This window comes from Suncus etruscus, chromosome X, assembly GCF_024139225.1.
Source record: "Suncus etruscus isolate mSunEtr1 chromosome X, mSunEtr1.pri.cur, whole genome shotgun sequence".
Taxonomy (NCBI): Eukaryota; Metazoa; Chordata; class Mammalia; order Eulipotyphla; family Soricidae; genus Suncus; species Suncus etruscus.
The window spans coordinates 88,399,217-89,552,649 of record NC_064868.1 but is presented as its reverse complement, the minus strand read 5'-3'; the positions used below and the strand labels follow the sequence as shown (position 1 = coordinate 89,552,649).

At 38.7% G+C, this 1,153,433-nt stretch overlaps 2 protein-coding genes, 4 non-coding genes and 1 pseudogene across 6 annotated transcripts; 2 read left to right on the top strand and 5 right to left on the bottom strand.

Annotated features, from left to right (window-relative positions):
- Positions 1-181,460: 181,460 nt before the first annotated feature.
- LOC125999473 (methylmalonyl-CoA epimerase, mitochondrial-like) lies at positions 181,461-182,522 on the bottom strand. Its single transcript, XM_049767537.1, has one exon. It carries the CDS (start codon positions 182,500-182,502, stop codon positions 181,975-181,977), a length of 528 nt encoding a protein of 175 aa, XP_049623494.1. The 5' UTR covers positions 182,503-182,522; the 3' UTR covers positions 181,461-181,974.
- Positions 182,523-256,884: 74,362 nt separating this feature from the next.
- On the top strand, positions 256,885-257,048 carry LOC125999776 (U1 spliceosomal RNA). Its single transcript, XR_007492246.1, has one exon. It is a non-coding gene; the product is annotated as a U1 spliceosomal RNA (small nuclear RNA).
- Positions 257,049-289,628: 32,580 nt separating this feature from the next.
- Positions 289,629-883,595, bottom strand: AFF2 (ALF transcription elongation factor 2). Its single transcript, XM_049767468.1, has 21 exons — positions 883,429-883,595; positions 702,739-702,859; positions 691,948-692,814; positions 517,662-517,706; positions 479,223-479,309; positions 472,021-472,057; positions 471,704-471,737; positions 421,951-422,047; positions 394,871-394,908; positions 328,524-328,683; positions 325,190-326,227; positions 323,061-323,179; positions 318,717-318,939; positions 313,001-313,296; positions 312,415-312,478; positions 307,846-307,982; positions 303,938-304,009; positions 303,499-303,592; positions 301,058-301,110; positions 294,051-294,241; positions 289,629-290,575 (listed from the first exon to the last, which is right to left on the bottom strand). Exons 1-21 carry the CDS (start codon positions 883,473-883,475, stop codon positions 290,454-290,456), a joined length of 3,942 nt encoding a protein of 1,313 aa, XP_049623425.1. The 5' UTR covers positions 883,476-883,595; the 3' UTR covers positions 289,629-290,453.
- Positions 358,748-358,901, bottom strand: LOC125999995 (uncharacterized; annotated as a pseudogene).
- LOC126000364 (U6 spliceosomal RNA) lies at positions 404,401-404,506 on the bottom strand. Its single transcript, XR_007492707.1, has one exon. It is a non-coding gene; the product is annotated as a U6 spliceosomal RNA (small nuclear RNA).
- LOC126000241 (U6 spliceosomal RNA) lies at positions 493,690-493,796 on the top strand. The gene has a single exon (XR_007492597.1). It is a non-coding gene; the product is annotated as a U6 spliceosomal RNA (small nuclear RNA).
- A 130,125-nt stretch (positions 883,596-1,013,720) lies between the features above and the next one.
- On the bottom strand, positions 1,013,721-1,013,824 carry LOC126000249 (U6 spliceosomal RNA). Its single transcript, XR_007492604.1, has one exon. It is a non-coding gene; the product is annotated as a U6 spliceosomal RNA (small nuclear RNA).
- Positions 1,013,825-1,153,433: the final 139,609 nt, after the last annotated feature.

The following is a 1,153,433-nucleotide window of genomic DNA, read 5'->3' as shown; positions in this document are numbered from 1 at the left end:
TCTAAACACCCCCATCACTACTGTGGAAATTGAAACTGTAATCAAACATCTGCCCAAAAAGAAAAGCCCAGGCCCAGATGGATTTACTAATGAATTTTTTCCAATCTTTCAAGAGGAGCTACTACCAATCCTAGCTAGGCTCGATCATGAAATTGAAAAAACGGGAACACTCCCAAACAGCGTTTATGAAGCCAACATCACCTTGATACCAAAACCAGACAGAGATGCTACCAAAAAGGAAAATTACAGACCAATATCCCTGATGAATGCTGATGCAAAGATCTTCAACAAAATCCTGGCAAATAGGATCCAATGCATCATCAAGAAGATCATACACGAGTGAGTGAGTGAGAAATGGCTGCAGGTGGGGGTTTCCAGGCAGAGTGCTGACTGCTCTACCTGCAGAATCTCCACCGGGCTGTGCTTCTTCTGAGGAACTGAGCACCGGAAGGGAGCCCTGTCCTACCCTTCTCTGTCTTTCCTGAACTCTGGAAGCTCTCCTCAGAGCCCTGGGAAGCGAACCCCAAAGAAACTACATTCGGGAGCTACCCAGCGAGCCAGTGAGTGAGTGAGAAATGGCTGCAGGTGGGGGTTTCCAGGCAGAGTGCTGACTGCTCTACCTGTAGAATCTCCACCGGGCTGTGCTTCTTCTGAGGAACTGAGCACCGGAAGGGAGCCCTGTCCTACTCTTCTCTGTCTTTCCTGAACTCTGGAAGCTCTCCTCAGAGCCCTGGGAAGCTAACTCCAAAGAAACTACATTCGGGAGCTACCCAGCGAGCCAGTGAGTGAGTGAGAAATGGCTGCAGGTGGGGGTTTCCAGGCAGAGTGCTGATTGCTCTACCTGCAGAGTCTCCACCGGGCTGTGCTTCTTCTGAGGAACTGAGCACCAGAAGGGAGCCCTGTCCTACCCTTCTCTGTCTTTCCTGAACTCTGGAAGCTCTCCTCAGAGCCCTGGGAAGCGAACCCCAAAGAAACTACATTCGGAAGCTACCCAGCGAACCAGAAACTGAGCACCTGAAGGGAGCCCTGTCCTACTCTTCTCTGTCTTTCCTGAACTCTGGAAGCTCTCCTCAGAGCCCTGGGAAGCGAACCCCAAAGAAACTACATTCGGGAGCTACCCAGCGAGCCAGTGAGTGAGTAAGAAATGGCTGGATGTGGGGGTCTCCAGGCAGAGTGCTGATTGCTCTACCTGCAGAGTCTCCACCCGGCTGTGCTTCTTCTGAGAAAACTGAGCACCGGAAGGGAGCCCTGTCCTACCCTTCTCTGTCTTTCCTGAACTCTGGAAGCTCTCCTCAGAGCCCTGGGAAGCGAACCCCAAAGAAACTACATTCGGAAGCTACCCAGCGAGCCAGTGACTCTCCTCAGAGTCCTGGGAAGTGAACCCCAAAAATACAGCATTCTGAAGATGCCCAGCGAGCGAGTGAAAACTACGCCTGACCAGTGGGGCCCGACTGAGAAACCTGTGAGTGCAGCCTGTGTGTGTCTCTCTGCTATCCTGTTGGCGTGCTGAACCTCCTGAGAGTGGGCTGAAAAGAGCTTCCAGAAGGCACTTAGCTCCACTTCGCTACGCAGCCCTGTGCGCTCTTTCTAAAAAAGAACACCCTCACAGAAAGAAAAAAACCACACTAAGATTGTACTGGATCACAGAAGCAAGAATTTCTCTCCAAGGACTGTCTTCTCTGCTGCGTGCTTGGGCCTAAGATTTGATCCTGTGTGAGGCTTCATCCACGGAGGACTCCCCTACCTTGGAGGCAAGTCGGTCCATCCAGAAAGGGCGGAGCCAGAGAAGTGTGTTGCATGCATCATATAACCAATGAATACCACCACAACACGTAGAAAAACCCCACAATACAAGTGTGACAAATGGGGAAACAACGCAGGCCAGCATCAGACATAGAGGAATGAAGATGACAATTCTGATGACAAGTTAACGACCAACCAACTAATCAATCTCTCAGATAAGGACTTTAGAGTAGCATATATGGAATATACTCAAAGAACTCAAAGAAACCATGATAGAATAGAACATAACACTAATAAAAATCAGAAAATATGAAGACAGAAATCACAAAACTCCAAACTGAAACATCATGTCAAATAACAGGCCTGAAAAATCAGTAAACGAAGTGAATGACAAAATGGATAAGCTCTGGGGACAGGGTATCAGAAGCTGAGAATAGACTTGGTGCTGTGGAAGATGAGATACATAACAATTACGTACAACAGGAGAGATTGGAAAAAACTTAAACAAATGAACAGACAATGGAAAAATTAGTCAAAGAATGGGAACAGATGAAAATAGAAGTCTATGATAAGATCAACAGAAACAACTTAAGAATCATTGGAGTCCCAGAGACCCAGGAAGAAAATTTCCAGGAAGAATCAATGGTCAAGAACATCATTAAAGAGAAACTCCCAGAGCTAACGAATATATGTGATCAAATCCTGCATGCTCGAAGAGTACCAACCAAAAGAGACCCAAGAAAAACCACCCCAAGACACATCCTAGTCACAATGACAAATCCCACAGATAGAGGACAGAATTCTGAAAAACAGCAAGATCAAAAGGGGAAATTACATTCAAGCAAGCATCCTGAGATTTACAGCAGACCTGTCACCAGAAACACTAAATGCCAGAAAGCAGTGGTGGGATATTGTGACAAGACTGAATGAAATGAATGCTTCACCTAGAATACTGTACCCAGCAAAACTCACTTTCCGGTTTGACGGAAGAATACATGGTTTTCACAGACAAAAAACAGCTCAGAAACTTTCAGTCCTCAAAACCAGTCTTAAGAGAAAAACTGAAAGACCTAATCTAAGACAAGACTGACCAAAAGACACACCAAATTTCGATATAAAGATGGCATTAAATCCAGGACAATTCTTTCTCTCACGTCAATGGACTAAATGCACCAGTTAAGAGACACAGAGTGGGCTAAATGGATCAAAAACCTCAATCCAACCTTCTGCTTGCCCTACAAGAAACGCACCTGAATAGTCAGAACAAACATAGGACTCAAAAATAAAAGGCTGGAGAAAAGTTATCCAAGCAAACAACACCCATAAGAAAGCTGGAGTGGCCATACTAATATCAGATAATGCATAACTTTATACTCAGGAAGGTTGTAAGGGACAAAGATGGAAATTTTATATTAATCAAGGGGTATGTAGAGCAGGAAGAAATAACTCTCCTAAACAATATATGCACCAAATGAGGGGCCAGCGAAATATTTAAAACAACTGTTGACCAATCTGAAAAACAATATCAATAACAACACAATAATTGTGGGGGACCTCAACACTGCTTTGTCAACACTGGATAGGGTCAACCAGACTGAAACCCAACAAGAATATACTAGACCTGAGGAGAGAAATGGAAGAAAGAGGCCTAGTGGATATATATAAGACACATCCATCCCCAGAAACCTGGATACACATTCTGCTCCAATGTACATGGGACATTCTCCAGGATAGACTACATGCTGGCACATAAAACATACCTCATAATATCAAGATGATAGAAATTTTGCAGACTACCTTCGCTGACCACAAGGCTCTGAAATTATTTGTGAATTCAAAGGGACTCAGAAGAAAAACTTTAACACCTGGAATTTAAACAGCCTCATACTCAATAACCAGTGGTCCGAGATGAAATCAAGAAGGAATCAAAAGGTTCCTGGAAACAAATGACAATAAAGACACAAACTATCAGAACTTATGGGACACAGCAAAAGCAGTACTGAGAGGAAAATTTATAGCTTTGCAAGCACAATCATCAGGAAGGGAAGAAGGAGCTTAACTGAGTAGCTTAATGACACAGCTAATAGAACTAGAAAAGTACTCAACAAAAGGACCCAAAAATAGGAAGACAGAAGGAAATAACAAAGCTGAGAGCAGAAATCAACGAAGTGGAAACCCCAAAAAACAATCCGAAAGATCAACGAAAGCAGAAGTTGGTTCTTCGAAAAAATAAACAAGATTGATAGCACCACTGGCAATCCTAACAAAGGAAAGAGAGAGAGAGAAACTTGATAACTCGTATTAGGGAATGAAAAAGGAGAGATCACTACTGATATGACAGAGATTCAAAGGGTAATCAGAAACTACTTTGAAAAACTCTATGCCACTAAAAATGAGAACCTGGAAGAAATGGATAAATTCCTTGGACTCTTATAATCTTCCACGGTTGAAAGAAGAGGATGTAGCATATCTAAACACCCCCCATCACCATTGATGAAATAAAAATGGTAATCAAAAGTCTGCCCAAAAAACAAAAGCGCAAGCCCAGGTGGATTCACTAATGAATTCTATCAAACTTTCCAAGAGGAACTACTACCAATCCTGGCAAGACTCTTTCATGAAATTGAACAAGTGGAAACACTCCCAAATAGCTTTTATGAAGCCAACATCACCTTGATACCTAAGCCAGACAGAGATGCTACGAAAAAAGAAAATTACAGACCAATATCGCTGATGAATGCAGATGCAAAGATCCTCAAACAAAAATCCTGGCAAATAGGATTCAATACCTAATTAAGAAGATCATCCACTTACGATCAAAGTAGGTTTCATCCCAGGAATGCAAGGCTGGTTTAACATCCGTAAATCTATCAACATAATACACAACATCAACAACAAGAAAAATAAAACCACATGATTATATCAATAGATGCAGAGAAAGCATTTGATAAGGTCCAACACCCATTCTTGATCAAAACTCTCAGCAAGATGGGAATGGAAGGAACCTTTCTCAATATACTTAAGGCCATCTACCACAAGCCAGTGGCAAATATTATCCTCAATGGAGAAAAACTAAAAGCCTTCCCTCTAAATTCTGGCACAAGACAAGGCTGTCCTCTCTCACCACTCCTATTCAACATAGCACTGGAAGTACTTGCTATAGCGATTAGGCAAGAAAAAGATATCAAGGGAATCCAGATAGGAAAGGAAGAAGTCAAGCTCTCACTGTTTGCAGATGACATGATGCTCTACTTGAAAACCCTAAAGACTCTACCAAAAAGCTTCTAGAAACAATAGACTCATATAGCAAGGTAGGAGGCTACAAAATTAACACACAAAAATCAATGGCCTTTCTATACACCAATAGTAATAAGGAAGAAATAGAAATTTAGAAAACAACCCCATTCACAATAGTGCCACACAAACTCAAATATCTTGGAATAAACTTGACTAAAAATGTGAAAGACCTATACAAAGAAAACTATAAAACTCTTCTCCAAGAAATAAGGGAGGACACGCGGAAATGGAAACACATACCCTACTCATGGATTGGCAGGATTAACATCATCAAAATGGCAATACTCCCCAAGGCGTTATACAGATTCAACGCTATCCCTCTAAAGATACCTATGACATTCTTCAAAGAGGTAGATCAGGCACTTTTGAATTTTGTTTGGAACAATAAACACCCTAGAATAGCTAAAGCAATCATTGGGAAAAAGAATATGGGAGGAATTACTTTCCCCAACTTTAAACTTTACTACAAAGCAATAGTTATCAAAACAGCATGGTATTGGAATGAGGACAGACCCTCAGATCAGTGGAATAGGCTTGAATACTCAGAAAATGTACCCCAGACATACAATCACCTAATTTTTGATAAAGGAGCAGGAAATCCTAAATGGAGCAAGGAAAGCCTCTTCAACAAGTGGTGTTGGCACAACTGGCTAGCCACTTGCAAAAAAATTGAACTTAGACCCCCAGCTAACATCATGTACGAAGGTAAAATCCAAATGGATTAAAGACCTCGATATCCGACCCCAAACCATAAGATATATAGAACAACACATAGGCAAAACTCTCCAGGACATTGAGACTTCAGGCATCTTCAATTAGGAAACTGCACTCTCCAAGCAAGTGAAAACAGAGATTAACAGATGGGAATATATTAAGTTGAGAAGCCTCTGCACCTCAAAGGAAATAGTGCCCAGGATTCAAGAGCCACCCACTGAGTGGGAGAATCTATTCACCCAATACCCATCAGACAAAGGGCTAATCTCCAAAATATACAAGGCACTGACAGAAATTTACAAGAAAAAAACATCTAATCCCATCAAAAAATAGGGAGAAGAAATGAACAGACACTTTGACAAAGAAGAAATACAAATGGCCAAAAGACACATGAAGAAATGCTCCACATCACTAATCATCAGAGAGATGCAAATCAAAACAACAATGAGATACCACCTCACACCACAGAGAATGGCACACATCACAAAGAATGAGAACAAACAGTGCTGGCGGGGATGTGGAGAGAAAGGAACCCTTATCCACTGCTGGTGGGAATGCCATCTAGTTCAACCTTTATGGAAAGCAATATGGAGATTCCTCCAAAAACTGGAAATCGAGCTCCCATACGATCCAGCTATACCACTCCTAGGAATATACCCTAAGAACACAAAATACAATACAAAAATCCCTTCCTTACACCTATATTCATTGCAGCACAATTTACCATAGCAAGACTCTGGAAACAACCAAGATGCCCTTCAACAGACGAATGGCTAAAGAAACTGTGGTACATATACACAATGGAATATTATGCAGCTGTCAGGAGGGATGAAGTCATGAAATTTTCCTATACATGGATGTACACAGAATCTATTATGCTGAGTGAAATAAGTCAGAGAGAGAGAGAAAAACGCAGAATGGTCTCACTCATCTATGGGTTTTAAGAAAAATGAAAGACATTCTTGCAATAATAATTTTCAGACACAAAAGAGAAAAGAGCTGGAAGTTCCAGCTCACCTCAGGAAGCTCACCAGAAAGAGTGATGAGTTTAGTTAGAGAAATAACTACATTTTGAACTGTCCTAATATTGAGAATGTATGAGGGAAATGTAGAGCCTGTTTAGGGTACAGGCGGGGGTTGGGTGGGGAGGAGGGAGATTTGGGACTTGGGTGATGGGAATGTTGCACTGGTGATGGGTGGTGTTCCTTTTATGACTGAAACCCAAACACAATCATGTATGTAATCAAGGTGTTTAAATAAAAAAAAAAAGAAAATAAAACCTTCATATTTTCACACACACACAAAAAAAAGAAGATCATACACTATGACCAAGTAGGTTTCATCCCAGGAATGCAAGGATGGTTTAACATCTGTAAATCTATCAACATCATACACAACATCAACAAGAAGAAAAATAAAAATCACATGATCATGTCAATAGATGCAGAGAAAGAATTTGATAAGGTCCAACACCCATTCTTAATCAAAACTCTCAGCAAGATGGGAATGGAAGGAACCTTTCTCAATTTAGTTGATGACATCTACCACAAGCCAGTGGCAAATATTATTCTCAACGGAGAATAACTAAAAGCCTTTCCTCTAAATTCTGGTACAAGACAAGGCTGTCTGCTCCCACCACTCCTCTTAAACATAGTACTGGAAATTCTTGCTATAGCGATCAGGTAAGAAAAAGATATCAAGGGAATTTAGATAGGAAAGGAAGGAGTCAAGCTCTCATTGTTTGCAGATGACATGATACTCTACTTAGAAAACCTTAAAGACTCTACCAAAAATCTTTTAGATACAATAGACTCGTATAGAAAGGTGGCAGGCTACAAAATTAACACACAGAAATCAATGACTTTTTATACAACCACATAATGATAGGGAAGAGAAGGAAGTCAAGAAGGCAATCCTATTCAGCAATATTGCCACACACAAACTCATATATCTTGGAGTCAACTTTGACCAACAGATATGAAGAACCTGTACAAAGAAATACTATAAAGCCCTGCTCCAAGTAATAAGAGAGGACACACGGAAATGGAAACACATAACCTGCTCAATGGATTGGCAGGATTAACATCATTAAAAATGTTAATACTCCTACCTAAAGCATTTATACATAATTTAATGCGATCCCCTTAACAATACCCATGAAATTCTTCAAAGAAGTGGGTCAAACACTGATGAAGTTCATCTAGAACAATAAACACCCTCGAATAGCTAAAGCACTCCTAGGGAAAAGGAAAATGGGAGGCATTACTTTCCCCACTTTAAACTATACTACAAAGCAATAGTTATCAAAACAGCATGGTATTGGAATAAAGACAGACCCTCAGATCAGTGGAATAGTCTTGAGTTCTCAGACATTGTCCCCCAGACACACAATTACCTAATTTTTGACAAAGGAGCAAGAAATCCTAAGTGGAGCCGTGAAAACCTCTTCAACAAGTGGTGCTGGCAGAACTGGTTAGCCACTTGCAAAAAAGCAAACATAGACCCCCAGTTAACATCATGTACGAAGGTAAAATCCAAATGGATTAAAGACCTTGACAACAGACCTGATACCATAAGGTATATAGAACAACACTTCGGTAAAACACTCCATGACATTGAGACTAAAGGCATCTTCAAGGAGGAAACTGCACTTTCCAAACAAGTGGAAGCAGCGATCAACATATGGGAATACATTAAACTGAGAAACTTCTGCACCTCAAAAGAAATAGTGCCCAGGATACAACAGTCAATCACCGAGTGGGAGAAACTATTCACCCAACACCCATCAGATAAGGGGCTAATATCCAAAATATACAGGGCACTGACAGAACTTTAAAAGAAAAAAATTCAATCCCATCAAAAAATGGGGAAAAGAAATGAACAGATGCTTTGATAAAAAAGAAATACAAATGGCTAAAAGGCACATGAAAAAATGCTACTCTTCATTAATCATCAGGGAGATGCAAATCAAAACAATGATGATATACCACCTCACACCACAGAGATTGGCGCACATCACAAAGAATAAGAACAATCAGTGCTGGCAGTGATGTGAAGAGAAAGGAACTCTTATCCACTGCTGGTGGGAATAGCGTCTAGTCCACCCTCTATGGAAAGCAATATGTAGATTCCTCCAAAATCTGGATATTGAGCTCCCATTCGACCCAGCTATTCCACTCCTAGGGATATACCCTAAGAACTCAAGAATACGGTACATAAACCCCTTCCTCACACGTATATTTATTGCAGCACTATTCACAATAGCCAGGCTCTGGAAACAACCAGGATGCCCTTCAACAGACGAATGGCTAAAGAAACTGTGGTACATATACACAATGGAATATTATGCAGCAGTAATGAGAGATGAAGTAATGAAATTTTCCTATACATGGATGTACATGGAATCTATTATGCTGAGTGAAATAAGTCAGAGGGAGAAACACACACACACAGAATAGTCTCACTCATATATGGGTTTTAAGAAAAATAAAAGTTATTTTTGTAACAATCCTCAGAAACAATGAGAGGAGGGTTGGAACTTCCAACTCACTATATGAAGCTCACCACAAAGAGTGGTGATTCAGTTATAGAAATAAATACACTGAGAAATACCATAATCTTGTCAATGAATGAGGGAACTGGAAAGCCTGTCTAGAGTACAGTGGGGGTGGGGTGGTATGGGATGGAGGGAGATTTGGGACATTGTTGGTGGAAATGTCACTGGTGAAGGGGGTGTTCTTTACATGACTGAAACCTAATCACAATCATATATGTTATAAAGATGCTTAAATAAAGAAAAATAGCCCACTTTGTTGCTCGCTTCAGCAGTACATATACTAAAAATGGAAAAAAAAAGAAGTGAGATCTGTGTGATGAGAAGAGCCTAAGAGATTTTTGGCAGCAGCAGCGGTGGCCCGGCACTGGACATGGTGATGGAAATCAAGGCTTAGGTATATACAGAAGCTCACAGGAGGATGTTGTAGGAAGCAACTATCTTTAGTGTCGGTCAAACTTGGAGTCTACATTCAACTGTGGTTTGCAAGGGGAGCCAATAGGCACCTTTGGAAGCTTTCCATCTTCCTCACCCCCCAGAAACTCTATCTTCTAAGTGTTTTGTATAGGCACATGCCCTATGGTTTAGTCAAAGCCAGGGTCATCTCTAGAGATAAATGACTACAGGAAATTGGGTAAGAGTTTGGGTGAGGGGGCATGGCATCTGGTGGTGATTGTCAAGGTGGTGGTTGCCAATGGGGAAGGAGGGCTAAATAGGAGGAACCTGACAACTGTAGACTGCCTGGGCTTGGTGATCCATGGGTCAGGTGAGATAGGCAGAGGACAGACCAAGGCTGAAGGGTGAAGCTACCAGCCTGCCTCAGTGGAAGAAAGGGGCACTGTACAGGTTGGCAAGGACCCAGTCAGGCAGACAGCAGGAGCTTGGTCAGCTTTGTTGGCTGAATGTACAGTGTGGCATGGGCTAATCTAGCAAATACTAAGCAAGCTACTTGGTCACATTTGCATTCCAGAGAAACAATGACTGCAACTTAACAGAGTGAGTGGATGTATCTTGCTGTAGCTCTATGGGACATACTTAAGCTAAAAATTTCTTTTTTGCTCCTCAGAAATGCAAACTAAGCAGGCATCCTGCATTACACCCCCAGAAACACTTATCCTGTGCTGCATAACTGTTGTTTTGGGTCTTAGGTTTGCTACACACACACACACACACACACACACACACACACACTCTGAAGTAGACACCACTCAGAGAGGAGGTAGTAGAATAGCAGCAGTTGGTTTTGGAGCAGCTGAGCTCCAAGGCAGTTTCTACTGCTTATTTGATATATGACTGGGAAAGTGACTCAACCTCCCTGAAAAGTCATCTAGAAAATGGAGAGAATCCTGTCTTGCCCTCCTACAAAAATGATTGGCGGTGTGAGTAGATGAGCACAGCATGAGGTAGCGCTTTGAAAACCATGGGGCATGGCGCGGAGCAGTAATGATCCCTGTGCGGGTTGGCTAGGAGAGGAGAAGTAGGCTGAGCATGATGAATACTTTGGCCTCATTAAGGAACCTGCTGGCTGGGATGGGATTTGGGGCTCTAATTAATTCTAAATATCAAACAGTAAGCTGCATCTTTTTCTTTTTTCTTTCTGGAAGCTGGGGGAGGAGAGGGGTGAACAGCAGGCCCCAGTCACACAGCTCCTCCTCAGAGACTTCATCATGTCCTCCAGACCAAGAGCCCTCAAACAGTTTGCACTTAATTTTCCCACAGCCACCTCAGAGACCAGACCAGAGCTCCAGGTTCTCCAAGAGCCCCATGTCATTGTCACATTGGCATTCCCTAAACCTCTTTCTGCTTGGCAGCTGCTGAATGGTGCCAGGGGAGATGCAGTACCAAGCACCGAGCACTGAGCACTACTTTCTGAAGGGTGGCTCCTCTTATGCAGCAGAGCTGTCATGGAACACGAGAGGGAACAAGAGAGGCACTGAAATCCATCACAGGCTGGCATTTGAGTAGAATTCCAGGGAGAAGGTTGTACTTACCTGGAAACACATAGGACAGAGGTGTGATGGGCCTGTGCAGAGAATGCAAATACAAAGATGATTGTCCTCCAGGGTCCAACCACCAAGTCAGGGTCATGTGAAAGAAAGAGGGAGAGAAGGCAAATGAGTGTGACTCAAATCTCATTAATTCTTGTGATATGCAGAAACCATGGCCAAGCCAGTTAGAATCCAAGCCACAAAAGGCAGATGTCCCTTCTGCCCCAATGACCATCCCAAACCCCTTAGGCATGACATCCCCCAAATGAAAGTGCTCTGAATCTAAACCAACCAAAAGGTGGCTACACAGATGTGTTGATGCCAGATGGGAAGGGCCTTTTCTTTTCTTTTTTTCCTTTTTTTTTTGGTTTTTGGGCCACACCGGCCAGTGCTCAGGGGTTACTCCTGGCTGTCTGCTCAGAAATAGCTCCTGGCAGGCACGGGGGACCATATGGGACACCGGGATTCGAACCAACCACCTTTGGTCCTGGATTGGCTGCTTGCAAGGCAAACGCCACTGTGCTATATCTCCGGGCCCGGGCCTTTTCTTTTCTATAAATTCAGTGGATCATGTTTTTAGGGGGAGAAGTTTGCTGCTATGTCTACTCTTCAGATTATTACCTTTGAGTCTTGCTGCAAGCTGAATAGCTATCTTTCTGAAATTTGTAGCGTACCTTGAGATGAGACTTCCAATTTTGTGACTATATATGAAATTTGTAGAGGTAATTAACATAAAGGAAGAGCAACATGAAGGAACTGGGAGATGTGGCATGAAATGAAATAAGGCCGAAGAGGGATAAACTCAGGATGAGATCCCTGTATGTACTGTTAAAAAGAACTGCATGAGAAAATGCAGTGGTTTAATGGGGGAATAACTAGATCACGTTTTCCCCAAAGTAGAGGGAGGTGACGGAAAAAAAAATCAAGTGTTGGTGTGGGGTGGGGGAGAAAAGATATATGAGAAGCAACAGGGAGCAGGGTCAAGAGGGTTCAGGTACATTGGTGTTAAGAAATGATAGGGTTAAATATAAAAATCACAGTCTACAACAATGAAATCAAGGGACCAAAATTTAATGAAGAAAGAGAAAAATGGTCCTGTCAAGATGCCAGTCTGGGTGTGGAAGTGTAAGAGATGGAACCTGAAAACACTGGTGCAGGGAGGTTGAGACTGTTGACAATTCTAGAACATTGTGTTTCTAAAACCCAACTCTGAATAACTTGGTAAACTAATGTGCTTCAATAGAATATATTTTTAATAAATTTTTATTTAAACATCACGATAACATGCATGATTGTATTTGGGTTTCAGTCATAAACAGGACACCCCCTTCACCAGTGCAACATTCCCACCACCAATGCCCTCCTCCCTCTTTCCCAACCCCTGCCCATATTCGAGACCAGCATTCTACTTCTCTCACTCATTAACATTGTCATGATAGTTGTTAGTGTAGTTATTTCCCTAACTGCACTCACCACTCTTTGTAGTGAACTTCATATCGTGAGACTTCCTTCCAGCCCTTATGTCTATAGTCTCTGGGTATTATTACAATAACGTCATTAATTTTTCTTAAAACTCATAGATGAGTGAACTATTCTGTGTCTATCTCCATCTGACTTATTTCACTCAGCATAATAGATTCCATGTACATCCACGTATAGGAAAATTTCATGACTTCATCTCTCCTGATGGCTGCATAATATTCCATTGTGTATATGTACCACAGTTTCTTTAGCCATTCATCTGTTGAAGGGCATCTTGGTTGTTTCCAGAGTCTGGCTATTATAAATAGAGCTGCAGTAAATACAGGTGTAAGGAAGAAATTGTTTGAATTGTATTTTTGTGTTCGTAGGGTATATGCCTAGGAGTAGTATAGCTGGATCATATGAGAGCTCAATTTCCAGTTTTTTGAGGAATCTCCATAATTTTTTCAATAAAGGCTGGACTAGATGGCATTTCCATTGGCAGTGAATGAGGGTTTCTTTCTATCCGCATCCCCTCCAGCACTGATTGTTCTTGTTCTTTATGATGTGTGCCAATCTCTTTGGCATGAGATGGTACCTCATCATTGTTTTGATTGGCACATCCCTAATGATTAGTGATGTGGAGCATTTTTCATGTGTCTTTTGGCCATTTGTATTTCTTATTTGAGGAAGTGTCTGTTCAATACTTTTCCCCATTTTTAATGGGGTTAGGTTTTTTTTTCTTCTTGAATTCTGTCAGTACCTTGTATATTTTGGATATTAGCCCCTTATCTGATGGGTGTCTTTTGTATTCTGGGCACTACTTCCTTTGAGGTGCAGAAGTTTCTCAGCTAAATATAATCCCATCTGTTTATCTCTTGTTTGGAGAGTGCTGCTTCCTCCTTGAAGGTGCCTTTAGTTTCAATGTCATGGAGTGTTTTACCTACATGTTGTTCTATATACCTTATGTTTTCAGACCTGATATCAAGGTCTTTAATTCATTTGGATTTGTGGATGGTGTTATATGGAGGTCTGAGTTTCTTTTTTTGCAAATAGTGAACCAGTTATGCCAACACCAATTGTTGAAGAGGCTTTTCTTGCTCCACTTTGGATTTCTTGCCCCTTTATCAAAGATTAGTTAATTGTATGTCTGGGGAGCACTCTCTGAATACTCAAGTCTATTCCAATGATCTGAGGATATGTCTTTATTCCAATACCATGCTGTTTTAATAACTATTGCTTTACAGTGCAATTTAAATTTGGGGAAAGTAATGTCTCCCATATTATTTTTCTTAAGGATTGCTTTAGCTATTTGTGGGTATTTATTGTTCCAAATGAATTTCAGGAGTATTTGATCCACTTCTTTGAAGAATGTCATGGGCATTTTTGGAGGGATTGCATTAAATCTGTACACTGCTTGGGGAGTATTGCCAATAAAAACATTAAGATGATCTCAGTGGTCTTCAAGCTTTTTAAACAGGGGTCAGTTCACTGTCCTTCAGACTATTGGAGGGTCACACTATAGTAAAAAGGAAAAACTATAAACTAATTCCTATGCACACTGCATATATCTTATTTTGAACTGAAGAAGCAAAACAGGAATAAATACAATATTTGGCCTGCGGGCCGCAGTTTGAGGACGACTTATTGATGAAACATAATTCAGTTTGAATTTTAAGTGTCCTTTTAAATGGCCTTTTATGAACAGGAGATAAGGATACAGACATCTGTACATGGTGTGGCCACATGAAGGCACAGGGACAACATGGCCATATGGAAGTGAAGAAAGATGCCTTAAAAGGTCATAAACATAGAACTCTGCTGGATCTCAGATGCCAGCACCCCTATCTGCCTCTCTTCTATGCTGTGCTGCATTTTCGGCCTGATTTCATCCTGTGTGTGGCTCATCTGCAGATGGCCCACCTTTCCAGGAGCCTTCCATGGAGGTGAGTCGACATGCCCAGAAAGGGAGGAGCGCTGAACTCTGCTGGATCTCAGATGCCAGAACCCCTATCTGACTCTGTTCTGTGCTGTGCTGCATTTTTGGCCTGATTTCATCCTGTGTGTGGCTTATCTGCGGGTGGCCTGCCTTCCCGTGAGCCTTCTGTGGAGGTGACATGACTATGCCAGAAAGGGAGGAGCCAGAGGAGCACAGCCGCTACACTTCCCTTCACGACCGTGCACATCATTTAGCCAACGAATACAACCACAACAAGTAGAAAAACCCACAATACAAGTGTGACAATGGGAAAACAACGCAGGCCAGCACCACACATAGAGAATGAAGATGGCAACTCTGATGACTTGAACATGACCAACCAACTAGTCAGTCTCTCAGATAAGGAGTTTAGAGTCGCAATATTGAAGATGCTCAAAGAACTCAAACAAAGTATAGAAGAGAACAATAATAAGAATCAAGAGAATATGAAGATAGAAATCAGAAAACTCCAAACTGAAATTTCAGGTCAAATAACAGGTCTGAAAAATTCAGTAGATGAATTGAAGAAAAACATGGTTGAGCTTTCCCATGGGTTAACAGAAGCTGAGGATAGAATTAGTACACTGGAAGATGAGATGAATAACAATTCCATACAGCAGAAGAAATAGAAAAACACCTCAAAGCAAATGATCAAACGATGGAAAAATTACTCAAAGAATGGGAACAGATGAAGATAGAAGTCTATGATAAGCTCAACAAAAACAACTTAAGAATCATTGGAGTCCCAGAGACCCAGGAAGAAAATCTCCAGGAAGAATCAACAGTCAAGAACATCATTAAAGAGAAACTACCAGAGCTAATGAATACATGCAATCAAATCCTGCATGCCCGAAGAGTACCAACTAAAAGAGACCCCAGAGAAAACACCACAAGACACATCCTAGTCACAATGACGAATCCCACAGAGACAGAATTCTGAAAACAGCAAGATCAAAAAGAGAAATTACATTCAAGGGAACATCCTTGAGATTTACTGCAGACCTGTCACCGGAAACACTCAAGGCCAGAAGGCAGTGGTGGGACATAGTGGAAAAACTCAATGAAATAAATACTTCACCTAGAATAATGCACCCAGGAAAACTCACTTTAAGGTTTGAAGGAACAATACATGGTTTCACAGACAAACAACAGCTCAGAAACTTTACAGACTCAAAACCATTCTTAAAAGAAAAACTGAATGGCATACTTTAAGACAAAACTGACCAACAGACACACCAAACTTCGATAAAAAGATGGCACTAACTCCCAGGACAATTCTTTCTCTCAATGTCAATGGACTAAATGTACCAGTTAAGAGACACAGTGTGGCTAAATGGATCAAAAAACTCAATCCAACCTTTTGCTGCTTACAAGAAACGCACCTTAATAGTCAGAACAAACATAGACTCAAAATAAAAGGCTGGAGGAAAATCATCCAAGCAAACAACACCCATAAAAAAGCTGGAGTGGCCATACTAATATCAGATGATACAAACTTTATACTTAGGAAAGTGTAAGGGACAAAGATGGACATTTTGTATTAATCAAGAGATACGTACAGCAGGAAGAAATCACTCTCCTAACATATATGCACCGAATGAGGGGCCAGCAAAAATATTTAATACAACTGTTGACAAATCTGAAAAATAATATCAATAACAACACAATAATTGTGGGAGACCTCAACATGGCATTGTCAACACTTGACAGCTCAACCAGACTGAAACCCAAAAAGAATATACTAGACCTGAAAAGAGAAATGGAAGAAAGAGGCCTAGTAGACATATACAGGACATTCCACCCCCAGAAGCCTGGATACACGTTTTTCTCTAATGTACATGGGACATTCTACAGGATAGACTACATGCTAGCACATAAAACATACCTCCATAATATCAAGAGGATAGAAATTATGCAGGCTACCTTTGCTGACCACAAAGCCCTGAAATTATATGTGAACTACAAAGGGACACAGAAGAAAAACTTTAATACCTGGAAGTTAAACAGCCTCATACTGAAAAATCAGTGGGTCCGAGATGAAGTCAAAGAGAAAAACAAAACCTTCCTGAAACAAATGACAACGAAGACACAAACTATCAGAACCTATGGGACGCAGCAAAAGCAGTACTGAGAGGAATATTTATAGCTTTGCAAGCACACATCAGGAAAGAAGAAGTGGCATACCTGAATAGCTTAATAACGCAGCTCATAGAATTAGAAAGTGCTCAACAAAGGACCCAAAATAGGGAGGCAGAAGGAAATAACAAAGCTGAGAGCAGAAATCAATGAAGTGGAAAGCCAAAAAACAATCCAAAAGATCAATGAAAGCAGAAGTTGGTTCTTTGAAAAAAAAAAAAAAAACAAGCTTGATAGACCAGTGGCAAAACTAACAAAGAAAGAAAGAGAGAGAAACTTGATTACTCGTAATAGGAATGAAAAAGGTAAGATCGCTACTGATATGGTAGAGATTCATAGGATAATCAGAAACTACTTTGAGAAACTCTATGCAACTAAAAATGAAAACCTGAAAGAAATGGATAAATTCTTGTACTCTTATAATCTTCACCATTGAATGAAGAGGATATAGCATAACTAAACACACCCATCACTATTAAGGAAATTAAGACACTAATCAAATGTCTGCCCAAACACAAAAGCCCAGGCCCAGATGGATTTACTAATGAATTCTTTCAAACCTTTCAAGAGGAACTAGTACCAATCCTGGCAAGACTTTTCCATGAAATCGAAAAAACAGGAACACTTCCAAATAGCTTTTATGAAGCCAACATCACCTTGATATCTAAACCAGACAAAGATGCTACCAAAAAAGAAAATTATAGACCAATATCTCTGATGAATACAGATGCAAAGATCCTCAACGAAATCTGGCAAATAGGATTCAATGCCTCATTAAGAAGATCATCCACTACAATCAAGTAGGTTTCATTTCAGAAATGCAAGGCTGGTTTAACATCCATAAATCTATCAACATAATACACAACATCATCAACAAGAAAAAAATGAAATGATCATATCAATAGACGCAGAGAAAGCATTTGATAAGGTTCAACACCCATTCTTGATCAAAACTCTCAGCAAGATGGGAATGGAAGGAACATTTCTCAATATAGTTAAGGCCATCTACCACAAGCCAAAGGCAAATATTGTCCTCAATGGAGAAAAACTGAAAGCCTTTCCTCTAAATTCTGGCACAAGACAAGGCTGACCCCTCTCACCACTCCTATTCGACGTAGCACTGAAAGTGCTTGCTATAGTGATTAGGCAAGAAAAAGATATCAAGGGAATCCAGATAGGAAAGGAAGAAGTCAAGCTCTCGTTGTTTGCAGATGACATGATACTCTACTTAGAATACCCTATAGTCTGAAAGGAAAAGCTTCTAGAAACAATAGACTCATATAGCAAGGTGGCAGGCTACAAAATTAACACACAAAAATCAATGGTCTTTCTATACACCAATAGTAATAAGGAAGAAATGGACATTAAGCAAACAACCCCATTCACAATAGTGCCACACAAACTCATATATCTTGGAATCAACCTAACTAAAAATGTGAGGGACCTATACAAAGAAAATTATAAAACTCTGCTCCAAGAAATAAGAGAGGACACGCGGAAATGGAATCACATACCCTGCCATGGATTGGCAGGATTAACATCATTAAAATGACAATACTCCCCAAAGCATTGTACAGATTTAATGTGATCCCTCTAAAGATACCCATGACATTCTTCAAAGAAGTGGATCAGGCACTTTTGAAATTCATTTTGAACAATAAAGCAATCATTGGGAAAAGGAATATGGGAGGCACTACTTTCCCCAACTTTAAACTGTACTACAAAGCAATAGTTATCAAAACAGCATGGTATTGAAATAAAGATAGGCCCTCAGATCAGTGGAATAGGCTTGAATACTTAGAGAATGTTCCCCAGACATACAATCACCTAATTTTTGATAAAGGAGCAAGAAATCCTAAATGGAGCAAAGAAAGTCTCTTCAACAAGTGGTGTTGGCACAACTGGCTAGCCAATTGCAAAAAATTGAACTTAGACCCCCAGCTAACATCATGTACGAAGGTTAAATCCAAATGGATGAAAGACCTCGATATCAGACCTGAAACCATAAGATATATAGAACAACACGTAGGTAAAACACTCCAGGACATTGAGACTAAAGGCATCTTCAAGGAGGAAACTGCACTCTCCGAGCAAGCGAAAGCAGAAATTAACAGATCGTAATATATTAAACTGAGAAGCTTCTGCACCTCAAAAGAAATAGTGCCCAGGATACAGGAGCCCCCCACTGAGTGGGAGAAAATATTCACCCAATACCCATCAAATAAGGGGCTAATCTCCAAAATATAAAAGGCACTGACAGAACTTTACAAGAAAAAGACATCTAATCCCATCAAAAATGGGGAGAAGAAATGGACAGACACTTTCACAAAGAAGAAATACATATGGCCAAAAGACACATGAAAAAATGCTCCACATCACTAATCATCAGGGAGATAAAAATCAAAACAACTATGATGTACCACCTCAAACCCCAGAGATTGGCACACATCACAAAGAATGAGAACAAGCAGTGCTGGCAGGGATGTGGAGAGAAAGGAACTCTTATCCACTGCTGGTGGGAATGCTGTCTAGTTCAACCTTTATGGAAAGCAATATGGAGATTCCTCCAAAAACTGGAAATCAAGCTCCCATATGACCCAGCTATACCACTCCTAGGAATATACCCTAGGAACACAAACATACAATAAAAAATTCTTTCCTTACACCTATATTCATTGCAGCACTATTTACCATATCAAGACTCTGGAGACAGCCAAGATACCCTTCAACAAATGAATGGCTAAAGAAACTGTGGTACACATACACAATGGAATATTATGCAGCTGTCAGGAGAGATGAAGTCATGAAATTTTTCTATACATGGATGTATGACCGATACAAAACAAATTTCCCTTCTTTAAGCTTCCCAGACTGTGGAGCTGGGTTGTGACAGTCCTCGCTAACTGTGAGTCTCAGAAAGGAAGTGCATCTGTATTCGATGATTTCTAGCAGTTGGTCTAACATACTTTCAGGGTTGATGGGGCTGGGCTGTTGACACTTAGGCATTCATGCCAAATGGCATTGAAACCCCTTGGTATAGGCAGGCCACTTTCCAAGTACAGTCACTGGATTTAGAACTGTGAAGAGAAACAGTTCATAGTCAGATACTAATAGGTCTATTTTGGAGCAGAATGCCAAAGTTTCACATGACTGTTTAAGATAAAATGAGTTGCCTTAAACAAAGTTGGTGCTGACTTCTGGAAAGGTATTAGGGAGAATATCAAGGAAAAGCTTTCAAATCAGTCAAAAGGAATGGGAAGCTCCTGAAGGGTATTGGTCCTGTAATCTGACCTGGGTTGGTTATGTGCCTCTATTCTTAGATAAGTTTCTTAGTGATCTTAAATTCCAATTTCTATTTGAAATCAGGAAGCACTGAGGTATGCGACAAATAGTGTGAGTCAAGAGTTCAAAATTATTTCAGGATTATTTGGTGGAACTTTTTTGTTTGTATCTGATGACTAATTTTGTTTGACAGGGTGAAGGTTCCCTCAGATAGATATCTTGTGAAATATTTCTGAAAGTTCTTTGGATGGTGTCTCCCAAATACATTAACATTTAAATCAGTAGACTGAGAAATATGCACCCTATGCAGATACAGAACATCTAATCTCTTGAGGACTACTATAGCACAGAAAGTTTAAGCAGCATTGAATACCTTCTCTGCTCTAGGTAAGACACACCACTCTTACCTTTGATATCAGCACTATTATTCCTAGACTTTTCAATTAAGACTGGAAGTTATTCAATCACCCTTCCCCACCAATTCACTAGCCTTTGGAATCTGGACAGAATTAGACTAAATCAGGCTGAATTAGACACCAGCTTTCCTCATTCTCCATTACTGATGGCAGACCATGGCTGTGGCCTCCAGGACTCTGTGACTCAGCTCCTAAAATAATTCTATACACTGTTACCTTATACAATGGTGAGGTCCCAATTTTGCTTGACCTGTCACAGTGTCTTCAAGCTGTCAAGGCCTTCACACATGTCAACTAACAGAAATAATCAGTGTACTACAAACACAGTAGAAAGCCCCACATCCCAGTTCTCATCCCCATTGCCCTCCTGGATGGTTGTGCAGTAACATGGAGAAATACTACTGGGAAGGAACATTTGAAGATTTTCTTACTGAACATAGTGCTATGGAAATTCTCTTTACCAATTCTCCTAACTCAGTATCAAAGTGGTTCTCAGCCCTTCACCACCAGCTCTTGGATTCAGCCAACCCACCAAGGAGCTTTAAGAGCTGATAAGGCTGACCATTAAAGGGGACCTTTGCCAGGTCTGTGGAAACAGGAAGATTCTGGGAAGATACAGATGAACAACTGAAATAATGGCAACATCTGTGGCCATACTAAGAACCTGGCTGAGAACTGAGGTGACATTGGCACGGAGGGTATGGGACCCACATTTGGAAGGCACCCAAGAGATTCGTCCCAGCTCCAAAGGATTCCCTAAAGTGTAAGATAGTACAGGACTCAGTAGGCTCCAGTTAAGAGGGCATCCATTGGACTGGGAGCAAAGGAGAAGAGTGATAATTGGGAGTCCCTCAAAGTGGCTCCCAGAGACTAATGGAGGTGTGGGAATTGGAGCAGGAGAGCTCAGCTGCAGAAGAAGCGAGAGGAAATTGCAGGGGAATAAACGCAGGTCAAGAGAATTCACAGTAGGACGAGCTGGGAAATATCAAGCTCATGAAGACCTGGAGCATATGGACAATAAGTTTTTGAGAGAGGGAGAGAGAGAGAGAGAGAGAGAGAGAGAGAGAGAGAGAGAGAGAGAGAGAGAGAGAGAGAGAGAGAGAGAGAGAGAGAGAGAGAGAGAAGACAGTTGCCTTCATGAGGCTACTTTAGCTCAGTCCCCCAGTGTGACCAAGAGTGATCCCTGAGTAAAGTCAAGAGTAATCTTTAAACTGCACTGGGTGTAGCTCTTACCACAAATATTTAAACACAGCAATAACTTAGCATGAAGGAAAGGTTAGGAAGTCATTTCCTTTTGCAGAAAATTCAAAATGTGAACCGTAAAAACATTGATCCAATAGAAGTGCCCCAGTATACAAAGGTTCGTTTGGTGCTGAGGCAGTTTAGCTATACTCTGGAAAGGTGGGGCTTCCCAGTGGGCAGCACTCACAGCCAGCAGCAGAGCACATAGCCTGGGCATCCCTCACAGTCACCCCTACCCTGCATGCTCTTTTGTAGCTGGTGCCCTAGATGCTGAGCCTCTTTTTATTTTGATAGACTCTATGTTCACTGTACCTTCTTCATGTCTACACGTATAGACATAGACTCTTCCCCCTTGTGTTCCCAGAATCGAGATCAGTCTGTGTAACTATGATTTTAGCTAGAGCATTGCAAAATGACACACTTACATTATGGCACATTTCTCAACAAATTGCCTTATTTTGAAGTGTCACATGATTCTGTCTCTATTTCTCTCTCCCTCCCTCCTTCCCTCTCCCCCTCTCTCTTTCAGATTGCTCTATTTCCCTCTCTCCCTCTCTTTTCTACTGGTTTCATTTCTATGAAAATCTGACTAATGCAGTACCCATGGTTGTAGAAAATGCTAAATTGTAGCAAAGCCTGGCTAAAGTTGATATATGTAGACCCATTTTTTTTGCTCCTGGGCACACAAAGAGACTAGGTTTCTCAGCTATCCTTGTGGTCATGTTGGGGTTTTTGACTTGGTTCTGGTCAATAGAATAGGGGCAAAACTGGAAAGTTAACCACAAAATTTCCTGTTCTGCTCTTTTTTTCTCTCTTCCACTTCTTGAGAGACCTTGGAAGGTGTATACTGGTATTCAATACTACAGATTCCTGGGTAGAAAAAATGGATTACTGAATTCATGAGGTTGGGGCGAGAGCCATCAATTCACATTATATTTTGTTGTGTGTGTGTATATATATATATATATATATATTGCTGAGAATAGACCCAGGGCCTCTTTTAGGCAAGGCATGTGCTTTCCTGCACTCTGAACTCTGAGAAATAAACATAGTATTAAGCCACTGAAATGTGTAGCTGTATGTCACAGCAGCTTGTGCTAAGATCTGAGCAATATGCGAACAGAACAGGTATAGGGAGATTGATAATTTCTCAAGCAAGTCTTGCATGGCCTCTGTATTCTAAGGAGTATGGTAGGTGCTAGAGATCTAGCGACAAGCTAGCCAGGCATGAGTGCAACTCTTAGAACTTCCAGTTCAATGCAGGAGAGAGACATTAAACACATGACTGCACAAATATCAATAAAATAAACGTGGCAAGTGCTAAAACAAAAAGGTATATGTGGTGAGCAAGTAGAATGCAGGGGGTGGTGGTTGACTTATTCTGGACAGAATTAAGCCTGGTAATGACAGCTAAAGTGAGTCCTGAGAGATGTGTAGGTGTTTGCTAGGCAAGGAGCTAAGGTTTGGAATAACTTTATAGGCAGGAACAAACAGCAGATGGCCCAAGCTGAAAAGATGCCATAAGGTTGATTGGTAATTTTTAACTATTATAATACTTATATACTGGAGCATAAGCTGAGTTTTTTGGCACAAAATTTGTGCCATAAAAACCTGAACTCAGCTTATACTCGGGTCATACAGGTTATTTGATTCAGTGCACGTGCACCAAATCAAATGCAGGTAGTCTCCTGCTGTCTGCTGGAGGGGATGGTGCTTCAGCTCAAAGTTGCAGCTGAGCTGAAGAAATACGCTGCTGAACTGACCTGTATGCCACTAAACTATTTAACTCACAATATTCTGCACTTTGTATGAGAACGACAATAGTGATGATGTTATCTGCAAACTCAGTGATGATAACAATGTCTATACTGATACCCTCACATCAGATATAGCTGAAGCTCTGATTCAGTTTTGAAGGATTTTAACCTTTGTGATTTAGCTTGATTACCTGTTAAGCTACGATTTTCTGCACTTTATTTAAAGTTTTAAAGTTATTGTTGCTAGTTTACAGTTTTCATTAGCAATAAATATTGAAAATCATTTAACTTCTGATTCCTCAATTAATGTAATTGTTTTGGGTATATATTTTTTTCTTTTTGAAATTTACCAGTGGCTGTTGCATTTTCCACGTTGGCATATACTCTAGTCACTAAGTTTTCACAGCTTTTAGGGTAAAATTAGGCGGGTTGACTTATACTCGAGTATATGTGGTAACCTGCTCATTACTAAAATTTATTTATTTGCTTCTTTCTTAAAATAACATCCTTCCTCATCATTAGGGCCAAATTGCAGGAGTGACTACTCCACATTTCTTAGTTGCTGGAGATTCTAAGACTGAAGGAAACACAAATGTTGGAAAAGGGATCTTTAGGAAGGTTACCCTTGGCATAATCAGGATTTTGTCCTAATGAGAAACAGAAACTTCCCACTTGGAGCAATTGTAGTTCATCAACATCAGAGTCCATTAAGGATTATTGACACAGCAGCCCCAATAATGTGTCATAATCTGCTAGGGGACCCGTCAATGCATGGTTTATTGACATAACAACCTCTTTGGGTGGAAAATAAAATACTATCACTTTATTGTTGTGGCAATTATCTTTGAAAAAATTATCTTTGAAAAAAGTCAAAGTTCTCAACTTGACTATGAATTAATTGGTTTTCTTTTTTATATAACAGATGTTGTTTGACCTAGAAGAAGAAATAATATTATAGAAATTGTGATCAGTCTGAAGGGGAAAAGTTGCCTAAAAATAAAGTATAAATAGCAGCTGCTTGAATTGTTCTCCTAATATATCACATTGACAGATTTTACTTTTTCAATGAAGCGGGGATTCATGAGGAGGCAGTTGGATGGGAAGATTATTCTAGGAGGACACCTGCCATGTGTGGCACATGACTTTTAGTGGCACAGAGAGGCCACAGAGTTTCAAGGTATTGCTATAGACCTGGCAATAAGCCCTGAAAATGAAGGCAATCTCAGGAACCCACATCTTTTACCATGATGTGCCCTGACTTTCTTTTGCCTCATTTATCTTCTGATTATTGATGTTTGGAGCATGCAGACATGCAGATTTTCATATTTGCACACAGTTCCTGTTCTCCACGAAAAAGTTCTAATTTCTTCTTCAGTATAAGGTTCAGGAAAATCTGGAAAGAGGCAGACATCATTCTAAACCAGCTCAAATGATTGAAGGAACAACAATGACCAAGTAGAGAGACACTAGCATTGTCCAACCATGGAGAAACTTTCCAATTCAGTTTGTCTTTATTAGATCTTGCCATTTGCTACCAAAAAAGAGCAGCTTTTTTCATTGCCTTTCTTTGTCCCCCTCCAACAAGAAATGTGTGATACACCACAAATTTGGGCACCAGTTAGCTCCTGTCACTTGAACTCATCTTGATTAAAATGACCATTATGGAAACAGCACAGTGTGATTTGGGGTGCATGTAAGGCCAGCTCCTCTGATGGACATAGTCCTAGGCTAGACCCAGAACTACAGTGGTTACCTAAACAACACCTTCTTGCATCCAGGGGTGTCCATTCTTCATAGTCCTACTGATAGCCGTGCCTCTTGTTTCTCTGGTTCCATGCAGGACCTTACTTATCCTGCAGGACACTGCCTCTAGTCTGACACTTGAGCCCTAGAGAATGGGAACGTCTTATGAGCTCCTAAAGACCCCTCAGATCTGTCTACTTTTCATCCCTCTGTCTTCTAAGTTCAACCCACTATCCTCTCTTACTTGAAAATTTATTTATTTTTATTAAGGGAGCCAGAGCAATAGTATAGCAGAAGGTAGGGCATTTGTCTTGCAGATGGCTGATCCAATTTACATCACAGGCCTCCCAGATCATCCCCCAAATACTACCAGAAGTAATTCCTGAATGCAAAGCTAGGAGTAATCCCTGAGCATTGCAGGGTGCGGCCCAGCCCCCAATATTTTTTTTTATTAAGACACACTGTAATTTACAAAGTTGCTTATAACTTAGTTGTTTCAGGCATGCAATGTTCTAATACCAATCCTATCCCCAATATCCCCTTCACTGCACCAATGTCCCCATGTTTCCTCCCACCTTTCAGCCTGCCCCTTTGGCAGGTATATAATCAGTTTAGTTCATATGACTTGCCCTTAAAGAAATTACAAATACCGTATTTTCCGGAGTATAAGACGACTTTTTTTTTGGTGGACAGATTTTTTTTATTTAAACAACTTTATTACATACATGATTGTGTTTTGGTTTCAGTCATGTAAAGAACACCACCCGTCACCAGTGCAACATTCCCATCACCAATGTCCCAAATCTCCCTCCTCCCCACCCAACCCCCGCCTGTACTCTAGACAGGCTTTCTATTTCCCTCATACATTCTCATTATTAGGATAGTTCAAAACATAGTTATTTCTCTAACTAAACTCATCACTCTTTGTGGTGAGCTTCATGAGGTGAGCTGTAACTTCCAGCTCTTTTCTCTTTTGTGTCTGAACGATATTATTGCAAGAATGTCTTTCATTTTTCTTAAAACCCATAGATGAATGAGACCATTCTGCGTCTTTCTCTCCCTCTCTGACTTATTTCATTCAGCATGATAGATTCCATGTACATCCATGTATAGGAAAATTTCATGACTTCATCTCTCCTGATAGCTGCATAATATTCCATTGTGTATATGTACCACAGTTGCTTTAGCCATTCATCTGTTGAAGGGTATCTTGGCTGTTTCCAGAGTCTTGCTATGGTAAATAGTGCTGCAATGAATATAGGTGTAAGGAAAGGATTTTTGTATTGTATTTTTGTGTTCCTAGGGTATATTCTTAGGAGTGGTATAGCTGGATCGTATGGGAGCTTGATTTCCAGTTTTTGGAGGAATCTCCATATTGCTTTCCATAAAGGTTGAACTAGACGGCATTCCCACCAGCAGTGGATAAGAGTTCCTTTCTCTCCACATCCCCATAAGACGACTTTTGAAGCAAAAAAAGTCAACCCGAAAATCAGGGGTCATCTTATATGCCGAGTATATCCCGAAAAATGTTTCAATATGCAGCTAAATGAAAATTGTCTGAATATTGCCACAAAAGTATTTTCCAACTCGATCGTGCACCAATCACTGCAAAGCTGCTAGGACCGCCTCTCTAACTCAGCCAATCTAAGCAGGCTTTTTATACATGCAAATTAGACAATGTTCTGGACCCAAATCTACACTGTAAAAAGCCTGCTCAGATTGGCCAGAGTCAGAGAGGAAGTCTAGTACAGTATAACTTTTGAACTTTTGCTTGTTGTGATTGGCTCACTGTGGTACATACAGTTGCAGCACAGGAACGTTCTGTCTGATATAGCGAATATAGGCCTAAACCTATGTTTTAACTGCAAAGTTAGGGAGTCATTTTATATGCTGGAAAATACAGTAGAATTATCAGAAAATAAACCAATAAAAGTCAATTTGTGAGAATTGATTGCTATATATGTTTTTAAACTTTCTTATATTGATAGACAACAATCCCAAGCACCACCTGTGAGTGCCATTGTACCACCACATGTTGGGAAGTGTATCCTGTCCTCTTAATGAGTTCTTTTCTTCCTGGTTTCAAGGCTAGGAGTGCCCTAAGATGTTTCCTGCCATTAACACTTTATATAGTTTACTTGGGCTGTTTTAACCAAGCCCTTTGTGGGTAATTCTGTCCTTGTTAAATCCATGTTCCACTCTGTAGATCTTTTTCTTTCTTTCTTTCTTTCTTTCTTTCTTTCTTTCTTTCTTTCTTTCTTTCTTTCTTTCTTTCTTTCTTTCTTTCTTTCTTTCTTTCTTTCTTTCTTTCTTTCTTTCTTTCTTTCTTTCTTTCTTTCTTTCTTTCTTTCTTTCTTTCTTTCTTTCTTTCTTTCTTTCTTTCTTTCTTCTTTCTTTCTTCTTTCTTTCTTTCTTTCTCTCTCTCTTTCTTTCTTTCTCTCTCTTTCTTTCTCTCTCTCTTTCTTTCTTTCTTTCTTTCTTTCTTTCTTTCTTTCTTTCTTTCTTTCTTTCTTTCTTTCTTTCTTTCTTTCTTTCTTTCTTTCTTTCTTTCTTTCTTTCTTTCTTTCTTTCTTTCTTTCTCTCTCTCTCTTTCTCTCTCTTTCTTTCTTTCTCTCTCTTTCTTTCTTTCTCTCTCTCTCTCTCTTTCTTTCTTTCTTTCTTTCTTTCTTTCTTTCTTTCTTTCTTTCTTTCTTTCTTTCTTTCTTTCTTTCTTTCTTTCTTCTTTCTTTCTTTCTTTCTTTCTTTCTTTCTTTCTTTCTTTCTTTCTTTCTTTCTTCTTCTTTCTTTCTTTCTCTCTCTCTCTCTCTCTCTTTCTTTCTTTCTTTCTTTCTTTCTTTCTTTCTTTCTTTCTTTCTTTCTTTCTTTCTTTCTTTCTTTCTTTCTTTCTTTCTTTCTTTCTTTCTTTCTTTCTTTCTTTCTTTCTTTCTTTCTTTCTTTCTTCTTTCATTATTTTTTGCCACAGCTGGCAGCGCTCAGGAGTTACTCCTGGCTCAGGAGGCCAAGTGGAATGCCAGGATCAAACCTGTATCCATCTTGGGTCAGCTGTGTGCAAGGCAAACACTCTACCACTGTGCTACCACTCTGGCCCAATTGCCACAATTTCTTGAGACTAGGTCTTTCTCTTTTAAAAGAAGTTGATTGGAGACCCTGTGATTTCCAATGTTGTTAATGGTAGGGCTTCATACAGAAAGCATTCCAGCACCTCAGCCTACAACAAAATGCCTGTTGCTCACCACCACTGTGCCACTCCCCCTGCATTGTTTCCTCTCATCCTCCTGCCATCAGAAGCTTCCTCTGGAGACCACTTCTCTGTTTCTTTGTTTTTAGGCATTTATTATATTCTTATGATGTTTCCTTATATCCCACATAGGACAGAGATCTGTGGTTCTCTTCCTTCTGAATAACTTTACTCAGCATGATACTCTCCAGATCCATAGCTTAGCAGCAAATTGTCTGATTTTTGTCATTTCTTGTGCCATTCCACTGCTTTTGTGTACCACAGTTTCTTTATCTAGACATCTGTCTTTAGACTTGGGTTTTTTTTTTTCCAGATTTTGACTATTGTGAATTGTGCAGATGTTTTTCCTCTTGGTATTAAAAAAGAACCTGTATCAACTTCTTTAATCAAACACCTATCATGGTAATTTTTTAAAGTACAAATTAATGGTTTAATCCAACCCAACTTGATATATTTGCAATCCCTCCTCCTCTTTATATCTGCTTTCAGCTTTCATGGTGAACTCTAACTGGGTTATACATGTCTCTGCTACCTTACAATCTTCCGAGGTCCAAGGCTATATACTCTTCTATGTACTTACTATTCATGTCCACAAGGTCACAAAATCTCTTGCCATATGGGTACAGCAAATGTTGGTTTCACACGTGGAGAAATTAAAGATGTGGACAAGTTCAAGGTGTCATAAATATTTTCTACTGCTTTCTCTATCAAGGTCCTCGTGTTCTTTTTTCTTTTGTTTGTTTTGTTTGAGGACACCATACTGCTGTTCTCAGGATTTATTCCTGGCTTTGTGCACAGGGATCACTCTTGGTGGGGCTCAAGGGACTATATGTGGTGCTGAAAATCAAACCTGGGTTGACTGCATGCAAGACCAATTCCCTACCTTTTGTATTATCTCCTTATTTCTTTTCTTTCCATTTCTGTAATTCTAACACTAGGCTACCGGCAAGTCCCATACTGGAAATATTTGTTGTCTTGCTGTTAGACTAAGATCTAGGGGTCCTTTTGGAAGTTTATCATTGTAAGATTATTTTTCCAATATAAAGTCTTGATAAACAGCTGGTACTCTGAGGTTAGTGTCCATGAAAGAAGTTTAGCTGGGCCTTTTATGTGACAGCATCTAAAATTCAGATCGCTGATAAATAGATACCACTCATTTTTAACCTTTATTCAAATCTCATGGGGGGGGATTCATGATGTTCACTGGCTAAATGGCCTTACTGTTTGCGAAGGGAGCGAGATCCTTTGGATTAATGACACAATTGCTCTGAAGGGTACAATTTTCGAGGAATGGAGGCCAGTGTGGCTTGGTTAAACCTTAAACTGAGAAGATGCTGCTTTGGTATGAGAGAGAAGGACGCTTTGGGAACTTGAGAGCAGGCGTGGCCTCTTGCTAAGAAGGAGAGTTGGGCATGGTCAGAGCCAGAGGGTAGCCCCCGCCCTTTGGCAGGCCCTGACCCCCTTGATGCCACCTATTTCTGTACAAGGTAGTCTTGGGAGCATTACCTGTTGTCAAGGAGCGGCCTGCTCTTTCCAAGAGAGTGCTTCATGTCTCTCTTTTTCTCTCTACAAGAGGAGGCCCATTTCCTCTTTTCCATGCCACTAAGGATTAGGAAGCTGAAGACTCTTCTGCACACTCTCCAATTCAGGCCAATCACAGGCAGACACGTAGGGTTCCTGGTGCTACAGAGGTTGATGGGCAGGCCTGATGCTTCTGCAGGGCCTTGATAGAAGCTTCCAATTGCTTTTGTGCAGACTTGCCTTGGACCCATGTAGATGGGATAACATTCTGACAGTTCTATGTTGGGGCAGAATTTCTTTTTATTTTTTGTTTCTGTTTTTATTTTTGAGTAACATTTCCAGTTCTCAGGGCTTATTCCTCACTCTGTGCACAGGGATCACTCCTGGTGGTCCTCTGGGAGTGTATGGTGCCAGGGATCTAACCTAGCTTGATTGCATGCGATGTAGAAAACTTATCCCTGTGCTATTTCCTTGACCTAAATTCATTTTCTTAAAGAAATTCCCTCAAATTCTGTAACAGTTTGATTTTGGGGTCACAGGAATTACTCCTGGCATGCACTGCATCTCTATGGGGTTTCAGGGATTGAAACCAGGTCAGCCACATATAAGGCAAATGTCCCACTTGCTGTATTATGACCCTGCCTCAGATTGTGTAAGGCTTAGCCAAAATATAACTGGAATCCAATGCTGGAAGAATGATTTTATTGTTCTTTTTTAAATGCCTCATTTTACTATATTGTATCTGGTTTACTCTTACCAATGCTTTAAATTTATAATCTTTTGGCCTCTTGAACAGAGGATAATTTCATGACCAGCTTATATCAAATGCAAATACAGATACCATAAATTCATTCTTATATTTATTCATTCCCAAATATTTGTATGTCAGACACTGGTACAAAGGTGAAGATTCAGTTTCTCACTACGAGGAGCTTGCATTCTTGTGGGGGAAAACTGACACTTAGAAATCACACTAATAGGGGCTAGAGCTATAGTGCAGTAGTAGAGCATATGCCTTGCACATGGCTAACCCAGGACTGACATCGGTTCCATCCCTGCACACCCATATGGTCTGCCAAGCAAGGAGCGATTTCTAAGTGTATAGCTAGGAGTAACTCCTGGTGTCACCAGGTGTGCCCAAAAACAAAAGAATAAAAAAGAGAGAAAGAAAGAGAGAGAAAGAAAGAAAGAAAGAAAGAAAGAAAGAAAGAAAGGAAGGAAGGAAGGAAGGAAGGAAGGAAGGAAGGAAGGAAGGAAGGAAGGAAGGAAGGAAGGAAGGAAGGAAGGAAGGAAAGAAGGAAGGAAGAAAGGAAGAAAGGAAGAAAGAAGGAAGAAAGGAATAAAGAAAGAAAAAGAGAGAAGAAAGAAAGAAAGAAGGAAGGAAGAAAAGAAAGAAGAAAGGAAAGAAAAAGAAACAACGCTAATAAAGGTAAAACATATCATTAATAAAACCTCAAATGAAATTGTTTTAGGTCCTCAGCAACCTATATGTCATGGACTTACCTTACTTGAGAGTCAGAGTGGGCTTCTATAAAGTACTCTTGCTTTTTGGTTAAGATTTTGTGCTGCCCTTGGCAATGTTCAGAGCATATGCCTGGCTCTGTGCTTAATGTTCACTCCTGGTGGGCTCTGGGGACTATAGCGGGTCTGGGGGATCAAGAGTGTAAGGCAATTGTCCACTGTATATTCTCGCTCATTCTCAAGCCTAGGAAATACACTTCTGGAAATCAAACTTATTTGACCTGCTGCCCTCTTTTCGGAAAAAATAAAGTCCCCAGTGCCTGGGGAAATCTGCATTGTTTCGGCAAACAAAAAGTGTGGCCTTTTTCCCCAACATCAAAATCTATTACTACTCCGTGGGTCATTTTAGTGTTCCATTGCACAGTTGGCACCAGTTTTGAAACTGTATTCTAGAGTCTAAGAAACCAGGGATACCTGATCAATTGATACAAAACACAAGCACTGTCAAAAGTGATCTCTAAGCTCCAGAGCCAGAGGTCATGTCTTCCTTTCTGCACACTCCATCTGATGACACCTGAACCCTAACATGAGGAATGTCTGTCTCCTTTGAAACGATGTGCCCATCTGTGCTCTTACTGCCAGCTTTCCCTCCCTAAGGCCGACTTAAATCTCTTAGATGTTGATATATCAGCTTTCCAGGTGATGTCGTGAGAGCAGCCACAGATGTAGGGAAACCAAAATGTTCTTTGGAAACATGCAAGTCTGGATTCAGGTGTGGTTGTGCAACTTCCAAGTGTGGTTGGGATCAAAGCCTCAGTTTCTTCTAACCCTATTAAGGTGCACATTTCATGATCTTTAGTAGGTGATGCAACAACTGTTCTGATTCATTTCAGAACATTTGCATCAGATTTTCTCAAATTCAAGGAGAACAATAGCTATGTGAAAGGCATTTTGCAAAGATGCAACATGCTTGTAACAAAAACTGTGCTCTAAAGCAGCATGAATGGCGACTTCAGCAAAATGCCAAAATAAGGAGTTCTCAAATCCTCTTTCCAGAAAGGCAATGAAAAATGAGAAAAGCTGTCAGAATCAATTTGGAAGAAAGTCTTGGATTTAAAGGTTTGTGACAACCCATGGGGGCACTTATTTAAAAAGCTACACAACAAAACCTAAGAATGAGTAGCAAGCTTTATGGTATTTATATTTACTTTAGTCCCATTTTCAAATGCCCAACTCAGAGGTAGCCTTAAAATAGTAAACTGTCTTCCTGCTTCTGAAGTGAGCAGAGAAAATTTCATTCACAAATAATTGTCATTATTTCATCTGTCTGGTGAAAGGAGGACCTACACAAAAGGCTTATCTTTATTTTAGCTGATTCTGAAATTACCCAGTGCTCTAGTTGCTACCATGGAGCATGTTTCAAAAATCTTTACAGATCATCTTTTATTCTCTGCTGATTGAGACAATAGATAAAAATTGTGACAAACAATAGACTAACAAAAGTGTTTCAGGGAAACAACTGGGGATGGAGATATCTACTAGAGTTGTATAAAAACCCCCATTTTATTATCCAGTTTTAGAAGAAAGTAAACTAAATGAAAAAATAAACAGGCCTTAGAGTATTTTTTTTGGAAATGTCGTCAAGTCATACCAACACATGTACACTGGGAATGTCAGAAGGAGGAGAGACAAAGGAGTAAAAACAGCATTGGAAGATATAATGGCTGGAAAATCACTATTTAAGAAAAATATGAATCCTCAGGGCCAATTTCAAATGAGCTTGAATAAGGAGAAACCTCAAGTGCTGCTCCTCATATGAATAATTCATAATACAACTCTTGAAAGACAAAGATAAAATTCTGAAAGAAATCAAAGGGAAGTAACGTGTCACATACAAGTGAACAATTGACTTCTCAACTGAAACCACAGATAGCAGAAAATAGCAAAGGACATCATAGTCAAGGTATAAAATGGACAAACCCTTCAACCAAATATTCTATGTCTGGAGGAACTTTTCTTTTTTCACAAATGAAGCCTTAAAACATTTCAAGATAAACAAATAGAAGAGTTCATTTCTGGAAGAAAATAACCTACAAGCCATTCCTAAGACCTTTGGATTTAAATGGAATGACTTATATGGTAGCAACACAAGTCTACATTGGGCAATAGGGTCAAAAGTATTAAAATTATGTAGGCAAATATGAGTAAAAATATTTTATTCTTAACCCCCTCCTTCAGATCAATTTAAAAAGAAAATTGCACAAAGGAAAATGGTAGCTTGTATTTAGTTTGTTACACATTTACATAATTTTGTTAATGTTTGCCACTTTACTGTATACTGCTTCCTCACCTCGCCATGACCAAAGTACTCAAGACACTCCACCAAGTACTTCTAGTTCACCTCATCACAAAGTAACCCTCTTTAGAATTTTTGACCATTTCTTTTATATTTGAGTGTTTTTAAAATTGAGTTAAAAAGTCTTCAAGTGATTTAAAATTGATTTACAAAGTCATTCATAATAGAGTGTTTCAGGCATACAATGTTCCACCACCAATCCCCCCCACCAGTGCCAACTTTTCTTCCCCTAGACCCCCAGAATCCTGCTTACTCACAGCCTGCTACTTTGACAGGCACATTTTAAAGCTCAGTTACTGTAGTTTGAGTCCCCTGCTTCCAGTGTTATTGGCTCTATGGTTTAGACATAGCCAAATATGTTCCCTCTACACCACCCATACGCTTGCACTCCCTGCCCTGTTGTCTCCTGGCTACCTTTTCTTATCCCCCATTTGATTTATTTCCTTCCATGTTCTTTTCATTTCTATAATCTAGGAGACTGGATAACCCAGGTATTCTCTCCATTAATATATTGCATTTTTGGGACCAGAGTGGTGGCACAGCAGTAGGGCTTTTGACTTGTACGTGGCTGACCCAGGACAGCTGACCCAGCATCAGATCCCTGGCAACCCGTATGGTCCCCCAAGCCAGGAGCAATTTCTGAGCACATAGCCAGGAGTAACCCCTGAGAGTCACTGGGTATGGCCACAAACCAATATATATATATATATATATATATATATATATATATATAATGTATTATATATAACAAGCATATATATATATTCCTGTTAATCTCTATTTCACAGATAAGTGAGATTATCCCTACTTGCCCTTTTTCTGGCTTACATCACACACAATGATATCATCTAGTTCCATCTACCACATGGTTTGGGGACTGAACTCAGAGGTAGTCGGTACTACTTACAGGTCTATTTAGGGGGTGCTCTCAGAGATACTTTAGGGACTGACCCTATGTGTTGCCAGAAAGATTGAAGTGGAGTTGAAAACATGTAATGCAAGCTCCTTATCTCTGTGTTTTCTCCCCAGTGTAATAATGGCATCTATGTTGATGTGCATACAATGTGTAAATGAATAAAAAATTTTATACTTTTTCTGTATTATTTGGGGTCACACCTAGTGGTGCTCATGGCTTACTCCTAGTTTTGTGTTCAGGGTTTACTCCTGGTGGTACATGGGGGCTCAGAGATCAAATCTGGGTCAGTCAATGCAAGGCACGTGCCTTATTCATTATAGTATCCTAGCCTTGAATAATTTTTGACAGTAACATTAAGTCAAGTTTGGAGTTCTAGGTACTAAGTTTTGTATCCTATTGAAACTCTCTTCTCAAAGGAGTGCCAAGGCACTTGGCGCACAAAACAAGTCTAAAATAGGGTAACAGGCTAACTTTTAGGGCTGAAGGGCAAGCTGAACTCAAATCTCAAAGGCAAACAGGGTTTAAACCTTGGAGAGGAGGAGAAATATGTGTGTTGGGGGTGTGTGGAGGAGTGGGGGCCAAGTTACCAAGGATGCATTATCTGCTAGATATACATTGTTTTGTTTTGCAATTTGTGTTTTGTTTTGCAATTTGATGTCTGTTTTTACAAATTTTGTTCTGCACTTGCTGGCATATGACCTTTGGCAGCTTACTTAACTCCTCTGTGCCTCAGATTCCACATCAGTGAAATGGAGCTTACAATAGTCCCTCCTGAACAGAACATGGTAAAGATGAACAAAATCAATATTTAATCAAGGTACTGGAAATATACATTAGCTATTATAATCACAATTCTTTTGCATACTTCTCAGGGATGTTGAAGTTACAAAGCTGAGGTCATTTGAAGCCACTAAGACAAAGTACCAGCTTGCATTTCATTCTGGAGGGCTACTAGCCTTCTTCGGTGAGACCCCCCAAACACGATTTTGAGTGTGGTTTTGAGCTTGAAGAACCCATACAGCCCTTTGTCATTTGTCAACAAGCATAATGAACCTGTGTCATTATTGAATTTTTCAAATGCTTGATGACAAAATGCTCTGCCTCAGGAGACCCTGGGAAAAAACTTTGCACCACAAATATTTTTCCTCCTCTCCCACCACTTCTACCATAGAATATTCTTTGGAGGGTCATGCTCTTTCCATAATGTAAATTCATGATTTTTGTTTATTTATTTGGCAATGCTCAAGGCTTACTCCTGGCTCTTCACTCAGGGATCACTCCTAGTAGTGCTGGATGCTGGATATAGAACCTGTGTCAATGCATGTAGAGAAGCACTTTACCCATTGTCTTATATTTCCAGCCCCAATGTAAATTCATGTATATCTATTTCTCTTCAAATCCTAAAACTACCAAAATTAGCATTGCAGCAATTGCCACAATGACTGAGTGTGAGGTTCTGAAATTGTGGTTTGTTGCAAGGGAACATTTCCTTCCATCCTTCCTTCCTTCCTTCCTTCCTTCCTTCCTTCCTTCCTTCCTTCCTTCCTTCCTTCCTTCCTTCCTTCCTTCCTTCCTTCCTTCCTTCCTTCCTTCCTTCCTTCCTTCCTTCCTTCCTTCCTTCCTTCCTTCCTTCCTTCCTTCCTTCCGTTCTGAATCACACCTAATAGTTCACAGGGGCTATTCCTAGCTGTTTGCCCAGGAGTGACCCTTGGCAGTGGTCAAGGAACCATAAACAGTGGGGGTGGAACCAGGATTCACTACATTGGAAGCAAGCCCATATTCCTGATTTCTTTCAGTTACCCACTCACCATGTGACATGCCTGAAACTATCTCAAAGTGACAGCCTAGGTAGTTTGAATGTACGACTCCACCAAATTTCACATGTTCATGAACCTCTGACTATAGAATAAGGGTGGAAAGATGAATTTGCCGTGGGCAGAACTTAAAGCAGAAAGCTGAAGGCATGATAGGTAGATACTTCCACTGAGACTGGTTTGCAGGATGAGCTATTTGACTGAGTGAATAATGAATTTCTAATGTTATTTTGATAAGGCATTTTTTTGCTGAATTTATTTGTTTTGTGTGATTTGTCTTAGGAGTATTTGAATATCTTTATTACAGACAAAGACTAGGACCAGAATATATTTAAATTTATTAGGCATATAATTGGTTTGAATGGTCAAACAAAATTTGCCTGTTGAATATGGCATTATATGACTCCAGTATGATTGCTGCCATATCAACAAATGCTATGTGATTCATATATGCATACAATCATCAGCTACCAATCTTTCAAACAAGAGCAAATGAATAACTATTCATTTTTGGCCTATGATAGACAAAAGCTTAAAGTATAGCAACTTCTAAGCCAAGACAAAAAAAATAACACATAAATTGCCAGGTTTCAAGGAACCAGCTCTCTGTGACTTCTATAAAATGATGAGGATTTGGCCTGAAATGGTCAAAATTCGAGATTGTAGAAAGCCTATCTGAAATCTGCCATCTCTTTTGGGCATCTCTTTCAAAAATGTTTGCCATATGGTGTGGTGGCCTTGCCAATTTCCCCAAATTTCCCTGTCAAGGAGGCAGATGAACAAATGAAAGTCCCATTCACTATCTCTGTAAGGGTTCAGCTTATAAAAATTCAAAATTGCTTGGAGCAAGGCCACTTCTGTGATGTCATTTTCTTTTAAATTGTGCAACACAATTATAACATGGGGAGCTGAGCATGGTCAATGCAGAGAAGTGATACTGGAATAGATACTACAATGGTTATTGATATCTGGTGTGTGTTATGTGTGTGGTTATTGATATCTGGTGTGTGTGTGTGTGTGTGTGTGTGTGTGTGTGTGAAGGGCCAGGCACTGGGTTGTTTCTGAATCTGACAACCTGTGTCTCTATGTGTGGATTTGGAAGTCAACCTTCTATCCAGAAACTTATAAGGACTGCTTAGGAAGTCCAAGATGTCCAAAAGTGTGAGTGCGATATGGCTACTGTCCTTGTCTCACAGCATGAACAGCCACATTGAACAATATCACAGAATTAAGTTTATTTATTTATTTTTATTTTTATTTTTTTGGTTTTTGGGTCACACCCGGCACCACTCAGGGGTTACTCCTGGCTCTCTATGCTCAAAAATCACCTCTGGCAGGCACGGGGGACCATATGCTTTGCCGAGATTTGAACCATCGTCGTTCTGCATGAAAGGCAAATGCCTTACCGCTATGCTATCTCTCTGGCCCCAGAATTAAGTTTAGAACTTGACACACTCATGCATTTTTTCTGTCTAATGCTTTGGTGTTTTAAAAATAGATAACTATTCCTTTAATATATATTTTTATGTCTTTGAGACTTCTACAAGTTGGTACTAGCATCAGCAATTTACTCCTTTTCATTGCCGAGTGATATTCCGTAATATGACATGAATGTACCAAAATTAGTTGGTCTAGTGAAGCATGTTGGATAGTTTCCCATTTGTTTTCCAGCTTTATAAATAAAACAGCTTTTAACTTAGCTGTATATGTTTTCTGTGGACATAGTTTTAATTGGGAGGGGGAAATAAATCCCTGTGAGACTTATTGAAAGATTATATGCTTAGTATGTATTTACAGTCACAAAAGGTGGACAAACTCTTTTCCAGAATTGCTGTAGAAATTTTGAATTCATACCCATAATGCATTAAGAGTTCTAGTCACCCAATACACTCACCAATGATTCATTTTTCAATGTTATGAAATTTTAGACATTTTTCATCTGTGTACTGTGAAAGCTTATTGTGGTTTTAATATTTTTGATAGTGAGTGATGATTCATAGCATCTCCCCATGCCCGTGTACTTACCTGTCATAGACATGTTATATGCTAAAATGACTATTCAATTCTATTATTCATTTTCTAATTGCAGTGATTGTTTAATTATTGTTGAGTATTGGATTTCTTCCGATAGCCTTTTATCAGTTAAAATATTTGAACACTATTTCTCCCAGTCTTTAGGTTGTCTTTTCATTTGTATAAGTTACCTTTGTATATCATTACATTTCTTTAATTAAATTCATGCAAAATACTGAAAAAATGGTTTTATTAGTAAACCGTTTTTTAGTCCATGAATATGGTTTGTGTCACCATTTATTTAGGTCCTCTTTTTTTGCATTTTGCCACTTTTGCAAGTATTTCATTAAAATATTATATATGTTATGCTTTAACATTTTTGTTTACTGTTATTATATGGGTATGTTCTCTTCTATACATTTTATGAACTTTATCAGTTTTAGATTTTTTTGTAGATTTTTTTGAGATTTTTATATGTAAGAAAATATGTCATCCCCAACCAGAAAAACTTTTCTTTCTTTCAAATCGTATACGTGTATGCTTTTTAGTTTTATATCCTTTTGTTGCACTAAGGATTTCAGTATGATCTTGAATAATGGTGGTGAAAGGGGTATTCATACTTCATTCCCAATCTTAAGGGCAAGCCGTAGATCTTCCAGCATTTTGATGTTAACTATAAAATTTTTTGTAGATGGCCTTTATCAGTTGAGGAAACTTTTATTATAAATGTATACTGAAGTTTTTTTAAATGGTTCTTTTTATCTACTATCATGACCATAATTTTTCTTTAGACTATCACAGTAATCAGTGTGATGGTCATGTAAAATATAAGATGTTTATGAGACATCCCAGAGAAGAGTTAAAGAGAACAGTTGGCAATGTAAGTCTGAAGCTCAGGAATGGTCTAGACTAGGGATATTATTTTGGAAACTCTACATAAAGTTGGTATTTAAGGCTTTCATAAAGGATACGATCATGGCCTACTGGGTCTGCGGCATGCACAAATGTGTTATAGCTAAAGGCTGACTCGGGAAATAGAATTTATCCCAAATGCATGAAGGAGGCTGCCCCATGAGGCCTGCAAAGGCCAAGTCGGAAGTTGATACTCGAGTTACCTCTGCGTTGAGTTAGCCATGAATCTTCTTCCTGTCAACATTGTATAGCACCCCCTCTTCTTTGCAGCCATCTCTCAGGACCTCTAGTTTGAATTATCTATTTTACAGTTCCTGTCAAATACCCAGAGGAAGCTGTTGATATTCAAAGTGCCTAGTTTAGGGAATTCCTCCAAAGTTTTAAAGTTTGATTCCTCTATCATACCAGAACACCAGGAAGCTGCAAACCTGGTCTCTATCACTCTATTTTCCAATGGAATTGCCGTCACAGAACTATTGCTAAATATTATACTTTTGGATTTTCCTGACGGTCTATATAATAGACACCATATGTGAACTATCAGTAGATTTCTTCGGTAAAACTCCTGTTAAGTGTAACATCCATTATAGTGTGCAAGTTCCATTAAGCAAAGAACGAAGCACCCAATTTTTCTTCAAGTTCTGAAATGAGAAACAGGTTATTTTTTTTTGAAAGACTAGTCAACTTGTTTTTGTGAGCTGCTGACGATCCTCTAGGCTACCATCTCTCCATCTTTGTTTTACCTTCTAGTAAATCAGAACCTCAGAGACAAATTATTGCTCATTTTTTCAGAATTTCTCTTCATCTGGGTCAGGTTTCTCACACCGGGTCCAAATATTACCTTTAGATGAATTATATTCAAGTATCATTGTGCTACAAAATAAGAAAAATAATCATCTTTAATTTCTCTTCTGCTTGGCTAAAATTCAGTTTGATCATCAGATATACACGACCTGCCTGTCCCATCAGCATCTGAATTTGCCAGTTCTAACCCAGATTTTCAGTCTTTTTTCCCCAAATTTCTTAATTTTTCCTAAGCTCTTCTATTTTTTACTCCTCTTTAAACAATTTTCATAAAACTGGATGCTAGTTAAAATATTGTATTTAGGCTACATAAAATCCTTCTGGAGATGTAGGTCAGACATCAAGAAATCAAAATGTTACTTAGACTTTTACATGCATGTATATACCCAAGTCTAATTGTTTAAGAGCATCTGCATTGAGTACATTACTGAATGAAATTGTTTGGTGTATTGTGGTTCAGGCAGTGAGGATATTCAGAGCTCACCAACTTAAGGTTGAGATGAGAATGAAAAGCATGTTCTTTGGGTGGAAAACAGGAAGGTGAGGTGGATTTTTAAAGGGATTTCTTAAGAAACATAATAGGAATTTTCCAGGCTAAGATCAAGATTTGATACAGTAAGATCTGTGCTTTCTGGAAAATGGTCCATTTGTAAAAATAGCAATAGGTCTTATATCAAGATAAACCATTTCACTTTTCCTCCCCTGGACTTTCTGCAACAGTGTTAGTTTGCATATACAAGTTGGACCATTTGTCCCCCCCCCCTTTTTGGTCCACACCTTGTGGGGCTCAGGGGTTACTCCTGGCTCTGTGCTCAAAAATCGCTCCTGGCAGGCTCTGAGGACCATATGGGATGCCAGGAATCGAACCCGGATCTATCCTGGGTCAGCCACATGCAAGGCAAATGCCCCACTACTCTGCCATCTCTCCAACTCCCTTCTGTCCCTTTTGTCCTTTCTTCTCATGTTTCTACTTTGCCTTAAACGGTGCAAAAAACCAAGAGGTTGCTGTCAAATTAATGAACTTTATAAAGTGGGTGGTAAAAAGCCTTTGGATTAGGGAGGCTAAAAGAAGGATTTAGAATGATTTGTGAAGCATTGATCGTTCCTCTTTCCAGTCACTGTGGATCAATCAGGTATTTATTTATAACATGTGCCCCACCTTCTTTACATGTGCTTTTGAGATGGCCAGGTTCAAACAGTTTTACATTTGGAAGGGATATAGAAGGATAGCCTATACCTAAAGTTCACATCATTGGAAGTTTACATCCAGCACCTATTTAAAGATCTCCAATAATGAAAAGCTACTATCTTATGGAGTGTGGATTCCATTGTCGCATATAGCTAAAAGTGGGAGATTTGATACTGTTGTTGCTAAAATACAACAACAATAAAAACAACTCCTGCTGCTACTACTACTACTACTAACAACAACAACAACAACAAGAACAACATATCTTATATCATGGGAAGATCATTTGTTATGGAACAGGACAGAACTAGATTCAAGATTCAGTCTCCCTTTCCCTAGACATTTAGCCTGCCACTTTTTCTCTTTGAACCTCAGTTATGCCAATTGTAATAGAAGACTTCATTTTTCAAGTCTGATCCTACTTCCAAGGATGGCCTTGAGAATGAAACACAACTGTATATGGAAAGTGCAGTCTGTGAAGAAACTCAATAATACTTCGTTTAAAATGTTTTAAATGTAGTTTTACTTCTTCCTTGCAAAGTTTGGAGATTATATATACATATATATGTATATATATATCCCTCTTGTGATATCCCCACTGAAATCATGTAAAATACTTGAACCATCTAAACTATTGTCTCATCAACTGAAATCCTGGCTGTTCTGAAACGATTTCCCATGCTGTGAGTTCAAACCCTTCATTTTTCTCATTGATTTTTCCTCTTTAGTTGCTAGACTTTGTCAGAACCACCTTAAAAGCATGGGGCCCATCTAGGGTCTCCATGCATCATGCAGAAAAGTGAGCTTGTGTCCCTCATTCCCAGCCCTAGCTCAGGAAACAACCCCTCTATAGAGGCCCCCATTGCCTTGTTGAAAAGCTCTTCAGTTATATTATGGCCTGATAGCAAAAAAGTTGGCTGAGATTCTCCAGGGATAGGCCACTTGGCAGTATGTCTTTAATTTTAATACTTCAATTATCCTCTAGTGCCTCTTTATGTTAGCCATCAGTTTCTGCTAATTTCTTGATTATTCTGCCCAGGCAGTAGCAGAAGCCAATCTTCTACCCATTCTCCAATTTTCATATTCTTAACTGTAATTAGCCTATATCAGACTCCAGATACTTCTCATCAGAAACCAGTCTTTAAATTAGAGACCTATTGGAAAATGAGGGGTCAGACTTCCAAGTAGCCCAGGATCTGGAGGCCCAGGGGAAATCAACTATTCATCAGTGGAAACCTGGCTGCTTAGTGCTATTTAGTCCACAGAAGGGGAAAGATGTTGAAGAAAAAGCCTGTGATGAAGGCTAGACCAAGAGATAGACTCTCCTCTTGTCCTTGCCTGATTGGGTCACCTTAGGCAACAACCTTCCTTTCCTATGAAAATGCAAATGACACATGTGTTGCCTGTCTAAAATTTATTTTAGAAAACAAATATGAATTAATTGACAAAGGAATGCTTTGAGAAGGGCACATTCTGTATTTATTTCAGTCTTGTCTCCCTATTAATAATAACTTTTCTAACATCTGGTAAGCTCATTGTTAATGTGACTAGAATCTGGGTATAAACAAGCTGTAGCCATGAAATTGGGTCTTCAGGGACTCAGCTTGCCTGAATCTTCCCATTTCCAATATATCTAGAAACTCTTTGGCAAAGGCTTGCCCATTTCTTTACATGGTCTATTGCAGCAGTATATTTAAGGTAAGAACCCAAGGTCTAATATTTCACAGACAGTGACCCCACCAAGGGAAAAAAAACAAATCCTGTTTCATTAGTAGTCAAAAGCTTTCTATGATTCCCATGTCCTTGCCTATCCTGCATATAACATACCTCTTCAGCTTCCTGTTACACACACACTTTCTATTCCATGGCCCAAGCAAGTGCAAGCATAACATTAGCCAGCACTAGTCCACTCACTCTCAGTGTGATACCCAGATACGTCTGTGTATATTCTCAAATACAGATGCTAACAAGATCATAATACACAACTATTCAGCAAGCGAGCCAAAAACAATAAAAAGCAGTCTGAGACTTGAGCAGAAGAGCTCAAGTCCTTCAGTGAGATTGACCCTTTTACATATCCTGGAATTTAAATATTGTACTGAATGCAACTCTAATCATCTGTGAAATGGCACAGCTGCCATGTGATGTCTGTAGAATGGGTAGGACTTTGTGCTCTACAGAGAGTTTTCACTAATATTTTGACTATGAAGCAACATCCAGTACTCTTCAGAATTCATCCGAGTGCCTCTTCTAGAGAAGGCTTTTGGTACTGCAAATGTCAGACTCAACATTCCTTTTTGAAAGATTAGAAATGTCAATCAAACTCGTAGATGCTTTACTGCAGATTTGGCAAAGCAAGTACATATAGACCTGAAGAGTTAGGATATAGTCACCAGAAATGAGACCAATAACAGGTGGTCGAATTTTAATGATAAATTCAGGATTTATAGATTTCATGGTATTTGTCTAGTTAGTCACAGATGTGGGAATTTTCTAAAAAAAAAAGTGCTTTAAACTGCTATCTGTGATGCATTATTTCTTCCTAACACTTTGCTTCAATATCATCCACAGCTGAGTTTGCTGTCGTTAAGTTCTATTTGGTTTGTCACAGACCTGGCTATTGTATAATTCCCTGAGGTCCAAAAAAGTACAAGCTAATAAAACCTTAGGAAAAAAATTGACCCTTGGCTCAAAGAATAGGTGTACAAAGGGTATTTCATCATCGCCCACATAGAGTCCCACTGGGAATGCGGTTTGCTTCCTAATTTAGAGACTGGTTGGGGCAGTTTATGTACCTGGGATGTTCATGGCTCAGTTGAAAAGATTGAAGTTTATGTCACATTCCCCTGGAAGTGCTCTGAGCTTGCAAAGCTTGTAAACCAAGAAGGCGATGGTGATGCCTTGGTCTCAACCCAGAGATTTGTAAGGCCCAAAGGAGTTTTCAAACCTGCAGGTGATTTCGAATATTCTTGGATCCTGAAAAGTAATGCAAGCTACAGAGTCTTCCCCAGAACCCATTATTTATGCAAAGCAAAATTCTTGGTCCAGCTGAGAGAACATTATCATACAATGAGATTTTTCCTATGGCCCTTTCATGGCTAGTAAGATATACAATTTCTCCTTTAGTCCAGCTTCAAACTCTAACTTAATTTACACATTATTGAAAACATTATGAAGCATAAATCAGTTCCATTTTTCAAGTTCCTGCACGATATTTTGAGAGGAGCCGAATTCTCCTGCTCATCTGAACCCTTTCCTGCTGCCTGCCACAGCTCCTGGCAGGCTAAATAACTGTGGAGAAAAAGCAGGTTTTCAGCTGCAGCTCAGATTACTCTGTCACCTTTCCTGCATGGCAGACAGATCCCTGCTGACACAGAGAATGAAGAAAAGAAAATTACTTCATTAGAGTGTGTCCTGATCAATTACAAACATCTAGGATGTGGGTCTGTCCATCTGCTGTTTCGCTCTGGCCCCGGACAGAACTCTGGGTTATAAAAACAAGGATTATATTGCTTTAGACCCCAGGAATTAGCAAGTGAGATGTTTCCAAATCCCTAGTCAGGGTTGTTCTTCTACAGTGTGTTCTGAACTGGACAAGCTTTAGGAACCATTTCATCCTCTTCATCACGTTCCAAACCATCTCAAGAGTCTAAGTTGTTTGCTTCAGGTCACAGTGAAAGATGATAGAGTCAACTCCAGATTCCAAAGAACATGCTAGGCCTCAAATATTGTACCCCCATGTGATGGTAGTGATAGTTCATTTTCCCAGGAAATGCTTTGCTTCTCTTTAATCATCCAGAGCGACTATACCTAGTGCACTTCACTCTTTGCTAATAGCTGATAAGACTTAGGGTACAAAGGCTGGCTTCCTGGACAAGGGAGTTTATAGCACTTGTTCCTAAATTATTAGTCATAACATTTAGTACCTTCTAAACATTTAGTGTTTACTCACTTAATTTTTGACAACAGCCTAATTACATAGCTGATAGGTAGGAGAAATGGGCCTAGAATCAGGCACTTTGACTTCAAAGCTCACCTTTATAACACTTCCTTCATCTGTATGCCTAATCTTACCTAAAATCTTTGGAGCCAAGTGGGGTTTTTTGTTTAAAACATTTCAAATTTTAGATATACTAAATGTATATCTAAATGTATTTAGATACATTGCTTATGTCATACATTACATCAGGCTAAGAAAGCAACCCATAGTAAAACAAAGAATGCTTTTGCAGTGAAAGTTTGAATATTCATGTTACACATAGAATAAAGACCATTAATGACCCCCCACTTAGAGTTAGGTTTAGCCACACAGTGAGTTCATGATTAAATAGATTTGAATTTTGACTACGCAGAAGGTAGCTAAGGACACACTTTGCTGTTCTCCACAAAGCAAAGCTATCCCACCATTTCTCACCTAGTTCAATTATGTATTGCTGAATTCCTGGTTCAGGGCCCACCCCATCACAACTCACTCAGCTATTATAATGCCCTTTCCTGAGAAAACAAAATAAAAAATTTAGGTGTCTTTAAAAATTATGTAACTGGGACAATGGGTGTTATTGAATGTAAACAAAAAATAAAATTTTATTGACACTTTTAAACATCTAGACTTATGTCCTAGAAAGAAAATGATCTCATTATAACAATCACTATCTAACGCGAAAATTTCAAGTGTTAATCATTTTTATTAGACCCTAGGTCCTTCAAGTTGTGAGAACTCTTAAAAAGAAACTAAGTTTTAAATACAACCATTTAATCAACACGAGTTGTCTCTTGCCCTCCCACATGACCCTTCTCAGATGACCTTAGTTCTCTTATCAATGTCCACTGATTTTTCTTTTGTTTTGTCCATTTATAGTCTTTGATAACCTTATCCTATATATGAGTGATAATACATTGCATGAATCTTTTTCCTTCTGACTTCTGTCATTTCACATATTCCCTTACCCTTCTTCCATTTTGTTGCCAATGACAAATTTCATCTTTTGAAGTTAAAATAGCTGAAAAGGAACAATTTTGTGACCATTCCTATGGCAGCAATACAAAGACGACATAAAAACTGAACTCAGCACAGCATCCTACAAGGGCCCTTGCTGAGAAAATTCACTGGAGAACAGTCTTCATCTCAGGGAAGCTTGATTATGCAGACAAGTTCAGAGCTAAGGAATGCTTCCCTTGGGCTGCTGAAGGGGAGAAGCAGAGGCTGAAAGAGAAAAAGGACCAGAAATTTCATCAGTACTGGAAATAAAATACCAACAGAAAGCAGGGAGGTGAGGGATATAGACGATTTAGAGAATTTCAGCTTTAAACCAGCATAGCATTTGCTGATCTCAAACATGTCTGGGATGTGTGTTCTCTCAGCCTGAGTCCAGATTAGTAATTCACATGCTGAGCCCACCCAGCAGGGTTGTATTTGGGATCCAGTCCAGTCTATTCACTGGCTGATTGATGTGTTCCTGCCCCATTGGAAAGGCTTGTGCTGGGGTGCTCAACACAATGTATATTTCTTAAAGACATAATTCTAAGCTTTGTATGTGAACTTGATGGGTCTGTCTTAAAACGGTGAAACACAACAAAGGGGCAACCAGCCTGGCAGATTGGCTCAGACTAGCAGTAGCCATTCCTGAGGGGTCTCAGTTCCAACTCACCTACAGAGTCTCTCGGCTTCAACCCTACCTACAGGGTCTCAATTCCAACCCCACCTACAGGGTCTCAGCTCCATCCCTACCCAACATGGTCAGAACTTCTATTCCATTCCATTAGATGCATAACCTTGACTCCACCATGCAAGTTCACAATTGTGGTATAATCCGATCTGATTGTCTTGTCTTCAGCCACATCAGAACTAAAGCAATGTTCCCTAGTGTGGCTGCACCAGAATTCATCAACCAACTAAAGAGCAAAAATTTCACTGAGGCTCAGTTTCAAGATACAACCAGATTAAGAAAGAAACTAGAAGGAGGCAATGCCTAGATCAGAAAAGGTGTTTTCCCACATATATTCCCAGAGTCAGCACCACACAGTAGACACTTCAGAGATGAGCCCTACTCATTACTTCATGGTTTGGAGCAGTCATCCTCAAACTGCAAAAACAAATGCAAAAACCCTCCCATGCCTTTGAAGATCAACTTCCTGGACAGCTGCTAGATTCACTTAACCACCATTTCCAGTCACTTTGGAAGTCAGGCATATTGTGATGTTATATCAGCTGTAATACACCAGTAACTCTGGACCCCAAAACAAAGTCCAGTCCATCTAGACCTTGGTGCTAAGGCACATTATGAACATAGATCTCTTCTTGTCATCCAGGTACACATATCTTAGAGCAAAGAAACCAGTTCAATCTTGAAAGCATTAAATAAATCCTCACAAAGTTTCTGTGGCTGCTAGAAACTAGTAGAAGCACAGGCAACTAGCCTGATATTGTGAACTGGAGAATCAAACTGTGACTCATATCAACTGGAAATAGGAGCTCATCCTTAACTCTATAAATCACTAAAGATAATTAAAAATGAAAGAAGTCAGCAACATCCGCAGAGGAGGACAAAAGCCCAGGAAAGTCCTCAGCTACATTATAAATTTCTGACAACCTAAGGATAATTTTTAAGCCATGATATTCTTCATGTTTCCTGAACCAAGGAAAGCATAGAAATAGAAAATCAATAAGCACAACAATTAATAAAAACACATAATGCATTCAAATATAAAGCAGGTAAAGAGTACAATTAGGATTTAGCAGCAGAATGGAAGAAGTTCAAAATTGAATCAATGACTTAAAAGCCCTTATATTAGTGAGTGACTAAAATACCCCACACTAGTCATTAAACAGATCAACCAAATAGCAGATAAGTAAGAAACAAGAATACAAAATGAGGAATTAAAAGATATGGGATTAATTTTAATTTATACAACTCATTATTCTACTTCCATCAAAGATTAAATGCACATTCTTCTCCAGTGCAAATGGAATATTCTTCAAGATTGACCATGTGCTGGGGGCACAGTTTTAGTGTTCATAAAGTTTCAAAAATAAAAAAATCATATCAAAGCCCTGATTGGAGAATTTAAATGTTAGAGAATTTTGGAAAAAGCTCTAGTATTTGAAAACTTAACAATACACTGTTTGATTATTGTATCGATAAAGGAATCAAATAAGAAAAATAAATTCCTCAAAAAGAATGAGAATGAAAACAAAATGATCAGAACCTATAGGACATAGTAGAAAATTACAGGCTTGGGGCCGGAGATATAGCATGGAGGTAAGTCATTTGTTTTGCATGCAAAGGATGGTGGTTTTAATCCTGGCATCCCATATGGTCTCCAGAGCCTGCCAGGAGTGACCCCTGAGTGCTGTCAGGTGTGACCCAAAAACCAAAAGAAAAGAAAATTTTACAGTCTTAGTTTAAGAAACTTGATCAAATAAATTAACTTCACAGTTGGAGAAACTGAAAACAATAACAACAAAAAATGAAGTCTCAAATAAGTAGATCATAAATAATGAAATTGAAGTAAAATTAATGATATAAAATTAAGAAAGCAGGGGCTGGAGCGGTGGCGCAGAGCGGTAAGGCATCTATCTAGCCTAGGACGGACCGGACTACAGTTCTATCCCCCAGCATCCCATAGGGTGTCCCAAGCCAGGAGCGATTTCTGAGCTTGTAGCCAGGAGTAACCCCTGAGCGTCACTGGGTGTGGCCCCCCAAAAAAACAAACCAAAAAAATTAATAAAGCAATGAAAAGTATAATGACAAAGGAACTATCTTTTTTTTTAAAAAAAAAATAAGATTGACAAACAGCTAGATTCCTAAGGAAAAAAAGTGAAACAAGTAGACTCATCATGCTTGTAATCATGGTGCTTACATAAAAATATTATTTAAAAAAAAAGTAGACTAGTCTTTCATGGAAGACAAGTTTTTGTTATTACAGGATTCTAAGAAAAAATCTGTTACTTAGGTTTTTGCTTTAAGGAGCTTACACAACTTAATGGATGGTACACTTAACAGTTTTACAGAAGTGTACAGATAATTCACTTAAGTTGTCTATTACATATTTCAAACAAATGAAAACAAAAAATACATATATATAATAAAATTCTACTCAGCTCTCAGATTTCATAGCTGCAGTTTGGGTGAAACTTGATGGCATTGTGTTAAGTGAACTCAGTCAGAGGGAGAAACACAAATGTCTGATCTCATTCAACTATGTTATATAGTGAAACAGCAAGAGAGTAGACAATATAGAATGAGTAATAAGCCCTTGATTTAGGACTAAACTGAGACCGCCAAGCTTTGGTGCAGACAGAGAAGGAGCATGTGGGCAAGGACTAACTTGGGCACTTCAGTGGTGATAAAGATGCAATAGTAATGGTAAAGATTCATAATGTTAACACTATTTTAGCCATATTTAGAAATTTTTAAAAATGAAAAATAAAAAGTTAACATCAATAAAACTTCATCTTTTAATAGTTGAAACATATTACATTAGTAAATATACCACATTTCCTTTCTCCAGTTCTCAATTGACAGGTGATTTTATTGCCTCTATATATTATTCATCTTAAAATAACACCACAATAGAGGTATATAACATTTTCTGTTTATGTTTTCATATTCGTAGGACAAAAGTGGACTAATTTGTTGATCACAAATTAGTTCCTTTTTAGCTTCTGAAGGAAGCTGCATAGCATGTTAAGATATGGTTGCCCCAATTTGATTCCCACCAACAGTCCAGCCTAAGTCCTTTGTGCATACATTCTCTACAAATCATTGCAGTTGTCTCACTGAGTACAGTGGCACAACGTTGTTGTCTTAGTTTCAATTTCCTCATGATCAGTGAATACCCTTCCTTCCTTCCTTCCTTCCTTCCTTCCTTCCTCCCTCCCTCCCTCCTCCCTTCCCTACTCACTTCCGTCCTTCCTTCCTTCCTTCCTTCCTTCCTTCCTTCCTTCCTCCCTCCCTCCCTGCCTCCCTTCCTCCCTCCCTTCCTTCCACCATCCCTTCATTCCTTCCTTCCTTCCTTCATTCCTTCCTTCCTTCCTCCATCCATTCCTTCCTTCCTTCCTTCCTTCCTTCCTCCCTCCCTCCTCATCCTCCCTCCCTCCCTCCCTCCCTCCCTTCCTTCCTCCCTTCCTTCCTTCCTTCCTTCCTTCCTTCCTTCCTTCCTTCCTTCCTTCCTTCCTTCCTTCCTTCCTTCCTTCCTTCCTTCCCCCTACTCTTTCCTTTCTTCCTTCCCTCTTTCCTTCTACTCTTTCTTTTTCTTTCTTTCTTTCTTTCTTTCTTTCTTTCTTTCTTTCTTTCTTTCTTTCTTTCTTTCTTTCTTTCTTTCTTTCTTTCTTTCTTTCTTTCTTTCTTTCTTTCTTTCTTTCTTTCTTTCTTTCTTTCTTTCTTTCTTTCTTTCTTTCTTTCTTTCTTTCTTTCTTTCTTTCCTTCTTTCGTTCCTTCTTTCCTTCCTTCCTTCCTTCCTCCCTTCCTCCCTTCCTTCCTTCCTTCCTTCCTTCCTTTCTTCCTTCCCTCTTTCCTTCTACTCTTTCTTTCTTTTTCTTTCTTTCTTTCTTTCTTTCTTTCTTTCTTTCTTCTTTCTTTCTTTCTTTCTTTCTTTCTTTCTTCTTTCTTTCTTCCTTTCTTCTTCCTTCCTTCCTCCTTCCACCCTTCCTCCCTTCCTTCCTTCCTTCCTTCCTTCTTTCTTTCTTTCTTTCTTTCTTTCTTTCTTTCTTTCTTTCTTTCTTTCTTTCTTTCTTTCTTTCTTTCTTTCTTTCTTTCTTTCTTTCTTTCTTTCTTTCTTTCTTTCTTTCTTTCTTTCCTTCTTTCTTTCCTTCTTTCCCTTCCTTCCTTCCTTCCTTCCTTCCTTCCTTCCTTCCTTCCTTCCTTCCTTCCTTCCTTCCTTCCTTCCTTCCTTCCTTCCTTCCTTCCTTCCTTCCTTCCTTCCTTCTTTCTTTCTTTCTTTCTTTCTTTCTTTCTTTCTTTCTTTCTTTCTTTCTTTCTTTCTTTCTTTCTTTCTTTCTTTCTTTCTTTCTTTCTTTCTTTCTTTCTTTCTTTCTTTCTTTCTTTCTTTCTTTCTTTCTCTTTTCTTTTTTTCTTCTCCCCTAACCTCCTTCCTCTCATCCTTCTCTTATTTCTTTTCTTTCGATTCATACCAGACTTGCTCATGGTTTACCCCTGGCTCAGTGCTCAGGGATCACTCTATAGTGTTGCATCATCATATGCAGTGTTGGAGATTAAATTGCAGTCAGTTGTAGACAAGTGTCTTGTCCCAAATTTTTATTTATAAATGATTTCTATGTACTTTTGGGATTATATTTATTAAAATCTAAGCATTTTATTAATTTGGCAGGGGTGGGTGGGACACACCTGGCTTACTCCTGGCTCTGCAATCAGAAATCTATCCTGGCAGGCTCCGGGGACTATATGGGATGCAGAGGATGAATCTGTATATGTGCTGCTGAAGTGAGCACTCAGGATAAATCTGGTCTGCCCATGCAAGGCAAACACTTCCCAGTTGTGCTATTCCTCTGGCCCCTCCTACACATCGTAAAAGTTGGCTTGTCCCTAATCCATAAACAATTCATCTATACAATGTAGATAACCCCTCTGATATATTTCCCCTCCTCCACACCAGAGCCCCTTCTACTCCCTATCTCCCAATCCGGATTCGTTATCTTCCCCTTAATTAACACTCTTTAACCTCAGTTCTTTAATTTGTTAGGCACCAAGACCGACCTCCTGCCCCAACAGATTCTGCCCTTTCGCACACCACTACAAAGCTCATAATTACTCCTTAACTCTCTCACCCCCAACCATCAGTACCTCACATTTACCCTTTTTAACTTCAGTACTACACAGTTCTAATCACAGACCAAAGTCGCGCATTGGATTTAACAACTCCCAACTATTTCAAAAGACATAAAATGGACACATATGTGTTTTGAATATTTTATGTGTATTTTCTTTAACAGCTATAACTCTAAATATTCTTTTACCATGATGATTCTACCCACTTTTTGTCTTGTCTTCTATTTGTGAGCTGCTCAATAAGGAATTTTGGTGGAAGAGTCCCTCAGTTTAATGCTTATGATTGAACAATGTCATGGGGTTTGTTGGACTTGTTCTTATGGCCCCCATATGCGCCAATAACGCCACGTGGCATATGCGCCGATAACGCCACGTGGCATTGTTCCTTTTTGCATAGGCACATTAAATGGGAAAATACTATACATACAAATAAATTCTTATCTAATAGAAATTGGAACACACAAATCTCATAGTGCAATGGGACCTTACACCCTGAACATTGATATAATGACCAGGCACAGGCCTCAGAAGAATGGACATCTTCCATTCACCCCTGAACCAGGGAAGCTATTTACGAAACATCCAAGTTTTTTTTTATAACAACACCTGGAAGCAATCCTCTACCAGGGAAGACCCTATCACGGCTCTGACATCGACCTGTCGATGTCTGACATCGAGACTTCCCTTAACACTAAGAAGACTTGACAACAACAACGACCTGCTTACAGGACAGGGTTCTCTGCATTGCCCTTTAATTGTGAGGTGAAACAGGAGGACGCTCTGCACCATCCTGACTGCAATGTAGAATATATAGATTCCGGGATCTTTAATACAGAAACATGATACCAACAACAGAAACTGTGTGAAAAATAAAAGTGTATTGGCACTACAGACAATGACCTGGATTGGACAAACTAGTTTGCCTGGAGCCTAGAGTTGGTCTTATGCCAGGAAACTTCAGGGATAGGGTCTCCTTGTATTTAGGCCAAGGCTTTTCTTTTCCATGTCCCTCATATTTTGGTGGGCCTATGCAAACAATAATTGCCACTCTAACACCGTTTTACTGTGCTCCTTTGACTCTAATCCTTAAGAAAAACAACCCACTTAAACATTTGTGGTTAACTTAAACTAATATGCATGTGCATGGAAATGTAAAAAAGTATTTTGCCTTCAATGTTTAAGGAGTTACATAAGTTTTATGGCTTTAGATTGCTTTGTGTGCTGCTAAGAAATATTATGTACTACAATATTATGTACTACAATCTGGGTCTTGAGGGACAAAGTAATTGTACATGGGTTTTGTTTTATTTTACTTAATGTTCTTTAGCTGAAAGTTCAAAGTTAAGATATCAACAATGGTGCTACTGAGAATTCTGTTTATGTCCTCTTTCTTTGCTTCTTTGTTCTCATAATTAAAAATAAAAAATTAATAAAAATAATAAAAAGTTGGTTTGTCAAAGACAATAGAAACAAGGACCAATAAGACTGCTCCATGGTAGAAAGGTTGTCACAGAGAGCAAGGAGTGCAATTAGGGCAGAGAAAGGAGAGTTATGGCAATGATAGTTGAAAGCAATCACTCTGGACAAGCACTGATAAAGGGATGCGTTTTGGACATTGTATGAAACTCATTCATGTTTGAAATTCACTGATGAACAACTTTGTAACTATATCTCGTGGTGTTTCAAATAAAATTTATTAAAATATAAATAACAGGTGATTTGTTTGCTTTTCATTATGGTAGATTAGTTCTTTACACACCTTTCCATTTAATACCTTATCATACTTATGACGCGTAGATATCTTCCATTTGGGAGCATGTCTTTTTGTTTTTTTATAATTTATTTTGCTTTTCAATTTTTTAATTTAATTATCTTAATTGGTTATCTTTACTTTCATTATTCTTTTGGGGCTTGACTCTTATAACATCTTTAAAGCTAATTCATTTAAAGTTTTACCTGTGTCATCATCTATGATCTATATAATTATAAGTCTTCTATCAGTATTTGATCTATTTTGAATATATATTTTGTATGTAGAGCTAGACTGTAGTGTAGCTTCATTATTTTGCATGTGGTTGTCCAGTTTTCTCAGATGGAGACTCTCCTTTTTCCCATGCCTTATTTTAATGCTTTCTCATCAATAATTATTGTTAATGTGGGAATACTTCTGGGATTTAAATGCTATTACATTGATATGTGTGTCTATTTTCATTCCAAATACCACATAGTTTTAATTATTGTTACTTTGTAGTATCATATGAGGTTAGATAATACAATGAATCCATTTTCCTTTATTTACTCAAAATTGTTTTATCATTAAGGTCATTTATAATTCAATATAAATGTTAGTATTTTTTACCATGGTCCTAAAGTATCTTTGAAATTTTTATTGAAATTTCATGAAAATTGCTTTTAGTATATTTTCTGAGTATATTGTTTGTCCTCATCTATGTACATGTATATCTTTCTATTTTTTCATGTCTTGTTCTATGTCTTTTAATATCTAGTGTCTATGTTTACTATCTTGTTTCTTTTGTTGTTATTCAGGCACTTAAATGCTTTGTAAAATTTATTTTTGAGTATTTAGTTTTTTAGACATAACTGTAATTGGAATTGATTTCTTAACTTCTTCTCATTCATTATTTGAATCTAAAGATATAAAAACTGTATATTAATTTTGCAACAAGCATTTTACTGTATTTATTGTTACTAGTAGGTTATTTATTGACTTTAGGGCTTTAAAACATATAATCATATCATCTTCAAATAATGACAATATCACTTATTCTTTTTCAATCTGGAATACTTTTATCCTGTTATTGCTTCATTGTCTAATTTCTAATTGCTCTAACGAAGACCACTAATACTAAACTAAATAGAAGTGGTGATAGTCAGTAGACTTGCTAGTGATTTTTTAAACCATTTTTAAATCATGGGAGCCAGAGAGATTGCACAGAAGTAGGGCGTTTTGCCTTGCATGCAGAAGTATGGTGGTTCAAATCCCGGCATCCCATATGGTCCCCTGAACCTGCCAGGAGTGATTTCTGAGCATAGAGCCAGGAGTAACCCCTGAGCATTGCCGGTGTGACTCAAAAACCAAAAAAAAAAGACAGACAAAGAAAGAAAGAAAGAAAGAAAGAAAGAAAGAAAGAAAGAAAGAAAGAAAGAAAGAAAGAAAGAAAGAAAGAAAGAAAGAAAGAAAGAAAGAAAGAAAGGAAAGAAAGAAAGAAAGAAGGAAGGAAGGAAGGAAGGAAGGAAGGAAGGAAGGAAGAAAGAAAGAAAGAAAGAAAGAAAGAAAAAGAAGAAAGAAAGGAAAGAAAGAAAGAAAGAAGAAAGAAAGAAAGAGAAAGAAATAAAGAAAGAGAAAGAAAGAAAGAAAGAAAGAAAGAAAAAGAAAGAAAGAAAGAAAAGAAAGAAAGAAAGAAAGAAAGAAAGAAAGAAAGAAAGAAAGAAAGAAAGAAAGAAAGAAAGAAAGAAAGAAAGAAAGAAAGAAAGAAAGAAAGAAAGAAAGAAAGAAAGAAAGAAAGAAAGAAAGAGAAAAAGAAACAACCACCATTTTTAAATCAGGTTTTTACCACTGATGATATTAGCTTTATGTTGTGCTGTAGGGCCTTACTATGCTCAAATATGCTCCTTTTAGTCTAATTTTATTGAGAGGTCTTTATCATAAATACATTTTGAATGTTATCAAATATTTTTTCATATTTACTGGTATATTATTATATTATTCTTATATTTCCTCTGACTTATATAATGTATTACATGAACTGATTTGTATATTTTCAAACATACCTTAATTCCTGAATTTAATCCCTAAATGCCCTCCAATTTGTCATGATGTATGATTCTACATTGTTCAGTTTGATTTAAAAACTTTGGGGAGTTTTGTGTCTGTTCTCATCAGAGTATATGTATAGCTCTGTTGTTTTATTTAAGTGCCATATTTTTGTATAGTTTTCCTATTAGGATAATACTAGCCATAGAAAATGTACTCGGAGATCTGGGACATTGGTGGTGGGAATGTTGCACCAGTGAAGGGGGGTGTTCTTTATATGACTGAAACCCAACTGCAATCATATTTGTAATCAAGGTGTTTAAATATATTAATTAAAAAAAGAAAATGTAGTTGGAAGTATCTTTTTTTGGGGGGGGGTTGGGTCACACCTGGCAATGCTCAGGGGTTATTCCTGGCTCTACGCTCAGAAATTGCTCCCGGCAGGCTCGGGGGACCATATGGGATGCCGAGATTTGAACCAGCGACCTTCCGCATGCAAGGCAAATGCCTTACCGCTGTGCTATCTCTCCGGCCCCGGAAGTATCTTTTTTAACTTTTGCGGAACAATCTGAGACAATAATTTGACTTCGTTCTTTAGAGGCTTGATAAAATTTATTGGCGAAGCCATCTGGCCCAGGACTTTTGTTCATTTGTTTGTTTTTGCTGGTGTTTCAGTTTTCTATTTGAGACAGTTGTTTGCTTTGTTTTGTTTTTGTTTAGTTGTTGTTTGCTTTTTGCTTTCTGTTTGGTTTTGGGGCCATGCCCTGTGGTGCTCAAGAACCACTTGTTGCTTGGAGGCCTGTCTCAAACCCAGGTCTGCCACATGCAAGGCAAGCATCTTACCTACTGTATAATTGCTTCAATTTCATTTTTACATATCTTTTCGGAGGGCAGCTCTTAGTTTCAGTGCTCTTTTCTGTTGCTTTTGGTTTCTACTTCATTTGTTTCTGATTTGATGTTTTTTGTTTCATTCCTTGTTCTAATGTATGGTTTTATTTATTATTCTTTCCCATGTGGTTTTAGCTCTAAAGTTAAATTGTTTATTTATGATTTTCTTCTTTCCTTATGAAGTTCTGTATCACTGTTAGCTTCTATCTTAATACTGCCTTTGCTTCATTCCATGCAGTCCAATAACTTGTCCTTTCATTTTCTTTAATTGCAAGGTATTTTTGAAATTTTAGCTTTAATTTATAGACTCAATAATTGCAACCAAGCATATTGTTTATTCTCCACACACTTCAGATTTTTCTGATTGATTTTAATTTGTAGAATTGTTATCAGAAAAAATACATTACATGATTTTAATTTTCATAAGTTTATTCACACCTTTGTGTTTCAGCATATGGTATAGCTTTGAAAATATTCTGTGTGCACTTGAAATCATGTATATTCTGCTATTTTGTGATGAAATGTCTCTTAACTATCTAGAAGGCTTATTTTTTCTGGTTCTTTTTTTTGGGGGGGTTCTGGGTCACACCCTTCAGCGCTCAGGGTTTACTCCTGGCTATCTGCTCAGAAATCGCTCCTGATAGGCCCTGGGGACCATATGGGATACCGGGATTCGAACCACCTTCGATCCTGGATCGGCTGCTTGCAAGGCAAATGCCCAACTGCTGTGCTATCTCTCTGGCCCCATCTGGTTCATTATTTTAAGGGAATTGTTTATTTATTCTCTGTTTTGATAAATTTCCCACAGTTGTAAGTACTGTTAATGACCTATTGTCATTGTATCATAATTGACATTGATATTTTCAGTAACAATCATTTATCATATTTAATACCACCTTATATGGTAGATATAGTAATAAGTGTAAACATTTTAAAATATATGACACAATGAAGAAACTTTGGGAGGTGGTAAAGTATTTAGCATAGGGAGTTTTCTGGCCAGCATAATGGGTTACAACTTAGATCCTGGACTTCATAGGACCTAATTATTTCTGCTTGGTGGCCAAGCTGTTGTTTCATCAGTGAACTAAAATCCTTAGCCACTGACTGCTTCTGTTTTCTTCAATCAATGAATAATCATTCATTTGAGAGGATTCTTTAAGTGAGATGACTGTCACTACAGGAAAAAAAGTCAGATTTTTCTCAGTTTGTGAGGCATTAAATGCATCAAACTTAGGCTAGAGGGACTGGAGAGATATTCTTTCAGCCAAGGTGTTTGTCTTGCACACAGCCCACCCAGCATCCAATATAGACCACTCAGTATCGACATGACTAATTTCTGTGTGTGGAGCCACGAGTTATCCCTGAGCATGGCTGGGTGTGTCCCACAAACAAACAAAACCAAAAAGGAACAAAACTTGGTCTCTAGGTAGCAAAAACCTTGCAGAACTCAGCCCCTATAATCTGAGGGCAACAGAAACCACTTTGTGTTTAACAGCACCCTGGTGTCTTTTTTGACCTTCTGAAATTGAGATTGATTTTGTCAATTCTGTACATAGCATGGGTGGAAATTATTGTCTACATGTCGGCAGCATTGTGAAGAGCACAAGCTTCTTTGGAGGCTCCCTGGATATGAATACAGGTTCTAGCACCATCTCTGTACCCTGGTTGGGTAGCTCTGAGCTACTCAGAACTATCTTATTTCTAGAATATAAACTTCAACTTGAATAACAAGATGCTTATGTTCTTTGTTATATGCTCTAATATCATATGCATGTAATATTGGATTATTTCTCAATGAAGGTTTAATGAATTCAGGAACTTCCATGTATAGTTGAACCACAGTCACATTTTTATGGCAGACAAAAATGTAAATAGTAAAATATTGAAAATAGAGAAAATATAATTGAGAGAGCACAACTCACATGCCTTTATAAATGTTGAAAAAAACAATGTGAGCAAGACATGCTTTTATTTTGCTGGAGGTGACCCCTCAAAAACAGTAATAAACCCCAAGTAGAGTTCAGTGTGGCCACCTCCAAACCAAAATAGAACAAAAAATCTTCAATTTATCCTACACTGAAGTTCTGTGTAAAGAAAAACTCAACTATACATACAAAAATTAGAAACCTGTGATTATGGAAGCATGCAGTTTAGAGGGGAAATTGACATGACATAAAATATTTCCTCTAAAGCAGCTTATATATGCAAAAGTGAGTATAATTTTAAAATGTATTTTATTGCACATTAATTTCACTCCAACTGTAACATGTCAAAACAGTTCTGGTTTGGGGCCAGAGAAATAGCACAGTGGTAAGGCATTTGCCTTATATGTGGCCTACCTGGGTCAGATACGGTTCGATTCCTGGCATCCCATATGTCCCTCGAGCTTGTCAGGAGCAATTTATGAGCACCGAGCCAGGAGTAACCATGAGTATTGCTGGGTATGGCCCAAAATCCAATCAATCAATCAATCAATCAATAAATTGTTTAAAAAACAGGCGGGGTGGGGAGGAGGGATATTTGTGACATTGGTGGTGGGAATGTTGCACTAGTAATGGGGGGTGTCCTCTTATATGACTGAAACCCAACCATAATCATGTTTGTAACCAAGGTGTTTAAAAATATATATTTAAAAAATAGTTCTGGAGATGGTCATTCAAAGAGGCTTTCTCATTGGGCACTTTAATGAGAGTAAGGGCAATTAACAGTTAGCACTATTCTCCAATGCAAAACACAAATGATCTTCACACAATAAATTTTCTTAAAACATAACAGTTTTCTTGAAATCCCAATTTTCACAAGAGACATAATCCCTGGTCTTGTACATGTTTTCAGCTGACCAGTTGCCCACTGGGTCCTTCTCACTAGCTCCCCCTAGGAAATCCTAGAGAAGGTGAAGTGACTCTTTCAAGGTTATGAGGTCCACCATGGGGAACAAAGCTACATACCTTCCTCTGTCAGTGCTCAGCTCCCTGCTCATTTCGTTTCATTCTACATTTATCAAAGAAATGGCTGTGATATATACAACAAGTATTATTTGCGCAGTATATATTGAGGTCTGGAGGAATTAAGGCATTTAATCCTCCTTCTCCTCCTCCTCCTCCTCCTCCTCCTCCTTCTCTTCCTCCTCCTCCTCAAGGCACTTAATAATCCTCCTATTCCTCCCTCATCCTCCACTTCTTCCTCCTCCTTCTTTCCTTCTTTTTTCTTCTTCCTTCCTTCTTCTTCTTCTTTTCTTTTTTTCTTTTTTTTTTTGGTTTTTGGGCCACACCCGGTAACGCTCAGGGGTTACTCCTGGCTATGTGCTCAGAAGTTGCTCCTGGCTTGGGGGACCATATGGGACACCGGGGGATCGAACCGCGGTCCGTCCAAGGCTAGCGCAGGCAAGGCAGGCACCTTACCTTTAAGCGCCACCGCCCAGCCCCAAATGATTAATTATTGCTGCAATTTTTTTTTTGGATCACACCCGGCAGTGCTCCAGTTTACTCCTGGCTCTACGCTCAGAAATCGCCCCTGGCAGGCAGAGGGGACCATATGGGATGCCAGGATTCTAACCACTGTCCTTCTGCATGAAAGGCAAATGCCTTACCTCCATGCTATCTCTCTGGCCCCTTCTTTTCTTTTTTGTGTCACACTTCGCAGCGCTCTACGCTCAGAAATCGTTCCTGGCAGGCTCGGGGGACCATACGGGATGTCAGGATTTGGACCACCATCCTTCAGCATGCAAGGCAAACACCCTACTTCCATGCTATCTCTTCTGCCCCCTTTTTTCTTCTTTATTTGTGGGCCATAACCGGCAATGCTCAGGACTTATTTATGGTTCTGCACCCAGGGATCACTACTGGCAGTCTCAGAGAACTTTTGTGGTACCAGAGATTGAACCTGGGTTGACCAGATGCAAGGCAAATTCCCTACATTCAGTATTAATGTACTGAATCTCAACATTTATTTATGATTTAAAAGAAAATCCCTTTAGAGTTGGAGCGATAGCACAGTGGTAAGGCTTTTGCCTTGCATGCAACCAAAAAAGAATGAACAGAGGTTCAAATCCTGGCATCCCATATGGTCCCCCAAGTCTGCAAGGGGTGATTTCTGAGAACAGAGCCAGGAGTAACACCGGAGCACCGCCAGGTGTGACCCCAAAAACCAAAAACAAAGAAACAAAAAAAAACCCTTTTAACTGGAAAAGAACTTTCTAAATAAGATAAAGTTTAAAAGAAAATCACAAATCTAATGAGTCTTGAAATACTCCAACATGTTACTTTGTGAGAAAAATAGTAATGCTTCAGCTCACAGGTGACTTCTTTTTGTCTTTAGAGTAACCTAAAGCCCTCATGTAACCTGAGCCCTTTTCGAAAACATTTTCTCCTGATCTTCCACAGTAGTGTCAGTCCTTCAGTAAGTCTTCATTGTCTCCCCAAGCTGGCTAGTCCCAACTTACCATTTAGACCACCCAGCTGTCGTTGGCTTTTGTTTTGTTTTGTTTTTGTTTTTTTGGGCCACACCCATTTGATGCTCAGGGGTTACTCCTGGCTAAGCGCTCAGAAATTGCCCCTGGCTTGGGGGGACCATATGGGATGCCGAATCAAACCGCGGTCCTTCCTTGGCTAGCGCTTGCAAGGCAGACACCTTACCTCTAGCGCCACCTCACCAGCCCCTGTCGTTGGCTTTTGATGACTATAAACATTGAAAAGAAAATGAAAGAGATTGTTACACACTTGTATTGTACCCAAAGAAATTGATTCTTTTTTTTGTGAGTAGAAACCTCCTTTTTCTAATATGTTCAGTCATTGGTTGTCTTTACTCCAGAAATTTCACAAGAGACCCTGGATTCTATTCAGACTTCCTTTCTTGCTAATCACTAGTTCCAGAAATTAGAGCAGCTGAGCACAGACAGAAAATATCCTAACCAGCTAGGATGAGGAATATTTCCTATTTTCCTGTGGGGATGTATACTTGAGACTCCTTTCTCTCTACCTCTGTCTCTATCTCTGTTATCTCCCAGCCACCTTGCTCACACACCCTTTTTCTGAACTTTAGTTTGAAGAAGCGTCAAAAGCACAAACATTATAAAACAGGCTTAGTTTCAAATCTCTGATCCTCCACGGACTAATTTTACCATTTGAAATGAGCCATTCAGTCAATTCTAGCCACAGTTTCCTTGTACGCAGAGTGGACTGAATATCACATTGGATTTAGGAGAATAAATGAGTTACTCTGAGCCAAGAACTTGACTCAGGGCCTGGTATTGATGTTGGGCTCTCTTCCTGCTATGATATACCTGAATCTGTCCAGTTATTACCTGGGACCAGTGGACAGAGCAGGCCTTGTCAACATCTGTTTGGATTCTCAAATAGTTAAGTCAGTTAAAAAAAGAAATTGCTAGGCCAAAAGACATGTGCATTTTTTTTTTTTGGTTTTTGGGCCACACCCGGCGTTGCTCAGGAGTTACTCCTGGCTGTCTGCTCAGAAATAGCTCCTGGCAGGCATGGGGGACCATATGGGACACCAGGATTCGAACCAACCACCTTTGGTCCTGGATCGGCTGCTTGCAAGGTAAACGCTGCTGTGCTATCTCTCCTGGCCCAGGACATGTGCATTTTTTTAATGATCAGAGATAGTGCCACAGCAGCATCTAGAAACATGGAATTTATTTACACATTCCTGGCACTATGTGAGACGCCTGTTTTCCCTTACCTTTATCAGGACCAGCTTGAATATAGCTTTGTGTTTTGCCAATGTGTTAAGCAGAAAATGGTAGTGGATTGCTTTGATGTGTGTTTCTGTATTTATGAGGGAGGAAAGTGTGCTCCGTTGGCCTCACTATAAGAGAAGATTTCCGTGAGCTACTGAAAGGATTTACCTGCAGAAGAAAGTGGAGGGGAACTTTAAGTCTGTGCCTTCCCCACAGATAGGGTCATCAAAGTCCCCAGATCACTATTCCCAACCTCATTTGGGCTGAGCATGTTTTGATAATACAAAAGCTATTTTCTATGCTCTCAGGTGGGGGCAGCAAGGAAGAGTTTAAAACCACATAATGAAGTCACGGAAATGAAAAATGTCCCCCACTCTGCTCTTTACCTGCCATGGGACTTGGAAAAAATCACCCACATATTAGTTTTGTTTAGTCTTTGGGTAACATCTGATGATGTTCAGAAGTTATTCCTTGACTGAGTTATTCCAGGCGATGGCTCAGGGGACTCTATGGGATCCTAGGGATCGAACCCAGGTTAGCTGCGTGCATCACCCTCTGCCCTATCTATCTCTTGGACCCCATACTCACACTTTCTTCACCAAGCAATATATTTTTGGAGGGGGTTGAGGAGGATTTAGAAAGGGACTAAAGAACAGATGCTCACTAGTATTTGAATTGACAGATAAAATAGAGCTACATTTGAATTTTAACAACGTGGTGCATTTATTTTTAGTTTAAGAATATTCCACTCAAAAATAAGTTTTATGGTATTTTTGGAAAACCAGAAAACTAAACAAAAGCACTATCCATAAAAATATTTCATATTTAGCATTACATCAACACCGGCATTGGAATATAACATTTGTATATTCAATATATGTACGTGTATATACAGTGAATGCACTGCTGCTTCTTTCTGAGCCTAAGTTTCCTTCTCTTGAAAATGGGCCTAGTATCCTCGGCCTCCAATTGGATCTTTACAAGGTGATTTTGAAGATCCAATCAGGTAGTAACATGCAGGGCACTGTTAGGAAGATTTTCAATGCTCTTCCAAAATGGAGCAGAAGAATCGAATCTTTCCAGAAATACAGACATCTAGAAGGACCCCTACAGTGACAACATCTCCCCCTCCTTTTGCATGTATTAAAAATATGTCAAAAGGTAGATAGGAAAGAGTAGATGGTGTCTTAGGGACCACAGTAACCTAGAATGAGTCACCATTCTCCTCTCCAAAGCAAATATAACCATGTTTCATATTTTACACTAAATAAGCACTTGGGCTTAAATATAACTCTTTCTGTTAAATCGATATTTTTTTAAAAAATGTCTGTATGGGGTAATTATTTTCCCTTAAGAGCACCAGGAATACATTGTAGCCTCCTTTCTGCTTACCCGTGTGCAGTAATAAAAGGTCTGTCACCCTCAGAATGCTTATTATGGTGACAAATCACGGGGAGAAGGAGAAATGATTTAGTACCTGCCCAGTGCTGTTTATTCAGATCTTGCACATTCTGAATCTGAGACATGCAAGCCAGCTTGGAAGGCAAGTGGCATGCAATGATTTGGGGCAATGGGAGTGGGTCAGTTTTCCACCTGGATATGGTTTTCAAATTGTAGCTGAGCAATTAAATTTTTTATTACTGAAGTTCAATGGCCTCCCTCCTGCCGCCACCTCTCCCCAAATAGCAATTCTCTTGTCTTCTCAGCGGAGTGAGCCCACTATAACTTTAAGAGCATGAAAGCAAACGTGGGGAGGAGGTCAGTCTGCGGGGCACCCAGCAGGTTTGATGTGTCAGTGGATAAATGATGGGATCACATCTGGAACAGTTTGGTGAATAAATAAAATGTGAAACCTCATATATCACTGCCCACCTTCCAATCTGTAAGGGAAAGAGCAAATAAATTCTCTAATGACCTTGTAAAGCACATAAAAGATATTGAATAAACTCTTGAAATTGTGTGGCCGGAAGTGTCCTTATTAAATAACACACTGAAGGGCCGGGAAAATGTTTGAAATAGAGCATGAGTCCTCCTCATAAAAAACAGTTTTATTTGATGTGTTATTTATTCATCCACATTTAGGTATAGCTTCAAATAATGCAATTTGGATTTTTTTTAACCTGGTATTACAGCAGCACTCTTTCTTCAGATAGAGTCCCAGAGGTGCTTTATATTTATGCCGATAGATCGTTGTTCTATATTTTTATGGTTTGTCTGCCATGACATTCTGCCTTCCCCATCATCATTAATTTATTCTTATTTCCCGTGCTATTAACTTGAGGAAATCTTTGAACAACATGGGTGCAGAAAAATCCCATCTGCCCAGTATTAATCAGAACAGTGGTACAGCTCAGTTTTCCCCAAACATGCTTTAAAAGAGAAGGAAGCTTGGAGTGACATGACAGAGCTCTGTCAAGAATTCATCACATATACCCTTTACTAAAGGGGTCCTCTCTGTGCAATTCATGGTCATAACCTGGGCAGACTTAGATTTTAAGTCTCAATTCTCACTTGAAATTTCTGGGTTACTCAGACATGCCCTTGGTAACTTCCTAGGCCTCCTCATTTTCATGGCAAATGAGAGCATATACAAGAGTCCTCCCTGCCCTGGCATATCTTGATGCTGTGATTTTTGGGGTCAGATTTAGCAAGCAGAAGTAGTCTGAGCAGTTGATAAGTTTTATCTGGATACTGAGACTCATGGACAAATGAAGCCCTTTGCCAATTCCTTCAGAGACCATAGAAGGGAAGAGGAGATTATTTGAATCATAGTTGAACCTTGGCATCATTTGTATGTATCATGTCTCCCAGCAAGCTCTGTGGGGAGATTCAGCTCTGTGGGAGCTGCAGGTCTCTGGGGGAGGAATGGCTATATTTCCATCCAAGTATGATGCACTAGTAACCAAGGAAGAATTACTCCAGAGGATCTGTCATACCTTAGAAATGTTGAACCAGAACTATTTTATGGCAGGCTTGGGAATATGGCGAGTCAGCTACCTTCCCCTTTCCCTCTCTCCTTCACACCTGGGTGTCTTGGGGGCCACTTTTCTTGGCTTATGTGACTTTGGTTGAGGCTGTTCTCATTGCAATCCTGACTCAGACCCTTGGAAAAGAATTAGGCTTGTTCTCTCTCTCTCTTTCTCTCTTTCTGTCTCTCTCTTCCTTCTTACTCTATTGAGAGGAAAGCTGATTTCAAAACGCTGACTCCTCTTGGTTGTTGTAGGAGGATTTGATAACGTGGTAATAGGGCCCTTGGTCATGGCTCTGAGTGGCCTTTTCTTGTGCTTGTATTGAACACATCTGTAAATACTCAGTTGAGGATACAATTAGGCAGTTGTTTCCCATATATTACAGATGGCCGACTAACTCTCATAATTGCACCAGCAGTTGAATATTTACAGGTGCATACTAGACATCTCTAGCATCAGATTGTCATGGGAGTCCCAGTTACATGCTGAAAGAAAGTTTGGCAGGAATCATTACAAGGTATGTCCTTTAATTACTCTGTAACTCATTTTTGGCCCTTCCAAGTGCGAAATTAGAACTCCATCCAGTCAACATTACCCCTCTGAAAGCCAAGAAATTGTATGTTCTGGAAATCTCAGTATAGGAACATGGACATTATTGCTGAAAGGTAGAATTGTGTTTAAGGAGGAAGAATACTTTCTCTACAGTCCAAAAGAATTTCTAGCTGGTGCAAGATCTCTCCTTATCCCTAAGTCTTTATTGGTTCATTAGACTCTTCCATTTTGATTCAGCTCAGAGAGCAAAAGGAGGTAGAGAATTGAAGTCCAATCACAAGATGAACTCATTTCCAGAATTCTATTACCTCATGTAGCTGGCATGCACTGTGGACTTGAAAGAATATGTCATCCATTGGTGAGAGAAAACTGTTGCTACAGATCTCTCACCTGGTGCTAACCTAAATGTAAATAAACTGATCTGTTGGACTAGGTATGGTGTGAAAATCAGTAGTTGAGAGAAGACCCAAGTTCAAGAATTAACACCTCTTCTGGCAGCCTTTAAAATATTTCTATTTAATTTGTTTAAACTTTATTTTTTGAAAGAAGAACTCCTGACCATGCTCAGGGTTGCCTCCTGACTTTATGTTCAGGGATTCCCTCCTGACTGTGCTCTGGGAGCCATATGTGGTGCTAAGAATCAATCCCAGGTCAGTTGCGTTCAAGGCAGCACCCTACCCTCTGACTTATTGCTCTAGCCTGGGTAGCCTTTGTAATCTTGTGCTAGTAACATGGCTCTTTCCTTAAATAAAGTGGAGATGATTCTATCTCCTAGACAGAATCCTGGAGATTGATATAATGTTTGTGAAACACTGTGTCAACTGTGCAGTACTAATTCAGTGCTTCATGAGAAAACCCTCTTTGCAGAAACTGTTGCTACATTCTTACCCTATAGGAAATTTCTTTATATAAAATTATGCAAAAGTACTGTGTATAAACGCAGGCATGGTACAATTGCATACACAACAATCTATGTGTTCCATTAGTCCATGCGAAAAGTCTTGTTTCTTAGATTAAAAATAAGAAGCACAGGTGGAAGAATGCTGACATTCCGGTGGTGCATGTGGTTTGGGAACATTGTATGCCTGGAACTTAATTATTAACATTATTGTAAATCACGGCGCCTACAGAAAACTGGAGAAAAAAATAAGTAGCCAAAGATGAGTGAAAAGCAGCTAGAGCGCACAGTTGAGTTTAACTTCCTCCCAGGGCAATTGGAGATTGAAATTTTTCACCCAGTGTGACTAATTGCAACACACACAAGTTCAGAAAAAGGAAGGGAGTGGGAAGAGGAAATATTTTATTGAGGCATGGATAGAGGTATATTTGAAAAATTATGTTGATATCATGCTTTCTGAGCAAACCAGGGGTCAATGATTTCTTGCTTGAAGGAGCCATGAATTGATTTGTCCTCTTAGTCCTAGTCCACTGAGAGGTCACAACCAGTCTTCACAATCTAGATAATTCTTCTAGTGAACAACCTGTATATTCTCTTGAAGGTTCTGAGTTTCTGAAAGTTGCAGTGAACCAATGTTGTGTTACGGTTCCTTCAAGATAGCTGCTCTCCTTTCTTGAGCCAAGCCTCCCAAGTAGACTTTGGTTTCAGAATACCTATGAATTGTATTGATAAAGTGTTGTGTTTGTATTGAAATTGAAGAATGTTATTCTGCCTAAAGTCAAAAGAGCTATTTATGGGGGACAGAAGAGAGAGATCTTTTTTGTTCCCTACAATGCACCAATGAATGTTAATTAATTGCTTTTAATTTTCATTATAATTTAAGTAATAGGATTACAATAATGTTCAAGTGTCTTATATCAATGTACAAAGTTACTGCTCACCCCCACCACTGAATTTCCCAAGACCCTCACCCACCCCTATGTCACTGCTGATCAAACCTTTCTTCTCATATCCCCATTATTGAAACAGTTATGGTATTAGTGCATACATAGTGTGGTTTTTCTTAGCACCACCCATGTGCTCAAAATCCTCTGCTCCTGTTCCCATAATTTCTGATAACTAATTTGCTCTCCTGCTCCCCCTTCTACCCCTCCCCCAATCACAGCAATCAAGATATACACTCTAGTATCTGAGGTTTCTTATTGGTTGATATTGCTTAAACCCTTGAATTTTTCATATAATATATGTGAATAAGCTCATACCATATTTGTCCTTCTGCCTTGCTTATTTTTGCTTAGTATTATAATCTCCAATTCCATATAAATTGCTGTTGTGGGCTACAAGAGTTTATTTTCTAGTATTCCATGATGACCCTGAAGAATTTCTGTTATGCTATTTTTTGGAAAAAAGTATAGAATTTTTAGGATTATAGTAAATAATATAAAATCTGCTGTTCATTATAGTGTTAAAAGCACAGTTTCTAGTTTTAGTATGATAGTGGACTAATTACTTGACCTATACCATTTTCCATAGCAGGAAAACAGTCATAATGCCTGCTTCATTGAATTAAGGTGAAGCATTTGGAAATATTTTTGTTTATCTTTGATAAGGTCTTGACTGAGCTGATAATGTACACCCCGTATGACATGTGATGTGAATTAGATCCCATGAAGTGGCTAACAGTGATGTCCCATTTTTTCCCTCCATTGTGTCTTTCAAAACATATTATGGGCCATGTTACCTCTGGGTAAAGGCATCATACTTTGAATATTGACAATAATCTTCATTACCCAATACATCAAGCATAGATTTGGGGGTTCACTATTACCCTCCTTGCCATATCAGACCTCATTTTACAATGGCAGTAACTCAGATTGAGTCTAAATTATTCCCTCTTCTCTCATATTTCTTCTCTTTGTTTCTAGGTAAAATGATGTTTTCCTTAAATTCTTCACCTCATGATAAAATGCTAAAAAGAGTTTGATTCCCATCACTTATGTGCAGAACATCACAAAGAAAGCCTTGAAAAACCATGTGACATAGTGAGTGCTCTCATTGTTTAATTGATTGGAACATTGGAATCAAACAGTCAAATTTCTTGACTAAAAATGTGAAGGAACTATACAAAGAAAATTATAAAACTCTGCTCCAAGAAATAAGAGAGGACACACAGAAATGGAAGCACATACCCTGCTCATGGATTGGCAGGATTAACATCATTAAAATGGCAATACTTCCAAAGCATTGTACATATTTAATGCGATCCCTCTAAAGATACCCATGACATTCTTCAAAGAAGTGGATCAGGCACTTTTGAAATTCATTTGGAACAATAAACCCTAGAATAGCTAAAGCAATCATTGGGAAAAAGAATATGAGAGGAATTACTTTCCCCAACTTTAAACTGTACTACAAAGCAATAGTTATCAAATCAGCATGGCATTGGAATAAAGACAGGCCCTCATATCAGTGGAATAGGATTGAATACTCAGAGAATGTTCCCCAGACATAAAATTACCTAATTTTTGATAAAGGAGCAAGAAATCCTAAATGGAGCAAAGAAAGCCTCTTCAACAGGTGGTGTTGGCACAACTGACTAGCCACTTGTAAAAAATTGAACTTAGACCTCCAGCTAACATCATGTACAAAGGTTAAATCCAAATGGATGAATGACCTCGATATCAGACCTGAAACCATAAGATATATAGAACAACACGTAGGTAAAACACTCCAGGACATTGAGACTACAGGAATCTTCAAGGAGGAAACTGCACTCTCCAAGCAAGTGAAAGCAGAGATTAACAGATGGGAATATGTTAAACTGAGAAGCTTCTGCACCTCAAAGGAAATAGTGCCCAGGATACAAGAGCCCCCCACTGAGTGGGAGAAACTATTTACCCAATACCCATTAGACAAGGGGCTAATCTCCAAAATATACAAGGCACTACACAGAAATTTACAAGAAAAAACATCTAATCCCATCAAAAATGGGGAGAAGAAATGGACAGATACTTTGACAAAGAAGAAATACAAATGGCCAAAAGGCACATGAAAAAAATGCTCCACATCACTAATCATCAGGCAGATGCAAATCAAAACAACTATGAGGTACCACCTCACAGCCCAGAGATTGGCACACATCACAAAGAATGAGAACAAGCAGTGTTGGCAGGGATGTGGCAAGAAAGGAACTCTTATCCACTGCTGGTGGGAATGCTGTCTAGTTCAACCTTTATGGAAAGCAATATGGAGATTCCTCCAAAAACTGGAAATCGAGCTCCCATACGACCCAGCTATACCACTCCTAGGAATATACCCTAGGAACACAAAAATACAATACACAAATCCCTTCCTTACACCTATATTCATTGCAGCACTATTTACCATAGCAAGACTCTGGAAACAGCCAAGATACCCTTCAACAGATGAATGGCTAAAGAAACTGTGGTACATATACACAATTGGAATATTATGCAGCTGTCAGGAGAGATGAAGTCATGAAATTTTCCTATACATGGATGTACATGGAATCTATTATGCTGAGTGAAATAAGTCACAGAAAGAGAGAGAGAGAGAGAGAGAGAGAGAGAGAAAGATGCAGAATGGTCTCACTTATCTATGGGTTTTAAGAAAAATGAAAGACATTCTTGCAATAATAACTTTCAGACACAAAAGAGAAAAGAGCTGGAAGTTACAGCTCACCTCATGAAGCTCACCACAAACAGGGATGAGTTTAGTTAGAGAAATAACTACGTTTTGAACTATCCTAATAATGAGAATGTACGAGGAAAATAGAAAGCCTGTCTAGAGTACAGTCGGGGGTTGGGTGGGGAGGATGGAGATTTGGGACATTGGTGATGGGAGTCTTGCACTTGTGATGGGTGGTGTTCTTTACATGACTGAAACCCAAACACAATCATGTATGTAATAAAGTTGTTTAAATAAAAAAAAGAAAAAATATTTCAAAATTTTCATGACTTTCTTTCTTGGTAGAACAAAAACAGCTATCACTGAGATAATTGGTGATTTCCTTGAGAAACTTATAAGCATCACAAAATATTTAGTGACTCAGTTTTTTGAATTAACAAGAATGCCTTCCAAGATCATGATGGTTATTAAGAAGCCCAATTTACTGGGCTACTACAGGGGTACTCATCTTTTAAAAGCATATAAATAGAAGAAAATACAAATACTTCTGAAAGAAATTCCAATTCTGCTAATGTGAAGCCTACCTAAGAAGAAGAACCAAGGACGTTTTGGCTTTTTTGGGGGGCGGGGTTTGGGTCACACCCGGCAGTGCTCATGGGTTCCTCCTGGCTCTATGCTCAGAAATCACTCCTGACAGGCTCTGGGGATCATATGGGATGCTGGGATTTGAACCACCGTCCTTCTACATGCAAGGCAAATGCCTTACCTCCATGCTATCTCTCCGGTCCCAGGACCTTTTGGCTTTTATATCTTTTTACATCCTATTAGCTTTTAAGAAGTCTCAAGAGGTACTCTTGATTTCTAACACTTCCTTGCTTTGCAAAGCAAATGATAGAGTTACCAGAGATCTGTTGCTCTTCTTCAGTGCCTGGTTTGGATATACCTGGACTAGGTTACACACTACGTAGATTTCCATATAAGTCACTGAGGCCCACAGTCCACCCCAAATAAAGTCCTTCTGACTTTAGCCAATCACCAGCATCCCTGGATTATCACTAGATTGTGAACAAAGATTCCTGACATCTTCAGGACCAGCTTAGTCCTTCTTTCTCCCAGAAACTTGTGAATTTACGATTTGGCAGGAAGATGACATCTTGTGGAGCTCCTAAATTGTCCATAGAAGGGTACAGTGTTTCACGCTCATTCACATTTCTCAGGGCAACAGGGGGATGAACAGAAATATGCACAATCAAATCAAGTCTCTTTTGTGCTCCAGAAATGTTTGACTGGGGAAGAAGGATTATGCTCACGAGAATTACCCATGTTATGTTATATTACAGTAGAAACATTGTCTTTGTCAGGGGTCTCTTTCTGAAATATTCCAAAGACTTTCAATTTTGAAACCAAAAAAAGCAAAAAAGAAATTTCCTGTTATGATCTGCCAAGGCAAACACATGGTCAATCCCCGAGAAACAAGAAATCACCGTATCCTGCAGACAGTCCCAAGGGGGTCATCACAGACTTGAAATGGAAAAGGGTTGTTCAAGCAGAATGTGCAAATATGGAAAGCAAATGTGGTACCTTCACCCAACATCTCCTGATCTCCTTGATTGGGATGATTTATTAAAACATTGAGTGGGGAAAGACAAAATTGCCTGGAGGGAGAAGTTAATTTCATGTTAGACTGAAAAAAAAGGAGCCAGTCCCTGATAAATGTAACCATCGTATGCTATGAAGGCTTCATTTGTGGAGGAACAAACATTTGTTCTTTAAAATACTCAGGCCACATTTTTACTGTGTCCCAATATTTCCTGCTGTGTCAGGACATTTGAGGTTATGTGACATCATCTCCACTGTACAGGACCACTTAGAAACAACTGAGAATGTCATAGCTGAGAGCAAACATTCAAGGGCTTTCTCATCACAAACAAAGAGCCATTACGGAAAGACATCTCTTTTCTTCACCTTTAGCCATTGGCCTATTTATATTCATATCCATATTGCCCCCATATCCAATCTAATATCCAGGTCTTGCAGAGCATTATTTGACCCACATGCAAGAACCACTATGTGCAAAAACCATGCATGTTCTAGAGAAACTTCACGATCACTATGTGAACAAGACTAAGTGTGGCTCTTAATTAATGACACGCTTCGCTAATGGGCTTCTTTAAAAGATTATGCTCTTCCCTGGCCTACTAAGAGAAACCTCACTGGCCAGACTGATGGCCTTCTCAGTCTCTGATTTTGGACATAAGGACTGTTTGGGTCACTGGACAATTTCATTGGTTGTATATAACACATCTCTAGGAGATGGTCTTTCTATGTACACAATGTCAATTTATTTGTTTGGTAAAGCTGTTCTCCAACTTAAGTCGAAAAGTTAGCCCTTGTTTTAATTTCTCCAAAGACCATGGGGAAAGAACCTATGCTACTCCAAGATGCACAACTGTACAACAGAAAATAAGGGCATAGTTAAGTCAATAGAGGCCTAGAGGGGATAAGAGACTTGCCCCAAATTTTACCACAAAGTTTGGATAATCTCCAAAATATACAAGGCACTGACAGAAATTTACAAGAAAAAACATCTAATCCCATCAAAAATGGGGAGAAGAAATGGACAGACACTTTGACAAAGAAGAAATACAAATGGCCAAAAGGCACATGAAAAAATGCTCCACATCACTAATCATCAGGGAGATGCAAATCAAAACAACTATGAGGTACCACCTCACAGCCCAGAGATTGGCACACATCACAAAGAATGAGAACAAGCAGTGTTGGCAGGGATGTGGAGAGAAAGGAATTCTTATCCACTGCTGGTGGTAATGCTGTCTAGTTCAACCTTTATGGAAAGCAATATGGAGATTCCTCCAAAAACTGGAAATCGAGCTCCCATACGATCCAGCTATACCACTCCTATGAATATATCCTAGGAACACAAAAATACAATACACAAATCCCTTCCTTACACCTATATTCATTGCAGCACTATTTACCATAGCAAGACTCTGGAAACAGCCAAGATACCCTTCAACAGATGAATGGCTAAAGAAACTGTGGTACATATACACAATTGGAATATTATGCAGCTGTCAGGAGAGATGAAGTCATGAAATTTTCCTATACATGGATGTACATGGAATCTATTATGCTGAGTGAAATAAGTCACAGAGAGAGAGAGAGAAAGATGCAGAATGGTCTCACTTATCTATGGGTTTTAAGAAAAATGAAAGACATTCTTGCAATAATAATTTTCAGACACAAAAGAGAAAAGAGCTGGAAGTTACAGCTCACCTCATGAAGCTCACCACAAACAGGGATGAGTTTAGTTAGAGAAATAACTACGTTTTGAACTATCCTAATAAAGAGAATGTACGAGGGAAATAGAAAGCCTGTCTAGAGTACAGGCGGGGGTTGGGTGGGGAGGATGGAGATTTGGGACATTGGTGATGGGAATGTTGCAGTGGTGATGGGTGGTGTTCTTTACATGACTGAAACCCATACACAATCATGTATGTAATAAAGTTGTTTTAAAAAAGTTTGGATTGGAACTCAACTTGTTTCTCTTTATTTTATTTTATTTTACTTTACTTTATTGAAACCATTGTTATTTTCAGAGGCTGGAGGGATAGCACATTTGCCTTGCAAGCAAGCCTATACAGGTTGATCCCCGGCATACCATAGGTTCCCCAGAGCTTGCCAGAAGTAACTTCTGAGCGTAGAGCCAGGAGTAATCTCTGAGTACTCCTGGGTGTGGCCTCAAAACAAAACAAAGTATTGTTGGATTTCAAACATACAGTGAATCAGGGCCAATCCCACCATCAATGTAGATCTCCCTCCAGCAATGTTCCCTGAGGGCATCCCATGACACAACCCCTGCCCCCTAGCCTGCCAGTATAACAGGCCCATTTTAAATTTAGATTGTTTCAATTTGGGTCTCTTGATACCACTCTTGTTGCCTTTGGCTTGGATATTTAGTCCTGTTCTTTTTTAATACCACCCATGTACCTGAGACCACTTGGCCTCTAGCCCCCATCCTTTCACATATGTGCTTCTCCTCCTCCACTCAATTTCTTTCCTTTTCCTTTCTGTACTCTGGGGCCAAGGGTGTTCAAGACTACTCTCATTTAAACCACTGTATTTCTTCATGCAATTATTCTAAATACCACATAAAAGTGATAACATTCTGTATTTATCTTTCTTCTGGCTTACTTCATTTAACATATTATCTTCCAGTTCCATTAATGTTGCAGCAAATTGCATGATGTTATCATCTTTACAGTTATGTAGTATTCCATCAAGTCTGTATCTTTTTTTTCTTCTTTTTTTAAAAAAAATTTTATTGTGGCCAAAGTGAATTACAAATATTTCACAGTAATATTTAAGGTACATAAGTGACAATAAATCAAGGGCATTCCCACCACCAGTGATGTCCTCCCTCCACCCATGTTCCCAATATGCATCCCATATCTCCCTCCTTTACCCCCCAGAATACAAGTGTAACTTGTCCCCACTTGTAGAGCTTACTGTGGATTAGGTATAGATTCTGTTGTCATTGACTTTGGGTTTGATGTTCAGTTCTGATAGTTTTTTATTTCCACTAAATGTTCATGCGAGTGTCTAGACCTGGTAACATTCATTTTCCCCCTTAATTTATGAGGCTGAACATGATGATTCAATCAATGTGGCTTTGTTGGAGATAAGGAAAAAGGAAATGGAAAAGAAGAAAGAAAAATACTAAGGTGTCCTTCTAGGTGTTATAGGTATCAGTTTAGTAGAGGGAAGGGAAAAAAGAAGAAAAAGGCAACAAGATAAAAAATAACAAACAAAAAACGACAAAGAAATAATAAGAAAAATACAAACAAACCAAACAAACAAAAAACAAAAGCCAGCAACTACGAAAAAGACCAAAAAAATCCAACCAACCAGCAACTACATAAAATGGTTTGTGCTGATTCTTCTTCTTCTTCTCCTCCTCCTCCTTCTTCTTCTTCTTTCTTCTTCTTCTTCTTCTTCTTCTTCTTCTTCTTCTTCTTCTTCTTCTTCTTCTTCTTCTTCTTCTTCTTCTTCTTCTTCTTCTTCTTCTTCTTCTTCTTCTTCTTCTTCTTCTTCTTCTTCTTCTTCTTCTTCTCCTCCTCCTCCTCCTCCTCCTCCTCCTCCTCCTTCTCTTTCTCCTTCTCCTCCTCCTTCTCCTTCTCCTCCTTTCTCCTTCTCCTTCTCCTCCTCCTTCTTCTCCTTCTCTTTTTTTTGCAAAGGCATATTAAGTATTGGGCAAGTTAGAAAGGGAATTCACTTGGCCTAAGAGAGTTCGTGTTTCTCTGCCCTTGAAACATACAGTCATGAGATCCTTTACAGGCTCTGTACATGCTCTTTTTCTCTCTCCAGGGTCTTTTTATGGTGCCAGACATCTTTCCACTCAGTTGTGGATGATATAAACAGGCCTCTCTCTAACTCGATATCTTGTATTTACACAGGTCATAGGACGAAGCCTAGGAATAGTCTTTCTTTATAGTTCTAGAAGTTCTATTCCATCATTGTTGTTGTATTCAGACTTTTATAATTGGTGTTTTCTGTTTTTGCACAGGTCCTAGGGCAAAGCCTAGAATAGAGTTTTAAAATTATGATTCCAGAAATTCTATTCCACTGCAATTGTCACAGTCAGACTTCTGAGATTGGAGATCTTGGTTTTTGTACTAATCTCAGGCCGATACCTAGGCTAGGTTCTTTTTTTATTGGTCCCAGGGTAAGTACTGCCCAATCTTGGCTGTCAATATCAGTCATTAGTAGTTGGTAATCTTGGTCTTTGCATAGGTCAAAGGGCAATGTGTCTTCTAATTTTATTTTACCATTAGGACGTTCTGCTTTTGGATCAAGTTATTGCTGTTTCCTCTTTGTCAGGATGTCATATCAAAACTGGCGTAAATTGGTGCTAGAGAGGTATTAGGAATTTCCCAGGGGAAGTTTAGTTCCTGGTGCTGTTGTGGGGAATGGTGTTGGTTCTATGTCTGAGGTCTAGGTTTCAGAATTGGACAGTCTCTGCCAGGTCACATGGAGTCTAAGTTGGGTCCACATGACACATGTTCAAGGTGGGAGGCACCCTTGTATTATAAAATGTATGGGTTTGTATATCTAGTAGATAAGAGCTTGTTTCTATACATAAAATTCCCCCCTTTTTTAGTATGCCTTTGCAAAAAGGAATGGTGCCGCATTATATTGCTGGTGCATTTGGGGTAAGAATGTCAGAGCCTGTTTCTTTTTTTGGGCCACACCCGATGATGCTCAAAGGGTACTCCTGGCCATGTGCTCAGAAATCGCTCCTGGCTTTGGGGACCATATGGGATGCCAGGGGATCGAACCACTGTCCATCCTAGGTTAGCTCCTGCAAGGCAAATACCCTACTGCTTTCGCCACCACTCCAGCCCCTCCATCAAATCTGTTTCTAATGCTACTATTTTTATTGCTTACATTTGGGATGCCTCAGTTGTGCCTATACTATAATGTTCTGTCTGTTTGGTCTATAAAGTAAAGGCCTGTGGTTGATTTGCCCCAAATCAGCCCTGCTCATAAGACTATTTCCCTCAACATATCCCAAAACCTTTTAATGCCTTCTAAAATTCTCTAGTTATACATTTTAGACTAAAGAGTCTGAGGTTTTCTTTCAAACCTTTTCACCCATACTTTGTGCCTATGGTCTAAGATTCTCAATAATGCAGACTAATAATGACAGTCTGTTCATATAGCTCATTCCAAAGATAAGAATCTTTCACCACTGATTATGGAATCATGCCCATTTTTTCCAGCTTGGCAGATTATGCCCTTCTGTGGCCTGGCTGATGTCTGTAGCCCATATTCACCTCATAGTAAAATTGAATATTGCTGTCTCATAGCAGTCACTCAAATAGCCTGCCTGCTGTCCACTGAACAGCTTCCATTATTCTCAGTTCCATGAACTCTCTCTAGCTACAGGATCTGTTAGAAATATACTGCCCCCACTTCTTTGTCAACTAGAGGATTAAAGGCCACCCGGATGCAAATTCGAATCCTTTCCACTCCTTGTAGTCTTTCTTTTCAGCCTTCACCTTCACATGCACATCCAAGCTCACTCTATATCTTGTCTTGGGGCAAGAATTAAAGCTGAATTCTTTATGTACCTGTCTGTGTCACAGCTAGACTAGAAAATGTGCTCTGAGGGAAACAGGGCCCCTTCCTATCTTTTTCGCTACTTTTAGAACAAAGCTTGCCACAGACTATGCACTACTAGACTAAAATGAACTGAATTTTTTGTGTTTCTTTTCTTCAGAACAGTAAGTACTATTGTGCCAGGCACTTGGGAATCTTCTGTGAACAAAAGAATAAGACAGTTGAGGGGCTTTTCCTATTTGAATTCCCAGACTAAGGGGGAGATAGAAAAGGTCTAGTAACCAAAGAGGTTAGCAAGTGTCACTACAGAGTATGTACAAGTACAAGATCCCAGGAGTGTATGACCTACACTTCTAGAGAAGATAACACTTAGTTTGAGATTAAAATGATGAGTGGGAAGCAGCTAGATGATAAGGAGGAAAAAGTGTTGAAATCAGAATAAAGTCATCAAAGAAGGCTTGAAAGGGTGAAAGAAAGTCAATGGCTTCTTCAAATTCCTGCATGGAAGAGCCCTCAGGTGGTGCCTGGTAGGAAAACATGGAACTTGAAAGAGGAGCAGAGTTATAAGGCCCAAGTCCTGCTGTGGAAGGAAGAGGAAGATTTCAAAGAGGAAGAGGGAGATTTCAAAGGCTTTTTTTTGCAGGGAATAGACTTTGTCTAACTGGCCTGTGACGGCTTCAGCCTCCATCAGCTTGTATGTTGAACAAAGCAGCGGGCAGGTCCCATTTGGATGCTCCCTAGTTTCAACGGCCCCCATTTCAACCCTGTTCTTATTTTCTTTCCATTTTCAAGAGCCGCCCTTAACCTCCCTTCACCTGGCACATCCATATGTGCAGTTTAACAAGGTCACACACTTTGCAGTTAAGCAAAATTCTCTGGTCTTATGGTTATGTTGATTCCTCTTGTTGAGCCTCCTGGCCTCATATTATCCTAACCCTTTCCTTCCCCTGAGTTGTCTTGGTTCTTCTTCCCATTCTTTTTCTCTCCTCTACCTCCTTGCAAAATCTCCAGGGTGCCAATTCAGTCCTCAAACTCATAATTTTCTACCTGGACCACATTGCTCTTTGTTCCCACAACCACTTAGCGGGTTTTGAATTGTAACCACTTTGGGCAATGACTTTGGTTTTTTAACACTTGCAAGTTATGTTTACCTATAACACACTATTTTTGTAAGTACTCACAGAAATTTGCATAGCAATTCCCATCATTTCTGGGTCCATTCTTTGTTTCCTATCTTTGCACACACAAGCACAGTTTCTAGACCCTGAGGTTTTGTCTTTCTGCTGGGACAACTCTGAATCACAGTAGAATAAATGGTTCCATATACTTAGGCAGGTCTATTTAAGAGGACCTACAACCTTTAAAAATGATGATAATGATAATCTAGAAACCAAGCAGCAATTCCACGATAAGAGCAAGGGCAAGCAATGAACTTCTGCATGTACAATTATCACAGCTGGGAAAGGTTATAGGCATGTGGACAAGAGCTGGGAGAGAATAAAAAATCAAATATAATTATAACCGGGCCCGGAGAGATAGCACAGCAGCGATTGCCTTGCAAACAGCCGATCCAGGACCTAAGGTGGTTGGTTCGAATCCCGGTGTCCCATATGGTTTCCCGTGCCTGCCAGGAGCTATTTCTGAGCAGACAGCCAGGAGGAACCCCTGAGCACCGCCAGGTGTGGCCCCCAAACCAAAAAAAAATTATAACCAAAGTACCCAGTAAGTTTTTTATGAGGAACTTTTATGCACATTATTTTATTTAAGGCTCACAAAAACTCTGGAAGTCCAGCACAATTATATTGCTCATTTTGCAGATGAGCAGAAATGAAACTTACTGAAGCTGAACAGCTGCACTTCACATTTCTAGGAAATGGCAGATTCAAGACTAAAAAAACTGATTATATTGATAATGATTATATATTTTATCTTGATTTCTTTAATGAATAGGCTCATGGGTGAATTATTTTACTTTATTTTCTACTATGTTGTTGGTATACTGTTACTAAATCATCATCATCAACATCATCATAGATAGATTGAAGCAAATAACTGGGAAAATGGTATCAAGGACATCCATTATAAGGAAATGTATGATTTGTGTATCAATGTGTTGGGACCTGGATTCTGAGCATGTAGGGATGCCTTTTTGTTTTGTTTTGTTTTGTTTTGGGCCACACCCGTTTGATGCTCAGGGGTTACTCCTGGCTGAACGCTCAGAAATTGCCCCTTGCTTGGGGGGATCATATGGAACTCCAGGGGATCGAACCGCTGTCTTTCCTTGGCTAGCGCTTGCAAGGCAGACACCTTACCTCTAGCGCCACCTCTCCAGCCTAAGGGATGCCTTTTTTGTAAAGGCCACATGGGCAGGCTTCTTTTTAAGTTCTGAGCAGGGAGAGACCCCCATTTTGTAAAAAACACATGGTGTATGTCTTCACAAGCCTATTTCCATAGACACCTCCCCAAGCTCCCTGGCAATACCAGGTAGCCTATCAGAGAAGGACAAGGGAGCAGTAGGAAAATACCCCTAGACACTAGCCAGTCATTTTAAAGATCATCAGAAAGCTGGAACCTCCCTATATCCTTTCTCTATATAATCTTCCTCATGACCTTGGATGAGGCTCATCTCCTTCTGGAGATGGCCCTGTCTGGCCAGTGTGTGGGTCTTTTTGGCATGCAGATTAAAATATTAAACTTTATTCCAGTTATGTGGTCTTGTCCTTCAACTTCAGACCCGAGCAAATGTAACCCAGAAAACTTGACTATGACAACTTTCTATGAACATTAATTTCTGCCTGTTGGATATTTCTTATACATTATTATATATTTACCTGTAGTTATTAGAAGGAAACCTATTTACTAAAGGGAGAGAAAGGGAAGAAGGAAGGAAGAAAGAGAAAGAAAGAAAGAAGAAAGAAAGAAAGAAAGAAAGAAAGAAAGAAAGAAAGAAAGAAAGAAAGAAAGAAAGAAAGAAAGAAAGAAAGAAAGAAAGAAAGAAAGAAAGAAAGAAAGAAAGAAAGAAAGAAAGAAAGAAAGAAAGAAAGAAAGAAAAGAAAGAAAGAAGGAAGGAAGGAAGGAAAGAAAAGAAAGAAAGAAAGAAAGAAAGAAAGAAAGAAAGAAGGAAGGAAGGAAAGAAGGAAAAGGAAAAAACAAACAAATAGAAAAGGATTAAATGTCACGACTCCCATACTTTCCCATATGCAACCTTCAGACTCATCAGTTAAATTGCTTCTTGGCATGAACTATCTCACCAGACCTACGGTCCTCTTTATCAGATAATCTGATTCTTATACCAATGCTTTTCAACCTTTTTGTGCAAAGGCACACTTTTTTCAAGAAAAAAAATTACAAGGCACACCACCAATAGAAAATGTTAAAAAATTTAACTCTGTGCCTATATTGACTATATATAAAGTACTTCTCTTGAATAGGAATCGAATAAACACAAATAAATTAATTTATAATTACTTTATTATGAAATAATCTAATGATTGGTCTATTTGTGAGCTAAAGCCGCATGTTACAGATGAATTTGGAATTTTCCCCCCACAGTACACCAGACAATATCTCAGGCATGCTGAGGCACATTGCCTTATACCATGGAAATAGATACATTATTAGAGTCCTAGGGGAGACTCTTTCCAACTTTAAAATAATAACATTGTATCTAACCAGGATTTATTAAGATCAGTCCCCTGTGCTGTAAGAGTTAAAAACTCAATACTGTATAGCTTTTGACTAATAAAAAGGTACTAGGGATAAGAAACCATAGGTTCAAATGCAGGCTCACTATTTCTTAGCCATATAATTTACTCAAGGTTATATGGTAAGGTACTGCTGGGAATAGGCTAGGTAGTATCTCTCAAATTAAATGATTTTTAAAACATTAAATATAACTCTTTTGGAACTTTAAAATGAACATATATATAAGTGATTTTTATATATCTCATTAAAATGAGTTATTTGCTCATTTTAACATGGAAACATAGTTCCCTTTTCCTATTGTATTATATTACAGCTCTTTGATTCCTGACCTGAATGGCCTCAGATCATATAGTTCATCTCTTTGGTTGTCAGTTTCAGTATAGAGAACAGATGCTAAGCACTTGAGCCAAGACTTAGATTATTCTTCATTCAGATTTCACTCTGAAATTATTTCACTATGTGCTTTTGTAAAATGTTTAAGTTTCTAATTATTTATTACGTAAAGTACAGAGATCAAATATGGGACAATAGGTAGCTTCAAATCCCTTTTCCCTACAGAAATACCAACTAAACAACATGTTATCTGAAAGTCTTTATGACAATTCCAGAATCAACTTAGGAAATTGTAGCACAGGCAAGTGCAAAGCCAAGAATAAACAAATCCAAGGCCTGGAAACTAGAACAGTAGTTAATGTGCATGTCTGGTATGTTCCCAATCCAAGTTTAATTCCCAGACCTTATGGTCCCCTGCATATCACCAGGTGTGGCTCTGGAAGCACCTTCAAGTGTGGCGTTGGAGAGCTCTATTATCTCCTGGGGGTCTGAATGTCCTGAGAACTGCATTACCCAAACAATATTGCATTGCATCAAGAGAACCTTAAGTACTTACTCCAGAGAAACACCAGAGGCAGCAAGAAGAGCAAGAAGATATGATCTCTGCCCAAAGAGACTGGAAATCTAATTGGGAAATCACATACACAAATTGAGATAAGATGTACCAGCAGAAAATATTTGAAAATTTATTGAACCTGTAGCACTCTGATTTGTGTATGTTTTCTCCTGTATTAAGCTAGTCCACAGATGGATAAATGGGCTATTTTGTCAAATCCACAAATATTAAGCAAAAATGACAAACATTTGAGGAAAAAAGGGCAACATTGTCTACTCAATAGAATAAATTAATTTTCAGAAATTGACCCTGTCTAAAGGGTGGTATATAAATTGTGTACAAAGAGGGGAAAAATAATCATCTGATAAAGAAACTCAAGGAGCTACAATAGAAAACAAATAGGCAAACCAAATAAGGAATACACCACTTGGAGAGCATTAGAATTTTAACAAAGGGATAGAAACTATTAAAAAAGATAAATAAGGGCCTGGAGAGATAGCACAACGGCGTTTGCCTTGCAAGCAGCCGATCCAGGACCAAGGGTGGTTGGTTCGAATCCCGGTGTCCCATATGTTCCCCCGTGCCTGCCAGGAGCTATTTCTGAGTAGACAACCAGGAGTCACTCCTAAGCACCGCCGGGTGTGGCCCGAAAACCAAAAAAAAAAAAAAGAAAAAGATAAATAAAAAATTCTGGTGCTAAATATTATAATAAATGAATGGAGAATTCACTAGAGGAATCTAACAACAGACTTGGGCAATCAAAAGAAAGAACCAGTAAACTCAGAAACAAGACATTAAAATAATTGAGTCATGGGAACAAAAGAAAAGTAAAGAAAAATGAAAAGCCTGTAAGAATGTGGCATATTGTTAAATGAACTGATATATATATATATGACAAGAATTAAAAGGAAAGAATAAGTGAGAAGCTGTGAATTGATTATAAATAATAGTTGAAAACTTTCCAAATCTGAAGAAGTATATTCACATCTAAATTCACTAAATGTAGTATATGTTTACAAAAGGTCCACATCAAGATATACGAGAATAAAACTGTCAAAGTGAAAGAAAGAATAATGAAAGTCATGAGAGAACATCATAGCCTAGATAACTCCATTGATATTTGGAGTAAATTTATCAATAGAAATCTTAGGCCAGAAGGGAATAGGTCTAAAGATCCAAAGTGCTGAAGGAAAACTAATGGCAGGCAAGATTATAAGCAGCAAAATAGTTCTTCAAAATGGAAGGAGAAATTATGAAGTTCAGCAGTGTTTTAGGATATAAAATCAACATGAAAATCACGTGTGATTCTATATACTGACAATGAGCAAGCTGAAAGGAAAATTTAGAAAAACAATTTCACTTACAATAGCATAAAAATGAATGATATTCTTGGGAAATTTCATTCTTAAGCCAAAAAGGAGAGAAAGAGCTTTACATTGGAAACCATAAAATATTGACACAAAAAACTTCTTACAGAATGACATTTTGTAGTCATGGTTCAAAAGATCTAATATTGTTCATTTTTTTTCAAGCAATTCAAGGTGATTTGAAACCACAAAGCAATTCCTATCAAAATCATATGACATTCTTTAGAGAAGTACAAACAAGATCCTAAAATTTATCTGTGATTTCAAAGTATTCCAAATAACAAAAACAATTTTAAGAGTGAAAACAAAGGCCAAAATTTAGTACAGAGTTAAAGGCACTTTCCTTGCAGATGACTCATCTGTGTTCAACACCCAGCACCAAATATGGCTCCTTTGATCTCTTCCAGGAATGATCCCTGAGCACAGAGGAAAGAGTAAGCTCTGAGGACAGCCAATTTTAGTCCCAAAACAAACAAAAAATAAACCAGGGGCCAAGGTGATAGCACAGCAGTAGGGCATTTGCTTTGCTTCCGATCTGGGACCTACCTGAGTTCGATCTACAGCATCCCATATGGTCCCCCGAGCCTGCCAGGAGCGATTTTTGAGAGCAGAGCTAGGAGTAACCTCTGAGTACTGACAGGTGTGCCTCCCAAAAAAATAAAAAATAAGCCATACTAAACCCTTTCTAATTTCACTTCATATTACAAAGTCAAAGTAATTAGCAATGAAAAAAGGTAAAATATTTGTAAACTGCAAATATTTGATAAGAGATTAATATCCAGAATGTATATTAATAATTCCTAAAGTTTAACAAGAATAATGGTCACAGGACTTAGATTTTTTGGGGGGTCACACCTGGCAGTGCTCGGGGGTTACTCCTGACTCTTAGCTCAGAAATCGCTCCTGGCAGGCCTGGGGGGACCATATGGGATGCCAGGATTCGAACCATGTCCTTCTGCATGCAAGACAAACACCCTACCTCCATGCTATCTCTCCGGCCCCAGGACTTAGATATTTTTAAGGAAAATATATATGGCAACTAGTTACAAGAAAAGATGCTCAAAATTACTAATTATTAGGAAAACACAAATCATTCCATAATGAAATATCTTGTAGTCATAAAGTCTGATTTTTATTTAAGGATGTGGAGAAATTGGAGCACTTTCATACTGTTGAGAATGTACAGTGTTATAGGTACTATATAAAACAATATGGTATGCCTCAGTGCTAGCAAGCAGATATTTATCTGAAATATTTGAAATCAGGATCATGAAGCAATATTTTCATACCCGTATTTATTGCCACATTATTCACAGTAGCCCAGAAGTGAAAGTAAGTGATGATGAATTGATTGATAAAGTACCATATATACATGTGGGATATTAGTACATGTGGTAGTCTTAAAAGAATCAGCATATGCCACAAAATGGATTAGTCGTAATGACATTATGTCATGTTTACAAACCAGTCACAGAGGAAGAGGGCTACATCATTCCACTTATCTGAAATACCTAAGGGTAGTTAAAAATCTTAAAAACAGAAAGTACATCAATAATTGCTTGGGGATAGTAAAGTAAAAGAGTTGTGAAATGGTTATAAAGTTCCAATTTTGAAAGATGAGAAAGTTCTATATTTTTTCTACACAAGAATATAGACTTAGTTGACACTGTTCCATGTTTAAAATGTGTATGCTGTTATATTTTATAATATCACATATATTTTACCAGGATAATTTTAAAATGTTTGGAGATGGTAGTATTTGACACATGCTTACTTGCGTGGAAATTTATCAGATCATATAAAGCACTTATCATGATATCTAGACTTTATAAATGATAGACATTCTTCTTTTATATTTCTTATTCAGTGCATTTGTTTACCTTCAACTAACTCAGATCTATAAAGCCAGTGTTAAATGAGGAAAGCAGTCTTTGTCATACAAGAGCCGAGTTAGCACTCATGACCACTCCTTGGTATTCATTCCAGTAGATGTAAACAATTTCACAGAGATTTATCAGCAGGCACGGACATTTTGAACCCTGATTCGTTCACGACAAGATGAGAATATCGTATAATCAACTCTAAACACAACAGAACATTACCCAAGCTACAAATTGACCTCAGGAGTGCAGGACAATGCAGGACAAATTCAAACTGTCTCACGAATTCTCAGGAGTAACCACTACTTTTTAAAAAACTGATCATAGCCCTAGACTCTGATTTTTTCCCAACTAAAGTAAAAGACAAACACAGTCATAAAATCACCTAATATTTCCGAGAGAAATCAATCCATAGTATGGCCCATTTTAAAAAATACAAAATCTCCTTTAACTCACCACCATGGAAGGTAAAACCAATTGAGTGCTATCTATGACCTGTGAAATGGTGGGATTTATGTTCCACAATACCCAGAGAGGGAGAGGGAATCCCATGCCCCAAGTCCAGGTAGGACAAGAGACTCAGATCTAGCAGCAATTCTGACGCAAGAAATAATCCACACACAATTGGGAAGGAATAGCAGGCCAGAAACTCATACCACAAGTTATTCACCGACAAGCCAAGTTGCTCCAAACCGTGGAACCACAAGCCACAATGGCAGCTCCTCCTTCAGGCCGCCAAAGCAGCTGTTATTGGGAAAAACAAAGCCCACAACCAAGGGAAGGGGAGAAAGTCAGATGAGGAGGCAATGGGGAAACATCTTTTTTACATGTAAATCAAAGAAGCCAATTGAGAGACTTCTAATTAGAAGGCAATATGAGGACCAATCCATAGGCCTCTACCAACAATGACCCTCTTGTAAATTCCTTTATGGACAAAGATGATGATGATCACCTCATTGCAACAAGTTAATCATCCTGATTTCTTTGATCCATGGTTGTGTTCCTAATAGTACCTAACTGGAAAAAAAAATTGGTATCTACTGAGGAACTTGCAGTAGTGTGGAACGCAGATCCTTTTTTTTTTTTTTTTTTTTTTTTTTTTTTTTTTTGAGATCTAACCCCACTGCAGAAGGATTTTTTTTGAGATCCAACTCCTCTGCAGGCTTTCTAGATTTGCTCAATTGGAAAGAGACTTTCCATTCCCTCCTATAGCTCTTATAGTGTATCACATTATTATTTTGTTTTATTCTTTTTCAAGTACATCTTACGAAATACAATATCATCATGGGTAGGGAGCTTAGTGTCAGAAAGAGCCCTGGTTTGAATCCCAGAAGTTCCCTCTATGAGCTGTGTAACTGTTGGCAAAATGATATACTTTTAAATTTTCAATTGTTTCTATTATTTTTCCCTTTATTTAAACAACATGGTTTACAAAGTTGTTCATAATACAAATTTGTTTTGGGCTTCCAATATTTCATCACCAGTCCCACCACCAGTGTGACTTTCCCTCCACACTGTCCCATTACCCACCCACCCCCACATTGTTACATATAACAATGTAAGATGTAGGCCCGGAGAGATAGCACAGCGGAGTTTGCCTTGCAAGCAGCCGATCCAGGACCAAAGGTGGTTGGTTCGAATCCCCGTGTCCCATATGGTCCCCCGTGCCTGCCAGGAGCTATTTCTGAGCAGTCAGGAATAACCCCTGAGCACTGCCGGGTGTGGCTCAAAAACCAAACAAAAAAAACAAACAAAAAAAAAACAAACAATGTAAGATGTTACATTGCTAACTACAATGAAATAACTATTATAATTATTGAAAAATAATTCTGTAAACATATTTCTGTAAAATTTGTGACAATTTGTTATATCCTACAATAGAGTCATGAAGTCATTGTCTGAGGATGTACTAAGATGTTTGTTTCTAGTTGAACCTTCTGTATTATTGTTGTTTGTTGAGCTTAGTTGACTTCTATGCTATATTCCCTTATAATTTGGTGTGTTCCTATAAGACTGTCAGTATTATGGTATTTGTAATGGCCCATGCAGTTATATACATGGTCGTGTGCTGCAAGAGCTCCAGGATTTGTAGAACTGGGCATGGGTCTGTCTGTGCCCACTCTGAGAAAACACCATAAAATTCAACCTGAAAAATGGCATACCTGGAATTCTCACTGATTTAGTGTCTCGGCAAAGATTAGTCTTGAAGCAGTAAACTTGGGCTATAGAAATGGTTGTGGGGTGTGAGTGCAGCTTGCTAGGGCTTCAGCAGGGTGGATATTTAGCCTGCCCCCACGTCCTGGGGGTGTCCCAGAGTTTTCAGCTGGACAACTGGTGTACTTGTGAATTCTAGTGGCTTGGCATGCGTCTCTTCCAGATTAATCATGAATCCATGGATTTGGGTCCGTGAGTTTACATAGTGATGGCTGTGGGTCTAGCTATCAGGGCTTCTGGCTGTATATGAGGTTAAGGAAAGTTGTTTAGCTTCCACTCTGAGAAGACACTAGAATTCTCAGTTCAGAAATGGAGTTTTTCACAATTTGGCCTCTCTGCAAAGATTAGTCTCATGAAGCAGAAGTTGGGCCATTGTCAATTGCTTCTATTATTGCATGAACTTGTTTATGTTGTGAGGATTAAGAACACAATAGGCATGTCACATATTCAATCTTGTGCCTGCCACACAGTAAATATTAAATTCAAGGAAGGTGTTATTGCTATGTTGACTCACACAAAATTCTTCATCCTTGATGGATTTTAGATCTCATGGGAGAAAAGAGATTAAGGGGAATGAAGTCCTACTCAGATGCTCTTCAGATTGATCTGAGGCTAGACTCCTACCTCTGCATCACTCCTTTGAAGGCTATTTATTTGCCAAAACTCCACAGTGCTAGATGTATTGCCAAGACCCTCTCTCTAGTTGAGACTCTTGACTGACCTTGAGTTTGTAGGGGGTTATTGCAGTGGTTCTCAAATAGTGGGGCGCGCCCCCCAAGGGAGGCTGGAGGCTCCATAAAGGGGGGGCGCGTTTGACCTCGGCAAACACTGTCATAACAAGCTAAGCCCCGTGTTTATGTCTCTGTATGTCTCTGGAGTTGAGAGTTGCTGTGTCCTGCTTCAAACCCCGCTTCGAAAAACTGCATTGCAAAATGTGCTTATTGTAGCCATTAATCCAAACAACACCTCTGATTAAAAAATCACCTCAAAAAATGTTTTTGGTTTTTTGGCCACACCCATTTGATGCTCAGGGGTTACTCCTGGCTAAACTCTCAGAAATTGCCCCTGGCTTGGGGGAACCCTATGGGATGCCGGGGGATCGAACCGCGTCCTTTCTTGGCTAGTGCTTGCAATGCAGACACCTTACCTCTAGCGCCACCTCGCCGGCCCCAGATCAAATTATTTTATATATTTTTGTTTTGCAAGTTAAAGTTTTTTGTTGTTGTTATTTTGTTTTTTGGGTCACACCTGGCAACATTCAGAGGTTACTCCAGGCTCTCTGCACTCAGAAGTCGCTCCTGGCAGGCTCAGGGGACCATATGGGATGCCGGGATTCGAACCACTGTCCTTCTGAATGCAAAGCAAATGCCTTACCTCCATGCTATCTCTCCGGTCCCTAATGTTTTTTTTTAAATAAAGATACTATTTACAGTCGTGCAGGGGGTGTGAAAAATGTTTTCTTCTTCCTAGGGGGGCATGTCAGAAAATAATTGAGAAGCACTGGGTTATTGCAAAGCCAATTTAACTGATTGTGACTTATTTTACCTTTAGCTTCCTTCACCTTGCTACAACCTGCCACCCTCACCCCAAGTCTCATTGTGAGACTCTCAAGTCTTATTATCTTACTTTTCTCTTTACTTAAGTCTTCTTTTTTCTTTCTCTGTTTATCTCTATATTTCCAAGTTATTGCCAGTAGGAATGATACCTGATTCCAGTCTACTGGAATGCAAACGATGGCAGATTCTAGAAAGGTCCAAAGTTATTTTTCTTTACATGAAGTATAATTAGTGGAGCTACTGGCTATGTGATACACAGTGTCAGATTAATTAAGTTCTCAGAAGTGTTTGTGATCAAGTGCCATGCAAGCTCAATTGGGGGAAATAGGGTTTGAGGTTAAAGTGGTGGTAGGTCCTGAAAGCAGACATTAACATCTGGCAGCTATGTTCTCTGCAGAAATACCTCCTCAAGCAAAGTTGGAGATAACAAATTTCTATGCAATCAATGGTTACATATATTTAAATTCTTACCAAGAAAAGATAACAATTTTTGTTCCTCTGCATCCTTTGTGACATTTATTCTTATTATCACACTTTCTAATATATTCCATGTATTGTAGATAAAATGTTATATTGTAACTTCAAGTTGCCTTTCCCTGATTACTGATAAGAATGAGAATCTCTGCAAGTTTATGGGCCACTTTTGTTCCATCATTGGAAAATGCCCATTTAGTTATTTTACTCATTAATTATTTTTAATGAATTGGGCATATGCATTTTTCTTCGATTGATTTCTAATAGTCTTTAGTATATTTTATATACTAATTACTTGTAAATAATGGATGCAACAAATATCTCTACCTGGCCTGTGAATTGTTTCATGTCTTCTTTAATGTGCCTTTTGATAAGCCATTGACCTTAATTTTTATGTATTTGTCATTTCTTTTCAAATTTATTCCTTCTTTAATTTGCTTTAAAATTCCTTACTTCTAGGTATAGATATATTACCAATTTTCTTTTCTAGTATTTTGACTTGTTTAACTGAGTTTACATCAAGTCCTTATTCTAATTGGAATTCATGTTCAGTATGCTAAGATAGGAATTTTGGAATTTGTAGGGGCACACTTGTCTGAACTAAGAGCTAACTCCTGGCTCTACTCAATGATCATTCACTGCAGTGCTTCTTCCATATTTCTATTCTAAACTCCTTATCTGAGGGGTTTATCAGATGGTTGGAATTTTTTAGGTCATCTGAGCTATCGTCTTCATTCTCTGTGCATGGTTTTTGCCTGCGAGGTTTCCCCATTGTCACGTTTTTATTGTGATTTTTTCTGCGTGTTGTGGTGGGGTTCATTGGTTAGAAAGAGTGTGCAGGCACAAAGCGAAGCAGAGCTGCCACAATCTTCTGCGGCCTCTAGGTGACAGTTTTTTGGGCCTCTGAGGAGAGCTTCAAATATTCAGGAAAGAAATACAGGCACAGCAATGATTTCCCTTGAAGTCCTCAGAGTCATCAAAGGCACAGCAGGGCAGAGCCTCCGCAGGCCAGAGGGTTCAGCTCTGCCTGGCGACCCCCACAGCCAGACTTTACTCACTCGCTCCCTGGGCAGCTTCAGGGTGCAGTTTTTTTGGGTGAGCTCCCTAGGCCTCTGAGGAGAGTTTCAAGTATTCAGGAAAGACAGACAGGCACAGAAAAGATTTCCCTTGAAGTCTTCAGAGTCATCAAAGGCACAGCAGGGTGGAGCCTCCGCAAGCCAGAGGGCTCAGCTCTGACTGGCGACCCCCACAGCCAGATTTTACTCACTCACTCGCTGGGCAGCTTCAGGGTGCAGTTTTTGGGGGTGCGCTCCCTAGGCCTCTGAGGAGAGCTTCAAGTATTCAGAAAGACAGACAGGCACAGCCAAGGTCTATGTTCTATCCTTCACTGTATAATGAATCACTTAACTTTATGTACCACCTCATCTCCCGTTCTCTTCTAATAACTACCATTTTGATCTAAGTGTGAATTTAACTTATTTATTATACATCTTAATTTTCTACATATTAAATCATATAATATTTTATTTTATCTTCTGAGCTTTTTTTGGTTTCTCAGGCCACACCCATTTGATGCTCAGGGGTTACTCCTGACTAAGCGTTCAGAAATCGCCCCTGACTTGGGGGACCATATGGGATGCCAGAGGATCAAACTGCAGTCCTTCATTGGCTAGCGCTTGCAAGGGAGATAGACACCTTACCTCTAGCGCCACATCACTGGCCCCCTATCTTCTGACCTTTTACCTAACATAATCCCTTCAAACTCCATTAAATTAAAATCTTATCAATGATAATACTGTTATTTGAATCAAAACAGAGACACAGATCAATAAAACTTAATTTAAAGCTTAGACATAAACACATATAAATGGATAACTAAATTTTGGCAAAGAAAACAAAAGCATATAGTGGGGAAAATGTCTTTTCAGGGGATATGGAGATAGCTCAGGGAACTGTAGCATATGTTTTGAATATGCCATGTTTGATTTCTGGCACCATATCCACCCCCAGCACCATTAGGTGTAACTCTGGTGGTCCCCAAACACCACCAGTATAACCTTGTTGGCTTAGTGCATGGGTGATATGAGTAGCACTGCAATACCAGGTTCTTGCATTGAACTGTCCAGGTTACTTAGTTGAGAATTCTCCATGACATTAGTGGCATCTTGGGAATTCAATATCTTTGGTCATTCAAGAAGAAGCAAATATTAAGTTAATAAGCTTTTTTACCTCAAAGATCACAATGCACAGAAGAAAGACACTCCACAGACAAGGAAAAATCTTTGACCATAATTCATCTGAAAAAGGATTACTATCCAAGTTATATAAAGCATAGTAGAACTTTAAAAAATTATCCAAAAACATCAAAAATGGGAGGAAAGAGGTGAACAAAATCTTCCTCAAAAAAAAGGCATACAATGTCCAAAAGGCATATAAGAAAATGCCCTTCATCAGTAAACATCAGGAACAAACAAATTAAAATAATAGATATAAACGGGGAACAGGCAGGGATATGATTCTAAGCTAGAGAATGACCAGTATGAAAAGCCATAAGAGTGGACCATGAGATCCTTGATAACATGGATGACCTAAGCTCTGTAGGATCTGGAGCCCAGAAGATAATTATCTCCCAGGTTCTCAAGGTTTACATTTTTGGAAACACAATAAAGACATGCTCACTCACCCATCTTTGTTAAAAGAGTATTTATAAAAGGGGAAAGTCTACAGTCTTTCTCTGGAATCCTGCTTTAGGAGATCCCTCCAGTAATTTGGGGTCTTCACTAAATGCCTTCCTCCCTTTCTCTCTTTTCCCTAAATAATTTTTTCCTAACAGTCTTTTACTGAATTTGCCATTTACACTTAGGTCCCTTGCTTTCAATTTTAGTAGCTTGAGCATAAGAACTTACAACAAAAACAGCAACAGGCTTGCAGCAGAGAAAGGGGCATGCATAAAAAAAGAACAAAAGCAACCAATGTTGTTATGAATGTGAGGAGAAAGGGATCCTCATTCACTTTTGGTGAAAGTGTTGATGGTTTCAGTCTTTGAAAAACACTTTGAAAATACATTCTTCAAAAAAAAATAAGTAATTGAGCTCTCATATGCTCTAGCGAATAATTTCACTCCTTGGAATATACCCCAAGGGCCTAAAAACACAATTCAACAAAGACATCTGTACTTCTGTGTTCATTGCAGCACTATTCACAGCAGGCAAAAATCTGGAAACAACCAAAGTATCTGAGAACAGATGACTAGATAAAGAAAGTATGGAACATATACATAATGGAATAAAAATCCTACTCAGCCCCAAGAAAAGGTGAGTCGTTCAGTTTGCCACTTTGTACATAGATTTCGAGCATAGCATGCTGAGTGAATTCAAAGGAGATGAATAGGGCAGAGCGATAACACAGAGGTAGGGTGTTTGCCTTGCATGTGGCTGACCCAGGATGGATCTGGGTTCAATCCCCAGTGTGCCATATGGTCCCCTGAGCCAGGAGCGATTTCTGAGCACATAGTCAGGAGCAATCCCCGAGTGTCACCAGGTGTGACTCAAAAAACAAAAACCAAAAGAAAAAGGGGAACGATATTAAAAAAAACCTAGCAGGGGAATAACAAATGAGCAAAGGCAATGGAGACAAAGAGCATGAGAACTAATCTTCAGTAGGAAGCTTGTCAGTGGTAGGGGTGGGAGAAGATAGGACAAGGAAGGGAACACTAGAACAATGGTGGAAGGAAAGGCTCACTCTGGAGGAGGAGGGACTGATGAAACCTAGTAAAGTGATAATCATGTACCTTATCAGTCACAGTACCATAAATCACAGTTCCTAAAGGAAAAGAAAGCTCCTGCCCCAGAGGCAGGAAGTAGGTTGGAGAGAATTCACAAAAACATTGGTGAAGGGAATAGGACACTGGTGAAGGGATTGGTGTGAAAACATTATATGCCTGAAACACTATCATGAGTACAGGCGGGGGTGGGCAGGGAGTAATTGGTGATGGGAATGTTGCACTGGTGAAGGGGGTGTTTGTTTTTATGACTGAAACCCAACTACAATCATGTTTTTAATCACGGTGTTTAAATAAAGATATTATTTAAAAATCAAATAAGTTGATTCACTAATAATTACATTAATGAAAGCAGTGATCAAAATAGTATTTTTCCAAAATAAAGTACATTTAGTTAGAAATGCATTGTTTGCTGCAAATCTCCTTAATATCTGAGTTTACAAACAATAATTGATTTGCTATAACTTTTTTTGTATTCAATATATCACAGTGTTTTGTATTACTGTAAGAAATCCAGTTTCACAGAGATACATATTTGGGAAAGTGAGGTATATTCTAATACCTTTTAAAAAAGATAATTGTGTGTATTCTTTGATCTTATTCCACTTCAACTGGTAGTTTCCTAAAATTTAAAATATAGATTTCAAATCATATCAACAACTCTCTCCCACTTGATTCCATTAAAATTTGCTAATCTTCCATAAAATTTGAATTAATATTACCCCAATGCACAAATTTATAATTCTACATTGGGGCCTTTTGACGAAACACTGGTTCACTGAATTATGCATATCTCTGAAATGTTGATGCACTTCATTATGTAGCATCAGAAATTCACATTTATTAATATCATTAACCAAACTCATTAAAAAATCCTCCAGTAATTTCACATTCACTAAATATTTATTATGTACCTGATACTACTTTAAATACTTTACAAATATTAAATCATGTAATCTGCACAATGTAGGGTAATATCTATACCATCCTACTATTTTACAGATGGGGAATCTAAGGCATAATTACTAAAAAATAGCTTACCTAATTTACATAGCTAATTAGTACCAGAATTAACAACCAAAGTCAAGCAATGTTCATGCTTTAACCATACTGCATCAGAGCTAGGTGCTTCACAAATTCCTCAGACTAAATAAAATTTCATAGTGGCTGTTATTATTTTTAGCTTAAAATCTACTTATTCATGACAAAATAAACATGGACAAAGACATACATCTGAAGGGAGGAAAATATTTGCACTCAATCAGATGAAATTTTAATATCAAAGATATATGAAAAACTCACAAAGATGGACAAAACATCCTATAAATGGGTCCAAGTAATGAGCAGAACTTCCTTTAAAGAAAACAGTTGGGTGGCCAATATACATACACATAAAAGTTCTCACCATCACTTATTGTCAGGAAAATGAAAATCATGATAATGAAATATGTCATACCAATGAGAATGACTCATACAAAAAATAAATAAACAAGCACACAAAACCCCAAACTGGGAGATATCTGTGTTGGAGAGAATTTGGAGGAAAAAATGAGCTCTTATTCACTGCTTGTGAGAATGTTGTCTGGCTCAACTCCTGCGCAAAACTGTGTAGATGTGTCAGAAAAGTAAGAATAGTATTACCTTATGCCTCAGGAATTTTACTTCCTGGTGTCTACCCCAGGACATAGAAACATCAATTCAAAAGGACACGTGTACACCATTACTTATGGCAGCACTGAGGACTAAAACTAAGGTTTGGAATTAATCCAGGTAGCTAGCAACATATGAGTGAATAATGAAAATGTGGTATATATGCCCAAGAGAATACTACATAGCTAAAAGAATGGATGAAATTATGCAATTCACTACAACTTGGATGGAACTGAAGGATAAATGGAGTGAAGTAAGTCAGGAGAAGAAAGACAAATACTGGATGAACTAACTTATATGTGTTTTATGGAGTAACAGGACAAGAGAGACCAAGACAACAGAGGGGGGAAACCTAGATTATCCTGAACCTGGGCTAGAACTGTAGTGAGGGAAGAAAAGAAACTGAAGGGAGAAAGCAGGAAGAGGTGGACAGAAGGTTCAGGGACAATGAGATGGTCTGGGATACACTGATGGTGAAGAGGTGTTGTTTAGCTGTTTACCTGAACTATAGAACCAACAAAACTGAAAACATGAGCTCCAAACTATAATAAACTACTTAAAATGTTCCAGTCCAGGAGGCAGGCAGAGAGATGGAAGGGAAACTGAGGACATTGGTAGAACTCTTTTGACATTGGTGACAGGAATGTAACATTGTATACTGGACAACAAATTATACATATCTTTGAAAATCATAATAAATATGTAAAAGTATAAATTATGAATGAAAAAAGTCATTCATGCTCTGTAAAAAGCCTCATTCTGTGTGAAATTGCCAAGTTAAGTCGATTGCCAAATTCACACTGAAGTGATTGACCTTGTTGGCCTATTGAGTGGTTTGATTTATAGTTACTTATATTTTGATTACTGTTAGCAAAGCTCAGAAAGCCATTTTGTGTTATGATCAAAGGTGCTTAGAACTGAAGGCCAATTAAATTAGGCAGAGAAGCTAAGATTCAGTCCCGTATTGAATTCCTGGAAGTGATATTCTCTTAAGTCAGGGAGTTATTTTATATCTACCCTTAATCTTTCTTTTCTTTTCTTATTTCCTTTTCATTTTTTCTTTTCTTTGTTGAGCTATACCCAGAGCTTACTCCAGAATCGGTTCAGGGATCTTTTGTGACAGTGCTCCTGGGGACATATGCAGTGCTAGGGTAGAAATCTAGTGACTCTGTGCAAGCCACCACTCTGTATTCTTTCTCTGACCCTACTCTGGTTGCTTTAGTGACATAGAAATATAGCAAACACATTTTGCAGAAGTATACACACACACACACACACACACACACACACACACACACACACACACACATATATATATATATATATATATATATATATATATATATATAGTGAGGAATCTATGTTTATTTCCCATGGTTTATTTACTCTATTAATAGTTTTAGTCTATGGTCTTCAGGGCCATGCCTGGTAAATCGGGCCCTTGGGGGGTGGGGTAAAGAAATTCCTCCCCTATGCATACATAGACTACAAAGGTAGGGGCTGTATCCAGAAGACTCCACATGCCAGTTCTTCTGTTTCTCTTCAGCTGGTATGTTGGGGGCTCTGGGCAGGACAGCTATCCACAGGCCCCCTGGGCTGACCACTTAGTCCAGGGAACTGAGATCCCCCCACGCCAGACTGGTCTTCAGGGCCACGCCTGGTAAGTTGGGCCCTGGGGGGAGGGTTGGGGAAGAAATTCCTCCCCTATGCATACTGGACCCGATTCAGGAGTTCTTTTCTTATTAGTATTCATTTTCAAAAGCACTGGCATGTGCCGGCATGACATATGTACTTTTTAACAACACCCAAAAATATTCTTAATTCTTGACTGTTTCTAGGAAAAAAATAGTTCCCTAGATTTGGAGGATAATATTCAAATAGGTCTCTAAAATCAGTGTATACGTAGACGTGACTTCCTATACAGTGGTCCTCTCTGACTGCCAAGCCTAGTCCATAAACAATTCATCTATACAATGTATATAGCCCCTCTGATATATTTCAACTCCCCCACAACAGAGCCCCTTCTACTCCCTCATCTCCCAATCTGGATTCGTTATCTTACCCTCAATTTACCCTCTTTACCCTCAGTTCTTTAATTTGTTAGGCACCAAGACCGACCTCCTGCCCCCAACAGATTCTGCCCTTTCACATACCTCTACAAAGCTCATTATTACTCCTTAACTCTCTCACCTCCAACCATCAGTACCCCACAATTACCCTTTTTAACTTCAGAACTACACAGTCCTAATCACACACTAAAGTCGTGCATTGGATTTAACAACACCCAACTATTTCTTTCTTTTATTGTGGTTTTTGGGTCACACCCAGCAGTGCTCAGGGGTTACTACTCCTGGCTCCATGCTCAGAAATTGCTCCTGGCAGTCACGGGGGCCATATGGGACGCTTGGATTCAAACCAATGACCTTCTGCATGAAAGGCAAACGCCTTACCTCCATGCTGTCTCTCCAGCCCCTTTTTAAACTTTTTTTGTGGTTTTTGGAACACCCAACTATTTCAAAAGACAGAAAATGGACACATATGTCTTTTGAATATTTTATGTATATTTTCTTTAACAGCTATAACTCTTTCTAAATATTCTTTTACCGTGAAGATTGTACCCACTTTTTGTCTTGTCTTCTATTTGTGAGCTGTTCAATAAGGAATTTTGGTGGAAGAGTCCCTCAATTTAATGCTTATGATTGAACAATGTCATGGGGATTGTTGGACTTGTTCTTATGACCCCCATATGAGCCGATAACGCCATGTGGCATTGTTCCTTGTTTGCATAGGCACATTAAATGGGAAAATACTATACATACAAGTAAGTTCTTATCTAATCGAGATGGGAACACACAAATCTTGTAGTGCAATGGGATCTTACACCCTGAACATTGATATAATGATCTGGCACAGGCCTCAGATGAATGGGCATCCTCCCTTCACCCCTGAACCAGGGAAGCTATCTACGAAACATCCAAAGTTTTTTATAACAATGCCTGGAAGCAATCCTCTACCAGGGAAGACCCTAGCACTGCTCTGACATCGACCTGCTCAAAAGAAACTTACCTTAACACTAAGAAGACTTGACAACAACAACAACGACCTGCTTACAGGACAGGGTTCTCTGCATTGCCCTTTAATTGTGAGGTGAAACGAGAGGACGCTCTGCACCATCCTAACTGTAATGTAGGATATGCAGATTCCAGTATCTTTAATACAGAAACATGATACCAACAACAGAGACTTGTGAAAAATAAAAGTGTATTGGCAGGACAGACAATGACGTGGATTGGAAAAATTAGTTTGCCTGGAGCCTAGAGTTGGTCTTATGCCAGAAAACTTCAGGGATATGGTCTCCTTGTATTTAGGCCAAGGCTTTTCCTTTCCATGTCCCTCATATTTTGGTGGGCCTGTGCAAACAATAATTGCCACTCTAACACCGTTTTACTGTGCTCCCTTGACTCTAATCCTTAAGAAAAACAACCCACTTAAACTTTTGAGGTTAACTAAAACTAATATGCATGTGCATGGAAATGTAAAAAAGTACTTTGCCTTCAATGTTTAAGGAGTTACATAAGTTTTATGGCTTTAGATTGCTTTTTGTGCTGCTAAGAAATATTATATACTACAATCTGGGGACTTGAGGGACAAAGTAATTGTACATGGGTTTTGTTTTATTTTTCTTAGTGTTCTTTGGCTGAAAGTTCAAAGTTAAGATATCAGCAATGGGAAAACTGAGAATTCTGTATGGGTGATTGTCCTTCCACTGTAATTACCTTGTCCTCTTTCTTTGCATCTTTGTTCTCATAATTAAAAATAAAAAATTAATTAAACAAAGAAAATATATTTTCAGATGGAAAAATATCATATATTTTAGTGAAAATACATGAGAACTTTTTTTTTTTTTTTTTGGTTTTTGGGCCACACCCAGTAACGCTCAGGGGTTACTCCTGGCTATGTGCTCAGAAGTTGCTCCTGGCTTGGGGGACCATTTGAGTGGCTTGTACATGCCTCATTTGATTTAGCAGTAACGTACATATTTACCAAACAATGAAACAACGGTATTTCTAAAAGGATTATAAAATCAACAGTAATGGTCTGTCCTAGGGTAGAAGCTTAGTCATTTTCATTTTTGGAAATTGATGGCTTCCAAAATGTTGTAAATTACTATTCTTATGTGAATAAAGCAATGATCTGGTCAAACAGACAAAAATAGTTTTAGTCTATATAATTGAAGATAAGTATTAATTTTAGTTGTGTCAAATTTAGCTAGATCTCATCCCCTCCCAGTTTTTCAAATTCCTTATGGCATTGACTCATCGTTCTATGTTTTTCTACTTCTACTGTATCGATTTATCACGTTCAAACATGCTGAAATCCATTGTCTCTTTAAAATTTTATCTATTCTCTCATCCTCTTATTCCTCTCCTGACTGGTTGGTTATAAAGTTCTCTCATCCAGAAAAATTAATTCTTAGGTTCTGAGTGCAGAACTGAGACATCTAGGGAGGTGGGGTGCAGGAGAGGGACAGGAAACAGAGAGGTTCCAGTAGACAGTGATGGAGGGATCTGGGAACTTTGGTCTGACCATTTACTTTTTTCAGAAGTGCAAGAAAACACTGCAGAAACACATAGAATGATTACTGCTATCAAAATGTTACTTCAATCAAAAAAGAAAAAATTGCATGAGAAAAGTTGATATTTTTCTAGACTGTCATCCAGGGCATTTCTGTTGAACAATAATAGTTTTTTCTTTGGAGATTTTCCAGGTTTTTTTTCTTTGAATTAATTATTTTCATGGCAGTTCTTTTGGAGAGATAGCAAAGGACAAGGAATGTACCAATTTCACCCCTGCAGCCTCTTAACATCTCATCCCAATTAAAGCACTAAATTCAAGAATTTTGTCAATAGATGTTAATTACATAAAACAGGAAATTTATTGAGATTGGGGGGCACCTTTGATATAGGACTGTCTCCTATTCTAGGCATATATGTTCAGGAAGAAGACAGAGTTTCCCTAAAGTTATGATATCCTTCCTAACTAGTGAGTGAAACCCAAGGAAAAGCAAAAATAATTATCTGCAAAGCAGTGGCCTTCTTAGTCACAATTCCATAAATTACCAGTTCTCATAAAGAATGATAATACTGCAAACTACAACATGTAACCATCGGCATAATAGCCCTCAGTTCAAATTCTTCAGAGGTCACACCTGACTCTGGGACCAAGAATAAAGACCTAAATCTAAGCGTGGATATTATTTTGGTAGATTCCAGCCTTGAGTCTATTCTGTTTAGCCTATTGGTTCTGTTTTATGTACAATACTACAGTAGGAAAGACAGAGCTGACAAGGGCAAGTGTTCAAATGTGTCTGTGTCAAAATACTATGCCTACCAGCCAAGAAAAATTCTTACTCCTTGTCACTCTGAAAGTGTGCATGTGATTTATTGTTGACAATACTACAAATGGAGTCTGTCTTTTTTTATTTTGACCAACACATTTGAAAGCTGTGTTGAGTCATGGCCCTGGATCTGGTTGCCTCCAAATTCTCCCTGGGATAAATTAAACATTGATGGATCCTAAGTCATGGATATTTGCTCCACAGTGCCAGTGTGATACTTCACAGATTGTGGGGTCAAACCCATTTATCAGCTGATGTCTAATGAATTTGGCAGACACTTCCACTAAGCACGGGAAAATATGTCTAATCATACAGACAGGGGAGAAAATTGTGTTAAAAGAGATTTTCCTTCTTTTTCAGATGAAGATTTGTGCAACAGATTCTACACATTTTGTATTTTCTCTTAAAGATGTAGTGATGCCAATAGTTTGGGCATAAAGTACAAACACTATGCCATTAAATGTACTCTTTAGGGGCTGGAGCAGTGGCACAAGTGATAGGGCATCTGCCTTGCATGTGCTAACCTACGATGAACCACGGTTTGATCCCCCAGCGTCCCACATGGTCCCCCAAACCAGAAGCAATTTCTGAGTTCATAGCCAGGAGTAACCCCTGAGCATCACCGGTTGTGCCCTTCTCCCCCCAAAACCAAAAAGAATATTTTCTTTAATGAATTTAAAAAATCAGTAGTCTATGAAGCTCACCACAAAAAGTGGTGAGTGCAGTTACAGAAATAACTACACTGACAACTATCATGACAATGTCAATGAGTGAGAGAAGTAGAATGCCTGCCTCAAATACAGGCAGTTGGGGGAGGAGGTAGATGGGGGTCACTGATGATGGAAATGTTGCACTGGTGAAAGAGGTGTTCTTTTTATGACTGAACTCCAACTACAATCATGTTTGTAATCATGGTATTTAAATAAAGATATTTTTTTAAAAAAGAAGGAAAAACCACACAAAAACATAAAGAAGAAATACAAATGGCCAACAGGCACATGAAAAATGCTCTGCATCACTAATTATCAGGGAGATGCAAATCAAAACAATAATGAGGTACCATTATTGTTGCAAAAGACTGGCACACATCACAAAGAACAAGAACAACCAGTGCTAACATGGATGTGGGGAGAAAGGAACTCTCATTCACTGTTAGTAGAAATGCCATTTAGTCCAGCTTTTCTGGAAAACAATATGGATAATCCTTAAAAAAAACTGGACATTGAGTTCTCATATGATCCAGCTATACCACTTCTAGTGATATAATCTAGGAACACAAAAGCACAATACATTAATGCCCTATGCACTCCTATGTTCATAGTAGAGCTATTTACAATAGCCAGAATCTGGAAACATTTCAGATGCCCAACAACAGATGAGTGGCTAAAGAAACTGTGATACATCTACACAATGCAATACTATGCAGCTGTTGGAAAAAATGAAGTTACTAAATTTGCTTATACATGGATGGATATGGAGACTATTATATTGAGTGAAATAAGTCAGAGGGAAAGAGATAAACACAGATAGTCTCACTCATATGTGGGATTTTTAAAAAAATAAAGGATAGTATAATAATAATGCCCAGAGATAATAGAGATGAGGGCTGGAAGAACCAGCCTATGATAAGAAGCTTATCACAAAGTAAGTACAGTCAGAGAAATAACTACTCTAACAACTACCATGACAATGAATAAAGAGAGAAATACAATGCCTGTCTTGAAAACAGGCGGGGGATGGGGAGGAGGGAAATGGAAGACACTGGTGGCTGGAAAGTTGCACTGGTAAAGGGGGTGTGCATTTTATGGCTGAAACCCAATTACAAACGTGTTTGTAACCATGGTGCTTAAATAACGAAATTATATATTTTAAAACTAAAATAAACAGTATCTAAATTCTCCAAAAAATAACATAATAAAACAGATGTGTGTTTCAGCATACAAAAAAAATCAGTAGTGTGGGAAATTAGATCAGCACACCAAATCATGTGTATTTTCTAAAGTTGATTTTTTCTGAGAACAAACTCTATAAGCTAAATATATAGGAGACAGTCATATGATCACTGAAGATGTCACTTTGAGAAATTTCTGTTAAATTTGATTTTTGAAATCTCCTCAGTGAATTCAAGACATATTGAAGACTACCAAAATTTCAATTATATTATCTTTTTTGTGATAGAACAAAAAATGTATAAGCAGCTGAGAATAAACACTATAACTGGTATTAGAGCAAGAAAGGGCCTTATAATTACATTCATCTAAAAATCCAAAAAGGAATAGTGATTCGAAAGAGAATCTGGGTTTAGTCAGTCAGCAAGTTAATTATGACTCAGTGAGTCCAAAATTAAGCAATGTATTTTTGCCTCCCACGCTAATATTCTTTGCGTATTGGAGAGCCTCTCTGACTGTTTGATTCATTACATCTAAATGCTTCCTGGACATCTCTAGTTGGATATGAACTTAAGCATTTTTAACTTAAGCAGTTCAAACAACTAACCTGAAACCAAGCTCATTATTTCTCCTCTGTTTCTCTCAAAACACTCGAAAGTACTGCCTATTTTACACCTCCTTTTTTTCATAACCATTCAGGCTATTACCCTATTTCTCTGCTATCCTCTGCTCCGGCTATCAAATGCTGCTTAACAAATATTTCAGAATTAGCTGACACAACATGTATTTCCTCATGAATATGAAATTTTAATATGGCCTTGATAACTGTCTTAGTCAATTGCACCAAAAGATCCAGATGAGTCATCTGAAGGCTTAATCACATGTCTAGTAGTTTTTCTTAAGTAATCTTTGCACATGGCCACATGGTTTTCTCACATCATAGTGGCTGGATTTTCAATGAGAGCATTGGGAGAGAGGAATAGAATGTGTAGTAGATGTCACATTGTCTTTTATGGCAGAACCTCATTAGGTAACTTCTGCTACATTGTCAAGGTAATATTCTGCAGGAACTTTAACTCATATTATAGGTATGTCTGGGGGTTACTTCTTATTTTGTTACATGGAAGCTACCTGTCTACTTTTCCAACACTATAAATAAATATATGATGTTAGTATTATAGAATGAGAGACAGGGTTAATTTGATTTCCACACTTTACTCTATAAGAACCAAAAAAATGCTCATGAATAGGTCAAAGAGATGAACCTTGACTATTATTTCCACACAGGAAGTATTGTATTCAGGAAGGATCTACCATTGATCTTCGAGTATTCATAACTTTTATCCTATTTTATTGCATATTCTACAGACTCATAAGTTGTGTCAATTAGTGTTCATGAGTCTTTTGAGATACTTTATGATCTCTCACTTTAAAATAATCATTATTAATTTAAGGTAAATTTTCTCTCTTTCTCCCTCTATCTCTCTCATTGATTTGCTAAAAAATTATTCTACTTTAACAAATCTTATATAATATTTAATCAGATGTGTTTTTCCAGTGGAGCAGTATGAAAATGTAAATGAATTGGTTTTATCATTGAAATGGTTAATTAAAGAGTAATTTGTCTCATAACTTGTCAACGAAGTCTTTACACCAAGAAGTTAATGGAATTATATGCAACATAAAGTAGAATTTTTAGAAATAAAGAGATTATGAGGCTGTTCTACTGTGTGTTCAGGTGTTATATGAAGCAAAGGATGATGGATAATCACATCAAACTTAAAGAGATAATCCATGATAAGTATCTTATAACTGCCAATTAGGCTTTAAATATTATATATCAATGGAACCATTGGATCATTAGAGAAATTAGAAGAAACATTTAAACGTTCAGGATTGAAAAGGGTCTCAGAACTGTGTATGTGAGCAATAAAGAATGTAGGAATTATGTGACTGACTTAATCATTGCTCCTAATTCTTCACTCCTCTATGATATTTCAATATAGTCACATTCTTGCTATAATCTTGGGGTACACATGTATATGTTTCTGTCCCTTTATTTTGGCTTTATATCATATTATGTTCATAGAATTATATAAATCTTGTATGTATAAATGTATAAATATGTATAAATCTTGACCTGAGTTTGATCATGAAAATATAAACAGATAGTTGCTTGCTGACAAAGAATGAGAGACCTGTGGAGCAGACCTGTTGCTCTGGAGCTGACTGGAAATTTGTAGCCAAGTTTAAACTAGATCAGTTCAACTCATTTTATATATACAAGTACAAATGTGTATCTGCAAACCAAATGACAATTAGTGTGTTGTGATGAGTTCAGGGAGGAGGATTTGTTATGCAGCATTATTGTGTTAATAGATGACTAATACAGATAATTATCTCTTAGCTGTTATTTCATGTTAGTACCACATAGAGTAGAAGGAATGTCTAACCATACATTATAGCCCCAATAGGCTCCAATTTCAAAAAAATATGTGAAGAGTTTTCCAATATGAACAGTTTTGTTCTATCTATTTTTATATAGAATCTTTATTTAAGCACCATGATTACAGGCATAATTGTAGTTGGGTTTCAGTCATAAATAGAACACCTCCTTTCATCAGTCAACATTCCCAATTTTTCATCCAATTTCAGCCAGAAAAAATATTCTATTGAATTCTGAGAGTTAAAATAGATTATATGAATAGTGCCCATGTTCCTTAATATACGTATTTCAAAAATTTTACTGGTGTGAAAAGGACTATTCTGATGTTGCTTTTCTAAATCAATCTCATCACCTCCAAAAGTTTGGTGAAGGTACCAATGATGTCATATAGCACTAGGCAATCAGTGAAGAGAATGTCAAAAGAATCATATTAAGCAACAATGCCCTGGCCATACATTCTGGTCTGGGAATGAATTCATCCATCAGCCATAAGCTTCTGAACTTAAGACATGTCAGGGGGATGTTCTTTTAAGAGATTGTTTTCTGGCGTTATCCTAGGTGCCAAGACGAAGACCACCAACCACAGAAGATGGATTAAAATGAAACTGAGGGAATGAAACTTCTAGAACCACAAAGACTGACTTCATCATAAGTCCCATCCCTGGAACTATGCAGATACTGAGATCGATAGATACAGAGGTCTGAATGTATCACCTAGGATGGAACAGAAGTCTTCCAAACAACACAAAAACACCACCGGGAGAGTAAAGGATCCTGAACAGAGGCTATAGTTGATCCCGTGACAATATAATACAAGGGCGGAGAAACCCCATATCTCTTAGGCCAAGTGAATTCCTTTTGGAATGACCCCAATACTTACTGTGCCAAGGCAGGAGGGAAAGAAACAAAACACAAAATATTATTTATCTCTTTATATATATTATTTTTTATCTTCATTTATTATCATTATTATTATATTTACCTACCTATTTTTGGTTGACTTATTTCCTCCGGTGTGGTTATTGAAACTGTTGCCCCCATTTACACTTTTTTCTTTTCTTTTCTTTTCTTTTCTTTTCTTTTCTTTTCTTTTCTTTTCTTTTCTTTTCTTTCATTATATGCTCTGCCATGTTTCTTATCTCAAGACCTTGGCGTTTTGTTTGTTTGTTTTTTTGTGGTGTTTAGCGTTATTGTTGGAGTCCTCACTGGATATTTGACACTTCTTTTTGTACTGGTGGATTGTTTCACCTTTTTCTCCTTCGTCTCTCTGAGGAGGAGACCCTCTAGAAGAATTCCGCTTATTTTCTGCATATTAGACCTTTACCCCAGTTTACTACTATTCCCTTCTTCAAACAAAACCACGTAAATTGAACTAGCTACTCCTGCCCCCCCCCCAGTTAGAGGGGGAAATAAGGGAGGCACCAGGACCAAACAGGTGCAAGACTACTAAATATTAGGCTAGATACAGAGGGAACACCATATTCTGGTAGCCCTAAGGGTGAGGGAAGAGCATATGGGAGACAGGACAAAAACGGAGGTGTAGGGAGGACAAATTGGTGATGGAAATCCCCCCTGATTTTATGTAAATATGTACCTAAAATATTATTGTCAACAATATGTAAACCACTATGATCAAAATAAAAAAAGAGAGATTGTTTTCTATCAACTAAATTTTCAGGTCTCCAAAATTCATATGGAAGGAATGGTTGATTGATAACTTTATTTATCTCCACTTATTATAAGGCCTTTAGTCTTAGAATGTCAGTATATTTAATAGTGCTATTTAGAGATGTTTGAACTTCAATGTTCACTAGAATGTAGGAGAAAAGCAAGAACTAGATATCAAATTTGACTTTTTACTTTAGATTGCTAACTTTCAGATGCCTAAAATGTAGGAATAAATGAGTATTATTCACTCTCTGTCCTCCTTTGGTACAACATATCATTACACTCTCACCCATTCAAAATAAAAATACAGCTTCCTGCCTTAGGCCTTTGTAATAGACTGTGACATCGGCCTAAAACAGACTAGGAAAACACTGAAATGGATGTCAAAAGCTACAGTAAGCTCACTTAAGCAAGGAAAGAGTGTTTTTCAATATGGAGGTCACTGCCCACTAATGGGTCTCTGAAGGTCTTCAAGCAATTCTGAAAGAGTTTCATTCATTTTAGTGGAAAAGACAATGAAATGAACTCATTGCAATATGCTACTAAAATTTGAAATGCAAGACTGATGAGGATTGTCAAGAAAATATCTTAATGTAGCTAATAATCATTATAACATTAAAGGATGAAATTCATTATCATACATAACAATTCCATCCTAATGTGTCTCTTCATGTTCACTTTTCCATGTCAGTCATAGGCTATATTTTGTTATTTTTGTTATTCTGATAGTTAATTGTGCTTGAGTATATCTTTTGTGTTTGAGTATATCTTCATTTTAAAACAATAGATCAGTGACTTGAAATGGATTACAGAAGTCTGAAACAATTCAATAAAATGCCAATAATATAATTCAAAATAGTGCTGCACAGTTAATAGTAGGATTAAAGTATGACCATAGGTGATGTATTTGTGTGCTCAATGGAAAGTAAATGTGTGATTGTGAGGATTTCACATAAGCAACAAAAAGAGAAGGAAAGAAAGGTGTTGGCTAGGAACTATATTGACTAGTAGTAATTACAAATTGAACCTTAGTAAAAGATTGCATGAAGGTATTATGGCTGCCATGCCTTTCCCTAACAAGGCACACAACACTGGTTATTGCCAATCGCAAATGTACAATGATGCTTAAAGGCAACAAATTATTTTGTTTTCACTATAAGCAAGAACAAAGTGAAGATTCCTTATTCAAGGATTTGAAAATTGGAACAAAATCTGGATCTGCCAGAGGATGTCAGAGGTCACTCAGATCCATGCTTGCCTCTTTCAACAGAATGAGAAACTGATGCTTTCCTTAGGCACATGGGCATCCAGAATAAATTAATAAATTAATAATTAATAATTAAGCTTCTCTCCAGCTCTGTGTGGTCATGTGATTTGTATGGGATGTCTGCAATTCTCAGTGTCTATAAATGTGAGGGGTAGATGCTTTCCTCACCTCACCCCTCTTCAATTGCTGCTTGGGATACAGATGTGGTGGGTAACACATGTGAGAGTATATTACTTGAAACAGTGTCTGGCAATGAACTAGAAGGAAATGAGATATCTGTGTGACACCCTGAAACAGAGGCTGCCAATCCTGATCCTTCTGGTTCCAGACTGTCACACGAGGTAGAAAAGGTCAACTTCTAGGCTGTAGAATCTTCAGTTCATCTTGCTCTCTGTTTGCTGCAGTCAAACCCATACTCAGACTTCATACGCAGGTAGAAGCTACTAGATTGCTCTGAAGGTTGTTCAAGCAGCTGCAATTTTAATGACAACTTCTCTGCTCTGCGTGAATAATAAAAAGGTGTTAGTAACACTGTTGGATGTTATAAGACATCAATGAAAAAGAAAAAAAGAGCAATTACTGTCACGTGTGCAAGAAGAAGGTAGATATTTCACACTATCGTTACACAAAACCACCGATGTATAGAGTACAAATCTGCTCTTCGCATATGTGTGGGGCACATATGATTGTTGTATTCAATTACTTTTATTATTGTTCTGTTTATCACTGACAACCCAGAATACAGAAGGAGAGTGGGTTTTTTTAATCACTTAGTTAATGATTATTTTGTGAATAATGATTTGAACTGGGGCAAGCATGGCATCTGGATGAGCACTGATAGAGTATCTGTAGTAAGTGTGGCAGGAAACAATAAAAAAATCAGAGGCTGGGTTCGAATGCTTAAGTAGATATTTTTCATAAAAAACAACAGGTAGTTGACAATTTGTCTCCTCATCATGTCTGAGTTTTGAAAAGAATGGTTAGAATAATAAATAAGATTAAAAAGCACACTATGCCCTGCAATTTCTTTTTCTTGGGGGGGGAAGTAAGTGTAATATATTTCACTAATTTTGAAAATATTTACTGTGCACAAATATAAACTGATCCCTTTAAAATACAATTAAGAAAAATGCATGTTGAAATATGAAATAACCAAAATTCAGGGAAAAAACACCAATTCAAAACTGTTATCCAGACAGATATCCAAGACATCTATTCAGCTGTTCCAGAGTCAGCCCCCAAAGTACGAAATTTCAACACTAAAAAAGGATGAGATCTCTAGATAGAAACTCTTCTAGTAGAAACTCTACTTTTCTAATAGATTTTCCCCAATAGGGCATGTCAGTGATTATTTCTTTATGTACATGAGCATAAATTGGCCCCTTCAGTACTCAACTGGTATCACATTTTGTTGTTGTTTTGTTGATTTTGGGCCACACTTTGCATCTCTCAGGGGTTACTCCTGGCTCTGCATTCCGGAATCACTTCTGCCTAACATGTGGAACCATAAGGGATGTCGGGAATGAAACTAGGATTGGCAGCATGCAAGGTAAATGCCCTTCTGCTGTGTTATCAATCAGGCCCCAACTGGCATCACATTAACGGGAAGATTAAGGATGCAGGAATCTTCTACCCTCCTTTTCTTCTCTTTGTTGTTGTTGCAGTGACTGAGGATTGGACACGTGCTAGGTTGTGGTGCTCTCTTAGGGTTTTACTTCTTATTTATTTACTTATTTGGGGGCCACAGCTAGTAATGGTCAAGGGTTACTCCTGATTCTGTGACCAGGAATAATTTCTTGTCGTACTTAGGGGACCATATGAGATGATGGTGATCAAACCTATCTTGGTTATATGTAAGGCAAATACCCTACTAACTGAAATATTGCTCTAGCCCCAGTTATTCTCTTTTGATGGGTTGTAGTGCTTGTTGAGTAGGTACTATACCTCTCACACTCATGATCACTAGGGCTTTCATTCTTGGCTATTGTACTCATACACGTTTTAGTTGTGGCATTTTAGTTTGCAAAAGTAAAATATTTTGGTCATAGTGCTCAAATACACTTACAAGCAGTACATTAGAGGTAACACTCTTTATTGTGGAAATGGGGGGGGGGTTCCTAACAGCAGATCGGCAATATAAGACTCAAGGCATGTAGGGAGCACTAGGAATAAAATGTGCACCCTTTCTCTTGTAAGGCGGGCATTGTGTGATTCCATCATCCTCAGGTCACAACTTTAGGGATTTCATACAAAGTGGCTTAAGTGAATTGATCACTGGAGCTAGACTTCCCCACAGCTTGCTTATTCTCTTTCCTTGTGTCAGATGTCAAGTTCTCATATTTTCTGGTCTTTCTATCTCCTTTGGTCTCTCAATCTTATATCCTCATGTTCCTATCAAGCTTTTGTCTAATTTCTCCTTTTCATTTATGGAAAAGCTCCTTTAAAGAAATGTTTACTTCCCCCATCTCCATAATTTTTCTCCTATTCTTTATTAAGCCCATTTCAGACAGACTTTAAGCCTATACCACTAAGATAGCTATTTTCTGGTTTCACACAACCTCCATGTCCAATTTACATATTTTATGGAAAAATATTTTATTCATATTGTTATGCCTTTTGATATCAATATTTATGAGTTTGTGCTTTTTAATTACTTTATTCCTTTCGTTTATGTTCCTAGAACACTTTGTAAGCAATTTAGGATTTTGCCTTTAACAATCCTGATATCTTTATTATTTGTGACTGTATTATTTGTGACTTAAATGTATATTTAAGTTTAAGAAGCTACCTATAGGGCCCAGAGAGATAGCACAGCGGCATTTGCCTTGCAAGCAGCTGATCCAGCACCAAAGGTGGTTGGTTTGAATCCCAGTGTCCCATATGGTCCCCCGTGCCTACCAGGAGCTATTTCTGAGCAGACAGCCAGGAGTAACCCCTGAGCATCGCCAGGTGTGGCCCAAAAACCAAAAAAAGAAAAGAAAAAAGAAAAAAGAAGCTACCTATAATCAATAACTTATATTGATCTAAAAAACTATATCAAGTCTTATTTTGGACCTACTGAGCTTATCATATTATTTTCTTTAATGTGATATATAAATATAGTAAATTGCATTAATACATTATTTAACGTGAAAGTGGTTTTTTTTTTTTTTTTGGATAAATGTAATATGTCAATTTTTTGCCTGCCAGGAATGATTTCTGAATGTAAAGCCTGAAGTAAGCCCACTGGGCATGACCCAAAAACAAACAAACAAACAAACAAACAAAAATCAATGGGTGTGACCCAAAAACAAATAAAAACATTTAAAAGAAAGATATCTTGAAAATATACAAATTGAGGGCAGAAGTCATATATATGTCAATTTTTAACTACTTTGGACTGTTAATAGTGAATGTAAGAGTGGCTTGAACATATTGGGAGTTAATTCTCTCACATCAAGGTAGTTCAGAGTTTAGTCTGTAGATTTTATGAAGTGATCAAAGACCCTGAGCCCGCCATACTATACTCCAGTTACCTCATTATTGAAGATACTTGCAGATACTGCACTATTATATCTATGATCCAGATAGGAGACAGGATGGATATATTGAGAAGTTGATGTCCTGAGACCAAAAACACAAAACAAAACAAAACAAAACAGATGAAGTAACTGGATGAATTTCATGGTTGACACCCCCACAAAGGTTTGGTAGGGTTAAAGGAAATGAAAGAGAGATGAGGAAACCAGTGGTTAGCAACAGAGGGATCTATTAACATTCTTCAATTTGAACGAATAAAGAGAGGTCATAACTATGAGGATCCAGAGCAACAAAGAGTTGAAACTATAATTGTTGGTGAGCTGTGGCTTTCATTGGTCTTTTTTTCTTGCATCCTATCTTATCTTTGCTTTTTGCATCTATATGATTTATTGTTCTGAACTGCACCAGCAAGAGTTTTGCATGTGGGACAAAGGATATAGCTGAAAGGGTTGGGTGCATTCTCAGCATCCATGGGGACCCCGAGTTGTTTTCTATCTTCTAGAATTTCTTGCCATTTCTGATTGACCCCATTGGAAATTTTTTTTGTTTATCAATACTGCTTTACATGGATTGCTTACTCTTCTACAGAACAGAATTTTTTTTTGGTTTTTAGGGCCACACCCGTTTGATGCTCAGGGGTTACTCCTGGCTAAGTGCTCAGAAATTGCCCCTGGCTTGGGGGACCATATGGGACACCGGAAGATTGAACCGCGGTCCTTCCTTGGCTAGGGCTTGCAAGGCAGACACCTTCCCTCTAGCGCCACCTCACCGGCCCCCAGAACAGAATTTTAAATCTATTTTTTTCTAATGATGTTGGGTAGGGGATTGAAGATGTTTGATCTTAATCTATTATCCTGAGCCAAGGCACCACACTAATTGTCTTATTGTATAATATTTGATTCATGTTGGCACACAACCTTTGGGAAACTAAGATGAAATGTACAAGCACCAAGAAACAACCCAGAATTTATCAGATTATTACTCTTTTATTTCCACGTGATTATCAGAAAGTCTGAAAGTGAGCAGTCATGAGTTAATTTGTATACATTTTGGGGACTTGTATCCAAAATTATAGGTGATCTAGAGATAAAAAATATGAAGGATGGGACCTGCGTGGTGGCGCTAGAGGTAAGGTGTCTGCCTGCCAGCGCTAGCCTAGAACGGACTGTGGTTCGATCCCCCGGTGTCCCATATGGTCCCCCAAGCCAGGAGCGACTTCTGAGCGCATAGCCAGGAGTAACCCTTGAGCGTCACCGGGTGTGGCCCAAAAACCAAAAAAAATATGAAGGTGACTGCACAGTAGAATATAATTTCTCATCCTTCATTCCCATAAGTGGGAGGAAGGGGTAGCCTCAAGTGTTTCCTCTTAAGGAACTCTATTTCTTTATTTCATTTTTGTGTGTCTAAACTTCATCTATTGCTCAACAAATGAATTTAAAAACTGGGTATCCAGTGATAAGGTATCAGTTTTGCCCTCATTTTTCCTTTTTCTGCTCTGATATTGATGCTAGAGTGAGATTTCTACCAATAGCATCCTGTAAATATAACATCAATGGAAGCTGTGTGAATTTTTTTTCAGCAGTGGTACAAAATATTGCCTCCATCCAGCAAGGAACAGTAGGAGCTAACACTCACTTAATGAACTGAGTCATTCTTTTAAGTGTGATCTATGTGTAACCTCACTTCCTCTTTTCAATAACTCGAATATAAGCCTATGATGGGCAGCAGAGTACACACAAAAGAACCCTAAAGTTCAGAAGCATTAATTTGTTCTTATTCATGTAGTCAATTTGGATTCCTAGGAAGATATTCTGAATCACTATGACCCATTTCCTTTATGTCAAGTATTCTTAGGTGATCTTCCTCCACTTTATTTAGAAATGTCTTAACTTTAAAGTATTCACCTAGGTTCCAGACTCTCTTGAAACATAGTGCACAGTACTCACTTTGATTCTGGGAAGTAAAGACATTAAGTCAGATCTGAATCAATGCACCATGAACCATTGTAATGGTTACTTCCGTGAGATGCCTTGCAAGAAGGACTGCATAGAAATATTACAACCATGGCTGTAAAATCTCCTCATAAAGTTCTGGAATGGATGGATGCAATTTCTGAAATTATTACTAGTAAGGAATCATTTAATCAATGTTCAATTTTCCATTAGAAATTATATGGCACTTCAATGTCTTGATTTTTGGACCACATACTTGTGCATAAACTATTTTTTTTGCCTCTGTTCCACAGTTCATCAGATGAATAGGGTCAATTCAGAGATGATCTAAGAGTACCCATCCTCTTGGAGAGGGCTTCTTCTGGCCTCTGTGTCTCTGTGTCCACTTAGCAGTCAATCTCAAGCATTTTTATGGACTATGGCCATTGTTTCAGGGTTGTACTCATCGCTTTCAGTCAAATTTATAATGAGTTAGACATTACATTAAACTGATGAACTGATGCAATATTTAGATGAAAAGCATTCTGTTTCTGTTTCTATTTTGCCATTTCTCAGCAGAGCATACATGTGTCTAGGGAATGCAATTTAGATTTTTCTCAGGGTTTGCTAATTTTTTTGCTACTTTATTTCTTCCTTTGGCTCTTCTAGGATTCCCTACTGTCTTGGAAATTTCTACCTCAAATACTTAAAATAAGTATTCTCTTAGTAGCAGTGAATAACCACATAGACAAGTTGAGGGAGTGTTTGAGGACAACAATTATTAGGAGTTGGTATCTTGGGTACTAGTGCTGAGGGTTGACTGAACACTAGAAATAACGAGAGCATCTTGGTCTATATTTGATAGAATAATAGCAAAATTCAGGCTCTGATGTTCTGGAAAGTGTTGTTTCTAGATGGGAAACAGGTAGAGTTTCTAGGTCTTCCAGAGAAAAGGTTAAAATATAATTGTAACCAATAAGATGTGTCTACAGGAGCTTTTTACTGTTTTCAGACTTAAATAAACTTTTAAATCTGCCTTTCACTTAGATGGATTGAGTCCAGGTTTTTCCTTAAAAAAAGAATTGAAATTGGAGACCCCCACGTCAAATAGCAAAGGTCTCATATTGAACCCCAGTGTATGTGGGATCAGGTTTCTCCTCCTGCAAACAGGATTGAATTGGAAACCAGCCCAAACTGATCTCCCCTTCCCACCCCCTGCCACCCCCAACCTGGAACTGAACCCAAGGAATTATTTCAAAGTCTCCAGTGTAACTAAAGTACATCTCCCCTCCCCTCAACCAAAAAAAAAAAGAAATGTAGGGATTTCTAATACTCTTGAAAACAGAGCAAGCTCAAAGCGACTTTGTTGGGCCTACATTTGTCAGACCCAAATATATGGAGAATAACATCAGTTACAATTCTAAGGAAATTTTCAGATGTGCTTTCCTTGGGAGTGCTATTGAGCTGACTAAAAACAACAATTCATGTTGTAAAATAAGTAGGAACCTTAATCCACACATTCGGTGTGTATATAGCACTCATGCATGTGTGTGTCTATGTATGCTGGTGGGCGGTGTGTGTAGGAGGAAGATAGTGTGCTTTGTGTTCAATCTCTTGCAGTCTTGTTCAAATTGACAATAAGATAACATGTCACTTAAAAGTCTTTCATTTTAGCTAAAGCTAAAGTAACAGTGGGCTGCCTGGGACCACTCTGTTTTATCCTCAATTCTCTGAAAAGTTTGCAGTTTTCTTTTTTTTTTTAATTTTCCTTTTTTAAATAAAAGTCTTTCACAGTTATATTTAAGGTACATAGTGACAGTGAATTAGGGAAATTCCCCCCACCAGTGTTGACCTCCCTCGCCACTGTTCCCAGCATGCATCCTTAGCCCCCTGGACTGCTAGTCTAACAGGTCCCTTTTGTGTATAGCTTGTTGTAACCCTTTGAAGCACTCCCAAGACTGCACTACATAGAATTCACTTACACACTATTCTGATGAGGAATTTTTGTGTGTAGTGGAGGGGTACCACACACACACATGCTTTCTGCCTCATGTAGTCAGTCAGCATCTGGAAGGCACATGGACATTTTCCAATATGAAACCAGCTTTGGGGTTTTTGTGTGATAAGTGAATTGCCAAGTGAGTTTGCCTGTTCAATCCAAGTGACTAAGATGTCGACACAAGAAATACATCTGTCTGTCAAGTGAGACACTGCTCTGTATTAGTCACTATGCAGACTCTTCAGGGTGGCTATGTGTATTCACAAGCACAGAATTCTGTTCTTGCTGCTGATTTTTATTAATCTGTCTTCAGAAGCTTGCATTTCTTATTCAGGGCTAGAAGTCTTAACAAGAGAAGGACAAAAGGCAGATGAAATCGAAATGTATGCTTCTGCTATACTGAACAAAAGGATTCAGGTTGAAATGAGCAAAAATTGGATCCCATTTGAAAGTAGAAAGTGCAGGACTAGGTAACAGCTGCCTGAGAATGTCTGTGGGGAATTTTTTTTTTCAAGTTACAAATTAAAAGGGCTTCTTTGGATAAAGAAAGATATGAAGGAAAACAAACTCAAAGTGCCATAAATTTGAGACAAAAATAATCTGAGTGGTAATGAGAGACATTTGAAAGTAATAGCTTTGTATGCCTCCCAAGTGATTGCCTGATTTTAAGGAAGCAATCTTTTTCTTTTTCTTTCCCCCTCAAAGAAAACCTTTTGAACTTTAAAACTCCATTCGTTTGTGTTGATCCAATTTTTCAAAGTGCCAAAGGCTGTCTGGTGAACCCAACACTCACGTGTGGGCATCTGTTACATGGCATCACAGGGCTACAGCCGCCCTGATGCGGTCCACGATTTCTTCCTCACGGATGGGTCATCACATTGTGGGTTGCCACCTCAGGTCACCCGAGAAGGTCTCCATATATCATCACGGCTGGAATCTGTCACTTTTGACTGGTCCTTGTTTTGAAGCTTGTGATCTGGTGCTGGAGAACTCAGCACCGATTGACCTTTCTGGTGTAACTCTGGGCCGAGACTGCTTGTTTAGCTTTTAGAGCTTTGGGGTTGATTAGACAGAGTGATTAAATCCTCCGGACATGTTCACTTACATTTAATGTTCTTGGACATTAATTTTAATGCTCTCTAAATGACTTGGTTTGATAAGGTGTTAAGTGACCTAAATGGCCAGAAAACAGCTCAGGGACCTCCAACAGACATTTTCCCCACCTAGGATTGGGGGAATTTATGAACGAGAGAGACCTTGTAGGGAAAGTCTTTTGAATGTTTTCAGTTCCGTGCAGTCAGGAGGAACCTGGCATTTGGTTTATGCGATGGTTTTGAGTAGTGGCAGAATTATTTGAAGGGCAAATGGACAACCAACTATGGAAACTTCATTCACTAAATATCCCCTTAGAAATGGTCCAGAGAAAAAATTTTATTTCTGCATATACAGCTGATTTCAATATCAAAAAAACCAAAAGCAATCTCCTCAAAGCAAACCAATCCTATACATGGCTCTTTCTTTTCCTGACTAACTCCCTCAAAAACAACAGGGAATTTTTAATCTCCCCCAATGGCCTGCTTTCTGCTGAGTTGACTTTCAGAATCAAGTATTTCATATTCAGCTTACATCTCTGGGCCAGTTTACTTGAAACTCAAAACTCAGGATAAAATGTCAATTGACCTTTAATAACTGGCATTAGGGACCAAAAATGATCTATAATTTGTGGAAATTCTATCACCTTTCCTTCTAATTAGAATGCCATCAATACACATGAAAATGTATGTTGAAATAAAGATCATCAGAAAAATATTTTAATTTTTATTTAATGACAGTTGAATCATTGTCACATATGATAAAGTAATGAGGGTTGTGTTATCTGGCTAATGACATCTTTAGTAATTTGAAATTTTTTACAAAAGAATTCCCAGCTAATTATGCTGGCCCAGCTTCCTCTTGATAGTAAAACTGTTCTTCAAAAATGTCAATGGAGAAATTCTGTTTCAAAATTCCAATCTGTTTGATTTTTTCTGGAAGTGTATTATAAAGTTTCCAAAAATCTATGTTAGGGGCCGGAGAGATAGCACAGTGGTAGGGCATTTGCCTTGCATGAGGCCGACCCAGAATGAACCCGGCTTGATTCCTGGCATCCCATATGGTCCCCTGAACTTGCCAGGAGTGATTTCTGAGCGCAGAGCCAGGAGTAACTCCTGAGTATCGCTGAGTGTGGCCCCAAAACCAGTCAATTAATAAATAAATAAACTGATTTAAAATTCTATGTTAAAGAAAATGACAATTGGGACAAATTTGGGGCCTTTATAACTTAACAAGATTTCTTCAGGTACTCTTTCAAGATAAGTACTAGAGGTACCAACCTGAAGAAGAGAATTTTGGAAACTCATAGATAGCTGGCAGCGGCATGAACAATAACAGTGTCCCAATGCTAGGACATTTATAATCAGGGGAGAGTGCACATTGTATAAGAAGGTAGAGGAAGAAGCAGCTCACTCAGTGAAGATGAGAATGCTGAAGAAATCAGAATGAAGGAATCCAGAGAAGGGGAAAGTTGGAATATCTGAAGGCAAGAGAGCTCATAATACACATAGCATAAATGGTAATAGTCTAGTCCAGTGTAACTGGATGGGTCAGAAATAAATATGAGTAAATTTCTGTCAGTGCTCTGTATATTTTGGAGATTAGCCCCTCATCTGATAGGTATTGGGTGAATAGCTTCTCCTACTCAGTGGGGGGCTCTTGTATCCTGGGCACTATTTCTTTTGAGGTGCAGAAGCTTCTCAGTTTAATATATTCCCAACTGTTAATCTCTGCTTTCACTTGCTTGGAGAGTGCAGTTTCCTCTTTGAAGATGCCTTTAGTCTCAATGTCCTGAAGAGTTTTACCTACGTGTTGTTCTATGTATCTTATGGTTTCGGTTCTGATATCGAGGTCTTTCACCCATTTGGATTTAACCTTCGTACAAGATGTTAGCTGGGGTCTAAGTTCAATTTTTTTAAAGTGACTAGCCAGTTGTGCCAACACCACTTGTTAAAGAGCCTTTCTTTGCTCCATTTAGGATTTCTTGCTCCTTTATCAAAAATTAGGTGATTGTATGTCTGGGGAACATTTTTTGAGTATTCAAGCCTATTCCACTGATCTGAGGGCCTGTCTTTATTCCAATACCATGCTGTTTTGATAACTATTGCTTTGTAGTACAGTTTATAGTTGGGGAAAGTAATACATCCCATTTTCCTTTCCCCTAGTAGTGCTTTAGCTATTTGAGGGTGTTTATTGTTCCAGATGAACTTCATAAGTGTTTGATCCACTTCTTTGAAGAATGTCATGTATATCTTTAGAAGGATCGCATTAAATCTGTACAATGCTTTGAGGAGTATTGCGATTTTAATGATGTTAATCCTGCCAATCCATAAGCAGGGTATGTGTTTCAATTTCCACGTGTCCTCTCTTATTTCTTGGAGCAGAGTTTTATAGTTTTCTTTGTATAGGTCCTTCACGTCTTTGGTCAAGTTGACTCCAAGATATTTGAGTTTGTGTGGCACTATTGTAATGGGGTTGTTTTCTTTTTTCTTTTTATTCTTCATTTGAACATCTTGATTACATAAACGATTGTGATTAGGTTTCAGTCATATAAAGAACACTTCCTTCACCAGTGCAACATTCCCACCACCAATGTCCCAAAATCTCCTTCCATCCCACCCCACCTCCACCTGTACTCCAGACAGGCTTTCCAGTTCCCTCATTCATTCACTTGATTATGGTAGTTCTCTGTGTAGATATTTCTATAGCTGTACTCACCACTCTTTGTGGTGAGCTTTATGGAGTGAGCTGGTGTTCCAATCCTCCTCTCATTGTCTCTGAGGATTGTTACAAAAATGACTTTTATTTTTCTTAAAACACATAGATGAGTGAGAATATTCTGTGTCTCTCTCCCTCTGACTTATTTCACACAGCATGATAGATTCCATGTACATCCATGTATAGGAAAATTTCATGACTTCATCTCTCCTGACAGCTGCATAATATTCCATTGTCTATATGTACCACAGTTTCTTTAGGCATTCGTCTGTTGAAGGGCATCTTGGTTGTTTCCAGAGTCTGGTTATTGTGAATAGTGCTGCAATAAATATAGGTGTGAGGAAGGGGTTTTTGTATTGTATTCTTGTGTTCTTAGGGTATATCCCTAAGAGTGGAATAGCTGGGTCGAATGGGAGCTCAATTTCCAGATTTTGAAGGAATCTCCATATAGCTTTCCATAGAGGTTGGACTGGAAGGCATTCCCACCAGCAGTGGATAAGAGTTCCTTTCTCTCCACATCCCCGCCAGCACTGATTGTTCTCATTCTTTGTGATGTGCGCCAATCTATGTGGTGTGAGGTGGTATATCATCATTGTTTTGATTTGCATCTCCCTGATGATTAGGGATGAGGAGCATTTTTTCATGTGCCTTTTGGCCATTTGTATTTCTTTTTTAACAAAGTGTCTGTTCATTTCTTCTCCTCATTTTTTAATGGGATTAGATGTTTTTTTCTTGTAAAGTTCAGTCAGTACCCTGTATATTTTGGATATTAGCCCCTTATCTGAAGGGTGTTTGGTGAATAGTTTCTATCACTCGGTGGGTGATATCCTGGGCACTATTTCTTTTGAGGTGCAGAAGCTTCTCAGATTAATGTATTCCCATCTGTTGATCTCTGCTTCCACTTGTGTGGAAAGTGCAGTTTCCTCATTGAAGATGCCTTTAGTCTCAATGTCATGGAGTGTTTTACCGACGTGTTGTTCTATATACCTTATGGTATCCAGTCTGATATCAAGGTCTTTAATTCATTTGGATTTTACCTTCATACATGATGTTAACTGGGGGTCTATATTCGCTTTTTTGCAAGTGGCTAACCAGTTCTGCCAGCACCACTTGTTGAAGAGGTTTTGTCTGGTCCACTTAGGATTTCTTGCTCCTTTGTCAAAAATTAGGTAATTGTATGTCTGGGGAATGTTCTCTGAGAACTCAAGTATATTCCACAGATCTGAAGGTCTGTCTTTATTCCAATACCATGCTGTTTTGATAACTATTGATTTGTAGTAAAGTTTAAAGTTGGGGAAAGTAATGCCTCTCTCATTTTCCCTAAGAGTGCTTTAGCTATTCGAGGGTATTTATTGTTCCAGATGAACTTCATAAGTGTTTGATCAACTTCTTTGAAGAATGTCATGGGTATTTTTAAGGGGATCGCATTAAATCTGTATAATGCTTTGGGGAGTATTGCCATTTTAATTATGTTAATCCTGCCAATCCATGACAGGGTATGTGTTCCCATTTCCGTGTGTCCTCTCTTATTTCTTGGAGAAGGGCTTTATACTTTTCTTTGTATAGGTTCTTCATGTCTTTGGTCAAGATGACTCCAAGATATTTGAGTTTGTGTGTCACTATTGTGAATGGGATTGCCTTCCTGACTTCCATCTCTTCCCTATCATTATTGGTGTATAAAAAGGCCATTGATTTCTGTAGGCTGATTTTTAGCCTTCCACATTGCTATATGAATCTATTGTTTCTAGAAGCTTTTTGGTAGAGTCTTTAGGGTTTTCTAAGTAGAGTATCATGTCGTCTGCAAACAATGAGAGCTTGACTTCTTTCTTTACTATTTGAATTCCCTTGATATCTTTTTCTTGCCTAATTGTTATAGCAATTATTTCCAGTGCTATGTTGAAGAGGAGTGGTGAGAGAGGACAGCCTTATCTTGTGCCAGAATTTAGAGGAAAGGCTTTTAGTTTTCTCCATTGAGGATATTTGCCATTGGCTTGTGGTAGATGGCTTCAACTAGATTGAGAAAAGTTTCTTGTGACATGTCTGCTGTAAGTCTTAGGGATGCTCCTTTGAATATAATTTCCCTTTTTGATCTTCCTGCTTTCAGTATTCTCTTTCTATCTGTGGGATTTGTCATTGTAACGAGGATGTGACTTGGTGTGTTTTTCTTTGGGTCTCTTTTAGCTGGTACTCTTCAGGCTTGCAGGATTTGATTGCATGTAGTCTTTAACTCTGGGAGTATCCCTTTGATGATGTCTTTGACAGTTGATTCTTCCTGGAGATCTCCTTCTTGGGTTTCTTGGACTCCAATGATTCTTATGTTGTTTCTGTTGAGTTTATCAAAGACTACTATTTTCATCTGTTCGCATGCCTTGAGTACTTTTTCCATTGCCTGTTCGTTTGTCTTAAGGTTCTTTTCCAATTTTTCTGTTCTGTTGAGTTTTTCTGCATCATATCTTCCAGTACCCTGTTTGTGAGGCTATCCATTGAGCTTTTCAGTTGAGTAGCCGTGTTTTTCGGATCTGTTATTTCAGTTTGGAGTTTTCTGATTTCTGTCTTTGTGTTCTCTTCAGATTGATCTATGTTTTTTTTGAGTTCTATGAACATATTCCATATTTCTATTCTAAACTCCTTATCTGAAAGGTTAATCTGGTGGTTGGAATTCACTAGGTCATCCGAGATTTCGTCTTCATTCTCTGTGGATGGTGTTTGCCTGCGAGGTTTCCCCATTGTCACGCTTGTAGTGTGGTTTTTCCTGCATGTTGTGGTTGGTTCTTTGGTTAGAAAGAGTGTGCGGCTGCGAAGTGAAGCGCTCTTCTGCTGCCTCTAGTTGACAGTCCTCAGAGTGAATAAAGGCACAGCAGGGCGGAGCATCCACAGGCCGGATACCTCAGCTTATTGGACAGAGACCCCCGCAGCCAGAATGTACTTACTCAGCAGCTTCAAAATGCAGTTTTTTTGGGGGTGTGCTCCCTAGGCCTCTGAGGGAACCTTCGGGGATTCAGAAGCACAGGCACAGGCAGACATACATAAAAGAAGTTTCCCCTGAAGTCCTCAGAGTAAACAAAGGCACAGCAGGGCAGGCCCTCCACAGGCCAGAGACTCAGCTTATTGGACAGCGACCCCCACAGCCAGAATATACTCACTCAGCAGCTTCCAAATGCAGTTTTTTGAGGGTCCATTACCTAGACCTCTGAGGAAACTTTTGGGGATTCAGAAGCACAGGCACAGGCCGGGGTTGCTTTCTTTTCTTTCTTTTTTAAATTATCTTTATTTAAACACCGTGATTACAAATATAATTGTAGTTGTATGATTACAGTCATGTAAAGAACAGCCCCCTTCACCAGTGCAGAATTCCAACCACCAATTTCCAAGATCTACCTACTCCCCACCCCACCCACACCTGTACTCGAGAAGGCTTTCTTTTTCCCTCATTCATTCACATTGTTATGATAGTTTTTAGTGTAGTTATTTCTCTAACTGCACTTATCACTCCATGTGGCAAGCTTCATGTCATTAGATGCATGTACATGGGAGGATGGGGGGAAGTAAGGGTTGGGACTGAGGCAGTAAAATATTAGAAATGAGTTTTGTAGGGCAGTATCAAGGTCCCAATACAAGATGGATATTATGGATATATGCACACAATACTATCAAAATGAAAACAAAGAGAAAAAATTTCCACTGACTGTCCCAACATAAACCAGTGCTAGAACAGCCTGCCCTCCTCCCAGAGCGCATTCCCATTAGTGTAGGGAGAGATAGGGGGAAAGCCTGTTGACCCCTATAGAATCCACCTAGACTGGTGCCCAAGGAAAGACTGAAGTGCAGGGGAGAAAAACCATATACCTGGCAAGAGCTGGTCTCCAGAATCAAAGAGGAAACCAGAAGCCAGATGTCTGCCCGCCCTCCTCCCCAAGCACCTCCCCTCCTGGAGTACGGAGGGGGGGAACCTGAGGACCACTAAGTGTCCAACTGAACCCACTTCTGGCCATCTGAGCTGACACCCAGGGAAGACCTCCATACTCCAGGGAGGGAGGTGCATGGGAAGGAGAGCTGGCAGACATCTGGCTTCCAGTTTCCTCCTTGATTCTGGAGACCAGCTCTTGCCAGGTATGGGGTTTGGGGAGGCCCCATACCAGAGCCTTTCTCCCTAGCCTGAGGAGTGCTGGGAGGCTTGGCAGGCCCCTAGCCGTCCTAGTCTTTTTCCCCTGACACCAGGCCTTCCCTGGGTGTCAGCTCAGATGGCCAGAAGTGGGTTTAGGTGGACTGTTAGTGGCCTCAGGTTCCCCCCTCCCTCCATACTCCAGGGGGGAGGTGCATGGGGAGGAGGGTGGGCAGACATCTGGCTTCCGGTTTCCTCTTTGATTCTGGAGACCAGCTCTTGCCAAGTATGGGGTCTGGGGAGGCCCCATACCAGAGCCTTTCTCCCTAGCCTGGGGAGTGCCGGAAGGCTTGGCCGACCCCAGCAGTCCTTGTATTTTTCCCCTGACTCCAGGCCTTCCCTGGGTGCCAGCTCAAATGGCCATAAGTGGGTTCAGGTAGACTCTTAGAGGTCCTCAGATTTCCCCCTCTCTCCAGGGTTGTTTTCTTAATGTCCATTTTTTCCTTATTATTATTGGTGTATAGAAAGGCCATTGATATTTGATTGTTAATTTTGTAGCCTGCCACCTTGCTATATGAGTCTATTGTTTCTAGAAGCTTTTTCGTAGAGACTTTAGGGTTTTCTAGGTAGAGTATCATGTCATCTGCAAACAGCGAGAGCTTGACTTCTTCCTTTCCTATGTGTATTCACTTTATACATTTTTCTTGCCTAATCGCTATAGCAAGTACTTCCAGTGCTATGTTGAATAGGAGTAGTGAGAGAGGACAGCCTAGTCTTGTGCCAGAATTTAGAGGAATGGCTTTCAGTTTTTCTCCATTGAGGAAAATATTTGCCTCTGGCTTGTGGTAGATGGCCTTAAATATATTGAGAACGGTTCCTTCCATTCCCATCTTGCTGAGAGTTTTGATCAACAATGGGTGTTGGACCTTATCAAATGCTTTCTCTGAATCTATTGATATGATCATGTGATTTCTATTTTTCTTGTTGTTGATGCTGTGAATTATATTCATAAATTTACGGATGTTAATCCAGCCTTGCATTCCTGGGATGAAATCTACATGATGGTAGTGGATGATTTTCTTAATGAGGCATTGAATCCTATTTGCCAGGATTTGTTGAGGATCTTTGCATCTGTATTCATCAGTGACATTGGTCTGTAATTTTCTTTTTTGGTAGCATCTCTGTCTGGTTTAGGTATCAAGATGATGTTGGCTTCATAAAAGATATTTGGAAGCGTTCCTGTTTTTTCGATTTCATGAAAGTCTTGCCAGGATTGGTAGAAGTTCCTCTTGAAAGGTTTGAAAGAATTCATTAGTAAATCCATCTGGGCCTGGACTTTTGTTTTGGGGCAGACATTTGATTACTGTCTTAATTTCCTCAATAGTGATGGGTGTGTTTAGATATGCTACATCCTCTTCATTCAACCGTGGAAGATTATAAGAGTCCAAAAATTTATCCATTTCCTCCAGGTTTTCATTTTTAGTGGCATAGAGTTTCTCAAAGTAGTTTCTGATTACCCTTTGGATCTCTACCATATCAGTAGTAATCTCTCCTTTTTCATTCCTAATACGAGTTATCAAGTTTCTCTCTCTCTTTCTTTATTACTTTTGCCAGTGGTCTATCAATCTTGTTTATTTTTTTCAAAGAACAAACTTCGGCTTTCATTGATCTTTTGGATTGCTTTTCAGGTTTCCACTTCATTGATTTTTGCTCTCAGCTTTGTTATTTTTTTCTGTCTCCCTATTTCTGGGTCCTTTTGTTGAGTACTTTCTAATTCTATGAGCTGTGTCATTAAGCTATTCAGGTAGACCCCTTCTTCTTTCCTGATGTGTGCTTACAAAGCTATAAAATTTCCTCTCAGTACCGCTTTTGCTGTGTCACATAGGTTCAGATATTTTGTGTCTCCACTGTCATTTGTTTCTAGGAAGGTTTTAATTTCCTCTTTGATTTCATCTCGAACCCACTGGTTATTCAGTATTAGGCTGTTTAAATTTCAGATATTAAAGTTTTTCTTTTGTGTCCCTTTGTAGTTCACATATAATTTCAGGGCCTTGTGGTCAGCGATGCTAGCCTGCAAAATTTCTATCCTCTTGATATTATGGAGGTATGTTTTATGTGCTAGCATGTAGTCTATCCTGGAGAATGTCCCATGTCCATTAGAGAAGAATGTGTATCCAGGCTTCTGGGGGTGAAGTGTCCTATATATATATCTACTAGGCCTCTTTCTTCCATTTCTCTTTTCAGTCTAGTATATTCTTGTTGGGTTTCAGTCTGGTTGACCTGTCTAGTGTTGACAATGCCGTGTTGAGGTCTCCCACAATTATTGTGTTGTTATTGATATTATTTTTCAGATTTGTTACAATTTTATTAAATATTTTGTTGGCCCTTCATTCGGTGAATATATAGCTAGGAGAGTGATTTCTTCCTGCTGTATGTATCCCTTGATTAACACAAAGTGTCCATCTTTGTCCCTTACAACTTTCCTAAGTATAAAGTTTGCATCATCTGATATTAGTATGGCCACTTCAGCTTTTTTATGGGTGTTGTTTGCTTGGATGATTTTCCTCCATCCTTTTATTTTGAGTCTATGTTTGTTCTGACTATTCAGGTGCAATTCTTGTAGGCAGCAGAAGGTTGGGTTGATTTTTTTGATTCATTTAGCCACTCTGTCTCTTAACTGGTGCATTTAGTCCATTGACATTGAGAGAAAGAATTGTCCTGGGAGTTGGTGCCATCTTCATATCAGAGTTTGGTGTGTCTGTTGGTCAGTTTTGTCTTAAAGTAGGCCGTTCAGTTTCCTTTTAAGAATGGTTTTGAGTTGGTAAAGTTTCTTAGCTGTTGTTTGTCTGTGAAACCATGTAGTGTTCCTTCAAACCTGAAAGTGAGTTTTGGTGGGTGCAGTATTCTAGGCGAAGCATTTATTTCATTGAGTCCCACTATGTCCCACCACTGCCTTCTGGCCTTGAGTGTTTCTGGTGACAGGTCTGCAGTAAATCTCAAGGATGTTCCCTTGAATGTTATTTCTCTTTTCAATCTTGCTGCTTTCAGAATTCTGTCTCTATCTGTGGGATACCTCACTGTGACTAGAATGTGTTTTTGGGTGTTTTTTCTGGGATCTCTTTTAGTTGGTACTCTTCGGGCATGCAGGATTTGATTGCATGCATTCTTTAGCTCTGTTAGTTTCTCTTTAATGAATTTCTTGACCACTGATTCTTCCTGGAGATTTTCTTCCTGGGTCTCTGGGAATTCAATGATTTGATTCTTAAGTTGTTTCTGTTGAGCTTATCATAGACCTCTATTTTCATCTGTTCCCATTCTTTGAGTAATTTTTCCATTGTTTGATCATTTGCTTTAAGGCTTTTTTTCAATTTCTTCTGCTGCATGGAATTGTTATTCATCTCATCTTCCAATGTACTAATTCTATCCTCAGCTGCTGTTAACCCATGGGAAAGCTCAAACATGTTTTCCTTCAATTCATCTACTGAATTTTTCAGACCTGTTATTTGACCTGAAATTTCAGTTTGGAGTTTTCTGATTTCTATCTTCATATTCTCTTGATTCTTATTAGTGTTCTCTTCTATACTTTCTTTGAGTTCTTTGAACATCTTCCATATTGTGACTCTAAACTCCTTATCTGAGAGACTGACTATTTGGTTGGTCATGTTCAAGTCATCAGAGTTGCTATTGTCATTCTCTATGTCTGGCGCTGGCCTGCGTAGTTTCCCCATTGTCACACTCATATTGTGGGTTTTTCTATGTGTTTTTGTTGTATTCATTGGATAAATGATGTGCACAGCCGGGAAGTGAAGAGGAGCGGCCATGCTCCTCTGGCTCCACCCTTTCTGGGCTTGTAAATTCACCTCCAGGAAAGGCTCCAGGGGAAGGCGAGCCGTCCTCAGATGAGCCACACACAGGATGAAATCAGGCCGAAAATGGAGCACAGCACAGAAGACAGGCAGATAGGGGTGCTGGCATCTGAGTTCCAGCAGTGTTCAGCGGCTTCCCCTTTCTGGTCTTGTAAACTCACCTCCAGGGAAGGCTCCAGGGAAGGCAAGGCATCCGCAGATGAGCCACACACAGGATAAAATCAGGCCAAAAATTGAGCGCAGCACAGAAGACAGGCAGATAGGGGTGCTGGCATTTGAGTTCCAGTAGAGTTCAGCCTCCAGCACAGTTCTTAGTGTGATTTTTTCTTCTTGTTTCAATTACGTTCTTTCCTTAGAAAGAGCACACTGCCGCGTAGCTAAGTGGAGCGGCCATGCTCTGCTGGAGCCTCTTTTTGGTCCACTCCCGAGAAGTTCAAGTGACAGGACAGGAGACAGACACACAGGCAGCACTCACAATTTCTCCCAAGGAATGCATTTTCAAGCTTTGTGTCTACATTTGAATTTTTGTTGCTTGTTAATTTTGCTTGCTTTTGACCCACCTAGTGATGCTCAGTGCTCACTCTTGGCTTACTCCTGACTCAACAATCACTCCTGTCAGACTCACTGAACTACTGGGGTGCCAGGAATCAAACCCCTGTGGCCACATGCAAAGCAAGCTCCCTATTAACTGCATTATTGCTCTGGCCACCATACATTCAATTTTTTTGTCATTTAGTTTTTTTATTCTAGGTACTGTTTCTTATTAGGTACATGGGTTACAAATATTTCCTCCCACTTTTGTGGATTGCCTTTCTGCTCTGTGAGTTGTGTTTTGGTACACATTTTTGACAAATATTTCCATGATGTCCAGTTTGACAATTTTCTTTTTATTACATGTGCATTTTAAATAACATTCAAATTACCATATCTAGTGTCACAAAATTTTTGCTCAATGATTTCTTCTAAGAATTGTTTTGTTTTAGTTATTTCATTTAGTTTCTTGACCTACTTTGAATAAGGTTTTCTGTATGGTGATAAACAAGATCAAAATATACTCTTTTGCACATGGATATATAGAGTTTATCTAAAATCATTTGTTGAAAAGGGAACAGATTTTTATATCAAATTTTAAAATGAATTTAAACCAATCATCACTTTTAACTGCTCATAAATGGTCTCTAGACAGAAAAGGTAATATTTCTCAACCCATCATAAGATAAACATGTAAGTGTGACTATAAAGAGATATCCATAATAAATCAAAATGACTCACAAAAGTGGCTGAATGTTTTCTGAAGAGAATATCCTACATTTGTTCAAGCTCCCTATCCCATTATCCAGCCCTTGGATCTCTTTTTGTTGTCCTATATCCCCCACCTTGTTCCCATGTTCTTCCCCATGGGAACTGTCAGTGGTCTCTGCTCAATGTTTGCCAGCATTCTGAACTAATTGAAAGTGGCATAATTGAGATTGGGCCATGATTGCCAGAAACAGGTTGGTTATTTGATGAAGCAGAGAGAATTAACTCTTGGGCTCGGTAGTTTGGTCCTTAGAGGAAGTGTGTAGGAATTGGCTTTGTATCTGTTGATGAGAAGGGCCATGCACCATCCCTTCTGGTAGCTGCTGCTATTAACATAGATTAAAGCCGGGTAGCAATTAAAATTGCTTATACCTCTAGTGAAAAGGACTCAGATTTTGGTGCAGAGGCCTGTTGATAAAAACGGAGGTAATCACCAAGATGTGAAACAAACCCTGTTATGCACAAAGGGTCGTGGTGTTGTTTGTGCAGATGCCACCTTGAAGGCACAATCCTCAAATAGACATGTTTGCCAAACAGAACTACAAGTTTTGTTGCAAATTAATTAGAATAATTGCTTGTGGAGTAAAATACAAGAACAAGTTGTTAGTCTGCATCAACTTCTGAGTTGAACTAGGCATGCTCTGGCAACCACATTACTTGATATGAAATTTTAGAAAGTGCAAATAAATCAGGTGCTCAAGGAACAGGTTCTTTGTAGTTTATTTAGGTAGCTACACCCTTTTTCTTGAGTTTGGGTTATACCACTTCATCCATATTCACCACTAATAATAATGGTTAAGTAGCAGCTCCGTATTATTTCACTTATCACAGCAGCCTTTCAAGGGAGACATTATATTTTTCCATTTTTACAATAAGGAAAAATGAACCAAGTAACTTTATCCACAATCACACTGCCAGTATCTTTCTCATTCTCCAATCCAAGTCTGTCACTTTATTTGGGCTAGTATCACATGACTAGTAAGAAATCAGTCTAGAGTTAGAGAAAAATATGTTCACTGTTCACTACTTTGTGTCTTTTTTCCCATACTAATATCCATCTAAAACTTTCATTCTCTGTTGATCTGAATTCTCTGCAATATTAATCTTCTGTGGAGGATAAAGTAAATGGGTAGAATAGGGCAAGAGAAAGACTTGAGATATAGGTAATATTTTTTCTTGATCTAGATAGAACTATGTGAGTATATTTACTTTGGAAAATCTTTTTTAACAGATCTGAATACTGTACTGTTTTGCTTGCTCCTGATCTCTTTCTCATAGTTATTTCTGCATTGGATCTATCATTCAGTCTTCTGAAAACATGTTAGGAGATGACCAAATAGGGTGAAGAGGAATGTCATGGCACTTGACAACATTTATCATGTGGGAGAATCTGGAACCCTTCACCTATTGAACACTGTGCTCTCTAGGCCATTGAAAAAGGCAGCCCAGTTAACACAAAGTCTACCATAAATGGTTTCCTTTGCATCAAAAGAAACATTTGCTTAACATCACTGTGATTACCCTGGTCATACTTATGAACAAAACATTCCATTTGCATAAAGTTGGTACTGAAAAAGAAAATTGGCTTTTCAGGATACATTTGAGGTCTAATTTAGAAAGTGAGGCAAACAGTCTGCTCCATTAGATTATCTTAGGGGAGAAGTCAGGAAAAATAGGTGGTGGCAAAGTAAGGGTATTTACTGAGCCTGTTTCCCAAAATATCTGAGAACCACAGTGAATTCAATTCTCCTGTTCTAAATAATCTTCAGGGGGTACATAAACAAGATGGCTGAGCCTGTAATGATTGTAAAGTACCTCATATGAATTTAACAAACATATTCTCCTCTTAATCCTGGCTAAGAACAACTATGCCCATTTCACAGACCAAGAATATGAAGACAACAGTGAAAAATCACTTTGCTTGCAAAAATTTAAGATCACAGAACACAGATAAAATCGTCTTTTTCATTGTTCTATGATTTTCTTTCTTTTTTGAAATTGTTATTTTACAGTTGCAGAATATGCTGACTATTCTTTGCTGTTTCTCTCTCCCAAATTTCTTAAATTTCTTTCAGATGGCTGAATTAATTGAATCATGAAGCTAATTGTAATTCAAGTGAAAATATTATTTCCCTGTCAAAAAGAAACTTCATTCAATTATTTTTTTATGTTGCCAAGCAATATTTCGAAACATTTGGAATTAACAGAGCAAACCTGGGTTTGACTCCTGGTGACTGGAAACTGAGATGTTAGATAAATAATTTCATTGCTCTCAGCCTACATATCTTCATCTGTAAAAAAATCGTGAACCTTAATTATGTCACAGAATTAAGAATCTCAGATGAAGGAGAATCTATGATACTTTGGGGTTATTTAAAGTGATATTACATGTATAAGCAGGAATATTTGAATAGAAGCAAAATACCAATAAAGTACAACAGAAGCAAAGAGTGAGCATTCTGGGGGTGTGCTGGAGTCAGAAGAAAGAGCTATCATCTCTGGTTGTGGGAAGCAAAAGAACATTAGCCTTTGAACTGAGTCTGAAAAGATAAGTAGTTCTTAGACATTATTCATATGAAGTCATAAGTGAGGATGGTATGTGAACGAGAGGAGTAGCAAGCCACTAGGTTAATTTTGCAAGTGAATTAGAATCTATCAAAGTTTGTGTGTATGTGTTGCTGATATTGTTTGTTTTATTTAAAAATTATGGGCCACACTCATTAGTGCTCAGAGCTTAGTTCTGGCTCTGCGCTCATGGGTCAGTCCTCATGGACTCATGGTGCAGGGGATCCAACCCAGGTCAGTCATGTACAAGGCAAGTGCCCTTAAGCACTATCACTCATGGTTTTGCCATGAAGGTTATGAGTAAGGATAAGTAGCTAGTTAAAGCTGCATTTTAGGATATGATATCGCTGGTATGTGGTTGGACAGAAGAGGAGAGAGAAATTCATGGACTGGGATGACAGGGTGATGGTGAGACCATCATGGGATTCCCAACAGGATGTATAGGAAGCTGAAGAAGACTCAGCTATCATGAGAGAACAGAGAAGATGGAAGATTCTCTAACATAGAAAAACGTATGATATCAAGATTAAGAAGCAGAAAAAAAGGACAGGAAGAAGCCACATCTTATCTTAAGCCAGTCCAAGAACAGGGAAGGTAGTGAGACTTGAGACTCACTCGTTCTGCAGCATTGCATAGCCCATGATCTGGGAAGCTAGTAAATCAGCGTTTCCAATTGCATAAGGTCAAATAGGCCAAAAGTCAACTGCACTTGGGTTGAGCAAAACCTCTGCTAAGGATAACTTTGCCATTTTATTGTGGCTAACGATCTGGTCTTGACTAGAGAATTCCAATAATATATTTACTACACTGCTATTCTCCAGCACCAATAAAATTGGAACGTTCACACAGCCCATTGCTCTCTAGGGTTTAATATGCTGTGAGCACATTTCTGCATCTGTAAATGAACATATTGCTTTTAAGCAGACCCCTGGCCTTGACTTGCTTCCATTGTTAATATGATATGCCCAGGCAAATACTATCAGAGAAGTATGATTTATACATGAAAGATGTTGTCAGAAATGGAGAGAATGCATGAAAGAAAGGGGCATTTCATTTGTCTTCATGTAACTCTTTAAAACCAGTGAGAGCAGCAAGATGACTGTATTCTTCAATAAACCTTTGATAAGGCATTAGGAGGCTGACATGGTATCTCTTGATGGGCCATGACTACCTGCTTTGGATGCCAAGTACTTTCATCTACTCCAGAGGGATATTAATGAGGCAGGAAAGGCATTATCTGAGAAATAAAACTATCATAGAAGTAGGGCTTTGCTTCTTTGTTAATCAGCCCCCCTTTTCTCCTTTCTATTTTAAAAGTTTTCTCCTTTCCATTTTGAAAGTTCTTTTGAGTGAAGCCTGTTTGAATCTTAAGAATAAGAGACCCAGGTTACAAGCTCCCCTGTGGGCTTCCCAGAGTTTGGCCAGCCTCTGCAGAGTACCAGTGTTTTGGTGTTATTCTTGGGCAGCTATTACCTGGTACTTTTGTGGCTTCCTCCATTTTGCTGGGCTTCAAAGGGAGAAGTGAGGAATCAGTGGCCACATTTTGCAGTCGGAGTAGAAACAATGGGTTTTCAAAGGTGTGGCCACAGAAGCTGAGGTTTGGAAGCTAACCCAAGTGGCATTTCTTGGAGTAGGGAGCAGATTGTTGGTCAGCAGTGCAGTGGGGCAAGTGGCTTCATTTAACAGAGCTTTGGTGACATTTAAACTCCAAGCATCTGCCTTTATTTAATTTTTAAGGAGACAAGAAAAGAAATCGGGAGCATTCTTCTGATGCCACTCACTAGGATCCCTGTCTGTCTTCTGTGCAGAAGCCTGTGTTAATCCGTACGAATTGATTTACTTCACTGCCAGTTATGGGCTCATGTAGGGACAAGAGCAGACCCCATGGAGATGAAGGGGTTGCTTCACAGGCCACAGTCCTCTGAAGAACCTAGCAACAGTGTTGCCTTGCTCTCTGCCTGCTGCTCCCCTCTTCTGGGAAAGACAGATTTCGGGTGTGTTAAAGAATAGTATTTGCTTAATGATGCACTTAATGAAAGTCCTTGATCAATGATAATTTGTTAGCTTGTAGCAGGGGAAGCTTGAAAAGCACAATCATTTAGCTAGTCGCTATTTTCTTGGGCAAATAGGGGCAAATCGATGCTTTGGGTCTAGCAATCTGCCAGATTATGACAGAAAAATATGGGTGGATAAATGCTAGACAGATGAAAGCTGGGGATGAGGTTGGGAGAGGGAGTGTCAACCTAAGTGATAATTGGTGAGTTGGAGATGAAAAACTGGTACAAGTGAGTGACAGAGGGGTGTCAACAGATGGTTCAATGAAATGAGTGAGGAAATAAAAAGAGGACCAGGAAGGAGGGGCAGGCTGATGGAAACCAACAAGTTGGGAGACTGAGCAAAAAAAAAAGCACAATATGGAGATCAAAACCCAAATTAAAGTCTACAAAGGAAGACAGAAAAACAAGGTAAATGGTTGTTAAGGGATAGGGCAGTTGGCATGGAATAGGCAATGGTCCAACTGCCAGTCAAAATCTCTCCTCTCCCATGAGAAGGGACCAAGATGAAGAAGCAGGACAATGACAGCAACACACAGTTACAAGGACTCCCTGGAGTGGGAGGGAAAGCAAAGGTTCTTTGGGGCATGGCCCAGACTTGTCAGTCAGGAAAAGCATCTTCTCCTGAGAACCCAGGAACACTCTTTAGTCAATAGCAACTTCTACCACCCTACGTGGCACCAAATTTTAATTTTAAGAACTTCTACATGTTCTCTGTTCTCATCAGTCTAGGAGACTAGTCTTTTGCACTCTACAGTTTGCAGACAAAGGTAGAAGTTCTTCCCCTTTACTACCTTTTTAACAAAGTAAGGATGGGATGGGTGAGTTTATTAATTGAGATTAAAGTATATGGACCAGTAGATGCTGCACATTCTGAGAAAAGGGGAACTGGAGAGATAGTACAGCAGGTAAGCTGACCCAGGATTAATCTCCAGTACTACAAATGGTCCTTTCCAGGAACAACCCCTGAACACCAAACTAGGAAAGTAGGACACTATCTGTGACATCTAAAACAACAGCCAATATTTCCCAAGTGGAATGACAATTTTTAAAGTCACATTTCATATCTATACCTCACAGTTTGATTATATAATATTTGGTAATATTGAAAAACAATGCTTTTGTAATTTAAAAGCAAAAGCAAAAATTGTGTGTTGGGTGGGTGGTAGAATCAGGAGTCTGAGAGGAATTAGGCAAAATAAGAAGGACATGTGAGATTGCCTCTAAATGAAGTTAAATAAGCTGGGTAACTTATTTCTCTTGCATGAATTCAGAAATATTTATCTAATTACACAGATACCTATATTAACACAATAGTATGTGGCATTGTCTAGTGAAGCTACAGTAAATATGATTTGCTTCTCTACAAAATAGGTGGTGTATTTGTCCACATAAAAAAGAACATGGCTTTGTTGCAGGTAGGAAGATTGGGGGGTATTCTAAAATTCTAGAACTTTGAAACAGAGAGAGAGAAAGTAAGAGAAAGGGAGGGAGGGATGAAGAGTGGGAGAGAGAGATAGAAAGAGAGAAAGAGAGAGAGAGAAGAGAGAGAGTTGCCTGCCAGATTGCAGTTTTTATTGAGTACAGAGACCAGCCCTGGGCAGGTGAATAAGGACTGAAGGCCTATCCTGAGCCAGTCCCACCTAGATTTGCTTGCTACATGCTAAGTAGGAAAATCTCTGTTTGGGATAAAACCAAATTTTAAACAAACAGATACAAGTAAACTAGGGATGATCTTTGTTTTGAGTGGAACTACATTGTAAGTTTAAACCAATGGCGGGGTGCTTGGTATTGTGTGTTGGGAAAACAATGTTTGAAAATTGAACCAGCCTGAAGAAGACATGGAGGACTTTGACATAAAGGACCTATCTCAGAAGTATAGAAAGCCATTGACATGCCAAATACTAGGCCTTAGCTTTGATGGATCCCAGAGAGGAGAGATATACACCAGAAATACACAGACAAGGACTGCAATAGTAACTCAATAATAAACCACCGTAAGTTCAATGTGTTTTCCTAGGAAGGCCTCCTTAACTCCTATTTGTGTAAATATTTTGGGACAAAGGCGGTTATGAAAAATATCCATATTTAACCTTTCCCACAGTGCTATTCTGGCCTCTGTGCTCTGATAAACCTGTGGTCTCCATGAGCATGTAGCTAACTCTAGGTGTCTCCTCTCTCTTTATTTCTTCCAGTAAACTGGATGACTTTAATATTCGTCTCCTGAAATTCTTTTCTGTAAGATTCCAAAAGACTAGGTAAGATTTAGGACTGACTTTCCTTTCTTTCCTTATTTTAAAATGGTTTTCAACAATTGTTTTTAGCTCACAATTACTATTAGTGGTGTTTTTTCAAGGACCTAATTTCAACACCTCATCTATCATCAGTGTGCCAGTCTCCCACTTCCAAGGATCCCAAACCCCTCCCACTTATCTGATCCTATCACAGTTGTGAAATAACCAGTGTTGATGGGGTGTGGTAAGAAAGGAACTCTCATCCCACTCTTGGTAGGAGTGCTACCTAGTTCAAACTCTATAGAAAGCATTATAAAGATTTCTCAAAAAAAATATAAATAGAACTCCCACATGATCCAGCAGTACTACTTCATGGCATCTAACTCAAAAACACAAGAACATTAATTTGAAAGTGAAAGGTCCGGAAGTCCTAATTTTAGCTGCCCGGCGCAAAGAAATGAAGAGGCTTATGAGTTCCAGCAGATGCTTTAAAAAGTGCTTTTAATACTGACCATTATGAATGGTCAGGGTCTATGAATTCCCACCAGAATCAAAGACCTCGTGGGTCCCTCGTTACCCCCTTATATAGGATGGGAAGTGGGAGGGGAAGAAGAGTCCTTGAGGGCTGGACTTCCGCTACGATAACACCAATGATTCGTGAGGTAGGGGTAGAGGTGGGGCCGAGGCAGTGACGACTTCCTTAAGGGGCAGGGCACCCACCAAGGTTGGTGGGGGGGGGGGCTGATTTCCCTTTTCAATCCCCACTTCTTGTACTGGAGGCTTCTAATCCTAGAAGCCAATGTGATTTTGGGGCCTTTACTTTCTGATATTACTGGTCATAATTATTTGCATGAGCTAACCCTGCATGGGCCAATGGCTACCAGAAGTAAAAAGGCTTAGGAGGGGCCCCAGTAGGAGTATTAGATAGGGGAGAATTCCATGCCATAAAGACCATAAGGGACCATTTAATAGCTTTGTATCTTGGCCAGCTACTCTTGATGGTGCTTGATTTTGTTTTACACATTTGAAATTAACTTTTGTGAGAGTTTGTTATTTCTGTTTAGCCCTGCTAGTTTTGCTTTTCCAGTTACCAATTTTCCTGCAACTTCTGAGCCCTACCAGTAGAGTGCTCAGACCTAGGAGTGCCTAAGAAATGTATGCTAGGCAGAGGGATGGGCTCTGTTCCTGGGATGATGTTAATGTTGGGGAGCACTAATGCTGGGATGCATAAGCCAAATTTTTACCACATATTTATATCCGTTTCGGAGGTAAATACCCTGGGCTAGAGGGATCAGGCAGGACTTTTGAGCACTGAGTACCTTCTACCTGACCCAGGTTTACAGATTTGGTGCTGTTATGAATAGCAAACAGAAGATTTAAAGCTAAACGGGATTACCTTTTGACATAAGTACAGGTAGAAGAAGCAAAGGTTAGATTACCTAGTGAGACAGGGACAGCCAGAGGCCAATTTCCCCCACCCCCAAGAGGGAGGCAAAGGCTGAGGTTTTGCTTTACACACCCATTCTGGCCCCCCAAACACACACATGGGAAGTAGAGGACCGGAGGTAAGCAGTTCGAGCCCTTCCTTAGCAAGTGCCAGGGAGAGCATTTTCAGAGTTAGTGAGTGCATTAGGGCTGAAGTGTGCCCGCCAGACCCGTATCTTGAGAGGATCCTCAGTGTGCTTCACTTTTCAGGTTTTGGATGGAAGGCGTGAACCCAGGAAGCATGCAGTTCACCTTGACAGCAGTTCTTTTCACATAGGCTGTGAATTCCACAACGAAAATAAGGAGGTTTCTGCTTTTTTTTCTTCATTTTTGCAACTTAAACAGCTGTTGGGGTAGAGAGCCCTAAACTCCAGTTGCCTTTCCTGCACTGGGTTAGACAGAGATGAAGAAATTTTATTTTTATTAATGACTGTTTTACTTTTTAACATTACCAAGAGAAGCATAATTTTTGCTACCTGCTTTAACCTCTGGGATAGATAGGCATAATGTTATTCTTAGTAGTTAACTTGGCTTATTAATTTCTGCGGCCTTTATTTTCCCCTTATAGTTTTTTTTTTTTTTTTGATGACCATTTTGCTTTAGAGATTTCATTACCCTAGAAGTTATTAGAGGGAACGTGGTCGAAGATCAATCTTCTGTAGCTACTTCAGGCTGACAGGGGACTGCAGTTTCAATCTCTAGATAGGGTGAAATCTCATATTTCCCTAAAGGAGCAGTTAACTGGTTTACTTTTACAGTTTTAACACCTGAAAAGGATTAGATTAATTATACAGGGGAATATTACTTAACCCACTCAGGCCTTGGAGCAGTAAATAGCACAACTTGAATGGCATAGCTGTTCTTATTGTCTGTAATGATAGCACAAATTAATTAACAGAAAACAAAGCATAATAGCATTATGAATAAACAGTTTTGAGTTACTTCAGTTAGACTAACATTTGCATTTGCAATTTATGATTTGGTTTAATACAACTAGTAAGAGCATTTTTACATGAGTTACTTTAAAGAAGTGGGTTTTAAGTTAGGCCCACTAGAATTTTAATTAGCTACCAAAAATGGTTTTTCTCTCCACCTTTACCTTGTACCTTACCCGGTATTTGAATAACTTGGCTTTTTTCTTTGCACATATACAGCACTGTTGGAGAAATCTCCATCTGGGGCACCCCCATTACTTACAGAGCTTTTTTGAGGATAGGTTGTGGACACTGCAGGTTTTTCACAGTCACTCAGGTTTGGCTGATGAGTTGGTCGGTTCAGCATGAGGTTCTTCTGGCTGGGCATCTCACCCTCTGCAGGAATTTTTAGAGGTGACTTGTCTGTTCCACTCCTCTCCAGGTTTGGAAGAGACTGACCTCGAATTCTCTTCTGAGCTTGAGGGAGAGAGCAGGGCCCACAGGCTGTGATAATCTTCTACGAAAATCTTCAATTTCCTTACTCAGGCCATTTATTTCAGTTTCTCGCCGGTGCCTGCTTGTTACACCGCCTCAACTCCAATTATTCCTCTGAAAGAGGGCTTTGGGGTTCCCTTACTAATTTTTTTTGATTTTCTGTTTGCATGAGGACTACTCCCCATGCAGAGAGAAAAGCCATTTGCTTGTATTCTGTGCAAAGCAACATGATGCCATGACATAAATGGTACTAAAAGGTTCTGGGAGAAGAGAAAAAGCAAATATTACTTAAATTACTTAGATAATTTTAGAATTTTTTTTTTTTTTGCAACGAAACATTTTATACATTTTTAAATAAAACCATGACCAATTTTATAAAACCTCCTGTGATACAAATATTAATGTTCTTGGTAACATATAATGAAAAATTGCAAAATAATATTTTAATTATGCTTAATTCTAAATATAGAAATTCACTTAGTTTTTTAAACAGAAAACACCAGGAATTTACGTTACACAAATTAATGTTGAAAACCAGAAAGAATGAATACTTACTACTTTTGGTAGAACATGCTTAAAAACATTTACATTTTTTTTTTTAACCTAGAGACATATTAATAATTATTTAGATTGATTATACACATTTTTATTACACATTTTTAATTTTTTTTTACACCACTTTTTTTTCTGCATGCAAGGCAAACGCCCTACCATTCGGCTCCTTTCTTTTTTCTCCCCCTTTTTTTTTTTTTTTTTAAGCTTCGCCACTCATTTTTTTGCAGTGGTTTCGCTGCTAAAAATTTTCATGTGCACCGAAAAACAAACAAAAATAACAACAGTAATTTGCAACATTTTCTTATTAATTTTTTTAAGAAACCTTTAAGTTAGAAATTTAAATGCTTAAAAAAAATTTTTTTTTTTGACTTCCAAACCATTTGCTAGATTTTTCTTTGATATGTAAATGACCTACATTCCTCAGCCAGGTGGAGCTGGGAGGACAATAGTTTGCCCTGGGGCGTGGTGAATTTCTTCACCACGTGGTGAGTTAAAAAGCATTTTTTTTTTCTTTTTCGGCTAGAAAAAAAACGGCCAGTTGCTCTTTTTGGCCTGAACGCATGGCAGGATAGTTGGGGAATTGCAAAGTTCAGAAATTCTCCAGGAAAATTTATTCCCGATGGCCATTTGAGAAATCTGGGATTTGCAATTTCCAACACCCCCCGCCAAGTCCCTAGTGTGGACCTTGCATGCGCCAGCTTCCTGGTTGGGTGGGGAGCGGGTTAGGCGGGTTTCGGGCGCCCTCTCGCCGCGCCGCGGGCGGCGGGGGGTTGCGCGTTTCGCTGCTGGGACGACTGACGGGCGAGGGAGACGCGGGCTCACCGGCGGTCGGCCCCTTTCCCCAGGGGTCGGCCCTTGAGAGGGGGTCGGGCTTGCGTCCCGTGGTCAGACCAAAAAAAAAAAAACATAGAACACACAGACAAGAAACAGACAGACAAACAGACAGCGTGGCGCCACAAATAACCAAGCAAAATGCGTTCAAGTAATCTCTGCATTCCACAATAAATCCTAGACAGACAACTATGCCAATGACCAAGTTCTTGAGCTCCAAAAATCACAGACAGACAACCTCTTCTGCAGCTCGGAACGTCTTCCAGCTGCTCTTACTAAACCCCTGGGGTACCACCAGGGTCGTGACCTAAGCAGCCAAAGTTCGTCAACCTCTTGCCCATCTGGTATACGCATCAGACGGGGAACCACACACACCTGGAAACGCATCAGGTGGAAGATTCCTTAGTCACCCGGGGGGACTTTAACCCCCCTATGAAACAAAGTCTGCTTCTACTCGGTTTCCACATCGAGCAAAGAGCTCATAACATTTGCCAAACCACCACAAAGCTAGCTTCCCACTGGACACAGAATACAACATAATCTCAGACTAAGACAGACACGAAGCAAAGCGTGCTCACACACACACATACACACATCAGAACTCACCAGACACCTTTTCATAGCTTTGTGCCGGGCAGAATGAGTGAGGACTCCTGGTGGCTCGCCAAAATGAAAGGTCCGGAAGTCCTAATTTTAGCTGCCCGGCGCAAAGAAATGAAGAGGCTTATGAGTTCCAGCAGATGCTTTAAAAAGTGCTTTTAATACTGACCATTATGAATGGTCAGGGTCTATGAATTCCCACCAGAATCAAAGACCTCGTGGGTCCCTCGTTACCCCCTTATATAGGATGGGAAGTGGGAGGGGAAGAAGAGTCCTTGAGGGCTGGACTTCCGCTACGATAACACCAATGATTCGTGAGGTAGGGGTAGAGGTGGGGCCGAGGCAGTGACGACTTCCTTAAGGGGCAGGGCACCCACCAAGGTTGGTGGGGGGGGGGGCTGATTTCCCTTTTCAAAAGCATGAATGCACACCTATGTTTGTTGCTGCATTGAGCACAACAGCCAAGATATGGAAACAACCCAAAGATCAAACTACAGCTGTAGCATGTATACACACATATATACATATATATGGACTACTGCTGTGAGCCAATTCTGTCGCAAGACGCCAGCGCCTGTAAACAGATCCTTCGTGGAGTTCGGGAAAAAATTCCACGGGGAGAGAGTGGGCACACGGAATGGCGAATGACAGAACAATATTGTAGAAATGAATGAAACCACACAGATTGTATGGGGACTCGCGTTTTAGACGGAGACCAATTTATTTTTTGAGCTGGCTGACTTTTAAAGGTTAGAGGCTTGGAAAGCAGGTGCAAATTCTTGACATCAAAAAAACTGGGGAAAGAATGGAGGACTCTGGCTTAAATTAGCATATTAAAGAGCCGATACTGAAGGTGAAAAGGCAGTTTGTTTTGGGTTCGCTTTGTTTTGGGTAAAACAGAAGGGAAACAGGTAATTTTCAGGGAAGTGGGAAGAGAGAGGAATGTTTTAGAGTTTTAGGGAGAAAACTGAAAATTGTTTTACTATGAGCTAAGTTTTGGGAAAAACCTGATCTTGGCGCCAAAGTAGGAAAAATTACAGGGAGCTGTTAAGTGGGAGACTTTTGGCGGGCATTTGTCTTGCACTCGGCTAATCTAAGACGAACAGCGGTTTGCTTCTGCTGTGTTCCATATGGTCCCCCAAGCCAGGAGTGGTTGGTTTCTGAGTGCATAGAAAGAATAACCTCTGAGCATCACTGGGTGTGGCCCCAAAACAAAACAAAAAATCAACATTAGAGAAGAAGACAAAAATTAAAGTAGTACCAAATTGGTGGAGAGGGTTCCCACATTTTTGTGGTATATCCAATATTTGACCAAAAGTAACTTGGGACCCAGAATAGACTCCAAGAGAAAACTCCTATTTCTGTCTCATGATGCAAGAAAGTGGTAATATTCAGAGTAGTACAGCTCCTCCATTTTACTTTACTTCTTCCACTTTCTTTTTTCTTCTCTGTCAATCCCATGGTGGTAGTGGAGTTGTTACTAACAGCAGGGTAAAATGTGAAGAAATGATGATGAATAAAACATTTCCAAATTTTGCAAAAGACATAAGGTCTGTGGAGCTTAGTGAAGTTTAAACAGATGCATACATACAATCAAAAAATCCATACAGATTCATGCCCAGACACATCAACAGAAAACTGCTAAAACTGAAAAGAAAGCAAAGCCATCTAGAATGCATTTTCTTTTGTGCTAAATAGGTAATATATTTCTGATAAACAATGACAAGATGTTTCCCAGTGTTGTGTCATAGCCTCACTTTGCACTCTGGCCACTTTGCTTGTGTCCACTTCTATTGCAGAGCTGATGTTATCCACAACTTCACCTATGCCTTGGGAACCTGCTATGTTCCTCCTGAAACATGGCAGTGAGGTAGGCAGCTTTGAGAGGGACATTTTGGCAGAGGCTGCTCTGCTATTTCATTAAATGTCCACATTTCCTTTTTTTATGTGTGAAATTTTTTTTCTTTATTTAAACATCTTGATTACAAATATGATTGTGATTAGGTTTTAGTCATGTAAAGAACATCCCCCTTCACCAATGCAACATTCCCACCACCAATGTCCCAAATCTCCCTCCATCCCACCCCACCCCTACCTGTACTCTAGAAAGGCTTTCCAGTTCCCTTATTCATTCACATGATTATGGTAGTTCTCAGTGTAGTTATTTCTATAACTGCACTCACCAACCACTCTTTGTGGTGGGCTTCATGAAGTGAGCTGGAAGTTCCAGCCCTCCTCTCATTGTCTCTGAGGATTGTTGCCAAAATGACTTTTATTTTTCTTAAAACCCATAGATGAGTGAAACTATTCTGCATCTCTCTCTCCCTCTGACTTATTTCACTCAGCATGATAGATTCCATGTACATCCATGTATAGGAAAATTTCATGACTTCATTTCTCCTGACAGCTGCATAATATTCCATTGTGTATATGTACCACAGTTTCTTTAGCCATTCGTCTATTGAAGGGCATCTTGGTTGTTTCCAGAGTCTGGTTATTGTGAATAGTGCTGCAATAAGTATAGGTGTGAGGAAGGGGTTTTGTATTGTATTCTTGTGTTCCTAGGGTATATCCCTAGGAGTGGAATAGCTGGGTCGAATGGGAGCTCAATTTCCAGTTTTTGGTGGAATCTCCATATAGCTTTCCATAGAGGTTGGACTGGAAGGCATTCCCACCAGCAGTGGATAAGAGTTCCTTTCTCTCCACATCCCCGCCAGCACTGATTGTTCTCATTCTTTGTGATGTATGCCAATCTCTGTGGTGTGACTCGCAGGGGTCCTCAAACTTTTTAAACAGGGGGCCAGTTCACTGTCCCTCAGACCAATGGAGGGTCTGACTATAGTAAAAACAAAACTTATGAACGAATTCTTATGCACACTGCATATATCTTATTTTGCAATGAAGAAACAAAACAGATACAAATACAATATGTGGCCCCTCGGGCCATAGTTTACCACTGTGTAAGATGGTATCTCATTGTTGTTTTGATTTGCATCTCCCTGATGATCAGTGATGAGGAGCATTTTTTCATGTGCCTTTTGGCCATTTCTATTTCTTTTTTTACCAAAGTGTCTGTTCATTTCTTCTCCCCATTTTTTGATGGGATTAGATGTTTTTTTTTCTTGTAAAGTTATGTCAGAGCCCTGTATATTTTGAAGATTAGTCCCTTATCTGATGAGTTTCAAATGTATGGAATGCAACTACTTAGCTACAGTGTAGAATATTTTTTTCATAAGTCACCTTCTACTTATGCCATTAGTCATTTGCTCCATCATGTAAAACCAGGAATACAGAGAGCTGATGCTGTGCTGATGTCGATTATGTGACCTCAGTAATCAACTGAATTACTCCAGTTGGACTTTCTATATCAATTATGTGGGTGTATGATTATGCCAATATAGCAAAGCAACCGTAGTCTGCTGAGGGAATGCTTAATACTTGTCAGAAATAGTTGCGTTCAAATGACAAATAAATCCACATTTTTAAGTGATGTAAGAAAATAACTATGAACCAAGAATTCTGAGTGTAGGGAAGGAGTTATAGTACAGTGAGTAGGACTCTTGCCTTGCATGCAGCTGACCCAGTTATGATCCCCTACCATCCTATATGATCCCCAAGAAACCAAGTCTAATTCCTGAGTACAGAGCCAGGTATAACCAATGGATATTACTGTTGCCCAGAAAAAAAAAAAACAAAAAGAATTCTGGGTATAAGTCTCCTTTGGCTGAATGAAAAAAGATCTTATCAGATAAATAATATTAAAAGAGTTCACTGTTAATATAATGTTCTAAAGATTTACTCAGGAAATTCTTTACTCAGTGAGAATATTTGGCACATTATGTGGAAAGGAAGAACAACATGAATTGCAATGTTCTCATGTTGGATTCTTAAAATGTATTAGAGAGTTGAAAACAAAAGTTATTGCATTGTTATTTCTTAATTTACTTTACTGCAGTTCTTTTTTGTTTCATCTGACTGTGTTCAGAGACCATTCCTGCAATGACTGGAAAACTATATGTAGTACCGGGGATTGAATCCAAGTTGGTTCTATGCATGGCAAGTGTTTTACCACTGTATTATCTCTTTATCTTCTAAATTTACTTTTACTGTAGCTTAACATGGTTTCCATAGTTTTAACTGCCCAGAAACAAAACAAAAAGAATTCTGGCTATAAGTCTCCTTTAGCTGAATGAAAAAGACTTTATCAGATAAATAATATTTATGGATTTTCTGTTTAAAGTCATTGCACCTCCACTGCCACCCAATATGTCTCAGATCCTCCAGCATAGTCCTTATGTCACTTATGGTCTTTCTCTTCTCACTCTTCACACATCCGCCCACTTTATAGTCAAAACTGAGTACTATCATCATCCAAAACTATTCTCTTTATTAATATTCTTCTGGATACTATAGAGTAAAAATTATCTGGTATCTAATCTCCCATGTTCTTATTTCACTTAACATAATTTCTTCAAGTTTCTCTCAAATTTCAGCAAACAGCAATATTCCATCTTTTTATAACTAGCAGAGTATACTATTGCCTATATACACCACAACTTCTTTACCCATTCATATATTGTTGGGCTTTTGAATTGTTTTCATTTCCTGGCCATTGAATATAGTGCTGCAATGACAATAGGTAGGTACAGATTTTTTATTTAATATGTTCATTTTCTTGGAATAGTTACTAATAAATAGACTCTCTGGGCCATATGTAAGTGCTATTCTTAGTTTTATCAGGCATTTCCATACAGTTCTTCTAGAGGTTAAGCTAGATGACATTCTCACCAATAGTTAAATAAAAGTCCCTTTTCACAATATCCTGTCAATTATAGTTATTTCCAGTGTTTCTGATATGCTCAAATTGTCTTTCTTAGTGGTGTGAAGTGATGTCTCATTTTTGATTTGCTTTTATTTTTCTTCATATTAATTTATGATGAACAACATTTTTAGATAACATTTTAAAATATTGGGAACAAGATATACAATTATGTCCATAACAGTTTCAGGCATATAATGTTCTACTATCAACCCCATTACCGTTTTCAACATCTTCTTACTAATGACTCAAGTCTCCCTCAAATCTGCTTTCATAGGCACACTGTACCATCCACATTAGATTGATATTTTATGTGTGATGATTTTTTTTGGTTTCTTTTTGCTTTCAGTCTCTGATTTTCCCTGTCTCCTACTCAGGGGAAGTACTTTGGGGAATGGTGCAGAGTGTTCGGTTACTGCTGGATTTGTGATCAGGAGAGATTATTGGCAATGCTCTGATGACCATATGTAGTGCTGGGGATTCAAACTGGGATTGATTGCATGTGAGACTGTATTTTCCTGTAAAGTTTCTCAGTGAGATTCCTCACAGAATTCTGTGTTCAGTTTAGTTTTTTGTGTTCCATGTGTTGGTAGCAAAGGGTTGCTCTCAGAATTGTTCCTCTTTGTCTTTTTTGACCTCATCTCTATAATTGAGTTTTAATGTAAAAGATGTAATATTTTGTATAATATAGCTAAAAAATTGCTATGTGCAAAAAGACCAAGATGTTGGTAATACTTCTCTATTCAGTTTAAGTGCTAATATATTGATTCTAAGACTCCAAAATCTAAATATGTATATTGTAATCACTAGAGCATAAAATTTTTAAAAAAATCTCAAGGATAGATAATGAAAAGCAAAACAGATATGTCAACATACATTACTAGTATTAAAACAACTCCCACAAAAGAAAGAAAGTGGAAATACAGTTAAAAATTAGAGTCAACACATAATAAATGCTAAGTACAAATTGAAATCTATTAGCAGTTGCATCAAATAAAAGTGATTTGAGGATGGAGATAACCCAAAGGGCTGAAGGTCATGCCTTTCATGTATACGACCCTAAGTTTTATCTCTGATACTGCATTTTGCTGCTGTCAAATAAGCCAATATTCATTCATTTTTTTATTTTGCTTCTGCAGTCAACAGTGTTGCTGACTGTTGTGTCCCCCAAGCCTTCCAGCACCACGAGACCAGAGCAGTTCTACACTGTCCAGTTTAACAGTAAACAATCTAGTCTTTTATTGTCAAAGCCCATTATCTTCAGGACTAACTTTCAGCATTGCAGAAAAGCACAACATCTGATTAAAGAAATGGTATAAAATTTACCAAGGAAAAGACATATTGTCACAGTAAAGGTAAAAAAGCACTGGAGACAACAAATGTTATATCCAAGCAACATCAAATGTAACAGTATTCTATATGCTAAATGAAAGGGAAAAGGATAATAAAAGATGGAGCAGATAACTATTACACAAATTAGATCTCATAACAGTGTGAGTTTTGCTAGACTTAATGTCATAAAGTGCTTGAGTGCATGATTTGCATATGGGAGTTCTGGATTCACTTCTCAAGAATTATGTAATCCTCTGAGGACCACTAGTAGTCCTTGAGAATTACCAGATATGGTGAAAAAAATCATTTTAGAATTCAAATCAAGGAAGATTATCAAGGATAATGAGAGCCCTTGGATAATGGTAAAAAGGGTCAATTCACCAAGATAAAATAATCCAAAACTGTTTATAAGCCAGTAACATATGTTTATAATATATATCATATAGCTTGACAGAACTTAAAAGTAGACATACACATGAGAATATTAGAGTGCTCAATAGCAACTAATATAAATAGTAGAAGAGAAAAACATATCATATATAGAACATGTATGTATATATATATATATATGAACATCACCATCAACAAATAGAGACTGTTTGATACTTATGGAATATTACAGTCACCAACACAGACTAAACTCTTTTGAGGGCCATACCTGATGCCAATATGATCGGAGCTTACTCTGTTCTTAGGGATTACCCTGAAAGTGCTATGTCAGATATTGAACCCAGGATGTCCACATGCAAGGCAAGTGTGCTTGTACTATCTTTCTGGCCAACCAGGATAAACATTCTACAAGTACACACGGGGCACTTATTAAGATAGAATAAATCTTAGTTTATTAGGCTGGAGTTTAGAAAGCAAAAAAAGAAGATAAAGTTGATGGGAAAGACAAGTTCAGAAAACCATGGGTCTGATTAAGCTATGTTCTAAGGCTTGGCTATCCTTTAAGATTAATGATAAAAGCCTTTGAAATGTTCTTTTTTTCAGTTGAGTGGTAAAGAAAATGTGGATGGCACTATAGGTTTGTTTAGGAAGATCTATTCCAGTTCCAGTTTGAGGAATGAGCTAGAAGAATCAATGTGGATACAAGAAAATCAGTTAGAAGGCTACTCTGTAGTTGCCCTTTTAGGGTTCTATTTTAGGGCTCTATTGGTAGGTAAGATGGGTCTAGTCAGAGATTTAAGCTTCTATTTACCAAGCTTTGGAGTGACTATCACAAAGCAAAAAGACATATATCATGGGTTAAGAAAAGATGTTTGTTGAGGGAAATTAAAATTTACATGGTCCAGATACTCAGAAGAAAAAGGACACATGTCATCTGTTCTTTTGTCACCCAGTGAAGCAGCAGACAAAGGGTCTGAATAGTTTTCAGTAAAGACACTATATGTGCTATATATACTATATGCCCTTCTTTCTCCCATTTTTAAAAAATAGGGCAAAATTGTAGAAGAAATTTTGTTAGAGGGATAGTAGCTGAGCAATAGGCTCAGCAATAGATTCTGGGCAAGGTGGTTTACAGAAAGTAAATGGGAGTTCTACTTGCATAAGAAATATTACCATCACCACTGCTGGCATGATGAAATAAAACAATATAATAGTAACCTGAGCTTGGGTGTATCTTCTTCAGGAGAAGCAACTCAAAATGATCTGCCATAGGCATAGTCTGACAGTCCCACTCAGTGCTCCACAGGATCTAATGCAATAGATGAGATCAGAGCTTGGCCGATTTCCTGAAGCAGGCTAGAGAGGAGTTTGGATTTGTTAGCCATATGGTATCTCTCATAACTCCCTAATTCTGCTTCTACAGCATGAAAGCAGCCATATTTAGTAGGTAATCAGTATGTAAATGAATGGGTATAATTCCATTTTAATAAAAACCCATATACAAAACTATGTGATAGGATGGATTTGACCTTTGGACCATAGTTTACTGGCCACTGATCTTTTATTGACCAAAGAACAAAAGCAACCCAATGAAGGAAGAATAGCCTTTCCAACAAATGGTGCTGAATTATCATCAGCTAGCCAGACAAAATAACAAACTTTGAACAAACTTTAGACTTTATGCAAAAGTTAACTTTAGATTTATCATATGCCTAAATGTAAAACTGAAAATAGCAAAGCTTGTAGAAAAGAGAAAACAAGTATGATACGAATTTAAGCTTTAGGCAAAGGAAGTTGAGAAAGGAACAAAAAACATGATCTATAAAAGAAGAAATAAATCAAGCTTCATTAAAATTAAACATTTCTGCTCTGCCAAAGACACTGACAAGATAATAAAAAGCAATTGCAGAGTGGGAGAAAATATTTGTATTTCTATTTCTAGAGGATTTTTATTCAGAATACACATTGAATTCTGAAAACTCAACATTAAGGAAACAAAAAACCCAATATAAAAATAACACGGGCAAAACAATTCAGCAGATACATCAGTGAAGTTATATAGATAGAAAATAAGTATGTTGAAAGATGTGCAACATCATTAGACAAAGATAAAAGAAAAATAAAGAAATGCCATAACCAGTCTATTAAGTGGCTGAAAGAGAAATATTGACAATATAATCTGGTGACAATTACGCAGCACAACTCAAACTTTTATACACTGGGGAGAGATGTAAAATAATAGGGTCATTTTGAAAAACAGGCAGTTGTGTAAAAATGATCACAATGTTACATATACATTCTTACTATATGATTCAGCAATTACCTTTGCAGTTAGAGAAATAACTACACTAACAACTACCATGGCAATGTTAATGAGTGAGAGAAGTAGAATGGCTGTCTGGAATACAGGCAGGAGAAGGGGGAGGAGGGAAATGGGGGCATTAGTGATGGGAATGTTGCACTAGCGAAGGGACTGTTCTGTTTATGACTGAAACCCAACTACAATCATGTTTGTAATCATGGTGCTTAAATAGATATTATTAAAAAAAAATGGGGCCAGAGAGGTGGCGCTAGCCCAGGACGGCCAGCAGTTCGATCCCCCCGTGTCCCACATGGTCCCCCCAAGCCAGGAGCGATTTCTGAGTGCATATCCAGGAGTGACCCCTGAGCATCAAACGGGTATGGCCCCAAAAAACCCTCCCCCCATAATAAAAAATAAATAAAAAATTAAGTTTAGGGCCAAAGAGTTAGTACAGCAATAGATGTTTTTCATGCATGCAGCTGACCCCAGTTTAATCCCTGACGTGCCATAAACTTTCCCTGAGTACTGCTGAGTGATTCCTGAGTGCAGAATGAAGAGTAACTTCTGAGCACCTTCAGGTAAAGCCCCAAAGAAAAACAAAACAAAAAAATTAACTTCACCCTAAAACGTGAATAAGAATGAGTATGGATCTACTCATATTTGGCCAATTAATCAGCTGGAAGTAATATCATACTTGCTCTAAGTTGTCCTAGAACTAAGTTTAGAGCCAATTAATATCATCAATAATACTTACCAAGATGTGTTTCGATTCTTTAAGTCAAATACCGTATTTTCCAGCGTATAAGACAAATGGGCATATAAGACGACCCCCTAATTTTGCAGTTAAAACATAGGTTTAGGCCTATATTCGCTGTATCAGACAGAACGTTCCTGTGCTGCAACTGTATTTACCACAGTGAGCCAATCACAACAAGCAAAGGTTCAAAGGTTATACTGTAATAGACTTCCTCTCTGACTCTGGCCAATCTGAGCAGGATTTTTACAGTGTAGATTCGGGTCCAAAATATTGTCTAATTTGCATGCATAAAAAGCCTGCTTGAGTTGGCTGAGTTAGAGAGGTGGTCCGAGCAGCCTTGCAGTGATTGGTCCCTTATCATAGGCACCTTTTCTGGCAATTCCCTGGTGGTGTCAGTTAATCTCCCCCACTACATGAACCAAACAACACCCCATCCTCGGACCCTAGCACTGTACCACCAACACGGTTAGCTGGGTTTTGCCAGAAATGGCCCCCAGATCTCCTGAGTACTGTTTGGGAGCCCCCAAGAAAGAGATTTGGAAACTCTGCACCCTGATTTTTTTTTGTTATTTCGTTTAGCGGCATATTGAAACATTTTTTGGGATATACTCGGCGTATAAGACGACCCCCGATTTTCGCTTGTCTCAAAAGTCGTCTTATATGCCAGAAAATATGGTAGATGTTTGACTTAAAACACTATGAAAAGATTCTGTAAGACACCTAAAATATAAGACTTTTGCTACTAGTGAAAGCCTCCATTAACACAATGATTTTAATATGCTCCCCTTTTTAATAAACAACACAATTACAAAGTTGTTCATGAACAACATGAACACCTTGAGTTTCATGTGAAAAGGGAAGTCAACCTTGGCGGATGTCCCGTCCCTAAGGAAGTCGTCACTACATCGGCCCCACCAATACCTCGTATTACCTTGGCAGATGTCCCGCCTCTAAGGAAGTCGTCACTACCCCTTCCCCCCTATAGTATATAAGGAGGGATGTAGAAAGCCAAGAGGTCTTTGCCTCTGTCCTATTCTGGGCACGCATTGACCCTGACTGGTCAGAATTAATAAAGGACTTACTGGAGCATTTGCTGGGGCCTCAGCCTCTTCATTTCTCTGCGTCGGGCAGCTAGATTAGGACGTCTGGACCTTTCACATGAAACTTGAATTTCAGCCTTACAATGTACACTCCCTTCATCCATGAACATTTTCCACCACCAGTGTCCCCAGGTTCCCTCCCTTGCCCCTGCCTCTCTGATGCAGGCATTTGCCTCTCTCTCTCTATCTATCTCTCTCTGTCTCTCTCTCTGTCTCTCTCTCTGTCTCTCTCTCTGTCTCTCTCTGTCTCTCTCTCTCCCTCTCTCTCTCCCCCTCTCTCTTTTTCTCTCTTTTTCTTCCTTTGTTCCCCATTTAGACACTGTGGTTTGCACTATTGTTAATGAAGAGATACCCTGCATATTATTTTATCTCTGTCCAACACTCAGTTCTTGTCTCAGTTCCTCCATTTTTGTCTTCCTTCTTTAATAATCTTTGCTGGGCCATGTCAGGAGGAAGACAATTAGTGATTAATAAAGGTGTGAACAGTGAACACATTGTTTCTCAGAGATCAGTTGTGTAATCATTTCTTCATTATTATTATACTTGGTAAGGGGTTTTAAATACAGATGATATATTTCCTTCCACTTCCTGCACCCTATAGCTGCTGGTGTTCCATTTCCTTTGCAATAATAATGAGTGAGAAATAAGGTATCTTTATCCCTTTCAGCTGTCTTGCTTTGGTCTCATAAGTAACCATTCTGTCACAGTTTCTGTGCAAATACTGTGGCCCTGTGTGTCATTTCAGCAATACATAAGGGAGACTGCCTCTCAGAATGCCTTGAAGTACTATAAGGAGAATTAACATTTACTCCTGAAAGCAGAATTTTCCATAAGCTTCTCAAAGAAGCAAAGGAAAGGTGCAAAACTGCTGTTTGCATCAAGGTGAGGGAAGCACATTGACAGAATCTGACAGTAGACAGACGTGGTCTGAGCTTGTCTTTCTTCTCTCAGATCTATTTTCTCTAACAACGGAGCTAACTGGACCATAAGATACACCGTACCTGCCTGCCCTCTCCTTAATCACCACCCACCTTGTTAGCTAAGTGTCCGGCCTGTCCAGATGCCGCTTGTGCTGTATTCAGGGAAATAAGTCAGTGGAAATGATGGCAATGTAGCCAATCAAAGGCGGAGTCAGTCTGTTTTTTTATGCATCAGTCAATCTCCTCTGTTTGCTTATTAAGGTCTCTTTGCAAAACCCCGTGGTGGCTTCCCTTTGGTACGCTAAGAAGTCTGAATCCTTGGAGTGAAATCACAGGTCTTTGAATGACTCTAGGAGTCTTTCTCTCTCTCTCTCTCTCTCTCTCTCTCTCTCTCTCTCTCTCTCTCTCTCTCTCTCTCTCTCTCTCTCTCTCTCTCTCTCTCTCTCTCTCTCTCTCTTTCTCTCTATCTCTCTCTCTCTCTCTCTCTCTCTCTCTCTCTCTCTCTCTCTCTCTCTCCCCTCCCTCCCTCCCACCCCTCTATCTCAGAAGTCTGAATTCTTGGCGTGAAGTCACAGGTCTTTGAATAACTCTAGGAGTCTTTCCTCTCTAAGTCTCTCTCCTCTCTCTGTCTCTCTGTCTTGTCTGTCTCTCTGTCTCTCTTCGTCTCTGTCTCTCTCTGTCTCTCTCTCTCTATCTTCCCTACCCCTCTCCCTGCCTCCATGGAGTGAAGTCACAGATCTTTGAATGACTTTGGCAGTCTGTCTGTCTGTCTCTCCATCCATGCCTTCTTCAACTTGCCAATGCAGTTTTGTTTTAAAACTTTGTAAGTCAGTTGTTTGGAATTTGAGAAGCCCTTTTTCCATGAAAACAATGTGATCAATGGTGAGAAGTTCCCCAGGCCAGTCCACAATAGCCTATTTAACCCAGAACATGGCTGGACTCTGGGGCCCACAGCTCGAGGCAGCCAGTAACCATTAAGATCATTGTTTCTCTGGGAAAATGTGCTCTGGGCTAATTGTGGATGCCAGAAGCAATTCTCGGGGCCTTTCTAGCCTCTGGCAGCTGGAGATCAGGCTCCCCAGTCCCTGTTTCCTTCAGGCTGTGCAATGGAAAGGTGGAAAGTCCTGGGGGGAATCAAAGGCAGAGGAGAGGGGGTGTGCACAGTCTGTTGACTTTTGCAAAAGATTTCTGCCAGGGATTTTTTGCTAGCAGAGCAAATAAAAACAACAGGGGCCCAAGTTCCAATTGACTTTTGAATAAACAATGACTACTTTCTAATATATGTCCTTGGCAGAACTGGGGACAGTTTTCCAGTTTCAAAAGTATTAGTTGCTTATTTGAAATTCCAATTTAACCTGAGCCCTGTAGTTTATCTCTCACAAACATGGTGACAGCTTATAGGCTTGATAAATTGCCTCTGCTGCAAGTTTTCTGTGGCAGAAAAACGGGATTTTAAAGCAGGAAAGCAAACTTTGTAGATCAGGGAAGGCCTCTTCAGAAAAGCAAAAGAATTCTGCTCTGTAGAACTCAAGGGTGTAGCCTTCAGCCTTACAAGGCCTTTGAGCTAAGCTCTTTCCCTTGGAAATCTCTTGAAGATATTCTTAGTCTTCTTGAAAGAGTGAGTATTGATTCATTTTCATGTTTTCTGAGTGGGCTGATGACCTGGAAAAGTTGTTTTGACCTTCTGTGCCTCAATTTCCTCATCTGTCCATGGGCATAATAATATTACATCCTCCTGGTTTTCAGCATGTGAGTTAAATCTGTTCATATGTATAGAGTTTAGAATGGTGTTGCGATCTTAAAGTTGTTTTATGTGTTTTTTTTTTGTTTTGTTTTTAGTTTTTGGGCCACACCCGAGGCGCTCAGGGGTTACTCCTGGCTATCTGCTCAGAAATAGCTCCTGGCAGACACGGGGGACCATATGGTACGCTGGGATTTGAACCAACCACCTTAGGTCCTGGGTTGGCTGCTTGCAAGGCAAACACCACTGTGCTATCTCTCCGGCCCCGCGATCTTAGAGTTTTAAAGCATATTCTTTATCTTTGTTATTTGATTTTACTTGTACTCTCAGGAGTAATGTGTTCTGTGTAAGTTGTTGTTTTAATATTATATGGTCCCAGAGAACTTTGTCCTTTCCTCTCCTCAAAATTTCAAGCTCTGAAGTCCCCTCCTTCTCTCTTTCTTTCGTGTGTCCATGTACATTCATGTATTTATCTTAGTATTTTATGGTTGCCTTTTTCTTGTATAGATCAGTGCTGTATTTACTATAATCAAACACATTAAAGTCTGAAGTTTGCTCTTGCTTCCCATGTACTACAGAAAACATTTTGTTTTTGTCTTTAAAATAAAGAAATTTAATGAAATAACTATGAATGATAAAATTATTAATAATTGGCTTTTAAATATGCAATATTTTGACACCAGTCTCACTACCAGTATCAACTCCCCTCCACCCCCGCCATCTTGACAGTCACATTTCAAAGTTCAGTGGTTGTAGTTTAGATCTTACATTTTCCATGTAGTCAAGTCTGTGCTTTGGATCTATAGTTATGCCACTCTCTCACATCTCTGGCATCGCCAAGGTACCTACCCTCCATTACTGTTCCTCCATTACCTCCCTTCTTTTCGTATTTCCCTCTGATTTCTCTCCTTCTCTGTCCTCCTCCCTAGGTTCTGTGTTCAAGGCTGATCTAAGCATTCATTCCTGAGTGCTGCTGGGTGTGACCCAAAAACCAAAAAAAAAAAAAAGGAAAAAAATGAAAAGTTAACTGAGTGATAATTTATTTACAATGTTGAGAACGAAAGTTGTAGAATAATGTAGGTACATTGGTATTAATAATTTAGGCACATTGTGTACCATAAATAATTTAGGTACATTAAAGAAAGACAGGGGTAAATACCCAAACAATGGAGCAAACAACACTGAAATCAAAAGACCCAAACTTTAACAAACCAACTAAAAAAAGTACTTGACAAAATGGCAGTCTTAGAGGGGAAAGTATGGGAAGGAACCTGGGCATATTGGTGTCAGGAAATTGACATTGGTGGTGGTATTACTAATAAAACATTGTACGTCTCAAACTCAACTATAAATTATGATGCTTTAATTAAAATTAAAACAATTAAAAATAAAATGTAATGTAATTAAAATTAAAACAAACAAAAAAGTAGTTCACAATACAGATCATGTTGAGCTCTTTATCTGGTATAAGAAAACCACAGCTGAAATTTCTCTAAATCCTCCTCTAAATCATACTTTATAGGTGCTTAAGTGTATATATATATATATATATATATATATATATATATATATATATACATAGTACCTCACTCTGCCTTTCAGATTTCTCTTTTTGGCCATAAATCTGCTTATTCAATGGCTTGACCCACATCCATTTATTCAAATAGCCCTTTGAAAAATAAATGTTGAATTAATAATTGAATAAATTAGCAGATAAAATACATGGCAGATCCTTTATGCACTTGAAAAATTGGTGAAAGAAAATTATTGACTTTTATAAATGGAGTTCATTCAGCAGACATGAAGAGAAAACTATGGGTGAAGATGACTATATTTTTATTTTAGTCTTCCATCCATTGATTCAAAGAAAGCATCTCTATATATGAAAGATTGATTTCAAAAAGTGATTTATAAACCCTGATAGTCAAATAGCATTATTCAGATAAACCAACTCATGGAATTAAGCTAAATACCCACTGACAGGCCTGGATATAGGAACTCTGGCATTTCTATTCAATGGACTACAACTCTGTCATTTAAAAAGGCAAAGCTGTGACCTTGGGGACAAACTGGGTAGCCTAGTGATGATTGGTTCAGTGAAATAAATCAGGAAGTAAAAGAAAATTACCAGGTGGTTTCATTCATATGTAGAATATTAATCACTAAAGCAAAACAAACTGACAGACTCTAACAAAAATAATTCCTAGGCCAGGTGAAAACTATGGTGGAGGGTAGGAGGAATGAGAAGGGGCATCTTTTGGTTGATGATTGGTACTGGGACTTTGGTGGTGGATGGGTAGTTATGAGAATCTTATATTCATAGGGAAGTGCTAAGCTATACATCTGAAATTTTATAATGTTGTAAACTAATGAAAAATTAGTAAAAGGGAGGAGCAGAAAGCTTTTCTAAAGAGGAAATATTTGAGACCTGACCTAAGTATTGAAAGAAAAGAATCAAGAGTGAAAGATAGAAAAAATAGTGGTATAGAGTCCCACAGTGGAAAGTATTTTAGAATACATTTTATTTATAGTGGAAAAAGAAGAATACCAGGTAACAAGTGTGAAAAAATGTTTTTGGAAAGCACCCAGAAGTGTTCAGGGCTCTATGCTTAGAGATCACTCGTGGCAGTGCCTGAGAGTTTATATGCCCTTCCAGGGTTCAGACTTGGGTTGTCTGCATGCAAGGCAAGCATATTATCAACTGTATCTCAGATCCCATGAAACTTTCACTAGAATAATATATTTTTGACCACACCCATTTGATGCTCAGGGATTACTCCTGGCTAAGTGCTCAGAAATTGCCTTTGGCTTGGGGGGACCATATGGGACACCGGGGGATCGAACCGCGGTTCTGATCCTTGGCTAGCACTTGCAAGGCAGACACCTTACCTCTAGTGCCACCTCGCCAGCCCCGAGAATAATATATTTTGATTTCTATATGCAATATTCAAAATAATGTATAAGGGGCAAAGTCAAAGCGTTGCTTGTCTTTCACTCTTTTTATGATAACTTTGGATAAATTAATTTATATTTATGTACTTTCATATATGAAGATTTTGTTTAAAATGCAGTGCATTTGTAGTCCAGTTAAGATTATTTTAGTCATCCGGCTATAAAGATCTAGCTTTCATTAATTACTAACATGCTAAGTGTTTTGTTACTCAAATTTATCTCTTTAACACAATTAATTTTTGAACAAATATAGGTCCAGTATAATTTTTCCAAGCATGTATCAATTTATTCCAATGCTATTTATTGGAAAACCTATATTTCATATAGTACTTTATAGTTTAACTGTTTACATAAAGCAAATGTCTATATGTATGGGAGGAATTTGTTTATTTTATCATTATCACTTTGTATTTCTCTAAGTTTTTCTGCTACACTGTCTAAATTATTGTAACTATATATGAAGTCTTGATATACAATATATCAAATCTTCCTATTTTTTTCTTTTAAATGAATAATAATGGCCCTATAAATTCCATATAAATTTAGAATCAGCTTGTTAGGTTTTACACACACTTATACACAGATATAAGCATTAAATAAAATTGATGATTAATGTATATATGATTGGAGAGAAATCATGTCATTCATCCATTAAATAAACCTGGCTTGTCTCTCTATATATTGCCATACACTTTAATTTCTTTTAGTATTATTATAGTATTATTTTCACAGATTTATCACAATTTTTTTTATTTTTCCTAAGTTTTGTATAAGGCTCCTGGTGTTATAAGTGCTTTTAAAACTGTAGGTAGAAATGCAATTAATTTGTGAGTATTGATATTGAGCTACTGACTCTGCTAACTAAGTCAAATTACTTATCTGTGATTTACCTTTGTTTCTTCCTTTAAAATATACACTTTTCTTTTTCTCTGGAACTCTAATACAAAATTGAATATAAGTGGTCATAGTTGACAAATTTGCATTTTTATAACAAAATAAAATAGTTGAACATTTTGCCATTTATTGGGTTTGTGATTGTCTTTTAAATACTTTATTATCAGATATATAAAGTTCTTTTCTGTTTAGAAGGGTTTTTGTTTGATCACAAATATATTTGAGGGGGCCCGGAGAGATAGCACAGAGGTGTTTGCCTTGCAAGCAGCCGATCCAGGACCGAAGGTGGTTGGTTCGAATCCCGGTGTCCCATATGGTCCCCCGTGCCTGCCAGGAGCTATTTCTGAGCAGACAGCCAGGAGTAACCCCTGAGCGCAGCCGGGTGTGACCCAAAAACCAAAAAAAAAAAAAAAAAATATATTTGAGGGCTGGAACAATAGTACAAAAGGTAGAATGCTTGCCTTGAATGTGACTGACCCAGGTTCAATCCCTGGCACCACATTTGGTCCCTGAGCTAGTTAGGAGTGATCCCTGAGCACAGATAGGAGTAGTTCCTGAGCACTACCAGGTGTGGCCCAAAAACACATATAAAACTAAATATATGTTGAATTTTCTGCTTTAAATTAATTAATGAATATATTCATTTATAATAATTTTCTATACTAACAATGAATTGCATAAATTAATTTTCTAATGTTGAACTATTGTTGAGCCTTTCATATAGACCCAACTAGATTATGATGTATATATATTCCATACAATCATAGGGTTATGCCTGATATGATGGCATTTAGTAAAATTTGTATACTTATAACTATAAGTAACATTTATCTGTTTGGTTTGGTTTTTTGCCACATCCAGTGATACTCAGGGGTTACTCCTGGTTCTATGTTCAGGAAGTATTACTGGCAGTGCTTGGGGGATCATATGGCATACCAAGGACTGAACTCAGGCTGGCCAACTTCAATGCAAAGAACTCTGTATTATCTCTCCAGCATCTCTAGGTTTAATTTTTCTCTAGTAAAGTTCTTTTGATCTGGGGTGTCACGTATAGGAATATTTATGACTATTACTTTTCTTTTATTAATTTATAAAACTGCTCTAGCTTTTAATTTCTTCTTGTATAAGTTGGGTAACTTTGATTTTTCCCACTTGATCTAAATTTTAAAATTAATTGAAACATTAGCATTTTTCATTGATTTTTACTATTCTTATATGCTCCCTCTCTTTTTTGGTTTTATTTTGCTAATTATTCCTAACATTGTAACAGAAACATTTTCATAAGGTCCACGTCTTATAACTTTACCTCATTTATTTAAGGTGTTCTCATATGAGAAATTTCTAATTACCATCATTATTTCTTATTTGACCCATAGGTGTTTGAGAAGCCTTTTGCGATTTTTCAATGCTTATTTTGTTGGTCTTTACATGATTTTCAAATGACAAAATAAAACAAACTGAGCCCAAAGAGTTAGTATAGCAAATACCATATATGATCCCCTGGTTCCCCTAGGAATGAAGAATGAACCCTGAGCACAGAGCCAGAAGTAAACCCTGAACACAGCTGGATGTGCCCTAAAACAATACAAAATATAAAGAAGTTTACAAAAAGTCACAAAAATTACACAAGAAATGCCCACATGGACTTCCCTTGGTTTTACTGTTAATAATTTGCCATTTGTGCATGTTTGTTCCTATGCTTGAACTCTCTTCTTTCTCTGGCTCTCTATTTGTTTCCACATCTTGTTTTTTTTCATGAACCATTGATAGTAAGTTCTTACATCATGCTTCTTTTAGACTGAATAAGACTGGTGCTTAAAAAACAGATCAAGAAAAGAATAAATTTCATTTCACAGACACAAAGATAGGATAAGAACATGAGCTGATTGAGAGCATGCCCTCCCTGGAATGATTTGCTAACAAGCTCTAAAAAAATCAGAGTGATGTTAGATAAATCATAAGCATAGGAAAGCTGTGAAAGAATTTTGCTGGAATTATAGCTATTCTGCTCTACTGAGTGTATTGCCAGAGAATTGAATACCAAGGAAGAGATGGGGAGGGGGTTTTCTACTTTGATAAATACTATGTAGATAACATGGGCCCAGAAACAAATGTGCCTCATTCCTGAGCTCAACCCAAGTTGTACACTTACAGTAAAACCCAAACAGATCCATAATTTTGAATTAGAACATTTCCAGAATTTAATTCATGGTGGTAGATACTGAAAAAATATGGAAAAAAAATCCAGATCAACCCTTCATTTTGGTTTATCACAGTGTCATTGCAACAGCCTATCAGAAAGTTGCTGAATGCCAGTTTATTTGTTTGTTTGTTTTTTGGTCTTACCCATCAGAGTTCAAAGGTTACTCCTGGTTTTGTGCTCATGATGAAAATTGGTGGTCTTGGGGAATCATATGGGGTGCAGGTGATCCAAACTGGGTTGACATGCAAGACAATTGCCTTATCTGCTGTACTTCCACTCTTAAAGGCCAGTTCAAATTACAGTAAAAAAATGATCTCAGGGCCTAGAGCGACTATACAGAAGGTAGGACACTTGCTTTGCATATGGCTCACCTGGGCTCAATCCTCAACACCCCATAGGACCCCCAAGTCTGCCAGAAGCATTCCTTGAGTGCAGACCTGAGCACTGCCTAGGACAGTCAAAACCACAATCAAGTAAACAAAAAAATCTCAGATACAACATCATTTGATGATATATCTGATTCTTTTGTGTCTTATAGAGGAAATGATTTTAACCTTTAAACAAAGACAAAATAATGATAGCTGCTACAAACACTCAAACATTAATATAAATGAGGATATTACAATGTAAATAAGTATTTATAAATATGTGGGTTTTTCTATTTATTTGTTGTTTTTTTATTTGTTTAATTACACTGTCATAGGATATTTTAGTTTATTTTTGTTTGTTTCTTTGGTTGGTTGATTTCTGTGCTACACCCGGCTGTTCTCATGGTTTCTCCTATCTCTGCGCTTAGAAATTTCTCATGGCAGTCTCGGGGGACCATATGAGATGCTGGGAATCAAACCCAGGTTCATCCCACGTGCAAAGAAAACATCCTTTCACTGTGCTATCTCTCCAGCTCAAGATATTTTAGTTTAGATGCTCCTAGTCTTCTGAAATACTGACAGATTGGCTGCACTCGATCCATGTCCACCATTCCCATTAGCATTAGAGAGTGAAGTCCTGGTAGCTGCATTTGCAGAACATATACACACAGTGAAATATGCAGGAATTATGGTCCAGCAAAAACTTAGTTCAAATCCCACTTCCACTCAATACTATCTATGTACTCTTGGGCAAATTATATCAATAATGCCTTATATTTCTAACATGGGTATTATAACTTATCACATAAAGTACTTACATGAAGCAAATAAAATGGTGTATTTCATTATGCCTAGTATAATAATTCCTACATGGTGCTTCATTCATTTTATCCATAATTACCATCCCTGAATGAAAGTATGTATGTGTTTGCACACACAAAACGAACCTCCACATAATGTATATCTGAGATCGCCTTGTCTCTTCCATAATATATGTTCACATTTTAAGGACTTCAGATTTGCTTAGATAGGAATAGGTTGACATCCATGACAGGTTTAGAACATATAGTTAAACTCCCATCAAAGTTAAAGTGAAATCAAAGTTCTCATAAAGAGGAACATGACCAAGAACCAAGCTATTTGCTCCAAAATATACATTAAAACTACAGAAACTAAGGGGGTCAGAAGATGGGTCTTTGACCCTATCAGTGAGGCTGTGAATTGTCCTTTGTTCTGGCCCACTTATGCCAGAACATATGTTCTCCTGCCTGTGGCTCTGTCAATGCAAGTGTGATTTCTGACCATATCAGAGCCATATGTGTGCAAGCATCACCTAACAGTGAACACTATGGCTAGGAGTGTGAGCTCTGGGTGAGCACATGTGTCATTCAAACTGAAGGGCATCATCCTGAGTACTACAACCAAAATGTGTATAAGGACATACTATAAAATGTGTGCAAGTACTGCAAATTAAAGAAACAGAAAACGTCATGGTTGAGTGCGTGTGTGTGAACACTACAATTATATATAAACTCAGGTGAGCACTACAGCCAAATATGTGAGCCTCATACCATACTGTGTGTAATACATGGTCTTTGTTATAAAAGCAACAGAGGGAGGGGAGAAAAACGTGTTGGAAATCTGTTCTAAATGACTTAATCTTTTCTTGATGGGTGTTTGCAAAACTTATTATGCTATAGTGATTAGCTCATAACATGAGCTCAATAAATTAAATATTTATTGACTATTTCAAAGATCAACTCACTACTCAGTAGATACTAGCTGATATGCTATAAGGAGTCTGATATTTCTATGAACTCTCTAAAAAGGTTGACTTCACCCTACTTAGCATACATATCTGTTAGCCTATGATAACTCTATGAGAATACTTATGGCCCAAACAATGGTCTTCTGTGTCAGAAATGTCTTGTTTTGGGGCCCAGAGAGATAGCACAGTGGCATTTGCCTTGCAAGCAGCCGATCCAGGACCAAAGGTGGTTGGTTCGAATCCCGGTGTCCTATATGGTCCCCCGTGCCTGCCAGGAGCTATTTCTGAGCAGACAGCCAGGAATAACCCCTGAGTACCGCTGGGTGTGGCCCAAAAACAAACAAACAAAAAGAAATGTCTTGTTTTAAGGTTTTAACTGCAATAGCATAGTTTCATCTTGGGAATCACTATCAGTTTATGGGGAAGTGGACCTCAGGAGAGAGCATTGTTTCTTTTCTACTACAAAGCACTGAAATTTGTACCCAGTCAGCTTTCATGATGGATAAGGAACTTGAGATTTAATTTTAGAAATAATGATTTGTCCTCTCAAAAAGTGATGGTATCAGTAAAATAATTTGAATTTATTTTAAGTATATGATGAATCCAATAGCAAACTAGGATGAGGACATGAAAAAAGGTGGAGGGTAGAATGAAAAGATGTGATTGTATTCTCTCTAACAGGCTTGGTGAGCCTGGCTCTACTATTGCTGGCAGAGGGTGGGGCTCATCAGTCTAAAGCACTAAGACCATCCAACCATGATTCTCAGTATAGTTTAAGATTATACAAAGAGTTCGTGACTTTTCTTTTGAAGTTTAGCAGAAAAACTCTAATGGATTTTTTTCTAGATAGCAAATGCTCTTCAACTTTGCTTTCCACCTCCATTCGTTCCATAAAACTGCATATAAAATTTCTTATCCCAGAGTCTTTCCTGTTCATGTATATTTGCCAGGATTCAGAGCAAAGAAAGGGCATTTTCAAAAAATTTTAACTGCATAGCACAATTTCCTCTTGGGCATCACGAACAGTTATTCAACCAATTACAGTCTCACTCTTCTCTGTCTTTGGTTCAGCATATTCAAGAACTCAAAATGACCACCAATCAATCTCAATTTTAAGTAGTAAGGAGTCTGGATTCTAGTTAAAGGCCTATGTGCAGCATTTAAGAGTTCAAACATAGGTATTCTAAAATCTTTTCACAATGGGTCTCATGAAGGAAAATTTCTCCCCACACCAGACTTTTTAAAGTACAAGTCTCTGTTTTTTATGTTTCTGCTGTCTGATTGGTTATGCACCCATAAGGTTTTGAATGTTCTTATCTGATTGGTTACTCTGTATGCAAATTAGGTATTGTAGAACTGAGCAATTGGATTGCATATTTAAGTGAGCAATTGTGAGACAACCAATTAGATCATGTATCTATATGCAGGCAGGGGTTTTTAGAACTGAGCAACCAAATCATGTATATAAATAAGGAACTAATCAGAGGTCTTGATTACCTGATACTTCCTTCCTCAATTCCTCCATGTTTGTCTGTGTACAAAAGAAGCCAACCAGGAGACAGTCAATGGTGAACAAATCATATGTGGCCCTTGCTCTTTAGTGGAAAGGGTAGAAAATACACAACTAAATGTGTGGATGATCATTTAGTTTACTTATTAAGTTTAATCTGATTTAGTAATTTTTAATCTAGTGAATAACTTAAAGCAGTGTACTGCAGACATAACTGATAAAGGTGTACATGTGTGCATGTTTTAAAGGCTAGCTTTTCTATGAGACAGATTAGCATAAAACAAATTATTAGGAAGATACTTCAAGTTCAACAGCCATTGAAGAGATGATGAGAAAACGGTCAGAAGAGTGATTGGGTTGTATTAGTCACTCAATAAAGGCATGATCTGAACCCCAGAAAATGCTCAGCTGAGACAGTCCTTCAGAATTCTCCTATTTTGAGATATCTAACCTATTTATATTTAAAAATTTTTCTTTTTGGATTTTGGTTCACACCTGGTGGTGCTCAGGGGTTACTCCTTGCTCAATACTCAGAAATCATTCTTGGCTGGCTCGTGGGATCATATGGGATGCCGGAACTCAAACCACTGTCTGTCTTGGGTTGGCTGTGTGCAAAGTAAACGCCCTCCTGCTGGGCTATCTCTCCAGCCCCTATATTCAAATTCATGCAGCAAATCCCCTGGGGTAGAGTAACCTTCATAAATAATCCTGTGCCTGAAAAACAGGTTTTTTTTTCCAGGTCAGGCAGAGAACCTATAGCAAAAATCTTTTTTTTTTTTTTTTGTACAAAAATCTTTTAAGTCCAATAGCAGGGAGCAAGTATCACCCATAGGTAGTCTCATGAGGAAAACAGGCCTGGCTGAAGACAGGCCTGGCTGTTCCACCTGAAAAACCACTCAGAACCCTTAGTTGTGAGCATTGATATTGTCAACAGTCAAAAAGCCTTGCTCATTTATCCTGAATTTATTATTGTTGTTGTTATTATTATTATCATTATTATTATTCTCCAATGTTTCCTCATTTGAAGCTTTATTTAAACAAGGTAATTTGCAGAGCTGTTTCCAGTACAGTAATTTAAAGTATTCCATATTCTGACAACAATTCCACCACCAGTGTGACCTCTCTACCAATGTCCCAAGTGACCCACACATCCTTAGCAGGCACAAAATAATTGGCTTTATATTGCATGTTACAATGTGTATCTTATCCTAGTGCTGCTGAAGTGATTGAAGATTTGCCAAGCTGTTAGGTGCTAGTTGAGTTTTCTGTGCTATTGTTTTACCCACCTATATTAGTGGGCTTCAATGTGAATTTCCCACTAATTTCTTTGGATTCTTCCTAGACTGCCAGTACTATGAACGTTGGCGCGGTTGCTCAGCCACATACACAGCAGTTCACTCCTTCTGTGGAAAGACCAAGCACCATGCTCAGGGGCCTAACAAGTTTGCCTAGGAGGCCATTTTTTTCTAATGTGACCATGGGGCTAGTCTTTGAAATTCAAGAGGATGTGGATGTGGGTATGTGAAATGTTGGGCCTCCCATCAGGGCAGAAACTGGACATGTCCCACACTGAGGCAGGTCCAATTACCTTGATTCCTGATGGTTTAAGTTGAATGCTAATTACACTAACTACACCTCTGTTGTTTGTTTTCACAGATATTGAATTTTGTTAGATATCTCCATAATATTTTGTGTCAGCATCTTTCATTCTATTGCTCACTCCAGTCATTGCATATGTATGGTTTCTGATAGTTCAATGTCACTCTCTAGACTTTACTGAGATCTCCATTTATTTATGATCACCTATCCAACTATCTGCCCATCCTACAAGAGAGGTCCACCACTCATCTTCTTTATGATGCTGGTGCTTTCATAATTGTCTTTCTGGAGCCTACAACTTTAAGGCTATCCTATAGAGCAAGAGACCTGGTGAGCTTCCAGATTTTCACTGAATTACTCTAGCATGGTACAGCGACCAGGCATCCTAGAGAGTTGCAATGTCTTGTCAATAGCTTCACTAATACTGAAAAACCTACTTTGAGGACTCAGTGAGCTTGACCTGAGATTTAATCTAATATATCCAGTGGCAATCACCCCAAACTTGCAATCCAACACCCTGAAGGCTGTGATGGTACATGTAAAAGAAGAAAAGAACAGTAGCAGTGACACAATAAGCCTGTGAGCAAATTAGTGGAGACATGTCCATGGAAGTCCTATAACACCCACCAGTCCAACATGACCTTGAGAAGAAAGAAAATATACTATGCTGCTCCCACCCTCACACATCAAGTTCTTTGAGCTTTAATCCTGCTTTTTTTCTAGCCTGTCTGAAGGTCTATCATTTCTCTTTTTGTTTGTGGTAGTTTTTTTTTGGCTACACCCAGCAATGCTCAGGGGTTTCTCCTAGATCTGCACTCAGGGATTACTCCAGGTCATGCTCAGGATGCTGAGGATCTAACCTGGGTCAGCCGCATGAAAGGCAAATGCCCTACCCACTGTGCTATCACTCTGTCCCCAGGTGCAACATTTTTATCTTGTATGGTAGTGTCTTGATTTTTGTTCTAAATTTCTAAGATTCATTCTAAAGAGTATTTGTTGATGGTGTCCTAGTTCTCAATATGGTATAAAATTTCGTATCTCTGGTAAATTCTGCCATATTCACACCAATCTGAAATGTGTTCTTTCTGGGCCTGCTGGAGAGTGCTGAATAGGACCAGCTTCTCATTGGGGATCAAGTTCTTCTCTAAGTCAACCCATAATATCCCCCACTAGAGAATGGTGTGGTGTAATACTAGTTATTGTGCTATAGACCAGGAGATGAGGTTAATGAAGATACCGAGAGAACATGCCACTTGAAGGGCAGAAATTTCTGCCTCACTCTTAAAAATAGGGAGAACATATGTAAAAGACTGTACTATTTCTGAAAATTCACAAGTTTTAAGAATCTCAGAAGCTTTCTGCTACTCAGCTGTAGCAATCCAGAAAGTGCATCATGAAATTTGAGTTTCTACTTTTGCTTAAGCAATAGACTTGTCTTCAGTCCTGTTATGTTGATAATCACTTTCTAGGTCTATACTTCAACTTTTACTGATATTTGGGTGCAAGACAACCTTATACCTCTGATCTTTCTGTGTAGCTTCTACCAATTAATCACTAATAGTACTTGATTTTCATGTTCCAAATCATCAAACCTACTTCATAGATCCCACCCAATTTATCTGCATATGGATTTCATTTTCTAAGCAGGACAATACAGTTCTCAGAGGTACAAATAGCACCAATTGAGTTATTCCCTTTTGATGAGGTTATTCCTGTGCATTTTTAATTCAGGTGGCTTCATCACTTGCTGTCTGGTGCATGGCTCAACTCTAGGATGCTTCAGGCTTTCATTCTCAGGTTACTATAGTCAACTTTTGTAGTATGACTCACCTCAGATGTCAGATGGAATTTAAAGTTATAGTATTATATTAGCCAGAACACCACCAGAAAGTGCTCTAGGAATCATGTGCCTTTTGTGAAATGACAGGAAGTAAGATTGGGCAGAGAGAAGCTGGGCTGTAACATGAGCTATGCCAAGGTTTCATTCATGCCCTTGGTGATTGCTGAGGGTATATAGACTATTATACCCTATTGCCATGGGGTGGCAGGTCCTTAAGTTTCACTACTGACAAGCCATTGGATCCAAACTAAACCCTAGAGGCTGCATTCTTTCATGCCAAAGCCAAGTGTTGGCAGCATTCCCAACAGTTCGAGGAACTAAGTTCTTTAGTCTCTACTGGAGAATCTGCTGATGCCTCAAAGATCCATATGCTTATGGATGTTAATATAAAATTAGCCAGAATGCACATTAAAATGGGAAAATACTATACATACAAATAAGATCCTATCTAATAGAGATTGGAACACACAAATCTTGTAGTGCAAAGGGACCTTACACCCTGAACATTGACATAACGACCTGGCACAGACCTCAGAAAAAAAGGGCATTTTCCATTCACCCCTGAACCAGGGAAGCCATCCACGAAACATCCAGGCTGGTCTATAACATCACCTGGAAGCAATCCTCTACCACGGAAGATCCTACACTGCTCAGATATCGACCTGCTCAAAAGAGACTTCCCTTAACACTGAGAAGACTTAACAACAACGACCTGCTTACAGGACAGGGCTCCCTGCATTGCCCTTTGATTGTGAGGTGAAAGGAGAGGACGCTCCACATCCTGACTTCAATGTAGAATATGCAGATTCCAGGATCTTTAATACAGAAACATGATACCAACAACAGAGACTGTGTGAAAAATAAAAGTGTGTTGGCACTACAGACAATGTCTTGGATTGGACGATCTAGCTTGCCTGGAGCCTAGAGTTGGTCTTGTGCCAGGAAACTTCAGGGCTCGGGTCTCTTTGTATTTAGGCCAACGTTACTTCTTTCCATGTCCCTCATATTTTGGTGGGCTATGAAAAAAACAATTGCCACTCTAACACCATTTTTACTTTGACTCTTTTGACTCTAATCCTTTGACTCTAATCCTTAAAAAGAACCCACTTAAAATTTGAGGTTAGGGCCCGGAGAGATAGCACAGCGGCGTTTGCCTTGCAAGCAGCCGAACCAGAACCAAAGGTGGTTGGTTCGAATCCCGGTGTCCCATATGGTCCCCCGTGCCTGCCAGGAGCTATTTCTGAGCAGACAGCAAGGACTAACCCCTGAGCAATGCCGGGTGTGGCCCAAAAAACCAAAAAACAAAAATTTGAGGTTAACTTAAGCTAATATGCCTGTATATGGAAATGTAAAAAAAAAATACTATGCCTGTAATGTTTAAGAAGTTATGTAAGTTTTATGGCTTTAGATTGCCTTGTGTGCTGTTAAGAAATATTATAATGTGTTACAATCTGGGGACTTGAGGGACAAAGTAATTGTACATGGATTCTGTCTTATTTATCTTAATGTTCTTTGGCTGAAATTTCAAAGTTAAGATATCAGCAAGGGGACTTCTGAGAATTATGTTATGGGTGATTGTCCTTCCACTGTAACTTTACCTTGTCCTTTTTCTTTGCATCTTTGTTCTCATAATTAAAAATTAAAAAATTAAAAAAAATTAGCCAGAATGATCAGGAAACACAATATTAGGTATGAGAGCTGATTAGCCAGGAGGAGTCCATTCTGGGCATGTCCCAACAAAGAGAGTGAGGTGGGCAGAGCTCTGCATGTTTATTTTTTATTAATATCTTTATTTAAACACCTTGACTACAATATGATTGTACTTGGGTTTCAGTCATGTAAAGAACACCCCCCTTCACCAGTTCAACATTCCCATCACCAATGTCCCAAATCTCTCTCTTCCCCACCCCACCCCACCCCACCCCACCCCCGTCTGTACTCTAGAAAGGCTTTCTACTTCCCTCATTCATTCACTTTGTTATGATAGTTCTCAATGTAGTTATTTCTCTAACTTCACTCATCACTCTGTGGTGAGCATCTGTCATGAGCTGGACCTTCCAGTTCTCCTCTCTTTGTCTCTGAGAATTATTGCAAAATGTCTTTTATTTTTCTTAAAACCCATAGATGAGTGAAACTATTCTGCATCTATCTCTCTCCCTCTGACTTATCTCACTCAGCATAATAGATTCCATTCACCCATATATAGGAAAATTCCCTGACTTCATCTCTCCTGAAGGCTGCATAATATTCTACTGTATATATGTACCACAGGTACATAGATATTCATCTGTTGAAGGGTGTCATGGTTGTTTTCAGAGACTGGCTATTGTAAATAGTGCTGCAATGAATATTGGTGTGAGGAAGGGATTTTTGTATTGTATTTTTGTGTTCCTAGGGCAGTGGTCAGCAAGCCACGGCTCGTGAGCCACATGCGGCTCTTTACACTTTAATGTGGCTCTTCTGTGTCGGCCACTCCAGGAGTCAGAACTCTGCTCCTAGCCTCTGCCCTGTGTGCAGCTCTGGCGGTGGGCTCCAATAGTGCAAGATGATACCCAGTATCAACCCTAAACAAAGGTGTTCCCTCAACGTCATCCTTTCTTAAACCTCTTCCTTTGATATGTAAAAGCCCACTGAATATGTACTTTTGTCTCTCTCACTTGACCTGAAGCCTCCTGGTATTGGGAATTGGTTTTAATAAAGAAAGAAGCTTTTTGGGCTTGAGGCAGAGAGTAAAAAGTAAAAGACCATGGATTCCATGATCATCCTTTCCTGGCTAGCTTGGTTTATTATTTCTTTCCTGCTACCCTACTTCTTCAGACCAGGTTTGGTGGGTTTAGAAATACAGTGCCTGGAGTGATCTTAAAACAGATATTTTATTTTGTACAAGAGTGGGCATCTTCCATGAAGGTATTCTTAACCCAGAGTTTTCTTTTCCATGGATTTTCATGTTCAGAGTACTCATGATTAAAGTTGTGAGCTAATGCCCTTAAATGCTGTTTTTCATATTGATTATGACTTTCTGCATAATATAAGTGCTAATCCGAAATTTTTTGCAAAAGTGGAAACATTTCAATATCACCTCAGACACAGCTATTCCAGAATCAGATTCTTTTTTGAACACATCCATCTCATGTCTCACTGTAAAAACTACTTGTGAAATTCCCCTGCAGAGACAGATTAAGTTCATAGAGAAAATGAACAATGTCTGCCAAATAAACAAGCTTAGCTACCTATTCCTTGTCCAACTGGGACTGTACAAAGTCAGAGTTCTGCTCTCACAGGAACTGCACTACTTCCCTTTTGCCAACAAGAGAGAGCACCCTTCCCCTGAACAGCCACTTCACATCTTTATGGAGAAGATGCTAGTAGTGGGCATCCATACTTTCACCCAGGGTGGTGAATAGCTTGGATTTGATCACAATTGTGAATTTCACAAATTATCTTTACTGTGTCATCTGTCACAGAGTTTAGTTCAGCAGGGAGTTTTTTTACTCCAGTCTACCAAACAATGAGTGGATACAATGTACGGGTGTGCAACTTCTGTTTCTGTGACTACACAAAAATACTGAGCCATGCATAAATGCATCATCTGTATATACATCAACACATCAGATTATTATTCTGAGTGAAATGAGTCAGAAGAGGAGATGTAGACACAGAATAATCATTTGTGGCATATAAGAATAATAAATGGCAATATGGTAATAATATCTAGAGAAAATAGGGATGATGGACAGGAGGACTAGCCCATGATAGGAAGCTTGCCATAAAAAGTGGTGAGTTCAGTTAGAATAGAATAAGGTACTATTGTGTATGTAAACATTTCAATAGGATTGTTATGTTACTGACCCTACCCTGATCAGTGATTGTGCCCTACCCTAGGGTGTGACCTGGCATTCTGCTCCCACCCTAGGGTGGTACCTGATTCTGGGGGATAAAAGCAAGGGTCTGTGGAAGGCGAGGAGCTTTTTGGCTGGAACTATGCTGAGGCTTTTGGCTTCAGTCTTGTCCTCCGAATAAAGCTGAATTTTCACAAGCCTGACTGTCTGCTAGCCTTTTACCCACGTGTCACCTCAGAACTGCCGGCTCAACAGGGTGACAGACGTGTGCTCCGAGCTGGAGGGAAAAGACCTCATCCTCCATCCCTCCATCAGTCAACCCCATCAAGGGCTGACTTGCAACAGGTACCTTATGAAATTGATAGTTGGGACTTATCACTCTGGACAAGAACTGGATGCTGAAAATGGATGTGACAAGCATGGTACCCTTTAATTAACAATATTGCAAACCACGGTGTCATAAAGGAAAAGAGAGATAGAGAGAAAAAAGCAAAATGCCTGCCCCTGACATAGGCAGAGTAGGGTGACGGGGAAGGAAACAAGGGACATTGGTGGTAAGGAAAGTGCACTGGTGAAGGGTGGTGGACATTCTATGATTGAAATGCAAGTATGAATAATTTTGTAACAAATATGCTTAAATAAAATTATTTCTAAAATGTTTCAGGCACTCTATCATAATTCTTTTATGATATGATATCATCTGCCTTTAACAAAGTGCTGTTTTTGTTTTTGTGTGTATTTTATGTTTCTTGCAGCACACACTAAAGTGTCAATAGATTTCTTTCAGTGAAATCACTACTTTTCTCTGGAACACTGTTTTTGCTTTTAAAGATTGTTAAAAGGTTTTTCTCTTTTACCTGTTTCATCTCCATATTTTAGGGTTTCAAATTTTCAGCACATTTTGATTATCAAGAGGAAACGTTTTGAAAGGTTTTGATTCCTTATTATCAGAAATCAAAGCATTTTCCTCGAGAAGGGTTTTCACTATCCAGAATCAACAATTAACCAACGATTAGTAGATTCAAAAACTGTATTTCAAAAAAAAACTGTATTTTATGGTTGATGTTACTTCACATCTAAATCAGCTTAATCATAAACTACAGGGGAAAGTAAACACAATTTTTTCGATGTTAGAAGCTATTTCGTTTGAAAACAAAGTATCTGTTTTTTGCTCAAGATTTTGACAGAGAAACTTTGATTCACTTTCAAAGCCTGTTGAAACATCGCCAAGAAAATAATTCTGATATTGACATTACCTATTTTAAAACAGCACTTTTCAATATGAGGGAAGCTTTTCTCAAGAGGTTTCAGGATTTCAGAATCAGCAAAGTGACGTTGGTGTTTGTTAAAAAAAACCTCTGGATGCCACTGTAACGGAATTAAATCTTTCTCCCTTTAAAATCAACACTGGCAACTTTGAAATGCAATTGCTGGGTTAAAAAAAAAAAAACAAAGAACCGTGGCGCTAGAAATTTGAATGCCTTTGTGCTAATTTAGAAAGATTGGAGAAACACAATGTGAACTTAGTTCACAGCACAAGTGGTCTGCTTTGAAAGACCTGGAGAAGGAAGATATGTTGATTTTTAACACCTGGAATAGTATTCCTGACTCATATAATCAACTAAAAAATCTAGTGTTTGCTGTTCTTTCCTTGTTCAGGTGTACATATTTATGCGAACATTCATTTTCAAGCATGAATCTTATCAAGAGTAAATTGAGAAATTGTCTCATCAATGAGAACCTGGAATCGTGCCAAAAATTAAAAACAACATATAAACCTGACTTACTCAAACTATCCAAGAAAATGCAAGGCCAATATTCACATTAGTGTTTGTGACTTTGTCAGTCATTTTCAGATTGTAATTTTCTCTACGTTGTAAGGCAAATTTTATGGAATTTAACGTTATTGATAAATAATATTGTCCTAAAGTTTTTGTTTTATTAGTTGTGTTATTTGTATCCTCCCAACCTATGCAGATACTTGCATGCAGAATATTCTCAATAAAAACTTATTAAAACTAAAAACAGTGTACCATCTTATGTATTTTCGGTTTTAAAAATGTGGCTCTCGGGGCCAGAGAGATAGCATGGAGGTGGGGCGTTTCCCTTTCATGCAGAAGGATGGTGGTTCAAATCCCGGCATCCCAATATGGTTCCCTGTGCCTGCCAGGGGCGTTTTCTGAACATAGAGCCAGGAGTAATCCCTGAGCGCTGCTGGGTGCGACCCAAAAACAAAAACAAAAAAATGTGACTCTCAAAATAAATTTTAATCGTGGTTTTGGCGAGATTTGGCTCAGTTGAAAAAAAAAGGTTGCCCACCATTGTCCTAGGGTATATTTCTAGGAGTGGTATAGCTCGATCGTATGGGAGCTCAATTCAGCAGGTTTGTTAACAGTGTTGGAGCAAAGAAAAGGAGAGAAGGCATAGCCCCTGATGATGATGGGGAGGTGACAAGGAGTCAGTAAACTCAGGAAGGGACTTGTAAAGGTAGGAAAACGATTTTAACCTATTTCATTTCATTTCTGGGGTCTCACCAAACTCATGTATTCTTCAAATTTCTCTGCACTTGCTTTGTCCTTTACTCAGAACTAACTCTCTCCCTGTATCTGCATAGGATTCTCTCCATGACCACTTTCATGCCGGTGTTCCAAAGCCACCTCTTCAGCTATACTCCCTTTGACAGCTCCTTAAAACTGATCCCTCTCCTCCAGTCTCATTTGCGATGTCAATCTTGGGCCCCTTACCATAAATAAATTTTCTTTGTAGTTCTTATTGCACTTGATATTATATAGATTTCTTAGATTTCTTATATGCCTCTTCTATTTGCCGACAAATTCCATGAGACCAGAATATTTGACTTCTTTACATCTCCATCCTTGGTGGCAGATCAAGAAATGTATAACCAGCTTCTAGAACTCTTCAAGCAGATGTCAGCCCGGTGCCTGATGCGGTGGGGATTTATCATCATTAGCATAGAATTCCTTATGCATAGACTTGAGTGTACTGGAAAATATGGGGATAGTATAGCAAATGACTGGTCTCTTTCTGGGGTTAAGTGATGTTCCTAGTTGGCCTCCATCCATCCTCCCATCCCTCATCCCACCACACAGAGTCCTGAACTTCTTTCCTTTGGCCTTGGAGATGCACATGTTTATCTACAGGATACTGATAAAGATTAAATCTTCTTTAGAAGTCCTATCCATAACTAAATGTTGACACCCAGCCTGATTGAATTCTGAGTCATGGCCATTTTTAGCTCAGGTCTTACCTAATATCACTGAAGTACTGTTTTTTTTTTCTCTCACAAACCATGTCAATAGCCCTCGCTACAATCTGCTTTATGGGATTTAATTTTCATACCATCCCAGCCACTGCTTAAAGCTATAGGATACATTTCACCTCCTGCAATCACTCTGGAACCATTTGTGACTTGTCAAATTTAGATGATAAAGATTAAGCACATTATACAACCAGATTCAGTGGTCATTTCATGAGTTATAAAGTGGATTGTTTATTGAGCTGCTTTTCTGTGCCAGGCTCTATATTAAATGTAGTCCATGCTACTCCTCTAATTTGCCAAATAAACTGGGTGGTGGATGTCAATTTCACAGGTAAGGAAAATTATATTTAGGCTTGTGGAGTAAGCGATTACAAGTTGCATACCTAAAAGGGAGTTTTCATCTTGAGCCTACTGTAAGTAATTGTTCTCTTAATAACTTTTCTTTGTGTGTGTGTGAAGTAAAGTAAGTATATTGGGGAAATAAATGAAGGGAAGGAGAGTGGTAGATTTAGATGCATGCTCCAGAGGGAAAACAAGCTTATTTTTTTCTGTAATGAAAATGCCCAAAGTAACTTTTGGGGAAGGTTAAGTATGGATATTTTTCATAACTGCCTTTGCCTCCAAATTCTTTACATAAGTAGAAGTTAATAGGGCTTTTTATGAAGAAAACCATTGAATTTCTGGTGCTTAATTCTTGAGAGTTATTTTCTTAGCCTTTGTCCTCCATTTCTGGAGCCACTTTATTCTTTCAGGGACTCAAAAGGTTGGTTCTAGAATTCTGCATTTCGCTGGTGTTCTGGGTTCCTGAGATGGGTCATTTATACCAAAGGCCTCTATGCTTACAAGTGTATTTAGAGTTCAGACATTGTTTTCCCCAACCTATTTTACCAGATATGGCCTCCATATCTTCCTGCCAGCCACTTTCTTGCTAGAGATTTTCATTGCCTTAAATTTTGATGGGGTATGTGATCTTTTGTAACTTCTTCATGCAAATAAATGGGCATAATCCCTGACTATGTAAAAACATGAAGTTCAGGCTACCTTGAATATTAATGGATCCAGAGAATAATCTCATCGTGGGTTTCAGAATGGTCCATCTGAAAGTCTGAATAGAGAACTTCCTTACAACTGGAGAACTAATAAGGCCTTGTTGCTGTCTTTAGGCAGACAGAGATTTTCAGCAAGACACAGATACTGGAAGAGTTCTGATTGCCTTCTTTTTCTGTTTTTTGTTTGCTTGTTTGTTTTGGGGTCACACCCAGTGGCACTTCGAAGTTACTCCTGGTTCTGTGATCAGAAATTGCTCCTGGCAGGTCAGGGGACCATATGGGGTGCCAGGATCTAACCCAGGCATGTCCTGCGTCCACTGCGTGCAAGGCAAATGCCCTACTATTGTGCTATTGCTTCAGCCCTATCTGATATCTTTTTTAGAATACTGACAAAGCAATCATTAGATTCAATTTCTCTCAGAGTCTTGTCACTGGTCATTGGGGATGGAGCTGGGTTTTGTATATTTGACAGAGAAATAAGGTTGGACTGAGGCTAATCCTCACCAGTCCTTGAATTCAAGTTATGATCTCACAGAGAAATGATGGAAAAGCTTCAGTATTATGAGGACTTATTAAGAAGACTCACCATCCTTTAGTCTGTAGAATGAAATAAATGTTACTTTCACCTGATAAAGATGGTGCTTTCTGGCATCAGTTGTTAGAGAAAATGTTAAATGACAAAAAGCTAAACTATACTCAGTTACATTTCAAAAAACTTTGCATTTCACTGATGTGAAAAATGTATATAGACATGTGGAAAATTGTAGCATGCATATTGTAGTGATAAAATATTTGTTTCTGATATACTATTCTTGGATAAATATTATTGCTTATGCCTATTAAGTAGATTGAGAGGCAGGCCTAGCAAAGTAAAGAAGCCTCCCAAGTGATATAAATGATATTTAAACCCATGAAGTCTTACTCCAAGGCTTTTGATCAATGTTTTATAGAGTGTCTAAGAAGTTCTTATATTATTGACTCAGTCCAGGTTTGATACTTTCCATGCTGAAATCTCTACATGAACACCAAATCTCTCAAAGATAATGGTTTTTCAGGTTGGAAAATATGGGCTTAGGGCCAGAGCCAATAGATTGTCTTCTTTTATGCTTCTTTTCTCTTCAATTTCTCTGAGACCAGTACAGGATCAAGCACCCAAATGTTATGTAAATGTGTGTGTAGTATTCAGCAAGTATATGAATGACAGTTGAATGAGATAAGTCAAGTACATGTTCTGGCTATGAAATGCTGAAATGTCCACCTATTCTTAGCAAGTATTAGCAATTCCAGATAGCTTTTCCCTGGGAATTCTTGGTAGTTTCTTGGCAGTACTGACAGCCTTTAAGACCCACTATTGAAGGTCAAGTTCCCTGTCCTTCATTTTTGTCCCCATCTTCTCTCTTGTTAATACGTATCTTCAGAGCATCTTGGGGTCATGTTGGACTTGAAGTGCCTTTGGAAGTCTAGGGTGATTCAAATGACCTTTCTGAATAATTCTAAGTGGATTTAAGGGAGGAGCTATATAACAGAAGAAGTGCTGAAAATGGTGAAAGGTGACAGGGTAGTAGAATTTGCTCTTAGAGTGACTTCTAGTGTCCAGAACACCCAACTATTTGAGGTTGAGAATCCTTTAGGGCCATTCACTAGTCCTCTAAAGGAATTTGGAGCTTCTGTTGATGCCTCTAAAACCTCAGGGCATTTTAAAAATATATAGAAATTGTATATATTTGTATATGATATATATAAATTGTATAAATTATGTATATATATAAATTGTGGTAAAACTTGTGGTTAAAAATCTAACCAAATTATCACTTAAAATATGCCCTTTTAGCAGAAAAATTGACAGTGTTTTAGTATTGTTCATGTTAATAGCAATGCTGTACAGCATATCTCTGAAATCTTTTCATTCCATGTGATCTAAGTCCTCTTCCAGGTAACATTATATTGTCCCATTCATCAATCCCTGGAGCTCAGCACTCAACTCTTAGCTTCTATAAGTTTGACTGTTGTGGTTTGTGTAGTTTGTGTCCTGTGATTGACTTTTTCATTTAGTGTAATATTCTCGAGATTGACACATGTGTTTATATATTACAGTTTTTTCTTCTTTATAAAGACTGAATAGTCCAGTGTGTTTATATAACATTTTAATGTTTTTTTAAATTTATTTAAACACCTTAATTACATACATGATTGTGTTTGGGTTTCAGTCATGTAAAGAACACCACCCATCACCAGTGCAACATTCCCATCACCAATGTCCCAAGTCTTCCTCCTCCCCACACGACCCCCGCCTGTACTCTAGACAGGCTCTCCATTTTCCTCATACATTCTCGTTATTAGGACAGTTCAAAATGTAGTTATTTCCCTAACTAAACTCATCACTATTTGTGGTGAGGTTCCTGAGGTGAGCTGGAACTTCCAGCTCTTTTCTCTTTTGTGTCTGAAAATTATTATTACAAGGGTGTCTTTCATTTTTCTTAAAACCCATAGATGAGTGAGACCATTCTGCGTTTTTCTCTCTCTCTCTGGCTTATTTCACTCAGCATAATAGATTCCGTGTACATCCATGTATAGGAAAATTTCATGACTTCATCTCTCCTGACAGCTGCATAATATTCCATTGTGTATATGTACCACAGTTTCTTTAGCCATTCGTCTGTTGAAGGGCATCTTGGTTGTTTCCAGAGTCTTGCTATGGTAAATAGTGCTGCAATGAATATAGGTGTAAGGAAGGGATTTTTGTATTGTATTTTTGTGTTCCTAGGGTATATTCCTAGGAGTGGTATAGCTGGATCGTATGGGAGCTCGATTTCCAGTTTTTGGAGGAATCTCCATATCGCTTTCCATAAAGGTTGAACTAGACGGCATTCCCACCAGCAGTGGATAAGAGTTCATTTCTCTCCACATCCCCGCCAACACTGTTTATTCTCATTCTTTGTGATGTGTGCCATTCTCTGGGGTGTGAGGTGGTATCTCATCGTTGTTTTGATTTGCATCTCCCTGATGATTAGTGATGTGGAACATTTTTACATGTGTCTTTTGGCCATGTGGATTTCTTCTTTGTCAAAGTGTCTGTTCATTTCTTCTCCCCATTTTTTGATGGGGTTAGATGTTTTTTTCTTGTAAAGTTCTGTCAGTGCCTTGTATATTTTGGAGATTAGCCCCTTATCTGATGGGTATTGGGTGAATAGTTTCTCCCACTCAGTGGGTGGCTCTTGTATCCTGGGCACTATTTCCTTTGAGGTGCAGAAGCTTCTCAGCTTAATATATTCCCATCTGTTAATCTCTGCTTTCACTTGCTTGGAGAGTGCAGTTTCCTCCTTGAAGATGCCTGTAATGTCCTGGAGTGTTTTGCCTATGTGCTGTTCTATATATCTTATGGTTTTGGGGCTGATATCGAGGTCTTTAATCCATTTGGATTTTACCTTCGTACATGATGTTAGCTGGGGGTCTAAGTTCAATTTTTTGCAAGTGGCTATCCAATTGTGCCAACACCACTTGTTGAAGAGGCTTTCCCTGCTCCATTTAGGATTTTCTGCTCCTTTATCAAAAATTAGGTGACTGTATGTCTGGGGAACATTTTCTGAGTATTCAAGCCTATTCCACTGATCTAAGGACCTGTCCTTATGCCAATACCATGCTGTTTTGATCACTGTTGCTTTGTAGTACAGTTTAAAGTTGGGGAAAGTAATTCCTCCCATATTCTTTTTTCCCAATGATTGATCTAGCTATTCTAGGGTGTTTATTGTTCCAAGTGAATTTCAAAAGTGCCTGATCCACTTCTTTGAAGAATGTCATGGGTATCTTTAGAGGGATGGCATTAAATCTGTATAATGCCTTGGGGAGTATTGCCATTTTGATGATGTTAATCCTGCCAATCCATGGCAGGGTATGTGATTCCATTTCGCGTGTCCTCTCTTATTTCTTGGAGCAGAGTTTTATAGTTTTCCTTGTATAGGTCCTTCACATATTTAGTCAAGTTGATTCCAACATATTTGAGTTTGTGTGGCACTATTGTGAATGGGGTTGTTTTCTTAATGTCCATTTCATCCTTATTACTATTGGTGTATAGAAAGGCCATTGATTTTTGTGTGTTAATTTTGTAGCCTGCCACCTTGCTCTATGAGTCTATTGTTTATAGAAGCTTTCTGATAGAGTCTTTAGGGTTTTCTAAGTAGAGTATCATGTCATCTGCATACAGTGAGAGCTTGACTTCTTCCTTTCCTATCTGGATTCCCTTGATATCCTTTTCTTGCCTAATCGCTATAGCAAGTACTTCCAGTGCTATGTTGAATAGGAGTGGTGAGAGAGGACAACCTTGTCTTGTGCCAGAATTTAGAGGGAAGGCTTTTATTTTTTCTCCATTGAGGATAATATTTGCCACTGGCTTGTGGTAGATGGCCTTCACTATATTGAGAAAGGTTCCCTCCATTCCCATCTTGCTGAGAGTTTTGATCAAGAATGGGTGTTGGACTTTATCAAATGCTTTCTCTGCATCTATTGATATGATCATGTGGTTTTTATTTTTCTTGTTATTGATGTTGTGTATTATGTTGATATATTTACGGATGTTAATCCAGCCTTGCATTCCTGGGATGAAACCTACTTGATCGTAGTGGATGATCTTCTTAACGAGGCATTGAATCCTATTTGCCAGGATTTTGTTGAGGATCTTTGCATCTGCATTCATCAGCGATATTGGTCTGTAATTTTCTTTTTTTGTAGCGTCTCTGTCTGGTTTAGGTATCAGGGTGATGTTGGCTTCATAAAAGCTATTTGGAAGTGTTTCTTTTTGTTCAATTTCATGAAAGAGTCTTGCCAAGATTGGCAGTAGTTCCTCTTGGAAAGTTTGATAGAATTCATTAGTGAATCCATCTGGACCTGGGCTTTTGTTTTTTGGCAGACTTTTGATTACTGTTTTAATTTCGTCAATGGTGATGGGGGTGTTTAGATATGCTACATCCTCTTCCTTCAACCTTGGAAGATTATAAGAGTCCAAGAATTTATCCATTTCTTCCAGGTTCTCATTTTTAGTGGCGTAGAGTTTTTCAAATTAGTTTCTGATTACCCTTTGAATCTCTGTCATATCAGTAGTGATCTCTCCTTTTTCATTCCTGATACGAGTTATCAAGTTTCTCTCTCACTCTTTCTTTGTTAGGTTTGCCAGTGGTCTATCAATCTTGTTTATTTTTTCAAAGAACCAACTTCTGCTTTCGTTGATCTTTCGGATTGTTTTTTGGGTTTCCACTTCGTTGATTTCTGCTGTCAGCTTTGTTATTCCCTTCTGTCTTCCTATTCTTGGGTCATTTTGTTGAGCATTTTCTAGTTCTATTAGCTGTGTCATTAAGCTACTCAGGTAAGCTCCTTCTTCCTTCCTGATGTGTGCTTGCAAAGCTATAAATATTCCTCTCAGTACTGCTTTTGCTGTGTCCCATAAGTTCTGATAGTTTGTGTCTTTATTGTCATTTGTTTCCATGAACCTTTTGATTTTCTCCTTGATTTCATCTCGGACCCACTGGTTATTGAGCATGAGGCTGTTTAACTTCCAGGTGTTAAAGTGTTTCTTCTTAGTTCCTTTGGAGTTCACAAATAATTTCAGAGCCTTGTGGTCAGCGAAGTTAGTCTGCAAAATTTCTATCCTCTTGACCTTATGGAGGTATGTTTTATGTGCCAGCATGTAGTCTATCCTGGAGAATGTCCCATGTACATTGGAGAAGAATGTGTATCCATGTTTCTGGGGATGGAGTGTCCTATATATATCTACTAGGCCTCTTTCTTCCATTTCTCTCCTCAGGTCTAGTATATTCTTGTTGGGTTTCAGTCTGGTTGACCTATCCAGTGTTGACAAAGCTGTGTTAAGGTCCCCCACAATTATTGTGTTGTTGTTGATATTATTTTTCAGATTTGTCAACAGTTGTATTAAATATTTTGCTGGCCCCTCATTCGGTGCATATATGTTTAGGAGAGTTATTTCTTCCTGCTCTACGTACCCCTTGATTAATATAAAATGTCCATCTTTGTCCCTTACAACCTTCCTGAGTATAAAGTTTGCATTATCTGATATTAGTATGGCCACTCCAGCTTTTTTATGGGTGTTGTTTGCTTGGATAATTTTTCTCCAGCCTTTTATTTTGAGTCTATGTTTGTTCTGACTATTCAGGTGCGTTTCTTGTAGGCAGCAGAAGGTTGGATTGAGTTTTTTTTTTTTTAAGTGAGAAACTGTATTTTCGAGTGATTTGAATAAAGCTCCCAGTGCTGTCATTTCGCCGCTTTCCCCGAATCAGGAAAAGAGACGATGGATCTTTCCATTGATCACAATGCTGCGTGAATCTAGGGGTACAGCTTCGTGCCTCTGCATGGGTGGGAGACAGGTGCACACATCCTGGACTAGAGCCATCACCGGGGTCCCTGATCCACTCTCCCCCTCCCAATCACTCACTCTGCAGTGGGTGGAACTCCCAGAGTTCCTGTCCTTATTCTTCGGTCTGTTTTCTCAGACTCCACGGAGAACGAGAGAACCAGTGTCTTCCACTCCTTCACAGTCACCCAAAGTCTTCGCCCTAGTCACCCACCTTCTTCAGACTGTTCTTGATCTGACACTGACATCAAACAACTAAACACCACCACCCCAAACTCGTTTCTCGGGCTTGAGAGATACTCCAAGAGCTGGGAGCACCTGAGATGCATCTAGGAGACCTTGGGTTCAATGCCTGTACCCCCCAGCTCCCAAGCACCGAGGCACGACCCAAAAACCATAAAGAAACTAGTGTCTACATAGTTGGAGGAAAATGAGGCATGGTTCGGGGTCACACAGAGCACCTGCTTCTGTTTGTAGGGGACCCCTCAAGTAACATCAGGCTGGCGGGATGAGCCTCTGGCCAGTCTCACTGGCCCCAAATTTGTGATCCTGATCTTGTCAGTGATGGAAACACGACGACTTGAGGCCTCCAAGGCCTGAGGACAATCTGGGCGGGGATCACGCCTGCTCCAGCTCCACCAGGACCCCGCCACAGTCTTTGGGGTGCAGGAAGATCACAGGTTTCCCATGGGCCCCGATTTTGGCCTCTTTACTCAGAATCCGGATCTTCTTCTCTTTCAGGTCCCGCAGGGCAGCACCGATGTCATCCACCTCGATGCAGACATGGTGGATTCCCCCGAGCTGGTTTTTCTTTAGAAACCCTTCGATGGGGCTGTTTTTCCCCAAAGGGTGCAGCAGCTCCACCTTTGTGTTGTTCAGCGTGACGAAGACCACGGACACACCATGTTCAGGGAGGGGGACGGCCTCGCTGACCTCTGCGCCCAGAACCTTCTGGTAGAATGCCTTGGCCTTGTCCAGGTCGGGCACTGCGACGGCAACGTGATTAAGGCGGCCGAGTTTCCACACAGACGGAGCTACTTGGTGGGAGAACTGAGGTGAGGACCAGGTTCTCCCAGGGGGCATCGGGGTCAGCAGCCTGGAAAAGAGGCCTGCCGCGCCCGCCACGGCCTTCAGCGCACGCGCCATCTTGCAGCGGCTGCACCGACACGCTGCCGCACCTTCCCTTCCCTTCCCTTCCCGCCCTGGATTGAGTTTTTTGATCCATTTAGCCACTCTGTGTCTCTTAACTGGTGCATTTAGTCCATTGACGTTGAGAGAAAGAATTGTCCTGGGATTTAACGCCATCTTTATTTCAAAATTTGGTGTGTCTTTTGGGTAGTCTTGTCTTAGATTAGGTCTTTCAGTTTTTCTCTTAAGACTGGTTTTGTGTCTGTGAAGTTTCTGAGCTGTTTTTTGTCTGTGAAACCATGTATTCTTCCGTCAAACCGGAAAGTGAGTTTTGCTGGGTATAGTATTCTGGGTGAAGCATTCATTTCATTCAGTCTTGTCACAATATCCCACCACTGCTTTCTGGCATTGAGTGTTTCTGGTGACAGGTCTGCTGTAAATTTCAAGGATGCTTGCTTGAATGTAATTTCCCCTTTTGATCTTGCTTTTTTCAGAATTCTGTCTCTATCTGTGGGATTTGTCATTGTGACTAGGATGTGTCTTGGGGTGGTTTTTCTTGGGTCTCTTTTGGTTGGTACTCTTCGAGCATGCAGGATTTGATCACATATATTCTTTAGCTCTGGAAGTTTCTCTTTAATGATGTTCTTGACCATTGATTCTTCCTGGAAATTTTCTTCCTGGGTCTCTGGGACTCCAATGATTCTTAAGTTGTTTCTGTTGATCTTATCATAGACTTCTATTTTCATCTGTTCCCATTCTTTGACTAATTTTTCCATTGTCTGCTCATTTGCTTTAAGTTTTTTGTCCAATCTCCCCTGCTGTATGGAATTGTTATGTATCTCATCTTCCACAGCACCAAGTCTATTCTCAGCTTCTGATACCCTGTCCCAGAGCTTATCCATTTTGTCATTCACTTCGTTTACTGACTTTTTCAGTCCTGTTAGTTGACATGTTATTTCAGTTTGGAGTTTTGTGATTTCTGTCTTCATATTTTCTTAGTTCTTATTAGTGTTCTGTTCAACTCGATCCATGGTTTCTTGGAGGTCTTTGAGCATCTTCCATATTGCTAGTCTAAAGTCCTTATCTGAGAGGTTGATTAGTTGGTTGGTCATTATCTGGTCCTCAGAATTGTCATCTTCATTCTCTATGTCTGATGCTGGCCTGCGTTGTTTCCCCATTGTCACACTTGTATTGTGGGTTTTTCTACGTGTTGTGGTGGTATTCATTGTCTATATGATGCAGGCAGCACACTCCTCTGGCTCCTCCCTTTCTAGATGGGCTGACTTGCCTCTAAGGGAGGGGAGTCCTCCGTGGATGAAGCCTCACACTGGGTCAAAACTTAGGCCCCAGCATGCAACAGAGAAGACAGTCCGGAGAGAAATGTTTGCTTCTGTGATATAGCACCGTTCTTAGTGTAATTTTTCCTTCTTGTTGCAATGGTGTTCTTTCCTTAGAAAGAGTGCACGGCCGCGTAGCGAAGTGGAGCGGCAGTGCTCCGCTGGAGCCTCTTTTTGCCCCACTCGCAAGAGTTTCACGCAAGAGGACAGTAGACAGACATAGACAGGTCACATTCACAGTTTTTCACAGTTGGGCCCCACTGGGCCGGTGTACTTTCGTGGATTTTCCCCGCCTGGTGTCACAAACAGGGAGCTGGCTTTTGCAAAGTCTTGCCGGTTTTCATGCTCTGTAGTCCCTCCCTGAAAATAACATTTTAATGTTATATGTTTATCTGGTGATTGGCATTTTCTTCCCCCTCCAATTATTTTGAATTCTGCTACAGTTAAAATATATATTTACTGTGCTATTTGGGGAGGGGGTTGAGCAACTCTCAGCAGCTCTCAGGGCTTGCTCTTGGCTCTGTGCTCAGAAGTTACTCCTGGCAGGCTCAGGAGAGCATATGGCATGCTGGGGATCAAACCCAGGTTGGCCGTGTGCAAGACAAACTCCCTTCCCACTGTGTGTTATCATTTCAGCCCCCAAAAGTGCTATTTTTAAATGCCTGGGGTATGTTTAGATCATTTGGCCATAGGAGGACTCACCATGCTGTCTCCCATGAAGGCTGTCAGTTTGCATTATCACAGACATTGAACAAGACTTCCTCATTAGCCACATCTTATAACATTTGCTATTTTCTGAGTTTGTGTGTGTGTTTAACCATGAATAACCATAACCTGGGCTTTTTTCAGAGACAAAAATACCTTCCTTGTAAGCTTAAGTTTATTGGACCACTGGTTGAATTCCTACTGCTACCCATATGCCTGAAATCAAACCAGAGGATTTTCTGTTGGGGATTCCTGGTGTCACAACAAAGTGCAATCACTCGCACACCACAAATAAGTGTGTGTGTGAGAGATCTTTAACTCCAGTCCATAAGTGTTGTGTTCCCATTATGTGTGACCCCTGGCAAGCAGTGCAATCAAAATCCATCTTAGACTCCAGAAGATTATACACCGACCGTCCAGACTTGAATCCTGAACCCCAGACATAGAACCGACTCAGTTCTTCACAACAGCTACAGGAACCAAATCCCATCTGTGACATCCTGAATACTACTCGATATCCAACATGTACCAGTTCTAATATGATATCCTTACAATGAGGAAATTGGGAACAAATGGACATAAGAACAGGTTATCCTACCTTACCAACTAATGATAAAAAAAAATCAGAAGATTTACCACACTATGGGCTGTGCAAAAGCCAAGAACGTGATCTACAGATGACCGGCTGATATGACCGGGCAGTATGTATTCTGGGACCAACAAGAAAGCCCTAGTCTGGGGTATGGTCTCTGTCCTGCATAACAATCATGACCTCCAATTCCAGAGTCCTGACTGAGGCAATTGCAACTGTACGGGTCTTCTGGAAACATAACAAAAGACGATATCCCAGACTCCATCTGAGTTTCAGCGCAAGGGCCAAGACTACTAACCACAGAAGTCAGATTAAAATGACATCGAGGAAACAGAACTTCTAAAATCACAAAGAAAGTCTTCATTATAAGTTCCACTCCTTGACCTGTGCACAGACGGAGACCTCTAGATTTAGAGGTTTGTTTTTATCATCCAGATCAGAGCAGAAGTCTTCCAAACAGCACAAAAACACCAAGGGGAGAGTAAATGAACGTGAAACGAGTCTATAGATAATCCCATGATAATATATGCCAAGGGTAGAGAAACCCTCTCTCTCTTAGGCCAAGGGGATTCCCATTTCAGATGACCCCAATATTTATTGTGCCTACGCAGGGGGAGAGGGGAAACAAAAAACACTAAATAATCCTTTTTTTCAATTTTTTTAATTTTTTTATTATTTTTATCTAGTTTTTGTCAATTTTTTTGTTTTGGGGTAGGTATTGAAGTAACTGTCCATTTTTTAATTATATATTTACTTTTTCTTCTTTTCTCTTCTTCCTCTTTGCGCCTTGTCATATTTCCTATCTCAAGACCATGGCAACTATGTGGTGCATATTTTTATTGCTGCAATGCTCACTGGATATCTTATTTGATTCCTCTTTTTGAACTGTTGTGGTGTTTCACCTTCTTCTTTTCCCCTTCGTCCCTCAAATCAAGGATGAGAGTCTCTAGAATGACTCTGCTCATAGTCGGCGTAGTCGATTTTTACCCCATTATATTACCTTTCTCTTCCTCAAACAAAACCACATAACTTGAACTTTCTAGTCCCGCCTCCCAATTAGAGGGGGCAGTAATGGAGGCACCAAGACCAAACAGTTATAAGACCACTAAGTAATAAACTAGACACAGAAGGGACCATGCATTCTAGCAGCCCCTGGGGGGGAGAGTGGAGGATATGGGAGGCAGGATGGGACCGGTTGTGGGAGAACAATTTCTGTGGTGGGAATTCCCCTGATTCAATGTAAATATATACCTGGAATATTACTGTGAATGATATGTAAGCCACTATAATTAAAAATTATATTAAAAACTACTCAAGAGTGCTCCAACTAAATAGAGGGCTGACTGATAAACATGGTAAGTACTAGTTACCAAGTGGCTAAAACCTCTGATCTCTACATCAACAGCAAAAGGAAACAGAAAGGAAATACAAACAGTAAGAAAAATGGCCATCCTAGTATATATGTCACTAGATTATCATTTTTATTTTATGCTTTGTTTTTACTTGTTCCAGAAGTTGAGCAAGATTCTTAGAAGCAACAGAAACAAAGCAACACTGTGGACTCCACATAATTTTGAAGCTGTGTTTGTCTTTGGAAGGGCTTAACATTTGCATTTCTGACTTCTCAGGGGGAAACTTATTTATTTGCAAGAGAAAATCTATTTACTTATTCTTGCTTACTGTCAGCTGCACTCTGGAGTGTCATGTACTGTGGGAGCTGTTTACCCCAATGAGAAAGCTGGGATGGATTTTAGGATCACTTACTCACCCATTCTGTCTCTGAAATATTTGTCTGATAACTGGCATTTGTCAATCTTTTCATTCAATGAACCTACTTCTGTTAGAGAACTAATGATAACATGACTGTTTTACAAATTAGATGTCTGACAAGCATGACCACAGAGACATTGAAGGTTTAAAAACACCTGGACTGTGGGCTCTTCCATCTCTCTCAAGGGTAAGTCAGCCAAGACTCCCTTAGTAAAGCATGCTTAGATCTTTGTCCCTGTAAGTAAGGATAATATATGTCTTTAGATAGACAACTAAGAAGGTTATTTTACCTGATCATCCCAGGAGGACTGTCACAGGTGAAATTGGAATTGCCTGCTATAGTACCTATGCCTCCTTTACTGAGTCTAATGTCACAATAATTCAGCACTAAACACTCAAAAGGAACAACAATACATCAACCCATCTTTAACATCAAATGCCAGAAGTTTCCATTGGGCCCATTAAAAACATTGCCCACATGTATTCAGCCCTGGATATTCTGCTCCAGTTTGGAGCTGCTGTGCCAGAAACCTGTTGGGAAGTGGCACCTTTATGCTCAACCTTATTTATATGTGAGATGTCAGAAAGGAGACCCAGAGGATGGTTCAAAGGACTGGAGCACAGGCTTTGAATGTAAGAGCTTGGGCTTTCATTCTCAACAAATACATGGTTCCCCTAAGCACCACCAGGAGAAATCTCTGAGTTCTGATTTTGGAGCAGTCCCATAAGTATAGCTAGGTGCCACCTAAAAATGAAGAGAAAGGGTCATGAAACCGTGGACTCCTCCAAGGTAAATTTCCAGCAGAGATAAAATGTCCATCACACTTGAAGTATAAGTGACTATAGAAGAGTTAGATGACATAATTTATGTTCTATGTGGCAAGACCAGAGCTCCATTTGTAGCAAGCAAGTTGGAAATGCAAGGATTGAAAGGAGCAGTGTCTGTGTCATTCTTCAGAACAGGTATCTACAGCATTGAAAATCTGCTTCCAAACCCTTCACAGGCACTGGCAAAGATGTGAGAATTTGGGTCCTCTGAAAGGACAAAGCACTTTCATTTGGCTTGAACCATACATACACAGGCAATCCAAGTGAGGGTTCACCCAGATCTCCCACATCCTCTGCTGCATTTGGAATCTGACCAGGAAATTTTGCTCATCACCTTTTCCTCATGTTAGAAATGGTGCATGCTCGAGGAAAAATATCCTCCAGATGTTGCTGAACCCTTTACAATTACGAAAATGTTGTAAAGGTCTTTTGATGTTCTGACACCATTCAAAGCCTTTACCAGCTCCTTTCTTCTGTCTCAGAAGCAGAGAACACCACAAGACCCCAGAGGTCATGGCCTCATTTCAAAACCCAGGGTCCAGAGTATTTCAGAATTTCTATGTCTGCAGGCAGCCATATTGCCTACTTGCAGGGAGGTCCCTGGATTTCAGGGTAGAGATTCAATTGACAAGTGAAGGAATGAGTTTCATATGGGTATTCTAGATGTGAACTGGAGCCCCAGCAGCTGGATTTGCATACAGACCAGATTAGGAAGTGACAGTAGCTAACATGAGCACCTGCTGGTGCAACTGTCCTGAGAAACATACTTGTTTGCTGTCTAGGTTAAGTTAGTCCATCTTTGGGAACAGGATGAGAGAGTCTGAGAACTATTTGCTGCTGGGAAGCAGGGACAACAACAGAACTCATGCCCTCTTACTTAGAGGTCTTTCCCTTGCCACAGGAATTCTGGTCACAAAGACTGAAGTGTGGAGACCAAACTGACTGGAGAATTTGCAAGGCAGAGGGTCAGAGGAAAAAGATAGATCTCCAGCTAAAAAAATGTTGTTTGTTTCTTTGTTTTTTTTTTTTGTTTTGTTTTTGTTTTTGTTTTTGTTTTTTTAGTTTTTGGATCACCCCCGGCAGTGCTCAGGGGTTACTCCTGGCTGTCTGCTCAGAAATAGCTCCTGGCAGGCACGGGGGACCATATGGGACACCGGGATTCGAACCAACCACCTTTGGTCCTGGATCGGCTGCTTGCAAGGCAAACGCCGTTGTGCTATCTCTCCGGGCCCTGTTTCTTTGTTTTTGAGCTACACCAGGTGACACTCAGGGGTTATTCCTGGCTATGTGCTCAGAAATTGCTCCTGGCTTGAGGGACCATATGGGACTCCAGGGGATCAAACCATGGTCCGCCCTAGGCTAGCGCTGGCAAGGCAGACACCTTATTGCTTCTGCCACCATTCCGGCCCCTCCAGATAAAAAAAAATTCTGACACATTTTAAGGACCTTCATAGAGCTTTAAAGCAAACAAACACTTTGAAGCTTTTATTTATTTTGGGCCTTGTGGGAATGCAGTGGGCACTTTTAGGACTTTGGCTTTGACTACAGAAGTGTAATCAAAGTCTTTCTCTATAGTTCCTGATGTAGAAAGTCTCTCATTGGGTTCTGGGAAAAAAAGTCATGAAAAGTCAATATAACTCATTGTTTCTTCTCTTACAGATAGCCTGAGGTGCTCACCAGAGCACAAGACCTTTTGGCTTGCAGGACTTCTGGAATTTCCTCCACTTCCTCTTGTCCACTTTTTGCATGCTTTACCCTGCTTAAGATCATAAAAGGCCAAGCAAAACACATATAAAATGAACCCATTAGTCCATTGAAAAAACATATTTGTAGGAATTGAAGATTTAGTACAAGAATTAAGCCACTTGCTTTGCATGTGGCTGACCTAAGTTCTATCCCTTGCACCACATATAATTATCTGGGTACCACCAGAAGTGATTCCTTAGTACAGAGCAAGAAATAAGTCCTGGATGCCACCACGTGTTGTCTAATCCCTCAAACAAAATAAAAAAGAAAACCATAATTTATATCTCTGGTAGATGGCTAAGAATGATTGAAAGGATTTTTATCAACTTTTGGATACGAAATTTGATCAGGAAAATTATGAACAATGAATAATTTACAAAATGTATAAAAAGTATACTTTAATAAAGTTAAAGCTGTTTAACTTTACTGAGGTAAGAAACATGCAAATAAAATCTATTCTGGGAACAGAAAGAGAGAATATAGTGGGTAGGGGGCTTGCCTTGTTTGCATAGAGCTGACCCAATTTTGTTCCCCAACAGTGCATATAGGCCTCCAAGCATGTTCAGGAGCAACATCTGCATGGTGTCATGAGTAAGCCCTGATTAGAACCTGTGCCCTCTTCTTAGAAATTGAAACTATCTTATCCTGAGAGATGGGACTTGCCCCAAATGAGTACAGATTACAGAATAAGTGAAAAAATTGAAATGGTTTTGTTAATGTGTTCTGTTGGCTTAGTATTAGCTTACATTCAGTTGGCTTAGTACAGTCGCAGAAGACATGAAAACACAAGATGTTTGTGATGCAAAATAACTTTATGGGATTTATGAGCAATTAAACCAACCAGAACAAAAGACGTATATATCTGAAGACATAATAGTAGAAGTCATCTAGAATGAAACACAAAGTCTATCAATATACAAAGATGATATAATATCATGGTTGACTGGAATCTGTTCTGGAAATGGAGGCTGATTAAACCATCAATCAATATAATTCATACCATTATCAAAGAAAATTAGATGCGTGATCATCTCAGTAGATTTAGGAAGAACATTCAACAAAATTCAAATGTATTCTGTATCAAAACTTTTAGCAAATTAGAAATAGATTGGTATGTTCTTCAACCAAAACAAGATCCTGAATACTGATGTTCTAAAAAAATTGAAATAATATATAATTTTCATTTAAAGTTATAGAATGTGGCCTAAGAGAAAGAAGAAGCAGAACAAATTTAAATTAAAGGAATGGATAAATATTAGTTACAATTATAATAGACTAATAATCACACTAGATATAAATTGTTTAACTATATCAACCAAAGACAAAGGTTGTCAGAAGGATTTTTTAAAGAAAGACTAATGTAAATTTTGTTGGTTAAAAATGACTTTACAGGCTCATGTCAGAAAAAATATGGAGAAAATTATATCATGTCAACATGAATTAAAATTTGAAATTGTTATATTAATTTTGAACAAAACAGAATTCAGAATAAAATTAATAAAGATGAGAAAAAATACACAATGACAAATTATTTTTACAAATGTACATAACAATTTTTAACATTTATGCACCCAACAACAGAGCATCAAAATACATGAGGCAACATTTTGTAAAAGAGAAAAGAGAAATAGTTCACCATTACAGTTGGAGACTTCAACAACCCTGTGTCATTGATTGATAGATCCAGCACGAAGAAAAATCAATAAAGATATAGATGGTCTCTACAGTACTATCAATCAACTTGATGTAAATGACATTTATAGCATAATCCATCCAACAAGAGCAGAATACATGTTTTTCTGTGGTTCACATGAAACATTCACCAAGACAGATCATATTATAGGTCACAAAACACACCTTAACAAATCTAAGAGGATAGAAATCACATAAATAATGTTCTCCAACCAAAAATCAATTATGGTAGAAATCAATAACAAAAAGACAACTAGAAAAGTCCATGCTTGTAAATTTAAGCACTTCTAAATAAACCATGGGTCAAAGAACAAGTCTCAAGAGAAAGTTAAACAATAATAAACTAATTACAATAAAAATACAATTCATCAACTCATGAGCTACTTCAAATAATGTTTTGAGGGATTTTCTTTTATAATTCCATGAAAATTAAAAAAGAATAAAAGTAATAGTCTAAATGTCTACTTTGGAATATAAAAAGTGCAAAACCAACTAAATTGAAGAAAGGAAATAAAAAGCATTAAGTCAAAAATCTATTCAATTGAAAACAAAAATAAGGAAAATAAAGAGAATGAAAATGTGCTTTTAAAAATCAATGAAATTGATGTCTCTATCCAGGCTAATGAAGATGAGAGAGGAAGAGAGAGAGAGTCAGAAAGAGAGGTGACCAATAACATGGCTATAAATATATAATACAGTAATGCTGTGAAGAGCTCTATCTACACATAATAATTTAGATGAAATGAGCTATTTTCTTGGAAGACCGACTCACAAAAATAGATAATCTGAAAGTGCTATTTTTATTTTAAATTGAACTAGTAATTAAAATATTCCAAAAACGAAAAATACCTGATTCAAATGGTTTTCCTTATGAATACTATGAAAAATTAAGACCTACAAGATCTACTTGACTCAGTTACTTCCAGAAAACATAAGAGGGAGCAATTCCTAATTCATATGTGGGGTCAATTTTTCCTCAATACCAACATTAGAAGAAGTTAGCTAAGGAAAACTATATACCACTATTTCTCATAAACACAGATCAAAATTTCTCAAAAAATACTAATAAATGAAACCAGAAATTTATAAAATAATACATTTTAAATGAGTGGAGTTTTTCCTGGAATGTCAGGATATTATAATAAATTACACATGTAATTCATATTAATCTATCAAACAGGAAAACTAATGTGACTATATTTACACATGTAGACAGTATATATGAAAATGTCTGATGCTCTCATAATAAAAATTCTCTAGAAGAGGCCGGAGAGGTGGCGATAGAGGTAAGGCATCTTCCTTTCAAGCGCTAGCCTAGGATGGATCACAGTTCGATCCCCGGCGTCCCATATGGTCCCCCAAGCCAGGAAAGATTTCTGAGGGCATAGCCAGGAGTAACCCCTGAGTGTCAAATGGGTTTGCTTCCCCCCCCCCCCAAGTTCTCTAGAAGGCAGGAATATAAGGGGCCTTCTTTGTTGTAATCAAAGGTGTATCTACCACCAAGAATAAAATCTAACACCAAAAATATAACAAGCCTGTAGCTAACATCAGACTTTAAGGCAGAGACTAAATGCTTTTCCCTTATGAGCAAATGGAATATCCCCACTTACTACTCTGATACATCACTGGACTAGAAAGTCTCACTAATGAAATACAATTAAAGTAATTTTAAAGACACTCATCACCTAAGTAGAAAAGCACAAATAATTTTTGAAATATTTCTGTAACTAATCAGTGAGTATACCAAGGTTTCAGAAAATAAGTCAATACACGAAATTAAATGCAATTATATGCTAGCAAAGAACAATGATAAATTGAATGTTAAAAATCCACCATAACAGTACCCAAAAGTAAAATACTAAAGGTATTTATTAATTTTAAAAAAATATATAGATTCTGTGTGCAGAAACTATAAACCATGGATAAAAAGAGAAACAAAGCAAGGCTAAAGAAATTAGAGACTGTCGATGGTAATGGATTAGAAAACTCAGTATTTTTAAGGAATCAGTACTTTTCAAGTTGATCTATAGATTCAATACAATCCTAATTAAATTCCAAGAAAGATGGTTTTATAGGTATTGGAGAGTTGATTCTAGGGGTCAAAGCAATAGTAGAGTATGTAGGGTGTTTACCTTACATTTGGCAGACATGGGTTCAATCCACATCACCTTTATATTTGCCAGACCTGGCATCAATGGGTGGCTGCCTCTCCCCCCCCCAAAAAAAAGAAAGAAAAAAAGAAAATTGATTCCAAAACATATAAAATAAAGGACCTGTGCTACCAATACAATTCTGAAAAAGCAACAAATTTGGAGGACTGATTCCATCAGTAACTGAACCTTTTATAAACTAGCTGTAATCAAGGCAGTGTGGTACTGGTGAATGATAGATTAAAATGGTAAATAAAATAGATACATATAACGGGATATTTAAAATATGCATTTACAAAACAGATAGGAACTGCAAATAGGATCACATGCATGGTTTTGACACTGACTTTTGTCAAAGGCCTCGAGTCAATTTAATGAAGAAAAGTTGTCAATAAAAATGGAACTAGAACAGAACGATTTATTTTATTTGCTTTGGGTGGGGCACACCTCTCTGTACTCAGGACTTATTCCTGGCACTGTGCTCAGGAATCATGCCTGATGGGGTCCAGAAAGTCTATGTGGTGTAAAGATTGAACCCAGTTTTGCCATGCACAAGGCAAGTGTCTTACCCATACAGTATGTTGAGGAAAACATTGGCAGAAAACTGAGATTTGGACCTGAAAAGAGTTTTGTCATTGGACACAATATCATTGGTAAAGGAAACAAAACCAAATATAAACAACGGGACTATATCAAATTAAGGAGTTTGTACATGGAAAGAGAAAACAATCCCTAAAAAGAAATTAAAGAGAAAAACAAGGACTAAAATAAAAACTAAGAGGAAATATTCTCAGATATATAAAGTTATATAAGGGTCTACCAGGGGTCCTCAAACTTTTTAAACAGGGGGCCAGTTCACTGTCCCTCAGACCATTGGAGGGTTGACTATAGTAAAAACAAAACTTATGAACGAATTCTTATGCACACTGCATTTATCTTATTTTGCAATGAAGAAACAAAACAGATACAAATACAATATGTGGCCTGCAGGCCATAGTTTGAGGACCACTGGTAGACTCTAGAAAGATATGTATAGAACTCACAAAGATGAACAAAAATAAAAAATCTCATAGTGCCTAAATAAATATTAATTAAAATTATATTTCACAATCCTTGGGGCCAGAGAGATAGTATAGTGCTTATGGCATTTTCCTTGCACGTGGTCAACCAGGGCATCCATATGTTCCTCTGAGCTCATCAGGAATAATCCCTGAACACCACTGGGTGTGACCCAAAGATAAATTTTAATATATACTATATAAATATATCTAATTTTGAAGACATGTACAGAACCCATACCCAAAATTAAAATCTCAAAATAGAACAAAGTCCTAAATGTGAAATACAAGTACTTTTTAATAAAGTAAAAAAAAACATATGTAAATGTTCTGAACTTCTAGAAGTCAGAAGAGAAATTTCACATGATCTTGGATTTGGTACAGAATTTTGCATGTAAAATGAGAAACATGATTTATGAAAATTAGCATAGATTTAAGATATTTTTCTAGAATGATATTATTAGGAAATCAAAATACAATATATGAGAGTGGTTTGCACAAGGTAAGTGGTAGTGTTCTTGCACTGGGGGTCCTTCTGGAGCTGAATCCAGTATCAAGCAACAGTCCACATAAGGAGAGGAGTGAGAAGGAGGGCCACAGAGAGACACTTGCCTTGTGCAAACATATGAGAGATATATATACAAAGAAATTTTAAACTCAACTTTAAGATAATGATTCAATATAAATATTCAAAACATAGGATTAGGTACCTCACCAAAGGGAGATAGGAAGATAAAAATAACTATACTAGGGTCAGCCCTCTAACAACTTAAGAATAAATCACTAACGTATGTCTTTATGTGGGCATGAGTACATAGACAGAGAACTCTTCTCTGAGTGCCAAACCTAAATTGTAAATAATCTATGCATATAGTGTATATAGCCTCTCCTATATACTATCCCTCTTCCCCACCCCTCAGAAATCCTACTATCTCTTTACCCCCCAATCCCAATCCGATATTTCTCCTTATTAACACTCTTTACCCTCGGTTCTTAACTCATTAGGTATCAAGGCCAACTACATGCCCAAATAGTTCATCACCCAACCCCCCAAGCAAAAGAACATCTTCTCAGCCCCATATCTTGTCCCCTGGAAAGAAACTACAACCAACGCTCCTGCTGACTCATGCTCTGTGGCCCTCCTCACCTGCAAATCATTTCTCAAACTCAACTAGTCCAGGGTGTGTGATGAAAATGTGCCCTGAATTCCACCCCCCCAAAGAATATCTCAAAAGACAATAGGGAAGCCTATATTTCCTTTGTATGTTTAATACCTGGATAATACTACCTCTTAGTAATATCTCAACACAGTTCTCTGCAACAGCTCCAGGAACCAAATTTCTCTGGGACATTCTTAATACAGCATTGACACCAACATGACATCCTGAAAATGAGGAAATGGCAACAAATTAATAGCAGGTTGTCTTATCTCATCACCTAACAATAAGATGGAATCAGAAGATATGGCATCCTTTGATCTGTGCAAAAACCAGTATCGCTGACTACAGAAGACTTACTGTGCCAATGATGACTGAGCAGAATTTATCCTGGGACCAATAAGAAAGACCCTAGCCTAGGCTTTGGCCTACAATCTGTACAACAACCAAGAACTCTAATTCCAGAGATCTGAAAGAGACAACTGCAACTGAGCAGAACTTCTGAAAACATAATGAAAGACTCTGTCCTAGGCTTCGTCCTAAGATTGGTGCAAACACCAAGACCACTATTTACAGAAGACTGATTAAAACAACAGTGTTGAAACAGAACTTCTAAACCAGCAAAGAAAGACTCTATTCTAGGCTCCATCTTATGACCTGTGAAAATACCAAGATCTCCAGTTACAGAGGTCTGATTTTATCATCCACGACTGAGCAGAAAGTTTCCAGACATCACAAAAACACCTAGGGGAGAGTAAAAGAGCATGTACCGAGCCTATAGTTTTTCTCATGACAGTATGCTTCAAGAGTGGAGAAACCCTGTATCTGTTAGGCCAAGGAAATTCCCTTTTAAATCTCCCCAATATTTACTGTGCCTTTGCAAAAGGGGGGAAAGAAGCACAATTTTTTTCTTTTTTCATTTCGTTTTATTTCAGGCTCATGATTATTTCTTGGTTGTTGCTGTATTGTGGTGGTGTTTTTTAGATTTTTTTGTCATCATAGATTTTGTTTTGTTTTGTTTGTTTTCTTGTTTGTCTGTTCTTTTTATATTCTTAATTTTTATTTTTAAATATTTTTTATATTTTTTGTCTTTTTGTGATGTTTCTCTTCTCTTACATTGATATGCATGACCCTCTAGATCAGTGGTTCTCAAATAGTGGGGTATGCCCCCACTGGGGGCAAATAGTGGGGTGTGCCCCCACTGGCGGCACGAGGCTTCGTAAAGGGGGGGGGAGTTTGACCTCGGCAAACTCTGTCATAACAAGCTAAGCCCTGTGTTTACATCTTTGTATGTCTCTGGAGCTGAGAGTTGCTGTGTCCTGCTGCAAACCTCACTTCGAAAGCTATGCATTGCAAAATGTGCTCATTGTAGTCATTAATCAAACATCACCTCTGATTAAAAATAAGCTCAAATTATTTTATATATTTATGTTTTTCAAATTAAATTTTTTTTAATTTTTTTATCTTTATTTAAACACCGTGATTACAAACATGATTATAGTTGTATGATTACAGTCATGTAAAGAGCACCCCCCTTCACCGGTGCAACATTCCCACCACCAATTTCCCAGGTCTCCCTCCTCCCCACCCCCCTACACCTGTACTCGAGACAGGCTTTCTACTTCCCTCATTCATTCACATTTTATGATAGTTTTCAGTGTAGTCATCTCTGCAACTGCACTCATCACTCTATGTGATGAGCTGCATGTCCTGAGCTGCACCTACCAGCCCTCATCTCTCTTGTCTCTGAGATACTGTTAAAAATGTCCTTCATTTTTCTTGAAGCCCATAGATGAGTGAAACCATTCTGCGTCTTTCTCTCTCCCTCTGACTTACTTCACTCAGCATAATAGATTCCATGTACATCCATGTATTGGAAAATTTCATGACTTCATCTCTCCTGATGGCTGCATAGTATTCCATTGTGTATATGTACCACAGTTTCTTCAGCTACTCATCTGTTGAAGGGCATCTTGGTTGTTTCCAGAGTCTGGCTATTGTAAATAGCGCTGCAATGAATATAGGAGTAAGGAAGGGATTTTTGTGTTGTATTTTTGTGTTTCTTGGGTATATTCCTAGGAGTGGTATAGCTGGATCGTATGGAAGCTCAATTTCCAGTTTGTGAAGGAATCTCCATATCGCTTTCCATAAAGGTTGTACTAGACGGCATTCCCACCAGCAGTGAAAAAGAGTTCCTTTCTCTCCACATCCCCGCCAGCACTGCTTGTTTTCCTTTTTTGTGATGTGTGCCAATCTCAGTGGCGTGAGGTGGTACCTCATAGTAGTTTTGATTTGCATCTCCCTGACGATTAGTGATGTTGAACATCTTTTCATGTGCCTTTTGGCCATTTGCCTTTCTTCTTTTTCAAAGTGTCTGTTCATTTCTTCTCCCCATTTTTTGATGGGGTTAGTTGTTTTCTTCTTGTATAGTTCTGTCAGTACCTTGTAAATTTTGGATATTAGCCCTTTATCTGATGTGTATTGGGTGAATAATTTCTCCCACTCAGTGGGTGGCCTTTGTATTCTGGGCACTATTTCCTTTGAGATGCAGAAGCTTTTCAGCTTAATATAGTCCCATCTGTTTATCTCTGCTTCCACTTGCTTGGAAAGTGCTGTCTCCTCCTTAAAGATGCCTTTAGTCTCAATGTCTTGGAGTGTTTCACCTACATGTTGTTCTATATACCTTATAGTTTCAGTTCTGATATCAAGGTCTTTAATCCATTTGGATTTTACCTTTGTACATGGTGTTAGCTGTGGGTCTGAGTTCGCTTTTTTGCAAGTGGCTAACCAGTTGTGCCAACACCACTTGTTGAATAGGCTTTCCCTGCTCCATTTAGGATTTCTTGCTCCTTTATCAAAAACAAGGTGGTTATATGTCTGAGGAACCTTCTCTGAGTACTCAAGCCTATTCCACTGATCTGAGGGTCTGTTTTTATTCCAATACCATGCTGTTTTTATAACTGTTGCTTTGTAATACAACTTAAAATTGGGGAAAGTAATGCCTCCCATATTCCTTTTCCCAAGGAGTGCTTTAGCTATTTGAGGTTGTTTGTTGTTCCAGATGAATTTCAGAAGTATTTGATCCACTTCTTTGAAAAATGTCATGGGTATCTTTAGAGGAATCGCGTTAAATCTGTACAATGCTTTTGGAAGTATTGCCATTTTAATGATGTTGATCCTGCCAATCCATGAGCATGGTATGTGTTTCCATTTCCGCGTGTCCTCTCTTATTTTTTGGAGCAGTGTTTTGTAGTTTTCTTTGTATAGATCCTTCACATCTTTAGTCAGGTTGACTCCAAGATATTTGAGTTTGTGTGGAACTAATGTGAATGGGATTGTTCTCTTAATGTCCATTTCTTCTCTATCATTATTAGTGTAAAAAAGGCCATTGATTTTTGTGTGTTAATTTTGTATCCTGCCACTTTGCTATACAAATCTATTATTCCTAGAAGCTTTTTGGTAGAGTCTTTAGGGTTTTCTAAGTAGAGTATCATGTCATCTGCAAACAGTGAGAGCTTGACTTCTTCCTTTCCTATCTGGATTCCCTTGATATCTTTTTCTTGCCTAATCGCTATAGCAAGTACTTCCAGTGCTATGTTGAATAGGAGTGGTGAGAGAGGACAGCCTTGTCTTGTACCAGAATTTAGAGGAAAGGATTTTAGTTTTTCTCCATTGAGGATAATATTTGCCACTGGCTTCTGGTAGATGGCTTTGACTATATTGAGAAAGGTTCCTTTTATTCCTATCTTGCTGAGAGTTTTCATCAAGAATGGGTGTTGAACCTTATCAAATGCTTTTTCTGCATCTATTGATTTTTATTTTTGTTGTTGTTTATGTTGTGTATTATGTTGATAGATTTACGGATGTTAAACCATCCTTGCATTCCTGGGATGAAACCTACTTGATCAAAGTGAATGATCTTCTTGATGAGGCACTGGATCCTGTTCGCCAGGATTTTGTTGAGGATCTTTGCATCTGTGTTCATCAGGGATATTGGTCTGTAATTTTCTTTTTTGGCAGCATCTCTATCAGGTTTTGGTATTAAGGTGATGTTGGCTTCATAAAAGCTATTTGGAAGTATTCCTGTTTTTTCGATTTCATAAAAGAGCCTGGCCAGAATTGGTAGTAGTTCCTCTTGAAAGGTTTGAAAGAATTCATTCGTGAATCCATCAGGGCCTGGGCTTTTGTTTTTGGGTAAATTTTTGATTACAGTTTTAATTTCCTCAATAGTGATGGGGGTGTTAAATTAAATTTTTTTAATGAAAATACTATTTACAGTCATGTGGGGGGGGTGAAAAATGTTTTCTTCTTCCTACGGGGCATGACAGAAAATAATTGAGAAGCAATGCTCTAGATGGACCTCTCTTGGATTTTTTTGTTTGTTTGTTTTTTGCTTCCTTGGGGGGGTTGTTTGTTTTGTTTGTTTATTTGTTTTATTTTCTTTTTCTTTCCCTTCAAACACAACCACATAACTTGAATCATCTTGTTCTGTCTCATAAATTGAGGGGAAACATGGATGGTACCAAGACCAAACAGTTGTATGAACATTGAGTAGAAATAAAAAAATGATCAGACTTAAACACCAAATCCAAAGCCAACGACAACAAAATTGATATCCAATCTACAACAAGCTAGACACAGAGGGGACCACTTATGCTAGCAGCCCAGGGGTCAAAGGAGAGGGATATGGGATGCTAGCTGGGAACAGGGGTAAAGGGAGGACAACACTGGTGGTGGGAATGCCCTGGGTTCAATGCCACTATGTACCTAAAATATTATTGTGAAAGATTCGTAATCCACTTTGGTAACAATAAAATTATTTAAAAAAAAGAAAAGTATATGGAAAGTGACCCAATTCATTTGTCACTTAAGAAATTTAATTTTGTTTTGTTTTGGGGACACACCCTGCACTGTTCAGGGGTTATTTCTGGCTCTGCTCTCAGGAATAGCACCTGGCAGGCCTGGGGAACAATATGGGATACTGGGGATTGAACCAGGACTGTCCTGGGTCAGCAGCATGTGAGGCAAACACTACCTACCACTGTGCTTTCACTCTTGCCCCCACGAAATGTAATTTTTAATAGGCATAATAATTTATTATCTGTCCTTATCCATATAACTTGTTTCACTTACCCCAAAGATCAAACCATATTATTATAAATGTTGATACTTAGTGTTTTTAATAGATTAATAGTATTCCATTGTGTATATGCATGTATAAATATACATTGCATTCTATTTATACACATATCCATCAATGGGCATTTTGATATCTTCCATGTCATGGTTATTATAAATATTCTTGCAAAGGATGATAACTATATATGTACAGAGATGCAAATTAGTATTTTATTATTGTTTAGAAATACCCAGAAGTAAAATTTTCTGGTCAAATGATATTTTTATTCTTATTTTAAAGAATAATAAATTTTTTTTTTGGTTTTTGGGTCACACCCGGCAGCTTTTGGAGATTACTTCTGGCTTTACACTCAGAAATCACTCCTGGCAGGCTCAGGGGAACATATGGGATGCTGGAACTCAGACCACCATCCTTCTGCATGCATCCTACCTCCATGCTATCTCTCCAGCCCCCAATAAAAATATTTTCCATAATGGCTATAGCATGAAAAAAAATCTCACCAGGAGTGAGGGTCCCTTTATCTGTGCCTTTAACACTATTTGTTGTTTCTCACCTTTTTGATGTTGGTTTGATTTAAATTTTCCTTCTAATCTTGATTTATATTTCCTATAATAAGTGAAGATGATCATATTTCCATGTGCCTCTTAGTTATGTATTTGAATATCAGTCTTGGAGAAATATCTATTTAAGCTCTGTCCATTATTTTTGTTTTTGTTCGGGCCACACCTGTTTGATGCTCAGGGGTTACTCCTGGCTAAGCACTCAGAAATTGCCCCTGGCTTGGGGGGGACCAGATGGGACGCCGGGGAATCGAACTGCAGTCCTTCCTTGGCTAGCGCTTGCAAGGCAGATACCTTACCTCTAGCACCACCTCACCAGCCCCAATTTTTTACTCATTTTTGTTGTTGTTTTGTTAAGTTGTATGGGTCTTTGTATCATTTGGATTTTGATCACTCTCAATTGTATGATTTGTAGTTATCTTCTTCATTCTGTAGGCTGCTTTTCATTTGCTATTTTTGTTGGTTTTTTTTTTTTTGCTTTTGTGTTTGATTTTAGGTCCCACTTGGCGGTGCTCAGGGGTTACTCCTAGCTTTGTGCTCAGAAATTGCTCCTGGCAGGCTCAGGGGATCATGTGGAATGCTGTGAATTGAACTGGGGTCTGTCCAAGGTTGGATGCATGCAAGGCAGATGCCCTACCACTGTGCTATTGCTCTGGCTCCCTGCTTTTCATTTGGATGATGGTTTCTTTTATTGGACAGAAATGTTGCAATAGGCCCCCATGGAGTTAAAAATCTCCAAACATACACCAAAGGTCTATGTCAAGGTACTGCATGATTTCATTCATATACAAACAACAGAGAAACAACATAAGCAAATAAACAAAATGTAAGGAAAATCTTATTAATTTTTTTGTTGGGTTGAAGCAATAAATAGCACAGCAGTAAGGACATTTGCCTTGCATGCGGCCAACATAGGACGGACCCTGGCTAGATTCCCAGCATCCCATATGGTCCTCCAAGCTGACTAGGGGCGATTTCTGAGCACAGAGCGAGGAGAAACCCCTGAACACCGCAGGGTGTGATCCCCACAAAATAAAACAAAAAATATTTGTGTTACCAGAGGGGAAGTGGGTTGGTCTTGGTAAAACAGATATAGGGGGTCTTTTGTAGTAATTAGTGGTAATTGTATTTGTGGTAGTGATAATGATAACCTATACATAGATTTTTGGTTAAACATTGCATAACTGAAATTTACAAAATATTTTGAAACAATGTTACTACATTTTAATTTTTATTTATTAATAAAATTCATTTAGTTTTTGGTTTTGGGGTCACACATAGCAATGCTTATGCATTACTCTTAATTCTGTGCTCAAGGATCACTTCTGGAAGAGTTTGGTAACAACAGAGTGTGCTGGGGATCCAACCTGGGTTGGCTCCATGCTGGGAAAATGCCCTTCCCCCTGAACTATTACTTGTCTACTATAATAAATTTTTATAGGGGCTGGAGCAGTGGCACAGAGTGGTAAGGCATTTGCCTTGCCAGTACTAGCCTAGGATGGACCGAGGCTCGATCCTCCAGCTTCCCATATGGTCCCCCAAGCCAGGAGCAATTTCTGAGCACATAGCCAGGAGTAACCCCTGGCCGTCACCAGGTGTGGTTGAAAAACCAAACCAAAAAAAAAGAGGTTAAGATGCAAACTATTACTCAGTAATACCAATTGTTGATGTGTTGGTGTAGATCAAAATTTTATTCTCTTATGAAGGAATTGAAAAATGGTATGGCCATTTTGGGCAGCTTTTTAACAAATTGAACAACTTAGCCTTACTTCCCACTTAACTGTTCACCTAGGAATTTATACAACTGATTTGAAAATTTATTTTATACAAAAAACTTATAGGTGAATACTTCTTACAGCTCTAGTTATAATCACCAAAACTGGGAGCACCTAAGATCTCTTTAGCAGGCAAATGATACAAGACAAAATTGGACTTTCAGTGGTAAACCTAATGCATTATATACACATGTTGATTCTTAATGATACACACCTGAAAAGTTATTGTATTATAATTATTATAATGCCATTCTATTTAAATGTCAAAAATAAAAAAGTAAATTGATCAACAATTGTGATGTATCCACATGAAAATGCTAATCAGTGATAAGATATAATGAGAGAGAGAAGAAAATGAGGGAAATGCCTGTTAAAGTCAAGTTTGGGGCAGGGCTGAAAGGAAACAGAACATTGGTAATGAAAAATGTGCATTGGTGAAAGGATGGATGTTAAAAAATTATATGATTGAAACTCAATCATGTAACTGTCTATATCATGATGATTCAATTAATTTTTAATAAAATGTAATAATTTATGAATGAATTAAGTCTGAAAGTGTACACACCTTATAATACCATTCTATGACATTCTGGGGAAAAACACATAAGTTGAGGCGGCAGCAGGAGCACAGTGGAGAAGCCATTTACATTGCACATAGCTGAGCAGGATTTGATCTTCTGCATTCATATGGTCCCCAGAACCCGCCAGGAGTGATTACCGAGCACAACAGAGCCAGCAGTAACAACTGAGCACCACTAGGTGTGGCCCCCAAACAGAAAACAGGTCAGTAGTTACTTACACAAAGTATGGGGAAGAGGTGTCATTAAATATGCAAAACACCAGAGATTTTCTATAATGATGGATACACAACAATATGCATTCAAAAGCAATAGACATTATTTGAATGCATAAGTTGTGAATCTATTGTTTGCACAATAAACAATCATTTAAGAAGTCATAAACCTCAACTGACAGACTAACAAAACCAGAAATGTGTGTTCTTCTCTGAAAGGGGGAAAGAAGAGAGGTTGATTAAAGTAACTTCAATAATAAGTAGAAATGTTAAGTCTTAAGAAAAAAGGAACTGTACAAAAGCTCTCTCCTATAGATGGTGAAGTGGCTTCCCATTTATAGGTTAACAATTCTTAAGTCACTGCACTTTTATAATGGAATTGAAAATAATCTATAAAAGAATGAACAGTAAGATCTTACACGTCTCACTGTTGGCATGGCGGGATATAAGCAAGAAAGGATGGAAGCATAAATGAAACCAGTGAGTCTGGAGGAGAGTCAGAGAGAACAACATAAATTCATTCTTAGCTTGATATGGTAGGGCAGATAGAAGTTCAGTCACAGAGAGCTCTAAGGGTTGGCTCATATTATTGTATGATGTTGCCTACCTCTTTTCATTTAAACAGATCTCAACAGGGTGAGAAAATGTCTAGAACTTGGTTTTAGATTCCATTATCCAAGGGAAGAAAATTGGGTTCCTTAGAGTTGTAGAAGATTACAGGACTAGGGAGGGAAAATTCCATGAGAAGCCTGTAGAACCTTCATAGTAATAAAAAAAGAGGGACATGATCAAAAATACATAAAGATGGAGGAATGGGAATTAGTGTGACAAAGGTGCCAGCCTGAAAAGGCCATCAATGGCCAAAGCTAAAACAAATTGAACAACATCGTAAATAAGTTAATTTTAGATTATAAGTAAAAACATAAAATAAATATTCAAGAGTTTATACTGACATAAGTAAATGAGTGAATCAATAATTAAACAGAGAAAAACAAGCAAGGCTTCTGTATGAAAGAAATTCAAATAAATAATGTAGAATCTACTCCCATTAGGATTGGTAAAACTAACTCCCTACTCCTTAAGAATGGGCAAAGTATGCTGGGTTCCTTGTTAGTAGAACATAAGGAAAAAGATACATGAACTTAATGAACTCTACCTTGGCCAGGTGATACAGAGTAGTATAACATGTGAAATGTCAGAATCTCATGAGACAAAGTAGTTTTATATGATAAAATAAAAATGGAACCTTTTCTCTATGAAAAAATCCCCCCTAATGCACACCTCCAGTCTAATCATGAAGAAAAAAATTGAGGATCATCTGACACTATCATGACCAGTTCTCCAGAAAACTCTCAATATCACCAAAAAGAATGAAAATGTGAGTAACCATCACAGTTAAGAGAAACCTAAGGAAATATGACAACTAAACATGATTCTGTCTGGGATCCTGGATCAGAAACCAGACATTAAGCTAAACACAAAGAAATCTGAGTACAGTACAGAATATCCTCCAACTACTAACATTAACATCAGTTCATTAATTTTGATGTATGTTTCTTACTCATGTATGGTGTCAACAACAGAATATTAGGAAGGGATGAGTGAAGATTCTTTGTACTGGATATACTGCATTTCTATATAATACCTAAAATTATTCTGAAATGGAAATTTTATTAAAATAAAAATGTACTCAATAACTCTTACAAGTGTTTAGAAATTGTTACAAGTATTATACTACTTAGCAATATTATTTAAAAAGATTTTGTTAAGGGCATCCAGATAGGAAAGGAAAAAGTCAAGCTTTCACTATTTGCAGATGACATAATACTATAGTTAGAAAACCCTAAAGATTCTAGCAAAAAGCTCCTAGAAACAATAAATTCATATAGCAAAGTGGCAGGCTACAAAATTAACATGAAAAAAATCAATAGCCTTCCTATAAACCAATAATTATAGAGAAGAAATCCACATAAAAAACACAATCCCATTCACATTAGTGGCCCACAAACTCAAATATCTTGGCGTCAACTTAACTAAAGATGTGAAGGAGTATACAAGGAAAACTACAAAACCCTGCTTCAAGAAATAAAAGTAGACACATGGAAATGGAGACATGCACCCTGCTCATGAATTGACAGGATTAACGTCATTAAAATGGCAATACTCCCCAGGCATTGTACAGATTTAATGCAATTCCTCAAAGGATACCCATGACATTCTTCAAAGAAGAACACTCCTGAAATTTATCTGAAACAATAAATGCCCACAAATACCTAGAGTAACCATGAAAAAAGAAATATGGGAGGCATCACATTCTACAACTTTAAACTGTATTACATAGCTATAGTTATTAAAACAGCATGGTGTTGGAATAAAGACAGACCTTTAGATCAGTGGATTAGAATAGAGTTTGCAGAGAATGCTCCTCAGATATACAATCAACTAATCTTTGATAAAGGGGCAAGAAATGCAAGGTGGAGCAATGAAGGCCTCTTCAACAAGTGGTATTGGCACAACTGGTCATCCACTTACAAAAAAGAACTTAGATTTCTACCTAACATCCTGCACAAAGGTCAAATGCAAAAGAATTAAAGATTTTTATATCAGACCTGAAATCATAAGGTATATAAAACAACACATAGGTAAAACACTCCATGACATTGAAACGAAAGGCATCTTCAAGAAAGAAACAGCACTCTCCAAATAAGTCAAAGCAAATAGTCAAATGGGACTATTTTAAACTGAAAAGCTTCTGTACCTCAAAGGAAATAATGCTGAGGATACAAAAGCCACCCACAGAATGGGAGAAGATATTCACCCAACACTCATCAGATAAGAGGCTAATATCAAAGATATACAAGTTCTTGACAGAACGCAACAAGAAAAAAAGTCTAACCTCATCAAAAATGGGAAGAAAAGATGAACAATTTCTCAAAGAAGAAATACAAATGGCCAAAAGGCACATAAAAAATGCCCCACATCACTAATTATCAGGGAGATGCAAATCAAAACAACAATGAGGTTCCATTTCACATCACAGAGACTGGCACACGTCACAAAGAACAAGAGCAATCAGTGCTGGCAGGGATGTGGGGAGAAAGGAACTCTCTTTCGCTGCTGGTGGGAATGCCATCTAGTCCAGCCCCTATGGAAAAACAATATGGAGATTCCTCAAGAAAAAACTGGAAATTGAGATCCCATTATACCACTCCTAGGAATATACTCTAGGAATTTAAAAATGCAATACAAAAATTCCTTCCTCAAACTTATATTCATTGCAGTGCTATTTACAATAGCCACACTCTGGAAATAATCAAGATGCCTTTCAACAGATGAATGGCTAAAGAAACCATGGTACATATACACAATGGAATATTATGCAGCCATCAGGAGAGATGAAGTTATGAAATTTTCCTATACATGGATGTACATGGAATCTATTATGCTGAGTGAAATATGTCAGAGGGAGTGAGAGACACAGAATAGTCTCGGTCATTTATGCATTTTAAGAAAAATAAAAGACACAATCACCTAGTTTTTGATAAAGGAGCAAGAAATCCTAAATGGAACAAGGAAAGCCTCTTCAACAAGTGTTGGCACAACTGGTTAGGCACTAGCAAAAAAGCAAACATAGACCCCCAGCTAAACACCATGTACGAAGGTAAAATCCAAATGAATTAAAGACCTTAATATCAGACCTGATACCATGAGGTATATAGAACAACACGTGGGTAAAATACTCCATGATATTGAGACTAAAGTCATCTTTAAGGAGGAAACAGCACTCTCCAAACAATTGAAAGCAGAAATAAACAGATGAGAATATTTTAAGTTGAGACACTTCTGCACCTCAAAGGAAATAGTGCAAGGACACAAGAGCCACCCACTGAGTGGCAGAAACTATTCACCCAATACCCATCAGATAAGGGGCTAATATCCAAAATATACAAGGCACTGACATAACTGTACAAGAAAGTAACATCTAATCCCTTCAAAAAATTGGGAGAAAAAAATAGACAGACAATTTGACAAAAAAATACAAATGGCCTATAACACATGAAAAAATGCTCCACATCACTAATCATCAGGGAGATGCAAATCAAAACAACTATGAAGTATCATCTCATGCCACTGAGATTGGAACACATCACAAAGAATGAGAACAATCAGTGCTGGTGGGGATGTGGAGAGAAAGGAAATCTTATTCACTGCTCTTGGAAATGCTGTCTAGTCCAACCTTTATGTAAAGCGATATGGAGATTTCTCCAAAAACTGGAAATTGAGCTCCCGTACGATCCAGCTATACCACTCCTAGGGATATACCCTAGGAACACAAAAATACAATACAAAAATTCCTTCCTCATACCTATATTCATTGCAGCACTATTTACAATAGCCAGACTCTGGAAACAACCAAGTTACCCTTCAACAGATGACTGGCTAAAGAAGCTGTGGTACATATACACAATGGAATATTATGCAGCCATCAGGAGAGATGAAGTAATGAAATTTTCCTATACATGGGTGGACATGGAATCTCAGCATGGAATCATGCTGAGTGAAATTTGTCAGAGGGAGAGTGATAGACGCAGAATAATCTCACTCATCTATGAGTTTTAAGAAAAATAAAAGACATTTTTACAATAATTCCCAGAGACAAAAGAGAGGAGTGCTGGAAGGTCCAGCTCACAATATGAAGCTCACCACAAAAAGTGATGAGTGCAGTTAGAGAAATAACTACATTGAGAACTATCATAACAATGTGAATGAATGAGGGAAATAGAAAGCCTGTCTTAGAGTACAGGTGGAGGTGGGGTGGGGAGGAGTGAGATTTGGGACATCGGCAATGGGAATGTTTCACTGGTGAAGCGGAGTGTTCTTTACATGACTAAAACCCAACTACAATCATATTTGTAATCAAGGTGTTTAAATAAAGATATTAATTAAAAAAGAAAGAAAAATAAAAGACATTGAAAAAATTCCCAGAGATGAGGACCAGAAGGACTGGCTCAATTTATGAAGCTCACCACAAAGAGGTCTGAGTGCAGTTAGAGAAATAACTATGCTGAGAACTATCATAACAACGTCAGTAAGGTATATAGAAAGACTGTCTTGAATACAGGCGGTGGGGGGAAGAGACGGGGGCATTGGTGATGGGAAGGTTGCATTGGTGAAGGGCGGGGCTGTTTTTTTATGACTGAAACCCAACTACAATCATGTTTGTAATCATGATTTTTTTCTAGAATCAAGAATGTTCTATCATATTGAAAATACAAAAGAATTTAATATCACAAGCTTTAATTTGATTCTTACTATAAACTTGCCAATTTAGCTTCTAGCTTAAAAACCTGCACTAGAAAACAATGTCCTTGTCTGTTTCTTGCCTCCTCTAGACATCTTTTCAACTCACTGGGAAGGGTTTGAGACTCTGGGTCAGGGATGTAGCTCAGTAGAAAAGGACATTTGTCTTGCATGAAGCCATTTTTGAATTCCCAATGTTAATATTAGATCCATAGCAAGTTCTGAAACTAGAAATCCTAGAACAGAGAGCCCACATGGCTGAATTGAAGGTCCTCTTTCAAGGCCCTGTTTTCAGCTGATCTGTAATCATGATTTTTAAATAAATATATTATTAAAAATAAATAAAAATAAAATGTGTTGTTAAATCACTGGGAGATTCAGAGTTAAGAAGTTGTTAATAGTTGAGCTTTGGTCATAAAATGTTTCAACACCCATTGCTTCACCATGTTCATTTCCCGCTACCAATTTTCCCAGTTATCTGTGGCCCTCCCCCTTTCCCCAGCCTGCCTCTATGGCAGACACATTTCTCTCTCTCTTTTAATTTAATTTTTTCCTTTTAGATGCTGTGGTTCTCAACATCATTTTAGAGATGAGATAATCAAAGCTTCAAGGGCTAAGTCCAGTAGCCCAGTGTTGTAAAGATTTGAACAGGAACAATTAGTACATTATTTTCTTTCTTTGTATTTATTTTTGTTGCCCATGACAAATTCTCCAATTTGGTGATTTAAACCCACAGAAATTTGTTCTCAGTCCTAGAGGTCAAATACCAAAGTCAAGAAAAATGGAGTCATACTCTAGAATCTAGGAAAGAATTCTTCCTTTTTATTTTTTTATTTTTTTGGTTTTTAGGCCATACCTGTTAACGCTCAAGGTTTACTCCTGGCTATGCGCTCAGAAGTCGCTCCTGGCTTGGGGGACCATATGGGACGCAGGGATATTGGACTGGGGTCCGTCCTAGGCTAGCGCTGGCAAGGCAGACACCTTACCTCTAGCACCACCACGCCAGCCCCATAGATCATAATTTTTTTCCATATGGTCCCCTGTGCCTTCCAAGGGTGATTTCTTTTTTTTTCGTTTTTTCTTTATTTAAACATCTTGATTACATAAATGATTGTGATTAGGTTTCAGTCATGTAAAGACACCCCCTTCGCCAATGCAACATTCCCACCACCAATGTCCCAAATCTCCTTCCATCCCACCCTTCCTTCTTAGAGCTTCTCTAGGAAAGAATTCTTCCTTCTTAGAGCTTCTGGAGTGTTCCTTGCATTTATTAGCTTGTAACTAACTTTCCAGTCTTTGCCTCCATATTCATAAAGCTGTTTTTCATTCCACCCACCCTAGTCTCCTTGATTTTTTGTTGTTTTGATTTTGTTTGGGGGACACCCAGTGCTACTCAATGGTTACTCCTGGCAGTGTTTACAGGTATGACTCCCTACAGTGCTAGGAATGGGCTGTGTGAGATGCTGGGGACCCAAACTGTGTTGACCATATGAAAGGAAAGTGACCTACCTGCTGCAAAATCTCTTCAGCCCTTCTATGGTCTATTTGAAGAAAACTTATTATAAGATATCATAAGATGATCTCATCTGGAAAGCATCAACTAATACAGCAAGAATATGGCAGGGAATTGGTGTAACGGTTGGGAGTAACTAAATGGAAAGGCCACCTAGGGGACATTCAGAAAGATGCTAGCACCTTTTAAAGCTCACATGTGTATGCAAATAAATGGGATAGCAGCAGACAGACCCATTAATCTTTACACTTGAAAAGAGAAGAGGAGAGGCTGGAGAGATAGCACAGTGGTAGGGCGATTCCTTGCACACGGCTGATCCAGGATAGACTTCGGTTCAATCCCCTATGTCCCATATGGTCCTCATAGCCAGGAGCGAATTCTGAGCGCAAATCCAGGAGTAACCCCTGACTGTCACCGGAAGTGGCTCAAAAACCAAAAACCACACACACACAAAAAAAAAAACCCAAAAAAACAACAACAACAACAACAAAAAAAAAAAACAAGAAAAAAGAGATGAAGAAGGAAATTATTTCAAACAGTTGTTTGGCAAAACCAGCAGTTGATAGATATTTTTTACTTTCTAGTAAATTTTACTTGCATTTTTTTCTTTTGGGGGTTTGTTTATTTGGGGGTGCACCTGGAAGTGCTCAGGGATTACTCCTGGAGGTGCTCCAGGGGACTATATGTGGTCCTGGAGAACAAACCTGGGTCAACTTTGTGCAAGGGAAGTTATTGTATAGCTCATCTGGCCCATCTCCTAATTTTCCTTTTAATAATTTTATTGTGACCAACGTGAATTACAAGTCTTTCACAGTAATATTTAAGGTATATAGTGTCATTGAATCAGGTATTCCCACCACCAGTGTTGTCCTTCCTCCAACCTTGTTCCCAGTTCCCCCAGACTGCTAGTATAACCTCTGTGTATAGCTTGTCAAAGATTGGGTACCAATTCTGTTATTGTTGACTTTGGGTTTGTTGTTTAAGTCTGATCAGTTTTTATTTCTACTCAATATTCATATGACTGATTCTGGTACCATTCATTTTTCCCCTCAATTTATGAGGCAGAACAAGATGATTCAAATTATGTGATTTTACTGGCATTTTTGAAGTTAGTGTGAGGCCAGGTCTCTAAGCCTATAATTAAACAGAAAATTAAATCCCTGTTTTCATTAATTAAATAAAAATAATTAGGAGAAGGGGATTATTTCTTTTTTAGGCTGACTTGCAGAGTACACACTGACCAAATTTATAAGACAATGCCATACTCTGGACCTGGAATCCTGGATTTGTGTGTTTATTACCTGTAGCAACTCCCACACTGAGCTGAACTGTGAAATATGCCCCCCTTCCTCACCCTACTAATCTTATTGGGAAATAGTTTATTAAATAACTTTTGGGGTAGGGGATGTATTACTTCCCTATGTTGAAAAATGAAACTGACCTGCTCTACAAGTCAAGTACATTTTTTACTTGCCATGAAATCATGATTCAAGGAAAGCTGAATTATTTGATTTAAACCCTGTTATTATGTCAGATCAGTTTTGCATCCCGTTCTACTGTCTCAGCACCTTACTATTTAGTAGATATTAATATGTAAAGCACTTTTTATCAGGTGAGGACCAAAGCATATTATGTGCTAATTCAACAAGAAAAAATATACGCTTATGTTAAATCTACACTTCCTTGGCATATCCCTACACAACAGGGAACTTTAAAATACAGTTTTGTGGAAGTGGAGATATCTATTTCTGCAGAAATTAGTCTCCTAATTCTTCTAGGATTACCACCTTTAAAAAATAAAATTGCAACAAGCAAAATGGAATGCTTTGTAAGGCATTATTATGGCCCCAAATATAGCTTTGCCCCAAATTCAGGACCCGGGAATGGAGTAATTATTTTGGATCATCCGATTGGACCTACTCTACTCACAGGGTTTGTTAAAGCAGAAACACTGTCCTGATATTAGTTGACATTAATCAGAAAGATGTCACCATGAAAGAAGGGTTGGAAAGATTTTGGTGCTGACTTTGATGATAAATAAGTTGTCCATGAGCTAAGGAGGACAATCTCTAGACTAAAGTCTTGACCTTAGCTCTGTGAGGCCCTTGTCTGACTTCTGACCTTCAGAACTGTAAGGTAAGTATTCTGCAGTGCCTTAAGCCACTAAGCCTATGGGGAATTTGTTTACAGAAACACTACGAAACCAATACCACATATTGATCAATTAGCATGTGGTCAGGAAGGTAATGTTCTGTATAAGAGGACAAGAATGGTACATAGTATAAGCCTTTCTCACAAATAAATTCTAGACTGAGGGAAAATGGAGTGAAATCTAGCAGCCAAGAATTTGTGTTTCAAATAATACAAAAAAAGGCTCTGAACAAGCAGGCCCACATCTCATTGTCTATCTCAGCACAAGACCATCAGAACCATCACAACTCCTGAAATTTACCTGTCTGTCTCTTATTCATGTGGAATATGATGGTCTGGAAAAGACCATCATAAGAAGCAGAACAGACAGTAAAGAGAGTAGGAGGAAGAAGTATATGTAAAAAATACATTGTCATATTCATGTATAAAATCAGGGTATTTGAGCTTGAAGCCCTCTAAACATAATTGTTAAGTATTAATGACTTAAAATTACAGCACAGTCTCATAGCATACATACTTTTTTCTTCTATAGAACATCTCTGCCACTTTTTGGCCTTTCAGCTAAGATCAGATTTGCAGTGTCTCCTAATGACTTAGGTTCAAGTTTCTGTCAAAATGACTATTTATATACATGGACACAAAAACATATATTACAAGCCAAATTGGGAGAAAATGTGATGTTTGGCTTCATTATAAAAAGAAAAGAATAAAGGAAGTTACCTAGAGTTTTGCTTTAGTGACTTCTGTAATCGTTTCCAATCTTGCTCAAATGAGGTTTCCCTTTAAAGAAAAAACAGTTAAGCTCTTTTCTAAGCTGTTTGTGTTTGTGGTTGGCCTATTCATTTTCTATTCACAGAGGCCCCCCTAATCTCCCATGTAACAAGAGTCTGAAAGTTAATCAATAATGGAACATAGATCTGCCTATGGGAGTACCATGCCTCCTTTGAGAGGAAGCTGCGCAAGAAAACCCGCCTCCAAGGGCAGTTCCAACTTGATATTTATTTTATGATGATTCAACTCTGTGTGTAATTCTTTGTATTGTCACTTCCAATTATTTTGGGAACAGAAGCACTGGGGAAATGAGTTACTCTTTCAAAAAGCACATTCATATTTGATAAATAGCTTACAGATTAGAGAGAAGATGTTTGCTGAAACCAGGATTCAAAGCTCTTTTCTGGGGATTATGCTAAAGTGCTAGAGGAAGGGTGACAAATCTGCATTGGCCAGATCATCTGAAGTTAATAGTGCAGGACTTGGCCCAATTGTCCAGAAAGACACTTTCCTGGGAAATAGTAATAAGCAAAGGCTTTCAATAGGGTTCTGGCCAGATGCAGACTGCTGGAAATCCTCCTGACTTCACGTTATAAAAAAACGCAGAGGTCAAATAGGTAGGAAGGTGCTTTTTCCTGCTGCAGAGACAAAAACCAAATCCCACTTCTACTGTACTGTGTATATAATGACTGGCCTCTCTAAATGTCATGTCCTCTGTTCCCGAGTGCTCTGTTCCAATTTCCATTTCCATTTCAGGGCACCACCACAGTTTTGGAAGAACAGAATTACTCTTCTTGGTAATATGCTCTGGGTCCTGCAAAAGAGATGTCAAAAGTCTCTTTCTATCTATGTGATTTTCTCTGTTTGGTTTAGTTATTGGATTGTTTTAGTCTATTTGGGAAGTATAAGTAGTTTCATAGACCATGTGACTTAGAAATCACAGAAAATGATTCCTCACAGTAATGATGTCTAGCTGTTCAATATCAGGGTGTCAACATGATGGGGTTCTGATGACAGCTTTCTGAGTTGAAGACAGCCATATTCCCCTGGAATCCTAACATGGCAGGTGGAAAGAGGGATTTCTGCAAGAACACTAATTCTAGAGTTCAACCCTTTAACCTAAGTTTCTCCCAAAATCAAGTAATCACACAAAATGGGGGTTAAGATTTCAAACTATGCATTTGCAAGGACAAAAACAGATAATAACAAAGATTATTTAACATAAAACTTTGCTGTTAAATGATTATTTTGGTAATCATATATTTAATTTATTGATATATTTCTTCAGCTAGCTGTGATAGATAAATATCATAATTACACTATATATCAAAAGTATATAATAACTTTGGGTTCTTTGAATTAAGTTAATAATAAAGTTTTATAACTGAATTAGAGTAAGTCCCCTGATTCTTTGTTCCACCTTAAACTTGGCTGCCTCTAGTTCATGTAATTCAGTTTGTTTAGACAGATAATGTGACTTCATACTAATTTCTATAACTAGATCATTAGTATGCTTGGGTGAATGAGCAACTCCAGGAGGCTCATTCCAGCTAAGAATTAAGGAAAGTGATTCTTCGAACAGCAAACTTATACAGTTGTTAGTAAATAAATGAATACAAATGAACTTCATACAACTTTGATTACTGTTCTTAAGAAAGGAATGGGAGAGGGAATACAGCATGTTGGGTGTTTGTTTTGCTACCCCAATCCCCCAGGTTTGATTCCCAGCACTGCATATGGTATTCTGAGCCTGCCAAGAGTGGTCATTGAGTCCAGATCCAGGAGTAAATCTTGAGTATTGTCAGTTGTGGTCTCCAAACCAAATATCTATCAATTAATCAATCAATCTATCTATTTATCTACTATCTATCTATCATCTATCTACCTATCTATCCAATATTTAACATTTTAGATTAGTAGAAATAATTAAAACCTGGTTTATTAGAATGTAGCCTGAAGCCTATGTTGACCATTGGGTGCATTAGTGTCTTCCCTTTGTGGGATCTGAAACAACTGTTTAAGCTCTCAGATGGTGTTACACACTAGCTGAGAATAGGAATTGAAGTCCACACTTCTGTGAGTATGTGGTGAGTGAGAGACTGGAATGGTCCAGTGGAAAAGTTGGGTGAAGCCTGCCTTTGATTACTATTCCAGAAATTTCTTGGCCACATTTTACCCAAAGGCACTCCTTGCTGTTATGCTGCTTCAGGGGGGAAGTCTGGGTTTATTCCTGGCTCTGAACTCAGGGCCCACTTCTTGCTCCAGAAGGCCCTGCCCCCTTCTGGTATTTAATCCAAAGATCTCTTAATTAAGCTCCAGTAAGCAAGGTCTATTGGAAACAGGCTAAAGGGGGTGCCAGAATTTATGGTGTCATTCTTTGCTCTGAAAGAGTTTTGATTGTTTAACATGCAGCACAGATTACAGAGTCTTCTTTTCTATTTCAATGGAAAGACAATAACTTCCATGTTTGAGATTGTGACAAGAGTCTGATGATCCTTATCTCTTACGGAATAAATACTGCTATGGTTATTGAACACATCAATCATTACACAGCATATCTGTCTTTTCAAGTAAGTGCTAAGCATGTTATATAGCTAAAAATGTGCTAATATGGAGAAAAGGCATTTAGAAACAGAAGAAGGGGCATAGCAGGATTCATTCATGATATTCCAGTTGCTTCTGGCCACCATTGCAAATTCTACTTAGAGATCAAGGTAGCCTCATCTGAACAAATATGCATTAGAAGCTAGCAATTCTATGGACATGACTTAAAATTTATGTATATACTTCTCTCTGTGTCTCTCTGTGTCTCTGTCTCTCTGCCTCTCTGTCTCTCTCTCTCTATATATATATATATAAGTTTTGGGGATATACTGGACTGTGCTTAGTGTTTCCTCTAGAATCTGTGGTTAGGAGTTACCCCTGACAGTCAGGGGTATATATATGTTGCAAAGGGTCAAACCCTGGTCAGCCATATGCAAAGAAAGTCCCTTATCTATTGTACTTTCTTTGTGTCCCATGTCTTTATATTTTTATTGAGATTATAACACAACTGTTATTATTTATATGTATGCTTTCTTTAAGGTGTAGTAGAAATTATACCATAAATGTATTATCTTAACCATTTTATGTTAATTATTTAATTAACTTTTGGTCACTTTGAGGGTTTTACCTGACTGTCCTCAGGGATTACTTTTGGCTCAGAACTCAGGAATCACTCCTGGCAGGCTTAAGGGACAATATGGGGTACCAGAGATTGAACCCAGATTGTCTTGTCAGCTTTTGTTGCAATAATAAAAATAATCATAAATTGGGTATGCTTATACATCTAGTTCATTATGCATAATTTTGTAAGTTGAAAGATACAAGAATAATGGATGGATTCTGGTGATAACCTGCTTCTTGGTTTGTATATGGCTGTCCTCTTTATTCTCATGACAGAGTGGGAGTGAGAGGAGAGATAGAGAGCATACTATGGTTTATCTTATAAGAGACTTATAGTATAGGACACATCCTCATGAACTAATTTTGGGGGGAACACAGACACTGTGATTGGGTCATATACCTAGCTCTATACTTGGATCATTTCTGGCAGTGCTTGGAGTACCATACATGGTGCACACATGCAAGACAAATACCTTAATATCTCTGGTCCCCTTGAACTAATTTTTTCAAAGTCCCCACCCTCAAATTAGAGCTTCAACATATGAATTTAGAGAGTTACAAACATTCAGTTCATAGTAAGGATTACCAACCTTAAAAGATACATGTTTTAATGTATTTAAAAAAAGAAGTAAGTTTCCATTTAAAACTATTGAATCCATTGATAATGGTGTTAAAACCATCTGTTGTGAGTGATTATATGTGGGACTTAAAGATAAACAGCAAGTTGCAGCAAAGGTCCAACAGACTTCTGATGGGAGAACTCTTGGGGGTGATTTGGAAGGAAAGGTTATGGAGTTCGAGGAGAGTAAGGGGCTATGTTAGTGATGGCTGTGGTGCTGGAATTGTGTAAATGAGAAGCCATTGTTAATAGAATTGCCCCCATGCCTGCCAGGAGCTATTTCTGAGCAGACAGCCAGGAGTAACCCCTGAGCACCGCTGGGTGTGACCCAAAAACCAAAAAAAAAAAAAAAAAGAAATTCAATTTCCACTTAAAAAATAATAAAAAGATCATCTTTCTGCTCTGCCCTACATTTTTAAGTCAGAGAAAGTGTGTTCAGGAAGAAAGGCCTGTTCTCAGGCCCAAAGGCGGAGAGTCATCGAGCTGGAATTGAACCCTGGTCCCTTGGATACTCTACTCAATCCCAGCCCAGATCCTTTAAATTGTCTGGAAAGAGGAGGTCTTCCACTGGTAACTTCTAGGTCAACAGTTACCAATGGAGCTTAGTGATTGGGTCTGGCAAATTTTTAGGAGTACATTAGCATTTCACACGTACACTTTAGAGCAAATTAAACAATACACACACACACACACACACACACAAGCTTTTAATTAAAAAAAAAACTCCGGTTTTTCACCAGTAAAGTATTCCCTGTTTTCACTGATTGATTGTTGTTAAAATTCTCTTACCCCTCAGGCAGCCTCTATTGCCATCTGCAAATTAACTCATTGAGCAGTAATTTGGGCATCAATAGTGTAAATTAGCATCAAATGCATAAAATATTGCCCAAACACCTTAACAATCACAACAAACATTTCCTGAGGCTTTGCTATGTGCAAATATTTAGGATCATTTTCATTGGAATATATAGGATTTTACTGAAGAAGTTCCTTCACTTCTCCTGATAAAGTTATGTAGGAGGTGAGTCCTATCATTCTCCCTTTTGGCAAAGGAGAAACATCAAGCCTAGAGAGCTTGACTAATTTGTCCCAAATATATACAACACCTAAGTTGAATTACATATGATACATTCTTATTAACATGTAGTGTGTTTATGTAAGTGTTATAAGATTATTTCCATAAAACACTTTCTTGTGTGTTTTGAGTGACATCCAGTTGTGTTCAGGGGTCTGGCTCAGTGCTTAAAGATCACCCTTGATAGGGCACAGAAACCATATGGAGTCTTGGGGACTATGTGTGGGTCAGTTGTATTCAAGGTAGCACCCTGTCTGCTGTACTATCAATGCAGCTCTTCATGAGACATTTTCAAGTCTGTTAAAATGGAAGAAACCTTAAAAACAGGTGTCACAATCCCTCACTTTCTTGATGGAAAAACTGAGACCCAGAAAGGGGACTCAGAACTGACTGATCATGAGGGCTAGAATCAGATCTCCTGCCTCTCAGAAGGCAAGTGAACTTGTGGATCTCCGAGTACCTCCTGTGAAATGACAGAATTTCACTTCCACAGAGCACATCCAAGTCACTCTCACAAACATCCCCTCTCACTTGTGGACAGTGTTGTCAGCAGACGAAGCAACCTCAGCAAACACCAAATTCCTCAGCACTATGGAAGGGCATGGTCAGGAAATTCTCAGAGATGTATGTAGAAAAGACTCATTCTTCTGAAAGCCAGAAATGAGCAGAGACCTTTACTCACACTTTACCAGGAAGATTGAGTAGTACATTTATTTTTTAAAAAAGCCTTTCACATTTTTATTATTTTATTATTTTTATTTTTATTAATTTATTTTTAAATTCCCCCTAATTTTACTGCTTCTCCCCCAGAGCCTATGACTCTATTCTTTTTTATTTTTGGCTTTTGGGTCACACCCAGCAGCGCTCAGGGGTTACTCCTGGCTCTGTGCTCAGAAGTCACTCCTGGCAGGCTCGGGGATCATATGGGATGCGGAATTCGAAGCGGGGTCTGTCCTGTGTTGGCTGTGTACAAGGCACTGCCATGCTATCACTCCCGCCCATGACTCTATTTTGGGAGGAGGAATGTATGCACTGATAGGCAGAGCATCTTTAGGGAACATTTGTTTCTGTGTCTGTTGATGCCAACAGTGTGTGGGCTAAAGGAGAGAGAGGACAGGCCTGTCCCTGAAGGTGCCTGTGTTTTGGGGACAAGCAGGATACCAGCAGTGACAAAGTTAAAGAAGCCAAGAACAGTTTACCCTTCACAAATGTGGAAAGTTGCCCAGAATGCCAAGCTGGCAAGAGATTAAGAAAGTTCAGTGACAGTCTTGGGAGCTTTTGAACTTTTAGGGATTAATCCAAAATGAATGTTTCCCCCTCCCCTTTTCAGTTCATTGTTGTCTAATAACAAGAAATCAATGGCAGATATGATATCATCCTGCTGTTTCCTCCAAGAAGAAACTGAGCAGGGAAGAGAGATTGTGAGACACATGTGTCCTTGGGAAGGTACGTCTGCATATGGGAAAAACCCATTCTCTGATTACAATGGCATCCTGCCCCCTAGCAGCCCAATGTCGATGAGATACAAAGGCCTCACAGGCCCACGGTTTTCTTTGAACAGGTGAGGAAGCCAGGCGATGTAGCTTTCAAAGCCAAAGTTGACTTCCTAGACTATGTGCATCTCATTCTGGTTGTGTCACTTCACTTTTTGAAAGTTGCTGGGGGGGTTGTTTGTTTTTTGGGCCACACCCAGCGCGCTCAGGAGTTACTCCTGACTCTGTACTCAGACATTGCTCCTGGCAAGCTCGGGGATCATATGGGATGCTGGGATTCAAACCACTGACCTTCTGCATGCAAGGCAAAAGTCCTATCACTGTGCTAGTTGCCTCTTTGTTTAAAAACAAGATTTGTTGTTGGCAAATGATGAGGTGGAAAGGAAGTCATGAAAGGATATAGTAGGTAGAGGGTCTTGGGCACTTTGGTGACAGTGGCTGCAAAATCTGTGCCCTTCAATACCATATGTATACACCATTGTAAACCTGTTACTAAATATATCATTAGATGAGTTACAAAGAAATAGAAAAAGAACAGAAACAAAATTCATAAACTACTCATAGGATTCTCATTAGTAGTGAAAACTGAGGACCATTCATATTGGTTGGCTGCTTCTTCTAAACTGAGCCCTTTTCTTAATCCCTGTTCTCTGTAGCATCATTGACTTTTCATGCAATCCTAAAAGAAAAGAAATATGAGGTGGCATCAAAGATAAATCACCATGATTAGACCATGCCCAGCCTACAAACTGATGAATATATAAAGTTGATCTTAATTTTACAGATGCAAAGGTAGAGGCATGGGCAATTTCAATAACTTGGTCAGAGAACTGGCATGTGATCAAGGTTGGAGAAAGTAGTATCTGACCCCTCAGGCTGTCAGGAGGTTCCAGATGATCCATCACACCAATGTGTGCAGTGCTTGGCTATATTGATCACTCACTACATCAGAATGACTGACAGGAGTGAATCCTCACTGAGTGTAGAGCTGACTGTGACATGTCATAGCAAGTACCTAATTCAAATCAAGACCCTGTGTTCTAAAGCCAGGAATAAAGTGCTGTTAAATTAACCACATCATGCAACTGGTTAGTTTCTCTTTCCATGGTCTCTTTCTAGACCTGTCCTGATGACTTTATTTGCTGTTAAATGACACACTCACTTGGGCACAGATAATTGCAAGTCAAGTAGATACTCTAAAAGGTGCCCAGGCCCAGCCTCTGGCAAGCCTCTCCTTCTGCCAACTGCCAAGTGGTCACACAATTCCTCAGCCAAGAAATGGGGTGCAGGAATGTCAAACCATGCATTCTCTTTCCCAGCAGACCAGCATAGCAGTCTACAGCACTGGATACTTGATCGGGAGATCTGAGGCTCCACTCTGCCTAGTGGTTTGATAGGTGGTGATCTGGAGTAAAGACATCACTGTCACACTCGTGCAGCAGAGGCTAACAGTAGTCTTTAGGTGGTAGGTAGGGTGGAGGGAGGGCCAGGTAGAACCAGCAGTACCAGACTCAGGGAAGGAGGCAGGGACCGAGGGTCTTCAGCCAGATTTGGCCAAAGACTTCACTTAGAAATCAGAAAGTCAAAGAAACATTTCAGAACAATTGCAAGACAGTCATGTCACAGCTCAAGCACAGAACTTGGAGTCATCCTGACTAAGGTCACCTGCCCTGATAGAGCACCTTCTGGGATCCAGCTTGGGTTGTCAAAGAGAAGAGGTAGAACCGACCTCTGCCCAGAGAATGTAGCACAGCCTGAAAAAAATATATGTGGGTTCAGGGACTCAGGGACCCAGGGACAAGGGTATGCGGGCACAGTACACATGCCAGGCAGGCTCAGAGGCAGGCTTATCAGCAGGCGGAGCTGGGTATTCAAGCCTCTCCCTGGTCTGAGCCAGTGCAGTCATCCAGCTATTTTGGATCAAAGCCCATTCCCCAGCATCCTGTCTCAGAAAGCTTCCACTTCAAAATTCATCTTTGTCCTCAAACTGGGCTCCTTCTGTGCAAACTAAAAACGACAGCTGTGGAGTGTAGAGATAGTGCAGTGGTAGGGCGCCCAACCGAGGTTCAATTCCCAGCATTACTGGTTGGAGCTCTGGAGGCCCCTACTGTACTGCTAGGTATTCACTGAGGAGGAGAGTGTGACTCCCAGCACGTGTGTGTGTGTGTGTGTATCTATTCCTGGCCAATATGTTCCACATCCATGGACTAATGCATTGAACCTACCGCCTAGCTGGCTGAGTGTCACTGGTACGAGTGATGCACCAAATCTCCAGAGCATTACTTGGGAGCACCCCCTTCAATAAATAACACTCAAAGCGGCCAAAAAGGTGGCGCTAGAGGTAAGGCGTCTGCCTTGCAAGCACTAGCCTAGGACGGACCTCAGTTCGATCCCCCAGCATCCCATATGGTCCCCCCAAACCAGGGGCGATTTCTGAGCGCATAGCCAGGAGTAACCCCTGAGAGTCAAACTGGTGTGGCCCCCTCAAAAAAAACCCAAAAATAAAAGAAATAACATTCAAAGGCAACTTTGGTAGAACCCAACATTTTTGATGTAAAATATTTGAGCTATTATTACATCTATGCAAATCACACAATTCTGCAGCTTGAATTTCAAAAGCATGGATGTGAATCTCATTCCCCCTCTCTCGGGAAATGACTTGCTGGTGCCTCAGCGGGCCTCCATCTTGGTACTCTATTAGAAAGATAGGCAAGGCAGATGCACAAAAGGGGCTGTAGTTTAGCTACCTAATAGAGTGAAAGCACTTTGGAGAGAAAATGTGCTGCATTAATTCTACATGCCATTATTATTAATAAATGCCAGAGCTCTGTGCATCAGAATATTCAGAAAGGGACATTTGATTCATAATAAGTCAAGAGTGATTTAAAATGTTGACCTGAGCTCTGAACAGAGCCAGGGTTTTATGTGCATCATATAATGCAATAATTGCTATGGTAACTGCTCATTTATATTAATTAGTGGAGTAAATAGAGTTCCATAATATGTATTTCAGACTAATATTGAGAGCATAAGTAAGATCTCCCCATTGAAAGGTTTAATTGATGCTCTTGCCTGGTAGGAAAATTTGCTTTTTTTCTCTTCATAGGTATATTTAACCCATTTAAGACAATTTTCTTTTATTCTCCCTCTCCCTTTTTCCTTTCATTGCCTCTGGGATTTCAAGGCAATTAGCCATTTGTGTGGAGGAAAAGGAAGCCTTAATGCTTAGCAATGCTGAAATTGTTTTTCTTTGTGAGTGCTGAGGGCCTTTCATGAGAAAATATTAAGAAGAGTTCTTTCCGAAGCTTTGGCCATGGGAGCAGATCTGCTAAGCATCAAGTGTTAGAAGTTTGAGATAAGTAATTAGGTATTTTCGGCCTATCATTGCAATGTGTAAGAGGGAGTTTCTTCTTTGCTCCAGGTCATTTGGGTCCTCAAGTTTGTCAGGAGAAAAATAAGAAGCCTTCACAACAATAGAATTTCATCTGGAAAGTTCTTCCTAGGGATTCTCCTAATGACTGGAAGGTATATGAGCATGTTGGGGGGGGGAACGGTCCAAGGCAGACTATTAACCCAAAGTTGATAAGTATAAACTCATGGACAAGCAAATCACTCAACTAGACCTTAATTACAAAGACTGGACAGTGCACTCCAATCAGAAGCACGGAAAGGTAGAGTCCAAAGTACCAAGGAACAGCACTGAGTTTCCACAGGAAGACCTCTGCATCTTAAGCTGATGTCAGGGAACTTTTTTATACTTTTTTCATACTTTTTTGGGGGGGGTCACACCTGCAAGTGCTCAGGAATCACTCCTGGCTCTATTATGCTGAGAAATTGCCTTTGGCAGGCTAGGGGGACCATATGGGATGCCGGGATTCAAACCATCATCCTTCTGCATGCAAGGCCAATGCCCTACCGCTATGCTATCTCTCCAGCCCCTAGAGCTGTCCTTTTTTAACATCATCAATGCACCTGAGACCACGCACCTTTCATATTTGTGTTTCTCCTCTTCCACTCAATTTCTTTCCTTTCACTATACTCTGGGGCAAGGGTTTTCAAGACAACTTCCACTTAGACTATAACATTTCTTCATGCAGTTATTCTAAATACCACATATAAGTGATATCATTTTGTATTTAAACATAATTTTTCTTCAATGATAATTTGCCTATTCCTACTTTTTGATTACCATTTTTATTTGCATCTTTTCATCTTTTTCTCCACTGGCCTTTGCGCATTGTTCCCCTCAAGAGACTATTGATTCCTTCCTATTTGATTCTCGAAGTGATTGGAAGTTTAAAGTGATAAGAGAACAGATTTTACTCCCTTCGGTATTTCTCTCAACTCTTATAAAATTATTCCAGTGAGAGTGGTCAACTCTTCCATTTGATTTTCCATGTTGTCTGGGAAGACAATATGAAGTAAAATGCATAGCAGTGTATGTACACGTCATGTGATTCTCTAATCCTATTTATTACTTCTCCCTCTGGTAAATTTGTGAGGAAAATGATTGTGTGAAAAAGTTAGGGATGTGGCTCGAGGAGTAGAGCACGGGTTTTACATATGTGAATCTCTAGGCTGGATCCCTGATACCACATGGAACCCTGAGCACCACTGAGTATAACCTTCGCAACAATAAAAAACTCAAAAAGAGTGAATAAAATCATAATGTCCCAGGGCCACAATAGACTCTCTTTGTGACATAGTTTTAGCTTTCATTCACTCTTATATAAGAGATCTTACTTGTTCATCTCATTTCTGTTGTACTCTGAGAACCATTCACCACTATATTGATTCACTTCTTCAGGTTAGTAATTGGAGTTAGTACACTTAGCTTTTCTATTAAAAAGTCTTTCTTTCAGTCAAGACTAAAATCTTTACTTTAGGCTTGAATTTTATATTAGATTACTTTGATAGAAAATATTGCATATAATTCAGTTAGTTTGCTAACTCCTGATCCATGACCTTTGATGTGTCTTTTATTATTAATTTGTTTATTATAGTCTATAAATTTTAGACTGGTATCTATTTACTATCATCTTTTAAAGGTATATTTCTATTGTTGTTTAGCATCCATTTTGCTGTTGCAAAATATACCAGAACTAGAACTAGGATACAAATTTTATTTTCAATATGATTTCTGACAACAATCTAAATTTTTTTCTGTTTATTTTATTCTGTTCTGAGGGTTTTGGTTTAGTCTGGTTATTTTGCTTAGTTGTTTGGTTAACACTATTTTTTGCCCTAGGAGATATGCAAACAGTCAAAATGAATGCTATTTGGAATAATTGTTCCTGTGTAGTTTTGCCACTCTTTGAATGAATAGTTCATTTTATGTTTAATTTCTTTTTTAGTCTGTAAAAACTGATTTTGTTTTCATTTTCATTAAAATTGTACTATAATTGTACAAAATATTTATCTCCTTCCAAAGTCTAATATACCATCTGAATTTACTTAAAAAAGGTATATGGCTTTAATCCCTTTATCTCCACCCTTTCTTGTTCAGAAGCAGCCATTTATTTTTATTTATTTATATTTATTTTATTTTTATTTGTAACCTCACCCAGGTGTGCTCAGGGCTCACTCCTGGCTGGGTGCTTAAAATCACTCCTAGTGGTACTCACGTCATATATGGGATTCTGCAGATTGAACTCAAGTCAGCCATATGCAAGACAAGCACCTTAACTTCCTGTACAATTGCTCTACTCCATTAGTGAACATTTATACAAATATTATCACTATACTTTTCATTATGTTTTCGAAGTAGGACAATACAACACAGACAACACAAATACAGAGATGTGTGTGTTTCTCTATATGTTTGTGTGTTTTTGTGTGTGCATGTTTCATAGCCTTCCCATATTAAAGGGAGGCTGAGAATGGAAGAGAATCTGGGGGCATTGGTGGAGGAAAGTTGATACTAATAGTGTTACTGGTTTTGTAAATCACGGTACCTCAATACAAAATTTTTAAATGAGAACATACACAATGTTTATCCTAATTTAATGTTTTCATTAACAGCATATCCTAGAAACTTTACATTTTGGTTTTTGGGTCACACTAACAGCGCTCTGGGGTTACTCCTGGCTCTAAACTCAGAAAATGCTCCTGACAGGCTCGTGGGACCATATGGCATGCCAGGATTCGAACCACCATCATTCTGCATGCAAGGCAAAAACCTTACCTCCATGCTATCTCCGGCTCCAATATCTGAGAAACTTCAGATGTCTTTTGTCTACTACACATTTTTACTGCATTATAAGGATATAGTAAGTAGAAGAAATCTAAGGGTATGATATGAAAATGTTTTATTTGCTTATTCTCTCTCTTCTAGATTTACATTGTCCTCAAGAGTAACCACATAAATTTCATATCTTTATTTTCCTAACAGCTGCATAGTATTCCATTTTGTAAATGTACCAGTTTCTTTATCCACTCATCTATTCTAAGCATTTGGGATGTTTCTAGATACTGGCTATTGTGAACAGTGCTGCAATGAACATTGGAATGTAGATATCTTTTCTGTACTATGTTTTTGGACTCCTAGGTTATATTCCCAGAATTGCTGAGTCATGTGGGAACGTGATTCCTTTTGTTTTTTTTTTTTTTTAGGACTACTCATCTTGTTTTGAACATGTAATTGTTTGTCATGATTATTCAATATAGAAGAAGTTTTTATAAAATTTTTATGCAGCCATGTTTCTGGGGCCTGAGAAATAGTAGAAAGGGTAAGGTACTTGTTTTGTATGCCACATGGTTTTGGTTGCCACATGGTCCCCTTAACACTGCCAGGAGTGAATACCAAGTTCAGAGCTAAGAGTAAACCATAAACATTTCCAGTGTTTCCCATAATACAAAATAAGAAGTAGCCATACTTCTAATTCTTCTCTTCTAGATTAATTGACCTGTTTATTAAGTTTTATTTCCATGAAATCTTACATTATTACAAATTCATTTCGGAATGTTGTTTGTGAGATTCATCTACCTTGTTGCTTTATTCACCCTTACTGCCAGTTAGTGTTCTATTATATAAACAGCACATAATTTTTTTTAGATTTTTATTGTGGTAAAAGTGAATTACAAATCTTTCACAGTAATATTTAAGGCATAGTGACAATGAATGAGGGCATTCCCACCACCAATGTTGTCCTCCCTCCACCGCTGTTCCCAGCATGCATTCCACACCTCCTTCCTTTACCCCCCAGCACATAATTTTTCTATTTACTGGCAATGCTCCTAGTTTTTCCTTCTGAGTATTTAGAAATAGTGCAGCTATGAACATTCCAGCACATGTCTCAGATTCTTGTCTGTTGGTTTTTACAAATTTTTTTCTTTATACTAATAATTTGAGCTATGTCATTTTCATTCTTCTCAAACTAGTTCTGATTATTTCCCATCATTCACCAACATGTTATAATATTGTTTGTCTTCTTTGGTACCACTTAGGCAGGTATGTCATAATAGCGTATGGTGATTTTCATTTAAAATGTCTTTATGATTAATAAGCACTCTTTGTATGTTTGTTGAATATTTGAATAATGCTGATATTTGAATAGTGTTTTCTGGATATTTAGTTAGTGTTTGCTCAAGTCTCTTCCATTTTCCTAATTATTCAGCTTACAAAATTTCAATAATTATTTAAATATCCTGAATACCAGCTACTTAACACATATTTATTATAAATATAGTTTTCATTTTGTTTCTTGTTTACTCAGTTTTTAAAATTGTACCTTGGGATGAACAGAGATACTCAATTGTACTGTTGTCTAAAGGGCAATCTTTGCTTTATGGTTAGCAGATATTTTTCTCTTTTTTAGGATGTTTTTGTCTATCCAAGATTATGAAGATAATCTCTTATGACTTTCATTTTTTGTTTTCAGTCAACATTAATGGTTTTATTTGACATTTAGTAAGTAATTCATGTGAAGCTGACTTGATGTATTTTTATATTTTTTCTTAATAACATAAAATTCTCACCATTAATTCTTAAAATATTTCTTTTCTTGGACTGTAGTTCAATGCCAAGTAAATATTTTGCAAGAATAAAGTATTGAGTTTGACCTCTAACATCATACTAAAATAAATTGTATAGTATTTTATCACACAGTATATATTAAATAAATGATAAATATTTGTGATACGGGTATATTTTTGCTACACCTTATAATAAACAGGAGTTACTCCTGAACCTGTGCTCAGGGATCACTCTTGATGGGTTTGGACCATTTATGATACTAAGTACCAAACCTTGGTCATTCACGTGCAAGGCAGATGCCCTATACTCTGCATTATTGCCCTGGCCCTGATATGTTTCTTAAGAAATAAAAATGTGGATTCAGACATGTGGTTCAAGACACACACATCATATGCACACATCATATGCATGAAACTCTGGGTTCAATCCTAGCCCTGAAAAATAAAAATTACAATTTAAAAACTTATATAATCCAGCAATCATATACCTAGATTTGTATCTAGACTGTGAAACCACTAATTTGAAAAGATATTTGCTTCTGTATGTTTTTACCACATTGTTAAGAATTACCAAAAGCTGGATTTAATCTAAATGTCCCATGACAGATGAGTGGATAAAAAAATCTGTGTGGGGGGCATAGCAATAACACAACCAGTAGGGCATTTGCCTTGCATACAGTCAAACTATGTTCCATCCCAGGCATCCCATTTGGTGCCTGGAGCCTGTGAAGAGTGATCTCTGAGCACAGAGTCAGAAGTAACCCCTGTGCACCTCTGGCTGTGTTCAATGATGCTTAAATGACTCAATCATGTCTTTGTGATAGAATGGGTGGAACTTGAAGTGATTATGATCAATAAAATAAATTAGTAAGTGAAAGACAATTACCAATGATTTCATGCATATGTAGAATATAAATAACTAAAACAAACAAACAAAATTAACCAAAACTAATGCTTAGATATGGTAAAAAAATTTTATGGTGGTTAGCAGAGAGAATGGAGGGAGGAAAAATGGGTAGAGGGATCTTTTTTTTCTTTCCCCTTTGCTTTTGATCATCCAAGGGCCCTGGAGAAGTTGCCTACAGCACCAAACTGCGAAGTATCAACTTGGTCTTTAGATCCAGAGACCTTAGATGCACTACATTTGTCAGAGCATTTAAAAATGGCAATTGGGCAATATTTTCACAAATGTGCTTGCTACTGTCTGTATGTTTACTCTTTTCTTTCTTCTCTTCCATTTTAATTTTTTCTACTTTTCAGTCACTTTTCTTTCACTTATCTCTCTGGAAATAAATATAATAAATAAATATAATCAGCAATGTCAACTACGTGGTGATGGGGGCCAGAGCGATAGCACAGCAGTAAGGAGGGCATGCCAGCCTTGCACGCAGCTGACCTGGAACAGATCTGGGTTTGATTCCCAGCATCCCATATAGTCCCACAGCCTGCCAGGAGCAAATTCTATTTTTCTTAGGAGATATTTCTGAGCACAGAGCCAGGAGCAACCCCTAGAAGCCGCAGGGTGTGGCCCAAGACCCCATCCCCCCAAAAAAAGAAACCTATAATCATTTTCTTTATTTTTGCTTTTCTTTTTTTGCTTTTTTTTCGGGCCACACCCATTTTACGCTCAGGGGTTACTCCTGGCTAAGCGCTCTGAAATTGCCCCTGGCGTGGGGGGACCATATGGGACACCGGGGGATCGAACCGCAGTCGCGATCTTTCCTTGGCTAGCACTTGCAAGGCAGACACCTTACCTCTAGCGCCACCTCCCTGGCCCCTATTTTTTTTTATTTTTGGTTTTTGGGGCACACCGGTGTCGCTCAGGGTAACCCCTGGTTCTGTGCTTAGAAATCGCTCCTGGTGGCTTGGGGAACCATATGGGATGCCAGAATTTGAACCACTGTCCTTCCTAGGTTGGCTGCATGCAAGGCAAACACCCTACTGCTGCATTATCTCTCCGGCCCAATGTTTTCTCTATTTTTTATTCTTTTTTAATTTTTAATTATGAGAACAAAGATGCAAAGAAAGAGGACAAGGTAAAGTTACAGTGCAAGGACAATCACCCATAAACAGAATTCTCAGAAGAAGTCCCCTTGCTGATATCTTAACTTTGAACTTTCAGCCAAAGAACATTAAGATAAATAAAACAGAACCCATGTACATTTATTTTGTCCCTTAAGTCCCCAGATTGTAATACATCATAATATTTCTTAGCAGCACACAAAGCAATCTAAAGCCATAAAACTTATGTAACTCCTTAAACATTAAAGGCATAGTATTTTTTTACATTTCTATGCACATGCATATTAGTTTAAGTTAATCTCAAAAGTTTAAGTGGGTTTTTTTTAAGGATTAGAGTCAAAGGAGCACAGTAAAAATGGTGTTAGAGTTGTTTGCATAGGCCCACCAAAATGTGAGGGACATGGAAAGGAAAAACCTTGGCCTAAATACAAGGAGACCTTACCCCTTAAGTTTCCTGGCATAAGACCAACTCTAGGCTGCAGGCAAGCTAGTTTGTCCAATCCAAGTCATTGTCTGTAGTGCCAACACACTTTTATTTTTCACACAGACTCTATTGTTCGTATCATGTTTCCGTATTAAAGATCCTGGAATCTGCATATCCTACATTGAAGTCAGGATGTTTCACCTCACAATTAAAGGGCAATGCAGAGAGCCCTGTCCTGTAAGCAGGTCGTTGTTGTTAAGTCTTCTCAGTGTTAAGGGAAGTCTCTTTTGAGCAGGTCGATGTCAGAGCAGCAATAGGGTCTTCCCTGGTAGAGGATTGCTTCTAGGTGATGTTATAGACAAACTTGGATATTTCGTGGATGGCTTCCCTGGTTGAGGGGTGAATGGAGAATGCTCACTCTTCTGAGGCCTGTGCCAGGTCATTATGTCAATGTTCAGGATGTAAGGTCCCGTTGCACTACAAGATTTGTGTGTTCCCATCTCTATTAGATAAGAACTAATTTGTATGTATAGTATTTTCCCATTTTAATGTGCCTATGCAAACAAGGAGCAATGCCACTTGGCGTTATTGGCGCATAGGGGGGCCATAAGAACAAGTCCAATAATCCCCATGACATGGTTCAATCATAAGCATTAAACTGGGGAACTCACCAAAATTCCTTATTGAACAGCTCACAAAGAGAAGAAAAGATAAAAATTGGTTAGAATCGTCACTGTGTAAGAGAATATTTAGTAAGACTTATAGCTGTGAGAGAAAAAAACACATAAAATATTCAAAAGACATACGTGTCCATTTTATGTCTTTTGAAATAGTTTGGAGTTATTACTTCCAATGCACGGCTTTGGTCTGTGATTAGGAATGTGCAGTATCAAACTTAAAAAAGGTAATGTTGGTTACTGATGTTTGGGGGAGTGAGAGAGTTAAGGAGTAAAAATGAGCTTTGTAGGGTGTGCGAAAGGGCAGAACACAAAATGGACATTCTGCATACGCAAAACTTAACAAGAATAGGGAATACTTTTAATATATACTGTGAACGTGGGGGCGCTAGCCCCCGCGCAGTTTTGAACATGCAGACTGGTAAGAAATTGCCAGAGACAACCTTAGTGCAACCGAACAAATCTGACCACACCTCAAGTTAGGACCCACCGTGTCTGGCCGCCTGGGCTGGCACCCAGGGAAAACCTGGAGGCCAGGGGCAGAAGAGGGAACGGCTGGGGGCCTATCAAGGCTCCCAGCATACCCAAGTTAGAGAGAAGGCCTTCGACATGGGGTCTCCCCAAATCCCATGCCGGCTAGAGCTAGCCTCCAGATTAAGAAAAGCCTTTTCTTTATTTTTAGTTTAATTTGATTTAATTTGATTTGGTTTTGGGTCTTTTTTGAGGGATCTTTTTTGAACCCTGAAATTTCATAGTGGTAGTTGTAAGGTTTATATATATTACAAAGGAGTAATGGTAAAAACTTGAAATTTTGTTTAAGCAAAATGTATTTCTTATAAATTGTAATAAATGAATTATAATTCATTCACATATATAATTATAATAAAATTTTGTTATAAATTATTTATTATAAATTAATGATAAAAAGGCTAGAGAGATAGTACTGGAAATAAAGCATTTATCTTGCTTGCCATAGACCCTGACTCAAATTCCTGGTACCATATATGGTCCCCCCAAATCATCAAGGGTCACTCTTAAGCACAGAGCCAAAAGCATCCCCTGAGCAGCATTGCTTCTTATTTGCATAGGCACATTAAAATGGGAAAATAGTATAAATACAAATAAAATCCTATCTAATAGAGATTGGAACACACAAACCTTGTAGTGCAAAGGGACCTTACACCCTGAACATTGACATAACGACCTGGCACAGACCTCAGAAGAAAGGGCATATTCCATTCTCCCCTGAACCAGGAAAGCCATCCACGAAACATCCAGGCTGGTCTATAACATCACCTGGAAGCAATCCTCTACCACGGAAGACCTACACTGCTCAGACTTCGACCTGCTCAAAAGAGACTTCCCTTAACACTGAGAAGACTTAACAACAACAACGACCTGCTTACAGGACAGGGCTCCCTGCATTGCCCTTTGATTGTGAGGTGAAAGGAGAGGATGCTCCACGTCCTGACTTCAATGTAAGATATGCAGATTCCAGGATCTTTAATACAGAAACATGATACCAACAACAGAGACTGTGTGAAAAATAAAAGTGTGTTGGCACTACAGACAATGTATTGGATTGGACGATCTAGCTTGCTTGGAGCCTAGACTTGGTCTTGAGACTTGGTCTTGTGCCAGGAAACTTCAGGGGTCTGGTCTCTTTGTACTTAGGCCAAGGTTATTTCTTTCCATGTCCCTCATATTTTGGTGGGCCTATGCAAACAACAATTGCCACTCTAACACCATTCTTACTGTGCTCCTTTGACTCTAATCCTTAAAAAGAACTCACTTAAAATTTGAGGTTAACTTAAGCTAATATGCATGTATATGGAAATGTAAGAAAATACTATGCCTGTAATGTTTAAGGAGTTACATAAGTTTTATGGCTTTAGATTGCCTTGTGTACTGTTAAGAAATATTATAATGTGTTACAATCTGGGGACTTGAGGGACAAAGTAATTGTACATGGATTCTGTCTTATTTATCTTAATGTTCTTTGGCTGAAATTTCAAAGTTAATATATCAGCAAGGGGAAAAAAAAAGAAAGGAGCAATATAATTTTTAACAATGTTTTTACTTCTGATATTTTTTGGCATCTTTAAATGCATCCTTTATGTCTCACAATCTTTCCCTTATAAACTTTCGTGGACTTTTGAATTTCTCTCTCTCTCTCTCTCTCTCTCTCTCTCTCTCTCTCTCTCTCTCTCTCTCTCTCGTGGCATTTAGATGAATCCTTTGGTGTTATCCAACTTAATCATTTTATCTGCTGCTTGAATCTTAGCCACTGGACTTTATTTCAATCTAAGACTGTCCATTTCTGTTTCTCTGTCTTTCTATATTTTTCTCTTTAGCAATACATACACACAAAGATGTATGAGTGTACTTTCTAATAGTTCTCATTTTTATAGTTTTTCCTTCAAAATTTTGGTTTCATACAGCATTTTATCACATAATCATTGCAGGTTTAATGCCACCTTTTTTGGTATCACAGTGTGAAGCATAGAGATTGTGTAAAACTTTTTACAGAATTGTGCTGGTAATACTTAAAAATAATTTATAACTAAGCTATTTGTGATTATGCCAATTTTTGTACTGGGAAAACAGTCTGCAATGAAATATCGTAATTTTCAGTCTGTGGAAAAATACCATATTTCAGTCTGTGGTGAAATATGGCAATTTATTGCTCATTGTTTCTCTTTTTTCTCTTTGAGGATATAAGTACAATTATTTGGCACTTCCTGTTGAATGATTTGGCACTGACTTCCACTCAGCCTCCCAAGTACCCAGTTCTTTTTTTTTTCCACAACTTTTTTTATTTAAACACCTTGATTACATACATGATTGTGTTTGGGTTTCAGTCATGTAAAGAACACCACCCATCACCAGTACAACATTCCCATCACCAATGTCCCAAGTCTCCCTCCTCCCCACCCGACCCCCGCCTGTACTCTAAACAGGCTCTCCATTTCCCTCATACATTCTCATTATTAGGACAGTTCAAAATGTAGTTATTTCTCTAACTAAACTCATCACTCTTTGTGGTGAGCTTCCTGAGGTGAGCTGGAACTTCCAGCTCTTTTCTCTTTTGTGCCTGAAAATTATTATTGCAAGAATGACTTTCATTTATCTTAAAACCCATAGATGAGTGAGACCATTCTGCGTTTTTCTCTCTCTCTCTCTCTGACTTATTTCACTCAGCATAATAGATTCCGTGTACATCCATGTATAGGAAAATTTCATGACTTCATCTCTCCTGACAGCTGCATAATATTCCATTGTGTATATGTACCACAGTTTCTTTAGCCATTTGTCTGTTGAAGGGCATCTTGGTTGTTTCCAGAGTCTTGCTATGGTAAATAGTGCTGCAATGAATATAGGTGTAAGGAAGGGGTTTTTGTATTGTATTTTTGTGTTCCTAGGGTATATTCCTAGGAGTGGTATAGCTGGATCATATGGGAGCTTGATTTCCAGTTTTTGGAGGAATCTCCATATCGCTTTCCACAAGTACCCAGTTCTATGATATGGAGAATAGCACAGATTTAGCCACAGACCCTCAGACACACGGTGAGCTAAATGAGCAGCTTGGTCTGTTTCATTCCATATACCTAGATATTCAGTGCAATTTTATATAGGTGGTAGCTCTATAAAATTAGCTGTGAGCATAAACTGGTTTCAGCCTCCTTTCTCTGTGGGAGAGCCCTACTCCAGCCCTTCAATGTGTGCAGCAACCTTCATTTCCTCCTTTCCTGGTTTGGATATTGTCCTTATACTGCATTACTGACTTGAAATTAAACTCCTAGACAACCAGAAGGTTGTTTTCAACACTAATGCCCTGCATATCTTCCTGGATACTTCACCCCCTCCCTTGTTTTTTTGTTTATTTGTTTGTTTTTCAAGCATATTAATACCAATGCTATTTTGTTTGGGAGAATGGTTCCATTTTTTCTTCATTGTCTTTGGAACTTCCACTTTACCTTGCTTGCCATGTGTTTGGGGAAGCAGATGATAAAAAAGGGTGAGATGGCAGAACAGTCTCAAGATATGAACCTATAACATCTTCTTGATTAGAAACTTCTACTTTTTTCTTGGCAAAAAACTAAGCTTGCATTGTTATTTTTTATGTCACATCAGAACCATATTACCTATCGTTTTATTATCTTCTCTTTCTTGAACTTTTCTCACATATCATGAAATACATTATTTTCTAATAACACACTCCTATTCATACTGATTAAATTAGATTCTGGTTATCTACATGCCTGTGAAATTGGAGCCTTGGGGTCAGACCTTGTCCATTTCTTTCTCTAGACCTACAGTCCAGCTAAAAGCAGTCCTCGGGGGAAAATGTGTTTAATGAAATGAATGAGTCAGTGAATACCTGACCTTTGATCCCTACTATGTGTAAATAATTGAGTTAGACTTACTGTGTGATTGCTTGGAGAGATGTACAAAGACATACAGCTGTCAATATTTCAGCCCCAAGGGAAGAGTAATATATTTGGAAGCTGACAATCTAGTTGATAAAGATGTTGCTTTTCAAGCCATCTCTATCTCTTGGCCTTGCTCCTATAACTCTATTAGCACTATGTGCTTGCTTCTTTGCCTCTAAGTCACGGAACCAAAAAAAAAAAGTGTTCATGCTTGCATGAAATGCTCTGGGTTAGAGAAAAGCCAAAATAGTTCCTATTGGGATGAGCTCCTGTCTTCAAACAGCTAAAAATGAATTGCCCTTCCTATTATTTTTTAAGACATGATGGCTGCGACTGATAATCCCTGAGTTGATACCTAGGACCCCTTGATAGCTACTTCCTGATTATAGTTTTACAGTTCTTAAGGATTCCCAATTTCGTTTAGGATTCTTAATGATCTTTATTGTCTATTTTCCTATCACGGGCCTGCATCATGTAAATCTAGGAGCTTCTCAATATGTATTCTGTCAAGCATGAAAAATGTCGATATATTTCAAATAAGTGCTGTTGCAACTCAGAAGATCTGTTCTTCCTGAAATACCCCATTAAATCAATATCTCCATTATTTCGTGGAAAAATTGAGATTATGAAGGGCTAGGGTAGTCAATCAAAGCTTTAGCTAATAAAATCAGGGAACACAAATCAACCCAATTACCTGTCTCTATTTTCTTGGTCCAAGGTTAGCCTTTCTAGATCTCCTATATCTAAAGTTTAGGGGTTATTTTTAAGTTTTGGTCATATTTCATAGTGATCTTAAGGAGATATGTGTTCTTGTTAGATTCCCTTATTTGGGAGCTCACATGTTAGAATTTCAGGGCATAACTAGGGATGGAAAAGATGGAGAAGTATACTGATAAATTTGTTAATCCATCTCCCTTGAACTAATCACATAATTCCACCTATATTTTAGAAAAACTTATAAATACTACTATCTTCAGGAGGCAGAATGAGTTTATACTTTGTCTCAATATCTGTCAGCAATTACTTTGGAATAATTTCAAAAATTCTCTAACAGATGAGTGTGGTATATCTACTCAATGGAATATTATGCAATTGTTAGGAAAATGAAGTCATAAAATTTGATTATACATAGATAGACATGGAGAGTATCATGCTGAGTGAAATGGGAGAGAAACAGAAATAGAATGATTATGCTCATCTGTGGGATATAAAAGTCAGCTATCATGCTTAGCCAAAGTGTAAATTATATATGATATATATTATATATTATATGCTTAAGTATATATTGAGTTTTTCATTCCCTCATAATTTAGGCAAAATTTTTATTCTGTTCTCCTAGAATAACTAAGACTTTATCCTAATCAATGTTATTTACAACTTGTAAAATGTGCATCTTATTAGTATGAATGCTTTTATTGACAATTAAGGTGATATTGTGAAATGTAGTTTAATTGCTATTTGTGTGATTTAGTTATATGAAGCTATTCCCTCCCCAAAATATACATACTATGAAAATAATACTTAAAGACAATAGAAATGATGGGTGGAAAGTGCAGTTGATAGATAAGAGACCAGTGTAAAATAATAGTTGGAAATGATCACTCTGTACAAGAACTGGAAATTGAAAGGAAGTAAAGTGATAACAAATATCATTTGTTATCTTTAGTAACAAATGGTATTACAAACCATGGTGCCTAAAAAGAAATAAAAGAGAGAGAGAAATTAAATGTCAACCATACGGGGCCAAAGAGATATCACAGTGGCTTTTGCCTTGCAAGCAGCCGATCCAGAACCTAAGGTGGTTGGTTCGAATCCTGGCATCCCATATGGTCCCCTGTGCCTGTCAGGAGCTATTTCTGAGCAGATAGCCAGGATACCACTGGTGGGTGTGGCCCAAAAACCAAACAAAATGTCAGCAATACAGGCAGGCTGAGAGGGGTGATGGCAGAGTAACTGGACAAATTGGTAGTAGGAATTAAACACTGAAGAAGGAATGAGGTTGGAACATTATATAACAGAAAGCCAACTATCAACATTATTATAACCCTGTATTTCAGGTAGATTTATTCAAGTTTGATCTTATTTACTACTTTATTTAAGCACATGATTACAAGCATGATTGTATTTGGGTTCCAGTCATAAACAGAACACCCCTTCACCAGTGCAACATTCCCACTTCTGATGCCCACAACCTCCCTCCTCCCCCACCCCTGCATGTATTTGAGACAGGATTTCTACTCCTCTCATTCATGAACTCATTCATTAACTAGTTCTTAGTAAAGTTATTTCCCTAAAATCATTCACCACTCTGTGCTGAGCCTCATATTGTGGGTCGGTCCTTCAGGCCCTTCCTTTTATTGACTCTGGAATTATTACAATAATGACTTTACCTTTTTATTTAAAACCCATAGATAAGTGAGACTATTCTGTGTCTATCTCTCTCCCTTTGACCTATTTCATTCAGAATAATAAATTCCATGCCCATCCATGTGTAGGAAAATTTCATGACTTCATCTCTCCTGACGGCTGCATAATATTCTATTGTGTATATGTACCACAGTTTCTTTAGCCGTTCATTTGTTGAAGGGCATCTTGGTTGTTTACAGAGTCTGACTATTGTATATAGTACTGCAATGAATATAGGTGTGAGGAAGGAATTTTTGAATTGTATTTTTGTATTCCCAGGGTATATCCCTAGGAGTGGTATAGCTGAATCAGATGGGGGCTAAATTTCCAGTTTTTTGAGGAATCTTCATATTGTTTTTCCATAAAGGCTGGATTAGACAGCATTCCTACCATCAGTGAATAAGAGATCCTCTCTCCACCTCCCTGCCAGCACTGCTTGTTCTCATTCTTTGTGATGTGTGTCAATCTCTGTGGTGTGAGGTGATACCTCATAGTTGTTTTGATTTGCAACTCCCTGATGAGAGTGATGTGGAGCATTTTGTCATGTGTCTTTTGGGCATTTGCATTTCTTCTTTGACAAAGTGTCTGTTCATTTCTTCTCCACATTTTTAATGGGACTAGATGTTTTTATCTTGTAAAGTTCTGTCACTGCCTTGCATATTTTAGATATTAGCCCCTTATTTGATGTGTATTGGGTGAAAAATTTCTCCCATTCAGTGGGTAGCTCTTGTGTCCTGGGCATTATTTAACAGAAGCTTCTCAAATTAATTTATTCCCATCTGTTTTTCTCTGCTTCCATTTGTTGCAAATGGAGTGCTGTTTCCTCCTCAAAGATGCCTTTAGTCTCACAGTCATGGAGTGTTTTGCTTACGTGTTGTTCTATAAATCTTACAGTTTCAGGTCTGATAACAAGGTCTTTAATACATTTCGATTTTACCTTCATACATGTTGTTAGCTGGGGGTCTGAGTTAGCTTTTTTGCAAGTGACTAACCAGTTGTGCCAACACAAACTGTTAAAGAGGCTTTCCTTGTTCCATTTAGGATTTCTTGTCCCTTTATCAAAAATTAGGTGACTGTATGTCTGGAGAACATTTGCTGAGTACTCAAACCTATCCCACTGATCTAAGGGTCTCTCTTTTTTCCAATACCATGCTGGTTTGATCATTACTGTTTTGTAATACAGTTTAAAGTTGGGGAACGTAATGGCTTCCATATTCCTTTTCCCAAGTATTGATTTAGCTATTCGAGGGTGTTTATTGTTCCAAATGAATTTCAGACGTGTTTGATCCACTTCTTTGAAGAATGTCATGGGTGTCCTTAGAGGAATCACATTAAATCTGTACAATGCTTTGGGAAGTATTGCCATTTTAAAGATGTTAATCCTGCCAATCTATAGCAGGGTATGTGCTTTCATTTCCTACTGTCCTCTTTTATTTCTTGAAGCAGTGTTTTATAGTTTTTTGTATAGGTGCTTCACTTCTTTAGTCTAGTTGACTCCCAAATATTTGTGTTTGTGTGGCACTAATGTGAATGATATTGCCTTCTTGACCTCCATCTCTTCCCTATCATTATTGGTGTATAAAAAGGCCATTAATTTCTTGCTATATGAGTCTATTATTTCTAGAAGCTTTTTGGTAGAGTCTTTAGGGTTTTCTAAGTATAGTATCATGTCATCTGCAAACAGTGAGAGCTTGACTTCTTCCTTTCCTATTGGGATTCCCTTAATATCTTTTTCTTGCCTAATTGCTATAGCAAATACTTCCAGTACTATGTTGAATAGGAGCGGCGAGAGAGGACAGCCTTGTTTATTTATCTTTTTATTTTCTTTTTTATTTTTATCACAACATTGTTATTCACAAAGTTATTTATATTTGAGTTTTAAATATACAATATTACAGCAACAATCCCATCCCCACCAGTGTCAACATCCTTCCACCAATGTTTTCAGGTTCCTTCCCATACCTTCCCTTTGTAGTCTACCATCTTGACAGGCACCTTTTGAAGTTTTATTATTAAAGTTTGGGTTTCATGAATTCTTTTTTTTAAACTTAAATTAATTTTATTAAATTAAGCACATTAAATTAAGCATAAAAAGAGATGGAGGATTCCACCTATTTTGGTTAAATTAGAAACAATTTCTGAATCTTATTAGATATTCCCTCCCGTCTTCTGGATTTGTTGTCCTGAGTTCTGGAAGGGGTGTCCAGACAGCTGGGAAAATCTGAGTCAGGAGGACGTCATTAGAAGGATGGAGTTGTACAATGTTCTTGCAATGCAGCTGGCCCCAATATGTCACACCTGGCTCCACACTATTTCCTCACCCCAGATAGATGTTGGGAAGACTTGGTCCTGGTGAAAATTTTCCTGGGGGAAATTTTTTCTTTTTTATAATATCTTTATTTAAACACCTTGATTACAACATGACTGTGATTATGTTTCAGTCATGTAAAGAACACCCCCTTCACCAGTGCAACATTCCCACCACCAATGTCCCAAATCTCCCTCTACCCCACCCCACCCCCACCTGTACTCTAGACAGGCTTTTCAGTTCCCTCATTCATTCACATGGTTATGATAGTTCTTAGTGTAGTTATTTTTCTAACTGCACTCACTTCATGAAGTGAGCTGGACGGTCCAGCTCTCCTCTCTTTGCCTCTGAGGATTTTTTGCAAAAATGTCTTTCATTTTTCTTAAAACCCATAGATGAGTGAGAATTTTCTGTGTCTATCTCTCTCCCTCTGACTTATTTCATTCAGCATGATAAATTCCATGTATAGGAAAATTTAATCTTCACACCTATATTTATTGCAGCACTATTCACAATAGCCAGACTCTGGAAAAAACAGAGATGCCCTTCAACAGATAAATGGCTTAAGAAACTGTGGTACATATACACAATGGAATATTATGCAGCAGACAGCCTTGTTTTATATCAGATTTTAGAGGAAAGGCTTATAGTTTTTCTCCACTGAGGATAATATTTTCTTCTATTAGTTTGTGATAGATGGCCTTAACTATATTGAGAAAAGTTCCTTTCATCTTCATCTTGTTGAGAGTTTTTCTCAAGAATGGGTGTTGGACCTTATCAAATACTTTTTCTACATTTATTGATATGATCATATTGTTTTTATTTTTCTTGTTGTTGATATTGTGTATTATATTGATTGATTTATGGATGTTAAACCATCCTTGAATTCTTGGGAAGAAACCTATTTGTGCTGAATGACTTTTTTGGTGAGGCATTGGATCCTATTTGCCAGGATTTTGTTGAGAATCTTTGCATTTGGGTTCATCATGGATATTGATCTGTAACTTTCTTTTTTGGCAGCATCTCTGTCTGGTTTTGGAATCAAGGTGATATTGGCTTCATAAAAACTATTTGGAAGTGTTCCCATTTTTTCAATTTCATGAAAGATCCTGGCAAGGATTGGTAGTAGTTCCTCTTGAAAAGTTTGAAAAAGTTCATTAGTGAATACATCTGGGCCTGCGCTTTTATTTTTCCGCAGATATTGTTACTATTTTAAGTTCCTCAATAGTGATGGGGGTGTTCAGATATGCTGCATCCTCCTTGTTTAACTGTGGAAGGTTATATGGGTCCAAAAATTTATCCATTTCTTTCAGGTCCTCATATTTGGTGGCATAGTTTCTAAAAGTAGTCTCTGATTACCTGTTGAATCTCTGTAGTGATCTCCTCTTTTCATTTCTTTTTTGTCTGTTTGTTTTGGGGTGTTGGGCCACACCCATTGATGCTCAGGGGTTAATCCTGCATATGCACTCAGAAATAGTTCCTGGCTGGGTGACCGTATGGTATCCTAGGGGATGGAAACGTGGTCCGTCCTAGGCTAGCACTTGAATAGCAGACACCATAACTCTAGCACCACCGAGCTGGCCCCTCCCATTTTCATTTCTAATCCATTTTATCAAGCTTCTCACTCCCTTTGTGAGTTTTACCAGTGGTCTCTCAATCTTGTTTATTTTTTCAAAGAAACAACTTCTGCTTCCGTTGATCTTTCAGATTTTTCTGGGTTTGTATTTTATTGATTTCTTTTTTTAATATATTTTTTATTTAAACACCTTGAATGCATACATGAGTGTGTTGTTTGGGTTTCAGTCATGTAAAGAACACCACCCATCACCAGTGCAACATTCCCATCACCAATGTCGCAAGTCTCCCTGATCCCCACCCAACCCACACATGTACTATAGACAGGCTTTCTATTTCTTTCATACATTCTCATTATTAGGATAGTTTGAAATGTAGTGATTGCTCTAATAAAACTCAACCCTGTTTGTGGTGAGCTTCATGAGGTGAGCTGTAACTTCCAGCCCTTCTCTCTTTTGTCTTTGAAAATTATTATTGCAAGAATGTCTTTCATTTTTCTTAAACTCCATAAATGAGTGAGATCATTCTGCATTTTTACTCCCTCTCTCTGACTTATTTCATTAAGCATAATAGATTCCATGTACATCCATGTATAGGAAAATTTCATGACTTCATCTCTCCTGACAGCTGCATAATATTCCATTGTGTATATGTACCACAGTTTCTTTAGCCATTTGTCTGTTGAAGGATATCTTGGTTGTTTCCAGAGTCTTGCTATGGTAAATAGTGCTGCAATGAATATAGGTGTAAGAAAGGGATTTTTGTATTGTATTTTTGTGTCCTAGGGTATATTCCTATGAGTGGTACAGCTGGATCGTATAGGAACTCAATTACCAGTTTTTGGAGGAATCTCCATATCGCTTTCCATAAAGGTTGAACTAGACAGCATTTCCACCAGCAGTGGATGAGTTCCTTTCTCTCCACATCCCCGCCAACACTGCTTGTTCTCATTCTTTGTGATGTGTGCCAATCTCTGGGGTGTGAGGTGGTACCTCATAGTTGTTTTGATCTGCATCACCCTGATGATTAGTGATGTGGAGAATTTTTTCATGTGTCTTTTGGCCATTAGTATTTCTTCTTTGTCAAAGTGTCTGTCCATTTCTTCTCCCCATTTTTGATGGGATTAGATTTTTTTCTTGTAAATTTCTGTCAGTGCCTTGTATATTTTGGAGATTAGCCCCTTGTCTGATGGGTATTGGGTGAATAGTTTCTCCCACTCAGTGGGTGGCTCTTGTATCCTGGGCGCTATTTCCTTTGAGGAGCAGAAGCTTCTTAGCTTAATACATGCCCATCTGTTGATCTATGCTTTCACTTGCTTGGAGAGTGCAGTTTCCTCCTTGAAGATGCCTGTAGTCTCAATGTCCTGGAGTGTTTTGCCTACATGTTGTTCTATATATCTTATGGTTTCAGGTCTGATATCAAGGTCTTTAATCCATTTGGATTTTACCTTCGTATATGAGGTTAACTGAGGGGCTAAGTTCAATTTTTTGCGTGGCTAGCCAGTTATGCCAACACCACTTGTTGAAGAGCCTTTCTTTGCTCCATTTAGGATTTCTTGCTCCTTTATCAAAAATTAGGTGATTGTATGTCTGGGGAACATTGTCTGAGTATTCAAGCCTATTCCACTGATCTGAGGGCCTGTCTTTATTCCAATAACATGCTGTTTTGATAACTATTGTTTTGTAGAAAAGTTTAAAGTTGTGGAAAGTAATTCCTCCCAAATTCTTTTTCCCAATGATTGCTTTAGCTATTCTAGGGTGTTTATTGTTCCAAATGAATTTCAAAGGTGCGTGATCCACTTCTTTAAAGAATGTCATGGGTATCTTTAGAGGAATCGCATTAAATCTGTACAATCCTTTGGTGAGTATTGCCATTTTAATGATGTTAATCCTGCCAATCCATGAGCAGGGTATGTGCTTCCATTTCTGCATGTCCTCTCTTATTTCTTGGAGCAGAGTTTTATAGTTTTCTTTGTATAGGTCCTTCACATATTTAGTCAAGTTAATTCCAAGATATTTGAGTTTGTGTGGCACTATTGTGAATGGGTTTTTTTCTTAATGTCTATTTATTCCTTATTACTATTGGTGTATAGGAAGACCATTAATTTTTGTGTGTTAATTTTATAGCCTGCGACCTTGCTATATGAGTCTATTGTTTCTAGAAGCTTTTTGGTAGAGTTTTTAGGGTTTTCTAAGTAGAGTATCATGTCATCTGTAAACAGCGAGAGCTTAAATTCTTCCTTCCCTATCTGGATTCCCTTGATATCTTTTTCTTGTCTAATTGCTATAGCAAGTACTTCCAGTGCTATGTTGAATAGTAGTGGTGAGAGAGGACAGCCTTATCTTGTGCCAGAATTTGGAGGGAAAGCTTTTAGTTTTTCTCATTTGAGGATAATATTTGCCACTGGCTTATGGTATATAGCCTTAACTATATTCAGAAAGGTTCCTTTCATTCCCACCTTGCTGAGAGTTTTGATCAAGAATGGGTATTGGACCTTATCAAATGCTTTCTCTGCATCTATTGATATGATAATGTGATTTTTTTATTTTTTTGTTGATGTTGTGTATTATGTTGATAGATTTACGGATGTTAAACTATCCTTGCATTCCTGGGATGAAACCTACTTGATCGTAGTGGATGATCTTCTTAATGAGGTATTGAATCCTATTTGCCAGGATTTTATTGAGGATCTTTGCATCTGTGTTCATCAGCGATATTGTTCTGTAATTTTCTTTTTTGGTAGCATCTCTGTCTGGTTTAGTTGACAAGGTGATTTTGGCTTCATAAAAGCTATTTGGAAGTGTTTCCGTTTCTTCAATTTCATGAAAGAGTCTTGCCAGGATTGGTTGTAGTTCCTCTTGAAAGGTTTGAAAGAATTCAATAGTGAATCCATCTGGGCCTGGGCTTTTGTTTTTAGGCAGACATTTGATTACTGTCTTAATTTCTTGAGTAGTGATGTGGTAGTTTAAATATGCTACATCCTCTTCATTCAACTGTGAAATATTATAAGAGTCCAAGAATTTATCCATTTCTTCCAGGTTCTCATTTTTAGTGGCATAGAGTTTCTCAAAGTAGTTTCTGATTACCCTTTGAATCTCTGCATATCAGTAGTGATCTCTCCTTTTTCATTCTTATACGAGTTATCAAGTTTCTCTCTCTCTTTCTTTGTTAGTTTTGCCAGTGGTCTATCAATCTTGTTTATTTTATCAAAGAACCAACTTCTGCTTTTCTTGATCTTTCGGATTGTTTTTTGTGTTTCCACTTCATTGATTTCTGCTCTCAGCTTTGTTATTTCCTTCTGTCTCCCTATTTTGGGGTCCTTTTGTTGAGCACTTTCTAATTCTATGAGTTGCATCATTAAGCTATTCAGGTATGCCCCTTCTTTTTTCTTGATGTGTGCTTGCAAAGCTGTAAATTTTCCTCTCAGTACCGCTTTTGCTGTGTCCCATAAGTTCTGATACTTTGTGTCTCTATTGTCATTTGTTTCCGGGAACGTTTTGATTTCCTCATTGATTTCATCTCGGACCCACTGGTTATTTAGTATTAGGCTGTTTAACTTCCAAGTATTAAAGTTTTTCTTCTCTGTCCCTTTGTAGTTCACATATAATTTCAGGGCCTTGTGGTCAGCAATGTAGCCTGCAAAATTTCTATCCTCTTGATATTATGGAGATATGTTTTATGTGTAGCATGTATTCTATCGTGGAGAAAGTCACACGTACATTAGAGAAGTATGTGTATCCAGGTTTCTGGGAGTAGAGTGTCCTATATATATCTACTAGGCCTCTTTCTTCCATTTCTCTTTTCAGGTCTAGTACATTCTTGTTGGGTTTCGGTCTGGTTGACCTATCAACTGTTGACAATGCCGTGTTGAGGTATCCCACAATTTTTGTGTTTTTATTGATACTATTTTTTAAATTTGTCAACAATTGTATTAAATATTTTGCTGGCCCCTCATTCGGCACATATATGTTTAGGAGAGTGATTAATACAAAATGTCCATCTTTGTCCATTATAACTTCCCTGAGTATAAAGTTTGCATCATCTGATATTAGTATGGCCACTCCAGCTTTTTATGGGTGTTGTTTGCTTGGATGATTTTCCTCCAGCCTTTTATTTTGAGTTGATATTTGTTCTGACTATTCAGGTGCGTTTTTTGTGGGCAGCAGAATATTGGGTTGAGTTTTTTGATCCATTTAGCCACTCTCTGTCTCTTTACTTTGCATTTAGTAGATCGACATTGAGAGAAAGAATTGTTCTGGGATTTAGTGCCATTTTTCTATCGAAGTTTGGTGTCTCTGTTGGTCAGTCTTGTCTTAAAATAGATCTTTCAGTTTTTCTTTTAAGACTGGTTTTGAGTCTGTAAAGTTTCTGAGCTGTTGTTTGTCTGTGAAACCATGTATTCTTCCTTCAAACCTGAAAATGTGTTTTGCTGGGTGCAGTATTCTAGGCAAAGCATTTATTTCATTGAGTTTTTTCACTATGTCCCACCACTGTCTTCTGTCCTTGAGTGTTTCTGATGACAGGTCTGCGGTAAATCGCAAGGATGTTCCCTTGAATGTAATTTCTTTTTTTGATCTTGCTACATTCAGAATTATGTCTTTATCTATGGGGTTTGTCATTGTGACTAAGATGTGTCTTGGGGTGTTTTTTCTGGGGTCTCTTTTAGTTGGTACTCTTCAGGCATGCAGGATTTGATCGCATGTATTCATTAGCTCTGGTAGTTTCTCTTTAATGATGTTCTTGACCATTGATTCTTCCTGGAGATTCTCTTCCTGGGTCTCTGGGACTCCAATGATTCTTAAGTTGTTTCTGTTGAGCTTATCATAGACTTCTATTTTCATCTGTTCCCATTCTTTGAGTAATTTTTCCATTGTTTGATCATTTGCTTTAAGGCTTTTTTTAGTCTCTTCTGCTGTATGGAGTTGTTATTCATCTCATCTTCCAGTGTACTAATTTTATCCTCAGCTGCTGTTAACCCGTGGGAAAACTCTCCATGTTTTTCTTCAATTCATCTACTGAGTTTTTCAGACCTGTTATTTGACCTGAAATTTTAGTTTGTAATTTTCTCATTTCTATATTCATATTCTCTTGGTTCTTATTAGTGTTCTCTTCTATACTTTCTTTGAGTTCTTTGAACATCTTCCATATTTTGTTTCTAAACTCCTTATCTGAGAGACTGACTAGTTGGTTGGCTATGTTCTGATCCTCTGAGTTGCCGTTTTCATCTCTATGTCTAGCGCTGCCCTGCATTGTTTCCCCATTGTCACACTTGTATTGTTGGTTTTTCTACATGTTGTGGTTGTATTCATTGGCTAAATGATGTGCGCAGCCGCGTAGTAAAGCGAAGCAGCTCCACTCCTCTGGCTCCTCCCTTTCTGGGCTTGTAAACTCACCTCCAGGGAAGGTTAGCCTTCCGCAGATAAGCCACACACAGGGTGAAGTCATGCCGAAAATGCAGCACAGCACAGAATACAAGCAGATAGTGGTGCTGGCATTTCAGTTCCAGCAGAGTTCAGTGGCTTCCCCTTTCTGGGCATGTAAATTCACCTCCAGGGAAGGCTAGCCATCCGCAGATGAGCCACACACAGGATGAAATCAGTCCAAATATGCAGCACAGCACAGAGGACAGGCAGATGGGGTGCTGGCATCTGAGTTACAGCAGAGTTCCTACTTCATTGATTTCTGATCTAAGCTTTGTTATTTCCTTCTGTCTACCTATTTTTGGTTTCTTTGGTTGATCATTTTCTAGTTTAATAGCTGTGTCATTAAGCTATTCATGTAGGCCTCTTCTTCCTTATGTGTGTTTGCAAAGCTATAAAATTTCCTCTCAGTACCGCTTTTGCTGTGTCACATAGATTCCGATAGTTTTTATCTTCATTGTCCTTTGTTTCCAGGAAAGTTTTGATTTCCTCTTTCATTTCATCCAGACCCACTTGTTCAGTGTTAGGCTGTTTAATTTCTAGGTGTTAAAGTTTTTCTTCTGTGTCCATTTGTAGTCCACATCTAATTTCAGATTCTTTTGGTCAGTGAAAGTAGCCTGAAAATTTTCTATCCTCTTAATTTTATGGAGGTATATTTCATGTGTCTGCATGTGGTCTTTCCTGGAGAATGACCCATGTACATTGGAGAAGAATGTGTACCCAGGTTTCTGGATATGGAGTATTCTATCATTAGGATAGGCCTCTTTCTTCCATTTATATTTTCAGGGCTAGTATATTTTTGTTGGGTTTCAACCTGGTTGATCTATAAAGTGGTGACAAGGCAGTGTTGAGTTCTCCCATAATCACTATTATTATTACTATATCAATTACTATTGATATCTTCTTTCAAATTTGTCAATAATTGTATTAGATATATTGCTGGTCTCTTATGGGTGCATATATGTTTAGAAGTGTGACTTCTTCCTGTTGCACATATCCCTTGATTAGTACAAAATGTCCATCTTTGTCCCTTACAATTTCTCTGAGTCTAAAGTTTGTGTGTTTGTGTCAGCTGAAATTAATATGGCCACTCCAACCTTTTTTATTTTGTTTTTGTTTTTTTGGGTCACACCCAGGATAGCTCAAGTGTTACTCCTGGCTCTACACTCAGAAATCACTCCTCCCATGCTTGCGGGACCATATGGGATGATGGGATTTGAACTACCATCATTCTGCATGCAAGGAAAATGCCCTACCTTCACACTATCTCTTCATCCCCTCACTCCAGCTTTTTAAGGGTGTTGTTTGCTTGAATGATTTTCCCCTAGCCTTTAATTTTGAGTCCATATTTGTTCTGACTATTCAGGTGTGTATCTTGTAGGCAGCAGAAGGTTGGATTCCTCTTTTTGATCCATTTTGCCACTCTGTTTTTTTTAACTGGTACATTTAGTCCATTGACATTTAAGGAGATGATTGTCATGGGATTTAATGTCATCTTTGTTTATAAGTTTGATGTGTCTGTTGGTCTGTCTTGTTTTAAAGTAGACCTTTCAGCTTTTCTTTTAAGGCTGGTTTTGCATCTGTAAAGTTTCTGAGCTGTTGCTTATCTGTGAAGCTATGTATCCAACCTTCAAAGGTAAATTTGAGTTGAGCTGGGTGCAGTATTCTAGGTGAAGCATCTATTTCATTCAGTCTTGACACAATGTCCCACCATTAGCTTCTGGCCTTGAGGGTTGCTTGTGACATGTCTGCTATATATTTAAGGATGCTCCTTTGAATGTAATTTCCCTTTTTCATCTTGCTGCTTTCAGTATTCTATCCCTATCTGCGGAATTCGTCATTGTGACTACGATGTGTCTTGGGGTGCTTTTCTTCAGGTCTCTTAGTTGGTACCCTTTACTCTTGCAGAATTTGGTTTATGAACTAAAGTTCTGGGAGTGTCTCTGTAATGATGTCTTTGCTGATTCTTTTTGTGGATCTTCTTTTTGGGCCTCTGTAACTCTATTAATTCTTATCTTGTTTTTGTTGAGTTTTATCAAAGACTTCTATTTTCATCAGCTCACATTCTTTGAGTACTTTTTCCAATGTCTGACCATTTGCTTTATGGTTCTTTTTCAATCTCTTCTGCTGTATGGAGTTGTTCTGCATGTCATCTTGCAGTTCACTGATTCTATCCTCTGCTGCTGTTAGTCTGTTGGAGAGGCTTTCCATTGAGGTTTTCAATTCATCTACCAAGCTTTTCACACCTGTTATTTCAGTTTGGAGTTTTCTGATTTCTATCTTCGTGTTCTGTTCAGCTTGATCTATCCTTTTTTTATTTCTATGAGGATCTTCCATATTTTTATTCTAAACTCCTTATCTGAGAGATTAGTCAGGTGGTTGATATTTTTGGGGTTAACAGAGCTATCATCTTCATTCTCTATACATGTTGTTTGCCTAAGTGAATTCCCCATTGTCATGCTTGTAGTGTGATTTTTTTCTATGTTTTGTGGTGGGGTTCATTATTTAGAAAAAGCTCATTGCTAAGAAGTTAAGTGGAGTAGCCATGCTCCTCTGGAGCCACTGTGACCTGTGGAGACTCTAGGAGACAATTTTCACTGAGTATTTCTTGGCCTCTAAGGAGAATTTCAGAAGATAGATGAGCAAGTGGATGGATACAGCAAGAGATTTTTCCAGGCTTTCTCCTGTGTCTCAGCACAGAGCAGGTGTCAGAAACTCCCCACTCAGAAAAAGAGAGAGACAGAGACAGAGACTTAGAGAGAGAGAAGGGAGAGAGAGAGTACCTGTCTGCTGTGGAGCCTCTAGGAGACAGTTATCTCTGGTTATTTCCTAGCCTCCAATGAGAATTTTAGGAGACAGAATAGAAAATTGCGACCCCTGTTGATCTAAGTTTTGATAATTTCATTTGACTTTGTGTTGCAACAGGAAACTGGGACACTGTTAAAACTAATGTCACACTTTTTTCCAAGGTAGTTAGTGGCGCTGGGGTAAGGAGACTATAAGAAGTAGCAGAGAAATCTCAACAACTGTGGGCACAGACCTGTGGGTAGTTTTCGGGGACCTGTCAGCTATATGACAGTGCTAAGTCTCCCAGAATTTCAGGGTTGGGTGAAAGGTGAAAGGTGATGCTCAGGACATGAGTTAGAGTCACTTTTGACAGTGATGCTCAAAGGGACTGGATATGTTTCTAGCTGTCCAGAATCAGTAGCTGCAGCAAGTTCTGAGATTGGCTCAGAAGTTCTTCCCACCTTCTAACTTGAGGTTAGTCTTTACTACCTCAGTCCTTCTGAGTGTGCTTCATCATCCTGCAGACTCCTGCACAGATCCCAACTAGCCTCTGATCCTTTCCTTGCAATAGTGTCAGTGGTGAGCGATTTGATCATTTATAAACATTCTTCAAGATTGGGATCAGAGCATTGGTGCAAGCCATAGGGCATCTGCCTTGTGTGTGCTAGCCTAGGACAGACCACAGTTCAATCCCCTGGCATCCCATTTGGTCCTCCAAGCCAGGAGTGATTTCTGAGCGCATAGCCAGGAGGAATCCCTGAGCTTCACCCGTTTTGGCCTAAAAAAGCAAAAAAAAAAAACCTTCAAGATCATTTCTGGTGCCTGAGAGAAGCCAGGATAGCAATGTTAGTCAGACCTAGACTAGGTCTTATGTGAATTCCGATAACTGTAAAGCTCTTTATTAAAAGTTCTGAGCTATATATCAGTGGCATACACCCAGTACCTGGACAGATCTTGCAGAGGCCCAGTTCTCTGTCCTTTCTGCATACACTGTTCGTGTGTATTTACAATACGAATTGAATAAATGGCTTGATGCCCCAAGAAGTACTTTATCTCTGATTTGGGGGCATTCAGGAAATAGTGTGAAATTTCCTTATGATATTATATAAATCTGGGGTGGACAGTTGGCAATTATCAGACAGTGCTTAGGAAATATTTTTAGAATTATGCTCAGATGTCATTCCTAGCAATACTCAAGAGATCATATGGAAAGCCAGGGATCAAGACAGTCTTGGTTGCATGCAATGCAAGCAAGTGCCTTAGACCCTGTACTATTTCTTAACCTTCCAAAATTAGGTTTTAGAATATTGCTGACATACTCACTTGGTGTGATTCTTATTCACACCTGACACAGGTTGAGAGCAGAGCACTGGTCTCCTGTCAGCTCATACTAAATCTTGAGCTTAAGTCAAATTTAGAGACTCATGCCTAACTGTATTATGACTATATCCAATATCCTATGTAAAGCACGTGAGTGTGGAGGGCAATGGAAAGATTAGTGTGTCCTCCTGTTTTTGGCACCTGCTGTGGGACAATATCCTGCTATGGATCTTCTATTTGCCAAATAGTCAAGTTGGCTCTTTCCTCATATCTGCAATGGGCTCCTTGATGAATGCCATTTTTTGCTTTGATCATGTTTATTTGGTCATGTTTATTTCTTACATGGATATTGCTACTTTTCATTTCCCGACCTCGGAAGTATGTCCCAGGTCTACCTTTTATTCTGGTGTTTTCATGTAAAATTCAGGTGTGTAGTCAACATGGAAAGAGGAATTTAGTGATTATAGGAATTAGTTATCTAGGAATTTGGTCATTATATCCTTAGAAGCTCAAGGACATAGTTGAAGATTGTCTATTTACTTTCACACCCTTTACTATGACCAGAAAATGACTTCTCATCCACATTTCCATGCCTACTCTGGAGAAGCATTGCCATGAGGTCCTCTTCCATAAAGGACAGTGTCAATGTCTTCTCCAAAAAGTAGGTGTCCTAGGGTGACCCAGGGGCAGCACCTATAGTCCTAGTGTTGGTAGCTCTGTAGGACGAGCTTTAGAGCCAAGAAGCTCCAGTTATCCTAATAAATCAGGTTCTAAAGAGCCATAACATTGCATCATACTACTAATACTTGCTTTTCCTCTCCAAGGCAGATATGAAATGATCAATGCATGATGCCTGGGACAATGAAGAACAGGAAGAGATGGTCCCTGTACCTGAACAGGAAGATGGGTCCTCCTGTCTGAGTCCCCTTGAGTTCCCCAATGGACGTTCACATTTATTGTTGAGACACCAAGTGACAGGGCAGCCTCTTGTCCCTCCTTACTATGCTGAATTTTCAGTGAAAAATCATTGTGCCTTGAGTAATGGTTGAAGGGACTAAAAATTTTATCAATTTTTTATTTATTGTTTGCAGAGTTAGGGGTTCAGTAATGATTAGGTATGGTACAAGGCCACAATATAAAGCCTGCCACCTCAACTTTTGTGAGCTGCATCTTTCCCAAAAGCCTAGTAGCTGCATATCTGTATATCTAGACCAGGAAGAGACTGCCTGTGTTTTGCATTCCTCCTGATCATGTTTCCTACTTTTGGGATTTCTGTGAACTTCCTTTTAGATGGGAGTTATTTGCAAAGTCGGCTCTCAATATGAACTTCCTCTGGGGAGTGGATCTCAAGAGCTGTTACTATGAGTCTTTGTGATTCATTCCAACTTGCCTTTTGGGTACAGCCTTTTCCCCCAAATCGTTTCCTAGTGTCTTCTACTCTTTTACTCAGACCTCATTAGGCCTCCTGTCTCTTAAAGTAGCATAAAATGAAAAAGCTTTTTCTAGAAAAGTGGGAAATATTTTATTTTTCCTGCCAACTTCTCCTTTAGTGAGCAGTTTTAGAACTTATGCAAACACTCTCCACAGAAGGTTCTCTGGAGATATTTTTTTTGCTCATCCCATGTGGGAAGAACTACTTTTACTTGAGAGTTATAGTCTATCCACTTGTATATAGGCAGGAAACAAAAGGAGAGAAATGAGCAAGATACCAGAGTAGTCAGATCTTGTTTTTTGTTATTGTTGCTGCTGTTAAGGTTTTTTTTTTGGGGGGGGTGCACACCAGAGGTGCTCATGAGTTACTCCTGGCTCTATGCTCTGGAATCACACCTGATGGTATTTAATATGGAATACTTAATCTGGAATGCCAGGTGTTGAATCTAGGTTGACTGCATGCAATGCCAGTGCCCTACCCACTTTATTATCTCTTAATCTCATCTTAATGAACTTTGCACAGTGATCTATACTTAACTTCACTTGTAAACAAGTCACTCATTCATTCATTCTACCATTCATCTAGCCAATATTAAATCAGGGTCCTCTTTGTACCAGTCTTCTAGGTAAAATAGATACAATAATGAACAGTTTAAAGACATTATGACCAAGATCCCAGTGTATTGTGGGACCATCACTCCTTTTAATTTCCAAAGAAGTGGCATGAAAAGAAATAACATGATGATTTTTGAACAATAGTTCATGGATCCATAGGCATCCCTAGGCCCTTTATGTGAGTTCAAACTTGTATATAATATTTTATTATTATAACTTGTGTTTTGTTTTGTTGTTTGAAGCAGTGGTGCTGATAGCACTGTAGGAGGAGCTCACAGAGCCAAGAAGCTCCAGTTGTGCCAGTATAGCAGGACCTAAAGAGCCATAATGCTGAGTCACAATACTAATACTGGCATATAATTCTAATGTTGGCATTTGGGCATAAAGCAGACTCTTGGCATCAAGAATCTGTAGGAATCTTTATCTAGTAGCTTTCTTATTTTATACTGTCACACACAGCAAAGTGTTAGTTTTACTTAAGCATATCTTTGATAAAGTAAGAAAAATAATTACTGATTTTCTAAAGCTCACATTTTGAGTAACACATCTTTCTAGTGCTCTGTGTGACAAAAAAGTTGAGAATCATGCAGAGAGTACTGAAGTAGATTGTGTTTGACTTCCCTTGAGGATAGGAACCAGTTTAATTATTTTTTATTCCTTTGTACCCAACATGGTGCTTGGCACATTTGATGTCTTCTGGTGATGGTTGAGCTCATGAAGATGTAATTTAATAAGATATTGAATAGCTTCAGAGAAAACATAGCTAGAATATTATGAGAGGCAGCTCTACTTGATATCAAACCAGATGGGTGGAAATCAACAATGAGATTATTACCTAAAGATCCAGTACAGTGCCTTAAATAATGCTTTGTCTGTTGAAGGACAAGCTCTAAAGATTTCTACCAGTCTTCTCTGGGATATTAGCTTGCTGTTTTTTTGATATGTTAAACAGTAGGAAAAGAACTTCCAAAATTTTTTATTAATAATATAATTTTTATTTTGATCATAGTGGCTTACATATTGTTGACAATAATATTTTAGGTAATGTTAACTTTATATCAGGGTCATTTCCATTACCGAATTGTTCTCCCTACACCTCCGTTCCCATCCTACCTCCCATATCTTCCTCCCTCACCTCTGGGGCTGCGAGAATACGTGGTATCCTCTGTGCCTAACTTGCTACTTAGTGGTCTTACACCTGTTTGGTCTTGGTAGCTCCCTTATTTCCTCCTGTAACTGGGAGGTGGGACTAGATAGATAAAGTTACATAGTTTTGTTTGAAGAAGAGAAAAGTAATAAACTTGGGTAAAAATCAAATACGCCAAAAATGGGCGAAGTCCTTCTAGAGGCTCTCATCACGGGTTTGAGAGACGAAAAGAAAAAAGGTGAATCACTCTAACAGTACAAAAAGAAGTGTCAAATAAAATATCCAGTGAGCATTCCAACAATAAAGGTAAGCACCACATAAAAGCCATGATCTTGAAATAAACACATGGCAGAGCACATTAAGAAAGAAAAAAAGGAAGAAAATAAAAATATAAATATAAATGAAGACAACAACTTCAATCTTCATCTAGCCACATCAAAACAATAAAATCGATTAAAAATTGATAGATAAATAAAAAAGGAGAAAAATTGTTTTGTGCTTTTTTTTCCCTCCTGCACAGGCACAGTAAATATTGGGGTCATTTGAAAAGGAATTCTGTTGTGTATGTAAATATTTTAGGGGATTACTATGTTACTCACCCTAAACTGATTGGTGATTGTGCCCTACCCTAGGGTGTGACCTGGCATTCTGCCCCCACCCTAGGGTAGTACCTGATTCTGCTTCCACCATTGGTTGGTATCTGATCCCACCATTGGGTGGTACCTGATTCTGATGGATAAAAACAAGAGTCTGTGGAAGGCCAGGGCTTTTTGGCTGGAACTGAAGCTGAGTCTTTGGACTTCAGTCTTGTCCACGGAATAAAGCGAATATTTCCACGAGCCTGACTGTCTGCGAGTTGTTTACCCACCGTTTCACCTCAGAACCGTCAGCTAGACAGGGTGGCAGACGCGTGCTCCGAGCTGGAAGAGAAAGGCATCATCCTCCATCCCACCATCAGTCAACCTCTTCAGGGGCTGACTTGCTACAGAATTCCCTTGGCCTAAGAGCTACAGGGTTTCTCCACCCTTGGAGTATATTGTCATGGGATTAACTATAGACTCCGTACAGGTTCATTTACTCTCCACTTGATGCTTTCATGCTGTTTGGAAGACTTCTGCTTTATCCTGGGTGATAAAGTCAGACCTATGTATCTAAAGATCTTGGTATCTACACAAGTCGAGGGGTGGAACTTATGATGAAGTCTTTTTTTGTGGTTCTAGAAGTTCTGATCCCTCAGTGTCATTTTAATCTGTCTTCTATAGTTGGTGGTCTTGGTCTTTGCGTTGATCCTAGGATGTTTCCAGAAGACTCATTCTGTTGCAATTGTCTCAGACAGACCTTTAGAACTGGAGATCATGGTTGTTGTGCAGGCCGTAGCTCAAACTCTAGACCAGGGATTTTTTATTGGTCCCAGGATACAGACAGTCCGGTCACGGTTCTATCAGCCAGTCATCTGTAGATCGCAATGTTGGCTTTTGGACAGATCAAAGGGTGACAAGTCTTCTGATTTTGTCTTATTGTTAGCTGGTGGGGTAGGATAAACTGCTCTTAGGTCAAGTTGTTCCCATTTTCCTCGTTGTCAGGATATCATTTTAGAGCTGGCACTTGATGGTGTCCCAACAGTATTAAGGATGTCCCAGACGGGATTTTTTTCCTGTAGCTGTTGTAAAGAACTGTGTCATTTCTATATCTGGGATCCAGGGTTCAAGGCTGGACAAATAATGTCTAATTACCTGGGGTCTTAGTTGGGTCCACATGACATATTTTCAGGGTGGGAGATGTCCCTGTATTATAAACAAGTATCAGTTCTTATCACTAGTAGATAAGAGCTCATTTTTATACCTAAGATTTCCCCTTTCTTTAGTGTGTCTTTGCAGGGGGAAATGGTGCTGCATTATATTGCTGGTGCACTTGGGGGTGGAAAGAGAAGAAAGCAGAACAGGCCACACTCTCAAAAAATATAAAAAATAGAAATAAAACTATATGTGCTCACATAAATATATAAAAAATGAAATAACAAGGTAATTAGGAGAACAAAATGATGCAATAGACTATCTTACATTTTGGGGAAAAGCAGGTAAAGAGGTACTGTGTACAGTACTTATGATGGAAGTATAGGTTTCCCCATTGTCTTTTGGGATTTTCTTGTGGTGTGTGGTTTCCCGAGCGCCTTTTCATCATGATCCTGACCTTCTTCAGATTGGTAAGAGAATCACGTCAGGAAGGTCTTGGGAAAAGTTTTTGCTTTGGGGGTACTTTTAGAGCTAAGTCCGTTTTCAAGTAACAGTCCATATTAGGAAGAGTTGGTAAGGAGGGACGCGCAGCATGAGTCAGCAGGGGAGTTGGTTGGCTCTTCATGCCGAGGATGAGGTGTGGGTTTGACTGGGTGTCCCTTCACTTGGGTGCTGGGTACTGGTTCTTTGGGGTAGAAGGTTAGTCTTGATGCCTAATGGATTAAGAACTGAGGGTGATACTTACCTGGCAGGGGTGATTCCATGATCAGGAAGGTGGTTTCCCCAGGGCGAGGACCACCCATTGTACTCCGGGTGTGCTGACCCCTGCGATTTCCCCAAACGTGGGAAACTCGACTGCATAATTTATGATAGTGGAGGGCTGTGTGCGCACTCTCCCCTAACAAGAGAGGAAAAAAAGAACTGAGGATGAAGAGTTTTAATAAGGTGGGGAATCTGGATGGGGTTGGGGTGTGCAGGGATAGTCGGATATCCAAAGGGGGGGAAGGGGAAAGTATATAGAAGGGACAGGAAAGAAGAAAATAAAAAAATACATTAAAAAGAAAAGAAGAGAGAAGAGAGGAGAGAAGAGCAAGGGAATTCTAGTTTGCTTGAATGTGTTAGATGAGTAGGGCCTGTAGTATGTCTGTAGGTTACTGTTGCTGCTTTGGTGGTCTGGCTCGACACGTGCTTCAAGTCCTAAAAGAAGGTATAACCTAGAGATAAAGTGTATGTTAAAGAGTTTTTTCAGGACATTCTCGTAGTGCCAGCCAGGTATGGTATCTCCTGTGACTGAGCCCAGAGATATCATCTTAGTCTGTCCATCCTTTTTATCCAAGAATGCCTGTGGACAGAAAAGCTGAGAGGTTATTTTAAATATAGTAAGATTAAGGCTTTAAGACATATTGTTATGAGACGTTTCCGTTGGAGTCAGTGATTTCCCATGGTATTCATTACCTGTATTTCTGTATAAGATCCCTAAGGGGGTATTATGGGCCTTTGTGGTAGAAGGCTGATTACATACCTGTTCTCTCTATGCTGCTGTTTCTGCTGTTGTTGGTTTCTTTGTGTTACAATGTTTACTCAAGGGTTTGTGTTGTTCTTCTTTCATATGTTTTGGGCACTACTTTCTGGTATTTGTTGACTGTTACAGTGTTTGGAGTTTCTGCCCTGTTAAACCCTGTTATTTGATTGTTGAGTATTAGTTGTATATAAGGTGTATGTTCTAGGTGCTTCAGAATAGTGCTATTATTCTGTATTTATCTTTCGTCTTCTGACTTACTTCGTTTAACATAATACATTCTAGATCCATCCACGTTGCTGCAAAGTCTGTGATTGTATCATTTCTGACTGCCATGTAGAATTCCATTGTGTATAGATACCACATCTTAATGATCCATTCATCTGTTGTTGGACATCGAGGTTGGTTCCAAGACTTGGCTATCATACTGACTGCTGCTATAAATAGTGGGGTGACACATATTTTGGGATGAATGTCCTTCCGACTTGGGAGTAGATACTTAGGAGAGCAATTGCTGGGTCAAATGGCAGCTCAATTCTGAGTTCCTTGAGCACTCTCCAGACTGTTCTCCATAGGTGTTGGACTAGGGGGGATTCCCACCAGCAATGGATGAGAATGTCTTTCATACCACATCCCTGCCCACAGAGACTGTTCCCATTATTTTTGATGTGAAGCATTCTCGCTGGTGTGAGGTGGTACCAAATTGTTGTTTTGATTTGGATTTCTCTGATAAGTGAAGGTGAGCATGTTCTCATGTGTTTGTTGACCATCTTTCGTCTTCCCATTTTGTTATGACTTTATTTGGTTTTCTGGGGCTCAGCTTTCTGAGTGCTTTTTATATTCTGGGTATCAGCCCTTTATCTGATATGTTGAGTGAAAAGATTTTTTCCAGTCAGTTAACTGTCTTCTTGTATTCCCATTTGTTAATGTTTGATGCTAAAGTTCTTGCCATTGGTGCTCCATCCTCGAAGACCTTTTTGATATATAAGTCTTTGAGTGTTCTGCCTATTTTATTCTCAATAAACTTTATAGATTCGGGTCTGATTTCAAGGTCTTTGATCCATTTTTAGTTGACATGGGTAGATATGGGTCAATTTTCAGTTTCTTACATGTAGTTTTCCAGTTGTACCAGCACCATTTGTTGAAGAGACTTTCTTTGTTCCATTTCAAGTCCTTGGCTCTTTTGTCAAATATTAGTTGACTGTATATCTGGGGGTTTATGTCTGAAAATTCTGTTCTAACCCACTGGTCTGAGGTTCTGTTTCTGTACCAGTACCATGATGTTTTAATCACTGTGGCTTTATAATATAGTTTCAAGTTAGGTAAAGAGATGCCACCCAGCTTCTTGTTTTTAAATATGTGGTTGGCTATCCTGGGTCTTTTGTGGTTCCAGATGAATTTTATAATTGATTGTTCTAATTCTTTAAAGAATGATGTCTGAATTTGGATTGGTATTGCATTAAATCTATATAGTAGTTTGGGTAGGATAGTCATTTTGACTATGTTGATTCTACCTACCCATGAGCTTGGGATATTCTTCCATTTACTTAGATCCTCTTCAATTTCTTTCTGAAGTGTTTTGAAGTTTCCCTGATATGGGTCCTTCACTTCCCTTGTAAGATTTATTCCTAGGTACTTTATATTTTTGATACTATTTTAAATGGAGTTGTATTTTTGATCTCTCTCTCCTCAACTTCGTTATTTGTATAGAGAAACGCTACTGTCTTTTGTGTATTGACTTTGTAGCCAGCCACTTTGCTGTATTGGTTAATTGTTTCTAGGAGTTTAACTGTGGACTCTTTAGGGTTTTCGATATATATCATCATATTGTCTGCAAAAAGAGATAGTTTGAGTTTCTCTTTCCCAATCTGGATTCCTTTGATTCCCGTCTCTTGTCAGATTGCTATTGCTAGGACTTCTAATATTATGTTGAATAAGAGTGGAGAGAGTGGGCAGCCGTGCCTAGTTCCTGACTTTAGTGGAAATGCTTCTAGTTTTTTGCCATTAAGGATATTGTTGGCTGTGGGATTTTCATAGATAGCTGTAACTATCTTGAGGAAGGTTCCCTCTAATCCTATTTTGCTGAGTGTTTTCAACATGAAAGGGTGTTGGATTTTGTCAAACGCCTTCTCTGCATCGACTGATATGATCATGTGGTTTTTGTCTTTCTTGTTGTTGATGTTATGTATAATGTTGATTGATTTCTGTATGTTGAACCAACCTTGCATTCCTGTAATGAAGCCCACTTGGTCATGATGTATGATCTTTTTGATAAAGTGCTGGACTCGCTTTGCTAAAATTTTGTTGAGAATCTTTGTATCTATGTTCATTAGTGAGATTGGTTTGTAGTTTTCTTTCTTGGTGGTGTCCTTGCCATCTTTGGGAATGAGTGTGATATTAGCCTCATAAAAGGAGTTGGGAAGGATTCCTCTTTCTTCGATGGTTTGGAGAGCCTGTGGAAAAGTGGTAGTAAGTCTTCTCGGAATGTTTGATAGAATCCATCTGGACCTGGACTTTTGTTCTTAGGGAGTTTCTTGATTACATCTTCAATTTCCTCTGAAGTGATTGGTCTGTTTAGGCTTTCAAGGTCTTCCTTATCCAGTCTCGGAAGATGGTATTTTTCCAGGAATCTGTCGATTTCTACTGAGTTCTCTAGCCTGAGTATAGTTGTTCATAATATGATCTCATCATATGTTATATTTCTTGGGGTTCTATTGTAATCTCTCCCCTTTCATTTGTGATCCTACTGATTTGGGTGTTTTGCCTCTTTTTTTGGTGAGTTTTCCCAGTGGTTTGTCTATCTTTATTTTATTTTTTCAAAAAAATCAACTCCTGGTCTCATTGATTTTTGTATTGTTTTCTTAGTTTCTATGTTGTTTATTTCTGCTCTGGTTTTTATTATTTCTTGCCTTCTGGCAGTGGTTGAATTTCTTTGCTGTTTTTGTTGTTCCAATTCATTGAGGTGATCCTTTAAACTGTTGGTTTTGTCATTTTTCTGTTTCTTGACATAGGCCTGTATTGCTATGAGTTTCCCCTAATTACTGCTTTTGCTGTGTCCCACAGATTTTGACAGTTTGTCTTTTTATTATCATTTTTTTCAAGGAATCTTTTTATTTCTTCCTTGATTTGCTCTTTAATCCAGCTGTTGTTGAGCACAGCATGTTGTTTAATCTCCAGTTATTAGTTTTTCTCCATTGCTTCTTCTTGTAGTCAATTTTGACCTCTGTTGCTTAGTGATCTGATAGGGTACTTCTAATGATCCTTACATTTGTGATCTTATATAGGTTAGATTTGTATCCTAGAAACATGGTCTATTCTGGAGAAGGTTTCATGTGGGATTGAGAAGAATGTGTATCCAACTTTCTGGGGATGGAGGGTCCTATATAAGTCTATTATCCATAGATCTTCTAATTTTTTATTTAGGGCTCTTATTTTTCTGCTATTTTTCTGTTCTGAGTGTCCCACTTCCCATGTGGGTGCCCTAGACCCGCACCACTGACACCCTGAGCACCTCACCCCAGGGACCCCAGGCACGAGCAGAGTGCGAACCGGGTGAGTGTCCCACTTCCCACGTGGGCACCTAGACCCACGTCTGCCGCCACCTTGAGCACCCTGCCCCAGGGACCCCAGGCCCAAGCACAGAGCGGACAGGGTGAGTGTTCCACTTCTCACGTGGGCGCCCTAGACATGTGCCTGCTGCCACCCCGAGCGCCCCACCCCAGGGACCCAGGCCTGAGTGGAGAGTGGACCAGGTGAGTGCCCCACTCCCCACGTGAGCGTCTGAGACCCGCATCCCTTTGCCACCCTGCGTGTCCCTCTCCAGAGTCCCCCAAGCCCAAGTGGAGTGTAGAGGGGTGAGGAGAACCCTGCACCTGACTCACTCTGCGCTGCAGGGACAAGCTAGGACCATTAGACTGGGTGAGATTGGGCCTGCCACCTGGACCTTTGGGTGACCTAGAGAAGCCTATCCCCCTGAGCCCAGGAGTGGACCTGGGATTCCCCAAGGGCTGAGGGCAGCGGCGGGGTGGGTTTGCCTGAGGGAATTTCTTCAGCTGAGTCCCGGAGGGGGTGGAACTCCATTGACTTCCAGATGGGGAGGGAGGACAGAGGGCTAGGCCCTCAACCATTGTGGCCAGGAGCGGAACTGCACTGGCTGGCAAGAATAGGGAGAGGGAATAGACCAGACCCACTGAAGAAGTGGCAGAGGTGATTCCTAGGTAGGGGAGGAGGGGCAAAGGAGCTAGACCCAACAGCACCTTCCACCATTGTGGCCAGGAGTGGAACTGCACTAGCTGGCAACAAATGGGAAAAGCAATAGATCAAGCCACATAGAGAGCACAGGAGGAGCAGAACCTCAGCAAACTCACCCAACAGACCCCTCTAGAATCATGCTCAGGGAGGGGACCCATCCCCAAGCCACAGGGTGTCAAAGCAGGCTGAATTCAGAAGGCACTGCACTACAAGCTACACCAATAAATGCAAAGAAATATGGGTAAATCAAGGAGAACCCTAACATCTGGAGACACGGAGACAAACCCTAGCAAGTTTCCAGTCCACCAAAACGCAAAGATTCATTGGAAGAAGACCTAAGAGCAGCCATGAGAAAGGAAATTCAAGAATTGATAAAATAAATGAAGCAAACGCTAGCCACCGAATACAAGTAATGCATGAATGAACAAATCAGCCAAATTAAAAAAGAACTGTAAAAGAATATGAGAGATTCCATACAAAGGGAAATAAAGGAGTTAAAGACACTGTAACAAGCCAAATGAGCATGATCACACAGATGGAGAAGCATATTGAAGAACTCGAAAGAAAACTGCAAACAAAAAACGACCAAGAAACCAGCAAGGAAATAAAAGGCAAAGCACTAGAAGGAAAAGTCCAGTTTCTAATAAACAAGGACAAAAGAAATAACCTAAGAATCATAGGTATACCAGAAGGGGAGGAAATAGGAAAAGGAGAAGAACAAGTAGTCAGAGATATAATAACATAAAACTTTCCCACCCTCTGAAAAGAAAATTCAGTGCAAATCCAGGAAGTGAAGCAAGTCCATGACAGAATAGACCCTAACAAAATAAACCCTAATAAACCAACACCAAGACATATAGTAATCCAAATGGCAAAAAAACAAAGAGATAGATGATCTCCTTAAAGCAATAAGGGAGAAAAAACCTCAAATACAAAGGAAGGGACATAAGAATCAAACCAGATCTCCCAATTTGAAATAATTCAAACAAGAAGACAGTGGAATGACATAGTTAAATGCCTAAATGAAAGAAATTTCTAACCTATAGAAATAGCCAGCAAAACTCTCATTCATATGGGAGGGCAGACTAAAATCATTCTCAAATGAAAATGATCTTGCATTATTTGTGCAAACAAAACCGATCCTAAACGACCTACTCAGAAATGAATTACACAATTCAAACCCCCGATTGTAACAACAACCACCCTACACAACACAACTGCACAACAGTCCTCTCTGTAAATAATCTCCCTAAATGTTAATGGGCTAAACTCTCCCATTAAGAAACACATAGTCGAGAACTGGATTAGGAAACATAAACTGGACTTCTGCTGCCTGCAAGAAACACACCTACAACTAAAGGACAAACACGGCTTAGAATAAAAGAATGAAAATTAATTATTCAGGCTAATAGAAAACAAAAAAGAGCAGGGACAGCCATTCATATATCAGATCAAATTCCATTCAACCTCAGTAAAGTGATCAGGGAAAAAAGGGACATTACATACTGATCAGGGGAACACTAGACCAAGAAATATTAACCCTAGTTAATATTTATGCACCTAATGTAGAGCCAGCAAAATATGTGAGACAACTGCTCGCAAGCCTGGAGAAACACATGAAGGGAAAGGTGATAATTGTAGGAGATTTCAATACTCCACTATCACCAATGGATAGGACTTCCAAATTTTATGGAACTCCATTGCCATTACTTACTTGGAAAGGATCTATCTTTCTAAGTAAAATATATTTTACACTTAAAAAGTAGTTCACTGGACTACTAATCCATGGCTATTTCATTGTCTCTCTACTGCTGCCATACCACCTCTCAGTCTTATGGAGAGGAGGGCAAACCAGCAATATTTCTGTGGACACAGCATGTGAGTGGAACATATTCAATAATGAAAGTGACTAGACACTATGCCTTTGTGGTCTATTTGACTCTGTCTAGCCTGAATTCATACCATATATGTGCATTCCTTCTGGAAGTATTGTCATGTTTCTTGGAGCATAGGACAATATTCCATTTCAAGATGTGTGTCTTGCCTCCCTTTGGGCTTCGTGGGTGACATGTCACATTTGTTCCTAGCATTACTCCTCCCATTCCTCCTCTATTTTTATTTACTTATTTAATAGTAATTAATAAAAAATACTAGTTTAGATAACTTGACTGCAATAGTGATAAGATTTATGGCATTAGATACTTATGGCAAAGATACTATATCTCCTACCACCAAAGTGCCCAAGACTCTTCACTACAGTCTATTTTTTTCTCTCTCCACTGCTTGGGAATCTGAGTTTGAATCCAAGCAAGGGTTTGTCTTTGTAAAGTGATAACTGTTCCATTTCTACAACTTTCTATCACAGATAAATGATATCATCCAGTATTTCTCTTTCTCCTCTGGCTCATTCACTTAATATGCCAGCCTCAGTTTCCATTCGTATTGTCTTGAACTGCAAAATTGTTTCTTTGAGCCACATAGTATTTTATTGTGTATATATACCACAACGTTTATACCCCTTTATCCATTGTTCAGCAATTAGTTTTTTCTCAACCTGGCTATTGTATTTTGAACTGCAATGAACATAGAAATATAAGTACATTATCAAATTTATTTTCTTATGTCCTTGGGGATAGTTGAAAAATGGAAGCTCTAAACTTAGTATTTTTTAAGAAGTCAGGATACTATTTCCATTGATGATCTTCCCACCAGTAGTAAATAAGGGCTCATTTTTCACCACTCCCCCACTTACATGGGCCAATTCTTCTCATATCACTGATCTGAGATGCTATTTTGTTATTATTTTGATTGGTATTTTCTTAAAAACAAGTAGTGGTGCAACATATTCTCTTTGCCTACTGCTGATCCAGAAATCTTTAGACTCCCCTGTATTTTTAAATTTGATTCTCTGTCCAGTCATAATCTTGCTTGACTTTCTTTTTTCCCTTTACTTGAACACCTTAATTACATATATGATTGTGATTAGGTTTCAGTCATGTAAAGAACACCCCCTTCACCAGTGCAACATACCCATCACCAATGTCCCAAATCTCCCTCCATCCCACATCACACCCAACTGATATCCAGACAAACTTTCCAGTTCCCTCATTCATTCACATGATTATGATAGTTCTCTTTGTAGTTATTTCTATAACTGCATTCACCACTCTTTGTGGTGAGCTTCATGAAGTGAGCTGGAAGTTCCAGCCCTCCTCTCATTGTCTATAAGGATTGTTGCAAAAATGACTTTTATTTTTCTTAAAACCCATAGATGAGTGAGACTATTATGCATCTCTCTCCCTCAGCATGATTGATTCCATGTACATCCATGTATAGAAACATTTTATTACTACATCTCTCCTGATGGCTGCATAATATTCCATTGTGTATATGTACCACAGTTTCTTTAGCCATCCATCTGTTGAAAGGCATCTTGGTTGTTTCCAAAGCCTGGATATTGTGAATAGTGCTGCAATAAATATAGGTGTTAGGAAGGGGTTTCTGTATTGTATTCTTGTGTTCTTAGAGTATAACCCTAGGACTGGAATACCTGGGTCAAATGGGAGCTCAATTTCCAGATTTTGGAGGAATCTCCATATAGCTTTCTATAGAGGTTGGACTAGATGGCATTCCCACCAGCAGTGGATAAGAGTTCCTTTCTCTCCAAATCTGCACCAGCACTGATTGTTCTCATTCTTTGTGATGTGTGCCAATCTCTGTGGTGTGAGACGGTATCTCATCATTGTCTTGATTTGCATCTCCCTGATGATTAGTGACGAGGAGCATTTTTTCATGTGCCTTTTGGCCATTTGTATTTTTTTATCAAAGCATCTGTTCATTTCCTCTCCCTATTTTTTAATGGGATTAGATGTTTTTTCTTGTAAAGTTCTGTCAGTGCCCTGTATATTTTGGATATTAGCCCCTTATCTGATGGGTAATGGGTGAATAGTTTCTCCCACTCGGTGGGTGGCTCTTGTATCCTGGGCCCTATTTCTTTTGAGGTGCAGAAGCTTCTCAGCTTAATGTATTCCCATCTGTTGATCTCTGCTTCCACTTGTTTGGAAAATGCAGTTTTCGCCTTGAAGGTGCCTTTAGTCTCAATGTCATGGAGTGTTTTATCTACATGTTCTAGGCAACTTATGGTTTCAGATCTGATATAAAGGTCTTTAATACATTTGGATTTTACCTTCGTACATAATGTTAACTGGGGGTCTATGTTTGCTTTTTTGCAAGTGGCTAACCAGTGACTAACCAGCACTACTTGTTGAAGAGGTTTTCCCTGCTCCACTTAGGATTTCTTGCTCCTTTGTCAAAAATTAGGTAATTGTGTATCTGGGGAACATTGTCTGAGAATTCAAGCCTATTCCACTGATCTGAGGGTCTGTCTTTATTTCAATACCATGCTGTTTTGATAACTATTGCTTTCTAGTACAGTTTAAAGTTGGGGAAAGTAATGCCTCCCATTTTCCTTTTACATAGGAGTGCTTTAGCTATTCGAGGGTGTTTATTGTTCCAGATGAACTTCATAAGTGTTTGATCCACTTCTTTGAAGAATGTCATGGGTATTTTTAAGGGGACCGCACTAAATCTGTATAATGCTTTGGAGAGTATTACCATTTTAATGATGTTAATCCTGCCCATCCATGAGCAGGGTATGTGTTTTCATTTCCATGTGCCCTCTCTTATTTCTTGGAGCAGGGCTTTATAATTTTCCTTATATAGGTCTTTCACGTCTTTTGTCAAGTTGACTCCAAGATATTTTATTTTGTGTGGCACTGCTGTGAATGGGATTGCCTCCTTTACTTCCTTCTCTTCCCTATTGTTATTGGTGTATAAAAAGGCCATTGATTTCTGTGTGTTAATTTTGTAGCCTGCCACCTTGCTATATGAGTCTATTGTTTCTAGAAACTATTTGGTATAGTCTTTAGGGTTTTCTAAGTAGAGTACCATGTCAAATGCAAACAATGAGAGCTTGACTTCTTCCTTTTGTATATGCATTCCCTTGATATATTTTTCTTGCCTGATCACTATAGCAAGAACTTCCAGTACTATGTTGAAGAGGAGTGGTGGAAGCGGACAGCCTTGTCTTGTACCAGAATATAGAGGAAAGGCTTTTAGTTTTTCTCCATTGAGGATAATATTTGCCACTGGCTTGTGGTAGATGACTTCAATTAGATTGAGAAAGGTTCTTTCCATTCCCATCTTGCTGAGAGTTTTGATCAAGAATGGGTGTTGGACGTTATCAAATGCTTTCCTGCGTCTATTGATATGATCATGTGATTTTTATTTTTTTTTTGTTGATGTTCTGTATGATGTTGATAGATTTATGGATGTTAAACTATCCTCGCATTCCTGGGATGAAACCTACTTGGTCTAGTGTATGATCTTCTTGATGATGCATTGGATTCTATTTGCCAGGATTTTGTTGAAGATCTTTGCATCAGCATTCATCAGGGATATTGGTCTGTAATTTTCTTTTGTGGCAGCATCTCTGTCTGGTTTTGGTATCAAGGTGATGTAGGCTTCATAAAAGCTGTTTGGGAGTGTTCCTGTTTTTTCAATTTCATGGAAGAACCTGGCTAGGATTGGTAGTAGCTCCTCTTGAAAGATTTGAAAAAATTATTAGGAAATCCATCTCGGCCTGGGCTTTCCATTTTGGGCAGATGTTTGATTAGAGTTTCAATTTCCTCAGTAGTGATGGAGGTGTTTAGATATTCTATATCCTCCTTACTTAAATGTGGAAGGTTATAAGTGTCCAATAATTTTTCCATTTCTTCAAGGTTTTCATGTTTAGTAGCATAAAGTTTCTCAAAGTAGTCTCTGATTACCCCTTGGATCTCTGCAATATCTGTTGTGATCTCCCACTTTTCATTTCTAATACGGGTTATCAGATTTCTCTCTTTCTTTGTGAGTTTTGCCAATGGTCTATCAATCTTGTTTATTTTTTTCAAAGAAGCAACTTCTGATTTCATTGATCTTTCGGATTGTTTTTTGTGTTTTCACTTCATTGAGTTCTGCTTTCAGCTTTGTTATTTCCTTCTGTCTCCCAATTTTTGATTCCTTTTGTTGGTCATTTTCTAATTTTTTGAGCTGCATCATTAAGTTATTCAGGTATGCCCCTTCTTCCTTCCTGATGTGTGCTTGTAGAGCTATAAATTTTTCTCTCTGTACCGCTTTTGCTGTGTTTCATAGATTCTGGAATTTTTTGTCTTCATTATCATTTGTTTCTAGGAAAGTTTTGATTTCCTTTTTGTTTTCATCTCGGGCCCAATGGTTGTTCAGTAGCAAGGTGTTTAAATTCCAAATGTTAAAGTTTTTCTTTTGTGTGCCTTTATAATTCACATCTAATTTCAGAGTCTTGTGGTCAGCAAAGGTAGCCTGCAAGATTTCTATCCTCTTTATTTTATGGAGGTATGCTTTATGTGTCAGCATGTAGTCTATCCTGGAGAATGACCCATGTACATTGGAGAAGAATGTGTATCCAGGTTTTTTGGGGTGGAGTATCCTATATATATCTACTAGTCCTCTTTCTTCCATTACTCTTTTCAGGGCTAGTATGTTTTTGTTGGGTTTCAGTCTGGTTGACCTATGACGTGTTGATAGGGCTGTGTTGAGGTCTCCCACAATTATTGTGCTATTATTGATTTCTTCTTTCAGATTTGTCAGTAAATGTATTAAATAATTTGCTCGTCTCTCATTGGGTGCATATATATTTAATAGTCTGATTTATTCCTGTTGCACATATCCCTTGATTAGTACATAGTGTCCATCTTTGTCCCTTACATTTTTTCTGAGTATAAAGTTGGTGTCATCATATTAATATGTCCACACCAGCTTTTTTGAGGGTGTTGTTTGCTCTGATGATTTTCCTCCAGCCTTTAATTTTGATTCTATATTTGTTCTGACTATTCAGATGTGTTTCTTTTAGGCAGCAGGTTGGATTCATCTTTTTGACCCACTTTGCCACTCTGTGTCTTTTAATTGGTGAATTTAGTCCATTGACATTGAGGGAGATGATTGTCATAGGATTTAATGTTATCTTTGTAGATAAGTTTGCTGTGTCTTTTGGTCTCTCTTGTCTTAGAGTAATCTGTCAGTTTTTTCTTTAAGGCTGGTTTTTCTTCTGTGAAGTTTATGAGCTGTTGTTTATCCATGAAGCTATCTATTCTTCCTTCAAACCTGAACGTGAGTTGGGCTGGGTGCAGTATTCTCGGTGAGGCGTTCATTTCATTTAGTCTTGTCACAATATCCCGCCACTGTTATCTGGCCTTGAGAGTTTCTTGTGACATGTCTGCGGTAAGTCTTAGGGATGCTCCTTTGAATGTAATTTCCCTTTTTTGATGTTGCTGCTTTCAGTATCCTATCTCTATCTGTGGGATTTGTCATTGTAACGAGGATGTGTCTTGAGATGTTTTTCTTTGGGTCTCTTTTAGCTGGTACTCTTCGGGCATGCAGGATTTGATTGCATGTAGTCTTTAACTCTGGGAGTATCTGTTTGATGATGTCTTTGACAGTTAATTCTTCCTGGATATCTCCTACCTGGGTTTCTGGGACTCCAATGATTCTTTTGTTGTTTCTGTTGAGTTTATCAAAGACTTCTATTTTCATCTGTTCACATTCCTTGAGTACATTTTCCGTTGCCTGTTCGTTTGTCTTAAGTTTTTTTTCCAATTTCTTCTGTTTTTGTTGAGTTTTTCTGCATCACATCTTCCAGTACTCCGATTTTTTCCTCAGCTGCTGTTACCCTGCTGGTGAGGCCATCCATTGAGTTGAGCTACCATGTTTTTCAGTTTGGAGTTTTCTGATTTCTGTCTTTGTGTTTTGTTCAGATTGATCTATGCTTTCCTTGAGTTCTACAGACATCTTCCATATTGCTATTTTAAGTTCCTTATCGAGAGGTTAATCAGGTGGTTGGAATTTATTAGGTCGTTCGAGCTTTCATCTTCATCCTCTGTGCATTGTGTTTGCCTACAAGTTTTCCCCATTGTCACACTTGTAGTGTGGTTTTTCTTGCGTGTTGTGGTGAGGTTCATTGGTTAGAAAGAGTGCATGGCTGTGAAGCGGAGTGGCCACGCTCTTCTGCAGTCTCTAGATGACAGTTTTTTTTGGGGGTGCGCTTTCTAGGCCTCTGAGTAGAGCTTCAAGTATTCAGGGAAGACAGACAAGCAAAGCAAAGAGTTCCCTTTAAGTCCTCAGGGTCATCTAAGGCAAAGCAGGAGGGTGGAGCCAGCCAAGAACTGTCTGTTGTAGGCAGGATTGCCTGCAGGAACACTGATGAAATTCAGTCTCAGGTGGCTGGAAGCACTATGGCCCAAGATGGCTTCTGCACCCTTCTGACACCCATCAGAAACCAGGAGAAATCAGTGTGTGTACGTCCACACCCACCTCTGAAGCAGGCAGGATCACCGGCAGGAACGCTGATAAAATCCAGTCTCAGTCAGCTGAAAACAGCATGACCCAAAATGGCTTCTGCACCTTTCTGACTCCTGGCAGAAACCAGCAGGATTCAGTGTGTGTACATCCCGGCCCATCTCTGAAGCAGGCAGGATCGCCAGCAGGAATGCAGATGAAATCCATTCTCAGGCAGCTCTGAAGGAGGCAGGATCACTGGTAGGAATGCTGATGAAATCCAGTCTCCGGAAGCTGAAAATCGCATGGCCCAAGATGGCATCCTTGCTTGAATTTCTATCTTGAAGCACTTACTCTATTTTTTAATAGATATAGATAGTTATTTCTCCATGGAATCCGTTATATCTAGATCTAAGAGTTTCTACAGCACATTGCCTGTCTTCTTTGTTGAAACATAATCTTCATAAAAGCAGTGATTTCATATTTTTGCTTTCAGTGATGAATTCCCAACGCCAGGACAACTTATAGCACAAAGGAATCTACAAATGAAAGTTGAATGATGTCCATAGTTGTTCACCAAAACTATTATCTAACATACTTGTGAAACCTATGATTAAACAGCTAAAATGATTTTCCAGATATTTTTGTTTAAATTTAATTTTTAGTTCTTAATTATTCGGATTTAGGGACTACACCTGGCTATACTGAAAGCTTACACACTAGGCTCTGTGCTCGAAGGATCTCCCCTGACGGAGAAAATGCCCCCTGCTTTCTCTTTAGTCAAAGTCTCATTTCCCCCCTTTTTATAGTTCCGCAATTTGCAGCCTGGGACTGCAAATTTCTCCCCTGAGAGAGACGATGGAGGCTGGCAGCATGACCAGCGTGAATCTGCGCCTTGGGAGAGTCTGGCTTCTGCATCAGAAGCTCGAATTGTGCAGGGCCAGAGAGTCTTGCTAGACAATTCTCAGTGTTGTGGGGTGAGGTTGTGTACATGTTAATGTGTCCTGGAATAACAGACTGTCAGGGTTGGGGAACAGTGGGGGGCATGTATTCCAACTCCCTTGATCTGAAAGTAGAAAGTGAGATGCCAAGAAGATAGATGTTTTTCTCAGGATGCCCACATGGACCAGGAGAGTCTTGCCTTTAAACTCATCTCTGTTCTGCCTGGACCTCAGTTTCTCCACCTAAGAGCCTGGTGCTGATTCTCATGCAGGCTTTTTGGGCAAGCCCACAGCTCCACCCTTCTCACATCTCGGATTGTCACCTTCTTTTTGGATAAGGAGGAGGGTTATAGTGGGACCACTGGGGACAAGTGCCTGCATGTTTCCTCTTCTACCAGGAAATAAAGCATTGAGGAAACCAGTCAGGTCGAGCTGCTGGAATTCAATAAGGTGAAATAAAAATTCCTACCTGCACCAAAGTTTACACCTGAACAAAAAAAAAAAAATCAAAATGTATCCAAAGAGCAAGCCTGCTGGGCTGCAAGTTTAATAAGCTATTAGATGGCACCACCAGAAACCTGCACTCACAGCAAAAACACTGTCAAATAAATCAGGAGAGATTAAAAAAAGATTCCACATTGTTAAAAGTTTACGCTATTTCTGACTTCCTGAAATGTTACCATTAACCTGGGAGTTAATCAGAGTTTTTCATGTACCCGTTGTTCTGAGCCATAATGAGCACTTTAACAGGGTAAATAAAAAGATCTAAAGAAGCAATAAAGGGGAATGTCACAAGTGGCAATCATCCACCTTGTGAGGCTCACGCAGTACAAAGTGTCACACAGCTGGAAACAAATGATTCCTCCCAACACTGTAAATAACCGCCAAGCCCACTCCTAATTAAAGTGAAGGCCCACTTCCTCCTGGGCATTGAATATATGAACCAATTAAGGAAATATCATTGCTCTTCTGAAAGGGCTATGGTCTCTGGTCCTCTCTCTTTCTCGTTCTCTCACATCACACATACACACACACACACACATACACACATGTGCACGCGTGCTCATGTACTCACTCTTACTTTCTCTAAAGAATTCTCTCCAAATGAGCTGGCCCCTATGCTCTTGTTCTATAATAATGAGATATCCCCACTTTAAGCAAATTTTGCACCTGTAACCTGCAGAAATATAGCCGTAGCATTTGAAAAATTACCTCCATGCTGCACAGTGCCACGAAAATTTATCTTTGAGATGATTTTATTGCATGGTTACCCTAGGCAATTAAATCAATAAATCTTAACTGTCAGGAAGGTTGGCCCTGTGCCAGAAATAAATGAAATGCGCAAAATCAGTAAATAAAAGGTTCCTGACAACTCATTCCAGAAATTATTTAGCAGTTGCGGTGGTGGAGATGTGGAATGGGGTGGGGGGCTGTGTTTTACTCCCCCAGTCCTTATTGACATCTTTACTGAGCCACGGTTAGGCTAACAAATACAATGTTCTATGACAAAGAAGTCAGCGGTGGCCTGGAAAGCCAGAAGAACATTAAGCTCCTTGATCCAAAGTAGTGGCTTGCACTAGTTTGGGCTGGGGACAAGTCTAGGGAGCAGCTCATTGGTCCCCTGTTTGGGTAGCCCTGTCCTGCCTTTCCCCTGCTTACTTAATTCTCATCCCCTTCTCTCTTGCCCTGCTGGTGGCCCATTTATTTTGGATCCGGCTTGCATTATCCACCTATTCCCTGTCTCCAGTCTACTCTGAAGAGTTTGCTTGCTCTCTGCCATGGGTTCTCTGGTGGCAGAAATAGTCCCAGTTACCAAGGTGAATGTGGGGGAGGGAGCAGGGTAGGAACTCTTAGTAAGAATGAATTCATTGAGATTTCCTGGTCTGTCTTTACCTGGTCTCCACATGGTTAGTCATATTTCTTCTTTCCACTTACAGACGAGGATGTCATAACTCAGCCCCATAAGTTATCATGTTTGTCAAGGGAATTTGAGTTGACCAATCAAACCAGGTCTGCTGATTTCATGGCATCTATACACCACTTGGCCTACTTTGGTGAAAATCCTTTGGATCTAGAGAATCCTGAGTGCTGATCCAATGACTGAAGATTGCTATTCTTGCTCAGGGTCCAAGATCTGTTCTCCCGGCATTCTCCTTTCCATGGAAGGGGCTAATTGATCATTCCCTAATATCTGGTAGCACAGAAACATTGTCACATGGACTGTTTTCGGGTAATTTGACAGTCTCAGCAGGGGTTGTGACCAGTTGTACAGGGCCTTTTTACCTGTGAGTTTTTTCACCTGGAGCCTTTCCCCTGCTGGGGTATGAACTGCTTTTTCATGCCTGCTGGGTTGACTCAGACCTCAGCTCATAGAGACTGCCTCAGTGCAGTCATCTGCACTGCTTTGCCACCTCATAATGGGTTTCTAGAGCAGTAGACAAATAATTTTCTTAGTACTCTCCTTTGTTTCAATTTCACATTTCTCTCTTTGTCTCCATGAAGACAAGGGATGATCTGGTTTAATTTCCCCATGGCATCTCCATTCACAGATTGTGGTCAGGATGACAACTTAGTACAGAAATGGATGAGGACAAGAGTATTTATGAGCTGGAGCTGCTGTAGCACATATGAGGGGCTTGTGCAATAGGGATGTGCAGTTAACCCAGCCCTGAAGAAGAGAATTTGGGGGTCAATTGGGGCAGGTGTTGACTCATTTGGAGACATCGAGGGAAGTGAAGGGCCTATTTCAGACCATATGCTTGGCTTGCATATGACCTCCTTAAGTTCATCCAATCTTCTCCCTGTATATGACTCTGTCAACATATTTCCAGTTTTTGTAAGCATGGCTGCCATATTCTATGAAGGCCCAGACTTATCACCCCATTTAGATTTGATTCCTGTCTAAATCCTATTGCCGCATAAGGCCACCCTCTGAGCTAGTGGGGATTAGGAATCTGACATATAAATCTGTGGGATGGATACAGTGAGAAGACACAATTTAACGTGCAATTAGAAGTTATAGGGACAGACATTCCTTAGATGCCTCAATGTCAAATACTTGTAGCAGTTATTCAGATGAGAATCCAAGAGAATACTGGTCCCATCTCCAGCCTTTCCCTGCATTCTGAACAACATGGCTCTCCTCCAACGGCTACAGAGTGGGGGGGGGGGAACAAGCTAACAGCTTGGGTTTGAGTGTCTCTGAATCAAGATATACTTTCCTTTCTCTTACTCTCCACCCAATCCTCTCATGCCACAGAGTCATTGCACAGTCACATGGGCCCCGGCTGACTTGGGCCTTTGGGGATGCTCTGGAGTTAGATGAACTCAGAAGATTAGGATTGGGGTGGATTTCCAAAGGAGGTCAAGACTTAGCCTTCCCTGTGAGAGCTATAGTAAGGCTATGGTCCAGTAGCCTAACTGGAACAAAGAAACAGCTGACAAGGATCAACACAGCTCAAGGGGAGAAAAGTGGAAATGGGCAGACACTTTAGAGGGAGTCTGAGAAGAATCTGGCTTTGTCTTAGAGGGAGTCAACTGTTCTTGGGATAAAGGCTCAGGTCTTCCTGTGAACCAGAAACCAGGAAGGTAAATTACCCCTCCCAGGTGCTCGCAAATCCTGTGGGTTGGCTACATATGTTGACAAAGGAAAGTATCATTGTGCTACACCCTGGTCTTCAGGGATGAGGGGAGATGTTCGGTGCCAGTTCCACGTCATTCTGCAGTCCTTTTCACACGGAGGAGGCCCCCAGAGGAAATTTGCTTCCTGCTCTCCAATTCCTGCTTTCCTCTTTGAGCTGCAGCTCCTGCAAATCCCTTCTTATAATTCTAACAGGCAAGTTCCTAGGACAGATAATTTCCCATCGGCACATCATGAACACCAAGGTGGTTATTTTCAAATTAATAGTTTGAAACAAAATATGAGCATTGTTATTGAACGAGGTAGGGCCTAAGAGATGGTAAAAGCACTGCATTGAATAACGAAGTGCAAACTTTACGGTGACAGACCCAAGCTGTCAAAATCATAATAATAATAATTTGCATTTCGATACTACCTTTCATCTGACTAGTGAGATGAACACAATTAATTCTTTAAGGTAATATGCTTTCTGTGGCACAGAAGTAAAGATCACTGGAATCGTTTTCTGCTTGGAGAAATAAAGGCTGGGGGAATACAGCTCAGCTGGTGGTAGGGTTACAGCTCAGGAAGCACTAAGCCTGCTGTTCCCAAAAACATGGAGTGTGGGAAGCATTAAAGTAGAGCAGTGGTCGGCAACCTTTTTGTCAACTGAGCCAAATCTCGCCAAAATCACGATTAAAATTTATTTTGAGAGCCACATTTTTAAAACCAAAAATACATAGTATGGTACAACTGTTTTTAGTTTTAATAAGTTTTTATTGAGAATATTCTGCATGCAAGTATCCACACAGAAATCCGCAGCTTGCCGACCACTGAACTAGAGGGACTCCTGGTGCCCCAGAAGCAGTTTTAAGCACAATTCTAAAATGGTCCCAAGCTTTATGCCTCCAGTCCTTTGGGACAGTCCAGTAAGGGTAAAATGAAGCTGGGAGGAAATGAATGACACTATACAGTTAGGCTACATTCTGTGAAGGTGACAGGAGTCTGCAGAAATGTTTAAGGCCTCCAATCAGTTTTGATTTGAGTTCATAAAAATAGAGATGATCCCAAATAGGTTTAGAGTATACAAAATAGATAAACTCACAAAAATGTACTGTTAATAAATTTTACTTTGCTTGTAAAACAAATATTTTGCAGGTCCTATGTTGCAAGTCAGCCCCTGAAGAGGTTGACTGATGGAGGGATGGAGGATGAGGCCTTTCTCCTCCAGCTCGGACCACGTGTCTGTTACCTTGTTCAGTCGGCGGTTCTGAGGTGAATGCAGCAGGAAGAAAGACAACAGGCAGTCAGGCTTCCAAAGGAAACAGCTCTTTATTCAGTGAAGAGGCCGAAGCCAAAAGGCCTAAGAATAGGTCCAGGACAAAAAGCCTCTCACCTTCCACAGACCCTTGTTTTTATGCCCCAAAATCAGGTACACCCAATGGTGGGAGCAGAATCAGGTACCACCGTAGGGTGGAAGCAGAATGCCAGGTCACACCCTAGGGTAGGGCACAATCACCGATCAGGGTAAAGTCAGTAACATAATAATCCCATTAAAATGTTTACATACACAAAGTCCTACATCCAGCTTTATACCCCCACATGTGAAAGTGATCCATTTTAAGAAGCTAGTATCTAGAGGACAGACTCAGAGTAATCTGTGTTTTAAACTAGCAAAAGGTGACTTCTGCAAACACAGTGAGGGATCTTGGAAGAGGACTCTGGTCGGCAGATAAAATCTCAATCCAGGCCAATACCATTTGTGAAACCTTGATCTGGAGACTCAACTAAGTCATACCTAACCTTCTGACTCCAAAAACCATGAGACGCTAATATACACATTATTGAAAGTCATGAATCTTGTGGCAGTTTGCTACATAATAAGAGAAAATGAATATGCAGTGCTACCTATACCTTAGAGATTTGTGACTCATGCTCTGCCTTAGTTAAGACTGTGGATCTCACTAGAAAGTCTGGGGCTAAGTCAGGTGGAGGAGAAACACCAATGATATCTCAGGAGACTTTTTTATTGTCTCCATATGTGCTCCGAAGGGTGCTTCTTGCTTATAGAGCCCTAGTTTGTTTTCTTCAAAGACTTGGTGAGACTTAGGGAAGCTGACTGAGGAACTCCCCATTCTTTCAATGATGATACTCACGTCAGATCTCTGGACACATGCATGGAGAAGCCCATGGTTGTATTCCTGGTGATGAAGTACCGTATTTTCTGGCGTATAAGACGACCCCCTAATTTTGCAGTTAAAACATTGGTTTAGGCCTATATTCGCTGTATCAGACAGAACGTTCCTGTGCTGCAACTGTATGTACCACAGTGAGCCAATCACAACAAGCAAAGGTTCAAAGGTTATACTGTACTAGACTTCCTCTCTGACTCTAGCCAATCTGAGCAGGCTTTTTACAGTGTAGATTCGGGTCCAGAACATTGTCTAATTTGCATGCATAAAAAGCCTGCTTGGATTGGCTGAGTTAGAGAGGCGGTCCGAGCAGCCTTGCAGTGATTGGTGCAGGATCGAGTTGGAAAATTCGTTTTGTGGCAATATTCAGACAATTTTCATTGACCGGCATATTGAAACATTTTTCAGGATATACTGGCATATAAGACGACCCCCGATTTTCGGTTGACTTTTTTTTTTGTTTCAAAAGTTGTCTTATACTCCGGAAAATACGGTAGTATGCAGGCTCTTGTACAAAAGCCTCCATATTTCTCCAGTGTTTACCTAGTGAAAACCAACAATTTATCCAAAATCCCTAGGACCTGTCTTTCTGCTCTTTTTCCAAGCTGATCTGTGTTCTCTCATCACTACCACCAACCCCAGTGATTTGTCATCATCAAGGATTTATAGTGTTCTGCTCCACATGTCTTTGTGAATTTGCACTTAAGCTGGCCTCTTTCTGGAGTGTCCTTCCTCAGTTAAAAATATGAGTGACTGAAAGTGATTCCCTCTTCCATGAAGCCTTCTGTGTTCCAAGGTCCAGCCATCTGCTTCATCCTCTTGGCTCAGAACATGTGCCTCAATTAGGAGTAAACTAACTGACTTTGCTCTTTTAGTTCTTTGTCTAATGCCATGCCAGACATCTTCTAGATATGTATGAACAAATAGTATATTAAATTATGGTGACATTGGAAGTGGGCCTTAGAGATATGATTTTATGGTGGGAGTAAAGGGTAAAGTGGGGTTTTCGAGCAGAAGGAACATATGGGGAAAGTCTTGGGTACATCAGAGGAGAGTACTAGAGGAACTTTGATAAGGCAAATTGTCTGTTGAAGGGTAAGGGCAATGTAAAGGCCCTGGATGGGGTGGAAGGAGATATTGTTGGGAGAAGATGCTGAATCCAAGTTGTGAGTTTATCTCATTGTATGGTAAGGACTATAAGCCTATTGAAAATAGGAGAGTGGCAGGGCCTGCCCTGTTCTTGGGCACAATAAGTCTCAGTAAGTCTGGTTCAGTTGAGAGACCCTTTCTGAGGCTGAAATTTTGCTAAGCCTTGGAATAAGGGAAAAATATCCTCCTGGATCATGAGCTGAAAAGTTTTGAAAGCTAAAAGTTAACATTCCTATTAAGATCACATCATATCAAGGAGTATAATATGAATATATCAAGATTTTTAAGGGAAAACAAGGACTTAGAAGAGTCTTCTTTCAGATTTTGGGGGAAGATGGGCAGGAAAAGAGGGTATATATTTTTCCCTAAAAGGTGTTTCCTCAACATACTTAAAATTTCTACACAATCTGTCACCAATGGAAATAATCATCAAAACATAATTAATAATATACCTTTCAAGAGAAAATTATGTTCCTTATGAGTTAAGACTTGCTGGAGTCTTAACAAATAGGTTAGTTAAAGGCAAGCAGACACCTAGGTTTGTATTTCAATGCTACACAGTTGATGTAGACACTCCCTGGTGACTGTTTCTGGATGTCACTCGGAAGCAAAATGGGGAGACTGGGGGTTAGAGAACTCTGAAGAACAACAAGGCCTGGCCACAACCTCAGCTAGTGTCTCTGAGCAGGAAGGGGCGCATCTCTTCTCTTTGTCACTTTTAAACAGAATAAGATCTCTCTCCCCAAGACTTTCTGAATTATTGAAACCTTTGCCTTCATAGAAAGAGTCGTTGCTGGCTGGCCTGATATCTTTTCTTTAAAGTCCCCAGAAATACAAACAAAAACTTCCCCTGAGACCCCAGAACCCTTAAAAATGAAATGATGCTATCACACTCATAACATTATGAGCAATTGTAATAATCAGCCCTGGAGAGTGGTTAAAATGAAGGATTTTTGTGCCACTCCTAACTTTAGCACTTTAGCAAATGGTTGAATCTCCCAGTGTTACCCTTACTATCTTCATGTTAGGAACACAATCCTACTTATCTGGTAGGATAGTTAAGATAAGTACATCAAGAGATGTGTCCGAAGTCCCTGGTACACAGCAGGTGCTACATAAGCTGCACAGTTAGCACCATTGCAGCACTTGAGTTGGAATTCTGTGACTTCCCTGCCAGCACATCTACACATATGCAGAAAATGTTTTTACCTGGGAAAGATATTTCATGGTATCTTGATTCTTTTTTTATTTAAAGATGCTACTTAATCCATGGGGATATGGGATGAGGGAGATGGTGTTTTCCATGGAGGGGAATATTGCACTGGTGTAAGGGGGTGTTCTTTTTGTGACTGAAACCCAACTACAGTCATGTTTTTAATCATGGTGTTTAAATAAAGATACTATTTAAAAATAAATAAATTTAAAATACTTAAACCACATACAACTCAGGCATCTTTTTTCCTTTTTTTTTTTAATTTTTATTTGGTTCTACTTTGAGGCAACTTCAATTTACATCACCAAATGTTTTTGAGGAGTGCTTTTCCCCTCTCATCAAAGTAGGTTGTCATGTCAACCTACCAATTGTTGAAATCCCCCATGTTCCTCCCTATTTCTTCTCCCCTGACAAGCTCACCTCTGTGTTCAGAGTCCAGAGGACTGAGTTTGTCTTGTCCCTCCCTTTAATTCTTTATATACCATCAATGAGTGAGATCATCTAGTATGTGTCTTGCTTTGTCTGAATTAATTCACTTCACATACTCCTGTTCAGTTCTATTCATGCTGCTGTAAAAAGGCAGATTTCATCGTTTTATAGTTAAATAGTATTCCATGATATGTATATTAGATATACAATTTATTTACTCATTGGTTATTGGGCATTTGTATTTTTCCAGACTCTGGCTCTCTATTGAGATCTATTCAGTAAATAGAGGCCTTCATATGTCTTTTCCAATAAGTGTTCAGGCTGGTCCAATTAACGTCACCATCAACAGTGTATGGTGGTTCTGTTTTCTCATAGTACTTCCCTCTGTGAGATAAACAATTCTGGTCTTTGTGATATAAACAAACTCACAGGTAACTAAAAATGATCTCATTGCTTTTTGATTTACGTTTATCTGACAATAAGTAATAGCATTTTTCCTATATGTCATCTAGTCCTTGAAAGAAAGAAAAAGTTGATTATTCAAGAGCAAATTTATTCTACTTTTCTCAGATCAAATATTTCTTCCTTGTCTTTTAAGAACTCTGTATTTACTTCTAGAGATATTATAGGCTTCAAATTTGGACAGCATTTTGAATTTGTAGTTATTGTATTGACCGCACTTAGCTTACATAAGTGGTCACAATTGGACAATGATTATACTGCTTCAAAATATCTGGTCAAGCCAAATATGATTGATTTGATTCCAGTAAACTAAGTCAATCATTAATGTTCTGCTCATCTACAAGTGTTTACTGCTGTAGTGTCTTAACTCTACAACTTATCTTTTCACCTGTCCAGACAATATATCACATAGAAATTAATTTTCTAGATACCTCTTTCAATGTCTGAAATGCTTTATAACATTGTGAGGGAACTCATTTGAAAATAGATGATGTGCTCTTCCATGTTGGTTTAAAGGATATACTTACGATAACATGACCTTTTTCTGGTAACTTTAAATCACTTTTGTGACCTAAAATTATTACTGAGGCTGTTCTCCCAGGTACATGAAGATATTATTCATAATGCTCTGGAGCAAGTGGCCACATTGACTATACTTCAAAGTCAATTTTAGGCTAGTCTCAGAATTTTCTCTGATTTATTTTTTCCAGAATTTTGCAGTTGGAAATTTGTACTTTGAAAATATTTTTGTACAAGGAATTCAGATAACAAAACTTTTGACAATTTTCTCCTAAATGGTGTTTGGCCGATGGTATAAAGTTCTCACGTAAAGTGAATTGACTTGGTGTAATTTTATTTTCTTTATGGGGCCTCAGTTTTCAAGCTTGTAAGTGGGGGAATTGACCATGTATCATAATGTGAATTGAGAGGTCATAAGATACTTATGGCTGGAAAGTCTGTAAGCAGAAGAATCTACATGTCTAAATTGAGCTTTTCATAAAAATTTTATTTTGCATTTTTAAATAATTCAATGCATTGGCAGTATAGTGAATGCCACTCTGAGAGAAACCAATGCACTAGCTCAGCCAATATCGTTTTTACAAAGACATAATGTCAGCAAACAACAAAACAACATTCAAATGTTTGTACACAGAGTGACTGTACTCAGAACAAAGCACCAACTAAAAGCTCATGTGCCACACATTGCAAAGGCAAAGAAACACAAGCAGGACAGTTCTGTACACAGAAAGAACATGAAACCAGTTGTTATAAACCAGATACCATTTCATTCATTGCTTGATGTTTGAACAGATACCTTAGTCTACACAGAACCTCTCAAGGGATGTGACTAGCGTACTTATTAAGAACAGTTGGTGAATCTGTAATGAATATTGGGAATTTGTGCCAAGGATAAATGGGCTCAAAAAAGATGAATTGTATTTTCTGATAAAACAAAGGGGGCACTTTATGAATTATCTTCACATTTCCATGGCCACCTGGGATGCCACCAGTATGGAAGAGTGTTACAGTGAGGCAGGGCCTTAGGAACTTTTCTTCTGAAGAACCAGGCAAGGCTATTGCTGATCATCTCTGGACCCAGAGAGAACCCAGGTCAGAACAGTGGCTCCAGGACTTGAACTAGAGCGTAGGGCATGCTCACCTCCACCTGGAGGACTCAGCTCTCTCTCTTCACACCTTATAGCTGAGGTGACCTCTATATTCCCTCCCGTGGATGTAACCTGTAGTTCACCTGGAAAGCTAGTTTGGGTTTGAGTAGGGTCCCTTCCCTCTCAATAGCTGGTGTAATCTATGAAGTTCAGTGTTTAGTTTATGAGAAAAGCTTCCAAGAAGAAAGAAGTTTTCATTCGAAAGCACTGCCTTTGAATAGCTTCCGGGAATTGGGAAAGAATGATTTTCAAGAATAGAAATCTAACAAGCTCATGAAGGACAGTAAGCCAGACATGTTGCACAATGCACATATGCACACACACACTACACACAGCTAGACACATAGTAACAGAATGTTCGACTTATGCAATTTTGACTTGCCACAATAGTTTTATATGGTGTTTGTGAACATACACATACACACAAAGTATATGATGACAATCAAATTCCCACTTGTTTCCTGGTGACTTCATATCTATTTTTCATAACATGAAATAGTTTCTTTTTAAACTACACACGAATAATTTTTCTTTTACTTAAGAGAGTGTTGCATCTTCATGTCCATGTTAGTGTTTTTTTTTTTTAATTTACAGGCTATGTGGGTGCTAAGAACTATTTCATATAAGCACACCTGGCAGAAAAGTGCCCTTCAGATACAAAGAAAACACACACTGTAGGCCAGGCAGAAGACATCTTTGGAAACCCTCAGGAGTGTCTTTTCAAGTCTCGGGAAAGTAACTTATTGGGAAATGGGTGGAGTCCTTTGCTAACCTGCATCAGATCTCAGTGAATGTCATGACTCTTCACTGCAGTGCTTCCTCTGTTGTTAGTTTGCAGCAGTGTGGGCCATGGAAAGGCCCAATGAACATGCCTTCCCTTTGGAAAGCCCATCAATTTAGATTAAGATGCCAATATCTGGACTGTAGAATGGTCCAATGTAGATATATCAGACCCCAGATTTCAATGTTTTAATGAAAGAAAGGAAAAGAGAGACAGACTCTGAAGATAAATACATATTGTAACCAACCCAAATATTTCTTTAGTCAAAAACCCCTTTATGAAAAAAAGGTGACAAGACAAAAATATTGATCTAAAGTCTAAACTGGAGTTCTTGGAAACTAATCCCTTGAGCAGAAATATGTACTTCCTATTTCTAATGGTAGCAGCAGAAACAAGGTATTTGCCACAGGCAGGCCACTAACCTGGATTCACTCAAAAATATTGATTAAAACCTGTCTCAACAGCTTGCAATGACTCAACTTGGTCCAAAATCATGTTGCAAGTCAAACACTGCTCCACAATGCTCTACTACTAATAAGTAAAAACAACAGACTGATTGTTATACTGGCATGTAATAATGCAGTTAGTCTAATTGTATGGCATTATACTACAACATGCCTTTTCAAGCAACATATTTTCAATCAGGACACATATATTTTGATTAACCTGTTATGTCTGAAAAGCAGAGACACGTACAATTAAGATGTGCATACTGAATTTAAATATTCATTCATTTAGAAAGAGCAAAAACATGGAGAGGAGAGAGAGAGAAAAGCAACAACAGAAAAGCCAGCCTCCTACCTAATTGTGATTCAACTAAGGGCAAGAATTCCAGTCATCTTCTCAGCTCAAGACGCACTCCATGTGTGCTGTCTCTAGTGATGAATTTATCCAAAGATTATACTACATTCAACAATCTTTTGACAGAAATAGTAATACAAACAGCAATTTGTAGAATGCAATAAATATGGGGGGTTTCATCAGACATTTCACTTTCTCAAATATCCAGAGAGTAGAATCATCCAGAAAGAAAACCATTAGATAGATTGTCAGGAGACAGAATCAATCTCATTTGTGGGTGAGTATGATGGATTAGAGAGGAGAGTTCTGAAACACGCTTTGTGGTGGTTACTGCAGCTCCCATTTCCACTTCTCCATCTCCTCACAGATGTTTGAGGAGATGCAGAGGAAGGGAGCGAGCATTATAGCCACTCAACCAGACCTGGGATGTTACCAGTCTGCAGTCAGGATAAATGCTGCAGAAATGCCATGTGGGGAGAGAAGACCCCCCAAATCCTCTGTTTCTGCTGTAGAAAGAACTGTGAAGGGGAGAGGGAGAGAAGAAAGAGAGGAAGAGAGAGAGGAAAAGAGAGTTGCAGGCCAGAAAAAAGTATAAGGCATGGGTATTCTTTAAGGCCAACATTTTGACTGTGAATACAGGCCAGACAAAGCAAGAAAACCTTTAGTGAAAAATATTCTTTGAAAATAAGTTCTTCAAATTTTCTTAATACAAACCTTTTATTAACTGCTGAAGGTGCAGAGGACCAGGAAAACAGGCCCATTGATAATTTCTATTCTATTCTCAGGATGATTTATGATGAGGAGGTCTAATAAAGAGATATGTGGAGTGTGTGTGTGTGTGTGTGTGTGTGTGTGTGTGTGTGTGTTTTGAAAACCTCAGTTTTAGAAAACTACACTGAACATTGTGCCTTTTTGTTAGTGATCTGCAGTTTTCTTTTTGTGGGGTAGAAAAGGAAATCCCTTTCATTTAGATGATCATTGTTAAATATTAAGTATGAGATGTATTTAGGAGACTTTATGTTTGAATTAAGAACTCGGGTAATCATAGATACTTTCAACTAAAAAGAAACATGCTAATGAGTAACTTCCAGTCCTATTAAATAAAAAGTGAAAACCTCTGAATATCAGCGAGGACATGAGAGGCTGCTAGACTTTCCAGAAAACAACAAAAAGTATTTTCATGTCTACTGTCCTTTTGAGGGGCTGTAATGTCTCCTAACTCTAAAAAGACAGTTATTAGGAGCAATAGTGAGTCATTTTCCTCTTCTATTTACAAGCAGAATTACTATTTGTCATTGAAAATAATCACCATAATCATAAAGCCACCTAGCTAGGTTTCAAACCAATCATGATGAATTACTAAGCACCTTTTGTTACTTCCATTTTATGAAGACATGGAGATTACTAAGTCCAGCTCCACCAATCCATCTGTTCTTGTGAATCAAGCGGGCTTTATTTTTTCTGTTTTCCCCACCTTAAATCCTATACCTCCAGGGACTTGTCAGAAACTACCCGTGCATATTGGTGAGGAAAAGGTTTCAAGAAGATGTCATAGTCTGCTACTGGAGTGTGTGTCTTCGATTGTACACGCGTGTGACCCTGCACAAGCATATCTGGGTGACCCACAACTCTATTTGGTTGGCTGCATTCTGTAGCACACAGAATCTGATTTGCCCAGTGCCCCAACTTTCTTTGCCTCTCTTCCCAGTGGCCTCATAGTCAGTAGCTTTTGATTAGCCAGGATGGCTGTATATATACTAAAGAAAGTGGAAAATCAAGTGCTTTCTAGATTCAGAGGCACGGAGGCTCTTAATCTGGGCAACGCAGTGCTAGCTCCTTTTCCTGGAGCTCCATTTCCTTTACCACTGATTTTTCCAGGCACTGAGTAACCACAGCAGGGATGCACATCTGGGCTGGATTGTCATTCCTCTGGGCTCTATTCTGACAGATGCTTCTATCTGGTGACTACAAAGGACACAGGACAAACCTCAAGTGGTCAAGTACTTGACTTATTTCAAGCGCCAAAGAGTGCAGTTGCATTTTCTGCTACAGATATTGCATAACAACTGAGTCATTCAGTAGGGTCACACTTCCCTGGCTAAAAGTCTCCACTGGGGAATTCTTCACATGCCTTCCCCGAGCTGGTCTGCAGGTAGTCAGGCAAGGGGTGGGGGTTTGGGTTTGCCTTGGCAACCTTTTGCGAAGGCCTTAGTAGCAGACTTCCCTTGATTCCCCATTCCCACCTCAAAGATGGTACACATCAAAGAGCCAACACAATTAAGTTCACTGGCAAAAGAGTTTGAAATTTTGAATAATTTTTATTAAACACCATTAGTCTACACTGCACAGTTAATGAAACAGCAAAGCTCCAATCTCTTAGAAGAACGATGATTGATCATGGATTGGAAAAGCAGTTCAGCGTCCACTAACCCAATGTAAGCCTTATGAAAAATTCATTAACATCTCATGACAGAAGCAGAAAGGGTCAAGAACTGCGGCCTGGCCTGGAAGGGCTCTTCCCTCCCCTCCACCCCCCACCCGCCCCTCCCCGCCACCCTTCCCACAATGCAATTTTCTTGTAGTCTATGGATTACAGAGGAAAACGTGATGTTCCTGGTAGAGAGGGCTTCTAGCTTTGTGAGGAGAAAGGAAAGAAATCATATGTTTTCTTTCCCCCCAAAATATCCGATGTTACAACCAATGTCCAAAGACCAGCCTATCCAATGTGCCTCCTGCCAGGGTAAATGCTGATTATCAATACACAGATGCCATATCAGGAGTTGGAGTTTGCTCACACCAAAGATAAAATGAATCAGTTTAATAATGAGAATAAGGCTGTGCAAGTGAAGATGAGAAACAACAACAATAACAATAACAACAACAACAACAACAACGGTAACGAGGAGGACAAAGAATTTAGTCTACCAGTTGTGGTGACAACTGGCTCAATAGTTGAACCCCACAGAATTGAATTGGGGGGCACGATATAGACCCATCCACTAGATTCTGTGTAGCTGGACTCTTGCCACACACGTTCTCAATGGGAAGAGTGGTGCTTCTCTAAGCAAGCAGTTCACTACCTTACTGAGTAGATCTACCCAGTGATACAGTTTGGTTCTCCCACCTGCCAACTCTTGCAGGTGAATTTTGATCATGTCTGTTGATAAGAAATGAGGGCCTCACCCTCACAGCTAAATCAATCCTGCCTTCACAAATGCTTTTCAACTTCACACTGCAACTCCATTCTCTGGGATGCAAATTTGAATAAAACCAAACAAGAATTAGATAGCTTTGGGAACGATATGAGTATCTTTCTAATGCAGACTGAACCCCATGCATTTAGATATGCAATATCCAAATGAAAATAAAATCATTTGGAAACCGGGCAAAACACATTTTAGCCAATGGCTGCTAATTTGGTATCTCAGTGATTGACTGCAGCTCTGAATCTTGTTTTTAATGTCATCATATGGAAAAATAAAGGCATCCCAACCTCAAGTCTTTTGAAAGTTAGCAGCAGCTAGTCTACTTTTCCAATTATGTCATCCAAATATAAAACTACTAGTATTTTTCCCAATGAGATTATTAAGTAATAAACAGTCTACAGGCTGGCTAACAACATGCTTACGGCTAAAGTCTACCCAAGGACCACACTAGTATACTCTTTTTAAATTAACCCTACCTATCAAACTCAGACGTAATATGACAAAACCACTAAAAATCCAAAGTTAATTAAAAATACAAAGCCAAGCCCACATCATAACACAAACTTGTCAAACTCTCTGGGGTTGGAGCTTGGGTGACAAATGAAGGCATAGTGGTGGCCCTACCTGGCTCATGTTGCAGGGCTGAGATCCTTCTGTGTACTTGTTCAAGTAAAGTTTGCCAATCTTATGTCCATTCTCTACCTCCATGTGCTATTTGAGAAGTGTCTCACCAAGCCTCCTCCAGATAGGATCTCTTACTTAGATCCCTCCCCCCAAACCAGTACACTGAAGATTCACTGGACAAAATATCTCCATCCCTCAAATAGCTGCACACCTACGACACATATCACCATTTACAGCATGACAAAGAGAAGGCCTAGTATCCAGCAACCAATCATAAACACGAAACCAAAAGATGGCTCATTGCCAGGGAGAGGAAGGCCATTCATCCTCCAGCTTTACTTGATTTCTAAGCTCTTTTCAAATGGATCTACAAACAAATCAGGTGGCGATCCTGAGCTTAACTGTCCAAATTATGATCATCATGTTGCTGATTTTATACACTTCATGCTCAGCCACCAAAGGCGACATCAGGCAGCAGGACTGTTTGTCTGCTGGTCCTCTGCAATGTGTAGATACATGACTCAGTGAAACTAGAGCTACAAGTCATTCACTTAGGAGGCAATATGCTTTCTTTGTGTGTGTGTGTGTGTGTGTGTGTGTGTGTGTGTGTGTGTGTGTGTGTGTCTGGGAATCTGCCCCCAGCATTCAAATGTCTAGTTTCCGGAGGTTAGATTTCAAGAAGAATCTACTCCTAAATTCACGATAATTTAGGATTCTGATCTAAGTTGAACTTATAAGTCAAGCCAGTGTGTTTTATTATAAAGTGAATAGTCAAGCATGTTGCCTGGTAAGCCATGGCCAAAAAACAGAGAACTTGAGGCCTTCAAAGCCTTTAGCTTCATTATTATGCGACACTCAGTTGGGGTGTTTGTTTGGAGTCATTCCTATGATCCTTTGCCTCACTTGATAGGCTCAGAAAAGATTCTTGAAGTCTCATTGGTCTCTGTTGTGTGTGTGCATGTGTGTTGTTGCTGAGACTGTGAACAGAAAGTTCTGCCACTCTAGAAGCCTCAAAAATGCTAGATTCAGCTGCCCAAATGCTCCTAGCGGCCATCTTCAGAACATGGCCATGGTCTGCAGTGTAATGTCCACAAACTTATTAGACAACAAAGGACCTTCAACTTAAAGATGACCAGAGTAGACCTCAAGTCTGGCTCTTTGGCAACTGGAGATATATCTAACTTTGACAATGTGAGTTTAGTATGATTTCTTGCTGTCCTATCACAGATTCAAAGAAATTGCTAAAAAATCAGACAAATTTGCATCTTTCATGTGCATGTGTCTATTGTTCATCTTGTCATAATTCAGTAAACAGAATTCAATAACTCAGTAGATTCAAAGCTATATAGAATTATAGACTGGCAGGTAAGTACAAGGAACTAATGTATGGGTAGTGTTAACTCCATGTGGGGAACCTTCTGGTCAGCTGTAACACCAAAGATTCTATTTACATAGCAATGTTTAGGAGAACATGAATGTCAAAGATCATAAGGGGCGGTGATCATTGCAACTGATGTGAAAATGTTTCTAAATTAAGTAAACTGTTCCCAATCTTCGGGCCAGGGTCCCTTCAAAGCACCCTAGAGTAAAGCATTACCCCAAGACCCAAGACTCAGGGGAAGGTTCTTTTGTCTGTCTGTTTGTTTTTGTTGCTGTTGTTGCAAGACTAGCTACACTTAGAGAGTTTTGATTTGTCTTTGGAATTTTTATGGAGATGATTTATGTTACTGGAGATGTGAATAAAATCAGTGATTCTATTTGTCAAAAGCTAATGATCCAAAATATACAAAAGAAAAGAGGATCAAAAAGAAAAGAAACCCCATAAAAAAGAATCTGTGAATAATAATTAAAGTAAATCCAGATTTTAAAGCCACTAGGAAGCTGTACATTATTATTTCTAGGTAGTAATAATTTGACTTTTGCTTCAAAGATTTTAATAAACTATGATTTAAAAAATCCCGACATTTATGTTCCCACCTACAAACTACAAAATGTGACAGAGGTGTAAAAGCCTTCGACATTATCTAGACCTCTTCCTTGTCTCATTTCTAAAGTTAGACTGTAACATTTTGATCACCAGGCAATGCACTCAATAAACTGACCCTCAAAAGATATCTTTGTACAAAGATAATCCCAAGTGAGGATTTATGCTTCAAATAATAATTTTTAAATATACTAAGGCAGCAGCTGATGCCTGAAAGCTGTCAAAATAAATATTCCCACTTCTCATCATTAAAAAAGTTGTTGCTTGGATTTTCAGGCCACATCTAGTTGTACTCAGGGATCACTCCTGGTTTGGATCAGGGGACCATATGGGATGCTGGGTTTGAACCTGGGTTGGTTGCATGCAACACAAGTACCCTACCCTCTGTACTATCTCTCAGACCCCATTACAATTTTTAAATAGAGAATCAAAAAAGTAATGTTAACCAAACCAAACCAAAAAAACCCCTCTGGTTGTGTGCCATAGTCTCATTCGAAGAGTGGCCTAGATAAGCTCATTTATTTCTCTAATACTCTTCATTTTATGTTTAACCACTGGGTTTTAACAATGAAAATTCTCACCTGAGACTGAGTTTGTGGGAACAACGAAATTTTAAGAATGGATTCTGAAATATGCTTTTTTTCTGGACATAAGATTAAGGTTTGGGGCATGGTTAGTGCCGAAATTTGGAATCTTGCAGGTCCTCTAATTTTAAGACCATACATACACATGTATGTAAATGTGTATATAATGTCATTGTTCAGGAACCTGTTATCATCACAAGTACTTTCCATTCTTTGTTTTGGGTAGTGTGGACTTCAAGCAACACTGGAGGGAATGAATGTATCATTTTATCAGCACAAAAGAATGGTAGGATTTGACTAATGCTGCATAGAAAATACTAAAAAAATGACGGTCATGAAACATACATTGCTCTCAAGTTGTAGTGTCCACTTCCATTGACATCTGCTACCTCTGTTGTTCACAGATCTCAAAAGTGTATTGAAATAAACAGACTCAGAGAGAACATTTCAAAATGAGTAAAATTCCACCAGTGACCATTGGTGATCTGGTAGAGGTAGAGTAATGAGTGGTGATACCAGAAATGGGATGCACCCACTACAACAAGTGGGCATCAATGCGTAGCCAACACAGTCCCTGGCGAACGTAACGGACAAGATTGGTCATGCTGCTGTGCTGCGTCAGAGGCCCCATGAGCGTGTCCAGATCTCCAAAGAATTCTGAAAATCAAAAGAATACCAAGGTCAGGCCTTTGAACATTATGCAACTGTGCAGTCAATTGTGAAGGAGTCAATTGTGCTCAACATGAGCACATATATGTGGTACCACACTTCTTCACTCATCTTTCATTTAAACATGATCAGTGGAGTATTTACCAGAGAAGCAAAACTTTATATATAAGGCAGTGTTATTTGTATCAAAAGTTCTAAACTCTGCAGCACAAGCAATAGTTGTCAGTTATTTGATTCAGATAATTCCATTTATATCTATTACGTAATTAGTACACATTTTCAAATCACTAGATTTTCTCAGAGAGCAAATTTGAAAGCAAATTTACAATCCTATAGCATTTGTAAAATAGAACATATTGTAACATGTGTATCTAGACATTTGTCAATGTAGTTATGAGTATTTATATAATCACATGTAATTATGTATTAAATATACACATATAATACATATGTAAATGTTGATTTATTGAAACATATTTTCATATTATATACTGATTTAAAAATATGTATGTCTATTTGGAAATGGATCATTACATATAAAATGACCTGGAGTTATGGTCGCTTCAATATTCAACTGCTTGGCATTCTACATTATTGAACTGACACAGTCCTTTTTCTTTTTTCCAAAGAAACTAAGTTTACCAATCTTTCCAGATATAGTCTATTCAGTGAACATGGGCTGTAATTGTGGCCTTCAACAAAGTTCTACCTGGGTGGCAGCTATAATTTTTAGTCTTATTACAAATTCCTTTAAGGGGAAGGAAACTGACTTGCAATCATCAGTCACACAAGGCCCCAATGGACATAAGTGGTAAGAATGTCCAGATGATTTGGGGAAGGGACAGTACAGAGGCCACACTATTAAGTTGTGTGTCTTTGAGATCGGGTAAGGAGATGGAGAGATTATGGGGAAAACTGTGTGATACCTAGAAGTTTTATGGAACGGCGCCTTTTTTATAGTTAAACCAATTTGTTTGCCCCTTCATTGTACTAGGAGAACTCTTCTTGCTTAAAGAGGAAATTGCATCATCCATAAGGAATATATTTTCTGTGTTGCTTGGAGGCATGAAATCCAGGTGGGGGGCATTCCAAAGTATCTCAAAATGCTGGGGATGCTCTCCTGACTTTGTAGAAAGCAATTTCTATGCACAGGTTGCATATGCTTGATTGCTCAGCAGATGGAATTTCACAAAAAATGTATTTATGCTCCATGTTATGTAAAACATATGGATGCCTTCTTTAGGTATGAACTTCATTTGATGATGTGATACCTTTCAGCCTGTATCATATAATAAAAGTAATTTCTGCTGATAAAAGAGTGACTTATTTGGGGGCAGCTAAAATGGTATCTTATGTAACACACTTGTGAAGGAAATATTCAAGGATTTAGTAGCTGTTGGATGCATATGAGCCAAGACACCCTCTGGTCAAATCTAAGCCCCAGACTTAATCCAGTGACCCATTTTGTCACCAGAATCTTCTGCCATAAGCCTTGTGCAGCTTCATGGATAGACAGGTATGCACTTGGCAGTGGTTCAGACCTTCAACCAGAAAAGCTAACTCCAACCATATTCTCAACTGCAAAATGGTTCAAGTATATGGTAGTCTTCAAACTTTGTGCTAAAAAGGGTAATTAATTCCTCTTCCACATGTACATATAAAGTAGGGATATGGGCACAAATTTTCAACTCTAAGAATTTCAGAGATGACAAGTGTGTGAACCCAATATTGCAAACAAAGAAGAATCCAAAGGAGGTCCTTTCTGCACGAGACTGGAAGATCCTCAGACATCATTAACAAAGATACATTTTCTTTCTGCTGGAAGATTAATATGACCTTTTCAATTCATTATCAGGCAGGCAAGCTCTGTGATGTACTATAGTAATGACAAGGTTCAGCACTGTCATAATCAAATAGAGCAAAGGTACTGCAGTGTTCCTGGAAAGTTCTGTAGAATAAATGACTTTAACATATTTTTTTAAAAAATGGGTACAATTATTAAAGAAGTCCAGAAATATCCATCTGCTCTACTGTTAGCAAGACAGACAAGGGAAGCCAGGCCAGGGGAGCTGTAGAATGTTGCTACTTCCACTGAGTTTAGAATCCAATTATGCCAATTGGCTTTGAAGTTTCAGAAGACAAGTCAAGTACACAAGTTAAGAGCAGCCCATCACTGAAGTAACTGTGGGAAGGAACTATGGTTACTGTTGTCTCTAAATGTCTGTCTTGAATACAGGCAAGGGGTTGGGGAGGAGGGAGATGGAGGGCATTGGTGATGGGAATGTTGCACAGGTGAAGGGGGTGTTCTTTTTTAATAACTAAAACACAGCTACAAACATGCTTATAATCATGGTGCTTATATAAAGATATGTATATTAAAACTAGATAAATAAATAATGTGTTTAGATGAATAAATAGTCCAATCAATCATTCAGACTTTGGAATCGACAGTTCTAGACTCAATTCCTGATTCGACCATTTAGAGGCCATGGTTTTCCTTTTACTTTTTTAAAAACTATTATTAACATGCTTCTGTAACTGATAAATCAGGGAGGTTATAATTTTAAGTGATTGGCTGTCAAAATATGCCCCCTGAACTGAGCTTCACATGGCAGGTATGTGAGGATGGAGGTGAGGGCCTGGAGACAATAGAAAAGGGAAGGGAAATGGACACTGGTAAAGAGTGTCATACTGGAATTTTTTTATGCATGAAACCCCAGAATTACAGTTTTGTACTGATGCATTGAATAAAACTTTATTATGATTATGTTTTTTAATTTAATAACCATGAGCTGCATACTTACAAAGTTGTAGATGATTGAGTGTCAGTCATACAAATCCAGCACCAGTGCACATTTACCACAACCATTTTCCCTCTTGCCATACCCCATCCACATCTCATGAGCTCACTGGAAGTAAGGATTGTAATGATGGTAGAAAACCTTACCTCCGATGGGGGAGGAGGAGATGGGGGGATCAATGGTGGGAATGTTGCATTGGTGAAGGGTTAGGGTTCTGTTTATGACTGAAATTCAACTACAGTCATGCTGTAATTATGGTGCTTAAATAAAGATTTTATAATAAAAAAAAACCTTGCCTCAACCTCAGCTTTACACAGAACAAATTCGAGTTGACCACAGTCTAACACAATCTTATTAATTGGCTAGTCACTCTTTTTCCCCTTTCCCATGATTTCACTGTGTAGATCTTTAGCATTGAGTGAAAATCTGAAACAATTATTTGTCAACATTGTTTAAGCTTTAAAGGAAAACAATATGTCAGGTCTCATAGACTCTCTCAGCAAAATCAGTCAGTGAATCAGCCCTGAGTTAACTCCTACTTTCCTCTTCTAAGCCCTGAAACTGAGACAGAAGTATAAAGCTACTGCAGAAAATGCAAATTTTTCAAAGGCTAGTTCACTCTACCATGGCCTATGATAATGGGGTGGGACAGATGAACTTACCTTTGTTCTCTCTTGTCAGTTTGTCTGCCATGTCCCAGTGCTCATAGCCCCGGAGCACATTGCTTGTGATGTTGACATGACTGGCAGCCATGTGGTGAATGCGTTGAGGAATGGTGATGGGGCCATTGTTACAATTGCCCATGGCGTTGATTGGAGAGACGTTGTTGAGAGACACTGGTGATGGAGTGTTTCTGATGAATTGGAAGAAAGAGACTTGTTAGGCACTTTGGAAAGAGTGTGGGCAGGGTTTGGAGCCTCGCTCTCCACTCAGGAAGAGAGGAGGTTATTGTTTGCCTTAGGAAGTTTGAATATGGTGAACATCCTGTATGTCCAAGTAGAGAGGAGCTTTTGCCTATATTCCCTCAATTCTTCTCAGAGGATATTCCACAGCTTTTAGCCACACAGTAACTCTCCTGGGAGGCTCTGGTGTTATGACAGCTTATTTCCCTCTCTCTGCTTCTTCTAGCCAGACTACATGGGTTGCTGGTGGGGCTGTAAAATCACCCCAACTCTTCTTCCAATCCTGAACAAAATAAATGCTAAAGTTTCACTGCCTTTAACACCTATCAATAACTCACTATGCTTTGTTACTTTGGTGCAATGTTGTGTAAATAAATCTCTATGGAATTACTAAATCTCTCTGGAATTAGTCCTACCCACATTACTCTGAATATATGTATAACATGTGTTATGATGCTTCTCCTACCTGCTTCCAGAATAGCAACTGGCAGTTCGCAAAGACTTGATGTGCAATATTGCTCTATTAGCAAAACATTTTATGGAAACCATAGTGACAGTTTGCTCCAACTAGTCACAACAATAAGCCAAAAACAGTACTTAAAAGCACTCTCCCACCCCACCCAAAGTAGTTTTAGGAAAGTTGGCAAAAGGAAGGAGTCTGCCTTTTTGTTTCAGTGTGTAGTGGTGTTTTTTTTGGAGGGGCCATACACAGTAGTTCAGGGATTACTCCTGGCTCTGCACTCAGAAATTGTTCCTGGTAGGCTCAGGGGACTATATGAGATGCTGGCAATTGAACCTGGGTCAGCTGTTGGCAAGGTAAACACCCTAACTTCTGTGCTATCACTCCAGCACTGTGTCTTTTGTTTGGGGGGGGTCACATCTGGCTATATTCAGGGCTTCCTCCTGGCTCTACTCTCAGGGACCACTTCTAATGAGCCTCAGTTGCCAGGAATTGAACCTAGGTCAGCAGCATGCAAGGCAAGCACCCTCTGTGCTATCCTACCACTCTAACCTGAGAGTCTGGATTCTTTGGGACATACTACAAAAATGGCTATTCATTGCTGGCCCTTCCATTGTTTATTGGTTTATAAGATGAGGCCTTGAGTGCCTGCATTGGATTAGTGTCAATGATGGAGACAACTTCTGATTTACTCCTTTCATGATGGAGATAAGAAAACATTTCTGGCTGCCCAAACCATGTAATACCTGGGTTAGATTGTCATGCTGCCGACTTGCCAGAGGACAGTTGCCAAAGCATGGAGAACTTTCGGTGCACTGAAAGAAGGTGTCTGCATACCACCTCCCTAGCTTCCTTACTCTCCTAAAATGACTGTCCAAAATGTGCCACTGATTATGACTAACCATTTGATGAGGCAATACAAAAATGGTTTTTGAACCAGTTCAAAACTGGTTTTGAACTCTAAGGCCACAGGTTAGAAGGATCTCCTCCAAAAAGCCCCACGATCATCACCAAGGAATTTTTCTCCTCCTTCCTTTCTGTTTTAGCAGTTCCTCTGTTCAGAAAAATCTTGGTTTCCAAGGTGATTGTGTTCTTCAGAGTGAGCACCTGCTCACAGAATGGCCTGTGCACCCCATCAAGAAGTATACACATGGGTATAGTGATTTGGTTCATGGGGGGTTGGGGTAAATAAAATCACAAAATGCTCTAGTGAATCTGACTCAATATAGCGCCAAGACTAACAGAGACTCACCCACAAACACCCACCAGCATGCCTAGTAGCCCTAGTAGCTCAGCACCATTTCTTTGGCTTAGGCCGACTGGTCTGTTCTGGGGTGAGGCACATGATGTGGCTCACAATGGCTCTGAACCTCATGAGTCATAGAAGATATGATTGTTTTCCAGCATTTTCTGGCTTGTTTCTGTGTGTGGAGGGTGAAGGCACACCTGGCAGTGCTCAGGGCTTACTCATGGCTCTCTCTGCTTAGAGGTTACTCCTTGCAGTGCTTGGGAGAACCTCTGCTGCACTGGGAAATAGAATCGGGCTGGTTGTGTGCAAGGCAAGAACAGTACCCTCTGTGCTCTCTCTCCTGCCTGCCCTTTGGGTTCTTGTTCTTGATCGTTTCATAACTCTTTAAACTTGCCATGATAGACAGATGAAATCTAAAGGCAGAATGGGCCAGGAAATGGACTGAGGCCCTCATTAGTAGACCAAACAAGCAGAGGATACTATACTGGCTTTCTTGGTGGAGGCAGCTTGCAAATGCTGCTTTAGACATTTTCCCCAGCAGGGGCCCCCAGTTCTTGACAGTCAATAGAAGGCAAGGTAAGGACATTTTGTAGACTCAAGGGGTTATTGCAGAGCCATCCAGGGCCAATGGAAATCTGGGGGTTTGGGAGTAAAGAAGGAACCTTAGGTGACATGAATTCTCATTTGAAATCCCAATGTGCTGCTCATCACCTACTTCCCTTTTTGAGCCTTTGCTTGACTGGTGGGAAGGGTTGGCCCAAAGGGTTTTCAACCATGTTCTGAAATCATAACGAGTAACGAAGCACTTCAAAGTAAGTGTGTACTACACACATACTGAAAAAGCTTATTGTGAGTGTCGGGGAAAACATTGGATCACACCAAAATATTCTCAGGGTTTACTCCTGGCTCTGTGCTCAGGAATCACCCTTGTGTGGGAATCAGGGTGGTGTTGGGATTGGACCTAAGTTTGCCTTATGTACATAAGTGCCTTAACAGCTGTTCTCTACTGGCCCCATTAAAAAAGCTTTTATGTCCTTAGAAAGAAGCACTGTTCAAGGTATCTTTGCATCCCACTTGCTGTTTCCATCATTCTAGCTGGATGTTACCAAAGTTATTTGTCCATTTCAGAAAAGAAAGATCACTGGAAATGGACTTTCACTAGGGGAGCAGACAGAAAGTGTTCCCAGGGGCTCGAGCAAAGCACAGCTGGTAGGGCATTTGTCTTGCATGCAGCAAACCTGGGTTCTATCATCGGCAGCCCATATGGTCCTCAGAGCACCACCAGGAATGCACTTTTGAGCTCAGAGGCAGGAGTAACACCTGAGCACTGCTGGATATGCACCCCCCAAACAAAACAAAAAAGAAAGTGTTCCTAGTAGTCCCCGAGAGTACCCCTTTGAGGAACATTGGAAATAGTTCACTGGCAGAAGTGAGGAGGCAAAGTCTTCTATTTTCATCACAAGTGCACACAGGGCTCTCTACTGAGCAGTTCTGACAACACCTCCATGTGTTGAGCTCATGGCACAGTGCATAGTGCCAATGCCGTGAACAAATGAATAGTGACTTAGGGGAGTGGTACTAACCTCAGGGTGCCTGCAGCCCCAGCGTGCCTCACCCCCTGCTTGAGGGCTTCCTCCTGTTCTTTCCCTAGGGGCCGAGTTTCAGCTTTTCATCTCTTGTCCTGCCCTTTGCACAGTTGTGATACATGTATAGGAGCAAAAACCAACCAGCATATGACTATACCCATTTCTACTACTACCCTTGCTTACCTCGCAGTCTCACACACTCACTGCTGCTCTTCAAATCCACGAGGGATGCCCCCCCCCCCGCCATTTTGAGCTATCTGCGGTTCTGTGTAGTATGCTTTCCATGGCCATCTGCACGGCCTACTCTACTGTCACCCTTCTATAATGTTCTTATTCAAAGTCTTGCCACTCTGCTGGAGATATAGTGCTTAAATGCTTAAAGCTACTGGCCCTACATGTGGCTGGCCCTGACTGGGGGTGACCCAGAATTGCCCACTTCATAAACGAAAGCTTCTTCCATGGATCCCAGCCCCAAACTCAACAGTTCTCTCGGCATTGTTTGGATTTGTTCTGGCTTCTTTCATTATCTCCACGCAGTATAAACATTACACTTGTCATTGTATTTTTAATTCTATCTATATAGATTTTGGGGTAGAACTTCCATAGGTAGAATTCACGGCTTATTCCTGGCTTTGCACTCAGTGATTCTCCTGGCAAAATTCTGGGTTTTGTAAGTGATGATGGAGATTAAATCTTGCTCAGCCATGCATAGGGCAAGAGCCCTACCTGCTCTAGTATAAATTAGGTTACCCCTCTGTCGAAGTTTTGTAGAAATTTGTTTTCTGGGGCCAGAGCGGTGGCACAAGCAGTAAGGAGTCTCTGCCTTGCCCGCACTAGCCTAGAATGGACCGCGGTTTGATCCCTGACGTCCCAAGCTAGGAGCAATTTCTGAGCACATAGCCAGGAATAACCTCTGAGAGTCATTCAGTAAGGCCCAAAACAAAAGAAAGAAAGAAAGAAAGAAAGAAAGAAAGAAAGAAAGAAAGAGAGAGAGAGAGAAAGAAAGAGAGAAAGAAAGAAAGAAAGAAAGAAAGAAAGAAAGAAAGAAAGAAAGAAAGAAAGAGAGAGAAAGAAAGAAAGAGAGAGAGAAAGAAAGAGAGAAAGAAAGAAAGAAAGAAAGAAAGAGAGAGAGAGAAAGAAAGAAAGAAAGAAAGAGAGAAAGAAAGAAAGAAAGAAAGAGAGAAAGAGAGAAAGAAAGAAAGAAAGAAAGAAGAAAGAAAAAGAAGAAAGAAAGAAAGAAAGAAAGAAAGAAAGAAAGAAAGAAAGAAAGTAAGAAAGAAAGAAAGAAAGAAAGAAAGAAAGAAAGAAAGAAAGAAAGAAAGAAAGAAAGAAAGAAAGAAAGAAAGAAGATCTAAGGACTGCCAACTTGAACTTTTTGTCCTCCAGCCACTCAAACAGCAAAGGTCCAGGAGCATTTGCTGAATGAATGGGAGGCAACCCCTTTGGTACTGTTTCATTCAGAACCTCAACGGCCTTCCCAAGGGACTGTACTTTATTTCAGCTCAAAGTTGTTGAACAAAATCATCTCCTGGGGCCTTTAATGTGCCTCCATCAGCTTCAGATGTATTCACCCCTCAACCTTCTTTTTCTGTTACGATAAAGAATACAAAGCTTCCCAGTGACCCCCTTATTGCCTGTTAACCTATCTGTGCCCTTGTTATATTCTGTCCACAGAGAAAACCCTTTCCTCTCAACCTTTGGTAGTTATTTTTCATTGGCTAATCCTCCAGAGAGAAGCATCCTTTGGGTTTTTGTTAGTATAAGGGCAAGATGTATTTAAGTAATTCTTTAGGCCACACCTGGTGGCACTCAGGGATCACTCCTGGCTCTGTTCTCAGAAATTGCTGCTGCCAGTCTCAGGGGGACCATATGGGATGCTGGGGACAAAACCCAGATTGGCCTCATGCAAAGCTAATTTGCTCCCTGCTGTGCTATTGCTCTGGCCACTATTTAAACAATCTTACAGGTACTTCCTTTCAATATAGTCTTTAAGTTGATATACAGATTTTAATGTACCTGTTTCTTGCTTTGAATGTTTTTGTTTTCAGACCACACCCACTAGTGCTCAGGCCTAACTCCTGCCTTTGTGCTCAGGCATCACTCTTGGTGGGACTGGGAAACCATATGGGGTGCCGAGTATTAAACCCTTGGCTTTGTACAAGTGCTTTATTCCCTGTACACTCTGGCCCTCAGTTTGAATGTTTTTAGGATCTCAAAGTTCATCACACCACTCATTTTAGCATGTGATTTGTAAAAATTTATGAAATACCAAAAGAGACTATTTTACACTTGAAGAAAGCATTTAGATGGGAATCAAAAGAAATATGAACTAAGGAAAATTAGACAGTGCAGCTCTCTGTGAAAATGTCTGTTTGTAGCCCTCTGTTTTGTTTGCCACTATTATTTGTGGGAAGTGGCCTTGGTACCCTAAGGGAGAAATTAGAAGCAAGGGAGGAAGTAATGGTCAAATCACTAAGTACAGATCTACAGCTAATTTATCACAGGGTACAAATAGGATTCAAGATCACAGAGTGAGGAGAGCTGGAGAGATATTATTGTGGGTTAAGGAGCTTGCCTTGCTCACATCCAATTAGGGTTTGATCCCCTACATCTTCATATAATCTCCCAAGCCAGCCAGAAGTGATCCCTGAGCACAGAACCTGAAGTAACCCTAGAGCAAGTAACCCTACCGATTATAGCCCTAAAACAGAACAAAACAAAACAAAACTAAAAACCCGGTTCTAGTGTGAAAAGACCCTTTTCAGGTGGGCCTCGAAAGCCATAAGTTCCACCCCACACACTTTGGAGAAGTGAAAACCAACCCAGAGAAAGGAAGGGGTGCATTAGGCTTGCATTGAGAACTCAGGACCAGACCAGCAGGCTTTGGGACTCTGTGTGCTGGAGACTTGAGCTGATTTAGGCACAGACAGCGGGGACTATGCTATGAAGAAAGGGTTCATGATCTGAGCTAGAGAGTGGGTGCTTTTACTTCGCAGGTCAGGGTATTTGAGTGTTCATCTCAAAATCATCACAGGGGCTCGGCTAATTGGCTGACTAAGTGTCTTCATATTTTCAGCTCTCTTCTGGCTTTGGTTTTATTAAATAGCACTTTCAATATAGAAATTAATATTTCATTGATCTTTCATTACTGAGTGAATCATGGTGAAATTGCTGCAGTGGAGTTGACTTTACCCTGCCGTCCAGAAATGGCATGGTAGTTGCATCTCATTAAGGGCCATCTTGATGGACATCATTTGGTTTAAAGAGCAAATAGTGAATGAAACGCCCAATCACATCCTGCGACACATTTTCTGTTTTGCCACTAGCTGAGACTCAAAGAGAATTTTGGGTATACAACTTCCACTAGCATCCAGAGCTGCCCTTTGCTCTTAAGCACAATATAGGGTTATCATTATTTTCTGTATTAGGTCATTCATTTGCATGAAAAAAGCCCCTTTCATAATATACTTACTTTCCATTGCCCACCCAGGGAGATGGTATCTGAGCGACTTTTGAAGCATTTTGCTAGAAGAGAGAAAGAGAGAGAGGGAAATAAGGACATCTATTTTGTGTTTTATTAATTCCAAAACAGATGGAAGTGTGATTTTGAGTACATTAATATTGATTGCGGCATTTCGGGAGGCCTCCTGTTTTGTGAGCTGAGCTGGGAATGCATGCGCACGTCAGCACACCACGAGGCGCACTCGATGAAAATAGCTGGGTAGGATAATTAGTGGGCTCCAATCAGGACCATGAAAGTCACTTGATGAAAGATCGTATATACTAAAAGGCCCAGTGAAATCAGACTCGGTTCTCCAAGAAGTGGCTTAATTATGCTCATCTGAAATTTATTCTGCAAAACAAGCTCTTCAGAGTACAAGCAAGCTTTTTCACCCTTTGCTCCAGTTGCAAACTTTTTCCCTGGGTGTCAGGCTAGGGAGTTGAGGGTGGTGGTGGTCATTGCTGATGTTTCAGGAAGGTGTCAAGACCCACCCATGTTTATTGTCACTTGAGTCACCTGGATTTGCTGTCTTCACATGCAAATCCACCTGGCTGCCAGTTTTCAAGTTTTAGCAGTTTAAGGAGTGCAGGGCTAGGACATTAAAAGCACTCCGTCCTTCTGGGTTGCTTGTAAGAAGAAAGAGAACTCAAGAATGTCAGTGGTTAGACAGTGTGGTGGTGCTTAAGGAAACCTGGCATTCAGCATTGCCACATGGGGTCAGCGATCCAGCCATGACACACTTTCTACATTGGACAAAGATGGGAGCAATCAGGGTCAGGTTGCTGGAGCATTGAGTCAACTTAGATCTGTCTTTATGGAGTCAGGACCTCAGTATTCTTTCTCCTTGGCTTCTCTGGTTTTGGCCTGTCTCCTTTCAATGGGCTTTCAGGCAGACCATTGCAATTTAAGAGTCCAAGGAAGAGGCCACATTCTCTAAAAGCTCAGAGACCTATAGCTAAGGTGTCTTTTGCAGACTGCAGTTCTGACTTAAGTTTCCAGAAAGCTCAGCCCTCTTCTGAGCAGTGAGCCCTTTGTCAGCTATTCGGTATCTGTCAATGGCAGGTTCAAGAAGAGACTCAAATGTGGTCACAAGAGTATAGCCACAGGGTCTGGAACCTGTCTAGAGCAAGGTCTAGAACCTATTTAGAGGCTCACACTTAGTATCTACTGGACCACACTTAGATTTTGAATTTCACAAGCAATTTAGACACCAAGTCCAGCCCAAGAATTCCCTCTGTGAGATTATCAGATAACATGACTATGACAGTCATGATCTCTGAGTCCATTCACTCACACAGGCACATGGGTTCCAACAAGGCAGCAAATCTCAGGCTGTTTCCCAACCAGCAGTGTCCTTAGACTGCTCTATGTTCTCTCACCAACTGGCCTGAGACATCTGATGTCAGGTCCTGACCAGACTCATTTTTAACCACAGCTTTGGGGTAACTGAACCAAGTAGACAAATGTACTCAGCAGTGTGTGAGTTCATTAATTAATTCACTGAAATAACCAATTGCCCTCTGAAACTCTGCCCTACAGAAGGAACACTGAAGAGAGGCAGAAACAATAGAAACCCCACCAGATCCCTTTGTACCCACTCTTCCCCAAGCACTTGGTCTAGCAGTAGGGTATTGTTTGCATTTGGGGGAGGTTGGGCCAAATCCGGTAGTGTTCAGGGGTTACTCCTGAGTCTTCACTTAAATTATTTCTGGTAGGCTTGAGGAACCCATATGGGATTGTGGGGATCAAACTTGGGCTGGCCATGTGTAAGGCAAGTGCCAACCTGCTGTGCTATTGCCACTGCCTTGTGCTTACATTTTTAATATGGGCTCATGCCCAAATATTGGCACTATGTCTTGTGCTTAAAGTATTTTTGCTTTTCTTACTAATGGAAAGTACCAGCTTCATAGATTATTTGTTACTTTTGGTGATCAAGGCAATGAGTTGCATTAAAATTGCACACTTCAAGACTACTTAGAATCCAAGGAGGAGTGGGCCTCCAATACTGGAGTTCATTGTGACTACAGCAACTCTGATCACTGCTGAGAAATTCCTTGGGTCATCTCTCTCTTTTCCCCATGGGACTGGTTATATTGGCAATCTGAGCACTCTCCTCAGGATGTAGTTAAAGGCTATCATCTCTCTCACTGCAAGTGAGAAGCTGCAAGGGTCATTTCAAGAGTCCATAATTGAACCAGGGTATCACTCAACTCACCATTCTTTCCCTGGAGGCCAATCAAAGCTACACTCTTAGGAAACCCCATGAAAGAGGTAGGAAGCCCTTCACTGGCCTGGGATGAGCAAAACTAGTTAACTAACCCTTTGGCAACTACTACCTAGATATTTAAAAACAGGTCTGCAATTTTTCATTACTTACCTGGGGTTCATAAAACATACTTGAAGAGGATTACCTTAAAATATTCCATCAGTGATCTGGAATACTTCATAGCATGGTCCTTCTTCAGTTTAAACATTCGCAAGTAGAGAAGTGACAAGCATCGGTAGCTGAGGTGATGAGGAAAGGATTATAAGTTAATGACAATGGTGAGGGAAACCTTTAAGCTGTGAGAGGAAGTGCTGATTCATATACTGCAGTTAGCCAATGATTACTGAGCGCCATAAAATATGTAAGAGAAGGGTAAGCATTAAAAACTCATCTTGATAAGGGTCTCAATTAGAAGAAGAAATGTTTAGTCAGCAAAGGAAGAAGTACATTAACTGTCCTTTAACAATCTAATGGAATGCAAGAGTAATGGTCTGGGGTAAGCACCAAGAGTTGATCTGCAGTTCTCATTCTCAAATCCTTCTTTAACCTTTAAGTTGGCTCCTCCAGTCTTCCGCAAGACTTACCACAAGACTGCCAGCTTTTTGTCTCCATCCGAAGCCAAGGGACTCGCGAAGTTCTTCAGCCTCATTGCATACCTTTGAAGAGAAAGAACCACATCAAGTGGAATCCTTATTACCACTGAGAAATTCCCACAGCTATTGGTATTCTCTCCATTGGAAGGCTACTCTCACATTTGCTCTGGACAGGACTACTGACTAGGGCACAAAAACACAAGTTAGCTCCAGAAAAATCAGCTCCTGAGCCCAACTGGTAGGATAGTGTTAGGGAATTATTATTGGTTTGGTATTTGTCTCAAAGTTGGAAAAACAAAATATCTTAGGATCTCTCTAGCTAAACAACATTATTGGTTTTCCCTGAGAGGTCGAAACAGGTGTCAGTCTCAGTTGTGTTTATGACACACATGGTAGATCATTTATAGGAGTGTCTGATGACTCTGGGAAGACCTCAGTGACAGCCAAAATGGCCCTTTCTAATGGCTTAGTTCTGCAACATATTCCTAGAGAAAGTGACTATTTTGTTTTCTTTCTTTGTCTAGCAAGCTGGTTGATTTCAGAGTGTCTGAAGGTCTAAGCACCCTTCATTTATGGTGCTTGTCTATTTTGTCTTGCCATTCTCTTTCACTGTTACTGTTCCACACTGGGGTGATGAAAGGCTGAGTAGTCCCCAATTTTTTTCCTTCTAGCTGAGCATTTTTGGCATTTAGACTCTTGAAAATCAATTCATTGCATAAAATCATTGTCTGAGCATTAATGCAATTTCACAGGTATTTGTGGTGGAATAAGTAACTAAGTTCAGTGTTGCAGAAGGAAGTGGCCGTGTGCATGCGAGCTGGACTCGTTTTCATTTCTGAGCAGGAGATGAAGCGCGTGCAGGGACTCTGTAATTGCACCACAGACTCATTTTCAGCAGTCTCCCCAGAACATCATAGCCCCTGGGCTTGCCTCCCCCCACTCCCAGGACTCTGCACCATTTCAGCATATTCTATCCACTCTGCTGTCCTGGCTCTTATTCCATTTGTGTTGAGTGAACATTTTCCAGAAAAGTGGCCTATGCACTTGATTTGAGTCCCTCCTGTTGTTCCCATATTAAGCAAAAGGGTTTTTATTATGTAATAAATCTAACTGTCTTTGACAGCTGAATCTCGGGAATGTCAAGTCATTTTGATGCCCCACTTGTTTTCACAAATACATTTCGATTGCAAATTCCCAAGGCTCAGAGCAACTATAATTATTGGAATGAAGAAAATGGGGCTCAGTCTCTCTGTGTAGCCAGCACACTGTCAGGGTGAGCGTAATAAAACTCTATTCAACAGAATATTACAGTACAAAAAATTTGGTTCATATTCCAGTCACCCTTAAATTACATCCGTTTTCAGATTGACATGGTGGTGGACGTTTGATTGCTAAAGTGGACCTACTTACTTTAGCTCCTTTTATTTATCACAGAAATTTTTCTCTCTCAAAATAACGCACTGTGCAGAAAAATGCAAAATCAGTGTATAAAATGTATAAATGAAGAGAGAATGGGAAGAAGGCAACAGGGACAGAGAGAAAAGACACTAAAGTGTGTATGTGAAATTGAAGGGTGAAAACAGGTGAAATACTAATCAAGGCCACTATTGTCCCTGTGGCAATGTTCTGGTAGCGATTCATGCTAGAGTTATGAAAGATGTCAACTTCAGTGGGGGAAGGGAGTTAAGAATGCACAAGAAATTTCTGCATCTCACAATTATACATGTTCTCATAATAAAGTTTCAAAATATTGACTTTGAAGGTAATATCTAAATATTTTCAGCTAAAATACCCACCATGTTCCATTGAGATATTCCTATGGGGAGTAAGCAATGTCTAATGTCAGGAGGAAAATTGTGGCTAGAAAAGATTGTTGCATATCAAATAAGGAGTTTCTTAATGGGAATATGGCATTACTCAACTGATATTGCATTTATGCTAAATTTGATGGAGATTTTGTTGTTGCTTCTGGTTTTTAAGTCCATACCCAGAAGTGCTCAGAACTTGCTTCTGGCTTCTGGCCCCGGATATTTGATTTGGCGTTTTTAAGAGAACGGCATTTGCCTTAGTAAATTGGCAAGCAAAAAATAGTGAAACACCTCATGACTCACATATCTCTCCCAACCACAGAGTCCTTTTCTTGCTATTTTGGTCCATATAAAGAAATATCCTCTCCATGGTCACAAACATGGTGTGTCTACTTAGGACAATGTGTAGAAGTGAGATTTCTTCAGTTTGCTTTCACTTTCCCATTATATTATAAACATTGTTATGCAGCTATAAAAAGTCTCCATCACTGTTGTACTTCAATGGCTGAAAGTCATGTGCTGAGTATACTAAGATACAACTAATGAATATTCTAATATTATTTGGTTTAGTTTTTAATCCTGTTCTTTAATGGATAGCAAATAGAACAGCATACATATAATTTGTTCTACTGTATTTTGGGGATCAAGTCCCACAAGAAATTTTCAGGAAGTCTGGAGGGGTGCTCCTGGTGAGATTTGCCAACTCTTACAGATGGTTTAATGCTCAGAACCAGCAATGCTGGATATCACGAGGGGGCACAATCAATGCTCAAGGGAAGAATGCAGTAGTAGGGATTGAACTCAGGGCCTCCAGCATGCAAGGTTTTGTTTCAATCAGAAGTTAAATTCCTGGATCAAAAGGAAGAAAGAATGAACTGTCCCTTTGAGCACTTCCATTCTCAGCAAATGATAGACCTAACTCACCATTAGTTTTTTTTTTTCTGTGAGCTCTATATGTATGAACATGTTTTTGTGTTCTCATTAATTTAAAGTGGCTTGTTTCCATTTACATTTGGGGGAGATAGGAGGCTATGGGGTTCAGATCTCACTAATTTTGTAATGTTTCCCATCAATGGTCAACTCTTATACATTTCCCAGAAAATCTCAAAGAGAAATCGATTTCCTGCATGTGTGCTAGTGTTGTCTAATTCTGAGGGGTGTCCTCAGATGTGGAGCAGTTCATGCAGATGGAGGCAAAACAGTAACATCCAGACTTGCCATTATTGATTAAGTGAGCCAGAGGTGACGGGAAAATAAGGGCCTATAAAGTGAAGAACTTCTCACTCCATCAAAAGCAATTATTTTGTTCGTACTGAGAATAATGGTGCTTATTCACTATTCATCAGTGGATTAAATTATTGGACAAATATCTGCAGGTTACTGGAAAACATGGAAAGGAATATTATTTCTTCTACTTCCCCTTCTTCCTGGATATTTTTTTGATTACCCACACATCCTACTCAACACCAAGATCAACGGGGCAGAAAATTTCATTTAAAATGCAAATGAAAGCAATAATCTGTGCAGTGAATATCGCCTCTCCTCTTCCCCCCTCTCATCTCCGCCCGCCCAGGCTACCACCTTGTCAGTTTCCCTTCAATTCCAGATGCCTGGACCACCTCCTGCGCATGTGCAGCCTTTAACAGAGATTGTGCTGGAACAGCGCCTCCTCCCTTTTTAATAACCAAGGCAGAACTTCTTTGAAAACAGGATTTCTATCTGAAATCCCAGAAGCACCAACTCGCCTTGAATTCTAAAACAGTCCTTTCCAAAGACAAGTGTGGATGCCAAATGGTGAAGAGACTTTCCGTCCCACCCACGACATTTTCTGCTTCATTTTAGGAATACTGCAAATGAGGACACACTAGAACCTCCCATGAAGGGGTTCCTTTCTAAAAAGTCGTGGCTGTCAAGGCTCAGATTTTCCATGACATTAATAAAATGGCCACAAGTGATCATGATGACTTAGAAACAGGAGATGCCTTGTACAAATCAGGGCCATGCGGCAGTGCGAGTTTTGAGCAAATCGAGCAGCTTCAAACTATGCCTTGAAATAAGCTTAGGAAGACGGCCGCACTGAAGGTTATTAACCTGAGCAGCTCCACAGTCTCGGAGTACATGGTATAAGGAGACTTGGCTTCCAGTGGGTCACGCTCCATCGCATTGCCACACTCGGTGAACGACAGGGCTGCATCCGCATAATTCACAGCTTTACCAAATTTCTCGAACTGAAACAGAAAGATGACTCATCAAAAGGGGCATCCTTCTTCCCCCCAGGAAAAAAGTGTATCCCTCCCTGGGAACAGTTTGCAATGCCTGGAGATATTTTTGGTTATTACTACACGGGACAGGGTGGGTAGAAGCCAGAGATACTGTGCAACATCTTGACAGTGAAGTGCCCACAGCAAAGAAGAACTGTTTCAAGAGGTCAATAAGGCTATGCTTGAGAACACTCATGCCAAGAGTGGCACGGAGGATTGCACTGTGTGAATTAGTATTGACAATTATGTAACTGATAGAAGGTTCTAGTAGCATAGTACTGAAGCTGATTGAGAAAAGAAAACTGCACTAAGTCATTAGATATAGAGACATTGACATGTACTTGAATCACTTGACCTTTTGCTGGACTAGAATCCACTGGAATCTATCATTTTCCATTCAATAGACTTACTAGAACTGTCTTGGTAGTGTCCTATAATGAAAGGCCAAACCTTAAGGGCAAGTTATACATAGAATCTTTGCCTAGTGATCTTTTCTTTCTCTTTTTTTTTCATTTCTATTGGGGGTAGGCAACGCCCAGCAGTACTCAGAAATTATTCCTGGCTCTGTGCTCAGGAATCAGCCTTGACAGTGCTCAAAGGGCCATACTGGATTCCAGGGATTAAACCAGATCAGCAAGATAATTGACCTAACCACTGTAATGCCTGGCCATTAGCTCAGCACTATTGATGAGTTGATGAATCCCACTTCCAAAAAAAGGAATGAGTGGATGTTATTGTCATGAAAAATGTGAAGCCTTAGTCTGACTCTTGATAATAATGGCCTCACATTTATTGTAAATGACGGTCTGAAATAGTGTGTCAAAAAGCCAAAAATATTGCCATACTAAATATTTTAGTTTAGTAAAATTTTATTGGAAAGGTTTTAGCCTTGGTAATGGTCCCGATTAAACTGACTTATACATACTGATTTCCTTTTTTATGTGTAATGAATATTATATATGACACTTTTACAGTAAGTATTTTATAACAGTATTTAACATTTTCTACGTTGCATAGCTGGGCGTAAGAATTTCACTAATTGGGGGTTTTATGTAAAAGAATGAATATAACACAGATTGAGCTATTTTAATGATCTTGTATATCCTTTATCAAAATATTTTCTGTGCAACTGTGAAGATTTCAATTCTCCAAATGGCAGAGTTGTGGTCCCTGAGAAAGGATTAAGTACAACTATAAAATGATGAGTTACAGGTTCTCAAGAATTCCTTGTTGTAAATGATTCTACAATAAATGTTCATCAGGTTTTATGTACTGCAGGAATTCTGTACTTTTCTCTCTGTAAGTTGTTGTGGGAAAAATATTGCTTTCAACTAGGTTCAAAGTGATTTTATGAAAATCCTAAGAGTGTGTCTGCAAACCATCACCTTCTCATCTGGGATAATTTCCTAAGGTCATCTGGCTTTAACTAATTCTCTCACTTGATATTCATCATTGCTTTCATACATTTGACTTGACGTTTTATTTGAGGAGATCCATAGATGGAAGAATCTCCTATCACAAATCTTTTTTGTTTCCAAAAGGAGAAACTGATACATAAAAATAAATGATGTGATCAGTGTCAAGGAAGGCCAGATCAGAGTTTTTTCTGGCTTTTGATTTCCCCATCAATAAAACTACAAGACAGGCTTTCGATTCAGGTTTACAAAGTTATCCTTTAAATTGATGTTTCAAAGGGCTTAAAAAGTCAGGGCCCGGTGATAGTACAGTGGATAGGGCATGTGCCTTGCAGGCAGCTGATCTGGGTTCAATCCCCAGCACCACATATAGTCCCTGGAGTCAGTCAAGAATAATTACTGAGTGCAGAGCCAGGAGTAACACCCGAGCATCTCTCGTTGTGGCCCTAAAACAAATAAAAAAACCACTACTCTTTGAAAAAGATTTTTTGATTTTTTTCACATATTGCCAAAGGAATTTTAATACCAAAGATAATTAGTTTTGTAATATAGCTCTTTGGAGGGCAACATATCATGGCACTATTTAAAAATTTCCCCCTATCTCCAATAGCCAAATGTTGCCAGGATAGGGAAATATTCTTCCTAATTAAAAGTAAATTCTTTGTTTTATTTGTGTGTGTGTGTCGTGGGATGGTCACTTTGAGCAATAATCAAGGGAAATTCGAGGTTCTGTGTTCAGAATAACTCTTGTTTGTTCTTGGGAGACCAGTTTCTTCCTTCCTGTACTATATCTCTGGCCTTAAAAATGCCTTCTTTGGGAGATAGGAATGATAACATATCAATAGGGCATTTGCCTTGCATGCTGACCCAGGGCAGAACAAGGTTCAATCCCAGGTATCCCATATAGTTCCCCAAGCCTGCCAGGAGCCAGGTGTAACCTCTAAGTGCTGCTGGCTCTGGCCCAAAAACTAAAAACAAAAACAAAAAAAACCCAAAAGAGCCTATGTTGAATGTTTGGCACTGAAAATGATTTGGGAGGACACAAATACAGTTTCAGAAGGTAGAAATTCATGTTGAGTCTTAATTCTGTGAATGAGTGTACATTCATGTGTACATTCTATTATACCAACAGCTTCTCATATCTATCCCAGTCTCCATAAGTGCACATACTGGTGTGTTAAGGAAACATTTATGTCTCTCTTTGACCTAGTTTGGCAGAGGCAAAGCTCCAGAGTCCTTCTGCTTTGTTGAGGATTTGAGGATGTTTATAGAAAACCTATGGTCTTTGAGCCAGTATTACTGCCACTCAAAGCCTTGCAACTCTTCAGCCACCAACAGAATGTCACTGGCAGTTTTCCCAGCATCTCTGTTGTTGATGGAATCCAGACTGTCTGGTCAATTTTTTGTCTGCAGGAACAGGGTTCAATTGGTTTTCTAAGGACCATTCACACCACAGAAAGGTTAGCTGCAGATTATAACCAAGCAATTTTAACCACGGTAGGAAAATGACAGAGAACAAGTAGGCAGTGGCTAGCAGGTCAAGGACAGTTGACAGCTCCCATTCCCAATTTTTTTTTGTGGTTTTTTGGTCACACTCAGCAGTGTTCAGAGGTTACTCCTGGCTCCATGCTCAGAAATTGCTCCTGGCAGGCACAGGAGACCATATGGGACGCCAGGATTCGAACCGATGACCTTCTGCATGAAAAGCAAACGCTTTACCTCCATTATATCTCCCCGGTCCCCCATTCCCAATTCTTAATGCAGAGGTTCCATGATATTCCGGCACAGCTCTTTAGGCATCAAACATCATGGGACAGCTAAGTCTTGGCTGGGCACAATGTGGTAGTGAGTATGCTACTTTTCAATGGGGCTGAATTAATACCTCTTTGTGTTTGGAAGTTTTGAATTTGTGAAGAACTGAAAGCTGGGACCATGTTGTTGTAGCTGGGAGTCATTGGGAGAGTTCATGCCTGCGACTTATCTCAGAAACTCGAATCCCAGAGAGCTGAACAATAGCTTGAGTATAAGAGTTAATTTAAAGCCTCCAAAGTAACTGTAGCATCTGACTGAGACCCCTATTAGGAAGATAAATCTTGGTGTCCAAAACCCTTGGAGGTAGAGAGACCCAGTCCTCTGAGAATTCCAGACAACAGAACTTTCTTTCTCTGCAGGCTCACTGTGAAACACATAATGAGCTGAAACAAGTCTTTGAGGTTTTTTTTTCTGGAAACCAGAGTTTCCCAAAGCCATTTTTATGGTGAAATGTGATTTCTTGTCATTGAAATAACATTTTCACAATAGTGTTTATGTTCCTGCTGTGGTGTCCAACATTACTCCCTTCTACAACAACAAGAGTCCTTTAGATTGTCCACTGTGCCCCGGGCCTCACTTCTAAGTCTGTGGCATACTCTCCTCCCACTTTCTCCCTCCCTTTCACTCTCCTACTTGATAACTTCAGTTATAGATTCAAAAAGTTCAAAAGGTTTTGTCATTAGATGCAGTCCACGTTTTTAGTAGCACATCTGATTGAATTTATATCTCTTTTCTCTTCTGATTGATTTTGCTCAACATGGCACTCTCTAGCTCCACCCTAGTTGTAACCTCCCTTCCCTGAAATAAGGAAATATTTTATATTTTCTTCTACTACATAGTATTCTAGTTTTTTAATCACTTTAAATGGTTCTCATAACCATCTCTTTGGTTTTCTGGACTCAGTGGAAATTTATATTTTTGGGGGGTAGTTTCGAAAGTCACTTGAATTTAATTTGAACAAGAATTATCATCTTTTTGAATCTAGAGCAAGGAAATAGATTAATAAAATAAATGCAAAATCAAAAATTTTGGTGCTAAGTGTAAAAAAATGAATCAATGCCAATCTTTTTGTCAGAGTAGCAGAGACTCTGGTCCTTCTGAAAGTGCTATCTTGGTTTATCTCTAAAGCATAGTATCTGAATGAAAGAAAGCAAAGAAGGAGCTTTACCTACCAGTGCATCTGCTTTGTGTTTCAGCTTTTTAGCTTCTTGCATGTAAAAATCAGCATTATGAACCCTAAACCAAGAAAAAAAGTTCTTTTAAAAACCAATTCTTCTCCTTTTCATTAAAAGATGATTGAGCAAAATATTTGGTTATAACTACATTTCAATACAATGCCTTAAAAAGGTAGATAAAATCTTCCACTCATAACATAATGATCAACACAGAGAAAATCCTATAAATGAAATCCCATATGCATAATTGTCCATTAAGATATGAACCACATCAGTCCCATCCATGACAGTTATCCTTGTAGATCAAATAAGAGTAAACTATTGGGTACCCAATTCCATGGGAGGGCTTAATTAAAAAAGGAGAACCAAGCAAGCCAGAATTAAATGCATGCACTTGGAAACAGTAATCGAAATTGTGATTCAAAAGAGTTAGAGGTTTCTTCTTGGGATTTGGGGTGCTTCGGATTAATGACAGACTTGGAAGGTTATAGGAGCAACTGCTGAGATGGAGTTTTCGTATGTCAGAAAAGCCCCACTGCACACCACCCATTCACCACCCTATGATAATCTGAGGTCAACATACGAGTCATCAAAAGTGAGCTTGGGTCGTCGAACATTTGTGGTGCTGCTTGACAACAGGGGTAAGGCTGCCCAGGTCGCCATTTCCAGGTGGCTGCTGTCCATGAGGCCTGGGGTGATGGTGGAGGTTATGGTGGAAATGGTAGTGGTAGTAGTTGTCGTAGTGGCTGTCGCAGTAGTGGTGGCAGTGGCTGTGACAGGGGCTGAGATGAGGGCAGTAGAATTGATTATGGCAGCGGTAATAGCAGGGTTGCTGACAGCAACGCTGGTCGAAGTTGTCTTTCTGGTAGTGTCTCCATCCTGAGACAAAGGAGAGTGCAATTGCTTAGGTCCAAATAACTATATTAACAACTATCATGACAATGCTAATGAGTGAGAGAAGTAGAAGTAGAATGCTTATCTCTAATACAGAAAGCAGGGGGTGGGGGAGGAAGGTGATGGGGGGCATTGGTAGTATATATATTGCACTGTTGAAGGGAGGTGTTCTTTTTATGATTGAAACCCAACTACAAACATGTTTGTAATAATAGTGCTTATTTGAAGCAAATACTAGTTACTGCATTCCACACATACTGTAGAATATTCTAATTTTTTGTTTGGTTTTTGGGGGCCACACCTGGTGATGATCAGGGATTACTCCTGGCTATACACTCAGAAATCACTCCTGGCTTGGGGGACCATATGGGATGCTGGGGGATCTAACTGCTCTCAGTCCTAGGCTAGCATACACAAGTAAGACACCTTATCTCTTTGCACCACTGCTCCAGCCCCAATATTCAGTTCTTTTGAGGCCAAAATGTGTGGTATGATCACTAAATTCTTCAAGGAAAATCTTTATTTAAAGTTTAATTTTAATTGATATTTTGTGATATTCTCTACTATTAATAATGGTTTCTTGTGCATATTCTTATCACCTAGTTTTATAACTTTAGAGGATGGCAAGAATACTAGGAAATAAAACTAAAGAAAATAACACACAGCTTGAGGATAAAGAGGTGACAGGTCTGTTATAAAAATTCAATTAATCCTTTGTAAAACTGAAACTCAATCATTAAGAAATTTGTTTAATGTTGATTAAATGAAAGAAAAAATAACATAGGTCATATGACCATATAAAAAAGAATTCTATGAATCATCAATTTTATGTCTATGGTGACACTAAACAGAAGGTATTTCAGGAAGAATAATTAGCTCCATAATCTGCAAATACATACATGGAATCCGGTAGGGACATGAGGAAAGTGAAGAGGAAAGGGAAAAGGAGAGAAGAATAAAGAGCAGAGAGGAGAGAAGAGAGGGGGAGGGGGAAAAGAAACAGTGAAAGAAAGTAAGAAGAAAAAGAAGGCGAAGAAAATCTAGATAAAAAAGACAAAGAAGATGAAGATGTTGAAGAGGAAGAAGGATGAGGATAAAGAGGAAGAGTATGACAAAGAGAAGGAGAAGGGAGGGAGAGAAAGAGGAAGAAGAAAAGAGATGAAGTGGAAGTGAGAGGGAGGGAGGAAAGGAGAAAAAGATGAGAGAGGTAGATGAGGAAAAGGGGGAGAGAGTAATAGAGAATGAGATGGGAAAAGAAAACAAGGGAAGAGAAAGAAATTGATTGTACTGGGATGTCTATGTTTTGTGTACTGGGATGTCTATGTTTTGTGGTAAAGAAGGATGAACTTTGCCTAAAGTTAGTAAAATCAAGTCAGGCCAAAGTACCAGATCCAGTACAGTAAAGTATCAGCTCACTTAGCATTGTACTGGATTCCTCAGTACCTTGAGACCAAGGCCTTAGCCTAGGATGAGAAGCTGCTTCCTTGAAGCTAAGCAAATACCACCTGCATGCCTCCTTTCCATATCCAGGAATGGGGCAAATTCAGACCAACTCAGTCCGCAATCAAGTGGCTCAAACTTCTGGGTGCTCTAAACTGTGGCTGTTCCTCAGGGAAAGATGAAGAAAGCTAAGTGTATGCATGTAACATTTATCATTTTGCGACAGCATGTGTCTCCAGACCAGGGTGTGTCCTCACTCCAGCCTGCACAGCCCACCTGACTGTCTCTGTCACATGGTCACCCTTCCAACTAACGAGTTGGATTTCCCCCCATGGTTGGTAATCTCTCAGGCTTGTTCTTCAGATTTCTTCTGTTTGAACTTCACAATTTACAAAACCTGCATTTGCACAAATTGACACTGCAGATAACTCGCCATTAAAAACTCCAGACCGGAAGGAATCACTCTGGATTATGCCATTAAGATGGTGCATGAGTATCTCAAATTTGTCTGAGACAACAGAAAAGCAGAAGAGTTTCTTATTGGCAGGGAGAGTCTTTAGTACCTGTCAGTCAACTCTGAATCCTCCATGTCAGTACTGTATCACAATCATTCTTGGGCCTTGTCACCAGGACCCCTGGCACCAGGATGCCTCCCATCTTGCTCTCCCTTTGAGCTTCTCTGTTTTCATCAGGCTTTTTCATTGAACTTTTGTAAATTATTTCCCTCAGTGACAATGATCCTACAATCCATTCTGAAAACCACTGCTCTAATTCATCTCCAATTTCTTCACCCCATTACCCTTATCCAATTAATTAGAGTCCCGTTTGCTGTATCTCCCCATCATCTCTCAAATCTGTCCCTCCCTTCTCTGAAGCTTTAACATACAGACCCTTATGGCCTTCGAGCAACCTCCTTGATATTCTCCTCACTTTCAAGCTAGCTTTCCTAACCCACCTCAATCTGCTGCCAGGCAGCCTAAACTCCCTAAACAAAGCTCCAAGCAATGCATCCGCTAATGTGCACAGTACTGAGGTTCTTTGCTGTAATGTTAGACATTCCCTTATTTGACTTCTGCATTCCACTTGATCTCCTGTTCTTCCCTTCCACACTTGAATGTGTGTTCACTTCCCTGCTTAGGTCTGTCTGGGATCTCAGGGCTGAAAAATATTCTCTTCATTACTTAATGTTTTTTATTTCACTTTGGAACATATTTTTTACTTTTTAATATTTTAGGTGAAAATCCATTTTACATTAAACTTACCTTAATCATTTTCAACTGTTCAGACCAATAGTTTTACATATACTCTATTTATTGTTACTCAACCAATAACAAACCTTTCATCTTGTAGAACTACAACTGTTCCCATTAAGTATTAACCTTCTGAAACACACTTTCATTTTCTGTCTTTTGTGATTCTACATGGAATTACATAATATTTGTCATCCTGCAGCTGACTTACTTTATTTAATATAGGATGGTCTTTAGGTTCACAGTGTTATAGAAATATATCAGAAATGCTCCCCTTTTCAAGGCCAAATAATAATCCACTGTGTGGTTGGACTGTTTTTTTTTATCTACTTGCCTTTATTTTTAAACTCTACCATCTATTCAGTGCCAGCTCAATAAATGTCTTCTCCTACAGGAAAATTGCCTTATGTATATAATCAGAAATGCTTTTTCCTCCATCTTCTTTGTAGAGATCTCAAGGTTCTGTCTCAATTTCTTCTATGACACTAATCACTGATAGTAAATTCTAGTACTTAAAACACATGTCACCTTGATCTTCCTAGGTTGAGAGTTTTTCAGCCATAAAGTCATCTCTGTTTTATAACATCACTACCTGTCTCCTTTACCTCTATCAATCCAGTGACTCAGTGTTTGCCAAACATAGGCACGTCTGGATTATTTAAAAGGGACACTTTAAGAGAAAAGTCAAAGTCAACACTTTTTTCCCATAAAGGTATCATTTTTACTTTATCCTAAACCTTCTTATCAAATACTTCTTATTACCAAAAACCCATTGTGATTAATGTACTAATAAGTTTCATATCTAAAACTTTTTATGGTGGATATAAAGAAAACTGTTAAAAGTTCCTCATGGATTTTAATAATCTAGAACACATAAAATGAGTCTTCTGAAACTCTTAACCAAGTTTCATGTTAGAATTACTAAAAACAGATGACCTAGGCCAAAGATGAGTCAACTCAGGACACCCCCAATTATCTCTACCACTGAGATATATGACAAGTGATCTGATATAATATGTCAAGTTGACACAAAAAGTGGAAACTTATCCTGGCACATTTGACTGGAAAAGGCTACATTTAGCCGCCCCTTCCACCACCATCATCATCATATAAGTAATATAGAATGTCCATTGTTTACACTCAACCACTCTTGGATTCAGTAAATATAACTTCAAGCACTGATGAAACTGAGAAGTCATTGAGATCAAAATAGTGAACATGCATTTGGAGTTGGAAAAGCTTGATAAATCATCTACACAAACCCATCCATTTTATGAAAGTGAATGTCTCACGATTTGCCTAAAGCCACAGGCAAAATCACTGCTGTATCAGCATCATATAGCAAGTCTCTTGATTTCTAGGGCAAAGTAAAAATACACTACAATTTTTCCTAGTTTCTAACCATCAATAAAAAGAAAGAATAGTTGAGGAAGCAGCTAAGGCACAGTGTTTGCAATTTTATCATGGAGGCTGCCATGGTTTCCATGAGAAGGATGATCCAATTTCAAAGTACAATGTCAATACATTTCTTGAGACTTTTCCTGTAGATTTAATTTTAGCTCTTGTAGAAATAACAGCAGATTCTTGTAATAATTATCATTGCCATAATAACCCATATTAACTACCTAATTATTTGTGTTAATATACTCTGCATTCTGCAAAAAGAGTTGCCTAGATATGGTGTATGCCACCCACAAGTTTCCAATAGGAGAGGGAATCAGTTGGAAGCCATTCTCCTAATTACACTTGGTTTGAAAAATAGGCTTGATAATATAATTACTGTTCAGAATAGATGGTTAGAAATGAAACTATTTCTAACATAAAGATAAAATCTTTCAGAAATTATAATGGTATATATGGGTGTAGGATCATTTTTGTTTACACAACATTCACATGGAAAATAACTATAACAAAAAATTGCTTAAAAGTAGTGATTAAATTAAATTTAACTAGAAATGCATGTCATTGCAAACATCTGAGATAATTAAGTATAATTAACTGGGTCCATAAAGCTCAGGTCTCTTAGCTTTTCCTGGAGTGTTATATGTCACCTGACATATGACAATTCATTGCTTTTCTCTGTTTCTTTTATTTTATATTCCAACTAAAGAAAGCAAAGTACATATGAATGAATAAATCTTCACACATTTACATTTATAGAGAAAAGTTGATACTTTTGTTACAAATATTCCTTGGTGACTCTACTGCTTATGGTTTCCAAAGTTCTTGTACCTCTACCTGAGAAAAATAAAAAACAGTTGTATAGATATAAAACTGGTATAAATTCTCAATTATCTATGCTAATCAACCAGTTTTGCATAAAATTCAGACTTGATAATCCTTCAGATGATGAAGGGTAATTCCCCTCCACTTGGTCTTTCATTCTCTAAATGACTACTATTGACCATGTGCCTGGTGGTATGCTTAGTACTAGGAATATCCACCTCGCACCTATAAGTTACAAAGGAATTGGACCAGAGACGATTCATGGTCCTGAATGGTTGCATAATCATTGATTAAGAGAAGTCAACTGGAATGAAAAATTAGTCCAGATTTCAAATAATCCAAATTTGAAACACAGATAGTTGAGGACATATATTTTTACCCTGTCTCTTCCTTCTGCCTGCCACTTGGTCATCTGGTCAACTACAGTTAGAGAAGTTGGGTTAATGTCTCTTTACTTAACAATGACCATAGTTCTTCAAAGATGCTTACATTTATGGGTATCCCTTTGAAAGTTGAGCAGAATTTGCCTTCATTCCTCTTAGGTTTGGTAGAGGTGATCTGTCCAATCATAGGAATGCTTTTGTCTTGACTGAAGGGGCCACTACTGCCACTGACATTCCTGCGGCGTGGCGGATCGTCTGGCAGAGGGGAAAGTGGAGGAGGAAACAGCTTTTCTTCTTTTCTTCTATTTGCTCTCCTGGATGAATTGTTTCTGCGTAAACAAAAATCATAGGCCACCATGAAGTTTTGTCATTCTTTATTCTAATCTATTCCATGATATTGGTACTTCAACTAAAGTTTATTTTAGTTGATGGTTCTTTATAATGACAGAGTGTGTGTCTGCATATATGTTGATATAAATCATATAGACAAAGATATTTATAGAATTACACCTTTCTATATAAATAGAGGTATAGATATGAGTACAAATATATGTGTGCAGGTATAAGCATGCCTTTAAGGCAAAAATCCATGATAAGTAGCATGAATAAATACTAATGGAATGTGATATAGTGAGTGTGAAATTCACAACCTTTCAAGATTCCTGCTAATTAGATTTTTATGGAAAATCCAATGCAGAAATTAAGCCCATCATTTTAGGATGGTTTCTACATACTTTGCCCTAAGATATAACCACACAACTTCATAATAAATGGAACAATAAACAGTTAGTAGAAGAATAGCTCCTTAAGAAATACTATATGTCTATATGTTACTTAAAAATTACCATAATTAATACTTTGTTATCAGTTGTGTGATGGTAATGTTCTACCCCAATGATAAGGCATAATGAGCCCCTGACCTTATATTAAAATACTAAAGTACTCTACTTTACAAATCTCCATTTGAAAAAGATTCTTTTTTGATAGTGGCATAAGACATCCGCAGTCCTAAAAGTACTTCTGTGCTTTCAAACTGATTTATCTGCCTGTTAAATGGTTGCCATCAAATAAAATGAGACTTCAAATGAAACAGAACAACTAAGACCTTATGCTAGCTATTTAACATGGTAATTGGGTCATGGATTTTCATTTTAGATACTGTCTTTGACTAATCAATGAAGATTACTTGAATTTTAATCTTTTCTTAGACAACTAATATTGTACTTGCAGCCATTTACTTTTCATGATTATTGACTACAATTTTCAAAAGCAAATTAAGTCAACTAAAATGTATGCTTTCCTCTTGGTTGATTTTAGTCACTATTCAGTAATATAGATTTACAGTCCCTCAAACCAACAAATCAAAGATGAACAAGCATTCCAGTGGTTTGATTTCCTTAAATAGCAGACACCGTATAGTTGTCTCATTTCACTTCTGCTCTTTCTCACAAACTTGCCAACTATAATATTTGTCACTGCTTTCATCTTTTATCTCAGAAATGAGATATCCTATCAATTTTTGTTTTGCAGCAAAACTAAAAAGCTATGTTAACCATTTTTTCAATTACCTTAATTGATTGGAATTAATTTTTAAGTATTTGTGATGGATTTTTGAAATTGCTTTGACATGTAGAAACATTTTAAGCCAGTTATAACACCAGATTAAAATGATGCTGAATATATTGATTGATATTTATGCCCATGAAGGAGCTGCACAAACAGTATCCTGTGCCAAGTATAATCATGACAGAGATATCAGGCCTTTGTAATTTGTAAAGTGACTTGTTAAGCATTGTTTGGAGCCTTTAGGAGGTGAATGATTCATTAGCTAGGCAAATACCTCTACTACTTGAGTTGCCAGAGAAGGTAGTAGGGCTATAAGGGGAAGGGTACTTCCCAGAAGCATCCGATTTCCCACTGACTACTAAAGTTATGTAAGCTTTTCTTTCTCATTTGCCATGGGATCAATGGAAGCTGATGCCTTCTTTGCACCTAACATTTTTCGTATGCTGTATAGAATTATGAAACTCTGGCACCTTTAAAGTCTTTGGACGAAAAATACCTAGGGGATATTATCTACCTGTTACTCTTTTACACATGGTTTCCTATTATGAGAATTAATTTTGCAACTCTGGGAACCTCTTGCATTAGGCCAGAAGAGAGCAGATGAGGAATGTGCATTATATCTTAGACTCAGTGCCTCATAGGTATGACAGAGGAGTCTAGCTATCAAAAAATTGGCTTAGAGGGGCAGTCAATAAGGCACAGAGAAAGCTTGAGAAAGGGTTTCTCAGATGAAGACCCCAAAATTGAATTTGTTTGGTGAGCACAATGCTATGAGCACAGATTCCAATCTTAAAATATTTAGTTAATATTTATTTAGTTAATGCACAAGTCCCTCCCATGATCCTGGCAAAAGAAGATCAAAACTTAGGGAGCTTAGCAATTGGAGAATGCTCTTGTGGCAATACTTGTCTGACTGTCACATTTCAGCCTGTCACAGAAGGCCTGCGAACTGATGGCCTACAGCTACCACAGTAAGGCTATGTTATCTTGGGACAAAAACATGGTTCTTGAAACTCCTCCACCATGGGCTGAAGGAGGTAAGTCAGCTCCATCACAAGAGTTTCTAGTTCTCAGAGCTGATATGTGGGTGAAGGCTACAGAGGACAGCTTTAACAGGGAACCATCGATGTACTTCCCAAAGAGCTACAGGTCCTTAGGGAAGGGGCAGCCCTTCCAGGGTCAAATATCCTGAATATGTCAAACAGATCTTGTGTGAAGTGGTCTTTGCCCACTTCTAATCTGAAAACAACAATTTAAACAAATGAAAGCTTATTACCGACAGACATCTTATCTGTGGCAGATTGATGCCGTATCACTGATGTTCAACAGTAATCTGTGAAATCAATTGTTAGCAGCCGTTAGCCAGATTGCCTCTCTGCTCTGGGCTGCTAATAGGCTCCAAAACTGGTCTTTGATGGAAGTAATCTCTAACGTTGAATGAATTTATGGCAATAATTATCCAGACGGAATGGTTCCAGTAGCTGACATGATTGTTAGTTAAGTGATATTTATAAGATGGAAAAAATTCAGTCACAGTGCTTGGTAGGAACACAGGGCCCGGCTTCTCCAGGGGAGGCTGTGCTGCTTGAGTAAGATGGACACAAAGATGCTGCTTGCATTCCTTTGGCACTTTCAGAAAAGAGAGTGAAAAGACAAGGGATGGCTGTGATTGAAATTAATGTGTGTATCCATGGCCAGGTTTCTCAGACACTGAACAGTTTCAGGGACAGAGGGCAAGATGGCATGGCTTTATCTTGCTGGCCTCCCCAAGACTTCTAGAGTTTGGGACATAGTAGTGGCCCTCTAACTCCTTATTACAGTCCTGTGATGACACCAAAGAAGCAGCAGCAGCAGCAACAAGTCATCCTGACAGGCCAAGAAGCTACTATTGCAGGGAAATTGTTCAATCATCATCAAAACTGAAAGATATGAGGCTGGAGTAAAGTGGGCAGGGCATTTACCTTACATTCAGCAGACCCAGGTTTGATCCCTTTTCCAGCACCCCCAGATGGTCAGGGTAATGTTTTTTTTTAATATTCTTAAAATGTCAGGAGTGATCCTTGAGAGCAAAGCCAGGAGTAAGAGCTGAGCACTGCTACCTATGTGTCCCGAACCAAAAACCAAAATTCAAACCAAAACAAAAGTGGAAGTTACTCAGACATAGGAGATCTTGATAAAGTGATAGGTCTCTCTTGACATTGCTCCTTCAAAGTGTTGAAAACTTCCCTTTACCTTCACATGGGGCGAAAAGTCTAATTTTGCTGATTCAATCACTAAGTTGAGTTGAAGTAAAAAAATGTTGCTACAAATATCACAAAACCATCCCAAATCTGTCAAACATAACTATTTATTTCACTCTTGTTAGACTAGTGTTGGCCAGGTGTAACTACGAGGACTGGAAGGAATGACTTCCGACTTCGATCCAATGCTACCCTGGAACAGGATTCCAAGCCAAAGACTCAAGTGGAATTTTCATTTCTCTTTGTTTTGGGGCCACTCCTTGTGCTGTCTGGGAGATCACATATTGCTGGGTATGAGGACCTGGAACTGCTGCATACATAGCACATGATTCAGTCTGTTCATCTATTTTCTACCCCCTAGTTTATAAAAAATAACAATTCACAAGGGTTTTGCCTTCATGTGACCAATCTAGGATTAATCCAGGCATCCCCAACGGGCCCCCATATACCACCAGGATTAATTCCTAAGTGCAGACTACCTTCTGAGCACCACTGTGTGTGATCCAAAAAGCTAACAAATATAATTCAGTTGCCCACAGAAAATCTACCTTCTCTGAAAAAGCAAACAGAAAGAACTCCTTAGTTTTACTCAATGCTATTACCCCTGGGAAGAATTATCATGGAATGGCTGGGAGCTGACTCACTCTTTAGTGTTAGGAGGCTTGTGGGGTGGAGCTGGCGAGATGCAAGGAGGGAGCAGGCAGATAGTGTTCTCTTCCACACGCTGCTTCTTCTCAGGGATCTTCTCGGCAACTTCTGTTGGCTTTAATAGGAAAATGATCCAAGTTTAAAAGATAGGACACATGTAGTCATTTAAAAAAATGAACATGGGCAAACAATTTGCTTCTATTTTTAATTCTAAATTCAGTGTGTGTGTGTGTGTGTGTGTGTGTGTGCATGCGCGCACGTGTGTGCGTGCGTGTGTAGGTTAAATTTGTACTTGGGTCAACAGAAAATAAATCAGTCTTATTTAGCCTTATTCTACCACAGAAATTGGAATTTGACAGAGATAAGCTGTGATCTAAACCTCTGATAACATAGGGTGGTACAGGAATCTTGGACCAAAATTAAAAAAAAACTATAACTTCAGACACTTCCCCTTATCAAGAAGGTCTGTAATAAAAAAATATTTTAGGGGCCAGAGAGATAGCATGGAGGTAAGGTGTTTGCCTTTCATGTAGAAGGACATCGATTCAAATCCCAGCATCCCATATGGTCCCCATGCTTGCCAGGAGCGATTTCTGAGCATGGAGCCAGGAGTAACTCTTGAGCACTGCCGAGTGTGACCCAAAAACCAAAATAAAATAAAATAAATATTTTAGAAAGCAACACTGCAACTGTAACATGACATAAATTCAGTCCAAGCAGCACAATATGGGTAACATCAACAGACCACTAATACCAACAACATGCCAAGAAATGAACCATGTACAAGGCATGCCTTTGAACCTTGGCATGAGTTGGTTCTGAAGGAATCCTTTTACCCATACTTGAAAAAGTAGAGAATACCACCTTCACCTGGGTCTCTAGTTTTAGATCATTATCATTGGAGAAGCTCATGCATAGTTCAGGGATAATACCTCCAAGTTTTCAATCTGTAAATTTGGATCAAATAGATCTCCAACTAGGATGATTTAAAGATTTAAACCATCCTAATCATATCTCACTCAGCAGAATTGTCTGCTTAGGATAAGGAAGGTGGCTGACAATGAGAATTTGTAGCTATTTCTGGATAAAAGAACAGATGTAATGGGGAAAAGTTTGGTCACCTCCTCTGTATCCACAATGGCAGCCAGTAAAAATATTACCCAGAGTTCTCCATGAGGTTACTCTAAGAAACAGATTTAGGTGATATAGCAGGAAAAGTCTGATAAGTACTCATCTCCCTATATGTATTTGACAGAAAAATGTCACTTTAACTTTTCATGCTGATTATAACTTGCACTCATTTCTCACAGAGATTTCCATGATTCAACGCAACCATATGTGGGTCCAAGATGACAGGCAGAATGAATGCCCAGTAGGAACCAGGAAATCAAAAGCAGAAATAGCTTTTAAATGATCTGATATGGTGTGAAGAAATGCACAAGGCCCAGATCATGTGATTTGGCTTAAGGAAAACTTGGGTGCTCAGGACTGACTTATGACTCTATGAAAGCAGGAAGTATGTAAGAAGTCAAAGCCAGGCTGCTTAGTTGGAGTTCTTTCTTACTTCTTTCCCATGCACCATAACCCTTTATCTGCTATCTCTGACATTCTTATATGAGCTTCCATATATTAATTATTCCAATCACTTGCTCTCTGGGAATGTTAAATATAGCTTTTCCATGTAAATCAGCATTGCCTTCACCAAAGATTCCAGTTGGCTACCTTTAATCACCTTAAAAGCAAATTGGAGGGGGAGAAAGACAGACATGAAGTAATGGGGAGCAGGGACCCAGGCGATGCAGGTGATTGGTAGTGATAAGGAAGGAAAGGACTAAATATCCAAGCCATGAAGTCAATGGCACTGAAGTCATGAGACCCAAACTTTAATGACCAAACTTTAAAAGGTGCCAATTCTGATGTCAATCCTGTGTCTGGGATAGGTATGGGATGGTCTCTGGGCACCTTGGGGGAGAGAAGTTGACACAGGTAGTGGGATTGGTGCTGGCAATTGTATGTCTAAATCACACTGTTTTAAATTACAAAATGTAAAAAATTAGTCTCAAGACCAAAGTGAGCCAACAGGAAATGCTGGTGATCTGCCGAGAGGCTACAGGGAAGGGCTTACCTTGTGCTTGCGTTTGCCCTTGGTGGCAGGTCTTTCAGCAGCAGTAGCAGTGGCACTGGTGGCAGAGGCAGCTGCAGATGGACGCCTGGGTTTTGAGGCAGTTTCCTTGTGGTCTGGCTTGGCTGCAGCTGCTTGGGCTGAGTTGGAGCCAGGAACTCGAGAAAGCAAGCCGAGGTCAATCTTTACCCAGAGATTTTTTGGATGTTCGGGCTCTTGCAGAGGAGATAACAGCTCGGTTTGTGCAAGAGGGCTCGGTGAAAAAATTGGCTCCTCATGATTGATGGGTATGTTGCTGCTGCTGCTGCTGCTGCTGTGATTGAGTAAGGTGCCCAGGGACAGGTTGGTCTCCTTGGATTTGGCAGGATGAGCCCCAGGGACAACACAAGGAGGCAGGACTTTGACCTGCAGGTTCTCTTCCTGATCAGTGTTCGAATCTGATGTCGACGAATCCGTTTCAATGAATTCACGGGACTTTGGCACAATCTTGCTAGGCCCCCTGTATTTCTTTTTCTCAGCAGCCACGGTGATGTTGGGCCTGGGTTCTTTCCTTGGCACAGGCTTGTGGACAGTGGTTTTGTTGCGGCCTCTAGGGGGCTCAGGAAGCTCCAGGGCTAGGCTTTCTTTCTCTTTGGGAGTGCTGCTGGGAATATTTGGTTTGGGCCAGGTCATCTCCTCAAGGCTGGTATTCTTCTCATTCTTTTTGGGCTGTTTTTTCCCAGTTGTCCTTTGGGAAACTGTGTCCAGTGAGACAGACAACTTGTGCTTCACAGCCTTTGTTTCTGGAGCCTTCTGGGTGGGCCGTGGGCGAGCTTTCTCCCTGATAAGTCCCATAAGAGGCCGTTCTTTGGGTTCAGGCAGGGCCTGGCTGGGGGTTGTCTTCATTTTGATGGGAACTTCCATTGGCTGGATGGTTGGTGGAGCTATAGAAATCGTTTCCATGGGTGTTTCATTTTGACCACAAATAAAGGACTTATTCTGAGATGTCACCTTGTTAAGCCACTTATCCAACTGCCACTTGTTTGTTGAGGGTGGATCAGGCTGTTGATTTGAGAAACAACAGCAAGAACAAATTTTAGAATTGTGCATTTACAACTAGGACTACACTTGACTCTTCAGTGACTGTTCACACACACAGACATAGCGTTTATGTTCATCCAATTATCCAGTGAACCATATTCTCTAGAACTGCCCTTGAATGTAACATGGGGATGTAGGTAGAGGGTCATGAGTATATGGTTGCCAAGGGAAGTACAATTAAGCACTAAAACCATAAATATAAATCAATAATGGGGCAGGTGAGAGGGAAGAATCAATGGACTAGAAATGACAGTGATATAGAAACAGGGGGTCTCATGATGGTGGACAATAATGGTGCATCAATATCAGAAACTTGAACACTGTTGTACATCTATTACTCCACTATAATAAAAAGGGAGGTATCAAAAATTTAAAAAATGGGGGATAAATTGCCTCTTTAATTTTCACCTTTCTTGTGAAAATCTTCTCTGATATGACTAGGAATGAATTATTCACAGATAACTTATCCAAAGTCTGGGGGGGTGCGAAAAGTGAACCTTGTCCCCAAAATGCTTTGGTAGGATTCATTACTCAATTGCTCACCAGAAGGCAGAGGTAATGAATGATCTCTGGTCCTGAAAGAAAGAATGGAAGCGTGCCTCAAATGTAATTCAAAAGGAAAGGCTTTCTATCTGCCAAAGTGCTGATGCTTCCCATATGATGCTGTAATTCACTTCAAGAACAGGCCTTTTATATTTTAGTTGAAGGATGAAAAGATTTGACTTCCCCCCAAACCACTGCACTTTCCTGGGTGCCCAGGTAATAACCAATTTGTGGGAACACGCATGCAGACATTAGTGTCTATTGTGAAGCCATGGAAATGATGTGCACTATTCAGGTGCTGGATTCCCAATGCTGAATTCTGCCTGTTGAACTTAAAGAGCTCTGCTATTTATTAGAAGTTCTCTTCTCTCAAAAACCATTAGCCGAGGCTTATGGTACTGGTCAATAGTGGGTGACAGAATTAAAGCCCCATAAATCGCTGCAGTTCCAAACGGCACGGGGCAATGGTAAGTAAGAGTTGAGAAAATCTCATCTGCAATCACTGTTGACAGACTGATTTCAGGGTTAAAGGCATGGCTCTGAAAGTCCTTGCTTAATCCTCAGAATTCTAGACTCTTACTTGTAAAATGGGGATGAGAGTACTAAGTAATGGACCATTATAAGGATGAAATAAGAAAATGCAAGTCAATTGCTTCTCCCAGGCTCCAGAGTAGTAGTAGTAGTAGTAGTAGTAGTAGTAGTAGTAGTAGTAGTAGTAGTAGTAGTAGTAGTAGTAGTAGTAGTAATTAGTGATATTAATAAAACCTGGAGCCAGAGTGATAGCTCAGTTTTAGGGTGTTTGCCTTGTATGCGACAGACCCAGGATGGACGCAGGTTTGATTACCAGCATCCTATATGGTTCCCTGAGCCTGCCAGGAGCGATTTCCGAGTACAGAGCCTACAGTAACTACTGAGCTCTGCCAGATGTGGCCCAACTCCCCCAAATACTAATGACATAATAATAAATTGGTAGTAGTAACTTTACTATATCTCCAGTTATTCTTCTCTTAATAATTGGAAACAAATACGAAAAGAGCCATCCAGGAGTATATTGTCAGAGCTGCAGCACAAAGAGAACCGAGCAGTTATCTCAGAGGGATGAGAGAAGAAAGGCATGTACTTTTACTTTAATATCATCATTTGAGTATTTTGTGTGTTTGTCTCAGTGATTGCACCACCTTTATCCAATACATTTGAGAAATGCAATGTGGAATCCAAGACATGATATGTTGACCAGTAGCACTACATCATTTTAATGTTAAGAAGGGAGGGTCAGGTCCCTAGGGAACATCACTAGTTTCACTGGGATGAATGAGACATGTGACATTGCTGGGCCCACTTATTACCATTAAAGTTTCCTAGAGGAGGAAGCTGACAGCTCAGAGTAGCTAGGGGAGTCACACGTCAATAAATGTTCATCTCTTTGGGAAATAGTCCACCAAAGTTGCAGAGGAAATAAATTCAATCAAATAGTGGAAACTGTATTTTTTTTTGATTTGGAGGATACACTGGATGGTGCTCAGGGCTTAATTACTCTGATATGGCTCTGAGCTCAGGGACCATATGTGTGCTGGTCAACACATCCAAAGCACACACCAACCCCCCTATATGCTCTCTGTGGCCTGGAACATTTTGTTGACTTTGCTCAGCATTTGCTATGCTGTGCGTTTTGGGAATGGGGGAGTTGACTTGATGCAACTCCCACTTCACCCACCTCTGGAGTGGTCACACGAGGAGCCTCATTGGTCTCGCTGTCCGTGGTGCTGCTTTCAGTGTCAGAGTCCGACTCTGAACTGCTCTCCGAGTCACTGGAACTGCCTGCTCCCCCAGAACCTTGCATTGCAGGTGGAGATGAAGGTGAGGTCAATAGTGTGCTGAAATAGAAGAATTGTTCTGGTTATCACCAGCTTGGAGCAGCTTGGAAGAGACCCTAGCACTTGAGAAACCAGAAAAGGGGGAGTCTTCCAGCTAGCTCCATAGCTTGAAGACTTGATGAGGGGGCAGAAACACCATTGGTCATAGGCTTGATGAGAAGCAACAGTGCATCCTAGTTCCTTGGACTCCACATGACCCTCTTCACACCTTGGTACACCTGCTGCATGCCAAACTGTAATAAGCTTCATGCCTTGCAAGATACAGAGACAGAGGAACAGCTTTGGACTCCAATGACCCTCTCTGTCATTTCCACTTCTCATGACTTTTCATTCTACTGTCCATGTGCTCAGTTCCTACTTGTAAATACACACATCATCTTTGCACCAAGAACATGGGAACTGAACTCTACTTTTAATGGGACTGCAACTCAACTGGGGCACATGGGAAGAACTAAGACCCAATGCATAGCTCCAGCTCCTCAAAGGGCAGGGGTTTTATAACATTCATCTAAGGGACCTGGTCATTTAAGTGCTGGGGTCACCATTGTGGACTGCAAGAAAATAACATAAAAGGCTGCCCTGGTTGGATTTCCCCACTAGAATTTTTGTAGTTTCCTTATTTACCTTCCAGGAGGGGAGATCATAAAGGACCAGCCATCTCTAAGGATGAATTTTAAATTTGTTAAAGCTGACCAAGCAAAGCCTTTGGAAATAGACACAATTTGCTCCCCTGCTTTTATTGGCAATCAATGTGCTTCCTTACTGATCGTTTGCTCTCTGTGCCCCATAACAAATCAACTGCAGCTGCCTCCTGGCCCTCTAGGGTATGGCATTGTCTTTATGCCCTTTCACTCATGTCGCTTTGGACTGAACTTGGCTCTGACTGCCAAAATTTGGACTAAACATTCAGGGGAGGAGATCTCATAAGCCCAAACCCATACTTGAAGTTAACTTCACTCATGGTACAGGCTGTTCTGGGCTCACAGTCCCATGATCTCAGTATTTGGTACTCTTATCTCCATGCCTAGCTGCCATTCCAAGGTCCCTGGTTCTCACTTCCTGTATCCTGGCCTTCTTCTCTCCTACTTTGTTAGAAAAACCCAGTCCCTGAGTTGGAGACCAGCTGGCCCTGTGCCCCACATTTAAACTGGAGAAAGAGGAAGCCTCAGTACTCTTGTGTCCATGATCCTGGAATCATTGACCATTACTCTGTGGATGCTCCTAGTCCACTTATTTCACAGAGTATCTTCTCAACAGTTACAACCCTTCTGGCTGAGCAGGAGCTAGACTGAGCTACTGCCTAGGAAGCCTGAGGACCTTTTTTCAAGGCAGCACGGGCTCATCAGTCAGTAGCTGCTGCAGACAGTCTTTTCATTGCACATGCCTTAGGTCCCTGCAGGGCACCCCTTTAATTTCTTGCAGAAGTATTTTCTTTTAAATGGCAAAAGTTGATTTTCAAATGTTGCTGCTAAATAAATTTTATCTGTAAGCACATTTCCCTGCCAAATACACCAAGCGATTAGGGAAAGTAGAAGAAACCGGGTACTATATCTTCAGAAAAAAATGTGTGTGTGTGCTTCTGTGCCTACATTTGTCTGTGTTTCTGTGCAATGGTTGGAGCTAGTAGCTACAAGTCATTGCTGTAGTTTCCATAAATTCCTTTGTAGCTCTTCCTTTTAAAGTCAGTAATAACTTTATATTTAAGCAAAGTACTGTCCAATGAATCAATTGTTTATGTCTTTGGTTACTAAATAAAGACAGGGGAACCTATTTCAATATCACTAATCCAGAGACTAGACTAACTTGGTTTTGATTCCCTCACCACTTCCCCAAGTGAAGATTCAAAGACAGCACAGAACATTTGCAATACTGAAACTCTAAACTGGTAAATGGAGAGACTAGATCTAATTTGGACCCACATTTCTGGTTTTGAGGTGAAATGCCTGTTTCCTTCTTTTCTTTCCTCTCTCTGATTTAAATTCGAACTTTTCATTTGACACCAATCATCCTAACATTGCTAAACATAAACACAGGCTAGAACTACTTTAGGATATTTCTGCCTACTGTTCCTTTTTTTTCTTCATTTTTGAACAATTTCTATTAGAAACCAACAATCCTAAAGACTAGTTCCTCAAGACCAAATGCACCAGAGTGATAAACATAAAGCACAGTAGTTGCATCTGCCTAATCAACTTATGTCTTAGTTGATTCAAAATAAAAGCTTGATAAACTTGGAGGAATCTTGGTTTTGGTGCAGATAGGAAGATGGGAGTGATGGTAAGACTTGGGAAATCAGCTTCTGAAACCTAAACATTCCTGAAGGCATTGGTGGCCTTTGACACTAAAGACCCACCCTAGGAACCAGGAAAGTCAGTGAGAGGCAGAATTCCACAGCTAAGCTCTTATGGGTTCCTGAGAAGAGAAGCAGGAGCCAGCAGTGCAGGGGACAAAGATCGTGACAGAACTCAAAAATGAACCAAATATGTTCAATGTGTTTTCCAAGGAAAGCCTCATGAACTCCTAATTATATAAGGAATTTGGGATGAAGATGGCTCTGGAAAATATCCACACTGAATTTTCCCCCTAAAGTTACTCCTTAAATCTACTTTATTTCCCCAATTAACTTGTTTGACTTCAGGACGGGACAGATAGCACAGTAGTAGGGCATTTGCCTTGCATGCAGCCGACCTGGGATGTTTGATTCCTGGCATCCCATATAGTACCCCAAGGCTGCCAGGAGTGATTTCTGGGTGCAGAGCCAGGAGTAATCCCTGAGCACTGCCAGGTGTGGTCCCAAAACAAAACAAAATAGAATTTGTTTGACTTCACTCTTCATCTCCTAAAATTCTTTGTGTGTGTGTGTGTGTGTGTGTGTGTGTGTGTGTGTGTGTGTGTGTGTGTGTGTGAGGAAACAGTCTACAGACCTGAAAAGCCTGGGTCAGATTTAAGACTGACTTTCCTTTCCTGCAAGAGGAATTTTGGGGTCAGCCTGAGTCCACAGCTCCTGAGAAATTGGGTATTGGTGAATCCCGCTCTTCTGCTGATAGAGGTCAAACCTACCACCAGCAAGACTTTTCCATATTCCTTATCCAAGGCCTTTGAAGTGAAAATAAATTTTAGCATTCAATATTTTTTTCACTGAAAAAGTATTATGCTGAATATAACCTCTATATCAGGCCTCAGCAGGATCTGTGGAAATATCCTTTAATAAGGCAATATTCATGGTAACAACTATAAATAAGGGTTTAAAAATATTTAAAATAATTGTTAGGTTGGCATTATCATCAAATAAGCTTTCCTTAAATAACAAAAAGCAAAGGTTCTCAGATTTTTTCATTTTTAAATTGCGAATAAGGCCTTATCAGTGTGGACAGAAAGGCAAGAAAGAGGAACTATAACTCTGTAAATAAATACTGATACATGTATACATAGATCCAAAATAGACTATCTCAAATAGAAAAATAATCCTGAGACAGACAGAATTGAATGCTGAAATTGTTTTCCCTATGGCTTCTTATGGCCAAATCTATATTTAACTCATAGATAAATGTTATTGTCTTCCCCAGGTAAGTTGTCTTCTCTGGAAGTATCTTCTGGTCAGTCAACATTGATAATAACCACTTAGAGAAAAGAGTACAGAAGAGGTACATTTTCTGTCCAGAGCTATTTGGGAAAAAGAGGGAAGGTAAATCTGGGCTGTGAGGTAGTACCATGGTAAAGTGCTTTCCTTAAACACAGTTCCTGACTCCATGCCAGGTTTTGATTCTGGGTACCACATAATGGCCCACCACGCACCATGTGGAGTGACTCCTGAGTGCAGAAGCAGGAGAAAGCTCTGAGTACCTCTGAGTGTGGTCTTCCAAATAACAAAAACCACAAAAAAGGGGATAATGTAAATTCAAAGAGCACATCAGGAGATCTTAAACTGAAACAAAAGGAACCCATGTGTCTTCCAGAAGGAGAATTTCTTTCTCTAAGTGCTTGCATAGTTGGAAATCTGGAAAGCCAACATTGGTGGGAGGGAAGAACAGTTGTTTCTAGAATTGAACCTACATGTGCTGCCTGGCACCTTGTCATGCTCCTGATAAACCATCCAGTTGCTGGTAAGATATGGCTTCCAGCTCTTTAACATTCTTGTCATTTGATTTCTAAGAAATGCAAAGAACCCATTTTTTAATTTAAAAGAGCCTACTCAAAATCTCATCTTTAACTTCACTACATTCTCAGTAACACAAAGATTCTGCTTTCTCACGACCCATCCCACAAAGTGAGCCATAGTTAACCTAGTACTATGCTAAGTTTCTCCCCACACGGGGAGTTCTTTCTCCTTTCTCCTCTATTTTCCAATAAGCTTTCCTATCTTCTAACTCAGAATCTGAGCATTGTTGTCACTTAATATCTTCACTTTGGAAAATATTGAGGAACTTGCAAATCCTGGACAAACCAGAGACCCACCCTCACCACTCATGCAATATTAGTTTCACAAGCAGGTTAAATCTCATCATCAGAATGAGGAGTCCTGAGACATGTTCTTGACTAGAAACTGCTATAGAACTTTTTTTAAATTAATGTATCTATACAATTTAAAGCTGTAGAACTTTCAAGTTGACAATTCATAGTGTCTCGGAGTTCAAATCCTTGAGCTGTTCAGCTAGTTAAATTCTCTGCTTCTGCTACAGTTATTTTCATAGGTCATTAATTTATTTTCCAACTGTATACATTTCTGCCTAAGTGATGAAGGATTAATGTGCAATTTCCACTTTCTTCACTTGCCAAACTATATTAGAATTATTTCCCACACACCATTACTCTCATACTTTAATAAACTGCTTTGAAAAGAATGCTAGTGGTTAAAATAAAGATAATGTGTGATGCCAAAAACAATTAATATGTAATGTATTAAACCATCTACTCTGTCAGTAAATATTTAAAGGATACCCTGTGATATCACCCTGAATGTAATATAATTACTTGATGAATATATGCTTATGACAACTGCCCTGTAACCCTGCCCCCAAGTTCCTATTTCCCTAACCTCTTCTTTTGAGATGTTAATCTCACCTGGATGATCAGACCCACACACACCTGGGGTGGAGCTGTTTTAATTAAAGAATAAAAGGTACTGGCTTTGGGGGAGGGAAAGGAGAGAGAGACACAGCAAGGCAGGCAAACAGAGGTCCTGTGAGATAGACATGGATTAAGCAGACATGGTGTAGAGACTCATGGTGGAAAAAAGCCATGATGGAATACAGCAAGCTGACTCTGATGAAATTTTAACTGACTGCTTATGAATTATTTCTCTTCTGTTATCCTGCATCTTCAGACTTGCTTAGCCAAAGGGGCTAGAGGTGCTGTGCCGTTCTGGTCTCAACCAACACATGGACTTTATATTTTATGTTTTAAACCAACATTGCCCCACCTTTCTAAAGATTACATTCTGCTTTCATTTTACATTCATTAATTTAAGCTGTCCATACTGAGGGGAGCAAAACCTCATTTTTTAGGTTTTTTAGGTTTATTTTTGTTTTCTGGGTCACTCCCAGCAGCACTCAGGGGTACTCCTGGCAGGCTCAGGGGACCATATGGGATGCCGGGATTCAAACCACCAACCTTCTGCATGCAAGGCAAATGCCTTACCTCCATGTTATCTCTCCAGCCCCAAAACCTCATTTTTTAATCCCAACTCTACTCAATTGGTTTTGCATGAAGATGATCAAAGAGGAGATCAGTAGGTGAGAAGTCTGGGGAGCCTTCAAGTAGACTTTCCCAGAGATGGTTGGAGAACCCTTGGGAGTGCTAGGGAAGATGTGGATTTTCTATGGTAATATAAGTATTTTCATCTCTAGATACAAGTTTCTATTTATAGTGACTGTCACACCACAGTGAAGGGACTTCACAGTGATGCCACAGAATGAAGAATCAAGCCAATGAAGAAAGTCCGTCCACTTTGGAAAAACTTGAGAGCTGGGACATTAGTTTTGAAAAACGTGACGATCTAGACTGCAGAAGAGGTGGTAGTCATAATAGTCTTTAGAGTAAAAAATAGGACCAATGAGCTTAAGATCTTTATGGAAAGATGATATCACACAATAAAAAAGATATCAAAATTTGCAACTGTCTACAGGAAAATTAGCACTTTTTGGTGACCAGATAACCAACAGTAAAAAAAAAGAGATGGGGATCTTTATTGTGAGTCTGAGACAGAGTTACATGATCTTGCAGTTGCCTTTCAGTTCAGGTATTAATCCTTGGAACACTTAAGTATGTAGGGATTTTTAAGTAAAACTCATTATGGACTTTAGAAAAAAAATGCACGAAGAAACATTTGCACAGTCCAACCTGCTTTGTAAGGCAGGGCAGAGAAGGCCTTTTTCTAGCAAGACTTTATCAATTTTCTAGGAACCTTGAATTTCTGTGGAACCATTTTATAAATCAGACTTTTCACTAATTCAGATTAACAGCCTCTAGAAACCAAAAACATCTGCATCGGTGCTGTCTGACTTTACTTCTAATTTCTCTGTAAATTTCTTTCTCAGGGGATAAATAGGGATGATGAATTGGCCCATTTTGTTCAATCAAGCTGTGTGAGCATCAAAAAGGAAGGGTTCTAGAATGCATAATGGCTTGGTGGGGGGAAAGTTAGAGAGGCAGGATTACCCCAGTACGTCCACAAGATACTGAATCTCATCAAAGCCCAGAAATTTCCCAGGACAACAGCATGAGCTGTTGGGTAGGAGAAAACTGTAGTAAACCATTTACTTCACTGACACTTGGAAGATTTTGATCAACATGATTCTTAGAGAATTTTATAGAGATTAAATATCTCTCCAGGAGCTAATATGAAATGCTTCCCTATTTTATTGAATTAAATATTTAAGGGGTGGTAGAGGAGCAAATGAGTCAACATTTATAGTTCTTATCTCTCTTCCTCATTTTCCTCTCTGACCTCTGGGTACAAAAGGGGTGGTCCTTTGGCTTTCATCCATTAGGACAGGCTCTGTAATTCTAAACCTCTCCCACTCTAAGGATGTGGGGAAACCCATTTCTGTTTGGGTCAGTAGTTTTTTTTATTAATTTTTTTTAATTTTATGTATTTATTTATTTTTGTTTTGGGGTCACAGCCAGCAACGCTCAGGGTTTATTCCTGGCTCTATGCTCTGAAATCTCTCCTGGCATGCTCGGGGGACCATAAGGGATGCCGGGATCCAAACCACCATCCTTCTGCATGCAAGGCAAACATCCTACCTCCATGCTATCTCTCCGGCCCCAGGGGTCAGCACTTTTGAAATATTTCCCCATCCACCCCAGAAAAAAATCACCCCATTCTTCCAAGATACTGTATATGTAGAAACATACAACACGAAACAATCTTGCTGCATTGGCAACAACGTATAGTGTGAAAAGTGGGGAAAAGTATTGTCACCAAGTTTGGCCGTATTCTTGAGATAGGCCCTTAGCAGTTTGAAATTAAACCATGTCATATCCCAATTTTATTTTAAGCAAGTCCATGGCATCCTTTGAGCTTTGTGGATGAATATAGTAAATCATTTTCCAGTTTTAATCTGGGTTACATATTGGCATACCTCTCCTTGGCTTCCAGAAGATAATCTAAATGGAGAAGCTGGATATTTTCACTTTGATCCATCGGTTTGAAAGGAAGAAGCTCAAATTTATTTTCAAAGATTAAAAAGGGATCATACCTATACATTTATTTTGTCTTTTAGGGGTCAGGGTGGTTGCCATACATGCCTTGTTAAAAGCCATGACTGAAGGAGATCTATGCCTAGATTTCCAGAGATGTCCAGGTTCTAGCTGCTGGAATCTCAAAATATGCTATCTCATATAACAACATATGCTTTAAATTAATCACAAGAAAAAGTTGCTTATAAAAATGACGGGAGAGAGACAAGTTGCATAAGCGAGAACACAGGTTTCTCCAGAATGAAAAGAGTCTGTGTGATGATAGACCATAAAGGCTGTGGTTTCTATCTGTGAAAGGGAGTTAATCTGTCACATAGGTTTGGCAGAGGCATTAGAAAGGTAAATCAGGGGCCGGAGAGATAGCATGGAGTTAAAGCATTTGCCTTGCATGTATGTATGCATGTAGAAGGTCAGGGGTTCAAATCCCGGCATCCCATATGGTCCCCTGAGCCTGCCAGGAGCGATTTCTGAGTGTAGAGCCAGGAGTAACCCCTGAGCGCTGCCGGGTGTGACCCAAAAACAAAACAAAAACAAAAACAAAAAAGAAAGGTAAATCAATTAACTCATGCTAATTAATGCTTTTCAAACCTTCATGTGATGTGGTTCTCCTAGATATCTCACTAGTATGTAGGCTCTAATGAGATCAACCTGGTTGGAGACCTTAGTTCTGCATCACCTATGCTTCTCCATGATGCAGATACTCCTAGTTGGTGTAGCAACTTGCAAGTTGCAATCCTGAAGCCTTCATGGGGCTATACAGACACAAGGTACTGGTAGGCCAAATGACAATGAAGGTTATTTTTTCCAGACCAAATCACCATGAATTTAAAGCCTGCAAATTATTCATGATTGACTTTAGGACATAACGTATCCTAAAACCAATCCTTTCACTAGTGATCACTTCCATCCACTAATGACCCAATGTTTCTCATGTCCCCCATCTGCCTCTATGGCAGACACTTCATACTTATTTTTAGCTTTTTTCTCCTCCTGTGTAGTGACCATTTTCCTCCACCAATGCCATACCGTGCCCTTTCCTGGACTATGTCCCTTCACCCAATTACCAAGCTCCCTGCTGTAAACCAGTTCCCTTGCCCACTGTTTCTTATTGCTTTGGGGCATGTTATTCCCCTACAATGTCTGTTCCTCTCCTTTGGACCAAACTTACTCAGCATGATACTGTCCAGCTTGATGGTGAGTGGGTTGTATTAATATAAAACATCAAGTCCTATTGTCGGGATAAAGACTTTCTTGGCACAGCGCCTTTACCCCTTCTGCCAGCGGGTCTGAAGGCGCAGGATAATGGTGTAGAAATAATCACAAACAGTCAGAGTTTCATTGAAGTCAGCTTGGTTTATGCTATGGCCCTATCCACCATATGCAGACTTTGCTCCATGTCTGCCTAACTCATCTCTTTCTCTCAGGAGCTCTCTCTCTTTTTCTCTTTCTCTTCTCTCTCTCCCTCTCTGTCTCTCTGTCTCTCTCTCTGTCTCTCTCTCTCTCCCTCCCTCTCTCCCTCTCTCTCTTCCTGCTGATCTCCATGCTTCCCTGCTTCTTTTTTTCCTTTCCCCTCCCCAGCCAGCATCTTAAATTCTTTATTCAAAACCACAGACCCCCTCCCAGGTGTGGGTGGGTCTGATCATCAGGTGATATATTAACATAGGGCATTTGGGGAGGGTAGCCTCGCAGAGAGTGATTATAGATTTATTTGTTTATTAGTAAATTGGAAACTGAAGTCTAGAATTTTGAGGTCAAATGCAATGTTCTTTTTTTCCAAACTTGCTGTGTCTTCCTTTAGCAATAAAAATAAGTTGACTGCATTATGAATTTTGCATTATTTGACATGCCACCCCCATGTTGCTTTCTCCTGTGTTCAGGGATCACTCCTGATGGACTTGGGAAGGACCACGGGGGTTGGCAGAGATTAAATCCAGATCTGCTACATGCTAAGCAAACATGCTACCTGCTATACTATCTCTCCAGCCTCATCTCACAAATTTTCAACCTAACTGGTTATGTGGTATCTTTCTTTAGGCAATTGGTCCTGAAAGATTTTTCTCAGATATCCCTCTGATTAGCACAGACTTTCACTTGCAACTTCCTTGAGGATTCCTGTCTAAACTAGGAGCTGACCAAATGCACATTTTCTCTCTAATTATATCCTGGGGATTGCTGCTAGCAGCAAAGGTTGGGGCTTACCATCTTAGTTGTAGTCAGGGTGATATTGCACTGTAGCCCCAGCATTCACACACTTCATTATTTTTCTTTTTCCTTTCTCATATATACCCATTGGTGCTTAAAGCTTTCTTCTGGTTCTAGACTGAGGAATCAGTCCTGAAGTTTTTCGGTGGACTAAATGGGATGATAGGGATTGAACCCTCGTGGTTGCGTATAAAGCAAGAACCCTACTATCATTAAGGCTACACAAACTTCATTCTCAAAGCAGTAAAAGTATTGGCTACCACATAATATGGACTATATGCCATGAACCAGGCTCAGCACTTTCCAGGCATCTTTTGTTTTAATCACAGAAGACACTCTCAACAGTTCCATTTTAGGATGGAAAATAAAGAAATTGTATAATAAGGAAGTATCAAGTTGAAATCTCTTCTAATGATTACCCAGGGTTGGGAGTGGGGAACTTCAAATGTGGCCTCTAAGAAATGAAAACAAGGCATTTGGATTTGGCTTGACATCGGAAGAAGATGCCCAGCACTGAGAAAAAACCCACCACCCTGCAAGCTGCTCATGGATGACTAATAACCCATAGGCCTCATCGTATTGCAGTTTGCATTTGGATGCATGCACAGAAATTTTTTAATATTTCTGAAAAACAAAGTCACACTGACTTTTCTGCTATCAGTTCACTGTTCAAAGCAGCAAAAGTGGTGAAAAGCATCATACACAGCTTGGTAGTTCTCTACATTTGGCCTTGATAATTCATTGTTATAAAACATGGAATCAAGGTCTGGGAAATCAGAGTCTATGAATTCTGATCCCCACCAATGGAGAGACTAAAGATTTGACAGAATGAGAAAAGTGGAGAGGACCTGAAGCCAGGAATCTGGACCAAGGATAAAACCCTCCACTAAAGAATGGAACTTGACACAAATCCTAGGTAGCTACTCCACTATATAATTTGACTTGGTCACTGATACCAAAAAGTAGCTATTTTTTCCTTATAAAAGGACAGAGTGGACTGGACATACATTCAGAGTAGCCCTGAACACTCTGCCTCTCTTCCTTGCTGGGTTGTCTTCTCTCTCATCACCCTCAGACCTGCCTGTGGATGGAGGGAGAGGGTATCGTTCTCCCAATCTCTCCCTAGACTACATTTCTTCTTTGATGTCTCTCAGTGCCAATCTTCTTATTGCTATTGACTGTTCCCTTTCATGTTTGCTTTGCTACCTGATATATCATAGGCATTTGATTTACAGGATGAACTTCCCAAAGACAGATGCTTCATCAACTCTATAGACACACTCTATAAAATGTTTGGTGCACTTAAGATTCCCAGAAGGAAGGCCAAAACAAGGCCTTCCATATAGATTTATAAAAATTTATCTTTCTTGTCAATTTATCATTTGATCTTTTGCCATGTCAATTGTTTACTGCCTAGGCCCCTGTGACTCCAAGAAGGTACAACTACTGGATCAATGTGTCCACAAATTTTTTAAAAATACTCTGGCAGCCTGGTTATCCTAAAGTTGTTCTTTTTATTTTTATTGTAATTTTATTGAAATTATGACAATTTACAAAGTCCTTCATAATTGGCTTTCAGGCATACAATGTATTGGGGTCAATCCTACTACCAGTGCCCATCTCCCTCCATCAATGTTCCTCAAGTGCATACCATACCACTCCCTGGCCCCCAGCCTGCCAGCATAACAGGCCCATTTTAAGTTTTGATTGTTAAAGTTTGGGACTCTTGATTCCATTGTTGTTGCCTTTGGTATTTAGTTTTGTTCTTTTTTAACACTACCAATGTGGGCCAAATAGATAGCATGGAGGTAGTTCATTTGTCTTGCATGCAAAAGGACAGTGGTTCAAATCCTGGCATCCCATATGGTCCCCCGAGCCTGCCAGGAGCGATTTCTGAGCCTAGAGCCAGGAGTAACCCCTGAACGCTGCCAGGTGTAACCCAAAAACCAATAAACAAAAAATAACTCTACCAATACACCTAAAACCACTTGGCCCCTGACCCCTGGCTTTTCGTATTTGTGTTTCTCCTCTTCCACTCAGTTTCTTTCCTTCTTCTCACTATATTATGGGGCCAAGGGTGTTCGAAAAATCTCCCACTTAGATAATTGCATTTCTTTATGCAGTTATTCTAAATACCACATAAGTAGTATCATTCAGTATTTATCCTTCTTCTGGATGACTTCATTTAACATAATATCTTCCAGTTACATCCATGTTATAGCAAATTGCATGATTGAATCATTCCTGAAATCTATGTAGTAGTCCATTGTATATATGTACCACATATTTATGATCCAATCATCTGTTGTTGTACATCTAGGTTGATTCCAAATCTTGGCTATTTTACTGAATACTGCAATGACTAGTAGTGTGCAGACCACTTGATAATTATCCTGCATTCATTCTCACTTGCCTGCAGAAAAAACCCTGCAGGAGTCCATCTTTCCTTTTTACTGTCTTTCCTTTCTTCTTCTTTTTGGTCCACACTCATCATTTCTCAGGGCTTACTCTTGGCAGGCTTGGACCAAGGTTGGCCTTGAGCAAGGCAAAAATCTCTACATAGTGTACTCTTACTCTGGTTCAACATATTTTTTAAAATAAAATTAATATAATAGCTTCCTTACTGAATAGATCTTTGTAATAATGTATGAAATATTTTATAAGCATGAACATTCAGTTGCCTAAATTTACAAAATGCGACATGTATGCACAATGGAATACTAGTCTGCTATAAAAAAGATGAAGTCCTGTTTTTTGCTATCGTATGGGTGGAACTGGAGGAGGGTCATGATAGGAAAAATGAATCAGAAGAAGAAAGACAAACATTGGATAATGCCACTCATAAATGGTATAGAAAGAAGCCAAGCAAGTGGATAGTCTAAACATACCCGAGGCTTTCTGGCCACAAAACTGAGCAAAGGTCACAGAGTGTAATTCAAGTCCTCTGAACTCTAGTAGAGAGATGTTGTCACCTTGGTGGTGGGTATGATGTGGTAATACTATATGCCCCATTGCATGCTTACAAACCATTGTCATCTCAATAAAAATAAGTTTAGGCATGGCTGGAGGGTTGGTATAGCTGGTAGAAATGTTTGGCATTCAGCTGACACAGATTTGCTCTCCAGAACCCCCTATAGTTTCCTGAGCCTGAAAAGATCCCTGAGTGCAGAGCCAGGAATAAGCCCTGAACACAGCTCGGTGAGATCCGAAAACCAAAATTAACCAGACAAAAAGTTTAACTGAAACTTGCAAAATTGCAATGTTTACCTCTAACCTGAGGAAGAGGCACTAGCCCGAAGCAGCAGAAGCTGTCCAGGTAGCTCCTAGGTGGAATCAGGCCACAAGTTCCTAATCTGAAAATGGAATGTTTTTTCACCTCCACCAGAAAACTACTTTTGCTGTTTCTTTTGTTTCTTGGGGGGGGGGGAGTATGGTGGGTTGGAGGCCATAACTTCAAGTTCTCAAGGCCTCTTTCAAGTCTGTACTCAGGGGCTGCTCCTAGACATTTTTGTTAGTGCAACAAATCAATATTTGGTGGTTCTACGTCTTTACCATTATAAAAATCTATGGCCCAGTGATTAGAATTTGTGACTTTCTGGTCTTTCTAAAACTGCTTTATATATTGTCACCAACAGGCCATGTGTGCAGAGCAAATGGTCTTTCCTTATTCTCCTAGATCTTCCTTCTTGATCTAACTAAACAGTTTAACTGCTTTTTAGTGTCTTTCAGTGGCCATATCAAAATATTTCTTGGTGTCAGAATTCACAACAACTCCATACATATACATACAGATGTACATATCAACAGACAGATCAGATCTTTAGTGAAATGCATCACTACCCTTCTTAGCTTAGTACCAGTTGTTTTTTGTTTGGTTTTTGTTTGGGGGGCCACACCTTACCTTACCTTACTATTTGTTCTAGATGGAGCACCAATTTCCCCCTTTTTTCTGCTTACCAAGAGATTTAATTTAAAAAATCCACATTTTTATAATACTGTGATTTACCAAGTTGTTCAAAATATGGTTGTTTCAGATATTAAATGCTCAAATACCACCAGTATGGCCTTCCCTGTACCAGTGTCCCCAGTATCCCACCCATCTAGTCTATACCCTTCAGACATAAATACATTTAATTCATATTGTTTGTTGCAACATAAAGGAAAATGGAACTAACAAAACTGAAATCAATAAGGATCAACTTTTAAGAATGTTTCTATCTCTCAAAGGTGTTACTAAAGTCAGTGTCTAAGGATTTGCTGTGCAGTGATTGGTGCTAGTTGTTGAGCCTTCTGTGTGGCTGTTTAGGTTCACTGAGCTTGGTTGTTTTCTATGAAACTTTCCAGTCAGATTTACTGCCGACACTACTATGAAATATTGGGGCGTCATGCAATTGATTGAAGCTGCGGTGTAGTCCAGGATTTGGAACAAAATTTAGATCAAATTTGAAAAAACAGATCTGGAACTGGTGGCTTAGCAGTTTGATATGGTTAAATTGTGGAAGGGTATCGGGTGTAGAATGGGGTTGCTCTGCCTTCATACAGAAAGAGGAATATGCCTGCCCCTATTCTGATAAGGCTCCAGTTTTCAGACCAAACCAGATGACCTGGGAAGAGGTTGTGACCATCATTTTCTTTTGGGCCTTATTCTAGGAACTGGGTCATTTTTCTGCAAGGATTTGGCAGGAATGGGCAAGGAATGTTGTGTTTTCTTGTAGGGGTGAAGTGCATGTATTACATGTATGTTGGGAGGATATAGTCTGATCCCACTCTGAGAATACTCCAGAGTTTTCAGCCTGTAGTCTGGTCTCTCTTGAGAAGATTTAATCAGGGGCCGAGAAGGTGGCGCTAGAGATAAGGTGTCTGCCTTGTAAGCTCTACCAAGGAATGGACCGCGGTTCGATCCCCCGGCGTCCCATATGGTCCCCCCAAGCCAGGGGCGATTTCTGAGCACATAGCCAGGAGTAACCCCTGAGCGTCAAATGGGTGTGGCCCCAAAAAAAAACAAAAAAAAAAAGAGAAGATTTAATCACTCATTATTTTAGTTCAATCTTGGTGTTAGGCTGTTTCTTTTGGAGGGTGTCAAATTTGGCTGCATGTTATTGTGCTCTTAGGCAGAAAGAGGAATTCACTCACACCCATTCTGAGAAAGCCCCTAGATTTTCAACCCAATTAGACTACCTACGAAGAGTCAGGATCCATCATTTTCTTTTCTGAAATCTTAATTTTTAAGCTCAAATTTAAATATTATGAGGTCTTCTCCAGTGACTTTAATGCTTAGATACTGTCCTGATTTGATTTATTTTCACTAACTGCATCACAGCTTACCACCTAATTATTCCCGAATTATTCTACTGTGCTAACCTTTTTGCCTGCACAATTAAATCATGCATTCATCAATGGCAGGGGCCAGAGTGTACAGTCATTTTGTATATCCTAGGGTGACTAGCATGATAAGTTGTATAATTTTCCTGGTATGAAAAAATACTCCCGAGAGTCTTTAAATTAATAGAAAATCAGTCCAAACAAAGTCACCCGATATAGGATAACATCCATGCATAATAGAAGTAAAAACTTAGCCTAAGCAACACTTGGATATCCTGCTAAATACAATTCTACAACGAATTATGCACTCTTATGATGGCATTAGTACCCTTAAACTGGTTGTACGAATGCTGGTCTATCACAATATCTTACTCTTCAATTGAAGTTACACTGCAAAAGCAACTTGCTTGGTGGACATTTTTAATATAATTGTTTGCTAGAGCAAGAGCCATCAATTAGTCACAGACTGTGAATACATGCATGAGCATAATAAATCGTATTACAAATGAGAAATATGCACACACAGATCCTCACTTTTTTAATTATAATGCTAATTTGGGCATCATTGCTTCTGCACTATGACCTCCCTGGGTACCCAGGATCAAGAAAATCTCCAGCACCCAACTTTCAAACATAGGAAATGACCCTAGGGACCCAAAATGCTTTGTTTGCTGCATTTGTCAACTAGTGAAGTTGATGTCTATGCAACAGTTCCGTTCCTTCAATTCCACCAACTTGTTCATCTTGATATTTTATTTCAAATGTCTCTATAATAATATTCTATGCATATGAAATTATCAGATATTAATTGGTTTGAGCACTGAAACACCATCTTAAGGGTACAGAAAGTGTTAGATTAACAGATTATAAGAAATAAACCTTGTTTTAAAATAACAAAACTGGTCAAATCTGATAATCAGGAATCCAAAAGTTCAAGTCAGCACCCACAAATCTTTGAGAACAAAATTGATCTCTTCTGGCAGACAGGTATACTAGTCCAGGCAAATTGTCAAGCTTATAAAAAATCTTCAAGCCCCATCTATGAGGAACTTAAATCAATGCTCCATGGAATGGCCATACAAATAAAGCAATCACTGAAAGAAAAATTTAACCAACTCAAAGTTGAACTGTTCCAAGTTATCAAAGATTATATACAAATGGAACTGAAGAAGTTAACTATACAATAGAAATCCATAAGAACAGAATTTAACCCATGGATGTTTTTATTATTGATGAAGACAAAATACTAGCCATTGCAATAATCAAATGACAAAAGGATAGTAATGGAATGGAAGACAATGTAAGATCAGTGATAGATGATGGCAAGATAAATCATCTTCAAATCCAGGGAAGAAAAAGAAGGGAAGAAAAGCTGGTGAAATAAATAGTAACTGAAAACTCTCATGTCTGGAGAGGCATTTGTACAGATTCAAGAGGCTAAGTGCATACAAAATATAAAAAATAAACTCATATCCAGGACACATAGTAGTAATAAAAATGGCAAAACCAAAACATAAAAACAGACTACTTAAAGCAGCAAGAGAAAAGAGAACCCTCAAATATAAGAGAAAAAACATTAGAATTGAAACAGACTTTCATATGATACCTTACAGGCAGTTCAAAGTAAAATAACATATTAAAAATACCAAAATGAAAAAAAATTAGTGATATGCATGATACTCCCTCATTGACAATAGTACAAACCACAATGTTAGAAAGGAAAGAGAGAGAAAGTGAGAGAGAGAATCAGAATGCCTGTTTGAGAGATAGGCAGGGGATGGGGTGAAAGGGATGCAGGGGACATTGGTGGCAGGCAGGTTGCATTGGTAAAGGGGCGGTGTACATTCTATGACTGAACCCCAATTATGAACATTTCTATAACAATGGTGCTTAAATAAAGAGATTATTAGTTGAAAATGACAATGCATGCAAGCCAAGCATTCATTGCTGCATTTAACACAATAGGTTGCTAAAAACAGATAAATGGATTATGAATATTTGGTATAAAAACAGAATGGAATACTATGCAACTCCAAGGGTAAATGATATTGTGCAATTTGTTGCAACCTGGTTGGAACTGGAAGATATCATGTTGACAGAAGAAGGCCAGAAGAAGAAAGACAAACACAGGATGAGCTCATTTATCTGTAATATATAAAATAATTAGCCAATGAAATGTCATGTAGTAAAGAGTGGTCGTTAGATAACACTGAGCCCAGAGCTTGGGGAGGATATGGACAGAGAAGGATAGAAACTAAGGTGGAGGAAAGAAGATGAGAAAGGGAAGTAATGAGGAAATTTGGGTCAGGCTTTCAGTTATACTGGTGATGTATGAGAGTAGTATAGCTGCATATATAAAACATAGGGTCAATAATACTGAAAACAAGATCTAAGGTGCAGCACTGGATTTTGTAATGTGCATGTCAAGATAGCAGGGGTGGGGGTAAGGAGTATGGGAGCCCTGGTCGAAAAAGTTGACACTGGTGGTGGGATTGATGTTGAAATAGTATAAGCCTAAAACTCAACTATCAGTAACTTTGGAAATTATGGTTATTTAATTAAAAATTACTTTAAAATGATAATTCTATTATTTCGATTCATGTGAAACACAGACAACACTTGCAATATTATTTTGATGCATTAAACAGCCCAGTCTACATTATGCCTGGCATTAATTCACTTTATAGTTGATAATATTTCTTGTAGCGTAATTAATTTCTTCAAGGAAAGAAAAACATTTGATCAATTTGGGATTAAATATGAGGTTGAAGGACTTTCACAAAACTAAGTTGCCTAGCCCACATGCACTAATTATGACACATTCACGTTAAGAGCAAGAAGGTGTTCCTTTCAAATGATATATGGGTCTAAAATACTCCCCAACATTTACTATAAATCACAAAAGCCATAATAAACAGGCAAGGAAAAAAGATGGTTTCTACAAGAACTCATTCCCACTATTTGCCTAAGATCATCAATGTCATATTTAAAACCGACATCTTAAATCTTCTGCACAGAAGATCTCTAAGTCAAAAAGTCCTGCTATTTTAAACAGAATTTTCTATGCCTCTTATTTTGAATGACAGCAAAGGAAATACTGGATCTTTAATCCAGTAATGCTATCAGTCTGAAAATCTGGCCTGCCAGTTAACACTCTTTTCTCTCTTCAATGTTCATTAAATGAGGTCAAGTCCAAAGAGAAAAGGGATGGAAACCACAATTTCTCGGACTTGGAGAAAGTGTATGATCCTCAGGCCCATTCATTTCTGATGTGAAGAGAAAAAGTTTCATCATGGCCACCAGCAACAACATAGTGTAACAAGCAGCTTTATTTCTTCATGTGAAATAGAGGGCTTACATCTGAATCTAGATTTACACAATAGGAATGGCAATTCTGTATGTCAAATAAACGAAGAACTAAGTAAAAGCTGATCTAGAAAGGCATGATAATAAACTCAGTCTCTTCTTCAAGAGCCAACAGGTTACATGGTGATGACCAACAGGCCAGTTGTCATACAGTCTAGGTGTTTGGTTTTGTATTTCATTGAAATTTGTCATGCAAAGAATGTTGGGAAATTCTGAAAATCCAAAGAAAATAGAATTTAGGGGGCAAAAGAGTGGTTTAAGGAGCATTTAAAAATAACTATAAGGTTGCCATCAGAAAACACAAGAGTCTGTATGTTCTGTGAATAGTGTCAATAGAAAATCAAAATACAAAATACCATTATTAAATCCACACTACCATGAGTCTTAGGGATAAGCGTGAAGACAAGAAAAGTGCGAAGATACACTCAGCTTTTCTGTGCATGCATGTCTAATGTCCAAAATATTAAAAATATGCTCACTTGAAAACCACATAAGACATGCATGTTTTCAGTTAGATGTGACTATGTAACCTGATACTAATAGTTTCTCAAATTTCAATGCACTTTCTAAGAAACTAGTCTATGCAAGCTTCATAGGCAACACTCTAGGTACCGTATATTTTTCTACCATTTGGAAACTTGGGCAAAGTTTCAAAAGGGATAGCTTCCAGAAAAATGTTATATTCTAAAATGTTTCCTTGACTATAATTATAATCCCATATGAATTTTACACAACTATGCCCAAATTCCAGATAGCTGAATAAGGGAGACTATGCATGTGTATATTCCTATGTCAACAAATGATTGTGGATGCTTATAAATTTATGGCTAAAAAACCAAATGACTAACACAAAGAGAAGAAAAATAATTTTAGCATCAATTAAGATGGCTGAATAAGAAGGAAATAATATTTGAAGAATCAGCATATTTATAATGAGGTACATAATATTATTTTAATATAATTTTATTATTACCTGGCTAAGGCTAGAAATGTTAGCTTCTGTCATGTATGTTTGGCATTCATCATTTAATAAAGTCAAAGTTTACATTAACCCCCTATTTGGGTTCTAACCATGTATTAATACCACACATAAATATATCTTCACATGTGTCAGAATGAACCGCAACTCAAATTCTCATCATATATGCAAAGACAAGTTGCGCAAATAAGGATAGAGAAAGACAAAAATAGGAACAAATTAAAATTATGTGATTGTTTTTAAGATGTTGAACCTGATTTATTAAAGTGCCAGGGGAAATGATAACTCTTCAAGTAAGCCATGAAAATCATGAAAAATTATAAGTTCCCAGTATGTGGGAAAAACATAGGTGTTTGACAACAATGAATGGTCAGAGGAAATGTACATGTGCATAATGGAGTATATAATATAGCATGCGTACACACCATATCATGTATATACTATAATACTATTTCAACATTAGATAAAAAAGTTTCACTTTTAACAAGAGGGTTGAACTTTGAGAAAATGCAGATGAAATAAGACAGACATAAAGAACAATATTATATGTATCTCTTAGATGTAGATTTTCAGAAAAGGTCCAATTCACAGAATCATAGCAGGATGGTAAATACTAAGAGACTGGCAAGTTCAAGATATAGGAGGTGAAAGGAGATGGTCAAAGGGTATGAACTTTCAGTTAGAAGATGATCCAGTTCTAGATATCTAATATGTAACATGATTGTATATGGTTAATAATAATATATCATATACTTGAAAATTTCTAAGAAAATAGCCACAACTGCTTTCATCACAAAAGAAGGAAAATTGTATGAAGTATGAGAGATCTGTGATAATTAATTTGGTCAGGGCAATAATTTCACATTTTTATTTATCTCAAAATAAAACATTAAATACCTTAAATATATATAATTTTTGTCAAACACACTTCAATAAAGCTGGAAGAAACTGATAGGCATAACAATTGTCTTATCTTCTAGTAATATAGAATAAGCTTGTGCATATATAGCATAAATTATCATCTTTGACATGTTTAGTAATAAATTATTTTATCAAAGAATAAAAAAACAGATCTAGGTGACACTGTCCAGTCTACCACTGGCCCACTCTAGAGAGTGGTGCTCTAGAGAGCACCAATACTGGGCAAATGTAGGGTCTTTTTTATTGGCTACTGCATTTACTTTGATCACTTAGATGTTCAAGCTGTTCAAAAATTATTCCTTGAAGAAATCCAGGTTGGTAAAGAGTTACTAGCCTAGAACAAGGTGAATATGAGATGGGTGTAGAGTAGACCATATGACAAATGACATTGCTGTGTATGGGCAGCCCCAGCAGTTACTCCAAGTGTTACAGCAAACTCTTCCACCACCAGTGCTCCAGATGCTTCTGACTAAGCTTCCAAAAATGGCAGTGCTCAGAGAATGGCTGAAGATGACGTAGAATGAGAAGCAAATGTCAGCTTAATAATAATTTTAATTAAAATATTTAAGAAATTAACTCAGAAGATGAACAACTCTGGGGAGTAATGGCATATATGTTTGTTGTGGACTGTCATACATGGAAATCTACCTGTTAATTGTTAATTTGTATAGATTCATTTTTCTGTTTTATCTTTTCCAATAAAAAGTATATTTTGTAGAGAGCTTTTTGTTTTATAAATACACTCAGTTCCTGAAACAAAAAGAAAATAACAAAACATAAAATTTACTTTCTCTGTTTTCCTTCTTCCTCCTATTTCCTCTATCTTGCTTGGACATCTTGGTTATAAAAGTCACATTTAATGTCTGCATTTAGTTAGCTTCATAGACTCACTCTATTCTTGAAAGATATGTAAACCAAGCCATGAAAAATCATGTGTACACTGGTGTGCAGCTAAAAATAGCAATTTCAGTAGAAGATGGTGGGCCAGGTCTCCATCCTGCCAAAGCCACACCAGCTGCACCTTCCACCCACAATTGTCACTTCTCTAATGACCAGATTCACCACTAAACCACAGATTTCTGCAGAGATGCCAAACCTAAGAAAACTCCAGGCATGCTGGTATTTTTGGTGACATCACCAGGCCATTTTTGGACTGAGTGCAGGAAAGATCCCCCATCATCTCTCACTTCTGGAAGGCCTGGCAACTGAAACCATGCCCCACAAAAGCTACAATATTAGTCATAGAGTTAAGACTTTCTGGAACATTCAACAACTTCACATTTTTTTCAGTACTGTCATCCCAGTAGGATCACACTAATTTAAATGCCAACATGGATTCAAAGCCACCTAATGTTCTGAAACAAAACAAAGAATTAAAATCAACTAGCAACAAATTGCTGAGAAAATGTTCTGTCAAAAACTTAATGACCTTATTGCGAGGCACATAAATTTTCAGAAAGTTTTTTATTGCTGAACATTTTTAAACATAATTTTATTACCACTTCCCTGTATACATACTATTTCAGGCCTGCCAGAGGGGTAAACTTGGGAGTGAGTGTGAATATGGGGACAAATGGAATAAATTTTACATTGGTGGTGGGGCTGGTTTTAGAACAAATCTATTATGAGCAACTTTATAATACATGGTCTTTAAATAAATTAAAAATAAATAAATAAGTCACATTCAACAGAATCCTGTACACATTTGATGGTTTTTTATTTCTAAATTTTATTATAAGGTAACTTGTGAAAGTTCATTTTAGAGATATTTCTGGTATGTATTTGTTTTGAATCATTTAAATCATTATAATTGGAAAATTCTTTCTAAATCTCCTCAAAATAGTCTGACTATCCTGTTATAACAGGATAATGCTTTGAAAAATTATAAGTAAAATACTTGAAAAATTTGTATTCATCTTCCAAATACTTTTTAGTTAACTCCTTTCTAGAATGAACAGAAAAATAACCCAATCTTCTATAATTTGCATGTTATTAACATTGCCATAGAAGGCTAAGTAAGGGCATGACATCAACTGAAACATAAAGAGATTTTAATCAATGCCTCCTTTACTGTTCTTTCTTTAAAGACTGCATCTTTGGGAGCCCATTCTATGCTATTTGTGTTTCCAAATTGTACAGGGGTCTGTAAGAGGAGTTGAAGGGAACTTTTGCTCTATGAGATTTTACTTTCCTTTAATATGTTGTTTTATACACTGTGCTTTATTCATTTATTGGTCTGATGGTTTTTATGCGTTGTGATTCAACATAGGTTCTTTTCTAGTATCATGTTTTATATAGATATGGAGAATGTAATATGAGTCTGCTACAATTATGGTTATGTGCCACGCAAGACATTACTGTAAATATGAGAGTCTGAAAAGCTGCTTAGCAAAATGATCTTAATATACCAGGCAGTGTGAAAATGGAAGAGGAATCTATAATGACAACGAAGATTAGCCATTTGCTCTCTAACCTTATTTACAGAAGCAATCAGAGGTATTCAGGTCGAGTTAATGACCCTGTCTCCAATTAATTCAATTGTCTACAAACAACACTGTTGCAGTGGCTGTCTCAAAGTCAGCCACACAGTCGCAGAGGGAATACATAAGACTCCATTAAAAGTGACAATAATAATGCATTTATTACAGAAACACCATTGTATTATAAATAAATTCCTCATGTTAAATTATGCTCCACGCTTTAACAGAAATTCAATTACTGAAATAATAAAAAGATGGTGTATTTGCCAAGTGCTTGGACTATAATTTGGCTCCTTAGTTACCAGAGGTTGGCTGTTTCGCAATTTCTCCTTCATAGACTATTTCTTTTGAATAAATGCCAGACTTTTTCATACAAATTTTATGAACAAGTTGCAAAATGAAATTTTGAGCTTTTGAATCCAATTATGAAAGACATAACTAAATCTATTATTGAAAAAAATTCTAGGAAGCCCTTTCTGCCGTTGTTCAGAACTGTCTGGTAATTGAGGTAAGCACAGGTGCTGCTCATTATGGACCATTGTGCACCATCTGAATTCTGGGAACTGTGGAATTCAGATGGTTTCAACTCTGTTTGTGTGAATAACAAACAGGCCTGATTCTGCGCTTGTTTGTACAAGCTTGTACACAGCTCATTTGGGACTTCGAAGACACCTGCTTACCCTTTTGAAGCCAAAACAGTATCATTTATGTTCTGGCTATCCTTTCGATGACAATTTTGCAAGAGCAACAGATTTTGTGCTCCCCATTCAATCCCATCATCTCCCCCACCAAGTTGTAACTCCAATACCCCCTTGCATTCTGTGAGAGAAAAAAATAAATCAGTTGTGTCAAGGTTACGGCAATTATTCAATGACAGGGCTCAGAAGTCTAAGACACAGGTTGGAAGAACTGAAGAAGCCTTTTCCAGGTTTTGGACAAACCAACTGTCTAAGGAGGACTGATGAGATGGAAGCAGGCTTGAATTGCATTTTGGCCTGGGCAATTCCCATTCGCCCCTTGTTTTCCCTTTTTCCCTTTTTTTTTCATTTCTGAGGCTCACCCAGAAGTTCTCAGGGCTTACTCCTTGCTCTGCATTCAGGGATCATTCCTGGGGCTCCCAGGTTCCAGGGATTGAATCTCAGTCGGGGACTTGCAAGGCAAGCGCTCACTCCACTATACTATCTCTCCAGCTTCTTCCTTGTTTTACTCCCCTTCTCCCCTTTTTTGTCTTTCTCAAGTCTAGCCCCATTGTCCTGCCCCCCAGCTTTTTTAGGCAAGACATATAACATTACAAACATATAACATACACATGACAGGCATATAACATTAAAGGTATACAACAAGCTGATTTGATGTAAAAATTATGTGTAAAATGTGTAAAAATTATGAAACTACCACATTAATAAGGTTAGTTAATCAGGGTAACCTGGTAAGAAGATTACCTAACAATATCTACCACATCGAATCATTTCAATTTGTTTGTCTGTCTGTCTGTTTGTCTGTCTAGAACATAAAGGATCTACTCCCAATCTCCGTGTCTTCAGATAGGTCACCTGAAAGCTGAACACTTTATAACAAGAGCCTTATTTCCTTTTGTTAGAATGGGGCTGTAGTGATAGCACAGTGAGTAGTGTGCTTGCCTTGCACGTGGTTGACCTGGGTTCAGTCCCTGGCATCTCATATGGTCCTCCAATCCTGCCATAAGTGATTTCTGAGCACAGAGCCAGGAGTAACTCTGAGCACCATACCTGGGTGTGCCCCCCCAAAAAAAAACCCCCAAAAATTAAAACAAAAAAGGAAAATCCATTCTTTGTGGTGAGCTCCTATCCTCCTCCATAGTGTTACAGGTCTGGCTGGCAGCCATAAGCATTGCCAGCTGTACCAGAACGCTGGAGCGTGCACTTTTGCCCGGAGATTGAGAAAGATCATATAAATCTTCTTGGCCTGCAGTAACATCTCAGTGCTGTGACTAAGTTTAATTATTCAATGACTTGAATTTTCTTTTGCTTTACCGGTCTTACATGTTGTCCAGATACTACCTAGAAATTGTAAGGAAGCAGTAGTTCTGCTGCAGAGCAGAAAAAAATACTATTGACTCCAAAATTCAACTCAATCCTGGGTCCCTCCAACTGCAGCCCACCCTTTAATGACCAGGCATCCAGTAAAGCTGAATTGTGAAATCCTGAGTTTGTGGATACTTAGGGTGCAGACTTTATTTCCTGTGAGTGCAGAGAAATATTGAAGAGATGGAGAACGAGAAAGAAAAGGCAAGGAATTATGGCCACAAGGTTGTGGGTTTGAAAGGAGACATCACAATTCAGTCACAGTATTTATAGAATATGGAATATATTTCTTTCCACCTAGCAAACATATGTCAAGCTCCTAAAGATGTGTAATGGTGAGGTAGAGCAATCAGTCTACATCCATGGGGAAATGCATGCTGAAATATTCTCAGTGTATTCTTCACTTGACACAGTTGCACTTCTATTTACCTTGTCCACCACGCTGTTATTGTCATGGAAATGCTTAATAAAACCAATAGAAGTAGTGATCAGCCCAAAGTAAGTTATGTATTCCAGGTGTTAACTATGACTAATAGGATTTGACAGTACTCCACAGAAGGACAACTGTGCAATCTTACCTTTTCCCTTATTATCACAGAAAAGTGCAAGGTAAAGCTCTGCTGGAATATAAATAATTTGGAAACCCTCGTAGACAATATTCTACAGTGTGACTCATTTGCACTTAAAAAAAAGCTGCCCTACAGACCTTATGTACTTTTAAGATTTGTCTGAAAGATACATGAAGACTTCCCGCCAAAAAATGTACATATTTAATGGAATTAGATCTCAAGGCAAGAAAATGTCAAAAGAAAAAGCAAAATATTCAAGCAAGTGTGAGGTGCTCCTTTTCACAGATTTCCTGCTTTGATAAATATCTTCTGGGATGTCATTTACTAGAAATTCATGATTTTACAAAATGAAAAAAAGGAGTATCAAATATACTCTCCCTATTGCAGAAGTAAGTTGCTTTTTTCACATTGCTCTCTGAAATCTGCTTTTGTCAGCCAGATGCCTTAATATTTGCCTTTATATCTGCTTTTTTATCATTCTTACTGAAAACACGGCAATTATTATGAAATACTCAAATTACAGGCAAGTGTCTGATTATATGCAGGGACAGAGCAGGTTTTTGCACCTATTCAGAGTCCTTCTCTCATTTTCCGTGTATAGGAGTGAGCAATTTCACCTAAAACCTAAGATCAAAGAACTAGTGGGGTGGTCTTTGGAGAGAGCGGCAGGAAAAGCCAATATGGTCTTAAATTGTGCATAAGAGCAGAGAGCAACAGAATTATTCCTGAAAATAAAGTTTGAACTAGAAGATAATGGAAAGAAATGTGCAATTTGGGCTTGAAATTGTATTAAAAACACAGATTTCCAATCTATATAGATTTAAGTGAGAAAATGTAAACTCTCTGTTAACCCCTGTTAAAATCCAGAGCTCCTAAGTTTCATAAAAATCCCATTTCAAAATGCATTTGATTCCTCTCTCCAATGAGTTTTTCTGCCTGCTCAGAAAACAAATAATAAAAAATTGAGTTGTATCAACTTTTTAATATATGCCATGGCTCCTCTGAGACTATACAGCTGACTAATGATTAGAATAAAACAGTCCCACGTTGAGTGGTCTTTCTGTGTGTTTTTCTGAAACACACGGAAAAGATTTGTTTAATGTCACCCACTCATTCATCCACATATGTATTTTCAAATAGTCGATTGGAGAATAATCACCCAAATCATTAAAAAATTGATTGAGATCTTGTGGTTTACAATAAATACTATTAATAATGGCTTTGCATGTACATACTTTTAACACTGCACCAATGTTTTCAACTTCCTTTCCCAAGGACCCCAATCTCCTACCCCAAAACTACCTTCACCAACACAATTGTGTAGATCATTTGTGTTATCTTTGGATCTTTGTTGCTACCTTGCTGTGTATCTTTATGTCCTTCCCCCACATGGGAAAGATTGTTCATTATCTGTCCCTTTCCTTTTAACTAACCTTGTTCAGCATAAAAACCCAGTAGTTCCATCAATGTTGATGCAAATTACATGCTTTTGCTCTTTACTAGAGCTGCATAGTATTCCATCTTATATATACCTCTTGACTCATTCATCTGTTCTTGGACATTTTAAAATATCTCAACTATTGTACTAAGTGTGGCAATGAACATATATCCTTTTGAATTATATTTAATAATTATGTTTCAGGGTATAGGCATGCTGATAATTTTTTTTGCTGCTGACGGTAGTGGTAGCAATGGAAGCATAATAGCTGCTCCTTACTAGGCTCATAAAGTGTGCCTGACCCTATGACAACTACTTTTTATAAGCACATACAGTTTGTACTTTCACTTTACAAGTCAGAAAACTAAATATTGAAGTAACTTAGGCGATTTTCTTAAAGATTTGAATGAGGCCCTTTTAATTTAGAAGACTGTATTCATGTATAATATGCTGTATACAAGTTATGTTGTATTAATTCTGGCATATAAATGAGATATCCATCACTATTACTTTTGTTTCTAGTTTTGTTTTTGTTTGCAGGCCAAACCTGGTGGTGCTCAGAGCTTACTCCTACCTCTATAGGCATAGATCACTTTTGGCAATGCTCAGGAGACCATATATAGTTCAGTGGTTCCAATCCAGGTTTGATGCATGTAAGCCATGTGCCCTACACTCTGTACTATCTCTCTTGCTCCACATTTCTGATTTTGTGAAAGACCAAAACATCCTAATAATTTGATAACAATGGATCATAATCATATAATGGAGTCATATATCTGCAGAAGGTCTTGTGAATTTATAAATCACCACTTTAAACTGCCAGAAGACCTGAGGCCAGTAAGTATTTTGAGCGACTCAGAAAAGCTTCTCACCCTCACTTGATAAAGACTCGTGGACAATTTGCTTTCATGGTAGACAGAGGATGATAAGTATTGAAAACCCATTGAGAAAAGATACTTTATTTAAAACCAACCAGCTATTTATAATTTTGTTAGCTTTGGGGCCACATCTGGAGATGCTAAGGGCTTACTCCTGTTCAATGCTCAGTATTTACTCCTGGGAGTACTCAGGGGACCATGGGAAGCCGGGGATCAAACGAGAGTTGTCCATGTACAAAGCAAGTGCCCTATTTACTGTATTATTGCTTCAGCCCAAAACAACCAGCTACTTTATTCTCCAAACTTACCGGTATTAGTGATCAATACAAACAAGATACTTGACTAACTCAATGGTCTAAAGATATAACAGTGAAAACCACAATATGTGTGCTTGTGTCTTTGCAAAAAGCAGAGGGTATCAGTCCAAAAATTAGGGTCATAGGTCACAGGTTTTATGTTATTTTTAAGTGATTTCGATGTACATCAAAATTTTAGAGCTTCTAGCTTGAGATAATTGTTTTATTTATTTTAGACAGTTTTCCTTCAATACTGGTATCAGATAATGAGCAACTGACATTCTACTGATGCATTAAGTGGAAGATATAAATTAAATGGTGGAATGGAGAGTTGGATTAGGGATGGCAGAGGGGCAGTTATTGTCTTGGAAACTTTGGTGTAGCAAAGTGCAGTAAGTCTTCATCAGAAAACCATTCAAGTTAATACTCTTGTGGCCATTTACATAAATTATGAGGAAAACAAATATTTCTATAGGTCTATGGTATCATGACTTTTTAATTACATGAATTATGTAGTCAAAAACAATTATTCAGCTAAAATTCTTGGAATCATTCTTGATTTGTAAATGTCTTTAATCTCCCTAATTAATCAACCTATCAAAAAAAATTTCTCTCCGTTTCCTTGAAAACAAATCTGTAAACTATCCAGCCATTACCACCTCACCACCACAGCTCTTTTCCACACCACTGCCAAACTCACCGGATTATTACAACAATTTCCGTGTCTATCCCTACTCTTCACAGTCATTTCTCACTAGTCCTAAGCTGATTTTATTGTAATGTTAGCTAGAGTACATAGCTCTTCTGTGCAAAATATTGGAAATACTGTTCCAAATACTCACAACACACTTAGCTTCAGAGACATGTTTCCAATCACCTTCCTGTTCTTGGACAATGGTTACCAGTGAGCCTCTGACTTCCTCTGAAAACATTCTCACTCTCCTAGAGTCACTTCCATATGCATGATCTTATTTAATGTTTCTAAGCCAAGCTCCTGCCCCAGGCATGCATGTGCTATTTCTCTTCCTAAAATTAAATTCTCCCCAGATCTCTACAAGGTTCACTCCGTCATTTCTTTAAGGTCTCTGATCAGATGCCAGCTCTCAGTTACCCTTCCCTGTCTATATTAAATTGCACCCAACCCCTCTCTAGCATTCTCCTCAATTTATATTTCTCCATATTACCACCTCCCTGGATATTTTATAATTATGCATTTATTTTATTTATTATCTGCCTCAGTCTAACAAAATATGAAGTCCACTAGAGAAAAGCTTTCTTTTTTGCCTTTTTTTTGGTTTCTGGGCCACACCCAGTGGCACTCAGAAGTTACTTTCGGCTCTGCACTCAGAAATCACTCCTGGCAGCTTCGAAGGAACATATGAGATGCTGGGGATTGAGCCCAGGTCTGTCCCAGGTCGTCTGCATGTAAGGCAAATGGCCTATTGCTGTCCTATCACTCTGGCCCTGAGAGAGAATAGTTTTCTTTGGAATGTTTTGCTCCCTGCTATTCTTTTAGGTCATACCTAGAGTAGTTTCTAGAATCTAATAGGTGTTTTTAAAGTGCTTGATGCATAAATAAATGTGAATAAATGTAAAAGTGTGCATTTTGTACATCAGAAAAATTTCATAAATTCAATGCATATTAAAGACAACCATTAATAACATGCTGTAGAAATGAATTTGTCTATTTGCTGAGGAGCTACTTTGTGCCAGGAGCTTAGTAGCATCATGCATTGCCTGTCTATGTTTTAGTAAATGATGGGCCACATACAGTGGCAATGCCATAGGCTATATTCTATATATCCTAGGTATATAACCATCATTTACTTTTTAATTATGATTATTTTTTCAGGGAAGAGCATGAATGCAGTCTCCCAGTACTACAAATTATGCAGTTGAGTTTCCCCACATTTGAGGAAATCGCAAGGGTCAGCACATCTGGGGTAAGCCTCACTCTGGGAAAATCATCTTCATGATCATGGTATCCTCTACCATGTAAGTAAAACAACCTTATTTTTTGGCTTTTGGGTCATATTCTGCAGTGCTCAGGGGTTCCTCCTGGCTCTACACTCAGAAATCATCCCTGGCAGGCTCAGGGGACCATATTGGATGTCAGAATTCAAACCACCATCCTTCTGCATGCAAGGCAAATGCCCTACCACCACACTATCTCTCCGGTCCCTAAAACAATAATTTCTTAACTAGGATCCATACATAATCCTTTTATTTCAAGTGCTATTCCAAGAATGGAGAATAATACAGGTGAAAAATCAAATGAATGGGAATCATAGCAAGACACCAGGCATCAACCCTTAGGATGAGGAAGACACAGGAAGAAAGCAAGATTGAACAGAAATCTTGGTTAGAAAATGTTGAGAATCATTGTTCTATACCTCTTATTTGAGAATATTACACCCCATGATGTGCCCACAATGACAAAAATACCTAATGATATTTTCCAGAATGTGATTCCTATTAAGTGATTCATGACCACAATTGGCATAAGTTATCTCAATACTCACAGTAGTTCTATAAAAGGGATAGGAACTTTTCCAGAACCTAGTGTAAGGATATAAGTTTGATGTTGGATATAGGCAGAAAAAAAACTCCTTAAAGTATTATTGAACCCAAGTTCCTAGGCAAATACACAGCTAATAATTAGAAGAGCTCAATGCAAATCTAGTTGTGCCTGACTCCTGACCTTTATGCAGCAGAGAAAAGAAAAACAAAGACAGTGTCAGATGTCCAGATGCAGCTCATTACTTCCATGTTCTATGAAGAGGAGTGGCCATGGAGCAGGCCAACCATGCATTGTGAATCCTTTAGAAACCCAGAGTAGGCCTCCCTTATTTATGGTCTGGATAATTCTTAGGAGATTATGGTGAGAACCATCCATTACATAAAATTCATTTCCAGAAACAAACCTGAAAGTTATCACATTTTGTTAGGTTACACTTTATTTTACCTAAAACAAAGATCTTCCCTGGTTCCTTTGTATGTTTGTTTACAACTTGGATTTACCCCAAAACAGAGACTGTCTTACTTAGAAACCTGGGAAGGACTTGCTCAGGATAGCATGAGCTATCTGTTCTTACTACCGCTCCCAGGGGGTGATCTTTGTACTCAATAAAAATGGCAGTTCTGTCAGGCAGGTTGATCTCCATATGAGGTAGAAGACTACCAGACTATATTTGTTTTATCCTCAGCCTGATTTAGATTATTTCATGCATGACCCTGATTAAGACTCATTCACATGGAGTTGGACATACTGTGCTTGAGGTGATTTTACAACATTCCACACAGAACTTAGACGAGAGGAACTTGGAGAATACTTCATTTCTCTCTCTCTCTCTCTCTCTCTCTCTCTCTCTCTCTCTCTCTCTCTCTCTCTCTCTCTAGAAAGCAAGACAGCAACCACAACAAAAACAAACATAATGGGTCCAGAGAAGAAAGGTATCTGCCGAGTTGGGGAAGCTTTGGTGAGTGAGTGCCTATTTTTTGACTCCTCCTGGGTCTACTACATAGAAAGCAAGTGGCAGTTGACACTGACCTACATCATGTTTCCTGGGATCAGCGTAGCAACACCGAATCCAAAAAAGAGAGTGATAAAGGGCCATATTTCATGTAAAAAGCAAATGACTTCCAGAAATATTTGGGCTGAAGGAAGACTAGATTGTAACTGCCATTCTTCCTCTGGAATGGATTCTTTCCATAATGGGGTTCTGAGCTAACCCCCCAATGCTTAGCCAATCAAGATTCTCCTTCCTCAAGCACATTTAGAGAATTCATACTCCACAAACCAAGTGTTACCCAATACGTGGAAAACATATATTTAAGATTTCATCTTATTAACAATCAATAAGGAAAACAAGATAGCTTATTTTGGTCTTTTGGAGTCACATTAGTACATTTATTTTAGCAACACCAGTCATTATACATGATGAAAAGGATTCAGGAACATGCAAATGAGAAGATGCTAGCCTGTTGTGATTTGTATTTATATAATGACTAAGGTGACCAATTAATTGAGTACTATTTATAACTGTACCACTCTGATAAATGGGTTATAATAGCTATTATAACCTTCAAATGTTTTTTTTTTCATTTTACACCATGAGCAAAAATATTATTCAAAATATCAACACATGGCAATAACTCAGTGTTAAGAATGCGAACAGGTTTTGCATGCAAATTTTTAACCCTCAATCTTAGCATAACCATTTGTGAAATGTATTCAGAGTCTGATGACATGAATGGAACCCATTACTCAGAGGCATTTGCAGCCTGAAAAAAAAAACATCACCCCTTCCAAGGCTTCCTATCTGAAGTCACTTAGCAGCTGCTGCTTAAATAAGGCTTTCTTAGTGGACTTGGGACCAAGGGCACTGTGTTATTTAAACTTTATCAGCTGCATGTAAGTGATTATAGAGATAATAGACATTTCACCATGCCTGAGAGTCAGAGGCCTCAGAGTCCCTGCTTTATTTGTGATATATGTATGAGGTTAGGGACCAAAGCAATTGAAATCCAAAGGTTACAATGTCAATAAGGAATGAGCTTGGAGAATACAGCATTGGGAGACTTTTTGGGTGAGTTTCCAAACTAGCTAAGTAAGTTCTAGACAAGACACTGCTAGTGGCCTTGGTTATTACTGGCAAGTCTGTTCCCAGAACAGGAAAGAAATGGTTGAGGCCATAGTGGGAACACAGTGTGCTCCTATATATCCCAGAGCTATTTCATTCCAGATGGAAGTAGTCAGTGTCTTGACTAATTACAACCATCCATCAGCAACTCCACTTTTGCTTTTGTTGCTCATTTAGTGAAAGTTCTAATGTGGTTCAAGATCATCTTGGAGACCAGAGAGATAGTATAGCAGGTAAGGCATTTGCTTTGCATATAGCCAACACAGGTTAAATCCCCGACATCCCATATTGATCCCCTGAGTACTACCAGAAGTGGTTCCTGAGCACAGATCCAGGAGTAACCCCTGAGCAATACCTGGTGTGGCCTCCAAACAAAACCAATAAACAATAAAAATCTTCTTGAATATCTATGGGAAGACATGCATGGCCTGATGTTGCATCTTAGTTTATGTAAGGTTAGAGAATCTCATCTTTGTTCCTTCTCACTTTTTATACATCATTTGATCAAAGTAATTTTTCCCTATTCTTTGAAGTAACCATGTGAGAAAGCCACTGCAAAGATCAATCATCCTCATCAAGCAATTGATGCTACAGAAAATAATGAGATACAGAATTTGTACATAGAAACATCAGGATGGCCAGAAGAGTGTAATACATGACTTGCATGTCCTATTTCTGTTTGAGCCCATGATGTACATGATGTACTGGCCACCCTGGAACCAGGTGTGCTGATTTTATGTTTTGAAGTGCTGCAGAAAGTGTGTATACAACTATTTCCATGAACTTGGGATGATTCATTTTGTAGGGTTGTTAAGAAGCTGTCTGTGTGCCCCAGGAATGAGCTTTCAGAACTCCTCTGGACTTTTGAGGAATCTGTTATTTTCATCTTGAGTTTGGAGGTAAAGGAAGAGGAGCACTACCCACTACTGGGCTCCAGGTTCTGATCTGGCCTCCTGCTATGAGAAGAAGTCTAGTAGGTCATCTTCAGAGAGTTTTCAGGCATGGAATTTGGGATTGAATGGGGATTCTGCAATAACAGTGCACAGACTTTTCTCTGTGCACCGAAAGGCTACTTTATATTTGAGATGGTCTGTGAAATCTGTGTATGATAAAAGTACTTAGTGAAACATAAGTAGTGGAAAAGGAAAAACACACAACTAGGTCACTTGCCTTGCCTACACTCCAACCTAGAGAAGTCAGGTTTTATAATGACATCAAAAGAGGCAGCATTACTTTTCATTTGTTTGAAGAAATCACATTGAGTAAAACAGAAATGGAATTTCATTTCATGCATCTTCATTAATGGAGTGCTTTTCTTTAAAGAGAAATGTTAACTGAAGGGAAATCAGATACTACTTTTATTGCTTCAATAGAAATAAAGACCTGGGTAGATTGGCTGTGCATTAGCTTGTAATCAACAGTGAATCATAAAGATTCGTGCTAGAAAGACTTGCAATTGGAATCTAATTAGTTTCCGTACTGTTTGGAGAGATTAATTTAGAGCAAGTGCAACAAATGCAGCATGGTACACAAGCAGGAGATGTCAGCTCTTGTCTCTAGTCATGGAAAACTTGAAATTAGATCTCAATTTTGGAATATGATGATTTATTCAAATAGAAATGAGTGGATGGTGTGTAAAAAAGTACCACCAAATGACTTGACAAATGGAGAAAGTTCTGGTTATCCTGGCAAGATCCCAGGTCAGGAAACAATGGAACTCTAGACCAAATTTCCAAGTAATTGACCTTTCTAGGCTTCAGTTTCTTCAACTATATATATTTCAACATTATATATTTCTATGTTTTTCTATAAAAAGTTACCAAACTGATGATAGATGATGCATGCATGATGGGTTTTTAGCACAGACCCAGTATAGATGACAATTTTTCTGTGACTGCTTTCAGAAGGGGAGTACAGGAATAAAATGGGACCGGAGTGGTGGCACAACTGTAAGGCATTTGCCTTGCACGTGTCTGACCTAAAATGGTCATGGTTCCATCTCCCGGCGTCCCATATGGTCCCCCAAACCAGGAACAATTTCTGAGCGCATAGCCAGGAGTAACCCAAGTGTCACTGGGTGTGGCCCAAAATTTAAAAAAAAAGGTGTACAGAATCCAGAAAAGTGGACAAGTCATATGAGAGTCACATGCTAGCTTCTGCTACACAATATTGGACTCGGTCTCTGAATGAGTCCCTCAAAGCAGGCCCACTGTTTCATGTACTCTATTTCCCCATTATTCACTCAACATTTGCCAAAATCTTTTTGAAAGATGTACATGAAAGCTCTTGGGATGACTCCCAAATCTGTCACTGACAAGTGACCGTGAATAGCACCTTCTCATTCTGTGGCTAAATGAACCTAAGAAGCACTAATTGCTTTGAAGTAAATACTTTATAGGCTTCAAATAATTGGCGTTTGTTTGGCTGTGATGATTATAGTTATCACACTCTCTCAACGTAATGTAAGTTGGCAGAAGTTTCTACCTTTTGCAAGTTTTAAATCCCAATAGAATTGACAGAAAAAGCTATAACCACAAATTGGTTTGCAATTTTCCTCTTTCTTCCCGGCAAGTCCTGTATGGTTATATTATGAACCTTACTTCACACAAACGGCTTGTGACTTTTATGGCCCTTTTGTGATCTAAATGGCTATCTCATAAGATATTCCATTGTAGCTTCTTTTTCAATTGCTTTTACTGTGAAATGCCCTTGTGGAGTGTTCTGTAGACCATTTTGCACTCTTATGGTATTGATTTTCTAAACCTGATGATAGGTTTATATTTAAAATACAGAATTGTATATGAACAAACTAGAACTTAGCAAAAAAAGAGCTCAAGTTTTCATTGATGAGATGTTGGGTCCCATTTGTATGTTCTAAAATAAAGGGGACTCCTAATCACCTCTGAATTCATCTTATCAATTCAGCACATGGAAAGACCACCTGAAAAATGACAATTTTGTTTAATTAAAATTTTTTCCCCAGTACTTGTCTGTTGCAAGGAAGTATAACTTAACAGCAAATACATTAAAAAGCATTCAAAGCCATTAACTAGATATGAATCCAGATAATACTTTGTCATAAACATTTTACATGACCTTTCACAAAAGACGGTAACCTCTGGTTTAAACTGCAAATGCCAGGTATCTCTTTGCCTTAAGTTTTTTCAAGTGCTCAAAATAACAACCAAAATATAAGAGCTTATTTCAAGGAGGCTTAATGTAAGACTGAGAAAAGTCAAGAAGAGAGAGGAGAGTTAAAAGAGACAGAAACAGGTAAGAAAAAATAATAAAAGAAGAAGGCTAAGAAAGTAGAACTAAGAGAAGTAATGATGGCAACAGCACTAATAACTTAAATACATTGGGTTTGGCTTCAGTAAAGTTTTTACCAAATCATATTTCTTTCTTTGAACCATGTCTTAGCCATTACTCCCTCTCTCTAAGGAATACTCAAGCCCTATCCTTACATGTTATTAATAATTTGATGTTATTGATATGTTTATTATGTTATCAATGTCTATATTCAAGGTCCCAAGCTTTCTTCTTCAAGGAGCTCTTTGTTCTCTGGATAAATGGAAAAGTATAAGTTTAAGTAAACCATAAACATTCATCTTTACTCAAAATAACAGTGAAAGGTAAACCAATGATTACATTTTATATATATATATATATATATATATATATATATATAAAGAGAGAACCGTAAATACAATCTCTAGAGAAAATGAAGCTGCAGGACTAATGAAACTTAAATTGTTTGTGAAGAGAGCTATGAGGAAGATACCACTGAAATGCTGTGGAGCTTTAAATTGGAGCAACCAGGAAGAATTCATAAGCTGCTCTTCCTCAGTGACATAGGAATGTTTGCCTTGTATGACTGAAACTCAATCATGAACATTTTTGCAATTGTGAAATAAAAAACAACTGTATTATAAACAACCTTGTAACCATGGTGTTTAAAGAAAGCATTTAATAAAAAATTACTTTAAGATGTCACCATTGCATATCCATCAATAATAAGCTTTCATCTGAGCAACAAGAATCAATGACTATGAACTGAAGCTATAGCTAAGATTAAGTTATTTGGCACAAGGCAAGGAGATTGCAGTTTGGTAATGCTTTGATGTGAGCATTGCTGCAAACCCCAGCAGGACCTATGCTCCCGTATCCCCTCCATGATTACAAGCTAGACCCTGCTCCCATTTGGAGCGGATCCCATCTCAGTGCTGCAATGAATCTGATTTCCCTGCAGATCCTCAACAAAACTGAGTCAAATGAACTTGAATGACTTTCCAGTCTGTTTTGCATAGAAAAGGGGATGAGACCAGAAGGGGTTTCCTTCCTGAATAATCCCATAATAGAGAGCACAAGTATCCAGGCCAATGGCCACTCACCCTGTTCATCTCTGCATCGAGTAAATAGACTTGTTAGGTCTGAATGTATAGGACTGCTTTTAGCAAAGGACAGTTATCTTCATTTTGACAATTTTGACACCAACACATACATTGCTCTTTTCTTTATGAAACAGCAAGCTCAGAACTGAGATGGAAATTTCAGTACAGCCTTGATTCTTCCCTATCCTTGGACATGCTCTTGACATATGTACAATAAGTGGGTAGCTGTAGATGGACCCAGGGCAAGAACAATACAACCCCAAATCGACTTGTATCTTGCTTTTGAGGCAATTTCTCTAAGAACTTGCTTCCAGCTGATCTTGCAGATGTTTATCCAACACTTGCCATATGTCAGGGAGTTTTAGGCTTATCAGAGGAGGCATTATTCCTACCCCCCCCCCAAAAAAAAGGAATGGAAGGTTAAGGAATGTTAAGGACATTAAGTCTAAGTTTACCATAAAAATCAGAATTCAAATCCAGGACTTATGATACCAGGCTCTTGCCACTGAAACCAACTGGCAGCATTTCAAAAATGGAGATAGACATTACACCAATCACACTACAGATAGTCACTATTGCATGTGCTGTATACATATCAATTAAATTCACTTGCATTACAGTTACAAATTATTCTAATTTGACAGATAGAGAAAAAAGAGGTGAAGAAACTTGGGCCAAAATGATGCAGCAAGGAAGGGAAGAATTGGGGTCTAAATGCACATACTAGAGTTTACACTTTTCAATTACTCTAGGTAGTGCCCCTTGTAATGAGAATCAATCTAAATTAAGGCCAATGCTAGCAGCCAGCATTTTTCCTTGGAGATACTGTCTCTTGTGCCACTGTGGAAATTCTGCCATAAGGGTTAAGGCTATCTCTACTGCTTCTTCCATTCATTCACTAGCATATTAAATGCCTACCATGTGCTTGGCACTGACTTTATATTCCAACTGGTTAAATGGTTCTCATTCTTTTCTCAATTCTTAATTATTTTTCTAATGATAGACACAACAGTTTGTATTCACCATGGAAACTTTAAAATTGGGGATAAATAATTGGGAAAATAATTATATCTCCTTCAATGTATTCATATAGGTTGCTCACTGATGAAAAGCTACAGCTTAGCCAAAAGGGTTCTTAAATTAAATAGGATTAGAGGTGCTCAAAGCCTTAGAGTTCAGAATACAGGAGTGAATGGCAGCAAATAGACAGCTACTCTTAGACAAAATTTACTAAAAGTAGTTTGTTAAAAATAATCCAATCAAATATCCCATGAATCTATTGTTGCTCTGTCTGTGGAAGAGGCACATTTGAATATGTATGTATATATGTCTTTTATATGTAATTTCTTTTTTTGGGGGGGCCACACCCAGCAGTGTTCAGGGGTTACTCCTGGTTATCTGCTCAGAAATAGATCCTGGCAGGCACTGGGGGACCAGATGGGACTCCAGGATTTGAACCAACCACCTTAGGTCCTGGATCAGCTGTTTGCAAGGCAAACGCCTCTGTGCTATCTCTCTGGCCCAGTATGTAATTTCTTATTTAATAGATCTGGCTGGATTAGTTGCTTATATTCAGCCTATGAAGAATTTACTGGTCAAAATAATTTTCTGGTAAAGTCTAAGGCAGAGGAAGCAAGCAGATATTACAACTAAACAAGAATCACCCATATGACCTTAAAGTTGTTGAAGCTAGAAAGATTTGTGTATGCTGATTTGATTTTCATGTTAAAAAAAATCTAAGTTTTTTACACCAGGTCGAAATCTTTTTGTAAGTGGAAGCAGCTGTGCATCTGAACTCTTCTGCCCATTCCAACATAAGTGCTAATGTCCCTGTGAGCTGAAGTTGGTATCCTCATCTTGGCATATCCAACAGTGTTTGGCAAAGTAGTCTCAACACATTTACGGTGATGTGCAACAAATACTCTGGAATGCTTCCCTGCAAGAGGAACTAGTTGTATAAGTTACCTCCATTTGGGGGGGTCACATCCGGCGGTGCTCAGAGGTTACTCTGGCTCTGTGCTCAGAAATCGCTCCTGGCAGGCTTGGAGGACCATATGGGATGCTGGGATTCAAACCTCAGTCCAGTCAGCCACTTGTCATCTCTCTGACCCCTAAGTTATCTTCATTTTGACAATCTTTTAAAATTTAAGATTGTCCATTTCTATGGAAGGCATGAGACAGATAGATAGGAAACATGAAGCTAAGAGATTTGTTTCTAATGACACAATGTTGATGTTTACTCAAAGAACACACATGCACTGGCATAGTGACTTTTAAAAATAAGCATCACTGTTACTGTTCTCTTTTTATCATTTGTTGATAGATTTAATCACTATTTTGGTAATAAATTATGTTCCTGAAATAAATCAAAATTCTTACAGTAAAGAGGTTATAGTTTGAATTCCCATAGCTGCCTACCTGAATGGCTTTAAGGCTAATTAAGATGATTTTTATAGAAAAGTCTAAAATCTGGGGTCTGGAGAGATAATGCAGTGGGATAAGGTGCTTGCCCTGCAAGCAGTCAACCATAATTTGATCTCAGTAGTTCATATGGTCTCACAAGTCCCACCATGAGTGAACCCTGAGTGGCACTGACTGTGGCTCCAAAAGCAAGCCAAGAAAATCTCTCAAACCCCCCCCCCCAATTCTAAACTCTGTGGTCATTTCAAATGTTAAAAGCTGCTGTCATAAATATAATCACTGCCCTTACACTTCATCTGTTGGCAACTTCTAAAATCTAACTGGATATCCAATTTTATATCTTTTGCTCTGTTCAACAAAGATAAACAGTTCCAGAGAATCATCCATACCCCATAACTTCTATTTCCATTATCAATACAAGCAAGCAGATGTCCTTCTTCTAAGGTCTAGTTATCCACAAAACATGTGCAGTGGTCTAAGGTTTGGGTTGAATTTAGAAAGTGATTTTGGATCCTGGAAGATAATATTTGATATATTCGAGATTCCCTGGCAAAAAATCAAATCTTTTTTTTTTTGCAAAGATAATACATATCTTACCAAACAATGATGTGTCATCTTACTAGTTAATTTATTTTTTGATTCTCTAAGCTGAATCTGTGGGATCCTGTTTAACTATGTTAATACTGTGATTTTTAACACATGCCTATATTTTATCGATCACATGCTTTTTTCACTTGCCAGTAAATTCAATGTGGCTTTCTGTATTTCACTTTATACATTTCAGCAAATGGTAGTTGAGTATAATAGTCACATTTTTAGACCTCACATCATCCAGCTGACCTTTGATGCAATTTTTAGGAATGGCTTCATTAGGGAAGCCACCTTTGAACAAGGGTTTTTATCATTTAAAGACAGAGCCTCTCGTGCCCAGTATAGGAGGTTCAAAGCAAACCATTTCAATCTCTATATCTCCAAAGTCTGATAAAAGGGCATTCTGTGACTATATCCAGCTATAATTTAGTCTATTAGGTACAAGGCCATGGCAGTAGAACTTTGATTTTGCAGCATAAACTCCTGTGGCTGTTGTCATACAAACGGTTATTTGTTTGATCATCTGAGGAATGTAAATGTATTTTATAAGGAGTACCTGAGTGACAATGAACACAGTGAGGGCCAAAGGACATTAATACACTGAGTGCCAGCCAATTGCTCGCTCTTGCTTCCAAATCTGTCAGTGAAATCTGGCAGCGTCATGTGCTTCCCATAATAAACTTGTTCCTCTGCCTGTGGCGGTTGGATCCCTACAAGCCAATGAGCTGTTTTGAGTTTGAAGCAAGAGAATATACCTTGGCAAAGAGGAAGTACTGCAATGAATAATGAATGTCCTCTCTCCTTTGCCGGTGGGGAGGCAGAGGGATGAGAGGGGCTCTTCATAGATGACTAGCTCTGAGAGGCAGGCAGAAGTCTGGAGAAAAGGGAGAGTAAGGGGGAAATGATTTCAAATTTTGATAGTTGCTTTGCTGGGATGATTTTAATAATGGGGAAACAAGTGGGGAATATGTGAATTCCTGTTAGTAAATAGCAATTTGGTATCTAACTCCCCTTAGCAAAGTTATTCCAATATCTAATGAGACAAAGGCAGGGAAAGAAGATTCTTGGAAATGAGTTACTTTCCAATTTTTCTTTCTGTTCTAGATGATGGAATAGAGCAAGGTGCAAAAGAAAAAAGATTCAATGGGTTCCCCAAAACTAAAACAGAGTGGAACTATATAGCGACCAAATGGTTTGGCATTGGAAAGATTCTTCAGCCACAAATTAGCACCTCTTAAGCGCTCTGTGCTTTTGAGCCATTGATTTTTGATAAATCTTGATTGGCAAATGTGAGAACAGATGTAGGTGTGCCAGATGGCTTTCCCAGACTTACTCAGGTCTAAGTGACAGACTATGGGCCAACTAAAGCTGAGAAAATTAAAGAAATCATTTATTCTCTTTCTCCTGACTCTTAAACTGGATCTCTTTCCGCTTACTACTTCATTTGCCATATGCAATGGCATCCATTTGGAATAGAATCACTTATTCAACTTCTAGTCCAAGAGAAATATACAGAGGGAAGGAAAACAAAATAGTTTCAAAATTAAAATATGCTGAAAACAGGGGAAATATCAATTATCAGTTTTCCAAGATTTTATGAGAAAATGCTTGAATCCTTTGAGCCAACAGTGTTTACAGTTGCAGCAATGAAAATTCTAATTTTGTGCTCTAATGAACACAAAACGATCCATACTCAACCTTGGCAAAACTTATAATGACTGTGTAATTGAAGTGGCTTTGTCATATTAAAACATTTTGTAAAATTAGAGAAAACTGCCAAGAAATAAGAACATGGAATGGAGAAACTTGGATAAGTGATACAGCAGCCACATCATCTTCTTTTGCCAGTAGAATGAACAATTTATAGAATTAAAGAACAACATTCATATGTACCTTCAGGTTAGCAATTCACGAGGTGGGAGACCCTTTGAAGAAAGCTCCCATAATAGTCATTTCATCCTAAGAATTAAACACATCAAGCTAAATTTTACTTTTATTTCACCCTTTTACAATATACTTGATGCCTGTAAATTATGCTTCACTATTAAACAGTACTGCTTAAGTTTTACAGTACTGTTAACCAATAGTACATTAATGAGATTTGATTTAAGATAAGTAGATAATGTCTATTATTCATTGGAATGTAGAAATGAGGAGATATTTTCTCTTTCTGTCATTTCCTAGTTAGAGTCAGACAGTGGTTCTCATCCACAATAGAGGCTGTGATAAATCATAGTTGTCAGAAATATTTGAAAAAAATTGAAAACTTAGGGATTCCAGAATAGGGAAACAGTTTTGGAGAGAACTTTGATTCTGCTCTACTTCAGACTGCTGGATAAATTTGAAATGTGATGTCCAATTTCACCTTCTTGGGAATATTCAACTCAGAATGTAAAAATTCTACTTCTATATTAAGCTAGAATTTTCATCTTCGTGTTACATATTCAAAGTTCAAATACCTACGTAAGTGTTTCATCACCAAAAGGCAGTATGCATATAAGTCAAATAGATTTAAAGTAATATTTGGGGTCCAGAATAGCTAAAATTATCTTTATAAAGAACAAAATTCACAGAATCACAAATTTCAAGATCTACTATGAAGCTGCAGAAACTCAGGCAAAGCTGTATGAGAATGAAGACAGACAACTTGATCAAAGAATCAGAAATAAACTCTTGCATTGAAGATGAACAGATTTTGACAAAGCTTTCAATGTAATTCAGTGGGGGGAAGAATGATAATTTCAAACAAGTTGCAGAGACAATTGGATTTCTGCATACAATGACATTGATTCACTTATTATTATGAAATTTTTAATTAAATGGCAATGATATAGCACCACAAAAGATGGCTTATATGAAAAAGATCAGACATGACAACTACTGGGAATACTATAAAGAAAAGGAACATGCACAATGTTGTTGACAATATAAATGGATACAGCCTTTATATAAAATTAATGGCTAATTTGTCAGACTGAAAATATAAGTATCAGTAACCTAGCCATAGCCCTCCTAGGTATTAATGCAAATAATGCAAAAATGTTAAAGTGAGTGTATTGGGTCGGAGAGATAGTACAGCAGGTAAGGCATTTAGTTCACTTGCAAATGATAGACCTGGGTTTGATCTTGGTACCACCTGGGGTTCCTGAATTCTTCCAGATATGATCTCTGAGGACATAGACAGAAAGAAACCCTGAGCTCAGCAGAGTATAGATTCAAATAACTGCACTATATACAATAGTCTAGTAATGACTTTTGTCAATAATACAAATGGAACTTGAGATAATAATACTAAGAAATTTGAGTCAGAAAATTAAAAAGTGATGGAGTAGCTTTTTTCAGATGTGGACTACAAATAACCAAAACAAATGAGCTAATCATCACAAAGACAACTTTTAGATTTTGTGAAAAATATAAACATTATGAGTGTGGAGGGAGAAAGTTTAGTGAGAATCATAAAAACTTTTATTTCTTAAAATAAGCTCAATGTCTATCACATCAGTGTCTATCACATCACATCATTTACACAAATCAACTCAAATAAATCTGAGATCTAAATATAAGAACTAAAACTGAAAGCTCCCAGAAATCACAGGCATAAATATTTATGACCCTACGCTATACCAAAAATTTTGAGCCAGCAGTCTGCAGACTTGGACTCTGAAGAATAAAATGATTGAAGCCCACTGAGTTGAACAATGAGGTCAGATATGATACCCAAATCACAAACAACAGAATAAAGAATAGATAAGCTGGATTTTTAAAATCAAAATTAAAAGAACAATTGTCCTTCAAAAGATGTCATTCAAAAAGTTAAATGACCAAAACTAGGATAAAGGGCATATATTTAATAAGGGACTTAGGGCTATAATACATAAAGAATTGTTATAATTCAATAAAAAGACAAAGGATCTGAATAGGCACTTTTCCCAAAGCAGATACAAAACTGGTTTATTAGCAGATGACTAGTTGCTCAACGTCATTAGTCATTAAGTAAATGTAAATCGATACCAAAGTCAGATACCACATAATGCCATTTTAATTACAATAATAAATTTATTGATAATAATTAGTATTAGTATTGCCAAGAAATTGGAAGCTTCAGACACTACTGATGAAAGTGCAAATGAAGCAATTCCTATAGAAAATAGTCCAAAAGGTCCCGAAATGGGTAAAAATAAAGCTTTACATACTCAGAAAATCCCATCCCTAGGTATATTTCTAAAACAAGTGAAATATATAGATAAGATGTGAAAAAATGTATAGATAAAATGCTCAGGGGCCAGAAAAACACAACCAGTACAGCATTTGCTTTGCATAAGGCTGAACCAGGTTCAATCCATGGCACCTCATAGGGTCCCATGAGAAATGGAAGGAGCGACCCCTGTGTGCAAAACCAGGAATAAGCTCTGAGCACTTTTGGGTATGGTAATACAAAAATAAAGAAGAAAGGATCAAAATTTATTTTAGATGAAAACTTATTTGACCACTCACCACCAAAATCAGATACACATATACATATGTTTGTTTACCTTCTGTAGAATACCTATTAACACTCCTCAAAATTTTTACCCAGGACTAATCTTGGCACACCTGTGTTGTCCCAGATGGCCCTGTCTCTGATCTGCAATCTCTGGAGCCTTGGCAGGATGGGGGCATGTTGAGTCTGTACCCCACCCAAAGGCCTAGTGCCCCCCACACATACACCAAACATCCTCCTACAAATAAACAGCCCAGTTTTACAGTTCCATGGCTAATCTCAAAGAGACACCAAGCTGCTGAGTCATCCTAACTTCAAAGCTCCTGGAATTGCATGGTCACACAAGTGGTCAAGCAATACCCCCTAACTTCACAGTATTGACAGCACAGTAGGAGTATAGCATATTAAATGGAGTTTTGTAGAAACATATTAAGTTCAAAGAGTGAAAACAATAGCACAGAAGCTCAACTAGCACAAATCAGGTCAGTAAATCTTCAATGAATTTAGTGACACTATTTTGAGATATCTGTTGTAACAAGCAATAGACAGTAAAAGATCTTGTGCCTGTTAAGGGAGCAAGCTTTGGAGGTTGGTGGGAAACTGGGGACATTGGTGTGAGAAAGATGTACTGGTGGTGAGATTGATGTTAGAACAATGAATACCTAAAACAACCGCATTATGAAGAACTTTGTAAATCATGGTGTTTAATATAATTTTTTTAATCATTGTCCATAGAACACACTTTGGGAATGGTTAATAAACCTAGCCAAATATTTCCCAGGATGGGTGACACTTCACACCAAGGGGGTGCTGGAATGATTCCTAGGCTGATTGATACTTTCCACCTTAGGGGCAAAACATTATGTTTGTTCACTTTAAAAAATTACATAGACATCCATATATTTTTCCAACCACCACTGCCAGGAGTAATTCTTGAGTGCAGACCTGGAGAAAACCCTGAGCACCGCCACATGTATCCTTCCCCCCAAAAATTATATATTCAGGGGGAAATGAGTGTTTTCTCCTGAAAATTGTGTGTTAGGCCAAAGAAGTGTGGGAACCTTTGCTTTATTTTTTTTTTTTTTTTGGCTTTTGATTTTTTGGGTCACACCCTGCAGCGCTCAGGGATTACTCAAGACTCTATGCTCAGAAATTGCTCCTAGTAGGCTCTGGGAACCATATGGAATGCCGAGATTCGAACCACAGACCTTCTGAATGCAAGGCAAACACCTTACCTCTATTCTATCTCTCCAGCCCCATCTCTGCTCTATTCTACAAATTTCCTGAAGTTTTTACTATCTGTATTACTATTCTTTCAAGAATTTTATGGTAAAAAAGAATGTGTATATGTAACACTTAAGTTTCTCGAAAAAATTTTTTTCAATATCTTGGTCCAATAGAAAAAATGATTGTAGTAGTAAAGTTTTAAAGTCAGTGTATCTAAATTTATGTAATCCATGTCTGAAAAGTTGAAGGTAAAATCTATCTACAAAATATTTTCTATACTCTCTTCCCCCTTCTGCATATCTATATCTATGTCTCTGTATATCTACATTGTCTATATCTATATCATCTATACACACTTTATTCATTTATTCATCTGCAAAAAAACAAAGGTTGAGGGGCTAGATAGATAGTAAGGCATTTGCTTTGCGTGCTGAAGAACAGTAGTAGTTCGAATCCTGGCATCCCATATGGTCCCCTGAGCCTGCCAGGAGCGACTTCTGAGCACAGAGCCAGGAGTAACCCCTGAGTGCTGCCAGGTGGGACCCCCCCAAAAAAAAAAACAAAAAAAAGAGAAAGAAACAAAGGTTGTTTCTATTTCTTGGCAATTGAAAATAATGCTGAAGTGAATATCTGGATGCAATTGTTTCTTTAAATAATGATTTGAATTTATTTCAAATATAAAACTAGATATAGTATAATATATTTCTACTTTTAATTTTTCTTTGTGGTTTTTGAATCACATCCGGCAGTGCTCAGGGGTTATTCCTGGCTCCATGCTCAGAAATTGCTCCTGGCAGGCTTGAGGGACCATATGGGACACCGGGATTTGAACGGATGACCTTCTGCATGAAAGGCAAACGCCTTACTTCGATGCTATCTCTCTGGCCACTCTACTTTTAATTTTTGAGGCTCCCAAAACAAATTGTTTTTGGACCTCCATACTGCTTCCTATAGTGACTATGTCAATTTACTTTTCTAACAACAGTAAGCACTTTAAATTTTTGAGCTCCCAAAATTCTGGTGCAAATATCATCATGAAAATTAATCACCATAATTGTATACAATCTTTCTGACGAACTGAAGAAAGAGTAAATAGTGCAGGTATTATTTCTTGTTCAGAGTATTCACACTAGTCTTTCCTTGAAAATAACACTCTTCATATAGTATTTCCACTAACTGAATTGTTTAGGTGAACTAGAGTAATTTTTTCCTGAGGTCTATCAAATAGAAAAAGCAGCAATATAAGTTTTCCAAACAGTATTTTATTATTCATTTGTGTTCTTATTTTGTTAAGGGGAATTTAAGGAATAGTTACAATTTTTGTAGCAATCAAAATCATTTCAAGCATCCTGTTTCAGAAGGCTTCCCAATATGCTTTCACTTGAAAGACTGATCCAATTCAACATAAGATTTATTATTATGAAGAAACTGTTTCATGTGATGACACTCATTATTAAAATTGAAATGAAGTGAGAGGAAGCTCTCACCAATGTGGATGAGCTCCTGCTTCCTTTGAATGACACAAAGAACTCAATATAGCTAATCATCTCTGTTATGCCCACTGGGAACTGAGACTCAGTGATATTGTACAAGGTTGCTTCTTGATTGCTGGAAACCCAAGTATTAAGCTGTATAGATGCTACTTACATCAGTAGTTTAAAAGGTTTGTGTGACTGTTGGATTCTGGAACTTGTTTTACTTCCCTTTGCTCAGTTCAAGCAAATAATAGTAATCATCTGGGCACAGAATTCATAAAGGAAAGTAACCAACCAGCCAGCACAGCCTGATATTTTAGCTTTTACTGTTAATATCTGAATTATGACAAGCCCATAAGCAGGCATTCCCTACATCATCTCTGATCAAGTTATCTTGTATTCTGATGAGTGGTACAAACAGAGGTTTTTAACAAGAACACAGTGGGTAGGTCTCTCTCCTTTCAATTGTAGATTTTTCCAAAGAAGCTTGAGGGCCAGATTCAGTACACAATACAATGAGCCTCCCTCTGCTGTTTATCTTCTTGTTTATGAAACTATTCTTTCTGCATTTCCCCAATACTGCCATATCTCTCTAAACCAATCAGTTTTGGAGTATCTTTCCTGTAGTCTCTGATGGCAATATTTCTCCAAGGGTACAAGGTGTGGGGCTCTCTGACTATTTCCTCTTTACCTTTTCCCTCTCAAAGACGCAGTGTTTTCTGTTTGTGATATTCTTAGTTTCCACTTGGTGAAGTGTAGAACTGGGTCACATTTCTGAATTTAGGTCTCCTGGTTAGTTGGTATATACTGTGCTGTCAAGATAACTCTGGATTCTTTTTATAAATAAGAAAGCCAACACACAGGAAATGACAGATGGATGTGCCAGAGATAAAAAGATAGTGTAAATTTCACTATTTTGTATCATCATCCCCTCTTCTCTTATTCTAGTCTACAGAATGCTGTCCTGTTGTCTATCAACCATCTTTCATGCTCCAGTCCATTATGCAAAAGAGCTTTATAAGCATCTGAACTTAAAAAAAACTAACAATTCTTGCCATGGCCAATACAATATTTAATATACATTCAAGAGCTACAATTTGATTACTGACCTTTTAGTCAGTGAGTCTCCCAAACAATTCAAATTCAACTTACCTAATATGTTGAATTATTCTACACTGCCTAAAGGATTGCTAATGTGTGCTGCCTGAATGAACAGAAAAATTGGGAACTAGAATAGGGCCAAACTGAAGAACATGGCACTGGCAGTAGAAATCAGTGTGCCCTACACAAAGTTTCCTCTGGAGTAAGTTCCTCATCCAGAGGTGATTTTTCCAAAAAAAAAATCAGCCTCAATTATTGCAAACATAAGAGCAATCCCCAAGGAGATCAAGCTTTTCAATTCTAGGAAATGCTGTAGGAGGCAAAATTAACCTTGTACCAGTGTTATTGCCTGCAACCTGGTCTTGTTTTAAAGTATCATTCATACACTATAAAATAAAGTGAGAAGATTTATGTAAATCCTATCACAGAGATATTACTAAAGGATTTAATTACTTACACATGAATGCAAATATCATGAAATGAAGGAGTGCTTGTTCCATCTTATCAATCTGTAGTCAGTGCCTGCTGGCTAGATGTATCTGTGGCTCTGTGTGTCAGGTACTACTCAAGGAAACTTGTCCAGAGACGTCCACTTGGGAGTCAGCCAACTTATGGGATTTTGGGCTCAGGTAGAAAGCTATGAAGGCTTTCTCATGTTGAGACAATAAAATACAATTGAAAAGGAGAGAGAGATCATGTGCTTTCTAGAGTACTTAGTTCTGACAAAGACCATAGGAGTTCAGATTTTGTCACAGACTGATAGGTGTCCCAGTCTAATCATTTCTCAGTATGAAGATTAATTTTCAAAATTATGAAATATGTAGGCATATGATATTAGCTGTTAACTTTATGACCTTCATATTTTCTTGCCCTAAGTGATAGAGGCCTTTTTCATCCTTGACAACAAATGTTACTGTTCCTGTGTACATTCCTTAAAAAATAAGAAGTGAATAGATGAACTGATCAAGATACCACAGTATAAATACACAATGGAATACTGTGCCGCTCTAAAAATTAATAAAATCATGCAATCTGCAACATGGATGGAACCAGAAAATATTAGGCAGAGGGAGATTCATCAGAAAGAAAGGTGTAAACAGTGAATGATCCCTTGCATGTAGGGCTTAAAGATACATAGAAAAATAGTCAAAAAAGGGCTAAAAGCAACAATATGGAAGAATAGATCCACATAATGGAGTTGGTGGGGACATTATCGAAAGTGAGGGGCTTTAGAGCTTTTGTGAAAGGAGGTTATATACAAATGATAAGTGAGATGTTATATTCATGATAAACCATTATCAACAGCATGTAAATCAAAGATACACAAACAATAACATTTTTTAAAAAAACAGAAGTAGGTTCATGACTAGATAGATCAATTAAGCAAAATATCAATCAGGAAACGTTGACATTCAAGAAAGTAAAAGGAGAGATGGTGTCTGACAGATTACCCTCATAAACAGAGATATTTACTGACTAAAAGTTAAGTATACATTCTGTTCCAATGCAGATGGGGCAGTTTACAAGATAGAAAATGTAAGGGGATAGAAAAAAGTTGTCTATAAAATCAAGAAGATAAAAATAATGTCAACTCTCTTCTATACCATGATTCTTCCAAAGTGGAAATTAACCATAAAGAACTGGAAAAAACCCACAAATACTTGGAACCTAAAGAAGTTACTACACAACAACTACTTTGTCAAAGGTTAAATCAAAGAAATCAGAAGATTCCTGGAAACACATGAGAGTGAAGACACAAATTATCATAATTTAACGAACACAAAAGTTGTTTTAAGAGGCAAATTCATAGCATTGCAAACATTCATCAGGAAATAAGAAATATCCTAATAAATAACCTACTTTGATTTAAAACCTTATGTTAGTAGAAAAAGTTCAACAAAAGAAAACCCAAAGTAAGTAAGATGGAAATAAGAAAACTCAGAGTGGAAGTCAATGAAATGGAAAGAAAAAAAAATGCTCAGTACCATATGTGGCTCTGGACATTGAACCTGCTGGGTTGCCTAAATGTAAGGCAATTGCCTTAACTTCTTTACTATCTCTCCTGACCCAACTGAACTTTTAGGGTTCCTATAACTTTTCAAAAAGAGGAAACACAGCATCTGAACAGACAAATTATCTAACCTAGAATATGAAGCAGCAATCAGTCTGTCCACAAACAAAAGTCTGGCCCCAGATGGTTTAGTGAGCTCTTTAATATCTTCAGAGATATTCTATTTTTTATCCTTCTCCAGTTCTGTCAGGAATCCTCTCCAAGGGTTTTTTCCCAAGAAAAATTCTGATATGAAAAACGTCAGAGACATTGCTAAAGAGAAATTTATAGACCAGTACTCCTGATGAATATAGAGCCACATCAAAACATTAGCAAACTACACCTTAAACTATACATTAAAAGAGTCACACCGTGATTACATAGGATTCAAGAATGCTTAAATAAATACAAGAAAACAGAGGGATGTGTCATATTAAGATCAGGAATATAATACACATATATTTATATTGATAAGGTTAATAGATGCAGAGGAAAAATTGTCGAGATCCAACATCTTCCAGAAAACCACAGCTTATATTCTTCTTCTTTTTTTATTTTTATTTTGATCATAGTGGCTTACATATCTTTCACATTAGTATTTTAGGTACATATTAACATTGAATCAGGGGAATACCCACCACCAAATTTGTCCTCCCCTCTTCCCCATTCCCTTTCTGCAACCCATATACCCCATCATCAGCCCCCAGGCTGCTAGAGTAGGTGGTCCCCTCTTTGTCTAGCTTACTATCAGTGATCATACATCTATTTGGTCCTGGTGCCCTCCCTTGTTTCTTCCTCTACTTGAGAGGCTAAGCTAGATAAATCGAGTTATGTGGTTTTGTTTGAGGGAAAGAAAAGCAATAGAATGGGGTAATGAATAAGAAAAAAATTTAAAAAATTAAAATATGAGGAAAATGGGTGGAGTCCTTCTAGTAGCTATCAACCTCAGTTTGAGAGAGGACATGAAAAAGGTAATTAAAATACCATAACAATGCAAAAATAAATGTCAAATTAAATACCAGTGAGCCCTAGAGCAATAAAGAGAAGCACTACACAATTATTATTCTTCTTTTAAAAACTTTGTTTATTTATATATCTTTATTTAATTTTAAGCACCATGATTACAAGCATGTTTGTAGTTGGGCCTCAGTCACAAACAGAATAATCTCTTTCAGCAGTGCAACATTCCCACCACCAATGCCCGCACCCCTGCCTATATTCCTGGAAGGCATATTACCTCTCTCATTCTTTAACATTGTCATACTGGTTGTTAGTGTAGTTATCTACCTAACAGCATTCAGCACTTTTTGTGATGAGCTTCAAATTGTGAGCCAATCCTTCTGGCCCTTCCAGCCCTTAACTCTATTGTCTCTGGGCCTTATTACAATAATGTCTTTAATTTTTCTTAAAACCCATAGATGAGTGAGACTATTCTGTGTCTGTCTCTCCTTCTGACTAATTTCACTAGCAAAATAGATTCCATGTACATCCATGTTTAGGAACATTTTATGACTTCATCTTTCCTGTCGGCTGCATAATATTCCATTGTGTATATGTACCACAGTTTCTTTAGCCATTCAGTTGTTGAAGGTCATCTTGGTTGTTTCCAGAGACTGAATATTGTAAACAGTGCTGCAATGAATATAGATGTGAGAAAGAGATTTTTGTATTGTATTTTTGTGTTCCTAGGGTATATCCCTAGGAGTAGAATAGCTGAATCTTATGAGAGTTCATTTTCCAGTTTTTTGAGGAATCTCCATATTGTTTTCCATAAAGGCTGGACTAGAAGGCATTTCTACTAGCAGTGAATAAGAGTTCCTTTCTCTCCAAATACCCACCAGCACTGATTGTTCTTGTTCTTTGTGATGTGTGCCAGTCTCTGTGGTGTGAGATGGTACCTCATTGTAGTTTTTATTTGCATCTCCCTGATGATTAGTGATGTGTAGCATTTTTTCATGTGTCTTTTGCCATTTGTATTTCTTCTTTGAGGAAATGTCTGTTCATTTCTTTTTCCCATTTTTGATGGGGTTATATGTTTTATTCTTATTAAGTTCTCTCAGCACCTTGTATATTTTTGATATTAGCCCCCTGTCTATGGGTACTGGGTGAATGGTTTCTCCCATTCTGTGGGTGGCTTTTGTATCTTAGGCACTATTTCCTTTGAGGTGCAGAAGCCTCTCAATTTAATATAGTCTAATATAGTTTAATAAAGTTGGCCCCAAGATATTTGAGTTTGTGGGGCACTAATATGAAAGGGATTGTTTTTTAATGTCCATTATTTTTTATCATTATTAGTGTATAAAGACCATCGATTGACTTTTGTCAATCAATTTTTGTAGCCTCTCACTTTGCTATATGAATCTATTGTTTATCTATCTGTTTATTTCTGCTTTGACTTGTTTGGAGAGTGCGGTTTCCTCCTTGAAGTTGCCTTTAGTCTCAATGTCATATAGTGTTTCACCTATATGTTATTCTATATACCTTATGGTTTCAGGCCTGATATCAAGATCTTTAATCCATTTGAATTTGATCTTTGTGCATGGTATTAGATGGGGGTCTGTGTTCGCTCTTTTGAAGTGATTAGCCTGCTGTGCCAACACCACTGGTTGAAGAGGCTTTTCTTCCTCCATTTTGGATTTCTTGCCTTTTTATCAAAGATTAGTTGCTTGTATGTCTGGGGAACATTCTCTGAATACTCAAGTCTATTCCACTGATCTGAGGATATGTCTTTATTCCAATACCATGCTGTTTTGATAACTATTGCTTTGTAGTACAGCTTAAAATTGGGGAAAAAATGTTGCCTCCCATATTCTTTTTCCCAAGTATTGCTTTAGCTATTCATTGTTGTTTATTGTTCCAAATGAATTTCAGGATTGTTTGATCTGCTTCTTTGAAAAATGTCATGGGTATCTTTAGAGGGACTGCATTAAATCTGTATAAAGCTTTGGGGAGTACTGCCATTTTAGTTATATTAATCCTGCCAATCCATGAGCAGAGTATGTGTCTCCAGTTCCTTGTGTCCTCTCTTATTTCTTGAAGCAGGGTTTTGTAGTTTTCTTTGTATAGGTCCTTCACCTTTTTAGTTAAGTTGGTCCCAAGATATTTGAGTTTGTGGGACACTAATGTGAATGGGATTGTTTTTTTAAATGCCCCTTTCTTCTCTATCATTATTAGTGTATAAGAAGACCATTGACTTTTGCATGTTAATTTTGTAGTGTCTCACTTTGCTATATGAATCTATTGTTTCAAGAAGCTTTGAAACTTTTCAAGAGGAAATTCTACCAATCCTTTTAAGGCTCTTTTTTTTAAATTGAAGAAACAGGAACACTTCCCAATAGTTTCTATGAAGCTAACATCACTGTGATACCAAAACCAGACAAAGATGCTGCCAAAAAAGAAAATTACAGACCAATATCCCTGATGAACACAGATGCAAAGGTCTTCAACAAAATTCTGGCAAATAGAATTCAATGCATCATCAAGAAGGTCATCCACCATGACCAAGTAGGTTTCATCCCAGGAATGTAAGGATAGATTAACATCCATAAATCAATCAACGTAATATACCATATCAACAAAAAGAAAAACAAAATTCATATGATCAGATCAATAGATGCAGAGAAAGCATTTTATAAGGTCCAACACCCATTCTTGATAAAATCCCTCAGCAAGATGGGAATGAAAGGAACTTTTCTCAGTCTAGTCAAGGCCATCCACCACAAGCCAATGGCAAATATTATTATTAATGGAGATAAACAAAAAGTCTTTCCCCTAAAATCTGGTACAAGTCAAGGCTGCCCTCTCTCACCACTTCTATTTAACATAGTCCTGGAATACTTGCCATAGCAATTTGGCAAGAAAAAGATATGAAGGGCATCCAGATTGGTAAGGAAGAATTCAAGCTCTCACTGTTTGCAGATGATGTGATACTATATTTAGAAAACTCTAAAGACTCAGCTTACATTATTATTAATGCTAAAATAACCCTGAAATTCTTTCCTCTAAGATCAAGCATAAAATAAGGATGATCATGGGGCCAGAGTGGTGGTGCAAGGGGTAAGGCATTTACCTTGCCCACAATAGCCTAGGACATATAGCAGTTCGATTCCCTGGAGTCTCATATGGTCCCCCAAGCCAGGAGCAATTTCGGAGTGTATAGTCAGGATTAACCCCTGAGCATCACCAGGTGTGGCCCAAAAACCAAAAGAAAGAAAGAAAGAAAGAAAGAAAGAAAGAAAGAAAGAAAGAAAGAAAGAAAGAAAGAAAGAAAGAAAGAAAGAAAGAAAGAAAGAAAGAAAGAAAGAAAGAAAGAAAGAAAGAAAGAAAGAAAGAAAGAAAGAAAGAAAGAAAGAAAGAAAGAAAGAAAGAAAGAAAGAAAGAAAGAAAGATCACTTTCACCACTATTATACAATATATTATTTGAAATCCACTTAGTACATACAATTAGGCAAGAAAAATTATTAATTGATCTAGGCTGGATAACAATTCAAATGTTCATGATTTTTAATGAGATGATTTTATGTAATATCCTAAAACTTAAAGAATGCTAATGAAAAATTCTTAGAATTTAGAAATTAGAAATTGTTGTTGTGGTGCTTAGCATTATTGTTGGAGTCCTCACTGGATATTTGACACTTCTTTTTGTACTGGTGGAGTGTTTCACCTTTTTCTCCTTCGTCTCTCAAACTGAGGATGAGAGCCTCTAGAAGAATTCCACTTATTTTCTGCATATTAGACTTTTACCCCAGTTTACTACTTTTCTCTTCTTCAAACAAAACCACGTAACTTGAACTAGTTAGTCCTGCCCCTCCCCCAGTTAGAGGGGGAAATAAGGGAGGCACCAGGACCAAACAGGTGCAAGACTACTAAGTAGTAGGCTAGATACAGAGGGGGACAACATATTCTGGCAGCCCTAGGGGTGAGGGAAGAGCATATGGGAGGTAGGACAAAAACGGAGGTGTAGGGAGGACAAATTGGTGATGGAAATCCCCCCTGATTTTATGTAAATATGTACCTAAAATATTATTGTCAACAATATGTAAGCCACTATGATCAAAATAAAAATTAAATTAAAAAATAATAATATACATATAAGGTGTTCAGACTACAAAAAGAATTCATTCATATATGCATTCTATATGCAAACTGCAAAAATTAGAAATAGAGAAATTTATCATTTAGTTGTGAATCAAGTACCCAAGAAGTAAAATAATAAAGGTAAAAAATAGGGGCCAGGGAGACAGTACTGTGGGTAAGGTGCTTGCTCAATATATTGCCAATCCTGCTTCAATCCCTGGCATTACCTATGGTCCCCTGAGCACTATCAGGAATGACCCCTGAGCACAGAGCAAGAAGTAATTTCTGAGCATTGCTGGATATATACATCTCCCCATTTATAAAAAGTAAAATTTATCAGCAAAGAAAACTACAAATAACTATTAAAATATACAAAAGATTCAAGCAAATGCTAACATACTCCTTGTTCATGGATTATCAGGATTAACTTTGTTAAAATGACTGCTACCCATGCACAAATTCAATTCAGTTTCCACAAATATTTCCATGATGTTTTTTTGTTGTTTTTTTTTAATTTTTATTTTGATCATAGTGGTTTACATAGTGTTGACAATAATATTTTAGGTACATATTTACATAAAATCAGGGGGGATTCCCATCACCAAATTGTCCTCCCTACACCTCCGTTTCTGTCCTACCTCCCATTTCCTCTTCCCTCACCCCAGGTCGGCTAGAATATGTGGTCCCCTCTGTATCTAACCCACAACTTAGTAGTCGTGCACCTGTTTGGTCTTGATGCCTCCCTTAGTTCCCCCTCTAACTGGAGGCAGGACTAGCTAGTTCAAGTTGCGTGGTTTTGTTTGAAAAAGAGAAAAGTAATAAACTGGGGTAAGGGTCTAATACCCCGAAACTGGGTGGAATCCTTCTAGAGGCTCTCATCATCGATTTGAGAGATGGAGAAAAAGAAGGTGAAACACTCCACCAGTACCAAAAGAAGTGTCAAATATCCAGTGAGGGCTTGAGCTATATCGATAAGCACCACAAAAAAAAACAGGCAAACAAACAAACAACAAAAAGCAAAACAAACAAAAACAAACAAACAAAAAAAACACGCCATGGTCTTGAAATGAGAAACATGGCATAGCACATAACGAAAGGAAAGAAAGGATGTTTTTTAAGGGCATGGATCAAATACTATTAAAATTTATTTGGAGTAGTAAATAAATTCTGAATAGCCAAAGAAATACTTGAAGAGGTAAAAAGGCAACATTTTTCTTTCCCTAACTTTAAATTATACTGTAGATCTGTAATCAAGGTGGTGATGTATTGAGATAAAAATTCTCAGACAAATGAAATATAATTTTTCAAAGCTCAGAGACAGACTTACAGAGACAGCTAATCTTGCAACAACAAAAGGTCTAAGTGGAAGAATAGAAGAAAGCAACACCTTTTTAGCAAATAGGACTGTGAAAAGCAGTTAGCCACATGCAAAACCAATCTTGATTCCTATCTCCCACCATACACAAATGTTAATTCAAAATGAATGACTTCAATTAGACTAAAATATAATAAATAAAATACACCATGGAAAACACATATAGAACTCTATACAATATTGATTTCAGAGGCCTCATCAAATACTAGATGCCATTAAAAAAGCAAAAATAAACCATTGGGATTAAGAAAATTTTGCATGGTAAGAAAAAGACAACTAGAATAAATACGACACCCTGCCAAGTGCCGAGCTGCTGCCAAAAACCAGCCAGTGTTCTTTCTAGCCCTCCCCTTGATGAAGAAATTAGCTGTTTCCTCTTAATTTTCCTCTCTGAATTATTCCAGAAGTTGAGCAGCTCTTCATAGGTGGATGGTGTTCTGATTTCTTACATTATCCTCCTCTTATATTCCACTGTACTTATCTTTTTTTAATCTTGATAACGAAGATTTTCTATCTATTGAGTGCTCTCTCCCTCCCTCTCTCCCTCCCCCCCCTCACTCTCTCTCTCCCTCTCCCTCTTTCCTTCTTCGCCATCTATTTTCCTTCTAGTCACATCAGTTAATGTCAGTCAATAGTTTTTGGCTTTTGCCATACAGAGAGAACCAGCAAGTGAAAAAACACTCTTCTCATTCTATTATCCTTGACTTCTTATGTAAAATTACATAATCCACCCAATAATTATTTTTTGTGTAATGGTGTGAAATTGGCATTATATTTTATTCCTACTGACTAATAAATGTTATATATGTACAACATATATAAACAAGGATGGGCGAATCATTATATATTTTATTCTGATGTACAGAGACACACATAATGATTCTCCCATTTTCCACCAATTAAAATATTTCATTTATTAGGTCTCAATCTCCAGATGGACAATAAGAAAGAGATTTGAGAACTTCTGGCTGCCTCTGCCTGCTCATCACTAACAAATATCCTATCTAGAATTTAAACTATTCTAAAGCATAAGACATTTTATGTGGATACAGATGTGCCCCTTTTCTTTTTAATGTTGTTTCTCTATTTTAGGTTTTTATTTATTTATTTATTATTTTTTAATGTTGTTTTTCTGAACAATTGTTGTTGGTTTGGGCAACAGCATTTTTTAAAGCAGATCCTATTTGATTTCTATTTTAGCTCCTAGCCAAAGTGAGTCATTTCTATAGTTCTCCATCCCCCACTAACTAAAAGTCAACTAAATATCTCTGACCCCAGTCTCCTGACTTTGAATAGGCTCTGTGGTAGATAGAGAACCGATTTATGGTTCGTAGTCTTTGTGCGGTTACCATGGGAGCATGCATTATTTGCCTAGAAATAAAAACAGCCCTACTGTGCTTAAATTTGAGGCTGATAAAAAAAATCTTCTCAGAATGATTTTTGTGTGTCTGCAGAATGAATTCAGAAAATTAGCGAAAATAATAGTTGTTATATGTCCGTTCTAAATGGAAGCTGAAAGTGTAGCCCAGGTGTCTGGGGGATGGGAAAGAAACCCTGTGAAAGTCAATCTTGGAAGAATGTTAAAAAAATAAAATTGTCAAGGGTCTAGAAAGGCCCAAGGGAACAGCTGGATGCTCCCAGGAACCTCACATGAGCTGAGATTTACATAAAAGTCTGCAGAGAAGGATTAGCAGACACAATCAGGAAGGATTTGATCCGTCTATTTCTCTGAAAATAGTTTATCAAGGGGGGGTCTCCTAATCCCTCCCTCATGCTAACCTTTAACTTTGTAGAAGAACAGAATCATTTTTGACATTTTCTTAATTGTGTCTCTGTGGCTTGGTGCTTTCTTTTCCCTGTCAGCAGCGGGGCTGCAGTCTTGGTAGGGTGATGCTATCCGGAAATCTGACACACACACACACACACACACACACACACACACACACACACACACACACACACACACACACACACACACACACACACACGCGGCTGGTTTCTTTCTGTTCCTGCAATTCACACACTTTCTTTCCCCTACAACTGTGAAAAACACTCCCTCTCCTTAGCTGCCCTGAAGTACTAGACAGCGCTCCCCGCACGACATCTCCGGTCTTCGAGTGCCCTTTGCGAGTGTTTTTCGACTCTGTCTTAAGTGGCTTCACCTCTCTATGCAGGGTGGATTCCTGCTGAGCTCCGAGAGACACCTCCCAGCTTTGCCTCCCTCCTCCCTTGCTCAGCTCATGCTTCAGGACAGAGCCTGAAGGTTTGTCTGTTCTAATAGAAGGTGAGGACTTCCTGGAAAGAGAGCTCATCTACTTCATCACCCTAACAAAGGAACCAGGGAAGAAGGGGTGCATTTTTTTTTTGCTTTTATAAATATGTACCAACCTAACCTGATAAAATGTTCAATTCTCTGACTCTGAGTTTTCCATAGTTTTCTGAAAATTCCCATGTCAATCATGTAGCAAAAATGAAGGGAACTTAATGGGAATGAATTGAACAGGGATTTGCATTCTTGTCTAAATAGAATATAGGATAAACCCAGAAGGGTAGGTTAGAACAGAACGATTTTTTGTTTGTTTTTAGGCCACACTCGTGGTGCTCATATAGCACTTTTGGAAAGGTGAGTGATGGTAATGAGATAACCCAATATGCTCAAAGTCCGGAAGATCTTCTTTCTCACAAATACAAAGTGAGCATAATTGAAGTAGGCATATTGGTTAGAGGGTCTGCAAAGTCAGGGATTCAGTTTTTCCACATTTGAGGCTCTAGTCTTAAGAAAGAATAAAATATTATACTTGTTCCATAAAATTAGATGTAGGATTTTAATAACTAATAGAGAAAATGCATATGCTCTGAAAGGAAACAAATGTCTTTAGAGGTGACAACTTCTAGGCAATAGATATTAACAGGAGAGAATTTCTGGATTCTAGTGCTCAGAGCAGTTTGCACATGGTGTCTGCTGATTACCAAGGAAAGGTACAGAAATGAATGAAATCTATGCAAATTTCAAAAATTGTGAGGACTATTTCTGGAACCTTCTGTATCCAATTCTAGCTACTGGAAAACATAAAAGCACTTTTTATTGTATATGGCTGTGTTGAGAAATTTTATTGCTATCTTTCCTCTCACTGTACTTCCACTGGCCGGAGCAGGAAAGAGATAGACTAGGTTTGTGCTGGTGTGAAGAAAGCAAAGTGCCTAAGTGTATTTGGAGGGATCTGGGTCTTGGTGTCACTTGCCCTCACTGAGACAGATCATAATTCACAAACACAATTCATAGTGAATCACTGTAACAGAAGCACTGCCAAAATCTGATCAGATTAGACTTGGTGAATTTCTCTTCTTTCCACTTGTTGATAATTTCTATTCTTTGGTTTTGGTACCTCTCCCAGGACAGCTCAGGGCTTACTGAGTTCTGAGTTCAGGGATCACTCCTGGCTGGGCACAAGGGGGACCTTATGATCAAAGACAGGCTGGTCACGTGGAAGGCAAGTTGTTAACCTCTGTGCTATTTCTCTGGCTTCCCATGGTTGACTTCCTAAAGGAATCTGCTTAGTAGTAGGCCCCAAGCTCATCAGGAGTAATTACCGAATAAAGAATCAGCAGTAGCCACTGCTTGGTGTGGCCCTCAAACAAAACAAATCAAAATAAAAAACCCCAAAGTGTAGGCTCTTATTTTTAAGAGCCTAGAAATAATCTATGGAGCATGTAAGGAGGATAGAAAGAATCTAGCTAAAGTATAGAGCAAGCAAGGGATCTGTCCAGAGTTTTACAAATTATTGTCAGATTTGGGATGAGATTGGATCTCTGAACTGTTCAATATTTAAGAGATTAGTTAATTCATGGACAGTAACAAATTTAAAAGCTCCAGTGTTATTTGGCTCTTCCAAGTTCATCTTATTTCTGTTGAGAGGCCTTGCATGCCTTCAGCTCCCATTTCTTCTGAGTTTCAGTTTCTGACCTTTATGACCTTGTACTGCAGGGCATCTCAGCCAGGCATCAGAACTTTTAGTCCTCAGGGCTGGTGAGGTGGTGCTAGAGGTAAGGTGTGCCTTGCAAACACTAGCCAAGGAAGGATCGCAGTTCGATCCCCCTGCGTCACATATGGTTCCCCCAAGCCAGGGGCGATTTCTGAGCGCTTAGCCAGGAGTAACCCCTGAGCATCAAACGGGTATGGTCCAAAACAAAAAACAAACAAAAAAGTCCTTAAAGTTTTGTGCATATGTCTCTTCCCCTCCCTCTCCAAGTGTAGCCACTAGAATCTTCCCTCACATTTTATCTGCCTCCACCACTGTTGAAAAACACAGATCTTCATCTTGTATTAACTCATTTAAATTTGGATTTTATCTGTCCTCCTGGACTCTAAACTCCTTCTGGGTAAGACCTGTGTCAGATTTATTTATTTATTTTTTTGGTTTTGGGGTCACACCTGGCAGTGCTCAGGGGTTACTTCTGGCTTTACGTTCAGAAATCACTCTGGCAGGCTTGGGGGACCATATGGGATGCTTGGATTCAAATCACTGTCCTTCTGCAAGCAAGGCAAATGCCCTACCTCCATGTTATCTCTCCAGCCCCCAGATTTACTTTTAATTCCCTCAGCATCTATCACAGTTCCCAGAAAACTGTAGCTCTTCAATACATATTCATTGAATGAATAAATGAATAATACCCAAAGATCATGGTCAAAAACATCTTTGTGGCTATTTGTCAGGTTTAATCACAAAAGCCCCATATCTAGATGATGTATTGGCTTCTATAATAGAGTGATAATTTCCTAAAGACAGTGAATTCTAGTCTTTATTTGTGAAAGGCAACAACCAATGTTGTTTAAGAGCAAAAATCAAGCAGGAATTTTATGCCTGGTAATTGCTTGCTGTCTCTCTGTCTGTCTCTCCATACTCCCCCAACCCACCCCTTGTTGGGACCAGATGTCAACCTCAGTTATATTCAGTTCAATTTACTAGTGCATGGCTTTTTGCCAAAAGCAATTCACATTTGCACATCACATATGTCTTAATAACAGAAATATGTGTGTGCCTTATAAATGTATGTGATATATTGCATATGTTAGAACAAATCTGGACATCTCAGGCCTTATCACTAGGAAAACTTGGAGATCATTTCAGCAAACCTACCATACCAGGGGAAGTCTCTGTGACACATGGCAATGCTGCGGTATGAACATACTAATCAAGCTTTGATACCAGCAGGATTCCAACAGACTGAGAAATATGCTAGCGTCTTGTGTCCTGATCACTGATTTTAAAAATATTCTATTGGATTCTTAGCCTCAGAGGTAATATTTTATGTTTTGAGGTACAGTCATTAGTGTGTATCCAGGTAGGTTATATGCTTCCATTCACAAGGCATATATTTAATGTCTCCTTTATATGGAGTGTAATTAATGTGTATCACAGTCTTCCTATGGTGATGAAAGAAGTTTATAACCATAAAGGTCTTCAAAATAAATTGAACAAGTGGTTGAGAAATAGGGAGGGGGAGTTAAGCTTTCTAGAGGAAAATACACAAACTAAATGGAGACTACACATTACTTACCAGCACTCACACTGAAAGCTCGCTTAGCCTTATAGCTCTTGGGAAGCAGCCACATTGCAAAAATGCTATGGCTTTTGGCTGCATGTCCAAGCAACTTAGGGACTAGCACTACTCTAGATGGGTGGTTACAAATTTCTTTAGCCTCTGTCAATGACCTCACATCTAGACCAATTTTCAGATAGTGAACGAGGGTTCTCTTCTTGCCTTGAGTATGCATTTGAGTAGGAGTTCAGCCTCAGAAAGTCCTGCATATATTACAAGGTCTCAGGAAATTTCTACTCAATGTTGTAAAGGTCAAAGAAAGAGAAGGTTGATGGTGTAACCTTCACAGTCATGGATAAACTTAATTCTATGTGTTTTTTTTTACCTAACAAGAGAACATATAGGTCAGTAAACTTTTTAAAGTAAGGGGCTAAGAGGGACCCCAAATTGTACTTCGAAAAGACATCTACTAGGCACTGCAGTAGTATTCACAATTTCAAACTCTGGAAAGAATCCAAGTGCCCAAGAATAAATGACTGGTTAAAGAAACTGGGTTATACACATTATGATATACTACTCAACTGGAAGAAAGGATTAAATCATGCAGCTTTCTGGTGTATGTCTGGAACTGGAAAGTACCATGCTTTATAAAGTCAGTCAGAAGGAGAGGGACAGACACAGAATGATATCTTATCTATGGGACAGAAAGAAACATAGTAAATGGTCAAAGCCAACAGAATCTGAAAGTGGTCTATAGAACTGAGTTTACCTCAGTGGGGAGATAGGTGAGGGTCAAGGTGAGTGGATATACTGTGACAATGATGGAGAGAAAGAAGCACTTTAGTGGTGGGTGTGGTGCTGGAACATTGAATGCATAAACTACCATTAACAGTATTGTAAATAACAGTGCCTAAATAAATATTATTTTTAAAAGGAAATCAAGGTGAAGATAGTAAATATTTATGATTTGGAGTTATGTACCATCCCTGTCCTAACTATTCAATTCAAACATTATAGCAGAACATCAGCCATGGCCAATATAAAAATAAAGGAGTAGAGCTGTGTGCCAATAAAACTTTATGTATAGACACTAAAATGTAAATGTCATATAGATTTCATCAAAATATTCTCTTGTATTTCCCCTCCATATGAATATTTCTGCATCAAATCTTAAATTTAACGAATCCTTCTTTCCAATCTGTGTTAATACATTTGCTGTAAATGTTTCCAGATCTTTACTTTTCTAGCAAAATTCAACACACTTTCCGTTGTATACTCAATTGAAGAGTGAAATGAAAATTCTTGCACATACAAAATAAAGGAGTAAGTAACTGGTCAGAGCAAACATAGAATGAACTAAACAGTATAGAAACATTTGAAAGGAGTCAAAAACAACAAGATTAAATGGCCCAGTAGTGGCTGCACTTATTACTAATATATGTAATATATGGAAGAATAAATCTAATATATGTAATAAGTCTAATATATGTAAGAATAAAATCTTCCAGATTTTATCACTAATCCTTTGACTCTAGTTCTCCCATTCCTTTTTACCAATATTCTTTAAAGTGCTGAGCATGAGTGTGTCTGCATTGTGAATGAACAAGAGCTCATACAATTATTATTATCTGTTGGTGGATACTCATGAGGTACAGAGAAAACCGTTCAATCCTACTTTTATTATGTGCTGCCTTGTGCATGCGCAGGTGGAATTTTGGACTAACTTCCTATAGGGAGGGTTCAAACTAGGAAATGACTATCCCATTGTGGGTAGAGTTTTACATTCCTCCAGTCCTGGTCTCACGCCTTTGACCCGGGGCACACAACTGCAGATGGGTAGACTGGGGAAGGAGTACACTTGGACTGTGGGAAACACAATCACTAATGGCTCACCCAGGGACTGGAGTCATGGCCTTGGCCTCATTAGCACCATCTTCTAATCCAGTGAACTCACCTGCCACAGGCATGAGTAGAGAAAGCCTTGCAGGCATCCAGTCAGAACAGAAATCTGACTACAGATAATATTTCAGTCCAACCAAACAACCAGATAACAACCATGCTCAGTTCCTAAAAATACCCCCAGAGGACAACTATAGCACTATTCAGCTCTGGACAAGAGAGGCTCTTCCAGAGGCTACAGAAGCCTGATAAGAAATAGGCTGTGGCCTAAGAAAAATCAGTTAATAAAGCATACCAAACTTTTTGGGAAGATGGATTCAAGCTCAGATTTCACATTGTGTTAAATCTCAACCTAGTGACTGAAAAAAGTTAATTACTTTACAAAACACAAGCAGCTTTCTGTCTCATCATTGGCATTCTCTCAGCCATTCTCCCCAAAATTCTGAAAAATCAACGCCTTTTCCATTTCTGCAGCAGGTGGAAATCAGCCATCAATGGCCACATCGCTTCTAGAAATGCCATTTTACCAGACTCACAATAACCCAACAAGCAGAGCAAGTTTTTGGAAAGTTCTATGACTGGAAGCACCAGAATGCACCATAGCTAGCATTGCAATCCACTGTCATCAACTAGAATGATAAGACAGGCATCATTATTTATTTGAAAGTCCTGTCTGCCGAAGATGTTCTCCATTGAAAAGAGTGCTTTGTGGCTTGTTTATAACTTCAGAGTGGGCCATAAAATCCCTTGGCAATAGCTCTCCATTAGCTCGAAAAACCGTTAGTAAAATACATTTTTATGAGCTTTTCATTAACAAAGCAGTGAGGTCTTACTGCCAAGGTGCCAAATCTCCCCACGTGGCTAAAAATCACTTGGCACATTTTCTGCCCTTTTCATCTCTGTCATAGGTCCAAAGTTCTCAATTAAAAGTGTAATCTTTGTAGCATTTGCAGAAACCAAGGCTTGAAGAATTCTATATTAAATATGCAGTTTCAATTGAATATTACAGTATTGGGCAGCTCTTTCGTGGAGAACGTGCATTCATTTCTGTAAACTGAGCACACCTTATGGCAATTCCAAATTGGGCCACAGGAAAAACTAAAGGCCTCAATCTTTATTGGGGCCTTTTTGATACTGTTGGGGACTTGCTTTGCTTGAAGTTTTTTTTTTTTTTTTTTTTGTGGTTTTTGGGTCACACCCGGCAGTGCTCAGAGGTTTTTCCTGGCTCCGTGCTCAGAAATTGCTCCTGGCATGCACGGGGGACCATATGGGACGCCGGGATTCGAACCGATGACCTTCTGCATGAAAGGTAAATGCCTTACCTCCATGCTATCTCTCCGGCCCCTTTGCTTGAAGTTTTTAATGGTTACAAACAGAGATTCATTTAAGATCTAAGGCAGGGGTCTCAAACTCAATTTACCTGGGGGCTGCAGGAGGCAAAGTAGGGGTGATCCTTGAGTACAAAGTCAGTAGTAAGCCTTGAACATTGGGGGGTATGACCCAAACAACTAAAACAAAACAAAACAAAAAAGATTCCTCTAGGGCAGGGCCACAAAATGTTGTACAGAGGGCCGTTTGCGGCCCGCGGGCAGCGAGTTTGAGACCCCTGATCTAAGTTAACTTGTGTGACTTTATCTTTTCCCCATATATGCAATAAGTCCATTCAAATTTCCATCATCAACTAATAAAGCTAATGACTTACTTCACAGCATTATTCTTAGGTTTGGCCTTTTCAACAGCCTGTAAAACAGAAAAAGAAAAATGCAGTTAGACACCATTAGCAAGGCATTATCTTGGCAACTAGATACAGAAAGGTTAGGGACCTAACCAAAGCTGGTGACAAGGGACAAGCAGCCTTGGAACACAAAAAGCAATTTTTATTTTCCAGAGAAAGGAATTACATATCTAAGTGCAGTGCTCAGACATGGAAAACCTGGTCAGGGCTGCCTAGATAGTTCGTCACCAATCCTGGCTCCTAGTTCACAAGAGAATCTTCTTCTTCCCTCCTGACAGTCTCCTCTCTTTCATGGGGCTGGCCTGAGAAAGTGGGGCTGGAGATGTGAACACAGGGCTCAAAGGTCTACCATGGATTTCCATACAACATTCTTGGGAACTGTCTATCCCCATTGTTACTGCTCCTGGCCACACCTGCAGAGTGACAGATAAAGCCAGAGTCCATTTCCCAAAACATTTTCTTAGCACACACCACAGAAGGGCAAAGGACAGCTAAATGCTCAGATCCATTTCCTCCCATAGTACCTTTGTGAAAACACATGCCAACCCACTGAAATGAGGACATCTCTGAGCCTCTTGGCCTGTGTCGCCTTAGACATGGAGCCTGGTTCCAGTTTATTGCTGAACCCATTGATCTGCGTACAGTCCATTTATCATTCATGAAAAGAGCTAGTGATCTTCACAGTATATTAGAACAACTCAGATCATCTGTCAACAGCCCTCTTATTTCTGTTTCCCTCTCCACAGGGATTGCATCTCCTTCGATTCTTCTAGAATTAAAATGTTGCTAAGCAACACAGCTGGGGGCGCTGATGGCAGAGCAGCTACCGTCTATCAAACTGGTTAAGCACCTGGAGGGTTGTAGTGAGGATTTTTTTTTCATACTTCTGTAGCATAATTATGTAATCAGAACCAAATCCCTACTTCCCTAGACTTTTCATGGCATAGAAAGAAATCACATGGAATAGATAGAAACCGGGTCCGCCAGACACATTTAAAGTATTTCTAGTTCTTGATATCTGTGAATGACAGAGATGGGTGAGAGGGGACAGATGAAGAGAAGGTTGATGGGGATCAGAGTCAAATGTCACTACCTGTAAGCGAGATTATTTATAATCTAACAATGGACTATACATCATACGAGACCAGTGCATAATGATCCACAGGCTTCTATGTATAAGAATTCAGTGCTTTACACAGAACTGTCAAACATACATGAAACATTTCCAAGTTTAGAGGTAAATCTAGAAAATCCAACTCCATTTTCCTTATTAAGGTTCATGTTTGGTTGTTAGAGAAATGCCTATTAATATTTGGGCACTTTCCTTGGCTCGCTAGACAAAATCCATTTTCTCACCATCTGTCAGAAGTTGAATTCTGGCAAGTTGTAGAAGGCAGGAATGATAGAGGAAAAGGTAACAAGTAAAAGCATAGAACTAGGACTACCTGTGTTTGGGATGTATTTGGGACATAGTGTTTGCCCCTGGGTGATTCATATAAAAGATGCCAGGTGAGAAGTTGACTCTGATCTCCACCATAGGGTTCTATCTGCACACACTTATACACACATCAATGCCTTTTCTACCCTCATTTCTCCTTTCCATAGCCCTGGATGCTTTGCCAAAGAAGATGATACTGGGGCCTGGAGGGATAGTACAAGTGGGTATGTACTTGGCTTGCCTGGTTAACCTGGAGTCACTCTATGGCTCCTCATATGGTTCCTTGAGCACCGTCAGGAATGGTCCAAGAACAGAGAGCCACAGATAAGTCCAAGTGTTGTCAGAGGTGGCCCCCAAACAAACAGGAAACTAAACTAAAACTAACTAAACACAGAAGACTATGGTAGTGGGCTAAAAACATGGCATGATGGAAGTCACACTTTCCTCAATCCCTGTAAATCTAGTAAATCTGTTTTAGATGACTTAGGTTATCACAAAGCAGTGAGCAATGGTGTTCAAGTGCTTTCCTTTGAGGGCAGACTAGATTTCTGGATATGAGCAGGTGATGGGGAGATGTTGGGGAGGGGAGAAATCAAAGTGACATCACTTTACTAAATTTTGATTCAGTGACATGTCCTTTGAAGATGTCCTCTTTCCTCTGTGCTTTGTGACTGTCAATTAGACCAAGTAATTTTCCTTTGATCAGGAAGAAATAATCATGTTTGAGGCCAGCTTCTTTGAAACATATGTCTTTCTAAACAGTTATTATAGGAAAAGGATTTCATTCCAATTATTCTTCTTCTGGGTTGCTTAACTATTGATTGAAAAGGTCTATGTGTAAAGATTCTCTTTATTTTATCAGAAACTTAACTAAAGATGATTCCAGAGTCCCATTACATATCATCTTTATTCTCCAACTAAAGGATCACAATGATTCATTGCCAGATATGACACACAGTTCGCAATTTGTGTTCTTCACTTCTTCTGCAATTTGACTCATTTTAGACATACTAAGTGAACTTATTAAATTAAAAGACTTTGAAGAAAGGTTGAGTAAGTTATTTATATAAAATGTATGTACTTATAATTTATTAGAATTCAGCTAGAATGTGTACCGGGATAAAAGCTTTCTTTTGAAATTATAGAAAATACAAGGACAATTGCAACTTCTAGATATATTCAGCAGAATTGGATACAGCCACCTTGCAAAATGAGGTGAAACAACAGACTGCAATTCACCAAACATTAAGAGGGTTATATATTTGCATTACAGCTAATTTTGAGTTTTAAAAACATATATTAAAGTAATTTAAACTGATTGGAAAATAGAGACTAGGTAGTTAACAGTTGTTTTGCTTTAATTTGTGAAATATATCGCTTTAAAAAAGACTTAAATCCTTCTTTTTGTGCCATTTTTCCCAAACATGTTATCTATTTTGCCACCGAGAAAACTCTAGAGAAAAAAAAAAGATGATTGAAGAGATAAAAGTGCCAAAGAATCTACTCTAATATTGGTCCATAGAAAGCAATGAGCTACAAGTCGAAAGAATGAAATAAAAAATGTTGAGTTCTGGAGAATGGAGTGATAGCACAGTGGGAAGGGCATTTGAATTGCATGCAGCTGACCCCGGTTTGATCATGGCATCTCATATGGTCCCCGGAGCCTGCCAGGAGTGATTTCTGAGCACAGAGCCAGGACTAACCCCTGAGCACCACTGGCTGTGGCTCATAAACCAAAAAAAAAAAATTCATGAGTCTAGTCCCTGCTTTATCACCATATATTAGCAAGGGGTCTAATAGTTCTGAATCTCAGTTAATTTACCCTTATGACAAAGCCAATTTACTCATCTCTAGTGCAGAGGGAAAAATGAATTAGATAAAATAAAAATAAACATTTGAGAGTATAAGATCAGTTTAATGGTTTTCCAGAAGGGAGGGGAAGTCGTTAAGTTAGGTAAAAGGGGTCACTTGTTTGGGAACAGAGATTATTTGACTAGTGTTTCTACATGAAATAAACATGTAGTGTCCTAACAGTATACATATAAGACATAATAATGCTATGATGCATATGTTACAATCAAAATGATTAAGCGTGGCCAGGAGTAACTAAAGTCCATAATAGTGTTCTAGAATCATAGCATGCAAATGCAGATAATCTTTTCCTGTTTGTTTCTGTTTATTCCAGAAATCACCCCTCTCTTGGTGAAGCCTCCATTAGCAGTACCTCCCCCTACACTGAACTGCATTCGGAAAACAGTTAACTTTTGGAACAATATTTAAAGCTGATTTTGAGAAGCCCAAGTTGAAGATGTGACCTCAACAATTCTCTGTGGGTACACATCCTCTAAGACGAGTCATCTTGAGAAATTATATGCCCAGGGTGAAGGTACTTCCCTCAGTTCAAGGAATGCTTATGAGTTCATTCTTCTCTCAGCACTAGCATTGTAAAAATCCTGGTACCCTGCTAAGCAATATATTTATATCTTCAGGAGGGCTAATATGACTAAGACACCCTCACAGTTGCTCATTCATTACATCTATATTCCCAGAAATAAAGACTGCATCTTCGTGTTATCTAGAGGAGTGTTTCTCAAACTTTTTCTGATCATGACACACTTCCAACCTAGTTTCCTTCCTGTGGCATTCCTGTCCTACAAACCAGTCCCTTAATTCATGCTGCAAGCCCCCCTTTACACAATTTTCACTTGTGATCTCCATGTGCACAATTTTCACCTGTAGCCTTTCTGGAATATCTTGAGAGTCCACAGAGTGCAACATGGAATTAGGATTAGTAAATGCAGATCTAGGGGGCCAAAGAGGTAATACAGAGGTTAAAGTCTTCCCTTGCACATGGTAGACCCTAGCTGGTGTATAGATAACTTATAATCACCTGAACAAAACCAGGGATTGCTCCAGATCACAGAGTGAGTCAGGAATATTCCCTGAATACAGTAAGATATGGTCAAACAAATAAGAAACTTTATCACTTCCCAATAAAGAAAAGGAAATGTTGGCCTAGAGAATTCTTTTGCTGCACTAAACTCTAGTGACTTCTGCATCTACTGAATTTCATGAACCCTAAAATCTAGAGCTCAAATTAAAAATAAGAATAAAGACATGGAGTGGGGGCCGGAGAGTTAGCATGGAGGTAGCATGTTTGCCTTGCATGCAGAAGAACTGTGGTTCGAATCCCGGCATCCCATATGGTCCCCCAAGTCTGCCAGGGGCGATTTTTGAGTGTAGAGCCAGGAGTAATCCCTGAGTGCTTCCAGATGTAACCCAAAAACCGAAAATAAAATAAAGAAATGAAAAGGAGGAAATATGTATTTATTAAGAATCACCTTCTAAAAAAGAATCACTTTCTGGGGAAAAGAATATATTTTTTATGAACCACCTTCTGTGATATTATTTTTTGCTTGTTTTTGGACCATACTCCCTGCTCAGGGATTACTTCTGGCTCTACACTCAGGCATAGTGCAGAAGACTATTTGGGTACAGGGAATCAAACCTAGGATAGTTGCTTGCAAGGCAAGTGCCCTATCTGCTATTCTATTAATTCAGCCCTTCTATAGAATACTAAATTCTCAATTTCTTTAGGGGAAAATGGTGCTTAAGAGACTCAATAATCATATATACTTTGACAAAATCTCTTAAAAATAGGGAAAGTTATTCTGTTCAACAGAGATATATGGTTTGTATATATGAATAGTTTATAAAATACATGAGAATTTTTCTTATGTTATTTTGTTTATTTTTCTTTGAAAAACAGTTATTTCCAGTACTGTTAATGATATAGATTCATGCATACTTCATTCTACCTTCATACCCCTTCTCACTGTTTACTGTTCCCCATTCCTGTATTAGCATCTCTTCTTATCCACTCCCCTCTCCCTTGCCCTTCATAAACTCAGTTCTCAGGTTCTACTGTATTGACCATTTATTGTTTCTATGCTATTTTTCCTTATATCACACATGAGAGAGGTAATTAAGAAGTATGTCCTTAATTATACACACTTAAGACATTTGCACCCTCCAACCTAAAATTTATAAAAAGAAAACCTCAATATCATATCTTTCTGGTTTTCTGAAACAGTCAAAGTAGGCATTCTGGTAGCCAAGAGATATTGTAGAAGAGAGGGTATGCAAGTCCTGGTTTCCCCTTAATCAGTAATCATGCTGTCAGCTAAGCATTAAATAGGATTCTATTTATTAGCATTGCTCAACATAGATTTTACATATCTTTCTTATATGTTGTTTCCTGAAATCCACTTTGTTAGGAGTTGAGCTTATAAATTACTTTTTGTTAAAAAATGAGGTCATTGCATGAGATAATGTGATGGTTTAAAGGGAGATACATGGATCACTTTTGGCTCCAGAGTATCAGGAGGAAAAGGAAGAAAATAGAGCAGAGGGGAGAAAGACAAATAAGAAATTATGGGTGGGCATCAAGAGGATTGAGGAATATTGGTGTTGTTCAGGAAGAACAGAGCAAAACATCCAAACTACAGGGTCAATAACACTGAAATCATGAGACAAGAACTTCAACAACCAAACTTTAAAAAGTCCTGTCAGGTTGAAAGAAGGAGGCCTGGGAAGAAACCGAGGAATTTTGGTGGAAGTTAAGTTGCCACTGGTGGTGGGTTTGGTGCTGGACAATTGTGTGTCTAAAACTTAATTATGAATAACTCTGTAAATCATAGTGCTTTCCCATTTGTGGTATATAATATCCCAAGACTAGAGATGAGGACCAGGAGGACTGGTCTGTGTCAGAAAACTTGCCACTAGCGTGGGGGAGTCTAGTTAGTACAAGGAGGAGACTCTTATAATAATAATAGTTGGAAATGATCACTGTGGACAAGAACTGGGTGCTGATATGAGGTAAAGTGATATGCATGATTCCCCCTCAGTAACCATATTAAAATCATTGTACAAAAGGAAAGAGTGAGTGTGAGAGAGATAAAGAGAAAATAAAAATGTCTGCTACAGATGCTGGCAGTAGGGATGTTGGGGGTAAGGGTAGGAGGGAAACTGGGGATATTGGTAGCAGGAAATGTGCACTGTTGAAAGGATGGGTTGTTGAACATTGTATGACTGAAACTCAATCACAAAAATATTTTTAACTGTATCTCATGAGGATTCAAAATAAATTTTAAAAAGATCTTGTAAATATATATGCATTCAGTGATATCACCAAAAATACAGTGCTTTCATTTAAAAAGTAATTGTTTTCTGTTAATTTCAAATAATTGAATATAGAAACAAGAGGGAAGAATGGTCAGTTGCATTGGATTTGTGTGACTCATTTACATCTTTATTTTATTTAACTTTTAAATTTTATATGGTTTTTCTGTACAGTCATACCATAACCTTCTGCCATTGTACTGGTAAACAACATTGATTGCCCAAGTTCAGAAGAGAAGTTCCTCTGTTAACAAATGAACCCATCATTAGGACATTCAGATGGTCTAAAATCAATACCTGCAGAGTTGGTTAAATCAATTACAGACACATATACTGAGAGCACTTTTTCAAATAAAAATGAATTTCTTAATTACAGCATTTAAATAGATTTGCTGGAATGAAGACTTCAGCAAGAGGCTTATATTATATCCTATAAAGGCTTGGGTTTCAGCTGGAAGAATGCACGCACAACTAGGATTTCAGATTAAGAGGAGAAAATGTCACTCAGCATTTTCCAGCACCTGGACTCCTACCTGAATTTCTGATTTTAAACCTAGGGACTGTAATCTTTAGGAAAACACCATCCTCAAAAAATTTAAGTCTCTGAATGAATGTGACAAAGAAACCTGGAAAGATTTTGTTTTGAACCTTTAACCCCTAGGAAGAAAAATCATATTTTTTACAATTACATTATTGGAGTTCTTCCAATTTTCTTTAATGTACTATTTTCTAGTAAAACATTAAGTAGCCCTGTGCTTGATACATTAGGGACAGGAATACAATTTGGACAGGAAGCAATTGGTAGAACTTCTTCGAGGAAGAGAGAACTGTGTATGTTTTCATTAGAGGGAACAGTTAAAATCTCTTAATAAACAACTAGGAAACAGGGGGTAATCATGGAGTCTGAGAGCATAAAATATTTCTTTTATTAAACCTTTCTAGAGGGCCCTAAGCTTGGAATGAAGTAACAAAAGAGACCATGGGAGGAAAAATTGAGCCCCAGGAAGATTTGCATTTGCATTTATCATGCGAGAGTATCTTGGGTTCTTATTTCCACTCCAAACAGGAGAGCAGGGCAACATTGGCACGGCAAATATTTGGCAGGTCATGCCAGCTTCACTCTTCACACAGCTACACCAAGCTTGATCCCTATTCCCTCTTAATAAGAGGATAAGTATTACCTCTTCACTGGTCTACTGATTACCTCCTTCTGATCTATTTGATTTTCTGCTTTGGTCAGGCAAATCTATTGGCCAGAATTCCCGCATAGTTTTCTATTTTTCACTGAGTTACCACTACCCTGGCATTCAAGACCCTGACAAGATAATCTTCTAGTAACCAACATATCTTGTCCCTGCATGTGATGCCACTAACATGGTAGTCCATGTGCGTTTTTTACATTTTTCAAGTGTTCAAGGTTTTGATTTTCAGCTTCAGTACTTGATTGAAAAAAGGCCTCAAATTAGACATTGTGGGAACCTTCCAAAGGGTCACTCCCATCTTCTGAGAGGGAACCATGGGAATTGTCCTGGGTATAGTTGCTTCTGACTATGTCTTCTTCACTTCCTTGACTCTTCTCAGACAACATAGACACATGCCCATTGAGGTATTTCTGTGCAGGTCTGGGGTCTTTCTGAGACAAGAGAGCCACAGTGTGTATCTGTTAGGACCCACAGTTCAGAGTGGTTGAATTTCCAGAAGGAACAAGGAACCAGGCCTGAAACTCTGCAATTGTCCCTGGAAAAGTGTATAATTTCTCTGAGGGGCCATACAGCCAGAGTCAAGTCAAAGATGCCCCTCTTATGAAAGGGACGAACCTAAGGCTGACTCAAAAATGATATAATAAAAGCCTTCCTTAAACTGGCAATTTTGCTGGACAGTAAGAAATGTAGAAGATCCAATTAACAACTGGAAATTCCCTTTATAATAAAGTTTGGCAGTGAGGCAGCTTAATAAAAAATGAACTCATACATAAGGGTTTCCTTCATACATAAGGGTCAGAGGTTGCTAATCATTTTTCAAATAAAGTAAATATGGAGACACTAGACAGAACATCTCGATATTTGCTTGAGCTACTTATTAGCTACATTAGAAGCACCAATATAAGTGGCACCTGGTCACTCTGTTCTCCTGGGGTTTATGAATTTGTAAATTCAATTATTTTCATCTCACCAACTCGTGCGATCTTCATACTGGTGTTGAAAGGACACCATTCACAATGGGATATGCATTTCGTAGAGAAAGACAACCAATACCTTAAGGCTCAAGGCTCTCTTCCTATCATGTACAGCCATAAAAACGGAAAGAACGATGTTGGTTATACATATAGCAGATATTCAATAGTGTAATCATTCCAAAATAACCTGGATATATACACTTATTAAAGCTTTGACTTTAATATATAGTGTTGTTACTTTTTGTTTCTTAAAAGCACGTTCTGCTCTGGCTGAGGAAGCTACATTCTCTTTATCCATATGCCAAATACCAACAGACTTGTCTATGTCTCATTGTCTTCACTAGCAAAATTAGGGAGGTTGAATAAAGTCACTCTAGAGTAAATTTAAGGTTTGGTGTTTTGTATTTAAAGGTAGATAATTGGATACATATATAGTATATATGTATATATAAAACAATCTATGCCAATTAGAGCTTACCTTTATTAGCAAAACCAAGATATATTAGTTAATTTATTTATGTTTATAATTCCAAAGACTCTTATGTGAACTATGGTTATGTGATACCTTTAATTTTTAAAGGTCTACTGCTTTTATCTTCCTACATATCTATCTATAACAGTATATCTATATCTATCTATGGCAATATAAGACTAGCATAGATTTCATTTTTCATTGATGTACACAGACCATGATACCTGTTGCTTAACTAATAGTATCTAGTAGCTTTGCATGTCATCCTTGCACAGGCCCATGCTAATCTTTTCTGTATCGTTCCAATTTTAGGATATGTGCTGCCGAAGGGAGCACAGTATCTAGTAGCTTTGCAAGTAGGTGGTAAATATTGGGGGCAGGACTATGGCTGACAGTAATGCATTCCTAAACTGAAGTCCTAGTAAAAGCCAGCATAAAAACTTCAAAATTTGGAGCCGGAGAGATAGCATAGAGGTAAAGCGTTTGCCTTGCATGCAGAAGGTCGGTGGTTTGAATCCTGGCATCCCATATGGTCCCCCGAGCCTGCCAGGAGTGATTTCTGAGCATAGAGCCAGGAGTAACCCCTGAGTGCTGCCGGGTATGACCCAAAAACCAAAAAAAAATCAAAATTTTACATTTAATTTTGAATAAAATGTTTCCATTACACAGCATTTATTGGATATGTTCCTATTGTTCCTATACTAGAATATAGGATTAAATTCAACACTGAACCTGCAATAAGCTTAGATACAGAGTGGGATATTAGCTGGGCTTTATGAACTAAATGACTAAAAACAAAAGTTTTATTAACAGAACTTTCAGGATCTACCTAAGGACTTCATACACAAATGGCAGTGAAGTGTTCAATAAACCAAAAAATATGCTTGGACATAATGCCTAACATGGATAGGGGTAAAAGTTGAGAGAGGGTCAATTCTAACTATCTGGCCACTTCCTTCACCCAGAGGCAATAAGGTCATATTCTTCTTCTACCATTTGAATCCAATTGACTCAGTGGCTACCAGCTTTCTAGCAGTGATTGTCATAACAGTGGTTACAATTTCACAAAAGCTAGACACGTGCTGTGTATTCTTTGTGTATTAAAGTTTGTATTGCCCCTCCCTACTGAGAGCAATCTATTCAGAAATATGACAGCATACCCATTGTTGTTTCCATCAGAATCTTGGTGAAAGCACTACGCTCTCACCATTCAGATTTCAAATTGTGAGAAATGTGTCACTCCACATCAAATAACCACTGTCTTGGCAAATGAACACTCAAAAATGTGTCTAGATTAAGTTGTAGAAAACATGAGTCAGTATTTAATAGTAGGCAATGTGATCACAACATATACAAAGATTCTGCTTTTCTGCATCTCCATGTACTGAAAGTGTTTTTTATTGAGATTACAAGAAAAAAAGCAATCTATGGAGATTACAAGTCAAAATATTTGGCACTAAACATAGAAGACCTAATTACAATGAAAAATTCAGCATGCAGGTTTCTAAACAGTCACAGACTTGCCTCAAGCATATTAAAAAATCACATCATAGCAGCCCTAAGCAGTTTCTGATTAATCCAGTCTCTATGCTAATACAGCCAAATGGGAAACACAGTCCTGGGACTATGAAGGCCACTGTTATTCTATTAACCTTATATGTTATCCTATTTACTTTCCTGTCTTTAATGAATAAATTAAACTGTCCTCTCCTTCTCTAATTGCTGTATCATTATAATATGACATCGTCCTGATTTTACTCACCTACCATGGATGGTCTGAACAGCCCAAACACTAGCATTTTGAGGAAGGTTTCAATAAAAGGCAATGACAGATACACTGTTAACATTACAAGACTAACAAAGTTATATTGCGCCTGGTTTCATCCCAATCCATCTGCTGTTTCTAGAGCTCTGACAGGCTGACCTCTCTTGCTGTGTGTACCATACTGATGTCATTATTGAGGAGGCCTTCCCCAGTCTTACTGTTGATAACAAACTAAATGGAAATGTAACTTGGGGAGGTAACAAGTGTTTCACCATGATGAGGGAAAATTGTGGCTTCAAAACAGGAATAATTAGAGCAGGGAAGAGTGCTCCCACAACCAATGTGTTCACCACAGCATAGTAATATCAAAAGAGTCAGCTAAAAAAAGGGGGGAGATAGCACAGTGGTAGGGCATTTTTGCCTTGCAAGAGCTGACCCAAGACCCAGTGGTGGTTCGAATCCTGGCATCCCATATGGTCCCTGGTGCCTGTCAGGAGTAATTTCTGAGCAGAGAGCCAGGAGTAACCCCTGAGCGCTGCCAGATGTGGCCCAAAAACCAAACCAAACCAAAACAAAACAAAAAGAGTAAGCTCACATCAGAGCCATGTAGTGAGTCTTTTCTTCATTAGTGAACAACCCTTAAATTAAATGTGGGGCTTAACTGAACTTAGCCACTAGGCTTTGAAAATTCTCGATATGTCTACAGGTATAGGGAGTCTTCAAAATGGCCAGAATGTTCCTCAAATCGTCTACCATTAACTCATTTGCAATGAACTATCTAGCACAAGCTGCACAGTAAGGTGGCTTAAACAGAACCATAATAAAACCAATAACAACCAACCGCACACACACAAAAAAACTTGAGAAAACAAGTTTGGATCAAATGTAAAACAATAATCAATAAATAGTGTTAAAAGGAAGTTTGCTCCTTGAGGGAGATAAGTACACTGGTGATGGCTGTGATGTTAAAATTATTGCCAGCAACCCTATCTGCCTGTCTTCTGTACTGTGCTGCATTTTCGGCCTGATTTCATCCTGTGTGTGGCTCATCTGCAGACAGCTAGCCTTCCCTGGAGGTGAATTTACATGCCCAGAAAGGGGAAGCCGCTGAACACTGCTGGAACTCAGATGCCAGCACCCCTATCTGCCTGTCCTCTGTGCTGTGCTGCATTTTCGGCCTGATTTCATCCTGTGTGTGGCTCATCTGAAGACCGCTAGCCTTCAATGGAGGTGAGTTTACATGCCCAGAAAGGGGAAGCTGTTGAACTCTGCTGGAACTCAGTTGCCAGCACCCATGTCTGTCTTCTGTGCTGAGCTGCATTTTCGGTCTGATTTCATCCTGTGTGTGGCTCATCTGCAGACAGCTAGCCTTCCCTGGAGGTGAGTTTACACGCCCGGAAAGGGAGGAGCCAGAGGAGCAGGGCTGCTCCGCTTCGCTAGGAGGCCACACACATCATTTAGGCAATGAATAAAATCACAACACGTAGAAAAACCAACAATACAAGTGTGAAAATGGGGAAACAATGCAGGCCAGCGCCAGACATAGAGAATGAAGATGGCAACTCAGATGACCAGAACATGGCCAACCGACTAGTCAGTCTCTCAGATAAGGAGTTTAGAGTCAAAATATGGAAGATGTTCAAAGAACTCAAAAAAGGTATAGAAGAGAACACCAATAAGAACCAAGAGAATATGAAGATAAAAGTGAGAAAACTCCAAACTGAAATTTCAGGTCAAAAAAACAGGTCTGAAAAACTCAGTAGATGAATTGAAGAAAAACATGGATGAGCCTTCCCACGGGTTAACAGCAGCTGAGGTTAGAATTAGTACACTAGAAGATGAGATGAATAACAACTCCATACAGCAGAAGAGACTGGAAAAAAAGCCTTAAAGCAAATGATCAAACAATGGAAAAATTACTCAAAGAATGGGAACAGATGAAAATAGAAGTCTATGATAAGCTCAACAAAAACAACTTAAGAATCATTGAAGTCCCAGAGACCCAGGAAGAAAATCTTCAGGAAGAATCAACGGTCATGAACATCATTAAAGAGAAACTACCAGAGCTTAAGAATAGGTGTGATCAAATCCTGCATGCCTGAAGAGTACCAACTAAAAGAGACCCCAGAAAAAAACACTCCAAGACACATCCTAGTCACAATGATGAACCCCGTAGATAGAGACAGAATTCTGAACGCAGCAAGATCAAAAAAAGAAATTACATTCAAGGGAACATCCTTAAGATTTACCGCAGACCTGTCACAAGAAACACTCAAGGGGGCCGGGAAGGTGGAGCTAGAGGTAAGGTGTCTACCTTGCAAGCGCTAGCATAGGACCGCGGTTCAATCCCCCGGCATCCCATATGGTCCCCTGTGCCTCCCAGGAGTGATTTCTGAGCGCATAGCCTGGAGTAACCTCTGAGCGTCACTGGGTGTGGCCCGAAAATCAAAAAAAAAAAAAAAGGAAAGAAAAAAAAGAAACAGTCAAGGCCAGAAGGCAGTGGTAGGACATAGTGACAAAACTCAATAAAATAAAAGCTTCACCTAGAATACTGCACCGAGCAAAACTCACTTTCAGGTTTGAAGGAAGAATACATGGTTTCACAGAATAACAACAGCTCAGAAGCTTTACAGACACAAAACCAGTCTTAAAAGAAAAACTGAAAGACCTGCTTTAAGACAAGACTGACCAACAGAGACACCAAACTTCGATAGAAAAATGGCACTAAATCCCAGGACAATTCTTTTTCTCAATGTCAATGGACTAAATGCACCAGTAAAGAGACACAGAGTGGCTAAATGGATCAAAAAACTCAACCCAACCTTCTGTTGCCTACAAGAAACACACCTGAATAGTCAGAACAAGCATAGACTCAAAATAAAAGGCTGGGGGAAAATCATCCAAGGAAACAACACCCATAAAAAAGCTGGAGTGGCCATACTAATATCAGATGATGCAAACTTTATACTCAGGAAAGTTATAAGGGACAAAGATGGACATTTTGTATTGATGAAAGGATTTGTACAGCAGGAAGAAATCACTCTCCTAAACATATATGCAACGAATGATGGGCCAGCAAATATTTAATACAATTGTTGACAAATTTGAAAAATAGTATCAATAGCAACACAATAATTGTGGGAGACCTCAACACGGCATTGTCAACACTTGATAGGTCAACCAGACTGAAACCCAAAAAGAATGTACTAGTCCTGAAAAGAGAAATGGAAGAAAGAGGCCTAGTAGATATATATAGGACACTCCACTCCCAGAAACATAGATACACATTCTTCTCTAATGTATATGGGACATTCTCCAGGATAGACTACATGCTAGCACATAAAACATACCTCCATAATATCAAGAGGATAGAAATTTTGCAGGCTACCTTCACTGACCACAAGGCCCTGAAATTATATGTGAACTACAAAGGCACACAGAAGAAAAAAAATTAATACCTGGAAGTTAAACAGCCTAATACTGAATAACCAGTGGGTCTTGATGAAATCAAAGAGGAAATCAAAACCGTCCTGGAAACAAATGACAATAGAGACACAAACTATCAGAACTTATGGGACACAGCAAAAGCGGTACTGAGAGGAAAATTTATAGCTTTGCAAGCACACATCAGGAAAGAAGAAGGGGCATACCTGAATAGCTTAATGACGCAGCTCATAGAATTAGAAAGTACTCAATAAAAGGACTCAAAAATAGGGAGACAGAAGGAAATAACAAAGCTGAGAGCAGAAATCAATGAAGTGGAAACCAAAAAAACAATCCGAAAGATCAACAAAAGCAGAAGTTGGTTCTTTGACAAAATAAACAAGATTGATAGACCACTGGCAAAACTAACAAAGAAAGAGAGAGAGAAACTTGATAACTCGTATTAGGAATGAAAAAGGAGAGAACACTACTGATATGGCCAAGATAAAAGGGTAATCAGAAACTACTTTGAGAAGCTCTATGCCACTAAAAATGAGAACATGGAAGAAATGGATAAATTCTTGGACTCTTATAATCTTCCACGGTTGAACGAATAGGATGTAGCATATCTAAACTACACCATCACTACTGAAGAAATTAAGACAGTAATCAAATATCTGCCCAAAAACAAAAGCCCAGGCCCAGGTGGATTCACTAATGAATTCTTTCAAACCTTTCAAGAGGAACTACTACCAATCCTGGCAAGACTCTTTCATAAAACTGAAAAAACAGGAACACTTGCAAAATAGCTTTTATGAAGGAACATCACCTTGATACCTAAACCAGACAGAGATGCTACCAAAAAAGAAAATTACAGACCAACATCGCTGATTAACACAGATGCAAAGATCCTCAATAAAATCCTGGCAAATAGGATTCAATACCTCATTAAGAAGATCATCCACTATGACCAAGTAGGTTTCATCCCAAGAATGCAAGGATGGTTTAACATCCGTAAATCTATCAACATAATACACAACATCAATAACAGGAAAAATAATAATCACATGATCATATCAATAGATGCAGAGAAACCATTTGATAAGGTCCAACACCCATTCTTGATCAAAACTCTCAGCAAGATGGGAATGGAAGGAACCTTTCTGAATATAATTAAGACCATCTACGACAACCCTTTGGCAAATATCATTCTCAATGGAAAAAAACTAACAGCTTTCCCTCTAATTTCTGGAATAAGACAAGGCTGTCCTCTCTCACCACTCTTATTCAACACAACACTAGAAGTACTTGGTATAGCGATTAGGCAAGAAAAAGATATCAAGGCAGTCCAAAAAGGAAAGGAAGAAGTGAAACTCTCGCTGTTCGCAGATGACATGATACTCTACGTAGAAAACCCTAAATCTCTATGAAAAAGGTTCTAGAAACAATAGACACATATAGCAAGGTTGCAGGCTACAAAATTAGCACACAAAAGTCAATGGCCTTTCTATACACCAATAGTAATAAGGAAGAAATGGACATTAAGAAAACAACCCCATTTACAATAGTGCCACACAAACTCAAATATCTTGGAATCAACTTGACTAAAAATGTGAAGGAACTATACAAAGAAAACTATAAAACTCTGCTGTAAGAAATAAGAGAGGACATGCAGAATTGGAAGCACATACCCTGCTCATGGATTGGCAGGATTAACATCATTAAAATGGCAATAGCATTGTACAGACTTAATGCGATCCCTCTAAAGATACCCGTGACATTCTTCAAAGAAGTGGATCAGGCACTTTTGAAATTCATTTGGAACAATAAATACACTAGAATAGCTAAAGCAATCATTGGGAAAAAGTATATGGGAGGAATTACTTCCCCAACTTTAAACTGTACTACAAAGCAATAGTTATCTAAACAGCATGGTACTGGAATAAAGAGAGGACCTCAGATCAGTGGAATAGGCTTGAATACTCTGAGAATGTTCCACAAACATACAATCACATAATTTTTGATAAAGGAGTAAGCAATCCTAAATGGAGCAAAGAAAGACTCTTCAGCATGTGGTGTTGGCATAACTAGCTAGCCACTTGCAAAAAGTTGAACTTAGACCCCCAACTAACATCATGTATGAAGGTAAAATCCAAGTGGATGAAAGACCTCTATATCAGACCTGAAACCGTAAGATATATAGAACAACACTTAGGCTAAACACTCCAGGACATTGAGTCTACAGGCATCTTCAAGGAGGAAACAGCACTCTCCAAGCAAGTGAAAGCAGAGATTAACAAATGGGAATATATTAAGCTGAGAATCTTCTGCTCCTCAAAGGAAATAGCACCCAGGATACAAGAGCCGCCCACTGAGTGGGAGAAAGTATTCACCCAATACCCATCAGATAAGGGGCTAATCTCCAAAATATACAAGGCACTGACAGAAATTTACAAGAAGAAAACATCTAATCCCATCAAAAAATGGGGAGAAGAAATGGACAGACACTTTGACAAAGAAGAAATACAAATGGCCAAAAGACACATGAAAAAATGGTCCACATCACTAATCATCAGGGAGATGCAAATCAAAACAACTATTAGGTACCACCTCAAAACCCAGAGATTGGCACACATCACAAAGAATGAGAACAAGCAATGTTGGCGGGGATGTGGAGAGAAAGGAATTCTTATCCACTGCTGGTGGGAATGCTGTCTAGTTCAACCTTTATGGAAAGCGATATGGAGATTCCTCCAAAAACTGGAAATCGAGCTCCCATATGATCCAGGTATACCCCTAATCGGAATATACCCTAGGAATACAAAAATACAATACAAAAATCCCTTCCTTACACCTATATTCTTTGCAGCACTATTTACCATAGCAAGACTGTGGAAACAACCAAGACACCCTTCAACAGACGAATGGGTAATGAAACTGGTATGTATACAGAATGGAATATTATGCAGCCGTCAGGAGAGATTAAGTTATGAAATTTTCCTATACATGGATGTACATGGAATCTATTATGCTGAGTGAAATAAGTCATAGAGAGAGAAAGAAGCAGAATGGTCTCACTCATCTATGGGTTTTAAGAAAAATGAAAGACATTCTTGCAATAATAATTTTCAGACACAAAAGAGAGAAGGGCTGGAAGTTACAGCTCACATCATGAAGCTCACCACAAACAGGGACGAGTTTTGTTAGAGAAATAACTACATTTTGAACTGTCCTAATAATGAGAATGTATGAAGGAAATAGAAAGCCTGTCTAGAGTATAGGTGGGGGTTGTGTGGGGAGCAGGGAGAATTGGGACATTGGTGATGGGAATGTTGCACTGGTGATGGGTAGTGTTCTTTACATGACTGAAACCCAAACAACACACTCATGTATGTAATAAAGGTGTTTAAATAAAAAATATATTAAAAATTAAACAAAAAATTATATGCACAAACAACTATTATTAGTATATTGTGAACTACAGAATATCATTAAATATAAATAAAACAATGCAAATTAAAGAACTTGGGGAAGGAGCAATAGGATAGTGAGGAGGGCATTTGCCTTGCAACAGCCAAGCCAGGTTCAATCTCTCACAGCCCATATGGTTCCCAGAGTCCACCAAGAATAATTCCTGAGCAGAGAGCCAGGAGTAACCTATAAGCACTGCTGGGTATGGCTCCAAAACAAAAAAATGAAGAAAATTATTTTCTAGCCATATCACTTTGTTTTCTTATATTTATTTAACTCTAGATTATAGAAATGAGAACAGAAGAGGAAAGATGCAAATGAGATCATAAGAGGTGGGAGGGCAGGGGTAGAGGTAACAGCTATATGGTAGAGGCCTTGGGCACATGTGTGATATAGAGGCGAGAAATATGGATATATACAAATCAAAGAGCCAGCAATGTTATAAGCATGAGATCAAACTACCATAATCAAAAGGAGAAATGTGCCTGTCAAAGAGGGGACCTGGGGACACTGGTGGAGGGAAGTTGATATTGGTGGAGAAATTGGTGCTGGCACATTGTGTGTTTGCAACTCAACTAAGAATAACTCTGTAAATCACAGTGCTCCATAAAATATGTTAAAAGTGTAAATTGTTTCGTGGTGGTAGTAGTGGGTAATTAACGACTACCAACATTGTATAGTTAGGAAGTAGATGTGGGGGCTAAAAGACACTATTTTTACAAGCTTGTTATATAGCTCTATCAATAGCACCTAGGGAAGATGAAAAGGAAAGTTGCCCATATTCTAACAGGCTTTGAACTAGATACCCATTTCTATAAATGCCAGGGAAACCCTTGGGCAGAAAGAGAAAGAGGTTGGGTTAAATAAAATTGGTACCTCAGAGCTATTTACAGTAATGTATTATTAGAGCATACCTTTGTGCACAAAGCAATTTTGAATTGTTTGGTTCTGTTTTTAAAGCACAAAGTCATCATTCTGAGCTTCAAGCGCAGTTCTTTAGTTATGCCTGGTCACAAATTGAAGAATTCCAGACAAAATAACCATTTTCCAAACTTTTAACTGAACTAAAATGTCAACCAAATTTTCCATCTAATTCAACTAGAGGGAATTGAGGTTAAAATGCCTTAAAGGCAATTTGTAACAAAACTCTTTGTTTTATGACCCTTATTATTCTAAACATTACAAATTCTTTTTTATTCAAATATTATGTTTATTAGAATTTTTAAAATAATTGCTGTGCCATTTTATTTTATTTTTTTTATAATTTTTATTGTGACTGAAGTTCATTACACAAACTTATTTACGGTACATAGTGACAATGAATGAAGGGCATTACCACCACCAATGTTGTCCTCCCTCCACTCCTGTTCCAAGCATAAAATTACAAATTCTAATGCCAATTTAGATGACAAGGACATGAAATCTAACCTAAGCATTATAGACCATTCAACCATAGTACAGGAGGCATGCTTAGGGCTATGTAAATAGTCCATCACATTTCTGCTTAATGAAACATTACCCAATGTTTACTTGGTGTTCTAAACATGTTCTGAAGAAAATCCCAAGTTTGGTCATTACAATCTAGAAGCTTTCTTTAGAATTTTTTACTCTTATTTTTTAAGACTTTTTTTTTAACTGAATCACGATGATGCCCATTAAAAATGAGTGAATAAAGAAACTCTGGTACATCTACATAATGGAATACTCTGTAGCTGTTAGGAAAATGAAGCCATGCACTCTCCTCATAAATGGATGGGTATGGAGAGTATTATGCTGAGTGGAATGAGTCAGATGGAGAGAGATAGATGAAGAATGATTGCACTCATTTGTAGTATATAAAAACAGATAGCGTGAGAATAGTACAAAACAATAGAGATGAGGTCAAGGAGGACTGGTCCATGGTAGAAAATTTGCCACAAGGAGCAGTGGAGTGCAATTAGGGCAAAAAAGAGACCATTATGATAATAACAGCTAGAAATGATCAGAACAGCATTGGAAGAGGTCAAATTGTAATAGCTTAAAACCTTGCAACAAGCAATTTTAATAATTTTTTTCAATAAAACATTTTGGTTAAGAGAAGTCTTATGACTGATTAGGATGCTGATATTGAAAGACAAGCACCAGGTCTATATCTTCCTATCTTTTTATTGAACTGCAAGTGGAGCATAAATTATTAGTTCTCAGTTAGAAATGAGAATAGATTCCAGGTTCATCCCTGCATTTTCAGGGGTTCTTTGAAACCCAAGAAACTTAAGAAGACAAGTTTAATCCAAAGGAAATCTAATGAATTAGTGGCATGAGAAAGGGCATGTGGGGAACTTCACAGTTATGTATGCACCCCCATATCAGCCTTTCTCATTAATCCTGCTATTTTCTAGCTAATTGCCTATGGATTCATCTCTGGATCACTGTCTACTCTGGAAAATGGGTTAGTAAATGACAGTTCAGTAAATATTTTATGGGGAAGGCCAGGGCTGGTTTTATACTGTGATGCCAAAGGCTGTACTCAAGAAGTGGAAACCCAGTTTGCAGGTTAATGGACTTCATACAAAATTCACACCACAACCACATTACAGCAATTCAACTTTTAAAAAGAGAATATTGGCAACATGTGTGTTTATGCCGGCACTAAGTACAAAACAGTTCATTTAATTCAAAACTGGTCTGAAATACTGAAATAGTCGAATGCCAATACCAAATGATTATTTGTATCCAGGAGGAACTCTTTTTTTCCAGGAGGAACTCTTAAGAAAAAAAAGTTGTGTATGACTCAGAGTAGACTACTTAATCTTTCTCTAAGGCACAGCGAAAGCTCAGAAAAAGAAAGTAGAAACTGCAATGAAATGAAATGACAACTCTGCATTAATGTGGTCTTGGAAAGGACTATTTTTTGGGAGTTGCATCATTGTCCTGGAAAATTTTGTCTAGAGTCATTGAAACCTAACCCTTTTTCCTCAGGATGTCTGGCTTAAACATTGTTAGAATTCAGAGGAGAAGACAACATCTCTTGTATGCAGCGGATGACTTAGTGAGCTGACGTGATAGTAGAGCAGTTAGAACATACAATTAATTCATCACACGCTAAAATGAAGGGGAACATCAGTTTTCTGGCAGCTACAAAACCGAGTGTTTGCAGCTCATGTTTGGAAAGGCTGGAAAATGGAAGGGTATCATGCTGAGTGAAGTGAGTCACAAAGAGGGTAAACACCCAATGATCTCTCACATAGGTTGAGTATAAAGTAACACAGAAAGGAAGAAGATAACGTTAACATGTCCCAATATCCTGCTTCTAGAACCTAGTTTGATAATTGTGAGGTTCTGGAGACAATGCTAGTGGGTTGCTGAAAACCTAGAGGCAGTGGTAAAGGGAGGCTGAGACTTTGCTGGTGGATGTTCTGTTGCAGCTTTGAACTACTGAAACATTTTGGCAAATAAAAAACAACACCAAACTAACCACCCCCTCAGAACACAAAAACAGAAATTACAAAGGAAACTCTGTGTGTGTGTGTGTGTGTGTGTGTGTGTGTGTGTGTGATTTTGGAGCTAGACCTGGTGATCTCAGGGCTTGGATATTTGTTCAGGGATGTTGCAAATCAGCCCCTGATGAGGTTGACTGATGGAGGGATGGAGGATGAGGCCTTTCTCCTCCAGCTCGGACAACGTGTCTGTTACCCTGTTCAGCCGGCATTTCTGAGGTGAATGCGGCGGGAAGAAAGCCAACATGCAGTCAGGCTTCCGAAGAAAAACAGCTCGTTATTCTGTGAAAAGGCCGAAGCCAAAAGGCCTAAGAATAGGCCCCAGGAAAAAAGCCCCTCACCTTCCACAGACCCCAGAATCAGGTACCACCCAATGGTGAGAGCAGAATCAGGTACCACCCTAGGGTGAGAGCAGAATGTCAGGTCACACCCTACGGTAGGGCACAATCACCGATCAGGGTAGGGTCAGTAACATAATAATCCCATAAAATGTTTACATACACAACACAGGGATAACCACTTGAATGGCTTTGGGAACCCAATGGGGTGTTGGGTTGGCCATGTGCAAGGCAAATGTACTCTGGTGTACTCTGGTTCCAGCCCCAAAAGGTAGACTTTCTAAAATTCCTTTTTTTATGTTTGGACCACACTTGACGATGCTCAGGGGTTACTCCTGCTTCTGCGATCAAAAATCACTCCTGGCAGGCTCAGGGGACCATATGGGATGCCAGGGATTGAACCCAGGTCTGTCCTGAGTTGGCCACGTGCAAGGCAAATAACCTACTGCTGTGCTATTGCTCTAGCCCCCTAAAATTATATTCTTTATTAAATACTAAAGAGGCGTCAGAGAATAGTGGATAAAGACACTTGGATGCACCCAACCTGGGTTCATCCCCAATAACACATTTGAGTCCTGTGAGAGGTTTTCCCCAAGCACAATGCCAAGAGTAAGTCCAGGTGTGAATTTCCTATACAACACAATAATGACATACACTAAATAACTGAAAACTGATAAAAGGGGCATAGGGAAGGATAATCACCAATTTCAGTAGTGTTTATGTTCCCAATATAGTTTCCCTTCCATTCTCTGATCCTCACAATACACCTATCAGACAAGACTAGTTAATTCTGGTTTATTGGTTACAGACTGAGATCAAGAGGCATTCAGAGATATGCTTAACATCATCAAGGTATTATGTGATAGAACTATGGTTGCAGCCCAGGCTTTTCTGTTCTAAACACCAAGTTCTAATGACCACACTTGCAATTCCTCACCGCCAGCCACACACATTATACTTCCTATTAAATTAGTCACACTGGATATTTCCTAAGTCATTTATCAATAGGCCTTTTTAGCCCCCTATTTCTCAAAAGACAACGGAATTATATATATATGAATATGAAGCATGTGAGAGTCTTAGCAGTAGCAGTAATAGTAATGGTGGCAAGCGCAATTATATACAGTGCTGAGAATTAAGCTTATGCAAACTAGAATCTTTAAGAATATGACTTGCTTTCCAGTTACCTAATAATTAAATCATCATGAAGACCCAATGAATTAGATGCTATTATTACCTCTTATTTTATAGACACCTGGGTTTAAATCCAAAGCCACCAAATACCAAGTAGATACAGAGCCAGGATTCACACCCATATATGTTCAACTACAAACTATGTTCCTGTTTATTCTCCTACACGGTGCCAGTACCGTCACCTCACCTTAGTGAACAATGGGGACAAACCTGCTCCTCAAACTGCTTCAACTGAGGAAGCAAAATATAATGGGCAATTTAGAGAAAAAAATAAAATTAAAAAAGTTAATATTGGGGGGCACATCTGATAATTTTCAGGGGTTACTACTGATTCTAGATTTCAAAATTACTCCTCCTCGGTGGTCAGATGGGATGCCAAGTATTGGCTGCATGTGTGGTAAATGCCCTACCTGCTATACTACTATACTGATATATATTATCACTTAGATCCAAAATATGCATACTTTTCAGAAATAATTTCAGGATATAATTCTATCACTTTATGATTGAAATCATTGTGCCTATTATTGACTTGAATGAAGTACTGATAATGTTCTGTTCAACTGTTTTAATTCTACTCTCCCTTACAGGCCATTTTAGATCTTTAATTTCTCTACTTCCATTCCACTCTCATGCTCTATTTTTCCATTTGCAAGACTAGTACTTAGCATTTGAAAACACATTTTGGATTGCTCTGTTGCTTCTGCTGTGTACAGGACCTGTCAGTCTGCTCAGCATGGTTAATGTCACCGTGGAGGATGTCAGTGCTAGGGCAGGAAAGGGGAGGTTGTTATAATCACAAGAGTTGGGACTGAAATGTCAAATTACAAATAGACGTCTCTTGATCCTGTACTATTTTTTATGCAAGCATTAGAAATGTCTTTTCTGGGAATACTCTAGTTCCCAGACTATAAATTAAAGACTTGGGAGCTTTGGAGAAAAGAGGGAGTTGTATGCACTAAACCTGAACACAGGGAGTGAGTGTAAGGGCAATGGGTATGATTGAGATGATCCAAAGATGTTCAAGATAACTAAAGCATCTGATATTGTTCCATGTTTCTTTGAATGAAGCCACGGATTTCTGAAACGTTTCTAAGTAAAATGTTGGCTCAGACCAATTTGTGTGATCTGGTTACTCATGAACATAATTGAATGCAGTCATGTATTTATATGATCTAACCATTCATCCTGCAAAATAGCATGACTCCACAATTTTATTTCTCAGAAGGTTCAAATCTACTATGGAAGTTTCCAGTGAGGTTAAAATAAGACAGAAAATCCCACTTAAGGGTCCAAGCAAATGTGACTCCATAAAGAGACAATTTCTTCTCAGTATTTCTCTTGAAGCTATTGGAAGTCCTATGATCCTTCTAACAGAACATGACAATATCTCTAAGTGCTGGTAGGTTATCTTAGATGTATAGAAACTTGTTGTGGTGGATACTTAAGGAATTTAACACAGATGTGAGCTTGACTCAACAATTGCTACCTATGTCTAGATAGCAAAACAAAAAAGCTTCAATAAAGCTCCAATAAAAAACATGGAAAACTGGTGTTCCACCAAAATGTAGACACAAATTTATAGCAGCACTGTTGGCAATAACCAGAAGGCAGAAAAAATACCGAGAAGTACTTTTGAATTTGCACATGGTAGAAAGTGTAATCATAGAAGAGATATGATTCAGATAGACATAAGACAGAATAAACATACAAAGAGACCAATTTTCACTGATATGAAATAGGCACATATAAAAAGAAAGTAAATTTGTGGTTGTCAGGAATCGAGACAAGTGGAAATGGGGGAATAACTGCATAATATATGAGGTTTCTTTTGGGTATAATATAAATGTTCATGAATTTATAACTATACTAAATATCAATTACAATGGTTGATTTTATTAATTTGATACATTTTGATCAGTTTTTTACCATATTAAAGATAGTAATGTGATTTTAACTTATGTATCATGGGTAAATAGTATTATCCCTCATAAATTTCAAATTCTCTGAACATTTGCTCTTAGTTTTTAGCCTTCCAGTTCAGAACTAGTCCTCAAACTCTATAAGATGGGTTCCTGGCAAATGTTGGTGCCCTTACTTGCTTCTTGGGAAGATGAATTATCATTTGGCCTTACCTTAGGTCTTTCTGGCCAACCTCCCCTTCAAATGTTAAGCTTGGTTGAAGGGATGTTAGGTCAGAGGCAGCATATCATGGCCAGCTGCCAGCTTAGTAACCAGGTATGACTGCAGGAGTTCAGCAGTGACAGAAGTAATCAAATGCATGCTAAGAATTCAAATGAGCAGGCTAACAGCCCTGAGGCCTCTTCTTCAGGTAAATATCAAAAAATAACCATGGAGAAGATCAAAGGCAGATTGCATTATGTAATTACAAAGAGAGAATGTCAATAAGCCAAACCTACTTTTGCTTATTGTTGGTTACAGCTTTAAAGATTCTCATTAAGTGTAATGTTGCATCTGTCAAAGTCAATGATCAAGGATTTGATTTTTACTTTATTTACCAATGCAGTGTTCTTGCTATTGACATTTTAAATACAGAAAGCAAGGCTGGTAGACACTGGCATTTGAGAAAATACTGTACATTTGTGATAAAGTCCAAGACTGGGGGAGGTGAGGAATTGTTTGCCTTAAATATACTGCCAATGCCTGGGAAATGACTGTGTTTGTAAAGGGTAAGGGTATTAAAGTGCCAAGATGGGATTTTTACATATTCTTTAAATACAGGTGGCACAACACAAAGAAAATAAAGGAAAATTTTTATCACATAAATTTGAAGTTATATTCAATTCTTCACTTTGCCAAATGGTGGGAGTTATAGCATGACAAAAATAATTCTTATATGGAAAGAGATAAGGGAACCTTAACAGATTTTTCTAAACTTCCTTGTGTGAGGTAGTCATACATACTTGGACAATAAGGAACCTAGTATTTGTGAACTATCCTGAAATGCCTATGCATGAGCATTCCTTAAGGAATTTATTTTCAGTTTGATAACCTCACTGTAAAAATGTGGAAAGATATTAGCTTATTCCTTTAGGGGGCATACTTGAAAATTTTCAGGGCTTACTCATAGCTCCATGCTCAGTAGTTACACTTGTCAAAACTCCAGGAACCCTAAGGGTTGCTAGGGGTATATCCTGGTACAACATGGAAGGCAATTGCCTTACTCTCGATGCCAGATCCTGAGCAGTTGACTTTTATTTAAGATACTTCTTGACCGGCCGGGCGGTGGCGCTGGAGGTAAGGTGCCTGCCTTGCCTGCGCTAGCCTAGGATGGACCGCGGTTCGATCCCCCGGCGTCCCATATGGTCCCCCAAGAAGCCAGGAGCAACTTCTGAGCGCATAGCCAGGAGTAACCCCTGAGCGTCACAGGGTGTGGCCCAAAAACCAAAAAAAAAAAAAAAAGATACTTCTTGAGTTCTTTATTTGATGTCAGATGCAGATCCAAAAGGACCCTGCATAAATGCAGTTTAAAAACTTTTCACTCACAGAGAGGATATATGAGGACTATGGACAGTACACATTGTACTGTCCTACTCATGACTCATAGCAATACTTGGCCTCTTCAAGTTAAGAATACAAGTATAAATGCTGAAAACTTCCTAATTCAGTGCAGAGGATGACCAATAGAGCATAGACTGGAAGAATGAGTAGCAGTTACTTATTACAAAACACTATTGGCCTGAAGATTCACATAGGAAGCCAGAATCTCAGCTGTGTTCTAAAGTGAGGCACCAGGGCAAGGTGAGTGGAGCAGTCAAATGTGTACCCTAATGAACTTCTGGTAGGGGGGCGGAGGTTTCTCAATCTCACCCTAACTTCACTCAAGGGGATTTATTGTCACATAAAATGATATTTAAGTCCAAGAGAAGGAGACTATTAGTTTGCGTTTATGGGAGAAGTAGAAAACACAACATTTCCACACCGTACCTTCAATAAAAGTAGAAGTGAATTTGACCTGTCTTACAACGCTATGCTTTCTCTTTGCTTTCTCTCTTGGAACAAGCCAGAGAAGCTCACAGAGGATAAAATCATTCCTACTTCTTTTTCTCAGTCCTCCCCTGAGGCCCACGCCCATTGCAAAGCTGCTCCTACCTGATAGAGCTCGGTGGCTGTACACTGAGTTGTCAACGTCTTCACTGGCTCAAGGTCATCTTCATCGCTGCTTAGTTTCAGGTCATCCTCAAGCATCCTACCAAAAAAATCAGAGGGGTATTCATTCGAGTTCGAAAGCATCTTTTTCTAAATCATTCTTAGATATATCTTGCCACAAGGATGAAATATTGGAGCTTCAACCTGACAGCTGCAATTCTGTCAAAGGTGCAGAGGGAACCGAGATTCTTTCAGCTAATTAGATATTTGAGCTCTTATATTTATGTCATGCTCGGCGCACATCTTCCCTCTCTCTCTTCACCTAAATCAAGGGGAAAAAAGGACTATTTCAGCCTCTCCAGAGAGGACGGGAGTCTATATATTTTTACTACTGAAAGTGTAATAAACGCACTGATCAATCACTGTGGGGGAGGAACGTCGCACTGAATCTCGACAGCAAAATGATCAAGCCTCCAGTTGTACAGGCCGTTGTCCAAGCCTGCTTTACTGGTTGGATGACAGAGGCAAAAGGCCCATGAACTTCTACTGCCTTGCAGTGCCCTCTGCACTGTGGCAACACGAAATAGCTGGGCAAGAAATGGGTGGTCATTAACCTCAGGATATATGACCAAACCCTTTCTGTAAAATTTGATCCGAGAAATGGAAGCCCCCAATGTGGATCAGAAATCATTCTCTCCTCGGGTTAAGGTACCTAAAAAATAGGAGCGGTTAGAGTTTGGGTGATGAACTAGCATTTTCAAAATTATTTATCAAGCTCACAACAAATTTTGCATCTACAGGGATGGTAATTCCAGCACCGACTGCTCTATCCTCAAGTCTGAGCCACAGCAGGAAAACTGACTTATTATATTCAAATGCCAGTTTCACAGCCTTCAAAGAACAATTGGTGTTAATACTTTTAGTTATTAAATAAGACTTGAGATCTCCTCTGCAGGCATTGAGTGGGGGCAATCACAGCCTCTCTGGCATGCTTTGCTCTTTCAGTGAGAACAAATATCATAAAAAAAAATACCTCACAAGTAAGAGCCCCTATTTCAGAAAGAATGTTTTCCCCTCTTTCCTACTTCCAGCTTTGATTAATTCACAGCCCTGCTCTCTCTGTAAGCTGCTCAGCTCCCATGCGGGGAGGGGTTTCCTTTTATTTTTTTTTCCACATTTTTAACATTTCCTCCCAGAAATGATACATTTCAGAGACAAAGAATGGTTCAGAGACGTCGATGACTTACTTCATTCAACGTCACAGAGCTAGATAGAACTAACATCAGCCTCAGAGCTCCTCATTCTTTCCTATATATATATATATATATATCTAGAAAAGCAAAGGAAGCTACTATCTAGATCCATGGGAATACAATCATTTCTTCACATTTGGAAGGAGAATTGGATCAGAGGAGACAGACTTTACATTTCCAAAGCAAGTGTAGCTTTCAGAGCACTTCTCTGTCAGTCACACAAGGTCAGGCTAGGGTTGCTGAGGACTGAAAACAAGCAACTGGTATAAAATATGGCAAAAGGTAGAATTGGTTTCAGATAAGCTAAATTTTCAGGATTTATGACTTTTCTTTGAAAGCTAAAAATATTGTGAAGATCTTACCAAGGAAACCAGTGTATCTTGATCTTTCTTTGGCAATGGTGGTTTATTAATTGGAACAAATAATTGTTTGTAAAACATGGTGATCAGTGAAGCCCATATTACCAGATCAAAAATTCTTTATCACACAATTTGGTAAATTAAAACTATATGATGTTCATATATGTTACAGGGCATAAATGGTTAAAAAACTATCTCTTGTAAAAATATTTCCTTTTTTTCTGTATGTGGATCCAGAAAAGGGTTCATGACTTTCAGCAACTCTCTTTCAAGTAGAACTAACACATTGATAGTCAAAGCAGAGACCACCAATTCAGAAATTATTTTAATCTTTCCTAATTTCATCTCCATATAATTTTAACATCGAAATGAAAGGTGCTCCAAAGTACATTTCTAAACACAGGCAGCCAATCTACACAGCAGTTGACATTAAACATCTCTAGGCATCCAGTTTCATATGGATTTCATTGTTCTTGAAGGACATTTGATATATATATATATAGATTCATATCCCAGTAAACATAAAGCAAGGACATATTTTTGCAGGTAGAAACTGCCATTAGTTATCTCTGAAGTTCTTAGGGATATTATTCCCTTCTGTAACTTCCCTGACCTATTAAGCTTTATTATTAAATATACATGCATTTGTTTGCATTTTGTCCATAGTTAATTCTGAACATTACACTAGGGAAAGAGAAGGATTATGAGAGACTTTTGAACTTAATTATTATAGCAGCTCCATTCATACCCATTGCAGAGAAGGCAGCCTCGCTAGCCAAATGATAATCTCTTTTGATATGGCTATAATTAAAGACACTCCTCACACACTAGATACTTCAAATTATGAAGACAGTCAGGGTAATATAAATGCGATCTTGTACTTATAATATTAGAACACAGATTTTTTCCCACTTACAACTTGATAAAAATAAAATGATGTAAGTAAACCTCCCGAGTGACTTCAGATGTTTGCTCAGGATCTAATGGTTTCAGTGTTTCTTTCCTTTCTTTTTTTTCTATCATTCTTTATTTCTTTCTTTTCTCTCTTTTTTCTCTCTCTCTCTTTCTTTCTTTCTTTCTTTCTTTCTTTTTCTTTCTTTCTCTTTCTTTCTCCTTCCTTCTTTTCTCTTTCTCCTCCTTCCTTCCTTCCTTCCTTCCTTCCTTCCTTCCTTTCTTTCTTTCTTTCTTTCTTTCTTTCTTTCTTTCTTTCTTTCTTTCTTTCTTTCTTTCTTTCTTTCTTTCTTTCTTTCTTTCTTTCTTTCTTTCTTTCTTTCTTTCTTTCTTTCTCCTTCCTTCTTTTCTCTTTCTCCTTCCTTCCTTCCTTCCTTCCTTCCTTCCTTCCTTCCTTCCTTCCTTCCTTCCTTCCTTCCTTCCTTCCTTCCTTCCTTCCTCCCTCCCTCCCTCCCTCCCTCCCTCCCTCCCTCCCTCCCTCCCTCCCTCCTTCCTTCCTTCCTTCCTTCCTTTTTCTTCTTTTTGGGCCACACCTGACTGTGCTCAGAACTTACTCTTGGCTTTATGCTCAGGGATCACTACTGGTAGAACTTCGGGGCAATATGAGGGTGTCAGGAATCTAATTTGTCTCAATAGAGTACAAGGCAAGCATCTTACCCACTGTACTAATGCTCTGGCCCACAAATGTTTCCGTTTTTACTGTGACTTATAACTTCTATAGTATTAGGAAGTAGAATATCCCATAAAATTGTGTCAACAAAACCAATTCCAACCCTGAAGATAGGATACAATAAAAGTTCAAATAATGTACTTTGGGGTGGGTGAGTAAAATAATAAACAAAAGGAAAATGTGGCGGCATTAGAGAAGTTACTCTCACCACTTACTTAACTCTGAGGGCCTAAAACAAAACATGTAGGCCTGAGAGATACCTGATAGTGTTAAATCTATAAAATCAGCAGAAATCTGGGATGCAGGTAGCTCTAGATATACCATTTGAGTGGTTCCTGTAAAGAGAAAGGCTTGTCTCTATGCAGGTTATCTGGTTGGTTGTTTTACATAACCAATCAGATTAATGAATTTTCAAATACTTGTTAACATTAGGTATAACCAATCAAAGTAAAGGTTGGCAGGTATAGAAGCACAGATCTTGAGTTGCTATTAAGAGAATAATGGAAGAAAGAAGCTGCTTTTGGAAGAGAGCTGCAGGAAGAAGCAAAGATAGGTGACCTGTTAGGGATAAGCTGTCTAAAGCTACCTGAGTAATTGTTGCTAAAAGAGAGTTGAGAAAGCTAGAAAGCTAGCCGTTGGGATGCTAAAAAGAGGTTGTAAGGACCTCTTGAAAACTGTAAATAACAGAGCTATTGTAACAATAGCGACTTTCAGTAGTTGGGTGGTTGGTATACTGTTTTTACTTTGCTGGCCTCAAGAAATAAGCCCAAAGCTAAGCATTTCAGCCCTTTGTGCTGTAATAGTACGATGGCTATAAGCCACTTTAAAGAGAAAAATAGTCTGAAACAGTATTACAGAAGGTTTTATGTAAGTGAAGCTTTTAGTTGAGGCATCATGAATTTAAGTATAAGGACTGGAGAATAGACACACCTGAGTTCTAATACAAGATTATGATTTGCTATCTTTGACCCTAGTTAACAAAACTCAGAATCTCAACTTGGTCACATTAAAATGAGCAGGAACAATACCCACCCTACCTACTTTGAAGAATATGTGGAATGATTAGAGAAAAGATTATACAAGTTGTCATAAATAAATGAAAAAGCTTTCATTTTCATTGTAATTATTATTGTCACTTAGTGCTATAGATATTGTGACAGTTAAAAAATAAAAATCCCAGTTCCAGAGAGATAGCACAGTGGTAGCGCATTTGCCTTGCATGCGGCTGACTCCAGACAGAGGGTTTTTTGATTCTTGGCATCCCATGTGGACCCAAACCTGCCAGGAGCAATTTCTTTCTTTCTTTTTATTTTTTTTGGCTTTTCGGCCACACCCGTTTGATGCTCAGAGGTTACTTCTGGCTAAGCGCTCAGAAATTGCCCCTGGCTTGGGGGGACCATATGGGACACCGGGGGATCGAACCGTGGTCTTTCCTTGGCTAGTGCTTGCAAGGCAGACACCTTACCTCTAGTGCCACCTCGCTGGCCCCAGGAACAATTTCTGAGTGCAGAGCAAGGAGCAATCCCTGAGCAATACCAGGTGTGACCCCAAAAATAAATAAATAAATAAATAAATAAATAAATAAATAAATAAATAAATAAATCCCTACGGGCTGGAGGAATAATATAGCAGGCAGGGCATTTGCACACAAGCAGCCTGCGATCAATTTTCAAAACCCTATATGGTTTCTCAAACCCACCAGGAGTAAACCCTGAATATATTCATAGTTTTCTGTGTGCAGACTAAGCCCTGAGCACTACCAGATGTGGCTCCAAAAACAACAAAAACTAAAGAAAACTAAATAGAAATCTCGATATACCATCCAAAACTCAACTATTAACAACATTGTAATGCAAAATGTCTTACTAAAACATTTGGGGTTTTTTGTATGTTTGTTTATTTTTGGCTACACCCTTCGGCTCTCAGGGGTTACTCCTGACTCTGTGCTAAGAAATCACTCCTGGTAGGCTTGGGGGACCATATGGGATGCTGGGATAGAATCTGGGTTTGCCACATGCAAGGCAAATGCCCTGCTCACTGTGCTATCATTCAGCCCCCTAAAATGTTTTTATTTTGTTTTAATAATAAAGTGGAAAGATGGCCTGTTCCTGATATGTGAGGACCTCCATTGAGATCCAGAGAAGTGGGTCAATGAAAGCCTCCACTTGAAGTATTTTTCACCTTAAACATCTTGTCTTTTCATCTTTATCTCTAGCTGCTTACCGTACTTCAAACTTTGTATATAAGATTGGTCAGAAGGTTTTTTTTTATTGGTTCAGAACCCTTTAATTGAAATAATCTTCAGAAATTGAACCAGTTCTCAGGGTCTCCAAAATGCCTTTGGTGAGTTATAAAACACTGGTTTTCTAAGCAGTCTATCAGGTATACAATATATAACAAGCAGAATTCAATATTACAATCATCTAATGGAGATAAATCAATGCAGATGACTCATAAATAAACCATAGATATCAAAGTAGGAAAGTATCAAAGTAGAAAAGGTCTCTAAAGTAGGAAAGGTCTCTTATTTTAGTTCTCCATGGTGACATGGCATCCAGTGGTGGACACATCTATAACATTCCCATTATATGGCCAAAACCTCTGGTAGCAGGTTATGACACTCTTAGCTTTCAGTCACTTAAGTGGCTAAGAAACTTCTGCTAATTAGAATTGTCATATGCTTTCTCATAGTTTCCTCCTAGTATCCCTGAGCTTTCTTCTTTATAGTCTATGCCTAAAAGGCACTTCCTCTTCATAAATCAGGATCAGGAATGAAACATGACTGTTTAGAATTATTCCAGGACTTATCTATTTTCCTATGTCATTTTACGTGGCTTATCATTCTGAATCATTTGTCAGTCACAAGACGACAATGAAGAGATATGACTTGGATACAGTCAGTGCTGTTACGTCGGAGAAAGATACTGTTTCATTACGTTTTATGTTTTAAAAAATTAGCTATCACTTTCATCTAATAAAAGTCCAGAGCTGATAGCTATCAGAGCAAGTTATTCATGCCTTTCAATGAGTAACCTAGCTGGTAGAGGCTGAACACCTCAGAGAATTTGAGATGTGTTTGTGTCTGAAGTCTTAATCCTTCTCAACCATCAGCACCTTACTCTGGGTCTTCTTCTATAATAATAATAATTTTTATCATACTTACTCCATAAAGGGCAGTTCCTCTTTATAAATTAGGTCAGGCAGAAATGAAACATGACTTTGTTAGTCATGGATTTCTCCAGGAATTATATATTTTCCTACTTAATCTAATGCAGTCTCTAATCCTGCATCATTTGTTGGTCATTAAGACTGACAATGAAGGGTAGGTGGTGAAATTTTTTCAAAGCATCCATTCAATTGCCCAGAATAAAAGGTAATTAGGACTTCTTTCTCCATAGAGCTTCAGTTAATTTTCCTCAAGGTTTCAACTTAAAACTCTGACCATTCCAGTGGGAATTCTGAAACATTCCAAACTGAGGGCTGTGAAAGTCAAAAATAGTTTAAGACCTAAACTACATTCTAAAGGGATAAATGCCACAAGATCTGCCCAAACAAATCTCTGACCTTATGCCATCTATGAGGAGTAGTCTGGACTTAAACTAGACTATTTTCTAGAAAGGTTGGACTAGACAGCATTCCAACCAGCAGTGAATGAAAGTTCCTTTCTCCCCGCATCCATGGACCTCTGCATTCCTATGTTTATTGCAGCACTATTTACAATAGCCATAATCTGGAAACAAACCAGATGCCCTATAACAGATGAGTAGCTAAAGAAACTGTGGTACATCTACACAATGAAATACTACGTAGCTGTTAGAAAACAATGAAGTCATGAAATTTGCCTATACATGTATGGACATGAAGACTTTTATGTTGAGTGAAGTAAGTCAGAGAGAGAGAGAGAGAGAGAGAGAGAGAGAGAGAGAGAAACACAGAATAGTCTCACTCATCTGTGAAATTTAAGAAAAATAAAAGACAGTATAGTTACAATACCCAGAGACAATAGAGATGTGGGCCTAAAGGACCAGCCCATGATATAAGGCCAGGGGCCCTTGTAATAGGCAGAAAACTTAGCTAGAGACAGGCCCTTGTGACAAGCACAGAACATTGCTAAAAGCAGGCCTTTGCAACAAGCGGAGAGCTTTGCTAAAAGCAAGGAGCCCTGAGAAATAAATGTAACCATTTAAGGCTTGTACAGAGACAAAGAAGGCATAGAATTTTAGCCCTGGGAAACTGAATCTATCTGAAGTTCCCATTATCTGTACACTCCGACCTGCCCGAGATGGGTTCCGTTATCAGTACATTCCGGCCCGATGGAGGTGGGTCCCATTATCTGTACATTCTGACCCACTCTCCGATGGGTCCTGTTATCTAGGTATTCCGGCCTGTTCAATGTATCTATTCCCTATCGACATGTGTACGTGCAGAATTGTGCCCGCAAAAAGTACATAGGCCGGGCCTTGTGTTTCAATAAATGAATTTGGATTTGGATCTGAAATCCTTTTCCCACTCCTGTCTGTCTCCATGTTTGTTATTGTGTCTGTGTGTATGTGCCAGCTCCCTCCGAGAAAGAATAACCCACATCTTGACTAGTGTCCCCCACAGGCAGGGGCACCCACACTAGGCAGGGGATACCAGTCAATATGAAGCTTACCACAAAAAGTGGTAAGTAAGTGCAGTTTACACTAATATTAGTTTACACTAATAACTACCAGGACAATGATAGAGAGAGAAATACAATGCCTGTCTCAAAGACAGACAGGGGATTGTGGGGAGGGAAATGGTAGACATGGGTGGCAGGAAAGTTGCACTGTGAAGGGGAGTGTATATTCTATGACTAAAACCCAACTACAAATAGGTTTGTAACCATGGTGCTTAAATAAATTATTAAAAAATAAACTAGGCTGTGAATATAGTCTAAGACAACATTGGTGGTGGGAACGCCCCTGATTCAATATCACTATGTACCTAAAATACCACTGTGAAAGATTTGTAATCTAGTTTGATTAAAATAAAAATATATACATATTAAAATGGCAAAAAAAGTGTCTTCGAAAGCTAATGAGCTAGTACAGCAAGTAAGGCACATGCCTTGCTCAGAGCTGATTGTAGTTCAATCCTTAGCACCCTATATTATCCCCAAGGCACTACCAGAAGTAATTCCTGACCAGAGTCAGAAACCCAGAAACCTGGGTACCACAAGTGTGTGTTTCCCCTGCCAAATTATGCTGATTTCCAAACTATTTTCTCTGTGGTTAAATAACTTGATCGGTCTGATTAAACTATATCTGCTAAAATTTCAAAAAAAAATCTAATGTCATTAAATTATTTGCAGAATATAGGGATCATGTGATTGTTCTGATTTCTTAGTATGTGAAATGGGTGCTTTTTTTAGTTTCCTTTAGTACCATATGGGGTACAAAAAGTTTTGCCTTAAGTACAAACCAGCCCTCACCCTGTAACACTCTAGTCTGTGAGTTAATAATGGTTTTATATTTATAAATCACTGAGCCCAAAATCAAAACAGTGATGATGTTTTATGACCCATAATAGTTATATGAAAGTTAACCTTCAGTATATACATGAATAAAATTAGAACATAGTCATGACCACTTATCGATGCTTATGTACAAGAAAGGCTTAGCAGTTGGAGCAGAGAACATATTGGCCCACAAATTCCCAAACACTTAGGTTCTGGAACTTTGCATTAAAATGTTTTTCTTGTCCTTTGCTTTAAGCCAATGCTTTACAAATTATTTTAAATTGCAGAATCCCCTCCCCCCCGCCAAAACACAATCTTATGAGTAACTTCAAATAAAAAATTTAAAGATTTGAAGCAATGATGCTCTGTTCATAGTCAGAAGAGCCTCAGAGATTATGAGAACAAACTATAAAAAGAGCCAGTCAAGATGCAGTCTTGGAGTTAACAGTGGCTTCACAGATATTGCATAGGACTTAGAGAACCTGAGTTGAACTTGTATAATGTGTTTAAATATGTTTACTTCTCTGTGCAATGATGGTAAAATAAGTTCACTCTCTCTGAGAATTAGGACATGCCAAATAGTCTGTTGGGCTAAGGCCATGAGTATGTCAAAGAATAAACAAAAGAGTAAATATTCTTATACATATGTATATATAGAGAGACTCATACCTATTATACATGAGCTGAAGCTACTAATGTGATCCTTGATGTATCTGACTAGTGACTTATATCAAACTTCTACCTCTTCAGCCACCAATGATCACAGCAGTGATCATACAGAATCAGCCCAATACCAATTTGTTTGTTTCACAGTCATTTTCTAGTTTAATTTTCATTTATTGGCATATTTCTCTGAGTTAAATAATTTTCCCTGAAGTAGAAAATCAAGTTATCATGCAAAGACAAAGTGCCTAACAGAATTCAGGAATGTTGTATACATAAAAAACATCTATAATTTTTCAGGGATGTGTGTATAAGTCTGAGAGTGGATTTCCCTAGAAATAATCCCACCTAGTAGACCAGCTCAAACCTAAAAGCAAATGCCGAGACAATTATAAAGAATAAAAGGTAGGGGACGGAGAGATAGCATGAAGGTAAGGCGTTTGCCTTGCATGCTGAAGGATGGTGGTTCGAATCTCGGCATCCCATAAGTTCCCCTGAGCCTGCCAGGATTGATTTCTGAGCACAGAGCCAGGAGCAACCCCTGAGCACTGCCAAGTGTGACCCCCCCAAAAAAGAATAAAAGGTAATATTTTGTATTAAAGTAAATTCTGACAATGTATTTTGAAAGTTTACATTGGCTCCTCTGTAGAATTATATAAATCATCTTGAATGAATAGGGAAAGCCATCCAGCTGCTGGAATAGGGAACTATTCATGACTATTCATTAGATCTCATCTTGTGGGTGATATAATACTCAATATTTAAGAGCACAATGTTTGAAATTGGGTTAAGAATATCCTGACTCCAGCACTAAAAATCACTAAGTGTGGAGTTGGACAAGTAATCTAATATATCATATCTTTAGTTTCTTAATCTGTTAGTCAAAACTAGTAGCAATGCTTATTTCAGAGATTGGCTAAATAAAATTTTATAAGTAGAGGTTGTTAAGTCATCAACAACTGCAACTATCATTATTATTTACCATGAACTTTACTTGACCCAGGGAAAGTAACATTGAGTAAGAAATACTCACCCTTTCCAGTAAGCTTGCACTTTAAAAGAACAAAGGATTCATAAACAAAAAATAACAACCAAGTGTTCTAAGTTCTTTGTTAAAGGTAGTTTTGGTTGTTTTTTGGATATATAGTTATTCCACACTTCTACCTCACCAATGTACCTGAAGCCCCTCACTCCTGCTCCCCTTACTTCCCTTCTGCCTTTCTTATTTTGCTCTTCAACTTCAGAAACTCAAGTTTAAATTACTTTGTAAATCACAGTTCCTTAATAAAATAAAGTTAGAGCTACATGAATAGAGACTACATAAAGAATGGTTTAAGTCAAGCCAGGCAGTCAGGGGAAGGCGATAAAGAAGCAAGGACATAGAAGTATGATAGGAAGGAAGAAAGGAAGGAAGGAAGGAAGGAAGGAAGGAAGGAAGGAAGGAAGGAAGGAAGGAAGGAAGGAAGGAAGGAAGGAAGGAGAGGAGGGAAGGAGGGAAGAATGGAAAGAGGGAGGAGAGAAGAATGGAAGAAGAGAGGGAGGGAAGAAGGAAGGGAGGGAGGGAGGGGAGAGAAGGAGGGAGAGAGTGAAGGAGAGGGAGGATGGAGGGAGGGAGGTGGAGAGAAAGAAGAAGGGAGGGAGAGGGAGAAAAAGAAGGAAGGAGGGGAAAGAAAAGGAGGAAATAGGGAGGGAAGAAAGGAAGGAAGAAGAGAAGGAAGGAGGGATGGACCAACTAGGATAAGGAAAATAGAAAGAAAACCCCCAAAACTTTTGGTTCTGGGAAGAATAGGTCACATGATCTGGCTTCAGAGGTTGGAGTGAGACTTGACCAAACTTCATTTTTTTCTAAAAGATGGTGGGAGGGTGATCAATCATAGTTGTTTTACTTCTTGATTTAAGTACTTACATACTTTAGTAAGAGGCAATTGACATAAACTGAGTGGAGGCATAGCAAACAAACTTGTTATACCATCACTAGAGTAGCACAAGGAACAGAGAGTGGTGGCTTGGGACAAGGCATGGGCAATCAAATTGGGGAATGAACCACATTTTAGAGACATTTCAGAGCAGTCAAAACTACTAAAATGGGACAGTCATGATCTGGCATCCTTCTTAGTTACCATCACAGAAGACATATCAGAAATTATGCTCATCTCCAAAGCTTGCACCCACTTCCTTAAGCGAACTTCTCTTATCTACTGCACACTCTCTTTCTTTGAGGTGTTGGTGCCTGCACTCTGACCCTTGCTACCAGAGAGCAGTGTCCTCACCACTTAGTACGGTATCACCTGTCCTCGTGAATGAAGACAGGCAAACCTTGTGTCATAAAGCCATCCAGCCCTCAGCCTCTTGGAATAAACCAGGTGATTAGAGCAAGAAACCTAGTAGTTACTTTCAAAGTACCTCCCCATTTCAGAGGGGCACTTCATCTCTTTTCTCTCCACATCAACTTTTAATTGTTACAGGATTAAGATTTAATCTCCATCAAAGAAAAATTCTTCAAAGCCATGTAATGTGGTTACATGCACTACATCACTAGTGATTGTCATTGTGTCTTAAATTAGACTCAATGGGCACCAGGACCCATTCCTGTGAGATCTGAGACATTCACTGAAACACAATCAATCAGCTTGGATGGTTGAAAATAGTTCCTCAGTTTCATTTCTAGACAATTGTGTTTGAGAAGACCTTGCCACACACATCAACAAAGCACATAGGATTTCCCTTATTATGACGCAGACATAATTCATATTTTATTTTACCCTGCTTAACTAAAATAGTTAAACCTAACCTCTTATGCTCAAGTAAAATTTAGCAATAATGTTTTTCAGATAGGTATGTAGATCTTAACAAAATGAGTATCTACTACCACAAATATACTTATTTGTTAACAGAAAAAAAATAGAAAACTGTAGAATTCATACACAGTGCTTCAACCCTAGGAAGTGGGAAAGACTTTCTTGGGCATCTAAGGCACCCAGGCACCTGGCAAGTATTCCATTAGTTGAGTGTTGGTATCAAGCACTCCGTGTGTTCACACACATATACAAGAATGGCAAGACCCAAACCTAAATCATTCAATTAGTGAAGATACAAAAAATCAACTTTTAAGTTCAGACAGATTAATACTTACTTAAGAGAACGAAGGCTTTCTGGAGATACCATACCTGCCGAATTTTTGCCCCAAATACCGAAAAAACAACCCGGAGAGACTGCAGAACAAGGTGGAGAGACACTCTGTTCTTAATGAGTCTACTATAGAATTTGACTAACATGTTTTAGGGGGTGGAGCTTGAGTAGGCAGCAGTTGGTACGAAACATTCTGTACCTCCTCTGACCCTGAAAATTAACGGGAAATTTGCTCACAGAACCTTTCTAGCGGAGACAGAAACAAATGAAGATAGTCTTGAAGTACACTTCAGTATCTTCTTGTTCTTTCCATATGTGGGAGGATAATTTGATGTTCTGCCAAGTCTCAATCAGGATGACTTTGTTACATGGGGGATGGTCACTGTGTCAAGGCAAGGGTGTTTCCCTATACAGACAGTTCTCAAAAAGAGGCATATGGCAACTTCTGGACTCACAATGTATTCCAAAGTGGTTACCCAGTAAAATGATGGTATACAGGGGAATCATATGTGACTGAGGGTTACCTAGTGGTACAGGAGTGTCACAGGAAAGAAAAAGTTGGAAGGAGACTATAGTCAGGAAAGAATCGCAAAATACTGATCTATGAAACCACATATCCCAACAAGTAGTTAAGTGTTTCTTGTACGATGTGCTTTTCAGATTCCTGTGTCATGCAGACCATATTCATTTACTGATGTGTTTCATGTCATAAAAGCAAACACATTCAAGTTCATAACAAAAGACTAAAAGTATCATTTTCATACATAGAATAATAATAGTTAGTAGACTTTTTGCTGTAACAGGAGTGATGAATGTTTGCTTAGCTAAGCTTCCCTGAGCTTGAATCTGAGGGGCCACATCTAAAAAAACCATCCAAAATAGGGACCCTGGAAATCAGTAGCATTGTTCTTTGTGACTTCTGAGCACAGTTAAGGGCTGGCTGAGTAAAGAGTCAGTCTGCTCTGTAGTTATATAGATACAGACTCAAAATCTCGACTGGTGGTGACATCTTGGATCATATCTCTTTTATTAATTTCATACAAAATACTTTATTTAAAGACCATGTATCAATCATATAGTTAACATAGTTCATCAAAGCATGTTTGCATCAAGATTAGTGGAAGAAAATTATATGGGAAAAATAAAAGGAAAGGAAAGAACACAGCGACAGAAAATGTGTTAAAATTATTGTATTTTGCAATGAGGTTATTGCCAGAAGGTCTAATGAGTTTTTGTTCCTCTTTGATCATTCAGTTATTTCTTTTGTTTCTGAATATTAATTAGGTGACTTCAGGAACATATTGGTGCTTAAATGTTTAAATTGGCGTGTTCCTACAGGGATAACAGTATTAAACATTAGTGATGTGGCTACAGGTAATCCAGGCTTTTGTGCAATATGTTTTTGGCTACCAGGTCTTCCAGAGAAGGTGGGGTGGGGTGAGGGGACCAGCAGGTTCTTGAATCAAATTTTTTGAACTCCCAAGTTTCTCTAAAAGAGGGATTATACTAGCAGCACTACTTTAAACAAATGCTATAATTACTAAGTAAGATAATCTACTCATGTCCCTAAAAAGATAGAAATAACCTAATCTTTATCCTCTGTTGAAATTAGTGCCTCAATATTGTTCACCTTGGGTTATCATGAACACATCAGATACCATTTAATTTGGATTCAGGGAAAACTAGAGAAATGTGTTCTCATATTAAAATGCAAGTTGAAGGGAAAAACTCTCCCTTGGCTAGAAATAGCTTTTTCATGCCAGAAATGAAGTAAAACAAATGTCAGAGTGCAGAGTCTGTATTGATATTATTATATCTACTTTTTTCCAACCAGAAAAATTGAATCAGCATCTGAGATTTCATAAAATGCAACCAAACTATATCTTAAAAATATTAATCTATTAGTTTCCAAGAGTACATATTTAATATTGATAAATCTTTCTAATACATCACATCATTGATAAGTAAGTTGGTAAATTTCATATGATCATTTCAATAGATTCTAAAAATAGATGTGATAACATTTTCAACCTACTTCTGATTCAGATCCTTGAAAACCTAAGTGAAAAAGGACCCACCTTTTTCTGGGTAAGAAAATGAAATAGGAACCTACTATTACTCTAAAGGAATGTTTTAGAAGAAAGGTTAGGTCAATTTTTACACATATGTTTAAAGTCAAAAAATAAAGCAGATATAACTGACTATGTTTCTAATGTTTCTAAAAATCTGCAATACTTTTGATTCATAGAGTAGACAGAAGGAATATAAACAGACTAATATCTAATGGCACCATTTGTTATCATAATTACTCCAATTTATTTATGTTTGAAAAAATTAACATTTTGTGGTTTACAATACTATTAATAATGATAACTCATGCATATACTTCCAATACCACATGCATCATCAGTGCACCCTCTTCCATCTCCCCAGGACACCGTGGTCCCTCCCTCTCATGCCCTCCTGAAACTTAATGTGAGAATCAGCTCTCCCATTACATTGGCTTTGGAACTTTGTTGCTGTCTTGCTGTATATCTTTAAATTCCACATATTTGGTTTTGTGCCATACCCACCAGTGCTCAGGGGTTACTCCTGGATCTGTGCTCAGAAATAGCTTTTGGCAGTCTCAGGGGACCATATGGGATGCCAAGGTTGAACTGGGGTCATTCTTGGGTAGGACATGTGCAAATTTTCCTTGCCCTACCATTGTGCTATCACTCCAGCCCTGCTATCCCTTTTTCTGACTGATTTCATTCTAGATCCAACCATGTTGCTGCAAATAGCATTATTTTGCCCTTTCTTAGAGCTGCATTAATTACTCCAATTTAAACAGTTTTGAGTCATCATGTATGGCTTTCACAAGGAATTCTTTCTATGTAGGTAAAAGTGAATTAGGAAGTGAAAAATAAAAACCTCAAATTCTAATTTTATGTTTCAGAAGATACTAAACCTTTAACATACATTTTATTGGCATTCACATATTTTTGATAGATTTACAAATGTGTGTGATGACATGATTGATAATTTGGCTTTATTTTCTGAGAAAATGAGACTTGTTTGTAAAGGGGCTCCAGTGTCTGTGCATATATTTTCCCTAAGTAACAGTCTGAGGCATGCATTTCCCCTAAGAATTCAACATTTATGTTGATGCACTTGGCTGCCAAGACAATCCTGAACTGGCTCTAATACAGAGGAATTTTCTGAGCATTTTGAGCAATGCAACTGAAATAACAGTTCCTTCTGTGCATGTTAAATGAGATGCATGTTATATTTAGCTTTTGGAGCAAAATTGTTTACACTATAAATTATAGCACATGGCACAATCATATTGATATGGAAAGCCAGTTACACTGAGACAATTTGGCCATCTCTCTCCAAACTTTCATGTAGTTCAAATGTTTTGTGGCTCACTAACATACCATGAATGTTTCTTAACACTTCCACCCCACTGAATGCTGGTCATCATCTTAGTAATGCCATTGACACCAAAGAAGACTTGAATTTTTAAGACAGAAGCATTCTCAAAACAGAGAAGGGTCGACTGTTGGTGTATGAGTACATAGACATCTAGGTTTTTTCATACTACCACTCATTAATGGATTAAAGGGTATTGACTAATTCTGAAGCACAGAAATAACACAGTGGGTGAATGACTTCAATTAATCTGACTTTAGAAACTGAAGGAAATATAAAATAAGCAAAGAACAGGTATTTGGATGGACCAGACACCTAGTCCAGGGCTCTTGCATTTGAAAATTATGCACACCTAGGCAGACTTATTTGTTAACCTCTCTTGGTTTCCAATTTTTGTATCTAGAAAGTGACAGCTGATACTTACTCTTCATGTTTTGGTAAAGAGTTCAATTATCAAGGCTACTAGCACAATGTTACTACTTTCGTTAATTCTGATATTAAGACAAATTTGAGCCCAGTTCTTATAGCAACACATTTAGAAATAGCTTTATGAAAATTTTCTCAGAGGGAGGCCAGGGAGAGAGCTAAAAGGGCAGCAGTTCATGATTTGAGCTTGAGGTCAAATTCCAGCATAGAATGGTCCTTGTGACACCATTGGATTTATTCCTGATGACTTTTCAAGTACTACTAGATCCGAGGATCAAGTACAACTGGATCAAACATCAAGTCATCAGGTCAGTAATCTCTAGGAATAACTTTGGAAACTTGAGTACTGTGGGGAAGTGTCTATTTTCAATAAATAAATATATAAACTACTATTGAAGAAATCACCAATTTTCTGATTAAAAAATCAGCTGAAGTAACAACCAAGAACATTCAGACAAGGTTTTACATATAGTAGGTAAATAGTTAAAAGAAGTGAAATATCTGTTTTTTCATGATTTGTATTCAGGTTAAAATGTTATCAACTCTAAATATTTGCTCCAGCCCTAAGCCATTTCTATGCCATTAATTCATAGAATCACATTCATGATCAATGGCTAAGGAGCCAATAGATAAAGAAACAAAGAGAGCTATAAATGTAGTTGTATTGAGAGCAGAAAATCCCAATACTGGCCAGTAGTTACAATGATAAAATCTATTCAGAGAAAAAAATATATATAATCATCCCAAATAAAATTGCTCCAGTAATTGTAGAAATAACAGGTTCATCAAATCAAAGTACTTTGAACAGCTCATGTCATGACTGTCAGATGTGTAATTAAGACTTGATAACTCACACCTTTGCCTCTGTCTCACAATGAGTCTGAGTTAGTCAATGTTAAGTAATAATAGCTAAGCCTTATTTAGATAAGCTTAATGTGTGCCAGGATCCACTTCACCAGTGTGCTAATAGGGCACCTCGGAGACTCCAAGAATGTTGGGAAGTTGTTCCTGTAGTTTTTTCTATTTTTAGGCAAAGAGAGTCAGCTTAGAAAAGTGATACGGCCTACAGAATTAAAGAAAATATTTGCAGATCATAGTTCCAGTAAAATCAAGTATCCTGAACATGCGTATATGACTTCTATGTATAAATTCACCCATGAATCGATGAGCAACTCTATCAACAGGAAATGACCCTGCATAGATTTTTCTCCAAAGAAGATATACAAAAAAAACCCCAAAATATTCTGACAAATATTGCCCAATATCACCCATCAGGAATGGAAGCAACTCAATATCTATAAAAGGATAAAGAGGATATGATCCATTCAGACACTGGAATATTACGCAACCATAAAAATGGTACATGCTGCAACCTGGAATCACCTTGAAAACATTATGTTTAGTGAGAGAAGTAAGTCTGCCTCAAAGGGCCACTTATTGCAAACCTCCACTGAGAGAAATTATCTAAAATAGGCCAATCTATAGAGACTGGAATTAGATTGCTAATTGCCAGGGAGGGATGAAATAGAATAGATAAAAGTACGAATTACAGGTTTCTTTTGGACGATGAACAATGATGAACATATTCAGGAATTAGGTAATAATGAGAGTATGTGGCTCGGGAAGCAGCACATGCCACTGAACTAAATGCTGTTGTATCTAGACCTATTAATAAAACTGGTGTTTAAAACTAATAAGACTGCTCAAGTGGGAGAGGGATAAGAGTGACTACCTGCCACCAGCTTGACATCAAAGCTTAGTTTTCTAACTTATCTGTTTACTGTCCTCCAAGTGTTTGGGAGTGTCTCAGATACATTTACACAGATATATCTGAAGAAAAAGAGCAGTCTGTACCCACAAAATTCCATTCTCCTTCCACGTTTATATACTAAAATTACAATTGAGGCAGCCAGCAGTGGCTTTGCCAAGGAAAAGGGGCTTTGTTTTTTTTTCTTGGAGAGACAAAGTACTCTATTCAAGAGACAGCTATCTGGATGTGTCGGTACAAGGCCCACTACCTTTCCACTCAGAGTGCTCAATTCCACCCTGATTCAGAATCTTAAAATGTAAGCCCAGTAGCAAAGGTGTCCACACAGAAGATCCATCTCTAGAGTTGAAATCACTTGCCTCAGCCCCAATCAAAGCTATAGGCAGGAACAGGTAGTCAAATATGACTGGCACATAGGACACTGGATGTCATACTGTACAAAAGAGCATTCTATTTACAGGGCATAAGAGAAGCTGGTGAGAACTCAAATGTACTCAGTTGAAGATTTTATACAGGAAAGCATAGAGTACTGAGAACCTAATACTCCTTCATTTTTTTTTCTTTTCTTTTCTTTTTTTTATTTAAACACCTTGATTACATACATGATTGTGTTTGGGTTTCAGTCATGTAAAGAACACCAACCATCACCAGTGCAACATTCCCATCACCAATGTCCCAAGTCTCCCTCCTCCCCACCCGACCCCCGCCTGTACTCTAAATAGGCTCTCCATTTCCCTCATATATTCTCATTATTAGGACAGTTCAAAATGTAGTTATTTCTCTAACTAAACTCATCACTCTTTGTGGTGAGCTTCCTGAGGTGAGCTGGAACTTCCAGCTCTTTTCTCTTTTGTGTCTGAAAATTATTATTGCCAGAATGTCTTTCATTTTTCTAAAAACCCAGAGATGAGTGAGACCATTCTGCGTTTCTCTCTCTCTCTCTCTCTGACTTATTTCACTCAGCATAATAGATTCCGTGTACATCCATGTATAGGAAAACTGCTGGGGAGCAGGGCAACTTCTCTTCAGAATCCATCTCTGGCCTGGTATTCCAGCACCAAATGAATTTTCCAACACCTCACATGTAGGATGAGGGAGCCAGGATCCTTTCAGGGCCCAGAGTTGGAGTGCAGCTCCTAAGTCATGCAAATGGAAGTTCACAAATCCAATCTGCACTGGGATTACTTTGAGGAGATGATTTTCCTGGAATATTCTTCCAGTTTTCTGTCATCTTTCCTGGTCTTAAACAGGACACACTTTCCTTTCCAGTCACTGGGAGCTACACCTATCACATCCCCACCACAGATCTGACTATTAAGGGGAGGTTACCTGACTTTGGGCCTGCCCAGTCCATGGGAGGAGGGAGGGGGACTAGGTGCAGGCAAGTGCAGCCTTGGGCTGCTCTTGAGTTTGGGGACCAGGAAGTAGTAGGTATTTCCCCCTCTCCTTCTTGCCATGGTTAATTTTAATCGCCCACCTATCCCATCAAATTAGCTCATCACTGGTCACTGCTAGAGGAGCTTGCTTCTGACAGAGATAGCTGCTATTTCTAATAGGAGCCTTTGCTTCAGCCCATAACTGGCCTCAGAATGACAGCTTCACAATAGCCACCTTTCCTCAAAAGAAAACTATGATTTAGTGGAGAGAGAATATAGGCCAACAGTCTGATCTCTCTCTCTCTCTCTCTCAATCTCCTGTGAGTTCCCCTGATATCAAGTCCACCACAAAGCCAAAAATGAACCACCATAGAAAAAAAGAAAGAAACATGCAGATCTGGCTAGAGATTGATTAAGGCATGTTTGTGATTCAGCTACATATGGAAACTGGGAAATGGGAAGGAACTACTTCCTACCAACAGTTTGTCTCCACAGGAAAGGGGCAACGTGTTTGATTGATTCATTGCTTTCTCAATTGCTCTAGAAGTATTTGGGGAGGCTCTTTGGAATTGTGAATGGCCCTGAAAATGATTATAGGTAAAGTCACCTGACTTATCTAAGACTGTAGCTAAAAGGAGCATCCAAGATAGCTTCCTGGGGACAGGTGATGTGAGACTCCCAAAATTCTACTGCCAGGATAAACCCTAATCCAATACAGATCAAATATTCTTCTCAAAAGGCCGGCCTTTGGACACATAGGCAGGAACAGATGGAATGTCATGTGAGAAACTGAACAAGGATAGTAACTGGGATCAAACTTCCATCACAGCTAAAAACAGTGACCCTGTCCATATCTTGAGCCCCAGTTTCCAACATCATGTTCTGGAGAGACTACCTATGATTTCTTTTGTTCTGTAGCTTCAATGATTTTTATAGCAAGCTACAAATTGTATATGTAGCCAACTCACTTCCAATGACTCCTACTGTGGATTGTGGGGGTACTCCTATGCTCTGTAAACAGAACACCTTTCTGTCCAGTGTGACATCCAATATTCTATGTTATCAATTTCAAAGTGCCAGTCATATTTCAATATCTGTTCTTGTCTATGACGATTCCCAATTTTCGTGACCATTTCCCATTGTACTCCTAAATAGTTATCTACCTACCTCAACATCCAATGACTGGAATTCAGAAACATCTAGGGATATGGCAGAAACAGGTTTGCTAAGACAAACTCAAAGCAAAGGTAATAGGTGAGGAAAATTCCAAAGATGAATTTTGAAAAGTAGAAAAGAGCTGCAACGCAAGCAATCAGATAAAATGGCACCTCAAAGCTAAAGGTCAACCAAACTCTACAATGCTCTGCACCCTATTTAAGAGATTCTTAGGTTGATGAGAGACTACAATTGCTTTTTCTTTGTTAACCCACAGTGTTTCTATTACGCCCAACTCTAAATCTCCTGATTTTTGCTTCCATTTATTTATAACAATGCAACTTGAGAGTAGATATATGCACTGTATATTTTAACAAAAGTAGTACTACATTAATATTTGCATCCCCAAAGACTTACAAATGTCATTCATTTGGTGCATTCTGAAGATCTACCAACTAGAGGTAAGTAGCATGAAGTATCAAATACCAGAGAGTGTAACATAAATGAAAGTCTAGAATGCAAAAGAACTACCTGGAGCTCTACATCTTAATTCTTCAGCCTATAATACAGAGTTCCAATTTTGATGGCCAGAAAATTGTTCATGTCCAAGGAAGCCAAAATTGAACTAACCATCTCCAGCTTGCCCTGTTTCCTGGTTTCAGTTCAGTAAGCACATATTCATATACCCTGTACTCCATTCATTCATTCACTCATTCATTCATTGATTTTATAAAATTTTTTTCGAGTGAAGTTTTTACTATGGTAAAATACACATAAATTTTACTATTTCAAATGTATAGGTCAGTGTTACAATACTGGACAACCACCACCATCATCTCCTTCCAGAACATTTCCAGCAATACCCCAAAAAAACCATATCCTTTAGTTTTACCTATTCCCCACACTGTTTCCATCCTGCCTAGCCCTAGGTAACACTGATCCATTTTGTGTCCTCTATTTTCCAATAACCTTTTCTACCTTCTAACACTGAGTCTGAGCATGCTCATTACTCAATATTTTCATTCTTTCTTAACAAAAAAACTGACGAACTTGGGAACTGTAGACCAACAAAGAGACTCGCCCTCACCACTCCTGCATCAATTTGTGGTTCAAGCACTGAGCCACACCCTGAGACATGGGCCTTTGGGGACTTTCATTGACATATAAATGTTAGTACAATTAGACAACCCTAGATGTAGAACTCAACATACAGGTAGGCCAGATGATCCAATGCATTGAGACTAATTTGTTCTATATAGACACTCAATGAAGTGTCACCTAGAAACATCCAGTTTGTGTAGACAAAAACTTGATCAGGTTAACTAAAGAGAAGTAGGTATGGATATGCAGGAGGTTCATTCCTTCGCTGAGCTAAATTCCTGTTTCTATAGTATATGAACAAATAAACCCTATGCTCCCATCCTTGCTTTCTTGTACTTGGCATAGACATGCACACATCACAGCCAGTAATTACTATTCAGCCCATCACATACAAGTGTACTATGCTTGTTCAAGAATGGACCTCACTTTGCTTGCTACAATGAGCTGGTCAGGAAGCCCAGTAGGTTCTATGTGCCTTTCATAGGGTGAGGGTTTCCCACATCCCTTTTCATCACAGACTGCAGTGTTCACCAGGGAATGGATCTTGGTAAAAAGGCCCATCTTGGTGGGGACAGGAAGGTCTACCTGACATCAGGATAAGGAGCAGATGGACTGTCTGTGGAGTGACAAAGATAGAGGCCAAGCTCCAATTTAGATTGCCATCTTACTTGTTTTCCTTCTCTAGAAAATCCTGCTCTCTTCTCTTTTTTAAATATTTTGCCACTATTAAAGAAAGTCACCCAGAAATGCCAACATAGGTACCATTTCAAAGAATTTTGACATCCAACTGTCTCAACAACACATATGATTCCTCCCATCCATAGATCTTCACAGGAAGAATTTAGGTCTACTTTGTTCAGAAGATCAAATTCCTTGGTCTTCCTGGGCAAAAGCAAGAGCTTAATATAGATTTCTGATCCTCTCAACACCCTCAGAAATAAATGCACACTATCATGCAACAGCCTAAAACAATCTATCTTGTCACTAAAATGGCACCAATGCATTCTTTGAGCTTTTATTAGCACTACCTGGAATTTAATGCAAGAGAAACCTCCATGTGCATAATCCCCAAGTTTGCCATTACAAAGAACTTGAGCTCTCTGATGAACTGTTAGGGCAGTACTTCCCATTTTACAAATGGAACAACTCAGGAAAAATTCAGTGTTGTTTTGTGCCATACAAATATATACGACATGCTCACTATGGGAATCAACCAGAATAACCCATCCTCTATGATGCCAATATCTCAAATGTGCCGAAATTGCTTTCCTCATCTATAACACAACCTTTCCTTCTTTTTCTTTCTCTGACCTAAAACAGGAACAAATAAACTAGGCCCTCTTCCCCCCAAAAACATGTCACACTACTGTATTGATTGTTTCCTACTAATTACAGTTTATTTAATTAAAGGTAAAAGCCAATGTATATCCAAGGCAAAGAAACTCACTAAATTGACAGCTGCAAAACATGAAGCCACTCTTTGTTTGGAGGCACAAATAACCCTTGAAGGTAAGAACGTGAGTTTACCTACATTGGCCTCCCCTTGTCCTGGAATGAACAGCTCTGGAGTAGGAGGGGGCAAAGGGGTGCCATCTAAATAACCTTGTTAATCCTTGCTGCCAAAGAGGGTGCTAATTAGTGCCAATTAAGAGCCTCCTTTTTTGTGTGCTGTGTGTTTTTTTCTGTCTGTGGAACATCTGTCCATAGGCATTGAACACAAACTCTCACAAACTCTCATTTCACCAAGGCCAAAAATATTTGATGGTAATTCTCTTCAGTTTTGATTTTCAACTCTGAAGAAGTTTTGAATACAGCATTTCTTAGACAGGATAGCTGCTACTATATTTCTGTGCACTCTCCTCATCTTTAACTTATTTTCACAGAGATATGTCTTTGTGGGGTCCCAGGCATGGTGATTGAGATGTGGCAAAGACAAAATCAGAAAAGTGTTCCCTCCTTTCTGTCCACCCTATGTTCTGCCCTCTGTGCCATTTGTTTTAATTGAAGGTATTGTTACCTAGATAAATGGTCTCTGTTTGGCCTCTTTTTTGGGAAGTCCTGGTGGGGCAAAGGCCAGTGGAAAAGAGTATATTTTGAATTGAACCTATTCTGGGGCTTCAGTGTATCCATCAAAGCATCTGCATCATTAGCGTTTGGAGATGCAAATGAAGCTATTCCCAGTGCTTCTTTCTCCCTGTATAAAGTGCTCTTTCAATCAGTGTTGGGACAGGCTAAGAGCCTTGAAACTGAAAGCTTGTTTTATTCTGCATGGCCACAAGAGGACTTTCATTCATTCCAGGGGAGCTTTCTAATGGCATATGATCATGGACAGCACCTAGGCAATTTCTTCCTGGTGCAAAGCATGTGCTGCCTTTTTTAATCCACCAGAGACTAGGAAAGCTGTTCATTTATGGGGCAGATTCCTTTCATTTGGGTGTTTTTCTGGATTCCATTATGAAGTCTTTGTCCCTTTATTTCAAAGTAAGCAAGCATATACATTGATCTTTTGAAGACTATAAAATTTTACTATAAATATATTATTCCAATATCTTTTTTCTTCAGTGCTTTAATAATGTTATTTCACATTATTCAATTTGTGACCTGCCTAGTGCAGTGAAATGTCATGAACTTTCTCTGAGTGAGTTAGAGTTTCACAAGAAGCAGACAAATAAATTTATTAAAAACAAGATGGAGTTCTGGCTCCTAACACAGTATAAATTGCTCAATTTTAAATGTCTAAACTGGGCACAGTTAAAATACAAGGGCACGTTTCATTAGCATTTATGCATTTTTTCAGGCGACTTTTCCCAATGTTTCACTCATCATCAGATGAAAGAGAGCTTGTCAGAAAAAATTACAGTTAATGATAGTTAATGGTGGCTAAATTCAATGGACTTGTTTCTATTTGGTTTTACTCTTGCTGGAAATAATGAAAGTATTACATGAACAACCCTTATGATACTTAAGAAAATTGTGTCCAGTTTCAATGGTAGGTAACATAAAGCTTTATCTGATTTATAAAACAATCTATGTAAATCTACTTTTATTCTTTATTTGATTCTAGCCATTAAATTGAGTTAGCAGGTGATGCTAAGAGATGCCTCAGAGCAGCCATTTAATATGCTATGCAAAATTAATCTGCATAAATCTATATCTGTTCCTGGGATACAAGAATTGATTTTTGTAAAAAAAATCCTTCTTGATGTTGTGTTTGTAGAGGGGGGTGGGTAAATCATTGGGCTTTGCCTCCAAAAGTAATGCCTCCCCACAGGAGGTAATAAGCAAGCTTCATATTAACAACACCATCAACAAGAGTCCTACTTCTCAACTGTGGAATCAGAAATTATAAAAGCAGAGTGGATTTTTGTATATGTGACTGATATAATGTCATTGAGTTTCATCCCAGCCCATTATAGTCAGATTGGACATCCTTTTGAATATCTTCATCAGTTCCCTAGTTGAAGTAAATCCCTTATGGGCTTTCAAAGGAGGTCAACTGATGGAAGACACTCAGTGCTCTGTTGACATTACAGAGCCTTCTTGATCACCAACTAAATGAGGTCCTGTTCAGAGTACACGGCATCTTCACAAAAGACACAGTGCAACCACAGGAGAATGAAGTGAGCACTTCATCCTTTGTTATTTACTTCTCTCTGATGCTTATAAATCACAATGAGAAAAAGCAAACTAAGAATCATCTACCCCAGGCCAGTTTCTCTAGGTTTGTTCAGCTGGTAAATTTTTTGGGGGGGCAACACCCGTTTGATGCTCAGGGAGTACTCCTGGCTAATCACTCAGAAATTGCCTCTGGCTTGGGGGGACCATATGGGACGCCAGGGGATTGAACCACGGTCCTTGGCTAGCGCTCGCAAGGCAGACACCTTACCTCTAGAGCCACCTTGCCGGCCCCTAGGCTGGTAAATCTTATGGCAAAGAAAAAGGTCTTGAGTCTTTGAAGAACAAAATTTCTACTTCACTGTGCAAGTAAAATATAAATTCTGATTCTGGCTTGCATTGTCTTGTGTATAACCCACATCTTCCTCTATCCCCAACCCAGACATTTTCTTTGCCCTGAGCAGAAAAGAAAGAAAGGCTCAGCTCATTGTGCAGTGCATTTATATGAGTTGTACAAATTAAGCTGGCCAACTATAACTTCAGTGGCTACTTTCTCAAAGACATTTACTGATATGCCTTTAAAAGTCCTTGAGTAAAAGGAACGCGCAACCATTTGGTTGATGTTTCAACTTGAGGTGATAAAAATGTATTTAATATTAACCAACCCACCATATTGTAAAAAAGACATTGACATAAACAATGCATAGTTTGTCAACTGTATCCTACTACCAGTCTTTTGGCATTTTAGGCTTTCACTTTTGTTATTTTTGTGTAACAATCTTCTAGAAATAGATTACTTAATTTAACTCTTCAATGTTTACTGAGAACAATGGTATTTACAAAAATGTGTCTTGAATACACATACATAAATCATAAAGTGATCATGATGAATGAAAAAAATATTTGGATAAAATAGTTACTATGCAAAATGCATTCTAATATTCATGTGGTACCAGTATGATAAAGTAGTTATTATATTTCAAATTGTAATAGCTGAAAAATTTTACATAGAGTAATATATACTTGGCGAAGAAAGAAAAAGTCAACTAATCAGAACTCTTCTCTCTACCCATTAATATTTTGTTTGCTTTCATATATAGTCAATTATATATCTTCTATCAAGTTATGGATAATGTGAACAAGAGAAGACATAATGAAATTATTATTAATTTCTTGTATGTCAAATTTATTGCTACTGTAAAATATGTTCATACCAAAGATTAAGTCTATAAGGTATTTAGAATTAATAATTACATGAGATATTTAAATATAGAAACATCTTTTTTCAGTGATATCAGAAAGCTAGAAATTTCAGTTTATATCAATTTATCTACATAGTGTATGTTCCTCATAATAAGAGATCTATTTTCAAGAAAGAATTTATGTAGAAGTGCAAAGAACTTGGCTTTGTTTAAAATCTGATTTGGCTGTTTAAGAGGGACCAAATCAGTTCTGTGCCTGTGGTGCTAAGAAGCACACAAAAAAATAAGAGGAATTCTTTGCTTTCATTCTGGATAATATGCATGTAACCTCCCTTCCAAATAAAAACATAAATGCATATATGTGTATAATGTGTGTATGTTTATTCTTGTGTGTTTTTTTGGTTTAATGCTATGCAAGTTTGTATGCCAAAAACACATTCTACAAAAGGCCTGTGTTAGGAAGTGGGGGTTGGTTGGGTATAGCCCAGTTCTGACAACTGAGAAAAGAAGTTAGAAGTTGACAATCCTCTAAAATGACACTGAGGGAACGGAACTTCTAGAACCACAAAGACCCACCCCTGGAAATGTGCAGACACTGAGATCGCTAGATACAGAGGTCTGATTGTATCACCTAGGATGGAGCAGAAGTCTTCCAAACAAAATAAAAGTACCACCGGAGAATAAATGATCCTGAACAGAGTCTATAGTTGATCCCATGACAATATACTCCAAGGGAGGAGAAACCCCATATCTCTTAGGCCAAGTGAATTCCTTTTCGAATGACCCCAATATTTACTGTGCCAGGGCAGGAGGGAAAAAAAGCAAAAAGCACAAAACATTGTTTATTTTTATATATTATTTTTTATCTTCATTTATTATTATTATTATTTTTTTTTATTTACCTATCTATTTTTGGTCAATTTCTTTGTTTTGGTGTGGTTATTGAAACTGTTGCCCTCATTTATACTTATTTTTTTCTCTCTTCTTTTCTTTTCTTCCTTTATGTGCTCTGCCATGTTTCTTATCTCAAGACCGTGGCGGGATTTTTTGTTGTTGTTGTGTTTTTTTTTTGTGGTGCTTATTATTATTGTTGAAGTCCTCACTGGATATTTGACACTTCTTTTTGTACTGGTGGAGTGTTTCACCTTCTTTTTCTCCTTCATCTCTCAAACCGATGATGAGAGCCTCTAGAAGAATTCCGTTTATTTTCGGCATATTAGACTTTTACCCCAGTTTATTACTTTTCTCTTCTTCAAACAAAACCACATAACTTGAACTAGCTAGTCCTGCCCCCCAGTTAGAGGGGGAAATAAGGGAGGCACCAGGACCAAACAGGTGCAAGACTACTAAGTAGTAGGCTAGGTACAGAGGGGACCACATATTCTGGCAGCCCGGGGGGTGAGGGAAGAGCATATGGGAGGTAGGACAAAAACGAAGGTGTAGGGAGGACAAACTGGTGATGGGAATCCCCCCTGATTTTATGTAAATATGTACCTAAAATATTATTGTCAGCAATTATGAAGCCACTATGATCAAAATAAAAATTATATTAAAAAAAACATAAAAAAGAAGTTGACAATCCTCATGCTTAGGTTTGAAATTTGACTTCATCATCACAGTTGCAATAATCCCAGCATACATAATGTTCTCAAAATTCAGTGGTATAATGATCACTCTCAAAAACCTCTAATTCAGAACATTTTTAAGTGGATGTAGTCTTATTTATTAAGATTTGATTCTATGGTCTTGCTATTAGCATCCTATCATTGAAAACTTGGTTGAGGTGTAGTTTTTGAGTAATCTGCCTCTGTTTTCCTCAGTGAATTTATGGAGTCAGGTCTAATCTCAAAGGTATTTTATCCACTTTAAATGACTTTTGTGTAAGATGTGAGACATGAATTAATCTTTAATTTCTTACAGTGGTTCTCCAATTATCCAACACCATTTGTTGAAAAGACTGTATTTCAATTTCAATTTCAAATTCTGGCCTCCTTTGTCAAAGATTAACTGACCATATACCTGGGAGTTTGTCATTGGATATTCTATTCTGACCAATTGTTCTAAAAGTCTGTATTTGTCCCAATACCATGCTGGTTTAGTCATTTTGGCTTTGTAGCAGAGCTTCAAGTTAGGTAATAATCAAATTAAAAGTTTCTGTGTGCCAAAAGAAAATGGGGCTAAAATTATAAAACAGCTAACTTAGTGGGAGAAAATATTTGCACTCAACACATCAGCTAATGTTTGATAGCTAGGATATACAAAGTACTGACTAAAGTTAAATCCACAAAATTTTAAAATCCCATCAAAAGAAACACTTCTGGAGACCAAAAGATTAAGTAAAATAAAACAGAAGAAGAAGAATAAATACAGAATGATACCACTTACATGTGGTATTTAGAATTACTCCATGAAGAAATGCAATGATTTAGATGGGATTGCCTCAAACACACTTGGTACCAGATTATAGCAAGAAAAAATATTGAGTCAAGGAGGAGACACACAAATATGAAAGGAGGGACAGGGGCAAATCAATCTCAGGTCCTTTGGTGGTGCTCAAAAAGATCAGAAATAATTTTCAAAAAGAAAAAAGAAATAATATCCAAGCCAAAGTCGACAACAATGAAGAAAACCCAAAACTTTAACAATCATAAATTAAAATGGGTCTGTTATACAGGCAGACTGGGGGCAGGGTGGTGGTGGCATAGGATGTACTCTGGGAACATTGTGGGAGGGATGTGAACAGTGGTGGTGGGATTGGCCCTGAAACATATGTCTGAAACCCAACTATGAAAGACTATGTAAATCACAATGGCTTCTAAAAATTGAAAAATATATCCTTCACATCATTAGTCAAGTTGACTCCAAGATATGAGTTTGTGTGACATTAATGTGAATAAGGTTTTTCTTAGTGTCCGTTTCTTCTCTATCATTATTGGTGTATAAAAAGGCCATTGATTGCTGTGTGTTAATTTTCTAGCCTGCCACATTGCTATACGAGTCTATTGTTTCTAGAAACTTTTTGGTAGAGTTTTAGGGTTTTCTAAATATAGTATCATATCATCTGCAAAGAGTGAGAGCTTGACTTCATCCTTTCCTATCTGGATTCCCTTGATATCTTTTTCTTTCCTAATTACTATAGCAAGTTCTTCCAGTACTTTGTTAAATAGGAGTGGTGAGAGGTACCAGCTTGTCTTGTACCAGCATTTAGAGGAAAGAATTTTAGTTTTTCTCCATTGAGGATAATATTCACTTTTGGTTTATGGTAGATGGCTTTAACTATATTGAGGATGGTTCCTTTCATTCCCATCTTGCTGAGAGTTTTTTTTTAGAATGGGTGTTGGACATTATCAAATGCTTCCTATGCATCTATTGATAGGATCATGTGATTTTTATTTTTCTTGTTGTTTATATTGTGTATTATGTTGACAGATTTATGGTTGTTAAACCATCTTTACATTCCTGGGATGAAACATACTTGATCACAGTGAATGACCTTGATGAGGCACTGGATCCTATTTGCCAGGATTTTGTTGAGGATCTTTGCATCTGTGTTCACCAGGGATATTGGTCTGTAATTTTCTTTTTTGGAAGTATCTCTGTCTAACATCAAGGTGATGTTAGCTTCATAAAAGCTCGTTTTTTCAGTTTCATGAAAGAGCCTGGCCAGTATTGGTAGTAGTTTTTCTTGAAAGGTTTGAAAGAATTCATTAGTGAATCCATGTGGGCCTTGGCTTTTGTTTTTGGGTAGACATTTGATTATGGTTTTAATTTCCTCAATAGTGAAGGGAGTGTTTAGATATGCTACCTCCTACTTATTCAACTGTGGAAGATTATAAAATACAAAGAATTTATCCATTTCTTCCAGGTTCTCATGTTTAGTAGCATAGAGTTTCTCAAAGTAGTCTCTGATTATCCTTTGAAACTCTGCAATATCTATAGTGAGTTTTGTGAGTTTTGCCAGTGGTCTATCAATCTTGTTTATTTTTTCAAAGAACCAACTTCTGCTTTTATTGATCTTTCAGATTGATTTTTGGGTTTCTGCACCTCAAAGGAAATAGTGCCTAGAATCTAAGAGCCGCCCACTGAATGGGAGAAATTATGCACCCAATAACCATCAGATAATATCCAAATATACAAATATCCAAAATATACAAAGCACTGACAGAACTTTACAAGAAAAATTCTAACCCCATCAAAAAATAGAAAGAAGAAATGAACAGACATTTTGTCAAAGAAGAAATACAAATGGCCAACAGACACATAAAAATATGCTCCACATCACTAATTATCAGGAAAATGCAAATCAAAACAACAATAAGGTATCATCTCACACCACCAAGACTGGCACATATCACAAACAACAAGGTGATGGGGGGGGATGTGGAGAGAAAGGAACTATTATTCAATGATGGTGGGAATGCTGTCTTGTCTAGTCTATGGAAAACAATATGGAGATTCCTCGAAGAACTAGAAATTGAGCTCCCATATAATCCAGCTCTACTACTCCTAGGGATATAACCTAAGAACACAAAAATACAATTTAAAAATCCCTTTCTCACACTTATATTCATTGCAGCACTATTCACAATAGCCAGACTTTGGAAACAACCAAGATTCCCTTCAACAGATTAATGACTAAAGAAACTGTGGTATATACACACAATGGAATATTATGCAGCCATCAGGAGAGATGAAGTCATGAAATTTCCCTATACATGGATGCTCATGAAATCTAGAATGTTGAGTGAAATAAGTCAGAGGGAGAGAGATTGACACAGAATAATATCACTCATCTATGGGTTTTAAGAAAAATAAAAGACATTTTTGTAATAATTTTCAGAAATAATAGAGATGAGGACTGGAATATAGAAAGCTCACCACAAAGAGAGGTGAGTGAAGTTAGAAAAATATATGAATGAATGAGGGATGTAGAAAGCCTGTCTCAAATACAGGCGGGGCGGGGGTTTAGGAAGGTGGGAAATTTGGGGCATTGGTGATGGGAATGTTGCACTGGTGAAGGGGGGGGGTGTTCTTTATATGACTGAAACCCAACTACAATCATGTTTGTAATCAAATTGTATAAAGATATATAAAATATATATCTAATAAAATACTCTTTTGGGGGGCCACAACCGGTGAGATTCAGGGATTACTCCTGGCTATGTGCTCAGAAATAGCTCTTGGTTTGGGGAACCATACGGGACCCTGGGGGATCAAACCGCGGTTCATCCTAGGCTAATGCTTGTGCCATGCTCTGGACATAAAATGCTCTTAAGCACACCTAGCTCCTGGTTTTATAGAACATAGCAGTAAATCATCTTCCAAGAATGTGTCAATGAGAATGCAGCATTTCTTTCTCAATGCAGCTAGATTTTCCCCCTGACAGTGAGAGATGATGTGACAGTCCTAGTGAGATGCTCAGGAGAGTTGCAGGTAGTGCGAGTTGTGTGTCTGTGTGTGTGTTTTTTTTTGGGGGGGAGGGGCAGACAAAAGGCTCCACACAAAAGAAATCTCCTAGGTGAAAGTTGATGAGATTGCAGAACACCCTCTAGATTATCTATGTTATCAAGACAAAATAAAGGTTTCCAAGTAGAAATAATAATTTCATTAAGCTGCCTGAAAGGAACATTTGATTGAAAATGTACTTTGAGATCTAGTGGGACAAAAACAGGCAAGGTGGAGTGAAGGTGATGAGATAAAAAATAATGAGTGTTGCCACTTCAGGTCTAGATCAGAACTGAGGCTTCACATGCACCGAGGCAATGGAACAATGTAGTTTTTGAGATTCTGGGCAACCGAAGTGAATCCAGACACTAGGCTAGATATTCTGAAGGAAAGTCAATGAGCAAATAGGTTTGGGATATGCTTCACATTCTAAGCCTCTCCTAGAGAAACACAATGAACTTTAGATTATTACAAGCTCAAAAAAGTTTTTCCCATTAAAATACTTTTTTGAATATTTAATCTGGTTCCCAATTATATCCACTCCAAAAGGTCCTGTTACCCTCAAAACACTGGATATTCCATTTCAAGAAAGGAGCTGTTGGAATTTCAAGAAATCACAGAAAAATGTAATCTAAATCTGACATATCTAAAATAAAGTAACTGTTTCTTAGAGAGCCAATTAATTGACAGAAATTTGTCAAGTTATGTAACTGTCTACATGTATTCTTTTTGCATAGCATAAGTAAGATTAGAGTGCCTCCAGCTTCCCAATAAAAGTTGTTTGATAGTAAAATAGAGTTTAAAAAGGCACAAGAAAGACCTGCATTTCGATTAGAAGATGAGAGTCAATATACTAAAGTTATTGAAATAATTACACAGCTCCACATTGATAATTTTCCTGCCGCCAACCTGCTGGCTGGCACAATCGAACAGAGAAAAGGCTCTTTCCTTTTTAAAGTTGAGCAGCTCAATGGGTTCTTGGAATTAGCAGAGACAAATCCATTTGAAAACAAGCCTTAAATTAGTGTTCGCTAAAGAGATCTGGCATTAGCCCTGTGTATGCAGCTCAGAGAAACCTTTGGAAAACTGCTCCAGCTAAATTTTATATGGAAGTTCAAAATTATGTTCAATCCAATGATTGGGGTGAAGAAAACTTTATATGCTTGCATTTATCTGAAGATTGTTAGCGGGGAAATTCCCCAGGAAAAATGGGAAGAATGGAGCCCACATAACACCAGTCTCAGCATTGCTGCAAACATTCTAGCCTGATTTGTAGCAGCCCTCTCTCTAACAGACAAAAATCTTCTATGTAGGGGGTGTAAGCAGCTAAGGCATCAAGCTCCTTCATTTTAAACATGCTGGTGAAAGGTGGGAGGTGTGTGTTTTTTGTGTTTGAGATTTGCTGAAGGGCCTGGGCAGCCAGGTTTCAACCAATGGGGCATAGCTCTGTCCTGGCTCCCTCCACTGTGGCATTTTGCTATTCAAAATGCTGATTGCAGGTAACCTTTGCACACAGCCTGCCAGAGCTCTTTAGAAAATTCACATTGTTCAAGGCAGGATGCAGTGCCACGTGCCTCGGTGGATATTGCACTTGGGCTGTGGCTATTCTGCACACCTAAGATTACTTTCCATTCCCAATGTTACTACTGAAAACGGCTCCAATTTTGCGGCTAATTTATTGTTAAATTTTCAGCTCGGGGAAAGAAGGAACTGAAGGATTAGTTTCCCAAGAGAACAGGAACAAGCACACATTTGATTGACTACTTCCAAAACACAACATTTCACTAATTATGAAGGAGCATTGTAAAACTACCTCCAGAGGCAGTCTGTCTATGGTCTGCTCTACTTGTTTTAGCACAAGCTGCTGGGTTACAAATAATATTAATGATGAACCAACTCTAAAAACCATATAAACCAAAGACCCCAATTTTTTAATAAAGGGCATTTTTCTTTTTCTTTTTTTTTTTTTTGCACTAGACAAATCAGCATCACTTTGCACAATAGATGCGCGTAGAGAAAGTGCATGTAAATTGTTGTTTTGAAAATCAACCCATATTGTAAATACATGTGATGAGCTTACCATTTAGAGGAAACCTGCAGTGAATCATTTTCAAAGTGAAGGATTCCTTTTTAAGGTGAAAAATTACCTTTTATATGTTTGGAAATATATGCTAGAATTTTTGTGACAGGTTTGTTTCAAGTGGAAAAACATCTCTGTATGACTTTTCTTTTGCTCTTCCACATAAATCTATGTGTTATAATTATTCAACGATAACCATCACACAGGCAAATAACACTGTCATATAGTGGGCATTGTGGTTGTGCATTTTCTCCCATAGTTCATCATCAGATATTTATCAGAATTCATGTGCTTTGTTTTTCGCTTTCCTTCAGAAGAAAGGAGGAGCCACTGAAATGCTATTTCTGGCAAACAGTGCCTTAAAACTTTTCCATGCATGCTCTATTTACATTATTGCCAGGAAACCAAGAAAAAGAGTTTTAGAGCAGAGGTTCAAGCATGGGAAATGAGGGAATGGCATTCAAAGTAGAAATGGTTTGACAGGCTCGGAGATGCAAAATGAACCGCCTCATCACAACTCATCAAATTCTTCTTTTTTCAATACAGAATTCAAAGACAACAAACCTGTACTGAAACATGACTAGAAACACTGAATGACTTCAGCTTAGATCTCAAGTTTGTAGCAACACTGCTAGAGAGATGTATGCACAGAAATGCTTCCTATTATTTAGTAATTTTTAGAACCTGTTTTCTAGCAATGTTGAGGGGAAAGTGGTGGAGAAAAGTGGACACTGGTAGAGGGTTTGATACTGTAATGTTTTAGAAATGAAATCTACTCTTAAAGCTTCATGTCTACTATAAATTATTTTACTGTAAAAATTTCCTATGCAAACCACTGCCTTGCAGAGATCTGTATTTTGAGAGCTTTCTTAACCAGAATATAATTCATGTGGTCCAGAAAATGACCACTTTCCAGAGTAGTAGAATTTGTTCACTTGAACGAATATATTTAGTCTACCTATAGTTCCAGGCTCTTATAATAATAAAGGTGCCAGTGTCAAATTCTAAACTATCTGACAAATTGAAAATATTTCATTGCCCCCCTTTCTATTATATTTTATCATTAATTTATGGCACATTCTGAATCAAATTGCTAATGACACTTCTTTGCTCAGAATTTTAACCTTATAAAACTGCTTTAGACCTTTACTTAATAGACCACTTAACTAAATTTCGACATTGTATTTTTCCAGGCAATAAAAGAAAAGAAAAAGATTAGTCCGCCAGGCCTGAAAGAGATATTCAGAAAAATGCATACAAATATTTTTAAACAGCACATATCTACTTTATGGTAATACTCCCTTAACTCAGAGCTTAGGAGGAAGCGAAATGGGACCTTAGTGGATAATTTGTCATAGTGCACTCAATGATGTGTTTATTAAGACACCATTACAAGTGCATGCTTATATATTTTGATATATAGTATGTTCAACAATAGTGTGTTTTTTGACAGTCCACCCTTTTTTGTAAAAAAGGATCCTATTTAAATATTATGGTACCTTCCCTCCCAGCCTTTTTCTCAAGGGATTCATAGTCAAGCCCAGTGGTAATTAAAGGCACAGTCAGAGATGCCATTTTAGATCAGGAAGAAACAGTAGATAACAAGAACAATTGGCCAGGCAAGAGAATAGACTGTTTATGTTCCAGAATGGTAGGAGCTAGCTCGGAAATGAAACCCATAAGGTCTCCTCTTCACACAATTCTCCTTATGCTGGAGGAACATTGGGAATTCAGAAAAGCATCCTTTCTTCCCTGACTAGGAAATAGCTAATGTGCTTGTTAAACTATTTCCAGTGTTGTTTTTCATGTATTTATGTAAACCCAGAATCCACAGTTACTCCAGAAGTGATTTTATTAAAGATCAGGGCCATTTTGAAAATCAAGGGGAATGAGGATAGTCAGTGGTCAAGTTCTAGTCTTTAGTGATTCCCTTCCTTTGAGGATGTACTATTATTTTCTAAGACAGTCAGACTGAAATAGATTCCAGGGAACAACATATAAATAAGCAGGAAAGTCAAGGTTGAGGGGTCTCTTATTAGAGTAAGACATATAGGAACAGGACATTTACCCACTGCCAATGGCCATGAGAACCTAATCTCACTCCATTTATCACAATCTACCTTTGGAAAATGTGGGTAATGGTAGTGATGAAATCTCAACAGATTAATTTTATATAAACAAAGGAATATAAAACACTCAGCATAGTAACTGGTATTTAATATGTCCTTTTGTTTTTGAAACATAATTACAGAATTAAAAATATAGTCATGTCTGTGATCGGGTACACTGCTGAGCCCCAGCAGATAAAGAACGTGTCTAGTATCCAAAGGAGATTCCCTTAAGACATATGTGCCTTTTTTGGTAGTTGGGTAGCTGGGATTAACAGAGGAAATATACAAAGTATGGAAAACTCTAGAAATGAGCCTCAGATAAATCAGGCGACCAAAGATCTACCCACAGTACAAATGAGAGTGACTCAGAACATTCAGTAAAAAACGACAGAACTCATCATTAATTTGAACAGTTACTAATGTCTCTTGATGTTTTTGTATGCCCCAAGTATTGTCACAAATACTTTAATTATGTATCCCTATGATGTAAGTTCTATTATTCTCATATATTTTTGGTTTTGGGGCCACACGCAGCGGTGCTCAGGGGTTACTCCTGGCTGTCTGCTCAGAAATAGCTCCTGGCAGGCACGGGGGACCATATGGGACACCGGGATTCGAATCAACCACCTTAGGTCCTGGATCAGCTGCTTGCAAGGCAAACACCACTGTGCTCTCTCCGGGCCCCTATTCTCATATTTTCAGAGGCAAACACTGTCACAGATAAGTAAATTACCCAGGATAACATGACTAAAAGATGGAAGAGTTGGGATTTGAACCCAGGCAATCTAGCATCATAGCCTCTCCAATTCAGTCTCAACATTGCATTTCATTAACATGAGGAAATGACACAAACACATTTATAATTTTATGATTTTTTAAACATAGACTAAGAAATTTGGGGCCAGAGAGATGGCATGGAGGTAATGTATTTGCCTTGCATGCAGAAGGTCGATGGTTCAAATCTCGGCATCCCATATGGTCCCCTGAGACTGCCAGGAGTGATTTCTGAGTGGAGAGCCAAGAGAAGCCCCTGAGTGCTGCTGGATGTGACCCAAAAACCAAAAAAAAAAATTAAAGAATAAAGTGAATCAAAACGCTAATATTATATCAATAACTAATACACAGTAGATTCTTTTTATTGCCTGCATATATGCATTACAATTATCTGGTTATCTACTGTGTTTGATAAGGAACCATACACAAGATCATACTAATCCTTTCTGTAAAAATGTCAGACTCGTGAACCATTATGTTAGCAGGGCCAATTGTTCAGAATCTAGGGTTCTACAAGCCTCTGTAGAACAGAAGATAGCCACTATCTATGCATTAATATTTCCTGAGTATTATTTGAGTTTGCAAGAATCTTACTATTCATAGTTATCACTATCACAGTCTCCTTAGCCTAGAGACTGACCAAACTAGTGTCTAAGAATGAAGCTTCAAGTGCCAAAGCCAGGACACTGAGAGACGTGATGCAGAAAATAATCTACACACACTAAAAGGAGTGAAATGGGTTCAGGAATCCCAACATGCAAACTGTCCACTCCTAAGAAATAGGCAGCTCAGTGGGGAAATCTGAAAATGCAAGAGAACATTTTCCTAAGACCTGGTATATTTATTTGGAAGAATAAAAAACAGCCTGAGGTAGAGAACAAGTGGTCTATAGACCAATCCAAAGTACTACATTCAAAGATATTTTCAACCAGTGAATAATAGGGTGTATACATATTGGGGTGGTATCTAGTTAATCCAACACCACTGTAAGTAAATTCTCAAATTCACTAGCGAAGAGATAGATTTTTCTGGTTTTGAATCATCAGTATAGTTTCATGATCTTTAGGGCACTCAGTGAACTCAGTGACCATTTGCTCTGGGATCTGAACATTTCTATTCCCTTAATTGTGCAGAATCTTAGGCACATAATTTGTGTTTTCAAAGAGACTGCCATTTGTACTGTGGGGCTGGGATGGAGCACCAGAAGTTACTTCCCTGAGTGTCTTATGTCTTTCCTGTGTATTTCAGCTTCCTGATATACTGCATCACAGTCTTTTCTGAACAGTATACATCAAAATAAAGTTGAAGTCATTTCATGTATAAAACAGCTTTGGTTAAAACCAGAGTTGTTTTGGTGTTTAAAAACTACAAACATACAATTGTTTTGTATTTCCTCTCTCCCTCTAACCCAAAACAGAGTCTTTCTATGAGACAGAATAGCAGATTATTTTATTGAGACTATCACTGACAATTCTAGGCAACCTTTCTACATGGTCCTAATAACAATATATTTTTTTCAGTTCTTGGGGACTGAATTTAGGGCCTCACATGTACATGAGAGGTGTGGATACCAGCACAAAGCTACATGCTCTAGGAGTGCTCTTATCAATCTCTTTGTTAGGAAGGAATTTTCAAAGTATGATGACCGTATTTGTGACCTTTAATTTTAATTCAGTATCAAAAATCAAGGCTGGTCACCTGTTTTAAATCATCTATCTGAAAATAAGAGAGAATCTCACAAAGCATAAAGATAAAGAATAGGCCTAATCTTAAACAAACCCCATTCTCTAAATAGTAAGATCGTGTAGTACCTGTGATATTTTGGGAGCTTGGAGATAAGCCTTTGCAAACTGTGTGAGCTCAGGTACCTCACTTAAACCAGCTAAACAGAACTTTCCTTACTCATAATGATGGGAGATTACTAAAGTGAAGAACTTTTTTAAATTAAATATATTTAAACACCATGATTACAAATATGATTGTAGTTGTATGATAACATTCATGTAAAGAACACCCCCCCTTTACCAGTGCAAGACTCCCACCACCAATTTCCCAGATCTCCCTCCTCCCCACCCCACTCACACCTGTACTCAAGACAGGCTTTCTATTTCCCTCATTCATCCACATTATTATTATTATAGTTTTCAGTGTAGTTATTTCTCTAACTGCACTCATCACTCTGTGTGGTGAGCTTCATGTCATGAGCTGCACCTACATGGGAAGATGGGGGGAAATAAGGGTTAGGACAGAGGCAGTAAAAGATTAGAAATGAGCTTTGTAGGGCAATATCAAGGTCACAATACAAGATGGATATTATGCATATATAAACTATATGCATACAATACTATCAATAGGAGACCAAGGAGAAAAATTTCCAGTGACTGTCCCAACATAAACCAGTGCTAGAATGACCCGCCCTCCTCCCAAAGCGCATTCCCATTACTGTAGGGAGAGGTAGGGGGAAAGCCTGATGATCCCTATAGAGCCCACCTGGACCAGCGCCCAGGGAAGGCCTGGAGTCCAGGGGGAAAAGAGAAGGACGGATGAGGGCCTGCCAAGCATCCCAGCACTCCCCAGGCTAGGGAGAAGGCCTCCAGCATGGGGACTCCCCAAACCCCATACCTGGTAAGAGCTGGCCTCCAGATTCAAAGGGGAAACCGGAAGCCAGATATCTGCCTGCCCTCTTCCCCATGCACCCCACACTGGAGTACGGAGGGAGGGGGGTAGCCTGAGGACCCCTAAGAGTTCACCTCAACCCACTTCTGGCCATCTGAAATGGCACCCACGGAAGGCCTGGAGTTGGTAGATAAAGAGGGGGGTGGCTGGGGGCCTGCCAGGCCTCCCAGCACTCCCCAGGCTAGAGAGAAGGCCTCCGGCATGGGGCCTCCCGAAACCAAATACCTGGCAAGAGCTGGCCTCCAGAATAAAAGAGGAAATCGGAAGCCAGATGTCTGCCTGCCTTCCTCCCCATGCACCCCCCCCTGGAAAAAGGAATTGGGGGCAAGCCTGAGGACCCCTAAGAATCCGCATGGACCCACTTATGACCATCTGAGCCTGCACCAGGAAGGGTCTGGAGTCCAGGGAAGAAAGAGGGGAATGGCTGTGGGGCCTGCCAAGCCTCCCAGCACTCCACAGACTAGGGAGAAAGCCTTCGGTATGGGGTCTCCCAAAACCCCATGCCTGGCAAGAGTTGCATAAGCTCAGTTTTTCAGACCTCTTATTTCAGTGTGAAAATTTCTCATTTCAGTCGTCAAATCCTCTTGATGCTTAATTGTGCTTCAGTCAAGTCTATCAATGCTTTATTTGAGCTCCCTGAACATCTTCCATAATTTTACTCTAAACTTCTTGTTTGAGAGGATATCTAGCTGTTTCCTACTTTTTAGATCAGAGAAGCCATCTTGATTTCTTTAAACAAGGGGGTGTTCTGCAAAATTTCTCCATTGGTAAGGCTGTAGATTGCTTCTTACAATGTGGAGAAATGGAATTCAGGGGTTAAAAGATAAGCGCGGCCATGGAGCAGAGCGAAGAGGCCACACTTCTCAGGTGTGGGTCCTGGAGAGATTATGGTCCTTGGTGTCTCTAGGCTGGCTCAGCAGGAAAAAGGCAGAGAGCATGGCCGCTGTCATTTTAAGTCTCTGGGTGCCCAATCACACTGCAGGAATCGGCCCCACACTCCTTGCGTGGAGACATCTACCGGGTGTGGGTCCTGGAGGGATTATGGTCCTTGTGTCTCTAGGCTGGCTCAGTAGGAAAAAGGCAGAGAGCATGGCCACCATTCTTTTTAAGTCTCTGGGTGCCCAATCACACGACAGGAATCGGCCCCATATTCGTTGGGTGGGGACATCTTACTGGGTGTGGGTCCTGGAGGGATTATGGTCCTTGGTGTCTCTAGGCTGGCTCAGCAGGAAAGAGGCCAATGAAGAACTTTTTAGAAAGGCCATGCTTGACTGGCGTTAGGTATTAAATAGTATATCTGTTTTCTGTATAATGGAACAAACACTCAGATAAACACTAAATCTTGACCACGGTAAGGACCAGCTCTAGCTCACTAGAGCTCAGTTCTCAGGATGAAATCTCAGTTCTCAGGATGAAATGAAGACCAATATTGGTAGCAAAGGTAAATAGGAGGATACATATGGAAATGGAAAAATGTGACAGAAATAGACAGTAACAGTAGTAGAACTGTCTTTGTCTCTGAATTTAGTAACTGTTCAGTTCATACTTTATAGAGATATGATGAATACAGTATGAGAAAGACCAACGTAACCTTTGAAAATTATAGTATAAGAACCTGAAAGACATTTTAGCTGTTTGGTTAATGAACTCTGTGATCTGGAGCCACATACCTACACTGAATGGCGTTGTCTTCCAGGAAATTCATTTCTTTTCACAGAGTGTTGTAAGGGTGGAAGGTGATGTGACAAATTCACCAGAGAGTAGGCTAAGTGCAGAGTGCCCAGCAACAGTTGTGCACTCACTCCCAAAAAACAAAAACAAAAAAACAAAACAAAACAAAACAAAACAAAAAAACAGTTGTGCACTCACACCTGGAGATTGGGAGCCATCAGGTCTCCTCTCTCATTCCTTGAGAGGACAACTCTGGGAATGGTGCCAGGGAGGGCAGACATAGGAGCCATATCTAGAGTTGTTGTGAGGATGAAATAGAGAATACTTTTGAGATATTTGCTATAGTGTCTTGTATAGAGCAGGTGACTAGAGATGGTATCAATAATATCCAAGTTCACTGTTAATAAGTTCATTTCTCCCTTTCTTTTATTCTTCTATAATATGTGAAAATTACTTTAGAGAATTCTTGAATAAGCAGATATCCTACACAATTTTCTGATTTCCTACAAAATTCTAGATATTGGGAGCATTTGATGCTTTTTTTATTTTTCTTAAACCCTAGGAATATGCCATGTTATACCTACTACTCTCTTTTTTAAAGTGTGTCACTAATGTAGCAGTCCTGAAATCAAGAAGCAGTGTTGAAAGAATTGTAGGATGCTTCCTGTTTCCATTATTCCCTCTTTATTCTCTCATTCCTCTTTTAGGTACTTTATAAGTTTAGCAAGGATGAAGCACCAGTATGTTTTGGACTCAGCAAAGATGCAAAGATTCTATAGGGGAACAACAACAACAACAACTGAAGAGACCTTTTTTTCATTTGATTTCAGGAAGGCAAACATCAACTTCATCCCATGCTCTCTGTTTTAATATTTGGAAATGTCAGTCACAGAGCTTTCTTTTTGATTCTCATTATTTAAATGAAAGAAAAGTATTTGTTGGCATTTTCAGCTGATTTCGGAGCTGTAATTAAGTGTGGTCTTCTACCAACATTGAAAGGCACCAAGAGTGCAATGTCTTAGCATGCTGATCCTCACACCTGACTGCGGCCAAGGCATAAGCTGTCCATGCAATGCTTAATAGGACAGAAAAGCTTAGAAGTGTGATGGGTTGCCTTACTCCTCTGCTCCAGTTTTGGCTGTGGGAGTTGTTTGTTTCTTTTTAATTTTTAAGAATGATCCATGGGACTTGTCTACACTGTTGCTGTATTTTCCTCACCTGGGCTTGGAAGACTTGTCCATGTTGTGATGGATGAATCTGTCTTTGCAGCCATCTGGGGAGTGTGAGGACAAGGCAGCCGATTCTATTGAAAATACAGAATCCTGGCTTCCAGTCTCTCCCAGCCCCAATACTCTGTAGCTGGAGGATTTGGGCAAATACTTTCCCTCCCCTAAGCTTGGCTTCAGATTTCATTTTACTGGGCAATCTAACAGGAGTTCTGTGACAATCAGATGCCAATGTATTGTGTGAAAAGTGCTGTAAAATTACCAATCACTGTGCCCATGCAAAATAGCCTTGATTGTAATATTTTTCTGTCTAGTAACTGAACAAACTAATGTGCATTTGTCTGTGTGTGCAGCCCATTAAAGCAGACTCATTAGAGGGGAAAATATTACATGCATGTGCATGTGAGTGTGCACCTGTGTTAGTTAAAGTCCATGTTCTATTATACAACCACAGTTATTTTAATTTTGGTCCCGTATTAGTTTCAATGGCATTTATACAGGCACTATTTATTTTCTGCCTAGTCACTATTACTTCCCACTATCTAAAGGGAACTGACAGGACAAGTCCAATGTGCACTGAGACTAATCCTCTTTGGTCTAATAACTGAGCCAGATCCCACCCAACTTGAAGCCAAGGAGATAAATTTCTTAAGTGCCCATGGGTTGGTGTGAGTACAGTTTAGAGCCTGAGTTATGGGGTCATTTTATTCTGAATTAATGATTATTCTGAATTAGTGACTCTGATCAGTGACACATTCAACATCTTTTTGGCTTGTTTTCTGCCTATCTATATATAATGACGGTGGCTCTCCCTGACTTTCTGTAAAGAGAATGTAACTTGCACCTAGAAGATGGTCCAGATATGCATGATAGTTGAGACATTGGTATGTTGGTGCAAGTCTAAGCAATCAGGAACCTGTGAGCTTGTTGAGGGCAGGACAAGGAATATTTCACTGTGAGATACTAGAGTGACTCTAACAGTGAGCCTTACACACACACATAGACACACACACACACACAGAATGCACTTTGGTTGAACAAATGGCAGCTTGAAGGAATAAATACAAAAATGATGCAAGGGGCTGGAGCAATAGCAAAGAGGGGAGAGCATGTGCCCACTTGGGTATGATTCCAGCATCCCATATGCCCCCCAGCACAACCAGGAGTGATTTCTGAGCCCAGAGCCAGGAGTAATTCCTGAGTGCCACTGGGTGTTGACCAACCCCTCCAGAGTAATAATAACATAAAAAAGAGACATTTGATTTTGCCCTAAGACAAAGATAAAGCAACCATTTGTTTCTAATTCCAGAAGGGTCTCAAAATCTACCTTAAGCACAGGAGTCTTTGACACAAAAAGAGCAGTACCAAAAAACTAATTAAACCAATCCTGATCTTGCATAGATGTATGAGAGCTAAACATAAACTGCTATGATTATCTGCTTTTATAATGAAACTAGAAATCCACAGTTCCCAATGAAGGAGCCCCGGTGTTCAGTGTCAGCTCCAGAGCTTCAGTGTTTCTCAATGGGAACATTCCAAATGCCAATATTGCTTGTTGTCACATTAGCCAATATACAATCCTCAAAATAAAATCCTCTTGATGTCTGATTACTCTTCTTAAGGACCTCATGCTGATTCATTTCAAACCGTGAATTACCTTTAATTCACAGCTTGAACAGGCTGCCAAATTTTGTTTTCTCTTCTACCAGGTGGCTGTCCCTGATGCAGTGGAGAACTTCCAAAAATATATTAAGTCCTTAGGAAAAGTTGGCAAGCTTCGAGTTTCAGGGCATAAAGAGGTTCAAAGCAAAACTTGGCATACGTGTCAGTCTGAAAACCAGAATAGCTGTTGCTAGTAAAAGTCACTGAAATGACTAGTTTACCAGTTTATCAGGAAAGTTGACTTAAGCTTTTAGAAGCATCAATTTAATAAGACACATTTCTCCATTTCAAATGCCATATCATGTATTCTATTTACAAGTAAATCTGATTCAGAAAATAACAGTCATTTATTGCCTGACTTGTTATGCTGTCACTTTGCTCCCAAAGTTCTAAACAGCACACTAAATATCCACTTAAGAAAGAAATATACGAGATCAACAGAGATGTGGCTTATTGCCTGAGCTCATCAGGAATCAGTATTGGCAGGCTCAGGGGAACATATGGGGTGTCTTGAATGACATCCAGGTTGGTCATGTGAAAGGCAAGTACCCACTGCACTATTGCTCTGGAATCCAAAGAAATTTGTTCTTATGATGAACGTTTTAATATAAAAAATGATCAGAGTAAACATGCAAGTGAGAGATTGTGTGGAAAATAAAAACAAATCATATATCTAAGAAACGTATCATGCTTGTTGCTATGGGTCACAACACACTGGAAAAATTATGATACTTGTTTTAGCCTTTATGTTACTACAATCTTTATATCACATATAGAAAAGTTTAGAAGTAATGCTATTTTAGTTAATTAAAATAATTTTGACCTCCCTGTGCCTGCCAGGGGTGATATCTGAGCACAGAGCCAGGAATAACCCCTGAGCACTGCCAGGTGCGACCCTCCCCCCCAAAAAATAATTTTGATCTGATTATGAATAATCTAAATCAGAAAGCCATAACCCTTTTTTCAGTTGTTGGGCTACACCCAATAGTGCTCAGGACTTACACCGGCTCTGTGTTTAACAATAACTTTTGAAAGTGTTCAGGGCTTAAACCTCACTCTATTCTCCAGGATTATATGCAGTTCTGGGAAATGAACTTAGACTGACCACCTGCAAGGCAAGTGCCTTATCTATTGTACTATCTCTTTGACTTCAGATTCCAGATAGACACAACTATTTAAAGGTAATGCCAAGATACAGAAGGACAAATTAGAATCCTCAAACCCATCAAATCCAACAAGGAAAAATAGCCTGTTGGAAACAGAAAGGGCGTAGTTCTCTAGGTCCTGCATTCAAGCTTTTCTACCAAGGAGCAGTATAAAGTATTTGCCATGTCTGTACATTCATAGCCAAATGCCCAATCAATGCAAATATTTTTGGGCTTCGGGTAATAGTATAGTAGAGTAAATCTCAAAATGCTAAAATCAGTAGCAAAAAGGAACTAGATATTTGGCTCCACTTTCTTCTCAACAGTACCCATGAGAAAAACTGAGGACTGACTAAATGGAAACCCTTTAGTTCTTGGATACTGATTGAAAAAATGCTTTTGAGTCAGAAACTACATGTTTTTTATTTGTTCCTACTTAGAATGAGCCATAAAAAAATTTGACAAGGTGTAGAAATCAATTACATAGAAAAATTCAAGTCTCCTAAAAAAATCCAAATTCTTTGGGCCTGATCTCAATTTTCTCCCCCATGAGTCTTCCATGGTTTTGTTAAGAGACCAGAACGTTACACAATGGGTGGTATGCATATTCAATAAACAAACCTCATCCCTGAAATAAGCTTATCTTTTAAGAGAGAACAGTAATGATTTCACAGAACAAAGACACAGCTCTACACCCCTAGAACTGGACCATGCTTTACTTTATCTGCAGGAAGAGAGACCTTTTATTGAAGGAAAGTAGAAATTGCCCTGGATCTAGAAGACCCATGTGAAGCCTGTCCTGAAAAAATAATCAAATTCAGATGCCAAGGAAATATAAATTGTTCTTTTTTACTTCAAAATGTATTAAGCATAAAATTTTAGATTTATTCAAGAGAAACTATAATTGTTTACATTTGAATTCTGACACCTATATATTTTTCTGCCTGCAACTGCTTGTATCACATTTAGGCACATTAATCCACTTAAATTTCCTGTAAAGGGTTCTATTTTGATCTTTGAAATAAAAGGAAATGCTTTCCCATGATTCTAATCATATTCTAAATCATAGATCAGTTTTTCCTCCTCAATATCTTAACTACCATGGAGCAGAAACTCAAACCCAAGGCTTTACTATAGTTGGTTCAAAACACTTGCCTCACAGAGTCTGGATTGTCTGGGGAAAACATGATGTCACCTTGTCAATGAACACTTCATCAAGGTGTTGTGTGCTGATAACATATAAAGAACAAGAGTAGATCCAATTTTACAAAAGACCAGCCACTTTGCTGGGACAGGCTAAGGGAGAATAGAAGCAGAAAGAGTCTGATTGGTTCTCAGTGAGAGTTAGGCACACTTGGGCTTGTGTTCTTAGATCCAGTGCCCATGTGTGAACTCATTATGAACTGCTCAGATTCAAAGGGATTACCTGTATTTTATTAACATAGAAAGGAAGCCAAGATGAGGAAAACTGATTAAGTACCCCAGCAGTTAACAGGGCACTTTACAAGTACTTTACAAATTCCACAGAGCTCTCTACTTCAGAAACTTGCAGGATGCTTTCTGGCCTTTGGTACCTCTCCTGCACCAGGGCCCACTTTAAGGCTGCTTCTCACAAACTCCAGGGGCCCAGAACTTTGTACATGCTGGGAAATTCTGCTGGGTATTTGGAGGATGCCATGACTTATCGAAAAATCATAGAAAATGGCTTTAAAAAGGCACATTGTAGTAAAATATGGGGAAAGGAGAGTGATGGCTGATGATTTAGAAGCTAAAAATATTTTAATTCTGATCTGTGTTGTATTAAACCTATACTCTGAAATCAGAATGCTACAAAATTCTAAGGAATGATGCAATCATGAAATCTGCTGCGACATAGATGGAACTGAAAAGTAACATTTTAAATGAAGTAAGCCAGAAAAAGAAGAATACATACAGGATAATATCATTTAAATGTGGTATTTTGAGTAACTACATGAGGGAATGCAATTATTTTAATTGGGTTGTCTAGAACACACTTGGCTTCAGAGTCCCATGAGGAGAAAGAAAGAATAGAGTGGGGGATGAGAAAAACTAATATAAAATAATGGAAGACAGAGGTCAAGAGGACTCAGGTAGATAGGCAGTGTTTATTAAAGGACAGAACTAAATATCCAAACAATGGAGTCAACAACGCTAAAATTATGAGACCCAAACATTATTAACCAAACTTAGAAAATGTGACTGTTCTGATGGCAGGCTGGGTAGGATGGTATGGGATGGACTCTGGAAATATTGGTGGAGAGAGTTTGACATATGGTGGGATTGGTTCTGAAACACTGTATATCTAAAACTCAACTATGATTAACTTTGTAAATCACAATGCTTTAGAAAAAAATTAAAACGTAAACAGTCCATTCATAAAATGGACTTAGTGTCCTTTGTTTTTATTGATGTTTCCTTGCAAAACTTTAATTATATTGAATGCATTGTATAACCCTCTGTATGAAGTGCTGTTTCCTAAAAAGTCAATCTCTACTTATAAACTATAATTGGTGAGGTATTATTGGTAGTTATAAACTATTCAATATTATGATTCACGATATATAAAGACATCAGCATCTTTAACAGCATGAAGCTATACTTCTGTTTTAGGAGAAAAAATTTTACAACAGGAAAATATTTACAGATATTTTTATGTTTGGATAACTGTTATGAATTTTCTAACTGCACCAGAGTGAGTATCTATGTTTGTACCTGTTTCAATGTGAATAATAATTGTTCTTTAATAAAAGTAGAGCAAGGTAGGAGAAAGGTACTATCTAATGTTTGCTAAAATCACAAGGGGAAGAAATGAAATCAATTTATAATTTATATGAATATTGGAAAAGCTACAAAGTATAACATCAAAGATAATTTTAATTTCCCTGTTTTTTTTAAATGAGACTCTTGTGAGTTACAAGTCTTTTACAGTTGTATTTCAGGCATTTAGGGACAGTGAATTAGGGCCGTTCCCACCATCAATATTGACCTCTCTCTACCTGAGGCCCTGCATGCACCCCATACTTCCACCTCTAGCTTTCAGGACTACCAGTGTAACAACTCCATTTTGTGTCTATTTTGTTGTTTGGGTCTCTTGATTCTATTGTCATTTGACTTTGGGGTGGGTAATTAGATCTGACCACTTCTTTTTATTTCCCTGTTTTGATAAATTTGGTCCTAAACTCAGGGTGATGGTTTTATTTTTCCCATTCCCTAAAATGTTCTCCCTTCTTTAAAAAGAGAGTTATTGGCTGTTGAAACTGAACTTTAAATGAGAAGGCACAGATCACACGTGAGAATTAAAGAGGGACTGATTGTGCAGTTAAGAGTGGGGTGTGGGGGCTTTGCTGCTAAAGAGAATCAACAACATGGAAATGCCATCGACTTCCTAGGAGCTGTGTGCATTGGGGAGTCATTCCCAGTTGTTTTATGCAATTATTTGTGATTTTCCAAAAGTTGAGCAATTCATTTCAAGTGTGTCATTAGGCCACTTGAATGTCATAAATTATTTCATTTTGAAAATTTTCAAGTATATGCCTATTACACAGAAAAATTGACTTTCATTTTCCATTTTTAGGAATAGAAGAAGTTTTGAAAGAAATACTCCCATGATACACTCTTGGACAAACTGGTATTACAAAATCTACAATAGTTAATCTGAGAAAATTGGTTTCTCCATGCCTTTCTTTCAGTTATCATTAATAAAAAATGAAGACAGAGTGCTGAGTGAATTGCAAGACCCTGCTTCGTGAACTTCCACCCAGCTTTATGTAATATCTTATTCTCATCCTTTCCTGCCTGCCCTTGTTTGTCTTTAATATACTGCTACCAGGTGACCTGCAAATATCAAGGTCTCTTGTTGACTGACCAATACAAACTGCTCAACACTTCACATCTAATCCTGGCTGCTTAGTCATGTCATCTGTCCATCCCAAGAAGTGGTAGCTGAATATTATATATAATGATGTCCGTTAATGAAGTTACATAATGCTCAAACAGCTAGTGAAGAATCACAGTTTTTTTTCATTTTCCATTTGATGAATATTCAATTATTGACCCAAACTTTATGAGTCCAAGTTCATACTTTCAAAGGAGACAGAAAAAGAATAAAAAAATTTTTGAACCACACTTGGCTGTGCTCAGGGTTTACTCCTCAAAATGAGCTCAAGAATATCACTTCCTGGTGGACTTGGAGGACATATGGGGTACTGGGGATTGAGTTCAGGTTGGTAGTGTTCATGGTAGGTACCCTGTTCTTTGAAATATAGCTTTGGTCAAGAGAAAACAAGGTTTGTGTGTCATCAAGACATGATTTCCTTGCCAAATACTCTCTGAAGCAGCCTGTTTGTGAAACAGAAATACTCACAACTTGAGCAATACTAACTTTGTAGAAGCTCTGCTGGTTGGGTCACTCCACTCTGAAAACAGAAGATACACACAATTATTAACCATGTTTTGTACTGCCAAATGGACATTCTAATTTACTTGGTCTTCAGACATGCAGCAATTCTAGTTATATATTTTCACAGAATTCTGACATGAAGAACAGATAAAATAAAGGAACCAGTTGGGTATATCATGGTATAATATTATTGTTGATGTTGTTGCCGCTGTGGGTTTCAAGCTTTCATGATAGCAGGTAGGAAGTACCAAGATTAAATTTAGGACCAAGAAGACTTAAATAAAAAAATTATCACTTACTTTGTAAGGCAAATCCTGGGTTCAGATGTTGTGGTTCCTATAAGGATGAACAAATAAATTAGTCACATGAGACTAAGAGGAATGAAATATATATGTATATATGCATATATATTAATGCTAAAGATACGATATGACAAATATCTACAATTACAAACAACATCTTCATTAATTAAGCTTTTGTCTGTCAGTTTGTTGAAGGATTAAGGTTTGCTCACCAAACCTGCTGTAACTTGACAATAACAGCTATTTTATCACAATTTGAAGTCAGACAGACCTGAAAATGTGGACAACATGGGAACAGATGACTCATATGTGTGAAATTCAAGTATCTAATTTCTCACTTAGCTAGGAAATGATGGCTCTAAGGAAGTAAAAGGGGACTGTTTCAAACAAATGAGCATGGCTGGTGTTGGAAGTGTAGACAAGACAGTAATTAATAAATTTGCCCTGTCGTTCCTTTTCAGAGAAACAACTCCAATTTCCCACCTTAACTCTTACCCATGGGTCATCTACCTCTCTCATTTCCACACATTGTTCCTACAACTTTATTAAGAGGGATGAGGGAGATGGGGGATCACTGGTGGTGGGAAGGTTGCACTAGTGAAGAAAAGTGTAATTTTTATGACTGAAATCCAAAAACTTCTATAAAAAAATTGGTGAAGTCTGGGCCCGGAGAGATAGCACAGCGGTGTTTGCCTTGCAAGCAGTTGATCCAGGACCTAAGGTGGTTGGTTCAAATCCCGGTGTCCCATATGGTCCCCCATGCCTGCCAGGAGCTATTTCTGAGCAGACAGCCAGGAGTAACCTCAGAGAGTCACCGGGTGTAGCCCAAAACACCAAAAAAAATTGGTGAAGTTTAGGAAGTGATTTGAAGTTCATGGAGGATGTACATTAATGAAAACAATTGGCTGTTGATCTGAAAGTCACTGGATATTCAAATCATTCCCTGCTTAAAGAAATCAGGATTTGTACTCAACATGGTCTCTGAAAATAGGATAAAGTAGTGAAGCTCTTGACCAAACTTTCAGTCGGGAAAACTATGGCTATGTACAAACACACACAACACTGTGTGGCTGGGAGATGATCACCTGCAAAGCAAGCACTCTGGCACTGGAAGCAGCAAATGCAGGTGAACAGAATACACTGTATGAATTAGTAATGCAGTCAACCTTTAAAGCATAAGCTAGCTGCCCCAGAGAGTGGTTTACCTATATGGCAAGCAAGCAAGAAGGACAATAAGCATTAATATCAAGTGAACATTTTGATGCATATGACTTGATTCTGTTGCCCCAAAAGACTTTTTTCTGGCAAAAATCATCACTTTAGAATAGTGAAATAAACTCAACAGGAGATTTAAAAAAAAGGTTCGCTTCTGAAGATTTCTCACAAACCCCACCCCGTATGCTGTTCTATAATCTCACTGACTCTAAAACTTTTAATTGAGGTTGTGTTGGGTAAACATTAAGGTGTTCATTTTTTAATCCATAGCTGGATAGCCTATATAATGACCAAACTAGCCACAATTTAATTTCCATCCATATGCACAGTTATCTGTCCCTTTTCCTCAATTTACTGAGTTGTTACTTTTCCCTCTTGCTGTCTGGAGTCCACAATTTCTCTCTAGATTTATTAACTTTTCTGGGTTTTATTTTGTTTGTTGTTGCATTGTAATATTAGATAAGATTTGACTTACATAACAAATAAATCAATAGTAGTAAAATATTAATAAATAAACATGATAATAAATTAATGGCTGTATATACCAATTCTACCCCCCATTTAAATCCCACTTGCATCGTTTACAGTACAAAACTGAATGCTTTGGCCCAATTGACTCAACCTTTTTCTCGTTTCAATAATACATGTCAGTAAATGCTTAGATTGCTTCTAAATCTCGTTATTAAAAATAATGCTACAAAAAAAGTAAAAAGGGGGCCGGAAAGATAGCACAGTGGTGTTTGCCTTGCAAGCAGCCAATCCAGGACCTAAGGTGGTTGATTCAAATCCCGAAATTCTGTATGGTCCCCCATGCCTGCCAGGAGCTACTTCTGAGCAGATAGCCAGTAGTAACCTCAGAGAGCCGCCGTGTGTGGCCCAAAAACCAAAAAAATTATAATGCTACAATAAAGAAATATATATGAACATAAATAATTATTGGGGTCACACCTGGCTTTGCTTAGGACTTATTACTGGCACTGTGTTCAGGGGTTTATATGTAATGCTGGGAATTAAACAGGGTAGGCTGTGTGCAAGGCAACCACCTTATCCCCTCAGCTATTTGTCAGGCTACAACTTAAAAAAATGTGAAACAGGGCCAGAGAGATAGAAAGGAGGTAAGACGTTTGCCTTGCATGCAGAAGGACGATGGTGCAAATCCCGGCATCCCATATAGTCCCCCTGAGCGTAGAGCCAGGAGTAGTTTTGAGAGCTGCTGGGTGTGATCCAAAAACCAAAAAAAAAAAGGTGAATACATGAGGGAAATAGAAAGTAGGGTACAGGCAGGGTGGGGTGGGGAGGAGGGAGATTTGGGACATTCGTGATGGGAATGTTGCACTGGTGAAGGGGCGTGTTCTTTAAATGACTGAAACCCAACCACAATCATGCTTGTGATCAAGGTGTTTAAATAAAGATATTAATTAAAAAATTCCAACATTAATTAATAATATACTAAATATTTCACTAGAGGAATGGAGAAATAAAACAAGAGGTAATATGCTTGTCTTGTGTATAGTCAACCCTGGTTCAAATCCCTAGCACCACATATGTTCCTCTGAGCACCACCAGGAGTGGTCCCTGAGAGCAGATTCAGCCCTGAGCCTCTCTAGGTGTAAACCAGAAACTGAACCAAAACAAACAAAAAATAAATATTTGATTAGAATGTAGTCAGTTATACAGGTCAGGAAATACAGACTGGATGTTTACTGCCTATTCAATTAAATACTTTCAATTGCATAATAATGTTTTACAGGTGTATATATTATAGGAATTTAGGTATATGTTTCTGAAAATATGTTTTATCTTACCATACCATAGCATGTCCATTGCTAATGTATCAATAACACTCCAACAGAGTTTATTAAGCCTCCTCTAATCTTTGCTCTCCCCAAGCTCCTGCTCTAGTAACCTCAATTCTATAGTGAAAATCCAGGAATTACTTTTTGTTTTGTACTCTCTGTTCGTTTGCATTATTCCTATATTCTGCACATGAGTGAAGTCATCTTAGATTTAAATTTTCCTTTTGACTTCTTCTGCTAAGCTCCATTCCATAAAATTCTTTAATGTTACTGAAAATCACAAAATTGCATCTTTTTTTAGCTAAGCAGCATTCTACAATATATATGCATATATTTCACATCTTTCTAATTCAATAATCTGTTGACAAATCCTTGGCTATTTTCATTTCATGTATATTTTAAATCCCAATTGGATATGAGATATTGGATACTGCCATGAGCATGAGAACACAATTACTGTCACAAATGAATGTTTTTGTATTTGTTCAATAGATACTTAAGGCAGAATTGTTGTACAGTGTGATAGATCTCTTTTCAAAACTTTTTCAGAAACCACCATAACAGTTAAGACAAATACTTCATCAGTTTGTATTCTCAACACATGTTTACAAGACATCCCTTTCTGGTTTTCATCTTTGCTTTTTTTTTTTTAAAGAAAATATGGGTCAATTTTAGTGGTGTTAGGTGATATAAGACTGTATTTCCCAGATAATAAATGATGATGACTATGTTTTCTCCTGTTTTCTATCTCTATGCCTTTACTAACAAATACTTTTGAATATTCAAAGAATACCTAATACCTACTTTCAATTATTTAATAATGGAAGACTAACTAATGCTTCCAGACATATTTTATGAGGTAAATATTATGTGATACCAGAAGTAGGCAATATCACAAAGATAAAACTATGGGCCAAAACTATCTGATGAATACAGAAGGAAAATCCTAGTAAAGCAAATTCAACCATACAACACTCACACCTCAAAACTAAATACTATCTTATCCAGGATTTATTGCAAGGATGCTTTAATAGTGGGTATTCATGTAACATACTACAATAATTAAAGAAAAGATAATATATTATATGATCACATCAAAGATGAAAGAAAGCCTTTGACAAGATTCAAGATCCATTGCAATCATAGTTTTCAGTAAAGTGGGGGATATAAGGAACAGAACAACACAATCAAGGTCATATAAATAAACTCACATGTAACATCATACTCAATTTTGAAAAAGTGAAAGCTTTTCCTCTAAGGCCAGAAAGAAAACAAGGTGTCTACTATCAATATAGCATTGGAAATCTTAACCAGAGCAAATAAGCAAGAAAATAATATATACAGCAGTCAAACGGGAAAGCTCTTTGTAAATGACTTTATAATATTCGAATAAAACCTAAAGACTCCACTTTACGAAATGAAAAACAATATAAGTGCAATGATGTGTCAGGCCACAAAAACCAACATATAAAATCTGTTCCATTTCTATAGGCAAAGAGTGTACTGGAAGAGAGAGAATTCCAGCAAATCCTACTTAACAATGCACCAAGAAAAACAATTTGATATCTAGGAATACATATAACAAAGAAGACAAAGACTTAATTCAATAAAGACTATAGACTTAAGGTATTGTTGTTAAAGAAGTAACAAAGAAATAGCAAAATATCCTGTGCTTGTTGATTAGGAGAACTGAGATTGGTTCATCTTACTCAAATCAATATAGATTCAGTACAATACCTATCAAAATCCTAACGATATTCTTCCAGGCTATAGAGCAACAATACTTGGGATAATGTCATAAGCAATTAAAGTCAGTGAGGGCCAAAGCTCACTCAGTTCTGATCCCTTCCAAAAAGCAGGAGCAAACAAACATGGTTTAGAACAATGTCACGTTAAATTATAACCATGAACAATAATAATCTGAATGACTTTTTCCTTCTTGTAAATAAAGACCTAACTCCTGAAGTGGAAATTCAGGTGCTTTGAGGGGGATGGACTTTGCCAGGGCCTCATCTGTCTGCTCTCCTTCACACAGACTCCAATTCAACAACTTAGAACCACATAACTGTGGGGACCATATGAGTAAGAATCTTCTCTTGGGTTCTTCTCCATCTATCAAGTTATAATTATTCTCCAAATGCTGCCATCTCCACTAGCATTTTCTTCAAACTACCTAGAAGTGAGATGAGACTACTAATAACCTTAAACAAAAGTGTTTCCCCAACTTCCTATTTCCCTAAACTTCTTCCTTTGATATGTAAAAGTCCACTGGATAGTTACTTTTATATCTTCATCAACCTTCTCCCTCCTGGTATTTGGAATTGGTTTGAAAAAAGAAATCTGTTCTGGCTTTTGGGGGGCACCAAGGGAGTACATGCCAGAGAGGCCATGAAATGAAAAGCAGACTGACTCCCATGAATCTCTTTCCTGACTGCTTTGCATTATTTCTTCTCTGCTACCCTACTTCATCAGATCTGTCTGCCCAAGAGGTTCGAAACATAGTGCATGGGGCGGTCTCACAACTCATGGATTTTTATTTTACACCTAGCTAATGTGAAATAGTCTCCATTTTCCTCAATTCCCTAGTCTCTGAGACTATTACTCTTCAGGGAAATATCACCTATATTATTTATGTAAAGGGTGGTTCTTCTTCCTGAATGTTTAAGTCTATTGTATGCACCCAGTAAGTGATTTCTGAATAAATGAATGGATGAGAGGAGGGAGGCATGATTATTTAGCTGGATGGGAAGAAACAAAGAAAATACATTTAGTTTAGTTAATGTGCCATGCCTGCCTGGGCATTTTATTTTATTTTATTTTTGAACTGTAAATATAGGGTTTTATTTTATTTTATTTTATTTTGGTTTTTGGGTCACAACCGGCAGCACTCAGGGGTTACTCATGGCTCTATGCTCAGAAATCGCTCCTGGAAGGCTCAGGGGACCATATGGGATGCCGGAATTCGAACCACCGTCCTTCTGCATGCAAAACAAAAGCCTTACCTCCATACTATATCTCCGGCACCAGGATTTTATTTTTTAATAGTATCTTTATTTAAGCACCGTGATTACAAACATGATTGTAGTTGGGTTTCAGTCATAAAAAGAACACCCCCTTCACCAGTGCAACATTCCCATCACCAATGCCCTCAACTCCTTCTTCTCCCATCCCCAGCCTGTATTTGAGACAGGCTTTTTATTTCCCATTGGGCATTTTAAAAACAGCAGGAAAAAAATTTTTTGTTTTGTTTTTGGGTCACACCCAGTGAGTCTCAGGAGTTACTTATTCCTGGCTATGTGCTCAGAAATCACCCCTGGCTTGGGGGACCATATGTGTCACGGGGGATCGAACCAGTCCATCCTAGGTTAGCATATGCAGGACAAACACCCTACCACTTGTGCCACAGCTCCGGCCCCGAAAATTATTTTTAAAGTTAAATTATATTAATTAATCACCATACATTATAGTTTCAAATTTATTCGTGATTTAGTTTCAGACATACAGTATTTCAAGACCAATCCTTTCACCAGTGTCCACTTCCCTTCAGCACTGTTCCCAGTTTCCCTTCTGCCCGTCATGAAAAAAATTCTTCCTGAGAATAGGTTAGGAAGTGATTATGAAAATTTTACAAGAAAACTATAAAGATAAAAATCTGTTAAAATGATGTATTGGCATCATGTATCTTCATGTGAGCAGAGACAAGAAGGTGAAACACACAGTTGAAAATCCATGCATTTTAGAGAAGAGAGTATATATATTTTAAATTATGAACAATCTTCATTATTGTTACATCATCTATTTAGTGCCTGTGAATGGATGTGTTCACTCTGTTTTCTGATTCATCATCTCTGGGCAGAGAGCTAGCAATGCTCTACTAGTAAAATAGGCATACTAGTATCTGTCCAGGTAGTCTTTCAAAAACTTAAACAAAATGATTTTTCATTAACATCCTGAGGGACAAAAGAAAGTAGATTTAAAAATTAATTTATTTAAACATCATGGTTTACAAGGCTGTTGATAATATGGTTGTTTTACTTTTTCGTAGCTACAATATTGCTCAAATTTGAGTTTCAGTCATACAATGTCTAGATTTTATGGCACAAGAACAATGGGGTCATCTTCAGTTATAAAACTATGAGGGGAAACTTAACTAAGAAAATGGACCCAGAGGAAGGGATGAGTACTGACCTGTGCTGGCGTGCAAAATGGGTTCTGCTCAGAGTTTCCTGAAGCATGTATGGCCGTGAGTGGAGGAGGCCAGGAAGTGGTCATCTCCTGATGGGGAAAAAACAAATTAAATTTATTTTAGGAAACTTAGAAAATCAAATGCCTTCTGAGACTGAAAAATTCTTATTTTAAGAGAAGGTAAAATCATCGGTTCATTCCCATGCTCTCTACTAGAACTTGTAGTCTATGCTCAATACAAATGTCTCTCCATCACTCCTATCCCCCACACTGTAAATAGCATGGAGTTCACCACTTTTTGCTGCAGTGCAATGTGGCAATAGTCTGATCAGAACATTTTTTCTGGTTGTGAATTCAAAGTCGATCTACCAAGGGCTCTTCCCCAAAGTATCAGAATGTAGAGCTGCAAAGAATGAGGGAGATAATCTCCTCTTTCCACGTTGCAAGATATTAGCTGTGCCAAGACAGCAAATAATTGCCTGGTGATACCTTTCTTTCAGGCTGAGGCATTGGAATCTGTTTATTCATTTCTTAAATACCTTCAACATTCTAATATTTGATATCTGTGTTTGATTACCACATTAGGTACTCCAGAGATTGTGCCCTGGTTGCTTGGGAATCTTCTTACCCAAGGCTCCAGGAGTGAGCTGGCAGCCAAGACAGGATAGATCTTTTCATCACCTTGGTCCTGTTTTTTTCTGATGCCCATTTCTCTTGATGAAGTAGTTAGTGACAACCATTGACATGCGCTATGGATTTTTCCAGGCAAAGGTTAGTCAGCCAAGGAAAATTCTTTCTCATTCATCAAGATGATTACTCTCTAATCTACAGGATATGTCCCTCTGTTCTGCCCAGCCACACAAACACTGAATTCATGAGTTCATGTCCTCAAGAAGGAACAGTCACCCTCTCACTCTCTGTTAGCACAGGCACTTTTCTCAGTTATTTCAAACACTTGCTTTGAAAAGAAGGGCTGTTCAACTCTTGTTTAAATCTTAGGGCTTGTGGCCAACATTTTTTAGTCGAAGGGTAAGTCAAATTGAAATGCAAACTCAGCACTTCAACAATAACTAGATGACAAAGTGTCTGAAACAGGAGAATGTGAGCATATATGCATCCAGCAAAGTGTTTGGTGTTATCAATATTAAACATGAAAATCAATATACTGGCAGGAGGGAGGAAAGAAAGGAAGGAAGGAAGGAAGGAAGGAAGGAAGGAAGGAAGGAAGGAAGGAAGGAAGGAAGGAAGGAAGGAAGGAAGGAAGGAAGGAAGGAAGGAAGGAAGGAAGGAAGGAAGGAAGGAAGGAAGGAAGGAAGGAAGGAAGGAAGGAAAGAAAGAAAGAAAGAAAGAAAGAAAGAAAGAAAGAAAGAAAGAAAGAAAGAAAGAAAGAAAGAAAGAGAGAGAAAAGAAAGAGAAAGGAAGAAAGAAAGAAAAGAGAAAGGAAGAAAGAGATCTCAGTAGGGGTGAAGGGAACCAAAGTTTATAAAAGACCTGTTTAATGAGTCAGTTACATAATACTTTCCCCCAATCTTTATGGGGAACATAATTAGTCATTTCAAAGGTAATATTAATAAGAACTCTCAGGTAGCACTAAAACATGTTTTTCCTCCTTCTATAATTACCCAGTTCAAAAAGCCTTTGATGTGTGAAGTGCTGTAATGCAAGGAGATACTTCACAGATTCGTTCGCTGTGGCACCAATGCAGTGGAATTTGGATGATTCAGACAAAGTCTGACACAGATTGATTTTGGCTGAGCACTACTGAAAAGGAGGTGGTAAGTACATTTGAAATGTATACACGATTAGATGGGATGCTTAGCCTACTTAAGAAAGAAACTATTTCCAAGTGTTTCTGAGTTGTGCATTTATGCAGTTGGCATGGTTCAAGACCCTTATCAGCTTACATGCTTTGTACACATGCAACCAAACTGGCCCAATGTATCTTGAAGAGGCAACCAGTTTAAAGCCAAAGACCACCTTCCCACTATCTTTAAAGTACTAAATGATCTCTCCATAAAGACTAAATGTTTCCTTCCTTCCTTCCTTCCTTCCTTCCTTCCTTCCTTCCTTCCTTCCTTCCTTCCTTCCTTCCTTCCTTCCTTCCTTCCTTCCTTCCTTTCTTCTTTCTTTTTTTTTGGTTTTTGGGCCACACCCGTTTGACACTCAGGGGTTACTCCTGGCTATGCGCTCAGAAATCGCCCCTGGCTTGGGGGACCATCTGGGACTCCGGGGGATCGAACCGTGGTCCATCTTATGCTAGCGCTTGCAAGGCAGACACCTTACCTCTAGTGCCACCTTCCCGGCCCCAGATGTTTTCTTTAATTAAAGCTCTAAAAGTTGTTGCATCAGTTAAAAGAATATAGATGATAAAGGTGGATCTCTGAGTTGATGTGAAAGTGTTTCAGATACTTGAAAGAAGGAAATTGCTTGTGAACTGTCTATCTTCTCCCTGAGGTCTTCTTTATTCACTATGGAACTCCTTGGCAAGATGTGTCTATTTTGTATTACATTGCTGCACTCTGTCCTGTAGCATCAACCCCCACAAAATGGCATGTACTTTCACATTTTCAGTGATAACTGGCTGCTTGAAGACAGATGCTTTCATGACATAGCAAGCCAACCCTATGCTCTTGCTTAAGGGAATGAGGATCCGATCAGATGGAATACCATTTCTTAGAAGGATGTTTTCAACAAAGAGATTTGGTGCAAGCTCTTTCAGCTCTCAAATCAAGGAAGATAGGAGGAGTGTGACTAAAGAAGATGTGAGAAGTGTGAAGGGAAAGCCTAAGCAGGAATCCATATCCCCACCCCAGGCAGGCATGCTAATGGAGTTTTGCAGAACAGCCTCTGATTAGTTGAATGTGAAGGCTTGGCATTCATTTCTAACCTACTCTTGGCATTACTCCTCCTCTTGGAGGAATTGTCCACCGTGGTAATAAAGAAAGGAGCAAATACTTTTTGAATATTTGGTAAAGGCTGGGCATAGAAGCAATCGAACATTCTATGAAATTTCTGACAGATGTGTCTAGAATCAAATCCAAAAAAAAACTCCAAAACGTTCCACTGGCAATTACTTCCCAACACTATCATCCATCTATGGCTCCCAAGGAGGGTTCAAATTAGCAAATTGGAAGCTGAGTACCATAAGGGGAAGAGCAGAAGACAGTTGAAATTACAAACTCATGTAGCCATGCAGAGTTGACTGAATGGCCAAGTGGTTATTCCAACCGGCAAGGACGGTGTTCCAAACCTTGTATTATTCAACTCCGCACCTTCAGAAAGTGGCTAATATGGGATACTAATAAGTCCTTTCCTCCTCTCCTCTCTCATCCCCTTCTCTCCACCCTTCCTTTCCTTTCCTCTCCTCTCCTTACCTCTCATTTCTCTCCTCTCCTTCCCCCGTCCTTCTCCACTCTTCTTCCCCCCCTCCCCGTCTCTCCACTGTGCTCCTCTCCTTGCCTCCCTTCTTCTCTCCTTTTCATTATCCTCCTCTCTTCCTTTCTCTCTTCTCTCATTTCTTTTCTCCTTAACTCTCCTTTCCATTTTTCCTCCCCTCCCACTCCTCTTCTCTCCTCAGCTTTGTTCCCCTCATCTCCTCTCTTCCCCTATCTCTCTTCCTCTTTTTCTATTCTTTCTTTTTTTCTTTTTACCTTTCCTTTTCTTATGTAGGAAGTGGACTCCCAAACAGTGCTTGAAATGGAAAGTGAATGCATACACAGCGGCAAGCCAGCTCTACCGAAGGACACAGCATCACTCTTGTCTCTTCTCCAACATGAATTTAACCCTGAAAAGATTGAATCCATGTGTCCCATTTTCGGAATGAGGTCTGCTCATTAGACAGGCAAATCCTGCCTTGTTAGCTAAGGAGCCTTTTCTCCTCCCAAGCAAAAACACATGTGGGGGGCGGGAGTGCTCATAACTTGCCAAAAAAAAAACCCTCATTTGTCTGAACAAACAATTTAGAAGCTTTGCATTCAATGGCCCTGACAGTTCTTTGCAGAGCCAGAAGTGATGTGTGTATGTGTGTGTGCTTGCGTGTACTCACACATGTAGTGGAGTTATCCACTTGGATGCCAAGTGTACAGGAGTAAAGACCCCTTGGGGTCCCTGGCTTCTCAGGGACTCTCGTCTCAGAAAAGCTGCAACCAAATCATCCCTGAGCCTCAATCTGCTATCAATTGCTAAGTTGCCTGTAGGAAGCTCTGTTCCTCCCTGATAGGAGAGGAAAGCCAGGCACGGGTATTAGCACCATTATCTCCAGCTGCAGTAGGGCTAGAAAATCAGAAATGGACGGCAGGCACTGAAGCAGGCCAAGCGATGCGCCCCTCAGGGAACTGAGCAGTCAGCTGTGAGATGATGCACTTGCTGGCTGTATCTATACCAGCCACTGTTCCCAGTACTGCATACCAAAATTCAGCCTTCCTACCACTCAGCCCTTACAGAAAGGTGCCCCTGTATGCTCCTTCAGAGAAGACTACCTCAGGTGGGTCCTGAAAGTACCAGGGCTGGAGAAGGGAGCCTTTTGGCCAGTTTCAGTGATTCTAGCTTTACTATATAGGACATGCCCCCATCTGAGGAGGAATACTCTCTAGGAAGCACTCCTGGTCTGCCTTTCTCTGGGTTTCTGATGTTCATGAAGAATTTACTGTCAATTCAGGGTTTCAGGACCATTGTAAGCCCAGCCAGAACACAGTACAGAGCCCTGACAGAATTTGGGGAAATAAGAACCTTGCTGGTAGACTGGAAAATGGCCACTCTCAGTACATTCTGTTTTCATCAAGGTATTTACTGAAATTCACAAATAATAATTCTTATAGCTAAGGGTGGGAAAGTGTGAGGGATATTCACAAAGGTGGATTTTCAGCGGAGTTGAGTAAATTGATATCTGGAGCTGTGTCCTAAGGCTACATCGTGTCTATATCCTTCCTCGCTTTTAACAAAAATAATGTACTCATTTTGTCTGGATTTTTGATAGACAGAAATACTTTAAAAACAGTACCTCATTCCATAATAACGGTAGGAAAAGATAGAATGCATCCTTACAGAAATAGATAATACAGTGGGTAAGGTGTTTCCTTGCATGCAGCCAAATGTAATTCAATCACTTGCATCCCATGACCACCGCCATGAGTGGTTCCTGAGTGTAGAGCCGGGAGTAAACTCTGAGCAATGCTGTATGTGCCCCCCATATAAAAGAATGTCTGCTTATCAAAACTGCAGGTGACAGCAACCTTTTGGAAAGATCTTGCAACACTACCTGTAAGTCATGATGACTTTTAACAGGACTGAGTGAAGACTGCAATTATGTTACAGTATAAAATTGCAGAATGAAAAAGACAACATGACTTAACTGAAACCTATGTGTTAAAACTTCAATAAGTTCAGTAGACCCTGAAGTACATCTGAAGGCATTTGGGAGACAAAAATAACTAATGCCAACTCGGATGATAGGAAGTGAAGTATGATGCACAGAATGTGAAAGGCATTGTTTTATTGTATGATAATACATTGTATGGGGCACACATATCTGCAACAGAGTGCCTTATTGGAGGCCCCCTTTATAGCAGGGATGTTGTTATAGTAAAACCTCTCAAATGAGAAGGTTTCTGGAACCATCACAACTTGGGAAGCCTCCTTTCTCTCTCTCTCTCTCTCTCTCTCTCTCTCTCTCTCTCTCTCTCTCTCTATATATATATATATATATATATATATATATATATATATATATATATATATATATATATATATATATATATACATACATACATACATATGTATTCATTGTCAAAGAGAAAGTTTATAGAAAAGAAAGACTGAGGGAAGGTCTGAGAAGTGCATTTAAACACTGGAAGAGCTCCTGCATAAAAGAAATTTGTGACTTATGTTACAGACCAAGAAGACAGAACTAACCCTATGTGTAGAAGTGAAAAGAGGATCAATTTCAGCACCAGTTCCACTTGTGTCAGCTTTCTAACCATGGAAAGCAGTGAGTACCACATTTGTAAAGAAATTTCTAGAAAATCATGTGAAGAGGAGCAAATGTGTAACCTTAAATAATCATCTATATTGTTTATTGCTGAAAAATTATTATAAAATAAAAGATGCAAAACCTGAATACAGTATATGATTTTATTTTGTGTTACATGAAATATGTATTTGGCTGACCAATTTATTGAAAGAAAATTATCATAATTCTCCTGGAGCTTCTGTGGTGGGCTTGGGTGTGTGGTGGCCTTTAGGAGGGAGCTGCTACCTCACAATGAGAAAACAACTTAATCCAGCAGCTCATTTGCTTAGCACTTAGAAAATCCTATATCAGTGTAACCACAGACTTTTTTGGGTTTTATCACTAAACATCCCTGCCATGAGTCTGTAGTAGTCAAAACCGAGTCCATTCCTATGCTCATTGTAGCACTATTTATAATAATCAGAATGTGGAAACATCCCAAGTGCCTGAGAAAAGATGAGGAACTGTGGTACATCTACACAATGAAATACTATGCAGTTTTAAGGAAAAATAGTCATGAAATTTGCTTATACATGAATGGATGTGGAGAGGATTATGCTGAGTGAAATGAGTCAGAGGAGAAGGATAGATGTAGAATAATCCCATTCATTTGTGGGATATAAGAAAAATAAAAGGGGGAGTAAAGGGAAGAGCTGAAAACTTGCATTACTTCCTAAGATCTCTTACTGGAAAATACTTTGTGACACTCAGATCACTTCGTAAGATCTACATAATCTACCAGATCCTTTATCTCTTAATTCTGGCTATGTCATCTATACTACAAAGCAAAACTTTTTGGGGAATTAAAAAAATAAACTTGGAGGACTGTGACATTACCTTGTCTGGAGCCAGTAGTTGGTTCCTTGACTCATGTTTTTGGAAAGAACACCATGCTTTTAGGCCTAAAGTTTTTTCTTTCCATTTTCCTGTTTGATGTACCTATACAAATTACTACTATTCATTTAGTTTAGACTAAATAGTACCATGGGATTCCCTTTTCCCCACTGGGGACTATGGATTGTTCATCCCAACATTAAACAAGATAGTATGGTAATAATATCCAGAGACAAGAGAGATAAGGGCCAGGAGGACCTGTTCATAGTAGGGAGCTTGTCAAAGAGAGCAGCGAATGCAGTTAGACTAAAGAAAGGTCCAGTATGACAATGATAATTGGAACTGTTCACTCTGGCCAAGAACTGAGTGCTGAAAGAAGATATATGGTATGCATGTTACTCCTTCAATGCATTACTCCTTGTAATGCAAACCACAGTTTTCAAAAGGAAGTGAGAGAGTGCACATGAGAGAGAGTAGAGAGAGAAGGAGAGAAAGAGAGAGAGAAGTAAAACACTTTCTCCAGAAGCAGGTAGGGGAGTGATTGGGTAGGAGAGAAATTGAGGACATAGGAGGTAGGGGTGTATATTGTATATTCTAAGAATGAACTCAATCATGAATAATCTTGTTGCCACAATGCTTACTTCAATAAAGTAATCACACACACACACACACACACACACACACACACACACATATATATATATATATAATATTGGAGCCAGAGCTATCTAGCACAGCAGAAGGAGGGCATTTGCCTTATATACAGCCAACCTCAGTTGGATCCCTGACATTCCATATGGTCCCCCACCAAGCACCATCAGGAGTAACCTCTGAGCACTGCTCAGTTTGGATCCCAAAACAATAACGACGACAACAACAACAACAAAAGTTATATAACTCAAGACCATTCAGTTGACTGAATTTTCTTCTCCATAGAATGTTAAGACTTCTGAGACTACTTTTCTGATTTCTTTGCAAGTGGAGTGCGAAAGAAGTACACAACTAAATTTTACATGGAATAGAACTTCCCAGCAATAGGCTAACACAAAAATCAATCCACCTCCAAAAGACTAATTTTTTCAAAACTTTCTCATATTTTGTTATTATTTCACTGGCATACTATAAAACCCTACTGCTGTTTCCTCAAATAAATAATTTACAGTTTTATTCAAAACTTTTTAGTGCTGCCAGTTGTTTCAGGGAACCTGGAAATGTTCTCTATCAGCCCCAGGACTGCATAAGAAAAAAATTCCAGTTAACACTGGCTTCCTTCATCTCAGCAGCCTGCAAACTGGGAATCTCCTGAAAAGCCTAATTTGAACTTACAAAGGACAGAGCTCTGCAATCAACTCTGCAGCCTCAGCGTGTTCATTTAGTCTCTCAAACCGTCTATCAATGGCCAGGTATAGCTTATTTAATTTCACCCAGAACTATTTTTGGGGCAATATATAGCCTAGTCAGGCAAGATCTTTGATAGTTGTTATTTGACATTTAAACTCTGCAAAGAAGTATCCTCAAATGTCCCAATAGGGCATATAGACCACCAGAGTCACATAATGGACAGAATTCAACCAAACACATCATTTTCTCCACACATTTCCAAAAGCCGCAACCTCAGGCTACCTTCCATGTAACTAATGAAGTCTAACTCCCCAGCAGTTTGGAAGTTTCAATCCTTACCAAGACATTTGTCTCAATTAGTGAACCAATGAAAATAGAAAGCTGGTGGGCTCACTATGAAGTGTTGTTCAATTGAAATAGTCTTTCCTAAAGGCAAAATCAGCAAAAAGTTCTGGCTCTGGAAATGTAGAAACTGGCCACTTTGGTTAGCAAAGACTAGGAGCATAAAAACAACTGATGTAGGTTTTCTCAATGGCCTAATTATTCAAGCATCAGAGTAGTCTGTAGTTTCTTGATGGCAATTCTCACATTTTATACCTTTGAATTAGTTTTCTCATTTGTAAGTTAATTATTACATATTATTCTTTTCTAAAGTTATTTCTAATTATACTGTTGACTTTCTTGTTTTTCTCTTTCAAGTAAGTGTGCATCAACTATGTTCAAATCCATTATTAAAACAGTAGTTTGCCATAATGAAAAAACTCTATCCCAGGCTTAGTCCTAGGATCTGTGCAAAAACCAAGACCATCATTTATAAAAGACTGTTTACAACAACAGTGATGGAACAGAACTTCTAGAACTGTAAAGAAAGACTTTCCTAAGCTTCGCCCTATGACCTGTGTAAATACCAAGATCTCTAGTTAGAGGCCTGATTTTATCACCCAAATCTGAGTGGAAAGTTTCTTGGCAGCATAAAAAGACATTAGGGTCTCCTTGTATTTAGGCCAAGGCTTTTCCTTTTCATGTCCCTCATATTTTGGTGGGCTATGCAAACAATAATTGCCACTCTAACACCATTTTTACTGTGCTCCTTTGACTCTAATCCTTAAGAAAAACAACCCACTTAAACTTTAGAGGTTAACTTAAACTAATATGCATGTGCATGGAAATGTAAAAAAGTACTTTGCCTTCAATGTATAAGGAGTTACATAAGTTTTATGGCTTTAGATTGCTTTGTGTGCTGCTAAGAAATATTATGTATTACAATCTGGGGGCTTGAGGGACAATATAATTGTACATGGGTTCTGTTTTATTTTTCTTAATGTTCTGTGGCTGAAAGTTCAAAGTTAAGATATCAGCAATAGGACTACTGAGAATTCTGTTTATGGGTGATTGTCCTTCCACTGTAACTTTACTTTGTCCTCTTTCTTTGCATCTTTGTTCTCATAATTAAAAATAAAAAATTAAAAAGAAAGACCTTGGGGTGTGAAAAAGGAGTGTGTAGAGAGCTGGTAGTTGTTCCCATGACAGTATGCTTCAAGGGTGGAGAAACCCCATATCTCTTAGGCCAAGGGAATTCCCTTTCTAATTTCCCCAGTACTTACTGTACCTTTATGAAGAAGAGGAAGAAGAAGAAGAAGAAGAAGAAGAAGAAGAAGAAGAAGAAGAAGAAGAAGAAGAAGAAGAAGAAGAAGAAGGAAAAAGAAGAAAAAAGAAGAAAAAGAAGAAACACAAAATTACGTAGTTGCTGTTCTTTTTTTTACTTTTTGTTTTGTTTTGTGTTTGTTGCTTGTTTGTATTTATAGTTGCTGGTTTTTTTGTTTGTTTTTTGTTTTTGTTGATGTTGCTTGGTTGTTAGTTTTTTTTTTTTTGCCTTTTTTTTTGCTTTGTCTGGCTACATTTTTCTTCTTTTTTCTCTTTCTACTAAATTGAAATTTATAACACCTAGACGAACTCCTCCCAGTTTTTTCTTTTTTTTCTTTTTATCTCCAACAGAACCACATCACTTTTTTTTAATTTTAAATTTCTAAATTTGTTTTTGTTTTTGGGTCACACTCAAAAACAGCACTTGGGGTTACTTCTGGCTCTATGTTCAGAAATCGTTACTGGCAGGATTCTGCATGCAAGGAAAATGCCCTACCTCTATGCTATCTCTCTAGCCCTAGAACCACATAACTTGGATCATCTTATTCAGCTGCATAAATTGAGGGGGGGAATGTATGGTACCAGGACCAAATAGTCATATGAACATTTAGTGGAAATAAAAAATGATCAGACTTGAACACCAAACCAAAAGTCAATGACAACAGAATCGATACCCATCCTACAACAAGCTGTACAAATGAGGACCAATCACACTAAGATTCTGGGGGGTAAAGAGGGAGATATGGGATGCCAGGAGCAGGGATGGAGGGAGGACAACACTGGTGATGGGAATGCCCTTCATTCATTGTCACTATGTACCTTAAATATTACTTTGAAAGATTTGTAATTCACTTTAGCCTCAATAAAAATTAAAAACAAAACAAAAACAGTAGTTTATTTTATTTTTATCTTCTAGATAGGGACTCCTGCCTTTTGCATAAAACTTTGAGACATGAAATACTTTGTTTTACCTCCAATTTCTACATTTTCTATAAAATTGAGAAAAAGGACGGGGAACAGGGGCCAAGTGGTCCCAGGTGCATTGATGGAGATAAAAAAAAGGACAGAAGTTAGTACCAAGCCAAAATCAACGGCTTAAGAATCAAGAGACCCAAACTATAAAAAATCTATACTTAAAATGGGTCTGTTACACTGGCAGGCCAGGGAGCTAAGGGTGGAGGTACAGGATGCACGCTCAGAACTTTGATGGAGGAAGGTCAACACTGGTAGTAGGAATGGCTTTAATTCACTGTCACTGTATGCCTGAAGTCCAACTATGAAGGACTTGTAATTTACAATGGTTTCAATAAAAATTAAAATGAACAGTACTTTGAGAGAACTGTCCAGACATTATAATATTGCAAATACTTGGGGGGGGGGCATAACTAGTGATGCTCAGGATTTACTTCTGGCTCTGTACTCAGGAATTACTCCTGGCGAAACTTGGGAGACCATATGGAATGTAGGGGTTGAACCTCAGTTGGCTACATACAAGGCAAGAGCTTCTCATCCTGAACTATTACTCTGGTCCCACATTACAAACACTGTTTTATTTTAAATTTGGCTCGCACCTAGAGATTCTCGGGGGTTATTCCTTGTTCTGCACTCAGGATTTGTTCCTGGCAGGCAGAGGACCATATAAGATGCCAGGGATCAACCAATGTTGAATTCATACAAGGCAAATTCCCTCCCTGATATATTATTTTCCAGCCCCCTGATACTTTTTTACACAATTATTTAATTTTTATTATACATCGAAAAAACTTTTTAAAGCTATTTTAGAGGATGAATGGCCTGCTATGGATTCACAGCATAAAATATTTTTTATATTTTGCATTCAATTCTTTCCTTTAGTTTCTAGATGTGTTAAACTAATTTGATCAAACATACTTATTTCCATTGGTTTCTCTGCAACACCATGTTTAGTGGTCTATGGTTAATTACATTCATTCAAAAACACTTATAAGTGGCTACTCTCTGTGAGGAATTCAAAAGCCATGTGGCCAAACCAGGTCCAAGACAAGGTGCAGCTGTAATCTAAGTGGCTTGAGTATTCATAACTGGAAAGTGTAAGGAAATGGTAATTATTGGTTGTATTTTAAAAGCAAAAGTTGAAATAACCTGTCCGTTTTCTTTTAAGAGCACCATAGAATTTATTAGCACATAGCACATAGCACCAAAGGGGTTTGTTAATATCACATCAATAGAAAGATCCACACTGTAGGGTCAGCTACATTGCAGTCATTTTGAATGCCAGGTTATTCCCTACGTGAAAGGTCCTCAGAATGACCACTCTGGGCTAAGGGAGGTAGAAACAAGCACTTTGTGCAAGTCTAAGTGATACCTTTTTAAATAATCCCACAAGGCATTCATATTTCATCTCTAAGGACTCTGATAGCTTCTCAAATGTGATAGCTTTCTTGTAGTAATGCAGAGTTCATGACAACTGCTTTCATAAGGAACAAAGACTCAATTGCTGAGGATGAGAGAAGTAATCTTTGTTTTCATGGAAAGAAGCCTCCAGTGTACAACCTGGCCATAGCTTTGCTCTTTCATTATTTTTCAACTCAGTAAAAATATGGCACCAGACCGCTAATACATCTGAAACTCCAGCCAATATGATTTGCATGGAATTGTGTTCCCTCTCAAATGGCTATTTCAATTTTAGACTCACAGAATCACAAGCCAGCAAACCAGCAAACCCACAATGAGTGTGTTTGTTCCATTGACATAACATTGACAATTGATTGCAAAGTTCCATTGACATAAAATTGACAAATTATCGCAAAGTGTGTGTAGGTCTAACTACACAACATCAGGATCTCTCACAAGTGAAAAAATTATTCTCACAGAGGAGCCCACATTTCTGCAGTAACCTAAATTTAACAGTATCCAAACCATGACTAAAATCAAGTTGAAATGGATCCAGAGCATTCCAACACCCTAAGAGACTGGGCATTCCCAAATACCTGGAGTAGCACCCTTCTTATCCAGTTAATTTTTGTCTGAAATTGCTTTAAATAATAAAAAGTAAATAGTGTCTTTTGCATAGTCAGAGTAGCAAAGAGGTAGCACAATTCACAGCTGTATTTTGTTTTGTTTTGTTTTGTTTTGTTTTGGAGCCATGCCAGGAGATGCCCAGGGGTTACTCCTGGTTCTGTTCTTAGAAATTACTGCTGGCAGGCTCAGGGGATCATATGGGATGCCAGGAATTGAACCCAGGTCTGTCCTGGGTCGGCCGCATGCAAGGCAGAAACCCTACCGCTGTGCTATCTCTCTGACTCCATCACATCTGTATTTTTTCTAAATGGTCTAATTCTGGACAAAGAGAACATTCTAAATTCAACATCAACACTCTAGAGACCAGGCAGTGTGGTACCTTAAAATCTTGAACTACAGCCATGTTAGAAAGCTTAATCCCATTCTCTGATGAGGAAAACTATTCCCTCTTTTTCCTGGGTCACAACAGACACTTTTTAATCAGTGCAGGTGGAGTATCTTTGGAAATATTACTACATAGCTTATATATTTCAAGTATTTGTTACATCAAAAGACAAACTCATTCTTAAAGCATGTGTTTCACAACCCCGTGAGTGTGTTTTAAATAAAATGCTCACAGTCACTTTTGGAGTCTATTATTAGTTTCTTTTATTGGGAGATTCCTGTGGGCAGCTTTAGGCAACCACAAATCCCCATAAAGAATAGATGCCTTGCAACTTAGCTGCCCCCCTCCCTCGGAGCTGCCCTAATAACCCTGTGGGAATCCATTGCCTATGGATGTCTCTAAACTCTCTTTAAACCTATATCTATTTTCAGCCTATACCATCTCGGGGTAACCAGATCAATACCTTTATTATCTGCCATAAATCTCTTAAAGCACCAAAGAGAACATTTAAAGAGCATGAAGTCAACCCCACTGCTAGAAAGGTAGCCATGAGAGAATGTCCCACAGGGCCCAAGGTAAATAAATAGCACATGGAACAATGTTTTTCAGAGACTTGCCTTTCTCAGACCTGGATGTCAGGTTGTAAGATATAAGCAATTTGTCTATCTAGTCCAAAAGCCAGTTGTCAACCAGTGGTTTGATATAGGGCTCAAGTCATGGCTTTCTTCTCAGGACATAACATCTCTCCATTACTCCCCAGCTCCTGCTCATGGAGTCTTGCCTTTTACTTGTTTTGAAAAAGGGAAGAAATGTGCAAAATTGTTGTAAAAAATATGGTGCAGAGATTTGCAAGCTACCCACAGAGACTGTTATACAGCTGACAGAAATCAACGTGGCAGGGTCTCCGGCTTATTAAACAAATGTGACCATTTGAAAAGCTTCAAGGTACCATATGAACCATGGAGTGGTCACAAATGAAAAAGGAAAAAGCATGAGTTGTATGAAAGACATGAAAGGGGCTCACATGCTTCATAATTCAAAAACAGTCAGAGAGGCAGTTTCAACTCGGGCTCAGTTGGGTTGAGAATCTCTGAAAGCTTGAACCATGGACCTCATGGAGTCATTCTCTAAAAAAACATTCGAAGTTACTAAACAACCAGAATAAGAGTCACAAGATTGCAGTGCTTTCATATTATTTAAAAATAAAAAAGAAGAGTCACAATAAAGTCCAATAGTTCATGAATCAAGAATCCAGGCAAGTGCTCGCTTCAGCAGCACATATACTAAAATTGGAATGATACAGAGAAGATTAGCATGGCCCCTGCTCAAGGATGACACGCAAATTCGTGAAGCATTCCATTAAAAAAAAAGAAACCAGGCAAGTCATTTTTCTAGTTATCATTTCCAAGATCAATCCTGTGTCTGACAGAAGCAGCAACCACTAGCAAAAGCTCATTCAAGTAGTGCGTGGCATAGAAGGGCTTCTGTCCTAGACTTGGTTTTGCATTCTCAACCTTGGTCACCAACATTTTCCATAAGAATGGTCTCTTTAACAGGGAACATGCTAGAATACTGCTGGTCTCTGAATAATACAAGTTTGAACTGTGCCAGTCTAAATACGGATGTTGCGTGATTGAGTTTTGAGAGGTGGGTGCCTTGGACACTGAAGCCCTGGGTGAGAAACTCTGCATGGATATATGACTGGTGGATCAATAGAACTGCTTGTCTCAGGCCTCCTGAACATTTCTGTCAGTTTCACAAATCATAGTTTTGTGATTTGAAGAACTTCTTTACATTTGTTTTGAAGCTGCTGTCCTTACTCATGCTACATTCTCAGTCACTGTCATCTATGCATCAAATACACTGACTGCAAATTAAAGCCAGTAAGTTTGCCTCTAAGGAGAGACCTAGGTTATTAAAAAGCTTTGTCACGGGAATACAATCTGATGAATTGCTCTTTCTAGTACTTGGAACATGCTAAAGTTAATAAACCAGGTCTAGGGGCCCTATAATAGCATTACATCAAATTGTAGGTGAGCTATTTCACCAATGAAATAAAGAGAGATTTAATGTCTCTGGAGTTAAATTAAAAGCTGACATATAGGAGGTTGCAGATATTGTATAGTAGGCAGGACACTTTTTTGCATGTGGCTGACCTGCTTATGCTCTCCTTCATTCCATATGGTCTCCTGATCCTAGCCAGGAGTGATCCCTGAGCAGAGCCTGGACCAGACTGTGAGCACCACCAGATATGACCCAGAAACTGAAAAGAAAAAAATTACATACATATACCAGTTAATTCATAATAAAATTGTTAGCATCATAAAATGGAGAAATGGAAGTCTCTTCAATAAAGGCCGATGAGAAAATTAGGTAACAACATGCAAAATTATGAAATTAGAGCAGTGTCCAATATCAAAATAATCAAAAGTATGTTAAAGGTTAGATGGTAGAGCCAGTACCATAAATATATTGAATCAGACTTAGGCCAACAAGTCCATGACATCAGCTTCTACAAAATATTTGAGGATTCAAACACCAAAAGCAAGGAAAATAAAGGTAAAAGCAAACAATATGTATTATAAAACTAAAAATCTCTGCACAGTAAAAGAAACTATCAATAAAACAAACAAACAAAAATCCACCCAATTGAATGGGCGTAAATATTTGTATAATATATAATTGTTAGAGGGCTAATACCAACGATACATAATTGACATTGATACAACAAGAAAATAAATGACTCTATCAAAACCTTGAAGGAGTACAGTTAGCTTAATACATACTTTCCAAAGAAGATATGCATATGGCCAACAAGCATCTGAAAAAAATACTTATTACCACGTATTTAAAATGCAAATCAGGGGCTGGAGTGGTGTCATGGAGTGGTAAGGTGTCTGCCTTGCCTGCGCTAGCCTAGGACGAACCATGCTTTGATCCCCTGGCGTCCCATATGGTCCACAAAGCCAGGAGTGATTTCTGAGGACATAGCCAGGAGTAACCTCTGAGCTTCACCGGGTATGCTCCCCCCCAAAAAACAAAACAAAACAAAAAAACATCAATCTAAGCAACAGTGATGCACCACAGCACTACCAAATAGCCTATCTTCAAAGGTCACACCAACAGGTGAGGATGAGGGGAAAAGCAATCCCTACTCACTGCTACTAAGACTGTCAATTGATTCAGCATCTATGACAAATAATATAGGAATTTCTCAATAAATTAAAACCAGAGATACCCTATGATCTAACAATTTTACTCCTAGAGATTCATCACAAAACACAAAACACCAATTTGAAAATATATCTGCATACCTATATCCATTCCAGTGTTATTTACAAGAGTCAAGATCGGGAATCAAGTCAAGTAATCAAGTATAGATTAATGGATAAAGATACTGTGGCATGTATACATCACGAAATATTAGTCAGAAGAAAAAATACAATCTTGCATTTTACTATCACACATATGAAAATACAAGGAGTCATGTTAATTGAAATTTATCAGAAGGAGAGTGATAAATTCCATGTGATTTCATGCACATGTGAGCTATGACAAAGCAAAGTACAGGAATGGACAAATCCAAAGAAAACTTGTCAATTCAGACTAGAGGAACTAAATTATCAGAGAAGGAGGGGTGATGCATTGAAAGGAAGTGAAGCCAATGGATGATGGGATAGGGATACTGGTACTTTGATGGCAGATACAAAATCTTGACATAAGCTTTGAAGAGGTGTAAAATCATACCCCCATAACACAGGCTTGGAGGTCCAAACTAATGTTATATTAATTTAAAAAATGTCTCTGGAATTGTATAAGTATTGTTGGTGCTTTTTTTAATGAAATTTAATAAACTAAAGAGATAGAAAAGAGGTAGAGAGTGGGAAAGGAGAAGAGAAAACAGAGGGTAGAAATATAGGGAGTGATTGGATTTAAATCTTGAGTCCCAGACTTTGAGAACTGCACTTTATAGGAAAGGGCCCTTCTAGAGTCCCTCCCCCATACCTGGCTTCCTCAGACCCAGGGATGAATCCATTATGGCTCTTATGAATACAGGCCAAGGGAACTTGTCTTATATCTAGATTGAGTTGGCCCTCCCCAAGTCAGATGGAAATGACTGAAATGTCACTGCTTTCCATTCTTTGGGGGTGGGGTGGGCATTTTTCACTTTATCTCTTTCAGTGAATATCTACTCAGTGAACCTGTTTGGGGCCTTTCCTTATAAAGTCAGGTCACTGCGTTGCCTCAGGATAGAAATGATTTATTCCAAATATATTATTCAGATATGCTTGAAGCACAGCCATAGGTACATGGTCATAAAGGTGAAAGCAGATTTAGTTTTATTTAATAAGGCTCAGAATGATGACCTAGAGCTGGACAGAAGAGCTTACCGAGGGGCAGTTCTGTTCACTAGAACTTTCCGCAGCCATGGGATTATTGTATTTTGTACTGTCCAGTCATAGCCTCTGGCCACATGTCACTACTCCTAAGCATTTGAAATGGGCTGAATGGATTGAGGAACTGAGCTGTGATTAAAATGTAATTAATTTAAGCTTAAATCATCAGCCACGTGTGGCTGTGTTAGTCTATTGAAAAACAGTCAACACTTCAACTTCACAGATATAAAAACTGTGGGTTAAGCCACAGATTTTGGATTAACAGGTTACTGCTCTGGGATCTTTGCTTTAGAGCACAGATCTGAATCTTCTAAGCCTCATGTAGAGCCTTTAGACCAGACCATCCTTCACTTTTATACCTAAAGTCCTGAGAACATACAAGTGAGGCTGGGTTGTGGGTGACATGTTCAGTTGCAGGAAGGAGACTACCAAATGTTTAATTTGCCGATTCTCCGATCAACCCTGAGCCTGCAGTCAGGATGCTTTTGTCTGCTGTGTTTGATAACGTCTTCACTGTTTAGTCTGATTCAGCAATTTCTAATTAACAGGCTACCAGGAGAGAACTGAATGAGACTATTTGTGTTAGTGTTTACTCTGGGAAGGGAGTAGAACTTTGTGGTGACTGCTTTGTTTTTGCCTCAACCTTTATTGTGGGGCTGAGAGCATTTAACAGAAGCAATACACAAGTTTAATCACCCACAAAAAGGCTTGGAAAGCTCACTCGAGAGGCCAGAACACATCTAATGGAAGCTCCTTGCCTATGACCACAATGCTAATAAGCACAGTAAAGAGGACCAAAGAAAGCTCTTGAATATTATTCAAGAGATTCAAATCATCTCTATGCTGTCCAATTATCGTAGCATATGGGGCCCTGCTTTTGCCTTTATTCAATGCCTTGTTTAAAGTGATAATGCCAACATTATTGTTCTTTGAGGAGCAATATAAAAATAAGCTAGAGCAATGATATTAAATAATAATTGGAAATAAAAAACACACAAAAAGTGGTGCTAAATGTATTATTTGGAGAAGAAATGGAAATAATAAGAAATCATAATGTCTAATATTTGTAGAGCTACTCTACTCACTAACCACTATTATCTTGCTTATTAAATTATAATATCCTGATGGAAAATAGTCATTATTTTACCTTGGTTGGAAATAATACTATGAGATCATTTTCTCGACTATCCCACTACAAATTTGTCATTCAAAAATGCATTTCTTCTACTCTACTCATTTGTGTTTTTCATTTGGGTGGTAGGGCCCTTCTGCAATAAAACAAACAGCTATCTTGGACACAGATCTGCATCCAAGAAACTCACATTACATAATGAAAGGAATCCCCCCCAGCCCAATACACACAAGTGCCAAATGCCAAGCATATTGGAGCTTAGAGGAAGGAGATTTCATTGGGACAAGATTTGGGCTTCAGAGGAAATGTAATATTTGTGTTTGGGGTCTATGTGGTGGAGATATGAGCTTGAGCATGATCTGTAGAGGATTCCAGACCCAGAGAGGAGATAGCACAAAGGGGAAAGGGGCAAGATAGCCCATTTAAGGAAGGTAAACAGTCATTGTTGGGTGGTAAAAGGACACATAGTTGTTTTTCGTTTGGGGTTTTGTGGGGAAGGTGCATACCTTGAGGTGCTCATGGCTTACTTCTCACTCAGTGCTCATGCATCATTCCTGCTAGATAGAGATCAGTGGACACTATGTATCTCTCCTGTTCTTTAGAGCTAAGGTTGGCACAACTGATCACATAAAGGAACTGCCTAGACTGCCCAAATTAAAATTTTAGAGTTTAACTGTAGGTGCTGGGAAACATGGTTCCTTCACTTGAATATTTGACTGACAGAGACCTCACAACTCCCTATTGCCCAAAGATAGAGCATGAATTAGAAAACAGAAGACAGAAAAGATTTGTTTATTGAGTATGCTAAGCACTGTTTTTTCCACACATCATTCATTAATTCCTCCATCCTCCATTAAATCTCCAAATTGCTCAGTAATAATCCAGTTTTATAAATGAGATCCATAGTGGTTATGTAACCAAGAACATTGAGAAATTCCTCAACTATGCCCCCGAAGGTTACACCACAGAGGGTGAGCAATCATGTTTGAAGTCTTCTATACAAATGTAGTATTTGAACATCTCTCACATAGGATAAAGCCCGCAGGAAGTCCTAGATTCTGGGTTGGTTTTCTGCTGGTTAGCCCAGCTTTTCAGCAAATTTTCATTTTGAAATAGGCCATTTTTCTATTTTCTCTGTTCAGCAGCACATTTTGAATGTTTATTACATTTTAGAAATAGAGAAAATATGAGGGCCAGAGAGACAGTACAGCAGGCAAGGCACTCGCCTTGCATGTAACCAATGCAGGTTCAGTCCCTGGCACTCCATATAGTACCCTGAAAATTGTGAGGAGAGATTGCTGAAGACAGAGCTAAAAAAGTCCTGAGAACCATTGATGCGACAAAAAATGGGAAAAATACCCTCATCCATAATCCTATCACTATAACATAAGAAATTATTTTAGTGGCTTTTCTTTAATTGATATTTTTCTATAATTCTATGAAGTAAGAATGCTAGATTCTGGTTATTTATGTTAGTAAAGCAGACACCTCATGCACCAATCCCAAGGGATTGGGAGACACAGGCTTGGAAACAATACAACACAGGGAATAATCCACACATTATTAGGAAGATAAAACAGTGAATCAGGAACTTCCACCACAAGGTATCTGCCTGCCAGCAAAGGTACCAGCAGAAAACACAACTGTGGAAAAAGAAACAAAAAGCATTTTCTCCCTAAAATCTTGGATCTTTATTGGGAAGCAAAAGATCACGCCCCTACGGCGGAGAACAGGTATTGAAAATGACCAATACAAAAGGTGCTTCAATCCAAAGGTACTTCCAGTCCAATGAGTACAAGCACCAGCAAAGAATTATCATAAGTAGAATGAAAACCCATTTATTCCAACACCTTCATATGTTGTATTCATGATTTGAAATACCCAGTGAGGCAAACAAATCAATTTTTCCAAAACTAAACTGTTGATATTATGCAATACTAATTAATATTCAAGCAGAGTGTTGTAAATATGTACATGATGTAAAAATTTAGGTAGAACATAGAAGAATCTAGGTGAGCCAAATCATTTCTGTAAGAAAACAAATTTGCAGGGTATGCATTAAAGAGACACAATATGATGACCACAACCATATTCAAGGCTGAAACAGCAGAACAGACTGCAGAGTTCAGAGATACACCTGTATAAAGCCAGCCACCTACTATTTTACCAGAAAAGTTTAAGTCAATTCAACAGCAAAATATATTATTTCTTCTTTTTGGGGAGGATAGGGGGACACACTCAGCAGCACCCAGAAATCACTCCTAACAGTATCGGGGGACCATATGGGATGCCAGGGAATGAACCCAGTTGGCCCACATGCAAGACCACATGCTATTGCTCCAGCTTGAAAAATACATTCAGGGGCCGGAGAGATAGCATGGAGGTAAGGCGTTTGCCTCTCATGCAGGAGGTCATCGGTTCGAATCCCGGCGTCCCATATGGTCCTCCCGTGCCTGCCAGGAGCAATTTCTGAGCCTGGAGCCAGGAATAACCCCTGAGCACTGCCGGGTGTGACCCAAAAAAACCACAAAAAAAAAAGAAAAATACATTCAACCAAATATAGTACCAAATATAGTAAGTAAACTAAAAGCTGACCCTACACCTTACACTACATAACAAACTTAGCTAAAAATGATAGAGATGCTTATATATAAAATAAAGTTATAAAATATTAGAAAAATCATGGGAGGAAGCTTTTATGACTTGGGTTAAAAAGCAATTTTAATTAATATATTTATTTAAACACCATGATTACAAACATGTTTGTTGTTGGGTTTCAGTCATAAAAAAGAGAACACCCTCCTTCACCAGTACCACCTTCCTACCACAAACTTTTATTTTAACACTGTGGTTACAAGGTTGTTTGTAATACAGGTATTTTTTCCACAGATAAAGTTGTTCATGATTGAGTTATACTCATACAATGTACAATAACCTTCACCATACAGCAAATTTTATACTTAAAGATATTCTTATCTCACTTATTTTGGCTTTGAGGCCATATCCAGCAATGCTTGGGGTTTTTCCTGACTTAGCACTCAAGAGTCACTACTAGAGATGTTGTGGAGATTATATCAGATACTGAGGATCAAACATGAGCTAGCCATGTGAAAGGCAAATGCCCTATCTATTACACTATGGTTCTAATCTGCAAGTTCTAGACTTAACACCCAAATAAAAATACATAACAAAATAACAATTGGACTTCACTGAAAATATGGATTTTTTTCTTTCCTAAATTACTGTTATAGTTAAGGTAACAAGATACAGTAGTGCCAACTTAAATGCTCTTCATATATAGTAACTGCACCAAACTACTACCAAACTGCCCAATACCTTCCACCACTGTCCTTAGTAACTTGTAGCTTACCTCTTCATTTCCTCATAACCCTACATCATCTGGATCATCTCAGTTTTGTAAAGCAGGGTCAAATGTGTATTACAAAGAATTTTTGCTTTCAGAAGGACAGCCTCAAGACATAATTAAGAGAAAATATTTGCTAATCACACATCTACCCAAAGACATCTCAACAACAAATAGCAAACTAATTTCAAAATGGACAAAAAATTTGATAGACAATCAGAGAAGATACCAAAAATTAAAAGATTTGGTGTTGGGATGGTGCTCAGTGGCAGCATGCATGAGACCCTGGGTTTGATCCCTGGCAACACACACAAATCAAAATGAAAAGATTTTCAACATTATCAATTCTTTGAAAAATATAATTTAAACCTAAAACATTATACCACTGCTTACATAGTATAAAAGTTTAAATAAAGAATTGTAATGAGAACAAGGTCTGGCAAAGATGTTGAAAAGCTTTTTCATTGTTATTAGGTGAACGAATAAGCTTTGAAAATAATTCAACTCGCTTCAAAAAATGAATTAACACGGGGCTGGAGAGTTTACATAGAAATTAAGCCACTTGTCTTGACCATGGTCAATCCTCAGCATGACATAGAGCACAGAAATGGAAGTAGTAGCCCCTGAGCATCACTGGGTGTGGCTCCCAAACAAAAAGCTTTAAATAAAGCTAAACATATTCCTGACCCAGCAATTCCACTCTGATATATTAAAATATACAACCACACAACAATCTATACATGTATATTAATAATATAATTTCTCATAAACATTAGAATCTAGAAACAAGCCAAGTGTCCTGGAGTGGGTGAATGGATAATGATTATATCATTAGTTGCTACCCAGGAAGAGACAGGAATGAACTATTGACACAACCAACAACTGCAATGCATTTCAAATAAATATGCTGAGTGAAAGAATTTCTATGTAATGATGACCTGCTAATTATGTTGATATGACATTCAAAATTAACAAAACAATAGGGACAGAGAACAGATCGATGGATACCAGGAATGGAGGAAGGAGCTTGTTATTTGTGAGTCTGATTACAAAACAGTTAAATGAACATATTATTTGGAATTATTTTGACCTCTTTTAAAGGTGATAGCTATTGGAATTTTTGTCTATGTTAAAAACTCTTACAACTATAAACTTTAAAAAGTAAAACTGGGGGGTCGGAGAGATAGCATGGAGGTAGGGCATTTGCCTCACATGCAGAATAACAGTGGTTCAAATCCCGGCATCCCATATGGTCCCCTGAGCCTGCCAGGAACAATTTCTGAACATAGAGCCAGGAGTAACCCCTGAGAGCTACTGGGTGTAACTCCCCACCAAAAAAAGTAAAACTGGGGTGGGACCAGAGAGATGGCATGGAGGTAGGGTGGTTTGAATCCTGGTATCCCATATGGTCCCCCGAGCTTGCCAGGAGCAATTTCTGAGCATAGAGCCAAAAGTAACCCCTGAATGATGTCAGGTGTGACCCAAAACAGACAAACAAACAAACAAAAAGTAAAACTGGGGCCAGGTTGAGTATACAGCAAGAAAAAAGTTCTTGCCTTGCACACGGCTGACTCAGTTTCAATCCCGGGTAGCCCAGATGGTCCCCTGAGTAAATCCTGAGTGCAGAGACAGGAGTAAGCCTCGTGCACTGCTGGGTGAGACCCCAATGCCAAAAGGAGTATCTTACTGAATATAAGTTTTAAAGAAATATGCTTTTTATAAATCAATACTACATATAAAGTGTGGTTTGAGTAGGATTGAGCAGAAAGGACTCTTCCTTTGGTAGTTCTAGCTATCAGCTCTAGAGAACTGAGGTCAAAATCTCAGTCTAAATCTGTCTCACTACCTGTTTGCTTTTATTAATAGAATTTTATTGGAAAAGTCACTGCATTTTTCCTGTATTTATCATATAAATAATTTCCTGCTAAGATATCAAATTCAGTTATTCAGACAGAACCAATTGATGTAAAAGCCAAATAAACTCACAATGTAGTCCTTTCTAGGATGCTTGCTAATCCTTTTCTGGGTGCTTGCCTTCTATCAATATATTTGGAGGCAGTAATATATGCTCATGTTAAACATTATTGTCTACTTGAAACAATGGTGGTCTCAGGTCTATTACCATGTTATACTTCCATCATACTTAACTTCATCATATTGAATATGGTCTGTTTTTCTAGTTATTTGTTGTTGTTGTTGTTGTTTTTGGCTTTTGGGCCACACCTGGTGACGCTCAGGGGTTACTCCTGGCTGTAAGCTCAGAAATCACTCCTGGCTCAGGGGACCATATAGGATGCCAGGGGATTGAATTGTGTTCCATTCTAGGTCAGCTGTGTGCAAGGCAAACACCTTACTGCTGCACCACTTCTCCAGCTCCTGTTTATCTAGTTCTGGTATGGAGAGGGATTACATTGTTATGAGCAAACCTCCTTGCTTTTTGCTTTCCACTGACTTAGAGGCTGACCTGTGCAACAATGGCTTAAAACCTGCTCCTCTAACACCACTCTGAGTGGAAAAAAGAGGACTAGTGTATATATGTATATATGTATATATATGTGTATATATATATATATATATATTTATATGACACTCCATCCAAAAAACATGGATACACATTCTTCTCCAATGTACATGGGTCATTATCCAGGATAGACTACATTCTGACACATAAAACATACCTCCATAAAATCAAGAGGATAGAAATCTTGCAGGCTACCTTTGCTGACCACAAGGCTCTGAAATTAGATGTGAATTACAAAGCCACACAGAAGAAAAACTTTAACAATTGGAAATTAAACACCCTGCTACTGAACAACCAGTAGGTCCAAGATGAAATCAAAAAGGAAATCAAAATTTTCCTGGAAACAAATAATAATGAAGACACAAACTGCCAGAATCTATGGGACACAGCAAAAGCGATCCTGAGCGAAAAATTAATTGCTCTACAAGCACACATCATGAAGGAAGAAAGGGCATACCTGAATAACTTAATGACATAGCTCAAAAAATTAGAATATGACCAACAAAAGGAACCAAAAATAGGGAGACAGAAGAAAATAACAAAGCTGTAAGCAGAACTCAATGAAGTGGAAAACCAAAAAAAAAAAAATACGAATCATCAACGAAAGCAGAAGTTGGTTCTTTGAAAAAATAAACAAGATTGATAGACCATTGGCAAAATTCACAAAGAGAGAGAAATCTGATAACCCATATTAGAAATGAAAAGGGGGAGATCACAACAGATATTGCAGAGATCCAAAGGGTAATCAGAGACTACTTTGAGAAACTTTATGCTACTAAAAATGAGAACCTAGAAGAAATGGAAAAAATCTTGGACACTTATAACCTTCCACATTTAAGTAAGGAGGATGTAGCATATCTAAGCACCCCCATCACTACTGAGGAAATTGAAACTGTAATCAAACATCTGCCCAAAAATAAAAGCCCAGGCCCAGATGGATTTCCTAATTATTTTTTTCAAATCTTTCAAGAGGAGCTACTACCAATCCTACCCAGGGTCTTCCATGAAATTGAAAAAACAGGAACACTCCCAAACAGCTTTTATGACACCAACATCACCTTGACAACAAAACCACACAGAGATGCTGCCAAAAAAATTACAGACCAATATCCCTGAAGAATGGTGATGCAAAGATCTTCAACAAAATCCTGGCAAATAGGATCCAATGCATCATCAAGAAATCATACACTGGGCCGGGCGGTGGCACTGGAGGTAAGGTAAGCCTTACCTGCGCTAGCCTAGGAGACGGACCGCGGTTCGATCCCCCGGCGTCCCATATGGTCCCCCAAGCCAGGAGCGACTTCTGAGCGCATAGCCAGGAGTAACCCCTGAGCGTCACCGGGTGTGGCCCAAAAACCAAAAAAAAAAAAAAAAAAAAAAAAAAAAGAAATCATACACTATGACCAAGTAGGTTTCATCCCAGGAATGCAAGGATAGTTTAACATCCATAAATCTATCAATATAATACAAAACAACAACAGCAAGAAAAATAAAAATCACATGATCATGTCAATAGACGAAGAGAAAGCATTTGATAAGGTCCAACACCCATTCTTGATCCAAACTCTCAGCAAGATGGGAATGGAGGGAACTGGTTAGCCACTTGCAAAAAAGTGAACATAGACCCCCAGTTAACATCATGTATGAAGGTAAAATCCAAATGGATTAAAGACCTTGATATCAGACCTGATACATAAGGTATATAGAACAACACGTCGGTAAAACACTCCATGACTTTAAGACTAAAGGCATCTTCAAGGAGGAAACTGCACTTTCCAAACAAGTGGAAGCAGAGATCAACAGATGGGAATACATTAAGATGAGAGGCTTCTGCACCTCAAGTGAAATAGTGCCCAGGATACAAGTCACCCACCGAGTGGTAGAAACTATTCACCCAACACCCATCAGATAATGGGCTAATATCCAAAATATACAGGGCACTGACAGAACTTTACAAGAAAAAAACATCTAATCTCATCAAAAAATGGGGAGAAGAAATGAACAGACGCTTTGATAAAAAAGAAATACAAATGGCCAAAAGGCACATGAAAAAATGCTCCTCATCAATAATCATCAGGGAGATGCAAATCAAAACAATGATGAGATACCACCTCACACCACAGAGATTGGCACACTTCAAAAAGAATGAGAACAATTAGTGCTGGCGGGGATGTGGAGAGAAAGGAACTCTTATCCACTGCTGGTGGGAATGCCGTCTAATCCAACCTCTATGAAAAGCGATATGAAGATTCCTTCAAAATCTGGAAATTGAGCTCTCATTCAACCCAGCTATTCCACTCTTAGGGATATACAATAAGAACACAAGAACACAATACAAAAACCCCATTCCTCACACCTATATTTATTGCAGCAGTATTCACAATAGCCAGGCTCTAGAAACAATCGAGATGCCCTTCAACCGATGAATGGCTAAAGAAACTGTGGTACATATACGCAATGGAATATTATGCAGCCGTCAGGAGAAATGAAGTCATGAAATTTTCCTGTACATGGATGTACATGGAATCTATCATGCTGAGTGAAATAAATTAGAGGAAGAGAGAGAGAGAGACGCAGAATAGTCTCACTACTCATGTATGGGTTTTAAGAAAAATAAGTCATTTTTGCAACAATCCTCAGAGACAATGAGAGGAGGGCTGGAACTTCCAGCACATGTTATGAAACTCACCACAAAGAGTGGTGAGTGTAGTTATAGAAATAACTACACTGAGAACTACCATAATCATGTATGATTATGTATGAATCATGTATGAATGAGGGAACTAGAAAGCCTGTCTAGAGTACAGGTGGGGGTGCGTTGGGATGGAGGAAGATTTGGGACATTGGTGGTGGGAATGTTGCACTGATGAAGGGGGTGTTCTTTACATGACTGAAACCTAATACAATCATATATGTAATCAAGATATTTAAATAAAGAAAAAAGTTTCAAAAAAAATCTTGAGTTCTGACTGCAATGTATATGACATTACCTTCATATTCTTCCATGTTTCAGTGACAATGTTCTCATAAGACTCTAGTAATTTTTATTTCAAAAATTAATAAAAATTATAGTCATTTTTGTCTATTGTATTTTATAGTTGGTTGCTTTAATAGAAAGACTATATATGGGGCCGGAGAGATAGCATGGAGGTAAGGCATTTGCCTTTCATGCAGGAGGTCATCGGTTCGAATCCCGGCGCCCCATATGGTCCCCTGTGCCTGCCAGGAGCAATTTCTGAGCCTGGAGCCAGGAATAACCCCTGAGCACTGCCAGGTGTGACCCAAAAACCAAAAAAAAAAAAAAAAAAAAAAAAAAGAAAGACTATATATGTATATATATTTATATATTTCTATACTACATTTGAAGAATTGCTGTATCGTTTGTAATGGTGTCTTAGGTTAATTTATTTGGAATTGTCATAAAAATATATTTATATAAAGTCTACAGATAACTCTCATTTATACATTTTGAGGACCATCCCTAGCAATGTTATTGGCTTACTCCAGGCTCTGAGCTTATAAACTGCGCTATCTCTCTGATCCACGTTTTATATATTCTTACCCATTAAAATATTTCTTAATATTTTAATTGTTTAGTAACCTTCAGAAATATCCATAATAATATCACACGATTGCTTTGATTAAAAAAATCTAGACATTTTTTCCTTGACTATAACTAGAATAACTATAACTATAACTTCTAAAGTTTCATTGTCGAATAATACTAGCTTTGAGGTAAACAAATATATTTACCAAATTAAGGATATTTTGATGCTTTTTATTTTTATCATGAATCAGTATTGAGTTTTGGCAAATGCTTTTTGAACTTATGAATATGATTCTTACATATTTCTATTTATAAAGGGCATTGTTATTTTAACATTGTTTCTAATATTGACATGTAATTTTATATTCTTGTGATGAAATTCATTTCATCATGGTAGATAATCTTCAACATTCAAATTGTTAGTATTCACTGGAAACATGTATTAATGTTTATATGTGACACTACTCCACAATTTTATTTTTTTTAGTTTTGTAAAACTAAGACACCAATATTCTGTGTTAAATTGTCTTTTCTAAAACATACTTACCAATTTTTTCTTTTTGTTCTACATCTATAACTGTTGAGCTATGTTATTATTTAATGGTTTGCTAGTCTTTCCCCCAACAAAAGCCCTTCTGGGACTGACAATCCTATGAATAGGTCAGTCTCCATTTCATTATTAAGTATAAGTCTGTTTAGGTTTTCTCTCAATTCTGTTTCAGTGAGGTGAACTGTCCAATCTCATCTACCTGCTTACAGTTGTTTACATAGAGCTGAGAAACTTTCCATTCATAGCAGTTTTGATTTTCTCTGTGTTTAAGTAGTTGTTTCTCTGTATAATTCTTATTTTGTGCATTTGTGATTTTCCAGTGGTGACATAAGCTAATAAGTGATCTATTTATTATTTCTTTTCAGGGAAAAAAGCAGATCTTAACCATAGAATTCTAATGGCTTTAAGAATCACTAATTTGTGGCTCTTGATTTATCTGCCTTTAAATAGTATCCTTCGGATACTATCGCTACATTGATTCTTTTAATTAGTATGCAATATTTCTCCATTTTTAACAATTCAAGCCACTATTTAGGAATAGTTTTAATTTGTTCCCCAACAACATTTTTGCTACATGTTATTTTACTATTAATATTTTAGTGAAAGTGTTCTTCTTGGACCAGATACTGACAAGTCTATTTTATGGAAGTGAGGTGAGCTATTAAAACAGTGGGGAGTCATAAAAAGAATAACCCCCAACCCAACTTCAACCATGATTGTAATCATGGTCCTTAAATAAAAAATTATTAAAAAATACAAAAATAAAATAGGGGTGAGAACTTTTGCCTTGCACATGGGTGACACGAGTTCTATTTCTGGCACTTTATATGGTCCCCCAAACTCCAGCAGGAATGAGCCTTGAGCACAATGCCAGGGGTAAGGACTGAGTCCTGCCAGGCATAGCTTTAAAACAAACATAAAGATTCTAACAGAAATACAATTTTCTTTATACCCCTAATCCCAATTTGATATCCCGCCTTATTAACACTCTTTATCCTTAGTTCTTTTTTATTTTTTTTGTTTTTTTTTGGCCACACCCGTTTGATGCTCAGGGGTTACTCCTGGCTAATCGCTCAGAAATTGCCCCTGGCTTGGGGGGACCATATGGGATGCCGGGGGATCAAACTGCGGTACTTCCTTGACTAGCGCTTACAAGGCAGACACCTTACCTCTAGCGCCACCTCGCCGGCCCCTTATCCTCAGTTCCTAACCCATTAGGTATCAAGATCGACCTCCTGCCCCAATGAGCCATCACCCAGCTCCCAAGCAAAGAGACACACATTCAGCCCCACATCTCGTCCCCTGGCAAGAAACCACAGTCAACACTCCTGTTGACTCATGCTCTGTGGCCCTCTTTAAACACCCCCCAATACCAGATTGATACCAGATTCAGCTCCGGTAGGAACTACAGTGCTCTACCCAAGCCCTTTCAGCCTCAAATCATTTCTCAAACTCAACAAAACCAGGGTATGTGTGATGAAAATGTGCCCTGGATTCCACCCCCACAAGAATATCTCAAAAGACAATGGGGAAGCCTATATTTCCTTTATAAGTTAAAGACCTCTATAATACTACATCACAACCTGTTTATCCCCAAATGTAAGGTAGTCTCCTGCATCACTTTGTTTCCTTAATTACTTGTTTAAATTCATTTTTAGTTATTTTTCTTTTATATATGTGAGTGTATATATATGTATATACATATACATATATTGTCTTGTTTTTGTTTCCTTCTTTTCCTTAACTTCACGTGTTTTAGTTCTGCTTGGTACAAAAACCTACCAGAAAAAGTTTTACCTGGGATAAAATCTCAGGTTAAAACCAGGGCACAGAGAGGATGAAATCTGACACTCTCACCTCCATATGCACCAGCAATATAATATAGCACCATTTATTTTTTGCAAAGGCATACTAAAAAAGGGGAAATTTTAAATATAGAAACAAGCTCTTATCTACTAGGAAGAACTCATACATTTTACAATACAGGGGAACCTCCCAACTTGAACATATATCATGTGGTCCTAACTTAGACTCCATGTGATTAGACAGTGACTGTCCAACCTCGAACCCTAGATCTCAGACATAGATCTGACACAGTTCTCTGCAACAGCTCCAGGAACCAAACTCCCTCTGGGATATTCTTAATACTGCTTGGACACCAATATGCGCCAGTTTTGATATGACAAAATCCTTTTTGATGAGACAATTTTGATGTTGGGTAGCAAGACCAAACAGTTGTATGAACATTGAGTAGAAATAAAAAATGATCATACTCAAACAGCAAATCCAAAGCCAACAACAACAGAATTGAAATCCAATCTACAACAAGCTAGAGACAGAGGGGACCACTTATATTAGCAGCCTGGGGATCAATGAAGGGGAATATGGGGTGCATGTTGGAACAGTGGTGGAGGGAAGATAACACTGGTGGTGGAAATGCCCCTGCTTCAATGCCACTATGTACCTAAAGATTACTGTGAAAGATTTGTAATCCACTTAGGTCAAAATAAAAATTATTTAATTAAAGAAAAGAAATACATTACACCAAGGTGTGCAATTGACTGCCTTGGTCTTCTCCAATGTATTTATTATTGGTTCAGGGATGCCACATTTAGCTGTGTTCAGTATTTACTTTTGACTTTGCACTCAGGGATAACTTTTGCGGGTGTTTCAGGGGACAATATGGGATGGTGGATATCAAACCAGATCAGCCATGTGTAAGGCAAGTACCTTACTTGCTGGGTTTTCTCTCTTATCAACAGATATAAATTCAGCAGGATGCTCACAAAAATACTATCTTAACCTTTTCCTTGTTTCAACAAGGTGTTTGTTCAAATACTTCTTAGCTACTTTGTCATTTTGTATTTACTCCCACTTTTCCCTTTCTCTATATGTGTAAGCATGCCCCAGACTTGATCCAAGAAATCTACTACCATCACAAACTTTCACCATTTCCAGGAATCCAAATTATTTTTTTCTTTTCATGATATGTCACTTATAAAATCAGTGCTTCAATAGGAATACCCCAGATCCATGGTCAATGGATTCTTCCTTTGAGTCTTCCCTGTTTGACCTTCAAAGAAAAACACTTTCAATGTCAGCATGGGAATGTCTTCTAGAGTAAGATCAGTTGTGGAGTCTGCATTTCTTTTATTCATTCTCTATTACTTTTGGTGATTAAAAAACTGGGGCACATTTGACTTTATTCTATCATCTCAAAACTGGAATATGCAGATAAATTTGATTCTTTGAGGCTACTTTCTTGATGCATTTTTCTGAGATGCAAGGTTTTCCTTCACATGATAACAAATGTTAACCCTCTCATGCTATTACTACACCAGCCTCCACCCCCCAATCTATTGCCACTAATGCAGCTAGGAACAAAAACGAAGGTTCTCAAATGAAAGTTGGAAAGTACTATTATTTTTCATGTAGGCTAAGACTGCATTTTGGCAAAACAATGCTCTGTTTCATGACCCCTTCTCAATACACACAGAAAGCAGTTTCAAATTCTACATGTGGCATCTATTTTACTTGCTTTCACTCAATTCAATAGAAACTAAAAGATTCACTATATTCACAAAAAAGAAACAGGTTGACAGAAAACAGACTTACTTCCAAAGCACACTTAAGATATATAGGTATGCAGGTATTTATTTGACTATTTTAAGTGGCTACTCTTATTCCCTCACTGGATTGTTAAATATGGAGTTGCTAAGTTACTGGTCTTTGGCCTCATCTCTTCTTTGGCATGTTGAATTTGACAAGTTCCCATGATTCACTATGCCAGTCACCTCGTTACTCACGTTGTTCATTTTCCGCAATGACATCTGTAGAATCATTTAACATTCCCATCATACACTAGCTGTAAACCCCCAGGTTTCACTGGAAAATATTTAAGCTGCTTGACAGGCTGTAAGTGCATTTGGAAGCACACTGTATTGCTTACCTACATTGTCACATAATCGTGGCTATAATTAAATTGAGCATCTTTCTATGGAGTTGGTTTGTGTTTGAGAAAAGAAGAAACAATTATTGGGAGGCAAATAATGGGTAATATCTCTTATGGGCTAATTTGGTTCCACGAATAGCTCACCTCACATGTGCATGCAACATATTAAGTCCATTAGTGCTCTGAATTAGCTTCAGAAAAGGTAATACCCCACATAATTTTTCCAGTCAAGGGCATTCTCGCCTGCTGATAAATTAACATATTTCCCAATGTCATTAGGTAGAGTTAGTCATCAGCAAAGCAGAGGGTACAATCTTTAGTTCATTTATTTGTTTCTGTGAATGTTAACATTAATTATAGTCCAAATTATATTTTGTGGTTGTTGATTTTCTTGGGAGGAATCTACATTACTATGTTAAGAAAGTATTATTTTAGAAGCCCATAGATGAATTAAAATATCTTTGAAGCATTCTAAAAGGGTTAGTATTTACGAGCTTTCTATAGAAAATCTTTTTTTTAAACTTGATTTCAATTTGAACATTATTTATACATTAATTTGATAGGATATAAAATCAATTGCCTAATTATTGGTTAAATATGTCAAAGAAATTCTGCTGAAAAAAATTTTGCTTGATTATACTGCATAGTTATGATAATATAATCAAATTTCCTTTCAGTTATAATTACCTGACCAATTTCATTCCCTGATCCACACACACACTCTCTCACTCTCTCTCTCACTCTCACTCTCTCTCCAGATAGGTTTTTCGTTTTTGCTCCCTTTAAAAGTAAAAAATAGCAAATAGTGTACATGGTTATCCTGTAATTATCTGGCGAGGTTTTTTTTTTCAGTGCTAATGCTGTCAACCAAAACACAGCTCAAGTAAGTTGAGTGGCCCTAATTTTGAATGCTGCAAATACGGATCATGATGTATTTAAAAAGAAGTGCCCATGTCAGGGTTTACCAACTTGATACATAGGGCAGAGGATCTGTAAAATGACACAGTTTATCAAATCAATTTCCTGAAACTCCAGCTAGCCAATTCAGCATCCTTCATAAATAGTGAATTACCCTTACAGATGTTTGTCTATGAAATTATCAACAACTGAAGGTACTTGACAAGGAAACACAATCTGTTCAGCATCAAATCTCAGAAAAGTGCTATTTCTGCATGCTGGATCTAGAAAGAACTTAATTGATGGCTTGTTGGTATTTGTTTCAGTAAACTCGGGCTAGGAAGAAATAAATCATACCACTGCAGAAGGAATAATCATTGAACATCCATCCTTGGCTAGTAGCATTTAGTGCATGCTGCTCTCCTGGCTTAACTCTTCCAGAAATGATGACTCTAGGACCCATAAAACCCCGTGGAGCTCCGAAAAGAAGCACTGCTGCTGCCCATATTATTACATATGAACAGCTTAGGAATCCCTCATCTGATAGATGAATTGTAACTGCGAAACACCATCAGTGGGACCAGAGTTATTATTTTTCATCTCTGTTTGTACTTCAGGGTAGCTTGCTTCCAAAGAGAAAATGGCATGCTCACTGCTGATGGAAACAAGCACACAGACAGGCCTGTGCCATGCAGATTGCTGCCTTGAAGTTTATGATGTGTAGAATGTATAAGAAGCAGTAATATACTTGACATGTTGCAAAGACATGTGCATTTGTGCACCTGATATTGTGGAAGAAGAGAAATTTGGTGGCAATTTGTTGGGGGCTGGCAAAATCTGGTTTGCACAGCTCCTTAAAATTATTGGGGAATTATTAAAATTCTTCATGCAAATGAAGGAAGCAACAGACACTGAAATGAAGTGTCGGGGCCGGGCGGTGGCGCTGGAGGTAAGGTTCCTGCCTTACCTGCGCTAGCCTAGGAGACGGACCGCGGTTCGATCCCCCGGCGTCCCATATGGTCCCCCAAGCCAGGAGCGACTTCTGAGCGCATAGCCAGGAGTAACCCCTGAGCGTTACCGGGTGTGGCCCAAAAAACCAAAAAAAAAAAAAAATGAAGTGTCAATCGATTATCATATAATAATTATAATATAGAATTATATATTCTAGAATTAAAATAGATAGGATATTATATGGATTATTATAGAATTATAATATAATAGAATTAAGAATTATAAAGTAGATTGAAGCTGGTAAAATTGGGACAAAATTGGACAAGACAACAGGACTGAACAGCATGAAGTCTGGCAGAGAAGAGAAGAGAACAACTTAACCCTTTCCTGTTCTGTAAACTGTGACTCATAGCCAGAGTGTTGTGAAGATAACATGACAAAACCTGCTTGAGTACCATGCCTGGCCTAGAGTTAAATTACTACTATTATTTTTTATTATTAGCAATATTCAGTCATTGTTACCATTTTGTTATTCGAAATGAGCTTCAAAAAGTTTTCTGAAATGATAGGAGAAAAGAATTCATCCCCCTGGGCTTCTCTGAGTATGAGGACATCTGTTGCTCTTCAAGTGAATCAGTGTCTGGAGAGACACTGGAGAATTGTAAGTTTGTGGAGATTGTAGGTTTGCAGGGAGAAATCAAGGCCAGGTTCTTTTTCTATCTCTGGCCCACCCAGACTCATCCTTGACTGAGGCCACTTATAATCTCACTGAATCTCTGCTTCTGAAATCACAAGAAATTGACTACATGTTTTGTGTGATAAACATAGGAAAGTGATGGTTGAAAGCAACCACATGCTTTCAATGAGGCAATTAGGTGGTCCTCTGGTCCAGTTATCTTGCCCTAATGTCCTTGGACTTTTTGTAAAGAAAAGAGTCAGGAACAAAGTCACATTAGTTCTGATATATTGTGAGAGTCAGAAATTTCAGACAAGGTGGTTGATCTAAGTATTTTCTTGGGATCAGGAGTGTAAAGAAAGAGAAGGAGAAAGAAGAGGGGGTCTGAATGCTTTCCAAGTCCCCAAGAATTCAACTGGTTTGAATTAGAATGGTGCTTGGAGAAAGGAGATGAAAGATAATTATTAGGCAAAAATCTCCTCGTTGATGGAGATTAAAGGGCTGAGGGGAAAGACAATTGTACACTCTTGAGAAAAGGCATTCCCAGAGGGAGTTGGGGGATCAAGGGAAATAGAGTGGGGTTGCATGCAGTTGGGCAGTTGCATGCATTTTCCAGTGGGGCCATAGGTGTGTGAGGTGGTGGGGGAGCAAAGAGTTCCACATTACACACAGTCTGTGCTGTATGCAATTGTTCGCTACAGGTAGGTGGAGTGTAGGAGCAGTGAATAACTAACTTATGCCTTCCAGAGAGGACAACTGACACCCTACCTAGCTAGGAAGTTGGGGAATATTCCGGGCATTTGGGCAGAGCCATGCCCTTTCCTCTCCATGCACTACATCTTCTTCCCCAAAGCCTTCCTGTTGGGTGAGAGAAAGAAGCTGCACTTCCCTTTTAGACTCTGTTTAGTTTGAAAAGCAATTATGGGGTCACAGGGTGACAGAAAAAGAAAAGGTTATTTTACTATGGGGGGTAGGTGGCAGGTGGCGAGAAACGAGGCAAACAAGGCCCCTGCGACAACAAAGATATCTTGCAAACTGGCTATTTGTACCCGCAATGGAATTCAAGCCAATGCGCAAAGGGGCTTGAAAGTCAGGATATAAATGCCCTGAAGTTTACTTTTGTTCTAAGCCTGGGGACTAGAACCTGTTGTCCTTCAGCAAGACAAATCTCACTTATTGATGTTGTTATTAATGTTGCTGTGTTTGTAATTCTATACAATCTTCAGCCCTTCAACCCCCCAAAAAAGACATTTCCCTCGATTCTCCCTGAGCACAACAGAAGGACTTTTGTTACTTTCTCAAAGGCGATATCTTTCCTGAGCTGATTAAGGCCACCCGCTTCTTTGCTTTGCCTGTTGAAGTGACAGTGTGTTGTTTCTCTTAAGTGGCCGCTCACGCTGGCCAGAGTCGCTGCCCTCTGACAGGTGTTCACTGTACTGCTGCCCACCTCATCACCATGAGACCCAACTAGGTACCAGGGCCGCTCTGTAGCCACACTAAGAATTCTAATTGTGATCATTTTGGTAGCAATGCTCAAAAGTGTCTGGACATCTTTGGAGGTGTAAAGAAAAGCCCACAGACATCATTTGGGAAAACAAGAGCAGCTTAATGCTAAGCAAGAGGTTTCTTAAAGTAAGTTCCAGTGGTCTGGCTAGGATATAGCATCTTTCACCTGTTCCACTCAATGGCAAGAAGTAGGCAGTTGGATTCCCAAGTGTATCACATTTGTGGATTTAAAACAAGTGCCTGAACCCTCCTCCCTACCAACTGCAACCTCTGAATCCCACAGAACAGGGTTGCTGAGCTCCTCTCTGGAAAATGTCACCGGGCATCCCTAATTCACATGCTCCTGTCTGTGGTCAAAAGGGTCTGACTCTTCAATGAATCTTTCATGGATGTTCTTGGACTAAACCAGGTGCATGAATATCTATCTACCTCTGTAAAATCTGGTGCCTGGTAACCTGGAAGTAAACAGCTTACTGCTCTGCGTGGGGCTAGAGCGGCCTTTTCACAGAGTCGCCCACTAGCACTAGACTGCTGAGAAAGCACTGCATGGGGCAGCAGGGGTTCTGGGGAAGTTGGCGGGACTTGGTAAGTGGAGAGAAAAGGGGGGCCAACATTTTCACTGGCACACAGGTTGTTTACTTTCCCCAAAGGAAAATCTGCAAGGCTTTCTCCCAGCTCCAATGATTGTCGTGGCTCATACTAACAGGCATTAATTCAGATATTGTCTAACAGCAGAGGTGGAAGAAGGAGATCCTAGGTCCGAGTCACCAAAGGACCAAGCGTACAGTGGGTAATTGAATTCACTCCTGTGACACCGATTCTTCAGCAACACTCACGCATCACCCCACACCTTGGACATGTTTAAGCAACCCATCATTGGACACACATCACAGGGTTGATGCTCGGCTGCTGGGACACCGATCTCCACACATGGCTTTCCCATGTCAGTGGAGGAGCAATTACGAAGGGCATCCTGGAGGAGGAGCTGGGTTCTCAAGACTTCTTGCTGTTCCTATAAAACAATGGCACTGGGGACTACAAACTTGGAGATGACTGTTATATATACAGTCCATTACTGACCAAAATATTATGATGTGACAACCAGAGACAGGAGATACATTTATTTTTCTGGCTTGGCTTTTTTTCAGTTTGGTCAAATCACTTCTTTTGAGAGAGGTTGTGGACAATTATTGCAAGTTTGCGCTGTCATTGTGTCATTCTCAATCATGAATTCACACTCATTAAGAACATTTACTCTAACCTACTACCATTTTCCAGTCCCTTCTCTCCCCTCCCCGCCTATATTTTACCTTCTCTTTATAAGACATAATCTCCATAAGCAAGTGCCATTAATAAGGTCACAAAGGCTAGCAGTGATGCTGTTTTGAGCACCCGAACACAGAGAGAAAATGATTTTACATTAAAATGCTTGAAAAAAAGAGAAAGTTTTCTAAAGAGGATGGGGAGTCTCCCTCTGGGTTTCAGAAAGAAAGATGAGAAGAATATAAGAATGATACAGAAAGGAAGAAGAGATACATGAATACAAGTGTGTGTGTGTGTGTGTGTGTGTGTGTGTGAAACAACAGGTGAAAAATGAGATATACAAAGAAGAGTCTTGAAGCAGAAAGTGAGAATCCCCCTTAAAATAAAGACAGAAACACAGCAGCAACTTGAAAACAGCTTAAACAGATAGATTGCTTCATTATCGAAAGGCACAGAAATAATGGTTTCAACTCACCCGTAAGATTTCTTCCACACAGCTTGGATCACTGGGAAGGCTCACCTAAAACAAAATAAACACATACCAAAAAAATCAACAATCTGGCTATTCGGAAAGAAATCTCTTCCCCAACAATTTACTCTGCAGGAATAAAAATGGAAGGCAAATAAATCTAGCTAGCAAGGTGGGTTTTGCTCTTATTAAATAAAAAGCCGTAAGTACCTGCAAATGGCCAATTTTTGTTTTACTTTCAAGAAGCCGTAATACCACGGTGTAAGGTGCAGAGAGAGAGAGAGAGAGTGACTCATCTTGTCACTGATTTGCTGTGGGACCTTGAGTCATCATCCCCCACCACTCTGGACTTCTTTGCTCATCCATCCAGCGGGGGGCTCTATTGCTGGGTCCACAAAGCCTCTGTGGCATTCTCACGCCGATTATTACTCACAGTGATAGACTTGATGATATTTGTCCTGCATGCAACATGTTTCTGATTAAGTTCTGCTTTAAGTTCAGCAACTCTGGCTGGAACACTCTCACACTCACTGTCTGTGTCAATGACAGGCTTGCCTGGTCACTCTGAATCCCACAAATAGAGTTCATCCCCTGAGTCCTCTTTGCCAGGATGACAGTTTCCAAATCAAGCAGAATTCTAGCAATGAACGGGTATAGACTGAGGACTTAACTCTACATATCTGGCACATGACCCACTTCTCTGGGGGGGCTCTGTAATCAAAGAAAACAAGATTGGCATGCACCAAAGGGAGACATCAGCCAGCTACACTACATAGTGCTGTATGGCATAGAGTTTGGATATGGGACAGCTACCTAGACTATGACATCCCCTGTGCAGGTGGTGGATCTCACATCCCCCAAATACCCCTAAGCTCTGCCTGTCACACTTTTCTCCTCCTCAGAATTGTCATTTGATGATCATATGTGCCTCCAGTTCTGCCAAGGTGAGTGTCTGATCTCTCTGACTACCTGGGCAGAGGCTTTATGTTCCAGGTTACTTTAGTCAAAACCCACTGGGTACTCTAAGGAAGGGAATGGAAATAGCTACAGTTGAGGCAGTGAGGACCAAAACATGGCATTTCTTTTTTTCTCAATCTTCAAAAACAGATGCTGGCAACAGTAGCAAATCTTAAAGAAGCATTAAAGTCTCCTTTGTGCTTCCATTCATTCCAGTCAATATTTATTGAATACTTTCTTCAGGGAAATAGTCTATCTCTCAGATGTATCAAATCTCGAATCCAGGAGGCAGGCTGAGAAAGACCCCCCCACCAGTTTATTACTGGAGCTGAGGTCTTCATTCTCAGTTACCAAATATGGTTCCAGCTACTACCACTTTTTGTTTTGTTTTGTTTTGTTTTGGGGTCCCACCCAGCAGTGCTAAGGGGTTACTCCTGGCTCTACGCGCAGAAATCTCTTCTGGCAGGCTCAGGGGACCATATGGGATGCCAGGATTCGAACCACCGACCTTCTGCATGAAAGGCAAATGCCTTACCTCCATGCTATCTCTCTGGCCCCTACTACCACTTTTTACCTTGGTTTAATTACTAAGATTGTGAGACTGTTTATTTTTATTCACTTTTTTTGTTTGGTCTGGCCAATTAATTATCTAACCACCTATTATAGAGTAGATCTGAAAGGCTTTCATTGCAAGAAGAGAAATGTGTGACTCTATGTGCTGATCAAAGTTAACCAAAGTTACAGTGGTAACTATTTCACAAAGTACACACATTTAAAATTATTATGTTGTACTCCTAGTGTGAATATGTGATGTCTAAGTTATATAGAAATAATTAAAAAATTGTATACTACTGGTCCAATATTAATAATACTCTATTATTGACTAGAAAGAAGAGGCTGAACATGCTGACTGGGCACACGGTGCAAAGAACTTTACACAAAGCTTTTAGGGAACAGGAGGGAGAGTAGAACAGGAAAGTCACTTGCTTTGAATGTAGCCAATTCAGGTCTGATCCTCAGCATCACATATGGATCTCTGAGTACTGCTTGGAGTGTGATCCCTGAGTACAGAGCTAGTAATAAGCTCTGAGCACCGTTGACTGTTACCAACACTGATATATGTGTGTATTAAATAATAAATCATGGATGTTTTGACCTAGCACAACTTGGGGGGTGGGCTATATCCCGCAGTGTTCAGGGATTACTCCTGCACTCAGAAATTGCTCCTGGCAGGCTCAGGAGACCAGGTCGGTTCTGATTCAGCCATGTGCAAGGCAAAATGTCCTACCCTCTGTGTTATTGCTCTGACCCTCACAATTTTAAAATTTCTTTTATATATTTCAAAAGTTTGGTTTGCTCTTCTAGGCCACATCCAGAATAGCCTAGGGGCTACCTCTGCCTCAGTATTTAGGAGTTATGCTTAGGGGACTAAGTGGTGCTGGAGATTGAACCCACACTGCATGTATACAAATATTGCTCAAAGTAATTAAAATGACCAGTCATTGCTCAAAGTAATTAAGATGACCAGTCATTGCTCAAAGTAATTACGATGACCAGTCAGATTTTTACTAGACAGACATAGACTTAGAAGCAAAAGGCAACAAGTTTCTCCCTTACAGAGTTTGCAAACTTGATGAGTATGCTGATTATGAAGAATCAACTAGTCCATATATGGCTATAGGTATGGTATATGTGCAAAGGAGACCATGCTGAAACACTAGATAGTGCTATAGAATAAAATGTTCTGTGTTTCAGATAAGTGTGAGTAGTGCAATCTGTTCTCTTCCTGGGCATCCAGGATGCAAATCAGAGGCTCTGAAGTATCTATATAATCAACTTAATCCTGCATATTCACAAGTTCAGCTCTTGGGATTTTAATCTTTGAGGCTTTCCCCCTACTTAACAATTATTGCTATTCCATAGAATGAGAATATGTCGATCAAATATGGACAATGCTGGTTTAACGATTAGAGGATTTTAGAGGATTACAGACCCAATTGATTTCTCTTAACAGTAAAATAACTGCTAGCCAACCAACCAAACAACAACAACAACAACAACAACTCTCATTATATTGTTCAGTAATCCAGCAACTTGATCTCCTATGATAATTCTGGAACTTCTAACAAATACCTTCCCCAAACACAGAAGTCAACATAACTGTTGCAAAGACTTAAATATTCACTTTCTTTGTTGCACTGGATCACAGTGGACTGCCTGGAAAGGAAATGTGGAAAACACTAACACTCTCAAAACAAGATATGGATTGTCCTTTTCCCACATAATCACATACATATTAAAATTGAAAGATGAAAAAAATCAGTAATTATGCAGACTCAGCAATAGCACCCACCAATGAGTTTAAAATATGACAGAGCAGACCCTGCCACTTGGTAACAGGGTTTAGTGATGATGTCCCCTCCCCTGTAAGTCCCTGTTTCCTCAACTGTAAAATTTTACAAAAGGAAATGCAACAATGATGAGGATGATGTTACTTGTGCCTTTAAAATGCCAGGCTTTCTATGAGTTGCAAATGAAATAAATAATGTGAACTGGTCATGCAATCCACAAAGCCTCATACAATCATTTCAAGATATACCCCTTGACCTGGGCCCCTTACAGCTTTATTATTATGCCTAGTCTTCTCTTTTCAAGGGAAGATCTGATTCACTCTTTCCAACTGTAAATAACATCTCTTCACCTAGCATTATAGATGTCTCTTTTCTTAGGAGAGAATTGATGTCAAGACAGAGTTCTGGGCTCTGGGGACTTTGTAGCAAATCTAATAAAGTCTTATTGGGGTCAATAGCACTCAGGTTTGGGAAGACGTCCGCAAAGAAGTACAGCCAAATAAACATACACTCCACTCAAAGTGCAGTTTGCTTTTCCTCTTTTTTAAATCCTGGACTCTAGCATGCACATGGAATCCTCAGTCTCAAGAGCCATAACTAGCCTGTGCCAGCCAACAATATTATGGTGGAAGACAAGTGTTTTCACCCTTGTAAGGACTTCTTTTCATTACCAGTTTCTCCTACAAGCCTCAAACAGTGCCCGGCTTGGGGAGAGGCAGAGTTGGTGACACAAAGAATTATGAGACTTGGCCTCTTTCTCAGCGAATGAAATGTCTAGATGGGACAGGAAAATAAACAATTAGAGACCCACTGGGACATGCATTGGAAGGTAGTTCTGACAAGGGTAATAGGATCTTATTCATTCACCCTCCTGGCTGCCTATTCATCAGTCTGCCATTTGTTTCTTTCGACAACAAATCCTGATTGAGCTCACACTGTGCTCAGGATGGTGCCAACAGGGAGGATTTAAAGACAATGAAGACAACATCATTTCTGCCTTCAAGCCTCCATGCGAATTGGGAAGACAAACATTGACACAAGGAGAAACAGACAATTGCAAACAGGAGGTCAGAGTCAGGGCCAGGTCAGTACCTACCGGGTTTACAGACAGCAGCTCCCAGATGCCTGGTTCCCCAGTATAGTCTTCACTCCACAGGGGAGTGAGGGGCCAAGGATGTGACATTGCCCAGAAGAGATGAGGTGGGGCCTCTTGCGGCCACTTCAGTCTCAGACCCCTGTGGAAATGTGCCGGGGGTCACTGTGAACACTAGAAGGAAGCAGAGCTGGGACTCAGCCCCTGTCTGTCCAATAGCTCTCTCTCTCTCTGTTTCTCTCACTATCTCTGGCTCACTCTCTCCCACACCACAGGGCCCTCTGGCAGGAGTTCTGCTGGAGTCCCTGGGACAGGTGTGAAAGGAGACTGAGAAAGGAAAATTGTGGTCAGCCTGGGATTAGAACTGCTGAATTCGGAGCCACCTTCTCCTGCCTTTCAATCAATCCACTCTTGAGTATTCATCTAGTCCACAAAGCGCAAGTTAAGCCACTCACAGATGCTGCGTCCTCTCCATTCCCCCTCACCACCCCCTCCTCCTAGAGCAGAAAGCAAGCAGCAAGCTGCAGGCGCCCCAGGAGGCTGGGCTCACACTCTCTTCTGGCCCCCAGTGACTCTCATTTCCAGGCACCCATGTATATGGCCCTGCCAGGCCTAGGAGAGGCAGGCACACAGCAGGCAGGTGGGGAGTTGACTGAGCCCTCCTAAGTGCCTCTTCTCTCTGGCCGCACCATGCACACTGCCCCCCATCCCATGGAGCCACAGATCAGCTGCCTGGAGATAAATCCATATCTCATAAAGAATCAGGGTACCTTTAAATCATCAAATATTCAATTAACTGCAGCAACAATAAATGAATTGCATAGGATGCTTAATCATTTGGGAATTAATCAGTTTGGAGCCTACTTCTTGGCGATTAGGGTAAGATGAGATCTCAAAATTCCTCTGATTGTGTCATTGAGAGACATATGCAGCAGCCAGCACTAATAGAAAACACGGAGATTAATAGATAACATTGAAGGAATAATGATGATCACAGGACTGACCTGGTGAGCACAGTGCCTGCCTGTGACTGGTTTACTAAGGGACTGCAGGGAAGGGAGTTCACAGGGTGCCTCTGCAGCCACCTGTGGCTGGCCCCCTATCTGACCATTGAAGCCAACTATTCTAGGTACAAGACATTTCCCAAAGTCAAACTTGAGGTCTTCAGTAGAGAGCCAAAAGTTAGTATGGCAGATTTGCATATGCGTATCTTGCCTTGATATAGCTGACCTGGATTGGATCTCTGACACCCCATACAAACCCCCAAGGAGTGATCCCTGAGTGAAAAGCCAATAGTAGAGCCCTGAGCACCACCAGGCAGGAGTGTCTTTAAGGCAACAACACAAACCATCTTCAGTTTTACTTGCTCCTCCAATAGCAAATAGGACTGAATGACCCTGCCAAGATCTGCCACTGCCAACAAGGACTTTTCAGTCAACCCAATTTCTGCTTCCTCTACACATTAAAACATTTATGCCCCAAATCAGCTGATGGGCCACAGAGTTGCCTTGCTTCAGACATTACTAATGAAATGAAAAAAATCTACTAATGACATGCTACTAAGTATGTATTTTAGTCTTTTAAAAATGTTTCCCCAAGACATGTGTGTGGTTGGCCCATGCACATGGTGCCTGCATGCACTATTGCCTGTATCCCTCCTCCCTACCTGAGAGATCAGCTTTCATACTTTCATGCTGGATGTGTACTGGAGCTCTATTTCCATCTTTGGTGAAATCCCCACTGTCTTGAGCATGTTCCTCTTTCTTTCTCATGCTCTCTCTCACTCTCCCTCCCTTCCTCAGAATTCCTAACTTAAAAACCTGATTTTACTTCAAAAAGTTTACCCTCATGAGTCATTGCAGAAACAAGAGCATTAGTCTCTGATGTCCTTATTTGCATGGGTTTGTGGGACTCCCATTATCACCCCCACCCCATTTTTTCAATTTGGAAAACTACAAACCCAGAGCACATTAGAATCTTTCTGTCCCTAGCTTCCTACCTCACCTTAACCAGTCCCTGTTTTAGTTTGTATTCATGAGTTTATGGGTTAACAAGAACAGTTAATATTACATAAGCTGCGGACACAAGTCCTCAGGTAATATGACTTTAATCAAAACAAAAAAGATTTCGCAATTGTTAGACAGTACAGCCAAACAGGTCAGGTTCCCATTTCATTTTAATGTAGCAAAAGTCCTGGGTGTCCAAAGAGTTAGTGTTAACTTAAAATTGCTGTTTCTGCCCAATTTTAAGCGAGTTGCATGGTAAAAATATTCGATGTCAAACAAGCTAATAACATTCACCTTTCCCTCTAAAGAAAATAACACAAACAAACAAGGAGACTGTGAAATGAAAGGACTGTAGCCATCGTTGTCTTAAGTCAAATCTGGAAAATAACCCTTTGTCTAACCTTATATTGGGCTGAAACTACAAGGGGAGTGACGATAAGCAAATATTCGCTATTTGCGTAAATAAATGAGATTATTGACTATATTTCTGGGAGCACCAAGGGCATTGCACTAATAGCCTACACTGAATCTGGACTACCTTAAATTTCAAACTTTGCTGGATGACTTGGGCAAGTCACTGGAAGTTCTCTGAACCTAGAATATCCACTTGCATAATTGTTGGTGACTGGAATGAGTTGAAGCATACAAAACTGTCCTTCCCTTAATGCATACATCTTACCTCTCCATCATCAGTCTAATGCTGTGGCCACCAAGGATGCCATTTGGCCACCTTGTAAATTGACCATCATTTTGTGAATATCATTCAGGTAATAAGGCATCTTGGGGGCTGCTGCTCCATCTGGTGGTTTTCACAGAAGGCGACAAAGGGAGCTGGGCTTCAACTTGTGGGGTCTGTGTAAGACAGCCAAGAGAGAAGGGGCGTGGGCATGGGGGTTGGGGGGGCAGCAAGCACCATTAAAAATCTATCTGCGCTGATTGCATTAGATATAGGCAATAGTAGAATGCACATGCAGAAAGGCCCCTCATCAGCTGAGAGCACCTAATGGCAGATGGAATTTTGAGTGAAGTGTACTTAATTCACTGGGCTCTGAATAGCCATTAGCTCACTGTTCATTTATTTGCTTTAATAACTAGTTTCTATCAAAAAGGGAGCTATAATGAAGAGAGGGATTGCAGCCTGACAGCAAAATAAAGTGCACATCTAGAAATATCACTCTAAAAATGCTTCTCTGAAAACCTCCTTGAACTGCCTCTGCTTATGTGGTCCATGTTCCTTCAACAGTGCCCAGCCCCTGGCTTCAAGGACCAGGCAGGCAGGTCATTTGGGCATCCATGTTGGACTGTCTCTGCTTTGCTGCTTACCAGGATTCTTTGGACCTGATTCCTTGCTGCTACACTCACCAAGATTCTTTTTGCTTAAGATTAAAATTCCTTAATTCTGCTGCTTAGACTCTATCCTGTGTCCTTAGTCTTTGAAAACCTCTCAGATGAGGACAGAGTCAATTTTGGCACTTGCTGTCCTCACTGTTCTCAAGACCTGGCTGTTCTTGATGCCTTTCTTCACCTCACAGATCTTTCAGCCATGCGTTGGGCCCTTCCTATAAAAAAAAATCCTCAGCAACCATGTCAAGTCTTTGGGGCCCACTTATGCTCCCTAAGGTCTAGCACTGTAACCAAAACACATAAGTCTGAAGTCTTGATCTCACTAAATCGCTAATTCTGTGCCTTTCATAATGTTAATGGATCTTTGAGTGTGCAGGCTTATATCTTATCTGGTAAAAGAGGACACTGCAAAGATAAATATGTAAGTATTGAAGAAAAGTAAGGTCATTTATGAAATCAATCTCTGGCCACAGTTAACAAGGTGTAAATAATACACATAGGAAGAAAGAGGAAAGAAAGAAAGAAAGAAAGAAAGAAAGAAAGAAAGAAAGAAAGAAAGAAAGAAAGAAAGAAAGAAAGAAAGAAAGAAAGAAAGAAAGAAAGAAAGAAAGAAAAGAAAAAAAGAAAGAAAGAAAGAAAGAAAGAAAGAAAGAAAGAAAGAAAGAAAGAGAGAGAGAAAGAAAGAAAGAAAGAAAAGAAAGAAAGAAAGAAAGAAGAAAGAAAGAAAAGAGAAAAAAGAAAGAAAGAAAGAAAGAAAGAAAGAAAGAAGAAAGAAAGAAAGAAAAAGAAAGAAAGAAAGAAAGAAGAAAGAAAAGAAAGAAAGAAAGAAAGAAAAGAAAGAAAGAGAGAAAAGAGAGAGCGAGAGAGAGAAAGAGAGAAAGAAAGAAAGAAAGAAAGAAAGAAAGAAAGAAAGAAAGAAAGAAAGAGAGAAAGAGAGAGAGAAAGAGAGAAAGAGAGAAAGAAAGAAAGAAAGAAAGAAAGAAAGAAGAAAGAAAGAAAGAAAGAAAGAAAGAAAGAAAGAAAGAAAGAAAGAAAGAAAGAAAGAAAGAAAGAAAGAAAGAAAGAAAGAAAGAAAGAAAGAAAGAAAGAAAGAAAAAGAAAAAGAAAACCTGTACACAGGAAGTACATATAGAGAAGCAAGATCACTTTGCATTTTTTTCAATTAGGAGTAAATATTAAATTCCTTAAATTTTTCACAAGCTCTTGACCATTTCATGGTCATTAGCAAAGAACAATTACATAATCACAGCTTCAGGTAACTATGATCTTTGACTACTAAAGCAGTGAGAGAAAAACTCCAGACAGTCTCAAGGCATCCCTGTTTATTAAGCCCTACCAATGATTTGAAATAGCTGAGTTCCACCCTCTTCAGCTCTCCAACAGAATATATGTGACAGTCCCTGTGATTTGTCTTTCACATAGCAGCACAAAAACAATGGAGAACCCAAAGAAGATCAGCAATTTGTTTTGTCTGGGAAGAGAACTACAAAATAATATCTTAAATGGTATTGATATAATCTCCAAATAAAGAACAACTTATTCACAATACAAGAGAGTTAACAAACATATGCCATCATCAAACCAACTCATCCTTAACATTTTTTTTATATTTCTCATTTTAGCCTTCAGCAAAAACAGTTCAGTCTTGGTTGATTGCCATATGCAATTTCTGGTATCTTTTGGATGCTGTGCTGTTTAGCCACCTATTTTATACAAAATATAATATTTTATACAAAGTTTCAATACAATAGTTAACTACTAACATTCAAGTCTACCTCCTTTGCCTCTAGATTGATGATGTCAATGGTAGAACTGTCATGTACTTGGCTACTCTGCCTCAGCTGAGGCTTTGTAAATATATCTGAAATGCAAACTATTTTCATACCAAACAGCATGGACATAATTAAGAAAGTAATATGAACCACAAATGTTAGAGGCATCACCTATAGAAGAGAATTACACATGAGTCATTGTAAGAGGTAACTTAACCAGTAGCATTTAGAACCAAATGTGTTAGGTGTCTATATTTCATATAGCATAGAAGAGTATCTATCATAGGACATTAATTCCAAACCCAACTATGAATTTTATGAAGTGACTGGGGGGTAAGTTAAATCTCAGGTATATATGGCATCCCAGAAACCTAGAGCAGAAAGTAATGCAAGGAGGAAGGGGCCATAAAGTTAAATAGGGGTCCATAATTAGCCAATGTCTTTAGCAATATCTAGACATTGGTACATTGGTCAAAGCTATTCCAATGGCGTGAAAACCTGAACTTAGTATGCTGAAGAGAGAGTTGGAGAGATGGAAAGGAAGAGAATGAAGAAAGAAGTTCCTCATGTGAAAGGGAGAAAGTGGGAGAGAATGGGCCCCAATGATGTGGGAATCAAGGTCTTTTTCTTTGCTTTATTTTAATAGCAATGACATAAAAGCATATTTATACCCAAATGGCTAGAACTCTGTGGAGACAGGAAAAGTGTTGCAGAAGAGAAAGCAGATGATTGTAACAGCAAAGTCCTTGAAGAATAAAGTGTTTGAGGATACAATTGGAGATGGTGGCCTAAAATAGGGGCACAGACACTTATGGACACTTTGTTCATTGTAATAAGAAAAATAACAAAAGTTGAGGTACCTAAGCAATTGGACGGGATAAATTAATGGTGAGAAGAGAAAGTGGTACTTGTCATCTAGTTTTCTCTATAAAGTTTGTGGCGAGGTCATCATCAGGAAATGGCGAGTGATTACTGGAAATGTGGAGAAAATAGAACTATGAGAGAAGTCTTCGTGAACAAGGACAGCCACTTTTTAAGGATGTATTATAGAATTCTCACCATGTTTAAGTGAAATTTGGAAACAGCTATAGCATAAAATATGGGAAATGCTATATATATTCAAAGTCTGGGGATACGAAAAGAAGGAGATAAGGTGAAAGTAAGGTGTAGGACACATAGCTCTAGCCATTTTCAAAGAGATGACAACTGTACTACTCACTACTAGCTTCTTCCCACCCAACACTAGTCAATTAACTATAGGTCACCATTCCCCACTTGCTTTAAACTATTTGTCCTTACCCTGAACAGAATAAACAAAGCTCAGGAGTAGAAGTAATTGTTTCTCTGGGATTCCATAATGATGAGTCCATTAATATCACACAGAAGGCCAGATGATATTAAGCCCAGGGCCAAATAGGGCCCCAGAGCTTGATTATCTCCTCTCAGGAGCAACATGAATTCTGCTGCTGGATCTGTAGGGAAGCAGAGTGCTCCATTGACCATATCCTCTGGACAGAGCATTCATAGAGAACTCTAGAAGGAGGCTCAAGTGGTGTCGAGATGAACTTTTACATGGTTTGTTCTTATGCATTTAGGAAAAAGACATGTACACATTTTATGTCATTATCATTACCATAAAATATTTTAAAAATGTGGTCATTTTTCATACTATGACATGGCATGGCAAGTTCTCCAAAAATATTTGGGGCTCTAAAATTATGATTATATATTATATTTCACTAAGGTGAAAAGAGAATGAGTGAACTAAAAATATATTCAATTCAAGAACCACGAATTAGAAAATGATTGATAATTCAATTTGAGGCATCTAATATTTCAGCACCAATGCCACCACCATTGGAGAATGAGTGGATTTAGGTTTCTCTAGTCACTTCTGTGCACATTGCCAGAGGCAGAGTAAAGGGTCTGAAATTAAGTTCTCTAATCGCATTTAGAGAAGGACCTTCTCGGATATCTTTGACTCTAATTTTTTGAAAATCATTTAGAAAAGAAAGGTCTTGCCTTGTTATTCACAATCCCTTACCTGAAAGAAACAACTGCAGTTCTCTAAATTCGAAGGCAATGAGTTAAGTGTCTTTTTTAAAATGAATTCCAGATTTGCTCGATTTCTTTACAGCTAACTTTTCCTCAAAGCATTGTGAAGTAGAAAAAAAAGGATATACTGTACCCAGACCAGCCCTTCATAAAATGTGACAATAGAATACACTTGACTGAGAGCGGTTCCATTTTCAGTTGAACCCCTAATGAAGTTGGCGCCTTCTTGACTTTGGAAACCTTGCTGTTAGGATTGTCTTAATTTCCAGAAGATGACACAGCTCCTCCAGAAACACAGCTATAAATGCTCTTATTTGGCAGGGATAGTCCTAAAGAACAAGCGTGTGCAGGGGAGCTGAATCCTTGCCTGCTCCCCTATTATTTATAACTCTAATTAAAACACTTTTATCTATTAATGCCAAGTGACACTGCTAAATATATGCAGGGAAGTTCACATTTCCCCCCCTGTACTTCTGAAATCTCTTAGATCTGCACCCACTTACATGTGGTTTAACTGCTCTCTAAAATGAAATGATAGCCAAGAAATTCGATTTATAAATCTCATTAATTAATTCTACATATCCAGTGGTGTAGAGACCCAACTCAAATGAAAGATCTAATTAAAGAGAAGTAAAAAAATGTTCAGAAACAACACTGAGATGGAAACACTGAAGTAACTGTTTAGCCTCAAATTAATGAGGCGCTATGCTAAGCAAGCATGGCCATTAATCCCTAATGAGAATTTTAAACACATTAAAACTTCCTAATACAAAATGTTTGCCTTCCTTTTATCCAATAACAAATAAGCCAATAATTTTCTGGCTCTAAATGACACTATTAACTGTCATGGCATGTTTTATTTGACAAACCCTCCATTCAAATACTGTAAAACCAATTAATTTGCCTGCTGTGAAATGTATTTCTTGATAGCTTTTATGGGATTTTTTTTCTTCTCAAAGAAATGTAAATAGGAGGTCAATGTAGGTGCCAGATTTTGCTTAAAAATATGTCACAGTAGCTATAGGTTGTAGACTCTGTTTGCAATTCAAATGAATTGGAAAGACAAGCTTCATTTTCAGGTCACAATCTCAAATTGGTCTCCTGATAAGTAAACTGCATCCGGGTAATAGTTTGATTACCATGAAGATGGGCTCATATTCAAGGAGGGAGAGTTGGGGAAATTACCATTTTATCTGATTATAAATAATGCTTCACAACAATGACTCTTCTTCTTGCTTCGATGAACAGCCTCCAACCTAGTACTAGTACAAACAAGTTCCTACATCAATCCTGGACCCCAATAATGGGTCCAGAAAATTTCCCACGAGTCCAGGAAATCACTCTCTCAAATGAGTGCTTATTTCTGGTCCTTTTATTTATTTGGAAACATCACAATTTGTGATTGGGGGAAAAGGAAAAAATCAATCAAATATATATATAAATTTCCTGCTTCTTAAACTTACCCTGGGCCTTACATAGTTTCTCCATTGAACTTGAGAAGCGCTCTTAGGGCCACATATGCCCAGCATTTATGGGGGAGACTTGGAGACACTATAAAGGCATTTATTCAAAAAGTCACAGTAAATACAGACCCCTACCTCTGGTACAGAGAAGGACTCTGTGGCATTAAGATTCACCTGATTTCTGGAGCATCTTGAGCCCTCTGTGTTATTACTCTGGAGATCAATAAGGAGTAATGTGTGTTGGCCCATGGTCCATGGGTCATGGAGCCTATGGAATTAAGTCAATGAACAGATAGCATATGCTTGCCATGGGTGATCCTAGCTTGTTTCACATCCACGTTAAAACCTAGAATTGCTTTCTTTTCTTAGCTGTGAAAGATGTAGGATAAACAGACACCTGGCAGGTGTTTATAATTCCAGGTCTAATCACAGCATATTACTGATACAAAGAAAACTCAGTGAAATCACCACACTTACTCCTGACTGGAATCCAGTTACTAACAAACTTGGATTGTATTTGCTCATGTTAAAGACATAGTCCCACATGGAAAATCTATACTGCGTTCTTACTATGTACAGTAGCTGCACAAGACATGAATAACTCAGTAGGTGATAAAAAAAACAAGTGTCCATAAGAATATCAGCTTTATACTTACAAGATCTATGCATACAAGATCTACAGACCTAAAATGAATCATGCCAATGCATATTAGTGTGTGTTTTCAGAAGCCTGTATCAGACACAGAAAAAAAGATTGTTTTTGAGAAAGTATGGGAAGCAATTTGGGTGACCTAAGTTATCAGGTGACCAACTATGGGAACTTCTAGATATATAGTTATAGGGATAATGAAAATGGATTCTTTTGAATTAGAAACATCCTATAAATCCTGGGATGTGTTTTGAAATTAAAATGTATATGAATGGCTTTGAAAATAACAACAATAAGTTGCATAAAACTTCATAGATTCTGAGTAAAGAAGTAGAGAAGTGATACTTGGTTTTAACTTTTGGGGTGTGTGTAAAACTTGGTGTTGCTAAAGGTTACTCAGGAATTACTCTTGCCACACATTGAGAGTCAGATGGGATGCCAAGGATCCAAACTGGGTCGGCCTTATGCAAGGCAAGCCCATACATGCTGTAACATCTCTCCAACAACTCCTTGATTCTCTTGATTTTAATACTGAATATGAGAAGAAACAGAGATAGGTGCTTATTAGGACACTATATGATTTTTGGTAAATCACAGTTTACCCAAACCATGAAACAACCATATATAGGACATTATATGACTGGGTAAATTCCAGTTTATCCAACCATGAAATAAAGGGGTTGGCCTAAAATCTGGCCTCAAAAAATGACTTAGATCTATTAAAACAAGGTTATTAATCCACAAAGCTGGTCTCTAATTAATAGAAGTCTTGCGTCTCAAATTAGAAGCTGCAAATCTCATAGGTATGGAGCACGCATGATGAATAGTAGTGAAAATGTCAAGTCTTCCTAGCAAATATTTTCAGAATGGAAACAGGAAGACAACATTCTTTAAAACTACTGTAGAGGAATAATTCATATTTATCAGTTTAATTTTTAATATCAGACAGACCATGACAATTAGATGTCACTTTCTAAAATAAGGTGTTGGCTCCAAGGTCAAAATACCTGAATCATGTGAGAACTTCTTGTTGAGTTAGAAGCTATGGCTAAATGATAGTAAAAATATAATCTGTACTTGGCTAAGTCAATAAACTTGAAGCCGAAACATATAGGAATGACTATTTGAAAAAATATTTTGAAATATTCTATAACAGTGTCTACATTTTCCTTTTTGAATCAAGGTTTGGTAATGTACAGAGACCACCAGACATCAAGTGTGCATGTGACCTTTTCAATTGTCAGAGCAGACAGATTTTTATCTTATGCGAATCAACCCAAAGCCTCAAAGGTGCAATGCCAGAGCATGAATCCATTTCACTCGACAGTCATTGAATTATAATTCAAAGTTCAACTTACTTTTGTCTTTTCTACGCCAATACATTTGGCAGCCCAGGGCAGAAAGTTGAAATCTGGTTTCCAATGCAGTCCACTTCTAATGGTTTCTAAATATTGGCAGCAAGAATTCTTTCTTGTAAAAGAAATCAGCAGAAGCTAGCTTTCCCTCTTAGGAAGGTTTTCTTTTGTTTGTTTGTCTGATTGTTTAGGGCCACACTCAGAGGTTATTACTGGCTCTCAGAGATTACTCCTGATGGTGATCAAGGGATCATATGGGATGCCAAGGATTGAAGCTGGGTCCGCTGCATGTATGAAAAGCTCTCTACCCACTGTACTAATGCTCTGGACCACAAAGGCTTTCTTTACCTAAGGATGTTGACCTACTGTTGGACTTCATCAGAGGAAACAGTGATATTTTAGGAGATTGTGAAAGTCACTCCAATTACTTGACTTATTCTTCCACTTATTCTCGCTGATGCCATGAGCACACACACATACATAAAAAAGCAACAACAAAAAATTACCGCTGAAGACATATAGCTGAAATCTATAACATCTGCCAACTAAAAAGACATAAACTCACTAAATCACACTGTATAAGTTATTTCAAGATCTTCAGAATTTTTAGTTTACGATAAATAAGGAGTTTTAAATGGTAAAAATAATAGAACAACTTAAGTAATAAAAATTTAAAAATAATGTATGAACTTAAATGATGCAATTACTAATAGTATGGACTTAGAAATGTGCCCATAAGACTCTAGACTGATGGCTGAGAGCAGATAAAAATTTACTATGATCACACAAATATTAAAATGATCTTGACTCACATTTATGAATACCTATAAATAAATGCCATTACTTTCTAAGTATTTTGCTTTTATATTATAGTTCATGCATCTGACTTTATTTTGGGATCATCTTTCCAATTAATATTTTCAAGTATCACATATTTTCAAGTTATATCTTTAAGTGATCATTCAAACATGGTGAGTTCTCTTAAACTCCTAATGTGAAAATATTAAGTATTTGGACCAGAGATTTACAGAACTTAAAGTGCCTATCGTCCCCTAAACACTAGTATGGGTAACTACTACACACAGAAACAGAAATAGCCCCCTAGCATCACTGGATATAGCCCTCAAGACCCCACTTTTAAAAAGAAAACAAAACTACTTAATTCAAGCCTCTAAGAACAGCATGCATATTGCATACAAAAATAAAATACTATAAGTGCATTTATGAGGATAATATCATAAACATCTTTTGATGTTACTAAAAAAAAGCCAAATGCTTATACAAAGAATTTTCTGTAAGCAAAACATCCTTGATTCTTACAAAGTCCTTTCATATCCTTTTTTTCCCCCTGCCTCCCATCTCTTTCTGGCATTTGCTCTTAACAGCAACCCTATGAAATAGACAGAGAAGACAGGATGAGGTTCATTTCAAAAAATAAAAAACAAAAGCAGGGCTGGAGCGATAGCACAGCGGTAGAGCATTTGTATTGTGTGTAGCCATTCCAGGATGGACCTTGGTTCAATCCTTGGTGTCCCATATGGTCCCCCGAGCCAGGAGCGATTTCTGAGTGCATAGCTGGGAGTAACCCCTGAGCATCACAGGGTTGTGGCCCAAAAAGCAAAAAACAAACAAAAAAAAAAAACAAAAACAAATAAGGCATCAAAATATTCTGAGTTATCTGAGATTTTTATGGCTCCTTAATGGTCTTTGGGATTTCAGCCACTTAACCAAGTTCCTACCACTATTTCACATCAGTTTCTAAACATCTCGCGCTTTCATCCATACATAGTAATTCAAGTTCTGTTATAGGGAAAATTATTATATCACAAATTATAAAGTGCCTCTCAAGATAAATGCTCAACTTGAGTGAGGAAGAACATCCAGGAATAAAAATCATCTGTACAATAATGATTCTGATTTTGTGCCTGGAAGACCATCTAAGATTGACACTGTTATACCAGTTCTTCTAGTCAAACCTCCAAACTTGCTAAACATGGTGAAACTCAAGTTTAACTAGCCTCATAGTGCTTCTGTTTCATAATTCCTCCCTTAATTCTCTTGTCCACATTGCACCTAATTGAAATAAATTTTCGTAAGTTCATTAGTTATCCAAATATGCTCTAAATGTGTCCTCCTCTGAAATTCCAGTCACCATAGATTTTAAAAGTCATGAACTTGTGGTGAATTAAGTTAGATGTCGTTATGACTAGAGTGCAATGAAGGGCACGTGTTCACTATGTACAGTGTCCCCTTCCTCTCTCGTTGTTCTATTCAAGGAATATAAAAAGTGGTTCAGCAGTGTTAGAAGGGGCACATAGAACATCATTAGGAATTTAGTTACTTTGAGTAAGACAAACACTCTCATAAAGGTTTGATGCTGGTAGCTCAGACCACTATTCACAAATTGGTTAGAAGTGCGAGATGAAGCAGAATTAAGTAATGAATAAAAACACTCCCATTACAAATTTGTTGTTGTCACACGCAAAACTATTGCTATTGGCCCATTAGCAAGTCAATAATTTTTAGCAATGAATATGATCATTTCAAAGACTCTTTCGTAATAGAAAAACGTTCCCTGGCTCTGATACAACACAAAACTTTCCAACTTGTGACCCACCTTACAGATGAGGACAAATGAAGTAGAGTAGATGAGATAAGTTGCCTGATGTCACACAGACTAACATCTGGATCATCAGACTAAGAAGTCAAGCAGTGGAATGCCATCCACACTTATATAACTTCCATTACTTAGTGATTCCACTATACTCAATTCATTTTCACATAAGTATAAATACCAGAGGTCACACTGTTTCTTCTACCAGAAGACCTGATAAGACTGGTACACAGTCTCTCTCTATACTATGTTTGTTTACTTTTTTGTTCTGGGGTCACATCCAGTGGTGATAGAACTTAGGACTCCTGACTTCACACTCAGGTTTTGCACTCAGATTCTCCTGAATACCAGGATCAAACATGGTTTTTCTGCATCATGCAACCAAGTGTCTTGCCCAAAGCACTATTACTCTTGCCTCTTTCCCTCCCTCCCTCCCTCCTTCCCTCCCTCCCTCCCTCTCTCTCTCAGCTGATGAAAGAGGAGCTGTGCCTTGACTTTCCCCTAAGAGTGGTATAGATTAGGGAAATTGAAATACTGTGATGTAGTGTTTGTGATGGCTGTGACAAAAAGATGTTCAAGAAAGCAATACACAAGCAAAAAGAGAAGATGCATAACAGGAGACATTCTGTATCTAGCCCTTTCCTTCTTACTAACTTAAATCAGCATGATATACTCTACTTTCATCCATGTTGATACAAATCACATGATTATGATCTCTCTTCTATGTGGGACTTAAAGATACACAGCAAGGCAGCAACAAATGACCAAAGGCAACATAATGGGAAAATCATTGGGGTGCTCAATTGGGGGCTTTGGGAAAGAAGAGTTTGGGGTCTTTGAAAGAGGGAAGTGGGTACACTGGTGATGAATGTGATGTTAAATTATGTACATGGTAAATTATTCCTATAAGCTAGTATTGTAAACCAAAGAATCTTCCTCAATCAATAATGTTTTAAGGAAGAAAAATCTGGCACCTTTCAAAGTATTTCTACTCCAGTTACACCAGTACTCACACTCTCTCACCTTCCTTACCAAAGACTAGACCATTGAGAAGTCAAAATGGACCTTTGTCCTCAGCCTCTAGAGTTATACACTATAGCCTAGGGTCCCTTAGATATTTTGCTGAGCATCAAGGACAAGGTCATTGGTGTTTTGTGGTCATGGTTACTCCCTTGGACCAAGTCTAGCACCAAGTCTAAAAAACTGTCAGGTCACTATGTTAGCAAAGTGGAAGCATACTAAAAGACAAAGCTCAATTAATAAAAAGCGGTTTGGAAATTAAGATTTTAGCATGGAAAATATTAGTGTTTGGGGGACTGTAGTGATAGCACATCAGGTAGGGCATTTGCCTTGCACAGCCAACCTGGGTTCAATCGTTGGCATTCCATATGCCATCTGAGTACCACAAGGAGTGATTTCTTAGCACAGAACCTGGAGTTACTCCTGAGCACTGCCAGGTGTGACCAAAAAAAAAGTAAAAGTGTTTGTTTAATTTTGAAGTGGCATGTAGTTCCACTATAGTTAATTATCCACCATTAGGCCACTTTTCTGATTCCATTTATTCCAAAAATGAATCTTCCACAGCAAGTGGCATCTCTCAAAGTTCAAGCATTTTTTTCCTCTTTCATTCCTCTCTTGTTCTTTATTTACCAGTTTCAGTAGTATAACTCCTACACTGAACTTTTATTTTTTTTATTTTTTTTTTGTGGTTTTTGGGTCACACCCGGCAGTGCTCAGGGGCCACTCCTGGCTCCATGCTCAGAAATTGCTCCCGGCAGGCAGGGGGGACCATATGGGACGCCGGGATTCGAACCGATGACCTTCTGCATGAAAGGCAAACGCCTTACCTCCATGCTATCTCTCCGGCCCCTACACTGAACTTTTAAATAAAAGAATGTTTCATTAAAATCATTCATTTCAGTGGAGTTTTTTAATTAGGCATTGTGTTATATCCTAATCACTCAATTTAATAATAGCAACCCCCATCTAATCTGTAAGGTAAGTACTAAGGCACACTATAGTCAGACCAACCTAATATTGCCACTTTATGTAATTAAGTTAGCAACAAAAGCCTTTGAGTATAATCAAGTAAAGGTAAGATGCAAAAATAAAAATTATCTGCACCAAATATCTTTTGTTGTTATGGCTTTAGTGTAAAATGCTTTGTTAAATGGCCATTGTTCATGGAAATTCCTGCTGAGTACTTAAAGTGGTTCAGTGCTTATCTCTGTCCTTACTTAATGTCCATAACAACACCATGATGTAGAAATTATTATCCCAGGATGCGAGGCGGCGGTGGGTGGCAAAAAAAAAAGAAATTATTATCCCCATTTTATAAATGATGAAAGTAAGGTTCAGAGAAGTTCGATTATTTGTCCGAGATCATATATTTATTATGTAATCAAGTAAAATAGAAATAAATCCATATCTTTATGGGTTCAAAACTGTATTCTTTTTTTGTATGTTTTTTTATATATTTTTTATTTTGATCATAGTGGCTTACATATTGTTGACAATGATATTTTAGGTACATATTTACATAAAATCAGGGGGGATTCCCATCACCAAATTGTCCTCCCTACACCTCCCTTTTTGTCCTACCACCCATATCCTCTTCCCTCACCCCCAGGGTAGCTAGGATATGTGGTCTCCTCTGTATCTAGCCTACTGCATAGTAGTCTTGCGCCTGTTTGGTCCTGGTGTCTCCCTTGTTTCCCCCTCTAATTGGAGGGGCAGGACTAGCTAGTTCAAGTTACGTGGTTCAAAACTGTATTCTAACCATTATATAAATACTTTATATTATTAAAGGTAAGGTATGTAGTAGCTTTCATTAAAAATATGAGCTGTGTTTTACTATTTCATTTTCAAAATTCCTTTAGTGAAACAATGCAACAATGTGAACATGAACATGCAAGTTTCTCTTTAATGAGATAAAATTTCCATAGTTCTGCCTGAAACAAATTAGATAGATAGATAGATAGATAGATAGATAGGTAGATGATAGATAGATAGATAGATAGATAGACAGACAGACAAGACAGACAGACAGAGGCAGCAGAGATGAGTAGGATAAACAAAACAGCACTTATTTCTTTCAATTCACAACTGCTACCACCAGAAATCATTTTATATTACTGTATACAAAGTATGTTATGGAGCTCGGAGGAATATTTGAGAATATATCAAAGAGGAGCTGAGTAAAATGACCAGGAGAGAATTTGGTATCATTTATTCTTCATATGTAACATATTAAATCAAAACAAAAATTAGATATTGATCCTGTTGAATAAATAAATTTAATGCAGGAGTAAAGTGTATAATTGTATAAAGTGTGTAAGAAGATATAATTGACATAGTACAAATTTCTGTATTTACAACTTTGATGCTTCTTTGTAAATGTGAAATGCGATGTGAGTGTACATAGAAGAAATATATATTGTCTTACAGTTGATCATCTAATGGCAAAATGTGCCCTCTCTAGGAGAATTTAGAAACCTAATATTTTTTTTTTGTTTTTGGGCCACACCCGGCTTTGCACGGGGGACGATATGGGACACCGGGATTCGAACCTACCACCTTTGGTCCTAGATCGGCTGCTTGCAAGGCAAATGCCGCTGTAGTATCTCTTCGGGCCCAGAAACCTAATATTTTAAGAGTCTTATTTCTTGTATTTTCTCCAATGAGTTCACTACCTGTTAGTGGTAGGTATGTCCTATTTGGCTATAAGCACAGAGAACCTAATCTTTCCATTGTTATCACTCACAGCACTTTAAATGTGAACACATCATGAGGCCATTAATGTTTGAAATGTTCACTTGACCTTAGATCATTTCAGAGCTAACCTTTTGACAACCTGTTCTACCATTTGATCAACAAAACATATTAAGGGACTTGGGCATCCTTGTCTATTTTCAGAGTTTCATAAGAGATCATAAATATACTTTTTCATGGGCCTGCCTAATTCTATCAACAATGAAGAGGTAATAGGAGAAGAGTGGTCAATGGGAAAGACACCTGAAGGTAAGGTTAAAAGACCCTTTGTATTATCTCCATCTCTCTTAGATAATTCATCTATAAAAGGAAGACACTAGAAGGATAGGTATCCTAGATGATAAAATGCAAAACGAGATTGTAACTGGTAGTCAAACAAATTGATTAGACCAATAATCAGAAACACCAAGAGTTAAAAAAATACAAAATACAAAAGAGACAGTCATCATGTTTGAACCCAATCAACTCCAAAAACTCCCTCTGTTTTTTTTCTTTTTTTTTCTTAAATATATTTTTTATTTAAGTAACATGATCATATTTGGGTTACAGTCATAACCAGAACACCCCTCTTCACCAGTGTAACATTAACCCCTCCCCCGTTCCCATCCCCTGCCTGTATTCGAGACAGGCATTCTACTACAGTAATTTGTTTTTAAGTTCAGTAAGTTGTATTTTTTCCTTAAAGGATAAGAGTAAAAAATATAGTAAAGGTGTGATAGTGGCAATCGCCAATGTTTGCATAGGTCCTGTTTTTTAAAGAGATGTAAACCAAGCCAGGAGAAATTATGGGTACACTGGCTATACCACTAAAATCTAGCAATCTCAGGAGGAGGGGGCAGACCAAGTCCCTGCTCTGCCATGGCCATGCCTGCTGCACTAAACACCACAATCACTACTTCTCCTATGGCCCTGCCTCACCACTCCTCTATAGCTGCTGTAGTGACACCAATATGACCAAAACTTTAGGTATATAGGCATTTGTGCTGTTATCATGAGGACATTTTTGCAGTGAGTATGGGCACCCTCTCCCCACTTTCTACTTCTGGAAGATGTGGCAGCTGAAAACATTCCCCACAAAAGTCACAGTACCAGAAATACAGATACTCCTTGCTTAATGACCTATCTGTTTAGTGACTGCTCGCACTTACGACCATCTCTTCATCGTTATTTTATTTTAAATATCCTTTTTCCATCTTGTACTCTCTACAGTACAGTACTGTGGTTTTTGGTGCTTTTTGGATTTTGGTACCTACTTTACTAACTTTATGTTCTGTAATACATTGCAGTACTCTGTGTAAATTACACTACCTATGCAAATTAAAACAAGTGGAACTTTTCAGTTTGATCTTTCTTGTTATTTTACTGATTCATAATACTGTATTTTCAAGTACTATGCATATACTGTACTACTGTATACAGTACATGCAGTTCCTCACTTAACGACCAATTTGCTTAACGACCAAGTCTTTGAAATGGAACATGGTCGTTAAGCGAGGAGTATCTGTAATACTTGGAATTTCTGGACAGTTTGGCTGCATTTGTGGCCTTACAATAACCCCATTTTTGTTTAATACTGGCATCCCCACTAATGTTCAGAAACAAATAATGTACCAGAATGGTCAACTAGAAATAAGAGCTTACTAAACCTACAGACAATGACTTAATAACCTCATTGGGTACACAATTTTTACACAAAAACATACAAATGATGATTCTTTTAATTAGAGCATGCTATGCTATCTTTCAAATCACTCAATAAGAGCTGGACTATCTTCATTTTCTCAACACAATTTTTGAAAGTATTGAAATAGGTTATTTGAGATCATGAGACCACCTCAAACCAGTGAGAATGCTTTGTCAAAAAAGTCGAAGTGAGTGTTGGGGGAGGATGTGAGAAGAAAGGAATCCAGGACTGTGGCAGATATAAATTTCTAAAACTGCTTTGGGAAATTGTATATCACACCTTTTAAAAACAAAAGAGGACATTCCATATAATCTAGCCACTTCTTGGTGTCTAACCAAAGGACGAGTTTGAAAGGATATTTGTACTACTGTGTTTATAGCATTCAAAACTGCTCACACATAGAATCAACCTAAATGCACATCCTCAGATGAATGGGAGAGAAGCTGGTGTGTTTCCACTCACTGGTACACTACAAGGCCATTAAAAGAATGCAATTACACATTTTGCGAAAAATATAGATGGATCTCGAGGCAATTATGTGTTGTGAAATAAGTGAGGAATGGAAAAACAATTACTAGTTGGTCTTATTCATATGGGGGATATAAATGACTAAAGCAAACAAAATACAAAAAGCAAAAAATAATACTTATAAAACCTTCCAAAGTCAGTGAACATTAACATAGAAAAGAGCAGAGAGTGAAAGCAATGATGATAGGAGCTGTGGGGGCAGTGAGGTGGTTGAAACTTTAGTGGTAAAAGAGGTGGGTATTATGCACAAATAGAGATATAAAGCTAAACTCTGAAATAGTATGATACATTTGTGATCAGTAGTAATAATAAGAATATATCATTTGTCCCATCTGACACTATTAATGTGGGTAGTTAGGAGTCATTTTTTATCATGTTTCATTGATCTAATTGAACATCTTTGCCAAATCATCTGGGCTCAAGTCTCCTCACAATTAAATGAAGGCTTCTAATTTGACTTTTATTATATAGGAACCCATGTAATTGTGATTCTAAGGACTTGTGGAGTTTTGGGGAGAAGTAATCACATTTAGCAAAGTCCAGTATTGCTGTTATAACGTATAGAACATCGGTTCTGCTGAGTAACTGGTGCAAACCACTAGTAGAATGATAAATGAGGCCAAGGAAAAGTCAATCCTGCCATCCATCGTTTGCCTATGTCAACTTCCCATTCCTTTCCACAGGTCTATATAAGACTTACAGGATGACAGTCTTAATTGCTTAAGATAAGGCACAGACATATAGTTCATAAAACTGACAGAGTACACATTTAGAGAGGCAACATGTTCTTAAACTACATTTAAAGCAACTTGAAACCAAATAACCATCATTTCCAGAGACAACAGAAAATAATATTCTTCAGTGGTCCTGGTAAAAAAGCCACCATCACAGCCCCTAAATCCACAAAATTTTTAATGCTTTCCAAGAGTATAATTTCTCACTTTAGAACATATTCAAGCAGATGTCAATGACTTTGGAGACTATTGAAAATCCACTGTAAATTGTGTACATGGACCCCATCACCTGGTCACACATCCACATGCTGCACAAGCAAGGCTTGCAAGGAGGCTCATAAACAGTTTTAGTGCATTAAAAAACAATAAAACAGAGTTAACCCAACAGCTTTAAACCGGAAACGGATGCTAAACCAGCTTCTGAAAGGCCACCCAAGTGCTAGGTGAGCTGCTGACTCTCAGAGCCCCACCACTAGCCCTCAGCCTGCAGGAACTGGTGGGAGTTCCTGAGCTCAGTGCGGCAACTGACACAAAGAGGACCTCATTACCATGCGAAGCACAGAGCCTTCAGAGGCAATGAGAAACATGACTGCATGACAAACTGGGCCTAGGGAAATTTCAAAATATGACTGCCCAAGCATAGAGAAGAGGGTGGTGAAATGGGCACAGAGGAGTGGGGTGGTGGGGTGAGCCTGTGCCATGAACACAGCTTTAAAGCCCAGTGGATAAGGCAGTGAGCTCTCAGGCCTGCAAGCACAAGGTAGGGTTTATGTTAATCGGAACCCACACAAACCCAGTGTGCTGCCTGGCTCTCTGCAGAAGTGCTGAAAACTGGAAAGGAGTGTTCATGACCCATGTTCATTCAATTTGACATTTTGGACACACGGTTCTGCTTTCAAAATAGCTTGAAGCCCATGGCAATGTATGGAGGAGGATTCAAGGAAAGAAAAAAAATGACAACTGGTGGATAGTCTCTCCATTCCTCATAAAGATTGTTCTCAAATATCAGAAACAGCCAGAATGGCTGCCAAAAGAAATGATGCTGGGCTGAGTTGAGAGAGATACAACATTTTTGAACAACACACCTGATGATTTTTCAGACTCCACTCTGAAGTCTCACTCACATTTGAATCTAGAAGCTGAAAATCAACACAATACCCTGAACTAAAATATGAACAAGACTCTTTTATTCTTCTGCCAAATAAAGTTCTTTCTCTGTAAAGTGTCTGCTCCTTTAAAGTTCTGGAAAGACTAGATAACAGAAAGAGAGAGAAAGAGAGAGAGTTTGTGAATGCCTCTGCTCAGATCAATACAACTCACCAGCTCCAGAGTCTCTTTATTGATGACAATCTCTTTCATTGTAGTGATTAGGGATTCAACATCTTTTAATCACCTTCAACATGACAACTTCACGTAACTATATCTCTGTGATTTACAACAATTGACATGATGTTAGAAATTAATGATTATGAGGTTGGCTTTTAGGTGTTACTGATTTTTTGATCTATCTCAGCCAAATAGCAAGTAACACATGCTAATTCATTGTTGCCATGTGCAGACAAGCAGGAAAAAGAAATCTGACTTTGATTTTGACACACCTATGCTGATGAATTACTATAATGAAGAATAATATCAATATAAATTTTCAATTTCCCATAGTGTCAAAACAAGTGTTCCTGTCTAAAGACCAGAAACAGCAAGAAAATGAAACCTCTTTGGTGGTTAATCCAGTCTATGGAGACATTATCAGGGTTTTTCAAAAAAAAATATGGGCCCATCACATGATCCACATTTATACTTTCCAGTATCTAGACAAAGAGCACAAAACCTCATTCATAAAAGATATATAATGTGCATCAGTGTTCATTGCAGAGCCATTTACAATAGCTAATATCTGGAAAGAAGTCAAGAACCCAGTGACAGAAATGAGTGTATGGAGACGTGGGATACATATGCAGTGGAATATTGCTCAGCTGTGAGAGGGATAGATTGAAATTTTTACACCAAGCTCAGAAGAGGAGGCATTTGTGCTATGTGAATTAAGTCAGAATGAAAATGGTAGCTCTTCCCTGAATTTACTAAGAAGTGAGATATAAAAAAATCAAGGTACAAGAACAAATAAAAACAAAAGGAATCACATGAACTCAGATCACAGTGTGGTGTTTACTGGAGATGGGAAATGTGTCACTGAAGAGGAGAGCAAGTCCAGTGGAGGTATATTGGTACTTGGTGGTAGATATAGTAACATATTATATTGTTCCCTTGAGACAGATAACATCTTACAAACAACCATCACCTCAAGTTTTTATAGTGCCTATTTCGTTTTGTTTCTAACTACACGATGGTGTGTTCAATTTATGCACATTGTTATTGGGAGGGTTTTACTTATAAACTGGCTCACATTTATGAAATTTACTAGACATATTTAACTTTAGAGTGAAATTAAATGAAATTTGCCAGGGCCAAAGAGATAGCTTAGAGGTAGGGCATTTGCTTTGCAATGATGGTTCGAATCCTGGCATCACATATGGTCCCTGGAGCCTGCCAGGAGCGATTTCTGAGCAAGAGAGCCAGGAGTAACCCCTGAGTGCTGCCGGGTGTGAACTCACCCCCCCCCCCGGAAAAAAATTTGCCTATCCAGAAATTAAAACAACTCCATGTGGCAACTTGAACTGCTCAAAAATGAGTAGATACACACAACATAGTTACAATATTTATTACTAACAAGAAAGAGTTTGGAAAGTCTGCATAAATTTTATATGAATTCAAACTACTCTACACATTCATTTCCATCATACACAGAATGAGTACAAAATCATGAAACGCATTGCAATTATGACCAACTTAATAGAGACCACTAAAAACCTATTTCTGGCTTCCCCCAAGCAGTTTCTGCATTCCTCCCTGCTGTCTTTCATCCCATCTCAAATGTATCTACCAAGATGAAAATTCTGGTCCTTCCTATTAAATAGAGCCAGTGCCCTCTACAAAGTCTTCCTCCCAGTTGCTTCCATGTTCTATGACCAGTCCTGACCTCCCTGCTATCTTTTGCTCAATCTTAGATTTGTCTGCCAAGAGAGGGACTCTCTAGTCCCTCCTCTCAACCCTCCTCTTCCCAAACCACATGGACACAGAAGATATTTTGATTTATATTAGATATTTTCAGGCAGATTAAACTAGCACTTCTTTCTCTTAGAAAATATACAACTGAAAATCAGTTGAACAAAGCAATGGATTCGTTGGCAATATTTCTGTCATACTCAGATAACCTCTCATGTTTAGAAAAATATCTTCTAAGGTAGATATACCTCTAGCTATGTCTTATGTATCAACTCAATATCATTTTTTTTGGTTTTTGGGCCACACCCGGCGGTGCTCAGGGGTTACTCCTGGCTGTCTGCTCAGAAATAGCTCCTGGCAGGCATGGGTGACCATATGGGACACCGGAATTCAAACCAACCACCTTTGGTCCTGGATCGGCTGATTGCAAGGCAAACACCACTGTGCTATCTCTCCGGGCCCTCAATATCATTTTTAACAACCTGAAACTTCAGCATTCCAATCCACTAAATGCAAAGAACAATGGGAAAACTAAGGAAGACAACTGTAATTGGGGATATGGAGAGTAACCTAGCAAATTTCCAAGTCCACCAAAATGCCAGAGCCTTATAGATGAAAACTAAAATCAACATATAATGTTTTAGCAACAGTAATCAAGGAGTTGATAGCCTTTGAAATTAAGCAATCTATATATGAAACATTCAGACAAATCAAATAACTCTTTTAGAAGATGAGAGAATACATATAAATGGAACTGAAGAAACTAAATAACATGTTAGCAAGCTATAGTTACAAAATAACACCGATGAAAAACCACATAGATGAACTTGAAGACAGATTACCAGCTAGCACTGATAAAGAAGTCAAAAAAGAAAGGAGAGACAAAACAATGGAAGACAGGGCATAAGAAGTAGGCATAGTGGTAGGTGTTTTCCTAGCCGATCCAGGACAAAGGTTGGTTCGAATCCCGGCATTCCATATGGTTCCCTGAGTGCTGCCAGGTGTGACCCATAAACCAAACAAAAAACAAAAACAAAAAGCCCACGAAAGAGAATGTAAGGTACTTAATAAAAAGACAAGATAAATAATATCCTAATTATAGGAATACCAAAAAGGGAGAAAAAAGTGAAAGGGGAAGAACAAGTAGTGAGAGAGATAATAGCAGAGGACTTTCCCACTCTCTGGAAAAAGGCTGCTGCACAAATATAAAAGGTAAAATGGGTGACAAACAAAACAGATCTTAACAGAACAACACCAAGACATATAGTAATCCAAATAGCAAAACAACGAACAAACAGAAACAAAGAGACAAGTGGACATTTAAAGCAGTAAGGGAGAAAAAACTTAAGTATAAAGGAAAAAAACAAAAGAAACAAATCAGATCTCTTTCTGGTTTGAGTAACATGACACATTCAAACTACTGAATGAATGAAACTTTCAACCTAGAGTCTATAATCCATTTATATGAGAAAACATTCTCAGACAAAATGAAATTAAGGGGCCGGAGAGATAGCATGGAGGTAAGGCGTTTTCCTTGTATGCTAGAAGGACGGTGGTTCAAATCCTGGCATCCCATATGGTTCCCCATGCCTGCCAGAAGTGATTTCTCAGCAGAGCCAGGAGTAACCCCTGAGCACTGCTGGGTGTGACCCAAAAACCAAAACCAAAAACAAACAAAAAAAACTTAATATTCATACTAACTAAACTGACTTTTAATGAACTACCCAAAGATCAATTATATAAACCAAATACCTAAATGTAACAGCAACAATCCTAAACAATATAATGGAGCAAAAGCCCTGCTTTCTTTCAATAGTTTTCTTGATGTCAATGGACTAAACCCATCAAAAAGAACAGAGTAGAGGTAGGATCAGGAAACAAAACCCAGCGATCTACTACTTGTAGAAAAAAAACATAAAACTTCAGGATAGTCACAGATTCAGAGTAAAAGGAAATAATTATACAAACTATTGAAAACAAAAAAGGTTGGGGCATCCATACTTAAATCAGACTCAATTGCATTCAGCCTCAAGAGAGTACTCAGAGAGAAGATGGACATTATGTATTGATCAGGAGAACAACAGACCAAGGAGTCTTACATCTAATCAACATTTTTGCACCAAATGTAGAGTTTGCGAAGTATATAATGCTTTTGCTCACAAACTTAGAGAAACATATAGATGGAAACACAGGCACATATCTAATCGCCATTGTTGTGCATTGAACTGTTCCCTGACTTGTGATTCACAATTCCCAGTAGCTCTGAAAGTGACCTTATTTAGGGCTCTTTGGTCTCTGCAAATGCAATCAAGTTTAATGAGGTCAATTAGAGTAGGCTCTAATCCAGTATGACAGATACCCTTACAAACGAAAAATCTGGACACTTGTGTGCAGAGGGAAGAGTCTGAAGATGCAGAGGGAATATGACAGCAGCAAGCCAACCAGGGGAGTCACAAAACAGACTCTCCCTCATGGGTGCAGGAGTCAACATTGCTAACTAACACTTTGATCTTGGGAAGCGCATTTCAGTTGTTGGAAACCATTCTGTGATACTTTGGGTTGCTTTTTGGTGAGGGCGGGGGATACACCTGGCAACACTCAGTAGTTACTCCTGGGTCTACACTCAGCAATTACTTCTGGTAATGCTCGGGTGACCATATAGAATGCCAGGGAACAAACCTAGCTTAACCATGTGCAACATAAATGTACGCTCTGGCACAATGTGGTCCTTTGGGATGGCAGTTCTCTGAACAAATCCCATCACAAACAGGTATACCTGTACCACAAGGCAAACTAGAGAAAATGATAAAAGAGAGAGGTGAATAGTCCAGAATGGCAGACGGATAGGATGACTTGGGGTGCAGGGAGAAAGCAGTCACAAAGTGAGGTTAATTCCCATATTTATAGATTAAAATGATAATAGAAATAATAACAGCAGTAGCAGTAATAAGACAAATTACATCCATGCCTAATAAGTAATTAATATGCGTGAGATATTGTGCTAAATGCCCCACAAGGATTATCTCATTTAATCCTCACCATAATCCTGTGATGTGAGTTCTAGCATTTTTCTGGGCCACAGACTTATGTACCCAGTGAGTCCCTTCTGTCTCCACAGAGCAGTCATGCAAAGTGTATCTTTCCACAGGGCATGTCCACACCGCTGAGGCATGCAGGACAAACCCTTCCTCCAAGCCTCAAGCTCCTTGACAAAATTCTACTACATGGCTTACATGCTCATTCTTCTCCTGTCATCCATTTTCTTTTTTGGCTGTGGACTCACAAGCCAGTGTTAATTAAATTTTTTTCCAGCTGACCTGCCTTTCTCATAGAAGGGAGGGTATGTAAAGAGTCTCATAAAAGAGTCAGGTCCTTAAAGCAAGGCTTACAGAGCACAAAGTCATACTCATAAATAAATGTTGACTGTAGTAGGGTCCGAGGTTCATGTGGAAAATGTGGTCTGGGATTCACACAGTATCTGCACTGTAGGGTGGCATCTGTGAGTTACCCAAGTCTGTAAATGTCCTATGTGCTGACCCTAAATTTTTTTCACCTCACACCCCCCAAGCATACAAGCTTCATCCAGGTTATCAAATGCATACTTGGCTATGAAGACTCACTTTGAAATTTACCAACTGCATAATGATGAAACTACAGAGAATAATTATATGATCAGAAGCCAGTGGCAATGCTGGCTGGCCATAGCTTTTAAAAACAGGAAAACTGTCATCTCTGAGTCCTTTCTTGTGTGAGAAAAACTAGAGAGTATTTACATTTTGCATTCTTACCCGCCCCATTCAGTTGTAATAGACCTATTTCATTCAATCACAGCTCCTCTAGGACCTCAACACATAGATTTCCAACATGAAACCTGGTTGAATAAGTTCAAAACCTGAGACCCATGAGTGGGTTCAAGGGGCTCTGAAATCATATACACAGTTCTGTGTGTCAACAACTATGGGCATTCTCTGGCAAGAGCTTTTCTCATTTTGAGCGCTCTTTCATATTACCTGTACCTGCCATCAAGGGTTAAAAAAAACCTTCTGGTTTATGGGTACAGCTGAGCATATTGTCTGAAATTAGGTTAGTTTTGAAAAACAGAGATTGCATCTTGATTCTATGTTTCCCAGCACATGATGTGGTCAAGGCAACCGGATCACTAACAGGGTGAGTGTAAAATTGATCTGATTGGGTTTGTCCCAAAGAAGAGTCTGGCGACAGCCTTGAAACTTGCTCCACAATGAGGATGCAACCAGCTCGAAAGGATTACTGACAAGGCAAAATATGACTCTGGTAAGCAGTCCGTATTTTATTCCCCTCTCTATAAGTCATCAGGATATTTCAGAACATCCAGAAATCACCTCCATTTCTCCTCGTAAGTTGCATTCTACCCTGGAAATGGCCTAAGTATCCTGGCATGGATTCACAGAAATGAGGCTCTTAAAACCATATGGGTGACCGGGAAAGGAGATACTAACACCTCTGCCTCATAGCTAATTACCAGTTAGAGGATCCTTGGGGAACCTTTGGTCAGTGAAAAGATGTACAGCATCTGTGTGGGTGTCAGACCAGCATCTGAGGGATTCTGGGGGGCTGTGGGCACGCACAAAGATCTGCCTGAATGAGGGGGGGCCCTGGCCTCTCTGCTAGTGGGGAGGAGGGCCCAAGAGCAGCCAAAGCAAAACCAGCTGAATTCAGTCAAAGACTTGATTGTTCTCCAAATGTATATGCCGCTGCCCCGAGTGAAAGCCGCACCAGATGGACCCCCGCTACTGGCCTGTGGCTTTGTGTGTGTCACCCACTTATGTCTGTCTCTGAGAGGGAAGGCCTGTGTGGGGGAGACAAGGGGCTGTCAGGGAGCCGCCTATGCATGTGTAATTAGTCACGGTGCACCTGTACCTAACTGCATTAACAATTAACACAATTACACACACAATTGTGGAATTGCCCCCACTATTTGAATAATTAGTGAGCTAACAACATGATTTGCAGGTGCAATTGAGCAATTATGTACAGTTCCAAAGTGGAATATGCATATTTAGAGGCTGGGATGAGGCCCATTACTAAATCTTGTTCCAAATGGTCAAATTAATTTTATTATTAGAAAGAACAGTACTCAGCCTGAGTTAGCTAATCCTCAAGCGCAGTAGTGCTGGATCCTGGGCAGTGGTTCTTTCCTCGGTCCTCAGTGGACACAGATGCCTCAGCCAAAATGCTTCCTGTCTGCACACTGGGCCTTAACCTTCTGGAAAAGGGTTTGAACAACATGCTCAGGCCTCTCCTGTTAGATACTGTGTGGATTTGTTTGGCTCCTGGACTTGAGACATGCAGAGCCAGAGAGCGCTAGAAAATCTGAGCAGGGTAGCATGAAACAAACTCCATCACAGCTACCCACCTTTACAAAGGAAGGATGGTCCCGCAGGTGACCAGGTGGTCCCCACATCCAGGCAGCAGAAAGGAGGGCAAACCCAAGAGAGGGAGAACTGTGTGATGTTGGCAGTTAGCTGACACCCAACTCCTTAGTCCACTGGTGTCAGGGCAGTTTTTCCCACTCAACTCTCTTGCCATCTTCTGAGGCTAAGTGACTAGGTTTTGGCCACTGGAAAGGATATGGGCTAAAGGCTCAGGATTGATCATGTGAGACTCTCGAAAGGTGGAGTAACACTGGACTGGGCCATGGATAGACCAGGGCTGCTCTCGCCAGTGTCTCACAGCCACTTCACTCACTTGCAAAGGCAGCCAGGCACTGATGCTACTTTGACCACATGAATCCTTGCGGGAGATGTTCCTATGCCTATCTAGTCCATCTGCCCAGAGTTTAGCAGATCCACAGAGAGAAGGATGAGGAGTCCAGAGTGAAAGCACAGTGGGGAAGACATTTGCCTTGCATACAGCTGACTCAGATTCAAATCCCGGCAACCCATACAGTCCCCAGCACCTACTAGAGGTAATTTCATAGTGTGGAGCCAGGGGTAACCCCTGAGTACCATTGGGTGTGGCCCCAAAGGTAAACAGACTAACAAAACAGATTATTGTGTTTTAGAATTCTTGAGTGAGTGCTGGTCAAGTTAGGATGTCCTTTAGTCATTAAAGGGGGACTTGGGATGTTTATTCTATAAGTAACTGAAAGGTGTAAACTGAAGATATGAAAGTGGTCCAGAGTGTGTGCGGGGTGGGAGTGGGGTGGTGCTGGTGGTAGTGGAGACCACTCTCCACCACCCAGAGGTTTTGATGGTATTCTGTTTCATTTTTGTGTTTTCTGAATTGGTGTTCTTAGTTCACCAAGAGAAAATGCCTATTACTTCATTTATCAAGATTCTGGCCTGACTAAAAGTGTTGAGCCCTTTTCCTCTATTTTGGCTAATTTTTACAGACTTGGAAAAATGAGCAGAGATAAAAGTTAAGCCTTAAGTTCTTTCTAATAAGATTCTACCTCAATGCCATTTTTATACCATTCAGCTATATGAAAAATTACATAACTGTTGGAATAAATTTCTTGACCCATGTATAGCTACACTAAATGGTGCAATTTAATGCAATCTAACTAAATTAGCACCAATTAGACAGGCTAAATTAAAGGGCATGTCACTAATAAATTTTTTGCTAAACATATTCCTGATAATAAGCTCACTAAAATGTATAATAAAATAAAATATTCCTTTCAGCCTAGTCCAAATAATGTCTCAAAATCTTTAATGTAAAACATGGCAAATAAATCTTCTAGTTCCTTGTAGAAAAGTGGGTAAAATAAAATTTTACTCTATTTACTGTGGCACATTTCTTATTATATTTGTTATTGTAATTTAACAATAGTTCTCAAGAATTTTCCTTAGGTTCATTCAGTTTCCTAACTTTAGAAGGTTAAAGTACTGCTGAGTGGCCTCCATACTTAATCTAGAATAGAGATAAGGCAGAGATTAAGGTAGTATTAGAAAGAATATAGATTTTGCTATCAAGAGACCTAGATCTCAATGGACCATATTTTACTACTTACTAGTTCAATAACTTTAGTTATTAATAAAAATGGCTTCAAAGAGATATGTCCATAAAATAGAATATGTGGACATTAATTTTCTATGACAAATATATATTTAACTTGTGGATCTTGGATCAGAGAGAATGCTTAGCAGTTAGGACAATTGACTTGCATGTGGCTGACACAGGTTCAATCCCCAGCATCCCGTATGGTCCCCTGAGCTTTCCAAGAATTATTTCTGAACACAAAGCCAAGAGTAACCCCTAAGTGCTGCCAGTTGTGTCCAAAAAAAGTGATGGCTTTTGAGAGGAGTTTCTCTTGGATTATTTGAGTGGGCCTTAAACACTCTCTCAAGTACTCTTGTTAGAAATAAACAATTTGAGGACGATACAAGAGCAGAAAACATGCAAACATACAAAGGAAAGACTGGTGTGAAAGTGGATCAGTAACTACATGAGAACCAAAGTTAGAGACAAGAAAGATCGGGTATTATTGCACTAAAGCCTCCAAAGGAGTCTGTAGACACCTTCATTTTGAATTTCTGATTTCTAGAACTATTGATTAATACATTTCTATGTTTAGGTGTGTGTTTATTTGTGTTTTGTGGGGTTATGCCTGGCAGTGCTCAGGGCTTAGTCCTGGGAACAATATATGGTGCCAGCGATTGAGCCCAGATCAATCTCTTCTTGCATGCAAAAGCAAACACCCGATCTGTTGTATTATCACTTCATCACAAATTTCTGTTGTGTTTAATTATTCAATTTGTGGAAACATCACAACTCCCATAGGAAATTAGTACCACATTGGACCTCACTTCACAGAGCGGGGAAAATGCCGCTAACAATGTCCACCTCTGAGCCAGAGAGGTAGTACAGGTTGGGGGTAACATGTGAGCAACCCTGACTTGACCCCAGTACCATTTTTCCACCAGAGGGCACTCCTGTTCATAGACTCAGGAACAGCTCCTCAGTATCCTGGGTGTGGCATAATCAGTCTGCCAGTAAAATAATATCAATCTCACAGATTCAATGTTAAAATCTTACAAACAATTAATGATAACAAAATCTAGTGCTTACCACGTGCTATTGATGAAGACAAGTATGCTTTCATAGGGGTAATTATAATTTTAGCTTGTCAGTTTCAACAGTTCTGTGGAATCAAGTATTTTCAGGCAACAAACCAAGCATCTTTTATAGAACTTATGGTATAATTTGCAAGATCTGCTAACCAAAGAAATGTGTCACTAGAGGTCAGAGAGAGGCGCACAGAGACAGAGACAGAGAGAAAGTTCTCAATTGATTGAATGAGTGGTCTATATGCAGGAGTCCTGGCACTTCATGGTCTCTCTAAACCAGAAGTGGCCATGGCCAGGAGTGCAATACTGACTGTGCAATGTAAACAAACAAAAGAAAACAAAAAAGGAAAGAAAAAACAAGGAAATAAAGAAAGAAAAAATGTATAATTGTTTGAGGTATACTGGCTACCTAATCAGATTTTTACTCCCCCCCACACAAATATTTTCCTGATAGAAACCATATTGAAGTGAACAAAGAGAATGGTACTGCTCTAGAGAATCTTTCATTGGCATGGCATATTCAATCACGTGAATAGGCAATCAAGGTAAAGTCCTGTTATTTCTGGGCATAATCACATCAACTCCAGCAAGAGTTAAGTCATCTGGTCAGTAAAATTATTCCACAGGTTCCATCCAGATTAATAAAGTCCACAGTCTTTTGTCATTCCCATATTCCCCAAAAGTCTTTATATGCTAAAACAGATTCTGATTTTTTTTTTGCTATCTGACATAAGAACAAAGAAGAACATTAGGCATTGCTCTGTAGAGGGTAACCTACCTGACTAATGACAAACTATGCTCCCAAGGGTTTGAAGCTAAAAAAACTAAATTTCCTCCAGATTAAACCAGTGTTTCCATAGAGACAGGGAGACAAGGGAGGTGTTCTAGCAGAACAGAACAGGATGTTCTTAGTACTAGTTGACCTTCTTCCATTTTTTATTTTTAAGATGTGGCTGGGAGTTTTATAATGACAGCAACCAAATACACAGTACCCAGAGAGTGTGGGAAACACAGAAAGGCTAGTGAGGTGGGGAGCAATGTTGATTTGAAGTTAGTCCTCTTCTGAAGAGGAGAAAGGAAAAAAAGACATAAGATTATGGAAGCACATGAGGAAATAAATAATAGTGAGAAATAATTCATATAAATTATAGTGATAAATAATTTAACAAATTATTAATAAATAAATATATTTATTTAAATAAATGTATATAAATAAATTAAGTGAGGAAACAAATTATACCAATGTGGTATTCAGCACAAAACCAAGTGTAGTCTTTTGTTTACTTTCATGTCAGCCTGTGCTCACCCAAAGAGGACATGGCATCTATCTCGTGCTGAAAAGAGAATGATGATCACTAAAGGAAACACTACATGCCCATGGGTGGTTAAATGTGAAGCTCCTGGAATGTTTCTTCTTTTTTACTTCTAGGCAAGATTTCTCATTCTTTGAAATTACTTTAATTGTCTTAACTCATATTCGAATCATTTGAATTTTTAGATGTCTCTAATTTAGTTTTGGAGGAAAATCAGATAGAAGTCGAGAGTCATGAGTTGTGTGTGTGTGTGTAAGTGTGTGAAAACTTTATTATGAATAATCCTGTAACCAAAGTGTTTAAATTTTTTTAAAAAAACAGTAATAGTTCATGAATAAATATTTTAAAATCATTCCAGAAGATCAAACCATGTGCATCATAGAACATACTTTTCTTTATCCCTTACCCCAAAATACATTTAATTTTAAAAAGTAACTTCCAGTTAATTATCTAGAATCATACATATCTAAACTGCTTATTAGAATTATCCTTAGTAGTAAAGTCACATCAGGAATTAGAGGGGAAAGACAAATATTCTTTGCATTTTTTAATAGTTTTAAAAAGCTGCTGGAGCCGTCAGGAGAGATGATGCCATGAAATTTTCCTACACATGGATGTACATGAAATCTATTATGCTGAGTGAAATTATTCAGAGAGAGAGAAATACAGAATAGTCTCACACATCTATGGGTTTTAAGATAAATTAAAGACATTGAAATAATTCCCAGAGATGAGGGCCAGAAGGACTAGCTCAAGATATGAAGCTCACCACAAAGAGTGGTGAGTGCAGTTAGAGAAATAACTACACTGAAAACGATCATAACTATGTCAGTGAGTGAGGAATGTAGAAAGCCTGTCTCGAATACTGGTGGGGGATTTGGGGGAGAGGGAAGAGATGGGGGCATTGGTAATGGGAAAGTTGCACAGTGAAGGAGGGTGTTCTTGTTATGACTGAAACCAAACTACAATTATGCTTGTAATCATGGTATTTAAATAAATAAATTATTTAATTAAAAATAGTAACTGGCTTTTCTGTACATATTACATATAAAAAATTAAAATGGCAAAAAATAAAATAAAATTAAATTAAAAGCAGGTGGGAGCCAGGCCATCATTCTTTCACACCATTTCTGACCAGTTTGTACTGCTAGTTTTGCTTGCAGTAAGTCAAGTGGAGACCCACCTCTTCAAAGAAGGCACTTTCAATTGAAAGCTTCCTTCTCCATCGAAGGTCAGTCCTGTGACATGACACAAAACATGGTGGATTCACCCTTTACAAAATAAATCATTTCTAACTCTAATTTACCCAAGGGACTTTAGTTCCTTGCTCCTTTAGGGGAGGTGTCTTTTTTTCTTCTTTGTTTACTAGATATTTCTTTTTTTTTGTTTACTAGATATTTCAAATAATGAAGGAATTTGCAGAACCAGCATTACTTGATGGACTGTTTCCATCTAGCAGAAGAAAAAGTAGCTGTTGTCCAATTTTCCACAAATAATTTCTCCACATTAAGGGCTCCTGAAACAAAAGCTAATTTTGCTCAAGGATGAATGCTAGTTTTTTTTTTAAGCAGCATTAGTTCTCATCATTTGCATTTGTCATTCTGATTAATTTTCTCCCCAGTTTTGCAGAATTCTAGCATGAGTACCATATCCCACTCAGGAGAGTTCCCTCTTTGCACACATTTGTCTTATAGCACTGGCTCTCAATTTGGTCTTATAAGGCTGGTTAGTAAGAGTTGGAATAACCTTTATTGAAGAATTACATTCTCCTCATAGACTTGAAAGAGAAATCAAATATGATCGCTTTCACTTTCAAAGCAGTGAAAACAAATTATTAAAGATTCACTATTTTATTTAAACATATAATGAAAAGACATGCTATTCATATAAATGTTAGGAAATTCTTGGGCCAAAAGTAATATAGAACTCAGCTCCATAAAAATTACTAGAGGAAAAAAATATATGCTTCTGCGTTTGTTTGTTGGTTTTGGTTTTTGGGCCACACCTGGTGACACTTAGGGGTTACTTCTGGCTATGTGCTCAGAAATCACTCCTGGCTTGGGGGACCATATGGGATGCTGGGGATCGAACCCAGGTCCGTCCTGGATCAGCCACGTGCAAGGCAAACACCCTATCACTGCACTGTTGCTCAGGCCCTGTGTTTTTTAAACATACAATTGGTTGTTTTAACTAGTTGACAAAGGCACAGCCATTTGTGTTAATTAAGTGTGAGCTACAGGTGGTGCACATCAGCATAAATGTGTTCAAATGAGAATGCCATATACAGCCAATTGCTTTCTTGTTTGCTTTTTTAGTCACACCAACAGTGCTTGGGACTACTTAAAGGTTGGTGCTAGGGGGCCACTGTTGATGGTGCAAGTGGGACCTTGCAGTGCTGTGGATTGATTCAGGGCTTCCTGCACGCAAAGCAATAATTCAGCCTTCTGTACTGTCTCCTCCACTCCAAGAAACTGCTCTTTCATCAGTGGCTTACTGAGTAGACATTATTATGCTTTGTCTTTGTACCACATGTTAGTTTTGATTCCACAGTACTATATCTCTGGAACAAGTAAATCAATGAATAAATTTATCAGTCATAGTTATAAGATAATGTATCTCCTATTTCTTTATTGCTCTCGATTACTTGGCAGTTCTTAATAAAGATATCATTCTACTGTTTCTGTTAGAAGATAAAATGATTATAACCCAAAGAGACTTTTGAGATGATTTTAAATGGAATATTTTAAGTAAGCAAATGGTAAACCTGAAATTCACAAGGGACTCTTAAAAACATAAGCTTGTCTTTTCTAATAATCACAAGATATTTTATGCAGCTAATGTAAAAACTCATCAAAAGCATCATTTTGTCATTCTTTCCTCTTGGATACCAAATTTCAAACATCCACCCTGCTTTCAGATGCTGCTCTAATCCTTTCTTCGTGGTTACAAGCTGTGAGGCATAAAGGATGAGAAATCAAAGTTGTCAGCCATCTGAGGATTTTTAATGTATCAAACATTGCCTTCTAGATACATTTATATTGCATTTCAAAAACAAAACATGAGTGATTTCGCCTTAAAAAAAAGTCCGTCTGCTTCATTAACCTATAACGGTACCAAAGCAAGAGTCAATTACATTGCCACATCAGATGTGTGTTGAGATAATTACCCTGAAAAGAAGATGTAAGGACGCACATAAAGGCAGTGAAATGTGACCTATTAAATCAGGCTGTAACCTATTATGGGTCAAAAAACGCATTTGTAGGGCCAGCAGTCTCCTGCCTACACCAATCTTGCATGAATTCTGCAGGTGTCTTTTGCAAGTCAACTTTCGATCTGTCCTTTCATTTCAAAATGGGATCTTGTCTTCCTACCTTCTCTACTCTTGGCTACCCAGGATTTTGGTACACACTTCTCAGTATTAAAGATGTTCTTGAAATTGTGTACCTTGGAATATATTAGAGAAGCCTGGCCTAAAAAAAGGCCAAGATCATGGTGTAGTAAATAAACTGAGAGTCATTGGGGTTCACTTTTCTGTAAGTTCTTGTTAGTACTTAGTAATATGGCTTTCCATCTCTAAATGCAGCATCTTTTACAGTGAATGAGCCAATGAGTCAGCAATCTGACTGTGCAACACTTCTGTGAGTAGAGAAACCATATTCACGAGTGTCTTTACTTGGTGTCTTACCAGTCACAACACAGAGAGAGAGAGAGAGAGAGAGAGAGGGAGAGAGAGAGAGAGAGAGAGAGAGAGAGATAACACACACATAATGGTAGTGGAACTAAAAGGTGGCATCTTTTGTGGGCATTGAGTAGGTTGACTGGAAGCTCAATACCAGGCACTATAATAGTGAACTTAGGGGCATCCTCACAGTGATAGTTCTCAGTGGTTCATGGACTGCTTTGCAGTATCTCATTGTGCACAATTGACATTTGCATAGGTTTATCTGTTGATCCAAGTCTTCCATTTCTTCCACTCATAGGGCCTCCTGTCTTCAAAACCAGTTTTTCTTGGCCAACTCCACACTTAAAGTTCTGCTGATATTTTAAAACTCAAATTTAGTATTATTTATTTAGTTACGTATTTTATTTTGAGCTTCTTCCCCTTAACTTTGTTGTTGACATTGTTTTCACTCTGATCAGAAGTGAAACAGAAGTCTTGTACATATGGTGCTTACACATATTTAGTTGTGGTGCTTGCCAGGGGTCACACATCAGGTTGTGCGAGACACACAAACCTGGTTCTCACTGGTACTTGACTGCTTTGATTTTGGTGCCTGAATGATGCCCAGTAGAAATCACAGCCCAGTTATGCTTCAGTGATCCCAGAGGCTGCTCACTGCTCACATATTTTCTCACCAAACGTCATAGTTGCTGTCTGCACTGCTTCATGTACTGAGAGATACCTGGCTGCAGTGTGGCTGCAAATTGATGGCAGCACCAGGGATCTCAAACAACAGAACTTGCAGGATCATGCTCAGTACATGTAGGTGCCAGAGATTTGCTCTCATTTGCAGAACAGGTGTCTAAACCCTTATTCTATTCCGCAGGCCCCAGACCTATTATTATTCCCTGCCCAGAATCTGTATCTCTCAGTGCTCTGGCTTTAAAAGTGTTTCTGTGACTATCAAATTTTCAAAGTACATGAAGACAATTTCAGGAAATCATGACACAATTCTGTGCTCTCCTGTCTCTCCCACATTACACCCTGTTAATGTCCAGCATAAAACACCTAGAAGGTTACAGAAAATGGATGCTACATGGTATGAATGACGGATGTATCCCCAAGATACACATCCCAGGGGGTAGAAACCAGAGTTCGATGTATCTAATCTGCAAATTTGTGTGACTAGATCAGGGGAATTAAGAGTAAGGGATGCTCTAAGAACTGTAAAATGATAAGGGTGATGGGGCAAGAGAGACAGGTATGGCCCGTGGAAAGGACTTGGAATGAAGGAGAGCAAATTTCAATAATAAGGGCAGGATCCAGCTCATGTGTTCATTTACCAGAGGAAGTGGATGTAAGCAAGTGTTTCAAGCAGAAGGCAATATTTTGGTAGAGACATGTTTTGGTAGGAAGTGAGAACTCGTTCAAGAGCATTTATAGCTTTCCCGGGAACCTGGGTCTGAGCAAGGATTCAGATTCCCTTCTCCAATCTCATCACCTGGAAGCTGTGCGTTCTATATGCAAAGGGACACCTAGTTATTCTGCCCAAGCTCACAGAAATCTTAGAGAGAATGAGCAATACAATTGACTTCAATGATATGTGCAAATGTAAAATGCCATATAATTGTATGATATTGCTCATTAAAAAAGCATTAACTATCCTTTACCTACATTACCAGCCAAGTTGTGAAAATAAAGCTGTCTTAAGAATAACCAAGTGAGTCCATAAGGCTAATAATCACCCTCTATCAAGATGGCTATAATTTGTTTGTCAGCGCTTTTCAATTCTTAGCAAATTAGTTTGCTTGGCATGTGGTTGCAAGCATATTAGGAAATCACACACATTGGAAGCTTTTCTTTTAAGTCTGGGCTGTACATTGCTGGAGACCTTCAATAGGGATCTATGGGGAAAAAAACAGCCAAAAGGGATTTACAAGTAAGCTTGTAATTCCACACACGACATACATACATCTTTACATATATGCATACTTAGACAACAAATGAGTCTGTGTTCCTAAGTATTTCAGTTTACAATTTCATTGTTGGAGCTATTTTCTTGTTTGTATTTAAGGCCACATGTTTATAATAATGATAACGATGCTGGTCTTAATGTACTGCAACTTCACCAACACAAAAGTGTCCAGTATCGTTCTAATTTGCCTTTTTATTCCCTCCACTCCACCTCCTCCTGTTTGGCAATCTCAGTTTAGTAACCCAAGGCCAGAAGATTGTCATTTTTTGCTAGTGTTTATTTCCATGCTTTGTTTCTCTATACACCTAGATGAGTGAAGGCATCCAATATTTGTCCTTTTACCTCCAACTTATTTGGCTTAACATGATATATCCACCTCTGTCCAAGTTATAAAGAAGTTGTGTCTTCGTCTTTTCTTAGAGTAATCTATTGTGCCATGATTTCTTTACTCACTCAGCTGCCATTGAATACTTGGGTTTTTTTCATATCCTGGTAGTTGTACCAGGTACTGCCATGAACAAGGTTTATATTCACCTTTCAAATTAATGGTTTTGATTTGGGGAGGTAGAAGCAAACAAGTAAAATTGCGGGATCATACAGGAGCTCTATTCTTATTTTTCTGAGAAATCTCCATAGGGTTTTCTCTAGAAGCTGAACTAGACAAGTTTCCCTCTAACTGAATGACAGTTCTTTTTTCACCACATCACTGTTAACATCAGTTGATTCCAACCTTTGCAAAAAATGCTTTTAGAAACAATGAACCAACGCAGCAATGTAGCAGGCTCCAAAATCAATACACAAAAAATCTATTATATTTCTATGTCTCAGTGACAAACTAGAAGAGAAAGGAATAAAAAAGACATTTTGCTTTGTTCTTAACAGACGTCTTTCCAGTGATGCCATTCATTAGATCACAGCCACACGTCCTTCCATGATGGCACTTTCTCAAAGACTATCATTTTGTGTAATGTTAAATGCTAAGTTTTTACAACTATCTGATAATTGATGGTGATCATTTAACAGGCATCATCTGGCTATATTGAGTATCACGGTGAATAATGACTTTTTATTTTGGCATTGAAAATTCGCTTTTCTTTCCAATTGCCTTTGAGAAAACATATGTAATAAAGAAACCACTTTAGGCAACACATTATCAAAAACTGTACAGACAATACAATATTCATATGAGAAGTTATACTAAGATAGCATTTTGTATATCATACTATTATACCCTTAAAATAAGACAATAGTCCTTTTCTTGTTCACCATTAGACTACTCCAAACCAACAAACAAAATCACAATCCAAACAGAAATCTAGAGCTCATGAAGGTTAATACTGCCCACATTCCAGAAAGAATTCATACTTCAATCATACTTGTGGCATTTCTATACACTGGAAATTTGGAGACAGTTTGATAATGATCAAGATAAAATTAATGAAAGCATAAAACAGCATCACACTAAATGACACTTGGCAGAGCTGAATCCTCCTCACTTATCAAGACATAGGAGGGAAATTGACTATTTCTGTTACTTAGCCTCTGTCCCACTGTTAAGAAACAGAGATTGTAAGACACTTAGTAATACACTAAATCAAAAGCTGTATTTCCTAAAAAATAGGGCTTCTATAGTGCTGGATCCATTCATTTTCAGTAAGCTCTTGAGGCACATTATGTTTAAATAGAGAGAAATCTCTTTACACATAATCAGGAATTAAGGAGACAGGAAAAAACCCCACTGGTATATCTGGGTTCACTTTTGTTGTCAAGAACACAATGTTTTCAACAAATATGGAATTTGTTGTTTCACAATCCATAATAATAAAATCATAATATGGCAGAATGAAAAACAAAACATCCATTACCAATTTTTGGAAGACTTAATTAAATCATCTAAGCCTATTACTACTACTTCTGAAAAGACCCAGTTTCACCCTGGAAGAAAGAAATGGCAAAGGGAAAAATGAAAATAGGAAAAGAATAATAAAAGGATAGGTAAGAGATCCAAAAAGCAAAGAATGAAAATTGGTAAAGCACATATTACAGAGAAATGATGCTTGGGTCCTATTAAGACTGAAATTCTGGCCTCTGCTTCTCTCCACTGCCCTGATCGCTCTAGAAGAGTCACCCAGTCAGATGAATTCTAGTAAGGAAAAAGGGAACACACATTATAAAAAGATGTGTCAATGAGAAGCAAATTTCCTATTGAATGCAGTCATTTAGATAGGGCAGGTTAGAATTCCAAGATTAAGTAAAGGGATAGTATCAAGAGGTCTTTTGGCATCTACATTTCTAAAACTTTAGTCACACAGTATTTGGGCATGCCAAGTGAACAGATCATAGCTTCATAAGAAGTGTGTATTAAAGAGAAACACATGTGAAGAATTCTTGTAAAAGGAAGTGATGAAAGACTTTCAGAATAAAATTTCTTTCTTCAGGAAATAAAAAAGAAACAAAACAAACTGAGATTATTACAATACACAACTACCAAAAGAAATTAGCATAATTCATAACATTGTTCCTAATAAAGTTGTATTCCAGAGCTTCCATTCCTGTCTGATCTTAAATAAATAGGCAAATAAATTTGCATGTTCATAGTTCAATTATTTATACAACTTATTTTATGGCAAAACCCAGAATTCATCAAAACTGGCATCTTTTAATGCTAATTCTAATTAGAACAAGCATTGCATTTTTGTATGCTTTCCAATTATGCATGAGAAAAGTCAGCATAAGTGTCCTCTCTTATCATAATTATCTGTTTCTAATTTCAATTTTGGCTATGACTTTGCACTCAATGATGTAAAAGTAACTGTTCCTGTCAGATGAAGATTAATTTGATTTTAGCCCTCTTTGTTCTAATTATATATTCTATTTCTGCTCACTATGCAAGTTTCTTTCTAAGCCACATCTGTATTTTATCACAACAACAGGGGAATTTCTTTGGTATTTAAAAAACAACCATAAGATTCCTTTTTGGCACTGTTATGACAATTTTCATTAAGCCTCTCCCAAAGGATTAATACTTCAGCTGACTAATCTACAGATTAATGTAATTATTATTTGAATATTAAAGCATGAAATTTTCTAAAATGAAGCCACTAAAAGTTATTGCTCTAATTACTCCCTTTGCTCCCAGGAAAACCTTCTGGTTGTTAGTTTATTCCCTGGACACATTATTTTATTGGGTGACACCTTGTCTACTCTGCTTCCAATTGGCATCACTTAAAGGCTGTAGTAAAAATAAATATTAGCCACTTGGAAATCAAATATAGATGTAGATATAGATAAATATATACATATATATATGGAGGTCTTTCTGGACCATATACATATGTATATGGAGGTCCAGAAAGAGTCTCTAAGTAATAAGCCTCAATTTCTCTTTTTGTTTGTTTTGTTTGTTTGTTGTCTGGGGGCCATACCGGGTAATGCTCAGGGGTTACTTCTGGTTATATGCTCAGAGATCGCCCCTGGCTTGGGGGACCATATGGGACGCCAGGGGATAGAACCGCAGTCCATCCTAGGCTAGCACGCACAAGGCCTTATGCTCTGCGCCACTGCTCCTGTCCAAGTCACAATTTCTCTTTAAAACTTCCAACTTTCGTATTTCATATATGCAATCAGTGAAAAGATGCAGAAATAGCAGATGAACCATGGATTGAGTTTTCATTCTTTCAATGTAGAAGGTGTTGGGAATATGACATCATAAATTAAATACTAGTGTCAGAATCCAAAGCTAACAGCAATCTGAAGCTTAACATTCAACAAACATGCTCAACCCCTATCTCTGGGATTAAGATTTCTGTTTTTCAATTGCCTAAAAGAACACAGGAGGTAAAGTTTGCCACAGAATACAAATAAGGAAAAAAATTGTACCAAGAAGACCCAGCAATATCAATTATTATAAATGCTTTTCTCCAAAGACCCTGCTTTAAGTTTCTTAAAACTATCAAAATTTTATTTTTAAAATCACCACTTGAAGGTTTTTTTTGGAGGGGGTTGGTTTTTGGGTCACACCCAGCGGTGTTCAAGGGTTATACCTGGCTGTGAGCTCAGAAATGGCTTCTGGTAGGCACGGGGGTAACATACGGGATGCCTGGATTCAAACTATCATTGGTCTTGGGTTGGCTCTGGGGTCATATGTGGCAATACTGGAGGTTATGCTCAGTGCTCAGGGATGACTCTAGGACTCTGCCATGGAAAGCATGTGCTCAGGCAATTGGGGCCCTAAATTTAGAGTTTTGAGAAGGACCAAAACAACATTTTGTTTTGATTTTCCATGAGAGACACCTGATAACATTGTCATGCAATGACATATCACTCAAAAATTATGTAAAGAACAGAAATTAATTCAGCAAAACATGTCTGTAAGTGAGTTATCCAGAAAAGGGCTTCTCAGCTGGGACTTTGCAAATTAGGCTTGGTCTTTTATTTTCTATTTTATAAGCCCAATATCATTCTGTCACAAAATAGATGCGAGGTAGCTTGTAGAAGAAGACTTAAGATAATAATGTAAAAATGATAAGGAAAGAATAAGAATGGTAGGTTTAATTATCTCCACTATTCTACAGACTTGATTTTGGACTGATGGGTCAAGGAAGGAAGAACCTAGTTTCCTACCAGCCAGAGCAAAGTGGGGATCCTAAGAAATTCAGAGAGGGCATGAAATGAGAGCCAGTCAGCCAGCGGCTCCACACTCCTCTGAATGAAGACAGTGGAGGGATCTGTCTCTTCCAGACACTGAGTGACACAATGCATCATACCTAGGCAACACTTCTTATATCTGAAGTTACAGTGAGGTTTAGAATCAGCAGTGATGCCTACATGGGGCTCTCCAAGTCTCTAAACTAATCATCTCACTCACTTCCACTGTCATGTACTAATTCATTCAGTCACCATCAACTTCCAACTATAGACCACCGAGTTCTAGCAGCCAGCAGATATAATGTGGTGCACTACCAGGCAAGGTATGTGTTCTGGCCACATTCCACAAGGATACCAATAGTGCTTGCTGTATTCACTGCTGTATTCCCAGTGCCTAACACAATACATAGCAGAATGACAGGAATCACAGAAAACAGTGAAAAAGTTTTAACTTAAAGAATTAATGAAACAGAGAGAGTTGACCTAAAATAGGGTTTAGACTGAATGGGAAGTACAATTAGAATGGACTGAGAATATTCTCAATTGAACTCATGAAATTAAGTTTGGGATGGGATTCTGAGATGCATTTGACTGGTCTGTCATCCATGACATTCATTACTTAACTCATGTAAGTTTCTGTTCTGATATGCCCCTCTTCGATAAATACACGGAGAACTTAGTTGTATGCATTAAGACTGTCCCTCATATTGGGGAGAGTGGGGGTGGGAAATACGCACTAGTGAATTTTGTTGTGCATTGTATGGCTGTAACTCAATCACAAAAACTTTATCTGTGGGAAAAATACCTGTATTATGAACAACCTTCTAACCATGGTGTTGAAATAAAAAAAGATTGTTCAAACTGTTCTTTGTTAAAATGTCCACAAATAGAATTTCCAAATCCAAACATCCAAATCATAAACATTTTTTTCAATAATTAAATATTCCAAATAACTTAGAGGCTGTCACTACCACACTTCTGTCCAGTCAATGATGGAATTATTTTCTATCATCATCAAAACAAATCCAGGAAGTGCCAGGGAGATTTTATTTTTAAATACCTTCTTGTGTAACTATAAGGAAGTTGAAGTTGGAACACATTGGAAGAATGCGATTCAATGTCTGACCATACATAAGGCTGCATTGATGATAATGAAACATGGAAAGAGATCTATGAAGAAAATGTTTCCTTAGATCTTTAGGCAAATATATGGAATTATTCCTTCCTCTGAAGACATGGTAGTGAACGTCAGGTTCACAAAGGCACATTTTGGAATCCTGCATGTTTCAAATTTGCAGGTATATTTCATACTTTATTAAGAACTCTGCTGACTATCTTCTGTATTGACAAACTCACCAGCATTGCCGATACTCACACATCTTGACAATACTCTAAGAGTTGGAAGGCATGAAAGAGACATCTGGGTGTGTGTGTATATTGAATATTTCACTCTTTCTCATGGAAAACTCCTCCATTTCTTGGCAGTGATTCTTCTGTATCTTAGTAACACGACCAGTGACCCTCTCCAATGATTCAGTAACAAGTACCAGTATGAGTTCACAGTGGGCAAGACCATATTCAAAGCCTGCTTGCCCATGGATGTTGGGCAGTGGCTGCAGCCAAATTTCTTTTGCATCATTGAAAGCCTAAAGAAATATTCATGAAGACTAGCCTAGGCAAAGGAAGGAAAGTGATGTCTCAGGCATCCTCCTCACTCAAAGAATGTGCAAGATTCCGACTCCCCTGAACAGGGGTCCATGGGATACTTGACTTGGGCTTTTCAAGCAAAGGTGATTCAAACTCTAAGAGTCATGCCTTGTGCTGCTCTCGAGCACTCTTTATATTCAACACACTTGATTGTCATGGTTTGTAATGTAAGCTATTCGACCTGGCATATTAAACTGTTCCTATCACAGGAAAACTCCAAAGCACAATGAAACTAACCAACAAATATAACAAATGACTTCATTTGGTGGCTTTATTATTTTAAATTTTAAAATGATATTTATTGATGTAACTCAATCCCCCATTCTTCCTGTGTAACCTTACCTACAAGAAAGACCTGCCCATTTCTGGGTGGGGCTTTGGTAGATAACAAAATGGCTTGGCCTCAGGGGCAAAGGGAGAATTTGCATGGATGGAGGATGGAGAAGTAGCAGGAGGAGAGATGGCTGGAAGACAAGTTAGACTGCTGGGCTGAATAAGGATCCAGCATAAATGGTTATGGTAGGCCACATGTGTTAGCCATGGCCTGAATAAAGGTGATATTTCCTGAAGCCTGCTTATGAGTTTTCTACCCGCCACTATTCTGATACCTGCTGACCCCCGGCTACAGGGAGTTGGAACCACCATCCAAGCCCACCCAAAAGGGCTTAATGCAACAATTATTACTCCCCCTCCCCCAAAAGGTAAAATTGGCTGCAGGAAGGTAGAAATGTTAGAAAAATAAATGAACACTTTCAGGTGAATTTTCTACTCTTTCTGCTTTCTCTCCTAGCAGCTTGAAGCAAATGTGTTAAAATAAAAACCCTCTAAAAGAGAATGGTACTGAAAATAAAGACAGACCCTCAGATCAATGGAATAAACTTGATTATTCAGAAAATTATCCCCAGACATACAATCAGATAATCTTTGACAAAGAAGGAAGAAAGGCAAAATGGAGCAAGGAAAGCCTCTTCAACAAGAGGTGTTCGGACAACTGATCAGCCACATGCAAAAAAAAGTGAACACAGACCTCTATCTAACATGCAGGAAGGTCAAATCAAAATGGATTAAAGACTTTGATATCAGATCTGAAACAAAGAGTGATAACTTAAGTCAGAGAAATAACTACACTAACAACTATGATTACAGTGGTAAAGAGGGAAATAATATGCCTGTCTCAAAAACAGGCAGGGGATGAAAGAGGAAGGAAATGAGGGACATTGGTGGTGCGAAAGTTGTATTAGGGAAGAAAAGTGTATATTTTGGTTTTTAGTTTTATTTTTGTTTGGGGGTCACACCCAGTGACACTCAGGGGTTACTCTTGGCAGGCTCATAGGACCATATGAGATGCTGGGGATCGAACCTGCGTCCATTCCAGGTCAGCCATGTACAAGGCAAACACCCTACTGCTGAGCTATCACTCTGACCCCCCAAAGGGAGGTGTATATTTTATGGCTGAAACCCAATTATGAACAAGTTTGTATCCATGGTGCTTAAATAAGAAATTATTTTTTAAAAAGTCTATAAAAAATACTGGGAGCTTGGCAATTGGCAGCCAGCAGTAGCTTTGCAGGCTCGCTCAAAATGTGCTGAAGATGTGGATGACATTACAGGATTCACTTGAAGAGACAATGATTTCTCCTCCCCGGCTGAGTGTGGCTAGGGTGTGTCAGGCACAGTTGGAAAGTTCTCATAATCACAGTACGTCTGTGAAGTGAAGTGAATGAAACACAGGATCAATGTCCCTGAAGCTATTTGAATCTCTTTATGACAGATAGAGGGAGGATAAGAGGCCTTTCCATTAAAAAAAAAAAACCACTATCCCTCGGATAACATAATGATCCTTCCAGCCTCAAAATATGATGAAAAAATGTTTCCACCCGCTATTTTCCCTACTGGGATTTGGAATCAACACGGTAAGTGCACTGTGCATTCTGTGGTTACAATAATGTCAGTTGCGAATTGTGTTGGAAAATGTCACTTTCAAAACCACCCTGGCTCTCAGAATACATTCAACTCTCACTATCAGTCACTCAGTGCTTCATATACCACTAATAATTCTTAAACTCCTTTCATGGCAATTTTTGAGAAGAAAATACCTATATTCTTTCTGATTTGGGTTTAAATATAGTTTATTTATATAATTGGCTTGTTGTGTTTCTTTTGATAGTTCAAAAGAAATAAAGCATACCCCCAATTATGTAGATATGCCAATAATTAAATTAGCTAGTAAAACGTTTTTGTATGCCAAAGACGAATGGTTTAGCCCTATGTCAATATCCACAATGGTAATGTGAAGCAAATGAATATGTTTTTAACAGAAATATAGGAACAGTGCCTTGTATATATAATTCCTTCCTCACCCTTTTACTCCTTGCTCTCATTTCCATAACACTGAGCAAAAGTGAAGGCTCGCGGTCCTGGTTTTCTCCAACTGCCCAGTTTAGCATGGATGATGGGAAATATTACTCTTCCAATCTAGTACATAATTCCATTCCCTTGTAGCAGGGAAATAAAAATGGCCTGGATTGGGAAGAAGAAAGAGATAATAACATTGTTTTCTTTTCAAGAGACATCTTCCTTACTTGACCATCAATGGCAGTGATTGGCTGTCTATGTCTGAACATCTTCAAATGCATCCCCAGCAGCCAATAAAGAGGTAAGGGGAATTACTTGGTGTGAAACGGTTCAAATGATACATTTCCATCATCAAGATAGCAAAATGTTCAAAGTGATGAATGACTCTGAGAGGTGCGAAGGAAGAAAAAGGAATACTGGTACTTCTTAAGTCCATTAGGGGACAACTCTCAACAAGTTTTAATGGTCAGTCTTTTGCTTCCATGTATATTTTTCCCTTAGGGAAAAATCTAGCCCTGAATGAAATGATTCAAGTAAAATGCTGTTAATAGAAGTTCTCCTTACAATATTCAGTAATGGAAACAGTCCAACTTTACAACACAGAAGGGATGATTAAGTCAAATATGATAAAACATGTCCTATAAAGGACAACACTGCATATATTTTTAGATTTGCAGGCCATACAGACTCTTGTCACAATAACTCAACTAAATTGGGAGGAATAGGGTAGGGGGCACCCAGTAGTGTTCAGGGCTTACTCTGGACTCTGCACTCAGGATTATTCCTGGTGGGTTTAGGGGACCATATGGGTACCAGGGATCAAAGCCAGGCCAGCTGCATGCAAGGCAAACTGTACTGCTGCTTTGGCCTCTTAACACTACTCTTGGAACACTAAAGCAATCAAGGGCAATAAGTAAATTAATGGGTATGGTTATGTGCTGAAAAAACTTTACTGACAAAAGGAGGAGTCTCTAGCTTGTAAGTCCCATGTCAAATGAAATTGACATTTTACAGAACACTACCAGAATGCCATACTCTGAGGCAAGATTGTTCTAGAACAAAGCTTTCCAAAAAGAATCTAACAGAATGAAACTTAATTGGCTCTACTTTTAAAGGTCAAACTCATCTTATTATTTTTCTCCCTTAGAGGACAAGAATTCAGGTCCTTTTATCTTTATTTTGAACTCCACTCAGGTAATCGTATAATATGGTCACTCTGACATTTTTGAACTATCCTGACCCGGGTACAATGAGACACATTTTGCTTTTTTAAGTTAGCTACTTATCAAACATTCCTTCTCTTTATATAAGCTGTTTCATATAGTCTAGGTAATTCCAGAAACAACCCCCCAAAATACACAGGATGATACATGAACACTGAAGAATCATCCCATATCACTTAAATATAATAATCCAGAGTAGGAAAATATCTGAAAATATTTTCTTCATTGCCTAGGAAGGTTTCAATACTATTTGGACATAGTAAATTGATGTATTAATTAAATTAATGAGTCCTTGATGGTGGTGGATGATGGTGGATGGATGGTGAGGCTTTCTTGGCCAGGCCCTTTCAACCAGCAGGTCTGTAGGTATCAGGATGACAGCGAGGTAATGATCCACAGGCAGTCAGAAGAGTCAGGAGAGAAGAAGCTTTATTAATAAGGCCTTAGCCACCATGTGTGGCTTCTAAGCCAACCTTTTAAGCAGCCTCCTCCAGCTGCTCTGAATCTATCCTGTCTCTCCTCTCTCTATCCTGCTTCCTCCTACTGAGACTTTTCCTGCTGAGGGACCATATGGGATGCAGGGAATCAAACCTGGGTTGGCCACGTGCAAGGCAAACACTCTACCTGCTGTGCTATTGCTCCAGCCCCAGATTATTCTACTAATTGAACATTCTAAAAGAAATCAATAGGGCCCGGAGAGATAGCATAGCGGCGTTTGCCTTGCAAGCAGCCGATCCAGGACCAAAGGTAGTTGGTTCAAATCCCGGTGTCCCATATGGTCCCCCGTGCCTGCCAGGAGCTATTTCTGAGCAGACAGCCAGGAGTAACCCGAGCACCGCCGGGTGTGGCCCAAAAACCAAAAAAAAAAAAAAAAAAAAAAAAAAAAAAAAAAAAAAGAAATCAATAGCCAATATCAAGTAAACTGTGTTCACATTATCAAAGGAATAAAATTCATAATTTCTGTGCTTCCCCAGCAGAAAGAAAAGCATAATAAACTCTTTCCTATATAATACTCCCATGACAAGGTATACTGTACTGTGAGGAAAGAGGCATATGTGGTTAATTTGTTAACTTCTCTTACCTTCTGATAATCTTAGCTACTTCTGTTCTTTGGCCAAGAGAGCACTATTAAATGTTAGGACACATATACCATAGGATAGCTAACCTCGTATGCTAAGTACTTTAAATGTTCGTTTCATGTGATCCTTCTTGACCCTCAAAGGAAGTACTATGATTAACCCCATTTTCTAGATAATTAAAATGAGCCTCAGGGCAGTTAAGTCTTTTGCTCACATTAGTATAAGACCACTTCTGAATGGAAACACAGACTGCTGTGTTCTACAGCCTGAACTAAGCTAACCCTCTCTCCTAACACTGATGTTTACTGACAATGACCCTTTTTGCTGGTATTTAGTCCAAATTATAATTAGTAATCAAAAATTACTCAAAAATAATAAAAATTAATCATCAAACAAAATGATGCACCTTTTGAATTCAGTTGTGCAGATGGTATCACAGATTTTCTTTGAAGGAGCAAAGGACTCCATTTCAGGGAAGGTATTTGGGGTGGCAGCAAAATTAGGAAGCTATCTCATAAGAGGGCTTTACAGACAGAAGCAAAGATAAAAATGAACATGGAGGCCAGAGTGATAGCAAAGCGGTAGGTCATTTATGCCTTGCATGTGGTTGACCTGGACCAGACCCGGATTCCATCTCCTGCATACCATATGGTCTCCCGAGCCTGCCAAGAGGGATTTCCGAGTGCAGAGCTAGGAGTAACCCTTGAGCATCACTGACTGTGGAGCAAAATCCAAAACCAAAAAATAAAGAATATTAAAAGATAAGATACATCAGCATATACTAAAAGATGGATGGACTATACGCACATTGATAATATTAAAACAACAATTGCTTTAGATTATATCTCAGTAAGATGTAGCAAACTATGTGATAAGAATATGAAATATAATAATTATTACACCCAGGAATGTAAACATATGAACATATTTTTTCAGTGATGTTTTACCAATTTGGAGATATTTATTATTCTTTTGTTGTTAGAAAGTTTAATATACAACCCTCATCTATCAAATAATATTCTGCCAATTGTTGTTGTGATCTCTTTTCAGAATATATACACATGGACTAAGACCTCCCCTTTGTTCTGTCGTAAGTTTACCCATTGAGGCAAACATCAAACAATAAGCAACTTCAACTCACTGCAGAAACCATGGCACCCTAGTTTGATTGTGACCAGTGGAACTTGAACAGGAAATCCTCTTTTACTTTGTTGAGGAGCAAACATGACCTGATCCAGAAGAGCCTGGTCAGACCCAAGACCCAAGGCAGATTTGGAAAAAGGAAAACAGCTAAATTCAATCATAATGAAGCCCAGACAAGTACTGAACTGTTAATCACAGCAATTGAGAAAGAAGAGCAACAATAGCATTGGCATTGTGATTAAGGTAGTGCTCTCTCTCTATGTATATACCTATATATGTATAGAGAGGGGGAAGGGAGGAGGATTGATTCAGCATGGAAATTTCTGGTATGAGGACCTATGAAGCTTAGGCCAAGATCGAAAGCCATCTGGAAGTTTCAAATATTAACTATCCCATTAACTCCTAAACTTGTGATTTCAAAAACACAGTCACTCCTACAACCAACATGAGCAAGAAAAAATTCTAGAAGTGAGTGAACCCAATCAGCATATTCATGCTTTAAACCAATTGATCTGCAGCCCCTAAAGTTACTTCAGAAGAGATCTTTGTTATTTCATTGAAATTCTTTGTATACATCTTTGAACTGTCCTACCAGATAATGAGCTTTTGCAGTAAAGTGGATTAGTATTATCACTCTTGACTTTCTTAGCAGTATATTTTAATTGAACAATCTCTCAACAGGAATGAAAAGTGCCTCTGCTCACTAGAAGTTACCACTTTTCAGCACTTTACACATCTCTTTTCAACAATGGCTAATTGTTCTCCCAGATTATAATCAATACTTTCAGCCTGAATGGATTCTCTAAGAGGGTTCTCTCCTGCTGATATAGGAAAGAAAATGCAGGGAAAGGAGGCAAAGCAGGAAGGAGAGGTCAAAGGTGACTCATTCTGTAGGTTGGTAATAAGAATGTTCAGATGTTTGGATCCATAAAGGAAGCCCATAAAAAGTCCTTGGGTCCTTGGATCCTCTAGACCAAAAGGGTATACAAATCCTTCTCCTTATCATATCTCTTACAGTCATTTGGAATTTTGTAATTTCTAACCACTTCATACATACATACATTTGGCTTTTAGGAAATCAAATTTTTAAGAACAAAACTGAGAATAAGAAGAGTACCAAGATGATTCACTCCCAAACTCTTTCTTACGAAATTCCTTGTACGAATTCTGGAAGTTCCAGCACTGCAATGGCTATTGTAAGAGTGAATACATATATCATTGCAATTTTAAGGCAGAGAGTCTTATTCTGGGGGTCTTTGCTATTGAAAAATTTTTCTTTTTTTTGTTTTGTTTTTCGGCCACACCCAATGACACTCAGGAGTTACTCCTGGCTATGCACTCAGAAATGGCTCCTGGCTTGGATCTATAGGATGCCAGGGGATTGAACCATGACCTAGGCTAGTGCGCACAAGGCATCTGCCTTACCACTTGCGCCACCGCTCCAGCCCCTGAAAATTTTCTTGAGAGGGGAAAATATGGGACAGAGTGATCAGACAGAGTTTAAGGTGCTTATATATGGTTGTGGGTCCCAACCCATAATAAATTGATAAATAAAAAAGATGCCAGTTAATGTTTCTGGAGGGAGGGGCAACTCAATGGATACAAAAGACCAAACCAATTTCCCAAAGGTTCTTAGGGTTCTTAAAAGCAAAAAATATTTATTGGTACTCTATCTTGGATTAATGCTTATTGGAGGAACAAAATAAGCACTGTTAATAGCATGGCAGTTTTGCATATAATGTGTGGCATAATGAACCCTCCTGTATATATACATTGTGCATTTGTTTTTTAATTTAATTTTATTTTATTGAAACCATTTTGATTTGCAAGGGCCTGAGTAGTTGGGTTTCAGACATACAATGAAGCAGTGCCAATCCCACCACCAGTGATGACATCCCTCCACCAATGTTCCCAGAGTGTATATTAGTTCTTTTAAAGAAATAAAATCCTGAACATTATTTTAGTAACTTTGTAGAACTAGAGCTATGCTTTCTGCATTTCCAGTGTCTTGATCAGAGCCCTGGCTTATTACATAGTAGGCTATTACTGATAAACCCTACTATTGGATTGTTGCTTCCTGCACAAAACAAAATTTGCTTCAATAGAGGGAAGTTCTAGACATTTATATGATGTACATCTGAGCTAGACACAAGTAGAAATATGGGAAAGATCATGATTTTCCAGGAGTTGTAGCAATGTTGGAATGGCTTAGCACAGACCAGATAGTAGTGGTTTTCATGGAATTGGGACTTAAATAGAAAGAACCAGACTCCATCTGTTGTCTTTGGTCAGAGATATATGGAAAGATGTTAAGTTCCAAGGCATAGACTTTTAGCACCCACCAATATTATGGGTATGGGGAACTATGAGTGGCCTTTCTGACACTTGGTAAAATGCAAGGTACACATCAGATCATCAGGAGACCAATGCAGAGATAAACTCTTCTCTTGAGAGGCATAAGGTTGATGCTTAACTAGTCAAAGAAATAAGAAATGCTTTAATATGAATAATATCTCTGCCCAAATGCCTGACATTGAATCTGCTACACCATATTACTAAAAAGTTGCCTCCTAGGTCCATTTATGCTATTGCCTTAAACATTCCCTCCAGTGACATATAATTGTGAATAAAATTCACCCCTTGGTGTATAATTTTCTGATCCAAAACATAAACTTGAAAATAGCCGCCAAACTCAGAACAGTTACAATGCACAGATTCTTTGGAAGAATCTAAGCTAGCATTCCCAACACTCCGGGGCAGCTATTTCTGTAAAACCAGAAATAAAGGACATCTTTCATGACTTCCAGGGGGAAAAAATTCGGAGATTATGCATACTATAAACATGTGGAGCTGAGTGATTCTGGTATGGTTTCATTTCATTTAATCCTATTTCCTCCCTCTCAGACAAATGACTGTATCATCACAACATCCCCACGGTATTAGAGCTAAAAAAGGAGAATTGAGTCTTACAAATGGCTGCTCAAGCTCTCCCAGCTTTGGCCTTGGCCTTCAGTGCAGGGAGAGGGTGGGTCCTGGAATGGCAGAAGCATGAGCTGCACTGTGATTCTGGGAGCTGAGCAGGGATTTTGAAGTTGTTCAAATGCATACCATCAAGAAAGGCAGTGGATGTTGAAGAATCCTCTGCTCAGTGAAGAAATCATTGAGAAGTTCTTGGCAGAATGTCAAAGACTGCATTTAAGAAGACAATTAACAGTAGAAGGCAAAAGGCTATAATTAGAAACATATCTATGCAAGTAACAGTATTTTTCTTCCACGCAGTTAAAAGCAAAACATGAATTTCTGCCAATGTTCATTAGGGTCTTCATCAGATAATACTGCTTGCTTTATGGAGGGGAAGGCTGCAGCTGCCACAGGGTTAAATTAAAAAAGAACCAATGGCCCAAAAGGGATATGTTCTTACATCACTACTTAGATTTTCACATAACATAATTAAATCAGGGGCGTGCTGTGGCTCGTTCAATACTAATGCGACCATGACATTCTCTCACTTGAAATCCAATTTTTTTAATTGGGATGCGATTCAGGAATAAAACAAGATATGAAAACTCCATAGTTGGATTATTAACGAGTTGTTTGATTCCCCAGTGGTTTGACTAAATTGCCCCTGTCTGCCTGCTTGCCGCCCAGCTCTTGCTCCCTCCCTTCCTCTCTGCTTTCCTCCCCTCCACAATTATTATAGAGCACTCATTTTGGATCCGAGACCTGGTGCAGGGGACTGCACACAGACATGCAGATCAAAGACATGGGCTCACTAAGTTCAACAATCAGCTTATTTTGTCTGTGGCATTCAGAAGGCCACGGAGCTCTGAATGAGCAGAGTGGAAAGAAGGTGGCATTCCTAGAAACAGGCACACTCATGCACAGGCCTTGGAGACAGATCAATGGGTCATGGCAAAATCCCAGAAGCCTCCTTAAGAATTAATAAGGGGGGCCCCATTTACCCTTTTTAACTTCAGTACTTCACAGTCCCAATCACAGATTGGGAGGTGCCGGGAGGCTTGGCAGACCTCCAGCCGTTCCCCTATTTCCCCCTGGACTCTAGGCCCAGCCAAGTGCCACCTCAGGTGGACTCTATTAGGGGTCTCCAGGCTTCCCCCGACCTCCCTACTCTAGGGAGGAAGAGCAGAGGGAGGGGCCGGGCAGATAGTTGGCTTCCAGTGCTTTGATCCTTGAGGCCGGCTCTTCCCAGGTATGGAGTTAGGGGACACCCCAGACATCAGGCATTTTCCATAGCTTGGGGCGTGCTGGGAGGCTTGGCAGGCCTCCAGCCGTTCCCCTATTTCCCCCTGAACTCTAGGCACGGCCTGAGTGCCACCTCGGGTGGCTTGCTGTGGGTTCCAGGTGGACTCTACTAGGGGTCTCCAGGCTTCCCCCCTACTCTAAGGAGGAGGAGCAGAGGGAGGGGATGGGCAGATAGTTGGCTTCCAGTGCTTTGATCCTGGAAGCCAGCTCTCCCCAGGTATGGGGTTAGGGGACACCCGAGACAGCAGGCATTTTCCCTAGCTTGGGAAGTGCTGGGAGGCTTGGCAGGCCTCCAGCCATTCCCCTATTTTCTCCCCTACTCCAGGTCTTCCCTGGTTGCCGGCCAAGGTGGACTCTATCGTGGTCCTCAGATTCCCCTTTCCTCTCCCAACAATAAGTGGGGCAAACATGGGGTGGATGGCGGGTCATGCAGCACTGGTGTATGTCGGGACATTACGTCGTGACATTCACTGGTATTTTTTTTCTCATTGGTCTCCATTTCAAAAACCATATATATTTAAAATAAAATGGGAGGATGGAAGATGTTTGGGAAGAGAACATTTCGAGTGGAGGTACCATATATTTTCTTTTTTTTTTAAATTTATTTAAACACCTTAATTACATACATGATTGTGTTTGGGTTTCAGTCATGTAAAGAACACCACCCATCACCAGTGCAACATTCCCATCACCAATGTCCCAAGTCTCCCTTCGCCCCACCGGACCCCTGCCTGTACTCTAGACAGGCTCTCCATTTTCCTCACACATTCTCATTATTACAGTTCAAAATGTAGTTATTTCCCTAACTAAACTCATCACTCTTTGTGGTGAGCTTCCTGAGGTGAGCTGGAACTTCCAGCTCTTTTCTCTTTTGTGTCTGAAAATTATTATTACAAGGGTGTCTTTCAATTTTCTTAAAACTCATAGATGAGTGAGACCATTCTGCGTTTTTCTCTCTCTCTCTGACTTATTTCACTCAGCATAATAGATTCCGTGTACAGGCATATATAGGAAAATTTCATGACTTCATCTCTCCTGACAGCTGCATAATATTCCATTGTGTATATGTACCACAGTTTCTTTAGCCATTCGTCTGTTGAAGGGCATCTTGGTTGTTTCCAGAGTCTTGTTATGGTAAATAGTGCTGCAATGAATATAGGTGTAAGGAAGGGGTTTTTGTATTGTATTTTTGTGTTCCTAGGGTATATTCCTAGGAGTAGTATAGCTGGATCGTATGGGAGCTCGATTTCCAGTTTTTGGAGGAATCTCCATATCGCTTTCCATAAAGGTTGAACTAGACGGCATTCCCACCAGCAGTGGATAAGAGTTCCTTTCTCTCCACATCCCCGCCAACACTGTTTATTCTCATTCTTTGTGATATGTGCCATTCTCTGGGGTGTGAGGTGGTATCTCATCGTTGTTTTGATTTGCATCTCCCTGATGATTAGTGATGTGGAACATTTTTTCATGTGTCTCTTGGCCATCTGTATTTCTTCTTTGTCAAAGTGTCTGTTCATTTCTTCTCCCCATTTTTTGATGGGGATAGATGTTTTTTTCTTGTAAAGTTCTGTCAGTGCCTTGTATATTTTGGAGATTAGCCCCTTATCTGATGGGTATTGGGTGAATAGTTTCTCCCACTCAGTGAGTGGCTCTTGTATCCTGGGCACTATTTCCTTTGAGGTGCAGAAGCTTCTCAGCTTAATATATTCCCATCTGTTAATCTCTGCTTTCACTTGCTTGGAGAGTGTAGTTTCATCCTTGAAGATGCCTGTAATGTCCTGGAGTGTTTTGCCTATGTGCTGTTCTATATATCTTATGGTTTTGGGGCTGATATCGAGGTCTTTAATCCATTTGGATTTTACCTTCGTACATGATGTTAGCTGGGGGTCTAAGTTCAATTTTTTGCAAGTGGCTATCCAATTGTGCCAACACCACTTGTTGAAGAGGCTTTCCCTGCTCCATTTAGGATTTCCTGCTCCTTTATCAAAAATTAGGTGACTGTATGTCTGGGGAACATTTTCTGAGTATTCAAGCCTATTCCACTGATCTGAGGACCTATCCTTATTCCAATACCATGCTGTTTTGATAACTGTTGCTTTGTAGTACAGTTTAAAGTTGGGGGAAGTAATTCCTCCCATATTCTTTTTTCCCAATGATTGATTTAGCTATTCGAGGGTGTTTATTGTTCCAAATGAATTTCAAAAGTGTCTAATCCACTTCTTTGAAGAATGTCATGGGTAACTTTAGAGGGATGGCATTAAATCTGCATAATGCCTTGGGGAGTATTGCCATTTTGATGATGTTAATCCTGCCAATCCATGAGCAGGGTATGCGTTTCCATTTCCGTGTGTCCTCTCTTATTTCTTGGAGCAGAGTTTTATAGTTTTCTTTGTATAGGTCCTTCACATATTTAGTCAAGTTGATTCCAAGATATTTGAGTTTGTGTGGCACTATTGTGAATGGGGTTGTTTTCTTAATGTCCATTTCTTCATTATGACTATTGGTGTATAGAAAGGCCATTGATTTTTGTGTGTTAATTTTGTAGCCTGCCACCTTGCTATATGAGTCTATTGTTTCTAGAAGCTTTTTGATAGAGTCTTTAGGGTTTTCTAAGTAGAGTATCATGTCATCTGCAAACAGTGAGAGCTTGACTTCTTCCTGTCCTATTTGGATTCCCTTGATATCCTTTTCTTGCCTAATCGCTATAGCAAGTACTTCCAGTGCTATGTTGAATAGGAGTGGTGAGAGAGGACAGCCTTGTCTTGTGCCACAATTTAGAGGGAAGGCTTTCAGTTTTTCTCCATTGAGGATAATATTTGCCACTGGCTTGTGGTAGATGGCCTTCACTATATTGAGAAAGGTTCCCTCCATTCCCATCTTGCTGAGAGTTTTGATCAAGAATGGGTGTTGGAGCTTATCAAATGCTTTCTCTGAATCTATTGATATGATCATGTGGTTTTTATTTTTCTTGTTATTGATGTTGTGTATTATGTTGATAGATTTATGGATGTTAAACTAGCCTTGCATTCCTGGGATGAAAACCTACTTGATCGTAGTGGATGATCTTCTTAACGAGGCATTGAATCCTATTTGCCAGGATTTTGTTGAGGATCTTTGCTTCTGCATTCATCAGTGATATTGGTCTGTAATTTTCTTTTTTGGTAGCGTCTCTGTCTGGTTTAGGTATCAAGGTGATGTTGGCTTCATAAAAGCTATTTGGAAGTGTTTCTGTTTGTTCAATTTCATGAAAGAGTCTTGCCAAGATAGGCAGTAGTTCCTCTTGGAAAGTTTGATAGAATTCATTAGTGAATCCATCTGGACCTGGGCTTTTGTTTTTGGGCAGACATTTGATTACTGTTTTAATTTCATCAATGGTGATGGGGGTGTTTAGATATGCTACATCCTCTTCCTTCAACCGTGGAAGATTGTAAGAGTCCAAGAATTTATCCATTTCTTCCAGGTTCTCATTTTTAGTGGCGTAGAGTTTTTCAAAGTAGTTTCTGATTACCCTTTGAATCTCTGTCATATCAGTAGTGATCTCTCCTTTTTCATTTCTGATATGAGTTATCAAGTTTCTCTCTCTCTCTTTCTTTGTTAGGTTTGCCAGTGGTCTATCAATCTTGTTTATATTTTCAAAGAACCAACTTCTGCTTTCGTTGATCTTTCGGATTGTTTTTTGAGTTTCCACTTCATTGATTTCTGCTCTCAGCTTTGTTATTTCCTTCTGTCTTCCTATTCTTGGGTCCTTTTGTTGTGCATTTTCTAGTTCTATTAGCTGTGTCATTAAGCTACTCAGGTAAGCTCCTTCTTCCTTCCTGATGTGGGCTTGCAAAGCTATAAATTTTCCTCTCAGTACTGCTTTTGCTGTGTCCCATAAGTTCTGATAGTTTGTGTCTTTATTGTCATTTGTTTCCAGGAACCTTTTTATTTCCTCCTTGATTTCATCTCGGACCCACTGGTTATTGAGCATGAGGCTGTTTAACTTCCAGGTGTTAAAGTGTTTCTTCTGAGTCCCTTTGGAGTTCACAAATAATTTCAGAGCCTTGTGGTCAGCGAAGGTAGTCTGCAAAATTTCTATCCTCTTGATCTTATGGAGGTATGTTTTATGTGCCAGCATGTAGTCTATCCTGGAGAATGCCCCATGTACATTGGAGAAGAATGTGTATCCAGGTTTCTGGGGATGGAGTGTCCTATATATATCCACTAGGCCTCTTTCTTCCATTTCTCTCTTCAGGTCTAGTATATTCTTGTTGGGTTTCAGTCTGGTTGACCTATCCAGTGTTGACAAAGCCGTGTTAAGGTCCCCCACAAGTATTGTGTTGTTGTTGATATTATTTTTCAGATTTGTCAACAGTTGTATTAAATATTTTGCTGGCCCCTCATTCGGTGCATATATGTTTAGGAGAGTGAATTCTTCCTGCTCTACGTACCACTTGATTAATATAAAATGTCCATCTTTGTCCCTTACAACCTTCCTGAGTATAAAGTTTGCATTATCTGATATTAGTATGGCCACTCCAGCTTTTTTATGGGTGTTGTTTGCTTGGATAATTTTTCTCCAGCCTTTTATTTTGAGTCTATGTTTGTTCTGACTATTCAGGTGCATTTCTTGTAGGCAGCAGAAGGTGGGATTGAGTTTTTTGATCCATTTAGCCACTCTGTGTCTCTTAACTGGTGCATTTAGTCCATTGACGTTGAGAGAAAGAATTGTCCTGGGATTTAACGCCATCTTTATTTCAAAATTTGGTGTGTCTTTTGGGTAGTCTTGTCTTAGATTAGGTCTTTCAGTTTTTCTCTTAAGACTGGTTTTGTGTCTGTGAAGTTTCTGAGCTGTTTTTTGTCTGTGAAGCTATGTATTCTTCCGTCAAACCGGAAAGTGAGTTTTGCTGGGTATAGTATTCTGGGTGAAGCATTCATTTCATTCAGTCTTGTCACAATATCCCACCACTGCTTTCTGGCATTGAGTCTTTCTGGTGACAGGTCTGCTGTAAATCTCAGGGAAGCTTGCTTGAACGTGATTTCCCCTTTTGATCTCGCTGTTTTCAGAATTCTGTCTCTATCTGTGGGATTTGTCATTGTGACTAGGATGTGTCTTGGGGTGGTTTTTCTGGGGTCTCTTTTGGTTGGGACTCTTCGGGCATGCAGGGTTTGATCACATATAATCTTTAGCTCTGGAAGTTTCTCTTTAATGATGTTCTTGACCGTTGATTCTTCCTGGAAATTTTCTTCCTGGGTCTCTGGGACTCCAATGATTCTTAAGTTGTTTCTGTTGATCTTATCATAGACTTCTATTTTCATCTGTTCCCATTCTTTGACTAATTTTTCCATTGTCTGCTCATTTGCTTTAAGTTTTTTGTCCAATCTCTCCTGCTGTATGGAATTGTTATGTATCTCATCTTCCACAGCACCAAGTCTATTCTCAGCTTCTGATACCCTGTCCCAGAGTTTATCCATTTTGTCATTCACTTCGTTTACTGACTTTTTCAGTCCTGTTAGTTGACATGTTATTTCAGTTTGGAGTTTTGTGATTTCTGTCTTCATATTTTCTTGGTTCTTATTAGTGTTCTGTTCAACTCGATCCATGGTTTCTTGGAGTCCGTTGAGCATCTTCCATATTGCTAGTCTAAAGTCCTTATCTGAGAGGTTGATTAGTTGGTTGGTCATTATCTGGTCCTCAGAATTGTCATCTTCATTCTCTATGTCTGATGCTGGCCTGCGTTGTTTCCCCATTGTCACACTTGTATTGTGGGTTTTTCTACGTGTTGTGGTGGTATTCATTGTATATATGATGCAGGCAGCACACTCCTCTGGCTCCTCCCTTTCTGGATGGGCTGACTTGCCTCTAAGGGAGGGGAGTCCTCCGTGGATGAAGCCTCACACTGGGTCAAATCTTAGGCCCGAGCATGCAACAGAGAAGAGAGTCCGGAGAGAAATGTTTGCTTCTATGATATAGCGCCGTTCTTAGTTTGATTTTTACTTCTTGTTGCAGTGGAGTTCTTTCCTTAGAAAGAGTGCACGGCCGCGTAGCTTCACTACGCGGTCGTGCTCCGCTGGAGCCTCTTTTTGCCCCACTCGCAAGAGTTTCACGCAGGAGGACAGTAGACAGACATAGACAGGTCACACTCACAGTTTTTCACAGTTGGGCCCCACTGGGCTGGTGTACTTTCGCGGATTTTCCCTGCCTGGTGTCACACACAGGGAGCCGGCTTTTGCAAAGCTTAGCCGGTTTTCATGCTCTGTAGTCCCTCCCTGAAAATGGCGTCTGGGCGAGCGAGGTTTCTGGAGCCTCTTTTTGCCGCACTCGCAAGAGTTTCACGCAGGAGGACAGTAGACAGACATAGACAGGTCACACTCACAGTTTTTCACAGTTGGGCCCCACTGGGCCGGTGTACTTTCGCGGATTTTCCCTGCCTGGTGTCACACACAGGGAGCCGGCTTTTGCAAAGCTTAGCCGGTTTTCAGTACCATATGTTTTCAAAATAACAATGAGAGGATGGACTCTCAGGCTGGGAAGTGGCCAGTACTCTTTACCTACTTGCTTACTCTCAACGGCCTCTTGGCCTCTTCCTTCTTTTATTTTGTAACTGTGGTTCCTACCATACCAGGTTTCTGATTAGTTCCTATAAACGGTAATAATTGAGTCCACTGTCTTAAGCTAGATTGTTTATTTTCCCCACTCTTTATCTTTTCTCCTCTTTGTGAACTGTTCAATAAGGTATTTTGGTGAAAGAATCCCTCTCCATCTTTCCTTCCCTTTGTTATTCATTAAATAAGGAAGTCTGTAGAAGTGTCCCTCCATTTAATGTTTATATAAGAACCAAGTCAATTGGATTGTTGGGCTTGTTCTAGCATCATCATAGGCACCAATCTTGCCATGTGATACTGTTCTTTCTATATAAAAACATGTTCTTACAGAGATGGGAACACACAAATTTTCTTAAACGGTGACAATTGTGTCCACTGTCTTAAGTTAGATTGTTTATTTTCCCCACTTTTTATCTTTTTTTCTCTTTGTGAACTGTTCAATAAGGAATGTTGGTGAAAGAGTCTCTCAGTTTAATGCTTATGTTTGAACCAGGTCACAGGGATTGTTGGACATGTTCTTCCGGCCCCCTTTATGTGCTGATAACGCCAGGTGGCATTATTCCTTGTTTGGATGGGCACATTAAAATGGAAAATACTATACATACAAATAAATTCTTATCTAATAGAGATAGTAACACACAAATCTAGTGGTGCAATGGAACCTTACACCCTGAACATTGACATGATGACCTGGCACAGGCCTCAGAGGTTTGGGCATTTTCCAGTCACCCCTGAACCAGAGAAGCCATCTATGAAACATCCAAATGTCTATGTCATCACTCTGAAGCAATCCTCTACCAGGGAAGACCCTACTGCTGCTCTGACATTGATTTACTCAAAAGAGTCTTCCCTTAACACTGAGAAGATTTAATCAACAACAACCTGCATACTGGACATGGCTTTTTGCATTGCCCTTTAATTCTGCATTAAAATTAGACGCCGCTCCGCGCCATCCTGACTTCAATGTAGTATATACAGATGCCAGGAACTTCAATACAGAAACAGGATACCAACAACAGAGAATGAAAAATATAACTGTATGGGCACTACAGACAATGACCAGGATTGGACAAACTAGTTTGCCTGAAGCCTAAAAATGGTCTTATGTCAGGAAACTTCAGGGGTAAGGTCTCTTTGTACTTAGGCCAAAAGTTTTTCTTTCCATGACCCCCATACTTTGGTGGGCCCATGCAAACGATAATTGCCCCTCTAACATTGTTTATACAGTGTTCCTTTGACTCTAAACCTTTAAGAAACCACTAGTAAAATATCTGGAACTGCAAATAAAATGGTTTACATTAGTGTTAACATATATGCTTTAGTTAAACTAGCATTCTGGGGAATAAAGGAGGAAGAAAGGTATATACGCTTGGGAACAGGGATGAAGGGAGGACAACACTGGGGGTGATGGATATTCCCCTGATTCAATGTTAATATGTACCTAAAATACTACTGTGAAAGATATGTAAGTCATTTTGATAAAAAAATTGTGTTGTATTTATAAATGTTCTTTGACTTACATGTATTATTATATTATATTAATTATATGTTGTTATGTTATGTAATGTTGCTATATTATGTTATATCAGTTTACCTCAATATGTTAATCAATTTTGTCTCTTGAATAAATTCTTACAATAAAAAAAGAATTAATAAGGGGGCTTCAGTACCACACTTCTTTAAACACTTGACATTTGACTCACTCAAGCAAAATGGATTCTCAACTCAGGAACTTCCAGCCCCAACTGCTGGATGGATAGTACCCCAACCCACCCACAGCAAACCCTGCTACTAGTCATAACAAATTTTCCTGCACAACCTGCCCCTGTTTACCAGAGTTGACTCAGCATCCCCTTAGGTTTCATTATGCTTCTTTCGCCCTAGTCAGTAGGGCATATGAAGAGTGTCTGTAACTGCCCAATTCATCTAAAAATCCCAGGCACTTTGGAGGTTTCTAGTGCCCTTCTTCCCTAGGCAACTTCCTCAGTTGGAAAATACAACAGCAATAGAGATGGGAGCTAATGAACTAGCTGGGTAACTTTTGGGATCCACCCCCCCCGCATTTGCAGCAGTTTGAATCTACCATGATGACTGGGCAACAAGTGAATAAACCAGAGAGGGGAACCTCACCAAGAACACTGTTGAGTCTCGCAATTCTCTAGACAAACTGGATCTTTCTTGGAAATATTAGACACTGTTGATGGCAGAAAATTATTAGCCCTCTGTTGGAACTTTATGTAGTTTCAATTACAGCTTGTAAAGTCAGGAAAACTGGGAAATATGCATCAATTGTTACAGCCAGCTCAGAGAGAGAAAGAAATAACTGTAAATATTTGCTATCCAAATAGTTGTCAAGGACATGATTTTCAATTGGAGCAGATATATGCAGTTTAAAATGTTTCTAGTATCTTGGGGTGAGGGGAGACCAGACATTAAGCAAGCTATAAAGAAGGACAATACTGGCTGGTTATTAACTCTGACCTAATAGTCACTCTAATAATAGTTACAGCAACTGCCATTTCCTGTTGTGCCCGGCATGGCTCCACTCCTATTAACTCATGTTGAATAATTGCAAAACTGCAATGAGGTATTATGCCTACTTGCTTAAGGAAACTGAAGTTGGATAAAAAAGAGTTTAGAGTAAGGGCGGGAACAGATACTTTGCACATGTGAGGACTAACTTTACTTCTCAGCACCCATGGACCTCCCAGAGTACTACTTGAAATGACCCTCTCCCAACATGGAGTCAGAAGTAGCACATATTTAAGGCCGGATATAAAGTTAAAAAGGAGGAGGAAAAGCACTACAAGAATACATTGGATGCTACCGGAACCTTTCAAATAGTCACTTTGTACCACATCAATATAATAATCTTGAGAAAGAAGATACTTTCACTGAAAATATCTACTTCATTGCCTAGGCAGGTTGCAATACTGTTTCGACTTAGACAGAAAAGGAAGGCAACAACAGAAGGTTTTGGAATGAATAAATCTGGGAATTCAGGCCATTCCCATGACATAGCACAGAAAACAATACAGTGTATGGCGTTTGCTAAAGAAACACTCTCCCTCCAAAAGAAAATCAAGAAGGCTGAGGAGTGAGAATGGAGCAGGGATTAGGAGACTTGAACTAGCATGAGGACAGATGTGAGGAATGTCTATTCAGTGTCAAGCTGGAGAAAATGCCTAGCATTTTCAAAAGATGTGAAAGGAGAAGACTTAAATTAAATTAAATTCCACATCTGACTGTAAGGTCCATGGTGAAGAGACTGACCTTCCTAAACCTTGGCTCTTGCATCTGTTAAATGGGTATAAGGCAAATCCTCTGGAGATCTGAGAGAGAAAAGATTCTCTACTGTGGTGTAGTTCCCTGGATATGGGATCATGCCCAGTGGAGGTGCAGTATCAGAGTTTATTCTAGAAACATGTCCGTGTTCTATTTCCCCAGATTTCCAGCACATACCATAAACTGTTACCATAATGCATGTAAAGTGGCCTGTCTTGTTCGGGGTGGGCACTCAGTATGAAGCACATATTATTATTCTTGAAATTTAGAATTCAGAAAGTAATCCTAAGTCTACCATTTAAAAAATCAACAAAAATAGGCAATCAAAACAGACTAATTCACTAGTATAAATTTCATTTGGTTCAATAATTCTCAGGCAGCAAGTTGATTATGTTGCTTATAATTTTAAACCTGGACAGCCAATACAGATGCAATTCTATTTGGGGTGACAGAGAAATTAAAATGAATTTGTATCCAAACTCTGTACGAGTAATATCCCTTCTTAAATTCTATGAAGCACAACTTTTACCATTTTTTTAAAAAATTAACAAAAATGGGGGCAATCTTTTTCCCAAGATTCAAGGATATTATTCTTGGCAATAAAGAACAGTGAAATTAATGAGCTGTCTACCAAAGATCTACCATTAAAATTGTATATGAGAAAACCAGTCTGTGCAAACCCTTTCCTCTCAGTCTTGAAAGACTATCCTGGGAGTTATCTCAACACTTAAGGAAAGTTCCATTAACTCTTGCAAACCATCTCAGTCAATGTGTAGAAACATTTGCTACCCCTTTGGCCTCTCTCCACCAATGCCCCCCAAGGGAACCTGCTTTCTCAGCAAGGTCTCACATTGTTCACAATCAGGGAGCCAGATGCTTCCATTTGCTAATGGGGGTGGGGGAAGTACCCCAGCCCAGAAATCTCCCCCATGTGAAGTCCAGTACCCCAGCACTGCAAACGATAAAACCAGATCAAATGCTTATATTGGAAAATGAGCAAAAACCAATAAACTTGCTTTCTGGGCTGGCATTCATGGATGGTACAAAGACACCAGAGAATGAGTTGAGTATTTGCTCTTTGGGAGTTTTTCAGCTCCAGCTGAAGCTCAGTGGCCAAATGCATTGGTTGTCTTGTCCCTCAATGCACTGCACTCAATCTGGAGAGGTCACCAAGCACTTATTAACCTTGAAGGCACAAAAAACACCTCACTATTTCCACCCCCCACACCAATACCATTCCCAGCCTCTTGTAAATCATTTTTGTACACTTGAGCATTCATTTACATCTTTAATTTCTGACAGGCTGACAACCACAAACCTCTCTCTAGCCTCTCCAGGTAAAGTGAGAAGTCAATTGTTATGCACTGGATCCGTTACAGTGGTAGTGCTGCTAACTGTATTTTATATAATGTGCTATCTGCAGAAAGGCAGATAAGAATTTGATTTAACATCCAATTAAAAGCCGTCATTGAAAAATTACTTCAAATAAGCCTTTTATTTTCTTTAATCAGTCTTCAATTCAAGCCTTCCTTGGACCTACTGAAGCAAGCATCAGCACTCATGAATTTTGATTAAAAAATTTGAGCCCATTTCTAACTTAAGCAGATTTTTTGTGTTGCACTGTGTGATAGAAATTTAATAAATCTATGAATCCTAGCCAGCATCATTTATCATCTTTTTTTTTCCGCAAGACTGGCCTATTATACCTAGGCAGTAAATTATGAGGGAACCAGCAAACCAAAACTTTTCAGCCCGTTACTGAAGAAGAGATATAATCACTTGCATTGAACCATATAATTATAGTAGAATATGAAGCTCTGAAACATTAGGTCCTGTTTTGAATATGTAATGTCCATGCTTTGAGAGCCTAAAAGGTTTCTAGCCATTCTAATATAGCGCAGGAAGCAGCATATTAAAGTACACGTTGTTAATGGAAATAAAGTAAAAAAAAATAAAAGAAACTTGTAAACAACAAAATACTCCTACAAAGAATTATTTGAGCAGTGATTCTCCGTTATGAAAGGTAGCTGAAAAATCACAAACTTTATCTAAATGCTTCGCAGCTAATGTTTTAAACTAGCAGTTCAAACAATGTTACTCTCATTCACTCTCTTGCGCGAAAATAATTCATTTTCACATATGTGAGCAGAGTTGCAATTGGACCCTTTTATGATACCTTAATTGGCTTAAATATATTTTTTGATCCTGGAAAATAATTTATTACCTCCTTCTTGGGTCTAGGTACTATGTTTGGCCTTGAGCAAGACAAACAGGCTAATGTACAAAGTGCCAATTTAAATAGCAATACTGAAGTAATGAAATTTGCTTATACATGGATGGATATGGAGATTGTAATGCTGAGTGAAATTTGTCAGAATGATACATATAGACATAGAATGATCATGTTCATTTGTGGGATATAAAAAAGATAGTAAAGTATTAATATACAGAGACAAAAGAGACGAGGGCCAGGAGGACCAGTTCATGGTAGAAATCTAGTTACAAATAGAAGAGGAGTAGAGTTAGGGCAGAGAAGAGACCACAGTGACAATGATTGGTGGAAATGATCATTCGGGATAAAAACTGGGTGCTGGAAGGAGGTAAAGTTATGTGCATGATACCCCTTTGAGTAACACTATTACAAACTAAAGTGTCTAAAAATATAAGATAGAAGAAAAATGTCTGTCACAGAGGCAGGCACTGGGGAAGCACAAAGGAGGGAGGGAGGGAAACTGGGGATATTGGTGGTGGGAAATATGCAGTGGTGAAGAGTATGTAACAGTGAATCTCACTGTGATTCGATGAAAGTAATTAAAAGGAAAAAAGAAATTGCATGAAAATAAAGCTATTTAAATTATCTGTATTTTCTGTGAAAAAAATTTGCTTTCAAATTATACTCAATTTTATACAACATAATTTGTTATCTTCAGAAAAATTAAAATAAATAGCCATGAGCATAATGTCTGAAGAGTGCCATATAAGATTATTAGCTATTGGTTTAAGGGAAATAACATTACAAAAGTAGCCATTCAGCAAGGCATTGAGGGATGAATAGGAGTTTATGAGAAATGGTTTATGGTGCTGCCTACATTCACTCATATCAGCACCTGTTTCTTGTGTGTCTATGTGTGTGTGAGCCAAGAAGGTTTTATGTGGAAGACACAAAACAGATAGAAAGATGTAACTGAAAAACATCTGTATATTTTATAAAAGAAAATCAAATAGCAAATAGTTCTCTGTGTCAAGGAACCACATCTCCAGAGGGTTCTTTTGGCTCTGGTGATTATGATTTGACTCCGATGACAATGACTATATAGGCTAGAGTTTTTTTGTTCCTTGTGGATTTCTATGCATCAGTGTGCTCTGTTTCTACCAGCAGGGAAGTCAATCCTTCATAAAATATCTCTACTAGTGAATTGACGCTCAGACTTCAAGAAGTAAATACACCCTGCAAGTCTTCTCGGTGAGACCTGTCCTTGATTCAGTTACCATAATATCCTGGTCATTTCTCTCTTACAGGGCCTGGTGCTGCCAATGCTCACTTACTTGTCTATCTCTTGCAGCAACTAGAAAGTGGCCCATAATGTAGAATGAATAGATGAAAGTAATGAATACAAACAAGCATGAATGAATGAATGAATGAGGAAATCAATACAATGCTTTTAACCTTTTATGACACTGATTTGTATGGCTGCCATAATTCCTTTCGGGGAGGCCAAACACTCGCCTAAATCCTTTAGGCCAGGGTTTAAAGTGTTCCTACAGATAAACACCATTGATCCCCTTAGAAAAACCAACACTCTTATTGATAACAATCAAAGATGAAGGATTTTGTCTGGCTTTGCAACCTGTATTCTCTTATTCATAGTTTTCCCCAAACACTCAGGACATAAAGAAAAGCAAATGACAGTATGAAATATTCATTTTTAAAGGTTTGAGTGTAAAAAGGTTAGGTTGTAACTTGGAGAAAAAGAAAGTGCATTTCACAAACAAAGGTTAATATGAAAAGGAGGAATACAGAATTTAACGAAATACCTGTCAGGGATTGCAGATTAATTAGTAGTAGATGTACATAGAAGATAGGTTTTTTTTTTGTCTGCCTATGGCACCATGTCACACAAATAATAAAGTAGCCATTTCTAGTGGCATTTATTTTTCTTTTTCTTTGGTCATTATTCCTTTTTAACTGAAAAGCTACATGATGCTTGCACGCTTTCCCCTTTGTAGAAATATGATATGATTGTCAAATTGAACCTATGATTGGTTCTTCAGTACATACATAATTGCACCAGACACAGCAGGTCTCAGGAACTGAAGCAATGGGAACACTAATCATCACATTTATAAAAAGACAGACACAGCGAAAAATTTCAAAAATACTTGGAAAATCATTGGTCAAACTTTTTCCATTCTTTGCTACATGTTAAACAATGGGCATTTCAAGTTAAATAGAGTCCATGTGCTGCTGAGCCACTGACAATCAACTCATGAAAATATTGTTTTGAAAACTGCCAAGAAGCACTTGACTTCTCCCAGAAATGCAGAGTTTCAAGGAAATTGGCAGTATGGTTTAATCAATATAAGAAAAAAAATGTTTTCTATGCCTTCTTCAATGTAGAGCTTTATTCCAACCCAGATGCATATTTGACCAATTGTTCTTGGAACAGGATATAGCAGATATGAAAAAATGCAGACCTTGTAGACTTGGGAAAATCTTTTAGTTCCAGTTTTTTATTTTAGGGATAACACCATAGGAAGGACATGAGGGGCACAGAGACATACAACAGTTAGAACCAGGGCAATGTGTAAACATAAGAATGCAGCTTACTGGGGCTGGAGAGATAGCATGGAGGAAAAGCGTTTGCCTTGCATGCAGAAGGATGGTGGTTTGAATTCTGGCATCCCATATGGTCACCTGGCTTGCCAGGAGCAATTTCTGAGCATGGAGCCAGGAGTAACCCCTGAGTGCTGCCAGGCATGACCCCCCCAAAAAAAAAGAAACAAAAACAAAAACAGAAAAGAATGCAGCTTACCAGTGGATTAGCTAAAGGATAGTCACAAAGGGATAATTACAAAAGCAATAACACGACAATGGGTCCATTAAAGGAAAGTAGGTATCAGGCTCAAAAGAAATGCCTGCTTCCCTGTTCCTAGCCATGGCTGAGAAAGCTTTTGATATCACCCTTGGTTTATTCCTTCACTTCTGCATAGTAAGGGATACTGATTAGTCATTGAAACTTCTTTTGACCAGTACTCCTACTTTATGATAGGAAATCAGAGGAAGGCCCACTGATAGTTCTGGGAGGATAAAAGGAAATAGGGCCAACTTATAAATATCAGCCATCTACAGAAATATCTTTCCTTCAGACTTTATTATTGTGTTCTGATGCAAATATCAAAACACTAATGTGAAGATATACATTTATAAAATGTATCACTTTCATACAATATGTATATGAACAGATGAATATGAGAAGAATATTAGAACACTCTTAGAAAACAACATGTCTTATGTTTTTATTCGAGACACTATTGTCTTGAAAGGGATTGAAAAGGAATAGAGCATGAAACATTCTAGTTCTAAATATTACTTGATAACATGGGTAACATTTATATTGAGTGACAAAACAATATTAACAATAATCTCTCATTTTTGCTTTCTACACATATCCATGACCATTTGTATAATCTGTATACCAATAAACCAACATGGTCAATATTTCTGTATTATGACATTATGCATCAATTTTACCTTAATTATTTAGATCTTTACATGGATGCAACTTTCTTCTTATTATTATTAAATAATCAAACTGCATTAGGTATCCACCTCAGCCTACTACGCACTGGAAGAGTTTCTAAGGTTGCTTGCTGAGAACCTTGCTGACCCCCAATATAACTCCCCTCATCGGAACTCTTCCCACATATTTGTATTCAATTAATGAAAGGACCCAGAGGATCACGATGACAGAAAATTTATCAATATAAAAATAATTTTGTGGAGTTCTTAGCAATGTGGTTTGCCTTTGTCTTAGAACACTTAGGATGTAAAGAAGAACATCTAGGTAAAGATTTTTCTAGTCTGTGTATATAAAAAATCTAAACAGAGTGAAAACTAAAAACATAAGTATATATTTACATATTCCTTTTTATAGAGTTTAAATGATTTGGGGCCTCCACACCTGGTAGTGCTCAGGGCTTACTTCTGACTGTGTTTTCAGGAATCACTCCTGAGAACTCTGGTGGAGGGAAGAAGACACCAGTGATAGAAATGGTGTAACACCGGATCCCAACTGAAACCATTTCCTGCAACAGGAATCAAACTCCCCCCAGAGGAGACCCTAATGCCACTCTGGCACCAACTTTTTGCAGGATAGGTTCATATGACACCCAGATAACAAGGAAACAACTTGATGTAAGGGAAGGTTGCCCTACCTCATCCCCTAACTGACAGATGAAATCAGAAGAAACAAGATGATAAACCATTCACAAAACTCACAAAGGTAGAGAGAAAAGCTTAATTAACAGGAATAGAATGGAAAGGGGAATACCACTACAGTTACTGCAGGAATTCAAAAGGTAATCAGAGACTACTCTGAGAAACTCTATACCATGAAACATGAGAACCTGGAAGAAATGGAAAAATTCTTGGACTCTTATAACCTTCCACAGTTGAGTAAGGATGAGGTAGCATATCTTAACAGCCCCATCACTATTGAGAAAATTAAAATGGCAATCAAAAGTTTTCCCCAAAACAAAAAGTCCAGGCCCTGATGGGTTCACTAATGAATTCTTTCAAACATTTCAAGAGGAACTTCTACCAATCCTTTTCAGATTCTTTTATAAAATTAAAGAATCAAGGTCATTTTCCAATAGGTTTTCTGAAGCTACCCTCACCTTGATACCAAAACCAGACAGATACTGCCAAAAAAGAAAATTACAGACCAATATCCCTGATGAACAAAGATGCAAAGATCTTCAACAAAAGTCTGGGAAATAGGATCCAATGCCTCATCAAGAAGGTCATTCACCACAACCAAGTAGGTTTTATCTGAGGAATGCAAGAATGGTTTAACATCCAGAAATCAATCAACATAATACATATATAAACAAAAAGAAAAAGAAAAATTGTATGAGCATATCAATAGATGCAGAGAAAGCATTCCATAAGGTCCAACACCCATTCTTGATAAAAATCCTCATCAAGATGGGAATGAAAGGATCTTTTCTGAATATAGTCAAGGCCATCTACCACAAGCCATTGGCAAATATTACTCTCAATAGAGATAAACTAAACCCAAACTATAATAAGCTAAACACAAAATGGACCGGGGCACTAAATGTGGAGTATAGGATGCATGCTGGGAACTCTGTTGGAGGGAGGTCAACACTGGTGGTGGAATGGCCCCAATTCACTGTTGATATATGCCTGAAATACAATTCACAATGACCTCAATAAAAAAAAAATTTTTGAAAAAAGAGTGAACCCTGAATACAAAGCCAGGAGTAACCCCTAAAACAGAAGAAAGCATGTGGTCCACCCTCAGAAATCAGAGCCACCTGCAGCCAACCTGGACCACTTTACGTCCCCTTTCCTAGTGAACTGATGTTGGATTTCAAAAAGGAAAGAGGACGTTTGGCTTTAGTGCACAGAGAGATAGCACCAGGTGAGAAGTAGAAGGACTCCATGACACTCTTTTAAAAAATGGTGCTGTAACATTATTTCTAAAACCAAAAATGAAAAACCTTATAATCATGGTGCTTTAATAAAAAATTTGTGGAGAGGGGAACACTGTCAGGAGTGATTAGAGGACCAAATGAAGAAGGCACCTCTGAACCAGGAATAAGCCCCAAGCACTGTTGGTTATGGCCCCCAAATCAGCCTAACCCAAATGAAACAAACCAGACAAACTTGGTAAAATCATCACTATTTTTACTATTAAAGGATAGAAGTGGGCCCGGAGAGATAGCACAGCGGTGTTTGCCTTGCAAGCAGCCGATCCAGGACCAAAGGTGGTTGGTTCGAATCCCGGTGTCCCATATGGTCCCCTGAGCCTGCCAGGAGCTATTTCTGAGCAGACAGCCAGGAGTAACCCCTGAGCACCGCCGGGTGTGACCCAAAAAACCAAAAAAAAAAAAAAAAAAAAAGGATAGAAGTGCATTTTGTTCTGTGAAATGAGGTAACCAATCCCTACTTGACAAATACTATGAGTTTTTAAACAACACTTCATTTGAGTACATTTGATAGCATAAGTATATTATAATAGATGCAATTTGATTTTTATTCTTAGATTTATAATGCAAGATTATTAGCAATGCTTTGTGTGTAAAATCAACTGTCAGCTGCATAAAAATTAAATTTTAAGGTCAGGTTAGAGACAATGAATCTGAGTGTTTGAGGGAGGGGCAGGAGATAGAAATAGAACTGTAAATAGTTGAACAGTACCCTATGTACCTCTGACAGGAAACATAGAAGTGTAACAATAACAACAATAATTTAAAAAAGAAAATATGAAGAAGTATTTTTTAAATTAGGGCTGCACCTGACAGTGCTCAGGGAACCATATGTGCTATCGGGGATCAAATAATTGGCGACATGCAAGGCAATTTCCTTACCCCCTGTACCATATCTCCTACCCTAAAATATTTTTGGAAATTATGAAAGTAAAGATTATAGTGGAATATAAACACAATTTCTGAAACCGAGAGAAGTAATGTGGAGAGTTCTTTCAGACAGCTGGAGCAAGTATGGGAAGATGGAGTAATATAATTTCAGGGAGAAAATGGGGAAAGTAAGAACAGGGTGTCTGACCCAAGAAGTTTAAGTACCAATCACTCTGTTCCTGTGCTTAAACAATACTTCTCTTACATTTTTTTCAACAAATGTAATTCTTAATTACTCTCCTCGCAAAGGAAATACAATTTTACCAACCACATAATGTTAGAATTTTGGAATTCTTAAATACAATTCCATTTCATTTTATGTTCTAGACAGAAAAAAAAACAGAAGTTTTATGGAATCTGACTTCAGTGCAGTAATTACTTCACCATAACATGCGAGAGGTCTTAACAAACTGAAAGTGAGATACTTTCATTTTTGAGCTTTTTATTATACTTCTGATTGAAAGGGATCTTTCGCACTCTGTACAAACTCCTACCAAATGTGATGATTTTTCTGAGACTTGTTTTATTTCTCCTGTTTAAATACAAAAAGTAAGTTAGAAGCTTTGAAGGGGCGTGGTGAATCAAGCACCATTTTCACACACACACCAACAAAATTAAAAAACTAAAAAAGATTTGATAAAGAAAGTCAAGCAGTGAACCTTAGCTGAACTTTAATGTATAGGTGAACATAATGAAACTGAAAATAGAATTTTTGAGCTTAATCAAAGGAGTTATGATCTTGATTTCAATCACTATGCACAAAGACGCTTAATTAAGTTATAGAGGGTGATGGGGAAAGAGAGGTGTTGGAGTTCTTGAGAAAGGAAGAGGTACACGGTGATGGGTGTGGTGTTAAATCTATGTGCATGAGAAACCATTATTTACAGCAATGCAAACAAGAGAAATGGAATAAAAAGTTTCCAGTGATTTGCCTTCATTTCTTAGGATAAGCAGGGAAAAGTTAAGATGCTGGAAAAGCAATATTTTTTTTTTGTTTTTTTTTTGGTTTTTGGGCCACACCCGGCACTGCTCAGGGGTTACTCCTGGCTGTCTGCTCAGAAATAGCTCCTGGCAGGCACGGGGGACCATATGGGACACCGGGATTCGAACCAACCACCTTTGGTCCTGGAGCGGCTGCTTGCAAGGCAAACGCAGCTGTGCTATCTCTCCGGGCCCTGGAAAAGCAATATTAATATTCTTTTTTTTTGTTTTTTAATTCACCGTGCAATTCAAATTTAGCTGTGATTAGGTGTCAGGCATACAATGTTTCAACAGTGATTCCTTCACAAGTGTCTACTTCCCTCCACCCAAGTTCTACCCCACCTCTGTTATATAGCCTTACCCACAAGGCTGCTTCTACTACACTTATTTTATGTTTATACTTTGTTTGGCACTGTAGTTTACAGTCCTATTGCTGACAGGGTTTCATACATGACTTTCCCACTTTTCAGCATTATTTCTTCCTCTTTATTGATCACTTCCCCGGTCCCCTCAAGTGTCATATTTCCAAAAGAAGACCAGTTTTTGTGTTCTTTGTTACCATTATCTTTGAATACTTTTTATTCCACCATTAGATTTCTTTATAGCCAGCATATGAGAGATATTCTGTATCTGGCTCTCTCCCTCTAATTAAGTTCACTCAGCATGACTCTCTTCAGGTGCCTCCATGTAGCAGCAAATTGAATGACTTTCTTTACTTTATCCTTTCTTATGGCTGAAGAATATTCCATTCTATAGATGTACCACAGTTTCTTTATCCAGTCATCTGTTTTGGACAAGTGTGTTGTTTCCAGGTTTGAGCTTTTGTAGACTGTTGCAAGGAACACGGGTGTTCAAATGCCTTTGTGCCATTTTGCATTTGTGCCCTTAGTGTATATTCCAAGAAGTCTAGTTGTTGGGCCAAATGGAAACACAATTGCTATATATCTTTTAGATATGATCATATTATTATCCAGAAAATCTGAATCAATCGATATTTACACCAGCAGTGAATAAGAGTTCCTTTGTCCCCACATCTATGCTAGCACTGATTATTCGTTTTTGATGTTTGCCAGTGTCTGATGTGAGACTATATCTTATTGTTGTTTTGATTTGTGTATCCCCGATAATTAGAAAAATACAATTTTTTCAAGTGCTTCTTGGGCACTTCTATTTATTCTTTGGGGAAGTTTCTGTTCATCTCTTCTACCCATATTTAATAGAGTTGTTTTTTTTATTTTTGTAAAATTTGACCTTATATATCTTTTAGATTAACACCTTATCAAATGACTGTGAGAAAATAATTTATTCCAATCCTTGGACTGTCTTTGTTTCCAGAACATTTTTTCTTTTGAGGTGCAAAAGCTTCTCATTTTAATATAGTTCTATATGTTTATTTTCCTTTCCACTTTCTTTTCCACATAGCTTTCGAAAGGAATCTAAGTTAACTTGTTTGCATGTAGCTCAGCAGTTTTTCAAGCACCAACTGTAAAAGAGGGTTTCCTTGGTCCACTTTAAAATTTTTGCTCCTTTATTGAAGATTAAGTGATCATATATCTGAGGGTCTGTCTGAAAGCATTTAGCACTATCCCACTGAACTGAGTGTCTGACTTTATTCCAATACCAGATTATGTTAATTATCAGCACTTTGTAATACAGTTCCCATCTTCTTTTTCCCAAGGATGGCTTTAGTTATACAGGTTAGGAGGAAGAGTTATTGTTCCATATTAATGTCAGGAGTGCTGAATCCACCGTTTGGAAAAATGTCACCAATACCCTAATAGGAAATGAATAAAATATGTACAATGATGTAGGGAATATTGCCATTTCGGTGATATTAATCTTCCCAGTTCATGAATAGGGAGTGTGTTTCCAATTCCTCATGTCCTGTTTTATTTGTTGAAGTAATGTTTGTGATTTTCTTTGTAAAGGTCTTTCAGCTCTTTAGATTAGATGATTATGAGGTACTTGATTTTCTGAGGTACAACTTTGAATAGAATTGCTTTTTAATGTTTTTCTTCTCTTTCACTATTTGTATATAGGAAAACATGAATTTTTACATATCAATTTTTAGTCCATCAATTTACTGTACAAATCTAGGTGCTCTTTTAGTGTTTAGAACTTTCTAAACATGATACCATATCATCTGCAAATAATGATAGCTTAACTTATTCCATTGCTATCTGGATGCCATTAATAACGTTTTCTTTCTTCAATGCTTGGCAAGTATTTCCAGTACTATTCTAAATAGAAGTGGCAAGAATGGACAACCTTGCCCTGTAACTGGTCTTAGAGGGAAGATATTTCCCCCATGAAGTATAATGCTTGCTGTAAACTGGTGGTAAATACTTTTGACTATGTTGATAAATGTTCCTTCAATTTTTATTATGTTGAGCATTTTAACATGAATGTGTGCTGGCTCTTATATATGCTTTCTCGGTGTCTATTGATATGAATATATGGATTTTCTTTTTCTTTTGTTGGTATGGCATATTTACATAAATTTGTATTCACATTAACCATATTAAATCATCTTTGCAACCCTGGGATGAATCCCACTTGGTCAGGGTGTATGATGATTTTGATGAATCATTAGATTCTGTTCGTTAGCATTTCTTTAAGGAGCTCTGCATCATATTTATCAGAAATATTGGCCTATAATTCTCACTTGTTGTGGTGTTACTTGCTGATTTTTGGTATTTTGGTGATCTTTGCTTCATAGAAACTTTGGGTGCATTTCCATATCTGAATGAGTCTGGTTTTAAACAATTTTCAAGGTTTAAAAGAATTCCTTAGTAAATCATGTCATCTGGGCTTTTGTTTTGGGGTAGACTTTTGATTATCATTTCAATTACTTTAAATGTGATACCTCCGTTCAGATTTTTTAATACCTTTATTTAAACACTTTGATTACAACCATGATTGTAGTTGGGTTTAAAGAACAACCACCTTCACCAGTGCAATATTCTCATCACCAGTGCCCCCAATTCTCCCTTCTTCCCACCCCTCTCACATGTATTTGAGACAGGCTTTCTACTTTCCTCATATATTCACATTTCAGTGTAGTTATTTTTCTAACTCCACCCACCACTCTTTGTGGTGAGCTTCATGTCGTGAACTGGATCATCCAGCCCTTGTCTATATTATATTGTCTCTGAGAATTATTTCAAAAATGTCTTTTCTCTGTTCAGATCTAACATCATATTGGTTCATTTTGCGGATGTTATCGAGTCCAAGAATTTATCCATTTCTTCTATGTTTTCTTGTATCATCACATATATATTCTCAAAGTACTGTATTTTCTGGCATATAAGACAACCCTTCAACCCATGAAAAACTTCCTAAAAGTCGGGAGTCATTTTATATGCTGGTATACAGCATGCAAACTTACTCCAGCTTCATAGATGAGTGATTCCTCCCCTCTTACTTTTAAGAAGTAACTTACTTTTAAAACTTTTATTACTAAGTTTTTTATGGGTTGAAGGGTCGTCTTATATGTCAGGAAATATGGCAGTCTCTAAGAATTCTTTTAATTTTTGTGGTGTCTCTTGTGATGTCCCTCCTTTCATTTCTGTTTCAGTTTATTAAGATTCTTTCTCTTTCCTTCAGTCTTGATAGCGATTTGTTGATCTTATTTAATTTTCAAATAACTAGATCTGGGTTTCATTGATCTCATATACTTTTATTTGTTTCATTAATTTTTACTCTAATTTTTATTATCTCCTTCCTCCTGCTTCTGTTGTTTTCCTTTTATTATTCATTTCCAGTATTTTAAGTTGTGTAATCAATTTATTTATGTGGGCCCATTCTTCTTTCCTGATGAATGCTTGCATAGCTATAAAGTTTCCGCTGAACACAGCTTTGGCTGTGTCTCACAAATTCTGGGAGTTGTTTCCTCATTCTCATTTGTTTCCAGGCATATTTTTTATATCCTTTCTTATCGACTTATGCTTTCTCATCCTTTCTTATTCAATAGTGAACTGTTTAATTTACAGGTTTGTGATTTGCTTCTCATTTCTGTTTGTGATTAACTTCTATTTTTAGAGCATTATGGTCTGAGAAAATAATATAATTTCTACCCTTTTTATTTTATGGAGATATGTTTTGTGTTCAAGCATGTGGAAAAACCTGAAGAATGTCTACATGAACTGGAGAATGTTTATTTTTCTTTGGGGCAATGAAAGCCTTATATTTATCTACTAAACTTTTATTTGCCATTTCTTATTTTAAACCAAGTATTCATTTACTGACTTTTAGTCTAGTTGATTTATAAAGAGGTGATAGTGTATTGTTGAATTCTTCAACTAGTATTGTGTGTGGTTACAATGACTTGCTTCAAGTCTATTAGCAGATTTATAAATTATTTTACTGGTCCTTTATTAGATGCATATGATTAGTTGTGTAAATTCTTCCTGATGTACATAACCCTGGATCATTAAGAAACACACTTCATTCATAACCTTTTCAGCTTGACGTCTGACCATCTGATACTAGTATGACCACTATGGCCTTTTTGAGAAAATTGTTGGCTTAAAATTATCTTCAAACTTGCTCTGATGATTAACTGTGTTTCTTGCAAGCAGCAGAATGCTGGGCTCAACTTTTTTTTTTTTTTTTGGTTTTTGGGCCACAACTGGCGGTGCTCAGGGGTTTCTCCTGGCTGTCTGCTCAGAGATAGCTCCTGGCAGGCACGGGGGACCATATGGGACACTGGGATTCGAACCAACCACCTTTGGTCCTGGATCGGCTGCTTGCAAGGCAAACGCCGCTGTGCTAACTTTTTAATTAATCCTGCCACTCTGTATTTCTTAATTAGTATGTTTGACTCACTGACATTCACAGAGATTATTGCTATGGAGTTTTGTGCCATATTTATATAGGAATATGGAATGTTTGTGGGATCTGTCTTATCTTTTGGGGGAGTTGGGCTATATATGATGGCACTCAGGGCTACACCTATATCTTCACTCAAGAATTACAATACCAAGCAGAACATGGAGGATCCCTTGAAATGCCAAAGATCTCACCTGTGTCAGCCCTACTCACTATATTATAGCTCCTACAAATCCTCTGGTCTTAAATTAGCCATTTGAGTCATTGTAAAGAAGGTTTTGAGTTTATGATGATACCAAGCTATTGTTCATCATGAAGTTGCATATAGTTCAAATCTGAATGACAGTATGGCTGGATAAAGTATTCTTGGTGAAGCATTCATTTTATTGAGTTTTTTTTTAACTGTGTCACCATTGTATTTGGGCCTGTAGTGTTTTGTCTGGTAAATTGTAAATCATGAGGATGCTCCTTTTTATATAATTTCCTTGTTTGATCTTTTTTGCTTTCAATATTCTGTCTTTATGGCTTAAATTACTATGAATATGATTTATTTTGGCATATTTTTACTTTCATCTCTTTTATCTGTACACTCTGAGCCTCCAGGACTGGGTGAATGTACTCTCAAGCTCTGTGAACCTGTCAATAATAATTGCTTTGACTTCTGTTTCTTCATCAGGGTTGGCTTTTGTCTTACTGAGACCCTGATGATAATTATGCTATTCCTCTTGAGTTCATCTCAGTGTTCTCTTGTCTGCTGTACATATATATTGAGGCCTTTTCATCTTCTGTTGTTGTCTGGAAGTTTTCTACTTGGAGCTCACAAATTCAGTTCTCAGCAAGTATTCATGTGATGATGATGCCTCACAGTTGAGCTTTTCATTTCAGGTGCTAATTTTTTAGTTCTGTCTTTTCTGTTTGTAATCTTCTCATTTCTACTCTCATATCCTCTTGTGTTTCATTGGTGGTCCTTTCCATTGTATCTTTGAACTTGTTAAATGTCCTAAGCATTTCCACTTTGAAATTTTTTTCAAAGAGATAATATACACAGCTGTTACTGATTGGGTCCTTAGTATTACAAACTACTCCCCTCCTGTGGTGTTTTTTTTAACTACTTTACCACAGTTCATTCTGTAGTCTGGGCGTGCATATTTTCTACTTCACTCTCACTCTGTCCTTCACTGCAAGGGAGATTTCTGATGGAACTCTAATTAAGGAGGGATATTGTCATGTGACCACATTAGTGACCTTCAAGAAACTGCAAGCTACCTTATGACCTTGGGGTGGAGACAGAGTCCATAGTTTGACTGCTCTGTGATTGGTATAACTCTGTTCTTCTGGATATTGGGAGAGTGTGGCCCCAGCACACACTTGCAGACCTACCTTGAGAAATCTTAGTATTGACTTCTAATATCACAAATCTTAATATTCTAGTAAGTCCAATGAATCAGTAGCCTGACTTGTTTAAATCATAGAAACATTTGCAGCATAAGGCCCTTCTTCAACTATCTTCCACTCACAGCATAATCCTAATATGCATTAGAAAAATGCAAAACAAAACACACAAGCTGTGTTTAAATTCTAAAGAGCTAAATGTAGGCTATAAAGACAGAATGACTAAAACAGGGTTGTTATGTACATATTGTATACAAACCCTCAATTAGAATTGTGCAACAGAAGATTTGAGATAATATGTCTGTACCCATTTACAAACGAATACTTATTTTACTAGGTCTTTGGTTTTTCTAGCAACAAAGAAAAAATGCTGTCTCTTACTATAATATCTAATGGCTGAAGTGTATGTGATTCCTTCACAAGCCACTTGCACATATCTGTCAAGGAACTGCAAAGCCTATGAGTCTACTCTTATCTGAACCATTGCCTCATACGTTTGAGTGATATAATTTATACCTCAAGCAAAAATTAAGATTTCCTTCAGGGTCATGTTCTATTGCTGTCACTTATTTCTATGTGATTTTAGAAGAAATAATAATCTCTTTCCTTGAGACTAATTTCCCATACATTGGCAATACTAGATAATCTTGGAGACTTTTTCCACTCCACACACTTGTTTTTCTTCCTATTAAGTTTGAAGACACATGAAAAATACAAAGTTCCAATTTTATGGAAAACTAAGTCTTCAATGGACTATTCTGGTAGATCTTTGATTTCATGTTTCTACTATTTGGTGAAACTGTTGGAGTGATTGTGGGAAGGAATGTTTGTCATTGATAAATATTGAGATACACTTATTTAATATTTTTCACTATTAAAACATTTTAATGAACTTGCTCAGAATTATATTAATCAACCTAAGGTAGCTGAGAGAATGCCATATCTTCAGTAGCTATCACAATAACATGTCTGTAATAAGCAAGGAAAATGCGGAAGAGGTCAGTAGGTTGTGAGGGAAAGAACAGAAGGTATAAAGTTTCCATGCATTTGCATTTGAATCTTTCCTACATATGTTCTTCATGACATTTAAAAAATTAACCAGTAGACATGAGATACATTGCAGTCTTCTATTTTATAAGATGTTAGACAGTTCACAAGATAATATAAGCATGTGTTCAGCAGAGTGCCAAGAATATTATACATGCTTAGAAACTTTCTTCTGCTTCTATGCCAATAACTAATGTCACACAACAACCATTTTTATGCACCTTTGTCTCAAACTTGGGCCAAACACCTGAGCTGAGGTCAGGTAAGTGCTCAAGGTAAAAATCCAAATATGGATAAGAAAGGAATTGAAATTGGGGCAAACTACAAAGGCACACATCTTCCAACACCATCCTGTGTAACCTTGATATGATGTAGAGCAACATTTCTCAACTAAATCCATATGGCTCCCTGTAGAACCCCCAGGATACTCCCGTGTGATCACAGATAAAATTCATATGAATAGGGGCCATAGCATTAGACTAGGGGCCCAAGCAGTAGAATGTGAAACATAAAAAGGAAACAAGGTTGAAAGAGAACCTTAGGAGAGCACTGATAAGCACTAGCCTAGATGTATCTAGTGGTTTTATAGAAAACAGAATCATGTGTATTTGTCCTCAGGCTTCTGATTCCATACCACTATATTTATATAAGGTGATGACATAAATATAACTATTCATCTTCTTGAGACTGGCATTATTATCAAACTAAGACCACCATATAAAATAGCTGTATAATTTTTGGTCTCCTTATATTCAGATTATTGAGCAAATACACATAGCTACATAACTAGCTAGTGTTCCTCAACAAATTAGCACTTTCTGAAGCCCACTGTCACATGGAGACATTTTCCTGTGCTTGGTGAGACTGAAGTTACATTTTCCAAACACTAATTATATCCACTGGTGGCTTGTACATCTACTGATATGTTAACTCAATGGCAGCAATCCAAAGTAAAACTTATGCAAAACCTACAGGCAGAGAAAGATACAAATCCTAAAGTTTTAGGAAATGTGGCATTTGTTTTAAGAGAATCAAGGAGGCTAGCAATAGTACATTAATTAGGTAGAAAACTAGTTGACCAGCAGTCTATCTGCTGTACCACTATGGCTTTCCAACCATTCCAGGAATGTTTTTCTTTTAATTTTGTGAAAAAATCACTTTATAAACTTCGTTATGTCTGGGATCACAGATATATCCATTGAATTCCATCTTCAGAGCACTAGTACAATTGCTTACACAGAGCAAAGGTCATTATAATATTAAGTATATGGAATACATGCACAAATGGAAAAGTGGTATTCTATCCTTAAGTGGCATAATACTTAGGAAATGGATGCAGCTTAAGTGATATAACATATGCCTTGCATGTGCAAAATCCTGACTTTAACTGCAGGTACCATGTGGCCCCCAAATACTCATAGTTATTCCCCCTAAATGCCCCAGTATTGAACTATCAGTACTAAAAGTTTAGACAGAGCATGGCCAGAAGTGGTTTTAACCTCCAGAATATTCCAAGGTATGGTCACTATGAAAAAGATAAAGATGATGTTTTATTGTGAAAAAGGTCCTACTGAATTCAATAATTAAAGTGACATTGACATGTGTATTATGACAATCATTTTAGTGGAAATGTGCAGGCAATTTCACCAATCTATAATCAAATATGCTGAACAGATAACTTAATATATGCTTGCAGTATATTGCACAAGTGACCAAAACAAACTATTTAATTGATTTATTTTCATTAGTTCATTGATGAGGAAAATTGCTGTCTACCTGCACCTGACAAAACCTTGAACTGAGGAGAAAAATTATAATTGTCTAAGGTTGATAACCATCATTGATGGAAAGTTAACTGCACCTCTAAATTAAAGCCAGTGATAACCTCTTGACCAAAGATCATATCATCTATAAGCTATCATTATTTATACACAAGGAGAAGAGAAGTCTTAGCCATATCATTCAATATTATTCAAATTCCCAAGTAATTTTCTGGGTTACTAGATTCTTTAAATGTCCACTGACAAGTTATTAACCTGGACAACTATGGACCATTTGCTCTTAATATATTCCTCATTCCAAAGAAAAACTTGTAAATAAACAAACCTGCTATATTTAAATGATTAATATATAAAACATTTCCTTTAGTCCTCCAAGTAATGTTGAGGGTCCATCTGAATAGTACACATTCTCATTTTATGCAAAAAGAATATCTGGATGATGGAATGGCTTGCCTGAAATCATTTCAATAAAAATGGCACCATTACCCCTTCTTTCTACAGCCAAATCTTATTGTCAGGAGTGACCTCTATACTTGATAAGAAGACCATATGTGTGAGCTAGGAAATCAAACCAGGGACAATGGGATGCAAAGCCCTGTACAATCTCTCTGTCTCATCCCCATGTTTTCTAAACTCTTCAAGTTAGCAGACCTTTCTTTGTTTCAAAAGTAAATCTATAATCCAAATGTATTCTTTTTTTCTCTTCCAAGAAATGAAGGAACTTTTATTTTAGAGAGAAATATTCCTACATTGAGCTGCTTGGCATGAGAGATGCAAAGTGAACCAGTAGTTTCGTACAAATGGAATCTTCCCATTCCTATTATAATGAGCCATTCAAGTGGGATCAAATGTGGCCACCTCCATTTAGATACTTCTTCAGGTCTGGTCCTTCATCGCATCACCCACGACATGATCCCATATCTTGACATGGTGGTGCCAGGTCAAAGAGAAGTGCTGGTTCCTGCAATGGCTGCCAGGGTTCTGTCAATATCTGTGCACAGCATCCTCTGGGCTGCTACACTCTTCATTCTTGAGTAACATGCTTCAGTATCATCTGGGTGGGTAGCGATTCAAAGGGAGCTTTTTCAATCTAAAGTTTAGTATCCATATCACCACCTAAAATCCCCATTTTCTGGCTATAGGGATCCTAGCTCTCACCCACCTGAGTTTGCTGGTGATCTACTTTTCAGCAACAGAAATAATTGTACTTGATTGCTGGTTGGTTGAGCAGACATGCATGTTGTCTTTGGGTATTTGTTGTGTTTAAGCATGACTAATACTGATACAACCCCAGGTTTTTACAAACTCCTAATTCTAACAAAGTTAACACAGAATAGCACATGGTGCATTGTACGAATATGCACACTTATTGGGATTGGATGACAGAGAGAATGTCCGCCAATGTCCTCTGAATCTTCCATCTATCCTGTCAAGTGAATTCGTAAAATTCTGTAAGGAAAATGCCTTAAGCATTTTTACTTAAAGTTGCCATCACCATTTTGAAAAATGATAAAGCCTCTTTCTATCATGGCCCTTAGGCCACAGACCAAGGAGTTTGCCAAACTCAGAGACACCCCTGAACATCAACTGTCACCCACATACAGGCAAACCCAGCATTGTGCTATCTTGGAACATACTTAGAGCTAATAGAAGGCTGAGTTGGATTTGTGGCAAAAATCCTGGAAATCAGGGCCGGCGAGGTGGCGCTAGAGGTAAGGTGTCTGCCTTACAAGCGCTAGCCAAGGAAGGACCGCTGCGGTTCCATCACCCGGTGTCCCATATGGTCGCCCCAAGTCAGGGGCAATTTCTGAGCGCTTAGCTAGGAGTGACCCCCAGCATCAAATGGGTGTGGCCCGAAAAACCAAAAAATAAAAAATCCTGGAAATGTTCTCAAATCACCTTAGGCTGCTGCATTTGTCTTATAAAATGAAGTTCTAAGAACAAAAAGAAAATGATTGAAGAGGATTTGCAAATGAACTGGAAGCCATAAGGTATGTCTGCTTAATATAATGGTGTCATTGATGAACACTTTAAATTGCTTCCTTATATTGAAGATATTTCATATTGGGGTGTTTTCTGAAGATCGTGAGAACTTTAGTAAAAGTATTAGAAATGTTATTCATGATGATTTTATGCCTAGAACATGCCAGCACTCACATGAAGGAGTACAACATTCCTATGAGGCAATTATCAGTGGTAACAAGAATTACTCTACATTTTACAGCTGGTGAAATAGAAACCTAATGATACTAAACAATTTGTCAAAACTGTAAGGTTGCAACTTGGGCAAAGCAAAATTGAGAATGGAGACAATTACTGGCCAATAAAAACAAGTGATCGAGAGCACAGTGCCTCTCTTTTCCCAATCACCATGGAATTAACCAGATCACTCTCGGCAATGATTAAATTCACTGGGTAATTATTTTAATGCTGCTTTCAAGCCCTCATCAACCCTCCCTTGAACTATTACAATAGTTTCTAATGCGTCTGTCTCCTATTTCCTTCATCACATGCTTTCCTATCTATTCCTCACACTCTACCTGAATGAAAAGACAGCCCTATCATGTTAGTTCACTTTTCAAGAGTACAGCAAGCAAAGCTATTCCACTGCTCGCAGGTCTGGATAGAAAAAAAAATAACCTCTTCAGCGTGACACTTAGACCTTCCATCATTGACTCCCTCCAGCCATAACTCCTTCATTCTCCCTTACAGACCATAGGCTTCTACTTCTTTGTGACTTTATAACTACTATGGCTTCAGAGAGAAATTGCCTCTATCCCGACTCCAGTTAGCAAGCAGTACTTTCTTCCTCAGTACCACATGCAAACACCTCCCCCAAGACACAATGACCTGAAGTCCTGGGTTTAGCCCAGGATTTCCCTTAAACCTCTACTGTAATACACCCTATTCTGACTGCTTATCAGTCTAGTCTCATCTGCTGAAGACTCAGACTAGGGATTAAAGTTCAAAGTCAAAGACAATGAAAGACAAGTCAAAGATAATGTCTCATTCAGCTTAGTGTTTCCCATATATCTCAGTCACTAGCATGAGTCATAGGACAGAAGAGCGAGTTTATATTGTGCAAACAGAAGTAAAGACACAGATGTAAACCCAGGAATGGGACACAAAGCCAGATATAAACAGAAGAACTCAACTTTCCATAGTCAGTAGATTCCACAAAGTCCTTCAAATGTTAAATTGTTTAACAAATAACCTCTACAATAACTTTTTTCTTAGCTTCTAAGTGGGGATCCCATAAGTGATAAATTCAATGTTGCTCTACTTATCCACTCCCCATACAATTGATTTACTCAACTAGTGGATACTTTTCCCCCCATTTAGCAAATCTCTAGTCCTTCAAGTAACTAAGTTTACAGACACACTGGAAAGAAGTACTTATAAGTTACTGTCAAAAAGGATTTCACCATTGGACCTGCCTTTGAAAGGACACCCTGAAAATATGCTTTAACTTGACCGGAACATTTTTAAACAGCTGGCATAGTCATCTGAAAAACATAATTAGTTTTCAATAAAAGTTGCTTTTTATTACCCAGGAAAAGTTCTCCAGTGACTTTTAAGAACCTGCCAAGTAAAATATCCAAATGAAAATAGAGTGTCCCTGCTGGCCCTTTGCCAAATGGAATGAAAAGCAAATACGCACTTGTGCCAAGCCTTAGACAAGCTGCACTGAGGCAAACTGGGTAAGTGCCCGCTTGAGTTGAGTGTTGCATTGCCTGCTCCAGCTCTGAAGAATACAGTCCACTGGGGGCCTATGGCCTAAGCATTTCACCAGTTTGACCCCCTCCCTTCCAGCAGGGAGGAAATTAAAATATGTTTAGAAGGCAGAGAGATACTGCCACAAGAAGCCAGGCCTGGAAAGTTAAAAGCCTAGGGATTTGTTACTAAATAGTCAAAGACAAAGAAAGTGGATTTGGTTATGCTGGGAGAGCCACTTGGTTTTGAATGAGAGTCACATACAGCTTTCATCCCTAGCTCATTATGCACAATGAGACGATTAAGAGTCGATTTTATTTAGTTATATCCATGTTTACCTGTGAGGCAAACAAACCCAGAACCTTTTAGACGATCATCTCTCTTGGTAAAATTGTTGTTCACTAACCTGTTATTCTGGGCCTTGCTATATCCAAAGGTTACATCCTTGAACACAAGCAGTTATATTTCCTAAATAATGTTTGCATGTAGCAAACATTAGGATATAAATATTTATAATATATAAATATATCCTAAATATTATTTCCAAAATAATATTTGCTAAGCCTTTCCAGACTTGTGTCTTACAAGGACTTTGCATATTCCGGCAACTTTTCTGTAGCATGTATCTACTAGAAGCATGAACTCCTCAAAACATACTAAATTCATACTCTTTCTAGAGCACTTCTGGGCAGTTTCAAGTACAAAAAAATTAAAAAAATATATAAAATTGAACCTTTTCAATAAGAATGTTTGCGATACCATGAGGCAATAGTGAATGTTAGCAAATGGCTAATCCCATATCTGGGAATGCAAACATTCTATTTGGAAGCCCAGTGAGAGACTGTGGGTCTAAAAGTTAAGCTTTTGTAAGAGCACAGAGTATAGAGTCAGAAGTTCGAATAAATTTGTTTGCACCCATAACTTGCTGCCTGTTTGTTAGGAATAATTTCCAGTTTTCCCCATTCATATTCATTTACCAATGCTCTAATATCAAAGCAAATTTTAAGACAGCAAATTAGCATTTGTAGACATTTGCAGCAGAAACTGCCAATTCTCCAAAAGTGGTTAGGTTTGAAATACAATGTGCACAACTAGAAAACAAAGGCTTATCTGGAACCTCTAATGTTTAGAGGGGTTCTTTTATAGGCCAATTTCTATTTGTATTTGAAGTTGAGGGCAAAATAATTCAATTCTCACAGGCCAGATTTAAAGTAAGAACAGAACTTTTTCCTCTGTCTAAATTTATAAACTCTGAGCAAGTAGACAATTTTCAGTTGTACAGTTCAAAGTAGATAGAGGCAGATGTCCATATTATTAAGCTTAATATCAATCATTAGGATGTTACTTTGAAATAAAATATAAATGTCTAACTCTAACTAGAAAACATTGCTCCTGCCTTTTAGGATATTTGTCACTATGGTGGGAGGCCAGACTGGGGCACTGATAATCTGAACCACTAGGGGACCTAAAAAGTCTAAGTCTTTTTGCAGAAGGACCATGCTTGCCTGCAGGCATTGTGTGTGTTAAATGACACCACCTTAGGCCTGGCAAATTTTCCAGTCAGCTGCACCTTATTGCCTAGCTGGGTTACACCTGAATTGATGCCTTCAACCCTATGGAAAAGGTCTGCATAAAAATATAAGATGAATGTTGTCATCTAGGTCTGTAAGGAAGCCCTATAGTTATGACTCCCTATAGTGAAACTTTGTTGGAGTAATAGAGTGATTTTTATTCCTGACCCAGGGCCGCTCAACACCCTCAGATTATGAGAATTTCAAATCTTAATACATGTTAGGTATACACGACCATATTCCATTAAAATGGGCTTTGTTAGCCAGAAAGATCTCAACGGTATTAATGCACATTTGCTGCTGGGGAGAGAACATTTTGGGTGGTGCCTCAGGAGACACAGAAAGCAGAAGAAAATCATGAGCGGATTTCTCCAAACTTTTCTACTTGTTTCCCTTATTGAAAGAGCTAGATATCATTGTGTGTCTGTCTCCATGATACAGATGAACTGGAACTCTGATTATATGTTAATTTCCATGAGTTTTTCTAGCAAATCAAAACACTCAGAGTATTCATTAGTACCCTGAAAAAAAATTGACATGTATTATAATTGGGGTCTGAAGGTCTGTTGCCTTCATTGTTAGAGTTTTATAAATTCCTTACAAAATGTATTTTCTGGTTGAAATCATGATGACAAATATATGTTGCTAGTCGTTCACTCAAATTTCCCAAAGTGGGTTATATTGTCCCCCAGGGCCACTGGAACAATTCAGTGTAGTAGTACATTGAGTATGATTTGGGAGCACTTTCCGTTTCTTTGCTTAAAGAAGGTAAATTGCTAGGGGGTGCTGAGTGATTTGTTTTTCTGAAAAGAGATATAGGCCAAGTCATTTTGGGAGCCTCCAGTCTGAGCTAAATGATCCTTACCCTTGACTGTTTTTAAAAGCCATGAAAGCAAACTAAAGTGTCTTAGATACTGGATACTATTTCCATAAAGGTTTCAATATTGAAAATAAAATTATTGTGACTTGCTTAAGTTCTTATAATTAAATGCCTTTGGGGGAAAAACAAATATCTAGACAAATTCCATTTACTATCACAAAGAGAAAATTGCACAAGCACAGTATTTATAATATTTATTGAATAATAAAATTATAAAAGAAAAAGAAGCAGGAAAAGTGGGAAAATGTTCTCAGAGTTTATTAGAGAATTTGATGTCAAAAAGTGGATTATGGGGCCAAGATAATAGTACAATAGTAAGGCACTTTTTTTGCACATAGCATCTGGGTTTTATCCCAGGCATCCCATATGGTCCTCTGAGCCTGCCAGGAGTGATTTCTGAGTATAGAGCTAGGAGTAACCCCTGAACATAGCTAAGTGTGCCTCGTCCAAAGAAATAAAAAGAGTTAATGTTAGCCTCCTGGAAATATGGCTTGTCTTAGAGCCATGAGAAACTAATTACTCACCCAATATCAATGTAATAAGGGGGTTAATACCTAAGATATATAATGTACTGCTAGAGCTTATCAAGAAAAAACCTAATCCCATTCAAAAATGGAAAGAAACAAATAGACATTTTCTCAAAGAAGAAATACAGATGGCAAAAAGGCACATAAAAATGTACCACATTAAGGGCTGGAGAGGTGGCACAACGGAAAGGTGTTTGCCTTGCAAGCCTAGGACGGATCACAGTTCAATCCTCTGGCGTCCCATATGGTACCCCAAGCCAGGAGCGATTTCTGAGTGCATAGCCAGGAGTAACCCCTGAGTGTCACCAGGTGTGGCCCAAAATTTAAAAAATGCTCCTATCATTAATCATCAGAGAGATGCAAATCAAAACAGCAATGAGATATCACCACATACCACAGAGACTGGCACACATCATTAAGAGAGAACGAACAACCAGTACTGGTGTGGTTGCAGAGAGAAAGGGCCTCTCATTTACTGCTGGTGAGAATGCCAACTTGTTCAGCCCTTTTGAAAAATTAAAAACAAAAACAAAAACAAAAAAAACATTGCAATTTACAAAGTTCTTCATAATTGGATTTCAGAGATACAGGGAATCAGGGCCATTCCCACCAACAGAGTCGACCTCCCTCCACCAATGATCCCAGAGTGCATCCTATATCACCACACTTTGCCCCTGGCCTGTCAGTATAAAAGGCCCATTTAAGTTTAGATTGTTAAAGTTTAGGTTTCTTTCTTTTTTTAAAATAATACTTTTTATTTAAACACCTTGGTTACAAACATGATTGTGGTTGGGATTCAGTCATATAAGAGGACACCCCCCATCACCAGTGCAACATTCCCACCACTAATGTCCCAAATATTCCTCCTCCCCACCCAGCCCCCATCTGTACTCTAGACAAGATTTGTATTTCACTCATACATTCTCATTGTTAGGATAGTTCGCAATGTAGTTATTTCTCTAACTAAACTCATCACTCTCTATGGTGAGGTTCATGAAGTGGGTTGTAACATCTAGCCCTCTTCTCTTTTGTCTCTGAAAATTATTGCAAGAATGTCTTTCATTTTTATTAAAACCCATAGATGAGTGAGAAAAAAAAGAAAAAGAATATGATATACCTCAAAAACTAAAAATTAAGCTTCCATATGACCCAGCAATACCACTGCTAGGAAATATGTGAGGAACCCCCAAATACAATGACATAAAGCCCTCTGCATTCATATGTTAATTGCAACACTATGTAAAAGGGTAAGAACCTAGAAATAACCCAAGTACCCAAGAACATATTACCTGATAAACAGGCACATCTACACAATGGTATATTATGCAGCTGTTAGGAAAAGAAAGTCAGGAAATTTTCTTATAGTCGAAAAGTATTATGGTAAGTGAAATGAGTCAGAGGGAGAGGGATAGACATATTATGATAATAGTACTCATTTAGAGATATAAAAAATACATAGTATTATAATAATATCTAAAGACAATAGAGATGAGTCCATGGAGGAAGGTTGCCACAATTAGCATGGTGAGAGTGGGTAGCACAGAGAAGAGACCACTATTCCAATGATAGTTGGAAATGGTCACACTGGACAATAACTGGGTGCTGAAAAGATATAAAGTGATATGCATGATACATCTTCAGTAACTGTATTGCAAACTAAACTGCCTAAAAGGCAAAGACAGAGAAGAGAAAAATTTGCCTGCCTTAGAGGCAGGTTGGGTGTATGGGTGAGAGGGAAACTCAAAAATTTGTGGCAGGTAATGTACACTGCCATAGGGATGGGTATTGGAATATTGTATAACTGAAACTAAATCATAAAAAACTGTGTAACTGTGTATCTCTGGGTCATTCAATTAAAAAATGTATTCAAAAAACAGGCTCAGTGTCTAAGTCTGGGAAACAATACAACAGTTAAAGAAATCCCTTTAAAATAATTAGAGGTAGCCTTACTTGTATCAGAAAATAGGAACATCAATTTAATAAAGAGTATATAGGACAAACTTAGACTTTATTTGATAGAGGGATCACTATATCAAGAAGAATGTATACTCCTCAAAAGATTCACCTAATGATGGACTTTTAAAATATTTGAAACTTCTCATGACTTACAGGTCGTAATTGACAGTAGCAAATTAGTAGTTGGAGATTTGAAAGCACTTCAATCACCACTAGATAGATGAACTACGTCAACAAGGCAAAAACCAAGGGAAAAATCAACAAGAAACACCATTCTTCAAAGAATGAATGACCAGATAGGCATAGCTGACATATGTGGTACATTCATTACCCCAGAGATGTGCAGACATTCTTTACCAGTGCACATGGACATTCTCCAATATGGACCACAGACTAAATCACAAAACCTAACTCCACAAAATCAAGTAGAAAAAATTGCATCTACTAGCCTCTTAGAGCATAATACTTTGAAATTGTAAATTAATCACAAACAGAAATAAGGAAATTTCAAACACTAGATAATTAAACAGCTTACTGCACAACAACCAGTGAGTCAAAGAGGAAATGGGAAAAGAAACAAGATTCCTAGACACAAAAGTGAGTTTTCCAGGGGGCTTGAGCAATAGCACAGTGGTAGGGCTTTTGCCTTGCTTGCAGCCAACCTGGGACAGATCCAGCATCCCATGTGGTCCCTAGAGCCTGCCAGGATGGACTTTTGAGCACAGAGCCAGGAGTAACCTCTGAGCACCGCCAGGTGTGCCGTCCCCCCAAAAACTGAGTTACCCAAACAAAAGTGATAAAGCAAAATCAGTTGCTATGGGGACCATAGTGATAGCACATTGAGCAAGGTTTTCCTGGCATGAGGCTGATTTGAGTTTGATCTTTGGCATCCCATATGGTTCCCCAAGCATGCCAGGAATGACTCCTAAGTGCAGAGCCAGGAGTAACCCCTGAGCGATGCCAGGTATGCCCCCCCCAAACAAAGGAATGCTAAGAGGAAAGTTCAGAGCAATACAAGTGTTCATTAGGAAACAAATATGGATATATATTTTAAATTGAAAAAAAAACAAAATCCATTTTTATTATCACTATTACTACAAAAAGTTTTATGCTTTCATACCATTATTTTTTAAGAAACTATTTATTGAGTAACCATGAGATATAAAGTGATTCTTGTAATTGAGTTCCAGTCATACAATGTTTGAACACCCAATACTTAATCAGTATCAACTTTCCTCCACCTATGTCCCCAGTTTCCCACCCATCCCCTAACCTACCAATGTGGCATACCTTCCTTTTTTCTTTCATGTACTGTGGTTTGCAATACTGTATTTGAAAATGTATCATGAGTGTCATTTGACCTCCTTTCGTCACCCTGTGCTTGTCCAGAGTGATGACCCCCCCACCAGCATAGCCACCCTCTGCATGAGGCAAGCTTTCTACTAATGAACAGACTCCTAGCTTTGGTTTCTACAGTCTTTGGGTATAATTCTCTTATTATAATTCTTTTCATCTCAAAAATGAGTGTGATAATTCTATGTCTGTCATTCTCTATCTGATTCATTTCACTCAGTATGATCCTCTCCGGGTATATAATATGTCAATACTTCATGATTTGATTTTTAAATGGCTGCATAGTGTTTCATTGTGTAGATATGCTATTGCTTCTTTATCTACTTCTCTGCTCTTTGGCACTTGAATTATTTTCATATGTTGGCTAATGTAAATAGTGCTGCAATGAATATAGAGTTCAGATGCCTTTCCTTCATGTCTTTTGGAATCTTATGGTATATATTTGTGAGAGAAATTGCTAGGACATATGGAAGCTCAATTCCAAGGTTTTCTGAGGACTGTCCCTATTGTTTTCCAAAAGAGCTGGACTAGTAGAAAAGAATGAGTAGATTTTGTGGCTCTTACAACATTCCAAGTCTGAACCAAAAAGAAACAGAATATCCAAACAGATTAATATTAATCAAGAAACTAGAAATTGTAAAGAATTATATTCCCAGCACAAAGGCCTAGATCAAGATGAGTTTACTAGTGAATTCTTGAAAATCTCTGAAGATGATCTACTCGCAATCCTTTTCAATGCTCTTTTAGCAAGTTGAAACAGGAGCCCTCCCAGATTCTGTAAGGCTAACATCACCCTGCTACAAATAGCACATAAATATGCCACTAAAAAGAAAACTACAGAATATCCATGAAAAATATATATGCAAAGATACTTTAAAGATATTAGTAAATGAATTGACCATAGAACATAACCAAGTAGCATTTAACCCAGGAATTCAAGAATGATCTAAATACAAGCAAATCAATCAGCACAAGACACCATGTCAGTAGAAATAAAAACAAAAGTCATCTGATACAGAGCAAACTTTTGTCAAGAACTAATATCCATTCATGAAAAACAAATCAATAAAAAGGAAAACAATAAAATAATACAGTAATGTGGGAGGCTACTAAAATCAACATGCAGAAATCTGTGGCAATTCTATAGGCAAACAATAAAAGGGGAGACAGAAAAAAAATTTAAGAAATCAATCTTACTGACAACCATACCTCGAAAAACTTGAGTTGATGGGAATCAGCTTAATAAATAAGGTAAAAGCATTATAGAAAGAAAGCTATAAATCATTACTAAAACAAATAAATGAAGACACTAATAAATGGAAATTCGTGCTCTGTTCATGAATTGGAAGAATTCATATATTCAAAATGACAGTGCTGGGGCCGGAGAGGTGGCGCTAGAGGTAAGGTGTCTGCCTTGCAAGCACTAGCTATGGAAGGACCGCGGTTTGATCCCCCGGCGTCCCATATGGTTCCCTCAAGCCAGGGGCAATTTCTGAGCGCTTCGCCAGGAGTTACCCCTGAGCATCAAATGGGTGTGGCTCAAAAACAAAAAACAAACAAGCAAAAAACCAAAAAAAATGACAATGCAACACAAATCACCATACAGATTCAGTGAATTCCCTATAAAAATATCCATGACAAGCTGGAGAGATTGTATAACAGTAGGGCATATGCCTTACACACAGCCAGCTTGGATTCAATCCTTAGCACCTGGAACACTGCTAGAAACTGATCCTTGAGTGAATATCAAGAATCCCTGGGTACAGCAGAGTATGGTTCAATAAACAATATATATATTGTTATATATATATACATATATATACACACACATATATATATAAATATATATAAATTTTTAAAGAAATAGACCAAATGTTGTTGAAATTCATATGGAATATTAAAGCCCCTAATTTGTCAAAGCCATTCTAGAACAAAATAAAATAGGTTTCACTTTCCTCAATTTTAAATTATACCATAAAGCTATAGTAATCAAAACAGTGTGGTAATGACAAACAGGTAGATAATCAGACAAATTCATTAGAATTGAAAGCCCAGAGATGGACAAGATTGATGACTATTGATGAGTATGGTTGGAATTGAATTTTTTCATGTGTAGAAGAATCCAAAACTACCTCAAAGGTCAGCTACTGTAATAAGTTAGCGTCCCCTTTTGATTCAGCTCTTAGGTACCAGCAACCCCATCTTCTTGTTTGCTTCATAAAAAAGAAGAAACCAAGAAGAGCCCAGTATCCAAACATGATATGTGGCCGAAACCATAATATTTTGCAGCACTTTACTGGAAACAAAACATGGCTACCAATAACAAATAAAAACAATTTATTTCTACTGCCAATATCAACTCTCTGTTTGCTAATTATATTCTTCTGCAACTAAGCAACACAGTATTGGCAGTTGTTCCTCTTTTCAACATTTATTGAGTACCATACTCTTGGAATATGTGGTAGAGAAATGAAAAGTTTTGTTTTGCCAGGCTTATTCTTAATTCTAGGATAATAGTTTTCAAATATAGGTTGCATCATTTAGTAATGTTATTGTCTTGAGCAATCTAATCAACTCTGTGACTGACTCTCTTGCTTTAATTAGGTAATAATATCTTTCAGATAATATTAGCAAAAATATAATTAACAATGGTAAAGAGCATCAAAAGATGCACTGATGAAGGGTGGTATACATTCTATGACAAACTCAATCATGAATAATTTTGTAATCATGGTGCTTAAATAAAGTAATTATTAAAAGTTAAATAAAAATCTGAAAAAATCTCTAGTTTGTATTTACAAATGGCGACATATATAACTATTGTTACCTATGTACTCTTGCCTAATTTTAATATTTATTCCTCCTATTGTATAGTTTATTCTTTGTCACTATTTCCAAAATATGACTATAGATTACTCCATCAGAGGACAAACAATTTAGTACATTATTAGAAATTAGAGCCCATATCTGCTTCATGGGGTCATTCTACTATCAACTTATTTATAACCAAGAAATAATTACATGACCCAGTGTATATAGGCATACAAGATCAGATATAAAATATAGGGTTAGTCACTTTCCTTGCATGTCACAAAGCCTGGTTTGTCCCCAGCACTCTAAGGTCTTCCAAGCACCATCAAGAATAATCCCAAAGCATACTGGCAAGAGTAAGCCCTGAACACTACCAGGTGTGGCCTCAGAACAACAAAAGTTGGGTATTCAACTTAAACATACATTGATTATACATCATAAATGTATTTTCAAAGAACTGCTTACCATCACATTAACATGTCCCACTGTGGATTTATTACCAACAGTTTGAAGATGTGAGGCACTAGATGAAGCTAGTATATATCTAGATTCCTTAAAGTCATGACTATGTGAAACACTTGCATTTTCCTTGTACCTAGTCAAGGATAGTTTACATTGTGTCTGATTTGTTGGAAATAGGGTGGGGTAAAGTAGACAAATTTGGTAGTGAAGACTTGCTCCACTCTCCTCAGGCATATGCTCAGCAATTAGCATGGCTATGTAATTAACATGGAGATACTGGCCCTTCCCCATGCTCAACTCAACATCCACCACAATCATACACACAGACACATTCATGATTGTGCACACACATGCACAATGATTTTCCCACCTGAATACAATTTTGGGAACAGAACAATAAAGGGCAGGTGACAGGCCCAGCTGGAAAGCCTCTTTTTCATTTTTCTGTGGCCACAAAATCAGACATCTTGGGCTCACAGCAGGATAGGCTCCACTGGCAGTAATTGGCACCATCTGTAGCTGTCAGAGCACTGGCTGGCATTCCAGCATTCCATCTTTCCAGTCAAGGCATTCATCACTCATCCAAAACTCAGCCAGCTGACACTGAAATATTAACTTGCATTGATTTGCTTGGCTAAACTTGCCTGGGCTTCAGTTGGTCCTGTGCATTCCTGTTTAATAGCCATCCCTATCACAAGATGTTTATAAGGTGATTGTCTACTGAAGTCCTTTCCTCCACCCCCTGCAGCCATCTTCTTCCTCATGTGCTCTCAGTAATTAGACTTTGGAAAATGGTGAATTAAAACAGAGCAGTGTGAATGCTGCCTACTATCCTTGCCAATTGCTGGTTCTGAAAGGCTGATGAAATTTTTTTCTTTTCATCTCTCAGGGCTTTCAATTCTTCCACTGTCTCTGGGTTTGGAGGGGAAGATGTTTCTACCTGCAGTTTGGACAAAACCCATTATGGGTCCATCATCCAAGGGCTAACTTAGAGGCCATGAGGTTGGCCTGCCTCTGCCTTGCCTCTCTCCAGCCCAAATGCATTTCCTCTTCCCTAGGCAGGAAGAGCCCCAGAGATACAGGTGCCATAGTGCTTTCCAAGCATCCTTCTCATGGTAGAATAGAAAATCAAATTGATAAGCGTTCATCTAATACCAGAATTACAAGGATGAAAACTGAAAATAGTCTTAGATTTATGAATGAGGGGAAGAAGCACCTCTCACTGGTCAAAAAGAGGGATCAGGGAAGGCTTCCCAGAGAAGGGGACTTGTATGCTGAATATTGAGAAGAAGCTAATAAGTGACCTCTTAATAAAGCTACTCTCATGGAGAAAGATAAAAGGCAACTTGAAGGCTAACTGTGCTGGTTTTAAGCCTCTGTAACCCTATTAAAAGGAGCCTAAGAGCTCAGTAAGGGGTCTGTGTCTAACAAGGGGTGACCCCAGCATGCTGGTAATAAACTCCTATGCCTATTTGCATTACTGCTCATCTCCTATGGTCTTTGTGAGACAGATTCTGAGTCTGGAAGCCAATAGGCAAGGGGTATAGACAGTCTGGGACAGCTGAGGAAATTCTTATAGTAGTTTAAGGTGATGGAAATGAAGGATGTTTATGAGGAAATGGTGCCCCAAAGTAAAGGATGAACACAATACATTGGATTTTCATCTTCTAAGTTTCAGAAAATCATTCTTGGGACTTTACACAAGGAATTGGACAGATGCCAAGAAGAGGGAGGAATAAGTAGACCAAAAAGGCTAGAAGGAGACACATGAGAAAAATTTTGGCCATACTCGGGGTAGTAAAGAGAGTGGCCAGCTTGACATATCTGTTGATTGGTCAAAAAGAAACCAGTGTCACTGAAAAGAGGCAGAAAGGTGGAGTCTGAGTGAAGGCAAGGGTGGAGCTAAGAGCCAAAGGATTCCATGTGATCCCAAACTTCAGAAGTCAAGTGCCTATGATATACAGGTCACCTTGCTGGCAATTCCTCACACCAGACTCATGGGGAATCACCCCTTCCGACTATCCTTCCTGAAAACAAAAACTCTTGCTTTTCTCAACTCAAAATATCTTGCTTTTTCTCAACCTAAAGTGCTATAATTTCTGTCATTTTAAATGCCCCAGGCTCTTCCCCACCTGTCACCCTCTGGATTAAGGTCTGTGTATAGCTCAGGAGACACTCTTAAGAGATCACAGCTGGAAAGCTTGAACCTTAAGTTTAAGTCCTCATCCCCAGGGCCTGGGAAAGGGACCTCATTTGGGAAAGGGCCAGGCCAGTGGGTGGCAACCTTTTTTTTCAACTGAGCCAAATCTCGCCAAAACCACAATTGAAATTTATTTTGAGAGCCACACAGGGCATGCACTGACAGAGGGTAGGAACAGAGTCCTGACTCCTGGAGCGGCGGCACACAGAAGAGCCAAATTAAAAGTGTAAAGAGCCACATGTGGCTCGCGAGCCACAGGTTGCTGACCACTGGGCCAGGCCATAGCAGAAATCATTAGTGGGATTGCAATAAAGTAAAGCTAGAGTTGGAGGCTGCATCCCATCTGACTTAACTGCAATTAGGAGAATAAAATATGGACACTAAGAATTCCACATGAGAACAGAGGAAGAAATAGAATGGAGGCAGACATGAATATGCCACAGTCTCATGTCCAAGAATGTCTGGGCCTATGGGGAGATAAAAAAGGGAGTACAGGAATCACACCTCCTAGCCACCAAAAAGACACCACCTAGATTAGGGTCTCTTTGATTCTAGAAGTGTAAGCCAGTACATTTCTATTGTCTTTGCCACCAGTTTTGAAATGCAATTTTAAAAAATATTAATTTACTATGATACAGAGTTAAAAGATTGTTTATACCGGTAGTTAATTTTCAGTCATATGATGTGATGTTCCAAAACCCATTGCTTTACCAGTGTTCATTTCTCACCACCAATTCTCCCAGTTTCCCACCCGTTGTCTGCCTCTATGGCAGACACTTTTCTTCTCTGTCACTCTTTCTGTTTCTCTCTTTCTGTTTCCTCTTTTTCTTTTAGGCACCATGCGTTGCAGTACTGTTCCTTAAGGGGTATCATGCATATCAGTTTAATTTCTTTCAATTCCCTTTTCTTGTGCAGAGTGATAATTTCCATCTCTCTTTCTCAGTGATCCCTGCTCTGACCTAAGGGTACTTCCCAACCCACATTCTTATTGAGATGCCCCTTAAAAACAAAACAAAACTAAGCATCTGGTATTGGAGCTATAGCACCTCAGTTTGGACATTTGCCTTGCATGTGGCCAACCAGAGTTAGATCCCTGGAGTCCCATACAGTTCCCCGGAGTACAACCAGGAATGACCCCCTGAGCACAGAGTCAGTAGTAACACCTGAGCACCAATCAGTGTGACTCCCCCCAAAATCTTATCATCTCAAACAAACATGTACACTTTTATATTGAAATCATTAAATAAGATGCTAGAGTGATAGCACAGTGGTTAGGGTTTTTGCCTTGCACCTGGCCTATCCAGGTTTTATTCCCAGCATCCCATATGGTCCTCTGAGCCAGGAGTGATTTCTGAGTTCAGAGCCAGGAGTAACCCCTGAACACTTTTAGGTGTAACCCAGAAATAAAAACACAAAAAGGAAATCATCAAATAAAATCATAAGATTCCCCTGCCACTTCCAAGTCGGAAATGGTCAGTTCCTTAGGAGTGAAACCACCATCGCCCCATAAGCCTTCCATGTCATTAAATCCTGACCAAAAGTGGATGGCACTATCTAATTGCATATGCCAATGCCAGCTGACAGGGCATTAATGGTAACTGGTCTCACTCATGAGGTGATTCCATGCTATAACCACTAGATAAGCATAACTCACATTCTATTCACAGGGGATTTTAAGTGTGTTGGTTTCATAACACCATAGACCACGGTGAGCAAACAGTGATCTGCTGTTTTGAAGATAGAGATGTCAATGTCATACAGACAATATGTGCCAGAGCTAGTGACATCCTCCCTCAAAACATACATTCTTTATTGATGTATCCATGTTTCTATTTGTCCACAGGGATGTGTTTATAAGTCTGGTCCAGTTTGTTCAGCTTTATACTATATTCTACATGTCAAAGTTTAATTCTACTTGGAATATCTTTATTTGATTATGAAAGATACTCAAGAGAAAGGTGCCCCCAACACAACCGTGATGAATTTTCCTTGCAAGGATTGGAAGTCTATAATATCAAGAGGCATTTTAAACAGTTATAAACCATCATGAACTGAAATCAACTCAGCATTCTAAGGCAGGAAAAGTATTCCAGGGCCCAGAGATAGGTTATGATGAGACAGAGCTATAAACATATACTATGTCATTATAGATGCATGTTTCCTTCTGAGTGTGTAAAAAGCATATATTTTTTTTTCAGCTCTAGCCCCCAATCAGGCATTTTTTTTTATTTTTAATTTTTTTATTTTTAATTATGAGAACAAGGATGCAAAGAAAGAGGACAAGGTAAAGTTACAGTGGAAGGACAATACATAACATAATTCTCAGAAGTCCCCTTGCTGATATCCCAACTTTGAAATTTCATCCAAAGAACATTAAGATTGTAACACACTATAATATTTCTTAACAGCACACAAGGCAATCTAAAGCCATAAAACTTACATAACTCCTTAAACATTACAGGCATAGCATTTTTTTACATTTCCATATTCATGCATATTAGCTTAAGTTAACCTCAAATCTTAACTGGGTTCTTTTTAAGGATTAGAGTCAAAGGAGCACAGCAAAAATGGTGTTAGAGTGGCAATTGTTGTTTGCATAGGCCCACCAAAATATGAGGGACATGGAAAGAAATAACCTTGGCCTAAATACAAAAAGACCAGACCCCTGAAGGTTCCTGGCACAAGACCAACTCTAGGCTCCAGGCAAGCTAGATCGTCCAATCCAAGACATTGTCTGTAGTGCCAACACACTTATATTTTTCACACAGTCTCTGTTGTTGGTATCAAGCTTCTGTATTTAAGATCCTGGAATCTGTATATCCAACATTGAAGTCAGGATGTGGAGCGTCCTCTGGTTTCACCTTACAATCAAAGGGCAACGCAGGGAGCCCTGTCTTGTAAGCAAATCGTTGTTGTTGTTAAGTCTTCTCAGTGTTAATGAAAGTCTCTTTTGAGCAGGACAATGTCTGAGCAGTGTAGAGTCTTCCTCTTGGTAGAGGATTGCTTCCAGGTGATGCTATAGACCAGCCTGGATGTTTTGTGGATGGCTTCGCTGGTTCAGGGAAATGCCCTTTCTTCTGAGGTCTGTGCCAGGTCGTTATGTCAATGTTCAGGGTGTAAGGTCCCTTTGCACTATAAGATTTGTCTGTACCAATCTCTATTAGATAGGATCTTATTTATATGTATAGTATTTTCCCATTTTAATGTGCCTAAAAAGCATATATTTTTAAGATATTGATCCTAGATCGATTTCAGGCCAAAGGGAAAAAAATCTGTAACTTGTTCTACTTGCCTTGGAAAGCGAGGCAAGTGATAAATTGTTAGTCTCACTTAAATTGCCACCTTCTTACTTGACAACATAAATAAAATGCTCTTCTGTGAAAGAAGATGTAGGAGAGAGAATCACATGACAAGTATCTGTTTATATAGTTATTATCAAAATATTACTAACAAATATGGTTCGACCAAATCTGGGGAACTAATTGATGGCAATATGAATTTTTCATTTGCTTTTTACTTTAAATAAAAGCATTTGGGTTAGAACAAGAGCAGAGCATGTAGGGCATTTGCCTTGCATGCGCTGACCCGGGTTCAATCCCCTGCATCCCATACAGTCCCCTGAACCTGCCAGGAGCGATTTCTGAGCACAGAGCCAAGAGTATTCCGAGTGCCACCGAATCTGATCCAACAACAAAACAAAACAAAACAAAACAAAACAAAAAAGAATTGAGGATTTGTGCATGTGTTTCTTTTGCTACCATTTTTACCTCTGCTACTTAAAACAAATATTTATGGAGCATTGGCCAAAGATAATTATTAAGCCCAAATGGAGAAAAAGAAGAAATAATTGACTAGATTTATAGGGAGGAGATTAAGCAATGTATATGCAGATCTTTGGATAGCTTATTACTTAAAACAATTGAGAGAGATGGGAAGAAATGTGCATCCACATAGGTACTAAACACTGAAAAGTCCCTGTACATAGCTAGTAGTCACATAGTACCCTCTGAGCACTACCAGGAGTGATCACTTAATAGAGAGCCAGAAGCAAACCCTGAAAACTACTGGATGTGTATATTCCAAAATCAATTTCAGACAAACAAAGCTCCATTTCCTTAAGCTTTCCAAGAAAAATAGACCTAAATTTTCCTCAAGGTAGCACCAGGAAGCCCTTTCAGCTAGGAGGAGAAGTGCAATTTTTGGGGGTGTGCTGTGTTGCTAGGTCCCCCTGGGGAAGCAAGTCTATGATAGGGGAGGACAACATTAGAGATAAACAGAATTAATAAGAAAAATCCAGGGAAAATAGACTAAGTTGGGATATGAGTGAGGGCAAGTTTTTATTAAAAAAAGGAGTATATGGATATGGTGGACTCAGTGATTCACTGGCAAAAGTCAGGAGCTATGGCAGCCTCCTACATATGCACTTCCAAGCAGCCCTCTTTGGGGACTTAGTGGATGTATTAACATTCAGTGAGATCTACCATGTGCCAGGAACCTGGCAACACACTTCTGTCTATTGTTTGGTTGTTACCATTGTGGCTCAATAGAAAACAACTCTAGGTGATAAGTAAAGTATCTTGTGTTCATTTTGCATGTGAGGACAGAAGGTGTGGATAAATGGCTCATTTCCATTCATTCCCATTTTGGTTTATATCCCTCAAACCACTTCATGAGAGTCAGATCATGAAACAGATGGGAAAACAGAAGGGACGCTACAGTGAAGCTTCAGAGTGACATCCTACTTGTTTCTGTCCAGAGCTAAAACTTGAGCATTTCAGAAACAGTCCATTAACCATGGTGGCCAAACGACATCAAAGGAAGTATCCTCGACTTCCTAAAGGCTTTACCTGGTGTTTATTGAAGTTTCCTCTGCCTGTTGCTCAGAATTTCTACACAATTTACCTACAATTAACTGAAGTGAAATAAAAGAAAGCATTTCACTAAAAAGAAACACCCATTCTTTTTAGAGAAATGAAGGAGAATAGTGCATTGTCAAGATTTTGACATACTGCTCACTTTCCTCTTAAAGGGATAGAATTTAAAGACCACCCTCAGAACCTCTGGAGCTGAAAAAGAGAAATGAATCACATCTCACCTCCTACTCAAAACTACCTAGGTTTAAACCTCCCCAAAATGTTGTCAACTCATCACATTCTTCATTCTGATTTGCAGTGAAGAAGCTAATAATGCCACCTCACCCTCAACCTCGCTGCACACCATCCATTCTTGGATACTTAGGTACTCAAGTTCTCTATCAGTCAATCCTAGGATACTGTAGATTACTACTTGAGGAACAAAATGGAAAATAAAATGCACTGGAATAGAGTATTAAGCAAATCTAGCTCCTCCGCTACTATGTTCATAGAATTCTTCCTAACACTGGGAAAAAGAAAGTTGTAGAGAAGACCAAACATGATCTATTATCAAGCAGCTCAAGTTGCAATGTGTGTGCTATCATTTTAAAAAGGAAACAAACAAACATACATACATACATACATACATACATACATACATACATACATACATAAAAAAGCTATCAATGTCAACATTCACAGACTCTATAGAGAGGAAGGTTCTAGGTTTTGTTAATATCTTATATTATTGTCTTCACTTTTTAAAAACTGACAAGACTTTCCAAAACATCTGCACATTTTTGATACCATGAGTTCTTGGGATAGGAGGGAAGGGATATGCATCTCTAGTTTGAAGCTACACACAATGCGTAGAAGTATTGATGGGCATTGCTTTGCCCAAGGATATAAATATAATAAACTTAAGGTCTGGACCTCAAATCCATGCTTCTCACTCTTCCCAATTGACATTAGTGCTTCAGGTGGTCTCCTCAGCATCTCTGTCAGTTAACAATGACCTTAGATCTACTTTGATGGACTCAGATGAGATCTGAGAATAGTGATGCTTATCCATGGTAACAAGTCTCCCAAAGCATGAAAGAAAGGAGGGTCATAAATTCCAGTTTTCTTTTCTATGTTGCTTTGTCATGTTTAATTCTATTTTATTTGAATTGAGTTGACTAAGCAATTCCTTGCCTACCCTAGTAATTGAGTTCATCTCTCTGTATGTGGATAAAATAGAACACAAAGAAACCTCACAGTTCCTCTTTTATACATGTATGTTTGCATGATCCCTGTCATTTTCAACTACATACAGATATTGTTGATATATACAGAATCTTCTCCGTGGTCTGCTCCCACAATGAGACGAATCCCAGTCTAACAGAATCAGGATGGGGTGGATGAGGTAGCTGAGGATGAATGCACACACATGTCCATGAATCATACTTTATTAGACTCTCTTGCTATAATATTATCAGAACTTTCTCCATTTTGTTTCTATACCTAATCTCAGACCCTGAATCCTCTGATATGAAAGGCCCTAAAGCATGGTAAATAAATCTATTTTTACACATTTCTGGATCAGTACCCAAGATCCTTTTCTTCTCTGCAAACATAGCATGTACTTTCCCGTCTCAGAGCTTTGGCAAGTATCTCTCTCTCCTTCGGCTAATTTTCCCTGCTGCACTCCAGCACATATCAGGAGGCCATGGAATGCCTCCTGAAGGCCACTAGCACAGTGAATGTGGCCCAGCTTCCCTGGGATGGCAGTTTATTAGTTTCCTCTGTGATCTAACTGTAGTCTCCCCTTTATAGTTTCCCTGTTTCTTCCATATCCATCTGCAGCATCCCTCCCTAATTTCAACAAGACTCAATATTGATTGAAGGACAGAACTAGGACTTATGCCTCAGACAACAGTCCACAAGTATTCAGTAAATGTTTGTCATTCTTTCAAGTACTTTCAAATACTCTTAGGTTTCCTTTCCTGTGTCCTATAGGCTGGGGACATGGAGGTGAATAAGACAGAGGAGGTTCTGGAGCACCTAAAACCAAAGAGAATCTAGAAAGTTTTACTTATGCTCAGTAGTTACTCATCATGATGCCAATAATCATTATGATGGTCAGACTTCCAGTTCAGAATTATGCTTTATTTTTATCATAAATTATCAGGCACAAAACTGAAATGTTCAGAATATAAATACAAATGTTGCTTTCCTAATATTAATATTAGTCTGAGAAGTAAGATCAAATCTAGAGGAGCCTGTTTGAGCACACACACACACAAACATGGATCTTATTTAAAAACATCAGTGATCTATAGACTGGATCTTCCTAGTTCCCTGGCAATTAATCAGAAGTTTATATGTTTTAAATTGATATATAGCCTTCAGTCCAAACCCATGTCAACAACTGGAGCTAAATGCATCAAAGCAATGGAATTTTCTCACAGAAGATTTCATTAGTTTACCATGATTTACAGGACTTAAAGACACTTTGCAAGAATTTTATAGCAAGACAGCAAGCACTCCAGGGATGACTTGACTCACTTAAAATTGTTGTAGCTCTATTATTACCGAGGTCACAATTGATGGCAGCATGTATTAGTTACATCGAAGTCATTTCAAACATGTTTCCAATGAACTGGTCATCCAAAGTTTCACTTCTTTGCATTCATATCCCCCAAAAGAACCATTATAACAGAACTTGGGGAATAGACTAAGAAGAACTAATTCTCCTAAATTGAGCCCCTTTAAGACAGATTAAAAGGAAATATATCCTCCTTAAGATCGCCACAGATATTCTCCTACATTTCTGAGAAGACTTTTTTTTCCAGTCCCCTTTCCTGCATTCTTGTCAGTCTTTTCTATTTGAGAAATGACTACTTCACACTGATTTTTGGACTCCGGAGTCAATATCTTGGCAGCCTTTTTGAGTTTACTTCTGCCAATAGATAGAAGGAATTGTTTCCATGCCTATAATTAGGTTGACGGCTGGTGGTTTGGGAATGTAATTTAGTGTCAGAAAGTTTGCATGCTGGGTGGAAGAGGCAGTATTGGAAATGAACTAAAGGCACTTCCTGTAAAATCTATTGCTAATTATTTAAGGTCAGGTCAGACTGTGCATCCTATATGAAAAGACGAACATCCCCCATCCCTAAAGCCCCAGGTTTAGGGTTTAGAAAATCCACAGTTTAAACTTTGTTATCCTGCCAAGTGAAAGGACTTTACAATTAAGGAATTTATTTATTCACCAACATGTTTAATAAGGATGCTGAACTCACATTGTTCAAAATGCCTCATCAATGGCCTGCCAAGATGCTCCACAGTTGCAAGATGCCACCTCACCTCCTGAGTCATCTCCACCCCTTCAGCTCCAACCTCGTTGGTCAGATTCATAGTGCTTAGTTATATCCTTGCACATGCTGTTTCTCTTGTTTGGAGGCTCATCCCCCATGTAGTCCCTGGTCTACATTCCCATCTCCTTCAAGTCTTTCCCATGTCCTATCCTCAATGAGGGCTTTCGAAAGCACACTTCTAAAAATAGCCCATAAATCATTCCCAATGACCTTTCTTGCTTTACTATTTTTATTGCACTTAGAATCATTGAACACAGTCTCTATTTTACATACTGCTTTTGTCAATTTTTTATCACCCTTTCCATGCATAACCAGGGCAGAAACTGGCCCATTTTGCTTCTTTTATATACTTTGTGTCTAGAAAAGTGGCAAGCACATAGTAGGTTCACATGCATATTTTGAAATGAATAAAGGTCCATAAATGCCCAACAGTACCTCTTTCCAAATGGATATAGCCTGGACTGAATTTGTGACTATACAATCTACAAACACAATTTGATAGCTGAAAAAATTGAGGAGGGGGCTCACCATGCAGCTGTAACTCCTCTACATCTTTCAGGGAAGGAGGCCAAAGAAAAGAAACTGTCTAGACAGAGAAACTCTGTGATCTGTACAGCGTATGTCATCTTTGTCCCTGGGGAAAAAGTAACCTCTCCTTCACTGCGTTAAGGACCATAAACTCCAGAGGTTTTTTTTTTTTAAGTATGGAATTCCACTTAAAAACTTTTCAAATGCAGTATCATTTTATGCTTCCAAAACTGGTTATTTTTGTGAACTTAATGTTTAAATCTAATTCCATGGGTTTGGCATGCAGAGATATTCTCATGTCAAAAGATTCCTGCTTTCATGATAAACACAGATTCTCTACTTGCAGATACTAGGGTTATCTCTTCAATCTTCCTGTTGAAAAATACTAAACCAAAACCACTAGGAAACTCCTCTGAATATTATTACAGGTGAGGATGAAGGCAGATGTGGGTAGATACCTAAAAGTGTGACATTTATTTAAGTCTTTTCATTGTAGGCAGATGCTTCTCGACAATATGTCTGGTGGCCAATGTCGAAGAGTTACTTTACCACTGCCACCACCAAAACCCAATGCGGCAGATGGGGCCAGGAGAGAATAAAAGGAAAAGAGTAGATCCAAGGACAGAGATATTGAACTAGTATCACAGGAAAACACATTCTCAGGAGAGAATGTAAAGAAGATCTCTGTAGCAAGAAACATGTGAAATGACACAAAACAAAATTTACACAGTAGTAGTACTTCACTACAATTGGTAAAGTGCTTCGATTTAAAGGTGTCAGTCACAACCATGTCTTGATCTCAGTAAAATAGATATATTGGATAAAAATGGAAAAATGAACAATATTTAGCATAAAATCTTCCAGATTACCCAGTACAATTTCCAAAGAGTATGGGAAGATGCTTCCATTTTAACCAAAAAATTTAATGGTTTAACAGTAGTCCTGGTTATGCATGAATTTTAGAATACATTTACTTGAAAAATCATTGTATGAAACATTTATCCCATGAATAAATTAGAGACTCTGAAATACAGTGCAATAAAACGTTTGCAGCTAGAAGAATTTTATGGATAAAATAATGTGAAAATTAGTAACATCAAATAAGATTCTCCTTAACCCAAACTTGTCCCTCACACAATTATTTTGACATGGTCTGTCATACATAATAATGTAGATTTTATAATAATGCTACAAAATGTCTTGTAACAATTCTTATCAGAATTTAGAGATACATGATGAATCATTGGGTTAGGAAAATGACAGTTTATCCATTTTGCAGAATGATTTCTTTCCCAGAGCCAAATTGTATTGAAGACTTTTTGTTCTCATGTACATTTGTAACTGTGATAAATTAATGCAAGGGAAAATTCTACTTAGAACCAACATCTTATTTCCCCTTTTAATCGGTTGCAAAAATTTGTAGTCTAAAATCACTATATTATGCATATTTGACTATGGTTTGCACATTTAATATGTTAATATTAATAATTTCAAAAGGTATAATTACTCATTGAAATAGAGATTTTTAAATATTAAGCAACATATGAAAACAGCAGCCAATTATGAGGAAAGCTACAGTGAGCCCTATCATTATTTTTAAAATGCATAATAATTATAGGTTACCTTTCCTATTAACCAGAAACCAACACCTCAACCTCTATGAAACTGTGATTTTTGAGATGCAAAATTAGAAACTATTGCCTCTAAAGAATATAGTACATAACTGAGATTAAAACTAATTATTTACATTTCATAGAAAAAGCATATATAATAAACTCGCTGCAAAAAAGTCTATGTGGTGATAAAGAATAAACTACTACAAGAAAGTATTCCAAAGTTCAAGCTGAATATATAACTTATAATGCTATATTACATTTCTGTTTGGGATAGTGAAAATTTGGGAAGTAATGGTGATGGTTGAAATTACTTATCGCTACTGAATATGCATGAAACAAATATGCATGCAACAAAATAAGGCTACATGGTAAGCTTGATGTGTATGTTCTATCCACAGTAAACATTTTAATTATGTTATTTAAATTTTCAAAAATTGTAAAGACCCAAACATTTCCATTTGACTAATCAGGGAGATAGAACATATAATAGGAAAATTATAAACATTGCTCTCTGATCCATATTGTCTATGTGGTGGATGAAAATTTCTATCAAGGGAGGCAGAGAGAAAGGGTATAGGGAATCATTTATTTTCAAGTAGATCCATTTTATCACTATGTCTGTTTAAAGGCCTTATTTGTCTTCAGTTCTTTTGTGCCATTTTTTTATCCAAGTCAGTGATGCAATAAGAATAACTTTATAACTCATGACTATCTAATTTGTAAGCTTGAATTTCCTTCTTAGAAATAGAAATCCTTAAAAAGATAAGGATAAAAGGAAATTCTGTCAAGATTTTAACAATCATTTACAACATAGACACAATGAGTATTATACTCAATGGGAAAAAGCTAAAAAAAAAAAAAACCCTTCCTTTTGACACCAGGCACAAGGCAAGATTTCATTATAATATTGGAAGCCCTAAATGGGAGCAATTAGAGAAAAAAAAGAAATCAAAGGGATCCAACTGGTAAAGAAGTTAAACTATCACTATGTGCAGATGATGTAATATTATATGTAGAAGACCCTAAGGATTCCACTAAAAAGATCTTAGAAACAATAAACAAAGTGCAGACAAGATTGATATCAAAACATTTTACATTTCTATATGAAAATAATTAACTAGAAGGGAAAGTGAACAAAGGCCTTTATTTAAAATAGTGTCCAAAAACATCAAGTGCCTAATTTAACACACAGAATGAAATCCTTTACCTGGAGAACTACTAGTAACTTTGGAAAGAAATAGAAGGGAATCTCAAAACATGAAAACTATGACACGATCATGAATTAGAAGAATCAACATTGTCAAGATTACTATGCTACCTAAATTATTGTATAGAGCCCATATAATTCCAATTAAAATCCTGATAACATTTTAAAGAATTAAAATGGTCACTGAATAAAATTTGTATGAAACCAATATTCAAATTCATTCTGAGAAATAAGAAAATGGGAAATACTGTGTTTCCCAAATTCAGTAGACAAAAATCTCTATTTATCTTATTAAAATTATATGAAAAAGCAGTAGTAGTCAAAAGAGTATATCAAGAATATCAAGATTATAGACTGTCAGTCCGATTAGTTAGAACTGATTGTCCAATGATTAGGCCTCAGGTATCAGATGATGGGCAGGAAGGACTCTAGAGTGCTTTGTAGAAAAATGGGGGGCCATGATGCTGGAATTGGACATGGGAATATTATATACCTGACAACCCATTTTAAACAACTATGCAAACTTTTGGCGTCTAAATAAAAGGGAATATGAGTGATCCAAATATAGAGTAAGAATTATTTTTAATTACAGCTTCACTTTCAAATTTGTACTATGCAGAACCTTTCTAATTCAAATAATGACTGTTTTAGAATCTCCTAAAATTAAATTAAGTATTTATGACACATATATATTTTCTCATATCTCTCCCACAATTTATATGAAGTTTACCAGATTCCATATTACTAAGTATCTCAGACAAGTCATCCAGAGATGGATGGTCTTAAAGCCAATCCTCTAGTTCAAACACTATAATTTCCTTCTTTTTTTTTCTTTTTGGGCCACACCCTGTGATGCTCAGGGGTTACTCCTAGTTATGTGCTCAGAAATTACTCCTAGCTTGGGGGACCATATGAGAAGCCAAGGATTGAACAAGGTCCATCCTGGATAGGTCGCATGCAATGCTAAACCCCCTACTGCTCCAGCCCCTATAATTCCCTTTTTAAAAGGAATAAAATCAAATTTAGGTAAATAGTGATAGCTTTCTTTAAGATGGAGATCAATCTGTGGAATGGGTATGAGATACCATTACATCTTGTTACTCTTTTTACTATGCCAACACAGTAAAAGCATGTGTGTGTGTTTGTCTTTGTGTGTGACAGTCAATTCCATAGAAAGATCATCAGAAGAAGCAATTGTTTTGGTATACAATCCATATCCTATTATTTATTTTTTAGTTGAGGTAAGTGTTACTCCTGTACCTATCTGGTGGTGCTCAGAGAACCATATATGGTATCCTATCTTCTGAACTGTCTTTTTGGCTCTAATATTTATGGAATAATTATATTATACCACAATTCCAATTTTGAAGAAATGTATTATAATATAATATAATATAATATAATATAATATAATATAATATAATATAATATAATATAATATAATATAATATAATATAATATAATATAATATAATATAATATAATATAATATAGTATATAATATCAATAGTATATAATATATAATTATTATATTATATGCTATCTTTTTATGTATGCCATTAACTCTTTTGGATAGGTACACTTATAATTTGGAAACAATGGTACATAAAATATTGAAATTTTAGTCTGGATGGGTGTTCACATCAAAGACCCTAATTCAGAACTTTAATAAACACACATTAAGTATCAGGCAGTTTTAGGTGTCAAGTATTGTTTTGAAAATCATCAATCTATTCACTGCTTTGAAAAACATCATTGCACTCATTCTAATGCTATCTTCAAATTCAAGTCAATGGTTGTCACGGAGACAGTCCAATGAATCCAGCAGTTCTGGTTCAGGCAGTCAACATAATACAAGACCTAATTCACCTAAAATTAAACTATAAACATTGATCTATGAGCTGTTAGTTTGAAGGAGTCCACTTTACATAATATTCTATTTCTTGACTTCTGTTTCAGACCAAACTAGTTCTAATATTTGCATTTAGATAAAAGAAAGGCAATATACTCATCTGCTGTAATATGTTTGTGTTTCCAGTTGAATTCACTTGATCAAAGACTATAAGAAATAAGTTATTATTTCTAAATCTATTTTTTCACTTAGAGTAAAACAGCATATATAGACATCTGTCTTTAATTGAGTGACCTGAGACAACTTAAAACTTTCATTTCACTCCATCGTTATTTATATATGGTCATTAAAATGCAGAATGAAGGGGGCCAGAGAGATAGCATGGAGGTAAGGCATTTGCCTTCCATGCAGAAGGACAGTGGTTCGAATCCCGGCATCCCATATGGTCCCCTTAGTCTGCCAGGAGCGATTTCTGAGCATGGAGCCAGGACTAACCCCTGAGTGCTGTCAGGTGTGACCCAAAAACAAAACAAGAAAAAATACAAAAGGCTTTAATTCAAGAAACTTACAAACTCATTCGATGTTTTCTAAAGGTATTTTAAAAATATTAATTATTGGAATACTTTGGAACAATAAGTGAGCAGATACTAAAAATCAGATTTGCAAAAATAGTAACAATGACAAGCTAACAAATGTAGTTATAAATTCAGAGAAATTTAACGGTTTGTTTAGTGGTGTTAACAGTATTTTTGATAATATGATTGACCTTTATTTTGTTAATTTTATTATATAAACATATATATATATGTAGTTGTTTGGAGAGGCATACCAGGAAATGTTCAGGAGTTATTCCTGACTTTGTACTCAGAAATCTCTTCAGGCAGTGCTCGGAGAACCATATAGGATGCTGGGAATTGAATCTTTGTTGGTTGCAATGCAAGGCAAGTGCCCTACCACTGTATTATGTCCCCAGTCCAAATATATTTCATATTTTAATCACTTGAAATTTTATCTCCTGACATTATTAGCATTAAAATGTGAAAGACAATCAATCCTCTTCTTTCTTTATGTATTAGAATTAAAATATATTATGTATTAGAATATATGACAGACAAAGCAAAGTTCTAATGCTGACCCTGGATCAAAACAAAATTACTGATGTAAACACCATGGCAAGTCTGACTGAATACATATATTATCCAGAAATATTAATTTTGAAAATGAACAGATTTGGCTTCAGATTATTTGTTCTGTAATGTTTGGGTTAAATACTCGAATCTATTGCAGTGTATGTTTCAACATTAATAAAACTGACATGATAATAACACCTATTTAAAAGGGCCATACAAATGAAATTAAATGGTGCATGCAAAACCCTTCAACACTTCTTATAACATATGAGACAGTAATGTAACTTATTTTTTATTTACCCAATGACCAAAAGGACAAAAATATATTGTTTTAAGATATATGATAATTATATAAGAGAACTTATAAGCACAAAAGTACTAGAGGGATTCTATTCGGAGAAATGAGATATATAATGATTGTAATATATAGATCCTAGTCTCTAGACTTAATAGAAAAAAATAATAAATATATTGTATAAATGCTGCACAAGTAGCCATTTTAAATTTTCAAAGATGTGTACTGTGGGGACTATTAGAGTTCACTTTATTATCCCGAAAAAGAATTTCATTGTCTCTGTCTATTCCTATTGTGTTCTGAGATTCTTCTAATTACTTAAGTTCTTCCTATTTTCATATTCAATATATAGTAAGGTTGTAAAATTTTAGGTAGAAGGTAGAAAAATCAAAACTTTTCCAATTAAATTCAAATAGTTCAGTCCAGCAAATGGTCTCAAAGCCATTAACATGGGTCTAAGTGCATTTGACTGGCTCTATAGATGCATGAGGCAAGACAATTCCTGTCCTCAAAGAGATCGCAGACTACTGAAAAAGGCAACTTGGCTCCAAAACCAGACAGGATGAAAGAATGTGATCTTTCCTAAAATAAGACTGTTGTTTATGTATAAATCAGACAACACATTTATAGACAGTTACTATTAAAACAAGCTGATGAATTTTCTTTACTGGACCCAAAAATGAGTTTTATTCACTGGCTAGGACATGGACTTGTGAATGGTCAGTAAAGCAAAAAAGCATCATAAAAAAGGAGTTAATTCTGTTCAAGTGATCTCTTTCCATTTGATTTCTTTCATAACTGAGTGATAGTGAGAGAGAGATGGAGAGAGATGGAGAGAGATGGAGAGAGATGAAGAGATGGAGAGAGCAAAAGAGTTCATCCTTGAATCCTCGGATAGCTAGGACAAAAGTTGATAGTTTTAAACAGACATATTGGGACATTTGTAAAAATGAAACACACATGGGCCCGGGGAGATAGCACAGCGGTGTTTGCCTTGCAAGCAGCCGATCCAGGACCTAAGGTGGTTGGTTCAAATCCCGGTGTCCCATATGGTCCCCTTTGCCTGCCAGGAGCTATTTCTGAGCAGACAGCTAGGAGTAACCCCTGAGCACCACCGGGTGTGGCCCAAAAACCAAAAAAAAAAAAAAAGAAGCACACAGATATTTAAATATGGGTCCCTTTGTTGGTGATGAGGTATGACAACCTAGTTAAAAGATCATAAATGGTAATACTATTGTAAACATGGCAACTAACCTATAATATTACCATTTTAATTAAATTAAGAAAGTAAAACTAGGTTCTAAAATTAGTTATCTTGGACAACTTTTTTTTCATTTAATTTTTTTTGTTTTTTTTTATTTGGTTTTGGTTTTGGTTTTTGGGCCACACCCAGCAATGCTCAGGGGTTACTCCTGGCTATCTACTCAGAAATAGCTCCTGACAGGCACATGGGAAACATATGGAATGCTGGGATTCAACCAACCACCTTAGGTCCTGGGTAGGCTGCTTGCAAGGCAAATGCTGCTGTGCTATCTCTCCGACCCCAGTTTTTTTTTCTTTTAATTAAACACTGGCTACAAAGTTGTTCATGATTAAGTTTTAGTCTTACGATGTACATCAATGAACATTTCCCGCCACAATTTTCCCAGTTTCCCTCCCAGTTTCTCCCTTGCCTGACTCTGAGGCAGACATTTTACTTCTCTTTCCTCTTTTTTTTCCTTTCAGACACCGTGGTTTGCACTACTGTTAATGAAGTTCCTTGTATATCACGTTATCTCTGTTCAATACCTAGTTATTGATGGACAACTAATTTAAAGGGCAGGCATTTTAGTGGATAAAGTTCTCAGCTTGCATATTATTAATGAATTGTGATAAGTAGGCTCTAAATAGTCAAAGTTCTAAATCATCAGACTTCCCATGACTTTGTGCTGAATAATATTGGTGGAGCCAACAGTGAACAATCTAGTTAAGAAACCATAAATAATTTCTGCTTGTCTACTCTGCTACTGTTCCATATGCAACAGGTTATGGTGTTGTTTCCTTGCTGAATGGACAGTGTCCAAAATGACATCCTGTTCTTATGGCTTTCTAGGAAGCACTATGACCATTAAAGTCACAAAAATCACTTACATCTGGAATTCTACAAGAGTGCAAGTCTCTCTTAGCAAGGTTACCTGGAGTTAATTGAAGGGCGCTGTTATGCTTTGCACACTGAAATTGAAAGAGTGGCATTAGACAATAGATAAAACAATAAGAAGGTTGAGAAACTCAATGACTCAAATTGTACAGCTATAAGTCTATAAATATCAAATGCCATGAGATACTTCTCCCAAGGGTAAAAGCTCAGAGTTTTCCAAGCTAGAGGGGCCCTTTGTCATTGTGGGCAATGAGAATTCAATAGATACTTGACTTATCCATGCAGCTTCTCTTCCACAGATTTCTTTGGCCTCTGTGCACATACTTCAAATGACAGGGAACTTCTTCCCCTTCTGTGGAAAGTGGCAGACGTTCTACAACACAGCCCAAATTGTTTTCCCTGCAGCTTTCATCTGATGATTGGTATTCCATTCCTTCAAGCCACTGAGCACAGATTTCATTCCCCCTTTCTTCCATTCAGGAGACTGCCAGATAAATGATGAAAGCTCTTCTCGTCCTCATACTCTGCTTCATATAATAAACCTTGGACTCTGTCTATTCCTTTCTTCCTAACTCATTCTAGTTTATGATTTCTTAAAGTGTGGCACCCAGCCCACAGCAAAAGTCTGGTGTCTTCAAACGATGCATACAAATGCAATAATCATTACTATGCTTTGTTTTTGGCCGTGTGCTGGCTTAACCATAATAGAAGGTTGTATGCTGGTTTAAACAGAAAAGAAGGGCCATGTGCTGGTTTAACCATAATAAAGCATTGCTAATCTCAGGGGAGCAATCAGGGGATATGTTTTGCCATGATGTTATGTCTATTGCACCTTGACCTCCTGCAGTTATTTGGATCGCATTTGAATCAACTTGATTTGATTTACAGACCTTTATGAAGGACCTACTGTATGAAAGAAACATTGTAGGTAATTGGGATACCATGATGAGTACAACCACAATCTACTCAAAGAAAGCACATTCTAGTAAAAACTATAGCGCTGTTAAAATTTTGAGTAAGATATGTGTTGTGATTAAAATAGTTTAAAAATATCCAAAGGAGAAGGCATCATAAAATCTGCTTTGGAGTGGTGGGAACACTAAAAATGTCCCAGAAGAGGGAAAAATTTTGTGGATGACATTAAAGTGTGAAGAGTATTTTCATTGAAAAAGAAATTCCAAGCAGAGCAAAACAATGCCAAAATTCAGAACTGTGGAATTCCTGAATGCACACAGGACATTAGAGGTTGGTGCACTAGACTCATGGATGTGAATAGAGGTGAGGAAGAACAGGAGATGGATTATGGCTGAGAAATTAGAAAGATCTGCACTTCCCTTGCAAGTAAGATCAGGTTCTTCAGGCTTTTTCATAAGAAGTATAGTTTTTTGGGGAAAGCATCAAATTAAAACTATGAAAAAAACTAAGTCTGTGCAAGAAAATGAAAACTACTGGTGCACTTTTGGGCAAGAGATGAATGAGGCAGACTTGGACTGAAGAATAGACAGGAGGGTGATCGAAGGTGGGACAAGAGTGAAGGGGCTGGAGAGATAGCATGGAGGTAGGGCATTTGCCTTGCATGCAGAAGGTCCGGCATCCCATATGGTCCCCCGAGCCTGCCAGGAGCAATTTCTGACCATAGATCCAGGAGTAATCCCTGAGTACTGCTGAGTGTGACCCTCCAAAAATAAAACATTAAAATAAAATAAAAGACTGCGAGTTCTTAAACTCTCCATGCCACCCTTGCTCCTCTGTCAAGGCGATAGTGCTGAAAGCCACCTGAACTATAAAATAACAGGGCAGGGGTCCAGAGGACTCAGGCACATTAATGCTGTTAAAAAGGACACAACTACAAGGCCAGAGTGATAGGACAGTGGTAGGGCATTTGCCTTGCATGTGGAAGACCTGGGTCAGACCCGTGTTCAATCCCTGGCATCCCATATGATTCCCTGAGTCTGCCAGGAGAGATTTCTGAGCAGAGTTAGGAGTAACCGCTGAGTGCACTGGGTATGACCCCAAAACAAAAACAAAACAAAAACAAAACAAAACAAATAAACAAAACAAAAACACAAAAGGGACACAACTAAATATCCAAGCCAGAGTCAACAACAAAGAAATCATGAGACACAAATCTTAACTACCAAAATTAAAAACCAACCTTTATACTTACTAGAAGGAAAGATATAAAATATCTGTGACTCATTAATAATTATCACCCATAAACATAACACATAAGAAATAAACAGCTGGTTTTTCGGTGTGTGCAAATCATTCAAGTGAAAAAATGCTGAGTATATACATGAGAGATAGATGCTCCAGCAGCATTTATGGCAAAAAAAGTTCAACAAAAGCCAAGAATCCATTCTAATCCATTGAGCTTCCATCATCATAGAGTCCACACTGGCATACTGGCTATCACACAGAGTCAGAAACAACCAAAGAAGTGACTGGATCTCACACTACTCAAGCATCAGGAGCTACCGAGAACAAACTTACTGCTCTACTTTCCTAACTGAATGAGCCTGAGGACTAAGTTTTCCTCTTCTTTGGTTTTGAGCCATTCCCAGAAGTTCTCTTGCTTTATTCCTTGGTACTGTGCTTAGGGACCACTCCTGATGGTATGCAGGAGACCATATATGGTGGTGAGGGTAGAGCACATGTCAGTGTGTGCATGACCAGTGCTCTACTTACTGTACTATCTCTCTGGCATAAGCATCTTTTTTCCTGGGATGTGAGTTCATTCACAATATAGGAAACAGGTTATTTAATTATCAGTAACTTCTAATTTTGGCTTTTTGGGTTCTAATTTTGGATTTGGGCCTGGGAGAATTTTTTTAATGAATTTTAAATGCAGTTATGTAAAATGTGCTACATTTGATCATTCTTCTGGCTGCCCAGTTTTGAGTTATAATAGAATATATTAGAATATACTTTTGCATCATAGAGCATGATTTAACATATTAAAAATGATTACTATATTAAGTTTGGTTAATGCCATCACCTCACATAATTACAATTGATTCTTTGGTGATGCCTTTTTTTTCTGAGGATCACACTTGGCAGTACTTGGGGCTTACTCCTAGCTCTGTGCTCAGAGCTGTTGGGCTCAGGGAATCATATTAAGTGAAGGGTTTTATACTCTAGTTGCCTATATGCAAGGCAAGTGCCTTCCCCATTTACAATATTTCTTGACTCTCAGAAACATTTAACCATACTGTAAAGTATCCCAACTATAGTCACTTAATTATATAAAATATCCCTAGTGCTTACTTGTCTTTTTATCACCTGCATCCACTTACCAATTCTCACTACCAATTTTGGTAGCCAGATATTATAAGATTTTTTGTTTGTTTTGGTTTTGGGAGAAACGTGGCTATGCTCACAACTGACTCCTGGCTCTGAACTCAGGGATCTCACATTTTGGAGCATGGTGCCATATAGGTTGTAATGAATTGAACCTGAGTTGGTGATATACAAGGCAAGTGCTTTCCCATCTGTATTATCTGCCCAGCCCTAAGATTGTCCTTCAAAAAAACAAAAAAAAAACCTTCTACATATAAGTACAATCATACTACATCTGCCTGATTCATTCTAAAACATCATATTGTGAGACACTTCGTTATGGGTTCATATATTTATTCACAACTCTGAACACATTCCATATCTTCATAATTTTAACAATATTTTAACATATTTTTCTTAAAATTTTGCTTTACACCTTTATGTTGAATGGATTACTCGCTGAATTGTAATAATCTGAATCATTTTGAAGGACACTTTGGCATGACATAAGTTCTCAACTCATGAATAAGAGTAGCAGTTTGAGCTCAGTGATGACTGGGAGGAATAACACACTCGCTGTCATTTGAAATCTCCTGGTTGATGTTTGGCAGGACACTGTTTGCCTAGCCTGGGCAGACACTGTGAACAGAGCTCTGGCATACCGATGCATACTGCGATAGGAAAAGTTCCCATTGACATAGAGCACCTGAAATGTAACCAGCTGGATAGAGAGGTCTAAATAGCCTGGTTGAAAACTCTGCCTGGATTAAATATTTGAACAGGTACTCTTTGCTTATTCTGCATTTGATCCTAAAAGTCTGTCTCCCCTGACTTTACTATCAAAAAAATCCCACCTTAATCAAATGCTGTCTAGAAATATGGGCTATATTCAGCCTTGCTTTTTATGTTGAGCTTAATAGGCAAGAGTTTCAGTGAGAGTGCTCTCTTTTTCAAGTGAGTCTAGTGGGGCCTGTTTACTTGGGATTGAATCTTGGGCAAACAGTTCACATGCATGCTACAAACAAGCACGAATGATGACCTGTTGTAGTTTCTCAATGATCCAATGCTTCCATACAGACTGTTTACTCTTTGCAGGACACCTGGATCTGAAGCTGTGTCTTCAAGTTACTTCTGCCTTATGGCCCCACTAAGGATGGACGTGACACACAAGAATCATCTGGAGAAGGGTGACAAATCAGTCTGAATTTGAGAAATGAGAAAGGGCTTGTCGCAATATCCCTGAGAATGCAAATCTGTCTTCAGCAGCTAAAATGAACCACTAACCCCCCTATGGCAACTAGAACACTATAGAAATTAAGAAAAAAGGGGACATTGGTACAGCAGAATCTCACAGCAAAAGAAAAAGAAAAACTTGGAATTATTCTTTTTTTTTTCCTTTTTCTTTAATGCCATTTTAATATTGATGTAATATCATGTCCAATTGCTGAAAATTGATACCTCTATAACAGAGCTGCTGGAGCTCACTAATGGATTTCTGACTAGAACCAAGAAAATTTCTCTCTCCATGCCATATGCTGCAATAGTTTTAAATATGAGAAGACTTAGTTCCTAGATTTAGATGTGAAAAATTGAACTACCATTATTAGTGAGTCCATTAACCAATTCTAAATTAAAATAGAACTGGAATAAAATCATAGTAGGACATGTATAAAATAACATGGGACATCCACGTAGATACCAAATGAATCCATAATATTAAGCACTTTTCCAGTAATAGCCAATGAATTCATTATGAGGGCACACTTAACATCAAATGAAACCTAAAACTATAAATGTCAAAATATCTACACAGGCTTCGCACTCATAATTCACTTTTTTATTACCCACCAAATACAAAGTTAAAATGCTTCCAGGTTGAGGGTTTTAGTTGAAATATTTTTTTCCTTGTGAATTGCATTTGATGACTGCAAATGGAGTTTTATGTAAATCAGATAGACAGATGATAAATTTCATGGGTTAGTCATGGCAAGGATGGTAAATTTCACAGTAAGTCGCAGAGCAATGTACAGGCACACGCCCACAAATAAAATCAATTTGACTGCTAAATAAATTATTCTTTACTGTTATAAATGAGTGTGTGGGTATACCACATAGTTTGCCCATAAGATGGTGTGAAGAAAATGTTCTAAAGCAATTAGTCTATAAACATTTCTCCAAGAAAATAGTGTACTTCTGTATATGTACCAAATAATTTAAAAATATTCTTTTATTTATGAAAATTCCAAATCATGGATACTCGGTACAAGTAATAAACATTCTATGTTAAATTCAGAGTCACACAGTATGTGTTTTTTTCATCTTTTGGATTTTATAAGATTTCTCTGGAAATTTTATCATTTACCATAGCAATAAATAATAAAACAAGGAACACATGTTTCAGATCCATGGGCTATGAAGGGTCCTGTGTAGTCTGTAAAATCTTATTAAAAAAGAGAATGTAAGGTGCTTAAACTGGTCAATGTTCAAGTAGACACTGAGAGACAGGTCAAACATCTTCCATATATAAGCTCATTCTTATCAAAGTGCTTACTAGCACATCACTTAGAACTCAATTTTGTCTGCCCATTCAAACGTCACCTTTTTCTAAACCTGAAAGGTCTATTTCAATATTATGGCCATGATATAATTGCTCCTGCCAGCATTACAGATTTTTGCACAGTTGAATGGAATCCACCAAGGCAATTTGCCATAATAGGGTGGTCCCATGTGCACTACACACACACACACACACACACACACACACAGACATATATAGATGTACACTCCATAGCATCATTCCTACAGAAGGTTTATTCCAAAGGCAAAGGACACAGGCCCTCAATAACAAACTAAAATTTGATAGAACACTACCTCACTTTGAACCTAATATTGCTGAAAAATTCAAAAGATTTCCAGCCACAGAAAGCACACAGAAATTTGCTTTCTAATGAAATCCTCGGGAATAGAGCAACAGGGATAAATAAAGATAATATATACTTTGGGCTGTTGTTTGCATAGCACTAAATTAGAATCTTGAAAAATTATAGACTACACTAGGGATATTGGTGGTGGGAAATGTGCCCTGGTGAAAGGCATACATTGTATCATACATTGTATGATTGAAACTCAATCATGAACAACTTTGTAACTGGGAAAAAAAGTCCAACTGTATTATGAACAACTTTGTAAATCAGTGTTTAAATAAGGCAATTTAAAAAGAAAAGAAATAATAATAGACTCCAGTGATGCTCTCTCTGAAGAACAACAATAAAATGTAATGCTTTTCTATACTTATAATCCAAAACACCCCTTAAGAGCTTCCTTTTTTTAGAAGCAAAATCAAAAGGCCAAGTTTACTAGGAGGAATGAGTCAGTCAAGGGAACTCTATGGAAACAAGGGTCAAGACTGGGGTTCTCACAGGGACATGGTACACACTGAAAATGACACCCCCCCTTCAACTGCAGTAGTTTTTTTGAATCAATATGAGGCTCAACTAATCCTCTGGGTAACTCCATTATTTGAGGTACTTGGTACATTTAATTAAGCTAAGGAGAATGAGTGCTTACACTAAAAGCCAGTCTACCTGCCTGGCCCTGTTGCAGAAAAAGCTGCTTTGAACACAACACCCAGAAGAAGAGATTTGGCAAAGTTTCAGCTGGTCTGTTCCATAATAGTGGCCAAAGTAAATTATTTTTTGCCTGAATTATCAAGTTTGGCTGTCTATGTTGATGAAATGACCCAGATAATTGCCAAATCTCCATTTCACAGTCTCCACAACCCAAATATATCACCAATGTTTTGAAGATCACATCATTTACCCTGACAGCTTCCCCATTTGCTAAATAAGACGAACAGCGCCTGACATCACATCTCATTTAGAAAGTAATATGTAACCTTCAGGTGAAACGCATAAATTACTGTGTGTTTACGCTTTCATCGAAAAATAGAAATAACAAAGCCCAATACAAATAGAGTGTTATTAAACACTTGCGATTACATTCGGTCTTGTTTGTTAGTCTTAATATTGTCTTTCCCTTGAATTACGGTATGATTTTTAAAGACACTTAGTGAATCTGTGCTTTCCAAATAAAACATATGGCAGAGGAAATCAATGCCAGGGTCCCACCATAGTCTATTGGGGAAGCTTGTTTTAGGACAAATTGAAGATGATCTGTGATGAATTTTGAGAAAGATGGGAATATGAAATCTGGGCAAAGTACATCATTCTCTACCTGAGTCATGACTTCCCTCACCACTCCATCTTTCTTGTGATTCTGTTGTTGATATTACCTGGCCTCAACATAGGTGTTTTTCCACCTCCTCCAAGAATCAGCACCACCAAGATGGCATTATAGATGCCTCTGTCAAGTCCTGCTCCCTTTATCTTCTTTGACTTTGTCAACTATTAGCTATTATTGGAGCAATATATGCCAAACCAAAGAGTAGAAATGTGGCTGCCATGTGACAAGTGGGAGTGTCATAAAACAGCACAGATAGAATGTGTCTATGTCTGTTCACTGCACATTCACATAAGGAAGGGTGAATACTAAACACACACACATATGTAATACCAGGTTTGCCCTCTCCAGGGAGAATCACAGAAAGCAAAGATGAGATTATTTTTTCATGATACAAAGTAAGGATTGATTGTTATCAATCAAGGCTTGTCTTCCCCATCCATCTCAGTCCATAGTGGAGCCAACTATTACATAAAGACCAATAACCATACTCCTGGAATGTTGATTAAAATTATGGCATAGATACTCCATCAAAGATAGAAACGTTGCATCAATTTGAATATGCCAAATATTAGACTCTACAATAACCCGTGAAAAAGATTTTCTTTCTCTCTATCAATTGCAAGACTAGACTACAGACTTCATAAAAATAGACATACTTTTTTTTGGCATTAAAGAAGTTCAATCCTATAGCAACAGTAGAATCTAAACTAACATATAACACAGAAGAAATACTGAAACTCAGAAGCTTTCTACTCTTTACACTGCACATTTTAGTTATTTTTATTATTTTATTTGTGTGCCATACTTGCTGGTGCTCAAGGGTTATCCCTGGCTTGGTGCTCAGGAATAACTCCTAACAGTGCTTAGGGGACCATACGGGATACCAAGAATTGATCTCAGGTCAGCCACATGCAAAGCAAATGCCCTAATTGCTGTAATATCACTCCAGTCCATACACATTTCATTTTATTTAGTTGGAAGGGAGGAGGGGAGAACATGTCTGTAAACATTTCCAAAGTTTAAAGCATAATGCAGAAGAACTGCCTATGTTATTATCTATGCAGAGCACAGCATTGAACATTTGTTTATGCAAACCATATAATTGGAAACTCTGTCCATTTTCTGCTTGTGCTAAGTATTCTGTGTATAAATACTTTTTCATAGTAGATAAATAGGGTTTTTATTTAGGTCTTATCACCTTCATATTACATATTCATTGATTTCTAAACTGCCTTAAACAGCTCTGTAGCAGGGAAACATTATGAATTCAGATTTGGCACCTTGGTATTAAATTTGCATAGCAGGTCACGCGTCGCTTGACATACATGCAAAATTGCACTGCGGCTATTTTATTACAAGCCACAAAAGATATTCAGAAACTGCATACAGCATCAAAAATAAATTAAAATGGATCAAAGACCCAATAGGAAGCCACATTTTTATTGTTTTGTGATGCCTAGAGCCATTTAGATGTTCTAGTCAATAAACAAAAGTTAGACTAACAATTTTTTTTTGTATTCCTGGTTTTATATTCTAATTACCAAAGGTTAACACAATTTTTCTTTATCACATCGGGACCAACTTTCGTCACAGTTAAGAGTTAAATGTTAAATCCTCTGTACTCTGATGCCTGCAATTACATGTGTACTCTAGACACACATGTGTATTTTTGTTGCCATAATAAAATTATGTTCAGTTGCAATACACTCAGCATTTTCACTTCGTAAACTATTTGGCATTTATTAAAACTGTATCAACATCCCATTATAAATTACCTGTCCCAGTATTTAACATTCAAACACATTAGCAAGACATGTATCTAGGCGACAGCTATCACACAGATTACAAAACTGTGTGGAACATAATTTCTAGATGCTATAAATTCAGTTCCAGTAGATACCAAAATTGAGGAACCAGGGCACTATCACTTCCTAGGTACCATGTTCTTAGCAGATCTTTCTCAACCCAATGACTAAATTACTCAGTTATGAGACTACTCATCAAACAGCCAAAGTTTACCCCTATAAATGGAGCTAAATTGGTTCCTTGTTAAAGGGAATGAAAATTAAGAGAATGCTCCCTGCTGGACAGGAAGGAGTGAGAAACTTGTAAGTGGAAAAACAGAAAAGGGGGGATTACCAATGAGGGAAAGTGACCAGTAAATGACAAAAATAGAGGTAAAAGAAAGATTTGGGGAACACTGGCGAAGGTTGGTGGACACCTGTAATGGGATTATTGTTGGAACAGTGCATACCTAAAACACAGCCATAAATAATTTTGTAACTTTGTACTTTATGGTAATTCAATAAAAATACTTAAAAATAAAGATCTGAAAATGGCTCACTTAGGATTCCAAAGATGGAGGAAGACAAGGTATGCAAGTATCTTCTAAAAATAAAATAAGAAACCAATTTTATTCTAAAGGCTCCAGAAAGCAACAGAACTTCACTGGCACTTTGATTTTTATCCTAAAATTCACATTTAAGAAATGTGAATTTCTAACCTCTGGAGAATATAATAAAATAAAATAATTTGTGGTAATTTGAGGCAGAATTTTTTCAAAGCATTCAACTTCAGGGAGCCAGAGAGATAACTCCAAGGGTTGGGGTGCATGTGGGAGTGTGGGGTTTGATCCTGGGCCCTATTCAGAATAACCTCCAGGCACCAAACTGGGAGTAGGGGTGAGTACTGCCAAATTAGTCCCCCAAACAAAAAACAAAGCACAAAAAAATAAAGAAAACATTGAACTTCATTTCACAGTAGAGATAATTGTAACCGTTTCATCCTAATTTATAACTTTGATTTGTGCAATCACCATAATTACTTATTAATGACTGCAAGTGTCATTAATAATATTTGGGGGAAACATAACTAACCCATTCTCATTTCATTCAATTCATAGAAGCTAAAGCAGAGTTGTTCCATAGTGGTTTGAGTTCATCGCTGTAACATGCTTGGACTATAGTGAGTCATTTCCACAAAGTTTAAAAAATATTTGTTCATTTTAGAACCTTTTAGTTTTAAGTCAATGAACAGAACTTTCAACATATTGAATTGTTGAGCTAATGTTCTCCACACTTCCTATTCATTCTAGGTTCTTAAAATCACAATGCTGGGACCAGAGCTGTGGTGCAAGTGGTAGGGCACTTGCCTTGCACACACTAGCCTAGGACAGACCAAGGTTCAATCCCTGGGCATCCCATATGATCCCCAAAGCCAGGAGTGATCTCTGAGTGCATAGCCAGGAGTAACCGCCGAGCGTCACCGGGTGTGGCCCAAAAAGCAAAACACACACACACAAAATACTATCATAGGACACAAATATTTTTTATCAGAAAGGTGGATGTTGAATGTTACAGACAGGGGACAGCAAGATAGTTGCAAGGACTGGAGTGTATGCTTTGCATGTGGGAAATCTGGGTTCAATCACTGAGGCCACACACAGACCTCTGAGTACTGCCAAGAAAGATCCTTTAGCACAAAGCCCAATGACTGGGTTTGCCCTGAATATACTAACTGTATAATAAAAATATATACATATTTATATGTATATTTCATTTCTATTAATTTAAAATATTCATAAGTTCAGGTTCTGATTTCTGAATGGAATGAGAAATCAACACTATTCCATAATTTCAACATCCTATGGATTCCCTCCCCACCTCCATGTTTATTCTCATGGGAAATGGCTAAAGCTTTGGTATTAGAAAACTGACCAAAAAAAAAAAAAGATTGGGCCCGGAGAGATAGCACAGCGGCGTTTGCCTTGCAAGCGGCCGATCCAGGACCTAAGGTGGTTGGTTCGAATCCCGGTGTCCCATATGGTCCCCCGTGCCTGCCAGGAGCTATTTCTGAGCAGACAGCCAGGAGTAACCCCTGAGCACCGCCGGGTGTGGCTCAAAAACCAAAAAAAAAAAAAAAAAAAGAAAAAAAAGAAAACTGAGACGCACAAGCAGAGGCACCTGTTCAAGAAAGTAGACCTTGCACCTAAGAAAGTAATTTTGGGAGGGAGGGAGAGAGAGACAGAGACAGAGAGAGACAGGGAGACAGAGACAGAGAATAGAGATAGAAAGAAAGAGCAGGGGTTAATCTGTTTGCTTTTCATAGGGCCAACACCAGTAGGATTCCCAGCAAAACATCCCTGAGCACTTCCAAACATCTGAGAATCCAGGAGTAAACCATAAGCACTACCAGGTGTGACTAGTGAGATAGAGAAAGAGAGGAGAGAGAGGAGAGAGGGGAGAGAGGGGTAGTAGGAGAGAGGAGAGAGAGGGAGAAGAGGAGAGAGTGGGGAGGGAGACAGGTTACTCCTGGTTGTCTGCTCAGAAATAGCTCCTGGCAGGCACGGGGGACCATATGGGACACTGGGATTCGAACCAACCACCTTAGGTCCTGGATTGGCCGCTTGCAAGGCAAACGCCGCTGTGCTATCTCTCCGGGCCAAATCTTTTTTTTTTTTTTTTTTTTGGTCAGTTTTCTAATACCAAAGCTTTAGCCATTTCCCATTAGAATAAACATGGGGGTGGGGAGGGGGTGAGAGGGTGAGAGGGGGGAAGTGGAGAGAGTGAGGAGAGGGGGGAGAGAGAGGGAGAAACAGAAGAGAGAGAGGAGAGAGAAAGGAGAGGGGAGGAGAGGGGAGAGTGAGGGAGAGAGAAAGATCAGTTTTGTGTGATAGGCCCTTTTCTTAATTTCATTGCCAAGTTTCCTGGCAAGTTACAAAATGACTGAGGAATACCCGGGTGTTAGACTTCATTCTTGTCTTATGATTAGAAGGCTCTGCTTTTAGGTTAGCTGACAATGGGCTGATGGAATTGTTACCTCTGTCTGGCCTTGTGCTGGTTACTCTGAGATAACAACCAAATCATGATCTCCTACCAGACCACTTTCTTTAGAGCACAACTTTTGCCAAGAAACAACTTACTTCAAAGCATTCATCCATAACACCGTGTGAAAATTCCCACATTCTTAGCAGTTTGAAAAATGTTTAATTTATGTTTATGTATTCTTATTCAAAATGTTAGTTAACAGCCTGTAGGGACCCAGTAATAGGACCTTTTTTTCTTTTTTATGTTTATTAGCTACAATAATGACTGTTTCTGCAATTCCACTGCAAAGACTTTCGTTAATGAACGTCAATTAATTCTGAAATGATTTGAAACAAAGGGTGATGGGAATAACCAATCAACCATGACAGTGGAAAGAGCAAGCAAGCTGCTGTGGCCTCAATTTCCTGCGTTGATTATTTGCTGTCAGACAGTATTGTTATTCATCAGGCCTGGCTTCAGATTCTATATACACGCGTTAGACTCAAGTGTCATTATCTCTGACATAGTTGGGGCACTGTCTCCACTGACACAGACTCCACCAAGACCTGGTGTCAGCACCACCCAAATGCACAGCCTTGCTACCTGTCACCAGATGGGGTCTTATCAGACAAATGCTGCTGGGTAGAACCAGGAGGTAGGTGTGACACTAAAATAAGGTGAGAAATAAAACCAAATTTACACAAATTGTATGGCTGTGGACAGACTGGTAGTTAATAATGTGCATTAGAGTGCAAAGCAGACCTGGGCTCCTCCAGTTGTAAAACAACATACATTCTTAGACCGCTCAGTAGAAAGGGTAATCAAGCAATTCTCCTCAACTCACTCAGTATAATTACATGACAATTGACATATGAATGCAAAATTCTTTTGTGCATGTATCTGTTCAGTTAGAGAATCAAAACAGTGAAGTAAATTCCAGGTTATATAAGCCCAACAGAACCAATGTGCTCTCTTTTTTAAATTGTGCCATTTTATGTATTTATTTGGTTTTTGGACCACACCAATGGTACTCAGGGGTTACTCTTGATGGTGCTCAGGGTACCATATAGGATGTAGAGAAATGAACCAGAATGGCTGCATACAAGTTACTCCCTGCTGTAATATTGCTCTGGCCCCCAATGTGTGCTCTTTTTTTTTAAGAAAGAAGATATTCAATCATTGTTCTTGAGTTGCTTTAGAACTCTAAGAACTATATATCTCCTCCCTCTATCCACCCCTTATTTGCTAAGGTTCATGAACACTGGATCATAGCTAATGGCCCAATCTGTGTAGAAAGTGTCGTACCCTGAAATATAGAATCTTGAGGGAAGACTCTTTTCTAGATAAGAATGTTCTTTATAAGAATCACAAATATAAATAGGCTGGTCCTAGAAATTCTCTGGCCTGGAATATTTTCTTCCATAGATGGGACTCTGATTCTTATTTTATAAAGAGATATCATGAAGAAAGCAAATTCAATATAAGTTTATGCCAAATGATAATCGACTAGCAGATAATTCCTGGTAATTCTATGGAAATACTGGATTATTTCTAAGCAATACAACAGCTCCCTCTCTTCTGACTACCAGGTTTAGTTCTTATGTATACAGAAAAGGGAATTCTATCAAGATAGGAAGTGATAGTATTCGCCACTAGGCTTGTCCCAGGAAGCCAGAAAGATGTATCAGGGTGAATTAGTTAAAGAGGATAAAAACAAAATAAGATAAAGAAGAAAAGGAGACTTAAAAAGTCGGGGTACTTTCCAAAGAAATGGTGGAAAAACTCAAAGTGAATATTAAAAATTCACGAGTTAAATATCTATCAAATCAGTGTTGAAGTACTTGGGTATTTGTGTAGACACATATTTCCATGTATTATAACAAGTAGCTAAGATTTTTGCCAAGAGAAGCAATTAGAGTTGACTTTCCTGCTTTCAAATGACCCACCCTTCCAGGAATTTCTCTTCGCCTGAGAGGGCCTCAACCAAAGCCACATCACCACCGCCACCAACCCCGCTTTGGACAGCCCACAGCCAGTAACTGGTTGATAAATGAGTTGGACGTTTAGGTGCTTGGTCTCAGTATAGTCACTTCAGTTCATTTATTTCTTCAGAAGCAAAGTCACTGAAAGTACTCCTCAAAAAACTTCCCACATACAAATCTCCACCATGAAGCTGATGTTTTGGCTAAACTAAGCTATGATAACCTCATATCCTCTATCATAACTTAGGAAAGTAAACAGAACTCCAAATATATCTTAAGTTTTTATTGTTATATACAAATGTATGGTAACTAAAATAAATGTGAATTTATCTTTCCAGAAATTAATATCATATGATTATTAAATATAAGAAATGTACTAAAATAACTCATTTAAAAGCAGGTCAAGTTTTTTTTGGTGGGGTGGTGCTCAGGGGTTACTCCTGGCTATCTGCTCAGATAGCTCCTGGCAGAAACGGGGGACCATATGGGACACCGGGATTCGAACCAACCACCTTAGGTTCTGGGTCAACTGCTTGCAAGGCAAACACCGCTGTGCTATCTCTCCGGCCCCAAAGCAGGTTAAGTTTTCCAGAGTATTAAGCATAGCTTTTAGACAAGTAAGCTACAATTAATTGATTACCGATTACTATCTGATTAATAACCAATATATTGTTTCTAAATGCTTGACTTAGTAGAATAAAGGATAATACTGAGGATTTCAAGAATTAATAAGCAAAAAGAAATGTATACATTAGTGTAAAATATTAAGAATAATAAAAACCTTTGAAATCTATAAGTCCAAAGGTTTAGGACAACTTTCTCCTGGCCACAGTGTAATGATGATATTTGAACATTTCACTGAGCATGACAGACATATAAATTAAGATGATGAACATGTGGGGATAGATTTATCCTTTTTCCTTCTCAAGAGATCCTTATAACCTCAAATGGTCATATCTAATTTAATTCCAATTGTTCTAAAGAGTGTTCCTACTACATATCAAAAATAAAATAAGAAAGAATGTTTTGGGGGATAAAAGCCTAATATTTTAAAGTAGTATTCTCAAGATGAATAAGAGTTTTTTTCTGTTAAAAATATTTACAATTTGGGGTCAGAGAAATAGCACAGTGGTAAAGCGTTTGCCTTAGACGCAGAAGGACTGTGGTTCAAATCCCAGCATCCCAGGAGTAACCCCTGAGCACTGCCGGGTGTGACCCAAAAACAAAAGCCAAAAAACAAATATTTACAATTTAATTTTGTTTACTAATAAGTGCTATTATCTACAGCTGGGGTAGAAGCCAAATCCAGTAGATGCCTAATGGCCATATAGAGATGGCTTCAAAGGGCTCATTCAGATACACTGAACAAGTGATTCTGTCAATCAATAATGCTAGCCCAATTCTACTCACAGGATAGAGTCCAGCCCACTGGGCATGGTGCACAATGCTAAAATTTAATTTTATAAAATATGGTCTGTCCCTGTACTTCACAGAAATCAACAGTGTTATCTCCTCAGCATCATGGACATATTGTTTCTGATTCTTTGGCCTATATGCCAACAGTATGTTAATCTCCACCTCTTCATCCGACTTCCTGCTAAATTCTTACTCTCACTCCATATGCCACAGTCAAGTCTTCACTCAAATCCTCTGGGAGGTTCTTCAAGCTCTTTCAGGCTGAGTTAATTTTTCTGGGTTAGTTGATCCCTGCTCTTATCTCTTTCATTACAGTCACTTATAATTATATGCCTCCTGCTCTTGACTGAGTTTCTTGAGGCAAGGGATGTCACCTATCACCATATAAGATACACAGACATAAAACAAGCTTTTGTTGAATAACCGACTGAAAGTCAGAATATGTAATTGTATTTTGAAAGTTTGCATTTCATATATTTCATCCCCACCAGGATGCTAAGCCCAAAATATATTTCCAGTGCCCGTCAGTTAATCAAGAAGGAAGTTTTATTGAATAAGAGCCCATGAGAAAAGTCGCACAAGCGGAATCACAATTCCATTCTTTTCAAATTACACTTACATTTCAAGAGTATTAGCCAGGCTTGTCTCTTTAAACACAGTATGTTTCCTACTCTGAGAACTCTCTCTGAAAGGGTTCATGGTGATTAAAACTATATTGCTCCACTTAGCTCCATCAAACACAGGGTTTTAGATCATGTTTTTGAGTTGTGATTTAGAGACCCATTAGAAATATGGTAAGTAATCTTGTGTCTGCATCGTCCACATGCAGACAGGTTACAACTGTTTTGAACCTTAACTTTCCAGAATATTAACCAAGACTTTATGAGGGCTTACTTAATACATATGAAGTACTTTTCCGAGTACTCTACATTAAATCAATTCACTTACTCCTCACACTATTTTGGGGTAGAATCTATTATCTTCTTTATTTTCTTACTAAGATGACCAATGCAAAGAACCATAACTCTGGGCTGAACTGTGCAGTCCCCCAGTTTATACATTGACATTACCATTCACTGTGCTTCTAAATGGGACTCCATTTAAAAATATGCTATTTAAAGAAGTTACTTAAATTAAATAAGATCAATGTGGTAGGCCCTGAGCCAGTGTAACTGGTGTCATACAATATACAAGGAGGGTTTCAGGGGACAGAGAGATCACACAATGGGTAGAGCATTTGCTTTGCACATAGCTCATCGAGTACAATCTTTGGCATATCATATGGGCCCCTGAGACTGCCAGGAGCAATTTCTGAGCACACAGCCAGGAGTAACCCCTGAGTATCACTAGGTGTGTCCTCCCAAATTAAGAAGACATTAGGATACAGAAGTGGGAGCAAGGAATGAAAAACCATATAGACACATCAAAAAAAAAACCTGCCATCTATAAGCCAAGCAGAAGAAATCACCCTCCCAACATGTTTATCTTGAATGTCAGTCCTCCAAGACTGGAAATATCGATTTCTGTGGATCAGAGCACACAGCTTCCAGTACTTTGTGAAGTTCTAAACTGAGACCAGCATGAAATACTTTGCAACAAGTCTCAGATAATAAGACAACTTGAGCAGTTTGGTTCTTGAATGTTGACTTTTAGTGGTTAAGTTCTATTGCCTCTAAAAAGATATGCAGAGCCAAATTCCAACTAACTAGTGAGGTGACTATTACAGAAACAAAGAAAACTGGACTCAGGTTCAAAATACCTGTCTGCCCTTGCACAGAGAAAGTTCTTTGTCTTCTTGGCTGACTCATTTTCACAATATATCTAAAGTAGATGTTTTGGGGTATATTTTCCTCATGTATCCTTGCTTATTCTCTGTGTCCCTATAAATCCAGTCATTTCACACTGCCAGTGAGTCGTCCATGACTGTTTAGACCAATGTGGAAATTAAAAGCTGTTTCCTGAATTACTGTTTTTTCTTTGTTTTGCCATCAAATGATCATAAATTTTGACAATTTAAAACTTCTTTATTTTCACTGTAGCTAAAATTTCTTGGGTTGACTTTTATTGGCAATCTACATTGCAAACTAGAATGAGCATGAGCAAGCAACACTTTTCATCTAGAAGACAGGATCCTATGATTTTCCTCTTTTCTGGCCTAATTAGTCTGACTCTAATGGCATGAGGTGCCCAGCTCTTCCAACTGGCTTATATATTGAACTCTCAAGTCTGACTGAGAATGACTGAGTCTCTAACTAATGTTTCCACTTCATATTTCAATTGCAAAAAACGTCTGGGAGTTTAAGTAAATATTCTCGAGTCACTATAGAAAAGCCTGTGTAGTCTTGAACATCTTTCCTCTCCATTCTCTCATATTTTTAAGTATATATATATTTTTTTTTAATTTTGATTTTTGGGCCACACCCGGTGGTGCTCAGGGGTTACTCCTGGCTGTCTGCTCAGAAACAGCTCCTGGCAGGCACGGGGGACCATATGGGACACCGAGATTCGAACCAACCACCTTTGGTCCTGGATCGGCTGCTTGCAAGGCAAACGCCGCTGTGCTATCTCTCCGGGCCCTTAAGTATATATTTTAATAAAACTAATTTACTGAAGTTGAAGCGATAGATAGCACAGGGGGTAGGTTGCTTGTACTGCATATGATCAACTCAGGTTTGATCGCCTGCATCCTATATGCCACCATAAGCCCAACAGGACTGATTCCAGAGAACAGAGCCTGGAGTAAACCCTGAGCACTGCCAGCTGTGGCCCTCAAATCAAAAATAATAACCAAATAAAAACTAATTAGAACAAAAACTATAGATACTGCGAACAATGCAAAAGCCATCAAAAGGAGACTGAGTCACTGACTACTTGTATTTCTCACTCAATGAACAAAGAACTAATATTCTTGTCATCTAGAGCTGATGAATGAACCAGAAAGTTCACAAATATTTTGTGAACAGCACAGTTCAGACACTATATTATGGTAGCAGGTCATTTGTGGTGATCTTGAGCTAATTTTTCTCTAAATATGCTCCCAAAAAGGAAATGACTTCATTAGTTCAAATAAGTGGCATTCTGCTAGTGTGATCATAGTAAGTAGTTCAAATATATTGGGATGCCAAGGGTGAGAAAGGGGGACCCCCAGGATCTGGCAGTACAGTTGACATTTCTAAAGGACATCTGTTCCCCCTGGCCCTTGTATGGCCTATTGTAACTACTATTCCAGCAATGGCTTGGGGAAGCACACCTATTCGGAACCCAAAATCCAATGTGAGAAAACTACTCTCAACATTTTTTCTAGTCAGAAAGACACTGAGTAGAATGACTGATCAACAGATGACAGAATCTAAGCAGCATGCATAATAATAATTAGCAGAATATTATTCCCCCAAATTCATATGCCAAGCTACCATCCCATCTCCAATACTTCAGAATGTCAAAACAGGATCTTTGAAGAGGAAATTCTATTCATATCAAGTCACCAAAATAAATGCAATGTGATGGATCTCTTCATGAGGGAGGTAGGATACACAGGCCCAGACAGGAGACTAGGGAATTATTGCCACCTATAAGTCGAGGTGAGAAATCACAGAATTCAACACTTATAAGCCACAGATATCTGTCTCTAAGCTCAGAAATGCAAAACGTATGTCTGTGTGGGCTAACAGCACAGTAAATCAGGATCACTTGCATGAGTTCAAGCCCTAGCACCAAATATGATCCCTTGAGCTCTACCAAGATTGATCCCTGAATGCAGAGCCAGGAATAAGTAGCCAAGTGGGTCCCCTTCCCCCCTCCAAAAAAAGACCCCACAAATCCTCCTGTTTAATCTCAACTCTTCCATCAGTGGTTCTCTGTCATGGAAATCTTAGCAAATGCCCACATCCAAGAATGAAATACCAACTAGTTACTAGTTCCCTACATAAGTGCTAAGCATTATGCTCAGTGATGGGAATACAGAACAAACACATTTATCTATACCTCATGTCCTCAGAAGTTTTTTTGCTATTGGAGGAAAAAAAACATAACCAAAGATGATGTCAAGATAGAATATGAGAAGGGCTTCCATTGAAGTAAGGACGGGGTACCCTGGGTGCAGTGAAAATGAATAGGTAACCACCACTGGATAGCTTTTCAAGAGAACATGCCATGTATGGGGACACTGCAAATTTAGCAAGGGGCAGACCAAAATGGGGTTTGCAAAGGTTTTATAGGCAATGGGAGGAATTAACCAACCTGGAATACAACAGACATCGTGGTAGGGAGAGGCAAGAACAGAAGCCAAAAAGAGTTGACAGAGTCCAATGAGACATGCTGTTCACCTAGTGTAGGATGTGACTCAAAGGCTACTGGAAGTTCCAATTTCAAAGGTACTAAGCAAAGTAGGATTTGATCATTGCTGGGTGATGGAGTGGGAGAACGAGCGAGAAAATCTAGAGCTAATGGCAGTTACATAAAATATTGACTATTAGTAATAAATGGGGTCTAAGGTGATGGTGGGAACAACTGAGGGGAGATGTCTAGAAGACGGGGTGCACATGCATATCTTATGACAGCGTACTACAAGTGTTTAGCACACAGGAAGGGGAGAGGACAGATGGAGGAGAAAAGCTGAAGTTGGTGGATTTATCAGATTTGAGTCACAAATCCTTACCCAGCTGTTTTTTTAAACAACTTAAAATGCTTAAACACTAATGTCTATTAAACATGATGGCCCACTTCTGTGCACCTGGGACTAAACCACAGAGGAGGAAGACTGTTGAGAAAGAGACTGGGGAGTGAGGCATAAGTTTTTAGTTGAAAGCCAGATCAAGTAGAAGGGAAATCAACGTGTTAAGATAATGAGCTTTTATCTAAGTACCAATATTATCTTAAGGAGCAAACTAAATATGTAGAAAACTCAAAATCTCATCAAGTAAATGATATTTGAAAATATGTTTTTTTAAGAATTTTCCCCAGGATGAAAGCACTACTAAATGTTCTGCTACTATCAAATCAACACGTTGATATGCACCTCATTTACTTTAATTAAAAATAAAGAAACAAGGCTATCACTATCAGGAAACTTCGTATTTTTTAAATTTCCATAAGTTATCTCTAAACAGGTAAAAAATTATAAATGCAACCCACAACCAAATGGACAAAGTTGTAGGTCTTAAAATAAGCTTTTAGAATGAATGTTATTTTAAAGAGTTAGAATTAGACCCTGATCATTGGTTCTGTTTAAACAATGGAAACCCTGTATTATGTAAATAGTTACTTAACTGCTCTCTCTCTCAGTTCTGATGAAAATGCCAATGCACATTTTATGAAAGCAAAACTGATGATTCCTACATTGAATCTAGGCAGGGCAATCCATCTGGTCATAAGCTATTTAAGTATTAGACTAAAGTAGGTTAGGAAACCACATCAATGCTTAAAGTTACACAAGATTTTGTATATTCACTTAAGGCACACATGCTTTATTCTACTTGACTATTACTATATACCCCCTCTTGTTTGAATTTATCTGGAATAAACATTATTTAAGAAATCGTCATCTAATCGGTAAATAATTGATAGTTTTGTAGTAAATACAAATGTAAATAAGCCATAGACCCAGATCATCAATGAATTAGGGCCCAAACAGTAACAGAATAAAATATGCGATGTTTCAGCACCAGTCTCACCACTAGTGTTGAACTCCCACCAGTGCTTCCAGAGTCTATCCCATTATGTTTAAGACTTAACTATTAATAATTTTTTATATCACAATGCTTAAAATATTTAGCATTATTTTAAATATTTGTTATTATTTTAAATATTTTAGTTATATTTAAATTATATTTAATTATATTTTAAATATTTAAACTATTTAAAAGATAAAATAAAATGCATAACCAACTGAAAAATACTACAACCTGATTAAACAAAATAAAAAATAAGATATGCATTAAGTATCCTAATGAAGATAGAATCAATTACCACTGAGTATTGGGCCAAAAATGCCCAGGGGTCCAAGGATAGGAACATTTGCAAAGAAGAAATAAACCCTTTGGAGAGAGAGGCTCTATTTTGCACCAGGCATTGTTAGTGAGGCAATAGCTATATGACACTCAGTATATAGGGACTATGTTCTTTTCTCAAGTTGAGGAAACTGAAGCTGGAAGAGGTTTAGTCACTTATTTTAAAGGTTACAAAGTTGGGGTCCAGGGTATATTGCTCTGGGTTAACCCTCCCTTTGCTTTAACAAGTTTCCCACTCTGATTCAGAACTTACTCTACTGATGATACCCAGTCAACCAAACCTTAGGCACTCTGTTGATCATCTTTGAATGATGGCCATAGACAGGAGCCACCAGTGTGTGTTCAAAGTAAAGGCAAAAGTGCCAATATGAAACTACCAAATCTCTCTGCCTAGGATTCTCCATTACCACATGTCAGCTGAAATCAATGAGCAACCTCATTCCTCACTCTGTAACTTACTTGAAAAATATATATGAAATTGTCAGGAATGCTTCAGAATGGAGACCATTACAAAATCTCAACAGTTTATTACCATTTTTATGAGTTATCACAGATTCATTTAGACTTGAAATTTCCCACTGTCAATTATACCATGAACTTCATGTCAGCAACTTCTTAAATTGAAAAATTTTGAGAGCCTTTAGACTCAAATCTCCTGAGAAGAAAATCAAAGTGTGTGTATTGAAGAGAAAAAAAAACAATAGTTAATTTTCACTTAAACACATTCTATATGAAAGTTCTTAAATTTTGTAAAAAGAATTAAACCCAATCCTGATTTTAAAGCATGACAAAACTAATGTATGTTATGATAGGGGACTTTAAGGGAGTATGCAGAAAAGGGGATAATTTGGACATTTTGAGCAAGAGATTCCATGCCTATACATATGCATGAACATACGTTCTAAACACCTCATATGTATGTACAATGCTATTTCACTAGACTTGTTTTCTACTACATAAAATCTAATGGGATTTCATTTTCACATTCTAGAATTGAACCCTTAAGTTAGATATTGATAATTCTGACTACCTTATCCAATATTAAAAAAAATTCAAATCATAGAAAAAGTTATCCTTTTTGCCAAATGTGGTGCCAGGAAAGCTAGTTTAACATCTCTAAAGCAAATAAATGCATTAGAAGAATGAATTAGAAGTCTAGCCTTTTGCCATCCTTGATTTTATTTAAATTACACAAGGACAAATGAATATGTAAACCTAATTATGAAATGATTTGTAACTACTGGTCACTATTTGTTCATGTCTCTATGGTCATAGAGTCAATGCCAATTTCTGAGCCAGCAGATCACTTCTTATTTCCCAGAATGTGGTTCAGAGTCAATTGGCTCACATCACATTTGAGTCTAATTTAGGTTTGAGCAGGTTTAATTTGAATTTAAGCACCTACAGAAAGGTCTTTAGTGAGAACTGTCTAACTCAGAATCCTGTTCTAAATTCTGCTACTTAAATCAGAAAGACAATGTTTTCCCCCTGGTATATCAGAAAGGCTTCTCAACAAGTATCTATTTCCACAGACCTATTGGTGCCTAAAATCTGCTTTGGTGTTGAAGCAGATAGAATATAGATAATGCCCTTGGAAAAAACAGATTAGAGCAAACCTAAGGCTAAAAGATGGCACTCAATAAAAACGCAAACTTTTCCCTTTTGAATTGATTGTACAACAATGCGCATTGCAATGACCTGATTTCTGCTTCACCAAATAATTACAATTGCCGTTCTTAATTTAGCTTCTGGGTGATTATTCTGTAAACTGATACTTACAGATTCATTTTCAAACTTCAGACCTCTGCTTTGGCCCTTTAGAAAACTGAATATGTATATAGGTGGCCAGGTAGATATTTGTTCAAGTGCTATTTTCAGTGGTTATAGGGGACCCAGTTTAGAAAATGGGACTGTCATATTAATGTTATACTTACAAGGTGATACTTTCACCCAGCCTGTCATATTCTCTTTTTTTTTTTTTTAAAAAAAAAAGTTTTACAGAAATGCACTTTCTCAGAAAATATTTCTCAGAAAATACAACATGTAAACTACAGATCTATTGCACTTACCACTGGTGAATGGATGAGTGGGAGTTGGAACATGACTAAAATTCAGTCATGACCAACTTTGCAGCTGTATCGCATAATGATTCGATTTAAAAAGTTATTCATTAAAATAGGAATAAAGAAGAAAAATATGGCACTTAAAGCCAAAGTTTACATTTAATTCTAATACATAGACTCTTACAAAACTAAAACTCCTGGACATTTCAGAATTCAAAGTCCTAATCCTAGGGACTAGATTAAAAAGAGTTAGTCTTATTAAATTATTTTATAACAATAATGATACTTTTTTGTTAAAGTACCTTTTAAAAGCATCCAATGAAGTTGCTTTTAAAAAATTGTAATTGCTGGGGCCGGTGAGGTGGCGCTAGAGGTAAGGTGTCTGCCTTGCAAGCGCTAGCCAAGGAAAGAACCACGGTTCGATCCCCCGGCGTCCCACATGGTTCCCCCCAAGCCAGGGGCAATTTCTGAGCGTGTAGCCAGGAGTAACCCCTGAGCATCTAACTGGTGTGGCCCGAAAAACCAAAAAAAAAATTGTAATTGGGGCCAGAGCAGTGGCGGAAGCTGAAGGTGTCCGCCTTACACACGCTAACCTAAGACAGACCTTGGTTCAATCCTCCGGCATCCTATATGATCTCCCAAGCCAGGAGCGATTTTTGAGCGCATAGCCAGGAATAACCCCTGAGTGTCACTGGCTGTGGCTCCCCCCAAAAAACAAAACAAAACAAAACAAAATAAAATGGCCTTTCCAGGTCTGCAGTGATAACACACAGGTGTTAAGGTTAACACATACTTGCCTTGCAAGCTCCTGACCCAAGTTAGAGCTCTGGCATCCCTGAGTACCACCAGAAATAATTCCTGAGTTCAGAGCTAAGGATCCATAGCTGTGACCAAAATACTAAAAACATATATAATGCCTTTCAGACTTAAACTGTACATTAGTTTTGCTATCTTTCAAATATCTGCATACTCTGAGAGGAAAACTTTTGGGCAATTTAGGCTTGGATGAAGTGAATCCCAGGCATAAATCCATTTTAATCACAAAATGCCAACAGAAAGCAAGTTTATGTTGGGCAACGTTACCTTGTAAAAATAAATGTTCTAAATAGTTTTTCAAATCTTGAATGAACAAGTTACTGATATTAATAAAGTGGTTTGCTGAGAGAGAAGCCGACTGGAAGTCTCTTTGGATTCAGAAAGAACTGGGTCTACACCTTGCCCAAAATAGGCAAATAAAATGATTTGTTGTTTTGTCCAGAAAAAGACAGAGAGAAACCAAGAACTGGAAAACTTACAAAAGGAATAGGAACTATTTTCACAACATATTGGAGTAAAGAAGAGAAATGGTCCTAAATATACCCCATGTTTAAAATAAGATATCTCCCCATCTAAGACTAACATTTCCATTTACATAGGCAAAATCAATAGATTCCAAGAGCACGGCCACAAAGTATAAAAGGACAATTCCATTTGGGTAAATCTTGAAATTGACAAACATCCAAACTTAGAGCTCAGAACAAGATATCTTTTACCTTCAAATGCCAAACCATTCAGGCATGAAAGGTTGACAGGAGTTACTCTCACAACCACAGTGTGTTGGAAGAACATAGGGAATTCTGAGTGGGCAGACAAACACTCTCAAGGTGCAAATACCATACATTATAGAGCTTACATAATGTAGCATGTCTACCATGGAGGCAGATTTTCACACAGACTTTTAAGGAAACTTTAGATTCCTTCTCCCTACACTAGATATTGGGAGTATTTGGTCAGCAGAACAGATGCTATTTGCTCAATGTATATCCAACCAATGCACAGATCACATCTGAGATCAGTTTTCCCCAAGGAGAGACCACCCCTGCTGGTAGCTCTGGATACACTTGAGAATATTTTCTGTTGCCTTCCTTAAAGAAGATAGGTATCTAGGGATTCTGGGCGATTTCCTTTTCTGAGAAGAGACAATAAGCCAAAGAAGTGTGTGACGTTCTGATCTAGGTGCCACTGCTCCTGCATGTCTGTCCACTTATGTTACCTCAGGCAAAAATGTATTGCAACAAAATGAATATCACAGCATCATTCCTTTTCTTTTGTTCTTCTAGGAAAGATAAACATGGAGCCAAACCCTACCATGTTTTGAGTACCAGAATTCTCCAACAAAGTTTACTAAAGACTTGAAGTTTATTTAGATCATCAACTTTTTAATCTCCTTAGGTCAATAAAGGTCACCCAAGACAGGTTAGACATATTTTATATGTATATATGTATGTGTGCATTATATATGTATGCATTATATACACATATACAGGGTTTTGGGGTTTTTTTTTTTTTGGTTTTTTTTTTTTTTTCAACCACACACGGTGATGCTCAGGGGTTACTCCTTGGCTATGCGCTCAGAAATCGCTTCTGGCTTGGGGGACCATATGTGAAGCCAGGAAATTGTAATAGGCTAGCAAAGGCAAGGCAGACACCTTACTGCTTGTGCCACCACTCTGGCCCCACAATACAGTTTTAAATAAAACTTTATATTAGTATTAAAAGGCAAATCATAAGGATCTTCCTTTGGGAAAAAAAGTTTGCTTTTACTACAAGTAAACAAGCACACCTTGAATATCTAATTTTATTACTCCAATCTTACATGTGACTATGCCTACTGGAACTGTTCACCATTGATCCATTCACCCACTCACTAAAACAGACATCTTCTTGCTCTACTCTAGTGCTTGAACTATGCCTCTTTTTCAGGAGCAGGCTGGTCTCCCATATCACAGATTACACTCAGATCCCATGACAGATGGATATAGCAGTTCCATTCAATGTAGATGTAAGGAACAAACTTAACCCAGTGGTGAATATGCTAAAAGTACTTTGAAATAATTATTCATTTTGGAGAATATCACTACACAGCAATGAAAAGCTGAATGAACTGGGTTTTGTTTGTGTAATAAGTATTTACCAGTTTTTTAAAAGTAGGATTACATACGTTTTAAACTCTGCAATCAGGACACTCTGCACAAAGCAAACCTGTACGATGAGAGCTGAGAAACATTTTATCTGAAACTCAACTCACCCTCCCTTACTCTCTCCCTTCATCACTTCACTAAATATGATTGTAAGTTACAATCCAAGTTGCCCAAAAACTACAGTATGTAATTGTTAACCATTGTGTTTGTTTTATTGTTATACCAGACCCTGTTTGGTGTATACTTGCATAGGTGTGTGTGTTTGTATTTAGGTGCATATTGCTGTCCCTACCAAAATCCTGAGACATTCATCAGTAAATCAAGCAAGGGGGAAATACATGGAGAGGGTACAAGCATTCCTCAGACTATGAATCCACCAAGCCCTATAGAGGGTAGGACAAGATGGCACTAAAATACATTATTATTTCCACACAAACACTCATATACAGACAAATGAACCCACAAGCACTTTTTAGTACACAACAATCAACAAGATCAAAATTATTTAGGTCCATTTCCAATATCAGCCTATTAGTAGAAAACCAGTGTGGTGTCCTGCTTCCCAATTAATTTTGCCACAGTTTTTAATGCTTTCATTGAAAATGTATTATTTATGTTACATATTATTGTTGCATATTATTCAAGATACAACATATTGAAATTATTTTACTTATTCAATCATTATTTATTCATTTTTGCTTGGGAGGAAAAACCTGGTGGTTCTAAAGGCTTACTCCCCTCTCTATACTGAGGAATCAGTCACTCCTAGCAATGCTTAGAGAACCATATATGTTGCTGGAAATCAAATGAGGATTATTTGTGTGCAAAGAAAGTGCCCTACCTCTGTACTATCTCATCAACTTTGGACTTGCTTTACAATGCATACATGTCTGGCTGTTTGGGAAGAATGAATAGAGGGTCGGCAGCATTTGATCAAATAACCTTGTTATGTGACTTCCTCTACTATATCGTCTCTCTCTGTAGAAAATGTACATTGGCACAAAATGTTGGGGAAAGTGGAATCAATTTAGCGATATGTAACATAATCATGTGACCTCTGTGAATTAATTTGGTATTTCAACACATAACTACTACTGTTATTTTATGAATGAAGTACGTGAGACTCGGAGGCCTTGAGACTGTCTCAAATCACATAGCTAAGGTGAGGGAGTTGAAAATGACATGATCCATTTGAAAGGTTATCCAATTTCCATTAAAAGAAAGGTCTTACTTTTGAATATCTGGACTCCCTAGATTGTCTTCAGGAAATTAAGGAATGGCATACAAGATAATGTGGGTATGAACGTTTGTACTTTAATCTGAGGAGATGTTATAGCAATTTCCTCAGCTTCTCAAAACAGTCTAAGTGCCAAAGAAAAGAATGAACTACCATAATTTCCTTCTAGTGCTTTCTTGGACCTGGGATATGTTTCAAAATCCCCCTAGTTCTATCTTAGTCTATTTGACAACATATATTCTTCCTCTTCTGGGCTCCAGAGCACCAGAAGTGTGCCCTGCACTTCAATATTTTTTTGGTAATTGTGTGAATATCTTATTTGCCTGCAAGAGGTTAAGTTTCTCAAATGCCAGGGAAAAATGTGCCCATTCTTGTCTCTTTGAAAGTACTCTCACAGTACTCTACACAGTACTCAAAGGTGCAAAGGTCAAAGAAAGTTGTGCCTGTGACTGGCTGTTACTTATCAAAAACAGTTTCAACATTTCAGTTCTGGTCTTTTTTTGCCATCTAATTCATTTCACCACCATGAATCCTGACCAACACTTGTCTTTAAGAAAGATTTACATGAAAATAACTTAATATCTGGGACCATATAATCACATGATTCAATATATATTTCTTGGTAGTTATTATCTGATGTGTCAGATATGCTAAGAACTCTATTTTCCGAAAGATCCTAGAAAATTCATCTACTTTTTAAACCTACTTTGGAGTCAGAAACTATGCTACCACAATGGGCAAAAACACAGTCATCTGTTCTACCACTGTTAGAATTCCCCACAGAAATCAAAATTACATGATTATGGAGGTGCTCAATGCACAGCAGCCTTCTCTTAAGATTACTTTTGTTCTTCATTATTAGGCTACTGTTAGTCCTTCCATCTTTAGAAACATTGATTTTTCTTTGGAAAAATGTTGGATTTACTGAGCCTATAAATGAGGTTCTACAAATATATTTTTTAAAATAATCACCTTCATACTTATATTTGAAAGCAAAAAGCACCTCAAGGGCACTGGGAAGTTTTCAATAGGCTTAAGGGTAATTGTTAACTTTAAGCTTTAATTGTGTACTGCTGACTGCATGGAGGTTCCAAAGCTAGTGGCTGAGTGATATACAACTTAGGGGTTTTTACATGCCTGGAAAAAGGAAGGGGCCAAGAAGAATTATGAAAACTTATTTTCAGATAAAGGCAAAAAACAAAATGCTTATAGTGGAAAATGAAACAGGCTAATGGAGCTTCTGTTTGCCATCATCAATGTATTAGCAGCTCAAGATAGTAGCAAATCAGCCAAGGTCAAGGCTATTATTCATCAGGGACCAAATTCTGTCAGTAGCCTTCCATTTGTCAAGATTCTCTTTTTAAAAATACTACATAAATGAATAATTAAAGACCCCATTGGAAATAAATATTTAGAGTTTTCCTAAACCATGTTCTCAAGGCATTTTTATCCCATTTAAATTTTAAAGGTAATTATATTGCCTATTGCCAAGAAAGTTAACACTAATTATTGGAATAAATAATGCTGTAAAGATTAAATAGGAATGCAGAGAAAATTGCCTAATGGCTTATTCAAAACAGGAAACACAACATTGCTATTTCTAGCTCTAAGTACTATATCTTCTTGATTTTGAAGATGCATTTCTTAAATTTCTATTAGTGAAGCTCTTGATTCCCTAGACCACTTTTTCTTTACTACCAGATTGCCATTAAAAAATTATCAGTAATCTCTTTTCCTCGGTGATCAAGAGCTGTTTTTGCTTGTTTTATTTAATCACTTTTATGCATATTGTTTTATAGCTAAGGAATATATTTATGAATACCTAGGTAAACCACATAATTATTTAGGATTAAATTGCAATTAAAATACACAAAATATATCTAATATTTCATCAGTAATTTCTTCCCAACTCAATATGTATGTGAAAAATGTAGACTACTCCTGTTTGGAAGTTGAATCAGTGTTGTTGCAGAACGCTTTCTTTGGCTTCTTATGTGTAGTAGGTATTGACATTCAGTCTTTCAAACTTACCAAACTCTGAACGAGTTCAGGAGGATTCAATAACATAATGCAGCTACAATTTATTTTTCTTCCCAGGTGAACTGATCCTATCTTTATTTGTAGGAACACCTGTTCCTTCCTAACTCAAAGAGGGTAGTTAATACTGGTGGTGCGATTGGTGCTGGAACACTGTAGGTCTAAAATTCAACTATGGGGCCAGAGCAGTAACAATTCTGGGAGGGCATTTGCCTTGTATGCGGCCAACACAGGACCAACCCGGGGTTCGAATCCCAGCATTCCATATGGTCCCCTGAGCTTGCCAGGTGCAATTCCTGAGTGCAAAGCCAGGGGTGTGGGCCCAAAACAAAAGCAAACAAAAAACTCAACTATGATAACTTTGTAAAATATTGGAGCTTTGGTAAAAATACAAATACACAAATAAATTTAAAAATTATAAAAGTTGAATGCTGGACATTTGTTTTCATTTGACTATTTACTGGAGCATCCCAGGTAAAGAACTTTTACCTATCTAATTGATCACAGCACGTTGAAGTGGACCTCATTAATTCTAATGCAAGTGTTTGCATATGCCAGAGAGATAGCATGGAGGTAGGGCATTTGCCTTGCATGCAGAAGGACAGTGGTTCGAATCCTGGCATCCCATATGGTCCCCCGAGCCTGCCAGGAGCGATTTCTGAGCATAGAGCCAGGAGTAACCCCTCAGCACCGCCAGGTGTGACACGCCCAAAATAAAAAATAAACAAAGCAAGTGCTTGCATAGGTTTCCACTGTGGTCTTTCAGGAATTTCTCATTCCAAAGAAAGAAATATTCACATAATAGTGGACTACTGTGATTCTATGAAGTCAGCACAACTGTTAGCTTTTCAGTGTCTTCCTGGCATCAAGAATCCCACATCTAATTCTATGTATTGTACCATTCTGTTATCACTGTAGAGATCTTCCCTTCTTCCCACAGAAAAAGATAGCAGTGCTAAAACGGATTTTTCAGAATACTCAGTCTTTAAAGCCTATGTTCTATTGAAATAAAAGCTATGCCTTAAGAGGCTGATCACTTTTGTTCTTAGAAGTTAATGTCCACTTCTCAAGGCTCAGAGCTACAACTATGAGTGATGAGGCTTTTGATTAGGCCTCTTCTCGTCTAGTTTCTATGTTCTCGAACATCTCTGGATTCATCACGTTTTCAAAACAAGAAAGTATATCATAGAAAGGAGATATAGAATTCCAAGCAGCTGAGCATGAAAGAGGAGTGGCAAGTAAAATCAAGTAAATCATGATTAATATTCCTCTACTTAAAAAACAACTTAACACATTCAAGCAGGCACTCTAATTTGTATCAATTAAAGCATATTCAAGTGTAAACCACCGGTGTCAATCTGTTAAATCCTAGTAACCATGGATGCACAAAGTGTTGTGAATTCAATTCTATTTCTTTCTACTGCTCCCACTACTATAAAGTCATGATTATCTAATAACACTGATTATTTATTAGCTCGATGGAATAAAAGAGCTAATAATTATGACACGTGAAAATCATGATGAACTATACAATCATATCTGCCAAAACAGACAAGAAAGCAAAGGCAAGTAACAATTTCAATTACTAACGAATCACAATAACACTACTTCAATACACCAATATTGAACAAGGTACTTTTGTTCTGAGGATTATAACATAGGGGTGAGGGGGGAAGTGTGGACTGCAAAGGTGCTCACCCTTCCATTGTAAGTGGTTTTCCTGGTAGATGGTTTGATTCTGAAGAAAAAAAATATCAGGAAATGGGCAGGAATAATATAACAGTAACTAGGACACGTGCCTTGTATGTGCCCTATGAGGTTTGATTCCTTGCATACCGTATGTTTCACCAAGCCTACCAGAGTAATTTCTGAGGCAGAGTCAGGAGTAACCTTTGAGCACTGCTGGATGTGCCTTTTCCCTATAGAAAGACCATAGGAAAGTCCAGAAATATAATTTTAAGAGAAACTCATGAGGAAATTTGTTCATGTAACATTAAAAAATACCTAATACAATTTACTATAACTTAGAGAATACTGTCATTTCCACATCTGTGAGAGAATTTAGCATATGTCCGGTGTTCTATATAGCTCTATACGTTCTGAGTTACAGTACTCAATTTTAAGTGGAGAACCAATACAGCTATTCATAAGGTAATAAATCCTCCACTGAAACCTAATACTTTGCACAAGAAGCTCTAAGCTTTGCAAAAGAAGCTCTGTGTAAATACTAATCAAATATTATGGCATTCAAACATGACTGTGACAAACACAAGAGAGAAAAAAATGACCTGATCTTTGATGATGTGAATGTCAAATAAAGGAATATTTCTCTTTATTTTTGATTTGCTTTTTAACTACCCACAGTAGTACTCAGGGCTTATTCTTAGCTCTATGCTAAGGGATTACTCCTGTCAGATTCAGGGGACTATACAAATGCTAGAAATTGTACCTGAGTCAGCTGTGTGTAAGACAAGCACCTTCAGCTCTGTATTGTCTTTCCAGCCCACTTTCAATAACAAATTAACATCTCATTTATATTGAGTTTATATGTCTGATTAGGCTTTATTGTTAAATTCCTAGATATTTTAATTATAATATTTTATTTATTAATGCAGGCAATTAAGCAGAACCTATAAGATGCTAATTTCTAACATAAAATAAATATTTTCTTTCTTAGGACAAAACACAACTTAGTACTTTTATAGGCCTATTCATATTTTCTTCTTTCAATTTTCTTGATTCTCATAACTCTTACTAAATGTTGCATTTGTGGGATTGAACTCCTATGCAATCTCTAAAATGTATTAGCACAGAATTATTCATCATAGTCTTTAAAGTTATAGACCTTTAAAAAATATTTTTCAATGTATTTTTTAAGAAAAAGCAGGTTGGTATTTAAGAAATTTTGAAGGGAAAGGAGAGGATAAGAAACAGAGAGTAACATATTCAAGAGAAAGCACTGGCTTCACCAAAGACAGAGAATATACATCCAGCATGAAAAGTAGAAAGGCATCAAACTACACATATCCAGAGGGAAGATGTAGACAACATGTACTTAGTTGCCATGTGCCCTGGAAACACGTGTGCCTTAAAAAGATTAATTTTTTTGGAAAAAAATGGTCTTAATTGAAAGTCATGTGGAATTTCAATGGATTAACTCTATTCAGCTGAATGTGTATAGATCCTACTAGTTGCACCAGAGAGAGTGAGAGATCTCTCCTGTGTTTGAGATATAAAATGAAACACAGTAAAAGAGCAACAGATAGTCAAAGTCAAGAGAACAAAAGATTTTTGTCTATTAAACTGAGATTACACAGAAGGGCATTTGGGGAGGGGTCATGGGGACAATGGTGAAGAAAAGTAGGAGCTCTAGTGTTGGAATGATACATGCATGGAAGGTGTGATGAACAGTATGGTAAATTTCTATCCTTCAATAACAATGGTTTCAGAAAGAAAAAAGAGAGGGACTGTGACTAATGCTGTCACCACCCATAAGTAAGAAATCTCAGAATATTTTAGACCCTCTTTGTTAGATTCCTCTCCATGTAGCCAACTAATTAATCACTGACCCTCATCAAGCCAACCTTAAAAATCTATCTCAAAAGAAACTCTAATTCAAATTGATCGCATTTATGTTCTGGGCTCTTTGCACGGCTTGTTGAATGCCTTTCTGTCACCAGCCCCATCATGTCTTCTACTACCTTCCTCCCTCTCCTCTGCCAATCAGCTGCCAACATGACTATTTGAAAACATTATCTGCCCTATCTACAACACTAAAAGGCACCCAGTAACCTGGAGCTTTCACTAAGTCCCTATCTTCCCAATCAATCTCCCCTCCTAGACACAGCAGATATTTTGTGTCTCATAAATTCCTGGAGCTCATCTGACCCTTTTACAACTTGATTTGAATTTACATGTTGGGAAATGTCAGTACTGTCACTTCTTCTCATCACACTCCAAAAGTGAGAATGCAAGTTACTACCTTCTTGAAGAATATTTTCTGCACATTTCATATACTAGTCTTTATCGTGGCTCTATTGGGTAACAGAAGAACTATCTATCATATTTCACCAAGAATTTTCTGTTTCTGGGTCTAACCTCTGATTCAAGCTCATTCAACTCAGGCCATCTAAGTTTGCCAGCTTCAAGCATGGTGACTAACACAATGTGAGTGCTCAAAACAAAAGTGAGTCAGATGGAAGAATGAAAAAAAGATATCCGTCTTATATTCTCTTCTAATGTATCTTGCTAACAATTCAAATGATAACATATTCAAGTTTAATACATCTTAATTCTTTGTATCAGCCTCAAAGTGAAAAGGCCAAAGTTATTTTAAAAATATTCATATGCTTCTCTTGAGGCCAAAAGTTGCCTCAAATATCCAAATACTAATCCATACCCTATTCTCTAGAATTTCTCATAGAGGATGACTGATTGAGATTGACATCTCCAATGTCATTCATTTATTCCTATCAATTATGCCCAGTGAGAGATGAGAGATCTTCGCAGCCTTAAAATTTCTAAAGTTCAAAGTTGTTCAAATGAATTGAGTCAATGTGCAGAAAAATGACTTGAGTGCCTTAACAGATGAGGAAATACAAGGTGGGTTAGCAAGTTAGAAACTCCTAGTCTTCACTATAGTAGATGCCCAGAAGAACAATTCTGGGTAGCCCTTAGGAAGCCAGCCTCCCCAGTAAGATTGTGCCAAGTTCTGCTAATAACTGAAACCCAATACAAACATGCTTGTAATCGTGGTGCTTAAATAAAGATTTATATTTTAAAAAGAGAAAAAATAAAAATAAAATAAAATAATAAAAACATAAAAGAAAAAAACAACAATATAAAAAGATTGTGCCAAGTTCTAAATGAACATCTTAACAGAGGAAGTTAAACTCACTGATACTAGAGCCTGGTCAGCTTGACCAGTTACTGGACTCACCTTTAAAATGCAAACCAGGTCAGCAGTAGCCTCTGAAATAGATCCAGAGGATAGCTATGCAACTAAGTAGCAATATAGATTAAGCATTCTTCCAAGCAGTGTGTTATCATGATATATTTATATCATAAAATCCTCACCAACTCCCTAGATTTCTGTAGTCTACTTCAAGCAGAGATACCACTTCCCTTTTTCCATCAGTCCTTACCTGTTAGCTTCTGGAAATTGAACTCTCATACGATCCAGCTATACCACTCCTAGGGCTATACCCTAGGAACACAAAAATGAAGCTCAACAATCCTTTCCTTACATCTGTAATCATTGCAGCACTATTTACAATAGCCAGACTTTGGAAAAAACCAAGATGCCCTTCAACAGATGAATGGCTAAAGAAACTGTGGTACATATACACATGGAATATTATGCACCCATCAGGAGAGACGAAATCATGAAATTTTCCTATACATGGATGTACATGGAATCTTTTATGCTAAGTGAAATAAGTCAGAGGGAGAGAGATAGACACAGAATAGTCTCGCTCATCTATGGGTTTTAAGAAAAATAAAAGACATTTTTGTAATAATTCTCAGAGACAATAGAGATGAGGGCTGGAAGGTCCAGATCATGATATGAAGCTCACCACAAAGAGTGGTGAGTGCAGTTAAAGAAATAACTACACTGAAAAAAAAAAAAGAAATGACTACACTGACAACTAACATAAAAATGTGAATGAATGAGGGAAGTAGAAAGCCTTCTCAAATAGAGGAAGGGGATAAGGGAGGTGGGAGATTTGGGGCATTGGTGATGGGAATGTCACACTGGTGAAGGGGGGTATTATTTATATGACTGAAGCCCAACTACAATCATGTTTGTAATCAAATTGTATAAATAAAGACATTTGTGTTCCCTTGCCACATTCTCTTAAAATTCCAGTTAGAATGCTTTCTTTCTGAAAAAAATCGCCTTTTTTCCTGTTAATCCTAGAGCAAGTCTATTTTTATAAACTAGAATTACCAGTTGTCAATAATACTTGTTATTAAATAAAAGTATTTCTAATTACAAATGTATAAAAAATAAAGACATTAATAAAGAAAAATTTTGCAGGCCATGAAAGAGGACTTGCTTGTCCTTGAATCTTAAATCTACTAACTCCTAATAGATGAATAACTTAATCCTGCTTAAATTAGGGGTTCCAGAACCCTGGTTGGGTTGGACTAGATTCTTCTTTTTCCTAGATTTAATAACAGGCCCAATTTCCTTCTAATAGTCATTTCTGATATTATCTATTTGCATCTTATTCTGGGTTCCAGTGTGGGCATGTGAAGTCTTCTTGGTCAGATTCTAAGGAGGCAAAAGACAAAATAAACTTCACCTCTATTTATTTCTAGAAAAGATTTATTGAATAGCGTCCTGATTTGGGGTAGTAAAAGATATTTCTCCTACAAAATTCAAAACCTATCTGCAGGCCAAGAAGGCCTTCTCCATCATGTGACGTTACATTCCTACATGATTACAAAGATCTCACTTAACTTTACAGTTCTGCATGTTATAAATTGCAGAGATTGATAATCATAACCTCTCTCCACAAAGTCATATTCATTTTTCTGACTATGAGAGCAAATTTAATGACTTTTGCTGATCTTAAATTTTGTCTAGATATATCCCAGACATAAGTAGACCAAGTTCTATGAATGAGACCTAGCTCATGGCTTATTTTTGTATGGCTCTCAGGCTAAGAATGGTTTCATAGTGTAAGATATTTGGTAGACATTAAGACAAGAGAGTCAGACAGATAGTACAGTGTGCATGACATTTACCTTGCGAGCAGCTAACCTTAATTTGATCCCTATCACAGAGCCTGAAGCCCTGAATAGTTAGATATGCCCCCTCCAGAAATTTTTAATAATATTTCAAGATAGATGAAATATGTGACTTGAGTTTTTAAAATTTGTGTACAAAAATTTAATGGCACATAAATGTATATTCACTAACTAATTGCCTATGTCTATGTTTACTCTATAATAGAGGAGTTAAGGACATGCCTGGTCATTTAAAGAAAACTTATTCAGCTAATTTTATTCCTATTGTTTTAGTTCTTTCAGTTCATTGATTATTTACAATGATCACTGGAGAAAACTAATAGACCTCCCACTTCAAGAATATTGTATAATTTTCAAAGATCTTTCACAGTTATTTAATTCATGAAGTAATTTTCTTAGTCATTGTCTGGGGATTGTCTGGATTCTTTAGCTGAATTACAGGCAGACTTACCCATTCAGGATCTACAGTTGAAAGCCAGGGATCCTTCCTGTTCCTTGCTAACTATTCTTGCAATTTGATGGGTTGGAGGGTTTTATTTAAATGAATCTACTTGAGTGATTCAACCATTTGAAATCAGTCCTACTCTAACAGTAATTGTGTGCCCACTTTTACTGACATCTCACATTTACATCTAATGTTTATCTTGGGGTGGTTGGGTTTTGTAACAGAAGTCTAGGTTTTAGCTGCATTGTCTGAGCATTCTGCTAAAATTCTACCAAACTGACAAAAACTCAGAAACTTTATGAACCAAGAAAAGGTTACCAAACAAGTCATGTCATATGTTCCTCATTTAGGAATATTGCAAAAACACTACTCACCACATTTATAAATGAAGAACACATGACTATAACCTGTAATACCACAAGAAAAATTGATCTTTGGGTAAGTTTAGCCCCAAACTTTTGAAATCTGAACCCAGCAAAAGAATTTCAACTTAAGCTGGATTCAGCTCATTATTCTCTTGCTCTTTCTATGCCATTTGAGAAGCTAGTTCCAAAAGCATTAACCCATACATGTACAGTAGCACACTGCACACCAAATACATTTTAAGGTGGCACAGAAGACCAGTTGGTAGCTGTTACTTTAGGCAAGTGACCTTCCATCTCTCAGAGACAGGTTTTTTTCTCCTTTCCTGGCTTTATGCTCAGATCCCTCCTGATAGGGCTCAAGAGGCCATATGTGGTGTCCAAGATCAAAGTTGGGTCTGCCAGCTTCAAGGTAAGCACCTTACCACTGTACAGTCACTCAAGGTCCCCAGAAATAGCATTTTGATACTATGGTAAAGGACTGCTAATACACGATTAAAATCAGATAACTGGACAAGATGAAGGGTATAATGGCAAGGAGACAAAATTTTAGTTATGCAAGATGAGTAATTTCTAATGCCGTCATGTGCTATATCTCATGCAACTTCAGTTAACAACCCCTTTTTATACTGGAAACTAAAAGGTGCATTACAACTGTATTTATTGTGCATGCAAATACAGATGTTTGTGAAAGAAGATATATATGTTACTTACATAGATGCTGAGTGTTTTTTCACACTATAACTATATCAAAATATGAAACAGTACACCTTTAATTATACAACTTTGATTTTCTTTTCTTCCCTAATAAAGCTAGAAAAACCTAAGATAATACATGAATATTTTAGACATAAATAATGATGGTAGGAGGAGGGAATTCAGAGCATAAAAACCGGCTAACCTTTGCAAAAGCTGGCTCCCTGTGTGTGACACCAGGCGGGGAAAATCCGCGAAAGTACACCGGCCCAGTGGGGCTCAGCTGTGAAAGACTGTGAGTGTGACCTGTCTTTGTCTGTCTACTGTCCTCTTGCGTGAAACTCTTGCGAGTGGGGCAAAAAGAGCCTCCAGAAACCTCGCTTGCCCAGATGCCATTTTCAGGGAGGGACTTCAGAGCATAAAAACCGGCTAACCTTTGCAAAAGCTGGCTCCCTGTGTGTGACACCAGGCGGGGAAAATCCGCGAAAGTACACCGGCCCAGTGGGGCTCAGCTGTGAAAGACTGTGAGTGTGACCTGTCTATGTCTGTCTACTGTCCTCTTGCGTGAAACTCTTGCGAGTGGGGCAAAAAGAGCCTCCAGAAACCTCGCTCGCCCAGACGCCATTTTCAGGGAGGGACTTCAGAGCATAAAAACTGGCTAACCTTTGCAAAAGCTGGCTCCCTGTGTGTGACACCAGGCGGGGAAAATCCGCGAAAGTACACCGGCCCAGTGGGGCTCAGCTGTGAAAGACTGTGAGTGTGACCTGTCTATGTCTGTCTACTGTCCTCTTGCGTGAAACTCTTGCGAGTGGGGCAAAAAGAGCCTCCAGAAACCTCGCTCGCCCAGACGCCATTTTCAGGGAGGGACTTCAGAGCATAAAAACTGGCTAACCTTTGCAAAAGCTGGCTCCCTGTGTGTGACACCAGGCGGGGAAAATCCGCGAAAGTACACCGGCCCAGTGGGGCTCAGCTGTGAAAGACTGTGAGTGTGACCTGTCTATGTCTGTCTACTGTCCTCTTGCGTGAAACTCTTGCGAGTGGGGCAAAAAGAGCCTCCAGAAACCTCGCTTGCCCAGATGCCATTTTCAGGGAGGGACTTCAGAGCATAAAAACCGGCTAACCTTTGCAAAAGCTGGCTCCCTGTGTGTGACACCAGGCGGGGAAAATCCGCGAAAGTACACCGGCCCAGTGGGGCTCAGCTGTGAAAGACTGTGAGTGTGACCTGTCTATGTCTGTCTACTGTCCTCTTGCGTGAAACTCTTGCTAGTGGGGCAAAAAGAGCCTCCAGAAACCTCGCTCGCCCAGACGCCATTTTCAGGGAGGGACTTCAGAGCATAAAAACTGGCTAACCTTTGCAAAAGCTGGCTCCCTGTGTGTGACACCAGGCGGGGAAAATCCGCGAAAGTACACCGGCCCAGTGGGGCTCAGCTGTGAAAGACTGTGAGTGTGACCTGTCTATGTCTGTCTACTGTCCTCTTGCGTGAAACTCTTGCGAGTGGGGCAAAAAGAGCCTCCAGAAACCTCGCTCGCCCAGACGCCATTTTCAGGGAGGGACTTCAGAGCATAAAAACTGGCTAACCTTTGCAAAAGCTGGCTCCCTGTGTGTGACACCAGGCGGGGAAAATCCGCGAAAGTACACCGGCCCAGTGGGGCTCAGCTGTGAAAGACTGTGAGTGTGACCTGTCTATGTCTGTCTACTGTCCTCTTGAGTGAAACTCTTGCGAGTGGGGCAAAAAGAGGCTCCAGAGGAGCACGGCCGCTCCGCTCTGCTACGCGGCCGTGCACTCTTTCTAAGGAAAGAACTCCATTGCAACAAGAAGGAAAAATCACACTAAGAACGGCGCTATATCACAGAAGCAAACATTTCTCTCTGGACTGTCTTCTCTGTTGCATGCTCGGGCCTAAGATTTGACCCAGTGTGAGGCTTCATCCACGGAGGACTCCCCTCCCTTAGAGTCAAGTCAGCCCATCCAGAAAGGGAGGAGCCAGAGGAGTGTGCTGCCTACATCATATAGACAATGAATACCACTACAACACGTAGAAAAACCCACAATACAAGTGTTACAATGGGGAAACAACGCAGGCCAGCATCAGACATAGAGAATGAAGATGACAATTCTGAGGACCAGATAATGACTGAACAACTAATCAACCTCTCAGATAAGGACTTTAGACTAACAATATGGAAGGTGCTCAACAGACTCCAACAAACCATGGATCGAGTTGAACAGAACACTAATAAGAACCAAGAAAATATGAAGGCAGAAATGACAAAACTCCAAACTGAAATAACATGTCAACTAACAGGACTGAAAAAGTCAGTAAACGAAGTGAATGACAAAATGGATAAGCTCTGGGACAGGGTATCAGAAGCTGAGAATAGACTTGGTGCTGTGGAAGATGAGATACATAACAATTCCATACAGCAGGAGAGATTGGACAAAAAACTTAAAGCAAATGAGCAGACAATGGAAAAATTAGTCAAAGAATGGGAACAGACGAAAATAGAAGTCTATGATAAGATCAACAGAAACAACTTAAGAATCATTGGAGTCCCAGAGACCCAGGAAGAAAATTTCCAGGAAGAATCAATGGTCAAGAACATCATTAAAGAGAAACTTCCAGAGCTAAAGAATATATGTGATCAAATCCTGCATGCCCGAAGAGTACCAACCAAAAGAGACCCCAGAAAAACCACCCCAAGACACATCCTAGTCACAATGACAAATCCCACAGATAGAGACAAAATTCTGAAAACAGCAAGATCAAAAGGGGAAATCACATTCAAGCAAGCTTCCCTGAGATTTACAGCAGACCTGTCACCAGAAACGCTCAATGCCAGAAAGCAGTGGTGGGATATTGTGACAAGACTGAATGAAATGAATGCTTCACCCAGAATACTATACCCAGCAAAACTCACTTTCCGGTTTGATGGAAGAATACATGGTTTCACAGACAAAAAACAGCTCAGAAACTTCACAGACACAAAACCAGTCTTAAGAGAAAAACTGAAAGACCTAATCTAAGACAAGACTACCCAAAAGACACACCAAATTTTGAAATAAAGATGGCGTTAAATCCCAGGACAATTCTTTCTCTCAACGTCAATGGACTAAATGCACCAGTTAAGAGACACAGAGTGGCTAAATGGATCAAAAAACTCAATCCAACCTTCTGCTGCCTACAAGAAACGCACCTGAATAGTCAGAACAAACATAGACTCAAAATAAAAGGCTGGAGAAAAGTTATCCAAGCAAACAACACCCATAAAAAAGCTGGAGTGGCCATACTAATATCAGATAATGCAAACTTTATACTCAGGAAGGTGGTAAGGGACAAAGACGGACATTTTATATTAATGAAGGGGTACGTAGAGCAGGAAGAATTCACTCTCCTAAACATATATGCACCAAATGAGGGGCCAGCAAAATATTTAATACAACTTTTGACAAATCTGAAAAATAATATCAACAACAACACAATAATTGTGGGGGACCTTAACACGGCTTTGTCAACACTGGACAGGTCAACCAGACTGAAACCCAACAAGAATATACTAGACCTGAGGAGAGAAATGGAAGAAAGAGGCCTAGTGGATATATATAGGACACTCCATCCCCAGAAACCTGGATACACATTCTTCTCCAATGTACATGGGACATTCTCCAGGATAGACTACATGCTGGCACATAAAACATACCTCCATAAGATCAAGAGGATAGAAATTTTGCAGACTACCTTCGCTGACCACAAGGCTCTGAAATTATTTGTGAACTCCAAAGGGACTCAGAAGAAACACTTTAACACCTGGAAGTTAAACAGCCTCATGCTCAATAACCAGTGGGTCCGAGATGAAATCAAGGAGGAAATAAAAAGGTTCCTGGAAACAAATGACAATAAAGACACAAACTATCAGAACTTATGTGACACAGCAAAAGCAGTACTAAGAGGAAAATTTATAGCTTTGCAAGCACACATCAGGAAGGAAGAAGGAGCTTACCTGAGTAGCTTAATGACACAGCTAATAGAACTAGAAAATGCTCAACAAAAGGACCCAAGAATAGGAAGACAGAAGGAAATAACAAAGCTGAGAGCAGAAATCAACGAAGTGGAAACTCAAAAAACAATCCGAAAGATCAACGAAAGCAGAAGTTGGTTCTTTGAAAAAATAAACAAGATTGATAGACCACTGGCAAACCTAACAAAGAAAGAGAGAGAGAGAAACTTGATAACTCGCATCAGGAATGAAAAAGGAGAGATCACTACTGATATGACAGAGATTCAAAGGGTAATCAGAAACTACTTTGAAAAACTCTACGCCACTAAAAATGAGAACCTGGAAGAAATGGATAAATTCCTGGACTCTTATAATCTTCCACGGTTGAAGGAAGAGGATGTAGCATATCTAAACACCCCCATCACCATTGATGAAATTAAAACAGTAATCAAATGTCTGCCGAAAAACAAAAGCCCAGGTCCAGATGGATTCACTAATGAATTCTATCAAACTTTCCAAGAGGAACTACTGCCAATCTTGGCAAGACTCTTTCATGAAATTGAACAAACAGAAACACTTCCAAATAGCTTTTATGAAGCCAACATCACCTTGATACCTAAACCAGACAGAGACGCTACCAAAAAAGAAAATTACAGACCAATATCACTGATGAATGCAGATGCAAAGATCCTCAACAAAATCCTGGCAAATAGGATTCAATGCCTCGTTAAGAAGATCATCCACTACGATCAAGTAGGTTTCATCCCAGGAATGCAAGGCTGGTTTAACATCCGTAAATCTATCAACATAATACACAACATCAATAACAAGAAAAATAAAAACCACATGATCATATCAATAGATGCAGAGAAAGCATTTGATAAGGTCCAACACCCATTCTTGATCAAAACTCTCAGCAAGATGGGAATGGAGGGAACCTTTCTCAATATAGTGAAGGCCATCTACCACAAGCCAGTGGCAAATATTATCCTCAATGGAGAAAAACTGAAAGCCTTCCCTCTAAATTCTGGCACAAGACAAGGCTGTCCTCTCTCACCACTCCTATTCAACATAGCACTGGAAGTACTTGCTATAGCGATTAGGCAAGAAAAGGATATCAAGGGAATCCAGATAGGAAAGGAAGAAGTCAAGCTCTCACTGTTTGCAGATGACATGATACTCTACTTAGAAAACCCTAAAGACTCTATCAAAAAGCTTCTAGAAACAATAGACTCATATAGCAAGGTGGCAGGCTACAAAATTAACACACAAAAATCAATGGCCTTTCTATATACCAATAGTAATAAGGATGAAATGGACATTAAGAAAACAACCCCATTCACAATAGTGCCACACAAACTCAAATATCTTGGAATCAACTTGACTAAATATGTGAAGGACCTATACAAAGAAAACTATAAAACTCTGCTCCAAGAAATAAGAGAGGACACACGGAAATGGAAACACATACCCTGCTCATGGATTGGCAGGATTAACATCATCAAAATGGCAATACTCCCCAAGGCATTATACAGATTTAATGCCATCCCTCTAAAGATACCCATGACATTCTTCAAAGAAGTGGATCAGACACTTTTGAAATTCATTTGGAACAATAAACACCCTCGAATAGCTAAAGCAATCATTGGGAAAAAGAATATGGGAGGAATTACTTTTCCCAACTTTAAACTGTACTACAAAGCAACAGTTATCAAAACAGCATGGTATTGGAATAAGGATAGGTCCTCAGATCAGTGGAATAGGCTTGAATACTCAGAAAATGTTCCCCAGACATACAGTCACCTAATTTTTGATAAAGGAGCAGGAAATCCTAAATGGAGCAGGGAAAGCCTCTTCAACAAGTGGTGTTGGCACAATTGGATAGCCACTTGCAAAAAATTAAACTTAGACCCCCAGATAACATCATGTACAAAGGTAAAATCCAAATGGATTAAAGACCTCGATATCAGCCCCCAAACCATAAGATATATAGAACAGCACATAGGCAAAACACTCCAGGACATTACAGGCATCTTCAAGGAGGAAACTGCACTCTCCAAGCAAGTGAAAGCAGAGATTAACAGATGGGAATATATTAAGCTGAGAAGCTTCTGCACCTCAAAGGAAATAGTGCCCAGGATACAAGAGCCACCCACTGAGTGGGAGAAACTATTCACCCAATACCCATCAGATAAAGGGCTAATCTCCAAAATATACAAGGCACTGACAGAACTTTACAAGAAAAAAACATCTAACCCCATCAAAAAATGGGGAGAAGAAATGAACAGACACTTTGACAAAGAAGAAATACGCATGGCCAAAAGACACATGAAAAAATGTTCCACATCACTAATCATCAGGGAGATGCAAATCAAAACAACGATGAGATACCACCTCACACCCCAGAGAATGGCACACATCACAAAGAATGAGAATAAACAGTGTTGGCGGGGATGTGGAGAGAAAGGAACTCTTATCCACTGCTGGTGGGAATGCTGTCTAGTTCAACCTTTATGGAAAGCAATATGGAGATTCCTCCAAAAACTGGAAATCGAGCTCCCATATGATCCAGCTATACCACTCCTAGGAATATACCCTAGGAACACAAAAATACAATACAAAAACCCCTTCCTTACACCTATATTCATTGCAGCTCTATTTACCATAGCAAGACTCTGGAAACAACCAAGATGCCCTTCAACAGACGAATGGCTAAAGAAACCGTGGTACATATACACAATGGAATATTATGCAGCTGTCAGGAGAGATGAAGTCATGAAATTTTCCTATACATGGATGTACATGGAATCTATTATGCTGAGTGAAATAAGTCAGAGAGAGAGAGAAAAATGCAGAATGGTCTCACTCATCTATGGGTTTTAAGAAAAATGAAAGACATCCTTGTAATAATAATTTTCAGACACAAAAGAGAAAAGAGCTGGAAGTTCCAGCTCACCTCAGGAAGCTCACCACAAAGAGTGATGAGTTTAGTTAGAGAAATAACTACATTTTGAACTGTCCTAATATTGAGAATGTATGAGGGAAATGTAGAGCCTGTTTAGGGTACAGGCGGGGGTTGGGTGGGGAGGAGGGAGATTTGGGACTTGGGTGATGGGAATGTTGCACTGGTGATGGGTGGTGTTCCTTTTATGACTGAAACCCAAACACAATCATGTATGTAATCAAGGTGTTTAAATAAAAAAAAATTATGCATTAAAAAAAAATAATGATGGTAATAGGTGTTCACTGCCGCTACCAATATTACAAACTGCAAAAAACAGCACTTATTTTAAATATAGTTAGCTAATGATAATTTGTTTTTACATAAATTAAAAATACTAAAGATTTATAAGAGTCATAAATATTTTTACAACTCTTCCAAAGCCCTTCATCTTCAATATTGGGTTACCTCAATATGATTATTTACCAGCCAATTTGTCTTATTCTTTAACACAAAATATGAAGTCTATTTTTATGACTGACTCAGAATGTAGTAAGGTAATCAATACATTCAATGATAACAGGATGATTTGGAATACACCTAACAAAAGCTAATCACTTTTTTGCATTCTGAATCTGTCAAAATATTTTCCGAGAAGTAATGTAGAAATAGTTCTCCATCTTTCATTATATTAGTGGGTGGTGACAAAAGAATTAGAAGACGATTTCCTCAGAACACAGCTTGATGTTTTCTAGTAAAAAGCAGCATGTAGCTCTTTATGTTTTTCTTTTAAAAAGTGAAGCTGAAATATAAAAGTACCCCTCCGGGCTGAATTCCTATTCATTGCTTCAAAAATATCACATATATATCAAGTTTTAAAAATTACCCAATCCAGATTCTAGAGCTACAGTAGTGAGGATTAGGCACTCGTCTTACATATGTCTGAACCAGGTTTGAACCTCGGCACTTCAGATGGTCCCTCTAGTACTGCCATGAGTAAGTCCAGATCACAGTTGAGTGTGACCCAAAGAAATAAAATAGCAAATTCAGTTGCCAGTATATGTCCAAGATGAAATAAAACCCATACTACTTTAGGCAACTAATTTTAGATTTCATTGCAAATAGAGATAAAAATTTAGGTAATGTCAAATATAATCTAGGTTGAATTATTCAAATTCCCAAGTTCAACTTGGCTTCATGCAGACTCTTGAAATGTTTCCCAATTCACACAAGAATAAAGCTATTACAGAGTCTGCCCCCTTCAGTTTAACTGTTCTGTGAAGGACTTAAGTGAATCGACAAAATCCCACCATTAAATCAGCACACAGTGGTGCAAATCTAGGCACATTTTCCTTGACTTATTAAATTGATCTTTCACAGGAGACCCCAAACACAAGATCCCTATTACTGGTCACCGGAAAATGCCTTAATGTGATCCCAAACTAATTACATACCTTCAGCCACAGTCATAGTATCAGGATTAAGGTGCTTGCCTTGGGATGGCACTGGGATGACACCAATTTAAAACCGAGAAATACGTAGGATCTGTGAGCACCTCCAGGAATGATCCTTGATCACAGATCCAGGGGTATATCTTGAGTACAACCTCAAAACAAATGCCCAAACATTTTTTAGTTTCCTAAGTGAGGTGCCAAAGTAGAACTATTATTATCCCATACTCCTGTAGAGGCAAGATTCCTGGAAAATAAGGATGAGGTGAGGAAGGCACTATCTAAATTTAGGCTTAAACACAAAGGAGAGTCACACCCTTAGACCTTTAGAGATGGAAGAAAACTCTCTATGAGCTTAACCTGAACTCTGCATAACAAGAGGCCCACAAAAGCAAAGTCTTTGTCACCAGTTGATGAAGCAAGTATAGTCCAGGCCCATAACCTACAATTTAGTAAATTTTATCTAGGATTTGCCTTCAGGTGTCTCAAAAAATTGCTAATATATAGCAGTTTTTAAAGTATCATTGTCAGTGATGACTTCCATGTAAATAAGAAGAAATGAAGAGCAATAGAAGAAGTAGAAACCAATCTTTTTGTTGCATTCCAACACAATGTTAAAATTGAAGAGAGATTTAAAACCATGATAGGTGTGTTAAAAAACAAATACCAGTAGTCCAATACAACTTTATATTAGATATTGAAATATATGGCACTTCATAATGCAGGTGGTTAGTATAATTATATACACATCATAAAAAGGAATATGTGGGAAAATAGGACTTGAGAGATTATAGAAATAGTACAGTGGTTAGGGTACTTGCCTTTCAATGTTTCTAACCTAGGTTCGATCCCTAGCACTATACATACTTTCCTGTGTCCCACCAGGATTGATTCCCCAGTGCAGACAGGAGTAAGCCATGAGTACTACAAGGTATGCCCTTCAGTGACCCCAGATAAAAAAAAAGAATAGGACTTCATAAAACGAGAAGAAAAACAGAAAATCTTTATGAGTAATTTCTAACATTAAAAACTGAGAAATATTCTCAGACCAGTGTGAATAAAAACTAAAGGAAAGTGTCCAGAAACATAGTAAAGGCATTAAGGCATTTTTATGAAGTGCAGCTGAGCCCTGATTAATACCTAGCACCACACACATTCTTTGAGCACAGCTAGGAGTGACCTTTGAGCACAGAGTCAGGAGCAGCATTTACGAACTGCTCGTGCAGACTCAAACCCAGAAGAAAAAAAAGACAAAGAAGAATAGGAAGGAAAAGAAAGAAGATGAAGACGGTGGTTTGAATTAGTCTTTCTAATACTTCTCAACATTTTACTAACCAAGGCCAACTTACGGTTAGTAAGGCCTTCTTACTATCTTATGGGCTTCCCCCCTTATGCAATTATGCCCCATTTACATGATTTTTCTCTTGTGGCCCCTTTAGGGTCGCCTAATGGCGTATAGAAAGCCAGTCATATAGTCTCTGTTCTAGTAAAGCTGGTTTTGAACAATTCTAGCACAGCATAAGAAAAAGTTGTAGGAAAGCACATAGAGGAAGACTCAGTGCCTGGGAATAGGAAATGTCATGCAATTTCTCAAGAGGAAGTAGAAACAAAGGAGCTCAGAAATTACCCCTTAAGTGCTGAAGCAATAGTACAGCAACAAGGGTATGTGCCTTACATACGGCTGACCCAAGATCAAGCCCCGGCAGCCCAGATAGTCCCCAAAGACCAACCAGATATGATCCGTGAAAAAAAGCCAGGAATAAGCCCTGAAAACTACTGAATTTGCTCTATCTCCAAAAAAATTATATTCCTGATTGAACTGGTGAGCACTATTGGCTTGAGAGAGTTCCTAGGCCACCTCATTGAAGTCACTGGGCAACTGAAGTTTCAAGTTCAGTGTCAAAATTTTCACACCATCCTCCCTAGACAATCAAGATCCTCAATTATTTTTAGCTTTAGAGCCTTATCTTACTTTGGTCTTACAAATCCACTGCTTCAGACACCCTGGCCTCTTCACAGAATATCCCCTGCATGTTCTCATCTTCCCTTTCATAGATGCCATTCTCGCCACTCATATGCACACATAGAAACCATATAAACTTCCCTGCAGATGCTTCCAGACCTAACATGACCCCATCCATTATTCAAGGTCCAGTGCAAAATATATTTGCATTATATCTGTCTGAAATCTGCTAGGGTTAATCCTTTCTGTCAATGGCTGGTGAATCCGTCCTATGATATGAAGATAGTCTCAGCCTCTGCTCCCAAGGACCAGTTCTTTATTACTGATACTCAACTGAATTCTCTCCTCCCATCTCTTGATCTCTTCATCACCATGAATGAAAGGCTCTAGTTTTGCTCATATTAATATCTCTTTCAGAAACTCAGTTGGGGCATCTTTATATAGTATATGGAGACACTAAAGTTAGAGGAGGAAACAAAGAAGTATAATAAGAAAAATTTCAATATCAATGAAACCAAAAATTTGCAAAAGTGAGTGGGAAAATACAAATAAAAAGCCATTCCTCTAGTAACAAATGGTCAAAGACACTGGAACCTGAGAACTGGTTTACAGAACTGGGCCAACCAAGGGGAGTGAGGGGAAAGAGTTTTGAGAGCAACAAAAAGTGTTTACTCAAAAGAAGGCATGAGGGGCCGGCGAGGTGGCGCTAGAGGTAAGCGCTAGCCAAGGAAGGACCGCAGTTTGATCCCCTGGCGTCCCATATGGTCCCCCAAGCCAGGGGGAAATTTCTGAGCGCTTAGTCAGGAGTAACCCCTGAGCAACAAATAGGTGTGGCCCGAAAAAAAAAAGAAGGCATGGTACTGGAAAATTTCATGTGAGAATTTATGCAAAATTCTATGCAAAATTTATGCAACAATTTTATGCACCCTACCATTAATAGTAGTAACAATTGGGTTCCTTTTACTGAATTCTTTTTAATAAACTTGAATTGAGATTCTGTAGTTTACAATGTTATTAAAATAATTTTGTATGCATAAAATTACTATACTACAAACATCACCAGCATACTCCCTTGACCAAGGACCCCAAAACTTCTCCATTCCAACCCCTGGAACTCAACCATATAAATCAGTTCTCCCACTATGTTGCCTTTGAATCTTTGTTACTACTTTCTTGGATAATTTTAAGTCCCACATATGCAAAAGATCATTCTGCAGCTATCCCTTTTTCTCTGACAGACTTCACTCAGTTCGATATCTTCTAGTTTCATTCATGTTGCCTCCTATTGCATGCTTTTGTTCTCTATTAATGTAAATAATGGTTCTGAAAAGTTATTTAGAAGTACAACCACAGGGGTGATGGACAGGTAGAAGACACAACTATTTCTGTACCATGTAGAAGTGATGCATATGATAAGCAAGAGAGTCTCATGTATCCCTGAAAGTGTTGGTTCTTTTAGTGGTGTCCTCATTCATTACCAAAAGATGGGAAGCAAAAATGGATATATATTATAATAAGCCTCTATTGATAGGAATGGAAAATATAATCAATTTCAGATATGCATCAAGTGAAAACTGGTTGACCTGTGTTGCACTCAGCAGCTGGATAGCCTTCTGTTCTGTGAAGGTGCTGCTCCTGTGATTTGTGTAGTTGTTCAAACACATCTTACAAATAGAAAGTTCCCATAATTCCCTGCAAGTAATCAGAGGGACTTATGCTACCTAGCTCATAATAAATAAAGCTAATTACACTAATAACATTCACACATAGGATATAAACCAAAAGAGACATCATAGTGGGTTATAACTTCTCAGCTGCTTGACAAAACTAGCCACAAAATAAGCTACAGCCAAATATCATCATTCATAATAAATTCCATTAAAATTCTCTAAGAGGGCCTACTTTCAAGGCAATTGGAATTTTAGATATCCCTAGGTCATAGCCAAGATCAACTTTCTAAGCAAATCTTCCTTAAGGGTGATGATAGTCTACACATCAATATTGTATTTATGAAAGCTTGGGGAAACAGGCACTTAATACATGGCAATGATCCATTCATTTGCATGCAATTATTTACTTATTAAACAATCTAAGTAACAAACTGTACCAAAATGCAAAGCTATCTACACCAGCCAAATTGATCTTAATGAAAAAATAAACAAAAACATCTGTAATGAAATCACGTATAAAACTGCATTTATTAACAAATTCATTTTCTAATAGAACACCATCTGCAAGAAACCCTTTATATCAGTTTCACTTGATATAAATAGGCCTTTGACTGCTTGAGATGCAGTTCCCAGAAAAATTCCGATAAGCTCAGCTGCAGAAATCTTTTTTCTTAGTCCCTTTGCATGTTAAACATTTTTGTACTGTTTTTGGAATAAACAATTACATTATGATTTAACAAAAAGGTGACCTTTAATAATAAAGTTGGTTAGACTGCTAGTAACCTTATGGTTGTGATAAAAATTCTAAGGACCATGGACACATGTCAAGGATAAGAAAACGCTAATTTTCCCATAACATTTTTTTTTTGGTTTTGGGTCAACCTGGCAGTGCTCAGGGGCTACTCCTGGCTCTACACTCAGAAAATCATTCCTGGCAGGCTCAGGGGAGCAGATGGGATGCCGGGGTTCGAACCACCATCCTTCTGCATGCAAGGCAAACTCCCAAGCTTAATGCTATCTCTCCAGTCCCCTACCCATAACATTTACCAGCATTAATATATACACAAATATTGGCACTTACACAATAAGATTCCAGTTAAGTAATAGTTTGCTTTGGTTAATTCACAAATGTAATCACACCTGATTATTTCTATCTTATAAAATCCTGTGTTTTTCTGGCCCTTGATCTCTCATCCTCCCTGCTCCTTACCACTGTACTTGACTAATGCACCTGTTGCTGGAGCCAGGGAAAAGCCCTGAGATTGCTCTATAGATATGCCTTTTTAGTGATAACTCAAAGTAATGCTACAACTCATCAAACATGGATACGTTGACTTGAAACCCAGAACCCAATGCCTGGAATTCTTGGCGCCAGGAACTGGGGCTAAATTTCCAGACTTGGTCAGAGTTTTAGCCACATAAATTCCATTAGGTTCAAAGCTTCATCATGATCCACCCTGTCTATATTTATGCCCCACATTTTAATATACACCCTTCTAAATTCTCTTTAGTTTCTCAGTTATTTTCCTCCTATTTGGGATGTCACATTACCCCTCCATATATATTTTCTTAACTTTATGGCCCTAAGCTCCTTATTAGTTCTCTTTCAAATCCTTCCTTGAGACCTATATTTTAAAATCAGTTCTTTCTTCACTAATTTCATCATGATTTTAACGCATCTGACCTTTTTTCATACTATGCTTGGCCAAAGTCATCTGTGCCATTATCAAGAGGCTGTGTGCACTTAGGTTGCTCCTTGAATAATCATCTCTAGTGTTAATGACAACTCAGACTCTCTTTGGAAACACTCATGTGTCAGAGCACTGAGTAAAAGTATGGAGTCATTTCTGAATCTGGGTCAGCCATGTTGTGAATGTAGAAAAAAGGGTTTACCATAGAGTAGATTTCACCAGGTCTCTGACCTGTCACTCTCCAAATGAGATAAGGACATAGGTTGATAGACCTCTTAATAGGCCAGTGCTATTTGCTGACCAGTCCTGCATGATGGCCCTGCTGTTTAAGGAAGAAACAATAGCAGATATCAGGGCAAGAAAAGGAGCAAGAACCAAATACTAGCCACCCTTTATACTCTTCATCATTCAAATAAGGTTTTGTATATGCTTTTTCATTATTATAACCTTGAGCTAAGTTATCCAATAGCAATCAGAATTAGGATCTCCAAAATTATCATTCAGGAGCAGAGCAGTATAAGACACAGACACTCAAAGCACAAATAAGGAACTATAACAGGGTGCTTTTCTAGTAGTAGTTGACCCTTGTTCATCTTATCTCATCAATATTATGGCTTAGGACATGTAGTCAAGTCACCATATTTAAAATCCATTCATTCAGCAAACATTTATTGAATACTTTCAACATGGCCAGACAATTATATAGGCACTCAGTATACAAAGAAGTATAAGACATTCCTTTCACCCAAAGAATTCACAGTCTAGTAAAGACAGAAATATAACTAACTACAACACAATAGAAATATGTGCCAGTCAAATATGTGCCAGTCATAGAAGGTATGAGAGGAGCTCAGAGGACATCATTTGTAATTAAGCCTGGTGGAATTGGGGAAACTTTCACAAAGAAAGTAACAACTGAGTAGATTTGAAGGAGAAATAGGGCTTTATCAGGAAGACTAAGGAGTGTAGGGAAAGACATTCTAGAAACTGGGGCACAGCAGGCACAAAAAGGAAAAGTTGTGTTTCAAAATATGGTATAATGGAAAAACAGGGTAAGCTGCACAAAACTGGGACTTCATCTGCTTATAGAAAAGTGGGGAAACATGAAGAAGAAAGAAACCTGAAAAAGACAGAAAAGAAAAAAAGAAGACATAAATGGATAATAAAATTTGAGAGTGAAGAGCTTTGACTATTGTACTAAGTCACTGAGACTTTCCTGGAAGTCATGTAAAGGCATGGAAGAATTCAAAGCATGGTCAGATCTACCCATGCCATGGTCCTGTATTGAGAATGGTTGAGAAGAGAGATGAGACTAGAAGCGGAGGAGGCCAGCTAGGAGGGGCAACAGAGTAGTCCAGATGAGAGATGCTTCAGGTGCTTGGAAGGCAGGAAGGGTAGGAGGTGAAAGATTGGAGAGGTGACAGAGGAAACTGGAAAAGATTGGATAAATAATGAACACAAAGCACAAACTCAGATCTGCAACAATCCAGACTGTCTGTGACTCCTATCTACAAAGAATGTCAACCTACTGTCTTCCTCTGAGTCTTTTCAAGTGTTTCATCAACAGTAACAGGAATTCAACCTAAAAGAAGTCATGTATTCCACTCAAGTGCTTGAAGTACAGTTGGCAATAGATTACAGAGTGGTGCCAAAGGGGTACCCAAAACATTCCACAACCCAGGGTCCAGAAGGCCTGAATTTATTCTTTTGAGATAAAACATAGGTTCCATCAGACATATTTTATAAGGCAAATGAAATGTGGGATCAATAGGTCATCTAATCATTCTACACCTCATGAGATGTTGGTTGAACATAATGCCTTTTTTGTCTTTGACAAGAGGAATTAAATAGTGTAATAAGTCTACAAGTATCTGTAGACAAAGTGATGCAGAAGAGAACATTGAGGGGATACATGAGATACCATCATAAAGATCTTGCCAAGGAATAATCCTGCCAGCATTCAAGAAACTAGGATTGCTAAAGGAAGCCTTCCACTACAAGTTCTAGCAAATCATGTTTGTGTATGATTGTATTTCAAGCAACTTCTGTGTGGCATGTTTATAGTATGCCACTGGCTAGTGAAGGCCAAAAGTAACTCCCAATGGTTCATGGGCCACAAAATGCTTCTGACCAATAAACATCTCCAGGTTTATCACTGTTATTTAGTTTTACTATAAAAATTCTCAGAAACTGTTTTCTAACACCAACATTCCATTCACTCTACTGAACTTGTCTTTAGTCATTCCAATTTATGCAGAGTGCTAATCAGTCAAGTCTCAAGTGACAGATCAAGACTCTGACTCTGACCTTGTGGAGGGCTCAAAACAGTCAATAAGAGCCATTTATGAACACGTAAATTCAGTACATAGAGCAGTGAAAAAATTAAAGCAAGAAAGAGACAAAACAAAACTTTAAAAATTACTTACTTCGTTTGTTTGGAGAACCGCAAACTTTGGCAGTTTTGTCTTTGCACTGGCAGCACTGGGTTTTCCATCCAAGAGTGATCCAAATGTCAGATTCCCAAAACTGTTCTCAAACTCAATAGACGGCTTCAGTGTTGGAGAAATGTCCGGGGCCTGGTCTTGGCCATCCATAGGTCTAACATACGCAGTTGGTTTTTGCTGCCCCATGCTAGTTTTGCAGTAGAGCCCTGTTGGAAAATTTTGAACCAAAAGACCACTGCTGGGAGCTAACAAGGAGGAGGCAACTAGGGGAGACCCAGGTGCTTGCACTGTAAATTCAGATTCTTCGGGTGAGTTGGACTGAAAGATTTCTTTGAAAGCTTCTGCTCCACTGGTCTTGAGAGCACCATCTTCCTTTGTAGATGGATTTGAATCTTGGACTGCTCCCACTTGAGATTGTTCTGCTGGGTAGACAAAGAAGTCTTCCAGTCTGGCTGGGGGCTGCTCCTGGGTAGATGTCTGCATTTTGTTTGGCGGAATACCAGCCTGGTTGGCTGATAGAACATTAGCATTATGATTATCTCGTGGCCACTCTGGTTTGGCTTTCCTGTTGCTGTGAATTAAAGTTGAATTCAGTATTACAACAGAAGGTGGAGGCATTGGTGCTGAAGAGGAGGAGTGAGTGTTGTCTTGGTGAGATGAGATCATTCGATTCTTTTGTTCTGGAAAAAAACTGGTTTCATTTTTGTTGACGGGAGTCTGGGGCACAGAATTCTTTGGGATTCCCACTAGATGATTCTGATTAGAATGGTTAGTTAGCAAATCCTTCATTTCATCATAATTTCCCAGCGTATTCTGGACTCGGTTGGCAAGGGCATCACCCTTGTTTGTCTAAAATAAGAAAAAGATGGGGGTGGGAGGAGAGAGAATAAATAAGTTTGTGTTTCATAGCATTAATGTTTCAAACAGATGTTCAGGGTACACTAGCATATAGGGTTCTTTAAATTTTCTCATACTGTCATATATTTTTATACCTTTCATGTGCAATGAAAGAAAGAAATCAATAACTCTATTAAAGGCACTTCTGAATGAGCTATATAATTGTCCTTTCTTTACTCCATGGTCTTTCCTTAGACATGCTCTTTGGAAGAAAGTTTTAAGTTACGGTGCTCATAATTTTTATTTTAGCAAAATAACTTAGTGTACATTCAATGAACTGAATTGTTACTTTCTACACTGTGATTAACAACTACTGCTTACTGATCATTGAAATTATAATGGAATGTCCCCTGCAATTTATTCTTGACATATCAGTCCTTTATGCCATATAATACCATAAAAAAGGATTAGCCCATTGGAGTAGAAAGTGAGTTAACTTGTGCTATCATGACTACATTTGGTTAGAAAAAGCATGGATTAAACAACATCTAATTGAGCTGATTTATGACTAAAGTGAATCTAATTCCTTCTAATCAAAGTAGTGTATGTATAAATTAGTGGTGTCTGCCTACATATTCTGGGGTAACTGTGTTTCCATATTGATGATTCATACGCCTTAATTTTCAAAGGATACAATTGTACATCAACAGTGACTCAAGCTATCCTGTGTCTTTGCAATGATTCAGAAAAAATCCATTCAAGAATTTAAACTGTTGCCTAAGTAAATCAAAACAAAGTCCAATGTTCCAAGTTATATTGGCAATTAAATCATTCTATGAGCAATCAACATTCAAGCTATACCATTCCCTGTAGGCTATACTAATGCAATTTAATGGCTGTTGATCGTCCACAAAATAATTAAGCTACTGAATGGATTTTGCTAAGATAGAACGCACAGTTTTTATAAGTAAAACCAATGGAGAGCTGTGTACTTGAAACTGCCACTGAACGTTCAGCTATTCATCTTCAAAAATGGCCTTTCAGCCTGGGATGTGTCTCAAGGGAGAGAGCACATGTCGTGCATATGCAAGGTATTGGGTCCAATTCCCTGCACCACACATTCAGCCTAGCACAGTAGGGAGTGTCTCCCAAATGATTTTTAATTCTTATCCTTTTTCTGTTAAAAGCTGTTACAAAGCAGTTTGCTGTGCTTGGAAAGGCAAGCCTTCTTTTTGCATTATCTTGGCTCAAGTAAAAACTGCTGGCATCCCCGGAGCCAATGGTAGCAGGGTCACTGTATGAGGAAACTAATCACCCTTTCAGCATCAGTGTGACCCAAGCCATGATTATACTCTATGCACTGGAGGTAAAGACCACCTCCCTGAGGCTAAACTCTCCACTGCAGCTAAATAACTCTCATCTAAGATTTCTTATACAACCTTGATGCAATACAGTCTCCCATACACACAGGGAGGTGATTTTTCCAAGTCTAGCATCTTAGTCTAAATCTGAGCAGTGTACTGTGTGCTGTTCTCTGTATGTGAAGATGAGAGAGAGTGCAAATGAATGATAGGTACGGTGCTGTGAATGAATAAAATCACCCAGGGAAAGAGAATGTAGAATGAGAAGATTGGACTTGGGAGAGAAAGAACCCTGAGGGATCTCAACTGTTAAGAAACTGGGAGAAGAAGAAAAACCAGCAAAGAACACCAAGAAAGAACACACAGAGAGAGAAATAAAACTGGGAAGCTTGGCCTTGCTATCAGCATAATCTCTATAGACTATACCATGCTCAATTTACAGTTAAATCATAACATTTCCAAAGACAAGATAGATGGAAAAATAAGACTTCAGATTAAAGAAAACTATGCCCTCTGTATCTATTATAAGAAATAAGGGGGATGGAAACATTTAGAAATTTTTTAAAATGTCAATTTTAGTTTCTCCTCTTAAAGAACATTTATATTGCATCATTTGTATCCTTGGTGCTGAAATAGTGATTAAACAATTAACATCCTATATACTCCTCAGCTGAGTAATCGCTCCATTTTCAGAAGCTTGAGAGGCCCATTTAATAGGGAGAGACAGACAGAAATCACTTTTATTCCATGAGAGTCCTTAAGTTTGTCGATTTTAATGACAGAAATTACTTTTCAGCTAAAGCAAGAATAAACTCTTTGTATATCGCCGTCTCCTGCAGCAGAGTTTCACAATGAGCCATTTGGGCAGCAGCCAAAACTAGTCCCTCTATTCAGTCCCTAAATTCAAAACAAAGAGATTCCATTGTGCTAAAGGTCCAGTAAGAATTTGATACAAGCTAAAATACTCACTGGGCTGTTCTGACCTCTCAAACAATTTTCCTCGTGGGTCAGATGATTGCCTAATGCTAAATAATAAATATCTGGCTAGTATCCAGGATTTGACTCCACAAGGGAAAAATAACATTTCATTTGCAATTTTACATGCCTTTATTTTATGTTGTTTAATTTAGTGGTTTAGGATATCCTTTGCATTTGACAAAGAAAATTCATTAGCTGCTGAATTTGTCCTTTTTGCCATTGCTACCAGGAAGCTCAAAACAAGCTCAATGTATTATACTCAAGTGAAATTTTATGAAAGTTTCCTTAAACAGGTGAACATAATCAGAATTTGGTCCTGAATTTTGATAAAGACCACTAAACTACCTCAAAGCCTAAGAAGTCATTCATTTTGCCTTTCAGGCTAAGGTCAACAGGACCCAAGAATCTCAAGGTCCATTTACTTGCAAGTAAGCTAGTCACATTCCTGTTCCTCTTTCAGCAGCAAATAAAAGGAACATGTTCATATTGTGTCTGTGGTGAAAACCTAGGTTTTCTTCATTTACATTTACTTAAGATCTGGATTTCTAATGCATGCCTAGATTTTCTTTTCAACTCTATGTTTTAAAATATGTTTGATTGTACCTGTCAATTGGTTCATGTCTTAAGTTGTGTTTACACAAATAAAATTAGAGAAAAATGGAATGGTCTCTAAATATACCTTTAAAACCAACCTCCCTTTCTACAGTCACTATAGACTACTCTCTTTTTTAGTGTATACAATAGCTAGGATTTTTTTGACTTGCTTAAAGCTATGAAATATTAAAGATCAGAAACCACATTTTTTTCATCTATATCTTCAAGACATCACAAGTCTCGTGCATATTAGGAACCCAACAAAAAGCTGTTGAATTGAACAGAATCATTATAGTTTATACTCAACTGATATCAAAATAAAATATTTGTAATGACTTAAATTAAAAGGCACATAAATAGAAAGAAAAAATTCTAACTAAACTGATTACAATGACTGATCATTAAGTTAAACTCTGAGCATCTTAGTAGCTAAGGCATAAAGGGAAAAATTAAAGGTTAGATTATTCTCCTTAATGAGTGAAAGCATATCCCAATTTATTGAAGGAAACAAAAGGCTACCAAAAACCACAACTGAAAAATAAATTCGTCTTACTGGCTCATTTACATGAAGTTACAACTTTTTATCAGCACCAATTTGACAGAAGATGCAAAAATGTTCTTCAAATGACTTTTACAGCCACTAAAATATTAAGAAATCTTCAATAAAGTAGAACTCAGGGAAAGAATTTTCTTCATATGCAGTGAAGGAACTAGGCTAATAGTTCCAGGTGTATGGCTTTCTTGTTTGCAGATGACATAGGGGTGGGGCTGTGATGACCTGGAAGAATTGCACGGTATCAACTCCCTTTTACTAGCTTCCTTACAGAGAAAGCAAAGGTCTCATTGAGGCAAGCTGCTGGAACTGCACAGTACATAAGATGAGGTTGAGTTCACTGGTGAGACCTTCTGAGTAGCTGATTGAAGGAGAGCATACTTCCTTAAAATATCTTTTACATAACAGATGTGATTTGTCTACAAATAAGAATTGCCATGATCATACATAAAAGAAATGCTGGTATACGCAATACACTTAAGTGGTTGGTTTGGGCACAGAGGCACAAAAAGACCAAGTCTCAACACAAAAACAAAAAGCCTCAAGAAGTCCATTATTCGACAATCTGCAAATAATTTAGATACAATCGAGGCTGTCAGAGTGAAGCTTTCTGCCTTCCCACCACTGAAGTGAGAAGCTGTCCACCATCTTTTCCACTTTGTAGGCCCGAGTTCTACTCAGAAAAACCAATGAAAATTCAATACATTTACATACACCGACATATGCATCCTTCTTATACAGCATGGCAACTTCGGTTTCACACTACATGTTCTCTTTCATTCTACAGAGCTTTAGAGAGCCTATGAATGAGTGAGGTACTCTTGGTAGTGTTAATTGCACAGGAAGGAAGGAAGGAAGGAAGGAAGAAAGGAAGGATGGAAGGAAGGAAGGAAGGAAGGAAGGAAGGAAGGAAGGAAGGAAGGAAGGAAGGGAGGGAGGAGGGAGGGGAGGGAGGGAGGGAGGGAGGGAGGGAGGGAGAGGGAGGGAGGGAGGGAGGAAGGGAGGGAGGGAGGAAGGGAGGAAAAGGGGAAGAGAGAAGGAAGGAAGAAGAAAGGAAGAAAGAAAGAAAAAAGAGAGAAAGAAAGAACGAAAGAAAAAGAACGAACGAAAGAAAAAGAAAGGAGAAAGAGTAAGAAAGAAAGAAAGAAAGAAAGAAAGAAGGAAAGGAAGGAAGGAAGGAAGGAAGGAAGGAAGGAAGGAAGGAAGGAAGGAAGAAAGAAAGAAAGAAAGAAAAGAAAGAAAGAAAGAAAGAAAAGAAAGAAAGAAAGAAAGAAAGAAAGAAAGAAAGAAAGAAAGAAAGAAAGAAAGAAAGAAAGAAAGAAAGAAAGAAAGAAAGAAAGAAAGAAAGAAAGAAAGAAAGAAAGAAAAAGAAAAAATAATTTGCTCTTTCAATCAATTATAGGTTTCTTTCAGTTTGGCCAATTCTGTATTTCCCATCCTAGTTAATTGGTTGATGCCTTAAATGTAACCTTTGCAATCATTTTTTTTTCTACAGAATCGCGATTTTTCTATCATCAAGGAAATGCATTTCCCAGTGTTTTCAGGCAGAAATTACACATCTAGTTTGTGGCTCATGACTAATAGAGCACTCCTTCATTTAAGCTTTTTGCCTCTTATTTTTCCAGGAAATGCAAGCTGCCTCAGTTTGCATCTAATGCTAGTTACAAATCAGTACAATTTCATGACAAGACTAATGTGTGTGAGGCCATTGTGCCAGAGTATTTCTTTTTAATAAAAGCTGCAAAGTAATTTAAGTTTAGAGGCTCTCCCTCCCTTTTATTTCACCGTGGCTAATGTATGTGATTTAGTGGTTCTTTTTTTATAATTCCAATATTTTTGCAGTTAATCTCTCTAAGCTATAAGTTGCTCTTTCTTTCTTTGGCCTAATTAGAATCACAATAGCACTTGAATTTGGAGAATACTTTAAAGATTTTAAAGCAAAAGTTTCTGGTTTGGCTCACTTCATTCTTAACTACCATGCCAGTCAGGGTGCTGTTGCTTTGCTCCGAATATGATCTCTCTCTGTTTGTTCCCACCTGACATACTTAAGCCATGTGATTTGTGCCTTGGTTTCCTCTGTTGACACTATCATCTGGATTGTACATTTAATATTGCCAAGTATTATTTGTTTCAAAATGAAAGATACTACATAGAGCAGTACAGGTAAGTTGATTGGGTTTTCTGATTCTTTTCAAAAGACAAACAACTTTTTGTTCCAGAAATGGAATCATCCAGAACAGGGTTTTGGTAGATTCATTATATATAAATACATAAAAATGCAGAGAAGCCCTTTCAACTTTCTGTGCTTCAAATTTATGATTGGCAAAGTGTGAAAAAGTATTCCTATTGAGTGTCAGACTATATGAGCACATGTACAAAGTCCTTTTAAAGTAAAAAGCATACAGCAGGTACTTAATTCAAGCCAGTTTCTCATTACTTCTGATCTCTATACTCTAACCTAGACATATCTTAATGGTTTAGCTGTTTTTGAAATATATCTTGAACCCTACAACACAAACACAGATTTGAAAGCTTTAAGCAACAAAAGCAGGCCCACATTGGTGTTATCACCAACCAACTCTAACTGATCAACTTTCCTTTTAATCAAATATGGTAGAGTCAAGGCAAACTAAGGCAGTAAATCAGCCAAGAGTGGGCAAGGTTACCATGTTTTAACTTTCTGTCCAAAAGGTTAGTGCACTGGCTAGTCTGAACCATATACATCACCTGGAAAAGTGATCAAGTCATGCTTTAAGCTTTTTGGGTGGCAAAAGTATCCTGGAAGTACCAATCTAGCAGCAAAAAAATTTATTTTCAGTTCCATAAACATTGCCACTGCAAACCTCTGGAAGAACTGTGGCATGGCCTCATCTTTACCAGAACAAGAACAAGTGCTCCAAAGATATCCACAGCAGTCGATGCCTCGGGTTTTGGTGAGGATTATATTAGTTAGAGTATAAGTACACAGAGGGAATTAGGGGTTGGATTTCTAATTATTACTTTCTAAATATCTTTGCACATAGCCAGAGACTATGAAGACAGCCAATTGTCACAGCAAGTGAGAAAGAAAGAATTTCTAGATCTTCATCAACTACAAGCAGTTTAATCTCCCTTTCCTTCTTGGACTTGGCTCTAGGATACCAGCATGTTGGCATCAGAAAGTGAAAAGACCTCCTGCTGCCCTGGACAAAATGGTCCCATCGATATGTCTGTCTTATGGATCCATAGCTAACATCAAGACAGGCTTTGAGAATTCTGACAGTGTGAGACTTATTTTTAACAATTCACCTATTTAAGAGATTTTGTTCACAAAAGATGACATTTATCTTAACAATATGAGATCATTAATTCAACAGAAGTTAATATTATAAAGGGTGAATAAACTGTGAGTTCTCTACCCCATAAGGAAGTGACAAGCATGTGGTAAATATTGACTTTTCAGGATGATTTGTGTCATTAAACCTCCTTTTTCTAACCTATGAATTGATGGGGGCTACAGCTCACCTGCTTGTTTCTCCCTTTCAAGAAGAGAAAAGATAATCACAATCCTTTGACTTCTCCTCAACCTTCTGGAGGAAAACTGGATACTACAACTTCTTGCCCTGTCCCCAATCTCTCAAATTCCTGCTTGGTTCTCCTGCTTTGGGTCTAATATTTGCTTCCTATCTCCCCATGGCTCAACACTCTCCACCTCTCACCTTTCTCTGGAACCTTTCCGCCTTTCTGATTCTAAATACGGCTGTTTCTCTTATAAAAACACTTCCTTCCAATGTTCCCCCCTTGCTTTCAGATAGCTCTTCCTTTTCTCTACAGAAATATTCTGCAAGATCAAATCTAAATTCACTGCCCCTCTTTATTTCTCGACTTCATTTACTCTCTTGCCCTACTTCCCACATTGACCACCACAATCAACAAATAAAATGACTCTCCCTGAGGTCACTAATCATCTCTTTTTTTTGTTTGTTTTTTTTTTTTGTTTTTGTTTTTGTTTTTTTTGGGCCACACCCTGTGACGCTCAGGGGTTACTCCTGGCTATGCGCTCAGAAGTTGCTCCTGGCTTCTTGGGGGACCATATGGGACGCCGGGGGATCGAACCGCGGTCCGTCCTAGGCTAGCGCAGGCAAGGCAGGCACCTTACCTCCAGCGCCACCGCCCGGCCCCACTAATCATCTCTTAATGACCAAATCCAACAGCCACTTTCCAGTACTGACCTTCCTTAACCTCTTTGACTCAAGTAACTGCACAGCCTCGAGCATAAAGCTCTCTGTTCCCTTGGTTTCTACTAAATGATTATTCCTTACTTCTCAACTGACCCCTCTGTTCATTCCTTCCTTCCTTGAGTTACTTGGTGTCTACTTTCAGCACCTACTTCACCTTTTAAAGACTGCTACTTCCCAAAATCTCCTTGTTCTTCTCCTAGCTTCTCTACCACCTAGACAGGAAATCCTTTTTGGACTACATTGAGGAACTCCAGATCCACATAGCCAAACCATCTAAATACTTTTTTCTTTTTACTTCACTGGCATCTCCAACCCAATATAGGCACAAAACAGAATTTTTTCCTTTAAAAGCATCTAACACTGTTACTCATACCACCATCCTCACAAGTTATGAAGCGGGGAATCAGTCCTTCCTAATCTACATTCCAGGCTCTAGAATTTCAGCCCTACCATTTCAGTTTCCTTTTTCTACCTTAAATCTTGCTTATTCCTAAACTGCAACATGAACTTTGATCAATACTTTGATCTGTCTGTCTCTCTGTCTCTCTCTGTCTCTCTGTCTCTGTCTCTGTCTCTGTCTCTCTCTCTCTATCTCTCTCATCTCTCTCTCTCGGCACCAAAATTCTTTCTCGTCCACAATGCTGTCACTTCAAAGTTTAGAATACCCTTCTGTTCAGGTGCAAGCTCTTTCCCATACTCCATGGGAAGAGGTACAATGTCTTCACCTCTTTTTTTTACCAGCTTGACTTTTCAGAAATTATGATGGACTTCAATCCTCCTTTATTCTTGATGGCCCTCTGTCACAAAATGAGAAAATCATTCAAAGCAGGAACTATATCTTGTTGTTGTTGTTGTTGTTGTTTTTGGGTCACACCTGGCAGCTCTTAGGGGTTCTTCCTGGTTCTATGCTTAGAAATTGCTCCTGGCAGGCTCGAGGCACCATATGGGATGTCAAGATTCGAACCAACGTCCGTCTGCAGGCAAGGCAAAAGCTCTGCCTCCATGCTATCTCAACAGCCCCAGGAACTATATCTTAACTTCCCTTTCAACCCTTGCCTAGCACATCAAGTGACTTCAGTAAACACTTGTTAAGCCTTATCAGATCTCCAAACACCCAAATTCAAAGAGAACATACAAATGAAATCAACTGAGAGATGAAAGCCATTTTAAGGATTATGCGATTATTAACAAATAGAAAGCTAGTAGATTAGGATCCCTCAATCTCTTTGTAAGATTTACCAAACATGAAAGGCATCTCAGAATTTCAGCCTAGAGCTGCTGACAAGGCAACAAGAATCTAGCCTCAAAATACTTCAAGTCAAAAAACACACTCTTCACCCCAAAGCAGTATTCAGGTCTGTGCTACCCTCATTATGAACTTACTTTTTCCAGAAGTTACTGTTCCCGAAATGTTGGCTTTTCTGAACTCGCAACTCTGAAAAAAGCTTTTTATTGTTTATACCTCTTAAATAGTTTTTATTTTGTTATAGAAAACTACCCTGCTAGTAAATTTCAGTCAAAAAACCAACCTGCTTCCTGATTTCGACAAGAATCTTTCCCCAATCCCAACCACAAATAGAAAGCTCAGAAGCAGTCGTGAAATCAATACTGCAGCTGGAACAGTATGATCATTATTGGCTACACACTCGCCACAAAACAACCAGAAAATTCAACCTAGCTAAACTATTCCCGCTGGTTGAGGCAATCTCCTAACCCACGATTATTAACTATACCACCACGAACCTCCTCCCAACCAAAAAAGGTCTTTCCCTGTTTCTTAGAACAGTGATTTTCAAAGAGCTCTCTAGCCACTGAACAGCAGTTAAATTGGAAAAGAAAAGCAATGGATGGCCTGGACAGGGAGGAGAAATCGACAGCCATTGACATGAAGGCTGTAGGGGCTGCCTGGGTGATAATCAAAGTGAAGACCACACCATGGAAGTGCTGAGCAGGAAGAAACAGAGCTCCTTGGAGAATGCAAATTTTACAAGTCCTTTCAAATCTGATCTTGTCCCTCCCCAGTCCCTCAAAAAATGGAATTTGTGTCTGGATACTTTGTCATCAACTTGCAACTGCCCCAAATACAGTGTGTGTGTATATTTCATTTGTCAAATGAATGCTGGGATTGATTTGGGTGCTTTAAAAATAGATTAAATGTTGATTAGTGCATTCAAAAATGTAACCAGCAACCATTTTCTAGAAAGGTAAATTACATGCATATTCAAGCTACCTTGTAGGGCTCGCCGAACAGATCAAAGCCTGAAGAAAAGAGATCCTCTTCTTGTTGGACTTCTTGATTCCTTCGCTCCCACTCCCTTTTTTTAAGGGCAGTGCGATCCTGTTCGTAGTGACTGAGAGGATAAAGAAAAAGAAAATGAGAAAACTATTAGTTATGCAAATCATGCATATATGTCTTGTCATTAAAATATATACAAGTGAATAATATCCAAATTGCTATGGCTTCAAGAAAAGATTGCTTTCTTTACTGCCGCTGTTTGATTTAAGAGCCTGGCCAGTTCACCAAAATGCCTAAGAAAGAAACTGCGTTATTAGAAAGAGGACTGTGGGCCACACAGGAGTGAGAGAATCTTCTCCCCGTGTCTGCCTTGATTAGCACAGCCAATTACAGACGGCCCAGATGTCAGTGCACCGTGCTGGAAGGTGCTGCCTTCCAGTCAGATTGTGTTGTCTATTGCCTAAGGCACAGAATTCACACATTTCTCACAGTCCTAAGGGAATGAAATTATCCAAGTATGGAATAGCAGATAAAGTGGAAATCTGTCTTGATCCCAGAGCCAGAATTACTTTGCTTTAATGAACTGGCCTGAAAGTTACAACTCAAATAAATAAAATCACCAGACCATTTCCACTGCTTTTGTTATTGTTGTTGTTATTGCTTGTTATTCATTGTTGTTACTGCTTTGGTGCTCCTATATGGTTTGTGCCATAGGTGACTAGAAATCTTTAGCAGAAGCTCTACAAAGCAAATTATCAGCAACAAATTATTGACCCTAAATGAAGGTAGCAAAAGTCTTGTATGACCTTTAGGTAAATGTTTTATAAACACAAAGTAACTCTGTGACTTTCCTGGAATTTTAGGTTTTCCCATTGGAGAATCAGATAACAACTAAGATGTCTGTATGAAGGACTCTGGATTTTACTGAATGGAATTTGTCTTTGTTAAAAATAAAAATAATCAACAACTAACTGCTCTTTGACATGCAAGATGGCACATATAAATTACAATCTGAAATTCCTACAGTAGTGGATAGCATTTTGTACATTAGGTTTTCTCCACTGCTTTGGATTGTTATCTTTAGCAAATTGAATGCATCTATGCTATGCTGGGTAGAATTATATAAATTGTATGTAAAATGCCTAGCAGGTGCAGTATAAATGTTGCTTTCCTTCCCCATGTTAATACTACCATGTTAAGACTTAATTAGATAATTGACATGCAAATGAACATAATAGCTCAAAGAATTTCAGGAGATATACTGATAGAAGAGTGCAGTTGACAGGTTTTGAATATATCCCAAGCCTTAATTCCTCGCATTTGTAGCCTAGTGCGCTCATGTGTATCATAAGTTTAATTTACAAAGTAAGAGCTCAGAGCACACACTATCCAGGGCAGCTTAACTAGATATTGATATACACGGGGTGTGAGATGCCACTACACATAACCCCGCACCTTTTCCCACAGGTAAATTCTAAGTGACTCTGAGGCCTTATCATCTGGATAAACACTTCATTTCTCCATTGGAAAATTATAGTGGCAACATTTCTAGAATGTTTACATGTACAAGACTCTCTCGGGATGCTAACAAGAGCAGATGCACATGAGCTTCTTTCTGAAGACACTCATGACTAGAATCCACAAATGTGATCTCCATCTAAAACAAAGGATCCCCCAAATCCCTGCCCAAATCCTGGTCCACACATCTGGGTCCAGCCTGATCAAGAAAGATGATGAGTCAGATGCCATCCATGGAGTACGTTACCAGACATCAGCTCAATTCCATTCCCATGGTAAGCTCTGAATCCCAAACTACCATATATACAGCACAATGACTTTGTGCTAAACATTGATGGGAAGTGTTGAGGCCACAAAGTGACAAGATGCCACCTAGCACCACTTATGAGCCCCAGCACCACTTATGAGCCTGGTGTAATGCAGCTCCTCATTAATTTGTCAAAAGATGGGAAAGATAGGATGGGAACGGTGGTGTTGAGTCATGACTTCAAGTAGCCTTTAGTGGGGCAGAAAGTGGGTCTGTATAAAGGAGAGAGACACTTCATTTCTTGGTGTTCATAGTGGAAGAATCTCCATGCACAAGACAAGAGGCAGTGTCACCCTTCTGTGGAAAGCAAGTCACATGGCAATTCCCAGTTCATTGTCCAGGCCCGCAGCATCTGACAGCCCAGAATGACAGCCCTATCGATCACATTAATTCCCCCATGAAGAGAAATGAAATCCCTTGGTCTCATGGCTTTGAAAACCACCTTCCTTCTCCTCTGAGGGCAAGATAATTAAAACCCTAATGGGTGGGGTGTGGGGAAGAGAAGGCAAAGGAAAGGAAGCTACTTGAACTTGCAAGACAAGCCTTCAAATAAATGGCCATGGGGCTTTGGACCTAAGTTGGACTGGTGAGGAGGCTGGACGATTCTGGGAGGAAATCTGAACAGCAGATTGAGCGGGCACACGGGTGTCATGGGTTGCGAGAAAACTGCCGGCTGCATTTTTTCACACATATAACAAAGAACAGTTAATGCTCATAACTCTGGCGAGAATGAATTTAATCTCCACAGAGCTCCCAGCTCTTGGAAAGCAACCAAAGCTCTCCAACTCTTTTTCCTTTTCTGCTCAGCATGGCCTTGTATTGAAAGCTTCCCACGGAGAGGTATAATGAGGAACGAACTACTTGGTGATGAGGCTTTCACAGTGCACAACGTCACTGATTTCTGACTGAAACCAAAATTACTAATTTGAAGCACCAGCTAATTAAAACCACAGCTATGTATTTAGCCTCTTGTTATACCTACTGCAGTTTATAATTATGAGGACCTCTTTATCTACTCAATTAAAGTCCTGATGATGCAGGCAGGTTGTGTTTGAACCTGGGAGCGTGGCATATGTCTGAGTGCATATGTCTGTCCCCTGATGGTTTGATGCACCTTTATACTTGCAAGCTGGTTTTCCAAAGGAACAGGGTGGGGGGCGCCAAGCATGCTCCATAACCTGCCAGGAAAATCTTAAGCCAGAAATCAAAATTAATCATCTATATTATTGGTCTGAACATTTAAATTTATTCACACTGATGAGGAGAGGGTGAAATGGTTCTATCAAAGGGGAAAAATCCACTTTCATATTCAACTCAAGAACTCTTCAACTTGAAGCAAGTTAAGATATCTTGCCAAATTCCCCCTTCCCCAGATAACATGCAATATGTTATATAATGGTCCTATAAAAACCACTGAACACTCAAAACTAAATGGACTCCTAATTGGCTGAAAGCTTTTGGTTTTCCTCTCTGCTTCCTATAGATTTTTCTGAATCCCCACTGCTTTCCCAACTTCAGCAAGAGATGATGGAAAGAGGATGGGGGAAAAAAAGAGAACCTGTACCATGTGCTCCTTTCATTCCTCTCAATGCAAGGTGTGAGTGACAAAGTCCTCTGAAAAGTGAGCTTTTGTTATTTTTTGCTCTGCTTTCCCTGAGTCTTCCAAAAACAAAAATTCTCTTTGTTAGCCCAAGAGGAAACCAACACTGTCCTGAGATGAGGAGAATCTGTCCCACCAGGTCCTCAACAGGATCTGGCAGCGGAAGATGTGAACTTTGTTTCTTCTATCTTCCAGTTCAGTATTTTCAGCATTCCCTCTTCCTTCTCACTGATACTCTACTATCCTCCTGCTGAAGCCTGGTCTCCTGTCTGCAAACTAGCATTTTCATCATTAGAAACCACAGGTATATTCAGGAGTCAATAAAACCTAAGTCACACAGAGAAGCATGGAGTACGGAAAAGTTCAATTAGGTCGTCTTCATTGGCTCACAGTAGTAGCACACAGGAGCTGACAATTCAGTCTAGACTTTTGGAACAGAAACTGTTCAAGCAGGAAGAAACTTCACCAATCATCCTTCTTCATTTTGCAGGTGAGAAAATTGAGCTCATAAAGGTAATGGGCTTCCCAGCAGGTTTGGGGTCAAACTAAAAGGCAGGGACCTGGGTTTTCCATTCCCAAACTCATTTTTTTCCCTCAGACCATATGTTCCTTCAGATGGCCTGTTTCTAACATATTGAAGAATAAATTGAATAAATATTTGTTTCATTGGTTAATATAACTTCAAATTGATTTGATTAGAAATTGCCAGTAGCAGAAAACTCTAGGAATTTAATTTGGATTCGAGTTAAAAACAGTTTCCATATACCAAAATGCACCAATCATAAAAGGACTATAAAAACTTACATCTCTCCATGGGGAGAAACTGAGAAAGTTAAAACATAATTGGGGTGATTTGCCTTTGATATTCATAAAATTTCAGAATAATTGTTTATTTCACAAAGCTCATTGGTAAAGTATTTTAAAAAAGATATTTTAAATGACAGGCTTATTTTAAAATTCTACTTGTCAATGCAAAATTTACTGTAGTTTTGATGTCCATGAAGGTAAATTATTTCATTTCACTTGTTTTCTAATTGAATGCACATTAAACACATTTTTATGCTAATATCTTTATAAAAGCATAAAAATATATATTTAATTCAAAGAAGGGACAAACCTAAAACTATAACTCATTCTGTGACTCTAGAACAGGGGTCCTCAAACTTTTTAAACAGGGGGCCAGTTCACTGTCCCTCAGACCATTGGAGGGTCTGACTATAGTAAAAACAAAACTTACGAACGAATTCTTATGCACACTGCATATATCTTATTTTGCAATGAAGAAACAAAACAGATACAAATACAATATGTGGCCCTCAGATCATAGTTTGAGGACCACTGCTCTAGAATAAAGAAGAAAATGTATGCACATTTCTACTTACTTCATGTTCCAGAGTTCCATGAATTATTTAAAATTTTGTTCCTAGCCCACTATTGAATTTGGCACCAATAGAATATCTACATGGTCTCTATTATTTAAAAAAAATCCCTATCTCATTACTTTAAAAATCACCTCAAAGTTAGGTACTTGATCTAGAAGCAATGAGCATTTCTATGTAAATTGCTAATCTGCGAACTATTTTGAGAAGCTAAAAACAGGCTATAATTATTTTACACACTCCCAGGAAATTCATGAGAACCCTGGATCTGCAGATAAGAACAGACCTTGAAAGCATTTATAAAATCAGTAAAACCACTAAGTCATCTTAGACAGCCAAGCTCTTTGAAACCTCTCAATAGCACCACCTTCTCCAGTCAATGGACTCTGTCAACAGACACTGGCTCTCATGAAAAAATATCAAGATGAAAATGAAAAAGAGAGAAAACACACAAGACATTGGCTCTGGACATTTTTCATGCCAGGTTTTTAAGGTCTTCAGGAAATGAGGTTGTGTCACTCTCAGACACCCCCCCAAACCTACTTTCTAAAATAATGCATACTTTCAGAAATTGCTACACTTCAATGCTGCCAGAAGTCCTCGTAGGAAACAGACTGAATGTTTCCTAGGAAGGGACACACTAGAGGAACCTCATTTACTCTACTTCTGAAGGCAAAAAGACTCAGTTGATACAGGAAGGAAGTTTAGGAAATTACCCTCAAGTGGATTCAGGCAGATATTCTAAAAGCCACCCCCCTCATATAGGTCTCACCTCTTCCCCTTCTCTTTTACCCCCTCTTTTATTATAATAGCTTTATAATTATAGATTTATAATTCACACAGTATTCAATACCTTCATTTGATGCATACAGTTCAATGGATCCAATGGTTTTCAGTACAACCACGAAGTTTTAAAACAAGAAAAAACTTGGAACAGTTTTGTGCCTCCCAAAAAAGGAGGCCTTGTACTCTTAAGTTATCCTCCTCCTTCAATCCCCCCATTCAGTGCAGTCCTAAGGAATCTTTCTCCCTGAATGAATCTGCTTGTTCTGGGAGATTGCACCTATGTGAAATTATACACTTGGTGTTTCATACTCAATTTCTTTCACTGGCAAATGCTCTGCATGATCATCCACATGTTTATGCAGCACAAGATTTTATTCCTTTTTATAGCTGGACAATATCCCCATTTTCTGGATGATCCTCATACAACACTACATTATGCCCATTAAGTGGTTCAATTTGATGAGTTTATAATGCCTCAATTGGGGTTCTCTATGTTGGCTATTTGACCTTTAAAGTCTTGAATACAAAGGTCTTTGGTTTTTCAGTGATTTACAATATGTTACAGAGGAAGGGCCAGAGAGAAAGCACAGTGGTAGGGCGTTTGCCTTGCATGAGGCTCCCCCTGGAGAGACTGGGTTCCTAGCAACCCATATGGTACCCCAGCCTGACAAAGGCAATTTATGAGTGCAGAGTCAGGACTATCCCCTGAGCGCCACTGGATGTGGCCCAAACACCAATTCATCAATCAATCAATCAATCAATCAATAAAGTTTAAAAAATATGCTACGGGGAACACAGAAAACCTTGCCCACAATGTCTGTATTTGACATTCCACAATGTCTGTAGGTTTAAGGGGGGGCTCTGAGAGGGACACAACCCCATTTCCTGAAGACCTAAAGGAACTGGCATGTCCATTTGATATAGCAAGATCAAATATAGAAATTGTGAGGGGAACATGCACACAACATGTTCAGCTTAAGGACAAAATTATTTTGAATAGTTTACCAAGATCCCAAAATGGTGGTTATGATACCACAAAAATACTAAATATTTAAGCTGCACAGATAATTGTATATATGTAGCTACAGAAAAAGACCAAACTTGGAAAAACTCAAAAACAAGCTCTTTAATTTCTAAATAATTGTGGCTCATATATAAAATGGTGGTGTTCAGATTCAGAAGCTCAAAGTTGGTATTCTATCTCTTTCCCTGGAAATTTTATTGATTGTTAATAAATTGTTTAAATTTCTAAGCTGGCTTAGAAATTATTTGTCATATGGAAAAAAGCCCTTATCTCCTACCTCCTCATGGGATGGTGCAAATATTAGGCATGAATAGTAAAGAAGGAGAGATTTTTGTTTTTGAAAATTAGTAGTGGCTGCTTATATGCAGTTGAAATTTTTGCTACTTGGTCTTACTTTGCCTTCATCACACAAAGCTTAATCATCTCACTGTTTTTTCAGAAACACCTAAAAATTAGTGAAACATAGTTAAGCCAAAATTACTTCCATTGAAGAGGAAGCCAGGACTTCCAGATTTGTTCTCACTCACACAGCTTATGAGAACTGTATACAGGATAAACCTTGCCTGGTTCCTAGCCCAATGACCTCAAAAGGTTAGAGAGCCTGTTGCCACATGATTGATTATGCAATTTACAGAGATGCACTTACTCCACAAAAAATCATACAAAATGTAGTTGTCGTGAGACCTAACATCTGCACAGTAACAGCATTAGGTAAGTTTTCTTTCATTGTTTATTTCTGAAAACATGACTCAATTCACTCGAGGTGATCTGTGCAATAGAGACACCAAACTGCACTTACATCACAAAACAGTGTTGAGATTAGATTTAAGAAAATAACGTTTTCATTTAAATATGTCTAAATCCCCATGGTTCTGTATTCTGGTTCTTAATTTGCGATGCAGGAATTACCCATGAAAGACTTTGTAACTTCATGCCTACATCCCATTTCAAACACAACCACATAACAATTCCCTACCACTGATTGGTCCCAGGCATTGAAGGTTAAACAGTTTCTGGTCTTCACACATATAAGATCATTTACATATTAAATTATATGATGAATAGACTTGGGTGCCCTAAATGAGATGGACTTAGCATAAAGACATGCCAAGAACCAGGCTCCTTTACAAAACAGAAGCAGAATATCATGTGTTTAGCTACATCTCTGGCATGCAAGAGGAAATGCCTTGAAGTTTTGAAAAGTAAGGATTACAACAGTAACTTGATTTACAAAAAGAGCAGTAAAACTAATAGGTACTCTTTGTTGAATCATTGCTTTGTGCCAGGCATTGCAGAAGGTCTGTGATGTGTATAATCTTATCTAGTCCTCATAAGATCTCCAAAGAGAAATTATCATCCTCAATCAGCAGATGAAGAAACTAAAGCACATGAAAGCCAATATCACATTAGCAGGAGGTAGAAGCAGAATCAGACATAGTGACTGGAATCCAGAGATCACCTCCTTAACAAGAGGAAAGATGCCATCATGTAGAAGAGAAAGCCACTTGCAGAGACACATTCCTCTTTGTATGCATTGGTTAAACAACAAAAATTGCTACAACTAGTTCCAGAACAATATCAATAATCTAAATTTCAGATAGTACAGCAGGTAAAGTTCTCACTTTGCAGACAGTCAGCCCAGTTTTGTGCCCCACACATTGCATATGCTCCTCTGAGCACTGACAAGAGTGAGTGATCCCTGAGCACAAAGCCAGAGGAAGCTCTGAACACCACCAGGTGTGACACAAACCCCCAAATCAATGTATCTCAATCCCCTATAAAATACCTCAGCTTAGAAGGAAGTTCATGGGCATAACATGGATTCTTTTTTGAGCAGCAGCACAGTGGGGACTCAAATAGATGTTGAATATTAACAATATTAAAAGAGTACACATATGCCTCATGTTCTAGAATATCCCACTGAAATGGAAATGCTACTGCTGTGTAGAATGACAATGGTCCTGCCAACTCAAGAGGTTTCCATCTGCTTGCAATAGTTTTCAACATATTGGCATGTTTCTTGATGCCTGTTAGAATGCACTTTAAAAGCAGTACCCCATCTCCACCACATAACACACACAACTACATCTTCATCTTCATGTGAAGAATTCCTTTCTTATCCATAGCCAGGCCTCTCACCACTAGGTGTGGCCTCAGGGCCACAACAACTAGGAACAATAACTAGGAAACTTTAATGCCCAATAGATAGGTAAGGACCTGAGTTACCTTTGTACTTCTGTAACATGTTCTTAAGTGTCTAGTTTTATTTTCGTAGACAATCACGTGAAAGTAACTGTCGTTCTGAATCCACTCACTGGAAATGAGATTCCCCCATCCCTTTTTAAAGCATGTTATTCAAGTATCATGTTGTTAATACATTAATCAACTGTTATTAAAATTTATTAAAGAAATCACAAGTGTCTTCTTCCTTGCACCATGGTTACCAGAGAGCCTCCTACTCCCCTATACCCTTGTCCTCAGCCTGCCACCTTGATCAGGACACTTTAGATTTGGTCATTGAAGTTGAGATCTCACTTTTAGTGTTATTGACTCTGTGGTTCAGATATTTAACTCTTCCAGCCCTTAGATCACCAATACACTCAGACCTCCCTTGAGTCCTACTTCCACTGCTTCCCATCTATCTTGTCTTCCACCTCAATTTCTCTCCTTCTCTGTCCTTTCTAGGTAACCCTGTTTCAAACATTTCATTCCTACCTTATGGTTCACTGCCTCTCAGTAACACTAAAGAATTCCTTACAAACTCCCCCCATTCAAAGCCAAAAAAGAGAGGCAAACAATTACATAGAAAATACTTTCTAGGGATTGAGTGATAGCACAGCAGTAGGGCAAAGTTTGCCTTGCATGCGGCAGATCCAGGATAGACCTTGGTTCAATGCCCGTGTCACATATGGTTCCCAAGCAAGGAGCAATTTTTGAGCGTATAGCCAGGAGTAATCCCTGAGCGTCATCAGGTGTGCCCTCCCCCCAAAAAAGTAAAAGAAAATACTTTCTATAGATATGCAAGGTCAGAAAAGTTTCACAAGGCAAAACAAATACAAAGTGACTAGAATAAGTGCATTGACTTCTGTATTTATGATGTTTAAATTGGTTCAAAAGTTAAGATGGTGGGGGGGGGTGGGCAAGGCCCCAACATAACATATAAATAACCCAGGCTCAATGGCTAACTTCCCCATATGGTCCCTTGAGCATCACCAGAAATGATCACTGAGTGCAAAGCCAGGTCCAAGCCCTGAATGCTAAACAAAACCCTGCCCACATAAAATAGTTAAGATGGTATGGAAATCAAAATTATATAAATCATCTTTACCCCCAGACTTGTAAATAGCTGACCCTATGGCCCATGGCCAATCAGAGGTAATACTTTTTTATTATCCTCTTGTTTGTTCTTCCAGTGTTGTTTATTTTCCAGTACTTCATGTTAACTGAAAGTGATCTGGTTTGTAATTCTCCCATTAAACTAATCAGAGTTGATGCTCAAACTGAGCTGTAAAAGGCCAATGAGTTTAAATCCAGACTACATCAAGGAGCGGCCGGGATATTTGCACAATCAGAAATCCTTCCAGGGCTTCACAGAAGAGAAAGCAGTAAGCAACTCTGGGTATTTGCAAGGGCTCAAAAGAACTTCGCCCTGGGGTGGGCAGGGAGCCCTATCTGGGTCCTTCTGACACTTCATCCAATCCCACAGTGTCCTGTCAGTATCACATATGCCACATTCCCAGCTCCTTACCTGTTGCTTCTGCAGCCAACCCTTTATGGAACAAACCTGTCATTCCAACTCAGAAAAAACTGTCTCAATGCTTTTCTCTCTGTGCCCATTAAATATCAGGTTTTCTTTTCCAAGACAAACTCTTCCCAGAATCTAGCTTCTCAGAATGACACTTTAAAGGGTGTTATATTTTCACTTAGCTGTAAGCAAGACAGTCTCAAGGATGCCTTAATTTGAAACAATATTTCCTCTGCAGTCACTTTCTGAATTACTTGAAATTGAAGGAAATTAATACCCTCAACTAGCAGTTCAGAATAGATAGTCTTAAACTGACTTCTCCTTTGGTGTCTCACCAAGCCCTTTGATCCTCTGGTACTCACAAAAAATTTTTCCCTAGACAATTCTACCCCATAAATAACCAAATTTGGGATCCTGCCTTTTTGCAGGGCACCTGAAGGCCTCTGGGCTGAGCACTGAGCAAGGAACAGGAGATCCAGACTACAGCAAAGCCAGTGTTCATAGGCAGACCGGACATGGTTTTCCATGTGTCACATAGGCTAGACCTTTGACTTCCTTGCCTTACACTTGACCTTCTTGCCTTGATGAGATCCAAGAAGGACCCCACCATGGCATTGTGGGGCAGAGGTTTGCCTCCTCAAATTTCATTTTGAAGTCTTGGCCCATTGGTATCTCAAAAAGAGAAGTTCGGTGGAAATGAGAGCTGTTGCAGCAGCAATTTGACAAGTTAGGGGATCACACTGAAGTGGGTATTTGTCCAACATGGTGGGCATTCTTTGGAACAGAAATAGTGGGAGCAGACAGCAAAATCAAGGCAGAGTTGCAGTGGTATCAGCAAACCAACTAGGCCTAGCCCAGATGCCCCTTCCACCACTGACTTCACTCACACATCTTGATTTCAGACTTCAAGTTTGCAGAGCTGAAAAAAAATCTCTGTTGTTTCAGCCTCCCACTTTGTGAGTCTTTGTTATGGCAGCCCTGGCAAACACATACATCCCTGTTTGTATTTCTGAGTCAGTTCTCATGGAAATAGTTGAGCTTCATCAGTGAGAGGAGATAATCAAGACTTTAGAAATGCTTTACCACTTTTCTCTCTCTTTTATACACCAAATTACATACTATCCATTCTTCTCCCCTCCTGCTTGACTGAATTTTCCTTCTGCTTTCTGATTCATCCTCTTTCCCCACTTTCCAGCTCTGTCTGAGAGAGCTGTGGGTGTTAAATGAAACTGTCACCAGAGAGGAATAATGCATTGTTGTGTCCCATTTATCTGGAAAAGTGCCAAGCTCAGTGTTCAGCTCTCAATAAATATTTTTTGACTGACTGGATGAACAAATGACAGGAAAACATATTTTCTGCCCAAGTTCAGTGACAAATGTTTTCAAAGACATCAATTAATATATTAATTTGCTTCAACAAACATTGACTGGAGCCTATAATCACATCAAATACCATTCTTGGTGCATGGGGGGTGGGGGGAAAGACCCAGTTTGTTCTTTGGACAAGTGTCCCACCCAGAAGAAGTAATTTCATTCTCTAATACGCAGAGTGCAGAGTGATACATGACCAGAGAGAACTGGAACAAAGTGCAGTGGGGAACTTCTCAGGCCAGAGAGCAAAATCAGGAAGCTACATTCCAGCTGGGCCTTGAGCAATGGAAGAGTTCTCTTTCCCCATATCAGATAGTTCAAGTCTGCGGGACAAACATAGACAAGGGAGCAAGACATTAAAGATGCAGGCAAAGTCGGTGCCTCTGATTGCAGTGGAAATGTCTGATGAAATTGATCAACAACCCTGGCAGAAACACAAGATTTGTTATTCTGGAGGAAGGGAAGCTGGAAAATAACAGTGTGATCTTGGCCAATAATCCTATTCAAAGGTAAACCCCTACCAAGTGAGGGGAAGGAGCCTTCCAGAAGAAAGAAATGGATGACAGAGATAAGCCTGTGAGTGGTGAGCTCATAAAGAATAGATGAGATTTCAAGGGGAAGTATTTATTGTTTCCCGTGTTCTAGCACGTTGTCTCTCGGAGTGATTAGTTATCAGTCTCAGTTATCCAAAACTGGTATGAAATAAAGCATTGACGCAGTTATGCTTCATTGATGTCAGCTAGGGGAGCATGAAAATCTCCATGAAGGTAGGTAATTGATGTGTAAATCAGAGCTCAATCACTCTATAATAGAAATGGTCCCACTGAAAATATGCTTGTTGAACACAATCACAAAGAAGCCAGAGGGAGGGATGAAGGGAGAGAGGGCGGGAGAGAAGAAGAGGATAGAAGGTTTATTTATTAAAAATGATAATAACCGGCAATTTGTGCAATTTTCTCTTCAACAGAGGGTTGCTGTCAGAAATGCTTGCAAGCAAGTTGTGACCAATAGATCCAGATAGTTTCCTTCTGTTCTAATGAACTGTTCCTGTTTTATTTAAATGCTTCAGAAACCCAGTGGGAGATGCTTAAAAAGCAAATTAAAACAACATGTTCATCTTTGGAAACTTGACACATGTAAATGGCATCAGAGATAGTAATTTGGTTAACAATGCTGATTCCAGGTAAGCTTGCTTTCTATTGTTAGGAAAATCATTCTGTCACTTTGCATTTGCAGGAAGAAGAATGCTTGAACAAAAATGGACAATGCCTCGCCATTGAATAATGCCATTTTAAAGGAAAACAGCATGTCTTTTGATCAAGTAGCCTCCCGGTTCCTGTTGTTACCATCATTGTAATCACTCACTATTACAACTGGTGCCATTACAGTGTCTGGACTTTTCATACTCTCCTCACTGAATAAAAGGAAAATTCTCTACTGCCAACACCCCCACAGTCAAGTTCAACAGACAACATCCCAATTAAGATGAAAAAGAAAGTGCCAGCCATAATTTCCCCCATGTGTGTGGTAGGGGGGCACTTTCCATATAGAAGCAGGATCAGCCTGAACAGTGAAAGGGGGCAGTGGTTTTACTTGACACATAGAAAACATCCTTGTCTTCTCACATCACTTACACTCACTTGCTTCCACCCACATGGCAAGAGAAATACATGGGTACATACATTTGCTGTGCCGATAAGAGCAACTCTTGTCTCTTATTGAAAACCAGGCTTTACCTCCATTGTCTGCAACTTCAAAGAGGGGAGGAGAAACCGATGGCTGCCTGGGGAGGGTCTGACCATTTTTGTGCAGTGGTGTTCAGTTGTTAGGTGATTACATTCTACAGATCATTGAGATCATCACAAGGTAGAGAAATAAATCGAGTTTTTGTCAAGACTTTCCAGGTTTGTTTCTCTTTGGGAAAGCCCCTAGTGCTGATGTTTTTCAGCATGCTTTCTTGCCTTAAAAACACAAGTACAGGGGCCGGCGAGGTGGCGCTAGAGGTAAGGTGTCTGCCTTGCAAGCGCTAGCCAAGGATCAGGACCACGGTTCGATCCCCCGGCTTTCCATATGGTTCCCCCAAGCCAGGGGCAATTTCTGAGCACTTAGCCAGGAGTAACCCCTGAGCATCAAATGGGTGTGTCCCGTGGAACCAAAAACAAAACAAGACAAAACAAAACAAAAAACAACACAAGTACATATATATCTGAGTCTTAGAAATATACAGGACAGACCTTCTGATCACCCATTTCATGGATGAGAACACTGAGACCCACAAGGATAAAATGCTTGCTCAGACACTCACCCACACAGGGGCACAAGCAAAGCCAGAAGCCAAGCTGTTGGCTTCTACTATCAGTTTTCTGTAGTCCGCTATCTCTGTCACCCTGAGTTTGAACTCCAAAATGTTTCCCAATTCTATTCTTCCACAGCATAGGGAGTTGCTAAATGTTAGAGCAAAGGGACATGCTATTAAAGGTTTTAGAAACTAATTTTCTATATAATATCACTGAGTGTAGCTAGCCAATAATTTCTAGGTGTGTTTTTGTAGTTAGTGTTATTTTGGGTTTTGTTTTGTGTTTTGGGTTTTTTTTTTTTTTTGGTTTTTATGTCACACCCATCAGCACTCAGGCTCTATGCTCAGAAATAACTCCTGGCAGGCTCAGAGGACCATATGGGTTGCTGGAATTCGAACCACATTCCTTCTGCATGCAAGACAAATGCCCAAACCTCCATGCTATCTCTCTGGCCTCTCTGGGTGTGTTTTGATTAGAAATTGTCACAGGAAGGACATGTGCAAGATAATTATTCATGTAGTGGAAGATTTCAGAAATCGATTATACTACTTCAAGATTGTGTGACACTGACCAAGTCCTTAGGCCATGCTGAGCTATCGTTTCTATGTCTAAGACATTCAACTTCACTCTTGCAGCTTTCTGAAGAGTCACTCACCCAATGAAATGCACAATTTAGGAAAAAATGATAAATTTGTACTGGAAGAATCTAATTTTCCCACCTGGCTGTACTCAGAGTTTACTCCTGGCTCTGTGCTCTGGGATCTCTCCAGGATTGCATAGATTGCATAGATTGAATAGATTGAATAGATTGAATATGTGCAAGACAATCCTGCTGCGCTATGTCTCCAGTCCCCTGTCGTGGAAGAATCTAAAACTACACTAACATGGTAGTCACTATGATCAATGTAATCACTTGCAAAGTGGCTGGTTGCAACCAAGATGTGAGAAAGTACACGGAGAATTTCAAAGACTTAGCATAAAATAAACACAAACATTCAATTATGATGTTATACAAATTTGCATTCATTGTGTTAAAATATAAGGCAGGGAGCTGGAGAGATAGCATAACAAGTAGTACATTTGCCTTTCATACATTTGACCTGGGTTTGATCACTTGTATGCCATATGGTCCCCTGAGCCTGCCAGGGGATTTCTGATTTCTGAATGCAGAGCTGAGAGTAACCCCTGAGTGCTGCTGAGTGTGCCTTCACCCCAAAATATATAAGATAAAAATAAATTTTATGTTTCTACTAGTAAAAGTAAACACGTAGATAGCTTGTGTTTATGCTCACATTGTTTATTTCTCTTCAACAGTTCCTGAAAAGGGATATTGTTGAGGTCTACATAATAACCCTCTTCCCTTAAACAATATTGGTTTCAGTGCTCAGCCTGAAGATAGTAAAATAATTTGTGCCTTTGGGTTTGTTGTAACAATCTAACCTAGTGGGGCCCTGCCTGCAACCTCTGTGATCCTGTTTTATGAGCTTCCCATTCTTTACTCTCATTTGTTTCTTCAATCTGTTTTCATTTAGACCTTGGGCACACATGATGTGTTTCTTTTCCTGACTGCTGTATTGTCTAATTGGTGGATTGTTGATCAATAATATGTGAGGTGTTGAGCTCCGTTTTTGTAATATGTTTAATATGCCTCTACCCGAGGTACCAGATGGAGTCACGGTGCTGTATATTATGAATGTATTAATGTTAAGACTCAACTGGGTATCACTGATGCATAGTAAACTAGTAAAAACAAATGTATGCTAAGTACTTGATGAGCATTGTGATCCCTACTATTTTTAATGAGCATCACAAACACTATGCTACGATGAGGTACCAGTGCGTGCCCTGTTCTGAAATAGCAAAGAAGTCTAAGCTCTTATTCCAGGCTTAATGGAAATTTCATCTTACAAGATGAAGGCATTTTTCAGGTTCAGAAGCTAATAAGAATAAATAATGGAGTGGGACTTAATCTCCCAATAACTGTGTCTTTAAATCTAAACCATATGCAGCTTGGTAGCATTTCATGCTTGTTTTCTCTGCAAGGTGTTTGTCATAGCTGGAAAGAATGTTGATGAGCAGCAGCAGCAACTTCTTTCTACCTACTTCACATCCACTTCACATGTTACTTTTCAAATTCTTCAGTTTACTGATATTTTCTTGGCCACTTGCCAGCCATTCTGTAGCAAAATTAAACTGTGCCTTTTAATATAAAACAATCATTGATGAGCACATACTATCAAGCAAACTGAAGCAGCATCCTGCAAGGATGCAGCATTTTCATGCCACAGCAATACACCATTCGAATGCTCTGATAGACGCATTCAACTCCACACAGATGAGCACAGGCCCACACTCGGCAGCACTTCACACTTGTTCCTCAGCAATGTGCTTCACAACAAGAATGTCTTGTCAAATGAACAATTTACTGTGATTAGTTGAGTTTCATTTGTTAATTACAGATTCAAGAAGAACTGAATGCTGACGCTTCTGAAGTATCAGATACCCATTGATCCATAGCCCTCTACATGCTCAAGCAATACTGGAAGTCTAATATAATTTATTGTTACTTAGAGCACTGATTGGGTAGAGGAATTATACTACAATAAATGATGGTACTGTCATTGAATTCGCCTATAATTGCTTCCATTCATCGTAATGTATGTGCTAATGCAAACTGGAAAGAAAGGAGATGATCAACTTCAAGCTTCAGCTGTTTCAAATTCCACAATATGTCCCTACGTTAATGGATGTTGAATATTATGCTGATGTATATGTATATGCTGTGTTGCATGAGCTAGATCTTAAGAGAGTTATAGATATATATATATATATATATAGTCATATATATTTATATGTATTGCATGCATGGGGCTTTTGCACAGATCTATACGCAATGGATGAGCACCCATTGGGTTTGCTTGCCTTCACTGAAGCAGATACTATGAATCTGGCGAAACATGATCAAGGTACAGAAGCCTCATCAACTGTGGGTCCTCTCTTCTGGGACTCACTTGTCAAGAAAACAAAATAGATTCTTCCAGTATTCATTATCTAAGTCTACCTCAGGTACAGAGACAACAGAAAACTTGTGGTAACATTTGTGACTTCTCTTCCTTGTTCCTTCTTTGGGAGAATAAAAGGGGCTGGGATTCTCTACCCAACAGTTCTCATGGATTATTCTTGGATTTCCTCAGTAGTATGTCTGAGTAGGACTGAAAGGATTTTACAGAGTGCCAGCGATCCAACTGGGGTTCAGGGGACCTTAAACAGTGCCATATGCAAAGCAAGCAGTCTACCTCTTAGTCTCACCAGCCTTTTGATGCCTTCTTGAGGAATCCTAGCCTGGCACTTCATCTTCCACCAGACTGAGTTCAGAACCTTTAGTCTCCACTTACCTACCTTGCTTACACTACTCATATGAAAGCTTTCATTAAGAAATGGCAAAGTCCTTGGAAACAATCCTACTAACAATTTCCTGTAACTGCTCTAACAAATGACCACACATTTGGAAACTTAAAATACTCAAATATCAATGTTCCATTCTAGTGAACAAAGAGAAACATCAGACTGTCAGAAGGCCCAATTGTTTCTTTACATTCCGGGTGGGGGGATTCACCTCTTGCCCTATCCATAGCCTCTAATCCTTATATGGGGCCCCACCTCCACCTGCCAGGTCAGTACTGCAGCTATCTCTCTCAGTTCCAATCTTACAATCTCTCCCTCGCAGTTCTGCTTCCTGATCACATATTTGCTCTCTAACTATGCTGCTGCTTAGAAGAACCATGTGGTGACAGCGTACCTGCCCAGATCATCCAGGATCACCTCCTCAGCTCAAGATTCTTAACTGAAATACACCTGCCAAATCTCTCTTGTGCCGGAAGAAACATATTCGAAAGTTTGGAGATTAGGACATGGACATCTTTGGGAAAGAGATCATTCTGCCAACTAAAATTTAATCAAGTTTCTCCTCCCAGCACCTTTGCTCATGACATAATATAGACAAGGGCTTTGACTTGTATTTTTTAACTGATTAAATTTCTGTAATTTAACATACTGCTCATGATGGTTTCACAGTACATAACAAGGCTCTTCAGAAAACTGGAAGCACGTATGGGGATGACTTGTTAAAGCTTGAAAATATATTCTTCAAATGCGCCTGAACTTGAAAAGTATCCAATTACTTGTGCTCACCCACACCTATGTTACCATTTACCAACAATATGGCATGATGGGGGTTTGCATCCCCCATATATCTCTGGGAATATCTATGCCCCTCAAATAAGCCAATCCATGTAAAAGAATCTGGTAAAAGAAAATGCTTTATGCACATTGTTTACCACTATCCTTGTCATTTCTATGAAAAGAGATAATCTTAGAGGAGAGATGGGGCACAAGGTCTTACTTCTACGGTGATGCAAGGCATCATTATTAAGTAAAGCTAAATAAAAATTACCTCTGAAAGTGACCTTAAAGTGTGTTTTCTCCTCATCTGCATGTAGCTTCAGGGACTGACATGAGACACTTAAATTACTTCAAATAACTAGATGCTCAATTGCTCAAGATAAGTGTGGCCACACTTGATTTCTTATGTTTTAGTTATGCACAACAAAGATGTATTTATTACAGCAGTGACTCATTTTTAAAACCCTAACCATTAACCAATCCATTCCTCTGAATAAGAAAAGGGTCTCATGGCATCATGGCAATGGAGATGACAATACATCTTTACAACACGAGCAAAATTATCCTGAAATACCTTTCATAAGCCTGCAAAACACATTCTTGTTGCCCGCACTGAGAAGATATACACAGAAGAAAACTGAACATAAAAACAATTTTCAAGATCAAAGACATAATTTTCTATTTAAGCAAAAACCAAGTCCAAAGAGGTGAAGTAAGTTGCCTAACATCATTCAGTTGGTCAGTAAATGATTTCAACAGGAGTCCATCTCTCCAAAATGAATGGAGTGCTCTTGTCTCCAAACCACCCAGAGGGTTGCCAGACTTCAACTTGGTGTTCTTGGCCCTCTACTTTGCAAGAGATAAAGAGAATGAATGAGGAAGAGAAAATTATGGGGCCATTCTTGGTGATATTCTGAGGCTACCAAAGCCACAACCAGTAATATTTGGTGGGGACTGGTGTTGCAGCGCTACATCCCGGCACATTCCAGGCAGATCCTCTATCATTTGAACCACATTCTTAGCACCTGGTTTCTAAACATGAAGTTGGCCGGAGAAAGTGTTTGGGGAACTCCTTTAGAAGGGTCATAATCACTAAAAACAAATTAGGTCTTAGTGTCTGTAAGTAGCTCACTCCATGTAAAAGGCTGCCTTCTCCCAGACTGAGTGAAATTGGTTTAGGAGAGAAGTGATTTGGAAACCCTCCAAGACAAGTTCATGGTTTAGCACCAAGCAGGGAAAATTATTAAATAAAGAGGGATGTGAAGACTAAATGTCCAAGTGATTTACAGAATGTTCTCTTCTTAACTGTGTGTTTCACTGCAGTCTCAGAAGCATGAATTAGGGCTATCAAATCAATGATCAAGCTGAATACCATGTCTGCTTAATGCTACTGGGGTTTGTATATGTGATCCTGTTTCCCCACAATTTTGGGATAAGGTAAATTTCTTGTTGAGTATTTCTGAAAAGAAGCTATTACAAAAGTCATTTAGTTCACTACCCAGTTCTCAATTCAGTAGGGAAATATCCTAATCTGACAAGTGGCATATTCAGTTCCAGGACATGGACTTCCTTAAATATTGGTCCAATGATGACTTTATAACATGGAAGTGAGGAGGGAGGATGGACACCACTGTGATGAAGGCTTCCACTCTTGGCCTGAGTACATGTCATTTAATTGTTCTTTGCTTTCTCCATCTTCCAATGTAATTTTGTTTGTTTTGGGGCCATGTCCTGTTACTCCTGCTCAGAATATAGTCCTGGCACTGCACCCTGGAGTTACTTTTTTGGCAGGCTCAGGGATCATCTATAATCCTGGAATCATACCTGCTTTAGCCACATGCAAGACATGTGTCTACCCACTATACTATTCACTCTAGTCCCCTTTCAATAAGTTATTTTGGGGTAACACCCAGCAGCGCTCAGGAGTTACTCCTGTCTTTATGCTCAGAAATCACTCCTGGCGACTCGGGGGACCTTATGAGATGCTGGGATTCGAACCAATGACCTTCTGCATGAAAGACAAATGCCTTACCTCCATGATTATCTCTCCAGCCCCTTCAATAAGTTTTTAAATGCCCTTTATATGATCACTTCTAAAGAATCTGGGGTTGTAAGAATTAACCTTCCTTCCCCTCCATTCCTCCCTTCTTTCCTTCCTTCCTTTCTACCTCTCCTTTCCTCCCTTCCTTCCTCCCTCCCTCTCACCTCCCTGCCTCCCTTCCTTTCTTCCATCCCTCCTTTTTTCCTTCCTATCTTTTATCTACAAAATATTAATATCAGTATAGTGCATAAAGTGTGAAGCTCTCTGGATTGAAGTACAGACTAACGAGATACCCATCTTAAACCTATCACTTGCTTGCTTGGTAAACTCAAGCCCATCCTTTCACCCTTTAGAGGCCTTAGATGCCCTATATGTACAGCAGGGGTCTATACTGGACAATTTTCAGGGTCTTTCTCAGATTGCACCTACTTTTCCTATACTTGCTCTTTGACTTTCCCCTTTTATATCAGCTCCAGATACTTCCATTTGGAACTCAATTACCATTCATGCTAGAAGACAGTGTTAAGCATGGGTCCACTCCCCCCTCAGGAGCTCAGTAACAGTGAAATCAGTGATTGCCTAGAACACAAAGAATACTGTGCCATGAAACCCAATATATGAGTACAAGCTTGAAATGCTTGCTTAGCTCTATTTACTTCAAAATCCTTGGCCCAAGCTGCCCTAGTTTCCGTAATAGATAACCCCGAATTCTCCGTGTGTAATGATTACCATACTGTAATTCCAAGTCAAAGTGTATCCTATTTTGAATTCTACACTCCCAATCTGTTGCCTAGTATAAATATTATTCTATGTAATGTGTAAATATTAAAATTTAACTTTAACAAGTTGAGTCACAGTCATTGGAATTCGGCCAAGACTCTAACACTTTTTCATTATTTCCAAAGAAAGACCAATTTAAGAAATTCAAACCAGTTCCAACTCACTTCGAAATTTGGCTTCATGTCAAAGAAATTTTAATGAAATTCTGTGTAAGCATTAAACATGAAGGTATTTATATGATTATTAAGTTAGCATACAAGTTAAATTGAAATTAGCTTTTGGTAGCTCACTACTGGATTCACAGTCGCTCATTTCACGACACAGCAATTGAAATAGATGGAGAGACACAACATTACTATCTGTGCCTTATCTGGCCCTTTACTGTTGTAGAGGCCTGGTTGTGTTATGGTGCCCCAGTGACCTTGTAGGTAGGTATAAACAAACCACAGCTGAGTTGAGTCTCGGACACATTCCTGAGAATTGTCTCTCACTACATCCTTTTTCCTTGCCTCTGATAGAACTCCCTCTGGAGAGTTTCTGGTCAACTTCTGGGTGCTAACACTTTGAAGTCATCCCTCTCTGAGGGGAGCTGTAGTGTGAGCCAGCCCTCAGGATCATTATAAAAAGAACTAAGTCATGGGTATCACACAAGGCATTTATATTCCTTTGACTGTTCTCTTCAGTATGTGAGAAACGGTGAGGAGACTGGCATCCTTGGTTCATCCATTCTTACTGTTTGTGCACAGAGTATTTGTGCTGTCCATGTGTGAATTAAATGTATTTAATCTAAAAATTTGAGTAGTTTCCACTCAGACCTACAGTGCTTTTGTCTTATATGTGTATACCTGGAAACCTTCCTTTTCTCTCACAATATTCTTGAAGCAATCAGAAAAACAATCCAGAATTCTTTTCTTTCTTTAGAAATTTAAGTCATAGTTAATCAATGTATTCTGTCCTCACATATTCTTACATTAAGTAGGGATTTACTATTGTAGGGTGTAGCTTCTATGACAGTTATTGTGCAAGCAACTTCAGTCATCACAAGTCCTGAGCTCTAACATCAGGAATAGAAAAACAATAAGCAGTGTTCTAGGCTTGGGGGGTCTACTGAGATTGATAGTAGATACTTTCTCCCCTGAGTAAGACATATCCTGAAGAAAAAAGATACTTAGGCACCTAGACAGAGAGATTCATAAGAACAGGTGGAGAAGAAGAAATGGTGAGAAAAATCATGCCAAAGAGCCAAACAGCCACACTCTCCTTAGACAAAGACATGGTGAGTTCATGTGCAGGGCAGGAGAGGGAGATTTCAACTCACAGAGAGCAGCATGCTCTGGAAAGGCAGCTGTGAAGATGTCAGAATGAATCCGAGATTCATCCAGCTGCCAACAGAGGGGTCTGGAAAGGTTAGCAATAATGAAGCTATTCTGGGCTTCACCAGCAGCTTTCTTGTCTTTCTGCCCAGAAACTTGAGTGGAATTTAAAAAAATATATATCTGCAGGCAGATGAGCTGAGGATTGGAAGAATTTGGGTAGAGCAACAAAAGTCCCACATCTCCAAGATCCATTCCAAGGTACTACCATGAATGAGAACAGTTGAAGAAAGGGGAGAGTCCAAAAGAAACCTTCACTTTAGCATTCACTAGGTAGAGGATCAGATGTTTGCTATCAATAAGCTTCCATATTACTGCCTAAAGAAAAGAAAGTTTATGGGCAACACAGAGAAGAACTATTTCCCTCATGTCCTACAATTAAGTTACAAAGTATATGGAAATTTTACTTGCCCAATCTCCCCAATCTTTTCACCCCACAGTAACCCAAAAGATCACTTTTTATTATCACCAGTGCAAAGCTCAATGAGATCAAAGGCTCCAGATAAATGTTGCATGTTTCCTAAGAGTCTCCCATACTCATCCTCCTCAGAGAGCCTCCTAAGATATACCCATGGCCCTGAAGCAAATCCCATTGGTCTCCTTAAAGGACACACAGGGGATCTTATTTTGCTATAACTGAAGGGCAGTCTTGAGGAAGCCTCTTGAGGAACAGACGTCAATGAGGGCCCATGAGAAGATGGATGGTGGAAGGTTTGGTTCCAGCAAAAGGCTAGTCACTTTTGAGAGGGCAACACACACATTGTTCCCACAGGGACTTCAGCAGAGACTGCAGGTATGTCAGTCTGAAAGTTGCTAATTCTAACAACCAATGGAGGGGAGCCTCATAAATTCAGGAAAACTCTTTCTTCTTGGAATTCTAATTCTCAGGTTTTCTAAGGACAGCCTGAGCCATACTTGCTGAAGTCAGCATGCATCAGAAGTCACATTCTATTCACAGCTTGATTTTCCACAATTCCATGAGGGTCCATTTGATTATCCTTTCTCAGCCACCCCACCCCCACCGTGATGAACTTGGTAAAGGCTCCTCACTCTCACAGCTGAGCTGAGATCTCCACATTTGCTATGCTTCTCTCTCCAGATTGGGAATCAATGTGTCTTTTGTTTTAAGAAAATACATAATGGGGTTTTAATTAATTGACAAATTTACATATTACTGACTGGAAGTTAATTTTATAAATAATTTGCTTCAATCTAATAATAGGAACAGATTAATGGTGCGATTAATCAAATATTTGACTCTTCCAAGTTTTGATTCATTAAAGTAAACTAATAGTTTGCCACTTACAACTATGTGTGGCTTTATCCTAATCTTTTTGGCACATATATTGCTGTTCTAGACACAATAATAAAAACATTTAAGATTTATTGATTCAAATTGCCTCAGAGGTCAACTAATCCTGACCTCTAAAATCTTGACATATTAATGTAACTCACATAAGAGCTATTTCTATTCTTTAATGTATTTTTAGATATTAGATAATTGTTTGTTACTAGGATATATTTTAGGAAATATACATATACTTCATTTCTAAATACTTGGAAAATAGGACTCTGATAATCATAATCAAAACTTACATTTATAAATACCAAAACTTGATCCTATAAGTAGGACTATTAAAACGGGTCCACAAAAGCTACTGTAAACTGCTTTCTTTGCAAACCAGAAGATGTCTTCTAGATAGGCTGACTGTTCAACTGTGAAGGCATGATTTAGTTTTCCACCACAGTGCAGCTGGTACATCAATCAGAAGAAGGCAACAGTCTCAGAGAAACTACTATTAAGTCTTTACAACAATTAGCATGACATTTTCTCTAAGTATTTTGATTATTCTCTTAAAGGCAGGCCTCACAGCTTACCTTCTCTTGTGCTACTGTTTAAAAACGGACATGAGTCCCCATACCAGAGCCTTTCTCCCTAGCCTGGGGAGTGCTGGGAGGCTTGGCAGGCCCCCAGCCGTCTTTGTCTTTTTCCCCTGACTCCAGGACTTCCCTGGGTGCTAGCTCAGATGGCCAGAAGTGGGTTCAGGTGGACTCTTAGTGGTCCTCAGTCTTTCCCCCTCCCTCCATACTCCAGGGGGGAGGTGCAGGGGGAGGAGGGTGGGCAGACATCTGGCTTCCAGTTTCCTCCTTGATTCTGTAGACCAGCTCTTGCCAGGTATAGGGTTTTTCTCCCCTGGATTTCAGGCCTTCCCTGGCCACCGGTCTAGGTGGACTCTATAGGGGTCAATAGGCTTTCCCCCTACCTCTCCCTACACTAATGGGAATGCACTCTGGGAGGAGGGTGGGCCGCTCTAGCACTGGTTTATGTTGGGACAGTCACTGGAAATTTTTTCTCCTTGTTTTCATATTGATAGTATTGTATGCATATATTTTATATATCCATAATATCCATCCTGTATTGTGACCTTGATACTGCCCTACAAAGCTCATTTCCAATATTTTACTGCCTCAGTCCCAACCCTTATTTCTCCCCATCTTCCCATGTAGGTGCAGCTAATGACATGAAGCTCACCACATAGAGTGATAAGTGCAGTTAGAGAAATAACTACACTGAAAACTATCATAACAATGTGAATGAATGAGGGAAAAAGAAAGCCTGTCTCGAGTACAGGTGTGGGTGGAGTGGGGAGTAGGTAGATCTGGGAAATTGGTGGTGGTAATCCTGCACTGGTGAAGGGGGGGTGTTCTTTACATGACTGTAATCATACAACTACAAGTATATTTGTAATCATGGTGTTTAAATAAAATAATTAAAAATTTTAAAAAATGGACATGAGTGTTCTGATTTTCAAGGAGGACGTGCACTCACTCATAGTCTCATGAATCTTCTCATCATACCAAGACAATATATGCAACGGAGAAGTAACCCATTATAAAATATATTTTCCAAAAGGATAAAGATTGTAGTATAATCAATAGTAAGTCAATACCATTCCTTATTATGGCTTCCTCAGATCAGTAATTTAAAACAAGTTTGCACTCCTCAGCTCAGTTACTGATCCTGGAGAGATTGCCTCATAGATCCATAGTATGTGATGACATTGATTAGGTTCACTTTTATTTTAAGTTATTTGGACCACTTTTATTTTTCTGGCACATAATGACATATTTACATATATGCATCTTTATACCTATATATTAGTCTCAGTATCTATATCTTTATTTCCATCTATCTGTTCATGTATTGTCTATCTGTCTATCATTTCTAACTCAAGTACATTATACAATCCATGTTCCTGCCTATTTCTGGAAAACAAAACTCAGTAGTTTTATATCCTGATACTTTGACCTCTTGTTCCTTTTCAGACACTTTTCACTTCTCTACCACCAAAACGATTAAGTACCTGAAAATTTCTTTGAGTATGATCTATATCCAGCACACTTTTCCTTGGTCAGGTTGTAGGTTGTTCAGTCTCAGGCATTAGAAAGGTTTCCATAAAGACTCCCTTATCTCCAGGACACTTTATCCTCTTGAGGTCCATCCTATAATTTTACCTTGTCAAGAGAATCATTCTTCCTCTCTATCTTCCCAGACTCTCAGTTACTGTGATCTAACTTTATCCCATGCATGCTGCACTTCTTGTGTTGCTTATTTCTTCTATTGACTTTTGTAAACTCTCAGTGAGACAGACTTAATATTTTCACAATAGATGTAAGTCCCTCCTTTCCCCTACTTTTGTCCAAGTCAATCCTCCAGTCTGTCTCATACAGAAGTTTCAGACCTTTTTACTTCCAGATCCTTTGTGCTGCAATTACCTTATCTCAAGATTTGTTGCCTTTCTTTTTTTTTTTTTTTGGTTTTTGGTTTTTGGGTCACACCTGGTGGCGCTCAGGTGTTACTCCTGGCTCTATGCTCAGAAATCGTTCCTGGAAGGCTCAGGGGACCATATGGGATGCTGGGATCTGAACCACCATCCTTCTGCATGCAAGGCAAATGCCTTACCTCCATGCTCTCTCTCCTGCCCTGTTACCTTTCTTTTATAAATACTTACAGTATTCTACCTGATTTTACAATGTTCAATATCTTTCAAACCAATGGTTATAATACATCTTTGTTGTATCTTCCTAAACTTATCCTTTACCTCTATTTTCTATAAACTGCACAAGAAAGTTGAGCCTCACCTAGTACATTTCTATTCACACCTTACCCTAATCCTGCTATTGGTAATTATTTGACTCATTCACTCCTCCCATAAAGATTTTTTCCTCACACATGCATTAATTAACATCAAGACTACCTCTTCCATCAACCTTCACTATTGTCCATGTGTGCAATTTTGCTTATAGCCTGTTGAGTAATAATAAGTTCCAATATATATATGTATGTATGTATATATATATATATAATGTATATATATACTGAAACCAGTGAATGTGATTTCATTTGAAACTTATATCTATACTATAGGTGCAACTAGCTCAGGATCATTGAATAAAATCCTGCTAGTTTTAGAATAAAGCCCTAATTTCAATGACTATTACCCTTAACAAACAAAGACAAAGGGATATTGAAGACACAGAAGAGAAGTTCAAGTACATAGCAAGAAAGATGTGGCTACATGCTAAGGGAGTTTTGGAGACCATCAGAAGCAAGAAGCTGCAAGGAAGGATTCTCCATTAAGAAGATGTGTGATCCTGCCAACACCTTGATTTTGAACTTCTGGCCTCCAGTACTGTGAGCTCAAAAAAAAAAAAAAATCTGCGCCTCAAGACAAGTTTGTGGCAACTTGTTTTTTAGTCTTAGGAAACAAAATCCTTAATTTCAAAAATTCTTGTACTTAGGATCCTTTCCTTTATAATAGCTATGCATTTTTTTTTCATTTTTGTATCCTTTCCTGTCTCAAATATGGCACAGCACCTGGTATATGGTAGTTAATCACCTAGCATTTTTTAATGCAGAAGGAGGTAGGGAAGAAAGGGCCTAAGTCCTGATAATAGTAGGGAAGAGATACCTTGGCATAGGACAGAAATAGACAATTGGCTGTCTAACTTAATATTCCTCAGCCCTACTCTAAGCCCACACAAACCTCGCTGAAAATAAATGGCACAGTTATGAGAATCTAGGAGATTACTACCTGAAATGGATGTCTCTGTCATCCAGGATTTCTGCCATTAGGAACAGAATAAAGAATAAATAGGGAAGGGAGTCTTCTAAACTCTAGTCGGTCTCAGGGTCGACAATTTTTTCGAAAGATGATTGCTTTATAAATTAAAAAGAAAAAGTCACATTTATAAATAAATTCATATTTGGGGGGGCTCACATAAAATAAAGTGATCAAAACTCATGAATGAAATCCATGCACCTATGTTTTTCTTTCGGGTTATAACAGCAATAATTACCTCTGAATAGCTTTTCACCAGGAATTAAGTGACTGATGGGGGTTAATGGCCCTTTGGTTTTGCTGTGGGTCATCAGCTCCCCTGAGTCTGTCATTAATCCCCATGACACGCCCTGCTGAAACAGGTCATTGATGATAACCGTCTTTCGTGCTTAAATTGATCTCATGCATTTTAGCTTCTCCTTCTAAGTGAGAATGGGTGAAGGATCCTCTATCTTCAAGAACAAAGACATTTTTTCTGAGGGTGGGAAGAAAGTGTGATTTGGTTCATAGTCCATCAATAAGATGGGAAAAATGAAAAGAAAGGCAACTTGTATTGGAAGTCTTTGATGTTCTGGCCTGAGAAGGAAAGAGCAGGCAGGACTAGGCCACATAATGAGGTGGACTCCACGGATTAGTGAGAGGCAAGATGCCACTGAGAAAGAGGCTAGGAGGCTAAGTGTTCTTTCATCCTGGGAATGGGAATCCAGATTCTGGTCTTTGAAGGTTTTTTTTTTTTGGCTTCTTTGACCTATTAGGAAGGGAAGGTTTGGGTCAACAGGGACCACTACTAAGCTACTGCTTATCTTTGTCACTGAGAAGGTAACATTTTCACAGTCACCTTGGTCTAAATCCAGGCCAGCAAGTTGTTGAACCCATGCTGCAATGACTAGAGCTGGGTCCTCTCTCTAATGACCAGTTTTGGTTACTGGGTTTAGAAGTTAAAAGGAAATGCCTTGGAATAGCTCATTGCTGTGCACAAGGGAAGCCTGCCCAGAAAGCGAAGTCCAAGAAGTCAGGGAAGCATCATAATCCTTTCTAGAAGCAAGGAAACTGCTCAGAAGCCAGTAGGGATTGGCTATCCCACAAGAGGCACTTCATCTGCATGCAAAAAGGAGAGAACAATAGAGAAAATGGAACTCAGAAATAGAGATTCCAAGTGGTGGGTGTGGCGTTCTTCTGGGCTTGGGTATTTTGCTATCTGCTGAGTACAAACTAAATTGAAGACGTCCTCAAGGCAGTTTTTATAACTCCACTCTGAAGCACATCAATGTTTCTGAATACAATTTTAAGACGCAGATAATTTCCAAGAATAAAAAAAGATTGTCATCAAATGGGAGAAACTGGATATGTGACAGAAATTTGAGTTCCCATCTGGATTTTGGGTATCCTATGGACTGGTTTGGGCCATTAGTGATTTATCTTCTATGAAATGAATCTATGGCTATTATTCTGATACTAAAAAATTGCTATTGATATGTAAGCAAACAGAAATTTAAAATAAAAAGAATGTTCTCTACATTGCTATTGGGTCAAGCTAGTCTTGTTTGTTTCCTAATCATCATTGTTCCATCACAATGCCCAATATATGCATAGGAAAACCAGGTGAAATTTATCCTTTTATGATCAGCAAATTAAAAATGTTCTGCAGACTGAGAGAAAAGGTACACTGATACAGTATACAAAGTCAGGGCCAGAGAAGTAACACAGTGGGGAGAGCACTTGCCTTCCACATGGCCAGCTCAGGTTCGACCCCCAGCATCTCCTAAATCCCCTGAACCTACTGGAGTGATTGATGCATGCAGTGCACCTTGGGTTGATGAGATGGCTACATTACTTTAAAGGATAAGAGAGACTTGCATATGTTGATACAGTCTTTTTCTTGTCATGCTTGGATCAAATATATTTTAGAGCTATGTAGTTATAATTTCATGGTTACAGGATTTGTGAAACATGAATAATAAGAGAAATTGCAAAGAAAGTGAGTCTGGTGACAAACTCAGAGGTGATGTGGTCTTAGGGGTGCCTCAAGTCTGTGGGTTCCAAGTAGCTTTCCTATTAGGTTAGGATATGCTTGAATCAACTCTTTCAAAATGCCCACCACATCTGGCATTGAAAGGGCTCGGCCCTTTACAATTAAAGCCTATATATACTGTGATTTCTCTGGAGCTTGGCATGTCTAGAGCTACAGGCTTAGAAACAACTTGAAAATGCAATTAAAAGTGTGGTGTTTGTCAAATTGCACTTGCAAAAATCACTATCTGAATATAAAACTGTCAACTTCTCACAGACCTTCACCAACCCTGCAGATTCTAAAGGGCTTGCATTGAGCTGAATTATAAAACCTCCTGTCAAAAAAAAGGAAGCTTTTCCAAAAGCCCCAGAATGGGAAAAAGTGACAACATAGCCTGAAGGGGCTAGTATGGCCCTTCTTGCTGGAGGCACTTTAGGAAGCTTCCTCTTCCTTTATGTTAATAACCCCTATTGAGATCTACAACTGAGCTGGGTCTCAACTTCCCCTTCTTTTTTTTTCTTTTTGATTTTAAGGCCAAATGCAGTCTTACTTCTGGATCTGTGCTCAGGGATCACTGCTGGTGGAGGTTGGGGAGATCATATGGGGCATTGGGGATCAAATCCACATCTACCTCATGAAAGACAAGCACCCTACCCCACCATGTATTATCTCTCCAGCTTCAACTTACTTACTTTTTTAAAATGTACTTTAGGCACTGTGCTGTACAATACTATTAATGGGAAGGTTTCATGCTTAAAATCTTCCAAGAGCACACTCCCCACCAGTGTCTACTTCCTCCACAACTGTCCCCTCATGATACATCCCAAAAAACACCTAATCCATGCCCCACCCCATGGCTTTACTGAGAGTAATAAAACCTCTCCTTTCTCCCCAAAGTTTTTGAAGATAGAAACTAGTTTATTCATTCTTGATCAAGTGAAAAATACATCTTCTTGTAGATGACTACACACTCAGATCAAAATTAGGTCTAAGAAAACCCCAGCAGTGAAAACTTAGATTCTTCCAGTGGTGTCTACAAATAGGAATATACTCCTTCAGGCACTAAGAGGTGAACAACAGAACTAGGATTGCACAACAAAGAGATTGCATTTCGTCAGGCCCACCTAGTCACATAGAATGATGATGTCTTTCATGCTCACAGACTCTCTAGTTTCACAGATGTTCAGGAAACCCAGTGTGCCACTTTCAATATTATAGCCCACAAACTCATCTGTGGAATGCAGAATGAAAAAACAAAGGGAGATTAGATATCAAATGCTGCCAAATCCTTGGCCTTGGATAACAAAATGTATCAACAAAAAGTGAAGAGAAAGAGGGAGGGAATGGAGATTGGCCCAGAGGTGGCATGCAGACAGTGGCGGTAGGTTTCAGTAACTTTGGATATCAAAACTATAAACTTGAACTCTGCTGTAATTCTATTTTCTTAATTCTAAAATGTTTTAAGACGGGGCTGGAGTGACAGTACAGGGGCAGGGTGCTTGTCTTGCATAAGGCCAACCTGGAATCCACACTGGACACCCCATATGATCACCTAGTCCCACCAGAAGTGATGTACAGAGCCAGGAATAAGCCATGATCATCAACTAGGTATTCCCTCCCACAATATTTAAGTTTAAAAAATAGTTACAACTGAAAAATTAAATGAAGAGCACATTCTTCAAGGAGGACCTGAAGTGTGGGCACTAGAGCTAAAAGAACTCTTCCGAGGGCCCCTTCATTTCCATAGAAGAAAACCCAGGGCAAAGAGAGTAGTGATTTCCTCAAAAAGAAGCACTATGATGCTCTCATTCTAAACCACGAAAGCTAACTGAAAGTTTTCTTACATACTGCATCACAATGATTGGCATGTAACCCCTGTTTTACCAGTTTTCTTGACAAGATACAAACTCATAGTGGCCTCAAGAAGCCTAGAGTGAAATTTGTGACAACTGTGCTAAAACATGGCAGTTGGCATGGTTGCCAAATAATGTGTTGAGTGCAAAGACCAAGAGAATAGGCATGAGACATGGAAAGGAGAACAGAAAGAAAAGAACAGACTAGACAATGTCACATTCTGGTTTGTGCAGTTCTGGGACTACATCATAAGTATCATAGAAAATAGACTAATTTCTGATACTCAAATTAGGTAGCCCTTATTATAAGGCCCTGAGTCCGGAGGGCACCATGCTTCCAGCAAAAACCACTGAAGCTTTTAAAAAAAGGCAATGGTCCTTTTTATATGTCAACATTGTGGTCACTAGATATGACATCCATGGTTCTGTCAAACAAAATAAAGATACTATGGTCATGGTGATTTGTAGATGAGGTTAACATCTGCCATCATTGGAGAGTAAAAGAGATTGCCCGGACTGCATCCAATCAGTTGAAAGCTTTAAAATCATAGGTTGAAATTCCCTAGACAAAGAGTTCTGTCCCCAGACTGCAATGAAGAAAATTTTCAAAGTTTCCAGACTTAGATACCACCATTGCTGACATAAGTAGGATCTGAAATTTTAGCCAGCTAACTTGCTATATATATTTTAGATGTACCAAACCCTACAAGTGCATGAGCCAATTTCTTAATTCTCTCCCATTATTGCCTCATTTCTCTCTTTTTTTTCTCTTTGTAGAAAAAGATATAGAGGTAGACAAAGCTATAAATATATGATTCATTCTGTTTCTCTGGCTAATTACAACTAATATAATATTTAATCTATATAACCCCAGATGCACATTGACAACTCTTAGAAGGGGCCACTTCAACTGGTACTGATACTACTTTTAAGCAACAAGGTCTAAGTATACACCCCATCTTGGTTTCTGTAAAGGGGGCTCTAGAATATAAACATTTTAATCACCTAGGAGTTAGAGTCCATTTCAACAACTGGTGTTTAGGTCACAGGGGGAAATAATTCAAGTTTTGACATCATCATGGTTTAACATTAAATCATACAAAATAGTTATAGGTAAATAAGATGTACCTCTATAGCTATATTTATTTGTTTATTTTAGTTTCTCCTACTTAGAATGTTAAGTAGACGGGTATCTTGGTAGACAAGCATTATGTCATTAGCTCCTAGCCAAGTACCTGGTACATAGTAGATGCTCAATAAAGAGAATAAAAAAATGAACACATAATATAAATATTTGTAATGTCTGAACATAATACATATTAACCTTTATAGTTTAAATGCTTCTCTGCAAATTATCTGCATGTATTAGCACTTCTCAGTGGATGTATATATTTTGTTATTTCTCAAATTAGTTTATACCAATGTAAGTTGCTATCATGAGTATATAACTCAAACAAATATTAGATAATCCTCTTAAATATAATGAAAAACAAAATTTTCATTAAAAAACAAAGCTGAACATTTGGAGAAAATTGATTTAAATAAATCACCGGGAACCTGATGCCAAATTACACATGGATTAGAAAATTGTCAGGTATTGCCAAAAACAATTTTAAAAAATCCAACCCAACCAAAAATAAAATAAAACTCCAGGACAACTTCAGAGTTGACAACTGAGGTGGCTTGTAAAGCTCCTTTAAGCTTTTGTTACACTTCAAAGAAATAAACAGGAAATGGATTATGGCTGTGGTTCATGCAAAAAGAGTCAACATGGAATTGTAATCGGTCATCCAGCACTCAAAAACAACCATCAAAATCAGTAAAGAGATTTATGTCTTGTCCATAGTAAGTTTCTATAAAATACTGCAGATTATCAGTGTTATAGTGGAACTGCTTTCAAGCTCATTTTGGATACACAACTGTGTCCAAAATGTGGATACTAAACTAGTTGGTCACTATTAATTCCCACAAGCAAGCTTAGCTCAGTTCAGGTACCAAGTTGTCACTCACTCTTGTATTTCTTCCATCAACATGACCAGATCTGCTCCCTAAATGACCGCACCTCAAGTCATACGCATATGTGTGTGTTCCAAGCTGATTTATTATTTTTAGTTTTAATTTGGTTTGGGAGCCCTACTACAAGTCAACTTCTTGCAAGTCAAGCAAGCACCTTAATCCTCTACTACGTTACCCTCCGGCCCAACTCATGAGCTTTTATTGTGTTGGACATATAATTTTAGAGTACTCCCTGACATATTTTCCCACTTTCTGAGAGTACCATTGTGTATGAATATTCATTTATAAGGCTGATGCAAAGAGACAACTGGAAATAGTTAAACCACACCTATTTATCCTTTTAAGTAAGAATTGACAGCTCTATGGGCCCGGAGAGATAGCACATCGGCGTTTACCTTGCAAGCAGCCAATCAGGACCAAAGGTGGTTGGTTCGAATCCCGGTGTCCCATATGGTCCCCTGTGCCTGCCAGGAGCTATTTCTGAGCAGACAGCCAGGAGTAACCCCTGAGCACCGCCGGGTGTGGCCCCCCCCAAAAAAAAGAATTGACAGCTCTACAATGAATGGCTATTATAGCTGGTTAAGAATGTGGAGGCAGGGCCGGAGAGATAGCCTAGAGGTAAGGCATTTGCTTTTCATGCAGAAGGTCATTGGTTCGAATCTGAATCCCGGCATCCCATATGGTCCCCCAAACCTGCCAGGAGCGCTTTCTGAGCATGGATCCAGGAGCAACCCCTGAGCACTGCCGGGTGTGACCCAAAAACCAAAAATATGTGGAGGCAAAGAACTAGGCATGAGGTGTTGCATTTTTGGTGGATGAAAAAAAATTCAGAGACAGTCAGAGGAAGAAGTAGGGAGAAGAGCTCCAGGGTGAGCGGAGAAGTGTATAGCAGCAAGTGCACTGACTTGCTCTAAATTAGAAGCATGATCAGAATCTTAACAAGACTAAAATTGAGCTCTTTCAATGGAACATATTTTCCAGAGCATGGCAACTTTGAGCTTCAAACCAAAAAGAAAATAACCCTAAAAATTTATAGGGTTAGATTTGGGTTGAGTACAGGATATAATGCATCAGTCATAAATCTATTGATAACCAGGATGTAGAGACAACTCAGTTACATTAGACCAACTTGATGGATGAAGAAACTAGCCTACATCAACAATGGAATACTTTTTGCTCCAAGAAAAGGTGAAATTATGAACTGGAGATATCGCATTGTGTGAGTAACCCCTCTCCCAACTTCTTATTTATCCCACCTGAATGATCAGAACTGCCCATACCTGGAAAGTGCGGGTAAAGAAGGCTGAATTGCGGGGAGAGAGGGATTAAGAAGGGGAGTTACAGGCAGAAGTGAGGATAGTCGAGATTCAACAGAGAGATTTAGTATCAGCAACTCAGCAACAGATTCGGCAGCAAAGGGAGTCAGTCAGCCTGGAAGCCAGTTATGAAGCCTGGAAAAAGCAGCTGAAAAGGAGACAGGGGCCTAGAAAGCCTGGAAGAGTAGAGATCCGCAGAAAATAATTCACACAGTGTAAAGGTACAAGAATGAGTTCAGGAAATTGGAAATCCAGTGCTCAAGCAAGGAATTCAAACCACAAAAGCTTTCTGCTCCTAAGATGGAGTGCAGCTCAGTGGAAGAAGACTGAAGAATGAGCCCCAGCCTTCCTTAGACCCCTGCTTTTATTGACAAGAATTAGGTCCCACCCTAGAGTGGGAGCAGAATACCAAGTAAGGAATAATCCAATATAATATCACCAGGTCACACCCTAAGGTGGAGTACAATTATTGTTTAGGATAGGATCAAGTAACCTAACAGCATTGTATATGATGTTTGCCTTTCATGCAGCTGAACTGGCTCACCAGTTCACCACTTATATTTCCCTAAGCCTACCATGAATTATCCTTGAGAACAGAAGTAAGCCCTGAGTATAATCAGGTATGGCTCAACTACCTTCCTCCCAAAAAAGAAAGAATGAAACATCAATTATACCATTATGAGGATAAGCTAGAGAGTACCATTTTGAGAGAAACCATGTTGTTAGAAGGAACAAATATAAAGTAATCTCTCATATGTGTAGCATAAAGAAACATAAGAAGTGTCCAGTGGTCCCACTCCTGAGCACCAGTCTGCAAATAGTATAAATCTGGAAGCGATGGTTTGCAGTTCTCCCAGACAGAATTCCAGGGTTTGACCTAATTACATCCACACTCTAGTGTAAGTGCTATACAGGACATGTTCCTCAAAACTAAGCACAACATGGGCTATACCAAGGTGGTATTGATTGTCATGCCTCTAGACGATGAACTTCTAATCAAATTGATAAAGCTGCTTTGTTGGACAATGATCTCAATTAGGATTCTGTTGTTCAAAGTGCTAGCACAGAATATAGAAATAAACACAGAAATCACAAAACCCACAGAATGAGCAAGAAAGAGTCACCAAGACTGGCCCTTGGGAAGATCATCCACAGAATCAAGATGATGAAAAGAAAAGGCATTATGTGTTTCTGTACAAACCTTCTATTTGGACAGTATGCCACTGGGGTGCATGAGCATATAACGTCTGATCAATCTTTCCACTGCAGCTATTTGCAGATTGTCTACATAGACTATTCCAATCAAAACAGAGAAGTCTCCAAACAGTTCAAAATTGGTACCCCTCACCCTCAGGCCATCCTATATCTTCCTTTGAGATTAGTAATGGGAATAAAAAATGACACCCACAATTCTTTCCATCTATACTTGAGTAGCTCTGAGAAGACTATGCACATCCTAAACACTGAAGGGTGGTGGGAAAAATAAGTTGAAGTGAGGGGCAGTTGGATGTTCTCGATTATGTTATAAAACTATGAGGCACAGTGACCTCGCTGGTAAAATCTTTACTTCAGTTCTGCTTCAGTGATAAGCCTTTACGCCAAATACACAGCACCCATCATACATTGCTCTATTTAGCTGATATTAGTAATGGAGCCATTTACAAAAAATTCTGTAGTTCTAAGATAAATGAGGTAGGAAATGATTCTTGCACAACAAATGATAGGGTATATCTAGAAGCCAGAGGGAAGTGTATATAGGACTATTTGTTGAGTTCTCCGAAACTTCAATCTTGAGATATATGAGAAAAAGATAACAGGCCATGATGAAAGAAAATAGAATGCAAGAAGCTGAGGAAGAAATGAAAAGGAAACAATGTTCATCTCAATTTTCAGCAGAGTCCTTTGGTTCTCCCATTTAACAAATTTTGCTCATTGAATAGTTTGCGTTACAGTCTCACCCCGTTGTCTGGGTAGTTAGTTCTGTGGTCCTGAAGTGTCATGAGCAATCAGTGACTAGTCAATAGATAGTCAGAAGCAAAATACAAAGTACAATGATCTAATTTGTTACAGTCTTTTCAACCAATAGGAGTTCTTTTTAGTTTTAAATTTCTTTCTATTCAGAAAATTTTTCACTTTTTCCAATTGCTAAATCCATTATTTGGTCATTTTTCTTAATTAAAATAATTGTTAATCATACCAAATCAAACTCTCCCAATGAAAGAGTCCTCCTGTAAATGTGACATCATATCATTATCTACAGATGTCATCACACAGGAACTACGTAAAGAAATTAATGGTGCTTTTCTTAAAGTTGTCCCCTAGGTGAGAAAAATAAGTTTTGTTCAATGACTCAAATATAAACTTAAAATTTATGTAAGAGTTACAAGTGGACTATGGTTTCAGAGCAGTAAAGCATGTAAGGTGCTTGCCTTGCATGTGGTTGACCTGGTTTTATTCCCCAGCAGCCTATATGGTCCCTCCAGTCAGCCAAGAATACTTCCTTATTGCAGAGCCATGAGTATCTCCTGAGCACTAAAGAAATACCTTACAGGAGACTAGATTTTAGAAACTTATATTATATAAAAATTTTAGTTGTTCTAATACTATAAATACATATATACCTATATATAATTAGATGCATATATAATATACATTACATATATAATTAGAGAATGAAGAAGGAAAGTCAATTGTATATACTCTATATATTCTTACTAGATGTCACTTATGTTTAAAGGTTTACCATGTTTTCACTACCATAAAATACCTTTTAATAAAAAGCAATGCTTTGAAATTCAAAGTGTTATATCATAATTCAGACGAACGTCAAGTCTCCGGCAGTTAATCTTTCTAGTAACACAATATAATGGCATCTTGGGGATAGATATTTTGTACGAGGTTCTTACATGCTGATTTTATCAAAAAAGTACGCACAAGAAAGATTTTATAAGCAGTAACTGTAAGGTAACTGGATCACATCAACATTTAAAAAGGAAGTGTCTTTGAAAATGTCACCTTTTTATTTTATAAAATTGAAAGTCATTTTTAGTTATATTCTCTACCAACGTACCCAACAAGAGGTCAGCCCAAACTCATAGTAGGCTAAGGGATACCAGAAGGCATGTAGCACAGTTATATTCATTGGTAATTTATTTTCATACAGACTGTAGAATGAGGGAATTCAAAGATCTCTCGGTTGCAACAGTGTCTGGGAATTTAAATATTCCTAACTCTTCCCTGTGCAATGGTTACAGAAACCAGAACTGAGAGAAATTCAAGGAGTTTTCTGAGGTCAGTATGCAAAAGGATTGGAATTCGGATTTTCAGACATGGCCCAATATGTCTCATCTAATGATTTAGTCTAACCAATGGAAACACGTATTGAAATGAAGTTGGACAAGTCAGAAAATTAGACACCTCAATGATCCTAACCCTTGCTGCTGGTCAACAGCAAAGGTAGAAGTAGAAGAGGGAGAGAAGATGAAGGTTATCATGACACTTTCTGTCTGTGCATTTGGGTAATCATGAATGAGACAGTAGGTTTTCAGTCTGGGTCTCTACCGTGCCAGACATCTGGATAAAAACGGAAATGTTCAGTCAAACCCCAGATATTTACAAATACATGTTTTCATCTAAATATTGGATTGTGCATAGACAAAGCTTTAATGTAGGTAAGTGGCAAACAGAAAATTGCAAATCTTCATGATTGGGTGAATTATTGCCTTTGGTTTGGGAGGGGGCAGGGGCGGTATGTTCAGTACGCATGAAGCATTTTGAGACATTTGCTGCAACGGATATTTTTAAACTCTTTCAGCCATACATAGAATGCAGAAATTAACACAAGAATGTCTTAATTGGGCCTATTTTATATACAAAAGAATAATGGGCTAAATGGGTTGGAATGAATGCCATATTTATCCTTCAAGGGAGGAAAGAGACGATGATTCACAGACAGCAAAGCCAAAAGCATTGAGCCTTCTCATGAGTAGAATAAATATATCTCCTTTCATAATATTCTGCCTTCTAGTCCTTAAAGTCCCTTAAAGCACAAATAGGAATAGATGGGAACATCACAAATCACATTAATAATGATGCATCTAAATTACACATACAGTAATTTGGGGATCATAATGTGGCATCATCCTAGTGGTTTGACAAAATCTGTTTAAACTTTCCAATACAGGAACTGGCTCTGTCAATGCATAATTCCACACCTCCTATATATAAAGCAGACACTCCACAATGATTTATGGACTAAAGGGAGGTGTTACTTTAGATACCACAAAATGCCATGTTGCATTGTGCCACTCTGAATATATATTCAAGCTTTCTTTTGCCCAGGCAAAAGTGGGTTTGAAGTACTCAGGCATGGAATACACAGAAAGAGGAGGCCAGGGGCCAGCGAGGTGGTGCTAGAGGTAAGGTGTCTGCCTTGCAAGCGCTAGCCAAGGAAGGACCGAGGTTCGATCTCCCAGCGTCCCATATGGTCCCCCAAGCCAGGGGCAATTTCTGAGCGCTTAGCCAGGAGTAACCCCTGAGCATCAAATGGGTGTGGCCCGAAAAACCAAAAAAAAAAACAAGAAAAAGGAAGAGGAGGCCAGCTGGAGTTGAGCAGAGTGCCAAAGATCATATAAACCTGAGATAAGCACTCATGGTTTGGTGACTAAAATTTTAGAGTTGAGCCAAATATTACTCTAACAGAAATGTGGGGTGTAAAAAAGAGGGTGTGTGGGGAAATGATGCACAGGAGGGATCTCTTGCAGGGATTCATTAGTTTCAGGAAACCGTTTCATCCTCTTTTTCTTTGCCAAGAAAGAAAAGTGAGAGTGAACCTTGATCAATAATGAAAAAAATAGTGTGCAAGAAGTAATCTGCTACAGAAAATTGGATTCTGATGACTCTAAGGTGGTTTCTTGAAGTCCCGTGGCCTAACATTTGACAGTGGGTTTCATTCTGCCAAGCAGGGCCTATTTTTCCAAGCGGTTTTGAAGTCAAATACTATATCTCATTTGTGCAACCTGGACTCAGGATTCGACTCACAGGTATCAGGTCCATCCTCCAATGACAAGTTAGCTAGCTTGTCCTCACATCCAAGTGCTGAGAAATGAGAAAAGTACATCTGGCTACAAGTAACACAGAGTATGTAGGTATCATAAGTAGTGGATGACAGTGTGTTTTGTAAAATATGTAAATGAAATTAGTATTGGTCCATGACAGCATTCTCAATAAGTATCGTTCAGAAAGGCTTATCTTCATTTCCAATCAATCTCAAAAAGACAGTCTAACCTAGCTATCTAGCTCCCTCTCTATTTTTCCCCTTGACAGACCTCCTGTACTCCCTTGATGAATTCATTGGTGCTACTGGGCACAAACCTAGCACAGTGGGCTAGTTTTCAAAGTACTGTTCAACCAAATGAAATATCAATCACTATCGTTCAGGACTAAGTATCAAAAAATAGGTTCAACATGCTATAGAAGTTTAGGGAAAAATAATTAAATAATTTACCTTTGGTTAGAAGGATCTGGAAATGTTTCTCAGACAAAATGAGGATTAAAATGCATGTTGAAAGTTTAAAGTATAAAGTGCAGGAAAGGGCATTTCAGAGGGATGGAGCAGCTTGGGTAAAAAATGGAGGCTATAGCAGAAGCACACACAGATACACCCAACAAACATTACCACACCAATAGCCCAGCTTCACTGCTTTTTTTTGTGTGTGTGTTTGGGTCACACCCGGCAGCACTCAGGGGTTCCTCCTGGCTATACACTCAGAAATCGCTCCTGGCAGGCTCGGGGGACCATATGGGATGTCGGGATTTGAACCACCGTTCTTCTACATGCAAGGCCCCATATATATATATATATATATATTGGTTTTGATTCACTGCTTTTCTACCAATCTCTGAAGAGACTCCTAACCACCCAACACTGAAGGTATGGAGGTTCTATAACTGGCATCTCCAGGGTTTCTTTGGAGCCAGGCAAGCTCACTTTCCCCCATGCCTGTGTACTTTCACAAGTCCCAGAAACCAAGGCCACAGCCTCTACTGTTACCACAGGGACTCATTGGCCCAGTTCCACTGAGTCTCAACATTCTGGATTGTGCAGCTGCGAAAGCTAGAGTTTTAATACTAGCATCCCAGTAGAAATACACCAAAATAGATTTGAAATAATCAAAAAAGCCACATAAGCTCAACAAACAACAGAACACTCATCTAGCAATAAACAGCTTAGTACATCTTCAGACAATGACATAATGACCCCATTGTGAAATATAACCATTTTCACGAATTTTCTCTTCATAAAGTTTTTTGATAATTTCATTAACATTTGGTTTTAACAAACAATAGTAAGTAAACTATTTGTATCTTCCAAGGGGGTAGGCTTAGAAAACTAGGAACAATAGTGGAAGGAATGTTAGGTTGGGATATGAAATACCAGAAGTATCTATAGTATGAGTAACTCTGTAAACCATGGTGTTTAAAATACTGAGAAAATCATTAAAAATAAAAAAAACTCTGGAAATTAGAACACAAGGTTTTCAAGTTGGGTACAGTGAAAAACTAAGCTTCTGTTCAAACTGTTCTTGAAACTGAACATCTACTCTTAATTTTGAATGGAAAGACTTGGGGAAGACCACCTCATTACAGAACTCTTCTGGGTAGATTGATGCCTGGTGTGCAGCTCTCTCTCCTCTCACATTGTTTCCTGGGGAACTGTATTGTAATGGGTTTAAGGAAAAGGGTGTCTTTTGCCTGGTCATAGAAGGCCAACCCTTAGGCAGGCAATTTCATGTGCATTTCCATTTGCTTCAGCAATTCTTTCCAGGGATACAATCTGTAGTCCGTTAGTATTCTTTACAACCAGGACTGCACAAATCTGCCTCTCAGTGGAACAGCTCCCAACAATCCCTCCATGTGGATGCCTTCAAGATTTGGCACCTGCAATTGGTCAATTGCCAGCACAATAGGCCACTTGAACCTTCCAAATGAAGGATTTAATGATAAGTGGAGGGCTGGAATGATAAATGAAAGGATGAATTCACATTTCTGGTTTCTATAGTCTCCTAGATTAGAGGATGCTAAATGAAGGCAGGCCATAATAAAGTCTAAATGTGGCCCTTATGGAGAGGGACTTTCACCAATTGAAAGACTGGCATGGAAGGTAATGTTAACATTTGCAATGTGCATTATAACAGTTTCCAAAGACATCTTCATCACAAATACAGACAATATTTTTACATGCCATAGAAGAAAGCCACCTCCACTTCCACCTGCCTGACTTTGCAAAGCCAAGTTAAAAATAATTTAAGAAAGAAAACAAAGATAACAATTCATAGAGCCCCAAGCCACTTAGGGGTTTTCATCAATAGGCCTAAATATATTTTCACAAGGGTGGTCTTCTCTTACTAATCAGAATATTGCTTCTTATAAAATGTTGAAAGTTAGTTGGTTCCTGTTTGGCGGTTACCGTAAGGAAAGAAAATCTAGCTCTTTGTGATGCCACAATTTAGGACAGTATGAAGACCCCCATCTTCTGCGTGCTTGCACTTGAAATGGCTCTAGAAATGTTTTGCCTATAAACACAAGGCATGTCTTAAGAAGCATTCTAGCCTGCTAACAATATAGCTGCATGTACTTCTCAGGTAAAAGCTACTGTACTGAAAAAGTGGTGTGTGTGTGTTTAATCATGGGTACAGTTTTGATTTCCTTGTTTGGGGGCATCCTTGGAAAAATAGATCAAAGATGACGTGTTACAGAAACAATCTGCAAGAGAAAAGACTTCGTTATATTGGAGGCTTAAGACTTCCTTAGTAGGGGGAACATCTTCATTCGTGAGGTATCTATTTAAACAGGTTTGGTGAAGAAAAATATGTGTCAGAACTACAGACGGTGTCTGTCTGGCTTGCTTGAGAACTTCTGTGAGCTTTGTCACTTTCTAGTCATAAGAATGAGCAATTCTGTAATTTTCTCTAGCAGACAGAAGGGCCTTCCATGTGCAAGCTAAGAATCAAATGTCAATATGTTTTAATGGCATAGAAAGTGCCTGATTAATAGCACAAGAAAATAAATCCCCGAATAAAAGGCAGGCTATGTTAACACACCCAGGCTTATCCACACGCACTGTTATCAAGCAGTTTCTATTTGAGGGTGACTGAGTGCTGAATGTGAATGAGAAACACAAAAGTGTAAGAAGTCTGACCCCCTTCTCAACATATCTCAAGATGACAGTTACTTAGAGAGGTCAGACCTGCAGATATGCAGAAATAACAAAACATAAAATCCTGAACTACCGTCCAATGAATAGGATAGCTTCTAAACACCAGAGAGCTCAACGAAGGAGGAGTATGCTTACAGAGAGGGCTAGTAATGGAGAGAGCGCATGACAAACGCACAGTGATTTTCAAACCTGTTTGAAGCAAATTTAGGGGAACAAAGAAATTCCAGCTCAGAAAAATGGTTTTGACGGGGTGAGGCTCCTTGTGGAAGGTCCAAATTTCTAGTTGAGGAGTTCATAATGTATCACAAGACCATAGGGAAGAAGTGGCTGATGCCAAGGAATGCTTTGAGTTGAGTTGAGGATAAGATGTGCAAGGAATAAATGTTTTCTAGAAACCTAAACAGAAAACCATTGCAGTTCCATCAGGTCAGTTGGTAAGAGACATGAGAAGGATGTAGTAAATACAATTGAAAAGTAAGTTACCCAATTTAATGAAGTCCTGAATTGTAGGTTTCAGCCAGAAACCACTAAGAACAATTTTCTAGAAGTATAGACATGTCTCCCATTGTTTTTCCAAAACTTGAGTTAAAAGATTACTACATTTCGAGAAGTAGAATGTTTCTTTATGGAAATGGATAGAGACCAGGGGCATTTAAGCCCATCATTTAGAAAGGAGAAAACAGAGGCACAAGCCACTTTATCACAAACACGATAAGCTAATAATAAACCTTGCCCTTCCCATGATTTTCCTAGTGTAATCCCAGAATACTGAGAATATGTTACTCTACATTGAGAAATGGATTTTCCAGACTGGAGTAAGTTCAGTGTTGATCTGAACTTGCATGATAGTAAGAATGGCATCACAAGAATATTTGAAAAGGGGGAGCAGAGACAAACAAGGAGATGCGAAGACAAGCGAAACAGAAATTTGAGTGATGGATGACCAACCAGTATCTAGGAGATGGAGATGGCCTATAAAGCTGAAATAGGCAAGAAAAGGGCTTCCTAACCTCTGGACTACAGAAGGAAGATAATCCTGCCAAGCCATTTAGATGGAACTTCCATAAGTTTCTACTAATAATGGTGTGTTGTTTTACTTGTATGTCAACATTGTTCATTGTTCATCATTTTCACTGACTCATGCATCTAGCAACTAGATCTAGCATCTAGCACCACAATATTTAACGAGAATTTTGCTTCAACAAATTACTGACAGGACAGCAAGACATAAAAGCAGAAGACAACAAGCCAGTCTCTTCCAAGGAAGGACCTTCCAACATTTGATAGCCTTCTTTGGAGTGTCACCTTCTGAAGTAGAATACTACCCAAACCAGAATATTTTCAAAAAATCATATGTTTTAATCATATGTTTTAATAAATCAGAAATAAACATCACAAGAATGCACTATGGGAAAACTTATCCACTCCTGAAAAGCAATAACTCCTCACCAGAACCTTCCTTATACAAAAGTGGGGATCTTGTAAGAATGTAAGTACATGACATCAAATGTCCATATTACAGCTTAAAATCAACTAAGATCATATTATATAGTTCATAAACGTGTCTTCTTCTGATTTCCATGGGGCATACTTGGAAGACAGAATAATATTCAACAAACATTGCACTGAGTATTAAGTGGTACAAAACATTTTAATAAGTTTTTGTTTTCAATGTTTGCTAATATTCTTTTGGAAAATGTTTCCTCTTTAGCTTTATTTCCTACTTAAGAATTTAACAACTCCCCAAATTACCTTTTAGGGAAATGCATTGTTTCTGCAAAGAAATCAACTGCATATCAGAATATATTTTATTCCCACTCAGCACAGTGTACTTGGCAAACCTGACACTATCTGTAGGAGAAAATGAAAATTAGCTGGATCTATTATGCTAATCATTTCACAATACATGTAAATCACACTATCCTGCTGGATGCCTGAATTGGATACACTGATGCACGTCAATTATTTCTCAGAAAAACAGGGAAAAACTGATGGCAGCAGTTGAAACCGGTGTCACTTATGTGTGCAGATAACCTGATGCCATTTCTCAAGTTCATCAACTCTCAAACCTCTCCGGGCAACACATTACCTTCTTGAAATGCAGTTGGAAAGGCAGAAATTCACTTGGGGAAATAGATTTCCAGATAACTCAATAAGTCACTTAATCTGGTTAACTAAAAGAGAAGCCACACATCTTCTATGTGAAGGATCCTTATTCCTCAAAGTGAAAAAACAAAAAGCACAAAGCAAAGTGCAAAAGTGCTGGGTCCTTACTAAAAGTTTTTAGTTTTTTATCTTTGGTTTTGCTTTGTTATTACTTAGTGGGGAAATCTATAAAATTGTGTATCACTGGAAATAGACTCTTCAAAAGGTAGAGAGCATCATGATAGAGTTGACTAAGCCTGAGCCAGAAATCCTAGATTAGACATGAAGTCAATTCACCATAGTGATCAACAAACATGAGTTCTCACCCCTGTGTTTAAAATGCCAAGCCACAGCCAATTACAATTACCAATAGCAAGGAAATGAAACACCGTGGTAATAAGTAATAGTACCAGGTGCTCTCTCTTACTCTGTCTAAATGCTTTTGCTGTTAATATTTTATGCACACTTTTTTAAGTTTTAAACTTTATTTAGTGATTGGTTGATTGTCATGCCCAGAGGTGCTCAGGGATTACTCCTGGCTCTGTGCTCAGAAATTGCCCCTGGCAGGCTGGGGGACAATATGGTATGCCGGGAATCCAAACGGGTCCCTCTCGGGTTGGACCCAGGCAAGACAAACACCCTAGAGCTGTGCTATCTCTCCTGCCCTATATGAACATTTCTTTATTTTAAATTATATCTTTATTTAATAGCACCTTGATTACAGACATAATTGTAGTTGCGTTTCAGTCATAAACAGAGCATCCCCCTTAACCAGTGCAACATTCCCATCACCAATGTCCCCAATCTCCCTCCTTACCTTCCGCCTTTATTCTACTCTTACTCATTGACATTGTCACCATAGTTGTCGCTGTAGTTATTTCTCTAAATGTACTCACCACTTTTGTGGTGAGCTTCATATCATGAGCCAGTCCTTCCAGCTCTCATCTCTATTGTCTCTGGCATTATTACTATAATGTCTTTTATTTTTCTTAAAACCCATAGATGACTGAGACTATTCTGTGTCTATCTCCATCTGACTTATTTCACTCAGCATAATAAATTCCATGTATACGACAATTTCATGACCTCATCTTTCCTGATGGCTATATATGTACCACAGTTTCTTTAGCTATTCATCTGTTGAAGGGCATCTTGGTTGTTTCCAGAGTCTGGCTATTGAAAATAGTGCTACAATGTGCTGCAATAGTTTGAGCAAGGGATTTTTGAATTCTATTTTTGTGTTCGTAGGGTATATGCCTAGGAGTGGTATAGCTGGATCATACAGGAGTTCAATTTCCAGTTTTTTTGAGGAATCTCCATATTATTTTTCATAAAGGTTGGACTAGATGACATTCTCAACAGCAGTGAATGAGAGTTCCTTTCTCTCCACATCTTAAAACTTAAGGCAGTGATGCTTCGACTATTCCAAGTAGACTGGAAAAATGCCAAGCAAAGAACAAAAGTTGACATATGCTCTCCTTTATATTCCTGCTCTGCCTTCTGAAATGCCAGCTGAGCATGGGGCAGTCAAAGGGCAGTCGATTGACTTCAAAGAAAAGGTTTATCCCTTGGAAGAGTGACTGGATTTTCCTGAAAGCTGGGAAAAAGCAGATTGCTAACATCCTCATCCTTGTTCCCAGCATGAGTTGACTGAGCCATATCATGGCACTAGGTCACTAGGGACAGACAAGATTGTATTCCTTCATTCCTGGTTAGTAGTACATGAACTTTGTTGGATAAGGAAGACGAATGAGCAAGGAAAGTAAGCACCGTTGTGCAAACTAAAACATGTAGGAAAGTAGGAGAGCTGCTTATAAAACATCCCAATTTTGACTTGATTTTAGATCAAAAGAGATGAAAACAGTGAAACCTCTTATAATCCAGCCAGTCATTACATACGCACATTCGGATAAAACATATGAATGAAAATGGATGAAAAATATCTCACAAATATACTCCTGCACATTTAGAGATTAACACAACTTAACTAGTATAGAAGGCAGGTGTGTTAATACCATTCCCCAACCACATTTCCATGGCCCTTCAAATATTCATAGATTGTTATAAATTATCCTAAGACCACATATCAAAGAATGAAAATCACCCATATTAAATGAATCAGATGTTTTAGAAAATTATACATTGCACATAGTTGAATATAATCCATTTAATGTTTCAATGTCATGGAACATTTGTTTTATAAATAAAATATGAAAGTGATTAAGATCCTAAGGAATATTGCAAATCTATATGAGAATCCTCACAACCTACATGCACACAGACTAAGCCCTAGATTTATATCTGTGGATTTATGTTAGTGGAGAAAAAATTTAAAAGCACGCAACTGAAAAAGATTTCACTGGTCAGTGATATTCCAGGGGAATATCAATATCAGCATGGGGAAAAGTGAAGTTCAATAGCTCTGATTGAAAACTTGGATAGTCTACAGATGAATTCAAAATTTACCTTCATCTTTGTGAAGCTCTTTTGCCACTCTCTTATAATGGAAACTAAAGTGCACACAGAAAGCAGGATTTGACTCAAAGATTTTATATACTATAGTAAACATTCTTGTTGACAATATTCACACACATGCACAAAGACTGAATTTCCAGACAATAATAGAATATGAAGACTTTACAGGTGTCTTTGAAAGATCTTAAATTCATTCCCCAACTCCACTACAAGGGAAAAATGATTTTTACCACATTCAAAGTTGTCAAGTGGTGCCCCAAAAGCTTAATTTTCCTGATGTTGAAGATCCAAGTCCCTGTATTGCTTGAATTTCATGCCACCTTTCTCTTTCTTTAATTGAGGACACATGGAATACACGAGTCTTGAAAAACTCATTAAAATTAACATTTCCTTGAGACTCTTTTGATAGTTTTATCACACTCTCTGAACAAAACTAATCCATTACACACTGGTGCTTACCAAAACTAGGGATATGGATTCAGATAAAAAAGAATCTCTCATGACTTTTTCGGCAACCTTTTTAAAGCAAATACCGGTTAGGAAGATCAGCTTTGACAGAGATGCCAACTGTGAGGAGTCATGGTCACTCCCGAACCTCAGCAAAACCCACCAAGAGAGTTTGCAGTTTTCTGTTGAGTGCCAGTACACGTAACACTAGGATACACAAAGTTATTTCTTTCATGGCTGTTGTGTTGTGTTGTTTGTTTTAGTTTTGTTCCACACCTGCCAATTCTCCAGCTCCATACTAGAGATCCATTCCTGTTGGGCTCAGAGGACCATATGGTATGCCAAAGATTTAAACCGTGTCAGCCTCGGGGAAGTTTCTACTGTTCCATCTATCTGGCACCTAAAGAGTACCATTCAGCATGCTTTTGAAGCTGAAAATCCACACCCAATTTCTCAAAAGACTCATCTAGTTGTTGTTACTGGAAAAATGTGCATGGAAGATGAACATTTGGGATTCGCATCCTTGATAAAACAGCAAGAGCCTACCAAGCTCTTTTCCAATCTTTCATGCCTCCATTCCCAAACAACACAATTGTGGGGATTGGTTTTCCCTTATGTTGCCATTAGATCTGTGTTACTACCTCATACATCGTACCTCATACATCGTCAAGTCCCACATATGAGAGATCATTCTGTATCTGTCCCTAGCTTTCTGACAGACGTCACACAGTATGATGTCCTCTAGTTCAACCCCTGTTGGAGAGAATTACATGTTTTGCTTTTTCTTAGAGCCCCATGAAGAACTTTAGAGCTATTTTATTTTTTAATTGCTTTATTTAAGCACCATGGTTACAACACTGCTCATTGTTGGATTTCATTCATACAATTTACATCCTTCACCAGTACACCCTTCTCACCACCATTGTAGCCAGTTTCTCTCTCACTTCCACCCCAGCCTGTCTCTAGAGCAGGCAATTTGTTTTTCTCTCTCTTTCTCTTTCTCTTTTTTTTTGACACTGCAGATTGCACTATTATTAAAGGGAGGTGACTTGCATGTTGCTTTCTCCTCTTTCTGCACTGAGTTCTTGTCCAGAGTGACCAGTTCCAAATATCATTGTCCTAGTAGTCTCTTATCTACTTCAATTTCACTCTCCACTCTTTTTGGTGAGCTTCCTATACTGGGCTGGACCTCTTGACCTTTATCTCTATTGTCGCTGGATATTATTGCCATACTATCTCTTGTTTTTCTTATATTCTACAAATGATTGATATTATTCCATGTCTTCTTTGACAAAGTGTCTGGTCATTTCTTCTCCCCAATTATTTATAGAGTTAGATTTTTATATTGTTAAGTTCACAAGTACTTTGTATATTTTCGATATTAGCCCCTTATCTGATGGATATTGAGTGAATAGTTTCCCCCATTCTGTGGATGGCTTTTGTATACTAGGCATTGTTTTCTTTGAGGTTTAGAAGCTTCTCAGGTTAATACAGTCTTATATTTCATCTCTGCTTCCACTTATTTGCAGAGTGCTGTTTCCTACTTGAAGATGCCTTTAGTCTTAATGTCATGGAGTGTTTTACCTACGTGTTGTTCTATATACTTTATGTTTTCAGTCCTGAGATCAAGGCTTTTAATCCATTTGGGTTTGACCTTTGTGGATGGTGTTAGAGGTGGGTCTGAGTTCCCTTTTTTGCAAGTGGCTAACCAGTTGTGCCAACACCACTTGTTGAAGAGGCTTTCCTTGCTCCATTTTGCATTTCTTGCCCCCTTACAAAAATTAATTGATTGTATGTCTGGGGAACATTCTCTGAATACTCAAGACTGATACTCACTAATCTGAGTATCTGTCTTTATTCCAATACCATGTTGTTTTAAAAACTAGTGCTTTGTAATACAATTTAAAATTGGAGAAAGTAATGCCTCCCATATGCCTTTTCCCAAAGATTGCTTTAGCTATTCATGGGTGTTTATTGTTTCAAATGAATTTCAGGAGTGTTTGATCCACTTCTTTGAAGAATATCATGGGTATCTTTAGAGGAGTTGCATTAAATCTGTACAGTGCTTTGGGGAGTATTTCCATTTTAATGATGTTAATTCTGCCAATAAAACTGGAAACCTTCATATGGTAATTGGACTGAAGAAAAACGTCCTTGCTTCTTTTGGGGTCACACCAGGGCTCTCAGGAGTTAGAAATTTGTCATTTTTTCAGTCAGAAATTACTCCTGACATACTTGGGGGACCATATAAGGTGCTGAAAATTGAACCCGGGTTGGCCACATGCAAGGCAAACACCCTCCCCACTGTACTATCACTCTGGCCCCAAGATTGTAAAACTTTTACTATAGTGTCCTTCACATATGAATTCTTCAGCTTGAGCTGTTAAATCCAAATCCTGAATGATGGAAGAAGAGAATTTCTCCCAGTTTTGGGAGTCAAGAAGTCCAATGTCAGTGTGCCAGTCTGGTGTAAGTCCAGTAAATAAATTCTCTTTAAGGATATTGAGAGTAGCTTCTTCTTGTCCTCTGACATGACAGAGGGTAGAGAGAAAGAAGTGCTCTAGTGACACTCCTCAGGGTCCCCTCCTATGACTTCATCTACTTCTAATTACTTTCTAATGACTCCACCTCCAAATATCATAGCATGAAAGCATTATGGTTTGAGGTATGGTTTCTAGAGTGACATATGTCATATAGCACAACAAATGGTAGCATTTATAAGACTTGGGAACAATGGAAAATAGGAACAGTGTTAGGAAATGAGTGGGCATTTGAAAATGTGCAAGGCTCACATGAATGTGTTGTTTATTTTATTTTCATAGAAAAGTTGAGGCATTCTAGACAAGTTGTAAATAGAGTACAGAGAATTCATATCTCCCTTCTGCCTATCCTGCTGTAAAGTTAACTTTCATAACTACGGTACTGCCTCACTTTCCTTCAGAAGGGTCCATTCTGGATTTCAGGGGTCTGCTCCAATCTATGAAAACTCTACATCTTTCCTTGTTTTCAATGACTGTCACATATTTGAAATATAAGGGTGGATTATTTTGTAAAAGATCTCTCTATTTGTGTGCATTTGGGCAAGAATACCACAAAACTGGTACTGAAATTGTATTATTTTTTTGATAATAATCTCAAAAGAGCTTGTGCTATCACTGTATCTTATTATGAGATATGTAATGGGAACTTTGATCACTTAGTTAAGTAGCACTTGGCTAAAGTCCTAATGTGACATTTTATTTTTCATTTGTAATTATCAAAACTCAGGTGAGATTTTCCTGAACCTATGGAAATATCTTGTTATTTTCTCAAATGTTCAAGATACTCTGCCACGGTAATGCTGCTTTCTTTTCTGAAAACTTGTTTTATACTATCTTCATTTATAGAGGTATGAACTTGCACTCATGGAAATTTGGTGTGTTCTATTATATCCTATTACATTCATTATTCCTTCTGTTGTTTAAATTGTCTGAGATTTGACCATTACATGTACTTTCATATTGGCACATGTGTCCCTTTAACATGACCTAACTTTGGAGAACTTTCTTATTTTTGAGCATCAAAATATGTTCCAGACATTTTTTTACTATTCTGGGTAGACATGTTAATAATAATTTTAGGCTTTAATAGCAAACCAAGCCAGACAATTTGTATATGTATAATAATAGTTTTAGGCTTTAATAGCAAACCAAGCCAGACAATTTGTATATGTATATCCAATTGTCTAGCATCAATTAAAAATGTTTTCCTCAAGGCTGAACAGAATACATCAAGTGCATTCAATCAACCCAAGTTCAAACCCCTATGATCCAGCAAAATATGTCCCCCAAGCACAACCAGGAGTCACCCCTTAGTGCAGAGTCAGGAGTAAAATCTATATATCACTAGATGTGGTCCCAAAACAAAATCAATTCCAAATAAAAATAAAACTAAAGATGAGTTTTTGTACTGGACATATAGTATGGAGGTTAGTTAAAACAACTTGCCTTGCATGCAGCTGAATTTAGTTTGATTCCCAGTACCACATATGCCCCCCCTCACCCTGAACAATAATACCAAGAGTAATCCCTGAGTGAGAACCAGGAGTAAGCTCTGAGCACTGCTAGGTGTGGTTCCCCCAAATAAAATATAAATTCATATTGATCTCTTGAATTACAACACAAAGTTCTTTCTAGCCTTTTCCCTGTGCATATAGTGATTTCATTTTGTTCTAACAATGAGAAACTAATACACATGGTACACAATATATTCCCTTTTCACAGCCCTAATATATCATTGAATAGTTTCACTACTGGGAAGGCATATGGTCCTGATGTTTTTCTTGTGAGGTACTTAATATTAGCTATCCCTCTCCCTCTTATAGATGTTGATCTGTTCAAGTTTTCTGAATAAAATTATATAAATTTTGACAGCATGTATTTTTTCAGGAAATTATTGATTTTTATCTAGACTTTCAACTTTTTATATAGATGCCTGGAAAGTAGTCTGGATAACTTCTTGATTTCTTTCTTTTGAAATGAATATTTCTTCCTTGTCACCTCATTTCATGACATTTTGTTTTCTCCTGTTTTGGTATTTGAGCCACACCCAGCTGTGCTCAGGCCTTACTCCTGCCTCTGAGCTCAGGGATCACTCCAGGGGAGTTTCAGGGTGCTAAGGATGAAGCCTGGGTTGGTGCCTAGAAGACAATTTCCTTACCCACTGTACTATCATTCCAGCCCCTCTCCATTTTTTGATTTAATAAGCCAAGTAATAGTTTTCTTATTGGCATTTTTTAAAGACACCAAGTTTGGATTAGAGATATTCGGTTTTTGCACGGTTCTCTGCCTTGTGATTTCCTTGTCTTATTTCTTTTCTTATGCTTTCTTCAGGTGTACTTAGTTTTTCTGTATTCAGTTTTCTGAACTGGGTGCTTTACCCATTTAGTCCCACCTATTTTCCACTTTCATCATTGAGAACAACAATCAGCATTTGATTTACTGGTTAACTTCTGTATCGAAAGTACCTGCAACATGTAGCACAGAGTAGTCCTGCAAAATGTATTGAAGAGCAAATGTGTAATTGCTATTGTGACCAGTTTTCCATGCTACTAATGGGAAGTTAGGGTAGAACCCAACCCTTTAATGCTGTTAGCAGAAGGAGGAATTGATAGCTCTAGTTTTCAACCTTTTTGTACCTGTGGACTGATCCTTGTTCCCACAGTGGTGGTTACGAACCACTGATCTAGATGGTGTCTTTGGGAAACTGAGTTATTGAGATTTATAAGGCATTTTTATGGCTTAGGGCAGTGCTTCTTAAACTTTTCCCACACATAATCCTTTTGTGCCTGAGAATTGAAAGGTGGGCAAGTGCAGCCAGAAACATTTCCAAGTCATTCTGTATTTGATTTTTGAAGGAATATTTGGTCATTGGTGCTCAGAAATCTTTTATGCTATGACATTTTACATGACCCTCACATTTATTGAATCAACCCATCTGGGACAGCAACTCACAGCTTATTTGGAAATAAATTCTTCTTGAAAATTCAGTCTATGGGTTTCAACGACCAAAATGAATGTTTTAAATTGTGGTGAAACACTGAGAGTTTGATGCTGAACAAGCTGTAGTAACACTGTCTGTAAAGCACATATAAATTTAATCAAATATTGCTCCAGTACTAATAACTTAGCATGAGATTTCACTCCTTGAAAAATCTCTTGAAAAAAAAATCTCTTGAAAAAGGCTTCTGCCCTTGAGACAATATGAAGAAACTACAAAAGATGAACCTTCACCAGTGAACCCCTTAAGCATTACTGGGACTGAAATCTTTAGGAGGGCTTCACCTACTAACTAAGGTTAGTAGGGGCTGAAATCTCTAGAGGGTGAGTATTCATAAATTCTACTTCTTATGAATATTAGGGGGTGAAATTTCTAGGGGTGATCATTGCAGCAGAGAGATAGGAAGTACCAGGAAAATAAAACTTAAGAAATTGCCAGCCCTGAAGTAGTGTACAGACATTAAGATTACACCCCAAGGGCCCGGAGAGATAGCACAGTGGCGTTTGCCTTGCAAGCAGCCGATCCAGGACTAAAGGTGGTTGGTTCGAATCCTGGTGTCCCATATGGTCCCCCGTGCCTGCCAGGAGCTATTTCTGAGCAGACAGCCAGGAGTAACCCCTGAGCAATGCCGGGTGTGGCCCAAAAACAAAAACAAACAAAAAAAAGATTACACCCCAAATCTCTTAGGCCACGGGAATTCCCTTTCTTCCCCAATGCTTACTGTGCCTATGCAAAAGAAAAAAAGTGGGGGGAACGCCAAACCCTACCACTCCAGCACCCATGCTTTTTCTTGTTTTGTTTTGATTTGTTAGTTTTTTACTTTATTTTCCTTCTCTTTTTTCTTCCACTTTTCTCTTTCTTTTTCACGCTTGTGGTTATTTAGAGATTTTTTTTTTTTGCCGGGTCCATTTTTTTCTTTTTTTCTTCCATTTTTTTCTTTTTTTTCTCTCTCTCCTTTCTTTTTTTGGTAGTTGTCACCAAAATTTTTTCTCCCCTTTTTCTTATCCTTTTTATCTCCAATGACAGTGGAATGGATGCTCAATCTACAACAAGCTGTAAAATGGAGACCAGTTGCATTAGCATACTGGGGGGTAGAGGAGGGAGATATGGGATGCATACTGGGAACAGGGGCAGAGAGAGGACAGCACTGGTGGTGGGAATGCCCCTCATTCATTGTCACTATGTACCATAAATGATGCAGTGAAAGATTTGTAATGCACTTTGGTCACAATAAAAATTTAAAAAAAAGAGATTACACCCTTTGAGATACAAACCCTGAGCTCCTAGAAATGGAGAAACTGAAGCCCCACCCAGCAAACGAGAAACTGCAGGAGAATCTAAAGAAGTGATAAGCGAAGAAAGAATTATCTAAAGTCCAAAGCTTTATCCCTGTGACGACATCAGGATTAACTTCTTGGCATGCAGAGATCTCCAGGCTAAGGCAATTTAGAGAAATTGCATGTAACCTCCACAAAGCCAGTTCCTGTTTTTTCCACTCTAACAAGCCCATGTTCGCTCTCCCTTAAACACCTCACTTACACTTTCTCTCCCCTTGCATCTCTACATTGCTTTCAATAAAATTCATTTTGCTTTCGTCAAATAAAGTACAATTAAATGGACACACTCTCCAGTTGGAAGAAGAAAAACTGCGATGTTGGTAATTCATAAACACGGGTCTGATGGTGAATGGGCAGGGAGGGCTGGAAGTCAAATGCCATAGGAATGTAAAAATCCAGGGTGATCTCAAGGAGGGCAAATTGAAATTTGATATTGAAGGAAAAGGGCAACACGCTTCCTTGAATTTTGATGTCTTGAAAGTATCTTAGAGGTAAACTTATTTTTTTAAGTTTTTTCTAGATGGCATATTTTTCTAAAAGGCTAAATTCTCCTGTTACTGTGAACATTTTTAGGAAAGCTCAAGTCTTTGGGACTGGAGAGGTGAGTGAGGCATTGCCTAGCATTCAACCAATCTGGTTTTGATACTCAGCATTCCTGATGGTATTTTAGTCCTGCCGGGAGTGGTCCCTGAGCACTGTGGTGACATGGCCATCACCCGCCCCGCAAAAGAAAAAGAAAAAGGGGGAAGCCTTTGCCCATGGGGTACAATTTCAAATGTAAAGCAGAAAATCTGCTAAATAGTGCTCCTAGTGGTCATAGAGTTCATTGGAAGGTTTTGTTTGTTGTTGTTTTTCTTTTCTTTTTAAGATTCCTTATTCACCAGCCAAGGGCTAACTTCATAATTCTAAAACTATGACTCATTAGTATTATATACACTATATTCACCAATTCTAATGAGTTTACTTAAATAGCACGATATTCTCACAGAGCATAACAATCATTTTTTAAAGGCAAAAATATGAAATGTTAACACTGCTTAAAAAACCTGTGTTTACAACCTGTTCGGTAGAAGTTCACCCTAGTAATGAACTCTTGGGGGATTGGCAAAGAGGGCCTAGGGCATGTGGAAAGGAAAGAGGCGAATTCCCAGGAAAGCAGTTAAGGGACATGTAAGAGTCTGCTCGCCACTTTGGAAGAAAAGGTGAATTGTCAACAAACATTTCCTACACCTGCTATCTTCTGTGTGGCGAGCTGCACATTTAATAAAGCACCAGCTGCCAGTGCTGAACGATTAATCAATACAAGTAAGCTGCCTCCCTAAGAACTGCGGAACTGAAGCTCTTCTTTCCCGCCCGCATTTACAAATAAAGTGCTCACTATTTGACTAAAGCCTGTCGACTTGACCAGAAAATATCACAGTCCTATTTAAATGATATTTGCAGAGAATGAGCTTTTCTTCTGGCCACTGCTCCTTATCGCTAATAATAACATCAGATTAGTGGATTTAGGCCAGTGGAGCAGCAATGTCTTTTCTGATCCTGTCTTAAAGCAGCTCTTTCCATCTGGCTGACCAAGCCAGCCCACCACCACCCCGCCCCCAGCCCCTCTGGTTTGGGCCAATGAGCAATTCCTTAAGGCACTTCAGTGATACCATGTGGGCTAGCTAGCTAAAGACCTATTGTGTTGTGAAATTGCACGGAGCCTAGAAAAAGCAAAAACACCTGCAATGTTTATAGGTGCAAACATTGTCTTCAGGCAATCTATCTCCCCACCAAATGTGGACGAGGATAAGGAATTAACTAACCCCACCCCCAGAAATAACTCAGTCCAAGCGACACAGCTTTTCAAAGCACCTGCATTGATCTATTCTGTTTCATTTGATATCATTTTGACTCATTCCAAAATAGTAATCAAGTTGCACTGTCTATAGCATAGGGATTTTGTGAAGGTTGTTCACATGGGATGGGGGGACTCTCTGGCCCAGCACACAGCATCCCATTTTGATGATTCTAGGGGAAAATGCGTATATTGTTATTTTACCATGAATGGAGTAAGGCTGAAGACTGCACCCAATTTAAAATATAAATGCCAGGTCTCCCAAGAACAAATCTAAGTATTTCTAAAGCTGTCATAAATAACTGCATTTAATTTCCTTTGTCAGCATTGGACACTTTAAAAGCCCTTTTACAATTTGCACCTATGCTACTTAAGTTAATAACTGACATTTCCTCTTCGTAATGCATAATATAAGTCAGAGTACTGCTGGGAACTGGAGATAAGCCTAGAGTCCAGTAGACTCAAATGAACCACGATTTCAAGATCAGACCGATTGACTGGCTTGTGCCTATTTTGTTTTTCATTTAATTCTTGCTGATCAAGAAGGTGTTTCTACGTGGCAGAGAGCCCCACCACCACCACCATACCACGCCCCCAGGGCAAGAGACTCAGATGAGGCCAAATGGTTTGATATGATCAAGCCATCTGGCTTGAATTGAATGGTTAGCCACAGGAAAAGGAGCTTGTTCTTTTCAAAAGGAGCACTTCCTAATACCCATTACAGTACCTAAAGGAAGAAGCAGCTCATCTGGTGGTTGGGGTGAATTTAAGTTTCCACACTGTTCAAAGTGCAATTGAGAACAGAGAAAAAAAAATGGCAGAAAGATGGCACCCACCCCACAGTTTGCAAGCTGCCAGGTGGCCCTGGCAGGGAAGGATATTATTGATTCTTTTGCTGGTTTTGTGTGTGGGTTTGATTTGTCCATTGCTTTTTCCTCTGGCAGACAGGAGAAACAGTGTCCTAGAAAGAAACTAAGCTTTCCCCTACTTGAATGGTCCCCCATCCCATTGTCCCATCTATAGCTGGATATAGAGTGGTGTGAATGTTTTACTGCTGGAATTAATTGGTCTGAGAGACTATGGTGAACCTACCTGAAATCCTAAACAAAGGTGTTCCCAGGCATCCTCTTCCCTGTAACTTCTTCCTTTCATATGTAAAAGCTCACCTGGATTATTAGAAACTTCCCCCCACCCTGGTGGATTTTGTTCTGGATAATAAAGAGAGCAGTTCTGGCTTGGGAGACCCAGAGAGAGCACATGGCAGAGAGAGGCCATAAAGCAAAAAGCAGAGTGACTACAATAAATCTTTTCCTGTCTGTCTTGGTATTATTTCTCTGCCTCTACTCTGCTTCATCAGACCCATTCGCCTGAGGGGCTAGAAAGACAATGCCTGGGGCAGTCTCACCAACTCATGGATATTTTTATTTTACAAGGGACCATTGCAGAAATCTTAACAACTATATTGTATGCCTTTCCCCTCTCTCTTAGATTTGGAAATAAGTAACATTCTTTGTTTTTGTTTGGGGTCACACCCAGAAGTGCTCAGGGGTTACTCCTGGATCTGTGATCAGAAATCACTCCTGGCAGGCTCCAGGGACCATATGGGATACTGGGAATTGAACCAGGGTCTGTCCTGGGTTGGCCGCATGCAAGGCAAACACCCTACTGCTGTGCTATCGCTCTGGCCCCTAAATAGCATTTTAAAAATAACTCATGCCTTACATACAGGAGCTTTTTTATGAGCTCAAAGAATGATTATTATGTGTTGAGAGGTGGTATCTGTATCTAGGCCATGCAGTCAACAACACTATAAGCAGGAGACCTAAATGACAATAATCAGACATCAAAATTTGCCAGGCAAAACACTATAAGCAGGAGACCTAAATGACAATAATCAGACATCAAAATGTGCCAGGAAAATTCTAAAAGATAGTACAGCATGGAGAGCTTGACTTGCATGCTGCCAAATTGGGTTTCAACCCTAGCACCCCATGTGGTCCCCCAAATCTTCCAGGAGTGATCCTTGATCACAGAGCCATGAGTAAGCCTTAAGCATGGCCAGGCATGGCCTGAAAAACCAAAACAAACAAATAAATAAGGGCCAGAGTGGTGGAGCAAGTGGTAGGGCATCTGCCTTGCATGTGCTAAACTAGGTGGACCTTGATTTGATCCCCCCATGTCCCATTAGGTCCCCCAAGCCAGGAGCAATTTCTGAATGCATAGCCAGAAATAACCCCTGAGCATCACTGGGTGTGGCTCAAAAATGAGTAAATAAATAAGTACATAAATAAATCAAATTAATTTGCCTGTCAGAGACAATTGTGGTGGGATAGTGTTGGAATGTGTGCTTGAAACTCTATTGTGACCGACTTTGTAAATCAAAAAAAATAAGTTAATGGCTTAGTCGAGGTCTGTATGGAATGACTTTTTCTATAGCCATACCACTGACTAAGAAATCTCCACAATACACTAACAGCAGCCCCCAATGCTCAGAGATGATGTGAAAAGTGTGCAGCAGATTATTGAACCTTCAACAGTCTCATGGATTTACATCACCATGACTCATAGATAAAACTTTCACCCTGTAGCGAACCATTTCTGATGAAAGATACTTGTCCTCCATTCACTTCTGCATCGAAGAAAAACAACTCCCGATGAACAATAAGGCATCAGCGGGATCCTTGGTTTTCTGAGGTAATCAAGGTCTGTGGGAGTAGCGATTCTCAACTGTACTTTGGCTTTGTGACTCCTGGTGGGGGTGATTATCTCATGATAATCTTACACCCTTACCCCACTGTGCCTTATTGCATAATTATCTTCTGCATAAAATGTAGTTCTTTCTGTTTGCATCAACTTTATGTCTCCTATAATTGCCCTGAATTGCCATTTCAATATGAAAAAAGTAGATCAAATAACTACATATATTTGGTTTGATTAATCATAGAAAAACCATTAAGGGATTAAAGTGAAACCATTTTACTCCTGCTGATCATGTTCAGCAATTTGAAATTATTTTATGATCCTGATCAATGTAATTAATGAGAATGGCTGTTAATTAGTTACACTAGCAGGTGTGCCATGAAAAATGTATTCACTTACTAATAACATAGAACAACACACAATTAAGGGTTGCTGTTCCAAGTTTACCTGGAAAGAGGATTCCTGGGCAGCATACCTTACTCTTTGAAATTATTGCATTTCCTTCTCTCACCTCTGTTTCCCTACCCACTTCTTTGGCTTTTCCTAAGGCTACCTACCAAAAACAATTACAAGCAAAATTGGCAGGATAGAGAATTTGAAGTGCTATTAAGCATTTTGTTTTCAGCTCAAAGGCTCTCTTTTTTCTTACTAGAGCCTGCAAGCAGAAGTTCCTTGCAGCTCTCACAAAGGAACTAGTGATCTCGAATCAACTAACTGGAGCTTCACTCTGAAAACATACTGACAATCCACAGAAACCCTAAGTGTCTTTGCCCCAGCAGATAGAGCTCCCTCCAGGAAGCCCTGAGTTGCTTTCTGGTGACAGTCCAGAACAAATACCAGGTGATCTATCTCAACTGTGGCATGCAGAGATAAAACAAGGGAATAGGCAGTATCCAGCAAGACCAAACCTTAAACTTGGATTTAAAAATATCTGTTAAAAAACAGTGGGGGCCGGGCGGTGGCGCTAAAGGTAAGGTGCGCCTGCCTTGCCTGCGGTAGCCTTGGACGGACCACGGTTCGATCCCCCGGTGTCCCATATGGTCCCCCAAGCCAGGAGCAACTTCTGAGCGCATAGCCAGGAGTAACCCCTGAGCGTTACCGGGTGTGGCCCAAAAACCAAAAAAAAAAAAAAAACAGTGGGGGAGGGGAGGAAAATATATCACACTAGACATGACAAAGGGGCACAAATGGTGGATCATGTATGTATCAAAAGGGGTGCCATAATTTGGACCGTGAATGCATACCATAAACTTTAATACTATAGTAACAACTCCAACTCTATTAATAAAACCATCAGACAGGAAGTGTCAATCTAGCAGCATTAGTAAGGCTAAGCTTGGCAGGGAGTTTTGATGGTTTCAAGAGAGACATTGGTCAAGTCCATACATGCAGCTCTTGTTGGATTTTTATGACATGAAGCTCCGAAAGGAGGTGAAAAGAGTAACAAGTAATTTCAATATATTTCCAGTGAACTGAACTCTGGCCATGTCTGCAAATCTCTGTTATTATCATTCTCCTGGCACTCAGCTCTTTGATTTCCCTGAACTGCTAAGTGCTATATAGAATTGGCCACCATGTCCTGCACACTGGTACAGGGCTAAAGTGTCTCAGTACTCAGTACTGTAGTACTTAGGCTGTAGTACTAAAGAAAAAGACTCCTGTAGAAATTGGGGATGGCTGAAATTTCCAGATCAGGGAGATGAGAAGTCACATTTCACACTCTTTTCAAAGGCTGCTTCTCAAGTGCTCATGGAGGCACGGTGTGTTGCACTGCATTTTCAGGCAATTAAAGGTGCCATGGTCAACCTGCATGATGATGTTCTTTGTACAGCCTCTTTGGCTCCTTTGCTGGACTACCATCACACTAATACACAAGTGGTCACATAATGATGGTGGAGGGACTGGGGGCAATTCTGTCCTTCTGGAGACTACACAGTAGCTCATTTCCCTTGTGTTAGGTTGTGTCTCCTGCAGAATCACCATGTGAAGATGGTGAAATAAGTAGTGGATTCTTTCCTCTGTATGTATGTGAATGAAGCCAGATGAATGAGGCAAAATTTCTGTTTATTTTCTGCCACAAGTTCTTATTTCATCGTCCTGTGGCTAAGGGGCAGCAGATACTCTTGTTGTTGTTGTTCTTGCCATTATTTCAACCAAATATGTGGAAGCATATAATGATGATGGGGTTGGCCCATACTCAACAACAATGCTCAAGAGTTGATCACTCAAGGCTCAGTGATGAGGGGGCACTCACTCCTGGGAAGACCATACAATGCAAAGTACATACTCCAGCTTTGTGAACTATCTTATGATCCATATAGAAAGATTTCAGAATTCAACTACTTCTAAAAGATTTGTCATGACAGCCTAAAGTCTCCTGTACTGTGATTTGTCCACATTTCTTTTCCCCTTTTCCTGAAGCAATTGTTGGTTATTTTTCTTAATTTCATTTTCCAAACAACTGTCCCTAAGTCTCAAAATCAATTCACTGCATTGCTACTCCTTGATTTTTTTAAGTTTCAAGTATTTGGACTTTTTCCATAGGGAACACTCCTTGGTTGAACACTAAGCCATAAATCAAATTTGGTTTCCCATTCCTGTACAACTCTTTGGAGTTAATCACCATCTTTGACTTTCATCATTGTGGGCTTATATTTCTAAGCCCTGGTGACCAAGGTAAGCCCAAACTCTCTACCACTTGTACAAATTCAATACATCTACTCATATCAACTACCAAATCATAGCCTGTGAATTGCACTTAGACTTTCCGGCCTAGGCAGGGGACCTTAGACTCTATTATTTATTGTCTGGAGGTCCAACCAAATTCCCTTCAATTCCTGGCCAGTATTCTGGGAAAAGGAAACTATGGTCCCTGTGTTTAGTTGATGATATCAGAGAAATGGAGGAATCTAGGGATATAACACCTTAAACAGCTTGCAACCAGTTCTTCATATTTTAGATTCCATTAACTCCTACTAGGGGTACTTACAAGATTTTAATGGTACTTTTACATGAAGTATAACTTTTACCACTAGCTTAAGGCTTGAATTTCCAGATTACTAGCTCTCCAAATGTTAGCCCTCTAAAAATTTCTTATTTCCCCAATCTTCCCTTGCTGGTTATACTTTTAAAAAGTCCCTTCATCATAGTATTGGTATGGTTTCAGGAGAGATAAAATTACGTGCATATGATCAATGCATCATTGCAGAAATCTCAGAGGGGATTAATTCACCTCTGAAAATCAGGTTTGTCTGTTTGTCTGTCTCATCTCCCATAAGGCAACCACCTCTTTCCCTCTCAATATCAATTATGTGCATGATATTATACCAGTTAGCTCTGTAAACTGAGAAAGTACCTGAAATTTAATATATAAGGTAAGAAGCGATCCAAAGGAGAGTATCCAGATGTACCATGAATTGATTCCAGATTCAAGGAAATCCAGGCTGGCTCAGGCCAAGCCATTCCAAAGGGCCATCGTGTAATTCTACCCATGGCCCAGAGTCCATGAATTTTCAGCTGCCCCACTCACGCTTCTGCTAATGTGTCTGCAGCTCTGCCAATATTTTCTCCACTGAAATTCCCAGCCTGATCTTCTTACTGTCCTTGTTGCAACTAATAAACAACTTCCACATGCAGGTTCATGTGTAACTTCCAAAGCGCTGAGTACTATATGAGCTCATTTCATTCAGAATCCTGCTTCAGAAACTGGTGGTGTCATGCATGTTGTCCAAAATCATGGTGAAAAGTCATGGAGTTCAAGTTACCTGTGAAAGGGTTTGTTTGGGTACCACAGCTACTGTAACATCCTGACAAATGTTCAAACTTTCTAAGCCTCAGTTTCCATCACTGGAATATGGATATACAGAGGATGCAAATTATTGAGTTAAGTCCTCTTTCAAACACCAGAACTCTGGAGAGATGCAGGTCTAGAAGCAAAATTGATGCAGGAAATAATCCACACAGTGAAAAGGTATAAGAAAGTGTTCAGTAAATCCACACTCAAGTAATCCAACCATACAAGTAAGGAATACTCCAAAAATCCCATCACCAGATCACACCCTAGGGTGGAGTATAAATATTGATTAAGGTAGGACCAGTTATCCAACAGCAAATGTTCTGCAGTTCCATAAAAATAGAGCAAGATCATGCATATAATAAAAGCACTTGATTGATGATAGTTAATGTTCTGATGCCTGTTTTGGAGAGTAAGATTCTACTTCAGAACCATCCAGAAAGGTTGAGTAACTTATGCTTGCAAGTTCACAGTACCAATATAGGGCTGAAACATGGGTTCCTGAACCCATGTTGCATAAAGCCTGGGGAGCTGGAAAAACAGAAATATTCTTGGGAACTCATAGACTTTCACACAATTCTTTAGTGTGAATTCTGGACAGGGGTATAATTTCAGAGTTAATGCTAGGGAGGCAATGCTAATGTGCTAATGCTAAGCCAAGTTTTCAAGTTTGCCTTTGAAGTGTCTATTTTCTCTAATACCAGGCCTTTAACCACACCTATGTTCTAGAATACTTGTTACGAGAGGGAAATGTAGCCAGGAGAAACTATTTAAAAATGAATAAGACAAACAGGAAAAAGTACTTTCTTTCACTTTTTTGACAATCACAAGATCTTTCTGGTTCCAGGAATATACAGACATGACTGTCAACTTCCCACTCCAGTATGGACTAGTCTTCCTGAACCCATGGGGGAATCTTCAGGATGATCTATTTCACAAGCTGTTAGTGCAACATAAGATTCTGAACTCAAGGTTGGCTAAAGGGCAAAGAGGGAAATGCCACATGGCAGCTCTGGGATAAAGGCTGGAGTGAGCACTGCAAGAAGCAGTCTCATGGCAGAGCTCAATTGTGGTCAGTGCAGGTCACTTGTCTGAGCTCACTGCAAAGCACACAGAGTTAAGGGGAACAAAGTCAAAGTTCCCTGGACTATGCAGACTCTGTATGCCAGGAACCCAATCCAGCCAATGAGCACAGGGTGTAGGCTGAAGGTGAAAAAGAAGTCACATCCCACTCCTCACGCTGGTGGTCACAATTCCCTGCTGTGGTGAGAACCCAAGATCATCACAGGTCATTTTAACCTTCACCCATCCAATTGAAAGCAGCAACAGTCACAGTGAAAGGAAATTTTGGGAAGGTCAGCTTGAATTAGGTATGTTTTGACAGAAAAATGCTTCTTTTAGTCAACGTGCATTTACAAGAAAATCTGTTCTCTGTGAACCAACCATGGCTTCATCAGCTTTCTTTCCAAGATCCTGGAAGTAATGAACTCCTTCGTGCCAGGAAAGCAAAATGAAAGCTCCCAAGAACTATTTCAGGGGTGAATATGGAAATGGCTGAAAGAAACAAGTTAAATTCTTCTAGTCAGGTATTCCATAACAAACCCAATTCAATTTGAGTGGCTCACACTTTGTACCTAGAAATTCTTCTTGGGTAAAGCCTCACCTTCCCATCCTGGACAAAAACCTTCCATGCACAGAACTTTCACCCATATTCAGCATCTATTGGCCTCTTCAGAAGAAAGATGATTGGTTCTTGAGCACGTTTTCATAATGAGCCTGATCATGGGTGCATAGCAGCTGTTCTATGGATGGTGTTAGACAGGGAATACTAAGAGATGCCAGGAGTGCCCTCAGATCTGACATAACGAGGCAAACATCAGTCATTTGGCTAAACAGCTTATATAGGCTCCATCAGCTGTGACACTGTCTGAAGCAAAGCTAATGAGGAAATGTGGTGGTAAGCATTTGCCCAAGACACAAACAAGTTGTGAGTGGACCCTGTTTCTCAGAAACAAAAAGAAATACAGTAAAAAACAGTGCATGCCCTTGCTCTCATCCCAAATGATAGGTATGTGTTTTGAAACAATTAACTGAAGAAAAAGAAGTGTTTGCAAAAAGGGTTCCACTTCTTTTGTCAAATGCTCAAGAGCACATAGAATTAGCATTGGAGAGTGATCACTTCCACAGAAGGCGACATTACATCAACTATAATCTTGGCCCTCACCAAAAAGAAAATCTCTTCACTAATGATGCCATCACTCCAGGCCAGGCCTTGAAAGAGTTGCTCATGGCTGGAAGCCATTAAATAAAGGATTCGACTCATAATGTACAAGTATGAAGAACAATTGTCCTATGCATGGCACTTTTGGGCATATTTACAGCCCTTGTCCTGCATTTCATTTTGATCCTCAATGAAAAGAGCAGGGCAGAAAAGATGATCCAACTCCATCCCAGAAAAAGGGAGCCACTGAAGCTCTCTCACTGGTGAATTAGTTTAGCTAAAACTTCAAACTGTCAGTGGTGGGGTGACTCTTAAAGCAAGTCTGAGATGGGCTGAGACCTCCTCTGGTTTCTGCAATTCGTTGTTATAATATTGAGGCAGGGGAAACAAACTTTCAGGATGGTGGTTTGGGGAGAGGAACCCGTAGGGTGCTCAGGGGTTATCCATCACTCTATACTCAAGAATTGTTCCTAGTGGTGCTTGGGGGCCATATGGGATGCCAGGAATCAAGCCTGGGTTCTGCTGCATGCAAAGAAAATGCCTAACCGGCTGTACTATCTATCACTCTTGTCCTAGCTGGGTTTTCTTCTTTTTTTCCTTTACTGCTTGAAGACCCTGCAAGGCCTAGATGTAGGGGATATGGTATGAGGATCAAACCCAGGCAGGATCTGACACATGTACAGGGAGACAAAATCATACATCCCCATTTCAAGGGTTCTTTTACTTTCTTCAAACACTGTCTCCCAAAACTGTTATAAAACTGTTTTGGATGACATCTTCCCTGTTCTTCCCAGTGACTTATGGCTTTGGATGAACTTTAACTCCAATGTTCCTTTTTTCAATAGAAGTGCTAGTGACAGTAGTGCTGAAGAAAAAGAAGCTCTAGCAGAGAGGAAATGAGTGTACATGTTTACAGGAGGACTGGTAGCATTACACTAAATTTGAAAGATCATCATCTCTAGTGATCTATTGGCTGTATTCAAGAGAAGTTCAAAGAGAAACAAGAACAGCCATGTTGCACAGTTAAGGGATACTGGGCATAGGATTCATCCCAGGAACTGCAAGCCACCCCAATAAATTGGCATGGATGAGTAATTTCTGCATGGAAAATATTACTGGCATGGACATCTAGATTCTAGGGTTCTTCTGTAATTTGCACCCCACCCCACTTATGTTTTGCCTTAGAAGAAAATGGAAAGAAATGCACCCATTTGAACTGGAGCTGGAGGCAAGAAACATTTCTTTAAAAAAGCAATAGAATAAAGGTTAAAAAAGTCCTTATTTAAGATTTTAGTAATGCCTGACTCTATTCTACATTAGCTTCAAAAATCTCTGGTTCTTCTCAGAGGGTATATGAGTATTTCTTTGTTGTCCTTAGAATATCACAGAGAGCATTTCCACAGTGTGTGACACTCAGCACAAAACCACAAGGAAGAAGTACAGTCTTGGAAAAATATTGGTTTCAAGAGCTCCAGACATGAAAAAAAGGAAATAGATTAGACAAGCATGGAGGAGAGAAAAGCACAGAGTGAAGAAGGGAGAGGCAATAATGGTAGGGGTAAAGGAAGGTTGGAAAAATGAGTTAGACAAGGGAAGAGAAAACAAAGAGGAATTGCAGGGAGCAGCCTAAAAGCATGCAGAGTATCAGCAATGCAAAGAGCTCTTAGCAAGCACTAAAAAGCTACCCTGAAGTAAGTGGCCATGCATCGGAAATGGGAAGGTGTTAAAGAGAATGCAGAAAAGGAAGAATGCTGGTTGGTCTCCTGTAGGTTCCCCTGCACATTATGATCTTTAGACCAAAGGAAAGTGATAATTACACATTGATGGATTTGCTTCTTTCTCTTTCAGCCAATGCCTCTCTGCTTCTCAGCCAGCCAGCAAATCCAAGAATACCCCTGTGTTCACACTGCCAGCACTGCTCTCAGTGTAAGGCAGTATATTTTCATGTCTGTCCAACTGGGTGCTTTGTGAGGAGGGTCAGCAGATGCTTGGATGAAGGGAAACAACACTTGGGTTCAGCACTGTCTGCAGCAGCACCAGTGCTGGAAGCATTGAACAACTAGCCTTTGGCACTGCTGCAAAATTTGAAGCAGTTTGGGATTAGCTGCTACTTCTTTCTGGCTTCCTCCACAGCTGGTCCCACTGGGGTGACACTAGTATAAAATGAGGCATCTGCTTTCCAGTCACTTTTGTTCTCTAGGTAGTTTTTCGGAGTTGGCTTTCCACAATGTATTGAAGGGGGAATAACAAGACGGCGACTTAGTGTTATACCTCCGGCTGGTGGAAGAGTGCCTAGTTCTTAAGGCTGGTGAAATTCCCCGAGAAAGAAATGCCGGGCCTAGAGCCACTTAGGTGACATACTAAATAGCAAATATTCCCAGGCCCTTCTGCAAACCTGTTAGCGGCACCACAGATGACACAGCCACACAGTGGAAGCGGATGCACTGGGGTCCAAGCAGACAGCAGTACAAAACCTATCTCAAAACTCAGAAGATGCCAACATGCAAATAAATTCGCCTTTGCAAATGTCACCAGGCAAACATTGCTTTCTTTTCCTGCAGCAGTAGAAGCCAGTGCACCTCCTGTGAATGCCATCTCCCCAGTTTCCCTGAAGCTTAAATGTATCTGCACCATGCTGCAGGTAATAGGTCTTTGGGGATGGATATTAATGAAGAAATGTCCTCAAGCCCGAGCTTACTCTTTATCAGAGCAAGACGGCTACAGTCTGTTCACGGTGGCTTTTTAATTTCTCACAATTAACCCTGCCAGAATGAACACCCATGGCATCAGGACAGCGAGTTCTCGAAGTCACATCAGCACAAGGAAGGGCTGCTCACTGCTTCCCTGCTTATCTCCCCACTCCATGCTGACAGAGGAAAGTTCACCAAGTCTGGCAAGGTGATTGTTTTGTCCTGCATGGTGAGACCCACTGAGCTAGCAAGACCAGAGCATGTTACAAGCTCCCCTGTTGCAGATGCCAACCTCTGGATTCAGCTCTGAGCTGGCCATGTGCCACATACCAACAGAGCAAGCAGGTGCTTCTTTTCATCAGAGGCCTACTGTGGCTCATCCCCTTAGCACACCATGCCTGGTAAACTGGAAGAGAGGGCAGCATAGACTTTGGACAATTTCTAGGATCCCTCTTCCTTGACAGTAAAACACATGCCTCACTTTAGCCCAGCCTCCAGCCCTGAACTGAACAATTTAGAGCAAGTGATTCCAAAATAGAGATGATGATTGGCCAGTGACTAAAGCAGCAACACTACTCACAAGAATGTCAGTGTGAATTGGACCAAACTTGGCTATTTCTCTCTTTACTGGAAACTGTGCAGAAGGGCGGGCAATGCAGTTCTCATGCCTATTTTGACTACTATTCATCATTTTTATTTGTTTTTTTTTTTTTTTTACCAAAGCGAGCTGTACTCAGGGCTTAATCCTGGCTTTATTCTCAGGGATCACTCCTTGAGAGTTCAGGAGAAACATGTGGGATGCTGGGAATCAAACCCAGGACAGCTGTGTCCAAGGTAAATTCCCTTCCTACTGTACTGTCACTTTTGACCCATACTGTGATTATTTTAAAAGGTGACCAGAAAATGAGGAGTCAGAGAGAAGATTTCACAAGATAATATGTGTCAGATTAATCACAGAAAAAAAAGCTTCTCAGGCTCCATGTACTTCTCCTCTGTGATTCACAAATCATGGATCGATCCCTTCTCCATGCTACTGCCATATTTCTTTTGGTTGAATTGGGGGTGTGTAACCTGTTTACCACATATTCTTAGCCTCTGTCCTCTCCAGTTTCATGAATGAGATCCTTTGAGAAGGACAACAAGGGAGATACTATCATTTCTGGGAGAAAGGGTTCACATCATTGCATTAAGGATGTCTACATGCTCACTTCTAAGTACTGCTGCTCCAAGAGTAATGCTGATATATCCCTTATAGGTAACTACCCGCCAACAGCATCAAAAAACCCTGCCAATAACATCCAAAAACCATCCAGGGGAATAGTGAAGTTTTTCATTAAATCCCACTGTACAATTCAAGAAAGACTCTGTAGACCTACTTCTGGGCAAGCAGAATCCTGTGGAAAGGAGAGGTCATTGCCAAACCAGCATGATATGTCTACTCTGTGCCAAATACAGGGATGAACACAAGGAAATGGACTAGCTCCTAATACTCCATCTCTGAAACTACACAAATAGCCAGACAGCAACAGTACCTCTGAATCTATCTGCCTTTTTTGTTTTGGTTTGGTTTGGTTTTGGTTTTTGGGCCACACCCGGTGATACTCAGGAGTTACTCTGGGCTAAGCACTCAGAAATAGCTCCTGGCTTGTGGGACCATATGGGATGCCTGGGATCGAACCAAGGTTCATATTGAGTCAGCCAAGTGCAAGGCAAAAGACCTATAGCTGAGCTATCACTCCAGCCCCTCAATCTGCTTTTTAAATAGCAGCACAACTAATTGGACTCTGTCCCATTTGCAAAGGTACTTAGGATGACTCAGACTCTACAGGGAATGTCGGCCACTCCTCACTATACAACGTCTTCCCTTGGCAAAGACAAAAGGCGACATTCAGGTCATCACTCGCTTCCAGGTCTCAACTCAACTTTCTCTACAGGCCTGTGCTACGATATAGCACTCTAATGCTCAAGCAGTTATGCACGGCTGTGCTCTTGCTAGGATTTATTAGGCGCCTTAAAGCCATGTTTTTGTACTCACCTTTCTTCTTTCAATTATGAAATTTATTACATAGTTCATGCTGGATATTACAAAAATCTGAAGCTATTCACAAGCACTTTGCTCAATAAAATATTCATACACTAAAATGCAGGCTTTTTCATCATGAGTAATATGCTGAAAAGTAATTTCCCATTGGTCATCCAATTTTAGAATGGTTGTCAGCCTTTCCAGCTGTGGAAACACCTCTATCAGGGCAAAACTAATATAGTTCCTTCAAATACCTATCCCGTAAAATATGCAAAATGCTGGCTGCATAGTGTTCCAAGTGTTTCTGTTTCATGCAGACACAACCTCCCTTCATGCATTGTCTTGGTGGAGAGGACCTAGATAGTAACAGAGCAAAGGACGAGGCCCAGTCTAGAGGATGGTGATTAGTAACAAGTTAAGCATGTGAAAGCCAGGAAGCATCCCTTATTCACTGCTGGTTTGCTAGTGCACAGAGTAGGATCTAGTGCCTAGAAGGTGCCAGAATATATGTGTTTTCAAAAATGAGAAAATAGTGAAAAATAGGGAGGGAGAAGACTGGAAAGAGAGTGAGACAGGAGAAAGAGAGAGAAGATGGGCCCAGAGAGATAGCACAGTGGCGTTTGCCTTGCAAGCAGCCAGTCCAGGATGAAAGGTGGTTGGTTCGAATCCCGGTGTCCCATATGGTCCCCCATGCCTGTCAGGAGCTATTTCTGAGCAGACAGCCAGGAGTAACCCCTGAGCAATGCCGGGTGTGGCCCAAAAACAAAAACAAAAACAAAAACAAAAAAAGAAAGGGGAGGGAAGAAATTCTGTATTAGGTGTCTGAGTTTTGAACCGTTCATCGATGTCAATAAAGATAATGAAAAAAAGCATTGTTCACCATGCAAAATGTAAAAGTATTCAGAATCATGTCCCATATTACTTGAGTATGTCTCAGGCTACAAACACTGCAATATTTTTTCTTTGAAATATTTAAACTGCACTGGAAAGATAAACTAGGCATATTTTTGCTTACTTAGTAGACTGACAGGGTTCACATTAAGAAGTGCTTCCGTTGGTTTACTAAAACACTTATCACCACTTCAGTTCAGCAATTGGAGTACAAGTCTCTTGTACTTGCATATAATCATGAGAGGAAAGAAAGAGAGTGTCACCTAAAATGAGCACATATGGAATATTAATCTCTTGACACTCGACAATTCTAAAGTGCCTGTCCATCCTGGTGTGGCTGCGGCTCTCTTCTATCAACTAAGAAGCAGATGTCAAGAGTCCCTCTACTGGGAAATCAGGTTTCCTGGAAGTGATGCGACAGAGTTCCTCCCAGTTCTCAAAAATCCTGAACATCAAGACCTGTTAGTGCCGTGCATGTGCTGAGCTACTACTTACAAAAACATGCAGGAGTACTTTGCACAAATTTACCTTTCATATCAGTTAGTCTACAGCAAACACATTTAGAAACCTTTTTCAATTAAAATCATACAATTTAATATTGAAGAATCTAAGAAAACTTCCCTGAGATTAAAAAATCTTCCAAGATCATCCACTCCATCTGAAGGCACACTGACCAATGCTATATTCTTGGTACACACAGAAGATCATAATTGTTCAACTTAGGTGATAAATGAAGATAAGTAACTGCTGCATTCATTTCTATGCCTGGCCTTAGATTGCTCTCTTTTTTTCCCTCTCATTCTCATTTGCTCTGTCTTTCTTGTTTTCTCTTTTTAATGTACTATCAGATGCTGGATAGAACATATTAAATTTTAAAAGTCAGTTCATCTAAATAACACAACTCTATTACAATTAATACCACTAACAGATCTGCACTATGCTACCTTCAGAAAAAAAATTGAAATTCTTTGACCTGGCATGTAGGATCCTTCACTTAGTCGTTATGAGACTTTAGGCCAATTATTTACCATTTCTGTAGACTCAACTTACTTTTAGTAGACTCACAAATCAGATCTGGGGGTGCTAGAAACCCCTCTCTAATAGAGCTGGTGAGAGGCGTTAACATCAACAGAACACTGTTGATGTAATGGCAGTAGAACTTGACACGCCCCTTGGATACCCTCACTGTAATCACAATTGAACCTGGACAAGCCCTCTAGACATGCCCTGTTGATATGCAAGTTACAAAAGAAAAAACTTGGACCTCTGAGGAGGGAGGGGACAGATAGTGATAAGAGCAGTGCCTGCCCACTTGCAGGGGTCAGGAGATAAAGCATCAGAGAGACGCTGCCAGCTTTGTTTCTATCCCTTGTGCTTTATTTTTTAAAGCTAGGCCTCCCCTGACCACCTCTGGCCAGATTGAATTTCCATCTATCTCTCCCTCTCTCTCTCAGAAATCCCTAGACCAAGGCAACAGGCCTCAGAATAAAGAATAAAATGCATACTTGGTTTCTACTTCTCTCTCCCTCAGTCCTCGGCAGGCAGTGGCTACATGTTGGCGTCCCTGGTAGGCTAGAGGCCCCATCCAGCAGCTGGGCCCCATGGGCCTCTGTGAGCCTTGCAGTACTGGGCTCTGGCAGCCTTGGGCCTTTACACCATGCAGCTCTGCAGCCCTGGCAGCCTTGGATCTTTGCAAAACAATGCCTCACCAACAATTATCCTCATATCTATTAGCTTCTATTCCCTGCACAAAGGAGTCCCAACATTTTCTTCAGGCTCCACCTCCCACCACTGCCATCTGGAACATTCCAATCCAATCAAACTGCATCAATCACTTTTCTGAAATTGCATATTCACTTTTTCTATCTTTTGGCTTTTGCACATTAAAAGGTAAGTTATTTATTGAGTTCATATTATGTGCTAGACACTGTGCTAAATGTGGCATGGGTTATCTTGTTTCAACTCCACAAGAACATGGTGTGATAGAAGCACCAGGTTGCCATATTGAAAGTAAAGCCATATGACACCCAAAAGAAGCAGGGATCTCATAACTGGAAATAACAACAGAGTAGTAGCACAGGCAGTCTCCTCAGATGCTCTCCTCTGAAGCAGTGGGACACGCTATCACTGTGCACATATACCTGTAGTTCTTCCTCTATTCACCCACTAAGAGAGTCTCTCCCCTGACATACCAAAGATAATGCTTCATACATCCCTGACCAGGTCAATCCTCAGAACTCGTCATTTTGAATTCTCATGACCTCTTTGGAAGCTGGAACAATTCTTTTGTTAATTATCTAATATTCTCAAAAAGACCATCTGTTTTCTGAATTTAGAATTCTTTGACTTCTAACTTCTTCCATTCAAACTGGTAGATGCTCTTTAAGGTCAAGGACACTATTTCATGGCTCTTTTATGTCCTAAATAGCAACTAGTACAAAACAGATAATCAGTTTAAAAAACCACAAGGGATAATTTACTTTAACGTTAGTAACACGTAACTATGTTAAGATGCCCGATAGAGGTAACCAGCTAAAAGTCAGGCTGGAGAAATCTGCCCCTATTGAGTGACTACCAATTGCGAGAGACTGTTTTTCTACTGTCCTGTGTCCTGAACCTCTCCAAAGTGGGCCGAGAAGGGCCCAGCAAATCGCTCTCCTAGAGGCTCCAGAAGAGCATGGCCACTCTGCTCCGGTTCGATTTGCAGCCGTGTGCTTTTTCTAACGAATGAACAACACCATAACAAACAGAAAAAAATCACACTATGTTTGAAAATGGGGAAACCTCGCAAGCAAACACCATGCACAGAGAATAAAGATGATAGCTCTCATGACACAAAAAAATAGCAAACATCTGATTAAACTTTCAGATAAGGAGTTTAGAATAGAAATACAAAGGGTCCTCATGGAAATCAAAGAAAATATACTCTAGATGAACAGAACACAAAGACAGAAATCAGAAAATTCCAAACTGTAATAACAGATCTGAAAATCACGGTAGCTGAACTAAAAAACTCAGTGGACAGCTTCTCCAGCAGGGTAACAACAGTCAAGAACAAAATCAGTGAACTGGAAGATCAAATGCAGAACTCCATACAGCAGAAGAGACTGAAAAAGAACATTAAGGCAAACTACCATACAATGGAAAAAGTACTCAAAGAATGTGAACAGATGAAAATAGAAATCTTTAATAAACTCAACAGAAACAACATAAGAATCATTGGAATCCCAGAAGCCAGGAAGGGGATCCACAGGAAAATCAGCAGTCAAATATATCATCACAGAGAAACTCTCAGAGCTAAAAACTACATGAAATCAAATCCTGCATGCCTGAAGAGTACCAGCTAAAAGAGACCCAAAGAAAAACACCCCAAGACACATGCTAGTCACAATGACGAATCCTACAGATAGAGAAGGAATACTGAAAGCAGCAAGATAAAAAAGGGAAATTACATTCAAAGAAGCATCCATAAAATTTACAGCAGACATGTCAAAAGAAACTTTCAATGCCAGAAGACAGTGGTAGGATATTGTGACAAGACTGAGTGAAATGTAGACTTCACCTAGAATACTGCATCCAGCTTGACTCACATTTACCTTTGAAGGTAGGATACATAGCTTCACAGATAAGCAACAACTCAAATACTTCACAGGTGCAAAACCAGCCTTTTTTAAAATAATATCTTTATTTAAACATCTTGATTACAAATATGATTGTGATTAGGTTTCAGTCATGCAAAGAACACTCCCCTTCACCAGTGCTACATTCCCACCACCAATGTCCAAAATCTCCCCCCATCCCACCCCACCCCCACCTGTACTCTAGACAGGCTTTCATTCATATGGTTATGGTAGTTCTCAGTGTAGTTATTTCTATAACTGCACTCACCACTCTTTGTGGTGAGCTTCATGAAGTGAGCTGGAAGTTCCAGACCTCCTCTCATTGTCTCAGAATTATTGCAAAAATGACTTTTATTTTTCTTAAAACTCAAAGATGAGTGAGACTATTCCTCTGACTTATTTCACTCAGCATGATATATTCCATGTACATACATGTATAGGAAAATTTCATGACTTCATCTCTCCTGACAGCTGCATAATATTCTATTGTGTATATGTACCATGGTTTCTTTAGCCATTCAACCTTTGAAGGGCATCTTGGTTGTTTCCAGAGCCTGGCTATTGTGAATAGTGCTGCAATAAATATAGGTGTGAGGAAAGGGTTTTTGTATTGTATTCTTGTGTTCCTAGGGTATATCCCTAGGAGTGGAATAGCTGGGTCGAATGGGAGCTCAATTTCCAGTTTTTGGAGGAATCTCCATATCGCTTTCCATAGAGGTTGGAGTAGATGGCATTCCCACCAGCAGTGGATAAGATTTCCTTTCTCTCCACATCCCCGCCAGCACTGATTGTTCTCGTTCTTTGTGAAAGAGTCTCCCAGTTTAATGCTTATGATTGAACGATATCATGGGAATTGTTGGAATTGTTCCTATGGCCCCCATATGCGCCAATAACACCACGTGGCATTGCTCCTTTTTTTTGGATTCTGTCTTATTTATCTTAATGTTCTTTGGTTCTTTGGCTGAAATTTCAAAGTTAAGATATCAGCAAGGGGACTTCTGAGAATTATGTTATGGGTGATTGTCCTTTCACTGTAACTTTACTTTGTTCTCTTTCTTTGCATCCTTGTTCTCATAATTAAAAATAAAAAATTAAAAAAAAGAGCGGACTAATTTTCTCATCATGACTTTTAGCCTGAACTTGGATTTTGACTTTGGAAATTTCGGATTTTGAACACAGATGACCCTAAGTTGCTTTAGCTCCCAGGCAGAGGCTGCAGTGTCAAAAGGCTTCGACATCAGCTGCAGAAACAGCAAGTATCACTCTCAGAAGAAGCACCAGAGCTCCCTCCTTGACTTCGGCAGGTAGAGCAAAGAACTAACAAGCTGCAGCTAAAAAGCACCCCTTCAGACAAACGTGACCTGCGCGGCTGCAAACCAAACCTGTCTACAGGGCCAGGGAGTCCATGAAAGTGAAGCCACGTGGGAGAAGCCAAGTGTCTGAACAAATGGTATTAGGAGAAGAAATTAAATGGGAAGCCACAGACTTTACACAAAGTCTGGACAATTGGTGTTGGTGATGGGATAAAATTAGGTAGTGGTATAAAAATTTTAAAAAAGGGAAGGAATAACAATGAAGCACAACTGAAAAGTTTAAAAAGTTTATAATCGCCTGTATCTAACTTTGCTTCAGGTGTATCTCCTAATTTAAGTCATTTTCTTGCCCATTTAAATGTACTTTATAGTTTTCCATAATTAATGTTCCCAATTATATAATGTTTTATTGTGTATTTTGATGTATTAGTCTGTTTTCAAAATGTATGTCTTGTATAGATATTCTGATACTTATGTATTTATAGAAAGGTAAGTAGGAACAAAAAAGTTCCAAGATAAAATGCTTTATTAAAATAGCATTAAGAAATACAGGAACAAGGAAGTTTCAGGATAAATGCTTGGTTATAGCATTAAGAGAAATAGGAATAAGTAAGTTCAAGAATAATGCTTGGGTAACAAAGCATTAAGAAAATTTTAAGTTATAGGTATATTTTGCAGAAAAGTTATGTTTTTGGAAAAGACTACTATGTTAATTTTCACTTTTAACCTTGTTGCTTTGGAAATATTATCTGCCTTTGGCTATAGGCAGAAGCTGGTAAAACAAAGGACAACTAATGGTCTTTTGTTTTTATTTAAAAAGGGAGCAGATGTAACCCCACCCTACATTCTTCATGTAACCTTACCTACAAGAAAGACCCTCCCATTTCTGGAAGGGGTCTTGGGGAGGTTACAAAAGGTTTGGCCTGATGCGCAAAAGGGGATCTTCATGGATGAAGGTTGGAGAAGGAGCAGAAAGAGGAGAGATGGCTGAAAGAAAAAAGAGGATACAGGGCTGAATAAGCATCCAGCATAAAAGGTTATGATAGGCCACACATGTTGGCCAGGGCCTGGAATAAAGATTATTTACCTTGAAGCCCGTGAGTGAGTTTTCTATCCACTGTTCTCCTGAATGTAGATACCAGCCAGCTGGAGGGGATTGGAGCCACGTGGTCTGGGACGACAGAGAAAGGTCCCTCCTTTCATCCCATCACCATCCAAGCCCATTCAAAGGGCCTAATGCAACAGACCACATGCTGGCACATAAAACTTACCTTTATAAAATCAAGAGGATAAAAATTTTGCAGGCTACCTTACCTGAACAAAAGGCTCTGAAATTAGATATGAACTACAAAGGGACACAGAAGAAATACTTTAACAACTGAAAATTAAAGATCCTGATACTGAATAATCAGTGGGTCTGAGAGGAAATTAAAACTTTCCTGGAAACAAATGACAGTGAAGACACAAACTGTTAGAATCTATGGGATACAGGAAAAGCGGTCCTGAGAGGAAAATTTATAACTTTGCAAGCACACTTTGGGAAGGAAGAAGGGGCTTACCTGAACAGCTTAATGAAGCAGCTTATAAAATTAGAAAATAATCGACAAAAGGAACCAAAAAATAGGGAGACAAAAGGAAATAACAAAGCTTAGAGCAAAAATTAATGAAGTGGAAACCCAAAAAACAATTCGAAAGAACAATGAATATAAGTTGGTTTTTTGAAAAAAATAAACAAAATTGATAGACTATTGGCAAAACTCACAAAGAGAGAGAAACTTGATAACTCGTATTAGAAATAAAAAGGGGGAGATCACTACAGATATTTCAGGGTTTAAAGGGGTAATCAGAGACTAATTTGAGAAACTCTATGCCACTAACCATGAGAACCTGGAAAAAATGGACAAATTCTTGGATGCTTATTGTAGCAGGTCAGCCCCTGAAGAGGTTGACTGATGGTGGGATGGAGAATGAGGCCCTTTTCTTCCAGCTCGGAGCACGCGTCTGCCACCCTGTCTAGCCCACGGTTCTGAGGTGAAACGGCGGGTAAACAGCTCGCAGACAATCAGGCTCGTGGAAATATTTGCTTTATTCGGATGGACAAACTGAAGTCCAAAGACTCAGATTCAGTTCCAGCCAGCCAAAAAGCCCCGGACTTCCACAGACCCTTGTTTTTATACTCCAGAGTCAGGTACCACCCAATGGTGGGATCAGATACCAACCAATGGTGGAAGCAGAATCAGGTCCTACCCTAGGGTGGGGGCAGAATGCCAGGTCACACCCTAGGGTAGGGCACAATCACCTAATCAGTTTAGGGTGAGCAACATAGTAATCCCCCAAAATATTTACATACACAACACTTATAACCTTCCACAGTTGAGTAAGGAGGATGTAGCATATCTAAATTCCCCCATAATTATTGAGAAAATTACAACGGTAACCAAATGTCTGCCCAAAAACAAAAGCCCAGGCTCAGATAAATTTACTAATGAATTCTTTCAAAATGAGTTCTTTCAAGAGGAACTACTACCAATCCTAGCCAGGCTCTTTCATGAAATTGAAAAAACCGGGAAAAAATTCCAAAAGATTTTATGAAGCCAACAGCACCTTGATTCCAAAACCAGACAGGGATACTGCCAAAAAAGAAAATTACCAACCAATATCCCTGATGAACACAGATGCAAAGATCCTCAACAAAATCTGGCAAATAGGATCCAATGCCTCATCATGAAGATCATTCACTGTGATCAAGTTGGTTTCATCCAAGGAATGCAAGAATGGTTTAACAGTAGTAAATCTATCTATATAATACAAAACATCAACAACAAGAAAAATAAAAATCACATGATCATAACAATAAATGCAGAGAAAGATTTGATATGGTCTAACACCCATTCTTGATAAAAATTCTCAGCAAGATGGGAATGAAAGGAACCTTTATCAATATAGTCAAGGCCATCTACCACAAGACAATGGCAAATATTATTCTCAATAAAGAAAACCTGAAAGCCTTCCCTCTAAATTCTGGTACAAGACAAGGCTGTCTGCTCTCACCACTCCTTTTCAACATAGAACTGGAGTTACTTGCTAAAGGAGAAGATATCAAGGGCCTCAAGATAGGAAAGGAAGAAGTCAAGCTCTCACTGTTTGCAGATGACATGATACTCTACTTAGACAACCCAAAAGACACTGCCAAAAAGCTTCTAGAAACAATAGATTCATATAGCAATGTGTCAGACTACAAAAATAACACACAGAAATCAATGGCCTTTTTATACACCAATAATGATAGAGAAGAAATGGACATTAAGAAAACAACATCATTCACATTACAGCCACACAAACTCAAATATCTTGGAGTCAAATTGACCAAAGACATGAAGGACCTATTCAAAGAAAAATATAGAACCATGCTCCAGGAAATAAGAGAGGACACACAGAAATAGAAACACATGCCCTGCAAATGGATTGACAGGACTACCATCATCAAAATTGCAATACTGCCCAAAGCATTGTACAGATTTAATGAGTTCCCTCTAAATATACCAAGGCATTTTTCAAAGAAGTGGATCAAACACTTTTGAAATTCATTTGGAACAATAAACACCCTCGAATAGCTAAAACAACTTTTAGGAAAAAGAATATGAGAGGCATTACTTTCCCCAACTTTAAACTTTACTACAAAGCAATAGTTATCAAAACAGCATGGTATTGGAACAAAGATAGTCCTTCAGATCAGTAGAATAGGCGTGAGTACTCAGAGAATGTTTCCCACACATAGAATCACCTAATTTTTGATAAAGGAGCAAGAAATCCTAAATGGAGCAAGGAAAGCCTCTTCAACAAGTGGTGTCGGCACTTTGGCTAGCCTCTTGCAAAAAAATTCAAATTAGAAACCCAGCTAACATCATGTATGAAAGTAAAATCCAAATGGATTAAATACCTTGATATCAGACCTGATACCATAAGGTATATAGAACAATACGTAGGTAAAACACTCCATGACACTGAGACTAAAGGCATTTTCTAGGAGGAATTTGCACTCTCCAAACAAGTGAAAGCAGAGATTAACAAATGGGAATATATTAAGTTGAGAAGCTTCTGCACGTTGAAGGAAATGGTGTCCAGGATACAAGAGCCATGCACTGAGTAGGAGAAACTATTCACCCAATACTCATCATATAAGAGACTAATATCCAAAATATATAAGACGTTAACAGAACTTTACACAAAGAAAACATAGAATCCCATCAAAAAATGGAGAGAAGGGCCCGGAGAGATAGCACAGTGGAATTTGCCTTGCAAGCAGCCGATCCAGGACCAAAGGTGGTTGTTTCGAATCCCGGTGTCCCATATGGTCCCCCGTGCCTGCCAGGAGCTATTTCTGAGAAGACAGCCAGGAGTAACCCCTGAGCATGCCAGGTGTGGCCCAAGAACAAAAAAAAATGGAGAGAAGAAATAGACAGACAATTTGACAAATAAGAAATGCAAATGGCCAAAAGGCACATGAAAAAAATGCTCCACATCACTAATCATCAAGGAGATGCAAATCAAAACAACTATGATGTACCACCTCACACCACATAGATTGACACTCATCACAAAGAATGAGAACAAGCAGTGCTGGCAGGGATGTGGAGAGAAAGGAACTCTTATCCACTGCTGGTGGGCATACCATCTAGTCTAACCTTTATGGAAAGCGATATGGAGTTTCCTCCAAAAACTGGAAATTGAGCTCCTATATGATCCAGCTATACCAACCCTAGGGATATACACTAGAAACACAAAAATACAGTACAAAAATCCCTTCCGTACACCTATATTCATTGCAGCACCATTTACCATAGCAAGACTCTGAAAACAACCAAGATGCCCTTCAATAGATGAATGGGTATAGAAGCTGTGGTACATATACACAATGGAATATTATGTAGCCCTTGGAGAGATGAAGTCATGAAATTTTCATATATATGGATGTACATAAAATCTATTATGCTGAATGAAATAAGTCAGATGGAGAGAGGAAGATGCAGAATAGTCTGATTCATCTATGGGTTTTAAGAAAAATGAAAGACATTCTTGCAATAATTTTCAGAGACAAAAGAGGAGTAATGGAAGTTTCAGCCCACTTCATGAAGCTCACCACAAAGAGTGATGAGTGTAGTTACAGAAATAACTATATTGAGAGCTATCCTAACAATTAGAATGAATGAGCGAAGTTGAAAGCTTGTCTAGAGTACAGGCATTGGTGGGGTGAAGAGGATGGAGATTCGGGACATTGGGGATGGGAATGTTGCACTGGTGAAGGGCGGTGTTCTTTACATGACTGAAACCCAACCACAATCTTGTTTGTAATCAAAGTGTTTAAATAAAGATATTAATTTAAAAAGAAAATAAAATTCCATTTTCCCTGGCTTATTCAATTATTATCAATTATTCCATTTTCAGCCCTGTCTCTTGTTTTCTCTTATATGTCTTCATATCCTCTGCCACTCTTGAGAAGTGTCCATTTTCTTGGCTTTAAAAGTTAAATTTAGTAGTTAAAAGAAATAACTATCTCTTAATTACTTCACTAGATATTCACGTAATTCATATGCATTTTGAAATAAGAAGTATGGGGGCTGGAATGGTGCCACAGCGGTAGGGCGTTTGCCTTGCATGAGGCTGATCTAGGTTCGATCCCTCAGAATCCCATATGGTCCCCCAAGCCGGAGTGATTTCTGAGCGCATATCCAGGAGTAGCCCCTGAGCGACACCAGGTGTGACTCAAACACCAAAATAAAATAAAATGAGAAGTATGCTTTGAACTGATGTGGTATGAGATCCAGGATATATTTTTAATTGATAAGGTTCTGCATTCGCAACTGTGTCAATATCTCAAAATAAAATTCAAAAGAGAGTGGGCCAGAGGGATAGCACAGTAGCAGGGCATTTGCCTTGTATGTGGCCTAATGAGAACAGATGTTGGTTCAAGTAATGGCCATCCCATATGGTCCCCTGAGCCTGCCAGGAGCAATTTCTGAGCGCAGAGCCAGGAGTAACCCCTGAGCGCTGCTGGGTGTGACACAAAAACAAACAAATCCAAAAAGGAAAGTAAACAAATATATGGGAAGAAATCCCCAAGAAACTATCAATAATGTTGTTGCAGGGCAGAGGGGCAACAGAAAAGATAAATTAACCGAATAAAGAGAGGGAGGGAAGGAGGCAGGAAGAAGGAATCAGGAAAAAAGGCAGGAAGGCAAAAAGGCAAAAAGACAGGCAGCCAGGCAGGGATAGAGGGAGAGAGGGATGGAAAAAGAGGAAAAAAGAGGGAGGGAAGAAGGGAGAGGGAAGGAGAGAGGGAGGGAAAAATTAAAAAGAGATGCAAGAGAAAAGGGAGGGAGGAAAGGAAGAATGGAGGAAAGAAAGTAAACAAGGAGTGAAAGACTTGCTAAATCACTGTAAGCAAGTCAACATAAATGTCAAAGAAATTATGGAATTTAAAAACAATCACTTGGTACTCATCATAACAACTACAACAAAAACATCAATAAATATTCAACACATGCAAACTTTATAATTTTTGTTGTATTTATAAGGATGTGCCACTAATTTACAGTCTTTTGTATTGCTCTAAAGAAACCTTGTATTCATTAAACAGTTACTCCCATTTCCCCTTAGCCTCTGACCACCATAATTTTATTTTCTGTTACTATATATTGGTCTATTTAATATATATCATGTAAATGGTATGCATCTCCTCTAGATTACTAGTTTCTTTGTGTTATAATGCCATTTATTTCCAAGGCTAAATTATTTGTTAGATGAAATAACATTTGATAAATTTTTGTCCCTTCAAAATTTCAGAGAAATTTAGTTTGTTTTCACTTTGGGACTCTATGAATAATATTGCTATGGACACTCATTCACATGCATGTGTTTCTATGAATACAAGTTTTCAGTTATCTTGAACAGATAACTAAATGTAGAACTGCCAGGTCAACTAGTAAATATGTAATTAAATCTTTGAGGAGACAACACATTGTTTTCCACAGTTGCTGTACACATTTAGATTCCCATGAACGTTATACAAAAATTCCCATTTGTCCACTTTCTCATCAACACTAGCCACTATGTTTTTTCAATGACAGTCATCCCAGAGGATATATTAGGTGGGAACTCACTGTAGTATAAATTTATATTTCACTGTTGTCTAATAATACTACACACATTTTTTTCTCATGTACTTATTGGTCATTTAAATACATTTATAAAATGTATTTTCCTACCCCCTGATCATTTTCAACTGGTTGCATATGAGTGAAGCTTTGATGAGAAGCAAGATTATTTACATAGTCTCAAGGGTTCTCCCAAAGATATTAATTACTAAGAGGAAAATCCAAAATTTGCAGGGGAGAAAATCATAGCCCTTTCTAGTGATCAGATAAAGGTACCAGTTCAGAATAATCAACACTCTTAACTCTTCTGAGACAAACCAAATATCACTTCTCTGATATTCCTGACAATAGGATAGAATCAGACTCAAACCATTGCAAAACCAACAAAAAACTACAGAGCTGGCTTAAGAAGACAAAGCTCATACTTTGCCTTCAAAGGCCCAAATTGTGATTCTGAAGCAAATAATGGTCACCTGGTCAAAATCCAGTGTAGCTTTCTTCTTTCCTGGCAGCGTCGAACCAGGGTCACACTGCATTGACGGCCTAGAACACGGAACCCTTAGGTCTCTACAAACAGAGTATTGCCAGGAGTGGTGGAACTTTCTGAGAACTCCATTGGAATTCCTTCTCCAAGCCATAGCAAAACATAAATGTAAAAGTTACACTACTAAAACAACTGGCTTATAATCTTCAGGGAAATATGGCCAATATAAATTCCAAACTACGGTCAAGAAATTATGTTACATATTAGCAATGGATTAATATGCAGCTTGAAGAAAGAATAAAATTAAGCAATTTGCCACACCAATGAGAGAAATAGAGGTGATCATGCTCAGTGAAGTCAGTCAAAAGAAAAGGGATAGACAGAATAATGTCTCTCCTATGAGGAACATAAAGATGCAATGCAAAGTAAATACAAAGCTAAATGGGAGAATTGATCCACACAATTCATTAAGGGGAGAATGGTTTGAAAGAGAAGACTGTCGGGTCTGGGGGGGGGGAAGGAAAGTGCATACACTTGTAAGTAGTGTGGTTTTAGAGTCATGTGTATGGAAAACCAGAATTAACAGTATTATATATCACAGAGTAGACTCTAATCCAGAGATTCCTATTTTGCTATTGACCTAGTAATGTTCTTGACAGCACTAAAATATCAGGATTGTTAAATTCATTGTTTGTTTGCTTTTATATAATTTCATAAGACATTTTTGCCATTTTATGAGCTGCATTTTAAAATATTATTGCATGTTAATGAATGAGAGAAATAGAATCCTGTCTCAAATACAGACCAACTGTGGGGGAGGAGGGAGTTGGGGGGTACTGTTGGTGAAAATATTGCACTGGTGAAGGAGTGTATTCTTTTTATGACTGAAACCAAACTACAATCATGCTTGTAATTATGGTGCTTAAATAAAGATATTATTTAAAAATAAAATATTATTGCATATTAATTTTTTATGGGAGTGCAATGCAGACTTGGTAGTGCTCAAAGAGTACTTCCAATATGCAGTTTGGGGTCACACTTGGCAGTGCTTGGTAGTGGTGGTGTTGGTGGTGATGGTGGTGGTGGTGGTGGTGGTAGAAAAATAGTCATGCAGTGTGGAGGGTCAAACTCTGGCCTCCTGGCTGGCAAAGAATACAATCTATTGAGCTATCAGTTCAGGTTGACCTTGAATTTTTACAATGATTTCAATTGATTGAGAGTCTATGATATATGCATAACATCTGACATGTGTCTTGGATCTTCAGAAAGAAATTAACTGGGCAAAAATGAGTCAGCCTACAACTTATTTTAAATCATTCATTCAAGAAGTTCAGAGGTAAATAGAAAGATAGAAACAGAATTCCATGAGAGTAGACACAAAAGATAGTAAATAATACATCCAAAACTTTGGATAACAGACACATGGGACTCTTTGAGTCAGGACTTTTCTGCAGATCTAAAAGAAAAAGTAATCGAAATTCTAGGATAAAGTTGCTCTTTGTTATTAATCTTCAGAAGCAAATTTTATTTCAACCCAGTAATCTGATCTGAGTTCAGGTTTTACTCTTCTATTTTTAGAAATATAAAGTTTAATAATTTGTTTCTTGGGGCCGGAGAGATAGCATGAAGGTAGGGTGTTTGCCTGTCATGCAGAAGGATGGTGATTCAAATCCCGGCATCCCATATGGTCCCCTGAGCCTGCCAGGAGTGATTTCTGAGCGTAGAGCCAGGAGTAATCCCTGAGCGCTGCCAGGTGTGACCCCCAAAAACAAAATAATAAATAAATAAATAATTTGTTTCTTGGGGATGGGGAAATAGTACAGTGGGTAGGGTGCTTTACTTGCACACAGCAACTCAAGTTCAACCTCCAGCACCCCATATGGTCTTCTTAAGTACTATCATGGCTGATTTCTGTATGTAGAGCCAGAAGTCACCTCTGACTATTGCTGGTTATAGCAGAAAAACAAATATTAAAACTTTTTTTTCCATAAATAAAGTGACTTACTTGAAATTGTTTTCATTTTAAAGGTATTCTCATCTTCTCCACAAATCTATTTAATCATTATTTAAAAGAACCAAATAAAGGCTGGAGCAATAACACAGTGGAGAGGACATTTGCTTTGTATATTGCCTTCCCAGGTCCGATCCCTGGCATTCTATATGGTCCCCCAAGCCTGTCAGGGGTAATTTCTGAGTTCAGAGCCAAGAGTAACCCAATTGCCTCCGAGTGTGGCCCAAAAATCCTAAAAAACCACAAAGAACAAGATAATATATTTTATTAAACTCTAATGATTTTAAATAAAAATAAATAGCCAATTATGTGGATTTTTCATTGGAGGATGCTTTGAAAAAAGGTCTATGGAGTGGTTCCAATGAACAGCTTCCTCCTTCCTTTAAACTGAGCCCACTTTGATCACCAGTCACAGGCCTCAGTGACTCATTCCAAGGACAGTCATCTGCTCAATTGGCTGTTCTGTGCACCAAGACACTCTGAATGGTCACATTCCCCAGGGAAAGATTCATGTTCTTCCATGAAATCTAGTGCTTTTCCATAGCAGCAACTTGGTTCTAGACACAAAGTGTATCCACTCAGTTTTGCAGCCTATGCATGAATACCAACTTGGTATAGTGGTGAAAGCAGTCCCAAGGAAATACATTTACCATGTCCCTGAAAGCTTTCTGCCTGTCTCCCCTTGTCACTGCCAGCACTCCAAAAACCTTGTGCTGAATCCTGACACTTCTTGCCACAGCACCTCCCAAGGAAATGGCTTCAAGGAAATATTCATATTTTATCATGTTTATCTGGCCATATTTCAGATTCAATGCAATAAAACCCAGCTGGGAGTTTCTAACTTGGTTTTCCAGCACAGTTGCAAAACAAAAACTTCTGTAACTTGGTTTGAACCTTCTACATGTACTGATTGGTTTCATTATTTGGGTTTTTTCCTCTAATTTCGGGTACAGTCTTCATTAAGGTCTCTGTGCATCCAGAATCTTGCTGTACTATGACATTCAATCAAACAAACATCCAACAGCATTTATATTTGGGGTATAAATGACTAATAGCATCATTTAAATGTATATCTACATACAATTCTTGTTTTACTATAGCACATAGAAAAAAACTCAGTTACTTTCTTTAGTAACAAAACAAGTGTGTCTCCGATATACAAGTTGTAGATAAAAGCCTGCCATTCACTGAGCTGAATTGTGCTTGGCCTTGCCTTGAACTCCCAGAAAATTGAGCATGAGCATCTCAGGTAAAATTTAGCTTCGTATAGATTCATGTACTCCTCCACTGTTATTTACAGACCAAATATACTAGAAACAATTTGGTAACCAATGTGGAGACTATACTCAGCCATTTCAGCTATCAATTACAAACATACTCGGGTTCTCAGTTCAACATATGGCGACTAACAATGGTGCTTAATTGTTGCAACAGAAACATTTTTATTTCAAATTACTATTTGATTTGGCTTGCTGCTTCATTCCTGACCACAGGCACATTTCCCATAGACACTCAGGGCCCTGTTTTTTGCTGCCTCCAATCAGCTTCCCGAACTCCTGTGTGTACATAAGCCTGGCACAAATGCAGCTGCTTCCAGTCTTGAAACAAAACATGCAAAGGAAGGGAATGCAGATTGCAGCCTCTGGACCAGGGGTCCTTTCTAGTGGGCTCCCTAGAGCCCTACAGTGGGCAAGATCTTTTCTGTCGCATAACTAAGGTGACAGCTGTAGTTCGGGGTGGGGAAAGAGGACCCATCTAAAACCTTAGCCTAAGAGCCCTGATTCTAATCTTTATGTCATTTCCTGAATGTTCTCTACATTTCTTTTTCCTTCGATGAAAGGGCATGCTAAAAAAAGTGAGCTATTTCAAGATAATTTAATTTGTTACATCATAGTCTGAATTTGAATAAATTGAGTTTGCAGACGCTTAACCAATATGGTGTCACAGTGTACCATATAATATGCTATTTTTTATTTCCCCAGACCACATGACATCGACATGTAGAAAAAAAAGAATAGAAAAGATTTGAAGTAACTAATGAGCAGGTTGATAATTCTTTCCATGTTGGTACAGATCAAGACACTGACAGCAACACCTTTTGAATCCCTCCTATGTGCTGAAGAAAAGGCTAAGGAGAGAAGAAGAAATCAGATCTAGTTTCACGGTTCTGGGGAGAAGAAAGAAGGTGATCCACTGACTCATGCTGTAGGTTGGTCTACACATGGGCATTGGGCTCAGTCTGGGAGGGAGGATACATACTGTACATTGTTGGTTTACTGGCCCTACCCTAATCATCCATTGTTGTACCTCCACACTGTGTGGATTATTTCCTGCACCTACATTTGCTTCCAGGCCTGCATCCCACCAGATCCTCATTTGGGAGCCCTAGGCTCCAGTAACAGTGCATGGAGAAGATATCGATCTCCCAGGATCAGTAACAATGAGTCAAAGTTAGTGGCAAGGAAAGTTAGTAATTAGGGGGGTTCTGGGAAGTTGCCATAAATGCCAACTTGTACCCAATGAAGCCAGCCTGGAAGGAAAGAAGGAAAAGACCAGGAGAATGATACAGACACAGTCATATTAAGGACAGAGCAGAGACACATTGGCGGATGTCCACAAGCCCCTGCAGAGGCAAAAATCTAAAATAAGGAGCCAAATGAAATGTGTAGCCTCATCCTCCATTCTTCCTGTGCAACCTTACCTACAAGAAAGACCTGCCCATTTCTGGGCGGGGTCTTTGGCAGGTAACAAAAAGGTTTGGCCTGAGGGGAAGGGAGGATTTGCATGGATGGAGGATGGAGAAGGAAGCAGGAGGAGAGATGGCTGAAAGACAAGTTAGAATTCAGGGCTGAATAAGGATCCAGTGTAAATGGTTAAGATAGGGCAAATGCCCAGTGGTTCCCACTGCGAGAAACTGTGAGTCTTGCCTGTGCATGTTTTTCTACTGTACTGTGTCCTGAATTTCTCTTGAGTGGGCCGAAAAGGGCCCAGCAAAATCGCTCTCCTAGAGGCATTCAGGCTGGGCCGGAACGCCAAGGAATACTGCATCCAAAAGGGAAAACTGGTTATCAGCAGTATATTACAGAAAGGCAGGTCCCCTGCCTGTGACCTCAGGCTGGAAAAATCTGCGCCTGCCCAGTGGTTCCCAACTGCGAGAAACTGTGACTGTTGCCTGTGCATGCTTTTCTACTGTCCTTTGTCCTGAACCTCTTGTGAGTGGGCTGTAAAGAGCCCAGCAAAATCGCTCTCCTAGAGGCTCCATAAGAGCACGGCTGCTCCGCTTTATTTTGCAGCACTGCGCTCTTTCTAACAAAAGAACACCACTGCAACAGTAGAAAAAAATCACACTAGGAATTGTGCTGGATCTCTGAAGCACAGCATATCTCTTTGAACTTTCTTCTCTGCTGCGTGATCGGGCCTAAGATTTGATCCTGCATGTGGCATCATCCACAGAGGGCTCCCCTTCCTTGGAGGCAAGTCGACCTGCCCAGAAAGGGTGGTGACAGAGGAGCGTGGCAGCACACATCATTTAGCCAATGAATACCACCACACCACTTAGAAAATCCCTCAATACAAGTGTGGCAATGGGGAAACAATACAGGCCAGCAACAAACATAGAGAATAAAGATGGCAACTCTGATGACCAGAAAACAGCCAACTAGTCAGTCTCTCAGATAGAGAGTTTAGAGAAGAAATATGGATGATGCTCACAGAACTCAAAGAAAGCATGGATCGAATTGAACTGAACACTAATAAGAACCAAGAAACTATGAAGACAGAAATCAAAAAACTCCAAACTGAAATGACAGGTCAAATAAAAGGTCTGAAATCTCAGCAGACAAATTGAATGACAAAATGGATAACCTCTCAATCAGGATAACAGAAGCTGAGGATAGAATTAGTGCTCCAGAAGATGAGATACATAACAACTCCATACAGCAGAAGAGATTAGAAAAAAGCCTTAAAGAAAATGATCAGATAATGGAAACATTAGTGAAAGAATGTGAACAGATAAAATAGAAGTCTACAATAAGCTCAACAGAAACAACTTAAGAATCATTGGAGTCCCAGAGACCCAGGAAGAAAATTTCCAGGAAGAGTCAATAGTCAAGAACATCATTAAATAAAAAGTACCAGAGCTAAAGAATACATGTGATCAAATCCTGCATACTCGAAAAGTACCAACTAAATGAGATCCCAGAAGAAACACCCCAAGACACATCCTAGACACAATGACAAATCCCACAGATAGAGACAGAACTCTGAAAGCAGCAAGATCAAAAGGGGAAATTATATTCAAGGGAGCATCCTTGAGATTTACAGCAGACCTGTTTCAAGAAACACTCAAGGCCAGGAGGCAGTGGTAGGACATAGTGACAAAACTCAATGATATAAATGCTTTGCCTAGAATTCTGCACCCAGCAAAACTCACTTTCAGGTTTGAAGGAAGAATATATAGCTTCACAGATAAACAACAGCTCAGAAACTTTACAGACTCAAAACAACCCTTAAAAGAAAAACTAAAAGACCTACTTTAAGACAATACTGACCAACAGACAACAAACTTCAACACAAAGATGGCACTTAATGCCATGACAATTCTTTCTCTCAATGTCAGTGGACTAAATGCACCAGTTAAGAGACACAGAGTGGCTAAATGGATCAAAAAACTCAATCCAACTTTCAGCTGCCTACAATAAATGCACCGGAATAATCAGAACAAATATAAACTCAAAATAAAAGGGTGGAGGAAAATCATTCAAGCAAACAAAACCTATAAAAAAGCTGGAGTGGCCATACTAATATCAGATGATGCAAACTTTATACTCAGGAAAGTTGTAATGGACTAAGATGGACATTTTGTATTAATCAAGGGATATGTACATCAGGAAGAAATCACTCTCCTAAATATTTATGCACCAAAGGAGGGCCCAGCAAAATATTTAATACAATTGTTGACAAATATGAAAAAGAATATCAATAACAACACAATAATTGGGGGGAGACATCAACATGGCTTTGTCAACACTTGATAGGTCAACCAGACTGAAACCCAATAAGAATATACTAGACCTGAAAGGAGAAATGGAAGAAAGAGGCTTAGTAGATACATATAGGACACTTCACCCCCAGAAACCTGGATAAACATTTTTCTCCAAGGTACAAGGAACAGTCTCTAGGATAGACTACATGCTGGCACATAAAACATACCTACATAAAATCAAGAGAATAGAAATTTTGCAGGTTACCTTCTCTGACCACAAGGCTCTGAAATTATATATGAATCCCAAAAAGACACAGAAGAAAAAATTTAACACCTTGAAGTTAAATAGCTTCATACTGAATAACCAGAGGGTCCGAGATGAAATCAATGGGGAAATAAAAACTTTCCTGGAAACAAAAGATAATAAAGACACAAACATCAGAAACTATGAGACACAGCAAAAGCAGTCCTGAGAGGAAAATTTATAGCTTTGGAAGCACACATCAGGAAGAAAGAGGGGGCCTACCTGAATAACTTAAAGATGCAGCTCATAGAATTAGTAAGTGCTCAACAAAAGAAACCAAAAATAGGAAGACAGAAGGAAATAACAAAGCTGAGAGCAGAAATCAATGAAGTGGAAACCCAAAAAACAATCTGAAAGAACAATGAAAGAAGTTGGTTCTTCAAAAAAATAAACAAGATTGATAGACCATTAGCAAAACTCACAAGGAAAGAGAGAGAGAGAGACAGTTGATAAGTCGTATTAGAAACGTAAATGGGGAAATCACTACCGATAAGGCAGAGATTCAAAGGGTAATCAGAAACTACTTTGAGAAACTTTGCCACTAAAAATGAGAACCTGGAATAGAAAAATCCTTGGACTCTTATAACCTTCCACGGTTGAATAAAGTGGGTTCAGCATATCGAAACACCCCATTACTACTGATGAAATTAAAACGGGAATCAAATGTCTACCCAAAAACAAAAGCTCAGGCCCAGAAGGATTCACTAAAAAATTCTTTCAAACCTTTCAAGAGGAAATACTACCAATCCTGGCAAAACTCTTTCATGAAATAAAAAAAGGAACATGTTCAAATAGCTTTTATGAAGCCAACATCACCTTGATAACTAAACCAGACAGAGATGCCACCAAAAAAGAATACTACAGAAATGTGTCTCTGATGAACACAGATGCAAAGATCCTCAACAATATCCTGACAAATAGGGTTCAATGCCTCATCAAGAAGACCATTCATTATGAACAAGTAGGTTTCATCCCAAGAATGCAAGGATGGTTTAACATTTGTAAATCAATCAACATAATACACAACATCAACAACAAGAAAAATAAAAATCACATGATCATATCCATAGACACAGAGAAAGCATTTGATAATGTCCAACACCCATTCTTGATAAAAAAAACTCTCAGCAAGATGGGAATGAAAGGAACCTTTCTCAGTATAGTTAAAGCCATTTACCACAAGCCAGTGGCAAATATCCTCAATGGAGAAAAACCAATATCTTTCCCTCTTAATTCTGGCACAATGAAAGCCTGTCCTGTCTCACCACTCCTATTCATCATAGCACTGGAAGTACTTGCTATACAGTTTAAGCAAGAAAAAGATATAAAGGGAATCCAGATAGGAAAGGAAACAGCTGTCGCTGTTTGCAGATGACATGATACTCTACTTAGAAAACCCTAAAGACTCTAATAAAAAGATGCTAGAAACAATAGACTCATATAGCAAGGTGGCAGGCTACAAAAGTAACACTCAGAAATCAATGGCCTTTTACACACCAATAATGATAGGGAAGATATGGGCGTTTTGAAGACAATCCCATTCACATTAGTGCCACACAAACTCAAATATCTTGGAGTCAACTTAACCAAACACGTGAAGGACCTATATAAAGAAAACTGAAAAGCCCTGCTCCAAGAAATAAGAGAGGACACAGGAAATGGAAACACATACCCTGCTCATGGATTGGCAGAATTAACATAATTAAAATGGAAATACTCCCCAAAGCATTATACAGATTTAATGCGATCCCTCTAAAGACACCCATGACATTCTTCAAAGAAGTGGATCAAACACTTATGAAGTTCATTTGAAACAATAAACACCCTCAAATAGCTAAAACACTCCTAGGGGAAAGGAATATGGGAGGCATTACTTTCCCCAGCTTTAAATTGTACTACAAAGCAATCATTATCAAAACAGCATGGTATTCGAATAAAGACAAACCCTCAGATCAGAGGAATAGGCTTGAGTACTCAGAGAATGTACCGCAGACATACAATCACCTAATCTTTGATAAAGGAGCAAGAAGTCCTAAATGGAGCAAAGAAAGCCTCTTCAACAAGTGGTGTTGGCACAACTGGCTAGCCACTTGCAAAAAAGTGAACTTAGATGCCCAGCTAACCTCCTGGATGAAGGTAAAATCCAAATGGATTAAAGACCTCGATATCAGACCTGATATCATAAAGTATATAGAACACACTTGGTAAATCACTCCATGACATTGAGACTAAAGGCTTCTTCAAGAAGCAAACTGTACTCTCCAAACAAGTGAAAGCAGAGATTAACAGATGGGAATATATTAAGCTGAGAAGCTTCTGCACTTCGAAAGAAATGGTGCCCAGGACAAGAGACATGCACTGAGTGGGAGAAACTATTCACCCAACACCCATCAGATAAGAGGCTAATCTCCAAAATATACAGGTCATTGACAGAACTTTACAGGAAAAAACATCTAATCCCATCAAAATGGGGAGAAGTAATGGACAGACACTTTGATAAAGAAGAAATACAAATGGCCAAAAGGCACATGAAAAATGCTCCACATCACTAATCATCAGGGAGATTCAAATCAAAGTGACTATGAGGTACCACCTCACACCACAGAGATTGGCAAACATCCCAAGGAATGAGAACAAGCAGTGTTGATGGGATGCGGAAAGAAAGGAACTCTTATCTACTGCTGGTGGGAATGCCGTCTAGTTCAACCTTTCTGGAAAGCGATATGGGGATTCCTCCAAAAACTGGAAATTGAGCTCCCATACGATCCAGCTATACCACTCCTAGGAATATATGGTTGGAACACAAAAATACAATACAAAAATATCTTCCTTACACCTATATTTATTGCAGCACTATTTACCATAGCAAGACCCTGGAAACAACCAAGATGCCCTTCAACAGAAGAACTGCTAAAGAAATTGTGGTACATATACACAATGGAATATTATGCCACCATCAGGAGAGATGAAGTCGTGAAATTTTTCTATACATGGATGTACATGGAATCTATTATGCTGACTGAAATAAGTCAGAGAGAGAGAAAGACAGAGAATGTTCTCACTCATCTATGGGTTTTAAGAAATATGAAAGACATCTTGCAATAATTTTTAGAGACAAAAGAGAGGAGGGCTAGACGTTACAGCCCACTTCAAGAAGCTCACCACAAAGAGTGATGAGTTTAGTTAGCGAAATAACTACATTGAGAACTATCCTATCAATGATAATGTATGAGGGAAATAGAAAGCCTGTCTAGATTACAGGTGGGGGCAGGTGGGTAGGATAGATATTTGGGACATTGGTGGTGGGAATGTTGCACTGGTGATGGGGGTGTCCTCTTATATGACTGAAACCCAACTACAATCATATTTGTAACCAAGGTGTTTAAATAAAAAATTATTAAAAATGGTTATGATAGGCCACACATGTTGACCCGGGCCTGAATAAATATGATATACCCTGAAGCCTGCCTCTGAGTTTTCTACCCACCTCATCAGAAGCTGCAGCTCCCATAGCTGGCAGAGGTTCATACACATGTTCCTGGGCTAGAGGAGAAAGGCCTCTCACCCTCCATCACCATACACCACCATCTAAGCCCATCCAAAGGGCTTAATGCTACAATCAGACGCCTGAAATTGGATTTGAATCCTAGAGCCAAGAGCAATCATGGTGTGATTTCTGTTCTTGAGTTTGATTTTGGAATTAGCCCAAAACCTTGGGCCACCACATGGAGCCATTTTCATATACATATATATATACATATATATATATACATATATATATATATATATATATATATATAATTTAAACACCTTGATTACATACATGATGGCCTAGACCCCTTCTGGAGGCAGAAAGGCCATTGAAACAAGCATGGTAGAAGCTTGGAACACCCACATCTGAGGCCCAGGACTGAGACTTTGTTGCAAAAAATCCTTTCTCGAAAAACCTCAGCCTCCTCAGAGATTGATGGAGGGCCTTGATTGCAAAGGTCCAGGAAGAATAAGTTTATCTAAATGGACTGATTTTCTGAATTATGACCTTCAAACCGGACTTGCCTTTTGACTTATGAAACTTCAGACTTTGGCTTAGATGACCTTAGCTTTGGACACCCAGATGCACCCAATGGAGAAACTGCAGTGGCAGTGGTGAAATCTGCTTCCAAAAAACTTCCCAGTGGGACAAAAAAGCAGCAGAAAGCTCCTGATCAGGCCAGAAGCAGCAAACACGCCTGGCTCCTACTGGGACCCGCCCTCCAAATCAGGAGAGTGGAACTGTTTTATCAGACCCATCCCTGGATCCAAGTGCAGGGGCTGGGACTCCATGGAAGTGAAGCCATGTGGTAAGAGCACCTGGAAGAGCCGAATGTCTGGACAATTGGTGTTGGTGTTGGGATAAAAGTCCACAAACTTTTCACGTTTGGACAATTTAGTTACGGTATAAAAACCAAAAAAGGGGGGGGGCGGAGGTAACAGTAAAGCCCAGCTGAAAATTCTGATTTAAAACCTCCTGCTTTGCTTCAGGTATATCTTGATCTAAGTCATTTTCTTGCCAATTTAAACGTGCTTTATAATTTTTCATAATTAATGATCCCAACTGCTTAATGCTTTACTATATATTTCGATGTAGTAGCCTGTTTTCAAAATGTATGTTCTGTATAAATCTTCTTGTATTTTGTGTGTAGTGAAAGGTTAAATAGGAACATGAAATTTCCAGGATAAAATGCTTGGTTAAAATAGCATTAAGAGAAATAGGAACTAGGAAGTTCCCGGATAGTGCTTAGGTGAATAAGCATTAAGACTCTGGAAACAACCAAGATGCCCTTCAACAGACGAATGGCTAAAGAAACTGTGGTACATATACACAATGGAATATTATGCAGCTGTCAGGAGAGATGAAGTCATGAAATTTTCCTATACATGGATGTACGCGGAATCTATTATGCTGAGTGAAATAAGTCAGAGAGAGAGAGAAAAATGCAGAATGGTCTCACTCATCTATGGGTTTTAAGAAAAATGAAAGACATTCTTGCAATAATAATTTTCAGACACAAAAGAGAAAAGAGCTGGAAGTTCCAGTTCACCTCAGGAAGCTCACCACAAAGAGTGATGAGATTAATTAGAGAAATAACTACATTTTGAACTTTCCTAATAATGAGAATGCATGAGGGAAATGGAGAGCCTGTTTAGAGTACAGTCGGGGGTCGGGTGGGGAGGAGGGAGACTTGGGACATTGGTGATGGGAATGTTGCACTGGTGATGGGTGGCGTACTTTACATGACTGAAACCCAAACACAAATATGTATGTAATCAAGGTGTTTAAATAAAAAAAAATTATTTCAAATAAAAAGAAAATTTTAAGTTACAGGTGTATTTTGCAGAAAAGTTATGTTTTTGGAAAAGGCTGATATGTTAATTTTACATTTTAAACTTTGTTGCTATGGGAATATGACCTGCCTTTGGCTATAGACGAAAGCCATAAAAACAAAAGAGAACCTATGCTCTTGTTTTTATTTGATTTAAGAAAAATGGGGCAGATGTAACCCCATCTCCCATTCTTTCTGTGTAACCTTACCTACAAGAAAGACCTACCCATTACTGGGCGGGGTCTTTGGTAGGTAACAAAAAGGTTTGGCCTGAGGGGCAAGGGGGGATTTGCATGGATGGAGGTTGGAGAAGGAAGCAGGAGGAGAGATGGATGAAAACAGAATGCAGGGCTGAATACGGATCCAGCATAAATGGTTATGATAGGCCACACATGTTGGCCAGGCCCTGAATAAAAATAATAATCCTTGAAGCCTACCTGTGAGTTTTCTACCCACCTCTATCCAGAAGCTGCAGCCCCAATGGCAGAGGGAGGTGCACACACGTGGTTCTGGGCTGGAGGTGAAAGGCCTCTCACCCTCCATCACCATCCACCACCATCCAAACCCATCCAAACGGCTTTAGGCAACAAAATGGCACCTCCAATCAGAGGCATTTCGACTTCTCTGACTAGTTTAGTTCATGGTACCTATTAAAGAGCTACACAGAGTGCAATGCGAGGCTAAATGAGAAAAGGATAGGAATGCTGTGATGGAGGGAGTAAAAAATTGGAGGGTTTTGCTGAAGCATCAGTCCAGTATTTCTCTGGTAATTGCAAAAGAATCACAAAAGAGTTGCCACTTCTCACCAGATGGATGGAAGTTGGGCCAGCAATGCCATCAGAATCGTAATTAAAGCTGTACCCCATCCAAAGAGGTGCAGAGGAGGTGAGGCCCAAAGCAAGTGAGACACTGTGGCACTGTTATTAAGACATTTGGGGTGTCTCAGAAAGGATGAAGTCACAAAGTTATTTGCCATAGAGACAGGTTCAGGGTGAGCTAAGAGAAGATTCTGGGTGTCTATGGAGCACCACCCCTACTCCTCAGGGGCAGTTGGCAATGGGGAGCAAATAGGAGCAATGTGTGGGAAAGCACAAGATGGCACAATGATGTGAGGAAGTCCGTTTGGAAGCAGCAGGTCAAGAACTAGGAGAAGTTAACAAAAGAGTTCTTTGCGTTTCCTTTCTCCTTTCTACACTTGCAGTCTTTATTAATGGTCTTACTAATCACTTCTTTCATCAGGACAGGGAAGCAGAGAGTTGAGAATCTTAGGGCATTTGTTTGTGGAATAAACCTGAGCAAATAACAGCCTAACATGGTTTATGAAAGCAGAGGGTCCACACTCTATAAATAACTTCCCTGTATTCTTATGCTTCACACGTACACTATTACTGAAGACTGGATGATAGCTTTTTGCTACTGCCTGGTTGACTTCTTACACTGATGCGCGCACACACACACATGCGTTATGCCCCCCCCTCCACACACACACACACACACACATATCCAAGGTAATGACAGTATTGATTCTGAAGAGACACTTTCAGAGACAAATAAAAGAGCCACACAACTGGTCTCACAGAAAGGGTCTAGGAACTTCACAGGAATAATGTCTTTTTTGTGTGTGTGAATAGCAATTTTCTAACACTCTGGAAAATCTTACAGCATAATATCATCAGAGGTTTGGGGCAGCATTCGAAAAGACGTGATACCTTAGAGATACTTGGAGACACTCTGTAGTCTACATTCGTTTATTGTGAATGAAGTTCTACATTTTTCTTTAATAAAGAAGTGATAAGCTGCTAAGATCTAGAAAGAGAAGCTTGCAGCTAGGAACATCTCAATGAAACAGATAATTCAAAGACAGCCCACAGGATAACAATTAAGCAATTCAAATGTCTAAATCTATAAAACAATTGATTATAAAGAACAAATTAGTTTCAGACACCCCCCCAAATATCAAATATCAATAAACCCATATTCATTTCATTGAGCAAAGAAGACTGGAGAAAATGCTTTTGTCTTAAGGGGCTAGCCACCCTCTCTTTTAGTTAAATGTAATATTCAAAATGTGCCTAATTTTTATAATCCTAATATGTGACACTTCTTGGGTTTCCATGACTACTGCTCTGAAAACCATATTAATTATTCAAGAGGTCCATGGCATTCTCCCTGCATGCCCTAAGGAATGCTGGGAACCGCAACATGCCATTATAAAGGGAATCGCTGTTAAACAGACTGCATGACCAAATCTAAATAGCAAAGTTCTTCCCTTCAAGTACTGACATCATCCTGAGAGCATTAAGCAGCATTATTTCAAGTCTTTGTAACAAAATGAAAGAGTTTCGCCTTCACGTTAAATATCTTCACAATCTGTGTCAGACCATAAAATTGTAGCCTCTATTTACTCCTCTGATAGCATCTTCTTTTAATCCAAGTTGGTTGGTTGCCTGGTAGAGAAATGTGCTAATTCTAGGATATTTTCTCCTTCCTAGGCTGCCATGTAGCTGTGGCAAAACTTGTAGGAAATCAGATAACCAAATTAATCAGACAAATTGTGACGAGGCATCCACTGATGCCTGAATATCACAATACCCATAATTTGAGAGGCCTTTATCATAAATAACATTATCAAAGCGGGAGCAGGGAGGTGTAAGTGTATTCAAGCACCACACAGAACTGCTACTGATTTGCTGTCAGAGCTAAACTCAGAGTGTCAATTCTGTCAGAGGGCAATGAGGGGCATTACCAGGCCAGTGACTCCAAGACAGGAGAGAGGAATGCTAGAAGCTATTCCTGCAGACTTGAGCTTTGTCAGGGGTCACAGATGCTTAATCATAACATTTGCATTTCTTTTCCTTTTTGCATTTATTGTAACATTGTTGTAGAGTCTCTGCTACAAGGACATGCAATGTTCATATCAGGGATACTTTACATTATTTTTCTTTATGTATTATTTATTTTTCTCAGTGAAAATTATGAGTTTTAGACAGAGAGGTACAATGGAACATTAGTAGAAGTGTCCAAATTCAAGTTTCAAAGCCTCTGATTTGGGGGACTTAGAGAGATTTATACCATTACTGAGCCTTATTTATGCTGAATTCTTATTTACCATGCATATGCAAGAAAGGAAAAAGAAGTGCCAATTCTCCAGAAGCAAAGAATGTGAGTGAACTCGGGGTTATTTGAATACACTGAATTCTGTACTCTATAATCTTGCAATCAAATTTCAAAATAATGTGATAAAAAATTATACCCTGTGGAAATGTAATTACCTGCCATGAATGATAAAGAAATAAAATCAAGTGATATGTAACAATTACCTAAACATAATGAACATTCTGTTTGCTAATTAAATGGAAAACATATCATGTATTATAATTACTATTCAATATTTAGTAATACAATTCCTTTAGAGTTAACTTCTGAGTCTTTTTTGTGAATTAAATGCTGAATAAAAGGAATTAAAAGGGTGATAAATGCTTGCCCCACAAATAAACAACCTTTGTTATTAATTATTCTTTCCATCAACCAATTACCGCTCAAATTGTCAGAAAGCTAATTACAGGAGGAAAGCCAACTTGCAAAATCTATTTACAGAGATTTTAATTCAGTTCAGCTACTATCTATTCAACCTGTTAGGCATTAGCAAATACTCTGTTCTATGTGAGACAAAAGAAGCCTGGCTCCATTTATTTAGGGCTTCTCGTGTCACTCGAAAAGTAAGGTGCTCCATTGCCAGTCAAATAACACACACACACACACACACACACACACACACACACACACACACACACACACACACACGGAGGAGGAGGAGAAATGAGGGGCAGAAGTCACTGATCTAGATGTATCCTCAAATCTGTACATGATTCCCAAAGATACAGGTACTATTTTAAGAAATTTTTCAACTTGATATCATCATTTTCTAAGTAGACACAAAAACGTGCCATTTGTGTCTTTGCACAGAGTTCAATGCCAAGTTCAGCCAAAATATGGTCCAGTTCCAGTGAGTGTGGTCATCAATACGAGATCTGAGCAGATGGCCAATGGCTAAGGCAAGCACCCAATTGTCCAGGCATCTTAACAAGGCAGTGAGATAGGAGAAACACCACCAGCTGAGCCCACCATACCCTGCCTGAGATGGAACATCGAAAGTCATAACCTGTTACTGAACAGTTTGACCCAAACAAGAATAAACAAGTTCTCATGCTACAGAACAAATCTATGTGCTCCTATTATTAAGAGAGATTTCCAGGTCACTGGGTAGGATCAAAGCAACCATCCCCAGCACTGTGGTTATAGTTCAGTCTGTTGTATTGCTGCCTACAAGAAGCCATGAATCATAATGAAGAATCCACTAACGTGGGCTTTGTTAGCATCAACTCTTTTAGGGCTATTCAATCAGATCTATTCACAATGCCCAAGCAGTCTCCTTTGTCACCAGGACAGGAGGGCAAGAAGCCATCACAATATCAGAAAATCGGCCTACAAATTGGTGAGAACTGACTAAGCTGTCAAGAGTGAGTGGGTTACTATAGATCATGGAATATATCCGTATATACACATATACATATACATACATATATATATATGCCATACCCAGCAATGCTTAGTGCCTCTTCCTGACTCTGTTCAGAGATCACTCCAAGTCAAATTACAGTGCCATATTGCATGCCAGGAAACTAACCTAGATCCAACTTGTGCAGGGCAAAAAACCCTACCCACCCGCTCTGGCCCTGATCATGGAATATTTTTACGAACCATCAATATAATGGGTTAGTAATTGGTTAGCAATGGGTTAGCAATTTTCAGAGACTGACAATGATAAAACCTAATAAGTATTAAATATTTATTGAACATTATTTATTCTTTCTTTTGATGTATCAGGTGAAGATCATCATAAACTCTGGAGCCATTGTGGAAAACAAACTGGACAAAATCTTCACTCTCTCTCTCACTCTGATATAACCTCTTTATTTAATATCTTAAAGGGTTGTTTTCTTACCTTTTGTCTCTTCCTTATCAAAGCAGAATGTACAGGAAGCAAAGCTGAAAAAAAATCCAGTCCTAAACTTTTCAAGTTAGTGTCTTAGAAATGAAAGTTTCACAAGAATGAACTATTGGTTTTCAGTTGGCAGATCAGAACATGACAACTAATACTAATCTTAATTTTAAGTTATGATTTTGATTTTACCTGAAATATAAAAGATGCTCATTTCCCTAAACTTCTATGTTCACAATCTAGAGCATAACATTGGAGATTTCAACAATACTTAACCAAGGTGTGTTTCCAAGACTGAAACCACATCTGACATGTCCCTGATATGTGGAAATATGAGATAATGGTGGAGGGAACAGGTACTCTGGTGGAGGCTTGGTTGGAACAATGAATGCATGGAACCTTAGCATGAACAGTAGAACCTCAAACAAAAGTTTCAAGAGAGAATATGATAGCATCTTTAAATGATTAGTTTTTCATGATTATTTGCATTAAAAGTAACTTTTTTTTTTTGGTTTTTTTGGGCCACACCCGGTGACACTCAGGGGTTACTCCTGGTTATGCACTCAGAAGTTGCTCCTGGCTTGGGGGACCATATGGGACGCCAGGGAATCGAACCGCGGTCCGTCCAAGGCTAGCGCAGGCAAGGCAGGCACCTTACCTCTAGCGCCACGGCCTGGCCCCTAAAAGTAACCTTTTTACAACCATTTTTTATAATCATAACTTGAACTCACCCTGATATTCAGCTCAAATACATTTAAATTTTAGGGCTTGTTTCATGGTATTCATAGGATACAAATTTTATCCTCATTACCATTTTGAAAAGTACAAGGTAAGAGCTGATCACTGAATTTTATGGAAGGGAGAGTGAAAGAATTATATGCTGGACTCGACTTTCAAATCTGTTTCCATTCTGTATAGAACTTTCTCCCAGCTGTTAGTGATTCTGAGTAAGAAACTCAACTCAGAAGTTCTCCTGCAACTCCCTGCTCCTCCTCTAGTGGGAGTGCAAAGCATCAGGGAGCCAGAGTTGGAAGGAGACTAATGGTTTTCTTGCAACCGAAAAGCCAGGAAAAAAAAACACTAAATATTTGCCTGTCACTGTTGCAAGCCCAACACCAAAACATTTCTCTTTACCTTTTGTTGTTGTTTTAGTGATGCTCAGAGGTTACTCTTGGCTGTACTTGGGAATCACTTCTGACAGTGCTCTGGGGAAGTCATGGATTGAACCCAGTTCAGCTGTGTGCATGGCAAACATCTCTATATCTTTTTCTAGGAGCTTGATGGGCCTTGAGTCTTGCCTAACTTAAGTAATTAATGGTTTTGAATGTAATTTTCCTACCAATTTCTTAACTTTATCTGATACATATTATGACCACGTAGGAGCAATTCTAAATGCCAGTGGAAAAAAATTCTCCTCCATGGAAAAAATCTGTCTAAGTTGTAAACAAGAGATGCAGTTACTGTTTTTAGAGAATCATCAATGCATGCTAAAGAAGTCAATGAAACTTTTTGTAACAGTTCTACTGAGATAGAATTCAAATCCAGTGCAATTTGCCATTTTAAAGTATAATATAATTCAGTAGTTTTTGTAAATTCATGGAGGTTTGTAATCAACACTAATTCTACACTATTTTCATCATCCCCCAAAGAAATTTTACATTCAGTAGCACTCATTCTCTATTCATTCATTTTTCCAGGTTGTGATAATTACTCTATGCATATACCTGTTTCAGTTATTTAATATCAGTGGAATTATAGTATATGTTACCTTAGGTATATGCACTCTTTATTTAGCATATTGCTTTGCAAATTCACCTCTTGGCTGTTGCATACATTAGCACTTAATTCTTGTAGTGTTTGAATATATTATTATCATATGGGAAAACAGATTGTGTCTATCGATTCACTGGTTGATTGACATTTGGGATGTTTCCACTTTTGACTATTATGAGCAATAATAAATGGAAACATCCCAAATGTAGAAACATCCAGTTTGTGCTGGTATAAACACACATGAACAAACTTGTGTATGGAAGTATATTTTCAGTTCATTTATCTATGTGTGTGAATGTGTGCATGTCTAGAAGAGAAGTTGTGGTAAGTCTATGTCTGTGAGATTCTCAGATCAGGGGAATAGGCTTGAGTACTCAGAGAATATTCCCCAGACATACAATCACTTAATTTTTTTATAAAAGAGTAAGAAATCCTAAATGGAGTAGGGAAAGCCTCTTCAACAAGTGGCATTGGCACAACTGGTTAGCCACTTGTAAAAAAGTGAACTCAGATCCCCAGGTAACACCATGTATGAAGGTAAAATCCAAATAAATTGAAGACCTTGATATCAGTCCTGAAACCTTAAGGTATATAGAACAACACGTAGGCAAAACACTCTATGACATTGAGACTAAAGGCATCTTCAAGGAGGAAAAAGCATTCTCCAAAAAAGTGGAAACAGAGATAAACAGAAGGGAATATATTAAGCTCAGAAGCTAATGCACCTCAAAGGAAATAATGCCTAGGATACAAGAGCCACCCACTGAATGGGAGAAATCATTCCCCCAATACTCATCAGGTAAGGGGCTAAAATCCAAAATATACAAGGCACTGACAGAACTTTACAAGAAAAAAATCCCATCAAAAAAATGGGGAAAAGAAATGATCAGACACTTTGTCAAAGAAGAAATACAAATGGCCAAAAGGCACATGAAAAAATGCTACACATTACTAATCATCAGGGAAATGCAAATCAAAACAACAAAGAGGTATCATCTCACACCACAGAGAATGGCACATATCACAAACAACAAGAACAATCGGTGCTGGAGGGGATGTGAAGAGAAAGGAACTCCCATTCACTGTTGGTGGGAATGCTGTCTAGTCCAGTCTGTATGAAAAACAATATGGAGATTCCTCAAAAAACTGGAAACTGAACTCCCATATGATCCAGGTATACAACTCCAAGGTATATACACTAGGAACACAAACATACAATTCAAAAACCCCTTCCTCACACCTATATTCATTGCAGCGCTATTTACAATAGCCAGACTTTGGAAACAACCAAGATGCCCTTCAACAGATGAACAGCTAAAGAAACTGTGGTATGTATACACAATGGAATATTATGATTATGCAGTCATCAGGAGAGATGAAGTCATGAAATTTTCCTATACATAGATGTACATGGAATCTATTATGCTAAATGAAATAATTCAGAGGGAGAGACACAGAATTGTATCACTTATCTATGGGTTTTAAGAAAAATAAAAGATATTTTTGTAATAATTCTCAAAGATAATATAGATGAGGGCTGGAAGGTCCAGCTCACTATATGTAGCTCACCACAAAGAGTGGTGAGTACAGTTAGAGAAATAATTACACTGACAACTATGGTGACAATGTCAATGAGTGAGAGAAGTAGAATGTCTATCTTGAATACATGTAGGCAGGTGGTGAGGAGCGAGATGGGGGCACTGGTGATGGGAATGTTGCACTGGTGAAGGGGGTGTTCTTTATATGACTGAAATCCAACTACAATCATGTTTGTAATCATATTGTATAAATAAAGATATTAATAAAAGAAAAAGTCTATGTCTGTTTGAGGAATCACTAAACTGTTTTCCAAGGTGGTACACCTTTTACATTCCCAACAGCCATGCATGCACATTCCAATTTTTCAAAGTCCTGCTTAAAACTTATTATTGTAGATTTTTAGAATAGCCACTTTAGATTGCTTAAAACAATAATTCTTTGTAGTTTTCATTTGCATTTTCCCAATGGCTAAGGTGTGGAGCATCATATCATAAATTACTGTGCTTTGTATATTTGATTTTTGGAAAAACAAATGCCTTTCGTACTTTTACTTGGGTCATTTATCTTTTAATTATTGAGTTGTTTTTGTGCTTTGTATATGCAATATCTTCATAAGTAACTTATAGGTATATTATTTACAAATATTTTCTCCTTTATCTTTTCACTTTTGTGATAGTATCCTTTGAATCACCTTATATATGTTTAAATAAAATTATTGCAAAGGCATCGGGCTAAACGCTAAGTTACATGATTTCTAGAAATTGTTCTCTATGTGATAATGGACCTAGAAATGTTCCATAAAGGTCATATCAGGTATCCAACTATTGTTAGGTCAATAGACCCTGTTTCTCCAGGAAACTTTTAGTACCTTCAGAATAACACTGCATTGGGAATACCTAGCAAGTGAACCAGGTAATTTATTCTTTTGTTTATTTTATTTATGGCCCACACCCAGCAGTACTCAGGACTTCCTCCTAGCTCTGAGCTAAGAAATCATTCATATCAGTGCTCAGGGGACCCTATGAGATGTTAAGGATCTATCCCGAGTCAGTCACATACAAAGCAAACAATTTACCCTCGGTACTACCTCTTCAGTCCTGCACAGTACTTTATAATTTTATAATATAATATATATTTTATATATTATATATTAATATATATCAATATATAATATAAAATATATTATATATTATATTAATATATAATATAATATATTTTTTATATTATATATTACATATATATAATATATATAATTTTATAATAATTTAGAACACATTCAGCTTACCCAGGGACCTATGGCCATAGTCACAGTTATGCTAGGCCAGGTCTTAAGTGCTGTACTTGGAGCAGAGTTGAGGAGCTTACTAGTGCTCAGGAATGAGCAGTGCTCTACTAGATACAGCTGCGGTGGATGTGCAGCTCCAGGAATACAGCTCAGTATCCAGTAGATGTACTTGGCTTGCCCTCTACCACTTGGTTTCTTCCAGACCTCTGGTCCTTTTGTCCTGACAGGAATATTACTTGACAAGGAAGAATGGGATTCTCAGCATTTCCCACATTATTCCAGTGTGGCTTGGCAGGGTTTTAAGAAATTCTCATTTTTTTTTTGTTTTTGGACCACAATCGGCGGTGCTCAGGGGTTACTCCTGGCTATCTGCTCAGAAATACCTCCTGGCAGGCACGGGGGACCATATGGAATGCCGGGATTCGAACCAACCACCTTAGGTCCTGCATTGGCTGCTTGCAAGGCAAACACCACTGTGCTATCTCTCCGGCCCCAAGAAATTCTCTTTTTAATCAATACTACCTTTTGACTTATACTCCTACACACCTTTGCCATATGGTTTCTCATTGAAATTTGATATGTTTCCAAGTTAAAATTGTCATGATTTTATTTCAATCCAGTTCAATTTGCTCTCCTAAAACTAAGGGGCTTAGGTTTAGGGTGGGCAAAATAAAGGACAATATACAATGAGTGTGTGACAAATGCAGAACTTTGGGGAAAACCTTACAGCAGTATCTCTCCAGAAAGAGTGGGCACAGGCAGTAGGGTAAGAGAGTATCTCAGAGAAGTCACAGACGCCAGTGTCCAGTGGTCTCACAGTAGGGCTTGGCCAACAGTGAAGTGGCCAAGAGGCTTTCCCTGTGAGCAGCCCCAAAGCTTTTTTGAACAAGCATGTGTTTTGCTAAGTTATATCACTAGTGTTATAGGATGAGCTGAAAATAAGAAATCTGGGGGAGCACAGCTTGTTATGAGTTGTCTTGTACCTGTACCCAAAAGTACACACATGTTAGTTTCTTAATTCACTGTTAGTCAAAATGTGGCCTTTTCAGAACGGGGACCTTTACAGGGATAATAAAGTAGAGATTCGTTCATTTGGATGATTTTAAAGGAATATTTGGACAAGAGAGAGGGAAATACATGAGAAGATTAAGGATGATGGTCAAATATAGAAGAGTATGGTAATGACACATCACATCTTTAAGTTAAGGTACATTTGTAGGTACTAGAAGATAGATGATAGGTACTAGAAGAGAGCCCCAAAGCAGCTGTTTTTATAGAGCCTGCAGACACCTTGATTTCAGGATTTCAGCCTCAAGAACCTGGACACATAAATTGAAATTTATGTGTATGGTTATGGTACTTTGTCCTAACATTCTTAGGAAACTAATTCATAGCTCAAGGTCGGATGCAGATTCCACCTATCCTAGTTATCCCATCAGCAATATTTCCATGTCCAGATCATCAGCATTGCCTTTTGTATTGTCTTTGAAGGAATGGATCAATATCCAGTATGTGGTCCCTATTTCTTTTCTGAAGATGCACATTTCTGCTTAGATGTGGATATGATGACATAAAGGAAAAGTAATCGTTTACTGAGTCAAACTGAAGATAAATAACTTAAGTGATCAAAGAAGGAAATATAACTGCTCCATCATGCCAACTCATTCTTTTGAAGTAATAAGAATGTCTTATTCGATGATAAGAAATTTCATCATGAGCATATTGAGAGTCTATATCTATGTAGATATTGTGAAACTATGGAGTTAGTGGGGTTCAAGTTAATTATAACAATAACTGGAGGTTATATATACCCACAGGTAGTCTGGTATTTTATGATGATAGAAATGACCATTGGTCTTTATTCATTGTAGCAAGGAAGGATTAATACATATACAATTGAAAATATGTATATAATTTTTACTCCTTCCAAAGTTAACTAATAACCAGCTTTGTCAGTCCTCCTTCTTGCCTTTCTCTCATACACTATCTCTGACCCACACACAAACATTCTCCAGAAAATATTTGGTTTGTGGTAGCAAATAGTACACTTTCCTAATCTGAAATTAATAGTAGGACTTGATAGATTTTGAATTACGTATAACTTTACTCACCAGAGATAGGGGCAGAAAGAAGCTAAAAGAATGTCACAAAAATAAAGAGTTGTTCTCAGTCCATATAAGTTTCCATTTAGGGCAGTTCATTTACTTTTCTGTCAATGTTTATTTTAGTTCTCATCTAAGAGTGGAGAAATGACAGCTGAAAGATTGGCAAAAGCATTCAGGGCTAATAAGGTCATTGTTAAGAAAGGGAAGAGGAACAGAGGAGATGCAGCATCCCTATGAGACAGTCACCTCGAACACTCCTCTTGTCATCATTACAATCATACCTATATGTATGATTCACACTTTACAGATGAGGAAAATTGAGATTAAAAGTGAAGATAAAAGTGGAAGGGACAGTGTGGACTAAAAGGTGAGCCTATGTGAGGTAATACATCCAGTTAGAATTCCCCACCCTCAAATACTGCAAAATGCTTCCTCCAGAGCTCAGCATAAGGGAAATTCCAGTTTTTAATGCCTGCTCACTCAATATTTACTGATACATTTGTCTCCAGTATTTTAGTAATGACATTGTACAATATTTATAACCTATAGTCTACTACATATATATGTTCCTTTTATTTCCTAATCCATTCCCCCTATGTCATGTATTTTGTTGTGATATATTTTGGATCTGAAGAAGTTTATATTTTATAATGATTCATTCTGCAAGATGGCAATAAATGCTCCCTTGTTGATCAAGAGTGTGTGTATTTGTAAGCAGAGAGAAGTACTATCTAAATTCACATCATGTTTTGGACCACCACCAACTAATGCACTGACATGCCAATACACGCGACTGTTTACATACAAAGTAACTGTCAAGCAAAGGGTAAACCCTTTGTCAGTTGCTAGATCTTCTTCTTACCTTCTGGGATGTGTCAGATTGAAGCAAAATGTGCCCGCTTCAGCCTGTCATTACATTTGACCGAAACTTCATTTAAAAGACTGCAAAATCATTTTCAAGCTGTAGTATTGATTAGGCTTTCGAAAAGTATTTGCCTTGGAATTTCATTTAAGTCTTGCCTGACATTTGCTTGTCAAGAATAGAGCAGCTTTACAGATGAAACTAAAAATACATTTAATTCTATTATCATTTTAAAAAAAGAGAGAGAGAGACTTGATGGAAGCAGACAAATTCTAAAGGCCACAATTGATTAGGGCCGCCAACCATAGCAGCTACTTTAGGCCACATTATCAGTGATCTAGCCAGAAGACCAGCATAATAACTTCTGCTCAGTGCTAAGAAGTATATTGAGAGGCTAGTGGTCGGTGGCTATTAGAGCATTCCTCGTATTTAGCTTTTTCTTCCTTCTCTGACCAAAGGTCCTTCTTAAGATCCTTCCTTACTGTATGATGGTGTGCACTGTAGACGTGCACCTCTATGGCCCCATCAGGAAGCTGGGGTTTCCAGCAGGATGCCCCCACTTTCAGTAAGATCTGAGAGCCCAGAAGGATGCACTGACCCAGTAAGGGGGTCTTTACCAGAGCCCTCCAGTGTGCTAAGGTATGGGAGCTTGTCTTCCTACCTTAGACACCTGAAAAGATACCTCATGCTTCCTCATCACTACTGATTTCTACAGAAACAAAAAAGAATCTGCTATTTTCTAAAATTCCCTCTTCAAGCTTTTGCTGGTCTTGCATCAACCATTTTATGTATTTATTCATATATTTGTGGGACCACCTTCCCCCATTTCTATAGTCATTTAGCCAACCAAGGAACAATGGGGTAGAGGAATTGTGCCAGTCCTCTGCATGTTAAGCAGCCCTGGTCAAGTCATCTCTCCTGGGTCCCCTTAAGGCTCAAGTCTTTTAAAATAAATACTTGAAGCAATGGACTATCAGAGAGTGAAAGGGGTCAACAAGGTATGCACTCAAGTGGGGCTGAATTTTTCCACATTGGCATGCGTTAGCAGTTACACTATTTCAATGAACTCTTTCTCATCAGTATCACCATAAATAATCCTTGAAAACTCCAGAGCTCCTGACCACAGGAATGCGAGTCAAGGCCTCGATGCCTGTGTGGCTTAGCTTTGAGAATAAGCCTAGTTTCTCTGCTTTATTATTGTCTGTCCTTCTCCAGAGACCACATCTGCTCAGGAGTTGCTAACTCTAGTCAATATTGTATCTGTTCTCTTGTAATCACCAAGCAAACAGTCTTGGCCTCCCACACTTACAATCTCCAGAGCTTGTAGGGCATGAAAGAGGTATTGAACTAGGGCTGTGCTTTCTACATTAAGAATGGGCATCTGTGTGGCATAAATCAAGATGAGTGACACTTCGGGGTGGTTGTAAGTATCTCGTTCATGATTACATTTAAGACATTTATTCAGACCTCCATAAATGTTAATGGTCCACTCCTTGCTGGTCACAGGGATTTGAAGCAGGTCAGGCAAGATGTAGTCCTGAGCAACAGAGAGTCCAGCATGGGTGACATGCACTGTACAAAAACGTTGTGCTACTAGCATTACAAGGGTAAAGGAGGGAGATGTGAGATGCATGTTGGGAACAGGGGTGGAGGGAGGACAACACTGGTGATGGGAATGCTCCTCATTTATTATCACTATGTGCCTTAAATATTACTATGAAATATTTGTAATTCACTTTGACCACAGTAAAAAAAATCTACAAGTTAGACACAGAAGGGACCACTTATACTAGCAGCCTGCGGGGTAAAGGAGGGGCAATATGGGATGCATGCTGGGAACAGGGGTGGAGGGAGGACAACATTGGTGGTGGGAATGCCCCTGATTAGATGCCACTATGTACCTAAAATACTACTGTGAATGATTTGTAATCCACTTTGGTCAAAATAAAATTATTAATAAAATAAATAAATAAAGAATACTTTAGCAGTGAAAAAATTTTTAAAAAGCATTTAATGGGAAAAAAAGTTGTGCTAAAGAGGAACAGAAGTTCTGTGAAATTATTTATAAAGTGAGACTGTTGAGTACCTAATAGGAAGCCTCACTCAGTTAAAGGGGAGACAGAAGTAATGGGTGTCTATACTCCACTTATAAGGGACCACAAAGTATGGTTTGGTGTCAGCTGAAACTGGCTTGAAAAATGTGCATGGTTTTCAAACTCATTTAACTTGCAGAGATTGTGAGAGGCGAAGTGCTGAATTCTTCCACTGAAATGGGGCTTCCTAAGGATGGGCCCTTACAGTGCTCCTGGTGGCTCATCTGGTATTTTGAGAAACTGGAAGTCTGAAAGTTCCTTCTTAGCTACCAAGATATGGACAGGACCATGTCACCAAGTTGTGCTCCATCATGTGGTCTTCAGCACAGAGACAGGGAGAATAAAATTGTCATAAAATGCCATATACTATGCTCTAAAGAAAATGGAGGCACAGCACTAGAAATTGAGAACTGACTCTACTCCCAAAGCAGTCGTAAACAAAGTGAAATGGATCCATGGTACTCAGGGCCACTCAATGTGACACTGATCACAAAACATTTCTATCCTTTTTCTTAAAAAAAACTCAGAATCAAAACTCCTGTGACAAAGTGGCTTCTAGTTGAACAAGAGATTATTTTAAACAAGCAGGCCCATTGTATTTGAACAGTGGCAACACCAACTATTCATAAGTGAACTTGAAATTATCATGTATTTCTTTACTTTAATTGTACTCTTTAATTTGCAAGATATTTACTAATATAGAAGTGGGCACAATAACTCATGGAGTTGTGGCAAATATTTCCAAAGAGAATATATCTAGACTATCTGGCACATGGCCTGGCACAGAGTAAACATAAAGTAAATAAAGCCTCAGCTATACACATACCTGACAATAGGCATTTGACATATACGTTTGTGCCTATATATAAACATGTATGTGTACTTACCTTATTACTGTATACAATCTACCTTATTGAACTATAGACACATCAATATCTACATTTGACATCCTCATTGATCTTTTAGACTCAGGGTAGACCTCAAAACCAAACACATATTTGCTCTGCAACAAATGGTAGAAAAAGGGACAAGAGGAAGAAATAACAGTTTTAGAAGTTCAAAATATGGAGTTTCTATGCCTTCAAAGACTTCTGAATATTGTTGGCAATTTCAGTAAAATAGAAATCATTGTAATCAAATGTTCTCAGGGCCATAAACCTATGAGCAAAAACATATATCACTGCATAATATCTGTACTCTTGAGGTTTGTTATATGTTTAGGTGAAAAAAGGTAATAAATATAAGATTTATATTTACAATTATTACCTTAAAATGAAAAAGCTAAAAATAGTAGAGAACCTAAAAGCTAAAACTAACATATTCAAAGAACTGTGTACTTTAAATTATTATGGTTAATGATCTTACATTTTCCTACCTCTGCTTCTTAGGAATAAAAATAAATCATCTCTAATAAAATATATTCATAAATTATTGTTGTTGCCTTTGGGAGACTATTGAGAAAATTCCTTGAAATAAGTCAGTTTCTACAACCCGATAAAACAAAATATAGGGAACCACAATTTTTTAATTTTATGTATGTATTATGTATGTATATTTTTAAAAGAGATGAATTATATAATGCTCCTCCTAGCACAGATAAATATTCAGCTATTCAATTATATACTATTGTGAAATCTTAGAATGGAGTCACAAAACTCAGCACTGTTAGTTTGGGAGGAGAGTTTAAGATTATTTTTCCATCCATAGCATAATTTTCCCCATCATACTTCTGATTTTAATGATAAATAAGTTTATTTCTCTTCACTTCAATTCCATCCCAACCCATGATTTTTCAAAGCTTTCATTTGTTTTCGCTTGACCAAAAGGAGAGTAGAAATCAATCTCTGGTGGCATTATTGCAGTTAGACATTTAATAAATGCCTGTTGAGTATCACTTTGTGCAATCAAGTACCTAGCACTCTGGCTGGTAGTTATAGTCTAGTTGCATGACACATTTAAACAGTGCATGCAATATAAAGCAGATAAAACACAGAGGAAGGTATAAACATAATCTAGGAACATTCAAGAAGGGTACTTGAATGAGGTGACCCTTGGGCTAATGTATCCTTAATTAAAGGGTAATTAGGCTACTGGAAAAAAAAGCAGGTAAAGCTATTTTTCTGCTTACTTGAAGGAAAGTGGAAAGGGATGAAGGAGGGATAATGGAACAGAGTCTGTAGATCAGAATATAAAATTGTGTCAAATGGCAGAGCAAAAGATGAGGTGAGAGAGGACAGGTTAGATCAGAGACCTGTGCTGTGTGTTTAATATTTTTTTCTGTAGGCAAGAAGAAACTATGAAATGCGTTAGAGGGAACCAGCTTTCTTCCTGATAGTTTACTGTCTCTAATGCAGCAAATTAATGAGGCAGTTCTGCTATAATTCCATAGACTTTCCCAAATTCCCTTCGTTAATAATTTCTTTATTAGTTATTAAATATGGTCTACTGATAGTTTATCTGTAATCTTCAATGTCATCAACATGAAGGTAACATATATTTAAAAGGTATGTGGACTTGAAATCAAATGATCAATTCAAGTTGAAACTTAGTCTTAACCACTATACTATTAAGACAGGTAAGTGCCAATTTAATTTATTGAATCTTTTCACAGTGAGAGAAAAAAAACCCTATTTCTATTGTTTCTGTTTGTTATGTGTGGTTTTCTTTCTATCCCAAAATGTCTCTTCTGAATATAGCAATGGTTTCTTTCCACTCTGCTGAGATTTTCCTTAATTACGTTTCCTTTTTATATCGCCTTCATTTTCATAAAAAGCACCATTAGAAATGACAAGGTAGATGAGTTCTAAAGAGGGTCAGTTGGCTTTTTTTCTATCATCATTTCAACAAGCATTTAGAAAACACTTGTCATGTGCCAGCATTTGGTCCTAGAAGCAGCAGGAGAAATAAGATGCTGTGTCCTTCAAATCATTCATTCTCCTCTAGGAAACAGCCCAGGGTGAAACTCAGTCAGTCCTAAGGCTTTTTGAAAGCTTAAAAAGGAGTGCATTTGTATGACAGAGTGGGGTCAGTTATTTAATTTTATTTTAGTCTCTTCTCACCGAACAGCAAATGGCACTTAGTCTTGGGCAAAAAACCTTTCCTTTATTTTGGCAGGCCCAACTCAACTTTCTAGTTAGTAAATGTAAAGTGTAATACATAGCATTATCTGGCGAACCCCTGAGTATAAAATTAGGATGAATGTTCAGTTGCTCCCTCCCCACATACACACACTTAATCCATGAGAAGTTCCTATAGCCCCATCTTCTTTGTGTGTGTGTGTGATTTTTTATTGTAAGAATTTATTCAAGAGACAAAATTGATTAACATAATGAGGTAAACTAACATAACATAATATAGTAACATAACATAACATATAATATAATTGATATAATAATCCATGTAAGTCAAAGAAAGTTTCTGATTAAAAACACAATTTTTTCCATTTTGGGCCACACCCGGCAGTGCTCAGGGGTTACTCCTGGCTGTCTGCTCAGAAATAGCTCCTGGCAGGCACGGGGACCATATGGGACACCGGGATTTGAACCAACCACCTTTGGTTCTGGATCGGCTGCTTGCAAGTCAAAAGCTGCTGTGCTATCTCTCTCCAGAATATAGCCCCATCTTCATAACTCAGCCTCAGCATCACTTTCACTTCACCCCTCTGAAAATAAAATTAAGAGGCTGGAGAGCTAGAACAAGAGGTAAGATGCAAGCCTTGCACGCCAGTGACATGGTGCAGTCCCATAGTTCCACCCATAGTTACCTGAACCCTGACATCAGTAACCCTTGAGAACAGTAAGCCCTGAGCACTTAAAGGTGTGATTCAAACCTCAAAAATAAATACAAATAATATGTAAATGAGGTCACACTTGGTATGGGAGCATGTTTCTGCTCAGTTCCACCCAAGGCTTCTGACCAAAGGTAGAGTAGAATTCAAATGGTTTAGTGCAGCCTTTGAAGAACTCACTAAACTAACCTTGGCCTATCGCCTGACCTCATCCTTTATATCATTACCGTCTTTACAAAGCTCTTTTTTTGTAAAGAAAGTTTATTCTTTGAAGAAGTCAACCATGCCCCAATCTCAGAGCCATCTGCCATTGTGCTGTTATCTCCCTGAAGTGCTTTCCCAACATTCTCACTGGACCAATTTCTTTTGAGCATTTAGGCTCAAACAGGGCCTGATCAGATCATCTAGGGTGGGTCTCTTTCATTGCTATTCCTGCATCGTCGAAGGCTGAGTTCACTCTCCTCAAATCACTGCTAACAAAAGAAAACAAGACATTTACTACCTTTCGTTGATGTTTTCCTGTCTATTAACTCTAAGTTGAATGTGAGATCCCCAGGAAAAGCACCAATTTCCTTACTGAACCCTCAGCACTGACTTGGGGTCTAGCATTGGCCAGGCCACTAGTAAGGAGTAGGAGAAGGAGGGCAAGAAAGAATAGCAGAGAAGAGGGGTAGAGTATTGATAGCAGGAGAGTGAACTAGTCTTGGAAATAGCATTGAAATCACTTTGACCATGAATGCAGTTGTTTTCAGGTTTATTTTCCTAGAAAGACCAAATGGTCCGCATCTATAGTCTTAGCTGCTAAAGGGTCAGAGCATAAAACTACAGCAGATTAATTACTTCCTTGAGTAGGCAGACATGAGATGCTTGGAGGTGTGTGAGAATTGAGACCTCACTAAGAGCTGCTAACAGGGGACAAGAAAACAAGGTAAAGAACCAAAGGTGCTGTTTTCCTGAGTGACTCATCATGGCTCTGAACAGAAGCTCCATGGTTTCCAGGGTTTTGCCTTCTAGCCTTGTGTACCTTTTACGATCACTCAGCCATGGTTTCTAACACTAAATAAATACCCAGTTCCCAGGACAGCTAAGGATGTTTCTACACGATGCCAATGTAACCTGCCAATTGATAGCATGTGGTTAAAGAATCAGTCAGACCAATCCAGGACATCAGGGAGACAGAGCCACGCTGTCATGTCTTGGCATCACTTTGTGTTCTAAAATTGCTCAACACATAACAACTGATGCTCCACCCAACTAGGATTAGAACTAACAGATTTGAAATCTTAATCATGTGTACCATAAGCAATACACCTTTCCAATATTGACTTGTGTTCACTGGATTTGAAGTGACTATGAATACTGTATAACTTTCCCCTCTCCATTTTAGCAAAGAGCTGTAGTGTGATCCACTACAATTAAGACCAATTTACCAGTGAGATATTACTTCAGAAACATGCAAAATAATACAACTTCCCAAATAGTTTAATAATGGGCAAACTTTGGCTTAATTCCCCGATGTTTTGGTATATTCCAAGTGTCCCTTCAGAATTGAGGTACTCAGGTCCTAGGGACTAATGTTCACTGGAGGTGGGGAGCACAGACACACAGTGGCATCTGGGAAGTACCCCCATTTGCTAAGGCAGAACCCAGTAAAGGCATAAGTCCAGTAAGAATTCCCACTGGGTTTCCCAAATTTCTACCTGAATTCTCCAATCTGGCTATCCCTTCCCACCCTAAGTATTTGCCTGGTTAACACTGGCTCACTTATGAGGTGTTCACAAGTCATACAAGGTAAAGAGGTGGGTGTTTGGTGTGCTTGTGTCCACTTCACCAGCCTGACTTTTGACCAATCCTTATCTTTAAAATTCTCTAGTACCTATTTTCTTTCCAGGACTCCAGTTTGCAAAAGAAGAGCATGAGCTAATCCAAGGTTCTAGCTAGGAATAACTATGCAGAAGGCCAATAACAGTTCTAAAAGATTCAAAGGACATTTTCACTAATCGGCTAACTCATTCATCCTTTTCTCTTGTTCTTAATAAACATCAAAGAATTCCTGCATCTATAGGGCAAGGCTGACATGTACAGAGGCTGCAGAGAGCCGAAAATTTGGCCCTGGTACTCAGGAAAGACACCATCTTCTGATAGAGGGAATTGTGGTAGACAAATAAGTATAGGCCACTTGAGCAAATGCTACCAGCAATTTGTAGAAAGTGCTATGGAAGATCAGAGATAAAATATGCTGAAGGGGCCAGTGGAGAGAATAAGAAATCAGAGGAAGATCAAGATATAGAGACAGAAGCATGAGGCACCCCCAATGGAAATTTAAGGCAATTAAAAAATTGAAATGAACAGAATATTTTTCCTTTGCTTTGGGCTCAGAGGCATCTTGCTGTTAACCATTCTATATATTCAAATTTTGGTATCTTTGGTTCTTTGAGTATTATGTTACATTCATTTTGACTTTTCATAAACAGATTGTCAAAGTCTCCTCTGACTACATTATTGAGTTTTGGGGTTTGTGTTCTAAATGAAATGGAGTAAATGCCTCTTTCTCATGATTGAGTCGAATGTATCTTCCTGAATCAAAACCTCAATGTCATTTCCAGCTTCCTGTCACTATCCAGCATCAGAATGGCATCAGGAACTGAGAATGAACATGCAAGGGTCTCAAAGTCACTGCCTAGAGAAGCCATGATTTCAGAAAAACAACCAATCTTCAGAAAGTTGAATAGCCTCCACTGCAATGTGTGTCCCTTTGACTAACTAATGCAGTTGGTACTGATAAACCAGATCCTTTCAGTGTACTAACGATAAGGAGCTGATACCAGTCTCTTGGAAAATGGGGGAGCAGGCATGGATAGAGGTAATTGGAGCCTTTTCCAAATATCCCAGACTATAATTTTTACATTAAAGTGTGATTACAAGATGTGGTTTTCTTTGGGACTTCCCTTTCCATTTCCATTTCTACTCTCATGTTTGTAGACAAACATGAGAGTCTAAATGTCTCTGCTTATTTCTCCCAAATGTCCCTCATATTTTGAACATAAGGATGGGAAATGGGAACCCAGGGCAGTGACAGGGCAGCTATAAGTGGATCTGAAAATGTACCAAATATGGGAGAACAACACCTTAGCCTCAGGCTTCTGGTTTCAGAGGTGCATCAGAGTACGCAGGGAAAACGGTTGGTCCACAAAATTTCACCTCACTCTTAGCACTCATAAATTCATTGATTTTAGCCCAGATTTATGGCTTCATTTGTTCCTGATAAAAGTATCTGGCCTGTATGACTCTCCTCAGGAAAGGGAAACTATAACCTAGCAGGGCAACACAGAAAGAGAAAAGAAAAATCAAACCAAGTGAGGGCTTGAACAGTGCACTTCTTGCCTCACTTCTTTTGTTCATTTTGTCCAACTTTTGTTCATTTGCTCAGTGAAATTAGCCTCCATAGTCTATTTAGCTGTTATCTTTCAAGAGAAGAGCTGGGAACCAAGAAATGGTGGCTACGCTCACAATACACCTTTATCAAATACAATCAAACATCACATCAGGTGGGATCTAATAGCAAAATAGCTGAAGTTCTAGTCCTGCCTAAGTCCTTTTCAGCATCTATTCCTGATAGCTCTGTTAGAAAGAAATTGGTAGCATGATTTTTCAAGTTTGTGGGCATACTCGATAGTGCGCAAGGCTTACTTTTAGATTTGTTCTCAGGAATTACTCCTGGCAGTGCTTGGGGAACCATAAGTAATACTGGGGACCAAACCTGGGTCAGCCACATGCAAGGCAAGTGCCCTACCCACTGTAATAATGCTCCAATCCCAGAAAGTGGCAACATTTGAAAAGTCTCCAACTACCCTGCATACATGAGTTAAAACCTAGAAAGCAGCCAGCTGGATTAGGGCAATTGTCAGTACAATGCTAGTTGTTATTATTGATAAATACTTTTCACAATGTTTACGTTCACCAGGAGAAGATAGATTTTAGGAAATGCTCCTCACATGTGTGACAGCTTAGCACAGTTTGAGTGTCATTATAGTAAATCACTGAGAATTCTAAAAAGCCTTTTCAGTTACGAAGAAGCGAATAAAATAATCAAATAAAGCAATGAGACTTCCTATAAAAAACGAGGGGTCATTTTGACATTAAAATTAATGTCCACTCCTCAGAAACAGCACCATGAGGAAAGAGAGTACTTACTATTTGCAAGGAGCTGAGCATTGCTTATTAGGTATGAAGTCCCTCTGCAGAAATTACCTTTAGCTATTCTTATGAACAATGCATGAATATGAGGCTCATTATCTTACAGCCAGAGCTCATTTTTTTAAGTAAAATATGTATTCGACCTTATCATCTGCCTTACTCACCATATCTGGTTCCAAATTACTTGGGGTTGCTTTATGAAAAAAAAATGACCGTGGCTATCAAGAGATGAAAATCAGAGGCCTATAATGATATTCACAGGGAACAGGGCATAGATTCCAAAGCCACTCACACAGAGGAAATTGCGGACCATTCTGGATCTTGTTGGGCAGCTTTGCTAGAATAAGGCAGTGCCTCTGAGGGGGTCACTTTTGAATAGGGCCAAATTTGGGCTGGATGGATCAGTTCGGGATATGGCAGCTACATAAATACTACTTTGTTCTTTATATCATAGACACCATGAGAGAGGCAGGAGCCATTTATTTAGTGAGTCAATTTCCTACCTAAACATTGTAACTATTTGAATGTTTTACAAATTAAACTATTTTGAGATACCATGCAGAAAGAGCATACCTAACAAGAATAGCCCTCTATGAAATAATATATCTTTAAAATTCCCCCCTAAACACAGTAAGACCATTCCACTTTGATCTAAACCCAGCTAGAATATAAATATTTTTGGGAGGGAAAACTATGCAGCCACAGGAAAAACTTCTTTCACACAGGGTTCACAACGAAATGCTGATACGACCTTAAGTATGGTGGCGCCCGGAACTGGTGCTATAATTAATCTAAATGTACTGTAATTACACTAAATGTTACTTCTGTCGAATAGCTCCAAATCATGTGGCTTTTTTATGCTTAGCTAACATGCAGTTTATTTCCAATCATGGATGTAGGCATGATTTGCTAAAGGAACATTCGGTCTGGAAGCAATATCTTAATCAAATCAGAATTTCTTCTGTAAAACAAATCTTGGGCTTTTGAAGAATTAGCAGCATTGAATGCCTTAGGGTAAAAATGTGAAACTGAGCTGAAATCCCCACCGCTGGGTCTCTCCCTCCATCCTGTAGATTCCAGTCAGTCACAAGCATATCTGTGTAGGTTCCTACCCCTACCCGTACACTTTCTATAGCCACAAAACACCACAGCTACATTTAAATTACATGCTGAAAATTCCAAGTTGAATATCAACTCTAGGTAAATTCATCCTATGTAGTTTATTCTTTCTTCAGAACAGAAGCAGTTACCTCTATTGAAAGAGTTTGTTTAAATAAAATCTAATAGCAGGCATCAGTAGATTATAAATGATTGGCATATACATAATTTTATGCATAAAAATGAAATGAGTCCCTAAAGGCTGCAAGTGCATACATATATGTATATGTATATGAACATATATGTATATAGGTATATTTGGAAAGATTTCTCAGGACATTGGAAAAGAGTTTTAGATAAGTCAATGATCTAGGACACTCACATGTATTGGCTGCTACTAACTTTTTAACTATTAGGTGGTTCTTTTTCCATGCTATGGGAATAACCTGTAACCAACTAAAAAGAGTAATGTCAGTCATCCTGAAGATTTCTAGACTAATATTAGCCAACTGGTCAAATTAAGATGTAGAACATGTTTTAGAATGAAATGTTGGTGGTAAAGTCTATGGTCCACACTAGGGGAGAATGTAGACTCATTTTTAACACACTAGTAGCATGTTCTTTGCAATATAAGCCAGAAGAGGGATCACTCTTTCTCTTCGTTATGCACAGCAGTGATTCAGAGGGTAGCCAATGAGTCAAAGAATTATATGCAGGTTCCCAAGGAGATGATAATCCTCTCACTACCCTGCCACTACCTCTTTGATGCAACAATCAGACATTTCAACCAAAAACTCTGGTGGCTCTGCACTGCTTTAAACTGACACCAGGATTGTTTCCTAAATTCTAAGCTGGTGAACAAATCACACAAATATCACTCCTGGAAAGGAAACTGGGCCACAAAGTAACCACAAAATGTAAAACATGATCTACGAGATTATGGAGTTAAAAAGGTTTTGTGGGGAGTTTGTTGGTTTGTTTGAAAATTGGACAACAGGCCTACAGAAGGAAAGTGACTTGCCCACGTATTAAAGTCAAATGAATGACAGAGATAGAGCTAACCTATAGATATTCTAACGTCTTAGCAAAATATTCTTGGGGTTGAGTAGTTGGTAAGATGTTTCTTCTCTGGGAATTTGACTTAGTAGAGCATCCTGAAGAGACAGATTAACTCTGGTTGCACTTGGGCTGCTCATCGTGTCTCTGGGACTGATTATGCCATACCTGATACCAGGGGTTATGCTTTAGGGAGTCAATAAAAAGGCTCAATGTGGACAGCACTGCAAACGAATTTATGAAAGAAGTGGGGTAGTGTATTCTCACATAGCTTGCTCCCTTATCTTAGAGTCTGAGACCCAGAAAAGAGACACAACTAGTGCCAATTAAAGTAAAGTGTTCCCGAGAGAATCCTCACAAGATAATGGTTTGCTCTGCTTTCATATTAAATTTTAATAATAGAAAGTATTGGAAAAGAGATTGAAGATGATTTTGAAAATGTTTCCATAGGTGTGAATCTGGGAGGAGGGTGCTCCTTTTAGATCTTTTATCATTTATCCTTACACTAATTTCAAGCCCCATTCCCAACAGGCACATGGACACTTGAGCTGAAATGATCATTCTTAACCAGCTACAAGTTTTTTTTTATCCTCATCTCTGCCTCTCCTATTAAGGAAAAATATGGTTAATTTAAACAAACCCCTCACACTGATGCCTTGGGAGGATTAAGAGGCAACAGTCTGACACATGATAGGTGTATTCACCTATTTCTCAATGCATCAATCGATCACAATAGATTTATAATCAGCCTTTTGGTTGCCTTTTGACAGCTCGCTGAGCTAGGTATCATTATCAGTGTCTTCCAGATGATAGAGAAGAGTCCCAGAGATGTAAAACAATTGACCTAAGGTGACACAGCTTATAAATAATACAGTTGCCACATGTCTATTAACCTATACTCTTTTCCTTCCTTTTCTCTTTCTACTAGTCTCCTCTTTGCTTTGTCACTTTACAAGTTAGGTCAGATCTTCTTAAATCCTTTCTAATACAAGAGTTGTGTCAAATTTTGCTAAAATAAGGCTTGGAAATATCTTCATATCCTGAATTGTAAGAGAGTTCCAAGGGCAGGAAACTATCACCATTTTATTTGCCAAAATCAATGAAAAGAAGTTGGAGGGCATGAAGAAAACACAATGATTGAGGCCATGTGCTTGAAAATTAGCTATAGATTGCATCTTCATATCATGTCACAGAAGAACTTTTCTGCCTTCTGTCCAAAGAGAGCCAAAACTCAGTGTCAGCAGAAAAAAGAAATGCAGGGACTGATCAGTTCAGGCAGTTGAGCACTCTTATACCCCTTTGAGATACACCACAGTACATTTTCCTACAGCTCAAAACAACTTAGCCTCAAAATGAGATGTGTTCTTACATGTACCAAGTTTGAAATACTTATTAGCAAATGTAAAACATTTATTAGATTTTTAATCTTTATTTTGCACTGACACAATGCTTTAAGTATGCTGTTATAAAACTGGATTCATTCATTTCTCTGTAACTTTTTTTTGATGTGGCTAATAAGACATTGGACAACCTGAATGTAACTTTCATCCCATGGCTATTAGACAGAGCTGGTTCTCTCTTGTTCTGGGTGTATGCTATTGATAACAGTCATTACACAAAAGAAATGCCCAAGAGTTGTTAATTTGGTAGGGAGATAGTTTATATATTTTAAAAATAGTTCCTGAGCATAAGTAAGATAGTGATCACAGAAAAGCCTCTTATCATCCTCAAAGAACAGGATATGACATAAAAGGGAGATGCACTAGGTACTTAAATCCCCAGTAGATTTTGGTTCATTGTAATTCCCTGTCTCACCACCAGGACCAAACCTTGGAGAAGCTGAGTCACTATAGGAACTTCTCATTTTCCCGTGCCTTTGTTTTACTTCCCACAAAGCAAGCAACACTCAGCTTAGAGCTTAGGTCCACACTGACTTGGAAGCAATAAGTATGGGATGTTTCTAATTTCCATATCTAGAGGTACAGAGACTTTGAACAGAACATGTTAGACAAACATCAAAAGCCAGAAAGTCTTCAGTTCTCCCAGACTGGCCTTTTCATTCATACAAAAGCATCTGGCCTGTGAAGGAAGACTCACTTTGTAATGTCAAACCCGCTCCCTTGGCTCACCAAACAGAACAGCTATGTGAGCAGCCCAAGGAGCACAACAGGGCATTTCAGAACACTCTTCAGAATACACTGAAAACCCAAAAGTCATCAGAGGGCCATCTTTGTTCTGTTGGCCATGCAAAGGAAGCCAGTTGAATATACCCACATGTCTGAGTTCATGGCTTCAGTGCAATGACCAGAACTTCTCCGGGCATGAAAGTACTATATTTACAATGCTGCCTACCCCAGTCTGGTTATTCTCTCAAATGGATTAGAAATGTTCTGTTCACAAGAGGACCAAAAAAGCCATTTCTGGCCTTTTAGTATATTGGAGCTAACACCCATTAGACCAGGGCATAGATCTGGGATCTTCACATTCCAATTTAACACTACGATAACAAGTCATTCTCTTTGAGTTAGAGGGGATGGGACTGTGTCATCACCCACAAGACCAATAGCATATGATATTATATACCAACAGATCCCTGGGTTCCAATAACACACAGGCGAGTATGTGCAGAAATAACATAGGAATTGTAAAATAAGATGAAAATTCTCAAACCAGTGCTAAGACAAAACTTAATTATCATCTAATACGTGAATGTAACAAACTTGTGGCACTTCTCCCATTGACAACTGGGACTATTTCCTATTTTCAGGCTTGCTTGAAGACTGAAATTGTATAAACAAAGGCCTGGGAATCAATTACTTCCTTGTACAAAAAGACTTGTGCATTTCAATAATTATCTTCTGCAAATGCCCACCACAAAGGTCATGTCTGCCGATAAAGTTTCTTGTTGACAAAATTCACACCAAATTCCTCGAATTGTTTTCCCATCTGTCCTCAGTCTTTTACATTTTACTAACACTAACATACTTTGCTTGACTACATCTGAATTCTGTCAACTTTTATTCTAATAAAAATCTAGTCTAGGAGATGATCAGCCATTCACTGGGGGCTAAACAATAGCAAATCAATATTTTACAGCTAATGGACAAATTGGGAGCCACAGAATTATATTGGGGGAGGGGAAGTCTTTCTCCAGTTCTGCAAGGAAGCTATTTAAAATGCTTAATAAACCATTAAGCATTTCGTCTTCAATAAGCAAGAGGGAAATGTGGTCTCCTTTTCAAAGGCTGTCTAATCACAACTGTACATTCTAGAAATAGCAACTGAGGTAGAGGGTGGGGGCAGAAGCAAAAAGTGGTGAAACCAGAATTTGTCACAAATCCAACAAAACCTCCATTGTCTTATGGTTTTCTTTATCCACTAATGAAGTCTGTGATTGTCATCATCCAGGTTTAGATACAAAATGCTCACTAATCCCCTGTAAATCTCCCCTTGGCATATCCAGGCCTGGGATCCACAACAGAGAGAGAGGATTATGATGCTCTCGGGGATCAGAGAGCCACAGAGACTCTTACAGGCCCGGAAAGATGAAGCTCTGAGGAAAGGTAAAAGAGGCTGTGATTATTTTGCCAGAAGACTGGGCAGAGGGAAGAATTCGTAACTTCCTTCAAACACAGAGGGGATGATGAATAGTGTAGGAAACTCACTTGCGCTCTGCAAACTGAATAAGAAGTAGCTGATTTTATCTGCAACAAGAGAAAATCACCTTAGCTATTTTGCAATTTTTCCTAGTGGCCAGCCTGTACCTTCCCCTATCTATACATCCTCTCCACAAACAATGTCCACTACTCACTTGATAGCACCAATTAAATGTATTTTCAATAAAGGCTCATTCATTTCTTAGGTGAGTATTTCGTGTCCCTCTTCCATTTCCAGGTCTAAAAAGAAATAAATATGTCATGGAACCAGGTCCACTTTCAAAGTGTAAAATCTATTTCTAAGGCTACTGGTAGAAGCAAAATTTACACACCCATTTGCCTAGAATGACAGATATTGGTATTGTCAGAATAAATCAGCTAACCTCTAAAAATATGTTAGTTGCATGAGCTTTACTTTTCAAGTAAATTTGAAAATATGCAGATAAAACAAATATTCAGGGCCCAGATGATAGCTCAGTGGTTGGCCCAGCAGAAGGCCTTGAGTTCAAATCCTAGTGTCTTTCTATGCACTGAAGCAATACATTTCTGTCTAGAGAGCCTTGATGAGGGGAAAAAAGCACAAATACTTTGCACTAGGAAAATATTAATTCTCTGACAGATCATACTTGACAATATTTGCAAAATGATTCAAGGTCTAACCAGTGTATGTAGAAACACACATCCACAAACAAAAATGCTTATCCCTCTCTAGATTCCATAAGTTAATTAATTGGTCAGAGTCCATTTAGGTTAGTCAAAGGTGTTCCCACCTTACGATGCTGTCACCATTGCAAGAATAAATTTTTCACTACAGTCAGTGAGAAATGGCTGCTTTATTGGGCTGTACTGTGAGCCTGGATGGACAGAATACTACAAAGGACACATATGAGAAAATAACATATGACAGAACACTGGCCATAATGGCTAGAAATCAAACCTTCTGCCAATCTCCCTGCCACAGAACATCTGTTGGTGAAAGCCCCTGGGTGGAGGCTTTGGGTGAGGGCAGCGGCTGGTAAAATCAGAAGCTGTTCATCCACCTCCCGTCAAGTCAGGGCCAAATGGATGACAAGGTCAGAACCTTCTGAAAAAATTTCACACTCTCTCTACTGACCTGCCATGAGATGGTTTAGACAAATTGGCCTTATGGTAAGGAACATTGTTATGTCCCCTTAGCAAGTGGCATCTATCAAGGCTCCCAGGATGAGACAACTTACAGAGTGGAAAGGAGAGAGAGAAGGTGCTTGAGGGATAGCAGGATTCTTCTCAGAATACACATAGGCAGGGAGCTAGTACCAAAGAAAGGGTTATCTCCTGTCCAGAAATGTGTCTCTAACAAACAAAGGTATTTCCCACTGCTTCAACTGAACTAAACCTGGATGCTTAGTAACTCAACATTTGTCTCCCAAGAGCTTCTGAATTATAGAAAGCCTTGGAAATGGACCAAAAGTCATAAAACTCAATGGGCTGAGCTGGATTCCCCCCTGCGTCCTTAGTTGCCACATGTTAGAAGCTCTGGCCCTGAAACATATTTATAGCCTTACCCTCAAAAGACTCTCCTGCTTCAGAACAGCCTAGGCTGACCTGAGAGAGCTCCAAGAAAGCTTCCAGAGGTAACAAGTCCATTCTCATCTCAGATCTCTTCACCCACTCCTGGGTTTCTTCCCACCTATTTAGGTGGCATGTCACCCATGGGCAAAGACACATACCCTTTGCCCTCACAAAGGTGAGTGCAGTAGTTTTCAAGTGCCAGCATCACCTACAGAACCCTCATCAGGTCATGTGGACACTCAACAAATATGCTGTTTCCTGCAGGCCCATAATGTGGACCTGTGTAATCCAAAAAGCTCAAAAGGGTAGGCCAGTGATCCTGGGCATTGGAGGACTTAGGACTGACTTGATTACTGTAAATCCAAAATACAAACCCCATGCATACACCTAAATAACTTCCCAGATTATTTCCTCTCCTATATCTAGGTATTTAAGAGCATTGGCAATTGGCTAGATTCCAAAGAAAATGGGGTTCACACCACAAACATGATGAGATGACAACTGCCTGTCCTTAAAAGGAAACAACTGATTCTAGTGTTTCACCAAGTTGCCTCCTAACCTAACACTCTGGACCAATCCTTCCACCCCAGCACAGTGAGTTCAGTGTCCTGAGATAAATGCCAGTTTCTGCTTTCTGGCACCTGCTTCCTGGCATCTTTAGAACATGTTGCTCACCCATAGTCCCAAGAGAGGAAGAGGATCAGCAGTGTGGTCAGAGGACAGGGCATGGCCTTGCTTTCTGTAACTACCTCGTTTGGACTGAGCCCAATCCTCCTCCCCAGGCTATCCTTTCCTTGACATATGCCCAGCACAAAAGGTCTGCTAACAGTTCCCAGGCATGATTTACTCTGCACCATCCCCTGAACTCTGATTGTAGGGAGAAGTCCTGCATTTGAATTCCCATCAGGGCTCATTGAAGATCTATTGCAGCACTTTATTCTATCTGCTTATTTGTATTATTATTAAATATTTTTATTTAAATCACTGTAATTTACAAAGTTCTTCACAGTTGAATTTTACGTTTCTTTTTTTTTATTAATATCTTCATTTAAGCACCTTGATTACAAATATGATTGTAGTTGGGTTTCAGTCATGTAAAGAACACCCCCCCCTTTACCGGTGCAATATTCCACCACCAATGTCCCTAATCTCCCTCCTCCCCACCCCACCCCAACTGTACTCTAAACAGGCTTTCCACTTCCCTCATTCATTCACTTTGTTATGATAGTTCTTAGCATAGTTATTTCTCTAACTGCACTCACCAATCTTTGAGGTGCGTTTCAAGACATATAATGCTTCAGTACCAATCCCATCACAAGTTTCAACCTCCCTCCACCAATGTGTCCAGAGTCCATCTTATACTTGGCCCCATCACACCAGCTGTCATCACAATAGGCACTTTTTAAAGATTGGTTGTTAAGTGTGAGTCTCATTATTTCAGTGTTAGGACATTTAGTTCTGTCTTTTCTTATTTCCACCAATGCACCTGAGTCCTTGGATTCCTGTCCCCTATTATTTCATATCTCCTTTCTCCCCCTCTACTTAACTTCTTTCCTTCTCACTATACTCTGGGGCCAAGAGTGTACCACACAATCCCCAATTAAATCATTTTGTTCCTTCATGAACTTTATTCTAAATACCACATATAAATGATATCATCCTGTATTTATCCTTCTTCCTCTGGCTTACGTAATTAAACATAATATCTTCCAGTTCCATTCATGCTGCAGCAAATAAAATGATTGCATCATTGTTTACAGCTGTGTAGTATTCCATTGTATCTATGTATCCCATCTTCACAATCCACTCATCTGTGGTTGGACATCTAGGATGATTCCAACTCTTAGCTATTGTACTGAGTACTATGATGAACAATGGTGTGCATACATCCTTGGAATGAATGTTTTTCTGTCCTGGGGATAGATACACAAAAGAGGGATTTCTGGGTCTATCTGCTTCTTTTTTTGGGGGGTGGGGTTTTTTGGGCCACACCCGGCGGTGCTCAGGTTTTTCTCCTGGCTGTCTGCTCAGAAATAGCTCCTGGCAGGCATGGGGGACCATATGGGACACCGGGATTCGAACCAACCACCTTTGGTCCTGGATCGGCTGCTTACAAGGCAAACGCTGCTGTGCTATCTCTCCGGGCCTGGTCTATCTGCTTCTTACAGTGTGTGCAGGCATGAAAGACTAAGGTTTTCTGGAGGTTGAAGGCAATATTTTGGACACATGCTTATTTCTGACAGCCCCTTGCTCTTAATAAATGCCTAGCAATTTAGTATGGCTAAGACCAAATGAAGTATACTGTGTTGATTGCTTGGGGCATATAGCTGCATCAACAGAAAGCAGTGTCACATACCTAAACAGTTTTTCCCGCAAATCTGAGTGTAGTCGATCTCTCAGAAGAGAAACTTGGGGCACAAATTTTGGATTTGTTACATTATTAATGATATTTAATAGGAGTCATGGTGACCTATCTAGTCAAAGAATTTTCTTCCTACCAGACCAAGAGGAAAATGATTTACATTTAAGCACTCACTTATCTATTGAATGCCAGTGCAAAGACAATATGAAAGCACAACATGATACAAAAAGAAAAGCACATTGCTTCTCACATTCAGGTTCTGATTCTATTTCCCCCATAGACATTTCTCTGCTACATGGGAATGGTAGCAAATATAAGAGCTGGAGATGATGTACTACTGAATGATTTCCCTCCAGAAAGAGCAAATAAAAAGGGTACTTCTTAAAGTTGGTAGTTTGTTTGGTTTGTTTGTTTGTTTGATTTGGTTTTCGGGCCACACCCAGTGGCACGCAGGGGATACTCCTAGCTCTTGCACTCAGAAATCCCTCATGAGGCTGGAGAGATAGCATGGAGGTAGGGCATTTGCCTTGCATGCAGAAGAATGGTGGTTCAAATACCAGCATCCCATATGGTCCCCCAAGCCTGTCAGGAGTGATTTCTGAGTGCAGAGCCAGGAGTAACCCCTGAGTGCTGCCGGGTATGACCCCCTCTTCCCCCCCCAAAAAAAATCCCTCTTGGTGGGCTTGGTGGATCGTATGGGATGCCGGGGATCTAACCTGTGTTCTTTTCGTGTTGGCAAATGCCCTACCGCTGTGCTGTCACTCTAGTTCCATAATTGATAGTTTTGACAGTTGTGGTTTGCACATGCACACATATTTATAGTTTGTCACTTTTGTATGATGAAACAAGTATGAAATCAGTGTCTAATTGAAACATGTCAGATAAAGAGGTCATCTACCTAGATGTCTAAAGGGGCAGGAGGCAAACTCATCACCAAAGATGCTGCTACAAAGGGGCATATTAACTCTCCTTACAGAATTACTTTAGTATCACTTTAAACAAAGACTACAGAGCTCATGTAAATTTGCAGCTCAGTAGGGGAGATAAAGGTTTAGCAAAGATTTACAAGCTATATTCAAATCAAAGGTGGCTGTGTCTGAAACCATTTAGGACTATTAATGGCACTTGATAATATTGATGTCACTTTTTATGTACAACTATATAATTAGCAGTGCTATTACTACTATCTTGCCTGTGTCACTTACTATGTCTCTATAAACATAATTTACTAGATAGGATAAGCGAATAATTTTTAAAAAAAAATAAATCTATCTTGAGGCATCATGCCAAGGTATAAAAGAGTATTCTATTAACAGACATAAATAATTACCAGAAAGAAAAAGTGCCTTAATGCAAATCAGTGTATTAATATTACAGTACATTTGTAGCTCTGAACCCCACCATGCTTGTTTATATCAGAGCCATAAAGAAGCAAGGAAACATTCCTGACCAAGGGCCTAGATATCAGATAACTAATGCCATCAGTTAAACTCCTCTCACAGTATACAGGCTGTCCAGGTGATATTCAGATAAGCAATGTCCAATGATACATTCCAACAAACACATAAACCCTTTAAAGGACAGAATTTTAAGGTTAGATTCTAATTGGCAAGTAAACATGCTAGACTGACTGGCCTATGGAATGTGTTTCCTAGTGGTATTGTAAAAAAATCAACAAATGGGGCCAGAGCAGTAGGGTGTTTGCCTTGCATGTGGCTGCCCAGGGCAGACCTGGGTTCAATCCCCGGCATCCCTTATGGTCCCCTGAGCCAGGAGCGATTTCTGAGTGCATAGTCAGTAGTAACACCTGAGCATCACCAAGTGTGGCACAAAAACAACAAAAAACCAAACATTTTAATCTCTATATAAACCCTCAAAAATATTTTACCAGTTTATTTGATGAGTGGTTATTCTGATTAAGTGCATATTTTTGATTAAATAAAAGTCATTGAAAATCTTTTTCTCCATATATTATTATTAAAATTCTTCCCTACCTTAATAAGGCCCTTAATAATTTTGGGTCCCATAGAAAATCAACATAATTTCCTAGCACTGTTCAGTCCACAGGCTGTAGACTTATGACAAAATGGAATGGCTGTCTTTATTCCATGATATAATTTATAAATTTAATCCAAATACTACTTACAAGTAATTGTTTGTTTAATTTTTTATATGATACTTCATGTTCATATTGAGAATAGAGACAAACTGACAGAAATTGTTTCCTTAGCACTGGAATTTAAATAAAAGTCAAGTACAGGAAAATGCTGATTCCAACCTCAGTTGTTTGTTATCAAATTCCCTGAATTATTATTAGATTCACAGAAGACCCATATCTCTGCAGCATCTTGGTGTCCATGACCAAAGCAATGTATACTTAACTGATCACATTACCCTATGTACAGTCTTATCAACCTCACCCGATGAATCTTTTCTCTGTCAAACAGCAGTGTCTACCACCTCAGTGCCTATCACCCCATAAAGCCTCTTGTCCTTTAAACATTTCATGCATGCATGCATCCATCCATCATCCATCCATGTATATATATATATATATATCAATACACACACCCATCAACCACTTATTCATTCATCTATCCACTCTTCCATCCACCCACTTATCAGTCCACCAATCCATCCATCCATTCATCCATTCATCAATTTATCCATCATCTATTACATGTGAGTGTACAACTGAGGTCAATGATTTTTACACCCATGCTTGCTAAAGAGATCACCTTAGAGCTTGCTATAAATGCCTATTCTCAGAGCCCACTATAAATTTAATGGAATGGAAACTTTGGGGGAAGGACACAGAAATCTGTGACTGAATGAGCACTCTATGTGACTCTGGGAGAAAGGATGAAAAGCCTCTGACTTGGGATGGCTATAAAGCTTATCATTAAAATATTAACACTTATGAAGAAAGAAAAAACAACACTACAGTTAATTATACCTAAAAACTGATACAAAATAGGATTGTCCAGGACAAAATATGACGCATGGACTTTCTGTTTATGCCACCTATTATTGGATAAACACTTAAAAGAGATATGTGATACACCCATTATCCGCCAAGCTAGTCAACTCAGAGTTGTGTACTTGGTACTGATTTGCATAGAGTAGGTAAATAGCCCAACGTTCCTCCTATACTCAACTAAGAAGAATAATTATAATGCTATTAAACATAGATGCTTTTAAAAGACAGTAGAAACATGAAAGTGTGTTCATCGTCACAAAAACAATGCAAATAAAATTGACCATGAAATATTTCACATCGGTGAGAATGACATACATTAAAAGGATTGGAAATACTGGTGTTGGCAGGGTTGTGGTGAAATAAGAAGCCTCTTTCACTGTGGAGGTGAATATTATTGGGTTCTGCTTCTTCAGAAACAGTAAAGAGAGAGCCCTCAGAAAAGTTAAGACTAGAGATTCCATAGTTCCCAGCAACTCTAATTCTTGGCATCTACCCCCAAAATACAAAAACATTACTTAGAAATAACAGATATGCATGCTCATTGCAGTGCTTAGTCAAATATTCCAGATATGGAAGCAACACAAATGGCCAATGGCAGGTAGATAAAGAAGTGGTGTGTGTGTGTGTGTGTGCGTGCAAAATGCAACACTAAGAAAAAAACAATATCATGCTGTTTCCTGCAATTTGAAAAAATTTGGAGGACAACATGTTAAGCAACATCAGTCAGAGGAAGAAAAACAAATACCAGATAATCTTACTCATCTGTAGCCTACAGAGAAACAAAACAAGGGAATAAACAAACGCTTGACCTTGGGTATGATACACAGTGTGAGGAGGGTTAAGGACAAAGAAAGGGTGGACTAGAAGTGATATAAGAACAGTGATGGGCACCTTGGCAGTGGGGAGATGAAGTAACTTTGTAGGCCAAAATCATAATTGTTAAACTTGTGTTCATAGCACCTGAACTAGTATATACTTTAGGCCCAGAGGGGAGAGGATTCGCCTAGCTATTCTTCACAGTATTTCATGCAGTGGCACAGTAGATGAAGAAGCCTGACACATGAGTTCAATATAGACTGGTGCTCTAATGCTGTAACTGACCCCTTGGGGATAGCTCAATTGTGGGCAGGGAGCATCTCTGTCTAGCCTGTGTCCTGATCTGAAACGAAGGGCTTACAATGGCTAATGCTAACGTCCTTTTGACCACCATTATAAACGCAACATTACTCGATTATAACTCATCAAATAAAATTATCATCCATGAGTTTTTATTAATATAAATAAATGGTTAAGTAAACAAAGATGATGAGGTTGCTTTAAAAGAATAAGTCCAGTTAATAAAAGACTAAGGAAGCAGGGACATGGAGAAGCTTTACTGGCATCCCACAATGCTAATTTTCTAAACCTTCACTCCAATGAACGTTAAAATGTGTGAGTGAGGATTAAAGAAGCAACAGGCTATTTGCATAGTCTCAAGTATCTCTTCCCCAATTTACACATGACTGTGTTATAGGGCCACTTTCTGCCAATGGTTGGTTTGAAAATTCAAATGGATTGAGCTCATTTGGGCACACATCTTCCTTAAATACTTATGAAATTGAAAGTATGGTAGATGTCAAAAAACTCAAAATTAGGAGAGAAAACTGTCTGATATTTATAAAGATTTCCCTGCAATTATGATAGAACGTGTCAATCCCATTACTGATAAGCCATGAGAAAAGAGTGCTCATTCCAATGATGTTTTAAAAAAATCCCATGAAATTGAAAAAAAATCCCAAACCTCTAAAATAGAGATGAACCAAGGCCCAGAGGGGAAACTCACACGTGTCTATTCAAAAATAACCAGGGGCAGAATTTTAATAGTTTCAATAGAAGCCAAAAGACAAAAAAGAGGTGAGAAACCCTTTGTGTGGGCTAGAGAGAGACATAAGCAGGTAGATCGCTTGCCTTGTAGGTAGCTAACCTGGGTTTGATCCCCAGCATTCTGTCTGACCCCTAAAACCCCACCAGCAGTGAGCCCTGAGCTCAGAGCCAAGAATAGTTAGACCTGGTCACTTCTCTGTGCTCATCCCCCAAAAGAAATCTCCTTTAATTAGGGCATCAATCATTTTGTGACCAAAATGCTTTTATTTATTTTATTACTTTTTGTCTGGAAATGCTTCATTTTGTTGTTGGTTTCTGGTTTTTTTTTGGGGGGAGGGGGTTACACCCAGCAGTACTCAGGGCTCCAGGCTCAGAAATCGCTCCCAGCAGGCTTGGGGGACCATATGGAATGCTGGGATTTGAACCAATAACCTACTGCATGAAAGGCAAATGCCCTACCTCCATGCTATCTCTCCGGCCCCCTGTGGCTTTTTTTGTATGTTTTGTTTTGTTTTGGGGTCAAACTGGGCGATGCTCAGGGGATACTCTTGGTTTCTCACTTATAAAAAAAAGCATGGTGGTGTGTGTGGTACCAGATCGAAAGCTGAGGATCAAACCTAGGTTAGTCACATGTAAGGCAAATTCTATACCCACTGCACATTCACTCCAGCTCGATATTTTTAAATAAAAATATAATTTTAAGAAAGAGGTCAAGTTGGCCATTCTGATGGGGAATCCCAAGATCCTTTGAAGTTGAAACAGTTTCTTTTCAATGGTAGCCTTCTAAGCTTGTTGTTCAGAGAGAGTGTAATCATGGGGTGAATATAGGCAGGTAGATTGTGAACTAAAACATGAGGAAGGCCTGATATAGGTCACCCCGCTGATTACATGCTTGGTGATGGTCCACTCCAAATAATGGGAAGCCAAAGTCTTACCTCCATTCATGGCAAATCACCAGCTGAAGCTTTTGGGTTTTTTCTGCCTTTCCCACTCCCCCTCCTGGGAAGCAATTAGTAGTCTGGACAACAATCAAAAAATAAATAATGCAATTGCGATGATGGTAGCAAAGGGTCTAAACACCTAATTTCATTCACCCTGTTAAGGAAAAGTTAAGACTAGCACACACTGAGTGGAGAACAAGAGCATCTAGACTTAAAACATTTTACAGGCCTATGGTATTTTTCACAATACCGCAAAATAATGATTGTATCTGGAATTTATCAGGAGATGCTGAAAGGTACTATAAAATACAGTAAAAATGAGGGTTAAGTAACAACCATGAAGTCATTCCTACAGAGATGCTCCCCAAGGAATTAGGCAATCTTCACGGAATCCCTCCTCTGTTCCCTCCCAAAGCAGGCTGTTGGGCAAGCAATCTGGAAACCTAAGTTCACATCCCAGGTTTGTTATCCTGTACCCTTGGACAAGCAGATTTGTGGATTTCAATATAGCTTTCGTCATCTGTAACATGAGGAAGCCATTGCTTATCTTCCAGGATAGTTGAGAAACTTAAATAAACAGATGTCAACATGCCAGGCATGATCAGTTACTGGCCCTAGGTGGGCATTTTCTCAAGATCAGTCCTCTACCACTTCCTTTGCAAAAGGAAAACAAAAGAACATAACAATAACCTTAACCCACCTAATAAAAGATTCATATTTCAGTGGCTGTCAGGTTTTATCGCCAGCATGCACACAAAAGCATCCCTTCTTGGTATTTATTGCACTTTTGATGATCTTGTGACCCTTCTGATAGATTTGGGAGTTATAGGCCAGGCCCTTTTTAGTAAGCGACACCAAGTAGAATTGATGCAATTCAGAGGGCCAGCAGAATCCAAGATGGGATTTTGAAAAGTTTGCAGGAAACTATCCAGCTATTATTTGCCAACTCGGGCCAAAATGTGCCAGACTAGGTGTCCTGATTTGGCCTGGGAGGAATTGGAGACAGATTTTGATTTCAACTCAGCCCAATAGTGATTTACTCTTGAGAGCTGCAGTACCATATTTACTTCCATAGGCTGGATAAGAAGATGGGAATGTCTCGAGGGCTCCTGGTTGACTGGAAAATTCTGAGATCCAGCTTGTTCTGTTAAATAGTCTTTAAGCAAACACCCAATGACTTGCTATTTGGGGCTTAGCACTATCCTCCCCCACCGCCATCCTAGCAAACCCCTAATAGCATGAGGAGAAACCGTCTTTGTTTCAGTTCCCATCTCATTTCCTCTGACTTCTCTTCAGTCTGAGGACATGTAGGGTGCATAAATAGATAACAAAGGGGGCATCACAGATGGGCTGAAGTTCTTTTCAGAGACCTAAGGAATCATCTTTTTTGCATTTTGGGTTTCAATCTGATTATTTTACTCACATGCACCTCCAACTAAAAAATAACAATTATATGTACAACACACCTGCACAAATGTGTTCGGAAATGTCTCCAGTTGAACACATGCTACGATTGAAGATGACCCCTAACTCGTAAGGATTCAATTTATGATTCCTGGACTTTTTGCTGGTGGCAAAGCCACAATCATTCCAGAGAAACCATGTATTGATCTTTCCCAGGTGGTCCAGACTCAGTAGACCTTCTCAAGATCCCTTTCAGTACCAGCCAGCAGCGGCCACAACATCAGGAAGGGAAATGATTCATTCTGTCCAGTGGACTGTGCTTTGGGACACTGTGGTCTTTCTTGCCGTCAGTGCAACATTCCACACATGACAGGAGCTACTTGATACTGCTTTATAAAATAGGCTCTGTTTATAATCTTCTGTGCTAGATAATTCTGTCCTACTAGAAACTAACACTAATGCCCTGAGTATGTTTATGGTAGTAGGCAAGGCCAAGCAACAATGTCCTTGAGCTTGAGTGCAATAGACGTCTTTTTGATGTAGGATATTTTCGGCTTTGGAGGGGCTGAAATGTCATGTCAAGGCAGATCTGTCAGGAACTAAGACGCCAGCTTCAGTTGGCCAATTTCCTTAGTAGACCAAAGAATGAGCACTATCCCTCTGGAAAGAGAAATTGCTTCACTTGCTACTTGGGCTACTTGGACTTCCAAAGAGCAGGAGGACCAAGCCTACAACAAAAAAATCTGGCCAGAATGCCAGGGAACTGGAGTGATATCACAGCAGGTAGGGCATTTGCCTTACACGAGGCCAACCTGGGTTCAATCCCTGGCATCTCATAGGGTTCTCCAAGCCTGCCAGAAGTAAATTCTGAGTGGAGAACCAGGAGTATCCCCTAAGCCCCACCAGGTGTGGCCCAAAAAGCCAAAAAGATACCACTCTGGCCCAAAAGCAGAATTCACTCAGCGTGACTAAGCAAAACGTTCTGAGGTCAACTGAAACCCAACATAGGGAAGACATCTCAGTACAGCAGGGACAGATGTGACACTTGTTCCACCTGCCTTTTTTCAGCAGAAATGTAGAAGCAGCTGTCTATGACCCACCTGAGCCCCAACTCACATGCTTACATTACTGAGTCAGCTATGGAAGCCCCAAATCAGGAGATTACAAACTATCAACATTTGCTCTGTTGATAATCCAACGAAGTTACTCATTTCCAAGATCGGTCCATTAGAGAGAAGTTTTATTCTTCCAGCAAAGAGGATACATCGAACGAACACAAGCCAGAACATAGTTGATCACTTCCGAAGTTATTTAACCTCACCAACCCTCAGTTTACTCTTCTGTAAAATAATGGTAAACAGTGCCTGCCCTGTGCACCTACTGAGCATGACAGAGCTCTGTGAATTCTAAAGGACTTGACAAATATAGACATAGAACAGACCAACATCTGCTCTGATACAGATTGTTTAAAATCAACCTGAGGTGTGCCAGCAATGAATGCAGACAACTAGCAAAATGGCTATAATATGATGATATGCCAGACTGATTAAAATTTCAGCCCAGCCATCTACCCCCCATCTCCTTGGAAAGTTAATGAATTAATGAATCTTTAAAGGACAGTCAGGGAGGCCTTAACAAGAAGATGCCTTATTTGAGTAAGGAGAGAAAGTGGTGGATTACAACTTAATGGCTTCAGAATAATGGTAATTTCCCTATTTTCTTCACTTGCCTTAGCTCTGCTAATGGCCTCATTAATGGTCACACTCCCCAGCGAATAATAGAGGCCCTTGTCACATCCATCATAGTCACGTCACAATAAAACCAGTTAAATACAATCCAGCTCCCTGTCTCATGCCAGTCAACTCACAGCATCAGAATTAGCCGAACGCCCCATATGAAAGCATGTATGTTAAATTCCTTTTAACAATAAGCACGCAACAGGCTACTAGTAATGAAACATTAACTGTAATCCACATGCCATGTTCAATAGATAACTATGGCAACAATGAGAAAGCTGTAAAGATGAGCTCCTCTTTATTACAAGTTGAACTACAATGTCTTTTTATTTCCTTCATTGTAACTGATTAAAGGAGCATATTTTCTCACAATTAGCCCAATCATGTCAAATCTGCAATGTCATATCATAATCTAAAATGTCACTTCATGAAATCAGGCTGTTTGATGGAATTCTTTCTTTTCAGCAGCATCTGGTTTTACAGCAAGAGCTTAAATTTTTATAGAGTTTTTTTTTTCCTCTCTCCATTTTGATTACAGAGAAGGAAACTGGCCATGCAAGGACAGTTTTGCCATAGTTCTGAATAATGACGAGCTCTCACCAACATCCCAGGTATTGCTGCGCCAGAGTTTTATGCTGGACTGAACAGGCTTCTGGAAATTTCTTAAGCATCTCATTCCCTGCATTTTGCACCAATTATGCAGAAGCAGATTCTCCTGCTGCACAAGCTCTTCCTGAAAGATGGTGTGTTTTAAAGCCATATTCTTCATTTGGGGGCCACGAGGGCACCATTGAATATCCAGAAGCAATAACTAACTGAATGGGACCCTCATGGCTGGGGACCAACAGGGAGAGCTGCTACCAACAATGCTTCATTTACTCCCAGGAAGTGGTGTCTCCTCTAGGGGAAACTGAGTTGATGCAAATTAAGCTAAAGGATAATCTTCATGAGGGGTGTGGGTGTTAGAGACTCAGCATCTGTGACTGTATCAGCTTTTCTCTGCTAGAGTTGGGTCCAAATTTATGATGCAATTTAAGGAGAGTCCATTTCAGATTTTAAGCAAGTAAAAAAAAATCTATTCTCACTGGTGAGTGTCAGTCTTTGTTCCTGCTGATATTTTTATCTTTTCCCTCTCTGGCATGCGGCTCCTTGCAAACAGCACTTTTTCCCTCTCATTGGAAGAATGCAGAAGGTGTGCATTTGCAGAGCTTTCCTAATCCCTCCTTCTGGCAAGGCAAATATCAACCAGCTGGACTTGGGAAGGGTTTAGATATTTCATTGTAGTCCTCGTCTGGAAATATTGTTTATATTTAACATTTTGCTTTATTAGCCAATGTAATAGCTAAACCTCTTGCCCGTTCTCTTGAGTTAGCCCAGATTAATGAGAGTACACACATTTTCGGCAGATGCCTCACACTGATTTCTAATTGAAACAAGCTGCTGTGCAGGGCTACAAGGAAAGGAAAGAAATGATGTCTTTGTCCCTAGAGACTCAAGAGTGTGGCCTTCTAAACCAGGCATACAGAAGTCATCTTAACATGAAGTGTGAGCACTGAAATGTTCAAGTTCTATACGACATTGCATTCACAGGCATAAGCTCTCTGCAATTGTGAAGGCAAGGGCAAAAACATATTCATCCAGAGAAACATTTGTCCCAAGTAGACGCGAGGTAGGGTGTATTTTCATGTTAGAACATCTTGGATAAGGAGAGGAGGGGAACTAAAATAGGAAATTTTTGTTGATATGTTTTGCTTTGGTCTGTGCTGAATCTCATCAACACGATGAAAAGAATATGTGACTACTGTGTTTTACACACCAAATCAATCAATCCTAGACATTATGCCTTCCCCATGTGATGGGATTTAGCCTCCCCATTTCACGAGGAGGAAATTGAGAGGCCACAAGGCACAAGGAAACTACATGGCTGTAGAATCACACAGAAAAGACTTCTGATTACAACTTGGACTCTGTGGCTGTGTGATACGGAGCAGTACAGGGTTCCTGCCTAGTTGTCAGTTATAGAATGAGGATGACAAGTTCTACCTACAGGACAACTTAGAGAATTAAAAGGGAGAACAGATGATGAAACTACAAGTGATTTAAGAAGATGGAATAAACTACACATTAACATATGTGGCATAAGACAAATACTTTCGAAGGTTGTCCATAAAAAAATACAACACTAAATTATATTGCATGCTTATTTGAAAGATAAAATATCTTTAATAAATTTTCTTTAGAAAAGCCCATTTTCAGCAGTCATAAAGGTTCTGCTCAGCTAAGGACACATCAAAGAAGGACCAGCAAACAGAGAACAGATGACAGACAGAATCAGCATCGGATTAATATCATCAGAACACTTCCTTAAATAGACAGAAGAGCATAAAAGAGCCCTTACTGCACCTCAAAGCCAGCCACCCCCAAATTTATCTCTGAGGCTGTCAGACTTGATCTCTTTCAGCATCAAGAGACTCATCTGTAAAATGGGAATGAGCTCATTCCTAAAACCTGCTCTGGATTAAAAAGAGATAAGGCACTCAGATCAGAGCACTTAGCACAAGGATTTGCATAAACTGAGAATTCACAGATGTTAGCTATTTGGGATGGAGATTTCTTTTAAAGTGTTGCTGTGGACAGTTCAACTTATTCTGGCAAATACAGCAATAAACTTGGCTTGAAAAGTCAGGTAGATTCGACCTGTGATTGTTTAGCTCTCTCGAGTCACAATCTGTGTTTAGAATATGCTCACATTTGTGAAGAAACACAGACTCAGTAATTGCACCTTACTTCTATCTACTCCTAGAATGTTCTGAGCCAGTGACCACAGCTGCAGCCACTAGCTTGATAATTGATGCACACACTCCCCAGGTCAGCCCTACAAAATCCAGGGCTCTAGGTTTACACTACAGGACTTCTATTTTCAAGCTGTCTCATGGGCCCAGTACTAGAGGCCATGCCTACCATGCTGAATGTGTAAGCATTGAACTCATGCCACAAGTAGCTGCTCTGGTTCAGACCCTGAGAAACAGAAACTTGAAACTGTAGATTAACTGGGTTTGCTGAAAACTCGATTTAATTTTGTAAAAGAAATTTGGATGGGGGTGGCAAGTTGATTGAAATCACAGTGGCAGCCACCTTTGGGAACAGAGAGATTCCACATACTGAACCATTTATATTTATTTATAGATAAATTATATAATTGAATCACCACAAGATACACAGTTCTAAAGTTGTTCATGATTGAGTTTCAGCTATGCAATGTTCAAAACCTTTCACCAGTGTGCCTTTCCCACTACCAATGTCCCCAGTTTTCCTTCAGCCCTCTTCCCTGCCCTCCTCCCTGCCTGCCTCTATGACAGACACTTTTCTCTTTTTCCCTATATATTTTTTGCTTTTAGACACTGTGGTTTGCAATATTGTTACTTAAGGGGTATCATGCATATCACTTTATCTCTTTTCAGAACCCACTTCTTGCCGGACCATTTCTTAGCTCGCTTCATTATGTGGTTACAAGACACCCCCTGTGTCCTGTCTGGCACCAGAAGGGCATTTCAATCAGAGAAATGCCTTAAGTGTAAAGGACCCATTTTGTCCTATGACCTGAGAGAACTGTTTAATCGGCCTATTACTGATGGGGCCATTTCAGCTGCTCCCTGAAGTGCTGCATTTTCCTGCTCTCATTTTTTGGTGCTTCCTTTCAGGTAAGAAGGACAAAGGGACACAATCATTATTCCCAGGGTCCCAAAGTAGTACAACTTCACCTGCAATTATGACTTCAGGAAGGCAAATTGTCCATTTCACAGCCAGGAGATGGAGGACTATGAATGGACACCAGTAAAAGCTTGCAGAAATTAGCATGAGCCCATGCATACGACCACTTCTGTTCCCCAGAGAGAGCATAGGCAGAAATGCAATTACATGTGAACTTGCTAGAAAGGAAGAACAGCTCAGATGAATCAACACTTAAAAATATGACTCTCTTCCTTGTTCTTTCCAATCCCACTGATACTATGGTGGACCCAGCCCCCTGGCAGCACTAACCTGAACCATGAAAAGTTATGCTGGGGAGCCTTATCCTATATCTCTTATGACTTTGTGTCCAGCAGCAGCTGTCCTGGAACTTAAAGTCAAACTCACCTAATCAGATCCACTGCCAATTCTCATATAGTAGCTGACAGAATATTAAGAAACTTGCCAGATCATGATTATAGTTTGAAAAAATCAGGCACCTCATCATTCATCTACCTTAAGGTTAAATGAAGGTATTACTATTATTGACTTAAAAGATTGAGAAGCATGTCCTAAATATCTCCCAAATAATAAGTATGATTGACTCAAGCTATATTAAGAAGTATTGCACACATACCAAGACATTGGCTCTGGACCTTGACAATATGAGGAACTTTCCTAACATATAATAACTCATTGGCTTTTTGATTTTATGGTCAATTAGCACAGAGATCCTCCCACGACATTTCAAAAATCATTTCAGCAGTTGGAGAAATTGGTACAGCAGGTAGGATGTTTGCCTTGCTCATTGCCCACCCACATTCAATCCCTGGCACCAAATAATCTCCCCTGAGGTCCTCCTAGATCCCTAAGCACAAAACCAGGAGTAAGCCTTTAGTACTGCCCAGGTGGCCCACAAACAAAAATAAGGTAGTATCATACAATCACTGTGCTGATATTCTCAGAGTTTTTCAAATGATTTTGATCATTTGGGTCTCACAAGAGGTTGGTAGGGTGGAAAAAGTCTAAATCAGGGGTGGCAAACAAGTTCGACACCAAGAGCCAAAATTTTAAACTGTAAGAGTCAGAGAGCCACACAATGCAGTGACCTGCCAAAACAGACAAACATTCACACAAAAGCATCTAATTTTAACAGTAATATATTAAACACATATTGCATTTTGCCATTTTGAGTGAGGGTAAAAATCCTGTTCGCCACCCCTGGTCTAAATAGAGTGTTCACTTTCTAGGTCAGGGGTCATTATTTGCTCCTAAAGCATGTTGATCAAATGCTCAAGAGTTTCTTTAGCAAAAGTACTTCACTTTCATACTTATCTTTACAGTTCAGCCGAATGTAAATGCATTAACATTTTTTATTAAGATAACTTTTCATTGGGGCTGGAGTGGTGGCGCAAGTGGTAAGCCTTGCCCATGCTATCCTAGGATGGACCATGGTTTGATCCCCCATATGGTCCCTCAAGCCAAGCTCGATTTCTGAACACATAGCCAGGAGTAACCCCTGAGCATCACCAGGGGTGGTCCAAAAACAAAAAAAAAAGAGAGAGAGAGAGTGATTACTTTTCAGGAGACTGATTGATAGTGCAGCAGGTGAGGCATTTGCCTTCCATGTGGCCAACCAAAATTTAACTTCTGGAACCCTATACAATGCCCTGAGCATGCCCAGTTAGGACTCAGTCCCTAAGCAGTTAGAAGTAAGCCCTGAATACAGCTGCCTGTGGTCCCTGACTTCCCCAAAGTATAACTTTCATTTTTTAAATTCTCTAACATAGCCCATCTGCAAGAAAACTTTATTTGTTGTTTCTATCTCTGTTTAAAGTATCTCAACACCTAAACAATTTATGTATTGTCTACAGTCACCCCCCCAAAAGACAGGAGTTATTTGCAAAAAGAAGTTATTAAGACAAACACACACTTCATTTGATATTTATTTAAATGGCACCAAACACAGAAATCCCAAAGTGTATGTCATCTCTGAATAGGCCCTTAGCATGCAAGTGCACTAGTTGCCCAAACTTGCATTTTCCGAGCAAAGTTTTGAGTTTAATTAAAATTTTCTTTAATTAAAATGCAAATATTCTAGGACTTTAACAATAAATTGTTTACACCAGACTGAGTAACAGCCCTCAAAGGCTTTGGGGAAAAATAGTTTCAATTGCAAGCTATAGATTCAGATTTCACTGTTCACTGAGATGGGTAAAGATCTTTTTTCTATTCTATTGGCTTAATCTGTTCTAAACAAAACTGCAGATATCATAATGGGAATCTAGGATCCTATACAGAGACTGTAATTCCCAAAGTTCACAGATGCTAAATAAATCATTAGACCCATTCCCTAGCATCTCTGTTGGTTTGAACTGACTTTTCCAAAACCTCAGGTAATAAAGTCAAATTAAAAACAAACTCTGATTATTGTTGCCTGTGAAGGGATTTTTGCACTCCTATTACAAAATTTCAATATAGGCAGTTCATTATTTCCTTTCAGTTTGTAAAATAAATGTTTTACTTAGCACCCTGCATTCCTTTCTTATTTGGAAGACTACCTTACAAGGTCCCTGTACTGAGCTTGGGGGAGATGACGGTTCATTGCCATGGGCCTGGCCATACAGTGCTGTTTGGACCCAGTGGTGCTCAAGGGTCCACATGGGCTACACTCAGTGCTACTCTGGTGCCAGGAGTTGAACCTAGTGCTTCGGCATGCAGAGCATGTGCTCCAGCCCTGTTGGCTTTTTCCCTAGCCCTCAAGTTCTGCTGAGGCTCATAGTCAAATATCTGACCACTCTGATTGTGTCCATTCTATAATTGAGGAAATGAATGTACAGAGAATTTCAGTAATTTCTCCAAGGTCACTGGGCTAGTAAATGTGAAAGTGGGGAACTGAATCCATGTCTCTTGAACCAGAAAGCTGCGCATTTTATCATTTCCCTGCATGAGTCACAGGGGATCACTTCCAGAGCTAACTCATGCTATTGAGCAAGTAGCTTACGAAAGACCATGATTTAGAAAGAAAATGAATCTGGGTTGGCACGTCCTGGATAGCCTAGACTTTAGGATAATGTTGGGAGGATCCAAACTTGGGGTAGTAGCCAAAGAATACAAAAAAGAAATACAACTTTGTCAGACATTCTCTAAAACCTGCAAAATGAGAAGTGCTTTCTACATCATTCAGACAAGGGAGCCTAAAAGCAGCATCTAACGTTAATTATATGTCAGACTTTATGTGTCAGACATGTGATTTGTTTAATCATTATAACAATTATTTTGAGAGATACTCTGTTATTTCACAAAGGTGGAAAACAGAGGCCTAAAAACTTAAGACACACATCCGTGACTGTGCTGAAATTAAAATGTGATGCTATGATTTTCTTTGTCTATTTTTATTTTGTTAATTTGAACACCGTGGTTATAAGGTTGTTCATAATAAAAATTGTGTTTCTTTTCCCACAACTTTAAACTTGTTCAGTCATACAATGTCCAATACCTTTCACCAGGGCATATTTCCTACCACCAAAGTCTCCAGTTTCCTACCAGCTCTCCCCCTGCCTGTATGTGGGACATTTTTCTTCTCTTTCTTTTTTCTTTTTAAACACTGTTGTTTGCAATATTGTTACAGAAGGGGTACCATGCATATCATTTTATCTCCTTTCAGCAACCAGTCCTGGTCCAGGGTGATCATTCCCTGACCTAACTGCACTCCCCTGGTCGTTGTGGCAAGCTTCCTACCGTGGACTGATGATACTATCTTTTAAATACTTAGATTTAATGACTCTTGTAACTTGTGCTCATATATATATATACATACATACATACACGCACAGATGTATATATTTTGAAGTTTCCAAAAATCCATTGAAAATACAAAGTATATATTGTATATTCTAATTACATATCTTTATTATATATACATTATTCTTTTGGTAACCACAGATGAGGTTACTCAAATACAGGGAGATTGAGTAACATGCCTAAAATTGTGAAGTTGGTCCCAGACAAAGGTCTTTTAAATCAGAGCTAGATCAGGTCATCTGAGCTGAGAAAGACAAGATTTTGACTGACAACCTCACACACAGCCTCAGCTCTTTTGAGGGAAGTAGAATTCAATTCAAATCCTAGTGATCTAGTGGGTTAGTGTGAATTCAATTTTTGAAGTCTAGACCTCATTCGAAACTCTCATTTGGCCCAGAGGATTTAGCCAGGGAAATGAAAAAAATCTGGCACAAGTAACAACAGGAATTATAACTAAGTATGGTTTGTAAAAGAAAACCAAAAGACTAAGTGAGCTACATTCCGAGGCAGAAAATTTAAACTAAATTAAGACTTTAGGAGATTTATTATTCACTATTAAAGTATTAAGTAACAAATTATAAAATTAATGATTTATTATACAAATTTTTCAAAATACTGAGTTTAAGTCAAGGCAAATGAAAATTGGCTTAGAGATTATGGAAAATACATTTATGAAGCCCATAAAACTAATCAATTTCTAGATTTGTCTTACTAAAGTTCTTATTACAATAATGGTATAAATATGATCCTTGTGGAAATTCCATAACATATTCTCTTTATTATGGTTAAACTCTCAGAAAAGAAGATCACTTCTATAAATCTAGATTCTCCGAACACATTGCCGATTAGAGAAACAAAAATGATATAAATTACCAAAGGCCGACATGATCTACTCATCACCACAACATCATGCTTCAACATTAATGCCATTACTGCACTTGCAAATCATAATTTACACACTCTTTCACACAATTATTTTTGGCAAAAGGAAGGATTTATTTTCCTCTCATTATTATTGCATCAATGTGTTTAACCTTTGTATCTGAAAAGCTCAATCTGAATCCCAGAGACAGAGAGAGCTGGCCTGGAGTTCTGTTCAAAGGTAATAGAGCAAGACTGCAGCAAACTATGATACAAAAATAGTATGAGCCGAGATGAGCTCATCACAAGTTCATCTTAGTGATACAACACTAAAAATTGGCTAAGTCATTCTCAAGACACCAACTTCTCATAATTCAACTAATATGTGATAGTATACAAAGATAGGGTTCCACCCTCTGCTAAATAAACACATGTTCAAACCCATACAACCCACATGCAAAAAACAAATATGTGCATATTTGTGTGTATATCTGTGTATGTAACAAAGAAAACAGCACTGATTCGTCTAAGTGATTTTGTTAAAATCATTGTATTTCAGAACAAAAGCACACCTGGTTTGACCAAATCAAGGCTAAATTTCTCAGCCAAATCTCTAAGATACATCTAAAATTGTAATGAATACTAGGCATTCTATTCAAAAGACTAGATATCCTTTAAACTCCTATAAATGCCATTTTTTCAAATACTGGTTACTACATCTCTCTAGGCTCTCCATTTGTGTCCATTGATTTGTGTTGATCTTTCTAAAATTAACTTATATAATGTGTCTGTTAAAAGGCTGCTCTATTATTTCTCAATGAACAGCCATAAAGCCATTTCTTGACCATTCTTCATGTGTGTGGGTGGGTATATGGTGTGTGAACGGGTGTGGGTGTGGATGTGCATGTGTCTGTTTGGATTGTGGTACATGTGGTTAAATAAATCTTCCTGAAATGTAGAATAGTGTCATCTACAACCAATTACCATCAGCAATTGCTTTGTAAACACTCAACAATAAAACAATTTATTTTAGTGAACGGAGTCTATGTCAGTCCAACATTAAGTTAAAAAATAGCATGGAATCCACCTCAACCACAGTAGTGCTTAATTGCCACTCAATTTGCATAATTTATACAAATTAATGTAGACTCAATAATTAGCATTTTCATATGGTTTATTGGAATCTAAAAGGCATAACAGTATGGTCTGTTAGCAATCTGTACATGTTTAAACAATATGTTTTGTGAGTCTCTGGCATCTTAAGTTAGCTTTGCACAAAATAGGAATCAAGAAAACATACAAATGTCACTTTGTATGTTCTTTCTTCAGTGTTATTAAATTGATATTTTAATGGTGTACTTTATTGTGGTGATGATAAAATAATTAAAAAACAACATTAAAGAATGTAAACACAATATTTTAACAAATGAGGTGGCCAGACACTAATTTAATATTTTATATTTTGAAGGGCAATTTATGAGTTCTAGTAAATTCTTATTCTTCCCACATGTGTACACAACCATTATAAAAATAAATTTTAAAAATGTTGAGGAAATCCAGCTGAGTTGTGAAGCTCTTAAAGCAATCAAATAGCCAATTCTTGGTAATAAAAATAAAAAATATTTCCAACTTATTATGTTGACAGATAGGTGCTACATAGCTATAAAATAGCCAATATAAAGCCAGTCCTTGAAAAAAAAATCACTAAACTCATAACCATTTTCACATTGCTCAATAGTCTACGAGTGTTTCCATCTATACTTTCCTTTAGGGCTTCACAACAATCCTATTACTAATGGAGATACGGAGACTCCAACAGTCCCTGTACCTTCCTTTCTCTCATGCTTTACCTATAAGAAACAGCAAAGCACAAATGGTGACATTCCTGAAATGCTAATGAATATTTAACGACATTTTAAAGTACCGGCTGAAAAGCAGGTTGGAGAAATGTAGCTCTATCGTTGCTTCCTAAAAGACAGAGCAAGGAAATAGTCAAGGTCCTAAACTAGTCAACTTTGCTTTATTCATTTCTGTTTACTTTCTTTCTGATGCTAGCTCTTCAGTCCTTCTCATAAATTTGGTACTTATTTCAAACCATTTTAGGTGGAAGTTGGGTGTAAGGGGAGTGTTGCTTCTGCCTAATCATACCAATATTACCTTGAGTGTGTATGTTCAGATCTTTACAATATTCTTTATTTTTTCTTTCAAAATTATATATCTCTTGGAATACTTTTAATCAAAATTCTAGTTCAATTGCTCCAAGTTTTCATTTTCACAATGAACTATTATTAAAGCAATTCCTTGACCACTTGTCTTTTTTTTTTTGGCCTATGGAAAGATAGGGTCTATTTTCCATTTTTGTTTAGCATCAGTCCCCAGAGAACTCAGCTGAGTGCCTTGCAAACAAAAGGCACTCAAACATTTGCTAAAGATTAAACAAACAAGAAAGAAGGCTTAAAGCATATGATCACTCACAAAAATAGTCAGATTGACAAGCAAATAAGCAATGCTTAGGGTAGACATCAATTTTACAGAATTTTGGCTGCCCCATTGACTATCAAGGTTGATTTGTGTCCCTGAATTCCATGTTTCTAATCTTGAAAATGTTGAGGCACCTGCTGGTGATATGAGGAAATGCAGTTTAATTGTACTGAGCACTGAAAGCAAGCTTGAAAACAGGAGGTAATTTACCGAAAATACAGCCTGACTAAGATAATCTCAATGAACATGGTTCATTTTTTTAATACGAAAAGAAAGACATGGAAAAGGCATTAATTAGATCTGCATTTGAATAACCATCCAAGGGAACACAAAGATGCCATGACTAAGATGGCATACTAAGACATCTACCTTGAAAATCCGATTCACAATCTCCAATGCTGACTGTCTAATAAATATTGAGTACTAATTATATCCCAGGCACAAAGGTATGAAATTAATAATAATAATAATAATAATAATAATGGTAGTGTTATTTAAAAACCAACTATTTCTTGAGCATCTACTCTTGAATTGAAAATGTGAGCGCCAGAGGAAGTTAATACAACAGCAGAGAACATACCCTACGCTTTCCAAATACTTCAAGCACTTTGCTACATATGTGGCATAAAAGATCTTATCCCGGAGAGATAGCACAGCGGCGTTTGCCTTGCAAACAGCCGATCCAGGACCAACGGTGGTCGGTTCGAATCCCGGTGTCCCATATGGTCCCCTGTGCCTGCCAGGAGCTATTTCTGAGCAGACAGCCAGGAGTAATCACTGAGCACCGCCGGGTGTGACCCAAAAACCAAAAAAAAAAAAAAAAAGATCTTATCCAATTTCCCTATGCCCAGAGAGGTAGGCCAAGCCCTTACTCTATGCCAGACATGCTCTTTGGCTCTTCTGTGTATTAACCTGTTCATAGGCAAAGACACTTCAGGATATAGGTTCCAGTATTGAACTTTGTTTTAATAGTGAAAAAACTGGTGAATAAACAGAAGTGACTTGTCCCACACTCCACAGTAGCAAACCTGGCATTTCAAACATAGAACCCGGTGTCAATCTCCAATATGACCAATCACTAAGAGCTCCTTCATTCTCTGGGTAGTTCCCAAAGAACCACTCAAGTCAGTTCATAGCCAACAAGAACCTTAAAGAAAAAGAGCCTAATTTTGTTTAGACAATCTTCATGACCAGCAAATCCAATTCCTAATAGGTTTTCAAAGTACTTCATTCTGGAAACTGAAAGGAAATTCTGGTCATGGAAGCATTAGAAATTTCCTTCCTAAATAATCAACCTGATTTATTAGCTCTTTTGACTTCACCTAAAGATCTATGCACAATGAAAGTTGCCTTGCAAAAATAATTTTGCAAGGGACCAAACTCAAAAATGAACCCAATGAGTCACTTGCTCTAGCTCAAATTGGCTCTGTTAACAACAATAAGTAAAACAAATAATCATTTGTCAAGAGGGCCACACTGTCTTCATTTACTGATCAGCTAGTTATTGTATTTGTTTCGTGCATTCCTCCTCATGCTTGAGTCTAAGGACCCATTTCACGGAAAAGATGCCCAAGAGAGTCTCTGTGAGATCGTGAGATGTCAAAAGGCCTAAACAGCCTCACCACTAGATCCATAAGTCACTGGAACTCACTTTGAGCACCTCGTGTGGGCCCTCACTAATGAAGTATGGCAAGTGATTGAAGGAAAGCTTCCGTGCTAGTGAGAAAACACAGTACCACTCGTGGCTACCTCACAGTCCAGTTAGCACAAAACAGGGCTAGCACAGATTTTGTTTGTTTTTGTTTGATTTTTGAGGGGTGGGCACATCTAGCAGTATTCAGGGCTTATAGTGCACAGGGGATCATCTAGGGTGCCTGGGATCAAATCCAAGCTGACCAAGTATAAGGAAAACACCTGCACACTGATTGGCTTAGCAATTCCAGAGACTGACCAAATGTTATAGATATGACACCAGTGTTCTCCTCCATGAGCACTGTGGGAGCACAGACTGGGTCTACTTTTCAATGATTTATGTGCAAGTTTTGATGTTTTATGAGGTTCAAGATGTGTTTCAGACAGGCCTGACATCAATAAAATTTTTGTGAGTAATTCTCCAATTACGAGCAGGTAAAGAAAACTGAAGAAGTTGCTCAGGGAAGGATTTCAGAGAATTTATCAGTATTTGATGTTTTACTATGGGCACTTGAAAGAAATGTATATGGATGTGCTCCAGCACATCTTTTAAAACTTTTAAAAACATTTTTTAAAACTCCTTAAAAAAGAGGGGCCACTGGCAATCCATTTTGAAGCAAATTTTATAGCCACTATGCATTTTTCTAAAAGAATAGAATATGTAGATCACTTCTTAAAGACACTGAAGAGAATTCAGAATGGATCCAGATTTATTTGCATTTCATTATTTTAAACTATCACAGTTGCTCTGGGAAAAAAGATTAATGAGGTGAAATGAATCCAAAATGTGATTAGGAAGTCACTGGCTTGGCTTCCCATTCTAGTGGTTTCCCTGATCTGGATGATTCCCAGAGCACCATACTCACCACGAATCTCGACTCTGTCTTGTACACCACATGACACAGAGTTTGTCTGAGGTCTAAGTTTGGTCATTAAGAACACCATAATTTTTTCCTAACATATCTGTATGCCTCACACTTAAAGAGATTAACGAACAGAGAAAATGTTTCCTTAATCCAGTGCTTCTCAATTATTTTCTGTCATGCCCCCCTAGGAAGAAGGAACCATTTTTCGCCCCCCCCACGTGACTGTAAATTGTGTCTTTATTTAAAAAAACTTTAACCTGCAAAACAAAAATATATAAAATAATTTGAGCTGATTTTTAATCAGAGGTGATGTCTGGTTTAATGGCTACAGTGAGCACGTTTTGCAATGCACAGCTTTCGAAGTGGGGTTTGAAGCAGGACACAGCAACTCTCAGCTCCAGAGACATACAGAGACATAAACACAGGGCTTAGCTTGTTATGACAGTGTTTGCCGAGGTCAAACGCGCCCCTCTTTACAGAGCCTGCTCCCCCCTCTGGGGGGTGCGCCCCACTATTTGAGAACCACTGCCTTAATCATATGAAAGAAAGACTGTCTTTACAAAAGTCTTAATTTCCCTTTAAATGTGAGAACCACTGAGATGACATTAAAAATCGTATATAATTTACCAATGTGCCTAAGCTTCCTAGAAGTCAATAGAATATTTAAAGTGAGATATACCTGTCAGGACAATTTATAAACACCTCAAATTTTTCTTTTTCTGGATTTTGGTTTTGGGGCCACACCCATTATACTCCTGGCTCTGCACTCAGAAATCGCTCCTGGCTCAGGGCACCATATGGAATGCCGGGGATTAAACCCAGGTCTATCCTGGGCAGCCACATGCAAGGCAAACGCCCTACTGCTGTGCTATTGCTCCAGCCCCAAATTCAAAATTTTCATTGCTCATCTCTTTTTTCCAGAAGTGAATCAATCAAAGTGAATCTGGATAGTCATTTCTGTTTTTGCAGCCTCATATTCCTTGGTTCCAAATTTTACTTGCAGTAAGTGAATTTGGGTAGCTCAAGAAAGTCAATATCTGCAATAATGATTTTCTTTGGACAACAAGAACAAAATAGCGACCTTAGAGCTGGTGACAACAATAAAGAAAGCAAAGAGCAAACTGCACATTTCATATCCCTCCATTGTTGGTCTGATGTCCAGAGAATAAATCCCAGGGTGTAGTGTACCTATCTGAGACCCTAGCTCCAAGGTTTATCTACCTTTTCCAACATGAAGTAAAAGTGGGCTTACTTGAGTCACAAGCAGGAAAAGGAGAGATGGCCTCTGGCATCCTTAAAGACTCACTATTAGGTCCTAGGAAATTAGGTCAAAGAGTAGACCAAGAGAGAGCAATACTTCTCACCAATTTTTAGAAGACTTTTGCTTTAAAAATATTCAGTAATCCAGAAAAAAATGCGAGAATGTCTAACCATAGTCCATATTTTGATACCATACTCAATGTAAGATGTAGGCATAATCTTCTTTTCTCTCTAGATCCTTCCAGGTTTATCTTCTCAAAATTTAAGCATCACCAAAGAAACAGGAAAGACATATTTATGCTAAAGTGTTAGCTCTAAACTACCAAGCTTATTCAAATGTTAAATCATTTTTAGATTAAAAGATCCTAGCATTCACCGAGGCCCATGCCATACACCTAGCTGACCTATGTCTTTCGTTCTGCTTTATCCTAAATAGTTCTTTTTATGTCTGTTTTATATGACCTTAATATTTTTGCAAATTAGGGGGCACTTATTTGTTAGAATTTAAGTTGGTTTTCTGATGCTTACCCCAGGATGAGATTCAGTTCACACATTTAGGTAGGAATAAAACAGACTCGCTATTGCATCCTTTTCAATACCTCTTATCAGAAGGCAAAGCAGTCTTCTTTCCCCAATATTGATGAAGTACCTTTGGCCATTTGGTTTAGATAGTAGCTATCAAGTTTTACCATGGTGAAGTTATCATTCCTTTGCAATTAAAAACTGTTTGTATGAAGAAATGTAGAAATTACATAAATATCTCATTTATTTGTTTATTTTTGGTTCCTGGGTCACACCCAGCTGCGCTGTGTTTACTCCTGGCTCTGCACTCAGAAATCATTCCTGGCAGGATCAGGGGACTATGTGGGATGCCGGGGATTGAACCCAGTTCCATCCAGGTTGGCTGTGTACAAGGTAAACTCCTTACTGTTGTGCTATCGCTCCAGCCCCTAAATATCTCATTTCTTCCAATGCTTCTCTGGCTGGTTTTAGAGTCCACCAATGATTCTTGCTTGAATCAGGTGTTCACAGCGGTGTGGATTAACACACTCGGATTAAACAAGTAAGTATTGTGGATAATGATTCTAAGTGTCAATCAATTAGTGAGTAAGATTATCAATGAAATAAGTAATGATGTCTGTTTGGAATTAGTGATACTAGTGTGACCTCATAATACAGTTGGGCAGATATAGAACTAGTATGTTAGCCTGTGTGCATAAATATGGATACAAGTCATAAATAGCCTAGCTCTTATGCTAATCTGACCTGGAAAAGATATATTGGTAGTAGAAATTATACCTAATATTTACATCATGTTCTTTAAACATCATTTCCCAATATAAATGTATTAGAGATTCTAAGAGAAATGGTTGGTTCCAGTTTAAAGCAGAGAATCACAAGTGAATGCAGAGTCATTTTGTTGTGCCGGAAATAGAAATTTCTCAAAACTATAAAGAAAATAGAAGCCAACTTGAAGAGATACTCACTGGCAAGTTCAAGATAATTTACACATCCAAACAATTAATGAATGGTATTTTACCATGGTTTTATAAGATGCTCTCATGTGAAAAACTGAATAAACATATATATCTCTGCATATTATTTTGTACAACTGGGTATAAATCTGTAGTTATTTTAATTATGTAATAAATACTAATAATGATAATGATGCTTGCTAAGCCAGTAAACTGAATAAACACTGTAGATTAACTAATCAATAAATATAGGTAAGGGAAATACTATTTCTTAAAACTGAACACCAAGACTTTGCCCCTATTTTCTACTTCCATTTCTGTCAATGGTTTTGACCTTTTATTGAGAGAAAATGACTACTGATGGCTTCTAGAAACATCTGCAGATGTCACTACATAGAAGGGTTTGAGTTGTGACTGGTATTCCTGGGCTAGTTCAGTCTTAAAAGTCCTGAACTTGGCAATAAACATCTGATCTTTAGAATTTGCAGATGTCTCTTAGGTCATACTAACCTAACAACACTGAAGATATATATTTACTTGTATGTTAATGTATTTACATAAAATAACATGCTGTCGGGGCCAGGCGGTGGCGCTAAAGGTAAGGTGCCTGCCTTACCTGCGCTACCCTAGGACGGACCACGGTTCGATCCCCCGGCGTCCTATATGGTCCCCCAAGCCAGGAGCGACTTCTGAGCGCATAGCCAGGAGTAACCCCTGAGCGTCACCGGGTGTGGCCCAAAAAAAAAAACCAAAAAAAAAAAAATAACATGCTGTCAATTCCATAATTTACTTCCAGATTGAATAAATTGTTCAAGATGTCCTCTCAGTCTTAGATTTCTGTGGACTTCACAATTCATCTGTATTTCTAGAGTTGAAATCTTGCCACCTACTGCTTGGGCATGATCTTTTTGGGTGACATTTTACTATATTTCAGTATATTCAGTGTACATCTCTATAACTTTATCAATAGGCAAATAGCATTGAAATGTCTAATCAAACAGAATGCAGGGGCTGAGAATGTAACTCCAGAAGAAGACAGTTTCCTGGCATTTATGAATTTATGCATTTATGAATTTTTCTATTCTGATCATTCATGAGTGCTATTCATATAGAAGATGGGGAAAGAAAATACACAAATCTAACAAATGGCACCTTTGGAAATGGAAAGTCCTTTCATTCACTGGACCAAGAGTCTCCCTTAGGGCCAGGGCCAGAGAGATAGCATAGAGGTAGAGCGTTTGCCTTGCAAGAGGAAGAACTGTGGTTCAAATCCTGGTGTCCCACACTGTTCCCAGAGCCTGCCAAGAGTGATTTCTGAGCCTAGAGCCAGGATTAACCCCTGTGCGCTGCCAGTTGTAACCCCCCCCAAAAAAAAAGAGTCTCCCTCACTGACCCATTCAGTGAGATTCTACTTATGTGTCTGTCTCACGTTTGTTCTTTATTAGCTTCCCATTAGTCAGAGCTTATTTCAATTAAAGTCAATATTAGCCATATAATATTGACATTGGCTGACTTAGGTTTTACATATCGTCTCAAAGCTCTTTTAATGTCTTATATTTGGTTATTAAAAGAGAGAAAAGGAAATCTCTCTGCCTCTCTCACACATACACAATTTAGTATTTACTTGCTTTTAAACAGTTAAGAAGCATGATGTGGCAGGGAAATATGATTTGAACTACTTTTTCTAATATAATCCAGACATCTCCGCTTTTCACTTTTAATAGACAACAATTACATTTCACATTCATAGAAATCTAGAGAAGTCAACTGACCTCATTTTAAAAAGCACACAAAAGAGAAGGGTACCGGCAATAGTTATCGGCAAAATAGACTGAGTACTTTATATGTTATAATTCCAAATTGGAGGACCCAGTCACTAGTCTAGAGCAATAGGAAGAAAATCTGAGGATCCTAAAACACACATGATTGCCAGCACTGGCTCATGGGAAGTCATATTCAGCTGCATCAAAAATGCCTCACCGTTGTTACAAAAGCAGCTGCAAGAAAGGGCATTCTGACACCTGACTTCTTAGAAACTCAAGGTTTGCCAGTTCCTACTGTGTCTCTACAGTTTCTTCATGAAGGGAAGGAAAATTCTATCCGACTAAATAAATGTTCATGAAGATCAAGTATCTGGGGATTCTTTCTAGACCTTCTGTATCTTTATTTATGAAATTGTTTTAAATTGGACCCGGGGCTGTGCTCGGGAAAGAAGTTGACAGCCAAATTCATGAGTGAGACTGACACTTCAAAAATAATTTCCTTTGGGAATTCCATATGGTACATTTGGAAAGGCCAATTGTAAGACTCAGTTCCTGGGGAAGTACTTAACTGAAAGGCAATGAAGAAAGAAAAAGTAAGCTAAACCATTAGCCTACAAAAAGAGAATATTTCTGGAAAATATAAAGTCACACAGACCCTTCTGGAACCATAGTAAAATTAGCAAATTTAAAACTAAAGGGCAAATTTTGAGTTAGCATCATCTTTTCTCTCAGTATGTGCTTATTTTGTCTCTGTGCCTCACATTTTAAGGTTAGGTTCATATCTGCTGTAGGGATGCCTAAGATTCTCAAACTCCAAAGCACTTGCGACAATACATGTACCCACACAAACACAGACTTTCCCGGGATGTGCCTGAGTGTTAAAATCCCAACAACCTTTCAATCATGTCTGTCTCATGCTTGCAAGAAGCTAAGAGCGACTTTGACACTCTGGGTAGAGTAGTGACTTTACCAGTCAAAACACCTAGATAGGTTTCTCCCCCTTGATCAGCCTTCTCGTCCCTGCCTGAAGAGCCTCTTGCTTCTCTCTCAGTCTGGAGATATTAAATCCAAGAATTTTTTGAAGCAGAGACAGGGCTAAAATATCAGTGAGGAGCTACATGAAAAGCAGAGAAAAGCAGTTATAATTTCCTTGTAAACATGCACAGTTTAAAAACTGCTGAAGAACAGAGAAGAATTTTTGGAGACTACTTGAGAAACTGGCATTCTAAATTGTTTTGTGCATGGACTCAGACAAAGCAGGCTTCTACTTGAATCTGAATTTCAAAATCCTTATAAACGGTTGCTAACATCACTATCGTGCTGCAAAAAGCTATTTTCAATTGAACTACATGGTATATAATTGAAGTCAGAGTTGTAAATCTCTCGACCATCTGTCCTTAAGCTGTCACAAATCATATATGGAGGGAAGCGTAAGTATAATGAAAATAGACTGACAAAATTTTTAGAGTTTACATGCTCTGCAGTTAATTAATCTTCTGTCCCACACATTTCTGAGATTCTTCAATAATATGTTTGATGAATAGGTTTAATTATGTGAACAGGGTATGTGTACCTATGTTTGTTTTATAATGTCATAATTGCAGATCCAAAGGAAACCTTATAATTGACTTAACATTTTCGCTTTAAATGAAAATAAATAATTTTAATCACACACAGAACCTAGATCTATTGGCCTCATTCGACTCATTCAGTTATTAATGTTGAATATAGATATTAACATTAACAGTTACAATAATATCTCACTTTCAGCTTAATGAAGATTTATATGCATCTGCATCACTCTTGCATTTCACAAAAAGTGCTGCAGGGAGCAAGTGCTTTAGTCACTGGAGCTGAATTCCAATTTCAGGGACGTCTGCTCAGTGTTGTCACAGACGCCAAAATCTAGCTCAGGAAAGTTGTTCCGTGATTTCTGTGTTCTTCCATGTCTCAATTTGTGTGTGTGATGCTAAATCAAGTTTATTATATGCAGGTATTGGGATCATTTCTAAATGAGTATGTTCCCAGGAGGCTAAAGTGGCAATAAATGAAAATGCATTACATCAACAAGGTAATAACGTCTTAATCAACGAGGGTTGTTGACTTTTCTTCTTGGCCGAAACTAGATGGGGATAGTGACGTCACTCCTTTCTAGCCTCAGTTGATATAAATCCCTGTCAACTGTGAGTGGTCCTGGTGCAATGGTACAATGATGTTATAAGCAAGTGTACTCTAAAAAGCCTTTTGAAATGCCTGATGTGCATTTCAAATTTAACTTCCACTCCATGTAGCTCTAGAAAAAATAGTAAAACAGCAAACACAAAACTGAAAAGGTCCCTGTAGCATGTTCCCCCCAATAAGAAGGAACTGAAGTTTTCCCTCCAAGACTTCTCTCTGGATTGCCATATATATATATATATTCCTGCTTCATAAACAAGGGAATGCATGCATACCTAGAAAGAGCATTCTCTCAACACAAAATGCCCAAGAAAAGCAACAGCACAGGAAAATGTTCTTATATCCAGATGGATTAGAGACCAGAGCTGGCTACCACCACCACCTGTCCCACCACCACTCCCCTCCCCTCAAAAAGCTTGCAAGAGCCTTGTTGACTTCAGACTGACAAGCCACATAGTTCAAAACTGGACTTCACTGGGCCTCCTTGGAGTGAAGTGAAGACTTAAGGTTCAGAAAAGGTAACCCCTGTTTCCTCTTGTCTTTGGGGCAGATGGATAGAGTAAAGAACAGCTCAAATATCAGGAGTGATTTGCATTAGAATTTTGGTGGGTGCAGTTCCAGGGTGGTTAGAAAGCCCAAAGGCTAGCTGAGGCCCCAGGAGGTCAACTGTTGATTTGCACAGAGGGAAAAGCTGGGCTCACAGGCAAGATGATGAAGCTGTGACAGAGGCTTCATTGGAAGTACTCTGGCCCTATTGACTTCCCTGATATGGCAATGTTGCAAACTCTGCAGGAAGTCAGTGAAATCTGGAGGGATAGGAAGACACCAGGCCACGGATGAATGATATAAAACAACTCATCATTCTTGCCTCCAGCAAGTCCCACACACCACAAAAGTGACTCCCGTTTTTTTTTTTCCAAAGACCTAGAATCAACTATTTCAGAAAGTCCCAAAATGAGAGTAAACTATCAGGGGTCTGAGACAGAGTTCATCTGAAATATTCACGTGCAAATCCATGTGGCTCCCACTGAGAACGAAAGTGTCCATTAGCCCCTGCATTATGCATGTGGACAAACACCAAGGTTCCTGTTTTCTCAGGCATAGAAAAGAGCCTGGAGGCTGCAATTATATCCACAGCACACACAGGCATTTAATATCCTAAGAACTTCTTAAAGTTCCTGAGAAATGGGAACTGTGTCTTCAGAATTCAAATGCTTCACACTATGAAATATGTTCATTCCTGAAAGCAGACTTACTTTTATAAGAGGATGTTCTAGCAAGAGGCAGGCAAAAGCAGTTTGTTCTAGCTTGTGTGGATGATTGTGGCCTCTACTTCAATGTACCATGAACTTGAGCACTTTACTGGAGCTGCAGTTCTCCAGTACTCTGCACTGTTACTGAATACAGTGCTAGTCACAATGACTTTATGACTTCCCTGGAAAAATGTCTCCACACTCATCGACCTGTAACCCAGAAGGTCTGATGTCTTTCAACAAAAACCTCAGAAAGAGGAAGCAGAGACCAGGATGCCTCTGTCCAACATCCTTTTAGGGAGCAGAGGATGCCTCAAGTTGACAAGTGACAATAGCAGCCACATTTAAAGGTGATGTGTGCCGCCTTTTTGCCCCATTCAACTGCTTGACTTGTGCACAAAGACTGATCTGGAGCACTAGGAGGGTCATCATGGAGTGAATTTGTCAAATGGTTTTGCCATTGTAACAGTAAACAACTTATTTTCAGGCAAAGACTCAATTCACCAGTCATCATCAGAGATTTCTCAAAAGTGGTTGAAATTATTTTATATCAGGTTCCTTATTAAATGGGGAAAAAGCCAAATAGCTGCAAGTAAAGTGATTGTACTTTCAACAGCAGCTTTAGTATTAAGTAAAAGACACTGTAACTGAAGCACAGAAGTTATTTCCACCGATGACATTGTATTTCCGATAATCAATTAGAATAAATGCCTTTCTTCTAGGAAGGGCTCAATCAATGTTGTGGCTGCAGGGAGTCAATTTGCTTTCAATTCCAACTTCTTTTGTAATTCATTCGATTACATCCACAACTCCATCCTCGGAGCCAGTGAGATGCAAAATCTCAAATTCTTTAACCTGGGCACTCAGACAACACAACACAAAAGAAGCCAGTGACCACCACCCAGGTTGCCTGAAAACTCAGAGCTCAACAGCAACTCAGGGACTATCTCAACTTGTTTACCCCAGGCTAAGAACATTTGTTTATGGAAGTGGGGGTCAGGGAGGAAGGTTTTACAATGCATATATTTTTTTAAGAGCACAAAAGCTTCTTAACATCAAATGACTCTTGCAAAACAACGTTTTGATGAGTTAAGTGTAAATGAATCAGAAACATATGGATTACATTTCCCACCAAGTACACAAGAGTCTCAAAATTAAAGAAAATGGAGCTTGGGGCAACACACATTTAGGATTTTCACCGAATCCAAGAGCATTTGTAAGTACTTCGAGGCAAGGAGAAGGCTCAGCCTGCATCATTGACATTAAGAGATTTTATACGACTGAGAAATGTTGGAGAGTTAAAGTTGCCTCTTTGAAGCTTCTTAGATGTAATCTGGTTTTATAAGATGTTTTCCTGTTTAAAGACAAAAGTGTTCGGGGCATCTGGCATTGATTATTTTATTCTTTAAAAAGAGTGTGTAAAATAAAGTAATGGTCTAATTTCTTTAGACAAAACAGCCCACAACTAGACAAAAAAGGCTAAAGGAGTAGGAAAAGTTGTTTGTATACATGGGGCAAGATGTGGGGAGGGTATCAGGACCATACATGTTAAGATATTGGGTTTCACAAAGTCTACAACCTCCATTTATTCTATGTTCTATGTACCCTGCCTGTTCATGTATGTTTACGTATATAAGTATACACATGTGCAGAGACAAACACTGTAGGTCAACATTAGCCATCATTTCTATATTCAGGTCTCTCAACGACCATTCTAATGCCAGTAACCAGTGCCAAAAGGGTATTTTGTACTCAATATACAAGGAACAGTTCAAATGCCCCCTCAGAATCTGTAATGTCCCTCTTTGATCGATTATAGATTCGTATAAATATACATATATTTAATTTTTACTTTCTTCTACATTTTGTTAGCCTTATATCTAGATGAGTGGGAGCCATTTACCCAAAAACGGTGAACTAGAAATTGATTTTGGTATAAATGTGTTTAAAATTTTTAATATGTATTCCATGATGTTATGAACACAAAAGGAAAGGATGCTTAGCTTGGCAGTATTTTGATAATACACATAAGAGGAGTGGCAAAGTGGTAGATAAACGTCAGTGCTCTGTTGTGAGGATGGATATTAACATCTCTCTGCTAACCAAGGCAACAGTCAGCCTGCTTCTCTGAAAAGCAGGGCCATAACCCAAGGGAGGATCAGCCCTTGTGCTAAGCCAGGACTGCAAGAAAGAGGAAGTTTGGGAGAACCAGGACTAGCTTCACTGACTCTATTTATATACCGGGCCATTAAAGTGCCAATAGGAGGCAATAGTAATTAATAGGCTCCATTTGTTGAGCTCACAAATGATTCCCAATCCTTGACATTTTTTAATTTGTTTGGAAAGTTTGGAGTTTAGAGACAATTTTCATGGTGGCATTTAATGCTGCATTAATCTTCGTCCTATTCTCCCCTTCACATGCCTCCCTCCACCATCAAACAAAATACCATGATCCATATACTTCTAAATTTTCAAGTAAATTTCATGGGAGTTGGTAGCAGCATTTTTCTCTGACAGTTTCAAGCTTGGGCTTCACAGCCCATGCCTTAGCAGCAGTTCCTCTCCTAAGGGATTTTGGAGCAGCATAAAAACTAAGCAGCTGAAACAACCACAGAGGTCATCTAGTTCGACCTTTATCAATTGCTGAAGTCTCCTGTACCATTCCTAAGGGTCCATCAGTCTGGGCTGAAATTCAAGACCTACCTAATCCTTTACCTAAAGTTACCCTCCACACAAGAGGAAAAAAACACACACACCACAAGACACACTTTTTCCTGTGCCCATCAAAGCTCCAGGCAGAACATAAACCCTGGTTTCAAAAGGGCCCCCCAGATGGCCTGTAAAGGAGCCATATCATACATACTAGCTCTTGAGAAAGAGAGTGTCCTTGTCTACTCAGCACAAGTACTGCAGATCACTGCTTCTAGAACAGTAAAACTTGTAAAAAACACTGAAGAGGTCATCTGCACACACACCCCCTGCAGTGATGCACAGGGTGGTGTTTGGGAAGAAAACAGCTTGTCTCTGCTCAGTCTTACTAACCAAGTCCATACGCCATTGCCACGATCAGAACAAGGGCCCGGAAAGATAGCACAGCAGCGTTTGCCTTGCAAGCAACCGATCCAGGACCAAAAGTGGTTGGTTCGAATCCCGGTGTCCCATATGGTCCCCCGTGCCTGCCAGGAACTATTTCTGAGCAGACAGCCAGGAGTACCCCTGAGCACCGCTGGGTGTGGCCCAAAGACCAAAAAAAATAGATCAGAACAAGACAACATGGAAGCTTGAGGCTAGAAAGAAAAAAAGCAGGGAAGGCCCAGAAAAGCCTTGCATGACCTGAGTCCATTCCATTGAACTAAATATGGTCCCCCAAGAGACACCAGGACTAATTCCTGAGCACAGAGTACGGAGTCATGTGTGGCTGGGAAAAAAACTAGGCTCTAAAATCTACTAAAGAGGCTAGTCCTCATGATGAAGGTAAGACTCTTACATCTTGATTCTAAACAAAGATTTTATTTCAAACAACAACAGCAAACATTGGGTAGGAAGAAGCTATTCATGGAGGGATAGCCTGCAATAGCTGTGATGATAGTAATGAATAAGAGTTACTACACTCATTCATCAATGGACTATACAGAAAGGGGCTATTTGCAGTAATCTGCATGTAGGGCTTGGCATATGGTGAGATTTGGACTTTAGATATAGCTCATGGCACAGGTAGAAATGATATGTTAGATGACACTGAGGCTGTATAGGATTAGCCACAAATAAAACAGGAAATTTGTGCCACACAGCATCTCTATACAATAGTCACTTGGTAAAAAAAAGTTGCATTCTTGTTATTTTAAAATATATCCAAATCCATGACAGTTGAAAGGATCTTCAGATTTAACCTTGGGCATCATATATCTCCTAAAACTCATTTGAGTCATGGCCACTATAGCCCTGGCTCCAGAAGACACCCACAGTGCATCTGACGCTGAAGAATGAGTAAATAGAATATAATGGCTTCTCAAACCTCCACCAGGGAAGACCCCATCTCTGCCCTGGAATTGACTTACTCCAAAGAGTGTTCTATTAACACCCAGATGACTTAGCAACAGCAACAATCCGCTTGCAGGGCAGGGCTCTCTGCATCTAATGGTGAGGTGAAACTAGAGGATGCTCCACATCATCTTGACTGTGATGAAGGAATCTTTAACTACAGAAACCTGACACCAACAACAGCTAATGTGTGAAAAAATTTCACCGGGGGTTGGACAACCTAGTATGCCTGGAGCCCAGAGTCAATCTTATGGCAGAAAACTTCAGGGGTAAGGTCTTGTATTTAGGCCAAGGCTTTTCTTTTTTCCATTTCCCCAAATTTTGCTGGGCCTATGCAAACAACAATTGCCACTCTCACACCGTTATTACTGCATGTTTTAACTCTTATCCTTAAAAAAAAAGCTTACTAAACTTTCTACTAGTGCTTAAATAAGTTCATTGGTGATTCAATAATTTTCAAAAATATATTTGCTACTGAACTTTTTCTTCTTTCCTTTCTCTTCCACCTCTTTAGTTTTTCTTTCAATTTTCTATTTCTTTAAATAATGTTGCTTTTGGTCTTCCTAAAACAAATGTATTATGATCAGTTATGTCATTTGTGATGCATTTTTAAATAAATTTAAAAAAATGTATTATCTCAAAAAAAAACCAAATACATTGGCTTCTTTAGGAGTCACAGGCTCCACCCAGCACAAAGTAGGGCTGCAATGAAGACTAGAGAAAGTGGTGCCACTCAAGGGTCAAATGCCATTGTGCACTGCACTCAGACCCAACATCTGAGGTGCAGAATGAAGCTCATAGTCAGAGAAAAAATAGTAGTACATTCATCGTCCAGCTACTCCTAAGTAGGCAGTGTACCATATCTCAACACTAATCTCCAAGATGCCACAGCATACAATGGTTTGAATCCCAACTCTACTATTTGCCTACCTTGTCATCTGAAGTGAACTGACCTTTCTAGGTCTCCATTTCCTCATAGTCCAAGTGGCTACGGTAAACCTATCTACAACCTTACAGAACTACTGGAAGAAGGCTGAAGAGAATTAGGGTAGGGGGAACTTTCCAGAGAAGTGTCTCCTGTGCAGTGGCCGCCAACACAAAGAGCCCACAATTGTCAATCAAGGATGAAAACAAAACATTTTCCCAGGTGGTCACAAGGTTTCACACTAGTTTTGAGTCTTTCAGGAAAAGTTCCCATTGGTTAGCCTCGTGAACCTCTGTAGTTCTCCAACTATGCCAATGAAAGTAAACAGACTGAGGGAGCATCCTTGGGCATAGACTAGAATCTGCTGGTCAGTCAGTCCAACTTCTGAAAGATTATGGTTGGGGAAGGTGCACAGGCCTCTTTCTAAGTCTGGCTACTCTTCAAAAAGGCTGGTACTTTTGGGGCACTTCTTCATATGTGCATATCATATCTGAAAGATAGTTTGTGAGTCTCTCCAGGCAAGTATTGCCCCAGAAAACTAGAACCTGGTGAACACCGGGTATAGATGGGGAGCACAGCCCTCAGACTCACTAAGTACTGACTAAAAGGAAAAACTCATTAGTATTCCCTATGGTCTCCAGAACAGAGTTATTTCCCTCAGGGATGTAAGGTCCAGAAAGAACATTTTCTGGAACATAATGGAATGTGTATCAGAGTCGCCCATATAGAAAGTTCTTGGTGCTATGCAAAAGCCTGTCATTCTCCTTCCACACACTCTTTTGAATCTTCCACACACTCTTTTGAAAGAGGTCGATTGAGGAAAACGACTTCAGCCCTGGCTAACAGGCCTGCTCTGAACCACCTGAATATTCTTCACCATCCTGGAAGTCTGAACACTAAAGCTGCTAGGCCTCGATGGGCTTCTCTATCTTTATGGTCACACATTGCATAAGAATCAAATCATGAAATCTACATACATCATTTTTCCTGCACACCACTAAAATTAATTCATATTGATTCATAAAAATTGTTTCTTTTGTATTTTTATGACTTGGATGATTTTGCACTTCGGATTTTAAATGGGAGATTAGTGCTGTGAAGAAATATGTTTCACTGAGAGCTTTCAGTGGCCTGCTCATATGTAATGCAGGGGTACAATGTACCAACTCTGCAGCCAGGAAGTTTCACTAGGTGCTGACTTACTTAGGAAAGGCAGAATTTTTGTCAAACATGGGAAAATCAAAGGGGGAATCATTTGCCAAAACAGAGTAGTTAAAATTTCCGGTGTCTCTGCAAACAGGGATGAGTTTAGTTAGAGAAATAACTACTCTTGAACTATCCTAATAATGTACGAGAGAAATAGAAAGCCTGTCTAGAGTACAGGCGGGAGTTGGGTGGGGAGGAGGGAGATTTGGGACATTGGTGATGGGAATGTTGCACTGGTGATGGGTGGTGTTCTTTACATGACTGAAACCCAACGTAATCATGTATGTAATAAAGTTGTTTAAATAAAAAAAAGGAAAAAAACAATCAATAAATATATATGTGGAAAAATGAAAAAAAATTTTCCGGTGTCTTCATTTCAACTATTTAAATTAAAGATGCCTCCTCTTGGGGCCGGAGCAATAGCACAATGGTAGGGTGTTTGCCTTGCATGTGGCTGACCCAGGATGGAACTAGGGTCAATCCCCGGAGTCCTATATGGTCCCCCAATTCAGGAGCAATTTCTGAGAGCAGAGCCAGGAGTAAGCCCTGAGTATCAATGGGTGTGGCCCAAAAACAAAGCAAAACAACAAAAAAAGGGAAAAGATGCTTCCCCTTTTATGGGCAAACATTTCCATTTAGCCACAATTTCGGACCTAAAATTTAGAACACATCACAACATCTTGCAAGATATTCAGGACTTCTGTCCTTGAAATAATCGCTTGTTTTTAACCTTGTGACAAAAGAGTATATTGATCACTTCTTTCCAATGAACATTCAAAAGTTAAGTGCTTATTTTTCTCTTATAAATCCTTTAAAACTTATTTTAACAAGTTTAAAATTATTCAGCTGCCCTAAATAATAGTACAGAGGTAGGGTGTGTGGCTTGCACAAGGCTGACTGGGGTTCAATCTCCAGCATTTCATATGTTCCCCTGAGTCTACCAGGAGTAATCTCTGAGCACAGATCCAGGAGTAACAACTCCTATGCTTGATTTTGTCTAATTTTCTCAGTCAATGAGGATATGCTTTCTCCTTCACTAAAAATTTTGAAAACAATATTTCTGTTGTAACCCATGCAAATAGTCTTTAGGAGCAATGAGTTAAATGATTCCCAGAAAGCTGGGTTGTTTGCTCCATTTCTACCCTCTGCTGCACATATCCCAGATCACTAACAAAGTGGAAGCAAACCTGAAAACAGATCAGGTGGAACATAGGTTATAAAAGGGAAGACAACAAAAAAGGATGGAGCAAATCATGGTGTGGATCCACTTTTCCAAACAGTATGAGGAAAAATAGGAACCAATAATCTCCTATGTAGTTCATAAGAAAGTCAAAAACAGTGGAAGAATAGCAAAGGCTGTGTAACTCGAACTAAAGTCCTGCTTTCCTAGCACATCTTCAAGGAGCAAAGTCCTGCAGGCCCATTCAACCTGGCATTTGCTCACCCCAGTGCCTAGCAGTGAGATTTAGTGGATAGCAAGTTTGTGTCTGAGCGAACAGGAGCTCAGACAGGTCCACTGTGTGATCTCCTTCCCACCCCATAGATCAGGGCAAACTCACAAGTTAGGTTCGTGCCAATTCCCCTCTTTCATAGCCTGCGTGGAGCATGGGGGAAGAAAACTATAGCCAAGAACTGAGAAAATGCCTGTAAAAAGCATCCTAACTGACACAGGAAGTCTAAAGGGGAATTTACAGTGTCATCTTCTAAGCTCAGTAAGCCTAGACATAACACCAAAGGTTCAGATAGTACCATCCCAACCCAGTCAATTTATAGACAATGACCTTAGAGACATCACCATAGAGAGGTAGAACCATGATTCCAAATAGACCTGTGTTGATCTATCTCAGTTTTGATCATGTCATTTGTCTTTGTGTTGTTAATAAGCAATAAAAAATAAATTTGTTTGTGCTTGCATGGAGGCAGGCTAGGGAGTTGGTTGGGAATCAGGGGAGACTGGTGAAGAGGTCACACTGGTTGTGTGATTGGCATTTGAATATATAATCCCAAGACAACTGTATTATGAACAATTTGATAAATTATGTTGTTACAATAAAAACTGGGGAAAGTACCCTAATTTAGACATTTCCATGTTTTCTTCACCCTTGGTTTCTATTTCCCTTTTCCTAACTGGAATATACACTTCTACACTTGTCTATCTGTGGTTGGTAAAGAATATTTGCCTATGAAATCACAAGTCACACTAATGTCCATGAGGATTGGATCCGTGAAGGCATGTAGGCACATCTATTCAGTCCATCTTCCTTTCTCTAATTCCCACGAACAAGAGCAAAAAAGTCATTAGTTAAAGCTCAGTGAAGATTTATGAGGAGATTCTTCCCAACTCCTGTCCCTGGAGTGGGGAGAGGCAGCTTAACTACAATGTCTCTGAGAAATGCCATGAGCCATGACGTTTCCAACTTGCGTATCATTTATGATACCCCTGGGGAACAGGCCTGGCCTAAGAAAACCACAGCCCAACACTCCATAAGTTTCTCATTATAAACAGGAATGTGCCAGGCCAGATGTACCGGGGGGTTGTCAAGATTTGCAAAAATTCCCCCCAAAACCTCATAAATTTTGTCGAATATATTGCTTTTCTTTGGATTTTTATGATTATGTTCAACTTAAGGAAACTTACCCCATACTTCATCATTTACCTTCATTTTTAAAGAGTTAGTTGATGTCTGTGTAGTTCTATAAACTTTCTACTAACCATGTTTTTTACATCTTAAACACAAAACCCAGCATATGTTCAGGCAGACACGAGCTGCGAACCTGCCCCCTTCTCAGTTTGGTACACTACGCCAAGCAAGATTTCAAAAGTTTGGCCATTTGCCCCAACTCACCTTGCTAATTGCTTTAAGGAACATAAGTTAAGGAAATATGGCAATTGTGATGCTCAGAGAGTCCAGAGTGTAAAAGGTGGTCAGGTGTTGACACTGAAGTTACATTTGAAGTGAGCATGTAAGTCCAAGAGGAACACAGTACCCTGGATAGTATTCAGGGCTCCAGAAAAAGAATTCAAAGTCTGGAAGGCCAAGGAAAAGAGGCATGATTGAAGATGACAGGCTGGCTTTGGAATCCAAATGTAGTGCTGCTCCACATTTCAACCGTTTTAGAGAATTTTAGTGATTGTACAGTGATGGCTCTACATTTATATCATAATCTTTCAGGTTTCAAAATGTAATCAATCTCCAGACTAGAATCTTTTGTTTTGTTTGTTTTGTTTGTTTGTTTGTTTGTTTTTGAGCCACACCCGATGGTGCTCAGGGGTTATTCCTGACTATCTGCTCAGAAATAGTTCCTGGCAGGCACTGGGGACCATATGGGAAGCCAGGATTCGAACCAACAACCTTTGGTCCTGGGTCAGCTGCTTGCAAGGCAAATGCCGCTGTGCTATCTCTCTGGCCCCCAGACTAGAATTTTTTAGTTAATCTTATATTGGGGTAAAGCAATGTCTAATCCCTGCCACATGACTCAATGTAGCTGTGATGCATTTGAAACCACACAAAACAGTCTTCCTCACATACCCAGGAATCCTACATACTCTAGTCTCACCTAATGAGATGGAAACTGGAGAAGTAAAGGATTCTACTCTGTATCATGGCCTCAGATTGGAATAAAGTATGAAGCCAGATGAAATTCTGTGCTAAATCACATTATGAGAAGCAGACAAAATTACAACTTTATTCAATGTGTCATTTATCCCGAGTGACTAATGCATTATTTGTATGAAGTTAAAATTGAGCTTTGAGAAACTCTGAAATAAATCAAATGCCCTACTTTATGTAATTTTAACAGACAGATCCCATTAGGGTTCTCCTTTGCATAGCTGTTGGTTAAAATCATTGACCAGTATCCTTATAAATTAATCAACTGAGGTAATACCAGCTTGGCTGTCACCATTTGCTACTAATCTACATTTAGAATTCACTTTAACTTTAAGCCCTTAGAAATAGGGCTATCAAATTTCTATTTTTTATTCAAAATATATGAGCAATGATGACTATTTACAAAGTCCTGTAGAGCTGAAGTGTAACACTAGTGTCATTTTTCAATGGCAATGGAGTGTGCCTTGGCATTTCATTGTATTCTGGGTAAGATGCTAACTTGAATCCAACAATTATAGACTTCATCATTCGTGATGGGAAGTTTTTGTCACTTGCTGCCTCTACGTGTATGAACTTCTCATGTTTAGTACTTCAAAACCAAATGATGAAAGTTGCAACAAGTTGTACAGTCGAATTGTAGAATTGCAAAGGGGCGCAGGAAATATTGGGGAACTAACTGCTTTTCCAAGGTCTATTAACTCTCTTAAAGTTTCTCTTCTACCTTGAATACTCAAATATGTTGCACTTTTGATTGTGAAACAACTTATCAAAATTTTATTTTAAATATCTCTAATAGAGACTCTTTCCTCTACATGGATATAGCTAATGTCTGGTCAGTTTTACTAACTGGGTGTTTTATTACCACCAAAATATCTTACATTTCTTCATCACATTTTATCATTCTCTTTTCCTTGGCCTACATTTTTTTTGTGTTTTGGGGCCACACCCAGCATTGCTCAGGGGTTACTCCTGGCTGTCTGCTCAGAAATAGCTATGGCAGGCACGGGGGAGGGGGGGCCACCATATGGGACACCGGGATTTGAACCAACCACCTTTGGTCCTGGATTGGCTGGTTGCAAGGCAAAAACCACTGTGCTATCTCTCCGGGCCCTTGGCCTACATTTTTGCCTTACATTTGGCACCATAAAAACAATAAACTAATGCATTGAGAGTTCTCTCAAGACCACCTAGCATACATTTTAATTGCCCATCAAACCCTGGATAAGGCTCTACTTGCATAGTGTAGGTCATCTTATCCTGACTAGAGTATTTATTCATAAAGATCTTAAAATCAACATAATGGTTCACAGAAGTAGTGCAGAGGGTGAGGTTCTTGCCTTTCATGAGACCCCTTCCAGTCCAATTCCTAACATCACCTTTGGTCTCCTGAATTCTGCCAGAATTGATCCGTAAAGCACTGATCCAGGAATAAACCCTGAACACTGCAGTGTGGCCCCAGAAAAAATCAATACACCCAGAAACTTTTCTACACATACTTGAGATAAAATTAAATCTTAATCCTCCAGAGGCATAAATAGAAAAGGGTTCTGCTCTAAATTATATGTTAGTAAGATCCAAATCCTAGGTTAGCATTCCCACCAGTGTAGGACCTATTATAAAAAAGAGAACACCATCCCCAAAAAGTGGTTGAGAGGAGATAAAGCTATGAATGTGAAGAAAACTAGTCAGCAACTGTTATTCCCTTTATCTTCTCTAAATGAGAGCCTCAATCTACTGATGGCAACTAGTTAAGATGCCCCTTTTTTGGCCAGCACAATTACTCTCATGTCACTCAGATACTAAATGTGGGTATACCTTGTGGAAAAAATCTGTACATAAAGCTGTAAAATCACACAATTAAAAAGGGTTGTATGGAAGCTATCACTCTCAAGTAAGAATTTCCCCATGGGACACAAGAAGCTGTACACATACAGTATTAAATTGATGACATTTTAATAAGCTTGTTATTTCCAAACCACATTCGTTGAAGGCAGCAAAGGAACACATTTACCTGTCTGCAACTGTCTAACCATCATAGTTCGGGGTCTTTTTTTTTGCCATTATTCTTGCACCTCTGCACTGTCATTTTGCAAATTTGATCACAGAGAGAAATAAGCAGGTTGCTGCACATCCATCCACCCATTCATTTATGCAACAAAAAAAGTAATTAAGCATGGTAGATGTAGCACAGAACACAATAATTAAGCAAATCTCCATGTTCATGGGCTCACATTCTGCTCAAGTTTGATGTAAGTTCATGTTTACAGACCATGTAACTTTGCCTCACACTAAATCTGCTTCTCTACAAAGAGAAGCAGAAACCCATCTATTTTGTCAAAGTAAATATCAGGGCAGTTACTCCTTCTACCTGGCTGAGAACTTAAACCCAATGTTTATTTGCAAATGCTAAGAACAGCGAATGGCAATACTGTCCTCAGCCCAGTCCATTGCATGGGAAACTGCATTGCTTGCACACCTCTCTCAGGGTGCTGTCATCATGGAAAACCAACACCAGAGTGACTAAGCATGCACACAGCATGTATATTAGGTTCAGTTCTACAATACACATACCTGAAGCTGTCTGTTCCTATTTCCTTCCCTTGAAAAATAGGGAAATCCGAGATCACAGATCAGAGCCGAGTTCTTGGGAAACACTCGCTCTACTGTTTTCACTTCAGTGGTAGTAGTAGTCTTACTGTATCTTCTTACTATGGTTTTTCACCTACATTTGATATTTTTGAGACCTGGATAAAATGAATAAATGGACGATGCTGCTCTGGAAGAACATCAGACAAGTACTCTTCTGAAATGGACTGGAAATAAAGAAATATAAAATAGGTTCTCATGCCACCAAACAATGTTGATGAATGAAAGGTATATTTAAGACAATAGGAGACTACAGTCTAGTAATGGCACTGTCTGGCAGCCCAGGAGTGTGTTGGTCTGGGAGAACACAGGAGCCAGGGTTTTTGGTAACAACCTCTCAGAGCTCAAATTGAGGTATGAAAGATGAACCAACAAAAATCATGTGGTGACTGAAAAACAACTCAGAAACACTGATGGGGAAGAGCAATTTTGGTGACACCAAGACACCAACTCATTCTCTGAGATCAACAAATGCAGAAAGCATTTCTTCCATAAAAATAAATGAATGATTTGGGTTTTTTTGAAAGGGGATAATGAAGTTAAGATGATATATTTAGTTGTGACTCAAAGCCTCAGTAGACATTTCTTTTGAAAATAACTCTTTTGCCAACAATTAGCCAATTCACACACATTTGTTTCAACTGATTCAGGAAAACAAACTTTCATTTGGTATTTCTTTGAAGAACGTCTACATAAATATTTCCCTAGCTCAGACAGTTGAAATGTTGGTGCAGACTTCTGAAGCTGTCCCTCATTGAAGTGTTCATGGGACTATTTCTGCTACCAAAATAGAACCTTGGCCCTTTTGTAATGAATATGGGTGCCATCAGACCAGGTCACTCAAGTTCCAACCAACTCTTTACTACATATTGGCATGGTTGCTCTGGGTCTTCTAAAACATCCAAATCCAAATGGGCTTTGCACATTAACCTGGACTAACCTAATAGCACAAGTGTTTTGTGAGCTTTGTTGAAGAGAGTTTCTCCTACTCTAGTTCACATCACTTACTCTGCCTCTTCCAATCTTGCTTCCAGAATTCCAATTTTACTTCCATAGATGTCCTTACTGTTTGTCTAAATCTCATTATGTAGTCCAAGGTCAAATTAGCAAAGCCAGAGGTCACCGTTTATCTATTTCCATCTATCCCTACGCAGTACTTACACACTGAATACCATTATTTCTAGAGTTGACAAACACAAACTAAGTCCCATGATCTCATCCAAGCCTCCACTGACTCTTCTGGGCTATCCATCCCTGGACAAGGACTTGTCCCATCCTCATCTGGACAATGAAGAAGTTGGAGCACATGATTCAGAAGAGTCCTCCAGTCTTGCAAGACTAGATTCAAGGAGTTGATTAATGTGTGCACACCAGTGCCAAGCATTTTGCAAGCAAATAAATAATGGCTAATTGATGAGACCTCTCCATGATTCGTGGCACTTCATCAGAAACATCCATCAAGCTAGAATTTAATTTAGTTACTGTAGCTGTGCCGACCTGGCATGAAAACAACCAGTCCCTTTGGAAAATTCATTTATTTAAAAATTAGTTGACTGACATCCTGCAGGGAAAAATAAAGCCTATGTGACTGCAGTTTTCATTGTTAACCAGATAGTTAGGTCATCATGTACATATTGCCACAGTCAGAGGTTAAAGTGACCTCAGAACACATTTTTGTGCTTGCTTGGTTGGCTCAAAACAGATGAGACAGACATCCGAAAACATAGACAACATTTGGCCCTCAGAAAGTTCTCCTAATGACTGTTAAATACAAGACTTGTGATTTCCAAACTACTATAAGGATAAGTAGGCATTTATTTGGTATTTATATAAAATGACGCCAATCCAATGCTACCTCCAGGAGATATGTTGCCCACAAAACATAAAATTTGAATATGATTTCATCAAGGTCACCAAGTAAACCAATATAAGTAATTGAGATCTGAGTATCATCAAAGATGGTGGATGAGTCAGAGAATTATCATTTGGAAACCTCAGAAAGTCAAGCATTCTTCATGGGATGGGAATATTTCCTTCCTTCTCCTTTCTTCCAAGCAAAAGGAAAGTCACCATGAAAAAAAAAAACATGAAAATTTTGAGTTTGTAATGAGAACAAACCTGTTTCCTTTGGCTTGTGTCTCAACATATAGTACTAACGTTTTTCTATACTCTCTCATGACAATTGATAAAGAAAATCAATGATAACTGCAAATCATGGGTAAAGACGTCCTTTAGTAAATGAAGCAGATGCACATGTGTATGCCCAGGTAGATAGAAAATAGCATTGCTACAAAGTAAGGAATCCTTAATACAAATCAGATTCTTGCTGAAGTGCTATTGTCAGCTCTGCCTTAAATCATGCCATTTTATTTTAAGCACTCAGATAATTTTTCTCAGCTCAGTAAGTAGGTGGATGTTAGCAGCTAAGGTCATCGGAGAGATTTACTTTAAAATAAATTCAACGGTTCCGAGCATCACCCTCTCCACGATGTAGCGTGCCTGGCGTTTGAACATGCATATAAAATTTCATTAAAATGCAACATAAAAGTTTTACATTAGCAGACCCTAGTGCTGAACCTTTGTTTAATAGTCATGATAATTTATGACATAGATCTGCTACAGTTAAGTAGAAAAACAGCCTTCTGCGATGAAATCCAAGTCATAAAGGCTACAAGTAAATGAAAGCTTAAGGAACCCCTACATTCCCCACACTCAATTCTTCAGATGTTCGTGCCACAGTCAGTCTTTTAGACCTCCCTCTTACAGATGGAGACCTCGTGCCAACCTGTTAGCTCCTCTCATTCCCTGGGTTGTAACGATCGTTTCTTTCTCTATTCAAAATATACCTTCACGTACACTGACACGGTTTCATTAAAGCAATAATGAAAATGGATTATAACTTGGCCTGTTTCTATTAATCTTGTTTTGTGAGTATATTCTTGCTCAACTCCCTTCTCTGCCCAAGACCCACACTGCCCAAGAGACCTTTCCAAAAGTCGCAAGTAAAACACTCAACAAAGTGCAAGCCAGCATTTTCACTAGGATTCATTGAGTGTCCATCTGCAACATTTGCATGGAGCACCTTTGAGATGATGATGCCCCAGTTCCCAATCACTGATGTTACCTGAGCACCTGCAATAAGAACGACACTGTGTAGTATGAAGGAAGAGGCTGCGATGCCATGCCTAGGAGGCCAAGAAGCTATTCACACCCTAACAACTGAATGATACAGTGATGGTGTCATTAAAAACAAGGGAGGAGGAAACAACTAACATCTACTTACACTCGGGCCACTCACATCACCTCTCTGAACTCGGTTATCACATCTCCAAAATGGAACTACTAAGAGCAGTTCTGAGATACCCAGAAGATCAGGGGAGAAAATCGAATCAAATAGTAGATACACTCAGTGACAAATGTTGGAAAAACAATAGACCTCCTCCTCTCAGTTTTGAACCTCCAAATCAAGAAGGTAGAGGTACCTGATCTTCTTTATGTTCAAATTTCAACTCAACTTGCCCAGGTTCAAATGCAAAAAGACAAAACAAAGGGACAGAAATTGTACTTTGTAATTAAAATAGCACCATGGCTGTTTAATTACATGGTAATTCCACAGTTTTGAACACACAATCTATTTGTTTCAGTTATAGCTAAATACGCACACCCAAGTGGTAGCACTAACATTATGCAATAGGTTTGTGGAAAGAGAGCTGAGGGGGGAGGGCAAAGAGACTGTAGGGCACTAGCTTTGCATATGGCCAATCTGAGTTTTATCTTCATACACCATATGTTCCCTCAAAATATCATAGGCCTGATCTTTGAGTGCAGAGACAGGAGTGAACCCTGTGCACTGCCGGTTTGGGCCTCAAAAAAGCAAAAATGACATGGAAAAGCATCCCTTATAATGAAAAGAACCAGACATAAATTGCTGTAATGAAGACACAGGTTCTGTGGTCGACTCCATCTAGGCCAGAGTGTGGCTTGCATCACTGAGTAGTTAGTAAGACTAGGACTTCTCTGTGAAGTAGAGCTCACCAAAGTCCAAGCTCAGCAAATTGTCCGAAGGAGAGAAACAGTATCTAAAGCACTTAGGCCACAGCTTGGGCCACATGGTAAACCACATGGTAAATAAAAGTAACAGTGATGTTAGTTAATGTATCCTATCATGCAGAGCTCTGTCCCTCTCTCTGTCTCTTTTCTCTTACTCTGTGTGTCTCTCTCTGTCTCCCTCTTTCACACTCACAGAAACATAGTAGTCTTGAGTTGTTAATAATCAATGCATTTCTTTCTATTATTAGGAGATAGGGATGTTACTGGTCTGTCTCCCTCACTCTCACTCTCGTTCTTTACCCAACAGCAATTAGAAAAGAAAGGCAAAATGAAAAACTAAAAATTGAAAGGACAGTGGTAACAGTTTTTGTCTATATGACAGGCTACACAATCAAGTATGCATTGGAATCTGTCTCTTAGGTACATGATAGATCCATAAGCTCATGGGGCTGTTGTTTTTTTCTACACTGTTCCAGAAATGGCCATTTTTATTGGACTTTTATGGATCTGAAATAACATTAAATATGTGCACATTGTATGTGTAAGAAATAGTCTTCACTAAGAATAATTGGCATGAAATAAAGGTTCACCGCATTAAAGCCATTTCTAGTCAACAATAATTAGCATGTTTAAATACAAAGTAATTTTTATCCATTTACAAAATGCTTAAATGTTTGGAATCGCGTTTATGTCTATAATGACAGATTCATTTTTGAGGCAGTCATTTTCCATCGTGATTTGTATATTTTAAAGTTGTTAAATGCTTGACTGAATCATTAGCCAAACAATTCATGTATCATTAAAATGATTTCTAATGTGAGATCATTTGCTTTCTTGTCAAATAGACAGGCCTCTTCAGCATCACAAAGAATGCTTTAATTCTTGAAGGTACACAGGGGAGAGGGGTGCAAGGTTTCTTCGCTGTTAACCTTGCTGGGTATTTGTGAATCCAAGAACAGTCCCCAGAATGAGAAATTACTTCCCATCCCCTTGTCCCCTTTCGGGGGAAGACCTTGGTAATATTTATCCGCAGCAAATAATAATCCACACAGACAAGAACGATAGGGTTTAAAAGATTGGGCAAGGAGAGCCAGAGAATCCTCCTGCAGCCAGCAGCTTTTCCACAGAAGGACCCCTCACTCCTCTCCCTCAAGCTATTTATTGCCAACTCCACAGCGCCCCACCTGGAAGGGTTAGGTGGGGCAAAAGTCACAGAACAATCCTAAGGAAACACTTTTATATACAATTCCAAGAATCATCTTATGGAAACTTTTTCATATGCTACAGAGGGGGTTACAAAGGGATCCCGAACATGAACTATTTTTACCTCCTGGGTCTCCTCTTCCTCTCCCCTCCAAAACTCAAACCCACATGCTTTGTTGGAGAGAAGTACAAACCCACTGGAGAATGTAGAGGGTTGGTGCTATCTGGAAGATTAGGGAAAGGTGGGGTGCAGAGACAGCTAAATGCATGGAGGAAAAGAACGAGAAACCACAGCTGCTGGAAAGCTGAAGCCATGCGGGTCCAATTCCTCCACTCTGCACTCTTTGAGCCCAGGTGGGTGAAGACTATGTTCTCACTGGCCACCCACTTTCCCATCCGGTGGCTGGTGTGCCCCACTTTATTGGAGGGGCATAGGCATCAGTGGGGTAAGGCAGGGAGGAAGCCTGTGCCTCTAGGTTTTAATAGAAACGCCCACCACAAGCCCCCATGGAGTGGCCAAGTGGAGACATGGGTTTTCCAGGGACCATATTTACTGAGAGAAGCCTGTCCCACACAGACTTTTGCATGTAGCATACATACAGTTTAGTGCCTTAAAGTACCTTCCTATATAACTGGCTCCTTGCAGAGTTACCTCTAATAAGGCTACTGGTAAGACATGGCATCAAATTGACAATTGCTATCCTTCCTCCAGCCAACCCTGGCTCATGTCAGATTAATGACAATTTTGATTAGGCTTTTTTGCACACTTTACTTTCCCAAGTCTTTTCCTATTCATGCCTCTTTTTCATTTCATTTTATTTTATTTTTGCTAGTAATTTTCTTGTTGATTTCTGTCTGACACTGAAAGATTGGAGATTCATTTCATGTTTTATGCCTTTGGTGAATCATCTGTTATTTTCTTTCTCTCCTTTTTTAAAAAAAAGCAAAATAAGATAAAGCATTCTTCCAGAGAAAATTGGTTTGACACTGCAATTTTTGACCAAACATGTGCTTGTTCATTTTGGAGGGCTGCTTAAAGCCAGATTCTAATTTTGATTCCCTCCTAAAATGGGGATCAATAGTATTCCCACCATAGGTAATCAAATCCAAATCTATCCTTCATTAACCCAGCACCTCATGAATTCATTTGCTGAGTTACTAAAGGCAAGTCTCAGGAATGATTTCAATGATAAAATTTGACCTTTCCACATATATATATTTATATTTTTTCTCCAACTGCCAAGGGTATCTTGGGTGCATGCAGACAAGCATCTGCACCTTCCTGTTCTTTCACAGAATGTTTCAGATTAAATTCCGACTCAGATGCACATTGCTCATTCATCCAGGAATCTTCGAGAACTTGAGCTTTGGCCCTTTAATGGAGTCCAGAGAATGACCCATGGAGTTAGTCTTACCGTCTGTGTAGTGCAGGGCTACGTTCTGAACATTCAAAGACATGCCACATACATACTCTGCCCCTAGTCTTTCTATTCACATGCAGCCTGACAGATGTGTGCACTGCTCAGACATGGCCACAGACTGTTTAGTTTTTCCAGAGTCAAGTGTTGGCAAAGACCACATATATCTGTACCTGTGAATGTTAAGTCTAAGGATGTTTAGCTGACCTGATCCGCTTATGGTCAACCCATCTCAGGTTGCACTAGCAATAAGTCTGAGCTTTCAATTATCTAAGTAATGCTTGAGAGCAAGTTCATTGTAAATGAGATTCATAACTTTGCCAGCACGTTTTTCCCCTCCTTCAACGTGGGACAGATGTAAGGGAGACAGTGGAGGTCACAGATCTCCACCACTACTTCTGCCCAAGTCAGAAGAGCAATCCTCTAAATGAATGTGTGTGCAACTGGGTCCACTCTGGAATCCAAAACAAGTTTGGAAAAGCAGAGTTTTCCACCTAAGCCTCTGTTTGTCCCGACCATTTTCACATTGACACTCATTGCCTGTGTGTGGGTCTACAAGAAACAGCAGCACAACCACATTACCCATGTTTACAAACACAGCAGTAAGGAAGCTTGGCCTTTGCAAGCCAAGAGCAAGAAGGAGGAATTTTCCTGCCACATGGACACAGAAAAGAAAGGCAGGCAAATTTACACAGGCATGTTCTAAGAATTCATTGGTATGCCACATAATCTCCACAGTGTCCGAGTCCACATGCTTCGGAACTGAGGCATCTAGTGAGGATCAGGAGGGAAAGAGATTGAGCCTTTTTAAGAGATTTAAAAGCTAGCCCGCCCCCAAAGAAGGGGGTAGGATCTTTCTGGGGGGAAAAAAAAGAAATCAAATCCAGAAGATCCCATTTCTTTAAAGTATGCAAGTACATATGCCGGAGATTAAGCTGAAATTAAAATAATATATTAAGTATTTTTTTAAAAAAACCTGATACCTTGCATATGTTTAACATTTGAGCAACGCCCACAAGATCAATTCTAACAACATCTATTAAATTAATGATGTTACGCACACAATATATTAGGCAAATTGGATGCAAATTATAATGCTGTGGTTATGGGTGGTATGCAAAATAAATTAGTGGAGGTTGCATACAAAAGCATACTATTTAATTAAATGGCGATTTTATTGGAATATTTACGTTTAAATAATAACAATGTGGTTATTTAAAATGTTAAAGATGGGTTATTTTGTCTTGTTTGCAGAGCTGATAAAAAGCATTCATGGTATCAAGACCAAAACGGGGTGATGGGGCTTACAGATTAATACTGATACAGTGCAATTTGTGGCTTCAAGGATTTACCTGGAATTGCTGTAAAATGAAATGCATTTAAGTTGTGATTATCTTGGATTTTCAACTAAAGGAGTCATGATTGGCATAATGGAACTATTGGCTAAGCATATGACCCTTTTCTAAAGAAGGAAATTGCCTAAAATATCGCGCCAGCAAGGGAAATCCTTGTAAAAATACACGACATTCATAGCCAACGGCTGCTTGGAGTTTAACATTGCAAAAGATTTCGCACTATCGGTTGGTACAATAAGATTATTCTAACTACATTTTAAAAGGCAGTAACTAAGCCCGAAATTCTCCCTCTGATCCCTCCTCACCCCCTATAATTCTCCCAACTGAAGGTGGGGGGTTGCTATATTCAAATATTAGCCCGAATTCACTATTAGAACATTTGTAGCAGAAGCAAAGTTTGGTGCTTTATAAGTTTCAATCTCAGTATTTATGCACGCGCGCAGAGCACTCAGCCTGATGTTAAGGCAACTTTCAGGCTCCCCAGTTACCTTAGCCCCCATCTTTCTGAACCCTCTCTCTGAGGCCCAAGAGTGGGGTCCTGGAGGAAGAGTCAGCTAAGGCTTTGATAGCAATCTGGGCATGCTTCGCCCAAACCTGGCGCTGCCTCTCAGCGGGATGTGCCAACAAGGGCGCCTCGCCTCCAAAGCAGTTAACAGCATGGATATACCGTTGCGCCTCACTTTGCGGGCCAATTTCAAGCATCTCCCTTATAAAGACCAACCCCGAAGTGGGTCCAAACACTGTGTCTACCGAGCGGTGGCCCCCGGAGCTGCCACTCAAAGCCCCAGCGCAGGGAACTTGTGCTGAGCGGGTGCAAAGAGAGGTGTGCGCGGTGCGCGGAACCGGCGAGGGCGGTGGCCAGCGAGGAAACAGGAGTGCCCGCTGGCACCTGGGCGCCGCCAATCTAGGTAGACCGGGCACCTGGAAAGTTGAGGCATTGGGGACGCACAGCATTTGCCGCTCAAGGGAGCCGACCCGACCCTCCCTGGATGGGGAGAAGACCACAAGATCCCCACGGAGGTTGGAGGTTGTGCAGAGCTCGGACACCCGATCCGCGATAGCTCACATGCAACTCCCAAGCAAGACTCCGAGTCCCAGGTTCCCTAGAGCCACACTTCCCCCGGGACGACCCCCAAAACCCGGGCCCTTCATCCCTGCGGTGGAGGTGCGTCGCAGCTGCTGGCCCGGGAGCAAGTGGGAGGGCGGCTGGGGCGCCCCCACGGCGGCCCCGGAGCGTCTTAACAAAGGCAGCTAGCGCAGCCTGAGCCCGGGACGAGCGCGCCTGAGAAGGTACCGCGGACACCTACCACTGCTGCTCCAAGTCCCAGTCCCGGAAAAAGTCGAATAGATCCATCGCGGCAGACGGCCAGGGCGCGTGCAGGCGGCGGTGGGGCGGCGCGGCGCTCTCGCGGCTCTCCGGCCCCTCTGCCCGGCTAAAAGTGCCCGGGCCGCATCGGCTCGTGCCGGCTCCTGCGCGCGGGCGCCGCGGTGGCACCGGGCGGCCAAGTGCCCTGCCGCCCGCTCGGGCCGGCTGCCCGCGCGCCCGGCGCCCCGACGCGGCGGCGACCAAGGGCTGGCGGGGCCGCCCGCCTGGCGGGCTGCGGGCGGGCGGGCGGCGGCGGCTCGGGCAGCGGCACGGTGCGGGGCAGCAGCCGGAGCGGCAGCGGCGGCGGCGGCACAGGCGGCACAGGCGGCACAGGCGGCGGCAGCGGCCGCGGCAGCATCACACACTAGCCGGGGGCGGAGCCTGGGCGGCCCGAAGCCGCGACATGGAGCCGCACATTAGCATCCCCGGATCTGGCAGGGGCGCGTCCGCCGCCGGCTCCGCCTGGGACCCCCCTTGGTCGGCATCAGCTGCCACCAAGCTGCAGATCTGCCCGTACTCGGGATCTGGGAGGGGAAGGTGGGGACAGAAGAGGGAGGGGGGGGGGGTCTGAAGAGACGGTCTGGCTCTGGGGTCCAAAAGTGGGGCCCGGAGGTGCTCGGGACCCCCCCCCTCGCCCACTGCGGGGAGTTAACAGTTGGCAGCCAGGAAAGAGTGTCCCCAAACTGCTAGGGTCTACTCCCTGTTGCCCGGAGTATTATCCCAGCCTGGGTCCCAAATCCGACAGCCCCCCCCCACACCAGTGCAAACTTTGGCGGGGCCAAGCGTCCCTAGGGTCTGCTAAACACAGCGGAAAAGGTTGTCACCTTCACTGTCCCCTAAGCGCTGCAAGTCGGCACCTGAGCCCGGACAGGCGGACCTTGCCGCAGTGCTTGCCCAGGGGGCCTGGGCCACCTGGAGTATGGAGTGAGTCCGTAAGGCAGCGGAGGTGGGACTGCCAGCAATTCGAATGCGGAGGATGGAGCATTGGCAAACTGGGTGACATCTTGGTACAGGGGGCAAAGATTGGCACGTTTACTCCAGGAGAGAAGGAAACCCTCCTGGGTGCAGACTCACCAGCACCCCACCCAGCCTGCCCCCGATTTGGGTCGCTGTACTCCCGTCCCTATCCCCCTCCCCAGCCAGCCCAACTGGTGGTCCCGTGCCAAATGAGGGGTCCAAAGCTGGGTGTTGCTGTTTCCTGAGTAGTCCTTGGAGGTCCCTGCCTATTCACTTGTCTGCTTCATGTCCTGCTAGGGCCTCTACTGGAATCCTGCAGCTAAATCTGGGCAGAAGGAACATGGACCCAGTAGTTGTGTGTGTGAGGGAAAGGAGGACTCCGCTTTCTTGGAGCTCGGGGACCCTGGGTGCAAGTCGCTCTGGGTTCCTTTTCCACAGAAAGAACCTGATCCATGGCTGCTTTTCCTATTTCCATAGGATTCCCTCTTTTCCTCCTGCTCTCAGACTCTTCCAAATGACTGCGTGGCTCTGCTTAGCAAAGAAACTGACATCTCAAGACTAGGTCATCTGTTCCTGGGCGACCTGAATGGGGACCAAGATGGGATCTGTTGTAGCTCTGAAATGATTTGGAGATGATAATGCAGGGGAGTGCAGGGTGTCCAAGCCATGTCGGACTTGACAATCATTATAGTCCTCCAGTTTAAGGGGCTCATAGGCACATCCTAGACAAAAGCCCTTGCACAAGAGAGGGAAGCAGCATATCCCAAAAAGACCACTATTCGAGCACCCAGAGAGGCTTTGCTCAGAGTGTTTTTTTTAACAAATTGTGTGACCTCAAATTCACCATTGGCTAGACCACGTCAGGCAGGATTTCCAGTTGTCATGGCTGGCTACTTGTAAACTTCGGGTTATAAGTGGAAATGGTGGCAAGGTTCTCGATTGGTCTCTGGGCCTTGCCATTGTCAGGGTTGCAAGTCTTCAGTCTTAGACTGGGATTCACAGGATGTTGCTCAGATCCTAACCTTTGTGCGCTTGGTTCACGATCCTCGAAATGGAATTGATTGCTAATAATGATTGTCACCTAATAATGATTGTCGCCTGAACTAGAGCTTGATCGGCTTGAAAAAAATCCTTAGAGGCAAAGCAGAACATTTCTAATTAGCATGTAATTGGAACTATGGTCACTTGGTATCTGATTCATTTTCTCCTTTGATTATATTGATTGGGGGAAAGACAAGATGAGGCAAGGGAGAGACAATCCCATGCTAGGGAAAGAAATTGTCAAAGAGAAAGCAAGCTGCTCCTTTAAGAGTTCCAGACCCCCATCACCCCACTGGGGCCCTAGCAGCAGGAGGACCAAGCTACAGCAGAAGGAGCCAGTGAGCGCCAGAGCTTGGGAAATGCCTGCAGGAAGGAGAGGAGACAGGGTAAGCAAGGCAGCTTCCAAAGCGAGCTGGAAGGCCAAGAGAAGTGGAAGAGCCTCCACTTGGAGCCGCCCTCCTAGAAACCCGGAGGAAGCTGTGACAGGCTGCACCGACAGGGCCAGCCAAGCGCAACCTGAGCTCTCAGCATCAGCTGCTGGGCAGAGCCAAAGCGGCACCTTCTGGAATGGAATCTAGACTCACTTACACTCCTCCTCTTCCTCTGGCCCATCTCTGGGCTCTGACAGGGCTAAGACTCTAGAGTGAGCAGCAAACAGGCGTCTGACCTAGGCCGACTCCATCATGCTGGCCAGAGGCAATGAGAGCAAGCTAGAGAAAGTCAATGGACCCTGGGGGAATCCAGGCCAAGTAGCTACTCTGCTGGGTCTGCTGTGCCCTCTGGGTTAGTTGCTTTCCTCCCATCCATTCCCTGGGGCAGCCTAGCCAAGGGGAAAGACTCCAGACCAGCCAGTTGTCCTGGCATTTCCTGATCTGGCAACTGTCAGATGAAATAAATTTGCCTTCTCCTCTCTTCAGGCTTCTTCCTCCTCTCCCTGACCCTCCACACACCAACAATCACCCCTATTTTACAAATCTAATCCACTGAAACGTACCTGGAGGAACAGTGGGCCCAGAACAGAGCATCTGTTGAGAGGGGACAGAAGCAAAAAACAAAAATGCCAAGACCCAAACAATCTCTGGATTTCAATCCTTGATTCCATAGGTAAGAGCTTTGATGCAGATTCCTAGATTTCCTAAAACCAAATTTTGGATTGGGGTTAATTTGAAAGGAGGTTCATTGGGACCTTCCAAGGTTTCTAAGACTGAAAGCTCCATTATTCCAGTGGTAAGAATGGGTGTATACATGGTACCTAAAAATAAAGACTCATTTAAGAATGTTTCTCCACAAATGTCAGTTGCAGAAAGTGAACAAGTTGTGTGATAGGGTGTCACCTCAAACCTTCATTTAAAATATTAAGCATTTATGTCAGACATGGTGTACAGTCAGCCTGCTTTATTGTTTAGACCAAAACTCTTCAAGAATCTTGCCCAGTATCCTTTGAGGAGATCAGTGACAATGCCTTTCCTTTGGGCCAAAGAGCATTATGCTAGAGTGACTGGAATGAATCAATCTAGTCTCCAATCTTGGAGACATTGTCACAATTGAAGCATTTTTCTAGAAGCTTCTCTTCAAAGGAGCATTTCCATCTATTCCAAAGTCAGGAAGGTAGACCTTACTTGTCCTGAGTTAGTGCTCACAGGAAAGGAGAACCCCATGACAGTAAGACCTGGGCCTGCTTATCAAATGCTCACACAGCATTTGACTTGTTGAGCATGAGTGAGTACCCAACAGACTTTGTCCAACCAGATTTCATGAATATGGCAAGCCCAGGAGTGGGTTTCAATTGGGTTGGGACCATTGTCCAAAATGATGATAACTTGCATTAGTTTGCAACTAAAATGATTCCCTTGACAACTCTTGGTTCTACTGCTACTTTGTTCCTATATATTTGACTTTGTATCATGACTTAAAGTACCTCTAAAAATGATTCACTCAAAACCCATCTGGTGCAGGGTTAATCTCTGAGACATAAATTCACTCATAGAGCTTAATAAGAAGAAATTATCCAACCCCATCAAGAAATGAGAATAGAATAGAAACTTCCTTAAAGAAGAAATACAGATGAAAAATGCTCCACATTATTTATTGTCAAAGAGCTGAAATTCAAAACTAAAATGAAATATCACTTCATGCTATAGATACTGGCACACATCACAAAGAACAAAACCAGCCAGTACTGGCATGGATGCGGGGAGAAATAGACTCTTATTCACTGCTGGTGGGAATGCCAAATGGTCCAGCCTTTTTGGAAAACATTATAGAAAACAGCACAAACTTCAAAAAGCTAGAAATTGAACTTCCATTTGATCCAGCTGTACCTCTCCAGGAATATACCATATGGGCCCAAATACACAATGCAGAAAAGTCATCTTCACTCCATATTCATTTCAGTACTTTTCACAGTAGCCAAAATCTGGAAACAAAACAAGCATCCAATAACAAAGGAGTGGCTAAAGAAATCATGTTACACTATACAATGGAATATTATGCAGCTGGTATACAAAACAGAGTCATGAAATTTGCTTTTACATGGATAGGCATGGTGAGTATTATATTGAGTGAAATGAGACAGAGGGAGAGTGACAGACATAAAATGATCATTCTCATATACAGGATATTAAAAAATCCATAGTATGAGAATACTATGCCAAGACAATAGAAACAATGGTGGGAAGTGCAGTTAAGACAAAAAGGGGAACACTGACAATAAAAGTTGGAAATTATCATTCTGGACAAGAACTGGGAATTGAAAGGAATCAAAGTAATATGCATGGTACCCCTTTCAGTAACAATATTGCAAACCACAGTGCCTAAAAAAAGGGAGAGAAAAAAATGCCTACCATAGAGATAGAGGCAGGCTCAGAACAGTGGTGAGGAAAGGAGGGAAACTGATGAAACTGGTGGTGGAAAGTGAACACTAGTGATGGGATGGGTGTTGGGATATTGTTTTTTTTTTATTTACCTATTTTTTATTTAAACACTTTATTACATACATGATTGTGTTTGGGTTTCAGTCATGTAAAGAACACCACCCATCACCAGTGCAACATTCCCATCACCAATGTCCCAAATCTCCCTCCTACCCACCAAACCCCCGCCTGTACTCTAGACAGGCTTTCTATTTCCCTCGTACATTCTCTTTATTAGGATAGTTCAAAACGTAGTTATTTCTCTAACTAAACACATCCCTGTTTGTGGTGAGCTTCCTGAGGTGAGCTGTAACTTCCAGCTCTTTACACTTTTGTGTCTGAAAGTTATTATTGCAAGAATTTCTTTCATTTTTCTTAAAACCTATAGATGAGTGAGACCATTCTGCGTCTTTCTCTCTCTATGACTTATTTCACTCAGCATAATAGATTCCATGTAGATCCATGTATAGAAAAATTTCATGACTTTATCTCTCCTGACGGCTGCATAATAGTCCATTGTATATATGTAACACAGTTTTTTTAGCATTCATTTGTTGAAGGGTACCTTGGCAGTTTCCAGAGTCTTAATATGGTAAATAGTGCTGCAATGAATATAGGTGTAAGGAAGGGATTTTTGTATTGTATTTTTGTGTTCCTAGGGTATATTCCTAGGAGTGGTATAGCTGGGTTGTATGGGAGATCGATTTCCAGTTTTTGGAGAAATCTCCATATTGCTTTCCATAAAGGTTGAACTAGACGGCATTCCCACCAGCAGTGGATAAGAGTTCCTTTCTCTCCACATCCCCACCAACACTGCTTGTTCTCATACTTTATGATGTGTGCCAATCTCTGGGGTGTGAGGTGGTACCTCATAGTTGTTTTGATTTGCATCTCCCTGATGATTAGTGATGTCGAGCATTTTTTCATGTGTCTTTTGGCCATTTGTATTTCTTCTTTGTCAAAGTGTCTGTCCATTTCTTCTTCCCAATTTTTGATGGGATTAGATGTTTTTTTCTTATAAAGTTCTGTCAATGCCTTGTATATTTTGAATATTAGCCCCTTGTCTGATGGGTATTGAGTGAATAGTTTCTCCCACTCAGTGGGGGGCTCTTGTATCCTGGGCACTATTTCTTTTGAGGTGAAGAAGCTTCTTAGTTTAATATATTCCCATCTGTTAATTTCTGCTTTCATATGCATGGAGAGTACAGTTTCCTCTTTGAAGATGCCTTTATTCTCAATGTCCTGGAGTGTTTTACCTACATGTTGTTCTATATATCTTATGGTTGCAGGTCTGATATCGAGGTCTTTCATCCATTTGGATTTTACCTTCATACATGATGTTAGCTGGGGGTCTAAGTTCAATTTTTTGCAAGTGGCTAGCCAGTTGTGCCAACACCACTTGTTGAAGAAGTTTTCTTTGCTCCATTTAGGATTTCTTGCTCCTTTATCAAAAATTAGGTGATTGCATGTCTGGGTAACATTCTCAGAGTGTTCAAGCATATTCCACTGATCTGAGGGCCTGTCTTTATTCCAATACCTTGCTGTTTTGATAACTATTGCTTTGTAGTATACTTTAAAGTTGGGGAAAGTAATTCCTCCCATATTCTTTTTCCCATTGATTACTTTAGCTATTCTAGGGTGTTTATTGTTCCAAATGAATTTCAAAAATGCCTGATCCACTTCTTTGAAGAATGTCATGGGTATCTTTAGAGGGATCGCATTAAATCTGTACAATGCTTTGGGGAGTATTGCCATTTTGATGATGTTAATCCTGCCAATACATGAGCAGGGTATGTGCTTCCATTTTCACGTGTCCTCTCTTATTTCTTGGAGCAAAGTTTTATAGTTTTCTTTGTAAAGATCCTTCACATTTTTAGTCAAGTTGATTCCAAGATATTTGAGTTTCTGTGGTACTATTGTGAATGGGGTTGTTTTCTTAACATCCATTTCTTCCTTATTACTATTGGTGTATAGAAAGGTCATTGATTTTTGTGTGTTAATTTTGTAGCCTGCCACCTTGCTCTATGAGTCTATTGTTTCTAGAAGCTTTTTTGTAGAGACTTTAGGGTTTTCCAGGTAGAGTATCATGTCATCTGCAAACATCAAGAGCTTGACTTCTTCCTTTCCTATCTGGATTCCCCTGATATCTTTTTCTTGCCTAATCGCTATAGCAAGTACCTCCAGTGCTATGTTGAATAGGAGTGGTGAGAGAGGACAGCCTTATCTTGTGCCAGCATTTAGAGGAAAGACTTTCAGTTTTTCTCCATTGAGGACAATATTTGCCTCTGGCTTGTGGTAGATGGCCTTAAATATATTGAGAAAGGTTCCTTCCATTCCCATCTTGCTGAGAGTTTTGATCAAGGATTAGTGTTGGACTTTATCAAATGCTTTTTCTGCGTCTATTGATATGATCATGTGATTTTTATTTTTCTTGTTGTTGATGTTGTGCATTATGTTGATAGATTTATGGATGTTAAACCATCCTTGCATTCCTGGGATGAAACCAACTTGACCATAGTGGATAATCTTCTTAATGAGGCACTGAATCCTATTTGCAGGATTTTGTTGAGAATCTTTGCATCTGCATTCATCAGCAATATTGGTCTCTAATATTTTTTTTGGTAGCATCTCTGTCTGGTTTAGGTATCAAGGTGATGTTGGCTTCATAAAAGCTATTTGGAAGTGTTTCCGTTTGTTCAATCATGAAAGTGTCTTGCCAGGATTGGTAGTAGTTCTTCTTGGAAAGTTTGAAAGAATTCATTAGTGAATTCATCTAGGCCTGGGCTTTTGTTTTTGGGCAGATATTTTATTACCGTTTTAATTTCATCAATAGTGATGGGGGTGTTTATATATGCTACATCCTCATCCTTCGACCGTGGAAGATTGTAAGAGTCCAAGAATTTATCCATTTCTTCCAGGTTCTCATTTTTAGTGGCTTAGAGTTTCTCTAAGTATTTTCTGATTACCCTTTGAATCTCTGCCATATCAGTAGTGATCTCTCCTTTTTCATTCATAATATGAGTTATCAAGTTTCTCTCTCTTTCTTTTCTCGTTTTTCCTGTGGTCTCTCAATCTTGTTTATTTTTTTCAAAGAACCAACTTCTGCTTCCATTGATTTTTCGGATTGTTTTTTGGGTTTCCACTTCGTTGATTTCTGCTCTCAGCTTTGTTATTTCCTTTTGTCTCCCTAATTTTTGGTCCCTTTATTGAGCACTTTCTAGTTCTATGAGCTGCGTCATTAAGCTAAGCAGTTAAGCCTCTTCTTCCTTCCTGTTGTGTGTTTCCAAAGCTATAAATTTTCCTCTCAGTACTGCTTTTTCTGTGTCCCATAACTTCTGATAGTTTATGTCTTTATTATCATTTGTTTCCAGGAACCTTTTGATTTCCTCTTTGATTTCATCTCGGACCCACTGGTTATTCAATATGGGGCTGTTTAACTTCCAGGTGTTAAAGTTTTTCTTCTGAGTTCCTTTGGAATTCACAAATAATTTCAGAGCCTTGTGGTCAGAGAAGGTAGCCTGCAAAATTTCTCTCCTCTTGATATTATGGAGGTATGTTTTATGTGCCAGCATGTAGTCTATCCTGGAGAATGTTCCATATACATTGGAGAAGAATGTGTATCCAGGTTTCTGGGGATGGAGTGTCCTATATATATCCAGTAGGCCTCTTTCATCCATGTGTCTCCTCAGGTCTAATATATTCTTGTTTGGTTTCAGTCTGATTGACCTATCCAGTGTTGACAAAGCCGTGTTGAGGTCCCCCACAAGTATTGTGTTGTTATTGATAATATTTTTCAGATTTGTCAACAATTGTATTAAATATTTTGCTGGCCCTCATTCGTTGCATATATGTTTAGGAGAGTGATTTCTTCCTGCTCTACATACCCCTTGATTAATATAAAATGTCCATCTTTGTCCCTTACAACCTTCCTGAGTATAAAGTTTCCATTATCTGATATTAGTATGGCTACTCCAGCTTTTTATGGGTGTTGTTTGCTTGAATAACTTTTCTCCAGCCTTTTATTTTGAGTCTATGTTTGTTCTGACTATTCAGATGCGTTTTTTGTAGGCAGAAGAAGGTTGGATTGAGTTTTTTGATCCACTTAGCCACTCTGTGTCTCTTAACTGGTGCATTTTATCCATTGACATTGAGAGAAATAATTGTCCTGGGATTTAATGCCATTTTATATCGAAATTTGGTGTGTCTTTTGCTTAGTCTTATCTTAAATTAGGTCTTTCAGTTTTTCTTTTAAGACTGGTTTTGAGTCTGTAAAGTTTCTGAGCTGTTTTTTGTCTGTGAAACCATGTATTCTTCCATCAAACCGGAAAGTACGTTTCACTGGGTACAGTATTCTAGGTGAAGCATTCATTTCATTCAGTCTTGTCACAATATCCCACCACTGCTTTCTGGCCTTGAGTGTTTCTGGTGACAGGTCTGCTGAAAATCTCAAGGATGCTCCCTTGAATGTAATTTCCCTTTTTGATCTTGCTGTTTTCAGAATTCTGTCTCTATCTGTGGGATTCGTCTTTGTGACTAGGATGTGTCTTGAGGTGGTTTTTCTGGGGTCTCTTTTGGTTGGTACTCTTCGAGCATGCAGGATTTGATCACATATATTCTTTAGCTCTGGAAGTTTCTCTTTAATGATGTTCTTGACCTTTGATTCTTCCTAGAAATTTTCTTCCTGGGTCTCTGGAACTCCAATGATTCTTAAGTTGTTTCTGTTGAGCTTATCATAGACTTCTATTTTCATCTGTTCCGATTCTTTGACTATTTATTTTATTGTCTGTTCATTTGCTTTAATTTTTTTCCAATCTCTCCCACTGTATGGAATTGTGATTTATCTCATCTTCCACAGCACCAATTCTATTCTCTGCTTCTGTTACATTGTCCCAGAGCTTATCCATTTTGTCATTCACTTCGTTTCCTGAGTTTTTCAGGCCTGTTATTTGACATGTTATTTCAGTTTGGAGTTTTGTGATTTCTGTCTTCATATTTTCTTGGTTCTTGTTAGTGTTCTGTTCAACTTGATCCATGGTTTCTTTGAGTTCTTTGAGCATCTTCCATATTGCTTGTCTAAAGTCCTTATCTGAGAGGTTGATTAGTTGGTTGGTCATTATCTGGTCATCAGAATTGTCATCTTCATTCTCTATGTCTGATGCTGGCCTGTGTTGTTTCCCCATTATCACACTTGTATTGTGGGTTTTTCTATGTGTTGTGATAGTATTCATTGACTAAATTATGTACTCAGCCACACTCCTCTGGCTCCACCCTTTCTGGGTGGGTCGACTTGCCTCCAAGGAAGGGGAGTCCTCTGTGGATGAAACCTCTCACAGGATCAAATCTTAGGCCTGAGCACGCAGCAGAGAAGACAGTCCGGAGAGAAATGCTGGGCTTCAGTGATCCAGCACAGTTCTTAGTGTGATTTTTTTCTTCTTGTTGTGATGGTTTTCTTTCCTTAGAAAGAGTGCACAGGCGCATATCGAAGCGGAGCTAAGTGTTCTTCTGGAGCCTCTTTTCAGCCCACTCCCAAGATTTTCACGGGACAGGACAGGAGACAGACACACATAGGCAGCACTCACAATTTTTCACAGTCGAGCCCCACTGGACAGGCGTAGTTTCATAGATTTTCCCAGCCTGACATTACAAACAGTGGACCTGGCTTCTGCCGGTGTTGTGATATTGTACAATAGTAACTCAACTATCTTCAGGTGATAAAATTTTTTTAAAATTCCTTTTTCTGGCTTTTCAGAAACCCTGAATGAAATCAAGTCCTTCCAAAGCCTGTGGGTCTTAGATCCAGTTAGACCACAATTGCCAAACTACATAATGTTGTGTCAATTAATGATTTATTTAGGTTTAGGATACTTGATCGAAGATGATGATGCTTTTTTTATTTTATGCTGTGTATAGTGATTCCTGGTTCTTATTTACCATAACAATAAAAATCTATAAACTTGAATCGATACCATTGATGGAATATTTACTACATACCAGGCACTGTACTAAGCATTTCACATCCATCATTACATTTTCTTTTCAAAGTGATACTCAGAGAAATATATGCATTTCCTACATAAAGTAGGTCCTCATGTGTCATTTTGTTCAATAACACTTATCATTCATGCTAAGGTAAACCAATTAGGGTCAAATTGGAACAGAAGTATGATCATGGAGGACCTGTCCTTGTTATTCAGATCACTCTAATTAGGTGTCACCATTTTCAAGTAGCAAGGATGATGTTTAAGTGAGGACTGTATTTTGAACCAGGAAACTGAGGGTCCCAAAGGCCAGAGCCACAGCTTATACGTATGTCAGCCTTTGCCTCAATGTTTGTTTACTGCTAAAGCTCACGTAATCCACACTGGCCCACAAGCTTCCATCCTGCATTAAAACAGGCTTTATTTCACTGGACCCAAAAGACAGCAAAGAAACTTTTCCCACCAACTGCAAGTGAACCAGTTGAGAGACCCCATCAAGGTCACCTAAAGCAAAACTGAGCAGCTTAGGCCAGAACACTCAGTTCAAGGATCACAGGCATCGAGGGCAGTATCATCCTTCTTAACACTGCTTCTTATTTCTCTGGCTCACTCGAGTGAACTTGAACACCACAGAAATTTAGGACTGCATAGGCAGCAGTTAACTGTTAGATAAAAAAAAATTATATGATGCAATTTCCTTAATCTTAACTGTGACTGAATAGGGAGAGGCAGTTGGCAGAGTTATGGCCTCAAATTTTAAAAAAGTAAGCCAGATTGGCAACAGGAAACAAGAAGAGAAGGTGGGGCAATTCTTTCTTCATCCCTTAAGGAGATTCAGATGGGTGCTTCCCCACACATATACTGAGGATTAGAACTCTAGTGCTAAAGTCCTTTGGTTGAGCATATGGGAGTGAATTCCAGTGAGTTCCAGGTATTGACAGGGAGGTGTATTACCTGCTGCAGACTGCAAACCCTGGCCACCTCCTCCTTCTCCAGGGTTTCAGGGCCCTTCTGTCAACGAAGGGCATTGGAGACAGTCTACCATCTAGGCTTCATTTCCGTGCATGGAAACCTCACTCCAAGTACCGTCTTTTGGTTCAATGCAGTGGCTTGGTCATTGGTAATGATGAGGGAGGCAACATAAAGCATTGCTTGGGTTCCCCCAGTTCAGTCATCTCTAGTCCTGATCCAGTGATTGAGAAATTCACTTCCTGAAGCCCTAAGCCCTATCCCAAGGGGCTGCTTGCATAAGCCCATTTGGCACCAGGGCTGCCAAGAGTCTCTTACTGGTGGCAGCATTGCAGGGATGCATTCCAGAAAGCAGTCTGCACATTAGCCCAGTGGACAGAGTGGGAACCTCCTGTCCGAGACTTTGCTTTGATGTGGGGGTGCAAAGTCCCCCACATGAATGTGGCCTTTCATCTGCCCATCGGCTGGTTGTTGCCGCACAGGCTTCTCGTCAGGCATATCAGCAATGCTATTTAAGTGAACTGGATGTGGTTGTGGGGTTTTCCTTCTTGATTATATCCTGTTGTTTGTGTTACAACTAGGCACACATGCCCTGGGTTCCAGAGCCTGCTTCACAAGCTTCATTATTTGAGGCTGTTGAAATCACATTAGAAAGTGTATCCTTTTTTTTTAACTTAGCCATCATTTGGGGCTGGGTTCAGGCCACTGATTTCCATATTGAAACCTCTACAAGTCATTTAACTCTGTTTCTTGGCTCAAGACATCCTGGTTCTTGGCATTATTTGAAACCTTAATTTTCTATGTTGTTCCTAAGAATGAAATTGTTAGAAGGGGGTCAGAAGAAAGGTAATGAGTGCTGAAAAATTAAATTTGTATGGACACTGTCTTTCTTTTATCAGAAAGTAGAACGGATTGATAAGACTCTCCAGGACAGAATAATTTTTGCCTTGTGCCAGCTTTCTGGAGGTGTAACTGACAAACCAAAAAATTATCTACATGCAAGATGGACAACATTATGGTTTGATCAAGACACGTATTGTCCAATGATTACCACAATCAAGCCAATTAACACATCTCTCACTTCACAGTTGCCAGATTGCTTGTAGGGCGAGAAGACTTCCCATCTCTCATCGCAATTTTCAGTCCGACTCAATTGTGCTAACTAGCATTGTCATATGATGTGTACATTAGCCAGCTCTCACCTCATCCTGTGATGCTGTTTGCCTCAGAATTGAGAATTGCAGAGATGAACCTCAGAGGCAGAGTGAGCCCACAAGGTTCCTGGGGAAAGATGCTTCAGCATCATCAGGAACTTTTACCTAATCCCTCAACTTCCTGGGAATTGCTACCCCACAGAGGTCAGGGGTCCAATCAACTGATGCTGTTTCCTTCCCTTTTCACAGCAATTAAAGATCAGGATGATGGAGGTGGGAACTGGAGACGGAAGATGGCAGAGAAGGTTTCCCTCCACTTGCTGGACCCCAGGGGCTGATTAGGCTCTTGCTTCTTTAACCCCACAACCAATCAAGCACTCAGATATTTCTAATGACACTGCCAGTGGGTAAAGGCTCTATGTAGTCTAAAGAGACTCATTTTAGATGTGGTCCATATCTACCGGATGCTTGATTCTGCTGTATCTGAGGGACCTTGTGAAAAGGACTCCTGGAATCCAAATTATCTTTACAGGCAGCAAGAAAGCCAGAGGCCTCACCAATATCTAGTGGAAGGGGCCATGCTTGACTCTCTGCAAGACTTCATGTCAACTGGCCATTCTCTGAGAATTGATTTATTAGATTATGACATTTTATTACTGAAATTTGAAATGTTTAGCAGCATGGTACCCCAAAATTGTGCTTTTCTGCCAGAACTTCATTTTATTTTATATTTTTAATAAATTTTTATTGTGACCAAAGTGCATTACAAATATTTCACAGAATTATTTACAGTACATAGTGACAATGAAATAGGGGCATTCCGACTACCAGCATTGTCCACCCCTGTTCCCAGCATGTATCCCATATCTTCCTCCTTTACCCCCCAGAATACCAGTGTAACTGGTCAGAACTTCATTTTATATGTTGTAGTGTCACATTGATTCTTTCCAGTCCTGAGGATATCACATTACTTACAAAGATCACACAGAAAGTTAAGTCAGAGTCATAACCAGAAGTGGATCTCCTAAGTCTCTGTTGAACATCGAAATCATGCTGTCCTGGCCTCTTACAACCCTGCATCTTGCGCAATAATTAGTCACATAAGACATTGTTCACTATTAGAACACTACATTACAGATTTATTTCAGCACTGGTGCCATATTCTATGGTGCTTAGGGCTCATCCCTGCCTCTATGCTTAGTGATCACTCCTGGCTATCGTGAGGCAGTTTTACCTAGAAAACACATGCCATTCACATTACTGAAAGCAGATCTTTCTGGAATAGACCACATTGGCTCTGTGGAAAATAAAATACCAAAGTAATTTTTTTGGTTTTTGGGTCACACCCAACAGTGCTCAGGGGTTATTCCTGGTTCTACGCTCAGAAATCGCCCCTGTCAGGCATGGGGGGACCACGTGGTATGCCGGGATTCAAACCACCATCCTTCTGCATACAAGGCAAACACCTTACCTCCATGCTATCTCTCTGGCCTCACCAAAGTACCCAAAAAATTACAGTATCTATAGAGGGAAATTTTGGTTACATTTTTATTTCTCATTAGTCTCATTTATGATCTGTTCATGGGGAAGAATGGTGCAGCTGAGATTTAGCTCAATAGTAGACTACATTACCCACAAGAATGAAGCCTTAGGTCTGATCCCTAGCACCAAATAAAATAAAAAATACAATATAATATGTGTTTGTTGCAACCTGGCACTTTTCCCAGAGTGTAGACACTGGTGAAGGCCTGGCATCACAGCACTGACATAAAGCCTACCTGCTGTTTCCCCAAATCCCTCCTCAGATTTCTCCTGCCCCATTCTGACTGAAACAAATGTCCCTGCTTAGACCAAATGGCAACCGTATTCTATCTCTGATGCAGGCAAAACTTTGCTCAGCCAAAAAATATTGATTCTTTTCAGTACAGTGGACACCAGATTAAATGCATCAGATGTGAATACGATGATATAATTGAGGAAAAAAACTTCACTTAATCTTTTAGTCTCACATTTAAGAGCTATCAAAGGACAAGCTTTTCCTTCCATTTGTACAGGCCACGGTTTGGGGAAGCCTTATCTGCCTTTGACCTAAAGCACTTCTTAATGACCTAGTTTCATGTTCGAATGAACCTCTGCTATTACTTCTTAAATAGCCAGTTAGTCTATTCAGAACATTCACCCAGGTATTGGATCTAGAATTTTAGTGATAACAAAGATAAAAACATTTGTAAGAATTGTGTCTGCTCATTTGATGAGATCTGGTGCATTCAGAGTGGCATGGCGGTTGACTATGTCTACTCATTTGAGAGGATATTTTTTGTTGCTTAGAGCAATATGATTCACAACCAAGATATAAAACTATTCCACATCTTCAAACACAGACCCACTATAGTATGAAGAAAGTGTGACTTCTATTCTCTATGGAATACCATTCAAAAAGATCAAATCAATCTACTAATCAGGGGTGTCAAACTCACGGCCCGCAAGCCACAAACGGCCCTCCATACAACATTTTGTGGCCCTGCCCTATAGGGATCTTTTTTTGTTTTGTTTTGTTTTAGTTGTTTGTGCCACACCCCAATGTTCAAGGCTTACTACTGACTTTGCACTCAAGGATCACCCCTACTTTGCCTCCTGCATAAATTGAGTTTGAGACCCCTGATACTTGGAACAAAATAGTTGGATGTTAATATGATTCTGTTCAGTAAGTGAAAGGCAAAAGCTGTATTGTTTTGCTCATATGTGGAATATAGGTGATAAAATCAAAGGAACTGACAAAACACAACCAAATTATTCTTAGAATTTTTCCAGAGGAAAAAGGTGCAGGAGGAATGAGGGTCAGTTAGAGACTATGATGGCACTAGAACTTTGGGGGTGAATGGTTTTAAAAGACTCACATAGAAAGCTGTGAAACCAGCTTCTGAAATTCTCAAATATTGTAAAGCCTGGGTGAATTAATACAAATGCTTAAGTGATACTTGAAGTGCAACTTGTCTATAGTTAATATTTTTAAATATTGAACTGGCATCAAGACACTTAATAGGAACAAAACATTGGTTAGCTCCAGATGACATATATAAAGAAAAATATAATGATTAAATTGAAACGAACTTCTCGTGGTAAGTCAAGTAGCTATTGCTCTTAGTGGATCGCAAATAACTTCAAATGATTAATGTTAAATCTAAACTGGAGGAGACACAATGAACACAAATCAAGAATGATATATAGAACTTAAAAAGAAGAATTAGAAATAGAATCTCCAGTGTCAGAGAATGCCCACCTCATAAAATATATCTCTGTGGGCAGAATTTCCTGGCATTTTGCACTATATAAATGTGCATTTATATATATATATATATATATATATATATATATATATATATGTGTGTGTGTCCTATATAAACCTGGATACATCAATATGTAAATCTCACCACTGATACATGGTCACAACATTTTTGAAAATTGCAAGCCTTACAATATTTTAACGGAAAATATTCATAGCATAGAGGATTGGAGTTGGAGAAAACTTAAAGGTTATAGGTCATTGATGGCATTTTGCAACTAAAGCAAATGGTGAGGGAAGGAAAACAAGCAGAACATAGTTTGGGAACTTTATTAGGTCCAGCCCAGTGCTCATTTCTAGCTCTCTTACTCCCTTTCCATCAAACTTAGCACCTCTAGAATCCTGCAGGAGAGAAACAAATAAGTCTTCAAAGTGGAAAATCTCAAAATAAAGGATCTGTTAAGTCCATGGACACACACACACACACACACACACACACACGTATGCACGCACGCACACACCATTCAGTCATTACTGGTATAAGTAAAAAAAGTTTATAATAATCTGAATGTAACCGATGGAGAAAGTTTTTACTATACTATCATATCAATAATGTAACCCTGAACTATGCAAAATTGATGCTTTAGGAGAAAGCCTGAATAAATATACCCAATACAATTGATGATCTGGGGAAGTAGAAAGGATAAGGGTGTCAGACTTGTGTGATCTTTACAGGGTTTTCAAAAAAAAAGTATCATTATCCATTTTTCTGTACTTTTCACCAAAATGTGTTTACTCTTTAATTTTTAAAGGGCTTAAAAAACAAACTTTCACATTACAATTTATTTAATTCTGCACTAGAAATGGACTACAGTAAAGCTGCCCCTCTTTCCCAAATCAAGCCTTCTATGTATCAATATTCTGCTTCGGGGGGCCAGAGAGATAGTACAGTACGTAGGATGTTTGTTTTGCACAAGGTTTACCTGGGTTCAATCCCAGGCATCCCATATGGTCCCTCAAACACTGCCAGGAGGAATTCTTAAGTGCAAAGCAAATTTATTGAAAAGATTTTGCTTTCATCTCTCTAAGAGAAGAAAATTCTGGAAACATCAGTAATATATATATTTCTGATGAGGGATGGAATGCTCAACTGATTTCAGAAAGACTCCGTCACTGGGGTGAGACAAGTCAAAAACAATGACCTTGTCACACCTGATTGCAAATGCACAATTTGGTATGCACATTAAGATTAAGACCTGGAATATTATTCATAAAAGGACCACTGTGAACTGCAGAAAAGCCCCACAAATGGAAGAGTTTTAGTCTAGGAACTCCCCAAGGAAGTTCATGCACTATCACAAGTTATCACTCTATTTCTAGGGAAGGTACATTCTATTTTTATGCCCATTTTTATGCTTATTCTTTCTGTTCCTCCCTCAGTATGATGATTTCAAAAGAACAGATATCATTGTCTATTCTCTACTTTTTATTTGTAAATAATTTGTAAGCATATGTGACTATTGCAAAAATAGAGCTGTCATCTATCCTTCACCAGAATGTCCTAATGCTAACATCTGACATAACCATACTCATCTTCTCAAAACTAGCACATTAAAATTGCTATAGTACTAATAATGATGCTCTAGAAACCATTGAAACATCAGTACTCCTCAAATTTTGATTTTTCTGTTTAATAATCCTAGCTGGGATTCCCACATGGTATTTTCATATCCTGCTAATGTATTATCATAAAATCTACGATAGCTTCTCAGTATTTCTGTGAGTTTTATGATCTTAATATTTCTGAAGCTTACTGATCAGTTATAATCAGAGAACATTTTTTTCGATTTTGGCTTGTCTGATGTGTACCCAGGATTAAATTGAGATGATGTATTTCTGACTGGTATAACTTAGGAACAGTGCTGTACTTTACTCAGTGTGTTCAACTGTGATGTTTGTGAACTTAATATTCATAATATTAACATGATCACCTGCTGAAAGTATATCGGATTCCTAATATAGAACCACAATTTCTCCTTTGGTAACTAAGAAATGCCTTAGGAAAACAACAGTATGTACAAAATAGTACAGCAGTTAAGGCACTTGCCTTGCATGTGGCCAACATGGATTTGATTAACAGCACCCCTTTGGTCCTCTGAGCACCTCTACAAATGATCCCTGAGCATAGAAAGAGGAGTAAGCAATGAACACCACAATGGCCCACAAACCAAAAGTAATACATATCTCTTCACATTTTTTCACTCATCTTAATAGCTATCATGAATGAATGTTCTTTCTTCAAATATTATTGTGTTAATAGTAATATTCTATTCCCTTTATTTTTCAGACATTTATTAATTGGCATCATTATCTAAAGATGACCCATTGACTCCATATACTGAATTATCTATATCACTAGTGAGTAATGTACCCTTATTTTATGGTTCATAATTTAATAATCTCAGTACTGCTGTTCCATCTTTGGCCACTCTTCCTATTTGGATACCAATTCCCATTTTCTTAAAAAATATCTTTATTTAAGCACCATGATTACAAACATGTTTGTAGTTGGGTTTCAGTTATTAAAAAGAGAACACTCCCCTTCACCAGTGCAACATTTCCACAACCAATACCTCCCATCTGCCTCCTTTTATTTTACTTATACTATACTTAGTTATCCCTTGCTCCAATATTATTTTATAGAATATGTTGGTTTTACTTTATTTTTTATTCTATAAACCTTTATTTAAGCACCATAATTACGAGCATGATTGTAGTTGGCTTTCAGTCATAAACAGAAGATTTCTACCACCAATGCCCCCCACCCCTGCCTGTATTTGAGACAGGCATTCTACTTCTCTCACTAATTAACATTGTAATGCTAGTTGTTAGTATGGTTATTTCCCTAACTGTACTGAACACTCTTTGTGGTTAGCTTCATATTGTGAATCAGTCCTTCCAGCACTCATCTCTGGAAATTTTTTCAATAATGTCTTTAATTTTTCTTAAAACCCATAGATAAGTGAGACTATTCTGTGTCTATCTCTTTCCCTCTGACTTATTTCACTCAGCATAATAGTTTCCATGTAAATCCTGTATAGGAAAATTTTATGACTTCATCTCTCCTAACTGCTGCATAATATTTTGTATACGTACCACAGTTTCTCTGCCATTCATCTGTTGAAGGGTATCTTGGTTGTTTCCAGAGTCTGGCTATTGTAAATAGCACTGCAATGAATATATGTGTGAAGAAGGGCTTTTTGAATTGTATCTTTGTGTTCCTAGGGTATATCCTTAGGAGTGGTATAGCTGTCAATTCCCTTTTTAAGTTCACTCATCTTCAGACAATTTCTTCAGTTTTGTTATCCCAACTTGTTCTAGGCTTGTTCCTGCAATTCTTTTTGTTGCCCCTGTGCTGGGATAAAACACTTCAAGAATCTTTGCCTTCTTTTATGAAAGTAAAATATTTAGTGACTATGATATGGATGCAATGCCAATGCATTACTATTGGTATGTGACTGCTCCTAGATCCTGTCTTTAAACAAAACTTGAAACTGAATAAGTGTATGTGCATATGTAAATGGGTGTGTGACTTGGCAATCCTTCTATTCGTTAAAATATAAATAAATAAATAAATAAATAAATAAATAAATAAATAAGAACTTTCTTTGCAGTACACATTACAAATATTTTTTCTCCTAGGTTGTTAATTTTTTTATTTTACAGTCTTCATCATCATATATATTCAGTCATGTATATTCAAATTCACCCAAGTTTTTTGTAGGTACCAATTTTAAGTCATATTTAGAAAGTTATCTCTTATCTCAAGGTCAAAAAGGAATTCTTGCAAGAATTCTTCTAGTAATTTTATTTCATTTTGACTTTTTCTCCCAATCTATTGGAGTCAGATTCATGTCTTTTGTATGAGATGAGGATATTATTCATCAGTTTTTCAGTTGATTTCCCAACTTTCACATAAGTATCTTATGGGAAAAATAATCCATCTTTATCTGCTTTCCCAAATAATTTGCAATATTTTTTCATCACATTATTCAATCATTATTTTCTTAGGTATATTTTTATAAATATATTTGGTAATTGAAAAAAACACCATTTTATAACATTATATGAGTTTCAAGGGTTAGAGAATTTTGTCAATTGTGTTTTATGCATCCATAGAGAAACTAATATGATATTTTTCCTTATATCTTTTCATATAGTCTGTTAATGGATGTCTTAGAACAGGGGTCTTCAAACTATGGCCTGCAGGCCACATGCGGCCCACAGAGGAGTCTGATCTGGCCCACCAGCAGTGAGCGCTGTTTGGTTGCCAAGATACCTGCCAGCATATACACTCAGTGTCACGGTTTCTCAGGGATGACTTCAACCGCCTCCACCCACGGCATGTTGTGTGCTGGGAGGGTGGGCGTGAAGGCGGTATTGAGAGGGACACTGATGTGCCCTTGCGCGCCTGGCGCTTGGCGCACACATTGACGTCACTGGATGGCGCCGGACGCCACGTGGTGAGGAGTACCACATGTGGGTGACTATATGATGTAAAAAGGCGCCTGCTCCACCCCCAGACAACGTGGTGTCTGTGTGCTGTGCCTGCCTGTCAGTGAGGTTTTCCTCCACTCCCTCCACTACCAGTCAAAAGTGCCATAGAAATAAATTTTTGCCAGATGGGGGGTTCTGCCCAATTGGGCTGTGGGTAACTCATATGAAAATTTCCCTTTGGGGATGGTGAGGCATTCAGTGCTGAAATCAAAGTTAGGGGGTGGGCAGTGGTTGGGAGGTTAGGGGTTTGGTGCTGAATTGCCCATGTGAAAAATTAGGGGTTCGATGCTGAAGCATTTTAAAGGGGTTACATTGAAAATTTTATATGCATTTTGCAATTTCTTTTCAGTGTTCACATACTGATTTTGAACATATCAATTTGGGCATTATATAGGGACATATAACTGAACTGTCAGGGACTGAGCTGGTCTGTTTAGAAAAGCCTGCAAGGGTTAAGTGTTCACATCAGGGACTAATGGGGGTTCATATAATGTGTGTATATATACACACATATTTGTATCTCACTAATATCAGTTTGGAATCTGTAGGAAACAATGACGTCAAGAAAAAGAAAAATTGACGGCAAGTGTAGGATATTCAAAGAACAGTGGACTTACGATTACTTTTTTATGTGGTACAAAGAAAAATCTGTGTGTCTGATATGCCAGAATATAGTTGCTGTGTTCAAAGAATATAATTTGCGACACCACTATCAAACTCAACATAAAGGTAAATATGATTGGTTGGAGAAGTGAGAAATGATAAAATATTACAACTGAAACATACACTGACGACTCAGCAAAATACTTTTGTGAAGCAAAAGGAGTTAAATACTTCTTCACTGTGGGCAAGTTTTCAAGTTGCCAAGCTAATAGCACACAATGGCAAACCATTTGTGGAGGGAGAATTTGTTAAAGAATGCCTTATTTCTGTTGCCAAAGAGATGTGTTCAGAGAAGGCCGATTTATTTAGTACAGTGAGCCTTTCAGGAGTTACAATGACACGAAGGATTGAAGAAATGGGAGAAAATTTGCTGCACTATTTGCAAAACTCTGCAAAGAAACTTTGCTATTTTTCCTTGGCACTCGACGAAAGCAATGATGTTCGTGATTCTGCCCAACTTTTCATTTCTATGAGTGGGACAAATGAGTATTTTGAAGTCACAGAAGAGCTTGCTGCACTGCAAAGTATCAAAGGTACAACCACAGGAGTGGATATATTTGAAAAGGTTTGTCAAACTGTGAATCGTTTGGAGCTGGACTGGGTTAAACTAGTCAGTGTAACAACTGATGGTGCTCCTAGCATGGTGGGGTCTAAGAGAGGAGTAATTGCTCACATTACACAAGAGATGGACAAACATAACCATCCTCTTCCACTTGCCATACACTGCCTCATCCACCAACAAGCGCTGTGTTGTAAATCACTGAAGTGGGACTCTGTTATGAAAATTCTGGTATCTTGTGTTAATTACATTAGAACTCATACACTAAACCACAGACAATTTCAGGAATTTCTGAGGTAAATGTTGCCCATGAAGATGTTCTATACCACACAGAAGTCCGTTGGCTGAGTAGAGGGAGAGTTTTGAAACATTTCTATGACTTACTTCCGCAGATTACAGCTTTTCTACTTTCAAAAACCCAAGAAGTACTAGAGCTCAATGATGCAGAATGGAAATGGCACCTTGCCTTTCTGACAGATATAACAGAGTTACTCAACAGTTTCAAGTTGCAACTTCAAGGCAAGGGGAAAGCTCATCTGTGATATGACATCGTATGTGAAAGCATTTGAAGTAAAATTACACCTTCTCATCAAACAAGTACAGGAGGAAAACTTCAGTCATCTCCCAACAACTCAAAACCTGTCAGTAGACAAACCATTGGTTGCATTCCCAAAGGAAACATGTCTGGCTTCACTAGAATTGTTGCAAAAGGAGTTTCAATTTAGATTCAAAGAGCTTCATCTCCATGAACAGGACATATAGCTTTTTTGTAACCCATTTTCTGTTGAGATTGAAAATGTTCTTGCAATTTACCAAATGGAACTGGCTGAACTGCAGAATTGTGACTCTCTGAAAGACGCATTTAAGTCAAGTAACCTTTTGAATTTCAATGCATCTCTCTCCTCTGAGACATATCCAAATATCAGGAACCATGCATTCAAAATGGTAACCATCTTTGGTAGCACTTATGCCTGTGAACAGACTTTTTCAAGAATGAAACATCTGAAATCTCCAACCAGATCAAGATTAACTGATGCCCACTTGCATCACTTGTTACAGCTGGCAGTGACAAATATGGAACCAGACATTGACCATCTAATTAGCCAAAAGCAGGCCCACAGTTCCCATTGAAATACTGGTGCGTGATCTGTTTATTTATAAATGGTTTTCATTTTATTTATATAAGATATGTGCAGTGTGAGTAGGAATTAGTAGCTCATATAATCCGGCCCTCTAGCTCTCTAAGGGACCGTAATCCGGCCCCCACTTTAAAAAGTTTGAAGACCCCTGTCTTAGAAGTTTGAATCAAATTTATTTGCCTGGAATATATCTCACATGACCATGGTGTAAAATTTTTATTATAATGTATGAGTTTGCACTTACTAATATTTTATTTAGAATTTTATATACATATTCATGGTTTATGCTGTTATCTATCATATTTTATTACTGCTGTTTTCATCTGAATTGGATATCATTATTAAACTGCTTCATATGGGAGTTAGATAGCTTTCCCTTTAAATTTTTTAATTGAATCACTATGCGATACATATTACTAAGTTGTTCATGACTGAGGTTCAGTCATACAATGTTCCAAAACCTTTGCCAGTGTATATATTTTCTGACACCAATATCCCCAATTTCCTTTCCTCCTCCCACCCAAGCCTGCTTTGTGGCAAACATTTTCCTCTCCTTTTCTTCCTCCATCCTTCTATTCACTCTCTCTCTTTCCTTTTTCATGTTTTAGGCACTGTGGTTTACAACAGTATTACTGAAGAGATGCCATACATACTATGTTATCTCCTTTCAACACCCAATTCATGTCCAGAGTGATAATTTTCAACTATTATGGTCATAGTTGTTTTAGGTGTCCTTTTTCTGTTATAATTTCACTTGCCTATCAGTTTTGTCAAGTTTCCTTCCATGAACCAATCCTCCTGGTCCTTGTTTCTATTTTATTTGGGTATTAATACCATGCTATAATTTGGGGGGGGCACACCCGGTGATGCTCAGGGGTTACTCCTGAGCACTATGCACTCAAAAATTGCTCCTGGCTTGGGGGACCATATGGAATGCCAGGGGATAGAACTGCATTTTGTCCCATGTCAGCTGCGTGCAAGGCAAACTCCCTACTGCTGCACCATTGCTCTGGCCCCACTATACATTTTAAATATCATAAAAAGGAGTAAGATAATTTTATGTCTATCTATCTCCTTCATTCCAGGAAGCATGATAATCTCCATGTCTGTGTATGTCTAAGAAATTTCATGACTTCTTTACTTTATTTAATATGATGTTTCTGGTTCTATGTATGTGGCAGCAATTTGCATGGTTGCATCATTCCTTTCAGCTATGTAGTATTCAATTGTATATATGTATCACATCTTCACGGTCTACTCATTTATTGTTATACATCTAGGTTGAGTGCTGCAATAAATAATAGTGTGCATATAGCCTACTGAGTGTTTTTTCTGTACTGGGAATAGACACCCAAAAGTGTAAATTCTGGGACATATGGCAGGTCCACTCTGAGTTTACTGAGAACCCTCCATACTGTTTTCCAGGGGGGGTTGAAGTCATGAGTCAGAAACTTTTTTTTATTGTGGACAAAGTGAATTACACATCTTTCACAGTAATATTTAAGGCACATAGTAGTAATGAATGAAGGACATTCCCACCACCAGTGTTGTCCTCCCTCCACTTCTATTCCAAGCATGCATCCCGCATCTCCCTCCTCTACCTCCCGTAATGCTAGTGCAACTGTTCTCCCCATGTACATCTTGATGTAGATTGGGGATCATTTCTGTTGTCATTGACTTTGGATTTTGTGTTCAAGCCTGATCATTTTTTATTTCCACTAAATGGACATACGACTGTCTGGTCTTGGTACCATCCTTTTTTTCTCCTTCCAATTATGATGCTGATCAAGGTGATTCCAGTAATGTGACTCTATTGGAGATATAAAAAGGGATGTGGGAGGAGTCTGTCTAGGTGCTGTAAGTATCCCTTTGGAAGAAGAAAGGGGAATGAAGAAAGAAGAAAAAAGTAACAAAACAAAATAAAATGAGACAAGACAAAAACAAAGCAAAACAAAAAAGCAATAAGGGAGTAACAAAAAATACAAAACGGATTAAGAAAAAATCAGACCAGCAACTTCTTAAAAAGAGTTTGTTTGTTTCTTTTCTTTTTTCTTTTCTTTTCTTTTTTTTTTTGGCATAGGCACAGTAAACATTGGGGAAATTAGAATGGGAATTCTCTTGGCCATACTCACTATTTTACACACCCCAAGGTCTTTTTATGGTGTCAGAAGAATTTCTGTTTAGGTGTAGGCATCTCGCCTCTATAGCTGAAGATCTTGCTATTTGCGTAGGTCATAGGGCGAAGACTAGGAGAGAGGGGTTTTTTTTTTATTTGTTTTTTTTTTTACGGTTCTAGGTTTTCTGTTTCATGACTATTTTTTTTTTCTTTTTTGGGGGCGGGGCCACACCCGGCATTGCTCAGGGGTTACTCCTGGCTGTCTGCTCAGAAATAGCTCCTGGCAGGCACGGGGGACAATATGGGACACCGGGATTCAAACCAACCACCTTTGGTCCTGGATCAGTTGCTTGCAAAGCAAACACCACTGTGCTATCTCTCTGGGCCCGTTTCATGACTATTGTTGTAATCAGTCTTCTGTGGTTAGTGGACTTGGTTTTTGCTCCGATCCTAGGTCCCAGCCTAGGATATAGTCTTTCAGCATGGTTCCAAATGTTCTGCTTAGTTGCAGTTATCAAAATCAGACCTCTGGGATTAGAGATCTTGGTTTCTGTAGGAATCCGAAGCAGAGGCCTAATCAAGGAGCCTCCTCATTGGTCCCTTGCTAGGTTCTGTCCAGTCTGTGTTTGTCAAGGTCAATCTTCTGTAAATAGAAAATTTTGTTTTTGCTTAGGGCAAAAGATGACATGTCTCCCAATTGTATCCTACCGCTAGATGGTGAGATAGGGTGGCCCTCTCCTAGCTCAAGTTGTTGCTGTTTCCTCATGTCAGGATGTCATGGCATAACCAGTGCAAGTTGATGCCAGAGTGGCACTCGGAATTTCCCTGGGCGGAGTCTTGTTCCTGTGTCAGTTTGACGTCTGAGATCTGGGGTTCTGGGTTGGATGGACATTGTCCGATCACAGAGTCTAACTTGGTTCCACATGATGAGTCCGAAACTTTAACAACCAAACTTAAAAATGTGCCTGTTATGATGGAAGTCTGGTTTGGAGTAGTGGTGGCATCTGATAGATTCTGGAAACACTGGTGGAGGGAGGTTGACATTGGCAATAGGATTAGTACTGAAACATTGTATGTCTAAAACTCAACTGAGGGGGGCCAGAGAGACAGCACAGAGGTAGGCATTTGCCTTGCATGCAGGACAGTGGTTCAAATCCCGAAATCCCAAATGGTCCCCTGTGCCTGCCAGGAGCGATTTCTGAGCATAGGGCCAGGAGTAACCCCTGAGTGTTGCCGGGTGTGACCCCCCGAAAAATAAAATAAAATAAAATAAAACTCAACTGTGAATAACTTTGTAAATCACAATGTTTTAAAATAAAAATTAATGTATTTTAAATGTATAGAGGATTGAAAAACAATATTGCTGGTTTTATTTAAATTTCTCCCCAGCTTTTGATTGTTTGATGCAATTTTACATTTTCTCTTTCTTCTCTATTATTAATTTAGTTATTCTCATAATTTTAAGGAAAATCTTCCTATGTTTTCCAATTATAACTAATGTTTTACATAGTCAGCTTCATTAATTTATACTTTTTAAAACATTTTTATTACCAGAGTTGAAAATAGTATTGAAGTATATTATAGTTGTAATTGCTCTATCATTATCTTACCAGTCCCTCATCCCCCTTTATTTTCTTCCTTCTATATTTAAAATATTTTTATTTTACTTGTTCTTTTATTTTTTTATTGAATTATCATGAACTATAGAATTAAGAAGTGATTCATTATTGAGTTTTAGGTATATAATGTTTCAACAGCCAGCCCTTTACCAGTATATACTTCTCTCCACTTCTCTCATCAGTTTCTTTCCAGTTCCCCAGCCTGCCTCTTGACAGGACCTATTTTATATTTCTTTTCTCCCCTTTCTGGGTTCCCTTTTAGGTAGTGGAGGTTACCTTATAGTTACAGATAGAGTATTAAATATGTCATTTTACCTCACTCCAGCACCTAGTCCTGGTCCAGAGACACCACTTCCTTCTATCATTGTCATAGTGGTCCCTTCCCTGACCGGTCCCACTTCTCTCTGATCCAGCTTTCAACTCCCCCCATTTACAACCTTCCTACAAAGAACAAATGCTCCTCCTTTTGGATTCTATTGACTTCAGGTGTTAGTTATTCCCCTAATATTTTTCTTTATTTAACTTTTTGTTTTTGGGTCACACCCAGCATCACTCAGGGGTTACTCTGGCTCTAAGCTCAGAAATCATCCCTGGCAGGCTCAAGGGACCATATGGGATGTCAGGATTCAAACCACTGTCCTTTTGCATGCAAGGCAAACGTCCTATCTCCATGCTATCTCTCCGACCTCTTTATTTAACAAAGTATTTCATTTATATTCAATATTGGGTAGGAATCTTTCAAACAGTACTGGAAGCAGGGAGAAGTCTTAAAAATATTCATGAAACTGGACTTGATGGTTCAGTACAGCTTTATCCAGGCCTTATGTATTGGGGCCCACCAGAGCAAGCAATTGTGGAGTGGTCAGGGACCTCCAGAAGTACAACCTACCTGGAAGGGCTGGTAGGGACTATGTACTGTCAGAGCACTGAAATATCTCCCCACACCCCAGTATTTCATTTTTATTGCTAAAGTATATAATGGATCACTGCATTATTCTCTGATCAATATTTGAATGTTATATAGATTCTGATAAGTAGTTCTTTTCAATGTTTTATTTGAAATTCTTTCATCTAAATATACATTTGCCTTTTCATTCAATAATTTTTTAATCTATGTTCTTTTATTTCCAAGTTGAAAAGTATTTTCAAACTTTATTTTGAATTTTTATGTAATTACTTTAAGCTCTGTGGTTACAAAATTATTCATGATTGAGTTTCATTCATACAATGTACACCATTCTTCAGCAGTGGTTTGTTTTGTTTTGTTTTGTTAACAATGTCTACTTCTGTTACATAGCAATTAGAGCTTATTGCTGTTAATAATTTTACTGTATAGAAGTTACTGTTTTATTTTCCAGTATTGATCAATATTCTGTCTGTGTCATGGTTTATTGAGAGAATAGGTACTTGTTATTATAAAGGAATTCAATCCACAGTCTCCACCAATTTACTATACTGTTTAGGTCAACTTTCTCATTGCTTACTTTCTGCCCACTTGATATATATATATATATATATATATATATATATATATACATACATACATATTAGTTGTTGGGTCACACCCAGTAGCACTCAGGGTTTACTCCTGTCTTTATGCTCAGAAATCGCTCTTGGCAGGCTCTGGGGTCCACATGGGATGCAGGGATTCGAACCAACGTCCTTCTGCATGCAAGGCAAATGTTCTACCTCAATGCTATCTCTCCGGCCCCACACTTGATTTTTTTGTAATAATATTCTATTAATCTCTACTATTCTTTATCATTTTTTTTTTGGTTTTTGGGTCACACCCGGCAGTGCTCAGGGGTTACTCCTGGCTGTCTGCTCAGAAATAGCTCCTGGCAGGCACAGGGGACCATATGGGACACCGGGATTTGAACCAACCACCTTAGGTTCTGGATCGGCTGCTTGCAAGGCAAGCACCGCTGTGCTATCTCTCTGGGCCCCTTTATCATTTTCTGTAGGTTTTGTTTCACAAAGTTGATTAATACATTAATTGGGGCATAAATATTCATATCTAATGTATCTTGTAAATTATAGCTTTTAGCACTAAAGTAAATCTTTATTATATATATATATATTTGGTGACACCTGGTAATGATGGTTACTCCTAGTTCTGCACTCAGGAATCACTCCTGGTGGGGTCCAGGGACACTATGGGATGCTGAGAATCGAACCCAGGTCAGCTGCATGCCAGGCAAAAGCCTTACTTGCTAAACTACCACTTTCACACCTATAAAATATTTTATTTATAAGTAATGGACACATTATAATTAGAATACTAAAACATGTAATAGCCAAAAAGAGCCTATATTAATTTCAGACAAATAAGACTTCAGATTAATATCAGGAACAAAAATGAACATTGTTTAATGATAAAAGGTTAATTTTTAAGAAGATAGTCATCTTAAATGTATACGAAACTATCAAAAATGTTCCAAAATACAGGAGGCAAAAATCTTGATCAGTTTGAAAGACTAAGTAGATAAATCATACAGTTGAACACTTTAATATTCCTCTCATAGTAATTCATTTCAAAAAGTAAGCTGAAAATCAGTCTACATAACCAGAATGACAGTATCAGTCAAATTTATCCAACTAACAATATTAAAATGCTCCATTCAGCAAAGTTTCATAAGATACATTTTTCTTAACACATGTGAAGTATTTGCTCTAATTTTCCAAATTTGTACTAGGAATTTAAATTTTAGAAAATTAAATAATGCAATTAATAAATATTTTATTTAAATATGAGAATATTGTTATTATGTAAAAGATCAAAATGTCTGAAAATACCCAGCTATTTGGAAATTAAATAATATACTTCTATATAATCTAGGTCAATCATGCATTCTCAGAGGATATGAAAACTATTTTGAATTAAAGGAAATAAAAATATAGTATCAAAATCTGTGGGTTATTATTAATACAGTGCCAAAGGGAAATCTGTAACATTAGAAGTATAATTTAGGGGCCCAGAGAGATAGCACAGTGGCGTTTGCCTTGCAAGTAGCCGATCCAGGACCAAAGGTGGTTGGTTCGAATCCCGGTGTCCCATATGGTCCCCCTTGCCTGCCAGGAGCTATTTCTGAGCAGACAGCCAGGAGTAGCCCCTGAGCAATGCCGGGTGTGGCCCAAAGCCCAACCCCCCCCCAAAAAAAGAAGTATAACTTAGAAAAGCAAAATGAAAATCATTAGCTTACCTTAATCATACCTTAAGTCAGGGGTGGCGAACAAGTTCGACACAAAGAGCCAAAATGTTAAACTGTGAGTCAGAGAGCCACACCACGCAGTGACCTGCCAAAACAGACAAACACTCACACAAAAGCGTATAATTTTAATAATAATATATTAAACACATATTGCATTTTACCATTTTGAGTGAGGGTAAAAATCCTGTTCGCCACCCCTGCCTTAAGTAATTAGGAAAAGAAAAGAAAATAAGACCCAAAGCTAGGGGAAAATTGTAAAAAATAAAGATTTGAGGAGAAATCAATTAAGTACAAAACAGACCACAATCATATCAATTAAAGAAAAAGATGGTCTTTCAAAAGATGAGCAAAATCAATCACATTTTAACTAAGGAAAAATACAATAAAAGTTTCTACTATAGGAAAACCTTGTTTTGTACATATCTGACCTGGGCTAGATCTTCTTCACCCCATATTATCCCTTCAAGAATTGCCAGGAGTAATCACTGAGCACAGCTGTATGTGGAACAAAAATAAAACAAAAAGAATTAAGTTTTTTTTCCTTATTGATGTGAATTATAAGTTTCTCTCAAAGCTGTCATTTGTATCCTTTGTGTATTTTGGCATATTTTAAAAATATTTCTTTCAAATATTTTCTTGTTAAATAATTTATTTAGAATTGTATTTTGCTGCAGTATTTAACATTGTTATCTTGGCTTGTTTATTTTGGGGCCACAACTAGTGATACTAGGGCCTACTCATGGCTCTGCACTTAGAAATCACTTCTGATGGGCTTGAGGACCATATAAAGTAGTGGGGATTGAACCCGGGTTGCTGTGTACAAGGCAAGTGTCCTCCCCCAGTCCTATCACTCTGACTCTATTGCTTTCGGTTTCAAATGCCATTCATAACTAGCTTTCTTATTTAGCTTTTGGATATTTGGTTTGCCTGTTTGCCTTTTTGCCGATTGTATTAATGAAACCTATTGGCTTCCTCTATTTCATATTTCATTCTCCTTTCCAATATTAGATTTATGATTTCTACCTTAGCACAATATATAGTTCTGTTCATGAATAATCTTCATATACCTTGCTTTCTATCTAGATTGTTTTAATATGGCCATCATGAATTCTTTGGGAGTTTCCAATAATAATTTGATTGAAAGAAGCTTATCATATAATGAATTCTGCACAATGAGCAGAAACACGCAGAATTCACTCACTCAGTTCTTGTATGTTGAAAACTGTTCTTCAATATTCATGAAATGTGAAAGACAGCATGGCTGAGTATATCATATTTAGTTTATCCTTTCATTTAGTTGTTTACTTTTTGTTAGTGTTGCTCCATTGTTGCCCTGCTTTGTATGTTGGTTTTATACATATTATCTAATTGTTCTCTAAGTTAATAGATTTTTTTTCTCTGAGAGACTTTGAACCCTTTGTTTTTATTTTTGAAATCTAATAGTCTTACCAGGTCATGTCTTAAAATTGATCATTCTCTGTTAATTTCCCTAGGTGCCTATGGGTCAATTCAGGTCATTTTCTATTTCTGGGAAGTTTTCTTGTTTCATATAAAGTTTTCAATATTACCTGAGCTTGCAGTATATCTGTTTCTTCTCTAGGGACACCAATAATACAGATATTATTCCTTCTTTGTTTCTTTTTACTACCTTCTATCTGACCCTTATTCTTATTATTTATGGCAATTTTTATTCTCTTAGTGTTTTCTCTTGCCTTTGTCAATGTCCCTTTGCAAATTTTTCTTTCAATCTATTTCCGTCCCTTGGGCTCCTTGTAATTATTTCCTCTTTATGAGAAAAATGCGCCATTTCCCATTTATTTTCAAAAGCCATTCAAGTCTTTATTTTACTTGTTTTTGGTTTACTTTTAGATTTTGAATTTATGATTCATGGTAGATCTTTTATGCCCTCAAGAGCTTATTTGAGCATATTTAATTATGGTGATTGACTAACAGTTTTCTTTTCAAACTTTGTTTTACCTTGCTTAATTTCTTCAGAGGAATTGTCCTCGGCTGATGTATATAATATTTTATAATCTGATTTTCTTGAATATCTTAACTTTTTGTCATTTTACACATTGATGCTTTATGAGAAAAAATTTAATGACATTGTTATGAAATTGTGTCTCCTCAAAACTGATGCACTGAAACCCCAATACCATTTGGATGTACGGCCTTTAAAGAAGAACTCTTTTTTTCTGTCCTAATTGCACTTTCTGTGTGGCAAGCTTCCTACCACGGACTAGTCCTCCTGACCCTCATCTCTATTGTCTCTGGATATTATTACCATACTTTTTTTTTGGTTTTTGGGCTACACCTGGCAGCGCTCAGAGGTTACTCCTGGCTCTACACTCAGAAATCACTCCTGGGAGGCTCGGGGACCATATGGGATGCCGGGATTCGAACCAACGTCCTTCTGCCTGCAAGGCAAATGTCTTACCTCCATGCTATCTCTCCGGCCCAACCATACTATTTATTTTATTCCACATATGATTGCAATACTTCTATGTCTCTCTTGCTCTAATTCATTTCACTTAGACTAATATTCTCCATATCCACCCATGTATAAGCAAATTTCTTGACTTCACTTTTCCTAACAGCTTCAAAGGAACTATTATGATAATATACTTGGAAATGATCATTTTGGATATAGATGCTGAAATAAGATAAATTGATAGGTGTCATACCCCTTCAGGAGCAATATTATAAACTATGGTGGCTAAAGGGGAGAGAGAGGAGAGAAAAAGAGAGAGGGGGAGAGTGTGTGTGTGTGAGAGAGAGAGAGGGAGAGAGAGAGGAGAGAGAGAGAAAGAGAAAGAGAGAGTGAAAAGAAAAATGTTTGCCACAAAGGCAGGTAAGTGAAGGCTTGAGGGCCTTCAAGGGGGCCGGGGGAGGGTGGGAGAGAAACTGGTGACATTGGTGGTGGGAAGTGTGCATTGATAACAGGTGTTGTACACTATATGACTGAAACTCAATAACGAACAACTTTGTAACTGTTAAGAAACTTATGATTAACAAACTTGTAAACCACTGTGTTTAAATAAGTAATTAAAAATTAAAAATAAAGAAGTAATTAGCTCTGAGGCCATAAATGAAATCTAAGCTTTTAGGAATGGAAGTTCTCACTGTCAAAAGGATGTAGACAAGAGAGGCAAGGCAATGTGAAAACAGGTAGAGTCCTCACAAGCACACCCTGGCCTGATTTTTTAACTTAGGCTTTTTTTTTTTTTTTTTTTTTTTTTTGGTTTTTGGGCCACACCTGGCAGTGCTCAGGGGTCACTCCTGGCTGTCTGCTCAGGGGGACCATATGGGACACCGGAATTCGAACCAACCACCTTTGGTCCTCAATCAGCTGCTTGCAAGGCAAATACCGCTGTGCTATCTCTCCGGGCCCTTAACTTAGGCTTTTTAGCCTCCAGATTTGGGCTAAAAATATGCGTGTTCTTCAGGCCATCCTGTCTATGCTCCTTGTCATGGCAGCCAAAACAGATTTAATAAAGGTGCCTTCTATAAGGATAGCAGTAAACTAATAACTTTGTCTTAGTGAGTAAGGAGTGGATGATATTAGATTCTCCTGCTTCCCTTTTATATCTCTAGACAATATTTCCCTCTTTACCTTCAGATTTCTCGTAACCACTCAATTGCCACATGATTGTTTTCTTCCCTAATCAACCTGACTAAAATATATCTTCTGTAAAGTCTGATCCATTATATACCATACCTGTCATTTTACATCATACCTAGATGTTTACATATAACCCTAGGGGAGACATGCCTCATGCCCATCACACTCTAGACATTGGTGAATTTTCTTCCTTCACTTGAACATTATTTTAAAGTTGGGCATTCTCCTTTTTCAGCATATGCTAAGGACATGCATTTTATGTAGATTCATGTTTCATATTTTAGTCATTTGATTTTGACAATATATACTAGGAGGAAGGGTTTTATGTTGGAACCACTGTTGTCAGCTACCTCATGTTTTGTTTTATTTACTTTCTATGTGACTTGGAGTTTACAGTCAACTGTACTTAAGGTTCTGTGCTCAGGGATCACTCCTGGTGGAATTCAGGAGATCATATGTCATGCTGGAGATCAAACCAGGTTTGATGGGGTGCAGGGCAAGTGCTTTATCCACTTATATGCTTAGAATTTTTTTAAAGAAAAAATTTAAGAAATTTTTATTAAAGTCTGGAATAAAATTAACTTTACAGTATTGCTGCTACATTTCAATAGAAAAGAAGGTGTAAGGATTGAAATTCAGGGTGTGAGAAGAATTAGTCAGCAAAGGACAATTCCAATGTAAGGTATAAAAGAAGATACCTAAGGAAAAAAAACTAAGAAAAGATACCTAAGAAACACATTTTACTATAAGATGCCTCCTTCAAATCAACATTACCAAGCATCTTTGGCAGTTCCAATAATACAATTCATGAATACTTATAAGAGATAGTGTAAAAATATTTTCACCTTTCTAAAATTATGATGCACAACTATGTTATATATTCATCAAGAATATCTATAGTTGACAGTAACTAATACATTATGACTATTAGTTGAAAAATATTAAGAATATAAGAATATTCACTCAAATTTCAAAGAAGGGATAAAGCAAGGCTGTAGGTGGTGACAACAATTTTCTTAAAAACTCTGGCTCCTAGTCTAGGGTTTGAACTACGACCTGCATAACAACCATGATCCCCAGTTCCAAAGGTCTGGCAGAGACAACTGTAACGGAATGGGGCTTCTGGAAACAGAAGGAAAGGCGCTATCCTAGGTGCCATCCCAGGTTTAGTGCCAAGACCAAGACCACCAACCACAGAAGATGGATTAAAATGACACTAAGGGAACGAAACTTCTGGAACCACAAAGACTGACTTCATCATAAGTCCCATCCCTGGAACTGTGCAGATACTGAGATCGATAGATACAGAGGTCTGATTGTATCACCTAGGACGGAACAGAAGTCTTCCAAACAACACAAAAGCACCACTGGGAGAGTAAAGGATCCTGAACAGAGTCTATAGTTGATCCTGTGACAATATACTCCAAGGGCAGAGAAACCCCATATCTCTTAGGCCAAGTGAATTCCTTTTGGAATGACCCCAATATTTACTGTGCCAGGACAGGAGGGAAAGAAACAAAACACAAAATATTGTTTATCTTTTTATATATTATTTTTTATCTTCATTTATTATCATTATTATTATATTTACCTATCTATTTTGGTTGATTTCTTTGTTTTGGTGTGGTTATTGAAGCTGTTGCCCCCATTTACATTTTTCTTTTCTTTCCTTTTCTTTCTTTATATGCTCTGCCATGTTTCTTATCTCAAGACCGTGGCGGGTTTTTTTTTTTTTTTTTGTGGTGCTTAGCGTTATTGTTGGAGTCCTCACTGGATATTTGACACTTCTTTTTGTACTGGTGGAGTGTTTCACCTTTTTCTCCTTCATCTCTCTAACTGAGGATGAGACCCTCTAGAAGAATTCTGTTTATTTTCTGCGTATTAGACCTTTACCCCAGTTTACTACTATTCCCTTCTTCAAACAAAACCACGTAACTTGAACTAGCTAGTCCTGCCCCCCAGTTAGAGGGGGAAATAAGGGAGGCACCAGGACCAAACAGGTGCAAGACTACTAAGTATTAGGCTAGATACAGAGGGAACAACATATTCTGGCAGCCCTAGGGGTGAGGGAAGAGCATATGGGAGATAGGACAAAAACGGAGGTGTAGGGAGGACAAATTGGTAATGGAAATCCCCCCTGATTTTATGTAAATATGTACCTAAAATATTATTGTCAACAATATGTAAGCCACTATGACCAAAATAAAAATTAAATAAAAAAACTCTGGCTCATCTTATCGTTTACACTTAAAATTGTGTGTGTCTGTGTGTGTGGTTAAGACCTCAGGGTCCCCAGAAGGCAAGTTGAGAAATTCTGTCTAAATTTCAGCAGGGAGAATGAAAGGGGAAGTTACCTGGACCCTGTTATCAGGAAACCACAAACATTTCCCCAGGTCCTACAATAGAATTCCCTTCATGTCTCATTGTCCCAAGCTGGGCAAATGGCCAAACCTAGTGACAAGTACCTCATTTTTCCAACACCTATGAGCAGTGATGAAAAATAAAGCTGAAAATGGCTGTTGAATGGGCCAACTAGCAATGTCTCTTAATGTTTCCAAAATAGCTACCACTTAACAGATCTAGAAAAGACACCCTCTGGTCCAAGTGCTTCCTAAGTAACAGCAATTGGCACAAACACTTTTAAGACTATTTACTACACCCAAGACAGAGTATTTCAAAGGTTTTCTCATTCTGGTATATTTACTCCTACTTTGACTTAAGGATGTGTAACAAAGCCAGAGTCACATGTATGGATGTTTTCAAAGATGGCATGAGGTATTTAATGGAAGCATGGGGAGTTTGCACATAAGACACAGGACCTAGAGACAGTACCACTGTTTGACCTCAGAGAACAACAGATTGAAAATGTCATTCTGACACATTGTCACCGAAAAAAGTAAGTACAGTAAATTGCTTGTTTCCTTCTTGAGTGTCACCAGTGATAACACAGAGAGCACACTGCTGGCTCTAGGCACTACCAAATTGTAAAGGTTGTTGGGGACTTGTAGACCTCTGAAATGAGTGAATTTAGATTGGGGAACAGAAGTGCATATACATAAAACTGAGAGGCTAAAAGAAGCCAAATAATTTTCATAAATTAATTACTAACTGAAATTTTGGGTATAGAAACTGATTCCAGCTAACTATAAACACAGAACACTTGAGAATTCTGCCACTATTTGAACGTGATCCATCTCCCTATTTATCTGTTTTGACTTCAGTGTAAACTCTGCCAGCTGGCATCCTGGTGGAATATAAACATTCTATAGCTATTAAACAACAACAAATCATATATTACATGTGACATAAAGATAAACAACCAACATTTTCTTTGTTCTCTTAGAAAAATAGCAATATCCTTCCCCAATAATATAAGAACCAAGTACAAGTCTATGGTATTTAAGATTTTCAAATCTCAGCTTGCCCACATAAGAAAATAGAACCAGTAATATAGTACAGGAGATAAGGTGCTTGTCTTGCATGCTGAGGACCCTGGTTTGATCCCTGGTAACACATATAATTCCCTCAGCACTTCCAGGAGTGATTCCTTAGCCACACCAGAACTCCTGACTGAGAAGCACCTAGTATAGCACTACAATAGAACATAACTAGGCAGTATATTCTTAGAATTATTATACTTGCTTTTAAAATGAAAAACTTGAGCCCAGAGACAGACAGTGACTGTCCAAAATCTCTTGACATCTCAATGAAGGCAATTAGGTGATATCTCTGTTTCCTTGACTCTCCACCCATTACTCTGCCCACATTTTCATGTAATGTTGTAAATCACCTTATGATTAAGATTTTTAAGAGGTAATCCTCTAACTTGTTTGTTTCTTTTTTATTTTATTTTTTTATAATTTTTTTATCATGATTTATGAGAACAAAAGATGCAAAGAAAGAGGATAAGGTAAAGTTACAGTGGAAGGACAATCACCCATAACATAATTATCAGAAGAAGTCCCCTTGCTGATATCTTAACTTTGAACTTTCACCAAAGAAAGTTAAGATATATAAAACAGAATCCATGTGCAATTACTTTGTCCCTCAAGTCCCCAGATTGTAGCACATTATAATATTTCTTAACAGCACACAAGGCAATCTAAAGCCATCAAACTTACGTAACTCCTTAAACATTAGAGGCATAGTATTTTTTACATTTCCATGTACATGCATATTAGCTTAAGTTAACCTCAAATTTTAAGTGGGTGCGTTTTAAGGATTAGAGTCAAAGGAGCACAGTAAAAACGGTGTTAGAGTGGCAATTGTTGTTTGCATAGGCCCACCAAAATATGAGAGGCATGGAAAGGAATAGCCTTGGCCTAAATACAAAGAGATCCTACCCCTGAAGTTTCCTGGCATAAGACCAGCTCTAGGCCTCAGGAAAGTTATCGTTCACTCCAAGACATTGTCCATAGTGCCAACACACTTATCACACAGTCTCTGTTGTTGGTCTCATGTTTCTGTATTAAAGATTCTGGAATCTGCATGTCCTACATTGAAGTCATGATGTGGAGTGCCTTCTCGTTTCACCTCACCATGAAAGGGGAATGCAGGAAGCCCTGTCCTGTAAGCAGGTTGTTGTTGTTGTTAAGTCTTCTCAGTGTTAAGGGAAGTCTCTTTTGAGCAGGACGATGTCTGAGCAGTGGTAGGGTCTTCCGTGGTAGAGGATTGCTTCCAGGTGATGTTATAGACAAACCTCACCATAAAGGGGCAATACAGCAAGCCCTGTCCAGTAAGCAGGTCATTGTTCTTGTTGTCTTCTCAGTGTTAAGGGATGTCTCTTTTGAGTAGATTGATGTCAGAGCAGCAGTAGGGTCGTCTCTGGTACAGGAATGCCTCTGGGTGATGTTATATACAACCTTGGATGTTTTGTAAATGTCTTCTGTAGATCAAGGGGTAAATGGAGAATGCCCATTCTTCTGAGGCCTGTGCCAGGTCTTTATGTCAATGTTCAGGGTGTAAGGTCTCATTGCACTACAAGATATGTGTGTTCCCATTTCTATTAGATAAGAACTTATTGGTATGTATAGTATTTTCCCATGTTAGTGTGCCTACGCAAACAAGATATAAAGCCACGTGGTGCTATCAGATATATGGGGGCATAAGAACATTTCCAACAAGACCCATGACTTGGTTCAAACATAAGTATTAAACTGAGGGATTATTTCACACCAAATTCCATATTGAGCAGTTCACAAAGAGAAGATAAAAAACATGGGGGGGGATCATCACTGTATAAGAAAGTATTTAGTGAAAGTTATAGCCGTCAAAGAAAACACCCATAAAATGTTGAAAAGATATGTGTCCTTTTTATGCCTTTTAAAATAGTTGGGTGGGTGTTAACTCTAGGGCACCACTTTGGTCTGTGACTTAGGACTCAACAGTAATTAAGTTAGAAAGCATAAAAAAGGAGTAATGATGATAGGAGTTAAAGAAGTTAAAGAGAAATATGAACTTATGAAGGGGTATGCAAAAGGGCAGAGTACAAAATGGACATTCTGCATACATAAAAACATAATTCAACGATAGTGAGTACTATTAATGTTTCTTGTGAGAGTACTATTAATGTTTCTTGTGAGAGTATGATTAATGTTTCTTGTGAGAGTACTATTAACGTTTCTTGTGATTTTGAAAATGTAGACTGGACAGAGATTACCAGTGCCAGCCAAACCTCCTCCTGCTAGACTCCCAGCTCCCAGGAAGGAGAGATCCTTCAAGAAGCTGGGAGACCAGAAGTTCAGAGCCCCACCCTGACCCTCCCTAAGGAGCCGCATGGATAGTGGGGGAAGGCCTAGGGTACCTTCAAGCTCCACCAAGGGACCCAACTCACCGGCTTGCCCAGGGGTGTGGCCCGGGGAAGCCCTGGAGATCTGGAGCAAGGCGGCAGAGGGGCGCTGGGGTTACCCAAGTCCCGCACCCCCCCCTAGGCCTGGCCAAGCAGGCCTCTGGCATGGCGTGGGCCTGCCAAACCTCCTCCTGCTAGACTCCCGGCTCCCAGGAAGGAGAGATCCTTCAAGAAGCTGGGAGACCAGCTGTTTCTTTTTTATTTATTTATTTTTTGTTTCTTTGGGTCACACCCAGCAGTGCTCAGGGGATATTCCTGGCTCTATGCTCAGAACATGCTCCTAGCAAGCTCAGGAGTCCATGTGGGATGCCAGGATTTGAATCACCATTCTTCTGCATGCAAGTCAAAGCCCTACCTCCATGCTATCTCTCGAGCTCCTGTTTGTTTTTTTAATCATGATGAATAAACTTGAAATCTCAAAATTGTGGTCCATATTAGACCACTGCTTCAAATGAATATTTTCAAAATCAATTGGCAGTGGAAAAATGGTATATTTTCATTTGTATGACTGTCGGATATTGACTACACAGTTCTCCTACCATGATGTTAGCAGAAGCATATTTACCAATAGCATAATCATAATTCCATTTAACTATAAAAGCATTATCAACAGATAATGTTAAAGCAACCTGTGACTTTTCAGCCACATGCCCAATATACTGTTGTAAAAAACTAAATAGAAAATAAAATGGGACTCCTCTACTAGATTTTCTTCTATCTTAGTAATTATAGTAGAGAAACCAAAAGCACTGAGAAAAATCATCATTAGGTATCATCAACATTAGATAATAAACTCCTTTAAATTAAGTAGTGCTAAAAGTTTTTATACAAAGAATGATCTTATTAAGTATTAGAATAGACCCAAAATAAAAAAAAATAAGAATGAATTTAAGAAACGTTTATAACTAGCTGGAGCAATAACACAATGGGTATGAAGGGTGTTTGTCTTTTATTTGGCTGATCTAGGTTCTATCCCTGGCATCCCATATGCTCCCCAAACCTGTCAAGAGTAATTTCTGAGCACAGAGCCAAGAATAACCCCTAAATATTCAAGCTAAAGTCATGACCATTCTTGACTTTGAGGTCGGGCATGACCCAACCTTTCTCCCAAAGGAAGTTCACCAAGAACATAAATTCCCAAGTTTCTCTTGGAAAAACACGACTTTATTGAATCTTAAGCCTAAAATATTATTTAATATTTTATTGAAACCATTGTGATTTTTCAAAGTCCTTCATAGTGAGGTTTCAGACATACAATGTTTCAGAACTGATACCACCTCCTTCAACTTCCCAGAGTGCATCCCATACCAGCACCCTTGTCTCCATCCTGCCAGCATAACAGGCCCCTTTTAACTTTTGATTGTTAAAATTTATGGTTTCATAATTTCATTGTTGTTGCCTTTGGCTTGGATATTTAGTTACTATATGTGGTATTTATAATAACTGCATAAAATACAGCAATGATTTAAATGGCAGTTGTCTAAAACACTTTTGTGCCCAGAGGATAGGGAGAAAGAGGAAGAGAAACACAAATATGAAAGGATGGAAGACAGGGGCCAAGAGATCTCAGGTGCGTTGGTAGTGTTAAGAAGAACAGAACTAATTTTTTTTTTACAAAATATGACGTCTAATCTCCAAAACAATTATTATTGAAGCTGAAAGAATTACTTGGAAAAAGCCAGGCATAGCATTACTTGGACAAAGCATAACTTCTTTTTACTACTGTTGTCTAATGAACAGATTCACTTGATTATCTAAAAAAAGTAATTTCAGGGCCCGGAGAGATAGCACAGCGGCGTTTGTCTTGCAAGCAGCCGATCCAGGACCAAAGGTGGTTGGTTCGAATCCCGGTGTCCCATAGGGTCCCCCGTGCCTGCCAGGAGTTATTTCTGAGCAGACAGCCAGGAGTAACCCCTGAGCACCGCGGGTGTGATCCAAAAACAAACAAAAAAAAGTAATTTCAGGGTGGAGAAACAATGTATTGGGCTTAGTGCAAGCTCTGTATGTGGGAGGCCTAGATTTGATCTCTAACATCACAAGGTCCCCAGATTACCACCAGATTGAACTCCAGAGCACAGTCAAAAGTAGTCACTGAACAATGTTGGATACATCACAAAAAGGAATCTGAATAAAGGCATTTAGGATTTTCAAGCCTAGCTGAAGAATGGTCTGAAGAATGGATTATTCAGTGCAGGATGGGTAATAATGGCTTGCTTATTGACTATGAAGACACTTTATTCAAAGAGAAACCTTGTTGCACATACTAAAATGTTTTCTTTGTCTTTATCCTCTAGAATCTAGATGATAGATTTCACCGAAGTTCATCCAAAACTCTGTATTTAACAGCCATTTAAAAAATTGGAAATCAAGCATAACAATGAGTAGCATAGGAAAAAGAAGAAAATTTGTTTGTTTGGTATTTTATTTGCACATTTTGCAACAGTTCAACAAGATTGGTCTCTTTACTTTTTCAACATCAACTGGTTCAGTTTAGTAATAACTAAATAAAATATACATACTTCTTATTTACTTTACACAGAGAGGCAAGATCCAACACCCAATGGAAATTATAAGCAATTCCTAATAACCCTTAAAGGGGAGAAAATTCGAGTTATACAGATAACTCAGATGGCCCAATATGCCCAAAGTTGTTTCAAATTTGTTTTGTATTCTCTTTTAGCTTAGAACTTTTTCTTTTATGTTTTCCTACTTTTGAAATTTTGTTTCACATGTTTAAAATTCAATCAGTATTTCTAGGAAATGGGATAACACTAGTCAATGAGGATATATATCATCTCCAAGATAATATTAAATGAGGGTATAGAAAGTTTATATAGAAATTAGAAAATTAAGGTAAGAAATTGTATGCAAAAAAGTCAATGGAGAAAATCAGTTGAATCCATTATTCATATTCAGAAAGCCAGAGTTATTTCCAGTAAATCTTGTGTCTTCTTACCTGTAAGGAGAGTATAGTTTCCCACACAAAGCACAAGTACTATTTTGCTGTGTATTTTGCTAATGATTATTTATACCTAAAAGTGTCATATCCTACTAAGAAGCAAAGTGAAACCAAAAGCATTAAGAAAATAATGTATTATTAGCATTAGGATATGAAAGTCTTCAAATGAATACTCCTTAAAGGTAAGTCAGCTAGAGTTCCAAACATACAAAATAATGTTAAACACTTTGCATAAATTGGAGACATTTACATATAAAATGCCGCATGTATTATGAGTGTTTTGTGTGAAAAATATTTTTGGGCCACACCCGATGATGCTCAGGGGTTGTTCCTGGCTATGCGCTCAGAAATTGCTCCTAATTTGGGGAACCATATGGAATGCAGGAGATTGAACCCAGGTCCATCCTAAGTCAGTCGTGTGCAAGTCAAACACCCTGCCACTGTGCTCCAGCCCCTTGTGTGAAATTTTAATTTTGCAGATATTTGATGAAGATAAAGAGAAAGGGGCTCATATAATGGCAATTTCAATGGCAAATGACCCAAAACCAAAGAAGCCTCCACCCTGCTGTATTGTCCTGCCTCCAGTCTCTCCCCAGTCCATGCTAGCATGGCCTCATCACCATCATATTGCCTACATTTTCACTTTGGTATGTTATCGTGCAATTACTTTTGATTTGTGGGTCTCTTGTAGTAAATTTTTTGAGCTACAAATGATATGTGTTTTAGTATGTCAAGTGATTGGAACGTATAACAAGAAGCTACACATGACATTGGAGGGAGACAGAGGAATGGCAGAATAACTTATAGAGACAGAAATCAATTAGAGGAACAGCCTGTTCAAATAAGAAGGCAGTCCAGGGTTGAGCAGCCAAAAACAATTCCAAGCTTAAAGGTTTAAGGTATCTTTGCTCCAATGACACTCCAATCTTTGGATTAAATCTTTCAAAAACATTATCCAAGATGTTCTTAGAGATTTCTTGTCATTAAGTGCCTGATGTCTGACATATTTATTTCATACAGTAAGAAATAACACCATGTGAAAATAGCTCCAATGAGTGTTATCTAGCTCCTTTCCTGGCAGTGAAATGACCCTTCCTTGTTTTGTTCTGGGAAGGCTGCCAGGTGAGTGTTGAAAGGCTAGTAGGGCTGAGGTGACCGCCCTGCCATGAATGTTCACTCTGGCACTTAAAATGTTTCTGTTCAAGTTTTGGATAGAGAACAAGGCTCAGCAAAATTTCTCGACCACCCTTTCCATCACTGGATAGAGACCAGCTGATCAACTTAATTTTGATCAGATTCCCATCATCCTTATCGACCCTCAGACTCACACACCTACTGGAATGTCAGCTCTGCCACTTGCTAACCTTAGGGCCCTGGAAAGTTCTCTCATCTCAGCTCCACTCAGCTCTAAGAAAGGGAATTAGGAAGAAGCTCTACACTACATTGCTGTGATGACAGAGAAATGTATGTGTGCTTCAGTTATGAATCTCAGGCCCTAAACTCAGATAGGCTAAAAGTGTTACTTCTCTGTGTATAAGTCCAATGAATGTTCTGATTCCCAGTCTTCAAAATGGAGGACATCTAATATTTGTCAGTTCAGGAACTCTCCCTTTGATCTCTGGGGTTCCCTGGTCAAGTGTGGTGTGCAAGCAGGGACAGGGATAGTCGGCCCCATCTACCTACAGTGGCACTCACACAAAGTTGGCCACAAGTCATGGCTCAATTCCCCTCTTCCTACCTACTCTTTCATATTCCTGTTGAGGTTGCCTGCCTTTTGCTTTGGTACACTTCCATCTCTTTCTAATCTGTCATCACGTGGAAGCTGTAGAGAGCTGGATTAAAATCAGCTAATCCTGGTCCTGTCCAGTCTATCTACCTCCTAACTTTTGCAGCACAATGTTCCATTTGTGTGTGGCAACTCAGAACTTACCAACCAGAAGTCCTTTAACTCCAACCTTATCTGTCCTTCATTTCTGAGGGGGGCATAGGGCAAGCTGATCCTTGTGGGCATAGTTTTGTATACTTCTCCTCCCACCTAATTTCAACCATCACTTACACACTGGCTGCTAGTTTCATATGCTTGAGAACTGCTCTAAACATTGGACAAACTTCATCCCCAGAATAACCCAGGAAGGAAGGGATTATGGACATCTTCAGTTTGCAGATGGGAGAACAGAGGCATCAATGAAAATAATTTTAATAAATAAAATTAAGAAGTCAATGGTCTTGCCCAAAGTCACAGAACTCATATGTGGCGTTTCTGGGATTTGCGCTTCTTTGTTCTGTGACTCACACTCAGGCTTTATCTCTGGGAGGCCATTTCTCAGGTAGTAAGTAATGGGAAACTGCACAATAAATTCATAAGTCAAGGGTGGGCATGACTTTTCCTTCTCATCTTTGTGGTTGGCTTCTTTCCCTGAAGTAAGGAAAAGAGCTGAATAGAATCACTGGACCTCTTTGCCCCCATATGTCCTGGGGGGGTACTTGCTCACTTCCCCCAGGCAGCATTCCTCCAGGTATTTCAAATACAAAGATTTCAGGATCTGAGAGAGAGAGAGAGAGAGAGAGAGAGAGAGAGAGAGAGAGAGAGAGAGGAGAGAGAGAGAGATCTTGAAATGTTACATATGTAACCGTGGAACCAAAATTGTCTCTACACAAAGCAGTCTTGGTTCCTCATGAAAGGTTTAAACATTAACTTCTGGCCTTTCAGTGAGAAGAATCTGCTTGTGGTTCAAGAATGCACAAGAACCGCTTGGCCCCATCATGACCCTGGAGCATTTTATCATAAGCTTAGGAGATTTGGAAGAAAAGAAGAGGAGTTACAACAGGGCCACTTTTGCTATCTTTTACAAGGCTAGTCAGTTTAGCAAAGATATAAACAACAGGTCTGTACATAGTAAACCTTCAAAGAGAATGAAAAGGAGAGATGGCAGGCAAGGAACTCATACCTTCATATATGCTCCGCTGAAAGTTCACACACAACAGCTTGTTGCATCTGTCCTCTTGCTGTGTGCTCCAGTGGTCTTGGATGGCTTTGGTTATTACAAAGATCTTGGGTTTCGTGTCTTTGAAGGTTTGGGTTATATGCCCTTCTCTTTCTATAAAAACACCAGAATGGCAATTAGAATTGAGGAAATATCTTTTATGTGGGGCATACCTAGCAGTGCTCAAGGGTTACTTGGGGCTCTATGCTCATAAATTATTCCTGGCAGGTTCTGGGGACTATATGGAATGCCTGGGATTGAACCTGGGTCAGCCACATGCCCTACCCTTTATGCTATTGCTCAGGCCCCAGAATTATCTTTTGATAGAGAGTATTGTGCTTATATGATGCTTCACAGCTGAGGAGAGGAGAGGCTCCCAGACACATTTTCCATCTCTTCATTTGAAAAATGTGAAAACACCATAAAAGACAGAGTCTAGGATATTCTTTGGGCTGGAATGAATTGAAAATTATTGACTTCTTGAAGAGCCCTGTCATTTTCTCACCACTTCGGAGGAAGTTTTGAACTTCAGAAAGGAATAGAATGCTATAGCCTACTAGAAATGCAGATATACAACACTGCCAACCCTCTATTGCCATGCTTTGGCTCTCCAACTGAGAGGAAACACAGTGTGCTAAAAGGGGTCAGCTGGCACTGTGTTTTTGTCATGTGGACAAGTGTAGTAAATATTCATGTGGAGGCTCAAAATTCGAACTATTTATGAATGAAAGTGAAGTTTCCTTTTACTGTAGGTAGGAGCCATCATGGCTAAGCTTCATTTACTGGGACTTGATCAAAATAGCAATTTCTTTTACAATCACTAATTAGGAAAGATCACATGCCCTCCTGGAAAATTTCTGCACATAAGATTTTGTGCTATGTGCTTTGTGTAGTCTATGTCATCTTGGTAAGTACCACATATCATAATCAACACAAGCTGAATAAAGAAAGTTCAGATGGTCTCAATTGGAGACAAGTTTTGAGATAAGATTCATTCACAAATTTAGCAAGTTCTACATTGTCAATTAAATGTATATGTTTCCCCATGTCAGCCTGTATCTATATACCTATATATTTATATCCCTCCTGACCCACATTCATTTTCCTTAAGAACTTTGGACCCTTAACTAGGAAGCAGAACAAACAAGAATTAGCCTGTGTTCATTACATTCCAAATTGGGCTATTATCGCCACACTAAATAAAATACAAGTGATGAATCTAGACTCCAAATTCCTGTTTGATTGACTCTCAAATACTCAGGATTTACAATCACATTTTAAGTAGAAAATTATTCCTCCCACTCATAGCATGCATTATTTACAATTAAGTGAGTTCTAAATAACAAATAAGAATTTCATGTATTTCACAGTCGATGGTTGTCTCTCTGTTGGATGCCCTGTTTTGAGAACACTGCCCTGAAACAGGGGAAAATGGACTTAGATGGAAGAAATAAGCTCATATGGAAAGTTTTAATTAAGTTATTAAGCAAGTTAGTGTTTACCAGGTATGCTTGTCATTTAATGTGAAGAAAGTAGCCCAGTCAATACTTTGGCAACAATTAATATACAAAACCATTACAAATGCCTCATCATTAATATTACAACAAATGTTGATGGTAGATTTTGATTTCGTCTCTTATGTAGTCTTTACAGTCACAGTCAGTAATTCTAATATTTTTACAAGCTGCTGCCCTATTCATTCTTACCAGTAGCAATGTACTTACAGTACTTTTAGCTTTCTCTGATCCATTTCAGAATTCCTCTGCCCTAATCATCGATTCTATCACCAATCTCTTTTTAACCACTCTTCTTTCTCTCCAATCCCACTCCCCCATTGTTACTTATTCTTTAGCTTTCTTCTGAGTAGGGTGCTCAATTCTTGGCATATTACTGGAATTGCTTTTGCTTACCAACCTTGACTTTGTCTGACTCAATTTTTTCCCTTATCAACCACTATTAATCTTTATATAGCATTTTATCCTTTAGAAATTCTCTTCCCTTAGGCATAGACTTGCTCCAAAATGGGTTCATATGACACCCTGGTGGCTGTAATAGCAACAACCTGCTTTCAGTGCATTGCCACCTAATGGTGAAATGAGACCAGAAGACACTCTGTGTCACCCTGACTTCAACATAGGTTCTGTACAAAACCCAGGAACTCTAACTACAGAAACCTGACTGTGACAACCGTGATTTTTAAGAACTTTTACTGCGACCAGAGAGAAAAACTTTAGCATTAGATAACTCAGTATGCCCAGAGCTTATAGTTGGTCTTTGACAAGATGCTTCATGTGTAAAGCCTCTCTGTTTTTAGACCAAAGATTTTTCTTCTATTTCCCTGTATTTTGCTGTGCCTATGCAAACAAGAAAAAGAAAAAAAAAACTGCCACACACAACTTTTTAAATTTTATTTTACTTTTATCTCTTATCTTTTACATCAGGGTTCCAAACTTTTTCATAGAACTTTGGGGCATGGATTACTTTATTTTAACATGTATACTTGTATATTTCTATAAAACTATGAAGAAAGAAATAAAGACACCAAGATATCTAGATATAGAGGTCTGATTTTATCACCCATGATGGAGCAGAAGTCTTCCATATACCACAAAGGCACTGAGGGGAAAGTAAATGAACATGCAAGGAGTCTATAGTTATTCCCATGACAGTAAACTTCAAGGGTGGAGAAACCCTGTATCTCTTAGGCCAAGTGAATTCCCTTTCTAATGTCCCCAATATTTACTGTGCCTATGCAGGAAAAATACAGCACAAAATAATATTTTTTAATTATTATCTATTTTTTATTTCTTTGTTTTGGTTTGGATATTGAAGTTGTTGTCTCTAATATTTTTCTCCTTTTTGCACTCTGTTATGTTTTTATTTCAGAACCGTGGTTATTAAGTGGTGCTTGTCTTTATTGCTGTAGTGCTCACTGGTTGTTTTTTATTTTTTATTTCTTTTTGTATTGCTATAGTGTTTCAGTTTCTTTTTCCCTTTCTGCTCTCAAACTGAGGTTGAGAGCCTCTAGAAGGACTCGGTCCATATTCGGCTTATTTGATTTTTACCCCATTTTATTGCTTTTCTTTTCTTCAAACAAAACCACAGAACTTGAACTACCTAGTTCTGCCTCTCAAATAGAGGGGGAAATAATGGAGAGTCCCAAGACCAAATAGTTGTATGATCACTAAGTAGTAAGCTAGACACAGAGGAGACCGCTTACACTAGTAGCCCGGAGGGTGAAGGTGGGGGATATAGGATACAAGATGGGAATAGGGGTGAAGGGAGGACAATTCTGGTGACGGGAATGCCCCTAATTTAATGTTAATATGTACCTAAAATATTACTGTGAAAGATTGTAAGCCACTTTGGTCAAAATAAAAATTATTAGTAAAAAATGGATAAAAACCTGAAAGGAATAAAGAAAGGCTGGGGGCCAAGGGCCAAGTAGTCTCGGATGCATTGGCAGGGGAATAAATAAAGACAGAACTAAATATCTAAGCCAAATTCAATAACAATAGAATCAAGGAACTTAATCTTTAACAATCTAAACTCAAAGGTGCCTGTTATACTGTCAGGTCAGGGGGGCACAGGTGGTACCATAGAACACAATCTGGGTCCATTGGTGGAGGGAGGTTGACACAGGTGGCGAAAAGGGCCCTGACTCACTGTATTTATGAAATTCAACTATGAAGGACTCTATATATCACAATTGGTTCAATAAAATAAAGAAGTTCTCTTCCTTTGATACAAATAATTGTATAATGAACCAGTTCAATTCTCTTATTCTTTAGATATTCATAGTTTTTCTTTACTGTTGTATCATCCAAAGTTAGACCTCAGTTAATCTTTGAATCAAGAGGTGCTAAACTTAAGAATAAATTGACATACTGGAGAGAGTTCCAGGAAATTTCTGTATGTTTTTGTAAGTTTATGTTTTTAGAGGCCAGAGCAGTGGCACAGTGATAGGGTGCTTGCCTTGCATGCGGCTGAAGTAGGACGAACAGCAGTTTGATCCCCTGGTGTCCCATATGGGCCCCCAAATTAGGAGCGACCTCTGAGCAAATAGCCAGGAGAATCACAGGGTGTGGCTCCCCCCAAAAAGATTATGTTTGTATATGTGCAACCGTGCCTTCATTTGGGTGAAGGAGTCCATGATTTTTGTCTGCTTTCAAAGTGCTCCTTTATCCTGAAGAAAATGTTAGAAAGTTCTGGTCTACACTTCCTTCTTAGGCAACTTCACTAGGTTCCAAATTAAAATGACCACCTCTCCAAATTCAATTATCTATCTGACTTATCTCGTAACCTTCGACCTTATTCTAGTTGACTATTTTTCTCCCAGGTATACAATAATACTAAAAGCAATTAATCTATCCTCAATGAAAACCAAACCAGCCACTAAATTACTTTAGTAGTTTTCCTTCTCAGGTGCCCATAAAGTAAGCAGCTTTTTACACAAGAAGAAAAAAATGCTGCCTTCCAGCAGATTCTATGAGTAGGTGGCCTGTGTGTGATGGTACCAGTGTTTGCATGTAAATGTGCATATTGCTTGTGTGCTGACTTTTCAAAGACCTTTCAATCATGCCAGATATGCACATAGGCTAAACTATAAGCCTCTTGCTCTAGTTATCAATGTTCTTTATGTTCTGTAACTTTGTGCTTTTATATAATAATAACCTCCACAAATTTTCCTCTCCAACCATCTTACGAACGGTGCCCATATACAACCTATGCATTCCTTCCTCTACATATATATTCACTACAGTTTACTTACCTATAATCTATGCCTACTCAAACATGTTACAATACATTACTTTCGAATACTAAATCAAATTTTATTTTCTATTTCATTTATGTACTAATTTTGGCTACATCTGTCAGTGTTCAGGATTTACTCTAGATTCTGTGCTCAGTGATCAGTCTTAGTGGGGTTCAGGGGTTCAAGGGATTGAAACTAGCTCAGCCACATATATGGCCAGCATCTTACCCACTGTCCTATTTTTCCAGTCCCACCATATACTTTTTCCATGAAATATTCTTTATCCTGACCCCTTGTTTAAAAATATCCTATGACCCCTATTCTTTTACCACAATGTCTTTTTTATCCCATTGTCCAAACTCAGCAGGACATCTGCTCTTAGGTATCACTTTTCATCGAATGAACACTATCCTTAACCAGTGTAACTTTTTTGCACCAGCAATGAATTATGACTTTTGATATCTTATATTTTCCATTTATTATTGATTTTTAAGATCTTATATATTCAGTAATGGTTTTTTTTATATCCTTTCCACCTCAAACCAGGATAGGTCTTCTTTGAATTTTTTCAGTAACTTTACTTGTATCACTTATTTTCTGCATTAGCTTATTTTTAAAGATATTTTTGTGAATGAATACTTATTAACTCTTCTGCTGTACTGCAATATCTTGGGAAATTTTTATAAATAGTAAAATTTTTATAAGATTCTTTGGTGGAATTTGTTTATCTCTGTTATTGACAGATTCTAGAATACTTTCTAACACCCAACAATAGTTAATAATAACAAATGTTTGTTGACTGAATTGGTGAATAAATAAATGAATAAGTGAATTGGCTGGCAATTTCAACCTATTTGAATAATGGAATTTACTTGACAAAAATGTGATAGATAATTGACCATGGGTCATGCTGTTCATAATTTCAATGTTTTAATTTTCAAGCCAAATATTAATTATCTTAGCTTAGTCATGCTGTTTCTTAATGACTTTTCAACCTGTACACCACAAATACAAAACTACATGAATTTTTAACAATCTCCAAGTAGTTTGTAATTAAACACCAAGTGATTTGACTCGTTGCGTCAATCAATGCCTTTGTTTTTAGCTCGATTTTCAGAGCTGAAAATAACAGGAAAACAAAAATCAACATTAAACAAACCTCAGCGAGTGAAATCTCAGGATGCAAAGATCCAAAATAGCATCTCATTATCACTTATACATTTGTTAGCTTGCCACTGGGGGTGGGAAGGGAACAGGGAACACTACAACATTGGTGGTGGCGGGAGTGGTTACTCTGCATGATCATAGAATATTAAAAGGAGGTAAAAAAGTGCTTGCATAGAAGCAGACTGGGGAGCAAGAGGGAGACTGAGTGCACTGATGAAGGGAAGTGGACACTGGTGAAGGGGTGGTGTTGGAACTTTGTATTCATAAGGTTTCATCATGAATGACTTTGTTCAATTTTTTTTCATTGTAGAATTGAATGACTAATATGAAAGGGAAGAGTCAGTAGCTACTCAAGTTCAAGGCACTGACTCTTCTATTCCATTTCTAAATGAATCATGCCTTTTATTTCAAAGGCTATAACTTAGGTCTTAGTCTCTGTTTCTTGATCTTATATTGTGATCACAGAAAGTAAATGTAGAAAAGAATGATGCACTGAGTGATTCTAATCTAATCTTTCAGATGTGCAAAATAAAATAAGTTTTGAATTCAAAGTAGTTAACTTTTCTTTGAGGCTTAGCAACTTCAAACTTATTTCTCCAGTTACAAATGACCACAAGTGTCTGTGGAAGAGAAACCCATTTATAACCACTTCCGTTTTTGTCATAAACCACACTACTGTTTCTTTCTGACATCACAATAATATCACCTTTAGGGATTTTATTAATCATAGGGTATTGAATTTTGTTTTTTGACTACCACTATTTTATGACACTTGACCTATAAGGTTGAATTTTGAGAAATAAAGACCTTCAGTGCCTCATGCCCCTAAGTATAAGAATCTTCCTTACTATATTCTATAGGTATGTTACTCTAGAATTGACTGTTGTAAATACAGTCAAATACAGTAATTAAAGTTAGTCAAGAGAAAATCCATGTAGCAAGAAGTATCTTTGCTAGGGTCAGGAGAGATAGTACAGTGGGTAGTGAACTTTTCTTGCAAAGAGCTGACCCAGGTTTGATTCCTGGAATTCCATCCAATTCTCCAAGCACCACCAGGAGTAATTCCTGAGTGTAATAGAGTCATTAGTAACACCTGAGTATAACTGACTGTGCTCTCCTCATAAAAAGCATCTTTAGTAAGAACTGAACTGTAGCAAAACAGCCCTTAAGATGGGCTTGGATGGAGGCCTTTGTTCTTAGGCCCTGGCCACGTGGCTCCATCCCCCATTAACCTGCAGGTCTGGGTCCAGGAAAGTGACTGGTATTGAACTCACTCACAGGCAGGCTTCCAGAGAGATAACATCTTTATTGCCCTGGCCAACAGATGTGGCTGCTAACCATTTATGCATGCCATTCTTAGCTAGCCCTGCATCTTCTTTCATCCATATCACCTCCAACCTCCATCCTGGCAAAGACCAAAAGGGCCTAATCCCCTGGGCTTATATAACCTTCCCAAGACCACTCCCAGGAATGGGCGAGGTTTGCAGGTAAAGATAACATAATATCCACTTCCCAAGACCACTTCCAGAAATGGGTGATATGCCTAAATCCAGGGTGGAGTCACATCTCCCCCTTCTCTGAAATATGAATGAGCTTTTGTAATTCTGACCCCACCTTTAGCCAAAGGCGGTTAATATTTCCAAAGCAACAACGTAATAAACTGAAAATTAACATACCAGCCCTTTTCAAAAACATAACATTTGTACAAAATATATCATGCACCTGTAACTTAAAATTTTCTTAATGCTTTTTACCAAGCACTATCCCGGAACTTTCATGCTCCTATACTTTATATCCCCTGGGTCAAAGGCCTTATATAAACTTCCAAGACCACTCCCAGTAATGGGTAGAGTCTTGCAGGTAAAGATAACGTAATATTCGCTTCCCAAGACCACTTCTAGAAATGGGTGGGTCTCAGGTAGATACACCTAAATCCAGGGTGGAGTCACACTGAACTTCCTGAACTTCCTGAAGAGGTAACAGAGCATCATAGCGAAAGTAGTGTGAAATTAAACTGATGCTGATAAAAATTTCAATTTGTGCTCATATTATTGGGATACTCCCTCATCTTTGCAATTCAGAATAATATTGCTTGGAAGGTCAAGTGATGAAAATGTATAAGATGCCAACCTCAACTCCTTAGGATTTAGTGATTTATCTAACTACAAATTTTCCTAATAGTATTAGCAACTTGAGTTATGTTTGTAAAGCCATATGTTTGACCCTTCCTTAACTACTCAATGCCTACTCAGCATTTCTCCTTATCTTATTTATACCTGATTCTTATACACACAACACTCTTCCATGCCTCCTTTGACTATTTCTTAGAGGTTTCTTCTGTTCTTGTCTTTCTTTCCACTGTTGACACTGTGCTGAACCCACAGATTATTGTGGTCTTATTTCTTTATATTTGTTTCGAGGTCACCTCCCTCTGCACTTAAGGACAATCATTCCAGTAAATAATCTTTAACCCAAATCTCCCTCTAGTCCTCCACCTAATTTTCTTAACTGCATCTCTAGCCAAACACTTGACTCTGGGAAAATTAAAGAGGGGGCAAATGAACAGAAGCATGGGTCATCTAATAAAGCTTCCCCCAAGTGATTCTGTAGAAAGCTAATCTCACAAATTCTTATGCAAGATAATTTTTTCAAATCACTATGCAAACTTCCACATACTATTTGGCTGGTGGGGATTCACAGTGCATCAATATTTAGAGATGTGAATAAGCCAAGCTAAATGAAAAAAAAAAACAGTTTAACTCTCTTAGGTGCAAGATATTTTTTTTGGAAACACTCATGGAGTGGAAAGTGAGAGAAGTGAGTATACTTGCATTATGATTAAGTTTGTATTTGATGTTGAGTTATAGCAGTTAGAATGCCTACAACAACTTGCAACCCCCTTCTAATGGTTCATGTTATTATTAGCAACCACTGTTGCAGACCTTATCAGTCACTATACCAAAGGAAAAAGATATCTCTATAGGTTATGACAGTGAAAAGAAAACGCTTAGTCCAGTGTGCTGTATGCCAAGTCCAATACTGCTCGCTGCTGAGTATCAGTTATCTGGCTTCACACAATCATATTGAAGTCAAGTGCAATTCCAACCTCTGCATGAGTTAGAGAATTGGGAGTATTTGGGTAATATCAATGCTTTCCACACTTAAATCCAATGTTTCTATATGTAAAATGGAGCAAAGAGTCTCTTGAGAAAATCAAATGAAATGAAAGATAAGGACAGCTGTCACCAGGAAAACTCATTGGATCAGCTTTACAGATTCACAACTAACCATGGAAAAGAGGCAAACTAAACCACTAAAATTCCTGGGTACAGTTGCTTCCCAGCTGAAAATGTCCTTAGAATAGGGGCAGATTGAGTCCTTCTCCTGCTGAAGCCCCAGCAGCCATACCCACACCCTACAGCAGCCTCCATTGGAATGACTCAACTTCAATGCTTTATGTTTAATCTCTGCAGAGATATCAAGCCTATGAAAATTTCAGGTACACTGAGTTGGGGGCTGAAAACTCTGGGGTCTTCTCAGAGTAGGGTTGGGTAGCCTCCCATCCCCTCATCACCTAAATTCTGAAGCCCACTAGCCACACCCATATCCTACAGCTACTGCCATGTAAAGTCATTGACCCAGTTATAAAGACACTAGAGTACCATATATGTGGCCATGTGGCACCTCTAAATTCCACAAAATTGACAGTCAATCAGGAGCACACCAAATTAGATAGGAACATAGCAGAGAAGCAAACAAAGCTCAATCAACAAAAATAATAACAATTCTTAACTATCAAAAGTTTTAGTAAACCCTTAGACAATGATTTAATAGTCCCATTGTGAGATATAGCAATTTTCACAAAATTTTCTTTATTTTAATTATTTTTAAATAATTTCATTAATCATTTGTATGTAACAATAAATATAAAATGAATTATTTTGTGCCTACTAAGGGGCAAGCTTGGGAATGTAGGTAGGAAACTGGGGACAATGGTGAAGGGAAGGTCACACTGGTGGTGAGACTGGTGTTATAATTTTAAATGACCAGAACAACTATATTATGGACAACTTTGTAAACCATGGTGTTTTATTGAAGCACAGAACATAAAGAAATGAAAGATAAAAGTCCTTATTAACTAAAATGTAATCTACACATCCTAAAGATCATTATCAAGGTGATATAGATATGAGGAGTCCAACAACTGCTGCCATATTCTCTGCACAAAAACAAGCTGGTTCCTTCACCAAGATCGAAAGGAAAATAATGACCACAGACACTTCCCAGGTAGTTAAGTCCTGAATGATACCTCTGTGACTTTCTCAGATACAGTGGGGACAGAGTCCCCTTTCTTCATGGAATATAGCAGCCCAACATCACCCCTTACACTCTGACAGAAATGGCCCAGCTCTGAGACTTAACTGAATCAAACTTTCAAGCCACTAAATTTGTTTTAGATATAAATCCTGTACCATGCAGCCAAAACAGCTGCATGATACCTCAATATTTTATACTAGTGTCAGCCCAGTAATATCACAGGAAATCTGATCACAAATTTCCATTGTAATATAACTAACTCAGTGAGACTAGAGTAAAACAGAAGGTTCATCTAGCACTGCCCACAGTCTAGTCAGCCTAGTCAATTCTTAGACACTGACTTTAGTAACACCATGGAGAGAAAGAGCCATTATTTCAAATTGACCTGTGTTGATCTAAGTTTTGATCATTCCATTTTCCTTTGTGTTATAACAAGCCATATGAAGTAAAATTCTGCCTTCATGAAGGCAGGCTAGGGTGGTGGATGGGAGATTAAGGACACTAGTGAAGGGAAGGTCACACTGGTAGTGAGACTGATGTTTGAACATTTAATGTCTAAAATGACTGTATTATGGACAACTTGGTAAATCGCAGTGTAATAATAAAAATTAGAGAAAAAAGTGATTTATGAGGCTTGCTTTGAGATAAAAATGTGCCACAAATAAACTCTACAGAAAAGTAGGTAGCTAGGATGATAAATCAAACAATATTAAGAATGAATATTTCCCTAATAACACAATATTACGTATCATTATATATTATATTAACATAATACATTATTAGGGAAATATCCAAACAAAGAGCAGTGATAATAATTAGCTTAAAATGAAGAAATTTTCTAAGCATAAGTAAGCTTCAGATAGTTTCCAAAAGATAAGTACTGAAATTAATATATCTGAATTAACAATGTTTTTCCACAATTGCTCATTGAATTAAATCAGAAAGAAAATCCTGGTTTGACTCAGCAATAAGATCTTCTTAGATGCTATTTCCTTTACCAGCCTCTAGATTGCATTTTCATTTACATAGAGTATGATCATCATCTATTCCTTTTTATTAACATAGAAATTAGACAACAAAAGCATTTCAAGAGTGAACACATTTGTAAGACCCAACGTTTTACACATTAGGGAATATTTAAATATTCTTGATTTATGAAATGCTATGTTACAATTCCATTAGTCATCAGTTATTCCTCCTCTAACAAGTAAGTTCTGCATATACTTGGAAATGATATATATATTTAAAATGCAATTTTACTAAAATGCTGATTATAATACATTATAGGTGTATCAGGAACAAGTGGAATAGATTGTCTCCAGAAATTTGAAAAACCTGATTTAGGTTACATTCGTATATCCACACCTAGGTATTTCTCCCCAGTGATACCTCAAATGTTCCATTTAAAAAAGAATATTCTTGATGTTTTGGGGTTGCTGAGAAACTAATTTCCATATATGCAACATCACAGTTTGATATATGCTCATCAACAGTCATAGGAAGAGTCCCAAATAGTTACATGACTTTGTGTCTATATATGTGGGATGAAGAGGAAACTAATGTGGAGGAAAGAAAAAGAAGTTAAAAAGAATATGAATAAAGTAGTAATCTTAGCCCTTTAAAAAGGAGACTCTCTGGAGCATAGTTTGCCAAAGCCTCAAACTCTACAGTAATATCAGCTATGATGCAGAAATAGTGAATTGTGTTCTGAATAAAGCTACAAATTTAGCCCCACAAGAGGTGAAATGTGATTGCAATCCAGGACAAAACTCAAGAACATCTACAGAAAAACCAAATCTGCAAAAATAAACAAAGTAAAATCACAAATACTGGCATCTCTTCAAAAATGATCAAACATCAGAGGAGACAAAAATTATCTATAATAAGGAGGTAAATCAATCAATTAAAATTATCCAAAATTAACTGATGATAGATATAATTAGTAGATAAGAATATTAAAAATACTATATACCCTATAAGTCAGTAACTAAAGAAAAGTATTAATATGGTAAGCAATACATATTGAACTTATAAAAGTGATCATGATAATGGCAGAAATGTAATATATTCCAGTTTTATAATAATAACAGATTGGACATTGCATAAGGAAAAGTGAATAGGGCTGGAGCCATGGCGCAGCGGTAGGGCATTTGTCTTGCATGCAGCTGACCTAGGACAGACTGCTGTTTGATCCCCGGGATCCCATATAGTCCCTGAGTCAGGAGCAATTTCTGACCCAAGAGCCAGGAGTAACTCCTGAGTGTCACTGGGTGTGGCCCCAAAACAGAACAAAACAAAACAAAAAGAAAAAGAAAAAGTGAATGTGTGAAATATAAAAATTTTAACTCAAAAATAAAAAAGAAAAAGAAATCCTTCTTCCAATAAATAATGTATTGAGAAGCTGTTAATAATATGCTATACAATATGTGAAATAAGAATCTTACAGATCAACTCAGAAAACTAAAAGAATAATTAATATATTAATATTAATGAAAATTTCCAAAGAGTACAAACCCACAGATTAAACAAAGTAACTATTGAATAACATAAGTGAAAGCTAATTATGGTGGTAGGTGTTCTCATGTGCCATATATACAACACATATGCTATAATTATATTATAATTACATACTGTTTTAATGAAAGTAGTAGCAATGAAGATATTTAAAACTGGTCTGAACCCAGACATGTTTGGGAGATAAAGTGAATAGGCTCTTAAGAGTTTGAATTTGGAATGTAAAAGGACTTGTAGATCACATCAATATATTAGGCCAGAGGAAATGAAATTTTGAAATATAATAAATTACTTTGAGTTGAAAGAGACCCAGCAGGAATAAGAGTCATCAGCTCAGACTTGAGCTAACATTTGCTCAAATTCCTATTGCGTGTTTACTGCTAATTTTTTTGTTTTATGGAGCAACAATAGGTACTCCTGTTCTTCCAAGTATACACCACACTCAAATTTTTTAAGTATTTCTGAAATGAATAATGCATAGAATATCTTCATATAACCACATTCTTCACCTCCTTGAGACAGTTTGTATTGTTTTTGTTGACTTTGGGGTCACAATCAGTGATGCTCAGTACTTATGCCTGAGTTTGTGCTCAGGGATTTCTTGTGGCAAGTTCAGGCGACCCTATCTGGATGCCTGAGATTCAACCCAGGTCAGCTGCATGCAAGGCAAGAGCACTATCCACTGCACTATCACTCTGGCCCAAGACAGCATGTATACTTATCAAAATAAGTTATCTATATATTCAAATGCTACAGTTTGATCTTTCATAATTATAATTCCTTTCAAAGAAACAGAGAGGACAATAGAATGCAATGTACATTTCAACTGCCAGCAGTTTACCAGAATTCAGTAGCCAGAGCTTCCTTTTGTTACTCCCTATTTGCTGTGGCAGAATGTTTCCCAGCATCATTTACATCTCCAGAACATTATCTGCTTCCAGGTCTTGCCTTAATATATCCAGGAATTCATGTGTCACCTGCCAGACCAATGGGGACAGAAGAATTGCACGGTTGTTTCTTTTCAGATGAATTGCCTTTATTAAAGTGATTTAGGTTTGACAGCAAATAGAAAAATTAAGCAAGACATCATTTCATTGGCAATATGCAAGTGGACAAGGCTGACATGGTTCTTTTTCATGATGAAAAGAAACAAGAAAAGTCCACTTTTGTCTTAGTAATTAAATAAAAAGAAAAATTTAAAGGTAATAATGTTATTTGATTGCCTCCCTACTGTGTGAGTTTGAATGCCTATGTTTTGAGAAAACTTCCTGAAACTTTAATATTAACCCATCAAAGGAGTGACGTCCCAGATAACCCTTTTGCAAACTATATTCTTCCTTAAAGTAAATGCAGCTTGTTTTGGGTAAAAGGTCAGCATATTGAAAAGAAAATTAATGCTTTTGGTTTCCATAAGTTTTATGGGAACTTGTGAGGCACTGTGGTAAGAAGCTGGGGTGGTGACAGGAGCTCTGAAGGGCAGAATTAAGAATATTTATTTGAATCCAAGCTTTACTCAGGCTAATGTAAAACTTTAGCTAACACATAACAATATAATTCTGTATGATCATCTGGTGTTTACCTGATGCCTTTTTTTAGGATAGCCTTGCTCTGGTTTAACATACAGGGATCTCAGAATTGTATGAGTGAACCTTCCAATATTGATTTCTTGGGATAGGGGCAATGAGTAGCAGAAGTCAGTCTCTGCTTGAAATATATCATGGCCTGTTTCCTGTTGGCCCCAAGGAGACAAGTAGGTCATTTTTGGCAAGATGTAGAGAACCAGTTTGGATATACTTGCTTGGATATTTGTATCTGTTGGTTTAATTGGAGAAAATCACTTGACCTTCCACAAAAACCAAAATTCAGACTGAAGTGAAACTTTTCTTGGGCCTGAAAAACAGTCTTAACCATCTTCAGGTTATATTTCATTTTCATACCCTGTTTGCAAGCTTCACGGCTTCCTAGTTCTGCTAAAAGCAGAAGTGCCAAATATTTTAATGAAGTTCCTTCTTCCGGCACTGAAAGTCCAGGTGTCAACAGTCACGGACTCAATGACATGCAGGAGCAGCTACATGATTGAACCATGAGCTTCATGTTTTTCCCCTATACTCTGCTTTGAATCCACAGGACACACCTGTTTGCAATCTGACAATACGTTGCCATGAAGAGGCTGATTGATTTGCTTCTATAAATTAAGAACATGAAAATGTAGAGGTTATATGTTGTCTCTAGCAGAGTCAGAAGGGGCAACTCTCAGATCTTTTTTGATTCAAAAAATATGAAGCACTCTAGATCACACCACAACTCCTAAGGAAGGATTCATGAACCAGGGTCCACAAGTCCTGATTTGTATTCCTATCGAACTCTATATTCTAAAAGTCAATAAACCATTGTAATTCTCTTTTGATAGTTAATGACATAATTTAGAAATAACTTCATCTACCTCCCTCTCTCCAGATTGATAGTTGAATGTATGTAGGTCTATGTAAAGATATTTTGGCAAGGTTAATCTCGAAGCAGTATAATTCAATCTTTAATTTGGTCAAATTAATAAAGTTATTAGTTTATTCAGATTCGTTTTTGAGTTCCACCGTTATTTTGAGTTTTGAATGCAAAGCACCTTCTCCTAATTGACTCTGAAAAGTCAAAGAACAAGAGCCTTGCCTTATGTAAGTAAATACCTCACATTCCATATCAATTGCTTGTGTGAGCATAGTGTGTGCTCAATTACTGTTGGCTATGAGGTTGCATAACATGCCACTATGAGAATTAATGAAATAATCATTCTAATGGGTCAGAAAGTAGGATCAATGTAGAAAAGCATGAAGCAAATCTAAGTCATTGCTTGATTGGTCTCCATCCAATCCTTAGAGAGCTCTATAGTCTATATAGAGAAAAGATCATTGAAACTTCCATGAACTTAACTCTGCTGTAAATTATTAAAAGTATTATATCCCACCCAACCACAATCATGTTTGTAATCAAGGTGTTTAATTAAATATTATTTAAAAAAAAGTATTATGTCCCTTACCTCTTATTGATTGTCAATTGTAAGATGATACCCAGCTTTTAACCCAAAACAAAGGTGTTCCCCCATCTTCCTCTTTCTGTTAAATTTCTCCTTTGATATGTAAAAGCCCACCTGGATCACCCTGGTGGATTTTTTTTCTGGGATTATAAAGAAATGTCACTTTTTGCACGTTTGAAGGAGACCACGAGAAGCCACTGGTTTACTGGTTCTTTCCTGACTGGCTTGGGGTTGGGGATGATCTCACAACCCGTGGGTTTTACTTTACAGTTGTTATTGTGTTGTACATTTAACTTCATTTGTGTTTTGGAGGCAGAGAGATTATACATGAAATAAGGCACTTGCTTGCATGTGATTGACTTCGAATTGATTGACTTTAAATCCCTGGCAAGAAATGGCTCTTCAAGCACCACTCTGGTGTACAGAGCCTGGAATAAGCATTAAGAACTAGTAGATTGTCTCTGTCTCTATCCATATATTCACATATATAATCAGACCCTTGCTACATTCATAATTAAAACAATTAATGCCCTGGTCATGGATTTAGCTGGGTCCGCCAAATTGTGGCCAGAAGCTCTTTAAAGGCTTGAGGAGGCAAATTGCATTTGTAAAATAAGACACTGTCCACATTTATTCTCTCCTGTTTATATTTGTATGGTGACTTTTGTACTAGGTATTCAAATATGCTTCATTATGTTTTATGACTGTAATTTGCATACTGAAATAATATTTGAACTGAGGCACTTGGGAGTGATTTATAATGTTTTCAACAGTTTCCTTGCCTTAAAATGGAGGTTTTATAGAGCTATACACTTGAAAAGCTTTAACTGTGGGGTTTTGTCTCACTTAAACTCAGTCTAAACCTTACATGAAAAATGAAGAGTTGCTACTTATGCCAAGGAAGTCAAAACCTCAGCATTACTGTGATTGCTGTGAAGTCAACACTCTCTTGCTCTTCCTGGTGTATCCTGATGGGCTTTTTCCCACTTTGGTTAAAGTGTCACCTGCTTTCCCATTGCCAAGGTTTTCAGGCTACCAGCTGTAAATCACAACCTTGAACTAGAGGTTCTACTACTCTCTCACTCTCTCTTTCTCTCAACTGACATAAAATCTGTTGCTAGATATGGGAGAATGCAGAGTATTTGAACTGTTTTATAAACTCACAAGTATAACATGTGAACTGAGATGCTGCATTTGGCCAGAGTCTTCCAGGGATCCACATAGCCTTCCATCTCAACCCTTGCTTGCATTCTTGCTTCAATAAGCTGCACAGGAGATTTCTTTCAGAAATTGCTTCAGTAATTGAAACAAGTGTGCACAATGAAATACTATGCAGCTGTTAGGAAAAATGAAGTAATGAAATTTGCTTATATGTGGTTGGATATTATGCTGAGTGAAATGAGTCAGAGGGAGAAGGATAAAAATAGAATGTTCGTACTCATTTGTGGGATATAAAATAAAAGATAATATGGTAATAATACCCAAAGACAATAGAACTGAGGGCCAGGAGGAATGGCCCATCCATGGTAGGAAGCTTACCACAAAATATTGCGGGGAGTGCAGTTAGTATAGAGAAGGGACCCCTATGACAATATTTGGAGATAATCACTCTGGACAAGAATTGGGTGCTGAAAGGAGATAAAAGTGATATACATGATAAAGATTACCACATCGAAATGAAAAAAATAAATGAGAGAGGGAGAGAGAGGAGAAGGGAGAGAGAGGAAAAAAGATGAAAAATACCTGCCATAGAGACAGGCAGAGGAGAGGGTTGGGGGGAAACTGGGAACATTATTGGCAGGAAATGAGTACTGTTAAAGGATAGGCAATTGTATGACTGAAACTCAATCATAAACATCATTGTAACTATTTATCTTATGGCTATTCAATTAAAATATATTAAAGTAAAATAAATGTAAAAATAAAATAAAAATAAAATTTAAGGGGTGCAAACCAAGGGACTATATACTATGTGAGTTTTTCTCTATCTGGCTTTAGACTCACTGTGAACATAAATGTCCCCCCAACTCATATACTGAAGCTCTAATCTCTAATGTGACAGTAAAGATAATGCCGTAAAGGGGTAATTAAGATTAAGTGAGGTAATAAGAGTGAGAACCGAATCCCATTTATAAGAGGAAGAATCAGAGTAAAGGCCATGCGAAAGCACAGGGAGAAGATGGCTGCCTGCAAACCAAGGGAAATCACCTCAGAACTGTAAAATAACTAATTTCTGTTGTTCATTCCCCAATATCTTTATGTCATTTCATTTTGGCAATATTTCATATTTTCTTAAAGGTCCATAGTATTTTGTTCTAAAGGAGCAACGTGGCAACCAGTTGAATATGGAGATAGAGAGCAAGATGTGAAAGGCTGAGGAATAAATTTAGAGGTAGTAGGAAATAGTTTGAGAGTGGGAGCATTTGTGCTTCTAAAAAATAATACAGAACTGCTAGATAACTTTAAGGACTCACCGAGGACTGACTGAGGATACTGGGGTGGGTTGAAAGTTCACGGAGGGGAAAAGCAGTCTTTTATCTTCAAGGTTGTAAGTTTAAAGCAAATGCAGCCAGCATCATTTGGGGGACTCCCCCTATCATGTATTTATGGTGCAGGCATGGTTGCAAAGTAGACTGTCTGTGGCCTTGCTAAGCAAATGAGAGGAAAACGAAATATTTACAGCAGGCAATGGTAATATTTGACCACATGATTTAGGGAGAAGAGTTAAATTTGGTGAATTCACTGGGAAACAGTGCAGTTTCTCTATAAATGTTTTGGAAAAGGACCAATTGGAAAAGGACCAATATGAACCATTACAGCTGAAGAGACAAATTGATTTTGAAGTGTGTGTGTGTAATATGTATATAAACTATGGTAGAAAGTGAATAATAGCTTGCATAAAATTAAAGTTGTAGAAGTTGGTAATGACAATAAGTTTTAACCGTAGGAGTGACTAGGTTAGGGGGTGTGGAACAAGATTAATAGAAGTCCAAGAGGCCATGGAACTGAGTGGTCAGATTATTGAAATGATAATCAAAGCCCATATTGAAATTAATAGTAATTAACACAGTAAAGTTATTAGACAGTGATCTAGGAGCTAAAATCTTTAAGGCAAAATGAACCCAAAGTTGACCAAGAACTGGTAGAAATGGATGGAAAGATAGTACAATGGTTAGGGCAATTGCTTTGCACACAGTCAATCTAGATTTGATCTCTGATACCATATAGGGTTCCCTGAGCCTCACCAAGAGTGAGTCCTGAGCACAAAACTATTAATAAGCCCTGAGCCCAGTGGAAATGGCCCCAAAACTAAAATGAAAATCAAAAATAACTCATAGAGGTAGAGGAAAAGAACAAAGCATATTCTGATAATACCTTCCTTTTTAATATTTTTTTTATTTAAGGGATTGAGATTTACAAAGTCATTCATAATGAAGGTTTATACAAACTTGGTTTCTACATCAATCCCAACACCAGTGTCCATCCCATACCTACCCCTCACCCCAGCCTGCCATCTTAACATGCACCATTTTAAGTTTGATTGTAAAAGTTTGGGTCTCATGATTTCAATGTTGTTAGGGAAAAACTCTTCTGACATAAGACTGAAACTGGGGGCTGGAGTGATAACACAGCGGTAAGGCGTTTGCCTTGCATGCAGCCAACACAGGACCGATCCCGATTAGAATCCTGGCATCCCATATGGTCCCCTGAGCCTGCCAGGAGCGACTTCTGACCACAGAGCCAGGAGTAACTCCTGAGCGCAGCAGGGTGTGACCCAAAAACAAACAAACAAAAAAAGAAACAAAACAGAAACAAAAATGACTGAAACTTTTAACAAAAGTTCTGGATAATTTATACAAGTTTTTATTAAAGTTTCAGCCTTGCACAGAAGATGGTAGTAGCTCTAAAACTATTAAATGACTTCAATCCTATTATAAAATATGATATTAATAAAAATCAAATGAAATTTATTAATAAGAAAATAAATTCTGGAAAATTCTTATTTTCAGGATATGTGTGAAGCACTTTCTGGGCCATATTAACTACATTACCTATCACACTGCATATAAAAGAAAGAGAAAAAGTTGAGCCCTAGAGTGACATAGTTCCATGCTTAGGACACCAGTTTACATGTATTGCTGCTCCTATCTCCTACATAGCTGCCCCATTGCTTAACACTGTCCCAAAATTTGAGCCTCACCTAACTTTTCTGTCCTTTGTTATGATCTGATTTCCTGATTTTGCTTAAGCTCTTGGAATCATATTCCATGGTGATTTAATTTTTTTGTTTTGTTTTGTTTTTTTGGGCCACACCCAGCAGTGCTCAGGGGTTTCTCCTGGCTGTCTGCTCAGAAATAGCTCCTGGCAGGCACGGGGGACCATATGGGACACCGGGATTCGAACCAACCACCTTTGGTCCTAGATCTGCTGCTTGCAAGGCAAACGCCACTGTGCTATATCTCCAGGCCCGGTGATTTAATTCTTAATATAAGTGAACTTCTACATTTTCTCATGTTCCCTACCTTCTTTCCTGTCTCCCATCTCCCCTGCACAAAGAAATGATCTGTAATCAAGGTTCCTATTAGTAAGGAAGAGGTATTACTATACCTCAAATTGACATTTGTTATCTTAGTTTCATACATGGTCTAAGCTAAGAATAATCAGTAATGGAGATCATATAGTTTTGATTTTGTGAAAGAAAAACTTCCTAGTGGAACTTGGACTATTTGATAAATAGCAAGCCAAGTCACTACTCTGTGGAACTAGTTATCATAATGGAAATTAAGGGAAATATGGAAACCTTGTCATTTTCCTTGACAGGTAAGTAGAGATGTCATTAATTGCTGCCATGCATTCAGTCATGAAATAATTAATAACTACCTTCTATGTATAGCCACAGCTACTGAAATCATAGAGATAGAGCAAAGATATATCCAGACTCTCTCATCTGATGGAATTCATAGCCTACTGATGAATCTGAAAATAAACAAGTAAATATATACAAAAGATGATTTGAGAAAATGAAAGACAATAAAATGGATAATAAGTCTGGAGGACTTATTCTGTGTCAAGCACTATTTTAAGCAGTTTACCTATTTCTTTAATTCCAACACTTTTAATGATCTTATAGTTAGTAATATTGTTATTACATTTTACAAATGAGGAGATTCAAACCCAGTGTGAATAAGAATAATTTACAAACCTGGGCAAATTATCTGATTTCTTTTTGCTTCCATTTCTTCTGCTGTAACATGGAAATAATCATCATAACCTGGGCACAGGGTTGTGATTTTCTGTTTGTATGAGTAAGGAGATTTGTCTGTGTGAAGAGTTTAGAACAATTTTCGGCATATGTAAGGATTCTTCCTATTTTACATTAGAGGAAACCCAAGCTGGGGAGGGCTAAGATGTTACCTAAGTTGGCACTGAATAAATGAAATAAAAATTATTTCCACTCTGTGTACATACACTACATTACTTATAGAACAGGGATTCCTATGCAGTTTCTGCTCTCTAAAAACACATGTCCTTTGCAGAACTACATTTCTGTGAATGGACAATGAGGAGTTAACCAGGAGCTAAAAATACATTTTCTTTCAGTTCTGTTCTCCACGCCTAGCTATACTCAGAAAACCGTATTGCAGAATTAGGACATGTGCAGCATTAAATTGAGGCAAAAAAATCACAAAGAAACATTGCAAGGAGGGAAGGACCCTCAGTCATATGAGACAAAATGAGGAATAAACATTATGTCTGGTTTTCTCGTCATTCGATTATTTGCAGTAGCTTGTGACTGTATTACATATTCTCCAGATTTTTTAGTCTAAAGAGAAAAATCAGAATACCATATATTAAAGCAAAGCTTGATGCACTAAACTAGATTTAAAAGACCTGCTTAATGATCTCAGTTCCAGAAAGAAAGAAAAAAAGAAAGCAGAATTTGGCTCGTCCCTCTCAAATTTTCCTATTTTTCTAACATCAAGAATTCTATTAGATAAGATCTGAACAAATATTGATCTAAACCCTTCATCACCCCTGTGGTCAACTCACAGAGTTTGACACCATCCAAGTACTGACTTCTCAATTCTTACAGGTGTGACCTAAGAGTTGCCTGTTAATGACCTTGCTCCCCATTACTTTGTATTTGGCAACACAAAAGAAAGCAATGCAGAGAGATTCCCAGAATTCTGCTTTAGCTTGTCAGACTAACAGTTCACTGTCCAACAATAACATTGGCAGGTAGCTGTCTCATTTTATGATGTATTTAAGGCATATTTTCATCTTGAAACAATGATTCACAGCCATCTAAGAACTCAGGAGCCCTCGGAAGTATCAAGAATGTATGGTATTCGGGGAATATGGACAGTCTTTTTTTGGGGGGGGGTTGGGGCCACACCCGGTGACTCTCAGGGTTAGTTCTGGCTATGCGCTCAGAAATCGCTTCTGGCTTGGGGGATCATATGGGATGCTGGGGATCTAACCGAGGTCGGTCCTGAGTTACCACAGACCTACTGCTACGGCCCAGTCTTTTGCTTTTTAAAGAAAATATTTCCATGTCCCCCAAACAAAGCAAAGTTGTAAAAAATATGTTCTGATGGAATCAAGTATGAAATATTTTGTAATTCTTGGGGCTGAGAAATAGCATAGCGGTAGGGCGTTTGCCTTGCAAGTGGCTGATCCAGGACAGATGGTTCCCTGTGCCTGCCAGGATAAATTTCTGAGCAGAAAGCAAGGAGTAACACCTGAGCGCCGCCGAGTGTGGCCCCAAAACAAAAAATAAGAGAGAGAAGAAAAAAAAGAAATATATATATTATAGGTGTGTGTGTGTGTGTCACACCAGGCACACTCACACCTGGTTCTACGCTCAGAAATCACTCCTGGCAGCTTGGGGGACCATATGGGATGCCAAGATTCGAACCATTGTTCTGATAGAAATATTTCTAGGTCTTGGACAAACAAGGCCTCCTAGGATAAAATTTAATGCAAATGAGCAGGGCAATAAGTGCTTGCTTTAGATGGGGCAGACCCACTTCAAATCACAGGAACTCCATATGGTTTTCCAAATATACCTAGATGGGTTTTGTCCTATCTCCTTCCATCAAAGTACATAAGAACTTGAATCCAAAGAGTTTCTTGAGACTTCAGTATTCTATTTTGTAAAATCGGATGGTCTTCAACCAGCTCTACAAAAATATGGAAATGTGATTGGTTCTTTTGCATTATTCTTCTTTCCTTTGCCTCCCCAACCCCGCTCCTCTTTCAAAATCTCAGACTCTGCTCCCCATATGCAGGGAGATGTTAAATTGAGGCCCACCTATTGATTGAGCATATCCATTTTGTTATCACATCCACAAACATAAGAATCATGTAAGATAATTTGCTTCTAAACCTGAACCATTAACTAGCCTTGAAATGTCAGTCCCACCACAGTTGAGTGGTTTAGTTTCCGTCTCAAGGCCAGTCTTATAATGTTCGAGATGTTGTGGCAGTGATTGATAGTATGGGAAACAGTTCTTTTCAAGCCCCAAGAAAGGGCCTCTCCCCCTACTGAGTTTGGGAGGGTTTTCCCCCAAACTTCAACTGTATTTTAGCTTCTGTTTTCAGGGCCAAGAGTGGTTCCCTGTGCAATTGTCAGCATTATTGCACTCCTCCAAAGGACCATACCTTCTCTCCATTTTTTTTGTTTGCTTTTGGGCCACACCCTGTGACGCTCAGGGGTTACTCCTGGCTATGCGCTCAGAAGTCGCTCCTGGCTTGGGGGACCATATGGGACACCGGGGGATCAAACCGCGGTCCATCCAAGGCTAGCGCAGGCAAGACAGGCACCTTACCTCTAGCGCCACCGCCCGGCCCCTTCTCTCCATTATTTATGTGACCAAAGCACTTGTGGAAGTCAGCCAGAGAGACTGCAGAACAAGACGTAAAGAGAGCAGTTTTTTCCAATTGTTATTTAGGCACAGTCTTTTACAATACTATCAATAATGGAATTTCACACATACAAAATTCCAATTCCAAACCCACTACTTGTGTCAGTATCCCTTCATCCAATGTCCCAAGAACACTGCCTACCTGGCCCTACCTCCTAAGCAAACACTTTTTTGAGGGCTAGAGTGAGAATACAGTGGGTATTGCTTGAAGATGATCCAGGTTTGATCCTTGACTCCACATAGGATCCTCCTAACCTTTCCAGGAGTGATCCCTGGCATAGAGTCCAAAAGTATCCTGCAAATTACTGTGCGTGACACAAAACCAAAATATAATCAAATTTTAAAAACCTTGAAAAATTTAGTCATAGTGAAATTACAAAATGATTTATGATTGGGTTTCAGGCATAAATGTTTCAAAACTGATCCCTTCACCAGTGCTCACTACCCTCAACCAGTGGTCCCATTCCCATTTGCCTCCCACCCACCAGTCTGCTTCTATGAGAGACCATTTTTAAAAGATTTTTTGCTCTGTGATATACAGAACTCTTTGCTGATCAGGTTTCATGCATAATGCTTTTTCACCTTTTAGCTTCTCTTCCTCATCCAATCTGTATGCTTCCCTCCACCATAGTCCCCTTTTTGTCCTATATTCAAGTCCTCTTAAGTGAAATGTTTTCTACTGAAAATAATGGTCTTTGTATCCATGTCTTTGGATATTTGTTATTCCATCATTGGTTTTGTGTGTGTGTGTGTGTGTGTGTGTGTGTGTGGCCCACTTATGAGAAGGATCACTTTGTGTTAGTCTCTCTTCTTCTAATATCACTCAGTATGTTATTCCCCCGGTCCTTCCATAGAGCAAGAAATTACATTAAAAAAACTTAAAGGGGTGGAGGTAGAGCGGTGGTGCAGTGCTTTTGCCTTTACGCAGCTGATCTAGGATGGACCACCTTTTGATCCCCTGGCATCCCATATGGTCCCCCAAGCCAGGAGCTATTTCTGAGTGCATAGCCAGGAGAAACCCCTGAGCATCACCAGGTGTGGCCCAAAAACCCAAAAAAATTCATTTAAAAAAAACCTTGATTATTCAACTTTGGGTCATGTTCTTAATTTTCTTTTATAGCAGCAATGTATCTACAAGTCCCTTGCAAAAAGCTTGACAGTGTCCTTTCTTCTAACCTTAACAAAGATTTTTGTTAAGAAGATATGCTAGGATTTCTTTTTTTAATTTCTGTTTATTTGGTTTTTGAATTACACCCAGTGGTGCTCAGGGGTTACTCCTGGCTCTGTGTTCAAAAATACCTCCTGGCAGTCATGGGGGACCATATGGAATGCTGGGATTCGAACCACCATCTGTCCTGGGTGGACTGAGTGCAAGGCAAATGCACTACCACTGTGCTATCTCTCCAACCGCTATGAACACAGCATGCTGAGTCTGGCTGGAGTCCCAGGGCTGAGTGATGATGCAGGGGACAGACACTGGGCCCACCTGGCCACCCTCACTGACATGGCTTCCCTCCCTGGCCTGTCAGAGCCTGCATAGAATTGCTTTTGTGGTTTTGGTTGGGGGGGTAGGATTTATTGATAAGTTTGATTCTTTTAATAAAATATAAATTAAAAATAGTTAGAAACACCTGCTGAAGCCAAAGAAATACATTTAAGTGCCGCTGGGAAAAGCATTGTCTGCACTACCTTTTTCTATCTACTCTCGTCTAATCTGATACATTTAGCCACCTTGCCTGGCACTTAAACAAAGGAGTAGTGTTTATGGACAGTTGCATTGATTCTTTTTTTTTTTTGGTTTTTGGGCCACAGCCGGGGGTACTCAGGGGTTACTCCTGGCTGTCTGCTCAGAAACAGCTCCTGGCAGGCACGGGGGACCATATGGGACACCGGGATTCGAACCAACCACCTTTGGTCCTGGATCGGCTGCTTGCAAGGCAAACGTCACTGTGCTATCTCTCCAGGCCCAGTTGCATTGATTCTATTCTGATAAATTTTAAAATAATGATGTTATGAGCAGTCTTTGGTTATAAACATCTTTTTTGTGTGTGGTGCTTGATACATGCATGAACTACTAGCAAGCCATGATCAGCCTAGTTGGGGAAAGAAGATATGTACCAGTAACGTGTTCAGGATGACAGTAGCAGAGTTAGATTCATAAGCCAAACCTCTGACTTTCTAGCCAGGAATCTGTCCCTTCTCTACAGGGACCATTCTAGTTAGAAATCTGTATGATCCTTTAACACTATTTACTTCTCAGGACTTGATGGAATATATAGGGTGAACTGCCATGTCTGAGAAATCCATAAGTGATTAAGTCCTGTCAGCAACTGAGTTGAGTAATTGTTTCTACCAATAGCCCCAACACATGGGAAGAGAATGGATAGGTTCTTGGGGACCCTCATTCATTTAGCAAGGGTTCAAGGGTGGATAATATAACCATTGACACTTCTTCCTAGAGGAAGTTCAAGTTGCTTCCATTTCTTTATGACATACCCTAGAGTAACATTGACTGTTCTTTTTCTTAGAAACACTCTCCACTTGACTAACCAAGTTCCTGAACTTGAATGTTTCAAGGAGACACAATCTGTGATCTGGGTACCATTTTTTTTTCTTGGAGGGGCAAATGTTCATTGGGGACTTATTTTTGAAGCACTGCATACTGATTGAAGGCATAGTTAACTATGTATGAAATTTTAGCGCTGCAATTAATTGGGGGCACTAAATTATGGCTGCTCCAAAGAGCAGAAAAGACTTTATGAAAATTGAACCTGTTAAAGTGAATTCTCCCAGGTTAAGAGCAATAAACCAGAGCAACCTTCAATAATGATGACCTTTAGCAAGAGCAGCTAACTGCTCTGTCCATAGAACAGGTATCAGAGAACTAAGGTAGAGGCACAGCAAAACGAGCTGGCAAAAGGCCAAGTATGTTAAGCCAGACCTATTATTAGTCTGAAAATAAAATTGAAGAAATTTTATTTGCTTAATCAGCATTCACAATATTAACTGCTTTCATTTCCTTAAAAAGAAAGATATCTGACTTTAACTGCATTTGCTCTGACACTCAGTAGCTCTTTTGGAAAGTAATTAATGCGTAAATTAAACAGACAGTACAGAATAGGTGCTCAATAGGTGATTGGAATTAATGAATTAATGATGATGTTTACCGAAGGAAATAGACCCTGTCTTTGAAAGCTTACAAATGTCATAAAAAATTCTAGAAATGTTGCAAAGTGACAGTAATTGCAGTGCCCATAACAGAACCAAAGAATGAACAGAATCTGAAATGGCTAAGAGAACTCTGAAACCATAAAAATGGGGTCAGGATCAGAAAGACTTCTTAGAGCATGCAGTGCTCTTGTCTTGGATTTGGCCAACCAGGTTCAATGTCTGGTACCCCATAAGGTCTCCCTGAGCTCTTCCAAAGCATTGATCCCTCAGTGCTAAACCAGGAGTAAGCCCTAAGTACTGCTGTGTGCTCCTGACCTTTGAACCATCTTGGCAGCCCCAAGAACCTTTTCATCCCCTGTCTTAGGAACTGCCTGATTTACTGCCTTTAGTTCATCAACACTTCTATAGTCCATTTAGTTTCATATAGTCCAATTATAGTCCACATAGAGAAAATATCCTTTGACCAACTATACATTAAGTAGATACTCTCTGCCTGGCACTAAGCTATGGATACAAAGTCAGAGTATCTAGTTTGAGGCAAAGATAAATGTTAAAGATCTTAACAGGTGTAGAGTGGGGGGATTGGGTAACTGGGGAAACTGGTGACGGGAAATGCACACTGGTGAATGGATGGATGTTAGACCATTGTACGGAAACTCAACTGTTAACAACTTTTTAACTCTGTATCCCATGTGATTTATTTGTGATTTAATCACAAAAAGTAACAAAGATAAATGCTAAATGATCAAATCATATTACTGATTTTATATATGTTACAATGTAATAAGGCAGATTAAGAAATTGGTGCCATTGAAATGAAGTGAAATTGGTCATCTCCAGAAGAGAGCATAGGAGTTGAGCAACATTTCCAGTTCTAGCAGTTACTTTGACAAAAAGAATCTTTGTGTCACACTTTAAACCCCCAACCTAGACCAACAGAATTACAGCTAAACACTTCATCCAACACCCCAACCACACACAACACCTGCAAGACTAAGGAAACCCTTGCCTTTCAAAGTTTTGGTTGTCCTTTGTGCAACTAAGTGATGGCCATTAAGAGTGAGCAGACTTAATGGCTTCCATTGCTTAAGCACCTTCAGGCTCTGGGGCACCGTCTTGAAACCACTAGAGAACTCTGCATAATATTAAAATATCACCTTTAGACCAAGCCTAGGCCAGCTCAGCTGAGAGGTAGAGCTAGGAAAACTTGTTCTTCCATAAAGATTTAGAAAATCCTGTTTGGGGAATCTAGGTCTCCTTTGGGATTGCCTTTAAATCTGTACATGCTCACATGTGTCTTTCCAACAAGGACTTATCAGATTCACTGGACTGAGGGGAAGAAGCTAACCTTTCACTCCAGAGGAGATCTGGAAGAGCCTGGAAGAGGAGTGAGTGGAATGATAGTGTGGAAATCACCCTAGAGGTTCTTCTGAGGCCCTCATGTGTACCCAGTATTTATTGTAAATTAGTCAATTCTGTAAAATGTGGTCTCTGGGCAATCATTGTGGTCCAGAAGAAAAGGAATGGAGACCCTTGAGGACCTACCCAGCTGTTGGAGAGTTGAAATTAGGGTAATCTTTCTGGAGATCACAGCAGCTCATGGTTCTGGCCCAAAGACAATAAAGTTACTGAGTTTCCTGATAAACCCTTCCATAAATTTCCTGATGTGTGTGTGTGTGTGTGTGTATGTATGTAACCTTAGTGTGATGACAATGGTGGTTGGGAGGGCCAGACTACCTGAAGTAGGATGGGAGCAATAAGGAGACAAGGCACAGAAGGATAAGACTTTCATCCACTCTTGCCTTTAAAACTTCAAAACAGATGAGCTGTGCTTATATGTTACTGCTTAGAGTGATATCTACTGAGATAATGCATTTGGTGGTGTGTGAGACATGCATTACTTTTCTTAGTGGTATACTCTGAACTGGTGGTTAACACAGTAGGTGTGTAAAGGACTCGTTGCAGGGGTGTGGGTGTGGAACACTGTTGAGAAAAAATGTGCTACCTGCATACTTCTTTAGGGGGATATGTTAAAATGGTTATTCAATTTATATTATTGTTATTTTTATTGAATCACAATGTGATACAGAGTTTAGGATTATTGATTGGTAAATTTCATACTGTGTTCCAACACCCATCCTTTCACTAGTGATCCTTTTCTACCTCCAATGTCTCTAGTTTCCCCCTACCAGCCTGCCTCAATTGTAGATACTTTACTCGCTATATATCTATATCTATATCTATATCTATATCTATATCTATATCTATATCTATATCTATATCTATATCTATATCTATATCTATATCTATATCTATATCTATATTCTATCTCTATCTCTATCTCTATCTCTATCTCTATCTATATCTATATCATCTATATCTATATCTATATCTATATCTATATCTATATCTATATCTATATCTATATCTATATCTATATCTATATCTATATCTATATCTATATCTATATCTATATCTATATCTATATCATCTATCTATATCTATCTTCTGCTCCACTTTGAGGAGGGTCATACCGAACAGCACTCAAGGGTTACTCCTAGCTCTATGCTAAGAAATTGCTCCTGGCAGGCTCGGGGGACCATAGGGGATGCAGAGATTAAAACCATAGTCCTTCTGCATGCAAGGCAAATGCCCTACCTCCATGCTATCTCTCCGGCCCTCTCTGCTCCACTTTCTTCATTTTAGGCACCATGGTTTGCAAATACTGTTACTGAGGGACTATCATGCATACCACTTGATCTCCTTTCAACACCCAGTTCTTGGCCCCAGTGATTGCTTCCTATTATCATTGTCATAATGATTCCTTCTCTGTCTTAACTGTACTGCCCTTACCTTTGTTGCAAGCTTCCTACCATGTCTCTAACTTCTGTTGTCTTTGGGTAATATTTTCATCATTTTTTACAACTTGCAGTTGAATGAGATCATTCTGTCTGTTCCTTTGACTTAGTTAACTCAGCCTGATTCTCTTTATGTATATGCATGTACAAGCAAATTTTATGACTTTGTTTAGCCTATGGGCTGCATAGTATGTGCAAATGTATCAAGCTTTCTTTATCCAAGCATCTGTTCTGAGGTACTTGGATTGTTTCCAGATTCTGGCAATTGTGAATAGTCCTGCAATGAACATAGGAGTGCAGATATTTTTTCTTCATTGTTTGATGTCCCAAGAGTATGATTCCAGTATAATTGTTGGATCCTATGGAAGATCAATTTCTGGTTTTCTGAGAAACATACATATTGTTTTCCAAAATATCTGGGCCAGACGACATCCTCATCAGTAGTGAAAGAAATTTCCTTTCTTTCATTATACATAGCAGCACAGGTTGTTCTTATTTTTTTGATGTATGTCATCTATGTGGTATGAGATCATATCTCATTGTTGCTTCGATTTGCTTCCCATCTCCAGATGATTAATTATGTTGAGTCTTTTATGTGCCTTTTTGGCCATCTGTATTTCTTCTTTGAGAAAATATCTGTTCATCCTCACACCTATATTCACTACAGCACTATTTACAATAGCCAGACTCTGGAAACAACCAAGATGCCCTTCAACAGATGAATGGCTAAAGAAACTGTGGTACATATACACAATGGAATATTATGCAACAGTCAGGAGAGATGAAGTCATGAAATTTTTCTATATGTAGATGTACATGGAATCTATTATGCTGAGTGAAATAAGTCAGAGGGAGAGAGATAGACCCAAAATGGTCTCACTCATCTCTGGGATTTAAGAAAAATTAAAGACATTCTTGCAATAATTTTCAGAGACAAAAGAGAGGAGGACTAGAAGTTCCAGCCCACTACATGAAGCTCATCACAAAGAGTGGTGAGCACAGTTAGAGAAATAACTACATTGAGAACTATCATAGCAATGTGAATGAATGAGGGAAGTAGAAAGTCTGTCTAGAGCACAGGCGGGGGTGGGGTGAGGAGGAGGGAGATTTGTGACATTGGTTATGGGAATGTTGCACTGGTGAAGTGGGGTGTTCTTTCCATGACTGAAACCCAACCACAATCATGTATGTAATCAAGGTGTTTAAATAAAGATTTTTAAAAAATATCTGTGCATTTCTTCTCTATTTTGATGGGGTTGGAAATTTTCTCCTATGTACCTTTATCAATGCCTTCTATATCTTGATATTAATTCCTTTTTAGATGGGTATGGGGGGAATAGTTTTTCCTATTCCAATGGGGAAATGTCTTTGCATCCTGGTCATTTTCTTTGAGATGCAGAAGCTTCTTAGTTTAATGTAGTCCAGTTTTCTTATCTTTGCTTCTACTTGCTTGGTCAGTGGTGTTTTATTCTTCAAGATGCCTTTAGATTCAATGTCAGGAAGATTTCTAAGTTATACTCTATGTACCTTATGGTTTCAAATCTTATATCAAGGTATTTGATCCATTTGATTTGGCTTTTGTGTATGGTATTAGAAAAAGGTCTGACTTCATATTTTTGCATGTAACTGACCCGATTTTGATAACAATCCATGCATGAATAATTCATTGCAGCTCTATCTAGGTGACCATCTTGGTGAAGAGGGAATTAGGCTTCTTCACATATAGTGCATTCTTTGATGAAGAACATTGAAACTCTTCTAAGCACATGTGTTGGTGATTATAACACTATATCTGTGACACAATCTATTAGTGGTGTATGACACATGTACTTACTACCTTGATTCATTTGTGATGTGTTGAAATACAGTGTTTTATTCTCTGAAAATATGACCCATAAATGAGAGAAATCTAAATACAGGGTTACTCCTAATTGCCATAATGTCAGGTAGATGAATATACATAGAATGGGCTTTGAGCACCCCACATGGAGAGCCAATCAAATTAGAAGCAATCAGCCTCAAGAGAGGACCTATCTGAGGACAAGACAGAAATTGGATCCAGAATAACAAATAATAACAACCCCTGTTTACGGGTTATTTATTTGACTTTTGTCCGGTATTATTTGACGTGATTTAGCCGCTCAAACCCTTTTAACCCTCACCAAAGCAATTTATGTTTTCTCAAATGGAGAAACCAAGATTCTACACCAGTCCTTTGACCACTAGGCTAAACTTCTTACTAAAATAAAACTATACAGAGTTGGAGGAAGAGAGAGAGAAAGAGAGATATCACATTCTTCCCATATGTGCACACTGCTGTCACACAGAAAGAAGCATGTGAGATAGGGGTCAAGTTTGAGAGGGCCACACATCTGAGGTCCCCCTAACCCTATGGGTTCATGGATAAAGCTTTGGATTAATCTTGGAAAAACACATAACCCTTGGATTGTTTTAATCAAGCATAGTCTGAACATTTCTGTGAGAACTGAGTGAACTGAAAAAGATTTTTTTCTTTAAATTAAATCCTACCTTTGGTCTTTGGTTGTTTTTCTCAAATGATCAGCCAGAGGTAGTGAAGGCATGTATGGGCTGCTTGTGACTTTAATTTGAAGCAGACTCTATGCTCACGATATCTCCAGAGCCTGGATATTTTTAAATAATAATCTTTATCTTGTCCAAAATGGATTACAAATCTTTCACAGTAATATTTTATGTACATGGTGACATTGAATCAGGGGCATTCCCACCACCAATGTTGTCCTCCCTCCACCCCTGTTCCCAGCATGCATCCCATAACCCCCTCCTTTGCACCCCAGGCTGCTAGTATAAGTAATCATCTCTGTGTCTAGCTTGTTGTAGATGGGGTTTTCATTGGCTTTGGATTTGGTGTTTAAGTCTGATCATTTTTTATTTCTACTCAATGTTCATAGGACTGTTTGGTCTTGGTGCCCTCCATCATTTTCCCCTCAATTTGTGAGGCAGAACAAGATGGTTCAAGTTATGTGGTTCTGTTGGAAGGAAAGAAAAAAATAAAATGGGGTAAAAATCAAACAAGCAAAATATTGGAGGAAGAGCCTGGAATTGGGGGGTGGGGTTTGGGCCACACCCAGCGGTGCTCAGGGGTTACTCCTGGCTATCTACTCAGAAATCGCTCCTGGCAGACATGGGATACCATATAGGAGGCCAGGATTTGAACCAATCACCTTAGGTCCTGGATAGGCTACTTGCAAGGCAAATGCTGCTGTGCTATCTCTCTGGCCCCGAGCCTGGAATTTTGATCTTTTTTTTTTGCCATTGGCTCCTATTTTATAGACATCTGTCAGTTCAAGTTTACTTTCTCAACACAATAAATAACTAAATGGCAAAAATTGAGGATGCTCACCCTCTCACTTAACACTGCTTTTTTCTTTCTCCCCCACTAAAGAAATAGAGATCTCACCACAAAGAGTGATGAGTTTAGTTAGAGAAATACGGTAACTACATTGCAAACTATCCTAATAATGAGAATGTATGAGGGAAATAGAAAGCCTGTCTAGAGTACAGGTGGGTGCAGGATGGGGAGGAGGGATATTTGGGACATTGGTTGTGGGAATGTTGCACTGGTGAAGGGGGGCGTCCTCTTATATGACCTAAACCAAACCACAATCATGTTTGTAACCAAGGTGTTTAAATAAAAAATATTATTTAAAAAAAGAAATAAAGATTTGAGTCATCTGTTTGGTTGTTCCAGCTGACAAGTCAGGAAGTGATTGGACTTCTCCCTTTCACTCCTCACAGTGATTCTAATGGTAGCACTGGCAGCTCTTTCCTCAAACTATATCCAGAGTCCACCAGTATGTCCTTCACTTTCACTTTAGTTATCCCAGTTCCAGTCATCATCCTCTTTTTGGACATCTGTTCCAGTCTTGTAGTGGGGTGCCTGCTACTTGTACATAACTCAAGATTTTTCATCAGCGAAGCAGCTGGAATGTACTTTCAAAGACACAAATCCAAACATGCCACTCTATTTCCTACTGCACTTGAATTATAATACAAATTCTTTAACAAGGTCAATATGGCTTTTTATGGCTTGACCTAACACGGGGTAAGCCACATGAGCATTCTTTTTTTTATTAGAGAATGTTATGCTCAGTTTTCATCTAAATTCTGCATAATTTGAAAAATGAATGTTTTTTTTCTCCAGAAAATTCTTTCTTCATGCTCATCCCCAAATTTTACTTAGGTTTAATTTGGGTGTCAATTCAATAACCATGTCTTCAGAGTGTCCATCCCTGACCATCCTAACCTTATCATGTACCTCCTTATTACTCTTTACCACAGTTATCTCATTTTTTATATTTATCATCCCCTAAAAATCACACTATTTATATTACTATTCTAGTTCCCTTCCAATGTCATATTATTCAATAATGTATGCTCATTGCTCAGAACAGAGATGGTCAGAAGTATATTAATAATGACTTTATAACTTATTAGTTATTTATATTTAGCATTCATTGTTTTTCTTATTATCAAAATTACTTTAATTTCTGAAAATTTTTTTCTGCTGCCCAGCCTAGCCCCCATCACTGATTTGGTGACAGATACTCCAGGACTGTGTCAATTAGCCAGTGAACTAGAACCCACCCTTGGCTTAACAGGAAGCATTCTTTCCCCACATTGGGTTGCTCTGCACTGAAGATGCATTCTCTTCTACGAGAAGAAAAAAAAGATGTTGATATTTAAGAAATAGAAGTGATTGTCGTGAAAAGGTCAAAAAGACCCAAGGAGAAGCACAAGAAAATGATAAAGTAGGCACTGGTGTGTGTGGGGGGCACTTTTGATTCACAGATTCCTTTCCGATTTTGCTTTCCTTGGTTTCATACTATAACTAGACTCTAGTTTTCTCATGTTAATTTAATCACTCTAAAAACCAAGTTATTTGGGACCGAAGCAGTGGCACAGAGCGGTAAAACGTCTGCCTTGCTGGCACTAGCCTAGGACAGACTGTGGTTCGATCCCTTGGCGTCCCATATGGTCCCCCAAGCCAGGAGCGATTTCTGAGCACATAGCCAGGAGTAATCCCTGGGCGTCACTGGGTGTGGCCCCAAAGAAACAAGAAAACAAACAAAAATATTTAAAAAAAGTTATTTGTCTCCATAAATCATTTGAGTTAAAATTCTGCTAGTTTCCACCAAGAGTCCTATAAACGTATTTGGAATTTAGAGATCTGAACTATATTCATTTGGTGTGTTGTAATCATGAAGATAGTGTAGTGGAAACTGATAGAATTCACCGTACTTAGCTCTTTCGTCCTTTCTAAGCATATAAATTGAGTGCATGATCTCCCTGGCAGTTAGACTGTACAATGTGCCTAGTTTGGCCTGTGCTGCTGTAAAGTTGGAGACAATTAAAAGAGAATGGCTATTCTCCATATTGCATCTTCTCTGTTGTGGCAGTCACAGTATCCAGGCCACGTTTAAGTGTGGGGCCATGAATTAGTTCGGAATGAGAAATAGTCATTTTTATGTGTTCAGTCCCTGAGTGTACAACACTGAGTTGTTGTGACCCTCAATGACATCTTGACTGACAACTACTTACCTTGTGGCCAGCATGCCAGCATGATGACAGAAAGATCTCGGAGGATTCTGAACTGGAAAGTAGTGAGAATATGCTCAGAATTCATGCATTTCCATGAAAGGTTTAAATAAAATAAAGATACAAAGAATGTTCGCATCTGCAACATTCCAGTCACTGATGACCTTGACAAGATTGGAAGGATTTAAAAAATGAACAAGAAGGGAGGAACTAAGTACACCATGTACAGACTGGCCATTCATTTGTTATGTTGCAGCAAATAAATGAGGCAATAGTTGGAGGAACATTTGGGATTCATGTGTGCTTTATTTTTAAATGGAAGAATGTCTTTAAAGATAAATGCTGATAGAAATATTACAAGAAGCAATAAATTACACGCATGTTGGCCACAAGCTAAGCAGTTGTCAGGCACGATGTCACTGAAGGTCACAACAACTCAGTTATTTTTGCTTCTTTACCATTCACAGTTAAGGCGAGGGTATCACTGAGAGGTTGACATTTATCCCAGATCCCATAGCTGGAAGAGCCAATGTAAGAGCCAGTAAGAATATTCATTGACTTTCTCTGTTCTAGACATGAGGGTGTTAAAGTGATGATGAGCCTGAAGTTGAAGAAACTCTTATTCAAGATGCAGAAAATGGTGGTCTAGAGGATATTGAATTTTATAAGAGCACATTTCTGAATAAGTGAAGTTTAGAAGGAATGGTTGAGATAATACATACATCAAACACATGACCTTGTTGGAACGTTGTTGAGATCAACTGTCTACAGAGAAAATAAATGTCACCAGAAAATAGGGACAGGGTTGTTTTCTGAGGTAAAAGGTTAAAGTGGGGCAACACATTTGAGGGGCATGGAAAATATTTCAAGAGTTGGAAACTGCGATTGAAGGACTGACTTAGCTTGGCTAAGAAACCACTTGGTGTCCATTAACATTAATTTAGAATGGAACCAACTAGCCTAGATTTGGGAATTTTCTCCAGCAGTGAGCAGCTGTGGGATAATAATAGCAGCTAACTGAATTGAGTACTTAGCATGTGTAGGACATTGTGCTAACAATTTTAAACATGTTATCTCATGACATGTGCTCAATAACGATGATATAGATTGCACTGCTGGCTAGAAGCTGTCTGCTAACTCATTCTATCAGCTGGTGGTAACTTTAGTTGTCTTTTCCCTTCACATTCCCCATTATCAAGTGCTGTGGAACTTGTTCTCATCATTTCTTGGTTTTGCAAATTTACTTTTCATTACCAATGGCGATTTTTTTGGCAAACATTTCTGATCTTAAACCAGAGGGGCCACAGGAATTCTTGTGGTCCTTTCCCTTTCCAGACATTGTCTTCTCCCAGGTATCATTTACATGGTTACCAAAGCAACTTGTTTAATGTAGCATTTTGACTAGGCTCTTCTCAGCACTGAGAATTCATAATAGTTTTCCACTAGAGCTGAAATCAACTCCCAACTTTTTTCATTAATATTTAAGACCCTTGATCGACTGGTTTCAGTACTTTTACTAGTTATTTTTTACGCCACACTATTTTCTGCACAGGATTTCTAAAAGCAAAGAGCATTTATGATTGCAATTCTTAACGACTATAATTTTATTTCATGGCCACAACATACACTTGTATGTGGAAAATAGTCACTGACTCACAGAATTTTGTCTATCTCCCTCTCAAGTTTTAATTTCATATGACTCATTGTATTTTAATTACCTACCACTCAATTAGGCTCCCTTATTATACTCTCAAGGTGATTACTGTTATCCACCCCAGGCAACTACAATAGTCAAATAGGAAATTTGGAAGTCATCCTTGACTTTTATTTTATTATCTGTAAGCTATTACATAGACCTATATTAAGGAGCAAACAACTTAAATACATAATTAAATGGATATTTTTATATATACACATTTAACCCAATAGTCATGATTGCCATTTTTATACCTCAAAGGCTTATTAATATCCCTTCACAGTCAGTATCAGCATGTAGAGCTAACTACTAAATTGACTTCTATATAACCTTTGGTTAGTGTTTCTTATTAATGATTTTTGCTCCTATCAATAGGTTCACATCAAAGTTATTCTTGTCTTACAAACATTATACCTGTAGGATAAATACTTTCAGTTGTATGTTAATAAGTTTTATTATTGATAGTTTTTTTTTATTATGTAGCATTTTATCATTTGAGCATCCTACAATTTGTTAATCCATTTGACTAAGTCTCCATTGTTGACGGATATTTGTGTTATGTTCATTTGATATTTTTTAAATAACATACTATTAATCTGTGTGAACCTGTTTTTGATAGGCAGAGTCATTTAATTATGTCAGATATATACCTAGAAGTATATATGGTATATGGTTATGGTATAGATAAGTACATTAAACTTTAAGAGATGATATTTAATAGTTTTCCAGAATAGTTGTATTAATTTGTAACTCTGTCAGCAGTATATAAGAGGGAAATTACTCCACATTCTTGCAATCACTTGGCAGACTTAAAATTTTACTTTGATGAGTTATACTATAAGAGAACTTTATTGTTATTTTAAAATTAATTTCCCTAGGAGCTGGAGGTAGTGTGTTTGCCTTGCATACAGAAGGACGGTGGTTCGAACCCCGGCATCCCACATGGTCCCCCGAGCTTGTAAGGAGCCATTTCTGAGTGTAGAGCCAGGAGCAATGCCTGAGTACTGCTGGGTGTTACCCCACCCAAAAAAAAACATTTTATTTCCCTAAGGATTTGAAATGTTGAGGAATTTTTCTTTTTTAAAATATTTAAAGAACCTTTGGGTGTACTCTGGTAATGTGACCATCAAGTTTTTTAAACTGTTAACTTGAACAACTATTTCTTATTGATGTGTAGAATATATATTATACTATAGACATGATTTTTCTAATATATATACATATGCTATTCTCTGTGGTTTCTCATTGCATTTTCATTCACTGAGTGCTATCTTTCAGTGAAAAAACTTTTAATATTAATGAAGTCAAGGTAAAAACATGACAATATTGACTATTGGATTAAATAGGTGTATGCATATATAAATTTCCATTTAATTGTGTATTTTAGTTGTTTGCATTTCAATAAAGGTGCACCTAATAGCTTACAGATAATAAAATTAATGTATTTTCCCTATAATCTCTAAAAACTATCCACTGATCCTATCTCCCAAATATGGTAAAATATGCTCAAATTTTGCCACAATAACCACTAAAATACCAACCAAATCAACATTATTTCTCAGATCAGATTAGGGATCAGTTTCCTATACTATAATAAGACATTTATTCAATTTATTTTCAACTATGAAATAAAATCAATGCAATTATGATCATGTCATTTCATTTATGGAAACCTATGGATACTTAACAATTTATCCTTGAGTCTTTTATGTTATGGTTTTTCATTACCTCTTTTATTTTATCCAATAAAACTTTAGCAATCTTTCTGGTTCAACTCTTTAATTACTTTCACTGATTTTGTTAGTTAATTGAATGCACCATGTTTAATATTTTCTTATAGGACTTTGATAAGCTATTTTCTTTCCTTCAAACATATTTCATCAATAGTCTACCCAAATGAAGCCAAATCAAACCAATTCTTAATATATTACCAAAGTTTTTTTACCTTTTCTGTCAGTCTCCTGAAATTTATAATAGTGAGCCTGATTCTTTTCCTAACAAATCTTTAACACCAAATAAGTAGCTCATTACACGCATTATAAGCATTAGCTTATGGGGCAGGTTCTGCAACTAGACAGTGAACACCTTGACAGTGAGACTATATCTTTGTTTTCTGTAGTCATAGTTTTGAGTGCAATAGCTCAGCAGAATAGAAAGAGTAGGATGAAAAAGAGGAAGAAGAAAGAGATAGGGGAGGACATAAAGAAGATGAAGGAGGAGGAGAAGGATAATACAAAAGAGAAAGATATAAAGAAAAGAAAATAATTATTGGAAATCATTTATGAAAGTGCTGAGGACACTAGATAACTCCAGGAAGGAGCCATTCAGTGGATAAAGAAAATAGAGCTAACACAGATGATGTTCTGTTCAGGGAAATGTCACAACGTGGTGACAGATGGGATGTGAAGAACAAAGCATACTTAGGAGCCAAACTTACTTTCCAAAGAAAATTTGCTTCTTTTTCCCAACAAAAGGTCTAACTTATTTAATTGTTAGATGGCACATAACTTAGTGCTCATATTGAGAGACAATAGAATTCCAGAGTTGGGTTTGCACATTAAGTCTCTAGACTGGTCTTGTTGAAACCAGTGGAGAATCTTAATTGGAACCAAAATGTCTGTAATGGCAGTGCCAGACAGATGTACCAAAACACTATCCAAATTTTTATTATAATTTTTATTGTGAACAATGTGAATTACAAGTCTTTCACAGTTATATTTAAGATATATAGTGACAGTGAATTAGGATCATTCCAATGTTGACCTCCCTCCACTCCAGTTCCCAGCATGCATCCCATACCTCCATCCTTTGCCCGCTGGACTGAATAAAAGGATTTTTTTGTGTGTATAGCTTATTGTAGATTGAATTTCTTAATTTCTTAATTCTGTTGTTGTTGACTTTGGGTTAGGTATTTAGGTCTGATCACTTTTTATTTCCACTCAATATTCGTGAGACTACTTGTCTCTGGTATCATCCACATTTTTTCTTAATTTATGAGGTAGAACAAAGTGATTCAAGTTATATGTTTCTGTTAGGAAAATAAAGAAACCTGGGAGGAGCTTTTGTCTAGAAGCTATAAATATAATTTTAAAAAAGAAAGAAAATTCCAAGTCAAACCAAAACAAACAACAATAAAAAACACAACAACAAACAACAAGGAAGGTAGGGCTGGTGTGGCAAGGTTTTTTGTTTTTTTTTTTTTTTTTTTGCATAGGCGCAGTAAGTATTGGGGAAATTAAAAAAGAAATTTCCTTGGCCTAAGAGCTACAGGGTTTCTCCACCTTTGAAGCATACTGTCATGGGAACAATTACAAGCTCCAGGCATGTTCATTGTCAAACCCCAAGGTCTTTTTATGGTGCCAGGAAACATTCTGCTCAGTTGTAGTTGTCAAAGTCAGTCCTCTGTAATGAGAGATCTTGGTTTTTGTGCATATCCTAGGATGAAGTCTAGGATAGTCTTTCTTTATGGTTCCAGTAGTTCTGCTCCAACACAATTGTTGTAGTCAGTCTTCTGTAATTAGTGATCTCGTTTTTGCACAGATCCCAGGACGAAGCCTAGAATAGAGTCTTCCCTTATGTTTCCAGAAGTTCTTCTTAACCCTGCAATTAGAGATCTTGGTTTTTGCACAAATCCTAGGATGAAGCCTAGGATAGACTTTTTCTTTATGATCCCAGGAAAAGTTCTGTTCAGTCACGGTTCTCAAAGTCAGTCTTCTGTAATTAGTGATCTTGGTTTTTGCACAGATCAAAGGGGAGAGAGTGTCTTCTGATTTACCATTAGATGATGAGATAGGGCAACCTACCCTTAGATCAGGTTGTTGTTGTTTTCTTGTTGTCAGAATATCATATCAACCTAGCCTGGCAAAAGTTGGGGCCAGAGAGATATTAGGGACTCCCTGAGAGGAGTTTGATTCTTGGTGCTGTTTCAGGGAACTGTGTCAGTTCTGAGGTTGGTATCCAGGGTTTGGGCTTGGACATTCAATGTCCAATCACATGACGTCTAAGTCGAGTCCCCATGACAAATGTTTAGGGTGAGAGGTGCCCCTGTATTATAAACTTTATTGGTTCTTATCCCTAGTAGATAAGGGGTTGTTTCTACACATAAGATTTACCCTTTTTAGTGTGCCTATGCAAAAAGAAACGATGCCATAATATTATATTGTTGGTGCATTTGGGGGTAAGAATGACAGACTATATAATCTCTGTGCCCTGGTTTTGACCTGAGCTTTTATCCCAAGCAAGACTATTCCTACTAGAATTTTGTATCAAGCAGAACCAAAACAAGCAAAAGGAAAAAAAAAGGCAAAAAGGAATGGAGGAGGATACCTTTACATTCTGATATAAATACACTAAGAGATATAACTATTAAGGAATTAATCATACAAAGAACATTCAACAATATTTCTTTTTGTTTGTTTGTTTTGGGTCACACCTGGCAGAGCTCAGGGGTTACTCCTGGCAGGCACAGGGAACCATATAGGATATCAGAATTTGACCACCGTCTATCCTGGGTCAGCGCATGCAAGGCAAACACCCTAACATTGTGCTATGTCTCGGACCCCTCAGCAATATTTCTTTTTTTTTCTTTAACCAACTTTATTACATACATGATTGTATTTGGGTTTCAGTCATGTAAAGAACACCACCCATCACCAGTGCAACATTCCCATCACCAATGTCCCAAATCTCCCTCCTCACCACCCAACCCCCGCCTGTACTCGACACAGGCTTTCTATTTCCCTCGTACATTCTCATTATTAGGATAGTTCAAAACGTAGTTATTTCTCTAACTAAACTCATTCCTGTTTTCAGTGAGCTTCATGAGGTTGATCTGTAACTTCCAGCTTTTTTCTCTTTTGTGCCTGAAAATTATTATTGCAAAAATGTCTTTCATTTTTCTTAAGACCCATAGATGAGTGAGACCATTCTGCATCTTTCTCTCTCTGACTTATTTTACTCATCATAATAGATTCCATGTACATCCATGTATAGGAAAATTTCATGACTTCATCTCTCCTGACAGCTGCATAATATTCCATTGTGTATATGTACCACAGCTTCTTTAGCCATTCATCTGTTGAAGGGTATCTTGGCTGTTTCCAGAGTCTTGCTATGGTAAATAGTGCTGCAATGAATAAAGGTGTAAGGAAGGGATTTTTGTATTGTATTTTTGTGTTCCTAGGGTATAATCCAAGGAGTGGTATAGCTGGGTCGTATGGGAGCTCGATTTCCAGTTTTTGGAGGAATCTCCATATCGCTTTCCATAAAGGTTGAACTAGACGGCATTCCCACCAGCAGTGGATAAGAGTTCCTTTTTCTCCACATCCCCGCCAACACTGCTTGTTCTCATTCTTTGTGATGTGTGCCAATCTCTGGGGTGTGAGGTGGTACCTCATAGTTGTTTTGATTTGCATCTCCCAGATGATTAGTGATGTGGAGCATTTTTTCATGTGTCTTTTGGCCATATGTATTTCTTCTTTGTCAAAGTGTCTGTCCATTTCTTCTCCCCATTTTTGGATGGGATTAGATTTTTTTTTCTTGTAAATTTCTGTCAGTGCCTTGTATATTTTGGAGATTAGCCCCTTGTCTGATGGGTATTGGGTGAATAGTTTCTCCCACTCAGTGGGGGGCTCTTGTATCCTGAGCACTATTTCCTTTGAGGTGCAGAAGCTTCTCAGTTTAATATATTCCCATCTCTTAATTTCTTCAGCAATATTTCTAACACAAAATGTCTTAAAGAACAAAGGTGGTAATTTATTATCTGACATAACAAGAAGACCTGAGTTAAAGAGCAGAGTTTATTATCAGTGACTCAATAACACCATCAAGTATCTAAGTACCATGTTTTCCAGCATATAACATGACTTTTTAACCCATGAAAAATTTCTTAGAAGTCAGGGGTTGTTTTATAGGCCAGTATACAACCTGCCGAAACTTATTCCAGCTTTATAGACTAGTGATTGGCTCCTCTCTTACCACCACATCCCATCCAGCTGCCAGGTGTCATCACTCAGTCCTCTGCTTTTCCTGATTAATCTATCAGAGTACATAGAATTGCTGAGTTACTGACCGCTGCATCCCATCCAGTAGCCAGGTGTCATTGCTGGTATGCAGCTTTCCAGTGCTCAGTCCTCTGTTCAGCTTTTATGGAACACAAAAGAGGAGCTCTGTCCCCTCTAGCTGTCATATTCATCAGTGTACCCCAGCCATCTGCTCTTGGAGGGGCCTCCTCTCCCTGCTCTTAATGTACTAGATCACAATTAAAAAATCACAGTCACTCACTACAAATGACAAATATAAAAAGATTGTTGGAACTCCATATTGAAAAAAACAAATACTACATTATTTTATTTTCCATTTGGTGTGCATTAAAAGAGTCTTATAAGACAAATATAGCCCAAATCCTATATTTTAACAGAAAAAGTAGGGGGTTGTTTTATATGCCCAGTCATCTTATACACCAGAAAATACAGTACTTTTTTCTATATATGCTCTGTCATCTTTTTTCTTATTTATTTGCTTGTTTTGAGTACACCCAGCTATATTCATGGGTAAATATAGGATTTGAACTCAGGAATTAACTCTTGGTGGTACTCAAGGGATCATATGTGATGCTTTAGGTCAAACCTGGGTTGGCCATTCACAAGGCAAGTGCCATACATACCATATATCCCTCCAACACTTATATTCTCTTATCTTAAAATTAGAATCACCCTTGAAGTGGAAGCAAGATGCTACAGTAAATGGAAATATTACCAAAGGACAATGAGAAAGACATTTTTTAATTTTTTTATTATGACCAATGTGTATTACAAGTCTTTCACATGTATATTTAAGGTACATAGTGACAGTAAATTAGGGCCATTCCCACCACTAGTGTTGTCCTCCCTCCACCCCTGTTCCCAGTATGCATACCACAGCTCCCCTTCCTTTGCATCCTGTACTTCTAGTGTAGCCAATCCCTTTTGTATATAACTTATTGTATATTGGGTATCTTGATTCTATTGTTGATGACTTTGGGTTTGGTGTTTGGGGCTGATAATTTTTTATTTCCACTCAATGTTCATGCAACTGCTTCTGATACTATTCACTCCCCCCCTCAATTTATGAGGGAAAACAAGATGATTTAAGCCCTGTGGTTCTGTTGGGAAAGGGGGAATGACAACCAAGCAATGACAAGAAACACAACAGCAAAAATAAATAACAGCTAAACAACTACAATGAGAGAGGGGCTGGAGTGGTGGAGCTAGATGTAAGGAGTCTGCCTTGCATGCGCTAGCCTAGGACAGACCTTGGTTCCATCCTCCGGCATCCCATATGGTCCCTTATGTCAGGAACAATTTTTGTGCACATAGCCATGAATAAGGTCTGAGCGTAAACAGGTGAGGCCCCCAAAACAAAACAAAACAAAAAACCAACCAAAATATATGAGAGTAAGGGAGAGAAGAGACTTGGTGTGGCAAAGTTTGTGTTTGTTTGTTTGTTTGTTTGTTTGCATAAGCACAGTAAGTATTGAAGAAATTAGAAAGAAAATTCCCTTGGTCTAAGAGATACCACGTTTCTTCACCCTTGAAGTATATTGTCTTGGGAATGATTACAGGCTCCAGACATGCTCATTATTGAACCCCAAGGTCTTTTTCTGATGCCACGAAACTTTCTGCTCAGTTGTGGTTGACAAAATCAGTCCTCTGTAATTAGAGATCTTGGTATATGCACAGGTCATAGGACGAAGACTGAGAGCCTTTATGATTCTAGAAGTTCTGTTCCATCATGGTCTTAGTAGTCAGTCTTTTGTAATTGGTGGTCTTGGTTTTTGCACAGATTCTACAATGAAGACTAGGGTGTAGTTTTTACTTATGGTTACAGAAGTTCTGCTTTGTCATGGTCGTCAGTATCAGTCTTCTTTAATTAGTGTCCTTGGTTTTTGCACAGATCAAAAGATGGGATATCTTTTGATTTCGTCTTACTGGAAGGTGATGAGGTAAGGCAACCTCTCTTAGATTAAGTTGTTGTTTCCTCAGTTCCAGGATGTCGTATCAACCTGACGCAAGTTGGTGCCATAGCAATATTAGGGACTCCCCAGGGGGAGTTTGATTCCTGGTGCTGTTGCAGGAAACTGTATTGGTTTTACAGCTGGGATCTGGGGTTCTGGGATGGAAGATCACATGGAGTCTAAATGAAGTCCTCATGACAAATGTTCAGAGTGGTAAGAGAGACATTTTTAAGCAAGATCTCTAATGAGTTCTAACAAGAAATGAGGAATCTATGCAGTCATGATAGTGAAAATGAATTCTCAAACATTTATGCATAATGGTTATTGTTTGTTATGTCAGGGTGACAATAGCTCAAGCAATACTTTGATTGTCCTTTGCTAGGGATTCCTCTTGTATCATAAAATGAAGGTAGTGAATAGGAATCACATTATTATATTGCACATCCTACCAACCCTAATCAAAAAAAGAATATGTGGCTATTGAAGATAAAACAAGATTTGAAATACTTAGAACTCAATGCTTGTCTGTAACAATTTTCTAAACATTGAGTGGAAATAAAATGAAATGAAACTTTTGGCTTTATTAACATTTATCAAATGAAAGTTCTTTTTAACAGCATGATAAAGACTTATAACAGCCTATTCTTATTGTCCACTTAATGAAGAATAATGAATCACCTAAACACATGGGAAATCATTTACATTTCATACTTGTCATGAAATAATGACATTGGAAAAGACAATATAAAAATCCATTTGCCACTGAAAAGGAAGACATTTCCATGAAAGTGTGTGTGTTCGGTTCAATCATCACTGGTCAAGAAAACCAAAAAGCCATTTCCCATCACTTTTGAAAGAAACCTGAAATAGGTTTTTTTTCTAAATTTGAGAGCAATTCTAAAACTCTCAGAGTTACTAACATCTTGTGATGCTGAAAGCAAGATTTCTAAATGAAAAATGATAGAGAACAAAATTTAGTAAATCATGTTAGAAGAAAGCTGGGTTTTTTCTCTACCAGCGGTTATAGAAGCATTATCATTAAGAGATGTGACTGAACACTATTCAGCTATAAAAGTCTAAGGAAAAGCATATTATAATGGTTTTCCAGGAAGTCAAAAAACTCTTGTGAGGTCTTACTTCTAAAGCATGACTTATGTATTATTTCTTATTCTAAACATAAAGTTTTGTGAGTAATTTTATATTTTCATTTTTGTCTAACTTTATTTCTTCAGATAAAAATAAAGGGAATAAAATTGAAATAAAGGGAATTTTTCCAGAAAACCACAGAAGGCTTCTCCTCATGTTTCATTATACCTCTCTTCCCCACTTACTTATTCAGGCCTCTTCCCATTCATCATAATGTACTAAGAGAAAGCCTTACACCCGTAATGATAAGTCTCACTGGAATGTAATGGTCATTACCTTAGGTGAACTCTCACGGCTGCCTTGCAATAAATTTTCCATAGTCCATTCTGTCTTCCATGTTTCCTGGAAAACTGTGGTGTACGTTCTTTTCTTTCCACATAACTCTAACACTTCTACTGCCCATTTCTCTTATCTAGTGACTTTGCTTAATATTTCAGTGAAACATATAAGAGCTCCCCCAATTTCTACCTAAATTGCATTTGATAAGCTACTCTGCGTTTCCTTAATTTTCTACAAATGAACTATGTAGAACTCCATCTGCCACCACCTGCACTGATCCAAGGACTTTGTTCCAATATACCTCCCTTGTCTCTTATGCCATCAAATACTCCCTCTTGTGGATTATTCTCATGAGTATAAAGATGCTGTACATCTTGAATTAAAAATAAAATGAAAAAAATATTCTTTTGACTCAGATTTCCCTGTTTAGGACTATCTAAGCTTTATCAGAAATGCAGCAGAAAGAAAATCATATTCTTATTTACATTGCTTTATTTAAGTGCCTTGGTTAAAAAAATTGTTCATTGTTGGCTTTCAGTCATACAATTTACACCATCCTTCACCACTGCACACTTTTTCACCAATATCTCTGGTTCCTTCCTACCTACTCCTGCCTTGTTCTAGGGTAAGCAATTTATATCTGTCTTCTCTCACTCCCTTTCTCCCTCTCACTCTTTTTTTCTTTTCAACACTGTGGTTTGGGCTATTGTTAATGAAGGTGTACCTTGCCTGTTAGTTTCTCCACTTTCAGCAACGAGTTCTTGTTCAGAGCGATTAGTTACAACAATCATTGTCCTAGTTCACCCTTCTCTATTCTAGCAACACTCACCAGACAGCATATTTTTAAAGTCTTTTTTCCCTTTATTTAAACATCTTGACTACATATATGATTGTGATTAGGTTTCAGTCATGTAAAGAACACCCCCTTCACCAGTGCAACATTCCCACCACCAATGTCCCAAATCTCCCTCCATCCCACCACACCACCACCTGTACTTCAGACAGGCTTTACAGTTCCCTCATTCATTCACATGATTATGGTAGTTCTCTGTGTAGTTATTTCTATAAGTGCACTCACCACTCTTTGTGGTGAGCTTCATGAAGTGAGCTGGAAGTTCCAGCCCGCCTCTCATTGTCTCTGAGGATTGTTGCAAAAATGACTTTTATTTTTCTTAAAACCCGTAGACGAGTGAGACTATTCTGCGTCTCTCTCTCACTCTGACTTATTTCACTCAACATGATAGATTCCATGTACATCCATGTATAGGAAAATTTGATGATTTCATCTCTCCTGATGGCTGCATAATATTCCATTGTGTATATGTACCACAGTTTCTTTAGCCATTCGTCTGTTGAAGGGCATCTTGGTTGTTTCCAGAGCCTGGCTATTGTGAATAGTGCTGCAATAAATATAGGTGTGAGGAAGGGTTTTTTGTATTGTATTCTTGTGTTCTTCGGGTATTTACCTAGGAGTGGAATAGCTGGGTTGAATGGGAACTCAATTTCCAGATTTTGGAGGAATCTCCATATCGCTTTCCATAGAGGTTGTATTAGATGGCATTCCCACCAGCAGTGGATAAGAGCTCCTTTCTCTCCACATCCCCGCCAGCACTCATTGTTCTCATTCTTTGTGATGTATGCCAATCTCTGTGGTGTGAGATGTTATCTCATTGTTGTTTTGATTTTCATCTCCCTGATGATTAGTGACCAGGAGAATTTTTTCATGTGGCTTTTGGCCATCTGTATTTTTTTTAATCAAAGTGTTCATTTCTTCTCCCCATTTTTTGATGGGATTAGATATTTTTCTTGTAAAGTTCTGTCAGTGCCCTGTATATTTTGGATATTAGCCCCTTATCTGATGGGTTTTGGGTGAATAGTTTCTCTCACTCAGTGGGTGGCTCTTGTATCCTGGGCAATATTTCTTTAGAGGTGCAGAAGCTTCTCAGCATAATATATTCCCATCTGTTTATCTCTGCTTCCACTTGTTTGGAAAGTGCAGTTTCCTCCCTGAAGATGCCTTTAGTCTCAAAGTCATGGAGTATTTTACCGATGTGTTGTTCTATATACTTTATGGTATCAGGTCTTATATCAAGGTCTTTAATTCATTTGGATTTTACCTTTGTACATGATGTTAACTGGGGGTATATATTCGCTTTTTTGCAAGTGGCTAACCAGTTCTGCCAGCACCACTTGTTGAAGAGGTTTTCCCTGCTCCACTTAGGATTTCTTGCTCTTTTGTCAAAAATTGGGTAATTGTATGTCTGGGGACCAATGTCTGAGAACTCAAGCCTATTCCACTCATCTGAGGGTCTGTCTTTATTCCAATACCATGCTACTTTGATAACTATTTCTTTGTAGTACAGTTTAAAGTTGAGGAAAGTAATGCCTCCCATTTTCCTTTTCCCTAGGAGTGCTTTAGCTATTCTAGGGTGTTTTTTGTTCCAGATGAACTTCATAAGTCTTTGATCCACTTCTTTGAAGAATGTTATGGCTATTTTTAAGGGGATCGCATTAAATCTGTATAATGCTTTGGAGAGTATTGCCATTTTAATTATGTTAATCCTGCCAATCCATGAGCAGGGTATGTGTTTCCATTTCCTTGTGTCCCCTTTTATTTCTTGGAGCAGGGCTTTATAGTTTTCTTTGTATAGGTCCTTCACATATTTGGTTAAGTTGACTCCAAAATATTTGAGTTTATGTGGCACTAATGTGAATGGGATTGCCTTCTTGACTTCCTTCTCTTCCCTATCATTATTGGTGTATAAAAAGGCCATTGATTTCTGTGTGTTAATTTTGTAGCCTGCCACATTGCTATATGAGTCTATTGTTTCTAGAAGCTTTTTGGTAGAGTCTTTAGGGTTTTCTAAGTAGAGCATCATGTCATCTGCAAACAATGAGAGCTTGACTTCTTCCTTTCCTATCTGGATTTCCTTGGTATCTTTTCCTTGCCTGATCACTATAGCAAGAACTCCCAGTACTATGTTGAAGAGGATTGGTGAGAGCAGACAGCCTTGTCTTGTACCAGAATTTAGAGGAATGCTTTTTAGTTTTTCTCCATTGAGAATAATATTTGCCATTGGCTTGTGGTAGATGGCTTCAACTAGATTGAGAAAGGTACCTTTCATTCCCATCTTGCTGAGTTTTGATCAAGAATGGGTGTTGGACATTATCAAATGCTTTCTCTGCCTCTATTGATATGATCATGTGATTTTTATTTTTCTTCTTGTTGATGTTGTATATGATGTTGATAGATTTACGGATGTTAAACCATCCTTGCATTCCTGAGATGAAACCTACTTGGTCGTAGCGTATGATCTTTTTAATGGTGCATTGGATCCTATTTGCCAGAATTTTGTTGAAGATCTTTGCATCAGCATTCATCAGGGATATTGGTCTGTAATTTTCTTTTTTGGCAGCATCTCTGTCTGGTTTTGGTATCAAGGTGATGTTGGCTTCATAAAAGCTGTTTGGGAGTTTTCCCGTTTTTTTCAATTTCATGGAAGAGCCTGGCTAGGATTGGTAGTAGCTCCTCTTGAAATATTTGAAAAAATTCATTGCAAAATATATCTGAGCCTGGGCTTTTATTTTTGGGCAGATGTTTGATTACAGTTTCAATTTACTCAGTAGTGATGGGGGTGTTTAGATATTCTACATCCTCCTTACTTAACTGTGGAAGGTAATAAGTGTCCAAGAATTTTTCCATTTCTTCTCGGTTCTCATGTTTAGTAGCATAAAGTTTCTCAAAGTAGTCTCAAATTACCCGTTGGATCTCTGCAATATCTGTCGTGATCTACCCCTTTTCATTTCTAATATGGGTTATCAGATTTCTCTCTCTTTGTGAGTTTTGCCAATGGTCTATCAATTTTGTTTATTTTTTCAAAGAACCAACTTCTGCGTTCGTTGATCTTTTGGATTGTTTTTTAATTTTCTACTTCATTGATTTCTGCTTTCAGCTTTGTTTTTCCATTCTGTCTCCCAATTTTGGTTCCTTTTGTTGGTCATTTTCTAATTTTTTGAGCTGCGTCATTAAGTTATTCAGGTATGCCCCTTCTTCCTTCCTGATGTGTGCTTGTAGAGCTATAAATTTTCCTCTCAGGACTGCTTTTGCTGTGTCCCATAGATTCTGGAAGTTTTTGTCTTCATTATCATTTGTTTCCAGGAAAATTTTTATTTTCTTTTTGGTTTCCTCTCAGACCCACTGGTTGTTCAGTAGCAGGGTGTTTAATTTCCAATTGTTAAAGTTTTTCTTCTGTGTGCCTTTGTAGTTCACATCTAATTTCAGAGCCTTGTGGTCAGCAAAGGTAGTCTGCAAGATTTTTATCCTCTTTATTTTATGGAGGTATGTTTTATGTGTCAGCATGTAGTCTATCCTGGAGAATGACCCATGTACCTTGGAGAAGAATGTGTATCCAGGTTTTTTGGGATGGAGTGTCCTATATATATCTACTAGTCCTCTTTCTTTCATTATTCTTTTCAGGGCTAATATGTTTTTGTTGGGTTTCCATCTGGTTGACCTATCAAGTCTTGATAGGGCCGTATTGAGGTCTCCCACAATTATTGTGTTATTATTGATTTCTTCTTACAGATTTGTCAGTAACTATATAAGATAATTTGCTGGTCTCTCATTGGGTGCATATATGTTTAATACTCTGATTTCTTCCTCTTGCACATATCCCTTGATTAGTACATAGTGTCCATTTTTGTCCCTTACAACTTTTGGAGTCTAAATTTGGTGTCATCAGATATCAATATGGCCACCCCAGATACTTTAAGGGTGTTGTTTGCTTGGATGATTTTCCTCCAGCCTTTGATTTTGAGTCTATGTTTGTTCTGACTAATCAGGTGTGTTTCTTTTAGGCAGAAGAAGGTTGGATTCATCTTTTTGACCCATTTTGCCACTCTGTGTCTTTTAATTGGTGAATTTAGTCCATTGACATTGAGGGAGATGATTGTCATAGGATTTAATCTCATCTTTGTAGATAAGTTTGCTGTGTTTGTTGGTCTCTCTTTTCTTAGAGTAGACCTGTCAGTTTTTCCTTTAAGGCTGGTTTTTTCATCTGTGAAGTTTCTGAACTGTTGTTTGTCCATGAAGCTATGTATTCTTCCTTCAAACCTGAGAGTGAGTTGGGCTGGGTGCAGTATTCTCAGTGAGGCATTCATTTCATTCTGTCTTGTCACAATATCCCACCACTGTCTTCTGGCCTTGAAAGTTTCTTGTGACATGTCTACTGTAAGTCTTAGGGATGCTCCTTTGAATGTAATTTCCCTTTTTGATATTGCTGCTTTTAGTATTCTATCTCTATCTGTGGGATTTGTCATTGTAACGAGGATGTGTCTTGGGGTGTTTTTCTTTGTGTCTCTTTTAGCTGGTACTCTTCGGCATGCAGGATTTGATTGCATGTAGTCTTTAACTCTGGGAGTATCCCTTTGATGATGTCTTTGACAGTTGGTTCTTCCTGGAGATCTCCTACCTGGGTCTCTGGGACTCTTATGATTCTTATGTTGTTTCTGTTGAGTTTATCAAAGATTTCTATTTTCATCTGTCGCATTCCTTGAGTACTTTTTCCTTTGCCTGTTCATTTGTCTTAAGGTTCTTTTCCTATGTCTTCTATTGTGTTGAGCTTTTCTGCATCTCATCTTCCAGTACTCCGATTCTCTCCTCAGCTGCTGTTACTTTCTGACAAGACCATCCATTGAGGTTTTCAGTTGAGCGAGCTACCGTGGTTTTCAGATCTGTTATTTCAGTTTGGAGTTTTCTGATTTCTGTCTTTGTGTTTTGTTCAGATAGATCTATGATTTCTCTGAGTTCTACAAACATCTTCCATATTGATATTTTAAGTTCCTTATCCGAGAGGTTAATCAGGTCATCCGAGCTTTCGTCTTCATTCTCTGTGCATGGTGTTTGCCTGAGAGGTTTCCCCATAGTCAGGCTTGTAGTGTGGTTTTTCCTGCGTATTTTGGTGGGATTCATTGGTTAGAAAGAGTGCGCAGCCGAGATGTGAAGTGGAGCGGCTGCGCTCTTCTGCTGCCTCTAGTTGACAATTTTGGGGGGTGTGGTCCCTAGACCTCTGAGTAGACCTTCAGGTATTCAGAAACACACACAGGCATAGGAGAAGTTTCCCTTGAAGTCCTCAGAGTGAACAAAGGCACAGCAGGGTGGAGCCTCTGCAGGCCAGAGAGCTCAGCTTATTGGACAGCGACCCCCACAGCCAGAGTTTACTCATTGGGCAGCTTCAAAATGCAGTTTTTTGGAAGTGCGCTCCCTAGGCCTCTGAGGAGACTTTCAGGTATTCAGAAGCACAGACAGGCACAGGAGAAGTTTCCCTTGAAGTCCTCAGAAATTTTTTTAAATTTTTTATTTCTCTTCTATAGTTGTGCTTTCTAGCTATTGCAATTAGATCCATCTAATCTGTACTTCAAATGCTCTTGTCAAGTTCAACATGACTTTGATGGGACTAAATACAATGATCATTTCCACTTTTATTTGCTTGACCTTTCTCTAGATTTGGACAAAAATTAATCACTTTTCCTCCCTATAACACTATTTTACACAATGTGCTTAACAACATATTTTCATTATTTTCTTAACTTTTTGAACAATTTTACTCATCTCCTTTGATATTTCTCATCTTCTACATTTCAAAACTGAAGGGCCCATTGCAAAGGCCTTTCTCTTCTCTTTGACAGCTACAGTGGCCATTGCCTTCCTGTCTCAAGGTTCAAATCATCATTCAGATATTTACCATAATATATACATAAATATATATAGAGAGGACCTTCCCTTTGAACTGTAATCTACTGCTTATTTGAATTTTTAATAATAATTTTTATTTTGACCAAAGTTGATTACAAATCTTTCAGAGTAATATTTCAGGAGAATTCCCACCACCAGAGTTGTCCTCCCTTCACCCTTGTTCCTGTCCCCCTCCCTTACCCTTACCCCCACACCCAGTGGCACTCAGAGGTTACTCCTGGCTCTTAGCTCAGAAATTACTCCTGGCAGAGTTGGGACCATATAAGATGCTGGAGATTGAACCTGGGTGAGTCCTGGGTTGGCCATGTGCAGGACAAATGCCCTACCCACTTTACTTTGGCCTTTATTTGACATTTCTATGAGTATCTATTAAGTATCTCCAATTTCAATGTTTCCCTAATTGTCTTTTCCCATCTTCTATGTGAAATCCAGCCTGTTTTTTTTTATTTTGTCTTAGTATATTCAGATTTTCAGAAAAATGTTTTGGGGGATGGTAGTCCAAGATCAATACATTTATATATTTATAGACTTAGTGTCTGGTGAGAGTTTGTTTTATTATAGATGATTGCCTTTTCACCATAGCATTCCAAGGAACAATAAATGAGCTATCTCTCTCAGGTCTCTTTTATAAGATAACTAACTCCATCATGAGAGCTCAGCCCTACCTTCATGACCTAACCATTTCCCAGAGGCCCCACTTCTTAATGTCATCACCTCAGAGGTTAGAATTTCAATATAGAATTTGTGTGAGGGATATAAACCTTTACACCATGAAACCTGCTATCTGCCTTAACCAATTAATATCAATTTCATTCTTTCAGTTTCTCAGGCAAAAGAGGCCAATATCAACCTTGATTTCTCTTTTGCTTATACCTCTCATTCAGTGTATTGGAAAATTCTAATAATTATACCTTAAATTATTCAAAATACCTACTTCTCACCTCTATACTCAGTGTAGTCCCCATCAATCACATGAATAATTGTAATTAATCTCATGGCCTTTCCCCCTGGTTTGCACTAGCTTCTTGTCTGTCTTACATACTAGAATGGAAATTATGTTAGTGCAAATATAGTTAGTTTTGTGTTTATTGTTGTATGCACAGGTCATAGGTAGGACATTGTTTGATATTCATGTGTACTGAACATATATATTGAGTGAACAATTTTCCCCAAGTTTGATATTTAATGGCCAACACTCAACTATTCATTGGAAAATGAAATAACCATAATCTGGATATGAAACATATCCATTCTCAAAGGTATGGCATTATCTGTTTCTTCACTTCCAACTCTGCATTGAATGGTAAGGGATAAACAAAGGAACAAACTAGTATCCTGTCTTTGAAGGAAGTGAGAAGATAGAGAAGTGGGGTGTAGAATTCATATCAGGTAGGCAATCAGCAGAGTCAGTGCACTATATAGAATGAGGAGATAAGGGATGATAAGTATAAGGGATGATGTCTGAGATAATGTCTCCAGTAGGTGACATTTTATCTGAAATTTAGAAAAGTATGGTAATAACCAGATCTGGGTATTTTTTGTTTACATTCCAAGGAGAGGGTATTTTCAGTGCAAAGGTTTTGATAACTGATGAGAGCTTTGTGTATTTATTTATTTATTTATTTATTTATTTATTTATTTATTTATTTATTTATTTTGGTTTTTGGGCCACACCCGTTTTGGGCCACACATAGCTCAGGGGTTACTCCTGGCTATGTGCTCAGAAATCGCCCCTGGCTTGGAGGGACCATATGGGATGCCGGGGGATCGAACCGTGGTCCTTCCTTGGCTAGCGCTTGCAAGGCAGACACCTTACCTCCAGCGCCACCTACCCGGCCCCAAGCTTTGTGTATTTAAAGCATGGGGGGGGGGAAGCAAATTGGCTAGTGAGCTGAGATTACAATGAAAGAATTTTCTTTTCTTTCTTTCTTTCTTTTTTTTTGGGGGGGCCACACCCGTTTGATGCTCAGGAGTTACTCCTGGCGATGCACTCAGAAATCGCCCCTGGCTTAGGGGGACCGTATGGGATGCCAGGTGATCGAACCATGGTCCGTTCCTTGGCTAGCGCTTGCAAGGCAGACACCTTCCCTCTGAAGCCACCTCACCGGCCCCGAAAGAACTAATTTTTCAAAGCTGAAGTGTCTTTCCCCATCTTTGGCTAACAAGGCAACTGTGTTCAGATAGACCAAGAAATCACTGAAGGGAGTGATATGATTTGACTATGCTGTAGCTGCAGGGGGAGAGAGATTGTAGCAGTCAAACCAAGAGTAGAAAGATCTAGCTACCAGCCTGGTGTGAAACACATGCCACTTTTTATTTAAAATTTTTGTGCCATTTTAATGCAGGTAAAATGAAGGCAAAGAAGGAGGCTCAGGGAAAATGCATTACAACACAGCTGGTTTGACAGGCAGGCAATTTTGGTGTGAGTCCAGCTCTTGTTGCTAATTTGTGGTTCCATAGGATCCTGACCTGGTTTGATTTTTCTGTCTATAAAATAGAAAAGATAAACTTCCTTTAGCTACCTTACAACATATCTGTGATATGTTATATACCTTACATACCTTACAACATACCTGTGATATGTTATTTACTGTGAGAATTTAATGAAATTTTATGTGAAATCCATTTAAAATCATTCAAATCTATCGAAATGTGAGGCGTTATCACTACCAGTAATTCCAGTCACTTATTTGATGTAAGTAAATCCATATATAATATCAGTCAATTTAGCTTGTACAAAGAAGCATTATTTATTTTAAACCTCAAAACCAGGAGTCATAGGACTAGTATGAAAGAGCCCTAATATGTTGATTAAGATGAAGGAGAAATAGTTCATGTTTCCCGCGTTTGTATCTGTATGTGTGTCATGTGTGCATACACGATACTGTTCTTTTGTCTACAGTTCAGTATGTGAAAAATTGATCCCATCCAATTAAAAAAAATACTCTGAAATAATTCTTCCCCCTTGGGTACCTTTAAAGAGAGTGAATTATTACTACCTAAAAATGTCTTGATTTTTAATAACATTTTTCTTTTTTTTTTCTCATTTTAAGTGACATCCTCACCAAGATCTTCGATTTTCAGTGAATTCTAATCCCATTCGTCCATCCACTCCTAAGAAACAGATCATAAAAATCCCAATTGTACAAATTTCTGAGCCTCAGTATATTACACAAGGACAGAAAATGAGTCATAATTGACTAAAGGTGCCCCCTAGAAATTACCCAAATGGAAAGTTGAATCATTTTCATTCAACTAGCTCATCTCCATCTTCCAGTTTTCTACTCTCAACAGCCTCACACCTCACTCATATGCATACAAAGGAAATGGAAATATCCTTTAATGCACACACTGAAAATAGATCACAACTGCTAAGAGACCCACAGGCAACTCTCCCTGTTTCCTGTGATATGAGAGTATTCATATCTTTCAAGCCAAAGAATTTCTAGGTACTTGCTATACATAGTGTCCTGTGTGTCTTGACAGATGATGACCAGGTAGAACTGTCAAAGCACTGCAGAAGTTTCATGCCCATTACTCAAGACTATTCAACATTTAATTCACGATTGGGATGACATACAGATGATAGTGCTAAGAATGGAATTAGTATATAATAAATGTTGCCTTTGCTCCTTCCCTCCCTTCCCCCATCCTTTCTCCTGTCATCCTTCATTTTTTCTTTTCTTCCATTACTTTTCTTTCTTTTTTTTAAACTTATTAGATTGGGGGGTTGGGCAACACCCAGTATTGCTCAGGGATTACTCTTGGACCTATATTCAGGAGTCATTTCTGGTGGAGTTCAGGCAAAATATGGGATGCTGTGGATCAGATTTGGCCAGGTGGGAGGTAAGCATCCTACTCTCTGTATTATTACTTTGACTCTGGGAACCTTTCATAAAAAATCAATGATGATGATGAGATGATGATGATGGCAGCTAGGAGAATGATATCTAGCAATAGCTGAACATGTCTTTCAGAAAGTGCCCTAGGCACTACATGTGTACTTTATTTATTTGACTTTAACCCCATTTAAGAAACCCGCTGAGATGCTGAAACAGTACGCCTTCCTCACTTTGCACAAATCTGGACTGCAGCCTAGATTTGGGTACAAGCCCAGTTCACTATGCTTTCAAATTAATAACTTCTGGAGCAGATTTTATTTTTAAATTTTTTCTAATGAGTTTAAAAACAAATAACTATGTGTGTGTTCATTTGCTCATTTTGTGAAATGCTACTATCTTCATTTTATAGAACCAGGCCCCACACTGACTAATGAAGCTAGGGTTGTTGCTGGGTTTAACTGCCTCAATATCTACAATTTTCCATACTCGTCCTGTTTAAAGACATGGCAAAATGAAGGGTTTATTCTTGTACTGATCTCTTTTCCTCTCCATTTTCTCTCTCTCCTCTCTTTCCTTATCAAAGCAGTAATTCAAATGATACAAACAAGAAAGAAATGATCAGCATCATATTCGGGACTGCCTTGGTTCTTTATATCACAGTACCAAGGCACATAATTCCACCAGATTTTAGATTGTTGCAAACCTTTAGAAAGCTCTTACCAAGGAGATTATGGAGGCAAAAGCTGTGTTAATATGTTGAGTACCATAAGAGTAGATAGTGGTGCTTTTTATCATCCTTAAGGCAATACAGCTGCTAAGTGATCAAGCCCCTCAAAACCAACAAACACAAAAAAACTAATTATTTTTTTGCTAGAAGCATGAGCACTAAGTAATTAGGGGGATCTCAACTAATATGGTTGGATACAGTTATCAGAGCTAGAGAAATAAGGACTTAGAAATATATTGTTTCAACTTGACTCAGGAGAAATCTTCTGGCAGTTTCATGCCTCTGGATTTTCAAGGAGCATGAGCAGCAAGTGAAGTAAATATCTTGGTGGCATAAATTTCTATATAAAACATGACTGGTATCTCTGGTGGTTTCACATCTGGCCTCCCTCCCATAACTCATCACCAGTGATTATATTTTAATCTCAATCTGTGAGATCAATTTGGTCTTGGAAATTCAGGAAAACTTAGGGTTTTCAGGTCCAACATTGCAATGGAAAACTTAAACATTCCAAGTGAATTTTCTATGCCCTTAATAAAAACTCAAATCTAACTTAAGATGTCATTGTCTAGAAATACTTTATAGTCAATGCTGCACATCTATTCATGATGCATCTAAAATAGGACAAAAATAAGTTGCATCCATCTCAGGTCCTCACTAACTTCCCTGCATCTTCTTTTTAATAACCTTCTCTGAATCCTATACCACCTGGTTATTCTACCCTCCTCTCATTTTCTTTCTTGTTGATTTTAACTGAAAATGGGTGTGCCAGTTATTGTTATATCTACTTTGTGTATATTGTCTTAAGTAACTTCACTATTACTTATGAAGAGTTGGTAATTATCCACAAGGTATCACATGCCCTTCCCAAGGTCACACAAATATAAAGTAACTATGTTAGGTGTGAACCCAGGTCTAATTTTGAAGTCCATCTTTTGGTTGTGGTTGCTATTGTTAAGCCACAACCAACAGTTTTTGGAGAAATCTTTCAGATTCTGTGCATGGGGTTTGTTGCAAGCAATTTTCAGGAGACCCTATGGCACCAGAGACCAAACACTGGTTTCTATATGCAAAACATGCATTCAACCCATTGAGTAATATCAGCAGCACTCGAAGTCCATTTTAACCACTAACATGACAGTCAAATAGGACCTCTGCACAGTAACTGAGAAAATGAAAATGGCACAGTGTAGGGAACAAAAAGAAAAGCAAGAATTTATATTTTATGGAGTCTTAAAAGAGAACTGCATGTCAGAAGCCTACAAGGTAAAGGTATAATATATAGTGAGGCATTGGGTTTTAACACTACATTTTGACAAATGTTATAGATAAGTTTGGTTAGAATATTGGATTCATGTGGATGACTAGCAAAAAAGTAGATGGACCAGGGTAGATGGACCAGGGTAGATGTTCAAAAAACTTGGACACTAGTGAGGGTGCATCCATGTGTTGTAAAGAACTATCAGAATTGATCTACATGAAGGTTTCAAACAAAGGACATGAGTTCTGTACTTTTGAACTGTGCTGACCTATATGAAATAATGGCATGGATGACATATTTTTAGAAAAACAAGCCTTGACACAAGGAGATTATTAGAAAATTTTTTATTAAGCCAGGTCAGAAATTACAGTGCTTTTGAGATAGCAAAGGAAGAAATATATCCAAAGGTACTCACATTCTACTCAATAAAATGGATGATTGCAGCATCAATGTAATCAAATCTATAGCTTCTCCATAGGCAAATAATCATCATTTAGATTATATAGTGGAAGAAAAATGTCCCACTATATAAATAAATTGAATTAAAAAATAACAAGGATAATTTTAGTTAAACTTTTTGTATTATAATTTTGAAAAATACTATGAGTAAATATATAAAGTTCAATAATTGATATAAAAGATCACTTGAGAGGTCGGAGCAAGCAACTGCCTTGCCTGCTCTAGCCTAGGGTCGACTGCAGTTTGATCTCCCAGAGTCAGGAGTGATTTCTGAGCGCATAGCCAGGAGTAACCCCTGACTGTCACTAGGTGTGCACCCCCAAAAAAGATCACTTAAAATAATGGATAATATAGGTTACATTTATATTGAATGACTTAATAGCATAACATACTAATTCCCAGGGTATTAATCTCAACACCTAAAGAAATCCAAATTAATTTTTCATTGGGGACAAAGAAAAAGTTTTAAACAGCCACTACTTTGCTTACTATTTGGTTTCCTGTTCCTTGCTTTCCTCTGAGGCAGCCATGAAATACTAGAGGGAAAAAAAACTACTCAGGGCACATCAAGGATGTAAGCTCTCTCCACCCATGAAAGGCAGAGTCAGAGGAGCACAGCCATTCCTCTTGGCTTCAGAGCCAAGTGTATCTTCTAGCCAGTAAACTCCACCACTACAACACGTAGTAAAAACCGCAATTCAAGCTTGACATTGGGTAAACAATGTAGGCCAACACCTGCATAGAGAATGAAGATGGCAGCTCTGATGACCTGAAAAGTGTCAACCACCTATTTAGCCTCTCAGAGAAGGAGTTGAGATAAGACATAAGGAGGATGCTCATAGAAATCAAAGAATGTGTGGATCGAGCAGAATGAACCACAATAAGAATCAAGAGAAAATGAAGATAAGTACAATGGTCAAATCCAAATGGATTAAAGACCTTGATATCAGAGCAGCAACCATAAGGTATATATAACAACACATAAGTAAAACACTTCTTGACATTGAGACTAAATGCATCTTCAATGAGTAAACAGCACTTTTCAAAGAAGTGGGAGGGGAGATAAACAGATGGGTCTATATTAAACTGAGATGTTTCTGCACCTCAAAGGAAATAGTGACTAGGATACAAAGGCCACTCATAGAATGGGAGAATGAAACTATTCAGATAAGGGACTAAAATCTAAGATATACAAGTTACTGACAGAACTTAACAAGAAAAATACATCTAACCCCATAAAAATGGGGGAGAAGAAATAAACAGACAATTTCTCAATAAAGAAATATAAATGGCCAAAAAACACTTGAAAAAATGTCCCACATCACTAATCAGGGCGATGCAAATTAAAACAACAATGTGGTACCATCTCACACCACGGAGACTGGCACACATTACAAAGAATAAGAAAAATCAGTGCTGGCGGGGATGTGGGGAGAAAGGAACTCTCATTCACAGCTGGTGGGAATGCCATTTAGTCCAGCCTTTATGGAAAACAAAATTGAGATTCCTCAAAAAACTGGAAATTCTGTTCTCATATGATATATGAGCTATACCACATTACAGCTATACCACTCCTAGGGATATAACCTAGAAACACAAAAATGTCTTCTGCACTTCTATATTCATTGCAATGTTATTTACAATAGCCAAAATCTGGAAACAACCATATGCCTGACAACAGATGGGTGGCTAAAGAAACTCATGGTACATATACACAATGGAATACTATTCAGTCTTCAGAAAAAATAAAGTCATGAAATTTTCCTATACAAAGATGGAAATGGAAACTAATATTCTGAGTGAAATAAGTCAAAGTGATATAGACACAGAATACTTTCACTCATCTATGAGTTTTAAGAAAAATAAAAGTATTGTAATGTACAGGGACAATAGCGATGAGGGCAGGAAGGTCTGGCCCATAATATGAAGCTTACCACAAAGAGTGGTGAGTTCAGTTAGAGAAATAACTACACTGAAAACTCCCATGATAATGGTAGTGAATGAGAAAAATAGAATACCTGTTTTGAATACAGGCAAGGGTTGGGGAGAGGATGATGGATGGCATTGGTGGTGGGAATATTGCACTGGTGAAGGGGGTTTTATTTTTATAACTAAAGTTTAATTATAAACGTGCTTGTAATCATGGCCCTTAAATAAAGATACTTATAAAAGAAAAAAAAAGAAAAAATACTGGGAAGATCCAGAGTTAACACAGTAGGTATGCTATTTGTCTTGCATGTGATAACCCAGTTTCAATTCCAAATACTGCATCTGGTTCTTCAAGTACCACTAAAAGTGATGTTACATAAGAAACTTTTTTATAAACTTATTCCTAAATGCTATATTTTTTTTCCTAAATGCTATATTGATGAATACAAGGCACTGTAGTGCTGTAGTTAAGAGTATACAAGGATTCTGAGACAGAAAAAGTTTCAGTCCTAATTATACTACTCAACTCCACATACACAGAGACTTAATGCTCTTCATGTAATTCTACAACACAGAAAAAAAAATAAAAAGGGAAAGAGTATATAAATAGTACACATTTCAGAGCCCAAAATAAAAATTGTTCCATCTAACAATAACAGATGTATTAAGGTAATTATGATGTATTATTTTCTATATATACTGTTAAAATTTTGGGAGATATATTACATTTTTTCAGGCGCATGGAGTTATAGTATATTTCCTACCCTATTGACTGCTTACTGTTAATGACTATAAAATGTTGGTTTTAAGAGTCAAAGTGCCAAGATTTCAACACAATCTCGCCACTAAACCTGTTATTGGCTTTAATGTGTTCTTTTTAATGTGGGAATGCTAATAAGGTTTGTTATGGAAATGCTGAAATTTATTGTGAGAATTAAATAACTTGGTAAGTGCACAGTACTTATCCTGGGTTTTTGTATCACCTAAGTTTTTTGACTCATTGCTATTGTTTTAAGATAGATGAAAATGATCCATTGTTCAAGTTTTCAAGACTGCAAGTCCTAAAGTCACCCCAGATGTGTCTTTCTCTATTGAAGCAATTTCTTCTATCACTTGGGGTGAAAACATTAAAAATTTCAATTAATGTTCTAAATCTATCTTTTTATGGATTTGGGGCCATACACCACTGTGCTCAAAACTTACTCCTGGTTCTGCATTCAAGGATCACTACTGAATGGACTCAGCAGACAACCTGGGGTGCTGGAAACCAACCCAGATCAGTCACATGCAAGTGTATCTCTCTGGACCCTCTAATTCTATCTTATTTATTATTTAGATATTCAAACATCATTAATATTCCAATTATCCAATTTAATCACTTCTTTCTACTAATTCATCCTTTATTCCATTATCCCCCTATTCTCTTAAACCCCAGAGGAAAAAAGGTCATATTTTAATAACAAAATGTAATGGTGTACCATTATATATAATAAATTATGAAATGTGATTTCAATATGCATTCACATACTTCTATGACATCTTGTTCATTTTGTTAAGTGTGTTTGTTTGCTTTCAACTTGTAGTGTTCTTTGGCACATATTCCATCTCTTACAATAATACCCTTTTCAGATTACTTGTCAGCTGTTTCCTTTATGATGACTTCCTTGATTACTTGGTTTCATTCCCCTTGCCTTTCTTTTTTTATCGTTTGAACTTCCATAATACAATAATAGTTTATATTTTCATACATTACCAATTTTATCCTGGTAAAGAGTTATAGTTCTTACTTTTCATCTCTCTTAATTGAATATAGGTTTTGTTAATAAATTGAAACCATCCCACTTTTTATTCTACTTTCTTCTTTCTCACTGAGCTTGTCTCCATACAGTCCATGAGTATTTATCGATTCTAATTTAACAAGAGCATGTGAAATCATAGATGATTAACATCCATATATCAAACAACAAAACTGAATGCCTTGTCAAATTTGTCCTTTTTATGGTTATTTTTGAGACACATCTACTGTTGCTCAGGGCTTACTTCTGTCTCTGAACTCAGGAATTATTCCTCTCAGAGCATGGGCATTGATATGGGATATTGGGCATTGAACCTGGGTAGACTGCATAGAAGCCAAATGCCCTTCCTTCTGTACTATTGCTCCTGTCCCTATTGTCTGCGTTTAAAGATTGTATACTCTACAGAAGCCTACTGAAAATCCATCTTAGTCTTTTTCAAGTTATATCTGAACCTCCCTCTTCAAGACTCTGTCAAAAGAAATAGATAATAATCCACATATCAACCAGAGTGTCCTTATCAGACTTATACATAGAAACAGACGTAGTAACATATTGAGAAGCAATTTTTAGCTGACAATTTAAAGGAACAAGTTCTTTGGGGGATTTACTGGGTTCTGAGTATGCTTAACTCTTAATTTAGGAAAATGAAAATAAGAATTACTGTAGATGAGATTATACTCTGTTTCTTTATTGTCTTAAAATTTTAGCATATTCTTTTTTGGTCTTGCAGGTTAGAACATTGAAGAAATACTTGGAAATTTAGGGAAAAAAATCCATACAAATAGCTGTTGAAACTGACACATTTTAAGATCTAGACAATTGATCATCACTATTTAAACAAATATAGATGTGTCAGACTGAAGAGAGAAGACTTTGATTCCCAACTCTGGTACTTCTAGAACAAGGACCATAGAATCATACTTTACCTCCTTTCTTCATCTGTAGAATGGAAAAAAGACAAATATCTACCTTATTGGCTTGGAATGAAAGCAAACAATATGGGAGCCATAGAAGTGGTTTGCAAAGCCCTTCAAACACTTGATCTTTCATTATTTTTGAAGCAGAAATGCATGTACAGGTAATATAATAAAACATCCTCATTTTACTAATGAAGAGAGAGACTCAGAGAAGGGAAGTGGTTAAACAAATACTAAGTGGGAGATCTGAGTCTAAAACCAAGTTCTCATGTACTTATGTTCTTCTTCCTCCTAGACAAGGGAAACACAGTAGTTAGATATCTTTTGCTTTTGTTTTTTGGACCATAGCCAGTGGTGCTCAGTGCCTATTTCCCAGATCTGTGCTAAAAGGTCATAAAGGTTTAAAGGATCATATAAGGTGCTAAGGTAAGTATGCTATCTACTATAATATCACTCCAATTAATATGTCTTAAAGCGCGTTAGCCAACTTGGATTATCATTGTTTTTGAAGGGGAACACACACCCAGGCATTGGTCAGGGTTTACTACTTTACTACTGACTGCGCTCAGGACTCACTCCTGGCAGAATAGGAGGACTCTATGAAACATTTATTATCATCTTTGAGACATTGATTCATTTACTCAATCTGGAAAAAAAAATTTTAGTACATACTTTTTACTATTAAGATCACTTTCTAGAATTACCAAAGAAAGCATTCATGCTACTGAGTTACTCCTGCTTTGCAGCTCAATGCGTCAGAATATTATGTATCCCAATCACAAGTTCAATTTGTTGTCAGGAATAAGGTGAAATGAAAAAGAGACACCAATGCATAGGGAGGCCACTGGTTGCTTATCCATGGGGGCATAGAGCAATTTAAATAGTGGAACACTAAAGGGGGACACAATCATTAATTTTATTGCATTATTTGATCCAGAGTGGAAATAAAATGGGAAAACAAACTTAGAGTATCATACATAATGCATGGTGGCAAAATCCTGGTATTTGTGAGGTCTAGTAAAGAAACTAAGAGAAGCTGGCAGGAAGATACATTCGCTGGACTCTTGCATTCATCTAATGAAGCCAGTGTGACCTTAGACACATTCTTTAAACTTGAAAAAACAGCTGTGGCCTTACCCGTAAGGTGAAGAATGACTCTAGTTCTTTCGACCTGCCAGATGAAATTCAATGTGAATATTCTTCTGGGACACAAGGAGATTAAAGATTATAAGGCCATTATTTAGTACTAAAGATTAGCTCAGTAATTAACTGAGAGCATGTGCCTTGCATGGAGTGGGACTTGAGTGCAATTCCTGGCTCTGCATGGTATCCTGAGCACTTCGAGGGTAGCTCTAAGGGAGTATGGCACTGCTGTACTGTTGCATAGGGTGTTGTGGTACATGAGAGAGAAAATAAAGAATGTGTCAAATACCTAGCACAAAGAAATCATTCAAGTGAGGCAACTTGTTCAAGAGAGGCGATGTACATCAAAGTGCGTTGTCAATGCAAAAGTGATATAAACATGTAGGGAGTTATAATATAAAGGGCAAAATTCTATGCAAAACACCACAGCTTAACTAATTGCTTAAATGTTATGGGAAAATTCATTATAGTATCCCAATGTAAAACATGCTCATTCACAGCAGTTTCCCTCCCAGCTGTGCCACTGATGAGGTGGAGAATATTTCAAGGTTTCTTTTCAACACAGCTGCTTTACATATTATTGTCAATCTTCTCCATTCTTTTTGAGTTTATACTTTGGACTCCATCTCTTGTGCTTTGAAACTGGTCAGAATAGCAGACATTTGGGGAAGATAACTTGCAACTCTGAATTCAATCACCCCGAAGTGAGTTAGAAACCAAACAAGAAGTCTCCGCTCCAGCATTCCATGTTCTGGTCCTCCCACAGCTGGGCAAGTCATCCCTTGCCTCTCTGCTTATGCCCCAGTGATGCAGTCCCTGTGTCTGTCTCAAGCTTCTCACACAGTCATATGTAGTCAGTGGGCCAACATAGCTAAGATAAGAAAAAAACCCATTCGACTCTTCACTGAAGCTTGCATTCATGTATGCAGACAAACGGTGCAAACCATACATTATGATGAACACCATAATCCTATTAAAATAGGTCTGGAACTTAAGGGTAACTCTGATAGTGGCCAATGACTTCATGTGACAGCTATCTTATTCCTAGCTCTATGGATCAATTTATCTTATAGGAAAGCCCTCATAAAGCAGTGGTAATGATAAGAAATCAGAGGGACTTAAGCTGTAGCCAGAGAAGAGAAAAGGCCAAATGGCATTGAAAGTACACCATAATCCACAGGAGTCCTCAAAACCACAAAACAGAAATAGTAAAGTCACTGAGAGAGAACCAGCAGGGAAAGAAAAGAGCAGCACTCAGCCTAATCCATCAGAGAGCTCTCAAAAAGTCAAGCTATAAAGATCACCCTCAAAACAGATACAATCAGATACAATCAGATACAATCAAGAAATAGCATAGAAGCCCACCAAGGTCAAGGACTAAAGATAATAGCCTAGAAAGTTCTATAGCCTTTCAGATGATAACTTTATAGACACCATGATAAGAATATTTAAGGAGCTCAAAGAAACACTAGTACAGCTATAATAAAGTATAAGAGCAGCATGAGAAAACTGCAATCAAATGTGACAGAATTGAAGACTATGGTAGGATAAGTTAAAAAAAATCTCAGTGGTGGGCCTCATCAGTGGAGAAATCACAACTGAGAAAAACTTAGTGAGCTCCAAAATGAGAAGAAATAAACCTCTAGAAAAAAAAGAAAAGTTGTAGAAAAGCTTGAAAATTAATGGTCTCTATATAAGAGACCAATGGAATGCATTTAAGAGCAGAGATATAAGAAGCATGAAATTCCCTAAGAAATCAAATGGTAAGATCAAAGAAGAATGATGAGTAAATGAAAGTATAATGGAGAACGTCCCAGAGTTGTGGAATGCATGTACCCAGATTCAAAAGGTCTGAATGGTCCCAACCAAAATAGAACCAAATAAAAAACCTCCAGATGCATTATAATAGAATGATAAAACCAAATACATGGATAGACTTTGAAGGCAGCAAACTCAAACAAGAAACATACATATGTAAATCCATAAGACACAGTTTATCTATTAAATACAACTCTAAAGTACCGAAGACAATGGTGGGATATAATAAAAAAGTTAATGAGCACCTCTCCAAGAAGATTCTACATTATCATTCATATTTGAAAGAATGATACAAATCTCCACATGTAAATGACGGCTCAAGAACTTAATCAGGTTGAAAACAATGGTCTATGAAGCAGTAAAAAAGTACCTTTTGGGGGCAGAGATGCTCAGCCAAAAAAGGGAAAATTAGTCCCTTCATAGGAAAAGACAGACTGACAACCCAGACATAACCACAACAAAATTATGGCAATTAATCCCTTCATATCATAATCTGCCTCAACATCAGTGGTCTGAACTCATCATCAAGACACATAGATGGATCAAAATACACATAGATGGATCAGGATGGATCTGAGTACTTAACCCCCAAATTTCTGCTGCCTTATACAATATCATGTTAATAGTTAGGGTAAAAACAAGCTAAACCTCAAAGAATGGAAAGCAGTCTTACTGGCAAAATTTTACTTAAAAGGGCTAGAGTAGCCATATTTATATCAGACCAAATATACTTAAAATTTCAAAATAGCTGGAGAGACAAGGATGGTCATTTCTTAATTATAAGAGAATAAGTACATCAAGAATAACTCAGACTCCTAAACATATACTCATTAATGACCTAGAAAGGCTGTGGTTCGATCCCCTGGTGTCTCATATGGTCCCCCAAGCCAGGAGCGATTTCTGAGCTCATAGCCAGGAATAACCCCTGAGCATCACTGGGTGTGGCTCAAAAACCAAAAGAAATTATGACATCTATTTATATATTAGTTACATAAGCGTTTTGTTTCACAAATGGTCTTTTAATTTTCCAATCTACAAACTCTTAAATTTTGTTTTTGTATTCGGGTTTTAACTCAGTTTCATCGATCAGAAAATGAGGTCTGCATTCTTTTTAATGTATCTTAAGTAGAAGGTTAATTTAATCGCTTTCTCTTGAACATCTGATATTTTTTATTTCCTTCAAATATATTCTTAATATATTGATATTTTCTTGATCACATGATTCACTGTGGGAATGGACTAGTAGCAATTATAAGAGAGTTTGACAAACACTAGTAATCAGGGTTTGTTCTTTTAAAAAATTTCCACCTGCTCACCTCACGAAGCTCACCACAAACAGGGATGAGTTTAGTTAGAGAAATAACTATGTTTTGAACTATCCTAATAATGAGAATGTACGAGGGAAATAGAAAACCTGTCTAGAGTACAGGCGGGGGTTGGGTGGGGAGGAGGGAGACTTGGGACATTGGTGATGGGAATGTTGCACTGGTGATGGGTAGTGTTCTTTACATGACTGAAACCCAAACACAATCTTGTAGGTAATAAAGTTGTTTAAATAAAAAAAATTTAAAAAAATTTCCACCTGGGGCCTTAGTATCTTTCAAAACTGAAATGAAAAAAATCATGACATGTTTTGTTTTATTGCTATGTAACAAAGCACCCTGAAATTTACTGGCTTACTTACAGCAATTTATTGTTATTTTGTGTTAATAGGTGGTTCTTTTACATTATGTATTAATGGCATCTAGAAAGGTAGGGAACCTGGAATCTTCAAACTCGCTTTATCGACAATGCAGCTTACAACCAGCTGTAGGTAGGGGCTACATTTTTCTCACCTCTGTTAGTTAATGATGGAACATCAAGATATTTAAAAATACATCAACAGTAAAACAATAGTGGGAGGTATGGACATTCCTCCCTCACTGCTGGATAAATAAACAGGCAAAAACTCAGTAATAAAGCACTGAGCTAAAAGAAAGGTATGGAAGAGATGTACCTAACAGATGTGTATTTAGCACTCTCACCACCACACAAGTTGAATGTCTAATACCCATCTTTCTTTGGTGTGCACAGGACATTATCTAAGATAGAACACAAGTAGGGACACAAGACATGCCTTTATAAAACCAAGAAGGTAAAAATCATATCAAATATTACCTCAGGCCATGAGCTTTGAAAATAGAAACTAATAACAAACAGAAATGGGGAAAAAGTTGAACATTTGGAAATTAAAACAAATAAGTACTGATCAACAAATTGGTTAAAGAAAAATCAGAGAGGAAATAAAAATGCTCCTAAAAACATACAAAAATGAAAGAACACGTTTCCAGAACTTAATGGACACAGACAAATCAGTGTTAAGAGGAATCTCATAGCAATGTAATCATGTAATGGGAAGCAAGAAATGCTCCCAAATAAATAACAGAACAGCAAAGCTTATGCAAGAAGAGGACAACAAATTTAACCCAAATGAAGCAGAAGAAAGAGAAGTAAATAATACTTAGAGCAGAAGTCAATAAAATTGAAACTGAAAGAAAAATCAAAAGATAAATGAATCCAAGAGCTGGTTCTTTGAAAGAATAAAAAAGATTGGCATGCCATTAACTAGACTCGCAAGAAGAGAGAAAGCCTTAATAAATAAAATCAGAAATGAAAAGAGAGATGTCACTATGGATACAACAGAAATTCATATGATCATCAGGGATTGCTATGGACATTTTTAGGCCATGAATTTGGAGAACTGTTAGACTATAAATGATAAATTTATAATAGATAGATTTATGCTTTATAGTTCTTTATAATGGATAAATTTTAGACTCATAAGCTTTCAGGCTGAACCAAAAGGAAAAAGAGCACCTAAGCAGATAAGTAACTGTTAAGGAAAGTTTCATGATAATCAAAGTCTTTAAAAGTGAAAAACAAATGCTGGATCCAGATGGATTAACTACTGAGGTCTTATAGACCTTTAAAAATGACTTAGTCCCAATCTTTTTCAGGCTTTTACAGAAAGTGGAAGAAACAAGAACCATCCCAAACAGTTTCAATGAGGCTAATATTACCCTGATAACAAAATCAGAGATATCTCTAAAAATGCTATAAACTTATATCCCTGAATAATATAAATACAAAGATCCTTTAAAAAATAAGCAAAGGGAGCCCGGAGAGATAGCTCAGCGGCGTTTGCCTTTCAAGCAGCCGATCCAGGACCAAAGGTGGTTGGTTCGAATCCCGGTGTCCCATTTGGTCCCCCGTGCTTGCCAGGAGCTATTTCTGAGCAGACAGCCAGGAGAAACCCCTGAGCACCACCGGGTGTGGCCCAAAAACTAAAAAAAAATTAAAAAAAAAATAAGCAAAGGATCATGGTGGAGGTTCTTGGACACTTTGTGAAAAGATTCAATAAGTTTGCACATTAAAACCATAAATATTAATACTGTCATAATCTTGTTTATTGAAATAAAATGCAATGCTTTTTTTTTAAATAAGCTAACTGAGGCTGGAGCCATAGCACAGAGGCAGGGCATTTGCCTTGCACGTGGCTAACCCAGGACAGAACCCAGTTCAATTCCTGGCATCCCATATGGTTTCTAGAGCCTGCAAGGACCAATTTCTGAGCCCAGAACAAGAAGTGACTCCTGAGCACCTCCAGGTATGACCCAAAAGAGAAAAAAAAAAGAAAAAGAAAAAAGATCAGCAAACTAAAATAGCAATACATCAACAAGACTACACTATGACTAAGTAAGATATATCCCAGTGGTGCAAGGATGGTTTAATATATGCAAACAAGTCAACCTAATTTGCCATATCAATACAAGGAAAGGTAAAAAAGAATATGATCTTATGAATAGATGATGCAGAGTAAGTACATGACAAGATCCAAACCCAATGTTGATGAGAACTCTCCATGAAATGGGGGACATAAAGATGTTTCCTCAGTATATTTAAAGGCATTTACTACATACCCATAGCTAACACACTGAACAGTGGAAAACTAAAAGCATATCCTCTAAGATCAGCCAAAATGCAAGGTTTATCACTCTCATCAATATTGTACTGAAAGTCCTCACCATAGCAATTAGGCAAGAAAGAGATATTGATAACATCCAGATTGGAATGTAAGTAAAATAATCACTCTTTGCAAATGGCATGGTAATATAATTAGAAAACCCTAAGAACTGAAAAAATTATCCTAGAACATTGAGCTTATATGGTACCATGCTGTCTACAAAATCCACATGCAAAAATTTATGTCATTTAGATAAGCAAAAGGGAAAGATAAGAAAGAATATTTTAAAATCACTCATATGCACAATTGGTGCCAAAAATTCAAGTTAATGAAAATTAGCTTAACAAAAGCCAAAATCAAACCAAACAAAGAAGACCGTATGTCACTACTAGAAGAAATAATATAAGAAAATAGACACATCTCCTATTCATGGATTGAAAACATTAATTTTATAAAAATGGCAATGTTAACTAAAGCAGTAGACAATTATCCATGATATATTCTGAAGACATAGACCAAATGCTGTTGAAATTTATATGGAATCATAAGACCACCCCAAATAGCCAATATAATCCTAGAATAAAAGAAGATGGAAAGTTTCTTTTTCAACTTTAAATTATACTTTAAAACCATAAAAATGGTGTGATACTAAAAAAGAGAAAGAATCAGAGACCAAAGAAATAAAATTGAGAAAGCAGAGACAGATGCTCATGTATATGATAGTTAATCTTTTTATTTATTTATTTATTTATTTATTTATTTATTTATTTATTTATTTACTTATTTATTTATTTATTTATTTAGGTTTTTGGCTTACACCTGGTGGTGTTCAGGGTTCACTCCTGGCTCTGCGCTCAGAAATTGCCCCTAGTAGGCTCAGGGGACCATATAGGTGTTGGTATTTGAAACACCATCCATCCTGTATCGGCTGCATGCAAGGCAAAAGCCCTACAGCTGTGCTATCTCTCCAGCCTTATATGATAGTTAATCTTTTTATGTTTTTATTTTCAGGTTATTATTAATTTATTTTATCATTTCTTTTTTATTTTTATATCCTTATTTAAACACTTTGATTACAAATATGATTGTAGTTGATAGTTTTCTTTTTTTGGGGGGTCCACACCCGGCAGCACTCAGGGGTTACTCCTGGCTCCAAGCTCAGAAATCACTCCTGGCAGGCTCGGAGGACCATATGGGATGCCAGGATTCGAACCAATGACCTTCTGCATGAAAGTCAAATGCCTTACCTCCATGCTATCTCTCTGGCCCCAATAGTTTTCAATGTAGTTATTTCTATAACTGCACTCATCATTCTGTGTTGAGCTTCATTCATGTCGTGAGTTGGACCTTCTAGCCCTTCTCTCTTTTGTCTCTGAGAATTATTACAAAAATGTCTTTTATTTTTTCTTAAAACCCATAGATGAGTGAGACTATTCTGTGTCTATCTCTCTACCTCTAACTTATTTCTTTTTTTTAAACACCTTGATTACATACATGATTGTGTTTGGATTTCAGTCATGTAAAGAACACCACCCATCACCAGTGCAACATTCCCATCACCAATGTCCCAAGTCTCCCTCCTCCCCACCCAACCCCCGCCTGTACTCTAAACAGCGCTCCATTTCCATCATACATTCTCATTATTAGGACAGTTCAAAATGTAGTTATTTCTCTAACTAAACTCATCACTCTCTGTGGTGAGCTTCCTGAGGTGAGCTGGAACTTCCAGCTCTTTTCTCTTTTGTGTCTGAAGATTATTATTGCAAGAATGTCTTTCATTTTTCCTAAAACTCATAGATGAGTGAGACCATTCTGCGTTTTTCTCTCTCTCTCTGACTTATTTCACTCAGCATAATAGATTCCATGTACATCCATGTATAGGAAAATTTCATGACTTCATCTCTCCTGACAGCTGCATAATATTCCATTGTGTATATGTACCACAGTTTCTTTAGCCATTCGTCTGTTGAAGGGCATCTTTATTGTTTCCAGAATTTGCTATGGTAAATAGTGCTGCAATGAATATAGGTATAAGGAAGGGATTTTTGTTTTGTATTTTTGTGTTCCTAGGGTATATTCCTAGGAGTGGTATAGCTGAATCATATGGGAGCTCGATTTCCAGTTTTTGGAGGAATCTCCATATTGCTTTCCAAAAAGGTTGAACTAGACGGCATTCCCACCAGCAGTGGATAAGAGTTCCTTTCTCTCCACATCCCCGCCAACACTGTTTATTCTCATTCTTTGTGATGTGTGCCATTCTCTGTGGTGCGAGGTGGTATCTCATCGTTGTTTTGATTTGCATCTCCCTGATGATTAGTGATGTGGAGCACTTTTTCATGTGTCTTTTGGCTATTTGTATTTCTTCTTTGTCAAAGTGTCTGTTCGTTTCTTTTCAGCATTTTTTGATGAGATTAGATGTTTTTTTTCTTGTAAAGTTCTGTCAGTGCCCTGTATATTTTGGAGATTAGCCCATTATCTGATGGGTATTGGGTGAATAGTTTCTCCCATGCAGTGGGTGGCTCTTGTATCCTGGGCACTATTTCCTTTGAGGTGCAGAAGCATCTCAGCTTAATATATTCCCATCTGTTAATCTCTGCTTTCAATTGAGAGTGCAGTTTCCTCCTAGAAGATGCCTTTAGTCTCAAGATCCTGGAGTGTTTTGCCTATGTGTTGTTCCATATATCTTATAGTTTGGGGTCTGATATCAAGGTCTTTAATCCATTTGGATTTTACCTTCGTACATGATGTTAGCTGGGGGTCTAAGTTCAATTTTTTGCAAGTGGCTATCCAGTTGCGCCAACACCACTTGTTGAAGAGGCTTTCCCTGCTCCATTTAGGATTTCCTGCTCCTTTATCAAAAATTAGGTGATTTTATGTCTGGGGAACATTTTCTGAGTATTCAAGCCTATTCCACTGATCTGAGGTCTTGTACTTATTCCAATACCATGCTATTTTGATAACTATTGCTTTGTAGTACAGTTTAAAGTTGGGGAAAGTAATTCCTCCCATATTCTTTTTCCCAATGATTGCTTTAGCTATTCTAGGGTGTTTATTGTTCCAAATGAATTTCAAGAGTGCCTGATCCACTTCTTTGAAGAATGTCATGGGTATCTTTAGAGGGATAGCATTAAATCTGTATAATGCCTTGGGGAGTATTGCCATTTTGATGATATTAATCCTGCCAATCCATGAGCAGGGTATGCATTTTCATTTCCACATGTCTTCTCTTATTTCTTGGAGCAGAGTTTTATAGTTTTCTTTGTATAGGTCCTTCACATTTTTAGTCAAGTTGATTCCAAGATATTTGAGTTTCTGTGGTACTATTGTGAATGGGGTTGTTTTCTTAATGTCCATTTCTTCCTTATTACTATTGGTGTATAGAAAGGCCATTGATTATTGTGTGTTGATTTTGTAGCCTGCCAGCTTGCTATATGAGTCTATTGTTTCTAGAAGCTTTTTGGTAGAGTCTTTAGGGTTTTCTACGTAGAGTATATGTCATTTTCAAACAGCGACAGCTTGACATTTTCCTTTCCTATCTGGATTCCCTTGATATCTTTTTCTTGCCTAATCGCTATAGCAAGTACTTCCAGTGCTATGTTGAATAGGAATGGTGAGAGAGGACAGCCTAGTTTTGTGCCAGAATTTAGAGGGAAGATTTTTAGTTTTTCTCCATTGAGGATAATATATGCCACTGGCTTGTGGTAGATGGCCTTAACTATATTGAGAAAGGTTCCTTCCATTCCCATCTTGCTGAGAGTTTTGATCAAGAATGGGTGTTGGACGTTATGAAATGCTTTCTCTGCATCTATTGATATGATCATGTGATTTTTATTTTTCTTGTTGTTGATGTTGTGTATTATGTTGATAGATTTACGGATGTTAAACCATCCTTGGATTCCTGGGATGAAACCAACTTGATCATAATGGATGATCTTCTTAATGAGGCATTGAATCCTATTTGCCAGGATTTTGTTGAGGATCTTTGCATCTGCATTCATCAGCGATATTGGTCTGTAATTTTCTTTTTTCGTAGCATCTCTGTCTGGTTTAGGTATCAAGGTGATGAAGAGGGGGCGGCTGGGGGCCTGTCAAAGCTCCCAGCACACCCAAGTTAGGGCAAAAGCCTACGACATAGGGTGTCTCCCACACCCTATGCTGGCTAGAGCTAGCCTCCAGATCAAGAAAGGATTCAGGAGAGCATAAAAACCGGCTAACCTTTGCAAAAGCTGGCTCCCTGTGTGTGACACCAGGCGGGGAAAATCCGCGAAAGTACACCGGCCCAGTGGGGCTCAGCTGTGAAAGACTGTGAGTGTGACCTGTCCATGTCTGTCTACTGTCCTCTTGCGTGAAACTCTTGCTAGTGGGGCAAAAAGAGCCTCCGGAAACCTCGCTCGCCCAGACGCCATTTTCAGGGAGGGACTTCAGAGCATAAAAACCGGCTAACATTTGCAAAAGCTGGCTCCCTGTGTGTGACACCAGGCGGGGAAAATCCGCGAAAGTACACCGGCCCAGTGGGGCTCAGCTGTGAAAGACTGTGAGTGTGACCTGTCTATGTCTGTCTACTGTCCTCTTGCGTGAAACTCTTGCTAGTGGGGCAAAAAGAGCCTCCAGAAACCTCGCTCGCCCAGACGCCATTTTCAGGGAGGGACTTCAGAGCATAAAAACCGGCTAACCTTTGCAAAAGCTGGCTCACTGTGTGTGACACCAGGCGGGGAAAATCCGCGAAAGTACACCGGCCCAGTGGGGCTCAGCTGTGAAAGACTGTGAGTGTGACCTGTCTATGTCTGTCTACTGTCCTCTTGCGTGAAACTCTTGCGAGTGGGGCAAAAAGAGCCTCCAGAAACCTCGCTCGCCCAGACGCCATTTTCAGGGAGGGATTTCAGAGCATAAAAACCGGCTAACCTTTGCAAAAGCTGGCTCCCTGTGTGTGACACCAGGCGGGGAAAATCCGCGAAAGTACACCGGCCCAGTGGGGCTCAGCTGTGAAAGACTGTGAGTGTGACCTGTCTATGTCTGTCTACTGTCCACTTGCGTGAAACTCTTGCGAGTGGGGCAAAAAGAGGCTCAGAGGAGCACGGCCGCTCCGCTTCGCTACGCGGCCGTGCACTCTTTCTAAGGAAAGAACTCCATTGCAACAAGAAGGAAAAATCACACTAAGAACGGCGCTATATCACAGAAGCAAACATTTCTCTCTGGACTGTCTTCTCTGTTGCATGCTCGGGCCTAAGATTTGACCTGGTGTGAGGCTTCATCCACGGAGGACTCCCCTCCCTTAGAGGCAAGTCAGCCCATCCAGAAAGGGAGGAGCCAGAGGAGTGTGCTGCCTACATCATATAGACAATGAATACCACCACAACACGTAGAAAAACCCACAATACAAGTGTGACAATGGGGAAACAACGCAGGCCAGCATCAGACATAGAGAATGAAGATGACAATTCTGAGGACCAGATAATGACTGAACAACTAATCAACCTCTCAGATAAGGACTTTAGACTAGCAATATGGAAGGTGCTCAACAGACTCCAAGAAACCATGGATCGAGTTGAACAGAACACTAATAAGAACCAAGAAAATATGAAGGCAGAAATGACAAAACTCCAAACTGAAATAACATGTCAACTAACAGGACTGAAAAAGTCAGTAAACGAAGTGAATGACAAAATGGATAAGCTCTGGGACAGGGTATCAGAAGCTGAGAATAGACTTGGTGCTGTGGAAGATGAGATACATAACAATTCCATACAGCAGGAGAGATTGGACAAAAAACTTAAAGCAAATGAGCAGACAATGGAAAAATTAGTCAAAGAATGGGAACAGACGAAAATAGAAGTCTATGATAAGATCAACAGAAACAACTTAAGAATCATTGGAGTCCCAGAGACCCAGGAAGAAAATTTCCAGGAAGAATCAATGGTCAAGAACATCATTAAAGAGAAACTTCCAGAGCTAAAGAATATATGTGATCAAATCCTGCATGCCCGAAGAGTACCAACCAAAAGAGACCCCAGAAAAACCACCCCAAGACACATCCTAGTCACAATGACAAATCCCACAGATAGAGACAGAATTCTGAAAACAGCAAGATCAAAAGGGGAAATCATGTTCAAGCAAGCTTCCCTGAGATTTACAGCAGACCTGTCACCAGAAACGCTCAATGCCAGAAAGCAGTGGTGGGATATTGTGACAAGACTGAATGAAATGAATGCTTCACCCAGAATACTATACCCAGCAAAACTCACTTTCCGGTTTGATGGAAGAATACATGGTTTCACAGACAAAAAACAGCTCAGAAACTTCACAGACACAAAACCAGTCTTAAGAGAAAAACTGAAAGACCTAATCTAAGACAAGACTACCCAAAAGACACACCAAATTTTGAAATAAAGATGGCGTTAAATCCCAGGACAATTCTTTCTCTCAACGTCAATGGACTAAATGCACCAGTTAAGAGACACAGAGTGGCTAAATGGATCAAAAAACTCAATCCAACCTTCTGCTGCCTACAAGAAACGCACCTGAATAGTCAGAACAAACATAGACTCAAAATAAAAGGCTGGAGAAAAGTTATCCAAGCAAACAACACCCATAAAAAAGCTGGAGTGGCCATACTAATATCAGATAATGCAAACTTTATACTCAGGAAGGTTGTAAGGGACAAAGACGGACATTTTATATTAATCAAGGGGTACGTAGAGCAGGAAGAATTCACTCTCCTAAACATATATGCACCGAATGAGGGGCCAGCAAAATATTTAATACAACTGTTGACAAATCTGAAAAATAATATCAACAACAACACAATAATTGTGGGGGACCTTAACACGGCTTTGTCAACACTGGACAGGTCAACCAGACTGAAACCCAACAAGAATATACTAGACCTGAGGAGAGAAATGGAAGAAAGAGGCCTAGTGGATATATATAGGACACTCCATCCCCAGAAACCTGGATACACATTCTTCTCCAATGTACATGGGACATTCTCCAGGATAGACTACATGCTGGCACATAAAACATACCTCCATAAGATCAAGAGGATAGAAATTTTGCAGACTACCTTCGCTGACCACAAGGCTCTGAAATTATTTGTGAACTCCAAAGGGACTCAGAAGAAACACTTTAATACCTGGAAGTTAAACAGCCTCATGCTCAATAACCAGTGGGTCCGAGATGAAATCAAGGAGGAAATAAAAAGGTTCCTGGAAACAAATGACAATAAAGACACAAACTCTCAGAACCTATGGGACACAGCAAAAGCAGTACTGAGAGGAAAATTTATAGCTTTGCAAGCACACATCAGGAAGGAAGAAGGAGCTTACCTGAGTAGCTTAATGACACAGCTAATAGAACTAGAAAATGCTCAACAAAAGGACCGAAGAATAGGAAGACAGAAGGAAATAACAAAGCTGAGAGCAGAAATCAACGAAGTGGAAACTCAAAAAACAATCCGAAAGATCAACGAAAGCAGAAGTTGGTTCTTTGAAAAAATAAACAAGATTGATAGACCACTGGCAAACCTAACAAAGAAAGAGAGAGAGAGAAACTTGATAACTCGTATCAGGAATGAAAAAGGAGAGATCACTACTGATATGACAGAGATTCAAAGGGTAATCAGAAACTACTTTGAAAAACTCTACGCCACTAAAAATGAGAACCTGGAAGAAATGGATAAATTCTTGGACTCTTATAATCTTCCACGGTTGAAGGAAGAGGATGTAGCATATCTAAACACCCCCATCACCATTGATGAAATTAAAACAGTAATCAAATGTCTGCCGAAAAAGAAAAGCCCAGTTCCAGATGGATTCACTAATGAATTCTATCAAACTTTCCAAGAGGAACTACTGCCAATCTTGGCTAGACTCTTTCATGAAATTGAACAAACAGAAACACTTCCAAATAGCTTTTATGAAGCCAACATCACCTTGATACCTAAACCAGACAGAGACGCTACCAAAAAAGAAAATTACAGACCAATATCACTGATGAATGCAGATGCAAAGATCCTCAACAAAATCCTGGCAAATAGGATTCAATGCCTCGTTAAGAAGATCATCCACTACGATCAAGTAGGTTTCATCCCAGGAATGCAAGGCTGGTTTAACATCCGTAAATCTATCAACATAATACACAACATCAATAACAAGAAAAATAAAAACCACATGATCATATCAATAGATGCAGAGAAAGCATTTGATAAGGTCCAACACCCATTCTTGATCAAAACTCTCAGCAAGATGGGAATGGAGGGAACCTTTCTCAATATAGTGAAGGCCATCTACCACAAGCCAGTGGCAAATATTATCCTCAATGGAGAAAAACTGAAAGCCTTCCCTCTAAATTCTGGCACAAGACAAGGCTGTCCTCTCTCACCACTCCTATTCAACATAGCACTGGAAGTACTTGCTATAGCGATTAGGCAAGAAAAGGATATCAAGGGAATCCAGATAGGAAAGGAAGAAGTCAAGCTCTCACTGTTTGCAGATGACATGATACTCTACTTAGAAAACCCTAAAGACTCTATCAAAAAGCTTCTAGAAACAATAGACTCATATAGCAAGGTGGCAGGCTACGAAATTAACACACAAAAATCAATGGCCTTTCTATATACCAATAGTAATAAGGATGAAATGGACATTAAGAAAACAACCCCATTCACAATAGTGCCACACAAACTCAAATATCTTGGAATCAACTTGACTAAATATGTGAAGGACCTATACAAAGAAAACTATAAAACTCTGCTCCAAGAAATAAGAGAGGACACACGGAAATGGAAACACATACCCTGCTCATGGATTGGCAGGATTAACATCATCAAAATGTCAATACTCCCCAAGGCATTATACAGATTTAATGCCATCCCTCTAAAGATACCCATGACATTCTTCAAAGAAGTGGATCAGACACTTTTGAAATTCATTTGAAACAATAAACACCCTCGAATAGCTAAAGCAATCATTGGGAAAAAGAATATGGGAGGAATTACTTTTCCCAACTTTAAACTGTACTACAAAGCAACAGTTATCAAAACAGCATGGTATTGGAATAAAGATAGGTCCTCAGATCAGTGGAATAGGCTTGAATACTCAGAAAATGTTCCCCAGAGATACAACCATCTAATTTTTGATAAAGGAGCAGGAAATCCTAAACGGAGCAGGGAAAGCCTCTTCAACAAGTGGTGTTGGCACAATTGGATAGCCACTTGCAAAAAATTAAACTTAGACCCCCAGCTAACATCATGTACAAAGGTAAAATCCAAATGGATTAAAGACCTCGATATCAGCCCCAAAACCATAAGATATATAGAACAGCACATAGGCAAAACACTCCAGGACATTACAGGCATCTTCAAGGAGGAAACTGCACTCTCCAAGCAAGTGAAAGCAGAGATTAACAGATGGGAATATATTAAGCTGAGAAGCTTCTGCACCTCAAAGGAAATAGTGCCCAGGATACAAGAGCCACCCACTGAGTGGGAGAAACTATTCACCCAATACCCATCAGATAAGGGGCTAATCTCCAAAATATACAAGGCACTGACAGAACTTTACAAGAAAAAAACATCTAACCCCATCAAAAAATGGGGAGAAGAAATGAACAGACACTTTGACAAAGAAGAAATACGCATGGCCAAAAGACACATGAAAAAATGTTCCACATCACTAATCATCAGGGAGATGCAAATCAAAACAACGATGAGATACCACCTCACACCCCAGAGAATGGCACACATCACAAAGAATGAGAATAAACAGTGTTGGCGGGGATGTAGAGAGAAAGGATCTCTTATCCACTGCTGGTGGGAATGCTGTCTAGTTCAACCTTTATGGAAAGCGATATGGAGATTCCTCCAAAAACTGGAAATCGAGCTCCCATACGATCCAGCTATACCACTCCTAGGAATATACCCTAGGAACACAAAAATATAATACAAAAACCCCTTCCTTACACCTATATTCATTGCAGCTCTATTTACCATAGCAAGACTCTGGAAACAACCAAGATGCCCTTCAACAGACGAATGGCTAAAGAAACTGTGGTACATATACACAATGGAATATTATGCAGCTGTCAGGAGAGATGAAGTCATGAAATTTTCCTATACATGGATGTACATGGAATCTATTATGCTGAGTGAAATAAGTCAGAGAGAGAGAGAAAAACGCAGAATGGTCTCACTCATCTATGGGTTTTAAGAAAAATGAAAGACACCCTGGTAATAATAATTTTCAGACACAAAAGAGAAAAGAGCTGGAAGTTCCAGCTCACCTCAGGAAGCTCACCACAAAGAGTGATGAGTTTAGTTAGAGAAATAACTACATTTTGAACTGTCCTAATATTGAGAATGTATGAGGGAAATGTAGAGCCTGTTTAGGGTACAGGCGGGGGTTGGGTGGGGAGGAGGGAGATTTGGGACTTGGGTGATGGGAATGTTGCACTGGTGATGGGTGGTGTTCCTTTTATGACTGAAACCCAAACACAATCATGTATGTAATCAAGGTGTTTAAATAAAAAAAAATTATGCATTAAAAAAAAAAAGAAAGGATTTAGTAGAGAGCCGGAAGCCAGGGTCTGCCCACCCTCCACCCTGTGCCCTTCTCAACCTAGCTCTGGGGGAAGGGCGTGGAAAGCTTGGAACCTCATCCAGGAGGGACCACCCAACATCCACCTTGTCTGGCTGCCTGAGCTAGCACCCAGAGAGGGCCTGGAGGCTGAGGGCAAAAGAGGGGAAGGCTGGGGGTCTATCAAGGCTCCCAGAACACCCAAGTTAGGGAGAAGGCCTTCAACTTGGGGTCTCTCCCAAACCTCATTCTGGCTAGAGCTAGCCTCCATATTAAGAAAGGATTAGGTAGAGAGCCGGAAGCCAGGGTCTGCCTGCCCTCCACCCTGTTTCCTTCCCACCCTAGTGCTGGGGGAAGGGCGGGGAAAGCTTGGGACCCCATCTAGGAGGGACCACCCGACACCCACCTTGTCTGGCCGTCAGGTCTAGCACCCAGGGAATGCCTGGAGGCCAGGGGCAGAAGAGGGGATGTTGGGGTCTGTCAAGGATCTCAGCACACCCAAGTTAGGGAGAAGGCCTTTGACATGGGGTCTCTCCCAAACCCCATGTCTGCTAGAGCTAGCCTCCAGATCAAGAAAGGATTCAGTAGAGAGCCAGAAGCCAGGGTTGCCCGCCCTTCACCCTGTTCCCTTTCCACCCTAGGGCTAGGAGAAGGCCTTTGACATGGGGTCTCTTCCAAACCCCATGTCAGCTAGAGCTAGCCTCCAGATCAAGAAAGGATTCAGTAGAGAGCCAGAAGCCAGGGTTGCCCGCTCTCGACCCTGTTCCCTTTCCACCCTAGTGCTGGGGCAAGGGCAGGGAAAGCTTGGGACCCCATCCAGGAAGGTCCACCAGACACCTACCTTGTCTGGTTACCTGGGCTAGTACCCACGGAGGGCCTGGAGGCTGGGGGCAGAAGAGGGGATGGCTGGGGGCCTATCAAGGCTTTCAGCACACCCAAGTCAGGGAGAAGGCCTTTGACATGGGGTCTCTCCCAAACACCACGCTGGCTAGAGCTAGCCTCCAGATCAAGAAAGTATTCAGTAGAGAGCTGGAAGCCAAGGTCTGCCTCCTTTTCATTTCTAATATGGATTTTCAGGATTCTCTTTCCCTTTGTGAGTTTTGCCAATGGTCTATTAAACTTGTTTATTTTTTCAAAGATACAACTTCCGTTTTCGTTGATCTTTCAGGTTGTTTTTTTGGGGTTTCCACTTCATTGATTTCTGCTCTAAGCTTTGTTATTTCCTTCTGTCTCTCTATTTTTGATTCATTTTGTTGATTATTTTCTAATTATATAAACTGCTTCATTAGGTTATTGAGGTATGCTCATTTTTCCTTCCTGATGTGTGCTTACAAAGCTATAAATTTTCCTCTCAGGACCACTTTTGCTGTGTTCCATAGATTCTGATAGTTTGTGTCTTCATTGTCATTTGTTTTCAGGGAAGTTTTGATTTCCTCTTTGTTTTCATCTCAGACCGACTGGTTGTTCAGTAGCAGGCTGTTTAATTTCCAGTTGTTAACTTTCTTCTTCTATTTCCCTTTTTAGTTCACAACTAGTTTCAGAGCCTTGTGGTAAGTGAAGGTAGCCTTCAAAATTCTATTCTCTTGATTTTATGGAGCTATGTTTGATGTGTCAGCATGTGGTCTATCCTGGAGAATGAACCATGTACATTGGTGAAGAATGTGTATCCAGGTTTCTGGGAGTAGAGTGTCCTATATATATCTACTAGGCATCTTTCTTCCATTTCTCTTTTCAGGGCTAGTATATTTTTGTTGGGTTGACCTATCAAGTATTGACAGGGCAGTGTTGAGGCCTCCCACAATCATTGTGTTATTGTTGATATTCTCTTTCAAATTTGTCAATAATTGTATTAGATAATTTGCTTGTCTCTCATTGGGTGTGTATATGTTTATTACTGCGATTTCTTCCTGTTGCACATATCCCTTGATTAGTATGAAGTGTCCATCTTTGTCCCTTACAACTTTTCTGAGTCTAAAGATTGTGTTGTCTAATATTCATATGGCCACCCCAAATTTTTTAATAATATATTATTATTTTAAACATAGTGGCTTACATATCTTTGACAATAATATTTTAGGTACATATTAACATAAAATCAGGGGAATTCCCATCACTGAATTGTCCTCCCTCCACCTCTGTTCCCATCCTGCCTCCCATAACCTCTGCCCTCATCCCCAGGGATGCTAGCATGAGTGGTCCTCTCTATGCCCAGCTAACTACTTAGTGATCCTACACCTGTTTGGTCTTGGTACCTCCCTTATTTCCCCCTCTAATTGGGAGGCAGGACTAGATAGTTTAAGCTATGTGGTTTTGTTTGAAGAAAGGAAAGTAATAAGCTGAGGTAAAAATCAAAAATGTCGAAAATGGGCGGAGTCCTTCTAGAGGCTCTCATCCTCAGTTTGAGAGACAAAGGGGAAAAAGAAGGTGAAACACCACAACAGTATAAAAAAAGAAGTGTTAAATAAAATATCCAGTGAGCTTCTGGTGTGAGGCCTTTTTGTAATTAGGTCAAGAGTTTTTTTCCATTTTCCCATTTTTCTGGACCTATGCAAACAACAGCGATTGCCACTATAACACCTTTACTATATCTTTTTACTCTTATCCTTTAAGAAAAAAAATACAACTTACTGAACTTAAAAACAACTAACTGTAGTAGAATGCCTGTCTCGAATACAGGCAGGGGATGGGAAGGGGGGAGGGGGTAATGTTATACTGGTGAAGGGGTGTGTTCTGGTTATGACTGTAACCCAACTATGATCATGTTACTTAAATAAAAATATATTTAAGAAAATATCCAGTGAGCACTCCAACAATAAAATAAGCACCACATAAAAGCCATAGTCTTGAGATGAAAAACATGGCAGAGTGCATAAAGGAAGAAGAGAAAAGAAGAAAAAAAATTAAAAAATAAATAAAAATGGAGACAACAGCTTCAATATCCACACCAAAACAAAGAAATCGAAAAAAACTAAATAAATATAGAAAATTTATAATAAAATAAAAATGTTTTTTTTTTAAATATGGAACGCTTCACGAATTTGCGTGTCATCCTTGCGCAGGGGCCATGCTAATCTCTGTATCGTTCCAATTTTAGTATATGTGCTGCCGAAGCGAGCACAAATAAAAATGTTTTGTGCTTTTTGCCTTTTTCCCCTTCTGCATAGACACAGTAAATTTTGGGGTCATTCGAAAAGGAATTCCCTTGACCTAAGAGATACAGGGCTTCTCCACCCTTGAAGTATATTGTCATGGGATTAACTATAGACTCCTTTCAGGTTCATTTACTCTCCCGTTGGTGCTTTTGTGGTGAATGGAAGACTTCTGCTCCTTCCTGGGTGATAAAGTCAGACCTCTGTATCTAGAGATCTCGGTATCTGCACAGGTCAAGGAGTGGAACATATGATGAAGTCTCTCTTTGTGGTTCTAGAAGTTCTGTTCCCTCAGTGTCATTTTAACCCGTCTTCTGTGGTTGGTGATCTTGGTCTTTGCACTGATTTTAGGATTGAGCCTGGGGTAGCTTCTTTCATTATGTTATCAGAAGACCCATTCAGTTGCTATTGTCTCAGTCAGACCTCTGGAATTAGGGATCATGGTTGTTGTGCAGGTCGTAGATCAAACCCTAGACTAGGGCTTTTTTTTTAAATTGGTCCCAGGATACATACTGTCCAGTCCTGGTCTTATCAGCCAGTCATCTGTAGATCACGATCTTGGCTTTTGCACAGACCAAAGGGTGACAAGTCTTCTGATTTTTGTCTTATCATTAGCTGGTGAGGTAGGATAACCTGCTCTTAGGTCAAGTTGTTCCCAATTTTCTTGTTGTCAGGATATCATATTAGAGCTGTCACTTGTTGGTGTCCGAGCAGTATTAAGGATGAATCAAATGGGATTTGTTTCCTGTAGCTGTTGTGAAGAACTTTGTAATTTCTATGTTTGAGATCCAGGATTCAAGGCTGGACGGTTAGTGTCTAATTACTTGGGGTCTAAGTTGGGCCACCCAAAATTTTTAAGGGTTTTGTTTGCTTGGATAATTTTCCTCCAGCCTTTGATTTCGAGTCTATGTTCTGACTATTTGGGTGTGTTTCTTGTAGGCAGCAGAAGGTTGTATTCATATTTCTTTTATCCATTCAGCTACTTTATGTCTCTTAATTGGTGCATTTAGTCCATTGACATTGAGGGAGATGATTGTCTCTGGGATTTAGTGTCATCTTTGTGTATAAGTTTTGTGTGTTTGTTAGTTTCTCTTGTCTTAAAGTAGGCCTTTTAGTTTTTCCTTTAAGGCTGGCTTTGTATCTGTAAAGTTTCTGAGCTGTTGCTTAATCGTGAAGCTATGTATTCTTCCTTCAAACCTGAGTGTGAGTCAGGCTGGGTGCAGTATTCTAGGTGAAGCATCCATTTTATTCAGTCTTGTCACAATCTCTCGCCACTGTCTTCTGGCCTTGAGAGTTTCTTGTGACATATCTGCTATAAATCTTAAAGATGCTCCTTTGAATGTAATTTCCCTTTTTGATCTTGCTGCTTTCAGTATTCTATCTCTATCTGTGGGATTCGTTATTGTGTCTAGAATGTGTCTTTGGGTATTTTTCTTCGGGTCTTTTTTAGCTGGTACTCTTCTGACATGCAGGATTTGTTTGCATGAAGTCTTTAGCTCGGGAGCTTCTCTGTGATGATGTTTTTGACTGTTGTTTCTTTATGGGGATCTCCTTCTTGGGCCTCTGGAACTCCAATGATTCTTATGTTGTTTCTGTTGAGTTTATCAAAGACTACTATTTTCATCTGTTCACAATCTTTGTGTACTTTTTCCATTGTATAATTGTTTGACTTAAGGTTCTTTTCCAATATCTTCTGATGTATGGAGTTGTTCTGAACTTCATCTTTCAGCTCACTGATTCTGTCCTCGGCTGCTATTACTCCATTGGAGAGGCTTTCCATGATAGTTAATATTAAAAAAAAAAAAACAGCATCTAAGAGTATGAAGTAGAGTACAGCTGAATCCCTCTTACATTGAATTCAGAAGCATTTTTAGAGAATTCATATTATTGGCTAAGTGAAATAAGTAATTTTTAAAAATAAATATCTTTATTTAAACACCATGTTTACAAACATAATTGTGGTTGGGTTTCAGTCATAAAAAAAACACACTCTTTCACCAGTGCAACATTCCCATCACCAATGTCACCATTCCCTCCCCCACCCCCCCAGCCTGTATTCAAAACAGTCTTTCTAGTTCCCTCAGACATTGACATTGTTATGCTAGTTCTCAGTGCAGTTATTTCTCTAACTGCACTCACCACTCTTTGTGGTGAGCTTCCAGCCCTTATCTCTGGGAATTATTTCAATAATGCCTTTTATTTTTCTTAAAACCCATATATGGGTGAGACTATTCTGTGCCCCTCTGACATATTTCACTCAGCATAATAGATTCCATTTACATCCATGCTTAAGAATATTTTATGACTTCACTTTCCTGATGGCCGCATAATATTCCATTGTGTATATGTACCACAGTTTCTTTAGCCATTCCTCTGTTGAAAGGCATCTTGGTTGTTTCCAGGGTCTGACTATTGTAAATAGCTCTAGAAGGAATATAGATTTGAGGAAGGGTTTTTTTTTTGAATTTTATTTTCATTTTCCTAAGGTATATCCTTAGGAGTGGTATTGCTGGATCATATGGGAACTCAATTTCCGGTTTTTGGAGGAATCTCCATATTGTTTTCCATAAAGGATGGACTAGATGGCATTCCCATCAGCAGTGAATGAAAGTTCCTTTTTTTCCCACAACCCCATCAGCACTGATTGTTCTTGTTCTTTGTGATATGTGCTAGTCTCTGTGTTGTGAGATGGTACCTCATTGTTGTTTTGATTTGCATCTCCCTGGTGGTTAGTGGTGTGGAACATTTTTCATGTGCCTTTTGACCATATGTATTTCTTCTTTGAGAAATTTCCTGTACATTTATTCTCCCCATTTTGGTTTTTTTGGGGGGCACACTCGCTGATGCTTAGAGGTTACTCCTGGATATGTACTCAGAAATTGCTCCTGACTTGGGGACCATATGGGATCCTAGAGTATCGAACTGCTATTCGTCCTAGGCTAGCGTGAGCAAAGCAGATGCCTTACTGCTTGCCACCACTCCTGCACCATTTTACCCTTTTTTGATGGGGTTAGATGTATTTTTCTTGTTAATTTCTGTCGTACCTTGTATATCTTAGATATTAGTCCCTTATCTTATGGGCATTGGGTGTATATATTCTCCCATTCTGTGGGTGGCTTTGTATCCTAGGCATTATTTCTTTTGAGGTGCAGCAGTTTAATAAGTAATGTTTACACATAGAATTTCATCAAAATGCTTCTTCCCTGAAAAAATGATCAAAATAAAAAGATAACTTCACATATTTGAAGAAAATACTTTCCTACCAGTGGCATATCTGACATATATGAATCCATATACAATAATTTTTTGGCTTTTGTGTCACACCCAGTGATGCTCAAGAATTACTCCTAGCTCTGCACTCAGAAATCACCTCTGGCAGGCTCAGGGCAACATATGGGATGCCAGGAATCAAACCACAGTTGGTCCTGGGTTGGTCGCATGCAAGGCAAACTCCCTACTGCTGTGCTATCTCTCTTGGTCCTCTCTGTAAAACTTAACAGGGATAAATCAACTGGATTCAGAAAATGGGGTAACGAATCAAAAGAAATTTCCTCAAAGAAGACATATTGATGTCTAATAGATATATGAATAATGTCTACATTCAGTTCTGCTAGGAAAATGCAAATTAAAGCAAATTAAAGACTATTACCTCACACTAACTAGCTCTCATCAAACCCCTACACTCAACAATAATCCAAAGTGGTGTGAATGTGGAGGAAAAGGAAATATCACCCACTGTTGTGAAAATGTTATCTTTTTTGGAAGATAAGATGGAAACATGTCAAAACTAAAAATTATAATGTGTAGTCGAGAGTTTGTGTTGTTCCTTTTTCATGTGTTTTGGGCACTGTTCCCAGGTATATGTTGACTATTACAGTGATTGGAGTTTCTACCCTGTTAGACCCTGTTATTTGATTGTTAAGTACACCAGAAAAGCAGCATAGAGAGAACAGGTACGTAATCAACCTTCTACAATAATGGCCCATAATAATCCGGTAGAGATCGTATACAGGAACACAGGTAAAGAATACCAAGGCAAACCACTGACTCCAAGGGAAACATCCCATAAAACTACGTATTAATGCCTCTATCTTACTATATTTAAAATAACCTCTCAGCTTTTCTGTCCACAGGCATTCTTGGATACAAAGGGCGGACAAGCTAAGATGGCAACTCGGGATACCACACCAGATACCATACCCAGTTTGCACTACGAGATGGCCCTGAGAAAACTCTTTAACATACACTCTATCTCTAGGTTTACCTTCTTTTAGGGTTTCAAGCACGTGACCAGTCAGACCACCGAAGCAGTAACAGCGACGTACAGACCCAAACTACATGCTCTATTCACTGAACACATTCAAGCAAACCAGCATTCCCTTGCTATTTTCTCCTCTCTTCTCACCACTTTCTTGGTTATTTTTTTCTTTTCTATTCTTTTCTTTACTTTCTATCCTTTCCCTTCTCCCTTTCTTTCTAATGTATTTTTCTCTTTTCTCCCTCCCTACCCCTTCCATACACCTTTCCCTTTCCCCCCTCTGGAAATCCAACTATCCCTCCACCCCTCAATCCCATCCAGACCTCCCTCTATATTAAAACACTTCACCCTCAGTCCTTAATCTACTAGGCAACAAGATCGACCCCCTACCCCAACGAACCAGTACCCAGCACCCAAGAGAAGGGACACCCAGTCAAATCCACACCTCGTCCCGGGCAAGAAAAGACAGCCAACTCCCCTGCGGACTCATGCTGCGAGGCCCTCCCTACCAACTCCCCCTAACGTGGACTGTTTCTTGAAACCGGACCTAGGTCCAAAAGTATCCCCAATGCAAGAACTCTTCCAAGACCTCCCTGCCGCAAATTTTTACCAACCTGAAGAAGGTCAGGGGGTGTGATGGGAAGATGCCTGGGAACCCACACATCACAAGAAAAACCCAAAAGACAATGGGAAAAACTGTACTTCCAACATAGGCATAAGACCTGTAATACACCACCTCGTTACCTGCTCTCCCCCAAATGTAAGGTAGTCTTTTGCACCACTTTGGTCCTTTAAAAACTTCGCTAACTCATTTTAGTTCTTTTTTTTTCTCTTAAATTTATTTATTTATTTATTTTTTTAAATGTTGGTCCTATATATACATTTGCGAGCACAAACATTTTTATTTATTTTATTTTATTTTATTATTATTATTTTTTTTTATCATTTTTGGGTATGTGACCTGTGTCTGTTATCCCCTCTGTCCACCCCCAACCACACCGACAATACAATGTAGCTCCACCTCCCCCTGCAAAGACACACTAAATAATGGGGAAATCTTACATATAAAATAAAGAGCTCTTATCTACTAGAGATAGGAACTCATAGTTGTTTACAATACAGGGGTATATCCTACCTTGAAAATATGTCATGTGGAATCACTTAGACCTCAGATGATTAGATGCCAGTCATCCAGCCTTGAACCCTGGATCCCAGACATAGAATCGGCACAGCTCTTCACAACAGCTGCAGGAAACAAACTCCATCCGGGACAGCCTTAATACTGCGGGGTCAACAACAAGGGCCAGCGCTAACATGATATCCTGACAAAGAGGAAAATGTGAACAACTTGACCTTAGAACAGATTAGCCTACCTTACCAGCTAACGACAAGACAAAACCAGAAGACTCGGCACCCTTTGGTAGGTCCAAAAGCCAAGATCGTGACTTACAGATGACTGGCTACTAGAACCACGACCAGACAGTATACATCTTGGGACAAATAAAAAAGCCCTAGTTTAGGGATTGAACTATGACTTGCACAATAAGCATGATCCCCAGTCCCAAAGGTCTGACAGAGACAACTGCAACAGAATGGGCCTTCTGGAAGCACAAAGAAAGGCGCTAACCTAGGTGCCATCCTAGGTTCAGTGCAAAGACCAAGGTCACCAACCACAGAAGATGGACTAAAACGACACTGAGGTAACAGAACCTCTAGAACCACAAAGACTGACTTCACCATAAGTCCTACCTCAGGATCTGTGCAGATACTGAGACCTCTAAACACAGAGCTCTGAGTGTATCACCCTGGACAGAACAGAAGTCTTCCACACACCAAAAAACACCACCGGGAGAATAAATGATCCTGAGCAAAGTCTAGAGCTGATCCCATGACAGTATACTCCAAGGACGGAGAAACCCCATATTTCTTAGGCCATGTGAATTCCTTTTCGAATGACCCCAATATTTACTGTGCCAGGGCAGGAGGGGAAAAAAACAAAAATGCAAAAAGCACAAAACCTTGGTATTTTATGTATATATGTATATATATACATATATATATCTTTTACCTTCATTTATTATTGTTATTATAATTTTTATTTACCTATCTATTTTGGTCGATTTATCTGTTTGAGTGTGATTATTGAAATCGTTGTCCCCAATTATACTTATTTTTTTCTATTCTTTTCTTTTCCTTCGTTATGTGCTATACCATGTTTCTTATTTCAAGACCATGGCGTGTTTTTGGTTTGTTTGTTTGTTTTTGTTTTGTTTTTTGTTTGTTTGTTTGTTTTGCTTTGTTTTTCGTCTGTTTTTTGTGGTGCTTATCGATATAGCTGGAGTCCTCACTGGATAATTGACACTTTTTTTGGTACTGGTGGAGTGTTTCACCTTCTTTCTCTCCTTCATCTCCCAAATCGATGATGAGAGCCTCTAGAAGGATTCCACCCATTTTGGGAGTATTAGACTCTTACCCCAGTTTATTTATCTCCTCCTTTTCAGGCAAAACCACGCAACTTGAACTAGCTAGTCCTGCCTACAGTTAGAGGGGGAGATAAGGGAGGCATCAAGACCAAACAGGTGCAAGACTACTAAGTAGTGGGTTGGATACAGAGGGGACCACATATTCTAGCCGCCCTGGGGGTGAGGGAAGAGGAAATGGGAGGTAGGACAAAAACGGAGGGGTAGGGAGAGCAATTTGGGGATGGGAATCCCCCCTGATTTTATGTAAATATGTACCTAAAATGTTATTGTCAACATTATGTAAGACACTATGATCAAAATAAAAATTATATTAAAAAAAACAAACTAAAAATTAAGTTTCATGTGACACAGCAATTCTACTTCTTGTTATCTAATTCCAAATGCCCCAAAACTATTCAAAAAAGACATGTGTGCTCCTATATTCATCACCACAATATTTACAATAAATAAACTCTGGAAACAATGTTCATGTCAAAGAACAGATGACTGGATAAAGAATCTGGTATATATATTAAATGGAATACAACTCAGGTAGAAGGAAAAATAAACCATGCAAATTGTTCCTTTGTGGATGGATTTGGTGAGTGTCTTACTGACTGAAGCTAGTTAGAAAGAGAGGGATAGATACATAATGACTTTTCTCATATGTGCTATATAAAAAACATGATGAGAAAATAAGTTTAGCTAAAGGAAAAAGAAACTGAGAACTGGTCTACAGAATTAAACTTTGTGGAGGGTTGAGGTCATAGGCCAAGTGGTACTACTTTGGTGAATATTGTATTATCCATACATTTATAAATGAAAATATATCATTAACATATTATAAATCATAATGTCAAAATAAAATTAATAAATTAAATTTAAATAAATTACAAACAGCAACTTTGATTTTTGGTCTAGATAATTTCTTGGAAATAGTAAGCTATAATATATGAAATATTCCTGAAAAAAAGGCTAATATGTAGGGGTCAGAGCAGTGGTGCAGCAGTAGAGCGTTTGACTTGCAGGTGACTCACCTAGCACAGACCGCAGTTCTATCCCCTGAGCCAGGAGCGATTTCTGAGCATAGGGCCAGGAGTAACCCTTGAGTGTTGGAAGTCAGCCCCTGAAGAGGTTGACTGATGGAGGGATGGAGGATGAGTTCTTTCCCCTCCAGCTCAGTGTACGCGTCTGCCACCCTGTCCAGCCTACAGTTCTGAGGTGAAACTGTGGGTAAACAGCTCGCAGAATGTCAGGCTTGTGGAAATATTAGCTTTATTCGGTGGACAAGACTGAAGTCCAAAGACTCAGCATAAGTTCCAGCCAAAAGCCTCTCGCCTTACACAGACCCTTGTTTTTATCCCCCAGAATCAGGTGCCACCCAATGGTGGGATCAGATACCACCCAGTGGTGGGGGCAGAATGCCAGGTCACACCCTAGGGTAGGGCAAATCACTGATCAGGGTAGGGTCAGTAACATAACAATCCCCTTAAATATTTACATACACAACACTTGAGCATCACGGGGTGTGGCCCAAAAAAACGAGCTAACAAAAAAGGCTAATTTGTATTGTATGTATATGAGAAATAACTGTTCTTTTAAGGATAATAAATTTTATAATTAATATTTTTCAAGAAATAAAAGAATCTAGATAATAACTATCTAAATACCATGATATTATTGAATTGAGATTTCATTTAAATATATACAAAAATACACAAATAGCTAAATTTGAATGATTTACTGGCCTTTAGTTGAACTCTACTTTAATATTAAAATTAAAGAATTTATCATTAAATACATCTATAAAGTTATAGCAACTTAAATTCCTGTGCAAACTAAAAATTCATTTTTGCTTCCTAACCTAATGACAAAGCAGCCCATTCCAGCACCACTAGAAATAGCTACCTTAAACAGAGACCAAAGGTAAGACAAGTAGAACTTGGATACTCCAAATGGCTTCAGAAGAGGGTTTGGAATATACATCTTGAAAGTGCATTTACCAAGTTAGCATGTTTTTTTTAACCTATGTTCTTTGATTTGGCTTTGCAGTAAAGGGATGGTATGGGAATTCAGGAAATTATCATTCCTATCCCTGCTACCCCATGCACATGTCTTCCCCCTGCTCCCAGAAATACAGTGGTACTTTCATCACTCCTACATGCTTCCATCTTCCCAGTTCTGTCTTTGACAACATGTTGTAGATAGTGTGAATGAGTTGATTTGTGGGGGCTCAGAGCAATATTAAAGAAGATGGGGTTGCTATGTGTTAAAACTAGATCATACAAATGAACTATTTGTTAATCCATTGTTCAATAAATCAATCATGTTGAGGAGATTCCAAAAGCAAGGGAGGTTGGATTTACTCAATCAGATATAATGTCAAATCAAATTAGGAAATGATGTATTAATCTATAATCTCTTCAAAAGTCTTGTAATGACCTCTGGAACTCTGTTTAAGTATAAATAGATAATCAATCATGTTACATAGCTAGAGATGAGATGTTTTGCAATTAACTTGATTTAATTAACTCTCTAAGGTACTGAATTTTAGATACCTTTGGCACTATACTGTTAGCATGCTCCATGAATTTGCTATTATTTTTATCAATGTAATCATTATATTATTTTTTCTCTTGATTTTTTAATATACAAATAAAACTCTTCACCAGTATCCCAAGTGTCCCTCCTCCCCACTCTACTTTGGCCTGTACTCTAGACAGGCTTTCTACTTCCTTCATTCAATCACATTTTGTTATAATAGTTTTCAGTGTAATTATTTCATTATATTATTTTATCATTATATACATTACATAGAGGAAATTCAAAAATTTATTCCATGTGAAGAGTTATAGCAATATCATTTCAATCTATACAATTGAAAAAGACATGAAAGACTCTGGAGACCAGTCTTTGCTCCCTCAACATGGATTAGAGAAAAACAAGTCAATTAGCTTCCAGTAGCCACAGGGTGCTACTTCAAGTGTCCAACTTTAATCTGTCTTCCATGTCTTAGTTTTGCTTCTAGTGTCCTAAAGAAAATGCTAATAGACGGAAATATCCTTAACTTCCTTTCCACCATAGCAACATTATAACTTACTTACCCAGAGCGTCAATTTTCTTCCACCATATCCAAGTGCCCCCGTGTTTCTATTCCCTCATCCACCCTACTGTGATATAATTTCGTTTAAAGAAAAATTCTCGAGGGAAATGGAGAGCCTGTTTAGAGTACAGGCGGGGGTCGGGTGGGGAGGAGGGAGAACTGGGACATTGGTGATGGGAATGTTGCACTGGTGATGGGTGGTGTTCTTTACATGACTGAAACCCAAACACAATCATGTATGTAATCAAGGTGTTTAAATAAAAAAAATTTTTCCATTTCTGTTTTTTTGGAGTAATTTTTTCTTTACTATGTTACTTTATATCCGGCATATGAGAGATTATTCTGTATCTATTTCTGTTCTAATCTCATTCAGCATAATACTTTCCAAGTCCATCCATGTAGTTAAAAATTTCATGATTTCTTCTTATAGTTGAGTAGTATTCCATTGTGTATATGTAACACAGTTTCTTTATCCTTTCATCTGTTCTTGGGCTTTGGGGCTTTTTCAGATTTTGGCTATTTGTGAATGTGCTATAATGAAAGTAGGAGTGCAACTGTCTTTTGTGAAGAGAATTTTTTAAAAGATTGAATAATATTCATACCACATATTGCATTGGTTGGTAATCATTTAGGTATATTCTACCTGTTAGTATTCATATTATTAATTTAGAGACATGTGCCACTATTCAACCCAATTCTCTCTGATACTAACAAGAACCACTATTACCAAGTTCTGCTCTCCTCCCTCTCTTATGAGACTCTTCAAAAAAGTATTATCAAGATTCCACCTTGGCAGTCTGCATCTTTTCTTTAGACACAGGGGTCTCAAACTCGTGGCCTGCGGGCCGCAAACAGCCCTCCGTACAACATTTTGTGGCTCTGCCCTAGAGGAATTTTGTTTTGTTTTAGTTGTTTGGGTCACACCCCTCAATGTTCAAGGCTTATTACTGACTTTGCACTCAAGGATCACCCTTTGCCTCCTGCGGCCTGCAGGTAAATTGAGTTTGAGACCCCTGCGAGACAGAAATTGGAGTCTACACCTGGTAGTGTTTCAGGGATACTCCTAGATCTCTGCCCAAAGATGGTTATCAGAAGACCATGTAACACCATAGATCACATAAAAATGGGACACATACAGCAAGCTGTATCATCTGCGATTGACTATGTCTTATCTCTCTAGCCTCCTTAGTTACTTTCTTTTCTCATCCTATGATCTCTATTTAGGAAAAGAACAAACCTCTTCCAAAGTAGTAAATAATAATGGCCTTTATGAAAACTATGTTTCTAGTACATATCAAGGTACAATATTTCCATGGTATAAAGGAAAGTAAATGAGGATTATATCGAAACACAATGCATAGGGCACATGGGAAAGCAGGAGGGAAGCTGAGGATATTGATGGTGGGAAGTATGCACTGGGTAAGAATGTTGTACGTAGTCTGACTGAGATTCAATCATAAACAAATTTAAATAACTTATTTAAATAAACTTTTAAATAACTGTGAAAAAAGAAATGAGATCATACATACAAAATGTGAAGTAATTTTTTGGGGGTTGGGCCACACACCCAGCATGCTCAGGGGTTACTCCTGGCTTTGTCCTCAGAAATCACTCCTGGCAGGCTTGGGGGATCATATGGGATGCTGGGGATTGAACCCTCGTCCATCCAGGGTTGGATGCATTCAAGGCAAATGCCTTAACACTGTGCTATCACTCAGACTCAAAAATGTGAAATAATTTTTTTTTTGGTTTTTGGGCCAATTCCGGCAGTGCTCAGGGGTTACTCCTGGCTGTCTGCTCAGAAATAGCTCCTGGCAGGCACGGGGGACCATATGGGACACCAGGATTCGAACCAACCACCTTTGGTCCCGGATCAGCTGCTTGCAAGGCAAACACCACTGTGCTATCTCTCCGGGCCTCAAAAATGTGGAATAATTTTTAAAAATAGATATTTTGAATAGGTGTACAACAGTTTACACTGATTCACAGTCTCCCACTGTACAGGAAAATCCAGGTAATAGAATGAAAATTTTGGAACTCAAGACATTTCATTACTCCCTCTCTTTCAAGGCCCAGTTTTTAATCTTCAAATAACATACCGGTGTACACAATATTAATTCAAGGAGGAAAGAAGTCAAGATTATGTCATATGGACAGAACAATTGGTTGACTCCACTTTTCATTTTTCAATCAATTGCTTTGTTGTCAGAATCAGCCTTAGTGCAGTCTTAGCAGCTGGAGGACAGTTCCATTTCAGAAACTCATGCTTTGCTACTTTCTTTTCACTTTCTCAAACAAGCTCACCTTTGGCTAAAAAAAATAGACAATTAGCAAATATTGACTTCAAGAACTGTGTGATTTACATCGTAATGCATGCAGAGCAATAAGTCTGATTGCAATTCTCTTCAGAACTACATACTCTGGCGTAATTTTATCATTTGCTTTAAGTTTCATTCTACTTTTCCTCGGTGATATTAACAAGTAACAAAGATCAATGCTTTAGAGTTCGCAGAAAGAGCTGGAGGGCAGTGTTTTAGCAACAGGATTGCTTTAGATTCTGGTCGTCCCCTAGGACTAAAAAGGACAAGAGTCATTAGGGGGTTGTCAGTATTTCTTTTTTTTTTTTTTTTTTTTTTTTTGGTTTTTGGGCCACACCCGGTAACGCGCAGGGGTTACTCCTGGCTATGCACTCAGAAGTCGCTCCTGGCTTGGGGGACCATATGGGACGCCGGGGGATCGAACCGCGGTCCGTCTCCTAGGCTAGCGCAGGTAAGGCAGGCACCTTACCTCCAGCGCCACCGCCCGGCCCCGGTTGTCAGTATTTCTAAAGAAGCATTTCTGTTGTTATTAATAAAACTAACTGGAAATGTTTCATTCAATATTTAATGAGTATATATTGAATGTCTACCATGTACTTCCATAGCCCTCTTGGCATGCATCCTTTATATTGCAATTAACATACTGAAGAGAAATTCTGTTAAGTTTCCTATTTTTCCTCTTGACACTGTGAACTTCTTGGGGGAAAGAGCCCCGTCTAGTTGATTACTGTATCTTCTGTGCCTGGATAAAAAGACATGTTCGTTGATTCATTTAAGCAATCAATAGTCAGTTCCTGAATACTGGCCATGAACCTGGAATTACTGTGTGCAATTGGGATTCCTCAATGAATAAAATAAATACAAATCCCTGAATAATGTTCACTTTATTGGGGGTGGAAATAAAAAAAGAAAGAAAAATATATAGTCTGGTGAGTGATGTCAAGTGTCATGGAAAAAATGAAATAGGAAAAGTGGTAGAGAGAATGGGGAAGAGGAAAACTATAATGTTCCATGTGGGTAGGCAAGGAAATATGTGCTGAAAAGATGACATTTAAAAAAGATCAAAAGGAGGAACGTGAAAGATGCCAAGATCCACTTCAGCATCTCTGGGGAAAGTACTGTAGATGAAAGACACAGTATGGGTGGCTTGGGAGACTGCAGAAAGTTTGCTTTGACTCTCACGAGAAGAGACAGTAATTAGAAAATTCTAAGAAGGGAATAAAAGGATTTGATACACATTTTAATAGAATGACCAAATACTAAGAAAACAACAGACGATAGAGGAGACAAGTAAAGATAGATGGGCCATTTCTTTTTTATTAATACCTTTATTTAAGCACTTTGATTACAAATATGATTGTGGTTGAGTTTCAGTCATGTAAAGAACACACCCCCTTCACCAGTGCGACTTTCCCATCACCAATGTCCCAAATCTCCCTGCTCACCACCACACCCCTGCCTGTACTCTAGACAAGCTTTCTACTTCCCTCATTCATCTCATTGTTAGGATAGTTCTCAATGTAGTTATTTATCTAACTGCACACATCACTCTTTTTGGTGAGCTTCATGTAGTGAGTTGGAACTACCAGCCCTCCTCTCTTTTGTCTCTAAAATTATTGCAATATTGTCTTTCATTTTTTTAAAACCCAAGGATAAGTGAGACTATTCTGTGTCTATCTCTCTCCCTCTGAATTATTTCACTCAGCATAATAGATTCCATGTACATCCACGTATAGGAAAATTTCATGACTTCATCTCTCCTGATGACTGCATAATATTCCACTGTGTATATGTACCACAGTTTCATTAACCATTCATCTGTTGAAGGGCATCTTGGTAGTTTCCAGAGTCTGGCTATGGTAAATAGTGCTGCAATGAATATAGGTGTAAGGAAGAAATATTTTTTTGTATTTTTATATTGTATTTTTGTGCTCCTAGGGTATTTCCATAGGAGTGGTATAGATGTATCAATTGGACCAAGAATTTCCAGCTTTTGAAGAAATCTCCATATTGCTTTCCATAAAGGTTGGACTAGACTGCATTCCGACTATCAGTGGATAAGAGTTCCTTTCTCTCCACATCCCCACCAGAACTACTTGTTCTTGTTCTTTGTAATGTGTGCCAATCTCTGTGGTGAGAGATGGTACCTCATAGTTGTTTTGATTTGCATCTCCCTGATGATTAGTGATGTGGAGCATTTTTCATGTGTCTTTTGGCCATTTGTATTTCTTTTTTATCAAATTGTCTCTCATTTCTTCTCCCTAATTTTGATGGGATTAGATGCTTTTTTCTTATAAAATTCTCTTAGTGCCTTGTTTATTTTGGATATTAGCCCCTTATCTGATGGGTATTGGGTGAATAGTTTCTTCCACTCAGTGGGTGGCTCTTGTATCCTGGACACTGTTTCCTTTGAGGTGCAGAAACTTCTGAGCTTGATATATTTCTATCTGTTAATCTCTGCTTTCACTTGTTTGGAGAATGCAGTTTTCTCCTTTAGTCTCAATGTCATGTAGTGTTTTACCACTTGTTGTTCTATATAATTTATGATATCAGGTCTGATATCAAGATCTTTAATCCATTTGGATTTTACCTTCGTACATGATGTTTTCTCTCCAGCTAACATATATTCAGTCTTTTGCAAGTGGATAGCCAGTTGTGCCAACACTCCTTGCTCCATTTAGGATTTATTGCTCCTTCACCAAAGGTTAGGTGATTGTATGTCTGAAAAACATTTTCTGAGTACTCAAGCCTATTGCACTGATCTGAGGATCTGTCTTTATTCCAATAACATGATGTTTTGATAACTATTGCTTTGTAAGACAGTTTAAAGTTGGGGAAAGTAATGTTTTCCATATTCCTTTCCCCAAGAATTGCTTTAGCCATTCGAGGTTGTTTATTGTTCCAAATGAATTTAAAAAGTGTTTGATCCACTTCTTTGAAGAATGTCATGGGTATCTTTAGAGGGATCGCATTAAATCTATACAATGTTTTGGGGGAGTATTGCCATTTTAATGATGTTAATCCTGCCAATTCATGAGCAGGTTATGTGTTTCCATTTCCATGTGTCCTCTCTTATATCTTGTAGCAGGGTTTTCTAGTTTTCTTTGTATAGGTCCTTCACATCTTTGGTCAAGTTGACTCCAAGATATTGAATTTGTGTAGCACTAATGTGAATGGGGTTGTTTTATTAATGTCCATTTCTTCCATATCATTATTGGTGTATAAAAAGGCCATTTATTTCTGTGTGTTAATTTTGTAGCCTGCCACATTGCTATATGCATCTATTTTTTCTAGAAGCTTCTTGGGAGAGTCTTTAGGGTTTTCAAAATAGAGTATCATGTCATCTGCAAACAGTGAGAGCTTGACTTCTTCATTTCCTTTCTGGATTCCCTTGATATCTTTTTCTTGCCTAATCGCTATAGCAAGTATTTCCAGTACTATGTTGAAGTGGAGTGGTGATAGAGAGCAGCCTTGCCTTGTGCCAGAATTTTGAGGAAAGGCTTTTATTTTTTCTCCATTGAGGATAATATTTGCCATTGGCTTATGGTAGATGGCCTTGACTGTATTGAGAAAGGTTCCTTTCATTCCCATCTTGCTGAGAGCTTTTTTTTTTTATCAAGAATGGGTATTGGACCTTATCAAATGCTTTCTCTGCATCTATTGATATGATCATGTGATTTTTATGTTTCTTTTTGTTGATGTTGCATATTGTGTTGATAGATTTATGAGTGTTAAAGCAACCTTGTATTTCTGGGATGAAACCCAATTGATTGTAGTGAATGATCTTCTTGAGGAGGCATTGGATCCTATATGCCAGGATTTTGTTGAGGATCTTCGCATCTGTGTTCATATGGGATATTGGTTTGTAATTTTATTTTTGGCAGCATCTCTGTCTGGTTTTGGTATCAAGGTGATGTTGGCTTCATAAACCTGTTTGGAAGTGTTCCAGTTTTTTCAATTTCATGAAAGAGCCTGGACAGGACTGGTAGTAGTTCCTCTTGAAAAGTTTGAAAGAATTCATTAGTAAATCCACCTGGACCTGAGCTTCTGTTTTGGGCAGACAATTAATTACTGTTGTAATTTACTTAATAGTGATGGGGGTGTTTAGATATGCTACATCCTCTTTACTCAACAGTGGAAAGTTATAAGTGTCCAAGAATCCATACACTTCTTTCAGGTTCTCATGTTTAGTGGCATAGAGTTTCTCAAATTAGTCTCTGATTTCCCTTTGAATCTTTGCAAAATGTGTAGTGATCTCCCCCTTTTCATTTCTAATACAGGTCATCACGTTTCTCTCTCTTTCTTTGTGAGTTTTGCCAATGGTCTATCAATCTTGTTTATTTTTTCTAAAAACTGACTTTTATTTCTTTGTCCTTTTGGATTGTTTTGTGTGTGTGTGTGTTTCACTTCATTGATTTCTGCTCTCAGCTTTGTTATTTCCTTCTGTCTCTCTATTTTTGGTTCCTTTTGTTGACCATTTTCTAATTTTATAAGCTGCGTCATTATGCTGTTCAGGTATGCCCCTTTTTTCTTCCTGATGTGTCCTTGCAAAGCTCTAAATTATCCTCTCAGGACAGCTTTTGCTGTGTTCCATCGATTCTGATAGTTTGTGTCTTCATTGTCATTTGTTTTCAGGAAAGTTTTGATTTTCTTTGACCCACTGGTTGTGCAGTAGCAGGCTGTTTAATTTTCAGTTGTTAATGTGTTTCTTCTGTGCCCCTTTGTAGTTTACATCTAATTTCAGAGCCTTGTGGTAAGTGAAGGTAGCCTGCAAAATTTCTATCCTTTTGATTATTAGATATGTTTTATGTGTCAGCATGTGGTCTATCCTGGAGAATGACTCATTTACGTTGAAGAAGAATGTATATCCTGGTTTCTGGGGATGGAATGTCCTGTATATATCTACTAGGCTTCTTTATTTCATTTCTCTTTTCAGGGCTAGTATTTTTTTTGGATTTCAGTCTGGTTGACCTATCAAGTGTTGACAGGGCTGTGTTGAGGTCTTCCACAATTATTGTGTTATTATTGATGTCTTCTTTCAAATTTGTCAATAATTGTATTAGATAATTTGCTGGTCTCTCATTGGGTGAATATATGTTTAGTAGTGTGATTTCTTCCTGTTGCACATATCCTTTGATTAGTACAAAGTGTCCGTTTTTGTCCCTTACAAATTTTTGGACTCTAAAGTTGGTGTCATCAGATATCAATATGGCCACCCCAGATATTTTAAGGTGGTGTTTGCTTGGATGATTTTCCTCCAGCCTTTAATTTTGAGTCTATATTTGCTCTGACTATTCAGGTGTGTTTCTTTTAGGCAGCAGAAGGATTGGTTCATCTTTTTTATCCATTTTGCCACTCTGTGTCTTTTAATTGGTGCATTTAGTCCATTGAGATTGAGGGAGATGATTGTCATAGGATTTAATGTCAAATTTGTGTATAAGTTTGGTGTGTTTGTTTGTCTCTCTTGTCTTAAGGTAGACCTTTTTGTTTTTCCTTTAAGGCTCATTTTGCATCTGTGAAGTTTTTGACTTGTTGCTTATCCGTGAAGCTATGTATCCTTCCTTCAAACCTAAATGTGAGTCGAGCTGTGTGCAGTATTCTAGGTGAAGCCTCCATTTCATTCTGTCTTTTCACAATATCCCACCACTTTCTTCTGGCCTTGTGAGTTTCTTGTGACATGTCTGCTGTAAATCTTATGGATGCTCCTTTGAATGTAATTTCCCTTTTGATCTTGCTGCTTTCAGTATTCAATCTCTATCTGTAGGATTCGTCATTGTGACTAGGATGTGTCTTGAAGTATGTTTCTTTGGATCTCTTTTAACTGGTACTCTTCGGACATGCAGGATTTGATTGCATGCCGTCTTTAGCTTTGGGAATTTTTCTGTGATGATGTCTTTGACTGTTGATTCTTCTCGTGAATCCCCGTCCTTGGCTTCTGGGATGCCAATGATTCTTATGTTGTTTCTGTTGAGTTTATCAGAGACTTCTATTTTCATCTGTTCACATTCTTTCAGTACTTTTTCCATTGCATAATCATTTGCCTTAAGGTTCTTTTCCAGTCTCTTCTGCTGTATGAAGTTGTTCTGCATTTGATATTCCAGTTTACTGATTCTGTCCTCAGCTGTTGTCATCTTGCTGAAGAGGCTGTCCATTGAGTTTTTCAGTTGAGCTACCATGATTTTCAGATCTGTTATTTGGTTGAAATTTTCTGATTTCTGTTTTTGTGTTCTTTTCTGCTAGAACTATGTTTTCTTTGATTTCCATGAGGATCCTCCACATTTCTATTCTAAACTTTTTATCTGAGAGGTTAATCAGATGTTTGGCATTTTTTTTGTGTCATGAGAGCTATCATCTTCATTCTCTGTGCATGGTGTCTGCCTGCGATGTTTCCCCATTGTCCCATTTGTAGTGTGATTTTTTTCCTGCTTGTTATGGTGGGGTTCATTATTAGAAAGAGTGCATGGCCGCTAAGTGTAGCGGAGCAACCATGCTCTTCTGGAGCCTCTAGAAGAGTGATTTTGCTGGGCCCTTCTCAGCCCACTCAGAAGAGGTTCAGGACACAGGACAGTAGAGAAACATGCACAGGCAACACGAACAGTCTCTCCCAATTGGTAATCACACAGCAGGGGCAGATTCTCCTGGCCTGATGTCACCACCTTCAGGTTTTCTGAGACTTTCCAGGAGGAAAATCCTCAGCATCACCCTCCACATTCTAGATGAAAAGCTCAATTTTTCTCTGTAGAGAGACAAGGCTGCTGATAAGCTGGAATCATTTCAGTTGTCAGTCATCTCTGTGCTGTTATGTTCATTACACTGTACAGGAGGGTCTCTTGTGTCTCCACAACATCTTACGATGTGGCTGTTTGCTCACCACCACCAGATGGGCCATTTCTTAGACTGTTGTATCAATGGTAATTCTGCAAAAAATGATTCTGACTGGGACCAATATAGATACAGGAGCAGGTAGATCAATGGCAAGGTTCTAGATATATTTTAAAGGCAATGTTAAAACTGCTGCAGGAAAATTTGGTGTAACAAAAAATAAAATAGGATTTGAAGACTGAATGAAATGATAAGAGACCAGAATTAATTCCTGAGATATATGGCATTCCACACGGAACATATTTGGATAGTGAAAGATTATGAGATCAATTGAATTTTTCCATACTTACAATATCTACTAGATAGCCAAGCAGGGATGTTCAGGAGGCAAGAGAATTCATAAGTCTAGCATGCAGAGGAGACATTAGGCTAGAGACAGGCATTAGATAACATCTATATTAATATTTAGACACTATTTAAAGGCACAATAACTGATGGCAGAAGATGGATTGAGTAAAATGGAGAATAGATAGAATAGAAGGAGCAAACCAGCAAGAGACTAAGACAAAATGGTTAATGACGCAAAATAGAAGCTCAGAATTTTGTGGTGTCACAGCCATGTTTCAAAGGGAATAAATTTATCAAATGAATCTAATGCTTCTTCAGATCAAACAAGATAAAGACAGAGTTGATCATTGGCTTTACAATATGCAAGTTTTAGGTGACCTTAAAGTAGGCCATTCTAGTTGAGAAGAACTATTAGTGTTAATTGGCTTTGGATAAATTGGAAGGAGAAAACGTCATCATTCATTCCAGAGGAGAGAATATGAATGTTTTCAAGTACTTAAATGCTGCAGAGTGCAAAGAAAGAGAATATGTCTAGAGAGAGTCGTGAGATTGGCAATATTTTTACTGAATTGGCATTTATATGTGTTATAATATGTAAATGTTGATCACAATGATCCAGTAGAGAAAAGAATATAGAGAATGGCCTAGAATGCGAGCAGACAATGACTATGGCAGGGTGCTTTACTAAGAAGTAAGAACGAAGCTTTATAGTAAACGAATTGATAACTCACAATGAAAGTCCACAATGACAAAGACGAAAAAGTCATGGAAATCAGTAGATATATATGAATTATCCTGTGCTGTGTTTCTAGTGTCTAGAATAAAGTCTGGTATAAGTTACAGGAATTTAACAGATGATTGTTAAATAAATAACTAATTTTCTTTGCTTCAAGTTGGGCAAAACGGTCCTATTAAGTTTGGACAGTAGAATGTACCCAAACATCAGGATATGGAGGCTAAGAAACATACCAAAAATTCTAAATATATGTTTTGATTTTCACACAGAATCTAAAAATGCCATAATAGTGAATGTTTGGGGGTATTTATTGGCAACAACATCACATATGGGCCTCAAATATTTATTTAAAATCTTCACCTTTCTTTGGAAAATGATGGTTTGGGAGACTTGCAACCACTGGTAACAACAAGAACATTCATTAAATTAAAGTCACAGTTAGAACATATTGGGAGAATGTAGATGTTTAATTCTTTGAGCAAAGTAGAAAATCACCTTCTAATTAAAAAGAACTAGTGATGGAGAGTTCTTGATTCTTTGTACAGGATGTGTTATAATAGATTTTCCCTTTAATTAATTCTAAGAGTCAGTGACTGCAATAGTAGAGAATTATCAGCACCTGATATTTCTCTCAGTGCCAACAACAAATTTCTTGAAGAAAGAGGCTTCCAAGCATGAGAGACATTTGAAACCTAACTTAGACTCAATGCAATACCTAACTTGGTTCCAACTTGACCCCTTGACATTTTTAAATTGTGTTTTAGGTGTGATGAAAAAAAAATCAATGAATAATATGCAGGTATTTCCTTGAGGGAATTTTAGTTTTAGTAGTGCAGACTCTTCAGAAAACAAATAATTACAAGAGCAGTTAAAATGATATATTAGTGAGAGCTGGAGAGATAGTACAAAGGGAAAAGTGCTGGCCTTGCACATGGCTGATCAGGGTTCAATCTTTGACACACCATATGGTCTCCTGAGCCTGCCAGCAGTGAGCTCTGAATACTATCAGATGTGGCCCCAAAACAAAAAGAATAAAATTATATAATAATGTTGTTAAGAATGATTGGGAAAGACCATATAATCACTTTGGGGAAGAAAAATTAAGAAAGATGTGCAGTTTTCTGTTGTATAAAAATTGCAAATATTCTCCAAAATATATCAAATGGCCATGAACCCCCTTGTTCCTATATGTTCCACAGTGATCAACATATCCTAACACTGTTTCCTTCCTTCCCTTGCCCTCATTTTTTCCTGATATATTTCAAAGCAAGTCATAGACATCATGTCATTTCACCTATTAAGACTTTGTTATGCTTCTTTTTCATTTGCGCAAGTGAGATTTTAATTTTCTTTCTTTCGTTTTTTAAAAACATTTTAATTTTATTAAAACCATTGTGGTTTACAAAGTCCTTCATAGTTGGGGTTCAGATATACAATGAATTAGTATCAATCCCACCCCTACCAGTGTCCACATCTGTCCATCAATGTTCCCCGGTACATCCCTTCCCCAGCTTGCCAGTATAACAGGCCCATTGTAAGTTTCAATTGTTAAAATTTGGTCTCTTGATTCTATTGTTGTTGCATTTGGCTTGGATATTCAGTTCTGTTCTTTTTTTACTCCACCAAATGCACCTGAGAACTTTTGGCCCCAGGCCCCATCCTTTTATATTTGTGATTCTCTTCTTTCACTCGGTTTCTTTCCTTTTCCTAGCTGTGCTCTGGAGCCTATTGTGTTGTACACAACTACCATTACTATGTTTCTTTAATGAGAATGGCATGTTTTCTCCAACATAACTTATTACATTGCACAATTCTGATGAAGGAAGATTTCTTAAGGCAAGGGGCATTGAGTGCAAGCCTAGAGATCATATGTGAGTGAATCAGGAAAAGGCAATGAGCAGAGTAGTTGAATTTGTTTTGCTTTGCTGCCATTCTCGTCAGTGTTCAGGATTGACATCGTGCTCTCCTCTAGAGGATCATTCCTAGCTGGCTTCAGGGACCGAATGGGGTGCTGGGGATTGAACCTGGATGAGTCACATAAAAGCGAAATGCATTACCCACTGTACTATCACTCTGGACCCTAGTTGATGTTTATAGCTTCAGCAAAGAAGATATTGAGGCTTTGAGAGAGACAATCCAGAAGAGCTTGAGTTCCGTGGGAACCACAGCCAATTCAATGACAGAGCATAAAGATATTGGGCAAGCTCTAAGCCAAGCCTCACAATGATGATTTTGGTTAATCTTTGCCGTGATTTGGTACTGCAACATATAATTAACAACAGATGAGGGATGGAAGTATTCACATGTTAAATAAATGGCACACTTATATTCTCTTAGCTCAACAAATAAAAGAGAGGGATTGTGAACAGTGTTGTTTGCCTGGTTGACACTTCCCTACCCTTCCTGCACAAGATGTTTTTGATCTGTCTATGCTCAAATATTTGTCCCTCATCTCCTGATGGATATAATTATTCCCTCTACCATGTGTCAATTTATTTACTTCATAAAGAACTAAAATGATGGATTTATTGTGGGAGGGTGTCTTGATTAGATTTCAAAGTGACAGAAATTCACAGCAAGACTGGTGTTTAGACTATAGAAATCTTTTGTCATTCAGGCAACATGAATTTAACTGAGTCATCTACTGTGGCTCAATTGTACTGTATCCTAATTTTGAGAAAATTATCTGGAAGAGTAAGTCTCCAGAGTGCTGAACTTGCAAAGCTATAGTGGCAAAGTCATGATGAGCATTGCAGACATTAGAAATATTTCTTTATTTCTTTTCTTGAAAAATCCCATTATTTGCTGATACAGATATCCTAAGGTAAGAAATGACTAATTATTATGTTTTATTAGAAGTGAATTTTGAATTTAATTAACAGATTAAGTTATTCCTTGTTGCTAACAGGCGATGTTCTCACTGAAAACAAATATTATGACAATTGCCAAGTATATTACATTAGATAGTTTATTTCATAAATGCTGAAAATATATTTTACTGAGTCTCAACTACCAGTATTAGTTTCTGTCTAGAGTCCAGGACTTGGGTAGCTATATTTCTCTGCCATTTTAGCTTGGCAGTTCTTTTTTTAATTTTTTATTTTTAATTATGAGTACAAAGATGCAAAGAAAGAGGAAAAGGTAAAGATACAATGGAAGGAAAATCACCTATAAACATAATTCTCAGAAGTCCCCTTGCTGATATCTTAACTTTGAACTTTCAGCCAAAGAACATTAAGATAAATAAACAGAACCCATGTACAATTACTTTGTCCCTCAAATCTCCAGATTGTAATACATTATAAAATTTCTTAGCAGCACACAAAGCAATCTAAAGTGATAAACTTATGTAACTTCTTAAACATTAAAGGCATTGTATTTTTTTTACATTTCCATGCACATGCATATAAGTTTAAGTTAACCTCCAAAGTTTAAGTGGTTTTTTTTAGGATTAGAGTTGAAGGAGCACAGTAAAAATGGTGTTAGAGTGGCAATTATTGTTTGCATAGGCCCACCAAAATATGAGGGACATGGAAAGGAAAAACCTTGGCTTAAATACAGGAGACCCTGCCCCTGAAGTTTCCTGGCATAAGACCAATTCTAGGCTCTAGGGAAGCTAGTTTGTACAATCCAAGACATTGTCTGTAGTGCCAACACACTTTATTTTTTACACAGTCTCTGTTGTTGGTATCATGTCTTTGTATTAAAGATCCTGGAATCTGCATATCCTACATTGAAGTCAGGATGTGGAGCGTCCTCTAGTTTCGTCTCACAATTAAAGGGCTATGCAGAGAGCCCTGTCCTGTAAGCAGGTCTTTGTTGTTGTTAAGTCTTCTCAGTGTTAAGGGATTTCTCTTTTGAGCAGATCGATGTCAGCTAGGGTCTTCCCTGGTAGAGGATTGCTTCCAGGTGATGATATAGACAAACTTGGATGTTTCGTGGATGGCTTCCCTGGTTCAGGGGTGAATGGATAATGCCCATTCTTCTGAGGCCTGTGCCAGGTAATTATCTCAATGTTCAGGGTGTAAGGTCCCATTGCACTACAAGATTTGAGTGTTCCGCTCTCTATTAGATAAAATCTTATTTGGATGTACAGTCTTTTCCCATTATAATGTGCCTATGCAAAGAAGGAACAATGCCCCGTGGCATTATCGGCACATATGTGGGCCATAAGAACAAGTCCAACAATCCTTATGACATGGTTCAATCAACAGCATTAAACTGGGAGACTCTTTCACCAAAAATCCTTATTGAACAGCTCACAAAGAGAAGAAAAGATACAAAGTGGTTAGGATCGTCACTGTATAAGAGAATATTTAGTAAGACTTATAGCTGTCAGAGAAAAAAACACATAAAATATTCAAAAGACATACATTTCCATTTTTTTTTTTTTGGTTTTTGGGCCACACCCTGTGACGCTCAGGGGTTACTCCTGGCTATGCGCTCAGAAGTTGCTCCTGGCTTCTTGGGGGACCATATGGGACGCCGGGGGATCGAACCGCGGTCCTTCCTAGGCTAGCGCAGGCAAGGCAGGCACCTTACCTCCAGCGCCACCGCCCGGCCCCAATACATTTCCATTTTAAGTCTTTTGAAATAGTTGGGGGTTGTTAGATCCAAGGCATGGCTTTGGTCTGTGATTAGGATTGTGCAGTACTGAAGTTAAAAAGAGTAATATGGGTTACTGATAGTTGGAGGGTGAGAGAGTTAAGGAGTAAAAATGAGCTTTGTTCAAAAAGGCAGAATAAAAAATGGACATTCTGCATACGCAAAACAAAACTTAAGGATAGGGAATACTCTTAAGCCCCCGTGTGGTTTTGAACATGTAGACTGTTAAGAAATTGCCAGTGCCAACCTTAGTACAACCCAGCAAATCTCAGCACACCCCAAGTTAGGACTGCCTGGGCTGGCACCCAGGGAAGGCCTGGAGGCCGGGGGCAGAGAGGGGATGGCTGGGGGCTTATCAAGGCCCCCAGCACACCCAAGTTAGGGAGAAAGCCTTCGACAAGGGGTCTCCCCAAACCCCATGCCAGCTAGAGCTAGCCTCCAGATCAAGAAAGGATTCGGTAGAAACCTGGAAGCCAGGATCTGCCCGCTCTCCACCCTGTGCCCTTCCCACCCTAGTGCTGGGGGAAGGGCGGGGAAAGCTTAGGACCCCATCCAGGAGGGACCACCCGACACCCACCTTGTCTGGCCGCCTGGGCTGGCACCCAGGGAAGGCCTGGAGGCCGGGGGCAGAGAGAGTATGGCTGGGGGCTTGTTAAGGCCCCCAGCACACCAGCTTGGCAGTTCTTAGAGTATTCTGGAATGTATTTAGCTGGGGGTTTCTACTTCAGAAAATTTTACTTCATAGTATAACAAACACAAAGAAAGTGGAATTGGCCCAAATTCAATTACTATAGCAACAAAATCACCAGAGAAAATTCTGAGAATTGTACCTCTTTCTTTAGTGCAATATGTTCCACAGGATGGTAGCTGACCTCATGGATATCAAGCCACAATAGATAGGATTCTTATGTGAGTTCTTCAACTGGCCAGTGTGGAATTCTGGAAGAGTTGAGTGTGAGAAGGGTTTAGTGAGTGAGTACTTATATTTTTTGCCTTTGGTATGTGGACTTGACACCTGGTTCACAATTAAAAGCATAGTGCTACCCCTGCCTCAAACTCTTCAACTACAGAAAAGAATTGATGGTCATGGGGATTCCCTACTGGGTTGTGGTGTGGAAGGAGTAAGAGCTGAGCTTACATAATGCATGCTAGTTTTTCTTGTCGTTTCCCAAGGGCAGCAGGAAGTTTGCAATTGTTGAAAAACATGCAATGTTATGAAACTGATAAAAACACATCAGAATGATATTTTCTGCTTAGGAGCAAGAAGGAGAGAGAACAGCAATTGGTCTATAGTCATAAACCTAGCAGATCTGTGAATGTCAGATTATGGAAACAACAATTGTGACAGTCCCAGTGGTGCCTAGTATAGATAACAAACTTTGAATCTTCCAGGCTGAACACCTTCACTCCTAGGCTTAAGTCATATTGACTTCTGAGAAACATCCATATAATCAGCCGTGTTTCTATCTCTGAACATCTCTTTAGAGTTGGGGGTACATTGAAGTTTAGGAGATTGCCCACTTTCAACATGATGTCACAGTCTTCTGAAGGTACCTGAGTGATAGAGTTACAGTGAATTTATTATAGGCTGTACGATCTGCCATAAAATCTTGGGGCTATTCAGAGTTCTCATGAATATATTTTCAAATCTGATTAAATTTTTATTAAATGCCTTGCATGAGACTGATCCATGTTCAATTTCTGGCACCTCATAAGATCCCCTAAGTGCAGTCAAGAGTGACCCTGTGTGCAGAGCCAGGAGTAAGCCCTGGTCACCACCAGTGGTCCTATTCCCTGGAATCAAAATTCTCTATGTCTAGAGAACAGAATACAGCAGCTCTGCTAGAGCTCAAAGCTACCTGACTATGGAATAAAGTTAAGAAGGAAATTACTTATTTTTACAAGGATAAAGAAAAAAGGAAATAATTGGGGCTCAGCAAAACAAAGTGAAAAATCAACATAATAAACAAGATAAAGGGCAGAGTTGGAGAGGAAATTGGTTTGTATATGGAAGAACTATGGGGAAGAGACTGTAAAAGTCGAACACTACAAGTTCCTTAATGTGTCACGCTGCCCCATCATTCCAGGTAGATTGATCACCCAGCTGACAATTCTGTTGCTTTTTTTGTAATGGGGATATGTAGCTTCCCTCCCTGCTAGGTAGACAGCCTCTACGACAAACTCCACTACAGCAAAGAGCCTAGATCCTCTATTCCCAAAGCATGTAGGCACTTATGTAGCTGTATTATAGTTCTTTCTTATTTTTTACTACTCAAAGTATATCAAAATCACAGTAAACCCAATAAGCAAAGACACATAAAGGTCCACCAAGCTCAATGGCACAAATGGTGAGCAAACCAGCAGTATATGTAAAAAAAAATGAGTGTTTGAAATTAGAATACTACAAGAAGAAATGAATAGCATTGTAGGTGATATTTAAAAAAAATTCAAAAAAAGAATCTCTGAACAACAGATTAATAGCAGTTGAGCAAAAGATTAAGGATCTTTGAGATGGAAGAAGCTGCTAGAAATAAAAAAGTAGAAAAATTACTTGAAAATAAAAACGAACAGTTATAGGATGACATCAAGAGGATCAACACACTTTGCACGCAGTCAATTAAGGACAGATAGTAGATCAAATCCCAGCATCCCATATAGACCCCTGTTGTCTCCCATGCCTGCCAGGATAGATTTCTGAGCAATCCTTGAGTGCCATCGGGTGTGACCCAAAAACAAAACAAAAACAAACAAAACAATAAAAAGAGAATCAAGGTTATGAGCTTCACTCCCCCCAAATGAGAGAATCAATTTAAGTATAATTGGAGTACATGAAGAATAAGAAAAAAATATTTGATCAAGAATCAATATTTTAAAAAATCATAAAGAGGAATTTCCTATAGTTGAGTAATAGAGGCACTAAAATCCAAAATGACTAAAGGGTTGCAGTGAAAATAGACCAAGAAAAGAAAAATCCAAGCACATTGTACTACTCAAATGAAAACTTCCAAATATAGAGATAGATTACTGAAAGCAGCAAGATCAATAAAACAACTTACAGAAAAAGGGTACATTCATAATATTTTTAGCATATCTATCAAATGAGACTATGAGCTAGATGAAATAGAGACATATAGTACAAAAACATAGAAAATGAATACATCATCAATAATACTATATCCAGCTAATTTATTTGGATTTGGAAGAATGATACAAATCTTCAGATATATAAGAACAAGACAAAATTATCAGGACATGGTATTGAGTATGGCATTCACTCATGCTGCATAGGGTTGCAACCTACCAGGTTAAGATTGGTGTTTACTCTTAGCTTGCTAAGGGATTTTATACGTTTATTTACTTAAATAATAAAGTGAAAACTAATTTACCCTGAATGTCCTATGTTTTATTAGCCTTCTCATTATTCCCTTTCTTGGGAATTATGTTTCATCCTTTACATTTTTGTATTTTCCTTACTCTCACTTAAATTTACAGTTGTAGGCTTTACCTATTTTATGTAAATTATAAAAATACATAAAAGTAGTTTAAAATTTTATTAATGAGAGAAAAGAGAGAAAAGAGAGGCTTATTACTATAATGAGACCCCTGTACAAAATACAAGCTGTGTAAATCATGTTTAATAAACATAAAAAGAAGTGTGGGAAAGAGTCTGGTCACCAGGAAGTGATCTGTAAAATCCAGGGACAAATAGTTGTACAATATGTTGGGAAACACCTCAACTTTTGTGTAAGAAACTCTTTAGATTTTACTTAATCCAGTTTGTCCATATTAGAGATGAGGAAACTGATTTAAGTATATTCTGGAACACATGGATAAAAAATATGAAACTGAATTTATTTCCCTTTCTGAGTACAAGTTTTTATTGAACTGTTTATTCTTCCTAGACTATAATAAATTTCAGGTGCATTCTACCACTTCTTCCCCTAGAGATTAAGCCTTCCTTGCATATTGTGTCTAGGATTTGGTTCCTTGGCAAAGATAGTGTTTTTGGCAGACAAGGAGGTGGAGAAGAGCTGCACAGGGGTCGTAAATCATAATCTATGACCTAAGGTAACCTGAGAGAATAAACAATAGCTCCAAATTTTTTGTAGCTTTATAAGAACACATTTAGAATGAAAATTTTATTTGGATCTGACAAAATATTAGTGCTTTATTGTGATATTAAACATCAATGTTCTCTTTCCTGATGCACAATCTGGTGCCATGGAGTAATCTATCCCATTAATACTCTATATGTTAGGAGAAAAAAGACATAAAACTCTTTTAATGTGGCCTGAATGATTACTCTAAAATGTAGAAGGAAGGGGCTGGAGCAGTGGTGCAAGGCATAAGGAGTCTGCCTTGCACTTGATACCCTAGGACTAACTGTGATTTGATCCCTTGGCGTTCCATATGGTCCCACAAGCCAGGAGCGATTTCTGAGCACATAGCCAGGAGTAACCAACCTCTGAGCATCACCAGGTGTGGCCCAAAAAGCAAAAAAATGTAGAAGAAAGACTATGATTTTCAAGATTACCCACACCATTTTTAAATGTAAACAAAAAATATATAGTGCTGTTGCTTATAAATTGTAACACTTACATAGCATCCATAAATAATTTCCATAAAATTTACTAGCTACTCAACTTTTCTCTGAAATTTCATCATAAACTAATGATCAACCCAAAACATCAATGAATCCCCTAACCTTGGTCCAGGTTTTTGCCTGTGAAACTTTAGTTTTACTTTATGAAATTCAGAACTATCTTACTGTAAAACCAAGATCATTATCAACTTGCTTGATGTCCCCTGCAAGCAGCCATAGGACATTATTAATTTTCTCCTAAGACCTTTCTCCTCTTAGTCTTACAGATATAAACAGAGTTATTCAAAACCATTCACTGTGTTCTGACATACTTTTTAGAATAATTATTCTTAGAGACATTCACAAGAGCAAAAGAGCATATAAAAGATAAGACTGCCAAGGTCTAAGTCAAAGATCAGTTAAAATTTCCAGCACTGTCTAAAATAATGTTTAGGAAAAAAGTACTCATATAAAATATTTTATGCTGATTTGAACAAGATTATAAAGGTCAATTGGCCAGACTCCCTGTTGAACAGTAGGTGAATGATGAATGACAAGTTAAACATCTAATTGTATATTAATAAAAGATTATTATGCATCAAAAAGAATATATTTCTTTTGATAAAAATATTAAAAATTCCCTGATTCATTGTCACTACGTACCTTAAATATTAATGTGAATGATCGTAATTTACTTTGATCACAATAATATTATTAAAATATTAAAAATTAAGCATCCCAAAGATAATGGGATTGTGGTACAGAATTTGACACCAAACGCTAGAATTTACTAAAAACTTCACCATACAAAACTCAATTAAGAAAATTGGTATGCATTTTGAAACTACCCAGTGAGCGAGTGAGTAAGAAATGGCTGACTGTGGGGACTGCCAAGTGAAGTGCTGATTGCTTCACCTGCGGAGTCTCCGCCCTGCTGTGCTTCTTCTGAGGAAACTGAGGACCTCAACGGAGCCCTGTCCTATGCTTCTCTGTCTTTTCTGAATTCTTGAAGCTCTCCTCAGAGCCCTGGGAAGCGAACCCCCCAAAAAAATGCATTCTGAAGCTACCCAGTGAGTGATTGAGTGAGTAAGAAATGGCTGACTGTGGGGACTGCCAGGTAAAGTGCTGATTGCTTCACCTGCGGAGTCTCCGACCTGCTGGGCTTCTTCTGAGGAAACTGAGGACCTCAAGGGAGCCCTGTCCTGTGCTCTCTGTCTTTTCTGAATCCTTGAAGCTCTCCTCAGAGACCTGGGAAGTGAACCCCCCAAAAAAACTATATTCTTAAGCTACCCAGCGAGCAAGTGAGTAAGAAATGGCTGACATTACAAGCCCAGAAAGGGGAAGCCACTGAACTCTTCTGGAACTCAGATGCCAGTACCACTATCTGCCTGTCTTCTGTGCTGTGATCCATTATTGGCCTGATGTCATCCTATGTGTGGCTCATCTGCGGAAGGCTCCCCTTCCCTGGAGCCTTCCCTAGACATGAGCTTACAAGCCCAGAAGGAGTGGAGCCAGAGGAGCACTGCCACTCGCTTCGCTTCCCAGCCGTGCACATCATTTAGCCAATGAATACAACCACAACACGTAGAAAAACCCACAATACAAGTGTGACAATGGGGAAAAAACGCAGGCCAGTGCCAGACATAAAGAATGACAATGGCAACTCTGATGACTTGAACATGACCAACCAACTAGTCAGTCTCTCAGAAAAGGAGTTTAGAGTCGTAATATGGAAGATGTTCAAATAACTCAAAGAAAGTATAGAAGAGAACACTAATAAGAATCAAGAGAATATGAAGATAGAAATCAGAAAACTCCAAACTGAAATTTTAGATCAAATAACAGGTCTGAAAAACTCAGTAGATGAATTAAAGAAAAACATGGTTGAGCTTTCCCACTGGTTATCAGCAGCAGAGGATAAAATTAGTTCACTGGAAGATTAGATGAATAACAATTCCATACAGCAGAAGAAATTGGAAAAAAAGCCCTAAAGCAAATGATCAAACAATGGAAAACTTACTCAAAGAATGGGAACAGATGAAAATAGAAGTCTATGATAAGCTCAACTTCAGAAACAACTTAAGAATCATTGGAATCACAGAGACCCAGGAAGAAAATCTCCAGAAAGAATCAACGGTCAAGAACATCATTAAAGAGAAACTACCAGAGCTAAAGAATACATGCGATAAAATCCTACATACCCAAAGAGTACCAACTAAAAGAGACCCCAGAAAAAACACCCCAAGACACATCCTAGTCACAATGACGAATCCCACAGATAGAGACAGAATTCTGAAAGCAGCAAGATCGAAAAGAGAAATTACATTCAAGGGAACATCCTTGAGATTTACTGCAGACCTGTCACTGGAAACACTCAATGTCAGAAGGCAGTGGTGGGACATAGTGACAAAACTCAATGAAATATATGCTTCGCCTAGAATACTGCACCCAGCAAAACTCACTTTCAGGTTTGAAGGAACAATACATGGTTTCACAGACAAACAACAGCTCAGAAACTTTACAGACTCAAAACCATTCTTTAAAGAAAATCTGAACTGCCAACTTTAAGACAAAACTGACCAACAGACACACCAAACTCCGATATAAAGATGGCACCAACTCCCAGGAAATTCTTTCTTTCAATGTGAATGGACTAAATGCACCAGTTAAGAGACACAGAGTGGCTAAATGGATCAAAAAACTCAATCCAACCTTCTGCTGCCTACAAGAAACGCACCTGAATAGTCAGAACAAACATAGACTCAAAATAAAAGGCTTGAGGAAAATCATCCAAGCAAAAAACACCCATAAAAAAAGCTGGAGTGGCCATACTAATATCAGATGATGCAAACTTTATACTTAGGAAAGTTGTAAGGGACAAAGATGGACATTTTGTATTAATCAAGGTATACATACAGCAGGAAGAAATCACTCTTCTAAACATATAAGCACCGAATGTGGGGCCAGCAAAATATTTAATAAAATTGTGGACAAATCTAAAAAATAATATCAATAACAACACAATAATTGTGGGAGACCTCAAGACGACATTGTCAACACTTGACAGGTCAACCAGGCTGAAAACCAACAAGAATATACTAGACCTGAAAAGAGAAATGAAAGAAAGAGGCCTAGTAGATATATACAGGACACTCCACCTCCAGAAGCCCAAATACACATTCTTCACTAATGTACATGGGACATTCTCCAGGATAGACTACATGCTAGCACATAAAACATACCTCCATAATATCAAGAGGATAGAAATTTTGCAGGCTAGCATCGCTGACCACAAGGCCCTGAAATTATATGTGAACCACAAAGGGACACAAGAAAAACTTTAATACCTGAAAGTTAAACAGCCTAATATTGAATAACCAGTGGGTCCGAGATGAAATCAAAGATGAAATCAAAACCTTCCTAGAAACAAATGACAATGGAGACACAAATTATCAGAACATATTGGACACAGCAAAAGCAGTACTGAGAGGAAAATTTATAGCTTTGTAAGCACACATCAGGAAAGAAGAAGGGACATACCTGAATAAGCTTAATGGCGCAGCTCATAGAATTAGAAAGTACTCAACAAAAGGACCCAAAAATAGGGAGACAGAAGGAAATAACAAAGCTGAGAGCAGAAATCAATGAAATGGAAACCCAAAAAACAATCTGAAAGATCAATGAAAGCAGAGTTGGTTCTTTGAAGAAAAAAAAAGATTGATAGACTACTGGCAAAATTAACAAAGAAAGAGAGAGAGAAAAACTTGATGACTCGTATTAGGAATGAAAAAGGAGAGATTACTACTGATATGGTAGAGATCCAAAGGGTAATCAGAAACTACTTTGAGAAACTCTATGCCACTAAAAATGAAAATCTGGAAGAAATCGATGTTTTTGGATTCTCATAATCTTCCATGATTGAATGAAGAGGATGTAACATATCTAAACACACCCATCACTATTGAGGAAATTAAGACAGTAATCAAATATATTCCCAAAAACAAAAGCCTAGGCCAAGATGGATTTGCTAATGAATTCTTTCAAACCTTTCAAGAGGAACTTATACCAATCCTGCAAGACTCTTTCATGAAATCGAAAAAACAGTAACAATTCCAAATAGCTTTTATGAAGCCAAAATCGCCTTGATACCTAAACCAGACAGAGATGCTACGAAAAAAGAAAATTGCAGTCCACTATCACTGATGAATACAGATGCAAATATCCTCAACAAAATCCTGGCAAATAGGATTCAATGCCTCATTAAAAAGATCATCCACTACAATCAAGTAGGTTTCATCCCAGGAATGCAAGGATGGTTTAACATCCGTAAATCTATCAACATAATACACAACACCAACAACAAGAAAAATAAAAATCACATGATAATATCAATCGATGCAGAGAGAGCATTTTATAAGGTCCAAATTGATCAATTCTTGATCAAAACTCTCAGCAAGATGGAATGGAAGGAACCTTTCCCAATATAGTTAAGGCCATCTACCACAAGTCAGTGGCAAATATTGTCCTCAATGGAGAAAAACTGAAAATCTTTCCTCTAAATTCTGGCACAAGACAAGGCTGTCCACTCTCACCAACCCTATTCAACATAGCACTGGGAGTATTTGCTATAGAGATTAGGCAAGAAAAAGGTATCAAGGGAATCCAAATAGAAAAGGAAGAAGTCAAGCTCTCACTGTTTGCAAATGACATGATACTCTACCTAGAAAACCCTAAAGTCTCTACGAAAAAGTTTCTAGAAACAATAGGCTCATATAGCAAGGTGGCAGCTACAAAATTAACACACAAAAATCAATGGCCTTTCTATACACCAATAAGGAAGAAATGGACATTCAGAAAACAACCCCATTCACAATAGTGCCACACAAACTCAAATATCTTGAAATCAACTTGACTAAAAATGTGAAGAACCTATACAAAGAAAACTATAAAACTCTGCTCCAAGAAATAAGAGAGGGCACGTGGAAATGGAAACACATACCCTGCTCATTGATTGGCAGGATTAACATCATTAAAATGGCAATACTCCTCAAAGCATTGTACAGATTTAATGCGATCCCTCTAAAGGTACCCATGACATTCTTCAAAGAAGTGGATCAGGCACTTTTGAAATTCATTTGGAACAATAAACACCCTAGAATAGCTAAAGCAATCATTGGGAAAAAAGAATATAGGAGGAATTACTTCCCCCAACTTTAAACTGTACTACAAAGCAATAGTTATCAAAACAACATGGTATTGGAATAAAGACATGCCCTCAGATCAGTAGAATAGGCTTGAATACTCAGAGAATGTTCCCCAGACATACAATCACCTAATTTTTGATAAAGGAGCAAGAAATCCTAAATGGAGCAAAGAAAGCCTCTTCAACAATTGGTGTTGGCACAACTGGGTAACCACTTGCAAAAAATTGAACTTAGACCCCCAGCTAACATCATGTACGAAGGTAAAATTCAAATGGATAAAAGACCTCTATATCAGACTCGAAACCATAAGATATATAGAATAACATGTAGGTAAAACACTCCAGGACATTGAGACTAAAGGCATCTTCAAAGAGGAAACTGCACTTTCCAAGAAAGTGAAAGCAGAGATTAACAGATGGGAATATATTAAACCGAGAAGATTCTGCACCTCAAAAGAAATAGCGCCCAGAATACAAGAGCCCTCCACTGAGTGGGAGAAACTATTCAACCAATACCCATCAGACAAGGGGCTAATCTCCAAAACATGCAGGGCACTGACAGAAATTTACAAGAGAAAAACATCTAATCCCATCAAAAATGGGGAGAAGAAATGGACAGACACTTTGACAAAGAAGAAATACAAATGACCAAAGGACACATGAAAAAATGCTCCACATCACTAATCATCAGGGAGATGCAAATCAAAACAACTATGAGGTACCACCTCACACCCCAGAGATTGGCACATATCACAAAGAATGAGAACAAGCAGTGTTGGTGGGGATGTGGAGAGAAAGGAACTCTTATCCACTGCTGGTGGGAATGCCGTCTAGTTCAACCTTTATGGAAAGCAATATGGAGATTTCTCCAAAAACTGGAAATCGAGCTCCCATATGACCCAGATATACTACTCCTAGGAATATACCCTAGGAACACAAAAATACAATACAAAAATTCCTTTCTTACACCTATATTCATTGCAGCAGTATTTACCATAACAAGACTCTGGAAACAGCCAAGATACCCTTCCACACATGAATGGCTAAAGAAGCTGTGGTACATATACACAATGGAATATTATGCAGCTGTCAAGAGAGATGAAGTCATGAAATTTTCCTATACATGGATGTACATGGAATCTATTATGCTGAGTGAAATAAGTCAGAGAGAAAGACTCAGAAATGTCTCACTCATCTATGGGTTTTTAAGAAAAATGAAAGACATTCTTGCAATAATAACTTTCAGACACAAAAGAAAAAATAGCTGGAAGTTCCAGCTCACCTCATGAAGCTCACCACAAATAGGGATGAGTTTAGTTAGAGAAATAACTAAGTTTCAAACTATCCTAATAATGAGAATGTACGAGGGAAATAGAAAGCCTGTCTAGAGTACAGGCGGGGGTTGGGTGGGGAGGAGGGAGATTTGGGACATTGGTGATGGTAATGTTGCACTGGTGATGGGTGGTGTTCTTTACATGACTGAAACCCAAATACAATCTTGTATGTAATAAATTTGTTTAAATAAAAAATTAAAAATAAAGAAAATTGGTATGGTCCTCTGAATTTGTCTGACAGTTGGTTCTAAAATGTGAAACCAGTTAGAAAGTAGAGTGAAAGGTGCTAAAATTTGAGCCTAATGTTATACTCTAGGGGATGTGAACTTTTTAACGCTCCATGGATTGAACCCAGGTCTCATGTATACAAAGCATGCGCTTTGTCATTGAGCCATTTACCATCTCCATAGCAAGTGCTCTTAGCCAGAGGTGATGTGAGAAATGGGAGCTGGAGGATGCTCAAGGATGGTGTATGAATCACTTAGAATGGACACACTCCTCTTGTCCACCAACTCAAAAGGTTTTGGGCAGTGAAGTAATAGTGGGGGAGACAATAATTTCTCAATGAAAAGAATATGTTCAACTTGGTTTCAATCCTTGGCACCCTATAGGACCCCATTATCTTTACCAGGAGAGATCACCAAGTTCTGAGCCAGGATTAAGCCCTAAAAGACTGCTCTATATGACCCAATTACAAAAAATACTTTGGGGATGGGGAATTGGGGTCCTATAATCTTTGTTCTCAGGACTTGGTCTGGGAAATGTCCAGGGGACCATGTTAAAACAGGGATCAAACTTATATCTTCTGTGTACAAAATATCACTCCAATCCCCCAAAATAGTACTTACTATAAAAATTACTTTGAACTGAAACATGGCTCCTCAAATAATAGATTAAGGTATAAACGTTTATACCTATGAATAGAATCTGATTTTAAAATATAATTTGTAGGGACTGGAAAGCACAGTGGGTAGGGCATTTGCCGTGCATGTTGCCAGTCCAGCATCAATTCCTGGCACCGAATATGGTTCCCCAAGCCTGACAGCAGTGATTTCTGAGCACAGAGCCAGGAGTAACCCCTGAGTGCTGCCAGGTGTGGTCCACAATTATTCTGTGTAAATGTAACTAGTTTAAGATGCAGTCAGGCTGGGTTAATATGAATGCTAACACAAGTCCTGGTGTCCATGCAAGAGGAGAATTTAGACACTAAGCTATAGATACACAAGAGATCAATAAGGCCATTTGCTTAGAGTTTCAGGAACATTAGTGATACATTTTAAAGACAAAGAATTCCAAGCATTCTTAGTAGCACACACAATGGAATAGAAAAGGAAGGAACCTCTCCCTAAAACATTCAGTGGAATAGGAACCCACCTATACTTATAATTCACATTGATACTATAGAATGGCGGGGCAACTATTTCTGTTTTTATTAATCACCATGTTTGTGAGAATTTTAATTAAATTTACTTTGGAGGATGTATATATGCCACTGTGATTACAGCTAAGAGTTGGAATCAACCTAAAGTTCTAAAAACAGATAAGTGGATCATGAAGATGTGGTACATATATACAACAGAATACTATATGCCTGTAAGGAATGATACAATCATGTAAGTAGCAACAACATCGATGGAACTAGAAGATACTATCTTAAATCAAGTAAGCCAGAGGAAGAAATATAAATATAAAATGGTATCAATCATATGTGGTATTTGAAATAATTGCATAGAGAAACAATGGCAGATGTTATGAACACCCTAGGCTCTGGAGTATAGTGAGGATAAGGTAAAATTTTGAGTGGAGGAGGAAAAACACAAGTGGTCTCAGGTGCATTGATTGAGTTTAAAAAAAGAATAGAATTGTGGCCAGAGTAATAGCACAATGGTAGGGTGTTTGCCCTGCATGCAGCCAATTCCAAAGGAAGGTGGTTTGAATCCCGGCAACTCATGTGGTTCCCCATGCCTGCCAGGAGCGATTTCTGAGCTCAGAGCCAGGAGATATCCCTGATAGCAGCCAGGTGTGACCCAAAAATTAAAAAAAATAGACAACAACCAAAAAAACCCAACAATAACAAAAAATTAATTTGTGCTCTTCTTTTTTGTATAGGCACAGTAAATATTGTGGATATTAGAAAGGGAATTCACTTGGCCTAAGAGATACCGGGTTTCTCTGCCTTTGAATATACTATAATGGGAATAACTACAGGCTCTGTACATGCTCTTTTACTCTCCCCTAGGTCATTTTGTGATGTTTTCTTTTTGTTTGTTTGGTTTGATTGGTTGTTATATTTATTGCTGTGGTGCTTATTGCTCTGGTGCTTTTCGTTTTTTTTTGTTTGTTTGTTTGATTTTTTTTGTATTGTTATGTTTTTCTTCCTTTTTCCCTTTGTTCTCTTAAATTGATATTTATAGCCTCTAGAAGGATTCCTCCCATTTTTTGCTTGTTTGATTTTTGCCCCCTCTTTTTTTTCTTTCCTTCTAACAGAACCACATAACTTGAACCATCTTGTTCTGCCTCACAAATTGAGGGGGAAATGGAGGGTAACAAGACCAAATAGTCATATGAACATTGAGTACAAATAAAAAATGATCAGACTTAAACACCAAATCCAAAGCCAACGACAACAGAATTTATACCCAATCTACAACAAGCTAGACATAGAGGGAACCACTTATACTAGCAGCCTGAGGTGCAAAGGAGGGGGATATGAGATGCATGCTGGGAACAGGGGTAGAGTGAGGACAACATTTGGTTGTGGGAATGCCCCTGATTCAATGTTATCATGTACCTAAAATATTACTGTAAAAGACTTGTAATTCATTGTGGTCAAAATAAAAATAAAAATAAAAAATATACCCCACAAAAAGATAGAAATAAATATTACTTTATTTATTTATTTATTTATTTATTTATTCATTGGTTTGGGGCCACACCCAGTGATGCTCAGGGGTTACTCCTGGTTATGCGCTCAGAAATTGCTCCTGGCTTTGGGGACCATATGGGGTGCTGGGGATCAAACAAAGGTTAGTCCTGGATCCACTGCATGCAAGGCAAATGCTATCTCTCCATCATCCAGAAATAAATTTCTAAGCCAAAATCAACAACAATGAAATAAGGATATCCAATTTTTAATAATAAGAACTTAAAAGGGGCCTGCTATGCTGGCAAACTAGTGGGAAGGGGTGATACTATAGGATGGACTCTGGACACATTGGTAGATGGAGGTATACAGTGGTGGTGGAATTGGTCTGAAACCCCACAATGAAGAACTTTGTAAATCTCAATGGTTTGGTGGGGTTTTTTTGTTTGTTTTTGTTTTTTGGACACACCCGGCAGGGGTTACTCCTGGCTCTATACTCAGAAATCATTCCTAGCAGACTCGGGGACCATATGGAATGCCAGGATTTGAACCACCGTCCTTCTGGATTCCATGCTATCTCTCCAGCCCCAATCTCAATGGTTTCAATAAAATATTAAAAATGTTTTCTTTTTTGGGAGGGGGCACATCTGACAGCATTCAAAGCTTATTTCTATCTCTTTATTTGGGATTTACTCTTTGAAGTGCACAGGGGACCATATGGGATGCTGGGATTTGAATTAGGGTTGGCTATGTGCAACTCTAGGAACACAAAAACACAATAGAAAAATGCCCTTTGCATGCCTATATTTCTGCAGTGCTACTTACAATAGCCATAATTTGGAGTCATCCCAGGTGCCTGACAACAGATGAATGGCTAAAGAAACTCATGGTACATATACACAATGGAATACTATGCAGCTGTTAGGAAAAATGAAGTCATAAAATTTTCCTATATATAGATGGTCATGAAGACTATTATGTTGAGTGAAATAAGTCAGAGGGAGAGAGATAAACAACACAGAATAGTCTCACTTATTTGTGTAATTGTTTTTGTATTTTGGGGGGGCACACCCAGTGACACTCAAGGGTTACTCCTGGCTATGTACTCAGAAATTGCTCCTGGCTTGGGGGACCATATGGAACTTTGGGGGATCATACCGCGGTCCATCCTAGGCTAGCACCAGCAAGGCAGATGCCTTACAGCTTTGTGCCACTGCTCTGGCCCCCTATTTGTTGGATTTAAGAAAAATAAAAGACAGTATGGTAATAATACCCAGAGACAATAAAGATGAGGGTTAGAAAGACTAGCCCATGATATGAAGCTTACCACAGAATGGTGAGTGCAGTTAGAGAAATAACTACACTAACAACTACCATGAAAATAATAATGAGTGAGAGAAATATAATGTCTGTCTTGAAGACAGGCAGGGTGTAGGGGAGGAGAAAAATGGGGTAATGGTGGCAGGAAGGTTGCATTGGTGAACTACTTTTTATTACTGAAACCCAACTACAAACATGATTCTAACCATGATGCTTAAATAAAGATATTATTAAAAAGAAATAAATAAAAAGTAGTTGGTTGGTTTTTGTTTTATTAATTTCTCCTTCCCTACCTGATTTATCATGGTTATGTTGCTTTGCTTCTTTAGATTTCTAGTTTCTATATTTCCCCCTTGCTCTCTTGGGAGCACCTTGAGAACAATTCACGGAAGACAGTTTTCCACATAGAATCAATTGCAAAAATAACCTTTAGCCTTTTGAAACAGATCTTTGATAATAAAAAATGTTCACAGAACTGGGTGTTGAAAGGAGATAAAGTGATATTCATGCCCCTTCAGTAACAAGATTGCAAACCACACCATCTAAAAGAAAGAGGGAGAGAAAGAGAGGGGGTGGAGAGAGACAGAGAGAAGAAAAGTGTCTGTTACAGAAGCAGGTAGGGGAAAGGGCAGGGGAGAGAGCAGGAGAAAAACTGAGGAAATTGGTGGTGGTAAATATGCATTGGTGAAGGGTGTTGTACATTATATGATTGAAATTCAATCATGAACATCTTTGTAATTTTGTAGTTCATAATGATTCAAATCTTTTTTTTTTCAAAAATAAAACATCAAAGAAAAAGTCCTAAATACCTACTATTTTCTTTAGAAAAGTTCTCTTCATTTACATCCAGTAATTTTTATTGCAACTCTGATTTTGTATTGCTGTTGATAAAAGTATGTGCTTATCTATTCCAACTGAAAATAGGAAGCAATATTTAGTCTATCATTTAATAGTCAATATGCCCTAAAATTTTGTGATAGCAATCAGACTACCTTGTTATCTGAAATGTATTTAAATGCATGCACAAACACTCCTTATCTTGTATAGTATAAGCAAGAAGCTAACATTATTATGTAATCTAACTTTCTGTGTTAGAAGAGCCAAGAAGCTGATTGACCTGGTTGTGTCTTGATAGGTCAATTGAATACAGAGGAAAACATTATGCGAGCTCTGTACCTAAATGGTATGTTCTTATGCACAGTAGATATGCTATTCCAGTTCTCAATGTCATGGCTTTTCGCACACATCTCCAGAATTAGCTTCATAAAGAGCTTTTGTCAATGAAGCTCTCCAGTTCTTATCTGATGTAACATAAATGCTTTACCTGCTTCCTAGGCCATTTCCATGACCCCAACTCCCATTTTTGTCATTGCTTAAGGTTGGCTACCTGATATAGAGACAAGCTTCCAGGAACATGTTACTAAAGAGAGAAAGATGGCTTCTGGGCATATGTTCATCATCTCTCACCGAAAGAGAGTATCTACCATGTACTAGAATAAACTCAATTATCTTCTCATCAATTTGATACTTTGGATTCTGGAGAGAAATTTTGGTGAAGGATCAGTTACAGATATGTACGCTGGGTTTAGGGTTGAAGTCTCAATGCATTTTAAATGATACATGATATATATGATAGTGAACACAGGATACTTAATTATTAACTGGCAACATAGCTTCAAGAATAACCTACTGGAATTCTCTATGTCTACTTTCAGTATAGACTCACGTGATGATCAGGTGATCTTGATGGTGTAACTATATAGATCTATATCTTATAGACCCCTAAAGAATATTCTATAGATCAAGAGTTTGGAATTTTTCAGTGAGACAGATGCATATTTGAATCCTGTCTCCACTGTTTTTGACTGTGTGCTTCATGAAGGCTGCTTGATCTCTGACCAGTTTCTAGGAAAATGTTGGAGGGAAAAACATCCCTAATAAAGTTATTATTCAGGCTGAATGACCTAATACTTAACACTTTGTCTTGTGTATAATGACCAATAAACAAACATAAGTATGTATTATGAAGAAACTAAAGAGATTAGTCTTTGTTCCTGATTGTCAGCCAAGTAACAGCAGACCACCTTGTTGATTAATTGCTTTAATTTTGTCTCTGAGAAGTCTGGAGGAACCTAACTATTTGTAGGTTGGTTTTTATCACCTTACTAGACAAGTTGAACATTTAGTGCTCAATTTACTACTAGCAAATGCATCTGCTTTAAATTACTCACGTATAATACAGGATGGGAATGAATAAGTTTCAGAAAATTTCAGAAAATATATGTTATTGATTCTACTTGGGAAGAGGTGCTATGTGAAGACCTGCTGATTTTACTATCTCTGCATTGTTTGGTCTTCTGTCTACTCTTGAGGAGTGTTATGCATGTTCTCAACTAGCTTAGATTTCAGAAGGCATGGCTTCTTCCCCTAAGTGACTATTAGAGCTAGAAACCTTATTAGGCTCCAGAACAAAAGGAATGACATGCCAAAAATTGGTTGAGATTTAAGATCAAGAAAATGAAGAGTAGGAAAAAACTACCATGTGAATATCCAGAGGAGGAAATTCTGCTTAGTAAAAGGTCTAGGAGGTAAGGACAATGGACTTTTGAAGGGCTCTCATGTAAAAGGTAGTCTACTGACCAGCTCAGACTTATTTCGTTGATATTAGTAGGTAGCAAAAATGAGGAGACATATGTGTTAAGATGGATTTTTTAAAATACATAGTGAACTAAAACATTTTTGAGGAGTCATATGCTAAGATGGATTTTTAAATGTACAGTAAGCTAAAAAATTTCTGAGCTGTGGCATCATAACCACTTTAGAGGCATGCAAGGGAAGAATGATTTACCTTGGAAGATAAGCATCTAGAATACAATTCAATATATTTTTGTCTATTTTTTAATTTTGGGACCACATCCAGGAGCACTCAGGGGTTACACCTGGCTCTGCACTCAGAAACCACTCCTGGCAGACTTGGGGGATCATATGGGATGCTGGGTCAGCAGCTTTGCCAAGCAAATGCCCTACCCACTGTGCTATTGCTCCAGCTCCTGTCTTTATGTTTTTAAGATGATAGAAACCCCATGATTATATAATAAACTAAAATACATATTTATTGTTTCATTACATCAAGAGTTTGAGCTATGCTTTAAGTAAGCATATAGCTAATTTTATGCCCCAAAAGGAATTAAGTAATCAAAGTAATAACTTCAACATACTTTATATCCATTCAGGCATAGTTCTTCATTTTAGTCTAAATTACTTTTTCAAACAAGTAAATAGTCTATAACTAGTACTGAGATTATATATAGAGTACATGCTATTTTCAGATATGTGCAGTAGGAGGAAGAAAACTGTCCCCTAATAAAATTATACCTCATAAGTTTCAACATTAAAAAATTTGATTTAATTTTTTAATCCATTCTCATGAAGCCATTGAAGATTTTCAAGACTTTTTCTAATGAGGATCAACAGTAAAATGGCCATAGTGCTAAGAGGAAGGAGGAGCAATTCACCTGGAAAAACACTTGAAAATATATTTAATTATATCAGGCCCCGTGACAAACATTTATTGTATACATAAAAAGCGAGAGCTATGGGGCCAGAGCAGTGGCACAAGAAGTAAGGCATCTGCCTTGCTTGTGCTAGCTTAGGATGGACCACGGTTCAATCCCCTGGTGTCCCATATGGTCGGTCCCCCAAGCCAGGAGCGATTTCTAAGCCTATAGCCAGGAGCATCACTGGGTGTGGCCCAAACAATGGAGAGAAGAAATGAATAGCCACTTCTCCAAGGAAGACTAAAAGATGGCCAATAGACATGAAAATATATCACATCACTAATCATTAGAGAAATCCAAATCAAGACAACAATGAGGTACCACCTTACACCAGTGAGGATGGCTCACATCAAAAATAATGGAATTGACCTTTGTTTTCGTGGATGTGGTAAGAAAGGAACTCTCATCCACTGCTGGTGGGAATGCTGCCTGATCCAACCACTATGGAAAACAGTATGGAGAGTGCTCAGTAGATGGCCCAGAAATTGCACTCCTGGGTATCTATCTCCAAGACAGTAGGACATTCATCCCAAAGTATGTATGCACTCCACTATTTATCTCAGCACTCAGCACAATAGCCAAGATTTGGAACCAACCTCGATGCCCAACAACAGATGAGTGGATCATGAAGATGTGTTACCTATACACAATGGAACACTACATAGCAGTTAGAAGCGATACAATCATGGATTTTGCAACAGCATGGATGGATTTAGAACATATTGTGTTGAATGAAGTAAGCTAGAATAAGGATAAATACAGAATGATAGCACTGCTCTGAGGGATCTAGAATATATACCGTATATACAATGGTGTAATAGGGTAGAAACTACAAGCACCATAGTTGCCAGCATTTAGTGAGAAGTGTTCAAATCAAGTGTAAGAGGGGCAATACAAAGCCTCGACTATACATTATACCATAAAGAAATCAGCAACAATGGAAACAGCTGTTTAGAGTGAACAGGTATGTAATTTCCTCTAACTACAAAGGTCTATAATAATGTTTTTTATCCACAGAACCAAGTGAAGAATAGGATAAGACGCCAGAGACTCTAGCTGCAGTGATTACAAACAATATGTTTTAATGCCCTAATTTTACCAAGTATCAAATAACCCTTCAGTTTCTTTGACCACAGTGGTTCTTGGAAACAAAGGGTGGACACCCTAATTTTACACCTTTGTGTTCAGTTATACTATATGCCATATACAATGTTCATTGTGATATTGTCTCGATAAAATAATTTACTCATTTTCTTTTGTTTATGTCTTCTAGTAGGATCTAAATCATATGATCATTCAGACCACTGAACCAGTCAATGGCGCACCACAGACTTATGTTACAGGTCCTACTCATTGAATATGTCTTTGCAAATCACCATTTCTTTTCTCTCTCCCTTTCTCTCTCTCTCTCTTCCCTACTCCTTATTTTCTTCTCCCCTTTATTCTTCTTATACTACATAAACTCAATTTAGGTTCAAGAAAAGCCACGCTGTCAGTTTCTCTTTAAGAAAGGAACCACGATACCTAAGGTGCAACGAATAATACAACATAAGGTAGCCACCTCTTATAGTCCACACTACCACATTGCTTAGTACTCTAGATACAAAAACTATGTATATCCGAAAATGCTCCAGCCACTATCTAACCCCGAAATATTCATTTAGCAAGGCCCACCCTAGTCAGTGATAAAGCCCCTAGAAATTGGAAACTTTCCAACTCTGATGCAACTGCTAAACTTTTTTTATTTTAACTTATTTCTACTGTATTTACTCGTTTTTTATCTTCTCTCTTATCTTTTGTTCTCCCTTTCTCTCTCTCCTAATCTATTTCTAAACTAATTATTTATCTTAACTTAATTCAATCATTTCTTAAGAGCTCAGACCCATCCTATGGGAATCAGGACTCTAACAACTTAAGAATAGATCACTAATGTCTGTATTTATGTGGGCATGAGTTTATAGACAGTGGACACCCCTCTGAATGCCAAACCTAAATTGTAAATAATCCATGCCTAAAATGTATATAGCCCCTCCTATATGCTATCCCTCCTCCCTCTTCAGAAATCCTTTTATCCTTTCACTTCCCCAATCATGATCCGATATCCCTCCTTATTTATCTCTCTTCACCCTCAGTTATTATCTCATTACATATCAAACCAACCTCCTGCCCCAATAAGCCATCACCCAGCTCCCAACGCCAAAGGAAACTCAGTCCCACATCTCGTGCCCCAGCAAGAAACTACAACCAACACTCCTGCTGACTCATGTTCTGTGGTCCTTTTTTCTCACCCCCCAAATGTGAACTGTTGCATTATACTGGTTTCAACTCCAGAAGGACCCCCAGCAGAAGGACACTACCTGATCCCTTTCTGCTGCAAATAATTTATCAAACTCAACAGGACCAGGGTGTGTGATGAAAATGTGCCCTAAATTTTACCCCCCACAAGAATATCTCAAAAGACAGTGGAGGAAGCCTATATTTCCTCTGTATGTTTAATATCTCTGAGTCTGCTTATTCCCAAATATAAGGTGGCCTCTTATATAACTGTATTTTTCTCCAATTATTTTTAATTTGTTTTTATTTATTTCTTCTAATATATATTTCTTCACCTATTTTGGTTCTGCTTAGTATGAAAACCTACAAGAAAATGTCTTGCCTGGAATAAAAGCTCAGGTCAAAACCAGGGCACAGAGATTGTGTAGCTTGACATTCTTATCCCCAAATGCACCAGCAATATAACATGGCACCATTCCTTTTTGCAAAGGCATACTAAAAAAGGGGGAAATCTTATGTATAGAAATAAGCTCTTACCTACTAGGGATAAGAACCCATACATTTTATAATACAGGGGTGCCTCCCACTCTGAATATGTGTCATGTGGACTCAACTTAGACTCCATATGATCAGACCATGACCATCCAATCCTGAACCCTAGAGCCCAGACATAGAATGGACACAGTTCCCTGCAACAGCACCAGGAACCAAACTACCCCTGGGAAATTCCTAATACTGTTTAAGCACCAACTCCCACCAGTTTTGATATGACATTCTGACAATGAGGAAATGGCAACAACTTGATCTAAGAGCAGGTTGTAATATCTAATCACCTAAAGGTAAGATAAAATCAGAAGACACATCATCCTTTGATCTGTGCAAAAACCAAGATTCCTAACTACAGAAGGCTGACCTTGACAATTATTATGACTGGGCAGAACTTATCCTGGAACCAATAAGGAAGACCCTAGCCTAGGCTGAGGCCTAGGATTTGTACAATAACCAAGATGTCCAATTCCAGAGGTCTGACTTTGACAAATGCGACAGAGCAGATCTTCTGGAAACATAATGAAGGACTATCCAAGACCACCAATTACAGAAGACTGATTACAACAACAGTTGATGGAACAGAACTGCTAGAACAGTAAAGAAAGACGCTATTCTAGGCTTCATCTTATGACTTGTGAAAATACCAAGATCTCTAGTTAGAGGCCTGATTCTATCAGCCACAACTGAGCAGAAAGTTTCCTGGCACAATAAAATTTCCTTTGGTTTGAAAATGAGCGTGTACAGAGCCTGTAGTTATTCCCATGTCAGTATGCTTCAAGGGCAAAGAAACCGTGTACTTAGACCAAGGGACTTCCCTTTCTAATTTCCCCAATATTTACTGTGCCTATGCAAAAAAAAAAAAACTGAAAAAAAAAACTTTTCCACACCAGCTCTCCTTCCTTTTTTCTTTTCTTTCTATTTTCTTTCAGTCTCCTGGTTATTGTTTGGTTGTTATATTTGTTGTTGTGGTGCTTCTTTGTAGTTGCTGGTTTTGGTCTTTTGTTTGAGTTTCTTCTTTTTTTGTTTTGTCTATTTGGTTGTTGCTGTTGGTTTTTGGGTTTTGTGGAGTTTTTTCTTTTTTCATTATGATTTTCTTATTTTCCCTTTCTTCTTAAATTGATATTTATAGCCTCTAGACGGACTCCTCTAGGTTTTTGTTTGTTTTGTTTTCTTTTGTTTTCTTTTTTTAAAACGGAACCACATAAATTCAATCATCTTGTTCTAACCTCATAAATTGAGGGGGGAAAATAGATGGTACCAGAATCAAACAGTCGTATGAACATTGAGTAGAAATAAAAAATGATCAGACTTAATCACCAAACCCAAAGTCAACAACAACAACAGAATCGATACCCAATCTTCAACAAGCTATACAAGAGGGGACCAGTTATGCTATTAGTCAGGGGGCAAAGGAGAGGGGATGCTGGGAACAGGGTTGGAGGGAGGACAACCCTGATAGTGGGAATACCCCTGATTCAATGTCACTATGTACCTTAAATATTACTTTGAAAGACTTGTAATTCACGTTGGTCATAATAAAAGTTATTTAAAAAAACAAAACCAAAAAAACGATAAGTGTGATTTGGAAACACATCATGGGCTGAGTGGCAGAAACAAATCTAAGTAAAATGTTGCATTTCTTCTCCAGTCAACAGGACTGAATTCAATTCAAACTTAAATTTTCTTAAGGCATAAACCTATGGTGCAGTACTATTCTAGTTGAAAAATACTACCTAATTCCTGGTATTAATTGGATATTTGGGGGGCTGGAGCGATAGCACAGACATAGGGCATTTGCTTTGCACGCAGCCTATCCAGAAATGACGGTGGTTTGAGTTTGGAGTCCCATATGGTCCTCCAAGCCAGGAACAACTTTTTTGGAAGGGGGGTTGGGTCATACCCGGAGATTTCTAACTGCAGAGCCAGGAGTAACCCCTGAGAGTCACTGGGGTGTGCCCCCCTGAAACAAAACAACAAAAGTGGATATTTGGAGAAGCTAGTAGATTTGCCACCTAGATTTCAGTGTAGAGGACACCCTTTGCAGACAATGGAGAATCCTCTGCTCATCCAAAGAGAATGGGCCTTGCAGTATCCTTCGCTTTGTTCAACTGCTGATTGTACTTAAGGTACTCTAAAAATGAACATTAAACACTTGGAATTAGTTGGTTTATTCAGGCTATTTTAATGTACTTTTGCTTCCCAACTTTGGTGTCACAGATGTCACTTTCCAGAACATTATCTGAGTTGTGATGGTATCACTGAAAATTTCCAACAGACTCTACCATTGGAAAATATTACTTGTAAATAAAAAACATTTCAGAACTTTACTATTCCTGGTTTTCTGTGCACCCACCCTAAATTGGTCTTGCTTCTTTCATTCGTGATCACTTTTTTCACGGCACACTCCTAGAAGATTCTCTTAGAATAAACAGATTACTGCCTTCCTCTGCACAGTCCTCTAGCAGTCCATCGGTTCATTTTGGAGAAAATCAGGCCTGATCTAGATGGAAATGATACAGCAGGTCATTTAGTCTATTCCCATATCTGCCTTAGAGCTTTTTTTTTTACCTCTAAAGCTTTTGTATTACCAGGTATTCTTTTCTCCCAGGTATCAGTATGTTTAACTGCCTAATGTCTTCCTGGTCTTCTTTCATAAAGTAACCCAAATTAGTAAAATTATTCTATGTTATTTGTGGAATATTAAAAAATAGCAAGGTATCAATATTCAGAGAGAATAGAAATGAGGTTCAGGAGGACCAGTTCATAGTAGGAAACTTATCACAAAGAGCAGAGGAGTGCAGGTAGGACAAAGAAGGGACAACTAGAACAAAGATAATTGGAATGATCACTCTGGACAAGAATTGGTGGTAAAAGGAGATAACAATATTGCAAACCAAAGTGTTTAAAAGGAAAAAAGAAAGGGAAGAAAAATATCTACCCTACATACAGGTAGGGGGAGAGCAGGTGGGAAACTAGAAATATTGATAGTGGGAAATGTGCCCTGGTGTTGGACATGGTATGACAGAAACTCAATCATGAACAACTTTGTAACTGTGAAAAAAAAATCAACTTTATTATAAACAACCATGTAAACAATGTGTTTAAATAAGTAATTTTAAGAAAAATTATTTTGTATGTATCAGATTGCCCTACTTAAACTACAACCCCACCTTTACTCTGTAGATTTTATGTGTATAGTTCCTTCAATAATTGTACATGTCATATCACACCTACTATCAAATATCTAGCTGATCTTTTTTATATTTAAAGTTGCTTAATTGCACAGTATCTATGTTGCATAAATCAACAAACATAGCAAAATCAAACATAAATATGTGTGATTATATTAAACTAACTTTTTTGCAAAGAAAAAGCCAATAAATTCAAAGAATGGAAGAAAATATTTGTACAGCATATATCTGACAAAGGCTAAAAGCAAATATATGCAAGGAACTTACAAAACTCAAGAACCAAATAAAGCAAACTCACAAATATTGGAGAGACAAGCTGAACAGAAAGTTTTCCAAAGAAGACATGCAGATGACTACAGAGTCACAATCTTGAAGAAATAAAGAATATAAATAAATGAAATGGCATATAATGTTCAGAAATGGAAAGATATTGATTAATATGCTAATACTTCTTGAATTTACTTACATATGTGAACACAATTCTTATCAAAATCCCAAAACAATTTTTTTGTTTTTATTTTTGTTTTGTTTTACTTTGGAGCCACACCTAGTATTGCTGGAGGGTATAGAAAGAAGAATTCTCTCCCAGTTAGGACTGAGGCTTACTCTGAGCAGCTGCATTGAGCTTAATGCCCATCCCCCAAGGGTTATTTTTGTAGATGGAAAAGTTGAGCAAAACACAGTTATGAAAAGATAAAGGAACTATAATAGGCAAAAAAATTCTGAAAAAAATATCAAAGAAAAATCTTTCTGCTTCATTGTAAGACATGATTGGGGCCAGAGAGATGGTGCAGGAATTAAAGTGTTTGCAAATAGCCAACCCCCACACAATTCCTGGAGGCACATATTGTTCTTTCTCTCTTTTTTTTGAGAAAACTACCTTTTTATTTTTATTTTTATTTTTAAATTATTTTTTTAATTTTTATTTTTTATAATATATTTAAGCACCATAATTACAGACATGATTGTAGTTGGGTTTCAGTCATAAAAAGAACACCCCCTTCACCAGTGCAACATTTCCATCACCAATGCCCTCCCCCAACCCTACCTGTATTCAAGACAAGCATTTTACTTCTCTCACTCATTAACATTGCCATGCTAGTTGTTAGTGTAGTTATTTTCCTAACTGCACTCACCACTCTTTGTGGTGATCTTCATATTTGGAACTGGTTCTTCCATCCTTCATCTCTATTGTCTCTGGGCATTATTACAATAATACCTTTTATTTTTTCTTAAAATCCATAGATTAGTGGGACAATTCTGTGTCTATCTCTCTCCCTATGATTTATTTCACTCAGCATAATAGGTTCCATGTACATCCATGTATAGGAAAATTTCATGACTTCATCTCTCCTGACAGCTGCATAATATTCCATTTTGTATATGTACCAATTACTTTAGCCAGTTTTTCCCAGTGTCTGGCTATTGTAAATAGTGCTGCAATGAATATAGGTGTGAGGAAGGGATTTTTGTATTGCATTTTTGAATTCCTAGGGTATATCCCTACAAGTGGTATAGCTGGATCAAGTGGGAGCTCAATTTCCAGTTTTCCTTAGAAATCTCCATATTAATTTCCATAAGGGCTGGACTAGACGACATTCCCACCAGCAGTGAAAGAGAGTTCCTTTCTTCCCACTTCCCCACCAGCACTGATTGTTCCTGTTCTTTGTGACATGTGCCAGTCTCTGTGGTGTGAGATGGTACCTCATTGTTGTTTTGATTTGCATCTCCTTGAAGATTAGTGATGTGGAGCATTCTTTTTTCATGTGACTTTTGGCCATTTGTATTTCTTCTTTGAAAAATTGTTCATTTCTTCTCCCCATTTTTTGATGGGGTTAGATGCTTTTTTTCTCTTTTTTTCTATTTTTTGTGGAATTAAAATTTTTTTTAGTTACTGTGAAATTACAAACTTATTCATGACTGTTTTTCGGGCATACAATGTTTCAGAGATTTCTTTTCTTATTGTGTTCTGTCAATACCTTATATATCTTAGATATTAGCCCCTTATCTGATGGGTATTTGGTGAAGAGTTTCTCTGACTCAGTGATTGGCTCTTGTATCCTAGGCACTTTTTCCTTTGAGGTGCAGAAGCTTCTCAGCTTAATATAATCCCATATGTTTATCTTTGCTTCCACTTCTTTGGAGAGTGCTGTTTCCTCCTTGAAGATGCCTTTAGTCTCAATGTCATGGAGTGTTTTACCTACCAATTCTTCTATATACTTTATGGTTTTGGGTCTGATATCAAGGTGTTTAATACATTTGGATTTGACCTTTGTGCTTGTTGTTAGATGGAAGTCTGAGTTCACCTTTTTGCAAATGGCTGACCAGTTGTGCCAGCACCACTTGTTGAAGAGGCTTTCATTGCCCATTTTGCATGCCTTGCCCCTATATCAAAAGTTAATTATTTCTGGGGCCGGTGAGGTGGCACTAGAGATAAGGTGTCTGCCTTGCAAGTGCTAGCCAAGGAAAGATCGCGACCATGGTTCTATCCCCCGGCATCCCATGTGGTACCCCCAAGCCAGGGGCAATTTCTGAGCACTTAGCCAAGAGTAACCCCTGAGCATCAAATGGGTGTGGTCCGAAAAACCAAAAAATAAATATAAAAATAACATTAAAATTAATTATTTCTAAGTCTGGGAAACATTCTCTGAATACTCTATTCTATTCCACTGATTCTGGGAGTCTCTTTTTATTCCAGTACCATGCTGTTTTAATGACTATAGCTTTGTAATACAATTTAACATTGGGGAAAGTGATGCCTCCCATATTCCTTTCCCAAGGGTTGCTCTAGATATTCGCGGGGGGTTTTATTCCAAATGAATTTCAGGAGTGTTTGATCCAATTCTTTGGAGAATGTCATGGGTATCATTAAAGGGCTTGCATTAAATCTGTACAATGATTTAGGGAGTATTGCTATTTTAATGATGTTGATCCTTCCAATTCATGAGCAGTGTCTACATTTCCTTGTATCTTCTTTTATTTTTTGAGGCAGGGTTTTGTAGTTTTCTTTTTCTTTATATAGGTCCTTCATCTATTTAGTTAAATTGACTCCAAGATATTTGAGCTTTTGTGACACTAATGTGAATGGGATTGTTTTTTAATGTCCACTTCTCTATCATTATTGGTGTACAATAATTGGTGTACAAGAAGGCCATTGAAATTTGCAGGTTAATTTTGTAGCCTGCCACTTTGCAATATGAATCTATTGTTTCTAGAAGCTTTTTAGTAGAGTCTGTAGGGTTTTCTAAATAAAGTATCAAGTCATCTTCAAACAGTGGCAGGAACTGCCAGCAATATATGTGTCACCCCTCCCCTCCCTAGGCTAAATGCTAATCTTACCTGATGGTAAGACCAGCCCACTTCTGGGAGGGGTTTATGGAAGGTAACAAAGGGGTTGCCCGAGGGTGTGAAGGGTTTCAGCAAGAGAAGCCTCAGGATGAGGACACAGGAAGTAGAGAGCAGAAACAGGATTAAATGCAGGGCAGCTATGTAGGCTGCTTAAAAGGTTAGCTTAGAAGCCATGTAAGATAGGTACATGGTGCCTAGGGCCTTATTAAGAAAACTGCGTGTCTCCTAACTTCTACTGACTGCTTGTGGATAATTTCCTCACCACTACTCTGGACTCTCAGACCCGCTGGCTGGAAGAGGTGCCTGACCTGGTCAAGAAAGGCCTCATCACTTCATCCACAATCATCCAGCACCGTCAAGAACTCTTATTAATTTAATTAATTCTGTAAAAGCTTGTGTTCTCTCTTGAACAAGTATTTTCTCTCTTTCTCTCTCCACACATTTTTAATTAAGCTTCAATAAAAATTAACTTGCTTCATTAAAAAATAAAACAGAAACTATATCAGCAAATCAACAAATGACTCAATATTTATTAGCCAGCAGATGCAAATTAAAATCTTATTGAAGATAACCACACAGCCATTTTTAATGATAAAATTGAAAGAAAAAAGACACCAAAAGGGCCAAAGATGCAATACAGTGAGCAGGTCATTCTCTGACCCAAGTTCAATTCTCAACATTTCAAATGGTCCAGAAGCACCACCAGAATAATTCTTGTGTGCACAGCCAAGCCATGAGCACTACCCAGTATGGCTCAAATTAAAAAAACAAAAACAAAGAACACCAAAAATGATAATACCAATTGCTGGTATTTTTTACTTATTACAATGGGAATGTCAAAATTCAAAAGACAGTTTGGAAGTGTCTTATAAATTTAAATGAGCATTTCTCATGTCACTAATATTACCTAACTTTTGAATATTTACTAAAATTAATCAAAAACTATTGTAGACACAAACATCTATAGGTAGATTTTGATAACAACTTTATTTTTAATTGTCAAAACCTGGAAGAAAAACAGACACTCAGTAGTAATTTAAGAAATAGATTATATGATAGTGAAAAATCCGGACGACCCGACCCCCCAGTTGCCCAGCACAGAATAGTGAAAAAGGCACGTGCTCAGCAAATTGCAGGCAAGTTCCAAGTTTAATCTGATCGATCAGAGGTTCGAAACGTGCTCAGAGCAGAGCAGAGGTTGCGAACCCCAAAGTCTGAAATCAAGGGGTTTTTATACAGTTTTCAGGTGGGCTGTGTTATTTTTACAGAGGAAACAGGAATGGGCTTTGATATGGGGGAATCCGGAGGTTTTGGGGGTAGGTGTGAGTAGGGTCCAGACTTCAAGTCTCCAAGTGAGCGGGATCCAGACATTAAGTCTCCAAGATGTCTTCAGCACAATTAATGCAGGGTCTGTAAAACCATGGGGAGCCAGCAAATGGATCAGCACCTGTAACTCAGTAGATAAAAGACAAGCAGGTAGTTAACACAGAGGGGAGGTTGAGGGGGGAACATTGCATTGCATGAGAAAGAGACAGACAACTCCCATCAGGAATGTGTAGGGGAAAATATGTTTTTCACTTCTTTCATTTCCCACTCCTTCTTGTTAATAATTCTATTCTTAGAATTAACACAGAAGTAACCGAAGTAACCACTGCTAGCCAAGAACATTGAAGGGATTTTGGGCAGACGTCTCTTCTGTAACTACTTCCTGCTGAGGTGGGGCGGAGTTGGTTTCAGGGGTTAAGTTCAAGGTGCAGCAAGTGGTTACTCAGAGTTTTGTGGGTACTTCCTGATATTGCTGTCTTAGCACCATTAGCTTAACTTCCCCCACTTGAGTGCGGATAAAAGTTACAACTCTGTTTACGATACAGGGTCCTACTGCAACTATTAAGAGTACACTTAGCAGTGGACCAAGTAGAGGCAGGAGGTAGGGGAGGATTCCTCCCCATAGAGACCATAACGGTTGATCATAGAGTTCCTCCCTTCGCTTTGCTAATTCTTCCTGGTGTTTCTTTATTCTGTCTCATACTATTCCGGATTTATTAACATAAAAGCAACATTCTTCTTGTAAAGCTACACACAATCCTCCTTTCTCGGCTAGGATTAAGTCTAGTCCCCTCCGATTTTGCAGGACCACCCGGGCGAGTGAGTCATGCTGGTCTTGTAGGTCCTGGATAGACTTGTAAACCTGCCGGATGTCTGAGGCCAGTCGATCAGATAACTTATTATACCGGTCCAATGAAACTCCTAACCCTGCAGCTCCCATTCCTAATCCTCCGACCACACCTAACGCAGCCAGCAGGGGTAGTAATACTACAGCCCTACGAGTTCGAGTTCGGTGTCCTCCCAGGAGGTCTATGCTGGGAAGAGGGACTGGTTCAGTTCCTGGGAGAACATCAATGTTGGGTAGCAGGAAGGCAGGTGCACAAATGCCTGTGCTATTTCTGGGTAACACTGGATAAGCCAAATTTCCTCCACAGACCCAGACCTGTCCTGGGGGGAGGCATCCCAAGTCCAACGAGACTTCGGAGATGTTAGAGCACCTTGTTGTTGGTACTTGCCCTAAATCTATGGTTAGTGAGTAATTTCTAACATAGCAAGTGGAGGAGTCAAATTCCTGAGGGATTACCTTAAAGGGCTTGGTATAGGTGCAGTTTGAAAAGCTACTTATATTTGGTTTAGGCACAGGTATTGCTAATGGCCAATCGTTACTCATTTTCATGCATAGCCAGCAGTCAGCCGCTAAGCTTGGGTTGGTTTGATTTAAGAGCTTGTGAGTGTACTTTAGAATCTCGTGTATATTTGAATCCAGATCCTCATTTAGCACCCTAGCTTGAAGGGAGGGGTGCTTGGGCCAGTTTGGCATTAGGTTATAAACTTCCTTTTCGGCCCATTCTATGGCTTCCTCTTCTTTTTCTTGATCTGTGGGCCCTCCCCCATCTGATATATGTAAAGGGGCCTTTAGAGGCCAGCAGACCACGTCTCCAATATTTGCTAGACAATGTGCTGCCCCGTATGGAGTTTTAAAAGTTTCAGGACCCCATTCACCTCCAGTGCTCCCCTTGTAGGTATCAGTTAGTTTCGCCACCAGGTAGAGTTGGCCATTTTTAACGCACTGCTGATAGGTTTTATAGCACCGTGAGTGTACCTGAGTTAGCTCTACACATCCTGGGGGGCAGGTTCCTTTCGTGTCCGGGGGAAGGGGTTGGGGTTTTTGCTTACATACCCACTGAGCCTTGATTTCACCTGTGGAAGCTGTTGGCTTGAGCTGGAGATAGGCCGTTTTAGTGCCACAGTCGACTGCCTGTGTAGCTCGGTACTCAGGTTTGAACTGATGACCTCCGGGGCAGTCACAGGGGTTACCGTAGAGAGTCCTTAGCAGCTTTTGGTGTTCCACTGGCCGATCAAACCCCCCTAAGACTGGGGGCATTAGAAGTAACCACAGGAGTTGAGGCAGGAGGAGCAGTTTGCTGGCGTTTAAGCCGGATTTTGAGCGGGTTTTCTGCTCGCTCCACTGCCCACTCATTCTGATTAAATTCTATTGGTGCTGGCTTTAAATGTGAGGCGTGTATCCACGCCGCAATACCGTCTACCTTAACTGCAGTAGGGGTCGTGAGGAGGACAACATACGGTCCCTTCCACCTGGGTTCTAGTGTTAGAGCACGATGTCGCCGCACGAGGACTGAGTCTCCTGGCTTGTAGTTGTGTGGTACTGTCAGGTCCCCGGGCTCGTATGCCTGCTGAAGATTTTTCCAGATGCACTTTTGCAGCGTGGTGACAGCAGCCAGTCGGGCAGCCAAGGGGGAAGAGGAAGCAAGAGAAGGTTCATAAGTATCAGTTATAACTTTTACTGGGGGAGGAGCCCCATATAGGATTTCAAAAGGGGTTAAACTACACTGGGAGGGGAGAGGGGTGTTTCGAGCCCGGAAAAGGGCTGAAGGGAGGAGGGAAATCCAGTCACTTACGCCAGTCTCTAGAGATAATTTAGTTAAAGTCTCCTTAATAGTTCTATTCATACGCTCTACCTGTCCTGAGCTGTGGGGATGATAGGCACAATGTAGCTTCCAATTGATTCCCAGAGCCCTGGCCAATCCCTGACTTACCTGGGCCACGAAAGCAGGTCCGTTATCGGACCCGATTACCTGGGGAAGTCCGAACCTGGGGAAAATATCATCTAGAATTTTCTTAGATACCATTTGCGCAGTTTCATTTTTACAGGGGTAGGCTTCTACCCAGCCGGAAAAAGTGTCCACAAAAACTAATAGGTATTTCAGTCCATATTTGGTGGGCTTGATCTCGGTGAAGTCAATCTCCCAGTGCTGTCCAGGTCGTGTTCCTCTTAATCGTTTTCCCATTTGGATTCTTCCAGGGTAGGCATTTACCAGCTGACATGGCTGGCACAACTTAACAACTTGTTCTGCAAGTCTTTTTATTTCCTCGGGGCGCGTGTCCCCCAGCCAGTCTCTTGCAATTTCTAACATTTTCCTGGGCCCTAGGTGGGTGAGGCGATGGAGTGTTTTTAGGTACTCTTGAATTCTTGAAGTTTTCTCTTGTCTAGGTACTTCCTTGAGTGGCAACAACCTTCTTGCCTCTGGGTCAGGCTCTTCTATTTCTTCCGGATCTAGTTCAGCAATTTTTGTAGTTTTCCACTCCGGCTTGAGTGGAGGTATAGGGATGTCTTCTCTGACCCATACTAATGCCTCCTCCTGAAGTGGCCTTGGTCCTGCGACGGGGCAGGGCAGTAGTCCCTCAGCTGCAGCCTTTGCCTCTGCATCTGCTTTTCGGTTCCCTGCTGCTACTGCTCCATTTCCTTTTTGATGTCCGGGGCAGTGAACGATGGCCAGTTCTTTGGGGAGTTGAAGGGCAGATAATAATTCCAGTATTTCCTTTTTATTTTTAATGTCCTTTCCCGCTGAAGTCAGCAGCCCTCGTCTTTGATAAATTATGCCATGGACGTGGGCGGTTCCAAAAGCATACCGACTATCTGTGTAGATGGTGGCTTTCTTCCCCTTTGCTAATTTTAAAGCTTTTGTTAATGCAATTAGTTCTGCCCGCTGAGCAGAAGTTCCATCTGGCAGCCGTTGGGCCCAAACCACTTTATGATTGCTTACTACTGCTGCTCCGGCTCTTCTTTCTCCTCCTTTTACAAAACTGCTCCCGTCTGTAAACCATATCACATCTGACTGCTTTAACGGCTGGTCCTGGAGATCTTTTCTGGTACTGCTTTCCTCAGCCAGTATGTCTTGGCATTTGTGCAGTACCGGCTCTGCTTCTTCTTCAGGCAGCAGAGTGGCCGGGTTTAAGGTGGCGGGTACTCCGATATGAATTCTGTCTTTGTCTAGCAGAATACTTTGATAGTGTGTAATTCTTGCGTTTGAGAGCCACCGGTCCGGAGGCTGGCGGATGATGCTTTCCAGTGCATGTGGGGCTACTATAGTTAGCTTTTGCCCAAGGGAGATCTTGTCAGCATCTTTTACCAAAAGGGCCGCGGCTGCAATTGCCCTAAGGCACTTGGGCCAGCCACTGGCTACTGTGTCCAATTTCTTTGATAAGTAGGCAACCGGTCTTTTCCACGGCCCGAGTGTTTGGGTTAAGACGCCTCTGGCCACCCCGCCTCTTTCTTCCAGAAATAAAGTGAATGGCTTACTCACATCAGGTAGAGCCAGCGCTGGGGCGGACAGCAGGGCCGTCTTGATTGCATCGAAGGCTTGTTGGCAATCAGGAGTCCATTCAAATGCTGCATCTCCCTTTGTGAGATGGTATAGAGGTGCTGCCAGGTTGGCAAAACCCGGAATCCATAAACGGCAAAACCCTGCTGTTCCCAGGAACTCACGCAGCTGTCGCCGTGTTGTTGGTGGCGGGATTTGGGCAACTACTTTTTTCCGAGCCTCCGTCAGCCATCGTTTGCCATCACGTAGGGTATATCCTAGGAACGTTACCTCCTGTCTGCATAATTGGGCCTTCTTGGCAGAGGCCCGGTATCCCAGCTGGGCTAGCTCTTGTAGCAAATCTAGAGTGGCTTGCCTGCAACTGCCCTCGGTTTCGGCAGCGATCAGCAGGTCATCGACATACTCTAACAGAGTTACCTGTGGGTGTTGTTCGCGAAAAGCACTTAGGTCCTGATGCAAAGCTTCATCAAAAATGGTGGGGGAGTTTTTAAATCCTTGCGGGAGTCGTGTCCATGTCAGCTGGCCTGAGATGCCGGCCTCCGTGTCTGTCCACTCGAAAGCAAACAACGGCTGGCTAGCTGGGTGCAAGGGTAAGCAGAAGAAGGCGTCTTTCAAATCCAACACAGTGTACCAAATTCTGTCTGGACTGAGGGTACTAAGCAGATTGTAGGGGTTGGGCACCGTAGGGTGAATGTCTTCCACCCGGGCATTAACTGCCCTCAAGTCCTGTACTGGTCTATAGTCCCCGGAGCTAGGTTTCTTGACAGGGAGGAGTGGAGTATTCCATTGGGACTGGCATTTTACCAGAATTCCTTGCTTATAGAGCTTTCTGATGTGGGGAGTTATTCCCTGCTTTGCTTCTTGACTCATGGGGTATTGCCTGATTCTTACAGGGGTTGCGGTTGCCTTTAATTCCACCACTACTGGTGCCTGTAGTTTTGCCAGCCCTAGTCCAGCAGTCTCGGCCCATGCTGCTGGTGCTATTTCTAACCACCAGTCCAGATCTGTTTTGGAGGTATGGATTTCTTCCTCAAATATTCTATACTCGTCTTCAGCTCTCATGGTTAAAATGGATGTTCCAATAGGTTGGACTTTTGGATTCCTAAAAATTACCTCAGGGCCTGTTTCCTCAAAAGTAATTTGTGCCCTTAATTTAGTTAATAGGTCTCGACCCATTAAAGGTGAAGGACAGTCTGGAATGACCAGGAAGGAGTGCTTTATTTCTCCTCTCCCCAGATCCATTGTACGACTAGTAGTCCAGGGTCTGTACTTGCTTCCATTTGCTCCCTGTACTAAAGTTATTTTGTTTGCCAATGGCCCTAGTGGTTTCTTCAGGACTGAATATACTGCTCCTGAATCTAACTCAAAATCCACGGGAGTCCCCTCCACTTTAAACTTAGCCCTGAGCTCCGGGAGGGGATTGGAGCCCCGACCCCCTCATTCGGAGTCTATTGCTAGGGTCTTTGTTGAGCGAGGTTTCGGGGGTTGGGAGCACTCCCGTGCCCAGTGCCCTATCTGTCCACATCGAACACACTGGTCCTTCTCGAGCTTGCGCGGCTTCCGTCGTGATCCTAAATCGCGACGCGGGCCTGAGCCCCATCCCGGGTTCTTACGTGGGCCCAGGTCCCTGTCTGCCCTTTCTGCACTGACTGCTACGGCCAGGGCTCTTGCTATTTGCTTAGTTCTCCTGTAATCTCTCCGATCTTCCTTCCGCTCTCTCTCTAATCTTTCTTTCTCTTCCTCTTCCTTCTTACGCTTTTCTCTCTCTTCTTCCCACTCTCTACGTTCCTTTTCTAACCTTTCTTCTCTCTCTTCTTTTGTTTCTCTTTTCTCATATATCTTTTCTGCCTCTTTTAACACATCCTGCAAATTTTTGCCTTGTATGTTTTCTAGCCGCTGTAACTTCCTTCTAATATCTGTTGCTGACTGTCCTACAAAAGCCATGATTACTGATGCCTGATGGACCTCAGAAGCAGGGTCAAATGGGGTATATCGCCTATATGCCTCCATTAGTCTTTCTAGGAAGACAGCTGGTGGCTCCTCTGGCCCTTGTATTATTTCTTTTACCTTGGCTAAATTTGTGGGTTTCCTAGCAGCTTCCCGGAGACCTCTCATGAGTGTCTGGCGATAAGTGGACAGATGTTCCCTACCTCCAGGAGCGTTGGGGTCCCAGTCAGGTCTGCGCAAAGGAAAGATGTCATCTATTTCATCAGGCCTGTCGGTGATTAAACCACCATTCCCAATCACATTTTTCCGTGCTGCGGCCAGGATTCTATTTTGTTCCTCAGTAGTAAAGAGGGTTTTTATCAGTTGTTGGCAATCATCCCAGGTTGGTTGATGAGTGTTCATTAGGGAGTCAAAAAGGTTGATTAATTTAGTAGGGTCCTCTGAAAAAGAAGGATGATTTAGCTTCCAATTGTACAAATCAGAGGAGGGAAAAGGCCAGTACTGTAAGGTAGGCATATTTCCACCATGCCCATCGGGCAAAGGAACGTTGGGGACCACTGGTCTTAGTGGCATTATAGATGCTGCAAGAGGGGCAGAGCTTTGTCCTCTTAGCTGGCTCCGGGTCCCTGCAGCTGGTCCTGTGCGTCCATCCCCTCCCTCTGAGTCAGGGGGGGAGGGTGGATAGTATGATTCCTGTCCGTCTGTTGTTAAAACAGAAGGCAGGCAAGGGGCCCGGTCATGCCCCTTGGTTAATAGTGGTGGTGGTGGCTGGGGAGGGGCAGTGGGAGCTGACAGTGTGGATGGTTCCCCTCTCCCAAATGCAGGCGCTGCGGTGAGCCGCAGCGTCCCCTGGTCTGCACTTCCTGCATTCCCGCAGATCGAGGCAGGCGCTGGGGTGACCCACCACGCCCCCCCGTTTGCCCTTCCCTTCTCCGAACTTTCACAAGTTGAGGGAGACGCAGGTTGGGCAGACGCTCCCCGCTCTGCAGACCCGGGAAGCGGCCACGCCCCCTGACCTGCTCCCTGCTTCTCTGAACTTTCGCAAGTTGAGGGAGACGCAGGGGAGACAGGTGCCTCCCGTTGTGTGGATGCAGGCTGGGCGAATCTCCGTTCTGTGGGCCTGTAAGGGGGGGGCTCGAAAAGAAGAAGATCAGTTGTATCTGGATAAATGTTGGGGAACTGTGGTGGGCATAGAGGTGAGCCGGGAGGGGCTGGCTTCGTTATCTCCTCCGGGGCGCCTCCTTCTTGGGTTCTTACGGGAAGAATGCTATGGTTAGTAGGTGGGGGTAAGGAAGAGCGCTCAGGGTCAGGCGGCAAGGCGACCAGGCTGTCGGGAGCTGTTGGAAACAGAAAGGGGCGCATCCATTCCGGGGGGCTTTCACACAAATCTTCCCAAACAAGAATATAGGACTCCTGTTCTGGGTGTCCCTCGGGTTTGGCGCGGTAGATAACGCTTTTTACTTTCCGTACCGATGGCAAATGAAAAGAGCCTTCCTTAGGCCACCCTACACCAAAGGAGGGCCATTCAGAAGAGCAAAATGCCTGCCATTTTCTCTTCTTTATAACCCAAGACTGTTTTTTTGCCCTTTTATTAACTTCTTTCCAGTGCTCTAGTGTAAGAGCAAGTGGTGTGGATTGTACCTGTCCCATTGCTGCCTGGTCTCACCAGCCTTATGCACAAACAGCTGTTACCAAGCCTCTCTTTCACACAGCAATATATCAAGCCCTCTTTCCACACCTAACAGTGTAACAACCAACAAGGAATAAAAAAAACACAATACAGAGTCCGATTTGGAACACGAAAACAAGGGTAGGGTGTTCCGTAGAGAGAAAACAACAAACTGGGATGAGTGTACCAGAATATGAGGCTGGATTAGTCCAGTTACAAGTAAGAGGACAGAAAGAACTAGTCACAGAAGACATAGAAAAAGAGAATGTCCGACCACTTGAGGGAGAAGTGTATTGCTTAAACCAATGTGTTCCTAACCGGAGCTCAGTTTGTCTTGCTGGAGGGCAAGTCTATCTGGAGAGACTTGACTGAGACACTTTATTCTTCACCAGGATTTATCTATCGGACCACGTCTTTTATGGAGAAGACGGGGTACCTGGCTCCGGGGGACTTTTGCGGTCGGACTCAGTAGCGTTAGTTTAGATACAGTTAGTGAGAGATCTTAAACAGAAAGTTTTTCGGCTCAACAATCAAAGGACGAGCCCCAAGGGACTCACAATAGAGAAACACAATGACGATATCAGAATTGCCAGATATTCAACTCAAATCGCAAGCCAATATTCCAACAACAGTTTCAAATTCAATAATAGCGACAGAAAGCAAACCTACGACGCAGACAAACCTTTACACAGACAGACCTCCTTCCTGCAACCAGGGAACGTCTTCCCCGTTGCTTTAAATCGCCTCCTAGGCACCCTGGTGCGCGCGGCCAGGGATGTGACTTTGCGTTGGAGTTCGTCAACTCCTTTGCCACTCGGTATAGGCATCGAGTGGGAACCTCAGTCTGGGATTCCAAAGTCACACACTTCCACGACTAAGCCCCTTAGTCGATTATCAGGTCTGTTTGCAATAGCGCTTCCCACAGATAAACCCAGAGCAAAGCACACGGGGAACTAGAGAGTGAGCTAAGGGGAGGAGGAGGGAGAAGGGATCCCAGGGAACTCACCAAGCAGACCTTGTTCACTCGTCCGGCTCGGGTGGGGTGTGTAAGGGTCTCCTGGCTGGCTCGCCAAAAATGAAAAATCCGGACGACCCGACCCCCCAGTTGCCCAGCACAGAATAGTGAAAAAGGCACGTGCTCAGCAAATTGCAGGCAAGTTCCAAGTTTAATCTGATCGATCAGAGGTTCGAAACGTGCTCAGAGCAGAGCAGAGGTTGCGAACCCCAAAGTCTGAAATCAAGGGGTTTTTATACAGTTTTCAGGTGGGCTGTGTTATTTTTACAGAGGAAACAGGAATGGGCTTTGATATGGGGGAATCCGGAGGTTTTGGGGGTAGGTGTGAGTAGGGTCCAGACTTCAAGTCTCCAAGTGAGCGGGATCCAGACATTAAGTCTCCAAGATGTCTTCAGCACAATTAATGCAGGGTCTGTAAAACCATGGGGAGCCAGCAAATGGATCAGCACCTGTAACTCAGTAGATAAAAGACAAGCAGGTAGTTAACACAGAGGGGAGGTTGAGGGGGGAACATTGCATTGCATGAGAAAGAGACAGACAACTCCCATCAGGAATGTGTAGGGGAAAATATGTTTTTCACTTCTTTCAATAGTCTTAACCTATAACTTAATAGATAATTTAATGATTAATAGATTGTGGTCTATTCATTCACTGGACAACTACCACTGATAAGGAAGAATGAGCAATTTATTAATCTATACAATACCATAGGTGACTGAAAATGAATTATGCTAAATTAACCAAAAATTAGGCATAAAATAACAAACATTATTATTATTCCATTTATATTACATTTTGGAAAGGCAAAACTTCAGATATGAAAAATGTATCAATGATGTCCAAGTGTGTAGAGGGGAAAAGGAGTGGCTGCAAAGAATGTGGTACAGATAATTTTTAGAACCATATGTACAAAGAATCAGAGCTGACCAAAATATCTTTGGAAAAAGATGTTTTGAATAGAAACTGTAGAGTCAAAGATAAACAGAACCACTTATTAACTAGGGTTTCTTGTCATTAAGTTTGTCTTACAGGGGTCGAGTTTAGTAATTCTGAAGTTACACTCTGCTGAACAAATGAGTAAATGGATGGATGATGGGAGAAGAGTTTCTCTCAGTCAGATAAAGACATTATAAGTAAGCATGGAGGGAAGGCTAGAAGATCAAATTCATGAAACAGGATTAAATGAAGATATCAGTGAGAGTGCTCATATGTATGTATATATGCATACACATAGATTCATATAAAGCAATTAATAGTAATAATATATAGGAATTAATAAGTACTATATTTGTGCACACATGGGTTAGCATTCACTTACATTTATGTGTGCATTGAATATGTACAAATACATATGACTATAGACATAGAAATTAAGTACTATATGCTATACATTTTCAAGACATATGTATAAATGTTCATATATATTTATATTTCCTAAATTTAATAGCTGAGAATATCTTGAACACTGTTTATATCAATGATCAGACCCTGTAACCACATTGTAATTTTTAAATCATTCTTCAATGAAATAATTTAGAAACCATTCCTGAAAACAAAGCCAGAAATAGCCCATGAGCAATGCTGAGTATCACTCCCCCCAAATTCCCTAAAACTGTCCAGGAACCCCTGGAGAAAAAAACAAAATCCATATACCAAATATTAGTGCACTTTACACATTATTGTAGTGATATAGTAACTCAGTTGAAAAATAAAAGGTATTCAAACAAATGAAAAATTGGACCATATTTTACTGTCTATGTTTTCAATTAAAGTTAGATGATAAAAAAATACAAAATCATAACATGTGGGACCGTAATTACCTGTATTTTATGTTGATTTCTACTACTAGATTTTTGAAATAAGTCTTGAAATATTATATATCTACTTGAGAATCATGTCAATTCTCTAGCTGAGGATTTTTAATGTCTTGTATCTGTTTTTAGTTCACATTTCTTTAATGTACATTATACACATATTTGCCTATTTTCCTTTTTGTGGAGGTAGAAGTGCTTCATTCTCCTAGAATTATTTATGGAAATTTTATATAGGAGCAGCATCCAGTGAAATTATTTTTTGTGCTCAGGCCCAATGTTGCAGACTTTAGAGTCACAAGTGTCACATTTGTTGGGCTATGTGCTCCAACACCTTTAAAACCATATGCCCCCTGACCCTGTGGTCATCTTTAGGCTAAGATAAAGGAAGAACCTTCCAGAAAGATGTATGATCCCTGCTGTCAGTTCCTTGATCACTTTTATTTTCAAGGGCTTGCATTTTTTAATTCTCTGACTGCTTCCTTCTATTTCTTTTTTTAAAAATTAATAATATCTTTATCTAAGCACTATGTTTACAAACGTGTTCGTAATTGGGTTTTAGCCATAAAATGCACACATCACCTACACCAGTGCAACTTTCCCACCACCATTGTACCCCATTCACTACTTCCCCCTCTCCTGCCAGTCTTCAAGATAGGCATTCATTTGAATTCACAGTTCGATAGTTTTTCACAGCCAGGCAATGCAAACCCAGACTACAGTTCACCATATGAACAGGTCTCAATTGACTGGCGAGATATTATAGCAGCTAGAGTAATTTCCTTGCAGGTAGCTGACCCAGATTTGATCTCCAGCATGCAAAATGGTCCCCAAATCTCTCTAGGAGTGAATCCTTAGTGCAGAGCCAGGAATAAGCCTTGAGCACTTACAAGTATGACCCAAAAATTTAAAACAAAGAGCAGATCTCAAGGATCAAGAAATTGAGAAACAGTTTTCAAAGACTGTTTTCTCTTTCTGTTTTCCCCACTATTCAAACCCTAGAGGAAAGGAACTCTGGTTTGTATTTTCTGAGTAATCCTTTGTATTAATAATCCTGTAGAGCACAGTTTAATATAGAAGAATTGTCTGTTTTAGTATCTCTCTTTCTCTAGGGCAGAAATCGGGCTCTGGTTCTGTCTCTTCAACTGTGAGGCCACCAAAACTCAAATTCAAGTTTTGCTTAATTGGATAAACACTTCACCTCCCATTTCCTTTGGATTTTGGCCTGGAGGACTCTAGTAGCCAATATTTCTTCCCAGCTAGTGGGCAGTTTAAACACACTTGTCTTATCCAGTGTTTTGCGTTTTCATAAGGGTGGAACTCTCCTAACAATGCATAGATGGAAGTCTCCACCTTTGATGCAATTTCCTTCTTTATCTCCAGTCTATCCCTTGAGATTGTATGTTCCTATATGTCCCTAGCAAGGTGTGTTATATCGGACACAATATAGATATCTCAGTTCATTCTAGAATCATTTAAATCCAGTACTTTGAGAGTAGATCTCCTGGGTGAGAAAGAGTCCAGTGCTCTTTGTATTATTTTTGCATTGTTTCTTCCAGTTCGACAGTCCCTTCTCAGAAATCACCCCTTATCTACTGAGTCAATCAGGAGTTCTCTGGCCAAAGCAGACCTCACCATCAGGATCAAGTTTATATCTTGGTACTTTGATGGCTTGATATTTTGAGCTTCCTCTTAGCATTTCTGCCTTCACATACCCTTCTGCCTGCCCTGTCCCCTTGCCCTCTGTTTTTTTAACCTGAATCTCTGACTTGCTGACCATGATATGGTATCCTCATGCACAAACTCTGAAACCCATCACTCCTGTAATGCAGGAAGTCACTTGGCAGCCAGGAATGGGTGGATATTATGGCAGCTTTGCTTCATACTCCCTGAGTTACAAATTTAATGCTACTTAAAAAGATTTCACAGGGTCAAGGCATTTACATCCCTGAGCACAAAGCCAGGAGTTAGCCCTGAACATCACTGGATATGGCTCCAGGACAACAACAACAACAACAACAACAACAACAACAACACAAAGTCAACCCCCAACCTATACAACCATACAATAAGATTGTATGCCATGGTTGAGGATATCAATACATCAGTTGTGGGACATATTAGTTTGCCACTGTAAAGTTGCACAGATCAGGGGTTTTAAAGAACAGAAATTTATATTTGCACAATTCTAAGGCTAGAGAAATCTAAGGTTAAGATGTTTTCAGAATTAATTTCTTCTTGGGTCTCTCTCCTTAGCATGTAGATGACAAGATTTTCTTTTCTATGGTTACATGGGCTTCCATCTACTTGTTTTGTTTTGTTTTGGGGGAAAGCCACACCCAGTGGCATTCAGGGGTTAATCCTGTCTCTATGCTTTTGGATCAGTCCTGGAAGGCTTGGGGACCATATTAGGTACAGGTATAGAACCTAGGTCAGCTGCATGCAAGGTATGCTGTAATATAGCTCTGGTCCAAAACTGTCTTCTGGAATGTTCTAAAACCCTCTTCTTATTAGAAGAAAAATGATATAGATTAGGATCCACCATATTTGAACTAAGTCACGTTGGTGAAGATTTTGTTTTCATATACAGTCCTATTCTGAGGTCCTACGTGTCAGAATAGCTTGAGAACTTAGGGGGAATGGAGTTCAGAGATATCTGTTACCAAAACTAAGATTTATATGACCTGTCCATGTTACCACACCAATCTCAAAATCACAGAAGACTTGGCTGCTGTACTACCTGAGTTTTGGCAATAGGCAATTTTACCTTGTTCAAATGTTGTACCATCTGCTTCCAAAGGCAAAGTCTTGTGTGTTACAAAGGAATTGAAAAACATTGGTGCAAAATTTGAGTTTCAGACATTAAATATTTAAATTACTATTATTAATTTGTTCTTTGAAATGCTTAGTAGTGTTTTTGGTGTGTTCATTGCAAGCTTCATTATGATATTGAATATTCACTAATACAATCAACATGGTAGGAATTTAATACCAGTTCTTTGTGCTGAATGTGAAATCTCTGACTTAGCTCTCCCATGTCATTACTTCCCCTTTCCTCTAAGTAGTTCAACGCAATATATAAGACTGTAAATATTAAATCCCGTGACAAGCTTAATTGACAAAATATGGAAAAATGGTTTGTACCAGTAGCTGTAAATGACATCACATGCTCTGGAGGAAAAATGTTTCAGTGGGAAATAATTTAGCAATAACAAAACACACACCAGTTACACAGAAAAGTGGGAAGGCATTTGGGAAAGAAAAAGAATTCTCTCACAGCATGGGATCTGTGATGGAGAAATTGACTTTAAGTAAGCTTAACACAGAGGGTGTATATGTCAGCACGAACAAGGGGCATTTCTGTATTTTATCAAATATTATTCATGGATTCAAAATAAATATTTTCTGCTTCTTCCTCTATCAGAGGAAATAAGTGGTAGGAAACTTCCAGGATCCCCAAGGAGCTAACAGGGAATGGGAACCCCCACACACACACCAAATGAGGGTTGCATCAGCTCATTTCCCCTATTACTCAGACTGAAGAGTCAGCTACAATGAATTTTCTGTTTATTGACAAGAACACTGAGTGGAAATTTTCCTATAGGCTGACAACTAGGCAAAGACAGTTTTTCAGAATTGTATGCTGTGTTTCCACTCTGACTCCAAATGCTATCTTTGAACCACTAGTTGTGACCTCTTCTGGCCCCACCTTTCCTCAAAGGCATAGGCCAAGTTGGACACCTGAATGACAGTGAGGAAACACTCTTGCTGAGAAAATGAGAAAAAAATGAAAGCTCGGTGCAAGCTCAGTGCAGATGGGCACAGATGTACAGCCTCTAATTAGGGAAGATGCTAAGGCTTTCTTAGTTAGCCATGTCTAAGCTCTGAGAGGTTTTGTTCTCATAGACTGGAAACGCTAGAAGAAAAGGCTTGATTGTTTGGTAAATTCAATAGCCTAATGTACCACATTTTCATCAAAAGGTACTACACAGTGTTGGGATCTAGCAATTGTTAATAAGGGAAAGGATTTAAAAAGTTATAATAGGTGCCACTTGTTCATGTAGAATGTTTTCTGAAGAGAGTTTCACTATTTTTAATGTTATCTAAGGGAAAAACTAGAACAAAGGAAAAAAAAGAACAAGACATTGTTTTCAACTAATGATTTAAAACCATTTATTGGGAAGCAAAAATAGGGAGGACCTTTATTTCTTTGGAGGGAAAGAGAACCAATAACAGGCTTTGAATAGGAGATTTGCAAAAATACATAATAAGGTCTTTGGGTATTTTATGTCACTCTTTGTGAGTATTTTATAAATGTTAGAGAGCAATCTTTTATCTGATGTGGTGGATGTGAATATTTTTTGCATTTACTTAGCTGTCTTTTGGTTTTAGCTCACGTTTCTTTTGTCATGCAGAAACTCTACAATCTGATGTAGTCCCATTTGTTTGTTTTTGATTCTGTTGAGTTTGCCATTGGTATAGCATTAAAATGCTTTTGAGGTTCAAATCTTGATGCATTCTGCCTATATTTCCTAAATGTATTTTATAGTATCCAGTCAAATATCACGTTCTTTAATTCACTTTGAACTGACTTTTGTGTAAGGTGTAAGACATGGGTGAGGTACTTTTGTTGTCATGCTACATAAAACAGAAGATTCTTGCCCTGCCCAGGGTTTACTTCCCAGCATCAGGGCATTTCAATGAAAATATCTTCAATGCAGGAACATGAGTGGACTGAACAGATATGTCACATTCCAAATTTTGTATCACTCTGGGAAAAGTGGACTGGAGCCCCATAATCCTACTATAGGTCTTCTGTTACTTCTATCAGAGGGTCTTCAGCAAGCCACCATTCACATCTTCATTCCCCTGCTGGAAACATGAAAAGCTGAATAATATCTTTCTCCCTGGTGCACTACTGCTCAAGTGCTCCTTAGGCCCTTCTTCTCAGTCTCTTTCTAGGAACTGAGCTTCCTGGGACTAATTGAAGAGCTTCTTTCCAGGGCCCACACAGGAGTGTTTTCCTTCAGCAACTGCTCCCAAAGAGCTCTTTGTCAGGAAGTAGGATCTATTATTTGCCTATTCAGTGGTGTGACAAATATTTCAGTGAAGCCAGTGCCTCCTTTCAATTGCTACCACTGATTGATGGCACATTGTCAACAACATCAGCAGCCTGATCCAGGTATCAGCATGAGCCACACCAGCCAAATGAATGGATGCTCCTGGCAATTCCTATCTCTGCTTTCCACTTAAGGGTGTGTTCTCACCCAATTGTATGGAGCAGCTTCTTCTTGTGAGAAGAATTGGGTTTCACAGGGATAAGCTCACCTGCAGCTATTTCCAAACATACCCAGGAGCTCAACCTAGAAGGTAACTTACAGGTAAATGTAAAGAAAAGGAAGAGCATGTGATTTAACTAGTAATCCCATGTCTCCACTTATAGGCTCTCTATGCTTTCTGAGCCTTCTGAAAACAAATTTTTCTATGAGCTAAATGGACAAGCATTCTTGTTTGGAAAGAGAGAAATCAAGACCCAGTGGCATGACACAACTTGCTTAAATAACTAAGTAAATTTAGTGGGACTATTGAGGACATCAGATCAATTTCTCTTATTCCAGGGCACTTAATGGTAAAATGAAGAAACTTAATGCTACACACTTCAACCTACTTCAGGGCTGTACCAACGAGGATCTACTGTCTGTCCTTCCAGGTCGTTTCATTGGAACACAGCAATACCTATGTGCTTACATGTGACCTGTGGCTGCTTTTTAACCTTGACAGCAGAGTGGGGTTCTCACGACAGAGACCATGCATATGTGCAAATAGTTACTCTCTGAGGCTATCTGGTGGAAAGATTCCCAGGCCTAGTGAGTAAAAAAGACACAGAATTCACACGTAGCAATATTAGAATTCTAACTCGTGCGTTTGAAGTTGTGTCATCTGAGAAACTGGACCTCAGTTTCCCCCATTGTGAAATGAGGTATGATCATCGTGACTGTCAAGTACAATTGTTATTTGTTGCTGAGTAAATTCAAATGAAATATTCTCAGTTTAGTATCTGGTCTATGGTAAGCTGCCACACAGAAATCATTGTGAGTTTGGAGGAAAATCACCTCCATTTTGCTAGAGCTTTCTTTTCTCTAGGTAATTCAGCTACATTCAACTGATCCACCAGAAAGCCTGGGATTTTCACAAGTCAGGTGCCAAAAAGCTAAATGATAGGCTTGACAATGACAAAACACCTCAATGACAGGGCCTGTCTGTCCTTCTGTAGGTCTCCCCTCCCCCACCCATGACTGCAATGCTGAATAAATGAACTGCTTCTGATCTGGCTTCTGAGGTTGATTATTTTTACTCAGGCCTTTTCTTTGCTAGTTAAGGACATTTGACTGCTGCTTCTGCTTGGACACTGTTGCTATGCTTGGGATTTCTACCCCCAGTGGAGCAGAGCACTCCAGCCTCCAACAGTAAGTCAAACAGGAGACAAAAGGGGGGCATTTTAGAGTAGGATCAGGCTCATGCTCCAGAGTTACCAAGCATGTGTGTCTCTTTTTGCCTCTTTGTTGATTTTTGAATTTTCTAACACAGGGATATCCTGTGCCTTGTGTTCTGAGCATTTCTATATGAAAAAAGTCATTCCAGTGACTGGGTCAGCTCAGCGACTCCATGTGGTAACTGTAAACAAGTGTGACCACTGCTCCCCAAAAGGAAAATCCCCAAAAGCTGAGGTTTACTTAGGCTTTCAAGACTTCTCGAATCGCCTCATCAAAGCCTCTCACTACTGACATGATCTATGCCAGTGATGAAGAAATGTGTTACATTATCAAGGCAGGATTCTGAGTTCTGTGCTGTGGGGGGATTTTGATTCTGAACAATGGTCATCTCTGACTTGTAATTGATTTGGTTTTGGTTTTGTTTTGTTGTTGTTTTTTTGGCTACACACTATGGTGCTCAAAGGTTACTCCTGGCTTTCAGTCAGAAATAATGTCTGGCAAACTTAAGGGACCATATAGGATGCTAGGGATCCAACCCGGGTTAGCTGCATGCAAGGCAAATGCCCTACCTTCTGTGCTATTGCTTTGGCCTCTTCTGACTTGTAACTAAGATGTAATGACAAGCATCAGAGCAACAAAAATATTGCATTTGTTTCTTGTGTTGAGGACAGTGATATTTGTATCAGGGCAAGCTCTTTTTTAAAAAATGTGTTTAATCCATCAGAGGCTTGAAAATCACTTACAGAAAAGGAGATAGATGTCAAAGAAATGGAACAGACTACACTCAACACTACTGTATGGAAATTCCTCCAAGCATGTTTTAAGCACTTGCCACATCAAACTGCATTTCTTTATTTGAGCAGCCATTTTTGCCAACTGCTGCATGATAGAGTATCCACTTACTCATAAGTAAAACTGAATGAAGAGCATTCTTTAACTTCAAGTAAGTTTTCGTTGGTTGAACTGGCATCAAGTTCTTCTTGTGTAAAGTGGAGGTGATCGCATCAGGAGGCTGTGAAGGTTAAATGAGGTTGAACTGTGGCTGGCACACAGGAAGTGCTCAGGACGGTTGTAAGGATGAGACTAAATTTTCTAAACGCAATTCAGAACTGATGGACATCACTAAAGTAATTAAAGGTCAAACTCCTGGTAGCTGATTTTGCCTGCCTAGTCCTAAGAAGCCCATCTGTAAAGTTTCTGTCAGATTGGCAGCATTTTTGCTTGCTTGGCTTTGACAATAGGCAAATCCCCATTTCTACACTACAGACCTCAAGGTATCTAGGGACTGGTCTAACTAAACTCTTTTCCAACCAATAATTTCAGACTCTACAACTTCAGGTTAAAAAACAAGTAGCATTTTTCTCGCATGTCCAGAAGACAGCCACCTTTAATTTTGTTCTAAAGTGCCTCCTTTCTCTTTCAGGATGTGTACAAGGCGGGGCAGGAAGGAAGTTGTCCTTTCATTTTATCATCCAGGGATTTAATGAGTAAGACCAGGGTTATCTATTTATATTCTTTGTGGTGGGTGAGTAGCGTGGAGTTCTGGGTAATTAGGGGCATAAGCTTGCAGCCAGATAGACCTGGCTTCGTATCCTATTCTGTCACTCATCAGTTCTGTGGCATAAGGTGAGTGTCTTCACTAGCTGAACCTCTTTTTTCCTTGCCTAAAAGGAGAGATAATGATAGATCCCATCTCAAGTGCTGGTTGTGAAAAGGAAAGGAGACAGTTGTACAGTGGGATCAAGTAATGCTGTGCAAAAGAGGTATATGGCCATCAGAAGAATTCCTTGTCTGCTTTCTCCTCATCAGCCTACTGAGGATCACATCCCTCTCAACCTTTCTTTTTCACAGCTAACAAGTCCCAACCTCTTCAATGCATCCGCAAGACCCAAGTGTCTTGGTTCATCAGAATCCATTGGGGAGAAAGCAGGTCTGCTAAGGATAAATGAAAGCAAATCAACGGCAATTGAGTTATTGTCTCTGTGTAAGACCAAATTCATACAGCTTTTTAAGGTATCAGTTAAAGATTATGGTAATTCATGATCTTATATCCCCTTTTAGATGTATGTCCACCCACACTCTCCAGGTAAGCATTCAGTATCTTTCCTAATTGATCCAGCTTCAAATTTGATGTACCTGCTGCTCAAATCACGCTAGAGAGGCAGAAGTCAGGGTAGAAAAATCAGTCTGTAAAGTGTCTCATTTTCTCATAATTTTCTTCTTAAATTTTGCCCCAAGAACCAAAAAATATGAAATTGGGGCAAAGCTATTCCAAGAGAGTCTATTCCCTCCAAGGTCCATGTCCTCTCCTACTTCTAGGCTCTATTGGTGCAAATGGTGATTGGTTGCATAACAAAATCCCACGAACTTACGCCTTAAGCAGTAGAAATTGATTGTGTACAGTGGTGTGAGGTAGAAATCTGAGCTCAAGTGGTAAGCAGGGTGTGTTCCTTAGTTTGTTCCCCTCCTGGGCTTGAAGATGGTATTCTTGAAGAGTCCCTGCATGTTCTTCCTCCAGACTGTCCTTGTGTTTAACCATTTCCTAATAGGAAATCAGGATCCTCCCTAATTAACTCATTTTAACTCTATAAACATTACATTCTGCAATCCTGGAGTTAGAAACTTCAACTTAAAAATTTGGACTATGACAATGATAGTTGGAATGATCATTGTAAACAAGAACTTGGTACTGAAAGGAAATAAAATAAAATAAATAATGCCCTTTCAGTAACAATATTGCAAACCTTGGTGTTTAAAAGAAAAAAATGGAGAGAGAGATTAAAATTGTCTATTCCAGAGGAAGACAGGAGAGAGTACAGGAGGAAAAGCGAGAGGAATACTGTGGAATTGGTGGTTAGGAATGTGCACTGGCAAATCATGAACTTTGTATCTGGAAAAAAAAACAACAGTATTATGAACAACCTTGTAACCATGGTATTTAAATAAATAATTTAAAATAAAAAATAATTTAGGGGTCACAATTCACATGCCAACACAAAATGAATCAGGAGTCCCAGCTCATATGTAACTGAAGTAGAAGGATTCTACCACTGTGGTGCTCTATCCTTCAAATTACTAGTTTCTAATTACATATAGTTTATTTCAAAGTTTTAGAAATTATGAATAAAGCTGTGATGACTATCATGTGCAGAACAAAATAAAATACTAGATTTCTTTTTTCTTCTTCCCTGCCAAAAGGAGATCTTGTTTTCTTATTCCCAAGGTTTCCATTATTTGTCTTGCTAGGGGCAAAAGACACACAACCAAATGGCTCTGGGGTCATCCAGTCATGACCTCCTCTGATCTTTGTCATCTGAGCCCAGATCACTCTGCATAGGAGTCTTAAAGATATGAGCCCCAAAGGCTTGACTATCCATTAGACCATAAAGAAACCAGTGACAACAGAAATCATGGTTTAGAGTAAACAAGTATGCAATCAACCTCTAACTACAAAGGCCTATAATAATGTCCTAAAATATTTATCCACAGAACCAGGTAGAGAATATGATTGGAAGCCAGGGAATCCCACTGCAGTGATTACTAAAAATATGTTTAATGCCTTAATATTATCAGGTATAAAATAACCCTTCAGCTTATTTGTCCACAGGTTCTTGGAAACAAAGGGTGGACACTGTAATTTTATGCCTTGATGTTCAATCATACTAGATACCATAAACAGTGCTCATTATGAGAATGTCTTGATAAAAATACTCCAATTTACCCATTTCCTTTTGTTTATGTCTTTTTTTAGGACCTAAAGCATACGATCATTGAGACCATAGAAATAGTCAATAGCACACCGCACACTTATGTTACAAGTCCCACTCATCAAATACATTTTTGCAAATTACCATTTCTTCTTTTATCTCTCTTTTTCCCACACTTCTTTCCTTCTCTCCTTTCTTCTTTTTATTCAATAATTCAATCTATGTTAAATAAAGCCCAAACTGTCAGTTTCTCTTTAGGAAAGGAACTTCAATACATAAGATATGGCAGACCATACTACATAGGATAGCTACCTCTTATAGCCCTCACTACCACATTGCTTAGTACTCTAGACATGAAAAACATGCTTATTCTAAAATGCTCCAGGCATTATCTAACCCAGAAGCCTTCATTTAGCAAAGCCCATTCCCATCACAGATGAAGTGCCTAAAAATTGGAAAAACTTCCAAATCTGACGTACCCGCCCAATTTTTAAAACTTATTTTTACCATACTTAATTATTTTTCTTTTCTCTTCTCTCTTATCTTTTGTTTTCCCTTTTTTCCTCTTCTAATCTATATATTAGATAATTATCTTTTATTAATTCAATTACATCTTTTTTTCCTTTATTTAAACATCCTGATTACAAATCTAATTCTGATTAGGTTTCAGTCATGTAGAGAACACCCCCTTCACCAGTGCAACATTCCCACCACCAATGTCCCAAATCTCCCTCCATCCCACTCCACCCTCACCTGTACTCCAGACAGGCTTTCCAGTTACCTCATTCATTCACATGATTATAGTAGTTCTCTGTGTAGTTATTTCTATAACTGCACTCACCACTCTTTGTGGTGAGCTTCATGAAGTGAGTTGGAAGTTCCAGACCTCCTCTAATTGTCTCTGAGGATTGTTGCAAAAATGACTTTTATTTTTCTTAAAACCCATAGATGAGTGAGACTATTCTGTGTGTGTCTCTCTCTCCCTCTGACTTATTTCACTCAGCAAGATAGATTCCATGTACATCCATGTATAGGAAAATTTCATGACTTCATCTCTCCTGGCGGCTGCATAATATCCCATTGTGTATATGTACCACAGTTTCTTTAGCCATTCGTCTGTTGAATGGGATCTTGGTTGTTTCCAGAGCCTGGCTATTGTGAATAGTACTGCAATAAATATAGGTGTGAGGAAGGGGTTTTTGTATTGTATTTTTGTGTTCTTACGGTATATCCCTCGGAGTAGAATAGCTGGGTCGAATGGGAGCTCAATTTCCAGATTTTGGAGGAATCTCCATATCACTTTCCATAGAGGTTGGACTAGACGGCATTCCCACCAGCAGTGGATAAGAGTTCCTTTCTCTCCACATCTTCGCCAGCACTGATTGTTCTCATTCTTTGTGATGTATGCCAATCTCTGTGGTGTGAGATGGTATCTCATCACTTTTGATTTGCATCTCCCTGATGATCAGTGATGAGGAGCATTTTTTCATGGGCTTTTTGGCCATTTGTATTTCTTTTTTATCAAAGTATCTGTTCATTTCTTCTCCCCATTTTTTGATGGGATTAGATGTTTTTTCTTGTAAAGTTCTGTCAGTGTCCTGTATATTTTGGATATTAGCCCCTTATCTGATGGGTGTTGGGTGAATAGTTTCTTCCACTTGGTGGGTGGCTCTTGTATCCTGGGCACTGTGTTTTTTAAGGTGCAGAAGCTTCTCAGCTTAAAGTATTCCCATCTGTTGATCTCTGCTTCCACTTGTTTGGAAAGTGCACTTTCCTCCTAGAAGATGCCTTTAGTCTCAATGTCATGGAGTGTTTTACCGATGTGTTGTTCTATATACCTTATAGTATCAGGTCTGATATCTAGGTCTTTAATCTATTTGTATTTTACCTTCATATATGATGTGAACTGGGGGTCTATGTTCGCTTTTTTACAAGTGGCTAAACAGTTCTGCCAGCACCATTTGTTGAAGAGGCTTTCTTTGCTCCATTTAGGATTTCTTGATCCTTTGTCAAAATTAGGTTATTTTATGTCTGGGGAACATTGTCTGAGAACTCAGGACTATTCCACTAATCTGAAGGTCTGTCTTTATTCCAATACCATGCTGTTTTGATAACTATTGCTTTGTAGTACAGTTTATAGTTGGGGAAAGTAATACATACCATTTTCTTTTTCCCTAGGAGTGCTTTAGCTATTCTAGGGTGTTTACTGTTCCAGGTGAACTTCATAAGTGTTTGATCCACTTCTTTGAAGAATGTCATGGGTATTTTTAAGGGGATCACATTAAATCTGTATAATGCTTTGGGGATTATTGCCATTTTAATGATGTTGATCCTGCCAATCCATGAGCAGGGTATGTGTTTCCATTTCCGTGTGTCCTCTCTTATTTCTTGGAGCGAGGCTTTATAGTTTTCTTTGTATAGGTCCTTCACGTCTTTGGTCAAGTTGACTCCAAGGTATTTGAGTTTGTGTGGCACTAATGTGAATGGAATTGCCTTCTTGACGTTCTTCTCTTCCCTATCATTATTGGTGTATAAAAAGCCATTAATTTCTCTGTGTTAATTTTGTAGCCTGCCACATAGCTATATGAGTCTATTGTTTCTAGAAGCTTTTTGGTAGTCTTTAGGGTTTTCTAAGTAGAGTATCATGTCATCTGCAAACAATGAGAGCTTGACTTCTTCCTTTCCTATCTGGATTCCCTTGATATCTTTTTCTTGCCTGATAGCTATAGCAAGCACTTCCAGTACTATGTTGAAGAGGAGTGGTGAGAGTGGACAGCCTTGTCTTGTACCAGAATTTAGAGGAAAGGTTTTTAGTTTTTCTCCATTGAGGATAATATTTGCCATTGGCTTGTGGTAGATGGCTTCAACTAGATTGAGAAAGGTTCCTTTCATTTCCATATTGCTGAGAGTTTTGATCAAGAATGGGTGTTGGATCTTATCAAATGCTTTATCTGCCTCTATTGATATGGTCATGTGATTTTTATTTTTCTTCTTGTTGATGTTGTGTATGATGTTGATAGATTTACTGATGTTAAACCATCCTTGCATTCCTGGGATGGAACCTACTTGGTCATAGTGTATGATCTTCTTGATGATGCATTGGATCCTATTTGTCAGGATTTTGTTGAAGATATTTGCATCTGCATTCATCAGGGATATTGGTCTGTAATTTTCTTTTTTGGCAACATCTCTGTCTGGTTTTGGTATCAAGGTGATGTTGGCTTTATAAAAGCTGTTTGGGAGTGTTCCCGGTTTTTCAATTTCATGGAAGAGCCTGGCTAGGATTGGTAGTAACTCCTCTTGAAAGATATGAAAAAATTCATTAGGAAATCCATCTGGGCCTGGGCTTTTCTTTTTGGGGCAGATGTTTGATTACAGTTTCAGTTTCCTCAGTAGTGATGGGGGTGTTTAGATATTCTACATTCTCCTTACTTAACTGTGGAAGTTTATAAGTGTCCAAGAATTTTTCCATTTCTTCTAGGTTCTCATGTTTACTAGTATAAAGTTTCTCAAAGTAGTCTCTGATTACTCTTTGGATCTCTGCAATGTCTGTCATGATCTCCCCCTTTTCATTTCTAATACAGGTTATCAGGTTTCTCTCTCTCTTTCTTTGTGAGTTTTGCCAATGATCTATCAATCTTATTTATTTTTTCAAAGAACCAACTTCTGCTTTCGTTGATCTTTTGGATTGTTTTTTGGTTTTCCACTTCATTGATTTCTGCTTTCTGATTTGTTATTTCTTTCTGTCTCCCTATTTTTGGTTCCTTTTTTTTTATCATTTTCTAATTTTTTGAGCTGCATCATTAAGTTATTCAGGTATACTCCTTCTTCCTTCCCGATGTGTGCTTGTAGAGCTATAAATTTTCCTCTCAGGACTGCTTTTGCTGTGTCCCATAGATTCTGGCAATTTGTGTCTTCATTATCATTTCTTTCCAGGAAAGTTTTGATTTCCTTTTTGATTTCATCTCGGACCCACTGGTTGTTCAGTAGCAGAGTGTTTGATTTCCAATCGTTAAAGTTTTTCTTTTGTGTGCCTTTGTAGTTCACATCTAATTTCAGAGCCTTGTGGTCAGCAAAGGTAGCCTACATGATTTCTATCCTCTTGATTTTATGGAGGCATGTTTTATGTGTCAGCATGTAGTCTGTCCTGGAGAATGACCCATGTACATTGGACAAGAATGTCTATCCAGGTTTGTGGGATGGAGTGTCATATATATATATATATAATAATTCAATTACTTCTTAATAGCTCAGACCAATCCTCTGAGGGTAAGGTCTCCAACAACAACTTAAAGATAGCTCACTAATGTCTATCTTTATTTGGGCATGAGTTTGTAGACAGTGGACTTCTGTCTGGTTGCCAAACCTAAATTGTAAACAAACCATTATTCATCTCTCCTATTAAGAAATCCTTCAATCCTTTCATCCCCTGATCCTGATGCAATATCTCTCCTTATTTAAACCTCTTTAACCTCAATTCTTAAACTCATTAGGTACCGAAACAGACCTCCTACCCCAATAAGCCACCACCCAGATCCCAAAGTTAAAGGGCACGCTCTCAGCCCCATATCTCGTGCCCAAGCAAGAAACTACAACTAACTCATGCTTTGTGGCCCTTATCACCCGTCCCCAAATGTGGACTGTTGCATGCTACCAGATTCAGCTCCAGAAAGACTCCCAGCTCAAGGACACTACCTGATTCCTTAATGTTGCAAATCATTTCCCAAACTCAACAATACCATGGTTTTTTTTTGTTTTGTTTTGTTTTGTTTTTGTTTGGTTTTTGGGCCACACCCAGTGTTGCTCAGGGGTTACTCCTGGCTGTCTGCTCAGAAATAGCTCCTGGCAGGCACGGGGACCATATGGGACACCGGGATTTGAACCAACCACCTTTGGTCCTGAATCGGCTGCTTGCAAGGCAAACACCACTGTGCTATGGTTTGTAATGAAAAAATGTACAATGGATTTCACTCCCCGACAAGAATATCTGAATAAACTTGATGGGGAAGCTTATATTTTCATTATATGTTTAATGCCTCTATAATAATACATCTTAGTGTGTTTATTCCCAAATGTAAAGGTAGCCTCTTACATCACTTTTTTCTTTAATTACTTTTTAATTTAATTTTATTTATCTTTTATGATATATATATTTTTCTTTAATTTCACCTGTTTGGTTTCTGCTTGGTTTGAAAACCTAGAAGTAAAAGTCTTGCCTGGGACAAAGGCTCGGGTAAAAACCAGGGCACAGAGATAGTGTAGCCTGTCATTCTTACCCTCAAATGCACCAGCAATATAATATGGCATCATTCCCTTTTGCAAAGGCATACTAAAAAGGAGGAAATTTCATGTATAGAAACAAGCTCTTATACTAGGGATAAGAACCCATACATTTTATAATACAATGATGCCTCCCACCCTGAACATGTGTCATGTGTACCCAAGCTAGATTCCATGTGATCAGGCAGCAACTGTCTAATCCCGAACCTTAGATCCCAGACATAGACACAGTTCCTTGCAACAGCACCAGGAACCAAATTACCCCTGAGAAATTCCTAATACCGCTCTGGCACCAACTTGTGCCAGTTTTGATATAAAATCCTGACAAACAGCAACTTGTTCTAAGAGCAGGTTTATCTAAGATCAGGTTTATTTCACCTAAAGGTGAGATAAAATAAAAAGACACAGAGTCCTTTGATCTGTGCAAAACCAAGATTTCTAACTACAGACTTTGACAGCCATGACTGGGCAGACCTTATACTGGGACCAATAAGAAAGACCCTAGCCTAGGCTTCGACCTAAGGATTTATACAATAACCAAGACCTCTAATTCCAGAGATCTGACTTTTACAACTGTGACTGAATATAATTTCTGGAACTATCATGAAAGACTATACTAGTCTTCATCCTAAGATCTGTGAAAAAACCAAGATCACTAATTACAGAAGACTGATTATAACAACAGTGATGGAACAGAACTTCTAGATCTGTAAAGAAAGACTCTATCCTAGGCTTTATCCTATGACCTGTGCAAATACCAAGATCTCTAATCACAGAGGCCTCATTTTATCATCCACAACTGAAAGGAAAGTTTCCTGGCACCATAAAAGGACCTTGGGGTGTGCAAATGAGCACATATGGGGCCTGTAGTTTTTCCCATGACAATATGCTTCAAGGGAGGAGAAACCCTATATCTCTTAGCCAAGGGAATTCCCTTTCTAATTTCCCCAATACTTACACTGTCTATGCAAAAAAATAAAGTAGTAGAAAACCTTGACACACTAGCTCTTCCTCCTCTTTTATTTTTCTTTCTCATGGTTATTATTTGGTGGTTGTTTCTTTGTTGCTGTTGTGTTTTGTTTTTGTAGTCTGCTTTGGTTTTTTGATTTTTTTTGTTATGTTTTTCTTCTTTTTGCCCTTTCTTCTTTTAAATTGATATTTATAACCTCTAGAAAGACTCCTCCCAGTTTTCTTTCTTTTTTCTTTTCTTTTTTTCAAATAGAACCACATAACTTGAATCAGCTTTTTCTGCCTCATAAAATTGAGAGGGGAAAATGTATGGTACCAGGACCAAACATTGAATACAAATAAAAAGTGATTAGAATTATAAACACGAAACCCAATGTCAACAATAACAGAATTGATACCCAATCTACAACCAATCTACACAGAGGGCACCAATTATACTAGCAGTCCTGGTGGCAAAAGAAGGAGATATGGGATGCATGCTGGGAACAGGGGTGGAGGGAGGACAACACTGATGGTAGGAATGCCCCTAATTAATTGTCACTATGTACCTTAAATATTACTATGAAAGATTCATAATTCACTTTGGTCACAATGAAAAATTTTAAAATAAAATAGATGTGAGCCCCAACTTACCTTCTCCCAGTCTCCTGGTACTTAAGTAAAAAAGTGTGATTTTTACTGTTAGTAAAAAACAAAGGTGCATCAATGACTAAAGGGCATTTGCGTTTTTCCTGGAAAGCCCAGGTTTGAAAGATCTAATCTCTTCTCCAGCTCACATTCCCATTATGCTTCTAAGTTTGTGATTTGGAAAATGTAGACACTGTAGGTAAAAGTCATAGCTCTTTAGAGACATATGCATAATTATGTATAATAATGTACCTCCTGAAGATGCAGAATGAATGATAATTAAGATATTTACATTATTCACCTGTGCTTTCAGCCCCAGGACTCCATTTGAAAATGCCAATGTCCCTGAACAAAACAGACAATTCTTGAGAACTTTCAGAGAACTGTTCTCATAGATGCTCTCCTTTACCTCATGGAATACAAAGAGAAAAGCCTGGAAATAAGTGTACTTGCTAGATCACATATCCAGAACTTTCTAGACAGAACCAGTCTTAAAGAATGTGTCCCAGGGGCTAGAGCTATAGTACAGTGGGAGCAGTACTTGTCTTGCACAGTGCCAATCTGGATTCCATTAATAGCACCATATATGGTCACCTAAGACCACCAGGAGTGATTCTGAGCACAGAATCAGGAGTAAGCCCTGATAATGTCTCAGGATGTGGGCCCCAATGAAACAAAAATAAATAAAAACAATCAAAGTATGTGCCCCAGTTTCACATTTGGAAAATACAATCTTCTGCAATAATTATTGCAATGATTTAGTCAACAAAGACATTCACTTCTTAAATAGTTAAAATTATTTTAAAAGTAGTCCATATTTTTTCTGTGTTTTTATTATTATTTTTATTTTAATTATAATGGCTTACATATCGTTCACAGTAATATTCCAGGTACATATTTACATTGAGTCAGGGGAATTCCCACCACCGAATTGTCCTCCCATATCCACTCCCATCCTGCCTCCCATATCCTCCATTCTCCCCCCAGGGGCTACTAGAATGCATGGTCCCTTCTGTGTCTACTAGTTTATTACTTAGTGGTCTTAAAACTGTTTGGTCTTGGTGCCTCCATTACTGCCCCCTCTAATTGGGAGGCGGGACTAGAAAGTTCAAGTTATGTGGTTTTGTTTGAGAAAGAGTAAAGTAATATAATGGGGTAAAAATCGACTACACCAACTATGAGCAGAGTCATTCTAGAGGCTCTCATCCTTGGTTTGAGGGATGAAGGGGAAAAAAAGAAGGTGAAACACCACAACAGTTCAAAGAGAGGAATCAAATAAGATATCCAGTGAGCACTCCAGCAATAAAAATATGCACCACATAGTTGTCATGGTTGTCAGATAGGAAATATGACAAGGCACAAAAAGGAAGAAGAGAAAAGAAGAAAGAAAAAGTAAATATATAAATAAAAATGGACAACTACTTCAATATCCACCCCAAAACACAGAAATCGACAAAAACTAGATTAAAAAATAACTATTTAGTGTTTTTATCTCTCCCCCCCCTCCGCATAGGCACAGTAAATATTGGGGTCATAATCAATCCATATTTTAAGCTATCTTCTGGGTATTCAATATAATAAAGATAACCACCTGTAAAAACTTTATTTACATATTAATGCTCTTATATCCCTCTCTCCCTTTCCCTGTCACTCATCTCCAAGAAGGAAAACCTCATATCACTTTTGGGTACTTGGGTATTAATGTCTTATTAAATAAGAGGAGAATAGAATCTAGCAATCATGTTAGAGGGGCAATGGGCATTCTACAATACACAACTTAAATATAATTATATATATCTGGGAAATCCAATTCTGTATATTTGACATTAAAGATAAGACAGAAGAGAAATGAAATAAGAATTAAGATTCTGCGCTGCATATCTTCTTAAAAATATTTCAAATCAAAACAAGCCAGAAAGTATTGTATACACCAGTATCCAAGTGTCATTGAACTATTCAAGCAAGAATTGTTTTTAATTCTGGTACACTCTGCCCGGTGAGCATGGACACAGTCACTATGTGCTCCATCTTTCAGAAAAGTATGTACCAAAATAGTACATTGCAATCAGAACAAATTGCTTCTAATTTCTCCGAAATAAAAAAAGTTATAGCATATTTATTAAAGATTCTAGCAGGGGTCTCAAACTCAATTTACCTGGGGGCCGCAGGAGGCAAAGTCGGGGTGATCCTTGAGTGCAAAGTCGGTAGTAAGCCTTGAACATTGGGGTGTGTGACCCAAACAACTAAAACAAAACAAAACACAAAAAGATTCCTCTAGGGCAGGGCCACAAAATGTTATACGGAGGGCTGCAAATGGCCCGCGGGCCACGAGTTTGAGACCCCTGTCTGCAAAAAGACCAGCAGACACTCCAGTCTCCTATATCATGCTGGACGTCCTGTGGGCCTTCTTCTAGCCCATTTGCTGGTGCACCCTCTTTCCTACTCACCCACAGTGAGCCCTAAACTTTGGGAACAGGGAATATTGCTGCTCCACACCAAAGCTAGTTTAATGAATCTAGCAGAACACTGTTGGAGGCAAAACGACAGGGATTGCAGAGAACATCAAGAACTCCAAAAGAAACTCGTTAGACACAGACATTTCTGTTTTCTTCCTCTTTTTTTGCGGGGGTGGGGGAGTTTGGGCCACACCTAGAGGCACTCAGGGCTTACTCTTGACTCTGCATCCAAAAATCTTTCCTGGCAGACTCAGGAGATCATGTGGGATGCTGGGCATTGAATGGAGGTCAGACGTGTGCAAGGCAAACTCCCTACCTACTGTGCTATTGCTCGGACCCTCTGTCTTCCCTTTTATATGGCTGCTGGATCCTGTCAAACCCGAAGAAACTGTAATACAACTTCAATTTCAATTTGTTCTGCCATATGTGCAAGGTCAATTGCAAAGAAAAGAGAAAACATAGGTAGTAAGATAGAGTTGGGGAAGACTGGAGTCTATTTTACTTGGTGCCCACCCCAGTGAGTGAGAACTCGGGGATACAGAGGCTATCCCCAAAATATAATTTAAAGAATTTATTCATTTTGATCAAGTCCAAGCTGTGGATCTGAATTGACAAATATGTGTATGCAAACAGATGTAATACACACATTACTATACACATATAATACAAATATGGGTATTATCATTATAATACTTATAATTATAATACTTTTAATGCAGTCAATAATCATACCTTGAAAATGCTAGACTTTCATTCAAAGACTTTAAGTAATGTTATAAGCATCAATTATTTGCTTTCAATTTCCCTTTGAAGCAGATGCAGTTGAGTAGAGCATATCCATTTGTATTAATCAGTACTCAACACGTTCTACTTATTTGGGTCTTAAAGTTTGGCTAAACAGTATCTGGTATGAATATGATAACAGTTCGAACATATGTAACACCAGTTCCGGATACTTAGAAGTTACATTTACAAAAAAATGTGGGGGGGGGGGGGATAGAAAGGAGGAGGCACGATTTCTTTGGACTGCTAGAAGGAATGACAGAAAAGCAGAACTTACAGTGGTACACAGTAATCTGGTGAAATCAGGTGAATGATCTTTGCTAGGAAAAAGCAACTTTTCTTATTCTAAAATGTGTTGCTGGCGGGGCTGGAGAGAAAGCACAGTGGTAAGGCATTTGTCTTGCATGCAGCAGATCTAGGACAGATGGTGATTCAAATCCTGCCATCATATACGATCCCCCGTGCCTGCCAGGAGCGATTTCTGAGTACAGTAACGAGTAACCCCTGACCACCACTGTGTGTGACCCCCAAACCAAAAAATAAAAAATAAATTCAAAAAATGTGTTGCTGGGCTGGAGCAATAGCACAGTGTGTAGGGCATTTGCTCTGCATGTGGCTGACCCATGATAGATCCTGGCATCCCATATAGTCCTTCAAGCCTGCCAGGAGTGATTTCTGAGTGCAGAGCCAGGAGAAATCCCTGAGCACCACCAAGTGTGGCCCCAAAACAAAATAAAAACAAATAAAAATGTGTTGTTTGGGGGAAAGTAATAATGGCATTTGCCTTGCATGCAGCTAATCCAGCTTCAATGTCTGGAATCTCATATGGTTCCACAAAACTGTCAGAAAGGACCCTTGAGCAAAGTACCAAGAGTAAGCACTTAGTATCACCAGGTATGACCTCAAAACAAAAAAATAAATGTGAAAAATGGTGCTTAACAAGAAATAAAATAGTGTCAGAGAAATAGCACAGAGGTTAAAGTGCTAATGTTGTATGTGCCCAACCTAGTTAGAGCTGCAGCACTTTTAAGGTTCCTTAGGCATGTTCAGAGGTAATCCCTGAGCACAGAGTCAGAAATAAGTTTAGAGCACAGTCAAATGTGTTTTAAAATAAAGTTTTATAAATGCCTAGTGGAGAAATGGATATAAGAAGAAAGAAAGAAAAAGAAAGAAAGAGAAAGAAAAGAAAGAAGGAAAGAAAGGAAGAACAAAAAAGTAAAAAAGCCATTTATGACAATAGATTAATAATCATTATTAAGCATGTTAATGACTATAAGTATTATAAATTAGTGTACAACCTTAGACCAAAATTCTCCAAAGCTTGGGCTCGAGTAATAATGTACTTGCTGGCATTGCATACAGCTAATCTGGGTAATGCACCTGAATTCAATACCTGGCACCCTGTATGATCCCCTGAATCTGCAAGTAATGGTTCCTGAGTGTAGAACCAGAAGTTAGTGCTGGACATTGCCAGATGGGGCCTCGAAATGGAGAAATTCTACAAAACTTAATCCTTATATGATTTTTTTACAAAATAAAATGTTAACACATTTAACAATAATAGCCCCAAAGTAATTGAGTTTCAGTTATACAACGTCCAACACTCATCCCTTCACCAATGTACATTTTCAGTTACCAAAGGCCCTAGTTTCCCTCCAGTCCTTTCCCCTGCCGTCCCTCTGCGTCTCTGGCAGAAATTTTTCTTTTCTCTTTCTCTCTCTCTCTCCCTCTCTCCCTCCCTCTCTCTCCCTCCCTCTCTCTTCCTCCCTCTCTCTTCCTCCCTCTCTCTCTCCCTCCCTCTCTCCTGCTCTTTCTCCCTCTCTCCTGCTCTTTCTCTCTCTCTCTCTCTCTCTCTCTCTCTCTCTCTCCATCTTTTTCCTTTTTCCTTTTAGACACCGTGGTTTCACCCTAAATCCAGTCCGCAGACTACCCTGCAATTCTTATGGCCTATAATATCTTTAGATTGACTTGAAATATATTTTCTAATTTATTTAAGGTGATATGGAATAAAATGTAATATTTGACTCACTAATTGTAGCCTTAGTATGTAATCCTTATTAGGATCAAAGACAACATTTAAATATTTCGATCCTTTATATGTTAAATTCTAAAATCTTTTGCTGTATTGTCAGAACAAAAAAATAAATATGCTTTGAGGTCAAATCAAATGTCTCTCATTTAATAAAAAGAAAATTGAGAACCAACAACAAAAAATACTTATGAATGCTCAATAGTCAAGTCTTAACCTTTTTTTCTGACACACCAAATCATATTTAATCATAATATTTAAAAGGAAATAAAATAAAATTTATTAGGAGACATGAATTTTTTATATTTTGCAAATATATGCAAATGTATTCAGCCATAAATGTATTTCTCCCTATTTTTCATTTCTTCCTTTCCTACACTTGTTCATTGTCTCTAAATAGCCTTGAAATTTTCAAAAGGAAAACAGGCATGCAATAAGAGTGCTCTCAAAGTCACCCAAAAAGTCTATATAATTACCCATCTAAGGTTGTACAATAATTACATACTTCTTTTTTTTGGGGGGGGGAGTCATACCCAGCAGCATTCAATTGTTACTCCTGTTACTCTGAGTGCAGACATTCAGAAATTCTGGCAGGCTTGGGGGACCATATGTGATGCTGGAGATCAAATCCCTGTAGGCCACATGCAAGGCAAATGATCTATTCACTGTGCTATCACTCTAGCCCTAAATATCCATTCTTAGGATTAGGATTACACATGGGTTTTTCCAAAATTATATGAATGAGACTTGAGCATCTTTTTAGGCTTAGAGAAAGGTATAAGTAATGGGGAAGGTACGTATGGATGATGAATTCAGATGAAGAATTAATACTCTTGAATGGAAAATATTTCATCTAATTTACTATTGAACTCATTATCTTCATGTTCACTAGGAGCAACCACAGTTCTATATTATGTGTAAGTGCCATCATTTGACTGCTCCAGTAAGAAATATAGAATATATTCTCTACTCCTCTCATTTGCTTCAATTAACCACTCAACTTTAATGAGACCATGCCTCTCTACTTTTTAAGTGGAGTAGTACCCTTGCCACTGATGGTATTACTTAGGGGTCTCCAGATAAATAGATACAATAAGGTGGGTGTGTTTATATACATGTGAACACATGCAAATATACAAATAATGCCCCTACAATGTTAGGTTGGCCTTCAGAAGTCAGAATAATTATAGCCATTTGCAGAAAACACTGAATATTATGATCCAATCACCACACAAATTATTATACATTTCTCATTTTAAATTTTTCGCAAGTTTTAGGTGATTATGATACTAATTTTTATTATATGCTCAGTTTTCATAATTTATTGCTCATGTAACTGAATCATCTGCTCCTAACTCAAAAGATTTAGGGACACTATGAAAAAGATTGACCTCATCAGCCTGAACACATGAAAACAAAAATTACTAGTCCTGTAGGCTCATATACTTAGTTTTTTTTAAGTAAATAACTTCTTTAATTGAATCACCATTAGACACACAGTTAAAAAGTTATTTATGATTGAATTTCAATAAGATGCCCATTAACTTTCACAAGTGCACATGTCCCCAGTTCCCTCCCACTCCCGACCTTTCCCCTGCCTACCTCCTGGTAGGCCTTTTTTTACTCTCTTTCTCTCTATTCCCCCTTTTTTCTATTTAGACATTGTGGTTTGCAATATTGCTACTGAAGGGTATCATGCATATAATTTTATCTCCTTTCAGCACTCAGTTCTTGTCCATATCATTTCCAACTCTCATTGTCAGAGTGGTTCATTTTCTGCTCTACATTCCCCCACTATTTCTGACAATCTAGGACCATGGACTTCATTGTCTCTAGATACTAATACCATACTATATATTTTATATATCACAAATGAGTGTGATCCTTCTATGTCTTTTTGTCTCCCTCTGATTCATTTTGCTCAGCATTCTATCCATATCTATTCATGTATGAACAAATTTCATGACTTCATTTTTTCCCCTAACAGATGCATAGTATTCTATCATGTAGATATACAATAGTTTTCTTGTTTAATCATTTGTTCTCAAACACTTGGGTTGTTTCCAAATTCTGGCAAAAATGCTTATCATCATTAATTATCAAAGAGATGCAAATCAAAAAAAATGAGGTATTATCTTACACTACAGAGATTGGCACACATATATACATACACAGAATAAGAACAACCAGTGCTGTCACAGGTGTAGGGAGAAAGGTACTTTCATTCATTGCTGGTGGGCATGTCAACTAGTCCTGCCTTTTTTGAAAAACAATATTGATAATGCTCAAAAATTTATAAATTGAGCTTCCATATGACCCAGTAATAACCAATTATAGGAAAAGACCCTAGGAGTCCAAAAGTACAATGCAGAAAATTCATCTTTGCTCTTATGTTCATTTTAGCACTATTCACATACTTACTATTTTAATCTAAGTACATTTCCTATACAAAACCCATGCAAGCAATAGAGGTAGTGACATTCAAATGGAAAAGAAATTATTTAACTTTACAAGCTATTTGCCCCATAAGAGTGAATATGTTATGTTAACCCAGAGATTTGATATATATGTATCTATATTTAAGTGTGGGACTTAATCAGTCTTTTAAATAAATGGTTTGTACTGACAACAGTCTCTTTCCATGAGTAAATTAGAAAGCTCAAGAGCACCATTTGGATTCTATACTAATCTAATATATCCCTATAACATGTCCAGTTTGCTCTTGGAGATTTCCCACCGATGCAACTATAGCCCCTTTTATGAAAGTTAGAAACCCTGGCCAGGTATGAATTTTAGCACAATAATTCATGACTTGTGGATAGTTCTTGGTACTGCTGAAGAGTCGGCACTATTCAACTATGTAAAATCAATTCCTAGCAGTTTGGCAAGAGAGAGAACTTATTATGATTCTGAGCTCCATTACAAAATGTTATAGTAAGGAAGTATTTATACTGTTAATGAAGACAGGGGCTGTATAAATCTTATGTACTGAATGATCTTGTAATAAAGTCATTGCTCAGAATTCTGATTAACCCACCAGGTCAGTCAATTCCTCCTGTCTGCTTGATAATGATAAATAGCCCATGAAGTGTTCTGTCTGGCAATGGCTTTCCTCATTGAAAGTGTCTTATATAATCAAAGGGGAAATCCCTTGTCTTATATGTGAACTCTCAATTATGTGGTCAGTTCAAGCCATCCTGTCCATGCCTCTGCCCAAGCAGTCTTTTTCATATGTTACAGTTAGGACCTAAGTGCTGAGTAAATTTGCCAGTATCATTTCAAAATAAATCTGGCAGTCTTCTTAGATGAAAACCCTCACATCACTACCAACCCAGCTTTTGCACTCTCCTCTCAGCTCCCATTTTAGTTACTTTATGAACCTTGCACAGGCTTTCAATAGACTGCAGGTTAAGGTCATCAGTAATAACATGCCATCCTAAAATCCATCCAAAGCATCTGTGATTCTTGTGACAGACTTGAGAACCATTTTATTCGAATGTTCAATATATAGTTGGCTGATTTCCCTGGTGCAACTTGAGATCTTTCCTTGCTCTTAACATTTCAAGGTATACTTATTCACTTCATAGACTTTAATTGCACTATCAATGATGAAAAATTTCGGCCACTTTTGTAAATCTACTATCCAGAAAAACAAGCATTTTTAATAAATACATCACCTAATGTGTCTTCTGACCTTCCAAGAATTTATGTGTCACCTGAAATTAATCCAAGGATTTAAGAATAAGAATTTCTGGTTTAACTGGAATTTTGGCAGTGAGTATAATAAACCTTATATGCATATAGAAGTATAAAGTTAGGCCACTGAAGTTCTATGGCATTATTAACCAATGGTGAATTATTATGAATGAAAGAAGACTTTTTTTTATAGAAAGTTGAAAAGAAATCTCTGATTTAGAGGGAATCACATCATCTCTTACTACGTGAATTCAGGCATTTGGGATTTTAACTTGGGGCTTAATTCTATAATAGTGATTAATAAAAATAAACTTTGAGTTTTTCAAAAGCTATATAATCCGGTCTCAGCTCTTCTTAGCTTCTAACTTCATTATAAAAATCCTGATCAAATTCCCAAAGCCAAAAATTGCAGGTGACATGCATGGATATCTGCAGTTTCCAAGTCCACCAGAAATTGCCATAGTCCTCTAGGGCACTATAAGTGAGATGTCAGGCAGTCCTCAGCCCACAATGCTCAGTTGGGAACTAAATCAACTTGTTTCATTACCCTATTAAACCCCAACTCTTTTATTTTGGTGCTATTTACAAGATAATAAGATTCAGCAAAGAATAGTCATGAAAAAGATCTATTGCCTATAATGAATTCTAATTTTGCAAGCAGCTCCATTTCATATCAATACCTAAACATAATATTACTGATTTGCCTTTACTTTGTTTATAAATGTGATAACAATAAATATTCATAAGCTAAATGTATTTCAGAAAGGCAGTTCCTTCATGTGAGAAGTGGAATGCTAAAACTGAAAGAGTATGAGATTTGGAATAAGAATGAAAGTGACTAAGTCATGACCCTGCCAGTTACTAGCTTAATCTCTTACATTAAGTATTTAGGCTTTTTAAGCCTTGCATTCAAGACCCGAAAAATGGAATTAAAGATGCCTTCTCTGAAAGACTTTTAATGATTAAAATGGAAATACAGTTCATAAAAGCTTTGTATATTTAAAGTTCCATAAATTTGTACTTAACACTTTGTGTTTGGGTTCATAGTTTTGTGCTTTTTGGGATGTATTTGTATTCTGGTTTGGGGGCCACACCCAGTAGTTCTCAAGGATAACCTCTATCTCTATGCCCATGAATCACTCCTGGCCATGTTCTTGGGGGACTGTATGTGTTGCAGGGAATCAATTTATGCTAGGAATCCTCCAAAGGCAATTTAAGTACCTTTTTTATTTTTTAAAAAGAGAACAATGGATAAATGCAGATTTATTGGGGACTAATGATGCTGAACACCAGTCTTTACAAAAATAGTAAGTTCTCAATGCTGTACAGATACTTGAAGCTAATTTTAAGCTAAACAAAGTGTTCATTAAACAATTTGACCATAGATTAATAGATATCAACAAAAGTAATGTCCAATGTCATATTTATTATAAAACCCACCAAATTTCTAAAGAACCCACAGACTTTTGATATCCATTTATCACTTATATTCATAATTTATATTTATTTTCATTCGTTAATTTTTCTAATTCACTTTTCCAATTCAGAGTCTTTGGTGGCTGATGTTTGCCTAGGTAGGTCAGAGTACAAGGCAGAATATATTTTTGACAGCATGCTCTTGCCCCATTAGGCATATCTCACACATATACACACTAAACTTATTTAAAAGGACTAATGAGAAACCAGTAAATATATAGAAATTAGGAGGAAATAAGAGATGCTAGGGAAAATCTACCTAGATATGGGGAAACTCACCAACCACACAAAAGTGGAAACATTTTTTCTTATCAGTATTGTAAGAAAATGACTTTGATTGAAGCAATATAATTGAGGATCTGCTATAACCACATATAACTCAAATGACCTACAATTTTATTATTGGCATTAACCTTAAGGATTAAAATATAGTATTTTATAGATTTTATACAGAATACGTAAGGTTCTTTGCTGCCATTGCTGATGCTTCACATGAAATTAGCCCAGTTTATGCAAAGTAAAAATGCCAAAGACTAAGAGGTAGTTTCTTACATTTAATTTCTTCTCAAAGAGTGACCTGTCATTCTATAACCTATACATGTTAGTTGATTATCTTATGTTTCAGTTTTCTCATCTCCCAGTGGAGCTAATAACTCCTACACTATTTACATGACAAGATTTTAGATCTTAAAAGTTAAAGAAAGGAAAGAAGAAGACAATGATGATCATGAAGAAAGAGGAGGAGGAGGTAAAGGAGGAGGAGAATGAGGGTGAGGAGAACAAGAAAAGAAAAAGAGCAAGAACAAGCACAAGAAGCACAAGAAAATCAGGAAGAAAGAGAAGGAAAAGGAGGAGGAAGAGGTAGGGGTGGAAGACGAGGAGGACTAAACAAGAAGAGATTAAGATGAAGTGGGAGGAAGAGCAGGAGTAAAGAAAATGGAATAATGCAGCATGTTTGTAGGATATTGGTAGAGGCCTTTGGATTGGTCCTCATATTGCATTCTAATTAGATGTCCTCATTTGGTTTCTTTGGTCTGCATGTTAAAAAGATGCTTCCCCATTGCCTCCTCATCTGGCATTTTCCCCTCCCCTTTTGGGTGGGCTTTGTTTTTCCCAATAAAGGCTGCTTTGGAGACCTAAAGGAGAAGCTGCTATCTTGGACTGGCTTGTGGGTGAACAGCTTGCGGTGTGAGCTATTCCTTCCCAACTATGTGCGGATTATTTCCTGCATCAGAATTGCTGTTGGACCTGCGTCTCTTGTCCTACTCGGATTGGGGTTATGGAGATCCCTCTCCCTCTCTGGGGATTATGGAATGCACATCCCACCATTTCACAGGAGAGGAAAATACAAGGAGCAAGAGGAAGAAAGTAGCAAAAGAGCACACTGTGTATCTTCTTAGCTCTTCTGTAGGCAGTGAGACAGAGAATGTAAGAAAGCTTTTCCAAATCGGAGGTGAAGAATGAACCATGAGTGGCCTCCAATTGACATGAACTCTAGAGATATATTTGTCATTTGTAATTAAATTCTGAGAACATCAAGGACTTTGATATAAGCTTCAGATCAGCAGAAAAATTAGATTAATTTTGGAGCATGTAACTAGAATAAAGGTGGCAGAAATATCTTGGAAAAGGATCTATGTATTGAGGTAGTAACATGTCTGTTTTCTTGAGGGATCAACTAATAATGAAGGAGGGGTTTTAACTTAAAAAAGGCTATGACTTTTGTAGAAAGTAAGGTTTGTGTTGAAGGTTGGATTTGTCAAATCTAACATGGACTATGGTAGTACTCATGTAAGTGAAATTCGACTATATATATTTATACACACACACACATATATATGTTGTCTTTTGGGTCACACCCGGCAGTATTCAGGGCTTATTCCTGGCTCTCTGCTCAGAAATCACTCCTGGCATGCTTGGGGGACCATATGGGATGCTGGATTCAAACCATCGTCCTCCATGCAAAGCAAACACCATACCTCCATGATATCTCTCCAGCTCCTCGACTTATTTTTGTTTTGAACTTTGGGTAGGATGGGGCTGATGAAAAGTTCCAGAAATTTAAATTCACTATATATACTAAATGTCAAAATACATATTGTTAAAACTTTACACTATCAATTCATTTCATTCTCCAGCATCCCTCTACTCTGGGCAATCTTATTTCCTCTATTTACCCATTTTATAAAGATGAGAAAAGCGACGCCTGCCCAGTGGGGTTTGACTGTGAAAAATTGTGAGTGCTGCCTGTATGTGTCTGTCTACTGTCCTGTTGCGTGAACCTCTTGGGAGTGGGCCGAAAAGAGGCTCCAAAAAACTCGCTCTCCCAGAGGCCCATTCTAGGGCGGGAACACCAAGGAACTGCTCCATAATGTGAAAGCCGGCTATAAGTAGTACTTTGCAGAAGCCAGGTCCCCTGTTTGTGACATCAGGCTGGAAAAAATCTATGAAACTACGCCTGCCAAGTAGGGCCCGACTGTGAAAAATTGTGAGTGCTGCCTGCGTGTGTCTGTCTACTGTCCTGTCGCGTGAACCTCTTGGGAGTGGGCCGAAAAGAGGCTCCAGCAGAGCATTCGCTATATGGCCATGCACTCTTTCTAAGGAAAGAACACCATAGCAACAAGAAGAAAAAATCACATTAGAACTGTGCTGCATCACTGAAGCCCAACATTTCTCCTAGGACTGTCTTCACTGCTGCATTCTCAGAACTAAGATTTGATCCTGTGTGAGGCTTCATCCATGGAGGTCTCCCTTCCCTTGGAGGCAAGTCGACCTATCCAGAAAGGGTGGAGCCAGAGGAGTGTGGCTGCCTACATAATTTAGCCAATGAATACCACCACAACACGTAGAAAAACCGACAATACAAGTGTGACAATGAGGAAACAACGCAGGCCAGCATCAGACATAGAGAATGAAGATGACAATTCTGATGACCAGATAATGATCAACCAACTAATCAACCTCTCAGATAAGGACTTGAGACAAGCAATACGAAAGATGCTCAAAGAACTCAAAGAAACCATGGATTGAGTCGAACAGAACACTAATAAGAACCAAGAAAATATGAAGACAGAAATCACAAAACTCCAAACTGAAATAACATGTCAACTAACAGGCCTGAAAAGCTCAGGAAACGAAGTGAATGACAAAATGGATAAGCTCTGGGACAGGGCATCAGAAGCTGAGAATAGACTTGGTGCTGTGGAAGATGAGATACATAACAATTCCATACAGTGGGAGATATTGAAAAACAACTTAAAGCAAATGAACAGACAGTGGAAAAATTAGTAAAGAATGGGAACAGATGAAAATAGAAGTCTATGATAAGCTCAAAAGAAACAACTTAAGAATCATTGGAGTCCCAGAGACCCAGGAAGAAAATTTCCAGGAAGAATCAATGGTCAAGAACATTATTAAAGAGAAACTTCCAGAGCTAAAGAATACATGTGATCAAATCCTGCATGCTTGAAGAGTACCAAACAAAAGAGACCCCATAAAAACCACCCCAAGACACAGCCTAATCATAATGACAAATCCCACAGACAGAGACAGAATTCTGAAAACAGCAAGATCAAAAAGGGAAATTACATTCAAGGGAGCATCCTTGAGATTTACAGCAGACCTGTCACCAAAAACACTCAAGGCCAGAAAGCAGTGGTGGGATATTGTGACAAGACTGAATGAAATGAATGCTTCACTTAGAATACTGTAACCAGAAAAACTCACTTTCCGGTTTGACTGAAGAATACATGGTTTCACAGACAAAAAACAGCTCAGAAACTTTACAGACTCAAAACTAGTCTTAAGAGAAAAACTGGAAGACCTAATTTAAGACAAGACTAAGCAAAAGACACAACACATTTCGGTATAAAGATGGCATTACATTCCAGGACAATTCTTTCTCTCAATGTCAATGGACTAAATGCACCAGTTAAGAGACACAGAGTGGCTAAATGGATCAAAAAACTCAATCCAACCTTCTGTTGCCTACAAGAAACGCACCTGAATAGTCAGAACAAACATAGACTCAAAATAAAAGGATGAAGAAAAATTATCCAAGCAAACAACACCCATAAAAAAGCTAGAGTGGCCATATTAATATCAGATAATGGAAATTTTATACTCAGGAAGATTGTAAGGGACAAAGATGGACATTTTATATTAATCAAGGGGTATGTAGAGCAGGAAGAAATCACTCTCCTAAACACATATGCACCGAATGAGGGCCAGCAAAATATCTAATACAATTGTTCACAAATCTGAAAAATAATATTAATAACAATACAATAATTGTGGGGGACCTCAACACGGCTTTGTCAACACTGGATAGGTCAACCAGACTGAAACCCAACAAGAATATACTAGACCTGAGGAGAGAAACGGAAGAAAGAGGCCTAGTGGATATATATATAGGACACTCCATCCCCAGAAGCCTGGATACACATTCTTCTCCAATGTACATGGTACATTCTCCTGGATAGACTACATGCTGGCACATAAAACATACCTCCATAATATGAAGAGAATAGAAATTTTGCAGGCTACCTTCGCTGACCACAAGGCTCTGAAATTATTTGTGAATTCCAAAGGGGCACAGAAGAAAAACTTTAACACCTGGAAGTTAAACAGCCTCATACTCAATAACCAGTGGGTCCGAGATGAAATCAAAGAGGAAATCAAAAGGTTCCTGGAAACAAATGACAATAAAGATACAAACTATCAGAACTTATGGGACACAGCAAAAGCAGTACTGAGAGGAAAATTTATAGCTTTGCAAGCACACATGAGGAAGGAAGAAGGGGTTTACCTGAGTAGCTTAATGACACAGCTAATCGAACTAGAAAGTGCTCAATAGAAGGACCCAAAAATAGGGAGACAGAAGGAAATAACAAACCTGAGAGCAGTAATCAACAAAGTGGAAACCCAAAAAAACAATCCGAAAGATCAACGAAAGCAGAAGTTGGTTCTCCGAAAAAATAAACAAGATAGATAGACCACTGGCAAACCTAACAAAAAAATAGAGAGAAACTTGATAACACATATTAGGAATGCAAAAGGAGAGATCACTATTGATATGGCAGAGATTCAAAGGGTAATCAGAAACTACTTTGAGAAACTCTACGCCAGTAAAAAATGAGAACCTGGAAGAAACGGATAAATTCTTGGTCTCTTATAATCTTCCACAGTTGAAGGAAGAGGATGTAGCATATCTAAACACCGCCATCACTATTGATGAAATTAAAATGGTAATCAAATGTCTGCCGAAAAACAAAAGCCCAGGCCCAGGTGGATTCACTAATGAATTCTTTCAAACTTTCCAAGAGGAACTACTACCAATCCTGGCAAGACTCTTTCATGAAATTGAACAAACAGAAACACTTCCAAATAGCTTTTATGAAGCCAATATCACCTTGATACCTAAACCCGACAGAGATGCTACCAAAAAAGAAAATTACAGACCAATATCACTGATGAATGCAGATCCAAAGATCCTCAACAAAATCCTGGCAAATAGGATTCAATGACTCATTAAGAATATTATCCACTATGATCAAGTAGTTTTCCTCCCAGGAATGCAAGGATGGTTTAACATCTATAAATCTATCAACGTAATACACAACATCAACAAGAAGAAAAATAAAAATTACATGATCCTATTAATAGAGGCAGAGAAAGCATTTCATGAGGTCCAACACCCATTCATGATCAAAACTCTGCTCCAAGAAATAAGAGAGGACACGCGGAAATAGAAACACATATCTTCCTCCTGGATTGGCAGGATTAACATCATCAAAATGGCAATACTCCCCAAGGCATTATACAGATTTAATGCGATACCTTTAAAGATACCCATGACGTTCATCAAAGAAGTGGATTAGGCACTTTTGAAATTCGTTTGGAACAATAAACACCTTAGAATAGCTAAAGCAATCATTGGCAAAAAGAATATGAGAGAAATTACTTTCCCCAACTTTATACTTTACTACAAAGCAATAGTTATCAAAACAGCGCGGTATTGGAATAAGGACAGGCCCTCAGATCAGTGGATTAGGCTTGAGCACTCAGAGAATGTTCCCCAGACATACAATCTGCTAATTTTTGATAAAGGAGCAAGAAATCCTAAATGGAGCAAAGAAAGCCTCTTCAACAATTGGTGTTGGCACAACTGGCTAGCCACTTGCAAAAAATTGAACTTAGACCCCCACCTAACATCATGTACGAAGGTAAAATCCAAATGGATTAAATACCTTGATATCAGACTGAAACCATAAGATATATAGAACAACACGTAGGCAAAACAGTCCAGAACATTGAGACTATAGGCATCTTCAAGGAGGAAACTGCACTCTCCAAGCAAGTGAAAGCAGAGATTAACAGATGGGAATATATTAAGCTGAGAAGCTTCTTCACCTCAAAGGAAATAGTGCCAGGGATACATGAGCCACCCACTGAGTGGGAGAAACTATTCACCCAATACCCATCAGATAAGGGGCTAATCTCCAAAATATACAAGGCACTGACAGAAATTTACAAGAAAATAACAGCTAATTCCATCAAAATATGGGGAGAAGAAATGGGCAGACACTTTGACAAAGAAGGAATACAAATGGCCAAAAGACACATGAAAAAATGCTCCACATCACTAATCATCAGGGAGATGCAAATCAAAACAACTCTGAGGTACCACCTCACACCACAGAGAATGGCACACATCACAAAGAATGAGAATAAACAGTGCTGGCGGGGATGTGGAGAGAAAGGAACTCTTATTCTCTGCTGGTGGGAATGCCGTCTAGTTCAACTTTTATGGAAAGCGATATGGAGATTCCTCCAAAAACTGGAAATCGAGCTCCCATATGATCCAGCTATACCACTCCTAGGAATATAAACTAGGAACATAAAAATACAATACAAAAACCCCTTCCTTACACCTATATTCATTTCAGCACTATTTACCATAGCAAGACTCTGAAAACAACCAAGATGCCCTTCAACAGACGAATGGCTAAAGAAACTGTGGTACATATACACAATGGAATATTATGCAGCTGTCAGGAGAGATGAAGTCATGAAATTTTCCTATACAGGGATGTACATGGAATCTATTATACTGAGTGAAATAAGTCAGAGAGAGAGAGAAACGCAGAATGGTCTCACTCATCTATGGGTTTTAAGAAAAATGAAAGACACCCTTGTAATAATAATTTTTCAGACACAAAAGAGAAAAGAGCTGGAAGTTCCAGCTCACCTCAGGAAGCTCACCACAAAGAGTGATGAGTTTAGTTAGAGAAATAACTACATTTTGAACTGTCCTAATAATGAGAATGTATGAGGGAAATGGAAAGCCTGTCTAGAGTACAGGCGGGGGTCAGGTGGGGAGGAGGGAGATTTGGGACATTGATGATGGGAATGTTGCACTGGTGATGGGTGGTGTTCTTTACATGACTGAAACCCAAACACAATCATGTATGTAATCAAGGCGTTTAAATAAAATATAAAAAATAAAATAAAAAAGACGAGGAAAGCATAACGTTTAAAATCTGGTTCCATATACCTTATAGTTTCATAATGATATTAACATGTAGGTAAAACACTCTATGACATTGAGACTAGAGGCATCTTTAAGGAGGAAACAGCACTCTCCAAACAAGTGGAAGCAGAGATGGGACTATATTAAGCTGAGAAGCTTCTGCAACTCAAAGAGATAGTGCCCAGAATACAAAAGCCACCCACTGAGTGGGAATAATTATTCATCCTAATATCCATCAAGTAAAGGACTAATATTCAAAATATACAAGATACTGACAGAACTTTACAAAAAATAACATCTAATCCCATCAAAAATCGGGAGAAAAAATGAACAGACACTTTGTAAAAGAAGAAATGCAAATGGCCAAAAGGCATATGAAAAGATGCTCCACATCACTAATCGTCAGGGAGATACAAATCAAAACACCTATGAGGTACCACCTCAAGCCACTGAGATTGACACACATCACATAGAAGGAAAACAAGCAGTGCTGGCGGGGATGTGGAGAGAAAGGATCTCTTTTTCACTGCCGGTGGAAAGCCAGTCCAACCTTTATGGAAAGTGATATGGAGATTCCTCCAAAAACTGGAAATTGAGCTCCCATATGGTCCAGCTATACCACTCCTAGGGACATAACCGAGGAACACAAAAATACAATATAAAAATCTCTCCCTCACACCTATATTCATTGCAGCACTATGGAAACAACCAAGATGCCCTTCAACAGATGAGTGACTAAAGAAACTGTGGTACCTGTACACAATGGAATACTATGCAGCCATCAGGAGAGATGATATCATGAAATTTTCCTATACATGGATGTACATGGAATCTATTATGCTGAGTGAAATAAGTCAGAGGGAGAGAGATAGATGCAGAATAATCTCAGAAAAATGAAAGGCATTTTTGCAATAATTCTCAGAGACAAAAGAGATGAGGGCTGGAAGGTGCAGCTCATGACATGAAGCTCACCACAAAGAGTGATGAGTTCAGTTAGAGAAATAACTACATTGAGAACTAGCCTAACAATGTGAATGAATGAGGGAAGTACAAAGCCTGTCTCGAGTACAGGTGTGGGTGGGGTGGGGAAGAGGGAGATCTGGGACATTGGTGCACTGTTGAAGGGGGTATTCTTTACATGACTGAAATCATACAACTTCAATCATATTTGTTTTTGTTTTTTGTTTTGTTTGGGAGGTCACACCGGTTTGATGCTCAGGGGTTACTCCTGGCTAAGTGCTCAGAAATTGCCTCTGGCTTGGGGGCACCACATGGGACACCGGGGGATCGAACCGTGGTCCTTCCTTGGCTAGCACTTGCAAGGCAGACACCTTACCTCTAGCGCCACCTCACCGGCCCCTACAATCATATTTCTAATCACAATGTTTAAACAAAGATAATTTTAGAAAATTTGGTTCCAATGTGTAAGTGGACAGAATATCCAGAACCAGAACCTTCCTCTACCCCAGGCAGAGGCCTATACAAACCAATGGTGATGATCCAATGGGTATAGCTTGAGGTAAAGCATGTCTCAGAGCTGGCTATAGGATAACTCTTTAGTTAGAGGAACAAGATTTACATGTGCAAGATCCTGAGTTTGATCCCTGGTATCATGTGACATTCAGCCCTCTACATGTGTAGCCTAGAGGTTCCCATTTGGCTGAATAGCACCACATCACAGGTCCAGTCATTGAACCATCTAGTCACTTTGATCAAATATTGAACTGGTCACTGGAGCATTGTTTGGAAGGCCCAAATCAATAATGTTAAACACAATTCAGAAGTAATACAAATAATATAAGGGCATAAAAATTCAAGACTATGGGGTCTCTGAGATCAAAGCAACTTACTATTTTTAGTAAGAAAATTATTTTAGTATAAGAAAATTAGAATGATCTTAGCACAAATATTTTCATCTATTATTCATGAAAGGACATGATTTTCAGGAGCCTCACAGTGGTTCAACAAAGATAAAATGTTACAAAGATGGCATTTGCTGGGCTCACAGCATGTAAAATATCTAAAGCCTACAATGGGAATGTACTGTGTTTATGATTTGAGGGGATTTTGCTACCCAGGGGATAGAACGCCATGACATAAGGGTGGGGGAAGATACTAATGTAATCTAGAGATGCTAATGTTTTCTAGTTGGCATAGGGCATAGATGTTGGTAAACATTCTTCAGTGCCCAAGAAAATCCAACAACAAATGATTATACAACCCACATGCCATTATGTCAGTGTTAAGAAAAACTTTTATATGCATAGAAGACTTATTTGCATCACTGACAGTGGTGAAAAGTATCTTTAGACTTCCTAATTAATGGGAACTCAGTCTATCTTTTGGGTAAATTCAGTACTTTTAGGTAAATTCTCAGTGTTCCAGAATTTCACTGTACACCTCTATTTCCCTCTCCCCACAAAGGCAATATAGTGTGATATGAGGAACTTGCATGGGTCTTCACTGACTATAGTAAAGTTGATTATCTTCACCAAGCAGATACTCCCTACCAGGCATCAGACTGAGATCTGTCTTGGTCTCCAGTTATGTTTTTCAGGCTTGTAAATCAGTCTTGTGGTCCAGTTTAGGCCCAATATTGTATTCTACCTTGACATGGCCCTGTCTTAGTCCATAGTGACATTTAAGATTTATCTTCCATCGCCATAACTTTCACCTAGATCCGGCAATAGGATACACCTGAAGCATCTGCTATAGGACCCTTTTGCCTTTTAACATGGGTGGCCTACGTGGGTCTGAAAACTCTTAACATTCCACTGTCTTCATGTCTGAATTCTGGAGTCACTTATGTCATTCATATTAGATATGAGGAAAAAGTGACCCTTCTTGCACCCATTTTTCTTCTATTTTGAGTGTGTTCTGATAAGGGTCACTCTAATAGATGGTATCCCAAAGTCCTAAAGAGTGAAGGTGACTTGAATTCACTCTGTTGTCAGTTTTGACTTAAACAAATTGGGACACCTTCATCAAACCCCAGTATACTTGTTTCCTTTCATATTTGTGAGGGATGTGGGAATGTCTGGCATATTACTTATCCTTCTTTGTTATTCCTTCTCCTTGACTTCTCAGAATGCTGCAGTTCACATTCCTCAGAAGGGAACATAGTATGGCATTGTGTGCCTATACCTATTTTAGACATTTTACATCAATGGAATCATATGATATAAATATCAAATTTAGTTCCCCTATGAGATTGAATATTCATCATATGAATATAGAACATTTTGCTAATTTGTTCACTGCATGTTGGATGTAGAGTATCTTTTGACCATTTGACTTATCATTTATAACATAAGCATTATAACATAAGCGTTATTAATTATTAATAACAATTAATTGTTAATTATTATTCATTCTTTTTACCAACAATCACATTCAAGTTCTTATGATGACTAAGGGTTTCACCCTCTTGGCCAGGGGTTATAGACGTTTCTTTTGATATTCATGTACACTTTGGTTATAATGATTTCCAAAGTCCCACGCTTAGTTAGTCTTTACACACTATCAAACTGGGGACTTCACTTTGACTATGGTGCTTGCACACCTAGTTGCAGTGCCCATACACTAACAGCACTTTCTGTGAATTGTTCACTTAAGCCGTTGTACTCAAGTATATTTGGATCTGGTTCTGGAGGTCACAGGATTTGTCTTGTTGGGAGGTCAGAAACAGAAGTGCTATTGGGATTACATTCTGCATATGGGGATGCACCAGAGAGCAAATTGGTGATCTCACTGCTGCAAGAGTGAAGCAACTTTACCACTCAGCTATCCTTCGGCCCAGTATCACCAGGTTTGAATTGGAACCAGGCTCATGGAGATGCCTTACATTGGGACATAAAAGAGGAATTTTAGACTTTTGACTTTAAAGGCCACTTAGTACAAAAAGATCTAAACACATCTTATTGGATATTAAAACCTATTGAGTCATTAAAATAGTCTGGCCTTTATATTCTGATATATATAAAATATATAAACATATAAATAATATATAAACATATTAAATATTATATTTAATATAATATAATAGAATATATTTATTATGTATCCCATATAATATATATGATTCTATATTTATGTACATATAAATAACATATAATATATATTAAATATATTTAATATACTGATTTAATGACAGTTAGAAATAAAGGGATTCCCAGCGCATTATAATTCAAGAAAAATGAAAGGTAATTGCAACCTCCCGTGGGGGACCCCCGACCCACGGGGGTGTGGGAATGAAGGTTGCTATTTATTAGTGGGTTTGCCCGAGCAGAACCGACCTGTAAAGAAAAACTTGAGAAGTTAGTAAGAAGGGCCCTCAAGACAACACATGCTGTTCAAAAGGGAAGTTTATTGTCCAGTGATCAGCTTTTAAGGGCTGAAATACGTCAGAAAGTGTTACAGGTTTTTCTACCAATTACAATTACCAGCATTCATTAGCATAAGCTGGGGCAGGTAATAGGGAGGGGCAAAGAGGTAGAGAGCACGTTTTACCTGAAAGCATAAGATTCAAACAGAGTTCTATAAATTATACTTAGCAAGTATCAATAGAACATCAGTTGTAATCCTAATAACCTTTTGCTAACACAAAGGCAAGTTGCTCTATATTTTTCTTTCTGGCTGGATGTATTGGGCTGCTTTGAATTACTTTAGTATTTGTCTATTTCCTTTGTTCTCAAGGCATGGGCGCCTTTGGTCACGTGGGTGACAAGATTAGGAATTACTGAGGTGTCCTATGTTCTAGGTTTCATTAGCTAGGCTCCCCACAGGTAATCAGTCGGGTAAAGGTACAGATGTCCACATACCTACATGTGCATGCACGTACTTGAAGAGTGAAGACAACCAACATTGTGTGTCTTTTTTTTTCATACAGATGACTCCTTATGCCCTCACTATGTTATGGTATGTTTCTTGTTTTTATTAAGAAACAGCCATCTAAGATTAGAATGAATTAAATTTCAGTCTTTATCTCTTATTTTACCTACTGCCGTACAGCTTTGGGCAACTCATTTCTCTTCTTGAAACTCCAGTGTATCCATGTGTAAAATTGGGAAGATGCTATCTGCTTCAATTTATCTCCAAAGTTTATATGATGCATACAAAAAGGTAATAAATCTTTTTTATATATTTACAAAGCACCGTATTTAACTTGCTAATACTACTTTTCCCTAATGGTGACAATATTGGAAGGTTTCTCAAATGTGAGCTAAGGAACCTCTGCATCTGTGTGATACTGGTTTAAAAACAATCAAATTCTAAAACAGAGATTTAGCTGAAGAGGAGAGCACATATTTTGAATGTTTGGGGCATTAGAACTGGGTTCCAAATCCTGAACAGCCATCTATATCCCACACAATGAGAATGATAATAAAAATAACAACAGCAATAATTATTGGACTCCAGGATCCCAGCTTATGTTCACTAAGATGAACTGTAGTGGTCTGACCAAAGATTTGTGTTTTTAGTGACAACCAAGTTCATGTTGCTGAGCATAAAGGTTTGGGGGTGTTGCTCTATTGCCTACCAAATGTATATACTGTGAGTTTCCTGCATTTCTATAGTTCTGTCATCTCTTATGATTATGACTTCTCTCTGTCTTCTTATTTATGGTACCCATTCTGGCCATTCAATTTAACTTCTCTGCAGTTGCTAGTTATTCCCATTGAATGAGATAGTTCTTGTCTCCTATGATCTCACTCTAAAGACTGAAGTTATGGGAGACAAAAGAAGAGCAGCACATTAATGGACATCTGAGGTTACAGGGATTTGTCTGTGACAATTTGGTAATTCAGCTGTGTCACTAAAGTTTCAGGAGAATAACACATTTAACTGATATCAGATATCTTTGACTAAACTGTCATTTTCCATTGCAAAACCAATAATAATCAAATGGGGTTGGACATCATTTGTTAGAGAATTTTAAGATAACTCAGAATAGTAAATGTGGGTGCAGTATGAAAGTACTCTTCATTGCTAATATTTTTATATATCTTAAGAGCAGTGAGGGTAGAAAAAACAGTTTAGTGATTTAGCTGATCAAACTATGACTCATTTCTAATCCAAAGCTTTTTGAAATTGATTATGTATTTTGGTTTTACCGATTCTTCTAACAATCTCAAAGTTTGCTACATTAGAGTTGAAGTAAACATTTAAATCAAGTACCTCATTTAAAGAGGAAAAATTTTCTAGTCTGTATTTGATGGAAATGCTTGTCCAACCATTTAGGAATGTTTCTGAAAATGCGGCTGCATGTTTGATGCCTCAATCAGAATCAAGCCCAGAAACTAGTAACAATAGTCTATCAGCATGCAACCACTTTTTATTATTTTTTAGATAGATCCAAATAAGCTCCTTATCTTTTGTGCCCTGGCTTTTCTAATTCACCTAAACAAGGCTGATCCTTTCTTTCTCTGAGTCACCACTGGGCTCCAAGCTGGATACTCAGAAAAGCTGATAAAACCCAAATGCACATAATGCACCCCAAGTCAACTACATCTATGTCATTATTTTTGTTTCTAATTTTTATCATAACACCAAGATTGACCAAACTGTTTAAAATACATTCATTTCCAAAATTAAATATTCAAACACCAATGTTCCTTCACCAGTAGCCCCAATCTCCCACCAGTACCTTAGTCTTCATCCCTACAGGCATAAATAAATTTACTTCATATTGATTGTTACCACACAAAGGAAAATGGAATCCTCAAAACTTAAACCACATAGATCAAATTAAAATAACTGTTCTTATGAGCCGGTTCTTCCAGCCCTCATCTCTATTGTCTCTGGGCATTATTGCAATAATGTCTTTTATTTTTCTTAAAACCCATACATGAGTGAAACTATTTTGTATCTATCTCTCTCCCTCTGACTTATTTCACTCAGCATAATAGATTCCATGTACATCCATGTATAGGAAAATTTCATGACTTCATCTCTCCTGATGGCTGCTTAATATTGCATTGTGTATATGTACCACAGTTTCTTTAGCCATTCATCTGTTGAAGGACATCTTGGTTGTTTGCAGAATCTGGCTACTGTAAATAGTGCTGCAATGAATACAGGTGTAAGGTATTTTTGAATAGTATTTTCGTGTTTCAAGGGTATAACCCTAGGAGTGGCATAGCTGGATCATATGAGAACTTAATTTCCAGTTATTTGAAGAATCTCCATAATCTCAAGATATGAAGCTCACCACAAAGACTGTGAGTGCAGTTAGAAAAATAACTACACTGACAACTATGGTGACAATACCTGTCTCGAATACAGGCGGGTGGGGAGAGGAGGAATATTGGCGACATTTGTGGTGGGAATGTTGTGCTGGTGAAGGGGGGTATTCTTTTTATGACTGAAACCCAATTACAATCATGATTGTAACAAAGGTGTTTAAATAAAGATATTAAAAATAAAATGACTGTTCTATCTCTCTGTATGTTAATGAAATCATTGTCTAAGGATTGACTGGGCTGTGGTTGGTGCTAGTTGAGTTTTCTGTGTTACAGTTTAGGCTCAGTGAAGCTGGAAGATTTATGTGGAACTTTCCCATCAAATTTCCAGTGATACTACTGAGTTGAATCTAATATGAAATATTGAGGTGTTGCTTGATCCAGGATTTATAGATCTGAAACAAATTTGGTGGCATGGAAGTTTGACTTGGGTTAAGTTGCAGAGCAGGACCATTTATGTCAGAGGATATAGGGATTGTTTCTGTAGTTCATTTAGAAAGAATATGACTTCACTTTCTTTCTGAGAAGGCCACAGAGTCAGACAGATTTCCTGGAAGTAGTTATTTTCTTTTGGGGCTTAGTGGAGAAGCCAGACACTTTTTCTGCCAGAAAAGTGGCCTGAATCCACATCTTTAAGCACTGGCACATTTGAGCACTCATTCAGATATAGTCTATGCACATTTGAATGTTTTTTTATATGTTTACAAGGTTGGATAATCAACCATCTTCAAATTTGAAAGATTTTTTTCACCCCCTCAAAGAACTCCTACCCCCATTCTCTATTCCCTCTTACCACTTACTTCTAACCCCAGTCTCTGGAAACTACTAATTTATTTTCTGTCTCTATGCATTTACTATTCTCAACATTTAATAGAAAAGAAATCCTAAAATATGGCCTTTTATGTCTGGATTCTTTCAGGCATCAGTATTTTTAAATCTCCCTTGATGACTCTAAAAAAGCCAGGGATGAGAAGTCAAGGGTGATTTACGCAGACTTTTGAGTTTGGTACCTTTTACCCCATATTTCCATTTTTGCTTAAATATCTCTTTCCTTACTAGTCCATGAGGTCCTTAAAGTCAGAGACCATGCCATATTTTTATTATGCTCTGAATATGTAGCTCAGTATATAGCTCAGAGTTTTAATTCAATAGCAATTTCAAAAAAAAACCAAGAAAGATTAGCAAATACCTACCACCCTACTAGAGAGATGCTATTGAACTATCTTCTGTTGTTTAATTATTTATGGAAATTTGGATCCTTCAGGAAAGGCTATGGCCTTATTCAAGGCTGCTTATGTGCTTGGTATTACATGGGAAATTTGATAAAAGTTTTCAGGAGCAAATAATTAGGAAAATAGCCAAATAAGAAATTAACATTTTTAGGTGGTGGTAGCAGACCATAGCAAATAAAAAATGTAACAACATATTTCAAATGATAATAAATACTAGCAGGCAATAGAACTAAATTAAGAGATGGGTGAGGGAGAATTAAAACATCTAGGGAGAAAGGATTCAAAATTAAGAGCCTCTGGTTAATTTAATATGTGGAATCTAGTTCCAGATTAAAACATTAGAATGGATGCAATATATAAAATGTAAATATGGGTATTTTTCAGCAATTAAAAATAGTGAAGATAACTATTGAAAAGCAACACTGTACTCAAAAGAGCAGCATAAATGTAGAGAAAGCACATTATTTTAGGAATCCAAGGTAGTTCTGCTCTTAAGTATGTCACCCCATGGTAGTAGAAAACTAATGTGATATTCCCCTTAAATAAAATAGTGGTGACACGATGAATATGGGGAAAACCTTCAGACCCACAGAAGCCAAAAGAGATCATTCCAAAATCTTTGCATATTTACCATCCTAAAAAATCCCATTTCTTGCCTAATGATACAATGCAGAAAGTATCACACCTCTTCTTAATTAATCAGATTTTTTTATTTGTTCTGTTTTTGTTCAGGGCCACACCCGGCAGTGTTCAAGGGTTACTCCTGGCTCTGCACTTAAGAATCACTACTGGTGGGCTAAGGGAAACATATGGGATGCCTGGGACAGAAGCTGGATCAGCCACTAGTAAAGCACACACACTACCATCTGTACTAGCTCTCTGGCTCCATAATCAGGATTTTAAACATTTTCTTAGTTTCTATTTATTCAGTTTTATTTTTAATTTTACTGCTATGTTGACTCCATTAATATGGACTCTAGGAGTGGGCGGAGCGGGGCAAAAGAAAAAAGAAAAAATATATGGACTCTAGTGTCTACCACTCTAATAAATTCTGCCACAGCTACAGATTTTTTTTCTATATTTCTGGAATTTTTAACCTACAGAAACAAGATATACATAATTAAATTTATGAAGTTAAATAAAAGTCAGATAGGGGCTGGGGGGGGAATAAAAAATAAAAGTCAGATAGCCCTGAATGCTAATATGAAATACAAAGTTTTTGTTCTTTATACTCCAGAAAGGAAAATATTATGTATCTTTTGGTCATAATTGTAGTAGTGAACAGGAGACAATGGAAATGATTTTAGTCTACAGATATGAAAATAGTGTGCAAGTTGGGAGGCAAAGCTGGTTTAGACTAGTATTGTCTTTGGTTTCCTCTGCTTTTTCCCATGAGTCAGTAGTGCTGAAATCTCAGCTTTCCAGGTCTACAAGTTTTCATATGCAAAAGAGATCTGGACACAATTCTATATTCCCAATAGAGCATGGACAGTAATATAATTAAACATGATCCAAAGCTCTCTCTTCCAAAGTTTGATGGAGATATCATTGATGTGTATCTGTATAAATGTCAAGTACACAAAATGGGTAAAGAAAATATACTAGATACGTATAGTAGATACTAGTACATATTATAGATACTAGATACATATACTAGATACTAGTACATAAAATATACTAGACTGTAAAATGATTACCACAGTAAAGCTACTTAACATAGCCATCAACTCATACCTCCTTTTATTTTGTGAGATCACTTTAAGATCAACTCTACTATCAGCTCTACTAACAACTTTTAAGTATAAACAATAATGTGGTTGCTGAGGTCACAGTTTTGCACATTATATTCTCGAAATTTATACCCTTGTGGTTAAAAGCTTGTTTTTCTGACTATGTTCATTTGTTTGCTATACCAAACTACATCTTGTTTTTAATATTTGGGAGAGGTGATAATTGATTTTATTGTTTTAGATATGACATATAAATGAGATCATACAATATCTATCTTTCTATGTCTGCCTTACTTTAATTAATGCCTTTAAGGGTCTATTCACACTTTTGCCAATGGTAAGATTTCCTTGTTTTTGTGGCTGAATAATATTACATTAAATGCATACATATGCCACATATAAATACATATATGCCACATATTATTTCTTTAATTTTACAGAATAATAACTGACAAATGCAATTTCATTGTGTGTAACATATACAATGCGACAGTGTAATATAAATATTCATTGCATTTATTGCTAAAAACAAGGAAATCATTGTAGTTGATTTTAATTTCTTCACACAGTTAGCTATTTTGTTTTGCTTTGTTTGGTTTTTGAGTCACACCATGCATTACTTAAGGATTACTCCTGGATATAAACTTAGGAATTACTATTGACTGAGTCATACGTAAAGAAGGCAGGGACTGAATCCAGGTAGGCTTTGTACAAGGCACTGTACTATCACTTTAGTACAGGTGAATATTTTTTGCATGAGTTGTGAGAATGTTTACAACTATTCTTAGTAACTCTTAAGTATACAATTCCATATTAATTATAGTGACCTGGCTGTACATTAGATCCTCAAAACCTTTTCCTTTTGATAACTAAAAATTTGTACCCATTAATTTATATTTTAACTCAGGCACTAGAAACTTTGTTATCATTTTTTTGGAAAAATGGTTTCTTTTTAAATATATATATATATATATATATTGTATTTGTAATTTTCTGCTATAGTTAACTTAGATTAATGCCTTTTGGTCTCATTCAGGTTGCTGAAAATGACTGCATTTTCTTTGTTTATCAATTAATAATATTTCATTACTTATGTGTACACATCAATCATATTTTTCACATAGTCATCTGTCAACTGTGGATGTTTCCATGTCTTGATTATTGTAAATATTTAACTGAAAATGAGGATCCTGACACTCAATTAAAATAGTGGTTTAATTTAATTTTTTTGGTGTTTGTTTGTTTGTTTGTTTTTTGGGTCACACCGGCAGTGCTCAGGGGTTACTCCTGGCTCAAGGCTCAGAAATCGCTCCTGGCAGGCTCAGGGGACCATATGGAATGCTGGGATTCATACCAATGACCTTCTGCATGAAAGGCAAACACCTTACCTCCATGCTATCTCTCCGGCCCCCTGGTGTTTGGTTTTTGTTTTTTGGGTCACACCCAACCACGTTCAGGGGTTACTTCTGGCTCTGCTCTCAGAAATCACCCCTGGCAGACTTGGGGAACCATATGGAATGCCAGGATTCTAACCACCATCCATCTTGGGTCGGCTGCATGCTAGGCACAAGCCCTACCACTGTAACCACTTCATTTAAAAAAAATTTACTCTATTTAAAACCTGTGGTTACGGACACCAGGCGGGGAAAATCCGCGAAAGTACACCGGCCCAGTGGGGCTCAGCTGTGAAAGACTGTGAGTGTGACCTGTCTATGTCTGTCTACTGTCCTCTTGCGTGAAACTCTTGCGAGTGGGGCAAAAAGAGCCTCCAAAAACCTCGCTCGCCCAGGCGCCATTTTCAGGGAGGGACTTCAGAGCATAAAAGCCGGCTATCCTTTGCAAAAGCTGGCTCCCTGTGTGTGACACCAGGCGGGGAAAATCCGCGAAAGTACACCGGCCCAGTGGGGCTCAGCTGTGAAAGACTGTGAGTGTGACCTGTCTATGTCTGTCTACTGTCCTCTTGCGTGAAACTCTTGCGAGTGGGGCAAAAAGAGCCTCCAGAAACCTCGCTCGCCCAGACGCCATTTTCAGGGAGGGACTTCAGAGCATAAAAACCGGCTATCCTTTGCAAAAGCTGGCTCCCTGTGTGTGACACCAGGCGGGGAAAATCCGCGAAAGTACACCGGCCCAGTGGGGCTCAGCTGTGAAAGACTGTGAGTGTGACCTGTCTATGTCTGTCTACTGTCCTCTTGCGTGAAACTCTTGCGAGTGGGGCAAAAAGAGCCTCCAGAAACCTCGCTCGCCCAGGCGCCATTTTCAGGGAGGGACTTCAGAGCATAAAAGCCGGCTATCCTTTGCAAAAGCTGGCTCCCTGTGTGTGACACCAGGCGGGGAAAATCCGCGAAAGTACACCGGCCCAGTGGGGCTCAGCTGTGAAAGACTGTGAGTGTGACCTGTCTATGTCTGTCTACTGTCCTCTTGCGTGAAACTCTTGCGAGTGGGGCAAAAAGAGCCTCCAGAAACCTCGCTCGCCCAGACGCCATTTTCAGGGAGGGACTTCAGAGCATAAAAACCGGCTATCCTTTGCAAAAGCTGGCTCCCTGTGTGTGACACCAGGCGGGGAAAATCCGCGAAAGTACACCGGCCCAGTGGGGCTCAGCTGTGAAAGACTGTGAGTGTGACCTGTCTATGTCTGTCTACTGTCCTCTTGCGTGAAACTCTTGCGAGTGGGGCAAAAAGAGCCTCCAGAAACCTCGCTCGCCCAGATGCCATTTTCAGGGAGGGACTTCAGAGCATAAAAACCGGCTATCCTTTGCAAAAGCTGGCTCCCTGTGTGTGACACCAGGCGGGGAAAATCCGCGAAAGTACACCGGCCCAGTGGGGCTCAGCTGTGAAAGACTGTGAGTGTGACCTGTCTATGTCTGTCTACTGTCCTCTTGCGTGAAACTCTTGCGAGTGGGGCAAAAAGAGCCTCAGAGGAGCACGGCCGCTCCGCTTCGCTACGCGGCCGTGCACTCTTTCTAAGGAAAGAACTCCATTGCAACAAGAAGGAAAAATCACACTAAGAACGGCGCTATATCACAGAAGCAAACATTTCTCTCTGGACTGTCTTCTCTGTTACATGCTCGGGCCTAAGATTTGACCCAGTGTGAGGCTTCATCCACGGAGGACTCCCCTCCCTTAGAGGCAAGTCAGCCCATCCAGAAAGGGAGGAGCCAGAGGAGTGTGCTGCCTACATCATATAGACAATGAATACCACTACAACACGTAGAAAAACCCACAATACAAATGTGACAATGGGGAAACAGCGCAGGCCAGCATCAGACATAGAGAATGAAGATGACAATTCTGAGGACCAGATAATGACTGAACAACTAATCAACCTCTCAGATAAGGACTTTAGACTAGCAATATGGAAGGTGCTCAACAGACTCCAAGAAACCATGGATCGAGTTGAACAGAACACTAATAAGAACCAAGAAAATATGAAGGCAGAAATGACAAAACTCCAAACTGAAATAACATGTCAACTAACAGGCCTGAAAAACTCAGTAAACGAAGTGAATGACAAAATGGATAAGCTCTGGGACAGGGTATCAGAAGCTGAGAATAGACTTGGTGCTGTGGAAGATGAGATACATAACAATTCCATACAGCAGGAGAGATTGGACAAAAAACTTAAAGCAAATGAGCAGACAATGGAAAAATTAGTCAAAGAATGGGAACAGACGAAAATAGAAGTCTATGATAAGATCAACAGAAACAACTTAAGAATCATTGGAGTCCCAGAGACCCAGGAAGAAAATTTCCAGGAAGAATCAATGGTCAAGAACATCATTAAAGAGAAACTTCCAGAGCTAAAGAATATATGTGATCAAATCCTGCATGCCCGAAGAGTACCAACCAAAAGAGACCCCAGAAAAACCACCCCAAGACACATCCTAGTCACAATGACAAATCCCACAGATAGAGACAGAATTCTGAAAACAGCAAGATCAAAAGGGGAAATCATGTTCAAGCAAGCTTCCCTGAGATTTACAGCAGACCTGTCACCAGAAACGCTCAATGCCAGAAAGCAGTGGTGGGATATTGTGACAAGACTGAATGAAATGAATGCTTCACCCAGAATACTATACCCAGCAAAACTCACTTTCCGGTTTGATGGAAGAATACATGGTTTCACAGACAAAAAACAGCTCAGAAACTTCACAGACACAAAACCAGTCTTAAGAGAAAAACTGAAAGACCTAATCTAAGACAAGACTACCCAAAAGACACACCAAATTTTGAAATAAAGATGGCGTTAAATCCCAGGACAATTCTTTCTCTCAACGTCAATGGACTAAATGCACCAGTTAAGAGACACAGAGTGGCTAAATGGATCAAAAAACTCAATCCAACCTTCTGCTGCCTACAAGAAACGCACCTGAATAGTCAGAACAAACATAGACTCAAAATAAAAGGCTGGAGAAAAGTTATCCAAGCAAACAACACCCATAAAAAAGCTGGAGTGGCCATACTAATATCAGATAATGCAAACTTTATACTCAGGAAGGTTGTAAGGGACAAAGACGGACATTTTATATTAATCAAGGGGTACGTAGAGCAGGAAGAATTCACTCTCCTAAACATATATGCACCGAATGAGGGGCCAGCAAAATATTTAATACAACTGCTGACAAATCTGAAAAATAATATCAACAACAACACAATAATTGTGGGGGACCTAAACACGGCTTTGTCAACACTGGACAGGTCAACCAGACTGAAACCCAACAAGAATATACTAGACCTGAGGAGAGAAATGGAAGAAAGAGGCCTAGTGGATATATATAGGACACTCCATCCCCAGAAACCTGGATACACATTCTTCTCCAATGTACATGGGACATTCTCCAGGATAGACTACATGCTGGCACATAAAACATACCTCCATAAGATCAAGAGGATAGAAATTTTGCAGACTACCTTCGCTGACCACAAGGCTCTGAAATTATTTGTGAACTCCAAAGGGACTCAGAAGAAACACTTTAACACCTGGAAGTTAAACAGCCTCATGCTCAATAACCAGTGGGTCCGAGATGAAATCAAGGAGGAAATAAAAAGGTTCCTGGAAACAAATGACAATAAAGACACAAACTCTCAGAACTTATGGGACACAGCAAAAGCAGTACTGAGAGGAAAATTTATAGCTTTGCAAGTACACATCAGGAAGGAAGAAGGAGCTTACCTGAGTAGCTTAATGACACAGCTAATAGAACTAGAAAATGCTCAACAAAAGGACCCAAGAACAGGAAGACAGAAGGAAATAACAAAGCTGAGAGCAGAAATCAACGAAGTGGAAACTCAAAAAACAATCCGAAAGATCAACGAAAGCAGAAGTTGGTTCTTTGAAAAAATAAACAAGATTGATAGACCACTGGCAAACCTAACAAAGAAAGAGAGAGAGAGAAACTTGATAACTCGTATCAGGAATGAAAAAGGAGAGATCACTACTGATATGACAGAGATTCAAAGGGTAATCAGAAACTACTTTGAAAAACTCTACGCCACTAAAAATGAGAACCTGGAAGAAATGGATAAATTCTTGGACTCTTATAATCTTCCACGGTTGAAGGAAGAGGATGTAGCATATCTAAACACCCCCATCACCATTGATGAAATTAAAACAGTAATCAAATGTCTGCCGAAAAACAAAAGCCCAGGTCCAGATGGATTCACTAATGAATTCTATCAAACTTTCCAAGAGGAACTACTGCCAATCTTGGCAAGACTCTTTCATGAAATTGAACAAACAGAAACACTTCCAAATAGCTTTTATGAAGCCAACATCACCTTGATACCTAAACCAGACAGAGACGCTACCAAAAAAGAAAATTACAGACCAATATCACTGATGAATGCAGATGCAAAGATCCTCAACAAAATCCTGGCAAATAGGATTCAATGCCTCATTAAGAAGATCATCCACTACGATCAAGTAGGTTTCATCCCAGGAATGCAAGGCTGGTTTAACATCCGTAAATCTATCAACATAATACACAACATCAATAACAAGAAAAATAAAAACCACATGATCATATCAATAGATGCAGAGAAAGCATTTGATAAGGTCCAACACCCATTCTTGATCAAAACTCTCAGCAAGATGGGAATGGAGGGAACCTTTCTCAATATAGTGAAGGCCATCTACCACAAGCCAGTGGCAAATATTATCCTCAATGGAGAAAAACTGAAAGCCTTCCCTCTAAATTCTGGCACAAGACAAGGCTGTCCTCTCTCACCACTCCTATTCAACATAGCACTGGAAGTACTTGCTATAGCGATTAGGCAAGAAAAGGATATCAAGGGAATCCAGATAGGAAAGGAAAAAGTCAAGCTCTCACTGTTTGCAGATGACATGATACTCTACTTAGAAAACCCTAAAGACTCTATCAAAAAGCTTCTAGAAACAATAGACTCATATAGCAAGGTGGCAGGCTACAAAATTAACACACAAAAATCAATGGCCTTTCTATACACCAACAGTAATAAGGAAGAAATGGACATTAAGAAAACAACCCCATTCACAATAGTACCACACAAACTCAAATATCTTGGAATCAACTTGACTAAATATGTGAAGGACCTATACAAAGAAAACTATAAAACTCTTATCCAAGAAATAAGAGAGGACACACGGAAATGGAAACACATACCCTGCTCATGGATTGGCAGGATTAACATCATCAAAATGTCAATACTCCCCAAGGCATTATACAGATTTAATGCCATCCCTCTAAAGATACCCATGACATTCTTCAAAGAAGTGGATCAGACACTTTTGAAATTCATTTGGAACAATAAACACCCTCGAATAGCTAAAGCAATCATTGGGAAAAAGAATATGGGAGGAATTACTTTTCCCAACTTTAAACTGTACTACAAAGCAACAGTTATCAAAACAGCATGGTATTGGAATAAGGATAGGTCCTCAGATCAGTGGAATAGGCTTGAATACTCAGAAAATGTTCCCCAGAGATACAACCATCTAATTTTTGATAAAGGAGCAGGAAATCCTAAATGGAGCAGGGAAAGCCTCTTCAACAAGTGGTGTTGGCACAATTGGATAGCCACTTGCAAAAAATTAAACTTAGACCCCCAGCTAACATCATGTACAAAGGTAAAATCCAAATGGATTAAAGACCTCGATATCAGCCCCAAAACCATAAGATATATAGAACAGCACATAGGCAAAACACTACAGGACATTACAGGCATCTTCAAGGAGGAAACTGCACTCTCCAAGCAAGTGAAAGCAGAGATTAACAGATGGGAATATATTAAGCTGAGAAGCTTCTGCACCTCAAAGGAAATAGTGCCCAGGATACAAGAGCCACCCACTGAGTGGGAGAAACTATTCACCCAATACCCATCAGATAAGGGGCTAATCTCCAAAATATACAAGGCACTGACAGAACTTTACAAGAAAAAAACATCTAACCCCATCAAAAAATGGGGAGAAGAAATGAACAGACACTTTGACAAAGAAGAAATACGCATGGCCAAAAGACACATGAAAAAATGTTCCACATCACTAATCATCAGGGAGATGCAAATCAAAACAACGATGAGATACCACCTCACACCCCAGAGAATGGCACACATCACAAAGAATGAGAATAAACAGTGTTGGCGGGGATGTGGAGAGAAAGGAACTCTTATCCACTGCTGGTGGGAATGCTGTCTAGTTCAACCTTTATGGAAAGCGATATGGAGATTCCTCCAAAAACTGGAAATCGAGCTCCCATACGATCCAGCTATACCACTCCTAGGAATATACCCTAGGAACACAAAAATACAATACAAAAACCCCTTCCTTACACCTATATTCATTGCAGCTCTATTTACCATAGCAAGACTCTGGAAACAACCAAGATGCCCTTCAACAGATGAATGGCTAAAGAAACTGTGGTACATATACACAATGGAATATTATGCAGCTATCAGGAGAGATGAAGTCATGAAATTTTCCTATACATGGATGTACATGGAATCTATTATGCTGAGTGAAATAAGTCAGAGAGAGAGAGAAAAACGCAGAATGGTCTCACTCATCTATGGGTTTTAAGAAAAATGAAAGACACCCTTGTAATAATAATTTTCAGACACAAAAGAGAAAAGAGCTGGAAGTTCCAGCTCACCTCAGGAAGCTCACCACAAAGAGTGATGAGTTTAGTTAGAGAAATAACTACATTTTGAACTGTCCTAATATTGAGAATGTATGAGGGAAATGTAGAGCCTGTTTAGGGTACAGGCGGGGGTTGGGTGGGGAGGAGGGTGATTTGGGACTTGGGTGATGGGAATGTTGCACTGGTGATGGGTGGTGTTCCTTTTATGACTGAAACCCAAACACAATCATGTATGTAATCAAGGTGTTTAAATAAAAAAAAAATTAAAAAAAAATAAAGAAAATTAATATACAAAAAAAAAAACCTGTGGTTACAAGGTTGTTCATAATATAACTCTTTTTTTGCAGATACAAGGTTGTTCATAATTGAGTTTCAGTCTTACAAGGTACAGCACTCATCACCCATACATATTTTCCACAACCAATGTCCCTAGTTTCCTTGCCACCCTTCCCTCTTGCCTGCTTTGTTTCTTATATTTTTGGTATGTGCCATTATCACCAGTGTGAAATGATACTACACTGTTGTATTTTTTAACCTTTTTATTGAAACCATTGTAATTTACAAAGTCTTTTATAGTTGAATTTTAGACATACAATGTTTCAGGGTTATCCCTACCACCAGTGTCTACTTCCTTTCAGCAATGTTCCCAGACTGCATCCCATTTCACAATCCCCTGCCTTCCATGATGCCAGCATAAAAGGTCCATTTGAGGTTTAGATTGTTAAACTTTGGGTCTAATTATTTCATTGTTGTTGACTTTGGTTTGGATATTTAGTTCTGTCTGTCTTTAACACCATTAACTCACCTGAGACCTCTTGGCCCTGTATCCCATACTTGCATATTTGTATTTATTCTCCTCACTCAATTTCTTTCCTTTTCCATTCTACATTGTCTTTGATTATATATATAAATAGAAGTGGAATTATAATATGGTGAGCTATTTCAAAGTCCCATTTTTCAATTTTAAGACTGTCCATAGTTTTCTATATAATTATACAAATTTATATTGCTGAAGGGTTTGCATTTATTGTGTACTAACATCTTCTCAGTGTTCTTGACATCAAGTGTTATACCTCTTATCTTTTAATCTTAACCTAACTTCTGTCAGGTGATATATTGTGTAGTTTGTATTCCTGGTTCTTTTATGTATTAATGATGGATAATTATGTTAAACAACATTTTATATATTGTTGGTAATTCATTTATCTTCTTGGGAAATATATTCAGACAGATTCTTTGTTCAATTTTAGTCAGATTTTTATTTATATTTAGTTGTATGAGTTCCTGATATTTTAGATATTAACATTTTTAGCAGATAAAGAACATGATTTTTTCTTTTTATTTAAAGTTGTTTTTATGTTTTGTTAATTATTTCTTTCCATCAACTTGTTTCACTTTTTTGTTTTGTTTTTGTGCCACACCCGGCGGTACTTAGGGGTTACTCCTGGCTATCTGCTCAGAAATTAAAAAAAAAAAAGAAAACAACCCCATTCACAATAGTGCCACACAAACTTAAATATCTTGGAATCAACTTGACTAAAAATGTGAAGGACCTATACAAAGAAAACTATAAAACTCTGCTCCAAGAAATAAGAGAGGACACACGGAAATGGAAACACATGCCCTGCTCATGGATTGGCAGGATTAACATAATCAAAATGGCAATACTCCCAAAGGCATTATACAGATTTAATGCTATCCCTCTAAAGATACCAATGACATTCTTCAAAGAAGTTGATCAGGCACTTTTGAAATTCGTTTGGAACAATAAACACCCTAGAATAGCTAAAGCAATCATTGGGAAAAAGAATATGGGAGAAATTACTTCCCCCAACTTTAAACTGTACTACAAAGCAATAGTTATCAAAACAGCATGGTATTGGAATAAGGACAGACCCTCAGATCAGTGGAATAGGCTTGAATACTGAGAAAATGTTCCCCAGACATACAATCTGCTAATTTTTGATAAAGGAGCAAGAAATCCTAAATGGAACAAAGAAAGCCTCTTCAACAAGTAGTGTTGGCACAACTGTCTAGCCACTTGCAAAAAATTGAACTTAGACCCCCAGCTAACATCATGTACAAAGGTAAAATCCAAATGGATAAAAGACCTCGATATCAGATCCAAAACCATGAGATATATAGAACAACACATAGGCAAAACACTCCAGGACATTGAGACTACAGGCATATTCAAGGAGGAAACTGCACTCTCCAAGCAAGTGAAAGCAGAGATTAACAGATGGGAATATATTAAACTGAGAAGCTTCTGCACCTCAAAGGAAATAGCGCCCAGGACACAAGAGCCACCCACTGCGTGGGAGAAACTATTCACCCAATGCCCATCAGATAAGGGGCTAATCTTCAAAATACAAGGCACTGACAGAAAATTACAAGAAAAAACATCTAATCCCATCAAAAAATGGGGAGAAGAAATGGACAGGCACTTTGACAAAGAAGAAATACAAATGGCCAAAAGACACATGAAAAAATGCTCCACATCACTAATCATCAGGGAGATGCAAATCAACACAACTCTGAGGTACCACCTCACACCACAGAGAATGGCACACATCACAAAGAATGAGAATAAACAGTGTTGGCGGGGATGTGGAGAGAAAGGAACTCTTATCCACTGCTGGTGGGAATGCCGTCTAGTTCAACCTTTATGGAAAGCAATATGGAGATTCCTCCAAAAACTGGAAATCGAGCTCCCATATGATCCAGCTATACCACTCCTAGGAATATACCCTAGGAACACAAAAATACAATACAAAAATCCCTTCCTTACACCTATATTCATTGCAGCACTATTTACCATAGCAAGACTCTGGAAACAACCAAGATGCCCTTTAACAGACAAATGGCTAAAGAAGCTGTGGTACATATACACAATGGAATATTATGCAGCCGTCAGGAGAGATGAAGTCATGAAATTTTCCTATACAGGGATGTACACGGAATCTATTGTGCTGAGTGAAATAAGTCAGAGAGAGAGAAAAAGATGCAGAATGGTCTCACTCATCTATGGGTTTGAAGAAAAATGAAAGACATTCTTGCAATAATAATTTTCAGACACAAAAGAGAAAAGAGCTGGAAGTTACAGCTCACCTCAGGAAGCTCACCACAAAGAGTGATGAGTTTTGTTAGAGAAATAACTACATTTTGCACTGTCCTAATAATGAGAATGTATGAGGGAAATCGAAAGCCTGTCTAGAGTACAGGCGGGGGTCAGGTGGGGAGGAGGGAGATTTGGGACATTGGTGATGGGAATGTTGCACTGGTGATGGGTGGTATTCTTTACATGACTGAAACCCAAACACAATCATGTATGTAATCAAGGTGTTCAAATAAAATATAAAAAATATATAAATTACTAGGAGTGAGGAGAGGAGACTGACAGATTAATGCAAGTTGTGGTCTCTAACCAATCAAGATCTATGTATTATTATGTTTAAGTGCCAATAAAACATTATTAATTAAAAAATTCAGAATGCATCAGAAATCAAATTAAATTTTCCTTTCACGAAAGATATATAAGTAAAATGAAGTGTATCAGAAGCTCTGAAAAGCCTATCTCTATAAATACTGGAAATCCTGGATTACGTGGCTGGGCAGTGAGATACCTTCATAATTTTAATACTGATTTTATAGTACAATACAAAAAAATGTCATCCAATGGGATGTATGCACACATACATCACAGTTCATCACAGAACTCAGTACAATAAATAGCTAAGTGTTGGAATTAACCTAGATGTCCAACAACAGATGAGTAGATCATGAAGATACGGTACATATACACAGTGGAATACTACAAATCTGTAATAAATGCCATCAAGCAATTCACTGAAACATGGATGGAACTGGAATATATTATATTAAACAATTAAGCTAGAATATGATGAATAAATAAAAGATGATGTCACTTATAAGTGGTATTTAGAGTAAATGCGTGAAGAAATGCAATGGCTTAAATGGGGGTTGTTGAGAACACCTTAGGTCCCAGAATATAGTGAAGAAAAGGAAAAAATTAAATGGAGGAAGCAAAAGACATATATGAAAAGATGGGGCACAGGGCCTAAGGGGTCTTAGGTGCATTGTTGGTGCTAAAAAAGGACAAAACTAAATATCCCAGCCAGAGTCAACAATGAAATAATGAGACCCAAACTTTAACAATAAAACTTTAAAAGTACCCATTATAGTGGAAGGTTGGGGCAGGGTGTGGTGGCCTGGGATGGACTGTGAGAATATTGGTGGAGGAAGGTGGACACTACTGCTGGGATTGGTCCTGAAACATTGTCTTTCTGAAACCTAACTATTAATAACTTAAATCACAATGGTTTAAATAAAAAAATTAAAATAACTGTTTTGATACTGAGCAATGCCCCCATAATTTTAGGGCTTTATATGCCATAATCCATGCAATTTTTCTATTAACTGCTTATTCAATTCCACTTGTTAAATTTCTATTTTAAATACAAATATCTTTTTTTGATATTTGTATTATTACAATAATTGCTGCTTAATTTTTCTCTGTTCACAGAGAAAAATTTCTTTGCCAGTACTTTGCCAGTACATTGCCAGTACTAACTTTGGGTACTAACTTTGCCAGTACTTTAGGTAAAGTACAAAATTAGTTAAAAAAGAAAATAAGAGAAAATAGAGAAAAAGAAGACAGATACATATATAGAAAAAAAGTGACTATCAGACGATTCAATTGAATTTCTTAGTAATGTAATAATGTAGGGGATCAGGGTTTACAGCAAGAGAATTACATGAAAACAAATATTTTCCTGTGTCATAGGTCCAACCAGAGATACTAGAGAATCAACCCCTGCTAAAAGAATTAATTTTTCCTGCATTACCTCAAGAATATGTTGGAAAAATCCCAAGGTACATAGCAGCCAAAATGGTTCTAATATTAAAATGGGCAAAACACTGCAAAAGGGTAAGGCTAAATATTAAATTACTGCAATCTGAAATATAAAGCCTATTAATAGCTATAATTTGCTTGCTAGCTTTTAAATTAGGTTCAGCTATCCTGCCTAGTCTCTTTGTCTCAAAAAAGCAAATATTGGCGCCAGAGCGATAGCACAGTGGTAGGGCATTTGCCTTGCACGCAGCCTATCTAGAACAGACCTTGGCATCCCACATGGTCCTCCAAGCCAGGAGAGATTTCTGAGCACATAGCCAAGAGTCACCCCTGAGTATCACAGGGTATGGCCCAAAATAAAGCAAAAAATAAATAAATGGGGCTGGAGAGATAGCATGGAGGTAAGGCATTTGCCTTTCACGCAGAAGGTCAGTTGTTCGCATCCCGGCATCCCATATGGTTCCCCGTGCCTACCAGGGGCGATTTCTAAGTGCAGAGCCTGGATGTGATCCAAAAACCAAATAAATAAATATAATAAAATATAAAAAATAAATAAAGCAAATATTTCCTATAGTGGCAGGAACATAACTGCCAGCAAAGAAATAATTTACTTAATTTTTATTGATTTAAATCCTGTAATTTACAGTACTATTAATTATGATTTCTCATGCACGTAATTCCAATACTGCACCCATTATCAGTGTAACCACCTTCCTCCCCTCAAGACCACAATGCCTGTCCCTGTAACACCCCCACTAACTCAATTATGTGGAATAGTGAACATAATTTCCTTTTATAATGTGTATAAATTTTCCTTTGTTCATACCAAACCTTAATCTATTAATATATAAAATCATCAAAAACATGTCTGATTAGCTTAAACAATAAAATAAACACACAGGAGGGAACAACTTTGCATTGATAGAGAACTGACTAGAAAATTCCATAAGTTATTTCCATTTCCAAGTCAATGATAGATGTACAAGTAACATGACTAACATTTGTAGTAATATATAAACCATGACTAAATCAATCATGAATAGTTAAACCTTCATTTATAGCTATCGTCAGTGCAATGTTTCTTAGGAAAATGCATAAACAGTCATGTTAAAAACTGCCAAACCTTGGGCTGGAGAGAGAGCACTGAGGTAGTGCGTTTGTCTTGCATGCATAAGGACGGTGATTCGAATCCCAGCATCCCATATAGTCCCCCAAGCTGAGCCTGCCAGGAGTGATTACTGAGCATAGAGCCAGAAAAAACCCTGATCGCTGCTGGGTGTGACACCCCCCCCCCAAAAAAAAAAAAAAACCCTGCCAAACCTGGTCATCTCTGCACAGAATTTCATAGTTCCACAGTGAGAATGTGAAAGAGAAATGTCAAGCAATAAAGTCAATGTACTCCAACGATGTCTTCCTCTGCAAGCACACGAACACAGCTTCCCTTTATATGCTCAAATTACTAATTGGGCACTACTTTAAAGCCCAGGGAATGCTTTAAATTGGTTTAGGATTAGGACTTCTTCATCTATAGTCCCGGAGCCAAGTGCAGGCATAGAACAGACACTGTGTGATTGGTTGTTGTGAATGGGTCCATCCCCAGCATTCTTCTGCAAAGGGGACTATGTATCACAGAAATACATCTGCAAAATGGAAAAGTATTTTCATAGGTCTATACGTGGGTCCTCATACTATGGTCCATGAATCACATGTGGCCTGCTGAGAGAGGACATTTAGTCAGTCTGCCTGATGTTTTTGCCACTACTGTCTGTCCTGCTTAGCAGCCAACTGGTCCCAGGTCAAAGTGTGCATGTGGGGGATGTGCATCACACTCTGCGACTCCCCTCCTTTTCTGTCTATTGATTCCTCCTCTTAGTCTTGGTCAAAAGTCCTAAAACTATGGCCCACGGGCTATTATTATTCAGTTTTTTTTAAAACTATAGTCCAGTCTCTTCCAACTGTTTGAGGGACTGAAAACTGGTCCTCTTTTTTAAATTTTTGAGGGCCCCTGGATTATCTTGGAAAGCCAAATCATGGCAAATTTGAGGAAATACTACCCGTGGGTAATGCTTAACTATTATGTTTGGTCTCAAATTGTTTTAAAGGACACCCTAAATCTTAAAATCACCCAGCAAAGTCACTTTATTCTAAAGAAATAAAGCTAGCCACAAACACACTGTATTATAAAACTTAGATTACTGCCTACTTGACATATAGTTTTGTTGTCTTTTTGTACGCAACAGAAAGTAGAAAATGTGAACTCATTTATAGTATGGTATCTATAATGTTTTGTTTTTGTTTTGACCACATCCTGTGGCGCTCATGGGTCACACCTGGCTCTGTGCTTAGAAATTGCTTCTGGCTCAGGGGACCATATGGAATGCCAGGGATTGAACCCACATCCGTCCTGGGTCAGCCAAGTGCATACCAAATGCCCTACCACTGTACTACTACTCCAGTCTGGTATCTGTACTTTTAGTCATCTTACTAGCTGAAAGGAATACTTACAATATTCACAACTTTAAAATACCATCTTAATAGGATCTGTGCAAAACCCAAGATCTCTAATTACAGAAGTCTGACTATGACAATCACAATTGAGAACTTTTCCTGGGACCAAAAAGAAAGACCTTGGGGTTGGTTTATTAGTGTGCACTGAGCCTGTAGTTTGGCATATGAAAGGATGCTTTATGGGTAGAGATACCCTGTTTTCGATTATTTCCTTTCTAATTTCCCCATCATTTGCTGCACCTATGAATAACGAACAAAAACCAACAATCTAACACACTCCTTTCCTTTATTTTTTCTTAAATTGTATTTGTACCTTTTAGAAAGGTGCTCCTTCTTTTCTTATAGAACCTTGAGACATGACTTACTTTTTTACCTCATATTTCTGTAATTTTCTACAAAACTGAGAAGAAGAAAAAGAAGAGGATGGGGGCAAGTGGTCTAAGGTGCATTGGTAGAATAAAAAAAGGACACCTAAGCAACAACAACTAAACATCTAAGCAAAAGTCAGTAACAACAGAATCAAGAAAACCAAACTATAATAATCTTTACTTAAAATGGGCCTGTTACTAAGGTACTAAGACCTGGGACTAATTGTGGAGGATGGGATCCAGGCTGGAAACTTTGGTGGAGGGAAGTCAACAAAGGTGGTGGTTATAGCCTTAATTCACCTTCACTGTATGCCTGAAATCCAACTACTGAACATTTGTTATTTACAATGGTTTCAATAAAAATTATTTTTAAAAGCCCATGTTTAAATCTTTCAGTCTAAAGATACCAACATTGAAAAATTCCAAGTATCTTTATCATTCCCAAAACAATCTGTTTAAAAGGCCTTGGAAAAGACTCATAGACATTTTTTCAGCCTATCTCCCCAGAAAGTTTAAATCACAACAATCAAAATGAAAATAACATTTATTTCTACTTGCTAAGCATAAACATACACTCACTCATCAACATAGTATTCTTTATTGTAGAGAAATTCAAGCATTTATTAGCCATTGGGTCTCAAAACAATTCTCAGGGTTATACATATTCCCCTCCCACAAACACACCTTTAATGGACTCCTACCCAATGCCATTCCAGAGCCCAGCAATAATATTTCTAGTAGTGGACATGAGCAGTCTTTTATTTTCTCATTCCTACTTGAACAATATTTCCCCAGAACTGAAAGTCAGAGTTTGAAAGATGAAGTTATAGGAGGTTCCTATGCTTGATGGGTAACCACAACCTTATTTCTAATCACTGTCCTAAACTGGACTGACTTACAATTACATGTTCTTAAGTTACAGTGAGCTTTAAATACAGTGAATAGAATAATGTATTATGTTATATATCTAACCTGGTACTTTGGTCTAATAACCTTTTGAAAACAGTGGAAATATTGCATTTTAACAGCATATACTCTAGCCTTATTTTTTTCTAAAACATATCTGGGAGTAGTCTTAATTTTGATAATAATCTTATAATAATTTGCAAGAATATTTTAAATATTTCAGTTGTTCTTTTTATTTCAATTTTTACAATTCTCATCAACTTAAAGTCTATATGTGGGGAAATGTGTGGCTTAGAAACATGGATTCAACTGCTTGGGTTCAAATCCTAACTCTAAAGTTAACTAGTTGTGTAACCACAGACAAATTATTTAGCCTCACTTACAACGTTTTTTTTTTTTTTCGGTTTTTGTGTCACACCTGGCAGCGCTCAGGGGTTACTCCTGGCTCTACGCTCAGAAATCGCCCCCGGTAGGCTTGGGGGACCATAAGAAATGCCAGGATTCGAACCACCGTCCTTCTGCATGCAAGGCAAACGCCTTACCGTTGTGCTATCTCTCCAGCCCCCAACATTTTGATTTTTCCACTGGAAAACGCACTGAGAATATCAGGAGGTGTCTTTACACAGACAAGAGTCTAATTTCCTGTCCAAGAGATTAGACTCCAGTTCTCTGAGTCTACTTATTTGTAAAATGGGCATAGTGATGCCCTCCCTGCCAAGTTCACACACTGGTGCCAGGGTTGATTTAATTTTGCTAGTAGATCGTACCAACTGAAAAAAAGCACAGCTCAGGATACTTTCACCTGTGATATCCAGGATACAGAGTAATACCACTGCTTTGCTTATGAGCCCTGACCCTGGGTCACTTGATTTTGACTGCCCTGAAAGTCTGGTCTCTATGTTTTGGGAAGGTCCCAGGAAACCTGTGTTCTAGCCTAAGAACTGAGATGACTATGATCCTTAAAGTCTGAGAGGATGTGGTTGATTAGCTCTCTGTTCTCACCCACCACTTCCTTCTTTCCATTATCTGGAGAGAGCATAGGAGATAAGCCAGGGTAGGAAACTTGTTCGCCCAAACTAGAGGCTCAGCCCTAGAAGAAGCGCGGGCTGGCAGAGGGAGAAATGGAATGGACGTCATTTACTTCCTTTACCAACATGGATACCATAGATCTGGAAGCTGAAGTGACTTGCTTCTGGTACTGGGCAGTTAAAAAGTAAAGCCTTATGGTCTAGTTGTCATCTTCCAGATCAAGACCTGATAGTTTGGGCCCTGAGAAAACACCTCCTGCCCTCTCATTTGGGTGGCCAAGTGTCTTAGAGAATTGGCCACAAATTCCAAGTGAATCCACAGAATACTCATTGGCAATAAATAGGGAGAGAATAGTTTTCATGTACTAATATGCAGGTGCGCCTGCATGCCAAGTAGACATTATTTTTGTGATTGTTTTGGTGGGGATCAGCATTGAGTAGGGTTAGGGGACAGCATATCTACCAAACCCACAGAGCAAAACTCTGGAGATGAGACACTGCCTATATCTCCACCAGAAACCAACAGAAATAACTGCCTTCAAGGGGCGAGATGACATTCTGAGATTTTAGATGAAAGCCAAGCCAGGAAGTGGCTTCTGAAGCAGGAAAGTATATAAAGACAGCTTGCAGGCTTTCCTGTTTGAGTGTGTGAGTTACTGTGTATATGTGCACGCACATTCATGTAGAATGTGCCCAGGAATACACAGATGATTAGAGACAGGGCAGAACAAATACACAGGGCAGAACAATATTGAGTTTAAAATATCTATCAATAGATTAGTTAGACAAAGAAATAAAAGATGTTCCCTAGTGGTTTAGTTACCACTAAAATTATTTCCAACTTTATGTTGTGATTTTAAAAATTAGACCAGCAGGGGCTGGAGCGATGGCACAGTGGCAGGGTGTTTGCCTTGCAAGCAGCTGACCCAGGACGGACTGCGGTTTGATCCCCTGGCATCCCATATGGTCCCCCAAGCCAGGAGCAATTTCTGAGCAAGGAGTAACTCCTGAGCATCACCGGGTGTGACCTAAAATAAAAAGAAATTAGACCAGCAACATCTGCTTCTAGCAAATTGAATTTCTGAGATGCAGTGGGTAACTTGCTAAGTTACATTTTCTTTTTTTCTACTTTGGACCACATCTGGTGATGCTAAGGGGTCATTCCTGGCAGGTTTGGGGTTCTGGGAACCGAATCTGGTTCAACCATGAACCAGCAAGTGACTTATATTAGACTATCTCTCAAGACCCAAAAGGTTCTTAATAGGTTGCAGAATCGGGGCCGTAGCAGTGGCACAGGGTGTAAGGCAACAGCCTTGCGTGCACTAGCCTAGGATGGACTCCGGTTCAATCCCCTGGCGTCCCATATGGTCCCCCAAGTCAGGAGCGATTTCTGAGCACATAGCCAGGAGTAACCCCTGAGTGTCACCGGATGTGGCCCTAAAACCAAAAAAAAAAAAAAGAAGTTGCAGAATATTTCTCCCCAGCACATGACCCACCATGGACACTGTTAATAACTGGCCTGAAAAGCAGGATCAGAGTTGCTTTACCATGATCTTCCTCCAGTGTTCTTTCTGGTTATTAAGGAATATTATATAGATAAGCACAAGGGATGGCGGTAGCAGGCAGTAATCACCAATAGCAGGAGGTATTAGCCTGTTGCTCTTCTTTCGTTTTTCTAATGCAGTAAAATAGTTTTATTTATAAAATGATGAAGTCAAAGAGAGAATTAGAAAGTTACATTTTCAAGAGAGAAAGAACCAGGCTTGTCCTGAGGGGAGAGAGAACTGACCTGTTAGTTTGCACAAAAATAGCTGATGAATTATATTTGAATAAGAGGGTAGGAAGACCTTAAATGTGTTTGACTTGAAAAGCATGAAGAAGCATATTAGAATCTTTTACCTGAAACAGTGGCATGTGATGAAACTGGACCCAATTTGTCAGCCATGAGCTTGTATTCCTTATGCTTTTTTGCAACATGTTCAACCTAAAACTGGTCATACAACCAAAAGAATTAATTTAATGAATTAAAGAATTATTTAACTAAATACTTCAATGGACACCATTAAATATTAATACATATTGATAAAAAGCAAATTACAGGTTAGAGTGGTGTGATCTTCCTTCCATTGTGATCCATATAATTTATGGAAGACTACTAGTCTGTAGAATTAGAGACCTAAGGTTTACTCGGTGTTATGCTTTATTTGCTATGTTACCAGCAGCAAGGAATGGAACCTCAATTTTCTTCCATTAAAATGGCAATTATTGCGACCATAGAGTTAGTGCTTGCATGTAACTGACAAAATATCCCTGGCACTTCATATGGTCACTTGATCCCAGTCTGATATCTGAGCACATATGCAGGAGTAAGCCAAGAACACTGTTGGGTATGGTCCCAAACTAAAGAAAGACAATTATTTACTTGATAAGCTTGTGGGGATAATTATAAGACCATGCCTGTGGTGTCCTTACTCCAGTACCTAAAACTGAGTTGACTTGCAGTCTGTTATAACATTATTGACATATCTTTGAACTGAATTCAACTTGATCAGTGAGTAATTATACAATATAAAAATAGTAAAAACAATAGTTTCAATTTTCTGTACTAAAGTCTCTGTTTCATTCCTCTTTGACCAAATCATTTCCCCCATTATTCTTCATAGAAATGCCAGAGAGAGCTTACTACTCAAATTCCTGTCTCTGTCTCCATCATCCAAAATAAACTGCAGGTCCTTTCGAGGTCCTCCCCAACCTACCCTGTCCTGTGCTTCAACAACCTCATCTTCTACACTCTTCTCTCCATCACTCTCACAGCCTCCTCCTGACTGTTCTCCAGATAATCTATGTAGACCCTGGCCCCAGTGCCTTTGCATTTTGCTATTCCCTATGACTAGAAAATTCTATTGCTAACTAATTGTTTGTTTATTTGCTCTTATTTCCTTGAAAGTTTTCTTAAACATGTTTTCTAAGAGTCCTTCACTTGCCATCTGCAGAAAATAAGAAAATCTCCCACCTTATCCATCTCAATTTTTCTGCTTAAAAGTACTGGTTCCCATTGTAACTTATACAACACACTATCCAATTCTCTTCTTTCTTTGTGGTTGTGGGTTTTTTCTCTCCCTGAAACTGAATGTAAACTCTTTGAGAATAACCAGTAATGTCTGCCTTTGTCCGCTATTCCCCAAGTGCTCAGGGATGTAGCCCTGTCCCAAAGCATTTGTTGAGTGGATGGTTTGGGAAGAAACCAAATAAATTGTTCATGTTGCCATTCAAAAATGTAAAAGGTAATAAAGAGAATATGAGACAGACATCTCAGAAATGAATTGGATTAAGTGTTAAATATGTTTTATTGACAAAACTGGAATAACTTGGTGATTAAAACTGAATTCTGTAATACCCTCTTATAGGTATATAATCCTTGAAAGCCAAAATTTTATATTACATCAGTTTAAAGATAGGAAGTTCATCACAAGGTCTAAGGAAAAGTCACTACAAAAGTTGAGGGTTTAGATTTGCCATCGAGGGCAATAGAACCTTGTTCCTGAATGGGATTCAAGGACTGGCCCTGCAGCATTCAGAATTTCAGACACCTATCATCCCATGACCCAGTATTTGGTATTTTACAAGTCACCCTGAGATCCATCAATACATGGAAGATGAGGGTGCCCAAAAGTGGAGAAGAGTCTTTCACAGATCCACTTGGGATAAGAACTTCTTTCACTCTAACATAGTTTCTGTAGTACTTTAGATAAGCCAAGTAAACGTCGCTAGCTTCAGTTTATCACTTGTAAACCAGGATTGATCAAATGCACCCAACCTGAAGGAAATAATACCAATAATGATTACAACAACAAAGGTAGCAAGGACTAAATGGATTTTTGTATTACCAGGGTCATGCCTCAAACACTTTATTTTAGTATTTACTTAACCCTCATCATAAAACTATGCACATGTATTGTTAACCACTATTTTTAGCAGAGGTATGAGAATTGGATATTAATGTAGCTGAGGCCATTCAGCAAGGACAGTAGAGGGCCAGGATCTATTTAATGAAAGGGGATTCAGGCAAAACTGAATAAGACTCAGAAAGTGCTAAATACCTGGTGGTTGCAATTAAGGTGCTTTTTCTTGACCCATCTCCTAGTTCTTTCCTTCCTTTCTTTCCATTAGCCCCCTTGATAATTCCCCATTCATTTTCTTCCTAAAACAAACAACTGATTAGACCTGCTTTCTTTAGAATCTCCTTCCTCTAAAACCCCCTGTATCTGGTGTCCCACCACCAAGTTCCTTCCCTGCTTTTCTTTCTATTTGGAGCCTTCTCTAATCTTGGGTTTGTGCATTTGTCACAAGCTCTTCCCTTGTCCCTTCTTAAGCATTCCCTGCCTTCGGTGGAAGTAAAGTCTGAGGCACCACTTGAAATGAGATGAGGGATAAAACCAATACCAATACAAGTCTTTCAGTTCTTGTGGCACAATCATATGACATGACTCAGTGTGCTATTGAATGTGTATAGCATGTGAATTAGTAAATGAAAGTAAATGACTATATGAATGTAATTGTGAATGTAATGTTGTGTGAAAATTAGTGTGTGAGAATGTGTATATTTTTAGCGGAGTTAAAATAAGGCACAAGAAGAAAAATTACCATACACAACAGATAAAGTTGGTGGTGCCTGTTCAGTTCACTGAAGGACTCTTCATTTGGACAAATCACTTGGTATAATAGTCCTCCAGGAAATTGCAGGAATTGAAAAAAGCAATTCCAATGACACTTGAAAGTATTTCAGGAGTATGTGATATGAAGTTCCCAGTTGACATCTATATACATATATATATGTATCTATGTATATATATATATATATATATGTAGGCATGCACAAACTATACAGTTACTAATAAGACAGACCTAATTTGAGTGTTTTTTATAGGCTAATGGGTTCTTTAAAGCACCAGATAATATATTCTGCAATAATAGTATGAAGAGTCATAGACAATAGGTAAAGTGAATAGCATGACTGCTTTTATTTGCAAGAATAGGTAGCAGGCCTTAATTGACTGGTGAGTTGAAATTGCTGTGCACTAATAATTAAAGTATGTATATGTGCTAGTTAGAATAACTACATGAAGAAATGTAATGGTCTAAAAGGGGGATTGTCAAGAATATTCTATGCCTCAGAGTAGTGAGAAGGAAAAAAATTGAATGGAGAAAGAGAAAGACATATGAAAAAATGGGAGGCAGGGCCAAGGGGATTTAGGTACATTGGTGGTGTTAAAAAAGGACAGAACTAAATATCCAAAACAGTCAGTAACAATGAAATCATGAGACTCAAATTTTAACAACCACAATTAAAACTGTGCTTGTGATGCTGTCAGGCTGGGGCGGGATTTGGTGGCATGGAATGCACTCTGGGAACATTGGTAGAGGGCGGTCAACACTGGTAGAACGATTGGTCCTGAAACATTGTATTTGTAAAACCCAACTCTGAAAAACATTGTAAATCACAATGGTTTCAAGAAATTTAAAAAAGAAAAACAAAAACTTTCAAAATGCTAAAATAAAAAATAATTGAAGTATGTATGTTTTTTGGAATACTATATCATTTAAATAGAAAGGGTTCTGTATTGTGGAATAGGAACACCTGCCATGATATACTGAGATAAAGGGAGAAGTGCAAGTGCAAAACTCTTGGCTTTGATGGCTGTTTTTCTTGTACTGCAAATACTGTGAGTGTATGATCACTTGCAGAGAAGGCCAGAAGGAAATAGACATAAAACAGAAAGCAGCTATCTATATTAGTGTTGGGTTACAGAGGACAGTTGCGGTCTATGATTGAGACTATAGTTCTGATGAGTTTTCAAGAACTATGTACATGTGAGTAGCCAGAAAAAACAACACAGCCATTTAAAATATTGTGTGAAATTTGAAAAGTGTTGACTTTTTGTAGGTGACACTATGTTATTACTATTAGTACCAACTTGAAAGAAAACTATGTCCTATAAATTTCAGTCATTTTGTTCTCACTTCACGCTATGCTTCAGACAGGGACAGAGACTGCAAGTGACTTCCTTGTTCCTTGTATCAATACCCATGAGCACAGTACAGCAGAGGTACACAGTGCAGACTATTGAGGCATGAAGCGTCTCTAGATTAATTAGCAATGTGTGCTGTGGGAGTTTGTATTCAGAAATAGAGAAGGGTCCTTGTTTGATGCACAAAGGCCGAGTAGTAAGCCTCTATCATTAAAGGCTTAGGAGAAGTTTTGTATTGTATCACAAAGTGTTTGCTATTAGCCATTATGTTTACTTCATATCTTACTTTAAAATAACATTTCAGGAGTGAGCAAGAGCACAAGGCTTAAGGTACTCACACTGGATGTAGCCAAGCCCAGTTCAATCCCAGGCACTGCATATAGTCCTCAGATCACCAACAGGGGTCAGCTCTGTGCTCATTACTATGTGTGGTCATATACAGGTGCCCCACTCCCCAAATAAAAGAAAATTAACAAAATAACTTTTTAATTAAGTGGACATACTGCTTATTCAAAAGCAATATGCATCTCTATTGCTTAGGATACAAATAGATACAAATAGATGGCATAGAAATCTATCACTTATGTCAGCCAAGGTGGCCCTAAGCTGGTTCTCCTTCACCAGCCCTCCTGCAACAAAAGACCTGCTCCATGGCTTCTCCAGGATGTGTTTGCAAAATTCATTCCAAATTTCCAGTCCACGAGCAAGAGCAAGAGCTCTTCATTTCCACTCAGTGCCATTTCCTCAGGGGAAAGACATTTTCATTGTAGTGGTATATAATGTCATGCATTAGGTAACATCAGGATGCTCTGTTTAGCATCTCATTCTGTAAGGTCGGTGGATTGAAGTTGATGAACTAAGATTTTGCCTTCTAAGTCTTGAGAGTTGGGTGTTGGTTTTGTCTCAGCTACTGGACTGTGTCAGCTTGAGCAAGTGTTGTTGAGAATATGCTCAGGGTTTCCTGATAAAAGAAGGTCTTTTTTTTTTGCGGTGTGGGGGTAAGTACACTCTGTAACGCTCAGGGGCTATGCGCTCAGAAATCGCTCCTGGCTCATGGGTTCATATGGGACACAGGGGGATTGAACCAAGGTCAGCCTTAGTTCGGCCATGAGCAAAGCAAATGCCCTACCTCTGTGCTATAAAAGGAGGCCATACTGACAATGGTTCACTGGCTGATTTAAGGTCATATAAGAAACATACAAGTCCAATAACTAAAATATGGACTTTAAACCTCGTATACTCTCTATTCTTTGGATTAAATCTGTAGATATGTCCCAGGTCCCAGACCTTCATGGGGATTAGGGAATTAGCCCTGGCCCTGGAACTAGAGAAAATCATAGTTGATTGGAGAGAGGGAACACCCCAGCGCTGTAGGCTCAAGTAATTTCTACACAGTGAGATGAGTAATAGTAAAAATACATGAATGATCCGGTGGAAAGGACAGATGGGGAGCAGATTTGACTTAGCCCATCTCAGAGGCTTCAGTTCTTGGTGTTATAAAATGAAAATATTTAAAATTCAAATATGTTGATTGAAATCTGGAGAGAACAAAAGACAGTGTAAGACAGTGTAGCTTCTGGAAATTATCCCCTCCTTCTCTATATGTAGGATATAACATGTTTCCATTATGCTATTGACTGAGAGAAAGGAAATTTCATTGGTTAGTTTTTTTAAATTATTTTATTTAAACACAATGGTTACAGTGTTGATCATAATAAAGCTGTTTTTCTTTTTTACAGTTACAAAGTTGTTCATGAATGGTTTTTAGTCATACAATGTACAACATCCTTAACCAGGACACATTTACTGCCACCAATGTCCCCAGTTTCCCTTCCACTCCCTCCCCTGCCCTCTTCCCTGCCTACCTTTGGGGCAGACATTTTTCTTCTCTCTCTTCTTCTCTCTTCCTATGTTTTTACCTTCAGGTATTGTGGTTTGAAGCATTGTTGTTACTGAAGGGACTGCAATATTATTACCTTCAGCACCACATTTCTGTCCAGAGTAATAATTTCCAATTCTCATTGTCATAGTGGTTCCTTCTCTACCCTCACTGCACTCCCCCATTCTGTGTGACAAGCTAGGACAATGGACTGGTCCTCCTGGCACTCTTCTCTATGTTCTACATGCAGAAGCAGATTTGGGGGCAAAATTAAGTGCCAAGAAACATATCTCAGTTTTGAATGTGACTCTCCCAACTAGATCCCTGGAAATTTGTACATAAATCATGCCTTTCCTCTGGGCCCAGTGACTCTCAGATGAAGTCCTTGTATCAGTTGGCCTCAATGGACTTTTTCAGCACTAATATATAGGAGGCTATACTATCCAAGAATATCTTGATTACCTGCTATTTAATAATATACCTTTTATTGGAAAATATTATTGCTGAATTGCATCTTAAGGGTATTCTTGGAAATATAAAGTATTTAAAACAGGAGCCATTAAGCAAGATGATGTGTGTCTCCAATTCCTTTTCAGGGAATCCTCACCCTTCAGCTTCCTCCTAGTATTTCATATGAAATTAAGAAAGATTTAGTTCAATTCCCCAACCCTCCCAATAATGGCATGCCCAATAAATAAAATGTTATGTTTGCAGTGAGTATGTACAAATAGCAGGGGATTGAAACTCAGGCTCTACTGTGCACATGACTTAGTTGGGTATAACTCTATTTGATATTTTGGTGGGGGCTACCACACTCGGTGGTGCTCAGGCGTTAGACCTTGATCTATGCTCAAAAATCATTCCTTGTGGGCTTAGGGGATCGTATGGAATTCCAGGGATTGAATCTATAAAAGCTGCGTGCAAGACAAGTGCTCTACTCACTGTAGTGTTGCTCTGGTCCAAAGAGTAGGCATCTTTTGCAGGTAGGAATCTGGTTCTAGGGTTTTCTTTGGTGGCTAGACAAGCATTGTTTCTTGTCCTAATCCTAAGACCTCACTCACCAGTCAGGGGACTAACAATATAAAGAATTACTATGTGCCAGAGAAAAGCTACAGCAGGTAGACCATTTACCTTATGCACAACTGAATAAGATTCAGCCCCCATCAAAACAATGACTTCTCTGAGTTGTGCCAGGATTGATCTCTGAGCACAGAGCTATGAGTAAGCCATGAGCAATGCTAGATGTGGCCCCAAATAAAGCAAAAGCAAACTATAAACTATCTTCATATTTCTTTATTTCTCCTTCCCTGCCTTAAACCACTGGAAGTTTCCTCAGCATGAATCTGATTTCACAATGCCACAGTCTTTTCCCCTCATGATCACACCAAAAATCACAGGTTCTTCAAAATCCTGATTGTCAACATTTTTCCTCCATTTGCTTTCTTCTCCATATTTAACCTTTGGATATTATTCTTCTCTGGATCTCATTTACTCTTTATTTTCCACATGATTTTCTAAATATGATCTTTCAAGACAGTAGTGGTTCCAATTTGCCTGACATGTCCATACTGTCACCTTGCTCCGTGCTACTACTATATAGCTCATATTATTAAGCACTTAGTATGATCCAGGTGATATGCTTAACTTCCACTTTCATTATCCTGTATGTTCCTCACCCACTTCCTATGATGAGAGATACCATCAATATCCTTGTTCTATAGATAAAGCAGCTGAAACAGAGTTAACAAAGTATTTACATAACTTGCCCAAGGTTATAAGTTAATAAGTGACAGAACCAGGATTCAGATCCAGGTCTGCCAAGCTCATGCACTTACCCTCTCTACTGCATGGCCTCAATTACTCTCAGAACATGTGGCCTAGAAAATATGGCCCCTAAATCCTGGGTTAGATTTATCACTGCTTTGAAAGGGCATTTTCAGTCATAACGAACAAGGTTGCTGAATGAAATCCAAAGTGCCTGGGAGTAGTCTTAATTAGAACCATGTGAACCTACAGAAAAGGACTAAAACTTTACTGAGAAGTACATGAAAAATACTGACTAAATATAATGTAGTGTGTTCATTCTCAAGTTTGGAAATTGAATGAAATAAAGAAAAGCCAATTCTCTAAAAATTTGCTAATTTTTTATTATGATAAAAACACAATTCTTTTAGATACAAAGACTAAGTTAGAGAAAAGTTGTGCCAATAATTGATGAAATCTAAAAGTGTTTTTGAGAAGCCAGAGTGATTCTATAGCAGGTAGGGTTTTGACTTGCATGGGCCCAAATCCTAGAATCCTATAAAGTCACTTGAGTACTTCCAGGAGTGATCCCTGAGTGCAGAGCCAGGTTTAAGCATTTCTGGATATACCCCTCCCAAAAAAACATACAAGAGAAGAAACAGACCTATCATATAAAAATTATGAATCATGGTATGTGGCAAAATATATTTATTTCATTTTAATTATTAAAACACTAATAACAAATTTATATATACAACCACATAAATGAAGAAATAATTTTTATTCTTTATATTGAACCTCCTATCTGTATGAAATAATAATAAAGGAAACATCAAAAGGGAGTAAAAGTGGGGCCGGGAAGGTGGCACTAGATGTAAGGTGTCTGCCTTGCAAGTATAGCATAGGACGAACCGCGGTTCGATCCCCTGGCGTCCCATATGGTCCCCCCAAGCCAGGGCTGATTTCTGAGCACATAGCCAGGAGTAACCCCTGAGCGTCAAACGGGTGTAGCCCAAAAACCAAAAATAAACAAACAAAAAAAACAAACAAAAAAGGGAGTAAAAGTGTATCTGGACAAGTGGTTAACTATGTATTAAAAATAAATGATATTCTTAATATATACCATTTAGAAATGTCTAGAATAATTACAAGTTAAATGTTACCAAGACTCAATCCAAAAATTAACATAAATAAATATTTATAAAATGTATAATAAGAACAGGAATTTCAAAATTTAGAAATGGAAGAATTAATTTAGGTCATTAATAAATTTGTCGTGATACATATTTAAATTTCCTGTGAAACAACCAAAGCATTTAACAACTCCATAATCAAACTTAAAAGGCAATTTGTAAACTTATAAAATATCAATAACAAATGAAAGGTTTTTATATCTTTAAAATCACTCAGATACACCTATAAGGAGAATATTGACAGTTAAATTACAGAACAAATATTGGATACTGACAATTTCAGAAAGTGTGCTATCTAAGCATATATCAGTACATTTATATAAAACAATATGCCATTTTTTAAAATTGTATAATCTACATAGATACAAATATTAAAAACTTAACATAAGTAAATATTATAGCTACTATGTGGAAGTATATATGAAGTAGAAGTAGAATACATGAACAATAATGATAGGTAGTAATCAATTTCATCAATACTGGAGAATCAAGTTTCATTTAAGGAATGATTCAACTTAGTTTTAAAAAACTGAGTAATGATCAGTTGGACAAGAAACAAGAGATCATTATCAAGGCATTTTGAGAGGCTTTTTAAGTAGACTTGAAGACATGGTGTGTGTGAACATTTATTAGTTATGTTGATAGGGATGAGACTTTTAATTGAATATTAAGGTTATAACTGTAGAAATCACATGAATAATC

Excerpts from the sequence above, each read along its gene's own strand:
- LOC125999473 (XM_049767537.1), bottom strand. The coding sequence starts at position 182,502 with ATGGCGCGTGCGCTGAAGGCCGTGGCGGGCGCGGCAGGCCTCTTTTCC.
- AFF2 (XM_049767468.1), bottom strand. The coding sequence starts at position 883,475 with ATGGATCTATTCGACTTTTTCCGGGACTGGGACTTGGAGCAGCAGTG. Across the intron at positions 702,860-883,428 it reads TGGGACTTGGAGCAGCAGTG|TCACTACGAACAGGATCGCA; the intron begins GTAGGTGTCCGC and ends TTATCCTCTCAG. Across the intron at positions 294,242-301,057 it reads CCCTGGGTGGGCAATGGAAA|AAACACTCCATCACCAGTGT; the intron begins GTAAGTATATTA and ends CCAATTCATCAG.